General features: G+C 41.7%; 6 protein-coding genes, 4 long non-coding RNA genes, 1 other non-coding gene and 2 pseudogenes across 35 annotated transcripts in view; 6 read left to right on the top strand and 7 right to left on the bottom strand.

The window, feature by feature from the left end:
* LOC105469029 (protein kinase C alpha) overlaps positions 1-344707 on the bottom strand; it is a 528020-nt gene extending 183313 nt beyond the window's left edge. Inside the window, exons 1-3 of one of the 5 annotated variants that reach the window (XM_011719548.2) lie at positions 344257-344707; positions 341140-341171; positions 143031-143113 (exon numbers count right to left, since the gene is read on the bottom strand). In XM_011719548.2, coding sequence (XP_011717850.1) covers positions 143031-143113; positions 341140-341171; positions 344257-344429 — 288 coding nt within the window. In that variant the 5' untranslated portion in view covers positions 344430-344707. Of the gene's footprint in view, positions 1-52224; positions 53094-53411; positions 53843-143030; positions 143114-341139; positions 341172-344256 lie in introns of those variants that run through there. The other 4 variants (XM_011719550.3, XM_011719549.2, XM_011719551.3 and 1 more) reach the window with 4 other exon arrangements.
* LOC112424536 (U6 spliceosomal RNA) lies at positions 97-200 on the bottom strand. The gene has a single exon (XR_003015316.1). It is a non-coding gene; the product is annotated as a U6 spliceosomal RNA (small nuclear RNA).
* On the bottom strand, positions 162573-163057 carry LOC139359670 (ATP synthase-coupling factor 6, mitochondrial). The gene has a single exon (XM_071083485.1). The coding sequence runs from the start codon at positions 162984-162986 to the stop codon at positions 162660-162662; it is 327 nt and encodes a 108-aa protein (XP_070939586.1). The 5' UTR covers positions 162987-163057; the 3' UTR covers positions 162573-162659.
* A 34543-nt stretch (positions 344708-379250) lies between the features above and the next one.
* LOC105469028 (uncharacterized) lies at positions 379251-390289 on the top strand. The gene is made up of 3 exons (XR_979750.2): positions 379251-379319; positions 389905-389969; positions 390168-390289. It is a non-coding gene; the product is annotated as an uncharacterized lncRNA (long non-coding RNA).
* Positions 390290-411882: 21593 nt separating this feature from the next.
* LOC105469027 (apolipoprotein H) lies at positions 411883-430183 on the top strand. Its single transcript, XM_071083484.1, has 8 exons — positions 411883-412010; positions 413018-413194; positions 415090-415186; positions 417589-417665; positions 420448-420636; positions 424278-424457; positions 427239-427436; positions 430040-430183. The coding sequence occupies exons 1-8, from the start codon at positions 411947-411949 to the stop codon at positions 430093-430095; spliced, it is 1038 nt and encodes a 345-aa protein (XP_070939585.1). The 5' UTR covers positions 411883-411946; the 3' UTR covers positions 430096-430183.
* A 13095-nt stretch (positions 430184-443278) lies between these two features.
* Positions 443279-444524, bottom strand: LOC105469369 (26S proteasome non-ATPase regulatory subunit 7 pseudogene; annotated as a pseudogene).
* A 4578-nt stretch (positions 444525-449102) lies between these two features.
* Positions 449103-984496, top strand: LOC105469025 (centrosomal protein 112). Of its 15 annotated transcripts, none has more exons than XM_071083480.1 (27): positions 449105-449234; positions 453124-453237; positions 459559-459749; positions 461384-461556; positions 503326-503416; positions 506238-506315; positions 529327-529374; positions 529625-529702; positions 550827-550913; positions 553978-554077; positions 557547-557665; positions 566475-566618; positions 590943-591097; positions 591711-591840; positions 592560-592652; positions 593397-593456; positions 611688-611767; positions 654530-654665; positions 688587-688694; positions 714408-714590; positions 770890-771120; positions 867854-867916; positions 875970-876119; positions 931392-931481; positions 979263-979364; positions 983162-983226; positions 984342-984496. In XM_071083480.1, the coding sequence occupies exons 2-27, from the start codon at positions 453132-453134 to the stop codon at positions 984343-984345; spliced, it is 2865 nt and encodes a 954-aa protein (XP_070939581.1). In that variant the 5' UTR covers positions 449105-449234; positions 453124-453131; the 3' UTR covers positions 984346-984496. The 15 variants fall into 15 exon arrangements, with proteins under 15 accessions (XP_024644657.2, XP_024644656.2, XP_070939581.1 ...); XM_011719542.3 differs by having other exon boundaries at positions 529622-529702; XM_011719541.3 differs by having other exon boundaries at positions 503323-503416.
* Positions 964933-966849, bottom strand: LOC139359400 (dynactin subunit 6-like). Its single transcript, XM_071082038.1, has 2 exons — positions 966814-966849; positions 964933-965480 (listed from the first exon to the last, which is right to left on the bottom strand). Exons 1-2 carry the CDS (start codon positions 966847-966849, stop codon positions 964947-964949), a joined length of 570 nt encoding a protein of 189 aa, XP_070938139.1. The 3' UTR covers positions 964933-964946.
* On the top strand, positions 976078-977182 carry LOC105469026 (chloride intracellular channel protein 1-like; annotated as a pseudogene).
* A 78606-nt stretch (positions 984497-1063102) lies between the features above and the next one.
* On the top strand, positions 1063103-1096603 carry LOC105469022 (axin 2). Of its 6 annotated transcripts, none has more exons than XM_011719535.3 (11): positions 1063103-1063301; positions 1066060-1066996; positions 1075111-1075251; positions 1083531-1083633; positions 1086798-1086938; positions 1087254-1087768; positions 1088019-1088213; positions 1088532-1088765; positions 1089360-1089455; positions 1091020-1091187; positions 1095079-1096603. In XM_011719535.3, the coding sequence occupies exons 2-11, from the start codon at positions 1066182-1066184 to the stop codon at positions 1095203-1095205; spliced, it is 2535 nt and encodes an 844-aa protein (XP_011717837.2). In that variant the 5' UTR covers positions 1063103-1063301; positions 1066060-1066181; the 3' UTR covers positions 1095206-1096603. The 6 variants fall into 6 exon arrangements, with proteins under 6 accessions (XP_011717837.2, XP_011717840.2, XP_070939580.1 ...); XM_071083476.1 differs by lacking the exon at positions 1063103-1063301 and adding an exon at positions 1063839-1063957 and having other exon boundaries at positions 1095079-1096413; XM_071083477.1 differs by lacking the exon at positions 1063103-1063301 and adding an exon at positions 1064674-1064829 and having other exon boundaries at positions 1095079-1096413.
* LOC139359669 (uncharacterized) lies at positions 1084960-1086944 on the bottom strand. Its single transcript, XR_011615951.1, has 3 exons — positions 1086807-1086944; positions 1086050-1086171; positions 1084960-1085092 (listed from the first exon to the last, which is right to left on the bottom strand). It is a non-coding gene; the product is annotated as an uncharacterized lncRNA (long non-coding RNA).
* Positions 1096604-1105950: 9347 nt separating the features above from the next.
* LOC105469020 (uncharacterized) lies at positions 1105951-1124664 on the top strand. The gene is made up of 3 exons (XR_979743.2): positions 1105951-1106101; positions 1121882-1121996; positions 1124583-1124664. It is a non-coding gene; the product is annotated as an uncharacterized lncRNA (long non-coding RNA).
* Positions 1124665-1124719: 55 nt separating this feature from the next.
* LOC105469021 (uncharacterized) lies at positions 1124720-1131714 on the bottom strand. Of its 2 annotated transcripts, none has more exons than XR_979745.2 (3): positions 1131589-1131714; positions 1130280-1130412; positions 1124720-1124792 (listed from the first exon to the last, which is right to left on the bottom strand). It is a non-coding gene; the product is annotated as an uncharacterized lncRNA (long non-coding RNA). The 2 variants fall into 2 exon arrangements; XR_979746.2 differs by lacking the exon at positions 1124720-1124792 and adding an exon at positions 1128126-1129224.
* Between the last annotated feature and the right edge of the window lie 21719 nt (positions 1131715-1153433).

Here is a 1153433-nt window from a genome sequence, read left to right as displayed (position 1 = left end):
TTCCCTGGTTTTTAATGCGAAATTATCCTTGTTTTACCGAGATGTTAGTGACCTTCCCAAAATCACATGGTTGATGAACATCATAATTCAGATTTTTTTTATATGAAACGGTTTACACATTTGCACGTCATCCTTGCACAGGAACAATGCTCATCTTCGTTTCACTCCAAGTTTTGTATTTGTGCTGCTTAAGAGAGCACAGACCTACGATGTGACCAACATTGGATTCCCATCCCAAGAGCTTTTGGAGATCTACTCAGAATGAGGATCTGGCTCTCAATATCTTTACAACAGATTTTTATATCTGCAACACATTTTTTTTTTTTTTTTGGAAACAAGTCCACCACCTGTTTTTGTAAATAAAATTTTATTGGAAAAAAACCATGCCCCTTTATTTACATATTTTCTTTGGCTACAATGGCAGAGTTAAATAATTATGACAGAGACTGTGTGGGCCACAAAATCTAAAATATTTACTATTGGGGCCCTTTTAGGAAAAGTTTGCCAAGCCCTGCTTTAAGACAGGGGTTTTCAAAGCATGGTTCCCACACAGCATCACATCACCTGGAACTTGTTAGAAAGGTATAGTATTTAGTCCTTTCCAAGACCAACGAAGTCAGAAACTCTGGGGGTGGGGCCTCCCAGTCTGTGTTTGAGCAGATCCTGCCAGTGATCCTCGTGTCGGCGGACTCACTAAAGACTGGAAAACTACTGCTCTAGAAGGTCATTCAACAAATATTTAGTAAGTGCGTCACAGGTGCGAGGTGAGTACCTAGCACCTCTATGTGCAGATGATTAATGATATCCTTGAGGCAGGTCAGTAGTTTACCTCCTAAATGTCTCTCTCAGGGTATGAAAAATCAGCATCTTCCTTGACAGCTTATTTCTTCTGGAAAGTAGTAGTTGGGTCTACGGTATGAAGTATGACCTTAGATTTCCACCATTAGAGAAGCCCACCAATTTTCCCAGGATTCCATGACATCAGGAAGAATGTTCAGGGAGTAAGCTGGTGCCAGCACCAATTAAAAGTACCTGTGTTGACAGGAAAGGTTGTGTCCTACAGTGCGGAGGGCACAGAAGATGCCAGGGGAAACGAAGGAACCAGTTTTCCCTGCAGAAACGAGTCATCAACAAATGGCACTAAATAAATAAGGAATGGCAGCTCGCACGGAGCCCTTAGCAGTATGTGCGTGCCAGGCAGCCCCAGGGTGGTTGTCATACCAGTTGGTTGTCACATAGATCTCCATTGACGTGGCACACAGGCAACTCACTTTTCAGGAAAACCTAAGGCTTACTCATGCAACAGCCATATGGCACCTTCAGGATCTCACCGTTTGGAGGTGTAGGAAGAGAGGAAACCATCACTTCCACCTCCTGCCTAAGTCTGGAGAACCGGCAAGTCTTGGTGTCGTCACACCCCAAAATTATGTGTGGCCAAAGATCCTGCCTATGAATTACAACAATGACAGTAATAATAATAGGACCAGCTGTTTGTTGATTAGCAAGTGTGCACAGGTGCTTTACAATAACCAAGATCTTTGTTTAGAACAAGAGATTCTCCTATGAGAAGATCATTGAGCAGGACTGTGGAGACCTGTGTTCTGACCCTAGTCCCGGCACAAACTTTTACTTTGGAAAAGTCACGTCATTTATTTATAAAGCAGAAAGAAAATCAATCTGCCCATGTCATGGGCAAGGGGTGACACTCAACTTAGGGAATATAAGAGAAAGGCTTTGCAACCTTAAAATCCCTAGACAAATATAAGCAATTATTATTACATTATCCATAGGAGCAAACTTCAAGGTGCCCAGGGTTTCCCCAAAATACTTTAGTGACTTGGGCCTGGATGGGGAGGAACAGGGCAGCGAATCACCCTCAGGCTTCAGAGGTGGTCAGAGTGAAGGCCAAGCTGGCAGAAGTTAAGGGACTTCTTCCTAGTTCCTGCATTCCCGACTTCTGCATCCCAAGCCTGGACTTTCAAGCCAGTCCTCTTGGCAAACGCCCGGAGTGGTGTTTTGTGAAACCGTCTGCTAACTCAAACCACCTCTTGCACCGTCTCAATTATATGGATGATGCCATTTCTTGCACTGCAGCAATGGGATGCAGGAGCATGGAAACTCTTTTCCAGTCTAATTAATCTCACCTAGTCTGACAAAAGAAACCACAGTGTTAGCGACAGAGCTGTGAGTCATGAAGATCTGCAGAGAGCAACTCGTCCTAAAAACTCCCCAGGCTAGCTGTGTTTCTATAAATAACCTCTAAATAGTAATGCATTTTACTTCTTTGGGCCCTGATTTCCTCATTTGGAGCTTAAACGTATTGGGTGGGATCAGTATTTTTTAAATGTCAGGTGGTACCTAAGGATGCTGAGGATGGAGGCAGGAGAAGGCAGAAGAGGGAGACCACTGCTAAAATTAAAGTTGAAAACAACTGGACTAGATCATCTCTTTAATTCTTTTTTTTTTAAAGCTATTTAATTTGAAATAATTTAAGACTCACAAGAATTTGCAAAAATAGTACAGACTGTTCCTGCATACTCTTCATCCAGCTTCCCCAGTGATAACATCTTACATAACCACGGCACATTTGCAGAACCAGGACAATGCTACAATACCACTAACTAAACTACAGAGTTTAGGGTTTCTTCAGATTTTACATGCATAATTCCAATGCAAGAGCATTTACTGTACTACACATGCATTTAATATACTGTTTACTGAGTAGGGAATACAGTAATATTGGCTGGTGAAATACACTAACTCAAGTAGAACAGCACCAAAGGAACATCTGTTAGTTCTTCATTAAATATATAACCCGCCGGATCTCATGTTAAGGAGTCGTGGGAGGATGAGTCTAAAGATTTATGTGAAAAGCCGAATTAGGATGCTTTTCTCTAAGTAATGGAAACACACTGCTGTTTCCAAACCTTTCTGACCCGTTTTTCAAAACAAAATCATTTCAAGGCACAGTCTGAATGAGAGCTCAGGCAACGTGTGGCGCCGGCCTGGGCCATGAGGGATTGAAAGGTGGGTAAGGCTTGTGGCTTCCAGGTGATGCCTGTGACCTGGATGGACAGACAAGGTGAACACCACAACACCAGGGCACAAGCTGCCCCCACTGGCCCGAGAGTAGGTCTCCTGATAGCTGCCAAATTCATCGAATTCATCATGCAAATGATCAGAGCAGCCTCAGGATCCTTTCCTATATCTATAAACCTGGACATCTGATCTTTCTCCTCGGGGAGTTCCAGGTGGCACCCTGGCGTCTCTCATCTGTGTCTTCATTTTGGCTGCTGCCTCCACCTGCCAGGACTCTACCTGCTGAAACACCTGAAAAGTCAATATGAAAGTCTCCTTCCTCCTCCAGGAAGTCTCTCCAGATGTCAATACCAGTCACAATTTCTCTCCTTCATCCGACCTTCCAGAGCATTTTATTTCTGTCTTTTGCATACCACTTAACACATTCTGCCACTTATGATAATTATGATTCTGTCTACCTCCCTTTTAATTTTTCATCATTTATCTCTCACCTCCCCCACACAGAGGACTGACATGACAGTCTAGCAGAGAGGAAAGAGAGGTCTTAAAGGATGCTGCCGAACTGAGGATTAATGTTAAGTATCAACTTTATCTCTGAGCTTCCTGGAAACCAAGGTAAAAAGGGAAAAGTGACATTACTAGGTTCCTCTTGAACTGCAAAACTACCTGAATGTAGAAGTCTGTCTTTGTATCCTCTGAAATCATTTTATCCCCTACATGGTAGACCTTCAGTAAATGTGTATGAAAGCAACTACTAAATCCTTAACAAAGCACACTGCGCACCAAAGGGCTGTAGAGAGTCATCCCACAGATAAGTTACAGCAAGTCTGGCTACACTTAGGGCCACAAAGAAATGTCTGGTGCACACCAGCTTCACTATTACCAAGTTAATAATATTTTCCTTTTTAGTGAAATACATGTTCATCTTTCTTTTTAGTTCTCCAGGAACTGGCAGCCTCTCATTAAGTGAAGTGTGAAACCTGCTGTCATATGTCACAAGCCTGACATTATATCATAACGAAAGAGGGAAAAATACAGCTCAGATACTTCTGTCATATATGTGGTTGGGAGAAAAAAATGAAGGCTTTCAGCTAATCACTTTTCATAGGCACAAATAAAGTCTAACCCACAAATCTAAATCTAGACCTCTTAGGAAAAAAAAAAAAAAAAAACAAAAGTGAAAAATTCAAATTCTATTGGAAGCATCCACTGGCCTGTTTCTCATTTCTTAGTTTTATAATACAGCAACTTAATTAGTCTTCCTTGGAAACATTTCTCAACATTTCTACCAAGATTTTTCAAAGTCTCTCTTTATCACCATCATCATTACCACTATCATTTGCAATTTGTTAAAATAAACACATGGATCTACACTGTGCAGAATTTGGATGCTGACCGGGCTTTACATTTCCTAGATGCATTCTTGTTGTGTCTACAGCCATCTGGAAGGCATATTCTAGGTAAGTTTGCAAACGCAGTAGTTGAGGCTGGAGACTAATCCAGCTATGTGCAGTATGAAATCTCTAGAGGAGTTAATGCTCCCTTCACACCAGGAGGAGGAGAACCAGTGATGTTTTTTAATGAGGATGTTCATATTTGAACTGACATCACTGCACATGTGCTTTTAATGCAATGAGTAAAATAATGGCAGGGTTTTGGTTAGAGGTCATCCTGGCTTGAATTTTCCACCCATATTTGAATGCCTTCAAAATGCCCCACAGGTTTCTCTTGAAGGACCAAACTGTCTGTCATTGAGGGCTGGAGGTTCAGGCTTTAAGGGTTTCTGGAAAAGACTGTTTCTAACCAACAGAAGCTCTGCGGTGCAACTTCCTCCAGCAGCCAGAGCAGTATGGCTCCTTGAAGCTGTTCTCCTCTAAGTACCAAGGAAAATTCTCTGTTGTCACCATCTGATGTGTTCTCATGAATCATGCTTGTAAGCCAAGCTTGGGTCTAAATGTCACCCACATGCTGACTATATGAGAAACACCTAAAACACTGCTTCGAGGGCAAATCCAGCATCGTGACTGCGATCTTAAATTTCTTAAGAAATTTAGGGAATTACGAAGCAGTTTTTTTTTTTTTGTTTAAACTCTATGATATAAAAAAAGACCTATTTAAAAATTTTTTGGTTAACATGAGCGTATTACCAAAACCAGGTCATGCGATCAGGGTGGTTGAATGTAACTTGGGGACCACTGTAATTATTACATTGTGTATCATGTACTCAGCAAGGCGGCCACGCCCCTCTCAGGCTGCTGAGACTGCCTGGCCCACTCTCCATTTGGGCTTAGGATCGCCCTCGGTCTCTGACCATACCGGTCTTGTTGGATGTTTCCTTTTCTAAGAAAGCGCGAGAGAAATTCCATTTTTGGTGAAGCTCATTAATTTTTGATCTGCAATGTAACACTTCAGTTTATTCTGGTGAATAACACTCATCTATACAGTTGGATGAACCTGTCAAACCAGGTTTTGCTAGTAGTTTTCTTATGAGTCCTTTGCTCAGCTATGCAAGATGCTGTAATCATTCAATGGGAAGCAATAAATTATTTAAAAAATTCTAGATAAATCTTTAACAGCGAGGCAATGGCTAAATAAACTGTAATATATTTATACTATGGAATACTCCATGGCAGTTAAATCAAATGAGCTAGATCTTTCTGTAAAATCATGGACAGATCTCTAAGATATATTATCTAGTGAAAACAGCAAGCCACAACACAAGACATAAAATATAATGACTTTTATGTAAAAAACAGAAACAAGCACTTTGGGAGGATCGTTTGGGCTCAGGAGTTCAAGACTAGCTGGGGCAACATAACGAGACCTCATCTCTACTTAAAAAAAAAAAAAAAATCACCTGGGGGTGGTGACCTATGCCTTTAGTCCCAGCTACTCAGGAGGCTGAGGTGGGAGGATTGCTTGGGCCCAGGAGGTCAAGGTTGCAGTAAGCCCTGATCATGCCACTGCATTCCAGCCTGGGTGATAGAGCGAGACCCTGCCTCAAGAAAAAAAAAAGGCCCCTCCTCTGAACAGTAAGACAGCTTTTTTCTAAATTGATAAATAAGTAAATGACTCTGGGAAAGTGTGGGGACAGATTAGGTTCAGAGATGAAAGTAAAAGGAGACTTTTAATATTACCTGAAAAAATTTAAGTTAAAAAATAAATCCATACATCATCTAAGTAATCCAAATTACCATGAAGTCCAGCTGAATACACTGGCTATATTTTGGCTGCTTCATGAGACTCCATTGCAGGGAAAGCCTAGTGTGCTAGAGGAACTGGGGCGCAACCACCTCATCTCACTACAAAGGGGCTTTGTTTGCAGTTTCTCTACCAATCTGCAGGAGAAGGTGTCTATGTGAAGGCGCTATGAAGATATTTAATACCACAAGCCATCAATACAAGTTAACTCTTAATGAAAAGCTATTATTATGATCATCTTCCTATTTCATAATATACCTTATACATTAACATCTCAAGACATTGTTTTATGTCCAGTTTTGCTCCATCATCAATCAACTTTAAACAAATTTATTTTTAACTTTTGTGGGTACACAGGTGTATATATTTATGGGGTACATGTCATGTTTGATAAGGCATGCAATGTGAAATAAGCACATCATGGAGAATGGGGTATCCATCCCCTCAAACATTCTTCCATTGAGTTACAATCCAAACAAGCTCCTTGAATTATTTTAAAATATACAGTTATTATTGATTATAGTCACCCTGCACAACTTTTAAATTTCAAATACCTTTGATGGTTTCATATGGAATTCTGAATTAAAAAAAGATAAGCTAGGTGCAGTGGCGCATGCTTGTGGTCCCAGCTATGTGGGAGGCTGAGGCAGGAGGATTGCTTGAGCCCAGGTGTTCGAGGCTGTAATGCACCATGATGATGCCTGTAAACAGCCACCGCACTTCAGCCTGGGCAACATAGTGAGACCCTGTCTCTAAAGTAATAGTAATAAAAATAAGATGTTTAAAATGTGTAAGTATTCAAATCACAAACCCTAAACATAACTCATTTAAAAATAAGGTTATTTCCTAGGTACCTATCAATTTCTTCATTTTGCCTAAAAAAAATTATTTACTGTGCACCTACTATGCTCCAGGTGGTGTGCCCACTATGTGAAGACTCCAGATGTGGCTCAGGTCCTATCTAACTTGGAAGAGACTAGGTTATACTGTTAACAAATCACTTCTAACTTTCAGTGGCTTCTCACAACAAAAATTTCCCTCACTCTTCACTTAGGGACTTAAGCAGTCACTATCTAGGATACATGCAATCTCAAAGCAGAGGAAAAAGAGAAATGGCAGAGTACTCGACAGCTCATAGATCTCCTGCATGGAAATGGTGTCATCATTTCCGTTTGCATGTCACTGGCCAAAGCAAGGCACATGGCCAATCTGGAAGTCAACAGGGCAGGGTGTAATATCCTCCCCAGAAGGGGACAACAAATATTTTAAACAATAATACCAGCTACAATGGCCCTCAGAAAGCTTAGTATCTAATGCCGTTTTATATTATTTGGTAAAGAACCACAGGATGGGTTAGGACTTCAAACTTTGAAAGCTTGTTGGTTTCAGTTCAACTGAAAATAGTTTCAAGTTGGTGATGCCCAATGAAACCGTCCACCTTGTAGATACAATTTTAGCTCAGCAACAAAGCAATACCAAACAACCTCAAAATCTCATTGGCCTAGGTTTATTTCTCACTCATGTTATCTCTCAGTAGCTACAGGGCAGGAACACCTGGCTACTTATTCCAGCATCTAGGGATGAAGGAACAACTGCTATTTGGGACACGCCATTCTCATGGCAGAGGAAAGGAAAAGCAAGAGGTGAAACTGAACGACAGTCTGTCAATGTTTCTTGCAAGCAGCTAAACTTCACCTCCTTGAGCCAAGACTGACCCTAGGTGGGGGATGCTCTGCATCCAGGGAGGGGCTACAAGTCACACAGCAACGGGTAGGGACCTATGGTCATCGGAGAGGTAAGGGAACAAATAGTGGGGGACAATAGACAATAATACAATATTCCACAGATATTCCTGTATGTCTTTCTCTACCCTATCTACTTAGTATTTCAGCACATACTTAAACTATATACTTAAATCGTGTTTTTGTTCCAGTTTTTGTTTCAAGGATAAATCATTATTTTTCTTTTTCCTACTGTCATCCTGATTCCTCTAAGGAAAAAGTCATTCAAATATTACATTTCTTTGCCCATTCAACTGGGGGTACTGACTACTTTAACTAGCTTTATGGCAACTCTGAGAATAGTAATCTTTTCAGGAATAGCTCACATTTTTTAAAAATGTCATTTAAAAAATTTATTTTGAAATAGTTTTAGACTCACAAATTGTAAAAATAGTGCAGAGAGTTCCCATGGACCCTCCACCAGCTTACTCCAATAACAGCATTGTACATAACCATAGCACATGATCAAAACCTGCTATGAACAGAGTGTATATGGATTTCACATGTGCTCATTGTATAGGAGGGTATGTGTGTGCAGTTCTGTGAAATTTTATCACATTCATATTCATGACACAGAACTTCTCCATCTCTACAAAGAAGCTCCCCCATGCCACCCCCTTTATAGTCATACCCTCCCCCCCAACCCCTGACAACCACTGATTTATCCCCTATTAAAATGATACCCTGTTTTTTAAGCACCAAATAATGTTTATGCTAATTACAGACTTGGTGAGTTCCAATACCATAGTTGGAAAGGAACATAAAATAGGAATACAAGAAGCATCTAAATTATGCAAACCTCTGCCAGCCCTGTACAAAGTGATATGTCTCCCACAAGAATTCATGGCCAAGTCTGTACAGCTATCTGAGAACAAATCAGAGATAAACAAAAACATACTTATTCAAGAGCCTGCAAGATCCCATCCTTTTCACTTAATTTAGTAAAAACAGGATCAGGTCATTGTGTGAGGTACCGTCTGCTATCCTGTGATGATGTGGACCGAATTTGGAAGCCTACTCTTTGGTAGTAGGGAGCTAATATGCCTGGGATTCTGCACTCTTTTTTGTCATGAACTTGGAATAGTATAACGTTATTTGCCAGAGGGCTGATTTTTATGCCCAACTGTAACGTCGTAAGATCCCCCAGCAGCTGGTATTTGTTCATCTATTAAACACACAGAGGAGGCAGAAGGTGTAACTATGTCTTTCTCTTGACTACAAAGTCCAAATGGGCCGGACTCTCTCTTTAGGTACCTCTGACCTTCACCCTGACTCCTCATTACTTCCAGTAGATATTTCCCAAGCAGCAACCCCTCTTACCCATGTCAAGAGAAACTTTATTTATTTGCTTTTTTTGTTTTTGAGACGGAGTTTCACTCTTGTTGCCCAGGCTGGAGGGCAATGGCACAATCTTGGTTCACCACAACCTCCGCCTCCCAGGTCTAAGCGATTCTCCTGACTCAGCCTCCTGAGTAGCTGGGATTACAGGCATGCACCAACACGCCTGGCTAATTTTTTTGTATTTTTAGTAGAGATGGGGTTTCTCCATGTGGTCAGGCTGGTCTTGTAGGTTTGAGTTCAACTGAAAATAGTTTCAAGTTGGTGATGCCCAATGAAACCGTCCACCTTGCAAAATACCTCAGGTGATCCACCCACCTCAGTCTCCCAAAGCACTGGGATTACAGGTGTGAGCCACAGCGCCCAGCCAATCTTATTTATTGATGTTCAATGATCTTCTTGGTTATAACATCACTTTAAAAAACAAAATGTGTAGTTTATGGCAAAATATTATTCTACTAATTTGTTACTAATTTTCTATTGTTTAGGTCAACTGTTCTTTTAAGTGGGTAAAAACATACTTGTTCTAACAAAATTAGAAAAGGTAATTAAGTAGAAAGAAGTATATACACATTAACATTTTGGTAGATTTCATTCAAGAAAGATAAGAGAGTGAGAAAGAGGGAGAGAGAGAGAGAGGCTGCTCTGTAGCTTTAAAGAAAATCCACCAGTTTACGTTAAACATTTTTCCTTGTCATTAAATATAAATCAGCGTCACATCTTACAGTATATTCCATCATACATTCACACTCTAATTGATTTAATCAACCCCCGATTCCTAAACATTCAGGTGACTTTTTCACTGTTATGAATAACACGACCATGAGCAGCTATAAGCACACACTGTCCAAGCGTCTTATCTGTTCCCCAGGATAAAAGCCAGACGTGGAAACCTTGAGCCAAAGAGGTGAACATAAATTTTTTTTTTTTTTTTTTTTTTTGAGACAGAGTCTCGCTCTGTCGCCCAGGCTGGAGTGCAGTGGCGCGATCTCGGCTCACTGCAAGCTCTGCCTTCCGGGTTCCCGCCATTCTCCTGCCTCAGCCTCCTGAGTAGCTGGGACTACAGGCGCCCGCCACCGTGCCCGGCTAATTTTTTGTATTTTTAGTAGAAACGGGGTTTCACCGTGGTCTCGATCTCCTGACCTTGTGATCCGCCCGCCTCGGCCTCCCAAAGTGCTGGGATTACAGGCGTGAGCCACCGCGCCCGGCGAACATAAAATATTAAAAGCAAAAGCTATCCATCGAGAGGCAGAGGTCTGTTTTTGATCAAGCTGCTGTGGTTGTGCTGGACGCTTGCGGAGCCTGCTGGAATAAGCTTGCCAGTAACCAGTTTTACATCTTAGCTTAAAAGTGGTATGTTAACTCTTGATTTTTCTCCATATTTGTTAGGCTTGGGCATTTGTCCGCGCATGAGTTAGGTGCCCCCACCAACCCCATCTGCTCAGTGACTGCTCAGAGCCTCCACAAATTGATGGTTGAGGTTTTTGTCTCTCCAATTGCAGCAAGCCATTCTCTCCTCAAAGATGCACTTGATCTTGTATTGATGCCCCTTCATTCCTTTTCTAAAACCAGGGATTGAGAAACTGCGAATGTTCAGTTTTTTTTTGGGGGGGGGTGCGGATACTGAATTTCCAACCATGTATTAGTTAAGGAGGGCTCGTAGGAAGCCATAAAACAGGAGAAACCGAGAGAGGAAACACTCGCACACACTCACACGTAGTTCTAGACTGCTATTGGCCTCTTTAGCACTTAGTTTTACATGGATCCACTGGATTTTTTTTTTTTTTAAATACTTTAAGTTCTAGGGCACAAGTGCACAATATGCAGGTTTGTTACATATGTATACATGTGCCATGTTGGTGTGCTGCACCCATTAACTCATCATTTACATTAGGTATATCTCCTAATGCTATCCTTCCCCCCTCCTCCACCCCACAATAGGACTCGGTGTGTGATGTTCCCCTTCCTGTGTCCAAGTGATCTCATTGTGCAATTCCCACCTATGAGTGAGAACATGTGGTGTTTGGTTTTCTGTTCTTGCGATAGTTTGCTGAGAATGGTGGTTTCCAGCTGCATCCATGTCCCTACGAAGTACACGAACTCATCCTTTTTATGGCTGCATAGTATTCCATGGTGTATATTTGCCACATTTTCTTAATCCAGTCTGTCACTGATGGACATTTGGGTTGATTCCAAGTCTTTGCTATTGAGAATAGTGCCGCAATAAACACACATGTGCATGTGTCTTTATAGCAGCATGACTTATAATCCTTTGGGTATATCCTCAGTAATGGATTTGGTTTTATAGCTGTGACCACGTAAAAGACACTTCCACCTTGGCCTTCACTTGTGAAAAGCACCATCACAAGTACAGTTGCACTGTCTGTTAGCACCTGCCCTTCCATGTCTCACTTTGTACTTCCCAGCATCTCTGCATTTCTTTGTGTGCTGGTGGTCGTGGAGCATGCAAAAATATCACATGGATGTATTCCTTCCTCCCTCTCTCCCTCCCTTTCATTAAACAATAGAAGGCAACACTAATGCGCTTTCCCCTGTGGCATTAAATGCATCCAGAGCAATGCCTCCCAGAACTCAACCTGAAGAATAATGACCAAAACAGTACTCATTGATACACCCCCCAACCCCCACAGCCCAGGACAGCATCAGAGACTTCCAAACCTACATCTTAACCTACTGGCATGGTTTGCTTAGCTGTTAAAAAAATTTTGAAGTTTGCCCTTAGGATGGCAGAAACCTACTGTGCACATTTGAAATTCATCTTTCTGGGTTGTTTTTTAAAGCAAAACAAATACCTAATAAAAATATCTCTGCAAATATGCTAATATTTCTACATGTAGCAGACAGTTGTGTTAAAATAAAGGCAGAAATTCAGCACTGTTTGCCGCAACAAACGTCTAGTCTTTAGAGCGTACTTCTCCGCTCTGCCGAGGGAGGTTATGATATGGTGGCTGGAATACAGGGGAGGGGGAGGGATGCGGCATTTAAGTGCATTTCTGTGGATACCTCTAGCGAGAATGCTCTTTTTGAGACTAGAGAAATATTGTAACTGTTAGTGTTCCAAAAAAATTTTTTTTTCCCTATTAACCACTTTAAACTTAGAATAATTCAACATTTAAAAGAAAAAAACATCGGGGCACAATGGCTCATGACTGTAATCCCAGAACTTTGGGAGGCCCAGGCAGGTGGATTACTTGAATCCAGGAGTTTGAGACCAGACTGGCCAACATGGCATAACCCTATCACTTCCAAAAATACAAAAACTAGCCAGGCATGGTGGTGTGCACCTGTGGTCCCAGTTACTTGGGAGGCTGAGGTGGGAAGATCGCTTGAGCCCAGGAGGTAGAGGTTCCAGTAAGCCAAGATCGCACCACTGCTGAGTGACGGAGTGGCTGTCTTAAAACAAACAAACAAACAAACAAAACCAGAAAAAAAGAAAAAGATAAAGAGAAAAGAAAAAAGGAAATATAACCAAACCAAATGGTAGCCTTTGGGCTCTTGCAACCAACTTAAAGGTAGCCCCAGCCCCCTCCCATGCTTCACCTGTACGCAGAGGATTCGGAAACATACTTCCAGTTTACCTGTTTATTCATCTTTCCTAAAAGGATGCTGCCGGGGGTGGGGGCAGGGGGCGGTGCGGAATGAGGCCACATAAATGTGCAGAGTCCACCTTAACTTTCAATGAGCTTTCATTATCTCCTTTTATCTTGTGAAACGACCATGGAGAGTCAAAGGACAGTCTCCAGTTTAAAGATGAAGAGACGGAGGTTCAGGAAAGTAAATGATTGAATTTGAATCCATGGATAGGAAGTGATAAAAATCAGGACTTCGACCCACGCCTCTAACTCAATTAATGGGCCTGACCCTGTGCTAGACACTGAATCAATGGCACATCCTAAGTTAACATATTGGGCAATAAGGCTTCTTCTGGTATCAAGATAATGATACATAGTATAGATACCTAAGATTTTTTTCTCCAAGTAGCTCAAACAGACAGAGAACAGAAGGCTATTTTCCCCTGAGAACAGGAAAAAGGGTAAAAAATGTAAAGCAGCGCCTATCATGATATGATAATAAGCGATAATGGTATTTTCTATCTTTATTATCTCTAGATTTCTATTCCTACTACTGCAAATGTGTCCAAGCTGGAGCAGAAAGACAGATACTTTTTAATTCCACTAGAGGGGAATAGAATGACATCGAGAGATACAAGTCAATAGAGTTTTGAAGTTTGTCGCCAGCAGAGTAGAGAAGAACCCTACTGTCATTGCACTTCTGATGAATTTGTGTTTTACAGTGTTCATATCCCTCTCCTCTAAGAAGTCTACTCCAAAGACGTTAAATCAGGCTGAAATTTTTACTCAGTTTCTATGATACGTGCAATTCAAACATTCTGTTCTTTCTGGAAGGTGATTTTTCTATGATTCTTTGTTAAGCACACAACATTTGACAGTCAAACCAATGTAATATCACAAAGAACTTAATTGGTATCCATAAGAGGAAACGTTCTGTACAAACAGAAGTTTCAACAGCAAAGTAGGTTGTGATATAAAACACCATGGGAGACTTTCTCGTGATCTATAGAAAGATGAAGGGTTTCTTCATCAGAAAATTCATGATCCAGCCCGATGCTGTCCAAAAGAATCTTTTGCAATGAGGGAAGTATTTCAATCATACTGTTCAATATAGTAACCACTAGCTTTCTATGACTACTGAGCCTTTGAAATGTGGTGACTCCTACTTAATTCTTTAAATTTCTTTCAATTCATTTATAATTTTTTTCTAATCATGCAATTATTTTCTAATAATTCTATTTATTTATTTATTTATTTGAGATGGAGTCTCGCTCTGTCGCCTAGGCACAATTTTGGCTCACGGCAACCTCCGCCTCCTGGGTTCAAGAGATTCTCCTGCCTCAGTCTCCAGAGTAACTGGGATTACAGGCACGTGCCACTACACCCAGCTAATTTTTTAAATTTTTAGTAGAGAGGGGGTTTCACCATGTTGGCCAGGCTGGTCTCAAACTCTTGACCTCAAGTGATCCACCCACTTTGGCCTCCCAAGTGTTGGGATTACAGGCATGAGCCACCATGCCTGGCCAAATAATTCATTTAAATTTAAATAGTCACAGGTGACTAGTGGCTACTGTGTTAGAGAATGCAAATTTAGAACTCCCTGCCCAGTGACACCTGATTCGTTCAAGTCTATGATCTTTTTCTCCCTACTCCTTCTCCAAAGTACTACAACAGTAGAGACAGACTGACAGACAGTTTCAGAGTCTGGAGATAAGTGGCCAAGATGAACTGCCCATGTGGCTGGCAATGTCTCTTGAACTTGCCCTTTCATGTAACCTCACTTTGCCAGACTAAGCCAGGCCTTGTAGTCCCATGTCTAACCTCCTGGTGGCTTCCTTCCCTGTGCCACACTCTATCCTAGTCAGATAACTCTTCAGGATTCCCTGACTGGCATGCATCACTCCCTTGCTCAAAAGCCTCTAGTCGCTCCCCAGTGCCTACTTAGTCCAGCTACCATTTGGCCCAATGTAATTGTTCAATCTATTTCCCCACCACAGGACTCCCTGTCAATCTGATGACACCCTACAAGCTTGCCCCGGTGTCTTTGGGCACAGCTCCCTGCTCCCTGCCCTGGTTGGGAAAGTCCCTTTCTCCCCTCTTCTCACTTCTTCTTAGCATAGGTTTTAAACATTTCCTTGCCTCAGGGCCTTTGCTCTTGCTGTCCCTCAGCCTGGAGCCAGGCACCCCAGCTTTTCAGGAGGATGCCTCACTTGTCATTCAGGGCTCAACTCACCTGTGCCTGCCTCCTACTCCCCCAGGTTTTCCTTGACTCTCTTGGTTAAAGGGGCCCTCCAGAGCTTTTGTTCTGTTATCTTAATTTATTTCTTATTTAGCTTTATCTTTCTCATTCCATTTTTGTTTCAATTCAACTTTTTCTTTAAAATGTAAATTCTACAAGTAGAGGGAACCTGATCTGCCTTGCTCATGGTTGAGCTTCCAGCACCCAAAAGAGGGCCACTGCATCAAGCAGGTTCTTTGTGAACATCTGTCAAATGAATGAATCCTGCATTCCCTCCCAAGGCACGGCACACTCTTGGAGATCAGAGGCCGCGTTGCATACTTCCTGGGAGCTCAATACGCGTTTGCTGAAGATCATGACAACGGTGACATTTAACCCAAGCTGCAGCTTTCCACCCATTCCTTTGTGTGTGACACACCATTACATGAAGTTACCTTGCAAATCAGGCTTCCGAGATCTCTAAACAAATCTATCACCCACTGATGTGTACCTGTCTCTTTAAAAGCCTATGTCAAGTTCAGGCAAAAAATATCTGGCTGAGGTCAATAATTAAGGATGGAATAATCAAGTGATATTTAACACTGTTATCCACGGAGGAAAATTCTAGACCTTTCATCTGACTTCATTTGTGAATTTCTATTGCTACAAGTAGTAACACAGGCATTCTGGTGCAAAGGAGCAATTCAACTTCTTTTACTGAAGAAATTGGGTGTGGTGAGGCTTTACCACCAGTAGAAGATAGGGAAGAAAAACTATCCTAATGTCTGTCCTCCAGGAAATGGGAGAAAAGACTAAATAAGCAGCAGAGCCTATATTCACTCACAAATCAATGGTTTCCTGGGAAGAGTCATGATATGGTTTGGCTCTGTGTCCCCAACCCAAATCTCATCTTGAATTGTAGTCCCATAATTCCCATGTGTTATGGGAGGGACCTGGTGGTAGACGATTGACTCATGAAGGCGGTTTCCTCCATACTGTTCTTGTAGTAAGTCTCACAGGATCTGACAGTTTTATAAGGGGTTTCCACTTTTGATTCTTTCTCATCTCTCTTGCCGTCACCATGTTAAGAAGTGCCTTTCACCTTCCGCCATGATTGTGAGGCCTCCCCAGCCATGTGGAACCGTGAGTCCATTAAACCTACTTTTCTTCCCAGTCTCAGGTATGTCTTTATCAGCAGTGTGAAAATGGACTAATACAAGTCAGTTCCCTTGTTTATTGAGTTAATTACCCAACAAGTGTTGCTCCAATATCTACTTTTCCAGGGGATGTCAGTTTTCCACATTAAAATGAAAACCATGGTCCTAAGAAAAGGTAACCACCATGGGTCAATTCTCTTATTACAATTAATTTTAAAATTCTTTGTTATACGGTCACTGCATTCTTAAGCACAGATTAAAATAAGTGAGCCATCTGGGGCTTCTGATCTGCCCTGCTGGGCTAAAATTTTTATGGTAAACATATCTGTAATCGGCTTTCCTCTGTTATTGTTAATCTCATTTCTCAGGTTACAGACAGAGAAGGCCATTGTTTGCAAACAATTAATTACAAACAACTCAGTATTTATGAGGAGTCTGCAGGAAGGCTGCTGGTTATTATGACTATTAGTCAACCTATTTTATTTTTCTTTGAGAGACAGGGTCTCTCTCTGGCACCCAGGCTGAAGTGCAGTGGTATGATTACAACTCTCTATAACCTTGAACTCCTGGGCTCAAGCAATCCTCCTGCCTCAGCCTCCTGAGCAGCTACTGCCATAGCTAGCTGGTTTTGTTGTTGTTGTTGTTTGTAAATGGATGGAGTTTCACTATGTTGCCCGAGCTGATCTTGAACTCCTGGCCTCAAGCAATCCTCCCGTCGTGGCCTCACAAATTGCTGGGATTACAGGCAGGAGCCACTGCAACCAGCCTCAACTTATTTTTAAAGACCCTTTTCTTCTTGCTGACTCTCTGAATTTAGCTGCAAAACCCTGCTATGGCTTAACACAGCAAATGCATTAGAAGATCAGATTATTTTGACATATGCAAATACATTGCTTCAAATGAGCTCTTTCTGATCACATCTGGGACGTATGCACCTAGAGAAGGTACTATTTCTTGCTTTTGCTTGCCATTCTTGGAGGTTTCTGTGACATTTTCAAAGAAAACACCAGATCAGTGACAGGGATCTGTCCTGAAAAGTGCATCTACTCCATGAACGAAGCAGATATTTTTAATGCTTCCTCTTAACTCCCACTGCAAGAACCACAGACTTTGCAAAGAAATATGGTTCTAATGAGAACTATGAAAATTTCTACTTCCTAAATGGAGCAAATAATCCTCTGGTTGAACACTAAGTGGTCAACACGGGTGGTATGACTGAATTGATTATAACAGGTTTCACAACAGTAAACTTAAGGCAAAGTATGTTTTTTAACACAAAGAATATGAGGAAATAGGGTTTCCAGATCCTTGGAGAAGAAACAATAATATTTTTTAATGCTTCAATGGATAAAATCATGATTTTGATTAGCTTCTAGTAGAAATATTTAAAGACACACTTGAATTCCAAGAATTACAGTGTTGACAAGTAAATGCCATTTAATGAAAATCAAACGCCTAGCCTTTCTCTTGGGTCGGCTCTGTTAGGTTCCTGAAGCCTCAAGGTTTCATTGCCTGGGACAGCTCATTTAATCCAGAATCCTGAGAACAAAAGAGAGCCTCTCATCTCGATGAACATCAAGGTCAACCAGAGTCTTCACAGAACTTTCAGTTCCTCTTTAGGGAGACTATTAGGGGTTAATATTGTTTTAGGAACTGATGCATAAGCTACAACTAAGTCATTGAAAGAGCCTAGCTAAACTTGAGCTGATGGAGGGATAAAGACTTGTTTTTACCCCATTGCCAGGGGACAATTTCATCATGGAACTTCAGAGTTGAGTTATTTTCAGATGCTCCATGATAAAATGTACTCCAAGACTCAAGGCTATTTTGTTAGCTGCAAGACAGATCTATTCTGTGCATGTAATAGAATAATTAGGCACAGAATAATTAGGCAAGATGTTTGACTGACATTTTGGCCCTCCAGGTACAGTCAATGTATACTTTCTGTGGGCTGCCCATAGTGAGCTATCCGGATGGGATGCCAACTAGTCACTGTGTTCACTTTGACTTCTTAGATAGAATCACTCAGTTTTCACTTCCTGGGCCTGAATTCCCTTCCAGTAGCAGACACTGCTAGGCCTCTGACCAAAAGTCATTCATTTTTTTTCCCCCTTATGAACAGATTTCCGAGCTTCGTTGAAATAACATGTTTAGCTAACAAAATACATTTCCCCGATTCTCTTGCAACTATTGGTAGCCACAACCCATAGCTCTGGCCAGTCAGATCTCAACACAAGTCTGCTGGACACTTGTGGAAAATTTGCATTTTCCTGTTGTAGTTGCTTCCCTCCCAAGTATTGCTTCCTTTTTTCTTCTGCCTACCTGGAGGTGAAATCGCCATTTACTGACCAGAGGCAATCCTACTCCCTTTGTGGAAATGGAGATTTTTGGTGATTATTGTAAAGAGGGAACTGGATTTTTCATAATCTCAGGGAAATAGGCACCAGCTAAAACAGGCTGTTCAATGAAGGGCTGAACAGCTTTGTGGATTTTATCTATTTCATCAAGTTTTCACTGAGTTAGAAAGAAGCGGCATGGATAATTTCTTTGATTAGTATTCACGTGACACAGCTCCTTGAGGAAAGGCTGCTCTTTGAAAGCTGCATGACCCATTCTGTACGGAGCATGTGCTGATGGATCTATGTTATCGATGAGCCCCCTGTGTCTATTTAAGGGAACACGTGACCGTGTGGCTGACTCGAATTTTTTTTCATTACCCACCCCCCAAAAACTGGGCTGTTACAAAGTAACAGCTACCAAATCTAGTCTCCTTCATGACTTTATAACCTCATCAAGGTGATTAAGAAAGGTAAAAAAGACTTCCAGAGAGTCTTCTGGACATAACACAGGCAGCTTCACTCTCACCTCCCTCCTTTTCTTCCCTCCCTTTCAGAGGTTTAAAGGGAAGATAATACACATCTTAAGGTACCTGCTTAATGAGGTTTTTCCTTGAGACACTGAGTCGGGGAGAGAGAAGAGATCAGTTTCCACACAGTTGAGCTCTGCCAAAAGCTGTGGCTTTGTGGAATTTGCACAGCATTGCCATCCCTCAAAGGCTTTTAGTTCATGGATGGAGATAATGATATTCATTTGAGGGGTATATTATGCCCTTCTGTTGCATATACAAACCAGCCTTAATGGATATGTTTATAAAACTTCCCATGGGGAAAATAGGCCATGTGAAAGTGCCAGGCATCCAACTCTCACTTCCTTCCAGAGCAAAAACCCAACAGCCCTGCGTAGATGGAGTCAGCTATTGCTCTCATGGTTAGAAGCTCTTCACGCTTTCATCATCTACACATTTGGTTTTCAGGCAGTCCCAAACCTATAGTCACTTGGAATGGTTGACACCTGCCAGAGTCACAGACCAATTTTAAACAATTTACCTAGATGACAGGAAAGAGAGTGAGGAGAGGGACTCCAATTTGTTTCTTTTTGTAAACAGCTCTGATGCCCATAATCTAACAGTTTATGAGATAGACTCAACTGAGCCATCTTAGTAAAGAACCACTACTTCTGCCATTTTGCAAAACTAGTTTCCCAACCCTAGCTCCTCCAGCTGACTTGGATTGCCAGAAAAAAACTGCCAAGACTATGAGATTTTTTAAAATCTCTAAAGCCCTACATTCTCAGTTCTTGAGGGAAGAGTAGATAATATTTGAGCCAATTATGCCCAACGAGATCAACTTTACTTATATGGGTTCCCCTCTTTATCTATTTCCTGGGGAAAGTCTCAAGATTCTAAAAGTTGATAGAACTATGATAATCAATGGGTAGGTGAATAAATGAGCAAATGGAAGGGAGGGAGGGAGGGAGGGAAGATTTATACCTGAGGATACGGGCAACACAGTTGCCTTAGTTGTAATTCTCTTCAGATTCTCGGCAAAGGTCTATGTTCCTAGACTAACCCTGCAGAATGTAGGCATGCAGTACAGAATTTGAACATTTCCCAGAACACGAAATCACTTGAGTCACACAGCCTTTTATTAAAATTCATGACTAAGGTCTCAAATACTATAATCCCTTGTTATTGTGATGTCTACGATTTATCTTTGGGAGCCATAGAGCTAATCAATGCCGCAGAGCTTTCTCAAAACTGTACCTGATACTGAAGTTTTTTAAAGTCATAATTCTAAAATTGTGATGTTTTATAAAGTCATTATAATGGGCCCCAAAACAGTTAATGTTTTCTTTTAATAAATTAAATACCTATACTTTCTGTAGAGACTGTAGACAGAGTAAAGATTGTATGTACACACAGTGAATGAAGAAATGAATGACTATGTTCTTTTTTTTGAGATGGAGTTTCACTCGTCGGCCACACTCGATGGAGTACAATGGTGTGATCTCAGGTCACTGCAACCTCTGCCTCCTGGGTTCAAGCAATTCTCCCACCTCAGCCTCCCGAGTAGCTGGAATTACAGGCACCTGTCTCCATGCCCAGCTAATATTTGTATTTTTAGTAGAGACGGGGTTTCGCCATGTTGGTCAGGCTGGTCTCGAACTCCTGACCTCAGGTGATCCACCAACCTCGGCCTCCCAAAGTGTTGGGATTACAGGTGTGAGGCACTGTGCCTGGCCTGAATGACTATGTTTTAATGAAGGCAATCTTAACACCTCCAGGACAAGACTCTTCCAATAGTGTACCAAAAGAATGAAGTTACCCTTGACTTAAAAATCAACAGGGCACCATGTTGAGGCAACTAAACTTTCACGACACAATGTGTTTCTAGCACCCGAAAGGTTGAGAAATTAGCCTGCTGCCTCTTGGCCTGACAAAAATCTCAGTATTGGTTCAAAACAATGAGAATGACTCTCTCATTGCAACATAAGAAGTTCCTAGTTCCTACTCTGCTAGACAGCCGTATAAGTGCTTCACTTCCAAAAAGTTCAATGTCTTCATGAGAATTTTACAAAGAAGGCCTGATGGTCATCAAGCAGTTATCCAGAGTGCTGACCCAATTTTAATATGGTTTTCAAAAAGTAAGGGTAAACGATGTGCCCATTTGTGGCCACAGTCGGTGGCTGCCTTGTGGTTTCTTCCATATTTGGATCTGGGTTTGGTAGCTGGAGGCAGATCTATCGGCCTCTGCTGGCAGCTCCAAGCCAGCCCATGCATAATTTACTCAAATGGATGGAACAAGCCCATGAGGGACAAATCTTGGCCTGTTTCCCCTGTTTCATCATCAAATTTGCTCTGTTTTGATCTCAATGGCCCTGTAATCCTCCCCCTTTGATATCCACGGAGCTGGTATGTGTCAGATAACACACGAGACATCTGGTGGTGGACAGACCAAGGCCCTTCTGAAGAATAAAGTGAGGCTTCAAACCAGCCAACGAGCCAGGATGGGAAAAAGCTCCTAAACTAGATTACAAACATGAGGAAAACAGCCTGTACCTAGGTAGGTCAAAAGACATGAAACTGACCAGATAGTCCATTTTTAAAACCCAGTCCATCATCCTGTCCCCATCAGGCTCTGAGATGAAACAGCTCCCTGAACATCTGCCTCCTTTGATCTTGGGCTTCTCACATTTTTCATTAGTAAAAGACTGAGAATGACATATTATAATGCATTTTGTGTCACTTTTCCAGAGGCTGTATTTTATAAATGTTCTATGTTAGTCAGAATTATAAACGAGGAACTTATTTATTTTTAACAACGTGAACTATTCAGCCCTATGCCCCGTTTGTACCCAACCTTCAACTAAGCCACGGGACAGCTGGAGCTCCTGCTCCCACCAAGAAACTGACCACGGACCCACCCTTGTTAGCTTCCCATTGCCCATGAAAGCAGCTGCCTGGCCCCAGCCGCTTCTCCCTCCTCTTTGCCTCCTCACCATCCAACCTTCCCGCCACTCTGCTCTTTTTCTCCCACTTGGATTCCTCTGGAACAAAGGCTTATGGCACTGAACACAGTGGAAGCTAATTAATGAACAGGGTGACGATGGCTCAGAGCAAATCTGTTTCATTGCAGTGTAGACTCCACTAAGTGGTTTCCACCACCTTGGAAATGGGCTCTGGTAACTGGGGGCAGATAGCCCTGTGCACGCAGCTCCAACCTCAGTCTGCATGGCTCTTCGAGATGACTGGAACTTGCCCTTGTGCCTTACTCTGTGTGCCCTCAGTGCCTAGCACGGTGCCCAGACACAGCAGATACCAAACAGACATCTGCAACATGCATGGAATCAATAAATAATCAAGTAAACAAATCACAAAGCCACAGAGGGCCTTTATCATTGCCCGTCACTTATCATCCACGTGAGGAAAGATGTACTCAAACACATTCAGCTACGGGGTGTCATGGCACAGCCAGAATCCAAGTCTTATGGTTGAATGGACAACGTTCTTTCTATATTTATTACTAAGGTGGGAGTGGGGCACAAGGACCCCTAGACCCACTGGAATGTGCTAAGCTAATTCCACATGATATGTTGATTTCTACATACTTTTACTATTCATTTCATTCTTCCTAGAACTGGCATTCGTGGACATTTGGCAAGGAATGATTGGCTAGGGCCCAGCCAGACTTTCTGATTGGGCCCTTAGGAAGGGGCATCAGTGATTAAAAAGCTGTCTGTCTGTCCTGCAATCTGAAACTGGGATTCAGAGTAGTGATGAGTAACACTACATAAAACCTCACTTGGCGAAATGGCTGAGCAAGGCATTGAGCAAGCTGCCTCAGTTCTGGGTCTAGAGAAAAGCAATGAATGTTCCAATTCAAGCAGTTTCAAGAGGTCCCAGAGATTCCCCTCCTGTCCTGACAGCAAGGTTGCTGGGGGGATTCCTTGAAGCCGCTTGGATTTGAACATTCAACATTTCAGTGAAATCCCTTCCCTCAAGTTCAATGCCAGCAGAATATACAGAAAGGGATTTCACTGAAACCCTGGCCAGGCCCAAGGTGGTGAAGGCCAACGGAATGCCCTTTTCACTGCACAGGGATGTGCTGGTTTCAACAGTTACGATCTGTGGGTTTGCTTTACAGTGGAGGCACCTCTGGCAAAGCTTTGTTTCACTATCCCAGGGCACACGCGGGCCTGGAAGGACCAACGCTACAGTGGCAGGTGATCAAAACGGAGAGGTAAATTATTCATTTTCTCTCAGGCTTGAAGGACAGACAGTTCTCTGCCTATGAATGAATTGTTTCAAAAATCACTTGCAAGGCCGTGGTTCTTTTTTTTGTTTGTTTTGTTTTGTTTTGTTTTGTTTGTTTGTTTTTTGTTTTTTGAGACGGAGTCTCGCTCTGTCGCCCAGGCTGGAGTGCAGTGGCGCGATCTTGGCTCACTGCAAGCTCCGCCTCCTGGGTTTACGTCATTCTCCTGCCTCAGCCTCCTGAGTAGCTGGGACTACAGGCGCCCGCCACCGCGCCCGGCTAATTTTTTGTATTTTTAGTAGAGACTGGGTTTCACCGTGGTCTCGATCTCCTGACCTTGTGATCCGCCCGCCTCGGCCTCCCAAAGTGCTGGGATTACAGGCGTGAGCCACCGCGCCCGGCCAAGGCCGTGGTTCTAAAGTAGAATGTTTAGAACCCTAGATACAGAGCTGCACACAAGGTTCACTTCCCAGACCAAACTCCTCAATCCCCAAGTGCTACCTTCAGAGCCTTACAGAATACAATCCCATTACAGCACAGAATGCCGGCTACCCACCCTGACATCCACTCCCCTCCCTCCTTCATAAAAGAACGCTCATTTGAGCTGGGCACACCGAGGCCTGAAAGAGAAGAAAACATTTTTCCCCTCTTTGCAGCTAAACATGGTCACTGAACAAATGAAATGTTAGTGGAAGTGTTATGTGGAAACTTCCTGAAAAGCTGCTCAGAGGGAGGTCACTCAGCTGGGAGAGGCATCCTGGTTGTCCTTTTACAGGTTTGCAGCATGCAACATAAACACGAGGGCTGGAGCTACACAGCCATTTGGGGTCAGAGGGGACTGTGCATGGAAGCCTGGGGCTTGGATGGTACAACAGAGACACAGAAGCCTGGTTGCTGATGACTGTGGAGCTGCTCTGAAGCCCTGGCCCACGCCCTCCCCACTCCTTCCATGGGAGGGAGAAATAAACATTCTCATTCAGTCTGCTGTTCTTTAGAATTTTTGTACTGTATACAGCTGCATCCAGAGGCTCTGTTGCCCAGGCTGGAGTGCAGTGGCGCAATCTCGGCTCACTGCACCTCCGCCTCCTGGGTTCACGCCATTCTCCTGCCTCAGCCTCCTGAGTAGCTGGGATTACAGGCGCCTGCCACTGTGCCCGGCAATTTTTTTGTATTTTTAGTAGAGATGGGGTTTCACCGTGTTAGCCAGGATGGTCTCGATCTCCTGACCTCGTGATCTGTCCGCCTCGGCCTCCCAAAGTGCTGGCATTACAGGCGTGAGCCACCGCGCCCGGCCAGCTGCATCCAATTCTTAACTGATATGCCCATGAATTACAATGTCTGTACTGGAAAATGGGACAGTACAATACACCTATCCCTAAACCCTTTTTGGCAGTAAGCACAGAAAGAATAAGAATTTGTGCACACCTCCAAAAGAGCTTTAAAAAAAGCATAACAAGAGGAACTGCCACTTGTGGAACATTTCCTGTTTGACATGGTATTTGCCAGCCACCACAATGTCACAAGGTTCACGATGAATTGCTGGCCCCCTTTTACAGATGAGGAAACTGAGGCTTATGTAGTTTCAGAATCTCTCCCAAATTTAGCTGTTCAGTGGCTAAGAGTTATGTATTTGGCATGAGATAAACACAGATATGGTAACAGGTAGGAAATGGTAACATTTTTAAGAAGTTACTAACAAATTCAGCAAATTGCAATTATATGAGGAACTGGAATAAACAGAAAGTAACTTCAGAGAATTCAAGGAGGTAATTGATGCAAAACTGCCTCCTGTGTGGTAGATGCCTCAAAAATATCAATTTCCATCTGGATTTTTAGAGTCCTTCCGGAAACATACAAACATACGCCCCAAATCTGTGAGAGGTCGTTCGTTATCTTGTTTGATAAGTAGCATCCATGAAAATCTACAATCATTAAAAACGTACCTCAAAAATGGAGTGGCTAGGTTTGCGTGTCCCATCCTCCCAACCCCCCTGCCCCTCCAGTTCACCTCCAGCTGGAATCTGATAATGTGACCTTATTTGGAAACAGGGTCTCTGCAGGTGCAATTTAGTTAAATTGAGATGAGGTCAGCTGGGCATGGTGGCTCATGCCTGTAATCCCAGCACTCGGGGAGGCCGAGGCACGCAGATCACTTGAAGCCAGGAGTTTGAGACTAGCCTGGCCATCATGGGGAAACCCCATGTCTACTAAAAATACAAAAATTAACCAGGTGTGGTGGTGCACACCTGTAGTCCCAGCTACTAGGGAGGCTGAGGCACAAGAATCCCTTGAACCTGGGAAGCGAAGGTTATAGTGAGCAGAGGTCGTGCCACTGTAGCTTGGGCGATGGAGCAAGACTATGTCTCAAAAAAAAAAAAAAAAAAAAACCAAAAAAAGGATGCGGTCATACTGGATTAAGGTGGGCCCTAAATCCAATGATTGGTGTCCTTACAAGAAGGAAAAGGACACACACACAAAGATACACAGAGAGGAGGCAGCCATGTGAATCAGAGGCAGAGATTGGAGTGATGTAGCAGCAAGCTGGGGAACACAGGGAGCCCCCAGAAGCCAGGAAGAGGCAAGGAAGGTTCCTTCCCTAGAGCCTTGCACAGAGCATGGCCTGGCGACACCTTGATGGGTGTCTTTTGGGCTTCTAGCCTCAGAATTGTGAGGGAATAAATTTCCGTTGTTTTACGAAAATGAGTTTGGTAATTGGCTGCAGCAGCTTTAGGAAACTAGTGGAGTTTGGAAACAGATTTAAAGTAGCAAAGAGCACTGACTAATAAAAGCATATATAATACTGAGATCTACTTCTGTGCATCTAAAAAAATAACCATCTCTCTTGTGTAGACTGCTATGCATTTAACCTCTAATTTTTGTTTCTCCAAAAACCACTGCTGGGATGTCCTTGATTCAACTCTTCAGAGCTTACACCAGGCTCTAGCATTCTGGCAGAGAACTCTAATTAGCGGTCAAGGCTCTGCTGCATCTGTTGATGATGTACTAGTTATTGAGGTGAGAAAAGTCGGCTGCTGTATGTCAAATACACCAATGAACAGCTACTAATTAGATTTGGGGATAAGATTTGATTTTACCCTGGAAATATAAGCAATCCCTGTACACAATTGCAACTTATGTATATTTGTCTAATTCTAAGCTTAATGTTCTATTCTTCTGAAATTAACATAATCAAGTTTAGTATACTTATGTTGAGAATACCAAATGAATAAACATGACTTTATACATACTCTATAGTTTGACAAATCTGTGATGCAGAAACCCAATTATGATAATCTAAAAACAGAAAAGATAATTTTCTTCAACTGTTTGTAGGAGAAAAAAGGTTTTCTTCCCCTGGAAAAATTCACAATACCACAAATGAGATACTTATCTCTTGAGTTTCCATACAACTTAGCTAAAGACAAAAAAAACCTCCAACAGAATCAGTGAAATATTCACAATTGCACATATGAATCTCTAATTTATATAGCATGAGAAATTCACAAATATCAGAACATTCTCAATGTAAATCAGCTAGCTCCACTAACTCAGTATTCTCCCAGCAGGCTTAGCACCTATCCTAACAGGCATTAAAAGGATTCAGGATTCTGTGTGTGTGCTCTATTTATATATTATCAATGTCAGGTTTCTCCCACTACCAGAATGAGCCCTAAAATTAGGTTACATGGAACTATAAGTCAATCAAACTGTTCATAATGTCTTTTGGGTGTTTTAAAACATTTGTTACTTTTTCCAGCCTTTTTCTTTTTTTCTTTTCTTTTTTTTTTTCTTTTTAAATTGAGACAGACTTTCACTCTTGTTGCCCAGGCTGGAGTGCAATGGCATGGTCTAGACTCACTGTAACCTCTACCTCCTGGGTTCAAGCGATTCTCCTGACTCAGCCTCCCAAGTAGCTGGGATTACAGGTTCCTGCCACCATGCCCAGCTAATTTTTGTATTTTTAGTAGAGACAGGGTTTTACCATGCTGACCAGGCTAGTTTCAAACTCCTGACCTCACATGATCTGCCCACCTCGGCTTCTCAAAGTGCTGGGATTACAGGCATGAGCCACTGCACCTGGCCTCCATTCATTTTTTTAACTCACAAAATGAGATATGTGTGAAATAAAACAAGTGCTTTTCCCATCAGTAGTAAGATAAATAATTCCATTATAAAATGCGCCAAGGACATATACACCATGGAATACTATGCAGCCATAAAAAAGGAGGAGTTCATGTCCTTTGTAGGGACATGGATGAAACTGGAAACCATCATTCTCAGCAAACTATCACAAGGACAGAAAACCAGACACCACATGTTCTCACTCATAGGTGGGAACTGAACAATGAGAACACTCGGACACAGGAAGGGGAACATCACACACCGGGGCCTGTCGTGGGGTAGGAGGAGTGGGGAGGGAGAGCATTAGGAGATATACCTAATGTAAATGACAAGTTAATGGGTGCAGCACACCATCATGGCAATTGTATATATATGTAACAAACCTGCACGTTGTGCATATGTAGCCCAGAACTTAAAGTATAATAATGAAAAAAAAAAAAAGAAAAAAAAAGAAAATACCATTAAACTCACTTGAAAGCTAATGAAAAAAAAATGCACTAGGGATTTCAATACATGCTCTCCAAAGAAGATATAATGACCAATAAACACATAAAAAGATGCTCAACATCATTAGTCATAGGGAAACGCAAATCAAAACCACAATGAGATACCACTTCACACCCACCAGGATGGCTAGAATCAAGAGGATCTGTAACTATGAATGTTGGCAAGGATGTGGAGAAATCAGAACCCTCAACTCATTGCTGGAGGAACCATAAAATGGTGTAACCACTTCAGAAGACTGTCAGTTCTTCAAAATGCTAAACACGTATGACCCTGCAATTCTATTCCTAGGTATAGACCCAAGAAAACAGTAAACATGTGTCCACATGAAACCTGTAATGTTCATGGCAGAATTATTCACAATAGCCACAATGTGGACACAACCTAAATGTCCATCAACTGATGAATGAATAACCAAAATGTGGTACATCCATACAATGGAATATTATTAGGCCATTAAAACAATGAAGCACTGCGACACGCTACAACATGGATGAACCCTGAAAACGCAGTACGAGAAGCCAGTTACAAAAGGCCACTTACTGTATCATTCCATTTACATGAAGTGTCCGAAATAGACAAATCCATAAAGAAAAAAGTAGATTAGTGGTTGCCAAGGGTTGAGATAATGGAGAAAAGGAGGATGACTGCTAATAAGTATAGAGTTTCTTTTAGGGGTGATGAAAATACATATCCTAAAATTAGATTATGGTAGCATTTGTACAACTCGAGGCATACACGAAAAATCATTGAGCTGTACCCTTTAACTGGGTGAAACTTACAGGTACATGAATTGTATCTCGATAAAACCTGTAACAAAAAGAAAGCAATACTGGGATATAATAAGAAATATTCATTTGGCCTCCTCCCCTAGTTCCTGACCCAGAGATTCTAAAATGTTTGTAATTGCTGAGCAACAGGGATGTTAGGAGATTTTTTGTTCTAATATTTGGTCTTCGACCTCAGTTCCTTGTCAGGGATGATAAAATTCCTCTTCAAAGGGTTTAACTGTGTAATGTCCTTGTTCTTTGTTCTGAAGCCCAATCTCCTTCTACTCTCTTGTTTCTTGTTTCTAATCTGTAAACCACCCTTCCTGCTCTTGCCATGCCCTGATATGCCTTGGCATGCCCTGACATGCCTTGTACTGTAACAGACAGTCTCTCCTTTCCCACCCAACTAGCCCTACGCAATTTCAAACAGTAGTCAATTGGGTCAGCTTAGATCTTAGATTGTGCAGTCCAACCCCAACCAATAGGGGAAGGACACAGAGACAGGAACTGCGTTAGGGTTAAAAACCCCTTCCTTCCTTTGTTCGGTGTGCTTTGTGAGTGTGACTGACACAGGAAGTACCCTTCTGCAGAAGTAAATTTGCTTTGCTGAGATATTTTCTGTTCGAGTGTTATTTCCTTTGCGACATCGAGCACTCATTTCCAACAACCTGAAACAGAACTAATCCCTTGGAATTTCCTGGGTGATGGGTGTCTTTTGTTCTCATGGGGTGACTCTGGGTGGGTTCCTGGATGGAGGGTGGTCACTGGAAAGACCAAGCCATGACTAGAAGCTTGAAACTTTCAGCCCTACTGCCCCCTAGTCTGCAGGAAGGGGTGAGGGGCTGGAGATGGAGTGAACCATCTGTCATGCCTGTGGGAGGCAGCCTCCATAAAAGTCTCTGGACTCCAGGGTTCAGAAAGCTTCTGGTTGATGGTGCGTCCGGGGCGGGCATGGAAACTCTGGGCCCCTCTTCACATCCCTTGCCCTGCGTATCCCCTCCACCTGGCTCTGCATTTGTATCCTTTGCAATACCCTTGATAATAAACTGGTAAATGTAAGTAATGTGCATTCCTGAATTCTCCGAGCTGTCCTAGCAAACAAGAGAACCCAAAAAGGGGGTCAATTTGTAGCTAAATTGGACAGCAGTTATGGGTATGCTGTACTTGTTAATGTCTGAAGCGGTGGGGGGTGGGGGGGGCAGTCTTGTGGGACTGAGCCCTTATCCTGCGGGACCTGACGCTATCTCCATGTAGATAATGTCAGAATTACACTGAACTATAGGACACTCAGTTGCTCTTTGTTGGAGAGTTGCTTTGTGTGTAGGTGGGGGACAAAATCTCCCCACATTTTGGTGACCAGAAGTGCTTTGTGCTGAGAGTACAGTAGGAAAAAACACTTTATTAGTTTGCTTTTCCTGCAATACTAATTCTTGTTTTCATTCACAGCAAAAAAATAAAACCTTGCCAAAACCAAACCAAAGCCATAGTAGCCCCAACGATCATTCCTTTAGCCTCAATTCAGTGGTATATCTCCTTTTCCTTCCCTCTTTTTTCCCCCTTCCCTTCCTCTTTCTTTCCTCCTCACGTTGACTCTTGGGGTTTCTGGTCAAATCATTCAGACGATTTGACACATTTTTAATGGAACTGGACGGCTGCCTGACAAAATCAATAAGATGTATTAACATGACAGGCAACTTATCTATACACTGTTGTGCCCGGAATTGGTGGGTTCTTGGTCTCATTGACTTCAAGAATGAAGCTGCGGACCCTCATGGTGAGTGTTACAGTTCTTAAAGATGGTGTGTCCTGAGTTTCTTCTTCTGGTGGGTTTGTGGTGCTGCTGACTTCAGGAGTGAAGCTGCAGACCTTCGCAGTGAGTGTTACAGCTCATAAAGGCGACGCAGACCCAAAAAGTGAAGAGCAGCAAGATTTATTGCCAACAAAGAACAAACCTCCCACTAGGTGAAACAGGACCCAAGTTGCTGCTGCTAGCTCTGGCAGCCTGCTTTTATTCCCTTATCTGACCCCACCCACATCTTGCTGATTGGTCCATTTTATAGATAGCTGATTGGTACATTTACAATCCTCTAGCTAGACATGAAAGTTCTCCAAGTCCTCACTAGATTAGCTAGACACAGAGCACTGATTGGTGCGTTTACAAACCTTGAGCTAGACACAGAGTGCTGATTGATGGATTTACAATCCTTTAGCTACACACAAAAGTTCTCCAAGTCCCCACCAGATTAGCTAGACACAGAATGCTGATTGGTGCATCCACAAACCACAAGCTAGACTCAGAGTGCTGATTGGTGCATATACAATCCCCCAGCTAGACATAAAAGTTCTCTAAGTCCACACCAGACTCAGAAGCCCAGCTGGCTTCGCCTAGTGGATCCCATGCCAGGACCGCTGGCGGAGCTATCTGCCAGTCCCATGCAGTGCGCCCACCCTCCTCAACCCTTGGGCGGCTGATGGGACCGGGCACTGTGGAGCACGGGGCAGCGCCCGTGGGGAAGGCTCCGGCCTCACGGGAGTCCACTGGCTGGAGGGAGCGGGGAAGCTGCTCCGGCATGGCGGGCTGCAGGTCCTGAGCCCTGCCTGGCGGGGAGGCTGTTGAGCACGGCGCGGGCCTGTTGGCAGTGCTGGGGGACCCCGCGCACCCTCCACAGCTGCTGGCCGGGGTGCTAAGCCCCTCACTGTCCCACCGAGCCCGTGCCCACCTGGAAATCACGCTGGCCTGCGAGTGCTGTGCGGCCTGTGTTCCCGCCCGTGCCTCTCCCTCCCTCCACACCTCCCTGCAAGCAGAGGGAGCCTGTTCCAGCCTCGGCCAGCCCAGAGAGGGGCTCCCACAGTGCAGCAGTGGGCTAAAGGGCTCCTCAAGCGTGGCCAGAGTACGTGAGGTGGCAATGAGAGTGAGTGAGGGCCGCCAGCACCTTGTCACCTCTCATTGTGGTAAAGAGCTTTAGAAGGTTAAGCCAGACTGATAGGACTGATCAATGATTGGCAGTAGGCAAAGTCACAGTACCATTGTTTTAATTTTCCAGGATGGAGCTGGTCTCTCTGGTTGGCTCATTAGACACTGCTTCATATAGACACTTTTCAGCAGCTTTACTGCTCATTTATTCTTTTGCCAGTGGCCTCATATGCTAACTAGCAGCAAAGTAGTAGCCCCATAACCTATGTTTGAAAAGCCAGTAGCTACCTTGAAGTCCAATGGAATGGTTTTAAAAGCATCTTAGAAAAATTTGTGAAGAAAGAAAAACATCTCAAAAACACTCAACACTCCTGTGTTTAAAAAAAATAAGTGAATCATACAAGTCAGATTTATTAATTCTCTTTTAAAATGCTAAGAAGGTCAGCAAAATGATTAGTTTGAGGAGGCTGTGAGGAGTTAAGGGCTTACTTAGGCCTATGGGTAGAAACAGGAGTTCTACATCCTATCGGAGTTCTTCATCCCCACAAACTGCATGGCCTCTTTTGCCCTCATGTTCTCACCTGTTAAGGGGGAGAGGTGGATTGACTGCGCTGCCCAAACCTGGCTGATTTTCAGGATCACCTGGGAAGCTTTTATTTAATTTTTTTTTTTTAAGTCTTTTCATTACGGAAAATTTCAAATACATGCAAAGGGCAGAGAGAATAATGGATCCCTAAGTACCCATTACCAGCTAACACAACAATCAACTCTTGGCCTATTTCTTTTCAGGGAGAATGGCCCTACGCTCTCCTCTTTCCCAACCTTCCTGGAGACCTTTAGGAGAACAGATTCCTGGGCCATACTCTGTGGGCGTCTCATTCATCAGGTCCATAATGAAACTGGAGGATTTTTGTTTTTTCCTAAAGAGTCAGGTTTGGAAACCACAGGTCTGGAGGACCTGAATTCCTTTTCAGCAACAAATTTCTATCGCATAGGGTATACAAAACAACAAATGCCATTAAGTCCAGTTTGTGAAAAAATAAAACTGAATTTAATGTGGAGCATATATAATTTATAGTGCATTAGGCCACTGATGGGAAAATGATATTACTCATTAAAATTTAAGTATGGACCTGGACCCTCAAGAAAGAAAAAATTCTGTTTAATGCCGGTTTTGGAGAAACCCCCAGTTTTCCTGATTTTAGAACTGCAAATTGCAGATCATTCTAATGACTTGCTTGGAACCAGAGTAAGGCCCCCTACTCCACCACCAACAAAGTGATGATTAGGTAAGTGGGAACACTGCATAACACCCAAGCTCCAAAAGCAAAAGCCAATCAGTGTGCTCCAATCGGTGTGCTCCAATTGGTGTGCTCCAATCAGTGTACTTCAATGTGTTCTAAGACCAGCAGATGACAGCAGTGCCAACCTCTGGATGCAATGACTGGCACCACCAAAACCCTAATTCATATCGCCTGCTCAGAAAGTTCCAAATCTGTAAAAACTGTCTTTGGCAATTTTATCTTAAAATGGAAGAAACTTAAGAGACCATGTAGCTACCCAAACAGATAATCCACCACCTCATTTTAGAATACTTTTAACCTCTTTTTACTGAACAGCATGTGCCATCAAAATGACAACGTCCACTGAATTAAACATACATCCAGAGGTGAAACCTGGTTGATCCTACAGGCATCTCAAACAAACCCTGCACGTTGGAATCTGACTTCATGAGTCCCCTGTCCCCCACACCCTACCAAATACTGGACTGCTTGTGAGAGGCTAACAAGGTAGAATCTAGAAACAGCAGCAAAAGCTCTGAGGGTAAGCACTCAAGAGTTCCCTGAATTGGCTAAGGAACCAGATGCTGCTACATGAAAATTAACTTTCTTAGTTTGACACACATTCTTTGGGATCAGTATCAAGAAACACCGGAGGAGAAAATGAGGTTGTATTTTTTAAACTGGACCATAACAATAACTTTAAAAATTAAGTATGTTTTTATCTTTAAATATGCAAGACTCAGATTTTTGTTTAACTGAGGGATGAAGTGGAGAATCCATGTCTCTTCCCCTCAAAAGGATAAGCTTTTAAAAGGCAGTTCATGGCTTGCTTGCAACAATTCTCCACTTAACTCATTATATGTCCAATTTTTTCCCACAGAACTATGTAAATTGGGAAAGAAAGAGAATTACTTAACTCTAGAGTGGTTTGGCAAAAGTAGAATTAATGAAAGGTGTTCTAAGCGTATTTTTCTCTTATGGTAATAAATGCTTTATTAGTATTTTAATTTAAAAGTCAGCCAAGAGAACCGGCATCTTTTGATTTTTACTGATTTAAATAATCTGCAAAAACAATATTCTAGGAAGCATAACTCTTAGAAATATAAAGTCTATTTATAAAAGTGTTTTAAAACTTAAAAGCGACTGCATTACAAAATAAGAAAATGAAAAAATTTCCCAGAACTCCACCACAACTCCATCGCTGGGTCATTTTAATGTACTTCCTTTCAGTAATTTTAAACATGCCTGTTTTTTACTGTAAGTTATGCTTACACTACATATAACTTTAAAATCTTAGTAACTGAATTTTTATTTTTCTAATTTTTAAATGACCACATGAGTCACAATTTGCATCATTAGTCTTTCATTTTTATATTTTTGTATGTTTTAGAAGAGATTTCTAGAAATAAAATAGCTAGAAATATTTTACAGCTCTTGATACATATATGGCCACCGATTTCCAAGAGTAGTATCAATTTACGATATAACCTGAAACATAGAAAAAGATTGCTCTCTTTCCCAGCAATTGATACTCATTTTTAAAATGTCTTGCTAATTAAACAGGTGGGAAATATTATCGTACTTTATTTTTCTAATTTTAATATCTTTGTTAAAGAACCAGGCCAGGCGCGGTGGCTCAAGCCTGTAATCCCAGCACTCTGGGAGGCCAAGGCGGGCGGATCACAAGGTCAGGAGATCGAGACCATCCTGGCTAACACGGTGAACGGTCTCTACTAAAAAATACAAAAAACTAGCCGGGCGTGTTGGCGGGCGCCTGTAGTCCCAGCAACTCGGGAGGCTGAGGCAGGAGAATGGCGCAAACCCGGGAGGCAGAGCTTGCAGTGAGCTGAGATCTGGCCACTGCACTCCAGCCTGGGCAACAGAGTGAGACTCTGTCTCAAAAAAAAAAAAAAAAAAAAAAGAACCAGAATGTCTTCCATTTGTCTGCTTGGTAATTATATTGCTTCTACTGTAAGCTCTCTTTTAGAATTATTTTGCCAATTTATCTACTGGGGTCCTTATACATTCGTATGAGCTCTTCTAGACTTCTTTAATGTTATTGTCTCCTGGTATTTCTTTGGTTTAAGTTTATTTTATTATTATTATTTTTTGAGACAGAGTCTCACTCTGTCACCAGGCTGAAGTGCAGTGGTGCGATTTCAGCTCACTGCAATCTCCACTTCCCAGGTTCAAGCGATTCTCCTGCCTCAACTCCCAAGTAGCTGGGATTACAGGCATGCGCTACCACACCCAGCTAGTTTTTGTATTTTTAGTAGAGACGGGGTTTCACCAAGTTGGCCAGGATGGTCTCGATCTTCTGACCTTGTGATCTGCCTGCCTCGGCCTCCCAAAGTGCTGTGATTACAGGCGTGAGCCACTGTGCCCGGCCTGGTTGAACTTTATTATATTTAAGCCTCTCATCTTTCATCATTAAATAAATAATGAATTTATTTTCAGGCATAGTATGAAATGAGTGTCTAAATTCCCTATTCTCCCAAATTATTGAGTTGATTGCATTAAATTCACCAATATTCAATAAATATTCAATAAGGACCATTTATTGAATAACTGTTCACTCCCTCTTAATAATAAGTATCAGTTTAAATTTAAAGAACAACAATGAGATTCTGCAGCATGTTTTTTTAAATAAGGTGAATACATACTTGGAAAAATCTGGTAGCATAGAAAGAAGAAATCAGAATCTCATCACTAATTTATCTCATAAACTGATGATTACACTTACGTGTGTGTATATCTGTGGCTATGTGAATATGCATGCATCCGAAGGTGGTATTTACATATGTTAAAGAGAAGGAAATGTTTTTGAGAGCAAATAAGAGCTGGGCAAGAGCTCTTACCACTGGAAAATCAGACCATGCTCTGGGTCTGATTAATGTAATTAAAGCGTATTGGTGGTGAGATGGAGAAACACAGCCATCTGGTTCAGTATCTTCATCGTCTGAATTCACACTATTTATCTATCTTAGACATTTAGCTTAATATCTTAAAATTTTCTTTGTTCACTTTTGCCTTAATTTCTTTCTTACACAAAGGGGAACTATATCATTTTAATATTGGTTGATTCTACAGGTATTTGTAGTGATATTTAACATTTGCTGATTTGACAGATAGTTGAGTGTCTACTGCCTACCAGGTACAGCTATAAATGCAGGTGAGTCTATGGGAAACAAGCCCAGCAAGAACCCCATTCTTCTTGAACTTTCATTCTAGTGGTGGCCCTCCCAACACCCCTAACCATGGCGGTGTAACAGACCGTGCATGGCATGGACTATGGCACATCAAGGAGTTCTGGAAGACCAAATGCAGCAGCCGGGTGTAACCATGCTACAGAGGGAGGCACGGGCCACAGGGGGGTAGCTTTCCTGACCACCTGACTTCACACTGATGTCTGTCTTACTCTGCATGCTCCCCACAGGCATCACAGCTCTTGCTGCATCTCTGCCACATGCATCCACACATCGGCTCCGTGACATCAGCCTCTACCCAGGACCTAGAGCAGTGCAGGGCATCTGTCCGATGAATGAATGAGTCTCTGAAAGATACTGATGAACTGTAGACATTGAGCCTTTGTAGGTTCTGCTCTTAAAATGCAATTTAGCTACATTGCCAACTCCATATCTCTGAAAAATCCACATTTACTCAAGTGGCCTCTGAGGACATACCACTCCGCTAATAACCGTCTGAGCAGTGAGATGTCCATTGATGGAACACTCAGTGTACTTGGAGGTGACCAAGGGCTCAACACCTCATCAATAAAGGAGGATGTTCAATGAGGACAAAAGGATGATACAAAGCCTCCCAGTGAGGTGGTAAAATTCTGAAATAGGACCATGAATTTTGTAAACGTTTATGGTGCAGGGAGGAAAGGTATCAGAAGTAAGAGTTTAGGCCAGGTGTGGTGGCTCACGCCTGTAATCCCAGCAACTAATTAATAATTAGTTGGGCATGGCAGAGAATGCCTGTGGTTCTGGCTATTCAGGAGGTTGAGGTAGGAGGATTGCTTCAGCCCAGGAGGTCAGGGCTCACTGCACTCCAGCCTGGGCAACAGACTGAGACCCTGTCTCAAAAAACAAAAAAAACAAAAAAACCAAAAAAACCAGCAGCAAGAGCTTCATTCCCCACCACATTGGCTAAGAACAGAGGACCCTGACATCTTGCAAAGAGTGAGTGTAAACAGGGTCGTGGCAGCAGTCAGTATGACTCACTGGAGTCCTCACTGCCCTCAAAGCTTTAGGATGATGGGACGGTATCCGATCAGTGGCTCCCTGTCTGCCAGGAAGGTTGCTGTCTCTCTCCAAAAGGCTCAAGTAACAGACCATTCGAGGGGATTCACTGGAGCCTTTCAGAACATGAAGATGAATGAAAAAGAAACATGTTCAATGTGACTTTGACAATTAGTAAATCTTGTGTGATGCTTCCTTCCCACCATTAAGCATTAACAGACGAGCCCCTACAAGTGCCCAGAGTGAAACGGAAGCACAACAGCTACATTCTGAAAGGACACACTGGACCAGGTTATCACAATGTAATGCCAACCTCAAGCTAGTAGTATATAAGGGCTATTAACAGTAATTAGTGACTGTTGAGACAGGCAAAGATCTTCATTAATTATTATTGTTATTACTATTTTTATTTTTGAGATGAAGTCTTGCTCTGTTGCCCAGGCTGGAGTTCAGTGGTACAATCTCGGCTCACTGCAACCTCCGCATCCCGGGTTCAAGTAGTTCTCCTGCCTCAGCCTCCCAAGTAGCTGGGATTACAGGCAGTCACCACGACGCCCAGCTAATTTTTTTTGTTTTTTTTTTTTTTGTATTTTTAGTAGAGACAGGGTTTCACAATGTTGACCAGGCTGGTCTTGAATGCCTGGCCTCAAGTGATCCGCCTGCCTCGGCCTCCCAAAGTCCTGGGATTACAGGCATAAGCCACCACATCTGGCCTCATTAAATATTTTTTAAATACAGCTTTGAAATACAATTCACATACCAGACAATTCATCTACTTAAAGGGTATAGTTCAGTGGTTTTTAATAGCTGTGCTACCATTATCACAATTTGTCATCTCGAAAAGGAACCTCAAAGTCATAAGTGGTTCCTCCTCAATCCCCTTCAAATGCTCCCCATCCCCAGCCCTAGGTAACCACTAACCTACTTTCTGTCTATATAGATTTGCTTATTCTGGATGTTTCATATAAATGGAATCACACAATATGTGACTTTCTGTGTCTGGCTTTTACGGAGCAGGATGTCTACGAGGTCCATCTATGTTGCAGCATGTGTCGTATTTCATTCCTCTTTGTTGCCTAATCATATTCAACTGCATGAATATATCACATTTATTTAGCCATTCATCAGCTAATGGACATTAGGCTTCTATAAATGATGTTGCTATGATCCTTCTTGTATTAATTTTTGTAAGAACACATGTTTTCATTCTCTCAGGTATATACCTAGAAGAGGAATTGTTGGGTCCTATGGCAACTTTAACTTTTTGAGTGACTGCCAAATACTCTTCCAAAGGATCTGTACCAATGTACACTCCAGAAGCTATGAGGGTTTCAATTTTTCCACATCCTCATCAACAATTACTATTATCTTTTTTGATCGTGGCCATCCCAGTGAGTGTGAAAAATCTCATTGCGGTTTTGATAATTAACTCTTTTATGAGACATATGGTGTCTTCCCACCAACATGGAAGTCATGTTCTGATGAGAAAAGCACCAGCTTTGGAGTCCCACAAGTCTCACGGGTCCACTTATGAGTTGAGTGACCAGAGGGAATTCGAAACTACTTGGTCCTCAGTTGAGAAATGGTGATAATGCCTTTCTCACTGTGATTAAGTTTCTAGAGTAGGGCCTACAGTGCAGTAGCCATCTAATAAATGGTTGTCCTTGTTACTGCAATTAATTGGCCCCATGCTTGGAATAAAACAATGCAGAGTCTGTGCCCTTTATGTACACACATGTCTACATGAAACCCCGTGCACACATGAAAATTCCACCATGGCATGACAAGTGCTCTAATGTGGTATTATTCACAAGGAGCCTTGGGGTCCTGGAGGAAGGGATGCTCATGTCTTCCAGGGGACTCAGGGATAGCTTCAGAGTAGCTGACAGAGACAAAAAGTCATGCTTCACCATCCTAGTTTAACAATCTCCATGTTTCTGCCAAGAAACAACTTAGCATCCTATCACAGGCAACACACCCCCAAGTCCAGTCTCTTGGTGGCTAAAGGTTTACTAAATCTTAGAAATGCAATCATAATTGTAAACATTTTACATTACTTTCCACATTTTATGTTTGAAGCTGATTCTAGGTTGTCACTCCCTCAAAGAACACAGAAGATAAATTTGGACTTTCTTTTAAAGAAGTGGGCCTATGCATCTGGCTAAATCAAGTCATACTCAAAATCAAGACTAATCTTTTTGCAGCATTACTTCTGAGAAGCAGATGCTATTGGCATGTCTTCAGAGAATCCTAATTAAGTAGTGTGGTTGTAGACTGGTACTTTGTCCTCAGTGTATGCTGCCAAAATGAATTCAGCAAACCATGTCTTTATTCAGCATCCAGACAGACACAATTTCATCCAGCACTTGGTTTCCACCTAGCAAGGGGACAAGAGAAAACCTTGGCGGCGGCAAACATTCTCTATTCCACTGTATTCCTCTTACAAACAAAACACATGGTGAAACAGAATAACTGTGCGTGGCCTTCGGAAATCAAGTTTTCTTTTAGAAGTTGACTCCCACGATATCTACTAATCTGGGATTTGCATAAAGGTTTAAGAACATGTTTATTATGCCAGGAACCCTCCCTGTCTCCCAGGTCACTTTCTTTTTCTCACAGATGTCACCAAAGCTTACCCAAAGCAAGTTCTTATTTAGAGCTATTATCTGTGATTTTTTTTTTTAACATACTCTGGGAAATCCTGTTGACAGGAGTGGCTCATAACAGCAAAATTCTGTTCCAGAGGCGATCACCAAGGAGAGACAGGGTGCGACAGCTGGGAACTGACGGAGAGGAAGGCTTCAGTGGGAAGACGGGGAAGGTGGAAACAACTCGTGTCCATTGATGAGTGAATCAACAAAGGGCAGTATAACCATACAGTGGGATATTATTCAGTCCTAAAAATGAATAAAATTCTGACACGTGACTACATGAATGAACCCTGAGGACTTTATACTAAGTGAAATAATAAGCCAGTCACAAAATGACAAATACTGAACGATTCTGCTTATGTGAGGTGTCTGGAGCAGTCAAATTCAGAGACAGAAGGTAGAATGGTGGTTACCAAAGGGCTGGAGGGGAGGGAAAATGAGGAGCTGGTGTTTCATGAGTTTAGAGCTTCATTCAGGGAGGACAAGGAAGCTCTGGAGATGGATGGTGGTGATGAGTACGTGACATTATGAATGTGCTAAACATGACTACACTGTACATTCCACAGTTAAAAGTGGTAAATTTTATGCTATGGATATTTCACCACAATAAAAACATCTATTTGAAAGAGAACAAGGGATAGAAGGGATCTTCACCTCTCTGTCTACCAAAGCCCACAACAGAAGCATCTCCGAGTGCTCGCTTTCCTGTTTAAGATCTAAAAAGTGCTCTATTTAGACAAACGTTTGTATATAAAAAGGATCTGTTTCAAAAATTCTTTACTTCTCAACAACCAAAAGAAACACAAATGAGATTTATTTTTAAGGCCAACTGTCGTTCTTTGTCTTAAAAATGGAACAATTCACATGAGGCGTCTGCGACAACAGTGTTCTCTTGCTCCTTTTACCCTCAAGGAGATGATGCGTTCAGGAAAGGGCTGAGGGCCAGAATTCCAAGGAAACACAGCAGAGAGAGAGACAGAGACAGAGCACTGGCCCTGGGCCTCCACTGATCCATTTATGCCATCACAGAAAACACCTTCTGGAGAGAGTTTCCAGTTATTTCTAAAGAATCCAGGGCAGGAAGGAGGAGGACGCTGGATGGTAGTGCTGTAAGGGCTTTCTCTTTAGTTCAGCTAAAAGCCGGGCTCTTGTCACACGACCATGAAAGACTAGGCTCACAGACACCTTGAAGGGTGAGGAGGACAGGGTTTATTGGGTGAAAAAGAAAAAAAGGAAAGAGGGACACAGCAAAGCGAGAGTCTCCTCCTAGTGGGCTTCCCGCCTCACAGACTAAATCCCTGGTTACCTCCCCGGAACTGGAGAGGCCAGGCTCTTCCCCACTGCAGACATCACGAAATTCCACGGCTTCCGCCCAGCGCACACTCCTCCCAGCGCACAGGCCGGGTCGGAGGTTCTCAGGGACCCCTTTATACTCGGCTGTCTCAGTAGCATGAGAGCCAGAACCTCCAAGGCCACCCGTGAAACCTAAGCACTCCACGCCTGCTACATGTTCAGATCTGTTTTTTCTTTTCTTTTTTTGAGACGGAGTCTCGCTCTGTCGCCCAGGCCGGAGTGCAGTGGCGCGATCTCGGCTCACTGCAAGCTCCGCCTCCCGGGTTCACGCCATTCTCCTGCCTCAGCCTCCCGAGTAGCTGGGACTACAGGCACCCGCCACCACGCCCGGCTAGTTTTTTGTATTTTTTTAGTAGAGATGGGGTTTCACCGTGTGTTAGCCAGGATGGTCTCGATCTCCTGACCTCATGATCTACCCACCTCGGCCTCCCAAAGTGCTGAGATTACAGGCGTGAGCCACCGCGCCCGGCCCATGTTGAGGTCTGTATAATATTTTCTCATTTTACAGTGGCTATACTACAACATCTCTCATAATACATATTTTAAAAGAATAAATTGTTTTAAGTTTAATATTTTTTCGATTTCCTACAAAGATTCCAAATATCTGATACGAACTAAAATCTTCCCCTTTCCATCATGCACTGAAGAAGACACTGATCACCCCAGAAAGGATGGGGATGTCGGGGGCATAATGTCACTGGGATGAAGTGGAGCAGAGCCTGGCTCTAACAGCCCAGCGGTGAAGGCAGGGGGCAAAGGAAAAACACATCCAATTGAACCTTACATGACTAAATTACAGTTCTGACTTTTCCTGCCCTGTTCTTGCTTGCTTTTTTTATCTTGCTTTTATTGGGCTCCAAGGAACCACAATAAACAGCAAAGGTACAAAGTGGTAAATATGCCAGAAGGTACCCATCAAGAAGTATAATAACATTTATCAAACCCTGGGAGATGAATGACAGGCACCACACCCGCCCGCTAGTTACAGACACTAAGAGAGCAAGCACACGTGAAGGAAGCGTTGCTGACAACGTGCGAGCCGCTTCACGCGCAGCTGTGCAAATGAGGTCCCTGGCAATGACAGCAGGGCCTGAGGCGACCCACCACCCATCCCTACAGGATAAGCCAGCTTGCTTTCTAGCACTTTTGATTTTCCAACTGCGAAAAATGGGCCTGTTGAGGCTTGATGCCATACACCTTTGCAGTCAACACAACATGGGATCAGTGGTAATGGACTTAACCTTTTTGATGCATGTTTGCTATGATATTGTAGTGGGTGGAACTGCATCCCTTGAAAAGATATGCCCAAGTCCTAATCCCTGGTATCTGTGGATTTGACTTTATTTGAAAATAGTTTTTGCAAATGTACCCAAGTTGAGGATCTTGAGATAAGGTGATCTAGAATTTAGGATGAGCCCTAAATTCAATGACTGATGTACTTGTGAAACAAAAGTGAGGGAAGGCCAGGTGCAGTGGCTCACACCTGTAATCCTAGCACTTTGGGGGGCCAAGGTGAAAGGCTCACTTGAGCCCAGGAGTTTGAGGATACAGTGAGCTAAGATCACACCACTGTACTCCAGCCTGGGCGACAAAGTGAGACCCCATGTATAATTTTTTAAAAAATAAGAGGGAGATTGGAAAATATTGGAGGAACAGGGCAGACGGCCATGTGAAGACAGGGGCAGACATTAGAATAATGCGTCTTCAAAGCAAAGACTGGCAAAGACTGCTGAACACCAGCAGAAGCTAGGAGGGAGACATGGGATGGAAGGAACCACCTTGTTTTCTGCCAGCCTCTTGATTATGGACTTCTGGCCTTCTCAACTGTGAGACAATACATGTCTATTGTTTTCAGCCACTGAATTGTGGCAATTTGTTATGGCAGCCCTAGGAAACTAACACAGATATTAATTCCCTCAGTGAGAGTATATATAAAGGTTTCTATCTTGGTCCTTAACTGAGGAATGTGGATCAGTGAGGCACCTGCAGTTCTGTGGCCAACCTGATCTATGCAGTTTTGCAGCAGAGAACATCATGTTCTGGGCCCCGTGTGGTAGAGAGGAGCTGGGTTCCATTTCCATTCGTAATTTATTTTCCCCAGAACTGGGAAGTCATTTTCTTTGATTTGGGGAATTTAACTGTAAATGTACCAAAAACAAATAAATTTAAAAAAAAAAAAAAACAACCCATATGTTGCACATGAAGATGCTTTTCCCTATGATTTCCCAGAACGTGTCAGGCAATAACACGCTAAATAATGTATCTTTCCTAGAGTGCCTGAGTTTGCCCTTCACTGAAGTCATCATTCAGACCATCATGGTGAAGAAATAAAGAGACGCTGGAAACGAATCACCAATCTAAAAATAAAGAGGCCATCTGGACAAGTAATCTACAGCTTTGTTCATTCTGTTGAGCATCATCAAGCAGGGGCCAAGAGTTGGTAAATTTAGGCTCTAAAACTTCCTGCCGTCCTTAGACCATCCCACCCAACCAGCATATGCCAGGAAGAGCTGTCATCACTAACACTGGGCAATGCGATCAGATTGGGGCCTTGGGGACCCAAGATCTTCTTCCCACAGTGTCCTTGGATCTCCCTGTGAAAGACTCCAATGGAAGAGCCATGGTTGGGAAAAAGAGAAAGGCTTGGAATCCTCCATTGTACCAGACCTTCAGGGAAATCACCAATGCGGGAAAGATTTACTTTTTTTTTTTTTTTTGAGGTGGAGTTTCGCTCTTGTTGCCTAGGCTGGAGTGCAATGGTACGATGTCGGCTCACTGCAACCTCTGCTTCCCAGGTTCAAGTGATTCTCCTGCCTCAGTTTCCCAAGTAGCTGGGAATACAGGCAGCCACCACCATGTCCGTCTAATTTTTTGTATTTTTAGTAGAGAGAGGGTTTTTCCATGTTGGCCAGGCTGGTCATGAACTCCTGACCTCAGGTGATCCACCCGCCTCGGCCTCCCAAAGTGCTGGGATTACAGGCGTGGGCCCTCACACTCAGCCAGATAAATTTACTTTTACGCCAAGCAATGTCTGCCTGAACCTTTGCCCTCCAAATATTGGGAGAGTCTGGTAGGATGGGCAGAACATTGGAACAGTTCTAGAAGCAGGGGTTTCCTTTTCCCATTCTGCTAGAGAGAAAAACAGAATGGATTAAAAACATCTTCATGTCCGTGACAAAGAATCTGCTCTTTGTCCCCAAGTAGTCATTCTCCTCTTCTTTTAGTGATAGGAACCCCTCCTCACTCCTCCCCCAAGTTTCAGCTGTGCATGTGGCCTCCAGCTGGGGACTCCATTTGCCTTCCTCTCTTGCAGTTATATGCAACTGCTTTAGTGAGCTTGGGCTAGTGGGATGTGAACAGAGTGCTATGATGCTTATGGGTCTTGGCCTCAAGACACAGAGTTTTGGTGCCTCATCCTCTTCCTCCACTTCCATGCACACACAGCAGCAATCCAGCTTCCACCATGCAAACCAGGAAAGTACTCAGGAAAAACAATAGAGCATCAGGATGGAAGCAGCTCAGGCCCCTGAATGACCACACGGAGCCAAGCCTCCCCACCAAGGACTGCTACATGGGAGGAAAAACTGACTTCTCTCTTTCCTTAGCCACGAATTTCATATGTCTTTATTACAGCAGCTTAGTCCACCCTGACGCAACCTCAGGATCAGACCTTTAAACTCTAAATAAATGTTTCTTTATTTAATAAAATGAATCTATGTTTTTTGGTTATGAACAATTTAGAAAACAAATCACATAATTCAACTGCATCACAGTTTGCATCTGCACAACAAAAGGATTGGAGTCAGTTTAAACAACTCACTGACTAGCAGCCTAGAAGGCATCTTCAGGAGAACCGTTCGTGCTCCAGTCTTGCCTGAGTGTGATTTACTACACCACTCAGAGCAAGTCATCTTATCTCTTCTTTGCATATATGAAGTCTGTGATTCCTTGGATGCGTCGGCAAAAAACAAGAACAAAAGAGGAAGTTTTACATGAAATTAATTTATATAGTCTTTGGAAATGTACCAGGCTTATGTCTTTGCTTCCTTCCTTCCTTTTTCTATTTTTTGAGGAAGGTGGGTGTTAAAATAAACTTTTCTTTGATAAAACGGTGGTTTGGCCAATGGTGACCTTTTTTTTTTTTTTTTTTTGAGATGGATCGCCCAGACTGGAGTGCAGTGGTGCAATCTTGGCTCATGGCAACTTCTGCCTCCTGGGTTCAAGTGATTCTCCTGCCTTAGCCTCCCAAGTAGCTAGGACTACAGGCATGAAGCACCATGCCCAGCTAATTTTTGTATTTTTAGTAGAGACGGGGTTTTGCCATGTTAGCCAGGCTGGTCTCAAACTCCTGACCTCAGCTGATCTGCCTGCCTCGGCCTCTCAAAGTACTGGAATTACAGGCATGAGCCATGATGCCCAGCTGGTAACTTTTAATAATGTCTTTATTTAGAAAAATTAAAATTTACTCTGATGTTGATCCTATCCATTAAAATATTGCATCCTAGGCCATGAAACCCCCAAAGCTAGGACCAGACATTCTTGGGTCTAAAGTTCTAAGACCCCTGGATGCACAAAAATCACCTCAAAGCAAAGGCAACTGGTTTCCGCGATAAGTTTAAAAACAGGTTCACCAGGGATGACTGCTCTCTCAACATGGTTATGTTTAGGTATTTATAAGAGGGCCCTCTCTGCATGGGAGTTAGCCACAGTGCAGCAATGGGATGACCTGGGAGACAGCTCTGGACATAGGCTTCCAGGGCAACTCCACAAGGCTATTGAGGGCAACAGAGCTTCTACTCATTTCCTGTAGCAGCAAACCAACTTTTTCTTCCAACCTTACACGGAAAAAGCAAATCCTCATGGCCTATAATTAAACCACCAAAGTGGGGCACTTTTACTGGGAAGGAACTATTTAGGAAATACCAGAACAATGAATGAAACTATCTTAAAACAAGAACTTGATTTTAGGATGCTTTTAAATGGCTGAGGGAATGATTTTTTTTCTATTCTAACAGTTTCCTCGCAAGTATTAACAAGCTGCAAATATGGCTGGGAGCAGTGGCTCACACCTGTAATCCCAGCACTTTGGAGGCCAAAGTGGGAGGATCATTTGAGCCCAAGAGTTCAAGACCAGCCTGGGCAACATAGCAAGACCTCGTTTCTACTAAAATTCAAAAAACATTGGCTGGGCATGGTGGCACACACGCCTGTAGTCCTAGGTACTTGTGGGGCTGAAGAAGGAGAATTGCTTGAGCCTGGGAAGTCGAAACTACAGCAAGCCCTGATCACGCGCTACGTTCCAGTCTGGGCAACAGGGCAAGACCTTGTCTTAAAAAAAAAAAAAAAGAGAAGAAAAGAAAAAAACGCTGTAAATAACAAGAACAATAATACAAGCTTACATGTATTGAGCACTGGCCACACCAAGTCACAGTCTGAGCACCTTATATGCCTTATTCCTTTCAATTCTCGCAAAAACTCTGTGATCACCAGATGTCACAGATGTGGAAAATGCGGCACAGGGGGTTGAGTCACTTGTCTGAGGTTACAGAGCTGTAAATGGCAGACCTGGGATCTGAACCCAGGCCTATAAGCAAGCAGAGCCCATGTGCTCCCCCAGCGATGCTCAGTTGAGGATTCTAAGCTGCAGTGGTGGGTTCTTGGGCTGTCCATACTCCTGCTCAGAAAGGAGGTCTCATTTCAGGACCAGCATCCACTTTTTTTTTATTTTTTATTTTTTTGAGATGGAGTCTTGCTCTGTCACCCAGGATGGAGTGTAGTGGTGGGATCTTGGCTCACTGCAATCTCTGCCTCCTGGGTTCAAGTGATTCTCCTGCCTCAGCCTCCCACATAGCTGGGATTACAGGAACCCGCCACCATGCCTGGCAATTTTTGTGTTTTTAGTAGAGATGGGGTTTCACCATGTTGGCCAGGCTAGTCTCGAACTCCTGACCTCAGGTGATCCACACGCCTCAGCCTCCCAAAGTGTTGGGATTACAGGCGTGAGCCACTGCGTCCAGGCAAGCATCCTCTTTAACGTCTTCCGAGAGCTGTTACTCATCAGACACCCTCGTGCACGCTCCGAGGACCGCATTGGGGGTACTGTGTATACAACATTTACACAGAGCTTCACAGTGGTTGAGCACTCTTCCATCCACTATGTGCCTTGCATCTCATGGCTGTGAGGCAGAGGAAGCTGTAGCTATTATTCTCCACAACTAACAGGGGTGGAGACTGAAATGCAAGAGGTTTTGTGGCTCACCTCAGACACAGCAAGGGCTGTGCTTTTAGTCAAGGGAAGCATTTTATATCATTTAGAAAGAGCCGATGGGTGGAGAGGGGAGCTGGGGGTATCGTCTCCAGAGAATTTCAGGCAGTTGACATCTGCCTCCTTAAACTGGAGACCAACCTCCTTCCTCCTAGGGGCAGTTTCCTCATGTCCTGAGCCTGTTGCCTCCTGCTCGCCTGCCAGTATATGGTCCCCAACCCCCAGGCCGTGGACCGGTGCCTGTCCATGGCCCGTTAGGAACTGGGGCGCACAGCAGGAGGTGAGCGGCGGGCAAGCAAGCATTACTGCCTGAGCGCTGCCTCCGTCAGATCAGCGGCAGCATGAGATTCTCATAGGAACGCAAAGCCTATTGTGAACTGCACATTGAGAGATCTAGGCTGCGCCCTCCTTCTGAGAATCTAATGCCTGATGATCTGAGGTGGAAAGTTTCATCCTGAAACCACCCCACCACCTGGTCCATGGAAAAATTGTCTTCCGTGAAACCAGTCCCTGTACCAAAAAGGTTGAAGACTGCTGCCCTAGACCATGAGCCCTTGACACAAGGGAGTGAGATCATCTTATCATCTACGTATCCCCAATTCATGCTCAGTAAGTTTCCTCCAAATGAGAGCACCAGACAACTGCCCCCCACCATCACGCTAAACACCTGTAGGGTATACATCAAAAGTCGTAGAGATCAGTGTAACTTTCACCCTGCAATTCTAGGTCTTAGATTTTAGACGTTCACAAACATCCATGCACAAGAAGGTTCACTTAAAGATCGCTCCTTACAGTAAAAAAAATGGAAATCAGCCACACATCCAACAAAAAAGATCTTTTGAAATCTTCAAGATAACAATGGAATACTATACAGCCACCAAAGCTGCCACTGTAAGAATGTTTGCATTAACCTAGGAAGACTTCTGAGACGTCTATTGGGTTAAAAACCTACAATCTAAAATAAGTATTTTATGATCACTTTAGTTACATGATATTGATATACTCATATGTATTGGAAAAAGTTTAACAGGATATATGTCAGGGTACTAACAGCCATTATCTCTTGGTGGACAGAATTATGCTTTTTGGTGGGTTTGTAATGAAATGGATTGCTTCCAGTTTGGGAGGATGGGAGCTAATCACCCATGGGCTGGTAGGTGTCAAGAAGCTAGTCTAAGCCTTTTATGGGTCATAAGAACTTAAGATACCATGACCTGGAAGTGGGCAGACTTCATATTCATCTGGGACTTAGGTAATGGTATTAGCAACTTGTTACTAAAGTCTCAAACAAGTGAGCATGGAGAATCATCAAGAACAAAGGCAAGTCCCTAAAGGTGATGCCTTAAAAAGGCAAAGCAAGGCCGGTGCAGAGGTTCACATCTGTAATCCTAGCACTTTGGGAGACCGAGACGGGTGGACTGCCTGAGCTCAGGAGTTCGAGATCAGCCTGGGCAACAGGGTGATACCCCGTCTCTACAAAAATGCAAAAAATCATTTGGGCGTGATGGTGGGCGCCTGTAATCCCAGCTACTCAGGAGGCTGAGGCACTAGAATTGCTTGAACCTGGGAGGCGGAGGTTGCAGTGAGCTGACACGGTGCCACTGCACTCCAGCCTGGGCAAGAAAGTGAAACTCTGTCTCAAAAAAAAAAAAGAGAGAGAAAAGAAAAAGGCAAAGCAAAACAAAACAAAACCTCGGAACCTCAGAAAGGAGTAAAAAAGCCTAATGTAATGATAACTGCATATATAGGAACTGTAATGATTCATTAGTTTAACACACCACCAACTTGTCTCAGGAGCAGAATAAACAGACCCTTTTAAAGATGCTTCTCTTAAAGGTTGAATACTCTTCCCTACTTCTCACTTTTCTTTCATCAAAATATTTTATGAAAATGTCACATCCCAGCAGAAGATAATTTGCAACTTATATCAACAAAAAATTAGTATCCAGAATATGTAAAGAATTTCTACCCATCGGTGAGTAAAGCATCTCCTCTCTTCCTCATGCCCCAAAACAGGAAAGAGGGAAAAGGTGCTAGAGATATAAACAAACAATTCACAGAAGCAGCAACACTGATGGCGAATCAACATATGCAAAGGTGTTTAACCTTCCCAGCAATCAGAGGGAGGCAAATGCCTGTTATTTCACCCCAGCCACATGGAAACTTTTTGGTCAACCTGATAAAAGCATTCACTGGTAACAATTTGAGGAAGTAGAATCCTCCAACACTGCTGGTGGAATGTAAATTGGTTTAGACACTTTGCAGAGCAAGTTGCCAAAGCTAGTAAAGTTAAAGATACATATGACTGGCAGTTCCCCTTCTAAGTACACCCCAGACCTAGGCGAATTCTCACATAGGAGAATCTCACAAGAAGAGCCACAGCAGGATGTGTGTGTGTGTGTGTGTGTGTGTGTGTGTGTGTGTGTGTGTGTGTGTGTATGTGTATGTTTAAAAGAGCATAAATGTGGAAGCAATCTAGCTGCCCTCCATAGGAAAATGAACAAATTATTGTCATTATATGTAACAAGTAAAATGAATGAACTAGATCTACATAAATCAATATGGATAAATCTCAAATCTATAAGGTTGGACAGAAAACGAGTTACAAACGAATCTGTAGAGTGTAATACAATTTATATAAAATGTAAAACAACACAAAATGATGACAGGTTATATAAGCTAGACAGGCTTGCACATGCTGAAAAAGTGTACAATAACACTGCACATCAACTTCGGGATACCTTGGGAGGAAAGGGGAAGGATACAAGGGATGACTGGCCCCTAAAATAACTTAGAATTAGCCCCTAGAAAACACTGTGTTAGAAAGAAATGTTCATAGAACTGCAGGAAGATGGAAAGAGATCAGACGTCGGTGATGCCAGGAAACGTACTATCACGTTCAACATCCATGACTCCAGACCTGGATTCTGTTCATATTCTATCCCAGGAGGACAGACATGAAGTTTCTGAGTAGACACTAACCACTGCCCGGACTCACAGAGACCATTCATAATGGCACTGTAGGAGCAACATGGCGGTAATAAATGTTAAAAATAGGCCCTTCACCATCGACTCTGCCTTTGCTCCACAGCCTCACCTGCGTCTGTGCAGCCATCTGGAGTTCTAAGAGCCCTCAGGCCCACAACCCCAGTGCAGGCACAGGGTGTCCTTTATGCATCCCAATTGAGTCTGACATGTTATGGATATTCAGCCCATGTTAACTGGTGATGGTGGATGGTGATCATGAAGAAACTCAAGCTTCACTGGAGTACATACAACTTTAGACAGCAGCAAAACATTGGGCCACCTAGGGAGCAAGCTGTTGAAGGAGCTCAGGGGAAGTTATTTTGAGCTCAAAGCAGTGTTCCGTTACTGAGTTTCAATAAAGCACCAGCTTCCCATTAAGGGTCTGACTTCAGGCTGGCTAAGGCATGCATGGCTTTTCTTAAACTAACTCCTAAAGGGACCAATTACTGGTCCAAGGTTGAAAGGATGGAGAAGCTCTTCCTTCTGATAAAAGGAGAGAGGATTTTGCATGCTCTGTGTCTTTTGCAGTGGCCACTGGTAGAACTCTACTCTCATCACATCAGTTGAAGATATTAGCAGAAAGTCACACTAATTCTGCTCATTCCCTGAACACCTGGAATAAGATCTTTCAGTTAATAGTTAACCCTATTTTTTGAGGGCCCACTGTGTACTGAGTCCTGGGCTGAAGGATGTCACAAGTTAGGTAAAGGAAAGAAGGCAGCCACTTTCACAACATACCTGGGGGTGGGCTTAGGGATCCTCAGTTGTGATCTCCAGGGGCCACCTCAAGGCCTCATCTCTACCGGTTCAGATCAACAGGGTTATGGTGCCATAGCAACGGCGACCACAGCAATGACAATGACAACCACAGATACACATCCTTTTGCTGCACCAGGCACTGCCAAGACTCTTTATATTAACTTACTGAATATGTTAACTCATGGTTAACAGCCTGTATCATCCAGAAAGGTCACCTCCCCATTTATCTGGATTCACCCAACAGATTTGTTAATCCTCAAACATCACCCACCTGAGAGCAAGGCAGTTAATACTGAGGACCTTGAGTGACTGCATTCAGACTCAAGGACACGTATTGAGTTCCTGCTGTAACTCGTGCACCCTGCCAGCTGCTTTCTCATATTCTCCCACATGCTTCTTGTGACCCAGAGGGGTAGACACCGTCACCTTCATTTTACACAAGACAGGAACCAAGCCTGGGAGACATTTAATAACGCCCTCCAGGTTCCAGTCTCAAGAACAGGGAGCTGGACTTCAAACTTAAGCTGCTGGCTCCCTGCTCCGTGGCTCCCCACTCCACATTGCCGGTGCCACGGGGAATGGGGAGGTGCGTCCTTGGGTGGAAACCCCTGCCTGGTGGTCAGCTAAGACATCTGTGAGGCCAGCTACAGTGGGTTAAGGAGTGGTCCCAAGTCTTAATCCCCAGTACCTGAGAACGTGACCTTATTTGTGCTACAGGAACTAGAAAGAAATTACTTGGGCAGTTAGCGAGGGTGAGAGAGTCCTCAGTAAGGTTTCTCTTTTAACAAAAAGCAGCCCCCGAATCATTTTTTTTCTAGCAGAACAGCCTGTAAAATCGAACTGCAGACATACATAAGCAAGCTGGAAGCTTGCACGGGTGAATGCCGGCAGCTCTGCCAATAGGAAATGGCTACCTGGGGGCCAGGCGTGTTCGACACGGAGGGTCCATCTTCCCTTTTGTCAACCAGGTGTGCAGTAAACAAGCAGGCAACAAGCGCTGGCCAGGCAGAGAACCCACCTGCATAACAAAAGATTAGGGTGGGGCAGCCAGCTTCTTTGTATGTTATGCAAATAGCACACCTATCTGACCAATCATTTGGGCCCAATGTAAATCAGACACCGCCTCTTCACGCTCATCTGTAAAACTCCCCCGTGCATTTCACGATGGAACTGGAAGACCCACTCAGGAGCCCCTCTCTCTCTGCAGGAGACAGAGCTTTCCTCTTTCTCTTGCCTATTAAACTCCTGCTCTTAAACTCACTCCTTGTGTGTCCGTGTCCTTGATTTCCTTGGCGTGAGGCAATGAACCTCAGGTATTAACCCAGACGAACAACGCCACTTCATCTAGAAGTAAGGTTTTTGCAGGTGTAATTAAATAAAGACCTTGAGATGAGATCATCCTGGATTTAGGGTAGGCCTCAAGTCCAATGACTGGTGTCCTCAGAAAGGCGAGGGGGATTTGACAGAGACAAAGGGAAAAAGGCCGTGTGAAGACAGTGTCAGAGAATGGAATAATGCGGTCACGAGGCAAGGAACAGCGGAAGCCACCACGAGCGGGAAGAGGCCGGGAAGGATCTTCCCCTGAGACTCTGGAGGGAGTGTGGCCCTCCTGACATGTTGATTTGGAACTTCTGGGCTCCTGAACTGTCATACAATAAATTTCCGTTGTTTTAAAACTACCAGATTGGCCGGGTACGGTGGCTCATGCCTGTAATCCCAGCACTTTGGGATGCCAAGGCAGGCAGATCACCTGAGGTCAGGAGTTTGACACCAGCCTGATCAATATGGTAAAACCCCGTCTCTACTAAAAAAAAAAAAAAAAAACACAAAAATTAGCTGGGCGTGGTGGTGGGCGCCTGTAGTCCCAGCTACTCAGGAGGCTGAGGCAGGAGAATTGCTTGAAACCGGGAGGCGGAGGTTGCAGTGAGCTCGAGATCAAGTCACTGCACTCCAGCCTGGGCCACAGAGTGTGACTTTGCTCCTCATTTGCCTTCTACCAAAACCAAAACCAAAACAAACGAACAAACACAAAACAATAAAAACTACCAGATTGTGATAATTTGTCACAGAAGCCCTAGGATACTAAGCCACCAACCTTTACCTCACAGACTTGCTTGAAGCCGAGCCAGGACAATGCGGGGGAAGGAAGAATGCAGAGGACAGACAGGACTCGCTCGGACTCATGTCCCAGCGTGATGATTCTTCCTTTCTGCCCACCCAACAGACTTCTGCTGTGAACTCAAACCAAAATCAACCCAGGAAACTAACAGCACAAAACGCCAGCACTCTTCAGAGACGTGTTACCAGTGTCTTAGAATAGTCTTACCTATTAGAGGGTTTAGGCTGTGGGTCTTAATTTTATGACACTTAGCTGCACAATGTTAGATTGCAGTGAAGATAATTTAGTTTAGAGACAGACTGTAACAGCTTCAGGCTTTTCCCCCTTTTTAAAAGGCAAATCCATCTTTTAAAAAAAGAAAAATACTTATCATCTGTAATCCCACCACCGTAACATATTTATTTCTCATTTTCAAACATTTCTCCATTCAAATAATATTTTCCTCTGCTTCTAACTAAGCAAAGTGATACTTTTTTTTTTTTTTTTTTTTTTGGTTCATTTAACTAAACATTAACCCAGGAGTTGTTTGGTTTCCATCAAAGATATGTGAGACCAGCACTATAATTATTTAAGAATATTTCCCTAAAGGAAACTAACCATTAACTGTGACTTCCTTCAGGACATCACTTTAATTCTCAAAGGAATAAATTCATTTTGCAAAGCACTTAAGACTTGATTGTCCATTCTTAACCCCTGCATTTCAGAATTTTTCTGAGTAACAGAACAGTAAAACATTAGCTCAGGGTTAGATGTCTAGAGCTATTAAGAAGAGGACAATGAGATACAACAGAAAATAATCAAATCCTAAAACAATGCCCATGAGATTCCCCACAACACCAAATCTGTCATTTAATATGTAAATTCTCTAATCTAGAGGTCATATACCTGGGAACCTCAACTATCATTAGAAAGCATCAGAACCAAGCAATATGTTTGGAGTGAAAACAAAAAAATAATGATAGCAAATATTTACACAGTGCTTCCTGGACTGTTTGAAATGTTCTCACACACTAATTCACCAAATCCTCACAGCAACTATACAGTAGGTGCTATTTCTCCCCATTTCACAGAGGAGGAAACAGAAGAACAGAGAAGGTAAGTAACATGTCACAGGATGCACATAACATAAATGGCAGGGGATGGGATGCCACCAGGCTGTCTGGCCCCAAAGTCCATGCTGCTGACTTCCTAGGTCACACAGGGCTCACGCTCAGCTGAGGGTAGAATGCAGGGCTCCTCTGGCTTTAGAGAGTTTTAATCAGCCTACCCATCTGAAACAGCAAGGTAGAGTTGGTAGAGGAGCTGACTTGAAGGTAGGCTAGGTGACGGTACAGCTCACATCCTGGTGGCCACTAGGGGAATAGAAAACTAGACAAACTACAAGTTGAGAGTCCTGTGTTAGTCTGTTCTCACGCTCTAATAAAGACATACCCAAGACTAAGCAATTTGTAAAGGAAAGAGGTTTAATGGACTCACAGTTCCACAAGGCTGGGGAGGCCTCACAATCATGGCAGAAGGCAAATGAGGAGCAAAATCACATCTTACATGGTGGCAGGCAAGACAGCTTGTGCAGGGGGAGCTCCCACTTATAAAACCATCAGATCTCATGGGACTTATCCACTACCATGAGAACAGTATGGGGGGAACCGCCCCCATGATTCCATTATCTCCACCTGGCAACACTCTTGACACGTGGGGATTATTACACTTCAAGGTGAGATTCGGGTGGGGACACAGCCAAACCACGGCAAATCCCAAATCCAACAATGTGAATCTAAAACACATCCGGTTCCAAGCATTTTGGATAAGGATATTCTACCTGTAGCACAGAAGTCCCTGAGTTGGGGGTAGTTGTGGGGAAAAGAAAGAGAGATCAGACTGTTACTGTGTCTATGTAGAAAGAAGTAGACATAAGAGACTCCATTTTGTTCTGTACTAAGAAAAATTCTTCTGCCTTGAGATGCTGTTAATTCGTAACTCTACCCCCAACCCTGTGCTTGCAGAGACATGTGCTGTGTTTATTCAAGGTTTAATGGATTTAAGGCTATGCAGGATGCGCTTTGTTAAACAAGTGCTTGAAGGCAGTATGCTTGTTAAAAGTCATCACCATTCTCTAATCTCAAGTACCGAGGGACACAAACACTGTGGACAGCCGCAGGGACCTCTGCCTAGGAAAGCCAGGTATTGTCCAAGGTTTCTCCCCAGTGATAGTCTGAAATATGGCCTCGTGGGAAAGGAAAGACCTGATCATGTCCCCCAGACCGACACCCGTAAAGGGTCTGTGCTGAAGAGGATTAGTAAAAGAGGAAGGCCTCTTTGCAGTTGAGACAGAGGAAGGCATCTGTCTCCTGCTCGTCCCTGGGCAATGGAATGTCTCGGTGTAATGACTGTATGTTCTATTTACTGAGATAGGAGAAAACCGCCTTACAGCTGGAGGTGAGACGTGCTAGCAGCAATGCTGCTCCTTAATGCACTAAAATGTTTGTGGAGATGTTTGTATACATGCACATCAAGGCACAGCACCTTTCCTTAAACTTATTTATGACACAGAGATCTTTGCTCACATGTTTTCCTGCTGACCCTCTCCCCACTATTACCCTATTGTCCTGCCACATCCCCCTCTCGGAGATGGTAAAGATACTGATCAATAAATACCGAGGGAACACTTTTCTTTCGCTATACTTTAGTCTCTGTGTCTCTTTCTTTTCTCAAGTCTCTCTTCCACCTGATGATAAACGCCAGGTGTGGAGGGGCAGGCCACCCCTTCAGGGTAGTTAATACAAAAGTAAAGCATCCCTCTTAGCCAAGAATGCCTACAGCCATTTCCATGGGAAGAGGAGAAGGAGCAATTACTATATGCGAGGCAAATGCTGGCCATAGTGCATACAAGACCTCAGTAGAGAGGATGTCATGAAAAAGAGTGATATTCAGAATATTTAACAACTGCCACAGCCTGAAAGCTGACCAACTAGGATCCTCTGTGACTCTCCAGATGGGGTTCTGTTCACAAATAACTAGTACAGCTATCCTGGGGCTACTGGTGGAATGTCCTTCCTATTATCCCTGTCCCATAGAAGATGAAACAGATCCAGAGAAGTTAAAACTTGCCCAAAGAGACACGGCAAAAGGACAGTGCCAGGGGTTCCATGTTTTTATTATACCATGTTGCCCATATTTACTAAGAAAATGTTCTCAGCTCATCCTGAGAATTTAAATCAGTGTTTAAAAACTTCAGAAAGATGGCCAGGCACGGTGACTTATGCCTGTAATCCCAGCACTTTGGGAGGCTGAGGCAGGTGGATCACAAGTTCAGGAGACCGAGACAATCCTGGCTAACACAGTGAAACCCTGTCTCTACTAAAAGTACAAAAAATTAGCCAGGCGTGGTGGCAGGCGCCTGTAGTCCCAGCTACACGGGAGGCTGAGGCAAGAGAATGGCATGAACCTGGGAGGCGGAGGTTTCAATGAGCTGAGATCGCACCACCGCACTCCAGCCTGAGAGAGAGAGCGAGACTCCGTCTCAAAACAAAAACAAAAACACTTCAGAAAGATTCCAAGTTTAAAAAGTTGGAAGAATAATATTTTGTGACAAGTAAAAATTATGTGAACTTCCCATCTCAGTGTCCACAAATGGAGCTTTTTTGGAGCACAGCCAGCCTCATTTGTGCATATATTGTCCAAGGCAGCTTTTGCATCCCAAGAGCAGAATTGAGTGGTTGCAACAAAGACCATATGCACCTGCAAAGCCGAAAATATTTACTATCTGGCCCTTGGCTGAAAAAGTTTGCTCACCACTGATCTACAACATTTACTTAGGAGAATCACTTTTTCTCTGGTGATAAAAAATAAACAAGGCACTAATGTACTCATAAAACAATGTATAAACAACACAGTCATTTTAATTACTGCTAAATCCTAACGAGTGGCTCTGTGCCAAGCATGGTTTGACCCCGGATGGATAACCTTCCTCTCATGAGACTGTGAGACTGTCTTTCCACTTGTGTTATCTCTATTATTTCTAGGAACACGGGATAAATTGAGCACTGGCGGGGAAAGGGGGGAACCAAAACAAATCTCATCTTAAATGTACATCCTTTCTACACATTGTATGATTCCATTGGTAGAAAGCTCAAAAAACAGGCAAAATTAATCCAGGCTGTTAGAAGCGATGACAAAGGTTACCTTTGCAAGGAGTACAGTAAACAGAAGGGAAGCAAGAAGGACACAGGGTGGCGTCATGTTCTGTTTCCTGATCTGGGTGCAAATGTGGGCATGTTTTGATCTTAAGTGTGTTCAGTTTGGCGAAAACCCATTTTACCGCACATTTACAATATTGTACTTTTCATGAAGTATGCATGTTTAAATGTCAGTAAAGTTTATATTAAAACACGGACAACTTTCTTATGTTTAACTACGTGGAAGCTGATGTGCTTGTCCTTGGATTGCTGAGACGCTAAGAATGCATGGAACCCTGGAGGCGGAGCCCACACATAGCTCAGTGTCTCATGTGGGACCACGTGGCTCTCAGGCCTGTGTGGAGAGCCAAGAGGGGCAGCCTGTTCCCATCCCAGCCGGCCCCCAGTGCCAGCCCTCTCAGCTTTCCAGAGCACTGCAAAATCCCAGGGTCTCTGAGATCTGAGTAAGGAATGCTGCGGCACCAGCAGGTCATGCACAGATTGGCCTGCTGAAAGCGACCTCTTGACTCCCTAAGAATGTGGAGCTAGGGGAGTAATCCTGGTCACTCATGCTAATAAGGAAATGGAAATTTTAGCTTGAATAACAGACCACTGGTACTCCATAAGTAAAGTATCAGCTGCAGGCAGCTTACACTGTGAAAGTCACATCAGAATTATGAACTTGAAAAGTTAAATTCCTCAATAAAACATCTTGCTTCTTAGCTTTATAACTATTTTCCCTCCATTCCTTTCATCTATTTGTAGAGAGCCCCCTATGCATAAGGAACCCTGAGAGATGCCAAGACATCTCCCCTGATCTTGAGGATCTCTAGCGTAGAGAAAGAGAGTGAGCCAAGGAGAGAAACTGACACCTGTACCAGGACTTGAAGGATAAGGAGAGAGCACCAGGTGAAGGAAGGCGGGAAGTCGAATCCCCGATTTTTTTTTTAACCTTCGGTGTTTAATTCCTCTCTCTGCCTCTTTCCCTTGCCTCTCCTCCAATCCACTGCCCTCCCAACCAAGTCTGATCACATAAAAATCCAAATTCCATCACTCACTTCCTAAACTGTCTCGCTGGTCCTGCCTCTGCCTCTGCCTCTGCCTCTGCCTTCCAGCCTTAGCTCCTTGGATTCAGCTCCAGTCACAAAGGCCTCTTCCAAGGCCCCAGCAAAATGCTGCAGTGACTGCAGCTTGATCCTGGGACCCAGACTACCTGGGTCCAAATCCTGCCACACTACCAGCCACGTGAGCTCAGGCATGCCCACTGGCCTCTCTGTGCCTCAGTTTCCACGTGTGTGCAGTGGGGATGGTAAAAGCACCTTCCCTGCAGTGTCATATGAGGATGTGATGAGGTAACACAGAACTGTGCCTGACACGGTAAACCCTCGGGAAGCATGACCTCTGACCCCTACCCACTGCTACCGTTATCCTCATTTTCCCATCACGACTTTCACACATCTTGATCCCAGGTTCTGGAAACATCTTTCTTCAGGCTCTTTCTCCAGCTATTTCCTACCCAAATTCCAGCTTACACATCACACCACAGGAAGGCCATCCTTGACCCTGGTCTGCCTCTTTCCTGCCACTTCACAGCTCTTGTCATAAGGGGTAATTATGTAATTATGGCCATGATGACTAGCTTGATGTCTGTCTTCCCTACTAGTCTGTCTGTTCAATGGGGGGCAAAGCCACTTCTCTTGCTCTCCGCTGTGTGCCGGCACCACAGCAGGGGGATGATTGTGTACTGAGTAGGGAACGCGCACGTGCACATGCTCCAGGCAGAAAGCAGCAGCCCCCGCAGACGCAGGGAGCCCTGAGAGTCCACGACCCGCACAGAAGCACAAGTAGCCTCTTGCAAGTGCAGAGGTGAGAAGCAACGTGAGGCTGGAGAGGACGCCTAGAGTTGGTTCACAGAGGCCTGCCCGGTGAGCTGCACGGGGAGCCACCCGCAGTTTGAAACAGATGAGCGTTGACAAGGGGACGTGACCCACAGTGCAAGGGGGCCCAAGGATGGCTGGGAGGAGGGACAAGACCAGAGATAGGTGGCCGGTTAGGACACCATCATGACAGTCGCACATCTGGATGAAGAGGACAGAAACCACAGGCCCAAGATGCAGAAGTGGGCCCTGATGTCTTCTACACTAAAGGGAAGACAAACCTGGCCAGCAAAGACAGGGCTACATCTTTAGAATGACTTGGCAGGGAGCTGGGTTTACTATTTTCTTTCTTATTTACACATCATTCAGAGGAGGGGGCAGTTTGTGCAAACCAAACCAGCCCCAGGTACATTCGTGGCCTTATACATGTTTTGCTCTTGTTGACCAGATGGTTTTAAGGCTTGCTGAGACCACCTCGTCTAGAAGGTGCACTTCCTGAGCCATCATCATTTTCGGGCGGCGAATATGAAGAGAAAGACTCCCTCATGCTGCATTCCCCTTCCACTTCATCCTTCGCCAAGGACTTGAGGCTCCCTGGAGTTGAAGCGTTTCCAAGGACAAACCCATGGGGACATGACCATGTGCAGAAGCCTGGGCTGACTTGCTGGGCTCTACCTGTCACAGGTGAGGTGCCTTTCCAGAGTGCTGGCCTAGGTGGATGCCCTGACCCTGGGACAGATGAGATGAAAGGCAAATATCAAAGGGAGACAATGAGGGTTGTTTTGTTAGTTTTTAAATTCAGTCTCTTGCTAGCTGGCTGAGGAAGGGAAACACAGCTTCTGAACTTGGCATTGCAAAGGGGGCTGAGGAGGAGCTGCAGGAGAAAGGTTAAAGAAAGAGCTCGCGGGGTGGAGGGGACGCATGACACAAACCCTGCACTCCGGTTGGTCCATGGCACACAGCAGGTGTGCGGCAGCTTCTGAGGGGGTGGCAGGGTGACGGGGGTCGGAAGCTAAGCGCGCAGGATTGAAAACGATGACTCATGCAGCATCTGGGAACAGGCTAGGGCAGCCCCACCCACCCACCGCCCTGTCCTCACTCCAGTGTCACTCTCTGATCTAAGGATAAATGTGGCAGGGACTTCTGGCTAAGGTGAAGTGTAAACTCATGCTGTGGATCCCCCCTTTAGCTCTAAATACATGGACACGATAAAAAAGAAAAGAAGAAAATGTATTTTTAAAAAGATGTAGTTCACTCCCATACAAACTACACACCTCCCTGGGCTAGAAACAGAGCAGATCCCCCAAGCCATAACCAGGGCCGAAGCGCAGGCTGGCTGAGCTCTAGGTCTGAAGCAGGCCAGGGGCTGAGCCATTTCATGGCCTGCAGAAAAAGAGACTAAAAGTGGACTCAGAAGTCAGGGTGGCAACCTGGCTGCTATGGAGGACTCATCTCAAGGGACTCCTTTGCCCAGGCCGCAGTCCACATCCCACATTGCTCAGAATCACCATCTGCTTATTCTACTCTGGAAAGAGAGCTTGCACCTCTCAGGCCCAAAGCAGGAGCAGACGTCAGGAGTAGAAATGAGGCCTTGACCAATGTGAGCGAGGGATGCAAAGATCCCCATCTCCGGACTCTCAAGGAAGACCAGGTGTCCCTCCTGGATGCTCCCTAGCCCACAAGCCTATTTATTCTGCCATCTTTTAACTCCTTTGACCAAATACTGCTATGATCAAAAGTGCATCACAGGGCCAAGCACGGTGGTTCATACCTGTAATCTCAGCACTCTGGGAGGCGGAGGCAGAGGCAGGCAGATCTCTTGAGCCCAGAAGTTCAAGACCAGCCTGGGGAACATGGCCAAACCCTGTCTCTACCAAAAATACAAAAATTAACTGGTGGTACATTGTCTGTAGTGCCAGCTACTTGGGAGACTGAGGTGGGAGGATCACCTGAGCCCAGGAGGTGGAGGTTGCAGTGAGCCAAGATCACACCACTGGACTACAGCCTGGGTGAAAGAGCAAGACCCTGTCTCAAAAAAAAAAAAAAAAAAAAAAAATTCCATGGAGAAAACAAGGGTTTGAGAACAGAAATGAGAGACAGTGAACACATAAATCCTCCCTAAGCCCTTTCTAAGTGAAAAGAACATCGTGAATGCTGCTCACTCAGGAGATAGGAACGGGCCACAGCTGCTGGCTCTGTGTGTGTTCCCCACTGAAGTCTGAACCCACTAATTTCTATATGACTAGCCAAGCCATCAAATAAAGTGAAATTTCAAGCCTGGTCAAGTTGTACATGGGTATCAAATTTCTCTTGTCCTGCGAACAGCCGAAATGAAATTTCAGCATGAAAACAGTCCTCAAGCACCTTGCGAAAATCAATAGACATCAAATTACATGCTTCAGTAAAGAGCCACTGGCTTTGACACTTCAAAATACATTTATTTCAAATTATAGACTGGCCCAGAATTATCAAGCTCTTCCTTCATCTTAATGGTCTCTAAAGTATGGGCTTAAGTCTGTCTCATGCTTTAAATTAATTTCAAGAGGCCAAAACCAAAGCTTCTTCATGCTTTGCCAGGCACCATGGAAGCTGGTACTATAACTGTTGAATAAATCTACTTTTACTTCGTCTTCCTATGCATATATCCTTTGGCAGAGGTACAGCAACCGTACACACAAAATTTGGTATCCTTACAGTGAACACTGTGTTGTAACCAACTGTTTTCAACAGCATAGCCTCCATTTGAAATTTATTTTGCTTTCCTCCAGTTATTAGATGAATATTTGTTTCTAAGTTTTTGTTTATTTGTTTGAGACGGGGGTCTGTGGCCCAGGCTGGAGTGCAGTGGCGCCATCTCGGCTCACTGCAACCTCCACCTTCTGGGTTCAAGCGATTCTCCTGCCTCAGCCTCTGGAGTAGCTGGGATTACAGGCACATGCCACCACATCCGGCTAATTTTTGTATTTTTAGTAAAGACAGGGTTTCACCATGTTGGTTAGACTGGTCTCAAGCTCCTGACCTCGTGATCCACCCGCCTCGGCCTCCCAAAGTGCTGGAATCCCAGGCGTGAGCCACGTGCCTGGTCCTGTTTCTAAGTTTTATGTACTAATACTAACACTAAGAATATCATCGAACATGCGGTGCTGGTTTACTCTATCCAGACACTGTCCTCAGGTGTTACTCCATTCAAGCCTCACAGCAATACATAAGGTGGTAACAGGCAATGTTTACAAGTAATCCCTCTATGTGTGGTTTTGCTTTCCAGTTTCAATTACCTGTGTTCAACCTCAGTCTGAATATATTAAAAGGAAAATTCCAGAAACAAACAACTCATAAGTATTATTTATTTTTTTAAGACAGAGTTTTGCTCTTGTCACCCAGGCTGGAGTGCAAGGATGTGATCTCGGCTCACTGCAACCTCCGCCTCCCGGGTTCAAGTGATTCTCCTGCCTCAGCCTCCCGAGTAGCTGGGATTATAGGTGTGCACCACCATGCCTGGCTAATTTTTGTATTTTTAGTAGAGATGGGGTTTCACAATGTTGGCCATGCTGGTCTTAAACTCCTGACCTCAGGTGATATGCCCACCATGGCCTCCCAAAGTGCTGGGATTACGGGCACGAGCTACCACGCCTGGCCCAATTCGTAAGTTTTAAAATGCACACAATTCTGAATAGTGTGATGAAATCTCATACCATCCCACTGTATCATCCGGGATGCAAATCATCTCTCTGTCCAGCAGACCCCTTCTGTAGATGCTGCTACTGCCTCTTAGTCACTTCATAGCCATCTCAGTTATAGATCAACTGTTGAGGTATCACAGGGCTTGAGCTCAGGGAATCCTTATTTTACTTCATAATGGCCACAAACTGCCAGAGTAGTGATGCCGGCAATTCAGGTACGTCAAAGAGAAGCTGGAAATTACTTTAAGTGAAAAGGTGAAAATTCCCAATAAGTAAAAATTTCATATGCCGAGATTTACCTCAACAGTATGATATTTTCAGTGAGGGAGGGGCCCCGTTCACATAACGTTTACTACAGTATATTGTTATAATTGTTCTATTTTATTATTGTTGTTAATCTCTTACTGTTTATCTCTTACTCTGCCTAATTTATAAATGGATCAGACGTATTAATGCATAAGAAACATAGTACAGGTTAGGTATCCCTTTTCCAAAATGCTTGGGACCAGAAGTGTTTTGAACTTGGGATTTGTTTTGGATTTTGGAATATCTGTTTTAGACGAACTGGTTAAACACCCCAATCTGAAAATCCAAAATGCCCCAGTGGGGATTTCCTTTCACCACTGAGTTTCGGATTTTGGAACATTTCAAATTTTCAGATTAGGGATAATCAACCTGCTTATATAGAGTAGACACTATCGGAGTTTTAGGCTTCCATGGGAGTCCCTGGAATGTATCCCCTGAAGAGAAGGGGTAACAACTGCGCTGAGTGTTTCTCTGTGCTAAGACAGGGTTCTAAGTGCTTTGTATATTAAATTCCACTGTAATCTTCATAAAAACACTCTGAGGCAGGGATTATTGTCATCCCCATTTGAAAACGTAGAGACTGAGGCTTAGAGGTTAAGTGACTTGCCCAAGGCTCAGAGCTGGTAGACAGCCATTTGAATTGAAGTCTAACTGGGGTACAGCCCATTCCACGCAGGCCATTTCCACTGGAATGACCATTTCAACACAAACACCCTTCTAAATATAGAGTCTTCCTTTAGGCAAATAAATACAAAAATGAAGTTCTCAGATCAAGATTATAAACAGTAAAGCTTCTTGATACATATCACCAAATTCCTTTCCAAATATACCATATCAACGTATAGGCCGTAAGACAGAAAAAGACTGCCATTTTTAGCTCCCTTGTCAACCCTGGGTGTTGTGATTTCATTAACTTAAGCAGGATCTTGTTTTACAATGTTGTCTTTAATACCCTTCAGGCCATTTTCAAAAATTTTTAAATAAATTTATTTTTTAGAGATAGGGGTCTGTGTTATCCAGGCTGGTCTCAAACTCCTTGGCCTCAAGCGATCCTCCCGTCTCAGCCTCCCAAGGAGCTGGGACTGCAGGCGTGCACTCCTGTGCCCAGCGAGGCCTTTTTTCTAGGTGTTTATTTACAGGCTGTATTTCGTCTTTTGAAAACGTGGAATATTTTTATGAGTTCAGTGTATATTCTGGTGGGTGAATGTGGGACTTCAAAATGAAAAATAGGAAGCTAGATGTAGATTGTTAAAAACAACAACAAAGCATAATGTCAAAGAATAATGTTATGCTTTGTTATAAATGCTTGTCAACATTGTTTTAACAATCTTTTCCCTGAATTTTGGGTAATCTTTTATTCTTCACACTTTCTGATACTCTTAGAACTTCCTGTAATGAGCATGCAGTATCTTTGTAATTAGAAGAAAACAGACACTTTTCCAACTGAGGATAAAAAAGATGGTTGCATTTAGGTACTGCTTTTCTCTTTTCTATTCTACTTAATATTAATGACCCATGTATTCCTGATTTCAGCAGAAAATGAACAGATCACAAGTTTTGGAGGTATAATTCAGTTGTGGAGATTTTAAAGTTGGCCTCTATCTGTTGCTCACGGTGTGAGCTGGAATTACTCAGAAAAAAACCTCCTTTATCTCTTCATTTTCATTCTTATAATGAAAAGGCATTCAGGAGTGTGGGCTTAGCTGCTCACGACAAGGCCCTTTTATCAATCCACTGACAACTGCTGAACTCACCTTGAGAGAGGAGCTGCTTTCTATTTTGGTTTGTCTATAATTTTCTTATTTCCCAGAGTTTATGTCACGGGCGCAACCCACGAACCAAGCATTTCTATCTAAAATAACATAAGAGGAGGGATTCATTAACAAGGTCCTCTGTAGACAGAACGCAGCTCTTACAAACTCACAAAAACAAATCCATACTTTTAAAAGTTCCCAAGCCAGCAGTTCTCGGAATCCTTTCAGAAATGGTGGAAGGGGATGAAACTCTTCAGGTCTGAAAGTAAGGGCCTCCCAAACTCCCTTATCACTGAATTACAGGATTCTGTATCTTTTTATTGAAATTTACTCAAAAGGGGACAGATATTCATTTCACACTATAGCAAAAACTAGTTTTAAAAATATATAACATTTTAAAATATTTTAGTCAAAAAAGCCTCAGGGCCAGGTGGGGTGGCTCATGACCCAGCACTTTAGGAGGCCAAGGCAGGAGGACTGCTTGATCCCAGAAGTTTGAGACCAGCCTGGGCAACACAGCAAGAGCCCATCTCTACAAAAAATCAAAAAGCCAGGGATGCTGCTGTGCACCTATGGTCCCAGTTAGTTGGCAGGCTTAGGTGGGAGGATATTTTGGGCCCAGGAAGTTAAGGCTGCAGTGAGCTGTGGGTTACCAGTATAATTTGATTAACTGGAACATTTCTGGAAAGGCGGCTCATCCTGGGTATTTCTCAGTTACTGATATTCTTCCCCCTATCCCCGGCGAGACAGAGTCTCGGTCTGTGGCCCAGGCTGGAGTGTAATGGTACAATCTTGGCTCACTGCAACCTCTTTCTCCTGGATTCAAGCTATTCTCCTGCCTCAGCCTCCCAAGTAGCTGGGATTACAGGTGCCCACCACCACACCTGGTTGATTTTTGTACTTTTAGTAGAGATGGGGTTTTGCCATGTTGGGCAGGCTGGTCTCAAACTCCTGACCTCAGGTGATCTGCCCACCTTGGTCTCCCAAAGTGCTGGGATTAGAGGTGTGAGCCACCACGCCTAGCCTGATATTCTTTATAGCCTCTCAAAGTACAATATTCATTCTGGAAACTATAAATTCAATTAAAGCTTAATCTATCAGCATCTAGAGGTATCAGGCACTTACCTTGTCTAGGATCACAGCATCACAGACACCACAGTCCCTGAATCCCACCTCTATCAGCAAAGTGAACAGACAGCATCCCAATTATATGGAGTGGCATACTGGATGGAATGTCAGCATAACACAACCACACACAGAATGTCCCCTGCACCACCACTCAGAGTAACAATTATCTGGCTTTTCATGGCATCCAACAGGCTTCTCATTTCAATAGCCAAACACTCAGTGGGAAGATCTACCACCCATTTTTCTACCATCTCCACTCCCACCCCTGCTTCAGAGTGGTCTTTTATCTGCCCTACAGACTCAGGTTCTGTGGAAGGTTTAATTTGCAAAAGCAGATGTTTACTGTCAAACAAAAGTTTTTAAACCATCTGCCTAGCTGAACAGTTTGTTTCCTGAGAAAAACCATTTCTAAAACATTCATTGAGGAAGGTTGTTCAGTTAAAATTAAGTTCATTAAAACAGGGTTCCCCCCCCCATTTAAGTATACAGTATTTCTTCTGACCAATTAATTTGACTAAAGACTCCACCAAATTAACTTTTTCTTCCATGAAGGACGATGCTGCAAATTTTAGTGATAATAACAGTTAAAATGATTAAGTTGTGTCAAACTTATTCCTAATGTGGCATGTTGTAATTTGTTAAAAGACAAATAATAAAATTTAAACATATTTGTATATACCAACAAGAATTACTTTTGAAATATGGGTTAAAAAAAAAATTACTTCCTGAACCAGTGCCTCTCCTGTATATTCAACCATCCAAAATGGTCAGTTAGTAACATGAAATCACAGAAATAAATACATCCAATGCCACAACATGATACGGATCAGGAACAGGAAAACCACTACGCGCTAAGACTTCTCCAGAATTCCTCCATTCTGTTGGTTGTTTTTTCACTGAACTTTTGTTTTCACATCTTCATGTCTACAGACATTTAGTATGAAATTTAAGAAGTCTATGTAAACACAATCAGAATCCCTCCGGAATGTGCGGTTTATGCAAGCGGATTTATGACTCTGCAGTTGCAATCTGCAAACAGTGCTTACAGATATTATCCTCCCTTACCTTCACAGCAACCTCAGAGGTGGGTGGATGTGATTTCCATATGTAGATTGAATATTATTTTGGCGGGGAGGTACCCATGGAGAATGGCTGAGTGACACGCTCCAGGTCCGGACTAGAAGCTGTAACTAGAACCCAGGGCTCTTGGCTTTGGGCCCAGAGAACATCCCACCAGATTATGCTGCCAATCTGCTAATGGAAATTTAATTCCCACAATTTGGGTTGAGAAGTTTACAGCTATTTAAATACACAGCTCCAGACGAGCACAGTTATATCAAGACATTACATGTAATTTTAATAGGAAAACTGCCAAAACTAGTAAGGCATGGCAGAAAAGCCCGAAAAAGAGCTAAAGCAGAGTCTTTCACACCCTAAGAAAGTGATTTAGCAATATCACCATCTCACTCTACTCACTGGCATCGCCTCCTCCTCTCACCCATGCCTCGCAGGCATCACAGACAGTAGCAACACGCTGCGCGGTAGCCTGGGTGTTCGAAGGCACTGCTTTTTAAACATTTTTTTTTTAGAAATTTTAAAGTGTCTTTTTTCTCTATGATCTATCATAGCTGTAGATATTGAAGGCATTTCTAAAATAAACACGTTTTATTAGGTGTGGCATACATGTTTTACATGCACAAGTCATAATATGCAGCCTGATGGATTCTCACAACATAATCTCGCCTGTGTATCCACAAACCCGTCCATCGTCAGAATGGAATGAGAGTCCAGAAGTCCTCTTGTGCTTGTTCTAGTCACTCTTCTCCCCAGCAAGAGGATGTGGCTGTCTTGACCCCTAGGCACTAGAGATGAGTGTTGCCCCTTTTTTGAGCTTTACATACAGAAAACGTAACTCTGTGCCTGGGTTCTTTCTCCCAGTGTTAGGTCTGTGCCTGGGTTCTTTCTCCCAATGTTAGGTCTGCAAGAATCACACTTTTGTTGCACATAACAGGTTTCTCATTAGGGCTGCACAGTACCCCATGATAGGATTATACAAAAAAAGTCCAATCTACGTGTGAGGAACTTTAGAGGTACACATGTACATGTCTCTTTTGGGGATCCACCTAGGAGAAGAACTGCTGTGTGACAGGAGTGTGTATTCAGCTTTAATCAATACTGACCGTTTTCTAAAGTGCTTATAGCAATTTGCATACCAGTAACATGTCCTTACTAACACTTAGTACTGTGGTTTTTTTCATTTTACTCTTTCTTATGACTGCTGGTGACATCCCATTGCAGTTTTAATTTGCATTCCCCTGATGACCTAGGTTGAACACCTTATGTTTATCGTCCATTTTATATCATCTCTCATCAAGTTTACAAATCTCTTCCCCATTTTTCTACTGGATTGTCTTTTTCTTACTGATCTGTAGGAAGAGTTTTGTTTGTTTGTTTGTTTGTTTTGAGATGGAGTTTCAATCTTCTTGCTCAGGCTGGAGTGCAGTGGCGCAGTCTCAGCTCACTGCAACTTTCGCCTCCCAAGTTCAAGGGATTCTCCTGTCTCAACCTCACAAGTAGCTGGGATTACAGGCGCCTGCCACCACACCCGGCTAATTTTTGTATTTTTAGTAGAGACAGGGTTTCACCATGTTGGCCAGGCCAGTCTTGAACTCCTGACCTCAGGCGATCCGCCTGCCTCGGCCTCCCAAAGTGCTGGGATTACAGGCGTGAGCCACCGTGCCCCTTTTTTTTTTTTTTTTTTTTTTTTTAAATTCAGGACACAAGCCCTTTAATCGGTAAAAGTATAGCAAATATCTTCCCCCAATACCTGTCTACCTTTCACTCCTTAATGTTTCAATTAACAAAAATGCCTACTTTTAATTATAATCTAATATATCAATCTTTTCCTTTATGGTTAGTTCTATTTAGATCCTGTTTACAAAATTATTTTGTACCTCAACTTCATAAACATGTTCTCGCTCTGTCATTTTCTAGAACATTTATTGTTTTACAATGAGGTCTACTATCTATCTATAATTGGTTTTTGTGTAGGGTGTTACTTGTGGTTGAGATTTTTAAAAATATAGATATCCTATTGACCAGCCTCATCCATTGCAAAAAACCACTGCTTGGCAATTGAAGGCTTAGCTTTAAGATTAAAAAGATGACCCAGAAAAAAAATTTCCAAAGACCCCAAGTTTTCAGTCTGTGATTTACCTACATATGCCTGCCTAACTCTTTTAGGAACATGGAAGGGTAAGTTCCAGGATGAAAGGCTTTGTTCTCAATTTCATTACTTCACTGAGTCCCACAGAATTATCCTTTTTCCTGACTGGTAACCTGTAGAACACGGAACATGAGGAAATGATTTTTAAATCATCTCAAAATTAAATGATTATAATGTCATTTTATGCCACAAGGAACTGTTTACTTCTCAAACCCCATTTTAAAAATTTCATTTTAAAAACATCCCTACTTCATTACCTCCACACCAGCTATACCAATGAGCTGTCCATGGCAACACCAGCGAGTGCACTGAAGACAGATTTCTGCAGCGCCAGCCTCCAATACCCTGCTGAACAGCAAGCGGATGACCCAGCACCCGCACTCAAGCTTCCTAAACCACGAATTACTCCTCACCAGCACCCAAAAGCAGCTCCCAGAACAAGCTGGTGGAAAATGTGGTGGGGAAAACACAAACCTCTACCAGAAATAGACTCTGCACATCTATTTTTGGGGGGGTTTTTTGAGACAGAGTCTTGTTCTGTCATCCAGGCTGGCATGCAGTGGTGCCATCTCAGCTCACTGCAACCTTTGCCTTTGGGGTTCAAGTGATTCTCATGCCTCAGTCTCCCAAGCAACTGGGATTACAGGTGTGTGCCACCATGCCCAGCTAATTTTGTAATTTTACTAGAGACGGGGTTTCATCGTGTTGGCCAGGCCAGTCTTGAACTACTGACCTCAAGTGATCTGCCTGCCTCGCCCTCCTAAAGTTCTGGGATTACAGGCATGAGTCACCATGCCAGGCCTCTGCTGGTCTATTATCTAATGCAGTCAATGTATTAACATTTTCCTTTACGCTTAGTGCTTTTTATAATCTGTTTAAGAATTTTTCCAGGAAACACATACAAATATTGTACATTATCTCTCTTCCCCATCCACTGGCTCACGGGGATCTTGGTTGTATCATGGTCATGGCATGAATCAGATTTCTGGACTTCTTCCCATCTGATTTTCACTTATAGGAATTTTTCAAATACTTCTTAAATAAACCTAATATGGATGTTTTCCCAAACAAAAAGTACCTTGGCATCAAATTTCTCAAGTGGCTGGCTCCGAGGTGGATCTGGAATTTTCAGCCTCTTTGTGATTTAGCAGGGCTTTTTCTTTCCATGAAACCTTGAGGTAACAGAGGGGAGGGAGGAGAGAGCAAACACTGACATCCCAGACTGGGAAAGGGGAGAAATGGTGGAAACTGAGACCAAAAAACTAAAAACTGCTGGGTCCATTTTTCTTCCCACTGAGAATTCAGGCAACAGCATCAAGGGTTGGTGCAAGGCCAGGCCTGGGAGACAGACCTGCCTGTGTCCTGGCAGGATCTCCTCCCTAAGGGCCTTTGCCCTGCTTCATTAACAGCTACGGTTTAGCAACAACCCGCCAGCAGGGGTCAGTCTCGGTCACCACACAGAAGCCAGGAGGCTCTCTCCAGCTACAAAGCCACGCTCTGGAACGTTCCTGAAGTTGTTTGTTGCCACTGCACAACACCCAGCTTGTCTTCCTATCTCGTCACCTTGGTGCCTGTTTCCTATTTTTTCAAGATTGCATTTCATACTTAGAGGAATTAATTACCTTATATTCCTGTTGCTGTTTTTCATACAGAGCTAAATACTTATACCAAGTTCCCCATATCATGTATAAAACCTCCTTTTCCCTTGATTTTTCTTATGGCAGCAGAAAGGTCAACTTTTTCCATATTTTAAAATGAAGGAAAGGACGTATTCTTACTTGCAGTGGAAAATGTACAAATATTACATAATGTGACAACTGTATTTTCTAATATTCCCATTTGGGTTTAGTTATCTATGGGATAAATTTCCTTTTTCTCTCTAAATTACAAAACATCCTTTCATTAAGCATCTTCTCCCCAACATCCCCTCTTAAAGTCCCTGGAAGGCTGGCAAGGGGCTCATGGCCCGTTGAGCTCTCCCTGAGCTCTCCTTGGACTTACTCGGAGGCTGTGTCCCAAACACCGAACAGGAGGAACACCTGCACTGAGACCAGGAAAGCAAATCTGATGTGAAAAAGTAGTAGAATGGAGAATCTATTTCTACTTTAAATTTGAGGGTGGCTCTTTTTCAAGACACACTGCTGAATTTACAAACGGTGCTGGTCTAATAAATGATTACATTTTATGCTAGAAGGATATGACTATACTTAGCAGGTTACCTTTTACAAAAAAAAAAAAAAAATCCCCCACGGATCTAAGGCCCATCAAATACAACATTCAGGAGGGCGTAAGGTCTCATTACCCAAAGTGGGGAAAGCTGTTGCAAAAAATGAAACAAACAAACAAACAAAAAATAGTTCTTCACAATGCCTGTCTTCCAACAAGTCTGTCTTACTGATATTTCAAAGTGTGCTCATCTAAAAGTATATTCTCTGCTTCTTTCTCCCTAAAACATATAAAATATTTCTAAAGCAAATGGCGTCCATCTTCTTTCCAGTTCTGGACTGATAAAACCTCAAAAGAAAATAAAGTCAGGGAACTTTGAGATGGGCAACAGAGTCCATCTGCCCCTTCCCCGGGACTGGGCTGGGTCACTCTGAAAGGAGGACTCCAGGCATCATCCACAGATCTGAAAGGGGCCAGAGAGGAAATGTATTCAAGAGTGCATCTTAGCCCAAGGGTGCTGAGAGGGGGTCCAGGAAGACAAGGTATCCAAGGACTCTGGATACCCCACCTATCAGTCCTACCCCTTGTAGCTACAATGATCCATCTAAAATTTAAATCCCCAACATCTTCAAGGGTAGTCACAAACAGCGGGCAGGTGTGACCCCAGCTCCTGCATTTTAGCACTTAATTCTAATAGGCCAGATAACCTCATTGCAGGCAAGACACTTGAGGACTAGGGCTGTGGTAGTCAATTTTGATTTCCCAGGATAGTCAACAGACTCAAAAAGAGCATTAAAATGAATATACATAGTGGGTAGATCAATGGGCCACAGGCAAGGCCTTTACAGAAAATAGTAAACAGGTCCCAAGTGTTTCTATGTCCTGCCATCTTATCTACCAAGACAGGAGGGCACACAGGGACTTGGAACAGAAAGAGGGAACACCTGTGCATTTCATTAGGACGTATCTCTTAGCATCAGCTCTCTCCAGACAGACACGCACAGATGTTGGAAGAAACACCACCGCTGAGCAGAAAAAGGGACCTCCTATGCCAGGAAGAGGCCATGCATCCTGAAGCTGCTACTGATTTGTAGCGCTGGCTTTCTGCTAGAGCAACTTCATTTTATACAGAAAGTCCCACATTATAATTGTGGAGTTACAATTCATATTTTGCTTTAAGGCTTTTAGCCCGAGCTGGGATTAAAATTCAGAAAGAGGCTAGGTGGGTGCCTTAGAAAACAGACACCCCACTGGGGATTGCTGGATGAGAAAGGGAAAGGTCAAGAAATGTAAATGGAGATGGTACAATGCAAATTGAACTTTAGAGCAGCGAATTTCCCCTGCTCAGGGTGCTCTTTGAGGCTGTAAGAGCTGGGCTGGAGACAAGAATCCCAAAGCTGCAGTGCTCCAGGAAGGGATGCGGGCTGAGCGGGAATCACTTCCTGAGTACTCATTCTGACCCCTTGTTGCACAAGCAGCACTCTATGAGAGGAATAACTTAGTCCCATTTTACGGATAGGAAATCGAGGCTTAATGGGTAAGGAACTGCCAAAAGTCACACCCATAATAAGTGTTGGGACCAGAATGAGAACCAGGACATATCCTAAATCCTCCTTTTTCTTTCCTGGGGCACTGGAGAGAGTGTGTGTGTGTGTGTGTGTGTGTGTGTGTGTGTGTGTGTGTGTGTGTGTGTGTGTGTATGTGTGTGTGTGTGTGTGTGTATGTGTTTTGGTTGTTGTTTTGAGACAGAGTCTCACTCTATCACCCAGGCTGGAGTGCAGTGGGGCGATCTTGGCTCACTGTAACCTCTGCCCACCAGGTTCAAGTGATTATCCTGCCTCAGCCTCCCGAGTAGCTGGGATTACAGGTGCCTGCCACCGCGCCTGGCTAATCTTTGTATTTTTAGTAGAGACAGGGTATCACCATCTTGGTGAGGCTGGTATTGAACTCCTGACCTCATGATCCACCCACCTTGGCCTCCCAAAGTGCTAGGATTACAGACATGAGCCACCGCACCCGGCCGGCCCTGGGTTTTTAAACAAAGTGGTGCTACTGTGGAGAAAAAATGCCAAAATAATTTGATAATATTCAAATCTAATGTACTAAAACCTACAAAGTCATGGGGTTTGCTTCTTTCAACCACTGAATTATCTGAAGTGTTTCATCAGCACTTGGCACATAGCAGGTACCCGAGAAACATCAGCTGAATAACATCCTTCAAGGGGCACCATGGACAAAAGTCACACATTCCTCTTTTTCCCAGCAGCACCGCCCAACAGAAACATGATGTGAGCTGTAGGTAATTTACAGTTTTCTAGTAGTCTCATTAAAAAGAGGCTGGGCACAGAGGCTCATGCCTATAATACCAGCACTCTGGGAGTTCAAGGCAGGTGGATCACCTGAGGTTAGGAGTTCGAGACCAGCCTGACCAACATGGTGAAACCTTGTCTCTACTAAAAATACAAAAATTAGCCAGGTGTGGTGGTGGGCACCTGTAATTCTAACTACTCGGGAGGCTGAGGCAGGAGAATCCCTTGAACCCGGCAGGCAGAGGCTGCACTGAGCCGAGATGGCACCACTGCACTCCAACCTGGGCCACAGAGCAAGACTCTGTCTCAAAATAAATAAATAAATAAATAAATAAATAAATAAGAATAAATAAGTACAACAGTTTTTAAATGTTTTATATAATCCAACAAAAATTATCATTTCTATAATAAGTGATGTAAGAAATTATCGATATTTTACACTTTTGTTTATACTAAGTCTGAAATCCAATGTGCATCTGCACAGACAGTACGAACATCTCCATCTTGACCAGCCGCATTTCAATTGTTCAACAGCCTCATAGAGCCTACAGTTCCTAGACTGAACCACACAGGTCAGCATAGTCTGGAGTATTTAGACTAAGTCAACAGGAGAAAAAGAATGAGATTTTTTATGGCCCTTCCCATCTTGTCATATCAAGGGTCAAAAACTGAAATCTTAAAAGAGCACAGGACTGGGAGCAATGAAGATACCCTTGAATAGGTGAACGGATAAACCATGGTACATCCAGACGATGGAGTATGATTTAGCACTAAAAAGAAATGAACTATCAAGCCAAGAAAAGGCATGGAGGAAACTAAAGTGCATATTACTAAGTGCAAGAAGCCAATCTGAACAGGCTACATACCGCATGACTTCAACTATATGACATTCCAAAAGAGGAAAACTTATGGAGGCAATAGAAGGATCAGCGGCTGATGGGAGGGAGGCAAGAACAGATGGAGCACAGAGGATTTTTAGGGCAGTGAAGATCCTCTGTATGACACTACAAAGGTGGATATGGGCCATGACACATTTGTCCAAACCCACAGACTATACACCACCAAGATTGAACCCTAACGTAAACCATGGACTTTTGTTAATAATATTGCATCAGTTGTAAGAAACGTACCACACTAATTAATGCAAGATGTTAATAAGAGGGGAAACTGTTGAGGAGAGGGGCAGATATAAGGGAACACTGTACTTTCCACTCCATTTTCCTATAACCCTAAAACAATGGCTCTAAAAAATTATTCTTTTAAAAAGAAAATATAACAGGATGAAATAGCTGCTATTGTTACAGGTATATAACTGGCAATCATGGAGAAAGGCCATTATTCCCTTCCAAATAATAATAAAATAAAACCATTCTGCATAAAAATTAATCCAGCTGGCCAGGCACAGTGGCTCACGCCTGTAATCCCAGCACTTTGGGAGGCTGAGGTGGGCAGATCATCTGAGGTCAGGAGTTTGAGACAAGCCTGGCCAACATGGTGAAACCCTGTCTCTACTAAAAATACAAAAATTAGCCAGGCATGGTGGTGCATGCCTGTAATCCCAGCTACTCAGGAAGCTGAGGCAGGAGAATCTCTTGAACCCAGTAGGGGGAAGATGCAGTGAGCCAAGATCATGCCACTCCAGCCTGGGCAACAGAGCAAGACTCCGTCTCAAAAAAAAAAAAAAAAAAAAATTATCAAGCTAATTTACAGGCACTTACTCCACCCATGGAGGATGCATGTACAAGACAGACACAGCTAGTCTGCCTGTCAAATCCTGGCTCTGGTGCTTGTGTGCCATGAACAACCGTTCTTTCCACCCTTGTTTTGGCTATCTCTACAATGGGGATAATAAGAAAATCCTTTAAAATGGCTGTTACAGTTAAAGCATTTCTTGCAGGACTTGGCATACAGTGTTTTTAAAAATTTTAGCAGGCCGGGTACAGTGGCTCATGTCTGTAATCCCAGCACTTTGGGAGGCTGAGGCAGGCAGATCACTTGAAGCCAGGAGTTCAAGACCAGCCTGGCCAACAAGGTGAAACCCAGTCTCTACTAAAAATACAAAAATTAGCCAGGTATGATGGTGGGCCCCTGTAATCCCAGCTACTCGGGAGGCTGAGGCAGAAGAATCACTTGAACCCAGGAGACAGAGGTTGCAGGGAACCAAGATAGAGCCACTGCACTCCAGCCTGGGTGACCAAGTGAGACTCTGCCTTAAAAAAAAAAAAAAAAAACTTAGCTATTATTTTCACATACACTGGAATATCAGGTAACTCCAGCTGATAGGATGGACCACATAGAAGACTCAGGGAACCTGAAAAATGTCTGCGTCCTTGTCAGATGAGTTTCCCCTGAGGTGTCCTCCAGCATGCCTGGACACACTTCCACAACTGTTGTTTTCCTTCTACAGTTCTGAGCAAGAATGGACAGCACAGTGGTTGCCATGCTGGCAAAAATCCTGTAGACTTCACCAGCGATTATAGGGTGGTACTATCTGAATCAGGGCAGGGAGCTCCTATAGATACATCTACTCTTTTGTTATGTTTTACTTTTTTTTTAAATTATGTTTTACTTTTTTTATTGTGATATTAAATATATATATTTAATTATTTAAATATATATATAAAATTAAATTGACCACTTTAACCATTTTTAAGTGTACAGTTGTATGGCATTAAGTACATTCACATTGTTCTGCAACCATCATCACCATCCACCTCAACAACGCTTTCATCTTCCACAACTGAAACTCTATACCCATTAACATTCCTCCTCCCCTGTAGCCTCTAGCAGCCATCATTCTACTTGCCAAGATTTCTGACTATTCTAAGTACCTCATATAATCGTTTAGTGCTTGTCCTTTTTTGAATGGCTTTTTCATTTAGCATAAAGTCTTCAGGGTTCATCCACACTGTAACAGGTGTTAGCATTTCTTCTTCTTGAAGACTGAACAACACTCAATCATATGTAATTACCACATTGTGTTTATCCATTTGTTGTTTAATAGGCACTTGGGTTGCTTCCACCTCTTATCTATCGTGAATGTTGCTGCTGCTATGAACACGGGTGTACAAGTATCTCTTCGAGACCCTCTTCTGGGTCTGTATCCAGAAGTGTAATTGCTGGATCATACGCCTTATTTCTAAGAGAGGAACTATCCCTGGGTGTGGACATGACACATGCTGAATGACAACATAAAGCCAAAAGGATTCAGACTAGAAACATACATTCTCAGTGGCATGGTCAAGGCACGGGGCTAACCCAGCTTCAAGGGTAAAATGTGGCTTCCTTCTGCCTGTTCACTTGGCAGAGGAGCATCGAGCTGCGCTCCAGTTCAGTTTCACGCACGGACAAGGAAGTTCGATTAATGCATTAAAACAGGCTAATGAATTCTGTACTCAGAATTTTAAACTGCAGTTCTGTCTGTAAACACAAGATCTTTCATTAATTTTGACTGAATTAAAAAGCATGTGAAAGCGATCACTTCTGTGCATCTACCCTGTTACCACTTTATCAGATTAATCCCATCAGTGTAATTTAACAGGCTTCAGAATCATTTAAAATGATATGTTTTGCGGAAAATTGTAGCTCTGGTTCTCCACAGGCCCACCTCCTCAGGCAGTCAACTCGCTAGTACTTCAGATCCCAGCAGGCGGCCGCTGAATTCATATTTAAATGGGAAAGCTTCCAGGGGAAAACTGGGAGACAGGAAATGCGTAGGAAGGAAGATGGCACTGACTTGGGAAGACAGCCGACAATCTCCTTGGACCACTGGCTGGCTGGTTTCCCAAAGGCAAGGGTGGACAGGCCCTCCAATGCCTCAGAGCCCCCTCAGCCAGGCTTGCCCAGCAGAATGACCTCCAGGGCTTTGGAAAACCTCTAATGTCCAAGAGAACGAAAAATGCCAGTGGTGGGGCCAGTAATAGTCTTAAGCTCCTCAGGTGATTCGAATGCACAGCCTGATTTTAGAAAACAGAGCTGGGAGGCAATAGACTTTGAATGGTGTCATAGGGCTGACAAAATGTTTGGTACATTATCTCCTTTGAGCCTCTCAACAATTCAGTGTGATCAGACGGAGGCCGCCCTGGGTCCCATCTTACAGATGAGAAAAGGGAGATTCCAGGAGATGGAGCAGCTGGCCTGGAGCTGGTGGTGTTCTTCCCCCAACACCGCACCGCTTCACAACTCAGAATAACTCCTTAGCAAAAATCAGAACTTCCCCTCTAAATAACACACTGATAATGGGCTCAAAACACAGACAATTTGTTGTGCTTTCCTGACCAGCAATACTTACAGAATGTTCCTAATGTTTCATAGAAATGGCTTTGATTTCAGTTTGTATTTTACATTTTAAATTGCGTTCTCATTTTCTTGATTTCCTTCGGGCCCAGCTGAGGCTCTCCCTGACAATTTCTTCATATTTTTTTATTCCTGATTTAACCACACCACTACTCTCCTCCTCAGCACGTGAAATGCAACTGCCCTCCTCAAGCCTCTGGGGGTGCGCCTCCCTCCACCAAGCGCACCTCAACATCCTCAATTCTGAGGAACAGCCAACATCACAACTTAAACCTTCAACTCCAAACCTGGACCAGAAGTCATTCGGCTGCGAGGCCCCCAGCACACCCACCAATGTGCTCCAGTCTCCTGAGGCCAGATCACAGCTCAGTGCTTATTAAAAGGGGAAGGTGACACTTGAAAACACTATAAATAGCAAATTCCAAAATCCATCTGTCCCAGCGGCCAGAACTCATTAGATCTGAATCTGTTTGGCTTTTCACATGAGAGACTGGGGCCCAATTACCGCCGTCCACATACAAGGAAAATTATCTTGGTTAACATTCAGATTCCACTTTTAAGCTGTTGACTTGAAACAGTTCTGGGGTTTTGACTGCCTTAATCCTTAAATAAATTAGTTCTGAAAGGATTTACAAAAATTAGATCCTAGAAGGACTTAAAGAAGACTTATAAGTATATCATTCAAAATTCTTTAAAAAAAAAAAGTTTGCCTCATTGGATAGTTTCTGTCTGTCACTCACTGGACGCGTGTCTTTGTATGAATAACCGAATAACTCAAACCTCTCTGAGCCTTAGTTCCCTAAGCTCTAAGACGAGAGTGCTGGAGAGCTTTTGCCTGAGACAGAGTCTCGCTCTGTCACTCAGGCCGGAGTGCAGTGGCACAATCCTGGCTCACTGCAATCTCCGCCTCCTGGGTTCAAGCAATTCTCTGCCTCAGCCTCCTGAGCAGCTGGGATTACAGGCACCCACCACCATGCCCAGCTAAATTCTTTTTTGTATTTTTAGTAGAGACAGCATTTCACTATATTGGCCAGGCTGGTCTTGAACTCCTGACCTCATGATCCATCCACCTCGGCCTCCCAAAGTGCTGGGATTACAGGCGTGAGCCACTGCGCCCGGCTGGAGGGCTTTTAAGGTCTGTCCCTGCGTAAATAGTCTCTGATTAAAGGACTCCTTTTGCCCAAAACTTTCCTGGTCCAGTGCAAAAGCTGTCACAGATTCAAATGTGTACTGTCCAAACAGTTCCGCTTGAGCCCAGAGGCCTGTTCCAATGCACAGGGATGGCAAGCGCAGGTGCTCTCAGTTCTTACCAGCACTATTTCCGCCTTGCCTGCATTGGACCATCCATTTTGCCTTTAGTAGGGCAGCATCAGATGTTAACTGAGAAGCATGCCCGGTCCAAGGGTCATCGTTCTGCGCTGCATGGTGGATTACCCCTCAGGTCCACGGCCGAACCTCCATGCAGACCTTCACCGTCAGCTGCTTCACTGCCACCACCTCAGTTGCGGGTATCATCATCTTGGACTAAAACGACTGCGATTGACAACCACTACTCTTTTCACACTCTCTCTTTTCCACTTAAAGTCTGTCCTCCCTCCCCCGTCACTCTCCACTCCTCCTAGGCAGTAGTCAGGGCCATCTTTATGATGATCTCACTCCCAGCCTAAAACCTTGTAACTCTCCCCTTTGCAGCTGGATGAGAATCAAATTCCTCACTGCACTGGGCCCTGTCTGCCTCTGTCCAGCTCACCTGCCTCAGCCTGCACCAGGTCCCTCTTTGCCCCGGGTGCTCCAGGCCCTCAGCCAAGCTCCTTTCTCCCTGGCATGCTCCCCTCTCCTCTCCCTAGACTGATTCCACACATCCCCTGAGTCTCCGCTAAAGATCCCATCCCAGCAAAGCCCTCCTCTCCTATTCCTTACCGGTACTCCTTGTTTTTCGCCTACATAGCACCTACTGTGACTTTAAACAAATAATGTATTTATTGGCATACATGTTGACTCTCAGTCTCTTCAACAAGACCAGAAGCCCCAGGAGGGGAAATGTTTATGCTTCGGTGTCTGCACAGTGCCTAGCGCCTACCCATAAACAGTAACTATCAGGTGCATGAACCACCAATCAAACCAACCACCAGGAGCCTGGGCCTCAAGCCTAGCAGCACAGGGCCCTGCCACATTTCACGAGCATTCCTGAATGTACAGCTGTTCCAGTATTGGCTAGAGCTATAAAGTTCTTAAATATTTCAGCATTTGGGAACAGTGGGCAGTATTCAGAAGCAACATAAGGTTCCCTAGATGCCAGCAAATCAGTGCATTTGCTGGCAGGTGTCTGGACTGGATGGGGATGGTGTCCTCTGCCTGTGCAGAACTGGGGCCTGGGAGAGGATACTGGGATGGGAACTTCTATCCAGAGGCAGCTATTCTGTACATGAGCTCAAAACACTGCTCTCTGGCTAACACCCCCTCACAGGTCTGTAGAAAATCTTCCCAGATGGATTTTACCACTCAGAAGAAAACAGGGAAAAAGTACTGGCAAAAAAATTCTAGGTTTTTAAAGTATGGAGAGAAAAGCAGTACTGATAGTATTGCTGAAGAAAATCTTTGTGGGTTCTACTATAAAGCACCCTAGAAGAGGTATTTATTTGCCTTTGTTAAAATTTTTCAGAAAAGTACCTGTCCCCCCAATATAAAACACGAATCAGATTTTGATACCTATTACATGAGAGAGCAGTTGTACCGACAATTATATTGAATTTATTCATTCGAAAATCCTAATGAGTAATCTTTTTATTGAGGTATTTTAAGACTTGCATAATCCATTAGACTATGTACATAATTTTTTTTTTTTTTTTGCACAGGTTTCGCACCCATTCAAAGAGCAACTGTGGGATCATGAGTGATATGTCTGAGAAATGTCAAGCAGGAAATCTATTGTAAGTAGAGTGCATGAATAAAATATATTACTAACAATTTTAGAATCGTAATTTGTATCAAGTTGTCTGTCTCTGTGCAACTTGCTTCACAGAGAGAAGTCTCTGAATAATTCATTACGTCCTTCCCAAAGGCCCTTAAAAAATCAGAAACACTGTAGATAATATTCTCTCCCTTAAATGAGAAAACAGTCACATAAATTATCAAGTTAGATGGCCCTTCTGGATCCTACCTATCATTCCATTTCCAACCAGCTGAAGAAATTCCCTCTCAGCTCAAGGGGAAGGTGGTCACTTGGTCTCTGAATCCAGAGGCTCACAACTTCATGAAACCATCGAATCCAACTATCAACAGCTCCAAACTGCTGGCAAATTTGCTCCTCCATTGACTCAAACTGGTTTCCTGATCCCCTATCCTGATGCCGTGGGGTTCTTCCCCGGGGAGTATCAGGTGGTGTATTAGTCCATTCTCATGCTCTTATAAGGACATACCTGAGACTGGGTAATTTATAAGGGAAAGAGATTTAATTGACTCACAGTCCACAGGTCTGGGGAGGCCTCAGGAAACTTAAAATCATGGAGGAAGGGGACACAAACACATCCTTCTTCACAAGGCGGCAGGAGAGAGAAGAAAGAGAGCTGAGCAAAGGGGGAAGCCCCTTATAAAACTATCAGATCTCTGAGACCTCACTATCATGAGAACAGCATGGGAAAAACACCGACCCCCATGATTCAATTGTCTCAGACTGGTCTTGCTCTTGACACAATTCAAGGTGAGATTTGGGTGGGGAAACAGAGCCAAACCTGAGCAGATAGCATACCCTCTCCACACTCAACTGCCTTTCAAACATCTCATGAAAGCTTTGAGGTCTTCCAAGTTTCTCTTCTTTTGGTTAAATATTTCCATTTCTTTAGCTCCAGGAATCAACTTTTTCAATAACCTCTTTAAATAATGTATTACAGACTAAAATGGAATTGCATAGCTGTTGTCACCTAATGCCCATGAAGACTATTGTCTTGACCAAAAAAAAAAAGAAGAAGAAGAAGAAAGAAAAGATTATTCTCAAAGCACAGGAGGTTCACTCATCTGTTTTAAATGACTCCAGGTACAAATGCATATTTTAGTAGATGTTTTCGGCGATGATGCTAAAACCTTGAATTTTTAAAGTGCCTTTCAGTGAAAGGCCCAAATGTGTTCAAAATGGAAAGCATCCAGGTGGTAAACAGAAACTTGATGCCCGAAGGTGCAGCTCAGTCAAAAAGAGCAACAGTCCCAGGGAGGAGGCCCCATGGCTGGCTCGCCCATCCAGAGCTCACCTGGATGGATGAATGGCTTCCTTTTCACAGAGCATCTTTCTTTAAAAAAAAAAAAAAAATAGTAGAGGAAAATTCATTTGACAAAATAAATGAGAAGGCTCTATATTTAACGACAGGAACAAAAAAATAATTAGTAGCACGCATTGCCAAGGTATGACACATGAAATAATTTTATGACTTCTTGGATTCCACACATGTTTAATCTTAAATAGTATGTGGAAGGGAAACCCTTCACCTAAGGACAGTCTAAAATTGCTATGGAAACTATTTGTCAACTGTGGTAGTTCATAATAGAACTTTAAAAAATTTTTTTAAAATCAAAAAAAAAAAAATTTAACCCACAATACAAAGACTTCTTGTCCCTGTAACTCAAATAAGAATCTGGGTGGAGTTGTTTTCCAGTAGTGTAAGTGGCTCTTAAAGGATAATCTAGGCTACAAGTTGTCTAGAAATTTCTTGGATGAAGTTAGAAACTAGGATTTCTACAAGATATACTTCCAAGGAGGGACATTTGCAAAGAGCATCTATGACATTGGTGGGGAGGCAGCAATCCTGCTTCTCTGTTCAAAGGTGCCCAAGTGAAGTGGGGAAGCGTGTGGCACAAAGGAAGTTAAGGACGAACGAGGATCCTCCACAAAGATTCTGCAATACGGTAGAAAAGCATGTTCTTGGTGGTGAGGGATCTGCAGGTGGCAACTTCCATAAAAGAAGCCACGTGTGTGTGGCAGCCAAGAAGTCTGGTTGCGTGGCACTCCCTCCACCTGCCACACTCAACAGTCCAGAAAGAAAAACAGCCCTTCCTAAGCAAGCATTGTATTTAAAAAGCTGTGCTGACTGCACAGGAAGAGACGATACCTGCCTTCAAAGAATTTACCATCTACTGGCTGGGCGTGGTGGCTCACGCCTGTAATCCCAGCACTTTGGGAGGCCAAGGCGGGTGGATTGCCTGAGCTCAGGAGTTCGAGACCAGCCTGGGCAACAGGGTGAAACCCCGTCTCTACTAAAATACCAAAAGATTAGCCAGGCGTGGCAGCATGTGCCTGTAGTCTCAGCTACTTGGAAGGCTGAGGCAGGAGAATTGCCAGAACCTGTGAGGTGGAGGTTGCAGTGAGCTGAGATTGTGCCACTGCTCTCCAGCCTGGGTGACAGAGTGAGACTCTGTCTCTTAAAAAAAAAAAAAAAGAATTTACAATCTACTTAAGGTGGCAATGTGGAATCACAAGTATAATGAGATGGTATCGACACAGTACTACAAGTGTTCAGAGGCAACAGATAATCCCAACTGGCTAGTCCATTCCTGGAGCAAGGAGAGGTCTCTTCTTCAACACAACACACAGCTTGGGAGGCCAAGAGGAAGGACAAGGCTGCTAATGGAGCAGTGGATGTCATAACCCAACTCCCTTCACATCCATAGATTTTATTTATTTGCTAGTGCCCCCCACCAAAAAAAAAGTCCTTTAAAATAACAGGTCATCTTACCTTTGGAAAGTGAGTAGGATCTCAAAAGGTAGAGACGGGCATGGGAATACTGGGGAGAAGAGTTCTAGGTAAGAGAAATGATGTGAGTAGTCATGGGAATGTTCTCTTCCAGCCCAAAGTTTGAAACACAGGCCCCAATGGAAACAAGAAACATGTCACAGCGTGATTGGTAATGGAGGCTCTAAAAATCTTCTGGGTCAAGGAAGCCTTTTGCAGGCTTTCTGACACACAGCCTGGGCTCCATGGCTCCACTGGGACAAGTTCACACTTGATCCAAATTTGAACAAGTCCAAGGCTATTTTTTGAGAAATAATGTTTTTTCTCATTACTTTTTACTTCTTCTTCTTCTTTTTTTTTTTTTTTTTCATAAAGACGGAGACGGAGTCACGCGATGTTGCCCAAGCTGGTCTAGAGCAATTCTCCTGCCTTGGCCTCCCAAAGTGTTGGGATGACAGGTGTGAGCCACCGTACCTGGCCAGCGAAAAGTCTTAACTCTGCCCTGGCAGGCTCACTTCTGAACACAGGTGTCTTCTTTCTCTTCGTGCCAATATCTGGTGCCCAGCTCTCCACTTACAGGTCTTATACTTCTCAGCACCATCATTTTAATGACCTCATGCTATACCCCAGCCTCTGAACCACTTTAGCTGTCCATCCGCCTGTCTGAATTCTACCCCAAGGTCCAAGGCTCAACACTGTGCTTTCAAGGAGACTCTCTGGATCACCCCGGTCACACACTTCATCTCCTGAACAATGAGATGGCACCAGCTTTCCTCTACTCCTTAAGCACTAAAGACAGGCCATGTCTTACACATCTTGGTTCCCTCACAGGCCCTGGCACGGTACCTGAAAAATGAAAGGATCCACTTCCAAGATGCTGCACTCATGTCAATGTCAGCAGAGAGACTCAGTTCCTCACCAGCAGCTCCTTCAAAGGCTGCTTGAGTGTCCTCATGGCATGGCTGCTGGGCTTCCCCAGAGCAAGTGATCCAAGAAAAACAGCATATGAGGAAGCTATGAAGCCTTTTACAGCTATTCTCAGAAGTCACACACTGTCACTGCTACCATATTCTATTCATTAGAAGCAAGTCGCGAAATCTAGTCCACATGTAAGAGGATAAGAGTTAAGCTCTTTACCCCTTGCAGAAAGGACTATTCAGCAATCTGTGAAAATATTCCAAACTGTCAGTAGGAGAGCTCAGGGAACACACGAGAGGAAGGAAACTACCCACCAAAGATCTTTCTAGCTATGGAATTATTTGCTATAGAAAACATTATTTGGGCCGGGCGCGGTGGCTCAAGCCTGTAATCCCAGCACTTTGGGAGGCCGAGACGGGCGGATCACGAGGTCAGGAGTTCGAGACCATCCTGGCTAACACGGTGAAACCCCGTCTCTACTAAAAAATACAAAAAACTAGCCGGGCGAGGTGGCGGGCGCCTGTAGTCCCGGCTACTCGGGAGGCTGAGGCAGGAGAATGGCATAAAAACCCAGGAGGCAGAGCTTGCAGTGAGCTGAGATCCGGCCACTGCACTCCAGCCTGGGCGACACAGCGAGACTCCGTCTCAAAAAAAAAAAAAAAAAAAAAGAAAACATTATTTGATCCAATCTCATTTGAGCATAGGGGAGTCATAATTTAAAAATCATTCATCAGGCCGGGTGCTGGGTGGCTTACACTATAATCCCAGAGCTTTGGGCGGCTGAGGCGGGTGGATCCCTTGAGCCCAGGAGATTGAGACCAGTCTGGGGGACATGGCAAAACCCCATCTCTACTAAAAATGCAAAAATTAGCCAGGCATAGTGGAACGTGCCTGTAGTCCCAGCTACCTGGGAGGCCGAGGCAGGAAAATTGCTTGAACTCAGCAGGCAGAGGTTGCAGTGAGCCGAGATTGCGCCACTGCACTCTGGGATGGGCAACAGAGCAATATTCTGTCTCAAAAAAAAAAAAAAAAAAAAAATTATTCAGATTTTTATAAAATTTAGTTATTCTAGCTGTCTGTATTTAGATGTTCTACTGAAAAGACATACCTGGAGTCATAAAACTGGTAGGTTCTTAAAATAGTTATGTCTAGAGTGTATTTCATCAGACAGGGCGGGAGGCAGCGTGTGACATGGCTCTCAGTGCGTCCCTGCCTCCTGGTGCCCATGCCCTTGTGTAGTCTCTTCTTGAGTGTGAGCTGGACCTAGTGGCTTGCTCCAAATGAACAGACTATGGAGAAAATGTCAGGTTGTCACCTCTGTGATTAGAGTATAAAAGACCGTGACTGAGACCTTGCTGGAAGTTCTCCCCCTCATAGTCTCGGCTTGGATGCTTTCAGGACGCAAGCGGCCCGTGGGGCAAGGAAATGAGGGCCAAGTCCAGCCAACGGCCATAAGGAACTACGGGACCAGTCTAACATCAATGAGGAACTGAATCCTGCCATCAGTCACATGAGCAGGCTGAGAAGCAGATCCTTCCCCAGTCGAGCCTTAGATGATTAGACTTCTGGGCTACAGCCTGGTTTAGTCAGAAGCACACAGCTGAACTGTGACCCACAGAAACTGCGAGATAATACATGGTATTGCTTTAAGCCACAACATTTTAGGGACATTTGTTATATGCAATCCATAAAAAATACATCTTCTTGTTTTGTTTTGGAGACAGGGTCTTAGCTATTACCCAGACTGGAGTGCAGTGGTGTGATCATGGCTCACTGCAACCTCTAACTCCCAGGCTCTGTTGATTCTCCTGCCTCAACCTCCCGAGTCACTGGGAGTACAGGTATGCACCACCATGCCCAGCTAATTTTGTATTTTTTCCTAGAGATGGGATTTCGCCATGTTGCCCAGACTGGTCTCAAACTCCTGGGCTCAAGTGATCTGCCCACCTCAGCCTCCCAAAGTGCTAGGATTACGGGCGTGAGTCATTGTGCCTGGCCAAATACACCTACTGTTTACATTGTACATAAATACATACACTGTAAATAAATCTATAGTATTTGGCATTTAAAGAAATCTCATGGCCCAGGGTTTTATAAAATAAAAAAATCCTAAACATTTTTCAGAATTCAAACTATGCACTTAAGATCTATGCATTTTGTAATATGTGAATTATACTTCATTAAAGGAAAGAAGAGAAAGATAATTCCCCTCTCTCTCTCATATATACAAAGTAGGATTGTCATAAACATGTTTGCTTCAAGTGAAACTTACTGTTCTGCTATGGCAGGCAACCTCTGAGTTTCCCCCTAATTTGCCCCTGCCCCCTGTCCTGGTACTCATGTGTTCAGACAATATCTTCCCCTTGAGTATGGGCTGGACCTAGTGACTCACTTCAAGTATATGGAATATAGCAAAAGTGATGGGGTATCACTCCTGGATTAGGTATAAGACTGATTTCGTCTTGCTCGCCCTCTCTGACTCACTCTGATGGAAGCCAGCTACCATGCTGAGAGCTGCCCTATGGCAAGGAATCAAAGGAGGCTTCCTCCAACAGCTTGCGAAAAGCAGGCTTGGAAATGGGTCCTCCCCTGCTCAAGGTGTGAGATGGCTGCAGCCCCAGCCCATACCTTGATTGCAGCCTTGTGTGAGTCCCTGAGGCAGACACTTTGCTCAGCTGGGTACCGATTTCTGACCCAAAGATACCACGAAGCCAAGGTAACATGGCAAAACCCTGTCTCTATGGAAAAGTATAAACAATTGGCCAGGTGCCGGGCACAGTGGCTCACACCTGTAATCCCAGCACTTTGGGAGGCTGAGGTGGGCGGATCATGAGATCAGGAGATCAAGACCATCCTGGCTAACACAGTGAAACCCCATCTCTACCAAAAATACAAAAAAATTAGCTGGACGTGGTGGTGAGCACCCGTAGTCCCAGCTACTTGGGAGGCTGAGGCAGGAGAATGGTGTCAGCCCAGGAGGTGGAGCTTGCAGTGAGCCGAGATGCACCACTGCACTCCAGCCTGGGTGACAGAGCGAGATTCCATCTCAAAAAAAAAAAAAAAAAATTAGCCAGGTGTGGTGGTGCACGCCTGTGGTCCCAGCTACTCACAAGGTTGAGGTGGGAGGATCCCTCGAGGCCAGGAGATCAAGGCTACAATGAGTCATGACTGTGCCACTGCACTCCAGCCTGGGCGACAGAGTGAGACCTTGTCTCAAAAAACAACAATAAAAAAAGATGCTGTGACATAATAAACATCAATTGTTTTAAGCCACTGTGTTTTGGGGTAATTTACTATATACCAACACAAAATTGATGTAACTGCCCACGTAACTCCTAAGTTATATAGGCTTTAAAAGAAAAGATGCCATTTAATAACAGCTACGCTTGGCAACAAAAGACATTTTCATAAAACACACACAGCTCCCCACTCTTACATGCTCAACAGTATACAGCTTTGCAAGCTCTTTGCAAGAAAGACCAATGTGTTGCTTCCCTTTGCACCTGCATCGCACCATGGAGGAGGCAGTGAATGAACGGGCCTCTAATGCTGGCAGGAAGCTTTAATTAGGGCTGTGCTTTCCTTTACCCGCACTGGAGAATCTTTCCCTTTTCCATTCCCAGAGCCTTAGTGATTGACTGATTGATTGATCATCTGTTTTTGAGACAGAGTCTCACTCTGTCACCCAGGCTGGAGTGCAGTGGCACGATCTCGGCTCACTGCAACCTCTGCCTCCTGGGTTCAAGCCATTCTCCTGCCTCAGCCTCCCAAGTAGCTGGGACTACAGGTACCCGCCACCATACCCAGCTAATTTTTGTATTTTTAGTACAGACAGGGTTTCACTATGTTGACCAGGCTGGTCTTGAACTCCTGACCTCAGATGATCTACCTACCTCAGCCTCCTAAAGTGTTGGGATTATAGACGTGGGCCACTGCACCCGGACCCAGAGCCTTCTTTAATCTGCTGCGGAACTTTCAATTGTCAAGAGACTGGACAGTTTGTACAGAAACTTGGCATGTTTTCCCCAAGGGCCTACACTCAGGAACATCTCAAAGGGAAGCCTTTGTGAGAGAATGCTGGCTCAGAAGCAGATGAATATCATCTAACTGGTTTTAGTCCTGGGATCTCATTTTCCATCATGGCTATTTACCCAAGAAATATTGGATCTCCTTACCCAAGAAAAAAGAGTAAAACTCTGCACGTGTCAGAAAAGCAAGTCTGCTTGTGTGTGAGACACTGGGAAGTATATGAAATACAACAGGCCAGGGATTCTCTCAAGGCGTTCCAAGTGGAGATGCAAGTACCCAGGGGTCTTAAGAGTCTAAAGAGAAACATGCAGGGAATTTCAGAGGAATTCCTTAACCGGGGGAGGAGGTAGTGGTGTGTGATGAGAGGTGACTCATGTTTCCGTAAACTTCATTCCTTTTAGATTTCGTAATCCTTCACTTCTTGTTTGGGCCCAAGGTGAATTCTATCTGTGCTGTCACAATTAAGAAGCACACCCCACTGACCATTCAAAAGGGGGGAATAAAAACAGCAACATAGGAGGCAATTCAGGATTTCTTTCTTGCTTTAAGAAACAAAATTCCCAGAATGGAAAATCAGTGTCTTTTTTTTACTCCTCTCTCTCATCAGCAAGTGGCGTGTGTTCCTACCAAACACTTTAAATAATTTGGGTTAGAACCACCACCAGAGGAGGTCCAAATGGAATTCACACAACGGCTCAGTATCCATTTATGTGAAATCTGTGGTTTCAGCCCCCTTGAAAGTGCTGATTAAAAGCAGGTGGCTACGACACAGGCAAATGCACTGTCATTCCTGTCCCATGGCCTGGAGAGTCCCATTACAACCTCCTCTAAGACTTCAATCTCTTTAGAGGGGCCTGGGCCACAAGTGATTCTTATTATCACGTGGCAGAAGGGAGCAACCTGCTGAGCTACACCAGACCCTGGCTGGTTCCCACCCATTCTGTTATCAGCCATAGACGCAAATTAGCATTTCTTCACTGGGAAGAAGTTGAGAGCCCAGGTTCTGAACGAAGGACTGAGCGTGCATCCCAGCTCCACCCACACCCAATTTACAACCTTGAGCACCTTAATCCATTTCTCTAAGCCTCAGTTTCCACCTCTGTAAAACAAGGCAATAATGGCACCTGCACGGTCTTCCTGTGGCTATTGTAAAAAAAAAAAAAAAAAAAAAATGCCATAAACTTGGTAGCTTAAAATTACAGAAAGTGGCCCGGCACGGTGGCTCATGCCAGTAATCCCAGCACTCTGGGAGGCCAAGGCAGGCAGGTCGCTTGAGCCCAGGAGTTCAGCGACCAGCCTGGCAACATGGCAAAACCCTGTCTCTACCAAAAAAATACAAAAATTAGCTGGGTGTGGTAGTGCACCTGTGGTCCCAGCTACTCAGGAGGCTGAGGCAGGAGGATCGCTTGAGCCAGGGAGGCAGAGGCTGCAGTGAGCGCCACTACACTCCAGCCTGGGCAACAGAGAGACAGCCTGCTTCCAAAAAAAAAAAAAAAAAACTTACCGAAACGTATTCTCCTGTGGGCGCTAGGAGGGAATCCAGCTCTCACCTCCTCACCTCCTCCAGCCTCCCTGCCTCGTCAGCATCGCTCCAATCTTGGCCTCGCCTTTTAGAAAGCCCATGGGATGGCATATAGGGCCCATGCAGATAGTCCGGGATAGGGTCACCTTAAGACCCTTTTGTTCCAAATAAGGCAATATTTACAGGTTCCAGCGATTGGCATACGGATATGCATGGGAGGGGCCACCTCTCAGGATACCACATCACCTATCGTAATGCATTGTAAAGATTAAGTGAGAAATACCTGTGTGGTATACACAGCTTGGTGCCTGGTAGGCAACTTGCTAAGTCCTCATTTGTTAGAGGACTTGTCCTTTAGGCATGTGTGTTGAACTCTGCTCACAGCAGATCCCTCAAGCGTTATAAATCGTTTTCTGGGGGGAGGGAGGTGGCAGGAGATGACTCTCTGCCCCTCTCCTTCCTGCCAAGAGGAAGGAAGTGTCAAGGAGGGGCACCCTCATGGGCACCAGCTGACTCAGCCCTGTGAGGTTTGGTGGCCTTCACCATCATCTCAGTAAATTTTTTGGTCTCTATTTTCACAGCTAAGGAGAAGTGTAAGGAGCTGTAGTTTTCGCTTTATAATGTTCTTCCACTGTCGACTTTAAGGAAACCACCCCCCCCGAACAAGAATCAGAGAAAAGCTCCCTCAGGCTCTAGTCCCACTATTACAGCTACAATTAGTATGGTTTCCCTAATCAGAAAACATTAAAACTCCTTAAACATTTCCATATTTAAAAAATGACTTGGGATCTGTGTACAGGCCTAAGAAAAAAAGAGTGGAGCAGCATGTTTTGCAAACCTCTAAGCAGCCAGGATGTGTCATGAATGTCCTTCCAATGTTTCTGGTCAAAATTATCTAGAAGATGTGTGTATGGTTTTCTCATGATAAGCACTTTCATGTGTCAGAATAAAATGCCATAAGATGGTTTCGTTGCTTGCAAATAATTATTTGCCCAAGTAAATATTTGAGTTGAACTGGTGGTATCAAGGGTTCATTATTTTCTACTTCAATAAGGAAATCATCCTACTTTTTTAAGGCATCTGGAAAATATGTCCATGTCCTTCTGTCAATATTTGAACCTGTCAAAATGACTCTCGATTCTCAAGTAACTTTCGATGAAGTTAACAATGAACAGTCAAGGAACTTACCCAGGGTGGGTAGGATTCATCACACCTACTAAGGGAACATTTAGTCATTTATAAACAATTCTCGGTAAATAGTAAGGACTAGTGAAACCAGCACTCAACTTACTGATTCATTGATAACTTCATTCAGTGTACATTCATTGAACAGTGATTATCAGTCTGATGACATCCTAGATGCTAGGAGATGACTCTCACAAGGTTCCTATCCCCTTTGGAGGAAGAGGATAGATAAATCATCCAGTAAAACGTTAACAGGACCTGGGATTGGGACTGAGATTGGGGTGTGTGTCATCCACAACAGGGCACAGAGGGAGACCACAGCTGACTGCATTGAGTGATTCAAAGAAGGCAAGACTTGTCTTGGTCTTGAAAGGGAAATAACTGTTTGAAAGATAAGTGGAGGGCAGGGTGTTCAAGTTCAGTGTGAGCAAAGTTCAGAGATGTAACATACACAGGCATATGTGGAGACAGAAACACGATACTTAAGTGAGAAATGAAGGTAGATAGGTAAGGGCAAGATTGCAAAGGTAAACTGGTGAAACTCCAGACTACTGAAGACAAAAGGCAAGAAATAACAAGGAGCTTACCTTAAGTCGGCAGTAGTAGGAATCTACAGGAGGGGACAGATACGGGAGATGCTACAGGAGCTTAAAGTCATAGTATTTGATGCTTGGCAAAATAAGGGGAAATACAAGTAAACTGTTGTAAGGTTCTTACACCATACGTGATGTGGTACAATATTGTTGGAAAGTAGACTGATTGATTAAAGATTTATTTATTTATTTATTTATTTATTTTTATTTTTTGAGACACTGAGTCTCACTCTGTTGCTCAGGTTGGAGTGCAGTGGCGTGATCTCAGCTCACTGCAAGCTCCGCCTCCCGGGTTCATGCCATTCTCCTGCCTCAGCCTCCCAAGTAGCTGGGACTACAGGCGCCCGCCACTGCGCCCAGCTAATTTTTTGTATTTTTAGTAGAGACGGGGTTTCACCATGTTAGCCAGGATGGTCTCAATCTCCTGACCTCGTGATCCGCCCGCCTCGGCCTCCCAGAGTGCTGGGATTACAGGCGTGAGCCACTGCGCCTGGCCTGATTAAAGATTTATATTACAAGCCCTAGAGCAACCACAAAACAAAACAAAACAAAACATGAAGAGGTAAAACTAATGCTGTGGGTTGTATTGTGTTCCCCAAAACAATATCTCAAAGTCTTTACTCCAGGTCTATGTGAAAGTGACGTTATTCAAAAATAAGGTCTTTGCAAATGTAATCAAGTAACATGAGGTCAATATTGGATTAGGGTAGCCCTTAAATCCAATGATTGATATTTTTATAAGGAAATAAAGATTTGGAAATGGTAGGCACACACAGAAGGAAGATGGCCATGTGAAGACAGAGGCAGAAATTGGAGTGATGCAGCCACAAGTCAATGAACATAGAGGATTACGGGCAACTAACAGAATATAGGAAAATGCAAGGAAAGATTCTTGCCAAGAGCCTTCAAAGGAAGCATGACCCTGCCAAGGCCTTAATTTTGGAATTCTAGCTTTCAGAACTGTGTATGAATATATTTCTGTTGTTTTAAGACACTCTATGGGCCGGGCGCGGTGGCTCAAGCCTGTAATCCCAGCACTTTGGGAGGCCGAGATGGACGGATCACGAGGTCAGGAGATTGAGAGACGATCCCGGCTAACACGGTGAAACCCCGTCTCTACTAAAAAATACAAAAAAATAGCCGGGCGAGGTGGCGGGCGCCTGTAGTCCCAGCTACTCGGGAGGCTGAGGCAGGAGAATGGCGTAAACCCGGGAGGCGGAGCTTGCAGTGAGCTGAGATCCGGCCACTGCACTCCAGCCTGGGTGACAGAGCAAGAATCCGTCTCAAAAAAAAAAAAAAAAAAAAAAAAAAAGGACACTCTATGTTAATCTGTTATGGCAGCCTTAGAAACTAATACAGCTAACCATATTAGAAACTAATATAGCCAAACATAATAAAATGAAATAATGAAAAATACTCAATTATCCCAAAAGAAGGAAAAAGGGAACAAGAGGATGAACTGAATGCAAACAGAAAGATGATAGTGGTCATTAAATGTAAATTATAATCCCAGGTAAATTAATGATAATTCCATTACATATAAATGGTGTAAAGACTGCAATTAAATGGCAAAGATTGTCACAGCAGATAAAAAAGGACCAGACTACATACTGATACTGTCTATATGAAACTCGTTTTACAGACTTAAAGACACAGATATATGAAAAGAAAAAGGCTAAAAAACAAAATATCATGTTAACATTAATCTAAAGGAAAGCTAGACTGGCCAGACTAATATCAGACAGTAAATTTCAGAGCAAAATTAACAAGTCTCAGTAAGGTTTATTTTCATACAAAATCTAACTTACTTTTTTTTCTAAAAGAAAAATGAATATGGTAAATGACTTTCCAATCACATCACACACTTCATATTTTCCACCAACGTTCGTTAAACATTTGGATTCTGCAGGACACATTCTGCACTGACTACGATTTCTATAATGATCAGATTTTTTAAATGTTCTTCTCTTTTGTATTTGTGTTGATAAAGTTTTGCTTGACATTTTTCCTTGAAGAAAGTAAACATGGCCTGCCACAAAAAATGATATTGACAGAGCCTCAGTCATTAAGCCTTTTTTTCTCATTAATTCTCCCGATATTTTAGCTCTAGTAATCTAGCCCTAGACAAAAACACTGGGAGCTCACACTCAGGAATGCATGATGTGATGTAGGATTAAAAAAAAATAACAGTCTTACTACAAGGATACAAACATTTTTAAATGTAAAGTCATACAGTATGTAAATCTGTATTAAACTCCTGCAGCACTGACAAGTAGAAATGACATTTTTGAAAGCTCAGAGAAGTATCTTCCAACATTTGCTTAAGCCTAGAAAAAAGTCTGGCAATCAATAAACATTTGATTAACTTAAATAACATAACCTTGGGTAAGTTACTTATCATTTCGTCATCTGTAAAATAGAGAAAATAATGGTAATTTATTAACCACCTAGGGAAATTGTAATAATTTACTTTTAAACATTGATATCGGTGGCCGGGTGTAGTGGCTCATGCCTGTAATCCCAGCACTTTGGGAGGCCGAGGCAGGTGGATCACCTGAGGTCAAGAGTTTGAAATCTGCCTGACCAACATGGTGAAACCCCGTCTCTACTAAAAATACAAAAATTAGCTGGGCGTGGCGGCGCATGCCTGTAATCCCAGCTACTTGGGAGGCTGAGACAGGAGAATGGCTCGAACCCAGGAGGCGGAGTTTGCAGTGAGCTGAGATCACGTCACAGTACTCCACCCTGGGTGACAAAGCAAGACTCCATCTTAAAAAGAAAAAAAAAAAAGATATTGGTAATTCTTTCTTTGAATAAAGAAGACTAAAAGTACTATAACAAGGCTTCATGTAAGGGAGTATCCTCATTTTTCTGGAAAACTGAGTATTTTCTTTTTATATACTAAGGCTTGTTTTCAGTCTTTTTTAAACCAGCATGTGTACAAATATTTCTAAAATGCATTTTAAGTCTTTTGTTTCCTTAAACAGAATATGTCAATATACTTTAACATTTTCTCAATGATCACAGTGGTGACCTAGAATACTGGTGTTTATAGTATTTTGGTTCACAGAAATGGGTTCATGAACTACATGGGGGTCTTCCTAAACTAAGTGGCCGTGAGAAATCTTTTGTAGTTGTTGTTGTTTGAGATGAAGTCTCGCTGTGTCGCCCAGGCTGGAGTGCAGTAGTCTGATCTTGGCTCACTGCAGTCTCCACCTCCCGGGTTCCAGCGATTCTCCTGCCTCAGCTCCCCCCATCACCCCAGTAGCAGGGTCTACAGGTGCGCACCACCACATCCGGCTAATTTATGTATTTTTTTTTTTTTTTAAAGTACAGTCAGAGTTTTCACCATGTCAGCCAGGCTGGTCTTGAACTCCTGACCTCAAGTGATCTGCCTGCCTCGGCCTCCCAAAGTGCTGGGATTACAGGCGAGAGCCACAGCGCCCGGCCTAGCAATCTTGTTTCTGTACAGTTACAGGGCCTGCTGAAGTTCAGTGCTGCTCTCACTGAGTCTACTGTTTTACCATCCTCCCATTTTCTGCTTCTGACATTTGACACCAGAAAGCCAGCAAACCAGGCTTGTTTCAGAACTTTGGGGTGTGGCCTTTTCTATGGTGTAGGGCACACGGACTTCACGATGCCTCTTAGGATTGCTAAGTGTCTAACAATGTTCAATTCTGTCTTCAGCACAGCACTATGTTGCTTTATATTTCTGCATTATAAAATCTGCCTGATAAATAATCCGCTTGTTCCTCTCGTATGCCGACAGATTTCTGCACGGTCAATGGAGCTTAGTGTATTTATATAAAATACAAGTCTGGGAGTTTCCTTATAGTTCAAATATATTAATTTAATGTTCAAAAGAACGTAATTGTTTCCAGGCAACATACTAGTAGACAAGCTGGAACTCACTGATTTCATTTCATTAGTCTCAAATAACAAAGGATACTTCACAGCATCAAAAGCCAGACCTCACAGTAACTTATGTTTTAGTATCTTACAGTTTCTCATTATATAAATAATAAAATGACAGGGGTTTGGTGAGAAGGAAGAGAGAAGAGCCACATGGTATTCAAAGAATGCCAAAAAACCACAAATACTGCATTCTTTTGAACATTCAATTAATATACTTGAACTATAATGGAAACTCTCCCAGACTTACATTTTATATAAATACACTAAGCTCCATTCACTGTGCAGAAATCTGTCATCATACGGAAGAAAATAAGTTGATTATTTATCAGGCAAAATTTATAATGCAAAGCGCTAAATCAGGCACATTGCATTAAACATTATACTGACTGTAAACAAGGATAGAAATTATAGAAGTTCATAGCTTTGGAAATTGAGTGAAAATAACAGCATAATTCAACTTTAATTGGATGCCTATAGATGAAACAATAATTGACTCTTAACTGTAACTCCAAGATATTTTATAACATTTTCTAAGTACAGTAATCTATTTGAAAAATACCTCACTGACTCATCAAATCCTATCTTTAGAATGTTACCCTCATTCCAAGAAAATTACATGCATACACTAGAATGAAATGACTTGTCAAATATAATTTGAATCCAGTAAAACAAAAAAATGCATTAATCTGTACTCTATCATTAATAGCATGATAATTTTCCAAGTGAAACACACACAATACAATACACGTTTGTTGAGTCTCCCCAATGGCTCCCACTTGTCTTTCCAACCTTCATATCCTTCCGCAGGCCTTTGCAGAGGAATCCCTTCTGACTATTGGTCTCTGAAGAATTCTCACACTTTCTGACACCACGCCTCTACTCAGGGTGCTCTGCCCTCCCTACTTAGGACTATCTTGTCTCCTCACCCAAGTATTAATGGAACATCTTTCCAGGTCCTTCATAACTGCTCTATTTCCCAAGAAGACTTCCTGGGGCAGAAATAATCCCTCCTTGCTCTCACCCCCATGGTACTCAGCACCTGGTACTCTCATGTGCGACTTCTATGCTCTGGGTTTTCTTACACACACGTGGCTTACTAACTGCCTATCTCCCAGCCACACACAGGAAGCTCTTAAGGCCAAGCAACACCACTGTATGTCCACAGAAACTAGCATGAAGACTGTGCACGTACAGATTAATTGCAAACCACATCGTGAAAATCCTAAGCATAAAGAAAGAAAAAGGTCATATTTTAAACACCATCTAATACAGAACAGGTTCTTAAGGCCTCTCTGTAATAATTTTAAAGTTAAGGGGAAAATGCTTGGCTCAGTCCACTCCGTATAAACTCCTTAAACATTAACTAGTAATTTTAAAGGCATGAAATGACTTTTTCCCCTGGGGCTTTATATAGAACCATAATTGCAACATGAGCTTAAGGCTTCTGTAAATGCCTGATACTAAAGTCCCACTGTGAGATTCCACGTGGTGGCTTGTTATCAGCCTCACATAGAACAAATGTGGTCCGCCAAAAATTTACTGTGGGACTCAAAAACATTTTAGGGGCTCATACAAGCTTAGGGACTTAACATTTAAGTGATAGCCGAGAGGCATGCGCTGATAGAAAAGAGACTCAGAAGAGTTTTCAACAATGCAGCTGTACATTTTTGTAGGGCACATGTTCTGAAACCTTGAAAATACAGATACGTAAATGTCATATGAAGCCATGTCATTTTTACTTAATTTCTGGCATAACCTGTCGCCTCAAAAAGTCTTTGTGGCTTGTGTGTGGCAGGCACACGGTGTCAGATGCACTTCCAAAGTGCCATGAGGCGTGGACTGGACGTCAGCTCCGTTTTGCACATGCAATTCCTGCCTGCAGAACTGCAGCTAGTATCTGCTGCCTCTGGCATCTGCTGCCTCTGGATCAGCCTCTATTTGGAAAGTGGGAATTATTTTTTCTTCCACATCCAAGACCAGCAGAGTAGCTTTCAATTCCAGTCAACTGCTCTTTGCTGCAGAAATCAATATAAGCAACAGGGGGAAAAAACCATAAAGGGGCTAAACCTCCAAAATCTTGCATTTTCCCTTGGCTCTGCAAAGGTGCCCTCATTTCTTTCAAGAACACGAGAGGCAGGAGCTTGAGGTGGGGGCCGCAGGAGCACGTACCACAAGACCTTCTTACTGAACTACAATCTGCAGCTAACTCTTGGTCAATCTCTGCAGTGGAGAAACAGCACACAACGTATTAAAATCTAGTTAAAAAGCAAAACAAAACCCCTCATTGTTCACATCTTTGTTCAGACTTTCTTACTAGAGTTCCTTCTTACAAAAAATAAGATGGACTCATTTGAGAGTCTACTCTAAATCTTGCCCTCCTCTGTAGTTGGAATGTTCCCTAAACAGCTCTGAGATGGCCAGAGAATACCAGTGGAAACAGCTAGTAACAGCCACTTCCTACCTCTGTAGGGGTCTACCGAATACTTGCACATACCTTGTCTTATGTGGTCATTTTCCACAGTGTGGGATACCATAGGTGTGACCATTTTCTCAGCTGAGAAAAGGGAGGCTCAGTGAGTGCCCAGAGAAATATACAAGGAAATAGGTCCAGGAAGTGCCAGATCTTGAGGTCAAACCACGATGCTAATAACTACCCCTGACTGCCTCTGTTGTAAGCCACCACATTCAATCTTTTGATAGAGAAGTGGGGGACTCAAAGAAATGACAGAGACAGAACCGGGGGTTTCACACAAAGTCTCACAGAGCCTAGAGTCCGAATTCCGTCTCTGCCTAGGAACCCTCTGCAAAATCCAGATGTTCTGCCTTCAGGCCCAGCTGGCCTTCGACCACAGAGCATGCACAAAGTACAGCAGGGCCCCGCTGGGAGGCCCCACCCCACTCCGAGTCCTGCTTCTAACTGCAGCCCCCGCACAGCAGCCCGCCACCCAACTGACTGCTCTGGGATATTTATGAGACAGTCTCTGCTCTCGGGAGATGTCCCTCTTTGGATTATTCATCCTCTCCTCACCCCCAAAGCAGCAAAACCAGCACACACTGTCCCCCAGCACCAAGCCCCGCTCCAGGGTTTGCAGGCAGCTACCTCCCTCTCCGCCTCCTCTTTTAGAGACAGTCAGGGCTCCAGACTCCGCTGGGCTCTGTGCTGAATGTTACCCTTTGTCTCAGAACCCTGGGCCGGCTCTGACGGCTGGAAAGCCTGAACAACAATGATGAATCAGAGTATTTATTTTTGAGGTTTTCTCCAAGCTGCCTCTTCATCAGCTCTTAAATAGCAGCATTCAAGCTGCCACAGACACTTCCCGAAGTTTGCTGGCCTAGGGTTCCCAATGGGGAAAGCATCACCTCCCTGGCAACAAATGCAACAGCTTAACACCCCTTCTGCAGGAGAGGCACCAACTGCATCTCTCCAAAAGACGGGTGGCCTACATGTTTAAATTGATTTTCGAAATTATTTTCAAATCTCTCGGGTTGCGTGAGCAAGGGTAGATTTCTATTTCTAAGTGTGGTGACCTTTTCTAAAACTGTTTTATGCTTTTCACTCTTCTGTGATTGGTGCCACCTAGGACTGCATGCTGCATTCATTTGGTGCGTCTGAGTGAGCTGTTTAATCCAGAACAAGGAAATTCGTCCCTTCAGATCTGAATTAAAGAAGCATCTCTCTGGGTATGATGAGGTTTTCTGATGTTAAACTCTCATCTAAAAGTTAGCCATTCTTATTAAGATTGAAAGCTTAGGCCAGGCGCGGTGGCTCACACCTGGACGAGGCAGGCAGATCACGAGGTCAGGAGATCGAGACCATCCTGGCTAACACAGGGAAACCCCATCTCTACTAAAAATACAAAAAAATTAGCCAGACGTGGTGGAGGGCACCTGTAGTCCTAGCTGCTGGGGAGGCTGAGGCAGGAGAATGGTGTGAACCTGGGAGGTGAAGCTTCCAGTGAGCCGAGATTGTACCACTGCACTCCAGCCTGGGGGATAGAGCAAGACTCCATCTCAAAAAAAAAAAAAAAAAAAAAAAAAAGGATTGAAAGCTTAAATTAAATGAATTTAATGAAATAACTAGCCTTGCAAAGGGGAAACGTAAGAAAAACTCACAAATTAGAAACGTATTGTTTCTTGCTGTGCTGCTTTAAGGCTTGTCATAGCAGAACAATAGTCTCTACCTAAAGCATTTATTTACACACAGACACTCAGCCTGACATTTAAGAGTGCAAAGGAGTTTTTAAAAAAAAGGCAGTCGGGAGAAAGAACAAGAGTGAAAATCTGAGGACACCACACAGAAATACAATGATATCTACACCTGAAACTCAGTCTCCAATAAAAAATGTACATTTGCCTGTGAACAGATGAGCTTTGGTAAGTGTTGAGATCAGAAGGGAGTGGACTGTTCTTTTCATCACAGTTCGGAAGATAAAAGGAGAAGTACAGACTGCTGATAAAAGTCTGGCAGCATAACTGCTAATATGCCTATGTCTGCGATGAGGGCCTCAGATACCGGGGCTCAGGAGACAGCGTGTGGCCAGCCGAAATGACGATGCTGTTCTCCCTGGGATGGCCCTCCTGGGTCCTCTGGGCACATTACACCGTCAGGTAGTTTGCTAACTGGAATGGTTTCTGGCTAAGTGTGGAATTCTGTTTTGCACGGTACTCATTCCAACCTATGAAGGTTATCCTCAAGTCCCAAATGCCACTAATGCCCATCACTGGATCAGGAGAGTACTACCAACATGGGATGAAACTGAAGAATAAAAATAGCTGCCATTTACTAACTGCTGGAGATCCCACCAGATGCTTCAGGTCTACTCACCATTTAATCCTCACAAAGCCACCCCATGCTAGTCTCCCATTATGCAGAAGAGGAAACTAAGGTTCAGAGAGGTTAAGTAACTCTGAAAGATGCACAGCTTTAAGCAACAGAACTGGAGTTTCAAAGCCGCGGAGTTTCAAAGTTGCGTTCTTTACCCTGTCACACATCTCCAGAAGGGATCAGCTCTGCACCCTCACTACTTCCAAAATAAAGTCTTCAGTGACATAAAGAAAAAGAAAAGGGGCCAGACGTGGTGGCTCACGCCTGTCATTCTAGCACTTTGGGAGGCAGAGGCGGGCAGATTGCCTGAGCTCAGGAGACTGGCTTAGGCAACATGGTGAAACCCTGTCTCTACTAAAAATACAAAAAATTAGCTGGGCATGGTGGCATGAACCTGTAATCCCAACCACTCGGGAAGCTGAGGCACGAGAACCCCTTAAACCCAGGAGGTGGAGATCGCAGTGAGCCAAGATCATGCCAATTTACTCCAGCCTGGGGGACAGAGCAAGACTCCATCTCCAAAAACAAAACAAAACAAAAACCCACAGTAAAAGAAAAGGCACCATGCACAGGCCCCTGGATATGAAGCAATCTCTTACTCAAAAGAATAAAACGTCTAGGAGCTTCAGAAATGGGGAAGTAGAAAATACTTCTATTTTGTTCAGGGAAACGTTGGTATTTTTTGACTGCAAAGATGAGATGGGAAGATGACAAGTCTTAAACACATGCTAAAGAAAGTTCCATCAGATTTGTGTCTCATGACTTTTTTTATGACATACTCTGAATAACACACGGCATTCGGATGATAGAGAAAGCTGTCTATACAAAATTTTCCCAAGAACGTTAATATTTAGGTGGTGTCCCACATATAGAACCTAAAGAATCCCAACTATAGCCTCAATCAAATCACAAAGAACACCTGGCATTTAACAACGCAGTTGTGATTCTTAACACTACCTCCTAAAACCATCCTAAGATCCCTAGAGCAACAGACTCATAAGGTTAGAGTTCATTTCAAAATTTTGTACTTTCTCAATGATACTTACCTGCAAGCTTATCTGTGGCCCCAAATAATTCTCACGATAAATTATGGTAATAATTTACTTCAGTGGACCTGGCTTTGGTGAATTACAGATCTCAAAAAGAAAATAAGGACTGAAACACCGTGGTTTTCCTCCCCACCTCTGATCCTGGGTAGGCAAGAGTCCTCAATTCCTACACGCATGCTAAATTACTATGAATAAAAAAACAGCCTCAGGAGCACAGTCGGGGCTTCCCTGAGAGTAAAATTCACAAGGAAACACTGGAGCCCACAGAGTGAATTACTGAAACACAGATTCTAAGAACTGGGGTGATCTATGCAAAGAATGCCCAGCTGTATGCACTGGATATGGTGGAGGGGATTTTACAGGCTGGCTCCGTGAGACTAAGCCCCCGTTATTCACCTCTATCTATCGAGCACTCATCGCAGGGCCTGGACCCACATGGTGCTCAATCTGATGAGTATAGGAGGATAGAAGAAAGGACAGGTGGCTGAATCTGTCCCAGGAATCCACAGGAATCTGTCACATGATCCACTGCAGAAAACTAATTCCCACGGGGGAAGAGCAGTTGGAGCCATCTTGTTAGCTCTCCTTACTAACAACAACGATAATAATAGTGATAACCACCATCACTGATAGCTTCTACTGCGGCCACTGGTGATGATGACATCAACAACAGCAACCCCCCTTCTGCAGCTCAGAGGGGTTCAGCAAGAAGCCCAAGGTTACATGGCCAGTAAGGGAAGAAGCCGAGATTCAACCCGGGTCTTCCGGCTCTGAAGTTAACTATGTTTATGCTATTCTAATATTTCAGATATTTTAATTTGCATTATCCTTCTTTACCCAGACTGCATAATCTATGCTGTAACCTCATTACAGCCTTTACATGTGGGTTTTATTTTTCTAATCTTGTGTGTTTTCCGCGGCTTTTCTCTGAATGACGGATCAGTGGAGGATCTATCTGCAAGTCAGACAACCGCATTCAGATGGTCTGAACTGGACAGAGTACACCAGGAAAGTTCTAGTCACGTAGACAAATAGCTCATGTTTCTTACACACCATTTTCCTATCAGGGCTTCTCAATGTCATTTGGGACTGTGATCAGAAATATACTGAAAGGACTGCAAGAAATGTCACAATTGGAGAGGCAGAGCATGTGCAAAAAAAAAAGAACAATTAGTCCAAAACCAGGTAAGAAACAGAAATTATGAGTACATTAATATCAGAGGACAGAAGCCAACAGCTATCCAAAGTCAGGCAAATAATTAATAATCAGGGGAACAAGGAAGGGAAAGAAAGGAAATGCTGTCCATTCAGTATGTTCCAGGCATGACGCTGTTTTGATGTAAGTTTTCACTTTCATTTCAAAGGTAGGTATTTATTGAAAAGGAAACTGGAGGTCTGGCTTGGATGCTACAACCCCACAGCTGTGTGGGCCACTCATTAAAAGGAGGCGAATGGACTAGAAGACTTCGTGGTCTCACAGTTCTCTGATATCCTATAACTGTTTAAATCTTGTTGTGAGAACAGAGACAGTGACCAGGTAGTGAGGAGATCCCACCAGGATTAAAAAGGGAAGGACAGATCCAACAGGAGCCGCCAAGAAAAGGTCTCAGGCTCCTCTGATGGTCTGCAGACCCCTCAAGAGCTGTATTTTGTGCCCTTACTCTGGTGAGAGCCAACCCCAAGGAAGCTGGGCCAGCACAGAGCTGATGGGGACACCCACCCCATCAGGTAGAGGCCTGCTTGGCAGCAGGGGTAGGGGAATTTGGGTCCAAGAAGGACTGAAGGTTAAAGAAGTTGTACTGCACGTTTGTGTTTTATTAACTGTCCCTCAAGACATCAATACATTTCTTTTTCTGCCATATGTTGGCTTGTGGTAAGAGTCCCTAATCTGATGGACACACAGATCAACAGATGGCCTATTTATACTCAAGAAGATCTTAAGGAAGTCTCATCCTTGGTGAGTTTTCCCATCTGGCAAAACATGAGATGTGCAAGAGGCAGTGTAGATGGGCAGTGAAGGGTGGTTAAAAGTGTGAATTCACAAATCACAAAGCAGGTTCAAGTCCTGCCTGCTGCTGAGTATGCCTTGGAAAAGTTACTCAACCTCTCTAAGATGTTTCTTTAGCTACGAAGCAAAATGTTAACAGCGCAGTCTCAGAGAGTTGGGGATAATTTGAGAAATAATTCACATGAAGGGCTGAGAAGAGCACCTTGTAGGTAACACACAGAGGGTAAATGCTAACTACTATTATTACTTACGGTGGTGGTGGTGTAAGTAAAAAATGGTAACAAAGCATTTTTTATACTCTAGTCCCACTGAAATGGAAATAAATTCCTATCAGAAATCTTTGGATGAATAAAATCAGCATATGACACTAGACAGCCTAAGTCTATCCCAAGCAATTCCCCTTCATGTCACTGTCAGTAAGGAAACATACAGGAGAGGGTCAAATTACCATGAGTCCTTAAAAGGTTCACTTGTCCATTTCCCTCATGTTACATTGGGCCCCAACATTCAGAAAGATCAACTCGTGATTTTTTTTTTGTTTTTTTTTTTTGAGATAGAGTCTTGCTCTACGCCCAGGCTGGAGTGCAGTGGCATGATCTCCACCTCCCAGGTTTGCACCATTCTCCTGCCTCAGCCTCCCAAGCAGCTGGGACTACAGGCGCCCGCCACCACGATCGGCTAATTTTTTGTATTTTTCGTAGAGATGGGGTTTCACCGTGTTAGCCAGGATGGTCTCGATCTCTTGACCTCGTGATCCACCCGCCTCAGCCTCCCGAAGTGCTGGGATTATAAGCATGAGCCACCGTGCCCGGCCCGATCAACTTGTGATTTCTAATACTCAGAATACAAAACCCAGGAGGAAGTCAGACAATTAGGGATAAGAAGCGACCTTCATCAGATATGAAATACCAGCAGAATACACAGAAGACAATGGAATCTCCCTCATGCCTCAGAGACCCCGATTCCGCCTGCTCGTTAGAACAATAATAACTGACCCAGTTCCCATCCCAGGGGAATATGCAGATACAAAACCTCGGCTCCAACACAGAATCGTGGTCAGCTCCACTTGGGAAGAAAGTGGTCAGGGTCAATGTAATCAAAACTAATCATTTTCTAATTTTTTTTTTTGGGGGGGGGGCAGCAGTTCCAGAAAAGGTCATAATCTTCATATTGCCTCTAAATGACAGAAACACACAGGCTAAAAGTTGGAAGCTCCACTTTCTACTCCTCCAAAAGGCAGGGCTCCATAAACACTGCGGCATTACAGAAGGAACAAAACGGACGGGCTGATGTGCTGCAGAGTCCGACAACTTCCAGACAACTTGTTTAAATGCCTGGGAAGCCGGCTTGTCTGTGCTGCCTTTTCCAACAGCCTCTACGGGGGAACACATTCCTCTGCAGCAGCAGAAAGAAGCCTGAGCAACCAAAAGCCGCTCCCCCAAGTCAACAACAGCCTTGCAGGAAACTCGCAAAAGAAACAGGGTCTGCCTGGCCAGGGGAGCGGCAGCCTGGACAGTCTCCTCTGGATCTTGCCCGGTTGCTGGTTGCTTAAGACCAACCCACTGGGTATCAAATTAAAGCCTTAGATGGGAAAAACAAAAGGTCAAGATGAGTCTGTAAACCAGGAGGAGGCAGAAGGCTGACCCTACCACATTTCTCATTTGCCTAGCCAAATTCAGCATTCATTATAAATCAGGCAGTCAACACACAGACTAGCAGCCTTAGGTGTGACTTGTTTCAAGACACATGGCCTTAATAATTATTCTGAGGCAAACTAGGGGGGATCAGGACAGGCCAATACTGAGCTCCAAAAAGGAATGCAGTAAAACAGGGGATTTGGCCAATGCCCGGTTGCCTTTAGAGGACAAAGGCCTGTCTCGTCGGAATTAACGGTGAGCCGAGGAGCAGAGGAAACATTTCCTCTTTTAGGCAAACCAAATGCAATTACATTGGTTAAGAGAAGATGTGACGGGGAAGAAGTAGTGAATTCATGAAATTTATTTTAAAAAGGGCCTATGACTTTACTGCTGTTTTAGGGCATCCTTTTAAGTATCACTTGGTGAGAGGAGAAGAAGTGTAGGAATCAAAAAGGCATTATCTAAGAGGTACATCACAGAGAGCTCTACCGTCTGAAGTCTCCTCTTCCTTAAAATCCACTTCCAAAGGACTGAAGTGTTGCTGACTGCCTAAGGTTACAATTGCCTTCAAGTATTTTCCAGCTGTGGATTCCTCTTCACTGAAAGAAGGGAAGCAAACGTTGTCTGTTTTGTGCTCAGAAAGCACTGTTCCACTCCCCGGGATTCTGCGTGTGCAAACCGATTCCACCGATGGCAGCTGTTCAGCCGCTGGGAATCAACCCCTGAAAAAAGACTTCGTATCCCTCCCATGTTCAGGAGAGGCAGCAAGGCAACCTGTCCATGGTCACAGCAACTGACAGCAAGGCCAGACCAGCAGCAGGGATGTGAGTGGAAGGAATTCTAGTCCTTGCAGTAGGGTTTTACCCATGCAAAGAGGGAAGGAGATGGGGTTGCAGTTAAACTTTAAGGATGGGCCGGGCACGGTGGCTCACGCCTGTAATCCCAGCATTCTGGAAGGCCGAGGTGGGTGGATCACCTGAGGCCAGGAGTTCGAGTTACCAGCCTAGCCATGAACCCTGTATCTACTAAAAATACAAAAATTAGTTGGGCATGGTGGTGTACGCCTGTAGTCCCAGCTCCTCGGGAGGTGGAGGCACAAGAATTGCTCAAATCCGGGAGGTAGAGGTTGCCGTGAGCCGAGATCGCACCACTGCACTCCACCCTGGGTGACAGAACGAGACTCTGTCTCAAAAAAAAAAAAAAAAAAAATTCAAGGATGAATAAATGCTTATGAAAAACTACAAGTCAGTGTCGGGGAGCGGGCCAGGAAATGACCAGCAAAAAGATAATGGATCATCACGTGACTTTTCTAAAGTTCCGAATTGGCTCCTTAATTCCCTCTGAGCAAAGATGGTAGGGACAGACTCAAGGGACTCAAGGTTTTGTGGGGGTTTTTTTGCGTTTTTTTTTTTTTTTTTTTTTTTTACCAGAAGTGAGTCACTTGGGAGTAAGAAAATCTATCCCTGAAGGCAAAGCCATCTGCAATGTTCCCTCTTGGAAACTCACCCTGATCTGCTCAGAAGTGGAACATGGTGCTCTGTCAGCAAAGGCGCTGAATAATGCAGGAGCGAATACACAGAGGGCTGGGAGAGGCTTGGCCGCTTAGCTCCTCAGCCCAGAAGCCGAACACAGCTCCTCTCTGGGGAAATCAAATTCCACCCCTGGAAGCACGGGCTCCAGACTTGAGGTCTGGGGAAGGAAAACAGCGTGAAGATAAGTTTGAGAAGAAAGTCTACTCTTCAAGTCCTGGTTGCTGCCCAGGGACTTGCAGATATCCACAATGTCTGGCATCCATCAGTTCCATCGGACACCCTGAGGACTGAGGCCTGCCAATAATACACGACACAGGTGTGAAAAGGAATGGGTGAGAGAGAGGCTTATTTAACCCTTGCAGGGAGACAGCAGTGACAGGAGGCCACCAAAAGGTTATTTGTAAAAACGTCAGTCAGGTCGCTGCACCTGAAACAGGGCGCTCTGTAAAAACAAGACTCCAGGGAGCCAACAACCCAGGGGATTTTCTGCCTCCTGACAACAGCCACAAAGGGAAGCGATCGCCTACGCCCACAGGTGAAAGTAACTGAGCTTCAGGCAGGGCCTCTCAGCCCAGGTTTCACATTAGGGTCACTCGGGGAGTTCTGGCAAAGCAAGGATGCCACTGGCTCCCACCCCGGAGATGTGGATTTAATGGACCTGCAACCTGCCCAGGCTGCCATGCTTCATTTGAAAGCTCCTCGGAGGACTCTACGGTTCAGGCAAGGCTAAGAACCACTGATGTGAAGAGTACTTGGAAGAAACGGTGACTCCAAGGGTGCAGAACCCTATGTGAACGGGGCTCCTCCTGCCCTCCAGCTGTTTCTGGCTGTGCAGATGAACACACAGGGGCCCTGCTGGGGCCTCTGCCCATTTAATAGAAGGCTTTCCTGAAGCCTTGTGCTCAGGTGTTTCCTGAGTGAACAGGAGCCAGCAGAGACTACCGCTGGAGCAAAGAATGTTACTGAAAAGCTCCTAATTGCCAACAAAAATCTAAGTAATCAATAGAGCAACTGAAAGTGTTGTCAGGAGGACACAACGCGGGCCCTTGTGTCCCAAAAATCTAAGGAATCAATGGAGCAACTGGAAGTATCATCAGGAGGCCCCAGGGTATAAGGGAAGGAGGGTGCTGGCTGTTTAATCCATACCAGGGGCAAGGTAGGGAGCACAAAGATTTTTTTTTTTTTAGATCTCCACCACTTGCCCCAATATTGCCACCTCTGAAACGCAGGGAAGGAATATTCACATTTTAGGCAGCGTGATGGCAGGGACACTGCACAGAAACCTGCAAAAGAAACCCCTGGATTCTCTTGCCTAGCTTCCACTGAAAGAACGCCTTCAGGTAGGTCAGTGAGCCATCCTTTTCCCTCAGGAAACATGCAGTTGATCCCTCTAACAGCAATAAGAAAATACAGAAGGTTTGGAAACCACCGCCTCCTCACTTCTTTGGAGCAGAGGACAGAGAATGCTGGGAAACATTCATTTTCTCCCTCTTGAAAACTGAGAGTCCAGCTGAGGGCTGAAAAGAGGCAACAAATTGCACAGCTCCTGTGGTGCTTTTGATATCCAGCCATCTCCAGAGCTGAAAAGAAATAGGTGTTATTTGACGATATTTTCTTTCTGCCCAAGTATTTTTCAGTTTCCCTGTTTGGGGAGAACCTGAAAAACTGAGAGTACACTGACAGGTCAGGTGAGGTTTATGATCCTGCCATCCATGTGTGCATATATTAGTGAGTCTTGGTGTTTCGGGGTCTCTGGGATTCAATAAAATATATTCATGTGTTTATTCCTCCTTCTGTGGCTCAAACCAAAGAACTGTCTCAACGGGAATGAATGTACTTAGGTTATGTCTCCACCGTGACTGCTCAAAATCTTTGATGAACTTCAAAACGATAAGGATTCTAGCTAGGATATGTTTGCAGCTGCCAAAGAAAACTGAACGTGGGGCAGAAGCCAAATAATCATTCATTTTCCAAGAACTGATCACGGGGGCATTCTACGGACGATCCAAAGCTAATGTGGTTCATCGCAGCAAAAGGAGTCCTACTTCCTCCCTGACTCAGTTTACCTCATTGCACGCCGTGGATCTGGGATGACAGTTAAAGACCCAAGAAGGAGCCAGGAAAAGTATCTGGAGTCAGCTGAAACATCAAATGTATTTGATTAGTCTGCCCAACAGGCAAGTATCATCAGCAGCTTATTTTGAGGCTTAAGAAGAGAATTGTGACTCTGATTTAGCCAGCTAAGCCAGGAGCCACAGTGCTCAGGGACTTAGCACCAGGACTCATAAAAATGAGCAATGGCCCTAGAGTGCTTCCATAAGGACATTTTCATAATGATCTTCGTTTTGTTGCTCAAAATATGTAAGACTCACCTTGGGACAAATACAAACAAATGAAAATCTTCCAAAATCTCATTTTACCTGTGGAGAAAACTGCAAAGACTGACTATGAGATTTTGTCATTCCACCCATGGGCCACTCCCTCCCGGGTGACCCGATGAAGAACTCATTGGGTAATGTCAATTCCACCCACAGGTGATAGGCAGGAAGCCTGATGGCCCAGGAGCTCCATGGCCCTTACCAGTGGCTTTATGAGGCACGAGCTCCTTTAATCAATGAAAAACAAGGCTTTGCAATGTCACACGGCCCTCCAGTGCAAGAGGTAAGACAAGGAAATGACTCTTTGAACTCAAAAGCCCACCAGGTCAGCTGCTGGTGGAGTGAGCAGTTAGTCTTATTCACATCTTATAACTTGGAAATCGCTGGACAAAATAGGGATGGAGAGAAAATCGCTATTACCATAACGTCTATGTTACAGAATGCTTATGTCATCTTAAAACATTTGTGAAAGTTTAAAAACATGTTTTTAGCTTAATACTTGCACGCAAACTTTTGCAAAGACCTTAACTACAAGGACACCAATAGTAATCAAAGATGATATTTAAGTTCAGACTCTACTGAAAACCAGACAGAGGCTTAAAAACAATAAAAAGACAAGAAAAAAGAAGCTGGCTTCTCCATTAAGGCTGGAACCATCTGAACCCAACACATCAAAACCCAAACTGGAGAACAATTTTGCTGGGCTTATTCGTCATTTGTACTTGATTCTGAACTTTAAACTCTACCATTTTCCCCTCCTCTAACATTTAAAAGTCATCTGTTGCCTCTTAGTCTTAACCAACCAAACTCACAAGCACCCTATCAAAATACACAAACTAAAATACATTGTACTTCCAACTATCATTTTAAAATATCTTCCCTTCCAGTCTTATGTGCCATATTAGTTTTTCATTGCTGCTGTAAAACAAAATACCACAAACTTAGTGACTTAAAGCAACACAAATTTATTATCTCACAGGTCTGCAGTCAGACTTCCAAAATGAGTCTTATAAGGCTACAATGGAGGTGCTAGCAGGAGTTCTGGGGGCCTCTGCTTCCCTTGCCTTTTCCAGTGTTAAGAGACCACCTGTATTCCTTGGCTCATGGCCTCTTCCTCCATGTTCGAAGTGCAGCCCTCCCAACTCTGCTTCTGCATCCTTTTGTGAGTTCATCCCTCACTCTCACCTTTGTGATTACATTGGGCCCACCCAAATAACCCAGGGTAATCTCTTACAAGACCCTTAACTTAACCACATCTGCATTATACTCTTTTCCATGTAGGAAACACACTCACAGGGTCTGGATATTAGGACATGGATATCTTCAGGGGGAAGGCACATCATTCTATCTACCACATGCACATACCTATTTATTCCATGGTTGCAATCATATACCTGCAGCAATTCTGCATCTTTTTTTTTTTTTTTTTTTTTTTTTTGGGATACAGAGTTTCGCTCTGTCACCCCGGCTGGAGTGCAGTGGTGCGATCTCAGCTCACTGCAACCTCCACTTCCTGGGTTCAAGCAATTCTCCTGCCTCAGCCTCCTGAGTAGCTGGGCTTACAGGTGCCTGCCACCACACTTGGCTAATTCTTGTATTTTTAGTAGAGACAGGGTCTCACCATCTCACCACATTGGCCAGGCTAGTCTCAACCTCCAGACCTCAAGTGATCTGCCCTGCCTTGGCCTCCCAAAGTGCTGGGATTTCAGGCGTGAGCCACTGCACCCAACCTGTATCATGTTTTTAATGGAATACGGTATTAAACATTTTCCATATTTCCATATAGTCACCAAGATTATTGTTTTTAAACCAAATCAAGTCCCACCCAGTTAAAAAGATCGTTACCAATGTATGTTAAGGGGGTGGAAAAATACAATGGACAGTCTTTTCTTTTAAAATGTCTATTTTACAAGAAAGTGATTTTAGTCATTAAAAAGTAGAAAGAAAAATAAACAGCAGTACAGATATATGCTGACCCATGGAGCCTGGGCAATTACTTCCATCACAATACCAGAGCTGACGGGAGGAGGTTTGAGCAGACAAAGGTCTGCGGCATTTCTCATGGGAAGCAGGCAGAGCAAATCAGTGCCTCATTCTACACAAAACACAATCAGATTGTCTTTCAGCAGAACAGAAATAATCACCCTATTGTCTAACACCATGAATGACCCGCAGAGCCACAAAACATTAATAATAAAGGCAAAAGTAGCCACTGGCTCCCTCATTTGTATGTTCTCTAATCTGCAATTTGTCGCCTTATAAACTTTAAGGATTATGACCCGTGGATGCAAATTGCATTGGTCATCAGTGCCAACAGCCAGGCACCAGGATTATTTTACCTATGTTATAAAAACACAGAATAATGAGAATGCAAAGCACAGTAGGAAAACCCTAAAAGGAACTGGGGTGGGTGTGGGGTGGGCAGGCAGAGAGGGGGAGATTATAGCCGAATGACTTCTATTCAGTTGCATCATATAAAACAGGGGTCAGCTAGTTTTACCTGCAAAGAGCCGGGTAGTCAACGTTTTCAACTCTGCAGGCCACTCAGTCTCCGCCTCAAGTATTCAACTGTCTGTGGCAGGGCTGAGCAGCTGTACACAAGACACACACAAACTACTGGACACAGCTGTGTTTTAATAAAACAAGCCTTGGGCAGGATGTGGCCCAATAAGCTATAGTTTGCAACCCCTGGTATACAGGGAAAGACAGACGTCTTCATGTTATATGCAGACCAAAGTATCCCCAAACTGCTTCTTCACCATCTCTAAACTAATTTACCTCTCTGCTCGTCTTTAACAAGTCTTGGCTCTTCTTAGGAGTCACACAGACACAGCAGTGAATATCATTACTGGCCCCAAATCTTCATCCCTGGCTGTAGTATCCATACCTTTTTTTTTCATATGACTTTCAAATTCCTCCCCTAAAGATACAGTATATTTCCCTGCTTCCTAACTTTGAGCTTAGCCATGTGACTCACTTTGGCCAACATAATGAGATAGAAGTAACAACATGCCCCTACCAAGCCTAGAATGAAGCAGACTTAGAGTTTCTGCCCATCCTCCTGGGTTTGCCTTGTCCCCTTAGCCCTGCGAAGAGCACACCCAAGCTAGCTTCCCCCTCGTCAGAGGTGGCGAAGTACATGGTGCAGAGTCCCTTCACAGCCTCACAATGAGAGGTCGAGGTGCCCAGCTGAGCACAGGTGAAATCAGCCAACCCTCACGTGACATGCAGATTATGTCTGCAAGTGATAACATGACTGTAAGTGATACTATGATTATTGCTGTAAAGCCACCAACTTCTGGGGTGGATTGTTAGGTGACCACAGTCAATTAATAAATCCATTAATCATAAACCAAACCACGTATTTATTTCAAAGCCATCCAATCATCTTCATTGAAAACCATCTCCTGTGAAATAATTTTCAGATATACATATAGACGCATATTTCAGCTATATATTTAATTGCTAATAAATGTTCTCAAGATTTCCTCATAGTTATGTGTAGCTGCTTTTATCCACTGATCAAAACAGATTTCTGTAGAGCAATATACGGTAAGCATACACAATTTCCAAAAATTTTTCAATCACAGCAGTATGTTTTTTAGATCATTTCTTTAAACATATGGTATATCATTATTATAAAGGCAATCTGGAACCATTATGACTCTTATTGTTTATTTATAGGAAGTATTATTGGCAAGGGCATTAAATAAAATACTGTTTATAAAATACTTATGTGCACAGAATATTCCCAGACCTTCTTCTGAATTAAAAAAAAAAATAAAAATAAAAAAGACTTTTGGAAGACAGGAAAAAGAGTATGGAGTGGCCCTGACATGTTTCTGTTTCATTCATGAAGACAGGAGTTTATTTTCCACTTTGGTCTTACACTTCTGATATGACTGAGTCGTGACTTTCATCAACACTTCTAGGAAAGAAATAAGTGTCAGTCCCCCAAGAATGAAATCACACTCGTTCAAACTCTGGTCAGGGTCATGTTAGACACACGCCCTTCCAGTATACTCCAACTATTTACATCCATCCGAAACAGATCCATGTGCCCTGGCAATCCTCCACCCTTCACTAACCACTGTCTCACATGTGCCAGTGCTAATCTCTCTCTCTCCACAAAACACATGTACAGCTGGGCACCAGATTTCAAGTGGTTCTTTTCCAAAAATGTGTCTCTAAGTGAATGGTCCAAAATGTGAAAGGCATTTTCCAATGCCAACCTTCCAGGGCCTATTTCATTCATGACAAATAGGAAATATATTAATATCCATATTAAGTTCATAAATATTTACATCTTTCAATTGTTAGTAACAAAAAAAATATGATGCTGTTGGTGAGCATCTTGAGACTTTTAAGCTGGTGAAAGCTCATGCAGCTGCAGGTGCCTGACGGCCTAACTCAATGGTGCTGGTTTGGTTTACACTCATTTCTGCTCCACGTGGTCTCCCATCCCCCAGGAGGGTAATCAGAACTTCCTCCAGGAGGGTAATCAGCTGCAGAAGTTCCGAGTGAAGGAGCAGGAGTGGGATATGTGAGGCCTCTTCACACCTCAATTTAGTACCTTACCATGATGTCAACTGTGCTGCATTCTACTGGTCAAAGGAAGTCACAAAGCCACTCGACTCATAGAAGTAGAGAAATAGACACCTGACTGAAAGCATGGCAAAGACATGTTATAAGAGAACATGTAACCAGGATGGGAGGATCTGTGGCTATTCTTTGTAATATACTACATACACCTAGCAGTCACATATTTTATTGTTTCTACATAAAAGGGTATTGTGGTTTTATGACTTAGTCTCCTTGCAGGGAAGAGGTGGGGAAAATGATCTTGGATAAAGGAAGATAGACCCAGACACCTGTCACAGGCTCCCCCTCACCTGGGGCAATAGGCAAGTGTACCTTCCAGGCCAATGGCACCGTAACCTAAGCTCTGTGAGCACAGAGATTTGTCTGTTTAGTTCACTGTTGGATACCCAGGGCACAGAAGAGAACCTGGCCCATAAAAGGCAAGCAGTGAAGATCTGTGAAATGAGAAGAATAGACATCTCCTAGGTGTTCTGATTGAAAAATTACAGAAGAGTTCTGCAGCAGGAGATGAGAACTGGATTCTGCATCTGAGATAGTACTAACTGTACATGTGGGTCATCTGGAGTCAACTGTTTATAAGTCAGGGACTACCCGTGTTTAAAATCAGAGCGGAGAAATGATGTGCTAAGACATTCCCACATCGGTCTCCCAAAACAACGTAAGAGTTTCTTGTGACTCAAAACCAAATGAAAGCATAATGAAGGATACTTCCTATATCATTCCAATAGAACAAAAATGCTCTTTGCTAACTTTAAAGGAATCTGAATCGCAAGCAACAAATTAGCAAAACACACAGTCTCCCACTGAACAATGTCCCTTACAGAGGATCAGGAATTGAAAATCAGGACACACGGTCAGTTTTGGGAAAGAAGTGCAGTCAATGTTGGTGTTGAATGTTGGAGCCAGAAGACCCCAGCAGTTGTCTGGCCCCCCATCTCCTCCCACTCACACACACTCTGTACACAGGGCAGAAGCTGAGGCCTGGGAGTTGCAAGGCTTGTCTGATGTCACCCAGCTAGTCAGGAGCAGAGATGGGATAAAAATTGAGGAGTTCAGACTCAGCTCTGAGCTCTTTCCACTACACCCTGCTGACAGTTTTCAGCCTTACTTGCAGCATAAACAAGCTTTTGAACATAAGCAACTATAAATAGTAATTAGTCAGAGTCTTGTATTAGATATGTTGACATCATCAGAAGGCAATTCTGTTCATTACAAGCCCCTCTGACGCTCGCTCTGAAAGTCGCTGCCTTCTTCGTGTCCACCAGGCACCACCCTGGACCTGCCTTAGGTCCCAAGTGCATCCTTCCAGCATCTTCCAGCAATCTGAGCTTCATTACAATGTCCCCTCCTCCTGCCAGAGCTCACCAAATAGTCAGGTGCATTTGCGTTTCTCAGCCATATTCTCAGGGAAGGGAGCATGACTTTTCTAATTCTATTGCACATTCCCACAGTGCTAAGCAGGGATGTGACACACACATTTTGGTTAAACATAAGCTAATATTTATTGAACGATTACTATATGCTGGGCAAAGAGCTAGGCATTTTACATGCATTATTTCATCTAATTCATCCCAAAAATCTATAAATAAGTAGGATTGTTTGTCTTCTGCTCACAACAAACTGGTCTGGAGAGGTTAAATGCCCTGCTCAAGGTCATACAACTAATAAAAGATGCTGATGCTGAGATTCAACCCAAGTGCTATTCGACTCCAAAGTTTGTGCTTTGTAACTCCCGATTTTTCCCAAGAACGACCTGCCTGAATTTCGGGGAGGAACTGGGGGAGTGCAATTTGGAAAGTACCCAAGGTGATTCAGACGTGCAGCCAAATTTGGGGGGTCAGTGCCCCACACCCTGAAATCCTACACTGATTGACTCATCTTGCTTCTATTTTTCTGCAGCCAGAATGACAGCGTGACCAGAATCTGACCCAAGCCCACCTTTACCAGGGACTCAGGCCACACACACTGTAGAGAGTCCAGTCTTCTCTCCTGTATACAAACTTTAATCCCTCCCACCCAAATCCTCCGTGGACATCTCTGGACACTGCTGGAAACCAGAGGGCACCAAATCTTTATTCCAGGATCAGTAACAGAATTCATGATGACACGGAAGGTCTATCAAAGAAGTCCTGACAGCACAGCCCAGGAAGGAAATCAAGGCCCCACTGGATTCATAGTGGGTTTCATTATGAATAATGCCCTCTTCCTTTGGGGCCTGGCTTTTTTTTTTTTTTTTTTATGAGCGCCCACACATACTACACGTCAGCCAATGACAGACCCAACTAGACAGTCTCACAACTATTTTCCCAAACTTCAGAACAGACACTACGGCTTTCATTGCTATGCACATAAACTGTGTGTCTTAGCCTTCCCTCCGGCAAGCATGCTTCTAGTTTGCCTCGGGCAGCTAATTCCTCCTCTTCAACAAAGGTGGGGTTCAGCATGAAGCTCTTGTACAGGAAGAATTCGATCTCTTTATTACACAACCACACAGCACCTGGCAATGGACTGAGCCTCTCTGGGAGATCACAAACAGGAGCTTCCACTTCCATCCCATGTTTCACTTCGCTCAAGGTGCTCCTACTTCGATTACTGTCCCCTCTTCCCCCTGCCTATTCTCTCCTTTTGGTCCTGCCAATTGACAAGAGCTCCTTTCTGCCTAGCATAACTGAGATAAACTCATAAAGATACTACTAAATGCTAACAGGAAATAAACAGAAACTGCAAGAAGTGAAAAAAAAAAAGTGGGTATTATAAAATGCTAGTGTTCTCATCCTGCCATAGTCAGGTTCCACTGGCTTCACCCCAGGTGGCCTGCCACTGGGGGTGTCCACCAGCTCTCCCCAGGGACACGTTCCTCCCACAGGGCTCCTGGTCCACATTCACCTGCAGGACCCGTTGCCCAGGAGCTCCCTACTGGACATGTTGAGGGATGTGTGCTCCAAACAAGAGAAAGACCCCTGTCTCCGTCACACAGGATGGAAGCTAAAATATGGCTAAGATGAAAATGAGAGATTGAACAGTAGCTAAGGGAACCACAGACTGAAGAATTCTTTCAGAGCTAAATTTAAATTTGTTCCTGAATTCTTTCCTTCACTCAAGTATTTTGTTATTTCTTTTTTTTTTTTTTTTTTTTTTTTTTTTTTTGAGATGGAGTCTCGCTCTGTCGCCCAGGCTGGAGTGCAGTGGCCGGATCTCAGCTCACTGCAAGCTCCGCCTCCTGGGTTCACGCCATTCTCCTGCCTCAGCCTCCCGAGTAGCTGAGACTACAGGCGCCCGCCACCTCGCCCGGCTAGCTTTTTGTATTTTTTAGTAGAGACGGGGTTTCACCCTGTTAGCCAGGATGGTCTCGATCTCCTCACCTCGTGATCCACCCGTCTCGGCCTCCCAAAGTGCTGGGATGACAGGCTTGAGCCACCGCGCCTGGCCTCGTATTTTGTTATTTCAAAGAGCATTCTGTATTCTGAAGATTTATCTACCACTAGAAACCACGTGTCCCTATTTCCCAAACCAATGTTCTTGTCTTTCAAAGAGTCAAGAAATACAACAATTCTTGACCCTATTTTCTCTTCTCACACATATGGTACAAATCCATAAACCCAAGAGGCATTTATTCTCTACAAGATATTTGAATTTGTCTGAGGCTGGTCTTCTTTTTTTTTTTTTTTTTAACAGTCCTCCTGCACGAAGTCCTTCTTTTCAATATTTACTCTAACTTAAGACACTGAAGAATCCAGCTCCAGCCAGATGACTCGATTCATCGCTGCATAATTGGATGTTTACTTTTAGTTGTCCTAATTAGCCAAAAAGGGAAAAAAAAAAAAAAAATCACAGTTTAGTCTTTCTTAAAGATAAAACTTATTTTGTCATTTGTACCATCATCTGGGATCTTGGGAGACAGTACTTATTAGAAAAAGTTAAGTGTGAAAAGCAATTGAGAATTAAAGAAAGAAAAAATCTCTGCGGCCATGCACAACCATTATCCTTACATAGGAGTTTGCCTCTGGAGGCTGAAATCATGTTTAAAAACCATAAAAATGAAAACTCTTTTATGGTCATTATACTTTACACTATAGATCCCCTTCACTATAATATGACATTATTACCATCTTTGGTCTTCTACACTATATAAAAACATGAGTTAGCAATTGCCAAATACTTCCTTTCACTGTCTGTGAATACACTTGCAAGAGAAACTGCAGACTGCTGCAGAAATCTGGTAAATGTCAAACATTTTTAGTACTTTTTTTTTTAAGGGGGCAATTTCCAAATCAAAATTAGTTGAAGTTGCAATTTGGTTTATACTGAGTGGACAGATGCCCAGAGTCCTGAGGCTGCCACAAGCCACACTGTCCCTGAAGCATCTCCTACATGAAGACCCCCTGCCTCATGTGCCAGTGATGCCCTGGCATGGAGACTTCTAAATCATTGTATTTTTTAAAAACATTCTATAGCAGGCCTTTACAAAGCAATAAAATCAGGAATGACAGACCTCAGAGAATTTCACAGGCTCTAAAATAGCAGTGGCAAGTGGTACTGGAGTCATTTTACTTTTCTTGGTAAGTTTAGGAAGAAATATTTTGGGTTTTAAAAGTCAGAAATCAGCAGTCACTTTGGAATAAGAATGAAGAATATAGAGTTAGAAAAGTGTGGGCCAACTGTTTCTTCAGCCCAAGGAGAAAGTATAATTCTAAATAATAAATCTGAATACCTGAAATTTAGGGGAAAAATGGTTGCTAATTGCATTAACTTTGATAAGCTGAACTCAACGTGCCTTTTGATAGCAAGACAAATACAAATAGACCTATGTATTCAAAGTTATTCTGTGTTTTGAGATGGCTCACACCTGTAATCCCAGCACCCTGGGAGTGTGAGGCAGAAGGATTCCTTGAGGTCAGGAGTTTTGAGACCAGCCTGGGCAACACGGCAAGACCCTGGCTCTATAAAAGATTTAAAACTTAGCAGGGTGGGCTGGGCGCGGTGGCGCACGCCTGCAATCGCAGCACTTTGGGAGGCCAAGGCGGGTGGATCACCTGAGGTCAGGAGTTTGAGACCAGCTTGGCCAACATGGCAAAACCCCCTCTCTACTAAAAGTACAAAAACTAGCCAGGCATGGTGGCAGGCGTCCGTAATCCCAGCTACTTGGAAGGCTGAGGCAGGAGAATTGCTTGAACCCAGGAGGTGGAGGTTGCAGTGAGCCGAAATCACACTACTGCACTCCAGCATGGGTGACAGAGCAAGACTCTGTCTTAACAACAACAACAAAAATATTAGCAGTGTGGGTGGCAAGTGCCTGAGGCTATAGTGAGCTATGATCAGATCGCTGCATTTCAGCCAAAACAAACAAAACCAGTTATCCTGGTCTTCCAATAGCTTAGGAATCCAAAAGCCACCTCATCCAACACCTTATTTTAACAGTGAAGTGTATGAGCTCTGGTAATTGCCAGCAATCTTACATGGTAAGGAGAACTGCACTCAACCATATCCAAGGCAATCTTGGCCCCAGAAACATAGTCTAGGGTTGTGGTTCTCAAACATAGGCATTACCTGGAGAGCTCGGGAAATGCAGAATGCCAGGCCCCAGCCACTGCCTTGCTGCTTCTGAAGATCTGCGGTGTGAGAATATCTGCTAATGAGCTTCCACGTGATACTGATCCTGTACGTCTGGGAGGCCCCTTTGAGAACCGCCGCCATAGGGAATGTTGAAGTAAGTGGGGGCTGGAGGAATTAGTGCTTACCAAGCACCAAGCACATCAAGATCCTTTATCATCACCCACCCCATTTAATTCCTAGTATAACTTATAAAAGAATCACCAATTGAAAGGTGAGGAAACTGAGGGCCAGGAAGGTATTTGCTGATAAGTGGGAAGGCAAGAGATAGTCCCAGGGCAGCAAGGGTCCACAATACCTTCCAATTGCTTCACCCCCACCTTAGGCCCCAATCAACAAAATCACGTACATCATAAAATGCCTTGTATGAATATGTGACTGCAAACTTGCTAATAAAACATTCTAGCTAGAGGCCTCCAAGCACTCAAACACAATATGCACAGCCATTTTTCATCCAGAGAGCCAATTTCCATCTCTAAACTGTTGTTGGAAATTTCCAACAATCCCTGCGAACTTTCGGCTTACTCCTTTCCTGGACTCTCTCAACAATCTTCCAAATCCTCCTTTCTCAATAAGCCAACCCTAATGGAGCACCTAACAATGGCCGGGCCCAACCCAGGACAGAACTCACCATCTGCAATAGAAATAGCATGAGCCCACTGCCTCTACTTTTCGAGGTTCTATGACTGAAGACCCTGATGTTTGTGTAGTGTGTATGGGTGTCAAGGTTAAATGTCTTTAGTGTAACCTCCAAACACAGATTTCCGTGCTTTGTAGTGTACACATCACAGCACAACGCTTGATATTAAAGCTCTGTGTTGATGATAATGACCTGCAGTAACTCTCCATATCAGGGAGTCCCTTACACGGTATTAACAAAGCAACTCCAAGATCTGTTTCCATGACAACAGCAGCATCACACAGGAAAGAGAACGAGGAGAGTACAAAAAGGCTTTTTAGAAACTGTTACCAAAATGCACACCCAGTTTAGGAGACTAAAAATTTTCTGGGCATTAGATTTCGGGTTAAAAATCTTTTCTTTTTTGAACGTATTCTCTAATGATGTGACTATTTTTAAATGTCTAATAGGGACTGATTCAGAACACTATAAATACCATCCATCTGCCAAATTTCAGGAGGTCTAAAATTAGGTTACCAGGTTCATCAATTTCCCTAAGAAGATTCTCGTAAAAATAGAACAAACCTTTCCGGTAGCATTCATAGTAAAATGCTGATAGCTCAAATGCTGTGGCAAATAAACTATACCTATTTAAAAAGCTAAAAACTATTAAGCAACTCCGAAAACATCATATTTTTTTCCTGAATAAAGTTAAGACGGGGAATATCTTATGAAACAGGAGTTTCTTAGGAGGCCCTTCAATTTACAAAGCCACAGACTGAAAATACCTCCCAGCAGTATGTGGTATAAGCAAATCACATATTATCAACCAATACAAGGAAAGGACACATCACATTTTCCTTTCTCCTGTGCTCATGATCAGCCTCTGCTTATGTTTGCTTTTCTCTGGTGGATGAGGTGGAAATTAAATGAAACACCAAACAATGCCCGTGGCCTTCTCCTCGCCTAATATTTTTTTTCTGCCATTATTATTCCTTCGTTGACCGTCAAAGATGACAGGGCCATCTTACTAAAAATATCCTGGAACAACAGCCAGCATTGAGACCTTCTTTTTTTTCCTCAGCTACTAGGAGGTAAGGTTATTTCACCTACATGTGTACCAAGTTATTTTTAAAACTTGCCTTGTTCTTCTCTGGTTATTCTATTTCAATAAGCAAAAGGGAACCTGCAGCCATGCTCACATCCACCCTAAACACCCTAGCTGTTAGATGGTCCACGTTACGGTCATTGGCAGAGAGTGGACTTTTCACGCGTAAACTGAAGTGCAGAAACCGCTTTGCAAAAACAGCTTGATGAGTAATTTTCAACCTTGTCACAAGCATGGAAGTCGCAGATCTCAACGAGATGGCACTTGCGCCAAGAACTCGGTGTTATTCTTTTTTCTCAGTAACTATCCATCATGCTAAGAGGCCACAACAGATTGGCTCAGAAAAACCTGTTAGAATGGTTTTGGCGTGAAAAAAGTTAGAACAGAAATTCTGTCTAACGTCAAGGTTAACTCAAGCAGAATCTCTCAGATCTCTATTCATTTACTTGCTAATTCAGTAAATATTTGTTGAGAGCCAGATACATGCCAGATTCTGTGTAAGCACCGAGGACAGGGACGGGGAGATGAAAGATAGGTTTTAACCTCAAGGGCCACAGTGTATGGGCAGACACAGAGGAACAATTACAACAAGTGGTATGAAAGTCTTCAAAGAGGTACGCAGGAGGTGGAAGAGAAGCAACTGAACTGGGGTCAGGGAGAGGAAGAAAGGAGTCTATGGGGGGACACGGCGTAGTCAGGAAAATCTCCTGAGATGCTAATTCCGATTTTTTTTTTTTTTTTTTTTTTTTTTGAGACAGACTCTCGCTCTGTCACCAGGCTGGAGTGCAGTGGCCCAATCTCGGCTTACTGCAACTTCTACCTCCTGGGTTCAAGTGATTCTCCCGCCTCAGCCTCCCAAATAGCCGGGACTACAGGTGTGCACCACCACGCCCAGATAATTTTTGTATTTTTAGTAGAGACGGAGTTTCACCATGTTGGCCAGGATGGTGTCAATCTCTTGACCTCATGATCCACCCGCCTCAGCCTCCCAAAGTGCTAGGATTATAGGTGTGAGCCACCGGCCAACTCTGATTCTTGAAGGAAGAGTATGAATTAGCCAGGTGATACAGGAGGAGGTGAGGTATTCCAGAGAGAAAACCCAATGTCCATCCTAGCCTCGTGTCAAATTCCAGCCTAGGGGAACCATCACTGCTGCTTCAGCCCAGATCAGAGCTGGCATTCCTTGGTAAGCCCCCTCAGCCTCCCTGTTCTGCAGTCCTTGTTCTGTTGCTGGAAACATCTGCTCATTGGAAGCTGTTTTCAGGGTAGTGCAAAACGCTCTCCCCTGTTAACGCCTTGTCAGTGGTCTGGGTCAGCACATGGAGTTCCCAAGGTGAGTCCTCCCTCCTTCCTAGAAAGGCAGCTCTCCCGTCAAGTCCTGCAACTTACTGTTTTTTTGTTTGTTTGTTTTTAAGACAGAGTCTAGATCTGTTGCCCAGACTGGAGTACAGTGGTATGATCTTGGCTCACTGCAACCTCTGCCTCCCAGGTTCAAGTGATTCTCCCACCTCAGCCTCCCAAGTAGCTGGGATTACAGGCACCCACGGTCACGCCTGGCTAATTTTCGTATTTTTAGTAGAGATGGGGGTCTCACAATGTTGGCCAGGCTGGTCTCGAACTCCTGACCTCGAGTGATCCACCTGCCTCGGCTTTCCAAAGTGGTGGCATTGCAGGGGTGAGCCACTGTGCCCGGCCTTATTCTTTTTTTCACACTAAACACTCCTGGCTCATTTTCTGGGTGTCTACGCTATGGCTTACCCGACCCCTATCCTCCCAAGTGCCTCTGGTCATATCAGTTTCTCGATCCCTCCTTTAATACCCGCAGCCTGTGCTGCACATGGTCCTGCGGTTGAAGTCTGCTACTCACAGAGGAGCCCCGCCTCCCTCAGCCTTGGGGATGCTCTGCCATTTCTGCAGGCAACCCAAGCTGCTTTAATGAATACTGAGTTTATTAATACACCTGCTTTGCTTCAATCAATCCCTATATCTACTATCAGGAGCTATTATATAATAAGAATATTATGACTGAATAAACACAAGTATTGAATCTCAAAATACTTCATGATGACAACAAAATCCCCCTAACAAAATAAACAACTTAGAAGTAGTACAACTACCAAAACAGAAAGAACCAACAAACTGTTTAAAGACAAAAGAAAAGGCTTGTTTAAAAACAAAAAACAAAAACAAAACAAAAACTCATTGCTGGGCATGGTGACTCACGCCTGTAATTCCAACACTCAGCAAAGCCGAGGTGGGCAGATTGCTTCAGTCCAGGAGTTCAAGACCAGCCAGGGCAACATACTGAGGCGCCATCTCTACTAAAAATATTAAAAATTAGCTGGGTGTGGTGATGCACTCCTGCAGTCCCAGTTACTTGGGAGGCTGAGGGCGGAGGATCACCTGAACCCAGAGAGTCGAGGCTGCAGTGAGCTGTGACCACACCACTGCACTCAAGCCTGGGCAAAAGAAGTGAGACACCCTACCCTGCCCCCCAAAAAAGAAAAACTCACACAAGACTTCCTCATCCCTGTCTCCTTTTCCTGTCATCAACAGATCAAGAAACTCAGTTCATTCCACTGTATCTCAAAACCTGTCATGACATCATGTAACAGAATCCTTCCTGTACTAGAGATGAAGTCACAGCAATAGGAGCATTGAAAAGACTTACACCCATGTGTGCACATATGGTGAAGCAATCCTCAGCAACTTTACGACAGAGTTAAGTCACTGACCTATCCAACATTCGTTCCCTTCTTTTTTTTTCTTTCTTTTTTTGTTTTTTGAGACGGAGTCTTGCTCTGTCACCCAGGCCGGAGTGCAGTAGCACAATCTCGGCTCACTGCAGCCTCCACCTCCTGGGTTCAAGTGACTCTCCTGCCTCAGCCTCCTGAGTAACTGGGACTACAGGCACATGCCACTGCACCTGGCTAATTTTTTTGTATTTTTAGTGAAAACAGCGTTTCACGGCGTTAGCCAGGACAGTCTCGATCTCCCGATCTCATGATCTACCCGCCTCAGCCTCCCAAAGTGCTGGGATTACATGTGTGAGCCACCGTGCCCAGCCACATTCCCTTCTTTATCACAAAACTAAGTTAACTTTGTTCCAGGTGAAAAGCAACCTCAACAAAAGCAAGCAAAGAAAACCCTCCAAATATACCAGAAACCTAACATTTTCCAAATCGGAGTGGCTACGTGATACGCTTCTGGCCAAGATGATGTAAACAGAAACTGCTGGAATGGAATTGTTTCTGGAGTAGTTATTTGAATGGGAATGGCCTTAACAAGCATCTGTGATTTGAGTTCACCTTTGGCTCACCTCCTGCTTGGAGCATGGGTAGGATGCTTCTGGAGCAGGCATCTCACACCTACTGGGTAACAAAGATGAGGATGAAAGAAAGAAGCCTACAAGACAAGACAGCTAAACTAAAGGCTGGAGGAGGCCGGGTCCCACACACAATCACGGAACTGCTCTTATCAGCTTTAGACTGCCCTGTTCTGGACATTTTGTTAAATGAGGAGAGTGAGCTCCCTATTCAGTTCAAGCCACTGCTTAGTCAAGTTTTCTATTACTCATGTTTGAATCCCAGGATGATACATTTAGCTTGCAGCAGTGTAGATATCTGCAACAGACAGCTTTCTCATCACACTGTTGGGCGAAGGAAAGTTCTCAGATGGGTGGTTATGTTTCATTCACGTAGCATTCTGGGAGGTGACAGTACTTTGTCATATTTCAAGAGAATTACATGGCCTAGACTAGAGAAAGGTACAAGAATGGTCGCCCTTTTATCTGCAGGGCGTACATCCCAAGAAACCCCAGTAAATGCCTGAAACCGTGGCTAGTACCAAACCGTATATATACTATGTTTTTCCTATACATACATACATACCCATGTTAAAGATTATAAATTTATAAATCAGGCACAGTAAGAGATTAATAACAATAATAATAAAATAGAACAACTACACTAATATACGGTATGTAATGAAAGTTATGTGAATGTGGTTTCTCAAAATATCTTAGTGTACTATACTAAAGGTAACAAACCACAGATAAGTGGGGACTACTGTACTTTAAACAAAATTTTAGAACTGTTCAAAATTGTATTGTTCTAACAAGATTAAGTCCAAAAAGAAAATCTCCCTATGTCAAATCACCTTAAAAATCAATTAAATGATTTCCATCTTTTAGGTTTCCTTCTACTTCCTGCTCCCCCGCACTAACTCTGCTGTAGTGACAATCATGGCAATAACTTTATAATAAGCTTTTGCACCTAGCATCATATAAGCATTTGTCTATGTCTTTATAAGCATCATTCTTAATGGCTGCATGTATTTTATCACACTGATGTATCAATTTACTTAACAACTCCCTACTGCTCACCAAGAATATTAGTAGAAAAAAATTAATGACTGCGGAGGACAATCTAAGAGAGGACACTGATCCCAAGTCAATATGCAGCCATAATATTCAAGGTTAGGATCCTATTAGATACAAATTATTCTCAAGGTTTTAAATTCAACGTCTACTGCACTTATCCAGAATGGGCAACATTCAGAATCTAATGGTTAATTATGTATTCTAGTTAAATAAGGCTGATTGTATACATTTTATTTTAAAATTAATTTTACAGGCCACATCAACATTAAGATTAAGAAGAACACACCTTTTATTTGGAAGATGTCGAATCACACGGCAGGTCTCAGGCTTCACTGGCATGGCATCACAGTCATAGAAAGGAAAAAGTCTCTATTGACCTTAGGACATTTCCCTTTAGTTTTATTGTTAGAAGGAAACAAAAAACACTGTAAGATCTTTCATCTTCCTTGTGAAACTAAAATGCATTCACTCATCCACCCAACAAATATTTACCGAGCACCTACCATGCATTAGGCATCGTTTTAGGTTAAGCAGAAGAGTAAGATAACATCCTGCTCTCATGGTGCTTTCAAGTTGGTGGAGAAATACACAATAATCAAGTAACAAATATATTGGCAGGGGCTTTGAAGTGCATAAAGATAAAGTAATAGAAAATAATGAGGGGGACCAGGTGCGGTGGCTCACGCCTGTAATCCCAGCACTTTGGGAGGCGGAGGCGGGCAGGTCAACTGAGGCCAGGAGTTCGAGACCAGCCTGACCAACATGGTGAAACCTTGTCTGTATGTACTAAAAATACAAAAATTAGCCAGGCGTGGTGGCGCATGCCTGTAATCCCAGCCACTCAGGAGGCTGAGGCAGGAGAATTGCTCGAACCTGAGAGGTGGAAGTTGCAGTGAGCTAAGTTCACGCCATTGCACTCCAGCCTGGGCCAGTTCGAAAATATTAATAACGAGGGGGGTATCATCTAAAAAGGCTCTCGAAGGAGGCAGTATTTCGGCAGAGTCTCAAGTGGTGCAAATGAGCATTGTGAAGATCAGTTCTATAAAGAGGAATCTGCCCTGGGGTGCACATGAGCTTGGGATGTCCTGGTCAGTGAGGTGTACAGGAGCCAGATCGTGATCATGATGGACACACACACACACAGTCACACGCTTTTTCTTTTTCTTTTTTTGGAGACAGGGTCTCACTCTGGCATCAAGGCTAGAGTGCAGCGGTGTGATCTCAGCTCACTGCAACCTCCACCTCCCAGGTTCAAGCAATTCTCTTGCCTCAGCCATCTGAGTAGCTGAGATTACAGGCATCCACCAACAAGCCCAGCTAATTTTTGTGTTTTTAGTAGAGACGGGGTTTCACCATGTTGGCCAGGCTGGGTATATATATTTTTTATTCCAGTGGTTAAGAGGAGGGCACTGAAGGGTTCAGATGGAATGACACAATGATTTGATCTGTGTCATATTAACACATGCAAAACACGAAGCTAACTACTGTGGAGGTTAAACTGTAGGGGATGGGAATGGAAACCAGGAGCCAAGTTAGGAAGCTATTTGGCAAGCAGTGTATTTCTTCCGAGGCTACTACTGTGTAGACTCTCTCACTGTCTGGCTGCTGGATGGACAGAAGTTCACTATGTGACAGCTGGGTGTGGTAGCTCATGCCTGTAATCCCAGCACTTTGGGAGGCTGACAGGGGTAGATCACCTGAGATCTACAAGGAGTTCAAGACAACATGGTGAAACCCCATCTCCACTAAAAATGCAAAAATAAACCAACTGTGGTGGTGTGCGCCTGCAATCCCAGCTACTCAGGAGGCTGAGGCAGGAGAATTTCTTGAGCCTGGGAGGCAGAGGTTGCAGTGAGCCAAGATCATGCCACTGCACTCCAGCCTGGGTGATAGAGCGAGACTCCATCTCAAAAAAAAAAGTTCACCATATGAGAGAATGACCTGATCTGAACATGTGTCCAAACTGACGGCAAGCAGCAAATCCGCAAGACCAAGCCCGTTTAATACCTAGGGATGTGATTCCTTCTTAAACGTTCAGCCTACCATTCTTCTTCCCCGTCTAGTTTTACGCATTAAGTTATTCCCAGTTACCAATTCTTAATGGGGAAAAAAACAACGATTAAGATGAATTACCTAAATCCTGGTGCATCATTCAAACTTAGTAAACGCAAAAGAGAGCAGCCCTGCCTTTCTAATTTTAAGACCTGCTGTATGAACTCCCCTTCTTTTTCAAGCTTCCTTGGTCTTTTGTGATTAATTTTAGTAACTGGAGAACAACCTGTTTAAGAACAAATGAGTCATAATACAAGCTTAATATCTAGAAACCTAAAACCTCCTCCACAGAGAATATCATTTTCAAGTATGAAATTCTTACGTTTTAAACACTGATATCCCATGCTCATTCTACAACACTTCCTGCCTTGAAAGAGAGATGAGGAGGAACAGGCTTGGAACTTGAAAGTGTAGAAAGCTAGCAATAGGCATATTGCTTTCCTAAAGGCATTGGTCACAGGCATGTTTTATGACACACAAAAAAATTCCTCACCTATTATAAAGCAGTTATAATCTGTGGGTTTTAAAATACATTATTTGGGAGGCAGGGGCGGGTAGATCACTTGAACACTGGAGTTTGAGACCAGCCTGGGCAACATGGCAAAATCCCGTCTCTACAAAAAACACAAAAATTAGCCATGTGTGGTGGTGTGCGCCTGTCGTCCCAGCTACTAGGGAGGCTGAGGTAGGAGAAATACCTGAGCCCGGGGAGGCTGATGCTGCAGTGAGCCATGATCTGGAGACTGTACTCCAGCCTGGGCAACAGAGTGAGACCCCATCTCAAAAAAATAATAAAATTAATAAAATACATACTTTTCTATAGCAATCTCATAACAATTTCTCATGAACAAGAATAGCAAACTCTACGATTTCTGAAGAGGAGCCTCTACCCTGGTGAAGGTAGGCTATGTAAAGGCAGGAATATACCCAGAAAGGCAGTGATCAAACAGGAAAGAAATCAAAGGCTATTGACTCCTTAGCGCTCAGCTGTCCCTTTTGACATTGTGATTGGTTATAAATTTCTCCCTTTTGAATTGTGATTGGTTATAAATTTCTCCCTTTTGAATTGTGATTGGTTATAAACCTCTCTACACGATAAGCAATTACTTCAAGGATGATCACCCTAAAATACGCAGGAGACAAAACAAGTATTGCATTTCAATAGGTGGTTTTTCCTACCAACATTTAACCAAAAAAATGCTCACCAGGTTAAGAGATTCTGGTCACACAGCACGCAAAGCTCAATGGGCATCTTGCATAATTTTGTTAGGCTTAAACTTCAAGCACTGAAGAGTCCCTCAACATAAAAAACCTTTTCCCCCCGAAAATGAAATTCTCTTTCTAAAGATGGAAACTTACAATCAGGAAGTGGCTGGTATTGATTCTGAAAGAATCCCAGGAAGCATTTCACAGATATTCCACTCCTAGGAGTGTCCAAGGGAGATAATGCAGTCATGGGTTCTTAGTTTCTGTTTCTTGTTGGGCCAGTAAAGTCCCTTCCTCATCCCTCTTTTCTATTATCACTAGAGACAGAAACTAAAAACCATGGCTTCAGGTTGCTAAAAGCCTCAAACAAAACAAAACAGAACCACAACCACAGCAAAATAAGGTGCACTGGACAAGCTTGACTCAAACCTAGGAAATAATTTTCATTTTCTTTTGGGATCAAATACCTCATTTTTTTTTCCCCATTCATTCGCTCTTTCAACAAACATTAATGATCACCTACTAAAAGTCAGAGATCATACTAGGCATTGGGGATACAGAGATGAAGAAGATTTAGAGGGAAGAATTATAGTATAACCCAAACAAGTCTGCCTATGGCAAATGGTTACACTAACGACCCCAGTGACTCATACCCCCAGGTTCCACACCCTTCTGTGGTAGTTAATTTTATAAGCACCCAACCTCCCCAGGGCCTGGGTGCCCAGACATTTGGTCACACATTATTCTGGGTGTTTACACAATGGTGTTTTTGTATGTTATTAACATACAGATTGGGAGGTTGAGCAAAGCACACTGTCCTCCCTAGTGCAGGTGGGTCTCATCCAATCTGTTGACGGCCTGAATGGAACAAAAAGCCTTCCTCTCCTCCAAGTAAGAGAGAATTCTTCCTGCCTGAAGGCCTTGAGATTTGGTCACCAGCTTTTTCTTGCTCTTGGACTCAACCTAAAACATCAGCTCTTACTTAAGAGCTGATGTCTTAAGCTTGCCTGCCTTTGAGCTTGGACTGGAACTTACATCATTAGCTCACCTGGCTCCCAGACCTTCAGAATCAGACTGGTACTATCCCATTGGCTCTCCAGCTTGCCAACTCACCCTGAAAATCTTGGGACTTGCCAGCCTTCATAATTGCATTAAGTCAACACTTTATATTAAATCTCTTTACACACACACACACACACACACACACACACACACGGTCTTTTTCTCTGGAGAACCCTGATTCATAAACCTTCACAGTGACTCTGGGCTTTGGCCAATGAAACACTGGGAAACACAGTGCTGGGAAGTTTGTTAAGTGTCTGTACACTCAGGTGTTCCTTCTTGGAAAACTGCCACTCCCTTGTAAAAAACCTGTACTACCCTCCCAAGCTAATGTGGGGCAGACCCTAGGACTCCCTGGCCAGCGGCCACAGCTAACAGTCAGTGAGGCTGCTGTGAGTGACTCTGTACCAACCTTGGAAAATGTTAAGCAAGACAGTGCATAATCACATTTAAAAAAAACAAAAACAAAACCAAAAAAGCAACAACTGGAGTACCATGGGGTGACAATATGAAAGACAGTTCATAGAGGAGAAAGAGTCCAGAGTCAGTAAGACCAACTCACAGCACACAACAGGCCTTCACAAAGACGGTGGCTATGAAGATGGAGAGGAAAGAGAGTTGACAGCGGAACTCGCAGCACTTGGAAACCTATTAGGTGCGCGAGACAAAAAAAAAAAGGAGACAACCAAGAGAATCCCAAGGCTTCTGGCTTGGGATCCTGTGTGCAGAGGACAATCGGGTGTTACAATCGAACAGGGTGACAGGAGTAAGCACTGGCTTGCGGGGAGGAAGAGATGCACGAAGAACAGGCAAGAGAGCTGGAAGGCTAAGGACAGTGGCGTACGTGGGCGGCATGACATCCCCAACATGAGGAGCAGAGCGCTCTTCCCACACAAAGACGGTCATTGGGAAACCTTCACCCAGTCAGGACCACAGCAATGCCCAACAGCAATGTTATCATCACGGCCATGACATTCTTCTGAGAACCTGACTTTTCTCCTTGGTTTATCATTCTCAAAACAAATATGTTTTGGAATGTGCTGGATTATACGAATAAATAGAACAGGCTGAATTACTAACAGAATAATTAGAATGGACCTTCCCACTGTCCATCTCACTCTTGCTAGTACAAGCCTCTACGTTTGAGGGTGCTGGATCCCAGCTTCCAGTACAACATAATAGAAGCGACTGTGGAGGGGTGGGGGGCCCTTCCCACTTGCTGTTTCTCTCTTAGCCACCATCGGAGGCTGAAACAGAATTCCTAGTAAGTGGGTTCATTTGATTGTTATGATTGGTTTTGGCCCATGATCCCTTTGTAAATCAATAAAATAACACAGTTATAATGACAGCTAGACTACCCACAGTAAACCTTCCTTCTTTTCTTAGATCTTGGGAAATCTACTTCTCTGTCCACAGACCCTTCCTAAATCTCCTGCTGGAAATTCATTAAGCAGCAAAAACAGAAAACAAAGTCAAGGTGAAGGTACCAGTTAACTGAATGGGATTCAGCTTAGAAGTTTAGAAGTTCAGCTTCTAAAAAACGTGACTCATTAGAATCCAGGAATAAGCCCCAGCATGAGCCAAAAAGCTCTCTGGGCTGGCTTTCAGCTTAGGGTGTAGACACTTGAAATGGATCTTTCCAGAAACCCAATGTCCTGAAAAGTCCCACTCTGCACCCTCTTCGGAAGGACCGAAACCAAGTCTCCAAGCCGCTGCCAGCTCCCACCTGGTCCCATCAGCTCCACATGCTCCCGTCTTTACTAGTTCACGTTGCTGATCTGTCTTGTGAGTGTTTTTACTCTTAATGTCTCAGGATTGTATGATTCCAAATTTCTTTTACCATTTTAAGATTTCTCATAGTCACAATGACCCCAGACTCCACCCACAAAAATGGAGCCTTCACTGACAGAAAACTGCCCCTAAGTTAGCGTTGCTGTTCAGTCACGTGGTACTGTGGAAAAAGAACAGGGTTGGAAGTTGAGAGATCCAGTTCAAAGCTTAGTGCTCCACTTACTACTGCATTTGGGAGAATCACTTAACTACCCCAAGACTCAATTTGCACATCTGTACAATGGGAACAATGATGCATACCTAGTGCGTTTATGTATGTTATCCACTGAAGGGACTATTTGAATATTTATTCATATACATGACTTCTCACTAAGGATAAGTTGTTTGAAGACAAGAACCGTGTTTTTTAACCTTTGCCTCCCATAATAGCTCACACACAATAAATGCTCAAGAAACATTTAATGATGACATACAATGAATAAATGCAAGAAAAACACCAGACACATAAGAGACGCTAAAATACGTGGTGAAAGAGTATCACAAAGATGTCACATCTTGTGCCATGGATCTTCCAACTCTGGGCTTCTGAGAATTTGCACTCCTACAGCAGGCTCTCCAGACACCATTTCCAACAACAGTTCTCAGGGACAGGTAATTTGGCAGTTTGTACATCGTGAAATGTCTAGTATTACCGAGTCACTTGGATTGGTCAGGACAAATAAACATCCATCATACCAACTGTCGATTCCAACCCAGTAAAAAGCTACTGCTTGCCCATTACTTTTGCAACTAAATTCCAAATAGTGAAGACAACACTTTGAAACAGCTACTGGGAAAAACAGAAAAGCCCATCAGGTGTGTTCCCCCACACCCCCAGCATCAGCCATTTTCAAACGGAAAACACACAGGACCCTCTCACAAAGAATTCACTGTGTAAACATGATCATTAAGTAATATGACCATTTTTTCTTTTAATTTAAGAAATAGGGTCTCGCTCTGTTGCCTAGGCCAGATCCCGAGTAAATAATTTTTTTTTTTTTTTAAGACAGAGTCTCACTCTGTCGCGCAGACTAGAATGCAGTGGCACAATCTTGGTTTACTGCAACCTCCACCTCCTGGGTTTGAGCAATTATCCTGCCTCAGCCTCCCAAGTAACTGGGAGTACAGGCATGCACCACCATGCCCAGCTAAATTTTGTACTTTTAGTAGAGTAAAAATTTGTAATTTTTAGTAGAGTACTTTTAGTTTCCCGATGTTGGCCAGGCTGGTGTCAAACTCCTGACCTCAGGGGATCCACCTGCCTTGACCTCCCAAAGTGCTGGGATTACACGTGTGAGCCACCGCGCCTGGCCTCCGAGTAAATAATTTTTTTAAAAACAAACATGCACCGGGTGAAGCTGCTCATGCCTGTCTACCCAGCTACTCAGGAGGCTAAGGCAGGAGGATCACTTGAGTCCAGTTCAAGTCCAGCCTGGGCAACACAGCAAGTCTCATCTCTAAAATTCGAAATAAACAAATAAATAAATAAATAAGCATATTAACTAAAAGTGCCCCAGAGACGTTATACAATGATGCAAACACACTCTCCATCATTAATACACAAAGGTCTCTTCCCAGACTTGATGTCAGAGATATTTTATAAGTTTCACAACAAAATCACTCTAATGTATCATCTCACCTCCTTTTTTTGACCAAAAACAATTCTACCCACCTCAAAGGGCTCCCTTATTCTGACTCGGTTCCACTGGCCTTTTGTCTGCCCCCCCAAAACAATCTCACCACCCTTTCAGAGGCTGACAACTCGGCAAGGGTGAAGATTTTGAAAAGGATGTACTACTGGCCACCTAGGCCATTCGAAAGTGGAGTTCCAAAGATGGGAGGTAGGAACTACAATCTAGGGACTAAGCTGAAAAGCCCCCAGGGTGACTCCCTTGAAAACATGCCTTCCAAAGATTGGTTGAAAATGGGAGCATTTACTTTGTAATTACATCATGCATTTCTTCCCCACTAATCAGGTGCAGACCACGGGGCAAATCCCCACCCCTCTCTCTTCCCTGTGGCCAGAACTTGGTGAGTCAAGAGAATGGTCATGACACCCCCTCCCCCACTGTCTCCTTTTGCTCATCAGAACCACGGATGAGGATACAAGTCTCAGGGGCTATTTTTAACTCCTGGCTAAATTAATTTGGTCCAAGTGCAGCAGGAGTCCCTTCCCTTGTAGGAAATACTTCTGTTACTGTGAATCTGGTACATAAAATAATCCACCCACTGAAGAGCAGAATTAGCACTGGAGTTTTTTTGTTGGGTTTGTTTCCCCGAAATAACTTCTTTTTAAGGTTTCCTGTGGCATCACAGCAAGCGAGGAAGGGTACCTGCGGGCAAGTGCCGAGGGTGCTTTCAGAAACGGACTCGGGCTTCCTCAGAGGCTCACGGGAGGGGGGTCCCGATAGGACATGCAGAACATTACAGGCTTCCCTTCTTGCACTATTATGACAGGTCCACTGGCAAATATGTCACCTGAGTGTAGGCACTGCTGGATGACAGCATTAGGCAAGAGATGTAACTCCCATGGGCCAACATGAGCAATAGGAAAACACTGATCGACTTATTTTTAAAGGAAAATGATGAAAAGAATTGAAATACATCTTGAAATGTCACCATCTTCATGACGCTCTTCCTGCATTCTCCCATTAGATGCAGGCTGGCTTTCTGGCTGCTAAACTCAGCAGCATTTTATTTCTATTTCTTCCCCACTTACGGCACCTACCCTGTGCAATCTTTTTTTTTTTTTTTTTTTTTTTTCTTTTTTGAGACAGAGTTTCACTCTTGTTGCCCAGGCTGGAGTGCAATGGTGCAATCTTGGCTAACTGCAACCTCTGCCTCCCTGGTTCAGGTAATTCTCCTGCCTCAGTCTCCCAAGTAGCTGGGATTACAGGTGTGTGCCACCACGCCCGGCTAATTTTGTATTTTTAGTAGAGATGGGGTTTCACCATGTTGGTCAGCCTGGCTGCTCTTGAGCTCCTGACCTCAGGTGATCCACCTGCCTCGGCCTCCCAAAGTGCTGGGATTATAGGTGTGAGCCACTGTTCCTGGCCTACCCTGTGCAATCTTATAACTCTTTGCCTGATTGGTTTATCCTTGCAATTGAAGGATAATCGCTGCATTGGGAGGGCAGGAACTATCTTTACCTTTGTAACCTTCATAGTACAGGGCTGTCAATCCATGTTTAATAACAGAGGGACTATAATGAAACCTGGGTCTGAAGGCAACTTTAAAGATCACTAAATTCAACCTCCATATTTATACGTAAGAAAACAAAGGTCTAGAAAGGGCTTCAGTAATACGGCCCAGCAGAACTCCCAATTCCCACTCCAGGACACTCTGCACTATATACTCTGAGGAATTTTAAATGCACCTTTTTAGCTCCTGTACCTCATACAAATCTAACTTTACTGTGTCAGTTCAGGAACATAAAAATGTTTTGGGGGCGGAACTGGCTTTGCTCACAAAATCATCTTTTTCTAAATTAGATGTTTAAAAGTGCACTTCAAAAAAATAGAAGATTCACTATAAAATTTTTTTCTAGGTTTATTTTAAACGCTTTAAATTTTATTATAACTGAATCTTTGAAATGTTGAATTTTCAATATTTCAGCGGCCCTTACTATTTGATTGGTTTTCTAAGACACTGAAAAGGACTGGAGAAAGAGAGAATTCTCAAGGTTGTAGTAAAGAAAGAAAAGAAAGCAATTTTGCTTTCTAGACATATAGTCCTCCGTGGAGTCCAGTCTCACAGGGGATATCACTTTTGGTTTGTAGCAATTTGTGCGATAGGTTCCGTTTTTAGCATTCAGTGTTTATAGTCAGTGCTCTCAGCTTCTTCAAATAGATCAGTTTTACGATCTTCACTGACTTGAAGGTGTACCCAGGTCTGAAGCAAGCCTCCCTATCTTTTAACAAGTTAACTAATTTATTCATTTGGTCTCCTTCCAAACATTCTGGCACACTTCAGTGAACCTGTGACGTCACCGGTATACATGCTGGCTGTCTGCCAGGTGAGGTACAGCAATAACCTGGGAAGTCACCTGAATTCTGTTCAACGGGATGGTTCAAACATATAACATGCAAAATACTGTGTGAACAGTTTCTCCCCAGAGAAGCCAGGGTCACTGGTAAAAATGCACGGGGCAAATAAAAACATAATGACTCAACAAAAATGCGAGGAAAGCTTACTACCTCCAGACGCTTGAAGCCTTTTAACGAATCCCTCTCCCACTCCCTCCCCCTACCACCCCTTACTTTCTCAAATGTCCACACAGCCAAGGCACAGAGTAAACACTCTAAAGATTATGTGTAAACAGTTGCTTAGCATGTGTGTTATTTTATGGATGACACATAAGAACAGCTTCTCTTCCTACAACTTTTGACTAAAAAGCTGAGGGGCACGCCGGGCGTGGTGGCTCACGCCTGTAATCCCAGCACTTTGGGAGGCCGAGGTGGGCGGATCACGAGGTCCGGAGATCGAGACCATCCTGGCTAACACGGTGAAACCCTGTCTCTACTAAAAATAAAAATAAAAAAAATTAGCCAGGCGTAGTGGCATGTGCTTGTAGTCCCTGCTGCTCGGGAGGCTGAGGCAGGAGAAAGGCATGAACCAGGCCCGGCACGGTGGCTCAAGCCTGTAATCCCAGCACTTTGGGAGGCCGAGACAGGCGGATCACGAGGTCAGGAGATCGAGGCCATCCTGGCTAACATGGTGAAACCCCGTCTCTACTAAAAAATACAAAAAACTAGCCGGGTGAGGTGGTGGGCGTCTGTAGTCCCAGCTACTTGGGAGGCTGAGGCAGGAGAATGGCATAAACCCGGGAGGCGGAGCTTGCAGTGAGCTGAGATCCGGCCACTGCACTCCAGCCTGGGCGACACAGCGAGACTGTCTCAAAAAAAAAAAAAAAAAGGAAGCTGGGGGGCAGGGGGAGTTGTCATTGTGGCCCTAAGAACAGGACTGAGCTTAGTATGATTCTCTCAAAGTGATTCTCACTTAAGACACACAGAGAAAACAAAGAATTTTAAAAAGGGCCAGGCGCAGTGGCTCATGCCTATAATCCCAGCACTTTGGAAGGCCTAGGTGAGTGGATCACCTAAGGTCAAGAGTTCGAGACCAGCCTGAACAAAATGGCGAAACCCCGTCTCTACTAAAAATACAAAAATTAGCCAGATGTGGTGGCGCATGCCTGTAGTCCCAGCTACTCAGGAGACCGAGACAAGAGAATCGCTTGAATTTGGAAGGTGGAAGCTGCAGTGAGCTGAGATAGCACCACTACACTCCAGCCTGGGAAAAAGAGCGAGACTCCGTCTCAAGAAAAAAAAAAAGAATTTTAAAAACGGCTGAATGTGCTAATAAACACACACACACAAATACATATCCACACATCCATGCACAGATGCCTAAGGGGAAGCCCCCAGACCTCGTTCTTCCTCTTCGTAGCAGGGTGGGCTTCATGAACAGACATAATTGAAAGTGAATGGTAACTGTTCTAAGAACAGGGAGGAGCTCTGCACTGACCAAGAAGATGCTGGTGAGCAAAGGTTTTAAGAAGTAGAGGAAGAAGTCTGGAAAGAGCCAGCCCTGCAGACCCCACACCACTAGCCCTTCCTGAATCCGCCCCGCCCCATCATGGCCAGAGCAGGGAAGAGAAGCCCATGGAGGCAGGTGATCAATGGCAGCCAAAGAAGCATGGGTCCTTGCTGCCCTCCAGCAGAGCAGAGCCACGCTCACTACTCCCACTGCCCCAGAAAGCAAGTCCTACTCTCCTTCTACCTGCCCTTGTCCGAGTCTGTGTCTTAATTTGGTGGAGAAGGGGAAAAGCCATTTCTAAACACAGAGCACTTTTATCTTATTTTACGTTGTCTGATGAAACCTCGGATGCGGGAATGGGGTACTGGGCAGAGCCCCAAGCTGCATTCTGGGGCCACACACCTGGAAACATAAATCCTGCACCAACTCAAAGTGCCTTCCCAACCAACACCAGGTAAGAAGAGAATGGCTCATTCCACGAGCCACATACTGCAGCGTCCAAGCCTGAGCCCTGGCTGCAAAGTCAGGCAGCGCCAGGGAATGAGCTCACCAATAACGTTAGGTTCCTTTAAGTCTTCTGCTTTCATTTCTTCTCTACTCAGTGTGTATGGGGACAGACTTAAAGTCTAGGAATTGCTCGGCTTTTTGCTCTAGATTTGCTGGTACAGAATGCCATCTCATCCAGAAGGGGCAGAGGACCCTTGAGAAATTGGCCTGAGGATCTCCAGGGAGGGGCCTTCTGCTGAACCCGGGGGCCTTTTCTCTGCCAGGATTCCCTGCACTAATGCATACTCTCAACTACCACTGCTCCTTGAGTCTTGAAGAACATCTCAGTTCAAAAGAACTTAGTAATGTCTTCCCATCTGGCTACTGTAATCTGGGTACTGCTATTTTATGTCTCAGTACTTTTTCCCATCCTTTCATCTTGAAGATGGCAGAGCAGGTACAACATTTGAGCATTTCACAAGGATTGTACCTTCTTTTTCCCCGTCTGTGAATGTGTTAAGAGTCTGCCAAGCTCAGTTAAGGTACTATTAAGCAGCATATGAACAGGACATCTTAACCATTCTCCATGGTATGAAAAAAAAAATCCCAATTTAAAATTTTCAAATTTTTCAGGGGAAGAATGCTTCCGGCAGTTTTTTTTTTTTCTCTTAAATTCTGAAACCTCCCATTATTTTCACTGGTCTTTCTCCTTGAGCCTGCTGGCAGGCATTTTTTATTGGATCGATTTCTAAGACACTGAAAAGGACTGGAGAATAAGATAATTCTCAAGATGGTAAAATAAGCCTGCTAGTTTTCTAAACACCTGACCAGAATTTTCAACAAATGCACCAAGGAATAGCTGTCAATGTGCTCCACTGGCTGCACAACCCAGTCAAGCCACCAACGCCTCGTTTCTCTTCATGACCAATTGCCTTGAAAGAATCAGCCACAAGCCCACTGGATACTCAAGAGATAACATATGACAGTACCTCAGATCATTTTTGCCTTAGCTGTCTCCTCATCGATAAAATAAGGTCAACCCAGATAAATCCTTAACACCCCTTCTGGCTCAATACTCCTGGGATTTGCAGAAAAATGGTATTCAGAAAAGGATAAAATAAGAACATTCTAGCATCTCAGCTCAGTTCTACCTCCCAATGCCTTCATGATTTTCCAACTATCTCCCTGGTACAGGACAGTTTGATCATCCTGTACCTTCATAAGATTTGCTTGCAGATTTGCAGAGTAAGTAAAATCATCCTGCACACAGCCAGTCAACACTTCTCAGGCCTTGGCTGCAGAAAGCCCTAGTCATAGGTCTCTCGCGCCAAAGACCAAAAATCAGATTTTCTCCTTTCTCTTCCAAGATCATGGTGCCAGCAGATTCTGTATCTGGCACGAGCTGGGCTCTGCTTCCTGGATGATGCCTTTTTGCTGTGTACTCACATAACAGAAGGGTTAAAAGGGGAAATGGCAGTAACAGCTCCCTTGTACCTCTCTTACAAGGGAGCTGGTCCCATTCAGGAAGGCCCCACCTCATGGCTGAATCACCTCCTAAAGGACCCACCTCTTCATACAATCACACTGCAGTTAAGTTTCAGCATACGAATTTTCGGGGATATGGACCATTAGGAGACATATTCAGTGTGAGATGTCTGACACTGGCAGTCAGAATCTGCTGGCACCTTGATCTTGGACTTCCCAGCCTCCAGAACTGTGAAAAAACATTTCCTATTAATTACAAATTACCCAGTCTACAGTATTTTGTGTTGGCAACAGGAACAGACTATGACCAAAGTGAAACCCCTGTTCTGCCCCATCTCACTCTCCCAAATACATGCTCTCCCTCCAGAGTCCCCATGGCTTTCATGTACCTCCATCCATTCACATGTTCATGCCAGAAACCAGGGAGTCATTTTCAACATCTCCATCTCCCCGATCCAACAATGACCAAGAACTGCAGATCTGGCTCCTAAACATATCTTGAATGAGTTGACTCTGTCTATCCCCAGTGCGTCCGTCTACACCAAGCCCCTATGACATCGCCCAGAGGAGAGGTACCTCTACACAGTATTCTCCAGCCTTTGCTATTTCCCCATCTCCACCAGTACACCAAGCGCACTTCCTGCCCAATCCATTTCTTAGAAGGCAACCAGAGTAACCTTTTTAAGATGCAAATCGGACCACATCATTTTTAGGTGAAAACCTTTCCTGAGCCCCCAGTGCTCCTAAGAGTGTGCCCAAAATCCTTGCCAGACACCCAACTCCCAGCTTTCTGTTATTGATTAAACTTCCCACATCTTGGCGTTCTCACTTGCTCTTCCCTTTGTCTCAAACATCCTTTTCCAGGGCCCCATACAGCTCAGCATGCACGTGTGCACACACACACCCCCTTCCTTTCGTCTGCCTATCTCCTACCCATGCATCAAGCTCAGTTTAAATGCAATAGGTCCCTTAGAGAAACCTGCTCAGTGTACCTGTATCCTATTTTAATGAGTGATATGTTAATGTCTGCCTTCCCCGTGCAGAACATCCAGGAGGGTAAGGAGCACATCTCCGTGCTTAGTGTTATACCCCAGGACCCAGCACAGACTTTGGCCCATTATGGGTTCTCAATAAAGAATATTTAAGCGAAAGAATGAAAAAGTAGGAGGGGGGAAAAAAGGGAAGAGAAGAGGGACAAACTACTCACATCCTGAAGCCTGCCCGTCCTCCCTCCCCGTTCTTGACTGCCCGTCCTCCCTCCCCATTCTTGATGGGGCAGAAATGGGAGGAGAGAGAAGAGAGGAAAGAAAAAAAAAACCAGCAAGATGAAGATGGGAATGATGAGCAAGGAAGTGAAGGCTGTGACATGAGGTTTTAGACAACTCCAAACAAGGTCAATAGAACTTGGCATTTTGGAAAAGTTAGTACTTTATGTTCCAGCTATTTCTACCTCTAAAATGCCCTAAAGGAAGACAATATTCCACAATGTTCCAGAAGAGAAGGATGGAAAGTGGCACAATGTTCCAGAAGAGAAGGATGGAAAGTGGCGGGGGCCGGGGGGCAGGGCGGGGGCATGACACTAACTAGTTTTGTTTGTATGCAGCCAAGTCACTCAACATTCATGGACTTGGACTTCCTTGTCCATGAAGTTATAAAACAAGATGACCCCTGAGCTTCCTCTGGCTCCCATGTCCTGGGAGCCTTTGTGGAACCCGTGGTGGCTCAGAACCCACAACAGGCACTCTATCTTGCCTCCACGAGCACCCTAACCCCATTGTGCATGTTCCTGTGCACTGAACACCAAACAGCAATTTTCCTCTTATTTGTGTTACAATAACGTAAATTGGAATCCCTCAGAGCACGCTGCAAAAATGTCATCTTTCGCAGAGGGAAGAATTGAGTCTTGCCTGCACTGAGAAAGCCGCTTTCAAATCAAAGTTTCCTGATGGGAACAGGCATTAAAGATGGGAATCGCTTCAAGCACACAACTTGAGTGACTGAACTGATCAAGCAAAAGCAATTCAGAACAGAAATGTCCAGTCTTCTAAGCCTGCCTGACAATTTTTTTAATTCAGTTAAAATATTACTTTTCATATAACGGCTGAAGTTTCTCTCCATCCAACATATTTTAGACATTGGTATTTTCCATGACTCCTTTGTGGATCCTTTTTTTCTTTTTTCTTTTTTTTGAGACGGAGTTTTGCTCTTGTTGCCCAGGTTAGATTGCAATGGCACAATTATCTTGGCTCACCACAACCTCTGCCTCGCGGGTTCAAGCAATTCTCCTGCCTCAGCCTCCTGAGGAGCTGGGATTACAGGATGCGCCACTATGCCCGGCGAATTTTGTATTTTTAGTAGAGATGTTGGTCAGGCTGGTCTCGAATTCCCAACCTCAGGTGATCCGCCCACCTCAGCCTTCCAAAGTGCTGGGATTACCGGCGTGAGCCACCGTGCCTGGTCTGTGGATCCATTTTTAAGTACACAAGAGATGCAACAGAGACCATCAGAATTGTCCACAAAGAGAGGAAATTATGTGTTCACACATGGGCAACTTCAGAGATCACTGTTCAGTGAAACAGATGCTAAATTATTTCAATCAGCCGCAGCATTGATAATATACACTTAAAAGGCAGCAAGAATCCCCAGGAGTAAACCAGGAGTAGTTTGTTACATTGGCCCAAAGCAATGATGCTCCTATTGGTTTATTTCAGCTTAGAAGTAAACTGAAGGGGGGCCAGGCCCAGTGGCTCACACCTGTAGCACTTTGGGAGGCCAAGATGGGCAGATCACTTGAGGTCAGGATTCAAGAACAGCCTGCCAACATGATGAAACCCCATGTCTACTAAAAATACAAAAATTAGCTGTGCGTGGTGGTGCACGCCTTATAGTCCCAGCTACTCAGGAGGCTGAGGCAGGAAAATCACTTGAACTTGGAAGGCAGAGGTTGCAGTGAGCTGAGATCGTGTCACTGCACTCCAGCCTGGGCAACAGTGTGAGACTCCAAGGAAAGGACAGGGACAGGGACAGGGACAGGGAAAAGGAAAAGGAAAAGGAAAGGAAAGAAACTGAAGGGTGATAAATGTTCATTATAAAATCTGTCAACAACTGCATTGTGTTTATGAAAGCTATTACGATAAATTTGGTGGATTTAGTCAATGCAGCTGCTCAGAGTGGAACAGTACATGCTAACAAGAAATTCTCCTCCAAGAATTTCTCTAAGATGTAGTCCAGAGCTCGAATGAGCTATAAATCTGCTCATTAGTAGAAGCCAACGTTCTATGGGAATTGAGTCTTCCCATTAATAGTAAGTGCCAAAACAAACAGTTGTACAGGCGTTAAAAAAATTAAAGTTCAGAAATCCACATTGATATCAACTCATGATTTCCAGACTACTTACATCAGTGTCGGGTCCCTTATCTGCACCCGGACAAGAAAAAGTAACAAATTCATGGCACCTCTTGTGGACCACAAAACAGCAAACTGGTGGAGAGAAAAGAAAACTAAAATTAGAATAGACATGATTTAACATACGAGCTTTATTTTCCAAACAGAGATACTTGCTGTTAGAAGTCAATTTAATTTCACTACAGACGGAATCTGATAAACAGCAATCAGAAGGCATTTCATTCTAGAATCAGCAACATTTGGTATTGATTAGACTCATAGATAACAGAGTCCCAAAATGCCAGCACTGACAGGGCCACAAACAGTGCCTCTTACTCTCTGAAGTTGAAGGAGAGGAGAATCAGAGATTGTAAGACAGTTTCCCAAAGTAGAAACCGGTAATCAAAATTTAAAATAGTTTGCACCATCCTAGCCAGGTGCGGTGGTTCACGCCTGTAATTCCAGCACTTTGGGAGGCCAAGGCAGGTGGATCACTTGAGGTCAGGAGTTCCAGAGCAACCTGGCCAACACAGTAAAACCCCATTTCTACTAAAAATACAAAAACAAAAAAAAAAATGAGCTGGACATGGTGATGGGCGCCTGTAATCCCAGCTACTTGGGAGGTTGAGGCAGGATAATTGCTTGAACCTGGGAGGCGTAGGCTGCAGTGAGCCGAGATCCATGCTACTGCACTCCAGACTGGGCAACAAGAGTGAAACTCCGTCCCAAAAAAATAAAATAAAACAAAATAAAATAAAATAAAATAAAATACTTTGCACCATCCTATAGCAACACACTAACACACACATAAATGTATATAAACATTATATTCTGTGGGTGAAATAAAATATAAAGAGAATAACTGATTATAAATAATGTGAGTATCCCCAAATGTGGGTTGCAGGACTTCCTCAGCAGAATTCGGAACTTAATAAACTCATTCAGACACAAATGCAATCTACAGAAAACACACCTTTGAAATGAAACAAAACAAAACAAAAATCTTAGGAAACACCTTAACACCTTCGTGTATCTGTCTTTTTGCTACAGATGCTGTCACCAGTTGGGAGAGTTCCTGCAAATTCAGCAAAATCTACTACCCAGTAAATATTTTCAGAGCTTAACATGGTTTTGATAAATAGTCCTGAGGATGAATCAACAAAATAATTGTTATAGAATGTAATCCCCTAAGAGGTTTGTTTTTTTTCTCCAGACAGGGTCTCACTTTGTCACCCAGGCTGGAATGCAGTGGGGTGATCTTGGCTCACTGCAGCCTCAGTCTCCTGGGTTCAAGAAATCCTCCTGCCTCAGACCCACAAGTAGGTGGGAATACAGGTGAGCGCCACCACACCCTGCTAATTTTTACATTTTTGTAGAGACAGGGTTTCACCATGTTGCCCAGGCTGGTCTCGAACTCCTAAGCTCAAGCAATCTGCCCGCCTTGGCATCCCAAAGTGCTGGGATTATAGGCGTGAGCCACTGCACATGGCCCCCTAAAAGGTTTGTATTGATGGTAATAATATAGAGGGTGCAAAAAATACATGACCTAGTTAGTCTCTCCTTGAAAGCTTGAAGTCTAGCTCCAAAAAGGTATCATCTACTACTCTTATCATTTGTTGAATAATAACAACATGTTAAAAAACAGTATACCCTCAGAAATACTAGGTTAGTCATAAGTCTTTACTGCATGCTATGGTTTGATTGCAAGTCAGCTCTGAAACCCGTGTTGAAATTTGGTTGCCATAGTGGCAGTTTTGGGAGATGGGACCCTTGGAGAGTAACTCGGCCATAAGGGCTTTGCCCTCAGTGGTAGAATCAACGTCATTATAAAAGGGTGAGTAGAGCCCCCTTCTGTCTCTATGCCCTTCTGCCTTCTGCCATGTGAAGATAAGGTCTTCGTCCCCCTGGGAGCGTGCAGTAAACAGGCCCTTGCTCAATGCTGGCACCTTGATCTCGGACTTCCCAGCCTCTAGAACCGTGAGAACACAAATTTCTGTTCTTTATAAATCACCTAGTCTCAGGTATTCTGTTACAGCAGCAAAAATGAACTAAGACACTGCACAAGGAAGGTTAGAGCTTCCCAAATGTGTGGCTCATATGCTGTTTTCTCCTCTCACCAGTGACAATGCAGTTCCCTGCACATATGGCAGTAGACACAGAAGACCAAATGGGTGAGTCATTTCCGTGGGTGGAAGAGGGTGGCAAGATGGCTCAGAGCTGAAATCTCAAGAGGAGCCCAGAGTACTGAGAGGGCCGCGAGTGGCCAGTAAGAAATTCAGAAAAGCCTCGGAAGTCACTAAAGGTTCTGCACCAAGAGTAACACACACAAAAACAATGCTTTAGAAGTGCAAACGGTGGTAATAGGAAGAATTTAACAGAATAGATTGAGGCCTATAATGCCCCGTTAAAAGCCTCTTGCACAGTCTAGGTATGAAAGTAATTGCCCATCATCATGCAGGCTGCTAAGAAATGGAAGTAACAGAGGCCAGGGAAATTACATAAGAACGATGAGACTTGCTGACTGATCACACAGCACCATTAACTGGCATCCTATCACGTACCAGGCTGTTGCTGTTGTTGTGCTAGGTCTCTTCACATGCATTAGCAAGTTGAATCCTCATAACAATACTCCTTAATATGCTGCAATATCTATATTTTATGGATGGGAAAATGCTGCCCAGATCCCCCACATCTAGCATGCTGTACAACAGTACAGTGAATGCTCGTGAACAGGAGACAGGAAGGGAGGCAGGGAGGACAGACAGATGGATAGATGAATGAACCAACAAACAGAGGATGGTCTTTCCCAAGGTGAGTCACCGTGTGATGGAACCAGATTCATGCTAAGAGTTGCTGGACACCACGGCCCCCTCTCCTTTCCTCATGTCATATCCACTGGCAGGATTTCCAGAGCAGAAAGGGTATAGAGCTGATGCCAAGATTTTTTACATGGGTAACAGGAAAATGGGTACATGACAAAATAGACACACACACACAAAAATATACCTACACAGACATATACATATACACAAATATAAAACCCAGAGGATGAAGATATGCTATATTAGGGAAACAGAATCATGGATAATTCTTTTTAAAGAGTTTTCTTTTAAGGTAATCATAATATAATGTGATTGTAAAAATACACATTTTAAAGGTACTCATGATACCATGTCACTGTAAAAATACACTTTTTAAAAAAGAAAATGCATGCCTGATATTGAGCAGACAAAGAGTCAGATATCCAAACAGGAACCATCCACAGAAAGGTGACAAGTGGAGATGTCTTAAAGCAAGCATCCCTTTATAGGGGGAGGTACCCTGGGTGAGGGATCCTGCTGGCTGCGGAGCACGCTGGCCACACCTGTCTGCCCTGCACAGTCAGGGGCAGGAGGAGGTGAGTGTGAAGTGAAGAAAACAGCCCTCTTGGCTGCCCAGGCAGCACGGAGACACTCAAAGGGCAGTGCTTAGCTCCTACAAGCCCTGAGAGAAGTGGCCTTTCCACTGTGTTTCTGCTAAAAGCATCTTGATTGCAAAACTCTCGAAGGATGGATAATAAAGCTGTGCTGTGATGGCACAAATTAATCTGACCTGCTTGCTCTCCCCAGGCACAAAGTCATCTTTCATCCACTGGAATTAGAAAGATAAATTACCAAAGGAAAAAGGTTACAGGGGCATTACTTCCTCATCATGGTTTATTACAGATGCAGTGTTTTGGGTGGAAAATAAGTATTCTTATTCCCTACTTAATCGTTCAAACATTTGGGCCTTTCATCTCTTTTTAAAAAAAAAACATCTCCACATTCAGATGAACACTGTTAAGAAAACTCACACTTATCAAATCTCATGGAAGAAGAGTTTGCTTTTTGTATCTGTTCTTTCTGTCTACGATTTACATGTCAATGCAATTATGTATCTACAGCAGGAAGTATTTCTATTGTACACCTCAAAAAAAATCTCTTATGTCAAATTTTATCATAAGACGACCCAGGCCCTCATTAGCCACTATAATTTGCAAGAGCAGCAACAAGCCTTACCTATCCCAAATTAATTTCCTCCCAGCCTTCCTTAACTACCCCCTCCCCACCTACCTTACAGGAAAGCTTCCCATTTGAAGGACTGGATTCACCCTGTGAGAGGCAGACAGAAGCGCCATGTGTTTCCAGACAGCCAATCACAGACACGTTATCTGAAGGATAAAGAACCCTCCAAGCCTATTTGAAGACTCAAAATTCAGAATGGATGATCTCCAAAGGAAGAAGAAAGAGAATGTGCCCAATCCTGGTAACTAAGGAGAAAAAACCCAGATGCCCCCCTCTCCTCTCCAACACCCCCACTTACCCTGAGGGGAGCAGGAAAGAGGAGCTTGGAGGTTGGCTGACGCCGGCTGGACGCAGCATGTGCCTGGGAAAGGCTGCCCCAGAAAACTGAGCAACAGCCAGAGGTTTCAAAAATCACAGATGGCTGGCCTTGATCTTTGGGTTCAAGTTCCAAACGAAATTGGATAATGCATATTTTGTAAGATAATCTAAGGAAGACATTTGAGAAGTCTTGCTAGTGTTGCTGAAAGAGGAAAAGACTGGCTCAGTAAAACAAAAGGATGCACTGGGTTTACCTGGAGATGGACAACACAGGCTTTCCCCTGGCTAAAAATCAGAAGCTATTGCTTTTTGTCTTTTTTTTTTTTTTTTTGGGACTCTAAAGGAATTCATCTAACCACAGTATATGAAGCAAAGGAAATTGGAGTAAAGAGGTAATAAGGTGGTACCTGTTACATAGCAAACCTTCAACAAACATCTGCCTGACCTTGGCAGAAGGAACTTAAAGACAGCAGCCACTCAGCTGGGAGGAAGTGGAGACATGTCATGGAAGATTCCACCCGATGACTGGCGTGGGGGCCGCTCTTGGCCCTTAAACAGGTCTTTGCTCCAGCAAGCACAGGCTATCCAACAAAAACTCACTCAGAGACGGAAACTCATCTTTAAAGACTTTGGGTCACCTCTGGTTATATAACTCAATGAGAGGTTTTAAAACAGGCAGCTATCCTGCAGCTTCCAGTCCAAGTAAATCTTCGTTCAATTATTTCTAAGCACAAAATCACTTTCCTCTAATCCTCTACATAATACGTGTATGCTCCCCAGCAGTGATGGATGACACAGGAAATGCACAAATCACACTGAGCAAATGACATGGTGGGACAAAAAACTAATAAAGACCACAGACTTGGCCAAGTAACAAATCTTGACATTACCTGGCTTTAAAACTGAGAACACCCAATCTACTGATCCATATTCCTTGCTAATCTTGCTTATAGAAGTAAACTAGATGGAAATTAAGCAGAGTTTTCACCACTTGTCAAAAGTATATTTCAGAAACAGAACAAGTAACAGTCACCTGTGTTTGGCTCAAGAATTCATATGGCCAGAAGCAGTGGGTCACGCCTGTAATCCCTGTACTTTGGGAGGCTGAGGTGGGCAGATCACTTGAGGTTAGGAGTTCAAGACCACCCTGGCCAATATGGGAAAACCCCGTCTCTACTAAAAATACAAAAGTTAGCAAGGCTTGGTTGCTTGTGCCTGTAATCCCAGCTACTTGGGAGGCTGAGGCAGGAGAATCGCTTGAATCCGGGAGGCAGGGGTTACAGTGAGCTGAGATCACGCCACTGCATTCCAGTCCAGCCTGGGTGACGGAGCAAGTCTCCGTCACAAAAAAGCAACAACAAAAAAGAATTTATAAAAATTTTGGGAAAAGTTGAGGTGTACTTTGACACTGCCATGTTGATTCTGAATTGTGATTCATGAATAATGCCACAGTGAACACTGGTGTGCAGATATCTGTTTGGGTTCTTGCTTTTGATTCTTTTGGGGCTATGTCTAGGAGTGGAATTGCTTGGTCATATGGTAAATCAATGTTTAATTTTCGGGAGAACCAACAAACTGATTTCCCAGCGACTGCACCATTTTACATTCCCAGCAGCAATGGACACAGACTCCAGTTTCTCAATTGGTTCTCAATTGAGTGGTTCTCAATTGTGCTCACGAGCTTAAAGAGAATAAAAAGCAGCAAAGGGTGTGCTGAAGGCAAACACTCTTGTAAGGGGAATAGCACTCCCTCTGATGCTGCTCTCCCCATGAATTTGAATAATTTAGCAACAATGAGCCTTGGCCCATGAGACACACACAGGGACCTCAGAGTACCTTGTTTTGGTGTCAAAAGTCATCACCCTATGGATGGATGAGCTGGGGCTCGCAACGCTGGACAACGTTTCCTAGAGTGATCTTGAGCAAATGGTAAGTCCAGAGGCTTTTTCCATACTCCATTGGTGAAGAGAGGTTTACAGAAAAATGAAAAGAATATGGCAAACTGATGCCACAGATAGAGGAATCAGATGCAGCACAGTGCTCCTAGTCAATCAAGGCAAATTCCTCCTCAAGCACGCAACCAACATGAATCACACACACGTCAGCCATGGTTCCAAGCTGAGGGAAAATTCCAATTAAAAGTAATTCATCACCACTTCATACCCTTTAGAATGGCTATTATCTAAAAAGGAAAAGAATGGGGCCGGGCATGGTGGGTCACACCTGTCATCCCAGCACTTTGGGAGGCCGAGATCGGCAGATCACTAGAGGTCAGGAGTTTGAGACCAACCTGGTCAATATGGTGAAACCCTGTCTCTATTAAAAATACAAAAATTAGCCAGGCGTGGTGGTGCTCGCCTGTAATCCCAGCTACGTGGGAGGTTGAGGGAGGAGAATCGCTTGAACCCAGGAGGCAGAGGTTGTAGTGAGCCGAGATCGCGCCAATGCACTCCAGCCTGGGTGACAGAGCAAGACTCCATCTCAAAAAAAAGAAAAGAATGGGTAAAATGACAAGTGTCGGCAAGGATGCAGAGAAATTGGAGCCTTTGTCCATTGCTGGTGGGAATGTAAAATGGTGCAGTCGCTGGGAAATCAGTGTTGGTTCTCTCCAAAATTAAACATAGAATTACCATATGACCCAGCAATTCCACTCCTGGACATAGACCCAAAAGAATCAAAAGCAAGGACCTAAACAGATATCTGCACACCAGTGTTCACTGCAGCATTATTCATGATAGACAATAAGAAACAACCCAAATATCCGTCAATGATATATAAACAAAATGTGGTATATACATACAATGAAATATGACTCAACCTTAAAAAATGAAACTCTGACCCATGCTACATCATCAATGAACCTTGAGAGTGTTATGCTACGTGAAATAAGCCAGACACAAAAGGGCAAATATTGTATGGTTCCACTCATATGAGGTACCTAGGACAGGCAAATTTATAGAAACACAAAGTAGAATAGAAGTGATCAGTTGTGGGCAACGGGGAGAATAGGGAGTTAGTGATTAATAGGTACAGAGTTTGTTTGAAATGATAAAAATGAGTTCTGGGGGGCCAGGTGCGGTAGCTCATGCCTGTAATCCCAGCTCTTTGGGAGGCCAAGGCAGGTGGATCACCTGAGGTCAGGAGTTCAAGACCAGCCTGGCCAACATGGTGAAACCCCCATCTCAACTAAAAACGCAAAAAATTAGCCAGGCGTGGTGGTGGGCGCCTGTAATCCCAACTACTTGGGAGGCTGAGGCAGAAAAATCACTTGAACCCAGGAGGCAGAGGTTGCAGTGAGCTGTGATCCCACCATTGTACTCCAGCGTGGGTAACAAGAGCAAAACACCATCTCAAAAAAAAAAAAGCAGGGGAGGGTTCTGGAAATGGATGGTAGTGATGGTTGTCTAACACTGGGAATGTACTTAATGCCACTGACTTGTACATTTAAAATGGTTAAAGTGGTAAAATCTTATACATAACCTACAATAAAAAATTTTAACTTATCAACCTAAAGCAATATTTATGAAATTATAAATAAGAGGAATAGGAAGAGGCAGTCTATATAAGCCTTATAAGGCAGTCTATATAAGCCTTGCTTATATAGACTTTTTATGATTACTTGTGTTCATAGTTGAGTTCATTATGACATCAAAAAAAAAAGGATTTGGGCCAGGTGTGGTTGTTCATGCCTGTAATCCTAGCACTTTGGGAGACCAAGACAGGCAGATCACTTGAGGTCTAGAGTTCAAGACCAGCCTGGCCAACATGGCAAAACCCTGTCTCTACTAAAATTACAAAAATTAGCTAGGTGTGGTGTTGCATGCCTGTAATCCCAGCTACTTGGGTGGCTGAGGTGGGAGGATGACTTGAACCCAGGAGGTGGAGGTTGCAGTGAGCTGAGATCACGCCACTGTACTCCAGCCTGGGTGACAGTGTGAGACCCTGTCTCAACGAAAGAAAGAATGAAAGAAAAGAAAGGAAGTAAAAGGAAAGGGAAAGGAAGGAAGGAAAAGAAAGAAAAGAAAGGATGAAAGAAAGATTTTGCTTCCATTCTATAAAATTCTAAATAAAATCAGTGTTGGCATAAAGTGGAGACAAAGGGAAAATTCAGACTTCAGAGCAAAGGACTCACATAATCTTTGAGGACTGAAGACATGTTCCTTGCATCCTCCCTGCTCGCTTGAGCACATAATTGTCAATAATGATGGTGGAAGTGAGGCCCCTCAGGCTGCAGGCTTGGCTTTCCTGCCAAACTACTGAGACATTTGGTCACTTAATCTATATGCAAAATGGGTTCATCCCTATTTACACCTAACATGGATTGCTATATTCATTGAGGGGGAAATATATATGTATATATGTGCGTGTGTGTGTGTGTGTGTGTGTGTGTGTGTATGTGCTGCTAAGGGTCATTTTCCATTTCTCCTTTAAAAAATAATTTCCTTTCCTTTCACCCTCAAGTCCATGTCATTTCAAATTCAGGTCACAGTCATGTAAAACGGAACACAGGAATAGAAATTCCCTATTATCCAAAATTAATGAAGAAAAAGCCATTATGTAACAAATTCTGAATTCTGGAAAGAAGCTACTAAATATAATAGTTAGACTTTGCTTAGAAGAGAAGACTGGTAGCTGAGCTTCCTTGAATTCTTTTTTTAAATACATAAATGGTTGCCATCACGTGAGATGGTTCTAATTAAATTTTGCTTAGCTAGAAGGGATTAATGAAAGGCAACGTCACAGCAGAATACAATGAAAGGAAAATCTCTAAGGCAAGTCAACTGCTTTCAGCTTTGTAGGGAAAGTAATGAAAAAGTGAGCTTATATTATATCTACATGTTAAAAGAAAATTATTGGTTTCAGATTTGTAACAATGAAAACAGTCTTCTCCTGGGATACACATTAAAAGTCGTATGAAAACAAATCAAATAAATGCACTGTATCACATATTATAAAGAATGTCATTCTTCAGACAGCACCTTGATTCTGCCTTTCAGCATCTGTGCACGTGCTCCCAATGAACTCTTTAGAAAATCCAGTATTCCCAATTCTAAGCAGGCAAGCCTCTTTCCCCCTTCTTTAGAAGATTCATCTTTAATTCTTCCCTTGCCTTCTTTTTCTCTAATTTCAGCAAAGACTGGTGAGCATCTTTCGTGCATTTTTCCCTGGTTGGACCTGAGGTATACTTTGAAGACAGGGCTGAGATTGAACATGGGATGTGAAGGAGAGTCAAGAATGGCCCTCAGCTTCCGGTCAGAGCAACTGAGTAAAGGGTGTTGCCATTCTGCAACCAAGAGGTGAGCCTTATGATGAAACTGAGAATACAGAAGACTCAGAGGAGAAAGAAAGAAACCAGATCTTGGCGTCAGCAAGGCTATCGCCTTCAGACTGCTCAGTCACGCGAACTATTAAATACCCTTTAAAAACGTCATTTTCTTCATTTACATACCATATAATACACTTGAATCCACAAAGTCATATCATACATGCTTTTACTGTTCACGCCAGTTTGAATGAGTTTTCTGTACTTTCCACAGAAAGAATTCTAAATGCTAAAGGGTGAACTGGCAGGTTGTAGAAAATGAACAGAGAAGACCAAGGGGCAAGTTAAGAATTAACTTGGACGTGGGGACTTGCAACCTGAGTATTACACAAGCTTAAAGAGGAGAAACTACTCTTCATGTTGTTTAAACAGGAGTTTTATGCTACAGGGCATTATGATCTGGACAAAATTTTGGGGCAAGACCTCAAAAGCACAGACAACAAAAGCAAAAACAGACAAATGGGATTACATCAAGCTAAGAAGCTTCTGTGCAGCAAAGGAAACAAAGCGAAGAAACAACCTTCAGAATTGGAAAAAACAGTCTCAAACTCTTCACTCAACAATTTTAAAATGGGCAAAAGACCTGAACAGACATTTCTCAAAAGACGACAAACAAATGGCCAACAGGTAGAAGAAAAAACGTTCATCATCACTAAATATGAAGGAAATGCAAAACCAAAATCACCGTAATATCTCACCACAGTTAGAATGGCTATTATGAAAAGGACAGAAAAAGAACAGATGCTGGTGAGGATGCAGAGAAAAGGGAAGGCTGGGATGCTGCTGGAGGGAATGTGAAGTGGTAGAGCCACTACAGAAAGCACTATGGACGTTCCCAAACAACTAAACACAGAGCTACCATCAGATCCACCAATCCCACCGCTGCGTATACATCGAAAGAAAGGAAATCAGTCTATCGGACATCTGTAATCCCACATTCACTGCAGCATCACTCACTATAGCCAAGATACAGCATCAACCTAATGCCCATCAACAGATGAATGGATGAAAAAGATGTAGTATGTCTACAAAATGGAATATTATTCAACCATAAAAAAAGAATGAAATCCTATCATTTGCAGCAACATGAATGGAACTGGAGGTCATTATGTGACGTGACATAAGCCAGGCACAGGAAGACAAACATCATATGCTCTCATTCATATGTGGGAGCTAAAAAAGTGGATCTCACAGAGGTAAAGAGTAGAATGGTGGCTACCACCAGACGCTGGGAAGAAAAAAGAGGAGAAAGGGCTGAAGACCAGTTAGTTAACAGGTTCAAAAATGCAGTTAGATAGGAGGAATAAGTTCTAGTAATAGATAGTACAGCAGGGAAATTATAGTTAATAACTTACTGTATATTTCAAAATAGCTAGAAGAAAAAGATTTGTCATGTTCTCAACACAAAATATAAACGTTTGAGATGATGAATATTTCAGTTGCCCTGATTTTATCATTACACATTGTATGTAGATATATAATAGCTGTACATATTTTGGGGGTGGTTCTGATATTTTGATACCTGTGCACATGCTCCCAATGAACTCTGTGGATGGTATTTTGATGCCTGTATCAAAATATCAGATGTATCCCCAAAATATGTACAACTATTATAGATCAATAAAAAATAATGAAACAATAAACAGGGGTCTCAATTTAAGAAAAGTTAAATATAATATGCTGCTAGGTAACCCAGATAGATGTCAGGCAAGCAGGTGTAAATTCAAGGTTAGAAGCCAAAAGACAATGGGAGACTGTGGACCAAGCCCTGAGAGGTATCTTCATGGTGAGGGAGAACTGCAAGGCGAGTCCTGGAAACACCCAAGTTTTGTGTTTGATGGTAGAAAGGACGAGGCTGTCTGAGGGGTGGGAAGAATCAGGAGAGAGCAGGGAGCTGGAGAGGGTTGAGGGAAGAAAAATCTCAAGAACAGTTGGGCAATCACCAGTATAAAGGATTCCTTCCAGAGCCAAGGAGAGAAGATGAGAATGGTGATGGGATGCGGTCATTACTCGCCCATCATGGCCCAGAAGCCACACACTTAGAAGGATGCAGATGATGACAGTGACACGTTTGCTAACAGATTTATTCATTTCAACTTATTCCCATATTCAACTCAGAACTACAATGAAATAGATTTTTCTCATATTGACTAAGAATATACATGAATGAAATCTTGAGTACCTGTAGCATAAAAGGGTATCTGCTCTATGGAAAGAACAACAGCAACAAAACTCTTACAGATAAGTATATGACGAATCACGCAAAAATATTTAAAGAGAAACCCAGAGGTTTACTTTGGAAAACTCAGATCAAGCAGTGTTTGGGGACTGACTTCAGAATCATCTGATGAATCCAACTTTCCTTTAATCTCATAAGGGCATAAAGCCTTCATCACTTTGCAACACAAGCTTCATGTCTGAACACCCACAACCCAGTGTGCGTGTCAGGTTTCATTTTGACCCTAAAAACTAATCATTGCAACATGTTCTACACGAGGGTTTATCATGACTCTAATACCAAACTTTTCTCTGCAGTATTTTTAAGGCTTTTATTTTTCAGTCTGGAATTACTTAAACTGGGGTTTGAGAGAGAGTTGCAAGGAGCTGAGGAGGCTGGACTGGGCTTTAGGACTGCATGCTCTGCCTTCTCTCTCTTGCCTTCAGTCCAAGGCCTCCTCGGTCTAGTGGAACAGGACTTGTTTCCCCTGCTTCAGTGTCACTCATATCTATAAGCGTGTAGGTCTGCCTGCAGTGTGGACATCTGAGACTGCAGTCTCTTTTTTCAGCAAAATGTGTAGCCCTTTAAGTTTCACAGCAACCCAGATCTTCTCCCAAATGGCAGGCAAAACAAAGTGTGGCTCCAGAATTCTGAGAGGATGGAAGGTAGTCAAAACACTCAGAACTCAGGCTTCGATTCTCACTTAATGCAAATGAAGAATGAGCTCTCACAGCATGGATGAAACCTCTCCACCTCGCTAAGGGCATAAGTACTTAGCACATTAGGACAGTCCTGTTTCTTGGTAGGGTTGCAGAAACGCTACACAAGATCTAAACGTCAGAGAAAATATCCTGGAGACTACGAGAAGCAATGTATCTTTTAGGGTCTTTTTATTTCTTTTTTCTTACCTCTAGAGCTAAATGTGTATTTTTCTGAGCGTGTCTCTGTCTCTTTCTATGCAAGGTTTTGGGGGAGCATCGTTTATTCTTTTATTCATTCAATTATTCGGCAAATGTTTGCTGATGTACACTTACTATACACCAGTTCCCTATAAGGTATGAAGGTAACTGGAGGACCAAGACACAGTTTCTGCCCTTGAGGAGCTCGGAGTTTAGTTAGGGAAGGAAACGTGGTAGGGAGGGAAACATGTAAAGGAGCTGGTGTCTCTCACATCCTCTCGCTTCCCATCCCCACCTGCCCAACTCCTCCTTTATCTCCTGCTTTTCCTTCTTTAAATTCATTACAGTGTAAAAGCCAAGGTGTATGTCCTAATACTTATCATTAAGTAGTTTTACCTTTCTCCTCCTTAATTTCAATAGTGAGAAAGTATAACATTATATTTCTCTAACTTAAAAAAAAGTTACACAAGTGAAATAATAGGATATCTGCAATTCCCTTTATAAGACTCCAGCAAGAAAAATATGTGGAGGGAAGATGGATGAAACAAGTTGGTAATAGTTGACAATTATTAAAGCTGCAAGAAGAGTATATGGTTTTTATTATACTATTCTCTCTGCTTTTCCAGATATATGAAAATGTACATAATAAAAAGCTAAAACATAAATAAATACAGTAGTTACACTGGATTTTACAAATATGGTCAAATTCTTTTTCTCCGTTAGTTGAAGGACATTGGGAAATTATTGAATCAGTATGGACAAAGAGCTGGTCAGAAAAAATAAGAGAAGAAACCTGGGAAATAAGTTACTTTTATATGACATATGTCAAAAACAATCCCCCAAATTCTTTCATATAATTTAGGATCCAACAACAATTGCCTTTCTCGATAGTCTCTGAGTATACACTCAATGCAATTTACTGTTATTTCTACCCATCTCTCCACAGAATTGCCAAATAAAAATGTCATCTGATTATTTCAGGTATTAGCTATACTCTTAGGGGTTGAACTGTGATACGGTGTGGCTGCGTCCCCACCCAAATCTCATCTTGAATTGTAGCTCAAATAATTCCCACAAGTTGTAGGAGGCGCCCAGTGGGAGACAATTGAATCATGGGGGTGCCTTCCCCCATACTGTTCTCGTCATAGTGAATAAGTCTCACGAGATTCGATGGTTTTATAAGGAGTTCCCCTTTTGCTTGGCTCTCATTCTCTTTCTTGCCTGCCACCATGTAAGATGGGTCTTTTGCCTTCTGCCATGATTGTGAGGCCTCCCCAGCCATGTAGAACTGTGAGCCCATTAAACTTCTTTTTCTTAATAAATTGACTAGTCTCAGGTATGTCTTTATCAGCAGCATGAAAACGGACCAACACAAACTATCCCCACAAAATTCATGTTGATGTTCTAACTTCCAGTATCTCAGAATGTGATCTTATTTGGAAAAAGGGCTGCTGCAGATATAATTAGTGAAGATGGGGTCACACTGGCATAAGGTAAGGCCTCTAATCCAATATGACTGGCAACCTTACAAAAAAGGGAAATTTGGGCTGGGCACGGTGGCTCACGCCTGCAATCCCAGCACTTTGGGAGGCCAAGGCGGGTGGATCACCAGGTCAGGAGATCGAGACCATCCTGGCTAACACGGTGAAACCCCATCTCTACTAAAAATACAAAAAATTAGCTGGGCGTGGTGGCAGGCGCCTGTAGTCCCAGCTACTTGGGAGGCTGAGGCAGAAGAATGGCGTGAACCTGGGAGGCGGAGCTTGCAGTGAGCCGAGATCGCACCACTGCACTCCGGCCTGGGTGACACAGCAAGACTCCGTCTCAAAAAAAAAAAAAAAGGTGGGGGCAAATTTGAACATAAACACACCCTGGAAGAACTCGTGTGACGATGGAGAAAGAGACTGAGGTGATGCTTCTGCTTCTGCAAGCCAAGTATTGCCAAAGATTGCCGGGAAGCCACCAGAAGCCAGGGGGGGTCATGGAACAGAGTCTCTCTCGCAGCCCTCAGAAGGAACCCACCCTCCCAGCATCAAGCCTTTGGAAGTAAGGCAACATACCTCCGTTGTTTAAGCGGCCCGGTTTGTGGTAATTTGTTACGACAGCCCTAACAAACTAATACATGCAACAAGGTGGTTTTTAGAAGGCAGGTGATTCAGTGAGTGACAATTAAGTACTATGAACAAGAGCAAGTGGTTAGGGATTCAAGGCATTCTTCCCCGACAGCTCCACGGGACAGCATGTCTGTGTCTGTTAAAAATACAGAGGGTACCTTTAAGTCCATAGCAGCAACGAGCTATTACCAAACCAGTGACTTAGGGCCCTGTGAATACTTCCACGGGGAAAAACAAAGGCACACAAAGATTACACGTGAGCATAAGTGAAAAAGTTATTTAAACCTAAATTACAATTAGGAAATAGAAGTTGCCAAATTCAAAAACATCCGGGGCATTAGTACAGACTCATGTGCTCGTGATTATAAATGAGTTGAATGCAGTCAGAACTCTTAAGGGGTTAAATATATTACTTTAATCCAAAGTCCGGTTTAAAATCATTGCCTTTGTATGTGTGTGTTCTGCTTAATACACCAGCTGGCACCTGTCGTCGTAATCATACAATGGCCACATACAGGTGATGCTTGCTGGCTGGTGAAAGCACTTTCTTGATCTTTAGTGGTGAGATAAGAATGTGGGTTCCCACACAAATGATATACAGTCACCCAGAAAATGAACACTTGGAATCTTCACCTCGTACCCAGTGAAGTAACCTGTAGCATTCCTTTTTGTGAAGAACATTCCTAATTTAAAAGGCAGTAAATATCACTGAGAGTTTGAGAATGAACTTCAGAAAGAATCCACTGGAAAGGTTCTGAAGCTGTGATCCCTGGAGGGTTCTAGGTGGGCACTGGAAGGGGTGAGCAGTGAGTGAGGTCATGATTCTTCCTCACCTCTGTTCTTCTCTTTGGGTCCTAAGCTACAGTTTTATTCTGAAGTCAATGATTTCATGCCCTAAGTTCTGTGAGGAGCCATCATCCTTAGCACATATTTGTTTATTAAACAAGCCAGTTGATTGCAAACTCAAGGGCAAGGCCTTGAAAGACCCACATCTATCCTTCTAGTCTTTGCAATTTCATAATTTATACTCGATCCACTTTTTTTTTCTTTTTTTTTTTGAGACGGAGTCTCGTTCTGTAGCCCAGGATGGAGTGCAGTGGTGTGATGTCGGCTCACTGCAACCTCCACCTCCCAGGTTCAAGTGATCCTCCCGCCTCAGCCTCCCATGTAGCTGGGATTACAGGTGCCTGCCACCGCGCCCAGTAAATTTTTGTATTTTTAGTAGAGATGGGGTTTCACCATGTTGGCCAGGCTAGTCTCGAACTCCTGACCTCATGATCCCCAACTCTGCCTCCCAAATGCTGGGATTACAGGCATGAGTCACTGCACCAGGCCCTAATCCACTTTCAAAATAGAGCTGTATGTTTGTCCACTGGTCACTCCTTCCAAGACACGGAGGAAGCTCCTAGTTGAAGGCCGGAAAGCCTGGCAGGCCTGGGAGGACTACATGAAGCCCAGTCCCTTCAGGCATCTGCCTAGAAGAGATGGTGGAGACCACGAATGCAATTTCAAAAAAGATGGTGCGGGGAGAACCAGAATTCCTTGCTCATAGTGCTGGAGGGGTGACAAGAGGAGTTAGTCCAACCTCAGAGACAGGCCTAGCAGAGAGGCGAGCAGAGAGCAGAAGCCCCTACATCTGACGGGGAAAACATTTCAGGAAGGAAGAAGTATTCAATCATGTCACTCTTCTATGAAATCAGGAAGGAGCTGACTGGGGCAAGTCTATTAGGCCTGGGACTGAAGAGTCGTTGTCATACACAGGGGTTGGCAGGAATGTAGGCAAGAAAGAAACAGATGATGGACAGGGAGTACTCGGTTCACTTACCTTCTGGTCAACAAATATTTATCGAGCAACAGCTACATCCCAGATATGGTGCTGGGCCCTGGCGGTTGTAAAGATCAACTGCGCTCAGGGTCCCTCCGGAGCTTTGAGTCTAGTTTGGGAAAGAGTCACTAGGAGAGCATTTCAAGTTCATACAAGTGGAGGAAGGTCTTGCCAATGTAAGCTCTGAGTGCCCGGGCAATAGCCCTCAGCCCAGCCTTGAGTTCAAGGAAGACTCGTGGCAGAAATGACGCTGGTGCTGAGAATGAAAAAGGACAGCAGATCCAGGGACTTCTCCCCACCAAGACGGACAGCCATCTGGCAGCGTTCTGCAGTAACAACTATGTAAAATTATGGAAAGAGGCTTGGGCCACCTCATGCAAACTATGGAGACGGAATAGGTCAAAGGGGAATCAAGCACTGGGGGAAGGAATGCAATTCACATTGACCAAGAAAACGTTACCTTTGGCCATGGTTCACTGAAGGAGAGTAGGAAACTGTTCCAAATATTTTACTAAACACTCTTATTTCAGAATTCAGTGTTGTTGTTTCTTTTTTTTTTTTTTTTTTTTTTTTTTTTTGAAGCCACGTAATTACAAAGCTCCTATGGGTGAGGGAAAAAGCATTTCGTATTTAATGTTCTGGTTTGGCTTTGGTTTCAATCAGTGGTAGAATGGGCATAGAACAGTCTCAGAAACGAAAGGAGGGTGTTCGAGTTTGGTTAGAAAGGCAGGGCACGGTACAAGTAAACACAGTACAATGTTGCTTCTGAAATCAGAGGCCACCATAACGCAGTGGCAATTTTTAATTCTTAGAGATAAATACATGCAGAAACTTTCCATAAATAACATGCTTTCATTTTTTCATGATTACATTGAGCTTTTGTGACAAAGCCTGGTCACATTATGATGTAAATTTTTCCCCATGTAACATTTCCCTCTGCTTATCTTGGGGAACACTTCAAAACGAAGCCAAAATGTTAATTACCTCTCTTTTATCAAGTATTCTTGGGAACTAATAAAACATCAGGGACGTGGAACACCACATAATTACAAAGGAATGGGGCCAGGAGCTTCCAAAAAGGAAATCTGAAGGCATCCAAGGGATTCTAATGCCCATGGGTAACAGCGGAGAGCAACTGGGGAAAAACACAAGACAAAGGAACCAGGAAAGTCTTCACACAAAGAAGGACATGAAGGCATAGAAGCACCCACAAATTTTAAAAACTAAAGAAAAATCTTACAAAACAAATACATGACCTTTCCAAACTGCATGTCAGAAAATATAAGAAAAAATGAATTCAAAAATAAATATGATAAATTGTTATTCAGAATTTTAAAACCAAAAAAAAAATGTTTTTTTTAAGTTCAGAGGTACCTATGCAGGTTATATGGGTAAACTTGTGTCATGGGGGTTTGCTGTACAGATTGTTTCATCACCCAGATATAAAGCCATGTATCCATGAGTTATTTTTCCTGATCCTCTCCCTCTTCTCACCCTCTACCTTCCGACAGGCCTCACTGTGTGTTGTTCCCCTCTCTGTGTGTCCGTGTGTTCTCACTGTTTAGCTGTCATTTATAAGTGAGAACGTGCAGTATCTGGTTTTCTGTTCCTGTGTTAGTTTGGTAAGGATAAATGCCTCCAGCTCCATCCATGTCCCTGCCAAGGACATGAACTCATCCTTTTTTATGGCTGCATAGTATTCCATGGTATATCTGTACCACATTTTCTTTATCCAGTCTATCATTGATGGGCATTTAAGTTAATTCCATGTCTTTGCTATTGTGAACAGTGTTGCAATGAACATATGTGTGCATATGTCTTTATAATAGAACAATTTATATTCCTTTGGGTATATACCTAGTAATGGGATTGCTGGGTCGCATGGTAGTTCTGCTTTTAGCTCTTTGAGGAATGGCCACACTGTTTTCCCCAATGGTTGAACTAATTTACATTTCCACCATAAGTGTAAAAGTGTTCCTTTTTCTCCACAACCTCACCAAGCATCTATTATTTTTTGACTTTTTAGTAATAGCTATACTGACGGGCGTGAGATGGTATTTCAAGGTTTGATTTGCATTTCTCTAATGATCAGTGATGTTGAGAGTTTTTTCATGATTGTTGGCTGTATGTCTTCTTTTGAAAAGTGTCTTTTCATGTCTTTGCCCACTTTTTTATGGGGTTTTTTCTTGTAAATTTAAGTTCCTTATAGATGCTGGATATTAGATCTTTGCCAGATGCATAGCTTGCAAAAATTTTCTCCCATTCCATAGGTTGTTTACTGGATCGATAGTTTCTTTTGCTGTGCAGAAACTGTTAAGTTTAGTTAGATGCCATTTGTCAATTTTTGCTTTTATCGCAATTGCTTTTGGCGTCTTCATCATGAAATCTTTGCCCACGCCTATGTCCTCAATGGTGCTGCCTAGGTTGTCTTCCAGGGTTTTTACAGTCAACCAAAATGGTTTTTAATCTACCCTTATACACAGTGTTTCAAAAAACTTATATTTAACAAAAATCATGATGTAGGGCTATTTACTGATTTTAAAATACTACAAGTTGTTGTTGCAAGAGAAAAAGTCTATAAGGACACAGACCAATGTGATAAAGGGGATGTCTCTAAGGCAGTGTTTGGGAAAATTTAATTTTACTTTTATTTTTGTTCATCTATATTCTCTAATTTTTTCAATTGTTAATTACTTAAGAAACTAAAAATCTTAACTTTAGAGCAATGTTCACGACAATGCTATTACAATGCAAGATCCTAAAGTGTTTTTTTTTGTTTGTTTGTTTTTTTGTTTGTTTTTTTTTTTTTTGACAGTTATGAAATGCATGTTTATTCTGAAACATCTAACTAGTTGTACAGCTAACCCATGACAAATTACCAGATTAATTTTACTTTATTTCTTCAGGCCGGGGGTTTTTCGATGACTTCAAATTTGGGATCTTCAAATTTGAAGGTGGGAAATGTATTCATGTCTGCTTTACCAAACATTTGCTTGAGCTTAAAAAGCTCCTTCTCCAGCTCTTGCTGATACTCTGGACCAGTATCAACAGGTCCTCCAGATGTCTGTCGCTTAGATTTGTATTCTCTAATCTTGTCCACAAAGAGTTTCTGTACAGGATCAAGTTCCTTATTAAATGCTACTGCTGTAACACCAATGTTCCTCCGAAAATGGACTGAGACTGCTGACCGAATGATAGAGGAGAACCTGAAGAGCCTCTGAAGAATCATGCTGATTCTGTTACTTGCACTCAGTCCCGAGCTGCCAAAGCCTCCGCCGCCACCGCCACCGCCACCGCCACCGCTCTGATCCTAAAGTGTTTTATGAATTATCATTAAAAAAATAAGTTGAATATGGGCCGGGCACGGTGGTCCATGCCTATAATCCCAACACTTTGGAAGGCCAAGGTGGATGGATCACCTGAGGTCAGGAGTTCAAGACCAGCCTCACCAACATGGAGAAACCCCATCTCTACTAAAAATTAGCCAGGCGTGGTGGCACATGCCTGTAATCCCAGCTACTCGGGAGGCTGAGGCAGGAGAATCACTTGAACCCAGAAGGTGGAGGTCACGGTGAGCTGAGATTGCGCCATTGCACTGCAGTCTGGGCAACAAGAGTGAAACTCCATCTCAAAAAAATAAAATAAAATAAAAAAGCAGATTCACAGAGCTAGAGGAATGCATAAGTGACTATTCCTCTACTCCCTCTCTCATGTGAACAGCTGATGAAAGACTGAAAAGAATGCAACCCTCTGCCTCTTATCTACCCACACCTTTTACAATTTCTTCCTCCTTCCGCTTTAAACACTAAAGCACTCAAAAGCATCTTTGGCGAAAGGCACAGACCTATCTCCTGGGCACACGTCCTTAACCTTGGCAAAATAAACTTCTAAATTGATTGAGACCTGTCTCGGGCACTTTTTGGTTTACAGAGGGAACCACTAAGTTGGTAAAGCTAGGTCAAACGAGAATGAGAGTCCACCAATAAATATATCTAAAAGAAGTTTGCCCAGTTAGAGAACGGGGAGGAACTGCTAATGGGTTTCTTCTTGGGGCAATGAGAATGCTCTAAAATGGACTGTGCTGATGGTTATACAACTCTGAAATTACTAGAAACCCCTGGAGTGTACACTTTAAATGGGTGAATTGTGCATTATGTGAATTATATTACAAAGCTGTGTTTGTTTTTTGTTCTGAGACAGAGTCTCGCTCTGTTGCCCAGGCTGGTCTGCAGTGTTGCAATCTCAGCTCACCACAACCTCCGTCTCCCATGTTCAAGCAATTCTCCTGCCTCAGCCTTCCGAGAAGCTGGGACTACAGGTGCATGCCACCACGTCCGGGTAATTTTTGTATTTTTAGTAGAGAAGGGGCTTCACCATGTTGGCCAGGCTGGTCTCGAACTCCCAACCTCAGGTGATCCGCCTACCTCGGCCTCCCAAAGTGCTAGGATTACAGGTGTGAGCCACCGCACCTGGCCACGAACTTGTTATTTTTTAAAAGTTAAAAACAAAGCCAGGTATGACACCCTAAACAAACAACACTTGGGTAGGCTTGTGAAGCAACGCCCCTGGCCAACATTTGAAGAACTACATGCTGCTGTTACCTTTATGCCTTATTTCCAAATTTTAAATAATTTTTTTAACATTAACATGATATTTTTATTCCTTTTGAGGTTTCTGTGGGTTTGGGTTTGTGCTAAATGTTCTGGTCTAAGTGTGGATCTTTGAAATGGCTGTATCCATGGGTATTTATGTTTCCCAGGTGGTTTCTAGTGGGCCAGAGTTTAGCACGATACCCCTCGTCCTGGTAGTGTGGGTGGGACAGTGCCCCGTGTCCTCATCTTCACACCCCTATTTTCCAGCTGCATGACCCTGGGCACGTGAAGCCCACAATCTCAGCTGTCTCCGACTCTAAAATGGAAATTAGCACCACCAGCCTTGTAGGACTGTAAAGGACAGACAGGATGACGTACATGAAGCTTCAGCCTAGCCCTAAGACACAGTAGACACTCTACAAGTAATTCCTCTTCTCTCTCTCCAGATTGAGGGGAAAGCAAATTTATTAAAAGTACAAGTCATTTAATAGGACTCCAAAATTACTGGGAACTTGCAACAAGACTGAGGGAAAGGAAATGTGGCGTATTTTTAAATAAAGAAAAAGAGAATCTAACTAACAAGAAGGTCAATGATTAGAAGAATAGGCAAGCCTGAGCCTCGGGCAACTGTAGCCTATGCAGGCCAGTGAGGGGAGAAGTTTCCTCTTTATTTACTCTAAAAGAGAAAACATACAAAGGATTCCAACGGCCACTTCTAGGCTGAGAGGTAATGACAGAGAACCAGAGCTTGTGCCTCTCATAAACTCCTTCCCCAGCCTTCCGAGTTCCACCCAAAGGCCAGGCGCTGGCAGGTGAGACCAGGCAGGGCCTTGGCTGGCATTCTCTCAGGGCCCCTCACAGTCTCCCTCTGAGCCCAGGCTCTCCTGTAAATCAGGAAACCCAGCTTGACCAGGACAATGGTAGGAGGTGCTGTGCAGCAGAAAGGTAACATGCCCCCAAGGACCAGGCTTGCAGAGCCTGGGCCTGCCACCCCCTCTTCAACACCAACAACTGAAGGCCCCCAAGGTGTGACCCCATCCATCTAAAGGTAGAAAATGTAGCAGAAACCACAGCCTCTTCCAGTCCAAGAGTAGAAGAAAATTGGCCAGCACAGTGACTCACACCTATAATCCCAGCACTTTGGGAGGCCAAGGCAGGCGAATCGTTTGAAGTCAGCAGTTCAAGACCAGCCTGGCCAACATAGCAAAACTCTGCCTCTACTAAAAATATAATAAAATTAGCCAAGCCTGGTGGCAGGCACGTGTAATCCCAGCTACTCGGGAGGCTGAGGCATGAGAATCGCTTGAACCTGGGAGGCAGAGGTTGCAGTGAGCAGAGATCACACCACTGTGTTCCAGCCTGGGTGACAGAGCAAGACTCCATCTCAAAAAACAAAAAATAAGAAGAAAATCAGGTATAATAATATTTAAAAAGGACCCCTCACAATTAGGGAGGAAGTTTCCTCAACCTCCTGCAAATCTTCATTGACCGCAATCAAAATCTCTCATTCCACAATTATGTGTGATGGCACTCAGTCCCCTGGGCATTAATCAGTTCCTACACTGTGCAATTATCTGTATCTGTAAGACAAAGATATAAAGAAGACCTTCTGACAAGTACCCAAGATAAAAGGTATCCGCATTAAACGTGAGCTGAAAGGGGGATTGGTTTAGGAGAAGTAATAGGCTGCTACAAAGGTAACAGGGCTGCTATGAGGCTTCCTTTTCCATACCTTGATGAACTCACACAAGGCAAAAGTCTCAAATGGGAAAAGGGAAACTGGGAAACACAATACACATCCTGCGTGACTAAATTAGAAACCAACAGGAAAATCCACAACTGGACCAAACTGATAGCTATCAAGACTCCACTGAGTAATAAGGATCATTCGAAAATCCCCATACCTAGCTTCAAAACTACAGAAATGCAGAGTGAGAAGGAGATTGATCGACGGCACCACAGATGAAAAGACTGAGGCATTTTAACAAACACATTAACAAGGTGCCATGGCTGCCAAAAGAGCCACTAGGAGAAGAGACTGCATAAACAGAGGTATATTATCTCGGATGGAGGAGGTGAGCGTTCCATACAACAAATCTTTATTTACTCCTCCTGAGACAGGGTTCAGGGTTCCAAGCCCTCATTGCTTGGTTGCAGCCCCTCTCTGGCTTAAGTTTTCCAACAAGAGAATATAACCAGAAACCACTTCCTAAGAGGAGTGTGGGATCCACCTGAAAGGGAAGACAGCTTGCAACTTAGCTGTCTGCAAATACTTGAAGACCTGATATTTGCAGGAAGGATTAAGCTTGTTCTGTTTGTCCCTGAAGGATGGAAATCCTGTAGAAACAAAGGGTGGAAGTTACAGGGTATCAGATTTCAGCTCACTTTCAGAGAGAAAGATGTAAGGTCTGCCTGGAAATGGAGGCGAGAGGACTGAGTGGTCACCAGAGCTGTTGCTCTGTGTTATAACTGCTCCATGACTGGGGAAAGCATCCACATACTCCACACGACCCAGGTTACACGCAACACACAAACCTTCTTCTACATCCACCCTGAATCCTAAAACTACTGAATCCAACCACACTGAGAAAAAGCTTTAGTTGTTGTTAATCATTACTTTAAGTTGAGGAAATGGGCTGCCGGTATAATAAAACACAGCTAAAGGATTCTTTGGAAGAAGAAAAGACAGAGAGCGCTTTATTTCAGGCAAGTGCAATACCTGCGGCACATTTTACAGCTGAAGGTGGAACGTGGAGCTTGAAGCAGCAAACTTGGTCCTTTTCCATCGGATTCATTACAACGATTAAACTCAGGCTGGAGCCCTAAGCACACTGCCACCCTCAGCCATTTCGCCAGAGTGTAGGTTAAAAGTGTCCTTTTCCAATTTGCATAACAATAATAGCCTCCCAGCTAGGTTGACTCCCCTTCCCAGCAAATGTATACAGATACAACATTGTCTGGGCATGAGGCAGGAGAGCTGCTTAGCCAGCAGCCCAGGGTCCCCATCAATTTTTTAAGCTCTCGTGCGTGCATGCACATGCACAAGAAAATAGAGACAACGTCACTGGAGAGTTCTGATCATGTCAATAGCACCATTGGTGTTTTGGGTTCCTCCCCATCTGGGTGTGTTGCTGCAGAAGAATAGGTTAAACTGTATAATGTTAGGTCACTCCAACTTGACAGGTCCCATGAGAAAATAAGGATCAACGATAAGAGTAATAGTCTTCATAATACTGATGGTATTAATAATCTTCTTCATAAATGATTTTATTTATTAAGGATGAGAATGATGTGGCGAGAAGTAGTAAATTGCAAAGTCACACAGTTCATATGCATGAGGCTGAGCTTGAATCCTGATGATCTGGCTTGAGCCTTTTTTTTTTTTTTTTTTTTGAGACGGAGTTTCGCTCTTGTTGCCCAGGCTGGAGTGCAGTGGTGTGATCTCAGCTCACTACAACCTCTGCCTTCCAGGTTCAAGCAATTCTCCTGCCTCAGCCTCCCGAGTAGCTGGGATTACAGGCGCCTGCCACCACACCCAGCTAATTTTGTATTTTTAGTAGAGACAGGGTTTCACCACGTTGGTCAGGCTGGTCTTGAACTCCTCACCTCAGGTGATCTGCCCACCCCGGCCTCCCAAAGTGCTGGGATTACAGGCATGTTGGCTTGAGCTTCTACCAAAACAGTAGCTGCTAGACACTGTACTCCTTAACAGTAGCTACTGTAGTTATTATTTTGGATGGTGCTGCAGTTATCATGATGCTCTGATTTTCTCTACCATCACACTTGAACAGCAGTAGAACAGGAAAGGCTGTTCTGAGGGACTCTGGTCACTAAGGGTCTAGGCTGCAAGGTGCCCCCTTCCTGAATGGAGGCTGTTACAAGGGAAGGGTTGGAGTCCTGGTGTGAAGGCAGAGTCTGAAATGGGCACAGCGCCTCCAGCTGAGAAGAAGAGATGGGTAGGAGAGTGTTTCATGTGAGCAAGCCAGAGCAAGTCCATGCAATCCAAGCACGTGTGAAGGGGTAAGCAAGGTACTGGGGAAACACAAAGATTGAAGCCCATCCCAGAGACTGAGAATCCTGGCCCAGGGTAGAGGGAGCAGGTACAAGCACCAGAAACCCAAAGTCTAGGTCAAAGGAGTAAGCTCCAGGGGGAGGCAGCCCGCTGCACAGTCAGGTAAAAACACACAATATTGGAGCAGGAGAGGAAGGAGAGGAAGGAGGAGTGGGGGAGTGGGGGAGTGGGGGAGTGGGGGAGTGGGGGAGTTGGGCAGGAGAGGTGGCTGCAGGGCATGGGGCAGTTCCTCTGTAATGGTAGCTCCTGTGGTTATTATTTGTGGTGGTGCTACAGTTACGAGGATGCTCCAAACTTCTCTACCATGCTCTGGACTCTGCGATATGAAAGAGGAGTACAACAAGCCACGCTTAAGGGCTCTGACTCCAGCCTGGCAGAGAACAAAGGCTGCCTCATTCACCCCCACAAATTAGGCAGGTTCAGTTGGAGGCAGAAAAAGCTACAGTCTCTTTCAAAGGCACTGATTTCTCTGAAAATGGAAAAATGACCTAGAGTCATTTCCCACGGAACTCGTGATTCTCCTTCTACTTTACATGTGGGATCCTGATAGAATCCCAAAAGATCTTTTCCAAAAGCCTCCTTTGCAAGAAGGTGGCTCAGCAGAGGAGGGTATCTGTGGGCTAAAGACAGGAAAGGGATGTTACGTCTTGTTAATTTGAAGATACTCACTCCCAGTGACTTCACATCAATTCTGCTGACTCCTCACTTCTTTTTTGGCAACTGAGCACTAAACCCGGGAAGGAAATATGAGGTCAATTTTGTGGAAATACCTGATAATGGATTTATGTTCCCTTGACAAAAACAAAGAAAACTGGAGAAATGCTAATAGGATTCACAGGCTGTACGTAATGACTGAGACAATTTCCACCACTACCATCAATGAGCCAACCCAGAGAGACCTGAGCAGAGGCGGGTGGGCTGTGAGCAGACAGGACTTCCTTCTCCTGCAGATCACAGCTCCTGGAACCAGAAGACAAAGGTCAAGATGTCTAGAAGGTACCACCCCTTCTTCTTGGTCTCCACGGAGGTTGCCTCATTGGTTATAGTAAAACTTAGGCTGGGTGGGGTGGTCCACGCCTGTAATCCCAGCACTTTGGGAGGCTAAAGTGAGAGGACCACTTGAAGCCAGACCAACCTGGGTAATACAGCAAGACTTCATCTTTGCAGAAATTTTTAAAAATTAGTCAAGTGCAGTGGTGCAAGCCTGTAATCCTAGCTACTCTGAAGGCTGAGGCAGGAAAGGATTGCTTGAGCCCAGGAGTTCCAGGCTGCAGGTATCTATGATGGAGCCTCAGCATTCCTGCCTGGGCAACACGGCAAGACCATGTCTGAATGAATGAATGAATGAATGAATGAATGAATGAATGAATGATAAATAAATATTAAATTTGATCAAACTGATGGGTCAAATTTTGAATCTTCTGCTTCTAAATATTTTAGAGCAGTTGAATACGCATTTGCCCGGCCCCACCCACATGGTTCACAGTGACCCTGAAGGCAAGTCACTTCTCGTAGCCAAATACAACTTCACTGCGACTTGTCATGAAAGCAGGCAGGCATGGGATGAAGAGCAGCACAGTAATAAAGGTGTAATAAATAATAAAGTAATAAATAATAAAGTAATAAAGGAGTAATAAATAATAAAGGTATAATAAGTAGTAAAGTAATAATAAATAATAAAGGTACAGTAAGTAATAAATCCCTCTGTGGATTCGATAAGTCAGATTCATTTCTCACTCTTCAGCCCATTTTAAAAAATTAACTTTCACTGTTGCTGTATATCCCAGATGCAAAAAAAAAAAAAAAAAAATTAGAAAATAGTCCATTCAATTTTCCAAATTAGTCAGACTCACCCGTCTGAAAACGTGTTTTATATTTGCTCTCCCCTAAAATCATGGAGGGCTGCAAGGTGCAGTTCTGCTCGGTGATGACTATTTTTCCTTGTGAACTACACTATCTATAACACACTGTTGCAACTCAATTCCACTCAGGATACCTTCAGTGGGTACCTATTCTGTGCTAGACACTGGCCTCTATGAGATGGATAACCTGAAGGAGTTCACAAGCTAATCAGCAGACAGACATAATGCACGCCCAACAATGATAAATGCTCTCTTAGAAGTACAAGTTGTCAGTTGCAGTTACAATCTATGGCATTGCCAGAGAACACAGTTCAAAGTATATTTGATACGCCACAGTATCCAATCTTTCTTTGTGATGTATCAGTTACTGAATGCCACCAACATAAAATAAACTTGGCTCTGATGAATGCTACTTATAGAACAAAATTGAGGAAATGCAATATTAGGTTATCAAATGCTAAATTAATCTGAAGTTTCAGAAATTAGAGAATATGTCCTAAATGAAGCTAAAGCTTTTGTATATATCCTCATGCTCTGTAACTTGCAGAGCCCTTTGTAGAAGCGCAATTAAAAAAACAAATAAATAAAAAATAAACTAAAAAAAAAAAAGGTTCCCAAATACAGGCCAAAAATAAGGAAAGGCTAAGAAAAGGGCATGTTTCTTTTCTCACTTGAGATATAGCCTACAGGGCTGTCTAATTATACACACTCTTAGCTGGAGATGCTAGTTGTTTCATCAGCCTACAAGGAGGGAAGCCGATTTGAAGATCACTTTTCAAGTTTTAATTCACTCTGTTTCCTCTTCTACTCAAGTGGTTAAACATTTGTTTCAGAGTTGCATCTCATTGTCTCTGCTCCTAATAATTAAATCCTAGAATGTCAAGTCCTTCAAGACCCTTTCAAAAGGGCAATTCTTGGTATTGAAACGAAGGGCTGACTGTGCCCTTTAAGTCGGAACTGCATCGACACATGGAGAATTACCACGTCTGCACAGATCAGGTCTCTAAAGCCAGGCGGGGCCAGGTAGCTCCAAGTGCCCTTCAGTCTCTGCCCTGTAAAAAAAAAAAAAAAAATGCAGGCCGGGTGCGGTGGCTCAAGCCTGTAATCCCAGCACTCTGGGAGGCCAAGACAGGCGGATGACGAGGTCAGGTGATCAAGACCATCCTGGCTAACCCGGTGAAACCCTGTCTCTACTAAAAAATACAAAAAAAAAAAAAAAAACTAGCCAGGCGAGGTGGCAGGCGCCTGTAGTCCCAGCTACTTGGGAGGCTGAGGCAGGAGAATGGCGTAAACCCAGGAGGCGGAGCTTGCAGTGAGCTGAGATCCAGCCACTGCACTCCAGCCTGGGCAACAGAGCAAGACTCCGTCTCAAAAAGAGAAAAAAAAATGTAAACGGGGGCCGGGCACAGTGACTCACGCCTGCAATCTCAGCACTTTGGGAGGCCAGGGTGGGTGGATCACCTGCGGTCAAGAGTTCGAGACCATCCTGGCCAACATAGTGAAACTCCGTCTCTACTAAAAATACAAAAATTAGACAAGTGTGGTGGCGGGGATGCCTGTAATCCCAGCCACTCGAGAGGCTGAAGCAGGAGAATCGCTTGAACCGGGTTGGTGGCGGGAGCGGCAGAGGTTACATTGAGCCAAGATCGTGCCACTTCACTCCAGCCTGGGCCAAAGGGCAAAACTCTGTCTTTAAAAAAAAAAAAAAAGAAAGAGCCGGGCACGGTGGCTCAAGCCTGTAATCCCAGCACTTTGGGAGGCCGAGACGGGCGGATCACAAGGTCAGGAGATCGAGACCATCCTGGCTAACACGGTGAAACCCCATCTCTACTAAAAAATACAAAAAACTAGCCGGGCGAGGTGGCGGGCGCCTGTAGTCCCAGCTACTCAGGAGGCTGAGGCAGGAGAATGGCGTAAACCCGGGAGGTGGAGCTTGTAGTGAGCTGAGATCCGGCCACTGCACCCCAGCCTGGGCGACAGAGCAAGACTCCGTCTCAAAAAAAAAAAAAAAAAAAAAAGAAAGAAAGAAAGCAAGCAAACTGCTTCAGGTCCATTAAGCATCAGCTCTGAAATATGTCAAGGGAATCTCCTTCTTGGCATGTGACCCTGAGGTTTCATTTCTGTGGCCTCTTCCTGGGACATGCAGCAGAGTCATGTTGTTATTTTCCCACTAAAAAAAAAAAGTAGTGAACGCACACAGCATGCCACCACGGACACATACTGAAGGTAATTACCAATTAGAAGGGTTAACTTTCCAAATCATCTCTGACCTTCCTAATAAAATGCTAACCCAACTGTTTCTTTTGCAGTGCTCTAAGTTTGTGGATACTCACTTGATCTTAGAGGTTTATGTTTCCTCTAAGACTCTGGCCATCGGCCCTCGGCACTTCTCATTTACTTCCCAAGTTCCTCTCTTTCCTAAAAAAAAAATAAATAACCCCACTTAGGGGCTGGGAGACTTAACCCAATTGATAGTGTTTGCATTTCAGAACAAAACAACTCAAAGCCTAAGTATCTGCAGACCGGTTTTCGTCCTGCTTGCAAATGTTTCCTCAATAACACAAGTGACAGAATTAGGCAATGTGCTAGGGAGGAAGATAATTTAATGTAAAATATCCTATAAAAGGTATCACATGCTAGTAAATCTCCAATCTACAAAATTAATTATGAACCCACAAAAATTACACAGAATAGTAATGAATTGCTCAGATACCTAGAGAGATGGGCTTTCTTTTTAAATTAAGACCACTTTCACCAACGTGCTATATTGTGGTTGTCACTTGATTGAGGGATGTTTGTTTTCAATATTATTTATTTCTATCTTATTTCCTCCAATGAGCATATGTCACTAAAAGTTTTTGTTTTTGTTTTTGTTTTAAAGAAATACAGTGCCCCTCATACTTACTCCTACACTAAACAAATCATCACTCAGGCTACAGAGCAGCAAAAAAGAATGGCAGGAATGTGTTCCAAGCAAGCCTTTGTAAAATGATAGCAGATTTGTGGATCACAACTAAATGACAGCTCTTATGGCAGGGAGAGGAGGGTGCCCCAGTGTTCTCGAGATGATGAACTCGAGACTGGAATGTGGACAGAAGGGAGAAGGAAACTGTGGCCATGGAGCCTCGCTTGCATTTCGAGGGAATAAGGCATCTGTAGGGGAAGGGGAACTAAGTGGAGCCCGGCAGAGATTTTAAACGCCATCCTCCCAGTCCGTGGCCTTCTTGGCTCTGACTAGAACGTCTATAGTTGAAAGTGGTGGCCCAGAAGGGAACTGGGCTGAGCTACTTCCCTTCAACATTTCTGCTAGGAAGAGAGTATTCAAAGCAGAACCTTCAGGGGAAATAGAGAGGATTGCAAAATAGAGAGGAATGGTGGGTAACTTCTGGAAACGAGAGGAAGTGGTGAATGGGAATCTGGGTTTTTCCTGCATGCCAGCCACAACTTCTGTTTCTCTTCGGTTTCATTCACGGTAGCTCTCACCCCTCCCACTTTCCCACCCTCCACCCTCCTTCACAAGTCCTTTATGTGTGCGCTCTTGCCCTAATGCTGCCATAGTTAGCTGGTTTCAGACCACACCTTCCATTAAGACACCTCAGACAACCCTGGGCATTTACTCCAGGTCAGCTTCCTATTGAAAAGCATACAAATATGTTGGGAACAAGAGGCAAGAAGAGAAGGGTGCCCATGTTTCTCAGCCAGTTAGGATCTGTTAGTTATAATAGGGTTGGACCTCAGGAAAAACATGAATTATGACTTGCCAGGGGGAAAAAATGCACGTGCAGGAGCAAGTCAGTCAGCTGACTGCAAACTGCTGTACCAAGATCACCAATGTGTGCCTCCCACAGCCAGACACCCAGCCAGCCCATACAAATGGGGACAGATTCCTCAGTGACAGAGACGCCCCATGATGTTGCCGCAAGAGTGTGCGTCTTGATTCAGACAAGTTCATTTCAAAAACTATTTTTCATCTGTATATCTTTTTAAATAGGTAACTACACAGCGTAGACTCAGATAAAGGAAAAAGTCATTCTGTAGTTTTCATTTCTTTAAGCCAAAATGTCGAATGGAACATATGTGCTTTTTGACAAATGTAGCTTTATCATTTCAGAGACATCGTACCTTCACCCTGTATTTTAGTTGGGTAGAAGAAATAAAGAAGCATCAAAATGATACCCGACCACTCCTGGAAACAACTAATGAGGAGTTCCTAAACTAAGAGCCATTTCTGTCAAACACATTTTCAGGAAACTGGAACTATCAGCAAGGAAAGGTAAGTTGTTAGTCATATAAATGCTCCTGGGAGCCAAGACAAGTTTTCTGTTTTTCTTTTATTTTTGTTTTTGTTTTTTAAGTACAACCAAGGCCAGACGAAGTGGCTCATACCTATAATCCTAGCACTCTGGGAGGCCGAGGTCAGGGGATCACGTGAGCACAGGAGTTCGAGACAAGCCTGAGCAACATAGTAAGATCTCGATGCACAAAAAATTAAAAAATTAGCTAGGCATACTAGCATGCACCTGTGGTCCCAGCTACTCAGGAGGTTGAAGCAGGAGGATCGCTTGAGTCCAGGAGTTTGAGGCTGTGGTGAGCGAAGATGGTGCCACTGCACTCCAGCCTGGGCGACACAGTGAGACCGTCTCAAAAACAAAAATGTACAAACAAAATTTCATTCTAATTTTTAAAAGCACTAGAGCAGGTACTATTGTTGATAGGGCCATTTTTCTGCAAAACGTGTTTGCACAGCTAAACTGTTATTTAAGCATTTTGTTCACTATGAAAACTAAGCTATTATTTAGTCAAAAGCCGTAATTTACAGATGAGGAAACTGAGGCAGTTTACCTTAAATCAGTCAGGTATAGCATACTATGTATAGTAACTGCTGAGATTAGCTACACGACATCTGGCTACGTAGCATGAAATGAGAGTATAGCTGACATTGCCCCGTTCATACACTTTGGAATTCCTGGGATTTAACCACTCATGGTATTGGAATGTACCATTCCATGGCCTAAATGAGAGTCTGTAAGCCACGATATAAACCAAAAGATCTTTATACACCACCTCCTGCGCATGGGGCAATGTGCACAGTCATCCCTCTCTAAGATGCTCAGAGGAAGAGGAAAATAAGGTGTTGAACAACAGACAGACATCTCTGTCGTGTGTGTTTTCAGGGCAACGAAGCCATCAGCACACATCTTTTCACCGTAGGTTCAGTTTGAATATGAGCATCGTTTTGCTTTCATTTTCAAATTTTCTTGCTACAAGGAAAAGTGAATCATTCCATAGTTGCAAATGTCAGTCACAAATTTAAACTGAGGGCATGAGTAATTTAAGTCTTTTTTTTTTTTTTTGTAAATGAAGGAAGAGGTCACAATTCAAATCTTCACATAGACTTCCCTTCTTTGACCCCAGTGTGAAGGAATTCGCACTTCTAAAGAGAAGTGGAAATAAAGTCAATGTTATCGAGGTCAGGAGATCAAGACCATCCTGGCTAACACGGTGAAACCCCGTCTCTACTATAAAAATACAAAAAAACTAGCCGGGCGAGGTGGTGGGCGCCTGTAGTCCCAGCTGCTCGGGAGGCTGAGGCAGGAGAATGGCGCGAACCCGGGAGGCGGAGCTTGCAGTGAGCTGAGATCCGGCCACTGCACTCCAGCCCGGGCGACAGAGCGAGACTCCATCTCAAAAAAAAAAGAAAAAAAAAAAAAAAAAAGCTGAAGCTTCAAGTTTTTGTGCATTACACCAAACATTTCATAAAGAAAAGAATAATGTTTAGATTTTATGTGGAATACTTATCAATTCTTAACAGTACAGACTCCATAAATGTTCAGTGTGGCCAAATTATGTTAAATGGTATTTTGCCAAGAAGTTTGTTCCGTTTTGAGGTAAGGAGAATGTGGAGGAAGAGAAAGTCACTTGTAGCTCAATGGGAACCACTTTGCAGAATAACTCAGACCCCCATCTCAACTCCACAAGCAAGGTCCAAGAAAGGGCTTCCTAAGGCCCGTGGCTTGTAAGCAGTGCAGGTGGCCTCGAACACAGGGCTCCCTGGGTCTGTCTGGCTTCAAGCTCTTCCAGCTGGGACACCTGGGACCAAGCTCTACTTCTCCCAGCTCAGTTCCGTTAGATGCTTCCTCCACCCACACACACAAATGCTTCCCACATGTGCAGTTCACTTTCCAAAATTTCATTCACTGTCTACAGAAAAAAGGTACAGGCATCTAGAGTGAGGAGATCCAGACCCATCCTCATGCTTTGACATATTTCAGTGACTTCTTAAAATTCTCAGTATTGGGCTCTGCACGGAGCAGCTACATAACAAAACAGCTGCTAGTGCACTTGGATGTAAAATGCTTCTCTGTTTCTTCTCAACATAATGGAACTAAGAATGATTTCCTATGTCAGAGAACTATATAGCCCTACAGAAGAAAAACTTTTGACTTATTGCTGAGATTACATTAGGCTATACAAACTGAGTTATCCATGTGAAGAAACTCCTTTAAAATAAAAAAAGTCAAATCTTACACAATAAGAAAGAAAGTACATGGAAATAACTCCAAAAAGCATTTAAAATGTTACTGGCCTCAATAAATTTCCTTGCTTGGGTGAAAAGAGGTCATGGAATGGGGATGGTTGTCTCTTGGAATTAAAGCTACCTTTGTTCATAATACCAACTTTTCTCTCTATGCAGATCTACTGTTAGAATTAAAACATATCAGGCTGGGCATAGTGGCTCACACCTGTAATCTCAACACTTTTGAGGGGCCAAGGTGGGAGGACTGTTCAAGCTCAGGAGTGTGAGATCAGCTTGGGCAACACAGCAAGACTTCACCACTACTAAAAAAAAAAAAAAAAAAAATTAACTAGCCAGGCACGGTGGCACACGCCTTTAGTCCCAGCTACTCAGGAGGCTGAGGTGGGAGGATCTCTTGAACCCAGGAGTTCAAGGCTGCTGAGAACCATAATCACACCATTGCACTCCAGTCTGGGCAAAAGAATGAGACTTGTCTCAAAAATTAAAAAAAATTAAAAAATAATAACGTATCAGTTGATAAATTTCTTCCAGATACATTACTACGCTAAGTCAAATTTAAGAACTACCCAATGAGATCAATTTCTTAGGGAAGTGTTGAAATAAAATTCCCTTTCCCACAAAACAAATCTCGTTTACGAAACAGCTCACAGGACTAAAGTTCTGGACAGACATAAAAGATAAACTGAAGGATTAGTCTTTCATATTAATGTTAGGTTGTGGTTATTAAGGCTATGGGGGTTGGCCTAGTCAAGAGTTTCCTAGTCATTCATTTATTTACTTAAGTTATTGGCTATGTCACTGGTGAAGAAACAAACTATGTTTCTACCAAGAAACAAAAACCACCAATCCCTTTTTATTTAATTAAAAAAACCAAAACACAAAATTGTAAAACTCTACAAAATAACAAAGGAGAAAATCTAGATGACCTCGGGTTTGGCAATACTGTTTTAGATACAACACTAAAGGCGAAAGGAGTAATTCATGAAAAATAATTGGAACGCTAGATTTCATTACAATTAAAAACTTCTGCTCTGCAAAAGACACCATCAAAAGAATCAGAAGATATTATAGGCTGGGAGAAAATACTGCAAAAAATAAATCTGATAAAGAACTATTATCCAAAATATACAAATAACTCTTAACATTCAGCAATAGGAAAACAAATAGCCCAATTAAAAACAGGAAAAAGACCTGATGAGATATCTCACCAAAGAAGATGTACAGATGGCAAACATGCATGTGAAAAGATGCTCAATATCAGATGTCATTAGCAATCTGCACATTAAAGCAACAATGAGATACCACTACACACCTATTAGAATGGCCAAAATCCAAAACACTGACACCACCAAGTGCTGACAAGGATGCGGACCAGTGAAACCTCTTATTTGTTGATGGAAGGTATGCAAAATGGTATGGCCACTTTGGAAGACAGCTTGGCAGTTTCTTAAAAAACTAAACATATTCTTTCCGTATTACCCCACAATTACACTGGGTCATGTATCTACCCAAATGAGTTTAAAACGTATGAAAACCTGCACACGGATGTTTATGGCAGCCTTCTTTATGACTGCCCAAACTTGAAAGCAGCCCAGATGCCCGTCAGTAGGTGAGTGGATAAACCGTGGTGCATCCAGATGACAGAATCTCATTTAGCACTAAACAAAAATGAGCTATCCAGCCATGAAGAGACACAGAAAAAACATAAATGCATACTACTAATTGAAAGAAGCCAATCTGAAAAGGTCACATGCTGCAAGATTCCGAATACATGACATCCTGAACAAGGCAAAAATGTGGAGACAACAGACGGATCAATGGGTGCTAAGGGTTGGAGGAAAAAGGGATGAACAGGTGGAGCACAGAAGATCTTTAGGGCGGTGAAAATGTGCCCTGTATGATACTAGAATGGTGAATATATATCATGATACATTTGTCAGAACTCACAGAAGATACGCCAAGAGTAAACTGTGGACTTTGGGTGATGATAATGTCAATGCAGGTTAACCAATTGCAATGAATGGACCACCCTGGTGAGGGATGATGACAGTGGGGGTGCTGTGCAGGCATAGAGAAATGAGGTACCTGGGAAATCTCTGTATCTTCTGCTCAGTTTTGCTGGGAACCTAAAACTGCTCTAAAAAATAAATTTAAAAAACAAAACAAACAAACAAACAAAACACCAGCTGGGCACAGTGTCTCGCACCTGCAAATCCCAGTACTTTGGGAGGCCGAGACAGGCGGATCACGAGGTCAGGAGATCGAGACCATCCCGGCTAACACAGTGAAACCCCGTCTCTACTAAAAATACAAAAAATTAGCTGGGCATGGTGGCACATGCCTGTAGTCTCAGCTACTCGGGAGGCTGAGGCAGGAGAATCACTTGAACTCGGGAGGTGGAGGATGCAGTGAGTCGAGATCATATCACTGCACTCCAGCCTGGGCAACAGAGCAAAACTCCATCTCAAAACACACACACACACACACACACACACACACACACACACACACAGAATCTCAAGGCTAAGAATTTCACCATATAAAATCAAATTCCTGGGTAGCTGCAAGTTTGCTCAGTTAACTCACGTAGTTCAAGTGATTCAGCTGGTCCCTAGATCTTTTCTTACGCTTTCAGAGAAAAGTCAGCAAAAACTGCACATTATAGAGGGCGACAGGCATGGCAGCAGTTTCTGGTGCACACGCTCGCTGCCTGTCTCCCGGTGACAGAAGGTAAGAGGCCTAAGAGCGCATATACCTGAAGAGCCCTAAGGCTGCCACTGGAGAGTAAACAACTCCACCCAGCACTGCTCCAGGCCGGTGAGGCAACCTCTCTGGAGTCTGCAGGCTTAAAATTCATTTTGGGGGAATAATTTATTATGATTGCCAGTCAGTGACTCATAAATGTGTGTGTGTGTGTGTGTGTGTGTGTGTGTGTGTGTGTGTGTGTGTATGTGTACAAGTGCATGTGTGTGCATGTCTTTGTAATTCTTCTTCCACATCCTTCAATTATTTTCTAAGCACCAACAGTAAACTTCTGGGCTACTTTTAGTAAGAGATTCTTCTTCTCTGGAGGAGGACGTTTCATTCCACTTAGCTATGACATACTCAACACTTTTATAGAAAGCAAAAACCGTAGGTGGGAGGTAGGGGTGCTCGTGTTTTTGTAAATTGCCTCTACAGAAGCTGCCACCATTGGTGGGGAAGACCTATATCATAGCTTACAAAAGAAGTATCCTAAAATGGACATGAGCACTATTCATGTGCTTCAGTAGATTAAAAAAGACGGTTGGTGTCTTTTATCTATTTTGAGAAAGAAACAAATTTATATCATGAAAACGTTCACAGAAACTAGAGGTAAGGTTGTAAAAATAAATAAGTACCTTGCTTTCTTATATAATAAGAGATTTAAGTATTAGAAAAATGGAATTGCTACACGGGAAGTGATGATTACGTTTAGGCAAACTTTAGCTGTTAGATGTCTTTTTTCTTCTCTCATTAAGCACAACCATCGCTTAATCAGTGGGCCCACTGGCTGCTGTCTGGAATGAAGAATCCTATGTTGCTTTCCAGCCTCATATTTCCCCTTTGTGTACTACAAGATAGGAGCTGTTTCATTAGAAACATAAAACAATGAGGAAGAAGCTGTTATTGACAAACTGGGTTTGGCCTTGTGCGCTGATCTCAAACCGCAGAGCGCCAGCCAGCTTCCCTTCAGTGAAGGGATTTGTCTGTCCAACTTGAGTTTAAACAGAGGGGAGCAGACCCGACGTTTAAGAGAATGTATCACACGCCCTCTGCCCACAACCAGGGTCTCATCTGAGAAGTGATGAAAATAGAGGGTCAAAAAAGAAAAAACTAGACACTGTTCACGGAAACAGGAAACACCTCAATGACATCCCATAGAAGCATGCTCGATAGTTAGGAACCCCAGTCTCCTCATTATACACCCATTATCTTGGGGGCCAATTATTTCACACTCCAGCTGCCAATTAACTTATAGGCCACCATGAAACCCACAGAATGCTTCTACTCCGAGAAAGTTCTCAAGTATCTGCTATCATTAATATAAACCTAAGTGCCCAGTGAATACTGTTTTTCTATTACAGATTGATCTTTGGATACATTTCCCCAGAAAATGTTATATCATTTTTGCCTAGCATGGCAGCTCTCTGTGCTTCAATTGCTGCATCAAAAACTGAGCACAGAATTAGGAGATAACTAGGGGAATTATCATAGCACTGAAATTTGAGGTCATTTCCTCATTTTTGAATACCAGAAAATGAAGGATATTTGAAACTGTTCACCACATCTCAGGTGACATGGGCACTCCACTGTAGAACATCTCACTATTGCTAATAATTACATACCTGTGCTTAAATGTGCCAATGACATATGCCGGTTGAGACTGATCAAAACAAGTCTGGAAGAAGTCTAGTTAGAAGAACATTTTTTTTTACATACAGATAACATGTTAGCAACTTGAATATTAAATTTGGCACATGAATGTTTAAAAGTATTGTGATGTGATTTTCTTTTCTTTTCTTTTTTTGAGATAGGGTCTCACTTTTTCACCCAGCCTGGGGTGCAGTGACATGAATATGGTTCACTGTAGCCTTGAGCTCCTGGGCTCAAGCAATCCTCCTGCCTCAGTCCCCTGAGTAGCTGGAACTCCAGGTGTGTGCTATCACACCCGGCTAATCTTTATATTTTTTGTAGAGACGGGGTTTCGCCTTGCCGCCCAGGCTGGTCTCCAACTCCTGGGCTCAAATGACCCACCTGCCTCAACCTCCCAAAGTGCTGGGATTACAGGCGTGAACCATCATGCCCATCTGGGACGTGCTTTTCTAAGGAAGAAACAGACATATCAAGACAACAAGACAACTTCAGAGAAGGTGGCTCCACATACTGATGTTTTATAAACGTGTGTCTGCGACCAACCTCTGGGGTAGGAGCTGGGACACCTGAAGTCTTCGGTCCCTGCTTTGCTAACCTCACCATTTCCCGCCTGTCAAATAATGGGGATGCAGTTCTGCTTCCGCAGCAAAGGTCTGCCCCAGCAGCTGGCAGGTTGGCACAAAATCCAGCAATATTCAAAGGTGCAATTCAGCTGCTTCTCCAACTAGGAGGGCAAGACAAGGTTTTATCCCACTAAAACGTAATGAGCAGCAGAGACCAGCTATAGTGATTTTAGTTCTTCTCCCTGTCTGCACTGCTGCAATTCAGAAAAAATTAAAATGCACAAAACACCAAAAAAGTAGTGTGAGAAATGGGGGTAAAGGATGAAAGGGGTGGATTTAGAAGGGGTGGCATGCCTTAGCTTATCAACCCTGGATGTTAAGTAGGCCCTTTTCCCCCCTCTATCAAATGCAAACCCTTTCACATACTTTGAGTTTTAAAACTAGTTAAAATCTCAAGGAGCTATATTTTAAAAATACATAATCATATAGTAATAGTAAGAACCACGACTTCAGCCATATGGATCAAAAATACGTACATACACACACAGCCCACGTACCACATTCAACTCTGCTAGGCACTTCTAAGTCCACAGGCAATGACCTCCATAGATTTCATAGGTAGAATTCAATACCTTGCATCATAACTGAAGTTACAAGTTCCCAGTCCGTTAGACTTACTTAGAAAAAAACAATACAACTCTGTGGGCTTCCTATTTCAAAAACTGTGTGGGCAACGAGCAGAAAGCAAAGGTTAATTTTGCAAAAAAAAAAAAAAAAAAAAAAAATCAGCTTTGCAAGAAAGGCTCGCATCCAGTGAGCGGGATGGAAAACTGCTTTCATGAATGATTCATCCTTCGAGACTGCGGATGGATTACTCAAGGCCTGCTGATGTGGCCCTTCCTGCACATGTACCATGTAACCCTGACAAACACCAGCTGGGAGGCCACATCCCTTCTCACTGGGAAGTACTAAAAAAATAAAAATAAAAACATAGAGGTCAGGAAGCAGGTAGAGAGTGATACTTAACGCACTGAACTAAAAAGAGCAACAATGCCCCCAAATAATTACTTACTTAAAAGCACCCCCGATGGAGTCAGATCTATAAATACAGTAAAGATAAAGAGAAAAGCCTCCCAGTCTGCAACCATCTGTCTCTCTTTGCTGCTTAATAACAACAAGGAAGAACTGGACATAGAAGTTAGCACTAAAATCAAGCAGAATCTCATTTATCTGGCCCCTTTAGAGAGCAAGGTGTTCCTCCAGAAGAATTTTCTAGAAAACAGCAATTTGCCCTGCACTTACAAAACTTTAAAAATAATTCTAACCATTAATATTTCTGAGGGATTTCTGGTGTATACTTTCTTACCTTCTTCAACGGAGGCAGATAAGCTAATTTGATCTTTTGGTGAGTATTCTTCATGTGTTTTGTTTTGTTGTTGTTATTGTTGTTCTGTCATCCAGGCTGGAGCGCAGTAGCATGATCATGCCTCACTGCAGCCTCAACTTTCCAGGCTCAATTGATCCTCCTGCCTCAGCCTTCTGAGTAGCTGGGACTTCAGGTATGTACCACCACTTGCAGCTAATTTTTGTTTTTGTTTTTTGAGACGGGGTTTTGCCAGATGACCCAGGCTGGACTTGAATTCCTGGGCTCAAGCAATCTGCCCACCTCAATCTCCCAAAGTGTTAGGATAACAGGTGTGAGCCAGTGTGCTCAACCATTATCCCGCTATTTGCTTACAATAACCTAGATGTGCTCCTTAGTGGTTCAAATCCCAACTCCCACTACTTCATAGCAGGGTAAACTTAATCAAGTTACTTTACCTCCCCCAGCCTCTACATCCCTATCTGTAAAATGGGGATAACATGCATCATGTCAAGTGGTTGGCACACAGTCAGCATTTAACAAATGTTACTTCTCTCCTTCCCCCTTTTCCCTTTGCTTTCTCCAATGATGTACTGGGAAAGTCGGTAACCAAACGTGTAAGGAATATTACGATAAGACAATTCTCAGAAGATTCTGAAAGGGGCCGGGCGCGGTGGCTCACGCCTGTAATCCTAGCAGTTTGGAAGGCTGAGGCGGGCAGATCACCTGAGCTCAGGAGTTCGAGACCAACCTGACCAACATGGTGAAACCCCATCTCTACTAAAAATACAAAAGTTAGCTAGGCATGGTGGTGCACACCTGTAGTCTCAGTTACATGGGAGGCTGAGGCAGGAGGATTGCTTGAGTCCAGGAGGTGGAGGTTGTGGTGAGCTGAGAGTGCACCACTGCACTCCAGCCTGGGCGACAGGATAGAAACTCTGTCTCAAAAAAAAAAAAAAAGGAAAATAAAGAAGAAAATAAAGAAGAAGAAGAAGAACCTGAAAGGATCTTCAAGGCACCCTAGCAGTGTTGCATAATCTATTGGGGGATCTTAAGACCCCTGTTTCCAGTGCTCCATCTTTGTTGAACTCCAGAGTCCAGGCTGCGTTCCAGGAAGTTGTAGACTCTTTTGTACCTTACTTCAAGGTTTTAGATATAATTTTATTTCAATGGCCTAAACAGAAAAGCAGATTAACTGACACAGCAACTACAAGATCCTGACCATAGAAGGGATGCCTCACTGGCTGATTCTGCAGAACAGGCTTCCTTTCATGTTCCGATAATATCTCCACTTTTCAAAGTGAAAATCAGGATACCCTCATCCACTAAGTGGTTTCGAGCTCTCACTTACACTGCCTAGTTCTGGAAACTGCTACTTTCACAACATGACTTTGTGAAGGTCACACTCCTTATGTCAGGCTGCTTGCTCCAAACCAGTTTGACAGGTGGGAGATGACGGAGATTCTGATATACAAAAAGAGCCCTTGGGGATATCAGGCTTCATTTTTCTACTCTGTAAAGATTGAGGTCTACAGGAGTATGGCAGGTGACCCCAGCAGCACACTCAGCTAGTGATCATGGCTGTATTAGTCCGTTCTCGCGCTGCTAATAAAGACATACCTGAGATTGGGTCATTTAGTAAAGAAAGAGGTTTAACGGACTCGCAGTTCCGCAGAGCTGATGAGGCCTCAGGAAACTCACAATCATGATGGAAGGGGAAGCAACATGTCCTTCTGCACATGCTGGCAGCAAGGAGAAGTGCAGAGTGAAGGGTGGGAAAGGCCCCTTATAAAACCATCAGATCTCATGAGAACTCACTATCACAAGAACAGCATGGAGGTAACCACCCCCATGGTTCAATTACCTTCCACCAGGTCCCTTCCACATGCGGATTATGGGAACTACAGTTCAAGATGAGATTTGGGTGGAGACGCAGCCAAACTATCTCAATGGCTAACCTCGCCAGAGAGCTCACAGCGAGCCAGATGCTGTGCTCTATGTGCATCTCACATCGTCAACAGCCCTCTGAGGTGGCACCATGATCATCACCCCAAGAGAGGGATGCACCAAAGCTCAACGAATTAGAAGAACTGAGCCATCTAGGTCTCCCAGGCTCCACCACCATCCACTACACTGAGAAACCCCACACATCTCTTCACCCCAAACGCCAAGGTAGCTCCTACCTTCAGCAGAGGTACAAACGTGCTATTCTCCTGACTCCATAGGCCCAGAATACTCAGTTAAGAACTCACAAGTTCTCTTGGACAAATACCCAAAACACTGGTGAGAATACAGGCCAAGAAGATGACTCCAAGATGAGTCCATCCCTTAAATTCTTACTGAAATATTAAATTGCTCTGGCATGATAAGTGTAGGCAAAAAAGTTTTCCACCCGAGTCATGCCAAACACCCTCCCATGGCCACACAGCTGGGCCTACAACATGAGGTTTACATGAACCTCTCACTCCCTACTCACACATTCACGTACAGATGAAGAAGCAAGCCACGGGCCTAAGGCATGCCTAGAATCACCAAGTCAGCCTAAACCACTGAAACGACTCCCATCAGCTATCCCCACTCTGTGCTTCCCTTGTAGCACTGAAAGCTGTTCCTCCAAGGCTAGTTCAGGCTCCTTAACAAAACAGCTACAGGCAAGACAGAAATATGGTGTGGCCCACGGCTCAAGCTATTTTATTCCTTGGACACTGTCTGGGAAGCCAGTAGGTTCAGGGGATTTTTTAGCCTTTGTCTTTTCTGCCATCTATTTCATTCACTTGGCCTCACGGTCAGTCCCCAAATAATCTCCAACAGCAGAGAAGGGAGCTGGAAGCAGCACAGAACCTATGGCTGGAAGCCAGCACAGTGGATGACAATGTTAAAGTCTAGATGTTCAAGATTTTTAGGGATCCATCATCCCCAAAACCATGGCTGAGAACACCTGGGCATCATATCTGGGCAGAAACTTTGACTATTCCAAACCCTTGGTTTGGGGCAGTGGCCTCTTACAGAGCCTTGGATGGGAAGAAAACTTAGAACAGGCCACTTAGGGCTCTAAACGTGGGTTGGACAAGAGGAAATTTAGAATGAGCAGCAGTATGTACCTGGAATTAAAAAGGGAACAAAGACACCTCAGAAGCACAAGTTTACTCATTTCCCAGGGCTGCCCCAGCAAAGGACCACAAGCTGGGTACCTCAGAACAGGAGTCTATTCTCAGAATTGCTACTGGAGGACAAAACTCTGGAATCAAGGCATTGGCGGGGCTGGTTCCTTCTGGAAGCTCTGAGAAAGAATCTGTTCCTCATCTCTCACTCCTCGTTCCTCGTGGCTCCTGGCAATTCTTGGCATTCCTCGGCTTGTAGATGCAGCTTTCCAATCTCTGCCTCCAGCATCTTGTGGCCTTCCTCCTGTGTGTCTCTGTGTCTTCACCTGGCCTTCTTACGAGGACAACAGTCAGTGGATTTAGCGTCTCTCCTAATCTACCACCACCTTAACTACTTGTATCTGCTATTTGCAAATAAGGTGACACTGTGAGGTTCTGGATGAGCATGAATTTTGAGGGGACATTTTTCAACCCAGTAGAGAGAGAAATCAGAAGAGAGAGAGCAAATAAATGAGTATAGCTAGGCCTACTGCACAGGTGGATATGAACTTCTCACTCCCTTCTCAGATGTTCATTTACAGACGAAGAAAAGAGCAGGGCGGGTGCAGTGGCTCCCGCCCGTAATCGCAGCACTTTCGGAGGCCGAGGCGGGCGGATCACAAGGTCAGGAGATCGAGATCATCCTGGCTAATACAGTGAAACCCCATCTCTACTAAAAAATACCACAAAAAAAAAAAAAAAAAAAAAGCAGCCGCACGTGGTGGCAGGTGCCTGTGGTCCCAGGTACTCGGGAGGCTGAGGCAGGAGAATGGCATGAACCCGGGAGGCAGAGCTTACAGTGAGCTGAGATCATGCCATGCACTCCAGCCTGGGTGACAGAGCGAGACTCTGTCTCAAAAAATAAATAAATAAATAAAAATAACAAAATGGAAAGAGCAGAAGGCAGGCGGGCACTGAAGTTTCTTCCCACCCCTGTGTTCTTAGATATTAAGAAAACCCTACACAGGTAAGATCCCAGTTAATCAAAATGCCATGGCAGGGCCTTTTCTCTAAGTCCACTAAGTTGATGGATGAGTAAGTTTGACTCTGCCAGACTTTCATCACCTTTGAAAGTTAATCAGTGTTTACAGAATAAAAGAGATGAAGATAATCCTTAGGAATTTGGAAAAATAAATGGTCATAAAGCCTATGGGTTCGCTGATGCTTCCGCATTTAACATGATTTTCCCGGCAGCTCCAGTTCAAAGTACTTCGGGGGACATTTTCCTCTCATAGCACCAACATAAATGGTCGTCCTCTACATGTGAGCACTCAGCACTTCTGGCAATTTCGTGGCAATTGTGTGGTGATAAGAGGCCCTTTATTTTTTCAAGCACATTTGTGAAGCGTGTGGGGAGCCAACTAAAATTAATGAACTTTTCTTGCCAAAAAGAACTAGGCTCCAAATTCGGTCACGTATTGCCAAATAGACGGTGTGAATGAAAGTCAGTTCGTGGGGAGAATAAGAACATTCCAAAGGAGAACAAGTTGAATACAAGCAGTCCCTGATTCAATTATGTGCACTTAAAGACATTCTTCATCTGGGAAAAATCAGTCAAGACCTATAGCTGCGTCGACCACAGGGCCCTCCATCCCCAGTTTCTCTCAGGCCTCTGTGTCCCCTCAACCCCCACCCTTCCTCCACTGTTGCCTGGGTCCACCATCTGCCGGCCCTTCCATCCTGCGGTCAGGCACCTGCCCTCCCATCCTGCGGTCAGGCACCTGCCCTCACCTGGCTCACCCCAGGGCCCACAGTCGCACGGAGATAAAAGGAGAAAGAAAGGAATCCCCAGTAGAAGCTTCTCTGCCCTGGGGCTGGCACCCTTCCAAACCTTAAACCTACTGATATAGTTTGGCTGTGTTCCCCTCTCAAATCTCACCTTGAATTGTACCTCCCATAATCCCCACACACTGTGGGAGGGACCCGGTGGGAGTTAATTAATTGAATCATGGTGGACTGTTCTCGCGGTAGTGAAGAAGTCTCATGAGATCTGATGGTTTATAAAGGGAAACCTGTTTCACTTGGCTCTCATTCTTCTCTTGTCTGCTGCCATGTGGATGTGCCTTTCACCTTCTGCCATGATTGTGAGGCCTCCCCAGACACATGGAACTGTGAGTCCATTAAACCTCTTTCTTTTGTAAATTGCCCAGTTTCGGGTATGTCTTTATCAGCAGCATGAAAACAGACTAATACACCTACCCAGATCCTGCCTTCTCCAACCCTAAATACCCAAATCTGGGTTTTCTACTAAAAAAGAAAAGAATGATTTATCATTTATCCCAAAGTCCATGACACTCACCTCCATGGTCTTTGCTGTTACCTGGCATTTTTGCAGCCCAAGGTCCAGCCTGCATTTGTCTGCAACTGAGGCATTAGGCCCCTGAGACTGTCAACCCCAAAATGCTTTCCCCAGGAAGCCAGCACACTGACCAGGGAGTCCACAGGGCCTCAGCACCTACAAAGCTGCCACGTGCAAGTGACTGCCCAGAGAGGGCGGTGGGCTTGGTTCAGTCAGCAGACTGTAATTGAAGCTGAATGCAATTAATTGTATAATTTTGAGTCATTTCAGATTAATTCTGCTAAAATCACAACATGAAACTAGGGCATGAGGAGGAATTGTTTTCAGAAGGAAGCCAGACATAAATAAAGTCTCCGTAAGCACTGGGTTCACATCCAATTCTGACAGTTTCACGTGATAACAACTGAGGTTATCAATAAACAAATTAATTTAGCCCGAATACACAGAAATCCTATCCCACAGCTTTAAAAGCCTGGATGTCCCTGCCACTGGATCTGAAAAAACCCAAAGTATTTTGACTTGCGTGTTAGCTAAATGGTCGCGCTAAACCCCGTCTCTACTAAAAAATACAAAAAACTAGCCGGGCGCGGTGGCAGGCGCCTGTAGTCCCAGCTACTCGGAAGGCTGAGACAGGAGAATGGCGTGAACCCGGGAGGCGGAGCTTGCAGTGAGCTGAGATCTGGCCACTGCACTCCAGCCTGGGCGACAGAGCGACACTCTGTCTCAAAAAAAAAAAAAATCTCAAACAATATGTACATGTTTACAACAGGGACAGAAAAACCGAGTAAAACCCAATTTTAGTCAGAACAACCGGAAGAGTCCTAGGAAGCCCTACTCTGATTTTTCTCCCCAGTTGATGCCCAGCTCTTCAACCAATTCAACCTACAGCAGACGAGGGCAGTGCAAAGGGAGGCGAGCAGGGCAGCTCTAAAGATCACGGGGGTGGGGTGCAGTGACTCACATCTGTAATCCCAGCACTTCAGGAGGCTGAGGTGGGTGGATCGCCTGAGGTCAGGAGTTCGAGACTAGTCTGGCCAACATGGTGAAACGCGTCTCTACTAAAAACACAAAAAATTAGCCGGGCGTGGTGGTGGGCGCCTGTAATCCCAGCTACTCGGGAGGCTGAGGCAGGAAAATGGCATGAACCCAGGAGGTGGAGCTTGCAATGAGCCGAGATTGCACCACTGCACTCCAGCCTGGGCGACAGAGCAAGACTCTGTCCCCCCTCAAAAAAAAAAAGGATCACGGGACCCAAGGAAAGGGGACTATGGATCCTTATGAGGGCAGGTGGCTCCCGGTTCCCAGTCTTTTCCTGGGATTCCCTCAAGTCCCCCGTGCCTGCCTTACCCCAGAGCCTCTGTTTCAAGTCATGAGCTCCATCCTTCAGTGGTTTAAGCTTGGAATACTTCCACATCCGTGACCACCTGGCCAGTAGGAAGTGAGGGGAATGAGGGCTTCCTGTTCCATTTCCTAAGCCACTGTGGGGAAAAATATTTTTGGCCTTCCAGGCAGGACTCCTAAATGCCACCAACTGTACAAACGTGGCTGAATGTGACAGGCAGTACATCGCGATGCTACAAGCTCAATGGGGGTTCAAACAGGCACTTGCAGTTTAAGACACCAGCCCTTATAAACCTCATAATTTCTAGTTATGTGTTTGTTTTTGAGATGGAGTCTCACTCTGTCACCCAGGCTGGAGTGCAGTGGTGTGATCTCAGCTCACTACAAGCTCCGCCTCCCAGGTTCATGCCATTCTCCTGCCTCAGCCTCCCGAGTAGCTGGGACTACAGGTGCCCACCACCACGCCCAGCTAATTTTTTGTCTAGTTACGTTTTGTGACCCAAACAGTCACTGTAGAAAGGAAGCTCTGGAACCCACTGGTCGGTTTCTTGGATGTCGTTTTCATCACAGGTGCAGAGGCCCCACTCCTGAAGGCTTCAGTGCAATGGGAACAAGCTGGGTCGGTTCCCATCAGGTGACAGCAACACTCCTCGAGGTTCTCGGAATGCACAACATTTCAAGAGGAAATAAAAACCCCAAGATAAATTTGGGCAGATCCTTATTCTTGCTATACACAGCTGCACGTCTCCCTCCTCATCCTGCTTCTTTCCTAGTTCTGTCTTCCTGTTAAGCCTCACGAAAACAGATGATCCTTTCCCGAAGGGACCAACTAGAAGGTTCTGGAAGCACACACCAAGATAAATTTGGGCAGATCCTTATTCTTGCCATACACAGCTGCACTTCTCCCTCCTCACCCTGCTTCTTCCCTAGTTCTGTCTTCCTGTTAAGCCTCACAAAAACAGATGATCCTTTCCCGAAGGGGCCAAATAGAAGGTTCTGGAAGCACCTGTGCTGCACCTGGATTCTGGGGCTCTCCATTCCTATCTGAGGCCTGGATCCTTAGCAAACACTACATCGGCTGAGGAAAAGATGAAGACTTCAATGAGGTCATCATAGGCACCCAACAGAAGTGCAGTTCTCTGGAGAAAATGAAGCCACCAGCAGTATTTTCAATGAATCAAATTGGAGGTTCACCTAATGCCTCGGTTCCCTGGGTCAGCTTGGACGCGCCCTGCTGCATGGAGGGGCCATGCACGGCTTCATATAAATGATGGAAGCGCACTGCAAAATGAAATGTCTGCTGGAGGCTGTGGCAGAGGAAGCCCTAATCTGATTTACTTCCCGGCGGTGTCCTGCTTTCAATCCAATTTTCCGGACAGTTAGATTGAGACAGAATCAAAATGGGATTTGCCAGGAGCAAAAGAAAGATATTTCTGTCCCCTGGCCTTTATCTTTATTAGAGGTCACCCTAGAGTTAGCCAAACTGTACAGGAAACCCAAGGTTCATCATACAACTTTGCTTCAGAGCCTTTGACTCAGGAGCTGTGACTGGCGGGCAGTGCCATGGACAGGAAGGCAGACCCACAAATCCTTCCTTGCCCAGGCCTCCCCCTCTCCATCTCTCACCCCACTCCCCCTGCTCCACTGACCCGATAGGGGGCGCTTCCTTATCTAGGCTCCTGACCAGAAAAGCAAACACAAATATGCTCAAAGTACAACTACTACTCCAAAATACCTGGTCAACTCTCAGATATCCGCTGCAACTTGAAAATTAAAATCCCTCTTCTCCTATAGACGTATTCTAATTACAAGAAACGGATGCTCATACCATGCTGTGAAATGGCAAAATTTCATTCATATATGGCCTGCATGTTATCAAAAACAAAATCTCAAAATGTGATGATAATCAAAAAGCATCTTCCCCTGAACCTGTCTTAGGAAATAAATAAATAAATAAATAAATAAATAAATAAATAAATTCTAACTCCGTATTTTAAAAGTTTTGAAATTGAAGAATGGACTCCTATTATATTCAATCATTAGAATATCCACACACAGATCAAATCTGAAAAAAAAGGCACGGTTTAAGTTTTAAGAGGATTTAATATATGGCTTCACCACACCAGCATGAATACTTTGTTGCCTTCTAAGATGAACCGCAATGTCTAATTTCCTAAATTTCATCATTTTAAATTAAGATATCACGTGGTTAATAGAAGACTCAAGGAGAGAACAGAGATCCACAGAACGTATTCACTTCATCATTTCTTACAGATCATCAGAAACACACCAAGTCTTCCTTTTCTTCCAGTCGCTCAACGATCTTAGACAACAGAGAGACAGACTGAGACCCACAGAGGAGGTCACGTTACTTTCAGCAAAATTCTAGAACTTCACTCAGCAGGAAACCCCTGCATCACAGTTCCTAACAGTGCTATTTTCATCAAAAGTTAAAAACCGAAATGTTTTACCAGTCATATCAGTTAGCGGTTTTAAAAAATAATTCAGCACAGCTTATGAAGACAAATGTACTACAGTGCAGGGGCCCATGATTGCGTAACCAAAACATCAGAACGGCATCAGCTGGTACCAGCTTTTGCGATAATTACCTTCCGTGAAAGCAGACGCCTACCCGTCTCCAAAACTGTCCCTGCAAAGACAGTGTTAAGTGTGTGGATGAAAGTCATCCTGGTAATAACTAATTCACAAGAGAAAAAGTGCACCTGTGCTGAGGTCTTCTTCCAACTGCAAGCTTTCTGTTTCCTCCCCTGCCTCCCTTTTCCTGGGACTTCTCTCTCCACCTGCATCCGACCTCACTGTGGAGGCCTCCTGTGAACTGCGCACCCTCTGACCACACACCTGTGGGACGTGGCCGTCTTCAGGTACCGCAGATGGGGACCCACATTCATTCATCAGACTCTGCGGAAGGCATTTCTAGCTTGTTTTACTTAGCACTCAGCACCACGTCTCTGTGGTATCATCGCCCCTACTTCCAGACAAGGAGACTGTGACTAACAGGGACTGCGTCCCTCTTCCACCAAGCTGTTCCAATTCTTGCAGACTGGCTGGAGCATCCCTGCTCTGTCCTGTGAGCCTAGCTCTGCTGGCCCCCCACGAGCATCCCTCTCTCCAGAACAGGAGGTCTTTGAGGTCCCAGCATGATTCCCAGCATGAAACAGGAACTCCACTCAGTCAAGTGATGACTGAATGAGTTAACGATCTTGTCAAAGGTCACCCAGTTAGTATGGGATAAAAATGTAATTCCAAAGCCTCCACTCTTTCCAATGACATTCTGTCATGGCTATAAACAATGCTTTAAAAAAAAAACAAAAACAAAAAACACACCCACCCCCCAAGGAATACCTCCTTGAAAATGAACACGAAACAAAATAAGAAATCACTTCTTCAAAGTAATCAATGCGTACAATACAGGCTGCTTCCAAACTGAAGCTCCCAAAAAAAAAAAAAAAAAAAAAACTGTCTACACCTGAGGCCATTCAGCTACCATCCAACCACGGTGGGAGAATTCACTCCTTCTCCCACGACTGTCTCCATCTTTACACAGGCGCTGCAGGTGCACACCCAAAAACGATCACAGCAACAACCTCAGCCCTAGAAGCCAGCCCCCCCGTGCTCGTCTGTGAGTCCCTCTGACTTGAACACTTGATGTTTGGCTCATAGAATGAACAGCTTCAGACGCAGGGGCCTTTTCTCCGGACTAAACTGTACCTGACTCACAGATAAGGATGCATGGTTTGCATTTAGTGCTGTGCTAGGGGTAGTGAAGATGAGTTATCTGGGGAGAGGAAAAAAGGCTGAGGATGTACTACTGGTTGGGCAACAAGGTTCAATTCAAAGAATATAAACAAGAGCAGTGTTACACTTATTTGCTACCTTATATACACACTTTTTTTTTAAAGGCAGTATAGCTAAGGAGTTACCAAAAAATTCCTCAATCTCTCTACCTAGCCACTCTCTTTAAAGCTCATACTTTTTTTGCTTTTCCTCTTTTTTTTTTTTCTTTGAGATAGGGTCTTGCTCTGTTGCCCAGGCTGGAGATGGAGTGCAGTGGTGCTGTCGCGGCTCACTGCCACTTCCATCTCCTGGGCTCAAGCAATCCTCCCAGCTCAGCCTCCCAAGTAGCTAGGCCTACAGGTACATGCCACCACATCCAGCTATTTTTTAAATTCATTTTTTGTACAGACAGGGTCTCACTATGTTGCCCAGGCTGGTCTGGAAATTCTGGGCTCAAGCAATCCTCCCACCTCAGCATTCCAAAGTGCTAGGATTACAGGCATGAGCCACCTCACCTGGCCACCTTTTTTTTTTTTTTTAAAGTTCAGATATTTTCAAAGCTGGACCTATTCTCTTCAAAATACTAGGAATACTACAAAAAAAAGTTGAACAAGATTGACAGATTCAATAAGTCTAAAAAGCTTTTAGATTTTTTTTTTTTTTTTTTTTTTTGCCAGAATCTCACTTATTCCTGTCCACAGAGGCATATTATTTGATACCATTAGACTCACTTATCTAAAGCACATTTTGAGGGGTAAAACTGGATGAGCATTTTCATTGATTGCTTAAAGGGATGTGTGATGTTGCTGAATGTTTTTTGATTTGGTGTAAATCATATGATATGTCAGGAGTCAGGGAAAGCCACGGTGAATTCTTTTGAAAGGACACACTTTCCTTATAACGTGAATTATGCGCTTCCATGTATTTTAATCACTAAACTTGGATTTTTGTGTGACTTTATTTTAATATATACTATAAAGGGTAGGCACAGCACATACACAGGTTTCTAAAGTTTAAAAGCCTCTGGAGGATGGGAGTTCACTGCAACGTGCCACCCTCATTACGCATAGCAGTTTAATGGCATCGAGCCTAACAGGGATCAAGAAGAGCCTAATGCAGCCAAAACGACACACAAACTTCCATCAGGCGTCTCGATTTCCGAAACCAACTTTCAGCTTTCAACAAGCTCCGAGGCAGCAAAATTCATCATTCCCGTTAACAGATCTTGTTTTTCCAATACTATGTTTATTAGGGCAGACGGCAGTGTGACAAAAATGACTAATCACCCACACTGTCCTCAGGTTTAGAAGCACAAAGTCCACACTATGCTATCAACAAAACAAAATAACGGCACGATAATCAACTTGTTAGGGGGACAAAAGGCACAAGATAAACAGAACACACCGGCCATCTTTCACCACGATTGCATTCTAAAGAACCTAAGCTTCCTAGTGTAATTCCAAGGATTTAATTCCATTCAATCCATTCACTTTTGAGTGCTCACAGATACCAAGGTGAACAAGGCAGCCTTACCTGTCGATACCCACTGCCTGACCCAGGCAGAAAAATAACCAAATAACTACACGACAAAAAGGGTCCACACACGAAGCTCTGGAAAGGAGGTACGGGAGTCCCTAGTTATGCCCAGGGTACCCGAGTTTGGTCTTAACCAAGCTGTCCAGTAAACAAGAAAGAGAAAGGGCATCTCAGAAGGAGGACAGCCTAGACGTGAGGTGGCGGCCTCGTAGCCCCACGTGAAACTGGAATGAGCGGGGAGGTGGGGACGGAGCACAAAGCGCCAGGGGACCATGGAGGCTGTTGGAAACCACCTTTGATGACAGACTCCTAAGAAGCTCAAAGGAGCTTAGAGATGGTCACACTGAGTCCAGGTGTCCACATTCAGCAGCACAGTCCAGGTCCAGATCTCTAAATTTAGGAACGCCTGTCGTTTATGCCACCACCCTGCTCTTTTAACAACTCATTCCCCCAGTCAAGCTGCGCTTTCACAAGAAAATGTCATCCCACATTTTACTATTCAAATTGTTGAACCCATGGTCCAAGGCGGCTACTCAGAAAGCACTCAGGCACCGCACCATTGGGAGTGAGGAAGGTGTCTCCAGAAGATGTCAGCTGCACAAGAGGACTCCCCATGAGTCTCTGGCTCAGAACTCGCCTGGCATCCCTGACCAGACAAAGCCACATGCAAGAGGATGAGGGAAGAGCGACTCAGGGGACAACGAATTGGGACTACAACAATCGCTCCCTTCTTTCAACACCCCAAGGCCCCTCCCACTCTGTCACCATCCCATATACATCTCAAGGGTGTGACACTTCCCTGTCTACACATGACTGATATTTTCAAGTCCCTGCCAAAACATTCTCAGAAAGCTGGCCCTCCACATACAGAGAGCGCTTCCACTCGGAGTGACTTCACGGTCTGTCTTTTGATGGCTTGATATCGAAGCATTTCTGGAACTACGTTAAACTACTTCTTACATTGAAAGGGAGTCAAGAGTGAACTTCTCCAGCTGTGAGAAAGGATTTGAACACACAAGTGTACTGTCTTTAGAAATCACTGGGTGACAAAAAGCAAAACAAGCTAGAAGTTTTCGTCCTTTTCAGTGCAAGAAAATAACCGCCCCTGACCCCTCCAACACACACATACCCTGACCAAATCCTCTCTTCCTCTAAGTTGTCTCTGCTTTGTAGATCTAGGAGATCACTAGGGCCCCAAGATCCTCTTCCACTGCAGCCCAGGAGCACACCTCAGTTCCACAGGCTACCTGGGTCCTCAGCTTCCTGACGTTGAGTCACAGACGAGACTGAACAGGGCAGTGCTGCCTTGGAGGGGTTTAAGGGTGCAGACCCCTCTGGTCACAAGCAGCAACGAGTCACCAAAATGTACAAGCCCACCGGGTGCTCAGTGGAGGCAGCATTCATAGCCTTTGACCACAATCTAGATGGGGCTCTGTCTAAATATAGCCACATCAACGATGCAACTGCTTATGAAAAACAAGCCCCGTTTAAACAGAAGTAGCCTGAGTATCCTTCAGAGTCTGGACAGAAGACATTGAAATGCCTGGCGTATTTCTTGAGCAAGGCTGATTAGGAAGAAGAAAATTGTTTTCATCCTGGAGAAGGTGAATGGGGATGCTGTACCTTAAGGCCCATGTCCCACAGCCAGGCTGGCCACACCAAGGACAACTGCCTTCACAGCTCCTGTCGTCTCCTCGAGGCGGGAGTGTGAGTGAGTGAGTGACAGAAACAGAGAGAGGGAGAGAGAAAGAGAGAGAGAAAGAAAGAGAGAGAGAGAGAGAGAGAGTGTTGGGAACAGAGTCTACCATTTCATAAAACTAGAAAGCAGCACCTTCCCCAGAGGCAACATTTCAAATCACAGAAAAGACCAGGGTTCTAAAAGCCCACCTTAACTCCTAATTCAAAGAGTGAGCCAGGTACTTCGGCTGGAATCAAGCCTGTAATCCCAGCACTTTGGGAGGCCGAGGTGCACGGATCACTTGAGCTCAGGAGTTTGAGACCAGCCTGGGCAACATGGCGAAACCCTGTCTCTACAGAAAATACAAAAATTAGCCAGGTGTAGTGGCATGCACCTGTAGTCCCAGCTACTTGGGAGGCTGAGGTGGGAGGATGGCTTGAGCCCAAGAGGCAAAGGTTGCAGTGAGCCGAGATCGTGCCATTGCACTCCAGCCGGATGACACAGCCAGAGCCAGATCCCATCTCAAGGAAAAAAAAAAAAAAAAAAAAAAAAAGGTGAACCCAACCCTAATGTAGACAGATTAAACCACCACCAAGGACACCACCAAAGAGCGGCACTTCTGCCCCTGGCATCCTCTGTCAAAATCACGGGGACAGACAGACAGGGCCCTTACGCACTGTTCACAGCCCAGGACACACAGCAAGGCCTTGCGGGCTGGTGTAGCCGTCCTGAGCATCACCTCGGGCTCCTCAGCCACAAGTAAGGCCACGAGATTAGCATTTCTTCACACATAACTATTCGAGTCATCTGAGGAGTCAGACTTAATTAGATGTTCTCCTCCCAGGATGGTTTCAATTAGGCCTGTGCCCTAAGAATGGGGGGTTCCTCCTTACTGCTCATCAGGAAGCCTTCTACTCCGAGGTAATTCTTCTGAATGGCCTCTGGCCTCCAGTGCTTGGCCTCTCCAGTGTCAGGATCAGCCTGGATCAGTTGTTCCCAGCCAGCCTTGATACGTGAATAACGGATGCCCTTTGGAGTGGGACAGAGCTCAGTTTTCACTCCCATTTGTCTGCAGCCCTCCCTGGGTTTCCCATCTGGAAACACCCCTGGACAAGTGGAGACTCCACTAAACCACAGGGAGCTCCCGCTGAAGGGAACCAGAGAGACAGTGACACAGGCTTTATTCAGAAGTCCCCACCCGAGGGGGGATAGCTCAGGGGTAGAGCATTTGACTGCAGAAGTCCCACCCCGGGTCAATGTCAAGGACAGGACATCCAAAGGCGACATCTGGATGACAAATTCGGGGCAGGTACATGTTGCTACAAACGCCAGTGCCTATGTGTTTAGCAGAGCAAAGGGCCCACGAGGTCAGTGAGCGAGTCTGTATGTGTGAGAGTGTGTGTGTGTTGTGTGTTGTGTTCTGAGTAGTGGGGAAAGGTGTTAAAGAACTCTAGAAGCTGAGTGGGATTTTCCAAAATGCTAAGAAAAGAAACAAGCAGGGAAGGAAACTATATCTTGCTCTTAGAAGCTTTATTGTCTCCACCAGGTGCAAACAAGGGCTTCCGAGGTGGGAGTACCTTTTGAAAAATAATTCACAATCACAACTGCTAAAATTAAACTCCTACACAGGCAGACAACAAGGCAAAGATTCTCCCCGAAATTCATTGCCAACACACTTCTCCAAACCCACTGAACCTCAGCCTCAAAGAGAAGCCTTGTGACACCCCCACCCTAATTCAAGGAAACTGCAAACCTGATAACATGCAATATTTTACACTCCGGAAAAGGGATGTTCTTCGGAAGGTCATTAAGAAGGAGGGCTCTGAGTCCTGAGCCCTCATTCCCTAGGTAGCCTAGCTCTGAGAATCGCTCCAAGGAACCATCTGACGATAGGTGTCTGAGAATCCACACCCCCAGCCATTGTAGATGCACCTCTAAGAAATAAAAGGCTGCCCATTAATCTATGACAGGCCATGATGTAAGACACGTCTGGATTCCAGAACATTGAACTGTGAAAGCGCACACATCTGGGATTCCATGAGAGATGGTGGCAAGCCGCTTTCTCTCTATCCGAAGTGCCCTGACTACAGGAACCAGACCCTGTTCAACTCTTCATTCAGAACCTGTAAAGCCAGGTCAGCACCCAGGGAGCACTCAGCAAATACATCCGTGATAACTTGGATGGTTTGACATCTCGCCCCTTTGAACCCATAAGTATTTACTCAGCTTTGTGCTAACACCAGTACTAGGAACTGGCATTTGAGTCACAATTATCTTGTCAGGTTTTATCCTCATCATCCCCCCACTTACAGAATGAGAAACTGAGACTCAGAAAAAGACTCAACAGCCTTCTGAGGCTGGTAAGGAGGAGGGAATAGGTCTCAACTCAAGTCTGCCCAGGTCCAAACCCATCATTAGATTTCCTGACCGCCCGCATTTCTGGGCTGTCTGTGCTCAGATGAAGCAGGTATCCATCCACACACTTTTCCTCCTCCCTTGGTACCTCGCCAGCCTAATTCACTGCCTCTGCAAGCAGAGGACATTCTTTTTCATTAGGTGTGGGTGGTAAGGAATTTAATATTAGCTAAACTTCTCCCCCTGCCCTTTCCTCCATCCTCTGTGGTCTTTACTTCTCTCATTAAATGGGACACACACGTCATCATGAGGATACCATTCAGGAGCAAGTCATTTACCAAGGGCCCGTCCCGTTTCAAGGCAGGCAGCACAGCAGGCTGTGTGTGGACTCGGTTTCACAGAGTCCAACCTGCCACAAATGTCACTCATCATGACAGACATTTACTTGCAGCTGAAGAAAAGGGTATCATGCGTTGAGTGGGTTATTTTTTGAGTCAAGTTCATTCTTCCATAAACTCTCATGGGCACACTCTATGGCCAGAGCAAACGGGCTTCCTGTTTAATACACAACGATATCTAAGAAGCCTCGCTTTATTTCTTAGCCTCCGGTTTCCAAGGCTACGTTTCTTTCCAAGAGTAACAAATGCCAACAACCTCATCATAGTTTTCCCCTAAGTTACTTCCCATTCATTATTTTCTAGCCTCCAGTCAGAATGCAGCTGGTGAGGGGCCGGCCCCCTCATCATTACAACACTGAATAGACAGGCATGGAAACAATTCAGAAAGAGCAGTCCCAGCATCAAACCAGAACCAGAAGGTCTTGATTCCAGACCCTCATGGACCATTTGCAGCAAATGGGGCAAGTTTCTGAACACCTCTGAGCTTCAGCTGTTTGTCTATAAAATAAGGTCTCTACTAACCAATGGGAGTCCATGAGATCAAATGAGATATGATGTGTGTAGCTGCACAAACATCAGATGATCACCACAAAAGGGACGATGGCCAGGTCTCCTGGCAGAGTCACCCCGTGTTCAGCTCAACAACGGCAGTGTTCCTGGTTCCCAAAAGGTGAGAACAGTTACTGGCTCTGAGGCAAACAGGGATTCAGGAATTGCTCATAACCACTCAGTTCCGGAAGTTATCTCAAAAGAGAGAAAAGTGTGTACATGTATGTAAGAAAAGGCAAAAAATGGGTATGAAACACAAATACTTGATAAATGAGTACTTACATGTGCTACGGGTTGGGGTTTAAGGGTAAATAACAAAACAGCCCCCGGCCTCGCTAAGCTTGCAGTCTAATGGGAGAGGTTAATATGAATTAAATAATTATCAAACAAAATTCTGCATTACAGCTAGGATGGAGGCTATGAAGAAAAAGTGTGGGTGACAGGAGCAGGGAGTTGAGGCAAGGTCATGGCACCTGGAGAATAAAGTGGGTGATGAGGAGAGGTGGCTGGAGACGCAGGGCAGCCGATGATACAGGGCCTTGTAGGTCAGCTTAAGGATCCTGGACTTCATCCTAGAAACAATGGGAAGCCTTTACATGATTACAGGCAGGAAGCATGCGGTGCAGCCAGGAATATTAAAGATCACTCTGTGAAGTGGAAAAGAGATCGGAGGAGGGAGGGGACCAGGAATAGGTGCAGGGAGGCCAGGCGAGGAGCTGGGGGACTGGATTCAGAAGAGAGACTAACATTACAGGCAGGTGCAGTGGCTCACGCCTGTAATCCCAGGACTTTGGGAGGCCCGGCTGGGCGGATCACTTGAGGTCAGGAGTTCAAGACCAGCCTGGCCAATGTGAAAACTCATCTCAACTAAAAAAAAAAAAAAAAAATAGGCATGGTGGGCACCTGTAGTCCCAGCTACTCGGGAGGCTGAGGCAGGAGAATCACTTGAACCCGGGAGGCAGAGGTCACAGTGAGCTAAGATCGTGCCACTGCACTCATGCCTGGGCGACAGAGCGAGACTCCATCTCAAAAAAGAAAAAAAGAGAGAGACTAACATCATGATGAAAAACATGATGCGATATAAAAAATATCCCTTGGCAGAGTTGGGGTCCTGAAGCCAAACTGTCTGGAACCTGGGCACAGTCCTGTGTGATATTTCCATCTGTCTGCCCGTCCATCCGTCCACCCACATTTATCAGTGGAGTAAAATGCTGTGGTATCAACATCTCTGGGCCCATCACCCAGAGAAGATACCATTAGTATCTATTATGGTATAAATACTCATATGTCATAGCTTTCAGAAGGTCTCAGAGGAAAAATCATTTCAGTGTAAATTTAACGTTCCCTGTCTTCACCTGAAAAAAAGTTTATTATTTTGAGAACAAAAACAACATGAAAACTGGCTACAGGCTGAAAAAACAGTGCAAAAGCTATCCGTGCCTCCTTGAGAAGGGGGCTGACCGGCACTGACTTCCACTCAAAGGAGGTGCACAGACGTCCCCAGTGTGCCCGGAAACCACCTAAAGAGGAGAAGCAGCTCTGAGAGGAGAGTCGTACGAAGATGTACAAAAATAAACATTTTCAAGGGTTTTCAAATACATGAGCAAACAGATGGGGTTTCAGTTCATTTTTAGAAACAGAAGCAGACTTTGAAGTGAAAGGGGAAGTAGGTTTCCCCCTCAGGGATCCACGATCTTCCTCCACTAAGGAAGGAGGAGATGGCCAGAACTGTGAACTTAAGAGCACCCCAATCATTTTTTTTATTTATTTATTTTGAAACAGGGCTTTGTTCTGTCATGCCTCCAAGCTGGAATGCAGAGGTGTGATCACAGCTCACTGCAACCTCGAACTCCTGGCCTCAGGCCATCCTTCTGTCTCAGCCTCCTGAGGAGCTTGGTACCACAGGCTAGTACCACCATGCCTAGCTAATTTACCATTTTTTTTTTTTTTTTAAGAGACAGAGTTTCACTTTGTCTCCCAGGCTGGAGTGCAGTGGCGCGATCTGGGCTCAATGCTACATCCGCCTCCTGGGTCCAAGCAATTCTCGTGCCTCAGCATCTTGAGTAGCTGGGATTACAGGTGCCTGCTACCACGCTCAGCTAATTTTTTGTATTTTTTAGTAGAGACAGGATTCGCCATGTTGCCAGGCTGATCTCGAACTCCTAAGCTCAGGCAATCCACCCACCTCACCCTCCCAAAACGCTGGGATTACAGGTGTGAGCCACCATACCCCGCCCTGGCTAATTTACTTTTTTGTAGAGATGGGGTTCCAGGCCTGAGTCATCGCACTCAACCAATCTTTTAAGCACTGGGATCTTGAAGAGTGTCCCTCACTGGCTCTCACTAGCCCACCCTCGGTCTCTGGGTTGTCTAGGCCTCAAAAAAGCCCCCTTGACCACCAGTCCCAGACTAGGTAACACCCCGGTTATATGCATTACCAGCGTCCTACAGTTCTCCTGCCTGTCACTCACTGCTGCTGTAGCTCTAACACTATTTGGGGATTTCCTGAATACCCATCTCTCTGATAGACTCTAAGCTCTGAAGGGGCAGGGGCCTCTTGTCTGCAAAGTCTATCATAGGACTTTAGAAATAGGAAGCAGGAGATAGAGACGTGTGCTGACTTCCTGAATAACCCAATTCATTCAAAGTAATTATGTTTATAAAATACAGAGAGAAGAAACAAATGAACATTGGCTATACCTTAGGTACCACACTCTTCAGCTACAGAGGATCAAGAGTCCTTTCCATCCTGTAGCTTTAGGGAACTGGGGGGGGAGGGGGCTCGTAAAACCATGGGGCCTGGACTCATTTTGGGCTATTCTTATTTGCCTTGTCAGTCACTTGAGTTTAATCAATTCAATGTGGTCACAATCACTGAGAAGTCAGTGACTTGGATCTAGGATTTTAGGACTTGGTGTTTCTGGCATTTCATAGGAAATAAATAAATCAAAGCCTACAGTAAATCTTAATACATCTTGGGAGGGGGGAAAAAAACCCAAGACCCTTATTTAGGATGAATATATTAATACAATACAAAGCACCCCTTTCTGGGAGTGACGTAGGAAATCCATCAGCAGAAGGAGACAGTTGCACTCATGACGGGATTTCCAGGGCATGTGGGCGCAAAGACCAAAAAGAGCCTTGTTTTACTTTTCAAAACATGAAAATGCTGATTCCCTTTCTCTGCCTATGCTATCTAGGTCCTTAAGGTAAAATGCACAAAAGGTTTTCTTGGCAAATGATGAAAAATAGTGCTTCTTGCCAAAAAGAAAGTCAGCAAAAGACCGTGCACTATGACCTATATTATCCTTTGGCAAAATGCAGATAGACAGAGACCCCAGGTGCCCTATTTTCCAACTGTGATCCTCCACAAACCTCCAACATGAAGGATCTCAAACTGTAAAGCACAGAGGACAATGAGGAGCCCTGAAGAGCTGCAGAGCTATTTGAGAGAGACATATTTTGGAACAGGATAGTAATTGGCCAGCCCATGCCATCTGTGGAAATGGTAGAGCAACATAATTTTTTTCACCTGTAAAATGTGGGTAACAGGCCAGGCACGGTGGCTCACACCTGTAATCCCAGAACTTTGGGAGGCCAAGGTGGGCGGGTCACAAGGTCAGGAGTTCGAGACCAGCCTGGCCAATATGCTGAAACCCTGTCTCTACTAAAAAATACAAAAATTAACCAGATGTGTGGTGGCACGCGCCTGTAGTCCCAGCTACTCGGGAGGCTGAAGCAGAAGAATCACTTGAACCCGGGAGGCGGAGGTTGCAGTGAGCCGAGATCATGCCACTGCACTCCAGCCTGGGCAACAAAGCAAGACTCCACCTCAAAAAAATAAAATAAAATAAAATAAAATAAAATAAAATAAAATAAAATAAAATAAAATAAAATAAAAAGTGGGTAACAGTAGTATTTAATGTAGTACAGGGAGGCTGTTGGGACGGTTGAATGAAATTAAAGACGACACAATATAAAGTGCTCAGTAGACTGCCTTATGCACTGAGGTCTTCAAGAAATGTCAGTCACTGCTGACAATAATGATGACAAGCCATTATTCCTGCCACTGTTGAGAGGGGATGTTTCATTCTCTGTTCTCCCCTCAATCACGGATATGGTTTGGCTGTGTCCCCACCCAAATTTCATCTTGAATTGTAGTTCCCATAATCCCCACATGTCGTAGAAGGGACCAGGTGGAAATAATTGAATCACCGAGGCGGGCAGTTTCCCCCATCCTGTTCTCGTGAGAGTGAGTGAGTGTCTCACAAGATCTGATGGTTTTATAACGGGCTTCCCCCTTCACTGGGCACTCGTTCATTCTCCTTCCTGCTGCCCTGTAAAGAAGGACATGTTTGCTTCCCCTTCCACCATGATTGTAAGTTTCCTGAGGCCTTCCCAGCCATGCAGAACCATGAGTCAATTAAACCTCTTTCCTTTATAAAGTACCCGGTAGTATCAGGTAGTATCTTTGCAGCAATATGAGAACAGACTAATAGAATCATCTTCTCTTCTTACTCTGTTTTAAATGAAATAACTGGTTCTTAAAATAATATTCCACAAATGCTCAAAGTCAACTCAACAGAGTTTTCAAACCACTTATTTCCTAAAGCACTCCATTATTTGAGCTTTTCATGGCCAGGAAAAAGCCCAGTTGGGTGTTCACAGGTGTGGGCTCACGATCTCACACCACTCAACTCATTTCACAAGGGCATGTGTCCAGACATCATCAACTGGAAATATGAGAGCTACCCATGCCAAGAGACACTGACATGCTGGAATTCGCCCCTTACCTACTGAGCTGCTTTGCTGATAGAGGAATTGAAAGAATACAATTCCTCAGGACTGTCACTGCCAAGCAAGTGTAGGTCCTGAGGTCACCAGATCCTTTAATCCTGCAGGTCTTTCTCAACCACAGTCACACAAGATGAGGGGCAGGGAGAAAGAAGGGGGACCCGTTCAGAACAGAGACCCTTCAGCTCTTCTGCTGCCTGAGCCCTGTTCTTTCCAGACATTGTTCCCCATCCTCTTTGAGGGTTTGGGAGTTTCTCTTTTCCATACACACCCCCAACCTCCACTGGGCTGTATAAAGGGCACAGTAACACCTAGTCCAAAATCCTTAAGTATACTTGCAAAATCACTTATTTACTCCTGGTATCCAAATATGAAGAGAACCTGTTAAAAGGTATTTATAGACATAAGTCAGTTCTTAGAAAAGATGTGCAGAAAACTAAGCAGAAAAAGAGGAGGAGATGAGTTCACCTATGTGGGTTTGAACTGTCTAAGGAAATATCCAACTCATTTTGGCTAATCTCCAATTTGAAGCCGCCACCCCCACTCCCACCCCCCACCCCCGCCCCCTCCAAAAAAAAAAAGGGGGGGAAACTCGAAACAACTACCCAGTTGCTTCTGGGACCCACAGCCTCCTGACTCAGGTTTCTCTACGGTTTCCTGTTCCTAAATTGTGTCTGTTCGCGGGACTGCCAAGCAAGCAGGCAGGTCCTCTGGCTCCGGGACTCTGCTCCAACCAAAAGACACCGCATCTGTCAGTAAGAAAAAGCAAATTCTTTGCAAACTGTTTCCAAACTTATGTTTCCTGGGAGACAAGACCTCTTTAAAATAAAAGCTTTTTAAAACTCTGAGTTACTTCTTTCCCAATGCTTAGAAGCAGTATGAATAAGAACTTATCATTTAAAAAACAAAACAAAACAAAATGCTGGAAGTTTCTTAAGGTTTGAGAAGCATCAACATTTATACAAGTCACAGGCAGATATTTATTATGATAGAGAAAACCTGTTCTCAGTCTGTGCCTTCCCCTGGATCCAGATTTCTCCACCACTGCACACATCTCCCCATCACTGTTCGCCAAAAAAGGTCCTCTCCACCTGCTCAGCAGGGCCTTTCTCCTCTATGTTCCCCACGCTGCCAACTCCCTACCTGGTCTCCCACATGCATTCCCGCCTGCATTTGTGTTTCTAATTTCTTGCCCTTCTATTTCTCTTTTCATAGAGCTTTTAAATTCTTAACTCCTGGCTTCGTTTGCTCTGCTGCCTCTTCTAAGCACCACTCCATCTTTTTCCTATCATCTCCCATCACAGTTCCCATATCCCATAAACTCTGGTTTCAAAACATCCCACAGCTCTAGCATGTTTAATAATATTCAAGCCTAATCAGTAGTACATTATGTTAGCCTCAATTTTCACTTAATTCTCATTGTATCTGACTTATACGACATCTTTAAAAAAAAAAAAAAAAAAAATCTTCCTTCCTTGGTTTCCATGACAACACAGTCTCTTGATTTGCCTCCTAATTCTCTGGTTATTCATTATCTGTGTCTTTCTTGGATTTCTCATTGTGCTCCCACCAATCCACAGAGGTATTTCCCAAGGCACAGCATTGAGCTCCACTTGCACTGATCCTCCCTTTATCAAGCTCTGAGTTCACTCCACTGGCAAGATCCTTTCTTCTCAGACGTTCATCGTCCACCTCTCTGTGACTGATTCTCAAATCTAGACTTATCCTCACTCCCATAACCGGTTCCACACCGATGTGTCTGATTTTCAATACAATGAATATTCACCGTAATAAAAGCACTGGCATTCAGGGGGTACTTACCACATGCCAGGCACTGTTCTACCCTTGTCACATGTGTTCTCTCACTTAATCCTTGCCACCACCTTATGAGGTAGGTGCTATTTTCACCCTCATAAATGGGGAAAACAGATAGAGGTTCATTTGGTCAAGGTTGCAAAGCTAATGACTGGTAGAACCAGGGTTTGACCCAGGTGATTGCAGGGTCCAGAAGCCAAACTTCACAGACATACTGCCTCTCCTCTTTTGAAGTGTGCTAATGAAGTCCCCCTGCTAAGTGCTGCATCTCCAGCTTTCACATGATTTTCATTCAACATCAATGCCATCCAACCTCTTGATTCTCAAAAGCAATGAAGACTTGGAATTATTTTTCTTCATGCTTTTTCTGTACCATCCAACTATTGAACAAATCCTGGTAACTTTTCTCCATGATGCCTGAAAATGGGACCCTCCCCTTTTCCCCTGCCAGCCATCACCAGTTTCCACCCATTTGGACCATGGATCAACTCAGAAGCTGCAGTGGTTTCCTCTCGCCCATGATGACAAAGCTACTTTCCTTGTCCTATAACTTGGCCTCTGCAATCCTAACCTCACTACTAGGTTCAACAGAGCATGGGTCCTTCACGATGGTCTTGTCAAACACGCAATCTCCTTTATTCTTAGCACTATGTCTGCATCCACTTAACTCATACCATCCTCTCTATCTGAAAACTTCTCTTCACTTTGTCTTTAAGACACAGCTTAAGATCACCACCTGCCTAAAAAGTCCTCCAAGCTCGCTCATCAGAACCACCCCACAGACTTTGTGCTTCACGTGCACTGTTTTAAACACATCTTTTCACATTTCTTTTTGCCAGTGCTTTATGATATCTCCCCAATTTTGTAGAAGATTTTTTCTCCCCACCAAATTTGCACACTCCTCTTCTTTGGTACTCCTCCACCTCTCCCTCCTCCCTCTCAGACCCTAGTCCAGGGCGAAGTAAACAGGATCCCTGATTTTATGGAACATAGTTACCTTTTTTAGGTAGCATCTGTGATCCCGTGAGTGTGTCTCACGATTGCCAATAAGAACACAGCACACAAGCACCATCACAACCACACGACAAAACGCTGGCTGCACGGGACTGCAGCCTTAACATCACAACATTTTGAGCTTTTTGACAACATAAGCTGCACTCACAAAGAAGTCAGAGCAAGGAAAGAAAAGTCTCAAACTGTGCTGGTTAGTTGGTCTAGCAAGGTACTGTGATAGCAAGTTAAGTGGGGGAGAATCAGGAAGGCACTGGACAGAAAAGGCCAGGACGCAGTCCCCAGGCTGAAATCCCTAGACACAGCACTAGCCCCTCTTTGCCCTCAAGCTTAGCAAAAGCTTCTATCACACTCTGATTTCAAACACATTAGACCCTATGGTAAAAGCCTGGCATTTGAGTTTATTTATTTCATTCACACATCAAAGGTTACTCACAAGAATACAAACAGCAAAGTAGAAATAAAGGTGAAAATCAGCATTACGGAAAACGTCAATCAAACCAAAGAGTCAAGTTTGAGAGACAAAACTAATGTAGATATTCAAGCCAGGAATTCGTGAGTGGTGATGGTTTTGTGAACATTAATGGGATAGTTACTGTGTTCCAGGAAGGCTCTCAGCCCTTAACATTACGATTGTACGTATTCCTCACAATAACCCTACGAGGTAGGTAGTAATTACTATAGCTGAGGAACTGTTATGAGGACTATTGGGTGCTATCATTCTAACCCAGGCACAGAGAAGTTAAGCAAGCTGTCTGGGCCACGCAGCCAACAAGCCGAGGAACCAAAGTATGAACCTGGGTTATATGACTCCAAGGCCACATTCGGGGAAGAAAGGCATGCCTAGGAACAAAGCAATAGCTACAAATCTGGCTCTGTGCTTCCAGATCACCACAGCACAGGGGGAAAGTGTCAAAATGCCAGCACCGACTACAGAAACGGAGAGCTTTGCTAAAATAACTCCAGCAGCAGTGGCTGGAACGAATCATGCATCCACCTATTTCTGACCTCCCTCTGTTCACCCAAGGACAGGATCTACAAGCTCAGATCCGTGCACTATCCATGTTTCCCAAATCATCATTGAAAGCCATTGTTTTCCTTGCATTCAGGTCCCTCTTAGCACTGAGAGGCCCATGATGTCTTCACAAGGTCTACAAACACTGCATTTGACAAGCCACATCCTTCTAGTGAAGACGGGCTGTCTTCCATTCACACTCCCATCCCAACCCTTGATAGCATTAAACTGCCAGCCGTAGTAAGGGATGCTGCCTTCTCTCCCAGTTAAGCTGCTCCAAACCTCAAGCCTCAAGCAGAAATAGGACTCATTTGTCCCAGAGCTCCTGCTGGCACCTGACAAGCCTAGGGTGACAGCAAGAGGCCCAAGAAGAGTGTGGCAGAAAGAGAGAAAGAGCTCAGGCTGAGGGAAGCTGGAAGTCAGGGTCCATCCCGGCTCTGCTGCTCCTGGCTCAGGAGATTCACCTCCGTGCGCCCTGCCTGCTCCATCCACAAACTGAGGAAGCCTGACCAGGGCAAGGCCTACTAATGAGGAAGACCGAGGGTCCTCAGGGAAACTCAGTTAACAACCAGGTGCCCAGGACTCACTGCTGGAGGTTTGAGTGAGATGTTTCACAAACTCCTCAGGTGGGCTGGGTACAGTGGCTCACGCCTGTAATCCCAACACTTTGGGAGGCCAAGACGGGTAGATCGTTTGAGCTCAGGAGTTCGAGACCAGCGTGGGCAACATGGTGAAACCCAGTCTCTACTAAAATGTAAAAAATGGGCAGGGCGTGGTGACGGGTGCCTGCAGTCCCAGCTAGTCACAAGAGGCTGTGACATGAGAATTGCTTGAACCCGGGAGGCACAGGTTGCAGTGAGCTGAGAGAACACCACTGCACTCCAGCCTGGGTGACAGAGCAAGACTCTGTCTCCATAAAAAACAAAACGAAAAACACTCCTCCGGTGAACTTCTGGGCTGGAGAAACTCAAGCTCCATCCCTGCTCCTTTAGCTCCTCAGTGCTTAAAACAAGCAAACATGCATCCTCACTTGGTGTTTCAGAGAAAGGAGAGCGGAAGAGGAAGGGGGAGGGATCCACAATAGGTCAGCAGGGAGAGAGGCTGCTCTTGACTATGTTTATAGGAAACTTCAGTGGAGGTAATTTCATTACAAGATGCCGCCAGGGCCAGGGCCATGCTGTGGGGAAGCTCTGGGCCCTGGGGTTTCCTCCAGGGCCCACACTACTGGGAATACATACACTGCTTTATACACGGCCTTCTGAAAGCATCCCAGTTATTGGAACACTTAATCTCTAGAGTTCTTGCTTAAAAAACAAAAAAAGGCAGTGATGATATATCCAAATCAGGAGGCAGGGATTCTTAATTCTAGCTGCCACCTCCTGGGTTTCTGAACCACCTCCTTCCCCCTGGCTAACTGCACACATCAGAGCCTAGTTTTGGACGCTTCACCTTCAGTAGCTCACACCTTACAAACAGCCTGGCTTGACAAGCTGCCCTCTCACTTACTGAAAGGTCTTAGGTTGGTGCAAAAGTAATTGCAGTTTTTCCCATTAAAAAAAAAAAAAGCGGCCGGGCGCGGTGGCTCAAGCCTGTAATCCCAGCACTTTGGGAGGCCGAGATGGGCGGATCACGAGGTCAGGATATCGAGACCATCCTGGCTAACACAGTGAAACCCCGTCTCTACTAAAAATACAAAAACTTAGCCGGGCGAGGTGGCAGGCGCCTGTAGTCCCAGCTACACGGGAGGCTGAGGCAGGAGAATGGCATGAACCCGGGAGGCGGAGCTTGCAGTGAGCTGAGATCCGGCCACTGCACTCCAGCCTGGGTGACAGAGCGAGACTCCGTCTCAAAAAAAAAAAAAAAAAAAAAAAAAAAAAAAAAAAAAAAAAAAAAAAAAAAGCAAAAATCGCAATTACTTTTGCAGCAACCAAATACACAATAGGCTGATTGCAATGGTGGGGGGTTTGGGGCTTTATCAGTACTGACGGGTCCTGTGCTTACTTAGAAACAAAATCTGACCTGCTCAGTGAACTGGTGGTGTCACTTATTCAATCAACAAACAGCAACTACAGACCTACTACATGCAAAACACCAAAGAAACTCACATGAATAAGGCCTAGTCCCTGGCATCAAGACTCCTAAGATCTCAAGAAGTGACAAGGCCTAGGTTCTCAAACTGGCCAAATACAGGAACTTAGAAAAGCCCCAGGACCTCCCTAAGCCTTAGTTTTCTCACGTATGTAATGCAAATGAAAATCAGACCCCTGAAAATAAAATATTATCAGGAAGGAAAATTAATAACCACAGGGAAGATTCTCCCGGAGGGTCTCTCCTGAAGCTTTGTCTGAGAAAACATCAAAAAGCGTATGTGGAGGAAGAGTGTGCTTGGGGGAAGTAAAGGTGGGGGAATGATCTGTAGTCATGGTAACAAGAAACCACCAGTTTAAGGAATCAATGACAGCTCAGAACCAGTACACAGGCTTCTGACATCCCCATGCTTTTGTCAACAGCTGATCAACAAGACACTCATCCAAGGAGCCTGCTAATGACCTTTCATTCCTACCCGTCAAAGCCTGACCAGTCCCAAACTTCAGGCTTCCCAAGATCCTAAACAAGACCAGCTCCCAGCTTTGCTGAGGAAAGCTGTCGCTGAAGCAGAGCTCTGCTTCTTACTTGCATGAGTAATAAATTTACCTTGTTGTTGCAAATTTTTGGCAATGTTCTCTTTCTTGAATATGAGTCACTAAAAACATTCTCCCCTTCCTTTCAGGGCATGTTTCAGCCTAAGGATGGAAAAAAAGGGAATGATCTTGAAAGTGCTTTGGAAATGCTGATTTGAAATGAAAAAAGAATTAGGATGCAGGGGGAAATTATTACTGGTTTTCCATGGGACAGGTCCTCAGGTTTACCCAGTGCCAATTTGGCCTTGTTTCAGACATAATTCTGCAATACTTAATTATTGGCTTTCAGTGAAGATTAAAAGCTGAAAATGATATGGGGAAGAGGGATGGAGTTGGCAACCAGGGCTGTTACTAATGTGTCCAACTCAGGAATCAATTCCATTGATTCTAAATTCTTGGTTTCAGAAGGAATTTAAGAGTAATACAATGGAGGGGAAGGGCATGTGCGTCACTGACGAGCATGGACATTGCTGGAGTGCAGAGGGGAAGCCACAGCTACCCAGAGTGAAGCTTTCTCAGCCGAACTCTGGAGAGCTGAGACGAAACTTCTGCAATATTTCTGATGCAATCGACTTTATTCTGACCAACTTGGGTCATGAGCCACAGAAAGCAATGAAACTCAAATTATTTGCCCTGCAGACAAATGAAAACATGAGGCCACCTTTCCTGAAGAAACGTGCTTGTTCCATTAAGAAAAATATGAAAAGATCAGAACGACCAAAGAAACGAAAAAAGCAGCAAGATGAATTCATTTCCATGACTATTGTCCGGCGCAGCTGCACTGAACTCATTTACATCGCTATTAAGTAGCCCTAATAAATATGAATATTGCACAACATAAAGCACATAAAAGGTCCACGTTTGAAATATCTAAAAGTATCGAAAACAATAAACCCAGTAGCCCAAGGAACTTCAAATACATTGTTATTCTTCCCATCAGAAGGACAGTAAATTAGTGGACAATTATGAGAAGAAAGTAAGCATTCTGAAAGCTAGTCATTAGTGGTACACAAACAAGAATACATTTTCCAGTGTGAACAATAAGGGCCGGCTGTGATTTTATTACAAACTGGAGGCCCAAACCATGCGTTCGGAAAGCAGTTTCACCCCATGAAGCAAATTAACACTCTACTTTTCCTTGGGGCCTGTGATTTCCTTGGAAAGCCCTCTGCCAGTCAGAAAGTGGGACTTTTCCTCTCCGCGTGGAAGGTAAAGGATTAGTGGGAGGAAGTGAAGTAATCAGCAGTAATCAAGCTACTGTGCTGGGAGCCCTGGTCGAAAACAGCAGTCTTCAACTCTGCGTCCAATCACTTGGCCATTTCCTAGTGCCCCAGAAAGTCTCCTGAAGGCCACCTTGCTCCTCGTCTATGTGGACAAAGGCAAAGGAGAAACGGCAGAGAAGGGCAAATGAATCTTGTCCTGCAAGTTCTCTGCACCATGAATGAAAATCAAGCTCTGGAGGAAGATCTGTAAAGGTTTCAATCTGGAACCTCTTTGCAGCTCAGTGCACCACAGGGCTGGCCCCCTAAGGACCTGCGTCCCAGATTTACACTTCAACCCTGAGAGAGAGATCACCCCTTAAGAGGGGAGGGACACAGCAGATGCCTCAGATAGCTTACCACGAACCCAATCACAGGTTTTGACTACAGGGAGACCTCTGTCATGCCTCTGGTCCCAGGGCCGTGCCTCCAGATACCAGCTCTTCCGGAGCCAGAGCCCTGGGAAAGGAGGCATGGCAGAGGTCTCCCTGTAGTCAGCTGGGGGCTGAGGCTGCAAAAGCTGATGATGCTGGATGAGCACCACACTCTATCCCTGTATTCGGTGTTGCCCCCAGAGCCTCGAGGCTCCAGGGACTTGAAATGGGGAAAGGCAGGAGATTGTTTTCTCTCTGCATGAATCCACTCAAAGCCTGAAGTGTAACCTTGATGGAAAAGGAGGATGAGGGCCAGTTCCCAGCAGAGCAGGGAAGAGTTCATCAGGGTCTGTGCAGACAAAGAAAACAGAACTTCCATCCAGAACCACCCAACAGATATGTATATCTACAATTTTCTCTATCAAATAAAGAGTGTGTAGCTCAGGAGTCCTCAAAAGGTGCAGAGAAAAGCAGTATTCTATCACAAGCCAAAGAGATGCTGGTCACAAGCCTAAACAGATGCTTATATCTGTGAACCCAAATCTGCTAAGAATAAAGGTTTCACTTCAGTAAAAGATCTTAAAGCAATCAGAAAATTACATAAAGCACCACTCCCAGCATCCTTATAAAACTCCTTCCTATCCATCACATTAATTCTGTTACCCAATGTATACTCTTATGAAGATGGACTCTACCTTTGCCTAAATTTTGCAGGGAGGTACAGGCAGGATTGGGGGCAGGGAGGATAGGGCAATGAGGAAAGAAGGAACCAGACTGGTGGTAGCTTCCCTCTATGAAAAGAATCAGCAGTTGGAACTTAGGTGAGGAAGTTACCTCAGTTTCCTCATTTGTTTAAAAAAAAAAAAAAAAAAAAAAAAGGACTAGATGCAACTATCGCTGAATCTCTTCCCAGTCCTAACATTCCACGCAATGTACATGCAACCCCTCACTACTGACTGGTTGTTAAATGATAATCACAAATCAAACCATAGTAAAGTAGAAAACTCTTACTTCCCAGAGCTATAATGGTATATAGACTGGGGTTCTGTTTCTAAAAATCAATTTCAAATGTTAAATATATCAAAACCCATCATGAAAAGAAAGTAAAACCCCATATATGCATTCAGACGTATGTATTACGTTCATGAAAGCCAACAACGTTAAAGCTAAGTTGTCAATCTTCATTCTGGAGGATGTTTCTACTATGTGGAACTTGACTGCTGAAGCAGCTTAAACACAAGTCTTATAAAACTAGGAGTAAAGCAAATTTGTTTAACACATATTTATGAAGCACCTACTAGATATCAAGCACTATGTCAGATTTTAGCTGAACAAAACCAGACACAGTCCATACTCTCGAGAAGTTTGGATCTGGCGGAAGAGCATGAAAAACTATCACAAAAAGAAACCTCCTGGTGACAAAAAAGGTGTTCTTTATCACCCCCAAAGATCTTCCAACTATATTTAAAAATAAGACAATTTATCTCAAACTTTATCTACTACTTCCCTGTACGTTAATGGCTCTTAAAAGGCTTTTCAGGTGGTATATGCTTAAGTGCAAGTTTAAATTTACAGTGACTCCTTCAATGATCCTTTACTCTCTATTTCATCAAAATTAAATATCCATAGCAGGCAAGGAGTAGCAGCCTTCTCCTTCAAGATTCTCAGGCTGGGTGTGGTGGCTAACACCTGTAATCCCAGCACTTTGGGAGGCCAAGGTGGGCAGATCACTTGAGGTCAGGAGTTTGAGACCAGCCTGAGCAACGTGGTGAAAACCTGTCTCTACTACAAATATAAAAATTAGCTGGGCGTGGTGACACATGACTGTAGTCCCGGCTTCTCAGGAGGCTGAGGCATGAGAATCGCTTGAACCCAGGAGGTGGAGGTTGCAGTGAGCCGAGATCGTGCCACTGCACTCCAGCCTGGGTGACAGAGCGAGATTCTATCTCAAAAAAAAAAAAAAAACAAAAAACAGATTTTCAGCTTAACTTTTCTGGACTATCTTTTTCAACTTTCTTGAAATGTCTTGTGCAGTTTCCCTTGAATTCTGATGTGTTGTCAACTGGTTTTATTCCCCCTGAAGTGATCAAATAAATCATCTTTGGTTCACGCTGTCTTCCTTTGACATCTCACCTGTTCATTAGTATTTTGAAGACAGCTCAATGTCGGTGCTGGAATCACTGCCTCCTGCCAAGGCCTATGGATTCGACCTTCTCTAATCACACGTCTCTGCCATCAAATCAATCTATCAGGTTTCTTTATCCCTGTTGACTCTGGCACAGCAGTGCCTACAACCTTCATGCAACATCAGCCACAGAATTGGAATCGAAGTGAATCACGTGAGTCGGGCAATTACTGTGTAAAAGGACTATTTATGACGAGAAAAAAAATCACACAAGTAAGGGGCTATCAGTCAAACCATTATACATGAGGGTCTCATGTATACCTTAAGTCTTTGCTCAGTACCAGCACGGCAGAGGTCAGGAGGAAGAATCACAGAGGCTACAAAAACAAGTTACATGGGATGCATTTTTGCCTAACTTTGTCCTTGTTTAGAGCAAGTCAGATTAAACGTTAATTTTCATAATCCAGGACCATCAAGATTCATCCTAGGTTCACAGGTGAAATACCTGAAACATTTATTTTAATTTATGACCATAAACTGATATTCCCACTCATTCCCTTTTTAAGCACCTGTCATCTTGGCTTTTCACCACCATATTGAAATTGCAACCAATCTGCACTGGATGTTATCGACCCCCCATACTTAGAAACTCTTACCTGCTTTCGGAGATATGAAAGTGAATCCCAAATGCACATCTTCAGTCCTGACAACACAACAGCTCTACAAAGCCCTTGCCTACATGACAATCTCCAGTAAATAGGTACAAACAAGGCCAGCATCTTAAACAGGCTTTGGCTACAAATAAACAGAAAACCTAACTCAAAATGGCTTAGACTAGAGGTGAACAAACTTTTTCTCTAAAAGACCAGATAGCAAATATTTAAGGCTTTGTGGACCATATTGTCTCTCTTTCATAACTACTCAATTCCACCACTGCAATGCAAAAGCAGCCATAGATGATATGACATTGCTGCGTGCCAATAAAACTTTATTTACAAAAAAACAAGTGAGCCCAGGCGTGGTGGCGCATGCCTATGATCCCAGCACTTTGGCAGGCCAAGGCGGGTGGATTGCCTGAGCTTAGGAGTTCAAAACCAGCCTGGGTAACACAGCAAAACCTCGTCTCTACAAGAAATACAAAAATTCTCCAGACATAGTGGCACGCGCCTGTAGTCCCAGTGACTTAGGAGGCTGAGGTGGGAGGATCGCTTGAGCCCGGGAGGCAGAGGTTGCAGTGAGCCCAGACTGCACCACTATGCTCCTGGAAGACAGAGCAAGACTTCATCTCTTTAAAAATTTTTTAAAAAAAATTTTTTTTAAGTGGCTGGTGGCTCACGGACCATAGTTTGCCAACCCCTGACTTGAACAATAAGGTTAATAATCTTACAAAACAAGGTCCGAGGCAGGAAAACCCCAGGGTTCATTGATTTAGTCACTCAACCACCTACAAAGGTCCTGCTTCCTTCTCCCAGCTTTCCTCATAGTCACCGGATGGCTGCCACTGCTCAAGGAGATACACACGCACGGCAACATCCAGCAGCAGCTGAAACAACTTCTTCATTGTATCCCTTTTTAGGGTAAAGAAACCTTTCTCAGAAGTGACCTGCTCACTAACAGGAATCACATGCCCACCCTTGAAGGGTATTCCCATGACTATCTCAAAGCAATCAGGATTCACCCAAGTTTACATAGGCAAGGGTTAGACACTTGAACAAAACGGGGGGGTTTTGCAGCACAGGAAGAGGAATGGCTCTGGGGTACAGTACTGGTGCCAGCAGATGGTGCTACAATAATCTTCCTCCTCAAACCACCTCCCCTCTGCAACCACCTAAATCTTTTAACTTTTCACTTATTCCTTCCAGTCTTCCTGTCGGTTTGCTCCGCCTCCCTGGACCATTGACACGACCTGAAATCTTGCTCCTGTATAATCACTTTGCGCAACACACGCTGCCTAACCTTTATGGTCGAACCCCACTTCCAAGCTGTCACTCACTAGTGTCTCTCCTCAAAAACTTACAAAAGCGCCTACAGATGATGAAAACCAATTCCTCCATCGGGCAGAAGGGTGTGACCTCTTGCCTACCTTTCCTTCCCCACCCTACACCAGCACTCCCCACTCCAGCTGGACTGTCTGGTCATTGTTCCCCGAATATCCTGGCTCATGTTCACCTCTATCCTAGACTTTCACTCTTGCTTGCTTCCTAACCTGAAATGCCCTATATTCCTCCAAATAATGACATTTTTCTCATTTTCTAATGCTGGTAGACATAGAAAAGGTAATCCAATGTAGACAAAGGAGGCCTGGGTGTGACTCCCAGCCAACCAGCTCGGCCATTTGCTGCTACATCATCCCTTGCCCAGACTGGGACTCATTGTGCTCATCCAGAAAGCCTGGTCACGGCGGGTAATTCACAGGATCATTACGAGGACGAAATACATGTGGTGACACCATACCTGGCACGCAATGGTTTCCTTCCTCCTCCTAACCGGCACCACCTCTAAGAATCCTTTTAACACCATTCCTGCTTCCACAATTTAATGCTGTTTGCATTGGGGTCGCATATACCTTAAGAGTTCTTGAAAAGGTAAGATACACACAAACAAATAATATACTAACTGAATCTCTGGGTTTCAAAAAAAAAGACACAAAGCCTTATTTTCTAAGCTCCCTAAAATCGCTTTCCACGCAACACTGTTTAGTCAGAATCGGGTAAACAGGCCACAGGAACACCATTATTTTTCTCTTCCTACCAGGTGTTATGAATATACCTTCAAATGTGATTTTTTTCCTGAGACTGCCACCTGACACATTTGACAATGAAAACAAAAGGCCTCAAACAACCGTTCAATATGGAATTGAGAGATTTTCTCCACACAATAAGCAACAAATAACAATACTCCTATCGCAGCACCGTGGGAAGGCCTGCCCTGGGTGAGCCGGACAGAAAAAGACCAAACCACACATAGAAGAAAGTGAGGACAGTAAGCCTGAGCAGTGCGATCAAATCTGTCAGAGGGCTCAATGGTTGTAGCCTTGGTGGGAGGTATCTGTGGATGCTGGTAGAAGTGGGAGAAGAAGGGTCTCCCAGGGATGTGGCTTGTCTGAATTAATCATGAAAAGAAAAAAACCTAGCATCGTTCAGTGATTCTGAAAACTTTGGCTATGTTTACTCAAAAATTGTGCAGCTTGTGGGAACGACAGGACCAACAACTATTTCTTGAATGTTCAAATATGAGCCAGACTTTACTAGACTCTTCTATATAGCAACAGTATACAGGCTGGGCATGGTGGATCATGCCTGTAATCCCAACATGCTGGGAAGCCAAGCGGGTGGATCGCTTGAGCCCAGGAGTTTGAGACCAGCCTGGGCAACCCAGTAAAACCCCATCTCTACTAAAAATACAAAAAAAAAAAAAAAAAAAAAATAGTCAGACATGGTGGTGCAGCACTGTAGTCCCAGCTACTTGGGAGGCTGAGGCGGGAGAATCACTTGAGCCCAGGTGGTTGGGGCTATGGTGAGCCCAGATCGTGCCACTGCACTCCAGCCTGGGTGTCACAGCAAGACTCTGTCACAAAAAAAGGGGGGGTGTGTGTGAGGGGAACAGCATAGAAACCTATCACTGCATTCCTTACATTGTGCATAGAAACATTAGGACAAATTCAGAATATTTATGGATCTTTCATACATCGATTTTTCCAGATTTGGAAGACTTCCATCCCTATCAGTAACTTACTTCAAAGATGTGTATATGTGTGTGCGTGTGTGTGTGTGCGCGCGTGTGTGTGTGTGTGTGTTTGAGACAGGGTTGTGCTCTGCCGCCCCGGCTACAGTTCAGTGGCACCATCTCGTGCTCTGCCGCCCTGGCTACAGTTCAGTGGCACCATCTCAGCTCACTGCAATCTCCACCTCCTGGGTTCAAGCGATTCTCGTGCCTCAACCTCCTAAGTAGCTGGGATTACAGATGCCGCCACCATGCCTGGCTGATTTTGTTATTTTTAGTAGAGTTACAACGTATTGCCCAGGCTGTTGTTGAACTCCTGGCCTCAAGTGATCCACCAGCCTGAGCCTCCCAAAGTGCTGGGATTACAGTCGGGAGCCATTGTACCCAGCCCCAAGTAATATTTTTTAAAATATGTGAGTTTCCAGGAGAATGGGAGTTTATATAAGATAGGCATTAAAGAAAACCATCATCATGTGTAATATCTAGAATACTTGCTGTTCCTTCTCTCCAGAAAGATATTCAAAATGTGAAGTGCAAGCTGAGACAAAGCCCTTGACTAAGGAAAGAAATGATGCTTGTCTTGAAGAAATACAATGGGAAAGAATGGCCCTCCTCCAGAGCCTCCCCCTAGGAGTTCACAGCTCTCTACACTTCTGCTAAGACAGCATTATCATAATGCTGCAAAGTGCCAAAGAGAATTGTTTTAATAAACAGGGTTTTTATGCTCTTAAAAACTTGAACACAAGCACTTGATTCTATTAGCTAAAATACACTGCAACTAGCGATGGATTCACAGCGGAATGGAGCTGCATACTGCTGTCTCAAAACTGACATCACCAGCACTTAAAAGATTGAATTCTTAAACACATTCGGCTCCAGGGAAGCGCTCCCAGACTAATTAGTTATCCATGCAAAGTTCTAGAACTATAAGTGTGCTTTAAATATTTTTTACTGTATGATATGATTGTGTTTCTCAACTGGGGGAGGCCACTCAACTAAACCATAATTACTACTGTAGATTACCTGGGAAGAAAAACAGTATGCATGAAAGGCCTCAGTAACAGCCAGCTTTAAAGCATAGACAGTGACCAGGACTGTCAGATGACTTCCCTAGGGGACTTTCTTCCGAGTCAGGTCATTGTTGCATGTAAATGATGCTTCTAAAGAGATCTGTAAGTAATGAACGTCTTTCTTAGTCATATCATTCCAAATTATTGTTAGTAAATCCTTTGTTTATAAAAATTAAAATTTGAGTCCAACCTCTCTGAATTATCAAAATATCAAACCTGCAAAATCCAAATAAGCCAAGATTTCCAAATATGGGATCATAAACATGTTAAGTGCAACTTTTCACTATGGTGCATAGAAGGTTGCATCAGACAAGAAACCGGGCATAAGATAAAGTACTACTAGCTTGATGACACGAGGGGCAAAATCCTCGCTGCATTCTGGTGAGACTCTCAGCATCATGAATAAAATTTAATCTGCCATCAATCCCCAACGCTTTTGCTAACAGAGTCCAGAGTTCTAAGAGTACATCCTTTTCTGCAATAATACTACTTTTTTTTTTTTTTTTTTTTTTTTTTTTTGAGACAAGGTCTCGCTCTTATCACCCAGGCTGGAGTGCAATGGCACAATCTGGGCTCACTGCAACCTCCACCTCCCGGGTTCAAGCAATTCTCCTGCCTCAGCCTCCCAAGTAGCTGGAATTACAGGCACCTGCCACCACGCTCGGCTAATTTTTGTACTTTTAGTAGAGATAGGGTTTCACCATGTTGGCCAGGCTGGTCTCGAACTCCTGACCTCAGGTGATCCACCTGCCTCGGCCTCCCAAAGTGCTGGGATTACAGGCGTGAGCCACCATGCCTGGCCTGCAATAATACTTTAATGAAGTGAGAGCACTATCTACCTGTGGTTATTGAATGAATCTAAGACTGCATATAAATAATCCTACCACTATGTTAAAAATAGAGTGTTACAGTATATAAAAATGGTTTGACAAGGGCTCTCTTATGTCCTAGATTGAATGATGCTGCTGGAAAGACAGGACTGGCTATAAGAAGTCGGTCCTGTTGACTGGCTTCAGTGTGAGATTCTCTATTTCAATATTATGCACAGAGCCCTGAAGCCAGTGAAAATCTTCACTGCCTTTCTGGGGCATTTAGAACATTTTGAAACTAACATGTCTTCAGGGCATTCCTTTATCCTTCTTCTAGATATGACATGTATTCATCCAATAACATCCAACCAATATTTATTGAGGGCTTACGCTATGCTCTAGGTACTAGGGTTACAGTTTTATGAATAAAACAAAATCCCTGCTTCACATTCTAATCCATGACACATCAAACAATTATGAACTGAGCTCCTGACACAGAATTGCCAATGCACTATGAAAAAGTGAAGTGGGCGTTAGGGGCTAAACCTCACCCCCAAAAAATTCATGTTAGTCTCCCCTCAAATCACTCATGTTGAAGTCCCAACCCCCAGTATCTCAGAATGTGACCTTACTTGGAAATAGGACCTTTTAGAAAGACAAGAGGGTTTTATAAGGTCATTAAGGTGGGTCCTAATCTGGTATGAGTGGGGTCCTTATGAGAAGAGATTATGACAAACAAGGACAGAGAGAAAACTATGTAAAGATACAAGGAGGAGATGGCATTGACGAGTCAAGGAGAGAAGCTCCAGTCAAAACCAAACCTCTGCTGACACCTTGATCTTAAATATCTAGCTACCAGAATTGTGAAAAACTAAACTTCTGCTTTTTTTTTTTTTTTTTTTTTTTTTTTTTTTTTTTTTTTTTTGAGATGGAGTTTTGCTCTGTCCCCCAGGCTGGAGTGCAGTGGCATGATCTCCACTCACTGCAAGCTCTGCCTCCCGGGTTCATGCCATTCTCCTGCCTCAGCCTCCCGAGTAGCTTGGACTACAGGCACCCGCCACTGCGCCTGGCTAATTTTTTTGTATTTTTATTTTTTTTAGTAGGGACAAGGTTTCACCATGTTAGCCAGGATGGTCTCAATCTCCTGACCTCGTGATCCGCCCGTCTTGCCCTCCCAAAGTGCTGGGATTACAGGCATGAGCCACCGCGCCCGACCAACTTCTGCTCTTTAAGCTACCCAGTCTATGGTACTTTGTTACAGCAGCCCTAGTAAACTAAACAGTGAGTAAAAAGGAAAAAGTAGAGAAAAAGAAATTCCAAGGCCGAGCATGGTGGTTCACACCTCTAATTCCAGCACTTTGGGAGGCCAAGGCAAGTGGATCACTTGAGGTCAGGAGTTGGTGACGAGCCTGACCAACATGATGAAATCCAGCCTCTACTTTAAAAAAAAAAAAATTAGCTGGGCCTGGTGGCGGGCACCTGTAATCCCATCTACTCAGGAGGCTGAGGCAGGAGAATCGCTTGAACCCGGGAGATGGAGGCTGCAGTGAGCCGAGATGGTGCCACTATACTCCAGCCTGAGTAACAGTGTAAGACTCTTGTCTCAAAAAAAAAAAAAAGAAAGAAAGAAAGAAAGAAAGAGAGAGAGGAAAAAAAAGGAAAATTTCAGAGCTGTCTTTCCCTATAAAGCTGAAAATCACTCGATAGAGCTACCAAAAAAAAAAAAAAAAAAAAAAAGGCTGTGGCTGAGTTCTGACATAATTATACAAACTGAGGTAAGTGGTCAAAGGGGAAAGGGACCACCCCTTCCTTCCAGAAGGGCACAAACCTGAAACTGGCCCCTAAAGCAGTTCTCCATTCCATGAGAAGAGCCTGTGAACTCCTGTGACAAACACCAAAATCTTTTTACTCCCTCTCTAAATTACTCAACCAAAATCTTTCGGTTTCACTTCTCTTCCTCCTGAGCAAAAGCAGAAGGCAGTATGCATGTGCTCAACTGGAGTAGCCATCAGGCAAGCATTTTATCAGGCAAGCATTTTATCAGGCAAACATTTTATCAATCAAGCAAGCATTTTTCAACTTCATTGGAGTAGCCATGCCACATGCATTTTTCCTCCTCACTGTGCAATGACGCTTGGACTCTGTCACCAGACAGTCCACCAATTTAGAACCTAGGAAGACAGGTTTCCCATGACAGCATAACAATAACGCATTATCAACAAGCTAGTAGAAATTCCAGTCCCTTCTTTCTTCAGGGTTAATTTCCCTCGTTATGTGAAGGGGATTTTGAAATTCCAGAAAGGAGGGGAATGCAGGGCACAACGACATCACTGAATTCCAAAACTTCAGGCCAAAAGAGAACATTGATTTGATTGTCTTCTTAGTCCAAAACTGGTCTCAAAATGATTTAAAAAAAAAAAAAAAAGCCAGTCAAAACCCTTCAAATGTCTTTTCTTCCCTCTGACTACAAATGCTCCATGATCCTCAACCTAGAATGGGCTACATCCCGAAAGAGCCACCATATATTGAAAGTATTGTCATGCATTTAATACACCTAACATCATATCGTAGCCCAGCCTACCTTAACCATGCACAGAACACTTACATTAGCCTACAGTTAGGTAAAATCATCTCACACAAAGCCTATTTGATAATTAAATGTTAAGTATCTCATGTATTTGCTGAATGCCGTGCTGAAAATGAAAAACAGAATGGTCGTACAGGTACTTTAAGGACAATTTCCACTGAATTTCCATCACTTTTACACCGTCATGAAGTTGAAAAATCTTAAGTTGAACCATGATGCTAAGTTGGGACCATCCGTATCAGTTCTGACTCTTGCCTAAAGCTTAGACAAAGCTGATGCTTCACTATCTTTAAGAACATGTCCCCTGGTTGGTTGGGTATGGTGGCTCAGGTCTGTAATCCCAGCACTTTGGGAGGCCAAAGCAGGTGGATCACAAGATTAGGAGATCGAGACCATCCTGGCCAACATGGTGAAACCCCATCTCTACTAAAAATACAAAAATTAGCCGGGCGTGGTGGCGCGCTCCTGTAGTCCCAGCTACTCAGGAGGCTGAGGCAGGGGAATCGCTTGAACCCAGGAGGTGGAGGTTGCAGTGAGCCGAGATCGCGCCACTGCATTCCAGTCTGGCGACAGAGCAAGACTCTGTCTCATATTTAAAAAAAAAAAAAAGAACTTGACCCAGAACAGGGTTTGTGTACCCCTTCAACAAACACTGATGGAGGACGCATTATGTTTACTATACATTGCTGTGGCTCAGTAAGTGCTGGGCACAAGATGTCAATAAACGAAGAAATAAATGGATGGACCTACGCCTTGGAGACTTTCCCAATCATGCCCCAAGACATCAGTCTCCAAGACTCTATCAAACTTGTAAGTTTAATAAAGTAGGCAGGTTTCTTTTTTCTTTAACACATGAAGCATAATACAATCTGATGATTCAGAAGGGACCTCAAGATTGCGTTGTGCCATTTTTCTCATGCGGCGTGTTTAATTCTGGTTAACAAAATTTTGAACCAAAAAAAATTCACATATAATTCACATCAAATGACTACAGACAGATACAATATGGGCATTTTAATGTATACATTTGTACTTGACCAGGGCACAATTTATAATTTACTAAGGAAGCTTTAAAAATTAATTACAAAATGAGTATTTTTAGCACACTTAGTAACAGCTACTTATTTTAAACTTTTATTTCATTTTTGGTGACCAAATTATATTTGACCATAATTAAAGAACATATAACCTTAAAATCATATTTAAGAAACAGTTACAACAGACATATGTTACATTAAATGAAGAAAGGAAATAAATGTACAAGTATTAAAGGGCACTGAGGTTTTTCAAAACCATTCTTTTGAAAAGGTCTTTTAATTCACTTTCATGTAAATCAATTTAAACCTAAAAAAAGTCTCTACTCAGTATGCTTACAGAAAGAGGTGAAATCAGTATTGAGCACATGGCTGCCTAACCGCCATTCTGTGCTGAACTAGTATTCATTGAACTAGTATTTTTATTTGATTTTCCTAACATAATAATTGAGCCCATGTATATACACAAGATGTGGAGGATCCAACTAATCAACTGCAGAAAGAAAAACGCTCATCTTAAAAAAAGCTGAAACCGGCCAGGTGCAGTGGCTCAAGCCTATAATCCCGCAACTTAGGAGGCCAGGGCAGGCAGATCACCTGCAGTCAGGAGATCTAAGCCATCCTGGCCAACATGGGTGAAACTCCATCTCTACTAAAAATACAAAAATTAGCCAGGCGTGGTGGCTCGCAGCTGTGATCCCAGCTACTTGGGAGGCTGAGGCAGGAGAATCACTTGAATCCGGGAGGCACAGGCTGCAGTGAGCTGAGATCGCATCACTGTACTCCAGTCTGGCGACAGAGCGAGACTCCATCTCCAAAAAAAAAAAAAAAAAGGCTGAAACAAATGAAAAATGGATATGGCTGAATCACTGTACCTTTTTGACACAGTCTTAAATTTTAGTTTTACTATATATTATTTGGTACTTCTGGATTCAGTAGCTGGAGTAAAAACAAGTTTCTGTATTCAAACATATCTACAGAATGTCAATATAAAATGTGTGCATATACACATACGTGCGCACACACAAGTAGGCAATTTTCTCATAGCCTTTAGATCTGCTTAACCCATAGACATTTGCAAGCCATTCCCATCTTTTCCAGCAAGAACTGTCCTTCCTTCGTACCTGCATGTCCTTCCAAATGGGGAACACAGCTTCAACAGAAGACAGTAAAACCCATGCGCATCGAAAAGTTTACAGAAATGTGTGCTGAGTGATCTGCACTGCCTGTGAAGAGGTCCATGCTCAAACACAGCTAATTTGGGGAAAAGAAAACAGGTACAGAGTATGCAACATTGCTGTGCAGATTCGTGTTTTGTATTCCTTGCATGGAAGTTACCACAGAAATAAAAGAGGTAAGTAGTTTTTTAAGAAAAATCCCAGTTGCATGCATCCTGGGGACTGTGAAACAAAGAATGGCCTGAGCAATTCTAGGACTCTTTCTTGCCATGAAGAGAATGAGATTTAAATTGGATTTCAACAGAGGAATATCTATTTCTATCAGAAAAAGTCATGTGTTTCACCTTCCACTACCTGAGAGGCAGCCAAGCAAAAGACCGAACGTGAGCCTGGGCAATGGGCAACAGGTAGCTGTCGCTTTGCAGTGACACTGGAGGCAGAGAGAGGGACCCTCCTTACCTGGGGTGGTGTGCAACTGAGAAAAGAGACCACAGGGGCTCTCTGCAGGTACATGTGATGAGGGTTTGCTCAAGTGAAAAACCTCAGCTCAGAGCAATTCCAGAGAGAGACTTATAGTCTCTACAAGTAGAAATGGCCTGAAGCCATCCTTGCAGCCTAGGAATGGATGGGCCACAGAGGCAACATAGGACAGTAACATCCAAAGATGATAATCCAGGCAAAGACAAATTCCTCTGCTGCACCTGGCTGGGGATTTCACCAGATCTTCAGGGACCAAAGTTCACACTCTCCAGTTTTGTGGTATTAGGGCACCTGTGTCTTTAATTATACTGAAATTGAACAATACGGTAAACTGCAGTAAACTATGCTATGGATTTAATAATTTTCAATTAAACCTTTTATTGTATTTAAAAAAGAAAAAAAAAAAAAAAAGGCCAGGCTGGGCGCAGTGGCTCACACCTGTAATTGCAGCACTGTGAGAGGCCAAGGTGAACGGATCACCTGAGCTCAGGAGTTTGAGACCAGCCTGGACAAAACGGCAAAACCCCGTCTCTACCGAAAATGCAAAAATTAGCTGGGTGGTGGTGGGCACCTGTAGTCCCAGCTGCTCGGGAGGCTGAGGCAGGAGAATCACTTGAACCCGGAAGGCGGAGGTTGCAGTGAGCAGAGATCATGCCATTGCACTCCAGCCTGGGCAACAGAGCGAGACCCACCCCCACCTTTTTTTTTTTTTTTTTTTTTTTTTTTTTTGAGACAAAGGCCAGAGTTCCAGAACCTTTTCCAATACTGTGATACATGGACAGGGTAGATCCCAGACAGACAATCCATGGTAAGGATTCTGGCACCCGGGATGGGCAGTCCACGCACAGGAACAGCATGTTTCCAGCAGCAGAAGGAAGCGGTAGGTTACACAGGCTTCAGAGTCAGGCTGCCAGGGATCATATCCCAGCACCTCCTTTTTCCTGTGATGGGGCTTGTTCAACTTCTTTGATATCTCTAAACTAGGGATAACAACAACGCCCGCTTGAGACTACTGGGCAGATTGAATGAACTCATCTATGTAAAATGCCCAGCACATAATAAGCATTCATTAGCTGTTATAATTAAGGCCAGTCCTTGAAAAGGCTTACTGGAGTTTGGGCAGGCCACTGCACGGTGGCAGAGGATCCAGCTGTGCCTGTCAGTCCCCAGCTGCTGGCCACATGGATGCTCCCCACTCCCCTAGCCACCTCTGCCTGTGTACACTTCCGCCACTGCCTCTGCTGCCCTCTCCCTGTTCCAGCCTATCAGGCACACACGTGAAGTTGCACTAATGACATTCCGCTGCAGCTTTCTGCACAGCCCACACCCATCTTTTCCTGGGTGTCCACTCTCAGCCAGTCAGGACGGTGGTTGCCCATCCTGCAGGGGTCCAGGACCTGTCGCCTGTGTGATAGTCACCACCAGCAGCTAGCCTATCAGCCACCTCAGTAGAGGCAGGTGACAACAGTGCAGGCTCTTTCATGATAGGAGACTTTGGAATTAATTATAGATGATTAAGAAAAGTGCATAGCGAGGGAGGGGTCTTACCCATTCATTCATCCATTTAACCACCATTTACAGAATGCCCACTGTGTGCCAGTCTGTATCCCAGTCTCGAGCGAGTGCTGCTGTTATCCCTAGTTTAGAGATATCAAAGAAGTTGAACAAGCCCCATCACAGGAAAAAGGAGGTGCTGGGATATGATCCCTGGCAGCCTGACTCTGAAGCCTGTGTACCCTACCGCTTCCTTCTGCTGCTGGAAACATGCTGTTCCTGTGCGTGGACTGCCCATCCCGGGTGCCAGAATCCTTACCGTGGATTGTCTGTCTGGGATCTACCCTGTCCATGTATCACAGTATTGGAAAAGGTTCTGGAACTCTGGCCTTGGTCTCAAAAAAAAAAAAAGTGGGGGTGGGTCTCGCTCTGTTGCCCAGGCTGGAGTGCAATGGCACAATCTCAGCTCACTGCAACCTCCGCCTTCCGGGTTCAAGTGATTCTCCTGCCTCAGCCTCCCGAGCAGCTGGGACTACAGGTGCCCACCACCACACCCAGCTAATTTTTGTACTTTCGGTAGAGACAGGGTTTTGACGTTTTGTCCAGGCTGGTCTCAAACTCCTAAGCTCAGGTGATCCGTTCACCTTGGCCTCCCACAGTGCTGCAATTACAGGTGTGAGCCACTGCGCCCAGCCCGGCCTTTTTCCCCCCTAGTGAATGGGAATGCATGCAGCCTGACAGTACGGGTGGATGTCACTTACAGCAGCCTCCTGCTCGAGTTTCTTTCAGCCTTTCAAGGACTGACCTTAATTATAACAACAGCTGGCCGGGCACGGTGGCTCAAGCCTGTAATCCCAGCACTTTGGGAGGCCGAGATGGGCGGATCACGAGGTCAGGAGATCGAGACCATCCTGGCTAACACGGTGAAACCCCGTCTCTACTAAAAATACAAAAAAAAAAAAACTAGCCGGGCGAGGTGGCGGGCGCCTGTAGTCCCAGCTACTCCGGAGGCTGAGGCAGGAGAATGGCGTAAACCCGGGAGGCGGATCTTGCAGTGAGCTGAGATCTGGCCACTGCACTCCAGCCCGGGCTACAGAGCAAGACTCCGTCTCAAAAAAAAAAAAAAAAAAAAAAAAAAACAGCTGATGAGTGTTTATGTGCCAGGCATTTTACATGGATGGATTCATGCAATCCACCCAACAAGCTTGAGCAGGCATTGTTGTTATCCCCATTTCACAGATGAGGAAGCAGACAGCAAAAAAGGCCACCAGGCAAATCCCTATCGCCCAACCTACCCAGAAACCAACAGACCCCAGGGCACTTAGAGCTGGGAAGGGCTGGAAAGCTTACCACTTATTTTTCTTTGAAGTTGAACACTTCTTTGAATGCTTTCTCTAACATCGATTTAAGGATAGCTTTGATCTTTGTGGAAACAAAGAAGAATGCTTTAAGACTGCTCTTAGAAACCTGGCCGTTTGGTTTTAAGGCCATTGGCCTCAGCCTACCGTGCTCCTGAATGAATAGCTCAGGACTTCCAGGGCTACCTTTGGGCCAAAAGTTAATAATTTACAGCTGAGCAAGTGTAGGTAAACCGGCACTTTACAGCAAGCTTCTAACCCCTCACTGATCACTCTGAAAATTACAAAGGACATGCACTTCGTAGCCAATTCAGAATCAACCTCATGCTAATTTGATATAAGCTGTTCACTGAAGGAAAAAGTCCAAAGGAGATTCTAACTTATTTTCTAAATGAACATCAAAATTAAAAGTTCAATGACAGCATCTTTTAGCTCAATCATGGTTAAGTACATAATACTGCTGAATTTAAACTCAGCAGAGATGATCTAGACTTTACTATGAAATACAGATAAGCTGCCCTGTTAAAAAGTTTATTTAAATTACTGATTATAACAGTAATCCAAGCCCATTTTTGAAAATTTGGAAAATGTGGAAGAGTATAAAGAAAAAAAAACTACTCATTATACGAGCACCAGGAGATAAGCGTTATCATGTTGGCGCACTTCCTTCCGGCCTTTTTCTCTGGGTACATTTAAGTATATTTTCATTGTGGTCTATTTATAGGCATTTGTACCTTGCCACTCTTCTTACTAACATGTCACTAAACTAGTCTTTAAACACAGGCTGGGCGCGGTGGCTCAAGCCTGTAATCCCAGCACTTTGGGAGGCCGAGACAGGCGAATCACAAGGTCAGGAGATCGAGACCGTCCTGGCTAACACGGTGAAACTCCGTCTCTACTAAAAAAATACAAAAAACTAGCCGGGCAAGGTGGCGGGCACCTGTAGTCCCAGCTACTTGGGAGGCTGAGGCAGGAGAATGGTGTAAACCTGGGAGGCAGAGCTTGCAGTGAGCCGAGATCCGGCCACTGCACTCCAGCCTGGGCAACAGAGCAAGACTCCGTCTCAAAAAATAAATAAATAAATAAAAATAAAAAAATAAACTCAGTTTCTAGTGGCTTCCTAGTATGTCTTACCATGAAGTAAGTCTCCTGGCATATAGCACATACAGGAAGACCACGATGTATCAAACCAGCCCCTGACTTTTTCTATTTCCTCCAGTAGAGTACACCCGGTGTTCACTGTTCCTGGACTATAACATCTGCTTGAATCACATTGTCACACACAAACAGAAACCAAGCAGAGTTAGTAGCAAAACTCCTAAATGACTAGATCCACTGCCAAGCTGGTCCTATTATATAAGACAAGCAAAAACATTCTTGGTTATATACATGTGTAACAAAGTATGACGTTGTGTAACAAGAAATATGTTTTTGGCCTCTGGTTGTATTCATCTATTCTCTCATTGCTATAAGGAAACACCTGAGACTGGGTAATTTATAAAGAAGAGAGGTTTAATTGCCTCGCAGTTCCACAGGCTGTACAGGAAGCAAGGCGACATCTGTTTCTGGGGAGGCCTCAGGGAACTTACAATCATGGCAGAAGGCAAAGGGGGAGGGAGGTGTTTTCCATGGCAGGAGCAGGAGGAAGAGAGAGGGAGCAGGGAGGTGCTACACACTTTTAAACGATCAGATCTCGTGAGAACTCACTCACAACACCAAGGGGATGGTGCTAAACCATTCTTAAAGGATCCACCCCCATGATCCGATCACCTCTCACCAAGCCCCACCTCCAACACAGGGGATCACAATTTCACATGATATGTGGGTGGGGATGAAGATCCAAACCATATCGCTGGTATCCATTTAGTTCCTGATGTAGAGCTCCTGAAACCCTCATAAATAGACAGGGACACTACGGGCATCTTTTGTTCTCATATTTAATGATTTTTTCGTTTGTTTGTTGTTGTTGTTGTTGTTGTTGTTGTTGTTTTTGAGACGCAGCCTCATTCTGTTGCCCAGGCTGGAGTGCAATGGTATAATCTCTGCTCACTGCAAATGCCGCTTCCTGGTTCAAGCGATTCTCCTGCCTCAGCCTCCCGAGTAGCTGGGACTACAGGCGCCCACCACCATGCTCAGCTAATTTTTGTATTTTTAGTAGAAACGGGTATTGCCATGTTGGCCAGGCTGATCTCGAACTCCTGACCTCCAGTGATCTGCCTTCCTTGGCCTCCCAAAGTGCTGGGATTACAGGCGTGTGCCACCATACCCAGCCCTCATACTTAGTCTTTGAGCCCAGTTCCTCACACAGAGCTCATAAGAGCTCTGTAATTTCCTGAGGAACACGAGTATCTGACACAGAGCTGCAAAATCTTTTGGCATCTATTGGGTAAGGGGGGCATCTTTTGTTCTAATGAGGTGACTCTTGGTGGGCTCCTCAATGGTCTCAGGATGCGTAAGTGGCTGGTTGCCAGGAAAACCATCTGAGTAGAGGCTGAAACTCTCAGCCCCACTCTCTGACCTCTGGGGAGGGGAGAGAGGCTGAGGGTTGAATTGATCACCAAGGGTCAATGATGTAATCATCAGTCATGTCTACATAATGGAGAGGCTCCTGGTTGCTGAGGTGCCAGGAAGCTGGCACACCTGGAAAGGGCATGGACACCCCACCCCCCTGCCTACATGCCCTACTGTGCATTTCTTCCTTCTGGCTGTTCATCTGTATCCCTTGAAATATCCTTTATAGGCCAGGCGTGGTGGCTCACGCCTGTAATCCCAGCACTTTGGGAGGCCGAGGCGGGCAGATCACGAGGTCAGGAGATCGAGACCATCATGGCTAACACGGTGAAACCCCGTCTCTACTAAAAATACAAAAAATTAGCCGGGCATGGTGGGGGGCGCCTGTAGTCCCAGCTACTCAGGAGGCTGAGGCGGGAGAATGGTGTGAACCCAGGAGGCAGAGCTTGCAGTGAGCCAAGACTGCGCCACTGCACTCCAGTCTGAGTGACAGAGCAAGACTCTGTCTCAAAAAAAAAAGAAAGAAATATCCTTTATAATAAACCAGCAAATATAAGTAGTTGCCTAAGTTCTGTGAGCTGCCCTGGTAGATGAACTGAGCCTGAGAAGGGGTGATGGAAAGCCAAAATGAGAGACAGTCAGTCGGAAGCACAGGTCACAATCTGGCGATTCAGGTTGGCATCTGAGGAGAGAGGCAGTAGTCTCTTGTGACTGAGCCCTTACCTTGTGGGATCTGACAGTATCGCCAGGTGGGCAGCATCGGAACTGAACTGAACTACACAGCTGGTGCCTGCTGGAGAATTGCTGGGTGTGTGTGTGTGTGGAGGGGGGAATCTCCACATATCTGGTATCTGAAGTGTTGTGTTGAGTGGTGCATTAGAGTAGAAAGAACACCTCAGTTCTTCCCATCTCTAACGGCTGGTATCTGCTGGGGAACGGACTGGCTGCTGGCGTGGAGAAATCCTCACATGTTTTAGAGACCAAGGGCGAAGTGGTCTGTATTAGAATAAGAAAAACACTTCGGTTTTTTCCTATCTCTTACAGACCAGAGGAAGGGGAAGGGTGGTGTATCTTCAAGAAACTACTAACCCGAACCCAGAACCCAGCCACCTCGCTACTAAGGTAAGTCAAAAGCACTTGGGAAATTCACAAAGGAAGGACACCAGGAAGCAGGTGGTGCAGAGCTCGGACACAAATCCCTGCAGAAGCTCGTGGGACAAACAGGTCCCTGCAGCTCCTAGTGTGGACTCTCCCATGTTCCAAGGGCAGATGCTCCTAAACGTGGGACTCAGGACAAACACTCAGGGTTATTTCCCTTGAAGTGACACACTAATTTCACTCATTTTAAAGACCAAGTCTGAATAACTGACTTGTCAGTCGCTCTTTTAAGTAAAAGTGCAAAAGTAAATACATAAATAAAAAAAAAAATAGAAATTTAAAAATAGGCCAGGTGCAGTGGCTCACACTTGTAATCCCAGCACTTCAGGAGGCCAAGCTGGGTGGACAGCTTGAGCTCAGGAATTTCAAATCAGCCTCACCAACATGGAGAAACTCCATCTCTTCCAAAAATACAAAAATCAGCTGGGTGTGGTGGTGTGTGTGTGTTGTCCCAGCTACTTGGGAGGCTGAGGCGGATCACCTGAGCTCAGGAAGTCAAGGCGGCAGTGAGCAGTGATCGTGCCACTGCACTCCAGCCTGGGTGATGGAATGAGACCCAGTCTTAAGTAAATTAATTAATTAATTAAGTAAAAGTGATGCTCCATGAGAGTAGTGGCTAGTTCCATTCACTACTCAAAAAAAAAAAAAAAAGTTTTTTCCTGAAAAATAATGATCTCTCAGAGGCGCTTTATCCATACTTCTCATTTTATTACGAAGAATATTTTTAAAAAGTAAGGTTTTTTCATATTCTCAAAAAATACCAGAAAGCAGGTGGCCCATTGCTCAGACGAGAAACCCTGCAGCACAGTTAAGGTTTGATGACATTAATACTGCTTCATCAAGGCCACTCTCAAATGAAACTGACTTTTTTCATTTATTACTGCACATGGTGGGAGGGGAAGATCAGGAGGGCCACTAGTGGCTGTGCAGCTACTGCCTTGACTCACACCAAGACACAAGCAGTCTCATCCACCTCTACTTTTGCACCATTCGGGCAACTGTCAACAGTGAAAACAACAAAAGCATCAAAGTACTACCATGAAAGTGGTTTGGCCTTAAAGACCCTCTGGTCTTATAGACCCCCCGGCAGTCCACAGACCATGCCTTGAGAACAGCTGTCGCAGACGGCAGGAAAACTAAAACTTCAGGATGGGTTTTCACGGTTTTGTTTTTGTTTTTTTAACAATACAGTAAGTACACAAATAATCTTAAAACACCTAAGTGTGTCTAAAAGACCAAACATTGCTCTTTTTTTAAAGACTTAAGAATTTGCAAGCATGGCTGTGTGCAGTAGCTCATGCCCACAATCCCAGCACTTTGGCAGGATCCTTTGAGCCCAGGAATTCAAGATCAGCCTGGACAACATAGAGAGAACCTATCTCTACCAAAAAAAAAAAAAAAAAAAAGTCAGGTGTTGGTGCTACAGGGGCACAACTATATGGTCCCAACTACTTGGGAGGCTGAGGTAGGAGGATCGCTTGAGCCCAGGAGGTTGAGGCTGCAGTGAGTCATGATTGCACTACCGCACTCTAGCCTGGGTGACAGGACAAGACCTTGTCCCCAAAACAAAACAGAAACAGAATTATAGGCCGGGCGCGGTGGCTCAAGCCTGTAATCCCAGCACTTTGGGAGGCCGAGACGGGTGGATCACGAGGTCAGAAGATTGAGACCATCCTGGCTAACACAGTGAAACCCCGTCTCTACTAAAAAATACAAAAAACTAACCGGGCGAGGTGGCGGGCACCTGTAGTCCCAGCTACTCCGGAGGCTGAGGCAGGAGAATGGCGTAAATCCCGGAGGCAGAGCTTGCAGTGAGCCGAGATCCGGCCACTGCACTCCAGCCTGGGCGACAGAGCGAGACTCCGCCTCAAAAACAAAACAAAACAAAACAAAACAAAAAAACAGAATTATATACAATTATCAAACATGGAAAATACTAAGTCTATGCCCTGATCAGCTCACTCAGGCTCTGTGGGTGGGTAAGGGCATCTTTAAGGCAAAGCAAAAGCAAACATGATGCTTTAATGCACAAGCTGGATTTTATGTCATTGATTCAAATTAGTTGACACTGATAAAATGTATTCCCTCATTTTCACAAACTAGTTTTCAAAGCTCAAGTTACAATACTAAAATATTTGACAACCTTGAGACTAAGGTAATGCCCTAAAATGCAGTGCTCTAAATTATGCCATTATAAAGGTACTAATTAATTAACAGTCAATGAAAGATAGCCAACTCAATCTCATAGCCAGGTCTTTTTAAACACTGGATAATCGGATTGAAATTCTTTTCCTTCCAAATAGTCTTCTTTTTTTCAAAAGTTCAGTTTATCTGCAAATAACATGCCATCAACCTGTAGTTGCCTTTGACAACCTATTTTGATTACAGCATCTTTTCCAGTAAATCTTTCACAGAAAGTGAATTAGTGTCAATGCCAATTTTTATAATATGTAATGGAGCATAACCTCCTTAGAGGAGGTGGTTCCAACAACAAATTACATGAATGCTCAAATCCTTACCCAACCTATTTCAAAAAGATGAATTTCAGCTTCTATGGAAACAATGATTTTAAACTGCTTCTCTGTTATTTCTAAGAAACACACATAAAAATGTACACCTATGTTAAATCCAAACTTTAATGGCACTTGCAATGTTCAAGAATAAACACCATAATCCTTGGCAAGTTAGAAAATTGTAAAATTCTGTTAATGAACCATAAAATACAACACTTTTTTTTACTAATATGCTAATTTAACTGTAAAGAAAAGGAAACCTACTTTTTTTCACAAAAGAATGCAAAACATTCTTCAGAGTAGCAGAATCACATAAACTTCAAATGTGCATATACAGACTATATTTTCAGTCTACCACAATTCCTGAGAAATATTTAGGTCCAAATAAATAATGCACAGACGGTGCATTAGTCCATTCTCACACTGCTGCAAAGAAATACCTGTGACTGGGTAATGTATAGAGAAAAGAGGTTTAACTGGCTCATGGTACTGCAGGCTGTCCAGGAAGCAAAGTGGCTTTCACTCGGCTTCTGGGGAGGCATCAGAAAACTTAAAATCATGGCAGAAAGCAAAGCCAGGGCAAGCTTTCTTGCAGGCACAAGTGTCAGGGGGAGATTCTACACACTTTTAAACCACCAGATCCCTGAGAACTCACTGTCAGATCCCTGAGAACAGCCCAAGGTGACGGTGCTAAACCATTCACGAAGGATCCGCCCCCATGATCGATCACTTCCTAGCAGGCCCCACCTCCAACACTGGGGATCACAGTTCCACGTGAGATTTGGGTGGGGCACAGTTCCAAACCTTTTATAGATGGATAAAACCAATGAAAAAAAAAAAAGGCCAGGCGCAGTGGCGCAAGCCTGTAATCCCAGCACTTTGGGAGGCCGAGACGGGCGGATCACGAGGTCAGGAGATCGAGACCATCCTGGCTAACACGGTGAAAACCCATCTCTACTAAAAAAATACAAAAAAACTAGCCGGGTGAGGTGGCGGGCGCCTGTAGTCCCAGCTACTCGGGAGGCTGAGGCAGGAGAATGGCATGAACCCGGGAGGCAGAGCTTGCAGCGAGCTGAGATCCGGCCACTGCACTCCAGCCTGGGTGACAGAGCGAGACTCCGTCTCAAAAAAAAAAAAAAAAAAAAGGTTGGCTAAAGATTACAATTCATAAATTCTTTAATTCAACTCATACTTCAACAAGATGTCCACTGAACAAGCAAAATATTAGTTGCTCTGAATCTATGCAATGGTGTAAAAATATTAAAACCCAGGTTTCATTTTAAAGCAATGAAGACTGTCTAGAGATCACGCAGGAAAGACCTTTAGAAGTGCAATCGTTTTCTTAAAATTAGATTTCCTGGAAAGGAAGTGTCCTCTACAGATCAAGAAGTTGCCAGCAATTCACAGTCCCTTAGAAGCAGACATGAGCTCTTTTCTCCAGGCATGGTAAAACCCTGCACTGAGCTGACATCCCTCTCTCATCCGGCAGACGGTGCAGGGCATGGCAAATGGGCGGAAAAGAATGAAAGTAGATGGCCCTGTAATTTTACCTACCTGGTATCAGGCTCCAGCTACCCAAACAGATTAGCCCAACTGATGGAATGCATTCTTTAAATTTTAAGTTCTAACTGCCATCCAACTTCAGCACAAAGGATGCATATCCACCGGTATCTTTTCTGTGACATCAAAAAAAAAAAAAAACCTGGAAAAGCTACAATGCTTCATGAAGCTGCCTGGGCAGCGTTTTCTGCCCTGCCATAGACTCCTGGCAAAGGAGGCTGTGTATTTTCCAGGCATGATAAAGAAAGTGATAATTAGCCACCTGGGAACCAGTTTTATTTTGGATTCCAAACAGACCCTTCAGGTGATCCAGATAAGCCTTTTGTTCATGGAATGTTGTCAGCATCTGTACAATGCAGATCTTTTTATAAAGAACTTTCAGAGCATCCAATGAAACTTTCTTTTTAGAGCAAGTCTTCATAGTAAAGCAACTAAACCCATAAACAAGTCACATTTTTAATTCAAAGCTGCTTCCCCCTGTCCTCCTGCACCCCCCCCCAACATCCCCCACCCCGTTCCTTAATGGGAGACCTGTAGTTAAAATGAGCAAGAAATCAATGTACTGAAACCCAGAGGCAAAATTTCTGTTATCCCGTTTTCCTAGACATCTGTAGCAAGGGATTTGGGGTGTGTTTGGAAACTGGTAATCATTCTAATGGGCTTCTGCCAGCTCCCATCACTCAACCCACTAACTGGATGATGACAGAGCAAACTGGGGCAGGCATTCAAATCTGACAGCTGGCTGGAGAAAAGGGAAGGAAGCCACATTTTTTAAATGAAAAGATGAAAATAATGTATTCCATTTTTCCTCCATACCAACCATAATCATTGTCCACAGGAAGCCCCTGAAACCCACTAACAGGAACACAGCCACAAGAAACTTGGCAGAGTCCAGCAAAGCATATTCTCCTACCAAAATGCTTGACTTTTTCAAGCTAAAAAAAAAAATTGCCAATGAAGAGCACAGAGAGCCATCTGCCAAGAACCTTCCAACTTCTCCATTCAGGCGTCTGTACCTATTGGGAAGGCTTAATTTTACATGTAAAGGAATAGGGATTGAATTATTGGATTACAAACGCTTAGAGAAATATGCTTTGCCTACTAGGAACTTCTAAATTTACATTTTAAAGCCAACTAAATCTTTAAATGTCTACTCTAACTGTGAAATTCAAATAGCAATTACACAAGGACTGGGTTTTTTTTTTATTTCCTCCCTATTATTAATGAATACACAGCAACAGAAAACAGATGCTGGAAGATCTAGTGGTACCACTAAATATAGGCAGATGTTTTCCAAGGAAAGCAAGGGCTGGACCTGATCCAGAGAGCATCACAGGGGAGTGGACAGCCCGTGGGTCAGTCTGATGAAAGCAGAGGGACAACGCTGGTTTTGAGTCCCAGTTCAACATCACTTTGCCAATGCACCATTTTCAAGAAAATGAGAAGTGAGCAGAAAACTCTGGATTTAAGGAATGACACTTCAGGGACAGCAGGTTCACCAGCTGTGAAATCCCCACGGCCTTCAGGCAGCTTCATTCCCACACCTGCCTCGCGTGTGGAGTGTACGCAGTGTCGGCACCTTGGGAAAGTGAACAGAGACCAGCCCATGGACCATCTCTGTACCCTGCCTTCACTCCTGATGGGACAGACAGGGGCTGGCTGAAATCCCAGGAAGAGTAGTTTCAATCCCATCAAAAAGGCCTACCACTCTCTTGGCCGGGTGTGGTGGTTCACACCTGTAATCCCAGCACTTTAGGAGGCTGAGGTGAGAGGGATCACTTGAGGTCAGGAGCTCCAGATCAGCCTGGCCAACATGGTGAAACCCCCGTCTCTACTAAAAATACAAAACTTAGGCCAGGCGCAGTGACTCACGCCTGTAATCCTAGCATTTTGGGAGGCCGAGGCGGGCAGATCACGAGGTCAGGAGATCGAGACCATCCTGGCTAACACGGTGAAAATCCGTCTCTACTAAAAATACAGCTGGCCATGGTGGCGGGCGCCTGTAGTCCCAGTTACTCAGGAGGCTGAGGCAGGAGAATGGCGTGAACCCGGAAGGTGGAGCTTGCAGTGAGCGGAGATCACGTGACTGCACTCCAGCCTGGGTGACAGAGTGAGACTCCATCTCAAAAAAAAAAAAAAAAAAAAAATTAGCCGGGCGTGGTGGCGTGCACCTGTAATCTCACCTACTCGGGAGGTTGAGGCAGGAGAATTGCTTGAACCCAGGAGGCGGAGGTTGCAGTGAGTCGAGATCGTGCCACTGCACTCCAGCCTGCACTACAGAGTGAGATGCTGTCTCAAAAAAATAAATAAATAATATAAAATAAAAGAAAATAAATAAATAAATAAATTTTTTTTAAAAAAGGCCTACTACTCCCTTTCCAGCAGCCAGCATGGGAGTGTGTGGAACAGACTCTGGGGAGCTAAGGCAGAAGATTTGGGGTGAATAACAAGTTTGGTGTTTGCCTTGCAGCCTTGCTTCTTCGTATTTGGGTAGTTGCTAACAAGACAAACAGGTTCCAGCAATTCTCAAACGTTATTGCTAAGGACTAAGAGACAAACTTGCTGCTAACTTCCTGAGGCTTGTAAACAGTAATCTGCCAAAAATAAATAAGTAAGAGAACAAGCACTAAAGACATAAGCACTAAGAATAGTACCCAACCGCCCTTGGCACTTTGGGCAGCGTAATGCTGCAATGTATTATCATAGGAAGCTTTCCCCTCCGCCGCCCCCATGAAGGAGTCGAGAATAGGAACCAGCTACTTGGCCAGGATTATTTGAAAGTTGACGTTCCTAGAAGCAGACGAGATTTCCTGTAGAGGCTTTTCTAGCAAGACAAAGTGAAAACTACCAACAAACATTTCCTGGGCTTCTCCTAGCACGAGGTCCTGTGCAGGATACTGTCACGCAAATTAATATTCATCACTCTCTTTTCAGGCACCCAGGAATTGTAGTTTTCTGTGCAACAGAGATTGGGGAGCTAAGGCTGAGGATTCAGGGTGAATAACAGGTCTGATGCTTGTCTGCAGAACAGCCAGCTGACTTCTGAAGTTGATTCCTCCAACATTATGAAGCGTATGTAGCTCGGGAAAAACTGCAGCCGGCCTTAAATCACATAGCATAAGCAAAGGGCTCTTCCCTGGAATATGTCTCATTTACTATTTGAATAAACAAAATTCAACAACCTGAACAATAAATAAAATAATAAGGGAATCTGCTGGATCCACTGAAAAGTCATGCTCACTTATTCAAATTTATTATGCCTCATTTCCCCATGCGTTATATTTAAACCTTTGATTTTTTAAAAAATAGCATCATTATTGAAAACTAATGTTATGCTTCAAAGCTCTATTACTTGAACTGTTCATAAATTGATTTATGGCTACTGCTGAGTTCCCTGAAAGACTGTATTGTATGCATTCTCCTTCAGTTTCACCAACACCATTAATAAAGATATCCCTACATCAACGTTTGCCCTCCTGCAGGGAGCTAGGTATTTATACCTGAAAAAAAAACTTTCACTTAAATTGCTTTAATGGGTTTTAAGTAAAACACTACTCCCAGTGATTTATTTTTCCCTTTGATTGGCCAAGGATTTGAAATATAGCTCACAGGGTAAATTCGTAAATAATCATGCTAGCACCATATTTGGGAGCTATAAAGCAGTAGGAGCTGCAGGTTTCTATCTGCCCATTGTTGAAGCCTCCTAAACATTCTAGAGCTGAGGATGTAGGCGTGTATGGAATAATACATCATCCCATATAGGCATCTCTGTCTCTCCCACTAAATCAGGGTCGGGAATGACATCTCCTTTGTAGACTAAATTGGAAACCAGGTATATTTCAGAGGATAATAGGAGCTTCTTAGCTTTTAACACATGTAATATTAAACCACGTTGCAACAATTTCAATATGTCCCCAGCATAAGATTTCTCAGCACAAGTCACCAATAAGAATGGAGGACATGCTATCATTTAAGTCACTGGATTGAAAAAAACCCAAACATACAGTAGGTTCTTAATATAACACTGTTAAAATAACAGAAGGTCACACACTCCATGACAGCTCAAACCGTGAGAATAAAGAAACCAGTATGTGACTAAAAGGACCACCTTGTGCAGAAGAGAAACCAAAACCACTGTTCTTGCAGGAGGCAGAGCCAGGACAGGCTCCAATATTTAGGAGCTTTCTCTATCCAACTCTGTTTACTGTCCCTATTTTTCCCTTATGATTAAACTTTTAATCTTCATTTTTTAAAAAAAAATGAATTTCACAAAGCTTTCTGCCCATCCTTTCCAGTGTCTTCTAGAACTTGGTTCTAGTAATTGTTCCTTCTTTACCCTAAATCTTCCACTTCTCCCTCAAAACCAGGAAATATCTCAGTGCACTGGTAAATAGTGACATCTACACAGGTTATGAGAAACTGGGCTCTCTTACTGCCGGTGTCGCCCAGAGCCACTTGACATCCTTGTACCTCCGTTTCTTATTCATAACACTGGGAATAGTAATTGTCCCAGCATCTCAGAGCTGTTGGATGGATTCAACGAGCTCGTTGATATACAGCTGCTGGATATAGGTGATATGGAGCAAGCCCTCCAAAATGTCGGCTACTTTAATCATCAACAACCTCTTCCTTGCCTTATAACATTCTTTAAAAAAAAAAAAAAAAATTATTGGCCTCTTTTTCACCTTTCCCTCCTTCCTTCCCATCATAAACATTTACCTGAAATTAGTTTCCCACAACCACCAAGCTCCTAAAATCGCCTGGGCAAAGGTCCTAAGGATCTTCACACTGCCTTGTATCTCCACGCTGCCAACTTATTCAGTCTGTATCCTGACACGGCAAGTGACTCCATCTTTACATTCTAAGACCTCTTTTGCTACATCTGAAGTTCCTGACCACTCACTCATTCTGGAACCTTTCTACTTTCCCCAGCCCCCGAGACACGATTCCCTCTTGGTCCACCCCTCATTCTCATTCTCCAAGCTCCTTGCTGAGCTGCTCCTTCTCTTTGTGCCCCTCCAACACAGGGAATGGATCTGCTTTCATAGTTTTAACTACTGCATACATCTAATAAGAACCAAGAGTGCGTCTCTATCTGAATCTGTCAAATTTGACTCACAAACCCAAGGTAAACTGGACATCACCATTTGTATCTTCTACAGACACATCAAACTCAAAATGTCCAAAATAGAATTGATCCTGTCCACCCTCAGTTTCTATTCTTATATTCCTAATCTCAGATCATGAAACCACTACCAGAAATCCGTGGGTTATCTTCAATGTTCCCCGTCTCACCACTCACACACTTAATCAGCATATGGCTACTAATTTTTTGAAGTATTTGGCAGGTTTTCTCCCTTCTCCTCATCCTTACTACCACTGCCCTAGTTCATTCCTTATCTCGCTTGAACTTTCACAAACACCTCTTACCTAATCTCTCTGCCTCCACCTCCACCTCCACGTTGCCCTCAGAGTGGTCTGCAGAGACCACAAAACCGTCCACATCACTGAATGTGTCATGGGCTTTCCATCAATGACTGCATAAAAACCATGTTCTCTGACATACATCCAGCCAACTTCTTTGCCTATCACCTTCCTGAATGTCACATCCACTTGGCATCATGCCACCTGTGGCTTCCTATACAGGCTTTCCAATTGCTCAAGTGGGTCCAGCTGCAGGCACTCCACTCACACCTCCCAAGCTAGCAGGTGAACTCCTACCATCTTCCGAATTCAGCTCTGACTTTACCTGCAAGAAGCCTTCTTTATCCCACCTCACAAGCCGATCTAGTGTAGTGCTTCCTTTCCTCATCTCTCACCTGGGATGCTATGGCAACCCATGGCCACCTCCCTTTGCCATTTCATTTGCCCATTCCTACAAAATGTGGCTACTTCTCATCAGTCCCTTGAGGGCAGGAACTGTGTCCTGATTATTTTCATGTTCTCAACTGCCACACAGTAGGACTCATTATTAACTGAACTGAGAATAGTTATACTAAATTATAAGCAAAAAGAAACACCCCAAATACTTAAAGAAGAACGATGCCTGGCATAGTCTTGTACAACCAGTACTCTGAGATACATATCAATATAGACATATATGGTATACTCATCCTCCCTTGGGGAGTAGAGCAGCAAACACAGATAAATCACTAATTACAATATTTCTTTATAACCATGAGGAAAAGCTTGATATAATAAACTATAGATTGTCTTCATGCCCATTTGGATGGGTACTGTTTTTAAAAGGTGTTGGCAATGATGCAGAGAAATTGGAACCTTTGTGCACTGTTGGATAGACTGTAAAATGGTGTAACTACAATGGAAAATTGCACAGAAGCCCCTCAAAAAATTAAATAGAACCATCATGTAATCCAGCAATCTCAATTCTGGCTATCTATCCTAAAGAATTGAAAGCAGGGTCTCAGAGATATTTGCACACCCATGTTCACAGCAACACTACTCAAGAGTAGCCAAAAGGTGGAAGCAATGAAGAGTTGCTGTTTGATAGGCAGAGAGTTTCAGTTTTGCAAGATGAAAAGTTCTGGAGGTCTGTATCAAAAGGTGACTATAGTTAGCCCAGGCATGGTTGCTCACACCTGTAATCCCAGCACTTGGGGGAGGCCAAGGCAGCCGGATCACTTGAGGTCAGGAGTTTGACAAGCCTGGCCAAAATGGAAAAACCCCATCTCTACTAAAAATGCAAAAATTAGCTGAGCGTGGTAGCGCACGCCTGTAGTCCCAGCTACTCGGTAGCTGAGGCACAAGAATTGCCTGAACCCATGAGGTGGAGGTTGCAGTGAGCCGAGATTGTGCCACTGCACTCCAGGCTGGGCGACAGAGCTAGACTCCATCTCAAACAACAACAAAAAAAGGTGAATATACTTAACGCTACTACCAAACCGTATGCTTACAAGTGGTTAAAATTGTAATTTTATTCATTGACAGATAAAAAAATAAAATGATATTGAAGATCCCTAACACAAAAATCTGAAATCTGAAATGCTCCAAAATTTGAAACTTTTTAAGTACCAACATGATGCTTCAAGGAAATGCTCATTAGAGCACTGCAGATTTCAGATTTTTGATTAGGAATGCTCAACCCGGAAGAATTCTGCAAATATTCCAAAATCTGAAAAAATCCCCAATCTGAAACATTTCTGGTCCCAAGCATTTCAGATAAGGGATATTCAATGTATATATCCACACAATGTTATATTATTATTCAGCCCTAAAAAGGAAAGGAACCCTGTCACAGCTACAATGTGGGTGAGCCTGGAGGATATTACGCTAAGTGAAACAAGAGAATCACAAAAAGACAAATACTGTATGATTCCATTTACGAGTTAGCCAAAGTAGTCAAATTCAAAGAAACAAAGTAGAATAGTAACTGCCAAAGGCTAGGAGGAAGAGGAAATGAAGAGCTGTTGTTTGATAGGCAAACAGTTTCCGTTTTGCAAGTTGAAAAAAGTTCTGGAGGTCTGTTTCAAAAAGTGAATCTACTTAACACTACCAAACCATACGCTTACAAGTGGTTAAGATTGTAATTTTTATGTTAGGCATCTTTTACCATAATTTTTTTTGTGTAGATTAAAACCTGTAGATTGAAATTTTGAAAAATTTAAAAGGAATATCCAAATTTTACTGCTTTAAAAAAAAATGCTGTCAGCCAGGTAATCTCAGCACTCTGGGAGGCCAACGCGAGCAGATCCCTTGAGTTCAAGACCAGACAATGGGGTGAAACCCTGTCTTCTACAAAAAAGACAAAAATTAGCTGGACGTGGTGTCCCAGCTACTTGGAAGGCTGAGAAGGGAGGATCAACTGAGCCCAGGAGGTTGAGGGTGCAGTGAGCCCTGATCACGCCACTGTACTGCAGCCCGGGCGACAGATTAAGGCCCTGTCTCAAAAAAAGAAAAAAAAAAAAGAAAAAAGAAAATGCTGTCTACCAAGTGGTGCATCGATATCCACAGCATCATTCCTCTGTGCTTTCCACAGCCAAACTGCCCATATATTTCTTCTCTAAATTGGATCTTAATCTACATGAGAAAATGCAGAACCAGTAAATACAAAAATCGAGCATTAAATAAAATTAAGCCTCTGGAAAGAGAAGTTCGATTTTTAAAGTAAACATCATAATTCTGTCTGCCCAGTGCACTAAAATCTCTGGAAGCTTTTAGCAGCAGCAGGATCCTAATTGCATAACCTTGTTTCCAATGAGTGAGAAATTATGCTATAATTTTACTTATCAAAAGAACATATGAGTAGCGCGACGCCACCCACCGCCCCATCATCCATCTGCCTTTCTCGTTCATTAATTACATATGCTTCCGACTCTTCCTTTCTGATTACCCTGAATGCTAACGCTTACTCTCCAAATGGGGAATATCCCCTCTCTGTCTTGCTTCCAAATTGTCTGATTAAACCATACTACTCCCAGCTTCTAATCCTAGAGTTATTCCGGGAGCTTTCCTTCCCTATCTTACTTTCTCCACACCAAAGTGTCTTCCTCACTTCAACCATCACTTAGTTCTTAGCACCTTATCTTTTTCAGCTAATCTTCCAAATTAGCCCAACACCAACTTTGATTTTTCTCCTAAGACGTTTAAAGCCATCGTGAGCCACTATTCACTTAAAAAGTGTGGTCGGGTTTTGGGTCTGTTATTGTACAACTACCACCTCGTTTCTTCAGTTTCCCTCTAGGGGTATAAATCGTGTCTGCATGTGGCAGATAGAATCCCTGGGCTGGAATCTTCATGGTTTTAAGGGTTACTCTGATTTCAGTCTGTTTCATTTCCTTCCAGGTCTCAGAGATATTGAGCTTGGATTTTGACCATGGGTTCTGGAGTTCATTTGGTTCCCAGCCTCGCCCATTCCTGGCTATGTAATTTCAAGGAAATTACCTAAACACTCCGAGTTTCGATTCTATCATCAATAAAATGAAGGAAATGCTAGCACTTGCCATGTACATTGATTGATATAGGGATTAATCATGGAAATAAAGAGTTGAGGTCCACATCCTGGTACAGAGACTCAAAAAATGTCAGTGATGGTAGATGCCAGCTCCCTTGGGGAAGGAAATATAATGGCTATAATTCTTTGGAGTTTAGACGATGTCACAGAGCCTTATCCTGAGGAGCTCCCTGACTCTGCAGAGGCCATGAACAATGTCACAAACGTAGAGAGCTGGACTACAGTGGTGCCATCAGGATGCAGGCGTCAGCACTGTATCCTGAATAATGGTACCATTAAAAGTAACTCCCCTTGAATGGCTCACAGCCCCCATGACATATTACAAACTATACGTCTTGATGTTACCACAAATCCCTAGAGGCCCTTGATGCATTCAAGTCTTCTATATAGTAAGTCACAAAACTAGTGCTGAACTTCACTGAGTTGGAAAAAAAGAAAAATGACTAACCACCTGTGACCCACACACCCAGCTCTCTCAGAAAGACATTTGCTCCTGAAGTCAAAGGCAAGAACTCCAAAAGACAAGCTAAAAAAGAAAAACAGAACACTTTTTTTTAAGATACATCTTTTCTCCCTTAAAGTCCTGCATCAAAATGACATGTCCATCATCTATCAAATTAATAAATTCCCTTAAGATTATAAATCCAGCATGGTCTATACTGCGGGGCAAAAGGCACTCACACCCCAGGGGTGAGAATGTAATCTTACACTAGGTTTTTAGAGGGTAACTTGGCAACAAATATCAAAAGCCCTAAAAAAAAAAAAAAAAAAAAAAAAAAAAAAAGTCTACACTGGGGCCGGGCACGCTGGCTCACGCCTGTAAGCCCAGCACTTTGGGAGGCTGAGTGAGGTGGATCACCTGAGGTCAGGAGTTCGAGACCAGCCTGGCCAACATGGAGAAACCCTGTCTCTACTAAAAATACAAAAATCAGCCGGGCATGGTGGCGGGCGCCTGTAGTCCCAGCTACTTGGGAGGCTGAGGCAGGAGACTCGCTTGAACCTGGGAGGCAGAGGTTACAGTGAGCCAAGATCGTGCCACCGCCCTCCAGCCCGGGTGACAGAGAGAGACTCTCAAAAAAAAAAAAAAAAAGTCTATATTGTTTGACCCAATGATTGCTTCTACCAGCTTTTGCTGCAATAATTAGATATCCATACAAATATTTATGCAGAAAGATATTCATGCCAGCATTACTAATAATAATGAAAAATAAAAAACAACAATAGAAGGTGAATTAAATATGAAATTAATGACAGGGCCAGGCATGGTGGCTCACGCCTGTAATCCCAGCACTTTGGGAGGCTGAAACAGGCAGAACAACTGAGGTCAGGAATTCGAGACCAGCCTGGCTAACATGGTGAAACCCCATCTCTACTAAAAATACAAAAATCAGCCAGACATGGTGGCGGGCGCCTGTAATCTTAGCTACTTGGGAGGCTGAGGCAGGAGAATCGCCTGAACCTGGAAGGCAGAGGTTGCAGTGAGCGGCGATCGCACCACCGCACTCCAGTCTGGGCAACAGGCAACAGAGTGAGACTCTGTCGTGCAAAAAAAAAAAAAAGAAAAAGAAAAAAAGAGGATGAATGACCGAACATTCATAAAGTAAAATATTACACAGCCATTAATTCCTGAAAAATAAGAAAATGAGAAAATACACGTGACAAGTGTAAAAAGCAGCATAAAACTATGTAAAAACTACATTATCAAATACACATCTAAAAGTACAGGGGGGAAAAAAAAGACTGTAAAGATATGGCATTATGGATGATTTATTGTTTTTCAAATTGGTTCCAAAGAACATATATGACTTTTACACATGAAGGCAAAGGAAAATGATTTTTAGAAAAATTTTGCCTAGTGTTTGCTAGCAGTTTTTACCACACTCCTTTCCACAAGTCTAATTTTCACACACACAAAATACTCTAATGTTTTCCAAAACTTTCTTCTTAAATTGACTCTAAACCAACTCCTTGATTTGGAGCTGAACCTGAAAAACTCAGATGGAAATTATTGTAATTTCATTCAACAAGTAGCATTTCACCCACCCAAAGACTGAGTAGGTGAAAGAAGAACTATACTTAGCAACCATATCCTTAGGTTTAAACTTAATAGTTACAATATTCAATTAAAAAAAAAAAAACAGTTTAAACCCATATTGAAATAATGCTAAAAATAGTCATGCTGCCTGTGCCAATTATTTTCCCCAGTGGGAGACTTTCCAGGTTAAATATGAATGTTGGTGGAATTCCTTCCCATAATTAAGGGAAGACTGAAAAACAAGGAACCTGCACCACCAACTTTCCTGTACAGGAAAGAAGATCTCTGATAAAATGTATCCCCTGGAAACCCCAAAGCCTTCTCTCAAAGACTCCAAGGATCTCTCTCCACTGTCACCTCCTATAATGTTGAAGGATTTCTCATTGCCTGTCCTTGGAGAATCCCATTCAGTGTGCACACAGCAAAACTGCTGTTAAAAAGTCAGCTGAAATCTAGATTAAAATAATAATTTACCTTGATGTATGACCACATTAGCAGCAAACAAAACATAACATAGATCAGTAGTAGGAACCATTCCTTGTGCTTAATGGGACTTTTCTTAAAGATGACCATGCAATCTAAAATGGACCTGTACCACTGCCCCCAAGCACTAAGTCTGTGCTAGCCAAAGCCACTAGCCAAGTGTGCCTATTGAGTATATGAAATGTGGCTAATCCAAGTTGAGATGTGCTCTAAGTATAAAATGCACACCAGATTTAGAAGACTTAATGCAAAGAAAATGATAAATATCTCTATTATTTATATATAATGGTAACATTATGAATATACTGGTTATAAGTTACATTAAGTTAGTTTCCCTTGCTTTTTACATTTCAAAATGTGGCTACTAGAATATTTAAAACTGCACATCTTGCATTGGATCTCCATTCTACTGCACTGTTCTAAGCCATCATCACATTGTCTATCTTCTTTAGAGTTCACATCACCATCTGAAATGGTCCTGTTGGTTTGTGGGGTATATTAGTCCGTTTTCATGCTGCTATAAAGAACTGCCAGTTCTTTATAACTTATAATTTAAATTATAGTGAGTGAAGAACTATACTTAGCAACCACATCCTTAAGTTTAAACTTCATAGTCACAGTATTCAATTTTAAAAAAAAGTTTAAACCCATATTGAAATAATGCTAAAGATAGTCATGCTGCCTGTGCCAATTATTTTTCCCAGTGAGAGACTTTCCAGGGTAACTTATAAAGTAAAGCGGTTTAACCAACCCCACAGTTCAGCATGGCTGGGGAGGCCTCAGGAAACTTACAATCATGGCAGAAGGCGAAGGGGAAGCAACGCACCTTCTTCACAAGGTGGCAGGAAGGAGAAGTGCCGAGCAGGGGGCAAGAGCCCCTTATGTAAAACCATCAGACCTCATGAGAACTCACTATCACAAGAACAGCATGGGGGAAACTGCCCCAGTGATTCAACTACCTCCACCATGTCTCTCTCTTGATACATGGGGATTACGGGAATTACAATTCAAGATGAGATTTGGGTGGGGACACAAAGCCTAACCATATCATGGGGTTTACTTACTATGGGCCCCAACCACCCCAACACTACAGAAGAAAAGCCCCTTTACAACAGGACTTGATTGTCCTGTCCACAGCCAAATGCTCAGCACCTAGAACCCAGCAGGTGTGCCTGATGTCATGATTAGGGAATAAATGATGAGAGAAGATTATGCATAAATAATGACACTGCCGTCAGTTGAGTCTCATCCCACAGTGAGCCAGCTCCTCTGCTAAGCCCATACTTTGGAAGTGAATCTTTCCTTGCCAATTCATCCTTTCTCCCTAACTCATGGGTCCCAGCTTGGGCTAGTGCTAGGTGTGGAGGTGTGAGATGAGCACCCAGTTCCAGTCCTGGCCTGGGACATCTAAGCTTAGCCATGTCACAGCTTCTGTGGACCTCTGCTGTTAAAAAAAAAAAAAATACATTTCTTTGTGGTAAAATGCTAAACTAAGACTCCTCTAGGAAGAGCAGAGCTGCCTTTTCTAAGGCTTCTCCCTCAGAGCCTCTTGCCCCCTATTTCAAGTGTCACTTTTTTCTTTTTCTGAGACGGTCTCGGTCTGTCACCCAGACTGGAATGGGGTGGTGTGATCTCAGCTCACTGCAACCTCTGCCTCCCAGGTTCAAGCGATTCTCGTGCCTCAGTCTCCCGAGTAGGTGGGATTACAGATGTCTGCCATAATGCCTGGCCAATTTTTGGATTTTTAGTAGAGACAGGCTTTCACCATGTTAGCCAGGCTGGTCTCAAACTCCTGACCTCAAGTAATCTGCCCACATCAGCTTCCAAAAGTGCTGGAATTACAGACGTTGAGCCACCACACCCAGCCAAAGGTCTCCTCTTTTAAAAGCCAACCCTCACCCTCAGGGAGGGCCCTACACTCAGGCCTGGGCTAGACACCCCTGCCCAGAGGGTTCCTGGGGTGGTCCCCAGCAGCTCCGACATTTGAGGGCTCACACACACACACGCACACACACGTGCACACACATGGAAGAAGGCTGAGGGGCCTCCTGCAGGGACCCATGTGCTACCCGCCCTCTGCACACACCCAGGCTCTGGGGTCTTGCACTCAAGTCAGTGAGTGTCAGGAAATGACGGGTAGTCCCGTCCCTCTAAGCTTTTCTCCAGCACACACTGGGGGAGTGTTTTGGTTATGTGATTTCCTCCACTAAATTGAGACGGCTGCAAATGTGATGTGTGTGTGTGTCTGAGAGAGGCAGGTCAATAAGGTAATGAAGGCCAGTCCCAGTTCCTGGGTGTGACACAGATGGGGTCTGCAACCCAGATGAACGAAATCACCAGAAGCTGGGGCTGCCCTAAGATGTGTCTTCCACGCCTCTGGACGTCTTCCTCCAACGTAAAGTCGCCTGTTAGAACGCTGAACTAACCAGAGTGGTTAACCTTACTAGACTCAAAAGGGGGTTTAAAGAAAAGGCAAAACCAATACCCAGATTTGCTAAGCTTCCCCCTCCCCACCACTTCCCCTGATAGCCTGTGCTCTGAAACCTACCGGCTTATGTTTAAAATCACCTCCATTTCACACAAGCTGTTATTATTCCCTCCCCAAACCAATATTCAGTATTTGTTTTCCATCATTTCCCCCTCTATTTAGCCAACAAAATGCCTGACAGGCCTGCAAGTGCCTTTCGCTTGCTGGTCTAGGGTGTGTGCCATTTGCTTGCTTCCCGACTGTTGGAAAGCGAATATTCTCCCCAGAGTGCCTCAGAGGTGGCCTTTCAGCTTCAAGGACACATTTTTAAATTTAGCAAAACCCTCCATTATATGGTAGAAAAAGCTGAAGTTCTGACTGCCTAGAATGGCCTATACTTTGTTTTATTTAGGGATGTATAGAATTGTTAAGCAAAATCACAAAATTAAGCTATTATTAAAATGCAGAAATTGGATTTTGGTGTTGCTCCCAGTCACTGAGCTTTCACCAGCGTTTGACACAGCAAGGCGGATGCAGCTGACTAAACACTTCACTGGTCCATGCAGCCCCTCTGCACATGAATAAACCTTACTAGTAAATGTAAGCAAAATTAAAGGCACTTTTTCAATGACAGCCCCTGAGAAGCTAAGGAAATAATAAGTGTAGTTATTACAAAACCGCAGAGGAATCATAAAAACCAAACCTCCAAATATGGTAAAGGGGAATGAGTTTTTCGAGGAGATAGTAAGCTTTTTGAAAGACTGTTATCTTTTCCCTTTTGTTAAAGTTTTACTGTAAACCGGTGTCTATGCAAATGGCTCAGCACACGTTGTTACCTTCTCAAAGAAACCATTTCTAATTGTTTCCATTTTTGGGGAAAGTAACTTTTCCCACTCTGTACTCCTAAACACATGGTCCTCTGTAACCACATTTCTTTTTTTTTTTTTTTGAGACCGAGTCTCGCTCTGTCACCCAGTGCTGCAGTCTCAGCTCACTGCAAGCTCCGCCTCCCGGGTTCACACCATTCTCCTGCCTCAGCCTCCCAAGTAGCTGGGACTAAAGGCACCCACCACCACACCCAGCTAATTTTTTGTGTTTTTAGTAGAGACAGGATTTCACCGTATTAGCCAGGAGGTCAGGATCTCCTGACCTCATGATCCGCCCGCCTCAGCCTCCTAAAGTGCTGGGATTACAGGCATGAGCCACTGCGCCCGGCCTGTAACCACACTTTCAAATGGCGTATCTTATTCCTAAGACTGAAATATATAGGGGTGGGGTGCTTACTTTCAGAAGATTTAGCACAAGAGGAGGCTGTGTCTATGCACACGTGTGTGTGCACACAGGGGAGGGAGGGAGATGGACAGAGTGGGTGTGCCGAGTTGTTAACAGTTTCTGGATCCAGACAGAGGAATACCCAAGTGTTCGCTGCTCCGTACTTTCATCTTTTCTGTTGAAAGTTTCCAAAAGAAAACAATTTTGAAGCGAAAAAAACAAACAGTAGCGGCTCAAGCAGTGATTGTCCAATGAAGTAAAAAACCGTTGTTCTTTGGTTTTGTTTTTGGCCACTAAGTGACCACCTAGAGGCTGAGTAAGAGGACTATGGAAACTTCTCATCCAGTAAGTGTTTAAGCTTCCACCTCCAGGCACTGTGGTAGGTGCAGCAGATGAAGTAATGAACAGGCCTCTTTCCTGACCCTACTGACCCGTGGCCAATGTGGCACAGATGACACCATTGGGGATGCCATGGGCATTTGGACGGGAGGTGAAGAGAAGCTGTGAAAGGAAGAAGGAGAGGAACATCCATCTTTTCTTGGAGGAGGAGGAAGGGGGAACCAAGAAGCACTCAAAGAGCACATCACAACCAATAAATATTTGTGTAATAAACAAACAAAGCATATGCAAGTTCAATGGTGCCTTGAAGCACCCAGCTGAATCTGTCCACGCGTGCGGACAGGGTAAAACAAGCCAAGCAAAACCAGCAGGGACGATGACCTTCTCCTCCTGCCCACTGCTCCCAAAGCTCCATTTCAGGACTCGCGGCACGCAGGGGACTGATGCAGAAAAACACCCAGAGGTCTTTATGATGACTTTTGATTCCCTGCCCAGCGGTTTGCTGAAGATGAGTCCATGTGATCTACCAAAATGGAAAATCCCTCTTTACACCAGCAGTGGACTGCACCGGAAGTCTTCAGGAGGGTCTGATTTCTTCTCAGCAGTTCTTTGGGGTGGCTGGGTTTCCTCTGCTACAGACTTGATTCCTTCACTTCGCATGCTGATAACCCCGGCGTGGACTCCTGGGCTGGGTGGGATGGGTCGGTCTGCACCGCCCTCCCTCTCCAAGGCTGTGGTGGTGGAGCTGTTTGCCAACGGCGGCTGCTCACCCCATAGGGAATTCTCTCCCGATGGCTTTGCAAATTAAGCTCCAAGTTGTAGACAGTGGAGGGGCCCACGAAGACCCCATGAAGCTCCTTTTGTGTACCCCATGGGGGTCATGTAATTAGAAAGTGACCAAGGTATGACCTTTTGGGGACTAGCGGTGGGATTCATCACCAAGAGGGTCAATTTGATGATCAGAGGGGAGCTCTGAAATCAAAGTTCATGGCATCTCCTCTCCATTTTCCAGAAAACCGCCACAGATGCTACTGATGGCTCAGAGAGAGAAACACATCAGTGGAAATAGCTGGGCCTTTCTCTTTAAAATGGGGTGTTCCTTAAAAAACAGAAAGCTGAGTGAGAGCCCACGGCACACACTTCATTTCTTCCTATATGGCTTTCTGTTAGCTCAGGAAATGTGTTTTTCTTCTGAATATTACTTCCCATAATTATATTTTGGCTATTGCAGCCAAAGAAGGATTAGTTTATATTATGATTATAAGCATCGCAGAATATAGGAAAATATGTAAATTGCAAAACGGTCCACTCTTCATGATTTTTTTTTTTTTTTTTTGAGACTCAGTTTCACTCTTGTTGCCCAGGCTAGGGTGCAATGGTGTAATCTCAGGTCACTGCAACCTCTGCCTCCTGGGTTCAAGCGATTCTCCTGCCTCAGCCTCCTGAGTAGCTTGGATTACAGGTGCATGCCATTGCACCTGGGTAATTTTGTATTTTTAGTAGAGATGGGGTTTCACCATGTTGGCCAGGCTGGTCTTGAACTCCTGACCTCAGGTGATCCACCCATCTTGGCCTCCCAAAGTGCTGGGATTACAGGCGTGAGCCACCACACCCGGCCTCTTCATGATTTTATGTTATTCCAAGCAAACTTATTTTCACACGGATTATCTGCAAGTGGGTAAGCCATTATTCATGTGCATTTTACATGGGCAAAGCCCTTCTATCTCTTTCTTAAAAAGAACATTAAGGCTATGTATAAGAATGAAAGGTTAGGGTCAATAATTTTCTCAACCAACATCAAACAATAGATGAACTTGATCAGCATGGTTCACAAAAGGTGATGCTCCTCAGCCCAGTCTCTAAAAGAAGCAGTCCCACGTTTCAAACAGCACCAGGACATCACAGAGCACGATGGGTATGCCAGACCCCCTCACTGCCAACCATCCTGGCCCAGGACAACGATGGCAGCAATGATGATGACAGTGAAAGAAGATGTTGAAGATGATGCTGGCCATCATCTGAAGACCCCGTAGGAACCAGATACCACCAGCGTATTTTTCAATACAGTCTCTCCATTCCTTATGATACCCCTGCAAAGGTGTCCTTCTGTAGAGGAGGCTACTGAGGCAGAAGCCACTCCGGTCACAGAGCTAGAGACCCCCCAAGAATCTAGCTGGGGTCAGCCTGAACCCCCAGTGCTGCTCCTCCCCATCCACTATGCTGCAGGAGAGGTCCTCAAGCCTGCCTCTGGGAGGCCCAAGTGAGTGGTGCTCCTCTCTTCCCTCCCCTTCAAAGGCCAGCCTTTCTGTATGAAAGTGAAATTCAACTCCACAGATATTCACTCTAAGCACTCTCTTGGTGCGGGCTATTGTAAAGGCTGCTGCAGGAAGATGTAAGGAAAAGGAAAGCTGCGTTTATCTCTGGTGAGCCTCATGGCTGCAAGTTGCGTGGGAAGGTGCCACGCCGTTTTATTAGAAAGGCATATACATGATGCTGTTTCTTAAATAGAATCACGATGTTCCCATCAATGGTTTCAATGAGCCTTTCACCATCAATGGCCATGAATTCACAATTTCCCACGGCTTTTTTTTTTTTTTTTTTTTGAGACAGAGTCTCGCTCTGTCCCCCGGCTGGAGTGCAGTGGCGTGATCTCGGCTCACTGCAAGCTCCGCCTCCCGGGTTCCTGCCATTCTCCTGCCTCAGCCTCCCAAGTAGCTGGGACTACAGGCACCCGCCACCGCGCCCGGCTAATTTTTTTGTATTTTTTGTAGAGACGGGGTTTCACCGTGGTCTCGATCTCCTGACCTTGTGATCCGCCCGCCTCGGCCTCCCAAAGTGCTGGGATTACAGGCGTGAGCCACCGCGCCCGGCCCTCCCACGGCTTTTTCTTTTTCCTTCCACATCTCTATGTGTTTCTTTTCCAGTGAGGTCTTCGAATTAAACAAAAAATGAGGTCACCTTTCCCACCGAAGCAACGTGGTGGAGTATAAAACGCAAGACACGACGCTGCGGACCAATAACCTCTGGTGTACCGTCTCCAGCTCTGTGACCCACACAAGTCCCCTCTCCCCACGACCTCAGATCTTTGTGTATAGGAAGGTGCGGCTGCCCCACAGTGCAGATGTGCAGACAAACCTCAGGGGCCTGTGAACCCCTAAACTCGCGTGCACTTGTTTGGTAAGTACATCATGTATACAGTATTCTGGGGAGAGGCCCATACCTTTCTCCAAACTCTCCAAGAGAACTGTAGCCAATAAGAGCTAAGTATTGGCCGGATGCAGTGGCTCATGCCTGTAACCCTAAGCACTTCGGGAAGCTAAGGCGGGTAAATCACTTGAGGTCAAGAGTTCGAGACCAGTCTGATCAACATGGTGAAATCTCATCTCTACTAAAAACACAAAATTAGCCAGATGTGGTGGTGCACACCTGTAATCTCAGCTACTTGGGAGGCTGAAGCAAGATAATCGCTTGAACCTGGGAGGCGGAGGTTGCAGTGAGCTGAGATGGCACCATTGCACTTCAGTCTGGGCAACAAGAAACTCTGTCTCAAAAAAAAGAGGTAAGTATTGAAGGACTCAGATAGCTCTATCTTCAAAATTACTTGATTCTACTAAAGAACAAAAGCATGTCTATGATTTCACAGAAAGCTAAAGATGTCATCCCTGCCCCTCCCACCCAATTATCCTTGTTATGTCATGACACATCCAGGCTCAAGGATCTCTGCTCACTTTGGCCATTCCTTGATCTATCTATGGTTTCCTCCCCCTGCCTCAAGCCCAGACATAGATTTTCTGCTCTGCCATGTTAAAGCTGAGACAGCTATTTCAAAAAGAGATACTCCACACCAGGAAAGGAGAATGCCAAGGTGGGGGACAAAGGTCTAGACATCTTGAATAGGAACAGTTGGGAATAGAGCCGGGGACGGCACAGTTAAGCCTGGACATTGTGAAGAGAAATGTCCTACTCCAAGGTGAAGTGGGTAGGAATCTGGAAGGTCTAAAGCACAGGCTGGGAGGGCTCCAATCACTGTGTCAAGTGGCCTTCTCTGGCTTGCGGTCCACCTCTGCCCTACACCTGGGGCTCCTTCTCAACAAGCTGCTCTGACTGCTGCGGGGCGCCCCTGGGGAGCAGACAGGAATTCAGCTGGAGCCCCACAGTTTAGAGGGAACCAGGGGACTTTTGGGGACACACAGAGGAGGATTACAAACTAAGAAGTAGCAAAGCATGTGATAGCCCAGCCTATAGCTTCTACTGTTTTCTGCTAAAAGCCACTTTCCCAAGAACCCCTCCCCTCTTAGCCCTGTAGGAAGGGCAAGATGAAAGGCCCCTTTTACTGAGCCATCAGGAGCCTCCACAAAACGGAGATGGTGTCACTAACTCCAGAAGACAAGAACTCTCCAGGACAACAGATCCTTCTCAACTTTGACAAGAGTCCCTCAGCTGCCTCTTACTCACTTCTCTCTCTCCTAGTTTTCCTTTGCACTGGGGATGGCCAGGTGTTAGACGTGATCTGACCCTGTGACAGAACCTGCCTCACCAGGTCCTGTATCCAGAAATCTCAACCTTTCTGCCCAGGCTGCTACCAAACTATTATTCATAGCTCAAGACAAGCCATCAACCTGCAGCCTAGCATTTCACGTGCAGTTACCCTCTAGCCCTACCCAGTGAAAAGGAAAATTAATCTAGGAATGTTTGCCTGTTGTACTACAAGTTGATGTCAATCATCCACATGGCTCCCAACACTGTTCATCAAGCAGGATGTACCTGCCCATATGCAAATATCAAGCCCCATTAAACACGCAGGAAATAACCTTTACTCTCTTAGTCAGGCGTCTCGTTGCCAGGGAGAAGCTCAAACACAAATCTAAAGACCACTGAGAACCTTTACATTTTCAGCAATTCTTCCATGGAAGGGATGCACAAAACGCTTATTACCACACCAGTATCTCATAAGATGTGTCATGACGTAGTAAGGTCAAAAGTAGGGATAAGTAGGAGGAAGTAGTGAAGGAACATTCTTGCTTTCAAGCCTTTCATAAAACAAAACAACAAAAAAAAGGCTTTTAGAGTTTAAAAGTTTAATTACCAGTGGAAGAATAACTGGGTGTAATGTGTGTAGGGCAACCAGGAGTTTCCATCAAAATTTGAATTGTACATTTTTTGAACCAGCAGCCCGGCAATTCAGCATTTAGGAATGTATTTGACTGACTCTCAAGTGTGCAAAGACACAGGCAGTCAGACAGAGCTAATGATCACTGATCACTATGTCCCAGGCATTGTTCTGGGTATCATATGCATTGGCTATTTTATTCCACATACCCATCAGATATTATTAATATTCCCATTTTACAGACGGGAAACCTGCAGACATGAGAGGTAAAGCAACTTGCTCAGAGTCAATGAACTGGCAACCGGTGCAGCCAGGATTCAAACCCAGGCAGGCAAAGGATATTCACTGCAGCTTTGTTTTAAAAAGGCAAAACACAGCATGTAACTTAAATGCCCATCAACTGGGCTCTGCTTAAATAAACTTTGGCATACCCACACAACGAAGCACTACTGAACGACTGCAAAAGTAAGTTATGTCTCTGTGCTGATGGGGAAAGAGGTCCAAGATCTATATTGTTAATGAAAAAAGCAAGTCTCAGAACTGTAGGATGATACAATGTAGAGCAGAGATACATCAAAAGCAGTTCTTAAAGGACACAAATGAGACTTCAAAAGTGGTTACATCTGCAAAATGAACCTATAGCATGGGAAAAGAAACTTAAAAATAACTGTGCCTGGCTGGGCGCAGTGGCTCTCGCCTGTCATCCCAGCACTTTGGGAGGCCGAGGTGGGCGGATCACCTGAGGTCAGGAGTTCAAGACCAGCCTGGCCAACATGGCGAAACCCTGTCTTTACTAAAAAATACAAAAAAAATTAGCCAGGCGTGGTGGCAGGTACCTGTAAACCCAGCTACTTGGGAGGCTGAGGCAGGAAAATTGCTTGACCCCAGGAGGCGGAAGTTGCAGTGAGCTGAGGTTATGCCAGGCAGCCTAGGCGACACACCGAGACTCCGTCTCGGAAAAATAATAATAATAATTGTGCCCTTCCATCTGTTTGAATTTTCTATCAAGTATTATTTTATTTTTTTTGTTTTGTAGAGGCAGCGTCTATGTTGCCCAGGCAGAGTCTCCCTGTGTTGGCCAAGCTGGTCTAAAACTCCTGGGCTCAAGCGATCCTCTGGCCACGGCCTCCCAAAGTGCTGGGATTCCATTTGTGAGCCACCACACCAGGATCTATTTTTAATTTTTAAAAGTGTTCTTATAAAAAATATTAGAAGTTTATCAATGAAACCAGAGAGAGAGAGAGGATAGAATCATGGGCTTTATATTACAAATATTTTGGCTGGAGGAGAAGGCAATGCCCTATAAAATAACATGACCAAAATCACCCCATGTCTGTGTGTGGATGATTTACAACTAATATCAAGCTACTGATTAAATGAGGTTCTTGATTCCCATGAAAATGACAAAAAGTAAACTGTCTTCGAATTCCTTCTGTAGCACATACAAAACCATCAGGGCAATTTAAATACTTGATTCAACGCACTCTTTCCTACTCAATTCTAGGTTGATGGGCTGAGAAGACAGAAAGCAGCAAATGCTCCAGTGAGTAACATAAGACAAGGGAAGGAACGAGTTGAGCCCTACACGGGGACTACCAGGGACCGTCCTGGTCCACGCCTGCTGTCTGATCACACAATGTATTACACAACAACCCAGCCTAGATGAGCACACCTAATCCAGGATAAAGCAAAATTGCTACATAATTCAGAAAGATACTACTGTATAAGAAATAAGTTTTAAAAGTCAAAGAAGAGGAAGACAGAGTTCTCAGGCATTTACTGACACATATTAGTAACCAAAACAGTTGGCCAACGCAGTGGCTCACGCCTATAATCACAGCACTTTGAGAGGCCGAGGCGGGTGGATCACGAGGTCAGGAGATCGAGACCATGCTGGCTAACACGGTGAAAACCTCACCTCTACTAAAAATACAAAAAAAAAATTAGCCGGACATGGTGGCAGGCACCTGTAGTCCCAGCTACTCAGGAGGCTGAGGCAGGAGAATGTGTAAACCCGGGAGGTGGAGCTTGCAGTGAGCCAAGATCGTGCCACTGCACTCCAGCCTGGGAGACAGAGTGAGACTCCATCTCAAAAAAAAAAAAAAAAAAAAAAGTCATTTAAGATGTTAGAAGAACCAGAGAAGGGAGTCACTGTCAAATGCAAATATTTAAAGAAATGTACAACTTGGAATGGTTCCCTCAAGAAAGAATAAAAATTGAGAAAACATGATATGAAAATATAAGAAAACGTTTTATTCTAAAACGGAGCAAATCTTCAAAACTCAGAGAGAGAATTTTTATCCACAGCTTTTCACATTTGTAATTCTCTTAGGAAATGTATGAGAAAATCCCTGCTTTTAATGAGTTTCCAAAGTCCTGATGCAAGACAAATCACTACTCCATAAAACAGGTTTGCCACTGAAAAAGTGATATAATTGGAGGTTTTATTCCTGATCAAGGCTTCAAAGTCAAGTAAACTATCATCAGGACCAACAGTACATCAAAAGGTCACACTCCACTACAGCTCTCTGTCATCATTACAGCAGAAAATTATACTCTTGGCCCTAAAGTGCGGGCAGAAGTTTGTTCGTTCATATTTAATACATTTTCACTGACCATTCCATGTGTCAAGCATATATATAAACTACATATATGAAAAGTCAAGGAGTGCCAGGTGCCCCATTAAATACACAAATAATTCATAAAAATAGGAAAGTGCAATGGAGTCCTAGCATACCTAAATATATTTTAACTATAACATTAATGGCTTCATCAAAAACAATCTTTTTTTTTTTTTTTTTTTTTTTTTTGAAGACAGAGTCTCGCTCTTTCACCCAGGCTGGAATGAAGTGGCACCATCTCAGCTCACTACAACCTCCACCTCCCAAGTTCAAGCTATTCTCCTGCCTCAGCCTCCCGAGGAGCTGGGATTACAAGCATGTACCACCACACCTGGCTAGTTTTTGTATTTTTAGTAGAGATGGGGTTTCACCACGTTGCCCTGGCTGGTTTTGAACTCCTGACCTCAAGTGATTCGCCCACTTTGGCCTCCTAGACAATTTTCTTAGAGTTTGACAGGATTTTCCATGATGATTTGAGTGGATCTTATTCTTTTAAAAGTATTCCAAGAAAGTTGAAACTATCGCAATTTATCTTAATAAATTTCTTTGCAGTAAGTACAGACAGGCATCATTCCACTCACCCAGAATAACTCTCACAGCCTTTGTGAAACAGAAACAGATTTTTTTTTTTTTTTTTTTTTTTTGGAGACAGAGTCTCACTCTGTCGCCCAGGCTGGAGTGCAGTGGCACGATCTCAGCTCACTGCAAGCTCCGCCTCCCGGGTTCACGCCATTCTCCTGCCTCAGCCTCCCGAGTAGCTAGGACTACAGGCGCCCGCCACCATGCCTGGCTAGTTTTTTGTATTTTTTTAGTAGAGACGGTGTTTCACCGTGTTAGCCAGGATGGTCTCGATCTCCTCACCTCGTGATCACCCGTCTTGGCCTCCCAAAGTGCTGGGATTACAGGCTTGAGCCACCAAAACAGATGGTTTTATCATGACTTCTGAGGGTTGTGACGACAGTGATCAGGATAATGTTTCTCCCACGCAAAAGCACTACTAATCAAACACATACCATTTTTTGCCTATTGACTTAGCCCAAAAAAAATAGGTTTTTCCCCATAACTTTATGCTTTATGCAGACAAAAACAAAAGCAAACAGAATGTCTATACATTGTTGATGACACAGAAATTAGTACCATGCCTTTGGAAAGCAACTTGGAAGGAGTTGTCAAGAATCATAAAAAATTCACCACTTAGAAAAATAATATGAACACTTACAAATGCCACCCTTAAGAAATAACTAGAAATTCAAAAACAAAAAAAGAAACAGAAAAGCCAAATACACAAAGTTATTCCTTACAGGTCATACACACCGGCAGTAAGTTAGAATACATGTAGCACAGGAAAGAAATGCGTAAGTTTTAAAAATTTTGAAAATTACATAATTACTCTTTTAGTTAGGATATAATGCTCTATGAAGAGAACCAGATACAAAAAAAAAACTACGTACACAGTTGCGTATAATGTGTAAATAAAATAATGAAAGAAAATACACCATCATAATGCAATTAGGGGTGGGATTATTATGTGTTGGGGTGGATTCTTGCAGGATTTCTCAGCCTTGGCACTACTGGCATTTTGCGCTGGATCACCCTTTATTGTTTATGGGTTGGGGGGAGGGGTGTCTGTCCAGGACATACAGAATGTTGAGCAGCATTCCTAACCTCTACCCACTAGATGCCAGTAGCAACCCTCCAGCCCCAGGATAATAATAAAAAATTGTCTCCAGACATGACTGTCAAGTGTCTCCTGGGAAGCAAAATCATTCCTGATTGAGAACCACTACGTTTAAGTTACTTTTTTCATCTACTCCCTACTTTTTCTGTCTTATTATTACATATATTTTTTAAAAAATAAAAATAAATGGCAGCTGGGCACAGTGACCTGCTGTAATCCCAGCACTTTGGGAGGCTGAGGCGGGCAGATCACTTAAGGTCAGGAGTTCGAGACCAGCCCGGCCAACATGGTGAAACCCCATCTCTACTAAAAATACAAAAATTAGCTGGGCATGGTGGCACGCACCTATAGTCCCAGCTACTCGGGAGGCTGAGGCAGGAGAATCACTTGAGCCTGGGAGGCAAAGGTTGCAGTGAGCTGAAATTGAGCCACTGTACTCCAGCCTGGGCGACAGAGTGAGACTCTGTCTAAATAAATAAATAAATGGCAATAGCAAAAGTCAATATTTAATGACTATCTCCTTACTCAAAACTAAAAGCCCTTTTCTTTAGTGCATTGCCCGCAAGTAGAGATCACAAGACTAGCAGGTGTCTCTCTTCCACAATGTGGAAGACCAGCCCTACGGTCATTCTGAAGGCCAACGCTTGGCAGGACACCAGGTTTTCTCCACCAAAGCAGCTCCTCCAGGATAACCTTCCTTATCTTGCACTGCTCCACCCCTGCAAAGTTAGTCCACATCTAAAAGTTTCCCATAATGGAGATGAACAGAGGAAGACATCACCATCTCTCTCACAACATTTAGTATTTTGCCGCCATGGTTTTGGAGCACCTTATTCTCCACTGAGAAACATTCAGCACATCATCGTATTACCAGCCTGCATTTCAAATGGAAGTTCAAATCCTCTCCTAATTACTACAAAGCTCTACAAACAAGAGTGAAATCGTATTTTGACTGGCCACATGCTGTTGCTTTGGAAACAACAGGTCAGAGAGAAATCACAGAATGTCTAAAAAGTGACGGTAAAACAAGCTAAACTTATTTCTTAGAATCCAGCAAGCAAGGCAGTAAAACTGAAACCCTGTAAGACAGTGGGGACGGTCTATTAAATTTTTGCTTTATGTGTTAGCAAATCCGTACCTATTTTGCTGCCCCATGCTACATAAGTACATTCATTGGCAAATCTCTGACTGCCTGTAGAATAGAGCAAGATGTGGAAAGAAGTCCTAACTGGCCTCAAGCTACCTTTGCAACCTGATTGCCCAATCCTTCTCCTCCTCTCAAATTTAAACTTCATGGCCCTCCCTCTCACGCTTATGCCCAGTGGTCATTTCTACCCGGGTGTCCATGGGCTTGTCATCCTGAACCTTCCACCAGGTGGATTCACTCCTTCCACAGGTCATCCATCCAAACAAACTCCTTGCTCCTTGAACTCCAAGCTAGAAAAACTGACTCATAATTGGCCTAAAGCCATCTTCAAAATGCTCCCTGAGTTTCCCTTTCAAATTCAGAACTTTTCTCCTGTTTGGTCTGGGAGAGAAAGCAGACACCTGGCCAGGCACGGTGGCTCACACTTGTAAACTCAGCACTTTGGGAGGCCAAGGCAGGAGGACTGCTTGAGGCCAGGAGTCTGAGACCAGCCCAGCCAACACAGTGAGATCCCCATCTCTACAAAAAATGCAAAAATTAGCTGGGCGTGGTGGCTTGTGCCTGTAGTCCCTGCTATTCTGGAGGCTGAAGCAGGAGGATCGCTTGAGCCCAGAGTTCAAGGCTACAGTGAGCTATGATGGTGCCACTGTACCCTAGCATGAGTGACAGAAAGAGACCCTGTCTCCAAAAAGAAAAGAAAAATAAAAAACAAAAATACCTTAGATTCTTTATAAGGAACAAATATAAATCTTATAAGAGACTATATTTTTGCCCATTTGGTTTTGCTTTTTATTTTGGGTGCATTCACAGAAGATCTAGCATCATTTCAATGGTTAAACTACTGTGATTAAGGACAAGGAACTCAACACACCAAACACTCTGCTACCTAGTTCTACAATTGCTTTTCTGAATTTAGGTAATTATAACTAAATGAAAAATGTTATAAAACAATAAAAACATTATTAGCCTTAAGTTATTCATGAGAACTGTTTATTATTCCTTTACTGCAGGCAAAAATCATAATTAACATATATTTACTCAATAATTCAAAAATATAGCAGTATTTAACATTAAATGAGAAGTACTGATTATGCTGGTGGCTAAAATGTACTGCAAATAGCAGAATAATGGAATATTTAATAATAAGCATTTTATAAGCATTTACCACGTGCCAGGTTTATTCCAACCCTTTTAATAAACGTTTCTAATCCTCACAAGAACCCCATGAGGTATACAATATTATTTTACTCATTTTTAAAAAGGGAATTATTAGGAACCTGAGGAGATACATCACTTACTCCCTGAGTAAAACTATAGAAATTGTATTTACACAGCCGAACATATATATGTATGGACAATCAAGTTGCATACTTTCAAGTGTTTCTCATAAGGTTAAATACAACACTTAAAAACAAAAACAAAAACCTACAAAGCAGCCCACGTGAATGCTTTCTTATTTTTGCTGAATGTGCTTCTCAAACTGCTCACTGGGGGTAATATCAAAACACTTCCTAAACTGGAACTCGTCTTAGTAGTCAGCTCAATTTCAGAGCAAAATTAATTTGAAATTGAGGCATTTATTTATTCCCTTAAAAAACTAAACCTATAATTTTAGCATTCTGTGACTAGTAATTTCGACAGGACAGAACTGAGTATCACAATCCCTTTTAGAAAAAACAAGGCTATTTTTTTTAGCTTTATACTTCCAATATCCTGGACTAAAGATTACTTTTAATAGAAATTAGAAAGACCTCAAAAATTAGCTATAAATGATCACAGACCTAAGTGTAGTTCCTAACACTAAAATTCTTGGAACATAGGAATATCCATGACCTTAGAAAACTGGACTTCCTCAAAATTAAAGTTAGCTTTAACCAATGAAATGCTGCTAAGTCTTTCATGAACAATAATAAACTGGATAAAAAGATAAAAAGATAAACTGGACTTCCTCAAAATTAAAGTTAGCTTTAACCAATGAAATGCTGCTAAGTCTTTCATGAATGATACCAATAATAATAAAATGCAAAACCAAACAGGCAAAAAATGCAGCCTGGTATAAAACTTACATTTGTTCCTCACAAAATTACAATTAGTGAAGCTTCAAAGGGCATCACTAAAAGACAACTCGCAGAATAGGAGAAAAATATCTGCAAATCCTGTATCTGATAAAGGGATTCATGTTTGGAATATATAAATAACTCTTCCAAGTCAATAATAAAAAGACAACCCAATTAAACAATGGGCAAAGAATCCGAACAGACATTTCTCCAACACACATATGGCTGATAAGCACATGAAAAGATGTTCAACATCATTAGTCTTACCAGGCTGACTAAATAAAAAGGATAAACAGTAAATGTTGGTGAAGATGTGGAGAAATATGAACTCTACTATACTGCTGGTAGGACTGTAAACTAGGGCCACTTCTTTGGAAAATAGCTGGGCAATTCCTCAAAATGTTAATCACAGAATTAACGTATGATCCAGCAATTTCAGCCCTAGGTATATACCCAAGAGGAACGAACATACACGTCCACACAAAAACTCATACACAACTGAATGTTCACAGCAGCACTATTCATAATAGTCAAAGTAGAAACAACTCAACTGTCTACCAACTGATGGAGAAATAAAATTATTATTAAGCCATAAAAAGGGGTGAAGTACTGATTCATTCTACAATATAAATGAACCTTAAAAATGTTATGCTAAGTGAAAGAAGCCAGACACAAAAAGTCACATATTATATAATTATCTTTTGTTTTGTTTTGGAGATAGAGTCTTGCTCTGTCGCTCAGGCTGGAATGTAGTGGTATGATCTCGGCTCACTGCAACCTCTGCCTCCTGAGTTCAAGCGATTCTCCTGCCTCAGCCTCCCAAGTCTCCCAAGTAGCATGTGCCTCCACGCCTGGCTAATTTTTGTATTTTTAGTAGAGACGGGGTTTCACCATGTTGGCCAGGCTGGTCTTGAACTGCTGGCCTCAATGATTCGCCCGCCTTGGCCTCCCAAAGTTCTAGGATTACAGGCGTGAGACACCACGCCCAGCCTGTTTAATTACATTTATACGAAGTGTCCAAACTAGGCAAATTCGAAGAGACAGAAAGTAGATTCAAGGTTGCCAGGGGCTAGAGAGAGGGGAAATAGAGAGTGATTGCTAGAGGGTCTGGGGTTTCTTTCTGGAGTGATAAAAATATTCCAAAGTAGATGGTATTAATAGTCATTCAACTCCGTGAATATACTAAAAACCACCAAAATGGTGAATTTTATGATACATGAATCATACCTCCATACATCCCTTATTTTTTAAATGGCATATGTGATAGAGGAAAAAAATCAGAACACATTTTTGATACGGGGTCTTGCTCTGTCACCCAGGCTGGAGGGTAGCGGCGTGATGTCACCTCATCGCCTTCCAGGTTCAAGTGATTTTCCTGCCTCAGCCTCCTGAGTAGCTGAGACTATAGGCACGTGCCACCACAGCCAGCCAATTTTTGTATTTTTAGTAGAGACGGGGTTTTGCCATGTTGCCCAGGCTGGTCTCTAACTCCTGACCTCAGGTAATCTGCCTACCTTGGCCTCCCAAAGTGCTGGGATTACAGGCGTGAGCCACCACGCCCAGCCTAGAAGAACCTTCATGTTAATATGTTGGGTACAATATAATATGTCCATCAATGGTTCTTAACTTTCCCTTTCATCCATTCACAGTAAACCATGGCGGTCAGTAATGACAGTAATAAGCAGCAGCAGGCCAAGGACAGGGGCTCATGCCTAATCCCAGCACTTTGGGAGGCTGAAGGGGGAGGATCACTTGAGGCCAGGAGTTCAAGACCAGCCTGGGCAATGTACCTGTCTCTATTTAAAAAAAAAAAAAATTAATTAGCAGCCTGTAGCCTGGGAGACAGAGTGAGGTCCTGTCTCAAAAAAAAAAAAAAAAAATATATATATATAGTGTATATATATGTATATATGCAATACATATAATATATGTGTATATATGTAATACATGTAGTAGAGATGGGGTAATAAACCAGCACCAAAGCAGCTCAGAGCTTGAGTTTAGTCCCCTGCAAAATCCCAAAGCCTCAGGATTGATTGATTGATTGATTGATTGATTGATTTGAGATGGAGTTTCACTCTTGTTGCCCAGGCTGGAGTGCAATGGCATGATCGTGGCTCACTACAAACTCTGCCTTCCAGGTTCAAGCGATTCTCCTGCCTCAGTCTCTCAAGTAGCTGGAATTACAGGCGCCCACCACCATGCCCAGATAATTTTTGTATTTTTAGTAGAGATGGGGTTTTACCATGTTGGCCAGCCTGTTCTTGAACCCCTGACCTCAGGTGATCCACCTGCCTCGGCCTCCCAAAGTGTTAGGATTATAGGCGTGAGCCACGACGCCTGGCCAGACCATCTGTTCTTTTACTACCGCCTTCCATTGCTTGTGCCAGCCTTGCCCATAACAGTTAGCTTGTCTCTGAACCTCTCCTACTGTGCCAGGAGACCTTCTCAAACATGACTGTGTATCAGTCAGGGGAGGGTGGTCAAACACAGATTCCTGAAGATTCGGATGCAGCAGGCTTCCGCAGGGCCCAGGAAACCTAAGAAACAGTGTTTCCATCAGGTTGAAGCTTCCTGCTCAGGGACTGCACTCCAAGGGTGGCTGGTATATAGCTCTGTACCCAGCACACAGAAGGAAGTCAATAAATATATATTGAATAAACAATGGATTCTTTGTGGAGATTGTAAATTATGTTTTGCGAGTGCCCAGCACTTCATTATCTATGACCTCAGTTGATCTTCACAGCTCAGCATGTTGGGAAGCAGGTAGCAACATCCCCCTTCACAGCTGTCTGAGGGACCCAGGCTTACAAGGATTAAGCCACATGCTGGGTCCATATGGCTCCTATGGACAGGGCTGGCCAGGAGCTGTGAACTAGAGTGTTGATGAGCCTCTGTATCTTTATATATTTATCTCTTCATTGCATCTCTTTTCCCTCAAAGTAGCATTTCCCTTGTAGATGACCTGAAGTGTAAAACAAGCCTAAAGCAAACAACTATTTTAAATACGGCAGAAAAGACATATGCCCTCAAGAACTGCCCCCAGAGCTTTAATAACACAGGACCTGGGAAAGAAACCTGGGGCTGACACAGAACATTTAGAATACGACATGAATGGGATGCTTTTCCCAGAGACTTAAACTGACTTCACCAAGGAGTCACCAGCTACCGAGACTAAATTCAGAGGTAAGGGGATCAGCTAGAAATACCATCGACTCCATTTCCAACCAAGCAGACCAAGGAAGAATGAACCAGCCATCACTGTACAGCCCATGTTGATATCTGGCTTTAGCCAGCAAGTCCAGTGCAAAAGCTGCCTGTTGTACAAACCTGGTATCCTCAAGTCTTCTGAGACCAGGTTGTTTCCGGGTGGCAAGCAATAAATATTCATTAACCAGGTAAAGGAACTTCCTTTTCCTCAATCACTTATTACCTACAACTGGACTGATTTCATTTTCAACTGTGTTCATTCTCAAGATCTCCCTCGATGCTTAATCCTCCCAGGACTTCTGCTCACCTGAAGTCTTCCACCGAGTATACAGGTAAAACTATAAATTCTCCCGTTAAGCTATTACCCCCTTAAGGCTGCATACAATGCAGAAGGATAAAGATTCAACAGAATAAAGAATGCAACTCAGGCCGGGTGCGGTGTCTCATGCCTGTAATCCCAGCACTTCGAGAGGCCAAGGCAGGCAGATTGCTTGAGGCCAGGAGTTTGAGACCACTCTGGGCAACATGGTGAAACCCCATCTCTACTAAAAATACAAATAAAAAATTGGCCAGGCACGGTGGCACGTGCGTGTAGTCCCAGCTACTCAGGAGACTGACGCACGAGAACTGCTTGAACCCAGGAAGCAGAAGTTGCAGTGAGCCAAGATCAAGCCACTACGCTCCAGCCTGGACAACAGAGCAAGACCCTGTCTCAGAAAAAAAAAAAAAAAAAAAAAAGATGCAACTCAGCAGCCTGCACCTAGCAGACACTCAGTCAAGTGGCAGTTGTAATTAAGTCATCACATCCCTCCCCTGAAGCTCCCCACAGACCAGGAAGCCTGCTCCCTTTAACAGTGTCAAACAAGACTTGATTGTTTGCTTAATTAATTCAGGGGGCTGAGGTGCAAAGGGGACTGGAGGATGAGGATGGAAATCAGATAGCAAGTCTCCGCTAGGCTGGGCTGATGCCATGGTAACGCCAGCACGAGGCCCTGTAAGCAGCAGAGGAGTCTGGGGCGACACCCGTGTTACCCTGATAATGACAAACCCAGAAATAGATATGCAGGTCCTCAACCAACGGTCTCTTGAGAGGAGGAACACCCCAGCGCTCCGCCACCGGGGACTGAAGCCACAGACAGCAGTCCGTGCCACTTAGCACACAGAAGAGCTGGCAAAGAAGGGACACACATGGGCTGAGGGAGCTGGGTCAGGCAGGGAGAGCTGGAGGTGCTAGCTGAGGAGGTGGTGAAGGAAGGATTCATGGGAAAGCCCCAGGCAGAAGGAAGGAACTCTGGATGCAGGCCCTGCCCAAGCAGCAAGGGTGTGCTTCAGAGCCCTCCCTCCCTGGCCCATCCTCCCTTGCAGACCCCTCCCTGGCTCATCCCCTTCCAGGCGAGCACTGCTGCCCCCAACATGAGATCCAGGACATGCACCCAGGTGAACAGCTGCCCTCAAACCCCCACTACAGCAGCAGGGCCCCCACATCCCACTTCTGGAAATGAAGTAGCTGATCACTGGTGCGCTGGGCTTATTAACTCTAAGGGCTCCTGGGGTGACGAGTGGGTGCTGAACACCTGAGGACCCTTTAAACTGGCTTCTCTCCTACATCCAAGCCTTGAGTCCTGAAGATGTTACAAATGCAGAGGTAACCTACCCGATCTTAGGATGAAAACTGACCATGAAAACAGGAGGGAGGGTTTTAATGGCAGCTTTCCTACAAAGGTTAACTGGTGTAGCATCTGATGGTCTCTATGTAAATCCCTGAATGGCAAAAGCAATACCAAAATTAACCAACTTTCTACATACAGGAAGCCACTAGAATTATTTGTTGGTTGACTTAATAACTGGCCGTGGGAAGAAAAAGAAAATGCAGGGAAGCAGAAAGAGGAAAATTAATTAAATCACCAAACTCCTACAACTTGAATCAGTATCATGAATATTTTGGTATATTCATACAGGCCCTTTAAACAAAGTGTGTGGCTACTGCCGCAGGTGCAGTAATGCATGACAGCGAAAGTACATGGGCTTCTGGGGAACATTTATAGGCTGTATGACCTTGGACAAGTCACTTACCCTCCCTGGGCCACAAGTCTGTCATCAGAAAATAGAGATAATAGTACTTTAAACACACAGGTTTAGGGTGAGGATTCAATGAGATAATAGATTGCAAATGTCCATCACATAGTAACTACTCAGTAAATATTAGCTGTATTATATTTTCTTACAATGTGTTCTTTAACATGCTTGTTCATCTACCCATATATCAAATATCTTTTCATGACAGCAAATACACTTCCACATTTTCATAGTTAATTGTTAGGTATATTTATTGTGCATGTGAGCCATAAATCAATCTCTCTTCCTTTATTGCCCTCTTTTTTGAGAAGGAGTCTCGCTTTGTCACCAAGGCTGGAGTGCAGTAGTGCAATCTTGGCTCTCTGCAACCTCCACCTCCCAGGTTCCAGCAATTCTCCTGCTGAAAGCCTCCCAAGTAGCTGGGATGATAGGTGCCTGCCATGGAAGCCAGGCTAATTTTTGTATTTTAGTAGAGGCAGGGTTTTCACCATGTTGGGCAGGCTGGTGTTGAATTCCTGACCTCAAGTGATCTGCCTGCCTCGGCTTCCCAAAATACTAGGATTACAGGTGTGAGCCACTGTGCCCGGCCTGTTGCCCTTTTAGACTGCTGCCAGTTTTACCCTTTAAGAGATGGCAATGCAATGAGCATACTGACCCATTCATCCTGGCTCCCCCATTAAATTCATGTATTTAGGAAACTCTCCAGAGAAAACTACTGAAAAAGAATATACTTACATAGTTACATGGGATTTGGCTTTTAAAAAAATGAGCAAAATTTAAGGATTTCAGGATGTCTCAAAATAAAGAATACACATAACATAAAGTCACAAAGATTCAGCCAAGAATAAAAGTTTCTTAAATTTTGCGTGAGATTATCACCTCTCAGGAAAGTGTTTGTGGATGTATTCCTGCTTACATTTTTAAAAAACTAGCGATTCATCAGTGCCACCGAATCGTCTATGAATTCAAAACTGAAATGTTCTCTCAATAAGTAAACTCTGAGTGGGTGTCTCCAATGGTATATGCAATACATGCACATCTTCTAGGTGATGTCAGTTAGATTTCTAATTTTGCCATTGCCAAGGAGCTATAAGCTCATGCATCCAAGATGCTGGACTAAAATAGTGTTTCTCCAAGTCTGGTTCACAGACCACCTGTGCCAAAGCAGAGTCCTGGGTCCCATCTAGACCTCCTGAGTCAGAATCTCAAATGCAGAAGACACATTTTTAAAAATGAAGTCCCCAAGAGACTCATATACATGGTAAAACACCGCAGATACTGTCTTCTTATCATCCGTAATTACAAATATCCCACCCAACCCCCACCCCTGAAGTTTCTATCCACATTTTAAATCTTTTCAACTTCAGACCCTGGATACAGCTTCTCACTTTTCTACATTTGTTTAGATACTAAGCGCTTCAAGTTTTCAGTTCAATTTAACAAAAAATATGAGATGACTATAATGTGCCAGGCACCAAGCAGGGAGTTTCGGAAGACTGGCCTTGTGCCCAAATAACCACTTTAAAGGTGAAAATCCACCGTCCGGATTTTAGGCAATATTGCCAGACGACAAAAGGTTGGGTCGTTACATGGCACCTTACCTGCTCTAATGTATCACCTAGTGGCCTTTAAAAAGCAACATATATATTACAGATAAAACAGTTACAGTGTCGCTTTATGCCAAGCCCTATTCTAAGAATTTTACACATAGTAATTGATTTCAATCTTATACCATCCAATGTGGCTAGTGCTGTTATGCTGTTATTATCTCTATGTTACAGATAGAAAAAAAAAAAAACTGGGAGTTCAATAATTTGCCTGAATCACAAAGTTAGAAGTGGCAGAGCTGAGACTTGAACCCAGGCAGTCTGGGTCCAGAGCTGTGCTGTTCACCAGCCAGAGCAGACTGTCTCTCTAAGGTTCAAAACTCACCCCCGGTTTCCATTGAGGAAGATCATTTTGAATGAGTCTTATGTGGATCTGAACTTCAGAATGGTCATTTCACAAACATACAGAAAATGGTGAAAGGCTCTCATGCAGAACAGGTGGTTGAGACAATTCTCTCTTCATTCTGAACTCCTCTCAACCTCATTAGTGACTTCAGGGTAGGGTCAGGCAGTTTAGAATCAGGAGATGGAAATTCTGGCTGCACTGCTGATGCTAAGTGATTAACTCTAGATTTAACTCTTTGTGGGTTTAAAATGTGGTATTTTTGCCAAAGATGGGGGAACTTGGAAAAGAAAAAACTACAAAAATACATACATCATATTTGCTACTTGCATGCTATAATCAGATATAATCACAAATTTGTGCTCCTTTGTTGGAAATAAACAGGATGTGATTTGTTTTTGAGATTCACTAAAGAGAAATGCTACAGACAACATGCCCTCTTACATACCAGCCTGCCCCTGCATCTAGCTTATCTGTATAATACAGCGCCTATGAGATTACACGCTGGGTTTGAACCCCAGCTCTGCTGCTTACTCTGCCCTCAGGCAACTTAACTTCTCTAGGCATCAATATCCTCCTCTAAAAAACAGAAAAATAGGCCAGGCAGTGGTGGATCGCTTGACTCCAGGAGTTTGAGACCAGCTTGGGCAACATAATGAGACCCCGTCTCCACAAAAAATAAAATGTTAGCCAAGCATGGTGGCACACACCTCTAGTCCCAGCTACTTGAGAGTCTGAGGTGGAAGGATTGCTTGGGCCTGGGAGTTCCAGGCTGCAGTGACCTATGATCACACCACCGCACACATCTTGGGCGACGGAGTGAGACCCTGTCTCAAAAAACAAAACAAAAAAAGAAAAGAAAAATAGTACCAAATCTATAGAGCCATTTTGTGAGGATTAAATAATCATACAAAGTGCTGACCTCGCATACTGCACCTGGCAATGCTCACTGTGAACCACTGTTCACCATCCCTGTCATTAAAGCTTATCAAAATAGCCAGCCGTGGTGGTGTGCACCTGCAGTCCCAGCTACTCAGGAGGCTGAGGCAGGAAAATCACTTGAACCTGGGAGGCAGAGGTTGCAGTAAGCCAAGATCATGCCACTGCACTCCAGCTTGGGCAACAGAGCGAGACTCCATCTCAAAAAAAAAAAAAAAAAGCTTATCAAAATAGTTTGATTTATTGCTTCATTCAATAAACTAATTATGTCTGTGCCACTGTGGAGGTTGAGGGGATGTGAAAGGACTGCCCTTACTGTCAGGAAGGCGTCCATCAAGTACAGGGAACAAATAGGGTGACCATATGTTCCAGTCTGCCCAGACAATCCTGGTTTACGCCTGTTGTCCCAGCTTAATTATTAATGGCTCTCCCCCCTTCACTCTCAAAAGTGTCCTGGTTTGGATGATAAGTATGATCACTCTAATGATAAGACAACTGAGGCAGAAACACCTGCAGCGCTTGGCAGTACTGAACAGGTCTCCCAGCAGTGATGTAAACGGGCTGCTGGAGCTCTTGGGAGATGGAAAGCTCCATTCTGCATGCAGAGGGAAGGAAGGACACTTGGAGGTAGCAGTGGCAGTGGCTCAGCAGAAGCGGAGGACGCCTGGCACAGGAATGCAGCCAACTCAGATGGAGGATGGAGAAGCCCCACGCTCAGTGGGCCATCACTCCACCCGTCCCCTCTGTTCTCCCAGAAAACAGTGGATAGAGCCAGATCCAATAGTGAAAGCGGGCAGGTGCATTGCTTATTGCTCAGCAATGCCACAGGTTTTACTGGACTAGTTGGGAGAGAGATGGAAAATGCTTGGAGATGAAATGAGTACCTCAAGGCCTCCGAGTTAAAAATCTTCAAGCTTAATAATCCTTCGTCCCAGCACCAACTGCTTTAATCTGATCAACATCTAGCTGACATCAGCCTCAGGGAATTTTAATAAGGGGACAGGAAGAGGAGGAATCACCAGCAGAATCACTGATACCCCTCTCACGGGTCCCTCCTGCTCCCCCCGGTGCCACCTTTGCTGTTCTATCAGGGAGTTTTGGAACCAGAGAGCAATCTTCACGTGATCCTCCTGTGGAAGTACTGGGATAACTTGGACCTCATTAGGCTTGCGTAGTCACTAAAGCTCACAAAAAAGAGGCAAAATCTTGGAGGCTCTGAAATAGCATCGTCTGTGATGAAACTCCAGCACTTCACAGCTGTTACCTGGGCCTTCCCTTGGGCAGAGTTTCTGATCAACACAAGATGAATTATAAGCTGTATTATCTGAATTATGGCTAATACACAGCTCTGGCCTAATGCCTACGAGCCACTCTTTCACAACCACTTGGGAAGAAGGTGACAGAAAAGGACCGATGGAATATTCTAGAAAGAGATGTTTGAGAAGAGACCTCAGGGAATAGTGGAGTCAACCCCCCTCACAATCTACAGATTAGGAAACTAAAAGCTAGAGAGGCTGGGATGTCTCCTGGGTCAGGCGATTTGGGCCAGGCCAGGGAGCAAGACTCAGGCCTCTAGCTAACCCCTTTATTCTAAAACCAACTAAGCCAAGAGGCGCAACATGAATTGCAGTACTTTACATTTGTATAAAACTTAATTTTTGAAATTGTGTCCACGTGCATCTTCCCATAGGTAGCACCTTTTCTGTCTTTATATTATGAATGAGAAACATGAACTATACAGGCTAAGGGGCCAGGCGTGGTGGCTTATGCCTGTAATCCCAACACTTTGGGAGGCTGGGGTGGGCAGATCACCTGAGCTCAGGAGTTTGAGACCAGCCTGGACAACACAACGCAATCCTGTCTCTACAATACTTAGCCGGATGTGCTGGTGTGCGCCTGTAGTCCTAGCTACTCAGGAGGCTGAGGTGGATCATTTGAGGCTGGGAGGTGGAGGCTGCCATGAGATGAGATCGTGCCACTGCATTCTAGCCTGGGTAACAGAAACCCTGTCTCAAAATATATATATATATATACACACACACACACACACACACACACACACATACACACACACATAGACATAAACACATACACATACACACACACAATTTATACACACACACATATATAAACACATACACATACACACATATATATACACACATAGATATAAACACATACACATACACACACACATATATATACACACATAGATATAAACACATACACATACACACACACATATATATACACACATAGATATAAACACATACACATACACACACACCACATATATACACACACATATAAACACATACACATACACACCACATATATATATACACACATATAGATATAAACACATACACACACACATATAGATATAAACACATACACACACATATATATACATACACATATAAACACATACACACATATATGTATACACACATATAGATATAAACACACACACATACACACACACATATACACACACACATATACACACACACATATAGATATAAACACATACACATACACACACACACACACACACACACACACACACATATATATATATATATATATATATATATATATATATATATATATATATATATAGGTTAAGGGATTTGCTCCAGACCAAAGGTCACTGGAATTACCAACAACTGAGCCTAGATTTTCAAAATTCCCAATTACCTAGAGTAATTTAACTTAAAATGCACAGAATTCCGTACAAGGTAAGAATCGCCAAAATTAAACAACCTTCAATCTCTTAAATAGATGTGCTGGTAGAAATGCCACTGAATGGACGGCTGAGATCCCACGGTTGGAGTTCTGAGTTCACAGTATTGACCAACCTGCTAGTACCTCTCAGAACAGTATGGTGACGTGATGTTACTTATTCAAGTTACTCCCTATGAAGGGGAACTGCACCTGTAGGTTATTTTATAAACACAGGGAATTCATTGTAACTGATACCTCTTAAGTGTTTATTTAGGATTAGCATGCAACAGTTTCTTGAGCAGCTATTTTGCAGAGGGTCTTTCACCTGTTCACTCTAGGTTTGTGAGCGTAGTCTCATAAATTGGTATCCATTTAGCAAACGAGGAGACATAATTAAGTTAAACATTGCCAACTTGCCCATACCATAAAGCCAGCAAAAGCACAGCTCAGATTCAAACCTGGTCTTATGAGGCCAGGAACTAATTGTTTTGACTACAACCGGACAGCTTTTATTCAACCTAAGTAAACATTTAACCAGAAGAGAAAAATAGACCTGATGAGACCATTTTACCCCATTTACTATCAAGACCATTTTTTAGGATGCAACAGTGTAACAGACTCTGAAGGGCTGAGGAGATCATTTAGAAAGGTACAGAAACAGCACAGTTCCAAATTTCCAAGACTTTACATTTTTAAATCATTTTAACTACTGTTTTAGGTACAGCAGTGGCTTTTCCTGGATACCTCTCTCACCTGTCACTTCTATTTAACAGTCTCTGGCTTCCAAACCATCATTTTCCACCTGTCCTCCCAGCTTTCACTAAGTCTTTTATCTGTAGGTGTGACCAGGGGTTTTTTCTTAGCTCAGGTTCCAAGCGGAGGAATTCTTGGCCAAAGGCCCGGGTACTTGTGCTGAATAGCAGGTTTCTTTGTAATTCCTAACATCAACTTCCACAAAGTACACTTTTTGTTTCCATTACAGAAATCAGATTTTGTGAACTCACCATGGTCCCGTTAGAAACTTATCAAATCCCTAAATTGTTTGCAAATTGAGGCCAGTTATAAATGCCTAGTTTCTGGCACCCTGAAAGCAGTGCTTTCAAAAGATTTTACTTTCGTCCTGACAACATAATTATCTGAAAACAGAAAGGAGAGGGGAAGAGGGCAAACTGAAAAGATCACTTTAACATGAAAATTATTGTTACATGGACGCCAACGTGGAGTAAAAACCCTACCTGTGCCTCTCAATGCATGTCATAATTTAGATGATGATTTAATTTAAAATTTTGCTCACTACGAAGTGCTTTTTTAAAAAAGACTGATTTTGGAATTTTGTGAGTGTGTTCTGTTTCTAACTTAAATCATATCGAGTCAATGATAATTTCTTCAATCCACAAGAGATACACATAAAATTTACTGGAGTAAAAATGTCTCATCCTTTCTTTTCAAGGAATTCAGCCAACAGAGCAAGGCTCTTGTTCATCTATAGCTCACTCTACCCATTATGCAGCTGGCCTGTGAGTTATTTCTCATTCTCCTTTCCTTTCTCTTCTAGTTCTGCTAGCTCACCCGTCCAAACTCACTGCTATTACTTAACTTTGACAAACTTACTACAACTAATTCATCTCCCCAGTTCAGCTAATAGATCAATTAAGATCTCTTCCTGGATTGTTTTCTCTCTGTATAAAAGAAAACTGCCCAATCACCTTCCAACTTCAGCACCAGGCCCTGAAAATAAGACTGCAAAGGCAATTTATTTTTAATAAGTGAGTCAGGTGCATGTTCCTATGAAAAAGCCTTGCTGGAAAACAGAGTAATTAATAAAAGCCTCACAAAATGGTGTCATAAAGTTTTGCTTTAAAGTTTACTTTCTACCTATAGCAATCTATGTTTGTACTTATTAAAGACCATGTAAGGCTTCTGGATTTTTTTCCTTTGAGTACTGTAAGTTGCATCATGAATAAATCACATAAAAAGATCACCTGTGTTGACATCTAAAAGATTATCTATATGATTGTCACCCTTAAGGCTATACATTTTTAAAAGCAGAAAGCTTTTTAGAGCTGATCACATTATGACAATCTGTGGGGATGGTTTCAGTGGCAGATTTATAGTTACCACAATCTTAAGAATAAAGCAAACTTGAAAAGTACAAAGCATATTCGTCATGAGATGGACACCTAATACAAATGTCTCTATTCACCCTTCTCAGACCACTCAGGAGAGACAACAGTTGCCTGTTTCAAATGTTTTCTGCATAGAAACAAAAAGCAAATGAGTGCTGCATTGCTGTCAATGCTCAGTTCATAACAACAAAGAAAAACCATGGCTCAGATAACGTTAATTGGTGCATAATAAATCATTTATGTGAGCCTTTGGCATGTGTTTTATACTTCTGCTTAAATAAGAAAGTATACGATAATCAGGGAGTATTAAACATTCATACGTCTGTCTTCTCAGTGGATATATGCTCAATAAGATCAATTTTCTGTCAAGGAGAATCATCTTCATTTTAAGAAACAGTTCTTGAGCGTTTAGGATTACACAGGACTTATTCTAGGTACCTAAGAGTATACAAAGAGTTAATCTATTTGGAAGACGTAAATATAGCTGCCTGTAAGTAACTATAAGATAAGGGCAGAGTAAAATCCTCAGTAAAGAGAAGCCATTTAGTGGTTAAGAGCGCAAAGCCTGGGTCAAATGTATCTCAGACAGGCAGTTTCCTCTGAAAATGGGATTAAATGAGATCATGCACCTAAAGGGCTTAGTGCAGGGCTTGGGTCATCTACTCACACCCTCTCCCTTTCCTCCTCCTGCTTAGGCTATAGGAAGCCAGCAAGACTTGATACACCTTCCACTTCTCTCTCCTCCCTCCTGTATGCTACATTTAATGCCAAGACTCATTGTCCCAACTGTCTTGCTCAACAGATAACAGAAATCCAACAGAAGGCTGAATTTCGGGACTTTCCAGAAAATCTGCCCTAATTCTCATGAATCTTCCCCCCAAAAGGCACAAGAAAACTCCACTTACAAAGGCAAGAGTCTATCCTCGGAACATCCAGATGCAAAGAGAAATGCTGCTTTTACAATTTGAAGGCCCCCTTTTTCTTTTCTCCTAAAGTTTGGGCTGCAATGTGTCTTTTCAAAGATTCTTACAGACAGACCTTTGGGGACTTTTTAAACACATACAATGGAAACTACTGCTTTTCAAAAACCTGGTACAATTAGATTTTACTTTCTTTCGGTTCTGAAACAGTATGCAAGTGGGAAAATGGTATTGTAAAGCCTTCACTGAGCCACTCACGTAGAAGAAAAAAATCACATCAAAATTGGTCTAAAATTAGATGGGGTTATGCAGAAAACCATGATGGGATAGAAAAGTGGAAATGAGAGAGAAAACAGAAAAATCATTGGTTGAGTGAATCCATTAATGTGTGCCTGAGGGAGCCCCGCCAGCAGCCAGGGAGAACTGGAAACCCCCAAATCAAGGGATAAGCCATACTTCATCATACCTTACGGTCAGCTGCCAGGCATCAATCACACCCTCCCTGCTCCTGCACTCCCACAACTTCAACCACACTGACTTCTGCTACTTTTTCTGGTAGAGCTGGCATCTTCCAGCCTCCATGTCTCTGTTCTTCGTTATCATTCCCACTCTCCTCTTCTCCATACAGGGCTACCTGTTTAAGGCACATCCATTCTCTAAGATCAAATTCAAATGTTACTTCCTTGATTCCTATTTTTTGGCACAAAATCCTTTTGGTTTTATGTCTCTGGAGCCATTTATATTGTGTGTGTGTGTGTGTGTGTGTGTGTGTGTGTGTGTGTGTATTTTTTTTTTTTTTTTAATTGAGACGGAGTCTCGCTCTGTCGCCCAGGCGGGAGTGCAGTGGCGCGATCTCTGCTCACTGCAAGCTCCGCCTCCCAGGTTCACGCCATTCTCCTGCCTCAGCCTCCCGAGTAGCTGGGACTACAGGCGCCCGCCACCGCACCCAGCTAATTTTTTGTATTTTTAGTAGAGGTGGGGTTTCACCGTGTTATATTTTGTATATTTTTTATGGTAAGTGATTCCCTTGTGTTATTCCTATGAATGAATAAATGAATTTACTGATTGAGATGGGGTCTGTGTTGGTCAGGCTGGAATGCAGTGGCTATTCACAGGTGAGATCCCACTACTGATCAGCATGAGAGTCTTGATCTGCTCCAGTTCTGACCTGGGTAGGTTCACACCTCCCTCAGGCAACCTGGTGGTCCCTGACTCCTGGGAGATCACCATATTGATGCTAAATTTAGTGCAGACACCCAATTGGCACAGTGCACTACAGCTCAGAGCTCCTGAGCTCAAGTGATCCTCCTACCTCAGCCTCCTAAGTAGCTGGGACTACAGGTGCACACCACTGCCCTTGGCTATAATGTCCTTTAAAAAGTCCATTCCAGGCCTGGCGTGGTGGCTGACACTGTAATTCCAGCACTTTGGGAGGCCGAGGCAGGCAGATCACAAGGTCAGGAGTTCGAGACCAGCCTGGCCAATATGCTGAGACCACATTTCTACTAAAAATACAAAAATTAGCCAGGCGTGGTGGCGCATGCCTGTAGTCCCAGTTACTTAGGAGGCTGAAGCAGAAGAATCATTTGAACCTGAGAGGTAGAGGTTGTAGTGAGCCGAGATGGTGCCACTGCACTCCAGCCTAGGTGAGTGAGACTCCATCTCAAAACAAAAAAATAAATAAGAAGCCCATCCCTAGCTTGTCCATTTCTATATCCATCCCTGTGGCTAGCACAGTGCAGAGCACATGGAAGATGCCCCTTAATTGTCTGTGAAATTAAATTGGCTTTATTGGAACAGCACTCTTTCTTAATGAATTTACTTGTAACAAATACTATGAATTCACTAAATAATAGATAATTTGCCTCATTAAGAAATCATGACTTATTACTTATGGAAAGTAAGGAGCTGCCTTTGCATTCAGACAGCTAGTTTGCTTTACCAAGGATGAAGGACAGCAAGTCCCCAAGGCCAATGCCAACGCTTCATTTTTCTGATCTCACACTAAGAAAGTCAGTAACTGTTTCCTCCAAGATTCCTTCCATGCAACTGTAATGGGAGAAGATTACCCTTTGTAAATAAACTTATGGTAAAACAACAAAAGGGTTGACTGAATAAAATAACAAAACAAAATACACACAGATAGTCATGCAATGTTTACTACACACTTAGGCTAGCTGGTGCTCAATTTTGCAATGTCTTTTCATCAAAACATACATAACTGTGAAAGCAAAACAGGATGCATTTTAGTGTGAGTGAAAGGATGTACAACTGCTGGGATGGTTGGGGCACTTTAAAACGTTCTCCAACAGGTAAGATTTCTAAGATCTCCAGGACGCTATTCTGATAAAACGAGACACATTCAAGGTGCCTAAAAGCCTGCAAGGCAGCCAGGTGCAGTGGCTCACACCTGTAATCTCAACACTTTGGGAGGCTGAGGTGGGTGGATCACCTGAGGCCGAGAGTTTGAGACCAGCCTGGCCAACATGGCAAAATCCCATCTCTACTAAAATACAAAAATTAGCCTGGCATGGTGGCGGGCGCCTGTAATCCCAACTGCTTGGGTGGCTGAGGCATAAGAATTGCTTGAACCTGGGAGGCAGAGGTTGCAGTGAGCCAAGATCGCACCACTGCACTCCAGCCTGGGTGATAGACTGAGACTCTGTCTCAAAAAATAAAAGATTTAAAAAAAAATAGCCGGGCGAGGTGGCGGGCGCCTGTAGTCCCAGCTACTCGGGAGGCTGAGACAGGAGAATGGCGTGAACCCGGGAGGTGGAGCTTGCAGTGAGCTGAGATCCGGCCACTGCACTCCAGCCTGGGCGGCAGAGCGAGACTCCGTCTCAAAAAAAAAAAAAAAAAAAAAAAAAAAAAAAAAAAAACAAAAAAACCCTGCAAGGCACCTCACTAGTTGAGGGAGAGAGAACAAATACATTTCCCCATCAGTTAAGAGTCAACAGACTTCACCTGTTATCTCCTGTGTAACAGGCCCATGAGACACAAAAGTGAGACTTATCTCAGCCTTAAGGAGCTCAGGATCCAGTGAAGGCATCCAACCACTACCAGACAATTATAATACAGAACAGTGGAAACTGGGGGACAACTGAGCGGAGGACAGATGACACCCAGCCTGTAGAGCCAAGAGGCATCCAGAAGGCTGAAAGAGTGGGACAGTCTGCCCAGAGGAAGCTGCACTAAAAGGTAAACAGGTGAGAAAGAGCTCAACCCAGCTGGGCATGGTGGTGGCTCACACCTGTAATCCCCTGCACTTTGGGAGGCCAAGGTGGGTGGATCATCTGAGGTCTGGAGTTCGAGACCAGTCTGGCCAACATGATGAAACCCAGTCTCTACTAAAAATACAAAAAGTTACTCCAGTGTGGTGGTGGGTGCCTGTAATTCCAGCCACTCAGGAGGCTGAGGCAGGAGAATCGCTTGAACCCGGGAGGCAGAGGTTGCAGTGAGACAAGATCGTGCCACTGTACTCCGACCTGGACAACAAGAGCAAAACTCCATGTCAAATAAAAATAAAAAAAAAAAAAGAAGAAAGAAAGAAAGAGCTCAACCCCTTCTAGAATATGCAAGTGGCTTCATAGAGCAGGTGGTGAAAATTGTCAGTAGATGATGCCACGGCCTCTATAGCAAGGCTTGGGGGAAACAGACACCCTCTAGCATTGTTCTCTGTAAACCACATTCCATGGGGCTTTGTGGAAACCGAGCCAAGGCCCACTTAGAATGGTGCCTGACGCAGAGAACATGCTCAGGAAATATTAACCACTAACAATTTTATTATCTTTATTACTACATTAGGACAAGTACATCTGATTTACTTGATTTCTTAATGGAAAGCTAAAGTAAATCTATAAACATTTAAAAAACAGTGACCACCTTCAATGAAAGATAACTATTGGAAAACCAGAACCAGGAAGACTGGGTAGAGTCCATGCTGTTGGAGGAAAATAAAATCCAATGTACCGGCAGGCACAGTGGCTCATGCCTGTAATCCTGGTACTCTGGGAGGCCGAGGCGGGTGGATCATTTGAGGTCAGGAGTTCAAGACCGGCCTGGCCAATATGGTGAAACCTCATCTCTACTAAAATACAAAAATTAGCCAGGCTTGGGGGCGGGTGCCTGTAATCCCAGCTACTCAGGAGGCTGAGGCAGGAGAATTACTTGAACCCAGGAAGCAGAGGTTACAGTGAGCCAGGGTCGCACTACTGCACTCCAGCCTGGGCAACAGAGCAAGACTTTGTCTCACAAATGTAATGTATGCATCTTTTGAAAGACTTACAAATGAGAGAGATCAACTGTTCTGGTATCTGCAGTGTCAAGACCCAAAAAGGATGATTCACAATGAACGACTTGTTGACATTTGGTTTGGTTGATATCGGTTACCCACATACCTAAGGACAAGTTCATTCGGAGTCAGTTTTCCTTGGAAATATCCTTCCTATCTACTGCCCTGAAGCCAGCTCAGCAGCATCCAAGGCTGCATCACCTTGTAAATAATCTTCAATGAAAACAATATGGTCACAGATCACTGACAGCTTGTTGAAGCCTAACTTTGTCCCTTTCCCCACTTTTCTATTTTTAATCACCTACCCCAAACAAAAACAATACATAAAACCAGATAAAGATGATACTCTTGAATTCCTTCAACCAAAAGAAATGAAAACACGACTCCAAACTCATTCCCTAAACCTCCCTCTTCATTCTGAGACCCTCTAAGCGCCACTTTGGAACTGATCACCCACCGCTCAATTGTTTCTGAACCCTTGGTTCAATGTAGCACTGGAAGGACCAAGAACCTGCATTATCCAGTTCTGATGACAAGAGTAGGTTTTAAGATTTTCCATAAAGACCTGGGTAGGAGAGATACTGAAAACAGGAACCACTTATCCCTTAAATCTGACTCCCGCCTGAGGCTCCAGGAACCACCTGAAATTGAAGAGCTGGTCCTTCCTCATTAGTATCCCTGCTCCGAGCTGCCACAAGCAACATTTAAGAGCCCTTCGGATATCCACCTTAGGGTTTCTTCCAAACCATGGCCTCCCCCACCACAGCTTCCAGGCAGGGCCAAGGAACAGGGGACTTTCCCAGACCAGGCCACGCCTGCTAAACACTCATCAGAGAAGACTGTGGCAATGCCTATGAGAAAACAGTGGGCATTTTTCTTGTGAAGCAGCTAAGACTCATGGAGGACCGATGCTCTCCAGGCCTTTCCCCTGTCACCCCCAAGTACTAAAAGGGAGTTCTGATCAATAAGGGCGGGCTGGCTTGGATCAATACCCACTCTCATCCCCTCAGTCAATGTGAAAGGGTCCCATGGGTTTAGCCAAACTCTTCAGCTATGGAAACCCTTCCCTCCAACTTCAAATACTGCAAAGAAGTGAAATACAGCGAGGGTCTTGGTAATCAAGTGTGGCGATGTTTGAGTGGAAAAGTTATTGTGAAAGAATGGTTTTTATGATACTTCTGAGTGATATGAATATTTCTAATTCTATACATAAATTATCCTCTCAGAATCTAATTGTCTTCAAAGATGTCTTGACCATCACTGCTATAATTTTGGCCTTGAGAATATTAAATTTAAGGAGTGATAAAAACAGAGCTAAATAAGAGACATTTAAACAGGCAGTTTAGTAGGAGTTAAATAGTCAGAGGCTACAAGAAATAATTACCTAATCCGGTTCTCCAAAAGAGTAATTGCAACAAGCTTGCTTAAGCTACTTTGAGCTTTTGTGTAAGTTTATGCCTACTATAAATATTTCTATAATCCTTTTCTGTTCCCAGCATACTTGAGAGAATCCTAAAAGCATCTCTGAAATATTTTTGGTGCTGGCACAGAATAAACTGTTATTAATATTTGGGCACAATTTACTGAGTTATCTGTCAACGTCCTTCAACTTACCTCCCTGGATAACCTGTGAAGATTATTTATTTAGCATTTATTTCTACTAAATAAAACCACTGAGTCATCTCTTTAGATGACAATGGCCTCAAGACATTGTTAAAGCCCTCCAAAGTTTCAGACCCACACGGCCAGGGTGGGATTCTTCTATGAGATGAGGCCTTAATCTACTCAATGCTACATCTCCAAGAAGCTTATTACATGATGTGATATATTCCTAAGCAGGCAGGGAAACCAGTTTTCTGTGTGTCAAATCCAGTTCAGAATAAATTAAGAAACTGTGATAATTTTTTTTAAGAAACCGGCAGTAGATTCCAAAATCATTTACAAGTTTATCATTTCTGGTGAGTGTAGGTTTTCAAAGAACTGAAGTGACGCGTGTCTGTGGGCTATCAGTGATGAAAGTTGGTGCCGCTCAAGAATTTTCTGAGAAGCTCTTTATTGAGGGCTATCTTAGACTTAACATCACCTAAATTCACACTTTTTAATTTACTTGGCTCTCCCCAAATTTGCTCTGGGAATGACACATTGACAGAAAAATAAAATATTGCGTTAGATTTTCAAACAACTTTATTTTGGTTTTAACACGACCTCAGCTAAAATAAAAAAGGAATCAGCCCATGAAATGTGAGAACAACAAGGACTACGTCTAAAGTCATTATTAAGGCAAATTTTAACCTTATTTCATTATTCACCAGGATGAAACACTTCCTTAGCAGAACTTTTTTTTTTTAAAGGTTCCCTCATCCTAATATCCTGTTAAATTTCTTTCCAACTCCTCAAAGTGACACAATGTATGGAACTATAGAAACCAAGCAGAAGAAAGTGCCTGTTCACGCGGAGACACTTTTCCTTGTGGGAATGGGGCCATTTGGACTGTCATCATTAAATGAATCAGCAGCGAAGAGCTCTTGAAATCATCTCAGCAGAGCAACTGTGCCAACATCACTCTTGGGGTAAAGAAATAAAATTTTAAGAGGACAAGAAAAAAGGAACTGATGCATGTTTTGTATGCTGACCACTGAAGGAACGGAAAACCCTGAAGTTCCACACATGATCACATTTGCTGCTACACTGTCAAGAGCAAGGTAGTTATGTTCCTTCTTCTCAATATTATGTTAGCCTTAGGCTCGAATCTTTGAGGAAGGAAATGTGTAGAGTGTAATAGATTACCATCTATTAATTCACACATGTATTCATTACCATGTGCAAAGTACCTTCCAGGTACTGGAAGGGCAGAACATGAACAAATCTCATCTCTGGCTTCAAAGAACTTACACATTATGCAGCCATTCAAAGCATCAATTAAGTGATCAGTTACATTTATCTGGTACCCAAGAATGACACTGATTATTCGATTAAAACAGAAGAGTTCCTCTGCCCTCCTGGGAATAACTATTTAAATTCAGTCCTCAAAGAAGGTAAGAATCTTGTCCAGGGAAAACCTCAGTGCATCAAATCCCATCCCAACACTAATAAACTTTTGAGCTTTAAAAAAAAAAATTGTGCTCTGTGTGCATGTGTATCAATTAAAATAGACTAATACGACACAAACAAGTACTTCTTACTGAATTTTTCAAATGCTCAAGAGATCTAATTATAAAATTATAAAATATTAATTCTAGAACAAAAGACAATTCTATTATAATCATCATATAATTCTAATTAATATAATTACATTCCATAATTTGTTACTCTTTTCTCTGCTTCAAGTTCACCAGAAAGAACTGGCTCACCAAGGCACTCATCTCCAATCATTCTGTTGCCCGAACCAGATTTCTCTTCCAAACTAGCATAATAGTCCGTGTTCCCCATGACACAGTATTCAGCAGGTCTTGTAATAACATAACTTAAGTAACATTACTTACTTTACTAGTTATTCATGATAATCGTCATCTACCAAATATACCATGAACCATATACATTACCTCTCATTTAGTAAGCACAAACTCCTATGAGAAAGGTAGTATTATTTCTATGTTACAAATGAGAGAACTCTGCCAGGAAAACTTAAGTGACTTGTCTAAAAACCACAGCTAATAAGTAGTAGGGCCGGTATTCAACCCTTTTCTAATTCCAAAGCCCCTATGGCTATACCATCTTCCTTAATAGAATTTGAAATGGATATTTTTTATAATGATCATCATAGTGCATTCTAAGTCTAAATATAAAATTGCATTATTATAATTCATTGGGATTTGTTTATGCCTCTGCTGCCCTCACTGTCAGGACAGACCTCATTATTCTTAACAACTCAAAGCTGGTTGTGCATCTACAGCTCATTGCATTAAAAACTATAATAGTAATAAAAGCAGAAAGCCAGATGCAAGACCCAAGTGTGACTCAGACCACAGCTGCCTCTGGTGCCCTCCCCTCCCACCCAGCTTCAGCAATACCCCCCCTCCTTCCACCAGCTCCTGTACCCCTGACTCAGAGCTGGCACTCAGAAGCCATGAAGCACACTTGAGAGAACTGTTAGCCTGGGACCCTCATTTCCCAGCAACCCTACCCCATCAATCTATCTTTGCAAAAGACAAGACTTCTGGACCCCAAAGAATTCATTTTGGCGGGGCATGGTGGCTCATGCCTATAATCCCAGCACTTTGGGAGGTTGAGGCAAGTGAATCACTTGAGCCCAGGAGTTCAAGACCAACCTGGGCAACATGGCAAAACTCCGTCTCTCCCAAAAGTAAAAAAAAAAAAAAAAAGAAATCAGTAAATAGCTGGGCAGGGTGGTGCACCTGTAGTCCCAGCTACTCAGGAGGCTGAGGTGGGAGAATCACCTGAGCCCGAGAGGTCAAGGCTGCAGTGAGCTGAATCCGTACCACTCCAGTAACATTCCAGGCTGGGCAATTGGAGTAAGACCCTATTTAAAAAATATATATTTAAAAAATCATTTTAAGGGTTATGTCTATCACCACAGCAACCACTTCTGGCTGATTTTCACGTCTTATTCACTTTTAGATATCCATCTATATGGTGTTTTGTTTTTTGTTTGTTTGTTTTGAGACAGAGTCTCACTCCGTCACCCAGGTTGGAGTGCAGTGGCACAATCTCACCTCACTGCAATCTCCGCCTCCCAGATTCAAGCGATTCTCCTGCCTCAGCCTCCCGAGTAGCTGGGACTACAGGTGCCCGCCACCACGCCCGGCTAATTTTTTGTATTTTTAGTAGAGACAGGGTTTCACCGTGTTAGCCAGGATGGTCTCAATCTCCTGACCTCGTGATCCGCCTGCCTCAGCCCCCCAAAGTGCTGGGATTACAGGCATGAGCCACCATGCCCAGCCTATTTGGTGTTTTGTTATGCAAATAATGTTGGTGTCTTTTTAAAAAGTGGATGATAAAGAAAATCAGAAATATGAAAAGAAAAAAAGTATTCTATCATCTCATCCTTTACACCATCACTGTTCACTATTTTAAAAACTGGATTAAAAAAAAAATCACTGATGGGCGTGGTGGCTAACGCCTGTAATCCCAACACTTTGGGAGGCCGAGGCAGGTGGATCACTTGAGGTCAGGAGTTCCCAGACCAGCTTGCCCAACATGGCAAAACCCCATCTCTACTAAAAATACAAAAATTAGCTGGGCATGGTAGCACGTGCCTAAAATCCCAGCTACTTGGGAGGCTGAAGCAGGAGAATCGCTTGAACCTGAGAGGCGGAGGTTGCAGTGAGCCGAGATCATGCCATTGCACTCCAGCCTGGGTGACAAGAGCGAAACTCCGTCTCAAAAAAAATCACTTTAATCATACTGTGAATATAATTTACTATCTTTCCTATAATTGGGAAGGTATATTTTCAAGGGCATTTTTCTGTATTTATCCTAAGCAATGATTTGAAAGGACACTTAATATTCTATTACTTGAATATACAGTACCAATCATTACTGAATCATTTTCCCCAAAACTGGACATAAAGGATGTTTCCAATGCTTTTTCTGTTACGAATAAACCAGCAATAGGCAGGTTCACTGTGCAAAAATCTTCCTTCATATGCAAGATTACTTGCTTAGGGCCAATTCTCAGAAGCAGATTTGGAGGGTCAGAGGATAAACTGACTCTCAAAAGTCGAAATGATGATGGCAGCCATGATCATGGTGATGACAAAATTATTTTGGACATACAAAAAAAGCTCAGAATTATGTAACACACACCCATGTACCTGCCACTAGACTGAAATTTAACGGTGGAAAATCAAGACCAAGGAAGCAAATGCAGAAATACCTTAGGAGCTCCATCACCACTGCACAAGCAGGTGCAATACTTAACTCTGAAAAGCCGAGAAATGTACAGGTTAAATCTCTAGGCAAGAAGAGGAAGGAGCCTCACCACCTCCCTTTCATTAGCACTTCCCTGAGTTTTCATTAGCACATACAGCAGAGTTTTAAAGGATCTGGGTTGGCTGCCAGCTTAAGATTGAATGAGAATGATCTCAGTTTTAATGAAGCCTTTTCTGCATATATAAACTGAGAAGAAAAAAAAAATGTGTTCAATGAGAAAATCTGACCTCTAGGAATCTGGAGATTATTGTGGTTAGCAAATGCCACAAAATGTGCTTATTTTGAAATTCAGTTTTTCAGAAACCACCACATGCCAAAGATCGTTTCTTGTTTTCGTCCCCTCAAGCAAGCAGAGTTCATCATAGGATGACAAAATGTAAGCATGTATAGGAAAGCAAATACCTTGTTAGGATGCTGAAAACAAGCAGACAATAACTATCAATAACAGTAAAAATTATGTTCTCCCCTGACTGCACTAGAAGATACAAAGAAATATCACAAAAAGGCAAAAGCATAAGTGAAAATTAAATTTCTGTTTAATCATCCTTTTGCAGAGGAAAAAAAAGTATTTATTCATGTGCAAGGCAATATCATCTTTTAATAGCTACAGGACACATTACTATTATCCTGCTGCTTCTCGGCTGGAGAAATAGGATTAATGGCCTAAGAGGAAAGAGCTTAAACTGATTAGTCAAGTAGACAGTCCGAGGGCAAATACGCAGGGAAAGGGGGCAGCCCTGTTTCCTGTGAGCCAATGTCCTGCAGAGGAAAAAACCTGGGTGAACCAAGGCTGGTCCAGGACCTTAGACGGCAACTTAAATGAAGAGAGGTTTTAATCTTCCATATTCAAAATATACTCCAAATGACAGAGACTAGACTTACACTGGCTCCCAACACAGCTTAGATCCTACAAAGCAGTTTCAGAATGGCCACCGTTCATTCATTTACACCACCAACAGTATTGATGAACTGACTACCACGCTCAGCATCGTGTATGCAGAGGTGAGGACCCAGAGCCTGCCTGCATGGAGCAAAGCTGCATATATTTAATTATCCTGTCTGGTAAGAACCCTAAATGTACGTGACTCATAACAAAAATAGTTCTTTCTTAAGCTTGAGTCCTGCTGTGCTGGGTTGGAATTCTCTTAGAGATCACTGCAGACCAACTCCTTCATTCTGCAAAAGAAAACACTGGACTCTGGAGATGCAACCAACTCAAGGACACAATTCAGGAAGAGGCAAGGTTCGTGTCTGCGATCCCAGCCACAAGCTCGCTCAACAAAACAGATGACACAAACTTATTTGAAGGAATCTGATGCCCAAATCATAAAATTTCAAGATAAACTACATGACGTGTTCGATGGTGGTCCTTCCCAGCAAAGTAGCACGAAACCTGTCTCTGACATTCTAACTCAGGACAAAGGAACAATTCTAGAAGCTGAGAAAGCAGCATCAGTGGGAAAAAAAAAAAGTTCCCAGTGACGGAGGCTGCTTTGAGAGCTGAAGCAAGATCCCTGTTTGTAGCCCACCAGGGCTATAAAACGCAGAGCAAGCCACAAAAACCTCACACCATCTTAATTTCTTCATTTCCAAATTATGTTCCATGCGCTGTTTCTATTGGGGAATTCCTCCGTGCTTTTTTTGTTTTTGTTTTTTTGAGACAGAGTCTCACTTTGTCGCCCAGGCTGGAGTGCAATGGCCTGATCTTGGCTCACTGCAAGTTCTGCCTCCCGGGTTCAAGCAATTCTCCTGCCTCAGCCTCCTGAGTAGCTGGGATTACAGGCACATGCCACTATGCCCGGCTAATTTTTGTATCCTTAGTAGAGACGGGGTTTCACCATGTTGGTCAGGTTGATCTTGAACTCCTGACCTCAGGTGATCCATCCGCCTCAGCCTCCCAAAGTGCTGGGATTACAGGCATGAGCCATTGTGCCTGGCCCCTTGGCGCTTTCAAAACAGAAGTCAGAAGGGAAAGCAAACTCCTTTTCTGAATCAAAAGACCTGATTATATCTGCTGGCTAAAGGATACCTATCATAAAATTCAGCAGACAGCCCAAATAGAAGGTTACCAAAAGCAATCAGAAAAATTAAAGATTAGCATCAAAGTGAGCCATCGAAAATGGTTAAGCTTCACCAAAATGTGCAGAAAGATCTGCTTGTGCTGTACTTAATGGAAAGGATTTCAAATGTTAAATCTAGGACATACCCCTTTAACCAGGGGACTTCATTAGTTTAATGCAAATCAGTCATCCAGCTGTTTAGTAGATCTCTGGAGTGCATGGCATAAAAACAACCTATCTTCCCTGCAACCAGGTAGTTAGTTGACAATTAACAATAACTCTTCATAGACTAAAATGTCTAATAGGATATTAAAAACAGACACCAAAGAAATATATTGAAATATAAATGGCTGGATAAAATTATTTCATCTCAGAAAAATCAAGAACACCCTTCATATACCATTCTTCACCACTTCCCTCCTCCCCAAACCCTAAAATAATACAACTCAGGCCAGGCATAGTGGCTCACACCTGTAATTCCAGCACTTTGGAAGGCAGAGGCAGGCAGATCACAAGGTCAGGAGTTCAAGACCAGCCTGGTCAACATGGTGAAACCCCGTCTCTACTAAAACTGGGCACGGTGGCGGGCGCCTATAGTCCCAGCTACTTCGGAGGCTGAGGCAGGAGAATCGCCAGAACCTGGGAGGTGGAGGTTGCAGTGAGTCAAGATTGCACCACTGCACTCCCACCTGGCAACAGAGCGAGACGCCGTTTCAAAAAAAAAAAATACAATTCAAAAAACACCACAGGCCGGGCGCGGTGGCTCAAGCCTGTAATCCCAGCACTTTGGGAGGCCGAGACGGGCGGATCACGAGGTCAGGAGATCAAGACCATCCTGGCTAACACAGTGAAACCCCGTCTCTACTAAAAAATACAAAAATCTAGCCGGGCGAGGTGGCGGGCGCCTGTAGTCCCAGCTACTCGGGAGGCTGAGGCAGGAGAATGACGTAAACCCGGGAGGCGGAGCTTGCAGTGAGCTGAGATCCGGCCACTGCACTCCAGCCTGGGCCACAGAGCGAGACTCCGCCAAAAAAAAAAAAACAAAAAAAACAAGCCTTGGCCGGGCGCGGTGGCTCACACCTGTAATCCCAGCACTTTGGGAGGCCGAGGCGGGCGGATCACAAGGTCAGGAGATCGAGACCACGGTGAAACCCCGTCTCTACTAAAAATACAAAAAATTAGCCGGGCGCGGTTGTGGGCGCCTGTAGTCCCAGCTACTCGGGAGGCTGAGGCAGGAGAATGGCGTGAACCCGGGAGGTGGAGCTTGCAGTGAGCCGAGATCGCGCCACTGCACTCCAGCCTGGGCGACAGAGCCAGACTCCGTCTCAAAAAACACCACAAATTCAAAATGCTCTTTCTCTCCTGATATTCTTTCCCTTTCATCTGCTCTAAAGCTATCCAGCGGAAGGTCAACGGCCTCGGTATAATTATCACTTAGCCCTGCATCAGAGAACTTCTGGGCTGTCTGCAGAGCCCATGCCCTGCTCTTGATAATTCATCTCATGGTCACAGACAAGCCTTCAGGCCTCAGGAAGACACTGATGAGTTCCCTCAAAAGAGTAGAAAATTATTAGAAATAAAGGAAATAGGGTACTGTCTGGACCCTATGGCTTGCTCTGAGTTTTGTAGCCCTCTTAGACTATTTCCAGAACCTTGAAAGAGCCTCCAGACTCTGGGATCTCACATCAGCCCTCTAAGCCACATTTATTCTCCAGCCCATTCCCGCAAGCAGAGTTCACTGAACTGGGGTGGATGGCTGCCCAGGTCGGGCCAACCAAATTCTTCCTCAGGAATTTAAACAGAGACTTGTGTCTGTTTGCATTTGAACTTGAAGGCAGAGGTATACTCAGGACCTGACACCGCCAGTTTAAACCCTAAGAGCAGGGAAGTGGAGGAAGCCCAACCACTGCCACAGAGAACGAATCCGATACTGGGAGAGAAGCATGGGTGCGTCCCAGGGTTCTCGGGGTAAAAGAGCAGTGCCTTGGCTCCTGGTACCACGCCAGTCCTGGTTCCAGACTCCCTTGTAGCCTGGCAGCATTTCCTGCCCTTCTCCCCATAAACCACCCTGTGAATCCTTATATAAAATCTACTTTTATGGTTTACACTGTTTTGAGTAGGCATTTATTATTCGTAACCAATAAGATATAGTCACATGTTTAATCATTTAAAAACCTAATATTTAATGATTTATAACCCCAGGAGAATAGCTTATAGCACACATTTCTTTAGCAGCATGTACTAAAATGTATTTGTTTCCAACGTCAAAATCTATTTTTTATGTTTCCCCATAGCCCTTTCTAAACACAGCCACATATAGAGAGAGGTTCAGTAAGTATTAGTACTCATTCTCCCTGGCCTAAGGGATGAGCTCTCGAATCTAAAAACCTTGGGTGAAAGATCTTACTTTCAGATCTTCAAATTGAGGAAAGAGTCTTACAGACTAAAATACATACCATAGGAGCCAACACAATGCCAGGAACACTTGCTCAGGACTCAGAAACAGGGGCACCAAAACTCGGCTGGAGTTTAGGTAATAGCCACTAGCCATGGCAGTCCCTGCCCTGTTAGTTGGCATGTGCCCATAGCGTGAAGGAGGAAATAAAATCAGAACAGTGCTGACACTTCATGGTTTTCCTGGCCAGGAAATTTGGTTGTACTCATTCAAGCATCCACCCATTCCACATTCACTGCATACCCACCCCCACCACGTACCAGGCTCAGCACCACATGATGGGGAATACTGGGGTGATTATGACAGAACCTGTCCACTCAAGAGTTTCTGCCATCAAACATTCACACTTTAGTAAGAGAGAGGAAACTGGTACACAGACAATTAAAATGTACTGCAGTCCATGTTAAAAAGAGAAGTGTGGCAGACCGTAGGAATGCAGAGAAAGCAAGCTGCGAGTTTCACACACTGAAAGGGAGAGAGGGAACTGGAGTCAACTAAACACGCCTCTGGACTGTGCATTTGCATACAAACGCTTGGAATGCTAGGGACTGTCAAAAAACTGGTCCCAGGCTAGTCACGGTGGCTCATGTCTGCAATCCCAGTAGTTTGGGAGGCTGAGGCAAGCAGATTGCTTGAGCCCAGGAGTTCAAGGCCAGCCTGGGCAACACAGCAAAACCCCATCTCTACCAAGGGGAAAAAAAAATTAGCCAGGTGTGGTTGTGCGCACCTACAGTCCCAGCTACTTGGGAGGCTGAGGTGGGAGGATCGCTTGAGCCTGGGAGATCAAGACTGCAGTGAGCTACGATGGTGCTACTGCACTGCAGCCTGGGTGACACAGGGAGATCCTGTCTCAAAAAAAATTTTTTTTTAATTTAAAAATTTGCCCCATACACAAATGAACAGAATTCCAAAGACGGAAAATGACATTTTAGATTTTTATTTCATTTTTCTGTTTCCCTTAGGAGAGGGAAAGAGAAGCAGTTTCCCCTGTAATCAATCCTTCCTTGTCTCCTATGGGTCCATGGACACCCACAGCTCCCTGCATGGGTGAGCCCTGGGCTGGACTGACCACTCAGATGGCTCATTTGGTCACACCTTTCCTGAGCCCTTCCTCTCAGATCAGAACTGCCTGTTACCTACTGAGCATCCAAGCTCATTTCCCAACATGTGAAAAGCCAGTTTCCACAGGAAAAAGGAAAAAAATAAAAAGGCACTGTTACCACCAATTTATTCCCTCATCTGTAGCCAGGCTGAGCTGTAAGCAGACCCCTGCCAGCCCCTGAAAGGCCATCGCTCTGAGGACACTGGCCCGAGCTTTAGTTACAATATCTGTTTTCACTGTCCGTTAGGTGCCCAGCTGCCCCCTCTCTCCTTTCCCCACACACGCCGGCTCCTAGGGTGGACTTTTTTTTTAACCTCTGTAACTAAATAACCTGATAGGGCCATGTGATAAGGGAATGGTGGCCTAAAAACCCTAAGTTTCCAATTCCAGCAGCCGTGGCTCCATTTTCATGTTTCACACACAGAAGACATTAACGAAGGCCCTAAAAATAAGAGACACTGGAGGCAGCCAAAGAGACACCTAACACTCAATCAAAGCCACGCAAGTGAGGAGAGCAGTTTTGGGAGCCAGGCCAAACGCTGTTCTATTGGAGGAATGAATCTTGTGTTTGTGCGCAGTCAGCAGCCTGGAGGAGGTGCAAGAACACAGCACCTGGACAACTAAAGGCCCGGGAAAACCCTCCGTCCTGCCAGAGTCTACCACATGGGCAAACTCTCCACACCCAAACTGTTCAAAATGGATGACTTATTTCTTCCATACAACAGGCCAGAAGAAAAATGAAAAGCCAGAAGGAGAAAGGAAACAAGGGTGTGACGGCTTCTTTGCAACCCTCTACTGCGGAACAGTTCCATAATCACCAAGAGAGGTCTACACAGCAGGCCTGGTTTCGTGTCGGCTACTGGTTTTCCAACCTAAGACATCGGCTACCTTGCCAAATGCGGGCGGCGGGGGCCGGGAGGGGTGGGGAGCAGGGTGGGCAGGCAGCATATTCAACCTCAGGGGAGAGCAGTGGAAGCCCAGAGGGAATTTTAATTTCTCTTATAAAAACAAAAATCTCAAGACAAAAACTTTACTGCCAAACTTTACATGGAAGGCAAAAATAAACTATCTGCTTTATACCTGCTGCCCCAGGTATGAAATATTTGATCAGATGATTGTCCACTCGCCATTAGGCTGACTCTCAAATTATGGACAGGAAGAGAGCAAACCGTTCACTTGATGGACACAGCTGAGATGAACACTCAGCTGCTCACATTGTGTTCAGGTGCTGGTGCATTTTGAACACCTCATAAGAGAAATTACTGAAGCTCTTAATAACAAACTTGGCCGGGCGCGGTGGCTCACGCCTGTAATCCCAGCGCTTTGGGAGGCCGAGGCGGGCGGATCACAAGGTCAGGAGATCGAGACCACGGTGAAACCCCATCTCTACTAAAAATACAAAAAATTAGCCGGGCGCGGTTGTGGGCGCCTGTAGTCCCAGCTACTCGGGAGGCTGAGGCAGGAGAATGGCGTGAACCCGGGAGGCGGAGCTTGCAGTGAGCCGAGATCGCGCCACTGCACTCCAGCCTGGGCGACAGAGCGAGACTCCGTCTCGAAAAAAAAAAAAAAAAAAAACTTGCCTTCCAGAACAGAAAGGTTTTACGAAAAAAGCCTCAACCAACCCTCGATACATTCTCAGTTAAATGCCACATTAAAAGTTCTCAGGAAGTCTCTATTTTGGAGACCTGTAATTTTTAACCGTATAGTCTTGCTGCTGCTGACTAAAGCTGAGAGTAATTTTACAACTCCATTATCCACATGTGGATGACTCATTTGTTAGATTAGCCCAACTTCCAGCTGCCCTCCCCCTCTGCTGTTCAACCTGCTGGTGGATAATGTTCCAACTGCCTGCTCTAAGAAGCTGAAAGTATACAAACCCATCTTAACACAACACAGAGACAAAATGAGATAGTGGTGTTGACTATGTTTTGAATGCATTTCTCCAAGACAAAAAAGAATTTTGGATTTATGCACTGTTTGGGTAATTGGCACAATTTCACTTTATTAGTATGAATTTTAATGTGATGTTTCTAACCTCTTTTTTTTTTTGAGACAGAGTCTAGCTCTGTCGCCCAGGCTGGAGTGCAGTGGCACGATCTCGGCTCACTGCAAGCTCCGCCTCCTGGGTTCACGTCATTCTCCTGCCTCAGCCTCCCAAGTAGCTGGGACCACAGGCGCCCGCTGCCACCACGCCCGGCTAATTTTTTGTATTTTTAGTAGAGATGGGGTTTCACCGTGTTAGCCAGGATGGTCTCGATCTCCTGACCCCATGATCTGCCCACCTCGGCCTACCAAAGTGCTGGGATTACAAGTGTGAGCCACCCGCCCAGCCTGTTTCTAACCTCTTAAATCAAAGTGTGCCTGAAAGTATGCTCCACAAACCTTTAAGGGTCCTCACGATCAAACCACTTTAATGATAATACTGAGCCACTATTTGCCTTTTTCCTTGTGTTGACGTTTGCACTGATGGTGCAAGAGCAATGGTGGTGTGACAGCAGGAACTCTAGCATGAGTCAAGGTGACAGTGCCAGGCGGTACTAGCAGGAATTATGTTCTTTGCACCATGAAACCCCAGGGGTTTTTTGTTGTTTTTTATGCCAGTTTCATTTAAGAAAGTCTCAATGAAGCATTAACAATTATTGATTCTGGGCCAGGCACAGTGGCTCATATCTATAATCCCAGCACTTTGGGAGGCCAAGGCAGGTGGATCACATGAGGCCAGGAGTTGAAGACCAGCCTGGCCAACATGGTGAAACCCTGTTTCTATCAAAAATACAAAAATTAGCTGGGCGCGGTGGTGGATGCCTGTAATCCCAGCTACTCTGAAGTCTGAGGCAGTAGAATCGCTTGAAACTAGGAGGTGGAGGTTGCAGTGAGCTGAGACTGGGCCACTACACTCCAGTGTGGGCACAGAGCGAGACTCTGTCTCAAAAAAAAAAAAAAAATGGATTCTGCATAAATGTTCTGACACATAAAGCATTTGCCTACACTCCGGGGATGACGGTTGTCCTAAGCTGAGCAGCCACTCTCTACATGAAACACCAATTTGACTCGAAAGAACAACTACAATATGGTTACTTAGACTTGGAGATTTGGCAGATACTTTTTTGAAATACAGTAAAGTGAGCCTGTCACTTCGCTTGAGTAACTGACAGAATTTACTGCCAATGATCAATTCAAGCTTCCAAGTGAAAAATACAATTTTAGAAAATGTGCATCTACCATCAGCTTGACAGCTTCCTGATAATACTTAAAGGCTCTTTGATGAGATTGATGGTGATACTAACAATTGTGACTTTCTTGATGTTGCATAATGAAATGTGTCACCATTTAGAAGAACCTGCAGAACTCAATGAAAAAGTGTTTTCCAAACCAAGGAATGCGGTCACACCAATGCATAAAAGAGCCATTCAGGGCCAGGCGCTCATGTCTGTAATCCCAGCACTTTGGGAGGCTGAGACGGGCAGATCATGAAGTCAGGAGACCAAGATCATCCTGGCTAACACAGCGAAACCCCGTCTCTACTAAAAATACAAAAAATTAGCCGGGCGTGGTGGTGGGCACCTGTAGTCCCAGCTACTAGGGAGGCTGAGGCAGGAGAATGGCGTAAACCCGGGAGGCGGAGCTTGCAGTGAGCCGAGATCGCGTCACTGCACTCTAGACAACAACAGTGTGAGGCTCAATCTAAAAAAAAAGAGTCATTCAACACATAATATGGACCAGCATGAAACAGACACCGTTTCATTCTCTACCTTGCAACCGACCTTTGAGAAACAATTACTTGCCAACTACCACTATCAAAAATATCAGAGAATATCTCCAGTTACCTGAAAAAGCTGCTAAAATCCTCCCTCCTTTTTTCAATTCCGTAACTGTGTTAGACATATACTTCAACCAAAACATATCACAACAGATTGAGGCAGAAGCAGCTGAGAGCCCAACTACGTTTTATTTGAGTCAGATCGAAAAGGGATGTAAAACACCACTCTTCCCAGTAAATTTTGTTTGGGAAAATATAGTCCTTTTTCACAAAATTATGTAGTTTATGTAACTGTATGAAGGGATTACTATTACTATTTTAAATGAATTAATAAATATCTTTAAAATCTCTCATTTTAAATTTCTAATATGATCAATATCAGTAGACAAAATCTATATAAATAAAACTCTTTGGAGTCCCCAATAATTTTTTTTTTTTTAGATGGAGTCTTGCTCTGTCACCCAGGCTGGAGTACAGTGGCGTGACCTCAGCTCACTGCAACCTCCACCTCCCGCGTTCAAGTGATTCTCCTGCCTCAGCCTCCCGTGTAGCTGGGATTACAGGTGCGAGCCACCACGCCCAGCTAATTTTTTGTATTTTTAGTAGAGACGGAGTTTCACCATGCTGGCCACGATGGGCTCAAACTCCTGACCTCAAATGATCCGCTTGCCTCAGCCTCCCAAAGTGCTGGGATTACAGGCATGAGTCACTGCACCAAAAGCCATCCTGAGACCTAAAAGTTTGAGAACCAGTGCCTTAATTTATATTTAAAAATTCAATATGTCAACTATTTCCAAATAAATGGATTTTCGGTATCATAAGACATAATCAATATTACTAATAAGCTTGGCTTTTAAATATATATACTTTGTTGATATGCCCAGGGATCATCTCTTAGGATCTGTAGTTTTCATACTAAAACCCACCCAACAGCCAGGCACAGTGGCGCAAACCTGTAAAACCAACCACTTGGGAGGCCAAAGCAAGAGGCTTGAGCCCAAGAGCACAAGTCCATCCTGGGCAATATAGCAAGACTGTCTCTAATTTATTTTTTAATTTAAAAAAGATTATCTCGGCCGAGCATGGTGGCTCACGCCTGTAATCCCAGCACTTTGGGAGGCTGAAGCGGACAGACCATGAGGTCAGGAGATCGAGACCATCCTGGCTAACACCATGAATTCCCATCTCTACTAAAAATACAAAAAATTAGCCAGGCATGCTGGCACGTGCCTGTAGTCCCAGCTACTCGGGAGGCTGAGGCAGGAGAATCGCTTAAACCTGGGAGGTGGATGTTGCAGTGAGCCGAGATCATGCCACGTGTGCACTCCAGCTTGTGCGACAGAGTGAGACTCCATCTCAAAAAAAAAAAAAAAAAAAAAAAAGCAAAAAAAGATAACCCAATAGCTTATCTTTTACTGGCATTCAGTCATTCACTCCGAATGTAGTTACTGAGCACCTTCTAGATGATGCTAGAAATATCAGCAACACTGTCCTCATGGACATTATGTTCCAGTGGCATTCATCCACCATCTGCTTAGGTATTCATTCAATAAAATTAATTAACCATCTATTATATGCCTGGCACCGTGCTTGGTCTCCTCGGAATCAGAATGTTGATACACTGAACTGCATTTTTTATTAGGGCTATGAATTCCCTTTTCAAATGTTTTCAAAATTCTTGTTCATCTCCAAATTTCCTTAAAGTTCAGAGAGACCTCTTCACCTTCAGTCTGAAAGCTACTGCTTCTCTACATTTTTCCTGCCTGCAATTTTACAATGAAATAACTCAAGTTTTGAGGTAAGAGAAATATGTCAATAATCAGAAGGACCGTAGTACAGTCAGTCACCTCCCTGACACTGACTTTCTCATTTCCATGATAAAAAAAAGAAAGGAAAATGGTCCCGGAAAAGCCAGGGTCCAGCACTTTGTGAAGGGAATGCATCCCTCGGGAGACTCAAGAGAATTGGAAGCTGCCTCTATTGGCAGGATGACCCGGGAGAGCACGGATTTCCTTATAAAACTAATTAGGCAAGTGATGGCATATATAAACAATACTCTGAAAGTCATTAAAGCAAGATTCCAGAGGAAACTGAAAGATAATTGTACATTAGTTACACAGGCTGAACATAAATGACTGCTTCAGAAATTCAACTTCCTAACAAGGTTTTCTAATTTAATCACAATTTAAATACACACATACACAACACACACACACACACACACACACACACAAACACACAGCACTACCACATACACAAAAAAGTAGCTAGAAAACTGGTGTGGGAAGAAATGGTGGTAACACAGATATAAATCTCAAATGTGTGAATTGATAACAATTCTGTAATCCTGTGTATTTTGCTATTTCCAAAGCAAGATAGGGTATAAGAGTTCCTAAGAAAATTCAGCAAGAGGGTGGGGGGTGCGGGAAAGGGCATTTAGTTTGTAAAAGAAATAGGAGACAAATGAGAAAAATAAAAAGGGTAATTTTATTCTGGGCATATGCAGGGGCATTACACAAAACAGGCTTGATCATACTGCAGAATGTATATTCATTCTTTCAGTAAAAATCTGAATGCACGACGTTGGAAACAAAGTATAGGTATGAGGTGTGGTGGGAGGTGCCTGCATAGGCCGGGCGCGGTGGCTCAAGCCTGTAATCCCAGCACTTTGGGAGGCCGAGACAGGCGGATCACGAGGTCAGGAGATCGAGACCATCCTGGCTAACATGGTGAAACCCCGTCTCTACTAAAAATACAAAAAACTAGCCGGGCGAGGTGGCGGGCGCCTGTAGTCCCAGCTACTCGGGAGGCTGAGGCCGGAGAATGGCGTGAACCCGGGAGGCGGAGCTTGCAGTGAGCTGAGATCCGGCCACTGCACTCCAACCTGGGCGGCAGAGCGAGACTCCGCCTCAAAAAAAATAAAATAAATAAATAAGAAATAGGAGACAAATGAGAAAAATAAAAAGGGTAATTTTATTCTGGGCATATGCAGGGGCATTACACAAAACAGGCTTGATCATACTGCAGAATGTATATTCATTCTTTCAGTAAAAATCTGAATGCACGACGTTGGAAACAAAGTATAGGTATGAGGTGTGGTGGCAGGTGCCTGCATTCCCAGCTACTTGGGAGACTGAGGCAGGCGAATCACTCGAACCCAGGAGGTGGAGGTTGCAGTGAGCCGAGATCACGCAAGTGCACTCCAGCCTGGGCAACACAGTGGGACTCCATCTCAAAATAAATAAAAGTAAAGTATAGGTTTGACTTCTGCCAACCAACAGGACTTATCAATACCTGTGACAAATAGAAAGCTCTGGCGTCAAACAGCCTTGATTCAAATCACAGTTCTGCCACTTACTAGCTACCATTTACTTACATTTCTAAGCCTCAGTTTCCTCATCTCTAAAAGAAGGATGCCAACACTAACTTCACAGGGATGATTATGCAACTTAGCCAGCATGGGGATAGGCTAACAACAACTAACCGGCTTTATTTGTTTGTTTTTGGTTTTTGATAGAGACGGGCTTCGCCATGTTAGCCAGCCTGATCTCGAACTCCTCAGCTTAAGTTATCTGCTCGCCTCAGCCTCCCAAAGTGCTGGGATTATAGGCATGGGCCACTGCGCCCAGCACAGCTAGCTGTTTCTACTGGAAAAGCTAAGCAGTGTACTCAAAAAAACAAAAATACAGCCAAGAAATAGTACAGGCATAATTACTGCTAAAGGAATTAAGAGACTGAGTGATCATTTTGGTCTTAGGTGATCAGAAAAGACGTGCTGGGAAAATGGTTCTTAGGAGCACTTCAAACTCCCCTTTAAAATGCAGAATAGGAAATTTCCATTCATCGATACTGTTCTTGTGCTTTATAAGCCTATGACAATTATTTATTGAATGGTCACTGTGATTAAACATACTTAGTGGTTCTTAATTTTTCTTGAGTCATGGCCCACCTAGAAAGCCTAATGAAAAATATGGAAGGAACCTCTCCCCAGAAAATGCTGCTGACAATTTTTTTTTCTCTAATTTAGGGAGGGATGGGGCCCAAGAAACCCACTCATGAGCCCTCACTGAAAATATACAATGGTAGGCATTATGGTGCTATCAATTTTAAAATGAAGCCCAAGGTCACCTGGTCCAGCCTCATGATTCAGATACAAACAAACATCAAGTTCCTCTTCCATCACGCCTTGTCTCAGCAAATGGATCACCATCCATCCTACTGTCCAAGTTCAGAACCTAGAAGTCACCCTGGATACTCCCTGTCCTTCAACCCCCCTCCATATCTAATCTTCCACTAAGTCTAGTCCATTTTTCAAGTACAGCCTCTTACATCCACCTGCACCTCCTCTGTCCAAGTTGCCATCACCTTTGGGGATGGTTGTTCAGCCGTACCTAACTGGTATAGTCTCACTCACTCCAGTCTCCCTCCAATCCGATCTCTGCACAGCAGGTCAAATGAACTACTAAACCTGATCATATCAAAACCACCTTCCCCTACCCCATACTCACTTATAACCCTTCAACAACTTTCCATGAAAACCGAAAACTAATCAAACAAGGGAAACTTTGTTTGAAAGGAAGTTAGGCCATTCAGTGATGGATAACAAAGAGTGATATGGCTCCAGAATAGACAAGGGGTGGGGGGCGGGGAGTGACAGAGAAAAAGCTAAGCATGGCAGAGAAGAAATGGATTAAGTACCAAAAATTATAAACAGCCCACTATGTATATTCCCAGTAACTTAGGAAATCAAGTACTAGTAGTAACTTGGTATTTAAATTACTTAAACTTATGTGCATAAAATAACATATAATCTATGTTCAGCATGGTAAACCAAATAACATTCTCCCTCTCCCCTAATTTTGGAAATTAAAACTACAAAAAAAAAAATTATTCAGGTTCTCAACATCCAAAATTATCTACTTTTAACATCTTGGCATATTTGCTTCTTTTTTAAAAAAAGAAATAGAGAATTTATGCAATGCAGAGTAGAAAGACAAATGTAAAAATAAATCAACTCAAATGCCAACACACAGAAATAATACCATTAACACTAAGCAAAAACCATTCTAGCCATCTTTCTATGAACATGGATGGATGACAAGTAATTTTATGAAAATGGGAACATGTTCCATGTGCTATTTTCATTTCTGATATAATTTTTCTTGACTCTAGCAAAAGAAAATTAATGAAATTTCAGATTAAGAGATGGTGAAACTATTAAAAAGCTGCAGCAATTTTTTTGAACAATGCTTCTGTTTTAGACAGAATCAGTTGGACAGAGGAGGTGGAGGTGGACGTAAGAGAATCTACTTTCAAAGATGTGGATACCAGCATACTTATACCTTCTCTTACTTTTCCTTTCTCTGCCTCCAGACTTTGGCTCAGTTACACTATTTTTATAGTTTCTAGGTGTATAACTTTCACATTCTGTCCTGTCCCCGCAATTCCCTTAATTGGCATTAGTTCGATCTACATTCAAACAGGTTCAGATGCTCACCCTGCCTCCCAAAGTTATCTCTATCTCTGAACTGCTTACTATGATTGAGCTTTTTTTTTTTTTTTTTTTTTTCTTGGAGAGTGCAATGGCCCAGTCTTGGCTCACTGCAACCTCTGCCTCCCAGGTTGAAGCAATTCTCCTGCCTCAGCCTCCTGAGTAGCTGGGATTCCAGGCATGAGCCACCGCACCCGGCTAATTTTTGTATTTTTAGTAGAGTTGGGGTTTCACCATGTTGGTTGGCCAGGATGGTCCTGAACTCCTGACCTTGTGATCCACCCGCCTCGGCCTCCCAAAGTGCCGAGATTACAGGCATGAGCCACCGCGCCCGGCCATGATTTGGCTTTTAACTGAATAGTCTTCAACACTCCCTCAAAAGTAGGGACCACAACTGACTTAGTCGCTGGTGCATCCTTGGTGTCTGTGTGCAGGGAGACGCTCCAGAAACATTTGCAAAATGGCTGAATTTACAAATGCAGAACCGTGTCAAGATAGCTTATAACCTATCAAACCACATATATCTGTGACCCATATAGGATAATACAACATCTTAAATTCCTTGTATAATAGCTGTAAGAAAATAATTCACTAGAAATCTTTATCACAATTTTATAAGCCTTTCTTGGTAAATTGCAAAGGTATAAGGATATGTAAATGTTTAGGGTAACATGCAAAATATACGTTTATTCACATAAATGAAAGAGAAACAGCATTCTAAAAATAACCAGGGTAAAAGTTCGATTTCAAATTCTAAGCTGCCATTGCACTGTGCTAGGATCATACCTGCATGGTCAAGTACCTCGTTAATTATTTGTGATTGATTACCATTTATGAAACCTCTCCTGAAAACAGTCCCTTTCTCTGAGTACTCCTTACTCAAAATTTAGGATTGTTTGGGAAGTGCTTTTTACCTTTTAGTAAACTTCTTTTGAGGTGAGATATTCAGATTTGACATGCATACACAATGCAAGGCACAGCTCCCTACCATGCAAGAATTATTGGCACCCAGATTTCAGAACAACGTGCCTCACTTAATTTTATATCTCCAGAAAGATATCTCACAGCAAACACAAAGATAGTATATAAATTTTTTTTAATTACTTAATATCCCTCAGAATTTGCACCTCGGATTAAACGCGGGGGAAAAAAATGTTACCATGCTCCAATGGAATGAAACTGATTTTGAAGACCTTACTTAATATTTCCTGTCGCTGCCCAGCAAGCAGTGCCGCATACAGTGAAGAAATGGTGAAGCCTGCCATATCCCAAAATTTGTATTTTAAATAGCAGAAAGCTAGCAGCTTTCTAGACAGAGGTCTGTGACCATCAAAAAACTGATTCAGCAATGTATCCTGAGGTATGTGGTTCTAAGTCTTACCCGCTCACAAAAAGGAAGAAAAGAGGGGTGAAAAATTATGAGAAGACCCATGCAAGTGGTTTTTCAGATCTGTAATAATCTGTCATGCTTGCAGGAATAAATAATATAAGGACTCAGCTAGCCCCACACTCCTCTCATTCCCACAGAACTCTCCTTGGGCTGACTCCTGGCACTCGCCGCTTTTAACAATAACTCACTGCCAAGTTCCTCCTTGGACCTACAGGACTTCAACTGGCTATCCTACCTTCTGAACTGCCAAATAATTTTAGCAAAATTTATTGCTACTGGCTAACGATATTCACAGTTGCTGTATTAAAGATGAATATGAATGACTTCTAAATAAAGGATTTCTCAGGTATCCAAATCCAGAGAAGCATTACTTGCTTAGAACACAACAGCACCCAATGGCGACATTTTTCTTTGCTCTATATTAAGCAGTTTAAATATTCTAATACATAGGCTCTAATATTTTCTTTGAATGTGGTTTATGCTCTCCCATCTTAACACAAAAAAATGTCAAGCAGCCATGATCACACTTATGCCAAATTAATTTTGGGGGAAAAAAGAAATCACTGTTTGCACAGAAGTACTACTAAGTCTTTACGGACCCTGTCTGCTCTGAGAACTTACTGAACATTCAAAACTTAAAACCAAACTGGGGCCATATTCTGACAAACGAAAACAAGCCAACAAAAACAAAAACAAAAACAAAACAAACAAAAAAAAACACCCCTGGTTCAAATACCAGGATTCCGCAGTCCCTTGTGGAGGGCCAATTCATCCACCCAAAACCTAGCTCCTTTGGTAATTGTTTTCCATTACTGAGATTATCTTCAAGCAAAAGACCATTGCTTTGGAGTAAGCAATGGGCTGAAACAAACATTTTATGGTGTGTAGCGTGTTTGTAAAGCCTAAAATGTCCTTTTTATCTGTTCCCCTAAAGAGTTTAATACAATACATAAATGAGATGGAGACATGTTTAACACAGAACTAATCCACACCATTTTAACTCCAAAATGGTCCTTACTGTTAAGCCTAGAAGAGAACATCAAATGGTAAGGCTTACACGTTTAGCTCATGGAATAAGAGTTACGGTGTAGACCTTTCCCTTTCACCTCCGTTATATAATTTAATAAAAGCCATTTGAAAATCTGATGAAGCTTCCATTCACCACTGGCAGATTTCAAGGTAGGTTTTTAATATTAGGGATTTTTTGGTTGCCATTTCCATTAAAACATTTTGGTCCTTTTTGGTGGCCTTCAGAGGCAAGCTGCCACTCTTTGCTCGGCAACTGGAAGAAATCAGATAGGGTTTGGGGTTAATGCAGCAAAAGGAAACAGCTTCTATTTAAAAGTCTTTGGGGGAGAGTGAAGGGAGTGAAGGAAAAGCAACAGATTCTGCAGTTCACCATTTTTCAAATGTGCTCCAAAACAGCTGTTATATTTCTTTCTTTTTAAGTTCCCCTCAAGTAGTAATGAAAAAACGCTATTAAGGATGAACAGAATAAAAACTAAACTTGCTTTACAGGAGCAATTTCTTCAATAACTCCAGGAAAACTGTAGGAGTCACATAAGAAAAACTTACAGCATAAACTAAAATTAAACCTAAGTTAGCTTCAGAGTGGTTTAAAAAAAATTAAACATTATTTGTGTTAAGGAGAGGGATCTTATTCCAAGTGGAAGCATAAGAAATGTGGGATTTTAGGGAAGAATTCATTTCCCTGTTGAGCCACTGTTTCCAGAAGGCCTAATTTTTAAAGAAAGATAGATTAACTGTTTCGGCAAATAAACTGCCGAATCTCAATGCTAGCTCACTGAGGGCTGACATAAGAACAGACTGGAAACTTTGTAACACTCTGGAAGGTTATAACACCAGATATAACAGTGCTGTAAGTCAGCTTCCAAAACCAGCCATCCGCTCTCTCTTCCTTGGTTGATACTGCAACAGTTACTCTTTCACTTAAGCACCATCTATCACATTCCTTCTGATAGCACAAGAGCTCTCAGAATCAAAGTTATCATCCATTCCTTAACCTATCTAGTTTCTCACCTCAATATAGACCCATAGACTCTTCAATAAATAAATGTCTAAGGAATGCCAGCAAGAGAGATTAAGGCCTCTATGGGCACAAGTATGTTCTTATCATTTTCTTCTACGACCTCAAGATCAGGAAACATACTTCCAAATGGAGTGATACCATAGCCTGTTGAATGTTGTTGTTCTCTACAAAAATGACTTACCATAAACAGATCTGGTCAGTGTCTCTGAGACACCGCTGTACGAAACTCCTGCCAGGAAGAGCCAATTAAAATAGCAAAAACATCTTATTGGTTGGTTATAGCACATTCCACATAATATGTTTTTTTCACCCCCTTCTCCCACTGTGGGCTCCTCAAAGCCCAGATTCAGCTGCAGAATCCTGGTTCACTTGTATTTTAAGTTTTAGTCTGTGAGACAGTTTTGAATAACAGCCCGGAAACCCCATATGTTTAGAATGAGCGGGGGGAATGTTATGTCCTTATCATACCAAATTTGCTTTATTGAAGAGTTGCATAATGAAAATAATCCCGGAAGTCAGAAAAACTAATACAACGAAAAGGTACAGCCCTAACAGATGTTCCCTGTGCCAGCCTTTCCTCATCCGCCTCTCTCAACAATAACAATTTAGTCAAGCAGCATTAGGTGCTTATGCTAATATTCAGAGCACGGTTCAGAGCCAAAGTGGGGTTTGTGCACAGTAAGTCAAAAGAGGACATTCTGAAAATTGGACTGAAGTCTTCAGTCTAGAGCCAGGCAGAAATGAGTAGTGACAAGCTTGGTCGGCGACCAAAGCAAGCCAATGTTTTCTGGTTATTGCAACCGAGACACGGCAGCCTCAAGCATGGTGTAAAATCCAAACACTCCCTGAATAAAGAAAGATGAACTGTGAAAGCCAGGTTGAAAGCACTACCCAAGAGATTTTCAAAATGCCTTAGGAAATCATTCAGGAAGAACCACGAGAGGAATTCACCGGGTTAAAACTACCTCTACAAGCACAATAAATCACTACTCAATTGGAAATTAAGGGGGGGAAAAAAGATTCCCAGGTTCAATCATACATACACACACAACTCTCCATACTGCTTACAAATTTTAGCAACAAGAGTTTTTTTTAATTGGCTTTTTGACTTATAGAAAGCCACAAAGTGATTAATCATTATGGTCTAAAGCTGTGGCATTTAAGATTACAAGAATTTCATGGAGTCAAGCTTATTTAACATTCAAAGAGAAGTCAAAAAGCCAGCATCCAGTTTTCCATTACTTCCCTTAAAAAAAAAAAAAAAAGCAGCAGCAGCATTGAGGTATATTATAAAAAGTTAAAAGCAGCAGCATTGAGGTATATTATAAAAAGTATATTATAAAAAGATAGGTTTTGCTATTAGCTCAAAAAAACTTAGATCCATGCTGGGTGCAGTGGCTCATGCCTGTAAATCCCAGAATTTTGGGAGGCCAAGGCAGGTGGATTGCTTGAGACCAGGAGTTTGGGACAAGCCCGGGAAACAGCGAAACCTCATCTCTTAAAAAAAAAAAAAAAAAAAAGAGCTGGCCAGGCAGTCCCAACTGAGGAGGCTGAGACACAAGGATCACTTGAGCCTGGGAGGTCGAGGCTGCAGTCTGCAGTGTGCCATGATAATGCTACTGTACTCTAGCCTGCATGACAGAGCGAGACTGTCTCAAGACAAAATCTTAGATCTACCACAAACAGTACTTACCTCTTAGAAACTTGGTTTCCTCGCTTGTAAAATGGAGGAAACTCTTTACATGTTGAGGACTGAGATAAGGTGGAAGGTCACTGTCCTTAGGGGATCACCAACGATACCTATTCCTTTGCCTCGCCTTCCATCCTCTCCTCACCCTCAGACATCTCAGAGTCCCCCTGTAACCTCCCTGCCTGCCCCCTTCCTATCTTCCTCCCAGGACTATGAGTTTGACTCTGTGGAGGAAGCAAAAATGATCTAATTAAAGACTCCTACAACAATAAAGAAGGTATGTCTGGCTGGGCACGGTGGCCCAGGCCTGTAATCCTAGCACTTTGGGAGGCCGAGGAAGGCGGATCACCTGAGGTCAGGAGTTCGAGACCAGCCTGGTCAACATGATGAAACTTCATCTCTACAAAGTACAAAAAATCAGCTGGACGTGGTGGCGGGCGCCTGTAATCTCAGCTACTCGGGAGGCTGAGGCAGGACAATCATTTGAGCCCAGGAGGCAGAGGTTGCAGTGAGCCGAGATCGCACCACTGCACTCCAGCCTGGGCAACAAGAAGGAAACTCCATCTCAAACACACACACACACAACTTATTTGCAGGGGTTCAGGATGTGGCACATTAACCAGAGAAGGGTGAAACATTATGAATAGCAAATGTTTAATAATTTACTATATAAAGGGTACTTTTAAATTACTCCCCCCCACCAAAAAAAAATAAGCCGATAGGAGAGGGGGAAAAAAGAGCAAAGGACAATGAATAGCCAAATCCTGTAAGAAAAAATACAAATGGCCAACTTTAGTTTATATCTTGGGGTTCTTCTTCTGGAAACATTCCTTCTTCCTTGAGCTCCACTTCATCCCCTGGAAGGGGAATCCTTGAGATGCCTCCTATTCAACCAGATTTTGGCTTAAACATGACGTCCTTACAGAAGTCTCATCTCTTACAGACTGGGTTAGGGACCACCAATATTTGTTTGCATGTCAAGCATACTTCAACTGATAGTACCTACCAATTGTTTAAATGGCTCTTCCACTGGACTGTAAACACAGTGAGAGAAGTATAATATACTTCAGTCTTGTTTGATATTATGTCCCACACATCTGTAAAAGGATATGGCAACTAGAAGATACCTGATAAATTCATTCAACAAATATCAAGCACTCCCTACATTTCAGGTACTATTAATGAAAGTGGGGGGAAAAAAAACACAAAAGTCATCAGTAATAAAAAAGGATTAAATTGAAACAATGATGACATATCATTGTTTAGCTTAACAGGCAATTTATTTGTAATGATAACACGTAGTGCCTGGGAAAATAAAATGAAAGCTCAACCTCATACACTGCTGGTGGAAGTGTGCTTGGCCAAAATGAAATTTAGTAACTATTCTGAGGATAATGTGATGAGATGGATCAAGAGCCTTAAAAAGGTTCATACCATGCAGCCTAGTAATCTCACCCCTAGGAATTTATCCTAAGTAATTATCTATAAAGAAAAACCTGATAAACAAGGTTATTCATGATAGTATTCCTCGCATTAGTGAAAATTAGAAAAACGATGATGGCTAAAAATAAAATGGTAAAAGATATTCTATAAAATGGAATATTAAACACAGTTTCAAAAAATATGTAATGTGGGAAATGATCACAGTATACTCTCTTAAATTGCAATAACATACAATTTAACATTTTAACCATTTTTAAGCACATAGTTTTTTTGTTGTTGTTGTTTTGTTTTTATTATTTTTGAGATGGAGTTTCACTCTTGTTGCCCAGGCTGGAGTGCACACACTCCTACAGCATTAGGTACACTCACACCATTCTGCAGTTATCATCATCATCCATCTGCAGAATGTTTTCTTCCCAAACTGGAACTACCGTTAAAAACTAACTTCCCACTATGTGTAGAGGCTCTCACCTGTAATCCCAGCACTTTGAGAGGCCAAAGTGGGAAGAATGCTTGAGGCCAGGAGTTTCAGACAAGCCTGGGCAACATAGTCATACCTTGTCTCCACTAAAAAAAAAAAAAAAAAATAGCCAGGCATGGTGGCACATGTCTTGCAGTCTCAGCTACTAGGGAAGCTGAGACGGGAGGACGGCTTGAGCTAGGAGATGGAGGATGTCGTGAGCTATGATCACACCATTGCAGTCCAGCCTGGGTGACAGAGTGAGATGCTGCCTCAAAAAAATAAAATAAAAATAAAAAAACGAACTTCCCATTTCCCCCTACCCCTAGCCCACTACCATTCTACTTTCTGTCTCCATGAGTTTGAGAAGTTATACATGAAGTGTATAACTCATGTAAGTGAAATTATACATTTGTCCTTTTGTTACTGGCTCATTTCACTTGGCATAATGTCTTTGAAGTTCATCCAAATTGTAGCATGTGCCAGAATTCCCTTCCTGTTTAAGGCTCAGTAATATTCCACTCTATGTGTTCCCATACTTTGTTTATCCATTCATCCACTGACAAACAGTGGGTTGTTTCTACCATTCAGCTATTATGAATAATGCTATCAACTTGGGTGTACAATGTCTGTCAAGTCTCTGCTTTCAATTCTTCTGGGTAGATACCCAGAAGTGGAATTGCTGGGTCATACAGGAATTCTATGTTTAATGTTTTGAGAAGCCCTCATACCATTTTCCACAGCAGCTGCACTATTTTACATTTCCACCAGCAAAGCACAAGAGTTCTAATTTACCCACATTCTCAGCACTTGTTTTCTCTTCTCTTCTCAACAGCCATCCAATGGGTGTGCAGCAGTATCTCGCTGTGGTCCTGATTTGTACTTCCCCAATGTGGAGCGTCTTCTCATGTGCTTATTGGCCATTTGTACGTCTTCTTCAGAGAAATGTCTGTTCAAGTCCTTTGCCCATTTTTAAACTGAGTTATCACAATATACTCTTAAGTAACAAAAGACCTAAAAATGTATTTTTGTGGCCGGGCGTGGTGGCTCAAGCCTGTAATCCCAGCACTTTGGGAGGCCGAGGCGGGTGGATCACGAGGTCAGGAGATCGAGACCATCCTGGCTGACACGGTGAAACCCCGTCTCTACTAAAAAATACAAAAAACTAGCCGGGCGAGGTGGCGGGCGCCGGTAGTCCCAGCTACTCCGGAGGCTGAGGCAGGAGAATGGCGTGAACCCGGGAGGCAGAGCTTGCAGTGAGCTGAGATCTGGCCACTGCACTCCAGCCTGGGCGGCAGAGCGAGACTCTGTCTCAAAAAAAAAAAAAAAAAAAAAAAAAAAAAAAAAAAAAAAATGTATTTTTGTAACATAAGGAAAAAAAGTAAGCACACACACACTTAAAAAGACAGAAGAGTATAACAAAAGATTAACAGAGATTACTTGATCATGTGTAACTTCATTTCTTTTTTACACTTTATTACTTTTCTTTTTCTTTTTCTTTTTTTTTTTTTTTTTTTTTTTTTGAGACCTAGTTTCACTCTGTTGCCCAGGCTGGAGTGCAGTGGCACAGTCTCAGCTCACTGCAACCTCCGACTCCCAGGTTCAAAAGATTCTACTACCTCAGCCTCCCAAGTAGCTGGGACTACAGGCATGAGCCACCACACCTGGCTAATTTTTGTATTTTTAGTAGAAACAGGGTTTCACCATGCTGGCCAGGCCAGTCTCGAACTCCTGACCTCAGGTGATCCACCCACCTCGGCCTCCCAAAGTGCTGAGATTACAGGAGTGAGCCACCGTGCCCAGCCTCTTTTTTATACTTTATTTGCAAGGTGTTCTAAAAAGAACACAAGACTAGTATAATCAGAGGGTAAGGGGACAGTGAAACACATTTTTTAAAAAAGCATAACTCCCAGGTTTCGATGAAGAGCATCATCCTAAAGACTTTCCGAAGTTACCCTCCAGTAGGAAGAAAGACTAGACATACCTCTACTTGTCCTGTCTGTCAGGGCTCAGAACAGACGGACCCAAGGAGTCAGGGCCTGGTTCCCGGGGGATGCTGACAACAGAACTGCAAAGTCCAGGACTTAATCCCCTTCACTCCCTCTCGCTCCGTCCCATTTATATCGTCCAGGCCTCTTCACAAGCACAGGGCATGGGGAATAAGAGGTTCTCTCCCCTGACAGAACTTGAAAACTAGTTAAAATGAAGTGAACCTTTATCAACAATGGATAATGAATGTAATTATAGAAAAGGCAACTGAGTGAGCATAGAAAGATGTGCTTCAAATCACATTAAAGCAGATCCCCCTAATAAAGTCCCATTATTCAAATTGGACCACTTTATCCTTGAGCTATTTATCAGAAAACAGCTTCATCATTCATGCTATAACAAGAATATGAGTTAAAGATTGAGTTATTTCACTAATATAAAATTTGCAGCATTTAGAGGGATCTGTTTTCATTAAAAAGTATGCTTATTTGCTATAGTTTGTTAGATTCTCTAATAGGTAAGCCCAGTCTCTGCTTCATATACTATTTTTAAATTATTTGTAATATAGATGTCATTGATGTAGTAGACTACATGCCTCCATGTCAGTTTCTCTTGGAAAGCTATTTCCACGTATGGCAGATGAAACAGAGGTAACTGGTCAAATGGTTCTAAAGGAAAATTTGAAATTTTCATTTTATTTAAACAAAGAACACTTAAGCCTCCTATAAAATAGTCAGATTCGTAAATCACAAACAAATCCCTTAAAAATATCAGGAACCTACTTTAGACCTCAAAGAAAATGAAGAATGGACCTAACGTGGATGATGGTCAACAGAATCTTTAGATGCTAATGTGCCCCTCCCTCTGCAACTTCTCCACATCTCCCACTATACTCTATGGCAGAGGCTTTGAAAATACTTTAGGTCAGGTGCAGTGGCTCGCGCCTATAATCCTAGCACTTTGGGAGGCTGAGGCTGGGGGATCACCTGATGTCAGGAGTTCAAGACCAGCCTGGCCAACACGGTGAAACCCTAACTCTACTAAAAATACAAAAATTAGCTGGCCATGGTGGTGCAAGCCTGTAATCCCAGCTACCTGGGAGGCTGAGGCAGGAGAATCGCTGCAACCCAGGATATAAGAGGTTGCAGTGAGCTGAGATTGTGCCACTGCACTCCAGCCTGGGTGACAGAGCGAGACTAGGAAGGGGAGGGGATGGAAGGGAAGGGAGTGGAAGGGAGGGGAAGGGAGTGGAAGGGAGGGGAAGGGAGGGGAGGGGAAGGGAAGGGACGGAAAGGGAAGGGAAGGGAAGGGAGGGGAAGGGAGGGGAAGGGAGGGGGAAGGGAGGGGGAAGGGAGGGGGAAGGGAGGGGAAGGGAAGGGAGGGGGAAGGGAGGGGGAGGGGAAGGGGAAGGGAAGAAAGAAAATACTTTAACAAATGAGATGCCCTAGGTATCACCAGAATTCCCATGGTCTATTCCAAGACGTATTACTCTTACACATCCTATTATGAATGGGGTAAAAGTTGTTTTCTTTTGCCCTAATATATTCTGGGGAAAAAAAGCTGGTTTGCTACCATTGGATTCAAAAGGAAAATACTGATCAAATCTGTAACAGCAAAAGAAAAAATAAACTGTACAAATAAGTGTTTTAACAAGAAAGAGACAATGCGTAGTTTATATTGTCTTGGAGAAAGTTTCCATCAAGGAAAAGTCTATAGCAATGCATTTAACAACCAAAAGGGTATACCAGCAACACAGCTGTCAGAAATTTCCTTCCCAGAAACAAAGATAATACAGATGGGGCAGAGACCAGAACACTCACAAGACATTCTCATTCTGCCCTGTATGTTCCAACCCTTCTCTAGGTCGCGCCACTTCCCCTATCTCCACCTCTCAAGATTAAGTTGCGTGGTTTTCTCCGCCCAGCGACTTTGAGTGGAAGTGTTTTTGAGCTGAAGCAATAACAAGCCCATGAACCATCCTCCGGTCTCTCCTCCCCAGCTCCTGAAAGATCTGGCCTTAGGTTCTAGATACTGAGATCCTACAAGTCTGTGCGGAGGAGTCCCGGTACTGACTCACAATGAATATGAATAGCAAGGGAGAAGCAGACCTCTGTAGCGTTAAACCACTGAGATTTGGAGATGAATGTGTTGCTACAGCATAGAACTTTGCTGATCACAACTAACACAACAAAAGTATAAAGATACTAAAGTAGCATTAACCAATGGGAGAGAGCATAGTAGCCACATCGGAGTCTTCCGAAGATAAAGACATGAGAGGTACAAAGGGGTTCTGTTTATACTTAAGCACAGAAGAGAAAAGCACGAGATACAGTCTTTCAACCCAAACCACCAAGAGGAGGCCGTCAGAGGACATAGCTAAGACAGCCACACCCCCAAGCTCCCGTCCCCTGATAACCTGAGTCCAAGGAGCAGGGAGATAAGATTCCAAATTATTCTTTTTGACATCCCATCTCTACACATCATCCCAAAAACACTAAATAAAACTTATCTTCAGGGCTATCAGCATCATCTTAGACATAACCCCCTGTTAATTTATGGAGTTGCTCCAGAGATTAAAAGTATAGGGCAATGACTAATACAGATCAAAGTCTTACTAAAAGAGAAAAGAAGTAAACAATATACCCGAGAGCAGAATCAGTGAATGTACCAGCAGACATGTGCCTTATTCATCCCTACCGGGATCCCTGCAGGCCCAGAACCCATAAATCTCATTACTATCAGCTTCGCTCACACTCGCAGATGAGTCCAAAATTGTTTTTCCTGTTGCTATTTTAAAGTCCATCTTAACTAATTTATAAAATTTTGTAATCTAGTTATTGTCAGTGTACGTGATCTTCCAAATACCTTTTTCCTACCATCATCCTGAGACCCTCTTAACAAAATATTTGAAAATGGAGTTGAGTCTAATGGAATATTTTAGCTTAATAAAATCTCTCTCAAGCACCAACAAATGCTTGCCTACTGATCCGCTTTATCTCTTCTGATAGGATGAATAGACATTACAGCTGTATGATTCTAAAAAATAAATCATTTTACAGATACAGATAAATGTCCTGGATAAGTAAATAAAGGAAAGGGGGCAACAGCTGGGCTTGGTACCTCCCTGAGTCACATATCAATATTATCTCCAGGGGCCAGGCGTGATGGCTCATGCCTGTAATCTCAGCACTTTGGGAGGTTGAGGCGGGTGGATCACCTGAGGTCAGGAGCTCGAGACCAACCTGGCCAACATGGCGAAACGCCATCTCTACTAAAAATACAAAAAATTAACTGGGCGTGGTGGTGGGCACCTGTAATCTCAACTACTTGGGAGGCTGAGGCAGGAGAATCTCTTGAACGCAGGAAGTGGAGGTTGCAGTGAGCCAAGATCGTGCCACTGTACTCCAGCCTGGGAAACAAGAGTGAAACTCTGTTTCAAAAAAAAAAAAAAATCCAGGAAAATCGCTTATCTTCCCAGTTGTTTCCATCTGTTATTAGTACCCAACAGACCAGCAGAGGGAATGGGTTGAGTAAGACCAGCTCAGTCAGGACTAGGTATTGAATGGATGAAAATAAAAGGAAGAACAAAGAAAACCCAATTTTATCAGTTTCCTTCTAAAGACAGATAACACGATTCACACCATTTTCATCCCGTTTGGTTGAAAAAAGACTGACATTTCAATCAAAGACAATGTATGCAAAAATCAGAACTATGCAGATAAATGACAGGGTGTGTTTGACTGAACAATCCTTGGTAACTCTCCAGGGAATTACTGCTCAGATGGCTGCAGTGGCACTTCCTTTACTCTGCCCATTACAATGAAGCTCCAACCTCCACAGGCCATCAGAGCAGCTCCTGTCTTGAAACTTCACCCTACCTATGGCAGTAGGGACCTCCTGCTTAAAATTCTCTCTTCTCTTGGCTTTCCTACCACCAGTGCTCCTGGTTTTGTTCCTGCTTCTCTGGGCAAACCCTGCCCCCTCTCTTGTTCATTCTCATCTCCGTAGATGACTAAACTATATTGATTCCATCATCCCTCTCATCTTTTCTCTCTGTGCCTCCTTCTAGGCACTCGAATCCTTGCCATTCATTCAACTTAACTTGTAAGGAGATGACTCTCCAGCCCTGGCTGCCTCTCTCAGCTCCAGCACCTAAATCTGGCTGCCTTCCCGGCATCACCCTCTGCACCAGTCCTCGCACCATACACTTGGAGACCTCTGAGGCAATTCTCATTCAACAGGTTTAAAACCACAAGGTTGTCCCCGAAACCTGGTCTTCCTCTAGCATGCTACATAATAGTGAATGGCACTACAGTCCTCTGACCTTTGATATCCTCCCCTCCCTTCCACATCCAAATCATGTCCAGCTGATCTCTCCTCCTAAATAGGATCCTGGATTTGCAAACGTTTGTCCTCCACCACATCTCTGGTTTCTGGAACCAAGTCTCTCACCAGAATGAAGACAGACCTCCCAACAGGCTGCCCTATCCATTCTTGTCCACTTCTAGTTAGTTCTTCACATAACAGTAGACATGATCCTCCCACACAAGCAGACGCTAATCAGGCCACCTCCTCGCTTAAAGCCCTTTGAAAGATTCCCATGGTTCTTGGGCTAAAGCACTGAATTTTTAACACAGACTAAATGGACTAAGACCTGCAAGGTGGCTCCTGCCTACTTCTCCAGCCTCTTCTCACCATAATGATCCTCATTCAAAACGCTCCAGCAAATGAGATCTGCCTTGTTTTTTGTTTGTTTGTTTGTTTGTTTGTTTTGAGACAGAGTCTGGCTCTGTCACCCAGGCTGGAATGCAGTGGCACCATCTCAGCTCACTGCAAGCTCCGCCTCCCAGGTTCAAGAGCTTCTCCGGCCTCATCCTCCCAAGTAGCTGGGATTACAGGCACGTGCTACCATGCCCGGCTAATTTTTGTATTTTTAGTAGAGATGGGGTTTCCCCATGTTGGCCAGGCTGGTCTTGAACTCCTGACCTCAAGTGATCTGCCCACTTCAGCCTCCAAAAGTGCTGGGACTACAGGCATGAGCCGCTGAGCCCAGCCCCTGCCTTCAGTTTCCAGAACACACAGTGTTCCCCTTTTAGGGCCTTTGCACTTGCTGGTTGCTTTACCTAGAAGGGTTTTCCTTTCATTTTCAATCCATTAACTCCTTTCATCCTTTAGAGTTCATTCAAATATTATTTCCAGCTGGGTATGGTGGCGCATGCCTGTAATCCCAGCACTTTGGGAGGCCAAGGTAGGAGGATCATCCCTTGAGGCCAGGAGTTCAAGACCGGCCTGGACAACAGAGAGACCCCCATCTCTACCAAAAAAAAAAAAATTGTCTTTTAATAGCCAGGCATAGGAGCATGCATCTGTTAATACCCAGCTACTCCGAAGGCTGAGGCAGGAGGACTGAGCCCAGGAGATTGAGATGGCAGCGAGCTACGACTGCCACTGACTCTTACCCGGGCAACAGAGGGAAACACATTGGCTTCTCAGGAGAGATGTTCCTGATCCTTCAGACTAAGTTAGGTCCCCCGTTACACACGGCCAAAATCCCGTGGTCCTTTCCTTTGCAACCCCGTATGCAGTCTTTTGTTATTTGTCCACATGATTTTCGGATTAGTGGATGGGTCCATCACTACAGGGATTCCAGCAGAGGCAGTCTCAGCTTTGCTCCCTTGTATCTCCAGCATCAGACACCGTGGCTGACAGATATGACAATGAATGCTTAGGGAAAAAAATCTGTTGAATAGTCACCTAAAATTTTAGACCTCATTCTGTGAAATAATTCTCCTCCAAACTTGTCATATTAATACTCAGATAAAATCTATCTGATGACTACAAATTTTAAAAAGATGAGAAAGAGATGAGAGTAGAAAGAATGGATTGAAATAAATGTAAGTCATGGCCGGGCACGGTGGCTCATGCCTGTAATCCCAGCACTTTGGGAGGCCGAGGCGGGCGGATCACGAGGTCAGGAGATCGAGACCATCCTGGCTAACATGGTAAAACCTCCTCTCTACTAAAAATACAAAAACTTAGCCGGGCATGATGGCGGGCACCTGTAGTTCCAGCTACTTGGGAGGCTGAGGCAGGAGAATGGTGTGAACCCGGGAGGCGGAGCTTGCAGTGAGCCGAGACAACGTCACTGCACTCCAGCCTGGGCAACAGAGCGAGACTCCATCTCAAAAAAAAAAAAAAAAGTAAAGTCAGTCATGTGGACGAAGGAGACACAGGACATGAAGTTTACAGAGTTGATGTCAGATAGCTGGTGGTTATGGGAGTACATGATGATAGAAACATCCAGAAATTTTATTTTATTTTTGAGACAGTCTCACTGTGTTACCCAGGCTGGACTACAGGGGTGCGATCTCGGCTCACTGCAGCCTCCACCTCCCCAGTTACAGTGATTTTCCTGCCTCAGCCTCCCCAGTAGCTGGGATTATAGGCACATGCCACCACACCCAGCTATTTTTGTATTTTTAGTAGAGATGGAATTTTGCTATGTTAGCCAGGTTGGTCTCAAACTCCTGGCCCCAGGTGATCCACACACCTCGTCCTCCCACAGTGCTGGGATTACAGGCGTGAGCCACTGCACCTGGCCCATCCAGGAATATTTTTATTTAAGTAATTATTATTAAGAGACAGGGTCTCACTCGGTCACTCAGGCTGGAGTGCAGTGGTATGATCATAGCTCACAACAGCCTTAAACTTCAGGGTTCAAGTGATTTCCCCTAACCTTGGCCTCCTGAGTAGCTGGAACCATAGTTGTACGCCACCATGCCTGGTGATTTTTACATGAATCCGTTATCAAAAGTAAAACAAAGGTACTATTTGATATCACTTTCAGCAAATCTCCCCTGGATCAAACTTTAGACTATCAAGAATTTTCAAATACTGATGAATAAGAGGCCTAAGTAAACTCCAAAACATGAATTAGATGGACACATCAGATACAGAAGTCACACACTGCCAATGCCAAGACAAGAGGAGTCTGTACCCAGACTACACCCTACTCTGGCTATGTTCAACATAATTGATACCGGCAGCTCAAAAGGATGAACAGACTAGGCATGCGGCAGGCACACAATTACTGAGTTGTTTGAGCTCCTAGCAGCTCTCATCCTCAGGTAGGGATACAGAAAAGAGGATGCTCCTCAAAAGTAAAGTGTTAGAGTTGAATTAACCTTTGATTATATGTAAACCCATTTTCATGCCTCTCTGAAAGCTCCTCAATCTTATAAATTTGCCAGGCTCAGCCACACTTGTTTTATATCATCATATACCACCAGGATATACGACAGGAAATTAAAGAGCATGCTCTTACAGATGTTTACAATTTATTATGGGTGAGTGAGGGCAGAGGGCAGGGAAGACAACATTTGCTTTTAAAAATATACAGACCCATGGAAAAAATTACCTTTCAAAAACCTTTCTTTATGAAATGCCACAAAAATCCATGTGATGAGAAAACCAAAATGAACCAATATGAAGCTCTACATTCAAACACTAACCCAGTCATGCAGTTGTGTGATTTGAGCAACACTTAATCTGAGTTGCATCCAGAAAATAATCTGTCCTCATTTGGTGATGATTAAATGAGAAAAGATATCTACATAAAGTGCCTAACAATGGGCCATACACAAAGGGGGTTCTCAACAAATGTCAGGTCCTCCAGTTATTCCTGGTAACTAGCATGGTACCTGCTAAATAACTTTTAGGTGTCTGAGTGGATGGTAGCCAGTCAGATGGAGGTCTTAGGGCCTTCACATCAACCCTAAAACCTAAAACTTTACACAAAAGGCCAGTTTAAAAAGGGGGAAAGGCAGAGAGACACAGGAGACAGGAATGGAAATCATTTTAAAGGTCAAATTTGCAAAAATAGGATTTGTGCATGCAAAAGCATGAAGTCCTATAAACTCAAAGTAATCCTAGGGCTCTCTAGCTAGCTCAAAGGATTGGGGAGTGAGCTTTCAATAAATCACAACCACCCACCCCTTAGGGCTTTTTCTCCCTTCTCTGCACCCTGTTCTCAAAGGGTTTTTAGGAACATTTGCCTCCCGACTTGCTGTTCCCAACGTGACTTTCTCTCCTGTGGATTTATGAATAGGACACTCTACCCCTACTATCATCAAGCATTGCTGGGGTGAGGATCCCACTATTTCACCCTTAATTATGGTTCCTATAAGATCAAACACAAGTCTACTCCTAGTATTTTGTTATTTCTTGTCCAGATTTTTTTTTTAAGTGGGGCGGAAGCCACCAGAGTGATTACTTGGGTCACAGAGCTCTGTAAAAGGCCATGAAATCAATACATGACTCAAATACCAAATTTCAACTGCAAAGAGTTCCCATAAAATAAGTAGTAATAAACATCAGCTTGAGGCCAAGAAAAGTTGGAAAAATTTAACATTTTACATGCTGCTAATAAAGAAAACTAACATCAAGGGGCCAGGTGCCGTGGCTCATGCCTGTAATCCCAGCACTTTGGGAGGCTGAAGTGGGCGGATCATGAGGTCAGGAGATCGAGACCATCCTGGCTAACATGGTGAAACCCAGTCTCTACTAAAAATACAAAAATTAGCAGGGCGAGGTGTCGGGCACCTGTAGTCCCAGCTACTCGGGAGGCTGAGGCAGTAGAATGGCATGAACCTGGGAGACAGAGCTTGCAGTGAGCCAAGATCGTGCCACTGCGCTCCAACCTGGGCAACAAAGTGAGACTCCGTCTCAAAAAAAAAAAAAAGAAAAGAAAAATAACATCAAGGGATAAAAAGGACTGTTAGTTTCCCCCACCCCTCAACCCATTCTAAACCAACTCAATTCTGGCCTAAGGCCAATACACAATGACCAATGGTTTGTTTTGCATGAAATATTCAATATTTCAAAGGATAACATTTTTAGGAAAAATTTTTACTAGCATATTTTTCAGAGATGCTGCACTTCTAGGGAAGAATTAAAAGAAGTGAGGGAAATATGTCATATAAACACTGACTAGCAGGGTAATTTAGAGCTTCCAAATATTTTTCTTTATTCTCAGAGGAGATCTGTAGCTAGCAAGGGACTTGGAAAGGATGTAGCCTAGGAATGACAAATTGTTGTCTCCCATGTCAATTCCAATCACCCAATAAGTAATGGCCACTGGAGCCCTAAATTTGAGAAGAATTCTGAAGTTGAATGAAGACCGTGACTAATGAGTGTTATCTGCCATAGTATCTGGCAAGAATGTCATATGTTTGCTACCCCTACTAGAATCTAATTCCCCCATTTACACAGATGAGGCCTAAACTGGAGTCAAATCAAGATGACCTAATTTCCAGTCTACTGCTTTTTTAGCACATTGGAAAGTCTCTCAAATTTTTTTTATATATTAACTTGTACATGTTGACATTTTTTTTTGAGACGGAGTCCCGCTCTGTTGCCCAGGCTAGAGTGCAGTGGCACAATCCCAGCTCACTGCAACCTCTGCCTCCCAGGTTCAAGCAATTCTCTTGCCTCAGCTTCCCAAGTAGCTGGGATTACAAGCACACACCACCTTGCCCAGCTAGTTTTTTTTGTTGTTGTTTTGTTGTTGGTTTTTTGGGGGTTTTTTTGTTTTGTTTTGTTTTTTTAGTAGAGACAGGGTTTCGCCATGTTGGCCAGGCTGGCCTTGAACTCCTGACCTCAGATGGTCTGCCTGCCTCAGCCTCCCAAAGTGCTGGGATTACAGGCGTGAGCCACTGATCCCAACCTATATTTCTTCATAAAAGCACCCTTTATTTGTGTATCTAAGTCAGATTCATCTAGTTATATTTTAAACTCCCTGATAAGAATGAAGAGGCTAATTTTTATGAAAACTCTTTCTCCATATCAATGTTTATGTGAAGTTCTATACACAGCAGGTCCAAGTGTAGCTGACCATCTGCTTCTTCAAACAGGAACACACCCAATTCACCTCTTGCTCTCTGTGCCACCAGATGTTCTAGTGCACAAAAATAACTAAAACCCAATTCTGATCTTGAGTTGGAAATTAAAAGACTAGGAAAAAAAAAAGACAGTATAGACAGTCACGTGGGTGAAGTTTAGACAAGTAAATGGCTATAACAATTTGATTAGCAATTTTTCTTTTTGAGTCAGAGTCTTGCTGTGTTGCCCAGGCTGGAGTGCAGTGGTGTGATCTCAGCTCACTGCAACCTCCACCTACCTCCCGGGTTTAAGCCATTCTGTCTCAGCCTCCACAGTAGCTGGGATTACAGGTGTGAGCCACCATGCTGGGCTAATTTTTGTATTTTGGGTAGAGACAGGGTTTCACCATGTTGGCCAGGCTGGTCTCAAACTCCTGGCCTCAGGTGATCCACCCGCCTCGGCCTCCCAAAGTGCTGGGATTACAGGCGTGAGCCACCATGCCGGGCTAATTTTTGTATTTTGGGTAGAGACAGGGTTTCACCATGTTGGCCAGGCTGGTCTCAAACTCCTGGCCTCAGGTGATCCACCCGCCTCGGCCTCCCAAAGTACTGGGATTACAGGCGTGAGCCACCATGCCAGGCTAATTTTTGTATTTTGGGTAGAGACAGGGTTTGACCACATTGGCCAGGTTGGTCTCGAACTCCTGGCCTCAGGTGACCCACCCGCCTTGGCCTCCCGAAGTGCTGGGATTACAGGCATGAGCCACCACACCGAGCTGATTAGCAATTCTTCCAAACCATCCCCAGGAGACACACCCATACACACTTCTTGCCCACAGAAGCAGTTGATAAAAACTCAATCTGCATAGAGGTCCAATGAACATACTAAATACACTTAGAGAAACCTCTGACAATCTGATTTTCCACAAGTGGCACGAAGTAGATGTCTCAGTGTTGGATTTTAGATGCAGCAAAATTTAACACAAACCATTTAATCATACTAACTGTTCTCAATTTTGGACACCTTGATAGAAAACATTCCATTGGTGTTCTTTCCACAATAACAGACATATAATTAACAAGCATATGAAGTTATAAAGGCATCTTAAAAACTAAATAACCCAGATTGACCTGCGTCTGATCATTAGAACCTCTGGATCAAGCTGCCAATTTGCAGAAAATACAAAGGAATATGGTAATGTGCACTGGGAGCATGCAATTAGCAAAATTCTGACTGTGGAAAACTCTACAGGTCAAAAGAAGTCAGGTACTCCCCCAGATAAATTATAAGGAAAAGGAGGAGATGGAGGAGGAAGTGATCATTTAAGAGATTTAAGGACATTTCCAATTATTTTTAAATATGCAAGATCAAACTATAGTGCCTAAGGAAACCACTTGGGTGATAAAACTAAAAAACATGAGGAAGCCATGAATCTAAAAGTCACAACAGTGATTACTTTCGGTGGGAGGGATGAGACACGTGGAGGACTGGTCAAGTTCTACTACTTAGCCCTGGGTGGTGGTTATAGGAATGTTGGCATGTAATTCATTAAACTATGCATTTGCTTTGCATGGTTTTCTGTATGTGTTTTATTTTACAATGAAATTCAGGTTTAAAAACTGTGATCCAATGTTACTCCCTAAGAATACTCCAAAGCTAGCCAGTTGAAGTGGCTCACGCCTATAATCCCACCACTTTGGGAGGCCAAGACAGGAGGACTGCTTGAGGTCAGAAGTTGGAGACCAACCTGGACAACAAAGTAAGACCCCATCTCTAAAAAAAAAAATTAAAAATTAGCTGGGCATGGTGAGAGCCACCTGTGGTCCTAGCTACTTGGGTGGCTAAGGTGGGAGGATTACGTGAGGCCAGGAGTTGGAGGCTGAAGTGAGCTAGAACTGTACCACTGCACTCTAGCCTGGGTGACAGAGGGAGACCCCATCTCTTTAAAAAATTTAAAGAATTTTTTTAAAAATAGTTTAAATTTGAATCTTCCAGTACAGTAGCCACTAGACACATGTAGCCATTTAACTTTAAACTTTAACAAATTAAATAAAAAATTCAATTCTACATCTTAAGTGCTTAGTAGCCAGATGGTGCTAGTGGCTACCGTACTAGGTAGTGCACATTAGGGAACACTCCATGATCACACAAAATTCTACAGGACAGTGTTGGTCTACAGGAAGATGCGTTTCCAGATCTCTGAAGCTCCATGAATTCCTGTTTCATCTCTCCTAAGAGACCAGGCAATGACATAAGATCTTTGGCCTTCCATTTCTATTAACCATGTTTGTGAATGAGATTACTGCCAATGAGAACCAATATAAGTGCACCCAGCAACCACCCTGACAAGGCTGACCTCACCCAGAGTGACATTATTCCAAAGCAACTAAAAGTTTAAGAAGTTTGGGGCAAAGAAACCTACTTCTTCTAAAGATTTCAGAAGGGTACTGATGAGAAAGCACTCCAGTTAGAGCCAAGAATGGTTTGATCACTTCAGGATGAGACGTGGATGGCATGAGTCTGAGTTCATGGAATAAATACAAGTCCCCTCAGCCCTTCATTCTGGGAACTATCAAAGATTTTTTCAAGAAAAGTTAGCTAACACCCTGTAATCCCAGCACTTTGGGAGGCTGAGGTGGGTGGATTACCTGAGGTCAGGAGTTTGAGATCAGACTGGCCAAGATGGCAAAATTCTGTCTCTACTAAAAATACAAAAATTAGCCAAGTGCGGTCGTGCATGCTTGTAATCCCAGCTACTTGGGAGGCTGACACAGGAGAATTGCTTGAACCCAGGAGGCAGAGGTTGTAGTGAGCAGAGATCATGCCATTGCACTCCAGCATGGACGACAGAGCAAGACTCAAAAAAAAAATTTTTTTAAGTGAGCTAAATTGTTTGAAAAGGCAGGCCATTATTCAAAGAAGACAATAACATCTATATAGCAGGCACAAAGGAGCAATAAAGAAGGCGACATGGAAACTATCCTTGGCACTTAAGTTCTATCAAAATTTTTCCAAATTATTCATACACATCAAATCAGCAGTGGTCATTTCTGTCCATCCTCTTCAGAAAAACTGTCTTTAGTTTCTCATTCTGAATATGGTTCAAAGACTCAGGGCAATAAAGAATGCCCAAGAGACCCCCCCGACCCAGGGAAATTTACCAAGGAGAAAAAAGGAACCATGGTTTCAGACTAATTTTTAAAGCAACTCAGAAACCTAGCATAGGAAGGAAAATTTTCCATGGAATATTTATAAGACTTTTAGGTTGTGCTTGGATTTAGCTAGAAAATAAACATTGGAAAAAGCATACATAAATGTCCATGTTTAATCTCTCATCACCAGATCTGTTATTTTGTATATTTTGTGTGTTTATTTTCTGTATCTTTATTTCCAAGGTCAGAACCTCAAATCAACAACATTGAAACTATCAAAAATAAAGCTCTGACTTCTGCATTTGGCTTGTACCACTTAGAAATAATTTCAATTTTAAGGATGGAGTTACATAAACTACAGAATGCAAAACTACCAAATAATAAGCTCCATGACTACATTTAGTCAAGCTTTAAATCTCACTTAGGGAGCCACTAAAAATATGTACATTTGTAGATTAACTGAGTAATTTATTTGTATGTGTGTATTTTAGGTAATATATAAAAAGGTAAAATCAGCTCTGGTATGAAAACAATGTAAGATTTTTGCAGACTAAGTAACACCAGAGCCGTATAGCCTGTTGCCAGAGAATCATAGAGTTAAAATTAGAGAGAAAAAATATATAATTTCATGCAGGGTCATCTTCCTTGCCCATGAATTCTCATCCAATACAAATCAAAAGTCTGAAGCATTTTTAATGTTCTTTAATACAAGTTATTTATGTTGTTACTAGACTGTTCACCTATAAATTATAAAAGCTAAACATACAATCCTTATTTACTTGGTAAACTCCCAGACTTTAGATGCATATTTGTCTCTAAAAGGCACTGCCATTTTTCAAATAAAATAAAAGGAATCTCATGTCTGCTTTGTTTGCAGATTCCCTCATGTTTTTGTTTGTTTGTTTGTTGTTTTTGTTTTGTTTTAAATAGAGTATTGGATGAGCACTTGTACTCACTGGGAATGGCATTTGAGAGTCAAGACTACAGAGTACAAGTACAAAGGTTCATAGCACAGGGTCACCCTATAGGAGGTAGGGGCTGCAGATTTAAGTGGCCACTCTCTGGGGGTTTGGTTTACAGCAAGTCACTTAACTCTTACCGCCAGTTCTACCCGTATAAATTCAAGAACCTGGGTTAGACAGCCTCTATGGTCCTTTCTTACTCTAAAATTCTAAGAACAGGGCTTTTCCTGATCCTATGACAACAGGATTCACCAAAAAGGTCAACAAAGGTCAGTACTTAAATGTATGTGAATTCAGAGGCAGGCGGAGTGGCTCACACCCGTAATCCCAGCACTTTGGGAGGCCGAGGTGTGGCAGATCACTTGAGGTCAGGTGTTCAAGACCAGCCTGGCCAACATGTCGAAACCCTGTCTCTACTAAAACTACAAAAAAATTACAGGCAGGCGTCTGTAACCCCAGCTACTTAGGAGGCTGAGGCAGGAGAATCGCTTGAACCCAGTAGGCAGAGGTTGCGGTGAGCCGAGATCACACCACTGTACTCTACCCTGAGCAACAGAGCAAGACTTGTCTCAAAAAAATTTTAAAACACAGAAGTATATGAATTCAGGTTATTGCATGACTACCACCTATGAATATATAATTTTAGTACTATTAAAACCCAATGTTCTGTAAGAGATACTCAGCTACTTCTTAGTGACCAAAAGTTTTGCTCACCTGACATGAACTATATTCTACTTAAAAAAGTATTTTTTTTTCATGCTAAGAAAGTCTCCATATAAGAAAAAGTCTCAGGCTATCAGGACAAAATACCTAGAATATAAAATATAACCTGACAAAAAGGAACACATTAGAAATACAACAAAAGCCAAAGTTAATAACGTGCTTCATAATTTTGAGACAAAACTTCGACCTTTGATAATTCTTCACCAATGGGTAAGTCAGCCAAAAACAACTTGTGCATAAATGATATTGTCAAAATTAAAATCACAAATGCTTTACATTTTCCAGAATTTACTTTAAATAAAACATGTAGCATCTAGAAAAGCATTAGCAATATACCTCAATTGTCATATTACTCAGAAAATTAAACTAAAAAGCCCAGAGCCCCTAAATTATCCTTCCACAACGTTTCATTAGATTCATGGTAGACCACCACGGCAGACCACCATGGCAAGACTTTTACTGGGTGGGGGTGGAGGGGACAAGGTCTCGCTCTGTCACCCAGGCTAAAGTGCAGTGGCACAATCTTGGCTCACTGCAGCCTGGACCACCGGGCTCAAGCAATCCTCCCACTTCCAAAGTAGCTGGGACTACAGGCTAATAAAAATTAGCCTTGCTAATTTTCATATTTTTTGGTAGAGAAAGGTTTTTGCCGTGTTACCCAGGCTGGTCTAAAACTCATGAATTCAAGCAATCTGCCCACCTCGGCCTCCCAAAGTCCTGGGATTACAGGCATGAGTCACTGCACCCAGTCACCATGACAAGTATTTTCTCTTTTTTTTTTTTTTTTTTTTTTTTTGAGACCAAGTCTCACTCTGTCACCCAGGCTGGAGTGCAATGGCACGAACTTGGCTCACTGCAACCTCCACATCCTGGGTTCAAGCAATTCTCCTGCCTCAGCCTCCCAAGTAACTGGGATTATAGGCACCCGCCACCACGCCCGGCTAATTTTTGTATTTTTAGTGGAGACAAGGTTTCACCATATTGGCCAGGCTAGTCTCGCACTACTGACCTCAAACAATCTGCCCACCTCGGCCCGGCCTCCCAAAGCGCTGGGATTATAGGCATGAGCCACCGTGTCCAACCCACCATGACACGTCTTAAGCATACCAACTATTCCCGCTCCAGCCCAATAACTCAGCTTTATAACATATGATGTGAAAGCTAATCTGCATCACATAGACACCAATCCAGCTCAATACCAGCATGTGCTATGGTGCCTGGTTGTACAAAACAAGTAAAAAAGAAAAAAAAGAAAGAAAAAAAAGGATAATGGTGTCTATCAGTCATTAGCCCTAAACTTGAATTCGCACCTAAAAATTAAATAAAAATCATTCCTCCATGTTTCTAAACTGTTTATAATTAATGATCATTTCAATTTTAAAGTCACACACATATGTGATATAGAGAAACAAAGCCCCATTTTTTAATTAAAACAGAAAAATTCTAGAGAAGTTTTCCATATTAATGTGCTATTCAGATTGAGGAAACTAATGTGAAACCAAAGGAACAAAAGTCACTTTAGTATTAAACAAATTTGGCATATGATAAAATTAGGTTCACTAAAAAGAAACTTCAGAAGTATTGGTAGGCAAATTACTCATAATACCATCATCTTATTTTGTAACCCACCTATTAAATTTTAAGTCATCATGTACAACTTTTCACAACTATAACAGCATTAAGAAAAACATCTTCCTATTTAGAACTTACCCATCATGTTTTAAGCTATTTTCTACATTGTAAATACTTAAGAATCAAGTTAAAATATTTAAAATTTTTTTAAAATGAGTAATCTCCCATTTTCACATTTTAAGGCAGTTCATTCACAGAGGATGTAGAGTTGCATGAATTCAACAGAAGAAGGAAAATTATTTAAGCTAATGTACAGCCATTTAACTTCAACACAAATCTAAAAGGAAGCTAATGGAAGTCTTTCCAACTGTGAGCCAAGCTTTCTAAGCCAGTGAGAGTTTTATTCCAATTACCACAAACAGCACCACAAATCATTCTTTATTAGAAACCTAAGAGAAGGGAAAAATGAAGAGATAAGTTGAGAAAAAGGGATTGGCTACTTATCTGTACTGCTTCAGCAACTAAAAAAACTACTGCAGTGGAAACAGACATTCAGTAAATCTGCCTGATTTCAAATTACAGCTTCCCAGTTCACCAGTCACACATGAGGGCAGCCTACTTAGCTTCTGTTCCAGCATCCTTTCCACCCATGCGGTGGTGGTACACTGTAAGTTCACAGTAGCATGGTAGTAGTATCATGTAAACTTGTATTTCTCAAATCTGAATCTCAGACGAAAACTTATCTTACACTCCAAATAGGACACCAGTACACTGCAGCACCCCTTTGCTTTCCTTACCAAGGTTTCTGACCACGGTGAAAACACATCAGCCCAAGGTTAGCCCATGGAGAGAGGAGGAATAAACTACGGATCATGAACCAGAAATTCTGACTGAATAAATCGGTAGACAGTTTCTAAAATAGAAAGTGTTGCCGATTTTTAATATGTAAATGTTTTAATTCTTTATTTTCCCCTTATTAATACATATATCTAGTATAACTGAGTATCTCATCTCCAATCATAATTTCCACGTGGTAAGACCCTGGACTCCCAACAGGATGCTATAATCAATAATCAATATGCCAGCTTCCTTATAGTAGAGAGATGAGCAGAAAGAAGTGTCAAAGTACCACACTTTTTAAACCAGGCGTGTCCAATCTTTGGCTTCCCTGGGCCATACTGGAAGAACTGTCTTGGGCCACATATAAAATAACACTAACGATAGCTGATAAGCTTTTAAAACAAATAAAAATTTTTAAATGCATAATTTTTTAAGGAAGTTTTCAAGTTTGTGTTGGGCCACATTCAAAGCCATCCTGGGCTGCATGTGGCCCACTGGTTGAACAAGCTGTTTTAAACTCAAGAAGTTATTTTCCAAGCTTCATTACAATGTGTCTTCTACATGTAGATACAGTAATCTCTGTATTTGTAACTTTGTTCTGAAAATGATGACATGAAAACAAAAAGATACAAGAGGAAACAACGTATTTAATAAAGAATCAGTATGTGGCAAACGTGAAGCGGCTCCCCACATATTTTTCTCATCTGTTCTTCCTTTTGGAGGTCAGCGGGGGTTACATCTCAAATAAGATGGGCTCTCCCAGTCTACTGCTCCCTGAACGTGAGTCACTCACATCCCTCTCTCACTCATGCCATTCCCTTACCTTAGAAGGGCTTCCTCCATTCTCCTAATCAAAGGAAATTCTAGCAACCTGCAAAGCCCAAAACAAGAGCCATCTCCTAATGAGCTCAAAAAATATCTCCTTCCTTCCCACATGCTTCAAAAACTGTTATTTCATTCAGACTAAGATGTAATATAATGTACATGATGTACTGTCACAATGTGTTGTTTTCATATATGTCTTCTGTCCCACACCCTGCAGGATCTGGCATGACACAGACTAAACAGAGTTCATCTATGGGGCCATAACCTCCCACTTCAGGCAGGAAGCACATCAAGTGTTATTGAATTGAAAAAATGCTTCCCGCTGGGCGCGGTGGCTCATGCCTGCAATCCCAGCACTTTGGGAGGCCGAGTTAGGTGGATCACCTGAGGTCAGGAGTTCCACACCAGCCTGGCCAACACGGTGAAACCCCATCTCTACTAAGAATACAAAAATTAGCCGGGCATCGTGGCACAAGCCTGTCATCCCAGCTACTCGGAAGGCTGAGGCAGGAGAATTGCTTGAACCTGAGACGGAGGTTGCGGTGGGTCGAGATCACGCTACTGCACTCCAGTCTGGGCGACAGGGCAAGACTCCGTCTCAAAAAAAAAAAAAGAAAAAAATGCTTCATTCTTTAATACCTAGACATTCGAGTCAATGGTGTGATTTAAGTGTGACAAAACTTCAAGAAAAGGAGAACTGAGAAGCAGGAGAACACCCGGCTTAACGGCATGGCATCTGGACTCATACTGCCCAGGTCTGAATCCCAGCCCCACCATTTTCTAACTGTGTGACTGTGGACAAATTAGTAAACCTCCCTGTGCCTCAGGGCCTGTTTCCTCAGCTGTAAAACGGGAATCACAACACTGCCTCTCTCTTCAGAATTGTCGTGAGGATCAAATGAGTTAAAAGTGAGTGCTTACAACAGTGTGTACTGTAAGTGCTATCTGGGTGCTGGCTATCAATTGTGTTTCAATTATAAGAAAACCCCTATGTCATAAACTTCGTGCACAACCATACTCCAGCTAGTGTGTGTGTGTATGTATCACACGAGCTACGTGTGTGTGTATATATATACACACACATATATACATATATATACACATATACACATATACATATATACACATATACACATATATACATATATATCTCACTATACAGTAAAATTCTATCGTAGAGATTAACTCAAAACTAGATGGTAAAACCATGAGTCAATCTCCACGGTAGAATTTTCCTCTCAATTCAACTGTTAACTGGACCCTCACTGACCCATCCCCTCAAACTTGAGGAAGTCTGTCCAAGTCAGAGCTAAACTTATTTATAAGCACATCTTCAAGTCTCATATTTACACCCTTATGGTTTATTTCCTAACTACCTACCGGAGTCACCCTGGACAGGACAGATGGATCTACTATTTCTCAAAATACCAAGAATAGAAATGTATAGATATTGGAGGGGGAACAGCAAGTGAAGGCATTAAAGATACATTGCCCTCATGCTAATCTTACTTTATGGACTTGCTCTTAAATAATTCTTATCTTGTGCTGGCAATTCATCAAATCATTCCCTTCCATTCCATTCTTGATAGAAATCTATTTCCAGAAACCATTTTCCCTTTTGTATAATTTAGTAAAGAGTTTAATGCAGTTATAGCAATTTCTACTAGACACAGCCAACACTGAAATGGCCATGCCTTAAGTTGAGCATGAGATTTCAGTTTGGGTGGAAACAAGACCTGAAATAAAGGGTCTGCCGTGGAAATTTTGACAGACTGATGAGGACAGTGAAACCTTAATTTTATGTCACCAAGAAATGTTTCATAATGGCATCATTCTTTCCTCTCCTAATATAAATCCAGGCTTCATTCATACCAAAAGTTTCCACTTGGCTCTGAAGAATGTTTTCTGCAAAACCGTTAGTATCTGAACCCATGATACGCCCCACCAGCCTGGTTAAGTACTTTAGCTCTATTTCTAAGATGGGGATAACATCCTGTTATGGGGTGCTTTTGGAATGAAAGCATATAAAACATGAAAGTTAGATGTCTGACATAATGCAGCATTGAATACATATTCATTTTCTTTCCTTTCAATTGAATAAAATCTTGAAAGTGATTCTAATCACCGTTATAATCTGTGATGATAAACATAATCACAGCTGTTTCACTCCAAAGCTGCCACTGCCATCCCTGTACATTTACTTGCATATTAAGGCACAAAAACCTTTATTATTTGTATTAAGGCACAAAAAAAATGTATTAAGGCACAAAACCTTTCAGGTACAAAAATTTTAAAAATAACAGAATCAGTGAAGTTGAGCTACTGCTCCCTCTGGAGCATGATGATTGAGCTCCAGTTATTACCAATCTCAAAGTAAAACAGAGCATTTAAATAACTGTACCAAACAAGTACTAAAAGCTGGTCTTACTTTCTCACCCTGTACCCAAGATATCTTCCCTCTCCTGCTACAGCCCATAATACACTCTTGTTTTATTTGTGCAATAAGATTTATTCTTGATGCTTGGACACTCTTCCAAAGACAGAAAGAAGACACATTAAGTGGTTTATTTCTACAGTGTTAATGTGTTAGGTTTAGCCATTACATATGTTAACTTATTACACACATAAACGTAGAATTTTCTGCTCCCTCTTTGGAATAAGTATGCTTAGCTTCAAAAAGTACTTTTTCTTTAATGATCCTAAGATTTTAGTTGGCATAACTTTGGATTATAAGCTTGCTTTAAAAAAAAATATAGAAAAGGTAGCCAGGCAGAAGTCACTGTGATCTTTCTGGTTATGAACGTTTGTATCACATCTCTTAATATTTATATAATCACACACCCAACAAATATTTACATAGTATCTACTGAGTGTCAGGCACCACATTACACACTGGAGACACAAAAAGAAGTAAGACTCAGTCCTTGTACTCAAAACTGGCAGAGGAAACAGAAGTAGAGAGGTGATACAGTGTGAAGGTCCTATGACAGGAAGGGTGGGGTGCGGGGGCTCATGCCTGTAATCCCAGCACTTTGGGATGCGGAGGCAGGCAGATCACTTGAGGTTAGGAGTTCGAGACTAGCCTGACTAACATGGCGACACCCCGTCTCTACTAAAAATACAAAAATTAGCTGGGCATCGTGGTAAGTGCCTGTAATCCCAGCTACTTAGGAGGCTGAGGCATGAGAATTGCTTGAGCCCAGGAGGCAAAGGTTGCAGTGATCCAAGACTGTGCCACTGCACACTCCAGCCTGGGTGACAGAGTGACACTCTGTCTCAAAAAAAAAAAAAAAGGGTCCTATGATAGGAAGAACATGTAGAATAGCAGGACAATCGGGAAAGACCAGAGCTAAACCTTAGACTAAGACTTAACAGGTGAAACAGGTATCATCTGGGCAAAGGGGGTTGAGGAAAGAATTGAAGGAAGCACTTCCTGGGAAACTGCAACTTACTCACAATGACCCAGGGATGGGAAGAAAGAAAGCATTGTAGGTAAGTCTGAAGATGTCAGGCAGGAGACTTTAAGAGTCTTCCAATGTCTTGCTAAGGAGTTGGACTTATCCTGATAGGGCAGCTGTGAAACTAATGCTATTTGGAAATGGAATACTCTGACTCTTCATGAAGAAAAACAACTGAGCAAGTGAGGGGTTAATTTGTCTAAAAACTTAAATTTCAATAGTATCATCAAGAGTGAAATACTCAGAGGGCATGACACCACCAAAAAATTTAAAGAAAAGGAAACTCCGGTTGCGCGCGGTGGCTCATGCCTGTAATCCCAGCACTTTGGGAGGCTGAAGCAAGAGGATCACCTAACGTCAGGAGTTCAAGACCAGCCTGGCCAATATGGTGAAACCCCGTCTCTACCAAAAATACAAAAATTAGCTGGGGATGGTGGCATGCACCTGTAATCCCAGCTATTCAGGAGGCTGAGGCAGAAGAATTGCTTGAACCCAGAAGGCAGAGGTTGCAGTGAGCCAAAGTTGAGCCACTGCATCCCAGCCTGGGCAACAAGAGCAAGACTCCATCTCAAAAAAATAAAATAATATAAAGAAAAGGAAACTCAAACATCAGATGTATCTGCAAAAGTAAACATTTATTTGGCTTTTACTGCCTATGAGGATAAATAGCCACTCCATATGCTACAGCCCCAGCTTCTGGTGGCGGGGGTAGGATTGATGTGTGAATAAATTAACAAAACACTTTCACTTACCATATAAAGTAAAAGTAGCAATTCAGAAAGTCATTAATCAAATCATTTTATGACAAGTATATAGCACCAAAAGGGAACACCTAACGCTAGTTTTATCTAAGCGTCCCTACTTCTAAGTATTAACACATTTTTACGGAGGAAAACCACTGTTGAAAAACAGGGGTTTTTTGTTTGTTTGTTTGTTTGGTTTTGTTTTTTGAGACAGGGTCTCACTCTGTCGCCCAGGCTGGAGTGCAGTGGCACAATCACACTTTATTGCATCCTCGACCTCCCAGGCTCAAGTGATCCTCCCACCTCAGCTTCCCAAGTAGCTCAGACCATGGGCACCGCACCACCATGCCCAGCTACTTTTTGTATTTTTTGTAGCGACGGTGTTTTGCCATGTTGCCCAGCCTGGTCTTAAAGTTCTGGGCTCAAGCAGTTCGATTGCCTCAACCTTCCAAAGTGCTGGGATGACAGGCATGAGCCACTGCACTCAAGCACAGAAAGGCAGTTCTAACTGTCCACCTCCCACCATTTTTCTCTGTATTCAGGCATTATTGGCCATTTCATCTTTGAGGCTGAGATGATGCTTTGACCTGGCATTAACTACAAAACCTCTAGGTTTCAAATTACACTCAGTCTTCCATGGATTCTATCTTTTTGGAACTAAACCTTCAAGAGTTCATCTATAATTAAAGTAACTTACAATTTGGGGATGGGTAACCAATCAAAACTGAGGTACCAAGGGCTGAACCCCTCTTGAAGACAGAATAATGGAAAACCCTGGCTTTGAAACCCATAACTTTGAAAATCAGCGGGCAGCCAGAGGCCACACAGTGTAAGCAGTGGTCAATGCAGTACGTAGGGAAGACAGATCCTCTGCTCAAGTTGGCCAACCTCATGATTCTGCCCAACTCGGACCTCAGTATCCTATCTCCTGGTACTTGGTGTCCATACAACTCAGCTCTCAGAACACCGTGGCAGATGAAGACAACTGCGCATCCCTTTTCTGAAAGGCTGATGACTCAATCGCTACTGCCCCCTTTCTGTTTAAAGGCCACCTTCCTTAAGTAGTTTTGTTTTCTAGAATCCCTCAGTTCACACAGCCAAGAGGAGAATCATTCTTTTTTTTCTTCCTTTAAACACCAAGTTTCATTCTTATAGAAGGAATAGAAACCACCACCCTGCTCAGATGAGCCAATGGAAATATCTTCTCTGAAATGGGCCTTCAAACAAAATATCAAAGGGGAAGAGTAGTTGATTTTTTTTTTGTTTGTTTTTTTGAGATGGAGTCTCGCTCGTCATCCAGGCTGGAGTGCAGTGGCATGATCTTGGCTCACTGCAAGCTCTGCCTCCCAGGTTCACACCATTCTCCTGTCTCAGCCTCCCGAGTAGCTGGGACTACAGGCGCCCACCACCATGCCTGGCTAACTTTTTGTATTTTTAGCAGATATGGGGTTTCACCGTGTTAGCCAGGATGGTCTCAATCTCCTGACCTCGTGATCCACCCGCCTCAGCCTCCCAAAGTGCTGGGATTACAGGCGTGAGCCACCGTGCCCGGCCGAGTAGCTGATTTTTTAACCCTTAACACTGAAAAATGCAGAGCTTCAGCTGGAGTCATAGACGAAGTACAATATGTGTTGTGTTCTTAGCAGGGAAATGACTCAAGATTCAAAACAACTTCTTAGTGGCATCATTGAAAGCACAAAAATGTGAATTATTTCCCAGCAGACCGCTCAAAATCCAGTGATGATCATTCAGGGACAACAGGCTCCTGTTGGTCATGGTTATTGGCAGAGCCTAATTCTCATGCTGTCTCTTGAGTATCTTCCTCAAAGAGCCTGGGTTTGTAGTACATTTTAATTTGTGATATTAAAAGACAAAGAATAGCCAAAAAAAAAATTAGGGAAAACAAGGGGAGGTTAGGCAGATGTAACAAACTATGTAACTGTTTGGCATTTGAAATAAGCAGGTCCCATTTTGAGAGGCTGTTTCTACCACTGTAATTAGAGAAGTGCATGGGTGTTGCTCCGCCTAAGGAGGGGGATAAAATCGAGTTGGCTTTCCCTTTTCCAGTACCGAAAGCAGTAGATAACACTGTTTCAGCTCCACTGCCCCAGAGGAAGAGTGCATTTGAGCAGTACAGTGGATCGCTCTGTTCTCTGATGACTGACTTTGGAAGTAGCCAGTGCAAGACAGAAACTACCAACTGGAAAGAGACCTTCCAGACTTGACATTCAACTTCATCAATGTCCATACCACACAAATCTACTCCCCTGTCATCTTCTCCTTTCTCTGAGGCGGGGGGAAAAATTGGGCAAGGGCTAGATCTCTGCTAATCTTATGGAGATGAAAGGAGTGCTAGGAATACATCAAGCAAAAAACATTCAGCCAAAAACAAGAAGGCAACTCCAAGTCATGTAAAAAGGGTCACTTCAGAGCTGTGAAGGAACACGCTTGTCTTTATCTCTGAGGACCTTAAGAAAAGTATTTCCTACTTGGAAATCTACTACACATTCATCTTTCTCCTCCCCAGAAGAATGGCCCTTGGTTTCACCATTTCAGGCAGCAAATTCTGACAATGGTTTCCTGTGTTACTTGCCCTGGTAATATCCGTTTTCAGGGCTGCACACCTATATTGCAATATAAAGAAGAATGGTACAGAGTCCATGAAGGGAAAATGGGAATAAGCCAATAAGTCTCTCTCCAGAGAAACGTCCTTCTCTTTCTCAAGATACAACATAAATGAAAGTAGAAATAACCTTAGTGTTTCACATGCTTGTAAAATGCCACTCTCTAAATGGCATAAATTACAAACTCAGTTTTAAGGACTGAAACTCATTTCTTTAGTCTTCAAATACCTACTCATCATTTACTAAGTAATATGAAGATAAATATTTTGGATCTAAAGCTATATTACTTACTGCATGAATATGTGAGTCACTAGGAGCATACACACCTCTCTAGTTAAAGAAAGGAAGAAAAACTATGCTTGCTGCAGATATTTTACCTACTAACCAAAGCAACACACTACATACAAGTAGATAGAAAGCACTGCCTCATCGTGTAAAAGTACTCTGATGTATGAGGAATACAAAAAGCAGTTTCAAACTCCAGCTGTCATTTCCAGAGGGTGTGTTGCCAAAGGTATGAGTGAGAATGAGTTATTCTCCCGCAGAAGAATGATGCTCTATCAAACAAAACCAGGAAAAAAAAAAAATGAGTGCATTAAAAGAAAACTTAAACACTCTACAATGGTCAGATGTTAATAGAAAGATTAATTTTGAGGTAAGAGCCAAAACAGAAAAAGCTGGATAACTGTATTTGTGGGATTAAAAGCATCATCCTGAGGTAACACATCCTTCTTAATTAAGTTACAACAAACAACAAAATATAATGGACTAGCATATGCCTACTAGAAGTCAAATACAGATGAGACACAGTAAACAAAATATAACAAGCGGACAGCATGTTACAAATAAATGTATACTATTGGAAAAAGTTTCTGTGAACTATAATTTGTAAATGCAGTAGGGTAATTCATTATTTAAAGAGATCTGAGGTTAAATTCTTCACCAAAGCAAAGAACTATATAGAAAGCACATAGTCACTTCTCTAATTTATCTAGTTTGTAAATCCAGAGTTTCAAATATTACGTAAAGTAAGGCAATTCACACAACACAAATGGCTAAAACATAGTTGAAAAAAAAATGTTCACGCTCACCCAGAATGCAGGAGATGGAAATCTATTAGAGGGGCCCCTTTTCACCTACCAGATTGGTAAAAAATGTAAAAGATGTACATTATCTAATATCTTCACTGGTAAAACTGAAGGGGAAGTCCCATTAATACAAAAAAAAAAAAAATGTGCACTGGAACTCTTTTGATGAGTAATTTAGCAGTAGCCATTAACATTTAAGATGCACACATACACACTTCTGACTGTTGTAGGAATACCTATACTAGTGTTCAATAATGCTCTTGACAAATGTATCGTACTAGTAGGAACTGAGTACCAAAATACCCCTCAATAGAGGAATGGGTGAATAAATTGGATACATCCACACATGCAGCCACTAAGCAGAGTAAGGCAGAACTGATGCTTTGATGTGGAAGAATATCCACCATCTACTGCTGAGTGAAAAAAGCCAGTTGCAAAGTGGTATAAAATGTTGATCTCCTTTTAAAAACTAAGTATGTGTGAGTGAGTGAATGAATGGTTGTCTCAAACAGAAGCTATCCCTGGAGGTGGGAAAAGAGAAGGGAATGCAACTTCACTTTTTATTTTATACAGTTTAAAATTTTTATGGGTTTCACTTGTATAATTTAGGTAAAAGGGAGTTATGCTGCCATGAGACTATTAATCTGCTAATCCACTAAAAGTTCCAGAGATGCTCTGGGGGAAACCGTGCAAAACCCCCTGGAGCCTAGTAATATGGTCACTGGGATTTCCACAACAGAATCTGCTCAGATGAGCAGGTCTAAGAGGAACCAACCTTATTCTAATCAATCTTACTTTTTATTTATGCAGAAAATGATAAAAGTTTTAGAACAAGATAAGCACTTTTCTCCCAGACAAGTAGTACTGAGAAGATTCAGTACAAAAATTTTCTTATAGATTTATATAAGTCCCCACCCAAACCAAAAATATCACCAAAACTAACAGATGTCAATCACATTGGCCCAGAATCTTACATCTTTAAACTCCCTAAAGTCATGTTCAAGCCTAGGCTCAAATCTCACCTACAAAGTTCAGGCCCACAACTTTGAGAACTAGAAAGAGCCACATTTTCCTTTCATCTTTTGTAGAGACTGGTATAACATATCTTTCTCTTTATTCTCTTTTTAAAAGGAATATCCCTTGATTTTCAAATGTAACTCTGAAAATGATATACTCAGTAGGGGTTTTAAGCACATCTTGGAGAAAGATGTGCTGGGAGAAAGAAAGGTAGAATATTAAATGAATAATCATACCATAAAATACTCCCATCTAAAATTTGTTTAGAAAATGTATATAAGAAACAAGTTCACAAATTTGAAGAAGTTTTTAAAAGGCAACCAATTTACTAGCTAGCACAACCTCCAAGTTGTAAGAAAGTACACAGTGCCTTTTTCTCTAATGCACTTAATATTAAACAGTGTTAGGATAATATTTTCCAGGCTAGAATGTACTTTCTGCTTGCCCTAATAATAAATCTATGCCCAGATGGGAAATGGAACCAGAACTAAATAAACACAACACAGACAATGAGCAGGAGAGCTAGAAAAGTTAGCTAATGAGCCTGTGATGCCTTCACGATCTATAAAGTGGGTTTCTTCAAAAAGGAAAAGCCAAACAAATAGAATGGAGAGTACAAAAAGTTAAGATATTTGATGTGTGTGGAATATAATTACAGATCAGAGGGGGAAGCAAATGGATTCCTTTCTGTATGTGATGGCTGGTATCACGTGTTGTCAGATACGTAAGCTTAAAGAAAAGCATGCCACATAGTCAAACCGGAGAAATCAGTCACCATCAAATCATCGACAAAACTTTAAAACATGCAAACTTTGTTCTGGATGACAACTGGTAATCTAAACAAAACAAACCCTTACTAGAATGAAATGTGGCCTAAAATTAGATGCAGTGAGTCCAACTCAATACATAAGTAAAAGCGATGAAGAATAAAAACAAAGAGGAAGAACAAGGAAGAAAAGCCACTTGAATACAAAGTGATTCCATTTTTTTCTCAACACCCACACAAAGACAGCAGTTTCTGACAAGAATGTTCTCGGCAAAAAATAAAATTACAGGAAGGCTTTTTTTTTTCCCAATGAGAAAAAGGCAGCTCTATATGCAGATTAGTAGGCTCAAATTATTTAAGGCCCAAATTTACAGCCCTCATATTTCAAAAACATTATCTGAATAACCTTTTTTTTATTGGAAAGAAAAGATGACTGGAAATACTGTTCTTGTTTGGAATGCTTATTTCATGTTGTGCTTGAAAATAAAATCAAAAGTGGCAGCTTACCTTGGCACTGGAAGCCCTGTTTCCCAAACCCCCTGAAAAACAAAAACAAAAACAAAATCTCTTAACATATTTTGCGTTGGATAGCGTATTTCAAACAAGTTATGTGACCAAGTACTCCACTACTAAAGGTTTGTACGTGAAACCCAATGACTTAATAGAAAAAACATACCTAAATATCTAGTCAGATTACTGTATAAATTCAACTTTGAGGGGAAAAAAAATCTTGCCTATAAAGGATCACTGAACTATTCCAATATATCAAGCTTCTTTTCAATTTATACTATGTTATCGATACTTAAATATCAAGACAAGAACATGACTGTGTATTCAAACTTGTTGGCTACAATACAATATTCAAGTAACAAAAGAGTTTATGGTTAAAATTTTAAAAGGAAGTTACTTAATTTTGTTCCCGAAGACCAAATGAAAATTGTTTTTTTTTTCCTCCCTAAAGACAACAAAGTGGGCTTACTTATTATGCATTTGTTTAAAGTATTATGTGTCTAGAAATTGCCAAACGGCATCACTTTTAACATTTAATTTTGGCTTAAGGAACCAGATGCTAGAAAATATCATTCCTATTGTTTGCATTTGAGATTACCATGATCTAATTTCTACTGAGAACCGACAGCAGTCAAAGCACATACGGAGGGTATTTTGTTCTTGTAAATGACTTTAGAGAATTTACTCTGTAAGCAGAGAACCCTGACATGGACATTCAATTGCAGGTATTGTTCTACTAGGATTAACTGCATTAACGTTTCTTCAGAAGGCTGAGCGTCATAACCTCTTGCTTCACATAGAATGTTTAATGCACAAAGTATTTCACATACTTTTAAAATTAACTTAAGAGTCATCCCCCCTCACCAAAAACCATAATGAACTCTAAACATTTCACTTAAAAATATCAGTGATTTAATATTGAAATAAACTTGCAAATCAAGGACCCCGTAGAAACAATAATGAAAGCAAACTGAAAAAGACAATCCCTGTAGATGGTTTCCTGGGACTTCCAACTGGTTGGTTTACAATTAAATGCAGAGAGCTGCAGGATACTCAGGGGGGCCTTTATCTTCCACTTCACAACACTGCTAGTGACCTGAGCGCCTCTTCAGCTCACCAAGGGCTGATCCTTCAAGGGCAACTGACAGTGGAAAGACACTAGCTAGCCTCGGTCGGCTGCAAGTCCCTTTCTAACTCTCCCACTTCCTGCAAAAGTCACCAGCAGTCTGTTCCCTTTTAATGGACTCTCACAGTTGACCACCTCCTCTTAACCAAATGCAATATTCTCTTTGCCCTGATGCGCCGAAATTGTATTTTAAATAGCCTTATCTACGATTACCTAACTCCTTTGAGCACAATCGCTTCATATGCTGACTAGACAGTGGAAATCACTCATAGAGGTGGCTGTGCTTTTCGTAAAAGTGTACTTGGGAGCAGATGTCTAAAAAGGAAAGGAAAAATTAAACACCTTATTAGCACCACGATCATGGGACCTGACCTTTGGGATGTTTTTCCCCAGGTGTGATGGATTCAGACAGATCCATCCATATTATGTTCACTCTAGTGGCCCAAGATACCTGTGCCACACAGCTGGCTGGTGGCAGGATTCACTCCATGACTGCCACCCTGGGTAGCTCCCCCTGGCCTAGAAGGGGAGGGAGCTAAGAAGCCCTAGCCATAGCTCTGTCTTGTCAGGAAATTGCTACACGACAAAGAAGAGGTAGAAGAGTCAGGGCATCCGGCAATCTAAGAGAAAAACCAAACTACTGCTGCTCTAACTAGAGGACCTAGAGCTCCTTTAGTTCCAGCTTTCTAAACTTCTGTGTGGTGACGGGGAGCTGGGAAGAAGGGTCACACACTTTTGAGAATCAGATGAAAGCTGTAATTCTCTCACCAGCAAAAAGATTCACAAACACAATTTCACCCAGTTTTGCAGGGTTCAGAGACCCCTGAAGCCCTTCTATGTATCGATTCTCCATAAGCCCCCAAGGATCCTCCGAGTTAAGAATGCCTGAATTCACTGGCGATTACCTGAACTCTGACACCTCTGGCCCTTATGTTATTTTTCTTAAATAAGGCCTCTGTCCTCATCAACAGGGTTACAGGTCTAATCTCGTGTTGACAGGGTCTATTTTAATTTTTTTTGAGACGGAGTCTCGCTCTGTCTCGACCAGGCTGGAGTGCAGTGGCCCGATCTCGGCTCACTGCAGCCTCCGCCTCCCCGGTTCAAGCGAGTCTCCTGTCTCAGCCTCCCGAGTAGCTGGAATTACAGGCGTCTGCCACCACGCCCGCAAATTTTGTACTTTTCGTAGTACGGGATTTCACCATGTTGGCCAGGCTGGTCTCGAACTCCTGACTTCAGGTGATCCGCCTGCCTCGGCCTCCCAAAGTGCTGGGATCACAGGCGTGAGCCACCGCGCCTGGCCGACAGGGTCTATTTTAAATGAGTCCCTCTGCCCTTGTGCCATTTGCCTGCTCGAACTCTCCCTCCCCCACTGCAAGCTTTCAACAGTTTGTTCTCTCTCTCTCTGCTCACTCAGAAAAGTCAAAGTCTGTCCGTGCCCAGTAGATGCAGCCTACAGTAGGCAGGGGCCCAAGATTCCAGCGCGGTCCAGCCCGATGGGAAGCACAAACACACCCCCCCGAACGCGCCCAGCCTGGCTCGCCAGCAACTTGGACCGCGCAGCGCAATCGCCGCCGCTCCCCCGTTACTCCGGGACGCGTTTCTCCGGGAACCTTCGCTCCTTCGGGCCTCTCCTCCTCCCCTGTCCACTGGGCTCCCACCCCGGCAAGCGGCCGCTCCGCTGGGTGCGTGCGGGTGGGCGCCCCCGGGGAGGTGAGGGGCCCGGCCCGGGGAAAGATCCCCGCCGCCACCGCACGGGGCCAGCCTCCCTCCGGCGCCAGGGGGTGTGTGTGGCGGGGCGGCGACGTCCCGGGAGTCCTGCCCGCCGGTGTCAGGGCCGGGAGCGCGTGTCACTCCGGGCGAGAGTTCGGACTCCCGCCGGTTCCAAGTTCTCGGAGTGAGCCAGCCCCGGGGCGGACTTGCCGGCGCGCCGGGGACCGGGACCCGGGGGCGGGGAGGAGCGGGGCAGGGGTGCCCGGCCCGGCACCTACCAGATGAAGTCGGTGCAGTGGCTGCAGAAGGTGGGCTGCTTGAAGAAGCGCGCGATGAATTTGTGGTCCTTCACCTCGTGCACGTTCTTCTGCCTCAGCGCCCCTTTGCGGGCGAAGCGGTTGGCCACGTCCTGAGACGCCGTGGAGTCGTTGGCCGGGAAAACGTCAGCCATGGTCCCCCCCAACCACCTCTTGCCTCCGCCGGGGAGCGGCGGCCGCGGAGGGCCGGGTGGGCGGGGGCGGCGGCGGAGAGGTGCGGGCTCGGGGCGACCCCGGGCGGGGGGCGCGGGCCGGTGGCCGAGGTCGCGGCGAGGGGGCGCGGCGGGGACCGGGGAGAGTCAGGCCGGTGCGGCGCAGAGCGGGAGCGGGAGCCGAAGCCGGAGCCTGAGCCGCTGGTTCGCCCGCTGGCCCCAGGCTCACTGACAGCCCGGCGCCCGGCGCTCGCGCTTCCTACTCGCGGCGGCAGAGGCGGCCCGGAGCGGCGCCGCCCACCGCGCATGCCCCGAGCGCGAGGCCGCGCGGACGAGAACGGCGGGAGCGCGCGGGGGGGGGGCGGCGGCGGCGCCGAGCGGGCCGCGCCGAGTGCGGAGGAGGCAGAGGGCGCCTGGCGGTGCTGGGAAGACTGAACAGGGAGAGGCGGCGGCGGGCGGCCCGGGGAGGGCCAGCCCGAGTGGGGATGCGGAGGAGGAGGAGGAGGAGGGCGGGAGTGGCGGGTCCGCGCTCCTCCGCCGCCTTTTTCTTTCCTCCCTTCCTGCTCCCGGCTCTCCTCCCTCTCGCCCTCCTCCGCCTCAGTTCTCCTCCTCTTCTTCCGCTCCTGCGGTCCGGCCTCCTCCTCTCCCCGTCTTCCTCCTCCCACTCCCGCTTTCTCTCTGTCTTATCGACGGGCTCGGAGTCCTGCGCCGTCCGTGCCGGGCCGAGAGGAGCCCGCGTTCCGGAGTGGGCTCCACGCGCAGCCCCTACCCCGGAGCCTCCCGCCCGGTGCTCACCCGCTAACCCCTGAGCACACGCAACAGGGAGTCCCTTCCCCATCTTCAGGACCCCCGATGTCTCCGGGGCACGACGCCCGTGTGTTAGCAGCCTGTACCAGCTTGAGGTTTCACCTGGCCAAAATGTCGCTTTCATCACCTGTGCCCTAAAGGACACAGGCTCTAGACCCTCCTACAGGAGGAAGACAGCGATTTTTAACTAATTAAGCATTGACCCTTTCCCCTACCTTCTCTTCTTGACCTATACCGTATTTCACCTGCGTGTCGTAGAGACTTTTAATTTGTACGTCGGGCATTTATCACCACGTGGGATGGTTAAAGGACTTGTCTTAGGTATTTATCCCGTTATTCACTGGCCATCAGAGGGACGATGTTGATTATCAGGCTTTCTTGATTTTGCAAGTCTAGGACCTTAATTTAGAAATCATTTTGCATCCCAAGCTAATTACTGCAATACTGTCAGGTGCAGAGTGCAGCCGGTACATTTGTAAATTACCAAGTAAAACTGCCTGTGAAAGAGTAGCGGACATGGCTATGCAAAGGACGCAGGTGGGGATGCACCAGCTAATCACTCGCTGAATATTTATCAGGTCTGCCTGGAGGCCGCTAAAATACGTAAGGGAAATAATCATTTCTCAGCATTTCATTGGTGTTTTATTTTATTTGCCAGATGCACGAAGTTCCCAAAACGACTTTACGAGCTAAAGACATCAAGAAAGAGAACACGTTTGATCCTTCAATAAATTTTTGTTAAAAGAAAAAAAATTTTTTCTAAAATACTTTCTTAGAGCGTATAACATAGGCCAAGTAGAGCTAACATTGTTTTCTTTGAGTTTGCGTAATTGTGATGCTTGATGATAGGAATGTCCTTTATATTTTTAACAAATGGAAGCTCTCCTGACTGAACATCAGTGGCGCATGCACTTGACAGATCCATTTACAATCTCTTGAGCCAGTCTTGGTGCTTCAAGAGCTGCACCTGCCTGGCGTTCTATCTGGTGAGAAATTTCACCACTTATGGTCGTCTCTCGAGTCCAAGGAGGCAAAAAGGGAAGAAGCAAAGAGGAATGAAGAGCAGGGCATGTCGGGGAAATAGTCCCAATTCTCCATGAAACACTAGAAGCATCTCAAGCCATGGTTGTTTCTGCTTTTAAGCAAAGCAGAAATCCAATGGAACATAGTGGAATGAAATAATTTCTTTTCTCAGAGTCATCTTTTATCTAAGACGGAGGTCCTGGCACATTTTACGAAGGTAAGCTTCTTTCTATGTCCCTGAGGCTTTGATAGGAGGATGGAGAGAGCTGGAGGATGAAGTTGCTGATAGCGGAATCCTGAGCAAAGTCATAGGGAAGACAAGAACAAAATGAGCCCTGGCAGCAGCCTGGGAATCTCCTGTGTACTCCATGGAGTGACTGTCTTAGCTGTCAGTGGATCAGATGGAACAATGTGTCTCTTTTCTTTTAGGTTGTGGCTTTGCATTCTTGCCTCAGTTGTTACTGTTTCTCCTGGTGGGTACTAGGAGGAATGATTAACTGGAAGCAGCTGATTCATAGTTGGGCTGGGCATGAAATCATCAGTAGCCTACATCTTAGCTCAGTTGAGGAGAGGGGACTGTGCACCCGGAGTGGGGAATTGTCAATGTAGTGTAACACTGCCCCTAGCAAGGACTGATGGAAATGTGGATGTACTCCTGCAGCCCACCTGAAGTCCCCATGGTATAACTAAAATGGAGGGGATTAAGGAAGGGAGAGCTCCCTGGGTTGGGGTAGTCAGTCAGTCATGAGGGCATGAGTAATTATTTTCGAATGTGCTATTTCATGGGGAAGGTGCAGGAAAAGAACAGGGAATGTCAGACTGAACGCAGACTTTTTCAGAATCTGCCTCTGTCCTCTGCCTTTGAGGAGTAAGCTCAACACTGTTTGGAGAGGTGTCACCTAGACCAGGGGGACCCAGAGGCTGGAGGCTGGGATCAAAGTCAGAGCACCAAACAGATGACTCAGAATCAGAATGGTTTGAAGCCAGTGGTCTTTCAGATGCAACTTACAACTTGCTGCTCTATGCAGCTAACTGGTCTGTTTTCAGATGAACCAGGGCATTTTCAAATTGGGCAATAGGAATTGTGTAAGTATCAAAAAAGCATCATTCTGAGATTTATGGTTACCAAGATGACTTAAGGCTTATATTTTATGCTATGCACTATATTCAAGGTTTAGGAGAGGCAAGGCAACTGCCGAAATGCATAAGCAGGCAGCAGTCAGATTCACTGTAACTGGAAGATCTCTAAATAGGTAGAGATGAGGATCTAGCTGAGAAGCAGAACACTAGAGTCAGGGCCCATTTTGGGGTAAGTTTAAGGAGCAGGATAATACTTTATAGGAGTGGATGAGTCAGATGCCCCAGTCAGAGGTTAGTTCCAAGGCTTCCAGGTCTGGTCATGCAGGTTGCTCATAGCACAGGAGCACCCAGTCAAGAGACTAAGTAGGGGCTAAAACTCAACTCACATACTCCTCTCCAAGTGTACCTTTGGGCCTGTGTCTTCCCAGAAAAGCCACCATTTTTAAATTCACATCAAGGTACCACACGGGTTAGTGGAGGCCCTGGCTGGTTGTGATTCCAGTTGGTTGTGTTGCCACTGAAAGAGCTTCTGTGGGCAGCCTCCCTGGAGTTTGAGGCTTGGGGACTTTGCTTCTAAGCAAGCCTTCTTCTAGGATCTCTTTCTGTCTCCTGTATCTCACAGCATCACTAGTCCCTGAATGGCTCAAGTTGAAAACCTAGGCATCATCCTTAGGCTTCCCTTTGTCTTACTCCCATATCCAATCCATGAGAAAGTTTAATTAGTACTTCCTCGAGGACAGACCTCAAATCTGTCCACCCCCAACCCTAGCCTAAGCTCTGTCTCCTGGGCCACTGCAGGACCACTTAATTGGTCTTCCTGCTTTCATTCTTGCCCTTCTCAATTTGGTCTCCACAAGTAGCCATCTTTTAAAAATGTACCTGTTTAAACCCACTTTATGTCTTGAATAAATGGAAAGATATGCCCTGTTCTCATACAGGAAGAGACATTGAAATGTCAGTTTTTCTTAAATTAAACCATAAATGTAACTTAGCCCAATGAAAGTAGAATTTTTTTAGAAGTAGACAAGCTAATTCAACAGTCCAAATGAAAAAGTAGGAATAAATATCCCACCAGATATTAATCAAGAACAAAAACAATAACAAGCCCAAGGAAAAATAATGGCAAATGTCGTGAACAGATAGTTCTCAGAAAAGGAAATAACAAATAGTTCCTACGGTAAGATTCTCAACCTGTCTCATAAAAAGATAAATGTAAATTAAGACCATATTGAAACCCCACTGTGACTGAAGAGTTGGGCACACATAAAAAGTGTAAGGAACACACTGTTTCATTAAGGGTGTACAGAATCAAATGGTTTCATACATCATTAGCAGGATTGTAAATTGTCACACACAGACATGATACAGAGCAATTTGGCAGTAATTGTCGGATTTAAAAATGTAACAAACCATTTGATGCAAGTACTTTTAAAAGGTTGATACATTTTATAAATGTAATCCTACCAATTCCACTTCTATAAATGTATCTTGCATATATAAATGCACAGGTACATGAAGGCATATGTATAAAGGTACACTGACTCCAGTAGCAAACAATTATTAAATGTCTATCCACAGGAGATTAGTTAGATCAATTATGCATTCATTTGCTAGAATTATTTGCAGCTGTTTAAAAAATGAGATTAATTATATGTACTGATACAGAAATATCTTCCAGATGTATGAGTGAAAATGCAAAATGCAGAAATGTGCATAGAATGTTAGCGTGTATGGGTTTTTAAAAAGATTATATATAAATATACATTTAAAATATCTGGGCTGGATGCAGTGGCGCATGCCTGTAATCCCAGCATTTTGGAAGGCCAAGGTGAGAGGATCATTTGAGCCCAGGAGTTTGAGACTAGACTGGACAATATAGTGAAACCCCGTGTCTACAAAAAAACATAGAAAATTAGCCAGGCATGGTGGCATGTGCCTGTAGTCCCAGCTACTCAGGACGCTGAGGCAGGAGAATTCCTTGAGCCCAGGAGATTGAGGCTGCAGGAGCCAAGATTGTACCTCTATACTCCAGCCTGAGTGACAGAATGAGACCTCCCATCAAAATAAATAATACATGAATTGGTTTTTAGCCAAAGCCATAATCCTTGAATTCTTTGAAGATTTCAGATCTGGCCGGGTGCGGTGGCTCACACCTATAATCCTAGCACTTTGGGAGGCTGAGGCAGGCGGATTGCCTGAGTTCAGAAGTTCGAGACCAGCCTGGGCAACATGGTGAAACCCCATCTCTACTAAAATACAAAAAATTAACTGAGCGTGGCAGCGTGCACCTATAGTGCACTCAGGAGGCTGAGGCAGGAGAATTGCTTGAACCCAGGAGGCAGAGGTTGCAGTAAGCCGAGGTCATGCCACTGCACTCCACCCTGGGTGACAGAGTGAGACTCGATCTCCAAAAAGAAAAAAAAAAATTCAGATCTAAAGGACCCACCCAAATAATTCCCATATCTTTTCATTCGTGACTAATTTAGTTGACATGGGAGAGGGTATTAAATTCACTCATAATGCTTCCCCAAACCTTGTTGGGGAGAAGTATCTGACCATGCACATTTCCTGAATTTTTTAAACAGGAGCCGGTGGCCTCTATCATCAATGGGAATTAACATATTGAAGTTTTTTCTAAAAAAAAAATTTTTTTAAAAATTTACAAATGAATTTATTCAAACATATATAAAAACAGTTTCAAACAATGAATCATTGAATCCTTGTCACCCAGCTCCAACAATTATCAACTCGTGAAGAATCCTATTTCATCTATCTTCTTATCTCTTTATCTCTAGATAATAAAACCTTGAAATAAAACCACCATGAGGAAACTCCTGGGGGTGATGCTATGTTAACTGTCTGTTGGTTTCACAATTACGCACATATAAAACTCATCAAATTGTACACTTTAAGTATGTGCAGTTTATTGCAAATCAATTATACCACAATAAAACCTTGAATTTGTTGAAGGTTATAAAGAGCTAAGTTTAGCAAAACTAATAAACAAACTAGAAGAAGACTAGAAGAACCAGTTGGGTCTCCACTATGGCCTTCAGCTGACTTCGCCTGGAGGGCCAAGATAAGCCCACTCTGTCCAATAGATGTGAGGCTCAAGTTGAGTTCTCTTCCAAACACTGAAACATGACCCTTCAGCTCTTTGGCAGACACTCTGCTAGTCCCAGGAATACAAAATAAAGAAGATACTCTCCCTGTCACTGAGGAGCTCAGGTCTTTCTTCTATAGCCCAAAAGGAGAAACGTTTAGCCTGGAGGAGAGTCTCATTTGAAAAAGTGCAATCCGCCGGGCGCAGTGGCTCACGCCTGTAATCCCAGCACTTTGGGAGGCCGAGGCGGGCAGATCACAAGGTCAGGAGATCGAGACCACGGTGAAACCCCGTCTCTACTAAAAATACAAAAAATTAGCCGGGCGCGGTGGCGGGTGCCTGTAGTCCCAGCTACTCAGGAGGCTGAGGCAGGAGAATGGCGCGAACCCAGGAGGCAGAGCTTTCAGTGAGCCGAGATCACGCCACTGCACCCTAGCCTGGGCGACAGCCGTTGGGAGGCCGAGGCAGGCAGATCACAAGGTCAGGAGATCGAGACCCTCCTGGCTAACACAGTGAAACCCATCTCTACTAAAAATACAAAAAAATTAGCCGGGGGTGGTGGCGGGCGCCTGTAGTCCCAGCTACTCGGGAGGCTGAGGCAGGAGAATGGCGTGAACCCGGGAGGTGGAGCTTGCAGTGAGCCGAGATGGCGCCACTGCACTCCAGCCTGGGCGACAGAGTGGCACTCAGGCTCAAAAAAAAAAAAAAAAAAAAGAAAAGAAAAGAAAAAGCACAATTGAATGGGCAAAAGCAAGTAAATTTAAATGAAAAGAATGCCATTTATTTCAATTATCCCTTGAAAGACATTAAACAATTAGATGCCCAATCCAATTTAGAACCCCCAGCCAGATGTTTTGATCCCCCTTTCATCTTCTTTCTTCCTCCTAACGTTCACTCTCATCTCCCACATTCTCAGAAGGCTTTCTGAAGTCCCCTTATGGCCGGGCTGTGGTGGCTCATGCCTGTAATCCCAGCACTTTGGGAAGCCAAGGAGGGTGGATTCCTTGAGGTCAGGAGTTCGAGACTAGCCTGGGCAACATGGAAAGCTCGTCTCTACCAAAAATATGAAAATTAGTGAGTCTTTAAATAAATAAGTCTTTTTGTCTACCCTCCCCAAAATAGATTTCTTCTACTCATAGCAAGAGCGGTTTTTATGCCCTCTCCTCTCTTTTATTATTTTTTGTACTCTTTATTATATATCACTTTTGACAAAAAATACCTCCACTTCTCTCTTTAAGGTAAGCCTTCTGTCCTCGTTTTATGATTTTGCGTCATAAAAAGTCTAGGAATTAGTTGTGAACAGGATAGGTTAGAGTGGGATCAGCATCTGAGCAGAAAGAAAGTGCTGGCATTACCAAGATTCTCATTCTCTCATTCAACAATGAATGCTGAGTCCCAGAATACCAAGATATTATTTGTATATTATATATTGACACAGTCATGAGCAAAACATTGTCCTTACCTTTGTATAATTTACATTCCCTTTGGTGATTAGCATGGGAGAGGGATCCTAGCAAAATTTAACTTATCACATATGCTCACTTGTATTTATTTATATAGTAGCCATCTTTTTTTTTTTTTTTTTTTTTTTTTGAGATGGAGTCTCGCTCCATTGCCCAGACTGGAGTGCAGTGGTGTGATCTTGACCCACTGCAACCTCCACCTCCCGGGTTCAAGTGATTATCCTGCCTCAGCCTCCTGAGTAGCTGGGATTACAGATGCCCGTCACAATGCCCGGCTAATTTGTGTATTTTTAGTAGAGACGGGGTTTCACCATGTTGGCCAGGCTGGTCTCGAACTCCTGACCTCAGGTGATCCACCTGCCTTGGCCTCCCAAAATGCTGGGATTACAGGCGTGAGCCACCGTGCCTGGCCAATAGCCATCATTTAATACACATGTGCGGCCAGGTAGTCCCAGCTACTTGGGAGGCTGAGACGGGAGAATTGCTTAAGCTGGGGAGGCAGAGGTTGCAGTAAGCCAAGATTGTGCCACCACTCCAGCCTGGACAATGAAGTGTACCATGTCAAAAAAACACCACACACACACGTGTAACTCCCTTCAAGACGTTGATCCTGTTTTAATCTGGATGGTTTGGTCAGGCGCGGTGGCTCATGCCTGTAATCCCAGCAGTTTCGGAGGCCGAGATGGGTAGATCATGAGGTCAGGAGTTCAAGACCAGCCTGGCCAAGATGGTGAAACCCCGCCTCTACTAAAAATACAAAAAAATTAGCCAAGTGTGGTGGCAGTCGCCTGTAATCCCAGCTACTCGGGAGGCTAAGGCAGAGAATTGCTTGAACCCAGGAGGCGGAAGTTGCAGTGAGCCGAGATCGTGCCGCTGTACTCCAGCCTGGGAGACAGAGCAAGACTCCATCTCAATAGTAAAAATAATAATAATAATAATAATTTGGATGCTTTATGCTATACACAGTAATGGAGTAAATACTGTGGGACTGTGTACATACATGAATACAAATTCATCTTGTCACCTGTTACCTGTCTTTTGTCAGTTTAAGTTGCAGGCCCCCCATATTGGTGGGAGTAAAAACTCCCATCAATAGGCATAGGGCAGAGATTTAAGCAAAACTTGGCTCGGGACATATGTCTAACAAGGTTCATATAGATAAATCAGTAAGTGACAGAGAATGACCACCTCCTCTTAGAGCTATTTCACAAGATTCAATGTGGTGATGACAGCCTGGTGCTTTGGAAGGCACACATAATATTATTTGGCAAACTGTATAATCTGCCATTGTATCTGTGGTTAACATAGCCTTAGTACTAGAATGATGACACTTCCCAAAGCCTTGGAATCTATTCAAATGTCGTTCAAATTTCTGTACAAAATGCAATTCTAACAAACAGGAAAAACATAAAAAATATTCAGAAACAGAACTTAATAAACATAAACTGAGCACTTATGACATGCCCAGGCACTTTTATAGATGCTAGAGATAAACAATAAACAGAACAGTGTCTATTTGTTTGTTTGTTTTGCTTCTGTTTTGACATAGGGGTCTCACCATACTGCTCAGGCTGGCCTCAAACTTCTGGGCTCAAGCAATCCTTCTACCTCAGCCCCCTGAGTAACTGGGACTACAGTCATGTACTACTGTGCCCAGCCAGAACAGTTTCAGTGGGAGGGAGGGTGTCAAAGCTTGTTTAGAGGGAGTTTCAGAGAGAAAGGAAGGAGAGAAATTGAAGTCAGAGGCTACAGAAAGCTGCTGCAAAGAAGAGTGAAAAAAGAGGGTGGCCAATGAGATCTAAGTACATTTTTATGGGAAAATAACAGTATTTTTGTACAAAAATAGGAATGGCCCTAGAGAGGAAAGGAAGCAGTAAACAAATATGTCAAATAGCTATGTTGGCTAAGTATGGTTGATAGGTGTCAAGGAGAAAAAATCTTTTCCTCCACCCACTTAGGTCTTGTGAATTAAACTCACAAAAGACAGATAACAAGCAAATTTATATATACATATAAATTTGTATACTTACTATATACTATTTATATATATAAATTTGTAAATTTGTATTTACGTGTGTGTGTGTGTGTGTGTGTAGGAACATAGAAAAAAGTGTGACTCAGCCAGATGTGGTGGTGCATGCCTGTAATCCCAGCTACTCAGGAGGCTAAGGCAGGAGAATCTCTTGAACCCGGGAGGCGGAGGTTGCAGTGAGCCAAGATTGCGCCATTACCCTCCAGTCTGGGCAACAAGAGCAAAACTCCGTTTCAAAAAGCAAACAACAACAAAAAAAACAAATGTGACTCAAAATGTTGCTTAGAATTTGGGGCTTATATACCATCTTCATGGACAAGAGGGAGAGAAAGACAACTTAGGGTAAAACCAATGACTTTTAGGAAAGATAAATGGGCTTTTAGAAGACCAGATGGAAGATATGATAGTTTTGTGTCAATGTCTATTTAGGTGATCTCTTAATCCCCGTGTTGACTTGCCTCCAGTGATAAGAACCAATCTTCCCTGGTTATGAAACTCTCAGGGCTGGAATTTATGACAGTTGAGTTCTTTTGAGAGTCTCCACTTTCAAGGGAATCCAGAAAAAAAGAAAGTTTCTTCCCATATCTGCTCATTCTCAAATAGCTTCAGCTCAAAATAATTGTTATGCCACCACAGCATAGCCTGTGTTTTGGAGACAATGACAAAGCAAATATTAAAAAAAAGAAAAGCAACTGACTAGGCGCAGAGGCTCACCCCTGTAATCCCAGTACTTTAGGAGGTCTAGGTGGATGGATCACCTGAGGTCGGCAGTTCAAGACCAGCCTGGTCAACATGGTAAAACCCCGTCTCTACTAAAAATACAAAAATTAGCCAGGCGTGGTGGTGGCGCCTGTAATCCCAGTTACTTGGGAGGCTGAGGCAGGAGAATCGCTTGAACCCGAGAGGAGGGGGTTGCAGTGAGCCGAGATCGTGCCATTGCCCTCCAGCCTGGGAAACAGAAGTGAAATTCCGTCTCAAAAATAAAAGGACCCAACCTTGCAGGCAGATATAAGAAAGACATAAGAAAAGTCACCCTGGTATCGCAGGCCCACTTTGCGTTCTCTTCTGAAATGTTTGTTTTTTTGAGTCAAGTTTAGAAACAAACTGTGTATTCTTGTGTTCAAGAGAATTTAGCATAGTAGAGATTTTAACAGACTAATTATGTTTCAAATTTAAAATGTATAAATGAGTAATGATTGTAGACTGAGATTTTAAGTTGAAATCATATGAATTTTGTAAACATTTTTAAAACACTTAAGAGAATTTTAAGATATCCACCAGTTGTATAAGTTTAATTCCTTAGGTTTATAAAAACTTACTTAAGTTTGTTTGTTTGTTTGTTTTAAGATGGATGGAGTCTCCTCTTGTTGCCCAGGCTGGGGTGCAGTGGTGCAATCTCAGCTTACTGCAACTTCTGCCTCCCAGGTTCAAGCAATTCTCCTACCTCAGCCTCCTGAGTAGCTGAGATTACAAGTGTGCACCACAACGCCCAGCTAGTTTTTGTATTTTCAGTGGAGACAGGGTTTTGCCATGTTGGCCAGGCAGGTCGCAAACTCCTGACCTCAAGTGATCTGCACACCTTGGCCTCCCAAAGTGCTGGGATTACAGGCGTAAGCCACGGCACCCAGCCTTACTTAAGTTTTAAGTCTTTTTTATAAAACAATTTTTTTCATAGAGACAGGGTCTCACAATGTTACCCAGTCTGGTTTCAAACTCCTGAGCTCAAGTGACCCTCCCCGCTTGGCCTCCCAAAGCGCTGGGATTACAGGCATGAGCCACTGCACCCAGTCAAGTGTTAAGTCTCAATGAGGAAATCTTTGTCAGGCAATTGATAGTTTATTATTGTTTTCCTTAAACACGTAAAGTGATTTGTAAACAGAAGAGTCAGATTTGTAAGCTGCACTTAAAAACTTAAATATGTTTAAAAATCTGTAACTGTAGTAAATTAAATATGAAATTTAAAAATATATCCAGGGCCGGGCGCGGTGGCTCAAGCCTGTAATCCCAGCACTTTGGGAGGCCGAGACGGGCGGATCACGAGGTCAGGAGATCGAGACCATCCTGGCTAACACAGTGAAACCCCGTCTCTACTAAAAAATACAAGAAACTAGCCGGGCGAGGTGGCGGGCGCCTGTAGTCCCAGCTACTCGGGAGGCTGAGGCAGGAGAATGGCGTGAACCCAGGAGGCGGAGCTTGCAGTGAGCTGAGATCCGGCCACTGCTCTCCAGCCTGGGCAAGAGAGCGAGACTCCATCTCAAAAAATAAAAATAAAAATAAAAATATGTCCTCCTAAATATTTTTCTAGGCAAAAGAAAAGGATGACAAAGTAACCCCTGGGGACATAAAACCTCACATTGATGATTTTGTGTGTAATTTTGTCATTTATGCACATTTAACAAGCATCTAGGTATCACTAGGAGGCTTAAGTTTCATAAATCTGGTACTATGTGCACATAAATTCTTAAGAGTGCTTGAATTACTTTCTTAAAAGTATCAAACACATATTCAGAGTGAACTTGGACTAAAAGTTGACAAATCCAGAGTCGTTACCTCTGGCACTGGTGCTTCTCTTATAGTTTGGGTGTCAGTGATCAAAATACAGTTTTTGAGCTCTGAAAAAGTGTGGAGAAATGAAACTCAAACATTGAAAAAGAAATTTTGGCTTCCCAAATTTGCTCCATAGCCTTAGAAAAAATTTTAGTGGCATTTCAAAGGAGTAAATTAAGTGGATGCAGAAAGCATGCTTTTTGATCAGAGCTGTTCTCAAACAACAATATCCAGTGAAGTTTCTCGAATCAAAGTCAACAATGACATTCCCTGGCCCATTTGAACCTATGAAATATTGTTTTTATATGTATAAACAGGCTGGGCGTGGTGGCTCATGCCTCTAATCTCAGCATTTTGGAAGCAGGTCACTTGAGGTCAGGAGTTCGACACCAGCCTGGCTAACATGGTGAAACACCATCTCTACTAAAACTACAAAAATTAGCTGGGCATGGTGGTGGGCACCTGTAATCCCAGCTACTCAGAAGGCTGAGGCAGGAGAATCACTTGAACCCGGGAGGTGGAGGTTGCAGTGAGCCAATATCATGCCACTGCACTCCAGCCAGGGTGACAGAGCAAGACTCCGTCTCAAAAAATTAATTAATTAATTAATGTATAAACATTGTCTCTAATAAATACCTTTACTTGACACAAGGTTATTTAGTTATCTATAGCTGACTAAACTGACTACATTATTTATAAAGTGTAACAAGACACAAACCTTAATACAAAAACACTTAACATTTACTGAATGTTTAACGATGTCCCAGGAAATATTTGAAGCACTTTATAGGCAGATTTTAACTCATTCAATCCTTACATCATATGTGGTGAACGTTTATATTATCTCCATGCAACCTATAAGGAAACCGAGGAGCAAAGAGGTTACATGACACAGCTGAGCGCACACACCGGGTAACTAGCAGAGTAGAGATTTGAACCTCTGCAGCCTTACCCGCAGAACAGCCCTAAGTCCATCCACTCAATGGTTTCCCATGCATGGCTAGCAGCAGCATCTTTTCTTTCAGAGCCCTTAGAGCTTGACAAGAGGAATTCTCCCAAGTTGGTCTTCTCAAGGGTGGAGTAGGATTTTGCTTTTCCAGTTCAGGAGATCTTTTGGTGAAGAACTAAAGCTGCTGCTGACACAATGTAAATATTGAAAGAGTCGAGAGCAGCCAAGTCTTCCATCTACTGGTGCGAGAATGACCTCTGGTGATTGAATGTGAAGCTTCCTTATGTCGCTCAAAGGAGGAACAAACAAGCAAAACAAATATTTCACTGGAGTCTCCACCTATTTGTTAGGTTTTTCTTTCTTTGATAGAGTGTATAATTGACCTGGAGCACTTGGACTAGGCAAAGATGTAAATGAACACAAACTCCTATACTTGATGATTTCTTTCTTTCTTTTTTTTTTTTTTTAGACGGGGTCTCGCTCTGTTGCCCAGGCTGGAGTGCAGTGGCACGATCTCAGCTCACTGCAACCTCTGCCTCCTGGGTTCAAGTGATTCTCCTGCCTCAGCCTCCTGAGTAGCTGGGACTACAGGCGCCCCCAAACACGCCCAGCTAATTTTTGTATTTTTAGTAGAGACGAGGTTTCACCATGTTGGCCAGGATGGTCTCAATCTCTTGACCTTGTGATCCGCTTGCCTTGGCCTCCCAAAGTGCTGGGATTACAGGCGTGAGCCATGGTGCCCGGCCTACTCGATGATTTCTTATTCCACAACTGTCTGCATTTTAACCTGGGAAGCTGTAAGAAGCAAGCAATCCTTAGTGAATACTAATTTCATCTGTGCAAGTTGAGAATGGGTGACAATTATGTGCCTTTGCGATTGCGAACTATCTGTGTTTGGTCATATTCTGTGCTCTCCATCATGTGCCCAGGAGAATTCTTCTCTTACATGCAATACATTCTGTCTTTTTTGTTTTGTTTTGAGACAGGGTCTCACTCTGTCATCCAGTTTGGAGTGAGTGTCGTGGCACACAATCTCAGCTCATTGCAACCTCTGCCTGACAGACTTAGGCGATCCTCCCACCTCAACACACCCGAGTAACTAGGGCTACAGGTGCGCACTACCATGCCTGGCTAATTTTTGAGTTTTTTGTAGAGACAGCATTTGCCATGTTGCCCAGGCTAGTCTCAAACTCCTGGCCTCAACAGATCCACCCACCTCAGCCTCCCAAAGTGCTGGGATAACAAGCGTGAGCCACTGCTCTGGCCACAATACTTTCGTTTATGGATAGAATGTGGTACAGACAATGATATTACAGACAATGTCAAAGTCTAGGTAGCAGCAAATGACAAGTTTGCTTTATGGTTGTTATACATAGTTTTTTCCTACATAGTTTCTTCAACACAGACTAGCAAACTCATTAAAATGGATAAAACTGTCTTAAACTCATCAGTCTGAATCTAAAGTACTACGAGCTGAGCGTTCCAAATCCAAAAATCCAAAATGGTCCAAAACCTAAATCTTTTTGAGATTTGACATGACAGTCAAAGGCAAATGCTTGTTGGAGCATTTTGGATATCAGATATTCAGATAAGGGATGTTCAGCCAGTAAGTCTAATACAAATATTCCCAAGCCCCAAAAATCTGAAATCCAAAACACTTCTGGTCCTAAGCATTTTGGATAAAGGATGCTTAACCTGATAAATGAGATTGTAGAAAGACTTGGGCCAGATACACCTAGTTTTATGCCATAGATGTGAAATGAATAAAGCATTGCAAATGAAATCTACTATTGCCCCAGGTAAAGGAGCTAGACCATCAAGACAAAAATACCTGTCAGCAGTGTCTGTTGGGCTTTGCATGGACATAAAGATAACCAGGCAGGAATTGAGTATAACCGCAGCATGGCCATATTTGCTCAGCGTACTCCTTCGCAAGTCAGTGGTAGTAGAACATCCTACTTGCTGTTAAGCAGTTCCCGTCTTTCTGGGTTCTTTCTCTTTGTTTCCACAACACTCCACTCTTATCTCCAACACAGTCTGGAAATTACCTTTTTATGTTGTCTCACCAACTACAAGAGTTATAAAACACTTTCTTGATACCTCTCCCACTTTGTGGTACAACATCTAGCATATTCCAGATCCATTCGCTCCACACCCGATAAATATTACTTGAGTGCCCCCTATATACCAGACACTGGGGACACAGCAGTTACTCAGATAAAGTCCCTCCTCTATGGAGCTTCCATTTGAGTTTGCTGTGCTGAACTGAAGGAGAATCTGGTGCCAGACCTCCTTTTATTGACCAAACCATTCATATAATATTAACTCCTTCAGCTGATGTACTTGCATTTAATTTTTTTTTTGACAAAGGTGCGGTGGCTCATGCCTGTAATCCTAGCACTTTGGGAGACCAAGGCAGGCAGATTACCCAAGGTAAGGAGTTTGAGACCAGCCTGGCCAACATGGTGAAACCCTGTCTCTACTAAAAATACAAAATTAGCCGGGCATGGTGGCTCATGCCTACAGTCCCAGCTCCTTGGGAGGCTGAGGCAGGAGAATCACTTGAATCTGGGAGGTGAAGATTGCAGTGAGCCAAGATGGCACCATTGCACTCCAGCCTGGACGACACGAGCAAAACTCCATCTAAAATAAAATAATAAAATAAAATAAAAAATTTTTGAGGGTGGGGGATCTGTGGATTATCTTTCTGGTTTTCGCTGAAATCTCCCGCATCAGCAGGAAAGTAGGGGAATACTTGAGAGGACAGGTGGCCTTTTTGCCTCCTCATCATTCCAGATTTAACAACAAGGGATTTGGAAATAAATTCCCCTTTTGGTGCCTGTGAAACGGGAGATTGTCAAAAGGGGTGTTAATTAGTCTCTTCTCCCTCTCTTAATCTGTTGGGACTGCTATAACAATGCTATAGACTGGGTGACTTGTAAACAATGAGCATTTAGCTGGGCTGGGTGGATCACGCCTGTAATCCTAGCACTTTGGGAGGCTGAGGCAGGCAGATCATGAGGTCAAGAGTTTGAGACCAGCCTGGCCAACATGATGAAACCCCATCTCTACTACAAAAACAAAAATTAGCCAGGCATGGTGGTACATGCCTGTAATCCCAGCTACTTGGGAGGCTGAGGCAGGAGAACCACTTGAACCCAGGAGGTGGAGGTTCCAGTGAGCTGAGAGTGAGCCATTGCACTCCAGCCTGGGCGACAGAGTAAGACTCCGTCTCGGGGGGGGGAAAAAAAAAAAGCATTTATTTCTCACAATTCTGGAGTCTGGGAAGTCCAAGATCAAGGTGCTGGCAGGTTTGGCATCTGGTGAGGGCCACTTTCTGGCTTAGAGATGACACCTTCTTGCTGTGTCCTCACAGGCTGAGAAGGACGAGACTCTCCCGAGTCTCTTTTATAAGGGCACTAATCCCATTCACAAGGGCTTTGCCTTCATGACCTGATCACCTCCCAAAGGCCTCCCCGCCTGATGCTCGCAGGTTGGGGGTTAGGATCTTAGCATATGAATCTGGGGGGAGACATTAATATTGTCTGTAGCACCTCTGCTTCTTTGCTTCCCTTCCTCTGCCTGGAGGCTGATACTCAGATTGCCTGGGACTTTTGTTTGTTTGTTTTTTGAGAGGGAGTCTCGCTCTGTCCCCCGGCTGGAGTGCAGTGGCGCGATCACGGCTCACTGCAAGCTCCGCCTCCCGGGTTCACGCCATTCTCCTGCCTCAGCCTCCTGAGTAGCTGGGACTACAGGCACCCGCCCCGGCGCCTGGCTAATTTTTTGTGTTTTTAGTAGAGACAGGGTTTCACCGTGGTCTTGATCTCCTGACCTTGTGATCCACCCGCCTCGGCCTCTCAAAGTGCTGGGATTACAGGCGTGAGCCACCACGCCTGGCTGTTTGTTTGTTTTGTTATTGTTATTGTTGTTGTTTTGTTTGTTTTGTTTCGTTTTGAGACGGAGTTTCTCTCCTGTTGCCCAGGCTGGAGTGCAGTGGTGCGATCTTGGCTCACCACAACCTCCACCTCCCCGGTTCAAGTGATTCTCCTGCCTCAGCCTCCCGAGTAACTGAGATTACAGGCATGTGCCACCATGCCCAGCTAATTTTGCATTTTTAGTAGAGATGGGGTTTCACCATGTTGACCAGGCTGGTCTCAAACTCCTGACCTCAGGTGATCTGCCCACCTCGGCCTCCCAAAGTGCTGGGATTACAGGTGTGAGCCACTGCACCCAGTCATGGGTGATTTTTAATTTTTTTTTTTTTTTGTAGAGATACTATCTTGCTATGTTGTCCAGGCTGGTCTCAAACTCCTAGCCTCAAGCAATCCCCCTGTCTTGGCTTCCCAAAGTGCATGAGCCACTATGCCTGGCCTAGATCTATTTGTCTTGGTCCAGTGATCAAGGGTTTTGGGAGATGCTCTAACTTCATTTCACTTCTAAGTGATCATCCATCACAATAACCCTTCACACTTTAGTCTTAAGTTCTTCTGATTTTCCAACTTATTTCACCAAATAATCATCGTTCAATAAATACTAAGGTGAACAGGAAGAGCTCTCATCCAAAGAAATTCTTTAGGGAAAAAAAAAGGATTTAGTAAAAACCATTCACAGCTATTAATTTATCCTTTTACACAATTGAATTTTCAGATCTAGAGTGTCTTAATATACCTATAGCTATATCCATTTCTACCTACTCCAATATCTAGAAAATGTTGAATTGTTAGACTGAACTATCAATCACCAACTATTTTGATAATATAAAATAGCTTAACCATCACAGTTTGTCTCAAGTTGCTTCATAGGAGAAACAGATCCATAGAGAAATAGATACGTGTATTTTTTAAGGAAGGATGCGAAGGTTAGGGAGAAACCATCTCTTCATGCTGTGGTTGTATTCCCTGTAGGAATATACAAAATGGATTTCTATTTACTGGAAAAGATGCTGCATGGATTTCAGATGTGTTCAGCTGAGATGCTGGCGCCCTTATTCGTCTGTACAGAACCAGGCAGAGGGCTCTGAATTAATAAATCCCAGAACCAGAAACATCTCCACTTCACAACTAAGCATACTGAGGCCAGACGTTCTCAAATAAAACAAAGTGGAGAGCTAAAGTCATTGTGATTTTCCCTGAAACATTCGGCAAATTAGAGCCAAAAATGTGTTCCCTAGAATTTTAGGAACACTGCCTTCACCCCTCGTGGGTGCTTGGGACAGAGAGAACCAAGCAAACAACTCAAGATAGGGGCAAAACCTGGTACCCTCCTCTCGCCATTTCTCCTTCGGTGATCTTAATGACAAAGATGCTTTGCTCGTCAGCTTGAAAGAAATTACATTGGCCAGGCGCGGTGACTCACACCTGTAATCCCAGCACTTTGGGAGGCCGAGGTGGGCAGATCGCGAGGTCAAGAAATCAAGATCATCCTGGCCAATATAGTGAAACCCCTTCTCTACTAAAAATACAAAAATTAGCCAGGAGTGGTGGCGGGCACCTGTAGTCCCAGCTACTTGGGAGGCTGAGGCAGGAGAATGGCTTGAACCCGGGAGGCGGAGGTTGCAGTGAGCCAGGATTGTGCCACTGCCCTCCAGCCTGGGAACAGAGCAAGACTCCGTCTCAAATAAATAAATAAATAAATAAATAAATAAATAAGAAATGACGTTGACATATTTTCAGTGAATCTACACAGAGGGGATGTGTTTCCTCAAAAACATCCTGTTCCTGTGTTCCCTTTCTGTGAGTGGCAGCATGGGGAATATGCTCTTTTTCCATTTGAACTGGTTTTAAATTTTTAAAAGAAGAGTCAAGCACATGTTAAAAATAAAATAAAATATAAACACAAATATTAGAGAAATGTTTCTCTCCCTAGTGCTCCCAATTCTCCAATCCCACAGAGAAAACTTCTTTTTTTTTTTTTTTTTTTTTTGAGATGGAGTTTCGCTCTTGTCGTCCAGGCTGGAATACAATGGCACAATCTTGGCTTACTGCAACCTCTGCCTCTTGGGTTCAAGCAATTCTCTTGCCTCAGCCTCCCAAGTAGCAGGGATTACAGGTGCCTGCCACCATACCCAACTAATTTTTGTATTTTTAGTAGAGACAGGGTTTCACCATGTGGTCCAGGCTGGTCTCGAACACCTGACTTCAGGTGATCCACTCGCCTCAGCCTCCTAAACTGCTGGGATTACAGGCCTGAACCACCACGCCCATCCCCCATAGGGAAAACTTCTGTATAATACTTGCCTTTGAAAGAAAAATATTCATATTGCACATGGTATCTTGATCCAGGTTTTTAAAAATGAAAGACAAAATGCTTCAGATAGCCTCTTCCTGCTCATCACTGATCTTTTTAAAAAATGACCAACAAATTGGCTCCTCCAGACATTTGGCATTAACTAGTTAACTGGCACCCATAGCTTCGGGCATCTTTGTCTAACCACATCAAAGGACATCTTTAGATGTTCAGCCTTGGAAGTGATCAATACATGTCTGTGGATCAAATAGGTTGTATTTGGATCCCTCAAGTGCCATTTCATGGAAAAATAATAACTAAGCACGCAACCATCACTTTTGGCCTCCTCTGCCACATAAAATATGCTTTAATGTAGATTTCCACCAAAAAAAAGAGCCTCAGAGAATGATCAGAAATTTAACCTGTCCTAAAGGGGGGGAGAGAGAGAGAGAGAGAGAGAGAGGGAGAGAGAGAGAGAGAGAGAGAGAGAGAGGGAGAATGGTTATTGGAAAGGTTCTGAGTGGATTCATTTCAGATGTTTTTATTACTGCTGATTATCCAAGTGAGGACCAAAACCTTCTTTTACTTTTTATTTATTTACTTATTTTTGAGACAGGGTCTCATTCTGTCACCCAGGCTGGGATGCAGTGGTGTGATCACAGCTCACTACAGCCTCAACAACTGAGGGCTCAGATGATCCTCCGATCTCAGCCCCCCAAGTACCTGGGACTACAGGTGTACACCACCACACTCACCTGATTTTTGTACTATTTTGTAGAGATGAGATCTCACTATGTTGCCCAGGCTGGTCTCGAACTTCTGAGCTCAGGTAATCTTCCTGCCTGTGCCTCCCAAGATTACAGGAGTGAGCCACCGTGCCCTGTGCTCTTTTTTTTTTGTTTTTGTTGTTTTTGGTTTTTTGTTTTTGAGACGGAGTTTCACTCTTGTTGCCCAGGCTGGAGTGCAATGGCGCAATCCCAGCTCACTGCAAACTCCACTTCCCCGGTTCAAGTGATTCTCCTGCCTCAGCCTCCCAAGTAGCTGGGACTACAGGTGCGTGCCACTATGCCCAGCTAATTTTTATATTTTTAGTAGAGACGGGATTTCTCCATGTTGGTCAGGCTGGTCTTAAACTCCTGACCTCAGGTGATCCACCTGCCTCAGCCTCCTAAAGTGCTGGGATTACAGGCGTGAGCCACTGCGCCCAGCCGCCTCTTTTACTTTTCACAAAGACGATTGGAGCAAAAACAGTAGAAAATGTCCAGTTATATTAGAAACTCTATCAATGTCAAGTTGTTATGAAAGTTGCTACTCTTTTGTCCATTGTCTGAGAGATTCTGTAAACAGAAGCCTGTGGTCTCTGCCTCCTGCTCACCATCACTTTGCTCACAGGCTGAGGCTCCTGGAGGGGCTGACTGAGCAGCTGGAGTCTTGTGTGCCTCCTTAGGCTCACAAAAAAACCTAGACAGAAAAACACTTGTATTCTTCAAGCTTTTCCGTGGGAGGATTTCTACTAGCAGATCAGTGGCACCTGATAGGAAGATCTGGAATTCGTAAGCAAACAAGAATTCCATGTATGTTATGTAAATTTGTACTGAAGGATGCAATTGAGGGCCGGGTGTGGTGACTCTCTCCTGTAATCCCAGCACTTCAGGAGGCTGAGGCAGGCGGATCACTTGAGGTCACGAGATTGAGACCAGCCTGGCCAATATGGTGAAACCCGTCTCTATTAAAAATACAAAAATTAGCCACGTGTGGTGGCAGGCACCTGTAGTCCCAGCTACTTGGGAGACTGAGGCAGGAGAATTGCTTGAACCTGGAAGGTGGGAGGTTGCAGTGAACTGAGACGGCATCATTTCATTCTAGCCTGGGCAACAAAGACTTTAAAGAGGAACGTAATTGACATTCTGTAGCTCCTTGACAGTGCTTCATGGACTTTCAGAAAATAAAGGAGAGAAGCATTTTAGAGTCAAACAGATCTAGATGTAGTTCCCAGCGCCAATCCATTTGACTGTGTGACATGGATAATTTAACTTCCCTGAACCTCCATTTCCTCTTCTATAAAGTGGGAATAATAATGAACACCCCCCTGAAAGCTGCTGAGAGAATTAAGTGAGATGGAGTTCGTGAGGCACAAAGCCCAGTACCTGGCATATAGTAGATGTTCAATAAATCTAAGTTCCCTGCCTAAGACATGTATATTGGGGATTGAAGACAGAAAGGATCACAAGGGGAGAAAAAAGGAAGACAAGGAAGGAGAAAGCTGGGGTCAGCAGGAGTAAGAATCAGTAAAACATGTTTTCTCATGTGACTCTCCTTGAGTTTGCCTGCACTCCTCTATCTTGAGTGTGTGCTTTTCTCTTTGCAATAAATCTCTGTAATTTCATTATTTTCTGACCCATCCTTGAACGTCTTCTTGTGATGATGTCAAGAGCCTGGACACCAGCTGGGGTCGAGTTCCCATCAGTGTTTGGGGACCTCCCTCGGCCCACCGTGTCGTCTCTATGGCCATCCAGCCTGGAGTGTCGTCGCCGAATTCTAGAACCACCAACAGTTTGTAAGTCCTACTCCAATTCCTTGTTCCTTGGGGTTAACTGCAGCCTGAGTCCCCTCAGCTGTAACGCCTCTGCTTCCTCTGGCTGGAAAACCCAGTTTATCTTGATGGGATGAGAGGGAGGTGGGAAGGTTTCAATCTACACTGAGTAGCCCTGAGGAGCCACTGTCCTCCCTGACTGGAGGCTAATGAGGGTAGAGGGTAAAATCCCATATCGTGCAGTGGCTGGATGGCTTCCAAGGAGCACTATGACTTTTTCCTGGGAAGGATCTTCTGTCTTCCCAAGGGACCAGCTTTGCCAAGACACTGACCCTGGTTGGGAGCTGTTTCGTTTTTCCTGTCTCTCTTTAAACCCAGCTTTTTGGCTGGGCATAGTGGCTCACACCTGTCATCCTAGCAATTTGGGAGGCCGAGGTGGGCAGATCACTTGAGGTCAGGAGGTCGAGACCAGCCTGGCCAACATGGTGAAACTCTGTCTCTACCAAAAATACAAAAATTAGCCGGGTGTGGTGGCACACGCCTGTACTCTCAGCTACTCGGGAGGCTGAGGCACAAGAATCACTTGAATCCAGGAGGTGGAGCTTGCAGTGAGCCGAGATCACACCACTGCACTCCAGCCTGGGCAATAGAGTGAGAGTCCATCTCAAAAAAAAAGAACAAAAACAAAACAAGAAAACTGCTTTTGCAATTTTGTCTTCCCATGCTGCTGCTTCTTACTTCACACAAAAGTTTAGTGAACTCTGGACACAGCAAGATAGGCCCCCTAGATACTGCCCTCTGGAATGCCAAATCCAGGCCTATGATGCTTAAGGGGTTCCTTCAGGGTCCCTGTTTATTGGCTGTGCTGAATCGTCTCTACTTCCAAGTTGTGCTTGGTGATAAACAACCAGATGGACATCAGCAGGTTTGCGACTTTCAAATGAGACCTACAGCTTGTCCAGCTTGTCTTTGAAAGCCTTCCTGTTTTCAAAGCCCCAGGGGCCACAGATCCCTGGACAACTAGGACTTCAGGGATTCCTGGATGCCAAGACAGTCAGCCAAGGGGATAGGAATGCCTGTCTTCTGTCATGGCCATGGAGGTGGCCAATTGTAAGGGCTGAGCTCTTGCACTTGGCATTTCATTAGCTGAGGACCATGAACAATACACTGTGGGGACCACATCTGTGCCTAACAATGACCCTAATTGGAAAGATCCGCAGAGCCTGGCTAATGTAAGAAAAATAAATCATATGGTGACTTGTTTAGTGGAGGGAATAAAAAATGTACCAGGCTGGGCATGGTGGCTCACGCCTATAATCTCAGAACTTTGGGAGGCAGAGGTAGATGGATCACATCATCTCAGGAATTTGAGACCAGCCTGGGCAACATGGTGAAACCCCATCTCTACAAAAAACACAAAACTTAGCCAGGTGTGCTGGCATGTGCCTGTAGTCCCAACTACTTAGGAGGCTGAGATGGGAGGATGGCTTGAGCCCAGGAGGTGGAGGTTGTAGTTAGTTAAGATCGTGCCACTGCACTCCAGTCTGGTCAACAGAGCCAGACCCCATCTCAAAAAATGAAAAAAAAAAAGGAAATAAAAATGTACCGCTAAGCCTATGAACTATAATAAAATAAGGGGAATAACTCAAGGAAAGGATGACAACCCAGATTTGTGTCAGGGGTGACTTGTGGAAACCCTAACAAAATATGCTAACGTCAACCCCAATGCTGATGCTGGACAAATTTTACTGGAGACACACTTCATTAACCAGTCAGCACCTGACATCAGAATAAAATTACAGAAATTGGCTTTAGAACCCTAAACGCCTATTAATCCAATGCTTGATGTGACTTTGGGGTATTTGATAATAGGGACGGGGCTGAAGAGCCTGAAAGGATCTAGCATGGCAAACAACAGAACAGACAGCATGCCACAATGATAGCAGTCACTGTAAGTAGCTCCCTGCAACCTCAGGGTCACCCGGGGGGATGCTTCGTCCGTGGACCAAACAGGCCTAACAGCAAACCTGCAGGCAATGGTTGCTGCTTCAAGTGTTGGAAGCCAGGTCATTGGAGCGAAGACTGTCTCAGTCAGGGGACCCCTCCTTTTTTTGAGATGGAGTCTTGCTCTGGAGTGCAGTGGTGCGATCTCAGCTCACTGCAACCTCCGCCTCCTGGGTTCAAGCGATTCTCCTGCCTCAGCCTCCCGAGTAGCTGGGATTACAGGCACGCACCACCATGCCTGGATAATTTTTGTAGTTTTAGTAGAGATGGGGTTTCATCATGTTGGCCAGGCTGATCTCGAACTCCTGACCTCAAGTGATCCAACTGCCTCGGCCTCCCAAAGTGCTGGGATTACAGGCGTGAGCCACTGCGCCCGGTCCTACAGTGTCAAATCCTTATACCGTATTTACCCAAATACCAGAGACACCAGTTGGTTCATGGTATTAGATTTCGGTAATGCTTTATTTTGTATCCTTTTGCACTCTGCCTCTCAATATTTGTTTGCTTTTGGATGGACTAATCCTGAAACGAATATTACCCAGTAGTACACCTGGATAGTACTGCCTCAAGGCTTTAGGGATAGCCCTCACTTGTTCAGAAATGCACAAGAATTAAGAGAGCGGCTGAGCACATGGGCTCACACCTGTAATCCCAGCACTTTGGGAGGCTGAGGCGGGCAGATCACAAGGTCAGGAGATCGAGACCATCCTGGCCAACGTAGTGAAACCCCTTCTCTACTAAAATACAAAAAATTAGGCAGGTGTGGTGGCACGCACCTGTAGTCCCAGCTACTTGGGAGGCTGAGGCAGGGGAATCGCTTGAACCAGGGAGGCAGAGGTTGCAGTGAGCCGAGATAGCACCATTGCACCGTTGCACTCCAGCCTGGGCAACAGAGTAATTCTCCGTCTCAAAAGAAAAAAAAAAAAAAAGAGACAGATTCTTTCTTTGATGTTATACATTTTATCTGTTTTAATGCAAGCTGAACTAGTCACTGTTGTGCAGAAACCAGCCAGTTATTGATCAGGTGACTACAGGCTGGGAATAGAATATTTGGGATAAGATAATTAAAGTAACTATGGGCAGTCCTATTATTGTAGGGGTAATGAAAGAGGCAAATGGATTTTCATTCGTGTTAATTCTCAAGGGGTTTTGTGCTTCTATGATTAGAACTTTTTTTAGCATTAGGTCTGCACCACAGTTTGATAAATTTCCATCTTTTTCCAGGAATCTTCATGAATATTCCACCCCTTGATTCAATAAACCCATAAAGGTAGGGACTCCAAACCCCATTACACTTGCACTTCCCTTTCTTAAGTGTGTAATTCTCCCTTTGCAATAAATCTCTGTACTTACACTGAAAAAAAAAAAAAAAAGAACTTTTTTTTTTTTCAGGGTCTCATTCTGTCACCCAGGCTGGAGTGCAGTGGTGCTATCACTTCTCAATGCATTTCAACCTCCAAGACTCAAGCCATCTTCTCACCTCAGCCTCCCAAGTAGCTGGGACTACAGGCACAGGCCACCATGCCCAGCTAAAATTTTTGTTTATTTATTTATTTATTTATTTGTTTATTTATTTATTTATTTTTGTAGAGATGGGGTCTTGCTATGTTGCTCAAGCTGGTCTTGAACTCCTGGCCTCAAGCAATCCTACCACCTCAGCTTTCCAAAAGGCTGGGATTACAGGCATGAGCCACCATACCTGGCCATGATAAAACTCCTTTTTGTCATGGAGAAAATCCTCAGTGCTCCACGCTCAGCTGCTACATGTTCCAGAGCTTCACTTCTCCCTCCCAAGGTTCAGCCTTTGGCCATTTCATTCCTCATTAACACCTTCCCTGGGAAGAAGAAGAGAGAGAAGCTGGAGCTCTGGTCAGTCAATTTTGCTGTTAGTAACTCTTGCCAAGATTGAGTTGGGAGAGGAAAAGAAGCAGTCAAAATAAAGGTTAGGAATTATGTATATATTTTTATGATATAGCCCTCTATCTCTCTGTCTCTCATTTCTTTTTACTGAAACTCTCTGTAGAAAAGTCTGGGTCCCACATCTCCACTTCCTCACCCCCACTCATTGCTTAACCCCACTCCCAATCCAGTGTTTTACTGGGCTTGTCTTTTCCAAGGCCATGAATAGTCTCTTGGTTGCCAAATCATAGGGCCTTTTCTTATCTATGTGGTATTGGAATGGCTAACCTTAACACTCACTGTTCATATAGCCAGCTATGCCTTTATCTTCTGAGAATACTTGTTGTCTACCCAACTCTATTTGCCCCTTCTGCTTTGCAATGCTTTTCTAGGGATATGTGCCCATCTAAGATACTACACTCCTAAACTCCTTTGCAGCTACAAGTGACCAGTGAGATGTGAGCAGGATTACGCACAGAAAGCCATCAGTCACTTCTTTTGGCAGCTTGGACAGGACTCTGACTGTAGCCTCCTTTTTCCAGCCAGCCAGGGCTTTGGAGACCTGAGATCATTACATCCTAATGAAATTTCCTTTTCCCGAATACAGCTGTGGTATAAGCAGCCCCATGTAGAATAAGTGTTCTGGGAGGCTGCAGCTGTACCTTTGGGGGTCCCTGAGAAAGGGAATGGGAAATTCATCTGGGAGAAGAGGGTTTCTGTGTGAAGCATTGAGAATGATCCTTAGTTGTCCTTTCTGGTGCAAAGAGTGACATATCCAGAGACAACAGAGCTGCAGAGGATAGGGACAGGAGCCCCACCTAGGCACCAGCACAAGCCAGGCTGGAAGGGGGACCTCTTAGCTTGAGCCGCATGGAAATGCCCAGGTTCCTGCTTGTGCTCAGAGAATTGGAGGAGGGATAGGAGTGAGAAGTGCTGTGCAGAGGCCTCTGGAAGTCAATCTGACACTTCAGCTGAGGATGAGAAGCAGGCCTCATCAGGAGGACGGGTGGGACTGGGGTGGGGTGGGGCTGCATGGGAATGATTGTGCGGCGAGTAGACCAGCCAAGTAGGAAAAGATCAGCAAGGTGTATAAAGGCCACTGGGGAATACTCCTAGTTAGCGTGGGGGACCTTGGGCGCAGTGAGTCACTGTGGCATTACACAATCCTTGATGGTTTTGTTTTCTCAGTGACACATCTTCCTGATACATTGTGGTCACTCTACTGGCTAGTCTGGAAGTAGTGCCAGCTCACTGAGTCATCTACTGGAAAGACTGTCTTAGGCATGTTAAACCTTGAAAAGATAATCTGCAGTGTAGTGGGGAGGTCCATAGGGCTCAGATGAATTCCTGAGACTTTGGGTAAATCCTATTCTCTTCTGAGCCTCAGTTTTCTCAGCTGTGAAATGGGAGTGGGATTCCACTTATGTGAACAAAGCCTATTGGCTTTGTTGTAAGGACTAACTGAGGTTATGTATTTATTTTTATTTTATTTATTATTATTATTATTTGGAGATGGAGTCTTGCCCTGCCACCCAGACTGGAGTGCAGTGGTGCAATCTCGGCTCACTGCAACCTCCACTTCCCGCGTGGAAGCAATTCTCCTGTTTCAGCCTCCCAAGTAGCTGGGATTACAGGCTCATGCCGCCACGCCCAGCTAATTTTTTTTTTTTTTTTTTGTATTTTAGTAGAGACAGCGTTTCACCACGTTGCCTAGGCTGGTCTTGAACTCCTGAGCTCAGGCAATCAGCCCACCTCAGCCTCCCAAAGCTCTAGGATTACAGGTGTGAGCCACTGTGCCTGGCCTATTTTTATTTGTTTTATTTTTGAGACAGGGTCTCACTCGGTCACCCAGGCTGGAGTGCAGTGGTGCGATCTTGGCTCACTGCCTCCCAGGCTCAAGCAAGCCTCCCACCTCAGCCTCCCACCTCAGCCTCCCAGTAGCTGGGATTACAGGCATGCACCACCATGTCAGGCCAATTTTTGTATTTTTGGTAGAGACGGGGTCTCACTATGCTTGAGTTTGAGAACTCCTAGGCTTAGGCTATCCTGCCTTGGCCTCCCAAAGTGTTGGGATTACAGGCATGAGCCACCATGCTGGGTGAGGACTGGAATTTGAGGCCAGCCTGGGCAACATAGTGAGACCCTGCCTCTACAAAAAACGTTAAAAATAATTAGCTGGGCATGGTTGCCTATGCCTGTAACACTAACTACTCAGGAGGCTGCGGTAGGAGGATTGTTAGAGCCCAGGAAGTGGAGGCTGCAGCTGGGTGAGGGAGCAAGACTCTGTCTCTAAAAAATTTTTGTAAATAGACTGGGCGCAGTGGCTCACGCCTGTAATCCCAGCACTTTGGGAGGCTGAGGCGGGCAGATCACGAGGTCAGGAGATTGAGACCATCCTGGCTAACGCGGTAAAACCCCATCTCTACTAAAAATACAAAAAATTAGCCATGCGAAGTGGCAGGCGCCTGTAGTCCCAGCTACTCGGGAGGCTGAGGCAGGAGAATGGTGTGAACCCAGGAGGCGGAGTTTGCAGTGAGCCAAGATTGCGCCACTGCACTCCAGCCTGGGCGACAGAGCGAGACTTCATTTCAAAAAAAAAAAAAAAAAGGTAAATAATAATGGTTTAAAAAAAATTCAGACTCTTTCTGAGACTTATACGTGGTTTAATGAATTCCCTTTCTTTTTCTTGTTTGTGCAATGGCTGTCTCTAACACAAGGTTTAGACTTTTGAATTTTTTTTTTTTTTTTTGTGCAGATACCATTTCTTTTTCTTTTTTAGACACAGGATCTTGCTCTGTCACTGTCAACTAGGCTGGAGTGTGTAGCAATCACAGCTCACTGAGACCTCCAACTTCTGGGCACAAGGGATCCTGCCACCTCAGCCTCTTGAGTAGCTGGGACTACAGTTGTGTACCACCAGGCCCAGCTACATTTTTTTAAGAGATGGGGATCTTGGTGCATTGTCCAGGCTGGTCTCGAACTCCTGGACTCAAGCAATTCTTCTGTCCTGGCCTCCCAAAGTACTGGGGTTGCAGGCATGAGCCACTGTGCCCAGCTTTTTGTTGTTGTTGTGTTTTTGTGTTGTTGTTGTTTTGTTGTTTTGAGAGACGGGCTCTCTCTCTGTCTCCCAGGCTAGAGTGCAGTGGCATAATCATAGGTCACTATAGCCTTGAACTACTGGGCTCAAGCAATCCTCCTATCTTAACTTCCAGAGTAGCTAGGAATTTAGGTGTGTGCCACCACACCTGGCTAATTTTTAAATTTTTTATAGAAATGGAGTCTCACTATGTTGGCCAGGTTGGTCTCAAACTCCTGGCCTCAAGCAATCCCCCTGCCTTGGTTTCCCAAGGTGCTGGGATTACAGCCTTGATCCACCATGCCTGACCAGCACAGATAATTTTTAATGATTGTTTCATACTCCAGATGTCAGCCTGCTTTGCAAAAATGTAGCAGTATCTATTATGTTCTTTGTAAAGATATAAGCAATAAAAACTCACACTGCAAAACTTTCACAAATGTAATTTCATTTGTTCTTCACCAAAGCCTTATTTTGTGGATCAGAACATTGAGGTTCACTGCCATCATGATTGATTTTCTAATTGTTATGATATCCTACTGGAAAGGTGGTTTTTTGTTTTTTTTTTTTTTTTTTGCTGTTATCATACATCTTAAGGGCCTTTAATTGGGTGAGTGACTCACTGTAAAGTTTGCAAGTTGGGTGACTTTATCACTGACATCCCCTAGGAACAGCCACAAGAAGTAAATAGGGATGGATTTTTAGTGTTTGCCATTGACACATTCTTAATTTTAGCCAAAAAAAGAAAAAAAAAAGAAAAAAGAAAGAAAAGCTAAAGCAACTCATTACACAAAAATGTGCCCCGTCTTGGACTCTCCTCTTCAACAGGGACGATTCCTGCCCTGTAAAACTGCATTGTAAGCAATGTGTCAAGGATGAAAAAAATTGGGAAGCATGTTCAATCAATAAGATTGCTGGAAAGCAAATGGAAATTACATTCTATCCAGGGAAAAAGAGAGCCAGCCACCTGCCAGAAATGGAAAGTTCACAGGACTGAAAAATAGCATCTGGCTTCCTTTGCAGTAGAATGTGGAGCCAAAAAGATACTTTCACTTAAAGGCAGTTAGGAAATTACCAGTTTGCTGTGAAGAGCACTGACCAGAGAGTGGGGAGAGGTGAAAGAGGACAGCCACTGGAATCAGAGGAACCTGGCTGCTGGTCTGGGCTCCTCCACTTCCTTGATAACCCCAGGCAAATTATCAACCTCTCTGGGCTGTTGTGGGAATTAAACATATAATTCAAATAATGCATACAGGGCCCCTGTTAACATCATATGCACCTAACATGCTAGTCCTCTTCCTCCACCCACTGGGATCACCTTGTGACTTTCATCTTTTTTTGATTGGTTTTTCTTAGTTTATATCAGACATCTTGTGCAGTGGTCGCTATCTCCCTTTATGGAAGGTGAAGAGGCCACATGCTTCTTCCCTCTGACACATGAAGAACAGGAATATGAATAGGCCTGAACTATCATGGACTTTCTTTTTTTTTTTTTTTTTTTTGAGACACCTTCTCACTCCATCATCCAGGCTGAAGTGCAATGGCACAATCTTGGCTCACTGCAACCTCTGCCTCCTGGATGCAAGCAATTCTCCTGCCTCAGCCTCCTGAGTAGCTGGGATTATAGGTGCCTACCACTGTGCCTGGCTAATTTTTTTGTATTTTATTAGAGATGGGGTTTCACCACGTTGGCCAGGCTGGTCTCGAACTCCTGACCTCAAGTGATCTGCCTCCTTTGGCCTCCCAAAGTGCCAGGTTTACAGGCATGAGCCACCGTGCCTGGCCAGACTTTCATATCTTAATTTGGATTGCCTGAAAGCAGAGCAAGAGGCAAGGGCATGGGTGTCTGGAGTTTATTTTGGGAGTCGTCCTAGGGAACAAGACTGTAGGAATGAGGAAAGTGAGATATAAAAGGAGGCATCAGCAATGAAGGCTGTGTTGCTCAGCTTCTCAGTGTGGACACTGGAGCTCCATCCATCCTGTTGGGGACCATCTGATGAGCAATATAGAATAAACCTCACAGTTACCTTCTAACAACAGAAAGCTAGAGCAATTTCACTCCTGGTCATGTACCCAAGAGAAATGAAAACATATGTCCATACAAAAACTTGTATATGAATATTTATAGTAACACTAGTCATAATAGCCAAAAGATGGAAACAACCCAAATATGTCCATCAAGTGATGAAGGGATAAGTAAAATGTGGTATATCCATACAGTGGAATATTATTCAGCCATGAAAAGGAACGAAGGTTTTTTGTTTTGTTTTGTTTTGTTTGAAACAGAGTCTCACTCTGTCATGCAGGAGTGCAGTGTGCAATCTTGGCTCACTGCAATATCCACCTCTGGGTTCCAAGGTTGAAGTGTTTCTCCTGCCTCAGCCTCCTGAGTAGCTGGGATTACAGGAAAGGACCACCATGCCTGGATAATTTTGTATTTTTGGTAGAGACGGGGCTTCATCCTCTTGGCCAAGCTGGTCTCAAACTCCTGACCTCAAGTGATCTGCCCACTTCAGCATCCCAAAGTGCTGGGATTACAGGCATGAGCCACATGAAGTTCTGATACATGATAGAACATGGGTGAATCTTGACAAGATTATGCTAAGCAAAAGAAGCCAGACACACAAGACCATGTACTGTATGATTCCATTTGTTTGAAATGTTAACAACAGGGAAATTTATAGAGAAATGAAGTAGATTAGTGGTTGCCTAGGGATGAGAGGATTAGGGAAGTAGGAGGGTGATAGCTTAAAGGGTTTGTTTTGGGCATGATAAAAATGTTCTAAAATTAATTGACTGTGGTGATAGTTGTATATATCTGAATATACTAAAAAAATGGAACTTCACATTTTAAATAAGTGAATTATATGATATGTAAATATCTCAATAAAGCAGGTTTTTTGTTTTGTTTTTGTTTTAAAGGAGGGGAACTGGGGCACTGAGTGAGGATAGACCCTGGAGTGTGTTAACTCTCCCATAACTTCTGGGCTGCAGACTGAAAACTGAGTGAATTCCTTGGCTTCAGCCAGAGAAGTAGTGGGTGCTTTAGGTGGGAGACTCAGCATGCCTGCAACTAGCTGTGGCCACAATGAGAGACAGCCTGAGAAAGTGTGGTCAAGGGCACCATAAATGTTGGCTGTACTCCTCCCTGGACATTGCGTCTTAAGAGAGGGTCATAAAGATGTAGGAATGAGAGGAAGATTATTGCAATATGATCCAGCAATCCCATTTCTGGTTATATACACCCCAAAAGTTGAAAGCAGGGACTTGAAGAGATATTTGCACACCCATGTTTATAGCCGCATTTTTCCCAATAGCCAAAAGATGGAAGAAACCCAAGTTTATAGATTGATGAATGGATAGACAAAGTGTGGTATAGACACACAATTGAACATTATTCTGCCTTAAAAAGGAAAGAAATTCTGACCTACAACATGGATGAACCTTAAAGACATTAGGCTAAGTGAAATAAGCCAGTGATGAAAGGACAAATGTTGTGTGGTTCCACTTATGTGAAGTACTTACGTAAGTACTTACACCAGTACTTAGTACTTATACTAAGTACTTACACCAGCACCTAATACTTATACAAAGTACTTAAACCAGCACCTAGGACTTATACTAAGTACTTACATCAGTACCTAGTACTTATACTAAGTACTTACACTAGTACTTAGTACTTATACTAAGTACTTACACCAGCACCTAATACTTATACAAAGTACTTAAACCAGCACCCAGGACTTATACTAAGTACTTACATCAGTACCTAGTACTTATACTAAGTACTTACATCAGTACTTAGAATTGTCAAATTCATAGAGACAGAAAGTAGAATGGTGGTCACCAGCAGCCATGAGAAGGGGCAAATGAGGAGTTAGTATTTAATGGATACAGAGTTTCAGTTTAGGCAAATGAAAAAAATCCAGAGACAGAGGGTGATGATATTTGCATAACAATGTGAATGTACTTAATGTTACTAAACTGTAACTTTAAAATGCTTAAAAATTTTTTTAAGTCAATGGCTTACTGCACAAATAAAATAACGCTATTAAAAAAGAAGGGGGAGAGTCATACTGTCTGTGCAGTCCCTTGCTGGGCTTCCTGTTCCCACACCTCCCTTGGCTCTGCCTTTTCCAAGCCCAATTCTCCAGGCTTCTTGAGGAATCCATGAGCTCCCTGATTTCCTTCCAGTGCATTCCTTTTCTGCTCACATTTGCCAGTTACTCACTGTTTCTTTTTTTTTTTTTTTTTTTTTTTTTTTTTGAGACGGAGTCTCACGCTGTTGCCCAGGCTGGAGTGCAGTGGCGCGATCTCGGCTCACTGCAAGCTCCGCCTGCCGGGTTCCCGCCATTCTCCTGCCTCAGCCTCCTGAGTAGCTGGGACTACAGGCGCCCGCCACTGCGCCCGGCTAATTTTTTTTTTGTATTTTTAGTAGAGACGGGGTTTCACTGTGGTCTCGATCTCCTGACCTTGTGATCGGCCCGCCTCGGCCTCCCAAAGTGCTGGGATTACAGGCTTGAGCCACCGCGCCCGGCCTACTCACTGTTTCTTGCAGCCCAGAACCCTGACTCATCCACATCTAGAATAGAATTGGCAAAGCAGAAGTTTCAGGTTATTTTACACTATAGCCATTTATTAACACAAACCCTAGGGCCAGACTTAATATTATAGATGGGACTGTTTTTAGACAAGATCCAGCTTTTCTTAACAGCTAAAAGGAATCAGGTCCAACTGATGATTCAGGAAAAGTATGTGCTGTGAAGTGGCTTCTCAGTGGGGTGGGAGTTGGGTGGGGTCCGCTTACTCTCTTTCTGCCATCTTCATAAACACAGCCTCTCTGACTGCAAGGCTACCACAGCCATCACTGGTTGGCAGCTCTGTCTTTTACCCAAATATGCAGATGGTAATAAAAACGAAAGGAGCCATCTCAGCCCCTGACCCTCCCACCTAAATCAACCCTGGGGCTTCACAGCAGGATTGGGGAGATTTATTTATTTAATTTATTTTTTTATTTTTTGAGACGGAGTCTCTGTTGCCCAGGCTGGAGTGCAATGGTGTTATCTCTGCTCACTGCAAGCTCCACTTCCCGAGTTTACGCCATTCTCCTGCCTCAGCCTCCCGAGTAGCTGAGACTACAGGTGCCTGCCACCACGCCCAGCTAAATTTTTGTATTTTTAGTAGAGACGGGGTTTCACCGTGTTAGCCAGGATGGTCTCGATCTCCTGACCTCGTGATCCGCCCGCCTCGGCCTCCCAAAGTGCTGGGATTACAGGCGTGAGCCACTGCTCCCGGCCTGGATCGGGGAGATTTATTAAAAGGAGAAAAACAGAAAAAAAGAGTTGCTAATCAAGGTTATTCTCTCCATTCTCCACTTGCTCCCATCCCTGAGAAGGAAGGTCCAGTGTGGTGTGTCTGAAGACTCATTGCAGGGGCAGGTGGGGCCGTTCTGTGGAGATAACCAAATGGGAGCAGCTAGAAGGAGTGTGGGAGGCAGAAACTGACCAGAGGGGAATTGACTGCCCCTCAAGCATGCATGCGCACACCCTGTGCATGAGGTCCTTTCAGTCAGTGAAGAGAACCTTCTATGGGGTTGTTACTATGACCCCCAGAGCAGCAAAGTCTGACATACAGAGACCATCTCTTGGCAGGGACCAGGGCTTATCCATAGCATCCTGAAACCCAAGGATCCACTTGAGAGATGCTGGGGATCATGGACGAAGGCCTTAGCTCAGCCCCTGCCCCACTTTTCTCCCATCCAAGTACTAACCAGACCCGACCCTGCCTAGCTTCCAAGATCAGACAGACGGAGTACATTGAGGGTGACATGGCCATAGACAGCTGGGCCACTTTTCTAAGGTCACAGGAGCCCAAGGATTTTATGACCAAGTGGAGGAGGAGTGAGTGACAGCCTCAGGAATCTCTGAGGATTAAACTTTCTGCTAGTCATTGGGTAGGTGCCCAGAGCAATTGAAATTTGATTTTGAGATAGAAAGTAAGAGAACCTTTGGTGCACCAGAATTTATACTCAGCACACAACTTTTTCACTTTTCAACTTCCAGCTTTCACTGCAGTCAGTAACTGTACCTCAAGTCAGATGCCTAATTCTCTTCACTGCAGAAGCAACCTCTGTAAGTAAACGCCGTACAGTGGAGCTATGTTACTTATGTTACGTGTTTGTTTTGTTTTTGTTTTTGTTTTTGTTTTGAGATGGAGTCGCTCTGTCACCCAGGCTGGAGTGCAGTGGCACTATCCTGGCTCGCTGCAACCTCTGCCTCCCGGGTTCGAGTGATTATTCTGCCTCAGCCTCCCGAGTAGCTGGGACTACAGGCATGAGCCATCATTCCTGGCTAACTTTTGTATTTTTTAGTAGAGACAAGGTTTCGCCATGTTGGCCAGGCTGGTCTTGAACTCCTGACTTCAAGTGATTCACCCGTCTTGGCCTCCCAAAGTGCTGGGATCACAGGCGTGAACCACCGTGCCTGGCCCAGTTTTTTTTGTTGTTGTTGTTTGTTTTGTTTTGTTTTGTTCTTGTCTTTTTTCAACTATTATTTGAGGCTCAGGGGGTACATGTGCAGGTCTTTTACATGTGTAGATTGTGTGTTGCTGGTATTTGATGTATAAATGATTTCATTACCCGGGTAGTGAGCAGAGCACCCGGTAGGTAGTTTTTCGACCTCATTACATTTTTTCGATCAAATGAAGTTTAATCTGAACTTCACCAGGTCTCTAAAGCTGGGCCGCAGTCTCCTTGTCATCTCTTTCTGGTTACTTTCCGTCTTTGATTTTTGTGATTGTTAATTTTATGTATCAACAAGACTGGCCAAGGAGTGCCCAGATCCAACATTATTTCTGGATGTGTCTGTGAGGGTGTTTCCAGAGGAGATACGCATTTGAACCTGGGGACTCAGTAAATTGCTCTCCCCAATGTAGGTAGGCATCATCCAATCCACCGGACGCCTGAATAGAACAAAAGGCAGAAGGAGGAGGAATCTGCTCCTTTTCTCCTGTCTGTGTCAGCCAGAGCATCTCCTCTTCTCTCCCCTTCCCCTGCTTTCAGAGTGACTTCTCCATCACCAGCTCACCTGGTTCCAGGCCTTCACACTCAGGCTGAATCATACCATGGGCTTTCCTGGGTCTCCAGCTTGCAGTTGGCAGATCGTGAACTTCTCCATAATTGCATGAACCAATTCCTCATAATATTAGCTTGGTGCAAAAGTAATTGCAGGCCGGGCACAGTGGCTCACACCTGGAATCCCAGCACTTTGGGAGGCTGAGGTGGGAAGATCACTTGAGGTCAGGAGTTCGTGACCAGCCTGGCCAACATGGTGAAACCCTGTCTCTATTAAAAATACAGAAAAAGTTAGCTGGGTATGGTGGTGTATGTCTGTAATCCCTGTAATCCCTGTAATCCCAGCTACTCCAGAGGCTGAGGCAGGAGAATCACTTGAACCTAGGAGATGGAGGTTGCAGTGAGCTGAGGTTGTGCCGTTGCACTCCAGCCCCTAGGTGATAGACTGGCACTGCATCTCAAAAAGAAAAGAAAAAAAAAAAACCCGAAAGTAATTGCAGTTTTTGCCATTGAAAGTAATGGCAATTATGTTTGCACCAGCCTAATAAATCCTATATATAAGCAGAACGTTACTGTTAGGTTTCTGTAGAGAACCCTGAGTAATACAAACCTTCAACTGACTTTTGCTCCCAACTTAGGGCTGCCCTCTCTTTCTTAGCCCTGTGGGGGCCTTCTGGGCCGTTAGGACAATCTCTCAGGTCTCTGATCAAAACTCCTCACTCGGCTACTTGAACTACTCTTGGGCAGTCAGAGGCAGCCAGAAGTCCCTGGTGCAGTGGTCCTCAAACCTGGTAGTGCCTCAGATTCACTTGGAGCAAAGTAAAAATGCATCCAGATCCTGAACTAATGCCTGACTAAATTGTAGTCTCCAGGGATGGGACCAGGTGTCTTCAGTTTAATAATTGTCTCAGGCAGTTCTGAAGCACAGCAGGGTTTTGAACCATTGTCTCGAGCGGAGCTTCTCAGACTGCCAAGTTCCTAACCCCAGAGGAGAATTAGCCAGGAGCCCCTGGAGCGCGTCTGGGTCCATAGCTCCACTGCCTACTAAAAGATGAAATGTCTTTGAAGCCTGGTGGGTTGTTGTTTTTTTTTTTTTTGGACAAAGTCTCACTGTGTTGCCCAGGCTGGAGTACAGTGGCAGGATCTCGGCTCACTGCAAGCTCCTCCTCCTGGGTTCACGCCATTCCCCTGCCTCAGCCTCCTGAGTAGCTGGGACTACAGGCGCCCACCACCACGCCCGGCTAGTTTTTTTGTATATTTAGTAGAGATGGGGTTTCACTGTGTTAGCCAGGATGGTCTTGATCTCCTGACCTCGTGATCTGCCCGCCTCAACCTCCCAAAGTGCTGGGATTAGAGGCGTGAGCCACCGCGCCCGGCCTGAAGCCTGGTGTTTTATCTTCAAACTTATTTTTATTCTGATGTCTTAAAGCATGAATTCTGCCCTCTCTGACTGATGACTCATTTTGATTTTATGGCAGTGTTAATAACGCCAGCTATTATAAATCCAGATTTCCCGTCAGTCATCATGTGTTAACATTTCTACTCTCAAAGTTTCCATGAAAAAACAAGGATGGTACTTTAATTAACTAAATCTATCTGACCCTCACAACAACATGCACAGTAGTTATAATTAAACAGTACCCATTTTACAGATGAGAAAACTGCAACTCAGAGAAACAACATAGCTAGTAAATGACAGCTGCACTTTTTAATTTTTTTTTTTTTGTGGTAAAATATACATGACATAAAATTTATCCATGTTTAAATGTCAAATTCAGTGGCCTTAAACACATTTACAATGTTGTATGTTTATATTAGTCCATTCTCACACTGCTAGTAAAGACATACCCAAGACTGGGTAATATATAAAGGAAAGAGGTTTAATGAACTCACAGTTCCATATGGCTGGGGAAGCCTCACAATCATGGTGGAAGGTGAAGGAGGAGCAAAGGCAGGTCTTACATGGCAGCAGGCAAGAGAGAAGAATGAGAACAAGTGGGGGGAAGCCCCCTATAAAACTATCAAATCTCGTGAGAAATCACTCACTATCATGAGGACAGCGTGAGGGTAACCACCCCAAAATGATTAAATTACCCCCCGCCCCGGGTCCCTCCCATGATACATGGGGATTATGGGAACAACAATTCAAGATAAGATTTGGGTGGGGACACAGCCAAACCATATCAACATTCATCACTGGTATCTAATTCTAGAAACTTTTCATCATCTTGAACATAAACTCTGCATCCATTAAACACTAACTCCCCATTCTCCCATCCCTCCAATAGTAACCGCTGTTCTCTTTCTGTCTTTGTGAATTTGACTACTCAAGGTACCTTATGAAAGAGGACTCAGACACAATTTTTTCCTCTTGCATCTGTCTTACTTTATTTAGCATGTCTTCAGAGTTCATCCATGCTATAACATGTATCAGACAGAGCAGCAATTTGAGCCCATTTCTAATAGATTTTGAAATCCTTGCTCCTTCCACTTCCCATTTGCCTTCAAATATTGGAATGACTGGGAGGTAAAAGAGAAATTAAGCATATTTTGTTTGGTCAAAGAGTTAGAAATGAGATGATCAGTGGAGGTTTCAGAGAGGTAAGGTCCAATCTCAGAGACTGGAGAAAAACTTCTCATCTTTGGAGCTGACCCAAAATGAAAGAGGGGTCTCATCAGGGAATGTTACCTGTCTCTGGACGTGACCAAGCATCCTTCAGATAACCAGGTGCCAAGGCTGATTTCTCCTGGTCCCCAGGATTTTGGTTGGGAGAGGGGAGGTGATGTAATAGAAATAAACCGTTGTCTGTCCTTCCTTCCTTCCTTCCTTCCTTCCTTCCTTCCTTCCTTCCTTCCTTCCTTCCTTCCTTCCTTCCTTCCTCCCTCCCTCCCTCCCTCCCTCCTTCCCTCCCTCCTTCCTTCCTTTCTTCCATCCATCCTTCCTTCCTTCCTTCCATCCTTTTCTTTTTTATTTTTTCTTTTTTTTTGGAGACAGAACCTCACTCCATCACCCAGGTTGGAGTGCAGTGGAGTGATCTTGGCTCACTGCAACCTCTGCCTCCCACGTTCAAGCGATTCTCTTGCCTCAGCCTCCCTAGTAGCTGGGATTACAGGTGTGTGCCACCATGCCTGGATAAGGTTGGCCAGGCTGGTCTCAAACTCCTGACCTCAAGTGATCAGCCCACCTCGGCCTCCCAAAGTCCTGTGATTACAGGCGTGAGCCACGGCGCCCAGCCAAAATAACTGTTTTCAATTGGAAAGCATTTAAAACGTATATTCGGCCGGGCTCAGTGGCTCATGCCTGTAACCCCAGCACTTTTGGAGGCTGAGGCAGGCGGATCACGAGGTCAAGAGATCAAGACCATCCTGGCTAACATGGTGAAACTCTGTCTCTACTAAAAATACAAAAATCAGCTGGGTGTGGTAGCGCTTGCCCATAGTCCCAGCTACTCGGGAGGCTGAGGCAGGAGAATAGCTTGAACCTGGGAGGCAGAGGTTTCAGTGAGCCGAGATCACGCCACTGCACTCCAGCCTGGGCAACAGTGCGAGACTCCATCTCAAAAAAAAAAAAAAAAGAAAGAAACCACGTATATTCCCGGGAACCCCTGCAGAGTTTAATTTATTGACATTGGAGAGGACCCAGGGATATATTTCAGAAGAACCCTTGGACACCTGGAGATGTACCCCAGGGTGAGCAGCCAGTGGACCAGATGCTAGCTAATCTCCACCCCAAAACCACATCTATTCCATTTGAGGACTGGATAATCATTCCTGGCCAAGGAGTTTACGTTTCAACTCATTTATTAAAGGGACAAGGTCTGCACTAAAATGGGCTCTAATGACTGTCCAAAGTCTCTGAGAAACAGAGGTCAGTGATAGGTGGTTATGTCTTGATAATGATTCAAGCACTGAAGAGAAACATTAGAACGATGAGCAGTCAAACCCATTTGCATCATGAAACATTGCCAGGCTCGGGAAGTCGTAATAAAAGTCATATCTGTGTCTATGGAAGTAATGGGCCCTTGCTCAGCACCCCTCTGTATCCTACCTATTGTATGTGCCAGCCTCCAGCTCTAGGTGAACACCTGCCCCTTCTCCACCCCTACCCCCAGCACTCCCTGGTTCCTGCCTGTCCCAGCACTTAGTTGCCAGGGTGTGGAGGTGGATTGGGACGAGAAGAGGAGAGGCACAGCAGTGGGCAGCAGGCGTAGGGCACTAGATCAGATTAATGACACTGGACTCATCTGGGGATCTTGTTAAAATGTAGATTTTGGCCAGGTGCGGTGGCTCGTGCCTGTAATCCCAGCATTTTGGGAGGCCAAGGCGAGTTTATTGCTTGAGGTCAGGAATTTGAGACCAGCTTGGCCAACACAGTGAAATCCCGTCTCTACTAAAAATACAAAAAATAGCCTGGTGTCATGGCGCATGCCTGTAATCCCAGCTACTCAGGAGACTGAGGCAGGAGAATCACTTGAACACGGGAGGCAGAGGTTGCAGAGAGCAGAGATGGTGCCATTGCACTGAAGCCTGGGCAACACAGCAAGACTCTGTCTCAAAAAATAAAAAATAAAAATAAAATGCAGATTTTCCTTCAGTGTCAGGCGTGGCAGTGGGACTGGAGACTGCATTTTTTTTTTTTTTTTTTGAGACGGAGTCTTGCTCTGTCACCCAGGCTGGAGTGCAGTGGCACAATCTCGGCTCACTGCAACCTCTGCCTTCTTGGTACAAGTGATTCTCCCGCCTCAGCCTCTGGAGTAGCTGGGACTACAGGCGCGTGCCACCACACCCGGCTAATTTTTTGTATTTTTAGTAGAGATGGGGTTTCACTGTGTTAACCAGGATGGTCTCAATCTCCTGACCTCGTGATTTGCCCGCTTCGGCTTCCCAAAATGCTGGGATGACAGGCGTGAGCCACCGCGCCCGGCCCAGATACTGCATTTCTAACCAGCTCTGAGGCAATGGATGATACTTGCTTCTGCTGCTGATATCCCTGTTCCAGAGACCACGCTTTGAATGGCAAGGGTGAGGGGATTCTGGAGTCAGAATACCTGAGTCTGAATCCTAGCTCTACCTCATAAAAACTTCATGTCCCTGGGCAAAATACTTAACCTTTGAGGGCCTCAGTTTCTGCATCTGAAAAAGGGGGAAATAATAGGACTTAGTGAATTGTGAGAATCACATAAGATAAGGTATGGAAAGCACTTAGCACGATTCCTGGCCCATAGTAGGAACTGTACATTAGATTAATAAGCAGATTGGGCCTGGTATGGTGGCTCACACCTGTAATCTCAGTACTTTGGGAAGCCAAGGAGGCAGGATCGCTTGAGGGCAGGAATTCAAGTCCAGCCTGGGCAACATAGGAACACCCCATCTCTTACAAAAAAATTTAGCCAGGTGTGATGGTGCGTACCTGTAGTCCCAGCTACTCCAGAGGTTGAGGTGGGAAGATTGGCATGAGCCCAGGAGTTTAAGGTTGCAGTGAGCTATGGCTGTGCCATTATACTCCAGCCTGGGTGACACAGTGAGACACTCTCTCTAAAATAAAAAATAAAGCAGATTGAAGAAAGGGGGTTTCTAGTAGAAACAGAGACAGGAAGAAAGGCAGAAAGTAACTTCTGGATCAGGAACTGAGCTGGCCTCTGGGCACGGCTGTCTCTTCTACTTTTTTGCTCAACCACCCCATGCGTTAGCCCACATGGAAAATGCTTCTACTTTGTAATCTGCACTTTTTGTAGGGCTTGTTCAGATGGTGCTGGTATAAAGGCTGAAACCCACATTGCTGGTGGGAACCACCTATGGGGTTTCCTTGAATTTGGTGCCGCTGCACCTGCTCAGCGACTGTGCCTTGATGTGCTTTAGATCAGCCATCCCTAAATTGCTATCCTGTCGCTTCAGTCCAGGTAGAGAGAAGCCAGTAATGAGTCCATCCTGATGAACAATTCAGGGAGGAACATTCTTTTCTTCCCCTGGTGAGACTTCATTGACTACCCAGGCAAGATGCAGCAGGAGCTCTGAATTACCGTGATCTTGTTAATAGCCATGGCTTGTCACTGGTGGAGCATGTACATCTTGTGCTGAAGGATGCTGGTAGAGGGCAGAACCCTCATGAAAGGCTACTCGGCTGACTTTTTTTTTTTTTTTTTTTTTTTTTTTGCCAATTCAAGAGAATTGTCTGTACAACTCTCAGTCTTAGTCTTATTTCTCCCGGACATTCAAGACTCTGATAGTAGGCTAGCTCATTTTTTATTTGTAACTATCAAAGCCTGGTATAACTCAGTGAGAACAAAAACAATCCTGGTTAGAAATGTTGCAAACAAAAAAAAAAATCTTCTCTAATCTGTGACCAATCCCACAGTAGCCACAATGGCTTAGAAGGCATTTCAAGTTTTGAAGTCTTGTCTACAGCAGTCTCATGGGGCCTTTTTATTGTATCAGAAGGATGAAAGATGGATCAGCTCCTCCAGGATTCTTATCTTTTATTTCAGGAGACTTCACTTAAACCTGAGCTTCAGACCTTTTCCATGTAATTGGTTCCAGCTCATGACCTCAGTCTCTGTTTCCCACCTTTGAGTTTAGGAGAGCAAGCTCTAGGGCTGCATGAAACAAGAGGTCCTTTTACCAATAAAAATGGGAGGCCAGGCACCGTGGCTCATGCTGTAATCCCAGCACTTTGGGAGGCTGAGGAGGGCAGACCATCTGAGGTCAGGAGTTCGAGACCAGCCTGGCCAGCATGGCAAAACCCCATCTCTACTAAAAATACAAAAAGTAGCTGGGCGTGGTGGCACACGCCTGTAGTTCCAGCTACTCAGGAGGCTGAGGCAGGAGCATCTCTTGAACCTGGAAGGTGGAGGTTGCAGGGATCCGAGATCACTGCCACTGCACTCCAGCCTGGGCAACACAGCAAAACTCCAGCACAAAACAAAACAAAAAAAACACACACAATAAAGATGGGACAAAAAGAAGTGTCTTGGTCTGTTCCTGCTGCTATAACACAAATAGCTTGGATAGGTTCATTTATAGACAACAGGAATTCATTTCTCACAGTTCTGGAGGCTGGGAAGTTCAAGATCAAGCAGATTCGGTGTCTGGCAAAGGCTGGTCTCTGATTCCAAGATGGAGTCTTGTCACTGAATCCTCACGTGGCAGAAGGCATGAACACTGACTACATCCTCTCATAGCAGAAAGGCAAACACTGGCTGAACTTTCTTCCTCAAACCCTTTTGTAAGGGCATTCATTGCTTCATAAAGGTCCTGCCTCTTAATACTGTTGAATTGGGGATTCAGTTTTGATATGTCTTTTTTTTTTTTTTTTTTTTTTGAGACAGATCCTCACTCTGTCACCCAGGCTGGAGTGCAGAGGCGCGATCTCTGCTCACTGCAACCTCCACCTTCCAGGTTCAAGTGATTCTCCTGCCTCAGCCTCCCGAGTAGCTGGGATTACAGGCATCTGCCAGCTAATTTTTTTGTATTTTTAGTAGAGATGGGTTTTCACCATGTTGGTCAGGCTTGTCTAGAACTCCTGACCTCAGGTAATCCACCTGCCTTGGCCTCCCAAAGTGCTGGGATTGCAGGCGTCAACAACTGTGCCTGACCTATGCCTTTTTTTTTTTTTTTTTTCACCCAGGCTGGAGTGCAGTGGCGCAGTCTTGGCTCACTGCAACCTCCACCTCTGGAGTTCAAGCAATTCTCCTGCCTCAGCCTCCTGAGTAGCTGGGATTATTGGTGCCCGCCACCATGCCCAACTAATTTTTGTATTTTTAGTAGAGATGGGGTTTCACCATGTTGTCCAGTCTGGTCTCGAACACCTGACCTCAGGTGATCCGCCCACCTCAACCTCCCAAAGTGCTGGGATTATAAGCAGGAGCCACCTCGCAGGGCCTTGACATGCATTTTGGAGGCACACAAACATTCAGTCATATCAGGAAGGTTCAGCAGCCCAAGTCCAAATTGGTTTCAGGCAATAGCAGCCCTGATGAATGTAATATTCCAGATGGATCAGTTGTACAGGTAACCTATAGCTTGTGTCTCGAGTCAACATTTCTCATTTTAACCATTTCTCATGCAGGTCTTTTTGAAATGCATTTCACACACTTTTATATGGAAAATGTGATCTATTTTCAATGGATTTCATAATCATCATCAGGATATTCTTTATTATAGTTACAAGCTCAGGAATTGTTGAAGTGTAGACCCATATGCAAAACAGCCTCCGACCCTCAACTTCTATAACTGATCTTTATTGCTTTTTTTTATTACAAAGTGATACAGTCTTAAATTTTTTTAAAGTTATGCATATTTTTTTCTGTAGTTTTTACTATCTCCTTCTAGACTATTCGCCTGGCATGTTGTCCCTTTTGTGTCTCTGTAATGTATTTCTAATAGCATCCCTCTCATTTATAATCATTCATCTAGATTTAGGCTGGGAAACCACACAATCAGGCTAATTACAATTGTGTTTGAAGAATACCCTCAAGACAGATGCTTAGCCGACCAATATGACTGTTAGGATAGAACTTACTAGTGGATTTGGCATGAAGTTTACACCATGGAATCAGATAGGCCCAAGTATAAAGTGCCTCTTATCGGTATTGGGAGCTTCAACAAATGACCTTATCATCCTCAATTTCCTCAGCGTACCTTCAGTTTCCTCAATGTAAAATTTAAAAAACAAGGCTGGGTGCAGTGGGTCATGCCTATATTCCTAGCATCTTTTGGCCGAGGTAGGTGGATCACCTGAGGCCAGGAGTTCGAGACCAGCCTGGCCAACCAGGCAAAACCCCATCTCTACTAAAATATAAAAATGACAGGCATGGTGGTGCGCATCTGTAATCCCAGCTACTCGGGAGGCTGAGACATGAGAATCGCTTGAACCTGGGAGGCAGAGGTGGCAGTGAGCTGAGATCGCACCACTACACTCCAGTCTGGGCGACAGAGTAAGACTCTGTTTCAAAATAAGTACATCAATAATAAACAAAACAAAACAAAACACCTAACTTGCATGGCTATTGTGAGGATTAAAGGAAATAGGATGCAACACACTCATGACAGTGTTTGGCTCGTGATGGTGAAACTCGAGGAACACTAGTTTCTTCTCTCATGCATCCCTCCCACGTATCAGGATATTGTGGCAGAATGTGTCTAGGACAATAGTTCTTAAACTTGAACTTGCATCAGAATCTCCTAGAGGACTTGTTAAAATACAGATTGCTGAGCCCGGCGTGGTGGCTCACACCTATAGTTCCAGCACTTCGGGAGGCCAAGGTGGACAGATCACGAGGTCAAGAGATCGAGACCATCCTGGCCAACATGGTGAAACCCTGTCTCTACTAAAAATACAAAAATTAACTGGATGTGGTGACGCGTGCCTGTAATCCCAGCTGCTTGAGAGGTGAGGCAGGAGAATCTCTTGAACCCAGGAGGCAGAGGTTGCAGTGAGCTGAGATTGAGCCACTGCACTCCAGCCTGGTGACAGAGCAAGACTCTGTCTCAAAAAAAAAAAAAAAAAATCTCTCTCTCTCTCTCTCTCTCTAGATAGATAGATAGATAGATAGACAGATTGATTGATTGCTGGGACACTCCAGAGTGTCTACTTCAGTAGGAGCAGGTTGGGTCCTGAAAAATGATGTTTCGAAAAAATTTTCCAGGTTATGCTGGTGATGGCGATGCTGCTGGTCTGGGGGCCGTACATCGAGAACCATCAGTCTAGGAGGTAGATATAGTTGCGTCCAAATTTCTACTTGGCCCCTTGGCAGTTGCGTTAATTTGGGCAAGTTATTTAACTTTTCTGAGCCACAGTTTCCTAATCTGAAACAGGGGCATGATAACTTTTGCCTGATAACGTTGTAATGTGATATGGAAGTCGGGAAAGATCTAGTACTTAATAAATCTTTCTTTTTTCTTTTTTTAGATGGAGTCTCGCTTTGTCACTCAGGCTGGAGTGAAGTGGCTTGATCATGGTTCACTGCAACCAACGCCTCCCATGTTCAAGCGATCCTCCTGTGTCAGCCTCCGGAGTAGCTGGGATTACAGGTGCCTGCCACTGCATCTGGCTAATTTTGTGTGTGTTTTTAGTAGAGATAGGATTAAGTCATGTTGGCCAGGCTGGTCTCAAACTCCTGGTCTCAAGTGATCCACCCACCTTGGCCTCCAAAAATGCTGGGATTACAGGCATGAGCCACCGTGCCCAGCCAATAAATCTTCATGAATCTCAATGTTGCCTTCTTTGGGGCAGTCTCTTCCTATTTAGCTTAAGGACTTTTAGTGTTCTAAGGAACTACAGCAACTAGATGATACTGCCCCTAAAATTACATACATCTTATCTTAGAACCTTTAAAATAAGACATCTGTCATTTGCTCAAGAAGGGCAATAATAAACTCTGTAGTAGGTGGCAAATTTTGATCCTGAGCAGGTAGCTTAGGATGCCAATTTCATTAACTTCCCACCTGTTTATCTTTTGGGGCAATGAGGGATTAATTTTAAAAGTACTTCATCCTGAAGACTAAAAGGGTTTTACAGAAGAGCATATACAAGTTCATGAGTACTTTCTCTATTGGGTATATGTGGGCTGTGGGCTGTGGGCTGTGGGCTGAGGGTTGCGAGCAGGTACCCAGACTCATAAAAGCATTCTCATAAGTTGCAAAGCAGGTACAACTCTAATTGAATTTGTTCTGCTCAGATGACATACTCTCCAGGAAAAAAGAAAAAATTGTTTTCCTGCTTTGAAATTGGTTTGCTGGTTTCTGCCAAATGAAAGCCTTATAGTAAAGGCATCAACTTAAATTATTCATTTCTATTTGCTTAAAGAAATATTCTTATGTGACATACATATGTTCATACATTTCCTTGTTGTAACAACATGAAATAAATAAGTCACTTTCACATATGAATGAAACTCCATGAGTTATTATTGCTAACTCATGTTCTCTATATTATTCAGCTGGAGAAAAGGTAATGTTTGGGTAATGGGGAAGAATTACAGAGCGAAAGATGATCTTTTTAGTGTTTTTTTCAGGTAGACAGGAAAAAAGGCACAAGCTACCATCTGCTATTACTGATGATAGTACTGAGGAATTGACACATCTCTATCTATAGAGATTTGTTAATGTACAACTGGTTCTACAACTTTATTTGTTCAGTCTACATAACCAAAACGAGGTTTCAAGTGGGGCAGTTCATTGTTAGCCAAGGCAAACATATTAGGGTCTGTTCTGCCATCTGGTGTTCACTGAAGGAAACATCCTCAGAGACATTATGAGATTACCAGCCAGTGTTGCCTATGTTGGTGGTGGGTGTTACAACCTCGATGAAAAGCAATTCCAGAATCTCTGCCAAATTCCAATAGGAGATGATTTGAGAATATATATTAAGAAGAAAAATACACATACCCTTGGAATACCAATTTCGCTGGTATGAGTTCATCTTTTGGATATATTTGTACATGTGCACAAAGAAATGTATATAAAAATATTCCTAGCAGCACTGTTGGTAATAGCAGAAGACTGGAAACAAGCTAAACATCCATGAATAGCTAAGCATCCATGTTTGAAAAATAAGTCAAATCTATATTTACAGATATGGGATGATCACCAAGACACACACACACACCACACCCACACATACATACATACATTATATATATATATATATATATATTTTTTTTTTTTTTTTAGATAGAGTCTCACTCTATCACCCAGGCTGGAGTGCACTGGTGCGATCTTGACTCACTGCATCCTCCGCCACCCTGGTTCAAGTGATTCTCCTGGCTCAGCCTCCCGAGTAGCTGGGACTGCAGATGCATGCCACCACGCCCGGGTAATTTTTGTATTTCTGGTAGAGACAGAGTTTCTCCATGTTGGTCAGGCTGGTCTCAAACTCCTGACTTGAGGTAATCTGCCCGCCTCAGCCTCCCAAAGTGCTGGGATTACAGGCATGAGCCACCGCACCTGGCACCAAAACACGTTGTTAAGTGAAATAAACATGATCAAGAACAACGTGTATCAGTAGGGTGTGGTGGCTCACGTCTGTAGTTCCAGCACTTTGGGAGGTCAAGGGAGGGGGATAACCTGAGGTCAGGAGTTTGAGACCAGCCTGGCGCCAACATGGTGAAACCCCATCTCTACCAGAAATACAAAAATTAGCCAGTCATGGTGGCATGCACCTGTAGTCTTAACTACCCTGGAGGTTGATACAGGAGAATCACTTGAACCCAGGAGGCGGAGGTTTCAGTGTGTCAAGATCATGCCACCACACTCCAGCCTCAGCAACAGAGCAAGACTATCTCAAAAAGAAAAAAAAAGAGCAATGTGTGTAATATGCTGAAATGTGTATATAAATGTTCATATATGCATAGGATATCTCTAGAAGGTTTAATCAAAAATAAAACTTGAAGGCCTCCCCACAACCATAGGAATGGACTTCCTCCTTGGCCAGGGCACCTAAAATTTAGCCTGAAAGACTGGTTCGGGCCATGATGGGGAAGTGGGGGTCAGATATGCCTCATTATACCCCTCCAGCATTAACATCAATGCAGACTTTAAATCTGATATGAAACATTTACAATCTATTCTCACTGAAGCCTGTTACTACTACTTGGAGGCTTCATCTGCATGATAAAACTTTGGTCTCCACAACCCTTTATCTTTTTTTTTTTTTTTTTTTTTTTGAGACGGAGTCTCGCTCTGTCGCCCAGGCTGGGGTGCAGTGGCCAGATCTCAGCTCACTGCAAGCTCCGCCTCCCGGGTTCCCGCCATTCTCCTGCCTCAGCCTCCTGAGTAGCTGGGACTACAGGCGCCCGCCACCTCGCCCGGCTAATTTTTTGTACTTTTTAGTAGAGACGGGGTTTCACCGGGTTAGCCAGGATGGTCTTGATCTCCTGACCTCGTGATCCGCCCGTCTCGGCCTCCCAAAGTGCTGGGATTACAGGCTTGAGCCACCGCGCCCGGCCTTTTTTTTTTTTTTAAGATGGAATGTTGCTCTGTCACCCAGGCTGGAGTGTAGTGGCGCAATCTCGGCTTGCTGCAACCTCCGCCTCCCAGGTTCAAGTCATTCTGCTGCCTCAGCCTCCCAAGTGACTGGGATTACAGGTACCCACCACCATGCCTGGCTAATTTTTGTATCTTTTAGTAGAGACAGGGTTTTGCCATGTTGGCCAGGTTGGTCTTGAACTCCTGATCTCAGGTGATCCACCTGCCTTGGCCTCCCAAGGTGTTGGGATTATAGGCATGAGCCATCGTGCCTGGCCTCACAATCCCTTACCTTTAATCACAGTATGTTTAAATCTACCTATGACCTGGAAGCACCCCCTCCTCTGCCACTGCTTCAACTTGTCCCACCTTCCGGATCGAACCAATGTAAATTTCACACATATTGACTGAGGTATTATGTCTCCCTAAAATGTATAAAAGCAAGCTGCACCCCCAACGCCACCCCCTGCTGACCACCTTGGGTACATGTCATCAGGACCTCCTGAGGCTATGTCAGTTGCATCCTTAACCTTGGCCAAAATAAACTTTGTAAATTTGTTGAGATTTGTCTCAGATACTTGTTGGTTTACAAAGGATACTCAATAAAGTGGTAACAGTGAATTGACTTTGAGGACAAGAACCAAGGTGATCACCAATGAGAAGGTAACTTATCTCTCACTATTTACATGTTGTACTATAGAAATACTCTTCTCTTTTTTTGAGACTGAGTCTCACTCTTATTTCCGAGGCTGGAGTGCAATGGCAACCTGCATTTGCATCTACTCACTGCAACCTCTGCCTCTTGGGTTCAAGTGATTCTTCTGCATCAGCCTCCCATGTAGCTGGGATTACAGGCTCCTGCCACCATGCCTGGCTAATTTTTTTGTATTTTTAGTAGAGATGGAGTTTCATCATGTTGGCCAGGCTTGTCTCAAATCCGTGACCTCAGGTTATTCACCTGTCTCAGCCTCCCAAAGTGCTGGGATTACAGGCGTGAGCCATCGCACCTGACTTATAAATACTTTTTAATATGTGCTTGTATTACCAAACCCTAATATGTATGCTTGGATGACAATGAACTAAGCTGACTTGAAGCCTCATTTTGGTTATATAGACTAAATAAATAAAATTGTACCACATTGCATTTTTTTTTTTTTAAATAGAGTTTCACTCTTGTTGTCCAGGCTGGAGTGCAATGGCACGATCTCAGCTCATTGCAACCTCTGCAAGCAATTCTCCTGCCTCAGCCTCCCATATATCTGAGGTTACAGGTGCCTGCCACCATGCCCAGTTAATTTTTGTAGTTTTAGTAAAGATGGGGTTTCACCGTGTTGGCTAGACTGGTCTTGAACTCCTGACCTCAGGTGATCCACCCGTCTTGGCCTCCCAAAGTGCTGGGATTACAGGTATGAGCCACAACGCCCGGCCAGAACTTTAATACATCTCTATAGATAGAGATGTTTCATCATTATTGCCTAACACATGTTAAAAAGTTCAAATAACTTTTAAAAAGTAGTGTCCTGCTATAGTTGTAGATTGTCATGACTGTTATCAACAAATTCACTGAAAAATATTTTTTTTAAAGAAAATCAAGAAAATTCATCCCAGTAAACAGTTTGTAAACCAGGGAGATGCAGTCTTTGGTACAAAACAAAGGTGCATTCTGAGAGAATAAAGACAGGAGTTATCTTTTATAGAGAAAGATCCCCACCAGGTTCCCACTCTGGTCTGCTTATACAAATGAAGGATACAAATTTATGTAGTTCTGATTGGTCAACACTTGCTGAGTTCCGGTTGGTTGATGCAGATCACAGTCTAGTGGCTGATTTAGGTGATGTAAATAGAAATAGACAATTCACACTATTATATGGCCCAAATTTTAAATATGTATAATTCAAGACAAAACATTTTTCGCTTATGTCTATTGCTGTGATCTAGTACTAGCCATGGTCTTTTGTTCAAATAACATGAAATGAGGGCATAAGATTTTTTTTTTTTTTTTGAGACAATCTCACTCTGTCACCCAGGCTGGAGTACAGTGGCACAATCTTGGCTCACTGACACTTCAACCTCCTGGGTTTAAATGATTCTCATGCCTGAGTCTCCCGAGTAGCTGGGATTACAGGCATGTGCCACCATGCCCGGGTAATTTTTTGTACTGTTTAGTAGAAACTGGGTTTTGTCATGTTGGCCAGGCTGGTCTCGAACTCCTGGCCTCAAGTGATCCACCTGCCTCGGTCTCCCAAAGGGCTAGGATTACAGGCGTGAGTCACCACGCCTAGCCGAGATTTTTACATTTATCATGCTGATTTTGATAAACACATCTCAGGGACTAACATCTATGTGTGGAAGAAAAGCAGAGTCAGGAGGTATAGTAACTTCTTCCCCCATTTACAGCCACATGAAGCTCTATCTTGCTACTAGCTGAAGACAAGCACTAAATAATACACTGCATTGGCTTATTTTTAAAAAAATGACTTTGAGAAAGGTTAAGAAACACTATTCAGTGGCAATCTTGATCTTTTAACTGAGGCTTTGTACACAGCTGCTGCGGGGCCCTCAAGACATGTGATAAGATGACAAGATTAACTTTGCTTATGTAGGGGAAGAAAAACAATTTTCTTTCTACCCTCTATAGTTCTTAACTGGGACTCCCTGGGCGAATTAACAAGAGGAAAACAAACAAAAGTTTATTAGCACGTGTACCTCATGTACACATGGAAGAAAACCATGGAGAAATGAATAAACCTCCAGAGTAGATCTCCAAGGAAGAGTTTAATCTTCAGGTCTAAATGCTGCCCGTTTTATTAAAAAAAGAAAGAAAGGTATGGAGAAAGACCCCACGGTCTTTCAAGATGGCCAGAAAAAGCGCTGTAAAACAAGGGTCAGGTTTATTGTTTTGTTTTGTTTGTTTGAGATGGAGTCTCACTCTGTCGCCCAGGCTGGAGTACAATGGCGGGTTCTCGGCTCACTGCAAGCTCCGCCTCCTGAGTTTAAGCGATTCTCCTGCCTCAGCCACCTGAGTAGCTGGGATTACAAGGATGCACCACCACGCCCGGCTAATTTTTGTATTTTTAGTAGGGAAAGGTTTCACCATGCTGACCAGGCTGGTCCTGAACCCCTGACCTCAGGTGATCCACCCGCCTTGGCCTCCCAAAGTGCTGGGATGACAGGCGTGAGCCACCACTGCGCCTGGCTAAGGGTCAGGTTTGTTATGCAGAGTTAAGTCCAGGCCTTCTCCATCCTTTAGGAGTTTCTAGTGATTTTCTTTATAGATGTAAATTTCCTTACAAAAGGGCGACTTTTCTGAAATACTTCTGTGTCTGCAGTTTCTCAAAATAACCAGCTCGAAATAACCCACACATAAAAGAGACATATTTTGGGGTAGCATATTCTGGTCTCCTGCAGTCATATTTTGGGGTGTGTGTCCTGAGCCCCATCAGTCACCTTCTTTTCTGAATCTTTTCCATTTCTGCCCTCTCTCTCTTTGGGCCAGTCACACTGGCTCTCCTTCCATGCTTTGACTCTCCTGGGCCGGGTGCGGTGGCTCATGCCTTTGGCAGGCCGAGTTGGGCGGATCAGTTGAGGTCAGGAGTTTGAGCCCAGCCTGGGCAACATAGTGAAACCCTGTCTCTACTAAAAACACAAAAATTAGCTGAGCATGGTGGCAGGTGCCTATAATTCCAGCTACTCGGGAACTGGCTGAGGCAGGAGAATTGCTTGAACCTGGGAGGTGGAGGTTGCAGTGAGCCAAGATCGTGCCACTGCATTCCAGCCTGGGCGACAACAGCAAGACTCTGTCTCAAAAAAAAAAAAAAAAAAAAAAAAAAAAGGGATATCCTGGCTGGGCGGTGGCTCATGCCTGTAATCCCAACACTTTGGGAGGCCAAGGCAGGCGGATCATGAAGTCAGGAGATCGAGTTGGCCATCCTGGCCAACATGGTGAAACACTGTCTACTGAAAATACAAAAGTTAGCTGGGCGTGGTGGCGTGTGCCTGTAATCCCAGCTACTGAGGAGGCTGAGGCAGGAGAATTGTTTGAACCAGGGAGTTGGAGGTTACAGTGAGCAGAGATTGCACCACTGCACTCCAGCCTGGCGACAGAGAAAGATTCCATAAAAAAAAAAAAACAAACCTTTCCGTTTCAACCAAAATTCTTACCTTTTGAATGCTACTCTATTCTGCTATGTGTGTGTGTGTCTATATATATATATATATATATTTTATATATTTATTTAGTTATTTATATATGTCATCTGATTAATTCCTTCATATTACAATATGAATGAGGCTTAACTTTTCCAGGACATATTTGTATTTTCTTTTCTTTTCTTTTTTTTTTTTTTGAGACGAAGTCTCACTCTTTTGCCCAGGCTGGAGTACAGTGGCATGATCTCTGCTCACTGCAACCTCTGCCTCCCGGTTTCAAGCCGATTCTCCTGCCTCAGCCTCCCTCAACCTCCTGAGTAGCTGGGATTACAGGCACCCACCACCACGCCTGGCTAATTTTTGTATTTTTAGTAGAGACGGGGTTTTATCATCTTGGCCAGGCTGGTCTTAAACTCTTGACCTCGTGATCCACCCGCCTCGGCCTCCCAAAGTGCTGGGATTACAGTTGTGAGCCAGTGTGCCTGGCCTTTGTTGTTGTTGTTGTTGTTGTTGTTTTTAAGGTAGGGTCTTGCTCTGTCACCCAGGCTGGAGTATGGTGACACTATCATGGCTCACTGCAGCCTTGAACACCTGGGATCATGCAATTCTCTTACCTCAGCCTCCTCAGTAGCTGGGACCACAGGTGCATGCCACCATGCCCAGCTAATTTTTTTCTTTTGTAGTTTTTTTGTGGAGATGGAGTTTTGCCATGTTGCCCAGGCTATATTTGTATTTTCCAAAGAGAATGTTTTTAGCGGAAGTAAACTTCCAGTTGGCAAGTGTAGCCAGGGAAATGGCTCTGAGCAACCATGTTACTTCACTCCTTGCTTCCCTTATCAGTCAGTTAACAGCTATTTCTGGAGCACTGACTGTGTCAGGTACTGGTCTAGGTGCTGGGGATGCAGCCAGCAAAGACAGAGTCAGCCCTTGAGGGCCATGTGTTGTGTTGGACTTTTACTGGCCCTAATAAGGATGACACCATGTCTGAGAGGCTGAAAAAGACACCCGGAGCCAGTGAGCGAGACACAGGGTTTATTGAGGACTTCTACACGAAGTGGTCCGGGGCGGTGGGCTGGACAGGAGAACCACGACCTGCCATCACACCTAGCTAATTTTTGTATTTTTCGTAGAGATGGGGTTTTGCCATGTTGCCCAGGCTGGTCTTGAACTCCTGAGCTCATGTGATCCGTCAGCCTCAGCCTCAGCCTCCTAAAGTGCTAGGATGACAGGTGTGAGCCACCGCGCCTGGCCTACCCTGCTCATTTTTCTGCATAGCACTTACCTTAACCCTTCATCTATTTGTTTATTATTTATTTTTGTCTTTCTTCCACTGCGATGTCAGTAACTTCAGGGCAGAGATTTTGCCTGCTGTGTTCACAACTGTGCCAGCACATGGTTGACCTTGAAGAACAGTCCTGGAGTAAATGAATACATGGATGAAAAGTGGGAAAAGAGAGAGAGCTTCTGATGTAGGTCAGCAGAGCCAGATCATGCAGGGCCTGGTAGACCAGGATGGGGAGTTTGCATTTTGTTCTAATTTTAATGCAGAGCCATAGAGAGTCTAAGCAGAAGAGTGACCCAATCTGTTATTTTAGGATGATCACTCAGTTGAACTTCCAGGGCCTAGAACTTGATGTTATGATTGACAGGACGCACATCAGTTTTTGAAGAAACCCATTTCATTGCTGAAAGTCTTTAATTATTAAACATTAGGGCAGGCGCCGTGGCTCACACCTATAATCCCAGCACTTTGGAAGGCCAAGACAGGCAGATTACTTGAGCTCAGAAGTTCAAGACCAGCTTGGGCAACATGGTGAAATCTGTATTTACAAAAAAATACAAAAATTAGCCCGGCATGGTGGCAAGCACCTGTAGTCCCAACTACTTGGGGTGGGGGCTGAGGCAGGAGGATCATTTGAACCCCAGAAGTGAACTGAGATTGTGCCACTGTACTCCAGCCTGGAGGACAAAATGAACCCTGTCTCAAAAAAAAAACAAAAAAAACAAAAAAAACAAAAGAACCTATTCTTTTTTTCACACATTGAATCTTTCTTTCTTCTCTATAACTGGTACCCATTAACCCAAAGTCCGTGCTCAAAATCCACTGAAAACAAGTTTAAAACTCCTTCCACATAATGGTTTTTGAAATATTTGGAGCCTTTTAGTCTTCTCCGGGTAGGCTTTCATGATACTTTGACTTATTATCCTGTTACATGACTTTCAGAGTTTCCATTGCCTTCCAGAGGGTTCTGGTTTTTCAGTATGCTCCTGAAGAACTGCCAAACTTTGGTCTGATCAACACAGGACAAACCAGTAATTGTGTTTAAGACTGGAGTTTTCTGTGTCTGAACATAGTCTAATTCAATTACACTTCAGCTGTGTCACTAGCGGGTCAGGCTAAACTTGTGGTTGATGGAAACATCTGGAACTTCTTCAAGCTGATGCTTCTTCCTCCTCCACTTCACCTGCATGCTAGGATTTGTAGTGATCTTGTGAAATGTATCCTGTGGTTTCTGGCTGAATTAGTAAGGTTTTTGAGATAAATTCCGTCTGTGTTCTTTCAGTTATGTAACATCTGAAAATTTGTAGTTTTATTCTTACTCTTTCTTTCTTTTTTTTTTTTGAGATTGGGTCTTGCTCTGTCACCCAGGCTGGAGTGCAATGGCACCATCTCAGCTCCTCACTGCAACCTCTGACTCCCAGATTTAAGCAGTTCTCTGCCTCAGCCTCCCAAGTAGCTGGGATTACAGGTGCCCACCACCACACCCGGCTAATTTTTGTAGTTTTAGTAGAGACAGGGTTTCAACATCTTGGCCAGGCTAATCTTGAACTCCTGACCTCGTGATCCACATGCCTCGGACTCTGAAAGTGCTGGGATTACAGGCGTGAGCCACCGCGCCTGGCCGTCGTTCTTATTCTTTATCCATTTTGTTGAAGATATTTAACAGAATAGAGCTGAGGAAAGAATTCTATAGTCTTTTTTTTTTTTTTTTTTTTTTTTTTTTTACACAGAGTTTCAATCTGTTGCCCAGGATGGTGTGCAGTGGTGTGATCTCAGTTTACTGCAACCTCCACCTTCCGGGTTCAAGAGAGTCTTATGCCTCGGCCTCCCAAGTAGCTGGCATTACAGGCATGCACCACTACACCCAGTTACTTTTTTTGAATTTTTAGTAGAGATGAGGTTTTATAATGTTGGCCAGGCTGGTCTTGAGCTCCTGTTCTCAGATGATCCGCCCGCCTCGACCTCCCAAAGTGCTGGGATTATAGGCGTGAGCTGCCACACCCAGCCTATTGTCTTATTCTTGAAATTTTTTCTTTTTCTTTTTCTTTTCCAAGACAGAGTCTTACTCTGTTGCCCAGGCTGGAATGCAGTGGCATGATCTCTGCTTACTGCAACCTCTGCCTCCCAGGTTCAAGCAATTCTCCTGCCTCAGTCTCCTGAGTAGCTGGGATTACTGGCGTGCGCCACCACACCTGGCTAATTTTTGTATTTTTAGTAGAGACAGGATTTAACCATCTTGGGCAGGCTGGGTCTCAAACTCCTGACCTCAGGTGATCCCCCCGTCTCAGCCTCCCAAAGAGCTGGGATTACAGGCATGAGCCAGTGCGCCTGGCCTGAAATTTTTTCTTGACTGTCAGCTTTTAAAATCATGAACTGTGGGGTAGAGGAGTATATTCGTGTGTATGTAGTATGAGGTTCCTTAGCTGTGGGATATTGGCAGACAGATAAAAGTGAAGATTTTCGAACAGAGCAAGTAGATGAAGGGGACATGCCATGTTGAAGAAAATTAATGAGGGAACACATAGAAACAAAGGGGAAAGCACAGATATTCTTGACAGGTTAAATAATAAGCTGAATTTCTTTTGATCTAGGAGACAAGGGCAGTCATCTGTCAAACTCCTTGATGTATTTGTGCTTGTTCACATATCTAGACACTGTGAACCCAGAACATCTGAGGCAGGTCTCAGTTAATTTAGAAAGTTGATTTTGCCAAGGTTGAGGATGTGCCCGTGACACAGCCTCAGGAGGTCCTGATGCCATGTACCCAAGGTGGTCGGGGCACAGCTTGGCTTTATATATTGTAGGGAGACAAGCTACATTAATCACTTTATCTAAGAAGTACATTGGTTTGGTCTAGGAAAGGCGGGACAACTTGAAGCAAAGGCAGGAAGACTCAAAGCAGAGAAGTTATAGTCTTTTGAGTTTCTGATTAGTTTTTTCCAAAGGAGGCAATCAGATATGCATCTATCTCAGTGAGCACAGGGGTGACTTTGAATAGAATGGGGGGCAGGTTTGCCCTAAGCAGTTTCCAGTGTGAAGTTTCCTTAGTGACTTTGGGGGCCGAAGATATTTTCCTTTCACAATAGCGTAAGACTGCTTCTTAAGATCCACGATCCTCTCAAAGAGGCCAGTATGAATCAACATCGGTGGGTGTTCATACTCACTTTAAACTAAAGATTTAGGCCAGGTGGGGTGGCTCAAGCCTGTAATCCCAGCATTTTGGGAGGCTGAGGCCGGCAGATTGCTTGAGGCCAGGAGTTCAAGACCAGCCTGGGCAATATGGCAAAACCCAGTTTCTACCAAAAAAAAAACAAAAAAACAAACCCAAAATTAGCCGGGCATGGTGGCTTGCACATATAGTCCCAGCTACTTGGGAGGTTGAGGTGGGAGATCACTTGAGTTTGGGAGGTTGAGGATAAAGTGAATGGAGATCATCCCACTGTACTCCAGCCTGGGTGACAGAGTGAGACTCTGTTTCAAAAATAAATATAAATAAATATATTTAAAGATTTAAGCTTAAGACTGGGTGCAGTGGCTCACACCTGTAATCCCAGAACTTTGGGAGGCCGAATGGGTGGATCACAAGGTCAGGAGTTTGAGACCAGCCTGACCAACATGGTGAAACCCCGTCTCTACTAAAAATACAAAAATTAGCTGGGCGTGGTAGGGAATGTCTGTAATCCCAGCTACTTGGGAGGCTGAGGTTGGAGAATCACTTTAATCTGGGAGGCAGAGGTTGCAGTGAGCCGAGGTCACATCACTGCACTCCAGCCTGGGCGACAGAACGAGATTCCATCTTAAAAAAAAAAAAAAAGATTTAAGCTTAAAACAAAAAGCGATAGATGATATTTGTGGGAGACATTCGTACCTCTACTCTTTTAAAAAATAATGAATCATTCTCCAAGTCCTCATTTTACTTTCATATAATCTAGACCTATGGCAGCTAATAAACCTCTGTGGAGTTTGGGTGTTTCATGTCATAGCTATTGAGCAGAACTTTTCACATACAGTTTGTACAAGCAGCTGTCAAATCATTTAGAAGTACCATATCCCAATCCACAGTTCCGTATCTTATTCTCAAGGACACCAGTAGATAACTCATCAAATGCTTTGCTAAAAGAGGGATATATATTATAGCTAAAGTGTTTCCCCTTTTCTACTAACCTAATAACAATGTCAAAAAACACAATTGGATTTAATTTGTTGAAACCTTCAAATGTTAGAAGAGAGTTGATGTTATCTTTCAGTCATCATTTCCCATTCACCTACATACCCATAAACTATTCGTTTAACAATTCATACCATTGGGCTGTGAATTTATGCCAAACTTACTGAGGCTTGGCTGTCAGAATCTATTGCTTTTCCTCCTGTGTCTTCAGGCATCCTTCCTGTTCATTGTTTTTAAAAATCAGGTTTTTTTTCTCCCATGATGAAATAATACAAACACAGTACATAAAATTTGGAAATAGAGAAAACAAGAAAAAAATCTCCTTCAAACGCAAATACTCAATATTTTGGTACACTAACTTCCAGCATTTTTTCTAGATATATTATTTTAAAAAAAATTTTAGGCCGGGCACGGTGGCTCATGCCTGTAATTCCATCACTTTGGGAGGCCAAGGTGGGCAGATCACAAGGTCAAGAGATTGAGACCATCCTGGTCAACATAGTGAAACCAATCTCTACTAAAAATACAAAAATTAGTTGGACATGGTGGCACACACCTGTAGTTTCAGCTACTTGGGAGGCTGAGGCAGGAGAATCTGTTGAACCAGGGAGGCGGAGGTTACAATGAGCCGAGATTGCGCCACTGCACTCCAGCCTGGCAAGAGAGAGAGACTCCATCTCAAAAAAAAAAAAAAAAAATCTTTATATTAAGTTCCAGGGTACATGTGCAGAATGTGCAGGTTTGTGTATGTGGGTATATATTCTTAACAGTATCACATGTTGTACATGTATTTTTTTAAAAATTGAGGCAGGTTTTAGCTCTGTTGCCCAGGCTGGAGTGCAGTGGTGTGATCTCAGCTCACTGCAACCTCTGTCTCTGGGTTCAAGTGATCCTCCTGCCTCAGCCTCATGAGTAGCTGGGACTACAGGCATGCGCCACCATGCCTGGCTAATTTTTGTATTTTTGGTAGAGATGGGGTTTCACTGTATTGCCCAGGCTGGTCTCAAACCCTTGAGCTCAAGTGATCTGTCTTCCTCCCAAAGGGCTGGGATTATAGGCATGAGCCACCTCACCCAGCCAATTGTACATGAATTTTAAAATAAAATTTTCATGTTATTAGGTTGTCCTCCTTACCAACCTATATTGTAAAGATTGTTAATAGTGAAGTTCCCAGGGTCACAATTACACGTTTTAACAACGTGGGATATATTTTCCTGGGTTTCTAGGCCCTAAATTCATTTTGGACAGCTAGTTTCTTATATTATTTTCTAGCTGGACTTTTAGTCCATCTTCATGATGTCCATTTTAATTTTTCAGTGTGAGTGTAATTTCCTTTTTCTTTTCTTGCTAGATAGGTGTTTTAGTCTGTTCTTGGGTTGCTGTGAAGAAGTATCTGAGACTAGAAGATTTACAGAGAGAAGAGTTTTTATTGGCTTATGGTTCTGCAGGCTGTTTACACAGCTAGCATTTGCTGGGCTTCTGGGGAGGCCTCCAGGAAATTTTATTCATGGTAGAAGGTGAAGAGGGAGCAGAGAGCAAGAGCAGGAGCTGGGAGGAGGTGCCACACACTTTTAAACAACCAGATCTCAAGAGGACTCACTCCCATGCACCAAGGAAATGGTGCTACTTCATTTCTGAGAAATCTGCCCACAATCCACTCACCTCTCACCAGGTCACACCTTCAACCCTGGGGATTACACTTCATCATGAGATTTGGGGGCACAAATATTCAAACTCTACCAATAAGTCAGAAGAAAACTAACAATTAAATAATCAGTCTCTCTCTTTGTCAGCTTTTAACCTTATGTTATGTTTAGAAACTCCATCCTTGTAAATGGGAACAAAAATTGGGCTAACCTTTCAGGAAGGCAACTAGGCAGTATGTTTGAAGATCCTCAAATAGGTTTTAGCCCTTGCTTAAATAATTCCACATCTAGGACTCTATCCTAAGGAAATAATTTATTCAAAAATTTTATAAAAGGGCCCAGTGCGGTGGCTCATGCCTGTAATCCCAGCACTTTGGGAGGCTGAGGCAGGTAGATCACTTGAGGTCAGGAGTTTATGACCAGCCTGGGCAACATAGGGAGACCCCATCTCTACAAAAAACAAAGAAATAAGAAATAAGGCTGGGCGTGGTGGCTCACGCTTGTAATCCCAGCACATTGGGAGGCAGAGGCAGGTGGATTACTTGAGGCCAGGAGTTCGAGACCAGCCTGGACAATATGACAAAACCCTGTCTCTACCAAAAATACAAAAAATTAGCCAGACATGGTGGTGCAATGACCTGTGATCATGCCACTGCACTCCAGCCTGGGCGACAGAGTGAGACACTGTCAAAAACAAACAACACCCAAATAAATAAATAAATAAATAAATAAATAAAAGCATTAATGGCACCTACGAGAAAATTCACCAGAGACTCAGAGCTGTGTAATATTCAAAGTACAGAAAATAGTCTCACTTTGGCAAGAGAGAAAATGTATGTGGTAGAACCATATTAGTTGAACTCGTCTTAGGTAAACGTTGACATGCTAGATCAGTGGATCTTTATCCTTACTTCAATCCTACTTACCTGGACAATTGTTTTAAAAAGCACTATACTCAGAAATTATGAGTACTGGTATTTTTAACAAACAATTGGGAACATCTACTATGCAGCCAAGGATAAGAATAACTGCTCTAGATAAAAATAGAAATTGCAACATATGGATATTAGTTTTTTTCAAGGTAAAAGCTACCTATATTCAGAGGATCCCAGTGCTGACTTAGGCCCATTATCCATTTCTAGACATATTTAATCTTGCCCATTAAAGCCCTGTGATACATTTATACCCCTTATAAATGCATATATAGTTCCTGACATATTTTATCATAAAGAGAAGGCATTTGAATCTTTTCTCTGAAATGTAGTTGCTAGATACTGACTAGAATTCCAACCCAGAAAGAGACAACATTGAAAGTAGGTGTTTTAAAAAATAATCTAAACTGTTGCTAAATGTTTAATGTCATGGTCAAAGTCTCTGCTTGGGAAGTAAATAAGAAACTTTTTGAACGTATGATGCAATGTGGTTTCAGCAATACAAAAACCTTGGACTCTGAATCCAGGACTCTATAGTTTAATTTACAAATTAGGGTAAGAAACCCTATAAAGTCCTTAACAGTTTCAAAAGATGAGGCCCTATGTTACTTGTGAAAAAAATGTTGTTATTTTATATATTCTTAAATTCTCAGGTATTCTTGATCATGATTGTGTGTGTGTGTTTATATATATATAGAGATATATATTTTTTGAGATGGAGTTTCACTCTTCTTGCCCACGCTGGAGTGCAGTGGCGCGATCTCCGTTCACTGCAACCTCTGCCTCCCGGGTTCAAGCGATTCTCCTGTCTCAGCTTCCCTAGTAGCTGGGATTATAGGTGCCCACCATTATACCCAGCTACTTTTTTGTATTTTTACTAGAGATGGGTTTTCACCATGTTGGCCAGGCTGGTCTCGAACTCCTGGTCTCAAGTGATCCTTCTGCCTCGTCCTCCCAAAGTGCTGAGATTACAGGCGTGAGCCACCATGCCCGGCCTGTTAAAATATATTAATAGCATGTTAAGTGTAACATTAAACCCAAGAGTTGCCAATCTTTACTGGTGAGTATAAATCCTGAACATACAAGACAGCCACTTGATCTGCCAAAATTCCGTATATATTTTTTGTTAACAGTTTTTCCATTTGCTCTGCCAAATAAAATTTCAATGGTAAGTTTAAATGTGTCTTTAAAACTGTCATTTAACATTGGTTGTCAGCCAGCTCCCCAGTTATTATCATAGGTTAGTTTTGGGAATGTGAACCGAAGTGCATGGAGGGAAGATAGATCAGTCAACTGATCAACCACATGGTGCTAAAGTTATGTGGACCAATGTATCACAAACTGGAAGGTGAAAATAATTGAAAGGTGCAATTGCATCTTTTCTCCCCAAAGACTTCCTCATTAGGGCCATGTGTGTTTCTGGAAGAGTTTTAGGAATACCCTGTAGTTCTGAGATGTGTTCAAGTTCAGCCAGAGGCAGTGGCTCACACCTGTAATCTTAGCACTTTGGGAAGCTGAGGAAGGCGGATCACTTCAGTCCAAGAGTTCGAGACCAGCCTGGCCAACATGGCAAAACTCCAGCTCTACTAAAAATACAAAAATTAGCTGGGCGTGGTGGTCAGCTAATAATAATCGTAATCCAAAAATTATTATTATTAATAAATTAATCATAATTATACAAATAATGTATTAATTATGCAGACTGTCATTCATTATCTTCGTATTTAATTGTACAAACAGGGCAATTTTTACCAGCCAAAGAGTAAACATCAAAGTTGTAATCACAAACACATGTAACAGCCCACAAAAGCCGTCAAAAGAAGTCTGATTTAGTGGTTTCTCCACTTTCCTGTCACTGTTATTTTGCATAATTTTTCAAACCTCAGTAGCTGGCAAATAGGAGCTGAGTGTCAATGATGGCAAGGGGATGGGGGCCAAGCTTGTATTCCTTTTTAGGGGGTAATGCAAATAAAATTCAAGGCCTCATATGATCCGGTTTGAAAATCACATCTCAATAAAAGGACTCTCAAGGAAACCACAAAAAGGGTCCTTCCTTCCTTCCTTCCTTCCTTCCTTCCTTCCTTCCTTCCTTCCTTTTCTTTCTTTCTCTTTCTTTCTTGTGCTCTCTCCTTCCTTCCTTCTTTCCTTCTTTCCTTTCTTCTCTTTCTTTCTTTTTCTTTTTCGTTATTTTTAAAATGATTTCAAATTACAAACATATAGAAAAGTTGTAAGAATAGAACAAAAACTTCCTTGTTCTCTGTACCCAGAGATCCTAGACCCTTCCATTCAAGTGTCACCAAATGCCCCTTGGGGCCCACGCTGTGCACCCACTTCTCATGTCCACCTGGCTTCCCTAAGTCTTTCTTTGCCTTTCTTGGCTTTTGCCCTTTTGAAGACGACAGGGCAGTCATTTTGAATAACGTCCTTCAATTTGTGTGTATACAGTGCCTTCTCCTGACACAATCCAGGTTACTAAGCTTTTGGCAGGAATATAACAGAGTGGCACTGTGTCCTTCTCATTGCATGCTCTGGGTGGGGGATATACATGCCAGTTTATCCCATTAGTGGTGACACTAATTTTGATTACTTAATTAAGATGGTGTCTGCAGGTTCTTCCCCCATCTAAGTTTCTCTTTGTCTCCTTTATAATAAATAGTTATTTTATGTGGAGACATGTTTAAGGCTGTATGAACATTTCTCATCCTACTTGTATCCCCTGGTTCTAGCATCCATTGATATTTCTTTGCCATAATTAAATATTTTCATAATTATTTCCAAATTACAATTTTCTAAGTCCAGTATTCCTACTATATTAATTGCTTGGCATTATACTTTAAGGAACAACTTTCTTATCTCTTCACATAATTGTTAATCTGTTTATTACTATCACTGTGGACTCACTGATTCCTGTTTTATTCAGTGGATTATGATCCATCACTATTATTACTTATTTGGACAAATTGTCACAGATTTGACCAGAGAAAGCACCCCCCCCCCGGTTTTTTTTTTTTTAGACGGAATCTCACTCTGTCGCCCAGGGTGGAGTTCAGTGTCACGATCTTGGCTCACTGCAACCTCTGCCTCCCAGGTTCAAGCGATTCCCCCGCCTCAGCCTCCTAGCTGGGATAACAGGTACATGCCACCACGCCCGGTTAATTTTTGTATTTTATTTTATTTATTTTATTTATTTATTTTTGAGACAGAGTTTAGCTCTGTTGCCCAGGCTGGAGTGCAGTGGCACAATCTCGGCTCACTGCAAGCTCAGCCTCCTGGGTTCACGCCATTCTCCTGCCTCAGCCTCCCGAGTAGCTGGGACTACAGGCACCCACCACCATGCCTGGCTAATTTTTTTGTATTTTTAGTAGAGACGGGTTTTCACCGTGTTAGCCAGGATGGTCTTGATCTCTTGACCTCGTGATCTGCCCGTCTCGGCCTCCCAAAGTGCTGGGATTACAGGCATGAGCCACCGTGCCCAGCCTAATTTTTGTATTTTTAGTAGAGATGGGATTTCATCACGTTGGCCAGGCTGGTCTCAAACTCCTGACCGCAAGTGATCCACCCACCTCGGCCTCCCGAACTGCTGGGATTACAGGTGTAAGCCACCATGCCCGGTCAAGAGAGCCCCTTTCAAATGGCTTCTCTGTCCTTTGGACAAGTCCCTATCATTCTCTGAGCATTACCTAAGTTGCTCAAGATGGTGTTCCAGGCTTATCTTGTACTTTTCCCTGACCCACTTCAAGAATCAGCCAATTTTCCAAGGAGCCTTGGTGCCTTTCGATGGTGAATTGCATTTATTTATTTAGACAGTGTCTCACTCTGTTGCCCAGACTGGAGTGCAGTGTTGCAATCTCACTGGCTCACTGCAACCCCTGCCTCCTGGGTTCAAGTGATTATCTTGCCTCAGCCTCCCGAGTAGCTGGGATTACAGGCACCTGCCATCACGCCTGGCTAGGTTTTGTAGTTTTTGTAGACACAGGGTTTCACCATGTTGGCTAGGCTGGCCTTGAACTCCTGACCTCAAGCGATCTTTCTTTCTTCCCAAAGTGCTGGGATTACAGGCATTAGCCACCATGCCTGGCCAAGAATTGCATTTAGCAACCAAGATTTAGGCACTGTGTGTGCTCCTGGATGTACTGCTGCTCGCAGATTATCCTAGTGGACAGAACTAAGAATTATATGTATATTCAGGCATACATTCACACACATGTACATACCATTATGTCTATATTCATTTCTTTATCTATTTTTATATATGCACAATTTGTACTATCTCCATTTTCAATCCAACACCTCAAAGTTTATGCTAACTTTCCTTCTTTCCACATCGTTACCTCTCTTAGTCAGTGAGAAACCTGACCCCCATTATCCTCAATATATTTGCTTGTTTGCTCAATCCTCTATACGCAGCTAAGCTTGTGACACCATCACGCTGCCATTCTTACACAGATAAGTATGACTTTCCCCTTGAGGCCTTCCTTGTGACTTTTAGACTGAATTAGGATGAAAAGAAGGAGGAAGGGAGGAAGGGAGAAAAGGAGGAAAGGAGAAAGGGAGGGAGGAAGGAAGGAAGGAAGGAAGGAAGGAAGGGAGGGAGGGAGGGAGGGAGGGAGGGAAAAAAGGAGGGAAGGAAGGAGAAAGGAGGGAGGGAAGGAAAGAGAAGGGAGGGAGGGAGGCAAGTAGGAGGAAAGGAGTGCATTGTTTTCCAATTGAAGGATAATTAAGTAAATGCACAGATCTTAAATATTTGGCTTGATGGCTTTTGAAAATTGCATGTAGCCAAGTAACAACCACCTAAAATAGAATATAAACTATTTCGACACCCCCACCCCAAGTTTCCTAATGCAAGGGAGCCCATCCACCAGGAAACATCATTAAAAACCCTTCTTGTCCTCTCTCAATATCGAGCACTCAGTTTGTAGCTGTTGCTGAAAACATTCTCTTCTCAATTTTAACCTTTTCTCAAATTTTCTTTAACTGATGCCCAACTTGTTTGGTTTCTCTCTCCTTTTCCCCATCTATTTCAGATCTTACTACACAGAATGACTTGGCTCCTCCTGACTTCATTAGTTTTCTTTCTTCTTCACTAATCAAGGAGATTCTCCACAATAAAGCAGAACCTGGGAGTTTTCCAGAGAACAAGAATCTCCTTCCCCTTAGAAGGGCAAATAGGGAAGGACCTCTGTTATTTCACATTAGTGGCAACACACTCTTCTTATCATGGAACATAATGTTCATTAGGAGTGTAATTTAAGAATCATCTGCCTGACAGATGGAGATTTCTCAAGCTGATGTGTCTCAGAGAACTTTAGACCTATGGATATCAACCAAGATCACCCAAATGACAGCAAGCAGAGGTTATTTATTCAGAGCTTGCTACAGCAAGGGAGGCAGTCATTAACAGTTGTGTTTGGCAGAGACTCAAAGTCAGGCAGAGGAGTGGGAAAGCTTTATAACAGAAAAAAGGAAAGGCTTCGGGTGTGCTCCAGTATGGGGAGGATGGAGGGAAACTAACTAGAAGTGGAATGTCCATGTGATTGGTTAGAGAAATATGTTTGGATTTCTCTGGTTGGCCTTAAGTTGGGCCAACTGGTATAGAGGTTGTGGGTTTGACTTTCTAGACTCGTTGCTACAGATGTGTGGGTCAGAGATCTATTTTCACATATGGCCTGGCTATTGTCCATTTATATATCCATTTTTTTTTTAGAGCAAACGATGTAGAAGAGAACTAGGGAATCAGAGACAACCCCCTTCCCGAACCCTCTCAAGCAACAACATCAGCATTGGCCCATTCTCTTATCCTACTCAAGTTTTTTTTCTTCTTTGAGTCCCAAGTTGTTAATTTCATATCAACGTTCTAATTCCTGAAACAGATCTAGAAACCTGTCTAGACAGATCCAAGACATATTAAGAATGGATGAGCAGGACTTTGTGTTGATTTGACATGAGAGAAGATAGAGAATTCAAGGATAGCTCTAAGGTCCTAACTGGAGCTACAGGAGCTTGTGAGAGAGGATGTTGAACTCAGTTTTTAGGGAATGAAAGTTGTAAGTGCCTCCTGAAGATGTTCTTTATAATTATACATCTGAAAACTGGAACATCATTTTAGAGAGGTGGAGACAGAGAACGGAGAGTAGGTGTTTGTCCAAAGTTTATGTGCCAAGGCTGTGAGTGAAACAGGAGCTTCGATCTTTTGGTGTTCCAACTACAACATACACAAAACAAAAGATGGACAATGAGAAGTCCAGGCAACCCAGGAAACACCAAGTTTCTGTCAAAAGCGATAATGAACTGTTTTGTGCCATTAACGAAAACGTTATGAAGACAGAAACCATCTCCCAAAGATTTCATAACAGAGCCACGCAAAGGGAGAGTAAATGATTAAAGAATGTGGGTCTCAGAGTTCCATTCAAATCATGCTACTTTATCTTCTATTTACAAAGATAAAAGTACACCAGAAAATGGTTAATGTTTAAGCGCTTTCATATTTGGCTCTGTCTTTTTAGCAGAGGAAAACCACTTCGGTGGTACCAGTGTGAATCATCCACAATGATTTCTCCAGTGCTCATCTTGTTCTCGAGTTTTCTCTGCCATGTTGCTATTGCAGGACGGAGTAAGTACTTTTTGCTTTTAAAAAAATAATTAATATATCCAATCCCCTAGTATATGTCAGGGGTCAATAATGATAACTAGGCCGGGCGTGGTTGCTCACGCCTGTAATCTCAGCACTTTGGGAGGCCAAGGCGGGTGGATCACCTGAGGTCAGGATGAGCCTGGCCATGGTGAAACACCGTCTCTACTAAAAACACAAAAATTAGCCGGGCATCATGGTGGGCGCCTGTAGTCCCAGCTACTCGGGAGTCTGAGGCGGGAGAAGCGCTTGAACCCGGAAGGCGGAAGTTGCAGTGAGCCGAGGTCCCGCCATTGCACTCCAGCCTGGGCAACAAGAGTGAAACTCAGTCTAAAAGAATAATAATAACAATAACTAAATTCTTTTTTTTTTTTTCTTTTTTTTTTGAGACGGAGTCTCGCTCTGTCACGCAGGCTGGAGTGCAGTGGCGCGATCTCGGCTCACTGCAAGCTCCGCCTCCTGGGTTCCGGCCATTCTCCTGCCTCAGCCTCCCGAGTAGCTGGGACTGCAGGCGCCCGCCATGATGCCCGGCTAATTTTTGTATTTTTAGTGGAGACGGGGTTTCACCGTGTTAGCCAGGATCGTCTTGATCTCCTGACCTCGTGATCCACCCGCCTCCGCCTCCCAAAGTGCTGGGATTACAGGTGTGAGCCACCGCACCCGGCTGATAACTAAATTCTCTTTAGAGTGGGTGCTGGAGAGACTGGATTGAAACTGATTCTTTAATATTGCTATGTGTAAAGCTCCTCTGTAAGATACGTAGCCAACTTAAGCCTCAGCATACTGACTTGTAAAATGGGGGTAATTATAATACCTCCTTCAAATGGTTGTTGAGGGGATTAGATGAGATAGTGTATATGAGGTATTTGGCGTGGAACTCGGTATACTTATAATTGGTAACAGTGCACACATTTTTCATTTGTGGGCTTAGCTGAACTTTAAAATGCAAATAGAGATTTGTTAACCATCTGCTTTGTGTCCTCTTTCAGCCTGTCCCAAGCCAGATGATTTACCCTTTTCCATAGTGGTCCCATTAAAAACATTCTATGAGCCAGGAGAGGAGATTACGTATTCCTGCAAGCCGGGCTATGTGTCCCGGGGAGGGATGAGACGGTTTATCTGCCCTCTCACAGGAATGTGGCCCATCAACACTCTGAAATGTACACGTAAGTCCGCACCTTCTCTCACATTCTCTCCCCTCATTTGGATTCTGGGTATTTTGGGGGAATAAGCTACCTCATCATGCTCAGAGTGCAGAGGGCCAGTAGACGTTGTAGAAAGGCAGGTTGGAGAGAAATGAGACGGTCTTGGGGAGTTTCTCTGTGCAAAGAGAGTAAGGGTAATAGGTGCTATTGATAGAAGAGGAGAAGATCATTGCCTGGAACTAGGGGAGGTTTAAAAATGAGATCTGGTGTGACAAAAGGAGAAACACTACAGAAGTTAAAAGACTGGTGGAGAGGCTTTGAAACGTCAACTGATGCCAAAGAGACATTTGGAAAAACAAAATTTGGGGAATCCTCATATCTTTGGACTTCACCTGAAAATGAAAGCAGACTTAATAGTTACTGAAATGAATACAAATTTCATCTACATTATGTATATATCATATTGTAATAAAATACAAGAAAGTATGTTAAATTACATCAATAATATAATGTAAAACATATAAATCTCACTATGGCTTTATTGTAAATGGTTGCTTTTATTTATTTCTCAGAACATGGTTCTATGATATCATGCTAGCATTATTCTTTACAGTTAAGTATCATGCAATCAACCAGATTGAATTTATGGTAAATTCAATTATATGTAGAAGTTAAGCAGTAAAAATAGATGTATGGACCTATCTGGGCTCTGGTGATTTTGGTTATACGAACAGGACCTTTGTCAAAGTTATGCATCTTCATGCAAGTTGATTTTACTATGCTATTTGTTTAAAGAGTCTAAACATAATTTTTAATAAAAAGCCACTTTAACATCATTAGGATAAATTTTTCTTTAAGTCAGGGCCAGGTGCGGTGGCTCATGCCTGTAATCCCAGCACTTTGGGAGGCTGAGGTGGGTGGAGCACCTGATGTCAGGAGTTCAAGACCAGCCTGGCCAACATGGTGAAACCCCGTCTCTACTAAAAATACAAAAATTAGCTGGACATGGTGGCACATGCCTGTAGTCCCGGCTAATCGTGAGGCTGAAGCAGAAGAATCACTTGAACCTGGGAGGCAGAGGTGGTAGTGGGCCAAGATTGTGCCCCTACACTCCAGCCTGGGCAACAGAGTGAGACTCTGTTAAAAAAAAAAAAAATCAGCTATAACTCTGGAACACTTACAATTTAATTTTTAAAAAATTTTCCATGCGTATATTTTTGCATTTTTGCAGAGAGTAATACAATTTTGTATTTTTCTATTTTCATCAGCATATCATAAAAATTATATCTCCACAAATTTCACAATTCATGTTTTATTGGCTACATAATAGTTCAACTGTTGATTTGCTGTGATTAATTAAAACAGTCCCCTGATAGTGAACCCTTAGACTGTCCAATTTTTTTTTTTTTTTGGAGATGGAGTCTCACTGTGTTGCCCAGTGGAGTGGTGCCATCTTGGCTCACTGCAACCTCTGCCTCCTGGGTTCAAGTTATTCTTCTGCCTCAGCCTCCAGAGTAGCTGGGACTACAGGTGCCCACCATCACGCCTGGCTAACTTTTGTATTTTTAGTAGAGACGGGGTTTCACCGTGTTGGCCAGGCTGGTCTCAAATTCCTGACCTCAAGTGATCCACCCTCCTCCGCCTCCCAAAGTGCCGGGATTACAGGTGTGAGCCACTGCTCCCCGCCCATCCAAATTTCGTTATTAGGAGAAACAGTGTAATGAACACTTTGGCACGTAAATCACTTGTCTTATATTGAATTGCTTTCTTAGAATAGTTACCAGCAAAGTTATTGAACCAAAGGATGAAAATGAATTTATATGATTTATTTAATGAAAAATTTTATAAATAGAAATTTACCTGTTTTTTTTTTTAACCCAAACAAAAGTAACATTTTTAAAATCTTTATATCACAGCCAGAGTATGTCCTTTTGCTGGAATCTTAGAAAATGGAGCAGTACGCTATACAACTTTTGAATATCCCAACACCATCAATTTTTCTTGTAATACTGGGTAAGAATTTTCATGGAACTAAGCAGTTAACAGACTGAGCGCATTTTTATATCCTTAAGCTAAACATCAGGACTGGTCCATATTTTGTTTTCAGCCTTTAGGTTGGACTTGCCACATGCAAATCGATTTTAGTCCTGCTTTTAATATCAGTAGCGTTGAGGGTGGGGTAAGGATTAGAGAACATAACGACTAATGAAATACGTAGTCACCACTGTATCTGATTCTTCTGCTCCTGATTAATTACCTATCAGAGGAGGTACATTAAAATAATTGAATCTGGATGATAATTCCATATGATCTCTGGGCCAAATCTTGGATAGGGTTAAAATACTTTAGGAATGAGACATGGGCTTCAGTTATGAGGCTAATTTGATTGACCAACCTGACAGTCTATAGAAGAGAATTCTATGGAGAAGGTTGGGAGTGTGACGATGGAGAATGCAATGCAGTACCACATCCCCAGGAAGCAATCACTTATGGTGGTTTTGACACACTGGGGGCTTTGCCACATTGCCCAGACTCAAACTCTTGGGCTCAAGTGATCCACCCATCTCAGCCTCCCAAAATGCTGGGATTACAGACTCATCTGGGAGCAAAAGGAGGCAATCACGTACGGTGGACACAGACTCGTAGGGAGCAAAGGCACCCCTGTGACATTATTGAGAGCGCATTGGCTGTCCATTAGGGTAAGTTTCTACTGGGATTGGAGGTTAAGGAATACTACATATGAGAGAGAAATACACACCTTTCATCTGAAACACCAGTTTACCAATGGGTCTGGTAACAAATGACTTTAAAAAACTGGCTTCAAAGACAGAATGTTACATTTTCTTTTTCTTTCTTTCTTTCTTTCTTTCTTTCTTTCTTTCTTTCTTTCTTTCTTTCTTTCTTTCTTTTTCTTTCTTTCTGTCTCTCTCTCCCTCCCTCCCTCCCTCTCTCTCTCTCTCTCTTTCTTTCTCTCTCTTTCTCTCTCTCTCTTTCTCTCTTTCTTTCTTTCTTTCTTTCTTTCTTTCTTTCTTTCTTTCTTTCTTTCTTTCTTTCTTTCTTTCTTTCTTTCTTTCTTTCTTTCTTTCTTTTTCTTTCTCCTCTTTTTTCCTTTCTTTTTGCTCTGTCGCCCAGGCTGGAATGCAGTGGCTCGATCTTGGCTCACTGCAACCTCTGCCTGCTGGGTTCAAGCAATTCTCCTGCCTCAGCCTCCCCAGTAGCTGGGATTATAGGCGTCCACCACCACACCCAGCTAATTTTTGTATTTTTAGTAGAGACGGGGTTTCACCATCTTTGCCAGGCTGGTCTAGAACTCCTGACCTTGTGATCCACTCACCTCACACTCCCAAAGTGCTGGGATCACAAGTGTGAGCCACCACGGCATCCTGCCTCTTTTTCCCTTCCCTCCTTTCTTCCTTCCCTCCTTCCCTCCTTCCTTCCTTTCTTCCTTCCTTCCACCTTTCTTTCCTTACTTTCTTTCCCTTTCTTCCTTCCTTCCTCCCTCCCTTCTTTCCTTCCTTCCTTCCACCTTTCTCACTTTCTTTCCCTTTCTTTCTTTCCTTCCTTCCTTCCTTCCTTCCTTCCTTTCTTTCTTTCTTTCTTTCTTTCTTTCTTTCTTTCTTTCTTTCTTTCTTTCTTTCTTTCTTTCTCTCTCTCTCTCTCTTTCTTTCCTTCCTTCCTTCCTTCCTTCTTCCTTCCTTCCTTTTTTTTTTTTTTTAACAGGATCTTGCTCTGTCGCTCAGGCTAGATAGAGTGCAGCTGCATAACCATGGCTCACTGCAGCCTCGACCTCCTGGGTTGAATCCTTTTGAATCCTTCCTTCTACCTCTACCTCTCGAGTAGCTGGGACTATAGGCACACACCACCATGACCTGGTGACTTTTGTAGAAACTGGGGCTTTGCCACATTGCCCAGACTCAAACTCTTGGGCTCAAGTGATCCGCCCATCTTGGCCTCCCAAAGTGCTGGGATTACAGGCATCAGCCAAAGTACCCAGTCAGAATGTTATATTTTCATTGCAAATAGACTACATTGTTTTTATTCACTGGTGTCAGTAGACTGTAAGAAAATGAACAGTGAAGATTACTCAGTTTGGTTCACTTTTGTCATCCTGAAAAAGAGATGGTTCTTTGCTTTATATAAGAAGCAGTAATCTTGGCCAACTCTCTAAAGATGAGGGACTTAGGGATTTGGCTTCTCCACTCACCAGCTGTGGAACCCTGTAGTGATTCACCTGCATCATTGGTTGGGAGACTCCATGAGCCATAGATGAGTGCTAAGATCGTCAGGAAGAGAGCATTACACAATGGAAAAGAAGTCAATAGCATTAATATGAAGCAATGCTCAATGGAGAAGATATTTGAGATGTCAGTGATGGATTATTTTACTCCTTGATAGATTGAATTTTCCTTTTGCAGGTTTTATCTGAATGGCGCTAATTCTGCCAAGTGCACTGAGGAAGGACAATGGAGCCCAGGGATTCCTGTCTGTGCTCGTAAGTCTATGGGGAGGGTGATCAGCTGGTTTGCCCAGAACCTTCCTGGTTTTAGCACTGAAAGTCTCACATCTGCAGCCTCTTCAGTCGCAGCTCAATGAGATGAATGGTCACCCTTGTGGGGGATATTCGTCCTGGTATCTTGCTGTAGAAGATGAAACAACCACTTTGGAATGACAGAAGGGAAGCATTTTACGCATAAACACATTCTGTATTCTCTACCTGGTGGTCATTACTCTATCCAAGCCAGTTTTTGCTGGGTGTGTTGACTCCAATGCTCTCATAGTGCTTTGGAAGAGGCTTGGATATGTGTGGCATTGGTCTATCAGGGACTGTCACCACTTAACTAAGGGAACTTCTGCAAACAGTGAGATCAAACAAACATCTTCCTCCCACTCTGGAACTTCATTCATTTATTCACTTATTCAGTAAACATGAATTGAGGATCTACTGTATGCTGGATCCTCTTGTTAGCACTGAGGCTGCAAGGACAAAGGAGACAGCTCTGCCTTCAGAGAGTAAGCCTAGTGACAAGCGAGATGCAGAGGAAAGTCACCCTCACAGTAAGCTAAGAGCCCATCAAAGGGGCTTGCATTCTAGGAGCTGACTGGCATTCTTCTAAAAAGCAGTGATGTTTTTTCAGAGGACCCTCAGCCAAGCTGTCAGAGTCATCTCTGGGCTTTGCTTATGTAGGGAAGGACATTCTTATGTTCCCCAACTTGTGATTTATACATCTTTGACCAGGAGACCCAGGCATTACAATACTAGTTATAGTTCTTCAACATGTCAGTACGTCTGTCCTTAGCAAAAGCAAGTGGAGGCTGGGTGCAGTGGCTCATGCCTGTAATCCCAGCACTTTGGGAGTTCGAGAAGGGTGGATCACCTGAGGTCAGGAGTTCAAGACCAGCCTGACCAACATGAAGATACTCTGTCTCTACTAAAAAATATAAAATTAACTGGGCGTGGTGGCACATGCCTGTAATCCCAGCCAGTTGGGAGGCTGAGGCAAGAGAATCACTTGAACCCAGAAGGCAGAGGTTGTGGTGGTGAATCCAGATCGCGCCATTGCACTCCAGCCTGGGCAACAAGAGTGAAACAACTCCTCCTCCTCAAAAAAAAAAAACAAAAAACAAAAAAACAAGTGGAAAGTAAAGCAATTTCAAATAAATAATTGTTTACGAAAACCTGAACAAACAAAAACGAAAGTTTTTAAGGGATACATTAAGTAAAAATTTTCACTCAGCAGTAGGAATCACCATGGTTCCTATAGTTTTCATTTAAAACAGATTTATACTGATTATGTAAATTTGCTTCTTTATTTAGAGACAGGGTCTTGCTCAGTTGCCCAGGCTGGAGTGCAGTTGTGTGATCACAGCTCACTGTAACTTCGAACTCCTGGGGCCAAGTGATCCTTTCAGTCTCCTGAGCAGCTGAAATTGTAGATGAGCACCACCAGATCTGGCTAATTTAAAAAAATTTTTGTGGAAACAGGGTCTTGCTTTGTTGCCCAGACTGGTCTTGAACTCTGGGTTTCAAGCAACCTTCCTGCCTCAGCCTCTCAGATCTCTGGATGACAGGCGTGAGCCACGGTGCCTAGCCATAAACTAACTTTCCAAAAGGGTTATAGAGAGAAAGACTACTTTAGCTTTAATCTAATTTAAATGAGTATTTCTCATACTTGAATGTACATATGAATCTTCTGGGCATCTTGTTAAAATATAGATTCTGATTCAGGCACCTGTGGTGGGGTCTGAGCTTCTGTATTTCCAACAAGTTATCTTCCCAGGCTATGCCCGTGCTGCTAGCCCCTGGACCACACTTTGAGCAGCAGGGATCCAGAGAATTCAAAGTAAATCATATTTTGGTCAACACCATCTTCTTTCATGCTAGTATAACTTGCTGAAGCTCCATAGTACTCAGGTCAGGGTGACAAGCCACTACTATCTCTCTGGGTTCCTGAAGCTACTTGGGTAAGCTCCATCCATACCAAGAGTCCAAAAGCAGGGAGGTATTCAAGAGAAACAGACTGAACTGGTAATGGAATTCATTCCCAAACAACTATGTACAAAGTTGCTGTCATCAGCCATTATTTTAGGATGGTCCCTCAGCACTGAGGGACAAATTCTGCCTTCCAGAAGCATCTTCCAAGGTAGTATTTGAATAAAAGATTTTATAAAACCTAACCATTGCGTTGTTGCAAAAGACAAATTATTGGTGGCAAGACTTAAATTTTCTTAATTTTTTGGTGTTTTGACTGGTTTGGACATCTGATTTGAGGGTCATATTTTCTTTTCTTTTTTCTTTATTTTTCTTTCTTTCTTTCTTTTTTTCTGAGACAGAGTCTCTCTTTGTTTCCCAGGCTGGAGTGCAGTGGTGCGATTTTGGCTCACTGCAACCTCAGCCTCCCAGGTTCAAGTGATTCTCCTGCCTCAGCCTCTGGAGTAGCTGGGACCACAGGCACACACCTCCATGCCTGGCTCATTTTTGTATTTCTGGTAGAGGCAGGGTTTCACCATGTTGGCCAGGCTGGTCTGAAATTCCTGACCTCAAGTGATCTGCCCGCCTCAGCCTCCCAAAGTGTTGGGATTAAAGGCGTGAGCTGCCGTGCCTGGCAGGTCATGTTTTCCTATTACACATCCACAATTGACTATTTTTACCCTGGTAATTTGATCAGTTTGCATTTTCTCAAGTTTATCCTTAGAGTTTTTTTTTTCTTTATGGAAAGAGTATATTTAAAAGCCTTAACTATTTTCATAGAAATGATAGTTCTTTCTTTTCCTAGCCATCACCTGCCCTCCACCATCCGTACCTATGTTTGCAACACTTCGTGTTTATAAGCCATCAGCTGGAAACAATTCGTTCTATCAGGACACAGCAGTTTTTGAATGTTTGCCACAACATGCGATGTTTGGAAATGATACAATTACCTGCACAACCCATGGAAATTGGACTAAATTACCAGAATGCAGGGGTAAGTGCAATAAGACAAAATATGTATGGTAGGGCAAGATCCCATTTGTGAAAGGTATTGAAAATTCTGACTCTCATGGAATGTTTCCAATGAACTCATTCAACGGCTGTTTGTTGAGCATCTACCATATGCCAGGCAGTGTGCTGGGCACTGGGGATTCCAGGTGAATGAGACCTGGCTTCTGACCCAAGGGAATTACAAATAATGCAGTTAACTGTCTGGAGCTGCCTGGGACAGCTTCCCATAGGTGGTGACCTTTGAAATAGGCCTTGGAGGAGGAGTAGAGAATGAGGAGAAGGCATACCTCACATGGGGGAGGCACGAAAGGCAGGATGTCTCCGTGGACAGCTGAACATTTCAGCGAGTCTGGTAAAGTTCTTTTCTGGGTGAAGTTCGTGGGTTAAATTGGAGAGTCCTAAGAGATGAAGGTAATGCCTGGGTTGCAGTCTGATTGTTATACATTTTAAAAATCTCTACTCAAGTTTAAGAATCACAGACATATTTGATTTTTAAGAAATTATGGAAATTCTTTCTCCTTTAACTTGACCTGTCATTACTATCTTTAAGTTTGTCAGTTGCATAACAGATAAATTACAGAGTTTATCATGTGCACAAAGAGTTTTTTTTGGTTGGTTGTTTTGTTTTGTTTATTTTTGAGATAGAGTCTCACTCTGTCACCCAGGCTGGAGTGTAGTGGGGCAATTTTGGCTCACTGCGACCTCCACCTCCTAGGTTCAAGCGATTCTCATGCCTCAGCCTCCCGAGTAGCTGGGACTACAGGTGCCCGCCACCACTCCCGGCTAATTTTTGTATTTTTAATAGAGATGGAGTTTCACCCTGATCATCAGGCTGGTCTGAAATGCCTGACCTCAAGTGATCTGCCTGTGTTGGCCCCTCAAAGTGCTGGGATTACGGGTGTGAACCCCTGCTCCCGGCCAAGAGTTATTCTCATGACTATTAACTTATCCAGTGGTAGATATTACAGATATCCAGTGAATGAGTCAAAACATAAGTGATTTTCAGCATGGAGAAGCTACCAACAACAGTAGTAACTTGCACCCTTCTGGGCACTCAACTATGGGCCAGGCACTGGTCTCCTGCTACATATGTGTCATCTGACTTTATTCTCCCAAATCCTAAAAAGTAGGTTCCTTTTTTTTTTTTTTTTCAGTATTTCACCTAGACGTATCAACTGTTAATATGTTGTGACATTTTTCTCTCTGTTTCTCCATAGAAAGATCCTTTTTATTTCTTGCATCATCTGAAAATAAGTTGTATATATTATGATACTTGCCCATAAAGACTTCAGCATGAATGTACTAAGAACAAGGACATTTTATATCATCACTTAATATGTTTTGGATTATTAACAATAATAATCCAAACAATTCTGATAACATAAACAATTAACAACAATATCATGCAACATTTATCTCAGATGCAAATTTTCCCAGTTGACCCAGAAGTATCTCTTATACATGAATTTTGTTTTATGCAGGATCTAATCAAGAATCACATCTTTAGTTGTCATGTCTCTCTAGTCTCCTATAATAATAATTATTATTATTTTGAAATGCTGTCTCGCTCTGTCACCCAGGCTGGAGTGCAGTGGTGCGATTTCGGCTCACTGCAACCTCTACTTTCCAGGTTCGAGCAATTCTCCTGCCTCAGCCTCCCACGTAGCTGGGATTATAGGTGCCTGCCATCACGCCCAGCTAATTTTTTTATTTTTCGTAGAGATGGGTTTCACCATGTTGGCCAGGCTGGTCTCAAAATCCTGAACTAAAATGATCCACCCGCCTTGGACTCCCAAACTGCTGGGATTACAGGTGTGAGCCTAGTCTTCTGTAATTAAGAATAAGCCCTTGTGTCTTTTGTTGTCTTTCATTGACATTTTTGAAGAGTACAGGCTAGTTGTCTTTTAGAATGTTCTGTAATGTGAACTTGATTGGTTATTACCTCATGATTAGATTCATGTTAAATATTATTGTTAAGAATACATTCTGTACTTTGGGAGGTCGAGGCAGGTCAGGTGGATCACGGGGTCAGGAGTTCGAGACCAGCCTGGCCAATATGGTGAAACCCTCCCTGTCTGTACTAAAAATAGAAAAATTAGCCGGGCGTGGTGGCGGGCGCCTGTAATCCCAGCTGCTCAAGAGGCTGAGGCAGGGGAATCACTGGAACCCAGGAGGCGGAGGTTGCAGTGAGCTGAGATTGTGCCACTGCACTCCAGCCTGGGTGACAGAGTGCGACTCCATCTCAAAAAAAAAAAAAAAAAAAAAAGAATACATTCTGTCGCATCAGGACATCAGGAGGCACATAGTGTCAGCTGTTTCACCATTGGCCATGCTTAGCTTGATCCTTAGGTGAGGTGCCCTAGATCATCTTTTGGTAAAGGCACTGCTTTTTCCTTGGAATTAGTAAGCAACCTGTGGGTGATGCTTTGAAACCATGCGAATATCCACTGTTGGGCAGTCATCGTAGAATCCAACGGTGATCCTTGAATCTGTCAATTATGACATTGGTGGCTGAAAATGGTGACTTTCTAATTCTATCTTTCCTTCTACATTTATTCACCGGCTTCCCTCTATAGAGAAGAGCTTTCCCTCCATCCACCATTTTTTAGTATTATTATAGACACATGGATTCTTTTTTTTTTCTTTTTTTGAGTCTCACTCTGTTGCCCAGGCTGGAGTGTAATGGTGCAATCTCAGCTCACTGCAACCTTCACCCCCAGGGTTTGAGTGGTTCTCCTGCCTCAGCCTCCTGAGTAGCTGGGATTACAGGCGCATGCCACCACACCCGGCTAATTTTTGTTAGTAGAGATGGAATTTTGTCATGTTGGCCAGGCTGGTCTCTAACTCCTGACCTCAAGTGATGCATCTACCTCAGCCTCCCAAAGTGCTGGGATTACCGAAGTGAGCCACTGTGCCTGGCCACATGAATTCTTTTTTATTTAATGTGTGGCAGAACCAAAATTGAGCCAAGCAGTCTGACTCTGGAGTTTGTACGCTTAATTACCTCCTTAAACTACCTCTGAGAATATTGTGCTCCTGGCTCCAGCTTTGCTTTTCTCGCACTGCAGCTCATAAGGATGTGGGTTTGGGCCTCTACTGTTGAAGATCTTAAGGAGGCCAGGAAGCAGCACCATTTTTCTCTGACATATTTCATGATGGCTTCTTGCATACTCTGAATTGAATAACAATAAGATTTACTATTTTAAAGCCAAATAATGGTGTACTAAGTGTGCATGGGGGGAGGGTTCAGTCTTTACATTTTAATTTTATGGTTTGTTAGAAATAGACTTTGCTTTTCTTCTTTCAAACCCACCATCTTAGACTGTGTAAAGATGACGTTTGCAGTAAATAATACCTTATGATTATATGTGAAAACCCGGAGAACTTAGTGGAGTCTCATTAATTTACTTTCAAAGTGTGGTTGTTTCTTTTTTAATATCCAGGGTACCATGAATATAAGAGGAATGGGGACAGAATTAAGCACAAGGTAACTATAAGTTGCTTCCAGTTGCAGGAACACCCAGTGATTCAGTGGTGTGACAGAGACAAGAATGTGACTATTTCATGACTATTGGATAGCACTACTATTTATTACTAATATGTCTTATTGAATAAATGTTTTAGAAGTAAAATGCCCATTCCCATTAAGACCAGACAATGGATTTGTGAACTATCCTGCAAAACCAGTACTTTATTACAAGGATAAAGCCACATTTGGCTGCCATGATGGATATTCCCTGGATGGCCCAGAAGAAATAGAATGTACCAAACTGGGAAACTGGTCTGCCATGCCAAGTTGTAAAGGTATGGAAATATAGGCAAGGTCCTATAAGATCTCTGAATTGATACAGTGGGTCACCTTTACTTGCTATTTTCTTGTTCCAATACTTTTCCACTTGTTGCTCAGACTTGCTAGGAAACTGCTGGCAGGTGACTTCAGGACTCACATGTACCTGGGGAAGCCTCATGCTTAGGAAGCATGCTTGACTTTAAACAGGATGAAATAAACAGATCCTTTGTAAGCATTGGTGATATGGTGGGAGATCGTGTGGGCTTTCTTTCTTTTTTTTTTTTTTTTTTTTTTGAGACGGAGTCTCACTCTGTCACCCAGCCTGGAGTGCAGTGGCGCAATCTCGGCTCACTGCAAGCTCCGCCTCCCGGTTTCATGCTGTTCTCCTGCCTCAGCCTCCCGAGTAGCTGGGACTACAGGCACCCGACACCTCGCCTGGCTAGTTTTTCATATTTTTTAGTAGAGACGGGGTTTTACCGTGTTAGCCAGGATGATTTCGATCTCCTGACCTCGTGATCCGCCCGTCTCGGCCTCCCAAAGTGCTGGGATTACAGGCTTGAGCCACTGCGCCCGGCCAATGTGGGCTTTCTTTATTTGCTTTTAAGTCTTTGCCTCTGAGCATCTTTTATTTATTTATTTATTTATTTGAGATGGAGTCTTGTTCTGTCACCCAGGCTGGAATGCATTGGCACAATCTCGGCTCACTGCAACCTCTGCCTCCCAGGTTCAAGCGATTCTCCTACCTCGGCCTCCCGAGTAGCTGGGATTACAGGTGCCCACCACCACGCCTGGCTAATTTTTGTATTTTTAATAGAGATGGGGCTTTGCCATGTTGGCCAGGCTGATTTTGAACTCCTGACCTCAGGTGAACTCCTGACCTGCCTCAGCTTCTATAGAGAAGAGCTTTTCTTCTGTCCACCATTTTTTAGTATTATTGTAGACACATGGATTCTTTTTTTTTTTTTTTTTTTTTTTTGAGACGGAGTCTCACTCTGTTGCCTAGCTGGAGTGTAATGGTGGAATCTCAGTTCACTGCAGCCTTCACCTCCCAGGTTCGAGTGATTACAGATGTGAGCCACCACGCCCACCTCTTTTTGTGCTCTGCCTAGCCAAGGCTCTTCTCATTGCAAAAACCAACCACACATTCGAGTTCAAGGAAATTGGGGATATTATAAGGAGGCAACAGGCAAGTCGATCACGTGGGTATTGAAGATGAGGAAATGAAATACAACTGATACTCTTGAAGATTGGAACTGAAAGGCAGGAACTATTCCTACTTTTTCCATATCTCAATGTCCTCTCCCATCTCTGTCTCTCTGCTTATTCATCTTGAACATGGCTTGATATACACCAGACCCTCTCAGTTAAAGGATTCATCACCAACTGGCATCTTTTCCTGGAGATGCTGGTTCCTTTTGAGTTAGGTGTCTACCTTTGATCCCATTAGTGTCATGCTTAAGCAAAGAACAGCCTAGCATTAGAACTCTGCTCAGGTCGCTATGGGCTGGACAGTTTAAGCAGAAAGAGGAACTCTGGGGCAGCAGGCAAGATGACAAATAACTAGCATCTTAGGTTATAGTTCCATAGAAGCAGAGCCTGAGACAGGGATTTGAATACGGTTGATTTAGTGAGTGTCTCAGGAGAAGAAAGAGTGAGGCAGATTTGAGAGGGTAAGGCACCGGTTCTCAAACTTCGCTGTGGATCAGCAACACCTGGAAGGCTTGTTTTAACACAGGATTTTTGAGCTCCACTCTCAGAGTTTCTGATTTGGTAGATCTGGGAGGGGGCCTGAATATTTGCAATTATGCCAAGTTCCCTGGTGATGCTAATGCTGCCAAGCCAGGAAGAATTGTGGTCTCTGCTAAAATGAGGTTCAGTTTGATCCCACTGAGCTCTGGAGTGTGAATTCCACCCTTGAGTTAATCCCACTGAAACCCAAGGGGACCTGTTTTTTTTGAGACGGAGTCCCGCTCTGTCGCCCAGGCTGGAGTGCTGTGGCCGGATCTCTGCTCACTGCAAGCTCCGCCCCCCGGGCTCACGCCATTCTCCTGCCTCAGCCTGCCAAGTAGCTGGGACTACAGGCGCCCGCCACCTCGCCCGGCTAATTTTCTGTATTTTTAGTAGAGATGAGGTTTCACCATGTTAGCCAGGATGGTCTTGATCTGCTGACCTTGTGATCCGCCTGCCTCGGCCTCCCAAAGTGCTGGGATTACAGGCGAGAGGCACCGCGCCCGGCCAAGGGACCTGTTTTTTATATTTCCTCGTCAGTCATTGGCTTTGAGCTGCTCCCTTCCCTGACCCTGAGGGTGGCGATGGGGGTGGTTTGCACAACTTCCAGGGAGAGGTGGCTTCCCTATGGCTGAAGGCAATTTTTCAGCGTATTTATGAGCTGTTATCAGCCAACACTTGCAGTGGCTGGTTAGTGGATAGATGCACCTGCTTAATGAATGCAATCCGAGAGGGCAGTGTAGGCTTACATGAAATGTCAATATCTGTTAGAAGTTTTTTGTTTTTTTTTTTCCCACTGAAATGAAGGCTCTGATGCTTCTGTTCTGACCTTCTGTGGCTACTGTAGGGGAAGAGAAGGCCATCCTGGAAGCTGTGAGTAATGGTTCTATTGATAGAGAACTACAATTAGCAGTCATATTACCATTACTTACTATGTACATTCTTGGATTTTTCTTGCCTTGACCAATTTGTGTAGGTGTACTCATCTACTGTTTCAAATGCTAAACTCTCTTTCAGAAAGATTTCCTGAACTCTTAAGTCCTGATTACAAGTATTCTCTCTTTCAGCATCTTGTAAAGTACCTGTGAAAAAGGCCACTGTGGTGTACCAAGGAGAGAGAGTAAAGATTCAGGAAAAATTTAAGAATGGAATGCTGCATGGTGATAAAGTTTCTTTCTTCTGCAAAAATAAGGAAAAGAAGTGTAGCTATACAGAGGATGCTCAGTGTATAGATGGCACTATTGAAGTCCCCAAATGCTTCAAGGGTAAGTCTACATTGGAATGTTTAGCTAGGACTCCCACTTGCCCCTCATCATAATCAGAGCCTTGTTATATAATGATTGTCAAAAACCAGATGAGGCCAGGCATGGTGGCTCACGCCTGTAATCCCAGCACTTTGGGAGGCTGAGCGGGGTGGATCACCTGAGGTCAGGAGTTTGAGAGCAGCCTGGCCAAAATGGTGAAACCCTGTCTCTATTAAAAATACAAAAATTAGTTGGTGTGGTGCCGGGCACCAGTAATCCCAGCTACTCAGGGGACTGAGACAGGAGAAACGCTTGCACCTGAGAGGCAGAGGTTGCAGTGAGCCAAGATCGCATCATTGCACTCCAGCCTGGGCAATACAATGAAACTCTGTCTCAAAACAAAAACACAAACAAACAAACAAATGAACAAAAAACAGATGAATTTGGCCACTGGATTTTTAAAAAGAGGGGTGAGAGGGAGAAACAATGATATGAAGCAGTGAGCTCCAGATGGTGTCCCCACTTGAATTTTCCTTTCCAATTCTTTTTTTTTTTTTTTGAGACGGGGTCTCACTCTGTCGCCCAGGCTGGAGTGCAGTGGTGCGATCTCTGCTCACTGCAAGCTCCACCTCCCGGGTTCACGCTATTCTCCTGCCTCAGTCTCCTGAGTAGCTGGGACTACAGGCACCTGCCAGCATGCCCGGCTAATTTTTTTGTATTTTTAGTAGAGACGGGGTTTCACCCTGTTAGCCAGGATGGTCTTGATTTCCTGACCTCGTGATTCGCCTGCCTCGGCCTCCCAAAGTGCTGGGATTACAAGCATGAGCAACCGTGCCTGGCCTTTTTAAAATTATTATTATTATTATTGAGACAGGGTCTCACCGTCACCCAGGCTGAAGTGCAGTGGTGTGATCACATCTCATTGCAGCCTTGACTTTCTGGGCTCAAGTGATCCTTTCACCTCAGCCTTCTGAGCAGCTGGGATTACATGCACACACCACCGTGTCCGGCTATTTTTTAGTATTTTTATTAGAGAAGAGATTACGCCATGTTGCCAAGGCTGGTTTTGAACCCTTGAACTCAAGCAATCCACCTGTCTCAGGCTCCCAAAGTGCTGGAATTACAGGCGTGAGCTACGTGCCCAGCCTCTTTTCCAATTCTTTTCTGTAAAACTCAGGGTTGTGGTTTTATTCAATGAATGCTGAGGTGAATTACACCATCTTGTGTAATTCCAAGTTGAGCTTGAATAGTAACGAACCAAATATTGAATAATAAAAATATCTACCTCATCTTGGTCCCACATTATAAAGAATTCACCCCAAGTTACAAAACAACTCATGGCAGTGATAATTGGTCTAAAGATCTAATATATCCCCCTTTCTCCAGCAATTCCTAGAGTTTGAAAAGTATCCATTAGAGCAAAATGTCCATTAGAGCAAAATATTTTAAGGAAGATGATACCAGGTTTGTGTGAGGTAAAGAAGTGTGTAATGGCCAGCATTTAGAGCTGCTAACCTTTTAAGGTTTCAGATTTAGGGTTTAAATGTCTTTGATGCCAGGAAGTAAGAACCAGCCAGAGGCTGAAGCTGTTGTTGGCTCTAGGTTTAGAAATCTTTCAAAAACATTGACAATCTTGTTTTAGCAGCTGGGAGAGGACAGTAGGGAGCAGACAAAGCTAAGAAGAGAGGAGTCTGAGAAGTGTTCAGCTAGTGGGAGAGAAGGGAACGATAACTGATTAAAAATACCCACCTCATGGGGTTGGTTTGATTATTAGAAATATGCATGACATGGAGGAACATAATTTTAATTACAAATAGTTAGAAATGCACTGAATAAATTGCCGTTGTTCAAAAGACAGCAGAGCCCCGGCAAGATGTTAAATACAAAACATGGCAAAATACAATAAGCTTAAATAAAAATCAGTAGAAAAAATACGAGAAAAGAATAATTGAAAAAGTCTTAGCTTTACTGATATATTTCTTCAGGTTCTTCTCCCTTATGGTCTTTAGACAGATGCAGTACTATAAAGGGCTGATACAGTTTTTTTCCCCTTTAATCTTGACTGTTATAGAAAAGTCTTCACTGTATATAGAACCTTTAATTTTATCTCTTGAAAATGAGGGTCTTGGCCGGGTGCAGTGGCTCACATCTGTAATCCCAGCACTTCGGGAGGCCGAGGCGGGCAGATCACTTGAGGTCAGGAGGCCAGCCTGGCCAACATGGTGAAACCCGGTCTCTACTAAAAATACAAAGATTAGCCAGGCGTGGTGGCATGTGCCTGTAGTCCCAGCTACTCAGGAGGTTGAGACAGGAGAATCGCTTGAACCTGGGAGGCAGAGGTTGCAGTGAGCTGAGATTGTGCCATTGCACTCCAGCCTGGGCGACAGGGCGAGACTCTATCTTAAAAAAAAAAAAGAAAGAAAAGAAAAAGAAAAAGAAAATGAGGGTCTTATCATTTCCCTAATGTTTTCTCCCATCACTTAAACCTCACACTAAATGATTTCATTCACGTAATCACATGTATTCTATATACTTGTAAAATGTATTTGGTTTGGCTTAGCTATTTACCACATTTAGGAAATGATTGTTTCTCTTAGAATGTTTATCTTTTTCTCCCCCAACAGAACACAGTTCTCTGGCTTTTTGGAAAACTGATGCATCCGATGTAAAGCCATGCTAAAGTGGTTTTCAGATTCCACATAAAATGTCACACTTGTATCTTGTTCATCCAAGGAACCTAATGGAAATTAAAAAATAAAGCTACTGAATTTATTGCCTCAGCCATTGCAGTGTTACTCTTCACGGTAGCGTACTTTTAGTTATGTCATCTGGTTAAGAAATGCAAATATTTGGAACATCATCATTTTATGGCTGTGAAATTGACAATATAAACGATTGTCTAGGTATCCCACTTTTCCTGTGTGTAGTCCTGTTCTCGGCTGGGCGCGGTGGCTCACGCCTGTAATCCCAGCACTTTGGGAGGCGGAGGTGGGCGGATCACCTGAGGTCAGGAGTCCGAGACCAGCCTGGGCAACATGGTGAAACCCCGTCTCTACAGAAAATACAAAAATTAGCTGGGCATGGTAATGTTGGCCTGTAATCCCAGCTACTCAAGAGACCGAGGCAGGAGAATTGCTTGAACCTGGGAGGTGGAGGTTGCAGTGAGCCGAGATTGTGCCACCACATTCCAGCCTGGGCAATAGAGTGAGACTCCATCTCAATAAATACATAAATAAACAAGTAAATAAATCCTACTCTCAAGCACTTTCAAAGGTGTAAAACACCTTTAATACAATATTTTTCATAGAATGGGCCACAGACCCCCTACCCCATTACTATGACCTATCTGCTTATTCCAAAGAACAAGTGTTGTGCCCCAGAATTGTTAAGAATGACCCAGAATTCTGCATTTATGACAAAGTTTCCAGATAGTTCTTGTGCATCTTCAAGTTTGCCATACAGAAGTAAGCATGGACTTCCAGGTCAATAGGACTGAATTTGCATCCTTGATGCTGGGTTTACATAGTGCCAAAAAATTTTTCTGTATCCACTACAATTCCATGGCCCATCATTGACGTTGCTCCTTTGCATATATTCAACTCCCTTGCCCTTCTCTCCTTCGGTAGTGTTTGCTGGCCAAACACCGCTGGCGCTATCGGCCTTCCTTATGCCTGCACCTGAGGAGTTGAATGTGGCTAGAAGAAAAAGAGGAACTCACAACCGTGCCAATAGGTCCCATTTTAAATTCATAAACACAAACTTTACATGGGCCTCTAACTCTGCCCAACAATCCTGTTATATTTCTCTAATTTGTTCACTCCCTTATTCTCTAAAGTGGCTATTTCTCTTCTCAACCTTCCTCAAGCTACCTTCCTTCTCCTCATCCTTAGCTGATAATTTAGCTCCGTATTTCACTGAGAAAATAGAAAAGATCTTTTTTTTTTTTTTTTTTTTATCTTTCCACTCCCAAATCCATCATTCTACCGGTGTCGACAACCATGGAATCTGCCTTCTGTCAGGTTACAATGGATGAACATCTAAGGACAAACCCTCTCTTTATGTGCTAGGACCCATTTTCTCTCTCCTACTTAAGGATTTTACTCCTGAAATTAATGCTCATCCATGTTTATTTTTTCCTTTCTATTGGAACACTTCAATCAGCATACAGATATATGGTAATGTCACCCATTAAAAAAAGAAGCCCTGTTACTTCACATCTTTTTTCCAGCTACAGCTCCAACTCTTTAGTCCCTGTTTTTACAAAAGTCCTGGAGTTATTTCCCTTTGCCATCTGCACTATGTGCTACCCATCACTTCACAATCTGTGTTCTCCATGGGATTTACCACCCATGCCTCTTTCTCAGAACTTAACCCAATTCCATGTGATGTGGACTGAATCTTTTCTCCAAGATGCTTCTCTGCTCCTCCTCCTTTTACAGAAACCAGAGTGGCTCCCCTTCCTTCTATGCTTTCATTGAAAAGCTCCAAATTCCCTTTACTTAACCTTAAAAACCAATTTTACGGCCGGGCGTGGTGGCTCACACCTGTAATCCCAGCACTTTAGGAGGCCAAGGCAGGTACAAAAAAATTAGCTGGGCGTGGTGGCAGGCACCTGTAGCCCCAGCTACTTGGGTGGCTGAGGCAGGAGAATTGCTTGAACCTGGGAGGTGGAGGTTGCAGTGAGTCAAAATGGCGCCATTGCACTCTAGCCTGGGCGACAAGAGCGAAACTCTGTCTCAAACAAACAAACAAACCCAATTTTACGTTTTCTTCCCCAACTCTTTCCTTCAGACTCTCTCTCTCTCTCTCTCTCTCTCTCTCTGTGTGTGTGTGTGTGTGTGTGTGTGTGTGTGTGTTGAAGGTGGAGTTTGAGAGACTGTGGTATTTCCCGTTTCTAAACCAAAAGCCCTATTTAGGGATTTTTGCCAAACAAAAAACCATCTGCTCTGGTTTCCTCCTCTCAAAGCACAAAGCTTTGTGCTTTGTTTTCTTTAACTTGTTGCATGTTAATTTAAAAATAGGCCTCTCTTATCCTACCTAACAGCTCTAGACATGGAAAGAGGGCAGTAAACATTTAGAATGTCTTCTGCCCCACACACGATCACTGCATTGGTTCTGAAAAAGGGGAGAGAATATTTTTGTATTATCCCGCCTTTTGTTGCAAATGCTTCATAATTCATTTATTGTGTTTTAAATTTAAAATATATGTTGGAACTAATAAGCAAATTCAGTAAAGTTCCAGAATATGAAATTAACACACAAAATCAGTAGCATTTCTATACACTAATAGCAAGCCATCTGAAAAAGAAATTAAGAAAACAATCTCATTCACATAGCTACAAATATGTATATATACACACACACACACTCTTACGATTTTAGCCAAGGAGGTGAAAGACTTGTAGTTGAAAAATATAAAATATTGATGAAAGGAATTAAAAAAGACACAAATAAATGGAATAATATTCATGTTCATAGATTGGAAGAATTAATATTGTTAAAATGTCATTGTTACCCAAAGTGATCTACAGATTCAGTGCAATCCCTATCAAAATTCCAATGACATTTTTCAAAGAAATAGAAAAAACAATTTGTATGAAACTACAAAGGCCCCTGAATATCCAAAGTGATCTTGAATGAAAAGAACAAAGCTAGAGGCATCACATCATCTAACTTCAAAATATACTACAAAGCTGTAGTAATCAAATCAGCTGACACAAATACAGACGCATAGACCAATGTAAGAGAATATGCAGTTCAAAAATAAACTCACACATTTATAGTCAATCGATTTTCTACAGAAGTGTCAGGGGTTGGCCAGGGCTGCAGTCTTATCTGAAGGCTCAAGTGGAGGAGGATTTGCTTCTAAGCTCACTCAGAGGTTGTTGGCATGATTCAATTCCCTTTGGGCTATTGGAAGAGAACCTCAATTCCTTACTGTTTACCTGTGACTTCCCTCAATTCATTGCCCTTCAGACCTTAAAGGAAAATTGGATGGCACACTATAGTACTCATGACAATACTCTCTTTTTTTTCTTTTCTTTTTTTTTTTTTGCTTGATCCACTGCTTTCTGAGAATAGCTCCTCCAGGATTCTGATAGACCTCTTTTCTTGGGTGAAACTTGGTAGAGTAAGGTTAGTAAGATAAACTACAACACCCAATGCTGCAGTTGGCCTTCGAACTGCAGCTGATACTCATCTTCTTCCTCCACCACCATCCATTTCATATTCTCCTCACCCTTGGCTGGTTCTTCTGTTGGTCTCACTGGCTTTTCTGGTGGTGTGACAAAGACCTTCATCCTTGAGGGGTCTGAAAGGACTCTATGCCTTTCTGATGTTTCTATGATTTTTATCATCAAAATTGTATGAAGGAGTACTAAGGAGGCAGCGGCCATTGCTCCTGATGATCAGGGCCAATGACCCTTTCCAAGATGGTGAGATCTTTGCTTGCAGGTTCCTTGGCAAAAGGAACCTAAAGTAGCCAGGCACCATCTGTAGTTTATAGTTCAATGGGACTTGCTGTGCCCCTAGTGGAAGTGTTTCCCTTTTGGAAACAAGGCCTTTTAAACTTATAGAGTTCAGATGTGGAATAAAGCATAAATGTTCCCAAGTGAGTCAAGGGGAGAAATAGTAACTTGGCCACTGCTGCTTCAAATCCTTGATTCCTAGACCCATGTATTGTTCCTATTGGGGAGACAATGAAGATGTTTGATTTAAAGTATATACTTCATCATAGAGGATCATATCTCAAAGCTGCTGCTTTGATTATGCTTTCAACAGGCCATTTCAAGGTTCTGTCAGCTGGCAGCTTCTGGATGATTTGGTAGGTAATGTGATCAGTTGGTCCTGTGGTCAGGGGCCTATTGTCATACCACCTTTACTATAAAATGGGTTACCTGGTCTGGTGCAATGTTATTTGGGATCCTGTATCAGTGGATTCGAACTCCGTAAGTCCTCGGATGGTGATGCAGGAAAAACAAATGCATATCCAAATAAGTATTGATTCCTAGCATAATGAATCTGTGCTCCTTCAGTAGAGGTAGATCCAATGGAGTCACCTTGATACCTTACGTGCCAGTGGGTCTGCTTGAGAGATGGTGTCATCTTGGAGGCTCAACGTTGGTCTTTAGTCTCTGTTGCTTGCCAGGTTGGACATTCAACCAAGACAGTATCCAGATCAATCTATGTAAGTAGGAGACCATGCCGTTGGGCCTATGAATTATCTCCATCCTTGTTACCATAGCCATTTCAGTCATGTGGCCATTATGCCAGCACTGGGGCGGCCAGTGATAGAGGCCAGATGCTGTCAACTGGCTGAGTCTTTTTCTCTATCTGGTTATGTAGTACCTTGCTAGTGGGAGTTAACATGTGCATCTAAGATCTTCATACTTTGTGCCCACCCCATTTATTCATTCACATGCCTCTACTCCAGTCGTCTTGGTACCTGATCTACCCATCTTTCTTCTCACCTCTCAGACTCCGTCACGCTACTGCCTATGAGTTCATATATATTATAATCGTAAGCTACTTCTTTCTCTACACAAAGAAGATGACCATCCAAAATTCTTCCCATGGGGAGGATTTTTTCTCACCACTGTTTTTCAAGATGCTCTTTGAATAAGCTGTATTGTAGCTATCATCCTTTTGTTTACCTGCACACACATATAGACCTTCATATCCATGAACCAAGCTCAGGCTTTTTCCTCTGCTCTAAGCTGGTCCTACGGGATCATATGGGGTCATATGGCTATAGATGTGCACTTAGGAATGTCATTAGTACAACAGTGATGGATGATGTGCAGTTTTGACCCTCTGATCATGTAGCTTCAGGGTATATCCATTACCATCTTATCATGGGTTGTTGCTAGGCACATTTGACCTTATGACTTGGTGGGTGTGACAGAATATAGCTGGTGATGGGCAGCTGTAACTGCCTAGTCATTTGGTGCCTAGCATCCAGTATATTAGAAATTGTTTCTCAAGTGGCATCTAATTCTCCATTGTAGATGAGATGGCCTTGCTTTTTAGTTTTCTTAGATCAAGAAGAGTTCCTCCATTTTTCTTCCTCCTTTCTTACAATCTTTATATATATATATATATATATAGATATATATATTTTTTGAGATGGAGTCTTGCTCTATTGTCCAGGCTGGAGTACAGTGGCACGATCTCACTTCACTACAACTTCTCCTGCCTCAGCTTTCCAAGTAGCTGAGATTACAGGTACCCATGACCATGCCTGTTTAACAATTTGTTTTTTTGAGGCAGGGTTTCACCATGTTTGCCAGGCTTGAACTCCTGACCTCAAGCAATTTGCCCACCTTGGCCTCTCAAAGTGCTGGGATTACAGGGTTGAGACACTGTGCCCCCTCACAATCTTAATTTTTTAAAGAGTAGAGGACAATCATTTGGGTTTGTCTGATGTTACCTTATGATGAGATTTCAGTTGGGATTACAAGAGAAGTGAGATTGTAATCTTCTTAGAGCATCATATCAGGAAGTACATGATATCAATTTATGCCATTACTATTGGTAGTGTTAACTATGATTACTTGGTTAGAAATCTGATGTCTGCCAGCTTTCTACATTGTAATCTTACTATATTGTCCTTTGTAATTAATTAATCAGTATCTCATGGGGAGATACTTCACAACTATATGAATATCCTGCTTTTCATCAAATTTTCATCCAGTAATTTTAGATTTTTACCTAAATCACTTGTTTTTGTGATGGTTGTCAATGAGTAATTTTTAAATTTATCATTCCTTCTACATTTATTATTTCTCATTCTGCTGTAAGGAAGTACTTTCCCATTTCCCCAAATTAATTAGTTAGTTAATGTTAGTGTGAACACATGGATTCTTATTCAGTGAGTTCTGATTCACTAATATAATTATTTTAATGCTTGAATTGTCACAGAATTGATCAGTAGGAGCCACTTCAAGTGGCTCATGTGCCTTTTTGATATGTCCCCATATCCTTTGGGTACTTTTTAATTTTATTTAAAAAAATGTTGTTTTTTTTTTTTGAGACGGAGTTTCGCTCTTGCTGCCCAGGCTAGAGTGCAATGGTGTGATCTTGGCTCACCACAACCTCCGCCTCCTAGGTTCAAGCAATTCTCCTGCCTCAGCCTCCCGAGTAGCTGGGATTACAGGCATGCGCCACCATGCCTGGTAAATTTTGTGTTTTTAGTAGAGACCAGGTTTCTCCATGTTGGTCAGGCTGGGCTCAAACTCCTGACCTCAGGTGATCCGCCTGCCTCGGCCTCCCAAAGTGCTGAGATTACAGGTGTGAGCCACTGTGCCCGGCCCAGGACTCTGAATTCCTTCTTTGTATTTTTCTGAATGTTGTATTATCGTTTTGTATTCCTTCTTTGTATTATCCTGACTTTTGAGGAAGCTTAAAACAGCTATTTCGAATTATCTGCATGAAAGGTCACATCTCTCTCTCTAGAATAGGCCACTGTTGCCTTACTTAGTTCATTTGGTGAGGTCATGTTTTCCAGCATGGTTTTGATGCTTATGGATGTTAATTGTTGTCTGGGCATTAAAGAGTTAGGTATTTATTGTAGTCTTTGCAGTCTGGGCTTGTTTGTTGGGAAGGCTTTCCAAGTATTCAAAGGGAATTGAGTGTTGTGATCTAAGTCTTTGGTCACTGCAACCATATGTGCACTAGGAGAACCCCACGCCCAGTAATGATGACTCTTGCAGACCTCTTGAGGTATCACTTCGGTAGTCTTAAGTAAGATCCAAGAGAATTCCCCAGATTACCAGCCAGAGACTCTTGCTCTCTTCTCTTACTTTCCCCCAGACAGAGTCTGTCTTTCCATGCTGAACTGCTTGCAGCTGGGTGACACAAGCAGCCTTGTGGCCTCAACAACGGGGACTGTACTAGGTCAGACCTAAAGCCACCACAGCACTGGGTCTTGCCTGTCTTCCATCTGTTGTTCACTCAAGGCCTAGGGCTCTTTAGGGCTCTTTAGTCAACAGGTGGTGAATCCAGCCAGGCTTGTGAGCTCTCCCTAAGCCCAGGGCAGGTCCAGAAATGCTGTCCGGGCAAGGCCTGGAGTTGGGAACCTTAGGAATTGACCTGATGCTCTTTCTACTGCGCCTGAGCTGGCACCGAAACTGCAAGACAAAGTACTTCCTACTCTTCCATCTCCTTTCCTCGAGGAGTCTCTCCCCCTGGTCACCACCATCCCAGGCCTGCAGGTCCCCCTGGTCACCACCATCCCAGGCCTGCAGGTCCCCCTGGTCACCACCATCCCAGGCCTGCAGGTCCCCCTGGTCACCACCATCCCAGGCCTGCAGGTCCCCCTGGTCACCACCATCCCAGGCCTGCAGGTCCCCCTGGTCACCACCATCCCAGGCCTGCAGGGAGTGATTACTGCCTGGCTACCAATGATGTTCACTCAAGGCCCAAGAGCTCTTCAGTCAGCTTGTGGTAAAAGCTGCCAGGCTTGAGTCTCTTCCTTCAGGGCAGTGTGCTCCCCTCTGGCTTAGGGCAAGTCCAGAAATGCCACCCAGGGGCCAAGGCCTGGAATCAGGGACCCCAGGATCCTGCTTTGTGCTCTATCCCACTTTGGCCGACTTGGTACCCAAGGTGCAAGACAAAGCCCCTTTACTCTTTCCTCTCCTTTCCTCAAGTAAAAGGAGTCTCTCCCTGTGACTACCACAGCTGGAAATGTGCTGGGTCACACCTGAAGTCAGCATGGCAGAGGATTTCACTCAAGTCTTGTGGTGAGTACAGCCTGGCAACTGGTGGTGCTAATTCAAGTCCAAGGGCTCTTGGATCATCAGGTAATGAATCCTGCCAGAACTGGTACTTCTCTTTAAGGCAGTGGCTAGAGTGTGTCAAGAAGTGTTGTCCAGCAGATAGGGCCTGGAATGGGGGCCTCAGGATTCAGCCTGATGCCCTATTCTGCTGTAGCTGAGCTGGAATGCAAGTTGCAAGGCAAAGTTCTCTTTACCCCTCCCTCTCCTCTCCTCGAGCAGAAGGAAGCAGTCTCTCCTGGAGCTGCAAGCTGTGCTGCCTGAGGTTGTGGGAGGGGTAACACAAGCACACCCTTGACCACCCCAGCTGGTGTTTCATAGGTTGTGTATACCCAAAGACCACTGGCTCCAAGCCCAGCACAGCACTAAGACTTGCCCAGGAATTTCAGTCCTTGTGGCCTAGACCACCTTTCAAGTTTATTTAGGACCCCAGAGCGCTTTACCCCATGGTTATGGGGCTAGTTGGAACTCAAGTTCTGTCTGGCTGCTGGGATGGATGATTCTTTCCAGGCTAGGGCTGGTCTACATGCTCCCTCATGGTTCCAGGTGAATTCTGCCCTGTGTGGCTTTCTGCTGTGACAGACAGCACTGAATTCCAATGCCAAGTCCCACAAACACTTCACACTCCCTCTCCCAAGCACACAGATTCTCCCTCTGCACCACATCCTCTGCTGGGGATGAGCAAAGGGTGGTGTCTACAACTCAAGATTGTCTTTCCCAGCCTCTTCAATGCCTCTTTCCTTGATATAATTTTAAAGCTGGGTACAGGGATTTTTGGTTATGATGGTGCTTTTTTGCATGGAAGGTTGTTCTATTTGGTGTTCCTATGAGGGGGATGATCACTGGAGGTCTCTATTTGGCCATCAAGCTCCACTCCCACCTTTGAGCACTTCTTTTTTGTTTTTTGAAACACAGTCTCACTCCGTAGCCAGGCTGGAGTGCAATGGCGCAATCTCGGCTCACTGCAGCCTCTGCCTCCTGGGTTCAAGCAATTCTCCCGCCTCAGCCTCCTGAGTAGCTGGGACAACAGGCGCCTGCCACCATGCTTTTGGTTAAAACACAATTACTCCAAGCTTGTCACAATTTGTAAACCTCAGCCATTTCCCCAATGAACTGAAGATAATGGTGTTTAGAAATCAAGGTGTGCATTGTGTCTGGGTGTGCTCATTGATACTGAGGCATCACTGCTTCTAGGTCCTCTTCAACAGACAGAGCTAGAAAATACATACACATATTTATATACACATACACTACTCCTATAAACAATAATTAGGTCTGCATTTTGGTAGCATCGGATATTCAGCATGCCTAACTTTGACACCTCAGCGCTTCTGTTTTAAACCCTTAGCGCCTTTCCAACACTGCTCCCTTCCCCAGCCTATTCCACGAAGAAGCTCCTGGGATATGACAAGTTTGTTGAAGGTTGTGTTTTGTGCCATTTTGTTCGCTGGAAGGCATTTTAGGCTGCTGGATAGGTTTGGATCCCTGGAAACTAATCAGAGTAGACTTTAGAGCTTAGATGATAGTCCTGATTCCTTTCATTTAATGGTGTATTCACAGAAATAAAAATCTGCTACTTTTGTAATTGGAAGAGGCAATTTGGATTTGAGGAGTCCATCGGTAGAAACTGCCCAATTGCAGCCCCTCTATTTAGTGATTATGTGGTCCATTTTGTGCCGTAAGTAGATTCCCTTTTTCAAGTGTTTTTCTTCTTAAATGCTCTGATCACCAGGTTGCCTGTCATCACAGTTCTGCTGTACCCTCCCTAGCTACAGTAGCAGTGATCTCCCCCTGCTGGAGATGGTACAGGAAGTACTAGCCGCCACAGGCAGCCTAGTGAAGAACTACAACCAGAAGGAGCTGGTTATCATCCTCTTTTTTTTTTTTTTGAGATGGAGTCTCGCTCTGTCACCCAGGCTGGAATGCAGTGGCGCAATCTCAGCTCACTGCAAGCTCCGCCTCCCGGGTTCAGGCCATTCTCCTGCCTCAGCCTCCCAAGTAGCTGGGACTACAGGCGCCGGCCACCACACCCGGCTAATTTTTTTGTATTTTTAGTAGAGATGGGGTTTCACCGTGTTAGCCAGGATGGTCTCAATCTCCTGACCTTGTGATCTGCCTGCCTAGACCTCCCAAAGTGCTGGGATTACTGGCGTGAGCCACCGCGACTGGCCCATCCTCTATTTTTGCACAGTTGGACTGAATCTTTCCAAAGTAATATTACTCACCTAGCAATCATAGACCAAATGAACTCTATAAACTATATAACTATAACTCTACAAATGCATATAACTATATAACTATGAACTCTATAAATGTATATGGCTAGAGAGGTCTTCTTCCAAGACAAATAGGTCACTGAAGGTTCTTCCCAATGACCATCTTTTTTCTCTTGGTTTATGGCAGGACGGCGTTCTAAATGCAAAGGAATCAATGTTTTCACTCATCTCTTATGCTATATTTCTGCAAGAAGTTTATTACATAATTCTCTAGTTTCTAATACACGGACCAATCTTTCAATATATAGGCTCTCTTTCCTGTGCCCCAAACTTAATAGTAAGTACTATTCCTCAGTGACGTTTTCTATCTACTAGCCTGAGGATCATTCCCTGCTTTAATCTCTCAATAAAAGATTAAAAAGATAAAAGAAAGAAAGAAAAGGAAAGAGAATGGCTTGAGCTGTGTGCATGTGTGTGCCAATATGCCTGTGTGTGGGTGAGAGAGTGTGTATGTGGTTGCTGTGCAAGTGTGTGAGCGTATTTGTTCCTTTTGTGTGAGTGTGTGAGCGTATTAGTCCCTTTTGTGTGAGTGTGTGAACATATTTGTCCCTTTTGTGTGAGTGTGTGAGTATATATGTGGTATGTGTGGTATGCATGTGGATTTGTGTATGTGGTTTGAATGTGTGTGCTTTGTATATGTGCTCATGCATATGCATGCGTGTGTGTGTGTGTGTGTGTCTGGGCATGCACGTGCACATGATAATTAGTTCTTTGTGTGCTATTGCTGCCTCCTAGTGGCATCTATTCCTTTTCAAAGTGCTGGCAAAACAGTTCGGAAAGAAAAGAAGCCCTCATATTGAAGTCTCCTGTGTCAGGCACTGGGTACATTTTTCTATATATCTCACCTATGTTAATTCAATCTCCCCAATCATCCCATAAGGAAAATAAATAAACTGAAACTCAGGAAGATTATGTAACTTAGTTTACCCAGATCACAAAGCTAGTAAGTGACAGAACCAGATATCCAAACTTCAGAATGATGTCTTTTCTACCATTTTTATACTGCTAGTTAAGCTACGACTTTTCCCAGTGGCTTCCTGGAAATATTTGCACTCTAAAGTTGGAGTTTTACAGCCTACTCCTAAAACAAGTTGGTAGAAAAGATTGTTGTATATGCAAGGCTAGGAAGTATCCTAGGTTACTAGTTTTTATGGATACTGGCTAGGGCATTATGGCAATATGTATATCACTGAAGAGAAGGGAGAAAGAGTAGCCAGTTTATCTCTGTTAATAACCTACAGCATGAATTACCCCAAGAGGCTAAGATAGAATAAGCAGCAGAAGGAGGAATGAAATGGTGAATATTGCTTAGTTCTAGCATAAGGAAGAAATCCAAAGTCACTGTGCTAGAGGCAGTGACTCTTTTCTCAGTAGTGAAGAAAATATGTCTCGTCATTCTTAGTTTCTGTAATCTTTATACTGTATTTATTTAGTTATTTTATTAAAAAAATAGAGACAAGGTCTTGCTATGTTGCCTAAGCTGGTCTGAAACTCCTGGGCTCAAGTAATCTGCCTGCCTCGGTCTCCCACAGTGTTGGGATTACAGGCGTGAGCCACTGCGCCTGGCCTATAATGCATTCATTTGTGGTATAATCTATACCTCTGTGGTCTGTAAATAGAAAGTTCTGCATTACTTACTATTCAATTTAAGGAATTTACCAGGTACAGGATTGTTTTCATATTTGTCTCTAATGTGTTTATATAATAATTACAATTCTTGGTATTTACAAGTTGTTTTCCATCTAGATAGCTAAAATCATTTACATATTTCACTCTAATGACACAGAGTATCTTAATAATGCAAAATGGTGAATCATGGAAGTTTGATTGCTTTGAATGTTAGCTTATGCATATTGCTAGTTTTGAAACAATAAATTAAAAACATGGAAGATACTTATATCTGTCTAATATAGCTATATAATTATATATACAATTCCACGAAAAAAGATAAAGGACAAAAGAGATACTTTGCAGAAGAATAAAAGACTAATAGAGATATTTAAATCTTTCAACTTCTCTAATAGTGAAAAATGCAAAGTAAAAACAGATGCTTTTTTTTTTTTTTAACATACAATTAGGACAGATCTAAAAAACCATTAATATGAGACAGCCATTTGCACAGACCATTGAGTGAAGTTGCAAATTTGCAAAATACTTCCAGTAAGCGATTTGGCAGTACTGATCAAAAGCCTTAATGCTTTTATAATGCCCATAGGAATATCTTTTATGGAGAGAGCTAAAATTTCAACCAAGATGTCTATATTCAAAGGCATTTATTACAACATTATTTATAAGGGCAAAAAATTGGTAACCACAGGAGAGTAATTAAGAAAATTGTCATATCCACGTGATGATATAATAAGTAGATACTAGAAGTGATAATATAGATATAAAAATTTGAATAAATATATACAAATGTTAATAGTGGTTATTACTTAATGGCAGGATTACACATATTTTTTTCTCCTTTAAACTTTTCAGTATTTTTCAATTTCCTTATAAGGGAAATGAAACCCTGAAATCATGAAAACTTTTTATTTTTATTTTTACATTTTATTTATTTATCTTTTTGAGACGGAGTTTTGCTCTTGTTGCCTAGGCTGGAGTGCAATGGTGTGATCTTGGCTCCCTGCAACCTCCGCCTCCCAGGTTCAAGCGATTCTCCTGCCTCAGCCTCCTGAGTAGCTGGATTATAGGCGTGCGCCACCATGCCCGGCTAATTTTGTGATTTTAGTAGAGATGGAGTTTCTCCATGTTGGTCAGGCTGGTCTTGAACTCCCGACTTTGGGTGATCCGCCCGCCTTGGCCTCCCAAAATGCTGGGATTACAGGTATAAAAAAGCTGTTTAATACACGTTTTCCTTTTTCTCCTCTTTCTTTACATCATTCTTTTCCTTATCTTTATCTTTCTCCTTATCAACTTTTCTATCTTTTTGCTCTTTTCTTTTTCCTGCCTTTCTTTCTTGTCTCCATCCTGGTTGGCAATCTTGTTGATGAGGTTGTGCAGAGCAACCACAGAATGGATCAGTGAGGCCAAGTACACTACCACCATCTGGTCCTTGGTCCTCAGGTAAAAGGCCTTAAGAGGCTCCTGCAGGCTCATGTCTGGCAGCAGGCTGAAGATGCCCTGCAGCTCGTAGATGATCTGGTGGTGGATGGGCAGCTTGCCTGTGGCTACTTCTTCCAGGTAGCTCCTGATATCCAGAAGCTTGGAGTTCAGTCCCTTCAAACCATGGACCTGATTTGTGATCCGCTGGGACAGAGCGCCCACCGTCGTGTCTTTGATGTCTTGTAACAAGTGTTCAACTCCAACTTCCTCAGCTTACTCTGCTCCAATTTCACTGGTCACGTGTTCAAATGTTTTCAAGGTTGGAGTTCCATCATCACGGACTTCTTCCACTGAAACGTACGCTTCTGTGGGCAACTCTAGGTCCTTTGGATTCACGTCAATAATGACCAATACCGAGTTAGGATAGTATCTTTTCAGGAGTTCATTGATGGTAATGTCATTCATGTGTATTTTAGGGCCTGTGTGGTACCAGCCAACTATTCTTTCTCTGGCATTGACTTTTCTTAAACATTCCATACACGTTTTCCAAATAATCATGGTCTAAAAACCACACAGAATTGTCTTTGTCATCTTCATCAAAAGGAACTGCACACTGTTTGATATATCAAGTACTTTCTTTTGCCATGACCCCAAAAGCACACCAACAACTTGCTTCTGGTTTCCAGCCTTGCCGATTTGGTTGAAATGATCCACCACACAGAGCAGCACCAGGGGGTGGACCACCAGCTTCTGCACCTTCACCAGCTCTGGCATCGAGACACACCCCGCCCAGGCCTGGCTCCCCGAGACCTGCAAACACCAGCAGCGGCAGCAATTTCCCTGGGGCTCCATCAGGCCCAGGCTCTTCCTCTTCCCTCAGGTTTACATTTCACTTTGCAAAGTTAACAGTGGCTTAAACAAACCAAAGTAATCTCTAGGTCTCCTACTACAGTTACTTTAATTTTATGGAGCAAGAGTTTAAATTATAGAGGTTGGCCAGGCGTGGTGGCTCACGCCTGTAATCCCAGCACTTTGGGAGGCCAAGGCGGTGGATCACCTGAGGTCGGGAGTTCGAGACCAGCCTGACCAACATGGAGAAACCCCATCTCTACTAAAAATACAAAAAATTAGCCGGGTATGGTGGCACATGCCTGTAATTCCAGCTACTGGGGAGGCTGAGGTAGGAGAATCGCTTGAAGCTGGGAGGCAGAGGTTGCAGTAAGAGTGTCACTGCACTCCAGCCTGAGCAACAAGAGCAAAACTCTGTCTTAAAAAAAAAAAAAATATATATATATATATATGTATACAGATTATCAGATTTAATCCTTCAAGATGTAGGTTAGTTCAAATTACATATGAATAATTATTATCTTTCTAATTAATAAAAGCTCACATTTTCCTATGGATTTTTGTTGTTGAGAATAATTGAATTCACATTGTTCAATGTCATCTAGACTAATTCTTAAGTTTGTATTTTGAAAATAAGTAGGTCCCTTTCAACATGGGAAGTATAGCACAATTATCTTCCCACACAGGAAAGAAAAACAATTTTTTTTTTTAGGATCCTCTTTATACTACCATTATCAACAATGTCACCATTTGATTTTTAAAAATTGAGGCAAGATGTCGTTTGTTTTTGAATCAAACCTACTTTCATTTAAGTCATTTGTAGCTGTTAGGAAACAATATTTGCAATGGAAATAGTGTTTCAATGTCACTATCTTTTTATCAAAGATAAAACAAGGTTCTGTATATATTTTCCTATAATCACAACACAGTGTTTTCCTTATTTCCTCTCTATCCCATAACATGATTTATATACCTTTTTTTTTTTTTTCTTGAGACAGAGTCTCACTCTGTCGCCCAGGCTGCAGTGCAGTGGCACGATCTCGGCTCACTGCAACCTCTGCCTCCTGGATTCAAGCGATTCTCCTGCCTCAGCCTCCTGAGTAGCTGGGATTACAGGCGCCCACCACCATACCTGGCTTTTGTATTTTTAGTAGAGATGGGATTTCACCATGTTGGTCAGGCTGATCTCGAACTCCTGATCTTGTGATCCGCCCACCTCGGCCTCCCACAGTGCTGGGATTACAGGCGTAAGCCATTGTGCCCAGCCACATTATTTATATACCTTTTAAGCCAGGTGACATAATCTGAGTCGAAATGTGGTTATTTGGTCTTATGACCTTCTACTATCTCATACATTTTTGGAGGGCGGAGACTTATCTTTTTTCTTACAAGTCCAGAATCTTTGTTGTAGTTAGAACTATTTGGGGTTACCCATCAGTTCCGTCCTCTGAGAAAATAACCCAAATCCCTCTCCCCAAAGTGCAAAGATGAGCTAAGAAAGTCATGTTATACAATAGGAAGCCCAATCTCCTGGCCATATCTCTTTGGACTAATTGTGCTTACCTGATTCAAATTAGACTACTCAGTTTCACTCTCCGTAGCAAGAGATTTATATTCAGAAAAGTTAGTCTTCCGGGCTTCTCGACTGGAAGCTTTGTGCATAGGGTGGCCATATTCTACCACATGTGCAGAGAAAAGCATGAAAACTAATGTGCATTCATTTGGTGATTCAATGAACATTTATGGATTGTCTCTATGTGCTAGGTACACTGTAAGGTGCTGTCTGTGCAATGGTGAATCTAACAGGTATCGTCTTCATTCTTGTCAACAGTGACAAGGAGTTTTTTTTTTTTTTTTTTTTTTTTTTTTTTTTTTTGAGACGGAGTCTCACTCTGTTGCCCAGGCTGGAGTGCAGTGGTGTGATATCCACTCACTGCAAGCTCCACCTCCCCGGTTCACACCATTCTCCTGCCTCATCCTCCTGAGTAGCTGGGACTACAGGTGCCCGCCACCACGCCCAGCTAATTTTTTGTATTTTTAGTAGAGATGGGGTTTCACCGTGTTAGCCAGGATGGTCTCGATCTCCTGACCTCGTGATCTGCCCGCCTCAGCCTCCCAAAGTGCTGGGATTATAGGCATGAGCCACCGCGCCTGGGCGACAAGAGAATATTTATCTGGCTTCATCCTTGAGGTTCCTGAATAGGCTCTGAGTTCAGCAATTTCTTCCCAAATATTTGTAGAGGTCCCCAGAGTGAGTCACATGGGTGCTTTGTATATGATGGAACTACCCGATCATAGTACTCTGTCTCTGACTGAGCTACTTGGAAGGCTGAGGTGGAGGATTGCTTGAGCTCAGGAGTTGGAGACTGTGGTGAGCTATGATCACACCACTGCACTCCAGCCTAGGTGACAGAGCCAGGCTCTGCCTCTAAAAACAGAAAAAAGAAAATTCTCAGAGGAAGTTCTTCACACTGTAAGATCAGGAATCACTCTCTTATACAACGAGGAAGATGCTACATGAAGGGCAATTTATGGCCAGTGCTGTGCTTCATGCAGCATCACCTTCCCCTTCAATTTCGCATATTGCCATTGAACCAGATCTCTTTAGGGTGACTTACTTGTTCTTTTTTTTTCAAAATAGAGTCTCACTCTATTACGCAGGCTAGAGTGCAATGGCGCGATCTTGGTTCACTGCAACCTCTGCCTCCTGGGTTCAAGCGATTCTCCTGACTCAGCCTCTTGAGTAGCTGGGACCACAGGCGTCCACCACCACGCCTTCTAATTTTTGTATTTTTAGTAGAGACGGGATTTCACCATATTGGCCAGACTGGTCTTGAACTCCTGACCTCATGATCCACCCACCTCAGCCTCCCAAAGTGTTGGGATTACAGGCGTGAGCCACTGTGCCCAGCCAGGATGACTTACTTTCTGGGAGTTTCCTTGATTCTCAGGTAAGGAGGTTCCAAGTGAACCTTGCCTACCAGTCATCTAAATGTGACATATAGGCTTGAGTTCCAAGGTGAACACAGCTCAGGCTCAAGCTGGTATCCCTTTCATGTTATATATGCATAACATAAATAATAAAACTCTGTGTGCATATCTTAATGTTTTTATTTGCATGTGTGTATATATATAAATGAAAAATACATAAATAAAAATGATATATATATAAATGAAAAAAGTGACAATCAGCGTGTTCTTAAAAGTGGGAAGGGAGATCTCATCCTATTTTCACTTAAGTAGAGGAAATATTTAAAGACATTTTTCATTTTCAGTTATATTTTTTCTGCTGTAGTTATTTCCTCTGAGATGAGCTTGAGCTCATTACATTTTTTCCTTGATTTATCTTCTAGTTATTTATCTTCTGTTTTTCTTTTCATATTCATTTAGACACCATTTGTCAAATTCATTTCATATTCTTTCAGCAATGCAGTTTATGATTCTAAAAACTGCATATATTTATTATGCACATTGTGAAATGACTAAATCAAGCTAATTAACATAAGCATTGCTTCACATACTTACCAGTTTTGTGATGAGAACACTTAAGATGCACTCTTTTAGCAATTTTCAAGGACACAATACATTGTCATTTACTACGGTCACCACGTTGTACAATAGATTTCTTGGACTTATTCCTCCCATCTAACTTAAATTTTGTATCTTTTGACCAATATCCTCCTCCTCCTGAGGTTGGAGTGGGGTAGTTTATCTTTTTTTTTTTTTTGACAGAGTCTCGCTCTGTTGCCCAGGCTAGAGTGCAGTGGTGGAATCTCGGCTCACTGCCACCTCTGCTTCCCGGGTTCGAGCGGTTCTCCTGCCTCAGCCTCCCGAGTAACTGGGATTACAAGAGTGTGCCACCACGCCTGGTTAATTTTTTGTATTTTTAGTAGAGACGGGGTTCTACCGTGTTAGCCCGGATGGTCTCGATCTCCTGACCCCCCGATCCGCCCGCCTTGGCCACCCAAAGTGCTGGGATTCAGGCGTGAGCCACTGCGCCCGGTTAGTTTATCAATCTTTAATGTATTCACTGACTGGTTAAATTCCTGCAATTGCATGCTTGATTTTGCATCCTTGATTCTCAGTACTAATGATCTGGATTATAGATCATTCCTTAGCTATAAACATGTTCAAATATGCTTTTCAAAACTAAACATTCTTAAAAACATTCTGTACCCTTTATTTTCCTTAGCATGATTTGTCTTTGGGACAAGGAAGAGCTGTTGGTGTTTACGTCCAGTGGGATAGGTTTTAAAAAGAACCATTTAAAGAATTTGACTTGGGTTTTGATGTATCAGAGAGTGAGGAAATTTTCACTTGAGACTCATTCAACTCTGACGTCTGTCCACATAACGGATCACCCCTTCTTGAGCATCCTCCAGCCGCCCCATTTTCTGTGCCCTTATTCTTTCGCCACGGCCCCTAACGTGATCATAAGTGACTCTGCGCGGGATGCGGGAGGGCTGCAGCATTCAAACTGCAGTCGGGTTATTCCGGAAGCTTCGACCTGGGACCCACCAAGGGGCCAGGAAGCTCTGGTGCGAGTCTGGCCGCTGCTAGGCAAGCGGGAGCGTCGCCATGGCAACGGAGCCGCGCACACGCCGTCGCGGATGGGCGGAGAAATGCCCGCGCGGAAGTCTCCGCCCCCAGCCTGGGGCACCGGTGGTCTCCGCCGCCGGGAACGTCGCCATGGCAACGGCACCGCAGGCTGGAGGGGTGGAGTAGGGGGCGGGGAAATGCCAGAGCGAAAGTCCCCGCCCCCGGGCTGCTGGGCGGCGGCCAGGCAGCGGCCCGCAAGGATTTGAAACCGTTTGGGCCGGGCGGCGTCGGCGGCGGCGGCGGCCGAGCGGAAAGCTTGCGTGTGGTGGTGCCAGGTTCTCATTTTTTCCGAATTTCCTTCCCCCGCTCTTCCCACCAGGTTCTCGAGTAGAATTTTGCGCCAGTGGCCGCCGCCCCGCCCTTGCGGGCCCGTTCGGGGAGGGGCGTCGCCCTTAGGCCCTGGGCCCGTTCTCCGGGCCCGGGGGGCGCGCGCCCCGGGGGTCCCGGCGCTGTCCGCTGTGGTGTCCCCGGTAGGCAGAGCGCAGTCCAGGTCGGGACGGCTTGGGAAAGTTCTGAGTAAAGTTTGATCAGCCGGTTTGATCGGTCTGACATGGTCCAGGAGTCTGACCCAAGGGTTTGCGACTGGGAGAGGAAATCTGTGTCCTGGACAAGGTAGGAGCGCGGCCTGGGCCTGGGCCTCGGCGGGCCGAGGAAGGGACTGCCAGGAACGGCGCCGCTGGAGTTTTCAATTCCGTCCCAGAAAAGAGTCTCGGAACAATCAGCTGGATTTGCGGGGACAGAACCAGGGCGCTGGTTGGTTTGCAGAAAGTCCTAGGCCGCTTGGAGAGGCCCTAGCCCAGCACCGCCCCATGTAGGATGCTACCCTGTGTTTCTGAGTTAATTATTTTTAAGTGTTCAAGAGAACGACATAAGTAAATGTGAACAACTTTTCTAATCATTGCACGGCTATTTTTATTTGTCTTTAATATTTTAAGATGAGTCAAAATAAGATAGAAGAGGCACATTAAATTCCATGAGCCTCACCACAGTGGTCAGGCTGCAGCTTAGTGAAATGCATGGTATTAATAATTTGTGCAGTTTTCAGGCCCAGCTGTCACTGTCCCCTAAGAACCTACGTCAGTGATTTCACCTCACGTAAGTCTTAGCTTCCTCCTCTGTGAAACAACCATGGAAATGGTACGGAAATGGTAGGGCCGGGCCAGAGAATACACTGAGGTTTGTTTCTAAAGCACACACCAAGCTACGGGCAGAGTCAGGAAAGGCTCCTGTCAAAACATCCACACGTGAAAGCCGGAGAAAACGTGCACCTGTAAACCTTTTTTATTTGTCGACATTTCCAGTTTTCTTTAATGACCCACAATATATTTAAAATGTGATTTGATTGACCAAAATGGATTTTACACAACTTCCAAGAACGTTTGTTTTGTTTGGCAAGGAGTGTGATATGAAAGAAGTGTATTCTTTCCTTGGCAGTTGGGACTCCTTTTTTTCCCAGACCTTTTAATACTTGTGGCTTGGTTATGTTTGCTGACTCTAGGGTAGGTAAGCACCTGAGAAAGTCTTAGCCCATTTTGTAGCTGTCCAAAAAGAAACAAGTTTAAAAAGAGACAACATCGGTGAGTTTAATAAAAGACATGATCCAAATGTAGATTGTAGCTATAAGCAAGAGTCACCCAATTTACTTCTTTTTTACCTTGGAAATTATTTATTTTTTTGAGACAGTTTTGCTCTGTGGCCCAGGCTGGAGTGCAACGGTGCGATCTCAGCTCACTGCAGCGTCCGTCACCTTGGTTACCTTTGAAATAATTTATATAACTGATAGGCACACTATAATTACTCTAAGCCTAAGCCAAAGATGTTGCTTTACTTATTTTTCAATTCTAGTAATTTAAAATTTCAATTCTGATAATGGTGTGAAACTTTTGATAAGTTGGAACTAAGTAGATATAATTCGTGAATATGATGTAATTTGTTTTAAAATTTCTATTTATTTTTCATTTTCAATTTTTTTTTTTTGAGACGGAACTTTGTTCTTGTCACCCAGGATGGAGTGCAGTGACATGATCTCAGCTCACTGCAGGCGGATAACTTGAGGTCAGGAGTTCAAGACCAGCCTGGCCAACATGGTGAAACTCCGTCTCTACTAAAATTATCAAACAAATTAGCTGGGCAAAGTAGCACACGCCTGTATTCCCAGCTACTCGGGAGGCTGCAGTGAGCCAAGACTGTGTCATTGCACTCTGTAGCCTGGGCAACAGAGCAAGACTCCGTCTCAAAAAAAAAATTAAATTTATGTACAGCAAATGCAAATGCATTTTTATTTGGCATATAGTTCTATCAGTTTTTACACACGTGTAGGTTCTTATAACTTCCTCCATTGATAGTGTACCGAACAATTCCAACACGCCAAATTGTTTCCTTGTGCCATCTCTTTATGTTCAGACTCTGCCCCCACTGCTAACCCTGTGAGCTGCTGATCTGTTCTTTATGCCTATACTGTTTGCCTTTTCTAGAGTGTCACACAAATGGAATTAGACAGTATGCGGCCTTTTGAGAAGGGCTTCGTTCACTTAGCATAAGGATTTGAAGTTGTGTGTGTATCAGTAGTTCATTCCTTTCTGTTGCCAAGTACTATGTTATTGTGTGGATATGCCACAGTTTATCTAGTCCCCAGTTGAGGGACATTTGGGCTTTTTTCAGTTGTTTGTTGGTTATTTTAAAAAAATCACCCTTGGATTTTTGTGTGTATATAGATTTTTCTTTTCACTTGAATACCTGGGAGTGGAATTTCTGGGTCATAGGGTGAGTGTATGTTTATTTTTGTAAGAAACTGCCAAACTGTTTTCCGGAGTGCCTGTACTATTTTGTATTTCTACCAGCAATGCATGAGAGTTCCTGTTGTTGTACATCCTCACCAGCACTTGGTATTGTTTGCATTTTTAACGTTAGTGGTGTCTCAGTATAGTTTTTAATTTGCATTTCTGTAATGACTAATGTCGAGCATCTTGTCATGTGCTTACTTGCCATCTGTATTTCTTCTTTGGTAAAGGGACTCATATTTTTTGGCTGATTATTGGCGTAGTTTGTTTTCTGATTGTTGAGTTTTGAGAGTTCCTTATGTATTCTCGATACAAGTCTCATATGAGATGTATGATTTGCAAATATTTTGTTCTGGTCTGTGGCTTATCTTCTCAATTCCTTAACAGAGTCCTTTGCAGAACAGTTTTTATTTTTTTGTGAAGTTCAATATATCAGCTTTATTTTTTATTTTTGAGATAGGGTCTTGCTGTGTCACCAAGGCTAGTTTGGTGGTGCAATCATGGCCCACTGCAGCCTTGACCTCTCACACTTTTAAGCAATCCTCCTACCTCAGCGTCCCAAGTAGCTGGGACTACAGGTACATGCCACTACACCTGGCTAATTTTTAATTGTTATTTTGTAGAGATGGGGTCTCACCATGTTGCCCAGGCTGGTCTTTAACTCCTGGGCTCAAGCATTCTTCCTGCCTGGGCTTCTCAAAGTTCTGGGATTACAGGCATGAACCATCATGCCCAGCCAGGTTTTCCTTTTGTGGACAGTGCTTTTAATGTTGTATATAAGATATCTTTGCCTTACTCAAGTTTGCAAAGATTTCCTCCCATGCTTTCTTCTGAGAGTTTTATAGTTTTACATTTTTACACTTAGGTCTGTGATTCAGATTGAGTTAATTTTTATATATAGGATGAAGTTTAGGTTGAGGTTCTTTTTTTTTTTTTTTGTATATGGATATCCAGTTGTTATGACATCATTTGTTGTAATAACTGTCATTTCTTCATGGATCACACCTTTGTTGAAAATCAGTTGTTCATATTTGTTTTGGTCTGTTTCTGGACTCTCTAATCTTTTCCATTGATCTGTCTGTCCTTTCATCAATACTGTGGCTTTGGAGTACGTCTTAACATCTGGTAATGTATAAGTTCTCCAACTTTGTACTTTTTCAAAATTGTTTGGACTCTGTAGTTCCTTTACCTTTGCATGTAAATTTTAGAATTAAGCTTATCTCTACAAATAATACGGCTAGGTTTTGATTGGAATTGCATTAAATCTACAGGTCAATTTGGGGAGAACTGATATTTAACTCGGTTTTAAAAAAATCTCTCTCATCAGAATTTTGTAGTTTTCAGCATACATATCCTTAATATTTTGATTTAAAATATTTTACAGATTGGATTATGGAAGTGGGAAGTGAAGAAGAAAAATGGGAGAAGCTGGATGCTGAATTTGATCACTTTGTGGTTGATATGAAGCCCTATGTTCTAAAATTACCCCATAGGACAGGTAAGATTACATTTGAAAATTAGATTCTTAAGATTAATTTTTTTCTTTATATTATTTAGTCAAACCAATGAACTATCAACATGGAGGAAAACCTGAATTTCTCTAGTAACAATTTTTGCCATTGACATGGGACTGTTTGCACCGAGTTGTTCAAGGGTAGATAGAAATTCAGTGGTAATGTCCTGCCAAACTATGGAAAGATCTTATTGTGATGCCTCCTCTCACATGTCATGGGCTTATAGCACATGGATCTCTAAAGTTAGCTACAACCTTTTTTCTCACATCTTTTCCTTTTCTCTACGGAAATTTTTCTCGCAAATTTTTCTTCTTTCTATGGAAAGGGCCAGAGACAGGAGGAGCCTACTGTTCTCCTGTTCTCCGGCCCTTGTGTCTATCAAAGCAGAAAATAATCTATTGGTCTTTTATGCTTATTGGTTGGCAGAACAAAATCCAGTGTGAATAAAGTTTTATTGCTATCTTGTCTCCAGTTCCTGGCCTGTTATTTCTAATTATGGAATGAAAGTCTTTTTCTCAAGTTAGAGAATTTTCATGTAACTTAAGGCACTAGAGAGCAATTGGAGAGAATTTTGGGGACTGGGAAGATTCTCTAAGCCATAGTAGGTGTAAGATTGCCTGTAAAGGTAAATGTGACTTGGTAGCTTTTGAGGGGTAGGTTTGGAGTGAGATCAAGAAACTATGGCTTTTACTTTTTCCAAGTTGCCTGTTTCGCTGAGATGTCTGAGTGGACTCTATATTCAGTGAGGAACTGACTCAGTATTAAATATAGTAATCTCCCCTTATCTTGAGGAATATGTTCCAAGACCCCCAGAGGCTGCCTGAAACAGCTGATAGTACTAAAACCTATATACACTCTGTCTTTTCCTATACATACACACTGATGATTGAATTTAGTTTATCAGTTAGGTACAGTATGAGATTAACAACAATAGCTAGAACAATTATAACAATATACTGTAATAAAAATTGTGTGAAAGTAATTTCCCTCTTTCTTTCAAATATCTTATTGTACTGTACTCATCTATTTTTGGACTGCATTCGAGTGTGGGTGACTGAAACAGGAAAGTAAAACCATGGATAAGTGGAGACTATTGTATTTATTCCAGGGAGTTGTGTTAGGAGCAGGGAGTATGAGATATAAATGATGCATTCTGTGGTCACCTATTGTTCTAGGGCCTTCAGCCTTTCCTAGTCCTGGGTAAGTTGCATGGTCTTCCCTTGAAGATCTCCTCCTCTGCCTTCTTCTCTTGACCTTGTCAGGCTTTAACCTCTTCTTTCTTCCTCTGCTATTTTTCAAATGAATATTTCATGTCCCATGACTCGTTCATGATTATTTGAATGATATCTAATGATATTTTTATATTGCATCCTCTTCTGATATTCACTACCTTTTTTTCTTTTTGTCTTAGATTTGCTGATTAGAAAACATTTGTATTAAAATTTCTCATTGTAAATGTATTTCAAATCAAACCATCCTCATATTTTATCTTCTTTAAAAAAAGGGTTTTAGGGGCCAGGCCCGCGCGGTGGCTCATGTCTATAATCCCAGTACTTTGGGAGGCCGAGGCGGGCGGATCATGAGGTCAGGAGATTGAGACCATCCTGGCTAACATGGTGAAACCCCGTCTCTACTAAAAATATAAAAAAAAAATTGGACGGGCATGGTGGTGGGCACCTGTAGTCCCAGCTACTTGGGAAACTGAGGCAGGGGAATGGCATGAACCTGGGAGGCAGAGCTTGCAGTGATCCGAGATCATGCCAGTGCACTCCAGCCTGAGCGACAGAGCGAGACTCCATCTCAGAAGAAAAAAAAAAAAGATTTTAGCTACATAAAATTCATTAATTGTAATCTTTGATTCCTTGACATGTTGTCAGTATTGGTACATCCATGGCTTTCTTTTATTTAGTTTATAATAAGCAATCTGAAACTCACATCTTAATCAAGAACTAGAAATTAATAATAAATTACATCTTATTGCTAAATTCTACTTGTGATAATGGGTTTTCCTATTATTCTTTTTTTTTTTTTTAATTGAAAGGTTGATATAATTTTTTTTTTTTAAATTTATTTATTATTATTATACTTTAAGTTGTAGGGTACATGTGCATAACGTGCAGGTTTGTTACATATGTATTCTTGTGCCATGTTGCTGTGCTGCACCCATCATCTCGTCATTTACATCAGGTATAACTCCCAATGCAATCCCTCCCCCCTCCCCCCTCCCCATGATAGGCCCCGGTGTGTGATGTTCCCCTTCCTGAGTCCGAGTGATCTCATTGTTCAGTTCCCACCTATGAGTGAGAACATGCGGTGTTTGGTTTTCTGTTCTTGTGATAGTTTGCTAAGAATGATGGATTCCAGCTGCATCCAAGTCCCTACAAAGGACTCCAACTCATCCTTTTTTTTGGCTGCATAGTATTCCATGGTGTATATGTGCCACATTTTCTTAATCCAATCTGTCGCTGATGGACATTTGGGTTGATTCCAAGTCTTTGCTATTGTGAATAGTGCTGCAATAAACATACGTGTGCATGTGTCTTTATAGCAGCATAATTTATAATCCTTTGGGTATATACCCAGTAATGGGATGGCTGGGTCATATGGTACATCTAGTTCTAGATCCTTGAGGAATCGCCATACTGTTTTCCATAATGGTTGAACTAGTTTACAATCCCACCAACAGTGTATAAGTGTTCCTATTTCTCCACATCCTCTCCAGCACCTGTTGTTTCCTGACTTTTTAATGATTGCCATTCTAACTGGTGTGAGATGGTATCTCACTGTGGTTTTGATTTGCATTTCTCTGATGGCCAGTGATGATGAGCATTTTTTCATGTGTCTGTTGGCTGTATGAATGTCTTCTTTTGAGAAATGTCTGTTCATATCCTTTGCCCACTTTTTGATGGGGTTGTTTGTTTTTTTCTTGTAAATTTGTTTGAGTTCTTTGTAGGTTCTGGATATTAGCCCTTTGTCAGATGAGTAGATTGCAAAAATTTTCTCCCATTCTGTAGGTTGCCTGTTCACTCTGATGGTAGTGTGTTTTGCTGTGCAGAAGCTCTTTAGTTTAATGAGATCCCATTTGTCAATTTTGGCTTTTGCTGCCGTTGCTTTTGGTGTTTTAGACATGAAATCTTTGCCCATGCCTATGTCCTGAATGGTACTACCTAGGTTTTCCTCTAGGATTTTTATGGGGGTTTTCCTATTATTCTACATAGAGGAATGCATTCTTTCATTAACCAAATTGCACTAAATTCTGAGCATTAGAATATTATATAGATTTAAATTTGCTATGGGATGTGGAAAGTATGTAGATTAAAGAACTATTTACTTAAGTTTATCAGTTTCACTTTTGCATTTTTGTTTTTTTTTTGTTTGTTTTGTTTTTTGTTGTTGTTTTTTTTTTTTTGAGACAGAGTCTCACTCTGTTGCCCAGGCTGGAGTGCAGTGGCACCATCTCGGCTCACTGCAAGCTCCACCTCCTAGGTTCCCGCCATTCTCCTGCCTCAGCCTCCCGAGTAGCTGGGACTACAGGGGCCCGCCACCTCGCCCGGCTAATTTTTTGTATTTTTAGTAGAGATGGGGTTTCACCGTGTTAGCCAGGGTGGTCTCGATCTCCTGACCTCGTGATCTGCCTGCCTTGGCCTCCCAAAGCGCTGGGATTACAGGCCTGAGCCACCGCGCCCGGCCACGCTTTTGTATTTTCTTCATGTTCATGGTGTTCCCAATATTTCATGAAGTTTGTTTTGTGATTATATAATTTTCACAGCAAAATATACACAAATTTTTAAAGGCATAGGTTTCCAACCTGAAATGATATTTGCACCATAGTAAATCTGGTCTTAGTGATTTTTGTATATAAAACAATAAATGAATATGACCTTGGTAAACTAAAAGATTAGAGCAGATTTATGATTTGCATTAGATATGTAATCCTCAAATTGACTTAGACCGATAAAAAATTATTACCAGAATAGTTTTCATGAGACCTAAAACAATCCTGTGTCATGGCAAGATAATATAGACCTTTATATGTGGATTAAACTGTGCTGTAATTTTTAGGTAGATTTTGAAAAGAATAATTATTTTACAAAATGGCATGTAAATAGTGCTCCGTTATTTTTAAAGATGTTAAAACCCTCAACCGATCAGCTACAACTCCCTGGATATTATTGAATTTCATAAATAAAACATTCAAGATTTAATTTTAGAGTTATTTGAAAATGCTTAGATAAATCAGAGATTGCATTTTATCTCTTTCAAGGTTTACATAATTAAAATTGTAGAAAGATTTTTCAATATATCTAAAATTATTTTAGAGATGCAAAATTATAACAAAATTTTATCACAGAAATTTATTTATACAAAGTCTCCCAGCAAATAAAAGCCCTGGACTTGATGGCTTCACTGATGAATTTTACTAAATTTTCTTCTTGTACAAAGTAATCCCAATATTTCATGAGTTTGTTCTGTGATTACATAATTTTCACAGCAAAAAATACAAACATTTTTAAAGGCATTCTTCCGTATATGGATATCAAGTTTTCAATATCCATATACAGAAGAATGAAACTAGACCCCTGTCTCCCACCATATACAAAAATAAAAATAGATTGAAGGCTGAAATCTAAGACCTCAAACAAGGAAACTACTAAAAGAAAACATTGGGGAAAATCTCCAGGATATTGGTCTGGGCAAAGATTTCTTGAGTAATACTCCAAAAGCACAGGCAACCAAAGCAACAATGGACAAAGGGGATCTCATTAAATTAAAAAGTTTCTGCAAAGGAGACAATCAACAAAGTGAAAATACAATCCAGCGAATGAGAGAAAATCTTTTCAAACTTTTCATCTGAGAAGGGAATAACCAGAATATATAAGGAGCTCAAACAACTCTATACAAAAAAATCAAATAATCTGATTTAAAAATGGGCAAAAGATCTAAATAGACATTTCTCAAAAGAAGACATACAAATGGTAAACAGACGTATGACAAGATGTTCAACATCATTGATCATCAGAGCAACGCAGATGAAAACTACAGTGAGATATTATTTCATCCCAGTTAAAATGACTTTCATCCAAAGACAGGCAATAACAAATGCTGGCAAGGATGTGGAGAAAAGGGAACTCTCTTGCATTTTTGATGGGAATACAAATTAGTGGAGTGACTATGGAGAAGAGTTTGAGGTTCCTCAGAAAAACTAGAAAATAGAGCTACCATGTGATCCAGCAGTCCCACTGCTGGGTATATACCCAAAAGAAAGGAAATTAGTGTATTGAAGAGATATCTGCACTCCCATATTTGTGGCATCACTGTTCACAATAGCCAAGATTTGGAAGCAACCTAAGTGTCCATCAACAGACAAATGGATAAAGAAAATGTGATACATATACACAATGGAGTACTATTCAGCCATAAAAAAGGAGACCCTGTCATTTGCAACAACATGGCTGGAACTGGGAGACATTATGTTAAGTGAAATAAGCTAGGCACAGAAAGACAATCTTCACATATTCTCAGTAATTTGTGGGAGCTAAAAATTAAAACAATTGAACTCATGAAGATAGAGAGAAGAATGGTTTCCAGAGGCTGGGAAGGATGGGTACAGAGGGAAGTGGGGATGGTTAATGGGTACAAACACATAGAGTGAGTAAGACCTAGTATTTGACAGCAAAACAGAGTGACTACAGCCAATAATAATTTAATGGCATATTTAAAAATAACTAAGTATAATTGGATTGTTTGTAACACAAAGGATAGATGCTTGAGGTGATGGATAGATACCCCATTTATCCTGATGTGATTATTATACATTACATGCCTGTGTCAAAATATCTCGTGTACTGCCTAAATATATAAATCTACTGTGTACTCACAATAATTAAAAATTTAAAATGTTATTTAATGATAATCTAGAGATTTTATTTTTGTGAAAATGTTTCTTTGCGTTTGTCTTTCTCATTAACCAATTACCTAATAACATTAAATGGTAGACCAGGAGTTAGCAGACAGTGGCCCATGGACCAACTCCCGCCCACAGTCTTTTTTGTCGGGTTTTATTGAAACATAGTCATGCCCTTTGTTTACCTACAGTCTCTGAGTGCTTTCACGCTACAGTGGCAGTGTAGTTGTGCCAGAGCTCATATGGCCCATGAAGCCTAAAGTATATACTCTCTGGCCTTTAACAGAAAAGGTTTGTTGGTCCTTCTTTTAGACTAAAGCAGGTGCTATTATAGGTCTTTGTAATCGAATGTTTCATTTTATAAAAAATCAAGTTTCTAATAGTTCTTATGTATTTGTAGAACGGCAGAGGTGTGCTCTTTGGATTAGAAAGCTGTGTGAGCCTTCAGGAACAGGTGCAGGAATAATGGGGAGGAAGAATCGGAACCTGTATGCAAAATTGTTATTGCATATGCTTAAACGAGGTGTGCTTGAAGGCCCTTTTACACACCGACCTGAACCCGGGACGCTAAAAATTCTACCTTCATACATGGTAGGTATCAATGAACAACAACAACAAAAAAATATATATGTAAGTTTCATTTTTTATAAAAAGCATCAAGTTACCATCCCTTTGGGGAATGGTAATACTATTAGGTTGTACGTGCTAGGTAATACATTAAAATTGTTTTTTTCTTCTTGATTCATTTTTTTCCACCTTTGATAAAATACATGTATTGCTTATAAGAGGAGTATCCTTATTGATTTATTTATCCTTCAATATTCAATAATATTTCTAAAAAACTGAAAATGAATTTATATTGAGCTTTACTTTTTATTAATGTTCACTGGATTATAATGGTAATTTTTATGTAATTCAGTACATTCTAGTTTTTAAACTCATATACATTATTTAAACATTCATGAGAAGTTGAAGTGCGTGATTTGTAAAAATTCTTTCTACTCTAATAAAATGACAGTAATAAGTTGGAGTTTAAAAGTCATTTTCTGTACTTAAGTTAATTTCATTGTCAAAATCAACTTTATTGCAAAGGCAGTTATGATTATGCTTGGTGGATAAATTGTCACTGTCCTGGTCCTTGTAACCATAAAATATACCTTGGTTTGTGTGGCATTTGAGTGCCGGTACTTGAGAGATCTGGAGTACCTGGTATTGGTAACTTTGGTAGTTGCTATTAGCATATATATGTATTTTTTCAATGAACTGCGGAATTCTGTGTGATGTATTTTAAAACTTTTTATATTTTATCAGTTTACTTAAAGCATAGTTTAGTCAAGTGGCATGCTGAACATTAGAGAATAATTCCTGTTTTCTGTGGCACAATGCCAAAAGTTTTAATGACTATATCATTTAAAAGAAATTTCTGTGCATGTCCCATATGGAGTGGAGGGTCTTGTGTCATCCTCCCTAAAGAACAGTGCCTTGAGGATTTTGTCTGTAGGACTGGGAGAATTGTTGCAGAGGTGTGCAGTCAATGCAGAGTTTTCTTTAGAAATGTGTAAAGGTAGAACATTATGAAGCACATCTAGATGTGAAGACATGAGTATATTGTATCATGTTTTCCCATTCACACTTAATTTCATAGAGTCAAAGGGAAGGGCTTGTTTTAACAAATCATAATGATGAGAAAGTTTAGAGAACTCTCTTGGGTTTCCTAGCTAGTTAGTAGTATGACCAGAACTAAATCCCAGGTTTTTCACTCTGCTGTTCCCATCTTGTCAAGGGATTCCTAATTTTAATTCCTGGGTTGCATTGTTTTGTGTTTCTCTTCCCACTGATTTCTTTTTTTGTGTGTGTGTAAAGTAGTTAGTGATTACGGAAAGAGATAAGATAGCACATAATTAAAAAAAAAACTTTGTATTTAACTTTTCATATTTAACTAATATTCCTTTTGTAATATACACGTAACTATCAGATTTATCTGTTATGTACTTATGTTTATTGTATTTCTTAGACAGTAGAGTGCAACTAAAATGTAAATATGTTATCACTTAATGTATTTTAATATCTCATAATTCATTGTATATTGAATTTTTTAAATGTTTGAATGTAATTGAATTTGAGTATTTGAAAGGCTGTTATCAAACTTGAAACTTGATGGAAATTTTAGTGGTTTTATTGTAGTACATTTTGAAAGAATAATTTTTCTAATTTTTAAAAATCAGTCCATCTATTTTGATGAACCAAATCCAGCACAAGCAAAAGGCTCAAGCCCAGAGGGATTACCAGCCTGGGTACTGGGTGAGCTGGAGACAAGTGAAGGCAAATTAAATGAATCATGGAAACTTTCTTCTGGAGAAGATAACACTTTGGTACAGTCGCCAACTGATGTCTACAGGTATGCTAAGAGAGTGGGATTTTGAATGTGTTTCATCATTTAGTCTGTCTTTGGAGCTGATTTATACATTCTGTTTTTCCTTTTTTTTTTTTTTTTTTTTTTAATAGTAAGTAGTTTACTTTTCCCTTAAGTGCACATTCAAGATTATTTTATATTTTTAGCCATTTAATAGATACCTATTAACTTTCATATATATTTTTGATTGCTTGACAAGTGGTCCCTGAGCATCTTTAAATGACACAATTATGTATTTTCCTTTATGACAAGCATACATTAAAAGCGTTATCAGTAACTTGAACAAAATATAATATCCTGCAAATCCAACTTGAACAGTATTTGTTTTCACTTAATGGTATAATGAATGTAAGCATAAACCCCATTGGACTGTGCTTTCTTACTTGAGTATTAAACTTAAATAGGTTTTTTTACTGCAAAAAAAATTTCCGAATTTTTGAAATGTACCAAAAGGCCATTATTATGGTGGCCTAATTTTTGGCTTCAGGGAAGGGATAGATTTAAATTTGGACTTTTATCAAATTTTTACTTTTCCATTTGGCCTTATTCCTTGAAATGTTAAAATATAGGACAGTGTCAATTACCATGTACCATACTTTATACTTCACTCCTCATCATTCTCTTGATAATTTTAATTTTAGAAATTCGTTTCTGTTAACAGTATAATCTTTCTTGTCCACTATAATTTTTTTGGTTTATTCGTTAAACAGATCTAGAAATGTTATTACTAATTTGAAATGTCTCCACAGTTGATATAGTCTGTTTATATGTTTTTCAGACCTGAGATATCATGGTTGAAAAAGATAAAAGCGAGAGATCCAGTCCATATAAAATTATTTCAGTAGAAAGGAGAAACAGAATGGGGAGGCAAAAAGGAAGAGGTGAAATAATTAAGGGCATGTTCAGAAGAGTAAAAAGAAACGAATAGATGAGTCTGTAGGAAGTGTGGTGTTAAAATACTTATTTTTACATTCATAGGAGAATTACAATTAGAAGAGGTATAATTGTACAGTTTTTGTAGCCTTCGAAGCAATCTCTTTATATGGAGGTGTAAAGAGATTGTGGTCTGAAAAATATAATTCTTAGTTTTGCTGCAAAAGACATCAGTTGTTTGCCAAAATATCTGCTAAGAGTCCAGCTAAATTCTGGGTTCCTTTCTAGATGTAATGTATGTGGAGTTTATGGTATAAAGGTGAACTAAAGTAGTTTCCTGTATCTTAGAGCTTAGAGCATAGTTTGAAAATTTGTGATCTTCCAGGACTGAATGAATCGTAGATTTGTTTTGTTGGACTTCAACAATGTCTTTAACAATTTTAACTGAGTTGTCAAAATTAACATTTGGGGGATTTCATATAAAAGCCCAACTTTCTGGCTTCTCTTTAAAACTGGACACCTAGAAATCTTTCCAGGAGACAGCCCCAGGTTGGAGCTAAGTAGTACTTGGTTACCCCCATTAGTGTATGCCTTCATGATTTCCTGCTAATTCCTGACACCAAATTTGATGTCTATTGCATCTGTTATTGAGCTTGAGTTTTTTTTTTTTTCCCCTTTAAGTAGAGTTAAGAGGAAAATGAAGTGTTTGTTTTTCTAATTTTATGTTCTGTCAAGTGAAAGAAGAAAGGTAGGAAAGAGGGATCTTGTGATTTAAGAAGGGGAGAGGGTTGGGCACAGCTGTGCATCTGTGGTCCTAGCTATTCAAGAGGTGGAAGCAGAAGGATAGCTTGGGCCCAGGAGTGTGAGGCCAGCCTGAGCAATAGAGTGAGACCTCATCTGTGAACAAAAAACAGAAGGAGAGAGACAGACACTATGTCTTTGTAGAAGTGAAGGATATCCTTATATCTGGCAGTAAATCACTCATCTGTTAAGTCCTCCGGACATTTGATTTATAACCACTGCTTTAGATGAGTGGGGGAGAGAGATGAGCACATGGATAGTTTGAATGCAGTGGCTATGCATAGTCATGGAAATATTTGCAAGGATTCAGGTGTGTATAAGAAAAGCATTCAGGATAGGAAATAGACTTGAGATTTCCAGGGAGTCCAGGTGAATAGATTTTTTTCTTCTTTGGAACACAGGATAAAGTTTGAGAAAATACAATGAGAATATCCTTCACCTGTTACTCATTGACTTTTTTGAGAAATGAAACCATAGTAAAATCCCCAGAATTGTAAAAAATAACTTAATTCTCTTTGTTGGTCACCTGTTATTAAATGACATTTTAATGCAAAAGGATCGCTAGAGTATGAGGCATTCGTTGTCGGTTATATAATAAGTAATGGGAAAAGCAGGCACTCTTGTGACCCTGGTGAGTCCACCCATCCTTCAGAGATCGCAACGTGAAAAAAGCCTTATCTCATATCCCAGGGCAGTTTAGGTGACCCCGTTATTTACTTCTTTAGTACTCTGTGTTTCTTTGCTGCCTTCATCCTATACGTAGAGGCTTACTATCTGTCCTGTGTGCTAGATTGTAAATTTCATGAGGTAGGAACTTGTGTTTCTGCTGTTTGCCATATTTGCTATATTTCCAGCCCCTAGCACTGGGCAGGAACATGTTAGGAATTCTGTAAGTATCTATATTCAAGAGTGAATGCATGCATGAACGAGTAGTTGTGTTAGACACTGCCACATATTTAATCTGTACAAAATCCCTTTGAGACGGGTATATTGTGGCAGAGGAAATGGCATAAAAGGATTTTTTTTTTCTTTTTAACATTTCAGAAAATGTTGAGGGAAGCATAAATTTTAGAAAACATGGAGGGAAGCTTGGATGTAGGTTATAGCGATTGCCTTCACACACTGTGAGGAATATGACAATGAAAGAGCTAGAAAGGACATGCTTAAAATATCATCTGTCAAATGTCAGAATCATTAAGGTCAATTAGGGCTGCCAAAACAAAAGATCTCAGGGTATCATATGTTTCTTTTAATTTAATAGTTTCAACTTGATTATTTTTAAAATTTCAATTTGATTTACATTAGTTAACAGATTTTTGTAGTTTTTACATACATGAAGGCATTTAAAAATAACATTTACTTTAGCTAAAGCCAAGAAAACTGATTTTACGGTGAAATATAGATCATGTATGACATCAGATCACATGTGGTAGTGTATCGGCTGTTGATGGTTCTGTCTTCTTATTTCTTTTCTAAATTTACCCCTTTACTCTGAGTGATCATAGTGTGCTAATGAAAAAGTTAGTATCTGCTAATCTTGACCTAATATATCTAATCAGTTCTGCAAGAAATTGTTTTAAAAAGTTTAAGAGGCTTATAATATTTGACACATGTATGTTTTTATAGTGAATAATTTATTGTTACTTAGAACTGAAGTTTAATGCTGCCTCATAAATTTTACAGCCACTTCAACTTGTCCTTTGAAAAACCTCTTTAATCTTAAAAGATTTTTCCCCCTTAGTGTTTCTTTTTTGATCACTTTATAAAATCCTGCTTTACTTAGACCTTTTTGTATGTGAAGTATTTCTAATGGCATTTTAGATTATGCTGTTTGTGTCCTAGCCTTTTTATATTATTAAAGATGCAGAGTCCTTTTGAAGCCTTTTTGTTAGGACTCCCTATTCAGTAGAGATGGCACCTTTCCTTTACTTTTATTCTTCCTGTAGGATATGGTATATAGCCTTGTTCCAAACTTGTTAGAAGTATGGTAAGGTCATATTCCGTCTGGCTTATTCTCACACTTTATTTTTTCCACCAAGTATACATTATATACTAGTGTACTTAGCATTTCACACCAAACAGCTTCAACACTTAACTAGTAGTCCTGTCCTTGCTCTCTTTGCTTTCATTTTTCATATTTCTTGGTTTAAGATAATCTTATTACCCATATTTTCTATATATAGCATTGCTATTATATATCTGTCACTGCATTTTTTATGTCAAATATCTGCCTATTTTCTTTTCTTTTTTTTTTTTGAGATGGAGTCTTACTCTGTCACCCAGGCTAGAGTGCAGTGGCACAGTCTTGGCTCACTGCAACCTCCTCCTCCTAGGTTCAAGCGATTCTGCTTCCTCAGCATCCAGAGTAGCTGGGACTACAGGCTTGCACCACCATGCCTGGCTAATTTTTGTGTTTAGTAGAGACATGGTTTCACCATGTTGGCCAGGCTGGTGTTGAACTCCTGACCTTAAGTGATATGCCCACCTTGGTCTCCCAAAGTGCTGGGATTACAGGCATGAGCCACCATGCCTGGCCTATCTGCCTATTTTCTAGACAGTGAAATATTTTAGTTATATTTGAGTTTGGAGCATAACTTTAGAAAATGTTGCTAAGGAGACCATAGACTTAGATCTCATGCATGTATAGTTTGGTTAATTTCATTTAGATCTACAATCATGAGCTATATCAATATATATTATCTTTCTGATCAGCCTTCAGACACTTAACATGGAGGTCTGGTAAAGACCTTAATTGTCTTGATAGTGGTCTTCATGATCCTCCTTCTGGGGTTCATACCCTTATATAATCCCCTCCCCTTGAGTGTGGGCAGGACCCGTGACTTGCTTCTAACCAGTAGATTATGGCAATGGTAATGGGATATTATTCCCAGGATTATATTACTTCATCTTGCTAGTAGACTTGCTGTCATTCCCTTTGCTGGCTTTGGAAGAAGCAGCTGCCATGAATCGTATGTCATAAGGAACTGAATGTTGCTGACATCCACATGAGCTGGGAAGTGAATCCTTCCCTAGTTGAGCTTCTAGATCAGAACCCAGGCCTGGTCCAATCATGATTACAGCCTTCTGTGGCCCTAAGCAGAGGACCCAGTTCAGCTGTGCCTTGACTTCTGACCCGCAGAAACATGAGAAAATTTATGTGTGTTGTTTAAAGCTGTTAAATTTGTAGCAATTTGTTATACAGCAATAGATGACTAGTACAGTCTTTATCCTCATTTTAGAAAATTACGCAATCTCTATATATAATACATGTTTATAAAAACCTCAGTATAGAAATATTTAGAGTAAAAAGTCACAATCCTTCTCTCTGTGTCTTCTTTATCCCACTGTCCTTTTGAGTGGTAATCACCATTAACAATTTTGTGCATATCATTTTACAATAGACATCCACACCTATATAATTAAGAAATTACAGGCCTGGTGCGGTGGCTCACACCTGTAATCCTAGCACTTTGGAAGGGAAAGGTGGGCGGATTACAAGGTCAGGAGTTCGAGACCAGCTTGGCAAATATGGTGAAACCCTGTCTCTACTAAAAATACAAAAAATTAGCTGGGCATGGTGGTGGGTGCCTGTAGTCCCAGCTACTTGGGAGGCCGAGGCAGGAGAATCGCTTGAACCCGGGAGGCGAAGGATGCAGTGAGCTGATGTTGCCCCACTGCACTGCAGCCTGGGCGACAGAGCAAGACTGCATCTCAAATCAAAAACAAAAATATTACAAATTGACTCATACTGTACGTACTGTTCTGAGACTTGCTCTTTTTTTACTCAGCTTTGTCTTAAACCCGTATCATGTGGACTTTTAAATTGCAGATAATCCGTAATGTGGATATACTATAATTTAACCTGTCTCTTCTGCTTTTAATTTTTTTATTGTTATAAAGAATGGATGAGTTAACATCCTAGTAATACATAATCATGCGCCTTATTTAAAAATGCACCCGACTGGGCGCGGTGGCTCACGCCTGTAATCCCAGCACTTTGGGAGGCCGAGGCGGGTGGATCACGAGGTCAGGAGATCGAGACCATCCTGGCTAACACGGTGAAACCCCGTCTCTACTAAAAATGCAAAAAATTAGCCAGGCGTGGCAGCAGGCACCTGTAGTCCCAGCTACTTGGGAGGCTGAGGCAGGAGAATGGTGTGAACCCAGGAGGCGGAGCTTTCAGTGAGCCGAGATCGCGCCACTGCACTCCAGTCTGGGCGACTGAGCAAGACTCCGTCTCAAAAAAAAAAAAAAAAAAAAAAAGGCACCCAGGGTTTGTTTTAATCAGATATTATACGATGACAGACACAGAGACAAGTTGCCTTTGAAAGAAGAGTTTGTTTCTCACAGTTTCCAAGAGGAGGGAGGCATGCCACACCATGCAGGCCAGGTGGAGAAGCACAAGGGTTGGTCAGGAGGCAGAAGGAGCAAGGAGAAGTATGGGAGAGAGCCTTTTTATATAGTGGTGGGATGTTCCCTATTGGACAGAAAGTGAAACACTGATGTTGGGATTTGTAGTTGGAGGGTTTGTAATATAATTTCCAAGTGCCCACAAAAAGGCAGGCATGGTAAGGATGTGAACAACTCTGGCTGTTAGTTTGGTCCATGATTTCAAGATGCCAAATTATCAATTAGAATACCAAGAATGATTATTATATGCCTGCATGTGTTTTGGGCTATTATGGATTCCTAGATGAGAAATTGCTTTGTTGGTGGGGTTATTAGTTGGTTCAACACCTTGTGCAGTGGTTAAAAAATATATACACACACACACACACACACACACACATATATATACGTAGATACGTGTATACATATAAATATATATACACAAATATATAAAAATATATATATATAAAATATATATGCATTATTATGGCAAGATCTAATAGGATAAAGTTAAAAAGAAGCACATAAACTATAGGAAGCTTCCACTTGTGTTTGTGTATGTGTGTTTTAGAGGCTCTATGGATACATATGTGTTCGTGTCCATGGAATCTTTCTGGGTACCACACATGAAACTGTGAAAGGTGGTTAGCTTTAGGGATTGGGGATAGTTTGGAGTGTACATTTAAAAATGTTCTTTTTAAAAAAAAGTGCCTGTGGTATTTCTAATAGTCACACTCTCTTATATTTTGATAGATACTGTCCAGTTGCCTTCCGAAATATCATCTTCATAAAATGTTGGTGCATACACCTTGAAAATTAATAAATTTGTGTAAGAAATATATATACATTGAAACATAAAAATGAAAAAAATTTCTAGTAAATAAGTGTTTGTGGATTCCACTTGTATTTTTAATTTGTGAAAGCAGTGGCCAAGTGGGGCAAGTCATACCATTTATGGATCTCCTACTGTATGCTAGGTACTGTCCTAGAAATCTTTTCTAAATCATCTGATTGAATCCTCTCTACAGTCCAGTGAGGTTGACATCATTGCCCTTTTGTATTTATAGATGAGGTAACAGCTTCAGGAAAGTCCAGTGACTTTTCCAGTATGGATCCAATATTGGAATGCAGGGCCTTCTGATTTCACACCCATGTTCTTTCTAGTGTATCATGTAGGCATAAGTACTTCATGCAGCCAATATGGAAATTTTAGTTTTATCTGTGTTCTCCCACTTGAGCTGCATCAGCAATCCTGGGCAGCTATACCTTTGTTCTTGGTTATTTCTAGGTTAAGCTGAAAGGAAGCAGTTTGCCTTTGTTCACATTCCACTTCTGACACTTGGCAACCATCTGTCCTCAGGCAAATTACTTAATTTCTCTAAACCCCAGTTTCATCATTTGTAAATGGAGATAGTGGTAGTACTAACTTGGGGGCTGGTACTACCACTATCTCCATTTACAAATGGAGTTGTAAGGATGAAGTGAAATAAGGCATGTAGAGCCCTTGACAGAGGGCCTGTTAAGAGTTAGCTGCTGCTGCCTCCATCATCACTGGTATGGTGATCGTTATTGTAATAGTTCATCAGGGCCTTGCTTGTTAGATTGTTTGACCATTCTTTTGCTTCTCTAATTACTAATCCTCCCAAAGGGTATTATCTTAAAGTCCGTTGGTCATTAATTATTTTCAGTTACTAAAAGTAATTTTGTATTCCCTGAGAAAAATAAATTATGACTATGCAGAAAAGTTATGATTATAAGTGTGAACCCTGCACAATATCAAAATAAAGAATGGTAATTGTATTTTAAAAGAGAATTTATAGGAATCTTTATTTAAACAACATAACAAGCCTCTTTTTCAAGGATAGATGGAACACAGAGTGGCTGGCCTCATTGTTTACATTTTTTCACGCCATATATTTGAAGCTGCCTAAGTAACTAATTTGTTTTTGTTTTTGTTTTTTTTTGAGATGGAGTCTTGCTCTGTCACCCAGGCTGGAGTGCAGTGGCGCGATCTTGGCTCACTGCAAGCTCTGCCTCCCAGGTTCAATCGATTCTTTTGCCTCAGCCTCCTGAGTAGGTGGGATTACAGGCATGTGCCACCACACCTGGCTAATTTTTTTTTGTATTTTTAGTAGACACGGGGTTTCATCATGTTGGCTAGGCTGGTCTCGAACTCCTGACCTCAGGTGATCCACCTCCCTCGGCCTCCCAAAGTGCTGGGATAACAGGTGTAAGCCACTGTGCTCGGCCGGTAACTAACAGTTTGATTTTAGTTCACATCATCTGTATACTCTTCATGCTTTATCTCAAAGACAGAACACAAAGGTAATAGGTTGTATTCTTGCCTTACAATTCTGTGAAAAATGTTTTGAAGCTTCTCGTTAATGGCTTGTAATTATTTTATGTCTTTTCAGTGAAGTATGTGTGGTCTGGTGGCTTATTACCAAAGTGCAGTTAGGTTCTGGGATAGGGAAAGACTTAAAAAAATGATTTAATAGCACTTATTATTTTTACTGAAAACTTTGATTAAAAGTCATGGTAGGGTGAAGAGGAGTAATGTTAAATAAACCCTGACCTTTAAATGCTGCTTTACAGTGGAAGAAACACATCGCTTCTGCTTATTTGAGAGGAATTTATTGATGAAAAATAAGGCATTTAATTAGATTTCTTTAGGTGCCATTTTATTAGGAGCCTCCACCAGATTGCTTAGGATTTCCAGGAGAGTGCAAATAATTATTAACTACCTACTATTTTTACCATATCGGATTTAGGCTAACTTTATATAAATTATATTTATCTTTTAACTCCTGTTGGGTCATCTAAATAATACATGTGTTCATACCTATAAGAAAGAACTTGGAGAGTAATTATTCTATTTTAAATAATTATAGAGGACTATAGTTTTTACATCTTTGCTTTAATGAGATTTTGCCATGGGTTATTTGATGCTAGATTTGAGTTTGGAATGAAGATTCTAATTATGGTCCTGCCTTTATGGAAAATGTGACTTGCTTTACAATGATCCTCTTTATGATGTGGTTTTCCGGGAATGCATTGTGGTAAAAAGCTGGGATTCTGTATGTCTTATCCCAATATAGCTAACATTTCATTTGTGTGTGCAGTTTAATAACATGGCCAGCAGATGGTGATCAAGTATAATGAAAACCCACTTGTGATTGAAGAAGTTAATCTATGTGAGAAAACATTTTTTGCTTTAAAAATATTGATTTAATTTTTTAGTCTGTGGATGCAAAAGAATCTTTTTACTTTGTAAACTCCATTTTTATATGTAAATGATATTAACATTATAAATTGCTCCTGCTGAGATTGTTGGATGAATTTATCAGGGAGTCAATCGATACCTTTCCTTCTTAGTAAAACCTTCTTAAATATTACCTGCCAAAAGTACATTCATTTTATTTGTGAATAATCCCAATGTTAGGGCAAATATGTGTTCTACAGCAGTGCTGTTCAATAGAACTTTCTGATGGTAATGTTCTATAGGCAGCGCTGTCTGGTACGGTAGCCACCAGTACACGTGACTGTTGAGCAGTTGAAATGTGGCTGGTGTGATTGAAGAACTGAATTTCTAATTTCAATTAACTTAAATAGCCACATGTGATTAGGGGCTACTGTGTTGGGCAGAACAGTACCAGATCTGAATCTTCTGCTTGGCCACTGCAAAATCTGACTGACCAGATGGAGAGCTGGTGGCCTGTTCTCTGTCTCGGGGGCGTTGTGGGGTGGGGATGGGGACTAGGGCTTGGGAGCTGGTGCATAGAAACTGGCTCTGCCACATGGGAGACCTTTCTTCTGTGCTTACTTGCATTTCATGGGCAGCTCTCTTTTTTGGTGATGATCACCCATGATCAACATCTGGTTGCTCTTCTCTTGGTCAATTTCCACTGTTAGAGGAGCTCCTACTAACAAAAAAGAAACTGTTTCACACACACACACATATATGTATTTTTTATTTTTTTATTTTTTTAAGATAGAGTCTCGCTTTGTTGCCTAGGCTGAAGTGCAGTGATGTGATTTTGGCTTACTGCAACCTCTGCCTTCTGGGTTCAAGCGTTTCTCTGCCTCAGCCTCCTGAGTAACTGGGATTACAGGTGCCTGCCACCACGCCCGACTAATTTTTGTATTTTTAGTAGAGATGGGGTTTTATCATCTTGGCCAGGCTGGTCTTGAACTCCTGACCTCGTGATCCACCAGCGTCGGCCTCCCAAAGTGCTGGGATTACAGGTGTGAGCCACCATGCCGGCCTTTTTTTTTTTGAGATGGAGTCTTGCTCTGTCGCCCAGGCTGGAGTGCAGTGGCACGATCTTGGCTCACTGCAACCTCTGCCTCCCGGGTTCAAGCGATTCTCCTGCCTCAGCCTCCCGAGTAGCTGGTATTACAGGTGCCTGCCCAGCTAATTTTTTGTATTTTTAGTAGAGGCGGGGTCTTGCTATGTTGGCCAGGGTGGGCTCTGACTCCTGACCTCAAATGATCCTCCTGCCTTGGCCTCCCGAAGTGGTGGGATTACAGGTGTGAGCCACTGTGCCTGGCCAAATCTGACTAATTTGACAGTCTTTTATACAGTGGACACTTGCTGATAGACACTTAACCTTGTACTCTAGAAATAGGACTGCTACATAAATGAGAAGCAAAAAGTGCTTCTTAGAGTACTCAGTAAAATATAACATTTCACACGTATAAAACCACTTAGCTACTCATTAATTTTCAACATTAATGTGCTAATTAAATGTCACTCTTAGGTATTTACTAAGATGAGGCAGTGGCAACTATTTGTAACTGGGATGGAGCAGCTTTGAAAATAATGGTCCTTAGGCCATTATTTCTCTTAGGCTTTTTTCTCCCCCAGTAAGAGAACTTTCTGACAATTTAGTCACATTTCTCTTTTTCTTTCTTTTAATGAATGAGGCTTTGTAATAACATCTTTTTATTTTATTTTATTTTATTTTATTTTATTTTATTTTATTGTTATTGTTTTTCTGAGATGGAGTCTCGCTCTGTTGCCCATGCTGCAGGCTGGAGTGCAGTGGTGCAGTCTTGGCTCTGCCTCCCAGGTTCACGCCATTCTGCAAGCTCTGCCTCCCGGGTTCATGCCATTCTCCTGCCTCAGCCTCCCGAGTAGTTGGGACTACAGGTGCCCGCCACCATGCCCGGCTAATTTTTTGTATTTTTAGTAGAGATGGGATTTCACCGTGTTAGCCAGGATGGTCTCGATCTCCCGACCTTGTGATCCGCCCGCCTTGGTCTCCCAAAGTGCTGGGATTACAGGCGTGAGCTACCGCACCCGGCCTGTAATAACATCTTTTAATTTCACAAACAAGTTTCTCTTTGTCAGGTAATATTGAACAGTTTGGGTTGTCCTTTTTAATAAACAAAAATGGATAACAGTAAGCTTATATTTTAACATTTAATTTTAACGAAATTTAAATATTGAGTATTCTAAGTCAGAGATATATTAATAAACAATGATTTAAATGTACGCTTTTTAAAATTTGGTTTTTATTTCTAAGTTTTAAAATCAAGTGTGCCATTTTAAAGTAAGTAGTTAGAAATATGAAGTCTTAAAGTGCTTATGGATCTATGCTCACCTTTTTCTAGTTTTGTTAAGCATCTTATGTTTTTCATTTAGTTTTCTTTTTCTTTCTAATAAAGTTCTTTTTGAAAAATTAATATAAATATGTTGTGGATCATTGGAAGTTATTTTCATTTTTTAATTTTCAGCATTATTTGATACTTTACTGGATTATTGTTATTTATTTTTATGTTTCATAAGTATATTTAGTAATACCAAAGAAGACTGTTCTGCAGATGGTAAAAAACAATATTACCTGCTGCTCAGATGAATGAAAAGACAGGAAATCAGAAGTTCTCATTTTGGTTTTTCATAATTTATAATTCAGTAGTTGTATTGCTTTTAAAATTTTTTATAGCTGTGAAACATAGCATGCATACAAAAAATGTGTACAGTGCACGGGTACAGTTTAAAGAGCCACTAGAAGATAAACATTTCTATACTTTCAACCTAGCCAATAAATAGTATATTACATTTCTCCTGAAGACCGCTGGGTACCCTTCTCCGATTGCCTCTTCTTCCCTTTGTTTGAGAGGAAATCACTGTCCTGTATTTTGTGTTAATCAGTTATTTACCTCTCTCTTTATTTTGAATTTCACATAAGTAGAATTATACTGTATCTATTATTTTGAGACTTGCTCCTTTCACTCATCAGATTTTTCAGATTTATCCATGTTAATAAATATAGCTATAGTTCATTCTTTGTCTTTTGGCAAACTGTTAAAATGTAACACACATACAAGACACATCAAAGTGTAAATCTTGATGAAGTTTTACAAAATGTATATATCCATGAAATCTCCTTCCAGGTCAAGATAGAGAATATAGCTACCTCCTGAGAAACTCTTTCTTGCTCTCTCCCTGTCATTTATCACCTCTTGAAGAAGGAACCACTATTCTGTATTATGTCACCATAGATTTGTTTTCATTGTTTTTGATTCATAAAGCATGTTCCCTTTTGTTTCTGTCTTCTTTTGCTCAGCATTATGTTGTGAGATTGATCCATGTTGTTGCATTTAGCAATGGATTTTTAAAATTATTGTATGAATATATCACAATTTATGTATCCGTTGTACTGTGGTTGGACTTTTGGTTTTTGACATTACAAGTGATTGTACTGTGAATACTCTTTTACGTGTCTCTTAGTACACAAGTATACACATTTTTTTGAGTGTTGACTTAGAAGTGTAATCATAGTAGACACTGCTGATAAAGTTTTTCAAAGTGGTTGTACCAGTTTACATTTCCACTAGCAAGACTGAAAGTTCCCGTGGCTCTCCATCCTTGCTGAAACTCTGTAAGTTTTTTATGGTTTTAGCAATTCTGGTATGGCAGATGTATAGTTTGAATTTGCATTTTCCCTCATGACTAACGATATCAAAATCTTTTTTAATGTTTATTGACCATTTGGATAGCCTCTCATATGAAGTATGTTTGTTGGCCGCATAAATGTCGTCTTTTTTAGAAGTGTCTGTTCATATCCTTTGCCCACTTTTGGATTTTTTTTTTCTTGTAAATTTCTTTAAGTTCCTTGTAGATTCTAGATATTAGTCCTGTGTCAGATGGATAAGTTGCAAACATTTTCTCCCATTCTGTAGGTTGTCTGTTCACTCTTACGATAGTTTCCTTTGCTTTGCAGAAGCTCTTTAGTTTAATTAGATCCCATTTGTCAATTTTGGCTTTTGTTTCTGTTGCTTTTGGTGTTTTAATCATGAAGTCTTTGCCCGTGCCTATATCCTGAATGATATTGCCTAGGTTTTCTTTTAGGGTTTTTATGGTTTTAGGTCTTACGTTTAAGTCTTTAATCCATCTCGAGTTGATTTTTGTATAAGGTGTAAGGAAGGGGTTCAGTTTCATTTTTCTGCATGTGGCTAGCCAGTTTTCCCAACACCATTTAATAAGTAGGAAATCCTTTCCCCATTGCTTGTTTTTGTCAGGTTTGTCAAAGATCAGATGGTTGTAGATGTGTGGTATTTCTGAGGCCTCTGTTCTGTTTCATTGGTTTGTATATCTGTTTTGGTACCAGTACCATGCTGATTTGGTTACTGTAGCCTGGTAGTATAGTTTGAAGTCAGGTAGCATGATGCCTCCAGCTTTGTTCTTTTTACTTAGGATTGTCTTGGCTATGCGGGCTGTTTTTTGGTTCCATATAAAATTTAAAGTAGTTTTTTCTGGTTCTGTGAAGAAAGTCAGTGGTAGCTTGATGGGATAGCATTGAATCTATAAATTATTTTGGGCAGTATGGCCATTTTAATGATATTGATTCCTCCTATCCCTGAGCATGGACTGTTTTTCCATTTGTTTATGTCCTCTCTGATTTCTTTGAGCAGTGGTTTGTAGTTCTCCTTGAAGAGGTCCCTCAGATTCCTTATAAGTTGCATTCCTAGGTATTTTATTCTCTTTGTAGCAGTTGTGAATGGGAATTCACTCATCATTTGGCTCTCTGTTTGTCTATTATTGGTGTACAGGAATGCTTGTGATTTTTGCACACTGATTTTTGTATCCTGAGACTTTGCTGAAGTTGCTTATCAGCTTAAGGAGATTTTGGGCTGAGACGATGGGGTTTTCTAAATGTACAATCATGTCATCTGCATGCAGAGACAATTTGACTTCCTCTCTTTCTATTTGAATACACTTTATTTCTTTCTCTTGCCTGATTGCCCTGGCCAGAACTTACAATACTATATTGAATAGGAGTGGTGAGAGAGGGTATCCTTGTCTTATGCCGGTTTTCAAAGCGAATACTTCCAGCTTTTGCCCTTTCAGTATGATATTGGCTGTGGATTTGTCATAAATAGCTCTTACTATTTTGAGATACATTCCATCAATATCTAGTTTATTGAGAGTTTTTAGCATGAAGGGGTGTTGAATTTTATTGAAGGCCTTTTCTGCATCTATTGAGATAATCATGTGGTTTTTGTCATTGGTTCTATTTATGTGATGGAGTACGTTTATTGATTTGCATATGTTGAACGAGCCTTGCATCCCAGTGATGAAGCTGGCCTGATCATGGTGGATAAGCTTTTTGATGTGCTGCTGGGTTCGGTTTGCCAGTACTTTATCGAGGATTTTTGCATTGATGTTCATCAGGGGTATTGGCCTGAAATTTTCCTTTTTGGTTGTGTTGCTGCCAGGTTTTGGTATCAGGATGATGCTGGCCTTATAAAATGAATTAAGGAGGAGTCCCTCTTTCTCTATTGTTTGGAATAGTTTCAGAAGGAATGGTAACAGCTCCTCTTTGCACCTATGGTAGAATTCGGCTGTAAATCCGTCTGGTCCTGGGCTTTTTTTGGTTGATGGGCTATTAATTACTGCCTGAATTTCAGAACTTGTTATTGGTCTATTCAGGGATTTGACTTCTTCCTAGTTTAGTCTTGGGAGAGTGTATGTGTCCAGGAATTTATCCATTTCTTCTAGATCTTCTAGTTCATTTGCATAGAGGTGTTTATAGTATTCTCTGATGGTAGTTTGTATTTCTGTGGGATCAGTGGTAATATTCTCTGTATCTTTTTTTAATTGTGTCTATTCAATTCTTCTCTTCTTTATTCATCTGGCTAGTGGTCTGTTTTGTTAATCTTTTAAAAAAGTAGCTCCTGGAATCATTGATTTTTTGAAGGGTTTTTTAATGTCTCTATCTCCTTCAGTTCTGCTCTGATCTTAGTTATTTCTTGTCTTCTGCTAGCTTTTGAATTTGTTTGCTCTTGCTTCTCTAGTTCTTTTAATTGTGATGTCAGGGTGTCGATTTTAGATCTTTCCCGCTTTCTCTTGTGGGCATTTGGTATATAAATTTCCCGCTAAACACTGCTTTAGCTGTGTCCCAGAGATTCTGGTACGTTGTGTCTTTGTTCTCATTGGTTTCAAAGAACATCTTTATTTCTGCCTTAATTTTGTTATTTACCCAGTAGTCATTCAGGAGCAGGTTGTTCAGTTTGCATGTAGTTGTGCAGTTTTGAGTGAGTTTCTTAGTCCTGAGTTCTAATTTGATTGCACTGTGGTTTGAGAGACTGTTTGTTATGATTTCTGTTCTTTTGCATTTGCTGAGGAGTGTTTTACTTCCAATTATGTGGGCGATTTTAGAATAAATGAGATGTGGTGCTGAGAAGAATGTATATTCTGTTGATTTAGGGTGGAGAGTTCTGTAGATGTCTATTAGGTCCGTTTGGTCCAGAGCTGAGTTCAAGTCCTGAATATCCTTGTTAATTTTCTGTCTTGTTGATCTGGGTAATATTGACAGTGGGATGTTAAAGTCTCCCACTATTTGTAGGTCTCTAAAAACTTACTGTATGAACCTCTCGATGCTCCTGTGTTGGGTGCATATATACTTGGGATACTTAGCTCTTCTTATTGCTTTGATCCCTTTACCATTATGTCTTTGTCTTTTTTGATTTTTGTTGTTTTAAAGTCTGGTTTATCAGAGACTAGGATTGCAACCCCTGCTTTTTTTTGCTTTCCATTTGCTTGGTAAATATTCCTCCATCTCTTTATTTTGAGCCTATTTGTGTCTTTGCATGTGAGATGGGTCTCCTGAATACAGCACACTGATGGATCTTGACTCTTTATCCAGTTTCCCAGTCTGTGTCTTTTAATTGGGGCATTTAGGCCATTTACATTTAAGGTTAATATTGTTATGTGTGAATTTGATCCTGTCATTAGGATGCTATCTGGTTATTTTGGCTGTTAGTGATGCAGTTTCTTCATAGTGTTGATGGTGTTTACAATTTGGTATGTTTATGCAGTGGCTGGTACTGGTTTTTTCTTTCCATATTTAGTTCTTCCTTCAGGAACTCTTGTAAGGCAGGCCTGGTGGTGACAAAATCTCTCAACATTTGCTTGTCTGTGAAGGATTTTATTTCTCCTTCACTTATGAAGCTTAGTTTGGCTGGATATGAAATTCTGGGTTGAAAATTCTTTTCTTTAAGAATGTTGAATATTGGCCCCCGCTCTCTTCTGGCTTGTAGGGTTTCTGCCAAGAGATCCACTGTTCGTCTGCTGGGCTTCCCTTTGTGGGTAACCTGACCTTTCTCTCTGGCTGCCCTTAACATTTTTTTCCTTCATTGCATTCTTGGTGAATCTGACCATTATGTGTTGGGGTTGCTCTTCTTGAGGAACGTCTTTGTAGTGCTCTCTGTATTTCCTGAATTTGAATGTTGGCTTGTCTTGCCAGGTTGGGGAGGTTCGTCTGGATAATATCCTGAAGAGTGTTTTCCAACTTGGTTCCATTCTCCCCGTCACTTTCAGGTACATCAGTCAAACATAGGTTTGGTCTTTTCACATAGTCCCATATATCTTGGCGACTTTGTTCATTCCTTTTCATTCTTTTTCTCTAATCTCGTCTTCACATTTAATTTCATTAAGTTGATCTTCAGTCTCTGATATCCTTTCTTCCACTTGATCGATTTGGCTACTGATACTTGTGTATGCTTCACAAAGTTCTCATGCTGTGTTTTTCAGCTCCATCAGGTCATTTATGTTCTTCTCTAAACTGGTTATTCTAGTTAGCAATTCCTCTAACCTTTTTCAAGGTTCTTAGCTTCCTTGCATTGGGTTAGAACATGCTCTTTTAGCTCAGAGGAGTTTGTTATTACCCACCTTCTGAAGCCTACTTCTGTAAATTTGTCAAACTCATTCTCTGTCCAGCTTTGTTCCCTTGCTGGTGAGGAGTTGTGATCCTTTGGAGGAGAAGAGGCATTCTGGTTTTTGGAATTTTCAGCCTTTTTGTGCTGGTTTTTCCTTATCTTCATGGATTTATCTACCTTTGGTCTTTGATGTTGGTGACCTTTGGATGGGGTTTCTGAGTGGACATCCTTTTTGTTGAGGTTGATGCTATTCCTTTCTGTTTGTTAGTTTTCCTTCTAACAGGCCCCTCTGCTCCAGGTCTGCTGGAGTTTGCTGGAGGTCCACTCCAGACCGTGTTTTTCTGTGTATCGCCAGCAGAGGCTGTGGAACAGCAAAAATTGCTGTCTGTTCCTTCCTCGGAAGCTTTGTCCCAGAGGGGCACCTGCCAGATGCCAACCGGAGCTCTCCTGTATGAGGTTTCCGTCGACCCCTGCTGGGAGGTGTCTCCCAGTCAGGAGGCGCAGGAGTCAGGGACCCACTTGAGGGGGCAGCCTGTCCCTTAGCAGAGCTCAAGCACTGCTGGGAGATCTACTGCTCTCTTCAGGGCTGGCAGGGAGGAAGGTTTAAGTCTGCTGAAGCTGTGCCCACAGCTGCCCCTTCCCATAGGCGCTCTGTCCCAGGGAGATGGGTGTTGTATCTATAAGCCCTTGACTGGGACTGCTGCCTTTCTTTCAGAGATGCCCTGCCCAGAGAGGAGGAATCTAGAGAGGCAGTCTGGCTACATAGGCTTTGCTGAGCTGTGGTGGGCTTTGCCCATTTCGAACTTCCCCACTATGAGGGGAAAACCGCCTACTCAAGCCTCAGTAATAGTGGACGCCCCTCCCCCAACCAATCTCCAGCATCCCAGGTCTACTTCAGACTGCTGTGCTGGCAGCAAGGATTTCAAGCCAGTGGATCTTAGCTTGTTGGGCTCTGCAGGGGTGGGATCTGCTGAGCAAGACCACTTGGCTCCCTGGCTTCAGCCCCCTTTCCGGGGGAATGAATGGTTCTGTCTCACTGGCGTTCCAGGCACCACTGGGGTATGAAAAAAAACCTCCTGCAGCTATCTTGGTGTCTGCCCAAACAGCCGCCCAGTTTTGTGCTTGAAATCCAGGGCCCTGGTAGTGTAGGCACCTGAGGGAATCTCCTGGTCTGTGGGTTGTGAAGACCATGAGAAAAGTCTAGTAACTGGGCCAGAATGCACTGTCCCTCACGGCACAGTCCCTCACGGCTTCTCTTGGCTAAGGGAAGGAATTCCCCGACCCCTTGCACTTCCTGTGTGAGGCGTCGCCCCACCCTGCTTTGGCTCGCCCTCCGTGGGCTGCACCCACCGTCTAACCAGTCCCAGTGAGATAAGCCGGGTACCTCAGTTGGAAATGCAGAAATCAGCCACCTTCTACATTGATCTCACTGGGAGCTGCTGACTGGAGCTGTTTCTATTCCTCCCTGACTCACAGTTCTGGAGGCTGAGAAATCCAGCATCAAGGTGCTGGCATCTGATGAGGGCCTTCTTGTTGTATCATCCTATGGCAGAAAGTGAGAGGAGAGAGAAAGAGAGAGGAAGGGAGGGAGAAAGAGAAGTGGACCTAACTAACCCTTCTATAACTAATCCACTTTGGCAATAATTATTCATGAGGGCAAAGCCTTCATGGCCTAACCACCTCTTAAAGGTCACACGTCTTAAGATTGCTATAATGGCAATTAAATTTAAACATGAGTTTTAGAGCAGAGAAACCATAGCAACTGGTATCTTCTGTTGAATGTTGTTTATTTTAATACAGTTTTGTCAGTTGACTCTATTGTTGTGTTTTTTTGTTTCCTGTTTGAGATTTCTTACCTCGCCTGTTACAAGATCAGAGAGTACTCATCTATGTTATTTTCTTGAAGCTTCTTATTTTACCTTTCTCATTTAGGTATGTGGTACATCTGGAATTTATTTTTATGTATGAAGTGAGGTAGGGGTCATGGCTAATTCTCTCTGTCTATCACAATGGGTATGTATTTGATCTAGCATTATTTTTATTTTATTTTATTCATTTATTTTTTCTAGACAAAGTCTCGCTTTGTCGCCTAGGCTGGAGTGCAGTGGTGCGATCTCAGCTCGCTGCAACCTTCGCCTCCCGGGCTTAAGTGATTCTCCTGCCTTAGCCTTCTGAGTAGCTGAGATTACAGGCTCCCTCCACCACACCTGGCTAATTTTTGTATTTTTAGTAGAGACGGGGTTTCACCATGTTAACCAGGCTAGTCTTGAACTCCTGACCTCAAGTGATCCACCTATCTTGGCCTCCCAAAGTGCTGGGATTAAAGACATGAGCCACTGTGCCCAGCCTAGCAATTTAAAAAAATTTTTTATTATTTTTTTGAGATGGAGTCTCACTCTGTAGCCCAGGCTGGAGTGCAGCGGGGTGATCTCGGCTCACTGCAAGCTCCACCTCCTGGGTTTATGCCATTCTCCTGCCTCAGCTCCCTGAGTAGCTGGGACTACAGGCACCCACCACCACGCCCGGCTAATTTTTTTATTTTTATTTTTAGTAGAGACGGCCTTTTACCATGTTAGCCAGGATGGTCTTGATCTCCTGACCTCATGATCTGCCCGCCTCAGCCTCCCAAAATGCTGGGATTATAGGTGTGAGCCACCGCGCCCAGCCCATTTTTAAATGTCATTCACACTGCTGTAGTTGGTCCCCTTTTCTTTTTTTGAGATAGAGTCTCACTCTGTTGCTAGGCTGGAGTGCAGTGGCATGATCTCGGCTCACTGCAACCTCTGCCTCCCATGTTCAAATGATTCTCCTGCCTCAGCCTCCTGAGTAGTGGGGACTACAGGCATGCGCCACCACGCCTGGCTAATTTTTATGTATATATATATATATTTTTGTAGAGATAGGGTTTCATTCTGTTGGTCAGGCTGGTCTCGAACTCTTGACCTCAAGCAATCCACCCACTTCTGCTTCCCAAAGTGCTGGAATTATAGGTGTGAGCCACTGCACCTGGCCTTTGGCACCATTTTTGTAAGCCAGGAGATCTTGTTTGTGTGGGTTTTTTCTGGTCTTTAGTTTCTTTCATTTGCCTGTTTGTCGATGTGCTAATACTACATTGCCTTAATACTGTAACTTTAAAATAAATCTTGGTATTTTGTAGTGTGGTGTAGGCCTTCCAGCTTTCTTTTTCTTCCTCAAGCTTTGGCTATTCTTGGTTCTTTGCATTTCCATATACATTTCAGGATTAGCTCACCAGTTTTTACTTGCATATAAATGTGATGGCATGTGTATGTGTATGTTGAGATATTTTATTATAAATGCATTGAATCTATAGATCAATTAGGAAGAATTGATATCTTTATAGTATGGAGTTATACCCAGAGCCCCAGGCAAGCAATGATCTTTTTATTTTTTTGGCCTTTTCTAGAAATTTCATGGGTAATATGTAGTCCTGTGTATCTAGTTCTTCCACTTACAATATTGTTTTTGGAGTTCATATTGTTTCTTGTATCAGTAGTTCATTCCTTCTTGTTCCTGTGAGTGGTATTTCATTGATGAGTATACCACATTTTGTTTATCCGTTCACCAGTTAATGGATATTTGGATTGTTTTCAGTATTTGGCTATTATGAATGTTGCTGCTTTGGACATTCATTGCAAATTTTTATTCGAACACATGTTTTTCATTTCTTTTGGACAGATATCTAAGAGTGGGTTGTGTGGTAAATATATTTTTAACTTAAAAAATCATCAAACTATTTTCCAAACTGGCTGTTTCATTTTGTATCCCCATTACCAATATTCCAGTCTCTTCACATGAGTATTCTCGTCTCTTCACATCCTCATCAACTCTTGGTATTGTTAGTGGCTTTGATTTTGTCCATTTTAGTTGGTATGCAGTGGTATCTCATTGTGGTTTTAATTTGCATTCTTCTAGTGACTAATGACACTGAGCATCTTGTCATGTGCTTATTGGCCATTTGTATATCTTCTTTGAAGAAATGTCTGTTCTAATAGTTATCTGCTCCTAACACACCCAACATACAATGAGCCAAGCAGAGGATAACCTCTACAGACATTTCTAAAAAGTCACTAGTTCCTATTCTGAAATCCAGATAGGCAAGTAGTAGGAGTTTCTTAGTTAAATCTTTCTTAAGTTTTCTAGAGGCCCTCTTGTTTGGTTGAGAGGATCTGTGAGGCATACTCAATCTTTTTGAGGGGATCTGTGTATGAATATGTAGTTCTCTGAGGCATACCATCTTTTATCTTTTTGATCTTCACAAAATATTTTACATTTATACACTTGGCTTTATCTCTATGCAGTGCCCAAAGTTTACGTGAACACCATTTCTTAATTTAGTATATTTTGCCATCTAGAGAGGCTGAGAATTTTGAAAACCATGAAGTCTTAATTCCATTTTCTTTAATTTTCCTTGACTCTATTTTACTCTACTCTTGGACCTAAGAGCAATAGCAAGTACTTTGTAAATCTTCTTAGCTATATTAGTCACCTAGTTCATCAGGCATATTTTCTAATTTTCATGTTACTGAAGATGATGAAGATGATGGTATAGCTTTCTATCACTATATAAAAAGGATCCCCCTCCTTCCCATTTTCAATAACAGGTTTCTTACTTCCTCTTGAGCCCCACAGGCAGCATCCTCAAATTCCAGATTCCTACTAATGACCTCTTCGTACCGACTTTGTCTTTAACACACTACACACAAAGATGTTTCCATATTCTTAGGCTGTACTTCACTTTCAGATACCAAAATCTGTATTATCTGTAATACAGATATCTACAGTTATCTATTGCTGCATTACAAATTAATCCAAATCTTAGCAGCTTAAAGCAACATTTTTTTTTTTTTTTTTGAGATGGAGTCTCGCTCTGTCGCCCAGGCTGGAGTGCAGTGGCCGGATCTCAGCTCACTGCAAGCTCCACCTCCCGGGTTCACGCCATTCTCCTGCCTCAGCCTCCCGAGTAGCTGAGACTACAGGCACCCGCCACCTCGCTCAGCTAGTTTTTTGTATTTTTTAGTAGAGACGGGGTTTCACTGTGTTAGCCAGGATGGTCTCGATCTCCTGACCTCGTGATCCACCCGTCTCGGCCTCCCAAAGTGCTGGGATTACAGGCTTGAGCCACCGTGCCTGGCATAACATTTATTTTTTAATTTTCTCAATTTTTAAATTTTTTTTTTCTCATGGACATGGCTTAGCTGGGTTTTCTGGCTTAGGTTCTCCTATAAGGTTGCAAACAAAGTATTGACTGGGGTTGTGGTCTCAACTGAAGTCTAGATTGGGGGAGAATCCACTTCTATTCTCACTCATATGGTTAATAGGATTCAGGTCCTTGCTGCGGTATTGCTCTGAGGGCCTCAGTCTTGGCTGGCTGTCATCCAAAAGCCTCCCTCAGTTTTTTTCTATTTGGGTAAAAATATAGGGGGTAGCCTACAGCATGGCAGCTGGCTTCCATCGAAGTGAACAAGCAAGAGAGCAAGTGAGAGGTAAGCATGATGGAAGCTAGAATCTTTTTGTAAGCTAATCTTGGAAATTCTAGCTTACTACTTTTGTCCGATTCCATTTATTAAAAGCAAGTTACTAGGTCCAGACTATACTCAAGGGAAAGGGCATACCACATGGGCATGCATACCAGGAGTTGGGGAAAACTGGGAGCCATCTTAGATGTTGCCTAGCACATACTTAGAACAAATACTAAGTATATAATGAAAAGACATATAGCTGGGTATAGCTAGAAAGATGTGTAACTAGAAGGATTCAAATGGAATACTATAAAATATTCAGTGAACATAAAAGAAGGCAGGGAAGGAAAAACAAAGGAGCAAAGAAGAGCCATGACAAAACCAATAGCAAAATCACAGACCAAATGGAATCATAAATAATTACATTAAGTATAAATGAACTCAACACTGGAAGCTAAAAAAAGTGATTTTTAGATTGGATAAAAAAGCAAGAACCAACTTTATATTATTTATAAGAGACATACTTTAAATACAAAGATAAGTAGGTTGGAAGTAAAAGGATGCAAAGAGATGTATCATGAAAACAGCATAAAAAAGCTGGAATGGCTATATTGAATATCAGATAAAATAGACTTTCACAACAAGGAAAAATTATAAGACAAATAGTTACTTTGTAATGGTAAAGAATCCATTCATAAGCATGATATACTGATTATAAATGTGTATTTAGCAAACAAAAGAGCTTCAAAAATAAATGAAGCAAAAACTAATAGTGCCAAAGGGAAAAACAAACAAATGCATAAACATTATTGCATTTATTATTCCTTTTCTTGGGAATTGATGGAGCAAGTTAACCAAAAAATCAAAAAGGATGTAGAAGATTTGAGGAATACTCTGAACTACCACAGCCTAATTGACATTTATAAAATACTCCATCCAATAACTGTAGAATGCATATACCCCAGTGTGGGGAATTTCAATACCCCAGATAGAACAAATGACAGAAGGTTAATAAATAGAGGACTTGAACAACTCAATAGACCAGTTGAACCAAACACATACAAAGAACACTCCAGTGGCTGGGTGCAGTGGCTCACACCTGTAATCCTAGCACTTTGGGAGGCTGAGGCAGGTGGATCGCTTGAGATCAGGAGTTCAAGATCAGCCTGGCCAACATGGTGAAACCCTGTCTCTACTAGGGGTATTGTATTGTATTTTGTAGTGTAAAAATACAAAAAAAATTAGCTGGGCATGATGACTCGTGTCTGTAGTCCCATCTGCTTGGGAGGCCGAGTCACAAGAATTGCTTGAGCCTGGGAGGTGGAGCTTGCAGTAAGCCAAGATCACATCACTGCACTCCAGCCTGGGTGACACAGTGAGACTCCATCTTTAAAAAAAAAAAAAAAAAAAGGCCAGGCGCGGTAGCTCACGCCCTTAATCCCAGCACTTTGGAAGGCCTTGGTGGGCAGATCATGAGGTCAGGAGATCGAGATCATCCTGGCTAACCTAGTGAAACCTCGTCTCTACTAAAAAAAATTAGCCGGGCATGGTAGCACGTGCCTGTAGTCCCAGCTACTTGGGAGGCTGAGGCAGGAGAATTACTTGAACTTGGGAGGTGGAGGTTGCAATGAGCCAAGATCGCACTACTGCACTCCAGCCTGGGTGACAAATCAACAACCTAAATTTACACCTTAAGGAACTAGAAAAAGAAGAACAAACTAAAGCTAACAGAAGGAAGGAAATAATAAAATATGAAACAGAAAAATAGTAGAGAAAATGAAACTAAGAGTTGGCTTTTTGAAAAAATCAGCAATCTGAACAAACCTTTAATTACATGGGATAAGAAAAAAAGAAAGAAGACTCCATAACTAAAATCAGAGAGAAATTTAACACAAAGAAAAAGGGTTGTAAGAGAGGACTATGAACAACCATATGTCAGTAAATTTGATAACCTAGATGAAATGGACGAATTTCTCACAACACACGACCTACCAAGACTAAATTATGAAGAACAGAATATCTGAACAGACCTTTAGTAAGCAGAATGAATCAATAATCAAAAACCTCTCAACAAACAAAAACTCAGGACAAGGTGGCTTCATTGGTGAATTTACCAAACATTTAAAGAAGAATTAATACCAATCCGTCTTTAGACTTTTCAAAAACATTAAAGAGGAAACACTTATAAATTTATCACGTGAGGCCAGTTGGTACTAAAAGTAGACAAAGATGGTACAAGGAAAGAAAACTATAGGTCAATATTCTGACAAATATTTGCTGAAAAGGCCTCAGGAAAATACTTGCAAATTAAATTCAACAGCACGTTAAAGGTTTACACATCATGACCAAATGGGATTTATTCGTAACATGCAAGAATGGTTCCACATGTGAAAATCAGTAAATGTGATACAGTACATTAGCATTAACAGAATGAAGGGAGGAAACCCTCACACAATCATCTTAGTTGATGTAGAAAAATCTTTTGACAAAGTTTAACTCCCTTTTTTGATAAGAAGAAACCTAAATTGGGAAGAGAAGGAAATTACCTCAGCAAAATAAACACCATATATGTAAAGCCTGTAGCCATATTATACTTATAGTGAAAGACTGAAAGCTTTTCCTGTAAGATCAGGAACAAAGCAAGGATACTCTCTTTTGTCTTGTGTATTCAACATGGTACTGGAGGTCCCAGCCAGGCAATTTGCAAGAAAAAGAAAAAAAGTCATCCAAAGTGAAAAGGAAGAAGGAACATTATCTTTGTTCACAGACATGATCTTGTATGTAGAAAACCTGAAGGATTTCACAAAAGCTGTTAGAACTAATAAATGGATTTAGCTTAGTTGCAGGATACAAAATCAGTGCTAAAAATTAATTACATTTTAATATGCTAACAATGAACAATATGAAAAGCAAATTAAAAGCATAATCTCATTTACAATAGCATCAAAAAGAATAAATTACTTAGGAATAAGCCTAACTAAGGAGGTGAAGGACTTGTACACTGAGAACTACAAAACCTTGATGAAAGAATCTAAAACGACACCAATGAATGAAAAACATCCTGTATTCATGGATTGGAAGAGTTTAAATATTATTAGGCTGTTAATACTACCCAAGATGACCTGCAGATGAAATGCAATCCCTGTCAAAATTCCAACAGTGTGTTTTTTTTCAAAAATAGAAAAATGCATCTGATATGGTTTGGCTGTATCCCCACTGAAATCTTATCTTGAATTATAGCTCCCATAATTCCCACATGTTGTGGGAGGGCCTCAATGGGAGATAATTGAATCATGGCTGTTTCCTCCATACTGTTCTTGTGGTAGTGAATAAGTCTCACGAGATCTGATGGCTTTATAAGGGGAAACCCTTTCTCTTGATTCTCGTTTTCTCTTGCTGCTGCCATGTAAGAAGTGCCTTTTGCCTTCGCCATGATTGTGAGGCCTCCCCAGCCACGTGGAACTGTGAGCCCATAAAACCTATTTTTTCTCCCCAGTCTGGGTATGTCTTTATCAGCATGTGAAAACGGACTAATACAGTATCCTAAAGTTCACGTGGAATCACTTGGGACATTGAGTAGCTAAAACAAATTGAGAAAAAAAAAAGTTGGAGATCTTACACTTCCTGATTTGGAAACTTGCTGCAAAGCCACTGTTATCAAAACAGTGTGGTACTGGCATAAAGACAAATATATAGACCAGTGGAATACAATAGAGAGCCCAGAAATAAACCTTGACATATATGGTCACATAATTTTTGATAAGGGTGCTGTGACCATTCAGTGGGGAAAGCACAGTGATTTCCATAAGTGGTGTTGGGAAAAATGGATATCCAAATGCAATAGAATTAAGTTAGACTCTCACTTTACATCATATATAAATTAACTAAAAATGGATCAAAGACCTAAACATAAGAGCTATGATAGGGAAACATAGGGAAGACATAGGGAAAAGCTTTATGACATTGGTCTTAGCAGTGAGTTCTTTTTTGGATGTGAGACCAAAAATACAGGCAAATAAAGAAAAAATAGATTCATGGAACCACATCAAAATTGAAAATCATGTATATCAAAATTAAAAACTATGTACATCAAAGGACATAATCAACTGAGTGAAAAAGCAGTCAATGGAATGGAAGAATATATTTGCAAAGCATATATTTGAAAAGGGGTTAACATCCAGAATATATAAAGAACTCATCTCAACAACAATAAAAAAAATTAATTTAAAAGATGGGCAAAGGACTTGAATAGACGTATCTCCAAAGATGATATAAAAATGGCCAATAAGCACATGAAAAGTTGCTCAACATCACTAACCATTAAGGAAATAAAAATCAATACTATGATGAGATGTTACCTTACATCCATCAGGATGGCTACTATGGAAAAAAAAAGTGTTGGGGAGAATGTGGAGAAATTGGAACCTGGTGCACTGTTGGTAAGAATGTAAAATGGTACAGCTGCTGTTGGAAATGACATGGTAGTTCCTCAAACAATTAAAAATAGAATTATATTATCCAACATTCCCACTTCTGGGAATTCTTTTTACATCCAAAAGAATTGAAAGCAGGGTCTTGAAGAGATATTTGCATATTCATAGCAACATTATTGGCAATAGTCAGGAGATAGAAGCAATGTAAATGTCATCTACAGATGAATGGATAAGCAAAATGTGGTACCTTTAGAATGAATACTATTCAGCCCTAAAAAGGAAGAAAGTCTTGTTACATGGGACCACATGGATAAATCTTGAAGACATTATGTTAAGTGAATAAACCAGTCACAAAAAGACAAATACTCTTTAACTTATATGAGGTCTCTAAAGTAGTCAAATTCATAGAAACAAAGTAGAATGGTAATTATAGGGGCAGTGGGAATCTGAGAATAGGGAGTTATTGTTTAATGACTGTAGAGTGTCAGTTTTTCAGGTTGAAATCTGGAAACAGATGATGGAGATTATTGTACAACAATGTGAATACACTTAATACTGCTGAGCTGTATGCTTAAAAATGATTAAGATTGTAAATTTTGTATGTATTTTACCACAATTGATAATAAAAAATCAAAAAAATCAAAAAAAGAGAAGATATAATATTGGGAATGAAAGCAGGGACTTGACACAAATCCTACAGATGTTAAGAAGATAAGAGAATGTTATAAACCACTTTAGACCAGCGACATTGTTGATAAAATAGACACATTGCTTGAAAGACACAAAAGCTAAATACTGACTTAAGAAATGGGAAATCTGGATAGCTCTATATATACCAAACAAACTGAATTCGTAAGTAGCCACCTCACAAATCTCTAAGCCCAGATGGTATCACTGGTGAATTCTTTAAGGCTTTTATGGAAGAAATTTTATCAATCTTTCCTGAGTTTTTTTCCTATGTGAAATGGAGAAGGAGGGAATGCTTCCCAAGTCGTTTTGTTAGGTCAGTATTACTCTGCTTCCAAAAGAAGACAAAGACCTTACAAGAACCTACCTGGCAGCGTTCCCTTATTAACATAGATTTAAAAATTCTTAATTATCAAATCGGATCTGTTAATATATAGAAAGGATATTATATTTTGAATAATTTGAGATTAACATTTGAAAATTTATGTATTTCATCATAGTTTTAGAAATATAATGTAATCATCTCACTAGATACAGAAAAAGCATATAACAAGATGCAACATTCATCATGATAAAAACTCTCAGCAAATTAGGAATGGAAGGGAACTTCTTCAGCCTGATTCATTATCCATGAGAAATAAAAGCAATTATAGAAAAGAAAAGAAAGGGCCGGGCACGGTGGCTCAAGCCTGTAATCCCAGCACTTTGGGAGGCCTAGACGGGCGGATCACGAGGTCAGGAGATCGAGACCAGCCTGGCTAACACGGTGAAACCCCGTCTCTACTAAAAATACAAAAAACTAGCCGGGTGAAGTGGCGGGCGCCTGTAGTCCCAGCTATTTGGGAGGCTGAGGCAGGAGAATGGCGTAAACCTGGGAGGCAGAGCTTGTAGTGAGCTGAGATCCGGCCATTGTACTCCAGCCTGGGTGACAGAGCGAGACTCTGTCTCAAAAAAAAAAAAAAAAAAAAAAAGAAAAGAAAAGAAAGTTAGGGGATTTCACTTTCTTGATTTTGAGGCTTAAAATCAAGCTGCAGTAGTGAAGACAGTAGTATTGGTGAAAGGATAGATAGATTTATAGAATAGAGTGGAAATTCCAGAAGTGAGCCCTCATATACATGGTCATTTGATTTTCCACAAAGATGTCAGTGAGGGAAGGAAGGTCTTTTTATCAAATTATGCTGTAATAACTGAATATCCACTGGGGAAAAACTGAAATGAGTTATAGGCCTAACTGAAAATGCTGAAAGTATAGAGTTTCTAGAAGGAAACAGAAAATCTCTGTGATGTTGGAACAGGCAAAGATTTCTAAAATAAGATATAAAAAAATACAAAACAATGAAGAAAAAATTTACCAACTGAACTATCAAAACTTTCTTTTTTTTAAAAGGCACCATTTGGAAAATTACCTGGCAGGGTACAGAGTGGGAGAAAAATTTCCATCACGAATATCTGATAAAGGACTTGTGGCTAGAATATGCAAAGGATTCTTACAACCTAAGGGAGCACACAATCCAATTAATGTGCAAAAGAGTTTACAGACACTTCACAAGAGAAAATATGTAAATGGCTAGTATACATACATGAGAAGATGGTCAACAGCATTCTTTATTAGGGAGATGCAAATTATAAAGCACAATGTGATACCACTGCATACCCATTAGAATAGCTAAAATTATAAAGACTGAGAAAACCAAGTATGGTGGTGAGGTGATGAAGCCGAAAGTCTCATACACTGCTGATGGGAGTATGATATTGTACAACTACTCTGGAAGACAGTTTGGCTATTTCTTATAAATTTTAAGCTAACTTACCATATGACCCAGCAATTCTATTCCCAGATACTTGGTCAAGAGAAATGAAAACATATGTCCACATAATACTTGAATGTTCATAGCAGCTTTATTCATAATAACCCAAATGGGTAAACAATCTAAATGTCCATCAACACATGAATAGAAAAGCAAATTATGGTTTATGTATATAATGGAATACTACAAAGCAATAATGAACTTTTTTATTTTTATTTTTTGAGATGGAGTCTTGCTCTGTTGCTCACACCGGAGTGCAGTGGTACGATCTCAGCTTACTGCAACCTCCACCTCCTGGGTTCAAGCAATTCTCCTGACTCAGCCTCTGGAGTAGCTGAGACTACAAGTGTGCAGCACCATGCCCAGCTAAATTTTGTATTTTTAGTAGAGATGGGGTTTCATCATGTTGTCCAGGCTGGTCCTGAACTCTTGACCTCAGCTGATCCGCCTGCGTTGACCTCCCAAAGTGCTGGGATTACAAGTATGAACCACCGCACCCGGCCAATAATGAACTTTTGATACATGCAACAACATGGAGAAATCTCAGAAATATTCTTGGCCAGGCCAAGCCAGACATAAACATGTACATACTGTTGAACTTCATACATATGAGACTCTAGAAAATACTGCTGTCTGGAATTGGAGGAAGAGGTAATTGACTCTTACCTCTCAGGCTCAAAAGAATTTTTGGGTGTGATGGAAATAATACATATATTTATTGTGGCAGTTACACAGGTGTATATTTTTGTCAAAACTCTTCAAACTCTGCATTTTACAAGGATATGGTTTTATTGTATGCAAGCTATATCTCAATAAACAATAAAAATCAGGTACAGGTGTGGCTGAGTCTTCCATGGTGTGGCTTCTTTCAGCCTGAACCTGTAAACTAAAGGAAGACATTCTTTCCTACACATTCACCTACACAGCCAACAATGGTGAGAGAGGGACCGGAGAACTGCAGTAAACTTTCCCATTCAAAGAGCAGAGAAATGGGAGGCAGATTGCAATGATAGTTTATAGCAGTTCTGAAATCTAGCCAGGCATTTGTTGCCTGTTTCATGATAGGTCTTAGTGCTGCTTCCTGGGAGTGGTTCTTCATGGCTGTTTGCTCTGTCTTTCACGATCTTGGCTCTTCCCTTTGAGCTATCTTTCTGTTACCATAAGAAATAATTTGCTTTTACCTGAATAGTTTTTTCAGCCTGCTTTCTGTTTGTATGAATTTGGGGAACCAAATGCATATTTTCATTTTGAACTCTTTCAAATGAAGCTATAATTCCTTTAAAAATTTTGCAGCTGTGTATCAAATTATAATCCATTCCATTAGACAAATACCATATTCACAAATTTCTTTGAGACAGGCTTCTTCTGTTTTGGTCCAAGAATCAGGATGCTGTGGTACAATACCCTTATGATTCTTAGAATCCCTCTTACCTGTCAGAGAGCTTCTAAGAGGTACAACATGGAAATGTTTAGAAGCCTTTTTGTTTTGCCTTTTTCAGGCATTGCCCAAATTTTTCTGAGGTCTTAACCAAGTGTTTAAAGATATGTCCTTGAAATTTTGATCCTGAGTCCATATTTTACTGGCAAAACCTTGGATTTGACCTTTGCCCTCGGATTGTTTCTTCCTTCAGAGCCTTTTGCTAGTGGAAGAAGCTGAGAATGAAAAATAATTTGCTTTTACGATCTTATATGTCCTATGTTGGGCATACGAATATATCTCTGGACCCTGCTTGAAATCTGAGCCTGTCTTCTCTATTTTATTTCTCTTGATTTCTTCTGTTTCATACACAGCTGAAATAATCCATTTGGCAACAAAAATCAAAATACCTAGGAATAAATTTAACCAAAGGTGTAAAAGATCTATACACTGAAAACTATGAAACATCAGTGAAAGAAACTGAAGACACAGATAAATGGAAAGATATCCTGTGCTCATGGATTGGAAGAATTAATATTGTTAAAATGTCCGTACACAAAGCAATCTATAAATTCAATGCAATCCCTATCAAAACTCCAGTGGCTTTTTTCACAGCAATTAAAAAAAAAAATCCTAAAATTCATATGGAATCACAAAAGACTCCAAACAGCCAAAGCAATCTTAAGCAAGAAGAACAAAGCTGGAGAAATGATACTTCCTGATTTCAAAATATATTACAAATCTATAGTAATTGAAACAGTGTGATATTGGCATAAATACAGACATATAGACCACTGGAACAAAATAAAGTGCCCAGAAATAAACCCACGCATTTACAGTCAACTGATCTTTGACAAAGGTGCCAAGAACACACAATGATTAATGGATAATCACTTCAATAAATGGTGTTAGGAAAACCAGAAGTCCACACACAGAAAAAGAAAATTTGGCCCTTATCTTGCACCATACACACAAATCAATTAGAAATGGATTAAAGACTTAAACATAAGATCTGAAACTGTAAATGACTAGAAAAAAACATAGGGGGAAAGCTTCTTGACATTGGTTTAGGCAGTAATTTCTTAGATATGACCCCAAAACACAGGCAACTAAAGCAAAGATAGATAAATGGGATTTTATCAATCTAACAATCTCCTGCACAGCGAACAATCAACAGAGTGAAGAGACAAGCTACAAAATCAGATAAAATATTTGCAAGCCACATATGTGATAATAGGTTAATATTCAATCTATGTAAAATACTCAAACAATTCAATTACCCCAAAACAACCCAAGTTTAAAATGGGCAAAGAACTTGAATACATGTGTCTCCAAAGTGGATATACAAATATATAAAATGTTCAACATCAGAAATCATCAGCAAAATGCAAATCAAAACCACATATGCCTCATACCTGTTAGAATGACTATTATCAAAAAGAGAAAAGATATCAAGTGTTGTCCAGGATTTGGAGAAAAGGGAATCTCTGTCCACTGTTGGTAGGAGCATAAATTGATATAGCCATTATGGAAAACAGTATGGAAGTTCCTCAAAAAATCAAAAATAGAACTACCTTACGATCCAGCAAATCCCTCTTCTGGGTATAAAGCTAAAGAAAATGAAATCAGGGTCTCAGAAAGCTATCTGTACTCCCGTGTTCACTGCAGCATTATTCACAATAGTAAAGATGTGGAAACAACCTATATGTTCATCTACAAATGAAGGGATTAACAAAATATGGTATATAGATATAATAGAATATTATTCAACATTAATGAAAGGAAATGCTATCATATGTGACAAGATAGATGAAGCTGGAGGACTTTTGCTGAGTTAAATAGCCAATCACAATAGGATAAATACGATATAGTAGTCAAACCCTTAGAAGAGGAGAGTAGAATGGTAGCTGCCAGGGGCTTACAGAAGGGGAAAATGGGGAGTTGGTGTTCAATGCATATAAAATTTCAGGTACAGAAGATGAAAATGTTCGAGAGATCTGCTGCACAACACTGTGATTGTAGCTACAATACTGTGGTATACCCTTAAAATCTCAAGTAGATCTTATGTTGTGTATTTTTACTACAATAAATAAAAGAAAAAAATTATTTTAAAAAGGGAAGCTTCTAAACGTTTATTTAATTTTTGTTTTCAATGTGATTCAGGTAGACATTTCATATGTGAAAAGGGGATGAACAGTGTGATCATAAAAATGTGCTTACAATTGAAAAACATGATTACTAAATCTGAAAATCACAATGGAAACAGAAAACAGCAGATTAAATATTATAGAAAATCAAATCAGTGAATTAGAAAACCAGCTCAAAAAATTCTCTGAGAAAACAAAGGAAAGCATAAAAAGATGGCTATAACAAATGAAAGTGTAAGAGATGAAGAATATAGATTCAAAATCCCCAATACAGAATAATACGAATTCCAAGAGGAAACAAACAGAAACTGGAGAAGCAATAAAGAAATAGTACTCAAAATGCCCATCAAGATTGTATAGAAAAGAGCCTTCAAGAATCAACTTAGGGCTGGCCACAGTGGTTCATGCCTGTAATCCCAGCACTTTTGGGAAGCTGAGGTAGGCAGATCACTTGAGGTCAGGAGTTTGGGAACAGCCTGACCAACATGGTAAAACCCCAACTCTACTAAAAAAAAAAAAAAAAAAAAAAAAAATTAACCAGGCGTGGTTTCACGTGTGTGTAAGCCCAGCCACTCAGGAGGCAGGAGAATCGCTTGAACCCAGGAGGCAGAGGTTGCAGTGAGCCGAGATTGCACCATTGCACCCCAGCCTGGGCAACAAGAGCAAAAACAACAGTAAATAGGATTGCTTTCTTGATTTCTTTTTGGATAATTCATTGTTAGTGTATAGAAGTGCTACTGATTTTTGTATGTTGGTTTTGTATCCTGAAATTTTACTGAATTCATTTATTAGTTTAAATAGTTTTTTAATGCAGTCTTTAGGGTTTTCTGCATATATGATTATGTCATCTGCAAATAGAAACCATTTTCCTTTTTACTTTCTGATTTGGATGCTTTTTTCTTGCCTGACTACTCTGGCTAGGACTTCTGTACTGTTTAATAGGTGGTGAGAGTGAGCCTTCTTGCCTTGTTCTTGATCTTAGAGGAAAAGCTTTTTTAGCTTTTCACTGTCTGTGTATTATGCTAGGTATGGGCTTTGTCCTATATGCATTTTGTTATTTTGATGTACATTCCTTCTGTACTTAATTTATTGAGTTTTTATCATAAAAGAATGTTGAATTTTGTCAGACTTTTTCTGCATCGATCCAAATGATCATATAATCTCTGTTCTTCATTCTGTTAATGTGGGGTGTCACATTTATTGTTTAGCATATATTGTACCATCCTGTCATCTTAGGGATAAATCCCACTTGATTATGGTGTATGATTCTTTTAATGTACCATGAAATTCAGTTTGCTAGTATTTTGTTGAGGATTTTTGCATCTATGTTCTTCAGGTATATTGGCTTGTAATTTTCCTTTATTGTAGTATCTTTGTCTGGTTTTGGTATCAGGGTAATGCTGGCTTTGTAAAATGAATTTGGAGTATTCCCTCTTCTTCAGTGTTTTGAATGAGTTTGAGGAGGATTGGCATTACTTCTCAAATGTTTGGTGGAATTCACCGGTGAAGCCATCTGGTTCTGGGCTTTTCTTGGTTGGGAGATTTTTAATTACTGATTCAGTTTCCTTACTAATTATTGGTCTGTTCATATTTTCTATTCTTCATGATTCAATCTTGGTAGGTTTTGCATTTCAAGTAATTTGTTCGTCTCATCTGGGTTATCCAATACATTGGCATACTGTTGCTCATAGTACTTTCTTACAGTTGTTTTTATTACTTTTTTTTTTTTTTCTTGAGATAGGTTCTCGCTCTGTCACCCAGGCTGGAGCACAGTGGTGCAATCACTGCTTACTGCAGCCTTGACTTCTTGGGCTGAACCAATTCTACCTCATCCTCCCAAGTAGCTGGGACCTCAGGTGTGTGCCACCACATCCAGCTAATTTTTTTTAATTTTTTATTTTTGTAGAAATGAGGCTCACTTTGTTGCTGAGGCTGGTCATGTACTCCTGGGCTCCAGCAATCCTCCTGCCTTAGCCTCCCAAAGTGTTGGGATTACAGGAATGAGCCACTGCACCCAGTCATTCTTTTTATTTCTGTTAGATTGAGTGTAATGTCTTATCTTTCATTTCTGATTTTAGTTGTTTAGTCTTCTCTCCTTTTTTCTTATTCTATGTAGCCAAAGGTTTTTCAACTTTGTTGATCATTTCAATTAATCAACTTCAATTTCAATTAATCAACTCTTAGTTTCATTTTCTGTTTTGTTTTTCTATTTTCTGTTTTATTCCTGCTCTAATCCTTACTATTAATATTTACTTCAATCTGCTGGCTTTGAGTTAGTTTGTTCTTTTTTTAGTTCCTTAAGGTGTACATCTAGGTTGTTGATTTGAGTTTTTTTTCTTTTTTAATGTAAGCTTTTACAGGTGTAAATTTTCCTCTTAGCACTGCTTTCACTGAATCCTACACATTTTGGTGTGTTGTGTTTTTGTTTTCATTTGTCTCAAGATATTTTCTAATTTCCTTTATTTTTCTTTCTTGTTTGACTCATTGGTTAATGAGAATTTGTTGTTTAATTTTCACACATTTGTGGACTTTAATACATCATTTCGTTAATTGCTTTCTGTTATATAGTTCCTTTTGTTCATTTCTTCCTTATATTTCTTTGTGATTTGATGATTTTTGTTGTTGTAGTTTGCTTTGATTCCTTTTCTTTATATTTTGTGTACCTACTATATTTAAAAAATTTATGTTACCATAAGGCTTACATAAATCATCTTATAGTTGTAACAACCTATTTTAAGCTGGTAACTTCGATTGTATTAAAACATTCAATACTTTTTACTCACTCACACACTTTATGTTATTAATGTCCCAATTTTCACCTTTTAATATTCTGTATTCATTAACAAATTATTGTGTGATATGAAACCATCCAAGTTGTCCCATAAAATGGATGTTTATTTTTTTTTTGAATAAACACAGAAATTAACCCTCCCAGTCTTAACTCTCGAGAAAGTTAACGTTTGTCTTAATTGAGTTCCTTTCTCTGGAAACCAACCATCTGTTATCCCAGATAGTATCAAGGAACTGAAACTTACCAGATCACGGCATCTAGACAACGTTATGCCAGACCCCTCACCTATCATGATTGCCTAACCAACCACCTGCTTCCTGTTGACGAACTCCTCTTCCTTACCATTCCCTAATTCCTGTTTTCCCACATGTAGTTATATTTCTTCCCTGCTATATAAACTAATTTTAGTTGGGCGAGGAGATGGATTTGATACTGATCTTCCATCTCCTTGGCTGCAGTGCCCAAATAAAGCCTTCTTCCCTAACAATACTCATTGTCTCATTGATTGGCTTTCTATGCGGTGAGAAATGGGAACTAGACTGGACCCCTGGTGTTTCGGTAACAGTTACAGTTATTTTTAAGACTTTCATCTTTTAATTTTTATATTAAAGTTTAATGAACCACTATTACATCAATAGAGTAATCTGTATTTTATATATAATTACTTTTATCAGTGAGTTTCATATTTTCATGCGTTTTCATGCTACTCACTAGTGTCCTTTCATTTCAACTTGAAGAACTCCCTTTAGAATTTAAGTCAAGTGTAGTGGTGATGAACTCCTTCAACTTTTGTTTGTCTGGGACCATATTGCTCTTTCATTTTTAAAGGACAGACTTGCATGGTATATAATAATATCCTTGATTGGCAGTTTTTCTCCTTCAGTACTTTGAATATATCATCCCATTCTCTCCTGGCCTATAAAGTTTCTGTTGAAAAATCCTTTGCCAGTTTTATGAGTTTCCTTTGTATGTAATGAGTTGCTTTTCTCTCTTTGATTTCAGAATTCTTTTTTTCTCTTTGACATTTGGCAATTTGATTATAATGTGTCCTGGTGTAGATCTCTTTACATTCAACCTACTTGGGATTCTTTGAGCTTCATAAATCTGGATGTCCATTTTTCTCCTCAGATTAGTTCTTTAAATAAGCTTACTGCTTTTCCCTCTCTTCTCTTTCTCTGACTTTAGTAATATGTAAATTGGCCTGCTTGACAGTGTCTCATAAGTTTCCTATGTTTTCTTCAGTCTTTTAAAAAATATTTTTGCTCTGTGGAAGGTATAATTTCAAATGTCTTGTCTTTGAGTTTACTGATTCTTTCTTGTACTTGATCAAGGCTGCTGTTGAGCCCCTCTAGATAAGTTTTTAGTTCAAGTTATTGTATTCTTCAGCCCTCAGATTTTTCTCTTTAAAAATATTTTGTTTGTTAAAATACTCATTTTGTTTGTGCATAATTTATCCTAAGCTTATTGAAATTTTGATTATGGTTATTTTTAATTCTTATCAGCTAATCCATCTACCTTCATTTTTTTAGGGTTGGTTTCTGGAGATTTATTTCGTTCCTTTCTTTGGGCCATTTTTATTTTCCTTGATCCTTTTTATTAATGTGTACATATTTGAAAAATAGCCACTTCTCCCAGTCTTTATGGACTGGCTTTGTACAGGGGCAAACCTTCAAGAATTGGCCTGAGTAGAGATTCTGGGGTCCTCATAAACTTTTTCTGTGGATATGTCTTCTCTGGACTTCCGTGTGTGAATTTCTAAGTAGTGGGATTTGCTGGTTTCTGTTTTTAGGAGATCATAATCTCTTGTTCCTTCTTATTCTGTGTCTTGTACTATGGGCCTTCTGAAGCTAGTAGCACACTGGCTCCATCCTTTTTTGGTTATTACTTGCTCTTTTATTTTCAGCTGCCCCTAGGCACTTAGTTTATGCTGCATCCCACCAGTGCTTTAAGACAGATGAGACAGAAACCAGTTCCTTGGGCAGTCCCCCAAGAGTCTGAATGTTGGATATATGCTTTAGTCTTCTCTTTCCCTCCCCAGGGAGAAGCTGTGGACCATGAGCTTTTCTAATTGTGTTATGCTGAGCCAGGGTTAGGAGCTCTGGCCATGAGTGCTTACTAGTTCAAACCACCACCTTTGTTCTCAGTGGTCCCCAGGCATTTAGAGAATGCCAGTTCTGTGAGTACCTGCAGAATCCGGTCCCTTAGGCAGCCCCTTCCAAAAGCCAGAGTGTTGGACAGATGCTTCAATTTTTTCCTTCCCCAGGGAGAAGCTGGGATTGGGGGTTTCCACCTGCTAGTTCTGAGCTGGTGGAAGGGACTATGGTCAGTTACTGCATACTAGTCCAAACTGGAGGCTTTGTTCTCAGCAGTTCCCAACATGGGACCCTTTCCTTTCAGAGCTAAGATTCAGGCAAGACAGCAACAAGTCCCTTAAGTAACCTTGCTTATGGCGCAAGAGGATTCCACAGATTTTCCTGCTGGCTTCAGTGTGGTTGGTTTCATGCTTGCCTGGGGTACAGGAGCCTCTCATCTGGTCTCTGGATGTCTCACAAAGGGAATCTTGGTCCGTGTATTGTTGTTGAATTTATGTGTCCATTGAGAGAAGGAGAGTCTTGCTGACATCAACCCGTAAAGTAATTTTCTTTTACAGGAGGACATTTGATTGGTCTTCCTTTAGCCTTTATATCTTTATACGTATAATATCATTCCTTATTTCTTTATATGTATAGGGATAAGTTAATATTTTTCTAGTATTAAGAATCAGTGTTGATACTTAGTGTTTGTGAATTCCTGTTGAAATATTTTCTCATTAGGAAAAAGTGAAAGGGAAAATTTATATTCGCCTAGTTTTACGGCTTAAGAGTAGTAAAGGACATGTCAGGGAATGTTACAAATGTACTGAATTTTTTCTTTCCATGTTGGTTTTGGCATCCTGAAATTAATTGAGGCACAATACCCCTTTTCTGCCTGGCACAAGTACGATATTATGAGCTCACTGTGATCAGGTCCCCTGTATCAATTGTAGGCTGTCCTTATAAGCACCAGGACTTGCTATTCTGTGTGGCATGTGGCACCTGTTATTCATAAAAAAGCTTTTAGGGTTGAACTTTTCTCCCACTTTCTGTTTCGCTGTTCACCCCGACCACCAGCGCCATCACTGAATTTCAGCCTTTGTACTTACTTAGAGTTTAAGTTGTTTCCAGCTGGAGACAGTCTCATGGCAGAAAATGAAATTTCTGTACCTAATGTCCTGTTTTTCTCGTGCCAGCCAGATTTTAACAAATACTGACCTCTTTCAGTTGGCTCAAATGCCTTCACAAGAAGCTGGCTTCTGCAATGACTCTCCATTACTTGGCCTTCATTGGAGCACGTATTAGGGGTAACATAATAAGTTTAGTTAATAATAATGGACATGTTTAATTGGAAGTAGGGCTATTCAATTTGTATTTGTAATGGGTTTGGAGGCCAAGAGAGCAATTTGGACTACAGATATAGATTTTGTAAGCAAAACTTCTTATTATTTGAAAAATTAATACATTGGATCATCCAGAGAAAACTTGTAAAATGAAAATAAATTAGTTTAGACACAGAACTCTGGGATCACAGCATGTATGGGATGGACAAAGAAAGCTAGTGAAGGTTACTGTGAAGGAGATCTCTGAATGATAGGATGAGAACCGTGGAAAAATGGTTTTTGTTTGTTCATTTGTTTTTAGACAGGGTCTCACTCTGTCACCCAGCCTGGAGTGCAGTGGAACAATCACAGCTCCCTATAGCCTCAATCTCCTGCTGGCCTCAAGTGATCCTCCTACCTCAGCATCCCAAGTAGCTGGGACCACAGGCATGCACCACCAAGCCCGACTGACTACTTTTTTTCACATGTTGCCCAGGCTGGTGCCAAACTCCTGAGCTTAAGCAATAGGCCCACCTTGGCCTCCCAAAGTGCTGGGATTAGGTGTGAGCTACTGCATCTGGCCAGAAGAATGGTTTTATGGAGACATTGAATGCAGCATCTTTAAACTACTGTCTCTAATGTTGTAGTGAGATCAACTAAATTAAGGACAGGTTATGACTCATTTGCTTGAGTGTCTAGGAGACTGTTGATGATCTTACTTATAGCACTTTTGGGATAAATGCAAGTCATATCGTAGTTGATTGAAAATATATGGCAGGTTAGAGCATGGCCCCAATAACATTTTTGAAAATTTATCGTGAGGGTAAAAAGGTTGGTACAGAAGGACAGCTACAAGTGAGTTAAGAGGGTGTGTTGTTTTATGTATGCAACCCTGTGCAATAAATAGATAAATATTTCAGGCTCCTTTTTAAATTAGTATTTTTTATGAGAAGAATTTTAATATTTAAGCATTTTTCAATTTTTAAGTATAGATCTTTTTATGATTATTTAATCTATTCTTAAAGAAGAATAGGCCACTGCTTAGTATGACATATCAGGTTACCTCTCCTCATAGAGTTTTAAATGCTTATATCAGCTGATGCACATTGACTGCTAAAATTATACTCAAAATATTAACTTTGCCCATTTTTCTCATTTGCTTTTAACTATTTGGATGTTTGTGATACTGAATGGGGTATAAAAAATAAACAGCTCTCTTTAAAACAGCTTTTTCAGCCATTTTACATTACTTATTAACTCATCTAAGGAATGTTATTCTATCAGTTTTAATTACAAAATACATTCATTTTAATATTGTCTTTTGAATTCGTATTCTGTCTTTTGGAAATACTTAGTGTAGGTCACAGTTTGTGAAGGAAATCCTGATATGGTTTGTGGTTGAATGTTAGTGACTTTAATCTATTGTATATTGGTTATTTTCCATTTCATATATCTTGAAGCCGTTGTTCAGAGAATAGGTGTTCATAATTATGGAACTTTCATTGAAGTGGTTTGAATAAAATCATATAAGAGAGACTCCAGGCTAAAGGAGGCTATTTAAGAATGTATTTTATATGATATTTATATGAGAGAAGTCTTTCTGATGAAGTCCATTTAAACTGGTTTCCTACTTACCCTGCATTTCACATTTTACCTAAATTAACAGGGTGTGTTTTTAAATAGAAGACTTTGATATACCTGTGGTTTCTGACATGCTTTCAAATTAATTGAAACTTTAAACTATGTGAAGATTTTGTTATTTTATATGTTGTAAGGCTTCATGTTGATGTGGAACATGAATCCAACCAAGTTTGCTGACCCTGAAACAATGTTCTTCCCATAGAATATGTGCTTCGTTTTCTCTCTTTTTACATTTGGGAAAAGGGGAAAGGAGGAGAAAAGATTTAAATGCAGGTGATTTATTTTAGTCTGACTTAAAAACAGCATTTGCATAAGCAAGTCTGTGGCATTTATGTAACCTCTTATAATTTAAATGAAATGAAATGATACATAAAAAGGTTATTATTTGTATTTTTTTTTTTTCATGTGGAACATCTTTTTTTGTGGTGGTGGTGGTGGTGGTGTTGTTTGAGATGGAGTCTCGCACTGTCTCCCACGCTGGAGTGCAGTGGCACAATCTCAGCTCACTGCAACCTGTGCCTCCCAGGCTCAAGCAATTCTCCTTGCCTCAGCTTCCCAAGTAGCTGGGATTACAAGCGCTCGCCACCATGCCCAGCTATGGAACATCATTGTTAATACAAACTATCATCTCATTTCCAAGGGAAAAAAAATGGTAATCCTAGATTCTAATACTCTGTGTCCTCTGAATTCTCCAAATTGTGATTTGATTATTTTGGTCTCTTAGCAGGGAACAGTACACTGGGAAGCTCCGAATGAGATCACATTCTATGAGTCCAACTCACAGAGAAGATGGACAAAATATTACCCCAAAGATTTGTGTAAGATTAGATTTTACTTTTGTTTGGTTTTTGCTTGTTGCTTTAAAATAGCTGAACAAGGTTTTAATTTCACTTGTTGAAGTGCCAATGATTGGCTTCAAAACGGAATAAAGTTGGATGATTCTGGTGAACATCCTGATGTCAAAGAAAGTGGGGTGTTTGGTATATAGTGTAGTATCCCTTCTACTTCCTCAATGATTCTGATGTGTTATATTCATCAGTCTGTTGTTTCTCCTGTGTAACAAAGAATGACATTTTCCCTTTATTCAGAATATATATAGAAATAATTATATACCCGGTGATCATAAAATTAAGAAGAAATTGGTATTGTAGTGAAGTAGGGAACACTGCTTTTCTAATGAAGGTAAACTGTGTATATCTTGAAATAAGATTGTCTGTCTTGCATCTATTTATTCAATATAGATTTGGTTTGGACAAGGTGCTAATGAGCACTCCAGTTAGCTTTTTTTTTTTTTTTTTGAAATGGAGTCTCATTGTTGCCCAGGCTGGAGTGCAGTGGTGCAACCTTGGCTCATTGCAACCTCCGCCTTCCAGGTTCAAGCTATTCTCCTGCCTCAGCCTCCCAAGTAGCTGAGACTACAGACATGCGCCACCACGCCTGGCTAATTTTTGTATCTTTAGTAGAGACTTTTGTTGGCCAGGGTGGTATTGAACTCCTGACCTCAAGTGATCCTTCCGCCTGCCTCAGTCTCCCAAAGTGTTGGGATTACAGGCCTGAGCCACTGCGCCCGGCCCCAGTTAGCTTTGAAAAGAGAAACACTGTGCCTGCTTATTCCAGTCTTATTGCCTAACTCTGGCTGTCTTGAGTTACGTGACTTTTCGTTACAAGAGAAAGCAAGTATAACGCATGACTGTTTTAGCACATGGCACTATAAACATAACTCACTGCATTTTATCCAATGATAATTTGGAATTAAAAAATATAAAGGGCAGCACATTTTCAGTAGTGATAAACTACAATCATTATATTTACTCAGAATAAGCAAGGCAGGTACATTTTCTTATTTAAGAAATTCTTGTTCATGAAAAAGCATACAAGAAGCAGAGGACCACTAGTAGAAGTGATAATGAATTTTAATATAGTTTTATAAATAATAATAATGCAATATTTTATTGAAAAGAAATGTAGAAACTCAGTAAAACATGAAGAACATTTTAGTGCATTTAAAAAATTACTTCATATTAATTTAAATGATCATAGATATAAATAGGTACATTTGTTAGCAATTAAGCTTTCTAAAAGCATGAGAATGCTGTATCAAAAATCTAATTTCAAATATTCTTTCTGGGCTGGAAACTAGCCATTCTCTTCCACAGACTTACCTTTCTAAGTTTTTAGGGTTTTCTGGTCATAGTCAATTTCTGGGCACAGATCTTAGGTTGTCTCTAGTTCATTATAGTTTTAATCTGGGCTGATTAATGTGTAATACAGAAATTATACAGGAGGGGAAAAAAGCATGGAATTGTTATGTTTTAAAAAGTAAAGAATCACCATAATTGTGTTTTTTTTTTTTTTTTTTTTGAGATGGAGTCTCGCTCTGTCACCCAGGCTGGAGTGCAGTGGCGTGATCTTGGCTCGCTGCAAGCTCCGCCTCCCGGGTTCACGCCATTCTCCTGCCTCAGCCTCCTGAGTAGCTGGGACTACAGGCGCCCGCCACCACGCCCAGCTAATTTTTTGTGTTTTTAGTAGAGACAGGGTTTCACCGTGTTAGCCAGGATGGTCTTGATCTCCTGACCTTGTGATCTGCCCTGCTCGGCTTCCCAAAGTGCTGGGATTATAGGCGTGAGCCACCGCACCCGGCCATAATTGTGTTTTTATGATGTGAGTCCAAAGATTATTTATATTCAGTGTATGAGTGAGAATTAATTTAAGAACAAAGAGCTTCTTGGACATAAGCACGAAACTTCCTGTTAACTAATTTTTATGAGAATAATTCATCTTTTCACGTCGCCCCTCCCCCCCACAACACACTTTAAAGCTACTGTGGTATACCACAATCAAAACTTTTTGTAAAAGAACTTAAAGAAAAGAGCCTGGGTTTATTTTTTCATCTTTTACTTTTTGAAATCTCGTTACTGTGTGAATATATTATTAAGGCAGCTCATAGCCCTAAGCTGCTGTACTAGTCATTATTTAGAACTGAGAACCAGGCCGGGCGCGGTGGCTCACGCTTGTAATCCCAGCACTTTGGGAGGCCGAGGCAGGTGGATCACCTGAGGTCGGGAGTTCAAGACCAGCCTGACCAACATGAGAAACCCCGTCTCTACTAAAAATACAAAATTAGTCGGGGTGGTGGCACATGCCTGTAATCCCAGCTACTCGGGAGGCTGAGGCAGGAGAATCGCTTGAACCCGGGAGGCGGAGGTTGCGGTGAGTCGAGATCGTCCCATTGCCCTCCAGCCTGGGCAAAAAGAGTGAAACTCTGTCTCAAAAAAAAAAAAAAAAAAAGAACTGAGAACCCTAGTTCAGTTGTAACCCAATCCTTTCCTCTGAGGGCAATACAGCATTACCAGACAAGCACACAAAACTCTCATGGCGCTGAATGACATGTATTTTGTCCTTTTTTTCTCTCTCCCTTCCCCCCTCTTTCTCTTCTTTTCCTCCCTCCCTTTCCCTGCTTTCCCTTCTTTCCTCCCTTCCTTTCTTCCTTCTTTCCTTCCTCCCTTCTTTCCTGTCCTTCCTCTTTGTTTCCCCTTTTATCTCTTCTATCTTTTCCTCTTTTATCTCTTTCATCTTTTCCTCTCTTATTTCTTCCTTCTTTCCTCCCTCTCCTCTTCCTTTTTCCCTTTTGTATTTCAGGAAGTTTATTCGAAAAAGTCTCCTGTTTCTTTGGATGATAGTGACATTGAAGCTCGCCTTAATAGTTGGAATCTTGGGGTAAAAAAAAGTATTTGCTTTATGTATATATAGATGTGTCAAAGTCATATTGTATGTGGATAATATCTGAACTAATTTGATTTTATTCAGTGAACGTTGGATGTTAGACATTTGTTACTGTGTGGCCTTGAGAAAGGCTTAAGTATAGGAAATAAATAACATTCTGAACAAACATAAAATAGTCCCTGTCCCCAACAAGCTAACTTTCTTATGTGTGAAATAAGAGATATACATATAAAATAGTTAAGTAACAATAATAATTTATGATAGTATATGGTAGAATACCAAGATGAGTTATGTGAGTCACCCGAAGTGGAGGGGAGGGAAGGGAGAACTTGAAGCAACACAGCCATTTGGGTTAAAAACACTCAAGGGGACCCCATGGATGAGCAGCTGTTACGGACAGCAGTTTATAGAGGCTGTGGGTCAAGAAAGTATTTGGAGAGATAGAGAGGTGGGAATTGGTGGCAGAAATAGGCACTAAGAATGACGTGGTGGAGTAAGTGAGCTGTCGTGATTGGGTGTTTAGAATTTATGTATGGAATCTGTGAGCACTGTGTCAGCCTGCATTACATTGGAGCTTTGAATGCTAAATTGAGAAGTTTAGCTTTTAAATTTTAGGCAATATTGAGCCCTGGCGTTTTTTTTCTCATTTCACTTTACATATATGCTAACTGTTTAAATGCTTTTAGGAAACAACAAAAAGTGCTTAAAATGATTTTAGAATATGTTTTATTGTAAAAATAATTTGTAGTTTGAAAAATGTAGAAAAATCAGAGGAATAAAAATCAACAGAGACCTGTGTTAACATTTTGTTATATAACATATCTTTTCCTCCCTTTTTTTCTGTGTGTTTTTATAAGATTCAATAAAATTTTTTTATAAATACTATCTTATATGCAATTTAACATTTTATATGAGTTTGTAAGAACTCTGTATAAAAGACTGTGAATGGTAGCATTTATTTTTCTTTTGGATGGATATTCCATAAGCTTTTTAAGTGTTCTGCTATTTTTGGACATCTGAGTTGCTCCCAGTTTGTTTAACACAAGTAATTTTGCAGTAAAATTCCTTGTAAGAGTCTTTTTATACATATTTGGTTACTTTCTTAGCTTACATTACATCTTTGGTACATCTTTTGGTACAAGGTTTATACCAATTTCAACCAGCAGTATCAGTTGTCCATTTTCTTCACCAGCAGTATATCAGTTGTCCATTTTCCACCTATTCACTGACATTAGGGATTGTTATTTCAAAAAACTTAAAACCTTTCTACTAATAATGGTCTTTAATGAAAGCAGTGCTTTAGGGAAATTGACTTGGTGGGATTATGAAAGTTCTATTGGATATGAGTAGAAATGGAGAAAAGGTCCTGATTATCTTTTAGGTCTTTTTTTCCTCTTTCCCTTCCCTTCCCTTCCCTTCCCTTCCCTTCCCTTCCCTTCCCTTCCCTTCCCTTCCCTCCCCTCCCCTCCCTTCCCTCCCCTCCCCTCCCTTCCCCTCCCCTCCCCTCCCTTCCCCTCCCCTCCCCTCCCCTCCCCTCCCTTCCTTTCCCTTCTTTCAGACAGAGTCTTCCTGTGTTGCACAGGCTGGAGTGCAGTGGTGCTATCGTGGCTCACTGCAACCTCTGCCTCCCGGGTTCAAGCAATCCTCCTGCCTCAGCCTCCCACGTAGCTGGGATTACAGGTGCGTGCCACCATGCCTGGCTAATTTTTGTATTTTTAGTAGAGACAGGGATTTCACCATGTTGGTCAGGCTGGTCTCGAACTCCTGACCCTCAGGTGATCTGCCCATGTCAGCCTCCCAGAGTACTGGGATTACAAGCATGAGCCACTGCGCCTGGCTGTTTAGGTCTTTATAGTGGACTCCATGTTAGCATGATTGCCGGGAGGAGAGAAAGGTAAAAAGGAAAAACTTTTGAGAGTAAAATGTGCTAAGTGACTGATCGAAAGACTGAACTGAAGGGCACCTAAAGGCTTGGTTCTGAGAAATGGAAATGTTGGCCTTTTGTCAGTTAATTGACTGTCAGATGAGGGCAGACCCATTTTAAAGGTTTTATTTTAGATAGTGGAGTTGAAAACTGGTAAGGTTTAATGGGGTAGTTCAAGGCCTAGAGTTTCTTGAGAGTCAAGAGCTGGAGTTATATGTTGGAGTCACACTGTTTGAGAAGGCAGCTGCGCCCAGAAACTAGAACAGCTCTAGTCTTTGGAGAGCTCGGAGAGTCAGGAGGTCTGGGTGGAGAGCAGAGTGAGGGAGGATGTCTGGCTCGTGGAATGGGCACAGTTAGAAGGTTGGGAAATGGATAGGAAATTAAAGTAATGTGGACCTCCTAATAATTTTGGGAGTTTTCTAGAGAAAGAGAGAAGTAGAATTGATGAAAGGAGGATAATAAATCAAAAGAAAAACATTTTCATGTTTTAAGGTGCAGGGGAAGTTGCCATTGGAGGGAAGTCCTGTTACCAGTATAGGAGAAGAGCACAGGAAATCCTTCAGAAAGACAAATTCCTTTTGCCAGAGAGCAACATCAAAGTGGAAAAGAAAATTCTGGAGTTATCCTTTTAAACTCGCCTTTTCCCTTAGCCACTTGAACCATGATATACATTACTTAGCACATAGAGTACTTTTCACGGTTGTTTAACTGTTCTGAGAATTAAATCTTTCTTGGTATAATAAAATTAAAATATAACATTTAAAATATTGTGAGGTAATACCTTAGAAGTAGGTCTGTCTAGGGTTTTGTTTCACATTTTTATTGTTCAAAGAATACAATAACAGTGTAAAATATAAAAGTCTTGCATTTTTATGTATTTATACCATATAGGCATTAATCAGGCTGAGCTATATCTCTTTATTACAGTAGAATAATTTAAGTATCCAACTTATTAGAAAGCTTAGATTTTGCTTTGATTGTAGTTTTGTATGAGACTGCGTGATTGGCTTTTTTCTTTCTTCCTCCGAGTGATCCATTGGGAGCTAGAGTTAATGTTTGTGCTCTGGACTACGGATACACTTCTTATATACTGGTGTTCTTGTCAGCACCTTCATTCTGATGCATTAGATGTTGTAGGATTTGAATTGTCTAGTTTTTGTTAAAAAATCAAAATTTCCCCAAATATATTCTTTATTTTCCCAGAAATCAAATTCCCAAATATATTCTTTATTTTCCCAGGAGTATGTTAGTATTTTTTCTAGGAATACATAATTCAAGTAGAGCTTTATTTATTAAAAACTAGCAATGATATTTTTCTCTTGTATTTTTTCTTAATATTTAACCTTTTCAACATTTAGTTTTTGTGACGCTTTCTTGCTTTCTCAATATATTTTATACCTATTTCGTGTCTGACTCTCTAAGTCACAAGCTGAAAGGTTGTGCTGTGGGTATTCGCTGTTTGTAAGTTCATCTGAGTACTTGCATGGATGGAGGCTTTGGAACATTCTCCCTTTAGTGACTCATGGATCATTGTGAAACATTCTATGTGTACCCATTTGAAAAAAAAACTTTAAAAAATATGTCTTATTTGGTTTTTCAAGTTTTAGATTCTATTATTTATTTTGTGATTAATATAATATCTTAAGATCTATGTCAGGAATATTGGAAGTTTTTGATGTTGACTAGGAATTATTTGTAGCTTCCTTTTTAAAGTGCTGTAGTTTTAAGGTAGCAGGAAAAAGTCCTAAGTATGTTCATTCTGGTTTCTAGAATGTGCTTGTGAATTTTCTTTGATAAGTGAGGTGTATAATATTAACATTCAATGAAAATCACAATCATGAAACAAGTTCCCTTTGAATTTAAATCCCTTTATCTACTTTATAGGTATAGAAATGGATGGGAAACATTAGCTTGCTGACACAATTGAAACCTGCCATTGAATGAAGCTTTTAAATTGAATCACTAAAAATCATGGTCATTACTGACTGATGGTTTAAAAGAAAAATGACCATACATAGAAAGACCAACTTTTATTCTAAGAAAATTATGTTATTGTTACTCTTGTGTGGTAATTGAATTGATAATATTTTCTTTGCAATTCTAATTATACATAGATTTGTAGTCTTTGTTATTTTTTCCTTTTCCTCCTTTCTCTTCTCTTTTTTTTTCTCTTCTTTTTTTCTTTTCCTCTTCTTCATGGGTCTTTATTATAATTTACTTAAGGTACAGAGAGGGGAAATATGTTGTGTTCATTAACGGGGTACTTTGTGGTATGATTAGTTGGGACAGTTCTCATTAAGTAAGCATGTAATTTCAGCTGTCTTATCTAGTTTTATTTTAGGCAATTTCATGGTTTTTTTCATGTAGGTTAGAAACCTGCCCCTTTTCTTTTATTTTTTCTCCTTTTCTTTTCTTTTCTTTTCTTTTGAGACAGGGTCTTGCTCTGTCACCCAGGCTAAAGTGCAGTGGCAAGACCATAGCTCACTGCAGCCTTGAACTCATGGATTCAAGTGATCCTCTTGCCTCAGCCTCTTGAGTAGCTAGTGGTGCACGCCACTATGCCTGACTCCTGTCCATTTCATACTACACAATGGTCTTGGAGAGAAACTGAGCTGAACATTCCGATATTTTAGGCTTCTCATTCAGCTGTAGTTTTCTACAAATGAGTGAAAGTGTCAGATTTTGAGACTAGGACAAAGTTACCCAAATGAAGAAGAGTTATGAGAGTGGTTTACATAAAAAACTAATACTTTGATAAGACAAATTCTCTTTGTCTTTCTCTAGAGTATAAAAATATCTGGAAGTATCTACTCAAAATGGTAACTGATAATTCCACATGGTAAAATATAAGCGCTTATTTTCTTAACATTTTAAGTGTTTTTTAAAAAATTAAGTATTTATTATTCATAAAAAACAAAGCCATAACAGTATTTATAGCATTTTCCCCAAAGCTTGCATTTGGGGAGTGTAACTATATTCAGAGTTTTATATGAGAAGTTGACATTTATTTGTTTTAAAAGTGAATGTAAACTTCTGGCCATGAGTAAATCTATTACAGCCAGGTTCTCCCACAACCAAGAATTCTGGACAAAATACAGAAAGCAAACCACTTGGGGACTCTGAAAAGTCAATAATAACAGGCCGATTGAGAGGGAAGTTGGACTATGAAGAATCACTGATACAGTGGCAGGAAGTTTCCTGGTTTTCTGTTTGTGTTTTTTTCTTCCTTAACTCCCAACTTTGACTCCATGGTGGGCCAAACTGAGGGACTGTGTAGCAGGCGTGGATGGCAGAAACTTACAGAGCAGTCCATCTTTTTGGCCAGAGAAGTGGGAGAATGGAAGAATGTGAGGGGATTTTTTTTTTTTTTTTTAATTTCCTGGCCCTGCCTCTACACCAGCCCCAGTGGAAAAACTATGCTATTGTGGTCTCAGGGCAGCAGTTAGCGCCCATCTGTTTGGATAGATCAACAGATAAAAGAAACCTCTGTTCATGCAAAGAATTGGGAGGAACATTTTATATACTGTTTTTTTCCTATGTCTTTTCGCTTGCTATTATACTTTGCTCTCAGAGTGGGCCTAGTCACATGGAACTGTGAATAGTTCCTTCAAACTCTGAAGGAACTTCATTATTTTGGCCAGTGGGACTGAGAAAGAAGCTGTCAGAGCCAGAGAGGTATGCAGGGAAATCCAGGAATGGAAAGAGTGGGAGAAGGGGATTGCTAGTTCTGTGTATGAACCAATACAAGTTCCAGTCTTTCTCCAAGGTGGACACATGTGGAACATATCCCCCAAATCATAGTCTCATAGAAGTCTTAGAGAACTGAATTGTGATATAAACTATTGCCCTAGTCCCAGACCACACCAAGTGGTACATGTGAGGGGCAGACTCAAATGACATAGGAAAGACTTCAAACTTGGAACTGACACCAGAGCTTCTGTCTGTAGAAGGAGAGATGGAATTTGCAGACTGATCTGAAGGCAGTTGATTGTCCCCGAGACAAACAAGCATCACCATTTTTCAGAACCTCACAATATAATTATAATGATTAAGATGATAATTTTTCAGATCATAGAGAATTAAACTGGAGATTGGCAACAAATTATTTGGGAAATCCACAAAGATTTAGAAATTAACACACTTCTGAATAATCCAGGGGTAAAAGAAAAAATCTTTAGGGAAATGAGAAAATATTTTAAATGACAACACAACATATCTAAATGTGTGGGATGTAGCCAAAGTAGGTTTCACTGGGAAATTTACAGCATGAAATACTTACTTTAGAAAAGAAGAGGGGGTTCTATTTCTAGAATGGTAGCATGAGGAGCTCCACAGATGTGCTCCGTAGCAAAACAAGCATCATTGGTAATTGGTAATTAAAAGTCTCTGGAAATTGTCCTAAAGGCATAGAGCAAATGAAGACATTTATTCAAGAAAATCAACTACAGCTTGGTAAGAACAGCAAGAGTTTTTGGCACATGAACCACGACTTGCTTTCACTTTTCCCCTGTTCCTCCTCAAGCTCAGCTTTGCAGAAATTCCATTCCCAGTGGGTGTGGCAAAGAAGATGAAGTTTCTCTCCCCTCAGCTCCCAATCGAGGGATACAGTATCGTATTGGGAGGGGCGTGCTGCCGAATTTCTTATCCCTTTGAAGTCTGAGTGGAGGTGGCTAAATTCCCGGTGAGTGCAGCTTAGTGGTTGGGGGAGAGGGCTGTCTTCCTCCACTCAGCCAAGACTGATACGGCAGAAGCTCTGCCCCAGACACAGTAGGCCAAGAATACTGTGGCCTTGGTTGTCTTTACCTCGACTTGTTCATAGGATAGAGATTTCACTCCAGGAGTCGCAAACCAGGAACAAGAAAGCTCCCTCTGCACAGTGCCTAGTGTAGTAGCTCAGAGATTTTTGCACAGGGGGAGAGGCAGTCTGAAGATCAGTGAGATAAGAAGCTCTCCTCCAAGAAATGGACTAATGGAAACAGTGTGGGGAAGTTCAAGCCTAAGGATGCTCTAGAAAACAATGGAGATTTTAGTGGTCAACAAATAAGAGGAATCTGGTAGTTCCTACTAATTAACAGCAATAAGCTAAACCACAGGCTAGTACAGTCACCAGAGAGAACCAGGGACAGAGACAGCCAAGAAGAGTCCTCCTGGGGTCAGAACAATTCTCAGAGACTACCTCAGCATCTATCCCTGCCTGAATTTAATTGAATCAGGCTATGGAGCAATTTATGACCCAGGGTATTGTTGAAAATAATAGAACAAATGGCCAGCAATTAGTAGACATAAAAGCTGGGTGTGATATCAAATTAGATATACAATTTAATAAAAAGATAAGGGGAAAAAACAGAGGAGCCCTGCTGAATCCACTGTCATCACAGGTGATTGTGTGCATGCCCAAGGCTGCATGCACTGAGGGGTGACTCCAAAGTCTTCACACTGTGGGAGAAATATACTTTATGAAATAGTCTAGCCAAGCCACTAATCAAATAAACAAATGAAAACAACTAAAGTTACTCATGGAGAGGGGAATCAGTGTCCAAAGTTGCTACATTGTATTACCTAAAATGTCCAGTTTTCAAGAAAAAAAATTACAAGACATGCAAAGAAACAGGAACGTATAGCCCTTATACAGAGAAAAATTATGCAACAGAAATGGCCTGTGAGAGGGCCGAGAGAACAGATTTAACAAACAAAGACTTCAAAAGAGCCATTATAAATGTGTTCAAAGAACTAAAGGAAACGATGTTTAAAGAAGTAAAGAAAGCTGTGATGGGCCGGGAGTGGTGGCTCATGCCTGTAATCCCAGCACTTTGGGAGGCTGAGGCGGGCCGATCACAAGGTCAAGAGATCAAGACCATCCTGGCTAACATAGTGAAACCTCATCTCTACTAAAAATACAAAAAGTTAGCTGGGCATGGTGGCGCACACCGGTCGTCCCAGCTACTCGGGAAGCTGAGGCAGGAGGATCACTTAAACCTGGGAAGTGGAGGTTGCAGACAGCCGAGATCGCACCACTGCACTCCAGCCTTGGCGACAGAGCGAGATTCCATCTCAAAAACAAAAACAAAAACAAAAAACAGAAAGCTGTGATGACCATATCTCATCAAATACAGAATATCCTAAAGAGATTTAAATTATAAAAAAGAACCAGAGCTGGGCACAGTGGCATGCACCTATAGTTCCAGCTCCTCAGGAGGCAGAGGAGGAAGGATTGCTTGAGCCCGGGAGTTTGAGGCTGTAGTGTGCTGTGATCATATCTGCGAATAGCCACTGTACTCCAGCCTGGGCAACATGGTGAGAACCCCATTGCTAAAAACAAAAAGCAAAAAAAAAAAAAGCAGATGGAAATTACAGTGTTAAACAGTATAACCGAAGTGAAAAATTCACTATAGGGGCTCAGCAATAGATTTGAACTGGCAGAAGATTCAGTGACTTGAAGATAGATTGATAGAGATTATGCAGGCCAAAGAAGAGAGAAAAAAGAATGCAGAAAAATGAACATTGCCTCAGGTAAATGTGGGATACCATTAAGTGCACCAACATATGTGTAATGGGTGTACCAGAACAAGAGAAGACAAAGGAGCAGAAAATATATTTGAAGAACAATTGGCTGCAAAATTTCTGATTTGATGAGAAACATCAATTTGCACATCCAAAAAGCTCAAAGCACTTCAAGTTTAAATATAAAAAGTCACACCTAGCAACAGTACTAAGATTGCTGAGAAACAAAGAGAAAATCTTTTTTTTTTTTTTTGAGATGAAGCATTGCTTTTGTTGCCCAGGCTAGAGTGCAATGGCACGATCTCAGCTCACTGCAACTTCTGCCTCCCAGGTTCAAGCAATTCTTCTGCCTCAGCCTCCCGAGTAGCTGGGATTACATACAGGCAGGCGCCACCACGCCCGACTAATTATTTGTATTTTTAGTAGAGATGGGGTTTCACCATGTTGGTCAGACTGGTCTCAAACTCCTGACCTCAGGTGATCCCCCTGCCTCGGCCTCCCAAAGTGCTGGGATTACAGGCATGAGCCACCGCACCCGGCTGACAAAGAGAAAATCTTGAAAGCACCAAGAGAGAAAAGAAGAAAGTTCTAAATGACAAATCTAAGCCCCCATCTAAAGAAACTGGTGAAAGAACAAGTTAAACCCAAAGTAAGCAAATGACGGAAATAATAAAGATTACAGTAGAAATCAATGAAATTGAACACAAAAAAGCAATAAAGAAAATCAGTGAAACCAAAAGCTGGGTTTTTAAGTGATGAATGGAATCAATGAACTTTTAGCCAGACTGACAAAGAATGAAAAGAAGAATGGATTTGCTAGTATCAAGAATGAAAGAGGAGATATCATTACAGACACTGTAGACACTCAAAGTATAATAAGAGATTACTGCAAGCAACTCTGGGCATAAATTTGACACTGTAGATGAAAGGGAAAAAGTCCTTGAGCAACACAGACTACCAAAATTAAGATGAAATAGATAACCTGAATAGTCCTATAGCTATTAAATAAATATAATTTGTATTTTAAAACCTCCCAACAGGCCGGGTGCAGTGGCTCACGCCTGTAATTCTAGCACTTTGGGAGGCCAAGGCGGGCGGATGACCTGAGGCCAGGAGTTCGAGACCAGCCTGGCCAACATGGTAAAACTTTGTCTCTACTAAAAATACAAAAATTAGCTGGGTGTGGTGGCATGTGCCTGTAGTCCTAGCTGCATGGGAGGCTGAAGCAGGAGAATTGCGTGAACCCAGGAGGTGGAGATTGCAATGAGCTGAGATCGTGCCACTGCACTCCAGCCTGGGCGATGGAGTGAGACTCCATCTCAAAAACAAAAACAAAAGCCTCCCAACAAAGCAAACTTGAGGGCTGCATGGTGTCACTGACAAATTTAATCAAACAATTAAGGGAGAAATAATACCAGCTCTATACCATCTCCACCAGAAGAGGGAACACTTTCCAGCTCATGTTGTGAGGCCAGTTTCATCTTAGGGAGATAGTCACATATCTGGCAAATACCTTTATCCAGAATATGTAAAGATTCTTAAACCTCAACAATAAGAAAACAACCTAATTAAAAGATGGGACAAAAGATACTGTGATGAGACACCACTACAAACCTATTACAGTGGTGAAAACAAACAAAGACCTGACAATACAAAATGCTAGCGAGGATGAGAAGCAACTGGAACCCTCACCTCTTGCTGCAAAATATTACTTGGAAAACAGTTGGCACTTAAAAAAAATTAAAACACATTTATCACATGACCCAGCAATCTCACTCCTAAGTATTTACTCAAGTGTGATGAAAGTCTGTGTTCACACAAAAACCTTATGTGCAAGTATTTATAACAGCTCTCTGTCTCCTCTTTTTTAGTAATTGTTCAAAACTGCAAATAGTCCTAAATGCCTCTCAACTGGAGACTGGATACACAAATTATATGTGCATCTATACAATGGAATACTTTTTAGTAATGAAAAGGACTCAATTATCAAATCACACAAAAAAGTGGATGAATTTCAAATATCTTGAATGAAAAGGCTAAATTGAATGAAAGTAGACTAAAAAGGCTGTTTTTTTTTTTTTAATTGCATTTATATGGTATTGTGGAAATGGTAAAACTATAAGGATGGAGAACAGGTTAGTAGTTTCTAGGTGTCGAGCTAGAATTTGGTTACAAGGGTATAAATGGCACTAGGGATTTTTATTTTATTATATTTTAAGTTCCAGGGTACATGTGCAGGATGTGCAAGTTTGTTATATATGTGTGCCATGGTGGTTTGCTGCACCTACTAACCCAACACTTAAGCCCAGCATGCATTAGCTCTTTTTTCTAATGCTCTCCCCACAACCCTCTAGCCTCCCCCGACAGGCCCCAGCGTGTGTTGTTCCCTTTCCTGTGTCCATGTATTCTCACTGTTCAGCTTCCACTAATAAGTGAGAACATGTGCTGTTTGGTTTTCCATTCCTGTGTTAGTTTGCTGAGGATACTGGCTTCCAGCTTCGTCCATGTCCCTGCAAAGGACATGATCTTTTTTCTTTTTATGGCTGCACAGTATTCCCTGGTATATATGTAACACATTTACTTTATCCAATCTATCATTGATGGGCATCTGAGTTGGTTCCATGTCTTTGCTATTGTGAATAAGAACTAGGGATTTTTTTTTTTTTTTTGGTTTGATGGAACTATTTTGTTTTTAAAAAATTTTTAATTATGGATACATATTAGTTCATATTTATGGGGATGTGATATTTTGATACAAGCATACCATGTGTTATAATCAAATGAGAGTTATTTTGATATCATTTACCTCAAACATTTACCATTTCTTTGTGTTAGGAATAGTTCAATGCCATTTTTCAGTTATTTTGAAGTATACAGTAAGTTATTGTTAACTATAGTTACCCTACCATGCTACTGAACAGTAGATTTTATTCCTTCTATCTAGCTATATTTTCGTACCCATTTGCCAGCCCCTATTTAACCCTCATTCCCCACTATCCCTCCCAGCTTCTGGTAACATCATTCTATTTTATACCTCCATGAGTTCATTTTATTTTTTATAGCTAGCACATTAGCACATATGAGTGAGAACATGTGATATTTGTCTTCTGTGCTTGCCTTATTTCATTTAACATAATGTCCTCCAGTTCTATTCATGTTGTTGCGAATGACAGTATTTCATTCTTATGGCTAAATAATATTCAATTGTGTATATATACCACGTTTTCTTTATCCATTTATCCTTTGATGGGCAATTAGATTGATTCCATATCTTGGCTACTGTGAATAGTGCTGCAGTAAACATGGGAGTTTACCATACATGCAATAATCTGTCCCATGTTTATTACAGCACTGTTAGATATCTCTTCCATATACTGATTTCCTTTCTTTCGGATGTAGACCCAGCATTGGGATTGATGGATCCTATGGTAGTTCTATTTTTATTTCTTAGAAACTGCCATACTGTTCTCCATAGTGGCCGTGCTAATTTACATTCCCACCACCAGTGTCTAGGCGCTCCCCTTTCTCCACATCCTAGCCAGCATTCTTTATTGCCTGTCATTTTGATACAAGCCATTTTTAACTGATGTGAGATGGTATCTTACTGTGGTTTTGATGTGCATTTCTTTTATGATTAATGATTTGAGTATTTTTTTCATATATCTGCTGGCCATTTGTATGTCTTCTTCTGAAGAGTGTCTATTGAGATCTACCCATTTAAAAATGAGGGCTTTTTCCCCCCCTATTAAGTTGTGTGAACTCTATATATTTTGGTCATTAATCCCATGTCAGATGCTTAGTTTGCAAATATCTTCCATTTTGTGGGTTGTCTCTTCACTTTGTTCATTGTTTCCTTTGCTGTGCAGAAGCTTTTTAGCTTGATGTGGCCCATCTGTCCATTTTTGCTTTGGCTGCTTGTGCTTTTGAGGTCTTGCTCAGATAATCTTTGCAGAGACCAATGTCCTGGAGTGTTTCCCCAACAGAACTGTTTTCATTGTATTTTGCTGGTTATAGCACTGTACGCTTTTGTCAAAGCTCACAGAGCCATAGAGTGAATTTAAATTTAAAAAATTAAAAAAGTTAATATATTCTGTTCTTTCAATGAGGAGTAGGCCATGAGCAACATTTTATTTTTTTTTTGTCTTGTGTTTTATTTATTGTTTTAAAGAAAAAGAAAGAAATTATTTGTGCTCCTGACCTGCAAGGATATATTCTATTTATAGCTACAGCTAACGATGGGTAAAAGAGCTGAAGCCTATCAGAGTGACTAATAATTTCTCTTTTTCTATGTAGTATGTTTCCTTTTAAAAACCATGATTCACCTAGAGTTATCTTTTTGAAAGAACTAAAAAAAATTTTGAGGCTGGGTGGGGTGGCTCACACCTGTAATCCCAGCACTTTGGGAGGTCGAGGTGGGCGGATCATGAGGTCAAGAGATCCAGACCATTCTGGCCAACATGGTGAAACCCCATCTCTACTAAAAATACAAAAATTAGCTGGGATGGTGGCATGTACTTGTAGTTCCAGCTACTTGGGAGGCTGAGGCAGGAGAATTGCTTGAACCCGGGAGGCGGAGGCTGCAGTGAGCCGAGATCGTGCCACTGCTTTCCAGCCTGGCAACAGAGCAAGACTCTATCTCAAAAAATAAATTAATTAATTTAAAAAAAAAGGTGATTGGAGAAATTACTGTGCTTCATGTATTATTTTTAAAATGGTATGGCAGTTTCTAAAAGTGAATACAAGGTATGGTTCCGGAAGAAAGACCAACTGAAAAAATGGGATATGGATTTATAGACTCTTCAGATAGTCATGGGATAGTTATAAAACTGATTTAATTGGGGCATAAAGAAATTCTAGTTAAATGAGTTCATTTAAATAAAGCTAGACAGTAACATCAAAAGGATAGTTCCCTTTCCATGTTTTCACCTGAAAGCTTAAAATGAAGTACACACTCCTGAATAGCTTTGTGTAAAAACAGTAATGAAAATCAAGTGCAGACTAAAATAAATAATGGTAAAATTTGACAAAGCGTTCTGTGATGTGCCCAAAGTGATAACTGAGGATCAAAGATCCCGTATTTAATTTAATCAATTAAAAAAACAAACCAAGCCAAAATTTAAAAAAAGCATACAAGAAACAATCAAAATTTCCCCCAAAGCATTAGAACAAATCAATGCAACAGAAGCTGGATCTTTGCAAAGAACAATAAAACAGAAAACTTTATGGTGTCTTCAGTGTGATCTAGAAACGAGAGAGGACAAAAAAAACAATGTTAATTGTTGAAAAGAGATCATAATGGTAGATACAGAGCTCTCACAATTATAGGTAAGCACTGTATCTGCTGATATATAAAATGAATCGGTGTGTAAGGAACATTACAAATTTCGAGGAAAAGTTGGCAAATACTTTTTTCATTACTTACCCTTCCCTTGTCTTGTAGCTAGGTCAATTTTTTTCTAACCCTCTGCTGGGTCAAAATTTTCTTCCTCTGTTCTTCCTGCAAGAAATGTGGGAAGCCTGGCCATTGTACTCAGTGTGGCCTTCATTTTGGGGCTGATTGAGACCTGCTTTAACCTTCATTTCGGGGCTTGTTGAGGGCAGCTGTCACATTAGCCCCAAAATGAAGGCCACACTGAATACAATGGCCAGGCTTCTCACATTTCTGTTATCCCAGCTGGAGTGCAGTGGCGTGATCTCGGCTCACTGCAGCCTCTGCCTCCCAGGTTTAAGTGATTCTCCTACTTCAGCTTCCTGAGTAGCTAGGATTATAGGTGTCCGCCACCATGCCCAGCTAATTTTTATACTTTTAGTAGAGACAGGGTTTTGCCATGTTGGCCAGGCTGGTCTCGAACTCCTGATCTCAGATGATCCATCTGCCTTGGCCTCCTAAAGTGTTGGATTACAGGCATGAGCCACCGTGCCTGTCCAGGTAATTTTCTTTTTTTTTTTGTAATTAAAAAAAGTGACCATTCTTGAGAGTAGTTAGTGACAATGTATTGTGTGGTTTTATTATGTGTTTTCCTGATGACTAATAAAGTTAGGTGCACTTTAATATGTTTATTGTCAATTTGGATAGCCTCTCAGAGTAATGTGTTTACTGAAAGCTTTGTCAGTTTCCCTGGTGTCTGCCTTTTTTCCTATTCCTATATAAGAGCTTTTTCTCTGTTCTGCATGAGAATCCTTTTTGGAATATAGTATTATAAATTTTCTGTGGAAAATGGTTTTAAAGTTCTAAAATACTGACTTAAGAACATAATTTTGGAGCATATTCAATTTGGTGTTGAAGAGTGAATTTATTTTGTTCTATGGAGAGAGTTTTGTCACTTCTGACTGATGCTATGATTTAAAAACATTTATTTTAGTTGTGTTGCTGGTAATATATTGCTTGACAATGTCCTTCTCTCTAAGATAGCATATCAGATAAAGTGCCTTTTAAGTTTTCTGGAAATGTAAAACTTCTCTATTTGATAACCATTACTTTATAAGAGGTTCTTTGCTTATGTCAGTTTGACCAAATGCCAAGTAATTTTAAAAAACGAGTGGACAGAAAACCCTAACAACCAACAAACAAATCTGCTACAAAAATAAACAAAATAAAATGTCAAAAGCCAGTTTTCATTAAAAAGTATTCAGATGTCTGTTTTCATGTCTAGCCTAAGTTATTACATATTTTATTATTGTGATTCTATTTGCCTGTTAAGCAAGAAATGTGCAGACATGTTATTTATTCGTGCCATTGGAACTTAATTATTTTCAGCTTTGCTTTCTATACAATATTTTCTTTGACTTCAGTGTTTCATTTAAGTCCTTTTTATTTTCCATTTTGGACATTTATTGTGGTATTCTTTTTTTGAGGTAGTATGAGAGAACAAGAACTTTTCTAAAAGAGCATAAAAAAGGTAAATGTTAAGACTGTTTACAGATTGCTTCAAGTTCCATGTTACTTGTGGATTACAAAGTGGGAACATTGAACTTCAAAGCACATCTGGCTGCTGTTACAAAATCAGAAAATAGATTGCTTATTTCCCCCAAATAGACTCAAGAACATGCTTTACTGTGAATAATTTCCATTGCATATTAAAATTGGTTATGAGATAAACCCAGTGTATTGTAAATGAATAACAACATAATTCACTGTTGTTTACAGTGTTTATTGTTGCTTTAAAAAATCAGAATAGACGTTTTCTATTTATTTGTCAACTTGAGAAAGGAAATTTATGATGCTAGAATGAGTCTTTAGCTTCTTTATTTAATGGCTTTTAAAGATGAAGAGGATGAAATAGGAGTTACTTCTGCATAGTTGAAATGCTACATTGTAATTAGCTGAACCAATATTTTGTACCCTGCTTGTAAATGTAGAGCTGAATAAAAATAAATCACAGATGGTTTTCTTGGCTTTTGGTTTTAAATTTTAAACTTAATTAGAGCTTGAGCATCTTTGAAAGTTCCTGTTTCCTCTTTATTTTTTCCTTTATATTTGATTCTGCTTCATGAATTAGGGTTTTGTATATCTGCAGAATTGCATGTATCTTTGAAGAACTTACTTTCTATGCTGCTTTATACAAAACCCTGCAACATTCCAAAAATAAAGAATTATTACCTAGTATATGTGTATATATATACATATACATATATATACCTTCAGCTGGTACATATTTAATTGCCTGTACTTTGCTTCCTGCTGGAAATTTGCTGCTTCTATTTTTCAAGTTGCAGGGTGTATGTAGCACTGTGCTACTTATTTTTATTTTATTTTATTTATTTACTTTTTCTTTGAGACAGAATTTGGCTCTTGTTGCCCAGGGTGGAGTGCAATGGTGCGATCTCAGCTCACTGCAACCTCTACCTCCCAGGTTCAAGTGAGTCTCCTGCCTCAGCCTCCAGAGTAGCTGGGATTATGAGATGGAGTTTCACTCTGGCGCCCAGGCTGGAGTGCAATGGTACGATCTCGGCTCACTGAAACCTCTGCTTCTTGGGTTCAAGTGATTCTCCTGCCTCAGCCTCTGAAGTAGCTAGGATTACAGGTGTGCACACCACCATGCTCTGCTGATTTTTAAAAAATTTTTAGTAGAGACAGGGTTTTGCCATGTTGGCCAGGCTGGTCTTGAACTCCTGACCTCTAGTGATCCACCTGCCTTGGCCTCCCAAAGTGCTGAGATTACAGGCGTGAGCTACCACACCCGGCTGGTACTGTGTTATTTATTGAAGAATATGTGCATTTCTCTGGTACCATGTTGAGGTAGATTGTATTATTATCTTAATGATTGTTTCCCAGAGTAAAAGTACCAATTCATATACCCCACTAGTAGTGTTTCACATCTTGAACATTTTTATTGTAAATTTTTAATTTATGCCAATCTATAAAATTGTAAAATATCACCTCATTGTGATATTACTTTATATTTTTTATATTTGTAAGTATATTGACCATATTTTGTATGTTTATGAGCCATTCATAATTCCTCATCAGTGAAATGTGCCCCAAGTTTTTTTCCTCATTTTTTTCAAGTCTGTTGACATCGTTTTTTCACTGAATTTTTTTTTTTTTTTTGAGACGAAGTCTCACTCTTGTCCCCCAGGCTGGAATGCAATGGCGTGATCTCGGCTCACTGCAGCCTCCACCTCCCAGATTCAAGCGATTCTCCTGCCTAAGCCTCCCCAGTAGCTGGGACTACAGGTGCCTGCCACCACACCCAGCTAATTTTTGTATTTTTAGTAGAGACGGGGTTTCACCATGTTGGCCAGGCTGGTCTCGAGCTCCTGACGTCAGGTGATCCGCCCACCTTGGCCTCCCAAAGTGCTGGGATTACAGGCATGAGCCATCGCACCCGGCCTTTTCACTGGTTTTTAAAGGCCTTGTTTACATGTTTTGGAGACTAATCATTTGTGCAAACATCTCTCAGTTTATGACTTGTTTTTATTATTTTCTTGATGATATATTTTTTGGAGAGGTTCTTAAAATGGTCAAGTTTATTAGTTTCTCTCTTATTGATGCTTTTTTAAAACTTTATTTTAGGTTTGAGGGTACATGTGAAGGTTTGCTACATAGGAAAACACATGTCATCACCCAGGTATTATGCCCAGTACCCAGTAGTTCCCTTTTCTCTCCTCTCCCTCATCCCACCCTCCCCTCTCAAGTAGACCCCAGTGTCCATTTTTTCTTTCTTAGTGTTCATATGTTCTTGTCATTTAGCTCCCACTTATAAGTGAGGGTGTACAGTATTTGGTTTTCTGTTCTTGTGTTTTTAATAGTTTGCTAAGTATAATAGCCTCTAGCTCCATTCATGTTCTTGCAAAAGAAATGATCTCGTTCTTTTTTATCACCATGCCTGGCTAATTTTTTGTGTTTTTAGGAGAAACAGGGTTTTACCATGTTAGCCGGTCTGGTCTCGATCTCCTGACCTCAGGTGATCCGCCCAGCTCAGCCTCCCGAGTGGCTGGGACTACAGTCGTATGCAACCATGCCTGGCTAATTTTTTGTATTTTTAATAGAGATGGGATTTCACTGTGTTAGCCAGATGGTCTCGATCTCCTGACCTCATGATCTGCCCACCTCGGCCTCCCAAAGTGCTGGGATTACAGGCGTGAGCCACCATGCCTGGACGGTTTAATTATATCTTTATAAATTGCCAATTGCCCCACCTTGATTTTTTTCATCTGGCATGTCTTGGCTACTTTTGCCCCATTTTTGTTTATATACATTTTATGAGGTCATTATAAGTTTTACAAAAACCCTGTTGGAATTCTGGTTTGGATCACATTTAATTGCTAGATCAACTTAAGAACTGACATTTTTTGCAACATTGAGACTGTCCAAAATGGATTCTACTGTCTATTTTCTTTTCAGTCTTTAGCCCTAATCTTTTGATAAAGCTTATTTGCTCTATAAAGGTCTAGGGTATCATTTTGTCAGTTTATCTAGAATTGTGCAGTATATTAGAAATTATATCTTTGTAAACTCTTCTCCTAGATGATTTTTACTCATTTCAGAAATGGAGTTGATTTTTTTTAATGTAAAAAAAAATTTAAATTTGTATGGGAGCATAGTAGGTATGTATATTTATGAGGTAAATGAGATATTTTGATAACAGGCATATGATACATAATAATGACATCAGGATAAATGGGATATCTGTCATCTCAAACATTGATCCTTTATTTGTGTTACAAACAATCCAATTACACTCTTACAGTTATTTAAAAATGTTCAATAAATTACTCTTGACTGTATCACTCTATCGTGCTATCAAATACTAGATCTTCTTCATTCTAACTATATTTTTGTACCCATTAGCCAGGCGCAGTGGCTCACACCTGTAATCCCAACACTTTGGGAGGCTGAGCAGGAGAATCACCTGAACCCGGGAGGCGGAGGTTGCAGTGAGCAGAGATTGCGCCACTGCATTCTAGCCTGGCAATGAGCCACTGTGCCTGGCCGGTTTTTCATACTTGTAGTTTTTTTCTTACTTACAGTTTTTTTTGGTAAGTTCCATGTAAGTTCCATTTATCAGATTCAGAATGTCTCTATTTTGTCAGGATATTTTAAAAAATCATGGATGGTTGTGGAATTTTTGAATTTTTTTTTTTTTTTGAGATAGAGTCTCGCTCTGTCGCCCAGGCTGGAGTGCAGTGGCGCGATCTCGGCTCACTGCAAGCTCCGCCTCCCGGGTTCACGCCATTCTCCTGCCTCAGCCTCCTGAGTAGCTGGGACTACAGGGGCCCGCCACCACGCCTGGCTAATTTTTTTGCATATTTAGTAGATACAGGGTTTCACCGTGTTAACCAGGATGGTCTAGCTCTCCTGACCTTGTGGTCTGCCTGCCTCGGCCTCCCAAAGTGCTGGGATTGCAGGCGTGAGCCACCGCGCCCAGCCTCTTTCTTGCACAACTCTTAATTTAGTCTTCATTTCTTGGATGATTTTTGTGTTACTGTTCCATATTTTTTTTTCCTGAATCTAGTCACCTCCTATTTAAGATCTTTCTATTTTTGTCTTTATTTTGATTTGTAGTATTTTTATGCCTGAAGTTATTTAAAAGTTATATTTGAATATGTGTTGTCCTAGTGGTGGTGGAACAAAAATATTATGAAGTATTGACATGTAGGGGAGTGTCCTACTTTAAGTGGGTTGCACAAAAACCCTGATGTATGAGAGTGGGGAGACATGGGAATGAAAAGGAAGGCTGTATTACTGTTTTCCTGTATTTATAGCTTTTTTAAAAAGTGTTTTCTTCTGCTGGCAGGTCTTGATTTTGATTTTTCTATTTTATATAGTAAGTTTTTATGGATATTGGATTCTTTTTCTGTTCATGATTATCTATTAGATTTTTCTGAGCAAGTAATAGCCAGTGACCGTGTGGGAAGTGGTAGTGGGTGGCTTACTTTATTTCTTGGTGGCAGTCCCTTGTAGTCCCAGCTACTTGGGAGGCTGAGGCAGGAGAATGGTATAAACCCGGGAGGCAGAGCTTGCAGTGAGCCCAGATCACACCACTGCACTCCAGCCTGGGCGACAGAGCGAGACTCCGTCTCAAAATAATTAATTAATTAGTTAATCTTAAAAAAAAAGAGTTGTACAAGAGAAAAAAGGTAACTATAGTGGACAGTTTATTACTTTATTTCCTCCTCTGCTACACTGAAGTTTAATTTCTTTAACAAATGGTGCCTTTTGTGGTTGTTAGCCTGGCTTGTCTTCTTTTTTTTTGAGATGGAGTTTTGCTCTTGTCACCCAGGCTGGAGTGCAGTGGCATGATCTCAGCTCACTACAACCTCCGCCTCCTGGGTTCAAGAGATCCTCCTGCTTCAGCCTCCTGAATAGCTGAGATTACAGTCACCTGCCACTACGCCCTGCTAAGTTTTATATTTTTAGTAGAGACAGGGTTTCACCATGTTGGCCAGGCTGATCTTGAACTCCTGACCTCAGGTAATCTGCCTGCCTTGGCCTCCTGAAATGCTGGGATTATAGGCGAGAGCCACAGAGCCCGGCCATGGCTTGTCTTCTTTTGATTCGTTGATTCTGTCTTGTTTCTGAAGGGCCCTTATCTTCAGCTGCTTTTTTCTTTCCATTTATCATGAACAACCTTCCTTCAAAGGTGCTTCTCTCTACCTCAGAAGTGATTCCTTCCTAGAACTGCCTTTCTGGTTTCTTCGTAGTTTCCAAGCTCCTCCTTTTGTGCCCATCTCTGGCACTTTGAGCCATTAAGTTTTTTTGTGTGGCCTGCTTAAGGTAGGCCACTCTTCTTTGACAGGTCATTGTTTGATGATATTTAGTTCCACCACTACTAGGACCCTGAGGTACTTTCTCTTTTTCCCCCGTGCTACCACTCTGGTTTGGCTCAGGATCTAATTCTGCTGATTTGGTATCTTTATTTAGCCACCTACGTGTTAATCCAGGGATTTGTATTCTCTTTCTCCTTTTTATGATGTAGTCATGGATGATGGGCATTTTTATTTGGTCTCTTTATCAATCTGTATGGGTCTTTGAAGGATGGGGAGAGACATTTAAATTCATACAGTTGCCGTTACCTTTTAGAAACTGGCGTTCACATGAAGGAAAATTGTTTTGAGTATTTCCTTTAATCTAGATGCTAAAATAATTACACTTTATATCCTGTCTATTGCTATACTCTTTTTAAGTTTTACTTGATTACATTCTATTATGTTATGACTTCTATATTTTTTGATTAATTGATTCTTCATTCACCCTTATCTTTATTGTCAAATTGGGTGTGGATTGTTCATTTTCAAGAATTATTAGCCATAATAAACAATTTGGGGAGCTTTTTGAAAACACAATGCGATTTTGGAGAAGTAGAATCCAGTAATTTATATTTGAAATGTTTATCATTTGATCCTCATAGTACACTCCAGGATGTTGAAAGAAAAACCTTAAAGAAATTAAACTGAACAGAGTTTAGTGAGCAAAGAATGATTCATGGATCAGGCAGCCCCTGAATCATAATAGGTTCAGAGAAGCTGCAGCACTACTGGATGATTGAAGATTTATGGACAGAAGAAGGATAGTGACGTACAAAAAATGGAAGCGAGGTACAGAAACAGCAGGATTGGTTACAGCTCTGCTTTTGCCTTATTTGAATCTGGTTTGAACAATTGATTGCCTTTGGCCAAAACTCAGTGAGTGGCACAAGAGTAAGCTGTAGTCTGTTTACACATCCAGTTAGGTTACAGTTCACCATGTATGGAGAAATTAGGCTGAATTAAAAATATGTGAGGAGGCAGCTTTAGGTTAATCTTAATTTAACAAGGGTAAGAACCGCTACCCTAGGTTGAAGCGATGGTTAGTGTTCATGTACTTTGTGAGATTATCCATGTAGTAATTTGTGGGTTTGTGATATGAAGAAATTAGACTTTCATGGTAATGATTTTTAATTATTACTTTATTTGTGAGTGAAATAGTAGAGATAACTACCAGTGTGTCTACTTTATCATATAGTATATTCATGCAATAAATACTTTATTGAAAGGCTACTATACATTAGATATTGTGCTAGGTACCAGAGATACAGAACTGAGAAGACGTCATCCCTGTACTCCTTCTGTTCAAAGAGAGAGATGTGGAGACATACTGATAAACACTGAAAGTATTACATAAGGGCTATGAGAGAGTGGGCATGGGAGTAGCTCCTACTTTAGGAGCTGATAAGAAGGTGGAATCAGGTACAGGTTACTCCTTTCTCTCCTCGTGTTTCTTCCTTCTTTCCGAAGAAATATTCATTGGGTGCTGAGTTGGGTGTTAGGGATAGAGTGGTGAACAGGGCAGTCATGGTCTCTGCTTTCAGAGTCCACACTGTTTCGAAACAGGGAGATGCCAGATTTTAAAAGGGAACCAGCATCCAGGGTTACTACTGGAGTGGTAGGAACTAAGTTTCCTGGGGGAGATGATTTTTAAACTGTAAGTCTTGAGTAAGTTAACCATGTGTAGAAGTTGGGGGAATGATCTTACAGGTTGCAAAAACTCAGACATGGGAGACAGTATAGTGCTTTTAAGTTAAAACAAATTGTCTGGTGTCCTGGGAATGTGGGGTATGGTGGAGATAGATGAATCTGAAAGGGAGATTTAGGGAGAGTCATAAAGGAATTTTGTGTTCTCTTTGCTATTGGAAAGGTATGTTTAAGGATTCATATACCAAATACGTCTGGGAGTGCAGTGATTAAATTGAGACTCTAAGAACAAATAGGTATGTGCTTATAGGGTTTGGAGGGCTGGGCAGAGAAATTCAGAGGTGGACAGGCATGAGAACATCTGCCATGTTCTGGTAATATAAGTCATTGTGGATCCTGGGAGCATAAAATGTGAGGTGAAGGGTAATGGAAGATGAGAGTGGGCAGTTAGGCAGTGAGAGGATCATGTAGGTTCATTTTGGCATGCAAAGGAGTTTATGTTTTATATTTTATTTGTAGGGAACCACTAAAAATGTATCATACAATACCCATTCTAAAAATGAATTAAATATTAAGAAATCTAGAAAATGTTTCATATGGCAACTTAATTCTATATTTTATTAAATAATAATTAAAACTCCAAAATTAATAAATCCTTATTTTGTTTTATTTTTAAATTTTCAGATAGAAAATCCTCGATATCTGAGACAGAAGCCTATCCCAGTTTCTCTGGTATGTGAGAAATCCATTGGACATTTTCTAGGGGCAGGTATTTTAAAATAAACTAATCACGAAGTTATTTATAGAAAATAATGCAGATCTACATTAGGAAAGATAATTGAATTTTATCACTTGGAAGTGATTTTTTCCTGCAATGTTAGTACTATTTTGGTATGGGCCACAGGCAATTTAGGAGTTTTCTTTGGGATTAAGGATAAACCAGATCTCAAAACGTATTAAGTAACTCCTGTTCATTCAGCAGATGACACCAAAATTCAGCCTGAGAAAATCCAGCAGTTTCCATGATGATCATTTTCTCTCTCGAATACGTGAGAAAGAGGTAGGATTGAGATATTGCTGATAAACCCAATTGATAATATAGTTTTAGTATTTTATATAATCTAGGTTTTCAGGTTTTAGTTAAAATAATGGTATATTCTAGGAAGAGGTTGCATTTGAAACAAATATGAAACGTGATGCATGGTAGGCAGGGTTTGTCTTTCTGTTTTGTCTTTTGTTTTTTGTTTTTTTCTAGAGATAGAGTCTCTCTTTTGCCCGGCTGGAGTGCAGTGGTACGATCAGAGCTCACTGGGATCAAGCAGTCCTCCCATTTCAGCCTCCTGAGTAGCCAGGACTATAGCTGTGCCACCATGTCCAGCTAATTAAATTTTTTTTTGGTAGAGATGGGATCTTACTGTTTTTCCCAGGCTGGTCTTGAGCTGTTGGCCTCAAGCGATCCTCCTGCCTTGACTTCTCAAAGCATTAGGATTACAGGCATGAGCCACCACACGTGGACAAAATTGTGTGTGTACAATGTGATGTTTTGAAATATGTACACATTGTCAAATGGCTAAATTGAGCTTGATACATGAATTACCTCACAGACTTATCATTTTTTTTGTAATGAGAATACTTAAAATGTACTCATAGTGATTTTTGAAATACAATCCATTGTTATTAACTAAAGTTGCTATGCTGTACAATAGATCTCTAGAACTGATCTCTCTCATCTGACTTAAATTTTGTATCCTTTGACCAGTATCTCCCAACTCCACTGCTTGTCGCCTGGCCTCATAACCACCATTTTTCTACTTTTGTGAGTTCACGTTTTTTGGAATCCACATATAAGTGAGATCATGTGGTATTTGCCTTTCTGTGCCTGGCTTATTTCACTTAACATAGTGTTCTCTAGGTTCATCCATGTTGTACTAAATGAAAAGATTTCCTTCTTTTTGAAAACTGAATAACATTTCATTGTGTACGTGTGTGTATGTGTGTGTGTATATATCACATTTTCTTCATTTATTTGTTGATGGACACTTTATATTGATTCTATATCTTGGCTATTGCTGCAATGAACATTGGGATGCAGATAGCTCTTCAATATACCGATTTCATTTTCTTTGGATTTATGCCTAATAGTGAGATTGCTGGATCATATATTTCTATTTTTAATTTTTCAAGGAACCTTCATGTTGTTTTTCTATAATAGCTGCACTGATTTACATTACTGCTAACACTGGGCAAGGGTTCTCTTTTCTCCACATCCCCTCTAATACTGATCTTTTTTCTTTTTGGGCTGCTGGTGCGCCAATATCCAATTCCTAGCTAGGAACCTTAGTCTGTAGGGGCTGGTCTGGCTGTTTTTGTTGATAGCCCTTCTAATAGGTGTGACATGATATCTCAATATTGTTTTAATCAGCATTTCTCTGATGATTAGGAATGTTAGGCAGTTTTTCATATATCTGGTGGCTATTTGCATGTCTTCTTTTGAGAAATGTCTCTTCAGATCCTTTGCCCATTTTAAAATCAGGTTATTAGTGTTCTTACCATTGAGTTGTTTGAGTTCCATACATATTTTGGATATTAACCCCTTATTCAATATAGGGCTTGCAAATATTTTTCTCATTGTGTAGGCTGTCTTTTTACTCTGTTGATTGTTTACATCTTTTTATATTGTATAGAAAGAAATTATTGTGGCTACGATATTTAAACAATATATTATCTTCATACTAAAGATATAAGTCATTTCCACAACATTATATTATTAGAGTATTCTGTATTTGACTGTTTACTTACTGTTACTGGTGAGTTTTATCCTTTTATACGTATTTTTTTGTTATTCATTAGTGTCTTCTTCTTTAAGCATCAAGATTTCACTTGAGCATTTTTGTAAGACAAGTCTAGTGGTCATGAACTCCCTAAGGCTTTTTTGTGTCTTGGTACATTTTTATCTTTTCTTTATTTCTCAAAGACTGCTTTGCCACTCACAATATTCTTGGTTGGCAGTTATTGTCTTTCAGTACTTGGAATATGTCATCTTACTCTTTTCTGGCCTGTAAGATTTCCTCCATGAAATCCACTGCTAGTCTTATTGGAAGTCTCTTGTATATAACTTGCTTTTCTCTTGATATTTTCAGAATCCTCCATTTGTTCTTTATATTTGACAGTTTGATTGTAACATGCCTTGGTATAGTCTTGCTTGAATTAAATCTGATTGGAGACTTTTGACCTTTTTGTACCAGGATATATATATCTTTCCCTCAATTTGGAAAGTTTTTAGCTATTATTTCTTTAAATAAACTTTCTACACCTTTGTCTCTTTTTTTCTTCTTTAGCTCCTATGACTTGAATATTTGTTCTTTTGATCCTATCCCATATGTCCCATAAACTTTCTTCATTCCTTTCCAGTCTTCTTCCTTTTTCTTCTCTGACTGCGTATTTTCTAATAACCTGTATATTTGAGTTTACAGAATTTTTTTGTTTTGCTTGATCAATTTGGTTGTGAATGCTTTCTGTTATATTTTTCTTTTCATTCATTTTTCAGCTCCAGAATTTGATTTTTAAAAAAATTTCTCTGTTAAATTTCTCATTTTGTACACTTACTGTTTTTCTGATTTCATTAAATTATTTCTCTGTATTTTCTTGAAGCTACTGAGCTTCCTTAAAACCATTAGTGTGAATTATTTGTCAGGCAGTTTATATATTTTCATTTCTTTGGGGTCAGCTATTGGGAGATTATTTTCTTTTGCTGGGGTATGTCTCCTTGTTTTTTTATGTTGCTTGTTGCTTTATGTTGGTGTCTGCACATTTGAAGAAGTAGAAAATTACTATAGTCTTTGTAGACTGGCTTCATTTGAGAAAGCCAGTCACTATTCAGCCTGTCCAGAGATTCTGGGCAGGCTGTTTGGCCTATTGGTAGGCTCTCTCCTACAATCCTCAGGCAGAGTCAGAAAGTGGGTGGGCCTGGTATCTTGGTCCTCATGTTTGAGCTTGGAGCCTGGATCCACTGGGTAGATGTGTTGTTTTGGTCCATGGGAGTGAGCTTGGAGTCTGGGTTTGCATGGTAAGCCTGAAATCTGTATCCACTAGGGCTAGCCTGAAACCTGGATCCACAAGGGCTGACCTGGTTCTAGGGTGGGTTTAAGCCAGAATCTGCAGGGGCCAGACAGGTTCTGGGATGGGCCTGGTTCTTTGGTTCACTGGGACAGACCTGGGGCCTGAGTGTTCAGGGGTGGGCCTGGGTCATGATTCTGTAGGGATGGACCTGGAATCTTAGTTTCTGAGGGCTGGCTTGGCACCAGAGTTTATTGGGATGAGCCTGGACCCTGGGTCTGTTAGTCAGGCCTGGACCCTGAGTCCCCTGGAATGTGGGACCACAGGGGTTAATATGGATACTGGGGCCCCAGCGGCCAGCCTGGGATCTGGGCCAGAGGTGTTGACTGGGAGGTTGGGTGGGTCTAAAGCATGGGATTGTGTTGGCTGACCTGGCTCTGACTCCTGGGTTATGCTTGGAGCCTGGGGCCAGATGGGCTGGCCTGTCATTGGGTATGTCTGGAACCTATATTCACATGGGCCAGCATGGAGGCTGAGTCTGTGGGTGCTGGCCTGATGACTAGGGATTCTGGGGGCTCGCCTGGTTCCTGGGTAGGCCTGAAACCTGAAGTTGTTGGGGCCAGCGTTGTGCTGTGAATAGTCTGGAGCACAAGGTCGCTGGGCCTGCCTGGCAATGTGGTGAGTCCAGAGACTGAGTCTGCTGGGCTGGCTTTGGAACCTGGGACTGTGGGATCTTGCATTGTGCCAAGTTAGGCCTAGAGGTTCAGTCTGTGGGTACTGGCGTGGAGTCTTGGGTCTTGGGAGCTGACCTGGAGCCTGGGGCTACAGAGGCTAGCCAGGAACCTTAGTCTGTAGGGGCTGGTCTGGCTCTGGGGTGGAGCTGAAGCTTAGGCTGCTGGGGTCAGTCTAGCACTAGGGTTGGTTTGGATGCTGTCGCTGCTGGGATCAGCATGGGGTGGGGTGGACCCAGGGACTAAATCTACTGGGCCAGTCTGGAACCTGGGGCTGTGAGATTTTCCTTGTACCAGGGTGGATTTGCAGGGTCAGTCCTGGGGTACTGGCTGGGAGTCTAGGGCTGATGAGTCCTGCCTGGTCCTGCGTTTTACTGGGACTGACCTGGCATTGGGGTCTGAGTTAAGTCTAGTGCTCACCTTTCTTTCCTCCTCCCAAGTGGAGGGTCTCTCCAGGCTTTACTGTCTGGAGTTGGGGGAGGGGTGATGTGAGTATTTTAAAATCTGCAGCCTTGGACTGCAGAGTAAAACTGTCCTTTCTACATTCTGTGTTATGTCTTTTCCTATTTTGTGCTATATTTCACCTTGTTTGCTTAGCTCTTATGAAGGTATTTTTGTGCATGTTTGTGTTCAAATTGATTTTTCTGTGGAGGGACAAGGGCTTGAAAGTCCTAGTCTGCCATCTTGCTGACATCAGACTCAGGGTTTTCTTTCATGTGTAATCTTGGTGTTAAAAAAACTGTTGTAATAAAAGCAAATGACATTTTAAAAAGCAAATTTGGGAGTAATATTTCTTATACTCAGACATACCTTCCTTTGAGCTCTTGTTTTGAATTTCTTTTTCTAAAAATTGTCATTCATTAATTATAAAAATCATTTTGAGTCATTCCCAACTATTTTTCCTTTTAATTATATTTTGTATTAATTCTTACTATTGAGGCTGCTTACCATAAAATAATTAAACGAACTGAAAGGAAGTGGTCACTTGAAAATTTTGTTGATGACAACTTGGGGCAGGAGTCAGCATACCAATGCCACCCACATATGTTTTCAAAGAAAAAACATTTGAAGCTATCATGCATTGCATCAGAAATTCATTTTTAAATGTGTTTGACTTTATTTTTCGAAATCCTTATGTTTTTGTTTTTCTTTTGGGGATAGTATTAAAATATTTGAGGCATCATTGAGAAGTTTGCATTTAATCATAAACTTATTCCATATATTAAAATATATTCACTGTACATTTTTCTAAAATAATCCTTTGTGCAATTACATAATTGTTTCTGACTTGCTTTGATGAAGTTTTTTTATCATATTTTTCTCCATTGTACAATATTTAAAAGTATCTGCTGATTTGCCCCTGTGTAAAAACTATGTTAGTTTCATCTATCTTTTAAATTAGCATGTCTGATTATAAAAGAAAGTATATAGATTTTTATTAAAGACACTTTGGGAAATAGAGACATATGTAAGGAGGGAAATAAAATCACCTATAGAATCAACACCTAGAAATAAAAAATACTGGTAATATATTCTATGTTTTTTTCTTCTTTTCTCTATGTGTTCTATAAACATATGTTTTTCTTTAGAAAATTGGTATGGCCAGGCATGGTGGTTCACGCCTGTAATCCCAGCACTTTAGGAGGCCGAGGCGGGCGGCTCACCAGGTCCGGAAATCGAGACCATCCTGGCTAACGTGGTGAAACCCCGTCTCTACTAAAATAACACAAAAAATTACTCGGGCTTGGTGGCGGGTACCTGTAGTCCCAGCTACTCAGGAAGCTGAGGCAGGAGAATGGCGTGAACCTGGGAGGCGGAGCTTGCAGTGAGCCGAGATTGCTCCACTGCACTCTAGCCTGGGCAACAGAGCGAGACTCCGTCTCAAAAAAAATATAAAATCCTATGTCTACTTGTTTAAATCCCTTTTATTCAACATTCAATTGTCGGTATGAGGATGAATGCTCTTTTGTTTTGAAGTTTGTTAGAGCCTTACATGTCCCTATAAAATAACTCTTGTGCATGTTCTCATCTAAAAATGTCTTTATTGTTGCTGGGTAATATTTTTAAAACCATAAATAGTATTCTTTTAAGTGAGTCAACTTTATTTAAAATTAAATATTAGCTCTCAAGTATTTAATCATCACTTTCTCAACTCATTCTTCAGAGATAATTATTGCTGAAAATTTAATGTGTATTCTCTTTAAAATTCTTAGGATTACTTCATTCTTAAGTAAAATTAGATCATATACTACATATAGACCATTTCATTGCTTTTTTTTGAGACTGAGTCTTGCTCTGTCACCCAGGCTGAAGTACAGTGGCATAATTTCAGCTCACTGTAACCTCCGCCTCCCAGATTCAAGTGATTCTCCTTCCTCAGCCTCCTGAGTAGCTGGGATTACAGGTGTGCGCCACCATGCCCGGCTATTTTTTGTATTTTTAGTAGAGACACGGTTTCACCATGTTGCTCAGGCTGGTCTCAAGCTCCTGACCTTATGATCTGTCTGCCTAGGCCTCCCAAAGTGTTGGGATTATAGGCGTGAGCCACCGTGCCTGGCCTATTTCATTGCTTTTTGACTGACGTATATATTCTGATGATTTTTTTCCATATCAGAAATATCACCCCATTGTTATTCATAATTGCATAAATTTTATTTTACTGATATGTCACATTTTATTAAGCTATTGATGCATATAGGCCGTTTAGAGTATTTTTCTTTTTTTTTTTTTTTTTTTTTTTGAGACAGAGTCTCGCTTAGTCGCCCAGACTGGAGTGCAGTGGCGCGATCTCGGCTCACTGCAAGCTCCGCCTCCAGGGTTCACGCCATTCTCCTGCCTCAGCCTCCCGAGTAGCTGGGACTACAGGCGCCCGCCGCCTCGCCCGGCTAATTTTTTGCATTTTTAGTAGAGACGGGGTTTCACAGTGTTAGCCAGGATGGTCTCGATCTCCTGACCTTGTGATCCGCCCGTCTCGGCCTCCCAAAGTGCTGGGATTACAGGCGTGAGCCACCGCGCCCGGCCTAGAGTATTTTTCTATAACAAATGGTATTTCAAGAATACCCCTGTCCATATCTTTGTGTATTATGTATCTTTTCTTGCAGAATAAATTATGTGAAATGGAATAGCTCAGTCACAGGGTGGCACATTTACATTTTAGATTGACATTGACAAGTTGTCCTTAAAATAAGGTTATGTCTGCGTAGGGCTGCAGGCATGGGAGTGCATGGAGTGTTGGCTAGTGGATATAGAGTTTCTTTTCAGGGTGATTAAAATGTTCTAAAATTAGATTGTGCTAATGGTTGTATAACTCTCTGATATATTAAAAACCTTTGATTTGTATTGTTTAAATGTTTGAATTTTATGATATATAAATTATATTTCAATAGAACTGTTGAAAAGGGTTATGTCTATTTAAGTAAACATTAATGGTATAGAGAGTCTCTTTTTCCATTTTGTTATCAATGCTGGAGCAATTTGCATGTTAAAGTATCACTTCTTTTTTATATGTCTTTCAAGTATTTTTCTCTGTAAATGTCTTTTGATTTGTGCTACTTTTTAGTGTAGAGAAGGTTTCTTCTATTTTTAACTTTTTAAAATTAATTTTGAATTTTTGTGAGTACATAGTAGGTGTATATATTTGTGGGTTACATGAGATATTTTGATACAGGCCTGCGATGCATAATAATCACATCAGGATAAACGGGGTATCCATCATCTGAGGCATTTATCCTTTGTGTTACAAACAATCTATACTCGTTTAGTTATTTTAAAATGTACAATTAAATTATTTTTTGACTATAGTCACCTTATTGTTCCAGCAAATTATAGGTTTTCTTCATTCTTTCTACTTTTTATATCCATTAACCATCCCAACTCCCCCGCTACCTTCCCACCATGCTTCCCAGCCCTTAATAACCATCATTCTATTCTCTACCTCCATGAGTTCAATTGTTTTTAATTTTTAGCTTCCACAAATAAATGAGAACATAGGAAGTTTGTGTTTCTGTGTTTGGCTTATTTCACTGAATATAATGACTTCCAGTTCTATCCACGTTGTTGCAAATGACAATATCTCATTCTTTGTAATGGCTGAGTAGTACTCCATTGTGTATGTGTACCACATTTTCCTTATCCATTCATCTGCTGATGGATACTTAGCTTGCTTCTAAATCTTCACTATTGTTATTAGTGCTGCAATAAACATGGGAGTGCAAATATCTCTTCAATATACTGATTTTCTTTTTTTAGAGTATATACCTTGGAGTGGGATTGGTGGATTGGTAGTTCTATTTTTATTTTCTTTTGAGGAACGGCCAAACTGTTTTTCATTGTGGTTGTATTAATTTACATTCCCACCAACCCAGTGTGCAAGGGTTCTCTTTTCCACATCATTGCCAGCATTTGTTATTACTTATCTTTTGGATAAAAGGCATTTTGACTGGACTGAAATGATATCTCATGGTAGTTTTGATTTGCATGAGAAGTTTTCTTTTAAATAGTTGCATCTGTCCGCCTTTTCTCTAGGCTTCTGGTTTTTGTATTATGCTTAGAAAAGCCTTTCACCTTCCAACATAACAAAAAATACCTCTTTTTTTGGTCTACTTAAAAATTTTATTTTTCTATTTAAATATTAGATCTCTTTCAGAGGTTTTGCTGTAAATACTGATAATAATCTTTATTGGTCAGTTCTTTTTTTTGTTTTGTTTTGTTTTTGGAGATGGAGTCTCGCTCAGTCGCCCAGGCTGGAGTGTGGAGTGCAGTGGCGCGATCTCGGCTCGCTGCAACCTCCGCCTCCCAGGTTCAAGCAATTCTCCTCCCTTAGACTCCTGAGTAGCTGGGATTACAGCTGCTCGCTGCCACGCCCTGCTTTTTTTTTGTATTTTTAGTAGAGATGGATTTTCACTGTGTTGCCCAGGCTGGTTTCAAACTCCTGAGCTCAGGCAATTCGCCTGCCTTGGCCTCCCCAAGTGCTAGGATTACAGGCATGAGTCACCACGCCTGACCTCATTAGTCAGTTCTTAATGGTATAAAATAAAAATTTAGGAGTTTGAAATACTTATATTAAAGGATCCAGTAAGTCTGGAGATAATTAATTGATACCAATGTTGTACAGATTGTAGAGTTCATCTGTGTCATTGTATTAGTCCATTCTCATGCTGCTAATAAAGACATACCCAAGACCAGGTAATTTATAATGAAAAAGAGGTTTAATGGACTCATAGTTCCATATGGCTGGGAGGCCTCACAATCATGGCGAAAGGCAAAAGAGGAGCAAAGGCACATCTTACATGGTGGTAGGTGAGAGAGCATGTGCAGGAAAACTGCCCTTTATGAAACCATTAGATCTCATGAGACTTACTCACTATCATGAGAACAGCATGAGGAAAATCTGACCTGATGATTCAATTGCCTCTCACTGGGTCCCTCCCATGACACATGGGAATGATGGTAGCTACAGCTCAAGATGATATTTGGGTGAGGACACAGCCAAACCATATCAGTCATGAAGCATTATTATAGTATTTAATTTTGTTGAAGTTTTAGAGAGTCTTAAAATATTTAACTAGCCTTTAGAAATGGAGCTATTTAATAAACTACAACTTCCATTTTAGATTCATAATTGTTCAGAAGATACCTTAGATATTACATGAATAAAATATGTAAAATTACTAATTGAATTAATGCAATTATTTAACCTAATTTACTAATTAATATTAATTTAATATTACTATTAATATCAAATTTTATTGGAGTTAAAGAATTGTAGTGGTTTGTTTTGGTGGCTATAGATACACATATAAAATTTTTTTTATTTTTGAGACAGAGTCTTGCTCTGTCGCCCAGGAGTACAATGGCGCAGTCTTGGTGCACTGCAACCTCTGTCTCCTGGGTTCAAGTGATTCCTGTTCCTCAGCCTCCCAAGTAGCTGGGATTACAGGCACACGCCACCACGTCTGGCTAATTTTTGTATTTTTAGTAGACATAGGTTTCGCCATGTTGGCCAGGCTGGTCTTGAACTCCTGGCCTGAGGTGATCCACCGCCTCAGCGTCCCAAAGTGCTAGGATTACAGGCATGAGCCGCCGCACCTGACCCACATATTAAATATTTTAAGATATTCTTAAAAATTTTTGATTTATTTTGGACATATTTCTCATATGTTATGGGAAAACGTATGTTCAGTGACAGTGATCCTTTATTTTAACTTTAGCCTATCACTCACAAACATACTTGGACTTGCTTGCCTTTGTAATTGCTAACATATTTTCTCTGATATCGACATCACAGAATTGTGTGACAGTGAGCATCATCAAGCAGTGGGTCTTTCTTTCTTTCTTTCTTTTTTTAGTAATCTGAAAAAAGGCTTTTTGACATTATGACATTTGGAAAAGTGTTTCCACTGAAAATGAAAGAAGAGACAACACAACAAGAAGAGGTCAATTTTCAGAGCAACTGTCAGTTTTCAGAGAACAGATGGTAGAAATTGCTCCTTTGGTAAAAGGCAAAGGATTTATACAATCTGAAGAGAAACCAGAGTATAAAATTCCTCTTTTTGTGAAATAAAACAGAAAATTTCCTTTGAACTTTCTTTTCACCCATATTGAATGTTTCCATCTATTGCCTAAAAAGAGATGTTGCTTCTTTCTTACATGCCAAGTAGGCCTTTTTTTTTTTTTTTTTTTCCCTGAGATGGAGTCTCACTCTGTTGCCCAGGCTGGAGTGCAGTGGCATGATCTTGTCTCACCACAACCTCCGCCTCCTGGGTCCATGCCAGTCTCCTGCCTCAGCCTCCCGAGTAGCTGGGACTACAGACGCTCGCCACCATGCCCAGCTAATTTTTGTATTTTTAGTAGAGACTAGGTTTCACCATGTTGGCTAGGCTGGTCTTGAACTCCTGACCTTGTGATCCGCCTGCCTCGGCCTCCCAGAGTGCTGGGATTACAGGCGTGAGCCACCGTGCTTGGAATTAGGCCTTTTTTTTTTTTTTTTGTATATGAGTCTGTTAGTCAAATGTATAATTTAAATAACTCTAGGATAAAGAAAGCCACAGTTATTAACATAATAAATGAGAGAACAGGTATAGATTTCTTATGAAACATAGCATTCAGATATGCATAATGTCACATAATTTGATAAATAGTTGTACAAAGGAATGCCATTGTAAATGCCACCCAGGCAAGAATTAGGTAATTGCCAATATCCTAAGAAGCCTCCTGTCGACCATTTGTAATCATACTATCTTTCCTAGAAGTAGCCACTATTCTGATTTTTCTGATGATAATTTTCACCTATTTGTTTTTTTAATATTGATTTTAGCATTAATACCTGCATCTTTGAAAATTGAAATATTTTTATTTTACCAGATTTTGAACTTTGTATGAAGAAAACTAAACTTTTTGTTTATTTTTATTTTTTATTTTATTTTATTTTTTCTTTTATTATACTTTAAGTTCTGGGGTACATGTGCAGAACATGCAGGTTTGTTACATAGGTATACACGTGCCATGGTGGTTTGCTGTACTCATCAACCCGTCATCTACATTAGGTATTTCTCCTAATGCTATCCCTCCCCTAACCCCCCACCCGCCAACAGGCCCCATTGTGTGATGTTCCCCTCCCTGTGTCCATGTGTTCTCATTGTTCAACTCCCACTTATGAATAAGAACATGCAGTGTTTGGTTTTCTGTTCTTGTGTTAGTTTGCTGAGAAAGATGGTTTCTAGCTCATCCATGTCCCTGCAAAGGACATGAATTTATCCTTTTTTATGGCTGCATAGTTTTCCATGGTGTATATGTGCCACATTTTCTTTATCCAGTCTATCATTGATGGGCATTTGGGTTGGTTCTAAGTCTTTGCTGTTGTGAACAGTGCTGCAATAAATGTATGTGTTCATGTGTCTTTATAGTAGAATGATTTATAATCCTTTGGGCATATACCCAGTAATGGGAATGCTGGGTCAAATAGTATTTCAGGTTCTAGATCCTTGAGTAATCGCCACACTGTCTTCCTTAATGGTTGAACTAATTTACACTTCCACCAACAGTGTAAAAGTGTTCCTATTTCTCCACATCCTCCCAGCATCTGTTCTTTTCTGACTTTTTAATGATTGCCATTATAACTGGTGTGAGGTTGTGCCTCTCTGTGGTTTTGGTTTGCATTTCTCTAATGACCAGTGATGTTGAGCTTTTCTTCATATGTTTGTTGGCCATATAAGTGTCTTCTTTTGAGAAGTGTCTGTTCATATCCTTCGCCCACTTTTTGATGGGGTGATTTGTGTTTTTTCTTGTAAATTTGTAAAATTGTTCCTTGTAGATTCTGGATATTAGCCCTTTGTCAGATGGATAGATTGCAAAAATTTTCTGCTATTCTGTAGGTTGCCTGTTCACTCTGATGATAGTTTCTTTTGCTGGGCAGAAGCTCTTTAGTTTAATTAGATCCCATTTGTAAATTTTGGCTTTTGTTTCTATTGCTTTTGGTATTTTAGTCATGAAGTCTTTGCCCATGCCTATGTCTTGAGTGGTATTGCCTAGGTTTTCTTCTAGGGTTTTTATGGTTTTCGGTTTTACGTTTAAGCCTTTAATCCATCTTGAGTTAATTTTTGTATGAGGTGTAAGGAAGGGGTCCAGTTTCATTTTTCTGCATATGGCTAGCCAGTTTCCCCAATACCATGTATTAAATAGGGAATCCTTTCCCCATTGTTTGTTTTTTTTGGGGGGGTTTGTCAAAGATCAGATGGTTGTAGATGTGTGGGGTTATTTCTGAGGACTCTGTTCTGTTCCATTGGTCTATCTACCTGTTTCGGTACCAGTAACATGCTATTCTGGTTACTAGCCTTGTAGTATAGTTTGAAGTCAGGTAGCATGATGCCTCCAGCTTTGTTCTTTTTGCTTAGGATTGTCTTGGCTATACAGGCTCTTTTTTGGTTCCATGTGAAATTTAAAGTAGTTTTTTTCTCATTCTGTGAAAAAAAGCCAATGGTAGCTTGATGGGGATAGCATTGAATCTATAAATTACTTTGGGCAGTATGGCTATTTTCATGATATTGATTCTTTCTATCCATGAGCTTGGAATGTTTTTTCATTTGTTTGTGTCCACAGAGAACTAAACTTTTGATATTCTTTTATGTCTTGCTTCTTTTGCTCAATAGTATGTTAGAGGCATTCATCCATATTGTGCCATATAATTGTAATAGATTTGTTTGCACTGTTTTCTGTTTAATGAATATCACATTTCTTGCCTTTTTTTTGATAAAGTTACTCTAATTTTTTGCCTTTACAAATAATAATTCTATGAATAACCTTATATGTGTATCCTGATATACATATGCAAGAATAGAAACGGGGTTTTACCATGTTGATCAGATTGGTCTTGAACTACTGACCTCAAGTGATCCACCCACTTCAGCCTCCCACAGTGTTGGGATTATAGGCATGAGCCACAGTGCCCTGCAGCATTCCTTTTTTTTAGCAGCCTTGCCAGTATGTTAAGTATCATTATTATTTTTGTCCTTTTAGTAATAGCCATTCTTACTGGTGTGAAATTGCATCTCATTGTGGTTTTGATTTGCATTTCTCTGACGATTATTGATGTTTCACATGTTTGTTGGCCCCGCGTATGTCTCAGCAGAAATCCTACAAGCTAGAAGGGATTGGGGCCCTATCTTCAGCCTCCTCAAACAAAACAATTATCAGCCAAGAATTTCATATCCAGTGAAACTAAGCATCATATATGAAAGACAGATATAGTCTTTCTCAGACAAACAAATGTTGAGAGAATTCACCACTACCAAGCCACCACTACAAGAACTTCTAAAAGGAGCTCTAAATCTTGAAACAAATCCTAGAAACATCAAAACAGAATCTCTTTAAAGCATAAATCACACAGGACCTATAAAACAAAAATACAAGTTAAAAAACAAAAACAAAAACAAAAAACAAACCCAAAGTGTGCAGGCAACAAAGAGCATGATGAATGCAATGGTACCTCACATTTCAATACTAACATTGCATGTAAATAGCCTAAATGCTCCACTTAAAAGATATAGAACTGGCTGGGCTCAGTGGCTCACGCCTGTAATCCCAGCACTTTGGGAGGCCGAGGCGGGTGGATCATGAGGTCAGGAGTTCAAGACCATCGTGGCCAATCTGATGAAACCCCGTCTCTACTGAAAATACAAAAATTAGCCGGGCATGGTGGCGCACATCTGTAGTCCCAGCTACTTGGGAGGCTGAGGTAGGAGAATCGCTTGAACCTGGGAGGTGGAGGTTGCAGTGAGCTGAGATCATGTCACTGCACTTCAACATGGAAACAGAGTGAGACTCTGTCTCAAAAAAAAAGAAAAAAGAAAAAGATACAAAACCACAGAATAGAACAGAATAGAGGACCCAAAAATAAACCCAAATACTTACAGCCCACTAATCTTCAACAAAGCAAACAAAAACATAAAATGGGGAAAGGACACCCTTTTCAACAAATGGTGCTGTGATAATTGACTCGCCACATGTAGGAGAATGAAACTGGAACCTTATCTCTCACCTTATATGAAAATCAACGAAGATGGATTAAGGACTTAATGTAAGACCTGAAACTATAAAAATTCTAGAAGATAACATTGGAAAACCCCTTCTAGATGTTGGCTTAGGCAAGGATTTCGTGACCAAGAACCTCAAAAACAAAGGTAAATAGTTGGGACTTCATTAAAGTAAAGAGCTTTTGCACAGTAAAAGGGAACAGTCAGCAGAGTAAACAGCTCACAGAGTGGGAGAAAGTCTTCATAATCTATACATTGACGACAGTGTGCCTAGGTGATGATCCTTTTGCAATTAATTTCCCAAGTGTTCTTTGTGCTTCTTGTATTTGGATGTCCATGTCTCTAGAAAGGCCAGGGAAGTTTTCCTTGATTATTCCCCCAAATATGTTTTCCACACTTTTAGATTTCTCTTCTTCCTCAGGAACACCGATTATTCTTAGGTTTGGTTGTTTAACATAATCCCAGGCTTCTTGGAGCCTTTGTTCATATTTTCTTATTCTTTTTTCTTTGTCTTTGTTGTATTGGGTAAATTCGAAGACCTTGTCTTCAAGCTCTGAATTTCTTTCTTCTTTTTGTTCAATTCTATTCTATTGCTGAGACTTTGCAGAGCATTTTGCATTTCTCTAAGTGTGTCCAGTGTTTCCTGAAGTTTTGAATGTGTTTTCTTTATGCTATCTATTTCCTTGAATATTTCTCCCTTCACTTCTTTTATCGCTTTTTTGGATTTCCTTGCATTGGGCTTCACCTTTCTCTGATGCCTCCCTGATTAGCTTAGTAACTAACCTCCTGAATTCTTTTTCCGGTAAATCAGGGATTTCTTCTAGTTTGGATCCATTGCTGGTGAGCTAGTGTGATTTTTTGGGGGATTAAAGAGCCTTGTTTTGTCATATTATCAGAGTCGGTTTTCTGGTTCCTTCTCATTTGGGTAGGTGCTGCCTGAGAAAGGTCTAGGACTGAATGCTGTTGTTCAGATTCTTTTGTCCCATGGGGTATTCCCTTGGTGTAGTACTCTCCACCTTTTCCTGCGGTTGTGGCTTCCTGTGAGCCGAGCTGCAGTGATGGTCATCTCTCTTCTGGGTCTAGCCACCCAGCGAGTCTACCTGGCTCTGGGCTGGTACTAGGGGTTGTCTGCACAGAGTCCTGTGATGTGAACTATGGGTGGCTCAGCCATGGATACCGGCACCTGTTCTGGTAGAGGTGGCACGAGGGTGAAATGGACTCTGTGAGAGTTCTTAGCTTTAGTGGTTTACAGTTCTATTTTGTGCTGGTTGGCCTCCTGCCGTAGGGCGGCACTTTCCAGAGAGCATCAGCTGTGGTACTATGGCGAGAAACCAGTGGCGGACAGGGCCCTAGAACTCCCAAGAGTATGTGCCCTTTGTCTTCAGCTGCCAGGGTGGATAGGGAAGGCCTAGCAGGTGGGGGCAGGGCTAGGTGTGTCTGAGCTCAGACTCTCCTTGGGCAGCTCTTACTGCGGCTGCTGTGGGCTAAAATTATGCATCGTTACCATATCAAAGTCAGTTTTTAGTGTCAATATTGTGCCACTTATACTGGACTTTTCCCATTTTCTAATTTCCACCTCATAAATCTAATAACTTTAAAACAGTAAAATCTAATTTAACCCTACAATCATTTGTGCTATTGTCATAATTCTAAATACCTGATGAAACCTAACTTTCAAGGTTGTTGTATTGTCTTTAAATAGTTGTGTTTTGGGGAATTATGAGAAGATAAAAATGGCTTTTATGTATCTCTGCTTACATACTATTTCTAGTACTTTCCTTCATTTCAGAGTTTCTAAGTTTTCATCTTTAAGAATACCTTTTATTATTTGTTTTAGTGCAGTTCTACTGGTGATATGTCATCTGAATTTTATCTGAATTTTTCTTTTAGCACTTCTAAGATATTATTCCTTTGTCCTCCGGTTTCTATTGTTTCTGCTGGAGAGCTTGTTGTTTCTCTGAATGTAATGCCTCTTTTGCTCTGACTGCTTTTAAGATTTCTCTTTTTCTTTTTTTTTTCTTTTTTAGACAGATCCTCACTCTGTCACCAGGCTTGAGTGCAGTGGCGTGATCTTGGCTCACTGCATCCTCCGCCTCCTAGGTTCAAGTGATTCCCCTGCCTCAGTCTCCCAAGTAGCGGGGACTACAGGCACATGCCACCACACCCAGCTAATTTTTGTATTTTTAGTAGAGACGGGGGTTTCACCATGTTGGCCAGGATGGTCTTGAACTCCTGACCTCATGATCTGCTCACCTTGGCCTCCCAAAGTGCTGGGATTACAGGCGTGAGCCACCACACCCGGCCAAGATTTTTCTTTTTGTTTTTGGTTTTCAACAGTTTGTGATGTTTCTAGGTGCTGTTTTCTTGCGTTTATCCTGCATAGAGTTCATTGAGCATCTCGTTCTCTAACTCAGTATTTTTTTGTTTTATCAAACCTGCGAAATTTTTGGCCATTATTTCTTTAAATAGTCTTTCCCTATTCTTACTTGCTTCTGTAGGAACCCCAATTCCATGTATATTAGACTCTTGGATTTTGTTTCACAGTTTCCAAAAGTGTTACTGATTTTTAAAAATAAATTCTTCAATCTTTTTTCTCTCAGAGAATTTCTGTAGTTCTGTCATCAAATTTATAGACTCCTTTATCTGCTCTCTCTAATCTGTTAAGCTCATCTAGTGAATTTTTGTTCCTTTGAATTATTGCACTTTTCAATTCTGGAATTTTCATTTGTTTCAATTTTATAATTTCCATTTATCTGCTGAGATCCCCTATCCGTTCTCTCATTGAAATAATATTTTCCTTTAATTTTTAAATATGTTTTCCTTTAGTTCTTTGAAAGCATTTATGTGAACTTCTTTAAACTCTTGTGTGCTGAAGTAGGGTCATCTTGGGCCTTATTATTTAATTTATTTATATTGATTTTGTCTATGGACAAAATTTTCTTTTCTTTTTTATTTTTTTTGGCGCATCTTTATTACTTTCTAGACAATGGACCTTGAGGTTGTTACCTTGTAGGGACTCTGGATTCTGTTATTTTTTTCCATAGAATATTTTTGTTGTTGTTGTTGTTCTTATAGGCTGTTCAATTAGTAGTTAATCACCTTTAAGTTGTGTAGACTTGGTTTTTACATTCTGTTAAGGCAAATACATAGAAAGCCAAAGATATTATCCAACCCCATGGGACCTGTGTTACAAAATAGCTTTCTGAGGCTTGCTTTCAGTCCTTGGAGGCAGGTTTAGAGTAGTCCAGAGGTGTGGCCTTTATGTTGTTTCAGCTGAATTGCCAGGTATTTGCAAGTTAAGAAGCTGTCTCCACCTGGCTGGGCAGGTCTTTGGAGCCTCCCAGCACTTTAACCTGTAGCAGCTGTTACATTTTCTACTTTGTAGCAGTAATGTTTTGTTATTCACCTAGGGCGCACACATCCCAGCCTTTAGCCTGTGGTTGAGGAGTGACAGGGAAATCTTCTGGGCAGCTTATATCTCTCTAGTGCCCTGCATTTAAGATTCTTTAACTGCCCTGAACTCTGACCTCTGCCTTCTCAGCTCAGGAGGCCTGTGGTGCTCTACGTGGACTCCAGTTGTTGTACCCAGGCAGAAAGCTGGGACTATCGTGGGCTTCAGTTTGTGAGGATCACAGTACTGCATTGCCTGTTGTCCAGTCCTTGAGAACGATTATCTCATGTATTTTATCCCATTTTATGGTTAACAGTGGGAGGTTAGTGTGGTACCCTACTTCATTATAGCCTGAAGTAGATCTGCAAGCCTAATTTTTACATCTTAAATTTGAAATTGATAATGTATATTCTGATTTCAGAAAAAGAAAACTTAAATGTTTTTTGAAGTCAGGCTTCCTTGGAGGTCAAACTAATTAGAAATGTTTTTCAATTTCAGTCTATATAGATGAACACATAGGTACGTATCTATATTTATATCTACATCTATATCTAAATCTGTATCCTTATATTGTCTTTATATACTATAGTAATACGATTGTTTCCATATTCTAATCCTGATGTTTTATCAGGCATCATGCCCTAGTTGTCCATAATACATTTAGGATTTCTATCCTAGAGTACAGGGTGGAAATATAGAGCTATTCTGTAGCATCAAGGTAAGAGTTTCCAGAGATGAGATACTCTTACCTTTTTAAAAGGATGGCAGTTGGTGCTCACTATCTTAACCAAGTTACTGAGTTGTACATTGGAGATATTGGGCCAAACTAGCCTCCTTCTAATACGATGCAATGAAAAAGGACACAGTATCACTTTAGTGTCATTCTTGCCAAAATCTCATAAATTTAGTCATGAGGGAAACATCAGACAAATCCAAATGGAGAGACATTTAATAATGGTCTGTACTCTTAAAAAATGTCAAGGTCACTAAACACAAAGAAAGGCTGTTCCAGATTAAAGGAGAAATAAATAGTTGATGTGACAACTAAAAGCAATGCGTGATTCCGGGTTGGATCCTGGATTGAGAAAAATAATAGCTATAAATGACATTACTGTGATAATTTGTAAAACTTGAGTATAAACTGTGCAGTAGATAATATTGTGTTAATATTACATTTCCTCAATTTGATAACTGCACTTTGGTTATCAAAGACAGTGTTCTTGTTCTAAGGAAATATATATTGAAGTTTTTAGGGATAAAGAGGCATGATGCTTCTAATTTACAAATGATTGAGGAAGTAATATGCATGTATATATATATTTGTAGAGGTAGATACAGACATAAAATGACAAAGCATATAGGGCAAAATATAAAAAAATTGGTAAATCCGGGTAAAGAAAGGGCATATGGGAGTTCCTTGTGCTATTATTGCAACTTTTCTGTAAGTTTAGTATTATACCAAGGCAAAAAGTTATAGCCAGAAGAATAGAATTTAGAGAAATATCTTTGGTTGTAAGAACAGAGATCCATCAAGCTACATAAAATAAAAAGAGACACAAAAATCCTTTTGAGTTCAACTAACCCTGGTGTCATTGAGATCACTGGAGCCTGAGTTTACTTCCCTCATATCCAGATGCTATGTGGTTTCTAATCTTTGCTTTTTTTGTGTATTTGCTCTACTTTTTTCTATATACTGGATTCGCCTGCTTTACTCTTGGTTGCTGCACTTTAGAACTTGGGTTTGCTCCCCAAAATAGCTAACTTGGTGTGTTAGTTTAGATTCTTGGGAGAGAATCTGAATGATTGTTTGCTAGCTAATGGATTGCTTAAGCATGTCTCAGGTATTTATTCCTAACTTGCTCAATAAATAATGAGGTGGGGCCGGTGAGAGGTGTTGGGTTGGGGTTATGGTAGCACACTCACATGATATTTAGGGCTTACCTTCAGAAGCTGAGGTATGACAAGTTCTCTAGAAGGTGTTATGGAAAGATCTGGCAATGAATCATGTCTCTTAGACCTGGCCAGCTTTGTCATATTGTTTTTTGGCTTTAGTTCCCTTTTAATAGATCCCAAAAATGCTTCTGTGAAGGATCTTTGCGTGGAATTTGGTTGTCCATCCTCCTTTCTGCAAAAAGGAAGAAGAAATATTGTGTGATTTAGAGGCAAGGGAATTGAATTTTTTTTTTTTTTTTTTTTTTGCATAGTGAATAGATAACTGTGTCTTTCTCCACCATTCATAACATTCAAGTCATGAATTTGTTTTATGTTAACTTTTGTTTGTGAACTATAAAATCTCAGTTTGATATGTTAATATGATATGCATGTTTATCTTGCTAAATTTATATTATTTTGTATTTGAAACAGTAATTGAAAATATAAAGTGTGTTTCAAAAATTTTCAAGGAAACATTTTGAAGGTACATTAATAATGTTAAAATTTTTTTCCTAAATGTTGTTGATTGATATTTTTGCATACTTACTTTGTGCCACACACTGTCCTGGGCATGGTCATTTAAATTATTTTATTGAATGTAATTTTCACAATCCATTGAGGTAAAGATACTTTTTCTTAATTAGCAGAAGAGGAACTAGAGTGTCAAAGGATCACTTGCTCAAAGTCGCAACAGTGAATATATGGTGGGATTGGAATTAGAGCTGGAAAAGAGGTCTGCCAGACTTCAATGTATAATACTGTCTTAAATTATGAGAAATCGTGTGGCCAAATACTTTCACATTTGAGATAATCAATTTCCTGTTGCTCTTCTAGAAACCTGTCACTACTGCTCCTTTAATTCTAGGATACACTTCTTATTATTAACAAGATTGGTTACATTTTTGGCTTTGCTCAGAGCACCGTTGCACGTGGTGTTGGTTTGGAGAGGATAGAAGTTAAGGAATGCTTGAAAGGAGATAAAGTTACTCCCTTGAGGGAGCTGGGGTCTGTGATTCTGGAAGAGAGAGCTGGAAAACTGTCAAAAGATACGCACTTATCAGTAATTTGCCATTTTTATGGATATTCATTCTCAAGTCATATTTACATATGTAGGTTAATTAGAGTATTTTAAAATGAGCAAATAGACCAAAGAAAAAAAATAAAAGGTTGGAAGAGACTTACTGAAATGAAAAATAATGAAGAGCAAAATACTGTGTGGATTTAAATGTAAAAGCAAAATGTCACTTTAAAATGCCTTTTTCTTTTGTGCGGGAGAGAATGGGGAGAGTAATGAATCTGTACTTAGTATTGTCTGTTTTGCCTATTAGGTGAAAGTTATTTTAAAGACTTTTAATTAGCTTGAAAGTAATTAGAGGACTGAAGTAAACATATTGGTATATGTAATGTGATTGCTAGAATCTGTGACTACAAGGTAAAGGTGGAAAATGATAACTGTCCTCTTTTAGGGAATTATTTTAATTTAATTGTGTATTTTTTGCCAAAGGGAAGGTAAATTAACACACCTTTGAAATATTTTTCTTGAAGTTGGACATGAAAACAAAAATGATGGAAGCTAAATTTCATGAAGAAAAGCTTAGGCTGCAACAGAAACATGATGCTGATGTTCAGAAGGTAGGATATATATCTTTTATTATTTTAATTATATTGAATACTAAAAATATTCTAGGTCTTATGATGATCCATCCAGTTATCCATCCATCCATCCATCCATCCATCCATCCATCCATCCGTCCGTCCGTCAATCCATCCACTTATTTATGTACTTTATAACATTCTGTTATAAAATGGAATATGCTAAACTAATATCCCAGCAAAAGTTGATTTTTTAACTTTATTAGCTAAACATATGTGTTTATTTAAAACCTTATATTTACATTACCTTTTAGTTCTTCTTAACTATTGCATTTAGGCTGACCTTCTTATAGTCTGTTATCTGCATTCTATCATTACCTTTCATGAAAGTTGAAATAAGACATCAGTGGTAAATACTAGGATTTGTTTTATTGTAATATTCTTTTGGTTTTCTGGTAATTAAATTTCCTTTTTAATTAAAAAGGAACTCTTGGACTTGCATGCATTTTAATGCTGGCACTGACAATAAAGGTTTGTTTTTTAGGTAGCTCATTGGGATTGATGCTTTCTAATCTTTCAGCCTGTATTTTCAAATAAAATTCTTTTTTCTTAGCTGGCACAGCAAAAATCTTTAATTATGGTTATCCTACATGGGATTTGGGTTGTTACTATATTTTAGTAATGATTAAAACATTTAGTGATAATAATGTATGTATGTGTTTTTTTGAAATACATGAAGGTTGATCCAAATGGAAACTTTGCATTTCCTGTTTCGAAGCTAAGACTATGATTCTGCTTCCCAAAACTGAGTACTAGAGACAGAGGCAGGTAGTTGCAGTAGTTATAACATCAGGATTATGTATCCAAGCTTTTTTAGAAGGTTAATATATATATTAATATTTAGTAAAATACATATTTGGCTCATCCTTCAAAGCAATAAGGAGGAAACCACTGATTGGATATTAGAGAAAAAAAACTGAACTCTGTTTTTCCAGTTTCCTCTCACCCATTCAGATATTACAGGCAAATATTTTTTTGCTCTTACTAGAGTTTTACTTTAGTTTAAATTGTTTAGATAATAAGTTCTCTATCATAAGTATGTTAAAGAATCAGTAATATAATTTCAATATAACATATACAATTGAAATAGAGTCTATTGATGTATAAGATAAATGAATATAAAAATTTATTTGGAAAAATTATGGGGATGGAATTTGAAATAGGTTTCTTGGTATATCTGTTACAAAGATTTATTCTAAGTAACATATTTAATAATAAAATTCTTTCCAGAAATTTCTCTTTAAAATAAATCCTGAAATTTATTTGCAGAAGACAATGCAACTAGTTTGAAGTACCAGGTAAAATATAAATAAAATCCTTCACTTTATGCTAGATTTGAAAAGTATATTCATCAGTTTATTGCTTGTCTGGCATTTTCTAAGCATCAGGAACTGGCGAGGTGTAAAATTTGGAGTGTTTTACCTATTAGTATACATTCTTTTTCTTTTTTACTTCTTTATGGATATTATTATCCAGAGATGGGATCTTACTATGTTGCCCAAGCCGGAAGAGGACAGTGGCTATTCACAGGCATGATCGTGGCTCACTTCAGCCTCGAATTCTTGGGCCCAAGCGATCTGTAAGCCTCCTGAGTAGCTGACTATAGGCATGTACTACTGTACCCCGTTCTTTTTTGTTGTTGTTGTTAAGCTGACTTTTGGGTGTATGGAAAATATGACCCAACCATAAGAAAAGTAGATATTCCTTTTTCCCCTTGATTAGCATTTTCTCTTACTTGCTATCTTTTTTACATTTTGGTTATTTCTGTAGTTTTTGTGAGTATAAAGTATTTTGAAGTATAAAATCACAATTAAATTTTATTAAATGATTACATCTAAAACTTCTGACATAATATAAATTCACAATAGATTTTAATGCAATTTTTGACGTATTTTGAGCTGATTTTTCTGATTCACAGTAGCAGAGCTAGATATAAAAGAGGCCGATTACATGTCATCTCTTCATGTATCTGGGAATTCTTTTACTGTGCACTATGAGGATAGAAGGGTGCTTGTAGGTGGATCCAGGGACATGCCCAGCTGAAGAATGTTCTATTCCAGTGCAGTGTGATAAATTATACTCTCCCCACCTGGCAAATTTCTGATGGCTTCTCTCTGCCATTTTATGACAGCTTAATTTCTGAATTATATTTTAGGAAATCACCTAAATTATTATTTATACCGTCCTTAACAAAATTATTGTATGAAAATCTCCAACAGATAATGTATTTCTTTCAGATAACCAATTATTCTTATATATTTAATAATTTTCTTAATGCACTATAATATAATTTTTACAGTTTGGGGGAAACCATTTATTAGATTAGCTGAGGTAGACTTACAAAAATATTATGCTCATTGAAAAGTTATATGATTGGTTCTTTACGAGTTTCTATTAATATCTACCTGCTAATTCACCGTTCACTTATTATCTGCTGGCATTTGCTAGCAGATAAACAACAGTAGATATCATAAGTGTAAGAAAGATATGTGAAGAGAAATATTAGACACATACAATTTCACCTATTTTTATGCTAATCTGGGAAAAAGAATCCCTAACTCCCTTTCAGGACAAAACACTTCTCCCTAATTTACAAAACACTGACATTTGAGAATCAATTTAAAAAGTCACTTAAATCACTACAATGCCAATTTGTGGCAATATTCACTAGTCAAAAGGAGGGAAATCTCACAATTTCAGGCAACTTGGAAGCTTCCAAGTGTGGCAGATCATATAGATTTTACCTTCTAGCTGCTGCAAGAGCAAAATGTGAACTTCTGACTAGGCTAGAATTATTAACATGGACATGCACAAAAACACACACATCTAACTGAAACAGCAGAAAGTAAAACCATGGATAAGAGATACTACTTTATGTGTGTGTGTGTGTGTATATATATATATATATAATTTCACAGTGTAGTCATATTTGCTACAATCACTTTTTCTATTTATGTTTTAGAATTAAATATATCAGGATTCAAAAAATTGTCCTATATGTAAAGTAATACAGTATACTGAAACATTTTAAATTTATTTGCAGATTTTAGAAAGAAAGAATAATGAAATAGAGGAACTGAAAACTTTATACAGGAGTAAACAACATGAAACTGAAGAGACTATTAGAAAGCTTGAAAAGAAAGGTGATGTTGTGTTGTTACATACATCTTTTAATAACATTTCCATTTTATTTTAGTGATGTGGAGAATAAAGTTTTATTTCTGACCTTTTATAGTATGAGGTAGGAATGTTTATGTGGGCTTTCATCAATGTATAAATTTATGTAGGCTTCCATATGAAGGGACAAAAACTGTGTGTGTGTGTCTCTGTGTGTTTGTGTAGTGACAGTGATGGGGTAGTAGTGGTGGTTGGTTTAGATACGGAGTTGGAAGAGTGTGTTGCTTTCACTCCCTCTTCTTAACTCTAGCCTCACTGGGATACAGCTGCCATAGAGTATTGAGGGCAGTCATAGAATTAGGACTTACAGGCGTTCATGAGGAAGTCAAAGCAAATTATTCTTCTTTATCTAGTAAAATTCATTACATTAAGTATCTACTTTTATGTCTGATAGTATATGCTGGTATTGTGATTGACAGAAAAATTAAAAAGTATTTCCTATTTGCACTTTTATTAAGAAGAAAAAGAAAGCATGTAATCAAGTATTAAGTTGACTATGGACAGATGGAAAGCCCGGCATGAGGAGGTAACTGCTTGAGCTAACTCTGACCCTAGTTGACTATGACTATGGGTTGAAATATCTACATCAATAGGTGATCATGAGAGCGTGTGTGGAAAATATTGTTTCAGGAAAGGAACTTTTGTAAAATCTTGTGAAGTTTTAAAGTCTTGGTTAGTTGGAGAGAAGAGTTGCAGGTACTGGGATGAGAATGCTGAAATAGGTAAGTTGTAGGAAGGGTACTTCTCAAGCATCATTCCCCTCCAAGGAGTCCTCTATTGCTTTGAGGAAACCTTTCGCCATTATTCTAAGGGAAGTAATGTGGTAAAAGAAAGAGAAAAATAACACCATATTTAGCTAGAGTGGATACCCTATGCATTAAGAGAGAGATTTTAAAATATTAAGAAAGTTGACTTGGGGCTAGATTAAGTATGACTTTGAATTTTAGATTTAGAAGCTTGAACTTTGTCCTGTAGGTGCTGGATGTAAAGAGCCAGGGAAGGATTTTGAGATGTGAGTTTTAGGGCCTCATGTTTTGGGAGGAGTAGCCTGGTAATGGAGGGTGTGTTGAACAGAGTAGGCCAATTCCAAGTCTGTTAGGCAGAGGCAGAATGGAGTGAGGGAGAGAGCATTCTACTTATTAGAAAACATAGGCTCTAATCTCAGCTCTGTTATCAGTGTCCAATATATGATAGCAAGTCGTTTCTGGGCCTTGGTTTACTCATTATAAAATGGTGAGATCAGAATAAATAATATATAAAGTCCCTGCCAACTCAGAGATGTTCTGCTTCTGTGCTGCTGTAATTTTGCATGTTAAGGTGAGAAGGATTTCTGAATGATGGCACTGGGAGTAGTTAGAATGGAACCGAAGAAGAAATTTTGAAGAGTGAATCGTGATTTAGTGAATGAGAAGATCTAGGCAATGAATAAGAGAAAAGGAGAAGGGAAGGTTTTCATTTAGGATTTTCTGTATGGAACTTACTGGCTCTCCCCCAGTTCACCAAACCTGAGTATATTTGAATGAATGATAATGCCTTTGACAAGTTAGGACAGCAATTACATAGATAAGTTAACCAATGAAATAAATACTTTTAGATTCATTTCCACCCTTAAATGTTGGTAAAAGCAATTATAAATTCGTTTAGGTTTTTTCTCCAAATATTATCCGTGGCTAGAAAAATATTTTAAATTTATTTCCAGGTTTTCTTTACCCTGATTCAAAATAGGTAATTCAAACATGCCTAAGGTTTAAAAATGACGAGGTTTTAAAAATAATGTTTCTAAAGGCATTTTGAATTGCAACCAGATCTTAGTTTAATTTTGGAAGTGTAAAGTAAAATATATTGTAGATGGTAAAGACTCATTTTAGGTTAACTTGGATTCATCTTGTCTCCTTCATTGTTGCATAGTTGAGTTATAAGAGTGAAAACAATTTTTAGGGAAATATTTACAAAAATTTTGCTATCTTGAAGTAAATGAATAAAAACGTATTTAGTAAACTATGATAATATTATATTCAATTAAAAATGGAGCTGAATTTATTTTACTATCCAGAAGACATGAATATATTAACACATTTTCACTTAAATCAGTGACTGTTTAAATAATTATAGTAAAGAAGATAGAAACATAAATGATTTATAAGGCAAATATTTTATCTAATTTAAAACCTATTTCATTTTAGTAACATAAACTTCGAAAATGATTTAAAAGTATCTAGCAGCAACAATATATTGAAATGAGGGGTTCCTTTATTTATTCATTCAGTATGCATCTTTTTGAACATTTGCCTGTGTGGCACTGTTATGCCCTGTGGATAAAAAGTTGAAATCTCTTTCTCTTCCGTGAACATAGTCTCATTAAAGAGGAAATGGGCAAGTAAATCACTATAATGTTAATAAGTGATTTAATTGAGAAATACTCGAGGTTTCATGGGAATAAAGAGGAATTTCTTTCTGTCCCTGTAAGGGGAGAAATCTGGTTGAGTAAATCATGATTTAGTGATTCTTTATGACTGGTTCATAAAGAAGGTGTGATTTTTGAGTTGAGAGTCTAAGGATGAGTAGGAGTTTTTCAGTAAGGGAGGGAAGGGCATTCTAGGTAGATAGACAATCATATTTAGGCAGTGCTATGAGAAAGAATATGAACTCAGGAATCTGCAAATAGGTTGGTGTGTTTATAATACTGGTTTAAAACATGCAAATGGGAAGAGATATGGCCAGAATCACGAGGAACTGTTGTCCTTGTCAGAGGCTTTGACCTGTATTTATTTTTTAGATGAGGAGAGCTGTGGAACGTTTGTAAGCCTGGGCGTAACTACCAGATTTGCACCAATGAAAGGCCTCTTTATTTATTTAAATTTTAAAAATTTCAATAGCTTTTGGGGTACAAGTGCTTTTGGTTACATGGATTCATTGTACAGTGGTGAAGTCTGAGACTTTAGTGTACCCATCACCCAAGTAGTGTACATTGTATCCAATATGTACCTTTTAGCCCACACCGCCTTTTCCACCCCCTGCTTCTGAATCTCCAAAGTCCATTATACAATTCTGTATGCTTTTGCATACCCATAGCTCAGCTTCCACTTATAAGCGAAAACATACGGTATTTGCTTTTCCATTCCCGAGTTACTTCACTTAGAATAATGGTGAAAGGTTTCCTCAAAGCAACAGAGGACTCCTTGGAGGGGAATGATGCTAGAGGCCAATACACTGTTAAAATTGTCTAGGGAGCCAGTGATGATGAAGGGTTAACCAAGCCAGTCTGTGGTGGTAGAAATCGAGAAAAAGAGCAAGGAATAAAAGATACTTTAGAAGAAAGCATTGAGAAGACTTGGTGAAAAATTGAATTATCTACTAATTGGTGCACTAAATTTTATATAATCAAACTCTATGTATCTAGAATTGGTTTAAGTATGTTTTCATCATTTTCGACAGTTCAGACACTGATACGTGACTGTCAAGTTATCAGAGAGACTAAAGAAGACCAGATTGCAGAACTAAAAAAGATATGTGAACATAGCACAGAATCTCTAAATAATGACTGGGAAAAAAAGGTAAGCTACATAAAATAGTAATGGAAAATATAAAAGTTTATGCTTCCAAGTAACATATTTAATTATAATAGATTTCACAGAATATACAGAAAAGTATAAAAAATAACTAAAATTCTCAGCTGTTTAGAAATAGCTACTGTTCATGTTTTGGTATATTTTCTTCTGGAAGTCTATGGTCTATAAAATAGTTTTTATTTAGAGAATATTCTTTTGACTAGCTCTTGAATTTAATTAATGTTCTAGATTTCTTATCATAGCTGACAGATTTTAACAGAATTAGTTAAACAACACTAAAACAATTTTTGTTAATTAAGCCATTTTAATTTTGAATTTGGGCCATTGAAGCATTTCTTTCCTGAAATTTTGGATAATATAATATGGACTAGAATTTATTGTATAAACTTACTTTATTTTTGATTGACATGTAGTGATTTTACATATTTTTAGGGTACAGTGTGATATTTCAATACATAGATACATTATATACTGATAAAACGAGAGTAATCAGCATTTCTCTCACCTCAAACATTTATCAGTTCTTTTTGGTGAGGATATTCAAATTCCTCTCTTCTAACTTTTTGAAATATGTAATACATTATTATAAACTATAAGCACTCTACTGTGCATTAGAAAACTGTAATTTATTTCTCCTGTATTACTGTATTAGTCCATATTCATACAGTTATAAAGAACTGACTGAGACTAGGTAATTTACAAAGGAAAGAGCTTTAATTGACTCATGGTTCAGCATGGCTGGGGAGGCCTCAGGAAACTTACAGTCATGGCAGAAGGTGAAAGGGAAGCAAGACACCTTCTTCACAAGGCGGCAAGGAGAATGAACACAGGAGGAACTGCCACACATGTTAAAACCATCAGATCTCATGAGAACTCACCCACTATCATGAGAACAGCATGGGGGAACTGATCCCATGATTCAGTTCCTTCCACCTGGTCTCTCCTTTGACACAGGGATTATGGGGACATCTACAATTCAAGATGAGATTTTGGGTGGGGACACAGCCAAACCCTGTCAATAACTGTAACATCATACCTCCTCTTTAACTTCTCTCTATTGCCTTTCCTTCCTCTCCTCCCCTACTTCTTGTAATCGGTATCTGATCTCTACTCCTATGAGCTCAACTTTTGAAATTCCGTGAGTGTGATTATGTATTTGTTTTTCTGTTCCCAGTTTATTCCACTAAACACAATGTCCTTCTAAGTTTGTCCATGTTGTTGCAAATGGCAGGATTTCATTCTTTGTTGTAGCTGAATAGTATTCAAATGTGTGTGTGTATGTGTGTGCGTATCTATCACATTTTCTTTATCCATTCATCCTTTGATGAGCACTTACGTTGATTTCATATCTTGATTATTGTGAATAATACTGCAGTAAACATGAGAATGCAGATATCTCTGACATATAGATTTTATTTTCTTCAGATATATATCTAGTAGGGGGATTGTTGGATCATATGGTAGTTCTATTTTTAATTTTTTGAGGAACCACACTGTTTTCCCTAGTGGCTGTACTAATTCATATTCCCTCTAGCAGTATATAAGGGTTCTCTTTTCTCTACATCCTCACCAACACTTGTTATCTTTTGACTTTTTAATAATAATCATTCTAACTACAGTTAGATGATATCTCATTGTAAGTTTGATTTGCCTTTCCCTATTGATTAGTGAGGTTAACATTTGTCACATACCTTTTGGCCATTTCTGTGTCTTCTTTTGAGAAATGTCTGTTTAGGTCCTTGGCCTAAATAAGTCATTCGGTTATTTTTTAATCATCAGAATATTTGTTTTTTTGCTATTGAGTTGTTTGAGTTTCTTATATATTTTGGATATAAACCCCATGTCAGATGTATAGTTTGCAAATGTATTTTCCCATTCTGTAGGTTGCCTTTCACTCGTTGATTTTTTTTTTCTGTGCAGAAGCTTTTTAGTTTGATGTAATCCCATTTGTCTTTTTTTTTTTCTTGCTTTTATTGACTGTGCTTTTGAGGTCCTGTACAGAAATTGTTGCCTAGATTTATGTCATGGAGTTTTTCCTCTATGTTTTCTTCTAGTAGTTCCATAGTTTTGGTTCTTCCGTTTAAGTCTTTAATTCATTATGAGTCGATTTTTGTGTGTGGTGAGAAATACAGGTCTAATTTCATTGTTCTGCATGTGGATATCCAGTTTCCCCAGCACCGTTTATTAAAGAGACTATACTTTCCACATTGTATGTTCTTGGCGTTCTTGTCAAAAATCAGCTGGCTGTAAATGTGTGGAATTTTTTCTGGGTGCTTCATGCTGTTTTATTGGTCTGTGTGTCTGTTTTTATGCCAATGGCACACTTTTAGTTACTACAACTTCGAAGTATATTTTCATGTCAGTTACTGTGATGCCTCCACCTTTGTTCTTCACACTTAAGATTGCTTTGGCTATTCAGAATCTTCTGTAGTTACATGCAAATTTTAGGATTGCTTTTTCTATTTCTGTGAAAATGTCATTGATATTTTGATAGGGATTACATTTGAGTCTGTATATTGCTTTGAGTATTATGGATACTTTATTTCATTTAAAAAAATAATTTCAGCTTTTATTTTAGATTCAGAGGGTACATGTGCAGGTGTGTTACATGGTTATACTGTGTGACACTGAGGTTTGGGATATGAATGATCCCATCATCCAAGTAGTGAGCATAGTAACCAACAGTAGTTTTTCAGCCATTGTCCCCCTCTTTCCTCTAGGAGTCTTCAGTGTCTATTGTTCCTATTTTTATGTCCATATATACCAATGTTTAGCTCCCACTTGTAAGTGAGAACATGCTTGGTTTTCTGTTTCTGCATTAATTTGCTTAGTATTATGGCCACCAGCTGCATCCACATTACTGCAAAGGACATGATTTCATTTTTTATGGCCATCTAATATTCCATGGTGTATATATACCACATTTTCTTTATCTAATCCACCATTGATGGACATCTAGGTTGATTCCATGTCTTTGCTATTGTGGATAGCATGGCAATGAGCATACAAGTGCATGTGCCGTTTTTGTAGAATGACTTATTTTCCTTTGGGTATATACCCAGTAATGGGATTGTTGGGTCAAATGGTAGTTGTTCTAAGTTCCCTGAGAACTCTCCAAACTGCATTCCACAGTGGTTGAACTACTTTATGTTCCCCCATTAACAGTATATAAGCATTCCCTTTTTTCTGCAACCTTGCCAGCATCTGTTGCCTTTAGTCTTTTAAATAACACCCATTTTTACTGGTGTGAGGTGGTATCTCATTGTGGTTTTGAATTGCATTTCTCTGATGACGTGTGATGTTGAACATTTTTTCATATGTTTGTTGGCCACTTGTATTTCTTTTTTTGAGAATTGTTTATTCATGTCCTTTGCCCACTTTTTAATGGGGTTGTTTTTCTTGTTGAATTGTTGAGTTCTTTATAGATTCTGGATATTAGACCTTTGTCAGATACATAGTTTGCAAATATTTTCTCCCATTCTGTGAGGTATCTGTTTACTTGATAGTTTCTTTTGCTGTGCAAAAGTTCTTTATTTTAATTACGTCCCACTTGTCCATTTTTTACTTTTGTGGCAATTGCTTTCGGGGATTTAATCATAAATTCTTTACCAAGGTCGATGTCTAGAATGGTACTTCTTAGGTTTTCTTCTAGGATTTTTATAGTTTTAGGTCTTAAACCTTTAATCTATCCTGAATTAATTTTTGTATTTTGTGGGGTATCCAGTTTCATTCTTCTGCATATGACTAGCCAGTTATCTTAGCCCTATTTATTGGATAAGGAGTCCTTTCCCCATTTTTTTTGGTTAACTTTGTCAAGGATCAGATGGCTGTAGGTGTGCATCATTATTTCTGGATTCTCTCTTCTGTTTCATTGGTCTTTGTGTCTGTTTTTATACTAGTACTATGTGGTTTTGGTTATTGTAGCCTTATAACATAGTTTTAAGTTGGGTAATGTGATGCCCACTGGCCTTGTTCTTTTGTTGTATTTTGTTTTTGAGACAGGGTCTTGCTGTGTCACGCAGTCTGGAGTGCAATGGCACCATAACAGCTCACCACAGCCTTGACCTCCTGGGCTCAAGTGATCCTCCTGCCTCAGTCTCCTGAGTAGCTGGGACTACAGGTGTGCATTACCACACCTGGCTAATTTAAAACTTTTTTTTTTTGTAGAGATGGGATCTCACTGTGTTGCCCAGGCTTGTCTTAAACTCCTGACCTCAAGTGATCCTCCTGCCTCAGCCTTTCAGTAGTGCTGAGATTGCAGGCATCAGGCACCATGCCTGGCTTGTTCTTCTTGCTTAGGATTGCTTTAGCTATTCAGACTCTTTTTTGGTTTCATATGAATCTTAGAATCATTTTTTCTAATTCTGTAAAAAATGACATTGGTAATTTGATAGGATAGTGTTGAATCTATAGATTGCTTTTTAGTTAGTTCTTTTCTAGTTTTTATTTTGTTATTTCTAGTCATGTGGTTTTTCTTTCTCACATTTTGGTTTTATCTTTTCTATAAATTTGGCATTTTTAAAAATTTGCTTCAAGGACATTGTGTACCTAGCAGGTCCCCTTTTTTCCTTTGTCTGAATTCCCTAATTTAATATATTTTAGTTTAAATTGTCAGGTATTTGAAGAGAAAAGGCTTCTACCACTTATAAGGGTACATCTTCTTCTTTCTGCTGGTTTAGTAAAGCTTTTTTTCTAGTTATACAATAAATAGTGGATGTGTAAATACGTAAATCTGGTTGAAGGTTTTTTTGTTTTTGTTTTTGTTTTTTTTTTGAGACAGAGTCTTGCTCTGTTGCCTAGGCTGGAGAGCAGTGGTGCAATCTCAGCTCCCTGCAACGTTATTCTCATGCCTCAGCCTCCCAAGTAGCTGGAATAACAGGTGTGGCCACCACTGCCTGGCTAAGTTTTGTAGTTTTTGTAGATATGGGGTTTTTCCATGTTGGCCAGGCTGGTATCGAACTCCTGACCTCAAGTGATCATTCCACCTTGGCCTCCCAAAGTGCTGGAATTACAGGTGTGAGTCACTGCACCTGCCCCCTCATTGAAGGCTTTGTGTGTGTGTGTGTGTGTGTGTGTGTGTGTGTGTGTGTGAAGTGTAACTTCATGTAAATCTGGGCTGAGATGAAAACTGAGTGCAAGCAGGCCGGGCACCAACATTAATAAGCACATCATAGATTCACTTTGTTATTTATGTAGTCATTCATTCAACAATTATGTATTCTACATGGACAAAGTGATATGTGTGTGTGTGTGCACGCGTGTGTGTATTCCCTAATAGAAATATGCATCCTATATCTCTCACCTTAAGTCCCAGTTATTCAACTACCTATTTAAAATCTCTCCTTGGTCTGAATTCCATCATTGTCCCTAAACTTCATCTTCTTCCTTTGTTGCTAAAATGGGCATTCCCTTTTTCCCTGTCCCATGGAGAATACCTCTCCCATGGAGGGATATACCTACCCAGTAGAGTATTCTCCATGGGATAGGGATCAACTCAGCTACTTAAAGACTCTTCTTTTTGCTTCAGCTCACACATCTAATGCCTTGCCAAGTTCTGTTAATTATCCGTCTTTTGAATATATCTACCACGCTTCCTTCTTAGTTCAGGAGACCCCTGTCTCTTGCCTAGATCACCCGTAACTGGACTCTGCCTCCAGTCTGTCCCTCGTCATTCCATGTCCCACAATACAGCCAAATTGGTCTTTCGCAAACACGAATCTGGTTGACCTCACAACCATGTTTAAATTACTCTAGTGGTTCCCATTGTCCTAGTGGTTCCCATTGTTTCCTTGGTTCTTAGGACTTACAAGGCTTTTCATGATAAAGACTCTGGTGATCTTTCAAGCCTTATCTTTTCTCACAATCCTTCTTCCTGTCTTGACTTTTGCCCCAGCTGTCAATACGTTTTCCAGTTACCTGACTATACTATGCTGTTCTAATCTGTGGGCCTTTAAAAAATATTGAGTTATGATTTACATGCCATAAAATTCACCTTCTTAAAGTATACAATTCATTGTTTTTTTGATGTATTCACAAAGTTGTGCAACTTTCACCACAATATAATTTGCAGACCATTTCCATCGCTCTAGAAAGCATGAATCAATAGTTCAATAGTTCAGTCAGTTTTATGGTCAAATAATATTGCGTTGTATGGATAGACCACATTTTGCCTATCCATTCATCAGTTGATAGACATTTGAGTGGACTCCACCTTTTGGATATCATGAATAATGTTGCTGTGAACATTGTGTGTGTTTTTACATTCAGTTAGGTGTAGTCCTAGGAGTAGGATTCCTGGGTTATGTGGTAACTCTGTTTATCTTTTTGATAAATTTTTTGAGGAACTGCCAAAGTGTTTTCCACAGTGGCTGCGCCATTGACCTGTGGGGTTTTATAATACTTTTCCCTTTTTTTGGGACAGATTCCTGTTGCCTCTGGGTCTCCTCTGGCATGAGCCAACTATATGGTTAAAGACGAATATGTAGGATGCTGGGAAGGGCATTTGTGTCTCCTGTGCCCATTATCAAACTCTGGGTAAAAATTCTTCGTGAGAATTCATATGGATCAACTCATTGTTATATCCTGTAGTTTCATAAACTCTAGCAGGATTTGTATCCTATAGCCTAATAATATTTTCTACTAAAATAGTTTATTCCTCAAAGGAATATTTGCTGTTTAAAACCTCCTAGACTGAGTGACCTGGACTCCAATTCATTGTTAGGTTTGGGAAAGTGCTCACTGATGCATTATGCCTGGTACATAGCAGGTACTAATAAAATTTGTTGAATGAATACTTATTAATAATATTGTTAGACTATTAGACCAGATGCCTATCTAGTCCTCAAACGCATCAGCCAAGTAATAGCATACTTGTTTTTGCCAGTGCCATTTTTACCCTTGTAGTCTCAACTGCAAATTCCTTGGATGAGTGTTGTAGACTGACTTACAGACACCCCTCCAACAGCGACAGTCCCTTTATAAAACAACTGTGGAATACACGTGAGAAACCACTAAGTGTTGATGGGCTATTAGATTTTTGACATTCGGCAGGCATATGTTCTAGGAACTTTGGGAGACCATAACATGAAGAAACCACTACATCGTATAATTGCTCCTGTAAGTACAACTGTAAAATTCTAAGTGACTCCTTTAGAGCCCATTATCTGAGTTACTATCATGTCACTCAACAGCTGTCAAGGAGCACTGAGATTTCGGTGCAATGTACCAGCTACATGACTCACTTTTGAACAACAGACCTAACACTGCTTTATGATGTTTATTTCAGCAAAACTAAAAATTAGATACATCAGGGATTTTGGGGACCACTTGCAAATAACCAAAACTGTGTATGTTAAACTTGCAAAATCCCGGAGTCTTCTATATGGCTATTGCTGAGCATCCTCATTCTTCCTATTCAGCTAGAAACTAGAAGAAGAGTTCTTGAGACCTTTACCAGTACAAATGTCATAATTATTGCCTGCATTCTGCCCTAGCTTCCATCTCTCACAGGTTTTCCCTGTCCTTTCAGTGTCTTCCTACTCAAGTAAGAGTCCGCACTGCCTGTATTGTGTCCTTTCTCTCTTCCCTATTTATAGGTAGTGAATCAAATATATCATTTGGGGCCAGGCACGGTGGCTCACACCTGTAATCCTAGCATTTTGGGAGGCTGAGGTGGGTGGATCACTTGAGGCTAGGAGTTCAAGACCAGGCTGACCAACCTGGTGAAACCCCGACTCTACTAAAAATATAAAAAAATTAGCCAGGTGTTGTGCTGGCTACCTTTGATCCCAGCTACTTGGGAGGCTGAGGCAGGAGAATCAAGTGAACCTGGAGGTGGAGGTTGCACTGAGCCAAGTTTGCACCACTGCACTCCAGCCTGGGTGACAGAGTGAGACTCCATCTCAAAACAAAAACAAAAACAAAAAGCCAAATATATCATTTGGACTGTTTGGACTCCTGGTCTCTTCACCTGTTGGGTAGGTGTGGGGTTGATGCAGGGAATGGAAGTTAGAATTGTACCCCCATTAAGATAAGTGAGGAAAGGCCCGTAAGGCTGGGAGCACAGATTTTCAACCCCTTTTGGAAGTTGTCCATTGAAGCTTGTCTGGACCTCCTGTATTTGCCTTTATTTTCCTTACCTTAGTTTGTGTAAAAATTTTAAAGCCTCATCCATTTAAACAGTGTATACATAATGATTTTTTAAAATAAGTAGACCTCTGTACATATAGTATACAATTCTGCTTAGTCACCCTACCCATACTCTGTTTGGTTGATAACTGTGATCTTTTTATCTGTTTTTGTATAGATTAGGGAATGACTAGAAGTAATTTCTTGTTTGAGGTGTGGGTAGGAGAGAAAGCAGTTTTTAACATTACTGTTGTACAAAATTCCATGCAAATAGGATGAATAATGGGGTCAGTGAGATAATATTCCTAATAAGTAACAATATTATAATGTTTCTATTTTCTCGTTTCAGACTAATAATAGTGTTGTTTACTTGTGTTATCTGCCTGGTTTATTTACCATTTCTACCTGAGGCAGATAATTCCTTTTAATATTGGTTAATCCATTAAAATTTTCAATTCAGGAAAGTAAAGGAAAAATTAAGTATTTCTTATCCTGCTTTTTATATGATATCTTTACCTTGAATGTTTATTGGTGGTTTTTAATATCTTTTGGTGTTCAGGTCATCATATATATAAATAGAGGAATATAGGAAACCATTTTTCCCCTGAATTACAAAATAGTCAATTCCATAGTAGTAAAAGAGTTAACTCTTGATTTCCTGATGTAGCTTCACAATGCTGTAGCAGAAATGGAACAGGAAAAGTTTGATCTTCAAAAGCGACACACTGAAAACATTCAAGAATTGCTTGAGGATACAAATGTGCGTCTGAATAAAATGGAGAGTGAATATATGGCGCAAACACAGTCCACAGTGAGTCTTTAAACCTGTTCTTGACATCTTAGAACCTATCTTCTCAATTTCCATGTCCTCATGCTTCCCGGATGTGCACGGTGTAGAAAGGTGTTACGGAATCAAAAGAAAAACTTTACCTTCCTACTCCATACAGATTTATATATGTCCATGGACAGACCCTTGAAGTCTGTGAGGGATTTGACTCTAGAGTGTTTGATGCTGCTTTTTATGTGTTTTTATTATTATTATTTTTTTTATTTTTGTTTTTTGAGATGGAGTCTCGCCCTGTCACCCAGGCTGGAGTGCAACGGTGTGACCTCAGCTCACTGCAACCTCCGCCTCCTGGGTTCAAATGATCCTCCTGCCTCAGCCTCCTGAGTAGCTGGGATTACAAGTGCCTGCCACCATGCCCAGCTAGTTTTTATATTTTTAGTAGACACGGGGTTTCACCATGTTGGCCAGCCTGGTCTCGAACTCTTGACCTTGTGATCCACCCTCCTTGGCCTCCGGAAGTGCTGGGATTACAGGCGTGAGCCCCTGCACCTAGCCTTATTTATTATTTTTTTAACCCTCAGAAGCCTTTATAAATCTTCCCTCTTCTTCTTTTTTTTTCCGTTGACTTTCAGTTCAGAGATAATCTCTTTTCTTTTTTTTTTCCTTTGAGACAGGGTCTTGCTCTGTTGCCCAGGCTAGAGTACAGTGGCTTAATCTTGGCTCACTGCAACCCTGCCTCCCAGGCTCAAGTGATTCTTGTGCCTAAGCCTCCCAAGTAGCTGGTACTACAGGTGCATGCCACAGCATCTGATTAATTTTTATACTTTTAGTAGAGACAGGGTTTTGCCATGTTGACCAGGCTGGTCTTGAACTCCTGGGCTCAAGCGATCTGCCCCCATTGGCCTCCCAAAGTGCTGGGATTACAGTCGTGAGCAACCACGCCTGGCCATTTCTTTTCTGTCTTTTTTTGTTTGTTTGTTTCATTTTTTTTTAATAAAGACTTGATTGTTTTTCTGAAAATAATGCTCATGTGAAGGAAATCAAAGAGGGAGATTGAAGTAGTGTGACCACTCTGACCAGTGTTCTTAATAGATCATATTGACTCAGGAACCAGACATAGACGTCACATGGGTAAGCCCAAAATGTTCCTTACTGAAATAATTCAGAAGGAGGTCACCACAGTCAGGCTACACAGCAGAGAGACCCATGACACTGGTCAGGGTGAGATAGAGGATCCCCCAAAGAGACTGTTCATTGATTATATATGGCCGTGGAGTCTAGGTCTGAGGAAGTGACTGTCTTCAGCTCTTAAGGAACCTGCCTTACATCCTAAGATCCATAAGCCTGGAACAGTTCTGCTGGAAGGTTACTCTGCACGTGGATCAGAGCTCCTCATGTCCACGGCCAGTGCATCGCATCGGTCTTGTTACTGATACAAATCGTCCCCTACTTAACGATGGTTTGACTTACAATTTTTTGACTTTATGTTGGTGGAAAGGTAAGATGCATTTAGTAGAATACCAGATGCTCCTCAATTTACTATGGGCTTATGTCCCCAAATGGTTGCATGGGTACTTAAAGTGATGCATATTGCTTTCGCACTGTCATGAAGTCAAAGTCGTGTCAGTCATGCCATCGTAAGTTGGGGACCATCTATCGGTACATTCATTCTGTTCTTCACTTTCAATACAGTGTTCAGTAAATTACATGAAATACCCTATACTTCATTGTAAAATAGGCTTTCTGTTAGGTGATTCTGCCCATCTGTACGCTAATGCAAATGTTCTGTGCATATTTAAGATAGGCCAGGCTAAGCTATGATGTTTGGTAGTTTAGGTGTATTAAATGCATTTTAAAATTAGTGATATTTGGAACTTAATGATGGGTTTATTGGGACATAATCTCATTTTAAGTCAAGGAGCATCTGTATGTAATATGACCTCATAGAATGGTCCAGTGTTATATATCCCAGGTATGAGCTCTGTCTCATTTACCATTCACAACCTCCGCAGGCCAACCTGGCTTGGTCCAAGTACTTTCTTGAATTTAAAGCTGTGGAATTTGAACAAGAGTCATTACCCAGGCATATCACACATACATCTTAGAGTGTGTTACCTTGTACCCTTAGACAGGCACTAAGGCCTACCTCACATTGGAAAAGAAATGAGAAGTGGTATGCAAGGTTGTGTGGAACCTGGACTTCAGGGTCAGACAGTTGTGGGTTCAAATCCCAAGTCCTTAATAGCTTGGGTGTCGTGTAAGCTCTTCAGATGTTAATGTTCTTATTTGTGGAACAGAATAACAGTAGTACAATATAATGTAAGTTGTTGGAAATATTATATTAATATACATAAATTAAGTTACACAATAATAAGCCCACAGATCATTGTTAATATTATGTTCAAAAATGAAACATACAAGAATGACAATCAAGAGAGACATACAAATGAAAAAAGAAGGACTCAGTTTAAGAAGGTCCAAGCACTTTGGGAGGCTGAGGTGTTCAGATCGATTGAGCCCAGGAATTCAAGACCATCCAGAGTAACATGGCGAGACCATGTCTCTGGAAAAAAAAAAAAATTAGCTAGGCCCGGTGGGGTGTGCTTGTAGTCGCAGTTACTTGGGAGACTGAGGCAGGAGGATTACTTGAGCCCATTAGGTCAAGGTTGCAGTGAGGTGTGATTGTGCTACTGGATGCCAGCTTGGGCAGTGGATCCAAAAAAAGAAAAAATTAACACATTTGTTTGATGAAGAGGTGAAAATTTTTTGGTTCTCCATTCCCTTCCATGGAAATGATAGGAATAGGGTAAAGAAAAAGGCATAAGCCCTGATGGACAAAGACAGTGAGAGAGCAATGCAGTTTTTGGAGTTGGAAAGGCAATGGATTTGTTGAAATTCATCTAGCAGGCTCAAGAAAGCATAACCCTAAATCAGCAGTGAAGAAACCTGAGAAGCAAGGCTAATTACATCATGGGACCTCCAGGGGCTCCAGGCATCTCTGGAAGAGGAGTGATAAGTGGCCCTTCAACACATAAATTGTTAGAAGTCGTATTTAAGAAGCAGGTAGATGTTTAATTGGAGTGCTGGGTACAAGGATATTTATTATACTCTTCCTTGTAATTTTGTAGATATTTGAAATATCCCATAATACAACTTTTTAAAAATAATAAAATAACAAAAATATGACAAAATCTTTATATCTTCTCCCCCATTTTGTGAAGCATGAGATTGTCTCTTCTACAACTCCGCAGAAGACATTAGGTTATTTTCTGGAGAGAATACAACACTGTCTGGATTGGAAGACTTCAGGCACAGTTGAGGTTTTTACAACGGCAACTGGCCAAGTGTGGTGGACAGATCCCTGGGAGTCCTTGAGGCTCTAGAATCCCTTGAGTGTCCATATTGTAAAGCACCACCATCCTCTCCCCATTCCCCTACCCTAAAGAAAAAACAATAGAAAATTAAGTCACTAATGTGAGAAAAAATACTAAATACCTTTAGATTTCTTTACCTTAATATCCATTGCCAGAAGAAATTGGCGCCACATCTATTAATAAAAAATAAACATTAGAAAAAAATGTGACCCCACTTGATTTTCAAGTATGAAGGAGATGAGCAGTTTTGAACATCATCTCTTTGATTTTTATATATGTAAATATCACTATAATGTCTCTAGTTAATGGACGTTTTGGCATTATTTTGAGCCCTTTAAATTTGAGTTTTTTAATTTAGTTCTGAGCAGTGTATTTACAATCATTATTTCTTTGAAAAGATCTCTCCCTTCTACCTCTTAGGTCTTATGCTATGTCTTCTATCTCTTTGTGTTTTCTTCCTATTCTTTGTTACTATGATAGTTTCTAATTCTGATCTTACTCTCATCAGTTAATTCTTTGGTAGAGTTACTCCTGCTTAAGGATCTATTGCTTTTTATTTCAGCGATTATTTTTTATACCTAGTATTTTCATTTCACTCTTTATTTATTTATTTATTGAGATGGAGTTTCACTCTGTCGCCCAGCTGTAGTGCAGTGGCACGGTCTCGGCTCACTGCAACCGCCACCTCCCAGGTTCAAGCAGTTCTCCTGCCTCAGCCTCCAGAGTAGTTGGGATTACAGCTGCGTGCCACCACGCGTGGCTGATTTTTGTTTTTTTAAGTAGAGATGGAGTTTTGCCATATTGGCCAGGCTGGTCTCAAACTCCTGACCTCAGGTAATCTGCCCACCTTGGCCTCCCAAAGTGTTGGGATTACAGGTGTGATCCACTGCGCCTGGCCTCATTTGACTCTTTATTGATTTAGCTTATTTAAAATTATTAGTTCATCTCTTCTCATAATTTATCTTTAGAATCATGGTGTGCTGTGTATTACGAATGGTAATGTAGATGATAATGTTATTATATATGTGCAAGTACTGCTGACTTTCTTTCATAGTGTTTTTTTGCCGATATCTAGGTATTTTGGACTGTGAGCCCATGTCCCTTGGGTTTGTAAGTTATTCTTATGCATATTGGGGAAAACCTGGAAGACCAGGTCCTTGTGTTGGTCAATTAGAGTCTGTTCAAGTAGCAAGAATGGGGTGAACCTCAGGGAGAGATCTCCACAATAGCACATGACCACTGTTGAACTCTCCTTTGCAAATTCCCGTGTGCAATCAGCAAGCCTTGTAATCATAAGGGAGAGAAATACAGCTTTGGAGAGAGACAGTCTCCTAGATTGTAATACATCAGCTGATAGAATTTGGAGGGAGAGATGGTCTTTTGATGAAAGAAGTTCTTATTTTAACTTGTCAAATTTATAAGTCTTTAATAATTAGTGCTTTTTTGGCTGGGCGCGGTGGCTCACACCGGTAATCCCAATATTTTGGGAGGCCTAGGTCAGGAGTTCGAGATCAGCCTGGCCAACATGGAGAAACCCCATCTCTACTAGAAATACAGAATTAGCCGGGCATGGTGATGCATGCCTGTAATCCCAGCTACTCGGGAGGCTGAGGCAGGAGAATCACCTGCACCCAGGAGACAGGGGTTACAGTGAGCCAAGATCGTGCCACTGCACTCCAGCCTGGGTAACAGAGTGAGACTCTGTCTCAAAAAAAAAAAAAAAAAAAAAAATAGTGGTTTTTATGTCTTGTTAAACAATTCTGTCTCTATTGCAAGTGCAAGGTTACCTGTATATTCTATGAAAAACTTTAAAATTTTGCCTTTAACATTGAGGCCTTAATCCTTCTGGAGTTAGTTTTTGTGACTAACACAAGATGGAGATTTAATTTTGTTTTTTTCTATGTGGATAACTTTATTTTTTCAGCTTTACTTTAGAGTAATTCCTCCTTCCTTCATTGATCTGTCATACCTCCTCTTATATATTGAACTTCCACGTATGTGAACATTGGATAATTTCTCTGGCTCTGCAATGATTGTACTGTTATCACTATTATAGCTTCATAATTACTCTTGATGCCTGATAAGGAAGTCTTCCTTCTTTGTTCATCAGAAGGGTCTTGGCCACTCTGGGCCCTTTCCTTTTACAAATACAGTCAGCTGTTTGGCTCTGTGGGTTCCTCATTTGTGATTCAACCAACCACACATAAAAATATTCAAAAAATTAAAAAAAAATAAAAATGATACAATAGAAATAATACAAATAAAAATACTGCATAACAGCTATTTATATAGCATTTACATTGTATTAGACATATTGTAGGTAATCTGCATATGATTTAAAATATACAGCAGGAGGTGTGTAGGGTATATGCAAGTACTATGTCATTTGACATAAGGGACTTGAGCATCTCTGGATTTTGGCATTGTGGTTCTGCAATTAGTTTCCCACAGATGGCAAGGGATGATTGTACGTTTAGAATCAATTTACCAAGTTAATAAAGAAAACAGAACTCTGGGGTCTTTAGGACATCTTTTGTAATATTTATTCCTGAGTCTCAAACTTTTGTTGTAGAAAGTTTTATATTTCTGCTGTATAAAAGACTCAAGAATAAATGTATGTTAGAAATTTCAACCCTTTACATATATGTAGCAAATATTTTATAATTTATCATACACTGACTAGAACTTACAGAAAAATGTAAAATAATGGTGACAATAGTGGTTTTAAAATGAAAGTTTTTGTTATTGCAAAAGATGTACAAGCTCATTATTGAAACTTTAGAAAAGATGATGAAAAAGAAAAAGATTAATATCTACATAATAAAATTACTCTCTCATTGAAAATATATGTGAGTATGCATTCTTCTACATTTTCAAACCAAGGGTGGGTCTTTTAATTAAAAACAGGCTGGGTGCAGTGGCTGACGCCTGTAATCCCAGCACTTTGGGAAGCCAAGGTGGGCGGATCACTTGAGGTCAGGAGTTCCAGAGCGGCCTGGCCAACACGGTGAAACCCTGTCTCTACTCAAAATACAAAAATTAGCCAGGCATGGTGGCGTGTGCCTGTAATCCCAGCTACTCAGGAGGCTGAGGCAGGAGAATCATTTGAACCCGAGAGGCAGAGGTTGCAGTGAGCTGAGATCATGCCACTGCACTCCAGCCTGGGCAACAGAGTGAGACTCCATCTCAAAAAAAACAAAAAAAACAAAAAACAAAAACCCCCAAAAAATGAAAGTTGGCCAATTTGATAGATATGTTGATTTCCTAGGGCTGCTGTGGCAAATGACCACAAACCGAGTGGCTTAGAGCAACAGAAATTTATTGCCTCACAGTTTTGAAGGCCTGAAGTATGAAAGCAAGGCGCCAACAGGAACCTGCTTTTTTCGAAGGTTCTGGGAGAAGAAAATTCTTCTTGTCTCTTTGGAGCTTCTGGTGGCTGCAGGTGGTCCTCGGCATTTTCTGGCTTACAGCTGCAGCATGGCAGTCCTGCTCTGTCAACATTTGCATTTTCGTTGTGTATTTCTGTGTCTCAGTGTCTTCGCATGGCCTTCTCATAATGACAGAAGTTGTTGGATTTAGGGCCCACCCTAATCCAGTATGATCTAATTTTAACTTGTTTACATTTGCAAAGCCCCTATTTCCAACCAAATAAGGCCACACTCATAGGTACGGGGGATTGTCCTTCAACCTATCTTTTTGGAGGACACAAATCGGCTCACAACAATAGGTAAAAAATGTGATATAATTTTTGTTTTAATTATGTTATCACTTATAAATGAAAATATTGAAAATTAAATCATTGGATTTAAAAAGAAGAGCTTAATATGTGCATGCAAGATCCTTGTGAATGGTCATGTTTTCTATTTTGTTTAGGTTGCTCAGAGTCAAATTTGGGACCCATTTTTAGTAGCTAAACACACTAGTGTGGTGTATGCTTTCTTTGGGGACTATATTTTGAAAAACTTTTTGGCCAGGTGAGATGGCTCACACCTATAATCCCAGCACTTTGGGAGGCCGAGGTGGGCGGATCACAAGGTCAGGAGATCGAGACCATCCTGGCTAACATGGTGAAAACCCGTCTCTACTAAAAATAGAAAAAGTTAGCTGGGTGTGGTGGCGGGCGCCTGTAGTCCCAGCTACTCGGGAGGCTGAGGCAGGAGGATGACATGAACCTGGGAGGCGGAGCTTGCAGTGAGCTGAGATCACACCACTGCACTCCAGCCTGGGTGACAGAGTGAGACTCTGTCTAAAAAAAAAACCAAAAAAAGCCAAAAACAACTTTTTAACCTCTGGCTTAGAAGGCAGCTGGCTTCTCATATCTGTCTTTGCATTTATTCTGTTGTGATATCACGTGTCATGTAGCCTCTGGAAAACTCCATTGTACACTTGTGAGGAAATGATAGTGAAATAGGCAAGTTATGTCTTCATCTAATTATAGAAATAGTTGGGAAGCTCAGGAGCTTGTTGACCGTACTTTGAGAACTGCTGCTCTAAGCCATTGGCTTTCATTTCATTTTTGACCATGACTCCCAGTAAGGAATACATTTTATAAATTATGCCCAGGACATACACAAGTACACATATGAGCACACATCTGTCTGCATATCTATAACTCAAACAAAACTTTCATTTTTACTGTTGGCCATTTACTCTAACATATTCTGTTCTTTTCATTTTGTTTAATTTCATTTAAAAATTGCTGGGTTGTGATTTACAACTTGATTTCATATGGGTTGAGACCTACGATTTGAAAATCACTGCTTTAGGTATTATGTATTTAAGAGTTTAATTTCTGGATCCATAGTAAGCTTTTCAAAGTGGTTATACTAGTTTATGACACTGCTCAACAAGAGTAGGAATTGTCTTCACATCCTTGCCAACACTTGGACTTACCAAATTTTAAAATATTTTGGTCAGGCATGATGGCTCACTCCTGTAACCCCAATACTTTGGGAGGCTGAGGCAGGTGGATCACTTGAGCCCAGGAGTTTGAGACCAGCCTGGGCATCACAGCAAGACCCCATCTCTATAAAAAATACAAAAATTAGCTGGGCATGGTAGTGCACACTTGCAGTCCCAGCTACTTGTGGGGCCGAGGTGGGAGGATTGCTTGAGCCCAGGAAACCAAGACTGCAGTGAGCCATGATCACGTCACTGCACTCCAGCCTGGGTGACAGAGTGTAACCCTGTTTCAAAAAAAATTGTTTTTTGTTTCTAACTTGAAAAATGTATTATTTTAATTTCCATTTCCCTTTTTGCTCTTACGTTTCTTGACCTTTTAAAATTGCCAATTCATCCCCTTTGTCTGATTTTAAATTCAGTTATTCTTTTCCTTGATTTATAGGAACATTTTATATATTTAGGATACAAATAAATCGATTGTCAGATTCTTTTTCCTCATTCTTTTTTTATTGAATAGATATAACATGAAATTTACCAATTTAATAATTGTAAGTATATAGTTCATTGGCATTAAGTATGTTTACATTGTGGTGCAACTGTCACTACCATCCAGCTCCAAATTTTGTCTTCTTTCCTGTCTAATACTTTGTACCCAGTAAACAATAAACTCTCCATTTGCCCTCTTCATTCAGTTCCTCGCAACCACCTTTTTATTTTGAGTCTCTTACGAATTTAACCATTCTAGGAAACTCATATAAGTGAAATTATGCAGTATTTGTCCTTCAGTGACTGGCGTATTTCACTTCACATAACGTCATTATGGTCCATTCATGTTGTGGCTTGTGTCAAAATTTCTTTTTAAAAGCTAAATAATATTCCGCTCTGTGCATGTACCACATGTGTGTCCATTCATTGGCAGATGGACACTTGAGTTGCTTCTACCTTTTGGCTGTTGTGAATAATGCTGCCGTGTACGTGGGTATAAGATAGCTCTTTGATATTTAAAGCCATGAACAAAAAACAAATTTAAATCTAAAATACGTTTTCATTATTTCAACATTCTAAATCTTCACAAAGTGACTATATTTAACAAAGATATTAAATAATATTACAACAGAAATATTTTTTTTTTCTTTGGAGACGGAGTCTTGCTTTGTCGCCCAGACTGGATGGAGTGCAGTGCCGCAATCTCGGCTCACTGCAAGCTCCGCCTCCCGGGTTCACACCATTCTCCTGCCTCAGCGTCCCGAGTAGCTGGGACTACAGGCGCCCGCCACCACACCCAGCTAATTTTTTGTATTTTTAGTAGAGAAGGAATTTCACCATGTTAGCCAAGATGGTCTTGATCTCCTGACCTCGTGATCCACCCACCTTGGCCTCCCAAAGTGCTGGGATTACAGGCATGAGCCACCATGCCTGGCCTGCAATGGAAATTTGTAAAATATATTGCTTTGATGTTTATCGCATAGGTATATTTTATTTATTAAATAATATTGAGAGACATATCATTCACAATGGAATTTTTAATTTTTATAAGTTTGGGATAAAAAGAAAAGTCATGCTTTGGAGCCAAGAGGTACCTGTCAGAACCTTCATTCTATTTTTAATGAAAGTTGAATTTTAAAAATTAGCATTCAGACCTTGTCATAGGTAATACTAGTAAATATAGAGAAAAATGGACGGAGTCTGTCAGCAGGATTGAATTTAAGAAACGTCAAAAGTAGACAGGTTTTGCTGAGCAGCTCTTGATTTAATAATTAAACAAGGTAGAGTTCAAGGCCTGGCTTAAGATGAAAGACGGGACTGTCAATGAGAATCAGTTTCTCTGTTTTGCTGTTCTTTCAGGCTTTTTTCTTTTTTGTTGAGTCTTGTGTTGTCTTATTGCCATTTATTTTAAGCAGACACTTGTATAGATTATAAGACTTACGCATTTTGGTATTGGCAGGGATTTTCGTATGAGAAACTCTTAGTGAAAATATGCAAACAATAGATTTTTAAAACAAATATTAAAACGTAATTATAAAAAGTATAGCTTCCTTGCTAGATGCTTGGGAAGATGAAGGCTATAAAATGATAGGGCTCTATTGACATTAGGGTTTAGATAAACCAAAGGTCTGTGGGTGGCTTTATTGAGATTCTAGGCTTTCTTACTGGAGTTCTTAACATTTTTTGTACCATGGACCCTGCTGGGAATCTGGTAAATTCTATGTAGTCCTTCTCAGAATAGTATTTTAAAAATAAAAGTTTACAAAGAAAAATTGTATTGAGTTACAGTTGTTAAAATATTCATAAATCAAAACTACAGTAAAGTAATACATATGCTTCTAAATTAATGCAGTAAATATAAAAATCTAGCAGTAGGCCTGATAGTAATTTCTGATGAGGGTAAACAATATATAGTGATTGCTCAGTAGTGTAATGAACTATAAAAATATCCATGATTTCTATTTGTTCCAGGTATTGCTAATGCTACCTTTGTCTGATGACTACATTCACAATTGAAGGGAAATGTTAACTTTCAGTTAGGGTGGTGAAAATGAAAATGAACTTTAAAGAAAAATTCAAATTCAGCGACAGTCTGAATTCCATCCATGATCCTCTATGGTAGGTTAAGGTAGGTTAAGATCCTTTACTTTAAAGAGTGCCAAAAGCCTTAGACATCTGAAATATTTAACTATTGTTAGTAGTGACATATGATAATTCATGGAACTACTCATGGACGCACTGAGATAGCTAGAATTTGATTTTATAGTTTCTATCACCATTTCTTCTCCCAAGCTCTCAATGATTATAATGCAGAAAATCTCCAAATAACACAAATTCATCATGTTGAATAAAATGGCCATTTAAAAATAGACACTTTTTTTGAATAGTTTTAGATTTACAGAAAATTTAAGAAGATAGTACAGAGAATTCCCATATAACCTGCACTCAGTTTCTCCTGATGATAACATCTTACCTTATCTTGGTACTCTTTTCACAATAAATGAATCAATATTGATACACTATTAGCTAAAGTCTTTTGTTCATTCAGATTTTCTTCATTTTTACCTAATGTTCTGTTTCTTTTCCAGGATCTCATCTAGGATACCACATGAAATTTAGTTGTTATGGCTCCTTACTTTAATCTTGCTTGTGATAATTTCTCAGACTGTCCTTGTTTTTTATCACCATGACAGTTTTGAGGGATATTGATTGGTCAGGCATATTGTAAAATGCTCATCTAGTAGAAACTGTCTGATGGTTTCCTCATGATTAGACTGGGGTTATGGATTTAGGCAGGAAGATCTCAGAAGTAAAGTGCTGTTCTTATCACATCATATCACGAACACATATTATTATTATTATTATTATTTTATTTTATTTTGTTGAGACAGTCTCACTCTGTCACCCAGGCTAAAGTATAGTTACACTATCTCAGCTCACTACAACCTCTGCCTCCTGGGTTCAGGTGATTCTCCTGCTTCAGCCTCCCAAGTAGCTAGGATTACAGGTGTATGCCACCATGCCCAGCTAATTTTTGTAGTTTTTAGTAGAGACAGAGTTTTGCCATGTTGGCCAGGCTGGTCTTGAACTCCTGACCTCAGGTGATCTGCCTTCCTCCGCCTCCCAAAGTGCTGAGATTACAGGTGTGAACCACAATGCCCAGCCATGAATACATATTACTTACATGACATCATACCTGTGCATATTAATTTTGATCATCTGGCTGACGTAGTGTTTATTAGGTTTCTCCAGTGTAAAGTTACTTCCCACCTTTTCATACTGTACTCATTGAAAGGAAGTTACCGTTTGGTACCCCATTTAAGAAGTAGGGAGTTTTACTCCCTTGTTTATCAATTTATTCTATTCTTTATTTATACTAGTATGAAAATGTGGATATCTATCTTATGTTTTGGGTTATAAGCCAATATTTCTTCATTTTGTTGCTCAAATTGTTCCAGCTTTGGCCATTGGGAGCTCTTTCATTTGGGTTCTGTGCTTCTTGGACATGGCCCCATCAGTACGGATTATATGGAGAAATGGTATTGGAAACCAATATCTATGTGCTAGGTAGGCATGTTGTTGTTGGGGTATCATTTCTTTTGCACCCTCTCACCTGACAGACCAAGGAAATACTGACCTGTGTATACAGTATATACTAGCCTGTGTATACAGTAAGTCCTTATTTAATGTTATTGATAGGTTTTTGGAAACTGATTATAAGTGAAGTGACATATAATGAAACAAAATTTTTTTCTCATTATTATAATGAAATGATGTTATTTGAGGACCTGCTATATGCTGTTTTCCTTAAAGTTTTTTTTTCCATAAATTAACATTTAAACACTGCTGTATTTGCTACTTAGGTCAAACATACTGTTTTTCCTTGTTTGACAAAAGTTGTAATTTCCTACAATACTTATTTTGGTGATGGCTATATTTTTTGTTTCTCAATGTATATTCATTATATAATAATTCTAAAATCATTTTATCCTTGTTCTTTTAAATTTTGGGGACTAGTAATATAGGATTATAGTTTTAATGAAAATGACAATTATTTACTTTTTTTTTTTTTTTAGCAATCCATTTACTGTAAAAAGTGGTTCTTTCAATAAATTGGTCAATTGAATATTCATGTAGAAAAAAATGCATCTTGAACCTTCACATCATTTAATAAACCCATTTTAGGAACGTCCTAGAATTAAATGTGCAGATAAAATGGTAAAACTTACAGAGGAAATCTTAGAATATCTTCTTGGCCTGGACTAGTCAAAAATTTCTTAAAAGGGAAATTAAATGTTTACCTTAAAGAAAGATACTAATAAATTAGAATATATTAAAAGTAATACCTTTTGGTCACCAAAGGTATCATTAAGAAAGGGAAAAGAGGCTGACATGGTTGCCTATGCCTGTAATCCCAGCACTTTGGAAGGCCAAGGGAGGCAGATCACTTGAGACCAGGAGTTGGAGACCAGGAGTTTGAGACCAGCCTGGCCAACATGGCAAAACCCTGCATCTATTAAAAAGACAACAATTCGCCAAGTGTGGTTGGCGCATGCTCCCAGCTACTCGGGAGGCTGAGGCACGAGAATCTCTTGAACCAGTAGGTGGAGGCTGCAGTGAGCTGAGATTGCACCACTGTACTCTAGCCTGGGCAACAGAGCACAGCAAGACTATGTCTCAAAAAAAAAAAAAAAAAAAAAAAAAGAAAAAGAAAAAAAGAAAGGGAAAAGGCAATTCCGAATGGAAGAAGATATCTGCAATTGCTTTATTCAATAAAGGTCTTGCATTTTAAATATAGAAAAAAATCAACAAGGAGAACAGTTCAATAAAAAAGAGCAATGTATTTGAATAGGCAGCACACAAAAGAAGATATTCAGGTGATTAATAAACACTTAAAAAGGTGCTCAAATCATTAATAGTCAGGGAAATGTAAATCAATTCAGTATCTCTACATACCTATAAAAAGGGTTTATTAACAAAAACAAACAAGATCACAGTACGGAGTTTTGACAAAGATACAGAATAGTTGGAAGTCTCATATGCTGCTGTAAGGAGTTCAAATTTTTGTAAAACTGGAAAGCTCTTTGGTAGTAACTACTGAGGCTTGACATAGGCATATCTTACGACAGCAATTTCACTGCAACATGTATAACCAAGAGAAATCTGTGCATGTATGCATCATAAAACATGTATGAGAGTTTTCATAGCCACATTATTTTTAATAGTCAAAAACTGAAGACAACTCATCAATAGAATGGATAAATTATTTTAGCATGGCTATATATAGTATTGAAAAAAATTAAACTACTCTTACATTCCACAACATGGATGAATCCCATAGGCATATAATATGCATGAAGAAACCTGACCCAAAAGAGTTACATACTCTGTGATTCCATTTATACAAAGTTTGAAAAAAGACAAAATTTATTTGTACTGATGGAGGTCAAAAGAGTGGTTAACTCCGGGTGGAGGGTAACTAATAAGCCTTTAGAGAGGCTGGCAATGTTCACATCTTCTAGTGGCTTGTGAGTTTACAGTTTGTAAAAATGTTATCAGAATTTATTTTTAAGATTTATGATTTATAACTTCATAAATCATAAATGTATATATCTTTAAGACTTAACCACCTTTTGTCATAAATCATAAACTCTATCTTTAAGACTTACGCAGTCTTGCTCTGTTGGCCAGGCTGGAGTGCAGTGGCACACAAACTTCTTATGAAAATAGTCCTATTTTCGTGGATAAATTATTCTTCTTATGAAAATAGGACATATTTTCATAAGAAGTTTGTGAAATAAGATAAAATTAGTTGCTCTTTTTGCCATACGAGTTTGCCATAGGAGAACTGTGGATACTAAGTAGTTGCCTAATACTAACACTTTTTAATTTTTAACTCCTACAAGGTTTCAAATTAAGTTTGTGTGTAAAACTCCAACATTTATATCTCCAGTACTGATTTCTTATATCAATAGATGTTGTACAATGAAAACACCATGGAATATTTTACATTTTCTAAGACTTATAGAAAATCATATCTATGATAATTAATACCAAAATAATACCCTTTCCTAAATTTCCCCTTGTCAGTTGGCATCATCATCATTCTGTTGGCACATTAAATTTTGAATCTGGAAGATTTATGTTTTTCCCCACTTTTCATCTCCTTTGTTTAGTATGTTACAGAATCATCCATTTTACTTCTCTGAAAATTTTCTTGGATCTGCTCTCTTCCCTTCTGTTTCCACAGATACCAATTGAGTCCTGGCCATTGTTGCCTCATTCCTGACTCTTCCAGTAACCTGCCGGTTACTCTCCCTGTCTCCTCTTACTCCATAGCCAGCAAATGCATTTTTTTCTCATTTTCCCATGATTAAGAACCTGAGTTCCTAATATCATGCCTATTATTATTAATGCTTATAAGTTACATCAATTCACGAAGTCCAACCTAGTTTTCCAAGTGCTACCTTTGAGTTCCCAATGTGGGAAGATATCCTGTTCATACAAGGTAATCTGTTCATCATTTTCTGTACAGTAACTTATTTCTTCCTGGATTCTGTTGTCATATACCACTGAATTCTGCTTCTGCACTGTCTGTTACAGTGGCAAAACATAGTTCTATGTCAGCATTCTTTTTCTTGAATAATTTTTTACTCCATTTTAAGAGCTCCACTATTTTGCATCCTCTCAGCTCTTTTATTCTGTTTAAAAAATTAATTTGGCAAATGTTGTTGTTTTTAAGATACTTTATATATGCCTTTAGGCTTTCCCTTGACGTTATAGGTTCAAAATTTAGGTACTTTGTGTGTAGAATTGTGTACAAAACATTAGTGTTCAGAAAATGCTTTAAAAATCAAAAATAAAATGAATAAGTGACATCACATAGTTTGCTTCTTCAGTCAGAAACTTGGCATCAGTATATACAAAAGTATTTGTTTGACAAATATAGATCTTAATGCCGAGGCCACTTTTTCATTTCATATAATACTTATCTGCATGTGAGAAAACATGCCAGCTTCTAACAACAGTTATGTCTTGGCAGGTGTTCAGTGTTTGAATAAATTGTATCAGAATCTTCTTTTTTCTTTTTCTTTTTTTTTTGAGACAGAGTCTCGCTCTGTCGCCAGGCTGGAGTACAGTGGCGCGATCTCGGCTCACTGCAACCTTCGACTTCCTGTTGTATCTGGTACAGCCAGCCCCAGGACTTCCTAATCTTATGTCAGCCTTCACAGACAGTACCAACTAGATTGGTTTTGTTTATCTGGTGGGCCTCAGATATATGATAATCATATGTATGTATATACTTAAAATCTATATTATACATAGCATTCTTTGAGTTATTTTCTGAAGAATTCTCAGGAGAAGTAGTCTTTTGACAAACTGGTAAAGTTTGGCCTCAGGTATGTTGTAAAATTCATTTTAAAAAGTAGTATGAGCCTGGTGGAATATGGTGAGTAGTGTGCTGAAGGGACTGGTTCTGGGGCCTGTTCTTTTCATTTCTATTACTGATGAAGTAATTGGGAATATACTTTTCATACTTTTATAGTACTAGAGTAAGACTTGTTACGAAAAGACAAACATAATCTTGTAGTATTAGAAAAATCATCCTGTGGAAGTCATGAAAAAAATTCAGAATGGGCAGTTTAATTTGTTGAAATGGGGAAAAGATGGCATAAATACTGGAGAGAAAGATGATTTAATCATTACTTAGCATTATAGTTAGAATTATTCAATGTACTTTGAAATGCAAAAGCCAGAAGATAATCACATAATGCCCCAGTGACATTAGCATGGCCAGCATGGGAGAGCCAGAGGAGAGAGAGAGGAGAGAGGACAGGGAGAGGAGAGAGAGAGGTGGTCACGGGAAGAAGGAGAGATGGAGAGTGGATGGATATTGAAATTTTATTTTCAGAGCATTCTGGTTGTATATTTTAAAATTTATTTCTTAAAAGTCATTATATTTTAAACCTGATAACTCTTGACTTTATTAATCTAAACTAACTAAAGTATACATTTAAGAAATCATTGGATAATGAGGCACCTTTATTTCAACACATATTTAGGAAACATTTTATGGTAACAGATTATTTCTACTGGTCTGTTCCTTTAGCAAATAGATTATAATATCCCATTTTTGAGTCTCATTTCTCCTGGAATGAGCATTTTAATAAAGGGGCTTAGAAATAAATAGAATTTCACTAGTCAGCCCTTTATTATAATAAATTGTTCAAGGTAGAAAACACTACAGCCTTCCAATTATACAATTAAAAAATATCTTGGGACTGGTAATAATAGCGGTAATAATGTGGGATGTTAAGAAAGAGACCTCAAGTATTGCAGTGTTGCACTTTAGCTTTTCTTTGTGTACCTTATGTTTTGAAATGATATGTGTAAACCCAAGGCATTTTTGCAAACTTATTTTATGTTAATTCTATGAGCAGAATATCAAAGTCCTAGAGAAGATGTAATGCAGTGGAATAGGTTTTGATTCAAGGAGATCTTGGATCAAATTATTTGCTGCTGCTTACCAGTTTACCAGTAGGGCAAGCGTGGCCACATTAATCAATTTTGCTAAGTCCTATTTTTTTCATATTTAAAATGATGTTAATGATAACTACCTCATAGTTTTTGCAGGGAAGAGAAAATGGCCTAAAGCTGGTAAAACACTTAGCACAGTGCATGACCTATAGTGAGGGTTCAGTGGTGGTTGCTGTCATTATATTCTTCATCATCAAAATATGTTGGTGGTCCATGAAGCCTTGGTTATTCAATTGGGCAAGAATTTTACATGTATGCACATTTAATGTGGTGTTAAGTTTTAGCCATTGTTTTCTCCTTTTATGGTGGTAAAAAACACACAGCGTGAGATCTACCCGCTTAACACATTTTTAAGGTTACAATGCAGTATTAGTAACTGTAGGCATGATATTGTATGGCATATCTCTAGAACTTTTTTAATCTTGAGTGACAAAAGCTCTGTACCCTTTGAGTAGCAACTTCCCATTTTCCATTCCGTCTAGCCCCTGGCAATCACCATTCTACTTTTTTATATGGGTTTGACTATTTCAGATATTTCCTGTAATTGGAATCATGCAGTATTTGTCCCTTTGTGACTACCTTATTTAATGCAGCGTAATGTCCTCAAGGTTCATCCAAGTTGTAACATAAAACAGGCTTTCCCATTTTAATGGCTGAATAATATTCCATTGCATGTATATACCACATTTTCTTTAGCTATGCATTAATTCATGGACATTTACATTGTTCAGGCTGCCCAGTGTGGATGTGTGTTTGGAGGCTGACTTTCCCTCGTCACACTTCAGGAGCTCACAGTTTTTCGGCTGTCTTGTGTTGTTTGCAGTGGCAAGCTGTTTTATTCAAAGGGTCTGTGAATTCTTTTGGTTTTCCTGGTATGTTTCTGTGTTGGTTCTTGGAGAAAAAGTTCACAATGTGAGTCTCTAGATGCTGTTCTGTCTAAGAGAGAGCTACATGTTAATCCTATCTCCTATTCACCATTTTCTCTGGTTAATGCTATGCGGTTTTTTTTTTTTTTTTTTTGAGACGGAGTCTCGCTCTGTCCCCCAGGCTGGAGTGCAGTGGCAGCGATCTCGGCTCACTGCAAGCTCCGCCTCCCGGGTTCACGCCATTCTCCTGCCTCAGCCTCCCGAGTAGCTGGGACTACAGGCGCCCACAACCGCGCCCGGCTAATTTTTTTTTTTTGTATTTTTGGTAGAGACGGGGTTTCACCGTGGTCTCGATCTCCTGACCTTGTGATCCGCCCGCCTCGGCCTCCCAAAGTGCTGGGATTACAGGCGTGAGCCACCGCGCCCGGCCTAATGCTATGCGGTTTATACATCTTGGCTATAGTGAATAATTTTGCACGGGAGTACAAATATTTCTTTGACTGACTTCAGTTCTTTTGGATAAATAAGCAGAAGTGTGATTGCCAGATCATTTAATAGTTCTAGTTTTAAATATTTGAGGAACCTCCATACTGTTTTCCATAATGGTTATACCATTTTTCAATCTCACTGACAGTGCACAAAGGTACCAGCTTCTCCACATCTTCACCAACAGTTGTTGTTTTCTGTTGGAAGCTGCAGGTTTGTCAACAGGTGGAGACAAATAAGGATGGGCAAGTAGCATAGTCACAGAGGTACTCACTTGTCAGTACTTACAATACATGCATATCCTCAAAAAGTCTGGCCAGTAGTGCAAACCACAGCATTTAATAGGGCAATAAACACGAATCACGTCCTCTCATAGTTCTGCTCCTTGTGAATAGGTACAGTCCACGGGTTACCTATTTTAGTCACAAATCTCTTCCTTTCAGATCTGGTAATTTTTTTCATCATTTTAATAATTCCTTAATTAAAATTTCTAGTTAAGGCTGGGCATGGTGGCACATGCTTATAATCCTAGCACTTTGGGAGGCCTAGGTGGGCAGATCACTTGAGGTAAGGAGTTCAAGATCAGCCTAGCCAATGTGGCGAAACCCCATCTCTACTAAAAAAAAAAAAAAAAAAAATTTCAAGTTCACTTAATCACTGTTACTTTGTTCAGGGATGTACAGATAGCTGAGGTCACAATATTGCTTCAATGTCTATCATTTTCTTATCTGATTTGTTGGATATCTTTCTCTTTCATCTCTTTTTTTCTTTCTCTCGTAAAAATAGTTTTATGCTTTTATCTGAGCATTTTTTCTCTCATCTCCACTGTATTTAATTATTCATATTGTAGAAAGAGGGCTGTCTGGTTTTTCTGGCTGACAGAAACCTTTTTTCTTTAGGCAAAGTCTGTGGATTTATTTATTTGTGTAATTCATCCCCCTTTGCCTTGGTTTATTTCTTTAGCAATTTGATATTTTCTAAAATTTTATGTTGTTCACATTTATTTTGGATTCATATAAAGAAAAAAGAAATAGATTTCCAGAAATTATTTTAAATATAGAAGGGAATATCTTTACCTTTATGTTGAATTTCTTGTATTTTATCTCTATTTTTTATAAAATAAGCGAAAAACATTTTGACATATTCTATATTGGATAGATTTTTGTTATTTCCTCATTGTAACCCAGTTATAACCATATAAAATGCTAATATTTTCTGTAATATGGCCAGAAACCACTCCAGTTTTGAATATGGAAGGGACATTTTGGCATTTTAGCAATTATCCTGTTTTTATTTTTTAAGAATACAATAGTGCCTTGGTATATGCAGGTGATTGGTTCCAGGACCCCTGTGTATACCAAAATTGGCACATATTCAAGTCTTGCAATCGGCATTGTGGAGTCTGGATACAGGAAAAGCGGACCCTTCATGTAAGTGGGTTTCACATCCTGTGAATATTGTATTTTTGATCACCATTTAGTTGAAAAAATAATCTGTGTATAAGTGGAACCACACAGTTCAAACCTGTGTTGTTCAAGGTCAGCTGTTTTGATAATTGGCAAATGTTTATTGGATACCTACTACAAGCTAAGCAGTGTGCTAGAAAGAAACAGCAGATCTAGTGCAAATAAAGCAATGTCTTGGCTGTCTTGAGCTTATACTTTATTGTGGAAAACAAATAACAAAGAAAGAAAAAGCAGAAGAAAGGGTAAGAGGTCGGAGAAATATAGGCAGTAGAGATCTGGTTATTTAGGTAAAGTGGCTATGGAAAGATTCCTTCACAAGATGACATTTAGGTGGAGAACTGAAAGAAGTGAGAAAGTGAGCTATGCAGGCCCGTGGAGGAAGATGCTTTAGGCAGAAAGAACAGTAAATGAAAAGGCTTTGAGGCTAGCTTGATGACTTTGAGAAACAGCATGGAGGCCCGTATGGCTGGAGTATAGTAAATGAGAGGGAGGGAGGTAGGAGATGAAATCAGAGGCCATGATAGTCACTTCTTATTCTGAGTGATAAGAGAAGCCATTGGAGGGTTTTGCAAAAGAGTGACATGTCTGATTAATGCTTTAAAAGGATAATTTCCTTGAAGTTTAATAATTTTACCTATGTCTTGGCATTCTTCATTCTGTGTGACTTTTACAGTTTACCCTTTCTATTTGTATATTATTTTCATGTGTAGTTTTCTTGTAGTATATCATTTAGTACGTTTTCTTTTTCTACCATTTCTGTTCTTTAGGTACACCAACTAGGTAAATGCTGGATCTCCATTTTGTTTTTTTCTATGTTGGTTGTTTGCTCGTATAATTTTTACTTGCTCATAATGTCATTTCTTTCCCTTAATCTCATCCATAGATTGCTTTGTGCAAAAATGGTTTGCGTAGTTTTTTCATTCAGCATAATCTTTCTTGCTTCTTTTTCGTGCCAGATTATGTTGAAAGAAGCTACAGTTAGAACGTATACATCTGTTATTATTGAACCAGTTGTGTTATTTGCATGCCACTTAGTTTGTATAAGTGTTTTCTGATGACATTTTCTAGGATTTCCAGCCATGAGACTTCTTCCTCTGGACTATTCCTGTAATTATATTTGTTCTTCACTCAATTTTGTGGGATGTCTCATATATTTTGAGTCAGGAGAACACATGCCTTATATGTTTTACAATTTCAATATATGGGGCACCTGCATGTCTATTTCTATTTTCTGGTTTTTCCTCTGATTTTATTTCTTGGTATGCCTGTTATTTTGTGATTATTTGCCAAACATTATGCACAGAAATATTAAAGGCTCTGGATGCTGTTATCTTCTTCCAGAGAGGCTCTTCTGTCTCTTCTGAGAGGCAGCTGGTGTAGAGACAGATCACTGGATCCATTCAGGGACTGAATTGACTCAAGGCTGAGTTGCAGTCTTTGTAATCTTTGGTATGCTTTTGACTAACTTTTGCTCCCAGTGGTAGTCCTCAACACAGGTCTCAACTGAAAGCCTGTGATATTAATAATACTAGGAGCTCTTCTCCTTGGACAATCTATTTTACTTCTAAGTACAGTGATACTGCAGAAAACTCTAGTGTGCTTTTCTGAGTTTTTTTTTTTTTTTTCCACTTGGTTTCTTGGCTTCCTGCCCTGTAAATGCTAAGAATTTGACAAATTCGGCCAGGCGCAGTGGCTCATGCCTGTAGTGCCAGCACTTTGGGAGGCCAAGGTGGGCAGATCATTTGAGGTCAGTAGTTCAAAACCAGCCTGGCCAACATGGTGAAACCCTACCTCTACTAAAAATACGAAAATTAGCCAAGTGTGGTGGTGTGCACCTGTAATTCCAACTCCTCAGGTGGCTGAGGCAGGAGAATCACTTGAACCTGGGAGGTGGAGGTTGCAGTGAGCCAAGATCCAGCCTGGACAGAGCATGACTCTGTCTCCAAAAAGAAAAAGACAAAGAAAAAGAATTTGACAAATTCTCTTGAGGAGTAAACTGCTGGTGTGGTGCCCACTTCTCTGTGCATTGCTTTTCTGAGAGACCTTAGTTCCTCAAGTCCTGACTGCCTCGGCCACCATCTGCCCTTGTTTCCTTGCCCCATCCTCATCTTCTACCATTGGAAAATACTTCTAGTGTAAAAGCACCTCACAGGATGATGCCTCATCTCTATGAGGTTTCCAAGCTGCCTTAGAAGTTCTCAAGTGCTTTCGTACTAATTAAATCTTTCACTGGCCATGGTGGCACATGCCTGTAATCCTAGCACTTTGGGAGACCAAAATCGCGTGAAGCCAGGGTTTGAGACCAGCCTGGCCAACATAGCAAGACCCCATCACTACCAAAAAAGATACAAAAATTAGACAGGTGTGGTGGCATGTACCTGTAGTCCCAGCTGCTCAGGAGGCTGAGGTCACCTGAGCCTGGGAGGTTGAGGCAGTAGTGAGCCAAGATCACACTATTGTATACCAGTCTGGGTGACAGAATGAGACCCTGTCTCAAAAAAAGAAAAGTCTGTCTGGGTTTTTCAGTTGTTACTATTGTTACTATTGAAAGTATGATCCGCTGCAAGCTACTCTTTTATAGCCAACTTACAACTTATTACAAACCCTGTAATATCCTCTTACAGGGTTTATTAGGATGGAATTTGCATTTCTATTTCTAGTTCATCTTGTCTGTTTTTGGTTTCTAAGAGAAGAAGGAATACAAATCATCTTTATTCCGCCATCTAAAACTGGAAAGCAAAGTATGTGTTCTTTATCTAAAGCAGAGGGATAATGAAGAGACAAAGTGAAAAAGATGCATGAAGAAGAAATCGGAACTTCTGATGTTTGTCAGTTTGGAATTGTATGCGTTTAAAGAATAATCTATAAACCACGCTTTTAAGTTAGATAAGTCATTTCCCTAGATTGGAAGCTGTTACACCAAAATTTAACTTGTATACCTATTTGGTTTTGTAATGAAGAAAGGATGAAATGAAGAAAGGATGTCAGGGTTGTAATATTATTTAATGCTGAAACTGCATCTTTAAAATGGTTGTCTTAGAACAAGTGTAACACAATAATTGAGTGCAACATCATACTAACCTGTCGCTATTACTGAAAACTTATTAGAAGTTTAATTTTAAAACTGAAAATTAATTGTCCCTTCATCTAATGCTTGCTTACCCTAATTTTAGATAAAGTATCTAAAAGATGATAAATACCTTTATCCACGTTTTAAATTGCAGTTCTAGATAGGGGGAAATTCTAAATAAATATTAAATAATAGAGGAATGATTTAGTTGCGTGATAATCTTAATACTGTGGAAGAGTGGAGAAGTGCATTTTATAAACTGGCAAAGATGTTAAAAAATGAATAAAAATCTTGTGCACTAACACTACAACTAATTAAATGTTCCTATACACTTAAAAATATTTGTATCACTTATGTGAGCACCCTTGTGCTACAATTTTGGGGTTACGAATTTCCTTTAAAAATACTATTACATTACTTTTATAATTATAACACATTTCAAAAACTAAAATGAAAAGCAAAGAACACTGGTAAGTAGTCAGCTAATGGGTGTACGTATAAAGAAGCGTAGAGACTGAAACCTTCCTGAGGATAGGAACTTTGTCTTATTTACTGCTATGTATCTACATTCCTTTTTTTTTTTTTTTTTTTTTTTGAGACGGAGTCTCGCTCTGTCACCCAGGCTGGAGCTGGAGTGCAGTGGCGCGATCTCGGCTCACTGCAAGCTCCGCCTCCCAGGTTCACGCCATTCTCCTGCCTCAGCCTCCTGAGTAGCTGGGACTACAGGTGCTCGCCACCACACCCGGCTAATTTTTTGTATTTTTAGTAGAGACGGGGTTTCACCGTGTTAGCCAGGATGGTCTCGATCTCCTGACCTTGTGATCCGCCCACCTTGGCCTCCCAAAGTGCTGGGATTACAGGCGTGAGCCACCACACCCAGCCTATCTACATTTTTGAATATTACCAGCCTCAGTAAATATTCATTAAATGAACAAAAGGCTAAAAGTGTATAACTATGATGTTCTTATTTTTGTGGTAGTAAGCATTATTTCTTTAAAGACTTGGTTAATTTCAAGGTTGATTTAATTTTTACTACCATGGTTTATGATCCATTTGTTTTATTTATTCTTATAGATTATACATTTTCCTCAAGCTTCTTACTGATACAAAAGTATTACAACTGAGTGAGAGACTTTCTTAACCATGACATGTTCTTTTAGAACCACATGATCAAAGAACTGGAGGCCCGTGTCCAGCAGCTGACTGGAGAAGCAGAGAACAGTAATTTACAGAGGCAGAAATTAATTCAAGAAAAAGCGGAACTTGAAAGATGTTACCAGATAACGTGTAGTGAATTACAAGAAGTAAAGGCAAGGTATTGTCTGAAATCAGATATCTATCAGGTGTAGCTATAAAGTGCTGATATTAACTGTATAAGTTATCTGCCAAAATTAATTACACCTTGTGTGTTTAGCCATGGGAAGTTCCTAAACTAAATACTGCTCTTTGCTGTGTGTTTGTTTGTTTATTTATTTAGAGACAGGGTTTCTATCTGTCACCCAGACTGGGGTGCAGTGGCGTGATCATGGCTCACTGTATCTCAAACTCGGGCTCACGCAATTCTCTCTCCTGATCCTCCCAAGTTGCCAGGACTGCTGGCATGCACCACCGTGCCTGCCTAATTGTTCTGTTTTTATTTTTATTTTTGTAAAGACAGGGTCTCACTCTGTTGCCCAGGCTGGTCTCAAAGTCTTTTTCTGAAGTGATCCTCTTGCCTTGGCCTCCTGAAGTGCTGAAATTTCAGGCATGAGTCACTGTACCTAACCTGTTTTTAACATAAGCAGAATGTTTAGAAGCAGTTGACAAAATGATGGATACTTATTTAATATACTGAATGGAAATGTATTTGGATTTAGCTGGTTAAAAACATTCATTTTAGAGATTGATTTTAAATACATTGGAAGTCTATTTTATTCTCTTGTTTTTAGGCGTAACACACTGCATAAAGAGAAGGACCATCTTGTAAATGATTATGAGCAAAACATGAAACTGTTACAAACCAAATACGATGCTGATATAAACCTTCTAAAACAAGAACATGCTCTTTCAGCTTCTAAGGTATTATTTATGTTGGTAGATAATCCACGTGAAGTATTTATTCTCTCAGCCTAGAGCCATAGATAGCCAAGTAGAAATTATTTGGCATTTGAAATTAGTCTCTCTTTCACTTTATTCTTAAATTAACAGTAACTTCAGGAATTTTTATTGGTATTTAAAATGTTTAAAATTCTAAATGTCTACTATATAGCACAACACAAATGTTTAATAAACTGAATTCTGCTATAAGCTAATCATTTTAAGTGCCAAAGTTTTAAAAGGAGGAAACAAATAAATTCCATTGCTTAGTTGTATGAATAATACATTTTATAGAGTAATTATATGCGTTATTATTATTTTGAAATCTTGGTTCTGCTTTAGTTTTATAATTAACATTTTGAAGTTTTCTGTAAAGCTATTATTTTTATGTCAGTGTTACATTTCCATAACATTAAATATTATGTAGCATTTAATTTCTGTTTTTACTTTAAAATATTTTATTTTTATATCAGCATTACATTTTCATAATATTAAATACCCTGCTGCATTTAATTTATACTTTTACTTTAAAAGATTAATTTTTCTAGTATCTTTTAAAAACATTTTTCATTCAGATTTCTAGATAATTTTAATTCTGAACTTTCAGAGGTAAAAAAAAAAAGGACATTTTTTCAATCAGAAGGTGTAATATGGTACAAAAATCAATATTCTGCTTTTTATTCTTCTTAAAATCCTTCTAGGCATCTAGTATGATTGAAGAATTAGAACAGAATGTCTGTCAATTAAAACAGCAGTTACAGGAATCAGAACTTCAAAGAAAGCAACAACTAAGGGTGAGTCTTGTATTCCTACACAGAAGAACAATGGTCAAACACAGTTTTCTTGATTTAGATGTATATTTGAGAGTCAATTAAAAAATAAAACTCAGAAATGCAGGTCGTCTTTTCTGATTCTTTTATCGCATTGTATAATTTTACATTTTATTTATCTTAATAGAGATTGATGCTAATGAGATGTAGAGAATAAAGTACAGTATTTGAATTGGAATGATCTCTTTTGAGATTAGTTTTAAAAATAAATTTTATTTAAATGTATTGTTATTTTAGAATAATTTCCTTTTAAATTACCTGCCAATCTTCATAATTTCTCTCTTTCTTTCCCTCTTTCTTCTCGCCTCTCTCTCTCCCTCTGTCTCTCTCTTTTGCACCTTTTAGATCTTTTCTCTAGTGATCAGAAAATACCAAGGACTATTATATGATGTAACTTCAAATTTATCATTTCTGTATTTATTGACTTAGTCATTTTTAAAGTAATCTCTTAATCTTAAGGGTCAGAAAGATTTTCTTATACTGTAAAACAAGTACTTCTGAGAATAGTAATATCTTCAGATGACTAAGATTTTATGCCTTGTAGTATAAAGCTACTCAAATTTCTGCCTGTAGGGCTTACTCAATAATATACAAAACTCTGAACTAAAGTTTGACATTAAGTAGATTGACTGATTTCATTAGGTTGCTAATTTTATTGACTCTAGTATAATTTAAAGTATAGTAAATATAAACATTTATCATTCACAGGATCAAGAAAATAAGTTTCAAATGGAGAAAAGTCATTTAAAACACACCTATGAAAAAAAGGTAATATGATTTATGGGAAGCTATAAAATATTTAAAATAGCAAATGAGGCATTAAGGCAGACTGATTTTTATAAAACCATACATTCTCACCTTTAAAGAATAACTTGTTTCTTTGTCTTTTTTTTTTTTTTTTTTTTTAATACAGAGCCTTGCTCTGTCACCCAGGCTGGAGCAGTGGTGCAATCTCGGCTCAGTGTAGCTTCTGCCTCCCGGGTTCAAGGGATTCTCATGCCTCAGCCTCTTGAGGAGCTGGGACTACAGGTGTGCACCACCATGCCTGGCCAATTTTTGCGTTTTTAGTGGAGAGGGAGTTTCACCATTTTGGCCAGGTTGGTCTCAAATTCCTGGCCTCAAGTGATCCGCCCGTCTCAGCCTCCCAGAGTGCTGGGATTACAGGCATGAGCCGCCACACCCGGCCAAGAATAATTTGTTTCTAAGTTAATTTCAGCTAACCAGTAATTAAATTTTGCTTATTTATTTTTCCTGTTTATATAATAAACAACTGCTTCAGTTCAATTTTTAGTTATATCAACATTAAAACACTGCTTGCATGTTACATTTAATGAGTGAAGAGTACAGTTGGCCCTTCATATCCATGGATTTCACATCCGTGGATTCAATCAACCACGGATCAAAAATATTCAGGAAAAAAAATTACACAAATGTTCAAAAACCATAACTTGGATTTGCCGTGTGTTAAGTACTATGTTGAATTCATGTGAATGAAGTGATGTGTAAACATTAGATTAGGTACTATGTAAGTTATTATGAGATGACTTAAAGTATATAGGAGGATGTGTGTAGGTTATATGCAAATACTACACCATTTTATAAAAGGGACTTGAGCATCCGTGGATTTTGGTATCCTCAGGGGACCCTGGCACCAATTCCCCATGGATGCTGGGGGACAACTATATTATTATCTTAACCTCTCATAATAACATGTTGAAATTATATTTTCTTTCTACCAGTTTAAAAATATACAATCGGTGGGATGTATTTGGTATTCTGTTGTGTCATACGTGCAACAAGAACTTTAAACATTTAACAAAGGAACCTAAAACAATGAAAGTACTGACTACTACTTGAAAAAGATTAGCAATTGTTCCTTGTTTATAGTACTATTTCAACTGATGTATGTGGATATCCCTCCTGTAATAACTAGGGGGTTATTGACACACTTAATACCTTAGGCAGTAAAGTGCCGAGTTTTATAGATTTATTTTTAAAATTTTTGTGTGAATTTGACAGGTACTAGCACAGTTTTTTTACATGGATATATTGCATAAGCATGAAGTCTGGACTTTTAGTGTAACCATTTCCCAAATAATGGACCCATTAGGTAATTTCTCATCCCTCGCCCCCTCCTAGCCTCCCACCCTTCCAAATCTTCGGTGTCTGTCATTCCACACTCTCCACAATCTATGTTCATGTGTACCCATTATATAGCTTCCACTTACAAATAAGAACATGTGGCATTTGACTTTCCCTTTCTGAGTTGTTTCATTTAAGATAATGTACATGCAAATGGTGTGTGTGTGTGTGTGTGTGTGTATGCCACGTTTTCTTTATCCAGTCATCCATTTATCGACAGTTGATTCCATAGTTTGCTATTGTGAATAATGCTGTGAGAAACCTGTGAGTACTGATCTTTTCCTTTGGGTAGATACCCAGAAGTGGAATTGCTGGATCAGATTGTAGTTTTATTTCTAGTTCTCTGAGAAGTCTCTATACTGTTTTCCTTGGAGGTTATACTAATTTACATTCCCGCCAGCAGAGTGTTAGTGTTTCTTTTCTCTGCATCCTCACCAACATCTGTTATTTTTTGGCTTGTTAATAATAGCCATTCTGACTAGAATAAGATGGTATCTCATTGTGGTTTTAATATGCATTTCTCTAATGTTTAGTGATGTTAAGTATTTTTTCATAGGCCTGTTGGCCTTTTGTATGTCTTTTTTGAAAAAGGTCTACTCATGTCCTTTGCCTTCTTTATAATCGGTTATTAATTATTATTATTTTTATTTTGTTGCTGCTGCTGTTGTTTGTTCCTTGTAAATTCTGGATATCAGTCCCTGGGCTAGGTGCATAGTTTGCAAATATGTTCTCCTATTCTGCAGGTTGTCTTTTCACTCTATTGATTATTTACTTTGCTTTCTAGAAGCTTTTTTAAAAATTAAGTCCCATTTGTCTGTTTTTGTTGCTTGTGCTTTCGAGGTCTTAGTCATGAATTCTTTGATTAGACCAATGTCCAGAAGAGTTTTCCTAGGTTTCTTCTAGTATTTGTAAGGTTTCAAGTCCTACATTTAATTCTTTGATCCATCTTGAGTTGATTTTTATATATGGTGAGAGATAGGGATTCAATTTCATTCTTTTGCATATGGCAATTCAATTTACTGACCACCATTTATTGAAAAGGGTGTCCTTCCCCCAGTGTATGTTTTTGTTGACTTTGTCAAAGGTCATTTGGCTGTAGTTATGTGGTGGTGTTTCTGGGTTCTGTATTCTGTATTACCTAACAGAACACAGATCTATTTTTATGCCAGTTCCATGCTGTTTTGGTTACTATAACCTTGTAGTGTAAGTTGAGGTGAAATAATGTTATGCTTCCAGTGTTGTTCTTTTTGCTTTGGATTGCTTTGGCTAATATGGCTCTTTTTTAATGCTATATGAATTTGAGGTTTGTTTTTTCTAAGTCTGAGAAAAATGATATTGATATTTTTGTAGGGATTGCATTGAATCTTAGATTGCTTTGTGCAGTATGGTCATTTTAACAATATTAATTCTTCAAATCCGTGAGCATGAGATGTTTTTCCATTTGTTTGTGTCATCTACAACTTCTTTCTTCAGTGTTTTGTAGTTTTGCCTCCTTTTACCTCCTTGGTTAAATATATTCTTAGTTTTTTTTTTTTTATAACTTTTGTAAATGGGATTGCTTCTTGATTTGGTTCTCAGCTTGTTTTTGATACTTAGAAATGCTACTGGTTTTTATACATTGATTTTGTATCCTAAAATTTACAGAATTCGGCTATAAAATCTAAGAGGTTTTTTTGGAGGGGAGAAATCTTTAGGGTTTTTTTTAGGTATAAGATCATATTATCAATAACTGATATAATTTGACTTCCTCTTTTTCTATTTGGATGGCTTTTATTTCTTTTTCTTGCTTGATTGCTCTGGCTAGGACTTCTAGTTCTATGTTGAATAGGCATAGTGAAAGTGAGCATCCTTGTCTTATTCCAGTTCTTATTGGGATTGCTTTCAACTTTTCCCTGTTTAGCGTGATGTTGTCTGTGGGTTTGCCACACAGATCCTTTATTATTTTGAAGTGTATTCCTTCTATGCCTAATTTGTTGAGGGTTTTTATCATTAGGATATGGTCAATTTTATCAAATGCTTTTTCTGCATCTGTTGAGAAGGTCATATGGTTTTTGCATTAATTCAATTTATGTGATGAATCACATTTAATGATTTGCATATGTTGAATCATCCTTGCCTCCCTGGAATAAAACCCACTTGATCATGGTGTATTACGTTTTTGATGTGCTGTTGGACTTGATTTCTTAGTATTTTATTAAGGATTTTTGCATATATGTTCATCAGGGATATTGGTCTGTACTTTTTTTGTTGTTCAGGCTTTTAAAAATCAATTTTGTCAATCTTTATCTTTTAAGTAGAACATTCATTCCATTTGCATTCAAGGTTAATATTCATATGTGAGTTTTTTTTCTTGTTATAATGTTATCTAGTTGTTTCATAAATTCTTTGTTTCTTTTTTCTCTGTCTTTGTGGGTTGGTGTTTTGTCATGTCGCTATTTAATTTCTTTCTCTTCCTCCTTTGTGCAATTGCTTTGTAAGACCTGTAAGTTTATACATAAATGTGTTTTTATGATGGTGAATACAGAGCTTTCATTTACATGTTTAGAACTCCTTTGAGCATTTATTATAGAACCAGCCTAATAGTGACAAATTCCCTCAGTATTTGCTTGTCTGGGAAATACCTTATATTCTGTTTATGAAGCTTATTGTGTCAGGATATAAAATTTGTGGTTGACAGTTTCTTTTTAAGCACTCTGAAGATAGGATCCCAATCTCTTCTGGTTTGTAAAAGGGTTCTGCTGAGAAGTCTGATTTTTTTTCTTTATAAGTGACTAGATGCTTTTGTCTTGCTGAGTTTAGGATGTTTTCCTTCTTGTTGACTTTAGACAACATCTGATGACTATTTCTCATGGTGAATTGCATCTTGCAATATCTTTTTCTAGTGTTTGTTGCACTTCTTGTATGTGGACGTTTAAATCTCTTGCTAGACTACAGAAGTTTTTGTCAATTATTTCCTCAAATAGATTTTCTAAACTTTTTGCTTTTTGTTCTCTTTCAGGAATGCCAGTGATTTGTAACTTCAGTTGCTTTATGTAGTCCCATACTTCTCAAAGGCTTTGTTCATTCTTTTTAAATTTGTTTTTAGTTTATTTTTGTTTAACTGCATTAAGTCAAAAGTCTTGTCTTCAAGTTCTGAGAATTTTCTTTTCTGCTTGGTCTAGTCAATTGTTGAAGCTTTCAGCTGTATTTTGTAATTTCTTAATTATTCATTTCCAGAAATTGTTTTTTCTAAGATATCTATCTCATTGGCAAGTTTTAAAAATTTATATCCTGAATTGATTTTGTGATGTCTTTGTGTTGGTTTTCAGAATATCTTTTATCTCATTGAATCTCTTTAAAATCAGTATTTTTAATTCTTTATCTGGCATTTCTTTTTTTCTTTTCTTTTGTTTTTTTTTTTGAGGCAGAGTCTCGTTCTGTCGCCCAGGCTGGAGTGCAGTGGCACGATCTCAACTCACTGTAAGCTCCGCCTCCTGGGTTCACGCCATTCTCCTGCCTCAGTCTCCCGAGTAGCTGGGATTACGGGCGCCCGCCACCATGCCCAGCTAATTTTTTTTGTATTTTTAGTAGAAACGGGGTGTCACCATGTTAGCCAGGATGGTGTCGATCTCCTGACCTCGTGATCCACCCAAGTCAGCCTCCCAAAGTGCTGGGATTACAGGCATGAGCCGTTGTGCCTGGCCTTTATCTGGCATTTCAAAAATTTTATTTTGGTTAGGATCCATTGCTAGAAAATTACTGTGTTCCTTTGTGGGTACTATACTACCCTGCTTTTTCATACTTCTGGTATTATTATGGTGATTTATTCACATCTGGAGAAATAGTAACTTCTTATTTTTGAATTTCATTGAAATGTAACTTTTTTTTCTTGCGGATATAACTATGAAGTATGTTGAGTAGAGCTGTTTACTTCTGGATATGTTAAGTGTTAAGGCTTTGCATGATTTCCTTGGTTGTAAACAGGCTTAGTGTGGTGACTTTCTCAAATACTGGTTGTAGTAGTGGTGTACCTAGAAGGTAAGCGGGCTCATAGCCTCCTGAGAAGCCACAGTGGCATTGATGATTGTGGTAGCAAAGGGCATGGAATTCTTATGTTATTCCTAAGCACTGTGCATTTGTGTCAGCAGATTTACTATGGGGTTTGCAAGTCAGCCTCCAGACCAGTAGGTGGCACTTGCAGGTAAAAGCCAGTTGCTCTTGTAGGAATAAAGTTTATGCTTGATCTTTGTTAACCATGAGAGGTACTTCATTGCCCAGGCAATGGCTGGGCCATAGAATATTCAGTGGACTGGGTCATGTGCTCAGTCTCAGTGGAGGCCAAATCTGGGCAGAGCCGGACTGGGCAAGTCTGCATTCACACCTCCTAACAGTGGGCACAAGCACTCACCCTGACAGGGGTCTAGAGGCAGTCAGCATGTGACTGGAGATAAGGCTAGGCAAGAAACAGAGCAGCCACTGCTGCACCGAATTCTCTGCATGGGAAGTGATGGGTTTCCCACGTGCCTACTCCAGGTAATAGGGAGAGGGACCCACCTCTCACTCTTCAGACCTGAGGGAGCTCACATCCCTATTCCAAGTAAGGGAGCCAATTGGAACACTCAGAAACGTTACGTGCAGTTTTTTACTTTATTTTTCAAAGCTGCCTGTGGCCACAAAACCCACTACCCAGGCAAAACCATGCCTTTTCAGTAACTCTCCTCCTATTTCAGTCTATGAAGGAGGGGCATCCCAATACTAGCACCCACAGCTGGATTGCACACCACACTTACCTCTAAGTTCTGGCTGTGAGAGCTCTTTGCCTGCTCCAGATCCAGCACTCCAAATCCTGGCCCAAGACTAATGCTGGTGCTGCTGCCACTGCTAGGTTTCAGGCCCACTCAACTCGATATGAATTAGAATCAAGAATGGCATTGTCCTGTTGGGTCCCAGGTCTGAGACAATGCCTGGCGTACTTCCTGGTATTCCTTTTCACACTCTTCTGGCCTCTCTCCTAGTTATATCCAGGGCTTGGGAGGGACAGGGTGTGCCTAGGTTGCACAGTTCCCCAATAGACAGGTAGATTACAGAGGGACATTCTCTTCCCCTCTCCTATATTGGAGCTTCACTCAGTTCTCAACCAGACCTAGCCACTGTCTCCCTGCTCATCTTCTCTTCCCCAGTATCTGAAGTTTTCTTTCACTTTCTGTTGATTTTTCATTCCCTTCTTGGACAAAATTCTTCCAAGTAGATAAGGCATGTTGGGAAGGCCTCTGGTCCACCATCTCGGGAAAAACAGAGTTCTATAGATTTCTGACTATGAAACTTAAGTTTCTAAATTGTTTTTTGGTATAAGATGTAGAAAGTAAAAGAGTAGTTAAATGGCAAAGGTTTTGTTGCTGCTTTTATCACTATCTGCTGTTTCAACATTTATCAAATCAACTTGTAACATACAAAATAATAGAAGATGAAAAAAGTTAACATTTATTTAGAATAAATACAAATTAAAAGTAAATATGGTTTATATCACAAAATGTTAAAGACGCTTTGTAGTACCACATCTTGTTTATCCATATAGTCACTCAGCAGATACCCATTAAATGGTTATATTGGGGAAGGTATTATATTAGGTACTGGGGTGGGGTTGAGGATGAATTAGACATAGATTCTGCCCTCCATGAGCTTCATGTATAGGAAGAAATCTGTTTCTGTCATTTGGAAAAGTGTTTCTAGTAATATGTATTGACCTGCACGTGTGCTTTTTAAAATCGTAATAGATTTCCTTATTGTTGCAGTTCTAATGCAGCTCAATACAAGATGTTAAGTATATTTCATATGAAATGGACATACTTTTTCATAATCCTTGCTTCCTGTATAAGGCATCAATGTCTTCTGGGTGTACTTGTTAGTCCACTGTTCATTCTTTGGGCAGATCACTGGCTGTCCATCCATTAAGGAAGAGCTTCCTGGCTTCCTGCTCTGTTGCAGTCTGGTAAGCCGTCTTCCTGATATTCTGGTATGTATGTGCCTGTGAGACAGACAGGTTGTGGTGAGGAGAAAGAGATGCACTGGCTATTTGTAAAATAAGGTTTTCCTATCCCAGGCTTCATTACATCCTACTGAGGACTGTTACACACATAGAGATAGACCTAGAAAGGAAGTCTTTCTTCTTCCATTATCTTTTCTTGGGTATTTAGCTTCTAAGTAAACTAAGGTTTCTGCTATCAGTCTCCCTCCCTGGTGAATGTACACTAGAAAGTGAATATTAGAGCTCAGTTCATCCGTATCCAGTAGCCTGCTGACCATTCCTACTCTATTTCACTTCAAGGAGCAGACCTAAATCCTTTTTATTAGGTATCTTAACTACAGTGATTCCCTTTCCATGCGGTATCAATTGACCTTGCTTTTTAATAACATTACTTGTTAAAGTGTATTAGTTGTTTTCACTGTAAATAAGATTTGTTTAAAATAATAACAATCTTTAAAAGAAAAATAGCCATCGTTCCTATTGCATATGTTCCTAGCATTATTTACATTGGAAGAAAATGTTGCTCAGCATGCTACTTTTTATTTTACAATTAATTTCATAATCTCCCCCTTTTACATTGACATCTGTTTTTCTTTCTTTATTAAACCGGCTGTGATCTCAAGCCTTGAAGTTTTGATGTCTTACATCCCTCTCAGGGAATATCCTTTTTGATAGCTCAAAGACCTGACATAAATCTTCCGTAGCCCTGGACTGTGTAACTGTAGAACTAAATGGGATGTATAGGGTTTTTTGTTGTTGTTGTTAGTGTTACAGGTGTGCACATTCAATAACTTTTGGTATAAAACTTAGTTCTAAATATCTCTTTAGGAGGAGGAAATGCCATTGAATGACATTGTTCTCTTCTGCCTATGAGACAGCAGCAGGACAGGAGCATAGGATTCTAACTTGTCTTTGAGGTAAAAGAAACAGCATCAGATGCTGTCCCTAATTTAAGCACACACATATTATGTAATGGTCTTTATTGATCTCTAGTGGCTATTGCCTGCTCTTAAGATCTTTGAACATCAAACAAATAATAAGTAGTAAACTGAAATGTCATTGTTTGATGAAGTGTCCTCATCTGTTAAATCAGGAAATGGTTAGACTAAATTATTTTACTAGCAAGGAAACACCTGCCCCCTACAAATAACCTATTGCTTGTTTTCCAAACAGTTACCAGAGAGTAAAAGATGGTGCTGTTTACCTAGAGAAACATGCCAGACATATGTTAAGTACCTATGTTCTAAAATGTACTGAATTGAAATATCTACTTACAATCATTCTGATGGAACTGTTTAACAAATGAGATACGAAGTCTAATGGACTTCACAGTCCTTAAAATATAGTTATTCCAATGCCTAGCAATCATGTGTACTTTGTAAAATCATGTTTAAAATAGTCACAGCTTTATATTTAACATATTGGATAGTGTTTTTGAACTACTACTGACATAATTTTTAAGAGTACGTGTACCTTTAGTGATGTTTTAAAATGTGAAATTGTGTAGTGAAAAGATTTACGGAAGTTATGCAACCTAATCCTCCATATTTTTCATATTGGGAAGCAGAGGTCATAGCAGTTAAGAGGCATTGCGGAGTTGTTCAGCTAGTCAGTGTTTGGGTCAGTACCTCGTCTGTGCACTTTACTATGCTATGGTGTCTGCCACAGTATATCTAGTTTCTGATGTATAGCACAATCTCTTTCTTATTTACACAATATTCCTTTTGTGATTACCTAAATTCTTGGGATGCAAGGGAGCAAAAAAATATATTTAGTGAATATTCAATAAATGTGCTTATGGCTATTTAAGTCAATTATTTATAGCAAATTCTCATGTTTGAGAATATATTATGTATCCTTGACTATCTGGTTTGTGTTTTCATTATGTATCACTTTTAAATTCTTTTCTGGTATTAACAATTTATAGTGGGGAAAGGATTACAAGCAAATCATTTATTGCTTACTACCATTTGTACATTAAAAAGGAATGGTTGGCAATAGCATTATCTCCTTCTACGTTGTTTGTTTCTTTTATGTACAAACAAAGATTTTTTTTTTTTTTTTTTCTGAGACGGAGTCTTGCTCTGTTGCCCAGACTGGAGTGCAGTGGCACAATCTCAGCTCACTGCAACCTCTGCCTCCCGTGTTCAAGTCATTCTCCTGCCTCAGTCTCTCGAGTAGCTGGGATCACAGGCGTGTGCCACCACGCTCGGCTAATTTTTGTATTTTTAGTAGAGATGGGATTTCACCATGTTAGCCAGGATGGTCTCGATCTCCTGACCTCATGATCCGTCTGCCTCAGCCTCCCAAAGTGCTGGGATTACAGGTGTGAGCCACCGTGCCCAGCACAAACAAGGATTTTTTTTTTTTTTTAAACCCACCAAAAGTATTGATCTCTTCTGTTTTGCCGAGATCCGTATGCAATGATTTCTCACTTTTCTGGTGTTTACTTATATCACCCACAACTATCTGGAATATAGGTAAAAACTAAAGATGCCATCCAAAAAGGCTCTTAAACAATACAGATATATTCAATTAAGAAAAAACGGATTTAAAACAATACTTATTGACTACTGGAGTATGGGCTAGATATTATCCTGCGTCCTAGGGATATAAAAATGAGAAACAGTTTCTACCTTAAGAAACCCCCAGCTCAAAAGTATGGTCATTGGTATGTTGATGTTTACCTCAGAGGGGAGTCCCTCATTTTCCCACCCAGAGAATTTCATTCTAATAATTTTAGAAGCAATAAATTAGATCAAGGTGCTTGTGTTAGCACACTGACAAGTATCAAGAAATGGCAGCTAAAAACTTGTCAGAGGTGAAGATTCAACAATGAATGATAAAAAGCAGTTACAAAAAGTCAAAATGCTTAGCAATTCAGGTACTACTTTCTAAAAAGGTAGACAGACTAAGGGAATTACTGTGTTGTGGCACACTGTGATTTTGGGTGTTCATAATAACCTTGAGTTATTCAATCTGAGAAGGTAATAATAATGTTTCACATATACTGAGCATTTATTATGTTCCTCATATTGTTCTAAGGTCTTTACATCCAGTAATTTATTAACTTATCACAATTCTTTGATATACTCATTGTTATCCCAATTTTTCAGAGGAGCCAACTGAGGCAAGGAATGTTATGTGGTTTGTGAAGGAACAGGGAGACAAATCCATGCCATCTGATTGTGAGCTTGGACTCATAATCAGTGTGCAATTTTAGAGATAGATTTTTCTCAAAAAGTTAATTTTTTGAAGCTTCCCATTTAAAGGGATAAATCTCAATTGTGCTTTTATGCAGGCAGTTCTGAGTCCCAGAAAAAAAAAAAAAATCAGCAGTAGAGGGGAAACTACTGGTACATGGTACATTGGAGGCACAGTGCCAATGTGCAAAATACCTATTGACTTGTCAGCAGCTCTGATAGCAGTTCCTTGTTGGTTTCCCATGTGACGTATCATTTTAGACTACCAGTGAAGCAGGCCGTGGCGTGAGGAGAAACGTGCCTCCTCAGTAGAACAGCGTAACCTAGTGCAAACCCTCCTGGGAATTGGTTTTAGCTGTATCTCTGCGAGGGAGACCACAGAGACCCGTAATAGATGCACAGTTACAGCCTCTATAGTTTTTGTCAAGCAGCAAACTGAATGGTGTTCTGAATGTCAAGCACCAAATCTGAGTGGTGTATGGTGTTCAAGAATGAGGAGGAGAACAGAACCAAAATGGAGTCTGTGGGAAAGTATTGTAGAAGAAAGGAATGAGAGCATTATACAGAAGATTCAGAGGAAGGAGTTTCTCCTGAAAATGTATTACTCCAGAAGAAAATGTTTAAAAATTCACCAGTAGCATACAAGAAGATATGATATCTATGAAGGAGGAACAGATACCATAAGGAAAGAAAGGGATGAAGTGAAAATTGTCATAAGGAAATCGTAAGGAAACCAAAAGTACAATAGCAGACTTAAGATCACATAGGAGCTGGTTGGGTTAGGTCAGATTTTGTAAAGAATTAAATCAGCGATATGAAGGCAAGGCATAATGACCTTTCAGACTGCAAAAGAAAGGGACAAAGAATCAAAAATTTTGAGGAAGGTGATATTAAGGCAGAAAATATAAAACCAGTATACAACAACTGATATTTCTGAAGGAAGGCTTAGAATAAAGTAACACAGAAATAACTAAAGATATGAGAAAACTTTTCAGAAGGTCTGTGTATGTAATTTTAAAGATTCCACTCTTTATCAGCTAAAAATCAATACAAGAAGATTTTTTAAAATGTTTGAATTACAGTATAAAGAGAATGATTTTTATAAATGTCCAGACCAGGGGAAAGGGAAAGCAAAGATTAGGTGACTTTAGTCTTCTTATTTGCAAACCTAAATGTCATAAAAGAATAGAGAAACTAACATATGCTGTGTTTTAGGCCAAAATGTTGTGACCTAAGAATCTTGTACCCATATGCATAAAGGCAGCAGAATGACAGTATTGAATGTGCAAAGCCTCAAAAGATGTAGCACTTGGATATTCTTTTTGAAAAATAAAATTACCGGATGATGGACTTTAATCAACCTAAGGATAAACAAAAAATCAAATCAAACAAAAAAATTACTCAAGAATGAAAAAGTACTGGTGAATGCCAAAATTAAATAGAGATGAATTTAAATATTTATTGTGTACCACAATATAAACAATGGAAATGTCAGAAGAGAATCTTGAAAAAGAAGGTATGTAAAGTTAAAACAATTTAAAACCACTATCTGCCTCAGCATCTCGAGATGATATACAAGAAAACCAAAATGGCTAGGAGAGGGAGAAGTAAACATATGCCAAGCTATTATTTTAACAGGGCATAGGTATTAATTTTTAACTTGCTGAATATTAGAGGGATGTAGATTAAAAATAATTGTGAAATATTTATGACATCATTGGTGTAGTTAAAATCTGTTTCCAAAGACAATGTCCTTGACAAAATACTAGCAAACCAAATTCAACAGCACATCAAATGATCAGGCACCATGACCAAGTGGGTTTATTGTTGGGATGCAAGGATTGCTCAAGATAGGTGAATCAATAAATGTGAGAAAGGATGGCTGACTAGATGCAGCTAGGAAGAATGTCTGCCCCCACGGTGTAGGACATTGGGAAGACTGGCGCATTCCAAGCCAATCTTCAGAGGGAAGGTATTGAGAGTGGACAGTGGGAGGACAGAGACACTGGACTGAAAGGGGAGGAAGCTGGGAACCCTGCATGGGGCTGCCATGCACTGGGTCTTCTTCCTGGCTCCTAATGACTCCTGGGGAATGGGTGAGTTGAGCAGGCAAGGAGCGAGCTGCTCTTGCCTTGGACCTCTGGAATCCTGCAGCAGAAGACCCCATGACTCCCACACTTGAGCTGGCAGAGAGAGTTGCTTAGAGAGACGAGTTGGGGCAGGACTCCAGCCTGTACGGAGCTCAGAGAGTTTTGATGCGGGAATGTCTGCAGGGGAGCGTGGCTGGGGTCGCCTATTCCCTAAGGCTGGCCATGTTCCTCTGGGAGACTCTAGCCTTAAAAAGTTGTTGAACCTGAACAGAGCAGATGGGGCCAGTCTTACCTGAACTTTCCCATCTGCTGGCCTCTCCTAGGGCCATAGCCTGGCTTTGCCTGCTTACAGTGCAGTCTTCAGATGCCCAACCAGGATGCCACCCCAGGGTCCTCATCATAGCTCCTGTGCTGGCAGACTGTGCCAGATTGTCAGAGAGCTCCTGCAGAGTGGCCCCCACTGACATGCACCGGCCTACTTACACTCTCCCTCTACTGCAGCCTCCCCCATGCTGTTTACCAGCAAGCACTCACCCATGGCCATCCCGCTATTGCCATATCGACACGTGTGTGTGGGTGAACCTTGCCCTTCCATGCTGGTGTGGTGATGTGCGTGCACCCCACTGTGCCATTGCTGCCAGCGTGAATGCACCTGTCCCCCACGTGCTGCTGTGTTGCAGTGCTGCCATTTTTGGCATGAAAGCACTCAGGGAGTCCAGTGGCCCTGTCTCCCACCACCATTGCCTCCAGTGTGAATATGCACAAGGAGTTTGCCAGCCCCACCCTAGCCAGAAACCCACTGCTATGCCAATGCTGCCACCAGTGTGAATGCACACACAGATGCCAGTGACCCCTCCCCTCCATGGTGCCACTGCTGCCACTGTGAATGTGCATATAGAGGCTGGCAGTCACTGGTCTGCCAGTGCCCCACCCCAGCTGACAAGGGTGAAACCTGCTGTACTACCACTGCTGCTGGCAGATGCAAACAAGCATGAATCACATTGCCACTGCCTGATGAAGCACTTTGGCTGGCACCACTCATTGAAGTGTTGTGGCCATCAGACCAGGAACACTTTGGCCCATTTAACACAGCAGGTTCCCAACTTTGAGGGACCAGAGAGCAAAGCCAGTGACCCGATACCAGCCCGAGTTAAAGTATACAGTGTGGGAGTATTGAGCTGAACCTTGGCCCCCTCAAAATCTACTAGAAATGAAGCCAGTTGATGGACCCCACCTTCCAGTTGATGGAAGCCACAAACCCCCAAAGACATCAGTGGAGATAAAAGCAAAAAACAAAACAACGCAACCATCCAAAGGGCAGCAACTTCAAAGGTTGAAGGGACATGAGCCCACACAGATGAGAAAGAACCAGAGCAAGAACTCTGGCAACTCAAAAAGCCAGAGTGTCTTCTTACCTCCAGACACCTGCAGTAGTTCCCCAGCAATGGTTCTTAACCAGGCTGAAATAACAGAAGTAGAATTTAGAATATGAACAGGAATGAAGATGATTGAGATTCAGGCGAATGTTGAAACCCAGTCCAAGGATTATAAGGCATACAATAAAATGATATAGGATCTGAAATATGAAAATGCCTTTTTAACAAATAACCAAACTTACCTGATAGAGCTGGACAATTCACTTCACGAATTTCAGAATACAATCACAAGTGCTAACAGTAGAATCAACCAAGCTGAGGAAAGAATCTCAGAACTTGAAGAATGGCTATCTGAAATAACTAGTTATCCATTCTGGATATACAAAGTGGCAAAGATTTACAATCAACAGAGTGAAGAAGCAAACTACAGAATGGGAGAAAATATTTGCAACATTTATCTGATAAGGGACTAATATCCTAAATGTATAAGGAATTAAAACAACTTTATAGCAAAAACACAAATAACATGATGTTTAAAAAATGGGCTAAGGACCTGAATAGACACTTTTCCAAAGAAGATATACAAATAACAGGTATATGAAAAATTCTAGACATCATTAATCATCAAGGAAAGGCAAATCAAAACTACAATGAAATATTACCTCATACTTGTTAGAATGGCTTTTGCTAACACACACATATACACGTGCACACACACACAGACACACACACATACCCCAAAGGGATAACAAGTGTTGGCCAGGATGTGGAGGAAAGAGAGCTTCTGTACTCTGGTGGTGGGAATGTCATTATGGCAAACAGTATGGAAGTACCTCAAAAAATTAAAAACAGCACTACCATATCATTCAGCAATTTCCACTTCTGGGTTTATATCCAAAGGAAATGAAATCAGTATGTTTAAGAGATACCTACATTCCTATGTTCATTGCAGCACTATTCACAAGAGCCAAAATACAGAATCAAGCTAAGTATTTGTCTATGGGTGAATGGAATTGACCTAAGTGTTCATCTGTGGATGGAAGAAACTGTGGTATATATACACAGTGGAATAGTATGCAGCCTTAAAAAAGAAAATCCTGTCATTTGTAATAACATGGAAGGTCCTGGAGGACAAGTACTGCATCATCTCACTTATACGTGAAATCTGAAGTAACAATCAAACTCCTAGAATCAGATAATAGAATGGTGGTTACTAGGGGCTGGGTGGGGAGGGATGTCAGAGAATGGGTAGATGCTGTTGAAAGGGTACAGAGTTTTAGTTTAGTCTGGTCACAGTGGCTCATGAGTATAATCCCAGCACTTTTGGATGCCAAGAGAGGTTCACTTGAGGGCAGGCATTTTATACCAGACTGGGCAACATAGTGAGACCCTGATTCTAAAAAAATATTATCCAGATGTGGTGGTACATGCCTGTAGTCCTAGCTACCTGGGGGGCTGATGTGGGAGGATCACTTGAGCTCAGCAGTTTGAGGTTACAGTGAGCTATCATTGTGCCACTGTACTCCAGCCTGGGTGGCAGTGAGACCCTGTCTCAAAAAAACAAAAAAGTTTTAGACAGGAGGAATAAGTATCTGGAGATATAACATGATTATTATTATTAATAATAATCTGTAGTATAATTGAAAATTGCTGAGAACAAACTTTAAATGTTCTCATCACAAAAATAAGTCTATATATGATATGATGACTATGTGAATTAGCTTGATTTAATATTTCTACAATGTGTACATGTATCAAAACTTCACGCATATCATATGTATATACAATTTGTCATTTGTCAATTAAAATAAATTTTAAAAACACCGTGTTGTATACCTCAAAAGTGTATATATTTTTTGCCAATTATATGGCAATAAAGCTGGAAAAGCCATTTTCTGTCTCTATGTATCAATCTGTCAGAACATGGAGGAGTTGGGGATAGTAACAAAATGCCATGTATAAAAAGTAACATAAAAAATTAGGAAACAGGAAAAAATGGCATAAATAATAATATTTTAGTGCTAGCAATAAATCTAAGAACATCCTCTATTAAAAGAAGAAAGTGTATGATTTGGGCTGAATTCAGCTTGCAGGAGAACTTGACTAACAAAGAACGATTAAAGCAAAAGGATAGGTAAATATGTGTAAGTAAACACCAGTGTAAGATAACATTTCACTTACTAGTTTCTCCGTTTAACTTTCTTCTGAATTGTCCTTCCCCCAACCTTTTACTTGAATACATTTACTTTTCTCTGTGTGTTTTTCCTAAGCTGCTGGGTGATTTTTCACTTAAGATTTTATTTTTTACTGATATAAAAACATGTTTCCAGGATCTTTGCATTAGGTTGTATCTGAATTTCATTTTGAGGTTTTAGTTTTTGACTTTCCACGTTAAAAAGACTAGTTTTGCATTGAAATGGTGCTTTTGGTGCTTTAGTAATGTTTGTACTCCAGTGTAGTGTGCTTACTGTGTGCCAAACACTGTAATGCATATTAGGGATCCAAAATAATAATTTGAGACTTGAACATGTTAAAAACTTGAACAACAGACTTCTTTTTCCCCCATGTAAAATAAAATAAATGTAGTGGCAAAAGTTTGCAAGGCAAGTTGGTCTTTCTCATAAGACAAATAGTCTTTATGAGATACTTTAAATTTACCATTTAAAATATGGGGGAGAGTGGCTACTGGTTTCTAACTCTCTTGCTTTTTCTTCTCTGCCTCTTGGTGTATTCTTAGTTTTGAGATTATCATCATAGCAGCCCATAGAAGCTTTTCGATATTATCTTGGAAAATTTCCTGTCTACCTTTACTTTCTTTTAGTTTATAAGCAAACTGATTTTATTAATGTATTTATTTACTAAAACACTGAGAGAAGAAATCCAAAAGAATTTTAAAAAGAAGAGGTTAAAGATAGGGTTGAGTTAAATAGGTCTCTATTTAAACTGATATAAATAGCTAACTACAGGTATTTTTGGCTAGCCCTGATTCAGTCTGATACGGTTTGTCGCAGTGTATTTGTGTTTTGTTGTTACTCTTGTCATTTCTCTCTTGAACCTATTGGCCACTCGTTTCCCTTTCTGCCTCACCTTGCTTACCAGCAGGTCTGGAGTGGGTATTCCCGCCCCACCAAGTAACTCGAGCTTTCCTGCCTCCCCTCCCAGCTGGGCTCTGCATCCTCAGTTGCCATGTATGTGGAGCCATGGCTGCTGTTTCATTCCTTCCTTTTCGTCCACTGTACCAAAGTTTCCCTTTTATATTTTAAGATCCGTATAATGTCCACATTGGTTGTGTTTATCTGCATATGGATATGAAGAGCTTTTTGTGAAGACAGATTTTTTTTTTTTTTTTGAGATGGAGTCTCACTCTGTTGCCCAGGCTGGACTGCAGTGGTGCGATCTTGGCTCACTGCAACCTCTGTCTCCCAGGTTCAAGCGATTCTCCTTCCTCAGCCTCCTGATTAGGTGGGATTACAGGCATGCACCACCACGCCAGGCTAATTTTTGTATTTTTAGTACAGACAGAGTTTCATCATGTTGGTCAGGCTGGTCTCGAACTCCTGACCTTGTGATCTGCCTGCCTCAGCCTCCCAAAGTGCTGGGATTACAGGCATGAGCCACTGTGCCCGGCTGAAGACAAATTTTCATTTAGCGCTTGTTATTGATGCTGCCATCTCATTTACTCGAATGATCCACATTTGGGAAAGAGGTAGACATGGTGGGTGGGGAGGGATGGCAGTTTCCTTCCAAACTCAGTAAAAATGGTTATACAAATTATTCCCAGCTGTGGAAGAGAAGACCATTTCATCATAAACATTATGTGTTCAGGGAATATAGACACATTGTTTATTGTATTCTCTTGAATCTTGTAAGATTTTTCTTTGATTAAAATATAATTTTAAAAATCAAAAATGTTCCTTTTTTTCATTTTCTTTTAACTTATGAATTTATTTTAAAAGAATTCACCTGCAGGTAGACTCAAGAAATTCACTTTGAACAGAAAATAGGTATTTGAGTATAGTATTGAAATCATTCTATGGTAGACCAAGTTTCTATCGTGAAATATCTAAATCTAATTTAATATTAAAAATGGATTTGTGATCACTGACTATTTCATTGTTTGTATGTCTCTTTTAAGTAAACTTTACTTGTCTTCCAATAAATTTTCCATGTTCTTGTCATGGCAGGCTCATGACTTACAGAGCGAACTTGATAAAGGAAAAGAAGATACTCAAAAGAAAATTCATAAATTTGAGGAAGCTTTGAAGTGAGTAAAATTGTAATGCATTTGATTTAAAACTATCCTTTATTAAACTGTGAGCCAAATTAAGTAACTGGGACCTAAACACTATCTTTTTATAAGAGCTTTGCTATGGATTAGTTTGCATCGGTTTTCCATCACAAATCTCTATCTTCAGGATTTTATTACTAGCCAGTAATTTTTTTTTAAAAAAAGAAAAATCAGTTCAGCTGTTTTTAAGTGATAGGAATGTAAGAAAATAGAACTTAGTGGTTTCAGATGCTTTCTCCCTCTTAAACAAAAACAGATTTTTTAAAAAATGAGATTTTGGTCTTAGGACATTTAGAAATTCCTCTGTAGATTTTGTTGAGCAATTTGAGAAATGAAATGTTTCAGTTGTTATATTTGAAAATGGATTACTACACAGGCATTATTTAGGAAAGGTTTTGTCTTATGATATACTTGGTATTTTAGCGTTTTAGTGTACTTAGGCATACATTAAAATATTAGATTTTATTTGTCTTCTCCATTCATTTACTAAACTGATTGGGTCCTCCTATTACTAGATTTGACCTTGCAGTTTTTAGCTGAAAAAACATTGATTCATTTAGATAACTTAAAACGTAAATTACTGTGAGGTCTGAACTCAGTAAATATTGAGTTCCCACCATGTGTCAGCCAGTGTGTAGTACATTCCCACAGAACTATACAGTCTAGTTGGAGAGATATTCAAGACATTTGGCAATTTGGTACAGAATGATAAAAGTTTAATTGGAGGAAGATCAATAGGTTGACTGACCCAAAAAAGTGATTTAAGAGGAGAAGCTTTCTTGAGCTCAATATACCTAGCTAACTCCCAGAGAATCAGTAATTTTATTTTACTTGCTTCTCTAAACCTCCAAATAAGAATGACTTACAGAAAGGCCAAAAAGAATACCCAAGATCAAATACATCGAATTCTGCCTGGGAAGATGGCATAACCATTCCTTCTCTTTCACTTTGCTTGTTAATAAAATATATTGGCTCAGTTCCTGAATGGAACATTCTAATGTGATTTGTAAACTATGGCATCACAAGATACCCATTTTTTTAATCTACAGAGGGACTTATTTGTTTACCTTGTCAATATGAATTAGATGAAATCAGGAGAGAACAATAATATTCATTAGGTATTAAGTTAAATAAATCTCGAACAAAACTAGGGCAGTCTTGCTTTTTTTTTTTTTTCGAGATGGAGTCTCACTCTGTCACCCAGGCTGGAGTGCAGTGGCGCGATCTCGGCTCACTGCAACCTCCGCCTCTTGGGTGCAAATGATTCTTCTGCCTCAGCTTCCTGAATAGTTGGGATAACAGGCACGTGCTGCCATGCCCGAATAATTTTTGTATTTTTTTTTTTTTTAGTAGAAACTGGGTTTCACTGTGTTGGTCAGGCTGGTCTCGAACTCCTGACCTCGTGATCCACCTGCCCTGGCCTCCCAAAGTGCTGGGATTACAGGCGTGAGCCACCACACCTGGCCCAGTCTTGCTTTTTTTCTCTTTAAAATAATTAACAGCTTTCTTCATGAAGGTTTCTCCATGAACTTCATGAAATGTACCATACTTTTCCTCTCTTGTTCTACTTTGCCTTTGTTCTTTTAAAATTTCTTTATCCTTTCTTCATTTCTTCATTGGTTTATGGATTTATATTTTATAAGTCTGAGGAAGAGGTAATTTCTTTAAATCAGTGGTCCTCAAATTTTTTGGCACCAGGGACTGGTTTCATGGAAGACAATTTTCCATGGATAGGGGGTGGGTGGGGAATGGTTTTGCGATGAAACTGTTCCACCTCAGATCATCAGGCATTAGATTCTCATAAGGAGTGTGCAAGCTAGATCTCCTGTTGGCACAGTTCACAGTAGGGTTCTCGCTCCTGTGAGAATCTAGTGCCGCTGCTGATCTGTCAGAAGGCGGAGCTCAGGTGGCAATGCTGGCTCGCCCAGGGTTCACCTCCTGCTGTGGCCTGGTTCCTAACAGGCCATGGACCTGTATGGTGCTTGGGGATTTGGGACCTTTGCTTTAAATAGCGGTAAGACAACAAATACTTGTTTCGTACCTACAATGTTTACATGTTGTAATATCATACTAAAGGAAATAAAAGGTTGAGAAGACAGCTCAAGATGTAATGATGTTCTTAATGATTTTCCAGTCCAGGTTAGGCATTGGAAGTACTTAGAATAACTAGGTATTAACCTGTTGACCATAACAGCAATTAAAGTTCAGAAAGATCTTTTCAGTGTAATATTAGGAGTTTATGTATGTAACAATATAGTATCTTTTAGTGGTGCTGGTAGATAGTCAAAGAGCCCTGAAGTTTCTGCAGTTTTCTATATACAATATAATCATTTTCTGAGCCAAGTAACCCTCTTTAGGTACTTGAAAGGTCTTTGCCAAAATACTGAATTTTACTTGGAGTTAAAAGAAGATATTTTAGAATGTTAAATAAAATTATTCTGTAGATTATTTATCCATCTTCCATATAGTTAATACTTTCATTTTGGCTAAATGTCTGAATGATCTTAACAGTACAGTCCCCAGCATAGTAATAATAATGTAGTCTGAAAGTAAAAGGCTAAATTATTGTGAGGTCTAACTTCAAAGTAAACAGCACAAGTTGGCTGTTTTCCCAAAGGAGAATATTGTGACTGCTACTGCTTTTGAATCTAAGAATAGCATTAGATCTGCTTGGCCCAGAGACAGTTCCATTTTGCTACAAGACAGCTTTGTGATGTAGAAATTTGCCTTTACTATTAACAAATTTTTTTCCTTAAAAATACACAAAGATGGAAAATTTCAGTTTTAGAATGTAGTGCTATTCATTCATGTAGTTATTCTTTCTTTCATTTAATAAGGGTTTATTTCTTCTGTGCATGTTGAACATATAGTAGAGAGGCTATCAGAGAAAATAGGGATATATAAATATAAATTTGTATGCATATGAAAACATGATACATGCTGTATAAGGCAAAATACTTTAAAAACATAAGGTAATGGCAAGATTGACTAGTAATGGGAGGCATCTCAGAGAAGGAAAAGTCTTTAACTGAGTTGTGAAGGAAAAGTGGAGAATAAATTATCCTGGGAGTTTGGTGCCATCCTCTCCTGTCTCTGTAGAGATGCTGGCCTCTACTAGTTTTGTCTCTTTCTATTTCCCAGCTCTCTTTCTTCATCTTGTTACATGACCAGATATACTCTTTTCTTTTCTCCTTTCCTTTTCTCCTAAGGACTTCTAAGTGTCAAGTTCTTTGATTCTCTCAGATTATAGAATTTTGCGACCATGTAGGGATAGTCTTGTGAATTGGGATAATATATAATGTGTTTGAGATGTTAATGGAAAAGTTGAGTGGCTTTATTCTGGCATAGTAATTGTATCAGAGGCAAAAAGGCTGGGAACTGTTCTATGAGAGGATGATGTACTTGATATTTATACTCTCTCCAAGCAATTGAAACTGTCAACTCATCTTTGGGTTAGAGCTCAAGTTGATATTTCAGAACCCATCATTATTTAAGAAGGAGGATTGTAGTTAGCATTTTTCACTTTAAATGCTAACTCCTTAAAGCTCATTTGCCTGTTGCTATTGTTTCTAAGAAATGAAACTAGTTTAATGTTGTTATCTTACTATTCTTTTCAATTTTTGTTCTACATATGTATTAAACACTTTTGCTTCCTATTTAGTTTTTACTGTAGAAAATAATTTTAATAACCTCCAGAAATGAAAAGTTATCTGAAACTTTAATGGTATGAGTTATACATGTTCATTTTTCATTTTTCAAAGATAAGTTATTAAAGCATATGGGGAACTAAATAGACTCTAATGAAAGGAAGATGATGGTATAAAACCAAATAATTGTATTTTCGGAGGAGCTAAAATTCATAAACAACAAATGTGGATATTATAAGTTTGGTTAATTTTTAAGTTTTTGGTGCTGTAAACATAATAAAGCATTATTTTGAGACAGTGTATAGTCTATTTTAAAGTATTCGATTAAAACTTCCAAAACCATCTTTTTGATTAACTTTTTCAAACTCTGTTTTTATAATAAAATACAAAAATGCCTTAACATATTTATTCTGATATTTTAAACTCTTTTTGCATTGCCATAAACATTCTAAATATTTTTAACCCTGACACTAATATGGACAAGCTTTCTATTTTTCAGTTAGTATTAAATATATGTACAGTAGTAGTTCACTAGAATATGAAAAGAAACACAACCTACAGAATGGGAGAAAATATTTGCAAACTGTGCATCTGACAAAAGTCTAATATCCAACATTTATAAGAAACTTAAACAAATTTACAATTAAGAAAACCCATTAAAAAGTGGGCAAAGGACATGAATAGACTTTTCAAAAGAAGACATACGTGTGGTCAACCATCATATGAAAAAACGCTCACGCACACCACGCTGGTTTGCTGCCACCACTGCCACCATCGTGCCAGCCCCTCAGGTCTCCCCGACGCTGAGTGATGCTCCAGAGTAGGAGACAAGCCCATTTGGGAGCAGATTGGATCCAGCTTCATTCAACATTGCTACCAGTTATTTGATAAAGATAGAACCCAACTAGGCGCAATTTACATTGATGCGTCATGCCTTACGTCAGAAGGACAACAGTTCCATGGGAAAGCCGCCACTGTGGAGAAGTTGTCTATCCTTCCATTCCAGAAAATCCAGTACAGCCTCACGGCACGGGACTATCAGGCCATGCCACATAGCTGCATCATCAGCGTGGTTGTGGGCCAGCTTAAGACGTGAAGATCCCATCATGGGGTTCCACCACATGTTCCTATTAAAGAACACCAACGATGCTTGGGTTTGCACCAATGACGCGTTCAGACTTGTCCTGCACAACTTCGGCTGACCTCCTCTCAGCCAAGCATGCTGTTTCCTCCTCTGTCCTCTTCCCAATACTATTCCCACTCCTCCAGTTGCTCCAGATATCATGCGCAAATGAGCAGCGCCGCGGTGAGAGTGGGCGCAGTGCTCTGCTGCCATTGAGGTGTTATGCTTGATGTTTGGACGCTAGACTAGTTGCATTTGATGGGAGAAGTTAGTGTTGTACCAGCGCATGCCTTGGAAAGACTTAAGTAATGCAAAAGTTGTCCTTTTTTTTTTTTTTTTTTTTTTTTTTAATCTACTGACAAGTTGCTCTAGTAATCCAAAGAAGTGAAGGAGAAAGCAGCTGCTTAACTACCCAGACATTGATTTGTTCAGATGTTTCAATGCCTGATGATACAATAAAACCACAAACATTTTCTTAACAGTTTTTTTTTAAAAAAGCAAAAAAGCTCAACATCACTGAGCATTAGAGAAATGCAAATCAAAACCACAATGAGATACCATCTTACATCAGTCAAAATGGTTATTACTAAAAAGGCAAAAAAAAAAAACAAAAACAAACAAACAAAAAAACCAGATACCAGTGAGGTTGCAGAGAAAAAGGAACACTTATACACTGTTGGTGGAAGTGTAAATTAGTTGAACCATTGGAAGACAGTGTGGCAATTCCTCAAAGACCTAAAAACAGAAGTACCATTTGACCCAGCAATCCTATTACTGAGAAGTACCCAAAGGAATAGAAAATCATGTTCTATTATAAAGACACATGCACGTGTACGTTTATTGCAGCAATATTCACAATAACAAAGACATGGAATCAACCTAAATGCCTATCAATGATAGATTGGATAAAGAAAATGTGGTACATATACACCATGGAATACTATGCAGCCGTAAAAAAGAATGAGATCATGTCCTTTGCAGGAACATAGCTTGAGCTGGAGGCCATTTTCCTTAACAAACTAATGCAGGAATAGAAAACCAAATACTGCATGTTGTCACTCATAAGTGGGAGCTAAATGATGAGAACACATGGACGTATAGAGGGGAACAACACACACGGGGTCCTATGGCAGAATGGAGGATGGGAGGAAGGAGAGGATCAGGAAAAATAACTAATGGGTACTAAGCTTAATACCTGGATGATGAAATAATCTGTACAAAAACCCCATGACACAAGTTTACCTATATAACAAACCTGCACATGTACCCCAGACTTGAAAGTTAAAAAAAATGCTTTCAGGATTATATCACTTAAATAATGAGTAAATATAGGAAAAATAATTTAGTAATTTCTATTGGAGTTCATTTCAGCAAGTTCCTGCATTTATAAAACACTGATATAGTGAAAGTTTTATAAGAAATGATGAATAAAATATTTGTCTTTAGTTCTAGAACAGACTTAAATGACTTATAGTATAAACATATTAACAAGTAATTAAAATATAACAAACATGTAGACAATGGTAGATATTGTACTAGATATAAAAGTATTACTGTATTTAAATTCTAAATTTGCTTTGACTTGAACTCTTTTAGGTGGTTTTGGGAACAGTTTGAATTTAGTGTGGGTTAAGAGCATGGACTCTGGACCCAGTTGTCACCCTTCCAATTTCTAACTTAAATTACTAACTGTGTGACCTTAGGCATGATGCTTAATTTCCACGTGATTAGGCTTTACATCTGTAACATGAGGATAATAATAAGATCTTCCTTCTAAGATTGTTGAGAGGCTTAGAAGAGTTTACATAAAGCATATAGAATAGTGTCTGTTATATAGATGTATTATTAATATTATTGTTATAAGGACTCTATTATATATGTATATTAGCTCTGTTTACTTAGTTTCTCATTGCCTTGTAAAATCATATCAACAGGTTCTCCAGAAGAAGTAATCTTTTCCTGGCATCAGTTGCTTTTTCTTTTTAAAGAAAATAGCTTTATTGAGGTATAATTCTTACACCATAAAAATAACTTGTTTTAAGTGCACAATATATGATTTTTAGTAAATTCACAGAGTTTTGTGTTTTGTAACCATCACCATAATTCAATTTTAGAACATTTTCTTTTTTTTTTTTTTTTTTTCCTGAGACGAGGCCTTACTCTGTCACCCAGAGTAAGGTGTTGAGAGTGTGTGTATAAATGCATTGAAAGGGATCTTGACATTATATTTATATAAAAACATACATATATACATATGTTTTATAGCTTATGACAATAATAAAGACAAAATAAACCAATAAAGTTTTAGAAGGAAGAATTATAATAAAACATTAATGGTAGTTAAATATTGTATGCTCATCCTAGTTGGGAAGCATATAAGGTTTTAAAAAATTTATTTATGTTTTGCATATATTTTTAATTAAACGTGTCCAAGGATTCCTCAAGGTCCTGAGATACTTTGAATTTGTCCCAAATCACTTAAGCCAGTAAGGGGTGGAGCAGAGTATAAATCAAGTTTCTGGAAATAGCTAAAAGTCTATTTTGAGTTTTTGACTGAACAGCCTTCTGTGTATTTCATATAATAAATGGAGAGTTGTCAGGGATGACACACTTTTGTTTAAACAGGTGAGAGTTTTTCTCACCTATAATGAAAGGACACCCTACCACAGCCCGTTAAGAGAGGCTTTTAGGAGGCTTATGGAATATAGAATAGGAAAGAGAGCTTTTTAATAAGTGTACGATTATTATTATTGTTATTATTTTAGACAGAGTCTCACTCTGTCACCCAGGCTGGAGTGCAGTGGCGTAATCTCAGCTCACTGCAACCTTCGCCTCCCAGGTTCAAGCAATTCTTCTGCCTCAGCCTCCTGAGTAGCTGGGACTACAGCTGCACGCCATCATGCCCGCCTAATTTATTTTGTATTTTAGTAGAGACGAGGTTTCTCTGTGTTGCCCAGACTGGTCGTGAACTCCTGAGCTCAGGCGAGCCACCGTCTCAGCCTCCCAAAGTGCTGGGATTACAGCCATGGGCCACTGCGCCCATCCAGGATTTTTTAATGAAAAGAAAAAATATTCTCCATGTAAGAGGCTTCAGACTTTTTTCTTGTGTGAATTCATGTGTAATACACAGATTCATCTTCTACTTTTAGTTTATTACTTTGTAATCTTGAATCTGATTTTAGCGTACTTATTTTGGTTCCTAAATATCCTAACATTTCAGGGTAAGTAAATCTCATGAATGAACTATACTTTAGGGAGATTACCCTGGCAGGAAAGAAAATATAAATTTAAGTAATGAGAAAGTGGAAGCAGGAAAATAAGGAAGATGAAGCCATCGTAATAGTCCATGTAAGAGACAGTGACTCTGGGACACTGGTGAGCCCATGATGGAGAGGATGGATGCAGCCACAGCGGATGAGACGTGCCAGGACAAGGAGCTTCTCTGGAACTCTCCAGTCTCATCTGAGTACCTTTTCTTCATCACAGTTAATAAACTTTCACAAATAATTTCAAAGAGACAGCTGACGAAAAGCTGCATTGTTTTACATTTTTGTTCCATATAGATGTAACATAGATTGAGTAAATGGAAATCTGAAGTATAAATATTGATTTTAAAAATATTTTCTTTTAGATTCAGGGGGTGCATGTGCAGGTTTATTACATGGACATATTGCCTAATGGTGGGGTTTGGGCTTCTAGTGAAATACTGAGTTTTTAAATACTGTTTCGTCATTTATAAAGATACAAATGTAATGATTTTAAAAACTTTGAAACACTGGAATTTAACTTATTGTATTGTATACACACACACCCACACACACGTATATTTTTTTCCCATGGTGTAGGATTTGAGTCAAAACATGCCGTGATGAAAAAATATTTAGGAATTGTATTAGACCGTTTTCATGCTGCTGATAAAGACATACCCGAGACTGGGTAATTTATAAAGAAAAAGAGGTTTGTTGGATTCGACAGTTCCATGTGGCTGGGGAGGCCTCACAATCATGGCGGAAGGAGAAAGGCGCGTCTTACATGGCAGCAGGCGAGAGAGAATGAGAGCCAAGTGAGAGGGGTTTCCCCTTAGATACCATCAGATCTCGTGAGACTTATTCACTGTCACAAGAACGGCGTGGGGGAAACCATACCCATGATTCAGTTATCTCCCACTGCGTCTCTCCCACTGGGTCCCTCCCAGAACACGTGGGAATTATAGGAGCTACAGTTTAAGATGAGATTTGGGTGAGGATGCAGTTGTTAGGGTAAAAATCAGACATTTTTCAAAAGAGGAATTTCAATAACATTTCAGAGATACATTGTTTTTAGCTGTTTCTGTTTATTGTATTTCCTAAAAAATGCCCAGAATGCTCCGCGGACTGAATAAGCCTACTGAGGGAAGGGCTGGGTGGGTCCTGGAACAATAGCACTTGTCCTGGATGACTTTTTGATGCCCTAATTGGTGACATATCAGGGACCAGAGATGGAGCAGTAGATTTTGAACTATACTTGAACCTCAGCCAAGGGAGCTGCTATCTGGAGAACATGTAAGGTAGGTGTACCCTCTTCTATTTTCCCACCTATATCAAAGATGTCTATTTGAACAGAATCCAGTTTTGCCTTTTCTTTTTTTGGAATGATCACTTCTGTATATCATTCTCCTTTGTCTAACATTTTGTGAAGTTTTAATCTTTGAAGATCAATTTACCCACTTTCTTGCCCCCAAGGAAGGAAGAACAAAAACAATCAAGGCCAGGTTAGAATTCTAAGAGGAATGGGGAATAAAACTTGCCTCCCCACCCCCCACCGCGCCCCACTCCAAGAACTCTTCAGCCTTTCCATTTTCTTTTAATCCCTAACAGCATGGGACTCTGATGATCAGGCTCCTTGCTGAATTCAACTTGAAACCCGAAGGCATGGGAGCCCTTCGGGTTTGATGGAGATCAAAGAGACTCACCTCTGGGGCACAGAACTGGGTGGAAAAGGGTAATGAGTGTGCCCAAGGGGCACATCAAAGATGTTTAGTTTAGGGGTTGATGGTGGAGCCCTTAGAGAAAACATTCTCCCTTGTGATTAGGCCAATGGCACCAGAGAGAGAAAGAGAACCAAAAGTGGCCCCACAGCAGGCAGGGATACAAATGAACTGCCCCAAATGGTCACTTAGTATTGTAATCACTTGACAGGGAGTGTTGAAACTGGAATGTTCGTTTCCTTTTGAGGAAGTGCCGTGAGTGGGTTCTTTTTTACATGTTTGGCTCTCCGTGTGTTTCCTATTTTCCCCCACATCCTATTCTCCTAGAACTATTTCGCTGTAAATCATGGACAGAATTCCTGTTAGAAGCTAAATGAGGGCTGTGTGCAATGGCTCATGTCTGAAATCCCAGCACTTTGGAAGGCCAAGGCAGGAAGATTGCTTGAGGCCATGAATTTGAAACCAGCTTAGGCAATGTAGCAAGACCCCATTTCTAAAAACAACAATGACAATATTAGCTGGCTGGGTGGCACATGCCTATAGTCCTAGCTACTAAGGAGGCTGAGGCAGGAGGATTGCTTGAGCTCAGGAGTTGGAGACTGCAGTGAGCTATGACCATGCCACGATACTCCAGCTCGGGTAAGAGAGCAAGACCCTGTCTCAAGAACAACAACAAAAAGAAGCCAAATGATGTTTTAGGGTCCCACAGATTGAGAGGTGAACCACATGTGTGGTCAACTCAGTGAAAGCCTAACTGTGCAAGGGAAAAAGTGCATGGTGACGTTTCTGGACTTGCTCTAATCCTGTCCTTTGAAATCTTACTGTCATGCCCAGATTAGGATGTTTATTTCCTCTCAGATTATGGGTTTTAGAAACCACCCTAGCCACAAGCCGTATTGGCCATGAACTAGAGATATCTTCTGCTCATATATATCTGATATTGACGTATAACACCCCTTTTCTGACTCCTGGTAGCTTTTTTCCTATGAACTGAAGTTTATTGAGGGGACTCATCCTGCAGTCTCATAGTTTTATAACTTTCTATTGAAGTATAACATACATGCCAACAAGAACACAAACTGAACACACCCACGTAAGCAGCTCCTAGATCAAGAAGCTGAATATTAACAGCATTGCAGAAGCTTCCCTCCTGAGCCCCGAACCGTCACTGCCCCACCTTCAAGAGCAGCCACTATTTTGACTTTCTATTTTTGAACTACACATAAATAGAGTCGTATAGAATGCAGTTTTTTTGTGCCTGGCCTCTTTTGCTCAATATTTAGGTTTGTGAGATTCATTTATATTGTTGCATATCATTGTACTTTTTACATACCCATTTGTTGAATAGTATTTCAAAGTGGATATACCACCACATATTTCTCCATTCTACTGTCAGTATTCATTTGGGCTGTTTCTGGTTTGGGGATATTATTAAAAGGTGCTGCAGTGAACATTCTTATATGTTTCTTTTGGCAACTAAATATACACACTTCTGCTGGGTATATATCTTCATCATGCTTTTATGTTTTGTTAAGGATACACATACCCAAAGGAATATAAATCATTCTATTACAAAGATACATGCATATGTATGTTTATTGCAGCACATTCATAGTAGCAAAGACATGGAATCAACCCAAATGTTCATCAGTGATAGACTGGATAAAGAAAATGTGGTACAAATACACCATGGAATACTATGCAGCCATAAAAAGGAATGAAATCATGTCATTTGCAAGGGCATGGATGGGGCTGGAAGCCATTATCCTCATCAAACTAACGAACAGAAAACCAAACACTACGTGTTCTCACTTATAAGTGGGAAGTGAACAATGAGATCACATGGACACATGGAGGGGAACAACACACACTGGGCCCTGTTGGGGGGTGTGGTGGGGGAGGGATAGCATTAGGGAAAATAGCTAATGCATGCTGGGTTTATAATACCTAGGTGATGGGTTGATAGATGCAGCAAATCACCATGGCACACATTTACATGTGTAACAAACCTGCACATCCTGCACATGTACCCTCAAACTTAAAAATTAAAAAAAAAAAGAATACACGTATACGAGAAGAATTTGCCCTATGTTCAGTCCCTGGAGTAAGCAGAACTTTTAGACTGTTCAGTGGCATTATCAAAGAACCAATAGAAGTGAGTGGACCCAGTCGGTTTGAGACCAAAGGGAAGAAGTTATTGGAGTTATTGGAGGCCTTTCCTCACTTTTACTTGTTATTTTTCCAACAAACTGACATATAGCTTCTTGAAAATGTATCTTTTCTTGCTTAATATGCATAGTTTTTATAATATTCCATTATGGTGGAGAAACATTATTTACCCCTAAAGTTATATTTTTAAAGAAGTTATATTTTTAAACATGAGTGAAAAAGCTTTCCTATAGCACTTTTAAATCTTCTTCATTTATCTTTTGTTGCTTGCTTGTTGTTATAAATCAACATTTATAATATTGGTGGAAACAGGGATTAATCGTCAAATAGGAATACCTTAAAGATACTAAAACTGCAAAGTTATTATGACTGTTTTTGTACTTTTATTTGCTAGACGCTAATCTTAATAAAAGACTTAAATGGAATACTAAACAATCTTGTGATTATTCATAGAAAGAGTGAACTTCCTTTTGATTAGGTTTGTTTTTTTAATGGAACATTGCCTACTGCAAAAATTTAGATGAAGTTGCATTAAAAGCAGACAGCTTTCCAGTGTACCCAGGAGCTTGAATTTTGAATTTTGGTAGACAGGGAGAGCTAGCTTAAATTGGTCTTGTATGGGATTTTAAAGTATAACTGAATAGTATAAATCTGAATTTAGTTTTAAGATTGCCAAAGTGAGGAATTGTGACTTGATCATTTTGTTTGTAAGGTTGGTGAAAAATATCTCAAGGAATTAATAGTGATATTTAAAATGGAGAAAAAAATGAATTGAGGAAACATCTAGAAATAGGCAGAAAGGAAGCCTGCGAACTTGAATAGTAAACATAAAGATTTCTGTACCTAATAAGTAAACGAAAAAATCTTTGTAGAGTCTCCTTGATAAGTTTTATTCTGTTTAGAAAACAAATTCGAACTTTCAAAAAGTATTCTTGAAAGATTAGTTCTAAACACTATTCTACCACAACGTAAAAGTAGCCTGTAACTTGTGATACTTAATAAAGAATATATGGTGCTGTTTTTAACTGATGCATATGTATATTTAAAGATTATTAAGTTCGTAACTTTCGAATATATTTTTTCTATTGTTATTCTTGCTAAAAGTAGGAACACATGCAATTTATAATGTATCATTCAACCAAAATATGTCAGATTTTCATATCTGAGTGTAACGTTACGTCTCGCAACATAGATACCGTATGGAGTTGGGGAGCAAGAGGGAAATATTTGACGTGTGAAATGAACTTGGATTCCACTTAACTAGAATTCAGTGAATTATATCAAAGTTCGATTAAAAGTAACCAGAAATTGCTGAATTATATTATAGTTAAATTATTTAAAAACTTTATTCCTTGTCATGGTCACTCGAGTTCTAGGGTAATCCAAAAGAGAATTATTTTGTATTCCATTGTAATAGAAGGTTATGATAAAATGAACCTATCCAGAGTTCCGAAGCCAGGACATCTCAGAGCCCGATGCCCAAGGTGTATTATCTGGGTATTGCTGTTGGTTATTCAGGGACCAGGGGCTCCTTAATTAGCAGGTGATGAATCCTGCCAGATCTCCACAGTGACAGGGCAGCACTGAGTTCAATGTGAAGTTCCGCAGTCACTGCTCTTCTCCTCTCCCAAGCACACAGATTTCTCATGCCAGATGGCCACTGCCCAGGGCTTGGGAGAGCTGATACAGGCATTCCCTTAGCCTTCTGGCTGGTGTCACAGTAGGTTGTGTGCCCCTCTAGTCCACTGGCTCTGAGCCCAGCTCAGCACTGGGACTTCCCTAGGAATTGCAGTCCTTTTGGCCTAGACTGCCCCTCAAGTTCACTTAGGGTCCCAGAGCACTCCAGCCTGTGGTGGCAAGGCTTGCTGAAACTCAAGTTCTGACCTTTGGGATGAGCGATTCACCTCTGGGCATGGGCCAGTCCAGGTGCTCTCTCTGCAGGCAGATGTCAGCTGACTACAGCCTGGTTCTCTTTTACACCATGACAGCACAGCACTAAGTTCAATGCAAAGCCTCACAGTCTCTGTGCTCTCCGTCTCCCAAGAACACAGATGCTATCTGGCTGGTGGATGGGGGAGGAGTGGCATCAGCAGTTCAAGACTGTTCTTCCTACCCTCTTTGATGTATCTTTCAGCCATATGAAATTAAAAGTAGGTACTGTGATTGCTCACCTGAGTTGTGGTTCCTGTGATGGTGCTTTTTGTATATAGTTGTTAAAATTTGGTGTTTCTGTTGAGGGGAAGAATTACATAAGCTTCTATTTGGCCGTCTTGCTCTGCCCTCCACTCTATGTATTTTAATTGGAGAATTGAGTTCATTAACATTCAATTTTATTATTGATCAGTAAGGACTTACTATTCAAAACATGAAAAAACGTATATACGTTACCTCTCCACATTTAGACTTTATGTTGTCTCAGTTACACATCTTTTTATTGCCCGTCTCCTAACAGGTTCCTGTAGGTAGTACTGTTTTTGATAGGTTTGTCTTTTTGGCTTCATACTAGAGTTATGAGTGAATTGCACAGCACAGTTAACAGTATTAGACTATTCTGGGTTTGTTCATATACTTAATTTTACCAGTGGGTTTCATACCTTCAAATGTTTTCTTTTTGCCCATTAGTGTTTTTTTCTTTCCAATGGAAAAACTCCCTTTAGCATTTCTTGTAAGATGGTTCTGGTGTTGGTGAATTCTCTCAACTTTTGTTTGTCAGGGAAAGGCTTTATTTCCCTTTCATATTTGAAGGATAATTTTGCTGTGTATAGTATTTTTGTATGACAATTCTTTTCTTCTTTCAGAACTTTGAAACTGTCATCCTGCTCCCTCCTGGGCTGTATGGTTTTCCCTGAGAGGTCTATTGCCAGATGAATTGGAACTTCTTTATATTATTTGCTTCTTTTCTCTTGCTCCTTTTAGGATTCTCTCTTTGTCCTTGGTTTTTGAGTGTTCGATGTTTAGGTTAAATCTGTTTGGTGTTTTCTTTTTTCTTTTTTTTTTCTTTTTTGAGATGGAGTCTCGTTCTGTCGCCCAGGCTGGAGTGCAGTGGCGCGATCTTGGCTCACTACAAGTGCTGCCTCCTGAGTTCGTGCCATTCTCCTGCCTCAGCCTCCTGACTAGCTGGGACTACAGGTGCCCGCTATCACACCCGGCTAATTTTTTTTGTGTGTGTTTTTAGTAGAGACAGGGTTTCACCATGTGTCAGCCAGGATGGTCTCGATCTCCTGACCTCGTGATCTGCCCGCCTCGGCCTCCCAAAGTGCTGGGATTACAGGCGTGAGCCACCGTGTCCAGCCCTGTTTGGTGTTTTCTTACCTTCTTTTACCTAGACATTTATCTCTTTCTTAAGTTTTGGAAAGTTTTCTTTTATTATTTCTGTGAATAAGTTTTCTACCTCTCAGTGTTTCTCAACTCCCTCTTGGACACCAATAATTCTTAGATTTTGTCTTCTTAGATAATTTTCCATATCTTGTAGGAGATCTTCTTTTTTTCTCATTCTTTTTTCTTTTTTCTCCTCTCAATGTGTGTTTTCAAATAGCCAGTCTTCAAGCTCACAGGTCTTTCTCTGCTTGATCCATTCTGCTATTGAGAATTTCAAATGAATTTTTCAGTTCAGCAAATGTATTTTTCAACTCTAAGATTTGTTTGATCTTTTAAAATTACTTTAATTTCTTTGTTAGATTTCTCTGATAAATTTATGAATTGCTTTTCTGTGTTATCTTGGAAATCACTGAGTTTTCTTAAAAATACTGTATTGAATTCTTGGTCAGAGAGTTCACATATCACCATTTCACACCATTTCACACTAGTCAGTTGCTGGTTCCTTGCTCTATCTCTTTGAGGAGTTCATGGTTCATTGTTTGCTGTTGTTTCTTGAGGATGTTCATCTGTGTCTTTGCATTGAAGGATTATTTATTCAGTTTTCCTTGCCTGACTTGTTTTGTTTTTTATTGGATATGTTTGCTTTAGGGATTTGTTGATTTCTTTCTTTCTTTTTTATCTGGGTAGATCACTGCCTCCTTTTTGTCACTAGATGGCACCTTAAGCCCAGGTTTTGCTTGCTTCTAGTAAACAGAGTGCCACCTGTCCTGAATGTGGGAAGTCCTAAATGGGATATCCTAGTAGTGTGGGAAGGCGGGTTAGGAGTTTGTGCCTAGGGGACCTGTGCTGTTGAATAGTCACTCTGATTTGGTGTCTTTTTTGGCCAAGTTACAGAACAGAGTTTCCAGCATTGAGAATGATAGACTCACCTCTCCCTTTGTCTCTGGCTATTCTCAGGAATATTTCTCCCTTCAGGAACTCACAAAGTTTCCTGTGGCTTAAGGCAGGGACAGGTCTTCTGCCACGGAACGCAAGATGTTGGAGAAACTGGTTGTTCACCTTGATCTTTTTCTAGTGTAGAAACTCTGAGTTGAGGGGAAACTTTCTGCATGCCTGGGCAGATTGGAGGGGAGGGACATTGTATATATGGAAGCGTGGTTCTCCTACTCTCTGCTCAGAGTTTTTTTTTACTTCTCTGTGGTCCTGGGAACTGCCTCATTCTCATATTTGAGTTGTGTGATATTGCTGGTGATAATCTCTGTGCTGTATGTTTGTTTTTGGTTTCCTGTGTGGGAGAGTGAAGCTAGCTTCTATGCCGCCATTTTGAAACCAGAAATCTGAATCACATGTAATTCTCTTTTTTTCTGTTTATGCTAGGATACAGGAAGACATCAACATTTTAAATTTTCCCTTAAATATTGTAAGTTTAGTGAGTTTATTTCTAATACTGTTTTTCTTTCTTAGCATTTATTTTCCATTTTTACTTTTGTAGCTCTTTTATCATTCTTTCATATTTCTAGTTTCTTTCTCATATTTTCATATGTTGTTTTTGTCCTCTGAGTATATGGGATGTTTTACAACATCACTGATTTGCGTTTTTGCTCTTTGCCACTTCCATTATGAATTTTTACGGTGCTCTGCATTTTTGCTTCTTTTCTATTTTTTATCTTAATCATACCCCCTTTTAAATATTATTCTCTTTTTGTCGTAGCTAATTCTTAAGATTTTACCTTCTATTTCATACAGATGGTCTTCTTTCAGATTCCTCATACTTTTTTGATATTTTCTTCTGGATATTATATGAGATTATTTTGATGGTAGATTTTTATTCTGTGTTTATAGAATGTTGTTGTTTTCCCCTGGTTCTACAATAGCTTTTAGTCTCCAATTGGTATTTTTTTCCTCATTACTCAATAATGAATAAGGGAGATTTTGTCCAGTCTTGGTGTTTTATGTATTTAACAAACACTTATTGAGCTCTCATTGTTTGTACACTTTTCTAGGGACTTTCTGACATTAGTCTACTGTGTATTTTGGGTATGGATTGTCTTGTGTCTTCTCCATGTCAACTTGTATAGTAGTCATATTCTCTTGAAGATTTTCAGCTGGATAAAAACATTGCTCAGCTGCCAATGAAGTTCCAAGTTTCTAGGATTATTTTACCTACAGAAACTCTGCTTTACTGGTGATATATCTTTTTATAAGTCTTTGATTTTTTGAATGAAAGAATGAATTTTATAGTTCTCAGTATGTTTTGAACTCAGATTTTTTTCCTCTTTTTGTGTCCATGTGTACTCCTTTAGCTGTGGAGATAATCGTTCCCTGCATATAGTACACCAACATCATTTGTACTTTACTTTAATCCGATGTGTTTTGGGAGTTGCTGGCTCTGAATGGTTGTGTACAAAACACTAGTAGATGTTAGAAAAACGTACCACCATGGAAGGAAAAAGCATTATCATAGAAGAATCACACATAGTAAATATTTTGATTTTTTTCAACACAGAATCTTTGACTTGAGGGAGGTAGAATTTGTCTTCCTATGTAATTTTTCTTAGGTTCTGTTTCCTGAAGCTAATTTACATTTGCTTTCAGGTAGATCTGTATAGATATATTTTTAATTGGTCTATTTCCATGTACTTTGTAGTTGTTGGAGATTCTGCCCACGTTCTTTGACTGTGTTTTCTGTTTATCTGAGTTATTGCTGTTATTGCAATGTTTTATTTTTTCCCCCTTTCTCTTTCTAGATATTTTAGTGAGCACTTGGGGGAGACTATTGGAGAGATGTTAGCCAGATATCATTTTATCTATGAAACCTAGAGCTATTCTTACTCTGATTTTTTGATAGGATTCTTTTTGAAATGTGATCTGTTACTTCAGTTCTCTTTACAGTTGCATAATGAACAAGTTTAGGATAAGTCAGCGTCATCACTTTTGGAATAAATTATTGTGATTTTCTATAGATTCAATTATAGATTGCTTTTTGTAGGCCTAAAATTTAAATGCACACTGACCTTTCCATTACTTTGAAGCTTGGTTTCTTAAAAAAAATAAAAACAAAAAGCCCTTGATCTCAGCTTGCTTTGTGGTCTTATGCCTCATCTTCAAGAGGATAGAGTGAGGCATGTGGAGCTGCATGACCTCCTGAGCAGTGGAACATGGTTAGCTTTCTACAAAATTAATAAGTGAATCAAAGGCTGACTTATGATCTCCCAAATGGTTTTTCTTTTACTCCAGAAAAATCATCATTTTCCCTGTTGTCACGAAGCATTCTTTGATTTTTCACACCATTGAATATATGCTTTATTAATATAGTAGACCATAGACAACTTCTTCTTAAGCTTTGATCCCTTAAAAAATTATTCCCACCACTATTTGTTCATGGAGTGTATAGTAAAGCCTTAGCCATCACTTTTAAACTGACAGGTGGTCCTCCTCTACCTCTCCTGTCATCCAAAAGTGGCACTATTTCTATTCTTGTGACTCCAGGCCAAAATATTTGTTTCTGGTTTCATTAATGTTTATCTTTTAACTCTTGCCTTCTAGTATTTTGTTAGTTTATAGAGTGTTGTCTTCGTACCAATCCTTCCACCAGTTCTTTGCTTCCTCTTACAATTATTGCATCTTCCTCCATTTTGAAATGTAATTCAGGGCCCTCTTGGTATTTCTCAACTACATTGGTCCTTTCGACATTTAGATATGAGTAAGTATCCATCTTAAAACTTTTTTCTTAATCTCACTCCAACCCCTTTAACTGTGGCTGCTCTCTCCTTCTTTATTTTTACAGTCAGGTTTCTTTAAGGAGTTATTTTACTCATCGCCTCTGATTTCTCATCATCTACCTTCAAGCCAGTGCAGTTTGGGCTCTTCCCTAATGTTACCAAAACTTCTCTTCCCAGGGATACCAGTGACCTCCAATCTAGATTTCATTCAATCTTTCTTCCTTAGGACATTTTCTTCTTCATTTTCTGTGGCACACATTCTTTTGATTTTCCTCATCCCACTTGGTCTTCTTTGCATGTTCGTCCTACTCTTGTCTTACTCTAGATTCTTTCATGAGACAATCCAATTAGAAACTATAGCTTCAGTAACTATCATTCTGTGCTATCATTACAGCAATGATATACAAATGTGTATCTTGGCCTTGGGGCTATTTGCTTACTTTTCTTTATGGCACTTATTACTATATGACATTTTAATATTTTTATGTATGTTCCAATTTAAAATTCGACTTTAAAATTTGTGTTATGCAGAGTTCCAGGATTGTGTCACATAAGCCATTCGTTTCTTTCATAATATTCTTTTGTAGCTTACTCTTATCTTTGCTTCTTTTGTGCTTTTTTTCTTGTCTGTTTTGTTGGTCTTCTGTTCAGGTTGAGGCTTTCCAGCAGATGTTATAAATTCCTGGGCTGCAGGTTGAGTCATCTGCATATATATTTAGTTTGGCCTGCGCAATGTTTTGAAAATTTTCAATTAGTTGCCAGCATTATAGAATCAGAAGATTTCACATAAATTTTAGGTTTCCAGTTTCTTTTGAACTATGTGAGATCTGGCAACACTGACCCCTGTCTTGTCAAGGCAACAAGTGGAACTGATTGGTTATAATAGAAGTCACAACTGCCTTTAAAGTCTCACTGTCATAGAGACGACATTTTATGTTCTCTGTGCAATGAAATTAGAAATCAATAATAAGCAGCCAGTTTAAAAAAAACACTGGATTTAAGTTTGGAAACTTAAAATTGTATTTTTAAATAAGTTAGGGTTAAAAAGAAAATCACAATAAAATTGTCAAATATTTAAAATGGAAAGATAATGACAGCATTACTCATCAAATGTTGTAGAGTATCTCTAAATTGGTATCCAGACTGAAATAAGCTAAGCCTTAACCTCAAAATGCTAGATAAAAAGCAACAAAGTAAATGTGAAAAATATAGTAAAACTAAAAGCAGGGATCAGTGAAATCAGAAATACAATGTAGAGAAATACCAAAACCAATTTAATGAAATAAGTGAACAAATTAAACAGGTCTCTGTTAGACTGGTCAGGAAAAGCAGAGAAAAGACTGTATTAGTCGCCATTTTCTCTGATTCCCTTATATCATTTTGCATTGATATAAAAGGAATACCTGAGGCTGGGTGATTTAAAAAGAAAAGAGGTTTATTTGGCTCACAGTTCTGCAGACTGTACAAGAAGCTTGGTGCTGGCATCTGCTTCTTGTCAGGACCTCAGGAAGCTTTTACTCGTGGTTAGAAGGTGAAGGGAGAGTAGGTGTGTCACAAAGCAAGAGAGGGAGCAAGAGAGAGAGAGAGGAAGGGTTGTCACGCTCTTTTAAACAACTATCTCTGGCATGAACCGATAGAGTGAGAACTCACTCATCACCCAGGGAATGGCACCAAGACACTCATGAGGGATTTACTCCCATGAGCCAACACCTCCCGCTAGGCTCTACCTCCAACACGTGGGGGTCACATTTCAACATGTTATTTGGAGGGGACAAATATCCCAACTATATCAAAGACTAAAAGGCAAAAATTAAACAACATTAAAGGAATATAATTACATGATGGGCTTGCGGTCTTTGGTTCACTCTCCTCATTTTTGTTAGCTGGCCCCTGTAGGCATTTGAATTTGGACTCCTGTTCCACAGTTACAGCTACAGTCATTTATTTTTAAATTGAGGTAAAATTTGCATAACATGAAATGACATTTTAGAGTGAGCAATTCAGTGACATTTAGTACATTCATGGTGTTGTGCAACTACTACCTCTGTTTAGTTCCAGATCACTTTCATCGTCAAAAATAAAACCCTATACTTATTAGGCAGTGGATTCCCATTCCCCGCCTTCTTTCAAATCCTCCTAACCACCATTCTGCTTTCTGTCTCTAGGGATTTATCTTTCCTGGATATGTCATAGAAATGGAATCATACAATATATGACCTTTTGTGTCTGGAGCTACTTTCACTTAGCGTAATGTATTCTAGGTTCATCTACAGTGCAGCAAATATCACTTCATTCCTTTGGATGACTGAATTATATTCCATTGTGTGCATATACCATAATTGGTTTATCTGTCCAACTGTTGATGGCCGTCTGGGTTGTTGCTACCTTTTGGCTATTGTGAATAGTGCTGCTATGAATATTTATGTATAATTAGTAGCTTGAGTACCTGTTTTCAATTATTTGTGTATATACCCAGGAATGGAATTGCTGGGACAGCTTACTGTTTGTATACTTGGCTTTCATTACTGGTCTCCAAAATAATACTCTAGCAGTTGGCACACACATTTCCCTTTTACCCTAGTTGGAATTGCAGCTATAGCCCACAAAAGGAGACGAGCCATTGAAAATTATTTAAAGGGTTTCCAGGCACTTGATAAAAATATGTTTTTCTAGTGGGCTAGTCTGTTCAAGAATTCAAACCATAAGTTGAAAGGTTGTCTGATAATCATAGAATTATAACTAAGAGAATTGGGTGTTCTTAAATGGTGTTTCTATCTAATTAGGATAAGCAGTTAAGTTGGGCAAGTTACCCTTCTCTACTTCGGGGATATTTTGCCTGTATGTCTTGTGCCAGGCATCATAAAGCACATTTTTCTCTGCTAATCAGTGCCAAAAGCACTCTGACAAAATTTTACCTTCCGTATCCATCCATGTATAATTATCATAAAAAATAGCATATAATTGGATTGTTTATAACACAAAGGATAAATGCTTGAGGTGATGGATACCTCATTTCCTCTGATGTGATTATTACACATATTAGGCCTGTATTAAAATATTCCATATACTCCATAAATATATATACCTATTATGTACCCATACAAATTAAAAAGAAAAATGTTTAAAAATATATAGTAAATAAAAATATCATTATCTTATACTCAGAAAGTTACAATAAATTGTTAGGTTGTTATACTTTCTTGCCATTTTTACTGTGTCAATATTGCCATCTTTTCCTGTAGCATCCTGTTTATGTATTTATTTTAAAGTTTTTTGTATATTTGCAAATACAAAAAATAATGCCAATCACAATGATAAATGAAGTTTTACAACCAAAACATGATTGAAGGCCAAGGTGGATGGATCACTTGAGGTCAGGAGTTTGAGACCAGCCTGGCTAATGTGGTGAAAGCCCATCTCTACTAAAAATACACAAATTAGCTCGGCATGGTGGCGTGTGCCTGTAATCCCAGCTACTTGGGAGGCTGAGGCAGGAGAATCACTTGAATCGGGTGGTGGAGGCTGCAATGAGCTGAGACTGTGCCACTGTATTTCAGTCTGGACAATGTAACGAGACTCCATTTCAAAAACAAAACAAAACCAAAAAACCAAAAAACAAAAACCACGACTGAGAAAAGATCAGCCATACTGAAACAAGACTTCTTTAACCTCATTTAGGTTCACATTGGACTTAAGCCTATGTCTTAAATCTTAAAGGAAGAAAGCAAAGTTAAATAATGCTCTGAAATACAGGAAAAACATCTTCCATTTTGGTGACTTCTCATAGATATGTTGGCTTTTAGCTATCGGATATGCTGGTTTCTTCATAGAGACTCAGAAAATAAGTTTCATAAGTAATAAATTTCCAAAAGTTAACTGTTAATCTGGTACTAATTTTAATAGTAGATCTATTCCTAACGGTGTTCCCAAGTTATATCCTGAACACAGTGGCTTGTATACCCAAAAGATTTATTCTTCCGTATAGTAAAATTACCCAGGAAGTTAGAAGATCATGAAGTAATATGTAGAGATGGAGAGTGCAAGGGTGTATGTGAAGAAACCTAAGAAGATGACTGCGTGTGGTGGCTCACACCTGTAATCCCAGCACTTTGGGAGGCTGAGACAGGCGGATCACCTGAGGTCAGGAGTTCGAGACCAGCCTGGCCAACATGGAGAAACCCCTCTCTGTGTTCTACTAAAGACATTTCTTTAGTAGAAACATCACTACTGAAAACATAAAAATTATCTGGGTGTGGTGGCTGGCACCTGTAATCCCAGCTACCTGGGAGGCTGAAGCAGGAAAATCACTTGAACCTGGGAGGCGGAGGTTGCAGTGAGTGGAGATCGCACCACTGCACTCCAGTCTGGGTGACAGAGTGAGACTCTGTCTCAAAAAAAAAAAAAAAAAAGGCTGAGAAGATGAGCCAGCTGGAACAGAAAGCGCAGGGCCTGGTGGTGCATGTTGAGGGAGACCTTAAATTACCCCAAATGGTGAATGGTTGAAGAATTGGTAACAGAGTATATGATCAAAGTGACATTGGAGAAAGGCTTACTTTCCTGACTATTTCCTGCCAATAAGCTGTTTTGAAGGAAGGGACAGAAAATAAACTGGTGAAGGAGAGAGAATTTTCCAACCAGAAGGAATAACATCTTCCAAGGGCATGAGTCTGATGACATATTAATGTCCAAGCATGAGGTTAGAAGTACAGCAAACAGACCTGATTTTCTGGAAGAAAGATTTTGTCAGATTATAATAAACAATAGATAAATAAATGTCAAACATTTCTGTCCTTCAAAAACTTGTGTTTATTTCCTCACTGAATTTCCTTTATTCCTTCCTAAATCATAGTCCCTGAAGTTTGATGTCATGAATTTTAACAATGGTCTTTTAAAACTGGTTACTGTTAAAGCCTGAATCCTCAAGTTTTTTATTACCTGATATAAAATTTATTCATTTTAGCTGTAGAATACCCAAATGTCAAGGGACTTTGAAGACACAGTAATTTGAACCATATATCTCTATTCTTAGTGAAAAATGAAAACACTCCAGCGGAGTTTTATGTGGAGTAAACTAGGTCTGGAAATGGTCTGTATCGAGAGACCTAATGGCCTTTTGATGTCTGATTCTTTGATTTGGCTTTTTCTTTTTTAAAGGGGTGTTATGTGATTATAATTAGAAACATTTTAAGTTCTTTACTTGGGAAGTTAATTGTTCCTTAGCTTGCTCTATTATGACAAAATCATGTAGTATAGAATGGTGGTAGTGTTTGAAACTATTACTAAGGAGATTCACCGTGTTTACCAGAGAAAGTTCCAATTCATCATGCAAGGCTTATCTTATCCATACCGGGTACTCATTCATTTTGCAGGTTGTGGCTATGATGTGAATATGTGTTTATTATATATTAAAGATGTTTCATTTTAATAATTTTCTAAATTTACTGGGAATATAATAGTTTGCTTTTCTTGCAACTGGAATCATTATGTTTTAAGTTGAAAATGGTAGCTAAATTACTAGAAGGTATTAACAAGAATTTACATTCTTTTCTGGTAGGCAGATTTAAGGTATTCAGTTTTGTATGGATATAAGCATTTGTATGATATTGAGAAAAGTTATCCCTACCATTTAGAAAGTGCCTAAGGCCAGGCACAGTGGCCTCACACCTGTAATCTCAGAGCTTTGGGAAGCTGAGATGGGAGGATTGCTTGAGGCCAGGAGTTCAAGACAAGCCTGGGCAACATAGTGAGACTCTATCTATCTTTACCAAGACTTTTTTTTTTAAATAAAAATAGACCCGCATACAGGTGTGGACCTGTAGTCCCAGCTCCTTGGGAGGCTGAGGTAGGAGGATTGCAGGAGCCTAGCAGTTCGAGGTTATAGTAAACTGATTGCCACTGCACTCCACCCTGGGTGACAGAGTGAGACCTTGTCTCAAAAAGCAAAAAATAAATAAATAAAATTAAAAATAAACAAAATGCCTAAAACCTCTGAATATAATTTTGTTCTTAAAAATAACTCTCTTAAGTATCAAGGGTTGGGGTGGGAAGCAGCTGTTCTCTTTTCTCCTCTCTGCTTGAGCATCTGCAACCATTTTAGATCCAGAGCAGGCAAGGTTTCCAGTTTATTGTAAACATTCCTTAGCTCCAGTGAACATGCTGGCTTAACCCTCCAAGAAGCACAATGTAAAGCTCGAAGAGAAGAGAGCGATGTGTGGTGACCTTGCTTCCAGTTGAGAGAGAAATTTCCATTCTATGAAGTATTTCTTTGTAGACATGTCTTTGTAGAACTCAGCACTTCTCACAAAAACACACTGCTTTAAATGAGTGTCAGTAGAATATGCTGGTCAAGAGGCCTCTCCTGACAGAGACATTTGTGACACAATTTCACACCATAGGTTTAATTTGGAACATATTTTTACATTTCTTGGATGCTTTCCTTAGGAATTAATTGAGTTTGCAAAACCCATTTTTTAGCAGTTTATATATTTAGCTTCTTGAGTTTTACTACAGTCAACATTTGGATTAGCAATGAAATGTGAAATAAATGTAACCCTTATGGGGAGTAAAATATGCTAATAAAGGACAATAGTACTTCATTGAGTGTTTTCAAGTCAACAAAATGGTTTTAGTATGTATTCTCTTAATTTATCCTCGAAAGAATCCTATGTGGTTGTTTGTTATTACCTGCATTTTGAAAGCAAGAAACCGAGGTTCATGGAGATTTCACCAATTGTTCAAGCAGTTTCAGCAATACTGCAGAGCTGACACGTGACTGAGCAGGGCCTTGCCCCGGGGCACACGGAGTCCTGCTTCATTGCTCTTTTCCTGATAGAATGCCAGTGTTTACCTTTGTGTCACCAAAGTCATTTTCCTTTTGTGCTTTTTAAATGATTGGATCCAAATCATTTGAAGATGGCAACATATACTAGATACGTCATTACTTATTCTTTCTTGTTTCTTTTAGAGCTAGGATCTTGCTCTGTCACCCAGGCTGGAGTGCAGTGGCATGATCATAGCCCACTGCAGTCTCAACCTCTGGGCTCAAGTGATCCTCCTGCCTCAGCCTCCCAGGTAGCTGAGACTACAGGTGTGTACCACCATGCCTGGCTAATTTTTTTATTTTTTATTAAAATTTTTTTTTATTGAGACAAAGTCTCACTCTTGTCCCCCAGGCGGGAGTGTGGTGGCACTATCTCAGCTCACTGCAACCTCTACCTCCCCGGTTCAAGCGATTCTCCTGCCTCAGCCCCCTGAGTAGCTGGGATTATAGGCACCTGCCACCACGCCTGGCTAGTTTTGGTATTTTTAGTAGAGACGGGGTTTTACCATATTGGCCAGGCTGGTCTTGAACTCCTGACCTCAGGTGATCTTCCCGCCTCAGCCTCCCAAAGTGCTGGGATTACAGGCGTGAGCCACCATGCCCGGCTTTTTATTTTTATTTTTAGAGACAGAGTCTCACTTTGTTGCCCAGGCTGGTCTCAAACTCCTGGCTTCAAGGGATCCTCCCATCTCAGCTTCCCAAAGTGTCTGGGATTATAGGCGCGAGCCACTGCACTCAGCCACTTATTCCTCACTTAACCCCACATTGGGGAATCCGCCCTGCCCACAGCTCTGACATCTGCCCACCATATTCTCTGCTATAGGACCATCTTCCCTTCTCTGCTACGTTCATTGGGTCTAGAGTGGACGCCTGATCCAAAGGCAGCCAAATCATTTTGTTCTGAGGTACAAAGAGCTTAAGTCACACAGCTGTTGGAGGTGCCAGGATTTGAAATTGTGTGTGTTTGACTTTAAATCCTCTATTCTTAACCACTGTGCTATACTGCATTGCTCTTCTTCCCTGAAGCTTGGGAATTTGGAACTGGAAAACCGAGAGACTGACTCAATGCAGAAGCTGAAAACCTGGAACGTTACTATGAGGAAGGTTGACTAGGCAGCCACTATGGGCCATATGCGAGCTAAAGTGTTGAGTAGTTGTGTTGATGCCAAGAGGAAAGCAGGGCGGATGCACAGGGAGAAGCACAGATGCTGTAAGAAACGCAGCCATGCATAGCAGAGCCTGGTTTATTCCAGTTCCTTCTCAAGAGACACCTTCACTGAGAGCTCATGTCTTTATAATATACAGCTGTTTTTATTTGGTTACCATGAGTTAAAAGGCATTTTAACCATTTGTTTAAAATGTGGCCGGGCCCGGTGGCTCACTCCTGTAATCACAACACTTTAGGAGGCCTAGGTGGGCAGATCACCTGAGGTCAGGAGTTTGAGACAGCCTGGCCAACATGGTGAAACCTTGTTTCTACTAAAAATACAAAAATTAGCTGGGCATGGTGGCACATGCCTGTAATCCCAGCTACTCGGGGGGCTGATGCATGAAAATCGCTTGAACCTGGGAGTCGGAGGTTGCAGTGAGCTGAGATTGCACCGCTGCACTCTAGCCTGGGCAACAGAGCAAGACTCTGTCTCAAAAAAAAAAAAAGTTATAAGTTTACTTTAAAACATATATTAAATATGGCCTATATAATGTTATTACAATATGTATTTTTTTAAAAAAGACCTTTTTAAGAACAAAGAACAAAGGTGAACTGTAATATCTCACCCCTGTCAAAAGTATCACAAATTCTTACTAACGAAGTCTGAATCAGTGTGTGGATGGCATACTTCTACAGATTCCATAGAAATTTTAAGAAAGATTATTCATGCAAATAAAATTGATGACATTGCTGCTTTATTAGGAACAACACATTTCAGGTTTTTTCTGTAGTTATAAACTCTAAACAACTGTAAACTAGTTATTGTAAATTTGTATAGAACCTAAAACAAAAGGTAACGTTTTTGATTTGGGAGACAGTCAAGGCCAATAAATAACATGCTCTTCCCCTCTCAAATTTAGAACACATTCAGAAAAATAGAAGAATCCTATAGATGAAGTTGTGGTTTGGGTGTGTGGCCAGGTGAAGGTTGGGAGTCCTTTCTCAGTAGATTAAATGTGCTCATCAGGGCACAGCTAGAGCCGCCCACTGGAGCCTGTAAAGGCAGGGGAGGAGGACATTCTGACAATAGGCCCTCCCTGGAGAGAGAGGCAGGGGGCTGAACACTGTTCACACTTGCTTATCCAAGTCCATGGTGATTAGTGTATGCCAAGAAAGGGCAGCAGTTCTCTTCTTGTTGAAAGCGCTGAAGAGCTGACTTTATAGGTCAAATTAGGGAAGGTGGGAGGATTGTGTGCCACATCCAGCACATGTGTACGCATTTAACAAACGGTAACTTCTTGGAATATTCATTTCAGATTCTTTTTGTTTAAAGAAAAAAGTATGGTAGCTATGGGTTTCTTCTCTCTCCTTCCCTGGAGATAATCACCTTTCTTTTCCACATTTTATGCTTTTACCATGTCATTTCAAGGCTATGTTTAGTCTCAAATTAGGACTCCTCCTGAGTGTACCTTAAGTAAAACAGAATATTCCAAAAAAGGCTTTCAGTTGCTTTTCCTATTCTATCGTATGCATTTAAGGTTTTAAATTGTTTTAAGAAATGCTTAAGTTGTATCACACACATTTTTATATGTAGTGTGTTTTTTGTGGTTCAGTTCCAGTATAGTTCATGATTTTCAGTATGATTTACTTGACACTGAGAAATTATCTAAAAGTGTGTTTTTTTGCTTTCTGAAGAAGTTGCTTTAAGCCCCTTTCAGCAGGTGGAATTAGGAAACAAATGAATATATAGACACATACATATACATCCCTGTGTGTGTATATATTTGTGTGTGTGTTTATGTATTTACCTATGTGTATTTTGATATCATACACATATCCTATACTTATACATCTATATTTCTGTATGTTACTAAATATATAAAAAGCATGAACTCACACTAATTCCATTTCCAGTCAAATTCAACAGGGTTTATTTTATTTCTTCTTATTTGTTTTATTACCGTCTGACTGTGAGAAACCTGACTTCCATTATATATTTACTTATTTACTCAAACCTAGAATCCAGGAATTGGTTTTTCAATTGATAGACCATGCCTTTGTGAAGAAAGAAACCTGTAACTAGAGTCTAAGAGCACATGATCCAAAGACTGTATTCCAAGGTTAATTTGGTTATTTATTCCCCCTTCAGTGTGATTATTAATCATTTGAAATTTGTTTCTGTTTGTATTTCATTTCAGGATTTCCCTCTCCTGTCCTTGTTTATTTCTTTTCTTTTTTTTTTTAGTAAATAAAACATTAATATAATTCCAAACACCACACATGGACTCTTAGGTATATTCAGAGAGGTGTCGCCCTACCTTGATTCCTTCTCTGTTGTCTTTCCCATTCCAAGTCACTTCTGTGGATATATGATCTTATTAGTCGCTAGTTGATCATTTCTGTGTTTGTTCCTGCACAAATAAGCAGATACATGTATATCTCATTGTTTTCTCTTCCTCCTTACACGAAAGGCATGGACACTTTTGTACACACTGCTTTTTTCATTTATTATAACCTGGAAGTCACTCGTTCTTTTTACATCAGTGTAGTATACCAGTGTGTTTATGCAACCACTGTTCTATATGTGGGTATACAGGTTGTTCCCAATATTTGCAATTGCATGTGATGCAGTCATGAATAACCTAATGGATATGAATTTTTGTATTGTTTGGGATATAGATTCGGGGTAACTTTTTAGGATTGGGAATACTGGGTCAAAACTACGTGTATGTAGTATTGTTACATAGTGGCAAATTTTCCTCCATAAAGGTTACACTGACTTAAATTTCTCCTGGCTGCAAATAAGGATGCCTTTTGGCCTGCACATAGTCACTCATGCCTGAAATCCCAGCACTTTGGGAGGCCAAGGCGGGCAGATTGCTTGAGCTCAGGAGTTTGAGAGCAGCTTGGGCAACATGGCAAAACCCTGTCTCTACAAAAAACGCAAAAAAAGTAGCTGGCGTGGTGGCACGGGCCTGTAGTCCCAGCCAGTTGAGGGTTCAGGTGCGAGGATTGCTTGAACTGGGGAGGCTGAGGCTGCAGTGAGTTGTGAGGCTGCAGTGAGTTGTAATCTCGCCACTGCACTCCAGCTTGGGTGACAAAGTGAGACCCTGTCTTAAAAAAAAAAAAAAAAAAAAAAAAAAAGCGAATACCTTTTAGACTCCCAAGTAGAATGTTGTTACAATTTAAAAATTTTTGTAAATCTGGTTGGTAAGAAATAATGACACGGTTTTAATTTGCAGTACTCTTGTGAGATTAAACATTTTATTACATTTAAGGGCCATTTTATCAGCCTTATTTAGTTAGAATTGTCATACAATAAATTTCACATAAAATATACAGTTTTCATATATTTTGAACTATGTACATACTCATGAAACTACCAATACAAAAAAGATATACATGTGAACATATGTATCACTCCAAACGTTCTCTCCTCCCATGCCATCCTTCTGGTCTCCACCTTTCCACTTCCCCATATCCAGGCAACCACTGATTTCCTGTCCTTATATTTTAATTTCCAGAATTTTAGATAAATGGAAGCAGACAGTATGTATAGTTTTTCCAGTCCCTCCACATCTTTCCCAAAACTTCATATCATCAGTGTTTTAAATTTTCACCATGCTCACAAGTGTGTGGTAATATCTTAATTGTGGTTTTCATTTGCATTTTCCTAGTGACTAATGATGTTAAAAAGGTTTTCATGTCCTTATTGGCCATATGCCTATCTACCTTGGAGAGTCTTCAAATCTTTAGTCCATTTTTAAATTGGGTTGGCTTGTTTTCTTATAATTAAGTTTTGAGATTTCATTATATATTCTGGATACCAGTCTTTTATTAGATAGATGTTTTTGCATATTTTCTCCCAGTCTGTGACTTGCCTGTTTATTCTTTTAGTGGTTGCTTTCAAAAAGCAGGTGTTTTTAATTTTGATGAAGTCTACTGTGTTTACAGCATCTGTTCTTTTATGGATTGTGCTGTTGGTGTCATATCTAGGAAATCTTTTTCTAACCCAAGGTCACAAACGTTTTCTTCTGCAAGTTTTATAGTTTTGGGTTTTACATTAGGACTTTGATCACTTTTCAGTAATTTTGTATATACTGGGAAGAAGTAAGGATTAAAATTTTTTCTCAGGCTGGGAGCGGTGGCTTTCGCCTGTAATCCCAGGACTTTTGGAGGCTAAGGCGGGCAGATCACCTGAGATCAGGAGTTTGAGACCAGCCTGGCCAACATGGTGAAACCCGTCTCTACTAAAAATACAAAAATTAGCTGGGCGTGGTGGCAGGTGCTTGTAATCCCAGCTACTCGGGAAGCTGAAGCATGAGAATCACTTGAAGCCAGGAGGTGGAGGTTGCAGTGAGCTGAGATCACACCACTGTGCTCCAGCCTGGGCAAGAGTGAGACTCCGTCTCAAAAAACAAAAATAAAACAAAAATTATGTTTTCTCTTATGATACTGGTTTCTTGTCCTTTTAACACATATAAAATCTGTAGTGACATAACTATTCTCATTTGTAATACTGATAATTTGTATTGTTTCTTTTTTTTCTGACCAGTCTAGCTAGAGGTTTATCAGTTTTATTGATCTTCTCAACCAGCTTTGGGGTTCACTGATTTTTGCCTAATGTTCTTCTGTTCCTATTTTATTGATCTCTGTTTTGACTTTTATGATTTCCTTTCTCCTACTTATTTTGTGTTTTACTGTTCTTTAAAGTGAAAGCTAATGCCATTGTTTTGAAACCTGTATATTATTTTCTAATACAAATGCTTAATTCTATAAAGTTTCCTTCAAGTACAGTGTTAGTAGCATCTCTCTAATTTTGATATTTGTTTTCAGTTTCATTAATCCAAAATGCTTTCTAATTTCTCATTTTGTTTTTTCTTTGGTCCATGGGCTGTGTAGAAAAATATTTAGTTTCCAAATATTTGAGTATTTCCCAGATATCTTTCTTTTATTGATTTTTAATTTCACTATGATCAGAAAATATGCATTGCATGATATGAATCCTTTTAAATTTATGGAGACTTGTTTTATGTTCCAGAATAGTCTATCTTGATAATGTTCCATGTACTCTTGAAATGAACGTGTATTCTTCTTTGATTGAGTGGAATATTCTGTAAGTGTCCATTAGGCCTAGTTGGTTGATAGTGTTCTTCACATTCTATTTATCCTATCTCTTTATTCTTGTCTGTCTACTTGTACTATCAATTATTGATAGTGAGGGATATTGAAATCTCGAAATGTCATTGTGCATGTATTTATTCACCATTGCATTTCAATAAGTTTTTGCTTCTTTTGTTTTCAACACTTGTTTCCTGTTGATATGACTCTTTAAGTACTGTCAATTTGCTTTCTTTAGTGTTGACAAAATTCTTTGCCCTGGAGTAGGCTTTGTCTGATACTAATATCACGACTCCAGCTTTCTTTTGATTAGTGTTGATATAGCAATATACCTGCAATATATGTATGCATGCATGTAGAATACATGTAATATACATGCATGCAACATGCATGTAATATGCCACAGGCATGGGATATACATAGATACATGTAATATGCATGTGACATACATGCAATACACATATACATGCAACATACATTTATGTGATACACATGTAATTTGCAGGTACCTGATGTGTGTGAAACGCATGTCATATGCATGTATGATGCATGCATGTGATATACATGGATGTAGCGTGCATGCAACATGCGCACATTACATGCATCTAATACATGCACTGCATGGGTGCAATATACATGCTATATGCGTGCAATGTACATGCATGTAATACACATGTGTTCCTGAAATACACATGCATGCAATATATTTGTAAGACACATGTAAAACACATGTAACATGCATATATGTTATATACATGTGCTATGTATGTGTGCAGTACACGTGATATGCATGCTATGCATGTATGTATATGCATTGTGCATTGCACAGTATATGCATGCAGTATACATGTGCTATACATGTACATGACATGCACGCATGCAATATCAATGTGCATGCACGTAACATGCATGTGTTGTACATGCAAAATGCACACACATAATATACATGCATGTAATACGGATGTCATATATGTGATATATGTATGTAACGTGCATGCAACATGCATGTGTGCAATATGCATGAGTATACATGCATGTGATATACATTCATGCATGCAGTATACATGCAATGTGCATGCATGTAATACATATGCAGTATACATGCATGTCATACGTATGTAACATACATGTATGTAATATGCATGTGGTATTCATTTAATATGCATGCATATAATATGGCAACATACACTGCAATGCATGTAATGTGATGCAGCATGCGCACAATATACATGCAATATGCATGTAATGTGCATGCATGTAATATGCGTGCATTATACACGTGGCAGGAATGTAAAGTGCACGCAATATGTGGCATGTATGTAATATGCATGTATGTAACACATGCAATATTCATGTGACATGCATCCATGATACATGTACGTGGTATACATGTATGGAAATGTAATATGCATGCATGCATGTGATTTACATTTGTTATACGTGCAATATGCCACATGTGTGCTGTATGCACACACCATGCATGCAATATACACGTGTCTTACACATGTGTAATATACATTGTATGCATGCATGTATCAAACATGTACTAAGCATGTAACATGCCTTAGTGTGCAGGTGTTAACACCCACATGCGATAAAGATACATGTCATTTGCATACATGTGATATACACGTGTGTAACATGCATGTAATGTACATGTGTGTAACATGCATGTAATATGCAATATGTATGCGTGTAAGATACGTGCGTGCATGCATGTGATATGCATCATTTCAGATGCCTGCAAGATACAGGTAATACATAAAATGCTTGCAGTTTGCATGTAATATGCAGGTAACTTTCATGTAACATACATGCTTTATACATGTATTTAATATGCACACATATAATATACTTGTAGTATGCGTGCATGTAATATACATGCAATATGAGTGCATGTAATATATGCATGTGGTGCACATGCATGTAATATGCATGCCTGTGATACATTCATGTGATACACATGCACTATGTGACATCCATTGTATATACATGTAATCTGCATGCAATATGCATGTGATACACATGTAATATACATGTGTGCATGAATGCAGTACACATGCGATATACATGCATATAATGTGCATGGTATATGCATGCATGTCATACACATGTGGCATATATGCATGTAATACAAATTTAATATAGTTGTATGCAATACACATCCAAAATACACAAGTGTAATATACATGCGATATGAATGTGCTATGCATGCATGTAATATACATGTGGCATTCAGGTTTGCAATACACGTGTGATATGCATGTGATATGTATGTAATATGTGTGTGATATGCATGTCATACATGCATTTATATACCTGTGATATTCATGCATGTAGCACATGTGATATGCATGTGATATGCATGTAATATGCATGTGTTAAGCATGTATGTAATATACATGTATTGCACATGTAATGTGCATACATGCGATATATGTGATGTGCCTGTAATGTGCATGCTTGTGAAATGCATGTGTTACACATGTATGTAATATGCATCTATTTCATTTACATGTAATAAGCATTCGTGTAGTATGCATGCAATATACATGTGTGATATTCCTGCATATATGTAATATGCATGCAATAGACATGTAATATATGCATGCATTATTTGTGCATACAATATACATGTATGATGTGTGTGTATTGTGCATGCATGCAATATTCATTTAGATAACATACATGCAATATACTATTTGTGCATACAATATACATGTATGATGTGTGTGTATTGTGCATGCATGCAATATTCATTTAGATAACATACATGCAATATACATGTATGTAATGCAAATACAACATACGTGTGTAGCATGCATGTATTATACATGCATGTAATATACATGTGATACATATGTGATGTGTGTGCATGTTAGATACATGTATTATACATGTAATATGGTTGTAGGTGATATGTATGTGATATGCATGTATGCAATGTATATGTAATGCATTAATCTTCTTAAACATTTTTAGTAATGATCTTACCAAAATGAGAAGTCCTTCATGATGTTTTCCTGGATCAGCCTGGCCAACATGGCAAAACCCCGTCTCTACTAAAAATACACAAAAATTAAGCAGGCATGGTACTGCATTCCTGTAATCCCAGCTACTTGGGAGGCTGAGACAAGAGAATCACTTGAACCCAGAAGGCAGAGGTTGCAGTTAGCTGAGATCGCACCACTGCACTCTAGCCTAGGCGACAGAGCAAGACATTGTCTCAAACACACACACACACACACACGCACACACGCGCGCACACACACACACACACACACAAAGCTGATATAATGTCTTGATCGTTTTTGCATTTCTAATGCTGAGCACAGATCCTGGCATGTGATAAATGTTAAGTAAATGCTAATGAACATTTTAGCTTTCAAATACTCGAAGTTATTTAATATATAAATATTGCTATGTAAGGATAAATTATGGCAAGTACTTAGTTATAAATTCAGCTAATTAATATGAAATGGTAACTTAATACAAAACGTAGGTACAGATTTAAAGAAATACTGTTACGTGTAGTGAAACTACTTTGGACTTCCAGTCAGTTGGGTTGTTTTCATCACTTGTTCTGGCACTTTTATGTGAACTTGACTATTCTAAGTTTCAATGTTTTCTTCTAAAAGATGTAGTAACTTTTCTAATAGAAATTAGATGAAATAATGTGTGAACTGCCCTAACTGTAACAAGCAGGGTAGACATTCAATAAATGTTCACTCTGCTTTATCGTTTGCAAAGATTTAAAAATTATGGCTACACTATAAATGTTATATTTTGTAGCAATATAATTCTCTAAAAGTAGTGGGACATATCTATTGCGACTTTTCATTTCATATCACTTAGAAATCATCTCTAATGAGCAGAAAAGCTTCTCTCACCTGATAAATATTACATTTATATTTGATAAATAGGAGAAAATTTGCCTGCTTAAAATTTGATCTATTTGTGCATAGTGATTAATATAACTGAATATTTTCCAGTTACTTTGAAATATTGAACTGCCCTGGGACAAGGCATGGATAATGTTTTTGAAGGAAATAAATATTTCAGATTCACATTTCAGCCTTTTTTCTTTATTCCTTTGATCTGGCGTTGGTTTACTTATCATTCTGCTTGAGTGACTTCATACTGTCTTTCTTCCTCTCCTAGTAACAAGAAGTGGTCCTCACCTATTCCAGAATATTTAGGTTTTGTCATTTTACAAGAATAACATATATTTCCTTATTATTTACTGATATAACACTACATCTATAATGAAATATATTAATGGGTATGTATGTAAACTCTGTGTATATTATGTACAATTTATAAATGGAAGTTTTAATCCTTTGTTAAATATAGAGACATAAACGAAAATAGCATCATATGTGGGATTTATTTTGCATTTTAAAGAATTTAAAGATTTTAAAGGAATTTTTTTTACCATAAACCATGACTGCTTTATCTTTAAGGATAATTTTCTCAATATTTTGTTAGTTTACCATAAAAGTATTACTTGCTTTTGTATTTGCTGAGCTAGAATTTGTTTTATTTATGGACCCATATTACAGGCAGAAGTTAGTTTAGCATAAAATTATTATGTAAACTTTAAACTGTTTAAACCTTTCATTAATTTTACTTACATATCTTTATTTCCTACCTTACACATAAATTTGATCCTCTGAGAGCTGTTTCTTATATAGCCTCTTACTGCATTGTTACATTCTTTGTATTCTTTTAGCACTTAAAATTTGTCACAAGATTTAATGTGTACGATATTGCATAATTTTATTTTTCTCCTTGTATTTTCATCTTTTCCCTTAGTCAGATTATAGTTTCTGCAAGATAGGAAGCATGTCTTACACTTCTTTTATGTTTTCTATAGTATTTGAATGAGCAGATCTTAGAATTTGCTGCCAGCACCCTTGTCTCTGCTCCCAGAACAAAACTAACTTACTGAGAATGAAGGCTACAAGGTTGAGGCCAGAACTAGTTCTTTTGAATTATGATTCCAATCCAGTTGGATTTATGGACGTCCAGATTTATGGACGTCCTAGCTGACATCCATATCTTCTTAAGAGGTTTTTGAATTGTTTAATAAGATTCCTCATTTCTATTTATAACTAACATGCTTCAACCAACAGACAGGCATGGTTTTTTAAGACTGGTGTTTGACCCTGGGAGCAAACTCTCTGGGTAAGCCTACATTGTTGGCAATAAAAGGTCTTTGTCAGAACAGAGTTCTGTAGAACTTCTTTATGCTGTTATCATACCTGTTTCAAGCTTTTCCCTTAGTAGTGAGAGAATAACTTCTGATTTTGTGTTTTGGATCATCATAGTTTCATTGAGCTTATAGGAATAATCCATTCCTTGCCTTTTCCATCTTCTAGAGGCTGCCCCTGTTCCTTGGCTTGTGGCTCTGCATGCATTGATTGTGTCGAATCTGTAGATCAATTTGGGAAATATTACCATATATTCAATATTAAGACCAGTACTAACTTTCATTTTACTGGGCATTTTTTTCTGACTCTTGAAGTATCAGATGTTTAGCTGTCTACAGGGTTTACCATTTTTAAACTAGAATTTAGCAGAGACTACTAGTTTTAAAAGTCAAGTGAAGAAGAGGCCAAAGCAGTTTATTCACTTATCATGCTTATGAAATGTATTATTTTAAATATTTTTGACTCATTCCATTTAATCAGTTTAAGGAACAACCCGCAGCCATGAACATAGGTGATATTGCTGCTTGGAAGTCTTGTTTTCCAGCCCAGCTGGAAAGGGCATGGGGACTCTTCTAGCTGTTTCTCAGACTTGTTTGAAGTTTCTTGTTTTGTGTTGTTTTTCTTGGAGTTTCCAGGGGAGATGCCAAGCTAGCAGCAAATGAAGTAGACTGTAATGTGAAGCCTTATACATACATGTTGGATCGCAGCCATCTTTATTAAACGTACTGGAACAGAAATGTGCAGAAGGAAGATTTTCAAATTAAGGTTCACCCGTCCATATACGTGTTAGCTTGTAAAGCTCAAAAATACTAAACTGTCATCCATTAGTTCCCTATATTTTATTGCCCTTTTTGGAATAATCATGTACTTCAGAACATCCTTTAATCTGAGCTGGCTTGTGGTTGTTTAAGAATGCAGCTTCTTTTTTTCTTTATCCTTTATATACTCAGATGAGGAAAATTTACTGCACTTTATAAATAAATCAGAGCTAAAAAGCAAATTTTCTTTCCACCTTTTTATCTTCATGGAGGCCCAGCTTTAAGGCATTTGAGTGCTGCATTTCTACTTGGCCCAACAACTAGTTCCACTGGGGAAAAAAAAATCTTCAAAGTCCTTTTTTCCTCCTTGCAGGATGCACTATTGGGATCATAGTAAAAAGGAGCGCTGTTCCTGTGATAGGAGCAGACCTTTGTCTGTTTCAAAGCTTCAACATTTTCACTTCTGCTTCATTACTTTGTAGAAATTAAAATGGATCCCTCCTTAAAATGATTATCACCTATTTATTTGAATTGACAGATTTAATTTATAGTAAGACAGAGGGGCCAGGTGCAGCAGCTTATGCCTGTAATCCCAGCTTTGTAGGAGGTCGAGGTGGCTGGATCGCTTGAGTCCAGGAGTTCGAGACCAGCCTGGGCAACTTGGAAAAACTCCATTTCTACAAAAAAGAAAAACATTAGCCAGGGGTGGTGGCTTGCACCTATATTCTCAGCTACTCAGAAGCTGAGGTGGGAGGATCACCTGAGTCCAGGAGTTCAAGGCTGCAGTGAGTCCTGATTATGCCACTGCATACTCCAGCCTGGGCAACAGAGCAATACCCTGTCTAAAAAAGAAAAAAAAAAAAAAAAGGGGGCAGAAGGTTTCTAAATATTAGTGGAGCTCAATGTATTCATTATGGTTTTACTGGACAAGAACATTGAATTACATTGAATGAGGCCACCTTTGATATTTAGCGTTACTATTAGGTTAGTTCAGACAGTATGGTGGGGCTGGAAACTAGATTTTACATATTTCCCTGTGCTTACAATTGAGTGTACAACAATATTTGCTATTTGTAAATCAGGGTAGAAGTGATCACTTAAAAGCAATGTGCCTTATTGTGCAAGGTTTTCACATTTTAAAATGGCCTCTAATTACCTGATGGATAGCTGAAGTTTATGACTTTGATTTATGTGGTCATAAATTAGTTATAAAGTAAAGAAAAAGATTTGTCCTATTAAATTAAAAGTGTTTGACTAAATAGTTCATGCAAATTATTGCACAAATATTATAAAAAACTGACTTTCAACATAGATAGGACAAAGTTGCTATTTCAGCTATAGGTCAAATATTTTTATAAAATTTGTTATCTTTCTTTTGGCTATTTAATGTTCTGTAATTTAAAAGTAAATGATATATAAACTTTTAAAGTTTTCAAATCATGTTCAATGTACTTTCTTTTGTGTTTATATACAAACTGACCAAAGGTAATCCTTTGATAAATGTTAATCTTAATTATAAAAGAGTCTTCCCAAGTGCTTTTAGAAGGGCCTCAAAAAGTAAAGAGGAACATAAGATAAACTAGTCACTATAATCTCTGAAATGGTCATTGCACTGCCTAACTCCAGTGCCTTGGAAACAGTGCCACCATTCATCAACCACAGCACCCTTTCCCTCTGAGCTTGCTCTCAGAATCCTTTAAACAGAGCATTCCAGGCAGCCCCTTCCAGTCAGTTGGGACCACCACACCAGAGAACATCTATTTGCCAAGCCAGGTCTAGACCATGGTACCCAATAACAATTTATATGACTTTATGTTGTTCCCATGTGCTGTTTTAGTATTCAAATATTTTTATATTCAAATAAATTATTCAACATTTGTTGCAGGGAAATCCTACATACAACTTAAAGCCTCCTGTTCTTGCACAGAATAATATAGGAAGAGTGAAAATGCACCAGAGCAATTTAAACTTCTCTATAGCCATCAGAGTGCTCAGTCTTTCATATAGTGGTGTCCCTGCAGTCAGCCTTCAGTATGATATCCAGTTATTAATCACCATTATCTTTGAACTAATATTCACATTAGGTGGCAAAAAAGCCTCACTAATGTTAGGACCTCAGAATTTAACAGCCAGTTAACTTTAAGGCCATTTTCCTTTAACAACGTGTAAGAAACATGGTGAACAACAAGATATTCAGGTCCCAGTTCATTAAAGTGGACAAGTTGAAGAATAGCTTTTAAAAACTTCCAGAATCCTGTACCCCATTGCTGCAAAATGCAGTCCCTGAGAGCCACATGTGGTATGCATCATGACCTGGAATGGCTTAACTCTCATGCAGGGCATCACACACCTTGGGGCAGTATTAAATTCTGTAAGTCATAAAAATGGTGGCTACATCTGTAAAACAGACACATAAAGGAACAGGGATTTAGTGGGAAAACTGTTTTGTTTATCATGGGATCGCAATGATTATTGTCACCTTCAGGTAGATGGATACATGGGATATGAAGAGAGAGACACAAGGTGGTGTTTAAAATGACAAGTAAACATGCACGGCATGCTCTTTCAGCCTGTCAACAAACATTTGCCTATTTGCGGATCCCAAATACAGGGGTGGGGATGGGATATGGGTGCGAGGAGAGAACATACACACACGTCTATCTATCTATATCTATATGTCTATATCTATATCAATGATAACCTCATTATAAAGGAACAAGAGAGTCTTGCTGAAGTAGAAATTAGGTAACACTTTTTCTTATTAGTCTTTTGACCACTTAAGCTTTGAAAGAGGTTTTCAGTTTGGTGGGTGGGGAAGAAGAAGGTTTGGTATTTTGATATTTTATATGATATGTACGTTCTTATTGAAAAGCCTAGACATTTTTGTATCTTAGAGTGGATTTTGAACTCAGATAAATAACTTGGAAAAACTCGTCTTACCTTTTGCCCAAGTCTTAAAAGATTGCATCCTCTTGTTTTAGAAATGTCTTTTCTCCCCTTTATGATATTCCTCTCAAATTTGGTTTGAGTGAGTTAAATTACCCACCCCTGCCCAGCATCCTTCAGTGTTACAGCTAATAGTAAGAACATGTTTTATATGTGTCTAAGCTTTCCCATTTAGGGAAGGTGAAGTAAGTTAATCTTACCTGTGGCATCTGGAAAATCAGGAAAACAGTGTGGCATAGCAGCCAACAACAGGAACTCTAGAAGCACACTGTCAGGACTGGAATCCTGGCTTGACCTGTTGTTACTCTAGATGTGTAACCTTGGAAGTATTCTCTCAGCCCTACCTTCCTGTTCTGTGTAAGTAAGGCTATAATAACACTCTTATACTGGTTTACTGTGAGAATAAATGAGAGAAGACATAAAATTCTGTATTAGGCCATTTTCACACTGCTGATAAAGACATACCTGAGACTGGGCAATTTTCAAAAGAAAGGTTTAATGGACTTACAGTTCCATGTGGCTGGGGAGGCCTCACAATCACGGCGGAAGGCAAGGAGGAGCAAGTCACATCTTACATGGATGGCGGCAGGCAAAAAGAGGAGCTTGTGCAGGGGAACTCCTCTTGTTAAAACCATCAGATCTCGTTAGACTTATTCACTATCATGAGAACAGCATGGGAAAGACCTGCCCCTATGATTCAGTTATCTCCCACTGGGTCCCTCCCACAACACGGGGGAATTATGGGAGCTACAAGATTAGATGTGGGTGGGGACACAGAGCCAAACCATATAAAATTCCATTGCACGGTGCCTGGCACCTAGTTAGAACTGAGAGTTAACTATTGTTAAATGGCATGCATTTATAAACTGAAGCCTTTAATTTTTTCTTCTATCAACATGCAAAGAATCCTTTTGTTTTGTTGGACCCTTTCAGCCATGTAATTTCCGCCTAAGGTATGAAGAAATGAGATGGTTATCATTTCTTTTAGGCAATCTGCTAGAAGGCAGTAAAGTAATTTTAGGCCATCATGTTTCTCTGTTGCATTGACTTCACTGCAGATTAACTTCTGGTAGACATACATCTTTCTATTGGTACATTTTAAAAAAACCAAAAGACATGAGATGTAATTCACATACCATAAAATTCACTGTTTTAAAGTGTATAGTTTGGTGGATCTTAGTATATTCACAAGGATGTGCAACCATCACCACTATCTAATTCCAGAACATTTTCATATTTTCCTCATTTCATATCTGTTAGCAATCACTCCCTATTTCCCCAGCCTCTCAGACCCTAGTAACTACTAGTACTACTGTCTGTCTCTATGGATTTATCTATTCTGGAAATTTCATATAAATTGAATCAAACAATATGTAACTTTTTGTGACTGGTTTCTTTCACTTAGCTGGATGTTTTGAAGGTTCATCCATGTTGTAGCAGGTATCAGAACTTCATTCCTTTTTAAGGATGACTAATACTCCATTGGATAGCTAGTCTGCATTTTGTTGATTCATTCATCACTTGATGGAGACACATGGTTTTACTCAGATTCGTTTTTAGGGAAATCTTTGAAAGTAGTTTTCCCTTCATCAGAATACATAGTACATGTTTATACCCTTTTTCTCTTTAGATGAATTATTGTCAAATTTCTAAAGGGAAGTTTTGTAGGATTTGGATCAAAAAAATTAAAATCTGGATTTTATTTTAGAGGGAGTTAAATATTGTTCTTTCATTCATGTTAGTTCTTTTATATTTTAACTCTGAAGCTTCTCTGAACCTTTCTAGGGAAAAAGAGGAGCAGCTTACTCGTGTGACTGAAGTTCAGAGGTTGCAGGCCCAGCAGGCAGATGCCGCTCTGGAAGAGTTTAAGCGGCAGGTGGAACTGAACTCAGAGAAAGTCTATGCTGAAATGAAAGAGCAGGTAAGGAGGCCGCCACACCATCCCTTTTGAAAGTCACTCTCTCAGTAGGAAGGTACATTCTCATCTTAAATATGACAGAAACATTTCACTTTTTAAAAGAGCTGTGTCAAAATTAACCATACAATCGGGTCAGAGATTCAGAATGAGAAAGAGATGTTACCACTTGATTCATCCTTCAAGCGATGCCAGAATGATCATTTAAAAGTCCCCTGTATAAATGCAGTAATGGCAAGCATGTGCCTTGCTTTGGAAGGATAGATAAGCCTAAGAGAAAAATCCCGTGACTGATCAGTTTCTTTAGAACAGGGGCTCCAGTTAACCATGTCTGTGTTTCTTCATGTTCTATAAATAGTGTCTTATTGATCAGTTACAGTAAATTATTTTCAACTGGCAGTTGTGAAGAACAAAGGCTGTCTCCAATTCTCATACAAGATGGGTGGTAGTTTTTTTTTTTTTTTAGTTTTTAAAGAAAATACAAAATTTGTAAAAGAATAAAGGGAATTATTACGAATACCTGGGTACCCATTGCAAAGATGTAATAATTGTTAATGCTGTTTATATAAACTAAAACATTCAGGTGAAGCTTTAGTTTAATTTGTTATTCATGTCTAATCACATTATTCTTTCTTCCCTAGAGAAATCCACTGTAATTAATTGAGTGCATACAGTCAGCCCTCTGTATCCATGTGTTTTTGTATCCATGGGTTCTGCCTCCACAGATTCAACCAACCATGGATCGAAAATATTTGGAAAAATTTGACAATGCTCCAAAAAGTAAAACTTGAATTTGCCATGTGCAGAGGACTATGTTGAATCCATGTGATAGAAGTGACATGTAGATGTTATATTAGGTATTAGAAGTAATCTAGCAATGATAAAGTACACGGGAGGATGTGCACAGGTTGTATGGAAGTACTAGATCATTTTATATAAGGAACTTGACTATCTGTGGATTTTGGTATCTGGAGGGGTTTCAGGAACCTATCACCCATGGATACTGGGGAGGGCTGCATTATTTCAGTTTATTTTATATGCATGTATAATGCCCATAGATAATATACATGTATATATTATTTATGCATTAATATGTTATAGGCATAAATGTTTTTTGTTTTTTAAAAAATTAGATGAATATGAACAGATTTTAAGTACTATTTCTGTTTGCCCTTTTGTATATAATAGTATGTATCTGTGTGCTAACCATGTTGTTTTAGTGCAATCTTTTTAACACTAAATTTATTTTATCATATGAATATACTGTATTTTATCAGCTCCCCTACTCAAGCATATTTAGTTTATTTTCAGTTTTTTTCTGATTATAAAGAATATTTCAATACTCATTTATGATTTTATACTATAGTTGTCTTCCTTAGGAGTCCCATGCACACACTGGGTGGGAGAAATATCCCTAAGGAAAGTTTCATGTTTGAATCTGACTGAGAACTGAGCCCTAGGTTATGGGATCCCTGGGGTATCACTTTTTTGGCCAGAAACCTCCGTGGCCAGTGGCACCTTTTCCTGAGTTTTGCTCAGGCCCACTGGGCTTATTCCACCCACTTGGCCTGACATGCTGCTCTTGGCTCATGCTACTGGCCTGGATCCCACACCTGCCAAGGGTGAGTCAGGCATAGAGCAGCAAGGGATGTGTGAGCAAGTGTGGGGTCTGGCCACTGTGCAGTCAGGTATGCCACCTGCTGCAGTGGGGTGGGCAGCTCCAGGTGCCAGCATGGGTGTCAGCTCTCTGCGAGGCTGTGACTGGACCAGGTATACTGCAAGCAGCTTCCACAGTTGTCACTGGGGAACGTGGTGGTACCTGAAGCTTGGAGATGCCAGGAACCACAGGAACCCAAAGAGGAAGTCATAGCCCTGGCTTGGGAGTGCCCTGGTCTGGGGTCCCCACAGGGCTGCAGCTCTTCTCTCCTTCTCTTTGCCTGCAACAAGGTGAGCAAGGGGACATGTTTCAGCCCTGTTTGTATTGTAGCTCTTTTAGCCCTGCCATTCGACAGGTCCTGAGTTCTTGTTCCGTGACTAGGAAAAATGAGGTATACAGACAAGTGGAGGGTGAGCAAGACAAAGAGGAGCTTTATTGAGCAATAGAACAGCTCAGAGGAGACTCATAGTGGCTAACTCCTTTCTGCAGCCAGGGTGTCCCACTGAGTGTTCAGCTCCTAGCAGAGAGGAGACCCTGGAGTGGTAAGCCCCTCCCTGCAGACAGGCAGTCCCATCATCTGTGCAGCTCTCAGCAGAGAGGAGGCCCTAGAGTGGGTTTCTCCTCTCTGTAGGCAGGTCGTCCTCTCATCTCCCCAGCTCTCAGTAGACAGGAGGCCATGGAGTGGGTTGCTCCTATCTGCAGCTGGTGGTCCCAATGTCTCTGCAGCTCTCAGCAGAGAGTAGGCCCTCGGATGAGTTGCTCCTCTCTGCAGCTGGTTGTCCTGACATCTGCAGCTCTTAGGAGAGAGGAGGCCCTGGAGTTGGTAGCTCCCCTCTGCAGCTGGTTGTCCCCACATCTGCTCTTGTCTGGCTGAGCCTGGGGCTTTTATGGGCCTCAGATGGGAGGAAGTGCACACTGATTGGTCCATGGGCAGCCATGGGCAGGCCCAGAAAAGGCACCAGGAGTTCCCACTCCAGTCTGTGGGACTTTAAGCCAGGCCCCCAGCCTTTAGGCCCTCCCTGGCCTGAAGCTGAGGCCTCACTAGGGACCCACCCCCTTATAAGCAGGAGCCTGTCTGCCCCCTGCTGCTGTTCATGGTGCCTAGGCTGTAGGTGCCAAGGGTTGCCTGCAGGCCAGCAGTGAGCTGCCATCAGCACCCCCTTGGCTTCCCTCCTATGCTTATTGGCAGCCAAAGTAAAGAGGTGGCTGAGGCAGCAGGAGGCTGGCATGTCAGTACTGCCCTGAGTGTGTGCCCACCTGGCTGGCTGCGACAGTACCCAGACTCAGCCCTAACTTTGCTCCAACATCAGAGTGGGCACGGACAGCAGGAAGAAGCCAGACAGCAGGAGCAAGCACTTCTGAGCCAGCTAGGGAAGCAGGGACCTTCTCCAGCCTCCAGGAGTGCGGAAATGCCTGGATCCACAGCCAGGGGATAGTAGGCTGAAACTGCACCATTCATGTTACATATAATGTAATGCATGTAATATACATGTATGTAATATGCATGCAGTAAAAAAAAATGTGGTGATTCCATTTTATACACAACCAAGGAGTTTTTTGCTTACAAAAACAATAGGAAAGCATGTTCTTATATATAAGAGCTCACGTAATATATACCACATTTTTCTGGAAAAAATTTGTATGAAAACATGAACCAATCCAGAAATGAAGCATAAGACTTCCCACACATAAGGAACCATCATATGAAAGGGTGAGTAGAGAACCCTGGAACCCCAAAGAAGTAGAAACAAATTTAAATACTTGTTACACTTAGAATTCTAATATTAATTTATTTTTTGAAAAGGAAGGTATATAAAACAGAAAATACAAATGTATTAACAACTTGAATTTATATCCCTAGATTACATTAACAAGGACCAAAAGTAGATGAATAGCAAGAGTTGGAGAAGCAAAGTATACTAAAACTCTTTGTCATAAATATGTGAGACTCATAAGATTCTTAAAATTAGGGAAATGTAGGTAAAAATAATTTTGAAATGTTTAAATATGAGCATTAATAAAATTAGCAAGTTGTACTTTCTTATAAAAATCTTGAAAAGATAAAAAGCAAAGCTTGAGAGGAGATGCTGCCAAAGGAACAGAAGCAGAAATACTATAAAATGTCCAAAATAAGGTAGAGTATATAATTGTAATAATAAACATTAATAGGTTAAATTTTTCTAGTAAAATGGTATTGATTAGAATACTTAAATCCATGAATATGCTGTTTGTAGAAGTTATAACTAAAATAAAGTTAACACAAAAATTATATTAAATTGATGATGAAAATATATCACTTATATTCAGAAAAAAAGGAAAGTAGGATTGTAACACTGTCATACAAATTAGATCAATACAAGTCAATAAACTGGACAAAGGGATATATTTTTGCATGCTAAAGGCAAGAGTACTCAATTGAAATATGAAAAGATGTTAGGAATACATGGAGAAATGGACATAGATAATCATGGGATATTTTCATGTGTTTTTCTCCATCTTTGACAGGTCAGTGGGTAAAATCCAAATGGGGTGTAACTAACAAATTATATGACAGCTATATTTTGACTTTTTCTTTTTTAGGATTTTATTTTTTTACTTTTACTTTTGTAGACATATGTTTCCATTTTATTCCAATAAGTACAGTAGTCCCACCTTATCCAAAGTTTCACTTTCCGTAGTTTCAGTTACCTTCCATCAACCACAGTCCAAAAATATTAAACGAGAAATTCCAGAAATAAAGAATTAATAAGGTTTACATTGTGCACTGTTCTGAGTAACTTGATGAACTTTCATGCCATCCTGCTGTGTCCTACTCAAGGCATGACTCATCCTTTTATCCAGAATATCCATGCTGTATACCCTACCTGCCCTATACATTGCAGCTATATAGTAAAAAGCATAGTGCATATAGGGTTTGTTACTATCCAAAGTTCAGACATCCACTGAGGCTCTTAGAACATATGAGGAGGGACTACTGTACCTAGGAGTGGAATAGCTGATCAAGTTTAACATTTTTATTTACTTATGTATTTATTTTTTATTTTTTTATTTTTTTATTTCAATAGGTTTTTGGGGCACAGGTGGTGCTTGGTTACATGAATAATTTCTTTAGTGGCGATTTCTGAGATTTTGGTGCACCCATCACCCTAGCGGTGTACACTGTATTCAGTGTGTAGTCTTTAAACCCTCACCTCCCCCACCCACCCTTCTTCCCTGAGTCCCCAAAGTCTATTGTATTATTCTTATGCCTTTGTGTCCTCATACATTAGCTTCCACTTATAAGTTAGAATATATGATGTTTGGTTTTCCATTCATTTAGAATAATGGTCTCCAATAACGTCCAAGTTGATGTGAATGCCATTATTTTGTTCCTTCTTATGGCCAAGTAGTATTCCATGGTGTGTGTGTGTGTTTGTGTGTGTGTGTATATATATATGTCTGTGTGTGTATGTATGTATGTACGTATATATATCATGATTTCTTTATCCACTCGTTGATTTATGGGCATTTGGGCTGGTTCCATATTTTTGCAATTGCGAATTGTGCTGCTATAAACATGTGTGCCCAAGTATCTTTTTCATATAATGACTTCTTTTCCTCTGGGTAGACACCTGGAAGTGTGATTGCTGAATCAAACAGTAGATCTACTTTTAGTTCTTTATGGAATCTCTACAGTGTTTTCCATAGTGGTTGTACTACTTTACATTCCCATCATTATTTGATATAATTTCGATTTTCTTAAATTTACTGAGACTCATTTTGTGGCCTATTATGGTCTATCTTGGGGAATGTTCCATGTCCTTCTGAACGGAGTGTATATTCTGCAGTTGTTGGGTAGCATGTTCTGTAAATATCTGTTAAGTCCATTTGTTGTAGGGTATAGTTTAAATTCATTGTTCTTGTTGACTTTCTGTCTTGATGACCTGTGTAGTGCTGTCAGTGGAGTATTAAAGTACCCCACTATTACTGTGTTGCCACCTGTCTCATTTCTTAGGTCTGGTAGTAATTGTTTTATACATTTGGGAGCTCCAGTGTTAGGTGCATTCATATTTAGAATTGTGATATTTTCCTGTTGGACTAGTCCTTTTGCCATTATACAATGTCCCTGTTTGTCTTTTTTAACTGTGGTTGCTTTAAAGTTTGTTTTGTCTGATATAAGAATAGCTACTCCTGCTTGCTTTTGGTGTTTATTTACATGGAATATCTTTTTCTACCTCTTTACCTTAAGTTTATGTGAGTCCTTATGTGTTAGGTGAGTCTACTGAAGACAGCAGAAATTTGGTTGGTGAATTCTTATTGATTCTGCCATTCTGTATCTTTTAGGTGGAGCATTTAGGCCATTTACATTCAATGTCAGTATTGAGATGTGAGGTATTATTCTATTTATCATGCTATTTGTTGCCTGAATACCTACTGTTTTTTTTTTCATTATGTTATTGTTATATAGGTCCTGTGAGATTTATGCTTTGGTGTATTTAGAGGATTTGTTTCAAGATTTAGAGCTCCTTTTAGCAGTTCATGTAGTGGTGGCTTTGTAGTGGTGAATTCTCTCAGCATTTGTTTGTCTGGAAAAGACTGTATCTTTCCTTCATTTATAAAGCTTAGTTTCACTGGATACAAAATTCTTGGCTAATAATTGTTTTGTTTAAGGAAACTAAAAATATGACCCCACTCCCTTCTAGCTTTTAGGGTTCCTGCCAAGAAGTCTGCTGTCAATCTGATAGGTTTACCTTTCTAGGCTACCTGATGCTTTTGGCCCCAGCTCTTAAGATTCTTTCCTTTGTCTTGACTTTAGATAACCTGATGACTGTGTGCCTAGGTGATGATCTTTTTGTGATAAATTTCCCATGTGTTCTTTGTGCTTCTTGTATTTACATATCTAGGTCTCTAGCAAGACTGGGGAAGTTTTCCTCAATTATTCCCTCAAATATGTTTTCCAAACTTTTAGATTTCTCATCTTCCTCAGGAACACCATTTATTCTTAGGTTTGGATGTTTAACTTAGTCCCAAACTTCTAGGAGGCTTTGTTCATTAAAAAAAAAATTTTTTTCCTTCATCTTTAATGGATTGGGTTAATTTGAAAGCCTTGTCTTCGAGCTCTGAGGTTCTTTCTTCTGCTTGTTCAATTCTATTAACTGAGATTTTCCAGTGCATTTTGCATTTCTCTGAGTGTGTCCTTGATTTCCAGACATTATGATTGTTTTTTATATATGCTGTCTGTTTCATTGAAAACTCTTCTTTTGTATTCTCTATCACATTTTTGATTTCTTTATGTTGGACCTCACCTTTCTCTGATGCCTCCTTGATTAGCTTAATAATTGACCTTCTGAATTCTTTTTCTGGCAATTCAGAGATTTCCCCTTGGTTTGGATCCATTGCTGGTGAACTGGTATGATCTCTTGGAGGTGTTAAAGAAGCTTGTTTTGTCATATTACCAGAATATTTTTTCTGGTTCCTTCTTATTTGGGTAGACTATGTCAGAGGGAAGATCTGGGGTTTGTTGCTGTTAAGATTATTTTGTCCCATGGGGTGCTCCCTTGATATGGTGTTCTCCCCCTTCCCCTAGGAATGGGGCTTCCTAAGAGCAGAGCTGTAGTGATTGTTTTTGTTTTTCTGGGTCTAGCCACCCAGCAGAGCTACCAGGCTGTGGGCTGGTACTGGGGAGTGTCTGGAAAGAGTCCTGTGATGTGATCTGTCTTTACATCTTGCAGCCATGGGTACCAGGACCTGCTCTGGTGGAAATAGCAGGGGAGTGAAGTGGACTGTGTGAGGATCCTTGGTTCTGTTTTTGTTTAGTGCGCTGGTTTTGTGTTTGGCCTCCAGCCAGGAGGTGGCACTTCAAGAGTGCATCAGTTATGGTCCTATAGGGAGGATGCAAACTTGCCCTAGGGACATCGGCTTAAGTCTTCCTTTTTCTCAAGCGGTGGGCAGGGCCGTAGAGTTCACAAAAGATTACGACCTTTGTCTTCTGATACCAGGTTAGGCAGAGAACGACTACTAGGTGGGGGCAGCGATAGGCATGTCTGAGCTCAGCCTCTCCTTGGGTGGGGCTGGTTGTGACTGCTGTGGGGGATAGGAGTGTGGTTCCCACTCGAGTGGAGTTATATTTCCAGGGGGATTATGGCTGCCTCTCCTGAGCCATACAGGTCACCAGGGAAGTGGGGGAAAGCCAGCAGTCACAGGCCTAACCCTGCTCCCGCACAGCCCTCAGTCCTAAAGGCCAGTCTAACTCCCACTGTACCCTTCTAACAGTACTGAGTCTATTTCCAGGCATCTGGCAATCAGGGCTGAGAACTTGCCCCAGACCATGAGCCTCCCATTGAGAAAGCAAGCCTGCAGCAGTGATCCAGTTCTTTCCAAGGGTCTGTGGATTCCCTCAGCTTTCCTGCTATGTTCCTGCAGTAGTTCTTGGAGCGAAAGTTCACGATGTGAGTCCCCACACACTGCTCTGGCTGTCGGAGAGGAACTGCAAGCTAGTCCTGCCTCCTGTCTGCCATCTTAATCTGTATTTCAACTTTCCACCATTTAGACACAACATATTAAATCTCTGTTCTCATAAAACAGTTAACAGACTTAGTAGACTGTAAGGGAACCCTCAGTATATTTCTAAAACTTAACATGTCCAAGAACACATATTTCTTACCACAATACAATAAAACTGGAAATTAAATTTCAGTTAAGATTGCTACATTAGACTTCACCAAAACTAAAAACTTTTGCTCTTTGAAAGACATCATTAAAAAAACAAAAACAAGGCATACCAGAAAATGGAAGACAAGGCTTACAATACATGTATTTCAAAGAACTTGCATCTAAAATATAAATGAAATCTTACAACTCAATAATAAAAAGACACCCCAATTAAAAACAGGCAAAAGATTTGAACAGACACTTCACAGAAGAAGATATACAAATGACTAATAACCACATGAAAAGATGCTCAATATCATCATCATTCATCAAGGAAATGCAGATTAAAATCCAAAATGAGATGCCACTACACGTTCATTAGAATGACTAAGATGATAAAGACTGGTTGACAATACCAAGTGCTGACAAAGTTGTGGTGCAACTGAAGCTCTTATACACTGCTGATGGGTACATAAAATAGTACAGCCACGTTAGAAAGCTGCCAATTTTCTTAAAATGCTAAATACACAATGACCATATGTCAGTCATTCCATTCCTATGTATTTAAGAGAAATAAAGACATGTCTAGACAAAGACTAGTGCACACATACTGACAGTAGATTTGTTCATAAAAGCTCAAAACTTGGGCAACCAAAATATTCCTCAGAAGGTGAAAGGATAAATGAAATGTGGTATGTACAATGAAATATTACTCAGCAGTGAAAAGGAATGAATTATTGATACAGCAGCATGGATGGATCTCAAAATCGTACTGAATGAAAGAATATGCAAGCAGAAAGAGTATATACTGAATGTTTTGTAATCTCTGAGTCCTGTTAGAATTCCCAGTTCTTTTCAGTGAGAAAGTCTTGTCTCATCTTCTGTGGGCGGATTCCAGTTTCAGTTGTTTCAAAGCCTTTGCTGTGCTTCTTTGGATCTGTTTGTACTTGTGCCACTCCTGGGTGCGTCTGAGACTTGGGTGATGATTTAAATCACCCCACCCAATGACTGCAGGCACTCATGGAACATTCTCCAGGATAGCCATATGCTTGGATACAAGACAAGTTTAAAATTTAGAAGAGTTGAAATATGAAGTGTATTCTTTGACCTCGACAATAATAAATTAGAAGTAAACAACAAAAGAAAATCTGGGAAATCCTCACATGTTTGGAAATTAAATAACCCAATTTTAAATAAGTAATGGGTCAAAAAAGGTATTACAAGGGAAATTAGAAAATATTTTAAAGTGAATTAAAACAAAAATATGGCATATCAAGATTTATAGAATGCAGCTAAAGCAGTGCTTAGAGAAAAATTTATAGCTTTAAACACCGATATCCAAAAATAAAGTTCTCAAATCAGTAACCTAAACTTCACCTGATGAAACCAGAAAAAGAAAAGCAAAGCAAGCTTCTAAGCAAGTGGAAGAAAGGATTAAAAAAAATAAAGATTAGAGCAAAAGCTAAGATTTAATACATAAAAATATGGAAAATTAATGAAGCCAGGTATTGGTTCTTTGAAAAGATCAACCAAATTGACAAACTTTAGCATGACTGACAAACTGTAAAAATGAGGAGTTGGAAATTGCCAAAGTTAGGAGTCAAAGGATAGGATACCACTATTGATTTTATAGAAAACGAAAGGATTATAAAGTGATATTACTAAAAACTTGGTATACCAACAATTTGTACAACATAGATAAATGAACAAATTTCTAGAGAGATACAAATTATCAAAACTGTCCCAAGAATAGAAAATCTGAATTGAAATAGAATAAGAAATTTAATTGCCAATTAAAGTATTCTCACAAAGAAAAGTCTAAGACAAATGGCTTCACTGGTGAATTATATTAACTATTTAAAGAAGAAATAATTTTAATTCTTTGAAAACTCTTTCAGACTATTGAGGAAGAAGGAATACTTCTCAGTTAATTCTGTGAGGCAAGTATTACTCTGATATCAAAGCCAGACAAATATATCACTATTAAACTATAGATTGATACCTGTCATGAAAGTAGTCACAAAAGCCCTTCATGAGATTTTGGTAAACGGAATCTAGCAACATATGCAAACAATTATACACCACAACCAAGTGGGATTTATCGCAGGAATCCAAGATTGTTTTAACGTTAGGAAATCAATTAATGTTACACAGCATGTTAATAGAATAAAGGAAAAAAATCACATGATTGTCTTGATAAAGGCTGAAAAAGCATTTGAAAAAATCAAGCACAATCTATGATTTTAAAAATTCTTGGCAAATTAGGACTAGAAGCAAATTTACTCAATCTAATAAAGGACATCTATGAAAACGCCACAGCTAATAAAATTAATGTTGAAAGATTTAATTCTTTTCCTCCTAAGAACAAGGCAAAGATGTCTGCTTTTGCCACTTTTATTCAACATTGTATTGAAAGTTCTAGCCAGTGTACCAAGGCAAAATAATAGTAATAATAATAACAATAATAATAATAGTAATGTATCCAGAATGGAAAGAAAGAAGTACAAATGTATCAAATATTATGATCCTGTATAGTGAAAATTCCACAAAATCTATTAAAGATATACTAGAACTAATACCTGATTTAAACAAGCTTACAGGATAAAATATGTAAAAATCGCACTTTTATATACTATCTGTGAAATATTTGAAAATGAAATTAAGAAAACCATTTAATTCATAATGACATTGAGAAGAATAAAATATTTACAAGTAAACAAAATAAATTGAAGACTTAAGCATTAAAAACAAAATATTCCTGAGAGAAATGTTAAAAATATCTAAATAAGAGGAGAGCTATTCTCTGTTTATGGATTACAAAGCTCAATATTGTCAAGATGGTAATTCTCCCATAAGTGACCTATAAATTCAGTGCAATTTCTTTCAAAATTCCAATGTAATTTTTGGTAGAAATTGACAATAAGAAATCTTTATTTTCACTGGTAAAGTTTAAAAAAATTAAAACAGCAATAAGCTATTTTCCACCTAACTCACAGATAGAAATTCGTGAAGGCCCAAGGAAACAGGTAGTGACATGCACTTCTGCTGGGCGTGTGAAGTTGTGTAACCTTTTTGAAGGATCATTTTAACACTGTGTCTCCATTTACCTGTTGATTCTACTTCCAAGACTTTATTTTTAAAAAACACAGTGTGCGAGATGTGTGCTGATGGATGTTTATTGTGATGTTATTAATGAGGAAAAATTATAAAATACATGTCGAAAAATTGGAGAGAATGGAGAAATGATTAATTTTTTTAAGTTAAAAAAAGAATCTCCTATTTCTGTGGGAGAACTGAATATAATCTCAGAAACCTTAAGAACCCTATCCAGACAAAATGAGACTGTTACCAGATAAGGATAGCCAGGGATGAAAGATCCTGTTTATGGAATTGGTTCTGGAACTACCCTTTTAATTGGTCCACTCCTCATATCATCTCTGACTGTTCTGTTGAATGCCTGGCTTATGGTCTGTATTTGATCTTACTTCTTCAATTCTGCCAGACCTACTTGAGTCTTCTTCCTTACCTAAGAGTTCATGTGTTCCTACCTTCTTGGTATTACATTGCTGTGGACTGGTTAAATGATCCAATGAAGAACCCAGTTTGGTGCGTGCCTCTAGGATCCCCCAAATTCCCCCTACATACCTTATTCCTATGTCCCATCTTTCTGAGCAGCCCTCACCAGGCCTGATCTGTCTGTCTCCTGTGCTAGATTCAGATTCCTTGAAAACGAACAGTAACAGCAACCAACGAACAGGAAATTCTTTTAGTCATCTTCTGTTGAAGAAATGTTCTTCAGTGGTTTCAATTATACGTAGTTTTGCCAAGTGCAGTTGGGTTTCTGAAATAAAGAAAGCACCTTTGGTATGAGTGTAGTAATAAGGGACCCCATTTAGAACATAATCCTTGTAGCTAGGCTCATTCACAAATCAAGTAATTCTTACATGGCAAATTTGAACAAATGTTAAAATATTAAAATATATATGTCAAACATGGTAGATTATGTCTTTGATTCCAGATTATCAGTTGATTAAAAAATGTGAATCTGCTATAACTCAAATTTTAAAAGAAAAATCAATCAGCAGATTCATTATTTGGAGAATCATAATGTGTTTGGATTTTTCCATAGTCTATATTTTTAAGTCTTCCTTTTCTGTTCTTGTTTTGAACTGCTTTTCTCTTCTTACAGAAATATTTTGTGTAAAAGCCAGCAGAGCTGTAGGGCATCTTTTTCCATTTGGAAATTGCTGCAGATTGCAGACAGTGGGATTTTGAATTAAAAAATAAAAGCTTTGAGTTTGTTTTAGAAAGAGAATTGCTGTTTCAAAAATGAGGCCCATGAGACAAAATGTAACAGACTTAAACTTTTTAAAAAATTACTGCACACTCTTTCTTTCACTTTGAAGAACATTTATCTCATTTAACATTGCTTAAATAATAACCTAATTTATACTGAAATGGCGAAATTTATTATAAGTTTAGCTTTCAGCAACTAATTGTGTAAAGTGTACATATTTTAATTGTGAAAATGCATTATCGTTAGAATTATTTCTATATGTGTATATACATAAAATCATATTTTTCAAATAAATAGTGTTCTATATTTACCTATTCTCTGTGAAACACATAAATGACTGAAAAAGACAGCTATGTTCTCTGAAGTATTGGCAGCAATTCTATTAAAGTAAATCTTTTAAATCTTGTATACCAACAATATGAATGTCAGCTAACTAGTTCCTCCTGGGGCTTCCACTAGCCACTTGACTTTCCTAATTTATTTTTCTCCTCTTGAAAATACATCCTTATTAAATGCCATTTGCTGCTAAATATCTGGCTTTAAATTCTCCTTTTCTTTTTAACAGTCATTAGATAGACGATGCTAACTTTATACCTGGAAAGTCCACTGGTTTGTCATGAAAACAAAGTTCTGAAAAGCGCTGCTATTGACAAGTGGGGTTTATCCTGGCTTCTAGCACAATTGAAACTGACTAGTCAGTTCTTTGCATTCTTAGAGATTTTAAGTTTTAGTGCATCATCCTATTATTGCTATTGAATTAATGAAAAGAATTCTCAACTTACAAGGAAGCAAGAATGCTATGTGGATATGTTTGTGTCATATGTCATTGGATAAGAAATAGACTTAACGAACAAAACCAATCATCATACAAACCATTCATTATGACTTGGACCTTTGTCTTATTGTCCTTTTAGGCTTGTATTAGCTCATGTAATTTTAAATAAGCTTTTAAAGACTACTTTTATGATAATAAGAGACCCAATATAAATAGAAGCATTTTCTGTCGGTTAATTATTGATGATAATAGAGAAATGTCTCTATTAAATATTGTCTTTAAATAAGATTAGGTAGCAGAGGTAAAATTTTAGAATGCCTTTAAATGTTTAAATAGCTGCTATTATGATAATTAATGAATTCTAAATGACGGCTTCCAAAGAATATGTGTAAGTATTTGGCTTTGGAAAACAAAAAATAAGCAACACACTTAAAAAAAAACTTGTATCTTTAAATGCTTAACTGGATAGTAAGTGAAGCTTTTTCCTACTAATATTCATCAGTGACTAATCTCTTTTGCAGAAAGAAAATAAGCAAAATAATCATCTACTGAGAATGTCAGGCTGGAAAACATGTCATTATGTCTCTACTTGGCTGATTTGCGAAAATAGTAACATTGTTATTTTTTAATACAGGGACTGTTTTATTGACTTACTGGCTGGTCAAAGGATTCAACAGATTGGATTTTTTCTTTCATGTATTCATAAAAAATTTATGAATACCTGCTCTCTACTGGCCACTGTTGTAGATTCTGGGAATACACAGATTATTTACAGGCATGTTTGTGGCTTGTGTGATAGACCAATGCATAAAGGTGTGTGATTATAATAGGTGGTGTAACTAGTGGAGTTCATAGGTCATTAAGAGAGCACAGAGGAGAGTCATCTACGGCAGCCCAATGAGTTACGCGTTTATCTGCATTGTGACATCTCTGTGTGACTATGAGTTTCTTAAAATGTTTACTTGTTAAAATGTTATTGGTAATGAACTTAGGTCACTAAATATAAATAAATATACAAATAAATTTTGTATACAAATATAGAATTACACTTTACAAATGCATTTTATTCCTACCTACCAGCACAAATACAAAATAAAACTTGAAGAAAATGCCATTTATAATATCAAAAAGCATCACTTACCCAAGAATAAATCTAACAAAAGACGCACAAGGTCTCTGTTCTGAAACTAGAGTTGTTGAGAGAAACTAAAGAAGACCTGAATAAGTTGAGGGATATATCATGTGTGTGGACTTGAAGTCTCCATGTTATAAAAATGGCAGTTCTCAAATCTATAGAATCACCACAATTATAAAAATCAAAATCTTAAAAATAAAAAAATTAAAAAAAAATTAAAATCTTAACAGTGCCATTTTAGGGGAACAGAGGGGGACTCTTAAGCTGATTTCAAGACGTGTATGAAATGCAAAGTGAAGGCGATCTTGAAGAAGAATGCAATTGGAGAACTTAGATGATCAGATATTGAGGATACTGTTGAACCATGGTGATTAATACAGTGTGGTATTGGTACAAGATGACCAGTGGAACAGAAGAAAGAGACCAGAAACACCCACCCTATATGATCAGTCTGATTCATGTCAAAAGGAGCTAGAGCAGTGCAATGGGGAAAAAATCACCAATTCAATAAATGGTGCAGTATCAAGTAGATAGTCATATGGGGTGAAAAAGAATCTTGTCCCTTATTTTACCCCATTTATGAAATTAACTCCAGAAGGATTGTAAATATACAAATAAAAGGTAAAACAATGAAATTTTCAAAAGAAGTTGTAGGAACATTTTTGATAGTTGGGAATAGGTAAAGATTTTCTAAATAGGAAACAAAAAGGCATAAAAAACAAAATATTTTAAAATTGGGCTTCATTGAAATTAAGAACTTCTGTTCATCAGAAGAGAGCAGTGCATAGGTGAAAAGGCACTCCAAGTTGGGGAAGATAATTGAAATTCATATGTTGAACAAAAGACTCATGCCCAGAATAGATAAAGAACTATGAATCAATAAGGGCTGCCTTCAAATGGACAAATGGGTAAAATACTTGAACAGATATTTAACAAAAGTTGATTTCATAGTGGCCAATTAACATATAAAAAGAGGCTTAGGGCTGGGCGTGGTGGCTCACGCCTGTAATCCCAGCACTTTGGGAGGCCGAGGCGGGCGGATCACCTGAGGTCTGGAGTTCCAGACTAGTCTGGCCAACATGGTGAAACCCCCCTCTGTACTAAAAATACAAAAATTAGCCAAGCATGGTGGCAGGTGCCTGTAATCCCAGCTGCTCAGGAGGCTGAGGCAGGAGAATCACTTGAACAAGAGCAAGACTTCATCTCAAAAATAAAAAATAAATAAAAAGGGGCTTAGTTTATTTAGTCATCAGGGGAATGCAAAAATAAAACAACAGTGCTATACTATTACACATCCAATGGAATGCCTTAAATGAAACAGAAAATAAAAAGTGTTTACAAGAATGGTGGAATAATGAAACTGATGTATACTACTAATATGAATATAAATGGTACAACCATTTTGGAAAACTATTTGGCAATATCTAAGAACACTAAATATATGCGTGCCTTATTCTCAGCCATTCTGCACCTACGTATATGCCCTACTGAAATATGTATGTACTCGACAAAAGACATATACTAGAATATTAATAGCAGCATTATTTATAATAGTAAAAAAACTGGAAAATACCCAAATCCATCAGAAGTAACATGAATAAGTAAACTGTGGTCTAGTCACACCATGGAATACTATACAGTAATGTGAATGAAGACTCTACAACTCTACCTCATAACATGTTTGAATTTCACAGATGTAAAGTTGAACAAAACCAGCCACAAAGATCACAAACAGTTTTTATTATATGAATCCATTTATATTAGAAACAGAACCAAACAAAATTAGTGAATGCAAGTTATTCTTGGATGGAGAGGTAGTGACTTCTGAGATACAATTTATTGACCTGAGTGCTAGTTACCTGGAGGGATTCAATTTGAGAAAATTCATCCATGTTCCCTTTTCTTTAGCTTTATTATATTTCAATAAAATGATTTTTAGAATGTTAATACTTGTCCGAAAGGAATTTACTATTTTAATCTGTAAGAAAGTGTTTTGGCCAGGCATGGTGACTCATACTTATAATCCCAGAACTTTTGAGGTAAGATGATCACTTGAGCCCAGGAGTCAGTCTGGAAAACAGAGGGAGACCCCTTATCTTGACAAAAAATTTGAAAAGTATCTTGGTAAGATGGCATGCACCTGTGGTCCCAGTTACTCATGAGGCTGAGGTAAGATGATCACTTGAGCCCAGCAATTTCAGGTTATAGTGAGCCATGTTCACGCCACTGCACTCTAGCCCGAGCAACACAACAAGACCCTTTCTCAAAAAAAAAAAAAAAAAAAAGTTTTAATTTCTTTAACTGTGTTTCCAAAACATTAGTGATATTCTGCCACAATTATAATGTTCATGAAAATAACTGTAATAATAACCCATTTAACTTTATTCCTTTTCTTGTATTAATAAAGAAATATGATTCTAAGGATATATGAAAGCTGATTATTTGAAAGTAGTGAAATAATGAAATCAGGGGCAGTGCTTTGAGCATGGAAGAATAGTTAATCATTAATGGAGTTTTAAAAAATGTAATTTGATTTGATTTTAATTCTGGGATACCTGTGTAGGACATGCAGGTGTGACATAGGTAAACATGTGCCATGGTGGTTTGCTGCACCTGTCAACCCATCACTTAGGTATTAAGCCCCACATGCATTAGCTATTTATCCTGATGCTGTCCCCTCCCTGTTTCCATGTGTTCTCTTTGTTCAGCTCCCATTTACAAGTGAGAACATGCAGTGTTTGGTTTTCTGTTCCTGTGTTAGTTTGCTGAGGATAATGGCTTCCAGCTCCATCCATGTCCTGCAAAGGACGTGATCTCATTGCTTTTTATGGCTGCATAGAACTTCACAATGCAACGACAAGTCTCAATAGTAAGTAGACCAAGCAGAGTAAAGAATTTCAGAGCTTGAAGACTATCTTGCTGAAATAAGACAGGCAGAAAAGATTATAGGAAAAAGAATGAAAATAAATGAACAACACCTCCGAGAATTATGGGATTATGCAGAAAGACCAAACCTGTGTCTGACTGGTGTACCTGAAAGAGACGGGGAGAATGGAATCAAGTTGGAAAACGTACTTCAGGATATCATCCAGGAGAACTTACCCAACATAACAAGAGAGGCCAACCTTCAAATTCAGGAACTTCAGAGAACCCCAGTAAGATACTCCATGAGAAGATCAACCCCAAGACACATAATCATCAGATTCTCCAAGGTAGACATTAAGGGAAAAACATGTTAAGGGCAGCCAGAGAGAAAGGCCAGGTCACCTACAAAGGGAAGCCCATCAGACTAACAGTAGACCTCTCAGCAGAAACCCTACAAGCCAGAAGAGATTGGAGGCTAATATTCAACATTCTTAAAGAAAAGAATTTCCAACCTAGAATTTCTTATCTGGCAACTAAGCTTCATAAGTGAAGGAGAAATAAAATCCTTTTCAGACAAACAAATAGATATATTAAGCTTGTTATTTTGTTTAGGTAAACTTTCATGATGTTAGTAATGTAGTTAAGTGTCTAGAAATATTTCTACATTTCCTATCTCTCCTATTTCATACCTTTCTTCACCCACACTAACATACATATGAGACATGTTGTCTTTCTTATATCAATTAATGATTGTCTTTCACAAATGGACTACAGATATCATCAATTAACATGGTCATTGATTTTCCTTGTTGAGAACATTAGTTCTAATTGGTTCTTTAGCCAGGCACAGAAATAAATGTTTATCTTTCTGCCATTTATATCTATCTGCCAGCCTGCCTATCTAGTCATATCTATGTATCTAGCTAGCTACATATGAAAATATTTGAAGGATTATTTCTTACACCTTAAATATGTATTAAATACAACAAAATATATTTTGAATTGTGTACTTATATACAATTGCATAATTGCATAATATGAATTGTATATGTCAAATTACTTAGAATATAACAGTAGTACTTTGCTGGAGAAAGAGCAGTGACTTATTATGACTGTATCTGATGGAGACTGCCAGATGCTTATCCAATATACATTTCTACTTTCTTAGTAATAGAACCTTGATTGTATTTAGGGCAACATGAAACAGTTTTAAAACTATATCTTACCTTGTAAATGGAGCTGGACATTTAATGTAGTTTAAGTGAGTTGAGATGCAAATAGGATAATTAATTTGCTATCGGCAGGAACTTGCAGGAAAGCCCCCTAAAAGGGGATTCAACTCACCTGATACTTTCTCTTTGCCCTTCAGTCTTTACCCTTCACCGTTTACCTTTCCTTTTCCAGATGTGCAAAGCTACAGAAACCATTTTGCAACCACTAGGAGAAGGTTGAATTGTGGTGACCTTTACCCTGACATCTTTGAGCTGCTGATGTAGCAGACTACTTCTGAACTTTTTGTTACATAAGGGAAAAAAAAATAAACACCTATACTATTTAAACCAGCAGTACCCAACCTTTTTGGCACTAGGTACCAGTTTTGTGGAAGACAGCTTTTCCACGGACCAGAAGGATGGTTTCCGGATGAAACTGTTCCACCTCAGATCATCAGGCATTAGATTTTCATAAGGAGAGCACAACCGAGATCCCTCGCATGTGCAGTTCACAATAGGGTTCGGGCTCCTGTGAGCGTCTAATGCCACCACTGATCTGACAGGAGGCGGAGCTTAGGCAGTAGTGCTCTCTCACCCCACCATTCACCTCCTGCTGTATGCAGGGTTCCTCACAGGCCAAGGACCAGTACCAATCCATGGCCCCAGGGGTTGGGGACCCGTGGTTAAAGCTATGGATATGTGGGCTTTCTCTTACATATACCAAAAAGTAATTCTTGAGGCACCGTATCAGGAAAATCTAATACACTTCAAGCCGGGTGTGCTGGCTCACACCTGTCTGTAATCCCAGCTACTCAGACGACTTGAGGCAGGAGAATCACTTTAACTGGGAGGCAGAGGTTACAGTGAGTTAAGATCATGCCACTGCACTCCAACTGTATCGCTTGGCCACAGAGCGAGACACTGTCTCAAAAAAAAAAAAACAAAAAAACGAAAAAACTAACACACTTTATTCTCTTTGAACACTAAACAGCCACAAAAATGCACTCAAGCCCTTTTCTGTACCTTTTCTGGCGTAGATTTTTTGGCATATGTGTTACATAATAAAGGAGTTTCCTTTATTTATTTCTTTTACTTGAAGTTGAATGGAATATGGAATGATGCATGATGAAGCAGAATGTTGTGTATCTATGGTAACTGAGAACGCTGTGTTTTCCTACAAACTGTTTTATAAGACGATTTTTAATTTTTGTTAAATTGTGAAAGAGAATGGAATGGGGTCTAGCATTTTCGGTCAGTATCATCTAAAATAACGTGTATTTTATTTTGTTATAATATCAGTTGTTATTTACTTTGAATTTTTAAAAATGTTTTGGTGCAAAAGCCTTTTAATGTGTTTTAAATTATTTAGATAGAAGATAATCTATTTTTACCAACTTTGAGTACATAAAATTCTTGTATTTTAAGTATTTAATTGTTTAACATTTTAAATATTTTAACATTTATTATTTATTTTTAATATTTCAACTTGCCCGAAGTAAAAGAAACAAAAGCCAATTTTATATGTAGATTTGTCTTAAAAATACTAAGTATATCAAGCCTACCATCCTTGATTTACCTTATTTTTAGTTCCTGTATTACTTTTGCTTACCATTTCATTCATCCTTAAGAGATTTTGTGACCCCAAATAATTTTAATTTTAATTTTTTATATTTTTAATTGACAAATCATAATTGTATATATTTATGAGATACAATGTGGTATTTTGACATACATATCAAAATACACACACACACACACACGCACGCACGCACAATGTAGATGCTTAAAACAAGCTAATTAACATAGCCATAACCTCACTTACTTGTTTTTTGTGGTGAACATTTGAAATATACTCTCTTACCAATTTTGAAATATACATTATTAACTATAGTCACTATGCTCTGCAGTTGATCACTAGAAACTATTCTTCTTGTTTAAATGAAACTTTGTATCCTTTGAACAATATCTCCCCAATTCTCTTTTCCCACTCTTGCCCAGCCTCTCCTAACTATCATTGTACTCTGTACTTCTGAGTTTGACTTTTTTAGATTCTACCTGTAAGTGAAAGCATGCCATTTTGTCTTTCTGTGCCTGGCTTATTTAGCTTAATACAACTTAATACAATGTCCTCCAGGTTTATCCATGTTGTCACAAATGACAGAATTTCCTTATTTTTCAAGGCTGAATAGTATTCCAAGGTATATACATAACACATTTTCTTTATCCTTTTATCCTTCAATGGATACATAGGTTGATTCCATATCTTGTCTATTGTGAATAATGCTGTAATAAACTTGGGAGTGTATATATCTTTTTGAAATTCTGATTTCAATTCCTTTGATTTATGCTGAGTAGTGGGACTGCTGGATCAAAAAATGGTAGTTCTATTTTTAGTTTTTTGAGGAAATTCCATACATTTTCTATAGTGGTTATACTAATTTACATCTCCACCAGCAGTGTACAAGGGTTCCCTTTTCTCCACATCCTCAGCAGCACTTGTTAACTTTCATCTTTTTGATAAAAACCATTCTAACAGTTGTGAAGTGATATCTCATTGTAGTTTGAACTGGCATTTCCCTAATTAGTGATGTTGAGCATTTTTTTCCATCAACTTGTTGATCATTTTTATGTCTTATTTTGAGAAATATCTGGTTAGGTCCTTTGCCTGTTTTTTAATCAATTTATTTTTCTTGCTATTGAGTTATTTGTGTTCTTTATATATTTTGGATATCGATCCCTTATCACATGTATGGTTTGCAGATATTTTCTTTCATTCTGTAGATTGTTTCTTTACTTTGTTGATTGTTTAGTTTGCTGTGCAGAAACATTTTAGTTTGATGTAATCCTGTTTGTCTGTGTTTGTCTTGGTTGCCTGTGCTTTTATTGTCATATCCAAGAAATCTTTGCTAAGACTGATGTCAGGAAGCTTTCCCCCTGTATTTTCTAGTAGTTTTATAGCTTCAACTTTTATATTTAAGTCTTTTATCCATTTTGAGTATATTATTTTTTATGGTATATGATAAAAACCCAATTTCATTTTTTTCTGTATATGAATAGCCACTTTTCTCAATACCATTTAATGAAGAGACCATCCTTTCTCCTATTGTGTAATTTTGGCACCTTTATTGAAATCAATTGTCAGGATGAGTTTATTTCTGAACTCTATCCTGTTCCTCTGGCTAATGTATCAGCTTTTGTGCCAATATCATGCTGTTTTGATTAATACAGTTTTTTAGTATATTTTGATGTCAGGTAGTGTGATGCCTCCAGCTTTGTTGTTGTTGTTATTTATTGCTCAAGATTGCTTTGGCTATTTGGAGTCTTCTGTGGTTCCATACAAATTTTCGGATTGGTTTTTCTATTTCTGTGAGAAATGACATTGGCATTTTGATAGGAATTGCTTGAATCTGTAGATTGTTTTGGGTAGTATGGGCATTTTAACACTATTAATTCTTCCAATCCGAGAACACAGGATATCTTTCTATTCATGTTTTCTTTAATTTCTTTCATCAGTGTTTTATAGCTTTCAGTGTATGCATCTTTTGCCTCCTTGGATAAATGAATACTAATTATTTTATTTTTATTGCTATTATAAATGAGATTCTTAAAAAATTCTTTTTTGGGCTGGGTGTGGTAGCTCACACTTGTAATCAGGTGAATCACCTGAGGTCAGGAGTTCGAGACCAGCCTGACTGACATGGTGAAACTCCATCTCTACAAAAAATACAAAAATTAGCTGGGCTTCGTGGCAAGCACCTGTAATCCCAGCTACTCAGGAGGCTGAGGCAGGAGAAATGCTTGAACCTGGGAAGCGGAGGTTGCAGTGAGCCGAGATCTTGCCATTGCACTCCAGCCTGGGCAACAGAGTGAGACTCTGTCTCAAAAAAAAAAAAAAAACACAACTTTTTTTGAATAGTTTGTTACTACTGTATAGAGACACAGATGCTTTTTGAATGTTGATTTTATTCAACTCTACTGAATTCATCTATCAATTCAGTTTTTTTTGTGTGTAGAATCCTTAGGGTTTTCTGTATATAGGTTATGTCATCAGCTTACAGAGACAATTCTACTTCTTCCTTTCCTACTAGGATGCCTTTTTTCCCCATTATCTTGCCAAATTACTCTGGCTAGGACTTCCAGTACTATGTTGAAAATAAGTGTTGAGAGTGGACATCCTTGTCTAATTTCAAATCTTAGAAGAAAAGCTTTCAGCTTTTCACCATTGAGTAGGATTTTACCTGTGGGCTTGTCATACATGGTGTTTATTATGTTATGGTACATTTTTTTTTCTATACTTAATTTGTTAAGAGTTTTTATTATGAAATGATGTTGAATTTTGGCAAATGATTTTTCTGCATCTATTGAGATAATCATATGGTTTTTGTTCTTCATTTTATTAATGTGTTGTATCACATTTATTGATTTGCATGTGTTGAAACACCCTTGCATCCCAGGAATAAATTCCTCTCGATCATGGTTAGCGGATCATTTTAATGTGCCATTGAATCAGGGTTTTTTTTTTTTTGCTAGTATTTTATTGAGGATTTTTGCATTTATGTTCATTAGGGATATTGGCCTTTAATGTTCTTTCCTTGTGTCCTTGTGTTTTTTGTTATCAGGGTAACATTGGCCTTATGAGTTTGAAAGTGTTCCCTCTACTTCAGTTTTTTGGGGAGAGTTTGAGCAGAATTGGTATTAGTTCTTCTTATGTTTGGTATAATTCAGCAGTGAAGCCATCATGTCCAGAGCTTCTCTTTGTTGAGAATTGTCTTGTTAATGATTCAGTCTCCTTAGTCATTGCTGGTCTGTTCAGATTTTCTATTTCTTCATTACTCAGTCGTGGTAGGTTCTATATGTGTAGGAATTCATCCATTTCCTCAGCTATACAATTTGTTGGTATATAGTGGTTCATAATTCTCCCTTGTTTTTGTGTTTCTATATTATCGGTTTTAAAGTCTGCCCTTTCATTTATGATATTATTTATTTGAGTCTTCTCTTTTTTTCTTAGTCTAGCTAATGTTTTATAAATTTTATCTTTTTGAAAAACCAACTCATAGTTTCATTGATCTTTTTTTATTGTTTTTCTAGTCTCTCTTTCATTTTTTTCTGCTCTGATCTTTATGACTTCCTTCCTTCTCCTAACTTTAGGCTTAGTTCATTTTTTCTTTTTTTAGTTCTGAAGTATAACATTAGGTTGTTGATTTGAGGTTTGCCTTTGTTTTTTTTTTTTTTTTTTAAATTGATACAGGTTTTTTTTGGCCATTAATTTCCCTCGTAGAACTCCTTTTGCTATATCCCATAAGTTTTGGTATCCTGTGTCCCGTTTTTGTTTGTCTCAAGTTTATCTTTTGATTTTTTTTGACTTATTGGTTGTTCAGGAGTATTTTGTTTATTTTCACATATTTGTGAATTTTCCAAGGCTTCTCTCTTTTTTTTTTTTTTTGAGATGGAGTCTCGCTCTGTTGCCCAGGCTGGAGTGCAGTGATGCGATCTCGGCTCACTGCAAGGTCCGCCTCCTGGGTTCAGGCCATTCTCCTGCTTCAGTCTCCTAAGTGAATGGGACTGCAGGTGCCCACCACCACACCTGGATAATTTTTTGTATTTTTAGTAGAGACGGGGTTTCACCATGTTAGCCAGGATGGTCTCGATCTCCCGACCTCGTGATCTGCCCGTCTTGATCTCCCAACCTCGTGATCTGCCTGCCTCAGCCTCCCAAAGTGCTGGGATTACAGGCATGAGCCACCGCGTCTGGCCCTTGTTATTGATTTTTAATTTCATACCATTGTGATTGAAAAAACACTTTATATTATTTAAATCTTCTTAAATTTGTTAAGACTTGTTTTGTAGCCTAACATATTATCTGTTCTGCAGAATGTTTAATGTGTACTTGAGATGTAAGTGTATTCTGTTGCTGTTGGATGGAATGCTGAGCATATGTCTTTCAGGTACCTTTGCTCTAAAGTGTAGTTTAACTCTGTTTCCTTATTGATGTTCTATGTGGATGATCTGTCTACTGCTGAGAGTGTAGTATTGAAGTTCTCTCCTGTTACTGTATTACAGTCTATCTCTTCCTTCATATCTATGAATATTTGTTTTATATATTTAGGTGCCATTATATTGGGTGCATATATATTTAGAATTGTTATATCCTCTTGATGAGTAGAGCGCTTTATCAGTATATTATGACCTTCTGTTTCTCATTTTACAGTTTTGACTTAAATTCTATGATATGGTTTGGCTCTGTGTCCCCACCCAAATATCACCTCAAATTGTAATCCCCATAATCCCCACAAATGAAGGGTGGGACCAGGTGGAGGTAACTGGATCATAGGGCTGGTTTCCCCCATGCAGTTCTCTTGATAGTGGGTGAATCTCATGAGATCTGATGGTTTATAAGCGTCTGGCATTTCCTTTGCTTGCACTCACTCTGTCCTGTTGCCCTGTGAAGGAAGTGCCTTGCTTCCACTTTGCCGTCTACCATGATTGTAAATTTCCTGAGGCCTCTCAAACCATGCTGAACTGTGAGTCAATTAAATGTCTTTCCTTTATTAACTGCCCAGTCTCAGGTATTTCTTGATAGCAGTGTGAGAACGGACTACTATACTCTATTTTGTCCAATTTAAATATATCTACCCTTGCTCTCTTTTCATTTCTATTTGCACAAAATATCTTTTCTATTCCTTCACTTTTAGTCTATTTGTGTCCATAAACATGACATGAGTCTCTTGTAGGAAACATATAGTTGAGTTTTGTTTTTTTTACCCAGTTACTTTAAGTCTTTTGATTGGAGAATTTAGTTCATTTATATTCAAAGTCATTATTAATAGGTAAGAACTCAGTACTTTCATTTTGTAATTTATTTTCTGGTTGTTTTGTAGATTCTTTTTTTTTTTCTTCCTCACTTGCTATCTTTCTTTGCAGTTTGATAATTTTCTGTAGGGATATGCTTTGAATCCTTTCTTTTTATGTTTTGTGTAACTACTATAGATTTTTAGTTTGTGGTTACCATGAGACTACATAAAACATCTTCTGCTTACAACATGCTACTTCAAGATGATAAAATAACTTTACTGCATATAAAAACTGTACACTTTTATTCTCCCTTAATTTTATGTTTTTGAGTTCACAATTTACAGCTTTTTATAATTTGTATCCTTTAACAATTATTTTTTTGAGACAGAGTCTTGGTCTGTCACCCAGGCCATAGTGCAGTGGTGTAATCTCAGCTCACTGCAACCTCTGCTTCCCAGGTTCAAGCAGTTCTCATGCCTCAGCATCCCGAGTAGCTGGGACTACAGGCACGCGCAACTGTGCCCAGATAATTTTTGTATTTTTAGTAGAGACAGTGTCTTACTATGTTTTCCAGGGTGGTCTTGAACTCCTGAGCTCAAGTGATCTGGCCACCTCAGCGTCCCAAAGTGCTGGGATTACAGACATGAGCCACCACACCTGGCCTCCCTTAACAATTTATTGTAGTTACAGTTGCTTTTTAAAGTTTTGTTTTTTAACCATCATACTAGAGATAAAATTGCTTTACACACCGTATTTATAGCACTAAAGTATTCTGAATATAACTATGTATTATTTATACCATTGAGTTTTTTACTTTCATATGTTTTTGTTATTAACATATGAAAGTAACTGTTTCTTAGCTTAAATAACTCCTTTTTGTAATTCCTGTAAGACGAGGCTCATGGTGATGACCTCCCTTATTTTGGGGGGAAGATGGAGGTGAGGGAAGATTTTACTTCTCTCTTATTTCTGAAGGATAACTTTGCCAGGTAAAGTATTCTTGATTGGGAGCTTTTTTCCTTCAGTACTTTGAATATGTATCTTCCCACTGTCTCCTGGCATGCAGGGTTTCTGCTGAGAAATCTACTGATAGCCATGTTGTAACTCGCTTGTATGTGATACGTATCTTACCTCTTTTGGTTTTCAGAATTCTTTGTTTTTGATTTTGATAATTGATTATGATGTGTCTTGGTGAACTCTCTTTGGGTTGAATTCGATTGTAACCTCTGAATTTTCTGTATCTTGATATTGGCATCTTTCTCCAGATTTGGGAAGCTTTCAGGCATTATTTTCTTAAATATGCTTTTTTGGGGGGCATTTTCTCTCTCTTCTCCTTTGGATCTCCTATTATATAAAAGTTAGGTCTCTTGATGGTGTCCCATAATTTTCATAAGCCTTCTTTATTCTTTTTACTTTTTGATCCTGTGACTCGATAATTTTAAATGTCCTGTCTTTGAACTCACTCATTGTTTCTTCTATTTGTTTGAGCCTGATGTTCAAGCTTTTAATAAAATTTTTCAGTTTAGTTATTGTATTCTTTATCTCTAGGATTTCTGTTTTTAAAAGTAGTGTCCGTTCCTTTGTCAAACTAATTGTTTTGTCTGTATATTGTTTTTCAAGTTTTACTTTTCTATCCATATTTTCTTATAATTCTGTTGATATGGTTTAGATCTGTGTCCCAAACCAAGTTTCATTTCAAATTGTAATTCCCAGTGGAGTTGGGGCCTGGTGGGAGGTGATTGAATCATGGGGGTGGGTTCTCATGAATGATTTAGCATCATCCCCTTGGTGCTGTTCTTGTGATAGTGAGGGTGTTCTCACTATCACTATCTAGTGGTTGTTAAAAGTGTGTAGCACCTTCACCCTCACTCTCTCTCTCTTGCTCCTGCTCTAGCCATGTGATGCACCTGTTCCCCCTTTGCCTTCTGCCATGATTATAAGTTTCCTGAGGCCTCTCTAGAAACTGAGCAGATGGTAGCATCATGCTTCCTGTACAGCCTATTGAACTGTGAGCCAATTAAACCTCTTTTTCTTTATAAATTATCCACTCTCAGGGCTTTATAGCAATGCAAGAACAAACTAATACATCCGTGATCTTCTTAGAAGGATTATTCTGAATTGTCAGTCATTTTGTAGACCTTCATATTTTTAGGGATCATTGTTGGAGGTTTCTCTCTTAGTTTCTTTTTGTGGTGTTTATTTCCTTGATTTTTTTGTAATTGTTGTGTCCTTACCTTGGTGTCTGTGCGTTTGATGAATTGGCTTCCTCTTTTGGCCTTTGCAGATGTCCTTTGGTGGGGATGGACACTTTCAATATTTAGTCTAGCTTAAGATTCTGGATGGACCAGCTGATAGTGACCATGAGCAAGCAGATTTTGCTATTGGGTTCTTTAATTACAACGGGCTGCTGCCTGTTCTATGAAGTCAGGTGTTGCTTCTGGTTGTGCTTCATAATCCAGTGAGACCATTGGCTAGGCTGCACAATCAAGCACAGCTGCTGGCTGGGCTCTGTGATAATCTCTGATTAGGCAGGGTTGCAGTCTGGGTTCCCTGGCATGGTGGTACTCATGTTTGAAATCTGTAGTTGGATGGGGCTGAAGGTTGGACTCCAATGCTGGCAAGGTCTCTGGGGTTGCTGCTCAGCCAGCCACTCAGATGGGCAAAGCCAGATGCTGTGCCCACAGTTATGTGTAGTTTTGGGCTTGCCTCGCTCCAATGCTGGACAGGGGAAATCACTGCTATGATTGGATTGGACTACATGCTCTGCTCTGCAGATAATGCAGGGATCTGGGCTTGCCTCTCAGCCTGGGGAAGTATGCCAAGCTCCGAGGCTGGGTGGCAGATCTGGCTAGGGACTTGAGCTTGGCAGATCTCTCAACCGTGCTTCCTGCTCAGTGATGCTATTTGTTGGTCTCTCTGATTGGGTGCCTCCACTGGCCGGAATGCAGAGGTTGCTGTGAGCTCCATTTTCTCTTCTTTGTTTCTAGCTGATCTCAGATGTTCTAGCCCTGCTAATACTCCCAATGTTCCTTTTAAGGCAAGGCAGAAGTGGGCCTCCTGCCAGGCATCTTGGAATCCTGGGAAAGCTGGATATTCACCTCCAGATCTCTTTCTCACTGTAGAAACCATGGGCTTAGGGGAATCCTCTCTGTGTGGCACTATGGTGGTTTGTGGGAGGGACGATACAGTCAATGTGAAACCATTTCTATTATTTTTGTAATGTGACTTTTGTCAGTTCTGTGATCCAAAAGCATGTCTCAGACTCACTCCCAAGTTCTGGAATATTCACAAAGGTTTTCTTGTCTGTGAATGGTTGCCAGTTGGATTTCTATGAGATAGACTGGAGCTGGGGAACTTTTATTCCACCATCTTGCTGATGTCCCTCCTCCTCATCCTTAAGAATTTAATACATCTTTACTTCGCATACCATGACAGCTATTTAGTAAATATGCAAAAGAAAGACTTGTCATAGTTCTTATATTTGTGGGTTCATTATCTGGATTACTAAACAAAGCTTACACATTTGAAACATTTCCATTTTATAGAGAAATGCACAATGTGCTAGGAGAATAAAGATGTTAAGTCCTAGAGCATATAGAGAAGGAAGGCATTTATTCAGTTAGTGGGATTAAAGAACACCTTAGAGAGGAAGAGAAACTTGAGTCAACCTTGAAAAGACTGACTGGATGAAAAAAACAAATGAAAGGACCTACGGATAGTATGATGGACAAAAGGCCCTAGAATCCAGAACAGCCATGGCTTGCTTGGAAAATGTCAAGGGTATTGGAGTCTGGATTGCTGAGGACAGATTAAGGAGCCTCCCACTTGAGGTTCAATATGAAAAGCATTGAAGGAGAGAGAGCCTTGAAACTAAAGTCTTAGAAACAAAAAACCAAAGTGTGCTTGACTGTGCTTCCTTTAATCATTCCTTACATTTATTCTTGACCACAATACTAATTACCTATGAATCAGTAATCCTAGAACTCTAATTGAATTTTACGCTGGTGACTTAATGTTTTCAGGATTGCAGTCCTTGGAATTTACAAAGAAATAGTTGGGTGCTAAATATCATGCCATAATCTAGAGGGTATTCAAACTTCAGTGTAAGAACCGTAAGCTGGAATGTGCTATTAGACACAGTAGTGGGTGGTAATATGCATTTTGTTCTCATGCAGTGAAACTGGTTGCCTTTCACTGAACATCTTTGTTCCTAGAACCTTAAAGTCTAATCATGTCTGAATAAATGCATTGAAATGTTTTTTTCAAATATATTGTGGAAAACTGTGAAAGAAGCATTTTTCATAGTTCATTTCCTCCAATATTCATGTCTTAACTAATCTTAGTGCTTACCAAAAGGTAACCTGAAAGAAGGCATTGTGTACAAGTTGAACAAAGTAGAAGTAGTTCCACATACCAGTGAAGCAGAGTAATAAGTAATATAAAGTAGCCAGTGGTAGAATGGTTGCTGCGTTAACTGGTAGTTGCCTCAGACAAAAAATATCTTAAGTTATACCCAAATGTGCAGGGGTTTAAAGACAAATAAAATACGGCATTGCTTTGAATAAAAGACATCATTTTCATGTTGTTGACATGAAATGTCATGAGAGCTTTTTCATGACTGTAAGAACATCACTTTCTCATTGCATGTAAACAAGCATCTGATCATAACATGGACAAAGTGATAGAAAAAGTTAGATCCAACATGCTTTTATTTACTTTGTGTGTGTTTTAAGAATTTGGAACTAAATGTTGAAAATTGTAAATTCAGCAAGTCTTGAACCAAGTTGGGTGCACTGTGCAATCTTTGTTTTCATTTGATTAGTATTTATCGATTCCCTATATGTGCCAGGCACTGTGATAAATGGTTGATACTATTTCACTGATGACAGTGGACATGGGGTGATGTTACACTGGGGGAGAGAGACATTACAAACAGCCCTAATGAAGATGTAGATTATATAGTGAATCTGAAGGTGATATATCCTGTGGAACAAAAGGGTAGCAAAGCAGGGAAAGGGGAACTAGGTGGACTTAGGGGCTGCGGAATTGCAATGTTCAATTTAAAATTGAGTGGTCTGGGAGGTCTCGATACAAAGGTTATGCTAAACAAAGCCTCAATACTTTGAAAAAGTGCTGTATGACTATCAGGCAGAACCTCCTGCCCCCAAGGTGAGAGCACTTCTGACACATTATAGGCCTGGGCAGCAGGTAGGTGGACTGTGGTGGTGGTGGTGGGATAGAGCAGTAAAGATGAGCTGTGAGAGGTCACTGGGATTGGATTAAGTGAGGCCTCTTGGGTGTGGTGGAATCTTTGACTTTTCCTTTTTCCATTTTCTTTTTTAATAACAGCTTTGTTGAGATAAAATTCACATACCAACAATTCACTCGTATGTGTACAATTCAGTGGTTTTTAAAATTGTATTCATTGTAACCATCATCACAGTCAATTTTAGAAAATGTTCATCTTCCCCAAAAGAAACACCATATCCTTTAGCAGTTACCCTCTCAGATCGCCTTCTCACCCTAGGCAACCACTAATCTGTTTTCTGTTTCTATGCATTTGCCTATTCTGAAAATTTAATATAAATGGAATCCTACAGTATGTGGTCTGTTGTGACACTTAGCTTAATGCTGTCAAGGCTCATCCATATTAAAACATGTGTGAGGTGTTTTTTTTTCTATTTTTAATTAATTTTTGTTTTGAGACAGGATCTTATTCTTTTTCCCAGGCTGGAGTGCAGTGGGGCAGTCATGGCTCACTGCAGCTACAACCTCTGGGGCTTAAGCAATCCTGCTGCCTTAGCCTATCAAATAGCTGAGGCTATAGGCATGTGCCACCACGCTCGGCTGATTTTCTTCTTTTTTGTAGAGACACAGTCTCACTATGTTGCCTACCCTGGTCTCGGACTCCTGGGCTCAAGCGATCCTCCTGACTCAGCCTCCCAAAGTACATGTATTAATCCTTCTTTCCTTTTTATGTTTGAATAATATTCTTTTTTATTGTATTTTATTATTATTATACTTTAAGTTCTAGGGTACATGTGCGTAACGGGCAGGTTTGTTACATATGTATACTTGTGCCATGTTGGCGTGCTGCACCCATCAACTCATCAGCACCCATCAACTCGTCATTTACATCAGGTATAACTCCCAGTGCAATCCTTCCCCCCTCCCCCCTCCCCATGATAGGCCCCGGTGTATGATGTTCTCCTTCCTGAGTCCAAGTGATCTCATTGTTCAGTTCCCCCCTATGAGTGAGAACATGCGGTGTTTGGTTTTCTGTTCTTGCGATAGTTTGCTGAGAATGATGGTTTCCAGCTGCATCCATGTCCCTACAAAGGACACAAACTCATCCTTTTTTATGGCTGCATAGTATTCCATGGTGTATATGTGCCACATTTTCTTAATCCAGTCTGTCACTGATGGACATTTGGGTTGATTCCAAGTCTTTGCTATTGTGAATAGTGCCGCAATAAACATACGTGTGCATGTGTCTTTATAGCAGAATGATTTATAATCCTTTGGGTATATACCCAGTAATGGGATGGCTGGGTCATATGGTACTTCTAGTTCTAGATCCTTGAGGAATCGCCATACTGTTTTCCATAATGGTTGAACTAGTTTACAATCCCACCAACAGTGTAAAAGTGTTCCTATTTCTCCACATCCTCTCTAGCACCTGTTGTTTCCTGACTTTTTAATGATTGCCATTCTAACTGGTGTGAGATGGTATCTCATTGTGGTTTTGATTTGCATTTCTCTGATGGCCAATGATGATGAGCATTTTATCATGTGTCTGTTGGCTGTATGAATGTCTTCTTTTGAGAACTGTCTGTTCATATCCTTTGCCCACTTTTTGATGGGGTTGTTTGTTTTTTTCTTGTAAATTTGTTTGAGTTCTTTGTAGGTTCTGGATATTAGCCCTTTGTCAGATGAGTAGATTGCAAAATTTTCTCCCATTCTGTAGGTTGCCTGTTCACTCTGATGGTAATTTCTTTTGCTGTGCAGAAGCTCTTTAGTTTAATGAGATCCCATTTGTCAATTTTGGCTTTTGTTGCCATTGCTTTTGGTGTTTTAGTCATGAAGTCCTTGCCCATGCCTATGTCCTGAATGGTATTACCTGGGTTTTCTTCTAGGGTTTTTATGGTTTTAGGTCTAACATTTAAGTTTCTAATCCATCTTGAATTAATCGTGAAAATGGCCATACTGCCCAAGGTAATTTATAGATTCAATGCCATCCCCATCAAGCTACCAATGAGTTTCTTCACAGAATTGGAAAAAACTGCTTTAAAGTTCATATGGAACCAAAAAAGAGCCCGCATTGCCAAGACAATCCTAAGTCAAAAGAACAAAGCTGGAGGCATCACGCTACCTGACTTCAAACTATACTACAAGGCTACAGTCTCCAAAACAGCAGGGTACTGGTACCAAAACAGAGATATAGACCAATGGAACAGAACAGAGTCCTCAGAAATAATACCACACATCTACAGCCATCTGATCTTTGACAAACCTGAGAAAAACAAGAAATGGGGAAAGGATTCCCTATTTAATAAATGGTGCTGGGAAAATTGGCTAGCCATAAGTAGAAAGCTGAAACTGGATCCTTTCCTTACTCCTTATACGAAAATTAATTCAAGATGGATTAGAGACTTAAATGTTAGATCTAATACAATAATATTCTACTCTAAGAATATACCACATTTTGTTTATTCATTTATCAACTGATGGATATTTGGGTGGTTTCCTCTTTTTGGATGTTATGAATAAGGCTACTATAAACATTTGTAGACAAAGTTTTGTGTGGATGTATGTTCTCATTTCTTACCTTGGAGTGAAACTACTGGGACACATGGTAACTCTATTTAACGTTTCGAGGAATTGTCAGACAAACTGTCTTCCAGCGTGTCTATACCATTTTATATTCCCAGCAGCAGTGTTGAAGGTTCTGACTTCCTACATCTTCACCAATACTTGTTACTATTTGTCTTTTTTTATTATTGCTATTCTTTGGGGCATGAAGTGATATGTCATTCTTGTTTTAATTTGTAGTTGCTTAAAGACAGTGATGTTGAGCATCTTTTCATATGCTTTTTGGCCTTTTGTATATCTTTTTGGAGAAATGTCTATTCAGGCTCTTTGCCCATTTTAAAATTGAGTTTAATTATCCATTTATCATTGGGCTATAAGAGTTATTTATATATTCAAGATATAAGTCTCCTATCAGAGATATGATTTGGAAATATTTTATCTCATTCAGCACATACCAAGGGCTTGATTAAATTTTGTCAAATAAATATTAGAACATCCTAAATTATATTTTCACTACATTATTGTTGTAATTTTAGAATTTAGCCAATTATATACCAATTTTAATTTCCCTCCTTAAATAATTAAAATGTATTAAGATAAATTGATAAATGTCTCATTATTTTAATACCTTTAAATTCATCATTATTATTGGTGAGGTGTTTAAAATCTGTCATTTAAACAAATGGACAAATTAAAAAACATGGAACACATTTTTTGTTTAAAAAATTAATATTTGATTTTTAAATTTTATAGATGGAAAAAGTGGAGGCAGATCTAACTAGATCCAAATCTCTTCGTGAGAAACAATCAAAGGAGTTTTTATGGCAACTGGAGGACATCAGACAGCGGTATGAACAACAGGTTGGTCTTTCATTTTGATGCTGCCATTAAATTTTTAAAATACATATATACTTTCTCTTTTAAAAATTGCTATCACAAAATATCTGCATAATGAAAATATTACTAAGAGCTGTTATTACCAACATATCTAAAATAATGTTTGTTTCAATAAAATCTGTAAACAGAATTTTAACACTCCACTGAAGTTTATTCTGACAGTTTGTTTTATCTGAATGTTTGATTGAAACATCGATTGTAATTGATGAGACTGGGTAATTTCTAAGAAAAGAGCTTTGATTGGCTCACAGTTGTGCAGGTTGTACAGAAAGCATAGTGGCCTCTGTTTCTGGAGAGGCCTCAGGAAGCTCCCAATCAAGGCAGAAGGAAGCGGAAGCAGGCACCTTACATGGCAAAAGCAGGAGCCAGCAAGTGAACCAGCGAGACAGAGAGAGAGAAGCGAGGAGGTGCCGTACACTTTTAAATGACCAGATCACTCGTGAACTCAGAGTGAGAGCTCACTTATCACCAAGGGGATGGCCCAAGCCATTCATGAGGGATCCGCTCCCATGATTCAAACATCTCCCACCCCATGATCCACCACCTCCAACACTGGGGATTACATTTCAACATGAGATCTGGGTGGGAACGAGTATCCTAACAATGTCAGTAATTCTTCTGTCCTGTCAGAGCACTAGTTAAACCTCCATTATGAGAAATAGGGTTGAGTACTTACTATGTGCCAGGTGCTGTCCCTGGTATGAGGGAGAACAGCAACAGAGAGCATGCCTCCTCTCTCATGGAGTTTGCTTTTTGGTGACTAATCAGTCTACAAATTAAAAAGTGAAATAATTTTGAAGAGTGAGTTTTTTTATTATTATTATTATTATTATTATTATTATTATTATTAAGATGGAGTCTTATTCTCTCACCCAGGCTGGAGTGTAGTGGCGCCATCTTGGCTCACTGCAACTGCCACCTCCTGGGTTCAAGCGATTCTCCTGCCTCAGCCTCCCGAGTAGCTGGGATTACAGGCACACGCCACCACGCCCGGCTAATTTTTGTAATTTTAGTAGAGACGGGGTTTCACCATGTTGGCCAGGCTGGTCTTGAACTCCTGATTTCAGGTGATCTGCCCACCTCGGCCTCCCAAAATCCTGGGATTACAGGTGTGAGCCACCACACCCGGCCTGAAGAGTGACTTATGTAGAAGAAAAAATGGTACCTTTATAGCCTTTGCCAGATGGAGGGTGGGAAGGGGATTACCAGCCTTGAATAACTGATCAGGGGAACCCTGATATTTGTGCTGAGTTCTAAAAACTAGGAAGGAGCCAGCCATGAGCTCTGGAGAAATAGTATTCCAGTCTGAGGGAACAGCACGTTCAAAGATCCTGAGAAGAGAGCAAGCTGGAAGTGTTCAAGGAAGATAACTGATGATGAAGACCAGATTAGCCAGAGTATGAGGAGAAAAGTTCCTGCTGTGGGAGATGAAGGGGAAGAGGGAGGTTAGGACCAGGATGTGTAAGGAGTTGAGATTTTGTCCTCAGTGGTCTGCCTCTTACTTAGTAATACAAAGTTTTATTTTCTTCTTTTAAAAATATATTTCTGCTTATTCCCAAAATACTTAAAATTACTATTAATTTTTAGCTTGGTTTTCCTTTGGTAAACATGATTCTAAACCTCAGTGGCTTAGAACAAAAAAGGCTTATTTCATACTTATGTCATGTGTCCTTTGAGGACTGACTGCAGCTCTGACCCATGTCATGTCATCTTGAGTCCAGTTTTTAGAATGAACTATCTGGAACATTGCTATGGGAAATGGAAAAGGAAATATTTTGAGCATCTGCTGGCTTCTAACATTGACCCAGAAGTAAGTTTACTCACATTTTATTGGCCAAAGCAAACATGGCCTCCCTGGTGTAATCCTCCGCCTGGAAGGAGCATCACAGAGAAGACCATCAAATGGGGTTAGCATAAAACAGTTTACCATGCTGACTAGAATTGCAAACTTAGAAAATGTAAAAACGTAGAACATGCTGGAACTGGGTTTTAAAGGTACATTCTTTATCAAGCAGCACAGGTGTTATGACACAGGACCAATAAAAAAGGAAATGTAGTCTTGGCAGACAAAATATTCATCATTGAACAATATGTACATAGACACAATAATTAGATGACATTTATTGTTTTCAACTTTAAAAACTAGCTTAGGGTTACAGAACAGGGCATAGATGTTACCAACTGTATTAGTCTGTTCCCACACGGCTAATAAAGACATACCCGAGACTGGGTAATTTATAAAGGAAAGAGGTTTAATGGACTCACAGTTCCACATGGCTGAGGAGGCCTCACAATCATGGCAGAAGGCAAAGGAGAAGCAAAGTCACCTTTTATGTGGTGGCAGGCAAGACAGCTTGTGCAGGGGAGCTCCCATTTATAAAACCATCAGATCTTGTGAGACTTACTAACACGAGAACAGTATGGGGGAAACTGCCCCCATGATTTAATTATCTCCACCTGGTCCGGCCCTTCACACGTGGGGATTATTACAATTCAAGGTGAGATTTGGGTGGGGCACATCCAAACCATATCACCAGCCTTGCTATTGTAACAGTAAAGGTTAAGATGGTCTAGGTATGGAAGTGGAAGAAAGGGATGGAGGGCCTGGGAGGGGAAGGGTGAGAGCACTGAGGTATTATCATGAAGTGTGGGTTTGAGCAGCTGCCCATGTAATGAAACAAAACACAGAGGTTTTAGTATATTCCTCATTACAAGGTTGACCACTGGAGGAACTGAGAGGAATGGAGTAACTAGTAAAATGGTGACAAGAGTGGGAGAGAGGAGCGAGGGACTGTAAATGAGCTAAATCCCCATTTGTCCTAGTAGAAAACCTATAAGGAGTGTCTAGCTTTGGTAATTAGAGAGCTCTGTAGCATGTTTTGTAGAGGCAGGGAAGTAATCACCAGAGAAAGGAGCACAGACGTGTTTTAAAAGAGTTGCCACTAGTACAGGAGTGGGATGGGGCAAGGACCTGTTACTTTTTGTTAGAAGATGAGGTTTACCATTTTATTTTTAAAAATCATGTGTGCACATATACAGACACATATGCACATATGAATATGTATACATTACATATTCATATATAAGAGATATATGTTCTGTTCCAAAAAAAATAATTCATATAGATTTTAATCCCAAAATTTTATTTCTTAGAACCTATCCTATAGAAATATTTATACATGTGCAAAAAGATGCATGTTCATCCATGTTTTGGGAGGATTATTTGTAATATTGAAAAAAGTTGTAAATAAAATGAATGATTAAATAAATTATGCTGGCCGGGCGTGGTGGCTCACACCTGTAATCCCAGCACTTTGGGAGGCCGAGGCAGGCAGATCGCAAGGTCAGGAGATTGAGACCATCCTGGCTAACACAGCAAAACTCTGTCTCTACTAAAAATGCAAAAAATTAGCCGGGCGTGGTGGTGGGCGCCTGTAGTCCCAGCCACTTGGGAGGCTGAGGCAGGAGAATGGCGTGAACCCGGGAGGCGGAGTCTGCAGTGAGCCGAAATGGCACTACTGCACTCCAGCCTGGATTTGACAGAGCGAGACTCTGTCTCAAAAATAAATAAATAAATAATGCTAAATACCTACTGTGGAATACAATATACTTATTAAAAAGATTGATATAAATCTGAAGGTGCCAACATATGCAGATTTCTAAGACATGTTGGTGAGGGAAATAAAGCACTTCTTAGAACACTTTGTATATTATGATCCCATTGATGTAAAATTAAAACATTGTGTCTCAAAGTTAGATATGTAAATTCAGTGAAAAAATTCTGTAAGATTATATATGACTATGGAATTGGCCTGGAATTATGGGTTAGGGTTATGATGAATTGAGACTTTCATTGTATGCTCTAAATAACCTTTTTTACTTCAGATTTCATAATGAGCATATGTTATGCATTACTTGGATAAGTAAAACATTAAAATTATGAATGCTAAGAAACAATACAATGGAATAAATATTTTGGAGCATTTATATTATATTTCTTTTTTTTTCTTAGAGATGGGGTCTTGCTCTGTCTCCCAGGCAGGAGTGCTGTGGTGCGATTATGGCTCACTGCAACCTTTAACTCCTGGGCTCGAGCAATCCTCTTACCTTAGCCTCCCAAAGTGCTGGGATTACAGGCATGAGCCACTGTGCCTGGTCTGTATTGTATTCTCTAGCATTTTAAGTGGGTAATACATTTGGATTAATGAAATAGAAAATAAATTCAAACAATTTATATGCAATGTAAAAAATAACCAATAAGTGAAAAGCCTAAAAGAGAAGAAAAGACAGAAGATAGAGCTGACACATTATTTTCAACAGTGCCAAAGTATGGATAACTTCAGACTTTCTAACTGCAAAAGCCAGTGCAATGGAGTTATTCTATCAGATTTTTAAAAAAATGGTTTTATATAAAAATGAAGTAGTTAATTTCCAATTAATATGTGATGGCGACTGAAAGTCCTTCTAACACATGCCAAATTAAAAATATGTATTTCTCCTGAAATACACTTTTATCTAAAGAGCCATGGAGGGTGTTTTCCACAACTTTAGTAATGGGAGGAAGTGGCTTGGAAACTGGTTTTAGAAACTAAGTTCAGAAAACTATATGAAGAAAGCTGGAATTGGGGAGTAAGGGGTGGTAAGAGGGAGGGAAACAGAGGTAATTATTAATCAAATGTAAATAAAAATATTAAGGAAGGGCAATGAATGTTACTTTTTATTATGCTATAGTTACAAAGTATAATTGAGGTATTTTTGGATTAAAAACAATATTAGAAGCACTAAGAAAAATAAGAAAAATGTCAGCTCCTCTATGTAAACTGATGAAGGAACAGGGGAGAAGGGAAAACCAAATTTAAAGCTCTTTATGTAACACAAATGCTAATCAGAGGTTATTATACTACAAGGTGAGTATAAGATGTAACAGAATTCTCTGTGGGAGTTTTAAAATTATATTCCCATTTTGATGATAATCACATGGGTCACAAATTTATAACCAAGTGTGGCCAAATGATGTCAGCACCTGATTTGCATTTACGTTGTAGTTGTTTTGGCACACCACTGACTCTGAAAGTCAGACACAATAAGAAAAAACACGAAGGAAAATTTAAATGCGTTTGACTAAATAAAAAGTATTTTGAGTTAAAAAAGTAATTGAAGAAATAATTGAAGCAGATATCTTAGGCAAAGAGTAACTCTCCTTATAAAATTAATAAATGTATAATATATAAAGATAATTAGCAGATAAATATAGTAATTAGCATAAATCATAAGACAATCATTAATGTCCCAATAAGTGACCTGGCAAAGGAAAGAAAGAGATAAGAAATGAATCAAGTGAACAGCTGTGTGGAAACATCTTTAGCCTTGGTGTTAATAAAAATGCAAATTAGAATTAACCATGATGTGCCATCTAAAGTCGGTAAAAGTTTAGTGAAATTGGTACTTTTATACATGCTAGTGGCATTATAGGCTTTTTGGAAAGGATTCTGGCAGTTTCTATCAAGAGTCATGAAAAACGCTTACACCGTCTGACCCAATTATCCTTAACCTCAAAAATCAGACAGAAATATAAAAACAATGTTGTTAATTATTTTTTAGAGAATGAAATCATGGTGAATTCTTTTTTTGTATACCCCCTATTATCCACATTGTGACAGTTTCACTCTTTCAATGTAAAAAATGTATATAAATTTGTCTGGAAGTATATTAAACTTCAAAGGCTTTTCTCAGAATGATAGATTTTAAAATCTATCAAATTTTTGTCTTTGTATTTTCTTGATCAAAAATAATACTAACACAGGAAGGGATACTGATGAATTCTTTAAAGAACTGATACTATTAATGGAAGCCATATACCACTGCATCAATTTTTCTTTTTTTTTTTCCATGAAAAAGAGATGATACAAATGTAGTATATAACAGGAATGTAAAAAACACATACAAGCATACCTCAGGTGAGTGCAGATTTCACCTGCTTTTATTCTTTCTATATCTAGAGGCCTATACATTAGAATCAATGCTGAGAACGAAGATCCCGGGTGGTAGTTCACTAAGGAAAGATGAAGGCAGGAGTATGAACTAGTACATTTTAGGAGAATATTTATTGATGTGACAATATACAAACATTTTTAGTTAGTTTTTTTTTTTTTTTTTTCCAGCAGAATATTGTATTAACTGTAACGGTATTTCCCCTGACCACTCCACAAATTGTTCGGATTTTTTCCTGTGGAAGTTTATCCTGACAAACGATAGGCATACAGTAGTGAGCTCTACAAGCCAGCATGAGTACACTAAGAATGAAGCCGATTAAACTAAGCTCATTTGCTTCTTTGAACAGGGTAGCCAGGCTGGTAGATAAGGAAATAGGAGTAGATGTAATATATCTGGCTTTCATGGAGCCATCTGACGGTGTCTACATGAAGGCAGTTTGGGGAAATATGGTTCGAATATTGGTACCTTTATGTGGTTAAGTGATAGTTCAAAGGGCCATCTCTGAATGATTAGTGTCAACCTGAAGTGAGATTTCTGTGTCTCTCAGTCAGTCGAGGATGATAAGGGATTAAAAAAAAAAGTTTAAAGTTTCCCAATGCTTAGAGTTCTGAGGAATAGTTAATATGCAGGATTAAAAAAAAAATGAGTTTTCTGCAGCTTTAAACAGGCTGGAATTAAGAAGATTACATTTATTGGGGTTGAATATAAAATGCCATGCTTTGGTTTAGAAAATCAGTTGCAAAAGTAGAAGGAAGACAGAGAGCCACAGAGATAAGGGGAGTGTGGTGCCTGGGACACAGGGGACAAGAGAGCTAGCAGATACAGTCCCAGGTATTGTTTATGTTTCAGGTCACATAAGGAATAGGTCGATTTTGGTCACCACATTTTTTTTTTTTTTTTTTTTTTTGAGACGGAGTCTCGCTCTGTCGCCCAGGCTGGAGTGCAGTGGCCGGATCTCAGCTCACTGCAAGCTCCGCCTCCCGGGTTCACGCCATTCTCCTGCCTCAGCCTCCCGAGTAGCTGGGACTACAGGTGCCCGCCACCGCGCCCGGCTAGTTTTTTGTATTTTTTTAGTAGAGACGGGGTTTCACCATGTTAGCCAGGATGGTCTCTATCTCCCGACCTCGTGATCCGCCCGTCTCGGCCTCCCAAAGTGCTGGGATTACAGGCTTGAGCCACCGCGCCTGGCCTTGGTCACCACATTTTAAGCAGGACACTGACAAACTTGAACATGTTCAGAGAAGAGTTTTCAGAATATAGAAAGGTCTGGAACTATGTCAGAGGGGATATTTAAAGGGAGGATTGCATATCTCTCTGTAAATTTAAGGTCTGAATTTCAGGGAGCATTGGGCTTGGTCTGTGTGATAAAAATCCTAAAAACCCACAGTTATTAGGATCTACCCTGGACCAGGCACTACTCTGCATGCTTTACACATATTCAGCCACTCCCCATCTTCACAGTTTTTATATATATATATAATTTTTTAGACAGAGTCCCGCTCTGTCACCCAGGCTGGAGTGCCAGTGGTGCAATCTTGGCTCACTGCAACCTCTGCCACCCAGGTTCAAGCGATTCTCCTGCCTCAGCCTCCCAAGTAGCTGGGATTACAGGTGTGTGCTTCACCTCCTGGCTAATTTTTGTATTTTTAGTAGAGACGGGGTTTCGCCATGTTGGCCAGGCTGGTCTCAAACTCTTGACGTCAGGTGATCCGCCCGCCTCTGCCTCCCAAAGTGCTGGGATTACAGGCGTGAGCCACTGCGCCTGACCCACAGAAATCTTGTGAGATAGCTGCCACTGTTTATTGTTTTCATCTTCTAGTTGTAGAAACTGAAGTATCCATTTAAGGAAGTGGCCCAGGGTCCCACACAGTTCATAGAACCCTGCTCTTGACCCCACTCTAAATGCACTCCCACGGAGTTCCAGGGGGCAGAAATTGAACCCATATATAGATGGTACCGTGAGGAATATTTTCTATTGTTTCAAGGTAGTTCTTTTCTGAAGAACTCTTCCTTCAAATGTGCAACAGTTTTTCTTGTGAGAAAGTAAGTTTCCAGTGTGAGTGGGTTGCGGTGTATTTTTGGAGTGTTATGGAGGGGTACTGTGCCTTCCGGGGGCTGTCCTACTGCAGTGGTCTCTTCCAAAACCAGGATTCTGGGACTTTCTGTTCATCTGCCTGATTAGTTCCCAGCCCCTCTTGACAGACCGACTTCTCTCATTCCACCGCTGACTCATTCACTTAGGTACCTGTCTGGCTGGATTTCCCCGTGTCAGGACTCTTGCCTACTTTCTCAGTTGCCACTCAAATGGAAGTGTGAACATTTTTCTATTGTTTTGTTTTTTTCTCTAAAAGGTAAAATTGTAAGTGTTATGATGATAGCATTTCACATCAGGAGGGGATTTAGATGCCGAGCATCTGGGCCCTCGCTTCTCCAACTCAGGTAAGGTGATCCCGGGGGGAGTGTGAGCAAGTGCTAGGGGTTCCTGAGGCTGCGTACATGCTTCTTGGAGTGTTGCATTCACTCAGTTAGATTGTGGGAAAGCAACGTAGTTTTACTATTGAGGTAACATTCCTATTAAAACAAACATAGACTTTCCTGTTTTGTAAAATGCAAAGTTCTCATGAATTTTTAAGACAAAATAGGACATTTCAAAGAAACTTCCAGCTTGCAGAGGCTGCTTCAGGCTATGCCCTCAGATCCCCCAGGGGGGTCCTATTCATCTTCACTGCTGCTAAGAGTACTTTGGTGGAAAAGTTTTAAAAGCATTTATCCCGTCTAATCCTCACATTTTATAATGAGGGAACTGACTGACATTCAGAGGAGATGAATGGACTTGTGCCTTCTGGGCCTCAGTTTCCTTCTCCAGTTTTAATTTTTGAGCCCCTCTCTTACAGAAAGCATCGTGCCAGAAACTGTAATGAAGTGAAAACAGCAAAGTAGTATTTTAAAGTATCGTAGCCAAAATCCAGGCATAAAGTGTGCAGATGTGGAAAGAAAAACATCAAACACATGGGCTAAATGCTCACACAAATATCCTGTAAAGCCCAAGCTTTCATCAAGATTTCCTGTTTCTTTCCTGTATAACCCATTGGAACAAAAAGACAATTCTAATTGTCTTTTCACAAACCTCATTCAAGCTGGAAACAAACAGCCAAGCAGGCATGCTAGGACTTCCTGGACTACAGACATTTCTTTGGCAACTCCACGATATCATTCTTTAATCTTGTATTTTATATCTTTGCTTTCCACTACAAAGCCTTGAAGGAGAAATGTAGTTCAGCAGATAAACAAGTGGCCAGCTCTCCAGAAAGAATAAGTGCTTATTGTCAATGATTACAGAAATAAAACAAAACAAAACAAAACAACACTGAAGGGCCAACTTCTTACAAGCTGCCATTATTTAAAACTTAAAATATTTTGGTAGCAAAGATAGTAGCAAAGACAGAACAAATTATGCAAGATAAGCAAGTAGGAAATTTTAAGTGAAGGTCAGTTGGGATATTTAAAAAGCAGATAGCACGCGATTCCCAATCTTTGTCCTTTGTAAATATTCTAGTCGTTAATTAGCTAGGTGGTATAACCTTCAAGCTTAGGCTTTTTATATATTTATTTATTTATTTATTTATTTATTTATTTATTTATTTATTTTTGAGACAAAGTCTCTCTCTGTCGCCCAGGCTGGAGTGCAGTGGCACAATCTTGGCTCACTGCAACCTCCGCCTCCCAGGTTCAATGAATTCTCCTGCCTCAGCCTCCCAGGTAGCTGGGACTACAGGCGCATGCCACCGCACCCGGCTAATTTTTTTTTTTTTTTTTGTATTTTAGTAGAGATGGGGTTTCACCATGTTGCCCAGACTGGTCTTGAACTCCTGAGCTCAGGCAATCCGCCTGCCTTGGCCTCTGAAAGTGCTAGGATTACAGGAGTGAGCCACCGCGCCTGGCCAGGCTTCTTTTAAATGAAACTATTTAGTCTACACTGGAAAAGGAGATGGTGGAAAGGAAGAGAGGGAGGAAAGAAGGAAGACACTAGCATATGTTCCCAGGAAGGTAGAGATACTGGGCAGGACCCGTATTACGCAGGGAGCTGCTAGCCTCTGCTGATGGCCAGGTCTCTCTCCTGTGCCTGGTGAGAAAAGAAGGGAAGGCCAGGTGTGTAGAAGTTTGTGGATCTGCAAAAGGCAGATGAAGACTTTCTTATTATTGAGGTTTTTCTTTGTCAGATAGGCGGCAAGATCATTTGCTGAGACTGGAGGAATTACATGGACAGGAGAGCAAATAAAAGTGGGAATTGTTTGAAATTATTTGGGTGATAGCAAGACTGATCCGAGTAGAAAGACTTCGTAAACTTTCTCTTCAGTATTGAGGTTCCAGATGAGGTTAATGACCGTGGATTTGTGGGGCTCCCTAAAATCCCTTCAAAATGGATTTCCATATGACTTATTGATTTCTGGATATATACGATTTATTGTATGTCCAGTATGCTGCTATTACTCTCTTTGTTTTATTCTTGCTCACCTTATCATACTCTTTTTGAAAGTCTTTTTTTGCTTGACATTCCTCTTCCAATTCATAATAAATAATTTTTGAACCCCAACTACATATCAGCCCCTGTGGTGTCCTCAGTGGTGATCGAGACAAATGCAATCCTTGATCTAATGGTGCTTCCTTTCAAATTACTTATTTGAATAAGCACCAAATTCAGGGAATGCAGCTACACCACAAGTCACAGATTGGTCCTGCAGGCAATGGCAAAGTACCAGATTCCCAGCCGTTAGGCTGCCAGACTCGGAGGCCGAGGCAGTGATGCTACAGAGCCTGGGCCCCTGTGTCCAGGTCCAGTGGTTGGAGCCTAGAGTCATAGAATGGGCGCTGATATTTAGTGAAAGACAATTGAAGAGCCTTCTCTTCCTCTTTTTTTTTTCTTTTGACCTGAAGCTGTTCTCATCTAGGTTAAAACAAGTGGCACCTTTAGCTAGAGTGAATATTAAAAGAGCAAAGATGGGCTGGGTGCAGTGGCTCATGCCTGTATTTCCAGTAACTCAGGAGGCCCAGGAGGGAGGATTGCTTGGAGCCAGGAGTGAGAGACCAGCCTGGGCAATGTATTGAGGCCCCTATCTCTATAAAAAAAAAAAAAAAAATAGACTGGTATGGTGGCTTGTGCCTGTGTTCCAAGCTATTTTAGAGGCTAAGGTTCCAGAGTTGTTTGAGCCTGGGAGTTCAACGTTACAGTGAGCTTTGATAGCACCACTGCACTCCATCCAGCCTGGGTGACAGAGCAAGACCCCATTCAAAAAAAAAAAAAAAAAAAAAAGAAAAAGTTTTCCTGGATAGTTATATGGACTAACTCATTATTTAAGTACATTTAAAATATAAAGTAGTACCTTCTTTAAGTACATTTAAAATATAAAGTAGAACTAATGCCTTCTCAATCATTCATTATTTAACACATGTTTATTGAGTGACTACTTTGTGCTAAACACAAGTGCTTAAGATATAACAGTGAACAAAATATAGAGTCTTTACCCTTATGATGATGGAGAAAAACACTACCACTACCCGCTATCACTACCAACCACCACTACTACCATACACATACACACACACACACACACACACACACACGCACGCACATCTTTTTCAAAACAAAATTTAAGGTAGGGTGAGGTAATAATAACTGTTTTGAAGAAAAATAAAGCAAGCTAAAGTGTGAGTGAAAGGGCTACTTTATAAATGGTTATTATTTTATACAAGGTGTTATTGTAGTTAAGATTGTTAGTGAAGGACTCTACTGAAATGATATTCAAATTAAGACCTGGATGAAGTAAAGGAGGAAGCCGTACAAAAACCTGAGGTAAGGAAAGAACATTTCAGGCAGAGGGAAGAGCAGTTGCAACAGCCATGAGAGATGGGTTAGTTTGTAGCTGGAATGGAGTGAACTTGGAAGAGAGTGGTAGGAGCCAAAGTACAGTACAGGGTAGATTTTATCACATCCTATGGATTGTGGTGGGAGATTGGATTTTATTCTGAGTGTGTTGAGAAGCCATTGGAGCATTTGAGCAAGATCTGGTTTGCATTTTTTTTTTTTTTTTTTTTTTGAGGTGGAGTCTCACTCTGTCACCCAGGCTGGAGTGCAGTGGCATGATCTCAGCTCGCTGCAGCCTCCACCTCCTGGGTTCAAGTGATTCTCTTGCTTCAGCCTCCCAAGTAGCTGAGACTACAGGTGCCTGCCACCACGTCTGGCTAATTTTTTATTGTATTTTTAGTAGAGACATGGTTTCACTATGTTGGCCAGGCTGGTCTCAAACTCCTGACCTCGTGATCCACCCACCTCAGCCTTCCCAAGTGCTGGGATTATAGGCATGAGTCACTGCACCCGGCCTGGTTTGCATTTTTGAAAGATCTCTCCAGCTGCTGTGTGGAGCTTTGATTATAATGGAGGCAGGAGAGGAAGCAGGGGACCTAGTTAGAGGATGATTGCAGTGGGCTGGTTAGAGGTTACCCGGGCTGGGACTAGGGTGGGAATGGTGGGGGAGATGGCGAGTCGTCAGATTTGGGATCTGTTTTGCAGGCAGGACTTGTCAATGGATGTGAAATAGAATGTAAGGTAAAGAGGGGGCTAAAATGTGACCTAGACGTTTTCCAGCTGAGCAGCCAGGTGGATGGTGGTGACAGACACTGAGACATGAGTAGAGAGAAGAGAAGGGAACTTCCAGGACTGAGTCTAGGGGCTGCTGACACTTACATATGAGGAAGAGGTGGAGGAAGCAGCAAAAGAGACTGAGAAGGAACAACCAGTGAGGTAAAAGGAAAGTCTAAGAGGGTGGGATTTCCCATAAGCCGTGTGCAGTGTTTCAGGAAGGAGGAAGTGAGTAACCACTTGTTTCAGGTGTTGCCAAGAAGGGACGTTAGATGGGGACTGAGAACTGACCGCTGGATGGCGAGGTCTTCAGCCACCTCAACAACACTGGTTTCGGTAGAATGTGGGAACCAAAGCCTGAATTATGTGGGTGGACAGACGATGGGTTGTGAGCAGCCATTTTGAGGAATTTTGAAAGAAAAGGGAGCAGAGAAATGGGTGGTATCTAGAGGGACATATGGGGTCAAGGGAAAGTTTTTTAAAAATGAGATACACTAAAGACATGTTTGCTTGTTGATGAGACTGATGCACTGGAGAAGGAAATATTGATGATGCAGAGAGTGGTGGGATAATTTCAAGAGCAACATGCTTAATTTGGCAAGAAAGAATGGAGTCCAGTGTACAGATGAAGGAACTCGCCTTAGGTAGCTGCAAGGCCAGCCATGCGTCCAAGCCGTAGGTAAGGCAGGGTTTTTGCAGGTGGACCAGCCAATTTGGTGATGGGGAAGATGAAGCAGCTGTCTCTGCCTACTTGTAATTCTGTTTTTCGAATGCTACCTTGTTTCATTCAAAATGATAAATAATTTACAAAGCATTGTGGTAGGCAAGATAAGGAAGGTAAAAAGAAAGTAAAGACATAGTGCTATATATTGGAGGAGTTTACAACCCGGTTGACCTATTCGTCCTTCTAAATTATGAACTCTAACTGGCAAACTTATATGATTTTTATATTTCATGTTCATTCAAAAGCAGTGACATACTAGATTAATACATGGACATTTCATCGAGAACTGAATGTGTTTTAGAGAAACACATAAAGTAAAATGAATTAAAATATACAGTTAAGACTTTTTTCCCTAAAAATTTTGAACTCCTTCTATATGGAGTTCATTAATTTAGTTAATTAGTTAATTAATGTTAATTATTTTTAGTTGCTTTTCTCAATTTGTGTGGCTTAAGTTGTCCATTATTAAACCATGAAAACAAAAACTCCTTTTGAAGCATTTGACTATCTGGGTTCCTCCCGAGTTTCAACTGAGATCTGGCAGATAAAAACACAGAAAGTAATAGCTCATTTTTCAAAAAGTTTTAAAAGCTCAGGGTGATTGTCACTCATCACCTACAGGTGCCAGAGAAGTGTTTTGAAGTGTTAAATGGGAAGATAACTGCAGGAGATAGCGCCTGCTTCCAGCCTTGCTTCATCTATCAGCTTGCTCATCACAGCTGTGCTTCCAGCCTTCTGCTTGCCCTGTATCATGAGCTTCGGGAGCTTCAGCAGGCAGTAGTCCTGGCTGTTGATGGTTGGCTGGAGAGGAAAAGGAATGAAGAAGCAGTGTATGCTGGCAGGCCCTGGTGCCATCTCTAACAGCGGTTATCACAGCAACATTAAACTTTTAAATAAGGACAACTTCCATACCTAAACTGAACTGTTGATTGACAGATTTCATGGATGGCCCTTTTTGTTGTAGCAAATATCTAATCTGGGAGCCACATGGCCATCCCCAAATGACACATTCTATTTCTGTTCTTGACACACTGCCTGCTTTTTACAATTTTTTTTGTGCCTATTTCTATTAAAGTGTTCAGAAAGTCAGACCAGATTGTAGTATTTTCTGCGCTAAAATGTAGTTTTACTCTGACTCCAGAGACTCAGAGAAGATTGTATATGTCCTTAGTTTTATCTTTAAGGGAGTCTTTCTCATATAGTGAAGTATCCAATAGCATGTTTTATATCATATAACTGCGACTAAAAAGAAAGATTCCAACATCTTTTAGTGAGGATATGAAATCAGTCTAGTGAAACTACTGCCTTTATGGTAGACTCTGCCCCATTAGCACAAAATGTCTGCAGCTCTAACAAATTTAGTAACTTATTTTGACATTTCAAGTGTGCAATTTTGCAGATGCAAACTGTTCAGAGACATAACCTGATGATGTTAAATATATATCTCATTACATGAAAAATACCAGAGCCTGATGTACCTGTTGCCTATTTCTTAGTATGCATCTTAACATCATGAGTCTAATGACCTACATATTATGTTGGTGCAAAAGTAATTGCAGATTTTGCCATGAAAGTAATGGCAAACACAACAATTACTTCCACAGTTACTTTTGCACCAACCTAATAAAACTAGTACTAAATTTTACAACCAAGAAGCAAAGGTTTTCCACAGAGAGCCCTTGAGTAGAACATGAGAGGAAAGTGTTACCTGGCAAGCCCTGTAGAAAAATCTCTATTAATGCTAACGCTTTAAAGCAACGTGTCCCTTGAACAGTTAATCTGATGATCAATATAATTTTGGATAGAGTTTACAATGTTTGAACTGTCTTTCATCTTTGTTTTTTTTAAATGTGGCATGTTGATAATTGTTTGTGATTTTTACTAGGCAGTAGTCTTTTCTGCTACTTACTTTCCTGCTACTTCAGTCACGACAGAACTGCCTTGGCTTACTATGGGGAAAGGGTCAAAGTATCAGAAAAGTGAGAATATGAGAGTGGTTTTGTTGCTTTACGCTAGAGAAGCCAGTGCATGAGAGGGCCTAGAGGATATGGCCTTTACTAGGGTGCTAAGGTGCACTGGTGGGAGGGGCACTGATAGCACTGAGCCAGCTCCATGGTGGTTTCCTCTGTATTCTGGGGCTAACGGTAGGAGATGCGCTATGGAACTGAGCTGCCGACTTTCAACAGGAAAGTTGGGTTCCAAAATGGCAGGCACTATGTGGGCACTTAGATATCAGATGGAAGGTAGACGTGATTACTGTACTGGACAGTAAGGCTAGACAGGCCCTTCAGGTGTCTTGCCCTGCAGGGATCTGTGGTGATAATGAGCTGGGTTCTGAGAGATAAGATAGAGAGCCAGTGAGAATACTACTTGGCTTGTACAACATCAAGAAAAACGTCCAGAACTGGTGAGTGAAAATAAAACAGTTTTCCACTTAGGGTGGAAAACCATAGTCCTCTACCAAGTTTCCCAGATCTGAGTCGGTTCACAGACCCAGAACCCATTTGTTATAAGAGAAACCACATCCCTTGTTTAAGAGTCTTGCACTACCACCAGAAGTAAATATTGCCCCCGAAGGGAGCTGCTGGCATTTGACGTGGTCCTGCACACAAAGAAGAAAGCAAAAATTTTACCCAAATCTTACCTTCCAGAAACAACTGCTATTAATCTTAGGTGAGCATTATTCTAGAAATTTCTATGAGAGATTGATAAATAGAAGAATAAGTAGATATATAGACAAAAACAATTTTCTAGAAACAGGACCATGCTACATTTGCCACTTTTAATTAAAATATTAAATTACATGTGAAATTATTTGAAGAAACAAGGGAAATGGAAAGATTTCTCTCATTTTTTCTTTTTTATTTATTTTTTATAGAGATAGGGTCTTGGTACATTGCCTAGACTGGTCTCAAACTCCTGGGCTCAAGTGATCATCTCACCTTGGCCTCCCAAAGTGCTGAGATAACAGGAGTGAGCCACTGTGCCCAGTGGAAATGGAAATATTTCTAAAATTTAGGAAAACATTTTTTTAACCACATAAGAGATTATTTCTTAGAATGTTAGAAATTAAAAATACATTGAAGTTAGAGTAATTTTTAAATTTTGTGGTTCAATTTTGAAGGCATTAGTTACTCCTTATTTGGAGAAAAATTAAACTGCCTATACTTCCTTCCACCTACTTATATCAGTCTATTTTGTCAACCATAGTATTATTCATACATTGTTGAAGTTTATAACATTTATATTTTGTTCCATAACCATAATTCTCACAGTTACATAAACTTAGCTTTTTATTTAAATCAATTATGTGCTCACCACCAGGATTTTTGCACAACTTCATACCTGAGTTCTTATTTTGGTCTATTATTGACTTACTGAGATTTCATCAAGTAGCTTTTCCAAGAAGGGCTTAGAGTTGTATTCACTGCGTTTTTGCATGCTTGAGCATCACTATGTGTTCTCTTATTTGTGAAGGATATCTTAGCTGGGCATAAAATGTTTTGATCATTCTTTTTTCCCCTGACACTTTGTACACATCATCCATTGCCTTTTGGTGCAAACATTGGTCTTAAAACAGGTTCTCTGGTCATCTCTTGCTTGAAATTTATCCCCAATTTTTTTTATTTATTTTATTTTTTTTTCAAGAGTGGTTTGGGGACTATAGTCCTTGAGTTTTTTTTCATGTTTCTTTTCCTCAATTGGAATCTATTTTTCTTGGTCTACAGTGTGTCTTTTTGATATACACATTCATCTCTTCATTCATTTTAGGGAAATTTTCGGATACCATAGTCTGTGTTTACATGGATTTTCTTTTCACGTTTTCTTTCTACTTTAGCTTCTCTTTGTCTTTTTCCTGGACCTTTATTATGATTACCTCAAGCCTTTATCTATGTCAACGATTTGATTTTTCACCATGTTTATTCAGCTCATTGTTTCTGATTTAGAATCAATTTTGTGATGGAGTTATTTGGGTCCTTAGTTAATTCTGTTGTTTTATCTTGTTATCCTTGCATTATTCTTTCATTACACTCATGTTCTTATTAAGTTCTCTTATAATTGTTTCTGGTTTTTAACGATGGGCCTCTTCCTTACTTTCTTCTTTTCCTCTTCTTTGTCGCTAAGTTCACCTTTCTCCTAATGTAATTGATGTTTCTCTAGTTTTCCTACTTTTCTCCCTCATCTTGCTTGGGCTTAACGTGGGCACCTGTGTCCAAATCTGTTAAATGGACTGATATAATATTCATGAATTCTCTTTGACTACTTTTCAGCCTGTCTGTCCTCCTCTGAATTTCAGTATGAAGGCACAGGTATTTCATTGCGTTTACTTCTTTTGTGAGATCATGATAGGGATGGAGAAAAAGAGCTTAGTTGCAGTTCTGAACAACTTCTGTTAGAGAAACTGATACTGGCTCTGTCTTTTATCAATTTATTAATGTCTTACACTGGGGTTTTTCTATGTATTAGAGAGTGCTTTATTTTTTATGTGAACTCTAAATCTTATGTTCTATCAGAGAGATTCAGCCCAAGTTTCCTACTTTCCTAACTTTATTTATCTCTCTCCTGTAGCCATTTTTACTCCATTGAAATTGTCCTCCTTATCTTCCACCCAGGCAGAAGGGAAAGTATCAACTGAATGATACATCTTCAGTTCATTTTTCTCTAAAACTGGGATACTGGAAAATAATCCTCAGCATAATTTCAACTTACCAGTTCTATTTCTAGGGTATAGGGACAAAAGAGTATGTCTCATCAAACCATGTCAGAATCTTCTCTTTCTTTCCTTGACTACCTCCTTTTGAAATTTGTGGCCAAGTTATTATTCTTCTTTCCTTGGTTGTTCACTGCCAGTGAATGTTCTCACGTTCTGTATTAAACATTTGTTTTTGTTCTTTTCACAATTTTCAGTTTTCCCTATTATCTTTACCCAGAAGTTTCAGTGCCAAGTATGTTCAGTATGAGGCATCGGTTTCTCTTGGAATACAGTTATTCTCCTGTTGGTAAAGTCATTCCAGCAGCAGCTGAATGACCAACCATCATGGTTTTATAGGGAAGGTTTTTAGATTAAGATTAACATTGTACTAGCTAGCCTCTAAGTCCCTCCAAATTCTTAAACTTCCATATTTCTATTCACTTAAGGGAGAGCAATTATTGTTGAGTTGTAGGACAGATATAACCCCAGGGCATCTAACTGTGACTGCCTCTCTTCCTCCTTTTCTAGCCAGAGAATATGGAGAACCACTCTCCCTACTTTCTCTAGTTTTAACCCATTTTTACACCAGGGCTATGTAGAATATAGAGTTTGTAATTTGATTACTTTCAAGATTATTTTGGTTAGTATTTTATACCATCATTTCTGCTTTTCAGTGTGTTAGGGTGCATCCTTCTATAATTTATGTTTCTAGCGCTGGTGTTCCTCACATTAAGTTATGTTATTGGGATGTATTAGTCTTCTACATATTGTATATTGAGAAGAAATGACTTTTTCCATTTCCTTTTCTGTTTCTTTAAATGATTATTAAAGTGGTTCAGGCCATATTTGCTAGCACTAATTTCACTGTAAAACAGTTACCAGGACTTAAACTATATATCCCAAGATCCCTCGGGACTTGGATGTCCAGTGGCTCCATCTTGGTCTTTCTTGGGACCTAGAATGTGCTCTTGCCCTTAGGCGCTTACATGAAAGTTCAGTTGGAATGAAGACATCATCATCAAGCTGTAGAAGGATTTCGTCTGTTCTAAAATGGAGGATGATGCTTTTAGGGACTTCAGAACTGGAAAACTTTACTCTTGAATTTCAAGTTCAGCCTGTATTATGGAGTAGCATAGTGGGTGGAGCAGGACCCTTCTTCTTTTTCTTTTTTTTTTTTGAGACAGAGTTTTACTCTTGTTGCCTAGGCTGGAGTGCAATGGCGCAATCTCAGCTCACTGCAACCTCCACCTCCCGGGTTCAAGCGATTTTCCTACTTCAGCCTCCAGAGTAGCTGGGATTACAGGCATGCGCCACCACGCCCAGCTAATTTTGTATTTGTAGTAGAGACAGGGTTTCTCCATGTTGTCCAGGCTGGTCTCAGACTTCTGACCTCAGATGATCTGCCCACCTCGGCCTCCCAAAGTGCTCGGATTACAGGTGTAAACCACTGCATCCGGCCCCTTTTTCATCTCCTGTTTTGACCTACAAAAATGACAATTTCCTACAAGTCAACCCAGTATTTTCTAGGCGATGAACCCCAACCACAAGCTGTCAACCCTAGCATCTCGGAGGACTATCAGTTGCCACCAGGTGCTTGCAAGTGAGGGCTGACACTACCATTGTCCCTGGAAGACATGCCAGTCTGCTTTAGTATGTTTACGGTGGGCACATACCTGGTGTTGTTATCTGTCTCATAGCTCAGTGCTTTTGGATTGTGGAACTTGAAGCCTTCCCTCTTTTATTACAGGGAACTCCTTAGCCAACCTTAATTAAGCAGGGTCCTCGATCATGGTGCCTCCAGTTCTCCCTTGTAGCATGTATTATGGGTCTGGATACCCCACACCCCTTAACTTAGAAGGCTTATTAACCATTTAATACTCATTTTGTGGGTTCTGTCTGCTTTTATGTCCTCTACAATGTCCAGAATTTACCACCTCCTGGTCATCATTAACTCCATTAGACATTACTGTTGGTCAACCAAAGTATCTACTAGTCCACCACGAAGAAGATGTGCTATTTTGTGTTCACCTTTGAGATGTGTCCACAAGAAAAGGACAAATGGAAAGTCCAAATGACTCTTTAACATTTATTTACACGGATGGGGTTAGGCACCGTAAAACGTTTTATTTACAGATCTACCTTGAAGATGTCCTTTGCAGTTACGAATACCATTGTCAAGATATTCCCCCAACATTAGGGTTTCTCCTCTGGACTCTACCATTTATTTGGAGAAGACACCCCTGCCAGAAGATACTGACAGTGCGGAAGCCTAGGAAAAGACCAGAAAGGGCTCATGACATCCAGAAGTTACCCACATAGTGTTGCACTTAGCAGAGAAGCCTGAGCTATTGCACTTTAAATTGAAAATTATTCTCCACTCAAGCAGGAGAGGTAAAAGCGAATGATATTTAAAAGGCTTTGGCAACCTTGAGATTTGTTCATTAAGTAGAATCACTGAGCAATAGGCCCTGGCAAAATATCAAACTAATAATCATTTATGACTATTTATGTTTAGGCTTGAAATGTGATGATCACTATTTCATTTTTTTCCTGATTTTTAAAAATGAGTAAAGTGAAATTTGAACATGGGAACGATCATTCATGAGCCTATAAGAAACTTCAAATGTCTCTGTTAAGAAAGTTACTGTGAAAGTGCATAATACTAGAGACCAGAACAAGGAGGTATCATTACTAATGGTCTCACAGCTAGTTCTAGTCATGTGTTTTCTGTTGGGAGAAAATTCTGCAATTCTTTTGCCCCAATTATAGCTCATTTGGTTACTTTTCTTATTCTAGAATATTATAAAATATTTTGCTTTTAATCAGTTTTAAGTCACATTCCTTCTTCCAATATTTCTGAGGCTTTGAAGAAGATCTCAGTAGAACTTTCTACCTCCCATTTCCCTTCAGTGTGTTACATACTTAAATGATTTTGATTCAAGTGTATAATTTTATTATAATGATCCTTGGTGGTGTAACACTGAGTAGAAATAACGTGTCCAAGAACTAAAAATATTCCAGCTCAGTTATTCATTCACTCAGCTTCCTGAGCAAAATGTCATAACAGCAGTACAATTTGAAATATCTCTTTTGTTGGGATTAACATAGTTGTGTGAGACACAGAACAAAGCGTATACATTTATTTTAAATAAAGAAAACTTTCTTACTCGTTGTAGTATCTATTAGGAGAAAATGTTTATACTAGTTTTTCTGAATATTGCCAATAGTAGAATAATATGGGGAAAACCCCTAAATTTTAAATAAATATAAATCACTATAACACTTCACTGTTCTGAGATGCAAAACACATTTTGCCTTATTATTCATACATTATTTTATTGTTATAAGTGTATATGTTGAAGAGTTTGCATACTTTTCTTCTTCTAAATAACAATACATTTATGTTTTGTTAAATACGGTGGGCACATACCTGGTGTTGTTATCTGTCTCATAGCTCAGTGCTTTTGGATTGTGGAACTTGAAGCCTTCCCTCTTTTATTACAGGGAACTCCTTAATAAGTTTTTCCAACTCTTTTTTTTATTATTATACTTTAAGTTCTGGGATACATGTGCAGAATGTGCAGGTTTGTTACATAGGTATACATGTGCCATGGTGGTTTGCTGCACCCATCAACCCGTCACCTACATTAGGTATTTCTCCTAATGCAATCCCTTCCCTAGCCCCCGACCCCCCGACAGGCCCCGGTGTGTGATGTTCCCCTCCCTGTGTCCATGTGTTCTCATTGTTCAGCTCCCACTTATGAGTGAGGACATGGGGTGTTTGGTTTTCTGTTCCTGTGTTAATTTGCTGAGAATGATGGTTTCCAGCTTCATCCATGTTTGTGCAAAGGACATGAACTCGTCATTTTTTATGGCTGCATAGTGTGGTGTATATGTGCCACATTTTCTTTATCTAGTCTATCATTGGTTGGCATCTGAGTTAGTTCCAAGTCTTTGCTATTGTGAATAGTGCTGCAATAAACACACATGTGCATGTGTCTTTTTTTTTTTTTTTGAGATGGAGTCTCGCTCCATCATCCAGGCTGGAGTGCAGTGGCACAATCTCAGCTCACTGCAAGCTCCCCTTCCCGGGTTCACGCCATTCTCCCACCTCAGCCTCCTGAGTAGCTGGGACTACAGGCACCCACCACTACGCTCGGCTAATTTTGTTTTTGTTTTTGTATTTTTTGTAGAGATGGGATTTCACCATGTTAGCCAGATGGTCTCGATCTCTTGATCTCATGATCCACCCGCCTCAGCCTCCCAAAGTGCTGGGATTACAAGCATGAGCCACTGCACCCAGCCATGCATGTGTCTTTATAGTAGAATGATTTAAAATCCTTTGGGTATATGCCCAGTAATGGGATTGTGGGTCAAATGGTATTTCTGATTCTAGATCCTTGAGGAATTGCCACACTGTCTTTCACCATGGTTGAACTAATTTACATTCCTGCCAACAGTGTAAAAGTGTTCCTGTTTCTCCACATCCTCTCCAGCATCTGTTGTTTCCTAACTTTTTGTGATCGCCATTCTAACTGGTGTGAGATGGTATCTCATTGTGGTTTTGATTGCATTTCTCTAATGACTAGTGATCATGAGTTTTTTTTCATATGTTTGTTGTCTGTATACATGTATTCTTTTGAGAAGTGTCTGTTCATATCCTTCATCCACTATTTAATGGGGTTATTTTTTTCTTGTAAATTTGTCTAAGTTCTTTGTAGATTCTGGATATTAACTCTTTGTCAGATGGATAGATTGCAAAACTTTTCTCTCATTCTGTATGTTGCCTGTTCACTCTGATGATAGTTTCTTTTGCTGCGTGGAAGCTCTTTGGTTTAATTAGATCCTATTTGTCAATTTTGACTTTTGTTGCTGTTGCTTTTGGTGTTTTAGTCATGAAGTCTTTGCCCATGCCTCTGTCCTGAATGGTATTGCCTAGGTTTTCTTCTAGGATTTTTATGGTTTTAGGTCTTACATTTAAGTCTTTAATCCATCTTGAGTTAATTTTTGTATAAGGTGTAAGGAAGGGGTCCAGTTTCATTTTTCTGTATATGGCTAGCCAGTTTTCCCAGCATCGTTTATTAAATAGGGAATCCTTTCCCCATTGCTTGTTTTTGTCAGGTTTGTCAAAGATTAGATGGTTGTAGATGTGTGGCATTATTTCTGAGGCCTCTGTTCTGTTCCATTGGTCTATATATCTGTTTTGGTACCAGTACCTTGCTGTTCTGGTTACTGTAGCCTTGTAGTATAGTTTGAAGTCAGATAGTATGATGCCTCCAGCTTTGTTTTTTTTTTTTTTTTTTTTGCTCAGGATTATCTTGGCTATATACTCTTTTTTGGTTCCATATGAAATTTAAATTAGTTTTTTGTAATTCTGTGAAGAAAGACAATGGTAGCTTGATGGGGATAGCATTGAATCTATAAATTACTTTGGGCAGTATGACCATTTTCTCGATATTGATTCTTCCTATACATGAGCATGGAATGTTTTTCCATTTGTTTGTGTTCTCTCTGATTTCCTTGAGCACTGGTTTGTAGTTCTCCTTGAGGAGGTATTTCACATCCCTTGTAAGTTGTATTCCTAGGTATTTTATTCTCTTTGTAGCAATTGTGAATGGGAATTCACTCATGATTTGGCTCTCTGTTTGTCTATTATTGGTATGTAGGAATGCTTGTGATTTTCGCATATTGATTTTGTATGCTGAGACTTTGCTGAAGTTGCTTATCAGCTTAAGGAGATTTTGGACTGAGACAATGGGGTTTTCCAAATATACAGTCATGTCATCTGCAAACAGAGACAATGTGACTTTCTCTCTTTCTATTTGAATCCCTTTATTTCTTTCTCTTGCCTGATTGCCCTGGCCAGAACTTCCAATACCATATTGAATAGGAGTAGTGAGAGTCTTGTTCTGGTTTTCAAAGGGAATACTTCCAGCTTTTGCCCATTCAGTATGATATTGGCTGTGGGTTTGTCATAAATAGCTCTTACTATTTTGAGATACATTCCATCAATACCTAGTTTATTGAGAGTTTTTAGCATGAAGGGATGTTGAATTTTATCAAAGACCTTTTCTGCATCTATTGAGATAATCATGTGTATTTTGTGATTGGTTCTGTTTATATGATGGATTACGTTTATTGATTTGTGTATGTTGAACCAGCCTTGCATCCCGGGGATGAAGCCGACTTGGTTGTGGTGGATAAGCTTTTTGATGTGCTGCTTTATTTGGTTTGCCAGTATTTTATTGAGGATTTTTGCATCGATGTTCATCAGGGATAATGGCCTGAAATTTTCTTTTTTTGTTGTGTCTCTGCTGGGTTTTGGTATCAGGATGATGCTGGCCTCATAAAATGAATTACGGAGGAGTCCCACTTTTTCTGTTGTTTGGAATAGTTTCAGAAGGAATGGTACCAGCTCCTCTTTAATCACATTAAGAAAACATTTTGAAACCCATGTTTTAAAGCAAATTTCGTTTGTGTTTTGATTCTTGATTTGTCATAAGCAGATAAGAATTTCAAAGTTAAAAAAGAAAACTTCTGAAATTTAGTGCAGTGTGCATGCCTGGAGAAATGAATGCTATAGCTTTAAGATAAGGTAGTCTGGTGATTCATTGCACGAAACAAGATCGATTTGGAGCAGGCTCCTACTGTTAGCTTTTTTGAACATGGATTCTCACGCCGAAAATAACACAACATATTCTAGATAACAGCAGTTTTTCCCCCTGAAATCCACCAAAACTGAAGAAAAATCCAAGTGACTGTTCTTAGCAGCTGTGTGGCCTGGAGTTCACTGGGGAAGCTGGCTTCCTGCCGTCCCCTATTCATCACCTGCTTCAAAGACAGCCTGGCTGGCTATAGTTTGCAGGCCAGGTAGGGTGCCATTGTGCACAGTCTGGGAGGATTAGTATCAAAGCTGCGGCAACCAGGCCCTTGGTCTCGGGCTGCCATTCAGTCTAGCAGGGAGAGGCTAAGACTGGCCAAGGTCACAGTCTCCAGTGTGGAGTGGACTGGGAAAGGATCCTGAGAATAGAATGCTCTTTATGAAATCATGGCGCAAGCTTGCAGCACAGCAGGTGCCCTTCTGGAACACATAACATCTGTTTATGTTGGTATACCGTAGCTGACAACGAGATAATGGAGCTTTGAAATTTATCATTTTATTTTTTAAAAGACAACTGTATATACAAGAATCCAGATGCGTATTTAGATCCGATCTTTTATTTGTAAATCATGAAGAAAGCTGATCGATTTAATTGCTGCTTTTTACATGTGTATATTTAAGCAAAAAGCAAAGCGTACTGACTATTAACCATTTATAACCATTGCTGATCAGTAATACCCGAATTCTTGGGGAGGAAGTGACTAGCATTCGAGATAATTTTTTTCAATATTCAGACATTTGTGTCAACAGATTGCAGAAGGATTTACTGAATATGCCCAACTATTTTGATTAGGAGGTTTGTATAACCACCACCCCAACAAATGAGAGTATTTCAAGGGTGAGGTAATAATGATGCAAAAATAAAAATTTTCAACTTGGACAAATTAGAGAAAAATTAAGCTGTACATGAGTTGTCATGACGACAAGGATGTTCTGTTGATGAACTGTCCTCCTCATTGTCCAATCAGATAGTAGAGCTGAAGCTGGAGCATGAACAGGAGAAGACGCACCTATTACAGCAGCATAACGCAGAGAAGGATAGCCTAGTCCGAGACCATGAACGGGAAATTGAAAACCTGGAAAAACAGCTTCGCGCTGCCAATATGGAGCACGAAGATCAAATTCAGGAGTTCAAGAAACGAGATGCACAGGTAATTATCAATAATATTTGATGAAACGGGTATCTGTTTTTAAAAAGTCATCAGCGTTTAATGTTTTCTTCTTATTCTTGTTGATGCACGCTGTTTGATCATTTGCAAAACTGACATATAAATGTGATTTTTTTTTGTTTTTCTCCTCCCAACCCCCCCGTTTTGGGATGAATAAAGCCTTAACTACAGAAACCACAGGTAGCCAGATTAAAAATCCCATGGCGCGCTATAACTTGGCCCCCTTTTTTATAATCTTGTCTCAGTTCCTTTCATGATGGATTTTTTTTAAGGTATCTGCCCCTTACCCCTCCCTTCAGCCTTAGCAAATCCCTATGAAATATATCAGCCTCACTCCTTGCTTTTTGTTTTAATCTCTGTAGGTAATCAAGCAGCTGTTTTAATATTTGCTTTTCCTTCCTAGTGTTGCTGTTTTCATTAGACTATATTTGATTAGATCACTCAGATGGTAATTGATAAAAATGACTCCAGAGAAGGGCTATTTCCCATCAGGTCTGTTGCTTTTTCCTGCACACACACATGCCTCCTAGCCCACATCTCTGTAGTCCCTGTTGGAAGCCATTTGGCAGAATAACCCCCAGCTGTGGTAGCATTTGACTCCTCAAACTTGTGGATGAAATGTGCACTGTCAGCATGGAAAATTATCTTTATAAATTTCAGATGAAAAAAGAAATCTTATTGGATGTGTATCTTTGTGATACAATACATTCTTTAGAATATATATAATCAAGGGCCTTTAGTGTATCCTCTTGAGATTGCTGTGAAATTGTATTAAAGAAAAATTTAAGAGCAATTGATAACAATAAAAAGATAATGTTCTTTTCTAATAAAAACATATTGTATACTAGGTCTAAATACCCCTTTTCCCATTGAAATCTAACCATGCTAACCACACCACACAAGCTTCTTCCTCTAGTTATCCTTCCTCACCAAATAATATAATTTTCAAACAAAACAAACCTTCTGTTATATTATGTCTTTCAACAATTCTATAATTATCTAAACATAAACACACTACTAATTAAGTAAGATGTTAATTTTTTTGAGTGGACAGCGGGAGGTGGTAAGGCAAAGAATAGGAGTTATTGGTTATTTTTCACTTGACCTTGAGTTGTCTTCTATCTTCAGAGAATAACTGATGCAATATGAATATACTCAGCACAGGTTTTGTTGTCAATGATAAACATTTACAGTACAATTATTTTCAACTTGTTTTACGGTGGTTTGCTGCCTAAAAAGGTAGTCATTGTAGTGCCCATGGTACCAGAATACTCAGGTGGTTCCTGTTAAATCATCGTGTATTATATTTTGCCACCAACCTCATTAGAGCCTTTATGAAATATATGCTGGTGTTTTGACTCAATTTATTAGGAATATTTTCTAGTTCATATTGTCTTTCAAATATGATGTTAAACCTTACCATTGTTTTCCCATGGCAAGAGATATGGGTTCTGAGTCAGTGTAGGATTTGTTTGCGTGGTATAATTGTATAATGGATAAAATAAAATACACTAATTTACATAACTTCCTATTATTTGGGGGCTGTTATGGGAAGCCGATACAAGTGGAGGCCAAATTTAGAGGGAACCTTTGTGATTTTGCATGAGTCGTATCTGCCATATAGGGTGCGGTTCATCCAATCATAACAAAAGGGAAATTTTAGTACTATTACGTATAATAAAGCCACAGGGATAGTACAATGAGGCTATTAATTGAATTTCTTCCTATTGAAACATTAAGTATGAGGACTATATGACCTCCTCAAATGCTGTAGTTTAAGATTATATTTCTCATATTTCATGTCTTTCTTGGAACGTTTTACTAATTGGAATTGCTGTCAAGGGAATGCCAGTAAGCAATGGAAACAGGCTAAATGCATTCTTGCTCAAAAGGAAAATAATTTTGTGTATGTTGTACTTAGTCGTTCTTAGAGAATACAATTTCTAAAACTTTTAGCAATGAGCTATATTTAAAAAAAATCTTATCATGTGTACTAAAATACTCATAATTTGTATTTATCTTTGGTTATTTATTGAGGATATTAATTCAAAGTTTCCTTCAGGTAAGTCTTAAATTTTCAAAATCTATCTCTTCATGGTTGTGGTCTAAATAATGTAATGTATAATACCTTTTAAGTTCTAAATTCATTCACAAATTTCAAGAAAACAAAGTAGGCATATAATTTTCAAAATAGAAGATCTTTTTCAAATCACTGTGTTGTAGTTTGATGCAGAACAGACATATTAAATATTAGATTGTATAATTTTTTAAATTTTAATTCCAGAGAGATTTGATTTTCAGTTAATGTGTGGCTATTCTAGCTTAGCAATGGAGGCCATTTTGTAAAAAGGACTATTTGAAATACTTAACCAAAAGAGGACCAGTGAAATATCTATTTTGAAATCTATGGCTTTGTTTGCTGCTTCCCTTCCACCAGATTCTTAACTGAGTACAGTTTCCTTAAAATCTATTTTTGACTTCTTCCAAATATGTAGTACGTTGTATGCTGATTAGAAAATCATTATTATAAAGTATAGTTACCAACCTTAAGGTGAATCATTCCAACTAGGGACTTCCTTTTGGTGAGTATGTTTTATAATTATTATAGGTTAATTGTTATTCTAATAATTTCTGTTTTAAAGAGCAATGGTAAGATATAGAAATGCACCAAGGACAATGAACTAGTCTCCTCATTTTATTTGGTTCAGTTAGCTAATTATTTTATGTGTATATTATATTTTTGTTATAGTACTTTGATTTTCAATGGCAAGATATATTATATTATGGTACTTAAATTTGCTAATGTGCATACTAAATTTTACCGCCATCATACAAGATGTTCAATCTGGTATCTATCTAAGGTCATATGTTTAAGAAAAAGCATTCAGACCAGTAGAAATCAAGACTTGTAGAAATTCATAACCTCACTGTCAAACATTTCTCATTTACCAGGTCTCTCTTATTGAAATTAGTTTGGAGAATGATCTCATTGATTCAATCATATTTTAATATGAAGAAAATTTATAAATATAATAGCTTCTTCTAACATGAAAGTTCTACATGTAATTCTCATTTTGCTTTTGAACTATAATATAATGAAAGAATTTCTATAGTTTATCCTGTTGAATTAGAGGAAAAATAGAGCATAGGTTCCTTGATCCCTTACTTGTCCTTTTAGGGCCCTGAACCATTTAGAGGTTGTTTGATGTTTTACGTTTGTTGCCACAGTAAGTGGTGTGTGTGACTCCTGTAGAGACTGTTGCATAGAACCTTTGTGATCCTCCCCAGAGGTGGCGTCACCATCTTAGGACCGCTATGTGACCTGTTGCAGTAGGGACATTCAGGCACCTGGGGTAACCAGCAACCATTGTGCATCACCATCAGTATCATGCACATTAAATGCAGCAACCTTGCAGAAGGTCATCAGCCATATCTGAGAAATATATTGAATTTAGCATTTGCATATAGTACAGTGGGTCTTGCAAAACATTGGCATCTAAATGCCTTTCTCAGTTCCCTACACTGAGAATCATAAATCTAATATGAACAATTTTTACATAATAAATGGGCAGATTATCTTGATTTTGGCATATGATTCACATTAAGAGCTGAACCTATCACTGATTCCAAAATGCAGAATTTGTAGTAATTATCTTCTACTTGGAAAAAAGTTTTCCTAGAAAGATATTGACAGGACAATTTTAATTTTAAAAATCGTATCTCAATTGCATTACCTGATTTTCCATGCATTTGCAAATTTGGGCCTAAGAGAAAAATCTCCATTTATAAACTGAGTGTGTGCCTGCATTCAGGGGCTTGAACACTGGCTGTCATTCTTTAAAGGTTACTTGAAGGTGAATGTAACAATACGTACAGTCTGAACATTCTTGTTATACATGGCTTTTGGTCTTTGGTAGCATTTTTCTAGTGAAAACATTTTAATTTTTTTTATATGCCAGCTACTGTCAAAAGGATCTAAAGCAGCATTTTATAATAAACATACACTTAAAATAAATGAAAATAAGAATTCAGCAATAAATTATATTAACCACATTAGAAAATCTATACCGAAGAAAAAATATTACAGTTAAGTGGAAATTTTAGCTCTGCACTTGCCTGGAAGCCACAGCAAAGAGGGTAACATGGTGAATTGTATAATCCTAATTATGTAATGAAAAAAATCATAGTGGTTCTTTTCTTTCTAGTTCTCAGTTCTGAGAAAAATTTATGCCATTAGACTTAATTTAAAGGACATTGACCAATATAACTGATGATATTTTCCATATGTTAAAACGTTGGAAAGAAAATCTGGTGGGGAAACTTTAGATTCTTTAGTACTTTCATAAAATGTAATTGCCAGATTTTATTTTAATGTGCCAAAATTTCATTTTAATTTATTGAGAATATTATTATTCTCAAATCAAAAAACAAAGTGCTTTAAGAAATACAATTTTGTAGATACTATGAATCATAAGAAAGTATATTTTAAGTCACAGCCTAGCAAATTCTAGCGTAGTTGTTTTACTACTGTGCCAGGGATGCTTACAAAGTGTCTTTAGGAAGTAGAAATTACAAACATAGTTGAGATTAGAAATTATTTAGGAGTTAATGCCTAATATTAATTTCCAAGTGTGTTACTATCTCTTTCTTATATCTTATTTTCTTGTTCTCTGAATTTATTATGAAAAACTATAAAAAGAGATTATAAAATCAAATGGTAATTCATTCCAAGAGTAAAAGATACTTACACCTGTATTAAAATGATTCATATCCTACCTGCATAACCAAAATAGTACTTCATCTCTGATATTTTATTCATTAATGACATTTGCTTGGTCCTGAGGTAGTATATATTTTTGTTTCTTCGGATCAAACTGGAGTGATTGCTTGGAAAAACCAAGCTATGTAAACTCTGTTTTTCCCCCAGCCTAATGAGGCTGTTGCTGTTAATGTAACCCTGTTTTTTGTTCCCCTCATCTCCCTGGTGACACACATAGTCACATCAGAGTGGTGGCCTGGTGTTCCAGCTGTGTACACACCAAGCTGTGCTACTCATCCCCTGATGAACTGAGTTATTTGTATTAGAGAGGACAGAGCGTGTTTTAAGTACTGAGTGGGCTTTACTGCAATGTACAAAGTTTAACATCAGGCATTAGAAGGTTGGTGGGAAAAGTTATCATTTCACTTTAATTTTGTAAAAAGAAAATAAGATATTTTTGGTGGACTCCTGGTAAAACCACACATTACAATTCTCTATTTTCTTTAGATGAAGTTTTATCGTATTATCTAAGTGCTGTATTTAAGATAGCCCAGGAACTTTCTGTATATATTCAAAATATTGATAGAGTTTTTCATAACTAGGCCATTTAAAAAAGCCTGCGGGGGAAATACTGTTTTACTGACACCAAAAGCATAGGTCATACAGAATTTTCCAAATAGTGGGGGCAAAAATTCTCAGCATATTTTGGCTTGGATGCACTGATGTGAAGATCGTGTTTCATTAGTATGCAATAATATTGTGTCTATTAGTATTACATGTGAATTTAATAATACATTTGCATTATTTATATATTACTATGCAAATTAATATGTGAAAGAATAATATTTCTTAAGTATTTAGTTAGCAGAAAATATAGGAAAATGCCATTTTAAGTAAAGCTTACATTTTGTGTAGGTCACCAGCTTTCTTTTTCCATTATAATTCTAAAATTCTATAATTGTTTTCATCCTGAAGACATAAAACTAGTGTATATATACTTGTGATTAAACTGTTACAAATAATTTAACTTTCTTCTCATCGTGGATAAAATTATATTGTTTAAAAAGCAAAAAATACAAGCTGAGGCAAGAAAAATGATTTTTCAAAGAATGATCCATTTGTAGAAGATACAGTGTATCTTTAGTCCTGTGCATATTTTTTAAATGTGGCAGTTACCATGGAAACCACATTCTGTGGTATTTGGTCCACTTTTAGATAGGGAGCATTTCTTTTAAAGACAAACCTTCTAAATAATAACATAAAGTATTCCATTTGAATTAGTAACTTTGTGTCAACTAATAATGATTGCTTTAAAAATCTGTCTTTTGTTCTCATTATATTTAACGGATTTCTTTAGAAATATTAAAGTTGTTCTTGAAGAAGAGGTAATTAAATATGGAAGAGATTTTAAATAGGGAGTAAAATATGATCACTGCAGTGGTGTGAACTGGGAGGGTTGCAAGAGACCACAAGTCATTGTATACCATATGTTCTGCCAGACGTGAAGCTTTTAGTTATATCAGGTGTCTAAGCATCTAGCAGTAGTAGAGTCAGATTAGGTAATCTAAAGAGATCACCACCTCCAACTGTATTCCATTTACAGATAAGAAACCTATGATTCAAGGACAATCTCTTGCCTAAGGTCACGGAACTAGCAAACCAGGTCTTCTTAATCTGAATTTAGTGCTCTTTCTCTCACAGTTTCCTCCAAGAAAGAGTTTAGATTTTTGGAGAGACTTGGACATGGCAAAAAAGGAACAGGGTTATATAGGAATCTTTGCCTGGCATGGGAGAGAGACACTGGTACTCTGCTTCCCTGCTGAGCTTCTCATAGCAGTTTGCATTTCTTTCAGCGATTTGCCATATTTGATATTGCTCCAAAGTCATAATAATGCTTGAGTAATGCTGCTTGAATTCCAGTTTGAGTAAGGAGTAGCTCCTCCAACAACACTGAGTTTTTAATGTTTGTATGTGTTTAACAGCAGCGGTAGCAACAGCAACAACAACAACAACAACAACAACAACAATTTATGGTGTGCTTTCCATGTGCCAAGCCCTCTGCTGGGTCCTTTGCATTGCATTCTCTCATATGACCCTTTAATACCTTATGAGGATGGCATTTCCTATCTGGAAACTCTGTTTTCATCTTCTTACCTGGGTCAGAAGATGACTATATGTATTTTCATTTTACCAATGAGGAAAGATTCAGAAAGCACAAATAAATTGCCCAAGGTTATGTAACTAAGCGTTAGTGTACTGGAACTCATAGCAAAGTCCTCTACTCCATATGCCTGCTAGTGTATGAGCATATTGTCTCTGAATTTTATTTATTCTGCATAAATCCATTATATTCCTAATTTTGGATTGTCACTACCTTACTAGATTTAAAATACTGATACTCATAACTCAAACTATGTATATCCAAATCAAGTATTAGCCAGTAGTTTCACTGTTTCTCCAAGGCCACAAGCCATGACTATGTCTTTCTTTTGAGGTAAATTAAGCTCTAAAGAGATATACAATTCTTAATATTTTCTTTGGAATATAGTTTCTTCCAACAAGTTTCAGAATTTGTAGAATAGAAGAGTGAGTACATTTTTGAAATGGGTTCACTTTTGGTTTCACATTATTACTGAAATAAGAAGGAGTACCCAGAGTAAGAATCCACCGGGCCGGGCGCGGTGGCTCATGCCTGTAATCCCAGCACTTTGGGAGGCCGAGACGGGTGGATCACGAGGTCAGGAGATCGAGGCCATCCTGGCTAACACGGTGAAACCCCGTCTCTACTAAAAAATACAAAAAACTAGCCGGGCGAGGTGACGGGTGCCTGTAGTCCCAGCTACTCGGGAGGCTGAGGCAGGAGAATGGCGTAAACCCGGGAGGCGGAGCTTGTAGTGAGCTGAGATCCGGCCACTGCACTCCAGCCTGGGCGACAGAGTGAGACTCTGTCTCAAAAAAAAAAAAAAAGAATCCACCAAGTTTTTGGGTCAATGAGGCCTACCAGTCTTGATAAAAACAGCATAGGAATTTGCATTTAGTAGTGGTAAGGTATGTTTTTTCCTGAATGGTTTATGATCTGTGGATATTTGTTATATTCACATACTAATTTGGAATATTACATATGATCCATTCATTTATAGAATGAATTTTTAACTCTCAGAGTTCAATGTTTGTTAGTATTTTTTTCCTAAAGGAACCTGAATGAGGATCCTCTTGCATGACAGAATCCAATAAAAGCCACTTAGAAATGAGGTCAAAGATTATGAAGTTCAAACCTGGAGATTTTTTCATACTGATACAAGGGTATAATTAGAAAATGTGTTTCTTCTAGACTCCTCAAAAACAATTTATGTTGATGCAATGTTAGCTTCATCCTAGAGCTATTTTGTTCAAAGTAAAAACTTTTAAGATGAATTCTTTTTTAAAATAAATACTCCAGAGATAAAGCATTATTCTACATGCAGAATGTCATTTCCATTGACATAAGGAAATATGCCTTGAGTTATTTTTAGCATATTACTCTTCCTTCTCCTTTTCACTGAGGCCTCGATGAAATTACTAGGAATATTGGCAGAAATTATCTCTTGAGAAAGTATTGGATGAATAGCTCTTCTTCCTTAATGTCTTGGACAAGTTATTTTTGGATTTCTGACTCAATTGTTTCTGTAAGAGACATTGCTGATGTCTGCTTTTGTATATTTATGGTAATTTTTTGTGACAGAGAGGTTGAAGCCAAAGTGCAAGAAATGATTGGCAAAATGGTGATATCACCAAATGTTCAAAGAGCTGGCAAATTGAAGCTTATTAAACTGTCATTTTGTCTTCCATTCAGGACTAATTGGAATCATGCCTACTTGCATGATATGAAAGATATTTAACACCTGAGCTTTTTTCATGGCAAAGATGTCATAAATTGGTGTCAGGGAGACCTTAAATGCCTATTTGGAGAAGAGAACACAGCATTGTATGAAAATAATAGTCTGTTTTCAAACTACTGTAATATGTGTACAGAAAATATTTTATAAATAGTCATTAAGTAGTAACTTTTAGATAATAAAAACGGACTGAATTGAGCCCCCAAGTATTGAACCAGTAGGTTAGTGTGCAACTTGAGATAATGTTTTTTAGTTGAAACAAATATTAAAGTTCAAGGAAAATTATACTTTTTCACTTGTTTTAATAGTTATTTTAAATTACATCTTGATCTCTTGAGTGCTTTTGGATATTTGTGTACTGGGAGGTTGGGAAAAATCGTAAGAAATCACAAAGAAACAATACACAATTAGGCTTCCAGGGTTTGAAAATGTGTGTTATTTTTCTGGTTTATTTTTATTTGTTTTGCTTAGGTATGAAGTCAAGTATTAGTCAAGTAATACTGAAAGTATTAGTACTATTTGAATATGAGTCAATGGTGTCCTCAGAGATTGAAGTATGCTGAATTATGTGGCCTGGATCTGGGTCTCTTCCCTCATTTGTAGGGACAGTCGTAATCCTGCACTAGTCTTGAGGAGTATGTGTGTCCTTTCACCAGATATTGTGGCTCTGTGATGCAGAAAAGCTTTCAGTGAACAGAGATCCAGTAGTTCAGCCAGGCCCACTGTCTCAAAACAAGGGAATTTTCCAGTGGAAAGACCTGAAAATTGCAGGTCTTTAAAAAGGTTAAAATTAAATTGGTGATTCATTCATCTTAAGTTTGCTCCTTAAGTCAGTATTTATTAAGAAAACAAACCCCAGATCCCTAGGGTCAAGTGGGACCTTATTTATTTTGTTATTTGCAAAGATGTCATTTAATGTACAAAATGCATGTGTTCACCAAATGTTTCCTGAAAAGCTAATTTTTTGAAATGTAAATGTTATCCTCACTTGTTGGCTAAAATGGTAGCTCCAGTTACAGTGACACTGACATGCGGAACAAGAGAAGTGGAGTGTGAGGGCTGAAAAGTTTTGCTCTTCAATTATCCACCAATTACTGCCAAAGTTGTCATTAGACAAATGCCATGAGTTCAAGAGCTGCAGTGTGTTCCAGGCTCCCCTGTTAAAGTCCGGACTGTGCATAGATGTGTCAGACTTGGGGCAAAATTTGGAAATGCACTCTTGTGATGTCACCTCTCTAACCATTTCTATGGCAAGCAATAAAAAAAAAATCACCGTCTACTGCCATAATGTTGGTGTTTCTTTAAAAAATTATTCAATTCAGGAACAAGAGTAGTAGAGAATATCTTCTCAAGAAAAATTGTAATTATTGTTAACTGTTTTGATTGCTTTTTGAAATCTCATTGTTGCAGATTGATATAGAAAAAAATTGAACTCTGTGACTTGGACATTTTATAATTATGACCCTTCAGATAATATGTAAATCAAATTTATTTCCGTATAAGTTTACTGGCTAAAAATTAGGCAGAATTCCCCTATGACATCAACTTTTTCCAACTTTATTTCATTAAGATTTTTGGAGTGCCTACCCTGTGCCAGGCCCTAGAGCTGGGTGTGCACACCTTTAGGAGGTGCCTTCCACATCCTGGTTTATGTGAATGTTGCCCCAGAGTTGTACAGGTCATGGCCTATATGGCAGTAAGGGTATTCCTGTACCCAGTGCAAGATAGACCAGTACTCTGCTCTAAAGGAAATTAGAGTTGCATTGGGGAAGACATGATAAGACAGAAACCAAATTAACAAGGAGAATATCACATAGCAATAACTTGTAGGTGAAGAATTAAAGTTGAGAGAGATGATACAGTGATGATTGTGTTAGCTGGCCATCAGAGAACGCCTCTCCAAGGAATAGATTTCTCATTTAAGATCCGACTGATGAGAAGCCAGCCAGACGGAGGCAACGATGGGTGCAGAGACCCTGTAGGAAAATAAGTTTTGTGTGTTCTTGAAATGAGAAAGGAGACCTGTCTGGCATGAGCATAGCAGGTGTGAGAAAGAGGGTGGGGAGTAGCAGACACAAGGCTTTTTAAGCCCTGGTGAAGAGTTTGAATTGCATCTTAACTGTGACGGGAAGACAGAGGCTTTAAGCAGTAAGGTGACATGATTTGATTCATGTTTTTAATAGATCGCTCTGTTTGCGAACAGTCCTAGATGCCTATATGACATGTGTATGTGAGGCAGCAGGACTTGCAGGTGGGTTGGGTGTGGGGAATGAGGGGAAGAAGAAGTACGGGTAACTCCTGGAGTTTTGGTTTGAGCAGCTGTGTAGATGGTGGTGTCAAATACGAGGAAGATTGCCCGGGAACAGAAGCAAAAGCAAGAGGTCTTTTGTTGCCAAGCTAAGTGTGAGCTGCATGTTAAACATCCAGAGGGAAGTGTGTCAGACAGCGAGTTGGATATGCAGGTTGAGATTCCAGAGATGTGAACTGGGCATATAGATAATAATTAAAGCATGGGCCTAGATGCAATTACCAATTTCTTATTGAATATTAAGATAGAGATGCTGGTTCATAGCCAGTCTCTATCATTTACTGGCTCTATAAACCCAAGTTCATATTAGCTAATTACCTTAATACCCCCGATCATCATTTTCCACACCTGTGACATCCATTCATTCATTTAGTGGTGTTCATTGAGCTCCTACTATGAGCCAGGACCTATGCCAGAACCTAAGTATATAAAAAAGGAATGGTTTTTCCCTCAAGCTTACAGCCTATGGGGAAACAGGCATTGTGCATCTGTCATAAATGAAGAATACGATGATTCATACCAACAGATATGAGTAAAGAATGTCTTCCTTTAACATAGAGGATGCATCTTACCACACATCAAAGGCAGTGTGGAATAGGAGACACAGTAACGATAACCCTGGTCAGAAGAACAAGCTCCCCTCCCTCGCACTTGGTTATGAAGGCACCCTTTGCTGATGATATAAGAACAAGCTCCCCTCCCTCACACGTGGTTGTGAAGGCACCCTTTGCTGATGATATCACCTGATTGCTGTGATGATTCAATCAGGCCCTTTAAGGAATGTTCTTTACCATCCTTTGGTATGTAAGGAGATTAATACCGTCTTGGTCCATTTCTACTGTCTAGAAATATTGACTCTATGCCTACTTGCCAACCAGGTGTGTAACTGGTGACAATGCCAGCATCTTTCTGAGAATGACAGAGGGAGTATGGAAATAGAAGGTTCTATTCTGTGGCCTCCTCTAGCATGCTCACCCTTCAGGCCTGCTAGAGTTACAGCAAAGTACAACAAAGTCATAAAGAAACTTTGATCCCAAGAAAAGTAGAGATGGAAATTATGGGATGTTGGGGCATCGGGTCTGAGGAGGTTATCAGAAAAGGTTCCATTAGAGTAGACATCAGATGCTTTGAGTTTTAAAAAAATGACTGAAATGTTCTATGCAAATTAGAATGGAAAAAGCATTATAAACAGAAAGAGTAGCATGATTAATATATGAAAACCACATACCATGTTGAGAAGTCTGGACTGGGTCCCCTTGGCCAGTGATCTCCAATTTGTGGTTTATACTGTCTGCGCCACCATCTGCAATGCCTCTACCATTCCTCCACTAATATTCCACTTCTTACACTTATTATCCCATTTAGTAATTATTTAGACCAGTGTTCTCCCAAGTGGGGTTCACTAGGGTATATGAAGAAAAAACCCAGCACTTCTGTTAATGTGTGTTCGAATTTTGTCTTTAAAAATACTTATTTTGTACAAATTTGTATAATGTATTTAACATATTAATATAGTAATGCTACAAATTTGTATATATATACACACACTGTATATTTTATGATAGGAGTGTCCCAAAAAAGTTTAGAGACCGTAATTGTCAACAGTTGAAAGTCACTGCAGAATTTTAAGCAGAAGATTAAGAATTAGCAGGCAGTGAGACTGGAGCCTGGGTGACTAGTTGGAGTCACCCTCGTGAGAGATGATGAGGGCCTTAGCCAAGGCGTGACATTGGGGAAAGTTGATGTGGCAGTGAGTGAGAGAGAGCAGACCACGAGTTATGGTTTGACATGCTGTAGGACATTTATGTGTTGATGCTACTTAAGCAAGTAGAAATATAGGACTGACTTCGAAAGACAGCTCTCCATCTCTATTGAAAAATAAGACTAAAGAATCATGAGCATGGAGGGTAATGGATACTAACAGTGAAGATGAGATCTCCTGCGGAGGGAAAGAGAATTAGAAGAAGAGACACACTGCTTAAAGAGAAGGTGAAGGAAACAGAGCCGGAAAAGAAGACTGAGAAAGTGGGAAGGTGAGTTGAGAGAGAGGCAGGGAACCATGAGAAAGTGGTATTTGAGGAGCCAGGAAAAAAGTAACAATAATACCTAACTCATGGATTATTGTGAGAATTTGGAATGGGCAAATGCTTCTGAATAACTGTCAATATTAGTTTATTTTCTTGAGTTGTGAACTGTGGTTATACAACATAAATGGACTACTACACCAAATGAACGGCAGTCCATGAACACTGGCTGCTTCTCACCTAATTCTGAAGTGGTTGTGGGCTGTGAGATCAGGGAGTCCATTTTAGAGGTAGAAAACGAGATCCAGATGAAGGAAGCAACTCAGGCCATTACTGACAGACACAGGCATGATTTTCAGGCAGCAGTAAACCGGGCTTGTTTAGTGATAAGGGGAGGATCAATACCACACCCAACCAGCCCCGCATCGCCAGTCCTGTGGTTGCTCCTGAGCAGAAAGGTTTCATGTCCACAGAGAACTTTGCCAGTTAGGTACTAAGAAAGCTTTCACGCCTCACCTAGGGAAGCAGGGATTAACTGGCAGGATCACCCAATGAAGCACAAGCTCAATTCTGATGGGAAAAAAGGAGTAAGTTTTGCCTGGGCCTATCTAAGAACCAAGAGTTTGAGGAACTGATCAGCGGGAGAACATATCTTGGATCAGCTAATGGGAGATAAGGAGCTTCCGACCACAAGCTGCATGGAAGCTCCTCTAAAATGCCCAGGTTCCGAGACTGAGTCGCTCAGTGTGAGAAAGCTGCTACCCCACATACTTCACTGTGCCTGGAATCTGCCCGTTACATTGCTTGAAGTATCTCTAAGTAGAATTTGTTCGGGCTGAGTAACATTCTCTCTGTTGCTTGCCCTTTTCTTGATTTTAATTTAATGCATTTGCCTTGAATAAGTAACTCATGAATGCATTCAAAAATTCAAAATGGATCAACATATACAGTAAAATGGATACCTGCATAGATAATTTCTGAACAGTGTTAAAACTTAAATGAATAACGATATATGGTAAAAAAAAAAAAAAAGATCATTTTGAAGATGAAATTGTATCTTCTTTCATTGATCTCTTTGTTCGTTTGTTTGTTGAACACCTTTGTGTAGCAGTCACTGCGCTAAGAGGAAGTATAGAGAAACAAGACAAAGGCCTCCCCTGCAAGGGTTCTTAGCAGAAAATTTAGCAAGTGGATGCAGCATGATAAGTAGGATAAAGGCTATATGCCCTGTACCCCAAGCCAGAAGACTGATTGCCTGAAGGAAACGGGGGAGTCTTCATAGCACAGGGAAGATCCGAACAGCATTGAGTTGGGCAGGAAAATAGCTATTGTACGTCCCATATTGTGAAATTATTTCTAATTAAATTGCTCTCATCAAGCTGAAATCCATTACACTCAAGCAATGGAAGTTTTGATGGATGGAAAGAGTGTAAAGGGAGAAGGAAGAGTGATATTGCCGGAAGATAACCCCCTGGTGGGATGCCCTGGGGGAGGTTTTGGAAGACTGGACCTCTGGAGGTGGGTTTGGAGCAAGGCAAGAAAAAAAAACAAGGAAGTGCAAACAAGAGGGTAGGAAGATGCTTAAGGCAAACTTTACCTGCTTTGAAATTGTTCCTAGGGTTAGTGATACCAAAACTATAGTCACCTAGACACCTGAAAGACGAAACACCCCCTCCCTGAGAAAAGTAAACCCTAAGATGCTTCTGTTTCCAGAGAAAACCTGAGGGGTGGTGAGAGGACGGCAGGTCAGCTTCTTCAGGATCAGGCTGCAGGGCTCTTGCCTGCTGTGAGATCTGCTCTCTCTGGGTTGAGGGCACTGCCTACTCCACCTCTCTGCTTCCTAGGTCTCTTTCCTGATCTTGCATGAGAATGTTCTCTCTCTCCTGTACCCCAGCCTGAGCCCTAGCACCCCATTTGCTGAGCTGCCTCCATGGGTGTGCTTGCAGCACTGGGCTGGAGGTTAGATGTCAGACGCAAACAGGTGTATGCTTACAGGTTTGACTAGTCATGGCTATATAAGATTACAACGTAAGGATGGAGACAGTACTTATAATCTATTGGTCCTGAAACAGCGGGAAATTGCAACATCTACTTTTAAAAGAATGGTTATTCTTATTAAAATGTGATTTTGTGACATATAAACATTTTCAATCAGAAAGTGACCTAATTTTAAATTTTCTGTATATCATGTAGTTTGAGAAAGGAACACTATTGCATGCTAGACACCTTCATATGCTTTCTAGGAGGAGGCACTTATGTATTGTCTCAGTTTTCACAGGTGGGAAGACAGACCCAAGCTATGCAGCTCTTAAGTGCAAGGGCTAGGATGTGAACCCAAATATGTCTGACTTCAAAGTCGTGAACTCTGTCTCCCTTGCACCTCATCATGATTATAAGTTACAGGCATATCCATTGGTGGGGAAACCTGTTTTTTTTTTTTCTTGCTACTACTCACTAGAGACTTGTGGTTAACATTCATGAATATTGTGAGGGCAGTTTCACAGAACAAATCAAATTGACATGTTAGAACTATTTAGAAGGGCATATAGTTTGGAAGTACTCTAAGTCCCTCCCCCAAATCTTAGAAGAGTGTCCCCCAGCATTTTGCACATAGTATTCCAGCTCTTTTTTTTGAGTAAGCATTAATGTTATATTATAGTTACAGCTGCATTTTTCCCCCTAAGCAACCTTTTCTCTTCTGAACCCTATGGCAGCCCGCGGTTGTGTAGATTGAGCTCAGGAATGTCTTAAAACATTAATTTGGTTTGACATGACTTGCTGCACAAATTAATTATTCAGGCACATACTGTTCCATGTACATGAAAAGAATGAAACTGTAGTGAATTGCATTTTAACTACCACATGTGAACTGTAATGTTATTAGCAAACAGACTGTTAAAGAACAAAAGCTGGCAACATATAGTAATTCCGAATTGGGCCAGTCCCACAAAATTAGCATAAATATGTGAATCAATCAGAATAGTTTTGGACTTCCTAGGAAAGTGTCCCTATTCTTATCTAGTTCTAAAAGAATGTAAAATAAACTATTCATTTAACCAAGTATAAAAATATGCCTGCTATGCCGTTATAATCGTGTGTCATTAATCAGAAAATACTGCAGAAACTCTGACAAATTAAAAACACAAGGATGTGTCTGCAAGGGTTTTTTTAGCCATTAAAAAGCTGCTTCACCTCTCCGGCAAGCTCTTTTATGGCAACTTCTTACTCAGTGTACTGACATCTTCAAAGGCTCTGACATCTGTCGGCCTTTGAACTACCATTAAAAAATATTATCCCATTTCCATTCTTTTATGCCCATTTTTTTAATTATAGCCCCTCTTTCAAGTTGGGAACATGGTTGGTTTAAATGATGCTGTCCTTTCGTTTTCAGCCACCCAGCTGCGGTTTGAATAAATTGATGTGGAACCAAAGGCGGGACTTTAAAGGAAAAAGGTTTGATGGACTTGGACTCCGAACCAGATGAGGTTTTATGATGAAAAGGGTTTAATCCCAGCACAGGCATTGCTTCTATCAGTTGAGCAGTACAAAGCAATTCATATATATAGGTTCACGTGAAATGATCTATTTTTTTTTAACAGCACAGATCTCTTCAGGACTTGCAAATGTGGCATTAGCTAATATTCAGAGAGCTGATTTCCTTTCATCCACCAGAAGCTTATGATTATAGTACAGTTCTCGAATTGGAAATGAGAGCTGCAACACAGATTTAAAGCTGTGCTGTCTGATTTGTATTCAATATACATGTCACTGCAGGACAGGCTAGTCTGGGCCAAGCTGGTTCAATACAAGGAAAAACAATTTCATCATCTGAGAGTCTTAGTCAAAAATATCACCAGCTAATTAAAACAGCAGTCTCATGACTGTTAGCGAGGTGTTTGGTTGATTGGTATCTCTTCAGACTTGACAAGAAGGATTTGAAGATGCAGCTTCTCTTTTATTACATATTCTTCTTGCAGTGTTAATGTGTTGAAGTGCATTGCAGGGTAATGAAGCATAGGCAGTTAATTCAAACCATTTTTTTTTTTAAAAAAGGAAAACAACATAACTTTAAAACAATGACTTGTTTTACATTAAAATAGTTCCCTTTACTCTGCTATTGATCTGGAAAAAAATCATTTATGAAAGCAGATTTCAACATCGTCTTTGCCCTGCTACTGCTGAATGATAAATATTGTCTTGAGCCAAATAGTTAAGTAACTGAATGAGTAGTTTAGGGACATTATAAACCTGGAAGATAAATCCAAGTTCTTTTTAAAGTAAAAAGTGATAATTTTTAATGTTCTAAATGTAAATCAGTATAATCTCAATCCATTAGAAAAATTTTCTCAAGATAATCTGCACCTGCTTTATATTAGAAATCTGCTATTTCTCAGAATATAAAAATGGTTCTTCCATTTACTTGGGAGGTTAGGTACCATTTAATTGTGCAGTCTTAATAATTATACAACATTCTTTTCAAGCTCTTCACATATAATTTTTATTTGAAACTACAAACTAGGCCAGGTGCGATGGCTCACGCCTGTAATCCCAGCACTTTGGGAGGTTGAGACAAGTGGATCACCTGAGGTCGGAAGTTCAAGACCAGCCTGACCAACATGGAGAAACCCCGTCTCCACTAAAAATACAAAATTAGCCAGGGTGGTGGCGCATGCCTGTTATCCCAGCTACTCCGGAGGCTGAGGCAGGAGAATCGCTTGAACCCGGGAGGCGGAGGTTGCGGTGAGGCAAGATGGTGCCATTGCACTCCAGCCTGGGCAAGAAGAGCAAAACTCTGTCTCACAAAGAAAAAAAAAGAAACTACAAACTAATATCCAAACTATAGTTGGAATAAATTCTGAATATGTATGGTTTTAAATTTGCAAAACATTAACCCTTTGGGAAAAGTTCTATAGATGACAGTCTATAGCCTATCTCATATTCTAGAATGTTTCATAGACTTTTTTCCCTTTTTAGAAGAAAACCTGAAATAAGACACTTTTTTATAGGATGTATCAGGAAATATATTTTACCTACTCCTTACATATTTTCTGTAGATACGTAAGAGTTTACTGAATTACATGGAAGAAGTTGGATTTCTTGCAGTATAATTCTGTTCACTCTGTAATTCCATTTTAGTTCCCTCTTTTTTATTACCCTGACTAGCTAGTCTTCATTGCTTTTCACTAGGTAGCTAGATTTTCATCACTGCACATATCCCTTTCATGCTGTCTTACCGAATTGTCTGTATTTTCCCAGTTCTTCTTAGTTTTCCTCCTGCTTCTGCCACTTCTACTTCTCTGCGTTAGTTTCTGTTTTCTCCACTAGCTCCTTTATTTCATATTGAACACTGGAGTCTGCCCCCCGCCTTTTTTTCTCTATTCATGTTTCTGTTAAGTGATTACCTGCATGTCAGTGGCCTTAACAACTATACGCTAATAACCTTCAAGTTCCCATCTCTCATCTGTGTTCTGTGCTCTTGACATCTTCTATCAGCGTGTTCACAAACACCTCAAACTTCATAGGTCCAGAACTGAAACCTCTCCCTCCCAACCTCCCTATGTACCATACATTCAGTGCTCAAGGCAGAACTTGGAAGATTTTTTCCTTTCTCTTAACGTGTCCGTAAATTCTATAGATTCAGTCCCCCAAATTGATCTCCAATCCATTCACTTCATTCACTTCCTTCACTGCCACCCACTCCTCTAGTCCAGGCCTCTGTGTAATCTTATAACTGATAATCTTGCCTTCCCTCTTATTTTTTTCAACAGACATAATGATCTTTTTCAAAATGTACATTGGATTAGAAAACTCCCCTGCTTAAAATCCTTTCATAGCTTGCACTTAGAGTAAAATATAAACTTCTGGCCGGGCACGGTGGCTAACCCCTGTAATCCCAACACTTTGGGAGGCCAAGGTGGGCGGATCACGAGGTCAGGAATTAGAGACCAGCCTGGGCAACATGGTGAAACCCTGTCTCTACTGAAAAAAAAAAAAATACAAAAAATTAGCTGGGCATGGTGGCAGATACCTGTAATCCCAGCTACTCAGGAGACTGGGGCAGGAGAATCGCTTGAACCCTGGAGGTGGAGGTTGCAGTGAGCCAAGATTGTGCCGTTGCACTCCAGCCTGGGCGACAGAGCAAGACTCTGTCTTGGGGAGAAAAATGTGTGTATATATATACACACACACACACATACATACTTCATTTATATATATGAAATATGTATATGTAAACTTCTTAGCATGAACTGTAATACCTTGTATGATCTGACCTAATTGTTACCTTCCCAGCATCTTCTTTTGCCGCTTTCTATCAGAGCACCTTGTTAGTGAACTTCATAGCACTTTTTTCCGTTTAAATTGCAGATTTATTATTCTATTTGTCTGTTCCACCCAGAGACTGAAACAAAAGAGACCTTATTAATTTTCCTCACTTCTGTATACCCTTTACCTAAAAGGTTCCTAGTACAGACGGTGACCTCAGCAAACATATGCATGTGGCTGTATTAATGAAGGCAGATTCTGTGATGAATTCGAGCCACAGAAAAGCCAAGGAAGGGCCCCTTGAGAAGTGAAACTAAGAATTGAGTTGGGTCACGGCTTGCTGTGCTCTCAGAGAAGCCACCAACTTGTTTTAGTGTTTTGCTTTGGTTTGTTTCCTCTTCAGTGGATGGTGGCTTTGCCAGTGTGTTTATCATTCTCATCAGTGGATGGTGGCTTTGCCGGTGTATTTATCATTCTCACCTCTTTGAGCTCTCACAAAATTTTTAACATACAATGACAAAGACATATGTGTAACATAAGCCTATACTTACCATAATGTCATTATCAAGTGCACGTTTGTGTTTTCCAGAGGAGGGACTATATGTTGTCTGTTTTGAATCCCGATAACCTACTAGAGCACCTGGCTCCAGTGCCGATGCTTAATCAGTGAATGAGGGAACACAAATCAATACATTGAACTATGCTGCAGAGATTGCTTTAGATCTGGGCTTTGCTTGTTTCCATATCGTATTTTTTAACCCTCAAGTTTCTAAAATATGCAGAGATGGTCATTACATCTCCAAATAATAATGATTTCCGAGAACCATTCTGGTAATATGATTCAAATGAAAGAATATTTGTCCAGCATGTACTCTGGGCCTTCTCAGTTTTAGGCACATTGCTAGCTGCTGAAGATGCCAAAATAAATAAGACACACTTAATCCTAAGGGGTAAAAGGCAAGGAAGCATATATATAAAATTATGTGCTCAGTACAGTATCAGAGACGTGATCAGTTGCTATGAACCACGAGGAAGGAGACGCAGGCCATTCTGGGAGCGGGCAGCAGGCAGAAGGGAGGTTCTGCTTCTCAATAGTGCATGCGCTGTGGGCACTGCTCTTGTGGACTTCAGTTTCCATCAAAACGAGTATAATTTTCCCCCTTTATTGCTCCTTTGATGTTTTTCAGTAAGTACAAAATTATTTTACTTCCAAATAATTTCTCCCTGCGAAGGCTACCATGTCCATGAAAAGCAGGAACACAGTCAACAAAAGTCCAATATTTCGTTCTTTGCTAAAAGCTACCACAGTCAACCAAGGAGTGAGTTGTACTACTGAATCTGCAGTGAGGAAACGCTAGTATTCCTACATAGTTTTAATTTCTCCTCCATAGTTTATACTGAAATCTTCAAAATGCGGTTCGGAATAGAGAATGCTTTTAATTTTGTGGTCTCCTTGTGGTGATTATTGAGATTGATGCGGTTTGACTTTTTAGGTGCTTCTCTGGTACATAAACTAAATTCAGCATTTAGAGAGACTTCTCTTATACCGTTGGCATGTTGTCATTATGAGGATGAATGTGGTATTTGTGTCATGGGGCACTGCTGTACCACAGAGCCATCACTTGTTCTTTTCATCCATGTCCAGTGAGTGTGATGTTATAATTAAGGATAGTTAATTGACAAAGAAAAGATTGTCCGAGATCATCATCAGAAACCTCTTTAGCTCTTTCCAAGGCAGTAAATTAACTTTTAAGGGATAAAATAATAAGATGGTTGTTTGAAGCTATGTCTGATGGCCAAAGGGAAAACATGCAACATGAATGTGTATGTATGTGCGTACACACACACACACACACACACACGTGTTTTCTGCTTTGCCTCTGAAGTTAATGTGTAAAACTTGCCTATGTCTATTCTCATAAAAATAATGCAAAAGGGAAAAATACATCAGCTATAAAAAAAAAAAAAAAGTAGCATTCCTCCATGTTCCAGAGAGCGTTTGACTTTCCATTCCATTTTTGTGGGTTTTTTTGTGTTTTGTTTGTTGTTGTTGTTTTGTTTGTTTGAGACGGTGTCTCTCTCTGTCGCCCAGGCTAGAGTGCAGTGGCGCTATCTCGGCTCACTGCAAACTCCGCCTCCCGGGTTCAATCGATTCTCCTGCTTCAGCCTCCCGAGTAGCTGGGTCTACAGGCACATGCCAGCATGCCTGGCTAATTTTTTGTATTTTAGGAGAGACGGAGTTTCACCATGTTAGCCAGAATGGTCTCCATCTCCTGACCTCGTTATCCGCCCTCCTTGACCTCCCAAAGTGCTGGGATTACAGGTATGAGCCACCGCACCTGGCCCATTTTTGTGTTTTTATCATAATTATAAGCTTTCCCACTTGAAATTGAGTTCATTTTGGAATTAATGAGTGTTGCTCCTTTATTAGGTAAAGACCTGAGGTTGAACAATCAAAAGATTTTATTGCTTGAATAAGAAACATTAAGACATTTAACTGGTGTTGAGCACTGGCCACACGTGTCCATACTCTGGTCAGAGGTGTGAGCTAGCCCCAGCCTCAGAGCTCGTCTTCACACCTCACAGTTACAAGGTGGTTCATTGCCTCTATCAGTCATGTTCCAACTCTAAATCAAGGAACTTACCAGACAAGGAACTCAGAAAGCAGACAATGCTCGCTTCTTTAGAAGAGACCATGAGCCCAGCTTAGAAAGGTCTTTGACAGTAAATAGTCATCACATGTTACAGGAAAGAAGTCATGGCTTGCACAGTCAGTTGAATTAATGGAAGCTGCCTTCAGCACATTGTTTGCCTCCATAAGATAGCCCCCCGTTTTTTAAGTTTGATGTTTGTTGGTTTTTAACCTATTTTTAATGCATATGTTCTTCAAAATAGTATTTGCTCATAGTAACAAAAATCATGATATCCATTATCATGACTTTATCTCATATTTTAAAGAAGTCCCTGTCTCCATATTAAGATGAGAAAAACTAAGTGAAGATCGGAAATCAAGAAACAGAACTATTGTTATTATAGGTAATCTAAATAATAGTTTGACAGTTCCCAAATCTATTAATAATTAGGCAAAATAACTAGCTATAAAATCAATTCTGTATACAAAATCAACTGTATTTTCATACATAAGTAACAATATACAACATATTTAAAAAAAAAATACTGTTTACAATAGCACAAAACCACAAGATTCCCAGAAATAAATCTGATTAAATATGTGGGCTTCTAAGGTTTCATTATTCATGTGACTTGGTGCAGGTTCCTTTCCACATCTGGAAAATTCCCCTGGATGATTTCTTTGATAATGTCTCTCTTCTAGGTTTGTTGTTGTTGTTTATTATCTTTTCTGGTCTTCTGTTAGTTGTATATTGAACCTCCTAGATTTGCCTACAAGACTTTTTTTTGCAAAATTTTTTTTTTAATTTTGTCTTTTCACTCAATGTTTTTGTAGATTTGCTTTCCCTTATGCGCTGGAATCATATTTTTAAACTTGAAAAGATCTGTTTGTACTTTTCCTATTTCTTTTTCAGAGCATCTTGTTTTCATTTAATAAATATAATAAATTTTCCTCTTTCCAAGTTTATGAATTAGACTGATTTTTAAGTTCTATTCTCTGATATATCTCTTTCCTTCAGGGTTGGTTTTTCTGTTTATCTTTCATAGTTATTTGTCTTGGCTTTTCTTATCTGCTTGATGATTCTTGCTTTTGAGTCACATTTACGAAAAGGAAATGGTATTAGTTTCCTATTGCTATTGTAACAAATTACCACAAGCTTTGTACCTGAAAAGAACAGAAATTTGTTATTTTACAGGTCTGAATGTGAGAAATCTGAAATTAGTCTTACAAAGCTAAAGTGAAGTTGTCGGAAGGTTTGGCTCCTTCTGGAGGTTCCAGGGGAAAGTACGTTTCCTTGACTTTTCCAGCCTCTACAGGCCCACAGCATTGCTGCTTGCAGCCCTATGTCATGTCACCTGTCCTCTGGCTGCTGTCATTGTCACATTGCCTTCTCTCTGACTCTGACATTCCTGGCCTTGTTGTGATATGGACCCTCATGATTATGATTACCTTGGGCCTACAACATAATTCAGGGGAATTTCCCATCTCAAAATAATTGATTTAATCATATTTGCTGAGTCCCTTTTCACACATAAGGTAACATTTTGGGAAAGGGATGCGTTATTCAGTTTACAGAGAAGGGATAGTGATTTGTTGTGTAAATAGAGTTTCTTTTCCATCCCTCCTCCTAATATATCTCTCCGTGAGTGCGAATTTAGAGTGAGTTCTGGGTTGTGGGGAATAGATGTGTTAGAATTCAGGCCCCTTAAGGGCTGGAATGAAGAGAGGCTTTATTCTGGGGTTGTAGAAGCCGTACTAGAAGCTGTGGGTTTTCCCAGAATCTTCCTTCCTTCCTTCCTTCCTTCCTTCCTTCCTTCCTTCCTTCCTTCCTTCCTTCCTTCCTTCCTTCCTTCCTTCCTTCCTCCCTCCCTCCCTCCCTCCCTCCCTCCCTCCCTCCCTCCCTCCCTCCCTCCCTCCCTTCCTCCCTTCCTTCTTTTGCAATGAGAACAGGTAAGATCAACCCTCATAACAAGTTTGTAGTATACAAAACAGTATTGTTATTTATAGTCACATTGGTGTATATTAGCTCTCCAGAACTTATTCATCTTGTGTAATTGAAACTTTGTATCATTTGACCAACACCCTCCAATGCTGCCTGGAATAAGGAGTTGCCTATTCTGTTCTCTGTTTCTATCAGTTTTACTATTTTAGATTCCACATATAAGTGGCATCATATAGTATTTGTCTGTCTGTGTCTGGCTTTTTTCACTTGGCGTAATATCCTCCAGGTTCATCCATTTTTGTCACAAATGTGAAGATTTTTTTAAAGGGTGAATAATATTTCTTTGTGTATGTGGGTGTACATCTCATATCACATCACATAATTTGATGCCTACCGATTTTTAAACTAATGGCCACTGAAATCAACTGGAATGAAAGATAACTAGGTATATTCATGGAAATCAGCCTACCATTTTCCTCTGCAGTTTTGCATAGTGTTACAAAGAACCTTATTAAGAGCTTCAGTTTGCATGGTATTGTCTTAGTTTTGGGTTATTCTAGAAATACAGCCCCTAAGACAATTTATTTGAGATGGGGGATTCTAGGAGTCTGAAGTGAGGGAATGAGGAGAGTGAGACAGCAAAGGGAGAACAAATAAAGGGTGCCTCCTTGAGCAAGCTACTACTAAGAGTAAGGGGAGACTCCATTCCACTGAGGACCCCGGGTAATCTTTTAGAATGTACACGGAGTTGTCCCACCAAAGAACGGGAGTCTACAGCACTTAACCCTGGACTTCCAGCTCTTTGTGTTTGAGGGTGCTCCCAGAGGGCATCTGCCCGGGCATTTCCCGGCCACACTTTTACTTCCTGCATGGCCCTGCACTTCCTGCCTCTTCCTGTACTTCCTGGTCACACCAGCACCTGGGCTTAGCGCCTTCCCTGGATTTGGAGAAAGCCCAAGGTGGGAAAACTGGATTAGGTTTGAATTGCAGCTGGCCTGTAATCAGACAGACCAAGGAGATGTCCTGGACTGCAGTAAACCCCTTACCACGCAGACTCTAGCCACACACACGTGCAGAGCTTCTCACCTGCTTTTACTGCCTTGAATATGGACAGATAATCCCAGATTATCTGCAGTTTAAGGCTGGCCTGAGACGCATGAGAAAGACTAAACAAACAAAACAGATGACCACAGAGAAAAAAAAGAACCTCGGGATGCAAAAAAGAAGATTTAAGGAAAGCAAAACTGAAATATCAGAAATGATATAATATTCATAAAAGAACAGGCTGCTCTGAAAATGTAATAATCAAAATAAGAAGGGGCTCTTAGAAACTAAATTTTTTTAAAGGCCAGCCAAAATTGATATCAAGAAGATCTTTCACAAAACAGAACAACAAGCAGAGACAAAAATAGAGTGTAAAAATATATTTCAAAAAGCTAAGACATAGATGATTAATCCAAGATGCTCATTAAGTAATGTTCAAGAAACAGAAAACATAGTGGAGGAATTAGCTACGTAATAATGATAGTGAAGTCAATGAAGTTACAGGGCCAAAGGGTGTAGGTCTACAGGTTGAAAAGGGTTAATAAGTACCAGCATCACAAAAGAAAAAGGTCCACGTCTCAACATATCATTATTAACTTTCAGAACAGAAAGAATAAAAGAGAGATAGAGATCCCAAAAACTCCCAGAGGAAAATCAGGTCCTCTATGTAGGAACAAGATAGATTGGCATCAGATTTCAAATAATAAATGGTGAAAGAGAAAATGCCTTTATTAGAACTATGAAAAGGAAAAATTACAAGTCAGACTTCTGTATATAAGACAATGTTCAATATTGTATAGAAATTGCAGGTTGGATAAGACATTACAAACATGCCAGGATTTGGAAAGTTTATCTTCTGCATTTCTTTGGAGGTTCCCATGGATGTTCTTAAATAAAATGAAGGAATAAATATGAAAGTGAAATACAGAAGATTCGTTGAACAGTGGATCTTGTCCAGGAGAAGAGAAGAGAGAAGTTGCACAGTATAGCTGTGCAGTGAGTCTGGAAAGAAGATCCAGTCCAGATTGGAACAGAAGTGGAGTGTGAGGAGGAAGAATCTAGATGCTATCCATGAGAATTCTCAATAATGTTAGGGGGCAGTAAAAGCAGAAGATGCAAGGGAGAAAGAAGAAAATTAGAAGCCTCAGGAGAAACAAAAAACTCTGCCAGAAACAAGATGTAGTTATGTAACATATTATCTGGTTGTGTTTTGCGTAATGATTAGACTCTATGTATTAAATTTCACATTTTGAAATCAGTTTATCCATAAAGCATAGAAAATATACTCATAGTTACAGACACAGCATAATGTTTTCAACTTTAACCAAAGTGCAGGTAACAAAAGTGAAAATTTAGATAGCAGAGGTTGTGAGAATGAGTAGGCTAAATCAAGGTTAGGCAGTACTAGTATTCTCATCGCATGAAGTGAGGAATTAAAAGATGCTACATAATTTCTAAAAAAATAAAAGTTAAGTTATTCTATTGAAAGTTATAGAAATAACCAATAAAGGAATTAAAAATTGTGACACAACTATATTTTGAAGTGAAAAAGAGTAAATGGTGTAAGTAAATAAATATTTCTCATAGCAGAAAATCAATGGGTTGTGAATAAATTAATTTATGAAGTATGTAAAGGTATGAAGGTATGATCATCAGAGTTGAAAACAGATAATTGAAGGAATAAAATGCGTCTACCTCTGGGGAGTGACTTGCAGATGGGTAGTCGTAAGTCATAACGTAATGATTTTATTAAGAGCATTTCTATACTACTTGGTTTGATTATGTGTATTTTTAAATTAAAACAAACACTCCAGTGGAAAAAGTTTGTAAAGAAAACTTTTGGCAATGCAGTGGTCCAACTGTTCTTTTTCTATTTGCGTCAACTTTTCCTGACATGTTCCACAGAATTAGATTATGTGGTTTGGACAAATTTCTGACTAATTAATTCATCATCAGATTTTTTTCAGAGAAATTTGGAGATATTTAAAAGACATTTCTGGTCTCTATCTGATGTTTGGGGATGCAGCTATCTTGCCTCCTGTAAAACATTTTTTGATACCATCATTTACTGTGTTCTTATGAGAATGGTCAGTAAGATATATCTACTGTCGGTGGAACAAAGGTATATACATTTTAGGGTTAAGAAGACAGGGATAAGTATCATTTGGGTCATTACTATCATGAGCAGTTAAGGTAGCATAGGGAAACTATAGATACTTTAACAAATATTGACACACTTGTGATTACAATGTAAAGAATAATTTACAGGCATAATTTTGTCAATATAGAGAATACATTAGATAATCCCCACGATATAGTTGTCTACATGGGCAATGAGTTGAAGATATCAAATCTAATAGAAGGATTAGGAAAAATGCTGTAAGAAATAGAAACTGCACGGAAAACTAAAATATTAGTGGCAATTAATCAAAGACGGATTGAGTCAAAATTTTCATAATAAATCTTGAACATCCAGTTGAAATGTAATTTTATGATGCAATAAAATTTTAGGAGAGAAGCAAAATTACAGGCTTTAATAAAATGACATTATTTCAGAGAGATAATTTGCCAATACATGGGAAGTAACTTCATCTGGATGAAACCAACATGTGCTTTTTTCCCACTAATGTTATTTTGGATTTCTTTTGTATTGATGTGTTAGCTGAATCAGTGTTATTGTTCCATCTGGCCACTGTTGATAAAGTAAAACAAAATTAATAATGGATTTTAAAGATTTTATTAAAATTTTAAGAAAGTGCACTAGTCACTGAAATCTAAGCCTCTGTAAATAATTTCCATGATATCTAGAGCAATAAGCTTTTGTTAACTAAAAGACAGTGCTGTCCAATAGTACAAAAAGGTGAAATCAGAAGGTCTGGGTGTCAACTCTGATTGCTACTTGCAAGATTTGTGAACTAAAGCAGATACCTTAATCCCATCTTTTTGAGCACCCATTTTTATCATTTTCAATGGAAATGACAATGCCTACATATTTATAAAGATTTCAAATAAGTCTGTGAAGCTACTTGTAAAATTTTGAAGCAAATAGAATATCTGTACACATATGCACACATAGAATGGTTTTCTAAAATGTAGAATTGAAATCCTGAGTATTATTTAATTGACGTGGTTTGTATTAAGCAGAGCGTTTTAATCAACAGCATCTACTTTATTATATACACTCAATTGTAATCATACAGGACTGGGAAAAATTATTTCCTTATGACATGAAATTGGTATATGCTATATACCCATATTCAAGGCATCTTTTACTGGACAAAGAACAAAAACCAAACAACCCTTTATATAATTTTCTTCTAATAAAAGTAATATATAGTTTCTGATTTCTTGGATTACATTCTTAGTTAAGTTCCTGCCTCCTTATTGGCTAGTTCTTTGCTTTGGAACTGCATGGAATAAAGGTTAGGTCATAAATATAGTCTGTATCCATGGCAACATGCATTTCTGTTTCAACATTTTGCAGGTAGTTATTTTCCCGCTAGAACTGACTTAGGTGTGCTGGGGGATAAGTGGGTATTTCTTTACCAGAATAAATCTAGTAATCTCAGTACTGCAGGGGGTGGCAAAGGGAGGAGAATAGAAGCTGGATAGCTAAGCTAAGCATTAGTAGGGACCATTAAATTATTAGGAGAGTCAGATGATGGGTGAGAAGCTCAAATAAGTCAGTTTGAGGTTAATGAAGTCAGATCAAGAGGTCAAAGAATAAACTTCAAGAGTCCAGGTAGTTAAAGCAAGAGATAAAATAACATAATTACCGAAAGTCAGGAATCTAATCACAAAACAATTTGAGAAACAGGTGGTAACCTCAATTTAGGAGCAAGCATAAGGTCAGAAATCCAGATCAGAGATTGAGGGTAACAAAGAGGTTTAGTCAGGCAGGTGAGCTAGCTGCGAGCCCATCTTGGAGGCCAGATTCATTTTGGCTCGAGTGTGTGTCCTTCCTTCCCAGGGAATGATCCAGTGAGTGGGAGGGAGAGTGCAAGCTGGTGCCTGAGGTTGCATGGGATAGAGAGGATGAAAGGAGTTTCTGCACTTTTTAGGTCAACAAAAAGGAAAACAATCTCATAAATTATGTACCTCATCTACTATCAGGTGACCTTGTTCTGTACTCTAGGTAAGTACAACATGCAACTAGTAGGCTACCAATCGTTTTAACAGGGATTGGAAACCCATTGAATACGGATTAGTAGAAGTTACATGACAAAGCTTTCTAATTGCAGAATGTTTTTAGAAGAGCTGTGATCTAAATTGGGTAGAAGATTTTGTTATCAAAAATGTCAATCTCAAAATACATTTGATGTTTATTAGTATTCAGTGAAAAAATTAACTCACATAGCTATTTTAAAATGTTAAGCTAATGAAATCGCATTTACGTTTTCAGTTGTTCATCTCTAAATTTGCTTACTGCATTTCTCTGTGGGTTTTGAAAATCTATTGATATCCGTGGTTTTGATCTAGGTAGTTTTTGTTGCTTGGTTTATTTTAAACACTGTTATAATTAGGACCATTGTGTCTGTAGCTAAATGGTTGAATATCTAAGATGAATAAGTTTTCTTAAATTTCAATTACTGTCTAGTTTTACCAGATGCAAGAATATAACATTGACAAGAATTTAACATTATATTTAGTAAGATGGATTCTTAAAATGGTAGTCTAAAGCTCTCTATAAATTAACTTAAAACCTTTATTTTTATATTATATTATTGTTCTCATGTGTATATGTAATAATCATGTATTATGATTCTAATGTCTATAGGCCAGTTTTCATTATAGAGCTATTTATACTTTTTGAATATACACTTGAATTTATTTAAGAATAGCCTTTTTATGTTAAATCTTATAAAAGCCTCAGCTAAAAGAAACGCAAAAATGTTAATATAATTAAAAGGTAATTTTAAATGTTGAAAATGGATACATAACTTAAAATTAATAATTATGTATTTTATATTTTTAACCAGAGGCAAATAATATTACCATGAATTTAGTTAGTGCATTTTTTCTAGTTATTTGCTTTGGCTTTGCCCACACAATTTCTTTTTATATTAGGTGAATTCATTTTATGAATAGAGGAAAAAAAAGCAACAAATAAGAAGGTCACGTACAAAAGTACAAATTATGATAGTAAATTCACCGTTGCATAGCCCCATGGGGTTGCGTTGTTGATGTAGAAGTCGTCCAAGCTTTGACAAGTGCAGGGATTAAGAGCAAGGTAACTCCACTCTCTTCTGACACTGTAAACATAATGCAAGGTCATCTGACACTGACGATATCTTGGGGAGGCCCACCTGGTCAGCAAAGTTGTCCTTTGAGGTCAAATTGTCTAGCGAGGATACTGTGTTGCTGTCCTGGAGATATTCAACACCAGCGCCTTCATGGCATTAGAGTGATTTCCTTTCTCTGCATGTATTTTATTTATTTATTTATTTATTTATTTATTTATGTATTTATTTATTTCTTTATTGAGACGGAGTCTTGCTCCATCACCCAGACTGGAGTACAGTGGCACGATCTCGGCTCACTGCAAACTCCGCCTCCCGGGTTCACGCCATTCTCCTGCCTCAGCCTCCTGAGTAGCTGGGACCACAGGCGCCTGCCACCATGCCTGGCTAATTTTTTTGTATTTTTAGTAGAGATGGTGTTTCACTGTGTTAGCCGGGATGGTCTCAATCTCCTGACCTCGTGATCCACCGCCTCGGCCTCCCAAAGTGCTGGGATTACAGGCGTGAGCCACCGTGCCCGGCCTGCATGTGTTTAAAGTGGTAGTTGCACAGAGTGAACACAGTGCACCAAAATGTACACATAATGGGAGGGAAATGGCATTAGAGGTCATGATAAGGGAGGGCTCACCATGATGATTCTGACCGAGGCAGCCACTGGAATCCACTTCACAGGGGACAGCACTCTCCTTCCTTTCATTGACTCATTGTTAAAAATTCAACTCTTTGTGTGCCAGTGTTCTAGATTTTCTTATATTTAAGTAACCAAAACTTTAGAATACTTTACTTTGGTAATGTCCTACCATTGTTAGCACAGTAATTAGTGTGTTCTGAATGACACTCGTATAATGTGGGTGGGTGGTTGCAACCTTAGTGTGTAGCGTGTTTGGGTCGAGCAGCTAATACAGAACTGGCAAAAAACCTAGGTCAAAACTCTGCTTCCTGGAAAGGGGAAGTACAGTAAGTGGAGAGGGTGTTGAAAACCTTCTCTCCAATTACTTGAATGACATTCTTTATAAAAGTAGTTTTCTAGTGAAGAAGAATTCAGCTTGAATTTTATTCTTCTTCGAAGGCCAAATAGGTTACCTGTCACTCCTGGAAACTCTGTCAAGAAAATAACTTTTAAGGTGTTTCTAGATGCTGCAAATAACATCTTCCTGACACCTAGTCCTTCTGTTTGTGAGTCCTGATGTTGCACCAGAGTGAGTTATGGATAATGCACCTGTATTGGCTTTTTAATACTGATTTTCTGCATTTTTCAGGATAAGGTTATTAAAAGTGCAATTTGGAGGTAGTTTTGTTTCAGTGTAATTCAGTCTCAAGTGAAATATTTCTACTTTTATAATTCTATTTGAGTCTAGAAAAAATATATATTGTGCTTCTATTACCTTTTAAATCATTTAATTTGTAGAATAAATGCTTCTATATAGCTATTTTACTTGTAGTAGATATTTCATTTGCAATTTTCCAAAATAGGCCAATGTGCTATGAACCTTCTTTTTTCTTTTTTAGTTTTAACCTAAGAGCAAATTGTTATGGAGTTTTTAACTCACTTTCTTTAAAATCTATTTTTAATTAGATGATTTGGGTAGTTCTTTTAAAATAAAACTAGAAATTTCAACATCAGTTATGAATCTCTAGCAGTATCATTCCTCACCAAAAAAACCAAATGTAGCCATTGATGCTTTCCAGTTCATGTGACTCATAACATGTTTTAATTCTCCTTTTGAAGTTTTCTCCCCCTTCAGATAAGCATATACACTGATTGCTTTTTCTTTTGTATTTTCACTTTCTTTCTTTCTTTCTTTTTTATTCTCTACCTAGAGTACCCTCCTCTTTTGCAGGTAAGAGAATTTTTTTTCCTTGACATTAGACTTTGTAGTGTTCTCCAAACCTGGGTATTAATTGTTCTAAAATTTTCAACCACATTAAAGTTTTTCTTGCATTTCCTATATGTTAAGTTCTGTCCTCTCTTTCATCTTGTAATTTACTAGTGTCATTGTGAACAATGGTGCCACACTTTAAGTCTTCTGTATAGAATTCCTGCCACAGCTAACCTATTCTTTGGAGTTTGGGTGAATTTAAGCCTCTTCTTCATCTTTACAAGTTGCAGAGGAAATATTTTCACTGAACCACAAGATGGGCTAATGATTTCATTTCCAATTACTAGTTATAATAATAATGGTAGAACAAGAGTCACAAAACACACATGCACTTCAGATAATACCAAATATGCCTTATTGGCTCTCAGAACATTTCTGAATCACTTTAAAGATAATCCGTTGGCTGTATTTCTAAATAGCTCTTGGTCATTTAAGGGATCTTAAAAATGTTTTCCACTTGATAAAGCACAGGCAATATTAGTGAAGAAAGTTCTGTTTGCAGGTTAGAGTGCAGCAGGTTGAAATGGAAAATGTGCTGGCCTAGGCATCTGAAGACCTGGTTTCTTGCCCAGACTTTTATGTGACTTTACCTGCATCCCTTAATGTGTCTCTTTTCTACTGTTACCAGCTACCTGTGTATGCAATAACTTATGAGAACACGTGTTCAAGTTTGGGCCCTATAAAAATGCTATAAAAAATATAAACTTTATTTCAGAAACTTACAGCAAAATGTTGCCTCACCTACAAAATAACTGTATAACTTATGACTTAATTTGAAATCAATCATTTCCAAAAAATATTAAAAGGCATATTGTATAATTGTATAGTAAAATATGCTTTTTATTTTAACTGTTTAGATGAATTTCAGTTTTTAAATGCTAATGAACATATATATAGTTGTATGCATTATATAAATTTAATCTCCATGAAATAAATTGACAGGTTAAACCTATCCAATATATTCTTTTTTATTGATACAACAGTATTTTCCTAATATATTCTATTATTGTTTTCTTAATATGTATGCTGTCCTTTGAAATCTGAATATTCAATTTCAAAACATCAATTCTATATATTTGATAAATCTCAAAATATATATTTCATTCAATGTATTTCTTTTTAATTTTGAGACAGAGTCCCACTTTGTTGCCCAGGCTGGAGTGCAGTGGCACGATCTCGGCTCACTGCAACCTTCACCTCCTGGGCTCAAGCAATTCTCCTGCCTCAGCCTCTCGAGTAGCTGGAATTACAGGGGCCCGGCACCACGCCCAGCTAATTTTTGTATTTTTAGTAGAGACGGGGTTTCACCTTGTTGGCCAGGCTGGTCTTGAACTCCTGACCTCAAGTGATCCGTCTTACTCGCCCTCTGGGAAGTGCTGGGATTATAGGTGTGAGCCACTGCACCTAGCCATCAATGTGTTTCTTTTATTAAAAAATAAAATGAGATGTTTTATTTTGGTGGAGTAAAAGTTTTAGACGAATAAAAGTCTGAAGTTTTGCCTCATTAATAACTTTGACATAAGGAACATGAACCAAATATAACAGAAAGAATATCTATTCTTTGTATTTTAATTTAAAAAATTTATTAATACATATAATATAAACTCATAGTACATACTTCGATTATATACTATAACCAACAGAAATATGTATTTGCAAACCTAGTCAGCAGGATTTTTTCCCCTTCAACATTATTTGAAAAAATATTCACGGGTGACTTCATTCCCCCTTTACTTCATAAGAGGGGAGCTGCAGTCACTAAAAGTTTTCTCCCAGTATTTCCACTTGACAAAGTTCTCAGTGAAATTTTAAGGACGTATAACTAAGAACAAATTTGGGGTGATTTGTATACAAACATATTAAAATGGGAAATACATAGCAATAAAGCTAAGTTATGAAATAATGAGCTCCTTATTATTTAGAATCTAAAGAAAAAGAGGTAAGGAGAATTTAAGTGTATAGGCTCCATAAAAGTAAATAGCTAATAACAAGAATTTTTTTTTCAAAATTACTTACAGGATATTCATCTGGCTTCTGTAGATTAACCCCAATCTCTTAAACTTTATGCATTTATGTGACTTTACATTGATAATTGGTCTTTGTAATAATGACCTTGAATCACTGTATGGTCCTGGAGTATTTTCAAACTCTTCGAAGTAAGATTAGAGTATTGTTACAGGATCCTTGGGGTGTTGCTTCACCAGCTGGAAACCTCTGTGGCCAGTGGCATCTTTGCTTGGGTTTTGCTCTGGTACTCTGGGCTTGTTTTGCCCACTTGGCCTGGCAGGCTGTGTCAGCTTGCACTACCTGCCTGGATCCCACCAAAGTGGTGAGTAGTATGTGAGCGAGCATGGGGTCCAGCTGCTGTGCACAGGCCGGCAGGCCGGCAGCGGTGGGGCGGGCAGCTCCAGGCATGCTAGCTCCCTGCAAGGTTGCGGCTGGACCGGGCATACCATAAGCAGCTGCCATGGCTGACACAGGGAATGTGGTGTGGCGCCCAGAAACTCGGGGACATCAGGAACTGCAGAGCTTTAAAGAGGGTGTTATAGCCCTGGCTTGGGGAGCTCCTGGGTCTGGGCTTCCTGAAGGGCTGCAGCTCTTCTCTGCTTCTCTCTTCTCTCCTCTGTCCTTCTCTCTTCTCTCCTCTCTCCTTCTTGTCACCTGCAGTGTGGTGAGCAAGGGGCATGGGTTTGTATTACACCTCTTTTAGCCCCACCATTTGGCAGGTCCCAAGTTCTTGTCCTGTGTCCAGGAAGAATGAGGTATGCAGACAAGTGGAGGGTGAGCAAGATGAAAAGGAGATTTTTTGAGCAATAGAACAGTTCAGAGGAGACCCAGACTGGGTAGCTCCTCTCCGTAGCCAGGCTGTCTAGACAGGTGTTCAGCTCTTAGCAGAGAGGGTAGCTCCTCTCTGCAGGCAGATCGTCCCAATGAGCATTCAGCTTTCAGCAGAGAGGGAACCCTGAGGTGGGTAGCTCCTCTTGGCAGCTGGTCATCCTTTGTCTCTTCTGATCTGGCTGAGTTCCGGGCCTTTTATGGGCCTCAGAGGGGAGGAAGTGCTTGCAACTGGTCCATGGATGGCCATGGCAGGCCAGGAAAAAGCACCACAGGTTTCCACTGCTGTCTGCAGAGACCAGCAGCCCGGCTCCCAGGCTTCAGGCCCTCCCTGGCTTGAAGGTGGGGCTTAACCGGGGACCCACCTCCTTCCGCCCAGAAGCCTGTCTGCCTCCTGCTGCCATTCATGGTGCCCAGGCTCTTTGTGCCAAGGGGTGCCTGCATGCCAGCACCAAGCTGCCCTCAGCCCCACCTCGGCCTCCCTCCTATGCCTGTTGGTGCCCAAAGTCTGGAGGGGACTGAGGTGGCAGGGGGCTGGTGTGTCCGCAATGCCTCCACAGTGAGCACAACCGACCAGGCAGCAACAGCACCTGGGCTCGGCCCCAGCCTTGCTCCGGGATTGGAGTGGGTGCCGGGAGCAGGCAGAGGCCAGGCGGTGGGAGCAGGCATCTCTGACCCTGCTGGGGAAATGGGGCCCTTCCCAGGCCCCTGAGAGTGCAGAGATTCCTGGGTACATGGCTGCGGCTGGGTGGCTGCAGCTACACCCAGGAAGGCAGGGCTCCTGCCTGCTCCTAGACCCCAAGAGCACAGGGAGGTCCAGGTCCACAGCCGCGACTTGAGTGACTGCAGCTGCGCCCAGGAGGGCAGGGCTCCTGCCTGCCCCCAGCTCCCACCGGCTCTGTAGAGCACAGCACCACCCTGGGCCCAGCTCCGCCTCAGGGCACCTCTCTGTCTGCCCCTCTGTGCCCAATCGTGCTGCTCCCCCACTGTCAGGTGACTCGGCTGGGCCCCATCACAACAGCTCCCAGAGTGGCAGGCTCTGGGGGGCTCCCAGGGGTGCGTTCTGCACACTGCCCACCTTCTCTCTGCATTTTCCCTGCAGCGGTGGCAGGTGAGGGGCAGGTGGCCTGGCAACCCCAGCCAACCCTGCCCAAACGAACCTGATGCTCTTGGGACCGGCTTCACGAGTCCCCAGCTGCACCTTCAGCCACATGCTGGTGGGCTCCCGAGACCAGTGGGGAGGGAGGTTGAGGCTGCAGCAGAGGCTGCAGGCCTGGGAGTGGGTCCTGCCCAGCTGTGCAAGGGTGTGGGTAGTGCAGTAGGTTGCCTTGGGGATCTGGACGGCCCATTGCTGCCATCAGTATTATAGCTGTATATGTAGCAACTTGTCCTCCTCAATATAGTACGCTTAGTTCTCACTGTATGATACTTACCATAAGCTGGTTATCTCACTTACATACAAGCCACACACACCAACTGCAACAGTCCTTCCTGGCTGGGTGCAGTGGCTCACACCTGTAATCCCTTTGGGAGGGATTGCAGCACTTTGGGAGGCCAAGACAGGCAGATCACTTGAGCTGAGGAGTTCCAGACCATCCTGGGCAACATGGCAAAACCCTGTCTCTACAAATAATACAAAAATCAGACAGTCATGGTGCCATGTGCCTGTGGTCCCAGCTACTAGGGAGGCTGAGGTGGGAGGATCGCTTGAGCCTGGGAAAGGGAGGCTGCAGTGAGCTGAGATCATGACACTGCACTTCAGCCTGGGCGACAGAGTGAGACCCTGTCAAAAGAAAAAACCCACAAAACAAAACAAAAGTCTTTCCTGTATAAAGTAAAATGAAAGGACCAAGTGGGTAAAAGGTACATACATACGTACACACACACACACACACACACACAGACACTGCAGGAGTGGCTGTAGTGGCTACAGTAGCACTCTAACCTTTTCTACATGACGTGACCAGTGGAGAAATTAGGTGGTCACTTTACATCTTTACTCATCTGGGAGGTTTTCAGTCCTATGGCATTTACGTCCTTGTAATAATAAAGATGTCGATGGTGGTGCAATGCTCTTTCCTTTAGCCAACAGCCATGAGCAGGCACACCTCTGCCTTTCTAGTCTACGCTCACCCATAATTTACACAAGAAGCACAGGTACGTTTGAATTCTGTGACATCGTACTCTCAGAAGCCTGAATGAAGCAGTTCTGATCATGCCTGACCAAAGGTTAGTCACTTCCATACTGTATCGCTAACTGTGTGTGTGACCAGCTGAAGAATGTCGAGGAAGGGGGGAGTATGGCGTCAGGGCCCCAGTTATTAGGGTCCTTGGCTTTCACTGGAAAGAAATTTCCAGTGATGGGGAAGTCAGGAGCTTGGACTGCTTCTCTTGAAATCTAATCCACATCTTGAGAATTCTGCTTCCTTGATACATCTTGGATATAAATAAGGCTACAGCTCTTCTGAAAGGGACACTCAGGCACGTTCACACAGACATCCAGCATGTTAAAATATGACTCGAAGAGGTAATGGGTAGTTAGGTGGACATATGGAGTGGCAACTGCCCGAGGATCAAAACTCTGGAAGATCTGAAACCTGTGTCAAAGCCAGAGTTCCCAGGAGGCACTCACCTTTCTTTTACTTTTCTTTTTTCTTTTTTATTTTTTTTGAGACAGAGTCTCACTCTGTCACTCAGGCTGAAGTGTAGTGGTGCGATCTTGGCTTACTGCAACCTCCGCCTCCCAGGTTCAAGTGATTCTCCTGCCTCAGCCTCCTTAGTAGTTGGGACTACAGGTGTGCACCACCCTGTCTAGCTAATTTTTGTATTTTTAGTAGAGACAGGGTTTCACCATGTTGGCCAGGATGGTCTCGATCTCCTCACCTCATAATCTGCTTGCCTCAGCCTTCCAAAGTGCTGGGATTACAGGCATGAGCCACTGCACCTGGCTGTGGAGACACTCACCTTTCTAGGAACACCTCTGCCTCAGACTGTGCTGAATTCAAACCTCCTAATAGCCCATCTTCTACCATTTTGTTTCTTTTTAATCATGCCTATGGCCTGAACCTGTCGTCCTCATGACACACCATTCTCCTGCTTCAAAACAGAGCTGACTAGTATTTAATTATTATATTTAATTTGTTAGAAACAAATTAACCATCTGTCATTATTTCTAGTAGTAACTTTTATCTTTGGAAGGCAAAAGCCATGTTTTCTTATAAGGTTAAATTCTTTTATGCTTAAGGTCTTATGGGAGTTGTTTGTAAAATGAAAGAAAATTATTTTGCGTATGACATTTACAAAATAATATTAGGAGACTAAAAGACCATAAATTAAAATAATGTATTTTTTGAATTTATAAGCTTAAATCCAAGTATGTGTATTTATTGTGTCCAGAATAATGAAAATGGAGGAATAATATTGATACATTTCATATGATTTAAAATAATAAATTTGGTGGCCTTAATATTAATAATACATAATTAAAATGTATGCTAGAACTACTAGTGTGTTATTCTGAAGAGAATATATTATTTTTAAATTAACTTTATTAAATACTAAACAAAAGTAAGGAATAATGAAGCCATGTAGTATTCAAAAACGTGATTAGAATTAAGTGTCTCCTATGAAATATTAAAAAAAAAATTGTTGGGATATGTGCATTTCCATAATAAGTAGTAGCACTCTTACAGTGTATTAAAAATAATTATTGTCCTAAAATTTAAGAAATTATCTTTTAGGAGCATTCTTCTTGTCAGCTGGGCTTAAAACCTCTACATCATCTTTTTGAAATTTTTATCTAGTGTCTGATACGTACAAAGAATGTGTGTCATAATTAATATTTAAATACTAATACATACAACAAAATGAACACCATGAACTGACCACTCAAGTTGAGAATTGGAACATTAATATTATTTTTTTTTTTTGAGGCGAAGTCTTGCTTTGTCACCCAAGCTGGAGTCAGTGGCACAATCTTGGCTCACTGCAAGCTCTGCCTCCCAGGTTCACACCATTCTCCTGCCTCAGCCTCCTGAGTAGCTGGGACTACAGGCGCCCGCCACCTCGCCTGGCTAATTTTTTGTATTTTTAGTGGAGACAGGGTTTCACCGCATTAGCCAGGATGGTTTCGATCTCCTAACCTCGTGATCCGCCCGCCTTGGCCTCCCAAAGTGCTGGGATTACAGGTGTGAGCCACCACACCCGGCCAAGAATTGGAACATTATTAAAACTGCTGCCTGTACCTGTGTGCTCCTTCCTTTCCCATATTCCTGACCACCCTGCCCCAGGGGTAACCATTATTCATAATTGTGTGTAAATAGTTACCTAATAATATTTTATGGCTTTATCATACATATATATATATTCTCTGAACAAAATATTTATTTTTATTTGTTTTTGAACTTTGTAAAAATGGTTGCATATTGTAGATAATCTGATTTGCATTTTTTGTTCAGTAACTTACATTTAAGATTCACCCATTGTGTTGTGCACAGCTCTGATTAATTCATTTTGCTGTATATGATACCCCACTGTATCAAGATAAATCGTGACAACCACGAGGGACCAGTTGAGTTATGTAGTTCTTCAAATGCTGCTGACTACATTCTTGGGCATGTGCCTGGTGTTCATGTGTAAAAGATTCTCGACAGATTGCTAGGATATAGCTTATGAACGTGTCCAACTTTCCGAGGTAGTGCCAATTTAACTTACAGTAAGGTTTTATCATATTACAACCAAATCAGTAATGTGTAAGAATACCCATTGATACACATTCTTGCCAACATTTGGTATTGTCAGACTTCTTATTTTTTGCAAATATGGTGATTGTAAAATGATATCAAAATAGCCTTAATTTGCATTTGTGATGACTAATGAAGTTGGGCACCTTTTCACGTTTACCTATTAAAATGTTGCCTTTTATGACGTGCCTGGTCATGTATTGTCTTACTTATTTTCTGTTGGGTTATTTATCTTGTACTTGTTGATATACTTTAGACATTCTGGATAATATTCTTTTGTAAGTTACGTATGTTGCAGATGTTCCCTTCCAGTTTGTGATTTAGTTTTCCGTTCTCTTTCTTGTGTCTTTTGATGAACAAAGGTTCTTAATTGTATTGCAATCTAATTCATCAATCTTTTCAAGTTAGTGCCCTTTAAGTCATGCCTTTCCTTACTTTGAAGTCATAAAGCCATCTCCCATATTTTTAAAAGTTTTGTCTCACATTTGGTCTCTCATCCACTAAGAACTGATTTTTTTAAAAAGTTTTATTGAGATATAATTTCCATACCATATAATTCACCTATTGACACTGTACAATTCAGTGGTTTTCAGTATCTTCAGGATTGCGAAACCATCATCACCATTAACTGTATCACCTCTGTCCAAAAACTCAGACCCATTAGTGGTCACTCTTCATTTCCACTCAATACTCCCAGACCTAGGCAATCTGCTAATCTAATCTATCTCTATAGATGTGCCTGTTTCAGATATTTCATGTAAAATATTGGAATCACACAGTATGTTATGACTGGCTTCCTTCACTCAGCATGTTTTCAAGGTTCCTTCATACTGTAGCATGTGTTAGTTCTGCATTTCTCTTTATTGCTGAATAATATTCCACTGTGTGGATATGCTGTATTTCACTGGTCCGTTCATCAGTTGATGGACATTTTGATTGTTTCTCCTTTGGGGCTGTTATGAATATTGCTGCTATGAACATTCATGTTACAAGTTTTTGAGTTATCATGGGTTATATTACTCTTGGATATAGACCTAAAAATGGAAATAACTTATTTTTGTCTATTGTGTAAGATAGGGGCCTGCTTTTATTTTTCCCCATATAAATAACTTCTTGTGTCAGCATAATTTTTAGAATACATTGGCTTGTCCCATCCCCACAACACTGTAATACCAGCTCTGTCCAATGTGAGCCTGTTTCTAGGCTCTCAATTCTGTTTCATTGGTCGAATTTTTTCTATTCTCTATGATAAGACTATACTGTGTTGATTATGATAACATTATGTTAGACCCACATTTCTTGTAGGGAATATCACACCACCTTTTTCTTTTTAGGGGTGTCATGGTACTATGTTTGTCCCTGTACCTTTTAAATTCATCTTGTCAGGTTTCCTGAAAACTCTTCTTGAAGTTTTAATTGGACTTACACCCTAGATTAATCTGCAGAGAACTGATGAAGAGACTTTCATCACCCTGATATATCTCTTAGTTATTTAGATTGTCCTTTTATGTCTTTCAGACAGCCTTATATATTTTTCCCTAAGGTTTTGCACATCTTTTGATAGGCTTATTTATAAGATTCTTTATTTGTTGTCATAGTTGTAAATGTTTTATAATTTTTTTGCTGATGTATAAAAATTGCAGTTGATTTTTGAACATTGATCATTTATTCAGACATCATTCTAAGCTCTTATTTCTAATAATTTGTACATTCCTTTTCATTCTTTATATATACCATCATGACATCTATTATTAGAGATAGGTTTTTTGTTGTTGTTGTTGTTTTTTTTTTGAGATGGAGTATCGCACTGTCTCCTGGGCTGGAGTGCTGTGGTGCAATCTTAACTCACTGTGACCTCTGTCTCCCAGGTTAAAGTGATTCTCCTGCCTCAGCCTCCCAAGTAGCTGGGATTACAGGCACCTGCCACCTTGCCCAGCTAATTTTGTGTGCGTGCGTGTGTGTGTGTGTGTGTGTGTGTGTGTGTGTTTAGTAGAGACGGGATTTCACTGTGTTGTCCAGGCTGGTCTCAAACTCCTGACCTCATGATCCACCTACCTACCTTGGCCTCCCAAAGTGCTGGAATTACAGGTGTGAGCCACCGTGCCTGGCCCAGTTTTGTTTTTATGTTCTTGTCATACACTTGTGAATACGAGTAATGATAGTAGACATTCTTTTCTTCTTCCTAGTTTAAAAGGGATATTTTAAAACTTCACAATAAAGAATGAATGAAATTTGATGACTCTTTTGGCAAATACCTTTTATCTGGTTAAATGATCTTTTCTATTTCTATTTTGCTAAGAATTTTTGTTGTTAAATTTTATCAAATGTTTTTCTGTGTATTCAGATAATCATAACGTTTTCTCTTTTCTTTTGAGACGGAGTATCACCCTGTCACCCAGGCTGGAGTGCAATGGCATGATCTCAGCTCACTGCAACCTCCGCCTCCTGGGTTCAAATGATACTCCTGCCTCAGCCTCCCGAGTAGCTGGGATTACAGGCACCCGCCACCCCATCCAGCTAATTTTTGTATTTTTAGTAGAGACGGGGTTTCACCATGTTGCCAGGCTGGTCTTCAGCTCCTGACCTCGTGATCTGCCCGCCTCGGCCTCCCAAAGTGCTAGGACTACAGGCATAAGCCATGACACCCAGCCAGTGTTTTTTCTTTTAATGCATTAATGGAGTAAATTATATTATAGGTTATTTTCAAATGTTACATCAACCTTAGGTTACATTCAATTTTTTTCCATAAGATAAAATTAAGGTAAAATTAAAAGCACTTTGAATTGATCTCTGGAAGGAGACCCAAGATACTTTTGACACTTTTTACATTGGCACTATTTTGGGTGAGGATGAGGTAGTTATTGATGACAGTCAGGGGTGAGTGGAAGATAGTTTACCGTATCTACTTTTGTGGCTTATAAATTCTTATCAATGTCATCCTATTTCCTAATTAAAAATAAATTCATAACATTTAAATTAAAATACTTAGAAATAATTGATAATGAAAATCAGTTTCTCAAATCTTGAAGGATGAAGCTAAAATGAGAGAAATGGGTACACTTAACCTGCCATTTATTTTTAAATGATTAATTGTTAATGAGGTAGGCAACCAGCTTAAGAAGTTAGAAAAATGAAGCAATTTCTGATAGGTAGGACTGATCAAAGAACAAAGTGCAAATAAACAATATTGGGAATAAAAATAAAGCTATGGTAATGTTATCAATAAAAGATACATTAATAACATTAAATTCTAAAAAGGATATATTGCAGATCATCAGAGATTAAAAAATAAGATATTAAAAAAGCATCATGCCAATAATTGGAGAACCTAGGTGAAATGGACAGATTTCCAGGAATACATAAAATGTCACCAGATGAAACAGAAAGCTAAATAATCTAATATAATTAAGCAAATTTTAAAAACAGTTAAAAATCTTTCAACAAAGAAAACACTGAGTTCATGTAATTTTACAGGTGGTTCTATAAAAATCTCCCATGGGACAGGTCACTCTAGTCTTTTACAAACTTTTCCAGAGAAGAGAGAAAGAGAAAAATACTCTCAAACCAATTTAAGAGATTATAATACTGATACCAAAAGATGACTGATACAGGTAAAGAAATAAAAAATTCCAGGCCAACTCACTCATGAACACACACATACAAATTATTAGCAAATCAAGTCCAATAATGTGTAAAAATAAAGTATGTAATCACCAAGTTGTAGAGAATGCAAGGACATAAAAATTTATAAATGCCAACAAATATCAAATTTAGATGAAGAGGAAAAATTCCTAAACTATAAAAATTTACCAAAACTGACTCTGTAAAAGACTGGAAAATGTGAATCATCCTATAACCATCAGAAAAATTAAAATAGTAGTCAAAATTTTTTCCAGATATAAAATATCAAGCCCAGATGGCCCTACTGGCCAGTTCCACTAAATATTTAGGAACAAATAACTCATCTTAAACTGATTCTTTCAGAGGATAAAAAAGGTAGCATCATTCAGCAACTCAATTTATGAGACTAGCATAACATCAATTAAAAAATATGCCAAGGAGAGTCCAGAAAAAAACACCTCAGGTCATTCTCTCAAAAATCATTAGCAAATTATTAGCAAACTGAATCCAGTAATATTATCTTACGGAAAAAATTGAATGTAACCTAAGGTTGATATAACATTTGAAAATAACCTATAATATAATTTACTCCATTAATGCATTAAAAGAAAAAAACACTGGCTGGGTGCGGTGGCTTATGCCTGGAGTCCTAGCACTTTGAGAGGCCGAGGTGGGCAGATCACAAGGTCAGGAGTTCGAGACCAGCCTGGCAACATCGTGAGACCCCCGTCTCTACTGAAAATACAAAAATTAGCTGTGTGGGGTGGCTGTCACCCCAGCTACTCGGGAGGCTGAGGCAGGAGAATCGTTTGAACCCAGGAGGCAGAGGTTGCAGTGAGCCGAGATCACGCCATTGCACTCCAGCCTGGGTATGCGTGGCCGGGTGCAGTGGCTCATACCTGTAATCCCACCACTTTGGGCAACCAAGGCAGGAGGATCACTTGAGCTCAGGAGTTTGAGACCAGCCTGCACCACATAACAAGACCCTATCACTACAGAAAATAAAAAAATTATTTAAATTAGCTGGACATAGTGTTGCATGCCTGTAGTCCCAGCTACTTTAGGAGGGAGGCAGGAGAATCACTTGAGCCCAGGAGCTCAAGGATACAGTGAACTATGAGTGTGCCACTGCACTCTAGCCTGGGTGGCAGAGTAAGACCCTGTTTCTAAATATCTAGATAGACAGACAGATAGATAGATGATAGATAGATAGATAGATAGATAGATAGATAGATAGATAGATGACTGATAGAAAGATAAAGAGATAGTGTTTTTTTTTTTTATTTCAAATTATACAGGGAGAGTTTCCCATTGACTAGCTGCTGTCTCTAAATAAATAAATAAATAAATAAATGTGTGTTTTGTAATTTCAAAGTATATGGGGATTGTTTGCAGTTACAAATATGACCATTTTGTAGAACCAAGCTGACTTGTCTTCCCCACACACCCAAACAAAACCAAAAACAAAATATACAGATCTTCACCAACAGCAACCCAGAGCTCAAGCATGAGTATGAGAGAGTTCCTGGGGCCATAGAGAAGTGGAAAAATACTGGGCGGACAGTAGGATCATTGGACTTTCACATCTGCAGTACCTTTCTCCCCGTTCTGCCAGGCACCAACTGCATGAAAAATCTCCCCTCAACTCACAGTTTCTATACTGGAAAAAGAGAAATTGAGGTGGTCAGCCAGTTTCCCCACTTTCTTGGGTTCCCTGGCAGGAGATTGGTCCTTAACCCATGGATAGCTTTATGACTGAAGGGAGAACTCCTCCTGAGGACAGGCAAAGACAAACAGGGAAGGTGGGACTACCCACCTTCGGCCAAAGGACACCAGATGTGAGTGTCTGTAGGACGTATGTTTTCCAGGTCCCCCGGACAGAACCTGGGCAGAAACCTTTAGCCAGCCTTCCCACACTGCTGGGATAATCACTTTGGGACTTCCGCTATTTGGGAAAGGCAGTGTTTCCACTATTTACTAGAGCCAAGGCGAACCTGGGTTTAAGGTGTCATCTGGAGCTAAAGAAACCTAGCAATAAAGATTCACTAAGCAAGTATATTCAGTCAAAACCCAAATGATCTGGACAGAGAAAACTGTATAAATAATCTTTCAATGCAAAGATATAGACATATACCCACAAGAAACAATAGCAAATGGTACCAAAAGGACAAAGCAAAAATCCAGTGACTGACTTGAACAAAAGGGCAGTTTGTGAGCTCTCTATCCGACAATTCGAAATAGCAGTTTTGCATGGACACACAGAGGGGAACAACAGACACTGGGGCCTGTTGGAAGGTAGAGGGATGGAGGAGGGAGAGAATCAGGAAAAATAACTACTGGGTAGTACTAGGCTTAATACCAGGGTGACAGAATAATCTGTACAACAAATCCCCATGACACAAGTTTACCTCTATAACAAATGTGCACATGTACCCCTGAACTTAAAAGTTTTTTTAAAATAGCAGTTTTAATGAAACTCAGTGACCTCCAAGATAACACAGGAAAACAATTCAGAAACTTATCAGAGAAATTTAACAAAGGAAATAATTTGAAAAACCAAACAGAAATCTTGGAACTGAGAAATACATTTGCTGAACTGAAAAATTATTCTACACAGGCTCTCAGTAGAATAAGCAGAGAAAATAACCAGTAAGCTTGAAGCCTGGCTATTTGAAAATACACAGTTAGAGGAGAAAAAAGAAAAAACGAAAAGGAATGAAGGTACAGAAAGTTACCTCAAAAGACCAAATCTAAGAATTGTTACTGGCATTGAAGAGGGAGCTGACCAAGAACAAGGAGGAGAAAGATTATTCAAGGAAATAATAACAGAAAACTTTCCTGAGAAAGATATAAATATCCATGAACATGAAGGTCTTAGAACACCAAGCAGATGCAACCCAAATGAGACTACTCCAAGGCATTTAATCAAACTCTCAAAGGTCAAGGCAGAGAGAAGATCCTAAAAGCAGTGAGAAATAAGAAGTAAATAACAGGCTGGGCACGGTGGCTCATGCCTGTAATCCCAGCACTTTGAGAGACCAAAACAGGCAGATCACTTGAGTCCAGGAGTTTGAGACCAGCCTGGGCAACATGGTGAAACCCCATCTCTATAAAAATACAAAAATTGGCCAGGCACAGTGGCCTGAGCCTGTAGTTTCAGCTACTTGGGAGGCTGAGGTGGGAGGATTGCTTGCACCCTGGTGGTGGAGGTTGCAGTGAGCCAAAGTTGTGCCATTGCACTCCAGCCTGGGTGACAGAGTGAGACTTCATCTCAAAAAGCAAATAACATAAAGGAGCTCCAATTCATTTGGCAACAGCCTTCTCAGTGGAAACCATACAGGCCAGGAGGGAGTGGAATGATAGTTTCAAAGTGCTCAGGAAAAAACAAAAAACTGTCACCTAAGAATATTGTATCCAGGAAAATTGTCATGTCATCCAAATGTGAAGAAGAGTTAAAGTTGTTCACAGACAAAAGCTGAGAGAATTCACCACCACCAGACCCATCTTGCAAGAAATGCTAAAGGGTGTTTCTTCAAACTGAAGGAAAAAAAATAATGTGCAAAAGAAAACTTTTAAAGGCATGAAACCCCTGGTTTAATGTACTTTAATTAAGTATATGGACAAACGATTAATACTCTTTTACTGTATGTGTGGTATGCAATTCACTCATAACTCTAGTAGAAAACCCCAAAGACAAATTGATCACAATAATAGCTACAACAATCTGTTAAGACATAGGTGATTTTAAACTATATAAATTGAGAAAACCAAAATGTTTGTTGTGTATGTGTGTTGGGGGTGGGTGGAGTTAAAGTGTAGAATTTTGTGTGTGTGTGTGTGGTTTTTTTTTTTTTGTCTTTTTTTTTCTTTTATTTGTATCTAAGATAAGTTGTCATCTCTTTAAAATAACTTGTTATGTCCACAAAGTATATGAGGAATTATTTTTGCTTTTATTTGTGTTATTTTGTCATTGGTTTCTCACTTAATTGCAGTGTTGTCAAAAATGTCTCTGATACCACCAATTTCTTGCAGTGTGTTGACACTTGTATTTATATATACATATAAATATAAACTTGCTTCACAGTTTCATAACTTTCCACATATAGATTTTATACATTAAGTTCTTTCATTTAATATTCTATTTCTTCCATAAATAGTTAATACATTTTTCATGAATGATGAAATCCACTACAAGAATGGATTTGTCTGTTTTCCCTGTAGTTCGAATTAAGTTTGTTGTATATTTTTGACACAAGTTCCTTATCAACATATATGCTTTGCAAATATTTTTTCCCAGTCTGTGGCTTATCTTTTCATTCTTTTAACTGTGTCTTTCACAGAGCAGAAGTTTTCAAAATTTTAATACTGTCCAACTTAACAATATTTTTCCTTCATGGATTATGTTAGTGTTGTATCTAAAAACACATTGTCATATCCAAGGTCCACTAGATTTTTTCCTTTGTTTTCTTCTATAAGTTTTAACGTTTTGTGTTTTACATTTTGATTTATGATACATTTTGAGTTTTTGTGAAATGTGTGAGATATAAACTTTATGTCTAGATTTTTTTTTTTTTTTTTGCATTTGGATATTTAAATTGTTACAGCACCATTTGTTGAAAAACCCTTTTCTATTTAATTGCCTTTGCTTCATTGTCAAAGATCTGTTGATTCTATTTTTGTGGGTCTATTACTGGGCCCTCTATTCTGTTTCATTAATCTATGTGTCTGTTTTTTTTTTTTTTGACAATACCATGTTGTTACTGTCTTGATTAATAGAGCTTTATTGTAAGTCTTGAAATCAGGTAATTTGAATCCTCCAACTTTGTTCTTTTCTTCAGTATTATGTTGGTTATTCCAGGTCTTTTGGCTTCCCATATGAGCTTTAGTATCAGGTCATTGCTAGAGGTTTATTTGCCTCATGGTGCTGCAGACTGTACAAGCATGGCATCAGCCTCTGCTTCTGGTGAGGGCCTCAGGAAGCTTCCACTCATGGCAGAAGGTGAAGGAAGAGCAGGTGCATCATATGACGAGAGAGGAAACAAAAGAATGTGAGGAGAAGATGCCAGACTCCTTTAAACAACTGACTTTTGCATGAACAGAGAACTCTTTCCTCATTACCACGAGGATGGCACCAAGCCATTAATGAGGGATCCACCCCCATGACCCAAACACCTCCCACCAGGCCCCACCTTCAACATTTTAGATCACATTTTAACCTGAGATTTTTCAGGGACAAACATTCAAACTATATCATCTTTCTTCACAGTTTCATATTTTTCTGCATATAGATCTTATGCATTAAGTTCTTTCATTTAATTTTCTATTTTTTCCATGAATCATTAATGTTTTTTATTTGTTTGTTTGTTTTCTTGAGACAGAGTCTCACTCTGTCGCCAGGCTGGAGTGCAGTGGCATGATCTAGGCTCACTGCAACGTCCGACTCCCTGGTTCAAATGATTCTCCTACCTCAGCCTCCTGAGTAGCTGGGATTACAGGTGTGCACCACCATGCCCAGATAATTTTTGTATTTTTAGTAGAGACGGGTTTTTACCATGTTGGCCAGGATGGTCCCAGTCTCCTGACCTCTCGTGATCCACCCTCCTCAGCCTCCCAAAGTGCTGGGATTACAGGTGTGAACCACCGCGCCCAGCCAATGCATTTTTCAGTATAATTTTTCTATTTGAACATCACTGTTGAACTAAAGTCATTGCATACTGCCTATTGCTGGCAATTAAAAATGTTTTCCTCTCAGTTACCAAAACATACACTGTTGTTCACACTGGAAATGGATTCAGTGTTTCTGTAGAGCAACTAGGAAAAAACATTACAAAGGTATTCCTGTACTTTGACTTAACTCTCTTTCTCTTTTTGGGCCTCCCCATTTTCTGCCACACAATAATATTGAATTAAGCCAATTGACCCTACACTGACCTCTCAATATTCAAATGAAAAGAAGAGTCACACATCTCTCACTTAAAATCAAAAGCTAGAAATGGTTGCACTTAGAAAGGAAGGCATGTTGAAAGCCAAGACAGGTTGAAAGTTGTCTTGTGCCAAATAATTAGCCAAGTTGTGAATACAAAGGAAAAGTTCTTGAATGAAATTAAATAACTAAAACTGCTACTCTAGTGAACACATGAATGATAAGAAAAAAAAACAGCGTTATTGCTGATACAGAGCAAGTTTTAGGCATCTAAATAGAAGATCAAGCCAGCCACAATATTCCCTTAAGCCAAAGCCTCATTCAAAGAAAGGCCTTAGTTCTCTTCAATTCTTTGAAGGCTGAGTGAGGTGAGTAGGCTGTGCAAGAAAAGTCTGGAGCTAGCAGAAGTTGGTTTATGAGGTTTAAGGAAAGAAGTCATTTCCATAGCATAGAAGTGCAAGGTGAAGCGGTAAGTGCTAATGTAGAAGCTGCATCTAACTATTCAGAAGATCTAGCTAAGATCATTGATGGAAGTAGCTATATTAAACAACAGATTTTCAGTGTAGCCAAAGAGCCTTCTTTTAGAAGATGCCATCTAGGACTTTCATAGCTACAGAGGAGAAGTCAATGCCTGGCTTCAAAACTTCAAAGGACAGGCTGTCTGTCTTGTTAGGAGCTAATGCAGCTGGTGACTTTAAGTTGAAGCCAATACTCATTTATCATTTTGAAAATCCTAGGGCCTTTAAGAATGATGCTAAATCTAATATGCCAGTGCTTTCTAAATGAAATAAGAGCCTAGATGACGGCACATCTGTTTAGAGACCAGTTTACTGAATATTGTAAGCCTACTCTTAAGACCTACCGCTTAGAAAAAAAGATTCCTTCCAATAATTACTGTGCATTGACAATGCACCTGGTCACCCAAGAGCTCTGATGGAGGTATACAAGGAAATGAATGTCATTTTCATGCCTGCTAACGCAACATCCATTCTGTTGTCCATGGATCAAGGAGTCATTTTAACTTTGAAGTCTTGTTATGTAAGAAATATATTTCATAAGGTTATGACTGCTATAGATAGTAATTTCTCTGATGGATCTGGGCAAAGTAAATTGAAAACTTTCCAGAAAAGACTCACCATTCCAGATGCCATTAAGAATATTTGTGATTCATGGGAGGGGGTCAAAATATCAGTATTAACAGGATTTGGAAGAAGTTGATTCCAACCCTCATGGATGACTTTGAGGGGTTCAAGACTTCATTGGAAGTCACTGCAGGTGTGATGGAAATAGCAAGCGATCTATAACTACAAATGGTGCCTGAAAATGTGACTGAATTGCTGTAATTTCAAGTCATCTGCTGCAGTCTCAAGATCAATCTTGAATGGATGAGGAGCTGTTTCTTATGGGTGATCAATGAAAGTATTGAGATGGAATCTCTACCTGGTGAAGATGCTGGGAACACTGTTGACCTGACAATACAAGATTTAGACTATTAGATAAACTTAGTTGATAAAGCAGTAGCAGGTTTGAGAGGATTCACTTCCATTTAGAAAAAAGTTATACTGTGGATAAAATGCCATGAAACAGCTTTGAATGCTACAGAGAAATCTTTTGTGAATGGAAATCAATCAACATGGTAAACTTCATTTTTGTCTTATTTTAAGAAATTGGCACAGTCGCCTAGCTTCCAACAACCACCACCATGGTCAGTTAGCGAGCCATCAATATCAAGACAAGACTCTCCACCAGCAAAAAGATTAGGACTTAAGAATGATTTCGATGATTGTTAACACTTCTTAGCAATAAAGTATTTTAAATGAAGGAATGCACATTGTTTTTTAGACATAATGCTCACTGAATAAACTGCAAGCTTGTCCAACCCACTTTATTTTGTTGTTGTTGTTCTGTTTTGTTTTGCTTTAGGCTTTTAGCAGCCAGAAGCCATGGTTTTTAAGTTTCTGTCTCTAGTGATAATAGAAAAGAGGGATGAGGAAGGCGCTTTACTGGCCCAACCAAAAACAGAAACTAAGAACCCACGACTGTGTTCTCTCCTTTGGACACTCCTGAATAGTCTATAACTTTTATATGCACTGGGAAACCAACCAATTTATGTGACTCACTTTATTGAGATATTTGCTTCATTGAGATATTTGCTTCATTGCAATATTCACTTCACTGCAATATTTGCTTTATTGAGGTGGTCAGGAACCAAACCCACAATATCTCTGTGATATGCCTGGACTGGAAGGATGAAATACCAGGGAGCCACTAAATGTGACAAATATGCTAATAAATGGGAATTAAATTAAAAATGGGTACATAAAACACTTTTATGTACATAGACAGAGATTAAAATTCAATTTGGGATGGTCTCAGTGCTTTTGGAAAACTAACATTTTTCCTCATTTTAAAAAATTGTCCTAATGGTCACAATGTATAATATTTGGTTGGTGGTTATGCTAAAAGCCCAGATTTTCCCACTATGCAATATACCCAAGTAACAAAACTGCACTTGTGCTCCCAAATCTATAAAAATGTCTGTAGTTTTTAATTATCAAAAACAGACATTATGGCCTTATGGCTTTTGGATGTTAACTTTGCACTAACCATAGTGAATATTGGGGGATAGAAATGCATAATAACAAATTAATAAAGTACAATAAATATGTACTCTTTATGAGAAATTCTTAATACTTTGAGATGATACAGTATATGATAAAAAGCAGACTTTCAAATCAGCTTGAGCTTGGATAAAATCTTACCGTATCTATTTTTCTCAGACTCCATTATTTAGATGTTGTCGCTTCCTCTGTCCTCCATAAATATTAGCTTTTCTTTTACGTTTTCTGTATTATTATCTTTCTCTGCTGCCTCCAAGGGAGTTCTTCAATCTTACCATCCTTCCAATGCACAGTTCTATTCTTTGGCTCTAGCTAACTTGCTCTTTTTCCTATCATTTTCACTTTTTCCTTCTTTTATGACTTATTAATTACAGCTTCATGTCTGTAACTTCTTCCATTACACTTTTCAGTATATTAAGTATATATGTTACTATTTGTGTGTTTATTATGGACTTTTTTTGGAGGTAAGATCTCCTTCTGTCACCCAGGCTGGAGTGCAGGGTATGCTCCCGGTTCACTGCACCCTCCTGGGCTCAACTGATCCTCTCTCCTCAGCATCCTGAGTAGCTGGGACTACAGGCACACCCCACCACACCTAACTAATTTTTGTATTATCTGTAGAGAAGGAGCTTCACTATATTGCCAAGGCTGGTTTTGAACTCCTAGGCTCAAGCAATCCACCTGCGTTGGCCTCTCAAAGTGCTGCAATTACAGGCATAAGCCAACACACCCGGCCTATTATGCACTCAAAAAATTCTTGTTTCATCTATTCCAATTATACTGCTTCAGATAATATATGTTATTTAGGTGTCTCTTTTTGGTAGTAGTTTTGCTCCTCAGGTTTATTTACTTTGGCCAGGGAGCCCATTTTCCCCTGGGACTATCAGCTATCCTGACTGGGAAAGAGCACAAGGCCCACCTTTAGTCCCTGACCTGTTGGATGAGCTTATGGAAGGAGGAGATTATGAACCCCAAGACAGAGCCCTTCATTGCCGTACCACTCCCTTTCACAGTTACTTCATCAGGAAAACCTGCTGCTCGGGAATTTACCTAAGCTCCTAGAAATAAGTGTCTAATGACTAAGTCATTAGTCCTGGGCATTTGGAGGGAAGGGTATGGAAGGGGGAATTCCCGGGAAGTTCACAGAAGTCTGTGCCTGTTTTCTTCAATTCCTCACCCAAGGAAGGCTTTGCTTTCCTTGGTATTGACTGACTGATGTCAACATCACGTTGAGTTCTTGCTCCCAGTGTGGTAATGGAACAGATATGATTTTACCTGGCAACAAAAGAGAGAGACAAGAGCAGAAAGTAAAGCATTCCTGCAACCCACCTTCTTACAGCAGTTTTCTATTACTTTCTTCCCCAGGCTGCACCCCCTTCCCTTTTGCACAGGTATATTCTCCAGTTTGGGACGTTGTTATTCCACCCAGGAGCTTCTCAGAATTTGCTTTTGTTATGTTTATTATTGTTATAATTATTAGTATCTCAGATTCATGCTTCCTGTGCTTTCTCCAGGATTGATTTTGGGGAAGGGAGCCAGCAACCTATCTTTGTCTGCCATGTTGATATCCCTGAGCTTTTTTTTTTTTTTTTTTTTAAATGTTCTGCTTCCCAAAAACATAACTGTTGTCACTGCTAAAGTCTATCTGCTTTTAGAAGATGTATCCCCTATTTCAGAATCTGATTGCATTGACTCTCTCTTCTCTTGGGTTCAAAGGAATCATTATAAAACAAAGAACAAAAGGTAAAAGACTGTTTTCATGGACAATTGATCTACAGCTGATTGTGTATATATAGATATCAATCTATGCAATAGAGAAACAAATAAGTGTTAAAATATTTCAGAGATTTCCTGAAGAAAAAATAACTAACTTTTCCACTTCAGGTTTATAAGGATCAGCCTTTTATGTGAAGTCCTCTTACATGTTCCTTTGCGACTAGTCCAAGTAAGCTTTTCTTAGAGAGGCCAGACAAAAACGGAATATCTTATCACCTCCAGCCTTGAAGGCTCAGGTTTTCTTTCCTCTAACATAAATGTTTTTGTCCTAGATGTCCTTTCCAGTCTAGTGTAGAGAGGCCACAGGGTTAATAGTTGAGCTAATGTATACTGAACACTATCCAAAATAAGGAAAAACTTTGTATATTAATATCTATCATACTGGGTTGTTACAAAGATTAAAATAATCTGTATAAGATGCCTGGTGCAAAGTAAACACTCAAAATTATAGCAATTATTATTTATCATGTAGAAATCATAAAATTGTTAAAATTAGAAATAGGATGAATATAATATTTATATTGAAAATGAAATAATTCTTGTAGATATTTTGACCAAAGCAACTTCTCATCATTTAGCTTTGTATTCTTATTCCCAGCATCATCATGTGACATTTGGATTCCTGTCACTTTTTTATCTTTCTGGTTTCCAGTCAAGGAAATGTTGGTTTATGCAGTGCTTGTTGAAGCTACATCAGGCATGAAATGAAACATTTATCATTGTGTTTTGGAAAATGTTGCATTGCTGACAAATGTGTTAGTGGCAATAAGTAAGTGATAGAAGATTTCAACAATGTAACAAGCTTGACATGATGGACATATATAGAATATAGCACTGAAAACTAGAAAATACAGAATACACATTTCTTAGTAATCATACATGAAGCTTTTAAAAAACTGGCTACCTAACTTGCCATCAAACATTCTCAAAATTTGCAAAGAATTAATGGGAGATAGACTACATTCTTTGGCCACGATGCAATTAAAAGTGAATGACAAAACAATAACCATTGAAGTCCATTTCCTGAGTTGAATGGTGTCCCCCTCAAAATTTCCTGTCTACACAGAACTGGAAATAGGATTTTTATTTTTATTTTTATTTTGAGGCAGAGTCTTGCTCTGTCACCCAGGCTGGAGTGCAGTGGCACGATTTCAGCTAACTGCAACCTCCACCTCCCAGGTTCAAGCAATTCTGTGCCTCCGCCTCCCGAGCAGCTGGGATTACAGGTGCCCGCCACCACGCCCAGCTAATTTTTGCATTTTCAGTAGAGACAGGGTTTCATCATCTTGGCCAGGCTGGTCTTGAACTCCTGACTTTGTGATCCACCTGCCTTGGCCTCCCAAAGTGCTGGGATTATAGACATGAGTCACTGTGCCTGGCCAGAAATAGGATCTTTGCAGATGTAATCAAGTTAAAATTAGGTGATGCCTGATTAAGGTGGGCCCTAAATCCAGTATGACCAGTGTCCTTATAAAACAGAGCACCACAGAGACACACACATTCAGAGAGAACAAATCTATCTGAAGACAACGGCACTGACTGGAATGATGCATTTACACACCAAGGCACAGTAAGGATTGTCAGGAAATACCAGAAGCTAGGAGACAGGCATGGAACAGCTTCTCTTTCAGAGTTTCCAGAAGGAACCAACTCTGCCAACACCTTGATTTTAAGACTTCTAGCCTCTAGAACTAGGAAAGAATAAAATTCTGTTCTTTTAAGCCATCTAGTTTGTGCTACTTTGTTATGGGAACCCTGGGAAACTAATATGTCCCATATGCTTGGGAATTAAGAAACATACTTCTAAATGGTTCATAAGTCAAATAAAAAAATCATAATAGAAGTTTAAAAAAATATTTTGAACTAAACGATAATGAAAATGCCACATATCTAAACCAAAGAGATGGAACTAAATCAATAGTCAGAGAGACATTTGTAGTCTTACATTTATAAATCAGAAAAGAAGAAATGATAAAAATAAATGAGTTAAGTATCCAAAATAAGAAGTTAGAAGAAGGAATACAAAATAAACCTTAGGAAAGTAGGAAGAAGGACATAAAAATAAAAGCAGAAATCAATCAATAAAAAGCAAAAATCAAATAGGGAACAATGGATGAATTTCAGGAACATGATGATGTTGAATATTTGAAAAAGCAGGTTTCAGAAAAATACATATAATCCATTTACATAGATATTAGAAACAAGTAAAACTAAACAATATGTTGTTTAAAGATCCAAATGTATGGTAAAATGTTCCAGGTGGTATTTGCCTCTGAGCTGGGAAGGAATGACATGGGAGTATGGAATGAAGGAAGTAGAGGAGGGAGGGAGGGAAGGAAGGAGAAAGGAAGGAAGGGAGGGAGGGAGGAGGAGGGAGGGAAGGAAAGAAAGGGAAGGAAGGAAGAAAGGAAGGAAAGGGAAGGAAGAGAGGGAAGGAAAGGGAAGGGAAGGGAGAGAGGAAAGGAAAGGGAAGGATGGAAGGAAGGAAGGAAGGGAAGGGAGAGAGGGAAGGAATGGGAAGGAAGGAAGGGAGGGAGAGAGGGAAGGAAAGGGAAGGAAGGAAGGAAGGAAAAGGAAAGGGAAGTGAAGAAGGAAGGAAGGAAGGGAAAGGAAGGAAAGGGAGAAAGGGAGAGGGAAAGAGGGAGGGAAGGAAGGAAAGAAGGAAGGATGGAATGCAATCTAAGCTTTCTATTCCATATGTTTATATTTCATTTATTGGCCTTTTGCCCATTAGTTCTTCTTTTGTGACTTCCCTATTCATATCCTCTGCCCATTTTTCCATGTTTTAAAACAAGGTTATTGCCGACATGGAGGCCCAGGTTCAGAAGTTGAGAGAAGAACTGATCAATGTGAACTCACAGCGGAAACAGCAGCTGGTAGAGCTTGGTCTTCTTCGTGAAGAGGAAAAGCAAAGGGCTACAAGGGAACACGAGATTGTTGTCAACAAACTGAAGGCTGAATCAGAAAAGATGAAAATAGAGCTGAAAAAGACTCATGCCGCTGAGACAGAGATGACACTGGAAAAGGTAAGATATTTGACTGGTTTTTTAATAGACAGTTGAAACCCATGTTGAAAATCCACTGCCACCACCCTTATATTTAATCTCCAACAGGCAGTAGACATGGCATTGCTCTTTAAATGTATAAACTCTTCAATCGAGGAATTTAAGTATCTTGCTCCTATGTCTAAGTATCAGTAAAATAATCTAGGGAATTTCCTAACTTTTCCCTTGACTTTCATGGAAGGGATTATATGGAATATCCTATTCCATAGTAATTAAATACACATTGCAATAAAGTGATATTATAATATTGTCAAATATTATTTTGATTAGAAATACTGAGGCTGTATCCCTGAATTTTCCTAGATGGAGACTAAGTTTCAGATCTTCCCTCGGTTGTCTAATAAGCTTTTCTAGATTTTACCGTTTTTTTACAACAGTGTCACATAAATGATGACTTATCTTCCCAGGTTGATATTTTGGTAGAAATAAGAAAAGTATTTTAGAATTATTTATTATTGGAATAAATGTCAATATAATGTTTAAACATTTTGATTAGACTTATATTCAAGGTACAATCTCAAATATTCTTTCTTTTGATGTTCAGAAAAAGTATAACTATTTTATTCAGGTACTAAATGTGAATTGCTATTTCCAAAATTGCCTCTGGAATTTCTTAAGACCAGTCTTTATCTTGGGAATAAAAAACTTGAAAAGGGTAACTGAAGAATCATCTAATTTTGTTTAATTTCTTTCCACCTATCCCTCTTTATCTTCAAACAGTGTTGAGCCTTTAAAGAGTATGCAATACCATACTAGCCATTACTTCATTGATTTTACATAGACTGAGATTCTAAGGTACTTGCTTTATTGTACCTTAAATCATTTGAAAGTCAGATTTCAGCAGATTTGGCCCTTGACAGCATAGCTCTGAACCCAGAAATAAATAGGAAAAAGGACTATAAATAGGCAGGAGTGAGCCTGACTTCTTGGGGGAACAGCAGGGAAGTGGTGTGTCTGGAAATGATGACTGAGGAGAAGAGGGAAAGTGATGGGGCCAGAGAAGAACCTGAGGGCATGGCTCCAGGTCAGGGAGGTCTGCGTAGGCCAGTGAGAGGGCTTTGCTTTGACTCTCTATGAGTAGGGGAGCTTGGCAGATTTTGAGCATGGGAGTGACATGATTTGACTCACACTTGAATGGGATGTCATCATCTGCTGTGCTGAGAATAGACTGAATTGACGGCAAAGGAAGAAGTAGAGAGACTGGTTAAAATGCTGTTGCAAAAATATAGAGGAAAGGTAATAGAGGGTTGGGTCTAGCCAGTAGCAGTGAAGGTAGTAAAACCTGATCAGATTTGGGATATGTTCTGTAGGTAGAGCTGACAGCATTCACTGTTGCTTCATGGGATATGCTGGGCATGGGGAGTGGCGTGGAGCAGTCACGGGCAGCACCAAGGCTATTTTCCCAAGCCAGTGGGCAGATGGAGTTCCTCTTTGCTGAAAGGAAGAAGACTACAAGACCAATAGGTTGGGCCACTCAGGACATGTTCAGGCTAAGTGGATGTTAGTGATAATTCCCTCACAGCAGGATAAAATAATAATGTCTCGATGCTAAAATATACAGGTCAGGAATTAGGGAAATTTTTTTTTTTTTTTGAGACAAAGTCTCACTGTGTCACCCAGGCTGGAGTACAGTGGCATGATCTTGGCTCACTGCAACTTCCACCACCCGGGTTCAAGCGTTCTCCTGCCTCAGCCTCCTGAGTAACTGGGATTACAGGCACCCGCCATCACGTCTGGCTGATTTTTGTATTTTTAGTAGAGATGGGGTTTCACCATGTTGGCCAAGATGGTCTCAAACTCCTGACCTTGGGCAATCCACCCACCTCGACCTCCCAAGGTGCTGGGATTACAGGCATGAGCCAGCGCACCCGGCCAGGAAATATTCTTATATGGTATAGTCTCAGACTTCGACAATAGCAGATAAAAGAGAGACTGATGGAAAGTGAGAGACTGATGGAAAGAAAGTGGTGTTGCCACTTATCTTTTCTGTTAACTCTTACACACACCTCGCCTTGGCTTCAGTTGACTCTTCTAGCAGTTCAAAGTATTTCTAAGTAAATGTTCTTAAATGGCACAGATACCTGTGCACCTTGATTTAAGAAAATTGGATATGCCAAACTCAGACATATAACACATCCAATTTAGGCCTTAATTTTCTTGCATTATATATTCACATTCCAAATGCCTCTTTTTAATAGGAGATGAACTTTGTCAAATATAGGTTTATACATGATGCTAACTAATTTACAGGGTAAAGATAATTTAAAAATTAGTATTAGAAACCTGAATTTTTATATCCCAGAAAGGCATTATCCCAGGCACTGTGGGTATATAAAAAATGAGGGAGCGGGCCACTGTCCTCAAATAGATAAAATAATAGTGACTGCAAGAAAAATACTGCAAGTACACTATGCAGATAACTAGAATGCAAGACAGTGTGACTATAGGGAAAATCATATTCTGCTGAGGAAATCAGGGAAAATTAATTGGGAAAGATGTCATTTGAATGAGACGTAAGTAACATAAGTAGGATTTTAACTAGTAGATATGTTGAGTGGCATTCTAAGTTAAAAGAGTAAGGAAAGCAAGAGCAAACAAAACCGTTTCCGTGACATAGAGGTTGATCAAGGGGAGAGCTAGCGACCAAGCTGAGATAGCTTTGGATCATCGAAAGTCTCTAAAGCTGTGATAAGCGTTTTTGCTTCATTTGGGTAAACAATGAGGAGCTGCGAAAGGTTTTGGGGAAATGAAGTGTCAAGATTCCAGTGATTATTAGGAACATCATCCTCTTGGTGTTGGCAAGGTGTGGTAGCAGCAGCAGGAGGTGACAAGGACTGGATTAATCTAGGCAGGAGGTCCTCGAGGGCACAGTAGACGTGCATGAGAAGGCAGTGAGAGTGTTGGCAGTAGCAAGGGGACAAAGGGGACGTTTGAAAATCATCATAGAGATAGCACTGATTAGGCTGGTTAAATATAAATTGATCAGGAATGTAGAAGTTTCTGGTCGGAGGAGGAGGAAGCTGAACTGAGTTAAGAACATGTGGAGTTTGAAGTGACACTCCACTTTCCCTTGCTGTTGACAGAATGCTTCTGGATATCCCAAGAGCAGGCAGGACTGGAGACAAACAGCTGTGGGAATCACCCACAGAGAAGGCCCGGCCTGTGGCCTTGCGAGTGAGTGGGACTGTTAAAGCAAGGGGGAAAGAGGAGGGGGAGGGAGGGAGAGCGAGGGCAACTGTGAAGGAAGAACTTCGGGTACAACTCCGTTTGAGAGGTCCGGGAGGAAACAGTCAAAGAAGGGTCACGAAGGTAGAAGGGACATGAGAAGAATGCATTTTTATGGAAATAGAGGAAAAGACTATTTGGAAAGGGGGATTGTCAAGAATGTGACCCAAACTCAGGAAGGATGGGGGTTGAAGGAAGGTCACTGGATGTGAAACCACGAAGTCATTGATGATCTTGGACAGTGTGCTGAAAATGATCATGTGCCCAGAAACAGGTTACAAGAGATAAGTCTGAGAGTGGAAGTGAGGGAACATTCTGTTGTTTGGGAAAATATGATGCTGAAAGGCAGATGCAATTCCAAAGAGCAGCAAGAGTGAAAGAGAATATATTTGCGGGCTGAACATGTGTTGAGCATTTTGCAGTACATACGAAGGGACTAATGGAGAGGAACAGCTTAATGATGTGAAGAATCAGAGATCATGGATGGCTTGTGAGGTGGTGCAGGTGGGAATGGCATCCCCAGCACAGACCCAGCACAGGCCCACCTCAGCCCATGGCTACAAGGCTGCAAGGGTCCATTTGTCTTTTCCCAGAATGTGCAACACTCTCCCCTGCCTCCAGGTCTTGGCAGCTGCTGTCATCCTCTGCCAGAATACTTCTCCACATGATTTTTTCAATGGCCAACCTCCTTGTCATCATTCTACACTCCTCAGAGCATCCTTCCCTGACCTTTTCATCCAAAGTCTAGCCTACCTATGCCACCTATTTTTGTCCCATTGTCTTCATAGCTCATAGCATTACCTGAAATCATCCTTTTATTTGTTCGCTTGTTTATTTCCTCCCACCAACTAGAACATAAGCTCTGTTAGCAGGACCTTGTTGAGCTTGTTTACTTCTGTACCGCCAGTGCCTAGAAAACCCAGCTTGGGGCAGGTGCCCTTCGGGTATGTATTATGTGAATGAGTGACAGGAGGCATGACCTTCACCAAGGGAGGAAGGAAGACAAAGATTGGTAAAGATATAGAGAAGCTCTCTGACAAGACTTGAAAAGACCTTGTAGCTAATAGCATCTGTTCTGTATTCTTAGTAAAGAATCAGAATAATCTGCTTAGGTGAAGAGTTTCAAGGAAAGCGAAACAGGCTTCCAGCAGAACAGTGGAATGCCTTGGAAAGGAAGAAGATGTAAGGGAATTTGTTCCTATAGAACTGGAGTTCTACAGGTAGAGGATCCCTCTGTATCCCAGATACAGCATGGGTATCCTGTATCTGGAAGAATGGAATGCTCCTGGATTGAAGTGAGAACACAGGGGATCCCAGAAGGTAGAAAGGAGGTTTAAGGACAGTACTTTTAGCTGACATGGATGGAGGTACTGAGATGAACCAGAATGGAGGGACTTGTTGACAAAAAGGGAGAGTCTGGGGAAAGGGAAGACTCTCTTTTACATAGGATGGTGTTTAGTGCGATGAGTTCAGTTTTTGCCCAGTTGGTGGACTTCACCAACCTCAGAGTCCATGTGATGAAATCTAAATGCTGTGCTCACATCAACAGTAATTTGTATTTCCAATTGATTGATATTTTTACATAAATAGTCAAAGGAGTTTAGCATTTCCAAATGCAGTGAAGACCTGGACTCTGAATTCCCTGAAAGCAGGAAATATTTGTTTCTAATGCCCCAGGAGCTTTCATGGTGCCTTACACAAAGTAAGCACTCATTAAATGTTAAGTGAGTGAATAAAAGAATGATAATTGAGGCAGACGGATCACGAGGTCAGGAGATCGAGACCATCCCGGCTAACACGGTGAAACCCCGTCTCTACTAAAAAATACAAAAAATTAGCCGGGTGCGGTGGCGGGCGCCTGTAGTTCCAGCTACTCGGGAGGCTGAGGCAGGAGAATGGCGTGAACCCGGGAAGCGGAGCTGACAGTGAGCTGAGATCACCACTGAACTGAACTCTAGCCTGGGCAACAGAGCGAGACTCCGTCTCAAAAAGAAAAAAACAACAAGAATGATAATCTACGGAGAAATTCAAGAATAGCCTCTGTGCCTGGTCATGTGAATAAACTGTTACTGATTTATCCACATTTGATTTCAACTCATTATAAATACTTTAGGTAGGGTATGATACATCCTTGTATTCAAATACTCATTTATATGTTATTTTAGTGTTTTGATTTCCTTCATATCACTTAATAAGTTGAAAACACAGCATTAATCTTTATTCAGACATAGTTTGAATTTTTCTACATAAAGTTTTAAAAATTTGAGTTTTTACTGTAAGAGTTTGAATTAAAGATAACAAGCTGCTAATTCTGTTGTGAGTCTGTTGTGTCATTCTGCCAGTTACTTGAACTCTTTTCACTATATCTTTTTAAAAGTTTGATGTTTTTATCGTGTTTAAATAAATATGAAATTTAAAATATTTGCCAGCAGTTTAAAACCCAGTCAAGAATTCAGAGGTTTAGAAGTTCATTTTCTCTCATTGAGTATAAAATTGAGGTTCAAAGAGGAGAGGACAGTAACACCAGAATAATAAATAATCTCAATGTAACATTCTATATGGGTCTGTGTTGTTTCAGTAGCGCTTACAGTGTTAAGGTTATAAAAAAATTCCTAAGTCCAGATCCTACCTGAGTTTCTGTCAGCAGCAATTTAGACCCAGATGATATCTTCAATGATTTTGAGTTAAAAGAAACATGAAATATCTCCACAAGGTCGAAATGCTTCCAATACAGAATCCAAGAGAGTAAAGGATTGACATTTGCAAAGTGAAAGCTTTTTTTGTGGCCTTTTAAAATCTTTCAAACTGAATTGAAACAAAGCCCATAAAATATGAACTTTTGAAAAATTAAAGAACATTACTAAGTGATGATAGTGGGTAATTTGCAGAAGATTGATTAAAACTTTGGTATCTAAATTGGACCATTATTTTAGAAACTTATTCAACTATTTTAAAAATAACCTTCCTTGAAATAGAGGATATTTTAGAAAATAGGGAAGGTGGAGAAAGGTGTAAAATTCCCTGTTCCTACCACCACCCAGCTATAATAGTAATAATTTAATGTATATGTAAAATAGCCATACTAACTTAGCTGCCCAAGAGCATACTAATTAAACAATTCAATCTCTTGCTTTTTAAAGTATTATACTAAGAATATTCCAATGTCATTTGAAATTCTTTGAAAATATTGTTTTCATTGTTTCATGATATCCTGTTTCATGGATATAACTCTCTCTCTCTCTCTCTCTCTATATATATGTATATATATATATGTGTGGTTTTTTTTTTGTTTTTTTTTTTGTTGTTTTTGAGACGGACTTTCGCTCTTGTTGCCCAGGCTGGAGTGCAATGGCGCAATCTTAGCTCACCACAACCTCCTCCACCTCCCAGGTTCAAGTGATTTTCCTGCCTCAGCCTCCCGAGTAGCTGAGATTAGAGGCATGTGCCACCATGCCTGGCTAATTTTGTATTTTAGTAGAGACAGGTTTTCTCCATGTTGATCAGGCTGGCCTTGAACTCCTGACCTCAAGTGATCCACCCCGCCTTGGCCTTCCAAAGTTCTGGGATGACAGGCATGAGCCACCTCATCCGGTCTTTGGTATAACATAATTTTTTTTTGAGACAGAGTCTTGCTCTATCGCCAGGCTGGAGCGCAGTGGTGCAATCTTGGCTCACTGCAACCTCTGCCTCTCGGGTTCAAGCGAGTCCCCTGCCTCAGCCTTCCTAGTAGCTGGGACTACAGGCACGTGCCACCATGCCTGGCTAATTTTTTGTATTTTAGTAGAGACAGGGTTTTATCATGTTGGCCAGGATGGTCTTGATCTCCTGACCTTGTGATCCGCCTGTCTCGACCTCCTCAAGTGCTGGGATTACAGGCGTGAGCCACTGCGCCCAGCCAGATATCATTAATTGTGTTATTTCTTTATTTTGGAACATTTAGTTTTGTGGGGGTTTGTTTGTTTGTTTGTTGAGATAGAGTCTTGCTCTGTTGTCCACGATGGAGTGCAGTGGCCTGATCCCGGCTCACTGCAACCTCTGGCTTGTGGGTTCAAATGATTCTCCTGCCTCAGCCTCCCGAGTAACTGGGACTACAGGCATGCACCACCACGTCCAGCTAATTTTTGTATCTTTAGTAGGGACAAGGTTTCACCATGTTGGCCAGGCTGGTCTCGAACTCCTGACCTCAGGTGATTCGCCCACCTTGACCTCCTAAAAGTGCTGTGATTATAGGCGTGAGCCACTGCACCCAGCCAAACATTTAGATTTTTTTTAAATTGTTTAATGTGGAGATTGTCATCATTATACATAAACTTCTGTTAACATTTTCAATTTCAATTTTTTTAGGTTGAAATCCTAGTAGAATTAACAGGTCAAATTGCATTTCAGAAAGTTTATACTAATGTATATTTACTTCAGTAGAGTATCTACTTAGTCTGTAGATTTCTTAGTAGTTTTACCTAATTTGTAGTATGTTTGTGAACAACAGTTGTTTTAATTTGTATTTTTAAGTGTGAGAGATTGAACATTTACAGTGGATTTACCTGTTACTTATTTATATTTCATTTTCTGGAAATTGCCTGTTCATGTCTTTTGCCAGTTTTTCTTCTTTTAGGGTCCTACTGTTTTTCTCATCAGCTCATCTAATAAGCTCCTTTTATATTTAGAATGATAAGACCCTTATCTTTGTGGCAAATGTCTTTGGCATTTGCCCTTTATGATTTAATTTTATGATACACAAACATTTTATTTAAATGTAGTCTGATCTGTTCCTCTTTTCCTTTGTAAATTCTCCATTATAAATAGTTGTTTTCAGCTTCATGTTTTGATATTTATAAATATACCAACACATCAAACGTTTTCTACAATGAACTCTACTCAGTAAAAAGCTGTTAGCATTTTGACATAGCATTTACCAGCTTGGGTTCCTGGTCTCTAATTTTAAGTAGTGTCTGAAGGATTATACTGGAATTCTGCCAGCCTGAAGTCATGAAAAGGCTTTGAGCAACAATTCAGCATCTTTTTCAAATTTAAGAAAAGCTCCATATGGCGTAATTATTCGAAGTTAAGGCCATAGAAACTACTTAAACCTTTAAAATTTATAATTAAAGGATTAATATTAACTTATGAAGACATTGTCATTTCGGCTTAAGATGGATTTCCAACCTCAATTTTGTTCTTTTTACTTTCATCTTTTCCATGACTTTTTCCTTTGCTGAAAAATGTGGAGTTTATATCCTTAAACTTTAAATTAAATGTTATCCTCAGGTTAGAATTATTAAATTGATTGGCCAACAATATCCTGTATATTTTTTATTATGTTCCATAAATATTGGTGAACTTAAAGTCGGCATTTTCCTCTGGATATATAAGCTATAGCCTGGTATAATAGATAATGGCACCTCTAAATATAACAATAATTTAATTTACCAAGTAAAAAAATACACAAATAACTTGGAAGACTTAGGATGTGTACATAATTTGAATGTGATGAATTGATGTTCATTTATATTAAGGTTTATATTAATGTACTTTTGAATGACCTAAATTGTAAAGCTTTCTTGAATATGACAGGGGTTATAATCTTGTTTTATACAAAAACTAAGCCTTTTTATAGGATAATTTTTTTATTTCAACTTTCATTTTAGATTTGGGGGTACATGTGCAGGTTTGTTACATGGATATAGTGTGTGATGCTGAGGTTTGGAGTACTATTGTAGGATAAGTATTTAAAGAAATAAAAAATTAAATAGCCAAAAACCTTAAAAAATAATAATTGGCATGATTAAAAAGAAAAACTAAGACTTTTGTTGTTATTTTGACAAAATACACAAATCAAGCCAAATCAAATATTTTAAACATATTTATGTATCTCCTATGTAACAAGAAGAAATTGATGTTCCTTAGACCCTTTTGTACATGAGCCCCAGCTCTCCTACTTTATGTCATTTGTATGTGAGGCACTCGTATCACAGTGAGTCCACTAAACAAATATTAGAATAATATCTGGATCATTTGTTTATTAACAAAAAAGCAGGGGTACCTATCATCATTAATGCTTGAATATTTACATGTTCAAAGGTCTATCATCCTTATCTGAGAGGGACTGCAAAGCTCAGTGTCATGTGGAGTCATGGATGTAGATAGAAATAGACTGCTCCCTTCTGAATGGCTTTCACAGTTTCCCAATGAAGTTTTCCCCCTTTCTCCCTCTGCCTTCTGCTGCACATTAAAGAGCACTTTATTTTCTGGCAATCCAGGAGAGCAAATCAATAGCTTAACTTCAAAGTCTAGTTATCTGAAGCTAGCAAACTATGTTTTACTTGGAGAAAATTAAAAGAGAGTATATTTTATGTTAAGGTTATTTGAAAATAAAACCTAGAATTATAAATGAATTGGTTTAAAGTAGGCATTTAAAAATTACAAGATTAATCCTCCTTTGTTCTTCTGTAGCCTCATTTTTAGTATTCTAATAGAAGCATTAAAAACTGGAGTTCTGTATTCCTCAGAGGTGTTTGGTTTTGTCTTTTGGGATGCCCTGTGATGAAAAAATTTCTATTTAGAATAAATGAAAATGCCTTAGGTCAATACAGCAAAAGATAGTGACTCGACTTGGGAAGTTATTGAAAGTAGAAGAGCTTATTTGTTATCGTCAAAGTTTTATATTTAAATGGAGAGAAGTGGGAGTGAGTAAAATAAGCAGATATTTGTGCCCTAAGTCTCGTGTGTGTGTGTGTGTGTGTGTGTGTGTGTGTGTGTGTGTGTGTGTACACGTACATGCACATACAGTTTAGGTCTGGGGAGATTTTTTTTTGGTTTGTTTTTTGTTGTGTGTATGTTTAAGATTAGTGCTGATAATTATGCAAACCTTTAAAACATTTATATTGATATGTAAGAATTGTACATATTTATCAGATATATGTGAGATTTTTATACATTCTTGGAATGTGTTGTGATCAAATCAGGGTAATTAGGATATCCAACACCTCAAACATTTATCATTTCTTTGTGTTAAGAAGATTTCAAATCTTTTTTTCTAGCTATTTTGAAATGTACAATAAATTATTAACTATAGTCACCCCACTGTGCTATCGAACACTAGAACTTCTTCCTTACGTTTAACTGTATTTTTGTATTCATTAACCAACCTCCCTTTATGCCTTCTCCTCTTTACCCTTCCCAGCCTCTGGTAACTATCATTCTCCTCTCACCTTCATGAGATCCACTTTTTTAGCTCCCACATATGAATGAGAACATGCAATATTTGTCTTTCTGTGCCTGGCTTATTTCACTTAACATGACATCTAATTCTATCCATGTTGCTGAAAATGACAGAATTTCATTCTTTTTATAGCTAATACTCTGTTGTGTATATATCGCACATTTTCTTTATCCACCCCTTTGCTGATGTACACTTATGTTGTTTCCATATCTTTGGTATTGTGAATAATGCTGCAATAAACATGGGAGTGCAGATCTCTCTTTGGTATACTAATTTCCTTTCTTTTGGGTATATATTCAGCAGTGGAATTGCTGGGTTATATACTAGATCTAATTTTAGTTTTTTGAGGAACCTTTATGCTGTTTTCCATAGTGACTATACTAATTTGTATTCCCACAAACAGTGTATTAGTGTTCCCCTTTCTCTACATCCACATAAGCGTTTGTTTTTTGTCTTTTTGATAATAGCAATTTTAAGTGGATGAGATATCCTTTCATTGTTGCTTTGGTTTACATTTCTCTGATGATTAGTGATATGGAGCATTTTTTTCACATGCCCTGTTGGCAATTTGTATGTCTTCTTTTGAAAAATGTCTGTTCAGATCATTTGCCAATTTTTAAATTGGATTATTTGTTTTTTGCTGTTGAGTTCCTTATATAATCTGTTGTCAGATGGATAGGTTGCCAATATGTTCTCTGATTTCTTTTTACTCTTGATCGTTTTCTTTGCTGTGCAGAAAGTCAGTACTAATGTATATTTACTTCAATATTTTTCAAGATTTTTACCTTGATATAATCCCATTTTTCTGCTTTTGCTTTGGTTGCTTGTGCTTTTGAAGTCTTACAAAAAAAAAAATCTTTGCCTAGACCAATATTTTCTTCAAGTAGTCTCATACTCTCAGGTCATACATTTAAGTCTTTAATCCATTTTGACTTGATTTTTTTACATGGTGAGAGATAGGGACCTGGTTTCATTCTTCTACATAAGGATATCCAATTTTCCCAGTACTGTTTATGAAGGGACTGTCCTTTCTCCAAAATATGTTCTTGGCACCTTTGTCAAAAATGAGTTAGCTGTAAAGGTGTGTTGGGTTCTCTATTGTGTTCCATTGGTCAATGTGTATATTTCTCTACCATTACCATGCTGTTTTGGTTATGATAGCTTTGCAGTATATTTTGAAGCCTGATAGTGCAATTCCTCCAGCTTTATAATTTTTGCACAAGATCACTATGGCTATTTGGGGTCTTTTGTGGTTCCATACAAATTTTAGAATTGTTTTTTGTATTTCTCTGAAGAATCTCATTGGTATTTTGATACAGATTGCAATCAATCTGTAGATTTTTATGGGTCATGTGGGCATTTTATCATTGGTAATTCTTCCAATCCATGAGCATGGAGTATCTTTCCGTTTTTGTGTTCTCTTTAATTTCTTTGATCAGTGTTTTAAGTTTTCAGTGTAGAAACTTTTACTACTTTTGGTTAAATGTATTCCTAGTTTTTTTATAGTGCTGTAAATAGGATTGCTTTCTTGATTTTTTTTCATGATTGTTCACTGTTGGTGTATAGAATTGCTACTGATTTTTGCATGTTGATTTTATGTGCTGCAACCTTACTGAATTTGTTTGTTGGTTCTAACATTATTTTGGTGGAGTCTTTAGGTTTTTCTTAATATGGGATCATGTTGTCTGTGAATAAGGATAATTTGACTTCTTCCTTTCTAATTTGGATGCCTCTTATTTTTTTCTCTTGCCTAATCGCTCTGACTAGGACTCCCAATACTATCTATGTTGAATAGAAATGGTAAAAGTGAGCATCCTTGTTTTATTTCAGATTTTAGAGGAAAGACTTATTTTTTCCCTTTTCACTATGATGTTAGATCTGGGTTTGTCCTATATGGCCTTTACTGTTTTAAGAAGTGTTTCTACTATACACAGTTTTTTGAGAGGTTTTTTTTTTTTAATCATAAAGGGATGTTGAATTTTATTGAATGATTTTTCAGCATCTATTGAAGTGACCATATGGTTTTTGTTCTTGGTTTCATTAATGTGGTGTATTATTGATGTATTTATGTTGAATCATCCTTGCATCCCCAGGATAAATCCCACTTGGTCATGATGAATGATCTTTTTAATGTGTTGCTGAATTCAGTTTGCTAGTATGCTCCTGAGGATTTTTACATCTATGTTCCTGAGGGATATTAACTTCTAGTTTTCTTTGTGTGTGTGTATGTGTGTGTCCTTCTCGGGTTTTAGTATCAGGTTAATGCTGGCCTTGTAGAATAAATTTGGAAGTATTCTCTCCTCTTCCTTTTTTTGTTGACTTTGAGTAGAATTGATATTAGTTCTTTTTCAAATGTTTGGTGGAATTCAGCAGTGAAGCTCTCTAAGGTCCTTGGTTTTTCTTTGATGAAAGATTTTATTACTGCTTCAATCTCATTATGCATTACTGGTCTGTTCTGTTTTTCTATTTCTTCATAGTTGAATTTTGGTATGTTGCATGTTCTCAGAAGTTTATCCATTTCTTCTGTTAATAGGCATTACATTTTGTTGGTGTGTAGATGTTTATAATAGACTACTGATACTTTGTATTTGTGTGGTGTCAATTTTAGTGTCTCCCTTTTTATCTCTGGTTTTATTTATTTGGGTCTCTTCTCTTTTTTCTTATTTAGTCTAGTGAAAGGTTTGTCAGTTTTGCTTATCTTTTTTAAAAACAACTTTTTGTTGACTTTTCTTTTTTTGGTTTCAATTTCAGTTATTTTTGTTCTAATCTATAATTTCATTTCTTCTACAAATCTGGGGTTTGGTTTGTTCTACCTTTTATATTTCCTAGAAGTGTAGTGTTAGATTGTTTATTTGATGTCTTTCTGCTTTTCTGATGTAGACATTTATTATAAACTTTCCTCTTTGAATTGATTTTCCTGCATCTCATAGGTTTTAATGTGTTGTATTTTTATTTTCATTTGTCTCAATAAATTTTAACATTTCTCTTTGAATTTCTTCATTGATCCATTTCTTATCAAGGGGTCTGCTGTTTGATATCCATGAATTTATACAGTTTCCAACATTCTATCTGTTATTAATTGCTAGTTTTATTCTATTGTGATCAGAAAAGATACTTGATATGATTTTGATTTTTAAAAATTTGTTAAGACTTGTTTTGTGACCTAATATTTGGTCTGTCCTGGAGACTATTCCATGTTGAGGAAATGTTCTGTAAATGTCTGCACAGACAATTCTGTAAATGTCTGTTAGGTCCATTTGGTCTAGAGGACAGTTTATCTCGAATATTTCTTTGCTGATTTTCTGTCTGGATCATGTGTCCATTCTGAAAGTGGAATGTTGAAGTCTACTACTATTATTGTATTGCAGTCAGTCTCTCCCTTTTGGTCTGTTAATTTTTGTTTTTTATGTATGGGTGCTATAGTGTTGGGTGCAGGTATATTTACAATTATTATATTATCTTTCTGTATTGATTTCTTTGTTATATAGCATTCTTTGTCTCTCTTTTTACAGTTCTTTATTTAAAGTCAATGTAATCTAAGTGTAACTATTCCTGCTCTTTTATGGTTTCCATTTGCATGAGATATCCTTTTCTATCTCTTTACTTTCAGTCTGTGTGTGTCTTTACAGGTGAAGTGAGTTTCTTGAAGACAGCGTATCGTTGAATCTTGTTTTCTTTTAAATCCATTTAACCACTCTTTGTCTTTTAATTGGAGAATTTAACCCATTTGCATTCAAAGTTTTTGGTAGGAAAGAGTTTACTGCTGCCATTTTCTTACTTGTGTTCTGATTGTTTTGTAAATCCTTTCTTCCTTCTTTACTGTCTTCCTTTGTGGTTAAGTGATTTTCTTTGGTAGTATGTTTTGATTCTATGCTATTTGTAGTGTATCTATTGATTCTGTGCTATTTTTAGTGTATTTATTTTGCTTTGTGGCCACCATGAGGCTTACAAAAAACATCTTTTAGTTATAAGAGGTTATTTTAAACTGATAGTGACTTAACTTTGAACACAACCAAAAGAAAAATAACAAAAAAAACCCACTACACTTTAACACCATCCTCTTCACCACATTTTGACTCTTTGATGCTTCAATTTACATCTTCTTATATTGCCTGTCTCTTAGCCAATTATTGTAGTTATTATTTTAAAATAGTTTTGTGTTTTAGTCTGCACGCTCAAGACGTAAGTGGTTTAATTGCTTCTGTTCCAGTATTAGACTATTCTGAATGTGTCTGTTTTCTTGTTTTTCCAAGTCAGTTTAATGTCTTTAGATGTTTTCTTGTTACATGTTAGTATTCATTTCTTTCTTGCAGATTGAAAAACTCCCTTTAGCATTTTGTGTAAGACAGGTCTGGTGTTGATGAATAACCCCAGCTTTGATTTGTCTGGGAAAATCTTTATCTCTCCTTCATTTCTGAAGAATAGCTAAGTTGGGTATGTATTCTTAGTTGCCAGTCTCTCCTTTTCCCCACCCAACCCCCAAATTTGGAATATAGTATCCTACTCTCTTCTGGCCTTCAGGGTTTTTGTCGAGAAATCCATTGAAAGCCATATTGGGGCTCCAGTGAATATGATATGTGTCTTTTCTCTTGCTGCTTTGAGTATTCTTTTTTTGTCTTTCATTTTTACTAATTTGATTATTATGTGCCTTGGGGATTTCCCCTTTCGGTTAAATTTGATGGATTACTTCTTCCTGTGCCTGGATGGTATAATTTTTCTTGGGATTCAGGAAATTTTCAGTCATTATTTTTTTTAAAAAATGCTTTGTGGACCTTTTTCTGTCTTGGGAATTTCTGTTATGTGGAGATTCATTTACTTGATGATGTCTCGTAAGTCTTTTTTTAAATTTTATTTTAGGTTTGGGGGTACATGTGAAGGTTTGTTGCATCGGTAACATCATTTAGCCACTACTTACAAGTGAGAACATGTGGTCTTTGGTTTTCTGTTCCTGTTAGTTTTCTAAGGATAATATACTCCAGCTCCATCCATGTTCCCGTAAAAGACATGATCTCATTTTTTTATGGCTGCATAGTATTCCATGGTGTATATGTACCTCATTGTCTTTATCCAGTTTGTCATTGATGAACATTTAGGTGATCCATGTCTTTGCTATTGTGAATAGTGCTGCACTGAACATTCATGTACATGTGTCTTTATGGTAGAATGATTTATATTCCTCTGAGTATACACCTGGTAATGGGTTTTCTGGGTTGAATGGTAGTTCTGTTTTCAGCTCTTTGAGGAATGACCATACTGCTTTCCACAATGGTTGAACTAACTTACACTCCCACTGATAGTGTATAAGTGTTCCATTTTCTCCACACCCTTGCCAGCATCTGTCATTTTTTGACTTTTTACTAATAGCCATTCTGATTGGTGTGAGGTGGTATCTCATTGTTGTTTTAATTTACATTTTTCTAATGATCAGTGATATTGAGCTTTTTTTCCTATACTTGTTGGCCACATGTATGTCTTCTTTTGAGAAGTGTCTGTCTATGTCCTTTCCCACTTTTTAATGGGATTGTTTGTTTTTCTCTTGTAAATTTATGTTCCTTATAGATGCTGGATATTAGACCTTTGTCAGATGCGTAGTTTGCAAATATTTTTTCCCATTCTGTAGGTTGTGTGTTTACTCTGTTGATAGTTTCTTTTGCTGTGCAGAAGCTCTTAAGTTTCATTAGAGCCCACTTGTCAACTTTTGTTTTTGTTGTGATTGCTTTTGGTGTCTTTGTCATGAAATCTTTGCCTGTTCCTATGTCCAGGATGGTATTGCTTAGATTGTCTTCCAGCATTTTTATAGTTTTAGGTTTTACATTTAAGTCTTTAATTATTCTTGAGTTGATTTTTGTTTATAGTGTAAGGAAGGGATTCAGCTTCAGTCTTATGCATACAGCTAGCCAGTTATCCCAACACCATTCATTGAATAGGGAGTCTTTTCCCTGTTGCTTATTTTTGTCATCTTTGTCAAAGATCAAGTGGTCGTAAATGTGTAGCCTTATTTCTGGGCTTTCTATACTGTTTCATTGGTCTATGTGTCTGTTTTTGTACCAGTACCAGGCTGTTTTGGTTAATATAGCTCTGTAGTATACTTTGAAGTTGAGTAAGGTGATTCTTCCAGCTTTGTTCTCTTTACTTAGGATTGCTTGGGCTATTCAGGCTCTATTTGGCTTCATATGAATTTTGAAATAGTTTTTTCTAATTGTGTGAAAAATGTCATTGGCAGTTTGGTAGGTATAGCATTGAATCTGTAAATTGCTTTGGCCATTTTAATGATTGATTCTTCCAGTCCATGAGCATGGGATGTTTTTCCATTTGTTTGTGTCTTCTCTGATTTCTTTGAGCAGTGTTTTGTAATTCTCATTGTAGAGACTTTTCACCTCCATGGTTAGCTGTATTCCTAGGTATATTATGTATTTTATTCTTTTTGTGGCAATTGTGAATGGATTGCTTTCTGTTTTGCTCTTGGCTTGACTGTTGTTGGTGTATAGGAATACTAGTGATTTTTGTACATTGATTTTGCATCCTAAAACTTTGCTGAAGTTTTTTATCAGCTGAAGGAGCTTTGGGGCTGAAACTATAGGGTTTTCTAGATATAGAATCACGTCTGCAAACAGAAAGTTTGACTTTCTCTTTTCTTATTTGGATGTCCTTTATTTCTGTCTCTTGCCTGATTGCTCTGGCTAGGACTTCCAATACTATGGTGAATAGGAGTGGTGAAAGGGAATTCTTGTCTTTTTTTTGGTTTTCAAGGGAAATGCTTCCAGCTTTTACCCATTCAGCATAATGGTGGTAGGTTTGTTAGAGATGGCTCTTATTATTTTGAGGTATGTTCCTTTAATGCCTGGTTTATTTAGAGTTTTTAACATGAAGGGGTGTTGAATTTTACTGAAAGCCTTTTTTTTTTTGCATCTACTGAGATAATCATGTGGTTTTCGTCTTTAGTTCTGTTTATGTGATGAATCACATTCATTGATTTGTATATGTTGAACTAACCTTGCATTCTGGGGATGAAGTCTACTTGATCATGGTGGATTAGCTTTTTGATGTGCTGCTGGATTCAGTTTGCCAGTATTTTGTTGAGTATTTTTGCAACAATGTTCATCAAGTGTATTGGCCTGAAGTTTTCTTTTCTTTTTTTTTTTTTTTTGGTCTGTTCCAGGTTTTGGTATCAGGATGGTGCTGGCCTCATAGAATGAGTTGGGGAGGAGTCCCTCCTCCTTAATTTTTTTGGAATAGTTTCAGTAGGAATGGTAGCAGCTCTTCTTTGTTTATCTGGTAGAATTTGGCTGTCAATCCATCAGGTCCTGGAGTTTTTTTGTTTGTTAGGCTATTTATTACTGATTCGATTTTGGAGTTTGTTATCAGTCTGTTCATGAAATAAATTTCTTCCTGGTTCAGTCTTGGCAGGATGTATGTGTCCAGGAATTGATTCATCTCTTCTAGGTGTTCTAGTTTGTATGCATAGGGGTGTTCATAGGAGTTTCTGATGGTTATTTTTATTTCTGTGGGCTCAGTGGTAACATTCCCTTAGTCATTTCTAATTGTGTTTATTTGGATCTTCTCTCTTTCTTCTTTATTAGTCTAGCTAGTGGCCTATCTTATTAGTTAGTTTGTTTGTTTTTCAAAAAACAAACTCCTGGATTCATTGATCTTTTGAATGGCTTTTTGTGTCTCAGTTTCCTTCATTTCAGCTCTCGTTTTGGTTATTTCTTCTCTTCTGCTAGCTTTGAGGTTGATTTGTTCTTGCCTCTCTAAGTCTTTCAGTTGTAATGTTAGGTTGTTGATTTGAGATCTTTCCAACTTTTTGATGTGGACATTTAGTGCTCTAATTTCCCCCTTAACACTGCCTTAGCTATGTCCCAGAGATTCTGGTATGTTGTATCTTTGCTTTCATTAGTTTCAAACAACTTCTTGATTTCTGCCTTAATTTCATTATTTACTCAAAAGTCATTCAGGAGCATGTTGTTTAATTTCCATGTAATTACATGATTTTGAGTGATAGTCTCAGTCTTGCCTTCTATTTTTATTACACTGTGGTACAACACTGTGTTTGGTATGATTTCCTTTCTTTTGCCTTTGCCGAGGATTGTTTTTTGTCCAATTATGTCATCAATTTTAGAGTATGTTCTATGTGGCAAGGAGATGAATGTATATTCTGTTGTTTTCCCTATAAGTCTTGTAAGCTTTCTTCACTCATTTTCTTTATCCTTTTGCCTTCTATGAGTCATTTCATATGTTCTGTCTTTAGGCTCGCTAATTCTTTCCTATGTTTTGTCAAGTCTGCTGTTGAAACTTTCAATAGAGTTTTTCAGTTCTATTATTGTATTATCTTTTCTTATATTTCTAATTGGTTTTTTATTTATTTCAATTTCCTTGTCAAATTTCTCACTTTGTTCCTGGATTGTTTTCCAAATTTCTTTTAGTTTTCTATCCATATTTGCTTGTGATTTTCTGAAATTCTTTAAAAATATTATTCTAAATTATCTTATATTTCATAGTAGGTCAACTCTTCTGAGTCTATTGTTAGTTTCTTTTGGTGGTGTCATTTCCCCTGAGTTTTCACAATCCTTGCAACATTATGTTGATGGGTGCACATTTGAGGAGACATCCACCTCTTCCAGTTTATGCACGTGTTCTTTGTTGGTATCAGACCTTTACTACTTAGCATCAGAAGTTAAATGCTGGCCTGTTGTTACTTCCCATTCTGGGGAAGACTTATAGTGAGCATTGGAACTAACACTGCACTGGAACTAACTCATTGCCCTGCCATTTTTTTCTGGTGTGGGGAAGATTTATGGTGAACTCAAGAACTTAAATGCTTCTCTGAAACAAAATCACTGCCTGCCATTGTTTTCTGGTCTGGGGAAGACTTATCGTGAGCATTGGAAGTTAAACATTGCCTTTGAACTACCTTGCTGACCTGCCATTGTTTTCCAGTGTAAGGAAGACTTGAGCAGGCACCAGAACTTAATCCCAACCTTTTAGTTGTTTCTGGGTCAGGGTAAGGCTCCATAGAGCACTTAGGGTTTGTGGAAAAATCTAGCCAGGAATTTGAGTCTTCCCACAGATTCTGCCCCCTGCAGCAATACAGCACCAACCAGTCTCTTTAATATGGCTTCCCCACTGATTGAAGTACAGAGTAGCTGCCAAGATCCATATACTAGTTCATGTAATCAGTGCCGGCTGTTTGTCCCCAATTCACCCCAGTTGGTTTAGTATTCCTGGCATTTCCATTAGTTCCTGTGGGACAATACCAGAATGGTCTTCATGTGAAGATTCCCAGATTGTTGAGGAGATCTAATGTCTACAACCTCTTACCCTGGAAACTGAATCTAGAGAAATTTTGTGTGAGGGATATTATGATGGCTTGTTGGAGAGGGCAGCACAGTCCAACATGAATATTTCTCTTACCAGTCATGGCTTCTTTCGATTCTGTGGGCCCAGGGAGTTTCTCTGCTTCTCCTCCAAGTTCTGGTGAACTCAGGATGGTATTCTTATCTTTGGATAGTTTTTAGTTATATTTTTGTGACAGGAGTGATGCCAGAGAATCTATTCTACCATCTTGCTAATGCCACTCCCAGTCTTTGCTTGTATAAATCTTTTGATCCTTTCAACTTCATGGCTAAATTTGTAATAGCCTAATTGGACAGTGCATCTGTTTTTTATAACACTAAAGTTAATAAAATGAAAAAATATATTTCACTAGGATCTTTATCAGTGAAGAAATGATTACAAATAAGAACAGAAATAATTACTTATGGTACTACTTTGATATGTTACCATTAATAGGGTGTGTATCATCTTGATTTGACCAAAACATTCTCACTTTTATCTGTTGTCCCAGTACCCTGTGTGACTTAGCATTTCCTGCTATCCCTTTCACTGTTAAATATGTCCCAGCTTTCATGCTAAGTTATATGTATAAGAGTACTTTTTATGTAAAAGATGCACCTTTTCTTTTTATTTATGTTTTTTGTACTTTAATTATAGAATATCATTGTGGTCATTATGTATATTTTAAATTCATGCTCTTTTGACAGTAGGTCGTAGATAGCTAGACTGTAATTATTTTAATATTCCAAGCAGCCTTTCTGATGTTTTTTCCACATCACATCAACATTTCAAATAACATTTTATGCACTTAGAACCAAACTTATTTTGTCTTTATTGAGAGACTCAGGGATGTTGGGATAAAGGGACAGAGCCTCTTATTTCAGACTTCCGGCTCCTATGTTTAGACTTTCTTTGAGGGAAGGACAATAGAATGAGCTGATGGGCATAAAGCTGCATAGATATATTATGGGTCTAGTACAGTGGAAGAGTTCTGGGTTGAGAGTCAGGTCTGGTTCTAACCCTTATTCATAATGGAAAAAAAAAATTCTCTGTGGGCCTGGTTTGCCTGATCCAGCTTTGTGCAGATTAAGTAAATTAAAAATTGAAACTGTATGAGTAATTTAACTAAATTGAATACATTATGGGACATGGTAAAAATAAATAAATAGAAAGTACATGACCATTAAAAGTGTAGTTGTCTTAAATAAATCTCTTCATTCTCATTAGTAATAAAGAAAATGCTAATGAAGACATACTATTTTTTAATATATTGAAAAAGTAAATTAGTTTAAATAATACCAAGCATCATTTTAAATTAATAATACCAAAATGCCTAGGGTGCAGTGAATAAACACTCTAAAATGCTATTGGTGGGAATATAAATTGGTACAACCTTCCTGAAAGCCTTTGGTTATCTATATTGTGAACCCTAAAAATATCCCTATCTTTTGACCTCGTAATCTATTCCTTAGTTAGCATAACATCAATGTCAAACTGAAAAAAAAGACTCTCTAAAATCATATTAATCTCACTTTTGAATATTGTGAAAAACTAAGTATTAGGCAGGAGAATCTAGTAGCACATTTAAAATACCATACATCATAATCATATGGATTTTATTCCAGAAATGCAAAGATGGTTTGATATTAGGAGTACTATTATTGATAGTATAAATCACTATACTGATAAATCAAAAAAAAATTATTTGTGATCCTTTATATACTAGTTAGAGTAAGCCTAAGTTACTGTAAGAGGGAACCCCAAAATGCAGTGGAGAAATTAAATAGGAAAGTTTATTTCTGTTATACATAACAATCCAGATTTATTAGGATTGCCCAGGGCTAGGATCAAATGGTTCTTTCATGAGGTCATTTAGGAACCTAGACTGACTAGTAAGATTCCTCTATCATCCTCAGCATGCTGTCTCCATCTCTGCTTTAAAGGCTGCTGTTCCGATGGACACCATTTCTTAACCAGCAGAAAGAGAGGAAAAAGGTTAGGAAGACAAATATTTCCTTGTAGGGAATGGCCATGGAAGTTGCACATATCATTCTGACATTTTACTGGAGAAAACAGTCCCAGGGCCACACCTGGGGCAGCAGGGACCTGTTTGCATGCACTGTGCTAAAAGTTGCAGGGAGACTATTTTGAAAAGAAATGAAGAGCAGATACTGGGGAACAGTTAACAGACGAATGTCACACACTCATTGCTTTCAGCATTTTGTGCCTAATTTTTGTACAATGGCCCTAGGCACTTAGGATATAGCAGTGAGCAAAATGGCATATATTCCTTTCCCCTCCGAGTTCATTCTAGTAGGAGAGATACATTGTTAGCCATGAACATGCCGCATAAGTAACTTACATAGAATTTTTTAAAGTATCAAAGTGCTATTGAAAAGGAAATGATAGAGAAGATTCAGGGAGACTAAGGAGTACCAAATGTGACCAAAGCTGGCTTCATCAAAGAGGTAACATTCAAACAAAGATGAAGGAGTCGAGTGAGGCATGTTGATATTTGGAGGAAGAAATTGCTGATAGAGGGAAGAGCTAGTGCAGACACCCTAATGCAAGAGCATGGCTGGCATGGCTAGGGGACTTAAGGAAGCCAGTGTGACAAGAACATAGTGGACAAGGGGGAGTGAGTTGGAAATGACATTAGAGGCATCCCAAGGCCTGGTCATGTAGGGCCTTTGAGGCTGTTCCAATGACTTTGACTTTAACTCTGAGTAATGAGAGAGTAAGAGGATATTATGCCATGAAGGGATATGATCTGACTTAGGCTTTAAAAAATCATTCTAGCTTCATGAGAACAAAGGTGGGAAACCAATGAGAAGGCAACTTTGGTAATCCAGATGAGAGGAAATGTTGGTGGCTTAGACCAGAGGAGTAGCTGGGGAGGTGATCATATTCTGGATATATTTTAAAAATATACTTTAAGAGTAAGTATGGTTTTCTGATGGATTTGATAGGGGGCATGAGAGCAAGAAAGTAAGCCATAGATAAGCTTAGTGTATTAGTCAGAGTTCTCTAGAGGGACAGAACTAATAGGATAGATGTATATATGAAGGGGAGTTTATTAAGGAGTATTGACTCACAAGGTGAAGTCCCACAATGGGCCTTTGGCAAGCTGAGGAGCAGGGAAGCCAGTCCAAGTCCCTAAGCCTCAAAAGTAAGGAAGCCAACAGTGCAGCCTTCAGTCTGTGGCTGAAAGCCTGAGAGCCACTGGCAAGCCACTGTTGTAAGTCCAAGACTCCAAAAGCTAAAGAACTTGGAGTCTGATGTTCAAGGGCAGGAAGCATCCAGCATGGCAGAAAGATGAAGGCCAGAAGACTCAGCAGGTCTGCTCTTTCCACCTTCTTCTGCCTGCCTTATTCTAGCCATGCAGGCAGCTGATTAGATGGTGCCCACCAAGATTGAGGGTTGGTCTGCCTCTCCCAGTCCACTGACTCAAATGTCAATCTCCTTTGGCAACACCCTCACAGAGACACCCAGGAACAACACTTTGCATCCTTCATTCCAGTCAAGTTGACACTCAGTATTAATCATCACACTTACAAACTGGAAAACTGGAAAGAAATATGCTAGTTCATTTCGCTGTGAGATGGGATATGTGAATTTTAAATTATATTTTTCTGTATTTCTAAATGTTCTCTACTGTGCATGTTATAAGCTGAACGGTGATGCACAGAAGTCAGGCTTTCGTCATACTATTGCCTTGTCCGTAAGTCCTAGGGCATCTTTAGCCTGCTTCCTATTTTCTGCCCCTGGGAGACCAGAATCACAAAGAGGGATGTGCTGGCCCTTTAGCCCTGGCATGTCATTAGCTGACATCAGAAACTGAGCAAAGCAGTGTGGTTGTGATGTCACTATCTCACCTCACCCCCACCTAAGAGATTGTGGTGGGGAATCTCAGAGACTCTAACCCTCTGGGCCCAAGTCGCCTTTCTATCAGGGGAGGGAGGCTGTGCTCTCACTAGCTTCTCGTTAGAAGTTCTGCTTGCCCTACAGCTTGCACTGAGGGTTCTCATCACTGCTTCTGAGATCTTAATGGGGGTCAACGAAGATGTGGGCTTCTCTGAGTTTAGACCATCCATTTGTCAAGGAAAACCAAGCCCTGAGACTGATAGAGATGAAAGAAGAGAATGGTAATGTCCCCAAGACAGAGCAGGCAGGAAGTTTGAGGCGTCTGAGGGATACAGGAAAATCTAACCTCAAAGAGAAGAAGGTAAGAACAAGACCACCTCTGTCCTCCTGACATAAGGATCTTGTTGAAAAAATAAATCTCATTGCTGACCTGACTTAGGCACTGGTAATATAAAAACAGCCCCTCCCCTCAAGGAGATGAATTTTGATGGGGCAGGGATGATGGAACAAACTGTGATCACATTGAACAGAAATAAGGGCCATCATCTAGATATGCTGGACTGCCTGCCCTGGGAAACGCAGGGAGGTGTCTGACATCTGGGGGCAACAGGCAGAATCCAGCAGAACTTTCTGGAAGGGGTAGATTGTGAGCTAATGGCATTTCCTCCCTTGCTCAAAAACTTACAAAGTGCTGTAGCCCAAGAAAAAGTGAAGTTGCCACAGCTTCCTAGTTATCTGGTCAAGGATTTGCATAATTTCATTTCCCCTCTGTACCTTTCCTTGTTTTTCTTTCTTACATATTTATTTTAATTAATTAAGTTATGATAACTATGTTTTTACTGTACAGTTCAGTGGTGTTAAGTACATTTAAATTGTTGTGCAGTGCAACCATCACCACTCTCTGTCTCCAGAATTTTTTTTTTGTAAAACTAAACCTGTGCCCACTGAGCAATTACTCCCATTTTCTCTCCCCCTATCCCATGGCAACCATCATTTACTTCCTGTCTCTATGTACTTGATGCTCTAGGGCAGGGATCCCCAGCCCCTGGGCTGCAGACCGGTACCAGTCTGTGGCCTGTTAGGAACCAGCCTGCACAGCAGGAAGTGAGCAGCAGGTGAGCTACTTCCTGATGATCTGAGGTGGAACCGTTTCATCCCAAAACCATCCTTCTACCCCCATCCCGTGGAAATGTAGTTTTCCGTGAAACCTGTGCCAAAAAGGCTGGGGACCATTGCTCTAGGGTGCCTGATATGAATGGAATCATATAGTAGTAGTTCTTTTATGACTGATTTATTTCACTTAGCATAATGTCTTCAAGTTCATCCACGTTGTAGCATGTGTCAGAATTTCCTCTTAAAAATGAGTAATATTCCATTGTATGTGTATATCCCGTTTGTTCATCTATCCGTCGGCCGATGGACAGACACTTGGGTTGCTTCCACCTTTTGACTATTATGAATAATGTTTTCGTGAACATGGGTATGTAAGTATCTGTTCTAGTTTCTGCTTTCGGTTCTTTGGGGTATAATCTCTGAAGTAGGAATTGGTCGATATGATAATTCCATTTTTAATTTTTCAAGGAACTGCCATACATTTTCCATAGCACCTACATCCTTTTACATTCCTAGCGGCAGTGCCATCATTGCCAACACTGTTTATAATAACCATTGTAATGGGTGTGAATTGATATCTTCTACCTTTCTTAACTGTCTCTCCCACCACAGATAACATTCTGTGCTGTAACCACTCCCAGACAACTCCATTTTCCATAAATAGGCTGTAAACGATCTCCCTTTGTGGCTTCACACACATTTTCCCCTCTGCCCGGAAGACTTGGTAACTCATCTTTCTTCCTCAAAGATGTCCCTGCCTTCCTCCTTTCCACACCAACTCAGAAGCAGTCAAGCTCTTTCTTGTATTCTTTTACCTTTTCATTTATTCCTCTTTTTAAGACAAATAAAACTTACATAGGTTATGTACAGTTCTGCAAGTTTTGACAAACCACCACCACATCAAGATAAAGAACAGTTCCATCCCCTCAAACATTTCTCCAGACCTTTGTCATCAGCCCCACTTCTTTTCTCATGCCCCAGCTCCTAGTAATCACTCATCTATTTTCTATGACCATAGGTTCTCCTTTTCTGGAATGTCATGTGAATATTCAGTAGCTGGCCTTTTGAGTCTGGCTTCTTTCCCTTTGCATAATACATTAGAAGTTCACCCATGTTGTTGTGTGTCACTGTAATCTGTTCCTTTTTGTTGCTTAGTAATATTCCAGTGTATGGGAGTACCAAAGCTTATCCATTCTCCAGCTGGGAAATATCTGGGTTGGTAAACATTCACATAAAGATTTTGTATGAATATACACTTTAATTTGAGTAAATAGAAATGAGATTGCTGAGCTGTATGTTAAGTATATTTTTAAATTTTATTATAAACTGCCAAACTGTTTCCCAAAGTAGCTACCTAAGTTTGCACTCCCACCAGCAGTGTGTGAGAGTTCCAGTTAGGTTGAACCCTTCATATTGTGGAGTTCATGATGTTATTTTAGTCATCCAAATACACATATCTCACCATTCATGCATTTCCCTAATGACTAATAATGTTGAGCACCTTTTCCTGTGTATATTTTGTCATCTGAGTATCTTTTTTGGTGAAGTATCTATTAAAATCTTTTTCTGATTTTTTATTGTTATTTTCTAATTATTAAATTTTGAGAGTTATTTATGTATTCTGGATTCAAGTTGTTTATAATATATGTGATTTGCCAATACTTTCTCCCAAATCAAAGAGCAGAGATTCTTAATTTTTATGAAGTCTGACTCACTAGTTTATTCTTTTATAGATCATGTTTTTGGTGTTGTGTATAAAAAATCTTTGCCTGACCTAAGGTCACAAAGCTTTTCTCCTGTTTTCTTCTAGAACTTTTATAGTTTTAGGTTTTATTTTTAGGTCTGTGGTCCATTTTGAGTAGATTTTTGTGGAGGGTGCAATGTATGGATTAAGATTCAATTGTTTCCGTATTGTTTGTTGAAAAGACTATCCTGACCAGGCGCGGTGGCTCACGCCTGTAATCCCAGCACTTTGGGAGGCCGAGGCGGGCGGATCACAAGGTCAGGAGATCGAGACCACGGTGAAACCCCGTCTCTACTAAAAATACAAAAAAATTAGCCGGGCGCGGTTGTGGGCGCCTGTAGTCCCAGCTACTCGGGAGGCTGAGGCAGGAGAATGGCGTGAACCCGGGAGGCGGAGCTTGCAGTGAGCTGAGATCCGGCCACTACACTCCAGCCTGGGCGACAGAGCGAGACTCCGTCTCAAAAAAAAAAAAAAAAAAGACTATCCTTTCTCCATTGAATTGCCTTTGCAGCTTTGTTGAAAATCATTTGACCACATATGTGTGGCCTACTTGTGGACTTTCTATTTTTCTTCCATTGATTTATATGCCTATCCTTTTCCAATACCACACTGTCTTGATTACTGTAGCTTTTATAGTCAGTCTTAGAGAGGTAGTGTAAGTTGTCCAACACTGATCTTTTTCAAGATTGTTTTGCCTATGATGGTTTCTTTGCTTTTCTTAGAATCAGCATAATGAATTCTATACAAAGTCCTACTGGGATATTTTTAAAATTTGTGTTTAATCTACATTAAGGTTGAAATCTTAATGAAATTGCATCTTCTGATCCATGACCACTGAAGATCTTACCGTTTATTTAGGTTTTCTTTAATTTCTTTCATCAGCATTTATAGGTTTCAGCATCTAGAGGTTGCACAAAGAACTTTGCTAATATATAAATATATGTTTTAATGTTGATATTGTACCATGTTACCTTTCTAAACTCATTTATTAATTCTAGTCACTTTTTTTGGTAGATTCCTTGGAATTTTTCTACATATATAATTAGCTGAATACCTGTTGCTTACTAGTTTTCCCTATGAGGGATCAATTTTAATTATGCCACATATGTCAACATATTTTATTTTTCACAGTGGTATATGTTATTAATAAACTGGTGAATTTTGGAAAATGACTCCTCAAAACAAATCTAACCTATGAAGAATCAAATGTACCAGGGAAAATACATGAGCATTTGTAATTTTTCAGTTTATAATCTGTCCTCCGTATCTGTAGGTTCTGTACTCATGGATTCAACCAACCGTGGATCAAAAATGTTTTTAAAAATATAAAAATAACAATATAACAATAACAAGTAATACAAATGTAAAAACAGTACAGTACAACAACCACTTACATAGGATTTACATTGTGTTAGGTATTAAAAATAATCTAGAGATGTTTTATAGTATATGGGAGAACGTTCACAGTTACATGCAAATACTCTGCCATTTTGTTTAAGAGAGCTGAATATCTTTGGATTTTGGTATCATGGGAGTCCTGGAACCAATCCCCTGTGGATACCTAAGGAAGACTGTACTTTGTTGTGTCCTATGCCATACATCTGATTTTTTAAAAAATAACAACAATATAAACTAAACTATATAAACAACAATATAAACAACATATAAACAACTATATAAACAATATAAACAACTATATAAACAATATAAACAACTATATAAACAACAATATAAACTAAACTATAAACTAAACTAAACTATTCCAAAATATGGAATAGAAAAAGTGATCTATGTTTTTAAATGCCTATTTTTAAGATACAAATTATTCTTCATCTTAACTTGCTGTAGTAATCATTCTTTTTAAAAATAAAATGATATAGAAATATTTTAAAGTAGTATTGTATATGCATGTATTCTAAATATTCCATTGAATTGGGAATTTTGAGTACTTAAATATTTTTACAATTTTGCAAATCATTTCTTCTTCAATATCAGACCAAAATATATTTTTCCCTGCACATATTTTTAAAAATGGTTTTAAAAAAAGCTTTTTACAGCATTGCTTGTGATATCTTCTTAATGAATTAGTGACCTTTTAAAAGTTTTTTTAAAGAAACAATATTAGGCATAATGGTGCCTAATATTATGGTGGCTTACTCCTGTAATCCCAGCACTTTGGGAGGCTGAGGTTGGGTGGATCACCTGAAGTCAGGAGTTCGAGACCAGCCTGGCCAACATGGCAAAACCCCATCTCTACTAAAAATAGAAAATTAGCCGGGTGTGGTAGCATGCGCCTGTAATCCAGCTACTCAGGAGGCTAAGGGAGGAGAATAGCTTGAACCTGGGAAACAGAGGTTGTGGTGAGCCGAGATCGTGCCACTGCATTCCAGCCTGGGTGACAGAGCAAGACTCTGTCTCAGGAAAAAAAAAAAAAAAAAAAAAAAAATATATATATATATATATATATATATATATATGAATTGGAATCCCTAATTGTGTAGAAAATCCCTTTAAGTTCCACACATTGTATTCCCCTTAAACATATTTTATTTCCTGTAATTGGTTGGTTACCTCAGTAGAGTATATTTTGAACTTTATATTCTACATATATGTATATATATATATACACATAGTATAATATAAACAAGCCTGAAATAGATGCCAAAAAGAGTTACTAGTACACAAACACATTCATATTTCCACAATTTAGAGTACACTAATCAATTTCAGTAATTGCATAGCCTGTATCACTGCACTTATGGCTAAACACTGGTTACCCAGCCAGGTGTAGAGCATTGTACAACATTTTTTGGGTTTTTTCAGAATGTATTACAAATTATTATTTTAAAAAAGAGCTACATTTTAAGTGTGTGCAGATGTGAATTTTGGCTTACAGAACTGTTTTTAATATTCATCTATGGTATTTTCTTGGCAAAAAAAATGGACATTTGTTCCCATTGCATGACTTTAACAGATCAGTAGACATCCTAGGAATACTCTAAGGAAGCAACCCCGGGTCATGGAAAATATCTCATCAAACATTGGTATCTTTGAATCTTATTTGTGACAATTGCTTATGTTATTGTACATTTCATATTAATATTGAATGCGGAATTCTAACAGTTTTCAATGAGCTTCTAAGGATTTGTAATTTAGGCCTATATATCTATAAATTGTTGTAATTATATTAGGGATTCTGGTGTTTATTCAACCCCAACTACCTTATTAAATTGAAGGAAGTATCATACATTTTACAATTTAGAGACTTCCTGGGAATAAGAAATTATCAGAATTGCCATACTTAGATTATAACTAATGGCCCATTCAGTCCTGTATTTGATATCTAATTTCACAGAAAGGCTGTAAAATGGATGATGTGAACTTACAAATCTCTAGTTTCCTTAAATAATTTATGAGTGAATGAGTCAACCTATATTTAACAAGCATTTACTGTATATTTAGGTCAGTGCTGGGGAAAATCACGAAAAGACATTGTCACTGCATTTTGGGGGCTTTTCTTATTGCGGCGACAATGAGAAATACAAGTAAAAAAGGAACTAGAAGACTATCTAATCATGCATGGTAAACTTCTACTTTAGGGTACAATGCTGGGAAATCTGAGAAGGTCTGTAGGAATCGGGATATTTTATGGAAGAGAGACAATATTTGAATTGGCACTAGATATGAAGAATTTTCTGAGGCAGTCAAAGGGGATAACATGAGGAAGCTATGAGCTTAGGAAAAATCGGAAGAATGTCAGACAGTAATTGTTTATGAAAATCCCACTTATTTTAAAAAGATTGAAGATGCTTTTTTAACTTTTTTGTTTTTAAACTTTTATTTACACTTACTAAAATGTTATAAAAATAGTACAGGGAATTGCCATATGTCCTTCACCCAGCTTCCCCTAATGTTAACATCTTATTTATCTATAGTACAATTGCCAAAACCAGGAAATTAACAGTGGCACAATCTATGAAATAACTATAAATCTTATTTTAATTTCACTAGCTTTTCCATTAAAGTCCTTTCTTGTTGTTGTTCTAGGACCCAATGCAGGATCTCACAGTGCATTTAGTTGTATATCTCTTTATTCTCCTTCAATCACCTCCCCTGTCTTTCCTTATCTTTCATTACTTTGATGCTTTTGAAGTGTACTAGCTGCTATTTATTTTGTACAATGTTTCTCACTTTGTTTATGATTAGATTGAGGTTATGCATTTCTGGCAAGAATAATACAGAAGTGCTATTGTGCCTTTCTCAGATGCATTATATCAAAGGACGCATGGTATCAAAATATCTTGTTATTGGTGATGCAAACATTGATCACTTTTTAAAGATGGTATCTGCCGGGTTTCTGTGCTGTAAAATTAATCGTTTTCCATTTCTAAGATGAAAATATCTTGCGAGACATACTTTGAGACTATGCACATATTCTTAGACTTTTGTTCACTAATTTTGTCTGAACCACTGGTGAATCTTACCTGAAATAATTATCTGTTCTTTTACTCACAGTTACTTTGAAGTTGTATTGTTTTTCTAGCTTTAAGTTATGCTGAGGGTGTGGGGTTTTGTTTTGTTTTTATTTTTACTGTTTCATATCATTAGGAGAGAAAATATTGGAAGCTCAAGGTCGCTTTTAAAATGCAAGATTCTTTTAAAGTAAGGAATCACATCTAACAGAAAATAAAAGAAAAAATAAGGTGAGGCTAGTGGTAGTGCTCATGAAAACACAACGCACTCTGAGCATTGGATAACTTCTGCTGAAGGACCTATATTTGACTCCACATTTTTCAGTAGCAAATGTCAATTTAAAAAGCATCACAATTAAAACAAGATTCAGTGCAATAAACTTTTAAAAGTCATCATCTCAAAAATTATTGGATTGAAATCTTTAGAGAAAAAATTACAAGAGATTCTCAACAAGAGGACAAGTGTAATATGGTTAATTAACATCTTCAGCAACATCCTCAGGGAACATATTTTTTTTCCTTAGAATGGAGGTGTAATAGGTATTATTTTGATTTTAACTTTTCTAAAAATAGAGTGACTATTAGTGTGAGACATAATGTATTAAAAGTCAGTCTTAACTCCAGAAGTTCTTTAAGAAGTCACGAACTGTATTGTTTCGTGAAATCATTTTATGATTAAACAAATTAATGAGCAGATAGTATTTACTTGAACAAAAATTAAATTCCTGCTATTTGAATGCTACTGTGCTAAATAACCAAAACCCTGTTATAGAAGTATTTTTTTCTGAAGTAGAAATCATTTAGTTTCAGACCATCTAAGGGGGATTGAATGGGGGATGTCCCCAAATAACCTTATTACAAGATAGTCTTATAATAGTAACCTTGAGGAGAAAGTTATAATAAAATTGAGACTTGCCAAGCATTTGCCTTATTTGTTTAATTTTTGAAAGACTTTGGCTTCAGGTTTTGCTTCTGATGATCATTCACTGGAACTGAATCCTGAGGCAGGATGGTGGGGGAGTAGTAAGGAAGGGGATGAGAGATTATTTGCTGATTATGCTATCTTTTGCTAGTTTTCTATTTCTAAAGAGCTAAACATGTTTAAGATTTTGGTAACTTAAAATATGTGACTTTTAGTATTCTGCAACGAGGGCTTTGTTATTTTAACAAAAAGTTTTTAAAAACCCTTTTCATGATAGATAAGTGGCTGCCTACCTGAGGAATGCAAAGTAAATATATTTGTATATTTAGAACCACTTCAAGTGAAAGAAAAATGTTTAATTACTTCCTTCACTGAATATCACATTGCTCTCTGACCCTCTGGGTTACTTTGTAAATTGCTACAAGACCAGTTTAGTTCAGTTAAACTTCATGTTCAAGTTTAGCATTTATGGAGTAATGACGGTGTAAACGAGGCAGCGTGTTAAGTGTTGACAGTACAAAGAAGAAAAGGCGTCATCACTGATCAGGACCTAAAGGATGAAAATATATTTTAACATAGGTTTGTAAAAAAAATACAAATTAGTTTATTTCACATAAAATATAGCTAAGAATAAAATAGCCCCAACATAGTAGTTCAAATCAGATAAAAAGCTTACCCAGGGTAAGCAAATTACATTTGTCAGGCTCTGTAGAATTTCCATGTTATCTGCATTTACTAGGTTATAAGCTGAAAATAAAATACTATAAAAGTTTCCAGAGTAGTGTTTCAGCATGATTTTTAACTGCTCTGTACCATCTTTTTAAAATATGCCTCATATAGCCAAGCACTTTGATAAAAAATCCAGATGTTGGAACTGGTTTATTTTTGAAATACCCTGTGAGATCTAATGAATAGAGCCAAAACAAAATTTGTGCAATTTTTATAAACCTAATCGTTACTGTTCAAGAAGCTAGAAGTAAATAGCACAGTTTTTGGAAGACAATTTTTGGAGAAATCAGATTTTTAAAAACCACGGGAACAGGAACTTGCATGAACATGAAGGGAATGTGATCTTTGCTTTGATCTGATCTTGCAAGAAAGAAAGAAGAAAGTTATTTAGGAAACAATTTTGTAATCTTTCTCCATTAAATAGCTATTGGTTGTTTCAGTCTCATATTTTAGCCCCTGTTTTGAAATGTTTTTAACTAGACAATATTTTGATTTTGTTCTCATAACCTAATTGGTTTAATTAACCTCTAAATTAAATGAAGAACATTAGTCAATATGCTGAATATCTATGTTAAATAATAAGTAGCAGTCTCCTTATACCTGGGTTTTCAAAATAGCCCTTAATATTATACTTCATTTAAAATTAATTTTGAATAATATATACCTATATAAATCATCACGTATATTGTTTGTTCATACACAAAATATTTTTAAGTGAGGCAGGAAAAAACAAACGTATGTAACATTTTAGTTTTTGCTTTCACAAATACTTATTTGGCAATCTCTGTATGAAAGTAACTTCTAGCATTTACTGGAAGAAAGAATTATAAGCAACTGCCTCCACAATGTTTTTATGGAATTAGTTTAGGAATAATGAATAAACAAGTGCATTTTATACCAGATGACTTCACCAGTGAATTCTACCATACATTTAAGAAAGAAATAATGCCATTTCAACACAAACTGTTTCAGAAAATAAAAGAGAAACATTTTCCAACTCACCTTATGAACTTAACATTATCCTGATAACAAAACTAAACATTAATATTACAAGAGAAAAAGAACCACAGACTACAGACACACACACAAAAATCCCTTAACAAAATATTAGCCAATCAAATCCATCAATATATAAAAAAGATAGCACATCAAGGTCAAGTGGGATTTATCTCAGGAATGCAGAGTTGATTCAAAAATTTTTTTAAAAATCAATGTAATTCACTATATTAAGGCTAAAATGAAAAATCATATTATATCAGTAGATGCAGAAAAAGCGTTAAAAGTTTAACACCTATTCAAAGAGCCAATAAAGGACAGAGGGCATAAGAATGATACAAAGGACTTTGGGGACTCAGAAGAAAAAGGTGGGAAGGGGGTGGGGGATGAAAGACTATAAATTGGGTGCAGTGTGTACTGCTCAGGTGATGGGGGCACCAGAATCTCACAAATCACCACTGAAGAACTTACTCATGTGACCAGACACCACCTGTTCCCCAATAACCTATGGAAATAAAAAATTAAAAAAGTTTTTAAAAAACAACTTAGACTGTAGTGATGGTTGTACAACTTTGTGAGTATGACCAAACTACTGAATTGGACATTTTAATGGGTGATTTTTATGGTATGTGATTTATATTTCAACAAAAATGTTTTTTTAAAACTTTTTAAAAAAGAACAGATGCCAGAAAAAGTAAAACCAACAGCTAAAATCTTACTTAATGATGACAGACCATATTATTTTCCCAAGATTGGTAACAAGGAAAAGACATCCACTGTTACCACTTCTATTCACTTTATACTGGAGGTCCTAGCAAGTGCAACAAGGCAAGAAAAAGAAATGAAAGACATACAAATCAGAAAGGAAGAAGTAAAACTGTCTCTATTTGCAGACATGTCATCTACATGAGATAAAAGGAATCTGCAAAAATACAAAACTACAAGAACCAATAACTAAAGTTAGCAAGGTCACAGTGTACCAAGTCAATATGCAAAATCAGTTATATTTTTATGTACTTGCAATGAATGGTTAGAAATTGAATTTTTTAAAATCAGCCATTTACAACATCATCACAAATAAGAAATACTTGTTTAACAGGATATATCCAAGATCTCTATGCTGACAACTCAACTCTTGTGGCATAAAGTAAAGATGTAATTAAATGGAGTGAAACACCAAGTTTGTGGGCAGGAAGACTCAACCTTGTTAGAATGTCATTTCTCCCAGATTGATCCTTAGATCAAGTGCAGTCCTCATCAAAACCTGAGCAGTCTTCTTGTTGAATGTTACAAGCTGTCTCTAAATTTCATTAGAGCATTGTCAAATCAATTTTGAAAAAGAACAGAGTTGGGGAAATTACACCTCCTGATTTCATGACTAACCATAAAGCTATAGGAATCAAGAGAATGTGGTATTGGTGTAAAGATTACCATATCAACCAATGGAACAAAATAAAGAGTCTTGAAATATACCTACACATTTATAATCAATTATTTTTTGACAAAAACATGCCAAGATAATGAATGGGGGAAAGATAGTATTTCCACAAATAGTTCTGAACAATTGGGTATTCACATGGAGACAAAGAAGACCTCAACTTTGACCTCACAGTTACAAAGAAGTTAACTTGAAATTAATTGTAGACCTCCACATAAATGCGGCAAGTATAAAACCCTTGGAAGAAACATAGGACACCTTAGTGATGTTGGTTTAGGCAAACATTTCTTCAATTGGACTCAGAAATTATGAACCATGGAAGAAAAAATTGATAAATGACGCCATCAGAAATAAAACTTTTGCTCTTCAGAAGACACTCTTAAGAAAATAAAAAGACAAACCAGTCTTGAAGAAAATGTTTGCAAAATATGTACCTGATAAGGTATTTTTATACAGCATATATAAATAACTCAATAAGAAGAAAACATACTTTTAAAAATCAGAAAATGATGTAATAGGCTCTTTACGGCAGAAGATAGGCTGTGGTAACTGAAATTTTAACTGTATTGGTGGGGCACTGAGTTTGTTTAAACCATGAAAACTGAAATTTGTGCCAATTGGAACTGGCTTCATTTAACAAACGTAATCACACAACTACTTTCAAAGTTTATTAATTTTATAGGTTTGCAATTCCTCTGAGTGTTTGACAGGGGACACATCCTGTGTTATCTTTGGGGAGAGCACCACTCTGTGTTGGACATCCAGTATTAAACACTCCTTGCCTTAATTATCCTTACTAATAATACAAATGGCCAACATTTATTGCACCAAGTGTCAAGCATTGTTGTAAAGGTTTATTTTATTGTCTCCTCACTACATCTCTATAAATTAAGTGCTTTTATTCTTTTGTGGATGCTTAAATCGTTTAAATAATTTGGAGAGACAAGATTCAAACACAGTTTGACACCAGAACCTGTGCTTTTAACCACTCACTCCATTATCCACATGGTAACAATATGCCTGATGACTGTGTTGAAAAGGGAAATATAGAAAGCTATGAGAGCATACAGAGCAGACAGCTTGGTTGGGGGACCAAGAAAGGGCTTCCCTGAGGAACTAATGCATACGCTCCTTCTTTGGTAAGAATGAATGTTAGACACACATTCCACAAGAGATGTGAGTTCTAGCAAAGCCCCTGTCAATAACTAGTTAAGCCACCTTAGACAAGTAACCTCTCTGAACAGATTCTGCTCTTATCTTACGTGGGTACTATCTTTTTAAGCTTTTACTTTTCATGTCTTCTCATCTTTTCTGTTATGAGAAAAAGGCACCTGTAGAGAATACAGGTATTTATTATCTGAGTTCAACTATGTTTGCAAATTCTTACTTTGTTTACTACCCTCTCTTCTAATTTTCACTCCCAACAGATTGATCAGGAAATACAAGATTTTAAAATAGAATTGTTTGTGTTAAACGTTGACATTGTCAACATCATGAAAAAAAAAAATGAACGATCTTCTCTGTATTTTTTAAAGTCAGACAACACAGATCCTCAATTCCACACTTCCTTGTGCTCAAATAAATTCCTGAAGATAATTGGTGTAAGTTAAACAATAAGCAACATACAGGTGTATTGGCCTAATGGAAGAAGATGCTGCTTGTGTGCCTTCCATGTGTCAAGCACTTTCAGGTACCTTATCTACTTTAATTCTCCCAACTCATCAAAGTAATTATTGCCTTAGAATTGTAGGAGGTACTGAGGCTCAGAGGAATTACACAACTGGCTCAGAGTTACACAGCTACAACTTGCAGAACCAAGATTCTAGTGTGTCTTTCCCCAACACCTATGTCAGGAATGTTGACTTCTCATGCTATTTCCAAGCAAATCCAATTGTCTGTTGGCTCAGACAGGTGACCATGAGCAAAAGATAGAAGCAGCTCCTGTTTCACAAGATCATTGGTTTGATGAACCAATTCATGCCTGTTGCCACATCCTGTTGCAAGGCTCTGATTGGGTTCCTAACTCCTCATTGTCCACACCTTTTGTTCACAAGTCCCCTTCCCTGTTTCTTGTTTCTACATTGATGAGTTTCTTTGAGTATTTGGTACTTGACTGATCTTTCAGCTCTTATTTGATCACTTTGGACTTGGTCTTAGATCCATTTGACTTAAGGAATCCTCTCAGTATGCCTTTTCTCAAAGAATTATTGGTCCTTGTCCCTGGAGAGATACCAGACCTTTTCTTGGTGTTTCTGTATAGGATGACCAGAAGTGTAATCTTCCCATCATGCCCTGCTAGTCACCTGGATTCAGAGGAAATACTCACTCATGCATGTATTATCTTATTATTTGAAATAATGTTATATTCTAGATTGTTTCTCTGTGCTTTAATTTGCACTATAGATTTTTACTTCTGTATGAATATTTTTCCGCTCAATAATGGCTTTGGAAAAGCAATGTTTGCTTTTGTTTTCAATCCTAGAAATGTTGAAAACAAGCTTTTATTCTATATAAACTCCAAAGTGTATACATTTTAAACATGTTACTTCTTTTTTTAAATTTCGCATTGTCATCTGTAGAAATTTCTGTCAGTTTAAACAGTAATGCTTGAAAGTCACTTTGACTTTTCAAGCTGCCAGATTGCCTTATCATCGTCTTTGAGAGATTAGGGATGCTTGTTTAGAAGGTTGCCTTTTGTCTAAATAAAACTGAAGTTTTGTTGTTCCATTGTAATATTTCATTTTAATCTGGTTGTTTTCTTGCGGAGATAATATATAACAGGATCCAAAAATAGTTCAATAAAAGCCTTCAATTATAAATGGGCTGACTTGTTGGATTGCTTCAGGTGCCCTTGTCAGCTGCTTCAGACTGCAGATTTTGATAAATGTGGAAAAATTTTCTCGGAGCTCTTAGGGTCTGTTTTGGAGCAATGAGGTATAAGCCAATTCTATTCCTTTCTTAACTGAATCATCTACGAGGAGGAAAGGGCCATTTTCTTCCCCATGTAAATATCCTGGAGAACAGAGAAAATGAAAATCAAGGGAAAGTAAGATACTTTTCAGCAATAGAAACTTCTTTCAATGGCCAGGTGCAGTGGTTCACATAATCCCAGCACTTTGGGAGGCCGAGGAGGGCGGATCACGAGGTCAGGAGATTGAGACCATCCTGGCTAACATGGTGAGACCCTGTCTCCACTAAAAATACAAAATATTAGCCGGGCGTGGTGGCGGGCGCCTGTAGTCCCAGCTACTCGGCAGGCTGAGGCAGGAGAATGGCGTGAACCTGGGAGGCAGAGCTTGCAGTGAGCCGAGATCGCACCACTGCACTCCAGCCTGGGCGACAGAGGAGCCTGCATCTCAAAAAAAATTCTTTTAATACATATGATTAGGATTGGAAAGCAGCAATGACAGAAAATTATGTATTAATTATGGAAAGAAAAAGAGAATACACGTATTTTAGTAGTAAAATACCACTTCAATTTAGAGTTGTAAACCAAAAATGAGGCATTCTGTTACTACAGAAAAGCAAGGCTCTTTAGTTTTCAGTTTTAAATAGGAGATTTATAAAGTTAAGAAAAGCAATATTTCAAGAAATTTTCATTGAAATAACAGTTTGCTTGTAAAAATTTAGATATTGCTTCACACTGTCTCATTCACAGTGCTTGACTTTAATGGCTATAACTTGTATGTGATAAAACTAGCACAGGAAGAAGAAAGCATGTCCTACCCTAAGTCATAATTGCTCATAGCCAAGATGACATTGGATGGATTAGCCCATGAATGAGAATTATTACAACTCATTGGCCTCTCGGTTTCTTGAGCTCATCAGTTCTCCTCCTCAGCCACCTGTTCATGGTATGACTAGCATCTTTAACAATTCCAGTAACTGTACCACCTTGAACATTTTGATTTCTGGCATTCCATTCTCTCTGCCCTCCCCAACGCCCACGTTTCTAACTCAGTTAGGTTAGCATCCTCACACCAGCAGTTTTTTGCCTTGTGGGACTTACAATCGATTAACATCATTTTCCCCCTCCATTAACTCCTTCATGTTTTCACTTCTCAGCTTAGATTTCATGGTCCATCAGAGTAACCAACCCTGGCTAAACCAAAACTCATGTACCCTACTACAGTATCTAAACACTTGACCATGGTTCAAGAGAAGAGACACTTATCCTCCCTTGAACTTAAGGCCAAAAGCTAGAGTGGAGCCCTCAGCACTGCAATGTGAATTCATTTTCCCACTAAGAAAATTTAATCTCCGTCTTTTCTTCTCAAACCTCCAGCACTTGCCTTTTCATTTCTATTCTGAGATGGCAACCTCAATTTCACTGGAAAAGTGGAGGCAAACAGAAGAGAACCACTTTATCTGCCCATCCCAAATCTACTCTGCAATTGCATCTATATCCATGTTCCACCTTCCCTCCTTTAGGATAGGTGGATTTCTTCCTTATGGAAATGTGTACCTCTGTCTAAGGCCTTCACTAGTGCACTACACTCCTCATCCTTATTCAAGGGTTTTTCTCCTACAATTATGCACCATTTCTCTTACATCAACATTTTTCTCTCTGATACATTATTTCCAAAATATGAAAATATGAAATAATATGTTAAAGAATTCTTTCATCACCTATGCCAAATTATTCTAAGTTATACTGTGGTAACAAATTGACCCCCACATCTCAGTGGCTTCACTCAGCAAAGATTTGTTAAGTGAAACCATAAGAAAGTGCTGTTTTTATGGATCTAAACTGGTTAGTTATCAATAATTTAATGTGATTAATACTTTTCCAGATTGTAAGTTCGATGTTGGTTGATAGAGAGATTCCATTATCTTGAACACTGCTGGTCACTGATGGCTAGAGAAGACAGGATATGAAGAGCTCACACCCAATTCTTTGTACTTTGGCCCAGAAATGACCCATTATTCCTATCATAGCCCATTAGCCAGAACTAGACAAAGGGCTCCACCTACCTGCAAGGGGCTAGGAAATGTGTGTGAGGAAGGGGAGATGCAATAGGGAGGGGGGTGTATATTCAGCTACCAGTAAATGCTCTGTTGTAATCCAAATCTCACTTCAATCCCTGTACCACGTCTTTATCTTTGTAACCAGAGTCTTCAAAAGGTCTTTCTATTAATACTTAATTATTCTACTGCCTTATATTCTCTTCTTTCTTTTATCCATGGCAATGAGGCTCTTAGCCACTTCAATATGTTGAAACATTTGTCCAATCAACAAGTGATCTCTGCACTAAATGCAGTGCTCAGTCTTTAGTCGTCATCACAGTTGACTTCTCAGAAGTTTTGACACCATTGATTACTCCTTCTCTGCTAGGTTTTAATCACATTATCAGTTAGGAAGAACATCATGATCTCCAGGAATTTCTCCTAATTGGCTAGCTGCCCCTATTCCATCTCCATTAGTAGCACCACCTTATCTTCCCTCCCCACTTCCTTTACTCAGTCCCTAACTCGTCTTGTTCAGTCCCACTGCTTTAAATGCCATCTATATGCTGATGACTTCCAGTTTGTATCTCTAGCCCTAGTCTCTTTCTGAAGTTCCAGGCTGGTATTCAACCTTTTCCTAAAGACCTTCCTTGAAATTCTAATAGATGTCTGGCACTTAATATTTCTGAAACAGAGCTCTTGATTCTTCCCCAATATTCTTCATATCAGCAACTAGTACTGAGTCATCCTTGATGCATTTCTTTCTTTCACACCTACATTCTTCCTATCAAAAAGTCCTGCTGCTTCAAATATATCTTACATCAAACCACTTCCCATCACTTCTGTCATTACCACCCAAGTCTAAAATAAATCTAAATTGACTCTTCACTGGACTGTTGCAGTAACTCCCAGCTGGTCTTCCTATTTTCACAACTACTTCTTCCAACAGTTCATTTGTACAACAATCAGATCTGTTGGAAAATAAGTGAGATTATATAATTCCATGCTCAAAACCCTCTAATGGCCTCTCATCACTACTGAAACAAAATGGAAATCTCTCCCCTGCCCATCTCTTCAACTTATCCCCTGCTCCTCTCCCCCTCAGTTACATGGATCCAGCATGTGGTTTTCTTGCCATTTATAAGTATTTCAAGCTTGTTCCTACCTAAGGCCTTTAAACTTATTTTTTCTTTTTGTCTGGATTTCCCCCTCAGACCTTATCTTAGTCCATTATGTGCTACTTTAACAGAATACCACTGAGTAATTTGTAAGGAATAGAAGTTCCTTGGGCTCATGGTTCTGGAGGATGGGAAGTCCAAGATCAAGGTGCTACAGCTGGTAAGGGCCTTCTTGCTGTGTCATAACATGGCAGAAGGCACATGGTGAGAGAGAACAAGAGAAGGCCAAACTCACTTTTGTATCAAACCCACTCCTGCAATGATGACATTAATCTATTCATGATTGCATTCATTCATTTTTATACTGCTATAAAGAGCTACCTGAGACTGGGTAATTTATGAAGAAAAGGAGTTTAATTGATACAGGGTGGCATGTCCCCAGGCTGCACAGAGCAGAGGGGCCCATGAAACCATTTTTCCCTCCTAGTCCTCCAGGTCTGTGGTGGGAGGGACTGCCACGAAGGTCTCTAACATGCCCTGAAGACATTTTCCCCATTGTCTTGGCTATTAACATTTGGCTCCTCTATGCAAAAATCTATAACCTACTTAAATCTCTCCCCAGAAAATGGGTTTTTCTTTTCTACCACATGATCAGGCTGCAAATTTTCCAAATTTGTATGCTTTGCTTCCCATTTAAATATAAGTTACAATTTCAGAACATCTCTTTGTTGATGCATATGAACATACACTTTTAGAAGCAGCCAGTCACATCCTGAATGCTTTGCTGCTTAGAAATTTCTTCCACCTGATACCCTAAATCATTTCCCTAGAGTTAAAGTTTTAGAGATCTCTAGAGCAGGGGCAAAATGCAGCCAGTCTCTTTGCTAAAGCATAGCAAGAGTGACTTTTACTCCAGTTCCCAATAAGTTCTTTATCTCCATCTGAGACCACTTCAGCCTGGACCTCATTGTTCACATCACTGTCACCATTTTGATCAAACCATTTAACAAGTCTCTATGAGGTTCCAAATGTTACCACATCTTCCTGTCTTCTTTTGAGCCCTCCAAACTGTTCCAACCTCTGCTCATTAGCCAGTTCCAAAGTCAATTCCACATTTTCAGGTATCTTTATAGCAGTGCCCAAATCCTAGTACCAATTTTCTGTATTAGTCCATTTTCACACTGCTCTAAAGAACTGAGAACTGAGTAGTTTATGAAGAAAGGAGATTTAATTGACTCACAGTTCTGCAGGCTTAACAGGAGGCATGACGGGGAGGCTTCAGGAAACTTACAATCATGGCAGAAGGTGAAAGGGAAACAAGACATATCTTCCCATGGTGGAACAGGAGAGAGAGAGAAGGGGGAAGTGCCACACATTTTTAAACCATCAGATCTCATGAAAACTCACTCACTATCACGAGAACAGCAAGGGGGAAGTCTGCCCCCATGATTCAGTCACCTCCCACCAGGGCCCTCCCCCAATAGGTGGGGATTACAATTTGAGATGAGATTTGGGTGGGGACACAGAGCCAAACCATATTAATGATGGCAGAGCCCTCATGATCTAATCATCCCTTACAGTTCCCACTTCTTAACACAGTTACATTGAGGATTAACTTTCCAACATATGAACATTGTAGGACACATTCAAATCGTACTGGATCTTGTGTCTTCCAATGACCACCTACTCTCCACCCAAATGTTAGAATATCCCCCATCACTTTCTATTATTGTACACTACCTTTTTTCTCTTCACTACTTCTCAATTCTTACGATTTATTGTTACCGTTTTTGTTATTATTATTAGTTTACTTGTTTATTATTCATGCTTGTTTCCCTAGGCACATGCCTGGCATGTTTTAGGCACCAGTACAAGTGTATTGAATAGATAGATGGATGAATCTTTAAAGTTTTTCCAACTGTAGCACCCTAATTGAGACTGAAAAGATTCTGTCAAGAATAATTCTTGGGTCTTGATTTCACCAAACAGTAATATTGACACAGATACTTCTAACCCTCTGGAAACAGAATAGGACAAAATAATATTTTTTTCTGTTTTTGTGTCAAATACTATTTGAATGTATCCATAATGCAGCTTAAAATTCTGAAAATAATAAAGAACTGGTAAACATTTGAAACAGGAAAACTAAAGTGATAAAGAGAATGAAACTGTTTCCATATGAAGTTTTTTTAGAGTTTTGATTTTAGGCAGAACATTGAGCGATTCTATGGCGAAATTTGCTAAATCCATGGATAGGTTAATTCAGATTATTGTTTCAACAAAGCACTGTTTAGAAGAGTTTTAAAGAGATTGTTTCAAGCCAAATAAAAGGAAGTACAGGAATACCTCATTTATCAGATATTGTCCAGGAATAAAATGTTCCGTAAGTCAGTTTCCAAAAAACTAAAATGTAATCTCAATACATGTGCCAAAACTTACCATTTTGAAGGATATTTTTCTAGCACGCTCTACTTACTCCTCTACTCTTTTAAACAAAAAATGCTAAAGACATCAACTCAGAGTCATCACTGAGAATGTTTTGATACCACATAAAAGATTCCCTACAGTAAAATCTACCATACATTGTTATCCCAGTTTTCTCTCCTTTTTCTAGTTCTTCCATCTCCTCCCTTTTCTTTCAGTTGCTACTTTATGCTTTTGGCAGATGCTTTTAATTTGTCGACTGAGTTTATACACCAAGTAGCATGAACAAGGGCCTAAGGGCAGCTCCTAATTAATATACACCATTGCCACTGGAACTCTGATCCCTGGGCAAGGGAAGTATTATGGTAGTCATGGAAATAGTAAAATAACACAAAACGCGTGAAAATGATGATGTTAATGAGGACATTTATGACTCTTCCTGCCACTATAAAGATTACTTGTAGGCCAGGTATGGTGGCTACTGCCTGTAATCCCAGCACTTTGGGAGTCAGAGTGTCCGGGTCACTTGAGCCCAGGAGTCCGAGACCAGCCTGGTCAAAACGGCAAAATCCCATCTTTACTAAAAATACAAAAATTAGTCACATGTGGTGGTGTGCACCTGTACTACGGTCTGCTCTGGAGACTGAGGTGGGAGGATTGCTTGAACCCGGGAGGAGGAGGCTGAGACACCACTGCACTCCAGCCCAGGTGACACAGTAAGACCCTGTCTCAAAAAAAACAAATTAATTGTACAGGGTTTGTCCTTTGCTAGATGGACTGTGGCCCTCACCTAACATGGTGATATTTAACATTGTTAATATCATACTGAGGATATGATTCATGTTTAGAATGACCACAGCTTCCAGTTTCAATGCTTGTTTTTCAGTATAGTTCTTAACATTACATTTATTCTCAAAATTTGTCTAGTTTTGGGCAATAAATTTTATATTTACCTTCTATATGATGCCTTTTAAAAAATTCACAGAGCAGTAATTCTTTCATTCAGTCTCTTATTCTGCCCAGACTGCAGCAGACTGGAATTAGAAATTAAAACTCAGAGAAGATACTTTTTAAATGATGTCATCAGAAACACACTTAATGGAAATTATGATTAATATATTAAGCAAAATGAAATGTCGATTAAGGAAATTTTTCCTAATATCTCCTCTAGGAGAAATTTTGCGTTGATATAGGGTTCCTGACATAACGTGTTGAGTGAATAATTAGATGTATTCATCTACATTTGAAATGGAAAAATGACTGAAATTTGTTCTTTTGAAAAGAGCTTTATAGATATAGAATACAAAACAGTGTTATGAGCATAAATTGCTCATCTAATTTTAATAAGAAATTTTCTTTTGTATTTGTGAATCAAAATACAAAGTTTCTTTTGTGTTTATTTAGATTAACATGTCTTTTCGCTTAGGGAAACCAGACGAAACACATTTTTAGAAATTATAAGTAATTAATCCCAACTCTTTTTTAAAACATGCTGAGAGGTTATTGAAAGGTAGAAAATTCTTCTGGATAAGGCTTCATTTAATGTTGTTTCTTTTATCTCTGTTAAGTAAGCATCTGTTCTAAAGAAACAAGATATTAACAGCTATTAGCTTGAGATTAAACATGTGTTATACACACACAGTGGATTTCTCTACATCTAGGATATATTGAATAGTCCATCATTATAAACTGTTTTTAAGTTTATTAAATTTTGCTGTGTAAAAAATAAGAATTAACAGAAATGCTCATGATTCATAAAAATACTCTTTGACTAGAAAACTACAAAAACACAGTAAGACATTTAATTTAGCAAAAGTTTGCCTAAGAGCAGTCAGTGCATGAACATGATGCACTTAGATATTATAGTACTAGAAACTTCTAATGTGGATGATCCAGAGATTATCTTCATGAAATTATCTATTGGGAGGGAGTAAAAAACAGGGGTTTTACCTTTTCAGATGGCATATGGTACTTGATTAAATAGTGTAGTAATTTATATTTTGAGAAAATAATGCAACACCTAAGGTATTTGGAGAAAGGACTTCCTTGCTAGATGTATGTTCATTTTATATCCTCATTAATTATGTCTTGAAACTTTTTGATATAAATATGAGATACTTTTAAGCACATCTTTAAAACTATTTTCCACTTTAAAATGATTCATGCCAGAGAAATGAAAGGGGGATATTGATATATCTCTACTCTAATCTTCATTTCTTCCTTTATTGTTTTAGCTATCTAACATTGTATAACAAAATCACGACAGAATGTGTAGTGGCTTCAAACAGCAATATTATCTCTTACTATTTCTGGAATTTGGAGGCTCGTTAACTGAGTGGTTCTGGCCTTGAGTGTCTTATGTGGTCTCAGTCGGACAGTAACTGGAATTGAGGTCATATTGAAGTCTTCTTCACTTACCCTCCTGGTGCTTGGAGAGGGAAGATACATGTAGCTGGAGCTCCTCTGGCATCTCTATCTCTGTGTAGTCTGTCCACATGACAGCTTCAGGGTAGCTGGATGTTAGCTCAGCACTCCGTGGCTCATGTCCTGGGGCAGAAAGCCAGGTGGAATTCATATCACCTTTTAGACTTAGCCTTAGATTTCAAGTGGTGTCATTTCTGTCACATTCATTTCGTTAAGGCACTTGTAAAGGTCTTCCCACATTCAAGAGATAAGAACTCCTTGATCCGCCCCTTGATGGAGCATCAACACTATATAGGGAGAAGAGCATGTGGGAAGAGGAATATATTGATGTGGCCATCTTTGGAAAATACAATCTGCTACACAGATAAAGCATTTGGCTGACTACAATGAGTTAGGCATTATGGTGAGTCCTAGAATAAGATGATAAATATATACAATTCCTGCTCACAAGATGCCTACAGTCTAGTAAGAACATCCATGTAAATAAATGCTATACATGGGGGTATGTATAATGTGATAAGATAATGATGAGCTCGGTGGAATGTTGTAAGATTTGATAGGAGGTGTTTTAGTGAAGAATTAAAGATAAAGGAGTTGTCTAGCATGTCTCCCAGTTTTCTGGTTTGTGTGATGAATGGGTGAGTAGTTTAAGACCCGTTGAGCTAGAGACATCTGTAAAACATACACATAGAAATGACTACTGGTCATTTCCAAATACATCTTCCAGGGAAAATGTTTGTGCTGAGGATGTAGTTTTGGGAGTCAGTAAATTCTGGGTAGAATTTTAAGACCTAAATGTGTGTGATACTGCCCGAAGAAATTCTGTGGAGGAAGAGAAGAGGGGAAAGAATGTCACCTTGTAGAAAACAATAGTAAACAAATGTACTGAGAGGATGTCAGGGAAAATGACAATAAAAGCCTCCACAATAAAAGTCTCTTCTCTATAAAAGCAGTGAGAAAGCTGGAAGACTTATTGTTTGCAGACATTTAAAGAAACCTCTACCCAATCATTTGCTGACCACCAACTAGCCAAGCACAAACCTCAGCTGCCACACATGACAAAAAACACAGACTTTACAGCATTTGTTCAGAAAAGTCACTAAATAAACACTATCACCACCACTATTACAACAGAAATCCCCATCAACAACAGCAAACCCTGGGGGAAGGAAGAGAATCTGATTTCCAGAGTTGTCATACTAAAATATTCAAAATATCCAGTTTTCTGCACAATAATTATGAGACATGCAAAGAAACAAAGTGTGGCATGGGCACACTTTATTTCCCATGAGTGGGGGAAAAATAATAGAAACTATTCCTGAGGAAGCACAGTTGTTGGATTTAATAGAAAAAGACTTTAAATAAGTTACCTGAAATATGTTCAAAGAACTGAAATATTGTGTCTAAAGAAATAAAGATTAACAGCTAATTTCTCTTTGGAAACCATGAAGGTCAGAAAGCAGTGGAATGAAATACTAAAAGCCCTTAAAGAAAAAGACCGTTAACCAAGAATTCTACTTCCAGTAATGTCCTTTTAAACTGAAAATATTCTCAGATAAACACAAACTGAGATAACTTGTCAATAGCAACCTATGAGACCTAAATGTAAGAACTAAAATTATAAAACTTATAAAAGTGTAAAACGTACTAGAAAATGTTTATGACCTTGGAAAAGACAATGATTTCTTAAATATCACAGCAAAAGCAGAAATGATAAAAGAAAAGAGGTAAATTGGACTTCGTCCAAATTAAAAACCTTTGTACTCTGAAGAATATGGCAACATCAAGAAAATGAAGATGGCTGGGTGCAATGGCTCATGCCTGTAATCCCAACAGTTTGGGAGGCTAAGGCAGGAGGATTGCTTAAGCCCAGGAGTTCAGAGCAGCCTAGGAAACATGGTGAAACCCCGTCCCTACAAAAGTTAGAAATATTATCCAGATGTAGTGGCATGTGCCTGTAGTGCCAGCCACTCAGGAGGCTGAAGTTGGAGGATGGCTTAAGCACATAAGGTGGAGGTTACAGTGAGTGCACCAGTGCACTACAGCCTGGGTGACAGAGAAAAAAAAAAAAAAAAAGAAGAAGAAAGAAAGAAAAAAAAAGAAAATGAAGACAACCCACAGAATGGGAGAAAATCATCCAGCTGATAAAAACCTAATAGACTATATAAAGAACTTTGCAAGTCAACAATAAAAAGACATATAATCCAACTGACAAATGGACAATGGAGTTGAATAGACATTTCTCCAAAGAATGTATGCAAATGACCATTAAGCAGATCAACATCATTGATGCTCAGCACCATTAGTCATTAAGGAAATGCTAACCAAAACCACAATGAGATACTACTTCACACCCCCAGGATGATTATATTTAAAAAGACAAACAATAACAAATGTTGGAAAAGACAGGAATACACATTGGAATCTTTACTTTAGAAAAACAGTTTGATGGTTTCTCAAAAAATTAAACTTAGAATTATAAAATCCAGCATTTCCTCTCCTAGGGGATATACCAAGATAATTGAAAACATAGGTTTGCATTAAAACTTGTGCACAAATGTTCAAAGCAGCATGATTCATAAATAGCCAAAAAGTGGAAACAACCCAAATTCCCATTCACTGATGAATAGGTAAAGAAAATGTGGTATATCCATACAATGAAATATTACTCAGCTGTAAAAAGTAATGAGTTGCTGATACATACTATGACACAGATAAACCTTGAAAATACTATGTGAATAAAAAAATCCAGACACAAAAGCCCACATATTGTATTATTACATTTATATGAAATGTTCAGAATAAGCAAATCCATAGAGACAGAAAATGGATTATAGTTTCAGTCAAGGGAAATGGGGAATGATGGCTATTGATTTCCTTTTGGGGTAGTGAAAAAAATCAGAATCAGATCATGGTGATGGTTGTACAACTTTATATATACAGTAAAAACCATTAAAATGTATACTCTTAAAATGTGTATTTTGTGGTAAATGAGTTCTATCTCAGTTTTTAAAAGTGAGTTGGCTATGGGAAAAAAGGCAGTTAGTAATATTGAAAAGGAGTCTATCAAGAGGCAGAAGAACATGTGAGAAATTGATTTCATGTTCAGAGGACAAGTTTATTATTCTCAGTTTCTGAGGAATTGTGTGTGACTCACCTGGAATTTATATAAATCTCTTAATACATCATCTTGCATTTTTTATAGTTGCAGTCTGAAAAATATACCCAAACTTAAAAAATTTTAAACATAAAACAACTATAGGAAAATCCATTTGTGAATGTGTCAGTGTGTGGGTGCCAGTGTGTGTGTGTGAGCGATGGTAGAAGGGCAGAAAGGTGGATGATGCATAAAGAATTATTACCTTTTTGTTTAGTTATTTCCTTTTGTTCAGTTGTTTGACTTGCCTCAATGTGGCTTTCTCTTTCAGAAAGAGGCACAAGGCTGAGATAGCCCCATTTTACTGGCTTTGTCTCCTCAGAACTGTAGTTGCTTTAGAACTTTAAACAAAAGCCCTTGCCTAAGGGCAGCAGTGCTCTTCTGGCCACAGTTATCTCCTCTGCTCTTCTGGTTCATTCTCCACAGTTCCAGAGGATTCATCTTCCCAAGTAGACTTCTATTCATTTTATTCCCTGTTCACAGACCTCGTCCCCATCCCACTGCATCCAGAATGAAATACAGTTTCTTGTCCTGTGACCCCTTGATTTGACCAAAACCCTGAATTGTTGACCCTGAAGCCCCAGAATTGAGTGGGAGACCGACATGAGATATAACCAACAATGAGATGTATGTGGGTAAGGTAGAGGATCCGGTCCCAGCTTACATTCCCAGCTCCCTATCCCAGCATTGGAAGCTTGTTGTCTAAGCTGTTAAGAGGAAAGTGTTTCTATTGGTAGATATTCTTAAAGACCTTCTGTTGGGAGCCACAGATTTGTTTCAGAAGTGGAGGGGAAAGAAAACACACCTTATTCAGGAAATTTTTTGCCTAGAAAATATTTTCTCTTAGTTTCACCTCAAAATAAAAGGGAAGTAACACTAGAGAATTGAATACTATATTATCATATACTTAAACCTTTTAAACCAAGTGGAAGGGAACAACTTTTGAGTCTAATTTAGGGTAAAACGTGTATTATACTTTTGACCAGTCGAGGAAATTCAAACATTTGGTTTCTGCCTCTTTGGCTAGTAAATGAGTTAGTTCATTTTGTGTGTGTTTTAATATTCTGAAGGCCTGTGGTCATTAATAAAAATTAAGATTCACTAAAGCATTCCAGAACAAATTCTGATTCATAATGCATTTTCATGTAGAATTTTATTTGCTCTGAACTTTTTAGTGAATTGAGAACCATAGTCACGTAGTTCATCAGAAAAGCACTTCAAGGATGTCAGTAGCTTTGGATTCTAAAGCAATTAACTATAACCTTTCTAAATAAGAGACAGTAAAAATTCTTGGATTTTTTCAAATTCTGTTCTATGATTACAGTACTGGAGATCAGTGCTTGTGACAAATAACAGGTATTAAGCATGTCATCAGGCTGGTTTAGAATGCAAGCAAGGCGATGTGCAAATCTAAATGAAATTGAATAATGAGTAGAACATAGGAGAGTAGGGAGACATCCCTAGAACCTAGGTCTACTACAACTTTAGTCTGTGAGTCAGTCTTTTAAAATAACCACACAGGGGTACTCACAACATTGAATTTTTGTACACAAAACAGGGAATCAGATTATGATGCATGGTGGATCTTACTGATGATTTCAGAAAAGGTGCTTGAGTATTCTTAGAAACCAGCCAGCCAACTAGCCTTTCCCCCCAGTATACACTAATTCAGATAAATAATATTTCACTCAGATAATTATGAGAAGATAATAGATTTCAAATTTTTGAAGTTATGAATATATAATGTGTTTTTTTTAAATGATTAAATACCTGGAGAGGAGATCAGGAGGTAACTCTCCATTGATCAGGGTCATAGGCTGACAATTCCTAAAGCTCCAAGGAGTGTAGAGGGCTGGGGGCATTTTCTTGAGAACCACAGTGGTAGAAAACCAGTAGGATTCCAGAAGGGACCTTGAAGCTCTGCAAACTGAGCTGGACCAAATGGCTGAGGCCCACACTCATATACCCGCCAGTCATCTCCAGGGGGCGCTATGCAAGTAAGATGCCAGCATCTCCCACTGGTTTCCACTTTAGCCAGTAGCCTGAGAGACCCTCGCACGCGTGTGCAGCCTCCCCCACTACTAGAACCACAATGATACTCTTGATGAAGGGTCCCTCCACTGATTTATCAGGGTCAACAACAAGATTAAATATGATTGTCAGGCAAAAGAAGATTTTCATAACTGGATAGAAGAGGTGACTAGCATAAGCACTGAACCAGCTTTCAACTGGGCTTAAAAAATGACTTAATCCTCTTCAAACTTAACCAGATTCAATGAAGAAAGTCAATGAGCCTTCCTTGAACTGGCCGTGTCTTCCTTTCTAAGCTGTTCAGGTGTGTGTTATGAAGCTACTGGACATTTTTATAATCAAGTGATATTTTGAAACTGGAAATATGACTCATGTCTGTCAGCATGACTTTGGAGTCAAGTATACAGAAAAAGCAAGACATTTTGATGAAGGAAAATCATAAGCTGAATTTGCAGATAGGATAAACAAACATGCTAGTGAGGTAGGTATGACAGCCTAAGAGATCAGCAGGTATCTTTATCCTCCCAAATGGTAAACAAACTGTTTAAGTAGGCAAGAATAAGCTAGCAAACAGGCAGTAACAAATAAACCAGAGTTAGATGCTGGTACCAGGTACTAGAAGACACATCTATGTCTAGAAGCTAACATTATAATCAGTGGACATCTCAACAATCTCTTTGCAGATGAATATCAACAAAGTTGTGTCTGGGCTTGGGTGGCGAGTGTATGACCCCAAATGGTTACGCTGCTCCAGCAGAACCAGTCACTCTTGTGGAAGCTAAGGAATGGGAACAGAAGAATATTAAATCAGTGGTACTGATCATCAGTCTTAATATCCAAATGAATATCATGGTACATACCATGATGGCTATCAAAGATGGTTTTTCTGTTTTTTGTGTTTTTTTTTGAGACAGAGTCTTACTCCATCACTCAGGCTGGTGTGCAGTGGCACAATCACAGCTCACTCCATCCTTGACTTCCCCCAGGCTCAGGTGTTCCTCCTACTTCAGCCTCTCAGGTAGCTGGGACTGCAGGTGTGCACCACCAAGCCCAGCTAATTTTTCTTTTTCTTTTTCTTTTTCTTTTTTTTTTTTTTTTTTGTAGAGATGGGGTTTTGCCATATTGCCAAGGCTGCTCTTGAACTCCTGGACTCAAGCAGTCCACCCACCTCAGCTTCCCAAAGTACTGGGATTACAGGCGTGAGCCACCACGCCCAACCCAAGATATTATTAATATAATGAATGACCAAGGCACCAATATTAAAGACATATACATTTTTACAATATTCTACTTTAACTGGTATTTTCAAAGTAGATGAGGTGTTTGAGGCATTTTTGTTTTGTTTTGCTTTTAGAGCCAGGGTTAATCAGAGCTCACTGCAGCCTTGAATTCCTCAGCTCAAGGGATCTTCTTGCTTCAGTGAGGTTTTTTAAAAAAATAGAATTTAGTATCTGATTTCTACATAGAAGAAATTTTAATGTTTATATTGCTTAAGTATTGTTTGCTAATTTTTAAAGTAATGATCAATGAGTACAAAAGAAAAATACCCTCATATACAGAGTTGGTGTTTTATCCTACCTGCAACAGATGAGCCCCAGGCCATTCTCTCAGTTCATTCAGCAGACTGCAGTGGTTGATTTTGCACAAAGAACTGTGCTAACCTTATAAGGGTTTCAGAGAAGGTTCCTGTTTTCTGAGGACTCATAGTCTAATAAAGGAAGACAAACATATCTACATAACTCTGCTAAAGACAAACTTACAGAAGCCGTCATTAGAGGTACACAGTGCTCGCATAATCAAGGGGGAAGCAGAATTCATCATTCTCAGTGTGGAATCTGGGAAAGCTTGGAAGAGATGTAACTCTAACTGGTTCTTCTAGGATGGGCTGGAACAAGTGGCAAAGGCTTTCTAACTGTTGGGAGCAACTGGAGGAAGGATATAGGGGCCCAGAAAACATTCAGAGGGCGGACCCCGTGTGGCCAGGGCAAACTCTAAACGAATGAGAGCTAATTAGCAAAGTGTGAACAGTGTTAAATGCCTTACTCAGGGGGTTGGGCCCTTATTTTTTGTGGACTGGGCACCATTGAAGATTTTTGGGTGGAATAAAATGGTAAGTTTTATTTTTTATTATTTATTTATTTTGAGACAGAGTCTCACTCTGTTGCCCAGGCTGGAGTGCAGTGGCACGATCTTAGCTCACTGCAACCTCCACCTCCTGGGTTCAGGTGATTCTCATGCCTCAACCTCCCAAGTAGCTGGGATTACAGGTGCGCACCACCGTGCCTGGCTAATTTTTGTAGTTTTGGTAGGAAAGGGGTTTTGCCATGTTGGCCAGGCTGGTCTTGAACTCCTGACTTGAAGTGATCCTCCTGCCTCTGCCTCCTGAAGTGCTGGGATTACAGGCATGAGCCACTGTGCCTGGCCAAAATGGTAAGTTTTAGAGAGATAATTCTGGTGTAGTACTTGTAAGGAACCAGGGGTAGTCTAGACTTCTGGAGTCTGAATTCCTGCTTTATAGCTTACTGTTCTTTGACAAGTTGCTTCAACTCACTGAGCCTCAGGTTACATAATTGTAAAATGGGGATAATACCTCTCCTGTAGAATTGTAATTAGTGAAGTAATTATGCAAAGCCTTGGCACTCAGTAAGAATTCATTAAACAGTAGCTACCCCTTTAATCAGAATAACAAATTCTTAAGAATCTGAGTGGTTTAGAGAGTTAGTAGTGTGATTATGAGCTGGTGTTTCAGAGTGAGACTGACTGACCTGGCTTCAAATCCCACCTCCCACTCTTATTAGCTCTGTGACTAGGACAACTTACCAAGTGACAGTGTTGCCATCTATAAAATAAGGATGACAATCCCAGCCTCATAGGTTTTGTGTGATCAAATGAGAGAGTATATATAAAAGGGCTTTATATGCCTAGCACTTAGTTCATTCATTCTTTCAACACATGTTTGCTGAATATCTGCCTTGTGTCAGATACTGTTCCATGTACTTGGAATATATCAATGAACAAAACAGATCACAGTCCCAACCTTTGTGGATCTTACATTCTAAGTGACCACTGTTATTGTTGAAAGGGAACACTGGTTGAAAGACTATTTCAGTTGTCTTGGGAAGTGGCACAGATTTTGGACTAGGGCAGTGATGGTGGAAGGGGAGATGGTAGAAGCCTCATGTGCGATTCCTGACTGGGTGTGGGTGGAAAGGAAAGGGAGACTTGAGGAAGATGTCCAAGGTCATCATGCCATCCATTAACCTAGAGAGGGAGCATAGAGGAAAGGCACATTCGAAGGAGAAAATGATGGAGTTCACATGTTTAATGCCATCAGGATACCCATTTGGAGCTTTCTAGTAGGCAATGGGAAATATTTTCCTGAAATTAGAGAAGTTGAGAGTTTTGCGGCGGGGGGGACGGGGGGAGTTTCCTGTAGATAATTGGTGACCCTCAGTAAACCAATTTCAGTACAGTGGTGGGGTGTGGAGAAAGTAGAGAGTAGAAATTGTAGGCACAGACCAACCTTTAAATGCATTATAGAGGGAAGGAAAGGAAAGAAGGAGAAAGCAGCTTGAGAATTAGCTTATTCTGTCTTCAGATTTGGCAAAGGAAATGAGCCAGTGGAAAGAGTAAGATTGAACCTATGAAGCAGATGATTTATGTGTTCTTTTAATGAATATTTATCCTTTTTCTATGGTTTGCAAAATACTTTGTCATGGGGAGGCATACAAAGATTAAAACGATGGAATATGGCCTTAAGTGAGTTTACCCTACAACAGAAGACTGTACATGCCAATACAGCTTTTTATTACTCCCCATTGGAGTGTAACTTCTATGACAACAGAAATTTTGCCCATTTTGTTCACTGCTCTATCCCCAGTGCCTGGAAGAGTACCTAGAATATAGCAGACATTTAATAAATGTTGAATAGACAAACGTTTCAGCGGAAGGAGGATATCTGAATTATTCAAGAGAACTATCATTCTTTTTGTTTCAAGAATAGTTATTTTCCATAATCATAGCTTAGTAGCTATGGAGAGTAGAATGCGGGCACTCACAGAGAATGAGATACAGGTCAAACTGGAGGAGTAAGAGAAAGGTAATGAAGTTAGGATTATTGTACAACAGCCAAAAATTATCCTTTCCAGAAGAACTTTTCCAGGAATACACAAATGCTATTTTTCTGTAGAACAGAAGAATATATTAACAAACCAGAGGGTACAGATTTATCTCAATTTTAGATCCAGTTTTCATAAATGATGGACAAAGTAAGGATGAGGAATGAAGGAAAATGTGTCTGTGTTCAAAGTATTAGCAAAGCAGATCCAGGTAAGTTTGCCACCTATTGCCTTAAGGGCAGAGAGAGAAAGAGAGAGAATATATGAGATAAAGTGTGAGTTCTTGTAGGAATTAGAGGAACACATTTTTAGTTTTTATTTTTTGTTTTTTCCAACTTTTATTTTAAGTTCAGGGCTACATGTGCAGGATGTGCAGGTTTGTTACATAGTAAACATGTGCCATGGTGGTTTGCTGCACAGATCATCCCATCGCCTGGGTATTAAGCCCAGCATCCATTAGCTATTCTTCCTGATGCTCTCCCTTCTCCCACTCCCCACCTTCCAACAGGCCCCAGTGTGTGTTGTTTTCCCTCATGGGTCCATGTGTTCTCATCATTCAGCTCCCACTTATAAGTGAGAACACGTGGTATTTGGTTTTCTGAATAAATGAATGGATAAACTGTACAGCCCAAATGATGGAATATTATTCAGTGCTAAAAAGAAATGAGCTATCTTCACTCTCCACTCTCTTACTCTGGGTTATTCTTTCATATTACATGCATCCCTCTGTTACTCTGTTATTGGTCTCTATGTTTATTGTGTGTGCCCCCTCCCTCACCCCCTACCAGTGCAGGGTAAGCTTTCTGTGGACAGGAGCTTCGATTTGGACATGGCTACATCCTCAGTGCCCACTACGCTGTCCAGCTAAAAAGAGGCGTTCAATCGTGTATTTTCTTAATTATTAAAAATGAATTAACAGTACCTTCTAGATTACTAAGGAAGTTATATAATCTTTGATATAGGCAATTTCCTCCATGAAATAATTTTTTTAAATAGCCACTACTAAAAAATATCAGTGCCAGCCACATGATCTGACTTAATAGTACCCTCTTTTGGTATATAGCCTCTATTCCTTTTTTTGAACTTTTAAGTTCGGGGTACATGTGCAGGTCAGAGAAAATTCAGCTCTAGCAGCTTCAGAGACAGGTCTTGATTTCACCTAATTCTCTATACAGTACCTAATTATCTGATCTCTGCTTTTTATGTAACATAGCACAACGTAAATTTACTTTTTTAAGAGTTTTTAGCTTCCCGTATGATGTATTTCTTCACTTACTTGAAAATGGAGAAATTTAGTACTTTTCTTTGAGAAAAGGACATCAGTATGTAACTAGTTCTGCATTGTTTTAATGAGAACAAAAACAAAATGTTCCAGAATTACTTGCTTGCAGCTACAAAGCATGTTTAAGGAATAAAAATCTCCGTCATTAAATGCATGATGAAAAAAAGAATTGTTTTGAAGTTCTTAGGATCAGCTTGTATAGGCTTCATTGTAAACTGATACTAAAGAGTCCCCATTATGATCTGTGTATTTTGGTGCCAGAAGGTTTTTTTCTTATGCTAAATTATTAAGTTCTGTCAGCTGCTGGGCTGTCATATAGAGATATAGTAAATCACATTATATTTTGTCATGGATTACACGGAGCAATAAATTTGGGAATAAAGATCAAAGTAGTTCCACAATCACATCTGAGTGTAGGAGCGCTGTTTAACTTGTAGAAAACTGATTTAGGTAAAGCTGTGGCAGTTCACCTTGTGTGAATTTGAAATGAATTTGGATATTTGGTTGAAAATGAATGAGGATCAAATCCCAAAATGACTTTCCATTTTTGTATTTAGTTCAGAGAAGTTAATTCCAACACCTAGCTGCATGACTTGAATTAGATAAATAATTACATGCCGAGAGTTGCGGACTCAGTGAAAATTGTATTTATGTATTTTAATTGCTTTTGTGATTAAACAATATATTTCATTGTATTTTATTTGGGTTTTTTTAGGAGGACCACATAATTAAATATTCCTGTAGCAATGCTGTCTGACTCCTTAGAGCTGAGCTGTTTGGTTTTTACTGCATTAAAAACCATTAAAGTAAGCCAGTTTAAGCACACTAAGCAGTCTTGATTAGCTCGATCTTGATGGTTATTATCTTTGTTCTGTGCTACTATAGAAACTCTTTAGGGGTTATTGAAGTTGATGATATTCATTTATTTGGAATAGACAATCTCAACTGGTTGGGTTCTTTTCAGAGAAAAAATTTTCATAGACACTAGATAATATGGCAGAAGTGGTTAGCAGAAATCATGTGTTTTGTATCAATTACTGTCCTTATGCTTTTATTAGGAAAGTGTCCTCTGTTTTGTCCTCATTAGCTGTAACAGTGGTTCCTCAGCTAAAGCTGATTATCAGAAGCAACCAGGGAGCTTTTCAATCAGATTCCTGAGCCACAAGATCCTGGTGGCTGATTCAGTAGAAAAAACTCAAAAGCGTTTTTCTCCTGTTACTCTGGCATCATCTTTTCTACTTTCTTTCTTCATTCTAATGCTGTTTGGAGAAATACTTTTAAATGCTATAGCCCATTAACAGACATTTAAGCTTTACAGAATTATTTCTCAAGATTTGGGTTTCTTGTTTTATTTTTTGTCTTGTAGTGTCATCCTTTTATTGATATTTTTCCTCATGTGAAATCTAAAAGATTTACACTAACGCTGTAATAAATCAATCTGACATTAGACTTAATCAAATTTCCCCCCCCAAATCATATGAAGATTAAATCTCCCCCCATTTCAAATGGGATCAAAATAAAGTGTAATTGGGATATAGATAGGGTAGCCTGCAGTGCTGAGTTTGGTCTGAAAGGAAATAAAAGGCCAGTTGGTGACTGTATGTCAGGTACATCCCCAGCGCGAGGGTGTTAGACTAAGATGGAAGGTTTTGCAGTGATGCTGCCAAGGCCTAGTTAGAAGAGACTGAACAGTTTGAAGAACTTAGTAAAAGATCACAGAGATTCTATTTACAAGCCCCAAGCTCTTCTAACAGGCTTTTTGTCAGGTCCTCTGATACTGCTGGGATGCCTCCTAAATCTAAGGCCCCTGGGTGGGAGCCACTGTTTTAGAGAATCACTGTGAAAAGCCAAAAGCAAGCAGAGCTTTCAGAAAATGGCCTGAGCCCTGTGTTTAGAAAATACAGGTCCTAATTCAGGCTATTTCCATGCAACGAATCAAAGGAGCTGAGGACTGGAGAAGTGAAGACTGAAGAGAGAATGATTTAGAGCACTTAGACTGGGTCCAGTCACTGAAGCCAGCTGGGCCCAAGCTGGTGGTTTTTGAGGACTGCTGCTTCAAGAGTATAGAAATGCAGCTTGCACATTCAGCACCTGCTGGGCCTCGACTGAACTGACCCCTGAGGAGCTCTTGTAGTCATGATCTGCATCTTCTCTAGTTACTGCTCACCTTTGCCCTTCTTCCCCAGGCTTCTACCTGGGCCCTTGGTCTCAGTTCCCATCATAGATCCGTGCTGGGATTTGAATCAGGCCCTGATCCCTAGCTTGGTTTATTGGAAACCTTGATCCCTTAGAGTCTCTGCTTCTGATTCTTCTTACAAAGCCAAAAATGGCTCTCTTTCCTTTAGGACACAAATGCAAGAACTACCCCTGTCTAGAAGCTCTGCCTTCCAAGTCCCATATTGCATTCTCAAATTAAGCACTTTCGATAGCAAACTTTCTAATCTACTCTTGCCCAGGATTTAAGCTGCCAGCTTCTTCTACAGGCAAGGAAGAGGCAAGGCTGCCCATTTTGTTTTCCTCTGTTCCTTTGTTCAGTTTCAGCTGCTGCTCCCTTCCTGTGAGGCACATTGAGCCTGTCAGGCAACAGTTAGGATGTGGACTTGGAGCAGAAGGGTGGGCTATGATCCAGTTCTCTCAAGGAAGCTACATTTGCATCCTATCATGTGCTCGGTGCTTGGAGTTAACACGTATAACATATTCCCCCTCCCCTTAAAGAGTTGTCAGTCTAGTTGCATAGATAATTTTAATATAATGAGCAATAAAATAATTATGTATAGACTGATAGAGAAATGTGACGTGGCCCAAACTGAGATTTCTTGAGGTTTTGTGGAAGACTTCCTGGAGGAGATGATGTTCAAATGATTATTGCAAAATGATTAAGATACTACCAAGGAAATGAATGATATTCATGAAAAAGAAAAGATGGGACAAAAATACAAGGTATGAAATAGCATATTCAGGGAACTACAGTCTGGTGTTCACAGAGGCATAAAGTGTGGATGGGAAGTAGAGAAACATGAAGCTGGAGAGGTAAAGTCCTGGCCCTGAATTACCATTCAGTATGCCCCATTAAGGAACTTAAACTTTAGTATTTGCTAAGAAGCAATGAAAATTGCTTCTTAAAAAGCTGGGCGTGGTGGCTCACACCTGTAATCACAGCACTTTGGGAGGCCGAGGCAGGAAGATCACCTGAGGTTGGTAGTTCGAGACTGGCCTGACCAACGTGGAGAAACCCCGTCTCTACTAAAAGTACAAAAAACTAGCCGGGCGTGGTACTGCATGCCTGTAATCCCAGCTAGTTGGGAGGCTGAGGCAGGAGAATCACTTGAACCCGGGAGGTGGAGGTTTCAGTGAGCCAAGATTGTGCCATGGCACTCTAGCCTAGGCAACAAGAGTGAAACGCCATCTCAAAAAAAAAAAAAAAAAAAAAAGAAAATTGCTTCTTAAATTACAAAGTGATATGATCATATTTATACTTTAGATAGAATACCAGTTGAAAGGTCATGGTGGATCTATATCAGACAACAAAAATGAAATATCTAGAGTGAATAGGACAGTAAGTTAGAAGTCTATTGGAAAAATTCAGGAGAGAAAGGTGAAAATCTAGAAGTAAAAAGCTGGCAGGACTGTCAAGAGCAAGAAAGAGGGATTCTAAGAAATTCTACTAAGTTTCTTATTTGGGTGTCTAAATGTAAGTGCCACTAACTAAGATGAGGAGGAACAGATTCAAGGAGAAATGATTGAGTTCAGTTAGTTGAGTGCTTTTGGGACATCACAGAGAGGTGTCTGGATCTGGGTACAAGACCGTAGAGGCTAGAGGTGGAGTTGGAAGTCATATCAACAAAAAGATGATTTACTATCAGAATGGATTAAAAAGGGAGAGGTTGCTATGGTAAGGAAAGGGCAGACGGCATGGGGCAATTATTTAAAATCAGCTACAGATCAATAAGCAATTGTCAGAGAGGTCCCTGGAGAACCAGGAAGGAATAATGACATAGATGCCAAAGGAGTTGGAGGTTTTATTTAAAAGTCAGTAATTCGGCCAATGCAAAGTTTGATCCTTTGAAAAAAATAGTAAAATATAAACTCTTTAGAAGACTGATCAGAAAAATAGGGAGAAGAAACAAATAGGCAAAGGAGGAAATAGGAAAAATGACTGCTGATTGAGTCAAAGACATAGAAAAGATAAAATAACTTAATGAATAACTTTATGCCAGTAAAATTGAAAATCTGGATAAGATGGAAACATTTTTAGAAAATGTTATTAAATGAAAGAAGAAATAGAAAACTCCAATAGTCCTGTAGAAATTAAATAAATATGGCATTTAGTTTTAAATATTTTATTAAAGAAAATATCAGACTCAAATGATTTTGATCAAGTTCTTAACCAAACATTCAAGGAACAGATAACTCCAATAATAAACACAATTTGTGATGGGAAAATAAAGAGGGAATATCCCCCATTTATTCTAAAGCCAGTATAGTCTTGATATGAAAGTCAGCCAGGAACAGTAAAAAGCAAATTACATACCAATCTTACATTTAATTTTAAGTGTAAAATTCCTAACCAAAATTTAGAAATAGAATCTAGCAGTACATAAAAATGATTATACATTTCAACCAAGCTGGATTGAATGCAAGAATGCAAGGCTGATTTCATGTTAGAAATCCATTAATATAATCCATCACATTGCCACACTGAAAGGAGAAAAACCATGTGATCATCTCAGGTAAAGAAAAGCATTTGGTAAAATTCAACTCATATCTGTGATCATCTTAATAAACTAGGAACAGGAGGAAGTGTCCTTACCCCGATAAAGAATATTAATCAAAAACTTAGAGCAAACATCATTATTATGGTGAAATGTTAAAAGGATTCCCTTTAAAATCAGGAAAGGAGAAGGATGTCCATTATCACTGCTGCTGTTCAACAATGAAATACAGATGCCATTGGTCACAGCTAGACAAGAAAAAGAAATAGGATACAAATTAGAAAGAGGGAAGGAAGCCTGATATTATTCACTGATGATGTGATTGTCTATACATAAAATCTATACATAAAACCTAAGTGGATCAGTAAACTATTGGAAAAAATAAGATAGTTTAGCAATTGTCTAAATATATGATCTAGCAAGAAACAGAAAACATAATTTTAAAAACTATTCTGCTAACATAGCAAAATAGAAAGTGTATAGGAATGAATCTAAGAATAGCTGTGTAAGTCCTATTTGGAGAACTTTTAACTGTATTAAAAGAAATTAACAAAGATCTAAATCATGGAGAGATATACCCACTATATCTTGAATACCTTTAGTATCTTAAAGATGTCAATTGTCCTCAATTTGACCTATAGATTTAATGCAATTCATTGGATTTATCTGACAAAAATAAATCTAAATTTTTTAAGACAGGGTCTCACTGTCACCCACACTGAAGTGCAGTGGTGCGATTATAGCTCACTGCAGCCTTGAACTCCTGGGCTTAAGTGATTTTCCCACCTCAGCCTCCCAAGTAGCTGGGACTACAGTTGCACACCAACATGCCCAGCTAAATTTTTACAATTTTTTGTAGAGACGGGGGTCTTGCTTTGTTGTCCAGGCTGACCTTGAACTCCTGGCTTCACGCAATCCTCCCACTTCGGCCTCCCAAAGTGCTGAGATTACAGGTGTGAGCCACTGTGCCTGGCCTAAAGCCCAAGAGCAGCCAAAATTATTCTGAAAAAGAAAAAGTCAAAAGTATTTGCCTCCTACCACATACAAAATCAAAATTTGTTACAAAGCTATGGACATTAGTAGTTTGGTACTGGTACAAGTATAGATAGACTGACCAAAGGAACTGAATAGAGAGCACATAAAGCCATATATTGATATATATAGATGATATAGATGTAGTTATGGAAACTTGGCATAATGTTCTTTTATTAAGCTCTTCATTGCTGACACACGCCATAGAAATTTGGCATGTGTCGGAAATGAAGAGCTTGATGAAAGAATTGGCTGAGGCCAGGTGTGGTGGCTTATGCTTATAATCCAAAACTTTTAGGATCACTTGAGCCTAAAAGTTTGAGACCAGCCTGGGCAACATAGTGAGACCTTGTCTCTACTAAAATTAAAAAAGCAGTCAGGTGTGGTGGTGCATGCCTGTGGTCCTAGCCACTCAGGAGGCTGAGGCAGCAGGATAGCTTGAGCCCGGGAGATCAAATCTCCAGTGAGCTGTGATTGCACCACAGCATTCCAGCCCAGGCGACAGAGTGAGACCCTGCCTCAACAACAACAGAAAAAAAAAAAATTGGCCAAAGACAAAACAGCATTTTACAGAGGTATAAATATCAGTAGCCCACAAATACATGAAGAACTGCTCATATCGTCAGAAACCTAGGAAATGAAAAATAAGACACTAATGAAATGTTTTATCTAATAGATTGACAGAAATTAGGAAGTCTGGCAAGAAAAGAAAAGTCATCCAGATTGGAAAGGAAGAAGTAAAATTCTATCCTCAAATGACAAAATCTTGTGTAAAGAAAAATTCTCAAGAATCCTACCAAAAAAAAAAAAACCTATTTGAAAAATAAGAGTTTACCAAGGTTGCAGGATACAAGATCAATATACAAAAACCAATTATATTCCAATACACTAGGAATAAACAATCTGATAATGAAATTAAGAAAACAAATTCATTTAAAATAGCATGAAATAATTACTTAGGAATACAGTTTAACAAAAGAAGTGCAAAATATGTATCTTGAAAACTACAAAACATCAATGAGAAAAATTAAAACCTAAATAAATGAAAAAGCATTCATATTTACAGATCAGAAAACTTAACATTGTTAAAATGCCAGTATTACCCAAATTGACCTACAGATTTAGCAGAATCCTACCGAAATCCCAACTGCCTTTTTTAGTATAAATTGACACACTGATCCTAAAATTTATATGGAAATTCAACGAATAGTGCTGGGACAACTAGATATCCATATGCAAAAGAGTGAAAGTTCAACCTCTACCTCACAACATACACAAAAAATGAGCTCAAAGTCAATCACAGACCTAAATATAAGTGTAAAACTATAAAACTTTTAGAAAATAAACAGTATCAGAGAAAAATGCTATGAAACTCTTAGAAGAAAACATGCAAGTAAATTTTCATGACATTTCAGAATTAGGCAAATAATTCTTAGGTATAACACTAAAAGCACAAATGACAAAGGAAAAAATAGATAAACTGGACTTCATCAAAATGAAAACCTTTAAAGAAAACTTCTAAGAAAGTAAAAGAGCAACCCACAGAATCGAAGGAAATAATCACCAATCATGTATCAGAACAACAATGAGATACCACTTTGTACCCATTAGACTGGATATAATCAACAAGACAGACGAAAGTTTTGGCAAGGATGTGGAGAAATTAGAACCTTCATACTTTGCCGGTGAGATTGTAAAATGGTGCAGTCATTTTGGAAAATAGTTTGGCAGTTCCTCAAAAAGCTAAACATAGTTACCACATGACTCAGCATTTCAACTCCTAAGTACACACACATGAGAACTGAAAAAATATTTCCCAAAGAAACTTGTACAAGAATGTTTACAGCAGCATTATTCATAGTAGTCAAAAGTGGAAAAAACTCAAATGTTTGACTGAGGAGTGGATAAACAAAATGTGGTATATCCACACAATGGATTTGACTAGGAAAAGGAATGAAGTACTGATACATTCCACAACACAGATGAACGTTGGAAACATGCTAAGTGAAAGAATCTGGTCATGAAAGGTCATATGTTGTATGATTCCATTTATGTGAAATGCCCAGAATGGAAAAATCCCTGGAGACAGAAAGTAAATTAGTGGTTGCCGGTGGCTCAAAGGATGGGAGAATGGGAAGTGACTGTTAATAGGGATGGGTTGTTTTTTGTTGTTGTTGATGTTGTTTTGAGGTGATGAAAATATTCTAGAATTTTGTCGTGGTGATAAATGTACAGATCTACGAATATACTAAAAACCACTGAATGGTGCAGTTTAAAAACGTGAACTTTACGATATGTGAATTATATCTTACTACAGCTGTTGTTAAAAATAGAAAATCTGGCTGGGTATGGTGGCTCAAGTCTGCAATCCCAGCACTTTAGGAGGCCGAGGCAGGTGAATCACGAGGTCAGGAGTTCAAGACCACCGTGGTCAATATGGTGAAACCCCGTCTCTACTAAAAATACAGAAATTAGCCAGGCATGGTGGCATGTGCCCATAGTCCCAGCTACTCAGGAGGCTGAGGCAGGAGAATGGCGTGAACCCGGGAGGCAGAGGTTGCAGCAAGCCAAGATCACACCACTGCACTCCAGCCTGGGCGACAGAGCGAGGCTCCGTCTCAAACAAACGAGCAAAAAAAGTAGCAGAGCGCCCCAGTCTTGGGGACATGCCAGGAAGAAAATTGCTTCCCCAGTAAAGAAGCTGAGGCAAGTAGTTCTTTCGGGCTTAAAGTGGAAGGATGAATAAAAAAGAGTAACGAGAATTGACTGTAAAAGACTGCTTTGGTAGGTGTCTTTTCTAACAGTCTGACCCTGCAAGTTTATAAGCTCAGCTATAGTAAAGTAACTTCTGTTATATCTTGTTTCCACTTTAGACCATGCAAAAATGTAGCCATGCCTTAGACCTAACATTACTTGCCTAGTTCACCTCCAAGATTTCAGTCTACCAAATTCTCCTTTTGATCACTCTTGCCTTGCATTTTATTTTTCCCATTTTCTCACGCATAAAGAACCTGGTCTTTGTCTTCATTCCAGTGCTGACTCACTACTCTCTGATCCATTGCCATCTTGAACTTGCATCACTCCTACATTGCTAAACCTCAGTCCTATTTAATCTTTATTGTCCACTTTATCTACATGTTATAAAATAATACCCAGGAAAGTTAAATGATTTGCCCATGGTCACACCACCCAGGTTGGTTTAACTTCATAGCCCATGCTGTTAACCACATGCTCTACTGCTTACCACCTGGCAACAGTTGAAATAGTTGATCAAAGGAACTTTATGTAATGAAAAAGATGGTGGGAGTAGATTTTAGGGTCTGGGGTGATGGGAAATTCAACTATAAAGCAACAGAGCCAACTTGGACACCTTATTTTTGTAAACTGACAAAAAGGACACGTTTTGTATGGGCATCATACTCATTGCTTTCAAACATTTTGAATATTATATTAAAATGAAGTGGCAAAGTAATTCAGTCTCGATGTAGATGATTCTGGAAAACTAGATACACTCTAGGTCATTTTATTTTATTTATTTTTATACAACAATTTTCTTATCCATTTATCGGTTGATGTACATTTGGACTGTTTCCACCTTTTAGCTATTGTGAATAGAAGTGTTATGATAAATTGTGTACAAGTATTTGTTTGAGTACCTGTTTTCAGTTCTTTGGAGTATTTACCTGGGTGTGTAATTGCTGCGTCATATAAGAATTCTATGCTTAACTTTTTGAAGAACTTCCAAAGTGTTTTCTACAACAGCTCAAACATTTTACATTTTTATCAACAATCTAAGAGAGTTTACATTTTGACACATTCTCATCAACACTTGTTATTTTCATCATTATCATTATTATTATTATTACTATTGCCATTCTACTGTGTATGTAGTTGTACCTCAATATGTTTGATTTGCATTTATTTAATGACTAATGATGTTAAATAACTTTCAGGTGCTTTTAGCCTTTTGTGTATCTTCTTTTAAGAAATGCCTATTCAAGTTCTTTACCCATTGCTTAAATGTGAATTATTCTTTATTTTTTCAATATTTTTCTTGAAAAGTAGTAAACTTTTAGTGCAGATAATATAAGTTATCTTAAAAGTTTGCATAGTCTTCTATTTATTTTTCAATTTTATTTTTTTTTTTCAACTTTTATTTTAGATTCAGTGGGTACAGGTACAGGTTTGTTACCTGGATATATTGCATGATGCTGAAGTTTGTGGTACGAATGATCATGTCACCCAGTTACTGAGCATGGCACCGAACAGTTAGTTTTCCCACCCCTACCCTCTTCTCCCTCCCACCTATAGTAGTTCCTAGTGTCTGTTGTTGCCATCTTTATGTCCATGAGTACCCAATGTTTAGCTCCCACTTATAAATGAGAACATGTGGTATTTGCTTGGGCTAATGGCCTCCAGCTGTATCCATGTTGCTGCAAAGGACATGATTTTGCCCTTTTTATGGCTGCATAGCAGTCCATGGTATATATGCACCACATTTTCTTTATGCAATACACCATTGATGGGCACCTAGGTTGATTCCATGTTTTTGCTATTGTGAATAGTGCTGCAGTGAGCACTCATGTACCTGTGTCTTTTTGGTAGAATGTGTCTCTTTTGGTTGTATACCCAGTAATGGCATTGCTGAGTCAAATGGCAGTTCCATTTTTAGTTCTTTGAGAAATCTCCAAACTGCTTTCCACAGTGTCTGAATTAATTTGCATTCCCACCAACAGTGTATAAGCATTCTCTTTTCTCTGCAGCCTCACCAACATCTGTTTTTTGACTTTTTGGTAATAGCCATTCTGGCTGGTGTGAGATGGTATCTTTGTGGTTTTGATGTGGATTTCTCTGATTAGTAATATGGAGCATTTTTTCATATGTTTGTTGGCCACTTGTATGTCTTCTTTTGAGAAACGTCTGGTCATGTCTTCTGCCCATTTGTTTTTTGAGACGGAGTCTCGCTCTGTCGCCCAGGCTGGAGTGCATGGCGCGATCTCGGCTCACTGCAAGCTCCGCCCTCCGGGTTCACGCCATTCTCCTGCCTCAGCCTCCCGAGTAGCTGGGACTACAGGCGCCCGCCACCACACCCGGCTAATTTTTTTTTTTTGTATTTTTAGTAGAGACGGGGTTTCACCGTGTTAGCCAGGATGGTTTCGATCTCCTGACCTCGTGATCCACCCATCTTGGCCTCCCAAAGTGCTGGGATTCCAGGCGTGAGCCACTGCGCTCAGCCCTTTTGCCCATTTTTTTATGAGGTTGTTTTTTGTTTGCTCAGTTGTTTAAGGTCCTTATAGATTCTGGATGGACCTTTGTCAGATGCATAGTTTGCTAATATTTTCTCCTATTCTGTAGTATGTCTGTTTACTCTGTTGGTAGTTATTTTGCCGTGCAGAAGCTCTTTAGTTTAATTAGGTTCCACTTGTCAATTTTTGTTTCTGTTGCAATTGCTTTTGAGGGCCTAGTCATAAATTATTTCCCAACGTCAAGGTCCAGAATGGTGTGTCCTGAGTTTTCTTCTAGGATTCTTATAGTTTGAGGTCCTACATTTAAGTCTTTCATCTATCTTGAGTTAATTTTTGTATATGGTAAAAGGGATCCATTTTCATTCTTCTTCATATGGCTAGCCAGCTATCTATATCCCAGCACCATTTTTTGAATATGGAGTTCCTTACCCATTGCTTATTTTGGTTGACTTTGTTGAAGATTAGGTGGCTGCAGCTGTGTGTCTTTATTTCTATGTTCTCTATTTCATTCCATGAATCGATGTGTCTGTTTTTGTACCAGTACCATGCTGTTTTGGTTACTGCAGCCTTATAGTATAGTTTGAAGTCAGGTAATGTGATCCCTCCAGTGTTGTTCTTTTCGCTTAGGATTGCTTTGGTTATTTGGGCTTTTTTTTTGGTTCCATATGAATTTTATAATAGTTTTTTTTTTTCCAATTCTGTGAAAAATGACATTGGTAGATTGATAGGAATAGCATTGAATCTGTAGATGGTAAAATGCTTTGGCAGTATGGCCATGTTAATGATATTGATTATTCCAATCCATGAGCAAAAAAAAATGTTCTTCCATTTGTTTGTTTCATCTATGATTTATTTTAGCAGTGTTTTGTAATTATCCTTGCAGAGATCTTTCCCCTCCTATTTTTGTGAGTGTGTAGCTATTGTAGATGAGACTGCATTCTTCATTTGGCTCTCAAATAGGATGTTATTGGTGTATAGAAATGCTACTGATTTTTGTACATTGATTTTGTATCCTTGAGTCTAGGTCATTTTAAATTAGAAACAGCTAATGCTTAAATCTCAAGAACATCCTTTCAGCAGCTATTCTAAACTCAAAATAATCCAGTATAGGAAACAGAGCTTTTGTTAAGTATTGAGATCACTGTTTTATATTGAACTGTCTATAAATCTGACATAGCATAGCTTAGTGCAAACATATTATTTTATGAACTTTCCAATTAATATACATTACTTTTTTTCTTACCCAAATGAACCAAAAAGCAAAAAATTTTAAAAGCAGAAAGGAAGATATTATGAGCATGCCAAATTGGGGCATCTAATGCCTAGATTCAAAGCTTATAATTCAGATGCTTTATTACTTGGCTGATTCATGTCATTTGATCATTGAAGAATATCACTATTTTTTAAGTCTTTGAAGTCAAAATTTGACATAGGTGTTCTATCTGCTTCCTGAGAGTACTATACCACCAAATGGCCACTCATATGTAAATTTTGTGTTAAGTATATTTAAAGTATTACATTATGCTTATTAAAATTTGTTAAATATAGTAGTCAATTTCCTTTGACATTTGTCAAATCACACAACATTAGATTTTAGTATAAAGTGTAACAGTGTCAAACACTTAGAAAAATATTACAGAAGGTAGAGATTTAAAAAAAAAATTAATTGACCCCATTTACATTTGGTCTTTGATGATAAATTCTTTTTTGCATATCAGAGAATAGTTGCTTCTTCCCTAGAGCAAAGTTTTTTTTTCTCCCTCATTCTCTTAAAGTTTGTATTTCAGCCCAAGTAATAAATGAGTTTCAGTTTCTGTGGTCTTTGCTTCACAGAGCTTCTCTGAGGGTGAGCTTTGAAATATGATTAGATCTTAATTCTTTAACTATTTCCATAAGCTCGTTTCACAGTTTTCTTTCTTATTTGGTGAATAGGGTGGGGAAATGCATGTAAATCTTATGTGATCATTTATGGGTGTTAACCATGTAAATATATGTTGCAATGGTGAGAAAATTAGTCCTGAATTATAGTGAGAGAAGAAAATCAACTGTCCCATGCTATTCCTTAGGTTTACTGCCATTAAATAAATACTATAAAAGTCCACAAAACTGACCGCAGTTACTGACTTTGTGGACAGAGAATGTATCCAATACCAATAGACATATTCAGAAATAGGGCCAAATTCAGGAATATATGGGCATTTCTTCTTAGAATGGATTTGTCAGTATTTAATGAGTAGGAACTCAGTAGGTCCAGTATAGGAAAAAGAGCTTTTGTTAAATGTTAGTGAACAGGGATACTGATAAGCATACACTACAACACTTCTCAAAAATGGTCTTGTTTATTCCTTCTTTAATAAAGTATGTGGCTTTTCCGTGGGATTCTTATAAAATGAATAGGCAGTGACAAAAACCTGAGCACTTGTAATTCCTAATTATTAGCTTCTGTTTCTGGGTTAAATCAGCCATCTAACATGATTCCGTCAATTTTCTAGAAACGAATTGAAACTGAGGAGTCATGAAATATGGATCAGTGACATTTGCAGATGTTTTGCTATTTAAACTAGTTTGCCATTTTCTCGAGTTGGGATTTATATGTAATGATGAAAAAGAACAAGAATTCTTGAATTAAAGTACCCTTTTTTGTGGTGATGACATCAAACTAAGAACATGTCCTTGACTTAAGATTCAAAAGTCTTAGGATACAACATCAAGAACTACATCTTACTCATACCTGACTCTTAGCAGATAGTCCACAAATGTTTGCTCGCTTCCTGCCACTCTCCTGTCTCGATTACTCTTTTCAAAAAGGGCCTTTGAAATTAGAAATGTGATCATCAGAAGTGTCGTAAGTGACAGTCTGCCTACTACTTAATAGTAACTTGTGAGGAACAATTATTAGCTTTTGTGTTTTCAACTAAGTAAGATTTCATTGTTTAGTGCAATGTTTGGGGAGGTTATAACTGCATGCGAGAGTTTTTTCTTTGAATTGATATTAAATTACATCTTTAAAAGGTTTTTACCAACTTTCTTTAAATATTTGAATTATGTTTAAATGCCTTAAACTATGTATGGCATATAAAACAAATTGTTTACCAAGACAAAAAAATGCCTTTTTTTTTTTTTTTGAGACAAGGTCTTGCTCTGTCACCCAGGGTGAAGTGTAGTGGTGCAATCATAGCTCACTGTAGCCTCCACCTCCTGGGCTCAAATGATCCTCCTGCCTCACCCTCCCAAGTAGCTAGGATTAAAAGTGCAAGTCACTGCACCCTGAAAGATGCCTTCTTTTGGTAAATTTATGTCCAATTTTCATTGTACCCCAAATTCTCTTTTATCTCCACTTAGAAGAAGTAATAAAAAATAAAAAGTATAGTAAATCATATTTTTCTATACTTAGAAACCTTTTCACCTCTACCTCTCCCTCTGCCTTACCTTTAATATGCTAAGTGGAGATAAATAAATAGCCATTTTAAAATCTAAAAGCTATAAAAATCTCACCAATTCAGCCCATACAACCTTCTCTTTTTTTATTAATTCATTAAACAGTATTTTTTAAGCAACTACTAAGGGCCAAACAATGATGCCAAAGCCATGAGCTATGTTAATAACCTATTCAGAAAGAAGACACATTTTCGAAAGACTGTGGAACAGCCATGCCTGTTACCAGGACTCTAAATACTAAAGGGCAAAAAGTAAATCACTTCTAAGGGAAATAAACAAAGAAAACAATGTTAGCATTTGAACTGGTCGTGGTATATTGGTAGGATCATGACAGAGGGACAGAGACTGCAAAGCAAAAAAGTGGTCTGGAAAACCCCCATTAATCCATATTAGAAAACATTCATTCATTCATTCATTCATTCATTCATTCATTCATTCAGCAATTATTGGTTGTGTTGTATGTTGGTCTTGGGATATATCAATGAACAGAACAGACAAAAGATTCCTGTCTTTGAGAAGTTGATCTCCAACAGGATAAAGGTGGTGTTTGAAAGAGACATGGGCTCCATATCACCAAGGACCTTGAGTACCAGGCCGGGGACTGTGGACTTGGTAAGCAGGACTGATTCTTCGGCAGGACAGTCACCAGAGAGGTCCAGCACATTAGAGATGGGCTAACGACTGAGGTTGGGAGACAGGTCAGAAGAATACTGTCGACATGAGATTGAGAAATAACTGAATTGGGTAAGGCAGTGGAAATGTGCTGGACCAATGAACTGAAGAAAAAGTAATGGTTTTAAGCCTACTGGTAGGGCAGAATGGTGGTTCCAGTATGTCATAGGTACAATGCCATTCAGACTTCTTTGAGTCATTTAGTCCTTTGAAAATATATGTTGAAATATTTAGATTCTCTTCCAGAAAAAAAATAGGATATATACATGTAAACTTTATATATGAATAAAATATAATAAAATTAAAAGTTTGAATAAAACTTTAGAGAGTGGTCTATGGACTCTTAAAGCCTATCCATAGCTCCAGATTAAGAATATTCATGGGCCGGGCGCGGTGGCTCAGGCCTGTAATGCCAGCACTTTGGGAGGCCGAGACGGGCGGATCACGAGGTCAGGAGATCGAGACCATCTTGGCTAACACGGTGAAACTCCGTCTCTACTAAAAATACAAAAAAATTAGCCGGGCGTGGTGGCGGCGCCTGTAATCCCAGCACTTTGGGAGGCCGAGGTGAGCGGATCACGAGGTCAGGAGATCGAGACCATCTTGGCTAACACGGTGAAACCCCGTCTCTACTAAAAATACCAAAAAATTAGCCGGGCGTGGTGGCGGCGCCTGTAGTCCCAGCTACGCGGGAGTCTGAGGCAGGAGAATGGCGTGAGCCCGGGAGGCGGAGCTTGCAGTGAGCCAAGATCAGGCCACTGCACTCCAGCCTGGGCGACAGAGCGAGACTCCATCTCAAAAAAAAAAAAAAAAAAAAAAAAAAAGAATATTCATGAAGGGGAGGAGAACTTCAATCACTAGACACACATTGAGTACTTTGATATGCACCTGCTTATTGATCACTGGCCTTGGTGTGTAGGTGCGGGTAGTGGGATGATAAATGACTATAGCACAGCTCCTGCCCTCAAAGTACATAGAACTGTTGAGATGTGAAATTTTTATGTTCTCAGGGGGACAGCTTAGATGGAAGTGGCAAGTCAGCAGATGGCAAATCAGAACAGAAAGTCAGGAAATATGGCCAATAAACAGGGGTGTATTCATTATGATTAGAATCATCAGTGAGTCACAGAAAACTCCAAATCTAAATAGTGGCCTAAACAAGAGAGTTTATGTCTCTCATGTTCAGGTCACGGTCTGGCTTACCCTGTGCCATCCCTATGGTGCAGTCTTCATCTTTGTGGTCCAAGCTTGCATTAAAGCCTAGGCATCAGAATGACGAGTGGGAAGTGGACAAAGAAGAATCCAAGTTCACCTACATGGTGCCTCAAAAGGAAGTTTCCAGAAGCTGCCACACAGTGCCTCCATTTACATGTTACCTAAATGTGGTCACATGACCATGTCCAGCTGCAAAGGAGACTGGAAAATGTAGTCTTTATTCTGGACAGCAGATGCCCAACCAGAAATTGTATTCCTGTGGAAGAAGGGAGAATAGGTATTATGGAAACAACTAACATATTCATTTTCAGAAATAAATACAAATTAAAATAAGAAATTATTATTACATTGGCAAAGATTGTATTAATTGGAATACTTAATTCTTACAAGCATATAGCAGAATGGGCATCCCAGACAATGATATATATATATGAGTGTAAATTGATACAATCTCTTTGAAAAGCACTTTGACAATATTTATAAAAATCTATAAAATCATTTCTATCCATTGACTTAGTCATTTCACTTTCTGGGATTTATCTTAAAAATATAATCAGTGGTGCAATGAAACATTTTTATGTTCAGATAAATACCAAGTTTTATTTATAATGATAAAGTATTGGAAATAATCTAAATATCCAGCAATAGAAGAATGGTTCAATAAGTCATAGTATCTCCTGTCAGTATCTCAAATAAAAAGAGAAAGGTGATTACTTACTAACTATAAAAACAGGCAGCTATGCCAGTCAGGCACAGTCCCTTCGAACAGAGCAGATGGTACATCTTGTATAGGGTTTGGGGTGGCATAAAGATGGGGGTGGGAGGTCATTTCAAAGCCATGGCTTGACATTGTCAAGTAGAAGTCCAGCCACTTGTGTGAGACTGTTGCCGATTGGTTGGCCTCAGAGGTATGTTTGTTGCAGTGAGTCCATCTCTGATTAGCTGGCTTTTCGAAGTCAGGAGCTGACACCTCTTGGTTGATTATGAAAGTGTGTTCACCAAAGCCAGTTGTCATTGATTAATTGAGCAGATTTAAAACCAGTTCTGATGGCTACACGTTACTGTGGTTACAGAAGAATCAGTTTTTTCCTGAATTTATGGGAACATTTTAAAAGTCTCAACTCACATGATAAAATACTAAGTTTTTAAGAATTAGGTTTTGCTGGGCGCAGTGGCTTATGCCTGTAATCCCAGCACTTTGGGAGGCTGAGGCTGGTGAATCACTTGAGGTCAGGAGTTCGAAACAAGCCTGGCCAACATGGTGAAACCCCATCTCTACTAAAAATACAAAAATTAGCCAGGCGTGGTGGCGCATGCCTGTAATCCCAGCTACTCGGGAGGCTGAGACAGGAGAATACATTGAACCTGGGAGGCAGAGGTTGCAGTGAGCCGAGATCTCACTGCTGCACTCCAGCCTGGGCAACAGACCGAGACTCCATCTCAAAAAAATAAACTTTAAAAAATTAGGTTTTGAAATAATTTTAATTACATGAGAATATGTTTATGATATAATGCAAAGTGGGGAAAAGCATAATAAAGATGCTTGTGCTTTCCTGCCATCTCTGCTTCCTCAACCCCCTTCCTCTGCGTGCAGAGGCAGCACTGATCTGGTGAGGACATTTTCTCTGCTGTGCTTGAGGGTGAGCAGGGTCCCTGGTGTCACACTTGCATGGCCCTAGCTTCCTCTGACTCCTTGTCCCAGCTGTGCGGGTATGACAGGGCTGAAGCCTTCCCAGGCAAGCCCAGTTGTCTCGCTGTCTCTCTTTAGGCCTAAGTGAGCTTGCTATGGCTTCAGGTTCCTCTACCCTGTGGTTGGCCGAAAGATGGTCAAATGCTGATTTTCAAGTTTGGGAGGAGAGAGTCTTGACCTCATGGGGCTCAGAAACTGAGCCTCCTGTTCCCGCCCACTCACCACATCAAGGGTGTTGAGCACAGAAGCAGCCTGTAATAAAGCAGCTTTCTGTGTCTCTGCTGCTCCTACTCCTTTCCTGCGCGTCTCCTTCATGAAGAGGAAGCAGGGCAGCAAACCAGGATCTGAGCCGAATACCACCAAAGCTGCCAAACCCTTCCTGCTGATACGCTGTGAAGGGCCCGGATGTCAGGCCACAAACGCAGAGGTGCCTGCTTCACTGTAATCCATTTCTGTTTTGAATCACCATTTGGCTGTGCGGCAGAAACTTGCTACTTGCCTTTCATCACCTCAGGCCTCAGTCACTCCCCTGGTTCCAGGATAGCATGTAAGTCCCAGTGGCTCTATCTTGCCATGGGGTGGGGCCTCCGATCCTGGATGTCACCTACCCACCCAGGCACCCACAGAGACATCGATTATCCCCACTAATCTTTGATTTGACGTTATTTTGGCTATGTCCGTGCTGCTCTCAGACACCCAGGAAATGTATTCTTCCTCTGTGTGGTCAGGGGGTAGTGGGGAGCCACAGGAAACAGGTCCTGCAGTCTTGCTGGCCAGCCTGAACACACGCTGCCAAGCTCATCTCTGCTTCTGCCTCTGCTCTACAGCGTGGCCCACAGCCTCTCACCTCCCCTGACCTATCTGTGAACACCGCCAGCTCTTTCTGCTCTCAGAGGACACCTGACCTATATGGGGCTTCTATTGTTTCCCCATCTCCCAGGCTTAAGAAGGCAGGATAAGAAATAGGGTCTTTTCTCGGGAACAAAAAAGCAGGTAAACATTTTCTCCTTCATTCCCGATCATGCCCCATCCCCATGGCCCGCGGACTCTTTTCTAGTCTGGGGGTGAGGGAAGCAGGGAGGTAAAACCAACTCTCAAGTAATATTCTTATGCCCTGCCCTGGATCCAGTCTGCCCTGGTTATTGTTTAAATCAAAAAATGGACTCCTTTTTTTTTTCTTTTTTTCTTTTTTTTTGAGATGGAGCCTCACTTTGTCACCCAGGCTGGAGTGTAGTGGTGCAATCTTGGCTCACAGCAACCTCCGCCTCCCGGGTTCAAGTGATTCCCTCTCCTCAGGCTCCCAAGTAGCTGGGATTATAGGCATGTGCCACCATGCCTGGCTAATTTTTGCATTTTTTTTAGTAGAGACAGGGTTTTGCCATGTTAGCCAGGCTGGTGTTGAACTCCTGACCTCAGATGATCCCCCCGCCTTGTCCTCCCAAAGCAATGGGATTACAGTCGTGAGCTACTGTACCCAACCTCCTTTGCTTTTTCTATACTTCTGCCATCCTTTCCCATGAGGCAGTGAAGGCAGAATAACAAGCTGGGCAGGGCTGAGTAGAAGAAAATATCAGGTTTAAGACTTCAGAAATATCCAGGTAATGTGCAAAAACATTGCACCGAAAAATCACAAGCTACATGCAGTGTTAGATTACAGGAGATGGTCACCATATGTATTTCTTCCTATTTCTTGGTTTTTCTACAATGAGCATTTATTTACTTAAGAAAACCCATCTTTATTGAAGTATAATTTACATTTGGAGACATTTTTGTTTTGTGTGGGGTTCAATGATTTTTAACAGATTTATGGAATTCTACACCATCACCACAATCTGAATTTACTTTTATAATCAAAAGAAAATGAGTATTATAAAAAAAAAAGTCCTCTTATTACAGCAGTAAAACAGTTGTTGGCAAGTTGAATAGAAGGGACAGGGTCAAATTTCAGGTCATTAAGGAAAGACTAGGTAGTCACCAAGGAGCTCAGTAAATATTTCTTGAACTAATAAGGAAATGGAAATGAAGGCAGAGGGTAGATTACCTTTCAAGAAATATGCCTGTGAAGGAAGGAAAGAAACTTGCAGCCTCAAATCTACCTACCATGCTTCCTCAAGCATCTGTACCTTTGCACGTCACTTCTGTCATCTGAAACTTTCTTCTCTCTCTTTCAGTCACTTGATTCGTATTCATTCCTAGCTGCTTAGCCATAGACAAGTGTTTTATCTGCTATGTCTCTCGGTTTCAGTGAGGATAATAGTGCCTACCACAGAGTTTTTGAGAGGTTTAGATTTGTTCATATGTGTAACATATTTAGCCAATATGTGTCAATACAGCAAGAGAAAAGAAAACATTACTTATTTTGTTGTTGTTGCTATCATTATCGTTGTCATCATCATCATCATTATCATCATTACCCTTTAATATTCACCTCCTTATGGAAGCCTTCTCTCATGTAGGGCATCTCATATTTTTTCCTTAATAATACCCTGTGCAGATCTTTTTCATGACACTTATTATGCAGTATTTTATTTATTCACTCATCCGTCTCTTCCCTCCCCAACTGCATCAAATCTTTTACTTCTGTAAACATACAGTGCCTAAGCCAGAGAAGGTCCTCAAAGTAAATGTTTCCGAAACTAACACAGTGCAGAGAGGTGTATCAGGGTTTCAGAAAGGGGTGTGTGTGTGTGTTTGTGCGTGTGTGTGTGTGTAATAGAGGGGTCTTTGAGTTTTCTAATTCTTGAGTCACTTTGAGTAATTTCTATCATTTAAGAGATTTATCCATTTTGTTTAAATTATCAAACATTTGTAAATATGATGTTCATATTTTCTTATTACCCCTATTAATGTCTACAGAATCTGATAGTAATGTCCCCTGTTTCTATTTCTGATATTGGTAATTTGTATCTTCTTTTTCAGACCTATCCATCTGGAAATTTATCAGTTTTATTGTTCTTAAAGAACCAGCTTTTGGTTTCATTAATTTTTCTCTATTGTTTTCCTCTTTTCTAATTCATTGATTTCAACTCTTATATTTATTTTCTTTCTTTTGCTTACTTGGTCTTGAATTTGCTGTTCTTTTTCAGGTTGCTTCAATTGAAAGCTTATACCACTTACTTTTGAACTCCCTTCTTTGCTAATAAAAGAATTCAGAAGCTAAAAATTTCCTCTAAGTACTGATTTAGCTGCATTCTACAAATATATGCTTCCATTTTCATTCATTTCAAAATATTTTCTAATTTCCTTTGCAATTTGTTTTTTTCAGGGACAGGGTCTTGCTGTGTTGCCCAGGCTGGAGAGCAGTGCCACTATCACAGCTCACTGTAACCTCAAACTCCTGGGCTCAAGCAGCCTCCCATCTGCCAACTCCCAAGTAGCTAAGAATACAGACATGTACCACCACACCTGGCTAATTTAAAAATTTTTTTTTCTTAGACATGGGGTCTCACTATGTTGCCCAGGCTCGTCTTGAACTTCTGGCCTCAAGCAATTCTCCTGCCTTGGCCTCCCAATGCACTGGGATTATAGACATGAGCTACCATGCCTAGCCATGATTCTTTCTTTGACTCAAATATTAGTATATGTCTATCTTTTACTGTACAAAAATTAAAATAAATTTCCGTTACGGATTTCTAATTTAATTTCTTTATGATCAGAGCATTTACTCTGTATGAGATCAGTCCTTTTTAATTTACTGAAATTTATTTTATGATCCTGAATATGGTCTATCTTGATTAATGGTCAAGTAGGTTGATAGCAGTTTTCGAATTATCTATATCCTCACTAATATGGTCTACTTGTCCTACCAATTCCTGTGAAAGGAGTTTTGAATTATCTTCAGCTGTCATTTGTGAATTTGCCTTCTTGTTCTTTCATTTCTGTCAGGTTTTGTTTCATGTATTTTGAAGCCCTTAAAATTAGGTACATACATATTTAGGATTGTTATATCATTTTCATGAATTAAGTTTTTATCATTCTGAAATGCCCCTCTGTATCTCTACAGAGATACAGAGCAGCTTCTTCGTTCTGGAATCCACTTTGTTTGATATTCATATGTTGACTCCACTTTTCTTATGATTACTATTTGCATGGTACATCTTTTGTCATCCTGTTAATCTTAACCTTTTTAAAAAGATTTTTAAGTGTTTATCTTGAAAGCACCGTGTAGTTAAACTTTTTTTTTTTTTTTTTTTTGAGACAGAGTCTCGCTCTGTCACCCAGGCTGGAATGCAGTGGTGCAAACTTGGCTCGCTGCAAGCTCCGCCTCCCGAGTTCACGCCATTCTCCTGTCTCAGCCTCCCTAGTAGCTGGGACTATAGGCGCCCACCACCATGCCCAGCTAATTTTTGTATTTTTAGTAGAGATGGGGTTTCACTGTGTTAGCCAGGATGGTCTCAATCTCTTGACCTCATAATCCGCCTGCCTCAGCCTCCCAAAGTGCTGGAATTACAGGCGTGAGCCACCGCGCCCAGCCCGTAGTTAAACTTTTTTTAAAAACACAGTCTGATAAGCTTTGCCAATTAGTTGGAATTTTTAGGCTACTTATATTTAACATAGTTATTGATATTGTTAGGTTTTAATCTACCATTTTGCTATTTCTTTTCTATTTGTTTCTTCTTTCTCCTCTTTTCCTACCTTATATTGAATTAACTATTTCTTAACATTTTATTTTATTTCTACTATTAGCTTATTAGCTGTACCTTTTCACTGTTGGTTTTTATAGTTGTTGATCTAGGTTTTATTATATACATCTTAATTACAGTCTGTCTTCACCTACTGTTGTACCAGATCATATAAAATGTAAGTTTCTTAAAAGTATACTTCCATTTCCCCATTCATATTCTGTATTTCTACAAGTATTACAACCTCGCAATATACTCCTGTTATTATTGCTTTAAGTATTCAATTGTCTTTTAAAGAAATTTTAATGTGAGAATAAAAAGTAATTTATATTTACATGCATTTTTTATGTCCAGTACTATTTATTCCCTTGGTTTCATCCAGGTTTCCATTTAGTATCATGTCCATCTGCCTGAGCAACTTATTTCAACCTTTTTCGTAGTGCGCATCTACTGGTGACAAATTCTCTCCAATTTTTCTTTGAATATGTGTGCTTTTCACTTTCAGTTTGGAAAGATAGTTTCACTGGATATGCGTTTCTAGATTAACAGTTTTTTTCAATTTCAGCCCTTTAAAGATTCATTGTGTTGTTCTCTGACTTACCTAGTTTCAGATGAGAAATCTTCATTGATTCCTCTCTTTTTAATGTATCTGTTTTCTCTGGCTGCTTATAAGATTTTATATTTATTTCTGTTCTTTGCAATTTTATTATGTTATGCCTTGATTTGGTTTTCTCTGTATTTATCTTGGTTTTTTGTTTTTTTGTTTGATGATCTTTTAGACTTGTGGTCTTAGAGGTTTTTGTTTTTTCATTTTGGAAAATTTTCAGCCATTCCATCTGCAAATATTTTTCCAAACCTCTTTCTCCTTCTGGGATACAACTACACATATGTTAAATGAAGTGATACTATATCAGAGATATCTGCGATTATTCAATAAATTTATTCCTTGTCTCTCTGGGAAACATTTGGATATTTAAAATATTATTTCTAGGTTAATTTCCAGTTTCTTCTCTGGCATGTAAGGTGCTTGGAAGTTGCCACTCATCCTAACAACAAGTAAAAAGCAGAAAAAAAAAGACTGAAAAATCAACAACATTTTTTATATTTATCAGAGAAGTAAACTCACAGGGCAAACTGCTGCCCCCAAATTTGGAGAGACAGTTGATTTTTATGTGTGGTGTAAGATAAGGGTCCAATTTTATTCTTTTACATGTAGAAATCCAGTTTTCTCAGCACTATTTATTGAAGAGACTATCTTTTCCTCATTGTGTTTTCTTGTTGCCCTTGCTGAAAATTAGTTGGCCATATATCTTTGGATTTATTTCTGGGTTCTCTATACTGTTCTACTAGTCTAGGCATCTGTTTCTATATCAGTACAATACAATTTTGGTTGCCATAGCTTTGTAATACAATTTTAAATCAAGATTTGTGATGCCTCCAACTTCATTTTTCTCAAAATTGCATTGGCTATTTGGGGTCTTTTGTGGGTCCTTATGAATTTTAGGATTTTTTTTTCTATTTCTGTAAAGACTGTCGTTGAAATTTTCATAGGGTTTGCATTGAATCTATATATCCCTTTGGGAGTAGTATGGACATTTAAAAAATATTAATTCTCCCAATCCATGAGCATGGAATATCTTCTCATGTGTTTGTGTCCTCTTCAATTTATTTTATTAATTTTGTTTTTGTTTTTTTGTTTTTTGTTTTTTGTTTTTTTTGAGATAGAGTCTTGCTCTGTCGCCCAGGCTGGAGTGCAGTGGCGCAATCTCCGCTCACTGCAAGCTCCGCCTCCCAGGTCCACACCATTCTCCTGTCTCAGCCTCCTGAGTAGCTGGGACTACAGGCACCCGCCACCACTCCCAGCTATTTTTTTTTTTTTTTTTTTTTGGTGTGTTTTTAATAGAGACAGGGTTTCACCATTTTAGCCAGGATGGTCTCAATCTCCTGACCTCATGATCCGCCCGCCTCAGCCTCCCAAAGTGTTGGGATTACAGGCGTGAGCCACCATGCCCGGCCTTATTAATGTTTTATAGTTTTCAGTGTACAGGTCTTTCCTTGGTTAAATTTATTCCTAAGTATTTTTTTTTTATGTGATTGTAAATGAGATTGTTTTCTCAATTTCTTTTTTGGCTACATTGTTATGTATAGAAATGTCATAAATTTTTATATGTTGATTTTATGTCCTGCAACTTTACTGAGTTAACTTATTCGATCTAATAGATTTTTTGTGTGAAATCTTTGGGATTTTTTACATATAGGATCATGTCATCTGTAAATAGAGATAATTTTACTTCTTTTTTATCCAGCTTGAATACCTGTTATTTCTTTTTATTGTCTAATTCTTCTTCATAGCACCTCCAGTACTCTGCTAAGTAGAAGTGGTAAGAGTGGGCATCCTTACCTTATACCAGATCTTAGAGAAAAAGCTTTCAGTTTCTCCCCATTGATGATGAGGTTAGCTGTGCGTTTTACTCAAATAGCCTTTATTATGTTGAAGAGCTTTCCTTCTATATCTAAACTGTTAAAAGTTTTTATCAAATCAGACATTGAGCTTTATTGAATGCTTTTTTGTTAATTGATATGATCATGTGGTTTGTTAATGTGATATATCACATTGATTGATTTGTTATATAAAACCAGCATTGCATGTCAGGGGTAAAACCCACTTAATCATGATGTATTAATGTGTTGTTGAATTTGGTTTGCTAATATTTTATTGAAGACTTTTGCATCAATGTTCTTCAGAACTGTTGGCCTGTAGTTTTCCTATGTTGCTCTGTCTGGCTTAGGTATCAAGGTAATGCTGCCTCATAAAATGTGTTAGGAAGTAGTGTTGACCCTTGAACAACACAGGTTTGAACTGCATGGGTCTACTTATCTGCAGCTTTTCCTCTGCCTCTGCCACTCCTGACACAGCAAGACCAACTACTTTTCCTTCTTCTCAGCTTACTCAACATGAAGATGTCAAGGATGAAGACCTTTAGGATGATCTACTTCCCACTTAATGAATATTAAATATATTTTCTCTTCTTTGTTATTTTTATAACATTTTCTTTCCTCTAGCTTACTTTACTGTAAGAATAAAGTATAGAATAAATGTAATATATAAAATATGTGTTAATTGATTGTTTATGTTATCAGTAAGGCTTCCAGTCAACAGTTGGCTGTTAGTAGTTAAGTTTTGGGGTAATCAAATGTTGCATGCAGGTTTTTTACTGCATTTCGGGGGTGATCGGCACCACTAACCTCCATGTTGTTGAAGGGTCAACTGTATTATCCAGCTCTTTCTTTTGGAAGCATTTAAGAGGTATTAATTATTTTTTGAAAGTTTGATAGAATTCAGCCATGAAGCCATCTGGTCTTGGGCTTTTCTTTCTTGGGAGATTTTAAATTATTACTTCAATCTCTTCCTTTGTTACTGGCCTGTTCAAGCTATTTCTTTTTTATTCAACCTTCTTCAGTTATATTTTCCTAGGAATTAATCTATTTACCCCAGATGATCAACTATGTTGATATATAATTGTTAATAATAGTCCTTTATGATCTGTTTCATTTCTGAGAACATCTGTTGTAATGTCTCCACTTTCATATCTGAGTTTATATATTTGAATTTTCTCTCTCTTTCTTTTTTTAACTAGTCTAACTAAGGCTTTATCAATTTTGTTCATTTTTTCAAAAACCAACTCTTAGTTTTATTGTTTTTTTGTGTGTGTGTGGTTTTTCTATTCTCTATTTGATTTATTTCTTTTCTGGTATTTATGAATTTCCATCCTTCTGATAACTTTGGGTTTAATTTGTTCATTTTCTAATTCTGTGAAGCATAATGTTAGGCTATTTGGGATCTTCTTTTTTAATGTAGACATTTATTGCTATAAACTTTCCTCTTATGGGAAGTTTATGCTTTTGGGCATCCCGTAGGTTTTGGTATGTTGTGTTTTCATTATCATTTGTCTCAAGATAGTTTTCAATTTTTCTTTTGAATTCTTCTTTGACCCATTGGTTATTCAGAGCCAGTAATTTAATTTCCACATATTTGTGAATTTTCCAAAATTAATTCTGTTATTGATTTCTAATGTTATACCATTGTGGCCAGAAATAATACTTGACATGATTTTGATCTTCTTAAATTTAAGACTTGTTTTATGGCCCACCATATGATCTATACTGGAGAATGTTCTATGTGCACTAAAGGAGAATCTGTATTTTGCTGCTGTTAGATAGAAAGTTATATATAGCCCATTTTGTCTAAAGCACAATTCAATTTCAGTATTTCTCTTTTAATTTTCTGTCTTATTGATCTGTCTGTTGTTGATGGGAAGTATTGAAGTCCCCACTATTATTGTATTGCTATCTATTTCTCCCTTTGTGTCCATTAATATTTGCTTTATATATTTAGGTACTCTAACGTCTAATGTCTAATGTGTTCTAATGTCTAATACATATTTACACTTGTTATATCCTCTTGATGAATGTCCTCTTTATCATTAGTGACCTTCTTTGTCTCTTATGAAAGTTTTTGACTTGATGTCTATTTTAAATCTAAATATAGCCACTCCTGTTCTCTTTTTTTTAACCATTTGCGTGGAGTATCTTCTTCCCTCCCTTCACTTTCAGCCTACGTATATCCTTAAAGCTAATGTGGGTCTCTCATAGGAAGCATATAATTGGATCTTGATTTTTTATTCACTAAACCACTCTGTGTCTTTGGATTGGAAAATTTAATCCATTTATAATTACTGACATTTAAGGACTTACTATGGCTGTGCTGTTTATTGTCTTCTGGTTGTTTTGTATATCCTTTGTTCCTTTTTTCCTTATTTGCCATCCTGATTTGGTGGTTTTCTATAGTGCTAGATTTTATTCTTTTTTCTTAATTTTTTGTGTATCTGCTATAGTGTTTTGCTTTGTGGTTGCCACAAAGCTTATATAAAACATCTTATAGTTATGTAATAATTGACTATTTTACACTAATAACAACTTAATTTTTGCCACATACAAAAACTCTAAACATTTATCCTTCTTCCTGCTTGATCTAGTCTGCTGTTGAAGCTCTCTGTTGTTATTTTTAAATTTCATTTATTGACTTCTTTAGGTTCAAGATTTCTGTTGGTTCTTTGTTATGATACCTATCTCTGTTGAATTTCTCATTCGGATCATAAACTGATTGATATCATCAAATTGTCTCTCTATGTTCTCTTGTATTTTTTTTGAGTTTTCTTTTCTTATTTTGAATTCCTTTTCAGACAATTCATAAATTTTCTTTTCTTTGGGGTCAGTTACTAAAGAATTATTGTGTTCTTTGGTGGTGTCATATATCCTTCCTTTTTCACATTTCTTGTGTTTCTGAATTGATGTCTTCACATCTGATGAAACAGTCACCAATTCCAAACTTTACAGAGTTACTTTCATAGGAAAAGACTTTCATCTGCAGATAGGCCTTAATGTGCTGGTTGAAAAGGCTGTGCTGGCCCTGCTTCTGAATAGATGCAGTGGTTAAGCCTCCCTGCAGCTTCTTCAGCTGTGATCAGTATCACAGATGACTGAGGGTACCTCAGTGCCCTAGGCTATAAGAGTTTAGGGCAGCAATGGCAGCAACAGACTATGAGAGTTGACAGTAGCAGGGACTCTTGGGGTCCTTCTGTTTAAATGTTCCCCACAATAGAGACTCTTAGCTGAGGGAAACTCTCTTGGTATCGGGTCTAACATGGTTTGCAAGCAGCCATAGCAGTTTCATAGCACTTTTGTGAGTCTTGCCTCCAGGAGCTTGACCAGGTTCTCACCATGAATATTGTGGAAAAAACCATTTGTGCTTCTGGCAGGGGGAGGAGAAAAGTGACCATTGTGAAATACACCAGAGCACTTTGTTGCCCTTCACAAAGCCTACCAAGAAAAACTGTTTTACAAGCACCTAAATTATTGGGGATTTTTCAGAGCCTAACCAATCTGGGGGAAGGGAGATAACCACCTACAGCCAACTCTAGCCTTCTCTGTGGGGGATGGAAAATGCACAAGTCCAGCTGTATCAAGTAATCACTTTGGATGTCAGTGGCCTAAACATACCAATTAAAAGGCAGAGATTGTGAGAGTGGATCAAAAAATAAGACCCAACCATATATTGCCTCCAAGAAACCTGCTTTAAATATAAGACCTATATAGGTTTAAAGTAAATGGATCAAAAAAAAAAAAAACAAAAAAAAAACCATGCTAACGCTAAACAAAAGAAAGAGTTAGTGGTTATATTAATTTCAGATAGAGCAGACTTTAGGACAAAGAAAGTTATCAGGGATGTGGTAGCCATTACATGATGATAAACGATTTAATTCTCTAGGAAGACATATCAATCCTTAACAGGTGTGTATGTACCTAACAGAACATCAAAATACATGAGGCACAAAAAACAAAAACAAACAAACAAAAACTATTTGAGGCAAAAACTGATAGAACTGCAAGGAGAAATAGATGAATCTACTATTATAGTTGTAGACTTTAATACCCACTATCATAAAAGGACAGATCCAGAAGGCAGAAAAATCAGTAAGGACATAGAATCAACTGGAAATAATGGATATCTTGGACTACTTCATCCAACAGCAGCAGCATACACATTCTTTGCAACCTCACATGGACCATTCCCCAAGATAGACTACATTCTGGGCCATAAAACATATCTTAACAAATTTAAAAGAATAGAAATCATACAATATCTGATATCAGACCACAGTGAAACTAAACTAGAAATCAACAGAAAGATAGCTGGAAATCCCCAAATACTTTGGGATTATATAACACACTTTAAAAATCACATGGGTTGAAGAAGAAATCTCAATATAAATTTAAAAATATTTTGGGCTAAATGAAACCACAACTTACCAAAATTTATGTGATATGGAGAAAGCAGTGATTAAAGAGAAATTTATAGCATAGAATGCATTTATTAGACAAGAATATCTAAAATCAATAGCCTAAGCTTTCATTTGGGAAGCAAGAAAAAGAAGAGCAAATTAAATCCAAAGTAGCAGAAGAAAGGAAATAATAAAAATAGAGCAGAACCGAGGGCAGTGTCATGTAACTGTAACCCCAGCTACTTGGGATGCTGGGGAATCCCTTGAGCCTAGGAGTTTGAGTCCAGCCTGAGGAACAGAGTGAGACCCTGTCTTTAAAAAAAAAAAAAAAAAAAAAAAATTAAAAAGAATTAGAGCAGAAATCAGTGAACTTGAAAACAGGAAATCAATAGAGAAAATCCATGAAACCAAAAGCCGGTTCTTTGAAAAGATCAATAGATTTGATAGGCTTTAGCCATGCAAACTAAGAAAAAAAGAAAGAGGATATAAATTACTAATAAAAGTAATGAAAAATGGGATATCACTGAAAAGCCAATGAGAATTGTAAGGATAATAAATAAATACCATGATCAATTCTATGCTTATAGATTTGATAACCTAGACACAATCTGCCAAAACTCACACAGGAAGAAAAAGATAATCTGAATGGATATCTCTATTAAGGCAATTGAATCAATAATTAATGACCCTCCTTTTTCAAAACAGAATACATCAGGCCTACATGGATTCAATGCTGAATTCTGCCAAACTGTTGAGGAAGAAATTATACCAATCCTCTACAATCTATTTCAAAAGATAAAAGCAGAGGAAATAATTCCTAACTCATCCTGTGAGGTCAGCGTTTACCCTGATACCAAAACCAGACAGAAACATTATAAGACAAGAAAACTATAGACCATTATATTCCATTAACATAAATGAAAAAATCTTTAACAAAATTTTAGCAAATTGAATCTAACAATGTACAAAAAGAATTATACACCACAGCCAAGTGGGATGTATCCCAGGTATGCAGGGCTCTGTCAACAATTTGAAAATCAGCAAATGTAATCAATCACGTCTATGTGATCACATGATCATATTAATAGATGTGGAAAAATCATTTGATAAAATTCAGCAGCCATTCATGAAAAAAAAAAATCTCAGCAAACTAGGAATAGAGGAGAACTCCCTCAACTTGATAAAGAACATCTACAAAAAACCTAGAGCTAACATTGTATTTCATGGTGAGAAACTAGAAGTTTTCTCTCTAAGATCAGAAACCCGGCATTGATTGTGATTCCCCTCTCACCACTCCTTTTCAACATCAAAGAAATCTTAGTTAATGCAATACACAAGAAAAGGAAATAAGAGGTATACAGATTGGAAAGGAAGAAATAGAACTGTCTTTGTTTTCAGACAGCATGATTGTCTGTGTGGAGAATCCAAAAGAATTGACAAACTCTTGGAACTGATTAGTGATTATAGCAAGTTTACAGGATGCAAGGTTAGTGTATAAAAATCAACTGCTTTCATTTATACCAGCAATGAGTAAGTGGAATTTTAAACTAAAAACACAATACTATTTACATTAGTACCCTCAAAATTAAATACTTAGGTATAAGTCTATAATAACTGTCCCTGACTTACAAAGGTTCAACTTAAATGATTTTTTTTGACTTTACGATGGGTTTATTGAGGTATCAAATGCATCTTCTACTTAAGAAATTTTGTACTTACAACAAATTTATCGGGGTGAAATGCCTTTGCAAGTCAAGAACCATCTGTATGTATGAGATCTATATGATGAAAACTGTAGAATTCTGATGAAAGAATCAGAGAAGAATTAAATCAAAGAACAACTAAATGAGCACTTACCTCATTTATTTCCCTTCTCTTTGGGTCACAATCCTCTGCTTCCTGTTGCCTAATATCCTAAATCAGTTTCTCCTTTGTTTTGTCCAGTTTTCTTGTTGTTTGCTGTGGCAGATAAAATGTGGTCCCAGTTACTTCATCACAGCCAGGGCAGCAGTCATGAATTTTATTGTTTTACAAATTTGCACATTTATTTTGAAGTAAAATACAGATATTTTCAAGTATGAATGTTCTGTAAATATTTTAAATTAAATATAAATATTTGTTATAAATTGTCTAAATATTTTTGCTGGTAGGATGGTGCAGAATTTTACCAGGCTGGCCATGACTAGATTCATAGTGTTGCATGAAAGGGGACTCCATCCAGACCCCAAGAGAGGGTTCTTGGATCTTGCGCAAGAAAGAATTCAGGGTTGTGTCTGCAAAGTAAAAGCAAATTTATTAAGAAAATAGAAGAATAAAAGAATGGTTACTCCACAGACAGAGCAGCCCTGAGGGCTGCTGGTTGCCCATTTTTATGGTTGTTTCTTGATTATATGCTAAACAAGGGGTGAATTATTCATTTCTCCCCTTTTTAGACCATATAGGGTCACTTCCTGGTGTTGCCATAGCATTTATAAACTGTCATGGTGCTGGTGGGAGTGTAGCAGTGAGGATGACCAGAGATCACTCTCGTCGCCATCTTGATTTTAGTGGGTTTTGGCCAGCTTCTTTACTGCAACTTGCTTTATCAGCAAGGTCTTTATGACCTGTATCTTGTTCCTACCTCCTATCTCATTCTGTGACTTAGACTGCCGTAACCTCCTGGAAATGTAGCTCAGTAGGTCTCTACCTCATTTTACCCAACCCCTATTCAAGATGGAGTTGCTTTGGTTCATACACTTCTGACAATAGTGTTCCAAGAGGGTTCAAATAGATGCCTACAAAGCTTTTGAATAGAAAGTACTGCATAATTTTCTGAGCTTTATGCCATGTTTCAAGAATCTGGGAAACATTCTTGCTTTCTTTCATCCTAAAACAACTATTTTATTCAGACACGCTATTACATTTTAAAGATATTTGAAGATTTTAAAGACATAGCTATTATATTTTTAAAATATCATTGTAAGATCTGGGTTTGCCTTAAATATAAATATTTTAGACAAATCTCTTAATTTTCTTCTCTCCAAATCACCTTCCTGGAAATCATGAATGCCTGAACCTTCACCATTAATGGTAGGAAATGGAAAATAAAAGAATGAAGGACTTTTTAAAAATTGAGGCATAATGCAAAGAAAAGGGTAGCACATTAAGATAATTACCAACCATGGACACTTTTGTAAATTGGTCGTATTTTCCCCCTTTCTAATTGAGTTTTAAACCCAAGATTTTGTTAGGAATTACACAGGAAAAGTGAACCAATACATTGGGCTCTTTAATAAGGAGAATGATCTGAGGAAGCAGCCCTAGAAAAACAGATGAGAACTGAGTACTGTCTGGAGGAGGATGGGCACAACTAATCAGAAATGGCAACAGTGAGAAAGAAACCAAAGATGAAAATAACAACCACCAGTACTACTACTACTATTTCTACTACTCCTTTGCTCACTTCAAAATTGTGGTTTCATTCTCTTCTGTTATATATTTGTTCAGGTTATGCTGCTGGTAGTTGTTTGAAAATTGTGTTTCTATATACAAATGATAGCTATAAAAATAAGACTTGGTTTAGAATAACTAAGCCTTCCTTTAAGCAGGGAAATGAAATGTACACTCAGTACCATCTTGATACTAAAACTGTTCAAAAAATGCTTTAGGGACAGTTTGCCTGATAAGTTAGCCACGAATTTTCAACCACGATAAACTAGAGCTGTTTAGATTTATATAAGAGGGGTTCAGGAATTCAGGCAGCTATGATTTAGGCTCAAGTAACTATTAATAGTAAAAACCTCAAAGGTTGATCAATTAATTTTATTCCTTCGGTTACTCTTATTCTCCAAAGTACTGATTTTACTTTGTTTAGCTGTTAGCAAGTTCCAGAAGTGTTTCTGTATTACAAACTGGCCTCATTTTAAATTCAGCTTTGGCAGTTTCGAGTGGGTCCTGATGCTTCCTGGAGTCCTGGGACGCATACTGGATTTCTCTCTTTTCCCTTTCCTCCTTGTTTTAGATGACTATTTTATGCCTGCCTTCACTTCTGAAATTTCCCAAAGGCGTTTCCTACCATCCTCATGCTCAGCTGATGAATCTTTGTTCCTGCTTTGTAGAGATAATGAGAGCAATTGGAAGCTCCCATCGCTGTTCCTGGGGAATCATTTGCCTGGACTTCCAGCAAAGGCCATCTCCTCCCCTCGTGCTCGAGGTCCCACCCCCTAGTAGTTGGCTTGGGCTGCCGTAACAGAACACCACAGACTAGGTGGCTTAAAACGTGAAAATTCATTCTCTCACAGCTCTAGAAGCTAGAAGCCCAAGATCAAGGTGGTGTCAGGATTGCTTTCTGGTGAGGCCTCTCGCTGCATTCTTACTGTTTCTTTACAAGGCATTTCCTGTGTGTGTGTACAGAGAGACAGGCAGAGAGAGATAGGTGTCTCTTCCTCTTCTTATAATGACACCCATCCTCCTGGAGTAGGGCCCCACCCTTACGACCTCATTTTACCTTAATTGCCTCGCCAAAGGCCCTATCTCCAAATACAGTCAAATTGGGGTTTAGGGTTGCAACATAACATAGGAATTTGGGGAGGACACAGTTCACTCCATGACACATCCCTCCCCTTAACTCAAGGACATGTCTCTAGGAAAGCTCTGGCGTCATCTGGTTTTTCCCCCCTCTCTACTGCTAGATCTTTCCTATCGGCCTATGAACATGCTGTTAATTTCCTCAGCTTACCAAAAAAACAAAACAAATCATCTCTCAATTTACCCATTTCTCGGGTAGCTTCCATCTCATTTCTCACCTTCCTTTATAATAAAATTCTGAACAAATTCCAGTGCCTCTCCTCTCTGAACTTCCTTTAATCTAGCTGTCATGTCTCCCACTACAACAAAATTTCTTTTATCCTTATCACCAGTGATCTCCATGTTGCCAAAATGATGTGATCAATTCTCAGGCCTCACTTTCTATGGCCTCCCCATAGCATTTGACACAGCTGAGTAGTCCTTGAAACACTTTTCTTCACTTGGCTCAGGATGACATATTATCCTGATTTCTTTCTTTTCTTTCTTTCTTTTTTTTTTTTTTTTTGAGACAGAGTCTTGTCAGGCAGTCTGGAGTACAATGGCATGATCTCAGCTCACTGCAGCCTCCACTTCCCAGGTTCAAGTGATCCTCCTCCCTCAGCTTCCCAAGTCACTTGAATTGCAGACACCCGCTACCAGCTAATTTTTTTGTATTTTTAGTAGAGACAGGGTTTCACCATGTTGGTCAGGCTGGTGTCGAACTCCTGACCTCAGGTGATCCACCTGCCTTGGCCTCCCAAAGTGCTGGGATTACAGGCATGAGCCACCAGCCTATCCTGATTTCTTGACTCTCTGGCTATTGCTTCTGTTTCCTCCTCATGTCCCAGCCTCCTAACATTTGCAGGCCCAGGGCTGAGTATACTTAGACCTCTGCTTTGTTGTGTGTATACCTGGGATCTCATCCAGTATATACACTGGAAATCTTGGGATCTTATCCAGTAGCATGGTTTCACACACCCTGTATAAACTGATGACTTCTGAATTTAAAGTTTTAACCTAGACCTTAAACCATAAACTAGAGACTTGAATACCCAAATACTTCAATACTGCACATTTAATAGGCATCTCCAAGTTTAATAAGTACAAACTGATCTCTTGATCTTCTCTACAAAAACCTATTTCACCTATAGTTTTTCCCATGTTAGGTAATGACAACTTCATTCATCTAATTGCTTAGGACAAAAATCTTGAAGTCATCCTTGACTCATCTCTTTCCATTATACAGTATATCCAGTTGGCTCTACTTTCTAATTTTTCTCTGAATCTGACCCCTTCTCACCACCTCCTCTATTGCCATCCTAGATTATTTGCAGTACCCTCCTAACTGTCTTATTTGCTTCCTTCCTGCCCCAAACAAAAGCTGGAGTGGCCCTATTAATACCTATGTCAAATCATGTATTTCTCCTACACTGAAACCCTGAAATGGTTTGGGTGTGTGTCCCCGCCCAAATCTCAGGTCAAATTGTAATCCCCAGTGTTGGACTGTGAGGCCTGGTAGGAAGTGGTTGGATCATGGGGGCGGATTTCCCCCTTGGTGCTGTTCTTATAACAGTGAGTGGGTTGTCATGGGATCTGGATGTTTGGAAGTGTGTAGTATCTCCCCACCTCTCTTTCTCCCACTCTGGGCATGTGAAGATATGAACGTTTCCCCTTAACCTTCCACCACGATTGCAAGTTACCTGAGGCCTCCCCAGCCATGCTTCCTGTATAGCCTGCAGAACCATGAGACAATTAAACCTCTTGTCTTTATAAATTACCCAGACTCAGGTATTTCTCTTTTTATTATTTGTATTTGTATTTTTTTTTCTTTTTCAACTTTTATTTTAAGTTCTGGGGTACATGTGCAGGATGTGCAGGTTTGTTACATAGTAAACATGTGCCATGGTGGTTTGCTGCACAGGTCAACCCATCACCTAGGTATTAAGACCAGCATGCATTGGTTATTCTTCCTGATGCTCTCCCTCCCTGCAACCCTTACAGGCTCCAGTGGGTCCCGCCCCAATGTGTCCATGTGTTCTCACCGTTCAGCTCCCACTTACAAGTGAGAACGTGCGGTGTTTGGTTTATAGCAGTGCGGGAATGGACTAACACAAACCCCTTCAGTGACTCTGTTTCACTGATCTTAAAAGCCAAATTCCTTACAATGACATTCAACGCCGTGCAGGACCTGGTTCTCTCACAGCCTTGTGTTGTCTGAGGGAGCCAATGTTCCACTGGTTGCACTGATCCAACCACACTGGCCTTTACTCTGATTTTTTTTTTTTTTTTTTTTGGCGAGAGAGGCTTGCTGTGTTGCCCAGGCTGCAGTGCAGTGGTGTGATCTTGGCTCACTGCAACCTCTACCTCCTGGTTCAAGTGATTCTCTTGCTTCACCCTCCTGAGTAGCTGGGATTACAGGTGTGCACTACCACACCTGGCTAATTGTTGCATTTTTGGTAGAGACAGGGTTTCACCATTTTGGCCAGGCTGATCTCGAACTCCTGGCCTAAAGTGATCTGCCTGCCGCAGCCTCCCAAAGTGCTGGGTTACAGGTGTGAGCCACTGCTCGCAGCCTCCATACTGTGTCTTGAACATGCTGTGCATGCCTCTGCCTCAAGGCCTTTGCGCTGATTCTTCCTTCTGCCTGGAATGCTCTTTCCCTAGAGATTACCCTCATCCCCTACACGTTTTTGTTCATACGTCAACCTCTCAGGGAGGCCATCTGTTACTTCAGTATTTTTAAAATTATAAAGTAGCCCCTAACTTTTATCACTTCCTCTCTCTCTTTCCTGATTGATATTTCTCCATAGCACATGCACCATATAACTTTTCAAAGTTACTTTGTTTACTCTCTAGATGTTTCATAAACATAGAGAGGGATTCTTGGCTGTTTTGTTCATTGCTATTGTCCAGCTGCCTAGAGTGGATGAATGAATTGGATATTTAGTTATAAAGGAGCTTCATTGGGTTTGTGAGATTTGGGGACTGGCCATAAGCTCTTGAAGAGTAGTTGCCACCAAGACACAGGCTTTCCTGCACGAATTATTATCCGTGACTCCAGCATTTTTAGGGAAAAGTAACCTCATCTTTATGACACTAGAATTAATTTTTAGATTTTCTAGTGGGTGAATATTTTTAAAGCACTTAGAACAGTGCCTGGGACATGGTATAAGCTCTTAAGTGTTTATGTTAAAAGCAACAAATACTTTATTAAGCATTTTGTGACCAAAAAAATAGCGACAGAATGTGAGCCAAGACAAATAAACCTCAAGAGGTTCAGAGTAGCCCTAATTCTGATGGAGAGCGGCTTTAATCGTCACAGAGCTGGAGTCAAGTCTGATGGCTTACTAGTCACGTGCCTCTATTCTGGAAGAAGCAAAACTACCCTGTGTACTCGATGGGACACAAAGAGATTCATGGAATGAACTCGAAAGAATTGCTTTTAAACTTAAGTCCATAAAAAAATGGTTATGAAAGGAAAACTTCAGAGATACGGACTGAGGCGATAGGAGAGGAAAAGGGCTTGTATGACATCCACTCATTCATTAGACGAACAATTATGCCCCAAACACTATGTTAGGGGCTAGGAGCTGCCTTCTAGGATCTCATAATCTAGTAGGAGAGAGACAGATTAACCAACAGTGACCAATTCAGCCTTAGTACCGCCATAGAGGTGAGCCTAGAGTGGGCCGTGAGCGTTGGATTGCTTCCTCATCCTATTTGTGATATGAAAATAAATCAGTTGCTTCCAACTAAAGGTAGTTGGAACAGAGCTCACCTGTTTTTATCTCTGCTCCCTGTGGAAGTCCCATCAAAATGAAAGTGATGAAATTGAAAAAGGCGTGAACCAGTAGTTTTTAACCTCGGCTGAACTTTTGAAATAGCAGCAGAGATTTTTAAAAATCTTAGTGCCCAGCCTGTAGCCCAGACAAATTGAATCAGAACCTCTACAGATGAGACTCAGGTATTAAGATTTTTATGCTATAATTTTTTTCAAAGAAAATAAGAGACAACCTTACACATAAGAAATCAATAGCATTGAGAACTTGAAAAAGGCTGGGCCTGAAATTAACTTAGCAGAACTAAGAATCCTAAAAACTGAACAATTTCTGGGGGAAGGGAGGCTTGAAGGATACCAATTAGAAGCAGCAAGATCTTTCCCGTGGTAGAACTTTGGGAAGGTTCGGGAATTGGAGAGACTGGGTATGGGGTGAAGTGAAGACCTGGAGGATTGGTTGAAAGTCTGTATTTGGAGCAGAAGGCCCAGATTTTATCCCAAGACTGCCCCCATCCCTCCCCCTGGTTTGCTCTCTGGAGATATGGAATGAGAAAGGGCCTCAGGTATAGTTGAGGGGAAATGTGAGGCTGGCCTTGCACTAGAGTCACTCTCCTGAACACCTCGATGTCCTTCTGAAAATACTGGCCGTCAGATTTGTGCTGCCTGGCAGGAAACTGGAGGATGCAGCTCTGGGCAAACTGATCCAAGAGGGAAATCCAGTCAGATGCTGGCATGGGAGAGTGCAGGCCCCTTTGTAGCACACCCTGTGGTGATTCCCACCCATCCACAAACCTGTCCACATGCAAGATTCTTCTGTACAGCTTTGGAGGCCTCATTTTGAATAAGAAAGGACATCAGAGATCACCAGATATTTGAGGAAAGTATCTGAAGTGAAAGACAAAGACCAAAACAGACAGGTGAAAGTAAATAAACAAAGGGAACTCAGGAAAAAAAAAAAAAAAAAGCACATTCTACTGAGCAGAAAAAAATTAAAATATATGTGTAGATAGATAGATAGTTATAGACATATAGACAGATAGCTGATGGATGGATGGATGGATGGATGGGTGGATGGATGGATGGATGAAAGGAAGGATGGATAGATAGATAGATAGATATCAGGACTATATTGCAAGGCATGATGCAGTGCTCTCACTGGTGGAGCACCTGTGCTCTGCAGCCAAAGTGTGAGTTTCTGTCCTGGCTTCATCACTTCCTAGCTGTGTGATGCTGGGCAAGTTATTACCCTCTCTGTGCCTTAGTTTTCTCATCTGTCAAAAGAGGGATGATGATGATGATGCTGTTCAAATAACAAAAAGGAACTGTTGGAAATTATGAATATGATGGCAGAATATAAAGTTTTTAGGGAAAAGTTGAGGAAATTCTAAGAATAATCAAAAAGACAAAGAAATGGAACATAGAAACAACAAGAAAAAGAGACACTAAACCTAAGAGGTACAAAATCAGAGTTGCAGGGAGAGATACACACAGGGAGAGAGACAGGCGGACAGACAGAGAGACAGGAAATCATGAGAGGAATGACCAACCTTTCCCAGTAGTGAAGGAAGCAAGTTCAGACTGAAAGAGCCTCTTCAGTGCCCGCATGATTGATGGGAAAAAGACCCAGTCTAGGGCACGACACGGTGACATTTTTAAACACTGACGATGAAATAAAGATCCCAAAAGTTTCCAGAGAGCAGAAAACAGATCACATAAAAAGAATTGGAACTTGAGTGGCAGAGGGGATAACCAAGTTCTAAGCAATGTGGACTGATTCTGGAAAGGCCACCCTATTTCCAGGACATAAAACTTGTTTGATTTAGATACATTTGTCACTATAAAAAGTAGCTCTTATGCATTTGGCAGAGTCGGGGCTCAACTCTTTGCTCAGTGATTCTCAAAATCCCATCTCTCCTTTGTCCAGAAGCATCTATTTCTTTTATTTTTTAATTAATGTGAAAAAATATTAAATTTACCTTCCTTTCCTCTTCCTCTACTTCCCTCTCCCTTTCCCTTGCCCCTCTTGTTTCTTCTCCCTTTCCCTTACTTTACCTTCTGAGCCTTCATACTTTTGCTGCGTCTATTTCTGTCTCTCTTTCTCTGTTTCTCTTTCTATCCACAGAAGTCTTATGTTTGTCTAATAATTGGCAGAAGCGATCTTTTTTTTTCTCGCTTTTTAAGCGATGAATAGTTGGCGTCACATCAAAGACAAGCCCTGTGGTTTTCTGGCGGCCCCAGAAGGGCGGTGCAGCTGGCAGGCATCCCAGCTGCCTGGTGATAGGCATGTGGAAGAGATACCAGGCTCACAGGTCACTGTGTATGTGTTCATGTACGTGTGTTTTTCAGGCCAACAGCAGGCTGAAGCAGATCGAGAAGGAATACACTCAGAAGCTTGCCAAATCTTCACAGGTAAGCAACATTAAAAGACAGAAAACCAGGTAAAACCAAAACAAAAATGAAACCTCCACATAAAACCTTTGTACAAGTTAAACTTCATTCTTTTCAGTTTTTTTGTGAAATGGTATATTTTTATGCGTATACAAATAAACAGAATATGGTTTTAATATTTCAGTCATTAAAAATCAAGAAAAATTAGGCATATTTAACCACTTGAAACAACACACACATGTGCACGCGCGCACACACACACACACACACACCCACTCAGATGTTGTAAAACCAGCCTGTACACTTGAACAAGCCCAGGCTGAAACATACTTCACAAGGACAGGAGATACACACCTACATTTGTGATGTAAGCAGTTCGGTACTATCTGTGCTTTTTTTGTAATATTCCATTTTGCTCTACCTAAAGCCTTCTTCAAACAAAATTCAAAATGACAAATAATTCTAGGTTAAGTCTGCAGCTCAACTGTTGACTCCTTTTGGGAAAAAGAGAATTCTAAGTCCCTACATCCATAACTTGCTATTTGTACTTACTATTGTAGTTTTAGTATAAGAAAGGCCAATAATTGAATGCCTGTCTCTACTTGAAATACGATGCTCAGAGTACTTTTTCAGCATAAGTCGTTACAGTGATATCCAATAGTATCATTTAAGGAACTCCAAGTATTCCTTACTTGTGTAAGTGATTCTAGAACAAATAAATACTACTTATCTTTACTTTGCAGGTAGGTAGGTAAGTTAAGCCATTTGGTTTTGTGAGCATATCTAATGATTGGTAAAACAAGCTTGTCTTCATATTTTTTTATATATACAGTGGTATTTGGTAGTAAACTAGAATTTACCATACTACCACATACTGCCACATAATAGTAGTAACAACAACAAAACAATAATAATATCTAATGTTCATGGGGCACTAACCATGTTGACTCATTCAGTCTTTCACAATAACTCTGGAATTAGGAACTATTATTGGTGCCATTTTTCCATTTGCGAAAACTAAGATTCAGAGAGATAAGATCACATACGTTGGCAAGTAACTAAGCCAGGACACAGTCTGGATCTGACTTCAAAGTGGAAGTTCTTAACCTTAACATTACCAGCCTGGTCCAGTCCCTTCCTTTTTTTTTTTTTCCCGAGATGGAGTTTCGCTCTGTCGCCCAGGCTGGAGTGCAGTGGCGCGATCTGGGCTCACTGCAAGCTCCACCTCCCAAGTTCACGCCGTTCTCCTGCCTCAGCCTCCCGAGTAGCTGGGACTACAGGCGCCCGCCACCACGCCTGGCTAATTTTTTGTATTTTTTGTAGAGACAGGGTTTCACCGTGTTAGCCAGGATGGTCTCAATCTCCTGATCTCATAATCCGCCTGCCTCAGCCTCCAAAAGTGCTGGGATTACAGGCATGAGCCACTGCGCCTGGCCCATCCCTTCCATTTTTAATATGACAAAACTTTGGTGATAGTTATACAATTTCATTTTTTTGTTTGTTTTTGAGACAGAAGTTTCGCTCTTGTCGCCCAGGCTGTAGTGTTATCACATGGTCTTGACCCACTGCAACCTCCACCTCCAAGTTGGCTTCAGGCGATTCTCCTGCCTCAGCCTCCTAAGTAGGTGGGATTACAGGCACACACCCCCACACCCAGTTAATTTTTTGTAATTTTAGTAGAGGCAGGGTTTCACCATATTGGTCAGGCTGGTCACAAACTCCTGACCTCAGGTGATCCTCCCTCCTCCCAAAATGCTGGGATTACAGGCATGAGCCACCACACCTGGCCTAAAATTTCAGTTCTATGAATTCACATCCCATTAGAAAAGCAAAAAGTATTTGTCCAAATGAAGAGTCATATGTGTTTGTGTAAGAAATGAGAATTATGTCTTGATTGCCATTGTTCCAACCCTTCCTTGAGGAAAGAACATGGAGAAATATCCTTTTAATCCACCGAAAAAGATTCTTGCAATCAAAAGAAATCTATTTAGGCCAAAAGTTAAAGTTTAAATTAAAACATTAAAAATCCCCAGTTGGCATATCCTAACATCCTGCTTATTTCGCTTTATGTTAAATGAGGGAAACAGACCGAGAGTGAGATATAAGATAGCTAATAAAAATGCCTGAATAATGAGAGTGTAAACAGGAGTATTTATCTAAAGGAATGTATGAAGAAGCCTGATTAGTTGATATTAAAACAAATTAAATATAAGTTAATGCAGAAGAAAGCCTGAGCTCTGGAGTCCAGCACCCCTGGATTTGAATACCAGCCCTACCACTTCCATGACCTTGAGCAAGTTACCTGCCCTCTTTGGAATTCAGTTTCCTCATTTGTCAAATAGAGGAGCAGTACCAACCTCAAAGGATGGTTTTAACTATTAAGTAAAACAATGCCAAAAATGTGTTCAGTATAGTGCCTAGTAAACACTAAAGCACTTAATGAATGTCAATTATTATAGTATCAGCACTAAAATTGCCATAGAGAAAGAGGAAAGGAGGGAGGGAAGAATGAAAAAAAGTTTGGGAGGTGGAACAGATTATTGCTTCAGACACCATGTTTTTGGGTGTTCACAAATTGATAAAATCTCCCTGAAAAGCTTGGAGAGGCATAGGGTTGCTAACTGGAAGGTGGAGAAGGAAAAACCAACTAGTAACAACTATCATACACTATTACCATCATTTCATTAATCAAGGGACAGCGCAACACCAAAAAAATCTTAGAAAGGGTGTAATATAATAAAAGATAGTCCATCCTTTTCATAAAAGTTAGGATGATAACCTTACATTGATAATATTTTGTTTGCCAACTTCTAAATATTTATATCTGTGAACTGGCATTTGAGAAGCATTAGTCTACAGTGCCAGTCAGTTCAGAGAAGCATGTCAGATTATTTAAAAATGAGCATTATAAAACAAGACTGTGGATTGGATCTCTCCATATTTAAGTGATAGTTTGTTGGAATCTCTAACTCATATCTCATTAAGCTGATGAGAACACTAAAACCAAAGTTGCTTAACTCTGTTGGATTTTCAAAAATCCCTCTCTGAAAAAAAGAAAATGAATGTATTAGTAATGAATGTGTTGGTACCTCAGAGAGCATAAGATTAAATTTGGAAAATATTTTAAAGATTTTCCTCCTTTAGAGGAAGCTGCTTACTTTTCACAATTTTATCAAGCCTTTAGGACCTAATAGAGCATGTACATTGAACCCTTGGCACACCTGAGGACTGTGCCCGTTCTGAGATCTGCAGCACTCACCCTCGCCACCACTGCAGTGTTTGCATCATCTCTGGGCATGCCCCCAAATATCATTTCCATCAGAATCACATATTTTTTAATCTTAATAAAAGAATGCAGATGATGCAAACACTGCGGTCGTGATGAATGCTGGAGTTTACTCCTCTTAAAACACTGGAATAATAAGTGATTAGATATTTACCTTGTCTCTTCAATATTAATACAGTTTTCCTCACTCAGCCCAGTCATCTAGTGGCCATTTTTCAAGGAGAGATACTGCCATTTTGCCAGAATGTCCACAGTTAGAAACATGGGCAGGACTGAAGTTTGAATGCTAGTTGAGCTTGCCAGCTGCCAAGGGACGAGTGTCTCCTACCGCTGCCCCACACTGCCTAACACCTGAGGCGTATTAGTAGCTGGGACTATTCCACATGACCCCCGTGCCCATCTCTGTGCCAGCCTCCTGGGGGCCAACCCAGAATGCACGGGGCATCCACTTATTTTATGAGAAGCTTCCGTGTTCACCTAACCTTCCTAAGCATGGCTTCTTAAGTGGCATGTCTTCTCTACTGTATCATGTTTTAAAGAAGAGTTTTGTAAAACTCTCAAACTGTACTACAATCTGAAAAACAATAGAATGAATTGAAGATGAAATCCTAACCCCTATTTAGGATCCTGTTTGTTTTTTTTTTTTAAGACGACTAACATTTTTGCAAAGCATTAATTGCTTAACAATTATTGTTAACTATTATTAACTATTATGACTTTCGTGAGTTCGGGTGCTTACGCCCTCAGCTCAAAATAGCTCTCCCTTTGTTTCTGAAAATACTAATTTTTAATATCCATATGAAAATTATCTAATCCACTTCTTTCGTTGAAACTAATACAGTATAAACATTTAGTTGAGTGGTAGCATTTTGTTTATGGTTTTTAATTATGATTCAATCAAAACTGGAGGGTTTTCATTATGATGTATAGATTAGCTTTCATTTTTCTTAGAACCTTTTTTTAGCATTATTATTCTACAAGAAGGGTAGGTTAACTGAATACAATTTGCCAGGTGATGGTTTTTTATTACTTACCCCGATTATAGTTCTACTACTTAAACTGGGTGCCAGTTATTATATACACTGAGCTTAGGAGAAAGTAGTCCATTTTCTTATACTCTAGGTCTACAACCATTAGAGTTTTGTTCCTTACCTGAAGCATGTTAATCTGATTATTATGATTATTTCTCAGTCTTAAAGTATTAAATCTTGTTTTTTAAATTATCCTTATTTTAGTTACTGTTCCATATCCGTATCACCTGTGAGTCTATTCAACCAAATAATTTATCTATTTATCTAGCCAAGTTGTTTCACCTGAAGTGTTTTAACATTCTCCCCCTTATGTCGCCTTCCTGAGTTTTAAAAATAGCTTTCCAAAAATAATCTCATTATTTCCCCCAAAGGAAACTCTCCTTGTTCCCCCAAAGAATATAAGGTTTTATTTTCCACACAAAAGCAAGCATGTCCTTCTTAGAACATCCCGGACTTCACTTGTAGTCCCTTCCAAAACCTGCATTTTTTTCTTTCTTTCTTTTTTTTTTTTTTTTTTTTTTTTTTTTTTGAGATGGAGTTTCACCCTTTTTGCCCAGGCTGGAGTGAAATGGCGCAATCTTGGCTCACGGCAGCCTCCGCCTCCCAGGTTCAAGTGATTCTCCAGCCTCAGCCTCCCAAGTAGCTGGGATTCCAGCGTGTGCCACCACGCCTGGCTAATTTTTTGTATTTTTAGTAGAGACAGGGTTTCGCCATGTTGGCCAGGCTGGTCTCGAACTCCTGGGCTCAGGTGATCCGCCCACCTCAAAACCTGAATTATTTTGTCCTAAATGTTCTGAAAATGAGAAATATCCCTGTTCCATGGCCTTTGACTGTTTGAAGTATCCCAGTATATTTTTATCTTTATTCTTTGGTCAGTTACAAGCTAGTCTCAATCTCAGTATTCTTTTAAGAAAAAAATACTTTGTACTTTAAAAATATATCGCATGACTGCGGTTGTGGATATATGAATCTATACATGTGTCACACTGCCCAGAACTAAACACACACACACACCCTGTCTCTCTCATTCTCTCTCTTGCCCTTCTTCTCGCTCCAGAATTAAACCCACTTCTACAAAGTTATAGTTTACTCAGCTTAAAACATTGAAATAGTAAGTTGTTTGTTACCATTTGGTCCCATGTTCTCATAAAAGATCAATCTTAAATTTCATAGTAGGCCAAGGAAATCTGACTCGTTTTTATCCCTGGCTCCTCTGGCTCTGTGACTGTGAGTTGACTGTTCTGCGCATCAATTTTTGACATTTACTATGAGAATTTAACCTTTCCTGTTTCACGGAAGTGCTATGAGAATTAATTGAATTGATGCCAGAATGAAAACAATATTTAATCAAAATTCAGAAAATGTATGAAAAACATCTTCATTCTCAGTAAATGAATGTTTCCACTCATAGCAGAAGGCTCAAGTTTGCATGTAATAATATTGACATTGCTATTATATATTTTGTCATTTCACAATTGGCTAAATATTTGATTATTGACAAATTCTAAGTGTCAAACTTTGGTACAGTGAATTTGCTCACTTCTCAAAGCATAAATACTCTATATTTTATTGTCAAGATGCTACTATTGCCGGGCGCGGTGGCTCAAGCCTGTAATCCCAGCACTTTGGGAGGCCGAGACGGGTGGATCACGAGGTCAGGAGATCGAGACCATCCTGGCTAACACGGTGAAACCCCATCTCTACTAAAAAATACAAAAAACTAGCCGGGCGAGGTGGCGGGCGCCTGTAGTCCCAGCTACTCAGGAGGCTGAGGCAGGAGAATGGCGTAAACCCGGGAGGTGGAGCTTGCAGTGAGCTGAGATCCGGCCACTGCACCCCAGCCTGGGCGACAGAGCAAGACTCCGTCTCAAAAAAAAAAAAAAAAAAGATGCTACTATTTATGTCAGTAGTAACAATTAGTATTTCTATAGCATTTGGCTTCTGGGGGACTCCAGACAGTTTCTGTTCATTGCCTTATAATGCTGTAATCTCCTTTTGTAGTTGGAAAAACTGAGCTGCAAGAAAGATAACTTGTCCAGTGTTTCTCACCAACTGCCCTCCCCCCTGCTTAGGACCAAAAGAATTATATTCTAATGCGGGCCTAATGTTGTTTCTTTTATTAGAAGAAATGACTATTTCCTGCTTTTAAAAAGTCATCGCTATTGAATTTGCAAGGAAATGGATACATCCAAACCAAAGGAAGGACAGTGCTCTCAGAAGGCTGATTCAATATAAAAGTTTCTCATCAGATGGTTAATTTGAGAAGTTGGAAGAACCCTGTCTGGGAGAGAACAGATTCTTAAATGTAGGGAATACTACAGGAGTGAATGAAAATGGCACCATGTAAACCAAAATAAGTATCCATGAGTTAGGAAGAAAACAACCTATTTGGAAGTATAAACTTCCCTACAATACCAAAACCTTGTTTTAAGGAAACATAAGGGAGTGGCCAAGCATGGTGGCTCACACGTGTAATCCCAGCACTTTGGGAGGCTGAGGTGGGCGGATCACAAGGTCAGGAGTTCAAGACCAGCCTGGCTAATATGGCAAAACCCATCTCTACTAAAAATACAAAAATTAGCTGGGCGTGGTGGCCTGTAGTCTCAGCTACTCAGGAGGCTGAGGCAGGAGAATGGTGTGAACCCAGGAGGTGGTTACATTGAGCTGAGATCGCACCACTGTACTCCAGCCTAGGTTACAGAGTGAGACTCCATCTCAAAAAAAAAAAAAAAAAAAAAGAAAGAAAGAAACAATAAAGTTGGCAGGCTAAAGGACCCAGTTAGTGCAGTGATGGGTCTGACTGCATGGTTCAAATCCTGCCTGTCTCTTTAGTTGGATGTCATTTTCAACAATGTAAGATATTTGTCCTCTTTCTGTGCCTCTGTGTCCTCATTTATAAAAGATAGGCAGTCCAGGCGCAGTGGCTCACGCCTGTAATCCCTGCACTTTGGGAGGCCGAGGTGGATGGATCACCTGAAGGTCAGGAGTTCGAGACCAGCCTGCCTAACATGATGAAACCCCATCTCTACTAAAAATACAAAAAATTAGCTGGGCGTGGTGGCAGACACCTGTAATCCCAGCTACTCGGGAGGCTAAAGCAGGAGAATCACTTGAACCCCGGAAGCAGAGGTTGCAGTGAGCTGTGATCGCGCCATTGCACTCCAGCCTGGGCAACAAGAATGAAACTCCATCTCAAAAATTAAAATTAAAATAAAAAAAATAAAAGATAGGCAATAATAATACTTGTCTCACAGTAGTATATGACATAAGAATGTAAAGTGTTAAACACAATACACAAATGTTAGTGAATTCCCAGAAATTACTGTCTAGAATTAGGTGACTGAAGAATAAACTCTGTTCATTATTTTCTTTGGTTATTACAGTTCAAAGCATTATGAAAAGCAGAATAGCTTTTCTCATTCTAATAAGTATATTTCTCAGTAAAATAAAATCTGACACTTTTCATATTTTTGAGATCACAGATGTTCTTTCTTCTGATGAGTAAATATTGTGGAATGTTAGAGTGGAAACGTCTTCCAAGTATATTTGGTTCAGCAGTTGTTCACCATTCACAGTTTTTTTAAAGTCTTTTATTGTATGGAATTTCATGCATTATAGTGTGTGATATGTTAATTGAAAATGTTTAATTTGTGGAATAGAGTTTTGTCAAATCCATTCTTTTGTTAAGCATCAATACATATAAATAGATGCCTCTCCCAGAAGAATTTGAAGTGATAGCATGCTGTTTTCATTTTAGATCATAGCAGAACTTCAGACAACCATTTCCTCTCTGAAAGAGGAGAACAGCCAGCAGCAGCTTGCTGCAGAAAGGCGGCTCCAGGATGTTAGACAAAAGTTTGAAGATGAGAAGAAGCAGCTGATTAGAGATAATGACCAAGCAATCAAGGTAATCTGAAGACTTCAGTAACCAGTGGTACCAGCTGCTTTAATGTAATTAAAAGGAGGGCTGAAATCCCAGCAGTGGGCAGATGAATGTGGGTATCTGGCTTGTTCACACAGCCTGCAGTAATTCCATTCACTGGACTCTACCTTTGATGTATCCAGTGACTCAGGCTGACTTCCCTCTAAGAGATCACATGCCAGCATAAAAAGTCATTTTTGGCAAGCCCAGTCCATTCACATTGAACAAATATTTTAAAAATACCCTGTCCTTTCTCTTGAGAACCACTTTGGAACTGTCTCTTGAAATTAGAATGACTGTTTAACCCAACACTGCCGGCTGTTAAAGTCAGAAGTCAGCTTCCAATTTGCATTCTGTTCTTTGCCCACATCCTTTCATTATGTATTCGCATAATGAGAAATAACCTGTTCGAAGCTTGGAATGCCAGCCATTTGATGTGCTTCGACACAGTACAGGAAAGATGTGTTTTTGCTGAGAAACTAGGTTGTTTCCAAATGACTTCAGAGAATCACACCCTTAATAGCAACAGAAAATTCCCTGGACCCCGATTCTTTCGGTGATAGGCAGTTAGATCTCCAAGTAGTTTTTTCTTGGCTTCATAGCAGTGAATATTATTGTAAGTGTCTACATCATACTGGATTTAATCTGTGAGGATAAGCATCTGGAAACCTTTATAAATAAGGCTTAAAAGAGAACAAAAAAATTTTAAAGAATTCCCAGCAAAAGATTATTTTTCAGCGACTTTAGTTTGACATAACAATACTCAAAGAGTGTAGAGTCATCATACAAAGCAAAGAACGATAGAAGAAAAATTTGGGTTTTATAGCTGCCCTTTCCTGCCTGACCTCTGCATCTTCTTTTTCTATAGCCTATTGCAGGCAATCTGAGTAACATTGGGAAGAGTTAGTGTTAATGTCAGTTGCTTTTTATGTATTCCCTTTAAGCTGAGACAACACTAGACAGAATAAAAAGCCTTAACAGATGGACAAAACCTTCAAGGCCTTTACATCCGGCCTCCTCACTTTACTAGTGAGGACTTATTTTTTTGTTAATGACATTTTTCCTATATATTTCCACCTGCAAGCTTATTTCCCCTACCTGTGTTATGGAGACCAAAAAAAAAAAAAAAGATTTTTTTTTTTTCATATTCTGGTGGTTTAAAAACATCTTTCAAGTTTTTTTTCAATTACAAACATACAGGAAGTGCCCCCATTGATCTGTGTAACAGATCTTGCTTCACATAAATTGCGTTGCATATTTTGTTTAAATTGTTTTAGTTCTATAAAATTTCCATATTAAGTGGATTTCTTTTTCACTTTATGTCCAAATACCAAGTGGTAGGTAATATCCAAATTTTAAATGAACAATCAAATCTCAATATAAGCAAAAATGGAAAATATTAATGTACTCCTGACAACATAGTTCTGGTAGTTTCTTGATGATTTAAAAAATCTTGAAAGAATTATAATTAGTACAGTTGCTCATTTTAAACTAATTCTTACAGTTTTAATTATTTAATTTTTAAATTATTTAATAATTAATTTTTAAATTATTTAATAATAATTTAATTAATTCTTACAGTTTTATAATATATATAGAAACCATATGTACCGTATGTTACCTGAAAATAAAAAATTAAAATTACAATGTAGGTAAGATATATCTAAGTTTTGATTCACTCACTCAGATTATACATAAAGTAAATGACATTTCTTTTTTACTAATCTACATTAAAGTTGCTAAAGTCATTGATTCATTAGCGCTCATTGCCTTGGCTCCTTTTTTAAGGCTATATCACAAAAAGTACTGCGAAAAATAGCTGATATTTACTCAACATGTACTATGTTTCACGCTCTGCCATTTTCATTCATCTCATGTTCCATTATCTCATTTAAGCCTTATAGTAATCTTCATGAGGAAGGTATTTCTGTTATCCCCATATTACAAATGGGGAAACTGAGACTATGAGGTTAAATAGCCCAAGATCATCCTGCTGAACAATTGGCAGAGACAGTTTCAAGCCACAATCTGTCTTACTTGAGAGCCTCAACTACTAACTATTATACCATACCCCAGTGTACTACATTCTGTCCATGAAAATGACTCAAATGACCAAGTGCCAAAATGAACCTAGATATTGTCATTCTGTTTTTCTCTCTTCATGAATGATATAACATTTTTGCAGCAGTTGTTTGATTTGGACATTCTGATTATATTTAAGTGTTTTGTATACATAGATTTAGGTACATGAGTAGATATTGATACTCAGAAAGAGGCACAGCCACTACGAGGCTTGATTTTCTGGGACCAAATACATTTGTCTGCAGATATATTCAATAGAGACATAAAAGTAGTGTGCATGCTAATTGTGAAACATACTTCACTCCACTTCTGGGTTGATGATGAACTGAGCTCTTTCAAGCTGGTGATCGAGAATGGAGACAGAGAGTAAACCTAGTACTCATTCTGTCAGAGCTTATAATAATATTTCTGCAGATAAATCATTAAACTAATTCTAGAGAAAATTTGAGGTATACTAAAATCCACTTAAAGGGTCACCAGTCAGGTGCAATATAACTTGATAAAACGTTTCTGAAGGATAATTTGGCAATACCTATCATTATTAAATTGCCTGAGAGACATACCTAGTCTTTGACCCATTTTCAGAATTTGCCCAAAGGTGGCAATTAATAATCGTACTAAACTTTAGCTAATGAAAAAATGCTTGTTCTGGCTTTCATCCTTTCAGTCAGTAATTATTTATTAAGCTCCTTTTATGTGACAGGTACCTGCAACACCAGCATTCTCTATATCCTTTCTATATTTTTAACTATAGCAAATACACTGAAAACTGTGCACTATACGAAATGATGTTGGAGAGCATATTTAAGCATATTGAAAATGTTCACAAGATATTTTTCAATGAAAATGCACATTCCAAAACATATAGATATGAGCTCATTTTTGCAAAACAAAAGTATGACTCAAGAGAAAAAAAGACTACAGTTATATCAAAATTTTACTAGTGGATACCTCTAAGTGGCAGAATTTAAGATTTTTTTAGTTTTGTCTATATTTAAACTATAGCAGCACTTTTGCAATGAGAAGCAATAAAAATTGGTAAAAAGGGAAAAGCTACCAGCCTGAAGAAATCCATTGAACATTGTGGGAATACTTGTAGGTGAGACTAACAGCAGGCATGATCCTCACTGTCCAAGAAACAACAGATGAAGTAAGGTCTTTTACAAAACGGAATTCCTTTAGTGTAAAAAGAGTTACACAAATGAATGAAATTCATAAGAATAGATATTTTATTTTATTTTATTTTTTTTTTTTTATTTTTTATTTTTTGAGACGGAGTCTCACTCTGTCCCCCTTGCTGGAGTGCAGTGGCCGGATCTCAGCTCACTGCAAGCTCCGCCTCCCGGGTTCAGGCCATTCTCCTGCCTCAGCCTCCGGAGTAGCTGGGACTACAGGCACCCGCCACCTCGCCCGGCTAGTTTTTTTGTATTTTTTAGTCGAGACGGGGTTTCACTGTGTTAGCCAGGATTGTCTCGATCTCCTGACCTCGTGATCCACCCGTCTCGGCCTCCCAAAGTGCTGGGATTACAGGCTTGAGCCACCGCGCCCGGCCTATTTTATTTTATTTTTTGAGATGGAGTCTTGCTCTGTTGCCCAGGTTGAAGTGCAGTGGCATGATCTCAGCTCACTGCAACTTCCACCTCCCAGGTTCAAGCAATTCTCCTGCCTCAGCCTCCCGAGTACCTGAGATTACAGGCACCCACCACCATGCCCAGCTAATTTTCGTATTTTTAGTAGCAACAGGGTTTCACCATGTTGGCCAGGCTGGTCTCGAACTCCTGACTTCAGGTGATCCACCTGCCTCAGCCTCCCAAAGTGCTGCAATTACAGGCATGAGCCACCACATCTGGCCAAGAATAGATCTTTTATGCTGTAACACACTATCTTTTAAAAATCAACAGCAAAAAAACTTTATCACTTATTTACTGCCTTACCTCACTCCTTACATTCAAAGTCACACCTTTCAAAAGAGTTATCACCAGTGCATACCCCAAAACTTGGTGGCTTAGAGCAATAGCTATCTGCCCATAATTCTTTGGATCAGAAATTTGGGCAGGGATCAGCTGGGTGGTTCATCTGCTCAATGTATGGCATTGGCTGTGGTGCTTCATGAGGTTACATTCAGCAGAAAGCTTGGCTGGGGTTGGAATGTCTGAGCTGGTTTCAGGCCCATGCCATATGGCCTTTCTCACTAATAGATTAATCAGACTTTTCACTTAGTAGCTGATGTCAAAGAGAATTAAAAGGGGTAAAAGCAGAACCTGCATTTCCATTAAACCCTGCCCTGGGAAGATTCACAAACTCACTTCCACCACATTCTATTGATCAAGATAGATCATAGGGCCAGCCCAGAATCAAGGAGAGGAGAAACAGTGGCCATTCTCTCTCTGGGAGGAATGGCATAGATTGTGAGGCCATCTTAAATCTACCACAGTAGTCGATACTAAAGGTCCAGTTTTTATCTCCCATTTATTCCTCAACTATACAAAATAGTACAAAGAGGAAAATATCTATATTCCTACTACCCATAATCAACATTAATTAACATCGTGGCATATTTGCATCCATCTTTTTTTATAAAGAAAATCTATTCTCTTGTTTTCGAAGAAGTAGAAATGTCATATGCTCATTTATAAATAATTTAAAATGCAAGAATAAAAAAGTAACAGTTTTTAAAGTCACCCCAAATCCTATCACCCAGAAATAACCATCATAGAATTAAGGTAAACATTATTTCCGATATCCTACTATGTATAAGGCGAAAAGAACAGAAAGCTGAGTAGGCTTTTGAAATGAATACTATAGATTTTTTGTTGTTGTTTTAGAAAAATCTTTAATTTTACTTTAATTCAACAGATGAAAGAAACTAGAGTAAAACAGAGGAATTGTTGAAGTTTTGGACAGAACATGTTGATTTCGGCTGAAAAACATGTACATTTGCACCCTCATAGTTTCTCCCGTATGAGGAGAGAACCCTTCCCTGCCACCTCCTACCTTGGATAGTAGTAGTATTTTCACACTGTCAGGGTTTATGATATTCACAATTTTTAAACCGTATCCTATAGTTTAATTCTCATGCTATATTTCCATCTATGCAGTGCTTATACGAGGCCTTTTACCATAGTGTCTCCATTCCCACAGTTTTTACTTTGATTTGTTTCTTAATTGACTGGATGGTGCTGTCTTCCCTGAGTTTTTTCATGTTTAAGAATGTCTGCTGGCTAACCTGTATGATTGAATGGCATGTTACATGGGTGCAGTGTTCCTGTTCACATTTTCTTCCCATGTGTAAACACGGCTCATCGAGCATTTAAGATTGCTGTGAGAAGCCTGGGCTAGAGAGACCAGCAGACATGACCCGCAGACTTTTCTGTCTGCAGACCAGCAGACATAGACAGAGTGCTCCTCCATGGAAGTGATTTGCATTTTCTGAGGCATTCCTGAAGAAGTCTTTCTTTCTCGTGTAAGTGTAGTAGATTAACCAGGATAAATTCAGTAAGTGACTGAGATATGTCTACATGTTCAGTATTCAAATAGCAAATGAAGCATAGTGGTTCTCCTTGTAAGTGAAACTGACTTGTAGTGTCTCTGTGTGTTCTCTGACCTGAGGGAAGGGGAAGGCAGAGCTGGCGCACAAACCAGCATGCATCTGGCTGAACTGACTGTTCTCACTTTGAGACTATGTTAAGTGTGTTTCAGGGTTCACACTGCCGACATGGGAGCGGCATCTTCTTTTCCTTTCAGTTTTTAATGATCCCAATTTTGTGTATATCCCTGAAGTCCTTTCCTCTGAGGTGGCCAGCCCTGATGTTTATCTGTTTTTCTGCCACATCCATCTCCCCTACTCTCAGCCAGAAGAGGAAAAAGATGAGGCTGCCATGCCATTTCCTTCCTCCAAATTTGGTGATAGTATTGAGAATTCTCAGAATTTTGACTCAAACAAAATAATGATCCTAGGGGCATGGCAAGTTTTGAAGTTAAGCCCCTGTGCAACTCTTCACTGTGCTCCAGAATTACGTTTCTTTCCTTGACCCCAGATTTTTGATGGTTTTTTGTATGATGTCTACCTTATCACCCAATATTGTTCTGTTGGTGTATTTTTGCTGGCTTTTACTCTTCTTGACTCATTTTATTTGGTGTTGGGAGAGGGACATTAAATCTACTATCTAATCTGAGAAGCCTATTTGACTTCTTTATGACATTTAACAAGGATCTTCTGCTGCTCAGATATTACCACAATAATGCTGCCTAACAAACACTTTTGGAGACTCAGTGACTTTCACTCACATTTATTTTTTATTTTTGCAACATGTCTACAGGTCGCTGTTGTGGCTCAGATTCAGAATATGCATTGACTGACTGGGTTTGACTCCAGGCTTTAGATCAGATTCAGGCCAGCTCTACGCGTTTGTACAGTCGGCTTGGACTAGTAGTTGTCTGGGATATCCTGTTCATGGTAAATTACAGAAGTGCAAGAGGATGGATTGAAAGAAAGCCCTGCATCCTCAGCCTCATTTCTGTCCACATCAATGAGGCAGGAAAATTATATACTGACTCTAGTTAGAAGACCATGAACACCTGTGAACAATGATTTAATCTGCACGGACTAGCCTCTAAAAACTTTCTTAGCTCTATGGCAGCACTTTCCTGGGGCATCTACCTTTCGGAACCCCTCTTTCCCATTCTTATTCCCATCTTTTCTTTTTTGCACTGAAATAATGGTGTTAGTTAGGGCCTATTTTGTTTTATCTATATGTATTGGATTGTCCCTGGACAATCTCATCCCTTCACGTTAACTTCCAGACAAATGAATTTTGAATTTTCATCACCATTCAAACTTTTCTCCTGAGCCCTCAATTCACATTTCTGACTACTACTGGACATTTCCATTTGGATGGACCATAGACTGCATAATCTAGACCTGTCATAAACTGAATTTATCTTCCTCTTGCTCTTCTCCCAGCCCTAGCCTGCTCTTCTTCTTGTATTGATTATCTGAATTAAAGTACCACCATCATCTACCTACTCACTGAAGTCAGATTCTTAGAAATCTCTCTGAATGAATTCTTTCCTTCTCTTACCTCTCACAGGTCAGTCCCTAGAGAAAACTGCTAAATATCTCCAAACTCATACCCCACTCCCCAGTCACTAGATCCTACCTTCTAGGTCAGATCATCATCATCTTTGACCTTGCCTAGCACAATCACCCTTATCTAGAATCACTGCCAATAACTTGGCCCTCTCAAGTCTATGCCTCACACTATGGATAAGGTAACTTTTCTAAAACACAAATATGGGCATGTTGTTTTTTCTTAAAATTCATCAATGGCTTTCCATTGCCTATAGGATAAAACCTATACTTGTCAATATGGCATATAAAACACTTTATGATCTAGGCTGGGCACAGTGGCTCATGCCTGTAATCCCAGCACTTTGGGAGGCCGAGGTGGGCAGATCACAAGGTCAGGAGTTCAAGACCAGCCTGGCCAACATGGTGAAACCCCGTCTCTAATAAATATACAAAAATTAGCCAGGCGTGGCAGCGGGCACCTGTAATCCCAGCTACTCGAGAGGCTGAGGCAGGAGAATCACTTGAGCCCAGGAGGCAGAGGTTGGAGTGAGCCGAGACTACACCATTTCACTCTAGCCTGGGCGACAGAGCAGGACTCCATCTCAAAAAGAAAAAAAAAAAAGACAAAAGCATGTTATGATCTAAACCAGCAGCTCTTAAGGTATTCTCTGCAGACTCCGATGAGTCCCTGAGACCTTTACAATGGCCCCACAAGGTCAAAACTATTTTCATAATAACACAAAGACATCACTTTCCTTTTTTACTATATTGATACTTGCACAGACGATATAGAAGCAATGGTGCCTTCACACAAAACAAGGCCTTAACATGAAACCATATGACTAGTCATTATTTTCTTCACTACCATGTACTTATGGTTAAAAAAAAATAAAACAACAAAGCAATAAAATGTACAGATGGTCCCTGATTTACAGTGGCTCAACTTACAATTTCTCAGCTTTATGATAGGTTAATCAGGGTATTAAGTGCATTTTCAACTTAACGATATTTTCGACTTACATTGGGTTTATTGAGACTTAATACCATCTTAGTTGAAGAGCATCTGTGTTGATTTTGTTAAATCTCAAACCTCGAGGACACATCTCTTTTAATATTAATAGCAAGTACACATGAAGTACTTCTGCTGCATAAAGTAGAATGACTGTCTTAGGGAAAAGCAGTTCTGTGTCTGTGTGAGTATGAGCTGAACTCTAGTCACTCTGAAAGAAAGACTGACAGGCAACGTATGCATATTCACACTTGAGTATTTGGCAGATGTTTTCTTGAAAATGAATGAAATGAAACAAGCCTGACATTTCAAGGATAACAACTGACTATATTGTTGCTGATGATAAAATTCGAGCTTTCAAGCAGAAATTAGAATTTTGGAAAACGAATACCACCACTGTGAGCCTGACAGCCTCATAATACTTACAGACTTTTCCGATGAGATCGGTGATATTATGAGCGATGTGTATGGGAAGAAAGGGGAAGGAAGAGAGTGAAGCGTATCAACATTTGGAAGATTTGTATAACTCCCAGAACCATGTTTTCCAAATGACAAACACCTGATGTCACAAAACCATGCCTGAGTAAAAGATCCATTGAAAATACAAAAGAGATCAATGGATGTTGAGGTAATAGTATGAAAAGTTCACTGAGAGAGTTTCAGATTCCACATTGCAACTAACTTTTTAGAAGCTACCACTTGTCAAATTTTAGCATAGTAACAAAACTATCCACAGTCTTCTAAAAAGGCTACTAAAATACTCCTCCCTTTTCTAACTTATCTATGTGAGACTAGATTTTCTTCCTGTTCTTCAGTCGAAGTAGCATCTTGCAAGAGATTGAATGCAGAAGCATATTTGAGAATCCAGCTGCCTTCTATCAAATCAGATGTTGAAAAGATTTGCAAAAAATGAAACATAGCTAGTTGTCTCACTAATTTTTTTTTTTGGCTTTGGAAAAATAGCGATTTTTCTATTAAAATATTGTATTTATGTTTACACATAATGGATTTATTACTATTTTAATGAATAAAATGTTTTAATATTTCTTAGTTTTAATATGTAATATGATAAATTCAGTGGATGTAATGCACATATACAAAACCTCTTTGAGGTTGTCAGTTTGTAAGAGTGGACTGGAGTCCTGAAACCCAACACGTGGAGAACCACTTGTCTAGACATCACCCTCCACTCCCCCTCGTCAGCTGCCAGTGCTCAGCATAGATGCCGTGTTCTCTACGATCCCATGCCCCATGGGAAATGCCCCTGAGCTCTGTGTAAAGTGGCCTTTCCCTTTGACTTAAAGGTCATCTTTTCTGCGAAGCATCAGAGTGAGAAACTCATGCCAGCGCCGTCCATTCCTCTAACAAAGTGTTTGCTGTATTACGGTGCTGATCCACAATCCCTCACCCAGTCCGAATCTGCAGGTTCTAGGAAGGTGGTGCTTGTGCTATATCTGCAGTGGGTCCTGGGACCGCACAGTCTACTGGACACATACAGGAACCGTGAAACGTGTGAGTGTCCGCAGTGAAAGAGACAAGTCGAGATTGTAAGTCCCACCCAACATCAGTCAGGTTTTGTTCCCGAAGAAGTTAACTCAGACTTTCCAAAAGAATTTGTGTTTTCCAGAGGATTTTTGGATTTCAGGATTGCGGACAGAACATTGTGGACCTGTATGTAGATTAATTCTATTTCTCACCAACTAGACTATGAGGTTTTTGAGAGCAAGCTTTAGTGCAATGTTTGTTTCAATGGAAGTGCTAGAAATACACAGAATAAATGAAAGATGTTCCCTCATGAATCATAAAAGGTTCTGATAACAAATAGTGTCCCTTTATTCTCATGTCATTTTATTTTTAGTGGCAGCAAGCTCATAAATATTCTGTAATGGTATAGCAGATATAGGGAGAGAACTCAGATCTTGTGGTAACCATCATATATTTTGCCTAATTTATGCAGATTTAAAAAAAATACCGCATGCCTTGTATATACAGACACACCTCATTTTATCACACTTCATTTTATTGCACCTCACAGATACTGTGTTTTGTACAATTCAAGGTTTGTGGCAACCCTGTGTCAAGTCGATTGGCACCATTTTTCCAACAGCGTGTGCCCACTTTGTGTCTCTGTGTCACATTTTGGTAATTCTCGCAATATTTCAGACCTTTTCATTATTATAACTGTTAAGGCGATTGATCTGTTATCAGTGATCTTCGATGTTACTATCGTCATTGTTTTAGGGCGCCACGAACTGCACCCATGGGAGACAACAAACAGTAAATGTTGCGTGTGTCCTAACTGTTCCACTTCCTGGCCATTCTCCCATCTCTCTCCATCTCCTCGGGCCCCCCTCTTCCCTGAGGCACAACAATATTGACATAGGTCAGTCAATAATTCTACAGTGGCCTCTAAGTGTTCAAGTGAAAAGAAGAGTCACACATCTCTAACTTAAAATCAAAAGCTAGAAATTACTAAGTTCAGTGAGGAAGGCTTGTTGAAAGCCGAGACAGGCCCAAAGCTACGCCTCTTGTATCGAACAGCCACATTGTGAATGCAAAGGAAAAGTTCTTGAAGGAAATTAAAAGTGCTACTCCAGTGAACACATGAATGGCAGAAAGTAAAGCAGCTTTGTGGTGATATGGAGAAAATTTTAGTAGTCTAGTAGAAGATGAAACTAGCCACAACCTTTCCTTAAGCCAAAGTCTAATTCAGAGCAAGGTCATAAATTTCTTCAATTCCGTGAAGGCTGAGAGAGGTGAGGAAGCTGCAGAAAGAAAAGTCTGAAGCTAGCAGAGGTTTGTTCATAAGGTTTCAGGAAAGAAGCTATCTCCATAACATAAAAATGCAAGGTGATGCAGCAAGTGCTGAAGTAGAAGCTACAGCAAGTTACCCAGAAGATCTAGCTAGGTCCTTGATGAAGGTGACCACACTAAATGACAGATTTTCTACGTAGATGAAACAGCCTTCTATTGGAAGAACATGCCATCTAGGACTTTTATGGCTAGAGAAGCTTTAAAACTACAAAGGACAGGCTAACTCTCTTGTTCGAGGCAAGCGCAGCTGGTGACTAAGGTCAGTGCTCATTAACCATTCCAAAAATCCTAGGACCCTAAAGAATGATGCTAAATCTAATCTGCCTGTGCTTTTTCAGTGGAACAAGAAAGCCTGCACTGCAACTTGGTTTACAGCATGGTTTACTGAATATTTTAAGTGTGCTATTGAGACCTCCTGCTCAGAAAAGAAAGATTCCTTTAAAAACAATGACTGCTGATTAACCATGCACCTGGTCACCCAAAAGCTCTGATGGAGATGTACAAGGAGAGGAATGTTTTTTCTTGCCTGCTAACACAGCATCCATTCTCCAGCTCATGAATCCAGGAGTCATTTCAACTTTCAAGTCTTGTTATGTCAAAAATACATTTCATAAGACTATAGCTGCCATAGATGGTAGTTACTCTAATGGATCTGGGCGAAGTAAATTGAAAACTTTCTGAAAAGGGTTCACCATTCTGGAACCATTAAGAACATTATTGATTCATGGGAGGAGGTCAAAATCTCAACATTAACAAGAGTTTGGAAGAAGTTGATTCCAACTCTCACGAATGACTTTGAGGAAGTAACTGCAGATGTGGTAGAAAAGGGAGAGAACTAGAATTGGAAATGGAGCCTAAAGATGTGACTGAATTGCTGCAACCTCATGACCACACTTGAATGAAGAGTTGCTTCTTATGGATGAGCAAAGACAATGTTTTCTTGAGATGGAATCTACTCCTGGGGAAGATGCTGTGAACATTGTTGAAATGACAACATAGGATTTAGAATATTATATCAACTTAGTTGATAAAGCAGTGGCAGGATTTAAGAAGATAGACTCCCATTTTCAAAGAAATTCTACTGTGGTTAAATCAAACAGCATCGCATGCTACAGAGAAATCTTCCGTGAAAGAAGTCAGTTGGTGCAGTGAACTTTATTTTTATCTGTTTAAGAAATTGCCACAGCCATCCCAGCCTTCAGCAACTACCACCCTTATTAGTCAGCAGCCATCAGCATCAAAAGCAAGACCCTCCACTAATAAAAAGATTAGGACCTTCTGGGGGCTCAGATGATTGTTAACATGTCTTAGCAATAAGAAAGTTTTAATTAAGGTGTGTACATTGTTCTTTTAGACATAATGCTATTGCACACTTAATAGACTATAGTGTGGTGTAAACATGACTTTTATATGCTATTGGGAAACCAAAAAATATGTGAGACTCTCTTTATCATGGTATACACTTTATTGCAGTGGTCAGGAACTGAACTTGCGGTATCTCCGAGGTATGCCTGTATTATCTAAGAACATAATTTGTATACTCTAGGGGCAATGCCCACAAAAGGCTGTATGCCAAAGCCAAGTTATCTAAATGTGAGTTAGCACCATCCACTGAGCTCACAGAAGTTCATTTGGGGAAACGTTAGAAATAGTTCTTTAAAGAGACTGTGGAACATTCTTCTGGCATCACTGCACCACCAGGGCTAAGTCCTTTCTTTGAAGCTAGTGTATTGAAAGTTTCTCACTGTGAAGCCAGATGTCCAAGCAGAGATTTCATATCAAGGAGAAATGTTGTAAAATTTTTGCTTGCAGGCATAGAAAAGAGATTTTACAGCATTGATGCTTCTCTCCCTTGGCTACTGACTGGAGTTCACAAGAAAAGGTCAGCTGCCAGTAGGACATCTAGCAATCTGGTCTGTGTTACCAGAAGGGCTTGGTTGGGGGCAGGGGGTGGGGGGTGTAGAATATTTCATAAGATTGGGCAATTTTTACTGTGCTAAAAGCTTACAGGAATCAATTCCCAAAGAATAAAATTACAAACCTCATTGTGGTGTTTTAGTAGCATTGAGAAACAAAAAGAAATCTCAATGCCTAGCATCAAATGGCATTGTTTGGGACCTGTTCACTATTTAATTCTTGTCTCCCCTGTATGCACGTCCTAAGGGCACAAGGAAAGTGGCATTTTCTTTATGCCCTCCTGAATTAGAATTAATAATGCTAAGAATAGAAATGTATTTTCCATCCCACCTAAGAAGGTTTGCCTACTCACTCAGAAAGGAAGACAGAGCCATTCAGTCATAGTAGCATAAAGCATAAGTGCCATTTTTCAGGAAGAATGCTCTGGAAGATAAGCTTGGATACACTGTGGCCGTGAATTATGACCTTGCTTCCTAGAGCAAGGAGAAGCAATAGCAATGAATGAGCAGAGAAGAAATGAACGGTTCTCTCTCAGAGGTTTTTTTTACCCCATACCTTCCCTCTGATTCTATTCTCTGGCAATTTTTATCTTATTTTAAAACTAGTCAAATAAGATTCTTTGTTCAGTGGACAAAATCCTTCAAGTGCTATGAGAGATATGTTTAGCCCCTGGAACGCTGCCTTGTGTATGTTAAGGAATCAATTAAGTTTTGATGAGCAAATGCACAAATGTGTGAGTAGAGAGAGTGATGAAAAGAACACAGGTGAGAATAGATTCCTCTTCACCAATGGCTAAATTGTACTCTTTGGAAGTCACTAGGCGACTATATATGGTTAATTGATTTTTTCGTTTGTTTGTTTGAGAAAGGATCTCGCTATATGGCCCAGGCTGGAGTGCAGTGGCACCATCTTGGCTCTCTGCAGCCTCCAACTCCTGGGCTCAAGCGATCCTCCCTCCTCAGACCCCAGCCTTAGTAGCTGGGACTACAGATGCGTGTCACCACGCCCAGCTAGGTTTTGCATTTTTAGTAGAGACAGGGTTTCACCATGTTACCCAGGCTGGTGGTTAATTGTAGTATTGCATGGTCCAAAATGAAGTACTTTGGTTAATAAACTATTGGAATATATATGGATAATTTAGTTTTTTAATTTTACACATTTAACAAAAAACGACTGGGACATTGTTAATCTTTAATAATGCTAAACTGTATCAGAGATAGTTCAAAGGCAGTATAATGGACATAATGATCATTGAATGATATAAATGTAAGCCTCAGCAACCAAAAGTACTGAATGATCAATTTAATATTTATTAGGTGGTGCAAAAGTAATTGTGGTAATGGCGAAAACTGCAATACTTTTGCACCAGCCTAATATATGCTACATAGGTGTATATGCACATATTATATGCAGTCATATGTCACATAACAACACATCAGTCAAGATGGACTACATAGATGATGGTAGTCCCATAAGATTATAATGAAGTAAATGATGAGAAATTCTTACCGCCTAGTAACTTCTTAATGATCCTGACCCTTTGTAGGCCTAGCCTAATGTGTGTGTTTTTGTCTTATTTTTAACAAAAAGTTTACAAAGTAAAAATAAAAGAATTAATAGAAAAAAGGTTATGGAATAAGGATATAAAGAAAAATAGAATAGGTACAATTATTATTCGTCAAATGAAAATACATTTTTAACAAAGGAAAAAGTATTGTATAGCTGCGCAGTGTGTTTCTGTTTTAAGCTGTGTTATTACCAAAGAGTCAAAACGTTTAAATATTTTTCTTAAGTTTATAAAGTGAAAGGGTTCCAGTAAGCTCAGGTGAATTCATTATTGAAGAAAGAAAATGTTGTTTTCTAAGTTTAGCGTAGCCTAAGTGTAGAGTATTTTAAAGTCGACAGTGGTGCACAGTAATGTCCTAGGCCTTCACGTTCACTCACCACTCACTCACTGACTCACAAATGCAACTTCCAGTCCCGCAAGCTCCATTTATGGTAAGTGCCCTATGTAGGTGCACCATTTTGTATCTTTTATACTGTATTTTTACTGTATCTTTTCTATGTTTAGATATATTTAGATAATTGCCTAATGTGCGGTAATGATACAGTAATGTTACAGTATAGTAACAGCTGTACTATAGGCAATTATACCACAATGGCATAAGGTGCAGGAAATGTACTTGAATACATTTACTCAAGTACCACTGGTACAACAGTTCTCTTTCTCCCACGTCCTTGATGAAATTGACTCACAGCTCCAGGCCCTGTGGTCATGGCTAAGCTCAACAAGCAGAGTATGGTCTCTAGACAAGTGGATAGACTGTATGGCATTGTTTCTCTTGCAACCCTTCCTAACTACCAGCCAACCTCTTGTTCTTTTTCTGATGTGTATATGATTCAACTCTTCCATCTACTCTCTTAAAAATCCCTTTTGTAATCCCACCTTAATATAGAAAGTTTACAGAGTAACCTATCACCTCTTCTCCAAATTCCACAGTGTGTTTCTACTTCTCATCATCCTGTAGCTCTGTGCAGCATTTGACTGTATTGATTGACCAACAGTGTTCCTTCTAGAACAGGGGTTGTCAAGCTTATTCTGTAAAGGGCCAAATAGTAAAAATGTTAGGCTTTGCAGATCATATAGTCCCAGTTGCAGCTACTTAGCTTTTAGCATTGTGGCCTGAAAGCAGCCATAGACAGTATGTCAACAGATGTGCATGGCTATGTTCCAATGAAACTTTATTGACAAAACTAAGGTAAATGCTAGATTTGGCCTGCTGGCTGTAGTTTGCCAACCCTTAGCTTATCTTAGCTTATATGATACTTCTTTTACTTGTCTCTCTCCTGCTGGTCTCTCTTCCTCCCAGTGGGTGTTCCTCGAGTCTATATCCTGGGCTTTGCTTCTCCTTTTCTTTTCCACACTAAGATCATCTCCTCTGTGATGTCAGCTGTCACTTCTATAGAGATGATTCCCAGAAGCCCTGGCCTGATTCCTAGTTGGGTCCTATATCTTGCACTGCCTGTAAATCCTCTTCTTTTGAAGATGCACTACTATTTCAGAGTCACCATCTACAACATTGAGTTGTGATCTTCCCTTCCAGATTGGCCCTTCTTTCCAGTCTATCGGGGTTACCCCCAGTCTTTTTGTTTCCTATTAGAAACTTTGAGTTCATCTTTGTCCTTCCTTTCCTTCATCCCAGTTTATCTCAAGTCTATTGCCAGAGTCCTTGAATGTATTTCTTATTCCTCTGATATGACCCTATTCAGAGCCCTTCTCAACTTGTGATTGATTTAAAACAGCCTCCTCTCAGCCGATATCCCTGCCAAAAGGCTCTCAGCTTCAGTCCAGTGTGAAGAACTCTGCCAAAGAAATCTTAAATCACTGTGATGTCCTTGTCTTACAAAGAGGGTTTGGAAATCAATAAGAAAACTTAACAACCCAGTGGACAAAAAGAGCAAAGAACATGAATGCAGAATTCACAGACAGAACATCAATGTCCAGCAAACTTATGAAAAAAATATGCTTATTGTTACTCATAATCAAATAAATGTAAATCAGAAATCCAAAGTTTTGAAGGGACTGACTGCCATCCATCTGACCAGTAAAGTTTTCGTTTCAAAAATGTGGTCAATGGTGAAGATATAGGGAAACCGGCAGGCTCGAGCCCCATTTCTGAGAGTATAAGTCAGTGTGGCCTCTGTGGAGGGCAGCATGGTCATATCTACCAACATTCAAATGCACATAACCTTTGGGCCAGCAGTTCCCCCAACAGGAATCTATCTCTGGATATACTTGCAAGTCTATACAATATCTTTGCAGGATTGTTTGAGCAAAAAGCTGGGGAAAACAAATTATGACACATCAACACAATGGAATATTATGAGGCCATTTTTAAAGAATGAAGTAAATCTCTCTGCAAATGAGGCAAGGTTGCTAATATGTAATAAGTGAAAAGAGTGCAGCATGTCATATACATAAAAAGATGTCCTGAGTAGGTCTCCAGATGGATAATAGTGATTATTTCGGGGGAACAGGACTTTCCATTTTTTATTTTATATCTTTTGATGATGTCTTAATTTCTTACAACATCATATGACTAAATTGAATTTAGAGGGTTGCTTATAACATCATGATCAAACTCTTCTGCTTAGCTTTCAGAGCCCGTCCAGGTTTCTCAGTATTCCTTGACACACACATTCTCTTCCAATCAAGCTGGTTCTCACCATCCACAAGCACCTTGCCAGCCACACAGCCTGCCCTCTCTCATGCTGTTCACCTTCCTCCTCAGCAGCATCTTTAACCCTCAGACTTGTCAAGTTTTAGCATCTGAAGGTCTTATCTCCTTCCTCCGTGAAGCTCTGCTGACTGCCCCAGTCCTCAGGAACCTTACACTTTCATGAGGTCCTGTTATTAATCCTTAATTATTCTTTTCTTTTTTATTTTGAGATGGAGTCTTGCCCTGCCACCTATGCTGGAGTGCAATGGTGTGATCTCAGCTCACTGCAATCTCTGCCTCCTGGGTTCAAACGATTCTCCTGCCTCAGCCTCCCAAGTAGCTTGGATTACAGGCACCCACTACCATGCCCAGCTATTTTTTGTATTTTTAGTAAAGACAGGGTTTCACCATGTTGGCCTGGCTGGTCTCAAACTCCTGACCTTGTGATCTAGCCACCTCGGCCTCCCAAAGTGCTGGGATTACAGGAGTGAGCCACCATGCCCAGCCAATAATTATTATTTCATGTCTCACACTTTTGGTTTCTGCATAACACCCACAGTACTGAGGGCTCAAACATAAAGCCTTCATTGATTTAAAGAATATATTCCCAGGATAGTGGCCCGGCATGGTGGCTGATACGGCTTGGCTCTGTGTCCCCACCCAGATCTCATCATGTACTCCCATAATCCCCACGTGTTGTGGGAGGGACCCAGTGGGAGATAATTTGACTCATGGGGACAGTTTCCCCCATACTGTTCTAGTGGTAGTGAGTAAGTCTCACGAGATCTAATGGATTTATCAGGGGTTTCCGCTTTTTCATCCTTCTGATTTTCTCTTGCCACCACCATGATTCTGAGGCCTCCCCAGCCATGTGGAACTGTAAGTCCAATTAAACCTCTTTTTCTTCCCTGTCTTGAGTATATCTTTACCAACAGCATGAAAACAGACTAATACAGTGTCTCACACCTGTAATCCCAGCACTTTGGGAGGCCCAGGCGAATGGATCACTTGAGGTCAGGAGTTCCAGACCAACCTGGCCAACATGGTGAAACCCCATTTCTACAAGATACAAAAGATTAGCCAGGCGTGGTGGTGCACACCAGTAATCTCAGCTACTCAGGAGGCTGAGACAGGAGAATCACTTGAACCCAGGAGGTGGAGGTTGCAGTGAGTTGAGATCGTGCCCCTGCACTCCAGCCTGGGTGACAGAGTGAGACTCTATCTCAAAAAATATATATACGTATAATCCCTGGTTACTAAATATATTAATGTATTTTATACCTATTATTGCTTGTTTTCAAGGCAGCTTTAAACACATCAACACCAACCTTGGTATTAAAAGAAGTAGGGACCCCAAATCCTCACCCCCACAAAATGTTAGTTCTTGGATTAGTTAAATATCTAAGCCTTCAGTTTAAGGAACTCCTCTTTTAAGATTCAGACAGCCTTGATGTATTAACATATTAAACCACTTGAAGTAATTCACACTCTAATGTGAAACTGTTTAATCAGAGACTCTTCCTAACAATTAGATGAGATCATCTCACTTGAAGGACTAGGAGGTGGTATTTGGAGCGGGGAGGGAGAAGAGGTCGAGGAAATCATTTAGGAACCTGAGGAATAGAGCTTGAAGGTGTCTGCTAGAGGGGAGCGGGCAGCCTTGGGGGCAGCAGGAGAGGCCATTCAGTGGAAGAGAGGAAGGGACTAGACTGAACTGGGAAGAATTGCCCCCAGGGCAGGACTGGGCTAAGAGCCAACCTGTTGGTGGACTTCATTTCAGATCATCTTCTTTGCTGTAGAACTTTTAACACCTGACTTCAGAAGTCTTTCAAACACTATTGTACCTGATCCTATATTTACATGTATAGGTTGAGACATGTATAATTTTTTTAAAAGAAAGGAGGATGTATGTGTATGTTGTACGTGTGTTTAAACATTTCTAGAAAAAGAATGTATGCATATATATGTGTATATTTTCCAATAGTAGTTATATGCTACTGAGAGAAAAGTGAAGTTATGAATAAACAGTTGTGTTATCATAACTGGGATTCTGCATAACTGTGCCTTATAAATCGTGGAACAATTTAAAGACATTTCTAGCTCATTCTGTTTTACATTTATATAGAGTTATTTTTAAGGGACTTGTTGCTATTGCATCAGGAAATCTATAATATAGCATGGTAAATTATACAGTTTCTAAGGAACTGAACCAAAATCAATAAATTAAGCAAAATAAACCTAGTAGTACACATGTATCATGTTTTTCAACTGCATGTAATTGGCAAAAATTAATGTGATGCAGTCCTGCCATCCAAAAAGACCAAGCTGTTATTTCCCGAGTTGTCAATGGGAGGCTATTGCTATAATAGCAGCAGTAGTAGGAGCAAAAGCAAAAGATTTGGAGCAAGAAGGCCGGGATAGTTGGTGGGTTACAGGAATGCTTTAATGTTGGAAACACAGAGGAAAAAGTGGAATTAAAAAAAAAGAACAACCCCATTTTTTCAAGAGAAGCAGAACCCGTCAGCTTTTATGTCTCTGTCACTTGCTGTAGGATTCTTCATAAAGCCCTCTAACCACCTAAATAAATATTCATATGGCTGTTCAACTTCTCATTAATAAAACAGGATTTGGTGGTAAAATATTTCAGAGTAACAGATGATTTGCATCTCACCCTTGTTTAACTTTAAATCTCAAGCAATTAATAAATTAGACTCGAGAGCTTTTTAAGAAGTAACATCTTACATGTACCACAAATTGCATTATTTTTGTGTGTAAATAATGATGAAAGGGGAGATTGTTCCTTTGATGTCTATAAACTACATTGTAAAATATGCAGAAACATTCTTTAGTTGGAGCCAAAACAAATAGACTAGTTCATAAACCAAAGCAGCAGCATTCTTAGAAACAAGCATTATTTTTCTTTTCTTCCCAATTGCTTTTTTCCCATCTTTTATATTCTTGCCATTCCTAGTAGCAGATTCATTCCAAATTCACAAGTGATGTTAGCCTGTATTCTCTCATCTGGAGAACTGAGCTGTTCTCAGGTTCCTCCCAATAAACTTGGCTTCCTGTATAACTCTTACAAGACCTCAACTGGACTGCCAGTTTTAATGCAGTGAATCATTTTTGTAGGTAGTATTTCATTGCTGCCTAAAAAACTAATTATTCCATAATTTAGCAAATATTGATGTTCTTTGGAGAGATATATTTACTTTCCTCTCTATTTTCCAAGCTGGCTTATCTGATTTCATTTTGTTTTTAAAAATAGCGTCAGCAAATTCTTGTTTACAATGTCTCTAAGTTTGGCCTATTTTTTTTCTTTGGTATGTGGTTAATAAATAGCATCTCGTTGTAAGTTCATGTCTACCTGTCATGGAACAGAACACAGGAAACAGTTTGGGCTCCCTGTTTGAATATAAAACAAGTGTGTCATTAACATCACAAGATGGTTGTGTTCTACATCTCATGCACATGTATTCTTTGTGAACACACTGTGTAGTGTTTGGTTAGATACTGTGTAGATAGGCTTATCTAGAGAAGCTCAGAATGTGTGCTTGACCTCAAATCCCTCCCAGCTAGACAATGGATCTTCTTCCATGTTGTGGCCTCTGTTTCAGCCTTGTTGCTCACAAATCTACCATTTCACTTCTTGACCTAATGCTTTTGCACGAAAACTGATCCTGAGCGCCGACCACTTCAAATATCAGACTTGTCTTTTCAAATCCTATGCCCCATTTTTTCTAGCTAGGTTTTTATTCTGATCTTCTTTTCTTCTAAATGGCAGTTTTCCACTTAAGTTCACCATCACTCTGTTCTCAAACGTCATGTTCTCATCCGTTCTTCCTCTATTCTTAACAAAACTTAATGAGCAGAGTATTAACTATACTGGATTCAGGTGAATCTGTTTTCTTTTATACCAGCTAAAATCATAATTCCATCTTATTTCATTGATTAATGGAGTCTTGAAGCTGAAAATTGACTCTACTGGCCAGGCATGGTGGGTCACGCCTGTAATTCCAACACTTTGGGAGGCCAAGGCGGGCAGATCACCTGAGGTCAGGAATTCAAGACCAACCTGGCCAACATGGTGAAACCCCATCTCTACTAAAAATACAAAAATTAGCTGAGTGTGGTGGTGCGTGCCTGTAATCCCAGCTACTTGGGAGGCTGAGGCAGGAGAATCCCTTGAACTCAGGAGGCAGAGATTGCAGTAAGCCAAGATCACACCACTGTACTCCAGCCTGGCCAACAAAGCGAGATTCCATCTCAAAAAAGAAAGAAAGGAGAGGAGAAGAGAAGAGAGGAGAGGGGAGGGGAGGGGAGGGGAGGGAGAAAGAAAGAAAATTGGCTCCCAGTCTTTCTACCCTCATCCCCCATTTCAAAAATGAAAATCTTAAGCCCACGTGAGGGGAAGTGCCTGGTTCTTTTTAGGCAGCTCTTAGCAACACCAAGTCTCAAATCCAGAACTTCTAAGTCTGGTCTTCCCCTCCTACTCCATGTAGTCAAATGTGCAAGAAAATGCAAACACTACTTTTACTTCAAAATATATATGAGCTGCTAAAATGGATGGAGCATCTTTCTCACCTCTACTGTGGTTCCTTGTGATTCAAGCAGAAATTTCCCTTGGCTTTTAGAGTGGGGCTCAACAAAGCCATTTCTCATGTGGTCTGTCTGAGAAATGTTTCTTTCCTTCAGTAGTTGGCTTTGTTGCTTGCTGTGATTTTTTTTTTTTTAATTATACTAATTGTCCTTGCAAACAAAATGTCCAAGGCCAATTTAGAAAAGAGGTTATGATTTGAAAAGGCATCTTTTTAAACACTGTAACTGATTTAAGGAGTGTTCCAAAGGAAGGAACTGTTGATCAATAATGATCTCTTGCAGCCACATAGAGGTGGAGGCTCAGCAAAGACACTTACACCAAGATTGATTTGCAAGAAGCCTGAGGAATTTGTTTTCTAAGAGGAAGCCAGTTGTTTTGAGAATCCATTTAGTTCAAATGACTTTATTTCTATGATGCTAAATGATCAATGTATAAATAAAAGGGATCAATACAGCAGCATTCTTTATTTTTGGAAGGATACCAGCACAGTGGTATGAAGATGTCAGGCTCTGTGCTACTTTAAGTAATTTTTCAACCTTTGCCAAACTCTGAAGTATTACATGGAACCCAATCTTTTTAAATGCTACCACTGTTTCATTTTTCTTAAGGCTTAAAGCGTCCTCTTAGATGATCTTCCATGTGTTGGGTTAAAGAGAGATATAAAACTTAAAGGCTGGGCGCGGTGGCTCACGCCTGTAATCCCAGCACTTTGGGAGGCCAAGGCGGGCGGATAACGAAGTCAGGAGATCGAGACTGTCCTGGCTAACCCGGTGAAACCCCATCTCTACTAAAAATACAAAAAATAGCCAGGCATGGTGGTGGGCACCTGTAGTCTCAGCTACTCATAGGCTGAGGCAGGAGAATGGCGTGAACCCGGGAGGCGGAGCTTGCAGTGAGCTGAGATCACGTCACTGCACTCCAGCCTGGGCGACAGAGCGAGACTCCGTCTCAAAAAAAAACAGAGAGAGAGATATGGAACTTAAAAACATAGATTCTGGAACCAGGCTGCCTGAGTTCAAATCCCAGATCCACCATTTAGAAACTATGTGACTTCAAACAAGTTATTTCACCTCTCTGTGCTGCAGTTTCCTCATTTCCAAAATGAGAGAAACAATAAAGCCTGTCTCATAGGAATTGCAAGAATCGAGTGAATTAATGCTTGAAAAGCATTGGAATAGTGTCTGCTACTTAATAGGTCCTGCATTTATTTATGTAACTGTTAAATTACTGAAAAAGGCCCTATTCAATAAGTGTTGAGATATGTTCAAGTGTAACCCATATTAAATAAATCTATTTTAATCCCGTTTCCCTTCTAGCTTCTGTCTGTGCTCCATCCCTACTCATTTCTTATTACTTTACAGTCCGGCCTCTGTCGCCGTCACTCCACAGAAACTGCTCTTGCCGTTGCCAGTGACATCCTTGCTGCCTCTGTCTTTACCAGCTTGACTCCCCTGAAGCATCTGACACAATGGGATGCCTCTGTCTCTCTGATGGCTCTTTCCTAGAAGCCTTCAGGGCCCCTCTTTGTCTCTTGCCTTGAAACCCTGTTGCTCCTCAGGGAAACTGTTCCTGGCTTCCTTTTCTCACTAGGCTCTGCAATCTCACTTAGGCAACCTCAGCCACTACCACCTATGTTCTGACAACTGGCAACTTTCTATCTCTAGCCCAGATCTTTCAGATCATAGTGTGTTCTAGCCCTTTCCAAAACCTCCCTGGATGTTGAAACAGATGACATGTCCTACTGAACACTGAAACTCTCTGTGTCCAAAATGGAAATGATTATCTGAACCCCCTTAAACCTGCTGCTGCTGTTCCTGTGTTCCCAGACATAGTTCATGGCAGCGTCCACCCATTTGACCCAACCCTTCCTTTCCTCCTCTCTTTCATTGCCATGAGCAGTCCATCACCCAGCCCTCTGAGCCTCACCTTGGCTCATCCTCTTCTGTGCATTCACAAGGCCCTTCCCCTAGTTCAGGAAAGCACCAACTCTCCCTGCTTCTGAACAGGCTCCCACCCCCAGGCTTGTGCCCTTCCAACCCCTCCTCCACACCACATCCAGAGTGATCCTTCTTCACTGGGTCCCCATGGCCCTGAGGATGCAGCCCAGATGCACTCGCAAGGCTGCTCTGCCTGCCCCAATCCTCTCTCTCTCCTCTTCCTTTCCTGCTGCTCACACCCCTACCATTGCTGATCTTTTAAAAAATCTTCAGTTAGGATGAGCTTCCTCTCATCTTCAGCCTTTGACATATGCTGTTTCTTCTCCCTTTTGCGCCTTTCCCTTGCCAACTCCTACTCTTCCTACAGGTCCCAACTTGGATGTCTGTGTCTCTAGACAGATTTCCTGGACTATTCCAGCCTCTAGGACTGGTTTATGTTCTTTTTTTTTTTTTTTTTTTTTTTTTTGAGACTGAGTCTCACTCTAACGCCCAGGCTGGAGTGCAGTGGCATGATCTCAGCTCACTGAAACCTCCGCCTCCTGGGTTCAAGTGATTGTCATGCTTCAGCCTCCCGAGTAGGTGGGATTACAGCTGGCCACCACCATGCCGGATAAATTTTTTTATTTTTAATTTTTAATAGAGATGGGGTTTCAACATGTTGGCCAGGCGGGTCTGGAACTCCTGACCTCAAGTGATCTGCCTGCCTGGTCCTCCCAAAGTGCTGGGATTACAAGCGTGAGCCCCTGTGCCCGGACTAATGTTCCATTCTTTATTCACTTTTTGTGCCCTTTGTTTCTCCTGCTGTAGCAGAGCCAGGTGCAACGGAGTGGGTGCTGTTGCACCTCCCACTGGCCCCTAATCCTGGCAAGAACAGGGCTGTTCACAGCAGAGCCCAGTGCCTAGTGTTCACTGTCAAATAAACCCACTGTTGTGTGAAAAGTATACAACAAAAAAGAGTTCCTTTCAGAAAGCACCTTCTTTTTCCAGTGATGTGACAACACATATGCAGAGAAAACAAGAAATTTAACTTCTTAAGTGTCCCCAAATCCTCAACTTTCCATGCTTGGGAGTGAGTCCTCAGATCTATTTTCCCACTTGCCTTTTCTTTCCCTTTCTCTCTACCTCTCTCTGATGCAAATTATTTATAGCGTTTCTCTGAATGTTTCACGTGGAAACATCTGACAAAATTGTTAGGGCTAAGAGAACAATCACACTTTAGGCTTAACCCCAAGATAAGAACACTTTCTGGTCTGTCCCTTCTCAATCATCAGTCCCTAAACTATCTAGAAGGTCTGCAACGTTGGATTTCCCTTTCCTTTCTTCTTGTGATGTTTATCCAAGTTTTTCTTTCATCCATGTTGAGGCCATATTATTTCATGACATAAAAATCCCTTTGATTTTATCAATAAGCATAAACAAATAGATCAAAAAAGAAAGAAAGCTAAACTAAACCCTCCCAAAATAAAGTCAATACAATTTAGTAGATACTCATTGAACTTCTACTGAAATAGGCATTAAAATCAAGGGACTCATGAAAACATAGTATTGTAATGGGATGAGTTAAAGGAGGCACCTTGCAAAAACCCCATCATTGATTATATTCTACAGAAAAAATAGTAATTTTTTTTTTTTAGACAGGATTTCACTCTTGTTGCCCAAGCTGGAGTACAATGGCACAACCTTGGCTCACTGCAACCTCCACCTGCTGGGTTCAAGCAATTCTCCTGCCTGAGCCTCCTGAGTAGCTGGGGCTACAGGCGCCCACCACCACAAACAGCTAGTTTTTTTGTATTTTTAGTAGAGACAGGGTTTCACCATGTTGGGTTTCACCACGTTGGCCAGCCTGGTCTCAAATTCCTGACCTCAGGTGATCCATCTGCGTCAGCCTCCCAAAGAGCTGGGATTACAGGCGTGAGCCACCACGCCCAGCCAAAAATAGTAAATATTTTATTGAAATTTAAATAGTAAATGTAACTTCCAGTTAAAATATAGCAAAATATCACATTTATGCCCCTGTGCTTTTGCTTAGTTATATATGGATAGTTGAAGAGACAAGTCAAATTTTATATTAATAGAGAAAAGTTTTCAGAAAAAAAAAAATATACAGGATTTTTTTTTGTTCCATTTGGTTTTTAACGAGTGAGCCCACCACCTTAAATGACAGTCAGTGGACGGTTCAGTTCAGTTGGCTTCCCTGCTTTTGTGTTGCTTATTTCTTCCTGGTCAAGAAGTCAGGGACCCTTGTAAACACTTTCACCTTCAGCCACCCATGCCTTCACTTGAGCACATATTCTCTAGCTGCAAGCTTTCCAAGAAATCATGAGTGGGAAAATTAAAACTCAAAAACTGTGAGAGCCTGGGATGAAGGGTTTGAGGGGAAAAAAAAAAAAAAAAAAAAAAAAAAAAACCATTTTGGAAAGCAGTGTATTTACTGTATAGTGTCCATAAAGTAGGCCGACTGCGCTGGACACTGAACACGAATACGTGCTTTCAAATATCTGCCTTTAGGTTAAGCCCTGGAACCAGAAGGAAGAGCTAGGATTCAACAGCTAGGGAGGAAAAACCAACCAAAAGAAAAAATAAATATTAAGGATAGTGGTCATAATATGGCAGTTCAGAAAACCAGCAAATAAGTTTCAAAACCTTACATTTGTCCTATTTCTAGTATTTTTTGTGGCAGAGGGGCAGACTCTTCTCTCTTCTGGGACTGACTTGTTTTTGTGTTTGTGAGATCATTCTAGATTAAAGAGAGGACATGTGTGCTGAATACCGCCCATCTAGCCACTTGCCTAAGGCCCACAACAGCCTTTAAAAGGCTGTTTCCAGGGGCAAGGAGCCTTTTTAAATTCATAGCAAAGACTTGTAAGTGTGATGTGGTTACATGTCCTGAAATATACAGATTTATTTAGCTGAGCCAATTGTATTACCCAATGAGAGCCCAGTCATAAAGATAGCATTTTTCTAGGAATTTTAAAAAATGGAACATGTAAATAGAAATTTTATTACAGCTGAGAATGTCTTCGGGTTTGAATTGTTTGCACCATTATTTACAGACTCCTGGCTTCTGAAGGTTCTAAATGCAATTTCTTATTTAAAGGTAATGGCAATAATAAATGATTTCTAGAATCCAGACCTGTAGACAGGAAAGCGTGACTCCCAGCCTTCCATTCCTGTCACTTTCTTGCCCCAGCATGTTCCTAGCAAGGGCCTCGGAACCCTTTGTCCCTGAAATGCCCCTCTGTAGCACTTCAGTTGGTTTTTATCCTCGTAGTCTCCTGTTCCTTTTCTCATTTTCATCATTATCCCCACATTTTGAATCGATTACACTACGAAGACTGTTGTAAGGAAGGATGTGTTCCTTGTATCCCGGATGGAAACTTTGAACACATTTTCCAACAGAAACATTATTATAAATAGTGGATGAGTCTCACAGTACAATTAGCACAATATAGTATTTCAGACACATAAAGGTTAAATATCTGTTTCAGATTCAGGTCTTTCCCTAAAACTTTTACTGGACTCCAAGTAGTCCCTCCCCTGCCCTGCTCTCCTTTCCCCTCTCAGTCTCTTTCAACCACCAAACTCTTAAAAGAGTAGGGCTGGCTGGGCATGGTGGCTGATGCCTGTAATCCCAGCACTTTGGGAGGCCAAGGTAGGCGGATCACTTGAGGTCAGGAGTTCGAGACCAGCCTGACCAACATGGTGAAACCCCGTCTCTACTAAATATATTTTAACAATCAGCCTGGCATGGTGGCGGGCACCTGTAATCCCAGCTACTCGAGAGGCTGAGGCAGGAGAATTACTTGAACCTGGGAGGTGGAGGTTGCAGTGAGCCAAGATTGTACCACTATACTCCAGCCTAGGTGACAGAGTGAGACTCTGTCTCAAAAAAAAAAAAAAAAAGGAACAAAAAGGAGTAGGACTATGCCTATATTCTCTGCTTTCACCATGCAGTCATTTCTTATTCTTTGCTTTATACCCAGTGCTCAGTTTGGTATAAGCCCTGAGTAAATTGTTGTTGAATGAAGAAATTGATTTGTTTATTTACATCTTTCAACCAATAAAACTGCATGCTTAGAAGTAATCAACTTCCTTCTACATATTTTTAGTATTAGCAACAGTAATCATAGTACTGTAGTAGTAGTTGTTCTTGTGATCGTTGTTATGTTGGTGATGATTGTAAGAATAATGTTAATCACAAATCCCCCTAACTCCCCTGATCGACATTCAATTCTGATAACTACCTCCTGGAAATTCTCTTCTCCCTTGACTCCCCAGATTCTACACTACCCTTAAAATTTCTTCTGTGGTTATTAATACATTTACTGCCTCTTTTTTTCTCTTCAGGGACTCTAACTATACATTCGGCCCCAAAGTTTTATGTTGTTTTTCTCTCTATTCTTTCTCTGTTAGCAAACTCACTCCTACAAGTTCAACTCTAATCCCTCTTGCAGAACAATCCCGACTGAGCACCTGACCCTGGCTTCTTTTCAGGTTCCAGACCGAATAGACACGTCTGCATGGATGATCTTTTGGCCTCTAGAACTCAGCATGTTTCCCCTCCATCCTTATTACTCCTGACTTAAATTGGACTGACAGTGTCAGCTGACTTTCTCCCTTCTCGCTTCCTACATCACATCAGTTGTTTCCTGGCTCTGTATTACTCCTTTCCTTTCTGTTACCATTACCCTAGTCCACTTTACACTTACTGCTTCTCCCCTGGACTCTTCCTGGGTCTCCTTGCTCCTTCTGCTACGCCTGCTGCTTGTATTATCACCATTGCAAATAAGTCAACCATACATCATTCAGGTCTAATCATACAGCTCCCCTACTCAAAAACTTTCAACTGTTCCCCGCTGGCTAACAGCTCCACTAACCTGTCTACCCTTCATCCTCCATTGTACCTACATGTGCCCTAAACATCATCTAGGGTAGACTATTTTTTTCTGCCTAAATATACCAATATTTTCTTGTATATAAATATGGTAATGCTATTTTTACCAGAATATGGGATTGCTTAATTTTTCAGACATGCATCAATTCCAAATAATAATACAATACTGCTGTAAGTAGTCAGATGGGTTTCCAAAATGGAGGTGAAGCCAGGAGAGGAAATGAAAGAACTGATAGTATGGCTGGGTACACAGGTGGCTAGTGAATGAAGACGTCAAAGTCACGTAATTGTTAGGAGCTGGGGAAAGCAATGCTAGGTCTGGGCTCACATTCTGAACTGACAGTCAGGGGACAAGAGTAAACCGACAGATATATCTACTATTAAAGAACGTTCATCTTCATTTAAATGGCCAATAGTTATTAAAAAGAAAACTTTGATATTCACATGGATCCAAAGAATAATAAGATCATAAAATATATAGTGTTGACTTTTTCACATTTTGATCAGTTGGGTTGTCACAACCCAGAATAAATTAGATGTAACAAGCAGAATTAACTAAATACGTTACACCTTTACATTGTGGGCAAGATTTATGTACATATGTACATGAAGAGAGAAATATGCACATATACATATACACACGCCTATATGTGTGTGTATGTGTTTACCTATGTGTGGAAGAGAGTGACAGGAGAGAGATGATACTTAGAGCTCAAAGGGATATATTCTCTTGGGAATCATCAAACCTTTTTGAAGAGGAGAAGGTAGAGGATACCTGCATAATTTAGTCAAGGGGCATATTCAAGGCTTAGAGAACTGACATTCGAAGGCTCCTTTAGAAGGGTGGCCTGAAAAAGAAAACAAAACCCAACTGACAGCTGAAGAGTGGCCAGACCAAAAGAGAAAAGGTGGCTTCGGTGTTCTTCAGCTCCTTCGTGATGAACTTAGGGAAGAAGGAAAGTCAATTGACGGCCAGGCGTGGTGGCTCACGCCTGTAATCCCAGTGCTTTGGGAGGCTGAGGCGGGCAGATCATGAGGTCAGGAGATCGAGACCATCCTGGCTAACACGGTGAAACCCTGTCTCTACAAAAAATACAAAAACATTAGCCAGGCATGGTGGTGGGCGCCTGTAGTCCCACCTACTCGGGAGTCTGAGCCAGGAGAATGGCGTGAACCCGGGAGGCAGAGCTTGCAGTGAGCTGAGATGGTGCCATTGCACTCCAGCCTGGGCGACACAGCGAGACTCCGTCTCAAAAAAAAAAAAAAAAAAAAAGGAAAAAAGTCAATTGACTTGACATGAGAGGGAATAATAGCTGTTAAAGAAATGGAGGGATCGAAATGAACTATTATTTGTGAAATCTTTGAATTTTGCCTTCACAAGAGTATGTTTTCTAGGAACCAATGTGTAGCACAACACTTTGGTACAGCTCTTAAAATAAATTCTAAATTGTTCTTTAGACAGTAAAGGTTTTCATTAGCTATATTTAGATTTTCTTATGTTTTTGTTTCCAAAGTTAATATAATTTGTATCCTGTGCAGATTTGGATTTGCCGTTCCCCAGAATAAAAACAGCAATTTCAGAAGGCTACGTAATAATTTTAATAATTTCCGCAGGTTCTAATTGCCTGCATACCTGGTAACCCCCCGGACCACCACTAGCTGGTAGAAAGGCACACCCTACTCACATATTATGCATTTCCATAAAGCTGCCAGAGTCCGGAGTTGCCATGTACTATCTACCTACCTTTCTGTAAAGCACAGCAATGGGAAGAGCATGCAGGGAAAGTGAGAACGACCAATGTATGGTGATTATACTGTGGTTGCGGTTGTCAGTGTGCTATACTTTGAATGTGTTTTCCAATTATTTCCTGCCTTATGTCCACCATTCATATTTTTTATGTCCAGTTTTCTCCTTCCTGACCCAACATTAGCCAATTTTGCTTGGCATAGGTGATTTTTGGCAGGAATGCAAGCTTCGTTATAGTTCTGCTGCCGATCAGCACAGCTGTCTACCTTACTCAGTTCTTGCTTTTGAATATCACCCACAGCACCCACCTACACGGAAGGCAAAGTCTTTCTTCACATCTTCTCATCAAAAGTGAAAATTAGACCGGGACCCAGACAGTTCTAACCCAGCTTTCTTTCTAGTACTATTTTGGTCACTATTTACATTTGCTGGTGAAAAAAGCAGAGGGTTTTTTGTTGTTGTTGTTGCTCAAAGCCCTTTTGAAGCCCCACAGCACAGCAGAAATTACATGTTTGTCTGGGCTTTGCCAGTCAGATGGAAGAGGGCGGCAACTACATGATGAGGATAGTGACGCGAATAACCCTGTCCTGTTTTATGTTATTTCTGTAAGCATTTTTAATATGCCATATATCAAAAGTACTTGGAACTATTTCTGCCTGAGATATAAGCAATGTTAGCCATCATTTCTCCAGCTACTTTCCACCTGACACATAAATACAGAATATTTCAGTCTCCTTAGAGATCTAAAAGAAGTGGATAAGAAGGTGTTTATTTTTTGTTCTGCTATTCATCTTCTGTATATCATATCCGTGAATTATGGAAGAAATGATCATAATTGCCCCATGGGGGCCAGAACCATTAATTTCATACCCTGATTTTCCTTACTTATGGCATCTCAAGAATTATTTGGTTGAGCACAGTGGGCATTCAAATATCCATTAAATGAGCAGAGGGTGGTGGTGAGTCTCCCTTTCAACATGCTGACTCTCAGATGTTGGTGTGAGGGTGGCAATGCCCTCTGACCAAGCAGGGAAGGGCTGCTGGGCATGCAGCATTCGCAGCAGTAGATGGACTCTGTTATGCAAATTAACCTGAGCAGTAGGTGCCTCTGGCTGTGGGGAAAGTGGTAGTGGTATTTTATTTTTGCTTTGTTTCTACCCTGGTACTTTGCCAAAATGCATGCAGTGAGCATGCTACTTTGGCAATGGGCAAAGGGTCGGGGGAGTTATGTGTTCAGTCATGTGGTTGTTTGGTAATGGACGTGGTACCTGAAACAGAAAGTGGAATCTGTCTGCTCTACCAGAAGATCATGAATGAGCTCCCAACCCTCTTACACTTCTTGTACTTTATGGCCATTTGTTCATTTTTGTGACTATAGCGGGGGAGATAGAGGGAATGAAAATGTATGTTAAAAATGTTTTGACTTCACAAATGCTTTGACTCAGACGTTTGATAAAACCTTGATGAATCTCTAAAAAGCTGGAGAGTCCTAGCTTGGTCAGCAGTATACCGTTAGATGGCCCTCATATAGAGTTTCCGTAAGAAAAATAATTACAAAAACTTAACAAAAGTGTGATGTGGAATCATATAGGTAAATATGGTTGCTCATTTCTTACTCCCCAGGTGTGATAAAATAGCAACTAACACCTATTGAGCTCTTATATGTGCTAATACTGAGTTTTTATGTAATAATCCTCATGTCCACCATATGAGATAGGCACTGTTATTATTCCCCATTTACAAATGAGTAAACTGAGGCCCAGAAAAATGTAAATAACTTGCCCAAAGTCACATAACTAGCAAAGAGTTGGAACAGAGATTCCAGCTCAGGCAGCCAGACTGGAAACCTTGATTGCTTCACTACTCTACCATGCATCTGAATGTTTCACCATTAGACTGAACAGCCTCTCTAATACTAGAAACTCAATTGATCGTATAACAGTTGAATTTAGTGCTGGAAGATGACTCTCAAATGTCTCGCTGTGGTATAGATGAAAACACAGGTTCAAAGAGGTCACGTGTCTTGCCTCCAACCATGCTGCTAGAGAGAAAGTGGAGCTCCAGGTTCACCACCTACTCGTTGCCACCAATGAGCCATGCTGTCTCACCCAGGAATGCCATCACAAGCAGTTGACTATCATTACATGAACCCGTTTGTGTTTTGTTTTATGTCACCACAGGAATTAATTAGTTTTTAGACAGAAACACCCAGTTTTCACTTTTCAATGAAGATTGCCACTTTGGAGTCCAGCTCATGACAGAAAAGACCAAGAGCAGAAAGTCCTTATTTACAAAAGAGCAGAGATGCAGAGTAAGCTGGGACCTGGATGGCCAGCACACTTCTTAAGCTACAGAGAAACCTAGACCTCCCACTGTGACATCCAGCCTGCCACAAGCCTTACCACCAATGCTCTTTTGCCTTCGTATCTTCAGTTCCTCTTACACAAGAGGTTTCTGTGGAAAATACCTCTAGGTTTGTGATGAAAACTGACATGAGACTTCTGCACACACAGACAGGTTGGATTGGGAGAAGTTAGCACTGGTGTCAAACATGCCATTTAGGGCAAGGGAAGGCCAGGAAATGAAATATGTATTGACTTTATTACTTTCTTGCTATCTTACACACATACAAATATCATGGGCTTATACCTCACCAAATCCCCAAAAGTATTTCAGGTGACTAAGAGAGATGCATACGGTACAACAGGATAAAAATTAATAAGAAAATCACAGTAAAACAAAAAGATTTGAAAATAATACGAGATCAAGAATAGAATTCACGAACAAAATGCCTGCCATGAAGTCCAATAAAGCTGCTAAAAGGAGAGCTCCATGTTTGGCCTGGACTTCGTAGTAGCTAAAGACAAGAAGAAATCGAATTTCAGTAGCCCGTGTCCTTAATAGAAACCAAGTCAAGTGCTTAGGAGAAGCACAGCTTTTCTGATGATTTTTCAGCAGAGGATCTAGGTCAGGTTTGTTTTGGAAAGATCATCAGTAGCAATGTAGAAGACATTGCAGAGCAAAGAAAGCTCAGTGGAACAAAAACTGTAAGATATAGCTGATGTTCTTAATATTCTTACAGGAAAAGTAGTATCAAGTTTCTCAGAGCAATTTTGTATAATGCTGCTCAATGTGGACTGATGGCACACACCTAAAGCACATGCTTCCACCTGGGACCAGATGATGGTTATATCCATGAATTAAAATTTGAATATTGATATGGTTTTGCAGTGTCCCCGCCCAAATCTCATCTTGAATTATAGCTCCTATAATTCCCACATGTTGTGGGAGGGGCCCAGTGGGAGATAATTGAATCATGGGGGCGGTTTCTCCATATTGTTCTCATGGTAGTGAATACGTCTCACAAGACCTGATGGTTTTATAAGAGGAAACCCCTTTCGCTTGGCTTTCATTCTCTCCCTTTCCTGCCACCATGTAAGATGTGCCTTGCTCTTCCGCCATGATTGTGAGGCTGCCCCAGCCATGTGGAACTGTGAGTCAATTAAACCTCTTTCCTTTATATACCCAGTCTCAGGTATGTCTTTATCAGCAGTGTGAAAACAGACTAATACAAATATCTAAGAATTGTTGTAACATATATATTGCAAATCTTTATTAATGTTATTAGTTAATTAAAGTAATCTTTTTATTAGACTTAGGCTGCAGATTTGATGTTTTACTCTCTTGCAAGAACCTGGAATTCAGGCATCTCATTTCACTATGAAGGGGAGATTATTGTTATGTTTGATCCTTATCTGCAGAAGGGAGACGAGAGTGAAGAGGACTCTTCATCCAGCAGGCCAAGAAAAATGCACAGAGACCTGCAACAAAGAGCTGAAGCCGGGCAAACAGAGTGAAACAGACGTTGAGGGATACTCCCAGAGAAGAACAGAATATAACAACTAGGAGGGTGAGGCCAGGAGACACCAACACATCCAGTCCAATCTTAGTCATCGTTAGGGACGTTGGTGTGTGAGGCAGGCACCATAACCACTGCACTGGGGTTCAAGTCCCTGGGTCAAAGACAAACAGGAAGTAAAAGCACTTTGATGACAGGTCAAAGAATGGTGTTCTGGAATCCTTTAAATATGTCTTGCCTTACATTAAATTGCCCTTAGGAACCATTTAAGTTTCGGTTGAGAATGATCTAAATGGATTAAAACTTTGTCTGCAATTTAAAGTGACTGTAGGACTAGAGTGACCTGAAAAATCAAGGCACCCTTCTGAATTTTCACCGAGGGGCAAGAGAAGAACTGCCTCCCACTGTTCCTTTAACAGTGGGAGATGAGAGAGAGAAGCTTCTATGATTACACTCAGGGAGTCCTACAGAGCCAACATGCCAGTTTCATATGAATAGGAAAAAGACGTGGAAAGAAGGCACTGTGCTAATAGTGGTTATATCTGAGTGCAAGGATTATGGAAATTTTTTTTTCCTCTTGATGCTTTTCCATTTTTCTTCAATTAGCCTGTATTATTTTATAATCTGAAGTAAAACATAAATTTTTAAAATTGATATTAGGTCCTAAAATAGGATTTGATCCCTTAGTAGGAGATCAAATGGATTTAGCATTTCAGAAGTTGGACGGGCAAACCATACTAACAGTACATCAACGGGGAAATAGAATTTTTCAGAATTAATTTTGAAAGTCAGATTTCCTAGACCACACTTATTTCAAGAAGACTGGTCATGTAATACAAAAACAAGGGCGGGGGGGTGGTTGTCAGTTTTGAAGAGAAACACTATATCCTAAGCTTTAGATGTTTGGTTTGTGGTGGTTCATTTCAAAGAAGTCATGTTCACCTTAGAGTTTGAGTTACAGGCATGATTCCTTAGCAAAGGAAAGCCTTAGATGAAAGGTGAAGGTTGAACACATTTTCAACTACACTGTTAAAATGTCGGCTACACTGCCAAGAACCAGTCTTGGTTTGTGCTTAATAATGTATTTTTGACTATTTGCATTCCTCTGTTAAGTATGCTGGGTGTGTGGAATCACACCAGTTTTTACACAGTACAAGAAGTTCTTTTTTTTTTTTTTTTTTTTGAGACGGGGTCTCGCTCTGTCGCCCAGGCTGGGGTGCAGTGGCACCAACTCGGCTCACAGAAAGCTCCACCTCCTGAGTTCATGCCATTCACCTGCCTCAGCCTCCCAAGTAGCTGGGACCACAGGTGCCCATGACCACGCCCAGATAATTTTTTGTATTTGTTGTAGAGATGGAGTTTCACCGTGTTAGCCAGGATGGTCTCGATCTCCTGACCTTGTGATCCGCCCACCTTGGCCTCCCAAAGTGCTGGGATTACCGGCATGAGCCACCACGCCCAGCCAGTACATGAAGTTCTGATTCATCTTGCACATTGTCTCTTTGATTAAAGTTACTTTGAAAGGTGTTAAAACAATATTAAGAGTTTTTCTTTGTAAAACACATGTTTTTCTATTCCTTATATACTACTAGTGCAAGAAGAAAATGCTTATACATTCCTAACGAGAAACTTTAATCAGAAAGATTAAAGATTAAAGAAGGGAAGTGCTAATGGTAATGAATTTGTAAGGTTCAGAGAATAGTAGGAAGGCAAATGAGACTGGACCAAAGTGGAGACAGGTACAAGGAGAGGCCTGAGAGGCATGTGGAAGCCATGCCTTGTAGGACCTTCTAAGCATGATGAGGAGCTTAGATATTCTAAGTGTAATTGTAAGTCGTTGGAGAACTTTGAGCGTGTAAGGGACATGAATGGACAGACCTGACATGTAGAATGTATGGGAGGGAGATGGAGATTGTTATGCTATTGGAGTCATCTTTAGGTAAAAGATGGCCATGACTTGGACCAAGGAGGTAGTACTAGAGATGGAGAGAAGTGGGTAGGTTATGCATGTTTTTAAGGTTTTTCTTTATCAAAGACTTACAATTTTCTATTCATCATGTGCTACTCCTAGTGAAAACTGAATGTGGCAGGGTAAAGTTTCCTTTAGGGAATGAAGGGATTCAATGATAACTCCTAAATAATGACTTCCAAAATAAGTGGCTGCTGTATGAAGATAAACCCAGAGGAATGGATGGAGACCAGAAAGCGGGTTCTGACAATATAATCAGAGAATGTCAGTAAAAATGGCATGAAGTGGACCAAAGTAAAAGAGATTGAATCACAGGGGTTAGTGGCAAATAAACGGGAGCCTTTGGGAGGGAACAGGTGGAATGGAAGCAAGTTGTCAAAGAGATCTCCTGAGTTTTTGCCTTGGATAACTTGATGCCTCGTGTGTGTGGTAGTGGTACTGTGCAGTGAGGTATAGGAACTAGAAGGTGATGGGGAATATTGCTCTGGCAATAATGAATTGGAACGAAGTGATCTATGACTGTAGTCATCGTCCAGAGGAAAAGAGACAAGGACAATAGCCACAGGGCTGAAGAGGAGAAATATTTGGAAGGCTGGTAAATGGCTAGATGGCAGAGAAAGTTCAAGGGTGCCCTTGCAGTTCCTGATTTGGATAACTAGGTGAATATGGGTTCCCTTAATCCAGATCTGAATATATACGAACATAATTAGATTGAGGCAAAGGGGTGAGTGGAAGGAGAGGGAAATAAAGTGGGCAAACTGATAATATGTCCAGTTTTGAACCTGTTAAGCCTGGGACACATGTTGTAAGTGTCTAGAAAGTAACCGTGTGTATCTTTCTTGATTTTAGGCACTGCACAAAAGCCCCTCTCCTTTTCACCAAGTGTAACTAAAGCCTGCACTCTGAAGTTCACTGTGCTCTGACCTCCTGTTTTCAGGTGTGCCTCCCCTTCACATATTCCAGGTCCTGCTCCATGGACTGCACAGCCTTTGTTCAGCACACCCCCATTTTCCTTGTATTTACTTTTGCAAATGCAACTTCTTTGACAGACAATTCTTTCCCCTTTCCACCTTAGGCCTGTCAGAATTGTAGCTATTATTCAAGGCTTTTCCCAAATGCTATTTCCTTCCCGAAGACGTTCCCAATCTCTTTGTGTTTTTCTCATATCATTTTACTGTACATAAAATGTTTGTTTCTTTTTTAGTTTTATTATGAAAATTTTCAGACATACCCAAAAGTAGAGAGAATAGTAGCCTGTCACCCACCTTCAGTAACTATCAAGATTTGGCCACATTTACTTTGTCTTTTCCCCCTCATTCCTTGCTAAAATATTTTAAAGCAAATTCCAGACACCAAATCGTTTCACACTGTGTATTTCAGAATGCCTCTCAGAAACCATGGGCTTTGTCTTACACGGTCACAGTGCCATGGTCATACCTAAGACAGCGAACAATGGTCTTTTAGTATCATCGAGTATTTACTTCATAACTAAGTATTCCAAATTAACTTCAAAGTATCATTTTACAGTTGATTTGTCTGAATCAGGATCCAAACATTACATTTGATTGTTACAGCTCTCATGTCTTTTCAAATCTAAAGCAGACCCTTCCTCGCTTTTTTCCCATGTCATTGACTTCTTGCAGAAATCAGGTCAGTTGTCCTGTAGAATGTCCCACATTCTGGATTTATCTGCTTGCTTCCTTGTGGTGTCATTGAACGTCTTCCTCTGTCCTTCCTTTTTCTTTTTGTTCTCTCAATTGAACACTTAACACACTTACCATGCTCTCCTGCTTTTTGTCCTTATCGCATACTTTCTATGATAATATAAGTGCCGTAAAAGGTGAGACTGTGTCTTACCCAACTCTACCTTCTAATACATTGTACAGACTCAAAAAATAGTATTCGCTTGCGTTATTCAGAAAGAGTTTTATTCCCCTTGCCAAAACATGAACTGAAGCTTATTCTCAATCTGAAGAAATTTACATTAGGAATTAAGTTGCCAGAGGAATCTTCTCAATAATGTAGGTCACTATTTCCTCATTTGCATTGAAAGAATTTATTTTCCTCTCCTTCCACTCACCCCACTTGAAGTGGCACATTCTTATATCTGAAAATTCTTGCAGTTGGGAGCATTATGACACAAATGAAATTTCCATGTCCCTTGCATTATCTCTAGGCCCATACAGAAGTGATTTCAGAAATCAACTGTTTTGTGCATTCAGCATGAAAACTAGGTCACTAATCATGTTTCTGATCAGGAGAACTGAATTTTGCTTAGTCGTTCAGAAATCAAACTGAAAGGCTGACTCTAAAAACACCATCACGTGTATGCTTTGTTGTTGATAACTAACTGCAATCCAAGCTTTAATAACTAGAAGGGAGTGGAAGAAACTTCAAAAGGTTGCATGATAAATGTTTTTGACAATGTGTCAGCTGAACATTAAACAGGATCTTTGTAAATCCTCTCATTCTAAGTGGTTTAAATGGAAAGTTTTAAACTTCTTCCTTCATGAGTATTGGCTCCAGATACCACAGAATCCTAAGGTTAGAAAAAGAAAAACACTTTATCTGGCGTGAATGATTTCTATCCATCATGTGAATGTGGGGTGTGAGAGGCAGGCTCACCTGAGGTTCTCCACCTCTGCATCTCAAGCAGTGTCTCTTTCATCGTCTAAGAAGGAGCCATCATTCTATTGGAGTGGCTTCCTTAATAATCTGATATGACCATGTACACACACAAAATTAAGAAAATACAGATGGATAAATATAACATAGTAATACCCTAATGCCGTTTTCCAGATTGTCTCATAATGAGTGGACTGTTGGCCCTCACATGGGTAAAATGAGGTCTAGTAGGACTGGGTAGTTGAAAGAAATGTTTGTGTGCGTGTGTGTATTTTACATATTTTCAAAGAGAAAATGGAAACAAGGGACGTTTCTTCCCATGTGTAACAAAGAACCAAAAACTGGGTGGGTTGAAACAACGAGAAGCTATTATCTCACAGTTCTGGAGGCCACAAGTCCGAAGTCAAGGTGTGGGCAGGGCTGTGCTCCCTCTGAAGGCTCTAGAGAGGAATCCTTCCTTGTCTCTTTCAGCTTCTGATGTTTCCCAGCAATCCTTGGCATCCATGGCTTGTAGATGCATCACTCCCATCTGTGGCCCTGTCATCGCAGGGCCAACCTCTTCCTGTGCGTCTCTTCTTGTGAGGACGCCCATCATACTGGATTAAAAGCCCACTCTACTCCAGGGTGACCTCATCTGATTATGTCTGCAAGGATCCTATTTCCAAATAAGACCATGTTCTGAGGTACTGGGAGTTAGGACTTCAGCATGTCTTTCTGGAGGATATAATTCAACTCATCACTTTGTGTAATACCCTGTAGTTTTGGCTCCACACTCGAATAGGGAAGCCATCGGAATCATTATGACTGTTGAATCTGCGACACAAAAACTTGTTTTTCTTTTTGTTTTTTGTACATTTTAATTCGTTAAATACTAAATATCTTAATAGTAAATCTAGAGCATTTGGGGACACAGAAGGTTTCAGAAGGATCGAAGTAATAGCAGGAGAATGGCATTCTAGATATGATGAAGACAAGACCCACAGAGCTCACAGGACAATGTGTGGAGCTGGGCCCATTGGTGGCGAGAGGTGGAGGCTGAGAGGCAGAGGGACCTGGGCCATTTCCTGTCTGCAAGACTTCGCAGCTGTGTAGCCTTGATTAGCCTCTAGAAACCTTAGCTTCTCTCTCTCTCTCTCTCTCTCTCTTTTTGAAATGGAGTCTCACTCTGTTGCCCAGGCGGGAGTGCAGTGGTGCAATCTTGGCTCACTGCAACCTTCACCTCCCAGGTTCAAGTGATTCTCCTGTCTCAGCCTCCCAAGTAACTGGGATTATAGGCACCTGCAACCTCACCTGGCTAATTTTTGTAGTTTTAGTAGAGACAGAGTTTCACCATGTTGGCCAGGCTGGTCTTGAACTCCTGACCTTGTGATCCACCCGCCTCGGCCTCCCAAAGTGTGAGCCACTGTGGCCGGCCCTTTGCTCTTTCTTATAAGGTGAGGTTTCTACCTCAGAGGGACATTGTGAAAGTCAGTAAAGCTGTTAAAGCCACAGCACAGTGCCTGCACGTTGGAGCTAGCATGACAGCTTTGAGTTAGGACAGCAATCCCCTCTTATGCACAGGGGTTACATTCCAAGATCCCAGTGGTTGCTTGAAACTACAGACAGCAATGAACTTGATGTATCATATGTTTTTCCTGTATATACATACTTATTGATATGGTTTGGCTCTGTGTCTCCACCCAAATCTCACCTTGAATTGTAATAATTCCCATGTGTCATGGGAGGGACTGGAAGGGGGGTAACTGAATCAGAGGGGCGAGTTTTTCCCATTCTATTCTTGTGATAGTGAATAAGTCTCACAAGATCTGATGGTTTTGTAAAGGGCAGTTCCCCTACACATGCTCTCTCTCTGCCTGCCTCCATGTAAGATGTGCCTTTGCTCCTCATTCACCTTTCGCCATGATTATGAGGCCTCCCCAGCCATGTGGAACTGTGAGTCCATTAAACCTCTTTCCTTTATAAATTACCCAGTCTCGGGTATGTCTTTATTAGCAGCATGAGCATGGACTAATACATTTATTATGAAGTTTAATTTATAAATTAGGCACTGTAAGAGATTAACAACCATAATAAAATAGAACAATTACAACAATATACTGTGATAAAAATTATGTGGTCTTTCTCTTTCTCCCTTTCTCTCTCTTTCTCTCCTTTCTCACAAAATATATTCTTGTTTGTACTGTACTCATCTCTTTTTGGACCATAGTTGACCATGGGTAACTGAAACTAGGGAAAATAAAACCACAGTTAAATGGGGATTCCCATATATTGAGCACAGTAAGAAAGAAGTCCAAATGGATACATGAAGCTAGTTTAGGAAGGGATTCAGAGCCAGGGAAGAAATTTTAACCTTGACAGGATAAGGATGCAGGGTGCAGGATGCTAACCTTGACCCATCCTGCATGCCAGGATGCAGGAGGACACAACTGGGAAAGAGTCTGGAATCCTGGTGTGCAGATATCAGGACGTAGAGTGGAGTCATTTCAAATAGAAGTTAGGCCAGGTGCAGTGGCTCATGCCTGTAATCCCAGCACTTTGGGAGGCCGAGGCGGGCGGATCACCTGAGGTCAGGAGTTCAAGACTGGCCTGGCCAAACTCCATCTCTACTAAAAATATAAAAATTAGCCAGGTGTGGTGGCAGGCACCTGTAATCTCAGCTACTCAGGGAGCTGAGGCAGGAGAATTGCTTGAAGCCAGGAGGCAGAGGTTGCAGTGACAGCCTGGGCAACAGAGCAAGACTCCATCTCAAAAAAAAAAGAAAGAAATTGAAGGAATGTGGGCAACTAACTAGGAGGGAGAACAGAGAGAGAGTGGGGCTTACAGATGATTGTGAGATTTAAAACCGGGAACTGGGTAATTGAATGAATGATTTTGTCATTGATCAGCAGGACAGGTGGAAGAGAAGCTGGTTGAGGGGGAAAATTATGAGTTTGATCTTGGACTTGATAAGTTTGAGATGATGGTGAGGCCACCATATATACACATAAGAGAGACAGTTGGAGATGTCAAATTAGAGGACTTGTGCGATCCTGAGCATGGAGATGAGTGTAGGAGTCGTCACCAGGCAAGCCCTACTTAGAGCTGGTGTTTCTGTTGCCCATCAGGCAGGAGAGCTGGATGTCGTGATACGCATTCAAACTCAGTGGCTCTAAAATGGAACTCATGATCTTACTTCCCCAAAACTGTTCCTTCCATGGTTTCTTTTTTGACACCATACTCTAATGGTCAAGCCATTGGCATCATCATTCCTGTTGAATCCGTGTCGTGCAGAAACCTAGTTTTCCCCTTCCTTTCTGTATATTTTAATTCTACTGTGTTCTCTGCCTTAGTTGATGACAGCACCCAAGCCACCTATGCTGAAAGCCTCAGAGTCCTTCTTTAAACCTCCTTCTCACACCTGGCACATTCGTCGCATGACCAAGCCCTGTGGCCTGTCTTGTGGCTCTGCTGCCATCCTGGCACGTGCACTCCCCCAGGCCCTTCATTTCCTACCATCTCCTATCCAAATCAAGCTCATCTCCCACGTGTTATTGTATGGCCTCCTGATGGCCTCCCAGCCATGGCAGAGTGAACTCCTGAGACAGAGTTTCTTGCATATTTGGTTACATGGTCTGTAAAACTGTGCTTTTTTATTCTTTTCATTTTCAGAGTTTCTAAAGCATTTCTCATTGACCAAAAATTTAATGTCCTAAGCCTCATTCTGTATTCCTGGCCTTTTAACAAATGATCATGAAGCTTACGGGTGTATTTTTCTGGGCCTGGTTTTCTCCTGTGTACTGAGAGGGCTGAGTGGAAACGGATCCTTGCCTCTGTCCTGTCCCATAGATTCACCCATGTCTTGCCAAGACTCTGTTAATTGTCCCCAGCAGGCCTCCCTGCCACCATTTTCCACACTGTCACCTGAACATTCATCCTGTATTGTAAATCTGATCATCTTAGGCACTTTCGTGGTTCCCATTCCTACAGGGTAAAATCTGTAGTCCTCCTGGCACACAAAGCCCTTCTAAGCAACCCAGGCAGCCTCTCCTGGTTCAAAGCCACCCCTCTGCTTGGCCGTGCCTTCAGTGTAGCCAACGCGCATTGCAGGTCTATGCCTTCGTGTCTTTCCCCCTGCGATGGACTCCCCAGGACCACTCTCCTCTCCTCCTGGGAAACCCTCCAGCTCCCATGTTGCCTCCTCAAGGAAGCTCACTGTGTAAACCTTCCCCGGCGTTTGTTGCTTTCCTCCTGTGTTCAGTCGCAATGCTGGGTAAGACTTCTTTTTAGCAGTACTCATGTGGTATTGTAATAGTTCCTTTATAAGCTTGCCGTACACATTAGATTAGATGCTTTTTGAGGGTAATGTTTAGTACCACATCTAGTACATGCTGTATGCCCATAATATAGAAATACTTCCATTAACTTATGAAATTAATGATCCAAAGGACACAGTGTATAGAAAGAAGACTAGAGAGGTAAGAACCTAGTTAGGGAAATATCCACAAGTAAGAGAGAAGAGGAGGAGGAGGAGCAGAAAGCATGTGGGAAGGAGGAGGATAGCATGACATGGTGGTGTCAAAGGGAAGGATTTCTGGAAGGAGAGCGTTCTGATAGTGCCCAGTGCAACAGAGAGGTCCAGGAGAATAGAGTTGTGGAAAAGGCCACTGGCTCATCAACAAGAGAATCATTGCTGACCTTGCAGAGAACAAGTCTCATAATTAGTTAGAAACCAAAATCAGATCACTGATGAGGAAGGAGTTCACTAATGAGGGAGAAATAAGGGTGCTGGAGTCAAACACTTGAGAAATGTGGCCAAGAAAAACAAAAACAGCCAGGTGCAGTGGTGCGCCCCCGTAGTCCCAGCTGCTTGGGAGGTTGATGTGGGAAGATCACTTGAGCCCAGGAGGTCCAGGCTCTAGGGTGCTACGATCACGCCTGTGAGTCACTGCACTCCGACCTGGGCAACATAGTGAGACCCCCATCTCTTAAAACAAACAAAAGAAATGTGGCCAATTTCCTGAAGGGCAGATGGGTAAAGACAACATACCAGTGTAGACGCTGAGAGGGACATAGCAGAAGGGAGAGAGCAGCAGTGGTGACCAGCCCTCTAGAGTGTGAAAGAAAGGGTACTGATAGATGTGTTATTATTAAAAAACAAGAAGGGAGGCCATTTCTGACACTTGAGGGAGCAGACTGGATAAAACTCAGTTATTTTTCTCTAGGGACAGAATGAGAGGAAATGTAGCTTAAGGGGGAAAAAAATCCGAGAATTTTAGTGGGAGTACCCCAACTGTTTTTTTTTTTTTTTTTTTTTTTTTTTTTTTTTTTTTTTTGAGACAGAGTCTGGCTCTGTCGCCCAGGCTGGAGTGCAGTGGCCGGATCTCAGCTCACTGCAAGCTCTGCCTCCCGGGTTTGCGCCATTCTCCTGCCTCAGCCTCCCGAGTAGCTGGGACTACAGGCACCTGCCACCTCGCCCGGCTAGTTTTTTGTATTTTTTAGTAGAGACAGGGTTTCACCGTGTTAGCCAGGATGGTCTCGATCTCCTGACCTGGTGATCCGCCCGTCTCGGCCTCCCAAAGTGCTGGGATTACAGGCTTGAGCCACCGCGCCCGGCCCCCAACTGTTTTAAATGAAAGGCAACTTGCTCTTTATAGAGTTGGTTAATGTTACCAGTAAATGCTCATTACCGTAGTGTAAATAACACTTTCCCAAGCATTTCAGAGACCACTTAACAAATAATGGCGGGGTAAAGGCTGTTGCTCTTGTGAAGTTCAAAGCCTAAAATGAGAAAAGAAGTTAGATAAATTCACAATAGGAAGAGATCTATAAATATGTTACCATATAGGGAATATAATGACAATGGGAAATAGTTTAATCTGTGTTGGAAATTTTTCATGGAAGAAATGAATCTTAACTTCAGTTTTCATGGAAGAAATGAATCTTAACTTCAGTTTTCATGGAGGAGAAATACAGTCTGGTGGAGAGGATTGGAAATGATACTGCAGGCTCAGGGGATGGCAAGTGTGAGTGATTACTCTTTGTAAAAAAATCGAAATTTAAATGAATGGCTTATGGGTCCTCCCTCTTCCCTGGACTTGCGCTGAAGAGGGGTGGTCTGTGAGGACTGAACAGTTAACACTCTGTTCCGCAGAGACTGAACTCAAGTTCCAGTGCTTATCACCCTGGCCAGACAAGGAAATGCCTCTATGATCTTGCAAAATCCTAGCTGTGGTTCTTGAATTTGATCCTAGATTTCTACCACCCGAGATAAGAACTTGTTCACAAGTGAAGCTGTCTCGAGCGACGAGCGACGAAGGTGGGGAAATGTGCTTTGAATTTCCTGAGTAGAAACAGACTGGCCCCTTTAAGAGGAGATGTGGGTAATGTCAGGATGGTCTTTTGTGTGACTAGGAAAACATGAATGAGGTGCGTTAGGAGATTCCGGCTTCCTTAGATCATCAAAGTCTTGAAATAACATGATTTCTTTTCCTGGAACCCCTGTTAAGACCAGGAAACATTAACTTTTTTAAAAAGTGCATTTTTAGGACCTTTAAAGGAAGTCCTTTAGGAATTTGAAGGACTGAAAATAGGTGAGAGAGAGAAGAGAAAACGCGAACACTTTTATACTTGAAGAATAACAAACAAGAAAAACTCTTGCTCTGTATAGTGTCCACAGTTTTTTGCCTTTTATGTTGAATCAGTAGCCTAATAAGTACTACAGCAACAGCTCATATGCAAGTGCCGTTTCTCGTCCGTGTGGTTTGTCGTTTGTCGCAACAACAACTAAAAAGTTTTCACGTGAAAGGAATTTTGCCTTATGTGAGGAGTAACATTTGTATTGGGTAAAAACCTCCAAAGATCTCTTTTCCTTCACATCAATATCACAAAAGAGACAAAATTATCAGGGTTTTTTTTTTTTTTTAAGAAAAAAAAAAATAAATGTTGCTTGAAATGTGAAAAAAAACGAAAACCTGAACATAAGCCATAGGGGAAAAAAATTATACAGTTCTGCTGTGAATACATTAGTGGCCTCTGCAGTAGTAACTGCGGCTCCGGCTTTAGATCTGCAGCATAACCCATTTTCCATGACTGTAGAATCACTAATAAAACTGTTTTTTATGGTTTGTTATTCATCCTGGGTAGGTCTGAATGAAGAAATCGCTTTAAAAGAAATCTTGAGTGGCATTTCAGTTGAAGAAGACTAGTTACTTTTGTTAGTAGATTTAGCCTATTTAAAAATAATAATAAAACAGAAACTATAGTGGCCTCTGTAAATAGCCCGTGAGACCACCCAGTAAAAATGTCACGCTGCCACTGTGTCACTTTCGGTAGCCCCAGATTTATCGCTCCTTGTGTGGATGACAGGGCTTGATCCTCTTGCTTTGTCCTAGTCATTTACAATATGATTTAAAAAAAAAAAAAAAAAAGTCTGTAAATCTCACATGAAAATAGAGCGAGATTTTACTGCTTTATTTGTGTTTTACCTTAGCCTTCATTTAACAGTAGTAGAAAGAAAAACATTTACTGTTTCGGTGTCAATTTACATTGCAAAAGGAGACCTCATCAGAAATATTATCAGCCCAGCTAATAGATTGAATTGGAGTAATGCTGCTTAAACAAGTGTGGGCATTATTAAGAAGGTAATTAAGGTTTAAATGAGAGTCACCCTTATTTCACCTTTATAATTAGTGTCTCTTCACTGTAGTCACAGCTCAGGCATCACGCCTGTCTGAAGGACCAAGCAGCCAGGGGAAGAGAAGTTTACGTCAAGATTTTATAACTTAATATTTTATGACATACATTTAAAAATCATCTTACATGTTTTAAATGGAAGACAGACCATTACCATGAAAAAATAAACATTGAATTGGATTGTATGTAAATTATACCTCAATAAAAATAAAAATAGGCCTTCCCTTTCTAGTTATCTTCTCCTTCAGTCAAAATATGCACATCCTACCCCCTGGTCTCTTCATTCTGTCTTCAAAACATTCATGGGGTAAATCCTCCCGTATCCCTCCTGCCCACTGAGTGGCGAATGAATCATCTGTTTTCTCCAAAGTAGGATAGTAAATTCAAGCCTCATGAAGGAAAGGATATGATGACCTCATTTTTTTTTAAGTGGGACTTTTTTTCTTTTTTCAATGTTTCGACTTTTTATTATGGAAGCTTTTAAACATACACAAAAGTAGGGAGAAGAGTACACAGAGCCGCCGTCTACCCGTCACCCTGCTTCAGCAGTTTCCCGCAGTTTGCCGGGGCGACTTCTTCTTGGCAGCATCTTCAGTATAAATACTCTGGCTTTTTCTTCTTGTTAAAACTCAGCTATGCAGAGCTTGCAGCTCGCAAGGCCCCCTCTCTGCGCTTCACCCAGCGGAGGTTCAGCTGGTTCCTTGTTTCACGGCCACAGACTGTACCCAAGGCCCTAAAAATCCACAACTCTACCGACCCCAGTTTTATATTTATATAGGGCAAAACTTTAATCAACACTCTTTCTGCTTACATATGGTTCAATCCAGTTTATTTTAAATAACAGAACACTATAGCATTCAAGGTTCCCACTTCCCAGAGGACATGTGGATGAACCTACGGACAGAACCAAGGAAAGGATCCATTTACCCTCTGCCCCTTCAGGTAGGGCAGGCCCAGAAGAATGTGCTCATAGACCTCATGATGATTTGTGAAAAGGCCAGGCACTACTAGCATTTTACCAAGACTTAACAACACAGAATGAGGCAGAATATGTGTCAGACACATTACATTTCAACTCAATGAGAACTGCTTTGAAACTCTCTAAAAGGAGACAAGAACCCGACCCTACGAGCTCCATGACAGAAAATGTGTAAGAGAATGTGTCTCTGGAGTCCGCTCTGCTAGGACAGTGTTTCCAGGACCGCTGACTCAGAAGGGTGACTTTTCTACTGCTGATGATTCTGTCTTGATTTGCAAGTGGATTTTTCCAAATTTCTCATACATGGAGTTTTGATAAAGATGGGAAAGTAGAGTTTGAAATTGTATTCTCTGATATGAACTTAAAGTACCGATATTCTGAGCTATATAAGCTGAAGACCAATTTGTATGCTTAGACAGCCTGTTGGGAAAAGGGTAGTAAGGTAACAGCTCTTGGGTTGCTGGAATGGAGTTGGCTAAGAAGTGGGCCAAAGGCGAGATCAGAAATCTCTAGAAAGATGTCTGGTCTTGCTACAGTACTACATCTGAAAGCCTCTCTCTGTTATGTACCTTGTATTCTGGGAACATTTAAAAAAAAATTTTTTCTTTTTTTTTTTTTTTTTTGAGACAGAGTCTTGCTCTGTAGCCCAGGCTAGAGTACAGTGAGGCGATCTCAGCTCACTGCAAGCTCCACCTCCCAGGTTCACGCCATTCTCCTGCCTCAGCCTCCCGAGTAGCTGGGACTTCTGGGTGCCCACCACCACGCCCAGCTAATTTTTGTTTTGTTTTGTATTTTTAGTAGAGACGGGGTTTCACCATGTTAGCCAGGATGGTCTTGATCTCCTGACCTCATGATCCACCCACCTCGGCCTCCCAAAGTGCTGGAATTATAGGTGTGAGCCACCACGCCCGGCCGTGTAAAAAAATTTTTTAATCATTGTGACATAGTATATCTGTCTTCCAATAAAGTTTTCCTTTATTAAATAACCTTTAAACCACTTTATAATTAAAATGAATTTGTGTTTCATTTATTCATTATTAAAAGGCATGTATCTGCGATCACTTTATTCTTGTTTAATTGACTCAGAACTACAAGAGAAAACTTTGTTTTTTAAATAAGACTCCAAATAATTCCTTAATGCATAGTTTTACAAGTTAAGTAGTGGCTTGAGCTGAATTATGTTCATACATTTTATTAAAATAACATTGACTAGTTACTCTTTTTTCCCCAAACTCACAGAAAAGCCCTGTACTGTCACAGGTGCCATTCAATGGGCACATTAGCTACCAGGTCTTTTTCCTCACCCTGAGGAGCCCATTAACATGTTCAATTTTTAACACTTTCATTTGCTCTCATTATTTTCAGATTTGAAACAAACAAATCAAATTATCCTACAACGCTCTCCCTTTGAAAGAGTGCGGTGAAGGCCGGGCGCGGTGGCTCAAGCCTGTAATCCCAGCACTTTGGGAGGCCGAGACGGGCGGATCACGAGGTCAGGAGTTCGAGACCATCCTGGCTAACACGGTGAAAACCCGTCTCTACTAAAAAATACAAAAAACTAGCCGGGCGAGGTGGCGGGCGCCTGTAGTCCCAGCTACTCGGGAGGCTGAGGCAGGAGAATGGCGTAAAAACCCGGGAGGCAGAGCTTGCAATGAGCTGAGATCCGGCCACTGCACTCCAGCCTGGGCGACACAGCGAGACTCCGTCTCAAAAAAAAAAAAAAGAAAGAGTGCGGTGTGCGCTCGTTGTTCTTGTGGAGCTTATTATGTCATTTACATTTTTCTTCTGGAAAGTGTCATTCTTTACTCCCGACCAGGAGAAAGCACTCTGAAGGTCAGGAGCGGTGTAGCTTCCCACAGCCCGCTGACTTACATCATATTTAAAGGCAGATTTAATTGGGAGAAAAGAACTGTCTTTTCAGTAATGATGCCAGTTAACACTGCAGAGTTAGGAGAGGAGGGACAGTTCTGCAGAATAAACAGTTTAACTGTTCAAGTTGGATTTTGTTTTATATTTTTGACCCAGTGTTGGACATTCTATTCTTTAATTATCTTGGGCTTTTCTCCGGAAGAAACTAAAAGTTGTGATTTTGTGTGTGTGTGAAATGTCAAATTTGAAGCTTTTTTGAATAAAGAAGACACAACTTAAAGTCCCTGGTTGTACTTATTGAGCAATTGTGGTCATTTTCACATAGTCCTTATGTCAAATTCTGAGGTTGGAACTCTAATAACCTAATAATTTTTTAGAATATAAAACCAGGACCAGCCGCCAGTATAAATTGTCATTTTCCTTTCATGCAGTACATTTTGACTTTTTTGAAAGTGAAATATTATTTGGTGACTTTTCAATTTTTTTAACTGATCTTTAATAGTTGACGGAAGTCATTTCTAAATACAACTGCTTTCTCTGATTAACTTTAGAAAGATCACATTTTACATCTTTATGAGGAAATTTTTAAAGGCCTGCCTTTTTGAAAAGCGAATGTAATTTGAATTCCATTTTAATAATATTGATAAAACATAGTCGACTTCATAGTCTGTTCTCTATATGAAGTACAGAAAAAGGATCAGATCTACTTCGCTACGCTGCCTTCCTTGGAACTTTCTTTCAGCTAGATTTGCATAATATGTCATCCTAACTTCTCCTCAATTGCCTCCTGCCTATCTGGACTTTCAGCAGCTTTCTGGGCCTCCATCTCCTCCTCTGCCTGTCTGAGTGTGGGCATCCCCCAAAGGGCAGGTTTTAGAGCCTCTGCACCTCTGTCTGAGAGCATGCCCCCCTCTTCAGACCCACTGAGCAACGTGATCTGCTAGCTAGAGGTTCTAGCAAGCGCTGGTTGTTGTACCGTTATCCCTTGGACAGGGTGGCTCCTAAACACAAAAGCTTATTTCCCACAGCTCTGGAGGCTGGGACATCCAGGATCAAAGCACCAGCAGATTCAGTGTCTCGGGAGAGCCTGCCTGATTCCTAGTTCATTGACACCCATCTTTGTGCTGTGTCCTTTCGTGGTAGAAGGGGCCAGGGACCTCACTCAGAGCTTTTAGAAGGGCACCGGTCCCATTCTTGAGGACGTTCCCTCCCAGAGGTCCTGCTCCTGATAGCTTTGAGGGTTAAGATTTCAACATATGAATTTGGAGGAGGGACAAATATTCAGACTCTAGCAATAGTTCCTCCTTGAAGTCCCACCAGCACCTTCAGCCCAGCATGTCAGAAAGCACACAGCCCCACCGCTTCTGACTTGTGCTTAGCAAGAATTCACTATTCTCTGGTCATTCCATCTCAAAGCCTTGGGGTGTCTCTGAGTCCCTTTTTTCCAATGTCCTGTCAATGGTTCCACTGCACCCATCCCCTTCTCCATATCCACCACCCTCTTTCCAGGCCTGTTGTCTTTGGCTTTCACTTTTGCAGCATCCTCTTTTTTTTTTTTTTTTTTTTTTTTAATCCCATGACTTCACTGAGCAGAACTATTTCCTCAAAACTCAAGAGAAACACACAATTGGGCATGAGTAGGGCCAAATGCTTCTGTGGAAAAAGGAAGAAAGTTAGCTTCTGGCTTTGGCATTTGGGAGATGACAAGTGACTGGTGTGAAGACTGACTCAGGAGAGCAGTGGGGACGGGGGCAGGTGTAACGGGGTATGTAGTGAGTGGGGGGAGGATGTGGGATGCCGAGTGTGGCACTCTCAGGGTTCTGCAGGTGAAGGCAAGGAGGGAGAGAAGCCGGGAGGTGGGGAACAACTCTTCATTTTAGGGAAGGGAGAGGCACACCATCTTTCTTTTCTGTGAAATAAAATTAAAAGCAAAAAAAAAAAAAAAAATTAAAGGAATATTTTATATTGTAGCAGAAACCAGACAATATATTATCAATTATTATTATTGTGATATGTGTGTGTACGTTCAGAGATAGATATAGATATTTGGAGGATATATTTGTATATTTTGTGTCTCAGGACACATAATCACCTTTGGTTAAATGTGCCACATGAAGGACAGTCAGAAGCCCTGATGATTGAAGTAAATATCTTTAGGGAGTAGAGTTTAAATGTTTATGACTTCCTTCCACAAACATGAATTCAGTGTCACCTGTGTACCAGGCATTGAGCTGGCTTGTCACTGGGCTTGCAGAAATAAAGAAAGGAGATCCCTGAGCTGCAGTTTCATGCAGACAGTTGCATGCCACCCAGACACGTAAATTAATTCTCTTAAACACTAGATGGATGAAAGCCCAGAGAAGTCCATATTTAGCTCTTGTACAGATCAGGGCAATTACATCATTGAGCAGAGTAGGTGCGGTAGGGACTTCCAGGCAAAGAAAAGAGAAAATCAGTACAGAGTGGGAAAGAGGCAGCACGGAGTAGCACAAGCATATTGAATTTGAAGTTACAGAAATGTGTTAAAATTCCAGTCCAGGCCGGACATGGTGGCTCACACCTGTAATCCCAGCACTTCGGGAGGCTGAGGCGGGCGGATCACAAGGTCAGGAGATCGAGACCATCCTGGCTAACATGGTGAAATCCCGTCTCTACTAAAAATACAAAAAATTAGCCGGGCGTGGTGGCACACGCCTGTAATCCCAGCTACGTGGAGGCTGAGGCAGGAGAATTGCTTGAACCCGGGAGGCCGGAGGTAGCAGTGAGCCGAGATTGTGCCACTGCACTCCAGCCTGGGTGACAGAGCGAGACTCCACCCGCCCCCCCAAAAAAAGAAAAATCCCAGTCCAGTGCCTTACTGCTAACCACATGGACTTGAGCAAAGTAGTTAACTGCATGCAGCCTCAATTACATCCTTTCTAACATAGACGAAATAATACTGGGTGCACAAAATTGTCATAAGGGTGAAAAATAAAATCCACTCTGTGGATGATAGCGCCTGTTATTATTGCTGGTAGTGACATCTGCATGGCACACCAAGGCTTCCTACGGCACGGCGTGGCTGGAGACCAAGCCAGTTGATGAAGGCCCTTGGATGCTATGCTAAGGAGTGAGAGCTGTCTCTCAGCGGGGCTGGAGTGTTGTTTCAGCATTTTAGTCAGAGAACAACATAATCAGATTTAAGTTTAACAAGATCACTGTGACAGTGGTGTGGGGATGGATTAGAGAGCAGGAAAAAGTGGGGACAAAAAAAATGGATAAATATTCTTCCCGATACAGTAATCATTACTTTCCCCAATTATGCCATAAGAGAAGCTGATGAGATCCTATTTATTGGTAGCTATGAAAGTCGGGAGCAGGGGGAAGGCTACCTCATCAACAAGCACAGGAACTATTACATTCATCCTTTTGGAAGTAGAACACAACAGAATTATAGACAATTCAAGAATGGAGAGATTTCCAAGCTCATTCTCAGACCTGGTTGAATTGTAGATTTATAATCAAGTCTCATATCAAAGACACCCTAAAGCATGCAAGCTCACTCACAAACCATTTCAGACACCCTAAAGCATGCAAGCTCATTCACAGACCATTTCACTTTTTAAATTAGTTCTTAGCCTGGGGTCCATTCACCGATGGGCTTCAGGCAATCTAGGAATGCCCTACAGTGAGAGGCAAAATCATAAAACTATGGTTTTTCTCCTTCTAGGGAGTAACTACTTAGCTTTCATGAGATGCTCAAAGGAGTCTAGAACCTCCCAAAAGGTTAAGAACCACTATTTATCTGGACATAAAAAAGACTGGCATTGTGTCACAGGAATCTTTAATGGACACTAACTTAGCCATTGTGTCTGAACTCCTGTCTCCACCTGGATGTGTAGTAGGCATTTCAAACTGAACCCAGCTGAGGCTGAGCTCCAGCTCCTCTCCCCCAACACCTGCCCTGTCTCTGTGAATGCCAACTGCAGTCTTAGCTCCTCAGGCCAGAATCCCTGGGGTCCTGTTTATTCCTCTCTGCTTCCACTGTCTCGGGGCCATCATCTCTATTTCATACCTGGACCTGATCCTTCCTTCATCAGCTGTTACCACCTGGCCCCGCTCTCCATCTTCCCTTTCCCAGTGTTGCAGTGGCCTCTCCCCTGCTCTCTGCCTCTGCCTTGACCCTCAGTCTGCTCCTCTCAGGCCACCCTGCTCCCTGCCTCTCCCCTGCTCTCTGCCTCTGCCTTGACCCTCAGTCTGCTCCTCTCAGGCCTCCCCACCCTGCTCCCTGCCTCTCCCCTACTCCCTGCCTCTGCCTTGCCCCTCAGTCTGCTCCTCAGACAGCAATGAAAGCAGCACCGGCTCCCCACCCCCCAGCAGCTTCCTGTCCACCTCTAGGCAAAATCTAAAGCCGTTGACCTGTGAGACTCCATGTGACCTGCTGTGACTTGAACCCTGTTATGTCCTTGACCTCACTGCTGCTGCTTTGCTCACTCTCAACAGTGACCTTATGGCTTCCACAAACATACCATCTCGGAGTCATTCCACATGCAGCGGCCACTGCTTGGAAGGCTCTTCCTGTGGAAATGTACATGTGACTTGCTCTCTCTTGTCCTTCAGGTCTTTGCACAGATAGGCCTTCTTGGACCATCTCCGCTTCCTCACACCACTCTAGAATGTCCCCTTCCCTGCTTTATTTTTCTTCTGCACTCATCACAGATATATAATACACTTACTGTTTGCTTATTGCCTACCTCCACCCCATTATAATCTAAGCATGTGAATGCAAGGATTTTTTTTTTTGAACAGAACAGGGTCTCATTCTGTCACCTAGACTGGAGTGCAGTGGCACAGTCATAGCCCTCTGCAGCTCCAAACTCCTGGGCTCAAGTGATCGTCCTGCCTCAGCATCCTGAGTAGCTGGGACCACAGGTTTGCACCCCCACACCCAGCTAATTAAATTTTAAAAATTGTAGAAATGATCTTGCTATGTTGCCCAGGCTGGTCTTGAATTCCTAGCTTCAAGTGATCCTCCTGCCTTAGCCTTTGGAAGTGCTGGGATTAGAGATGTGAACTACTGTGCCTGACCAGGGTTTTTGTTTTGTTTTATTTGGTTTGGTCTATTTTCTTTCACTGCTATGTCTACAGTACCTATTTCAATTCTTGACATAGAGCAGGAACTCACTAATATTGACTGGATGGATTGAATTTTGTGAATTTGACACCTTTGCTGTTACCACCCCGTGCATTCTGCTCACTGTAACTTTCCATGTAGTGTTTCGATAATGACACTGGATTGTTTGAACGGACAATCCAGTGTCACTATAGAAATAGTACGTGGAAACTACAAGTTCTTTTTCTAGTTCACCCCTTTACCTAACATAGTAATTGATACAGTGATAATTATTGGTCTTTGTGGTTTCTATTTCCCATATCAACCTGAATTCTATTTCAAACAGCTACTTGGCAACTGAAAGAGTTCACCTCTGTCCATTTCTTACAAATTCCTCAAATTCCATACCATTCTCTCTGACTTTATAAAGAAATTCATTTATGGCTACTATAATTTACTCAAATTATCATAATATAATTTTGAAAAATGTTCTGCTAGTCAGATATTACAATTCCTATCTGTCACAATGATATTCAGAGTGTAAGTGTATCTTGCAGGTGTCCTGAGGGAACCATTTTCATTGCAATCGTGTTATGCTTTATTACATATGCTTTATTACACGCTTGTGGTTCTGCGCGAGAAGGATATGAGACGTTTTAATGTATGATTGACACCTGCCAATTTGTCCGTTTTATAACTTTGAGAGTTTTCGTACTAGGTATTCTTAAGGCAGAAAACATCTTGGTCTGACACACAAAAGTCTGATATTGTTTTGCCTGAATGCTTTGGAACAAGAGTAAGAAACTAGAAATCTGAGGCCTTTTTAATGCCAGTTCATGGTGTAAAACTGTTTTTTCAAGTGTGCTAATTATTAATGATATCTTTATTTTATACTGTTTCAGATTTTACAAGATGAATTAGAAAACCGTTCTAATCAGGTGCGATGTGCAGAGAAAAAGTTACAACACAAGGAATTGGAGTCACAGGAACAGGTACCCTCTCCTTTCCTGTTTGACTCTCCTGTTTACTTTCTCTAGGTCAAGAAGTGTGTGCGGCCGGGTGCAATGGCTCACTCCTGCAATCCCAGCACTTTGGGAGGCCAAGGTGGGTGGATCACCTCAAGTCAGGAGTTCGAGACAAGCCTGGCCAACATGGCGAAACCCCGTCTCTACTAAAAACGCAAAAATTAGCTTGGTGTGGTGACGGGTGCCTGTAATCCCACTTACTTGGGAGGCTGAGGCAGGAGAATTACTTGAACCCCGGAGGCAGAGGTTACAGTGAGCCGAGATCGCACCATTGCACTCCAGCCTGGGTGACAAGAACAAAACTCTGTCTCAAAAAAAAAAAAAAAAAAAACCAGTTTACGCATTACCTGTTTCAGTTATGATGCTTTGGGTGCAAGTAACAGAATATCCCACCCATGGTTGACATAAAAAATAAAGCAGTTTATTACCTCACAGAACAAGAAGTCCACAAGTAAAGCATTCTCATGGCTCTGCCGGTGCTGGCTTCATTCTAGAAACTTCATTCTTGAAGTTTCAAGATGGCTGCAGCAGTGCCAGGCATCCTGCCCAGATCTGCACTATTCGGAGGCAGAAAGGGGCTACCAGTTTCTAGGGCCTAATGCGTAAGGAAGTCTTTCCCGGAAAGACCCCCTCCCTTTACATGTCATTGGCCAGAGAAGATCACATGCTTAGCCTGGCATACCCAATCCCTGGCAAAAGAACCGAGTATACAAAACTAGCCTAGAGTAATCAGGACCCACATGCTGGTGATGAAACTGGGAGAAGAAGGAAAACTGGAACAAAAAGGAGGGGAAATGGAGTGTTGAGTATGCAGCCAACAGCGTCTGCTGTGTCATCGTTTCAAAATAAATGGATATTATTTTGCTTAGAGGCATAAATCATGTTTTCTTTTAAATTTCAATTTTCTCCTCTTTCTTTCCAATCTTTTCAAAATAATGTAATTTAACCCAGAATAGTATGGCTATGACAATAGCTAATGACCTATTTTATTTTTAAATGGCAGCATTATTTTCACCAACTCTTCTGGTTATAATAAATTACACTTAGTGGTAATTTTGACAATTTAAAGTAAAAAGTCAACATGTATCAATAGAGACCATGAATCTTGATGAAACCCTTTATAAATGCATTGTCCTCAGCCATTGAGTATAGCATTGCTAATATTGATCTAAGTGCCACCAATCTATTATGTACAGAAACAGTCATAGGAATTGACTGTTTATACTTTGGTTGTAAAACTCAGTACAAGAATGTTGGCATATTATATTAGCTTATTCTGAATTTCAGGGAAGGTGAAATACAAAAGTAAGGGTAATAGGGAAGCTTTTTTTTCTTCTTTAATCTCTGGAGATATTTACAAACAGGATCCCACGGTAGAGGATTGTACAAAATGATGAAAGTAAGCACCTAATAGATGCTGACTGTTAATACGTAATGAATTGACTTGCCCTCCTATAATTCCTTCCTACTCGCTAATAAACTCTGTGTCATATGTGTACCACATATGTATGTACATATCATGTATATAAGATATGCATAAATATGCACATATACATATACGTTTTATACAATGTCTATGTATAGGATAACAAAATAGAATAATACTAGAATAAAAAATTAATAACTACGCCAGGCGCAGTGGCTCACACCTGTAATCCCAACACTTAGGGAGGCCAAGGTGGGCGGATCAACGAGGTCAGGAGTTCAAGACCGGCCTGGCCAACATGGCTAAACCCTGTCTCTCCTAAAAATACAAAAGTTAGCCAGGCACGGTGGCAGGCACCTGTAGTCCTAGCTACTCAGGAGGCTGAGGCAGGAGAATTGCTTGAACTGGGGAGGTGGAGGTTGCAGTGAGCCGAGATCACGCCATTGTACTCCAGCCTGGGAGACAGAGCAAGGCTCCATCTCAAAAAAAAAAAAAAAAATTAATAATAACTATACCTTATCAAATGCTGACAAGATGACAGAGACTGTACAAGAAATGTTACACATACTGGTTCATTTAATTTTCACAATAACCGCATAAGATCATTATTATCATCTGCGTCTTGTGAATAGCTTGCCGAAATCCAGAGTGGTTAAGTAACTCATCCAAGATCACACAGCAGTAGATCCAAGATCACATGGTAATAGAGGAGTATTCAGATCCATGTTTATCTGAACTCCAAACTTTTGTTCCTTTCATGACAATTCTCAAGTTACAGATCTAGCAAAAAGAAGCCTGAATAGCAATGATAGAGAAAGTAACTTATTAAGGACGGCAGGCAAATAGACATTGTGTTCCTGCTTCCTGGTAGAGGAGCAAATGCCATTGACTTTCCATGGGCAGAGAAAAGCCATGAGCAAAGGAAGCACAAGCATAGCAGACTTGCCCATCATGTGCCAAGTCAAGGAGATGAAAATGCCTCCTCAGATGGGAGCATGGATTTGTTCGTGTCAAATCAGCAGGTCTGATTGTCACTGAAGGTCAACTGAGCCTCATCCTCTGTAGATGACGCTTGTAACTAAAAGAAGGAGAAAAGACAAGCTTCTTAAAGGCAGGAAAAGGTGCTCCCTGGAGGGCTGGGGCTTCTCTAGTTTGTGGTAAAATATGACTTAAGGTAAAACTTTTGTTGACATCAATTTAATTCATGGCAAAACTTCACACAGAAAATTCCATAATATATTGAGAGTAGGGAAATTAAGAAATCCCAAGTGAACAATAGAGAAGGATTCAGGAACTACTTTCAGTCTTTTTTTTATTGACTTCTTTTTGATCATCAAAGTTGCTTTCATCTTTGTAGTGACAATAGCTTTTTAGAATATTTCTTACACTAATTCCTGATATCTTCTATTAGGCTACAGTTTACCAAAGAAATGTCAGGAAATACCCATGGGTAAAGCAGAATATTTCATAATCTTTGTAACCATGAGATGTTGGGTTCTTTCCACAAGGTCCTAGGGTGTAGCTAAAAAAAAAAAAAAAAAAAAAAAAAAAAGCCAGTTGTTTCAATTAAACTGAACAATAAATAATAGATATTTAACAAATACTGTTCATCTATATTTAACTTAATCTTTTATCCGAATTTGACCTATGTCCCCCTTTAAATTTGTGACACTAATACAAATAGTCAAAAATAATTAGAACTAGGCTGGGCATGGTGGCTCATGCCTGTAATACCAGCACTTTGGAAGGTCGATCACCTGAGGTTAGGGGTTCGAGACCAGCCTGGCCAACATGGTAAAACCCCATCTCTACTAAAAATACAAAAATTAGCCAGGCATGGTGGCGGGCACCTGTAATCCCAGCTGCTCGGGAGGCTGAGGCAGGATAATTGCTTGAACCTGGAAGGCAGAGGGTGCAGTGAGCCGAGATTGTGCCATTGCACTCCAGCCTGGGTGACAAAGCAAGATGCTGTCTCAAAAAGAAAAAAAAAATTAGAACTATTTTCATAGACACTTTTTAGGATCTGCTAAGTATGAGTTTACTAAGGATATCTAAAATGTTGAGATTGTTACATTATGAATGTATTTTTTTGTTGTTTGTCAAAGCAACTTCAATAACAGTAGCTAGTCTCACATCAGCCAATCAGACAACTAAAATGTGTTTGAAACAGCCCCTGAGAACTATCTTCTCTTTCTTTTCAAGCAAATATTGTTATCCTGATACTAGTTGCATTAAGGAATCAAAATTGAAACTGGCAGAATTACAAAAGACAATTTCCTAAGCTGCTTTTTTTAACTTGCTTGCTTTAAAAAAATTTAAATGGTTTCTGGTTTTCATTTAAGAAAAATTTCTGTTTTGATTCTATAAAAACAAGAAATGAATGAGGCATTTTAAAAGTTATGCTTTTAATTAAGAACAAAAAGCTGCTTCTCATCAGGTCTTGGTGGGTGGCATCTTTGTTGCCCACCACATGCCTTGGTGCCACCAACTCTCTCTTCTGTCCCCTCATGTGGACAGATCAGCACACGGAGTCCTCAGGGAAGGTGTACTCATTGGGAGGCACAAAGGGTTAATTTACTCCTTGTGCAGATTCAAGAGAAGTAACACTAATAGAATCAGGAAATAAATTGCCCAAGTCAGCTTTACAAAAGTGTGATGTTTTCTCTAATCAATAAACAGCAATTTAAAATCACCATTATTTTTATTCATAAGAGGAGGTAATAATTTCTAATTCCAGTTTAATCTGAGCAAGAACCCCATAATTTTATCAAAGAAGGGAGATCAGAGCTTGAGTCAGACTTCTTCATTGTGCAAAGAAACTGAGTCATCAGGAAGGATGTGACTTCCCTAATGTACAACACAGTAGTGGCAGACCCAGGGTAGGTCTGTAAGTGGTCTGCTTACTCCCAGAATGTTATTTTCCACTGTGTTAAACACTCTGTAAAATGGATATTTGCCATCTGTCACTCGGGTGCAGGTACAGATTAAAATATTATGGATAAAACTAAAATTCACTGAGTTTCATTATTCACAATGGGGAGCAAACAATGTTTCGTTATTCACAATGAGACTAGATAATTTGGCTTGATAAATTATACAAAAGAAAAGGAAGAAAATAAATAGCCTAGAAGTTTTCTTGGTATTCTTAACACTGAGTAAAGCATGTATTTATAACAAAGACACCAAACAATGTCAGATTCTAACATAACAATATGTGGATATTAACATTCACAGAGCAAAACCCCTGCTTCAAACTGGCTATCTTAAAATTTGAAAGTATGAATAGCTTTAATTATGTTGATCACTCAGTTTCCCAGAAGAATATTTTATTAAACAAATTAGTGAGGAAAAAAACAATACTTTAGAGATGTTCTAATAAATAAAATACAATGCTGAGTGTTTCACAGGAGACTCAGTCTTTTTTTACTCAACATTTTATTCTTTTAATAGGTATGTTTTGCTAAACAGTGTTAGGTCTGAGAAGAAACGAAGATGAATAAGTTACAGATTTTGCCCTCAAGGAGTTTACAGTCTGATAGAGTAAATGGGATGTGTATAAAATGTAGACCTCAGGCATGAAATGGAAGTTGGTTCTTTTTTTTTTTTTTTTCTGTTGCCCAGGCTGCAGTACAGTGGCGCTATCTCAGCTCACTGCCACCTCCGCTTCCCGGGTTCAAGCGATTCTCCTGCCTCAGCCTCCCAAGTAGCTGGGATTACAGGCACCCGCCACCACGCCTGGCTAGTTTTTTTTTTTTTAAGTAGAGACAGGATTTCACCATATTGGCCAGGCTGGTCTCGAACTCCTGACCTTGTGATCTGCCCACCTCGGCCTTCCAAAGTGCTGGGATTTACAGGCCTGAGCCACCGCACCCAGCTGGAACTTGGTTCTTTTTCTAAATGGCTTGGAGGCTGAGAATCACTGTATGCAGAAAGAACACAAGCACTGGTCCTTCCTTCCATCTTCCCTGATCCTGTGGGAAGGAAGGGGAGGATCTTTAACCAGGGGAAGGTTAGGGTCCCACTGCCTAGGCAGTGTGTGGCACTTGCTAATTTGGGGTTTTTTCAAGAGCTTGCAGCCCTCAGGGGAACTGGGTCCTTCCAAAGCTGGTCAGAAGGGATCAGCATTCTGCCAGCCTTCTCTTGAAGGCACCTGGCTTCTACCTTGTCTTGCTGTCTTGGGCTGCCCCTGGGGTCCTCTTTGGTTTTCTGCTCAGTATTTTTTGCAGCCAGCTGGTTTAGTTCTAAGTCTCATCTGGTTTTGCAAGCATTAAAGGCCTGGACTGTGCAGGCACAAGTGACTCATACATTATTTTCAAATAGCTAAAAGTCACACTTTAACATTTCGATCACAGCTTTGCAGCAACTAACTTCATGTTTAAGGCCTAGACACATCAACTAATTTAGGAGACACTAGTGACCAAAGACAGTCTCCGTGGTAATTGTGTGTGTTTAGGAGTTGCAGGGTGGGGAAGGAGGTTCCCTCTTGGGCTGCAGGGTCCCAGAGACCCTCACCAAGGCACAGGGAGAGACATCAGAAGAGGCTTCAAGGACTGTCATGATCTAGTGGGAGAAGCGCTGCTGGTTCTCAGTCTACCTTTGTCGCTACTAATCATGTGGTCATGGGTAAGCCACTCAACCTTTCTGGATATTGGGTTCCTAATCAGTAAAATGTTAGTAAAAATATCTTCCCACAGGGTTCTTGGGAGCATCGAAACAAGATAAAGTGTGTAAAAATATTTCAAAAACTATAAAACATCATAGAGATGCAACGTGTGTGATACAGTTATTTATAGAGGAGAAGGGAACATCTGGGCTGGGCATTAACAGACAGAAAGGACATTCTAGTTAGAGGGCAGAGTGAGGAGCACAACATGCCCAGTGTTCAAGGGACGTTGAGTAACATCTTGACCAGAAGGTGTGATATCAGTGAAGAGGAAAATAAGAACCAGAAAGTTCATTTTGTTCATTTCATCCATTAAAAAAAGAGAAGAGGGATCCTTTGTTACTGAGTATCTACTCTTCACTGAGCACTGTGGTGTGTGTCAGGACTACCAGCCAATTCTGGATGGAATGCTGAGCGGTTCAGTCATCTGTTAGAAAGCAGTTGCCAGCAACGGAGGACTTTCTCTTTGCTGGGGAGAGCTAGATGACTGAGGTTATATTTTAGGAAGGTTAGTCCAGCAGGGAAGATGAACAAGAAATGAAAGGAGACCAATTCAGATGTTTTTGCCTAAAATTCACATCACTGGTCACAAGAGAAATATGGAAGGCTTGAACTGGATATTGTCAAAAGGGGTAGAAAGAAGAGGGTAGATGTGAAGACGCATTTAAAAGGAACAATTCAGACCAGGCGCGGTGGCTCATGCCTGTAATCCCAGCACTTTGGGAGGCCGAGGAGGGTGGATTACAAGGTCAGGAGTTCAAGGCCAGCCTGGTCAAGATGTTGAAACCCTGTCTCTACTAAAAATACAAAAATTAGCCAGGCACGGTGGCAGGTGCCTGTAATCCCAGCTACTCAGGAGACTGAGGCAGGAGAATCACTTGAACCCGGGCAGCAGAGGTTGCAGTGAGCTGAGATCACACCACTGCACTCCAACCTGTGTGACAGAGTGAGACTCCATCTCAAAAAAAAAGAAAAGAAAAGAAAGAAAAATTCAAGCCCGGCATGGTGACTCACGGCTGTAATCTCAGCACTTTGGGAGACTAAGGCAAGCAGGGTGCTTGAGCCCAGGAGTTCCAGACCAGCCTGGCCAACATGGTAAAACCCCATCTCTTAAAAAAAAATGCAAAAATATTAGCCAGGTGTGGTCATGCGCACCTGTAGTCCTAGATACTCAGGAGGCTAACGTAGGAGGATCCCTTGAGCCAGGGAAGCAGAGGTTGCAGTGAGCCAAGATTGCGCCACTGTACTCCAGCCTAGGCTACAGAGGGAGATCCAGTCTCAAAAAAAAAAAAAAAAAAAAAAAAAAAAAAAAAAAATATATATATATATATATATATATATATTTAAAAAGGTAAAATTTACAGAATATAGAGATTTGGAGAGTGGAAGAAAGGAATATGTTGAAAATAATACCATGTTTTTTAATTGATAAGCTGGTGTATAGTGGACAATGACACTATCATTTTTTTAGATGTTTCATCCCAGATGCTAGCAGGAGGACATTCATTTGGAGGCATTTAAATGAAAATCTGAATCCAGAAGTCAAGAAAGAGCCCTAAGACTTTAAGCACGTCAGAGTTATCTTGATGCAGATATAGCAGAAACCCAGAATGTGTGGATAATATTGACAAGGAAGAGCATAGAGGGATATAAGAGGGCCATGAGCAGATTGGTAAGCAGGGCCACAGCCATGGGAGCAGATAAGATAGAGGAGGATGCAAAGAGGATTGTAAAGGAATGGACAGGAAGAGCAGAGCCAGGAGAATTTAAAGCCAGGAAAACCAAAGAGAATTTCCCACTAGACATTACACCCCTTAGGGTAAGGGCCTGATCCGTCATCTTCATGGCATCCACCAGCGCTTGTTGAATTGAATCACTCTGTAAGGCCTTTGCTTTCCCGAGCCCCCATCCTCAAACCAGCCCTACCCACCTGATGTCCCACTTTTATCTATCTGTGCCTTTGCAGCACTTCCTGTGGCCCCCTGATGTGGTTAGACTTTGTGTCCCCATCCAAATCTCATCTTAAATTGTAATCCCCTGGTGTTGAGGGAGAGACCTGGCGGGGAGTGACTGGATCATGGGGAGCGGCTTCCCCCATGCTGTTCCTGTGTTGGTGAGTGAGTTCTCATGAGATCTGATGGTTTTATAAGGGGCTCTTCCCCTTTCTCTCTCACTAACTCTGTCTCCTGCACCTTGTGAAGAAGGTGCCTGCTTCCCCTTCCGCCATGACTGTAAGTTTTCTGAGGCCTCCCAGCCATGCAGAACCGTGAGTCAATTAAACCTCCTTTGTTTATAAATTACTCAGTCTTGGGTAATATCTTTATAGCAGTGTGAGAACGGACTAAAATCCCCCTACCATCACGATTAAAGCTTTTTCCATCGAACTCCCTGAGTACTTGGTGCACTCTGAGGGTGGGACCTGAGCTGGGACTGTGTCATGTTTCTCCTTGTATCCCAGCATTTGGCTCAGCATCAGGCCCAATGGTACTTGGTGAATTAATGGGAGGAAGAGAGAAGGGATGGAAAGAGGGAGAGGGAGGGTGACAGATGGAGGGAAAGAGGGAGGAAGAATTAGCCGGATCACAGGCCGCAGGGACTTTGAGGACGAAGAGTTCCAAAAGCTGCTGAGCTTGGGGAACTTGGGTACTGATCACAGGCCCTTGTTATTGGGCCTCCTAAATATATTCTAAGTGACTTTTTCTAAGTGTATTCTTGTCTAGACTTAAAAAATATATATATATTAAAGATATTCTTTTATCATTTTCATCCGGGGTGGTCATTTCATCTGCTAGGATCATTCATGGCTTCTCTGGGCCCTCAGCTATTCCTCAGACATTATAGCACCAAAAGGGTTCACAGGTCAGGGGAAGATGAAGAGAAAGCAAAATGCCAATGCCCTGCTCATGCAGCCCATCTTTCTGCTGTCCCCTAAAACAAGACAGATTTTTCTTTCAGATCTCTCCTGTAAGAAGGCCAAAGCAGAAAAGACACCAAAAAAGTCCTTGATTTTTCTCTACAGATGAACTTAGCATTCTGCTGATTCCTTCTTGGGTCTCTGGGTTTTTAAAGAATAAAACTTGGTCCCTTTAGTATAGGCAGCTTTCGGGTAATATTGGACGTCTCTAGAAGCGCCTTCTCTCCTTCCGCCTGTTATACCATCACAACTGGTATCGTTTGTATTCCCAAAGAGTTGATTTGCCTCCCACAATGCCCAGTGATCTATCCGGGAGTAGCGTGGATATTAGGAGAACCAAAATCAATAAATTGAAAGCTTTCAGTGGATAGCACTGCTTATCTTTAAACCACCTCAGTCATCATCAAGGGTAACCAACAAATCTATGGAGTCACAGATAGCCTTAAAGAAGATGCTATAGAGACAGAAAATCAATTGTGCAACAATTGTGACAATTGTTGAAAAGAATTGGTCTTCTACAGATTTCCAAGCCTTTAATTTCCATTTTCCATAAAAGATTTTAAAACTTCACAGTCTTAGCTGCTGTTGGACAACTCATCTGCAGTGAAGTCTATTTAAAAGTACTAACAACTCAAAGCTATGTTTCATCCCAAAGCACATTATGAAAACAGGAATTGCAACAGAAATGTAATTCAAAGACTTTTATTGACTTTTCATGTTTAATGGTTATTATTCTGGTTTGTTTCGAGTAATTTTAATAACCACAGTTTATTTACAAAATTCAGACTAATTCTTTTGTTCCCATGCCAACAAAATACATTTGTTCCCAGACAGCTGGTATGATGCATCATTCTAAGACTTGTTATGAGAGATAGAACCACATTTAATTTTGGCCACATGTTATTCTCCGTGACAGTTTGAATACTTGCCTCTGTTTTCTGAAAAAAAAAAAAAAACCAAAAAAAAAAAAAAAAAAACCCTTGAACCTGTGTCAAGGACATTAGTATTTTTATTAAATATCATCTTATCAAAATATTTCGTATAAATCAGTTATTCTGATAGATTTTGGTGGCAAAGCAAGTCAAACACTTGTACCCAAAACCCCCACTAAAAACCATATAGAATGATTGCAATGCCATTTTTAAAGGATCACTTAAAGCACTCTTCTGGTGTGAACGTGCTCTGTTTCATCTTTGCTTTCTTGAGATTCTCTTTGTTTTTAACCTCACTGGGCTGACTGTGCTGGGGGAGGAGAAAAGAGGCGGGATCCTCTCTGTGCTTGCTGCATGTTTTTAATCCCGTGCTTTGCTGACATATCAAATCCACGTGTCAGCAAAGCACCGACTGCATCGCTGCAGCTGTTTTTCCATAAAGCATTTTCTGCATTGTTGAAGTGGCTCTTCGTCCCTCCAGTGAATACTGAGGGATGATGAAGACCACAGGGAGGGCGCAGGAGCACACAGGGCTCTGACCTGGGACTGGAGGGTTCAAAGCCAGGCTGTGCCTGCCTTGGGGCCAGGTCTCATCTTCTATTCTTAGAATGAAGTAATGGGTATAGTCTCATTTCTTTCCATTTAATTTTTAAGACAGTTTTGGCTTTAATTTTCACCTTATTAAAAATTATGTTTTCGATTAAAACATATGATTTACTCCCAACAAGTAAATTATGGAAGCTCTTAAAGAATAAAATAGAAAAAGCTTAAAACCAAGATGTGTTCTATCCCAGCTTTTAAAATTGGTGGGCAAGCAGAATTATCAAGCATTAACCTGGGTGATCAAATATAGTTTCCCAAGAAGATAAAATGAATATATTTGTATATGTTTCCACAGTATTCTATCAAGTCTTACTGTTCTGATAGTACTAAGCACTGAATTCATGGAATTCAGTGAACAGGTAGAAAGAGAAAGTAGAGATCAACACAGTGATGGTAAAAAGAGGGTTGGGGGTGAGTCAGCAGAAAGAAATGTTTGCGACTACTGATTGTGCTTGTCATATTCAGAAAAATGTATCAAACATCCGAGAGGCCACTTAACTTGCAATTCCTTTTTTTGCTATAGTCCAGCCCTTTTCCTGTTGAGAAAGAGCTATTTTGAGGTATACGCAGTTGTAATTGTTTTTTGGCAAACAAATGAAAAAGCAGAGATTTATTTATTTATTTATTTATCCATCCTTTTTGGAGACAGAGTCTTGCTCTGTCGCCCAGGCTGGAGTACAGTGGCTCAATCTTGGATCACTGCAGCCTCTGCCTCCCGGTCTCAAGCTATTCTCATGCCTCAGTCTCCTGAGTAGCTGGGATTACAGGCATGCACCACCACACCTGGCTGATTTTTGTATTTTTAATAGAGACCTGGTTTCACCCTGTTGACCAGGCTGGTCTGGAACGCCTGACCTCAAGTGATCCACCCACCTCAGCCTCCCAAAGTGCTGGGATTACAGGCGTGAGCCACCGCACCCAGCCAAAGCAGAGATGTTTTAAAGGTACCAGATATACATCAGTTGAAACTAGAAACAAGGAAAGAAAGGTGATTTTTCAATACAACAGACCATTCAGAAGTTTAAAAGGCCGTTTAAATATATGTTCCATGTAGATACCCTGTTGGATTTATATACAAAATTAGACGGCATAGTTACAGTAGAAAAAAAATACAGTTAGAAAATGTTCAAATGCACGTAATTTGTTGAATTAAATGAAAAAATAAGAATTAGTAAAGAATATAATGTAATTGTCATCATTTAAATTTTAGTAAGTGCAAGGTTTCTTTGGAATCCGGCAACTTAATGCGTACTTAGCTCTCAGTATATACAAATAGCAGAAAACTTGGCCATACTGTAGGAGATTCTATTATTACAAAGGAAAATAAATAGTTTAAAGATCCTTTTTAGGTTTTGTATGTGAGATTTACTGCTGAGTTTATTCCAAAATGGTGAGAAGAAATAGGAGGTAAAGAGCACGCTGACAGCCAGATTGTCTAGTTTTTTATTATTAAGAAGAAGGAATTTGTAGCCTGCTTGTCTTGGCCCTGACAAACTTATTTGGGGGGCTCTTGTCAGCTCAGTTAGGTAGCAAGCTATGGTGGAAAGGGCACAGACATCGTGTTCAGATGCTCGTCCTGTTTCTTACGGTTGATAATCCAAGGGGTGGTGCTCAGGCCAGGCTCCCCCAGTTGAAACCAGAGCAGCAATTTATCTTATTTTTCTGCTCTTCAGCTTAAGATTTTATTTGCCTGAATGCCCTGAAGAAAGAATGTAAAACTAAACCGAATGATCCCAACTGCTGCATTCGGCACATAAGATTTTGAGGCTTTGTGTGATTTCATAAACAGGAAGGTAAATGAGATGGTATATCAGAATGTGCCATGGTAACTGAATGAAGCTCAGCGTGAACTCTTACTGTAATCTCTTTAGATACTTTGAACCTTCAATTCACCAAACATTTACTGAGCACCTACTATATGACGTGGATATACATCGCTGAACAAACTGAACAAAAATCTTTGCCCTTGTGAAGTTTATGTTTCAGTGGTAGGTTCTTCTGATTTCTATATAAATTTTAGACTCGGTTTGTCAATTTCTAATGTCTTCCAGTCATTACTGTGAACACAGTATATCCTTTACTTTATTTAAACATTAATTAATTTTTCTATTATGTTTTACATTTTCTACGAAGATATCTTTAACATCTTTTGGGTCATAGGATTTGCTCCTATTTAACATAATGCTGTTTTTAATGACTTCTTCTTCTTTTTTTTTTTTTCTTTTCTTTTAAGACAGAGTCTCACTCTTTCACCCAGGCTGGAGTGCAGAGGCATGATCTCGGCTCACTGAAACCTCCGCCTCCTGGGCTCAAGCGGTTCTCCTGCCTCGGCCTCCCAAGTAACTGGGTTTACAGGCACATGCCACCATACTTGGCTAATTTTTGTGTTTTTAGTAGGATGGGGTTTCACAATGTTGGCCACACTGGTCTCAAACTCCTGACCTCAAGTGATCTGCCCGCCTCTGGCTTCCCAGAGTGCACAGTGCTGCGTGAACCACTGCACCTGGCCTTAAATGACATTTTTTAAAATTGCATTTTCTCACAGTTTGTTGCTGACATACTGAAATACAATTGACTTTGTATAGGCTCCCTTCATCACAATAAGGAATTTTCTTTCTATCCTTACTAAGAGTTCATTTTCCATTTTTAAAATCACAAGTAGATGTTGAATTTTCTTAAATGCCTTTTCTCCATCTTTTGAAGTAATCATATGAATTTTGTTTCTTATTCAGTGAATGCAATAAAATTTACAGGTTTATTTTCTAATGTTATTGATATAATAATAATAATATAATAATATTGCATTCATGGAATTAATCCCATTTGTTATCCCTATTTTTAACCTGTAGATGGATTTTGGTCTACTAATATTTTGTTTAGGATTTTTGCATCTATGTTTCTCAGGGAGATTGGCCTATAGCTTTCTTTTATTATAATTTTCTCATCAGATGTTGATGTTAAAGTTTGCTGGCCTCATAAAACAAATTATTCTCTCTATTTTCTGGAAGAATTTGTATAAAGTTGATAGTCTTTCTTCCTTTAAAATATTTGGGGTACTGAGCATGGTGGCTCACTCCTGTAATCCCAGCACTTTGGGAGGCTGAGGTGGGTAGATCACTTGAGGTCAGGCATTCGAGACCAGCCTGGCCAATATGGTGAAACCCCATCTCTAATAAAAATACAAAAATTAGCTGAACATGGTGGTGGACACCTGTAATATATATGGTGGAGTTCACTGATGAAGCCATTTGGACCTAGACTTTTCTTTGTTGGTAGATTTGTAATTGATTATGGATATACTTTTTTTAGTAGTTAGGGTATTTAGATTTTTCTGTTTTTACTTCTGCCTAACTCTGTCTCTGTGTCTTCCTTCTGGAAATACAATTATATATATATATTAGACCTTCTAGCCCTATTTCCTATGTCTGTTTTTATTCTGGATATTTTATTTTTACCCAGCCTCTAGCTCACTAACTCTCTCCTTAGCTGTGTCTAACCTACTCTTAAACTCATTCTTACTTTTCCTTATTATATTTTCCAGAGCTAGACTTTCTAATTAGTTCTTTTTGACTTACTTATTCTGTATCAAAATTCACAATCATTTTTCTTATTCTGTTGGACCTGTGTCTTGGTTCTTATAAAGTCTAAGTCTCATAACCATGATCTGGAGCTCACAAGGATCTTGTTTCATTGTCTTTTGTTTCTCTTGGCGTGTTGTCTTGCTTCTTGTGAGTCTGGCTGTTTTTGATTGAGTGCCAGATATTTTACATGAAAATTTATAGAAACAATTTAAGACCTAAGATGATGTTAATTTCCTCCAGAGAACTTACATTTGTTTCTAGATAGACAGGTAGTGGCATTTGTAATCTTGAATAGCCTTAATTTATTTTCAGAGATTGAGATGATTTGAAGCTAAACTTCACTTCTGGAGAGAGCTGGTTTATTTCCAATTCACTCCTACTCCTAGAGTGTAGCCCTTTGGAATCCACCCAAAGCATAGGGATTTTATCAGACACTCCCCCTTAGTGAGCCCTGGACTGCAATTTTTGTCTCTTTGGATTTTTTGTGTGTGAAACTGTTAAAAGAAAGATTTGTTCAGCTTCTCAGCCTCTCACCAACCACTCTAGAATTGGCAAAGGCCACCATGTAAAAATGTCCCCACATGCCAGCTTTACAAATTCTCCTGCTTTATGTCATCTCCAGGATCTTGACCCCATAATTCTTCCCTGCTTTGTCTAACATTTGAAACAGACCTGCGAATGGATTATCTAAACATTCATTAATAAGAGTGGAAAGCATTTGCATTTCCATGAATTGCTTGATCACATTTATTGCTAATTTTTTCTATTGATTTGTTTTTCTAATTTCATCTATAGAAGTTTATTTTTTGGCCGGGCACGGTGGCTCACACCTGTAATCCCAGCACTTTGGGAGGCCGAGGCGGGCGGATTGCCTGAGGTCAGGAGACTAGCCTGACTAACATGGTGAAACCCCGTCTCTACTAAAAATACAAAAATTAGCTGGGCTTGGTGGCGCATGCCTGTAATCCCAGCTACTCGGGAGGCTGAGGCAGGAGAATGGCTTGAACCCAGGAGGCGGAGGTTGCAGTGAACCAAGATTGTACCACTGCACTCCAGCCTGGGTGACGGAGTGGGACTCCATCTCCAAAAAAACAAAAAAGTTTATTTTTCACATAGTCTGTATGTTAATTATTTGCTAGTTAGATAAGTTGCAAATACTTTCTCAGAATTGCTTATCTTTTAATTTTTATTCAATATTTTAATTTTTTGAGAAGACTATCTTCTATCTTTTTCCTTATGGTTTCCAAGCTTGCTTAGGAAGGTCCTCCCTAACCTAGATTATGAAATATATTCTCTTTTATTTTCTTATACTTTTGAGAGTTTTGTTTCATACATTTAACTCTTTAATCTACCTCAAATTTATTATGTTATGTGAGATATTATGTGGGATAAGGATTGGGGTAGACAGAATGGCCCATGAGGGAGGTCCATACTCCATTCCCTGGCATCTGTGACTATGCACATTGCATTGCAAGAGATTTTGAAGATATAATCAAGGTTACTAATCAGTGACCTTAAAAAAGGGAGATTATCCCAGATTATCCAAGTGGTGGGGCCGATCCAGGCACATGACCACTAAGGGCCGAGAACTTTCTGTGGCTGGAGGCAGAAGAACATGGCAAATGTGGCAAAAGGGGGCGGGGGGTGGCTAGAAAGATTTGAAGCATGAGAACCATTGCGCCATTGCCACTTTAAAGAGGGAGAGGACAACTTGATGAGGAGTAGCCGTCGCAAGGAGATGAGAGGGACCCCCAGCTCACAGCCAGCCAGGAAGTGGGAACCTCAACCCTGTAGTGCCAAGGAAGTGAATTCTGCCAACAACCCAAATGAGCTTAGAAGTGAATTCTCCCCGAGAGCCTCCAGATAAGAGCCCAGGCCAGCTGACAGCTTGATTTTGACCTTGTGATACCCAGAGCTGAGGATCCAGCTGAGCTCCCTCAAACTTCTGACCTGCAAAACTGTGAGGGAATAAATCTGTGTTGTTTTAAGCTGCTAACTGGGTAATTTGTTACAGCAATGATAGAAAACTAATACAGGAATCTTACTAGTTTCCCTTCCAAATAGATAGCCAGTTATTAATACTAATACCATGTACTGACTGAGATATATTTCTCACATTTTTGGGAAATGTCATCATTTCCAAAAATCAAATTTTTGATATGCGTGTGAATCTGGGACTTTTTCTTCTTTCTCACTCATTGATTTCCTCTGCCAGTATGAGCCATCTATTATGGTACTTAAGAGCATGAGCTACGGAGTCACAGTGCCTGGTTTCAGATCCCAGCTCTGCCACTTCCACTTAATTGCTATGGAACCTCAAGCAAGATATTGGCTTGATTTGCCTCAGTTTCCCTATCTTGAAAAAAGATTAATAGCGGTACTCACTTTATGAATTTGTTGTGAGGATTCAATCAGGCATTACAAGTAAAACCTTTTGGAAGAGTACTAATATGTAGTAAATATCCTCTATAAAGAGAAGCCTCCTCTCATCATCTTTTTAAAGAATTGTCTTAGTTCTTCTTAAGCATTTTCTCCTTCACGTGAATCTTGGGCTAAGATTGTAGAGTTCATTTTTTTTAATCCCACTGATTGTCTTATGGGGACTGTATTGAATTTATGAATTAGTCTCAGGACAATTGACATCTTTGCAATATTGAGTCTTCCCATTCAGGAACTTTACATCTCTTTGCATTTCATTCGTTTTTTCTTTTTTTTTTTTTTTTTTTTTCTTTTTTTTTTTTTTTTGAGACGGAGTCTCGCGCTGTCACCCAGGCTGGAGTGCAGTGGCCGGATCTCAGCTCACTGCAAGCTCCGCCTCCCGGGTTCACGCCATTCTCCTGCCTCCGCCTCCCGAGTAGCTGGGACTACAGGCGTCCGCCACCTTGGCCGGCTAGTTTTTTGTATTTTTTAGTAGAGACGGGGTTTCACCGTGTTAACCAGGATGGTCTCGATCTCCTGACCTCGTGATCCGCCCGTCTCGGCCTCCCAAAGTGCTGGGATTACAGGCTTGAGCCACCGCGCCCGGCCTCATTTGTTTTTTCATTACAATTGAAATCTATCCTAATATGGATGGTTGTGTTGTACATTTCTTATTAAACTTATTCCCAAATGTATTATGGTATATTTTCTCTTCATGGATTTCCCTTGTTTTTTCCTAAATGGATAATTCTGGTATTTAGGAGTATCACCGTTGTCTCACCAGAGCTCTTACCAACATTACTTCTAATGAGCTTTCAGTTGATTTCTTAAATTTTCTAAGTAGGCAGTTGTATCATTCCTAAACAGGTAAAATGTTTGTATCTTCCTGCGTATATTTCATCCTTATTTATTAATGTTTGTCGTATTGCACAGGTGAGGCCTCCAGTTCCATATCGAGTAGTACCAGTGATAGTATGTGGCCTTGTCTTTTTCTTTAATGAGAATGCCTAAGTTTCACTGAAAGAGTTTGCTTCCTGAGGATTTCTAGTAGCTACCTTTTGTTGAGTTCAGACACATCACCTTCATTCTAATTACCTGTGGACATATTTTGTCATTTCCACTAGACTAAGGCTCCTCTGAAGGCAGTGAATATGTTATAGTAGGAATACACACACACACACATATGTACTAAATAGATATATACACACATACACACACTATAAATACACACATACTATATATACACATACACATATGTACTATATATATACATACACATACATATACATATGTTGTGTGTTGGTGTATATAGTATATCTGTTTGTTCCACAGTCAACTTTCACCACACAGAAGATGAACAGAGTTTTTCTCCAGTTGGTACAGGGAGTTTGTACCAGTGAGAGACAGAAAGCCTCCAAGTCCTCTTGTATATGCAGGATGGAAACACCATTCTTCTTGTCCTTACATCAGTCACAAAGAGACTTTTTGGCCCTTTTCTCTTACACCTATCATTGGCTCCCTTAGACACAGTGCAAGATCCTCTTTTCTGAGACGTAGCGTTTCCCGTACGTGGGGGTACTTCTCCCCTTGTTGATGCTACCTCCCAGTTTCCCCTTCGGGAGCTCTTAAAGTGTAGTCAGGGCTCTCTTTTCTGTGATGTCACCCTGTGGTCTGACCTTCAGATTCCTGACCCCCACTGACTACTGTTTTCCCTTTTGCCACCTGCTTATACTCCTTCTCTTTCCACCAGCTGCATACTATTTGTTTTACCCACCCCCTTCTCAGCCAAACAACCCCAACAGACATCTGAGAAATATGCTTCCCTTTAGAAATAATAGTGAATATTTATATATTTAAATTCTTTATATCTATTATGTTGTTTTGATAAATTTCTTTATAATAATGGGTTATTTTTTCAACAACTGTAGTGTAAGTTGATTCCCCAGTTATCTGTATTGAGCTTAATCTTGGTGCTCCCCCCGCCCCACTACCACAGTGCTTTGTACAAAGCAGGCATTCAACTGCATGATCAGTAAATACAGGAGTAATACATTCCATAAGGTTTTGGACCCTGAGTTGGCTGACAGTCAAATTCATAATTCTGAAGTAGCATCTACTTAGTTTTCATTAATTCTTAAAATGGCTACATTTTTGCATAGGTGTATACTGACCTTTTTAGTGAAGCTTGTGAAAAACTGATTGTGAAAATTAATATGTAATAAGTGAAAATTAATATGTAATAAGTATTGACTGATGGTAGCGTCTGTGAAAATTAAGTTGGTTAATTGTTGCAGGCTCTATTTCTTCGTGAGCTGTGATGTTTTGGAGCTTCTAAGTCTGGAGGAAGGTGGGGTTAAGGTGAAGCCTGAAGAATGCATGATGGGTTTTAAAAGTTGACACTTGTTGGTATTCAGTTTTTAAATAGGGGACAAAGAAAAATAAATGTGTTTGCATTTGTGTGTATTAATATACTGCCAGTAAATAGAAAAGTTCTTGAGAATTTCAATTATGAGGGTTATTATTTTTTTTTTAGTTACAACTGAGTTATAAAAATATACAGAAAGTAACAGGACCCAAACAGTGAGTTGAAATCCTGCCTGTTGGGAAATTTTAACTATGATACCTATATAACTATTAGGGTATAATTAGAGGATATTTTGAAAATGACAGAACACGAAAGTTTCAGACCCTCTTTTAAGCATCAATTAAAAAAAAAAAAAAAAACTTCAAAGAACATATGCCCCAGTGAAGCGACAAGCAGGTTATTTTTAAAAAGAGAAGGTGCTTATTCAGCAAACATTTATTCAGCACCTACTATGTACCAGGAGCCATTAGCCTTGGACTGTAAGATAAATAAGAGAGTCTTTTTCCTGAAGGAGCTCATAGCCAAGTAGAAGAGATTTCTGAGGTTAATTTGCATTGACTTCTTACCCCAACATAATCCTATTTTTCTTCTCCTTTTTTAGACCTCAGCTTCTCAATCTCTCCTATTGACTTCTGATTTTGGGCCTTCCCCATACAGTAGATAATCTCTGTTTTCTGGTATTTATTCCCTACTTCTTCCAGCTATACATTCTCTCTCCCTCAGTGATATCATCTATCCCCACTGGCTTCAGGTCTCATTTATTGTGATGATTCTCAAATTGTTATCGCTAGGCTATGCATACTCTTTTTCAAACTCCAGCCCTACATTTATACCCCTGTGGTAACACACGCATTTCACTCTGGCATATCAGACTCTAAAGTCTAAAACTATTCCTTAGAAAGAATTTCTTGCCACCAAATCTAGTTTTATGCTTGAATTTGGGGCTCGATCTCATAACATCTTTTCAAAAGGAAAGAGAAATGAGTCAGTAATAGGCAGTAGTAAAAGAATTAATCTTAACACCAGGCGAAGTCAAACTGGTAGCGCGATTTCAGTGAGGAGAGAAGGGCCAGCTGCCCCTGTCCCAAAATGCTTCCCCTGCCTACCTGCCGAAAACTGAACTGATGGGGGCCAAAACATTCAGGTGTTAGGGACTAGACCTTTACTTGACAATCAGAGGCTTTTTAATGCAAGTTACCCATTGAAATGGTCACACATTAGAGACTTTACCAAAAGAAGTTTGCTAGGAGAAAATGGGGAGAAAATGTGACAATGCGGGGCATTAGATGGGGAGGGCAAGATTCCGTAAGTGGAGTGATGGAGAGAGAAAGGAGAGGCCAAACGATCCAAAGAAAAGCACCTCTTGCCAATTTTGTATGGTGCTTGCCTGGCAGTCGAAAACAGCCTGTTCAAAAGTGACTTTGGCTAAAAGGGTGGAACAAACTCTTCCAGCCAATCAGTAACACTGAGTTGAGAGAATAGAAACGATCCAAATTCTAACAAACATGGAAAGGAAAGGAAACACTTCTTGTTCCATCCCAGGAAAGAAGGGAAAGTAACTCTAACTTGGTGCTGTTGTCAGAAAGCACTTTTATTCCTTTTCAGCTTGTGTGATCCCGAGAATGTTGCTTCCCGAAGCCACATGCAGTCAGGTGGTTTTAGAGTTTTCTCTGCCTTCTCTGCCCTTGCAGTTATGAATTATATAGACTTTTAGTGCTTAACTACAAACAGAAGATCTTCCAGGTGGGGGATCTGAGTTAGGAAAAGAAAAATGTGGAAATACAAGTCACAGGGGTAATAAGGTCTCTTGGATGTGGGTAGAAAGTTCCTGACTAAATGCGGAAGGCTTAACGTGTGTATTGAAGAGCTCAGCATACCTGGAGGGCCCTGGGGATTACTGAAGGAGCAGGGCAGAGATGTTTTCGATGTGTGAATTGTTTACAAGCCAAAAACAAAATAAACATTGGCCCTGTCACCAACTTGTAGTTTATTGAAATGGAGTAGGTCCCCTAAGAATAGTGCACAAGGAGACCGAGCACAGTGGCTCATGCCTGGAATCTCAGCACTTTGAGAGGCTGAGGCGGGCCGATCACTTGAGGTCAGGAGTTCAAGACCAGCCTGGCCAGCATGGCAAAAACCCATCTCTACTAAAAATACAAAAATTATCCGGGCATGGTGGTGCATGCCTGTAATCCCAGCTACTTGGGAGGCTGAGCCAGGGGAATCACTTGAACCTGGGAGACAGAGGTTGCAGTGAGTGGAGACGGCGCCACTGCACTCCAGCCTGGGTGACACAGCGAGACTCAGTCTCAAAAAAAAAAAAAAGTACACAAGGGAGTGGCGCAGGCATCGGCCTCCCTCTGAGCATGGTGGCTGCTGCAGGTCAGACGTCACTGCTAGGTGAGCTTCCATGGGTCCTGCTGTGACTCATTATTGCGTGTTTTGCTCTTCATGGTTCTACAAGTTATGTTTATCCTCAGTATACAAATATCACAAACTGATTTTAATCAGGTTTCTAAGTTGGTCTAATTAAGTATGAGAAATTTAAAATACTGTAGCCTCTATGAAAGATTCCTCTTAATAGGTTGTGTGTGTGTGTGTGTGTGTGTGTGTGTGTGTAACAGTGCAAATGTTGTTAAAACTCATATCCTTCTTAAATTATAGATGTACAAGTGAAAATAATAAATATTTTTTTGCTTTCTAGCACATTATAGTGGGACAGCAATTTTAGTCAATCCTATAAAAGATACCAACTCAGAATATGTCATGTTATTCCCCACTCCATTGCCCTGGAGTTGTGATTCCTCCGTAATTCATCGGGCTTCTACATTTGGTTCCCTGGACATTCTCCCAAGCTTGTTCAACCATTAGCCTTCTGGAGTTCTGGGTTTAAGTACTGTCAGATCGGATTTAAATCATGTGTTAAGGCTTGGTGGGTCCATCATTGTCCTCAATTTAAGAAGCATTATAGAGGTCACGACATTGCTACAAAGAAGGTGGCACTAATCCCTCACTTTATAAAAGGGAATGCTGTGGTGTGCATTACACCAAAAGACCCAGCCCCACCATCACCACAGCCCAGAGAGCCAGCAATGTGTTCATTTCCTCCACCCTCCCTGCATACTTCCAGGGATGGGTAGTACAAAACCAGATGTAAACTATTTTTCAAATACTCCTCTGACTTAGCATTAAGTTTCCTTTAGACCAGATGCCAGTGTTTAAATAATATCCTGAAGGATCCAAAGAGAAGGAATGACTCATTGTGTTTCATTCATATAAAATCTGAAATACGGAGGGAAAGAGTACGAAGGAACCAAGTACCTTGAGTATGCCTTGCTGGAGTATAATAATTTGAAAAGAATACTGCCTCACTGATAAATGAAAAGAATACTGCCTCACTGATGAATGAGTGCCCAAAAGTGAAGTGTTGTTTTTTTAAATTTAATTATCAATTGAACTTTCCATTATTTGTTATTAGTGCTCTTTAGGAAAAATTAAAAGCAAACCATTATGATTTCTTTTGCAAAGCAATTTGGTTATGTTTTCAGGAAATTGGGCAACGCTTGCTTTAAAGTGGCTCTGTCCTTTAATCACTTCCATTTACTTATTTTATTGATTTATACCTTGTTCTCTGCAATTCCTACTTTGATGGCTTGCATCAATTAAGACGTACAGCAAATAACAAAACTCTTTGTCTTTGTGTAAAGTTATTTTCTCTGGTGCTGCCTAAGTTTTACCAAAGGCTTCACCCAGCACAAGAGACTAATGAACCCTAGATTACAGCAGGGTCACTCATCAGCAGATCACCAGTAATGTTGGCTACTAAGCATGTGGGTGTCCCATGAGATAGACATTGTATGAAAAAGGCCCCCACACTATGTAAAACAGAGACCAGTTAAAGGTTGCCCAGCAATGGAGAAGGTCCATCGAGGTTAAATAGCATGAATTTGTAGATGACCCTAATGAAACAGAAGCGTGTATTTTATTATTGCTATTTACTTTCTGTAGCAACAGAGGGTAGCCTGGGGATAAAGCGTGCAGGTGTCAGGGAGCTCCCAGAGTTCAGGTTTGGCCCAAAAAACCCGGCAACATAAGTTTTTGTGTATAAATTTGTAGGTTAAGTCACCAAGAGACTACACGAGGAAACTAACTCATTAATTCAGAAAGTAGGCAAGTTTTGAGTGATCACAGTTGAAATGCAGGTAAACAGTGAGGTAGGCAAGGTATTTGGAGATGTGGAAGTTGGTTTGGGAGCTGGGGCAGGTGTCAGTACCCAAAGCAATCCAGTCTAGCCAGTAGGGTGTGGCAGAGTTCAAATCGAGTGGCCTTCACTACCTTGCTGGGGGACTGCTGGGGCCAGCTTATAGGGTGCAAAGTCTAGGTCCTTGGCAGGGAATCTCAGCCCCAGTAAAATAGTTTATTAGAAATAACTGGTTGGAGAACAAATGGTTTAACCAATAAGAAGAATGTGTTGCTTCATGTAAACTGAGAAGTAGCATTGGCTTCAGGGGAGGCTTAGTCTAATAGCTCAAATTATGTGACCAAAAGCCAATTATTCTCTCTCCATTTTTTAACTCTGTTCCCTTATTGTTGGCTCCATTCTCCACAAATTGTCTTTTTCATGGTTGCAAGATACTTGCTATCAGTTCCTTAGCCTATGTTTCCAGGCTCGTATTGGAAGGAAAGAGAAAGTTCTGTTCCACAGAACCTCCCGCAGTATCCTAGGCTCGTCTTTCATCTGCCCTGTGCTCTAATTCTAGCAAGGACCTGCAGCAGTAGGCAGGAGGGAACGGCAGAAGCCCATGCATATGAACTGGGTTAATGAAGCATACCCTTGAGTTGATCCTGAGACCCCGATACTGGGTCTGCAATAGCAAGAAGAATTCAGTTGTCTCCAGCTGATGGACTGAGGCTCCTATATGTACCTCCTGTCCTGACCTGCATTGTCTTAGCAGTTTGGTGTAGGGCTCAGCTTGCCAATGGAAAGGAGGCCAATGACACAGCAAAGTGGGGGTGAAAAAAAATCTATGGTCTGGAAAAAAAGGCATTAAAATTGAGGTGGTGTTATGGGCTGAATGTTAATACCTCTCACCCCACCAAAATATTGAAGCTCTAAGCTCCAGTGTGATGGTATTGGAGATGGGGCCTTTGGAAGGTAATTGGGCCTTTGGAAGATCATGAGAGTAGGGCCTTCATGGTGATATTAATGCCCTTACAAAAAGAGACGTAAGAGAAATCTTGCACTCTCTCTGCCACGTCAGGATACAGTAAGGAGGCAGCCATCTGCAAGTCAGGAGAGCCCTCACCTAAACCAGACCATGCTGGTACCCTGATCTTGGATTTCCCAGCCTCTAGAACTATGAGGAATAAATGTTTGTTGTTTAAGCCACCCAATCTACAGTGTTTTGTTATAGCAGCCTGAGCTGACTAAGACAAGTGGAAACCAGGAAACCAAAGATACCAAAGGTAGTTCAGTGGGGACGCTGAGTGTTATCAGGATTGAGAGGAAGACGGCTGGAAACCTTGGCATTCATTGTCTTGGGCTCTACCTGCTGCATCAGTCACATCTTGTAACTGTGTCATCACCAAGTCATGTTATTTCTAACTCCAAAATGTCACTTTAGTTCTCTTCATCTTCTCCGTTCTCCCCATGGACATCTTTGTTTGACTCCTAATCACCTTGGATTTGGACAAAATGGTCTCTTCCTAGCTGCGTCACATCTGGGCAATCTTCCTAAAATACCATTGTCATCATGTTATTCCCCTGCTCAGAAAAACAACTGCCTCACACTCACTTATTGGATCTCTCTGCCAGACATTGAAGTTCTCTTAAAACTTAATTAATGGACTGTCCAATATTATTTCTAAGCATTCCCCAGCATCTCCCGTCAAGCCCTCAGCCGAGTGCGGGTGCTCAGCTCTCACACCAGCCATACTCATTTTCGCCTTGGCTCATGCTTTTTCCTTCACCTGGAATTTCCTTTTGCCAAACTTCTGCCTGTCCAGCTGCTACTCAGCTTTGGGAGCATAGCTCAAGACTCACCTCCCACAGACCTTCCCGAGCAATGCCAGGCCCAAAGATCTTTTTCTTTCCCCAAATGTCTATTATACTGAGTTTCCCTGTAGCTGGATGTGTAATTTTTGTTGTTGTTGTTGTTGTTGTTGTTGTTGTTTGAGACAGAGTCTCGCTCTGTTGCCCAGACTGGAGTGCAGTGGTGCAATCTCGGCTCACTGCAAGCTCCGCCTCCCAGGTTCACGCCATTTTCCTGCCTCAGCCTCCCCAGTAGCTGGGACTACAGGCGCCCACCATCACCACGCCTGGCTAATTTTTTGTATTTTTAGTAGAGACGGGGTTTCACCGTGTTAGCCAAGATAGTCTCGATCTCCTGACCTCGTGATCTGCCTGCCTCGGCCTTGTATAATGTTTATAGGTTAATTTTGCTTCCCCCCAAAACTGTTACTTCCTTGAAGACAGGGTTTGATTCTTCCTTTGGGTCCTCCACAGAACAGAGGCTACTTCTGGTCAACTCTTAGGCGTTCAGCATTGATCAGGGAGGCAAAGGAGGAAGCTGGCATAAAATGCAGATGTCTAGTTCTATGCTGGGTTGTGGGCTGGGTTTCCTACGCAGCTCCACCATCCTAGCACTTTCTCACCTAACTACCCACCAGTCTTTACCATTCGATTGGCTCAGAATAGTTTAAATTAAGAAATATAGGGAGCTCCTACCTTCTACTGGCCACCCCACTTTTTCTCTCAGACTTCTTATGGTTGCCATATGTGATCCACAAACTAAGTTGAGCTATACCATGTGTAGACTAAATAAAAAAATCTCAGACAAGTCTTTTGAAAGTTCTCATTCCATCAAACATCTACTTTGCCTTAAGGGACATTTAAAATATATGTTAACCTAAGTTTACAATACAACAGCCCTTATATTTCCAAGATTACTGGATATGACAAAGATCACATAAGATTACTGGATATGACAAAGATCACATAAGCCGCCTTTAGTACAGGGATTTGGTCTCACCTGTCTTGGTGTTTTAAAGCTTCCTAAGGAACATAAAAAAGCAAGATTAATTCAGCTCATCAAAATGAAGGAGAAGAAAAGAGTTTTCTCAAAGCTGGATGAAAAAAGTTAACATCATGCAAGATAAAATAGTATCCTTAACCCTAAAATCTTAGCCTCTGCTGCCGACGTCAGTTTTAAATACATGTGCAAGATAAAGAGAGGGAATGAAATTGCTGTAGAGACCTAAGTTTCCAACTTGGGCACTCAAGCTACACAGAAAGATCCTTCAGATGGGAGCCTCTTATGGTTGGAAATAAAGCAAAAACACACCCTCTAGAACTCTATTTGAATAAGAAAAGATGCCCTTTCTGTTTGTTTCCACTTATAAATGAAGTTGGGATTTTTACCATAATATGTTTTACCATGTGGGCCAATAAACATGAAGAGTGGCATTCATCATAATATCCACATATGTTTAGGATTTTTTTTTCTCATTTTAAATCATGAATTTTTTCTGCCATTTGAAGTACAGAAAAAAGCTGTCCCAATGAGGACCCCGCGGCCCTCAGCCACCAGTGATTGTTGAGAGCTTTTTTCTTTGTCTTTTTACTCTTTACCATGAATTCTTTTCAGACATCATCAGAATATGATTTCTACATTTCAGTACATTTTTAATATTAAAGAAATGCCTTCAACGGAAAGAACAAAATCTTCTTGCTCTTTATTTGACCTTTTTTGGTTTGATGTGATTTAGAAAAAGATCTGGGCAACAGTTTTATAAAGAATGCACGGAGACATTCCTGAAAGAGCACACTAGTGAAAATAATCATGAAAAAAAGATTAGAAGATGAAGCCTCTTGCTCAATCTAACATAACTATTGCTCTCCCGGTACCATTTCTTAAGGTTGCACTGGTTTTGTCTAAGTCAGTAACAGTGTACTTATCTTTTTCATATTCTTATGTAAGTGTTTCTAACAGAAATTGTACTTTCATTTATGTCTAAGTGGACCAAGCCAAGTTAATATTCGTTACCACCAGGCTAGGCAACATGGCGAAACCCTGTCTCTATAAAAACTACAGAACTTAGTCAGGCGTAGTAGTGCCGACCTGTGGTCCCAGCTACTCAGGAGGCCAAGGTGGGAGGATCATCTGAGCTCATGAAGTTGAGGCTGCAGTGAGTCATGACTACATCACTGCACTCTAGCCTGGGTGATAGAGTAAGACCCTATCTCAAAAAAAATGTTTTTAATAAATAAACATATATATATGTGTGTGTGTGTGTATATATATATTCATTACCAGTTTGTCTGCTGTGTAAAAAAAAATATAGACATCAATCTCTCTTGAAAGATGGAAAGTGAACTACTAACTGGCTGCCGTTTCTCCATCTTACCCAGAGCAGGTATAACGCCGATTAAGTGAGCCCAGGTCTACGTGGTTGGATGTGTTCTGCTTCATGCAAACTCCAGCCTACATAATAGGTTAGCAAAAATGTCTTTACATTGGCAAAGACAGTCCATGTAATGGTCTCAAACTTCAAAAGAATAATGATTTAATCTTCTATAATTTTGAAATAGCATTGCTCTCTGGTTCAACATAGAACTTGCTCTCAGGGAACCCACAGTCCAATAGGAGAAAGCAGTGTGCAAATCCATAGTTACAATAGTATCTGATAATGAAGTACAAGCGGAGGCTCTCGGGTGAGGAAGACCTCACACGGGTCCTGACTCAGGTACCAAGTAGCTGTGTGACTATGGATAAGCCTATTTCTTCTTATGTAAACAGCCATAAAAGTACCATATAGCATTCGTAGAAGATTAAATGAAATATAATATATGCAAAAGAGTACAACATGGTGCCTAGCACATAGAAAACACTCCGTAAGTGGCAACCAATAACTGTTAGATGAACATAATACCAAAGCATTTTAGTGGAGAGGTTGGTTACCGTGACTGGAAGGTTGAGGGAGAGTGTCATGGAGAAGGTCCTATGTGAGAATGGAGAGTGGTTCTCTAGCCAGTTCAGAGGAAGGAAGGATGCAGAGGAGCACAGAACACCATGTGCAAAGGCATGAGTCACAACATGACGTGGGACTTTTGGGGAAAATGCCAAGTCATTACTGGAGCACAAGGTCCTGGAAAATTAGTCTAAGATCATATGAGAAGGTTCTTAGATGATCCATGCAAAGGAGGTTGTCTTTAATCTACAGATAAAAGAAATCACAGAACTGTTTTTATATGGGAGTGGAGTTAGGGTGCGATGATCAGATCTGCATTTTAGAGAAACATGCAACAGTTTGGAGAATCAGCTGGAGAAGAAAAAACTAAAAGCATGATGATGACATTAGGTTTTTCTTCCTGTAACAGAAATCAAGGTATGTCCAGGCGGCACTTTGGGAGGCCAAAGCAGGTGGATTGCTTGAGCTCACCTCAAGTGGGTGAATTGCCGAGCCTGGACTGGGCAACGTGACAAAAACCTTGTTTTTACAAAAAAAAAAAAAAATACAAAAATCAGCAGGGCATGGTGGTATATGCCTGTAGTCCCAGCTCCTTGGGAGGCTGAGGTGGAAGGATCACCTAAGACCAGGAGGTGGAGGCTGAAGTGAGCTGTGGTTGCATCACTGCACTCCAGCCTGGGTGACAGAGTGAGAACGTGTCTGAAAAAGAAAGAAATGAGAAGAAAGAGGGGAGGGAAAGGAAGGGGAGGGAAGGGAGTGGAGGGGAGGGGAAATCAAGATATATTAATCTCCAGTCAGAAACCTTGAGTGAGTTTTTCCATTGTCTTCAGAATAAAGCCCAGGTACCTTGGCATAAGCTTCAGAGTCCTAACCACCTTGTCTCCACCTATCTCACTCATCCCCTGCCCACCCCGTGACCTCCACCCGTACTCTACCCTGTGACAGTCCTGAAGCATGCCACACACAGTCACCCCTATGCTTCCTGCCCTTTCCCAGGCTAGCCGTTTTTTCTTCCTCTCATCCATCTTGAAAGTTCCTACTTGTTCTTCAATGTTCCAGTCAAATCTCATCACCTCTGTAAAGGCCTCCATTATCCTGCATCAGTAATATAGGAGTTACTGATGTCTCCTGTTCCCTTCCCGGCCTATTATATGTCAGTTATGTATTTCTGAAGCTCCTTTTTACTCCTCATGTAAAAAGTATAAGCTTTTTTTCTTTCAGAAAGCCTAAAGGAAGTCTTTTGATGATGTCACACTCCCTAAGTTTTAATTGAACAAAAATTTCTTTTCTCTCCGCCGTGTAAAGGTGAAAACTCCTGAATGGAGTCAGTGTTTACAATGGTGTTAAGAAATGTTCTGCTGTGAGGTTGTGGGGTCTCGGTTCCCTTTAGCTGGAAGGTGGGGGGATTTATGCACAAAATCCTCATTAATGTTCGTTCGAACTGCCTAAGTAAATCTGGGGTACACCGGTGGGACAACGGCTGCTTTTGTCTTCCTAATTTGTGTTTTGTATAGAATACCATATCTGGCAACTCATACCTTCTCAAACATAAGGAGATAATTGGTACTTTGAGGGAGAGGTTTAGCTTATTTATAATTGTCGAGAGTTTAAATATGCAGAAAAGAAAGAGCAGTCATAGCTTGCCTCTTTTGAAAAATACCCTCAAACCAGGTCAGAACTCTGTCTAAATCAGATACTTTGAACGATATTTAACTGACGGTTAGATGCGGATATTTTATTTTAAGTTTTGCTTTAAAATAGGAAGCTATATGTTTATCAACAAATTAATTTCTTCTTAAACTCCTCTATTTGTAGCACTGCTGCTCACCAAAATCTCTCGTGATTAATCTGCTGTCTAGACCACTCTATTTCCTATGCGGTGGTGATATTCAAGGCAGGGGATAGAAATGGCCTGATCTTTCTTTCTTTTTTTTTTTTTTTTTTTTAAGATGGAGTCTCACTCTGTCACCCAGGCTGGAGTGCAGTGGTGCGATCTCAGCTCACTGCACCCGAAATGGCCTGGTCTTCTTGCTTATTTTCCTTGATCTCGGCAGCACCTAACACCTACTTTCCCTCCTACCCTTGGGAACCCCAAAGCCTTGCTCCCCACTCTCCTAACTTTCATCTCATCTCTAGGGCCATTTCTGGTCATTCCCTGCTTCTGCTTCCTTCTCCTGCATCCTAAATGTGGAAGTCCCTTATAGATGAGCCTTGGCTCCTGGGACATTCCTGTTCTCCCCTTTCCCCTTCAGAGAGCTCTTCCATTCCCAGGGCTGCAGCTTCTTCTTCTGGCCTGTGATTCTTGGGTCTCTAGTCCTGCTTTTCTCCTGAGCTCCACTCGCATATTTCCTCATGAATGTCTCCTCTGCTTCTCAAACTAAGTACATGCAAACCCCCAAACATACCTTGTGTCCTACCCACACCCAGACCAACTCCCTGTACTGTACCCATTGCCTTGTCTCTGCAGGGACATCACCCTTCTTCTAGGCACATGACTGAAGCATATATTCTCATATAACTCATCTCTTGTTTCTATTCTACGAAGACAGGTAATTAATCAGCTTCTATTTTATGACCTTCCCATAGCCGTCACCTGAGATCAGATTAGGAGTTCTTCACTTTCCTAGATCACTCCAGCAGCTCCCAGCTGCCCCCCTGAATCCCAGAATCTCCTGTCCTGAGATTTCATCACAATGCTTCCAGATCAATCCTCTTCCCTTCTCCACCTCCCAGTAATAAATGGGCACAGTACAGGGTTAGATGTCAGGTTTCAATCGTGGTTCCAGCAGTTAACGCACTGTGAACCTATTTCCTTCTCGATGAAGTAAGTAGATAATGTCTGTCTTCCAAATTGTGTGTAAGAATTAACTAGAATCATCACAGCATGTAAAAGATTATGCATCAATTGCTTAATACAGTATCTGGCACATATAAGGTGTTCATAATGTGGGGTTTTCTTTGCTTTTTCTATTTTTTACTACATTCCATCTCAATTTGTTGATATAACCTTTACTACCTTCCATAATTTCAAGGTGCCACCTACCTATTCAGCAACAACTTTGTTCAGCCGTTTACTCATTAAAGCAATATTTACTAAGCATTTGCTATGTTCCGAGTGCTCCAACCTTACTTCTGTGTACAAATTGTAAATATCAGGGAGACTCCAAAACCCCCATGAGCCTCCCTGAGTATCAGCCTTATTCTGTAGGTCTTCTTGGGTCTTTTATTAGCAAAGTCAGTTATAAACCTCAAGAGTCTTTCTCCACCTACCCTTTGGTTGGGGTTTTGGTCCTTTGTTGATGAAAACTACCTTTTTTAGGAAGTCTAGCCCCAACCAAAAAGGCCTAGTCACCCTCTTTCTGAGAGGAAAGTCAGACATGATAAACAGAAGTGAAAAACACCCTATCCCTCCCCCAGGTTTTCCCCAAACGCTTTCAGGGATGTACCTTGCAACACAGAGAAGGTGCTTCCTTCCAACTTGTTTAAACTTGGTCCTCCAAATATTCACGTTCTTCAACACGTACCTGTCCAGACTTTCTACATTCAGCCTTTCTCATCCCATGCCTATAGAATTGCTGAACTGTTCAAACTGCTTTAGGACCTGTACCAGCTCTTCTTTGGAAGAGTGGAGTATTCATAGTATATATCAACCTAAGGAAAGAAAACATATTAGGAATGTTATTAGTAAGAAGAAAAACATTAGAAATGAGACCAAAATTATATATTCTAGCAAGAAAGGAGCTGGCATTTGGTTTTAGAAGAAAAGAGGTGTGAGTCATTGACTATCTCAACCATATAAAAAGTCTGATAGTGAGTAAACCAGAGAAGCACAGAGGAGGAAGGAACATGACGAAACCAACTCCCCTCCTTCGGGGTGAATCTCTAAGATCCCCTTTGATCTCAGCAGCCCTGTAGGCCCTGGTGTTTGCCTCCGACTTTCTCAGCTTTGAAGCCAGCCTACTTATTAATAGCCACTGTGCTGATTAAGAACTGCAATACTGAGATGACAGAATCTTCTCTTTGTCTTTAGGGAAAGCATGTGTGATGAGCTTACTCTAGACATTCTGAAGACCTTGTCATTTTGAGACAAAGACTGACTTAACACCAAAGGTTGTAAGCTCTGTCTGATTCGTTCATTCATCAGCAAATATTTATTGTGTTGAGTTGCTACCATGTGCCAGACCCCATGCTAAATGCTGAGGCCGTAGCAGTCAGCAAAGCAAACACAGTCCCTACCTAGTGGAGCTCAGTCTAGTTGCAGGGGTCAACCAACTTTCTATAAAGGGCCAGATAACAAATGTTTCAGGGCTTGTGAGCCATAAGGTCTCTGTCAAGACTACTCAATACTGCCATTGTCATGAGAAAGCAATCACAGACAATAAGTAAACAAATGAGCATGGCTGTGTTACAGGAAATCTTTATTTACAAAAACAAGCAGTGTGCCAAATTTGGTCTGCAGGCTGAAGTCTGTTGACCCCTGGTCTAACAGATGCGACACACATAAATGTAAGTGAATATTTTGCATATTCCGTGTTGTGTCAATTCAGACCGTTTGGGTTGCCAGGGACAGAAAATCTAACCCAAGCTGAAAAATCCAAGGACAGGGCTAACTTTAGGTACGGATGGATGAAGGGCTCAGTTTATTTTTCTCCACTTCTCAGTTCTTCCCCTGGATTGCCAAAACCCTCAGTTCACTTCTTACTCCGTGGTAGCAAGACGGTTGTCACAATTCCAGAATGACATCCACGGGGAAAGTCTGGTGGATGAGAGAGTCTGCATCCTTTGACTATCAGTGACTCTGATTACCTGGACTTGAATCATGTTCCCAGGCCCTAAATAGTTATGGCTCCAGATAATGTGATGTGATGATTGCCTTAGGGTCCTGTCACATACTCTACCCGTGACCCTTGGGTGGGACAGAGAATGGGAGAGGGGTAGATTCCAGTTACCAGAAAACTGGTGGATAATGCTGGAGTAAATGCTGGAATGAATGCTGCTGAATAAAATCTCCGCTACATGTGTCTTGTGAAATTCTAAATGAGTACCTCCCAAGGCCACATTTATTAATAGGAGCTCTGTAATATGGTTTCAGCTTTGCCATCTCCATCAGGAAGTAAAGGGTACTGCTGATATGCAAAATACTGTCCAAAATTTTAATATTCACAGGTTTATTTTATATCACAACCTCAATTTTTTTCCCTGTTACCAGCATTTTATTCAGTTTAGTCTATGCTAGAATATAAATACATAACAATATGTCCTTTCTTGTCATGGGTAGTCTTTTACATAACTAAAATTTGTGGCTAGCAGTTTATATAACAAAAGAAAGCTAAATCTGCCAATTATCAGAAAAGAAGCAAGGTTATAGGAAAATAATACATTTTATATGAATTATAAAGGACAGTTACAATGAAAATCCATTACTCTCCTCTCAACCCAATTTTACAAAATGAAGTCAATATGTATTATTCTGTGAATTGCTAGGAGTACATAAACACCGTGGCCCATTCAAAAGACAGCAGTCAAAGACAAAATGTTATCTTCATGTCATGTACAGTTCTTAGTTCTTTACTGGAGCTGAGCTTCCTTTCATAGTCTTCTTTAGGTGGTGGTAATTTGGCAAGATTTTCATCAAGAAATCCAGCTGTAGTGTCCGGGGCTGCGGTCGCTCAGCCTGCACCCGACGAAGGCAGTCTGCACCATAGATCACCATATTCTCAGGGATGACTTTAAAAGTATCTAGGTTACAGCAAGCCCCAGTGAGGCAGCCACTTGTCAATATTCCATTTCTGCCTACATATGCTTTTAATTCAATGACATTATTGTCTCCCATTTTCATGGCTTGGGAATGACAACCAACTTCAAGCACATTATTGGTGCCAATGATCATAGGTTTTGGTTCTGGATCCTCAGTGTCAGGAGTGATATTATCCGAGGGAGCATTTATGATAAGGGCCTGTTCTTCTATTAGGTTCCCTTTGCCAATCACTATTGGCCCGGCTTCCGCAATAATTCGTGCTTTAGGATGGATCACTGACTGAGCTCCTCTTCTGAGTCTTTGCTGCCATGGTACGGCCCCAGTAACAACCTCAATCTTATTCAGAATTTAAGTCTTTGATTCATGAACAAATTCAGACAGTTTATTAGTAAGTTTCTGGTCTTCGACTGTCTTACCCATTTTCTGTCTTTTCTCTGTGTGTGAATCCTTAGAGGTAGACTTAACAGACCCCTGTTTTCTTTTTGGTGTCAGGGAATCTTTTGAACTACCTGAAGCTGGATTTAGAGCATCTAAACCTAATTAAAGTGCTAGGTTTGAACCGTTCACTCATGCTAAAGCCAACTTTCTCTCCATGGGATCAGAAAATGGTCCTGAAAATATAACCCTTTCCAGAAACTAGTTCATGCCACCCTTCAAACAATAGAGGTCGGCAACTGCTTCCTGCATCGCCACCCCCTTGCCTTGGAGTCCCAGGCCCGTTAAGCAGCAGGCTTCACTCCCTTGCGGTGGAATGGTTCATATGAACAGGGAACGGAGGACTCCTATTGCGCTGCGTGCTTACTTTGAGAAGACGCCAGTTAGAATAAAGAACCTGAAGAGGAAATGGTATTGAAGAAAGGGGGGAAATGAATATTTTTAAGATCGTTAAGAAAATTGCAGTTGTTTTTACATTTTCACTTTATATTTCAGAATCAAAGCACACAAGCTCTGCAGCAGAGCACCTTTCTTAAAATGGATTTTTCTTGGCAGTTGCTGTGGCAACACATGGTACCTTAACCCCAATAAAAATGGAATTTCTTAGAAGGCGGTGCATTTTCTCACCTGTACTACAGCATTTTTTTTGGCATTATCTTTTACTAGTATTTCTTTCATTCCTGTTCTTTTTTTTTTTTTTTCTTTTTGATGGAGTCTCGCTCTGTTGCCAGGCTGGAGTGCTGTGGCACAACCTCGGCTCACTGCAACCTCTACCTCCTGGGTTCAAGTGATTCTCCTGCCTCAGCCTCCCAAGTAGCTGGGACTACAGGTGCGCACCACCACGCCTGGCTTATTTTTGTATTTTTCGTAGAGATGGGGTTTCACCATGTTGGCCAGGCTGGTCTCGATCTCCTGACCTCATGATCGACCCACCTCAGCCTCCCAAAGTGCTGGGATTACAGGCATGAGCCACCACGCCCAGACCTCATTCTTATTCTTGAAACCAAAATATACTCATTCCCCTAAAAAGCCTATGCAAAAACACTGGCTGCATAGAGGCCCATCCTTCAGAAACATCCTCCACATTCCTGTTTATGTTACATCTGATCCCTCCCAGCAAGCCTCCTTCCTGTGCCCAGTTCCTGCCCACCTCCTCTGGCCCTTCGCCACCCTTCAGAAGCCCTGTGTCTTTTTGCTGCATTCTTCTTACACCAGGTGGCCAATTTTGCAGTACCTGCCCTTGTCCACCCTCCCTCAGACTACATGCCATGCTCCGAAGTCACCTCTTGTTCTCCCTCCCCTCCTCCTGCTGGCTTCAGTCTCCCCACCAGTCAGACTCACTTTGCTTAACACATTCTGCTAAGCCCGGCATTCAGAGAACAGGTTCTGAATAAACTAATCCACAATGAGTAGAAGTATATGTTATTTTCCCTTAATCCTCCTATGTATTGGTGGAAATCCAGTTGGAAAGAGTTTTGAGCTGAGATCCTTCCCTTAAATTAAGTCATTTACAGTGAAGCAATGGTTCCCCACCTGTGGGCCAGAGTTACTGACAAGGGTCTGAGAAAATCCGTATGCACACTGCTATATAATGACTGTTTGTGTCCCCTCCCAAATTCATGTGTTGAATCCCTAATCTCCAGTGTGATGGTATTTGGAGGTGGCCTTTGGGAGGTAATTAGATCTAGATGAGGTCATGAAGGTAGGTGCCCCATAATGAGATGAATGCCTTTATAAAAAGAGAAAGAGAGACCAGAGTGCGTCAAGGAAAGGCCATATGAGGAGGTCCACATACACATTGCTATAAACTGGAAGCAGGAGGAGAGCCCTTGCCAAGAACCTGGCCATGTTGGCACGCTGATCTTGGACTTTCAGCCTCCAGAACTGTGAGAAATACATGCTTATTGATTAAGCCGCTCAATCTATGGTATTTGTTATAGCAGCCCAAACTAAGGCACTCACCAGCCATTGTTGGTAGCCTGGATAAACAGGCACTACTGTTTTTCAAATGTATATGGATTGTTTTAAATTATAAAATCTAAATTCATTTAAAATTGATTCTGAATTCATAGGAGCTTTTGGTAAGGTACTTTCTCAATCCACAGATACTAAAAAATATAAAAACATTTCAATGGAGGCCTCCATTAATCATTAATTTAAGCAAATAATTTGCTATAAGGATTTCTAATGTTGCAAATAATTGGAAATAGTAAAGTCTAATGATAGAGAATTGGCTAAATGGAATATGTATAAATATAATTCATACTATATACATAATATAATGAAATATATATAATAAAAATCTCCATTAAGTCATATAATGATAACTAATGTTTACTGAACATTTATTATGTGCAACTCTTATACAAGTTTTACAGGTATTAAATCATCTAATCTTCACAGTGGCCTTGAAAAATTATTTTCCTAATAAGGAAACTGAGGCACAGAGAAGTTACTCCTTCTGGGAGCACACAGATTTAAGGGCACAACTCAGACCCAGCTCCAGACACACCAGTTCCAGTGTCTGGGCTCTTAACCCCTACACTTTATTAAATCAAAAGGTTACAAAACAGTCTGTGCTTTCCTACTGGACGGCTCTATTAGGGGATATTACCAGACACCCCTCAGCTCTAGACACTCTACAATGATTGATAAAATATAAAAAGAGATCGCATTGTGGTTTTGATTTATTAGGGGATATTACCAGACACCCCTCAGTTCCAGACACTCTACAATGATTGATAAAATATAAAAAGAGATCGCATTGTGGTTTTGATTTGCATTTTCCTGATCATTAGTGATGTTGAGCATTTTTGGCCATTTGTATACTACCTTACACTCTCAAGAATGGCCATAATCGACTGGGTGTGGTGGCCCACACCTGTAATCCCAGCACTTTGGGAGGCCAAGACAGGCGGATCACCTGAAGTCAGGAGTTCGGCACCAGCCTGGCAAACATGGTGAAACCCTGTCTCTACTAAAAATATAAAAATGAGTTGGGTGTAGTGGTGGTGCACGCCTTAATCCCAGCTACTCAGGAGGCTGAGGCAGGAGAATCACTTGAACCTGGGAGGCAGAGTTTGTAGTGAGCCGGATCATGCCACCGCACTTCTGCCTGGGTGACAGAATGAGACTTCACCATCTCAAAAAAAAAAAGAAAGAAAAAGAAAAAGAAAGAGGGAGGGAGGGAGGGAGGGAAGGGAAGGGAAGGGAAGGGAAGAAGGAAAGAAGGAAGGAAAGACCGTAATCAAAAAAGAATAGATGTTGCTGTGGATGCAGTGAAAAGGGAGTATGTCTGCACTGATGCTGGGAATGTTAACTAGTACAGCCACGATGGAAAACAGTGTGGACATTTCTTAAGGAGCTAAAAGTAGAACGATCACTTGATCCAGCAATCCCACTACTGGGTATCTAACCAGAGGAAAAGAGGTGATTATATGGAAAAGGTACTTGCACATGCATGTTTATGGCAGCACAGTTTGCAGTTGCAAAAACGTGGAACCAACCCAAATGCCAATTAATCAATGAGTGGATAAAGAAACTGTGGTCTACATACAATAGAATACTACTCAGCCATAAAAAGGAATGAATTAATGACATTCACAGCAACCTGAATGGAGTTGGAGACTATTATTCTAAGTGAAGTAACTCGGGAATGGAAAACCAAACATCATATGTTCTCACTCATAAGTGGGAGCTAAGCTATGAGGATGCAAAGGCATGAGAATGACACAATGGACTTTGGGGGCTCAGGGAGAAAGGGTGGGAAGGGGGTGAGGGATAAAAGACTACCAATTGGGTTCAGTGTACACTGCTCGGGCCCTGGGTGCACCAAATTCTCACAAACCATCACTGAACTTACTCATGTAACCAAATACCACCTGTTCCCCAAAAACCTCATGGAAATAAAAAATATATACATAAAATATATATATTTATAGAGCGAGAGAAAGAGAATTAGAAAGATGTATTTTTTTTTAATCTTGGCTCACTGCAACCTCTGCCTCCTGGGTCCAAGCAATTCTCCTGCCTCAGCCTCAGCCTCCCTGAGTAGCTGGGACTACAGTCGCTTGCCACCAGGCCCAGCTAATTTCTTTTTTTTTTTTTTTTGGTATTTGCAGTAGAGAAGAGGTTTCACTGTGTTGGCCAGGCTGGTCTTGAACTCTTGCCCACCTTGGCCTCCCAAAGTGCTGGGATTACAGGCATGAGCCACCGCGCCCAGCCGGTATTTGGTATTAAAAGCAAGACGAACATTCCTGTGATGTAGAAACAGAACAGAACCTGAGTGGTGAGTGAGGCCACAGCCTCCAGGTACTGAGCCCAGCAGCAGGCAGAGGCAGCTGGAAGGAAACCTGTTAGGGATGACAGAGGCTAAAAATACTAGAAGTGCTCGTTGCCAGGAAAGTGCCAGGAGCCTGGGTTGCAGCTTGAAAGTAAGGGCTGGTGTGGGGCCCGTTCTTGGTAATGAAGCTGGTGCCTGCCACATTCAAGGCTATTACTTGTCTAAAGGGGAGTCAGTTGGCCCCAACACAGCCTCCTCATGAAGGCCTGGCCAAACTCCCTCCCTCTGGGTGCCTAGATCTGCACCCTCCCTGACATCACTACAGAGCAGGGACCCCCAATATCCAGAGGTCCAGATGGACACAGTGGCAAAACCCCACACAACAAGAAAGAAGAATCAGAGAAAAACAAGAACCATCCTAATTCACAGGGCATTGGTGAATGAATTGAAAGAAAGCAAACACGTCTAGTATTCCAGAGGCCAGGTGACTCTGGAGTTGCAGGTTAGGAGGTGAATAGGGCCAGACAGTACAGGGCCTTGTTGGCCATATACAGGATATTAATTTTGATCTTAAAGGTTGAGCAAATTCTGCTTGAAAAGCAAAACCAGCATACCAATATTGCAGTCATCCAGGTGCAAGATGGATGTATTGAATGTATTCTGGACTGGGATGGTTCCAGTGGCAAAATGGAAAGATTCAGGAGATAACATAAATAGAATTCTTACGTAGTTTCCTTTGTTCTCTGCTAAACTGACCCCAGAAATGCTTGTTGGGCTTTGTAAAGTAATATTAGGCACACTTTTTTTTTTTTTTTTTTTTTTTTTTGAGACAGGGTCTCGTTCAGTTGCCCAGGCTAGGTACAGTAGCACAAACATAGCTCACTGCAGCCTGGATCTCCTGGGCTCAAGCGACCCTCCCGCCTCAGACTCTCAGGTAGCTGGGACCACAGATGCATGCCACCACGCCCAGCAGATTTTTTTTTTTTTTCCCAGTAGAAATGAGGTCTCATTATGTTGCCCAGGCTGGTCTTGAACTCCTGAGTTCAAGTGATACTCCTGCCTCAGCCTCCCAAAGTGCTGGAATTAGAGGCATGAGCCACCATACCTGGCCTCAGGCACACTTATTTTCCTGAACTGCTTCACCCTTACCTCAAAATGTGATAATAAATAACTATGCAGAGACATACAAACAACTACTGTAGCATAAGCCAGTGGCAATGCAATAGGAGGTTCCTCTTTTCTCAGCTCATCAAAAGACCATTCTGTGTTGGGTACATTGGAGCTTGCAAGAAAATAACTCGCATTTGAGGCCTGTGCCTAAGCTGATTGCACAGAGCTGTACATTTCAATCTTAGTTTTTGTTTCATTGTAAACAAGATGACATATTTGACATGGTTTTGACATATGGACATGACTAGTTGATACAGTGTTTGTTTGTTTGTTTTGAGACAGACTCTCACTCTGTTGCCCAGGCTGGAGCGCAGTGGCGTGGCGCAATGTTGGCTCACTGCAACCTCCACCTCCTGGCTTCAAGCGATTCTTCTGCCTCAGCCTCCTGAGTAGCTGGGATTACAGGCGCCTGCCACCATGCCTGGCTAATTTTTGTATTCTTAGTGAAGACGGGGTTTCACTGTGTTGGCTAGGCTGGTCTTGAACTACTGACCTCAGGTGATCCACCAGCCTTGGCCTCCCAGAGTGCTGGGATTACAGGCATGAGCCAACACGCCCAGTCAATACAGTGTTTTTTTGAATAAAAACATCATAAAATATGTTTTAGTTCTCCCTTTGCTGTTTTTAATGAAATTACAGATTTTCGAGGCTCCCTTTTTCCAATGTCACTTTGAATTTTTATCTCTAGGGACTCCTTGGCTCAAGTCAACTGCACATTCCATAGACTTTGTAGTCTCTTATTTATGCAAATGAGCATTTGTCTGATTACCCATGATTTCAGTTTTACTTGATTGGAATGTGAAACTCTAGTTAGGGATGGTCTTGGTCTTCACAGTTTACTTTAAAAGTTAAGGGAATCATAGTGTCAGTGCCACGCCTTGGAGGGAAGAGCAGGCAGATTGTTGCCACGGAGCAGGGCACAGCCTGTTAGTCACATGGGCACTGTGTTATAAAGACCCCATTTCCACTCAGCTTACAGGAGTCTTATTACTAATTATAGAAATGTCATTATCACAATGTCCTGAGTGAGTTTCCTAATTTTATTTTGCTAAGGGAAAGAAGATGAAGGAAGGTAGAGAGAGAAGTAACCGTGGTGGAGAGAGGGAAGCCCCTCTCTTTGGTGCGATGTGGTTGAGGGACATGGAAGAGCACCTAATTATCCACAGTGCTTTTTGAGGATGGTGGGAATGGAGACAGGATGGAAATGAGCCACAGCAGAACAGCCTTTGAATACCCTAGTGTTTAATAGACATCACACTGGTATAATAAGATGCTTTATGCTAATAAATCTAATATTCAAATATAATAATAAAATACATGTATGTGTAAAAATTTTGATCTTGAATCAAAGGAATTGTGTGTCCATCAAAACCTTTGCTTAACTCCACTCAACCTCGTCTTGCTTCGTGGTCTGTTGTAAGGCCAGATTGTTTGGGCAGTTCCAAATTCATGAATAGTCCATAAGTAAAAGTTCTCATTACCTCATTGTTTCCCCTTAAACGCAGCCTGGGTCAGAGGTGGGGATAGAAAAGCAGTAGCAAAAGCCAGGCATGGTGGCTTATGCCTATCATCTTAGCACTTTGGGAGGCCGAGGCATGGGGATCACTTGAGCCCAGGAGTTTGAGACCAGCCTAGGCAACATAGTGAGAAACTGTCCATACGGGGGAAAAAAAAATTAGCTGGGCATGGTGGCACACACCTATAGTCCCAGCTACTCGGGAGGCTGAGGCAGGAGGATTGCTTGAGCCTCGGGAGGTTGAGGCTGCAGTGAGCCGTGATTGTGCCATGGCACTCCAGCCTAGGTGATAAAGCAAGACCCTGTCTCTTAAAAAATAAAATAAAATAAAAATAAAATAATAAAATTTTTAAAAAGCCCGGGCAGAGTGGCTCATGCCTATAATCTCAGCACTTTGGGAAGCCAAGGAGGGTGGATCACCTGAGGTCGAGAGTTTGAGACCAGCCTGACCAACATGGAGAGAGCTCATCTCTACTAAAAATACAGAATTAGCCAGGAATGGTGGTGCATGCCTGTAATCCCAGCTACTCGGGAGGCTGAGGCAGGAGAATCACTTGAACCCGGGAGGCAGAGGTTGCGATGAGCCGAGATCGCGCCATTGCACTCCAGCCTGGGCAATAAGAGCGAAACTCAATCTCAAGAAAAAAGGTCACAAGAATCAAGAGTGATATATAGGAATATAAACTATTTCTTTTTCTTTTGTCATTTTGCCATATGACAAATTTACATGTGTCCTTCACTGGTTGGATTTTGAATATGTCCTTCTTTGGGGAATTTGTGGAACTTTCAGGTCAGACATGTATGTTGCATTTGTAGAGGTTTTCTCCAGTTGGTCATATATAAATCCGTAGTAAGCTAAAATTTTAAAATCAATAGGAAGGTGTGGGGAGTCCTCTGGAACCAGTTGTTGTTTTCATGGTTGTCACTTTTTTAAAAAGATTGATGACTAGATGGATGTCTGGAAGCACTGCAGTTCAACGCCCCATCCCCTGGCCCTGGCCCCTGTTGTGCTGGTGAAAGCACTAGAACGTGGTAGCAAAGACTCCGCTAATGCACTTGTCTCTGGCATTCTCTTCCCCCTGGGGTGGAAAAATCAGCTCAGCATTTAGAAGGATTATTTGAGAAACTGTAGAGCAAAGTGGACAATAATATGTGCTTGAGAGTCAGACTACCTGAGTTCAAATCATGTTTTACCACTCTGTGCTTCCCTCATTGGGTCGTCAGAAGGATTAAGTCCATATAAAACATGGAGAGTCAACACAGAAAGTCCTCAGTAAATGTTTGCTGGTGGTAACTTTATTAACCTCATAAACAGAATGAAAACAGATTGGTTAAAGTTTTTCATGACTTTATTAAAGTAACAGGATTCAGCTTTATATAATGATTTTTAAATTCAGCATTTGAGCTTAAGGATTCAGGGTAGTAATATTTTCCCAGTTGACGGTCTCACTCATACATGAGGTAATTTCATATTTTCCAGAGGCTTATTTTAAATTCATTCAAATTCACTAAAATCACAAAAACAAAGAATAAAGGAGTAGACAGGAAGTATAAATGCACGAATCTTCAATAAATGTTGGAAAATGTAACTTCCGAATTTGAAAAGTGATGGAAGGAATAATGGTGATCAAAGAGCAACCTTGGACACACCCAATCTTCTACTCTCGATGGCCTAACCTCCTACTAGAGAGAAACCATCATATGTGTGTGAATAGTGGGCAGGGCGGGAGGAAGGAGAGTCAGGAGAAACCAGCCACGAGCATGAACCAAAGGGCTTAAGTACTTGGCTGTGACCTCCAAAGTGGTTGAAAACTGAGGGACATAGGCCCCCAGAGCAAATGAAATCATAGATTTGGTCAAAGAGTAATGAAGACAACAAAACCAAATCATAGCTGTGGCCTGACCCCAGCTACCCCCGCCACACCTCAACTCTCAGCAAATAGCTGGTTCCATTCAAAAATGAGGTGTAATTTTTCTTTTGGAAAAAGGAACTAGCATATGATCTTTGCTGGATTAAAAGAGAGGGGAAGAAAGAATGTAAGCAAATAATGTTCTGTATATCAAATGGAAAATTACAGGAGGAAAGTTCAGACTAATTATAGTTCTTTATAACAGCTCTTCACAGTGTCAAAGCATTCACAAAACACATTTAGACATCTCTCTCTCAAGGAAGATGGTGGAGGGCGATAGAGAAGTAGGAAAAAGAAGAGACATATTTAAAGATTATATAAGTCAACAGACAGATGAAAAGTGATCTCTCAGAGCTTAGGAAAAATGGTAGACAAAAGCAAAAGATTGAAACCATAGTAGAAGAACCAAAATAGAAAAATCGTAACTAAAACCATCCAAGGAAATATAGTAATTAGGCTAGAGGCTATTATATAAAATGAAATGAAAATATAAAATAGATATAAAATGATAAGAAGAGTTTGGTGCAGTGATGCATGCATGTAATTCCAACTACTCAGGAGGCTGAGGCAGGAAGATCGGTTGAGTCCAGGAGTTGGAGACCAGCCTGGGCAACATAGCAAGACCCTGTCTCAAAATAAAATGATATGAAAGTAAAAGTAATAATAGAGAAAATGTATAATTATGGGAGATTGTCAAAGAAGAGCCAACATTCGCAAAGTTTTTGTCTCTGAAGAAGAGAACCAACAGGAAAATATATATATATGTATATAATAAAATACAAATAATCCTTCTAACAAAGGAAACTTTTGTTTAAATAATGGAATGTAAAGGTAGAAAGGTCACACACAATGTCTCAGGAAAATTAATATAAAATAATTAGTATCAAAGCATTTCCCAGTGAAGTTAGTAAATGAAGGAAAAAGAAAATCATAGCATCCAAGCAGAAAAAGAAAGTTATATTCAACATGAAAAAAATCAGATTGGCCTCAAACTTTACCATGGCAATATGTAATACCAGAAAACACTGGAGAAATGTTCTGAGGGGCTCAAGTAATTCTCCCACCTCAGCCTCCCAAGTAGTTGGGACTACAGGTGCACACCACCATGCCTAGCTAACTTGATCTTTGTGTTCACAAAGTTATGAGAGAAAGAAAGTGGGATTGAAGCAGTTTTATACCCAGCAAAGTTGTCTTTTAAATGTAAAGGCAATGGATAGGCTTTGTTCTTTTTTTTACTGTGAATATACTTTATAATTTGTGTTTACAGTTGAAATTCTGGAAATTCAAAATCAACATCTTTGCCCATGAGCTTCTTATAAACACCAGAAAAAGTTTTGACCTTGTGTTCCGTATTGTTCTGCTGTGCTTTGTCCAAATGAACCTTTATGAGCTGGCTGCCATCCAGTTTCATGTGAGAAGACCAAATCCTCAAGGACTGCATTGTAAATGCAACCGAGCTAAGCCATCTCCAGCTTCAGAAGACCCTGGAAAATGCCAGAGTTGAATTTGCCTGGCTTCTCATCATTGGGCTTCACCATCTTGGCACTCAAATGGAACATGGCCTTCTTGCTGAGTGCCAGCTTAGGAAAATAGACATTCTAAACAGTTAAGGATGTAAGAAATAGTACATGCCCCAGTTCCCCCAGCTATGGCCATTTTCTGGTCCCTAGTGCAACCATAGCTGAAGAACAACTGCAAGTTGAATTGTTCATGAAGGCTGGCAGTGATGGGGTCAAGATTGGGAACTGCCCCTTCTCCTAGAGACTGTTCATGGTGCTGTGGTTCAAGGAAGTCACCTTCAGTGTCACCGTCATTGACACCAAGAGGCAGACCGAGATAGTGCAAAAGCTGTACCCAGAAGGGCAGCTCCCATTCCTGCTGTATGGCATGGAAGAGCACAAGGACACCAACAAGACTGAGGAATTTCTGTAGGCAGTGCTGTGCCCTCCCAGGTACCCCAAGCTGTCAGCTCTGAACCCTGAGTCCAACGCAGCTGAGCTGGACGTATTTGCCAGATTTTCTGCTTACATCAAAAATTCAAACCCAGCACTAAATGACAGTCTGGAGAAGGGACTCCTGAAAGCCCTGAAGGTTTTAGACAATTACTTGACATCCCCCCACCCAGAAGAAGTGGATGAAACCAGTGCTGAAGATGAAGGCATCTCTCAGAGGAAGTTTCTGGATAGCAACGAGCTCACCCTGGCTGACTGCAACCTGTTGCCAGAGCTCCACATAGTACAAGTGGTGTGTAAGAAGTGCTGGGGGGCCGGGTGTCATAGCTCATGCCTGTAATTCCAGCACTTTGGGAGGCCAAGGTGGGCAGATCACTTGAGGTTAGGAGTTCAAGACCAGCCTGGCCTACAAGTTGAAACCTCGTCTCTACTAAAAAAATAATAATAATAATACAAAAAAAAAATTAACCAGGTGTGGTGGCATGTGCTTGTAATCCCAGCTACTCAGGAGACTGAGGCAAAAGAATTGCTGGAACCTGGGAGGCAGAGGTTACAGTGAGCCAAGATCACGCCACTGCACTCCAGCCCAGGCAACAGAGTGAGGTGCCATCTCAAAAGAAAAAAAAAAAAAAGTACCAGGGATTCCCCATCCCCGAGGCCTTCCGCAGCATCAGTACTTGAGCAATGCCTGTGCTCAGGAAAAATCTGCCTCCACCTGTCCACATGATGAGATCAAGCTCGCCTATGAGTAAGGGTCCAAGGCCCTGAAATAAGACCCTCTTGGGACTCCCTCAGCCCCCTCCATTTTCTCCACAAAGGCCCTGGTGGTTTCCACATTACTACCCAATGGACACACTCCAGAATGGCCAGTGGGCAGGGAACCCTGGAGCATTTGTCCCGGGATGGTGTGGGGAAGAGGGGATGAGGGAAAGAAATAGGGAGCCTGGGTGAGATTTTTACTGTGGGGTGGGATGGGTAGGACGACGTATTTCAGTAATAAAACACAGAATAAAATTTGTTTAAAAAGGGAATAGGGCGTGCATGAGTTGTTTTTAAAAGAGTTGAAACTCAAACTTCCAGAGCCAGTGTTGAGTGATAGAAAAAAAACAATAATCTATATATAACCCACGAACCCTCAATAAATGTTACCCTGAGGTCTGGTTTATAAAGCATGTGTTTTGCTTTGCATTTTTCCTTCATTTGAGTCAGCTAACTGACTCAAGTAAGTGAGTAGCTGGAACTGGCTCACTTGGAAGTAAGTTGAAGAAGAGAAGATGAGAAAAATCAATAGATAGGAGAATCAACAGATATTTCATCAGCAAAGACTTTGCATCTGTGGGAGAGATCATATTTTATTATTTCTTTTTTTCCTTTAAGTATAAGTCACAGGATTATAGCATATCCCAAAAAAGGCACTTTGCCAAAAATTGAAAATTTGTATTCTAGAACAGTGGCCACAGGATTTTAGTAGGTAATGAAATGAATTGTTAAGCACATTTCTTCCTTAATTCAGTTTAGTGTAAGAAAAGTTGGGTCTTAAAGACTGTTCATTTTAAATTATCTTCAGCAAATTGATAGGCTTATCCAACTCAACTCAGTTGTGCACAGTTTTCATAGTATATTGCCTATTTCCAGGTGTGTATGATGAATCACTTGGTATGATACACTGCAGCTCAGCTTTAATGTTTGGTTAAGTCATGCACAGCACATGCAACAGATTTTAAAAATAATTAATTCTCTCATATCTCATAGTAGGAGGAAGAGAAATGCAGAAACACAGCTGGAAAAAGGCACCAATATCTACACATGCATATTCATGCCTCATCCATGCACATCATCCTGCTCAGGCACATTCTTCCAAAGGCTTTTCTTCTACCCTCTCACTCACTGCTTTAGCCTTGAGAGAGATGAATGGGATGAGCCACCAACCTGTTTTTTTTACTAGCCCAGTGAGTATCAGTTAGTTAAACACAGGCCCGATAGTATTCAGGAGGCAGAAGGGAACCAGGAACCTTCCTATGCCCAGTGCACTCTACCTGTCTACTTGTGTCAAAGGGGGTTGGAGACACAGCTATGCAGATTCTCCTTCATTCATGTCTTCATGATTATATGAATCACACTTAGTGCCCCAACTACCTGTCAGTTTGGGGGAGTAGGGATTTTTTTGGGGTTTTGGGGGACAAAGTCTCACTCTGTCACCCAGACTGGAGTGTAGTGGCTCGATCTTGGCTCACTGCAGGTTTGACCTCCTGGGCTCAAAGGATCCTCCCACCTCAGCCTCCCAGGTAGCCGAGACTACAGGTGTGCACCACCATGCCCAGGTAATTTTTATATATTTTTTAGAGATGCCCAGGCTGGTCTCAAACTCCTGGGCTCAAGTGATCTGCCCACTTCAGCCTCCCAAAGTGCTGGGACTACAGGTGTGAGCCACCACACCCTCAAGGAGTATTTTAATCAAAGCAGAGACAGGCTATGAGTTGTCCTCAGATCACAGCTTGGTATGGCTGGAGTTCACATCCTGATCAAGGAGAGGCTGCAGGGCTAGCATAGTGGGGGCCCTCATGAGTGAAGAGGAGAAAACAATTATTTTACTTATCAGATGCTGAAAATTGTGTTCACAAGGATTTTAAAGAAAGTATTGTTACAGGGACTGTCTCTCTCAGAGTCACAGGGTCAGGCTGGGTAGCCTTTTCAGTTTTTAACTCTTCTTCTTATTTCATCTTTATTTTCTGGTTTCTGACCGCATGTAACAAACCTTTCATTGTGATGAACAGATACTATTCTGGGACTTCTTAAATTCAAAACAATCGTTTATGTGGTAAAAAGATAACTCTTAATTTTTTTCCAATTTAGATAACTTACATACGACAAGAATATGAAACAAAATTGAAAGGGTTGATGCCAGCATCCCTAAGACAAGAACTTGAAGACACCATTTCCTCCCTAAAATCACAGGTAATTACTAGAATCAAGGCATTTTCCAAGGATTAGGTGATATGCATACTCTGAAAAGAAACTTGCAAATAAATCTGATTCCAAATTGATGCCAGAAATCAATGTGATGTCGTTGTATAACCTGCTACTCAGGATAAATTGTTTTTGTTTTTTTAAAAAATTTTTTCTTGTTTAATAACTCATTGTCTCAATAAGAATTTCTTTGAAGCACCCTTAAAATTGAGAAGTTCAGTCAGTTGTAACATCAATTCATTTACAGTCTACCTTTCAATATAGCCTCATTCTTTTATTCTTGGTTTCAGGTCCAAAATGCCATCACTTAGCATATGGCTGATTCCTCACTGTGTAGAAGTGCAAAGAAATTGAAAGCACAGTTATGTTAGAAGCACTTTTATTCTGGTGTATTTTACATGGTCCTTAGAGATAACAAGATACATTCTATGTTCAAGGCAAAATAATGACAAGGTATTCAAACAATTAGGTTACATAGTTCTTGTTGAAATGTATGGTTCTTGGCTGGGCGTGGTGGCTCATGCCTATAATCCTAGCACTTTGGGAGGCTGAGGCAGGCAGACCTTTTGAGGTCAGGAGTTTGAGACCAGCCTAGCCAACATGGCAAAATCCCGTCTCTACTAAAAATACAAAAATTAGCTGGGCATGGTGGCCCGTGCCTATATTCCCAGCTACTTGGGAGGCTAAGGCAGGAGAATCACTTGAACCCAGGAGGCAGAGGTTGCAGTGAGCCGAGATCACACCACTGCACTCCAGCCTGGGCAACAGAACAAGACTGTCTCAAAAAAGAAAAGAAATATGGTTGGGTGCGGTGGCTCACACCTGTAATCCCAGCACTTTGGGAGGCCAAGGCCGGTGGATCACCTGAGATCAGGAGTTTGAGACCAGCCTGGCCAACAGGGTGAAACCCTGTCTCTCCTAAAAATACAAAAATTAGCTAGGCGTGGTAGTGCATGCCTGTAATCCCAGCTACTCAGGAAGCTGAGGCAGGAGAATCACTTGAACCTGGGAGGCAGAGGTTGCAGTAAGCTGAGATCGCACCACTGCACTCCAGCCTGGCTGACAGAGCAAGACTCTATCTAAAAAAAAAAAAAAAGGAAAAGAACAAAAAGAAATGCGTGGTTCTTGATGCGGTTCATGATGTGAGAAAACTTCTAACATGTTTTTGCTACATACTTCTGTATTGTTTGACTCTTTTACATATTGTTGATATCATGAGAAAGAGTTTACATATTCACATTTCCAATACACTTTGAATTTTATTTTATTTTTTTTCATTTTTTTGAGATGGAATTTCACTGTCACCCAGGCTGGAGTTCAGTGGCGCCATCTTGGCTCACTGCAGCCTCTGCCTCCTGAGTTTAAGCAATTCTCCAGCCTCATCCTCTCAAGTAGCTGGGATTACAGGCTCATGCCACCACGCCCAGCTAATTTTTGTATTTGTAGTGGAGACGGGATTTCGCTATCTTGGTCAGGCTGGTCTCGAACTCCTGACCTCTAGCGATTCGCCCACCTCAGCCTCCCAGAGTGTTGGGATTACAAGCGTGAGCCACCGTGCCCAGCCCACTTTGAAGTTTCAGACATATTTTTTCCTTGAAAAATTCCATAAAGGAAAGAAAGTATTTCTTTACTCCCTGTATCAAGTACTGTGCCTGGCACATAACAGGTGCTTAATAAATATATTTATGAATAAAATAAATGATATGGTTTGATGATATCCACCTTATCTATTTATAATATGTAAGATAAAATGTGGAACACATTTTAGCTGCTCCTTTTATATTCCCCTAGTAAAAAGTCTCTAATCTGATAATGAAATGTTCATAATCTCAATCCATATGCTACTGTTTCCGATTGCTTCTATGGGCTATGAAATTTGCTCACGCCTGCGTATAAAAATAAGTACTGGAGGAGAATGGGAACATACAAAGGGTTAAGTAATCTTTATTTACATGAAAAGCTCCACTCCAGGTGTGGTTTACCCATTAAGTTTGTAGGTGAGCTACAGATAGTATCAGCTAGGTAGGACCTGACGCCTTCAGAGGGGTTTTTTTAGGAAGAGGAAAAAAAAAGAAATCTGATACCTACCTGCAGGGCTTCTGTTATCATTCATATCATTTCACTGTAATAAAAGCCACTTCAGCCTCCTAAAACTGCAGGCTGACCCAGAAAGAGAGTGCTGCCAGCTGCGATAGGGCCTCAGAGTTGGCAGCTGCACGGAGGAGTCACAGGCCATCCAGCGAGCAAATTTAGTTTGAAAGCACAGGTGCCTGTGTTTTTTGAGAATTGTTGGAATTCCGATTACAGAGTATGGTTGGGGGAGGGAAGTTGAATCAGTGTAATCCCTGCATCTGTCAAAATTATCAATTGTCCTATGGGTCACTTGAGCAATTGGATAAAATGAAGACGAGGGTGCCATACAAATCAGCAAAACCAGGAGGACCACTTTGAGATGCACCCATTTAGAAAGACTGTGTTTTCTTCTCTTTCAAGCACATTTTCTGTTCTGCCAGCTGTATTCTCTTGCATAACTATGTTTTGGGATCAACCGTTGCCATGGTTTCAGTTCAGACCAAAGACACAAGAATAAACAATTCTGAAACGATCAAATACCACTGACTCTTGATTACATTAAGCCATGGTATAAGTTAGCCCCAAACCATTTATATTGGGTTGTGTGAGGTACTTTTGAATCCACGCCTGATACAGGCATCTTTAATAGTATAGAAATGTATGCTTCACAATAATCAAATGCTTTGTAAGGTCTGATTGAAGAGAATATGCTAAAGAACGCAGTTTCCTCCAGCCCCCTAAGAATGGTGGTCTGGCGATTGTACCTGCTATGAGCTCTGCACTAGGTGGTTTCTCTAGTTGTTTCATGTCATCCTCATAACCCTGGGAAGTAGCTGTCATTAACCCTATTTCACAGATTAGGCATCAAGAGCTTAAGTAATTTTCCTAGAGCCACAAATGGCAAGCCAGGAATTGAACCCAAGTTGGCCTAACTCCAGACAAAGCTCAGGCTCTTTCCACTATGAAGTTCTGTCTCTCCAACCTCAGGGAATCCCTAGGATGGACTAAGGTTTCCAGAAAGCAGTAATTTTCTTTACACTCACTCACTCCTCCATTCATTCAACAGCTAGTGAAACCAGCTACATGCCCAGCCCTGTAAAAGAAACTGGGGTAGAGAGACAGAAAAGTCATTCTTGCCCAAGAGAAGCTCTCAGGTTTAGGGAAGACATATGAAAACAAATACCCACAAAGCAGTGTGAGAAGTACCAGTAATAGAGGGGAGGAACACAGAGGAGGGGACCACTGGCTTTGCCTGGGGCTAGGAGGTGAGGAGCAGTTGTGGAGGAGTTGAACGATTCCACAGGAGAGAGGACATTTAAACCAAATGGTGGAGAATGAATAGGAGACAGAAAGACAAGTGTTCCAAAGAGAGAATATGGCCTGGGCCAAAGAGCAATGGAGTGAGAAAGACATGGTGTAGAAACAGCAGTGGTGGACAGGGCGTGAGGACAGGTAAAGCCACCGTGATGGGGGCGGGCCAGATCAAAACGGCGCTGCAATGAGGAGTTTGAACTTTATTCTGTCGTATCTGATGGATTTTCAATAAGAATGGGATGTGACCAAATGTAAAAAACACAACATTGACATTCAACAAATCCTCTGAGTTTTATCTAGGGAATTGTCTGAATTTAAATAAAATCTTACCATACTATTTGCACAATATTGACATGTAAGCCACGTCCACCTCTTCTCACACAAGGTGTCTTTTCTAGGTTAATTTTCTGCAAAAGAGAGCCTCCATCCTTCAAGAAGAACTGACTACATACCAAGGCAGAAGGTACAGCCCATAAGCAGGTGTCTCCTGATTAGTTTGTGTTGTGGCACCTGTAAGCCTCCTTGTTTGGCCTTTGTCTTTATTAAAATGCTTGGACATAATACAAGTTTTGAAAAAGACTTGTTTTTAGTAAGTAGCATATCTTTAAGAAGTCACCCCCCTTCTCATCCCAGTGCTTAGTCTGTACTATCAGAACAAGATGAGAGAATCTGCTGGGCACGGTGGCTCACTCCTATAATCCCAGCACTTTGGGAGGCCAAGGCAGGAGGATCACCTGAGGTCAGGAGTTCAAGACCAGCCTGGTCAACATGGTGAAACCCTGTCTCTACTAAAAATACAAAAATTAGCTGGGTGTGGTGGCACACACCTATAATCCCAGCTACTCAGGAGGCTGAGGCAGGATAATTGCTTGAACCTGGGAGGCAGAGGTTGCAGTGAGCTGAGATCATACCACGGCATTCCAGCCTGGGCAATAGAGCAAGACTCTGTCTCAAAAAAAGAAAGATGAGAGGATCTGCAGGGGCATGGCAAGTCCAGGCCTTACCTGGACAAGAGGATAAGACGTTGTCTTGAGGCCCAGTGATGGAGTGAAGGAGACACGATCTTCCTTTAAGATAGAGAGATGTTGCAGTGCTTGCTAGGATAGCTCACATCTTCAAAGTCCTTTCCCCTAAGGGTTTGGCGTTGTTCTCCAGACCAGAATAGATCAACAGCTCAGTGATCCAGCACTCACAGTGACTTGAGTACCCTCAGTGCTCTTTTTGGGGATGCATGAGACCTTTTGTAGTCAAAGGTTCCCAGTGACGTCACTAACACAGATTATGTTTACCTCCTGTAATTCCATCAAACGCCCTTCCTGTTTGTGCAGTGAAAGACTGAACTACTTATTTGGCTTTGAATTAAAAGGAAAGATCTTGTGGATCACACATTTTTCAAAAGATTCTGTTTGCTTGATGTCGGTAAGATTTGATCCCTTATAGATAAGCATAAATGATGAAATTTTGATATTAAATATCCTTTTCAAGCCCTATCAACTTCTCCAGAATTGGGGCTTATTTTTTGACTGACATACCTGTTAAACCTAGAGAAAGTCGTGACTGTGATTTTTTGGTTTACAGGTAACTGCACAAGAGAATGCAATGGATACAATTTCCAGGCTGCGCTGTGGACTTCTTCCAGCAGGTTTGAAGATTTGGATATTGTAAACTGTGAGATCAGTGGCATTTTTAAAATCCTTAAATGTAATTAAGATCATAAAAACATGCATCATTCATACGCTAGTGGGGTGGTTTTATTTGTGTCTGCCTAAGTTACCTTTTTAACATTCCTTTATTTCTGATTTTCATGTTTGTGTGCATTTGAGTATGTGCTGAGAACTGCTTATATTGGGCAAAGAAATGATTTCTTATGATACGCCTTGTTAATCCTTTTGCATAGAGTTTTACCAGTTGCGTACGATCAAAATCACGTTTATAGTATCATATCAAAAATTCTGACCTGTTTACATTGTTTTCATGTTCATGTTCATATATTATTAAAATATTATTTTGTACTTATCAGTTTTATTTCTACTTTTTATTGAACTTCATTTGCTAAAATAAATGTGACATATATATGGTATTTTTCCCCAGCAAATGCTAGCAATCTCAAATTGTACTTCGGGAAAATATACCTTATATCATATCAACAATCAAATCCATAATTAGTGCATGAATTGGTGTTTAGGATAAAATTGCTGGATCATCTGATATCAGTCCAAGTATTTGTCTCATTGGTCTCCAATCACGTCCTGGAACCCTAGAGGCAGAATATGGTGTGACAATTTTAGATAGCTGCTGTGGTTTTATTGTTACTTTCTTGATCTGCCTTTTTATGGTGGTTGTTTTCATTATAATATCAATCGATGATCCTTAAGAAAGCCTAAAAAATGTGAGGTGAGGTTATGAGGACACGATACATTGGCAAGTAGCCACGGAATATGCTTTACTTGGTCCGGTTTGCATGTGGGCACCACATGGTGTTGCTTCCATGAGTGGATGGTGAAGTCTGGGTCCCTCTCCCCACCCAAATGCCCAGAGCTGTTCTGTGATGATTGGTCAACCCATTTGCCAAGGAAATTTTGAATTGCGGCGAATGAGTGAATGGATGCTCCAAATTCTTTCGACTGCATTGTGGTGTGCGCCATGGGCATTTTGAGCTCTCTAAAAATCTGGCCCATGGGCGGGGCTGTAATACTCTGGTTTACTGTAAAAGACACAATGTTTATTTACACTTTTTCAAAATTCTTTTCTCTTTCCCACGCCCAAGTCTGTTGTTTGCAGCCCAAGGATTAATTACCCCTTTTTGTACTGTAACTGAGCCACGAAGATGATAAGGAAGTAACAGGTTTTACAGCCACTTCCAAAGCCAGGGCGAGAATTGGCATAAACAGGACTGGGCTGTGGCCATCAGTAGGAGGCCTGGGATTCTTGCACTAACTCACCTCTGTGGGGCTACTGGTAATGTTCAGATACCCTGACACCTCCTCCAGGAATATAAGTCTGTGACCTTTGGAAGATGAGGTTTTTCCTGCATATACAATAAATTATAGTACTGGCTTCAAGAACATTTAGGAAAAAGCAAAATCATTGCAGATGCTATTAAAACAAATGAGGATTATTGGTACTCAGACTATGATTTAGTCTGAAGGGAAAGATTCCTGCAGGATTCCTGTTAAGTACTTCTTTCTGTACAGACCATGGAAAACAAGTTGAAGCTCACCAGATTTCATTAGTAAGGTTATGAGCTGCTCGAGGTGAAAATACTTTGTGAATTGTGTTGAATGCTGGCTTTGGAACTCCCACTCAAGACTATTTGTTTTCCATGAGTAAATATCAGTAGGGTGTTTTGGAAGGTTGCCTGCCATTCTTTCTTTTCCTTATTTCAAGGGTTATGCAATTACAAACACTGGTGAACCTTTGACATTACCCAGATCCTGTTTCCCTTCTGAACCATGTCATGTATGTCTGGGAGTAAAGGGAATGAAACTTTAGGTCACTTTGATTGGATGTGATAGGAATGGATAGTTGACACTAATGTCTTTGTGAACATTCTCTGATAAAGGAAGAGAAAGAAAAATTGCATTTGGCATGTTTGAAATTCCTTACTGAGTTGAGCGGTGAGTATAGAAATGGCTACTGGGAGAAAAAAACTAGTGCTCAGGAAATAAATTATAAACACCGTGCCTTATTATAAAATCATCTAAGATTCCATCCGTTCTTTTATCTGCTGGAAGATCAATTGTTCATCACAAGTACCTAATTTCGTTACATCTCAAGTTATCATTATTGGCTGCTGTACCGGAGTCATCCACCTGTGCTTTTTCTATTCCAACAAGTAATTGTCAACAGGTAGTGGTTGGTAAAGGGTTTGGAACAAGCCAAGCAGAAGAAACAGTCTGCAACCCCGGGTTCTTGGTGTTTGTTGTCATCCACTTACGGGGTCAGGGAAGAGAAGGGCAAACAGCAAAGTTAGCTATTCAGTCATCCGCGTATGTCACAATTTTGTTCAAGTCCACCATTTCTGCATCACCAAGCAGTGCGCCCTTTCAGGGGTCTGAGCTCTGATTTTGCAACCTCCCCACTCAACAATGAACTTCACAGAGGGCAGCCATCACGGGCATAATGAAGAAAACAGGAAGACTAAGAGGGAACAGAGAATGACGGACTTGCTTCTAAGAATTGACTGTGATTCAAGGGAAATAGCTCAGATTCAAACATTATCCTGTAATGTCACATATCAACAGTGATTTCTTCAGAAACGGGTATATGCTTATAGTGGTGAGCAACCTCATTAAAGGCATCTGCAGAGACAGTGCAGACAGAAGGTAACTGTGAGTTGGAATTAACAATTAACAGCTCTCTTATTGAAGTGCATCACCATCCATAGAAGGCAGTGGTGTTTTAGCTTTCTTTCTAAGAGTAAAAAGGAAAGGTAAAACATCAAAAATGGTGGGAGAAAAGTTTCAGAACACAAGGTCATTTTAATTCATAGTTTCCTTAAAAGAACTATCTCTTCTGAGCTTTCATATTTTGTTCAGAAAGGTCGTCTCTTTTAAGCCTTGTCATTAAAGATGGCTTGCTCTTTAAAGTGAATTATCAAAGGGTATAGAAATTGCAAGTTACTGAAACTAAAATGCATGATCAATTTTAAGTCTGCTAACTAAAGCCTACTTAAAATTGGATGTGCTTTTGTCCTGGAAGCCCCTTTGATAAAACCAGAAAAAGATACATGGTTGGTCAATTCAAAGTAGGGAATGAAGATAATTAGGTAAAACTTTTTTTCAACTGATATTGAAGTGGTTCTTGGCTTTGGAGACTTGATTAGGAAGTGGTGGTATAGGCTGTAATAGTATTTGAAAAGTAAAAATGGAGGCCAGGTGCCATGGCTCACGCTTGTAATCCCAGCACTTTGGGAGGCCGAGGTGGGCAGATCATGTGGTCAGGAGATCGAGACCATCCTGACCAACATGGTAAAATCCTGTCTCTACTAAAAATACAAAAACTAGGTGGGCGTGGTGGCATGCATCTGTAATCCCAGCTACTCGGGAGGCTGAGGCAGGAGAATCACTTGAACCTGGGAGGCAAAGGTTGCAGTGAGCTGAGATCGCACCACTACACTCTAACCTGGGCGACAGAGCGAGACTCTGTCTAAAAAAAGAAAGAAAAAGGAAAGTAAAATGGAATACCCTAGATTTTGACCTGGTTAGTGTTAACATTCTTCACTATATTGTTTTAAAATCAGATCATATTATTTGCTTCTCATATGGAGGAAGAGAAATGAAATTTGTAACATAAGACTGAAGGAATTTTAAAATCTGGATTCCTCACCACTATCTAGTTCTGCTGAAAATCTCTTCTTCCAGGCATTTCAGTTTTAAACAAGGATTTCCATCAGGCAATTTTTTTTTTTTTTTTTTTTTTTTTGAGACGGAGTTCGCTCTTGTTGCCCAGGCTGGAGTACAATGGCGTGATCTTGGCTCACGACAACCTCCACCTCCAGGTTCAAGCGATTCTCCTGCCTCAGCCTCCCGAGTAGCCAGGACTACAGGCATGCGCCACTACACCCAGCTAATTTTGTATTTTTAGTAGAGACAGGGTTTCTCCATGTTGGTCAGGCTGGTCTCGAACTCCTGAACTCTGGTGATCCACCTGCCTCGGCCTCTCAAAGTGCTGGGATTACAGGTATGAGGCACCGCGCCAAGCCCAGGCAAATGTTTTAAAACCAAAGACCCAAGATGTTGCTATGGATTCTGCTATTTTAAGAATGCTTAATCTAGACTTTAGACTAATACATATTCTTTTTTTTTTTTTTTTTTTTTTGAGAGTCTTGCACTGTCGCTCTGTCGCCCAGGTTGGAGCACAGTGGCACGATCTCAGCTCACTGCAACCTCCGTCTTGTGGGTTCAAGTGATTCTCCTGCCTCAGCCTCCCAAGTAGCTGGGATTACAGGTGTGCGCCACCATGCCCGGCTAATTTTTTTTATTTTTAGTAGAGATGGGGTTTTACCATGTTGGCCAGGCTGGTGTCGAACACATGGCCTCAAGTGGTCTGCCTGCCTTGGCCTCCCAAAGTTCTGGGATTACAGGTGTGAGCCACTGTGCCTAGTCTAATTCATATTCTTATATCATCTTTGGAAGTCTGCCACGTAAAAGAGGTTGCATGGAAAATAGCTCGTTGGACACAAAGAGTTTATCATGGAACAGAAAGAAAGGGCTACCAAGTTAGAAGCCTGATCTATTTAATTAGCTAAAATGTGGCTATGGGAGGGAAACCATTGTATCCATACCCTTTACTTTAGCTAGGAAAGGAAATTCGTTCATAGGTGGAGTCTAACAATTAGTTTTATTTTCTTGGGTAATTCTCTTGACCTGTCTGGCTCACTTTTCTAATCTATAACAGAAGGACACAACTCGACCAATATTTCCCAGATTCTACCATTTCAATCTTCTCATTGTTTCTCAGACTAGCATTCTGTAAGCCCTGTTCTGTAAGATTTGTCTTGAAGTATTCAGGTGTCATATTTAGGAAATGTGGCAAAGATTCGCATTTACACCACTCACTCAGTCATTCATTCATTGAATAAATAGTTGCTGATTGCCAACTGTGTGCTAGACAGCAACGTGAACCACCCCAAAACTTAATGGCTTAAACAGTAACTTCCTATCATCTCTCTCAGTGCTGAGGGTTCGTCGGGCTCAGCTAGGCTGTTCTCACTTGGGTTTTATGCAGGTGCAGTCAGATGTTGGCTGGGGTGGCAGTCATGGGAGGCAAGGGCTCAAGCCCACAAGACCCATTCACATGGTAGGCAACTGATGCTGCCTGTTTGCTGGGGAATGGCAGCTTTGAGGAACCCTCCACAGCCAGCCAGAGACCAGACATGGAAGCCACCAACCCCATAAGGCCAGCACCCAGAAACTGGCCGGATCACTTCAACTGTCAAAGACAGAACCCGCCCAGAGACAAGGGCAGAGTACGTAGCCCAGCAAAGGCAAAGACTCTATTGCCATCTGTAAGCTGCCACACCCTTTGCTAAAGAAACCAATTTACCTTTCTTTTTTTTTTTTTTTTTTTTTTTTTGAGATGGAGTTTTGCTCTTGGTTGCCCAGGCTGGAGTGCAATGGCGCCATCTCAGCTCACTGCAACCTCCGCCTCCTGGTTCAAGTGATTCTCCTGCCTCAGCCTCCCGAGTAGCTGTGATTACAGGCATGCACCACCACGCCCGGCTGATTTTGTATTTTTAGTAAAGACGGGATTTCACCATGTTGGTCAGGCAGGTCTTGAACTCCTGACCTCAGGTGATCCACCCACCTCGGCCTCTCAAAGTGCTGGGATTACAGGCATGAGCCACCGTGCCCGGCCTACCTTTCTTTAATCTGCAATTTCCTAAAATGATGTGATCAATCCATGAAATTATCTTTCAGCTTCTTCTGTGACTCACTTATTTTATTGTAGAGTTCTGTGAAATATTGATCAGAGAAGCCCAAACCTAAGATATTGCTTAAAAGTTCCTTCCTGTTCAAAAATTCTGTTAATCTATGTTGCATTTCTAGAATCACAGGTCCAGCTGGGGATTTAGAAACACTTCCTGGAAACCCTGAGTCAGAGATATTTAGGAAGGCCATGTCTTTTTATTCTGTTCTTTTAAAAGATGGAAGCAACCTTAGTTGAATTTGTTTTCACCTCTCCTCTGCTTGAGGTTTGGTATGCATTACTTGTCTTAATTATATTAGCAAGTGTATTAGTAAAATGTCCTCAAAACCCATACCCTGTGCTCAGGAGCCTTCTTTCGTGGAACTGTCAGGCACATGGAAGGCTGTGGACCTGATAAGCCTGTGAGAGGAAATTTCCTGAACCGCAGAGCACTTCAAAACTATTCAGCTAAGTAGAGCATAATCATCTAGATAAACAAATGAATCAGCCTTCTAATTTCCCGTTAGCTTTCTCACTTTCTCACTACCACAGCCCAGTTCTATCTCTCCTGGCCTCTTAGCCCATCTCCTGGATCTCATTCTTCTCAGCCTGAGCCTGGGGGTCGGGGGGAGAAGGTAACTGTGTAAAGGAAGCCAGGTGCAGGGGCTGGGTGGCCCCTCTGCTCTCTTAACTCTCCTCATCTTACTGAATGCCGCAGTCACCAGACGATTGGTCCAACCCTGTGATCCGCAGGTGGTTTGAAAATATCTAAATAGGCTGGGCGAGGTGGCTTGCACCTGTAATCCCAGCACTTTGGGAGGCCGAGGCGGACAGATCACCTGAAGTCAGGAGTTTGGGACCAGTCTGGCCAACATATCATAAAAGCCTGTCTCTACTAAAAAAAAAAATACAAAAATTAGCTGGGCATGGTGGTGCATGCCTATAATCCCAGCTACTTTGGAAACTGAGGCAGGAGAATCTCTTGAACCTGGGAGGCTGAGGTTGCAGTGAGCCGAGATTGTGCCACTGCACTCTAGTCTGGGTGAGAGGGTGAGACTCCATCAAAAAAAAGAAAGAAAGAAAGGAAAGAAAGAGGGGGGAAGAGAGAGAGAGAAAGAGAGAGAAAGAGAAAGAAAAAGGAAGGAAGGAAAGAAAGAGAAAGAAAAAAAGAAAGGAAGGAAAGAAAGAAGAAAGAAAGAAAAGAAAGAAAGAAAGAGAGAGAAAGAAAGAAAAAGGAGACATGTAAAACGTTGGTTTGACTGGAATTCAGCTCAGTCCAACAGGCAGAGCCTGTGAGAGTTTGAGGGAGAAAGGAAAATAGAAAAGACACTGTTTCCTTAAGAAGAAATATTTGCCTAAGAGGATGGTGGAGGGTCCTGCAAATCTTGCACTTTTTAAAGAAATGTCTTAGGCCGGGCGCGGTGGCTCAAGCCTGTAATCCCAGCACTTTGGGAGGCCGAGACGGGCGGATCACGAGGTCAGGAGATCGAGACCATCCTGGCTAACACGGTGAAACCCCGTCTCTACTAAAAAATACAAAAAACTAGCCGGGCGAGGTGGCGGGCGCCTGTAGTCCCAGCTACTGGGGAGGCTGAGGCAGGAGAATGGTCTAAACCCGGGAGGCGGAGCTTGCAGTGAGCTGAGATCCGGCCACTGCACCCCAGCCTGGGCGACAGAGCAAGACTCTGTCTCAAAAAAAAAAAAAAAAAAGAAATGTCTTGCCATCGACTGGGATTTCTCAAAGCTGAATTTTGCATTTCCCAGTTTTGCTTCCTGTGAGGTGACGGCAGCTGTCACTAACCTGACATCAGCCCTGATGCTGCTCGTCAGGTTACATGTAAGCTCGGGTTCTGGCCCACTTTCCCAGCTACTGCAGTGTCACAATCCTGTGTGCATTCTTTTTCAGGACGGATCGTTTGGCCCATTACACATCACTGTGTTTGTAATAAAAATATTTACCCAAGCCGGGCCACGGTGGTTGCTGCGTGAAGCCTCAGCGGCGTTGACTCATCACGTCTCCACCTGTTCTTTCTCAGAGTTAAGGATCTGGTAGCAGTTTTCTGCCTAGAGTGATATTTCCTGCAATGTTCGGGAACCTTTCTCTGACTGAGTTCCCACTTGTGTTATCTGATTTTCTTCTCCAGTATTTTTATTTATTGCATTCGGGCATGTGAATTTGGAAGCTGCTGAAATATAAATAGGGTGGATTAAGAGTTTTCTTTTAAAACCCTTTATACCATCTTATTTGGATTGTGGGGTATGTGTGGGAGGGTGTGTGTGTGCGCACGCGAGAGTCATAGTAAATCCATATACCTTCAAAGGCAAATCCACACATCTTTATAGTGCCAGAAATCTTTTTTAAATAGGCTAATTAAGATAGCAAACCTAAGTAGACCTACCGCTGGTCCCTGCTGTCAGGTACTTTGCCTAAAACCATATAATGTTCACTCTCTCTGCCTTTTTATTGGCAAAGGAGAAAGATTAATTGGCCCCATCTCCATCTCACATTGTAATTACTGTTCTCCCTGTGATATCACCTCTAACACATGAGGAACACATTCACTTCATGCAAACTGTAGACTGAGCTCAACTCTTCAAAGCTGGATTAAATTTGCGCAAAAATTAAATATTCTGCAGACCTTTGCAAGTGCTTCATCTGTCCCAGGGACTGAGCCTGGAACTAAAAGGCAAACAAGGTTGAATAAGACCTGGGCAACATGCTCCTTGCCCAGAAAGAGTTTGTGATTCAGGAAGGAAAATAAAACATATGCACAAAAGGGAAAAAATGATAATACAAGAGAAAGCATGATCTTTGCATATGAGAAATGGCAAGCATTATGAGATTTCCAGGGAGGCAGGAATGTTTGCAATCAGGTCTTCTAGGAAGAGGTGACACTTAGCTAGAGTTTAGGATAGCAGTAGCATTTCAGTAGGTGGAAATGCGGGAAGGGCCTTGTAGGTGGAGCCACAACCAGTGAGGTAGTTCAGACCATGGAGATTACAACTGCTGGGAGAAAAGTAGCATGAGATAAGCTTTTGAAGGTGTGTCAGAGTCAGATTATGGAAGACAAAAGGAACTATACATACTGACTACCTACAGTACTAGGAGAGGCCTCAGCACAGGTCAGTTAAGGATCTGGAATTGGGCTGGGTGCTTAGTTTCTCTGAGTCCGAGTTTCCTGATCCTAGAAAACAGAGGAATAAGGCCAGGTGCGGTGACTCAATGCCTGTAATCCCAGCACTTTGGGAGGCCAAGGTGGGCGGATCACTTGAGGCCAGGAGTTCAAGACCAGACTGGCCAACATGGCGAAACCCCATCTCTACTAAAAATACAAAAATTAGCCAGATGTGGTGGTGCATGCCTGTAGTGTCAGCTACTCAGGAGGCTGAGGCATGAGAATTACTTGAACCCAGGAGGCAGAGGTTGCAGTGAGCCGAGATCGTACCACTTCACTCCAGCCTGGGCGACAGAGAGAGATTCTGTCTCGAAAAAAAAAAAAAAAGAAAGAAAGAAAAGAAAGAAAAAGAAAATAGAGGAAGAGTAGAACATGGTTATGAAGATTAAATGAGGTGTTGCATTTTAAAAATTCTAACATGCAATAAACTTTCAATAAATGAAGGCTATTTTAATTTTATGACAATTCTCAATAGGTTTATAAGTCTTATTTATATTTGGGGAAGCTGAAGCAAAGAGAAGTTTGGAAACCTGTCCAAAGCCACATATCTAACATCTGGCAAAAGCAGAAATTGGAACCCTTGTGTCTCTGATTCACTCATTTTTGCTCTTTTCACTACAATGCATTGTCTCCATGCAGGAAAAGTCTGGAGGTTATTTTATAAGCAAGAGGGAGCAATTAGAGTCATTTGAACAGCAATTAGAGTCACTTGAACATCATCAGAAATTGCTGTATAAGCATTTGTCCAGCAACAGCATGAAATAGAATGGATTTTTTTTTCTTTTTTTTTTTTTTTTTCAGATGGAGTCTTACTCTGTTGCCTAGACTGGAGTGCAGTGGCACGATCTCGGCTCACTGCAACCTCCACCTCCCAGGCTCAAACAATTCTCCCTTCCTCAGCCTAGTAGCTGAGATTACAGGCACCTGCCACCACACATGGCTAATTTTTGTAGTTTTTAGTAAAGACGGGGTTTCACCATGTTGACCAGGCTGGTCTTGAACTCCTGACTCAAGTGGTCTGCCCACCCCAGCCTCCCAAAGTGCTGGGATTACAGGCATGAGCCACTGCACCCAGTGGAGATGGGATGGATTAGAGCAGCAGTCCCCAACCTTTTTGGCACCAGGGACCAGTTTTATGGAAAACAATTTTTCCACGGACAGGGTAGGGGTAGGGGGTAGGACGCAGTGGGGATGGTTTCAAGATAAAACAGTTCCACTTCGGATCATGAGGCATTAGTTAGACTCTCAAAAAGAGCATGTGACTTAGATCTCTCGCATGCACAGTTAACAATAGGGTTCACACTCCTATGAGAATTGAATGCCGCCCTGATCCGACGGGGTGGAGCTCAGGTGGTAATGCTTGCTCCAAGGCGGCTCATCTCCTGTTGTGAGGTCTTGTTCCTAACAGGCCACACACCAGTACAGGTCCTCAGCCCGGGGGTTGGGGACCCCTGGCTTAGAAGAGACAAGAGGCTGCAGGCAAAGAAAAATGTAGGCAATGTGTGTAGTGTTCCCATAAATCGGTCCAAGTCCTCAGTGAGGGAGGCATTTCTCTGCGAATGGAAAGTGGGACAAAGAATCAGTAGCCACCATGACACCTGAATAAATGACATGACTGCAAAAAAGAAACAGATGTGGGGCCAAGGCTTCCAGCTTCAGAAGACATGGGGCCAAGGCTTCTAGCCTCAAAAGATGTGTGGCACAGGTTTGAGTCAGGGAAGAAGGATGAGTTTGGGTTTAGACATAATGAGCTTCATCAGGCAACTGGAAACCTGGGTCAGGGCCCAGAGATTTGTCAAGCCAGGAACATCTGGGTTACAGTTGATGCTGGGAGAGCCAATGGTTTCACCAAGAAGGGGAAGGTCTTGGGGGAAACAGAAAAGGAGAGGAAGAGGAATAGGAGAGGACCCGGGGAGAGTGCACTGTTCTTTCTGGAAGCTGAGGAAAGGAGTTTTTTGGTTTTTGTTTGTTTTTTGAGACGGACTCTCGCTCTGTCACCCAGGCTGGAGTGCAGTGGCGCGATCTTGGCTCACTGCATCCTCCACCTCCTGGGTTCAAGTGATTCTCCTGCCTCAGCCTTCTAAGTAGCTGGGATTACAGGTGCACACCACCACGCCTGGCTAATCTTTGTACTTTTAGTAGACACGGGATTTCACCATGTTGGTCAGGCTGGTCTCAAACTCCTGACCTTGTGATCCACCCATCTCGGCCTCCCAAAGTGCTGGGATTATAGGCATGAGACACCACATGAGTTTTTGAAAGAGAAGTAGTGGATAAGAGAGGGGTGGCCAGCAGGGTTAGACAAAGGGTGCTTCAAAGAGGATAAAGTCCTTTGAATTTGCCCTTGAGAAAGAAGTCAGAATGGGCAGTGGGTTAGAGAAGACACATCTAATTCCTTGAGGGTCCAAACTAAAGAGTGTGGTGGCTCCCAGACATCTAGAGACCTGAGCTTAGTGGCGAGTGGACCAGGCATTCTGAGAGTTCCTCAGGAGTTGGAGGAAGTTCTTTCCTTTGATGCTAGATAACAGTTTGCAGTTGGGGGTGGCTTCACCAGACACTAAACCCACAAAATCACTGGAGCTCATACAGACCTGGCCATGTGAATTGGTATCCTGGATTATTTATGAAAGTTCAGGGAAATGTTCTTGAAAGTTCAGCTCTTCTCTCATCCTACAGTCTGCACCAATTTATAAATTTTGTGGAGTTGCTAAATGAAGTTAACCACTTTACCAGCTAGCCCTCCCTCAGGATAAATCCTGATAAAATGGATCCTCTGAAATAGAAGTTCCTCTGCACTCAGCAAAATGTTTTTGCTTCTGATCCTTACTAATATTAAATTCTGGAATTTTCATTGATTTTCAGGCATTTTTATCCTTACTAACAACAACAAAATGCCAACTTTGACTTAAGGTGATATTTAGGTAGAACTTCACCTCAAGTTAGTATACTTACTCACAAAACTACTCTTATTAATAATGTCCAGCACTCCCCTCGAAAAACAAGCAAACAATAGTTAACCCAGGCAAATGATTGTGAAAACATTGTATTAGGCCATTCTTACATTGCTATAAAAAAATAAACCTGAGACTGGGTAATTTATAAAGAAAGGGGGTGGGGCACAGTGGCTCAGGCCTGTAATCCCAGCACTTTGGGAGGCCGAGGCGGGCGGATCACGAGGTCAGGAGATCGAGACCATACTGGCTAACATGGTGAAACCCCATATCTACTAAAAATACAAAAAAAAAAAAAAAGTTAGCTGAGTGTGGTGGCGAGTGCCTGTAGAACCAGCTACTCAGGAGGCTGAGGCAGGAGAATGGCATGAACCCGGGAGGCGGAGCTTGCAGTGAGCCGAGATCATGCCACTGCACTCCAGTCTGGGCGACAGAGCGAGACTCTGTCTCAAAAAAAAAAAAAAGAAAGAAAAAGAGGATTAATTGGCTCACAGTTCTGCAGGCTATACAGGAAGCACAGTGCTGGCATCTGCTCAGCTTCTAGGAAGGCCTCCGGATACTTCCAATCATGGTGGAAGGTGAAGAGGGAGCAGGCGTCTCACATGGCAGGTGCAGGAGCAAGGAAGTGGGAGTAGGTGCTACACACTTTTAAACGACCAGATCTCATGAGAACTCACTATCAAAAGGACAGCACCAAAGAGATGGTGCTTAATCATACATTAGATATCTTCCCGTTGGCCCAACGTGGTGGCTTATGCCTATAATCCCAGCACTTTGGGAGGCCGAGGCGAATTGGATTGTTTGAGCTCCGCAGTTTGAGACCAGCCTGGGCAACATGGCAAAACCCTGTCTCTACAAAAAATACAAAACTTAGCCGGGCGTGGTGGTGTGTGCCTTTGGTCCCAGGTACTTGGGAGGCTCAAGTGGGAGGATTGCTTGAATCTGGAAGGTCAAGGCTGTAGTGAGCCATGATTGCCCCACTGCATTCTAGCCTGGGCAACAGAATGAGACCCTGTCTCAAAAAAAAAAAAAGGAAAAACAAGAAAAGAAATATGTCCCCGTGACCCAGTCAATTCCCACCACCAGGCCCCACCCACCTTCAACATTGAGGATTACATTTTAACATGAGGTTTGGGCAGAAACACACATCCCAACTATGGAAACATTTTGGGGGTAGAGAAGATTGCATTAAAAATAGCCATGTAGGCTGGGTGTGGTGGCTCACACCTGTAATCCCAACATTTTGGGAGGCTGAGGCGGGCAGATCACCTGAGGTCAGGGGTTCGAGAACAGCCTGGCCAACATGGTAAAATGCTATCTCTACTAAAAAAAATACCAAAACTTAGGCTGGCATGGTGGCAGGCACCTGTAATCCCAGCTGCTCAGAAAGCTGAGACAGGAGAATCGCTTGGACCTGGGAGGCGGAGGTTGCAGTGAGCTGCAATCACGCCACTGCACTCCAGCCTGGGCAACAGGAGCAAAACTCCGTCTCAAAAAACCAAAAAACAAAAAACAGCCATGTAAGGGGCTTTAGTATTGAACACCAGAAGATGATACAACTCTTTAAAAGGGAAATTAAACTTGTTAAAATTCTGGAAATACTGGTAAGACTTTCTCACTACATAAAAACGTTGTAATATCCTAAATTCTTTAGTAAATTTTGCAAATGCTTACTACAATGTCTACAAGTCATAAATATCTTCCTTTGCCTATATTTTTCATAGTTTGCACTGAAATTCCTTCATGCCAACACTAAAAGTTATTAATAGAGACTTACAAAGCAAGGCAAGACATTACAATTCTGTCAGATAGTTTAGGTTGTGAGCTTATTTAGAGGCAGGAAGGGGGAAAATGACTTTTTCCTACTAACGAAAATTGAGGGGCCGGGCACGGTGGCTCACTCCTGTAATCCCAGCACTTTGGGAGGCTGAGATAGGCGGATCACGAGGTCAGGAGATCGAGACCACCCTTGCTAATGTGGTGAAACCCCGTCTGTACTAAAAATACAAAACATTAGCCGGGCGTGGTGGTGTGCGTCTGTAATCCCAGCTACTTGGGAGGCTGAGGCAGGAGAATTGCTTGAACCCAGGAGGCGGAGGTTGCAATGAGGCGAGATCGCTCCACTGCCCTCCAGCATTTGGGTACTTTACAGTCTCCGGGGGGAGGGGGGGCTATAGAAGTAAATTCAGTAAATGCTTTGGATCTGCTGACTGTCCTTCAAAGAAGTGGCAAAGGAAAGGCAACTAGCCGTGATGCCCTTGAGATGCTGGGTGAACTCCGTCACCTCCAGTGGACTGTAGCATAGCTTTGAGAGGGTGTTGGGGGTAGCATTCCCCACTGGAAATGTCTGTAGAATTGACTATGGTTTGAGTAGATGTGCCAAAAACTGGGGGCTGTGCCACCATGAATCCAGCCCTGGATTTCTCTTTTAGTAATAGAATGTGCCTCTCCCGGGTGCAAAAAGAGAAGTCGGGACCCAGTTGCAACTTTAAAGGCATGTCAGTTAGCTAGTTGATTGCAGAGATCGAACAGTGAGAGACAGGTTGGTAGCGTGGACTTGGGATTTTTCGGTGGCTGGTATCGTAAAAGTGGTGCCACTCTTCTGCCAGGTGGCATTGGCTGAAATCAAGCTAAGAAATGCTGGGGATGATGGTGAGTTTGATTTTAGACTACTTACCACTCATTGCTGAGGAGGGTGTGCTTTTCTCCCAGGCTCTTCAAGTAGAGAGGATCCCAACACAGGAAAACTGTAGTATTGTGGACAAGCCCTGAGTTTCATTCCCAGAAATATATGTAAAACTGGGAGTTAACATTTCTCTTCATCTGAAAGAAGTGTTCAAGCCAAAAATAAATGGAGTCTTATTCCTGACTAGCTTCACTGTAATATAGTTTAAATAATTCCATTTTATGTGCTGAGCTTATGCTATAATTCCTACTTGGTCATAATGGTTTTATCTGTATTAATAAAGTGATTACACCCTAAGGATAGTTGAATTTAACTTTATTGCCTTCTGACCATGGAGAAAAGAAGGTATAATTCTACTGCATCTTCAGGCATGTTATCAAATTTTGTATAGTGAAAGTATAGTTCACAATACTTAAGGAAAGAGCTTGTATTGATAGCCAGATTCCATTTCTCATAGTTTGGTTATGTTGGCCTTTAGGCTAGCCACTTAAATTCTGTATGCTTAGCTTCCCCGTCCAGATAAATAGACAAGAGATAATGACTACAGCCTTATCAAATTAGTGATGTGTTTAATATGTACAAACCACAATGTAGAAATCACTTAGATCGTCTTTTTTTTTTTTTTTTTTTTTTTGAAGTGGAGTCTCACTCTGTCACCCAGGCTGGAGTGCAGTGGCACGATCTCCGCTCACTGCAACCTCCACCTCCCGGATTCTAGCGATTCTCCTGCCTCAGCCTCCCGAGTAGCTGGGATTACGGGTGCATACCACCATGCCCAGCTAGTTTTTGTACTTTTAGTAGAGACAGGGTTTCACCATGTTGATCAGGCCAGTCTCAAACTCCTGACCTCAAGTGATCCACCTCCTTCGTTCTCTCAAAGTGCTGGGTGGGATTACAGGCTGAGCCACCATGCCCTGCCCGCTTAGGCCATCTTGAAAGAGAAATGTTACCTGCAGCTGATATTTGACTGTAAACAACCCTTCACCCTTCTTACTCAACAGCTAGTCTTGCTATCTGTCCCTTCTTTTTTCTTTTTTGAGACACAGTCTTTTTTTTTTTTAATTTATTTACATAGGTTTTGGGGGAAACAGGTGGTATTTAGTTACATGAAGTTCTTTGTGAGAATTTGGTGCACCCATCACCAGAGCAGTATACACTGAATCCAACTGTAGTCTTTTTTTTTTTTTTTTTTTTTTGAGACAGAGTCTTGCTCTGTCATTCACCCAGGCTGGAATGCAGTGGCGCTATCTCGGCTCACTGCAACCTCCACCTCCTGGGTTCAAGCAGTTCTCTGCCTCAGCCTCCCAAGTAGCTGGGATTACAGGTGCCTGCCACCACGCCTGGCTAATTTTTGTATTTTTAGTAGAGACGGGGTTTCATCATGTTGGCCAGGCTGGTCTTAAACTCCTGACCTCGTGATCCACCCACCTCAGCCTCCCAAAGTGCTGGGATTACAGGTGTGAACCACTGCACCCAGCCCCAATTTGTAGTCTTTTATCCCTCACCCCACTCCCACCCTTTACCTCGAGTCCCCAAGGTCTGTTGTGTCATTCTTATACCTTTGCATCCTCATAGCTTAGCTCCCACTTATGAGTGAGAACATATGACATTTGCTTTTCCATTCCTGAATTACTTCACTTAGAATAATAGTCTCCAGTTCCATCCAGATTCCTGTGAATGCCATTAATTCATTCCTTTTTATGACTGAGTAGTATTACATAGTATATATAGGCCACAGTTTCTTTATCCACTCGTTAATTGACGGGCATTTGGGCTGGTTCCATATTTTTGCAATTGCGAATTGCACTGCTATAACTCTGCCGTCCAGGCTGGAGTGCAGTGGTGCAATCTTCCCCTCCCAGATTCTAGTGATTCTCATGCCTCAGCTTCCCAAGTAGCTGGGATCACATGCATGCACTACCACACCCGGCAATTTTTGTATTCTTAGTAGAGATGGGGTTTCACTGTGTTGGCCAGGCTGGTCTCAAACCCCCAACCTCAGGTGATTCCCTAACTTGAGCCTCCCAAAGTGCTGGGATTACAGGTGGGAGCCACTGCGCCTGGCCCTATATGTCCCTTCTTTAAGGTCTTTTCTTAACCAGAGTTAAGATCCCTACTAACCACCAAAACTTGGATTTTCTATCGCCTGTATCAGTCTTCCAGTCAGAGTCAAGGTTGCTAATGATTCATCCTGAGCCTCAGGAAAAAAAAAAAAAAAAAAAGATCTTTTTGGCAACACTTCATTTTTTTTTTAATTCAAGTATTAAAATATTTTCATGCTTCACTGTATTTAAGGAAAGTAAATGTGATATGCAGATTCTCAAATCAATAAAATGATCAAGAAAGACCATAGTTTTGGAAATAACTCATTTAGTCAAAAGTAAGAGGTTTCATTTGATGGTAAGCACAATTTTGAAGGACACAGAAAGCATTTAAAGCATGTAAAGTGCTAATTCCTCAGTTATAAGAGAATGTGATACTCATTTATGGAGGCGGAAACATTTTGATAGGATATAATGAACCTAATCAGATGAGATGAATCCATATGTTTCAGAATCAAGCAGTAGTTTGAGCAAAAGAACCAATTCTTTTCCTTTTTTTTTTTTCTTTGACAGAGTCTCGCTCTGTTGCCCAGGCTGGAGTACAGTGGCACAATCTCGGCTCACTGCAACCTCTGCCTCCTGTGTTCAAACAATTCTCTTGTCTCAGCCTCCCAAGTAGCTGGGACTACATGCATGTGCCACCATGCCCAGCTAATTTTTGTTTTGTTCTGTTGTGTTTTGTTTTGTTTCGAGACAATGTCCCGCTTTGTCATCCAGGCTGGAGTGCATGGCATGATCTCAGCTCACTGCAACCTCGGCCTCCCAGGTTCAAACGATTCTCCTCCGTCAGCCTCCTGAGTAGCTGGGACTACAGTCATGCAGCACCACACCCAGCTAATTTTGTATTTTTTAGTAGAGACAGGGTTTCACCATTTTGGCCAGGCTGGTCTCCAACTCCTGGCCTCAAGTGATCCATCTGCCTCAGCCTCCTGAAGTGCTGGGATTACAGGCACCGGTCACTGTGCCCAGCCTAGAATCAATTCTCTTCTAAACACATAAGAACATGTAGACATTTTTAGCACCACCAAAGCAGTGTTTCATCACTTCCAAAAATGAACTTGGTGGCTTGATGTCAACAGACAAGAGAAAGTTTTAAAAACCTATTCAGAAGCATCAAAGAATTGTGCGGAAAAATCAATGAAGGAGGCAAGGGAATTTTTCTCTTCCTGCAGTTACCGCTCAGTGGATTTCTAGATCATCCATGCACAGTAAATCCACAGTAACTATTTTCTAGAGATGACTCTAATTTTGAACACAGTTCCAAGGCCCTTGGCTCAATGAAAAATGCTGATATGAAGGTAATATTTTCTGTCCAACATCACTGAGCTCATATTTTTAGAATATTCAACCAGTTCAGCCCATGAAGAAAAGCCTTCGAAAAGGAACATTTCAGGCTGGGCGCAGTGGCTCACGCCTGTAATACCAGCACTTTGGGAGGCTGAGGCAGGCGGATCACCTGAGGTCGGGAGTTCAAGACCAGGCTGGCCCACATGGCGAAACCCCATCTCTACTAAAAATACAAAAATTAGCCGGGCATGATGGTGGGCACCTATAGTCCCAGCTACTTAGGAGGCTGAGGCAGGAGAATCGCTTGAACCCAGGAGACAGAGGTTGCAGTGAGCCGAGATCGCGCCACTGCACTCCAGCCTGGGTGACAGAGTGAGACTCTGTCTCAAAAAAAAAAAAAAAAAAAGAAAGAAAGAAGAAGAATTTAACTTGTTACCAGCTTGGCAACCAATTAGGTTGTGGAGGATTGTTTGCCTTTATTTAGTGAATCTGGAACCAAGAATTGTTACGTTCACTTCTTCCAACTTTTATAAAGACAAAACATGTAGAACTTTTCATTCTAATAACCCAAGAAGGGTGGAAAGAGTAGAGCTGTTGGGTAGTCAGAGAAAATGACCTTTCCTGAATCAAGAACTTTCCAAGAATGTGTCTGGAAGATTCCTTTCCTCAGATCAGCTTAGCGAGTGACCCATGTGGCTGCTCCTTTGGCAGATACCCTTCATCAGCGGTTCAGTGCCACTCTGAGGACGGAGCTGGCTAAGAAGTGACCCACACCATTTAGGAGAAGTTGGGTGACAGACTGGGCCACGTTCCTCAACAGAGGGCACCGTGCCTTCCACATACCACTGTGGGAGCTGCACACTCTGCATGGCATGGTGTACTTTACCTCATCTGCCCAGGCCGTAGCCAGTTCCCTTTCTCATTCACCAACTCAGGGAACGTTTTCCAGCCTGCTTGATGTGGTTTGGCTGGGTCCCTACCCAAATCTCATCTTGAATTATAGCTCGCATAATCACGGGAGGGACCCGGTGGGAGGTAATTGAATCATGGGGGCAGGGTTTTCTGTTTGGTTCTCATGATAGTGAATAAATCTTATGAGATCTGATGGTTTTATAAAGGGCAGTTCCCCTGCACATGCTCTGTTGCCTGCCACCGTGTAAGACGTGACATTCCTCCTCCTTTGCCTTCCACTATGATTGTGAGGCCTCCCCAGCCATGTGGAACTGTGAGTCCATTAAGCCTCTTCCCTTTATAAATTATCCAGTCTTGGGTATGTCTTTATAGCAGCATGAGAACAGACTAATACACTGCTCATGTTCAGACTCCTCGTTTCCTTCCTTTGCTTTATAAGAATAACGTGCCTCATTTAGTTTTTCATCCAAGATTCATCCTGCAGGCAGATGAATACAGAGCCTGTGCCTAGTGTTGCCAAACTGGCCAGTCACAAATTTGGGCACAGTCATAATTCTCTAATGAGACGGATTTCTCCCAGTTCTCCCAGCCCCCCGTAGAGTGATTCACCCTGGTTGGAATGAGGCCAGTTTTTCCCTTTGGTGTAGCCTATCCAGGTGGTCACTACTTAGCAGATTTTAAGATTCAGCGAGGCCCGACGCAGTGGCTCACGACTGTAATCCCAGCACTTTGGGAGGCCAAGGCAGGTGGATCACCTGAGGTCAGCAGTTTGAGATCAGCCTGGCCAACATGTCGAAACCCCATCTCTGCTAAAAATACAAAAATTAGCTGGGCATGGTGGCACGCAACTGTAGTCCCAGCTACTCGGGAGGCTGAGGCAGGAGAATCGCTTGAACCCGGGAGGTAGAAGTTGCAGTGAGCCGAGATCATGCTGCTGCCCTCCAGCCTGGGTGACAGAGCAAGACTCTGTCTCAAAAAAAAAAAAAAAAGAAAAGATTTAGTGATTCAGGCCAGGTGCAGTGACTCATGCCTGTAATCCCAACACTGGGAGGCTGAGGCAGGAGGATTACTTGAGCCCAGGAGTTTGAGACCAATCTGGGCAACATAGTGGAACTGCAAAAAATAAAAAATAAAAAAACTAGCTGGGCACAGTGGCACAAGCCTATAGTCCCAGCTACTTGGGAGGCTGAGGTGGGAGGATAACCTGAGCCCAGGGAGATGGAGGCTGTGGTAAGCTGTGATCATACCACCGCACTCCAACCTGGGTAACAGAGTGAGACCCCATCTGAAAAAAAAATTTTTTTAAAGATTCCATGATTCATTCTGTGTATATTCAAGACACATCCTCTGTGTGTCAGGCACTGACCCAAAGATGACTTGGGCACAAGTCCTATGCCCAGGGAGGTCACAGTCTAGAAAAAATAAAGTGGTCTATAAATACCTGTAATGTATAGGATTTGGTGGTACATTTCATAAGAGGGTTCTAAATAGGAGCCCAGGAGAAGTGCTGTCTCCTAACCTGAGAGTTGAAGGAAGAGTAGCTATAATGCTCCAGGATGCAGGACGAGTGAGAACTTGTTCCCTTTCTAGAAGAGCGTGTTCCGTTGGGGAAACACTGGTGTAGGCAAGGTCAGCGCGTGTCCTTCCCAGCCCTGCATGAGTGCGACCCCATCAGGGTAGCTACAGGTTCAGCTTCATATTCTCAAGTGGACGTCAGTGGAACTGGATGGGAGTAAAGAAAAGGCCACTTTCTGGTGAAAACAGCCAATCCCGATATTACAGGGAAGAGAAAACTCGGGTCAGAAAGGTCGGGCTAGCTGTGTATACACGCCTCCCAGAAGCCCGTGGCTGAGCAGACCCTCTTAGATTGCAGTACCGGGCAGATTTTGGATACTTTGTGCAAGAGCTTTTGTCCATGTCACCATTAGCCAGAGAATAGACACGGGGAAAGAAACGTTCTCTGAATTTGGGGAGAACTCCCAAGTCTGTGTGGTTTAGAAAGCCCCATCATCCGCCTTCAAGGGAAGCCGCTGGACTCCTTTGGCTATTTTGTTTCTACTTTAAGAGTGTGCCGGATGGGCACGGTGGCTCACACCGGTAACCCCAACACTTTGGGAGGCTGAGGCGGGTGGATCACGAGGTCAAGAGATCGAGACCATCCTGACCAACATGGTGAAACCCTATCTCTACTAAAAATACAAAACTTAGCTGGGCATGGTGGTACACACCTGTAGTCCCAGCTACTCGGGGGGCTGAGGCAGGAGAATCACTTGAACCCAGGAGGCAGAAGTTGCAGTGAGCCAAGATCGCACTACTGCACTCCAGTCTGGCGACAGAGTGAGACTCTGTCTCAAAAACAAAAGAGTGTGCAAAGTTTGCCTTGCCCACAGTTGGTATTTGTAACCCAGCCTGAACCAAATAAAACATGCAGCTGTAGCTGGGTTTGTTTGACAGCTCCAGGTCTGAGTCTCTTATTTGGCTCTTTTTTTGTGTTACAAATTCAGGTTCCCAAAGATGTATACTAAGTCTAAGATAAGCTGAGAAATCTCAGCTAGATGTATAGCTTAGACTGGGAGACCAGTGTGTTCAACCATTTTATATCAGGGATGTAGAGAGGAGGTCAGTGAATTTTTTCTGTAAAGTGCCAGATAGCAAATGTTTTCAGCTTCAGGTCATATAGTCTCTGTTGCAATGACTCAATTCTGCAGTTGCAGTGCAAATGCAGTCATAGACCATGTATATCTGCATTGCAGTACAATTTTATTCACAAAAACAGCAGACAGGCTTTGGCCCACAGGTGAAGCTTGCAGTGGATTGATTTCCTCATGTGCATGCTTTTAATTAGAATTTTTTTTTTTTTTTTTGAGATAGAGTCTCACTCTTGTTGCCCCTGCTGGAGTACAATGGCGGGATCTTGGCTCACTGCAACCTCCGCCTACCAGGTAGCTGGGATTACAGCATGTGCCACCACGCCCTGCTAATTTTATATTTTTAGTAGAGACAGAATTTCTCCATGGCTGATATTGAACTCCTAACCTCAGGCAATCTGCCCGCCTCGGCCTCCCAAAGTGCTGGGATTACAGGGCGAGCCACCGCGCCTAGCCTAGAAACTTTTTAGGCTCATAAAATCTCTAGGTTGCTAGGAGCCCTTAAGGTCACTTCTGGCTGAGTCTCTTGTGGAATGAGGCCCAGGACGGAGGGGTGGGGTTCGATGGATGATGGAAAAGTGGCATCCAAGTCAGGCTGCTTCTGGATGGTTCCCCAGGATCATCATGTGCTGGTCTTGAATCAGCCAAATGCTTCCAGTGAAAAGGTAAAATTTTTATCTTCCAAGGCAACCCGTTTCATTGTAGGAAGCGCTTCTTTGTTGGAAGCTGTTCTTTGTATTGACTCAAAATTGTCCTTCCTATAACTTCTACCCATTAGTCCTAATTCTGCTCTTTAGGAATACCTGAAAGGAAATGAGTTCTTCTCCCTTATGACAGGTATTTGGGTATTTGAAGAAGGCTCCCTCAACCACCATCTCGAATGAAGAATCCCCAGTTCTTTTAGTAGCTGCCAGGCGCCTTGTTTCCAGATCCTTCATCAACTTCTGGGACCTCCTGGGCACACTCGGTCTGCTGACCATCCTCTTAAAAAGCAGTGCCCAGGCCGGGCACAGTGGCTCATGCCTGCAACCCCAGCACTTTGGGAGACCAAGGTGGGCAGATCACTTGAGGTCAGGAGTTCAAGACCAGCCTGGCTAATATGGCGAAACCCCGTCTCTACTAAAAATACAAAAATTAGCCAGGTGCAGTGGTGGGTGCCTGTAATTCCAGCTACTTGGGAGGCTGAGGCAGGAGAATCGCTTGAACCCGGGAGGCAGAGGTTGCAGTGAGCCAAGATCCCGCTACTACACTTCAGCCTGGGCAACAAGAGTGAAACTCCATCTCAAAAAAAAAAAAAAAGCGGTGCCCACTGAACACCTTCTTCCAGACGTGGTCTGAGTTGCTCTCTTCCCTTCAACCAAGCCTTTCATAAAAGCTCTTACACGTAGGTCTCCGCTCTCCAACCCTTCTCTTACTTTTCAGTCCACTACAGACTCACTTCCCATGCCTGTAACTACTGAGGCTGCTCAGGCTAAAGTTACCCCATTGTCAAGTCCAAAGGATATCCCCAGTTTTGCCTCATCTGCCTTTCTTCCACTCTCTGCTCTCTCAAACTCTTCTCCTTTGGCTGGTTCACCCGCACCCCCAACCCCCACCACCACATCTCTGCCATTGCAGTCTCCTTTATGGGCTTCTCTTCTGCGTGCGTTTGTTTCTGTTTTTTGTTTGTTTTGTTTTGTTGTTGTTGTTGTTGTTTATGGAGGCTCACTCTGTTGCCAGGCTGGAGTGCAGTGGCGCATGATCTCGGCTCACTGCAACCTCCACCTCCTGGTTCAAGCGATTCTCCTGCCTCAGCCTCCTGAATAGCTGGGATCACAGGAACCCACCACCAAGCCCAGCTAATGTTTGTATTTTTAGTAGAGACAGGGTTTCACCATGGTGGCCAGACTGGTCTCAAACCCCTGACCTCAGGTGATCCACCCGCCTCGGCCTCCCAAAGTGCTGGGATTACAGGCATGAGCTACTGCGCCCGGCCTCCTGCTTTCTTTAATTGTTGGTTTCTGTAGACCTCATTCCATATATGATCATTTCCGTATCCAGGCTTCAGCTTCTATCCACCAGCTATGACACCCACCCAGTCCTTTCTTCTGAACTTAGAGCCATTTCTTCAACTAACTGCTAGATGTCTCCACCCTCATGCCCAATGGGCGACTGAATTTCAAAATGTCTAGGACTAAAGTTGTCCCCTTTACTAGTCACCCACATCAGAAGCCCAGCAGACGCTTGATCCCTGTTTTTCCCTTCATGCTTACAACTAATTAATTCCCAATTTCTGCAAGTTCCAGCATCTACAGAGCTTTCTGGCTCTTCTCCTTTTCTCTGTCTTCACTGTCAGCACTGTAGCCCAAGCCTCTGCTATTTCTCAACTATTGCAATAGCCTCTTCAGCAGCCTCACTGCTCTGCTGTCCGTTTTCCCCACTGCCTCCAGCCTATCTCCTGGGAACCCAGCTCTCTCCCTGTTACTGTCCTGCCTGCACTCCTTAACCTCCGTTTTCCCCTGGCCTCTGCTGTAGCTGATCTTAATCAAGGCCATTCTCCATATCATAGTACTCAATATCCTTTACAATCTGAGATGCCTCCTCTGTGAGTCCATAGCAGGCAATGAGTACATCCTACGCACACAATGTTGTCCATGCCTGGATGTCTTCCCCAACTGGATGAAACTCCCTAAGGGCAGAGTTGTATTGTTTCCATCTTTGTATTGACAGAACCTGGCATCTAGCAGGCACTTCACAGGTGCTAATTTCAGTATTTCCCAAGTGAAGGAGTCTGACCTCCAGCAGCCACCTCTACCGTCCCACCCACAGGCGTCCCTGCCTTGTTACGTGACTTACAGCTGTCTGGCGGGGCCATGTGGCCTCATGCCTTGTGGCATTGTCACATGCCATTCCCTCTGTCTGGAGCTCCCTTTTCCAGGAAGCCCCCTGGCTAATGCCCACCCATTCCTCGGGACTCAGCTTGTATCAACCATCACCTCCTCAGGATAAAGAGTGTCTGCTCCGATTCCCGCAGTGTGATGTCCACATCACTCTCATAGCTCTTAATGCACTGTATGTGTGATAATAGTTTATTTCTGGGTCTCCCTGGACTTTGAGCTCTTTGAAAGCAAAGATATAAAATTTGAATTGGCACATAGTAGACTTTCAATAAATGTTTGTTGAGGAATGAATGAATGAGTTTCATCCCCTTTGTTTTGTTTGTTTGTTTTGTTTATTTGTTTGTTTCGAGACGGAGTCTTGCTCTGTCGCCCAGGCTGGAGTGCAATGGCACGATCTCAGCTCACTGCAACCTCCGCCTCCCAGGTTCAGGTGATTCTCCTGCCTCAGCCTCCTGAGTAGCTGGGATTACAGGCAAATGCCACCATGCCCAACTTATTTTTGTATTTTTAGTAGAGGCAGAGTTTCACTATGTTGGCCAGGCTGGTCTCAAACTCTCAACCTTAGGTGACCCGCCTGCCTCTGCCTCCCAAAATGCTGGTATTACAGGCTTGAGCCACCCTGCCCAGCCGGTTCTACCCACTTTGATCTGGATCCTGTACATGTATCACGGCAGCTTAGGGCTACGTTTACTTTCCTGGTTGCTGCATCAGGTTAAACCTCAAGACACCTGCCATACTCACAGCACCCTCTTTAGGGGACCTGCCCTTCCCCTAGCCCCTGTTCTAGATGCAGCCAACCCAGCCCCTGGACCAGTGACCTGTGGCCCGGCCTTATCCAAGAAGATTCTCACTGACAAGAGTTAAAGCTCAGAGCTAGCAAAGGAATGGGGCTGATGTGCTGGTGATGCCACCCGCCTTGTTCAAGGCTGCAGAGGAGTTTCTGCTCCTTGCAATCAAAGTCCATTGTTTTGGCTTCTACTGACTTGTGGCCAACCAGAAGCCTTTTCCTCGTTTTCCTTCCTTTTACTTTCAAACTTTTAAAAAACCTCTGCTTGGTTTCTTTGACCCAAACCCGTCATTTCTTTCCAGAATTGGTCCCCCTTGTTATAATGATGTCTTCTTGTCTTAGGAATTAAACATACCACGTCCCTTTCATTTGACTTTATCATTATAAAACTCTTGTTTCATCCATTAACTCAGTTTTCCCAAAGGTATGGACAAACCCTTATAGCTGGTATTATCAATGCCCCCCCTTTTTTTTTACAGATGAGAAAGCTGAGAATCTCTAGGGTAAAATGATTTTTCTGAGATTAGAGGTCAGCTACCTAGTTGCTAAAATTAGGGCTAGAATCCAAGCTTTTGGCTTCAAAGTGTCTTTCCTGTTGCTTACTCCCTGACATCCTGATATGGTTTGGGTCTGTGTCCACAACCAAATCTCATGTCAAATTGTAATCACTGATGTTGGAGGTGGGGCCTGGTGGGAAGTGATTGGATCATTCAGGCAGATTTCTCCTTTGGTGCTGTTCTTGGGCTAATGAGTAAGTTATCAGAACATCTCTCTTCCTCCTGCTCTGGCCACGTGAAGACGTGCCTGCTTCCCCTTCACCTTCCGCCATGATTGTAAGTTTCCTGAGGACTCCCCAGCCATGCTTCCTATGTAGCCTACAGAACCATGAGCCAATTAAACCTATTTTCTTTATAAATTACCCAGTCTCAGGTATTTATAGCAGTTCGAGAACATACTAATACACACTCACAGCTTACTGTGGAGTATTAGACATGTCAACTTAACCCATGATGAGATGAGCCAACTCTTTTTTCTTTCCAGTGGTCACTCATGGGCCAATGTCCATCTACTAGTTTCTTCAGGATGTTATGTGTCTTGGGATGTAGAAAGGTTGAAAGGCTTAGTCCACTGTGGCCCTGGGAACAGTGTCTGTTTGGAAATGTAGGATACAGCAACAAAGCTTAATTTCATAAACCATCTGATAAGACGTTTTATAGGAGAACAGCACTTGGCCAGAGTCCCAAACAGTGGTATGTGCAAGAGTCTGCTCTTGGGTAAGAGTTTGAGAAATGGAGTGGGAATTGCAAGAGGGGAGTCCTGGCATCCCTTCCAAATGGCTTCGCTCACTGTTGCTCACAAGTAATTCTTCCACGCCTGGGCCCTCGGTTTCCTCCCAGTTCTCTGGAGAGAGATTTCTCTGGGCAGTGGGGAAAGGATCCATGAGGAAGCTGCAGCCTTTCCCATTATTTGCGAGGTTAGAGTTACCATTTGAGGTAGGTCTTCCCTTGTCCTTGAAGGTAGCGGGCCCTCATTCCTCTAAGTCTTGGAGCACTGGTGTCAGGGAAGCAGTAGGAGATGGGAAATTGCATTCTGTGAACCCGTGATCTGTATCTCTCGGGTCTTTGTAATGCCAAGACTCTGTGACAAAATCTTAGGAAGCAGATAAGTAGCTAACCTTGAGCAATGGGTGGGGAAAGTGTGAAGCAATCAGCAGATCCTTGATGTCCAGCCAGATGTCCCCACACTGGGACATTATTAAAACTGGATGCCTTCACAACGCCTCAGACACATAGGATTTGGCTTTCACATTGCTGATGTCTCTGATTTTCTGTTTGGAGATGATGGAAAAACAGCTGAGGAGAGATGTGGATGGAATGTTTCTGGTTCCTAGGGCAGCCAGGAAGGAAAGAAGCTGAACCCTCTCTTTTCCAAGTTTGATTCTCTCTGTGGCCAGAGACAGATTCAAAATGTTACATTTTTTTTTGTTTTGCTTAAAATAAAATGCTCCAAGGGAGCATAATGTGCAAATCATATCTCAGGAGCCAGCAGCTTCCAAACCCTTAAAAGTCAGGAGGCAAGTTTCCTTCAGAATAAGCCTGGACCCCACTTTCTATAGTTTACACAGAGGTGAAAAACGGGGTGTAGACAGTTCCTGAGTCAATGGCTGTGTTTTATTTATTTATTTATTTATTTATTTATTTATTTATTTATTTGAGACAGGATCTCACTCTGCTACCCAAACTGGAGTGGAGTTGCATGATCATGACTCACTGCAGCCTCAACTTCCTGGGCTCAAGCAATCCTCCTACTTCAGCCTCCCAAGTAGCATGGGAGTGCTCCCAAGTGTGCACCACCATGCCTGGCTAATTTTTGTATTTCACTTTTTGTAGAGATGGGGTTTTGCCATGTTGCCCATGCTGGTCTAAAAAATTCCTGAGCTCAGCAATCCATCCGTCTTGGCCTCACAAAGTGCTGGGATTACAGGCATGAGCCACCATGCCCGGCCTGTTCTTGAACAACATATAACTTTGAACTCAAAGTTTTCAAGTGTGGATCAGTTCTGATTGTAAATCATCTATTTTTGGAGGGCATGGCCCTTTTACAGGCGTTGCTCCCTAAACCCTCTTCATGGCTACTGTATGAGGTAGAGTCCCTTAACTCTTCTTTGCAGATGAAGAAATGAGTCTGAGAGGTTATCTCTCAAGGAGAAGCAGCCATGGTGATGCAGCAGGGCCTGATGAAGACTTCTACTAACTCAGGGAGAGGGCACAGTGCCTCTCACCCCAGGCTGCACATCAAAATCGCCAGAGGAGCTTCCAAGACACGCCCAGGCCCAGAGCCCACTGCAGACCAATTAAAAGCTCAGGGCTGGGGTTGCGAATGGTTTTGAAGCTTCTGAATGATTTGAAGGTGTGTTCAGGATGAGAATCACTTTTAGAAGACCTTCTGATTTCACACTTCTTGATTTGGGTTTTTGTTTGTTTTTTTTTTTTTTGGAGACAGAGTGTTACTCTGTCGGCCAGGCTGAAGTGCAGTGGCATGATCTCAGCTCGCTGTAACCTCTGTCTCCTGAGTTCAAGCAATTCTCCTGCCTCAGCCTCCCAAGTAGCTGAGGTTACAGGTGCCTGCCACCATGCCCAGCTAGTTTTTTTTGTTTTTGTTTTTGTTTTTGTTTTTTTAAGTAGAAACGGGGTTTCACCATATTGGCCAGGCTGGTCTCGAACTCCCAACCTCAGGTGAGCCGCCCACCTCAGCCTCCCAAAGAGCTGGGATTATAGGTGTGAGCAACCATGCCCGGCCCCCATTTTAGACTTTATAGAGCTTTACAAGAATTTCCTGTAAGAATGGAGAAGGAAGTTACCCAGGAGAAGGGAATGTGCCCAAACTGGCCACTAGATCAAGGCTTGGTTGCCGCTTTGAAGCCTTTTCTGGTGAGTGGGAGCGGATGCCTTGTGGTGGAATGAGGTTTTCTATGAGCTATTCATGAAACGTGTCCCTGCCTCAGCTATTGATACTGGGGAAATAAATCTGTGAAGGTAGGAGGACCCCCTGCACAGTGTGGCCATTTGGCTATCTATGGGGGAGGAATGAATAGTTAGGGTCTGCACTGCTTCGAAGTCCATTGTGAACTTGGAGCTGCCGGGTGATGCCCTCTTTCCTGCAGATGCTTTTATTGCTCTCATTACCCCTTGCACTGGGGATGAACGAACACGTCCTGCCTCTGCCTCTCCCAGCCTGAGCGGAGGCTCTCCCAGATACCCACTTCTCATGAGAATCTGTGCAGTCGTGTCTGCCAGCCCTTGGTGCCAGCAAAGAAACAGAGGCACTGTCCTCAGATCCCCCACCCCTCCCTCGTAAGACTCACTCCTTAGGTCAGAAAACCTGCCATCTGTGGTTGCTGTAGGATTAAAGGCAGTGGTGACCGTCATGCCAAGCCAGGGCCTAGTAACTGCAGAGTACCCCACACATGGCAACAGGAGTGATGGCAATGAGGAGGAGGACACCCTTTACTTTTCCAGTGTGCTTCTCTGCTTTGGTGCCCTGCCACTCCTGCCAAGCCCAGGGTCTCAAGACCAGATTCTTAGGAATACACAGGAAGGCACTTGATTCAGGGCCCTCCTACTGAGATGTCCCCTGCCCAACACCAGCAACCTAGACTCTTCCTTATCACTCTCTTCACTTATGGCTCAGCCTGGGACTGGCCCGTTCCTGCCGGGGGACTGTGGGTGCTAAGGAATCTGTTCCTAAGAAAAATAAGGAGACCGGGCGCGGTGGCTCACGCCTGTAGTCCCAGCACTTTGGGAGGCCGAGGTGGGCGGATCACGAGGTCAGGAGATCGAGACCATCCTGGCGAACACGGTGAAACCCCGTCTCTATTGAAAATACAAAAAAATTAGCCGGGCGTGGTGGCGGCACCTGTAGTCCCAGCTTCTAGAGAGGCTGAGGCAGGAGAATGGCGTGTACCCGGGAGGCGGCAGAGCTTGCAGTGAGCAGAGATCGCGCCACTGCACTCCAGCCTGGGCGACAGAGCAAGGCTCCGTCTCAAAAAAAAAAAAAGAAAGAAAAATAAGGAACCAGCACGCGCCTAACCAGGGCAGAGAATGGCTGAGACCTAACTCGAGCCTGAGCTGCCTTCAGGTCTGCTTCCGGCATTGACTAACTCTGCAAACTTGGTCACACTGAGTTTACTCTCTCCGCCAGCAGAATAGGGATATTGCACCTACCCTGTCCCTCCCTGCACTAAGCCTAGCACTGCCTCTTCCCCTCCAAGGTGACACATCACCCTAACCCAGACAAAATACTTCTTCAGAGTCCCAAGATGAGTAGACAGTTGGGACTGGCAGGCAAATACACCTCTTATCAAAATCCCTAAAATTGACTCCTAGAATCAGTCCTCTGCCTCCCACCCCTTCAAAGTTTCCACACAAACCGCAGCTTGTCCTCAGTTCCGCTCCAGAGCATATCATTGTTTCAAGTGTAAAGTACTTTAGGATCCATCATCATTCCCTTCCAGATCCCAGAGAACATTGTATAACCAAATCCATTTAAATAGAGATCCTATTACACCCTTCACAGTGTCTTCATAATGACCAAAGGGGACAAGAGGTTAACATGAATTTTTTTTTTTTTTTTTTTTGAGACAGAGTCTTCCTCTGTCACCAGGCTGGAGTGCAGCGGCATGATCTTGGCTCACTGTAACCTCCGCCTCCCAGGTTCAAGCCATTCTCCTGACTCAGCCTCCCGAGTAGCTAGGATTATAGGCACCCACCACCATGCCTAGCTAATTTTTTTTTGTATTTTTAGTAGAGATGGGGTTTCACCATGTTGGCCAGGATAGTCTCGATCTCCTGACCTTGTGATCCACCCGCCTCGGCCTCCCAAAGTGCTGGGATTACAGGCATGAGCCACTGTGCCTGGCCTTTTTTTTTTTTTTTTTTTTTTGAGAAGGAGTCTTGTCCTATCACCCAGGCTGGAGTACAATGGTATGATCCCAGCTCACTGCAACATCCACCTCCCGGGTTCAAGCCATTCTCCTGCCTCAGCCTCCCGAGTAGCTGGGATTACAGGTGCCCGCCACCACACCAAGCTAATTTTTGTAATTTTAGTAGACACAGGCTTTCACCATGTTGGCCAGGATGGTCTCGAACTCCTGACCTCATGATCCACCTGCCTCTGCCTTCCAAAGTGCTGGGATTACAGGCATGAGCCACCGCACCCAACCCAAAATGAAATTTTTCTAATTGAAAATCAATAGGACTTTTCAAACTTGATTTTAAAATTCCGTTTTGAAACCATAGCAAGTATTGCCTTTAAATCTACAGCCTACGTATCCAATTCAAACGCCCCTCCCCCTTCAGTGGCAGCATCTCTCATGGGTGACCTAAGAATTATGGCGGGTCCCCACACACACTACAGATGATGTGGTCTCTACCCTGAAGGATCCCCAGTGTTCATCCCACTGCCCTACCCCCATGGATGCTTAGGAAAATTTCAAATAGGAGCATACACAGCTATCTCCTTGGATGCCATTTTCCTTGACATCACCCCCTCCAACATACACACACAGAAATATACACATACTCTAGATATTCCAAGGTATAGTGGTGTGAATGTGTCCTTCAAAGATCATGTGTCAGCAGCTTAATTCCCAATGCAATGTAATAAGTGGCCTTTTTCCTTATAGAGTTGGTTAGTGCCGGCAGAAGGGATTCGGGTTGAGAGTCACCCATCCTCCAGCCCTGGCACCATGAGATTTAATCCCCACTATCTGATCCCTGAGGAAATGAAGAGACACTGCCCACAAACATTATGGAGACCGAGTTTGACGAATTTCATCCTAAGAGACTAAGCAATGCCAAGCATCCCCAAACTCTTGTGGAAGGTGGAGGAGGGGAGATTTGCAGGCTGAAGCAAAACAAAAGTGGAAGCATTTGGGGACATCCTTAGGTCAAGGCCAGTTGGGATGGATGGGGCAAGGTCACCATAGTGAACTTATGAAGGGGGCTTTGGCCCGAGTTCACAAACTAGAAAATTGCAGAACTGAGCCTGATGCGACCTGAAGCCATAGTCGTGTGGCTTTATTTAGTCAATTGAATTAGTGAACCACTAAAATGCCTTTTCTTTGATTTGTTAAAAAAACAAACAAATAAAGGGAAGCAAATACATCACTATTGTTATGAGAGGCTGACTTAGGCATTTGGAAGAGCAGCACAATCACAGCCCATGGTGTCAAATCATCTGTGATGGGATTTCTTGATGGATGAGATATGTTGTGTGACAGATAAAATGTAAGCATAGCTCCAAAATGATTGGCCTGGCCAGGCGTGGTGGCCCGTGCCTATAATCCCACCCAGCACTTTGGGAGGCCGAGGCAGGTGGATCACCTGAGGTCAGGTGATACCCAATATCACATAGCCAGTTAGTGATGGATCTAAGATTAGATGTTGCTATGGTGTGAATGCACCCTCAAAGATCATGTGTCAGCAAATTAATTCCCAATGCAACAGTGTTGGGAGGTGGGGCCTAATAAGAGATGATTAGGTCATAAGAGTTCTGCCTTCATGAGTGGATTAATATTGTTATCTCAGGAGTTGGGTTAGTTATCACCAGAGTGGCTTTGGTATAAAAAAATTCAGCTCCATTTGTTTGCTCTCTTGCTCTCTTGCCCTTTCCCCTTCTATCTTCCACCATGGGAAAAAGCAGCAGGAAGGCCCTCACCAGATGCCAACACCTTAATAGTGAACTCTCAGCTTCCAGAACTGTGAGAAATACATTTTTCTTCTTTATAAATTACCCAGTCTATGGTATTCTGGTATAGCAACACAAAATGAACTAAGACAGGTGTAAATTTTTTAATGCGCAAAGTACTTTACCACACAGCTGTTTTCAATTGGGACTAAATGATTTGCCATAAGTTGCTGTGTTTCTGGGTGAAGTTTCGTTGTTGTTGTTGTTGTTGTTGTTCTATGAAAATGTTACAAGGTCTCTGAGAGCAGGAAATTCAGTTCAGGTCAACATTTACTGACGAAATTTCGATTCTGTGCAAGATGCTTTCTTGGCCCTAGTGCCTCAGAAGAACAGATGGTGACGTTTCTACTATGAAGAATCCCCAGTGTTTATCCAATGCCATACCCCCACAGATGCTTAGAAAATTTCAAATAGGAGCAGATCCAGCCATCTCCTTGGATGCCATTTTCCTTGACACTGCTGCCTCCAACATACACACACAGAAACATGCACATAACCTAGATGTTCCAAGACATAAGAATCACCTCCACAGGCCAGGCACAGTGGCTCATGCCTGTAATCCTGGCACTTTGGGAGGCCAGGGCAGGTGGATCACGAGGTCAGGAGTTCGAGACCAGCCTGACCAACATGGTGAAACCCCATCTACTAAAAATACAAAAGTAAGCCGGGTGTGGTGGCATGCACCTGTAATCCCAGCTACTCAGGAGGCTGAGACAGGAGAATTGCTTGAACCCAGGAGACAGAGGTTGCAGTGAGCCAAGATCACACCATTGCACTCCAGCCTGGCCAACAGAGCAAGACTCCGACTCCTGTCTAAAAAAAAAAAAAAAAAAAGAGCCGAGTGCAGTGGCTCACACCTGTAATCCCAGCACTTTGGAAGGCCGAGGTAGGCGGATCACCTGAGGTCAGGAGTTTGAGACCAGCCTGACCAACACGGTGAAACCCTGTCTCTACTAAAAATACAAAAGTTAGCCAGATGTGGTGGCATGTGCCTGTAATCCCAACTACTCAAGAGGCTAAGACAGGAGAATCGCTTGAGCCCAGGAGGTGGAGGTTGCAGTGAGCCAAGATCTTGCCATTGCACACCAACCTGGCCAATAGAGCGAGACTCTGACTCCCATCTCGAAAAATAAAAGAAAGGGAAAAAGCTGGGTGCAGTGGCTCACGCCTATAATCCCAGCACTTTTGGAGGCCGAGGTGGTCAGATGACGAGGTCAAGAGATTGAGCCCATCCTGGTCAACATGGTGAAACCCCATTTCTACTAAAACTACAAAAATTAGCTGGGCATGGTGGCACTTGCCTGTAATCTCAGCTACTCGGGAGGCTGAGGCAGGAGAATCGCTTGAACCTAGGAGGTGGAGGTTGCAGTGAGCTGAGATCATGCCACTGCACCCCAGCCTGGCAGCAGAGCGAGACTCCGTCTCAAAAAAAGAAAAAAGAAAAAAGAAAAAAGAAATAAAGAATCACCTCCACAGCATTTTTCTTATTTTTTAGATGAAGGAATATGTTAATTATATAAAAGATTAAGAGACAAAGATCATTAAAATTGTGTGAAGTTCCAGTTCCAGTAATAGAGCTAGTTCTCATTTGGAGCTATTATGAATATAGCTGCTATGGATATTATTGTATGTGTCTTTTGGTGAACATGTACAAGTATTTCCCCGGATATATACCAGAAGTAGAATTACCAGGACATAGGACAAACATATTTAGCTTTAGTAGGTATTGCCAAACAATTTTCCAAAGTGATTGAACGAATTTACAACCTTATCAACAAGGTATGTGAGATCCCATTGCTTCATATCTTTGCCAACACATGGTATTGACAGTTTTTAAAACTTAAGCCACTCTGGTGAAAGTGTAGTGTTAGCTCATTGTGGTTTTTGTCTTCCCCAGTACAACATGATGTACATGTGGTGTTGTCCAGCAACTGGCACAGGCTGGAGTATACAGTGGGCACTGAGGGTTTGTTGGATTAGATTGAGTGAGCTCACTTCCTGTGCAGCTCTCCATCAGCCTCCACCCTATCTCACTTTTGCAAAGAGACTATGGGACAGATTTTTCCAAAAGTCAAAATGGGAAATAGGTAGTGGGGAAGCAGGGATACATACCTATCCCCCACCTTAAGGCTTTGCCTTTGAAATAGGGATATTATGTCTACATCTTTATTCCAAGGGTCCTAGAACTGGGCATTCTATACCCTTTATTTTGAGGATCTAGAGTTCTTCATAACACATCTGTACAGTGAGATCAGTCACTCAGGACTACCCCTATAATTTGGCTCCAAGAAGGAAAGTGGCAGTCGAAGGTCATTAAATCAAGATGGTAACAAAAATAAGATGTGAACACAGGTCACCTGGCTGAATCTAAGCCCATGGCTGATCCCCTACAACATGCAGTCCAAGGCAAGCTGCACTTTGATGCCTTCGAAAGACCATCACCTCTAGACCCATCCTGTTTTGGGGTAGTAGCCTGTTGCCAGGTGGCAGATATGTGAAAACCCTTTGCCTTGGGCCCTGGATGGGAAGGACTTCTTTTCATCCCTACCTAGATATTAATCACTTTGCAAGCTGCCAGCCTTTTGCCAGCTGCATTCCTTGATGGCCCATGTTTTAATAAGGCATGAGCACTCCTGGCAGGCTGGAATACAATGTGTGGATTCACCAGACAGGATTACAGAAGGGGCTTTTCTTTACTGCAACTAGGGCTGGGGGTTTGTGTGCATTTCTGCTTCGACACAGCATCTCCAAGGAGGTTTTCACTTTCTGAGAAGGATGCTACCCACTGAGCTATTCAGAGTGGGTAAATGAGAAAATGGGTTAATAAAATACATGCTAGAGAAAAAGAAAATAAGATTAGAGGCCTGATGTTTGGGCTGAGACTGCTTTGCTGGGCCCCAGGAAAAATAGAACAACATGATTATTTTCTTTTTTTGGCCCAGAGGATGTCATGCCCAGAACACCACCACTAATCCTATTTTCCTGTTCTAACAAGTATTTTATCAACACCTTTTTAAAAGTTCAGTTCTTCTACTGACTAGCCAGTAGCCCCACTTTATAGATATATTTTCAATTTCTTTGGCAGAACTTGACTGCACAATGCTTACGTGTCCTGACACAGGGGGAGCGGGGTGTGTTCAATGTCGTGTTTCTACCACAATCACAGTTTTAGGGTTTCTCACTCTTAATGGCCCAAGAACCTTTGAGTTTTTGCTTTAAAAAGACACACTGGGACCTGATTAAGAGTCACTCAGGTAGTGTAGACGTGAAAAGTCAGCAACCAGCACCGAATATCCGTCCCTTTCACAGGCTGATTAGAGTTGACCTTGTTTGGTGAACAGACAATACTAATTTTTCTCCTTAACCAAAGGAGGGGGAAGGGAAGACACAGGGAAGCTAAGAACTGAGAGTTTCGTCAGTTAAGACTCTTTCCCCAAACTTTCAAGCTGAAAAGGTTTTTGAAGAGTTTCAAGCATGTTTTTGCAAGATATTAAAAAAGAAGAAGAAAGGTTAAATATAAAAATTGAAGTTTGGCAGGCAGTATTCCCTGAACTCAATGCATTGCTTGTGGTATTTTGAAAAAAGAAAAGAATTTTGCTTTGAAAATGTCATACTCCAAAGAAGTTTTTGGAAGTGATTTCTAGGGGAGTTGACTCCTATTTAGTTGAATGGATGATTTGACTGTTCCTTTAAAGATATTTCAAACTGTTCCAAACAGTCTCTCTTTTTTTTGAACAACAGAAGACCTACCGTACACAACGTTCTAGTAAAACAGGGTAGGAGAGAAGACATTTCCATTTCAGTGGAGAAATACTAATTACAAAAACGCTAAGATGTTAAGGCTCATACCTGATCATCTTCTCCAAAGATATGGAAACAAATGCCATTCAGCAGCTTCCAGAAAAGTCCCCAGGTTTTAGGCAGTCAATCAGGGAACTATCAGAAGCCCCGCAAAGGCGAGGAACGTCTCGGAGGAGCCACTGTGCCATCAACGCGGCTGTTTTAGAGGAAGAACTCTCCCTGTCTTTATTCTTCAACCTCAAGTAGCCCAACTTCCCCCTTCCCTTCAGGAGGTGCTCAGAGAGGACTGGATGCGCTGTCATGTACCCAACTTGTTTCCCTTCGCGTCAGGGGACAGGCATGGCATCAAGGCCTTAGTGCTTTGGCAGTTCCAATAAGGAGCCTGCCAGAATGGATGGCACCAACAGTGATGAGGCGCTCAGGAGGGAGGGAGCAGGCTTTTGATAGAGGAAAAAAACATCTGTGTGTGAAGAGAGATGATGTGGCAGAACATGATTATGACAGACAGTGACAAAATTTATTACCACCCTTTAGTAACACTGTGTTTATCCAGAGTGAGGGCGATTACCTGATCTTTTCCACACGCAGCATGATGCTTAGAATGTTTTTGCTGAAAGAGACTTTGGAGATGATCTAATCCAACCCCTCACTTTACTGAAGAAGTAACTAATTGACAGAGAATGTAAATGGCTTGGCCACAGCCACATGGCTAGCCAGGGATCATCAGTACCACTGAACTGCTCCAATGACTCTAACACAAGGTGAGCACAATAACAAATGTGTCCTCTGAAGTACCTCTTTTGTGGTGCTCTAGGAGGGCTTCAGTCCTTAGCACAGTGCCCAGCACATAGTAGGTGTTCAGCGACTGTTCATGGAAACAAGTGAATAGACAACCTCATCAGATTATCTGCACAGCAACCCTTCCCAAGAGTAAACATTAAGGCAAGGGCATGACACTCACAGGTTCCAGCAAAGATCACTACGAAGTGAATCCTATTTTCCCATTGACTTCTATTGCAAGACTGGAGTTACTGTCTCCAGGTGGAGGAGGGGAGCCTCTCCGGTTGGTTAGTTCAGTCCATCAGACCATCCATCAAGGCCATGGTTTTGAACCCCTCTTGGTGCATCCCAGTTTTTAATGTGCCACCATTAGAAATTGTGCCCTAGTCAGGCATTTTACATGTTTGTGGAGGGTCATGAAGCTCAGACAAGATAGCTAGGGCAGATGGAGGCAGATTCATCTCAACTGTTGGCCAGGCGGAGCCACTCCCTAGGATCAGATTCGTGTGGGAACGACGTCTGTGGCATGTTGGATGTGCTTAGTGGCCCAGGTGTGGCAGACTGCCAGCAATTTGAGAACTTGGTAGCATTTGACTCTTCCTAAGTTGAAATGCCTCCTCTATCTTTACCTCCTCTTCTATTGATTCTAGGGGTTGAGGATCCTTCAACTCTGAACCTGCTCCTTTCCTCCTCCTCTGCAATGTCTAATAGACTCAGGTTGCATTTCCAAGCTCTATCAGTAGGTGCCCCTGTTTAATACATCACAGACTTCAACTTGTCCTTAAAGCTTGCTGTCTGTTCGATAAAAGTAATGTTTCCAATTTTAACAATCCTATAAGATTATGCTTTTTGTTTTGTTTTGTTTTTGAGACAGAGTCTCACTCTGTCACCCAGGCCGGAGTGCTATGGTGTGATCTCAGCTCATTACAACCTCCACCTCCTGGGTTCAAGCGATTCTACTGCCTCAGCCTCCCGAGTAGCTGGGATTACAGGTGTGCACCACCATGCCTGGCTAATTTTGTATTTTTAGTAGAAACGGGGTTTCAACATGTTGGTCAGGCTGGTCTCGAACTCCTGACCTCAGGTGATCCACCTGCCTCAACCTCCCAAAGTGCTGGGATTACAGCCACCACACTCGGCCAAGATTTTGCTTTTGTAAAGCAAAGACTACTGTAGTTCTCATCCCCTGCCCTCTCCTGACCAACAGCAGTTCCTCAGTGATCTATACCAGCAACCACAACCGTGTATTAGAGTCCGTCATACTCCCAGCAGTGTGCTGGAACCTGAGGCTACAAAGTGAGATGCAGTACCTACTCTCAGAAAGCTTACAGTCTTGGAGCCTAAACAAAACCCATTCTTACCTGTTTTTTTTTTTTTTTTTTTTTGAGACGGAGTCTCGCTCTGTAGCCCAGGCTGGAGTGCAGTGGCCGGATCTCAGCTCACTGCAAGCTCCGCCTCCCGGGTTCACGCCATTCTCCGGCCTCAGCCTCCCGAGTAGCTGGGACTACAGGCGCCCACCACCTCGCCCGGCTAGTTTTTTGTATTTCTTAGTAGAGACGGGGTTTCACCGTGTTATCCAGGATGGTCTCGATCTCCTGACCTCGTGATCCACCCGTCTCGGCCTCCCAAAGTGCTGGGATTACAGGCTTGAGCCACCGCGCCCGGCCTACCTGTTTTTTTTCACACAGAAGAATTACTGGAAAAATAAGGCTGGGCGCAGTAGCTCACGCCTGTAATCCCAGCACTTTGGGAGGCTGAGGCGGGCGGATCACCTGAGATCGGGAGTTTGAGGCCAGCCTGACCAACATGGAGAAACCCCGTCTCTATAAAAATAGAAAATTAGCCAGGCATGGTGGCGCATGCCTGTAATCCCAGCTACTCTGGAGGCCGAGGCAAGAGAATCGCTTGAACCCGGGAGGCGGAGGTTGCGGTGAGCCAAGATGGCGCCATTGCATGCCAGCCTGGGTGACGAGAGCAAAACTCCGTCTCAAAAAAAAAAAAAAAAAAAAAAAGGGAAAAATAATGAGTATACTGAGTGCCTGCTATAATGTGGCAAAGACAGTACACTACCTCTAATAGTCCCCAATCCTATGACACAGGAGTCCTCCTCTGTCTTACAGGCTAGGAAATTGAGGCATGGAGGGATTGGGTAACTTGTCCCAGGAAACCTATCCTCAGTCAGTGTGTGGCAGAGTGAGGCAGAGACTCAGGCTATACCTAATAGATAAAACTCTGCAAAGCCCAGATTCCTGGGGCGGCAGGTGTGACTTACTCTGGGGACTGTGGATCTTAAGTTCATTCTTACCTTCCACGAGAGTGAAAAGCCTTCTGGAGTGTCCGCGGCACCCTCAGAATAACACTTCCACTCACACACTCACACACTCACATGCACCCCGCCCCACCTCCAGTGTGAGACTGGGCGGGAAGCATCTATCCTCTGTGTTGGGACCGAGGCCCTGTTTCTGCTTTGAGGCTGGGGACTTATTAAAAAGAATATCCCTGGCTTCGGGCCTTCTCCTGCTTCCAGCAAAACCACCTTTAATAGGAGCCTGTTCCTGACACCTACTCTCATCACAAACGAAGACTTCCTCTCTGAAAACAACATGAAAGGAAAGCCTTTTACTTGGTTCCTAAAGTAAGACTTCTCTCTGTAGCCTGCAGCTTCTTTTGGAGAAGCCTCTTCATAAACTGGGGTTTAGCTTCACTTGGTAATTAACATCCATTTTCTCTTGCTGCAGAAATGTTTGTCACATAAACAAACAGCCCCCACCACCAACACTATGTAAAGGTGAAATATTGGCATATTCCAGTGGGTAATATGGAAAAGTGATGCTGAGATCAAGCCAGTCCCTGACCCCAGTTCCCCAAAAGCCTTCAACATTGCCCAGCTAGACTCCTGGGGCCTCGGTGCCAGCCCAGAGCCCTCTTCCCCCATAGTCCTTTCTGCCCAGCAGAATTACATATCCGAAGCCAAGATGAGACCGTCCCAAAACCGATCATCAAAAATATACTTCAGTCCAGGCATGGTGACTGTGCCTGTAATCCAGCACTTTGGGAGGCCGAGGCAGGCAGATCACTTGAGGTCAGGAGTTTGAGACCAGCCTGGCCAAAATGGTGAAACCCCGTCTCTACCAAAAATAACAAAAATTAGCCCAGTGTGGTTGCGCGTGCCTGTAATGCCAGCTACTTGGGAGGCTGAGGCAGGAGAATCGCTTGGACCTGCAAGGTGGAGGTTGCAGTGAGCTGAGATTATGCCACTGCACTTCAGCCTGGGCGACAGAGTGAGACTCTGTCTCAAAAAAAAACAAATAAAAAAATTTAAAAAATAAAAATATATGTATACTTCATGTCATATCTTCCTTTTGTGAGGAGAGAAACTTAGAATAAGCCAGGGCATTTAAAAACTCTTTACAAAATCCAGGCCCTCCATAATGGTTTTTTTTCCCCTCCTACTATAAGGATCCCGATCCCCAAGCATCTTACTTTCCAAGGTGCAAAGATTAGAAAACCACCATAAAATGGAAAATCCTAAAGTGAGGAGAGATTACCGTTATTCTTAATGTGGGCCGATTTAGGCTTACCATGTTTTTTGTTTGTTTGTTTGAGACAGGGTTTCACTCTGTCGCCCAGACTGGAGTGCAGTGGTGCAATCTTGGCTCACAGTAACCTCCCTGTCCCAGGTTCAAGGGATTCTCATGCCTTAGCCTCCCGAGTAGCTGTGATTACTGGTGTGGGCCACTACTGCCCGGCTAATCTTTTTTTTTTTTTTTTTTTTTTTTTTAGTAGAGACAAGGTTTTCCCATGTTATCCAGGCTGATCTCCTCGAACTCTTGACCTCAAATTATCCATCCGCCTCAGCATCCCAAACTGCTGGGATTACAGGCATGAGACACTGTGCCTGGCCTTACCGTGCTTTTCCAATATTTTATTTCTTCACAGTAGAAATGTTTGAGTAGTTGTAGTTTGTGCAGAAAAGCCAAGGAGTCCCTCCAATTCAAGTAGAAGTTCCTCCAGCATCTGCATAAATTGTATTATAAAGCAGCTTTTAGGTATCTAGAATAATGACACTTGATTTGAAGAGGTTTGCTTTTTGTTGAGCTAACTTTAGCATTCGCTTTCATCAGGAGCAGATACATCATAGCATCCTAGACAGCCCAGCACGTTTGGTTCACATATAAATACATGCATGTCTGTCTAGGCACCGTGTCCCAAGATCAGCACAGCTGAGGACATCACCACCCTGACCGTCGCTCAAGCCAGCCTAAATTTCTGTGATTTCTCATTGGCTGGGTCTGGATCATGTGCCTCTGTCCACCAGCCTATCATCACTCAGGCTCTCGTTCTAACTAACCCTCATCCTCCAAAGCAGAATGACCAGAGCCCCGTGGCTCATTTTGAGTGACATGTCCACATCTGTGACCCCTCTGGTTTCTTTAAATCCAAGAAATGGAAGAGTGACCTAAAAGAAATGAGGGCTGAGGCTTTAAAGGATTACTGTCTCTGAGAAAAAGTTCAGTCCCTGGGAGAAAAGAGCCCTAGGCCTTTGGAGAAAGTATGAGAAACATTTCGATCCTTTCACAGAAACCACTCTACTTTTCAAAACCTGCTGTCTTTTTTTTTTTTTTTTTTTTTCCTTCCAGAGTGCTAGCTGAGTGTGTGTGTAAATAAGAGAGAGGAAATAAAAACCCAAGACAGGAGCGTTTTGAAATGAAAACCCAACAGGCTCATTTCAAATTGAATCCCAAGCATACACATTAGGGTCTCCAAGCTGTTTGTCCTTCTTCCCGGCACTGGCAGGAGGGCCTGACTCAAGTTATTCCCAGGAACATGAGAATGTTCAGCCATTGCTTCCTGTCTGAACAGACTCAGGGGGCTACCGGCTGCCTCCCTTAAACTAGAAGTCACATGAAGCCCAGGCCCCAGAACCCAGGCCAAGGGGACCGGCGCTGGCTCCAGCCTCCAGCAGGCAGAGGGCAGGCCTGTTTGTGTGACCCCCTCCCAGGCTTGCTCACCAGGGCTTCCAACCCCCAGCCTTCGTGACACATTGCAGGGGGAGATGCTGGCTTTGTGGTTGCAAACACTGTCAGGACCCAGCAGATGGAGAAGGGAGCTTTCCAGATGTTGCACACAATAAAAGGAGTTTTTATTTTATTATTTCTTTTTTTAATGAGGAGTGGGGGAGTTGTAACAAGGGCAAAATGTGAGCTTTCAAATCCTCAGTTGGCGGTGTTTGTGTGTGCATGTGTGTGTCAGGCTGAGAGGTGCGGGCTGCGTGGTGGAGGGGCAGACGCGGCGCTGTCACATCTAAAACCAGGCTGGGGCTGCTGCTCGTTACTGGAGAAGGCTTCTTGCTCATTCCAGTGCGACTGGGAAACTGCAGAGACAGACTCTTCCCTCCTGTGTTTTCATCTTCTCTGTGTAGACAAGCATTCCAAATGGGATTAAACGAAAAGGAGAAATGAAACACACGTTGCCAACATTCGTTAGCGCACACACACTCCGTTTTTCTTTTGTTTTTTTTGTTGTTGTTGTTGTTTTCCTTCTTTTCTCCTGTCTCTCTCTTTCCTTCTCTCTTTAAACAGGGAGAGGCCAGCACCGAGTATAATGATCCTGAAAGAGCTGCTGCCTCTAGGAACCCAGAAACACTTTTACCAAAAAAAAAAAAAGTTGTGATGTTTTTTCCTCCTGATGGTGAGGATCCAAGTGAAACTGACTTTCCTCTTTGGTGGGGAAGCGGCAGGAAAGTTTCCCCTCTTTCTGACAGCGTCTTTGGTGGACGGATCTTTTTAACAAGCCATTTCCTGGTGCTTGAATAGTTGATCCCCTTCCCCCTTTAACAGTGTCATGCACCATGTCAGACATCAAAGCCCTAATTAAACCCATTCTTTAATTGTGTCTTTTTGCTTCATTACTTTCCCTTCTCCTTTGATGAAGGCTGCACCTCTCTGATCGCCCCCAAATTATCGTTTTCTCTTCATTTTCTAGAAGATCTGAAAATTGCTCGCTGGGTCATTATCAGGTACCCCCACTTCCTTTTTTAGTTCTTCAAGTTGGGGACACAGGGCCTTCTCGGCCCCCATCCCCCATACCCCATCCCCCCATCCCCCCATCCCCTTCCCCCCAACAGTTAAAGGGATATTCACACCTTTACCCCTCCCGGCTCTTCTATTCTTATGAAGTTTCCATTGATTATTGTCCTGAAATTCCTTGGTCCAGTCATAGATAAAAGGATAATGACTTCAAAGGGAAGAGTTAAGAGTTTAACCCCAAGCGAAGAGAGTGGACAACTAGGTAATTGAGGGTAATAACCCATCACAGACTTGCTTTCAAAGGATCGCCCAGCTGAACTCTCAGGTGGCTTTAATTTTATTAACATTTGTAGCCGCTGACTTGAGAAGACGGTCTGGAGTCATTACAAGCTTCAAAGCTCCAGGTAACACTCCGCCCGGCCGGGAACCTGACATCAATTTGGGCCTGAGCGCCCCCCTCATACGGATGGCAGTGACTGCTGCTAACCCCAAACTTCTCTGCCGAACCACAGACCCCAGAAACTCTGGGGAGGCGAGATCAAAGGTCCCCCTCAGCCACACCCCTCCACAATGGCAATCAAGAATTCAAATCAAACGAAGACACTTAAAGGCACAAGGTTTGGGGGTAGAGGGGAGGAAAGCCTCTTCCTTTCTTGGTGTCAGTGGACCTGGGTCTTCATGGGTGCGCCCAGGACACCCATGGCTTGATCCCTCAGGGGCCTCCCCCACATCCCCCACCTCTCTCACTCTCCTTGCATCCTCTGAGACGTCCCTGACACCCATCAGAGAGAAGCAGACCTGGTGACCGGGCCAACATCTTTATTGTGTGAATGAGAAAATAACATTTCAAAAGCCAAGATGACTTGCCTGGAGAGCACCCATGACTTGGTAGTAGCAGAACCCCCACCAAAGGCAGAGCGGACTCCCGCAGCTAGAGCTGGATGAGCAGACAGGAGCCGGGGAAGAAAGGAAGACTGCATCAAACATCGCCCCAGGGAGATCCAACACTTGTATGACACTGGCATCATCCCTGCTAGCATCTTTCCAAAGCCTCCTGTCGCCTTCCTGCCCTGCACACCTGTGTGTTGCCCTTCAGTAAATCCCAAAGCCAGAGGGGGCCTCCCCTGGGTCTTGATGACCCCTGGGGTGCCATCCCCTGATTTATTGGGCTGATTGCCCAGTTTAGGTCTCCATTCTAGGTGCTGGAGGGGTTGGAGGGGAGCTCCATAGACTTCCTGGTCACTGAAATTGGGAGGCCTTCCTGGTGCATGGCTTCAGGCTGTCCTTTCGGCTGTTAGAAGTTTAACAAAAAGCCTTTGAAATGGATAGACACTTGAACAGCTGCCAGGGCAGCTATAGCCTCTCTGCAGACTTCGGCAGGGCTCTCCGACCACATTCCTAGTCCCGACCAGTGGGGAAGGCTGGGTGCTGGCGGAGGTTATCTTCACCACTGCCAACATGCCTCAGCCCCACCAACCCTCATTCGGGCTTCTACAGAGAGCCATCCGAGTCCTCAAAGGACCAGGAAATGCACCCCAGACCACCAGGGCAACACAGTGCCCTACACAGAGCGTGATTCTGTAAATGTTCCCTGAATGCAGGCAGAGTGCAGAGGCCTCTGTCCAGCTCTCAGGAGACAGTCACCAGCACACCTGAGAAGACTGTGGCCCCATCCATCTGCAGCCATCACTCCAGTCCTTACAAAAGGTGGCTGTCACCGTGGCTCATACCTGTAACCCTAGCTCTTGGGGGAGCTGAGTAGGAGGACTGGTTGAGGCCAGGAATTCATGACCGGCCTGGGTGACAGAGTGAGACCTTGTCTCTGTAGGAAAAAATAATAATAATATATATATGTATATATACACACACACACACATATATATACACACACATATATATACACATACACACACACACACACACACATATATATAAATATATATATATATATATATAGAGAGAGAGAGAGAGAGAGAGAGAGAGAGAGAGAGAGAGAGAAGGTCTCACTTTATCACCCAGGCTGAAGTACAGTGGTTTGACCATGGCTCACTGAAGCTTGAGGTGGGCTCAAGGGATCCTCCTACTTCAGCCTCTCCAATTGAGTTGGTACTACAGGTGTGCGCCACCACATCCAGCTAATTTTTTTTAAAAAATTTTGTAGAGATGAGGTCTCACTGTGTTGCCCAGACTGGTCTCAAACTCCTGGGCTCAAGTGATCCACCCGCCTCAGCCTCCCAAAGTGCTGGGATTACAAGTGTGAGCCACCGTGCCGTGTCAGGCTGAAATAATTGCTTCTTTTTTTGCGGGGGGGCGCCGGGAGGATGGAGCTTTGCCCCGTTGCCCAGGTTGAAGTGCAATGGCTCAATCTTGCCCCACTGCAAGCTCTGCCTCCCGGGTTCAAGCATTTCTCCTGCCTCAGCCTCTCGAGTAGTTGGGACTACAGGCGTGTGCCACAATGCCCAGCTAATTTTCATATTTTTAGTAGAGACGGGGCTTTACCATGTTGGCCAGGCTGGTCTCCAACTCCTGACCTCAAGTGATCCAACTGTCTCAGCTTCCCAAAATGCTGGCATTACAGGCGTGAGCCACCATGCCTGGCCTCTGTTTCTATTCTCTAAAAAAAACCAAAAACACCAAAAGCTGCTCTGAAGTAGTATAAATGTACCCTAGGGAAAGGGACTGCAGCATCTCAAGACACAAGTCATACTTGCGCCTCAGGTGGAAGAATCAAAGGAGGGCAGGAGAGAGCTGGGGACCTCCTACTCCCTCTGCAACTGACTCTTGTATCGTGGTGTGGCTGCCCTGCAGCTGCCAGACCTTTGCAGAAAGGCTGTGTTGGGAAGATGACTCTGGCCAGAGCCAGTGGCCCCCTTGATTTTAGCACCTTTTAACACTCATGATCTAACCGGCTGGCCAAATTTCACTTCCAACCGTTTATCCCCCTTTCTGGTTTTTCAAGCTCAGAAAGAAACACTGTGACCGGGCGTGGTGGCTAACGCCTATAATCCCAGCAATTTGGGAGGCGAAGACAGGCGGATCACGAGGTCAAGAGATCGAGACCAGCCTGACCAACATGGTGAAACCCCATCTCTACTTAAAATACACAAATTAGCCAGGCGTGGTGGCACTCGCCTGTAATCCCAGCTACTCGGGAGGCTGAAGCAGGAGAATCACTTGAACCCAGGAGGCAGAGGTTACAGTGAGCCGAGATTGTGCCACTGCACTCCAGCCTGGGTGACTGAGTGAAACTCCGTCTCAAAAAAAAAAAAAAAGAAAGAAAGAAAAAAAGAAATACGGTGGCCAACTGTGCCACAGTATCATAGAGTGTTCCCTGAAGAAGGGCAGGTAATGTGTAGCGGTGCATAACACAGACTCTCCTTGATCACAGACAGGTTTTGCACTCTCCAGAGGATGCCAGTGAGGGTTGTTTGGTCAGTTCATTGCATTTGATTTGTTCTTGGAAAATTATGACGATTAGCTGGGCGTGGTGATGTGCACCTGTCATCCCAGCTTACTTGGGAGGTTTGAGGTGGGAAGATTACTTGAACCCAGTAGTTCAAGGCTGCCATGAGCCATGATCATACCACTGCGCTCCAGCCTGGATGACACAGTGAGCCCCTGCCTCAAAATTAAGAATAAAAATAAATAAAATAAAATTATGACGAATATTCAATGTAGACTGATATGGGGAAATGATATGATTTGTTCCACAACCCAATCCAAAAACTTTGAAAATCATCTGATAATTTAGATTTTTTTTTTTTTTTTTAAGACAAGGTCTTGCTTTGTTGCCCAGGCGGGAGTGCAGTGGTGCAATATTGGCTCACTGCAACCTCCACCTCCCTGGTTCAAGTGATTCTCCTGCCTCAGCCTTCCAAGTAACTGGGATCACAGGTGTATGCCACCACACCCAGCTAATTTTTGTATTTTTAGTAGAGACGGGGTTTCACCATGTTGGCCAAGCTGGTCTCGAACTCCTGACCTGAGGTGATCCACCCGCCTTGGCCTCCCAAAGTGCTGGTAGCTCATGCCTATAATGAGCCACCATGCCTGGCCGCTAATGTAGGTATTATACAAGGCAGCCTACGTCCTCTTAGAGAAGAGAGAAGTTGTTGGTAACCGAAAACATCCGTAGTGTGGCCCCCAGAGAGGCTGCATGGACAGCGCCCTCTGCACTCTCTTCCCCAGAGCCCCTGTCAGCAAAGAGGTGCCTGAAGCCAGGGTCACCAGTCCTTGGCTCTGGGACAAAACTGGTCCATGTGTGAAACTGGATGCTGGGAACGTATTGCCAACCTTTGATTTTTATGATGTTGTAAACCCAGATGTCTTAGCTCAGACATATGTGTGATGTACTGGAACAAGCCCAGACTTTGAAGTCAGGCAGACATGTGTTCAAGTCCAGACCCTGCCGTTTACTGACCAGCTTAGCTTGGGCAAGTCCCACAGGCTCTCAGATCCTCAGTGTTCCGGGTGGTGTGTGCTGAGTCCTGCATCAAGGACACCTACCCGTGCTGGGCCCCTGCTTTGGGTGAAGCTCTGGAAATGCAAAGGTGAGTGAATCTTTTCCTTGCCCTTAAAGAGCTCACATTCTAGAGCTGTGGGCAGAGGTTCCCGTGCCGTGCAATGGGGTGGGGACTTTGATGTAGACACTGGGGGTGGCCAGGAGAGCCTGGCCATCCTGGAGTATGGCACAGACTTCCCGCTCCCTCACTCTCATCCCCACATCTGGGGTACCAGGGTTCCCACAGTGAGGTGGGACATGAACCCTGGCAGAGAGGCCGACAGAGATTATACAGGAGTTCCCTGACAGTTCAGATGTTACAGTCATAGTCTCGTTGTTTTCTTGCAATCTTGAGGATCCAAGACAAGTCAGCTTTGTAAATGGGCCTGGGGCGCAGATTTGAATGTTTCACAGGGAGATGCTCTGCTTTTGGGTCTGTCAGTGACAGGACCCAGTGGGCTGTCAAGAGGAAGGGGGAAAGGGATGGTGTCCCAGCCACATCATCCACAGTCCTGATTTTCCAAGAGAAAGCTGACTTCCATGCACCATTATAACAGGGAAGAGGTTAACCTGGAAGCTCAATGGCTCTGGGACACTGTGGAAGGCTGGCCTGGCCCTGGAGGGTGGGAGGCAGGACAGGGAGTTGACATATGGGTGGCTGAGTGTGTCTGGCTGGATCAGGAGTGCGGGCGGCCAGCGAGCTGGCACCCGGCCTGGTTAAAGGCCTATCAGAGTCTCATTGACTGGCTGTCTTTGATCTCTGTTTATTCACAAGTCTGAGGAGGTAACGCCCGTGCTCAGTGATTAATTGCATTTTGGGTGGAGACCACATGCCTTAGTGATAGCTGCGGCCACAGGGACAGACCAAGGTTTCTCTCAGTATCCAGCCTTGAAGGTCAAAGTTCTCCCTATGCACCTTCTCGTCACCTGCGTGAAGCTTGCGAAGGCAGCCACCAACCTGTAGGGGACATTCAGTAAATGTCACTTTTCTCCCTGCTGGCCGTTGTCTGACATTACTCAGCATTTCAGAAGTGGCATACACTACGGACTTACAGCAAGCCTTGAACATTCTTGGAAAACTTGCCCAAGCTGGAATCCCATTTTTATCTTTATAACCATCTTAGAGATGAGTAGGGCATGCAGAGCCATCGTGGTTGTGAAGATAAAGAGCACTGAGTGACCGATGAATGCGAACTTGGCCTTCCCCACATCAGTTAGCCAGTCAGTGGCAGCCCTTGGATGGGCCCTGATTCTTGCAGCAAAGCCCTGTTGTAGCCACTGATGTGGTTCATGGTTAGCTGGTGAGGTCAGTATGGGGCATTCCTTGCTTGCCAAATCCCTCGTCCACTCCCGGCTGGAAAAAATTTTTTAGAGTCATAAAGTCCCCGTAATCCCGGAAAAGGAGCTGATGTGGCTGTCCTGTTTTGGGCTTTCCTCGACATTCTAGATTTGAACCATACTAAGTTCTTCCCAAGCAGGCATTCCTGGCTGGCCCTGGCTAGTCATGAGATGCACTGGAAGTCCTTGGGCAGCCTTACATAGCACCAGATGCCCTCAGAGCTCTGCTCTCCCACCCCCTCTCCCCTCACCCCCACCCCACCCTGGACAACAGCTTCTTCCTGCTTCACTCGCAGCATTTCCTGCTGCCTCTCTGGTAGAAGCTGCTAGAATGCCTTGTGCCGGCAACTTGGAGAGCAACAAGTGTCTGCATACCCTTAACCTCCTCCCAGCCCTTAACCAGTGGTGGACAGATGCCGGGGTATAAATCCTCCAGCTCCCTTGTCCCCAAGCCAGGACAGTGGTGAGCAGTGACCTATGCTGTCTTGAGATTCCCCCGTGGGTGGAACCAAAGTCCCCCTCTGTGGACACTGCTCGGTGTCACAGCCTTGCCTGGCTTCCTTCCCATCCATTCCCTCACTCCCCTGCAGGGTATTCCTGAGACTTTCGTAGTAATTCACATGCTTTCCCCTCACAGGGCCAGTTTCTGGGGAGCCCGACCTAAGACAGTTGCTGAAATAAAATATGAATATCTAAACAAATACGATCGCTTACATTGGTGTAATGGACTCCCATGGGGTCCCTGCTGCCTGAATCCTACCTCTCATTACATCTAGCCCCAACACGCCCACAACAGGGAGCTTTCTAAAACCCAGCTCGGGTTACACAGCTCCCCAACTGCCCGGTTTAAGACAATTTATCTGCGAAGTCAAGGCCATACTCCTCGCAGAGCCCTGGGTTTCTCCTTGATCTGGCCACAACAACCTCCACTCCAGACAGCCCCCTGTGAGTTACGTGCCGTCCGGCTCCACAGGGAACCATCCCCTCTCCCCAGGCTGCGTCGAGCTTCGGAGCCTGTGCTCGTGCTGTTCCATCTTCCAGGTTTGCCCTTCTCAGTTTCCTTGAGCTGATTTTACCCCTTGTCATCTCCTCTAAAGTAGACTCAGTGCCCCTTCTTGTTCCCCCAGCACCCTGGGTACATCTCCGTCTTGGTCATTACCCTGTTTCTATGTTGATCTCTCACACAATGAGGGCTCCTGGAGAGCGAAAGCCTGGGTCTGACCATTGCTGACACTGCCCCCAAGCCTATGCCAGTGCCCACCTGGCAGGCCCCTGACATGTGGGTTAGATCAACCTGGTGGTGCTCCCAGAGGAGTTCCATGAAACATGGTGCTATGGACACCACTGTGTCTCCCCAAAATTCCCATGTTGATGCCCTGACCCCCAATATTCAGAGATAGGGCCTTTGGGCAGTGATTAGGTTCAGATGAGGTCATGAGGATGGGGTCCTCTTGGTGAGATTAGTGCCTCTATAAGAGGAGACACAAAGTCCAGGCACAGTGGCTCATGCCTGTAATCCCAGCATTGGGAGGCTGAGGCAGGCAGATCACCTGAGGTCAGGAATTTGAGACCAGCCTGGCCAACATGGTGAAACCCTGTCTCTACTAAAAATACAAAAATTAGCCAGGTGTGGTGATGTGTGCCTGTAATCTTAGCTAGTGGGGAGGCTGAGGCAGGAGAATCGCTGGAACCCAGGAGGCGGAGGCTGCAGTGAGCCAAGATCATGCCACGGCACTCCAGCCTGGGTGACAAGAGGAAGACTCTATCTAAAAAAAAAAAAGAGATGCCAGAGAGCTTGCTCGCTCTCTGTCTCTCAGCCATAGCACAACATAGCCAGACGGCAGCCCTCTGCAAGCCAGAAAGAGAGCCCTCACCAGGAATCAAAGGGGTCGGCATCTTCATGTTGGACTTCCAACCTCCAGAGCTGTGAGAAGTAAATGTCTGTGATGTAACCATCCAGTGTCTGGTGTTTTGCTATGGCAGCCCAAGCTGACTAATGCACGTGGGTACAGTAAACCCAAATGTATATTTCTGGGCAAATACCAAAGATCCTATACTAGAATTCAGTGTCAAGACCTACCAAACATCTTTTAGCGTTGGTTTTCTTAATTATGAGAGAAAGAATTGAGGCATTTCTGTCCATTAATTTTATATGTATGTAATGACAATTACATCCATTTGTTTTAGGCTATCTTGATCCAGGGTGGTCTAAAAAATCACTGGGCTAAGCTGCTGACCCCTCAGCCCGACCTCCTGAGTCTCCAGAGAGAAGCTCTGGAATCTGGCTTTGTGTAGACCTCCCCGAGGACTCTGATGCAGTGAACAGGTGCAGCCCACGGTGCTGTCTGGCACCCCTGGACTTAAGAGCTCTAAGGCCAGGTCTGAAACTGAACTCATGAATGCTCTCACTCCAAGATCCCACGTGATCTGTTTGATCTATTTGATACAGCATGATGTGTTTGATATTTAAGTTTTATGAATTGTTTGCAAGTGACATACAATGTCCACAGTGAGTCAGGCATCCCCAAAGCCAAATAGGGTGGATTCATCCGAGATAAAAGCAGCCAGCGAGACTGGCCTGCAGGAGTCATCCTGGCCACTCTCAAGGCATGTGAATGTTAGCCTCACCTTCCAAGGCCCAAAGTCCCCGCTCTTCCTAAGGTTCTCTTGGATTGACCAGAGGGGCCAGTGCCTGCGCTCTGCATTCTGCCTTGGGTTGGGGGATTGGCTGAGAAGGGATCTCCTAGCTTCGCAACATTCAGAGCCTCCTGGGGCCTGCGGGACTCCCTGGTGGCGCCACCAGCCCTTTTAGTGCCAGCACGTTGGCCTTGGCTTTGCTGGCTCTGCCAGCAGCCAGCACTGTCCCTGCCAGGAACTCTTAACTGTGATCCCACAGTCAAGGCTTTGTAGCCTCTTCATAGAGAGAGAGGCTGTGCAGCTTCCTCTTCAGCTGGTCCAGGGCCCCTTGGGGTTCCCTTTCTTCCAAGGCCACATCCCTTAAGAAAGAAAGCAAGTCCTTCTCAGGTGCTTGTGATCCTTGCAGGGGGTGCCTCAAGGACCTTCCAGGCAGGTGGAGAGGGGCAGTGACCCAGTCTTACAGGAAATGTTCTCACATCTTCACGCAGAAAGCCTTGGGGACCTGGGCAAGAGAAGAGTTAAATTCTGGGCTGAGGCTTCAGTGTTCAATTTCTTTATTTCCTGTTGATGACATTATTGCCTTCCTACAACCATTGACACATGTTGCTTTCATCTGTTTCATTTCAAGACATGAGTACACTCGCTGGAAACTATGCTTAATAGCTAAACTCAAAACATTTGGATTTCCTTTCCTTCTGTGACTCTTTGCTGGTATGCTGCATTCTCTAGTTTTTTTGGGTGGTGGTGGTGTGTGTGTTTTTTTCAGCCACCATTTCTAAGCAGCAAAAGGAGAAGTCACTGGCTCTCTGGCCAACTGCCTCAGGCCCATCTGCTTCATATGGGATATTTCCTTTCACTGGAGGAGGCCTATGTTTGCCCCATGTTGTGGTGGTTGGAGAGCATCTCTTCGTCCTCTTCTTTTCCCCAGCTCCTTTCCCTGCCTGTGAGGGAGAGGACCAGCCTTGTTTAACTACAGGATGGGCAGATGGCTTCTTCCGGTTGCTGTGTGCCCTGGAGCCTGCACCTACCCTTCCCACCTTCCCCAGCGCCACCGGGCTCCATGACTCATGGCTTGGACCTTCTGAACAGAGCCTCCGGAACAGAGAGGTGAGCTGGACAGTCTGGACCCGAGGACTCGGGGGAACAAATAGGCCTTGCTGCCTGGACTGCCTGTGGAGGGGATCTGGGCAAAGCTCCCCTTGGCCAGACCTTGGATGGAAAGCGGCTGTTGGAAGCAGGCCAGCCTCATCTGGTTGGAATTGGGTTTGACACGTGTTTCCAAACCTGGTCGCAGAACTGCAGCCACCACTAGCCCTTCCCTGGGCCTGGACTGCACTGCCCATTGACAGTCTGCAAAGCAAGCAGTCAGTCTGCTATGGAAAAGTCTGCAAGGTGGACGCCCCCCTAGCCTGGGGTGACTGCCCAGCCCCCACCAGGCTCCTGGGAAGGACATATTCCCAGGAGGAGGCCAGAGGGGAGTAGGAAGGGAAGGCAATCACAGTCTGACTCCCTAAGATGAAGAAAGTCACTTGCGGTATGCATGGACCTTTATGTCTATTTCTCATTTTATCCTTCCTGTAACAGAGCAGCTTATTCCCATTTTGCAGTTGGGAAAAGTGAAGCTCAGGAAGGGTGAGAAATTTGCTCAAGCTAGGCCAGGTGTGGTGGCTCACACCTGTAATCCCAACTGAGGATTACAGCTGGGAGGCTGAGGCAGGAGGATCACCTGAAGTCAGGGGTTCGAAACCATCCTGACCAACGTGGTGAAGCCCCATCTCTACTAAAAACACACAAAAATTAGCCAGGTGTGGTGTCAGGCACCTGTAATCCCAGCTACTCAGGAGGCTGAGACAGGAGAACCGTTTGAACCAGGGAGGCAGAGGTTGCAGTGAGCCAAGATCATGCCATTGCACTCCAGCCTGGGTGACAGAGCGAGACTCCGTCTCAAAAAAAAAAAAAAAAAAAAAAAAAGTCCACACTCCTCCCCTTTTTCTCCTCAGTCCTTCTCTCCCACTTCATCCACCCTGGGCCTCTTCTGTTCAGAAATCCACATTTCAGGCAAGTAGGAAGAAAGTCCGCTAATAGGTAAGTGTGGTTGTGTGCATTTTATCCAGGAGGAAGAACATTTGAGGCCATTCCGCTGTGCCTTTCAAGTCCGCAGATCTGGCCAAGAGCCTGAGATAGCAGGAAGTGTGAAGAACAGAAACTTCAAGGGAAGAAGCGTGTGAGGGGATGGAAGTGCTAGAGGCTTCTAGGGCCAGGAAAGTTATCACTCCCATCTGTCTGTACTCACTCACAAAAGTCCCCTTGCTCAGGAAATGGACTTCCAGTTCTATCAAACTCATTATATATCTTCTTCCACTTTCTTGTCTGGTATTTCCAGGCTGCTGGTGTCCTGGTTTGGGTGTGTCTAAGCATCTGTGTGTGTGTGTGTGTGTGTAAGCATATGCATGTGTGCGTGCACACGTGTGTGTCTGTGTGTGTGAGAGAGAAAGCGAGAGAGAGGCTGGGCGCAGTGGCTCACAGCTGTAATCCCAGCACTTTGGGAGGCCGAGGTGAGCAGATCACTTGAGGTCTGGAGTTCAAGACCAGCCTGGCCAACATGGTGAAAACTCATTTCTACTAAAAATATGAAAATTAGCCAGGTGTGGTGGCGGGCGCCTGTAATCCCAGCTACTCAGGAGGCTGAGGCAAGAGAATTGCTTGAATCTGGGAGGCAGAGGTTGCTGTAAGCCAACATTGTGCCACTGCACTCCAGCTTGGGCGACAGAGTTTAACAACATCAAAAAAAGAAAGAGAGACAAAGACAGAGAGCTGAGAGTGTGTGAGGCAGTACAGAGACCACATGTAAATGGAGATCCACCAAATGTCTGAGGATGTGATCAGCACAAGATAGGCAATGCCAAGGTGCCTGTCAAAGGTGACGAGGCCCTGTTTCCCTGGCAGTTCGTCTCCAACAGGCCCTGGCTGAGACTGTCTGATGGCAGAGTCCCAGAGGGACATCCAGGGGTGCACAATGTCCCAACAGCCTAGAACTCTAGGCTTTCTAGCTCTTCTATAGCCCTGGTGGAAAGACACAAGACCAGGCAAATTTATAGTATTTGACTGGGTATAAGAAGGCATTCCAAAATGACAGGGTCACCTGACATGCTGTGGACTTCCCTTTTTGGTGGTTCCCTATTGTATTAAAAGTTATATAGGCTGCGTGCGGTGGCTCACACCTGTAATCCCAATACTTTGGGAGGGTGAGGAGGGAGAATCGCTTGAGCCCAGGAGTTCAGGATCAGCATGGGCATCATGATGAGACTCCATCTCTACAAAAAAAAAAAATTAGCCAGGGCCAGGCACGATGGCTCACGCCTATAATCCCAGCACTTTGGGAGGCTGAGGTGGGTGGATCACCTGAGGTCAAGAGTTCAAAACCAGCCTGGCCAACATGGCGAAACCCCATCTCTACTAAAAATACAACAATTAGCCAGGCATGGTGGCAGGCGCCTGTAATCTCAGCTATTTGGGAGGATGAGGCTGGAGAATCCCTTGAACCCAGGAGGCAGAGGTTGCAGTGAACCGAGATCACCCCATTGCACTCCAGCCTGGGTGACAAGAGTGAAATTCTGTCTCAAAAAAAAAAAAAAAAAAAAAAAGCCAGGTATGGTGACACACACTGTAGTCTTAGCTACTCCAAAGGCTGAGGCAGGAGGATCACTTGAGGCCCGGAGTTCAAGGTTACAGTTAGCTATGATAGTGCCAGTGCACTCCAATCTGGGCCACAGAGTGAGAACCTGTCTCAAAAGCAATAATAATAATAATAATAATAATAATAATAGTATAGAGCCATAGAAATTGTGGAAGGTGTAACATAATATTTTTCAGCTGCAAGGACCAGAGACCCTCTCAGTTGACCACAAGGGAAAATGGGAGTGTGTTGCAAGAATAAGGTTGCTTGTGGGGGAATTGGCCAAGGTGGCTGTTGACTTCTCTGTCCCTAGGACTTGGCTTTCTCTGCTGGCCTCTGGCCCCTGCCCCCTCATAGCCTCAACAAGCCCCTCGCCCAAGGTGGCCATTCCTCTAGCAGTGTTCTGGTCCCCTCCACAGCTTCAGTCCAGTGGAGCAAACTTTTTTCTTTGTTTCTCAGTTCACATTTCTGAGCTCAAGAGGAAAGCTGAACAAATAACTCAGCTCATCTTTCTAGGCCAGACTACTCAAGTCACATGGTGTTAGTCTGCCTATAGCTGGCTACCCACAAGTGACATCCCTGGGAAGGGGAAAGTGGGTGGGGGTCACATGGTACAAAATATAGCCAGCCAGGCCTGGCTTCAGGAAGGGGCTGGGGTGGCCAGCAACAGAAATGTACTAATGCAAATACAAAAAGCAAGAAAAAAATGTTCCACAATCCCATCATCTGTACTGGTTGTTGTTTTTTGTTTTGTTTTGTTTTTTGTTTTTGAGATAGAGTCTCACCCTGCCACCCAGGCTGGAGTGCAGTGGCATGATCTCGGCTCCCTGCAACCTCCACCTCCCAGGTTCAAGCGATTCTTCTGCCTCAGCCTCCCAAGTAGCTGGGACTACAGGGGCGTACCACCATACCCGGCTAATTTTTTATTTTTAGTAGAGACAGGGTTTCACCATGTTGTCCAGGCTGGTCTCAAAATCCTGACCTCAGGTGATTCACCTGCCTCGGCCTCCCAAAGTGCTGGGATTACAGGCCACCACGCCCGATCCTGGTGGTTTTTTTCTATGTATTCTACCTGGTTGAGTACATATTCTATCCAGTTTTGCGCCTTGCTTTTCTGAGTTAATATTACATCATAAGCATTTCTGATATCATTACAACATCATTACCGTTTCAATGACTATATAATGTTCCCATGTGCGTCCATGGTTTTCTTAATCCCCATAGGCATAAATGTATTTCCTAATTCCTATGATTATACATAACCCCACATGCTTGGAATGGTTTCAGGAATGTACAGGTTTCAGGAATGACATCCTAGACTCCACTAACTCTAGGAGTGTTTAGGAAACCTGGCTCTTTCTCTTGAAGAGGAGGGATGACGGCTTTTTGGAAGAGGCCACAGGGAAAGCAGGAATACATTGGTTGGTCCCAACCTCTTAGCATCTGCCTATATCCTTGCTATTGTCCTTGAATGCTGTACCTGAGAGCCAGACTCAAGGCCCAGGCCAGGACCTCTCCTCTCCCTGCCACGCTCCAAGGAGGCCAAGGACAACCCAGGCTGTGAAAAGGGAGGAAGAATGAGTGGGTGCCTTCTGAAGTCTTTGCTCTGATGAGTCTGTCCACCTTGGAGGTGAGGCTGAGCTGCCTCCCAGGCTAAGATTATGCAGTGAGGAAGAAGAATGGGGATAGGAGAGCCGCTAACGTAAGAGTCATGGAGGCAGAGAGGCTGATGTTGAAGCCCCTCCTTGTGTAGATGAGGACCTCTGGCAGCCCAGAGTGTCTGGGGTCACAGAGGGAGCTGGAGCCATCACTAGAACGTGGGCCTCTGAGCCCAACCTGGACTCTCACCACTAACCCTCCTGACTGTCCATTTAATTGATAAGAACGTGTAGTCAACCGGAAAATTAATAAAAATGCCAGTTTAGTTTGATGACTCTGCTCTTAAAAATAGCAGCTCGGACTAGCTGCCTTCAGAGTTGTGGGCCTATGAACACTGACGCCTGTTACTCAGAGAAGGGAAAGCTAACACTGGACCAGGGGTTTGAGGAAACGCCTCTCTGCATAAGAGGGCACAAGACAGGCAGACCTGTGCCCTGGGCCCGAGGCAGGTGAGTTCCTGGTGGTAGAGTCCACACTTCCATTCTGGAGGACATTTATGCAGCAGCTCCTTCCAGCCCTGGCCACTACCACTGCCCTAACAGGGTGTCTAAGGGGATGGAAATGCTAGAGGAGTGTAGGGCCCGGAAAGTTACCACTCCTATTTGTACTCACTGAAAAAAATCCCCTCGCTCAGAAAATGAATTTACCATTCTATAAAAACTCATTATATATATGTATTTTTGTTGTTGTTGTGATTTTTGTTTTTGTTTTGCGATAGAGTCTCACTCACTCTGTTGCTCATCCTAGACCAGTACAGTGGCATGATCTCGGCTCACTGCAACCTCTGCCTCCCAGGTTCAAACAATTCTCCTGCCTCAGCCTCCTGAGTAGCTGGGACTACAGATGTGTGCCACCACGCCTGGCTCATTTTTGTATTTTTAGTAGAGACAGGGTTTCACCCTGTTGACCAGGCTGGTCTTGAACTCCTGACCTGAAGTGATCCGCACCCCTCAGTCTCCCAAAGTGCTGGGATTATGGGCGTGAGCCACCATGCCTGGCCTCATTATATATTTTCTTTCACTTTCTTGTCTGGTATTTCCAGGCTGCGGGTGTCCTGGTTTGGGCGTGTTTTGGGTGTGAAAGTGATGGGATTACAGGCGCGAGCCACCATGCCTGGCCTCATTATATATTTTCTTCCATTTTCTTGTCTGGTGTTTCCAGGCTGCTGGTGTCCTGGTTTGGGCATGTTTTGGGTGTGTGTTTTGCTTGTCTAAGCAAGTAGAGACTGACATCTTACAAGACAATGGCCCATCTTGAATTCCCTGCCTTATTGGAAGAACCCACCTCTCAGGGAGCTGTGCGACCCTCAACAGCTCCTTTACCCTCTCTGAGCACTGCCCATCTTATAGAAAGGACGGGAGGAACTAAAAGACCCACCCAGGGCTTTGTCCTATCCCACTGCACTGTGTTCACACCAGAGCCACCGCTTCTTACTACCGTGTGACCTTTGTCAAGCGTCTCAACCCCTCTAGACAGGGCCAGCTTCACGGACATGAGATCGGTGCAGTCACACAAGGCCCCGCACTCAGAAGGCCGCCCACTAGCTTTAACCTTCTGTGGCTGCCATCTTGAAATTCCTGACAAATGGTGCACAAGGGGGCTGACGTTTGCATTTTGCACTGTACCCTGCTCATGATGTAGCAGATCCTGCCTCTAACCCGGGTCTCCTGAAAAATAGGTTGGTGATGGAGGGGGGGGGCGTCTCACTCTCGGTTGGGTGGGAGAGCAAATGAGGTGATCCCTTTACAGGGACCTGGTGTGCAGGAAGTGGCCTTCGCCCGAGCCACCCTTGTGGTGTTATTCCATGGCCCCTTCTGTAGCCGGCCTCTTGGCCTTCGTCGGATGCCCCCTCCTGTCCTTTCCTGTCCCCTCTGACGGTTTCTCCTCCTTGATCTTCCCTCTGTGCACTCTGACCCAAGGATTCAAACATCCAGGGCACGCGAGCCCAGACTAGGAAATCGCAGCAGGTCTCCTGCAAACCCTTGAAGCCCTTATCAGAAAGGAAACTGCTAAGGACTCTGGCTCCAGTTTATGGCGGCTCCTCCCTCTGCCTTTATGGCCTTTTACTGCTCCTTGGCCCTGGGGGTTCAGACAGTGCCGCTCTTTTGTGAGGGAAGATGGCGCCAAGGGGCTGAGCTGTGTTGCTGGTCCACCTTCCCTCTGAGGGCAGGGCAGTGGATTCCCTGTGGCTGGTGCCAGGCCAGTCTGCAAGGGTCTATGGGAGCGCCTGACTCGGCCTAGCAGCCATACTTACAGGACAGCCTGATCACTATGGCCAGGTATGCAAGGTCGGCTTTTTGGATCAGAGCACCTCCGAGGAAGATGCTAACACCAACCACAATGCCAGCAGACATTCTGCTCCCTCTGCTCCAGCAACTGTGGTAGGCACTTTGCATATATTATCTTTTCTTTTTTCTTTCTATCTTTTCTTTCTTTCTTTTTTTTTTTTGAGGCATTGTTTCACTCTTGTTGCCCAGCCTGGAGTGCAATAGTGTGATCTCCACTCACTGCAACCCCCCACCTCCCAGGTTCAAGCAATTCTCCTGCCTCAGCCTCCCAAGTAGCAGGGATTACAGGCGTGTGCCACCATACCCGGCCATTTTTTGTATTTTTAGTAGAGATAGAGTTTCACTATGTTGGCCAGGCTGGTCTTGAACTCCTGACCTCAGGTGATCCATCTGCCTCAGCTTCTCAAAGTGCTGGGATTACAGGCGTGAGCCACCACGCCCGGCTTGCATATATTATCTTGATACCCACAATATCCTGGGCCTGTTAGGTGGGAAACATATGAAAAAGGATAGCTCCGCTGGGCGCAGTGGCTCATGCCTGTAATTCCAGCACTTTGAGAGGCCGAGGCGGGCAGATCACCTGAGGTGGCCATTTCGAGACCAGCCTGACCAACATGGAGAAACCCCATCTCTACTAAAAATATAAAATTAGCTGGGCGTGGTGGCACATGCCTGTAATACCAGCTACTCGGGAGGCTGAGGCAGGAGAATTGCTTGAACCCAGGAGGTGGAGGTTGTGGTGAGCCGAGATCATGCCACTGCACTCCAGCCTGGGCAACAAGAGTGAAACTCCGTCTTTAAAAAAAAAAAAAAAAGAAAGAAAAAGAAAAAGAAAAGAAAAGAACAGAATAGCTCACAGATGATTTCACACAGCGGATAAAAGATGCCCTCACAAAGTGGGTCTTTATCCTTAGATCCATTTAATGGATGGTGATATTAAAGCTTAAAAAGGATGTGCAACTTACTCAAGGTCTCAGCTAGTCAGTGTAGGGTTAGGATTTTAAATCTGATTCGTCTTTCTGACTCCAAAGTCCATAGTGTGGTGTTACTTCTTGTTCATTAATTTCCTCGCTTGTTTCTTTTTTTTCTCTGAGATGGAGTCTCGCTCTGTCTCCCACGCTGGAGTGCAAAGGCACGATCTTGGCTCACTGCAAGCTTCACCTCCTGGGTTCACGCCATTCTCCTGCCTCAGTCTCCCGAGTAGCCCACCACTACGCCCAGCTAATTTTTTTGTATTTTTAGTAGAGACAGGATTTCACTGTGTTAGCCAGGATGGTCTCAATCTCCTGACCTTGTGATCCACCCGCCTCGGCCTCCCAAAGCGCTGGGATCACAGGCGTGAGCCACTGCGCCTGGCCCGCTTGTTTCTTAATATTACATGGTGCTGGATACAAAACAAGTGGAAGGCTTGGCCCTGGCAACTTTCCTGGCTCCATGTTGGTTGGACTGTCTGGACAAGCACCTTTAGAAAAATCCAGCACCCTGTAGTCCCAGCACTTTGGGAGGCCGAGGCGGGCAGATCACGAGGTCAGGAGATCAAGACCATTTTGGCTAACATGGTGAAACCCTGTCTCTACTAAAAAATACAAGAAAATTAGCCGGACGTGGTGGCGGGCGCCTGTAGTCCCAGTTACTGGGGAGGCTGAGGCAGGAGAATGGCGTGAACCCGTGAGGCAGAGATTACAGTGAGCCGAGATTGCGCCACTGCACTCCAGCCGGGGTAACAGAGTGAGACTCCGTCTCGAAAAAAAAAAAAAAAGAAAGAAAGAAAGAAAGAAAAATCTGGCACCTCGTATATACAATACAAACAGCCTCACCCAGGCTGCATGCAGACACGTGGCAGAAAATCCATCTGAGAGAGCGTCACTGTGGCTTCCTACCTGTGTGCATCCCCTCCTTTGTCCCTTTTGGGCCCGGTTTTGGGTTCCCTTGGGTAAGGCCCAACTCAAAGAATAAACTTAATGAGGAAACTACTTCTAAATTGGGTGTTGAGGTTTTAGGGGGCTAATAAATAGTACTGCTTTTCCTTGACCAAGCAGAGAGTAAATTGAGAGCAGACACAGGAGCCAGGCAGATGGAAACAAAACCTCAGATCAAGTAAGAGCATTCTAGAGCTGGATCCCCAATTAGGCACAGTTACTACCTGGTGTGGTTTGAGTGTCTGTTCCCTCTAAAACTCATGTTGAAATTCATTTATTTATTTATTTTTATTTATTTATTTTTTTTGAGATACCGTCCTGCTCTGTCACCCAGGCTGGAGTGCAGTGGCATGATCTCTGCTCATTGTAACCTCTGCCTCCCGGGTTCAAGCGATTCTCCTGCTTCAGCCTCCCCAGTAGCTGGGATTACAGGCTCTAATTTTTGTATCTTTAGTATAGATGGGGTTTCACCATGTTGGCCAGGCTGGTCTTGAACTCCTGACCTCATGATCTGCCCACCTCACCCTCCCAAAGTGCTGGGATTACAGATGTAAGCCACCACGCCTGGCCTTCATGTTGAAATTTAGTCCCCAACGTGGCAGTAATGAGAGGTAGGACCTTTCAGAGGTGATTGGGATGAATGAATTGACAGGTGAATGGGTTCTCATGAGAGTGGGACTAGGGGCTTTATAAGAACAGGAAGAGAGACCTGAGCTAGCATGCTCAGCCCTCTCATCATATGATGCTCTACACGGCCTTGGGACCGTGAAGAGAGTCCCCACCAGCAAAAAGGCCCTCGTCAGATATAGCCCCTTGACTGGATATAGCCCCTTCAAGCCTCCATAACTGTATAAGAAATAAATTCTCCTTCTTTATAAATTACCCAGTTTCAGCCGGGCGCAGTGGCTCACACCTGTAATCCTAGCACTTTGGGAGGCTGAGGGGGGTCGATCACCTGAGGTCAGGAGTTTGAGACCAGCCTGGCCAACATGGTGAAACCCCGTCTCTACTAGAAATAAAAAAATTAGCTTGGTGTTGTGGCGGTCACCTGTAATCTCAGCTACTCAGGAGGCTGAGGCAAGAGAATTGCTTGAACCTGGGAGGCAGAGGTTGCCATGAGCCGAGATGGCACCACTGCACTCCAGACTGGGTAACACAGTGAGACTCCATCTCAAATAAATAAATAAATAAATAAATAATCCAGTTTCAAGTATTCTGTTATAAGCAACAGAAAACTGACTAAGACACTGTGTGACATTAGTTTGGCTGGACGCAGTGGCTCATGCCAGTAATCCCAGCACTTTGGGAGGCCAAGGCAGGTGGATCACGAGGTCAGGAGTTCAAGACCAGCCTGGCTAAGATGGTGAAACTCCGTCTCTACTAAAAATACAAAAAAATAGCCAGCAATGGTCATGGGCACCTGTAATCCCAGCTACTCGGGAGGCTGAGGAAGAGAATTGCTTGAATCCAGGAGGTGGAGGTTGCCATGAGCCGAGATAGCGCCACTGCACTCCAACCTGGGTGACAGAGCAAGACTGTCTCAAAAACAAAAAACAAAAAACAAAGATACTAGTTAGTTTAGAGGAACAACGTTGGATTCTCCCAATGAGGCCTGGGATCCCTCCTCCTCTTCACAGGCCAGGGGTCCCTGCCCCACCATGGAAACGGGAGGGGTGGAGGGCAAACATGCCCCCAACCAGAGCCAGCAGAGAAGGACACAGCCCACCAGGCCGCCCAACAAAGGATGGAACAGACCTGCCCCAAGAAGCGTGGTGGGAAGATGCAGACAATGAAGAGAAGTGCCCGTCGAATTCTGTCCCCAAGCCCTTGGAACTTTGTTCACTTTACTGAAGTAGGCAAGGCCAAGCATGGACAGTCTGGCTGGAAAACCAAAAACAAATGCTCTCCTTGCCCTCTTCCGCCATCAAATGTTACTCTAGCAGAGGAAGACAAGTCTAAGAATGCCTTTGCTGGGTCCACTGTGCCTCCTAAAGCCATCCAGCCTCCCTCATTGCCACCAGCCCCCACCAACCCCTACGAGAGAGAAACATAATCTGAAAACTGATGGCTATCAGTCATGCAGATACAGCCACACACACTGTCAAAGTCAAGTACTTCCAGAATGAATAAGCACATGTCTCCCTCTCTGCCTCCCTTCTTACCTCCTTTCAACACTAAATGCCCGCCATGCTGGGCACTGTCCTGGCCTCAGAGACAATGGGAAACACCAGTGGGTTTGCACACACCTTTGTGTGGGTTTGCACTCATCTTTGGTGAGGCTCTGGCAAGAGAGCCTTGGGAACCCAGGACAAGGAGCCTTTAGGATGTAGACTGGTGCCAGGCACACATGGAAAGAGGACAGACAGCCGAGGCAGGGCAAAGCGCGCAGAGGTTGGGTGTGTACAGGGTGTTGAAGAAATGTTGAGTCAATAGTTCAGCATGCAGAGGACTGGAGAGGAGCCTGGAGGGCTTGGTCCTGATGGCCATCTTTTTTTTTTTTTTTTTTGACATAGAGTTTCGCTGTTGTTACCCAGCCTGGAGTGCAATGGCACGATCTCAGCTCACCACAACCTCCGCCTCCCGGGTTCAAGCAATTCTCCTGCCTCAGCTTCCCCAGTAGCTGGGATTACAGGCGCATGCCATCATGCCCAGCCAATTTTTATATTTTTAGTAGAGATGAGATTTCACCATGTTGGCCAGGCTCGTCTTGAACTCCTGACCTCAGGTGATCCACCCACCTCGGCCTCCCAAAGTGCTGAGATTACAGGCATGAGCCTCCGCACCTGGCAATGATCGCCATCTTTTAAACCACCTCCCATCCACCTAGGTGTTGCCCCGATGACACAGTAACATCAAGATATCACAATCAGCATATCTCAAAGTTACACCGAGGCCTTGTTTGTGGGCGAGACACACCCACTCTTCAGGAAAACATGCCCATACCTGGCATACTGCCGCTGCTTTAGAAACGCCTGGTCAGCAACAGAAAATGCACGGTGGCTGGGAGCTGTGACATGTCTGTGGCCATCCTAATACTTGCCCCAAGGGCTCCCTTTGAACAAGCCTTTTTCTGATGCAGAATGTGAATGAGGAATGGAATCTATACCCAAAAGAATGGATGAAACAGAGCTTCCTGCAGGATTTACAAAGCAGGCACCAAAGGTGCAGAAGGAAGTCCTCTTGAACTTGGTGATCATACCTCGATACTTACAAAATTCTTAAGAGAGACCCGACATGCTGCAGTGTATATCTGTTGCCAATTATGGAAAAGTCTGTGGATGATGGAGAGAAAGGGGCACTGCACAAATGTTTGAGGGATAAGCCGGGCCTGAAGATGGGCACTTTGACTTTCCTGGCCTCACCCCCTGGGGCCCACCTTACAGCTCTTGGGAGGAGGAACAAGAATTAGAGAACAAGGCCGGGCGTGGTGGCTCATACCTATAATCCCAGCACTTTGGGAGGCCGAAGCAGGTGGATCACCTGAGGTCAGGAGTTCAAGACCTGTCTGGCCAACATGGTGAAACTCCATCTCTACTAAAAATACAAAAATTAGCCAGGCATAGTAGCACATGCCTGTAATCCCAGCTACTCGGGAGGCTGAGGGAGGAGAATTGCTTGAATCCAGGAAGCAGAAGTCGCAGTGAGCTGAGATGGTGCCATTGTACTCCAGCCTGGGCAGCAAGAGCGAAACTTCATCTTTTAAAAAAAAAAAAATTATAAAACACATCAGTGCAACTTTTGGAGCTGAAGGAAGGCCCAGGAGTCGTGGTGATGGGGGCACCTAGCAAGGCTGGGGGCTGTGATGCTATACAGGGTTCAGGGCTCCTAAATTCAAAGAACACTTGACAATTTGCAAGTACCTAGAAGTCCCTGCTGTCATCACAGCAAGACTTGAGCATGGGAGTGGGCACATTCTGACAGAGACTCACCAGGCATCACCTGGCTGCAGCCGCTACCCCTAGCTGAAGACTTGTAATGAGCAGTGAAAAGATTAAATATGCGCCAAGACCTTTATGGGCCTTGGGAAGCCATTTGTGCCAGAAAGCTGAGCACTTACATCTTTCAGAAACGAAATGTACTGGCTAGACTGTTTCCATTCAAACCTCACCTTAAATCTGTCATATTTCATTCCCACTTTATAGAGAAGGGAGGGAGATCTTCAAGAGCCCAATAACTTGTAGGACCTCCCTAGCCAGGGTAGCAGGGCCCTAGGCCAGGTTACTCTCTTTGTTTTTTTCCAAAGATGTCTAACCTTTACCAGGTATTCCCTGGGCATCAGGGGGGTTCTAACCACTTTACTGCATCACTTCTTTTCTTTTCTTTCTTTCTTCTTCTTTTTTTTTTTTTTTTTTTTTTTTTTTTGAGACAGGGTCCCACTCTGTCGCCCAGACTGGAGTGCAGTGGCTCACTGCAACCTCCTCCTCCTGGGTTCAAGCAATTCTCCTGCCTCAGCCTCCCGAGTAGCTGGGACTACAGGCACATGCCACCATGCCCGGCTAATTTTTGTATTTTTTGATAGAGGTGAGTTTTCACCATGTTGGCCAGACTGGTCTTGAACTCCTGACCCCAGGTGATCTGCCCACCTCGGCCTCACAAAATGCTGGGATTACAGGCACAAGCCACCAAGCTCGGCCGCATCACTTCTTCATTTAATCCTCCCAACAACCCTCCAGACAGGCACTGCCATTCCTTCCATTATACACTCAGGGAGGCACAGAGGAATGACAGACTCTCCATAGGAGGTGTGGCCGTCCATTTCCAGAGCCTCTGTGTTGAACCATTGAGCCACACTCCCCCGGCTCATCCGGACGCGGTGGGATAGAGAAAACACGTCTTTCCCGTGGCCCACAGTGCTCTGCCAAGCCGGCCTAAGCCAGTCTGCCCCACCTCACCTTTCCCCTCCCTGCTGTCCCTGGTTCTCAGTTTTTATGAATTTCTGGAAAGGGCAGAGCTTCCTCTTGCCTGGGGTCTTTGCAGGTCCTATTCCCAGCTGCCCACAGCCTCCAACTCTCCTGTGCCCTGTGTCTGTCTCACCTCTCCTGCCGATCACGTGGCACAAAAAAATATCAAAACAGGGATTATCGGTGTCCTCTTCCCACCCTCCCCCAGATTGGGGGCTGCTGAGGGCAGAGACACTGCTTTTAGGTTCCACTTGGGGGCCCCAGCGCCCACTGCCTTGAGTGCCTGCTTTCCTCGTGCCACCCTGGCTCCCCGAGAAAAGGCCCAGCCCCGTGTTCCCAGGCACAACTGCCTCCCTAGGGGCATGAAAGACCCTCCATTGTCTTGTAGAGTTTAAGGTTGATGCCTTTTCACAGGGAAATTCAGAGCAGGGCATCTCTTGGGGACGGTGAGAGAAGGGAAGGAAGGTGGCCTTTGTTGGGGAGAAAAGGTCAAAGTTCAAGGGATGGGAATGGAGTGGGGGAGGGCCAGGTCTATTACATATCAACCAAGTTTGGCTGGAGCAGCTGCTGGACCTGCACAAAGTGGGCGGCTGCCTGAGCGAGCGGAAATGGGTGAAGTCCCAAGGCCACCCCATGGCGCCCCATACTCCCTTCCTGGGTGGCCCTGGTGCCTTTCTTGGTCTTGACCTCAGGAATCTGTTCTACAGCTGAGGGTGTCCCCAAGGGCATGGTCTGAGTATCCACTCTGCAGACAGCGACACTGCCTCCCCCTCCTTCCCTGGGCAGGCCGCGTCTGGCACCTGCCTTTCACACCTCTGTGCTCTTACAAATTGCTCTGGCTCCTCTCCGACCTTGGAGTAGAAGAGAGGATGGGAATGGAGCCCCTTACTTACTGCACTCTGCTCTTTGTGACTGCATTTTCTGACCCCAAAGTCAGGCCGCCAGGTCTTAATCATTTTCTGCTTTGTGAACCAATGAATTCCTGTGAAAAGTTATACAAAGGTAGATAGATGAATGCATTTAACAAATTGAGTTTCTTGAAAACAAGGCAGTTTACAAAAAGAAAGACTCGTTTCAGTGGGGGTGGTGTGGGGGCAGGGAACAATATTATCAGCTAAAAGATTTGCCTTGTCACCTAACCTCACTCTGCTTGACCCGTTGAAGCTGGTGGGATGTCTTGCTCCAGGCTTCCTTATCTGAAAAGCTGGGCTAGCTCAATACTTGTTTTTCACTGAATTCTTTCTTTCTTTCTTTCTTTTCTTTTCTTTACTTTTTAATTTTTCCGGGAGACAAGATCTCACTCTGTCTCCTAGGCTGGAGTGCAGTGGTGCGATCTTGGCTCACTGCGGCCTCAAACTCCTGGACTCAAGCGATCCTCCCACCTCAGCCTCCTGACCCCAATAGCTGGGATTACAGGTGTGCGCCACCATACCTGGCTAATTTTTATTTTAAGTTCCAGGATACATGTGCAGGATGTGCAGATTTGTTACATAGGTAAAAGTGTGCCATGATGGTTTGCTGCACCTGTCAACCAATCACCGAGGTATTAAGCCCAGCATTAGCTATTTATCCTGATGCTCTCCCTCCCCCTGCCCCCCTCAGCTAATTTTTGTATTTTTGTATTTTTTTTTTTTTTTTGAGACGGAGTCTCGCTCTGTCGCCCAGGCTGGAGTGCAGTGGCCGGATCTCAGCTCACTGCAAGCTCCGCCTCCCGGGTTTACGCCATTCTCCTGCCTCAGCCTCCCGAGTAGCTGGGACTACAGGCGCCCGCCACCTCGCCCGGCTAGTTTTTTTGTATTTTTAGTAGAGACGGGGTTTCACCATGTTAGCCAGGATAGTCTCGATCTCCTGACCTTGTGATCCGCCTGTCTCGGCCTCCCAAAGTGCTGGGATTACAGGCTTGAGCCACAGCGCCCGGCGTATTTTTGTATTTTTATAGAGACAGGGTTTTACCATGTTGCCCAGGCTGGTCTTGAACTCCTGGGCAACAGGAGCAATCCATCCTGCCTCAGCCTCCCAAAGTGCTGGGATTACAGGCGTGCACCACTGCACCTGACCAGTTTTTTTTTTTCCCCCCAACATCCCTTAGGTGTTTGGGTGATTCATTGAGGCTATCAGGATAGATTTTCTAGTTTCAATAATTATTGTATCTTTTTCTGTGCTCAAAAGTTATCAGCAAAAGTATTTGCCCAAAGAGCATGACTACCAGGAGGTGAGGCTCAATCTACACCTTTTTTTTTTTTTTTTTGAGTCGGAGTCTCGCTCTGTCTCCCACGTTGGAGTGCAGTGGAACATTCTTGGCTCACTGCAACCTCCATCTCCCGGGTTCAAGTGATTCTCCTGCCTCAGCCTCTCGACTAGCTGGGACTACAGGCACGCACCACCATGCCTGGCAAATTTTTTGTATTTTTAGTAGAGACAGGGTTTCACCGTGTTAGCCAGGATGGTCTCTAGTTTCACCGTGTTAGCCAGGATGGTCTCTACCTCCTGACCTCGTGATCCGCCGCCTCGGCCTCCCAAAGTGCTGGGATTACAGGCTTGAGCCACGGCGCCTGGCCAATCTACACATTTTATTGTTTGTGATAGTAATGTTTTTGCTAAGAAAGCTATTCACGTTCAACCATATTGATCTGTAGACCATTTCTCCTTGTTTGTTTAGAGAACATACTCCCAGGGCACACTGTCATTAAAAGGGTCATCAAATACCAAGATTTCTTCAAAGTCTTTCTGAGCCATAACATTCAGGAATCCTCTCCACCAATCCCCGCCCCCCACCCCCACCACTTCCCGTCCAAATTCAGTGACAAGGACTCTGAGGTCTGTTTTCTAAAAACCATCATCATGCATAGAATTAGCCCATGTCCCCGCTAATTTTGCCACCATATTTAAGTCACACGATACTCTTATTAGCCTCTTTTTCCCAGGTTCCTAGTCACTCCATAGGGAAGATTCATTTCCTCTCCCCTAATTTGAATGCAATAGTTAGCAAGGACCATTCACATTTACCTCCTAGACCAATGGGTCCTTTCCATTTGGGAAGAAAAAGGTGGCAGCAAAGCAAATACCGTTTTTGAGTGTGACCAAATGTCTCTACGCTGTAACTCAGTAACACCTCAAAATAATTCGATATTTCTTAATCTATCAGGAGAATTTTGATATATTTCAATAGAAATTTCCAGTAACCTTTGAAGAACTTCAAATATGTGATATTTATTTATTTTTATTTATTTATTAGACGGAGTCTGGCTCTTCTCGCCCAGGCTGGAGTGCAGTGGCACCATCTCGGCTCACTGCAACCTCTGCCTCCCGGGTTCAGGCGATTCTCCTGCCTCAGCCTGCCGAGTAGCTGGGATTACAGTCGCCTGCCACCATTCCCAGCTAATTATTTTGTATTCTTAGCAGAGATGGGGTTTTGCCATGTTGGCCAGGCTGGTCTCGAACTTCTGACCTCAGGTGATCCACCTGCCTTGGCCTCTCAAAGTGCTGGGATTACAGGCACGAGCCACTGGGCTTGGCCCAAATATGTGATAATTACTGCCAGTAGCTTATACTTGTCGTCATTGACCATCAACGTGCTGTCATTTCATAAAGTACAGAAAAGGGTCGGGCACAGTGCCTCACGCCTGTAATCCCAGCACTTTGGGAGACTGAGGCTGGCCGATCACTCAAGGTCAGGAGTTCAAGACCAGCCTGGCCAACATGGTGAAACCCCGTCTCTACTAGAACTACAAAAATTAGCCAGGCATGGTGGTGCACACCTGTAGTCCCAGCTACTCAGGAGGCTGAGGCTGGAGATTCACCTGAACCTGGGTGGCAGAGGTTGCACTGAGTTGAGATCACGTAATTGCCCTCCAGCCTGGGCAACACAGCGAGACTCTGTCTCAATAAAAGAAAACATAGGCCGGGCGCGGTGGCTCAAGCCTGTAATCCCAGCACTTTGGGAGGCCGAGACGGGCGGATCACGAGGTCAGGAGATCGAGACCATCCCGGCTAACAAGGTGAAACCCCATCTCAACTAAAAAATACAAAAAATAACTAGCCGGGCGAGGTGGCGGGCGCCTGTAGTCCCAGCTACTTGGGAGGCTGAGGCAGGAGAATGGCGTAAACCCGGGAGGCGGAGCTTGCAGTGAGCTGAGATCCGGCCACTGCATCCCAGCCTGGGCGACAGAGCGAGACTCCCTCTCAAAAAAAAAAGAAAAAAAAAGAAAACATAAAAAATAAATATAGAAAAGATTCACAACCTGTATGTCTTGCAACTGGGTTCTTACCATTAGCAATGTTAACTGACAGGGGGAAGTCTTATCAGCAGGTCGGTTTTCGCCACTCCCCTCCCCAGAGGATACATCTTCATCTGTGGGTCCAGAATCTGGATATGGCTTAACCGAGTGCCTCCTCCTTGAGGCTACCAGCAAGCCAGCAGCTGGACCTGCATCATGTCAAGGCTTGCCTGGGTGGCGTTCCGCTTCTGAGATCACTTGGTTGGTGGCAGGGCTTGTCCCTTGTCACACGGGTCCCTCAAAAGGGATGCCTCAAGATTCTAGGGAAAGCACCTAAGGAAGAAATTGCAGCCTTTCGATAGCCTAATGTGGAGGGGATGTGCTGTTGCATCAGCCACATTCTATTTGTTAGAAGAGAGTCAAATGCCATCCATGCTCAAGGGGAGGGAAGTACGCAGAGTGTAGAACCAGGAAGCAGGGATCATCAGGGCCCAACTTAGAGGATGCCATCCACAGCTCCTTATGACACAGTGACTACTGGCTTGACTCTGGCAGAGGGTTTCCAATACCCTGTTCCAGATCCTAGGCTGGTATCAGTTCTGATTGGCCAGTGAACAGGTTTCACCAGCTGTTAAATATCTCCCAGGTCCCCCCTTCCCACAATCTAGTTCAAGGGATGCAAGTATCACAAAACATGGTCCCTCTCCTCAGAGAGTTCATGGTTGGGTGGGTGGGACAGAGAAGTAGATGAACCACAGTGTTTGCTAGAGGTGAGCCCCAGATGCCACAGAAGTAGGAGGACGGGCTCTAGCCTGGTCTCGGGGGATGAGGTGGGAGAGGACTGAATAAGTGGCAGAGGGAGGGCAGTCGGCCAGAGAGGAAAAGGAGAGGCAAGCCAGCATGCATATGGTAGGGACAAGGGGGTGTCAGCAAGAAATAGAGCTGGAGGGCCGGGCATGGTGGTTCACGCCTGTAATCCCTATACTTTGGGAGGCCGAGGCAGGCAGATCACCTGAGGTCAGGAGATCAAGACCAGCCTAGCCAATATGGTGAATCCCCATCGCTACTAAAATTATGAAAATTAGCCAGACGTGGTGGCACGAGCCTGTAGTCCCAGCTACTCTGGAGGCTGAGGCAAGAGAATCACTTCAACCCGGGAGGTGGAGGTTCCAGTGAGCCAAGATTGGTCCACTGCATTCCAGCCTGGGCAACAAGAGCGAGACTCCTCTGTCTCAAAAAAAAAAAAAAAAAAAAAGAAAGAAAAAGAGAAAGAAATAGAGCTGGAAAAGGGCCTGGGCCTGGGCTGTCTACCTGTGCACCACACAAAGGGTTCTGGGCCTTATCCTGAAGGTTATGTGCAGCCGGGAAGGATCTGAAGCAGGGGAATGACATGGTTGGCTTTGCACTCACAATGTTTACCAGTACAGCACTATGTAAGGGGGGTCAGGGGTTGGGGCTATAAACTGTAGGTGTGAAGCATCATTAGAACATTTGGCTATTCCTGCAAGAGCTGTGATAGTGGTTGTGGATTTGCGGAGCAGGGGGTGATGCTAGGAGATTCTTTACAGGTAGAATCAACAGGGCTGGGTGAATGAATGGAGGCGTTTGAGGGAGGGGCAGAGTCTAGATATTTTTTTTTTTTTTGAGACGGAGTCTCGCTCTGTCCCCCAGGCTGGAGTGCAGTGGCACGATCTCAGCTCACTGCAACCTCCACCTCCCGGGTTCAAACTATTCTCCTTTCACACCCTTCTAAGTAGCTGGGATTACAGGCGCGTGCCACCATGCCCGGCTTATTTTTTGTATTTTTTTAGTAGAGATGGGGTTTCACTGTGTTAGCCAGGATGGTCTCGATGACCTCGTGATCCGCCCGCCTCAGCCTCCCAAAGTACTGGGATTACAGGCGTGAGCCGCCGCGCCCGGCGGAGAATAAGGCAATTTATTTCAAGCTCAGCTAAACTTTGCTTTCCAGAAGTTGTTTAAAATGAGCAAAATAAGATATCAGGAGGTGAGGAAAACGTCTACGGGGGATGGCTTAGGAACACAGACGTATGGATCAGCAAAGCTTCATGTGTCGCAGGTTGGCGTGATGACTTTAGGGGGATTCCTTTCTATTTTTCAGTTCCTTTTCTAAAAATGACCTTGGGGGGCTGTTTTCTTCCCCCACCTCACCCTTTATTTTGTCTCTCAGTGTCTCTCAGTGGAGAAGATCACTTAAGAAAACAGAACCTCTGGGCCGGGAGCGGTGGCTCACGCCTGTAATGCCAGCATTTTAGGAGGCCAAGGCAGGCGGATCACAAGGTCAGGATGGGGAAATCACAAGGTCAACATGGGGAAACTCCATCTCTACTGAAAATACAAAAAAAAAAAAAAAAAAATTAGGCAGGCATGGTGGCGAGCATCTATAATCCCAGCTACTTGGGAGGCTGAGAAAGGAGAATTGCTTGAACCCGGGGGGCGGAGGTTGCAGTGAACCGAGATCATGCCACTGCACTCCAGCCTGGGCGACAGAATGAGACTCCATCTCAAAAATAAAATAAAATAAAATAAATAAGTAAAATAAAATAAGAAGAAAGAAAAAATAACACAAAACCTCTTTCTGGATTTGTTTTAATATAGGCATATCAGTGCTCTCCTCTGGTTACAAGTTCAAGCCAATTCCTAAAAGCCAAACTTGAAGACCATGAAGGGCGAGATACTGAAAAAAAATTGGCAGTTTGCAGCTCTATTTATAATCCATAATAAAAGCACTCGAAAGTCAACGCAATTAGGAAGTTTTAAATTACTGTTTAACTGTGTTTTAAATTTCATATATAAAAAAAGATATTTTATCAACAAATAAATTCCCCCAACACTTCTGAAGAAGAGATTTCTTTTCTTTTTTTTTGAGGCAGAGTCTCACTCTGTCGCCCAGGCTGGAGTGCAGTGGCATGATCTCAGTTCACTGCAACCTCCGCCTCCCGGGTTCAAACGATTCTCCTGTCTCAGCCTCCCGAGTACCTGAGATTACAGGTGCCTGCCACCACATCAGGCTAATTTTTGTATTTTCAGTAGAGATGGGGTTTTGCCATGTTGGCCAGGCTGGTCTCAAACTCCTGACCTCAGGTGATCCGCCCACCTTGGGCTCCCAAAGTGGTGGGATTACAGGCGTTAAGTCACTGCATCTGGCCTTGAAGATGGGATTTCTTAGGGAACCTTACTTTTCCCCTTGTGGCTTCAAAATCTCCACCTTGGCATTCCCAATCCCTCCTCTGCAAAGGGGAGAGGAAGTAGGTCCATTCCCCTTTAGGTGGATCAACTTCACGGAGATGCCCACGTAAACGGCTGCCACTCTAAAAGACGTGGGTCGCACTGTCCCAGATCAGGCAGAGATTAGGCACTACCCAGATCAGGTAGCCCAGCTGGCAGAGTCAAGGCAACTTACCTACAGGTAGGGGCTGGATGAAGCGTGCTTCAGAAGGATTGCAGGCAGAAGCCCTGTTGTGATTCTTTTAGGAAAGTATCCCAGATTGTATGTATTAGTCCTTTTGTAAAAGTCAAGACCTCCAGATGGTCCCGCCCCCTCCATCTCAGCCAGCCCCACCCTGCGTCTCTTCATTATGGTGTGGAGGAAAAAGAGGCTGGGCCAGGAGTCAGGACCCCTCAGAAGTTCCAGCTCATCTCTGATACGGGCAAAGTGATCCTGGGAAATCTCACTTTCTCTTTGCTTACTTTGTCTGATTTCTTTCTTTCTTTCTTTCTTTCTTTCTTTCTTTCTTTCTTTCTTTCTTTCTTTCTTTCTTTCTTTCTTTCTTTCTTTCTTTCTTTCTTTCTTTTCTTTCTTTCTTTCTTTCTTTTTCTTTCTTTCTTTTTCTTTCTTTCTGTTTCTCTCTTTCTCCCTTTCTCCTCTTTCTCCTCTTTCTTCTCTTTCTTCTCTCTCTCTCTCTCTCTCTTTCTTTCTTGAGACAGAGTTTCGCTCTTGTTGCCCAGGCTGAAGTGCAGTGGCTCGATCTCCACTCACTGCAACTTCTGCCTCCAGGGTTCAGGCGATTCTCATGCCTCAGCCTCCCAAGTAGCTGGGATTACAGGCATGCACCACCATGCTCAGCTAATTTTTGTATTTTTAGTAGAGACAGGGTTTCACCATGTTGGACAGGCTGGTCTCAAACTCGTAACCTCAGGTGATCCGCCCACCTCAGCCTCCCAAAGTGCTGGGATTACAGGCGTGAGCCACCACACCCAGCCAATTTGTCTGGTTTCTTAAATGAAGGGTTGGACTAGATAACACTTGAATGGCCCCTGGGCTTATTTATTTCTGCATAGGACTGTCCTTGAAAGACGGTAGCAGGGCACAGCCTCCTTTGTCTCCTCTGGGCCCCCTGTGGTCAGCCTCCTGGGGTCACACTCCCCCAGGTTGTCGCTCCCAATGGAAGGTATCTTTGCTTTGGAGATGGGGAGTTTCTTCCCAGAATAGGTAACAGACTATTGAGGGAACAGAGTTACTCTGCAAAAATAACCACCATGTTCTGAACATCTATTCTATTGTGTGTCCAGCTCTGTGCCAGGCATTTATCGTATTGCTCAGGCTCACAACAGCCTTTGCAGGGGAGGTTTCCTCCAGTCTACAGGTGAACAAATGGAAACTCAGCGTGGTTAGGTAACCTTCGGTCTTAGGAAAGGTTACCTGTGTCTCTCTCCACCTTCCTCCCCAAACAAAGGTACATTGTCTACGGCGGCACTTTTCCAAAGGAATAAAAGACAAAGTTACTGAATCTGAGAGAGCAATGTCCTGGGTCTCAGCTCCTCTGAAGTCCCAGCTGGTGTGACTTCCCCTCCACAGTGGTTTTTGTGAAGCTGACTAAAGGTCAGAGATCTGGCCAGATGCCTCCCAGGGAGCCCTCAGTCCTTGCTTTCTGGGATTCTAGGATTTCAGCCCAGTGTATAATTCCAGCAAAGAATCACTCTCTGCTTTATTAAACTTGTCTGCACTTAGGCAAAGTGGACTGTTTATCCTCTGCAGGGTTTTTCTTTAAAGGTGGAGCGGGGGGTGAGTGAGCATGTGCAGAAATCCATCACCTTGCTTTCCAGTTTCCAGGCAACCGTGCAGGATTACAACAAGTCACATGATAGCGCTGCTGCCAGGGAGAAGGGGAAAATGGAAAATGTGCTATCTTGAGAAAGGGGCTGGTATAAGCATAGGACTTTGGATTCTCCTCTAGAAATATTATCAACAAGTAGTCAGAGACTCAGAGGCTACAGAGAGGCCTTTCCAGCACTTGGCCTGGCCTCCTGCTGGAAGGGAACTGTCCCACCAGATATAAAGCTGCAGGAAACGGGACAGGCCACGGGTGATGGTGGAAGGAGTCATTGCCCTAAGGCGACCCCAGCACCTGTTCTGGAAACCATGCTCTCAGAGGAGTTGTTTTTCTATTTATTTTAATTAATTTTTTTTTTTTTTTATTTTTTGAGACAGAGTTTGCTCGTTGCCCAGGCTGGAGTGCAATGGCATGATCTCGGCTCACCACAACCTCCGTCTCCTGGGTTCAAATGATTCTCCTGCCTCAGCCTCTCAAGTAGCTGGGATTACAGGCATGTGCCACCACGCCTGGCTAATTTTGTATTTTTAGTAGAGACAGAGTTTCTCCATGTTGGTCAGGCTGGTCTCGAACTCCTGACCTCAGGTGATCCGCCTGCCTTGGCCTCCCAAAGTGCTGGGATTACAGGTGTGAGCCATCGCGCCCGGCCCTCAGAGGCGTTACTACTGACTGAGAAGATCCAAACCAAACCGGGCCTTGCTCCTGGGTCCCCAGTCCCAGTCCCCTCTTGTCGCGGTCACAGCTGTGGGATAATGAGATAGTCCTTTGGTTAAAGTTGAGCCTACAGTGAGTAGGACTGGTTGGGGGAGGCAGTGATGGTCAGTGGTGACAACTGGGAGGAGAGGAAAACCACCCATGAAGACCAAGTTTCCACTTCCTTTTTGAAAACCTCTTTTTTCTGAACATTGTTTATTTTGATTTTAGTTGTTGTTATTTTTCTATCTCTCCCCCGCCCCCTACATTTTGTGTGTGTGTGTGTGTGTCTGTGTGTGTACCTTTACTGTTGTTTATATGGTAGACACTTCTATGGCAATCCATACCCCTCTGTCTACACTTCTGTTCCAGTAATAACACCCTCTGTGGCCTAAAGACTCCCTGGAACCCAGTGACAGTTTTACTCTTGGCACTCCTGGGGTGGCCAAAGGGGGTGGCTGTGTTCGTGGCCCTGGGCCAGCTCAGAGCTGTTGGCTAAGAGGGGCCATGGACCACTGACCCCCCAGAATACCAGCAGGCTGGGGCTTTTAGAGCCCACTGGTTTCCTCACACCAGCAGTTGTCCTAAGGCAAAGATGAGTCATCAGGCCACACTCTTTCCCTGGCCTTCCTGGCCGGCTTGACAGCCACATTTCAGAGTCGGTACTGCTGCCTTTATGGCAACCTGGCTGCCTGGGGTCGAGAGCCTGGAGGGGCAGACCATAGGCACTGAGAGGCAGGTTTTGGGGAGGAGCTGCCACCTGTCATGGCACCCATGAGCCAGAGTCCAGCAGCATGGCTCTAAGAGCTTTCTGGTCCTTTGTCACAGCCCTTTCGGCTGAGGGCAGGTGGCACACAGTCCTGCCGCCTGCCCCTTTCCAGCAGATAATGGGTGGTGGATCCTCCTCCTCTTTTTCTTTCTTTCCTTTTTTTTTTTTTTTTTTTGAGATGGAATCTCACTCTGTTGCCCAGGCTGACTGCAACCTTAACCTCCTGGGTTTAAAGGATTCTCCTGCGTCAGCCTCCCAAGTAGCTGCGACTACAGGCGCCCATTACCACGCCCGGCTAATTTTTGTATTTTTAGTAGGGACAGGGTTTCACTGTGTTGGCCAGGCTAGTCTCAAATGCCTGACCTCAGGTGATCCGCCCACCTTGGCCTCCCAAAGTGCTGGGATTACAGACGTGAGCCACCATGCCCAGCCTCTTCCTTCTCTTTTTCTATGGATACCTAGATAGAGCCACAATTCTTGCATGTTTTAAAGTTCTGAAGGCCTAATGACAGGCCATCTTGCATTTAAAAGGGCTTGTCATCCATTAAGTTGGAGAGTAAGAGCCTTGCACAGCTCTGAGGCCGGGACTCTGCCTTTCACTTCTTGGATCTCTTTGGTTCACACCTTTATGGGTTTTTGGTTTTTTGTTTGTTTTTGTTTTTGTTTTTGTTTTTGTTTTAATAGGGAGTCTTGCTTTGTCACCCAGCCTGCCGTGCAGTGGCGCCATCTTGGCTCACTGCAACCCCCCACCTCCTAGGTTCAAGTGATTATCCTGCCTCAGCCTCCCAAGTAGCTGGGATTACAGGCACGCGCCACCACACTCGGCTGATCTTTGTATTTTTAGTAGAGACGGGGTTTCACCATGTTGGCCGGGCTGGTCTCGAACTCCTGACCTCAGGTGATCCTCCAGCCTGGGCCTCCCAAAATGTTGGGATTACAGGCGTGAGCCACCATGCCCGGCCCTTTATGTTTTTTAAAAGGAAGAAAAGTTAATTATTCGCTCATAAGGGATCATTCTATAGCAGCAGATGAATAAACACATAATGCTCTGGGTTTGCGACATACTTTCTCATTTTAAGGGAGAAGGTTGTGTGTGCCTTATAAACGTTTTGGGGAAATGTGGGAGAAATTCAAAGGTGACAATGGGGTGAGGAGTTTTCGATACATTAAAACGGCATGCCTTGTCGTTTGGAGTGGGAAAAAAGATATTCCATATCGGTTTAATATGTAACATATGGCAGAAGAGGGGACTTCGGAAGAGTAACGGGTATGCAGTTGTTTGGCAGAGATGGCCAATGTGTGCCGCTATTAGGGTCTTATGGCCAGCAGGTTAGAAAGCTGGACTTAGGTCTTCAGGGCACTGAGGTATGCCTCCTAACTGGTGTTAGCACTCAGGCCTATACTGGCGGATTCACACCCCACCTTCACACATGTACAAACGCAATTCATCCACCAACTGCAGTCCTATATTTACCCGAACTCAGATAGATGCACGTGCACAATCGCGCACAGGCATGCACACGCCTCCAGCGGCTGGCCCCGAGTCCGCCCTATGACAGCGGGCCAGCCAACCCCAGGGCCAGAACTCCCTTTATAAAGTCCTCCAAGCCCAAATTCCCAGGGAAACTTGAATAGAAGTAGAAAAGTGTTTGATGATAGAAAAAAAAAAATCTGCTTGCTTGCAGTTCTTGCGATGGCCATAATGCTACAAGAAACTGTTGCATTCCAGAGCGGGGGAGAGCGAGGGCAGGCAGGGGGTGGAGGCGGGAGCAAAGAGGCCGGAGAACTTGAAAGAAGAAATCAGAACTCGGGCTGAGAAAGCCCTCCGGGCCGCGGGGGGCTGGCAGGGGGCGGAGGAGAAGCAGGGGAAGGGTTAACGCGGGAGCGGAGCGTGCGGCGGGGGCGGACCGGGGCGGGGCGGGGCGGGAGCGGGGCGCTGTCCCTTTAAGGCGGGCGGCGCGGGCCGGCCGAGCGCGGCTGTGATTGGCGCGGCGGGATCACTGGCTCTGCGAGCCCGGCCCGGGGGAGTCGGCTGGAGCCGGCTGCGCTTTGATAAGGTCCTGGCAACTCAGTAACAGCCCGAGAGCCGGGAAATAAAAATAACCCCTCAGAGAGATGGATTTCGGGGCCGCCCGGCGGCCAAGGCGCCCGCCGAAGGCCCTGCTGTAAAAGGTGGGGGTGGAGGCTCGGCCCCAGCTGAGCCGCTTCAAAGAAAGCCCCCCTCGGACAGGGGGCGAGGTCGCGCCGAGCCGCGGCGTGGGCGCTGGGGGCGGGAGGGGGCCCGGCCAGGCGGAGGCCGGCCCTAGAGGGGGTCGCGGGCGGGGCGGCCCTGAGGAGCAGCGGCGGGGCTGTGGGGGGCGGCCCGGGGCGCGGCCGGCGCGTACCTCCCTTTCAGGACCGTGCGCTCGGCTCGCGCCTTTGAAGTGCACAGTTAAATCCACAGCGCAGTTTTTGTTGGAAGCGCCCGGAGGACATTTGGTGCGCCGAGTGACTGCTGGAAACAGGACCTGCGTTGAAAGCCGGGCCGGGCGGGGGCCGCAGGGGCCGGGGACGGCCGCGGCGGGGGCGGAGGCCCGCTCGGATCTTTTGCATAAAAGGGGCGGCGGGGCGCGCCGCTCCCCCTCCCCGGCCGGTGGCTCTCGCTCTGATCCCGGGATTGTTGTTTCCCGCACCCCCTCCCCCGCCGCGGGACTCCCCATGTTCCCCGACGCCGCAGCCGGCCCGGGGGGGCCTGGGGCTGCCGCCGCGAGCCGAGCCGGGGGCCGGGGCCGGGCCCCTGCCAGGGGCGCCCGCGAGGTCTCGCCGCGGATCGCGCGCGGGGATCAATGGTGAGTGCCGAGGCCGAGGCAGCCGGGCGGCCCGCGCGCTTTGATGTGCGGGGCGGCCCTTTGAAGTTGGCAGGCCGGCTATTTTGGGGCGCGCTAGGGTCAGGCGCTGAGGGGAGCGGCGGACCCCAGCGCCCAGCCTTCCCGGGGGACTTGGCCGGGCAGCCCCGCGCGCCCTGCGCCGGAGCCCCCTCCCCAGCGCGGGGACCGGGTTGGCGGGGGGCCGGGAGAGGAGACTTCTCCGAGTGGCTGCAGTGGCGGGGGCGGAGAGCGGGCAGATACCCCCCGGGGGTCGCGTCGCTGTCGCGGTTATGGATGTGAGTCGGGGTGTGAGTGCGCGCGGGAGTGCCTTTGAGAGGTGGGATGAAAGGGTAGCGGCGCCCCCCGCTTGCCCTCCCCCCGCCCCCCGCCTCTTCTCCGCCCCATCCTCTCCTCCTACTTCTCTCCCCCTCCCCTTCTCCCCTCCCTGCTGCGGGTCCGCGCTAAGGGGCCCACAGCGCTGGCGGAGGCTCAGTCTGCGCGCAGGACCGGCCCAAGTCCGGGGCGCCCGCGTCCCTCGCGTCCCTTCTCCCCGCCCGGGCCCCGCGCCCGTGGCCGCCCCGGCCCCTTTTGCGGAGAGGCAGAGACTCCGCGCGTCGCCATTTCTGTACTAGGCTGCTGCTTTCTGTGCTTTTTCTGCGGGCGCCTCTGCGAGCGGCGGCGCTGGGGACCGACCCCCCGCCCGGCACGGGACGCTGCTGGCGCGTCCCGGGGCTCCGGCCTCGAGGTGTGCCCGCCGGGGCTCTGGAGGCGTTCGGTTGCATTTGGGCCGGGGGACCGGGCCGGAGGGGCTCGGAGGACATGAGAGCCCGGCCTCGGCGGCCTTCGTCTTCCAGGTAACGGGGCCGCCCCACCTCCCTGCCGCCCGGGTAGCGCGGTGCTAACGGCAGCCCCACTACTCCGTGGGCCGCGCCGCCCAGCCCCGCGGCTCGAAGCTTCGGTCGGGGTCAGCGTGCACGCATCCCAGACCCGGGGTCCCTGGCTCCTTGCCCGGGGTTGCACCCCGTCCCCCAGTCCGCCCCTACCCTTCCTAGTTTGATCCTTTCCGTGCTAGGAAAAGCAGCTTGTTTATTGGTTAGATAAGACTTTTTTCTTTTGGAAAAAAGACAGGCTTGAAATCAGTAGAGTTTGGGATTCTTGACACAGGCAGTAGTGGCGTGAGACGGCTGGTGATCCAGTTTTGTAGGTTTCGCGGCTCCCGGAGGTGGGTTGGGGGCACAGGGGCGACGGTTCCGAGTCCGAGGCTTCTCAGCTCTCTCTCAAAGTTTGAAGATCAAAGTTTCCACTGAGTGAGTTGGTTTCTGGTTTGGGGGAGGTCAGGGAAGACAGAGGTGTTGACTGAGCTGGATTCTTGGCGGGGGTAGGGGGCGCGCAGCGAACACTCACATCTGAGTTGGGGAGGGGGCGTTTGCGTGCTGAATCTGGGAGTCCGGGAGCCCAATCCGCCTATGCTGGGCGGGCTTCTCTCGGACGAGGATCTTCTGAATTTTTAAGGAGTGGGAAGAGGGAGCGCAGAGGGAGGGGGCGGGTGGGGAGAATGGGAACCAGATGCCGGGGAAGGGCACGTTTGGAGCTCGAGTTATCTGTGCAGAGCCGAGTGGGGAAAATTTACCGAAATTGGTTTCACCTGCACACAGCCTAGCGGCTGGGAGTGCGCCTTTTTGGAGTTGATGGTATCGGGGGAGGGGAAAGTAGGGGAAGCGAGGCGCGGGCTGAGCTGCCCTGCGTGCGCCCTGGCCGAGTGGGTTTTTGGAAGGTTGTGTCTTACACCTCCGGTGTCCCCCTGCCGCCCCCAGCACTTGCCCTCCTCTCACCTTCCCCGCCTCTCCCAACAGCTCCCTCCCACCCCCAACCCCGAAAAGTGTGCAGGGAGCTCAGATTTCGCCTTTGAAAAGCAGCGCCTGATACTTCAGATGAGCACCTCGCAGATAGCTGGGTTGCTTGATTTGAATCTGAGGAGTTGAAAAGCCTGTTTACTTTCTTGCTTTGATGTTGGGTAGATCTGGTTTTGATTAGATCAATACCCTTTTCTCTCTCCCCACCTCCCCCCTTCCTTTTCTTTCCAGAGAGGAGGCTCAGATGAGCCCCTGCTGACTTGAGAGAGACAGAGAGACCACGCCGATTGCTGAGAGGAACTGGAAGAGGAAGAAAAAAAATTCCCAAACTCTGTGGGAAGAGCTCCCTCACCATGAGTAGCGCTATGTTGGTGACTCGCCTCCCGGACCCCAGCAGCAGCTTCCGTGAGGATGCCCCGCGGCCCCCAGTGCCAGGGGAAGAAGGGGAGACCCCACCGTGTCAGCTAGGGGTGGGCAAGGGCCAGGTCACCAAACCTGTGCCTGTCTCTTCCAACACCAGGCGGAACGAAGACGGGTTGGGGGAGCCGGAGGGGCGGGCATCTCCGGATTCCCCTCTGACCCGGTGGACCAAGTCCTTACACTCCTTGTTGGGCGATCAAGACGGTGCTTACCTGTTCCGGACTTTCCTGGAGAGGGAGAAATGCGTGGATACCTTAGACTTCTGGTTTGCCTGCAATGGCTTCAGGCAGATGAACCTGAAGGATGCCAAAACTTTACGAGTAGCCAAAGCGATCTACAAAAGGTACATTGAGAACAACAGCATTGTCTCCAAGCAGCTGAAGCCTGCCACCAAGACCTACATAAGAGATGGCATCAAGAAGCAGCAGATTGATTCCATCATGTTTGACCAGGCGCAGACCGAGATCCAGTCGGTGATGGAGGAAAATGCCTACCAGATGTTTTTGACTTCTGATATATACCTCGAATATGTGAGGAGTGGGGGAGAAAACACAGCTTACATGAGTAATGGGGGACTCGGGAGCCTAAAGGTCGTGTGTGGCTATCTCCCCACCTTGAATGAAGAAGAGGAGTGGACTTGTGCCGACTTCAAGTGCAAACTTTCGCCAACTGTGGTTGGCTTGTCCAGCAAAACTCTGAGGGCGACGGCGAGTGTGAGGTCCACGGAAACTGTTGACAGTGGATACAGGTGAGACTTGGACGAGGGTGGGTGGGCTGATGCTGTGGACTTTGCAGATGTTTTAGGTATGGTGGATGGATGGATGGGTGTGCTGCAGAGACTGACAGGTCTGTTGAGAGTTAGGACTGCTGGCCATGAACTCTTTTTGATCTTGCTTTTTGTTGTTTAAAGAGGGGGAAAGTGATGAACGTACGGCTAAATACCTGCAGTCTTCCAGTGCTGACATCAAACAGTGGCAAGGAGTATTCACTAATGTGGGTTACTTATTATCCTGGGCCAGTGTCTCAGAAGCGGCTGAGAGAGAGAGAGAGAGAGAGAGAGAGAGGACAGCAGCTTTTGATGCCTCTGAGTCACCAGATCCACTAAGCGCTGGTTTTGGAAGGGGTCACTTCACCACTAATCAGTAGGGGGTGGAATTAATGTGGCTAGGGAGGCAGCTGGGTTGTGGTGGAGGCACAGGAAATAATGTGTGCACCCATTGAGGGGTAAGTGGGATTTTTTTTTTTTTTTTTTGAACTTTTCTGTTAAGATAAGAGCCAGCAATTGGCTTAACTGAGTTTGTGGTTCTCTTTGTAGAACTAGATATTTACCCAGCAAGAAGGGCTTCTAACTAGGGAAGGTCCTGTGACTTTCCCGAATGAAGGACCCTTAGCTTTAGAGCCTGCTGGCATATTAATCCAGGTTTTAAATGCTCATGAGTCCGAGGGTCAGACTTCAGTTGATTATTTTGTTAGTGCTGATGGAGAAGAGATCTTGGCCCGGGAGTTCTGGGGCCCTGGAGTACTTTCTCTTTGAGGCTTCAAAGACAAATAGTTCTTTGCAGAATGGCCAAGTCTTAAGATTCTTGACCTTTGGAGGCAACTTCAGACCTCTTGTTAGAATGAGTTTTTCTGTTTTCTCCCCTCCTCCCGACTTCCAGATATCCGAAAAGAGAATGAGCCTCTCTATTCTGGGGTGTGGTTCATGACAGGCAGGGAATGGGGCTGCACTTGACTGCTCTCTGAATGGTATGTCTTGCTGCCTGTGTGGATTTCTCTGTGTGTTAGGGGCCCAGGATGCGATCTGATAGCTGCCTCTGGATTTCCCTTTCTCTGTAGGGTGTGGTCTCTAGTGCTCAGCAGCAGGAAGAGAGGTGGGCACCAGATGGTTGATCCTGAGCCTCTCGGGGGGCCAGGTCTGAGCCTAGCGGGCCATGATTTTAGGGGTGGCGGAGAGAGTTGACTGTTGGCGAGGAGGGGAAGGGCTTGTTCTCCAACCACCAGGGGGCGCGCTTGTGGCTTGGGAACCAGTTTTACTCAGACATCTGGTCTACACCTAAGTGGAACCAGGTTGACTTTTGCAAGGAAGCACAGGTTCCAGGGAGGTGTTTCAGCGTCTTTATGCTTATGGAGTCAGGTTGTCTGGGAGGAAGACCCTGGGTCTGGCCTCTGCAGTGGGTCAGTCGCTGGGCACCTGCTATGCCTGCCGGCACCATTATGAAAACATTTGGGTAAGCCTCTGGCGCTGGCCTCCTTGCCCTCTAGTCTGGCAGCCAGAGCTGAGACTACGTAAGGGCCGTGGTAAAGGCTCCTTCTCCAGGGGCCTCCTAACTGGGGCTTCTGTGTCTCCCACTGTCGGGACCGGAGTGTCACCTTTGTAAATAGCAGTATGTGGTTTTGGATGTTCTCCCCAGGCAGGGCTCTGCTGTGAACTCTCCCCTTTGTGGGTGGGCAATTGAGACCCAGCCTGGGCTTGCCTCATCTGGGATATTACCAGGATTCGACTCCTGAAGCTTTTGAGATCCAGAAGGCAGGGGCAGAAGCTCCTGTTTTCCAGGGCTGCCTTCTTGGCTGTGAACTGTGGACATCATTGATAAAGAGGTGACAGCTTGTCATTGACCTGAGAGTTTCCATACTAGATTCATGTGTGCTTCCTCCCACTGTTGGGTTCAGATGAAGCATCTTCATGGACTCTCTGAAGCTCACGTGTCTTAACTGGGCATATTTAAAGAGAATTTAAGACATAGCCAGATGATCTAACAGCATTTTAACGTGCAAGACATTCGAGTGTGTGCACAGTATATCAAAAGGTCTGCTGAGTTATTCCAAGGCTTGCGTTCCAGCCCGCTCCACCACTTACTACCTGGGTGTTGAAGCCTTTCTGAACCACATGTAATGGGTGGGCACCATTCCTTCTGTCTGTGTCATAGGATTGTTATTAGGACCAAAATAATAAACATGAAAGCCTTTTGTAGAGACAAACGTTTTGAACAGCCGCAAAGTGTTATAATTAGTATAATTAGTAATGATAATGTCAAAAGGGCAACCAGGTTGGGATGTCACTTTTAAAGGGTGACTCTTGGCTTAGCCCATTTTCCATTGTAAGGTTTTAGAATGGCCCCCTGTCCCCCATGCCTCAACTTTCTTGTTGAACTGAAGTCTGGTTTTCCAGCTAGTTCTTGGAATGTAGAGATCCCCATGTAAGATTTAAGTGCCCCCCCTCCCTCCCTCGCACACTCACTCATTCTGCAGAGTACCTGGCATCTGGGATGGGCTTAATAAGTTAGTAAAATGAATGAAACAGAAACGTCAGTCCTGCTCAGGAGGGTCTTGCTTCATCAGCTGCTGAGGAGCGGTCTTGGCAGCTGGATGCCCAAAGCACTGGCCAGGCTTGCAAGCCCTGTGTTTACCTTGGGCACTCAAAGGAGCCTCATTTTTAACGACTTGTTTGTGTCCTTACTGATTTGGTGTCAGGTTTAATATAAATAGTTGGGGCGGAAGAGCAGGAATTATCCTCAGAGGGCAGGACTCTGGTCTGAGTGGTTGAGGGGGTTGCCTGGGCTTTTGACAATGGCTATAAATAACCTAGAGCAAAAGCAACTTGTTGGTAGCAGCACGTGTAAAACCCCGGCACACAGACACACGCACAGTGTTGAGGTGTGTGCGAAGGGGGGTTGTGGAATTAGGCACTGGGCCCAGCATTTATTTTAGGGAGGAGAATACGGTGCTGGGTGCACAGAGCCCTCCCTGTGTCCTCGCCTTTCTGCACGGGCCCTTGTGTGTCCTGCCCAAGGTGGAGCTCATCTGCCTCCCGTTGGGCCCTCTGCTCTGGCCTCCGTTAAAAGAAGTCGGGCCCAGCAGATGGCCCTCTGCTGGCTCCGAGTGCTGCTTCCAGTTCTCTGAAAGGACTCGCTGATGAGGCCCGTTTTTGTGCGGAGCCATTGGAATCAAGCTTGGCTTCAATTATCAAAGAAAATGATGCCATAGGAAAGATATGCTGGAAGCAGTAGTCCGCAATTAGAGGATGGAAGCTCTGGTGAGGGCAGTCTGCTAAGATCCACTTGTAAAAGTTTGCCTGTTTTCAAAAGGCTCCGTTGCCCAGTGCTGTTGGAGTCCTGGCCCCTTGCCGAGTGTCCCTTGATCTTGCCTTAGAAAACGCTTGTTGAAGAGGGTATTGCCTTTTGGGCAGTGACCTTGTGAGTACATTTGCAGAGGGCTCTTGGAAAGCCCTGAACGCACAGACTTAGAAGCATATACTTTTGAAGTTGCATTGTTTTGAGAAGGGAACGTGAGGAGGAGGAAGAGGAAGAGGAGGAGGAGGAGGACCCCTTATGGTCAGTTCTATCGGGTCAGTTCTGTGTTCCCTATGTGGAGGCTCCCGTCTGGTATATGGGGCAGGGCAGGGCCACAGCATCTCATTAAGAGGAGATAAGAACAGGATAGGGGAAAACAGAAAGCAGCCGGCACCTCCTTTCCCTGAAGGTTCCAGGGGTTTCTGCCACCTGCAGGCTGAAAACCCCTTGCTTACTTGAGGTTGCAGACCAGTCTGTGGATGTGAGGCTGTTGCAAAATCTGCACCATAGGCCTCTACTCTGTGTAGGAATTTAAAATCCTCGCAGCAACTGGAAGCACAACAGTCCTGAAGAAATAAAGCATCTGGGTACAATTACCGTAGCCTGGTTAAGTTTCTTCCCCCACCTTTTTTTTTTTTTTTTAAAGTAATCACAAGAAAACAGCCCCACTCCGTTTTCTTAAAATTATGTGGCACTTTTGACAAAGGTCTGAGTTCTGAAAAACTGAGTCTCTGCCTCTCCCCACAACCCTGCCTCCTTTCTCTGCCCCGTCTTGTTATGATTGTAGGAAAATCCAAGTACTTTATTGCAGTCAACTGAGTTAAGAGCAGTATATTCCATTTTTAATTACTGGTCACACAGTAGTCCTCTATTTTGGAAGTGAAGGGAGACAAGTTTATTTTGGGATCCATGTGTTAAACGAGTGCAAAGCTGTGTGAGCACACATAGGGTTTGAGTTAGGTGTCTTTTTTGCTGGGAGGAAGGAATTTTCTATTGAGTCATTTTCTCCCCACAGAGGCTGAAGTATAGCTCTTATACTGGAGACATGGTTGATGTGTTAATACCACCAAGATAGCAGGACTGAAGGCATGGAAGAAAGAGTGTTTGAATGCTATTTAAGGCTGTTTTGGCTTTTTCGGTGCTGCACCATGCCTGTTAAACTAAAAAACTTTTCCAGCAACCCATCTGATGGTCGTAGGTCCTTTAAGGAGAGTCAACAAGGTTTTGAGTCCCTGCCACGTGCCACTCGCTACTTTCAGCATCGGAGATTCGTGTGAGGACAGGGCTGTCCCTCATGGAGCTTACAGTCTGGTTTCACAGGACAGGTGTTCAACGTGGAAACACCAGTGTCCAATCATTATAAATCATGATAAAGATGATGAAGGAAATTAGGGTATTTGAGAAAATAGGAGCTCTCTGGTTTTGTTTTTGTGTGTGTTTTTTGTTTTTGTCTGTTTTTTTTTTTTTTTTGAGATGGAGTTTCACTCTTGTTGCCTAGGCTGGAGTGCAATGGGGTGATCTCTGCTCACCACAACCTCCGCCTCCCAGGTTCAAGCGATTCTCCTGCCTCAGCCTCCCGAGTAGCTGGGATTACAGGCATGTGCCACCACACCCGGCTAATTTTGTATTTTTAATAGAGACGGGGTTTCTCCATGTTGGTCAGGCTGGTCTCGAACTCCTGACCTCAGGTGATCCACCCATCTTGGCCTCCCAAAGTGCTGGGATTACAGGCATGGGCCACCACGCCCGGCTGGAGCTCTCTGTTTTTGTTGGCGCTTGGGTTTTTTTTTTGGAATTTTCCTGTGATTTTCCCCAAATTACTGTGCCTTTGTTGGTTCATTTGGAAACCTAAGAACTTGACGCAGAGGGCCAAGATCCAACTGCCTGCTCTTCAGGTGGGTGCCCACGTCTGGAGAGGTTGTGACTCAGCCCAGCAGTGAGCACTGCAGCCAAGTAGGCAGCCGTGCCCAGCCTCTGACTTCTGATCCCTACTGAGAGTTTACAGAATGGCCTCATCACTGGATTCCTAACCAGAGGAAAAGGCTCCAAGGAAGTCATCTTGTGCATCCTGCTTTGAGGCCTCACTTACACACCCAGATGGCCGGGCACTTTGGCCTGTTTTAAAGACTTGGGTGATTTCACAGCCTGTCCCCACCTACTTTATGGATTTTCTCTGACCATTTAGAAGTATTTTTTTCTTTCTAACTTTTGAAGCCCGTTTCCCCTTGTTCTTCCTTTAGTGGGGATGCTGAACAGACAGCCCTCCTTCTCAACTATGAGGCCTTTTTCACTGAATCAACCTTCTCTTCTCCAGAAGAATGAACTGTTCTTTTCACCCTCACCACTCCTCTCTACCCTTGGTGTTGGGGAATTCCGGATTGAGGACACCTGGACCTGGAGGACGGCCTGGAAGATCTTACCATTCTCATTTAATCTTCACCAAAAAGTCCTAGGATGTCGTGAGACTTCCTGCCCTCTACAGATATGAGAACAGGGTCAGAGTGTCCACGTGACAGTCACAAGTCACTTGGTCAAAAGTGTTGAGGGGTTCATGTGCAGCGCTGCTGATCTGCACCTTCTGGTCAGTTCTTTGCCTACAGCATATTTCTAAGATCTGACTTGATGCAGTTGGACAGGATCAAGGGTACAGCTGTGGTCCAACTCCTCTGGCCAAGTCTGACAAGGCCTTTGGCCCATGTCGTGCTCAGTTTCCTCCTTGGGTGTTTGTGATGATTACGGGGGTCCCTTCTGGCTTAAAAAGTTTATGGCCCTGTAACTTTTTGTGTTTGTTTGGTGACTCCACCTAGCGCAAACTCCTTAAAGGCAGGGACTGCCTCTCCCACCTTTTCCGTCCCACCATCCCCTGCTGAGACAGACCCTCACACCAAATTGTGGCGGTGGCTTCCCCCAGGGCTCCCTGCCTGCACCCACCCCTCCTTTCAGTCCAGCCTGGTAAAAGACCTTGGATCCTATGTGCTTTCTCCCTGCCAGTCCCCTGGCACCCCTGCTGTCCCCGGCCCCTCCCCATCCTGTTAAGACAGGACTCTTGACTTCGCAACTGAAGACCTACTTCCATGTCTTTGCCAGGCCTTCTTAGCCTGGCTAATTAGACCCCTCTCTCTCCCTAGTCTAGGGAGAGATTTTCACTGCCTTTCCCTTTACCTAGTCCTGGGTGTCATCTCCTCAATTCCTGCTCATCTATGAGTCCCATCTATCCCAGGGAGTCCCATTAGTCCCATCTGTCCCAGGGAGCCATCCCCAGCTGTCCCTCCCAGAAACGTTCTATCCATCATCTGGGTTACCTATACTAAGCCACTCCTTTCCTGCCCTTTATTCTATGAGAACCTGGAAACATGTTGAGTCTAGTCTTTGAATTGGGAGGCAGTCTGATTGAAAGCCAGGTGACTCAATCCATGCCCACCGGTTCCAGCTGTGTGATCTGGGCAGGCTGCTGGAATTCTGGACTCCAAGGGCCTCATCTATAGAATGGGCACAGTCCAGTGCTCCTTCTCCCCTCCTCGTGGGCCTGTAATAACACTGAGCGTACCTCCCTCATGACACCCCCACAGTATGCTGACATGCCCCCACCAGGCCCTGAGTGCCAGGAGCCCAGAGTTCAGCACGTAGCAAGTGAGTAGGTGCTTGGTGAACATGTGCAGACAGCTGACTGTCACCTTTCTGGGTCCTTTTCATTTGCCAACCCCATGGCCATCTTTACAGACCAGCTGCTGTGGACTCATAGAATATTTTCTCTTTTCTGAGCCTTTCTTTTCTCCCTCACTTGATTTCTTTGTTGCTGGCATAGACTTGGTGGGACCAGTGGAGGATGCCAGGGTCTTTGTGAACAGGCCTCCTGCGACTTCAGGCCTTAACGTGGTCCCTTACTGCAGCCTGCCGACCTATCTGCCCCTCCCCCCTACTTAAGCCCCTCACTGGTGACACAAGAGGAATGCAGCCCAGCAGGAGACATGCACACTGGTTGTTCTGGAAGGAGATCAAGAGGGTGAAATGAGGAGCCAGAGGCCATTGAAACAAAAGGGCTGGAGACACCGGAGGAGGGGCCTGGGCCTTCCTTTGAAACAGCTGTGTTGCTCATTTCACTCCTGCTGCACTAGCCAGCCCTGGGGAGAGGAAGCCGGGGATGGGGGAAGGGGCATGGCAACGGCTCATGGCAGAGCTCGCAGGTGGGATTGGAGTCCTGAACGTTGTCTTGAACTTTGCTGTCCCATCTGTCCAGCTCACCGTGGGCCCAGGGTCGAAGTGAGAAGACCACACTGGCCTCTAGCTGTTTGCATCTCTGGACTGGGCTAACAGACCCCAGACAAGGAGTTTGGATACTTAAGATGTCTTGGGGCCCTGAAATTGTATTCTTTGGTGCAGGATTGGATAGGGAGGTGGAGCGGAGAAAGATATTCCATCTCCACTGACTTGTTCCCCTGTTCCATTCCATGGCCTCCTCTCCTAAAGCAGAGTCCAGTTCCTTCCTCTCTCTAAGTGCATTTAGAACTTCACAGGATCCCCTGGGCTGCCTCTGGAATACCCTCTGCCCTGGCAGACCCACCACCGGGGGCAGAGGAACCAGCTTGCTTTCTCCCCAGGGTGATGAGCTGGTGGCTCAGGAGGCCTCCCTTTTGTGGCCTCTGCTTTCTGCCCAGGGGAGCAGCTAGACCCGGGCAGCAGGTTGGCGTTGAGCAGATTGTGGGATGGTGCGCTGGATTGTCCTGGGGTCACTTGATTACCTGGGATTCTGGTGAGGGTCAGTGACTGAACCACTGTTGTACTTTGCCCATAGGTCCTTCAAGAGGAGCGATCCTGTTAATCCTTATCATGTAGGTTCCGGCTATGTCTTTGCACCAGCCACCAGTGCCAACGACAGTGAGATATCCAGCGATGCGCTGACGGATGATTCCATGTCCATGACGGACAGCAGTGTGTGAGTATCCCGGCCACCCTTCCGTGGGCTTGCTTGGGAATGGAAACCACCTGGGCACTTAGCCAGAATCGTCTGTCATCCTCACCTGGCTTTGCAGACCCCACCTGTGCGTGTATGGACATCGGTTTGGTGGGAGGGGAGTATGACAAGGGTATGGTGCTGGTTAAGGAGGATGGGCCATCTGGGTAGGGTAAAGCTTAGAGCTTTTTTTTTTTTTTTTTTTTTTTTTTTAAGACGGAGTCTCGCTCTGTCGCCCAGGCTGGAGTGCAGTGGCCGGACCTCAGCTCACTGCAAGCTCCGCCTCCCGGGTTCCCGCCATTCTCCTGCCTCAGCCTCCCGAGTAGCTGGGACCACAGGCGCCCACCACCTCGCCCGGCTAGTTTTTTGTATTTTTAGTAGAGACGGGGTTTCACTGTATTAGCCAGGATGGTCTCGATCTCCTGACCTCGTGATCCGCCCGTCTCGGCCTCCCAAAGTGCTGGGATTACAGGCTTGAGCCACCGCGCCCGGCCAAGCTTAGAGCTTTGAAAGTTGGGGGGATATTGTAACAGAAGAAAACTAAAGGACAGTAGAAGATTAGGATGAATGAATATTTATAGATTCCTTGAGTTTAAAAAACCTTCTTCTGGTTGTCATCTGGTTGTCCCTGTGGGAACAGTTGCTTGGCTGGTCCAGAAACCCAGGTATCCTGTCTACAGAACCAACAGCTGGGAGACAAGGTGGCATTAGAAGGGTCTGTGTTAGGTATTCATTGTTTTTGGAGGAAAAGGCATTGCAAGTGGGGGTGAGAAAGCCAGAAATCTCTAAAGAGCCACAGCGTGTAACATTCCGCACTGTTACGTTTTTAAATGGACATCGTTTATTCAGTAAGTGTGTGTGGAGTGTTAGATACTGAGGACCCTAAGTAGGGACTGTCTTCAAAGTCGTGTCTGATCTTGGACCTTTGGCAGACAGCCTTTGATTTTTGAAAGTCACCCAAGATATTGGCGTGGTCTGATGAGGTCAGAAGGCCCTTAGTCAAGGTAACGTTTTGAATTTTGGTCATCTGAAGTCAAGTCATGGCAATCTCTGTGGATGGACAGCAGTGATCCTCAGTGAGTCTCACGAGGAGGGATGTGTAGCTGTGGCCTGGGTATCCCCGTCTCCTGCCATCCTTTGAGGTTTTGGTTCAGGAGACCCAGAATGGAGCCTGGGGATGGGGGGGGATGGCTGAAATTTCCCAAAGGTTTCGCACCCAACACCCGGTTGAGACTCATTGTTCCAGAAATGGTCTTTGAAAGCTTTTCAATGTTTTGGAGTCAGAATTTCGCCTGCTAAGGGAACAATTTTGAAAGGCAAACCCATTGAACCGTGTAAGTTCTGGCACACTTATTTAGAGTTTGTTCCTTTTAGCTTCCTAAAACTGGACCATCTATTCTTCCAGTTTGTTTGAAACTATCTGGTTTTCATTGGCCAATGTCCTGTTGCCTGGCCTGCGGGTGGCATGGGACCAATTGGAGGGAAAGTTGATGAGGTGAGTTTGGGAACCTACTATTTATTTTGCTGGTGTCTTTTATTGTGTTACCTCAAATTCCCTTGTTAGTAAAGGGAGAGAGATTCTTAAGGTGCAAGGTTCAATTTTAATAAAAATAGCATTTTGGCATTAATACACATCTTCCATCCAATATGGAAACAGGAAAGTACACACCTTTCATCCAGTATGGAGATATGAGAAGTTTCACAGAAGTCAGTTTTCCATATTGACCGAACTTTCAGTATCCATACTTGAAAAAATTATGCTTTGATAATTTTTTGGTGGACATATTTCTTAGAATACATTTGCTCTGTCATTATTGAATAGTATTAGACAGGGCATAATTTATCTCTCAGTTATCCAAATAATACCAAGATCTGTTTGTGTACTTTGTTGTAGTGGTTCTCTCATAGTCAATGAGGGTGCATAGGGTTATCTGACCCTTTCCCCTTTGAAAAGTTTCTCTCTTTTCTCTTTTCATTCTCCCTGCTGTGATGTTTTGCTGTCTGTGTGCTTGCTTCTAGCAAACATTCCTCCTGTAGCATATATTAATTTGTGCATTGTGTGGGAATCTTAGCATTATGTGTAAAATAAGAGTAAGTTGAAATTGATTGAAGGCATTGAGTGAATCTCCTAAGTCAAATGCAGTTTACGTAAGATGATAAGACTTCTGTTTAGTTTTCTTAGAGACTATTTTTGGCTTGCTTCCTGGTCCTTGGCTGCATGTCAGTCCCCATCATTGCGGTGTTATTCTGGGTTCATGATGAGATAATTTGGGTGTAGTCCCATACTTATTTCTGTTTGATCCTAGCAAGACCCAATCAGAAAGGTAGGCAGGCAGATACCTGGGATTTTACAGATGAGGAAATAAGGTCTGGTGCTTCCACAGCCATGCACCTCTGAGACAGACCTCAGGTCCAGGCCACACACAGGCCCTGCACTTTGCCCGCTCTGCCCTTCCCCCAGGCACGAGCATTCTCAACATGAGATCTGTGAATAGGACCAGTTGGTCATGAGACCTTTGAGCCACTTTGGGTTTCTTTTATTTGTATTTCTTAGTAATCAAGACTGCTTTTTAGGAAGACTAGTTCAGGGAGGGGTAGAAGGGAGCAGGTTCTAAGTTCTCCCCTGCAGCCACCCCATTTACTTCCTCTTCTTTTATCCTCTTCCCAGAAGAAAAACTTTCTTTTATTTAGAGGTGACTTTACAACTCTCACCCTTCTCCCTTTAGCTGAAGCACTTTGGATTCCAAGCATGGGGGAGCCACTTTTCAGGGATCAGAAAGGTTACCTTTGCCAGTCCCTATTCTAGGTGGCAAGGGTTAGTGTGTAGGTCAGTGAGGCCCACTTTGATACAGAGACAGAAGGGCAAGTCCCTCACATAGCAGCTTTCTCTTTGGGGGCATAGTAGATACCTTTAGGTCCCTGGTGGCAGAACCTGTTAGTGTTAATAAGCCTATCCTGTGGCAAAGCTGCCTTGGATGGATAATGAGTAAACCAGTAAGCCAGGAGGAAGTGCCTGCAAGGCCTGGAGACCCGTGGGCTCATGGTGTTGGCTCTGTTCGTCCTGGTGGTGTTGCGTGGCTCTGTGCTCTCTGCTAACCAAGTGCGCGGGTTATCAGGTTAACTGTCACAGTTGTGCCCACCTGGGCATTTATACTAATTGGGAGTCCATTTGGCATCCATATGGGATCACTGTCTCTTGGGCATTGTCTCACGCTGCCTCTAGTGGGGCTCACTAGAAAACATCAGAAGGGTCTCCAGACTTGTTGGCACTGACTCAAGCTGCCATTGGGTGCCAGGCATGGGGGTCTCTGGGGCCCTCCCCACTCTGCTACAAGCAGACTTGGCGATGCAACGTGTTCTCTGGCCGACTGGCCCTGGGTGTGTGTGATCCTGCCCAGTGCTGGGCGGTCACCCGGGATTCCCAGGGCTGGGATCAGACCCCCTCTTCAGAGCTCTGCCAATTGTGGGCCTCGTGCAGATGAGAGCGCCGGGCGAGAAATAAAGTGTGTGGGGGATGAAAAGCTGAACTGAATCGCTTTCAGCCCATTGTTCATCCCGGGAAGCTTAGAGGGGATAAGAGGGTAGCAGGCCCCTTTGAAATTTCCTTGAACAAGTGAATAGGAGCGCCCCATAAAGCATGAAAAGAGCCCTGGCTGTTTCTCCCCGTCACAATGGCCAGTGCGGGCTGTGAGGGGCTGGGGAGGGGGGCTGGCTGCCCTGCTGGGAGCTGGGGAGGGAACAGGGCTGGGGAGGGGGGAGGGGGAGAGAGGGGGTCACAGGCAGCCTTCAATAGACTCCAGAAGGTTGGAGTTCATTAGACACAAGCCCAGGAAAGCAATCGTCTCATTTGCGACAGAACCAATTAAGTCCCGGGGGCCTTTGCAAGAGGCCTGCGTAGAAGTTGGGGCAGTGCTGGCCTGCACTTGGTTATTCCAGGGAGCCACACGCCGGGGCCTGAGTGTGCAGAGCAGGCAGGGGCTTTAAAGAAATCATTGCCTTCTTCCAAAGCCTACTGCTGACTTCTGTTTTCCTGCTAAGTAAAAAGCCCTGTTAAAGATGGCTGGGGATTTGGGCCTCTGAGAAGGCTGTTTTATGAGCCTGTTACTCTGAAACCTGCATTCTCGGAAGAAATGGCTTAATTTTTTTTTCAAGATGGAGTCTCGCTCCGTCGCCAGACTGGAGTGCAGTGGCACAACGTTGGCTCACTGGAACCCTTGCCTCCTGGGTTCAAGCGATTCTCCTGCCTCAGCTTCCCAAGTAGCTGGGACTACAGGCATGCGCCACCACGCCCAGCTAATTTTTCTATTTTTAGTAGAGACGGGGCTTCACCATGTTGGCCAGGATGGTCTCCATCTCTTGACCTCCTGATCCGCCCGCCTCAGCCTCCCAAAGTGGTGGGATCACAGGCGTGAGCCACCGCGACCTGTCAAAAAAGTTTTTTAACTTTAACTGCCAGACTCCCACCAAAATTCTTGCAGCACTGGAGGCAGAAGGCTTGTGGGGCCATTCCAGGGCATCAGGCTTAGAAAGATGGAGTGAAGGGGCAGAAAACATCAGAAGCAGCAGACTCTTTGCCGCCCAAGTGTAGCCATGGTTAGAGGTTGCCAGGAAGCATGAAAGCTAAGTCAGTGGCGTGGAGGCCTTTGTCCCTTTCTGCTAGGAGCTGCTCTTATAATCAGGATCAACATACGTTTGTATGTTGCTTTAGCTCTGAGTGTCCCCAGATCAGCACAAGATGATTTTTTGGTGTTCCACACAGGGAATGTCGTGAGTTATTTATTTGTATTTCTTTATATCTTATTTATGGGGGTTTACTTTGGACACCAGGAAATGCATCTGAGTGAACTTCAAATATTAACCTTTTCCTACAAACCAGGCTTTTGATGTTGGCTGTGATCAGAGGCTGCCTTCAGAGTGGTTGCCAAATGAAGATGCGAGTGGACGCATGTGTTCATGAGTCTGCTATTTCAAAGTCGCCAGAAAATGACATTCAGGGTAGGTCGGGCATGGTGAAGTCAAAAGGCTAAGCTAATTGGCTCGACTCAAATGGCAGCTAAGTGGAGTCCACACTTCAAAACCGTGCTCCCCAGAAACAGCTGGGCCTAGCAGCAGGCTCGTTAACTAAAATGTTTATAATTAAAGGAGACCGTATAGGAACCGAAACTCTGGTGCTCTCCAGCCTACAGGCTTGAGCAGCCAGGAAACTGATCATAGACTTTTAGAGCTTGAATAAAAGAAGAGAGGCCCCCTTTTGGAATGAGGGGCTGTTTTGGAAGAAGATTCTTGGCTGAAGGGAATTAAAGCCACATTTCCTTGAAGGCGTCTGTTAGCATTTCTGAGCCTCTATGGGCTGACATCTTCCTTTTCTGCTCTGGTTACAAGTTGCCTTTCCAGCAGTTTAGTCCTTCACCTGCCCTGGGTAATGGAGTGTGTGTGGTGGTGGTGATGGGGGCAGTATGAGGTGCTTATGAAATAATTTGTTCCTTTTGCCTTCAATATTGCAGTTAGCTACTCCCCTCCCCATCCCTACCCCCATCCTGGCTTTTTTTTTTTTTTTTTTAAAACCTTATTATATGGAAGAAGAAAAAGAGGCATAAGAGCTCTACCATTGACTTTCATCTGGGAGAAGGAAAAGGAGAAAAGAGTGAAAGCTACCAGTGGAAACGTCAGAGTCTTGGAGGGGGTGAATGGGGGACTCTTCTAGGACTCTTGAAGCCTTATGTCACTTGTGTCATGGTGGGGTCCATGGAGTGCTTGACTCCTGCCCCCAAGACTGTCAGGAAGAGGCCTGGAGCAGAGTCATCCACTGTCTTAAGTCCCCGAAAGAGAGAGCTCTAAGGCAGCAGAATTTGGTTAGACCAGCATGAGCCCAATCTGTGGGATACCGCCACCCCCACCATACAAGGTGTTTTAGGTGAGAGATGGGGATATTCAGCATGGCTTGGGAATCACCTGGCAAGCCCCATAGCTAGTGAGTACTATGAGGTTGGGGAGGACTTTCCAGAACATTCCACAGATTTCCTCCTCATCCCTTCTGAAAGGTGACTGCATGGGGCTTAGGAAATGGCACCTCCACATTCAGACCATTAGGAAGCTTGACTGCTGGTTGGGGCTGGGAAGGGCATCTTATTGAAATGAGGACCAAGTGTAGGTTGTTAACAGATGCTTGTTCTGGAGTCCAGCAGTAGCTTGGGTATGAGTTCTCAATCTGCTACTGACTGTAACACTAGGTGACTAATTGAGCATTTCTGGTCATCTGTAAATGTGGCTCATTAAGGTTCTTATGAGAATGAAGTCTGATTATAGGTCTGATGTCTGACCTACAGTAGGGACTCAGTATGTAGGAGCTGGCATTCTCAGGTTGGGATCAGTTGCCTTGGGTGCGATTTGGTTTCTGGTCAAGCCAGGCATGCTTGAAGTCCCATTTTCAACTGTGCCTGCTAAACTACCCAAGGTGAAGAAACAGAGTTTTGATAAATAATCTTTAGGTGGGCTTGGTCAAGTGCCGAGCCTCATGAGTAGGAGGCTGACTGGGAGATGTGTTTCTCCAGCACTGGTCAACCAGCTGCTGCTAATCTTTCCCACAGTGCTCTGTCTCTGCTCCATACTCACCTTTCTTTGGGGCAGTACTCACACTTGTGGGTAAGCTGTTGCTGTGGCTACTGATCTCTCTTCTCTCCCTTCCTTACTCCCCTCAATGCAATTATCCTTTATGCACTCCTTAGCCAGGCTTTGGTTAACATACATTGGTTTGTTGATCTATTGGAATCTTCATTGTCCCTTGTGTGGCCCCATTTTCTGACCTAGGTCAGCAGACTTCCTGAAAATGCAGCTACTTAGAATTCTAGGGCATTTGAGATAAGGAGCTAGAGGTTGACCAGTTACTCCTGGCTGCCTCCTGGGTATTTTTAGACATTGCTAATTATCCTAAAGTATTTTTCTTCCACCCTATGAAGAACCAAACATTGGGGAAAGGGAAGTAGCCAAACACCCAGTTTCAATATTTACAGCCTCCAAGTATGATTCATTATGAAAATGTTTGCACCCTGAGGCTTTTGTAAATAAGGGACCTCCTGAAGGGACATCAATGGGAAAATAGTCACACCTTGACCATTCTGCTTTTAAGAAGGAAATTCTTTCTGGAAAAAAATCATGGCAACTCCAGGTCATGGTTGTAGTGAACAGTAGAGCTGGAGTGGAGGCTTTTTAAACATTCTTCTACTTGTTAATGTTTTGTTTTTAAAAATATAATGGATAGGGGCCCAGACTTTTACAGGTCTTTGCCCAAAGGTCCCTTTCTCAATGAGGACTTCATTGACACCCACATCCAATTTAAATTTGCAGCTTACCCACCCGCCAGTGATTCTCCTTTTCCTGCTTATTCATAGTACATATCACTAACATACTATTTTTTATTTTGTTCATTGCCTGTGCCTCCCCATTAGGATATAGACTTCAAGAAAGCAGTTGTTTGAATTATGTATCCACTTTGTCTGCTGCTCTCTTGCCTAGTGCCTAGGAGAAGATCTGGCACATAGTAGGTGCTAATCTTTAAATGGATTGCACAGACCACCACATAGTAGGGGCTTTTCTTTTCATGCCCACATTGGTCATGCATCTTTGAAAATTTGTTGGTTGGGGGGTGGCAGGGTTTGGAGCTGAGAGAAGGGGCCAAAATGTTATATATTCTTTTTATTAATCACCCTGTACTGGTTTATAAAAAGAATACATTTGGAAATGACTGGGAAGTTGACTTAGAGAGTTATGCATACTTCACTAATGCCTGATTTAGCCCTCTGTAGGTTTGGTCCTTATCCCTACAACTTTCTGCCCTGGCCCTCTCCATAAGGTACTGGTTCCTGGTTTGAAGCAGTGGGAACAAGTGGGAGGACCAATGGGGCCTGAGAATCTCCTACTTGGGGCACCTATAAAATAGGGGAGCCTTTGCTCTGCCTAGGCTGGCTGGAGTGTAACCCAGTTCTAAGACAGCAGCCCAAGAGATGAACTTTCCAGGCTCTTTCCAAGTCGATGCTCCTGCATCCGAGGGAGCCAAGTTTCCATAGATGATTGATGGGCAGGATTTAAATTTGATCTTGGGTGGATCCTTCCCTGTGGGAACACTGATGGTATCTGGAGACATGTGACACTCCTATGGAAGCATGTGACCCTGTCGGCGGGATCTTCAGATGGCATATGAGAGTAGCCCATGTGCTGAAAACATCCTTGTAAGCCTGTGGATTCTGTCTTTTTCTTGCCCTTAGAGATGGAATTCCTCCTTATCGTGTGGGGAGTAAGAAACAGCTCCAGAGAGAAATGCATCGCAGTGTGAAGGCCAATGGTCAAGTGTCTCTACCTCATTTCCCGGTGAGTACAGTCTGGAGTGAGGCGACACCTGTTTTCTGCCATGTTGAGTCCTAAAGAAAAGGAGTGGGAGGTGGAAGTTGGGAGGTATAGGGAAGGTAGAAAAGAGCAGTCCCTAAGGTCCCCTAGGGCAAAGGGAGAGAAAAGAAGAACTGGACAATAGGCATTACATGTTTTTTGGGTTGTGATAGTGAGCACAGTAATGTGATTATGAGGTTGTCAATCAGTTTTGCTATAAAGGAATACCTGAGGTTGAGTAATTTATAAATAAAAGAGGTTTATGGCTGGGTGCAGTGGCTCACGCCTGTAATCTCAGCACTTTGGGAGTCTGAGGCGGGCAGATCACCCTAGGTCAGGAGTTCGAGACCAGCCTGGCCAATGTGGTGAAACCCCACCTCCACTAAAAATACAAAAATTAGCTGGGTGTGGTGACGTGCGCCTATAGTCCCAGCTACTTGGGAGGGTAAGGCAGAGGAATCACTTGAACCTGGGAGGCGGAGGTTGTGAGCTGAGATCATACCGTTGCACTCCAGCCTGGGCGACAGAGCGAGACTGTCTCAAAAGAAAAAAAAAAAAGAGGCTTATTTGGTTCACAGATACGCAGGCTGTACAAGAAGCATGGTGCCAACATCTGCTTCTGGTGAAGGTTTCAAGAAGCTTTCAATCATAACGTAAGGGGAAGGGGAGCCACTGTGTAAAAGAGAGAGAAGCAGCAAGCTAGGGTTGGGGGTGGTGGTGGGCAGTGCCATGTTCTTTCAAACAACCAGATCTCATATGAACTAACAGGGAAAACTTGCTCATTGCTGCAGGGAGGGCAAACACCTCCCACTAGGCCCACTTCCACCACTGGGGATCATATTTCAACATGAGATCTGGAGGGGACAAACAGCCAAACTATGTCAGAGGTTTGATGACCTATTTTTGAACCTTTGCATTTTCTGAATTAAAAAAAAAAAAAAAAAATTCCCTATGAGAAACTGAAGCACTTATTTCCCAGAAACCAAGAAATGCTAGATGATCCATGCTTCTCTACAGCTTGGTGAGCTCACTGTATTTCCACTAGAATGGAAGCCCTCTGTGGGGAGGGGAGGAGTTTTATCTCTTCTGTTAACCTCTGTATGCACAGAGACTATAACACTAAGTGACACATAACAGGTGCTCAGTAAACATTTGAGTGAATGAATAAGGAACCTCTGCCCCCTTGGGACAGACACATAATAGGTGCTCAATAAACATTTGAGTGAATAAGGAACCTCTGCCCCCTTGGGACATTCTCCTGCCCTCCTCACTGGGACATTCTACTTGTGTCAATCACAGGACTCCAAGTCATTTTAGTCAGTGATTTTAGTCATTCATTTATGTATTGATTGACCATTTCTCCTCCTGGCTTCTGAAGCCCTGGAGAGTAGCTGTTCCTTTCCAGCTCCAGAACTTGGCTTGGTACCTGCTGGTGAGTCTGTGCCTATCAAATACAGAATGAACGAAGTGTTTAGAAGTGAGGATCTCCTGAGCAGCTTCTTCCTGTAACTCAGATGGTGGATGAAGGGCTTTTCTGGGACCTCCCATTTCCATGCCTGCTAAAGCAGCCAGCACATGGCTGTACTCAAGAGAACTTCCCCATCTACATTCCCATTTTAGGGCTGTGCTGTTTACCATAGCCTCAGATCCAGGTTGCAGTGACACTCTTCTTTAAGGAAGGGAAGAAAGCACCCAGCTCACAGCAGGTGTTTATGAATCCTTCCTGCCAGCTTCAGAGAATCCCATTGGTCTGTCTGGTTATGTTGTGTTTAAAAAAATTAACACATTGAATTGCTAAACCTATGTTGCATTAGTGCACGAACTGTAGCTCTTCTCTGAAAGCCCCTCACACGGACAAGGGCACACTTACCTTGTTTTAAAATTAGCATATTGAAATTGCTTTTCTGAGGACCTCTAGCATTCCCCCTCCTCCACAGTTAGTAAGTATTGATGACATACTATTATTGTTTTTTTGACTGGGGGATATGTGTGTTAACAAAGAAAAGTTCTATCGCCCAGGCTTGTAAATTAGATGATTTTGTCCTGGGGTGTGCAAATCGACTTTCTCCATCAGGCAGCGCTTTGATCGGGGGCTGCAAGGAGCCAGCCTGTGTGAGAATGGCCACCTACACAGGAGCCTTTCTCTCCCCTCTGTTTCTGCAGCTAAGTGGTTGCCGTGGCAAGGCCCATCTTTGCAGCTGGGGGACATGCTAGCCTTTGCAAGTTAGCTTTCTGCTCCCCCCACCCCACCCCAAAGGAGCCAAGCAAGAGGGAGATTAGGAAGAAGGAGGTAGAACAACTGGAGAGGTGGGGGGTTGGGTGGGGGGAGCGAGATGACAGGAAAAGGACAGAAAGCTGGGCAGCAGGGGTTCTCTCTGTTTGCTGCTTTTGGCAGGCGTACTCGGTGCCTTTTTATATTCTGCACTTGATTTGGAGATGTTCCCTTTTCCCTTGATAGATCAGCTTCAGGCAGCCAAGCTCAGCAGTGTTCTGCTACTAGCCTGCAGCAGCTTTCTTCATTTTCTGTACAAAGAGAGAGGGAGGAGGGAAGGAGAAAAACGAGGGAGATCGAGGACAGTGTTGAGACAACACCACCTCAAAGGTGCGCAGTGTGCGGCCAGGAAATAAATTACCACTTCTTCTCTGATCCAGGCCGTTTGACTCCCTTCCCCCCCCCCTTTCCTCCCTCCCACCTCCTTTCCAATCTTATTTTTTTAAATTTTCAACTCCCTTTCTGTTTAGATTCTACTTTTTATTCCTTGAGTTGGTCTCTCCCCTCCCTACCTCAGAGGGCTTCTTTTTTTTTTTTTTTTTTTTTTTTTTTTGATGTTTGACAACAGTCTTTGAAGATTTTCTACTTCAGAGTAGCTACTGATGGGCTGGTTGTACTACAGAGAGAACAAGCAGGGCCTCTCGGAGTGCGACCAACTGCTCCTGCCCAAGGCAAACGCTGGTGGGGACCATGGCTCTCCATGAGGCCATGGCGTTAGCGCATAAAAGTCCCGAGCAGCCCAGGCCGCCTTGCCATCCACTCTCCACCCGAACATGGGTTTGCGGTATGCAGCGCCCGGTGCAGGAAGCTCCGGCCAAGCCACCGCCCGCCCGGCCTGCTGAACGTGCCTCCTCCCTTTTCTTTCCACGTCCTGTAGAGAACCCACCGCCTGCCCAAGGAGATGACCCCCGTGGAACCCGCCACCTTTGCGGCTGAGCTGATCTCGAGGCTGGAGAAGCTGAAGCTGGAGTTGGAGAGCCGCCACAGCCTGGAGGAGCGCTTGCAGCAGATCCGAGAGGTAATGCGGCCTAGGCCCTCTCCCTGCTTCCGTTCACGGCGTGCGCGCACTATGAGTATGCGCATGCGTGTGGGCTGCCTGTGGGTGTGTGCATGCGTGTGGGCTGCGTGCGCATGTGCGTGTGTTGCGTGTGGGTGTGCGCATGCGTGTGAATTGCGCTTTTATAGATAGGCCTGTGCGTGTGCGCCTAGGCGTGGCTGTGGGCGTGCACATGGGTGTACGTGCTCCTGCGTAGGGGGCGTGATGTGGCAAGCCCAGGGCCTCGGGCCCTCCTGCTTCCTGGGTCACTTCCCCTTCTGACGTCTTCCGTTTCAGGATGAAGAGAAGGAGGGCTCCGAGCTCACACTCAATTCTCGGGAGGGGGCGCCCACGCAGCACCCCCTCTCCCTACTGCCCTCCGGCAGCTACGAGGAAGACCCGCAGACGATACTGGACGATCACCTGTCCAGGGTCCTGAAGACCCCTGGCTGCCAGTCCCCGGGCGTAGGCCGCTATAGCCCCCGCTCCCGCTCTCCGGACCACCACCACCACCACCACCATTCGCAGTACCACTCCCTGCTCCCGCCCGGTGGCAAGCTGCCTCCCGCGGCCGCCTCACCGGGCGCTTGTCCCCTCCTCGGGGGCAAGGGCTTTGTGACCAAGCAGACGACGAAGCATGTCCACCACCACTACATCCACCACCACGCCGTCCCCAAGACCAAGGAGGAGATCGAGGCGGAGGCCACGCAGCGGGTGCACTGCTTCTGCCCTGGGGGCCCGGAGTATTACTGCTACTCGAAATGCAAAAGCCACCCCAAGGCCCTGGAAACCATGCCCGGCGAGCAGTTTGGGTAAGTGCCGGGCAGACCACAGTGTCCCGTGTGGGGCTTCTCTCCCAGCCAGGTCCATGGGCAGGTGTGAGGTGGGAGCCTTATCACAGGCGTTTAGTTTCTAAGAGGGCACGGCTGGGTGAGGGTGTGGGGAGCAGGTGCATGGGATTTTCGTGTCACCGCCCACCCCACTTGCTGAATTGTCTGATTCTAGGAGTCCCGGAGATTTAACCGGGTCTCTGGGTTGGGTGTGGTTCTTGGTTCCCCACAGCGGCAGCAGAGGCAGTACCTTGCCCAAACGCAATGGGAAAGGCACGGAGCCGGGCCTGGCCCTGCCCGCCAGGGAAGGAGGGGCCCCCGGCGGAGCTGGGGCCATGCAACTTCCCCGGGAGGAAGGAGACAGGTCGCAGGATGTCTGGCAGTGGATGCTGGAGAGTGAGCGGCAGAGCAAGCCCAAGCCCCATAGGTAAACACCACTTGCCGCCGCCGCGGCCGCGAGGGTCATGGGCACTCAGTACGGAGGTATTGTGGGAATGGCTGTTTTTGCAGTCCGCCGAATACAAATGTGACTATTTGCTCCTGCCATCTTAATATTAAACGTTGGACTGAGCAGACCACAAAAATGTCATGTTTTGGCACTGACCCCTGTTCGTGTTATGGTAGTTATTTTTTTCTTCTCTCTCCCTCTGAGCAGAATAGACAAGTTTCTATTGAAGTCACATTTTCCAGTTCTTCTAACCCAGTTTCTTTCCTTCTGTTTTCTCTCTGCTCATTCCTTGTTTAGTGCCCAAAGCACAAAAAAGGCCTACCCCTTGGAGTCTGCCCGCTCGTCTCCAGGCGAACGAGCCAGCCGGCACCATCTGTGGGGGGGCAACAGCGCGCACCCCCGCACCACCCCCCGTGCCCACCTGTTCACCCAGGACCCTGCGATGCCTCCCCTGACGCCACCCAACACGCTGGCTCAGCTGGAGGAGGCCTGTCGCAGGCTGGCTGAGGTGTCAAAGCCCCCAAAGCAGCGGTGAGTGGAAGTGAGGGATCCTAGTTGGGGCAGGGATTGTGTTTGGGTGGTGACCTGGTCTGTGGCTAATGGGGAGGGCCTCTCTTTCTGCCTGGGTCTCAAACCCTCCCATGAGAGGAAGAATTGCTTATGGATGAGTAAGCTTCTCCTTTCCAGCTTCTAGAAATTGTTCCCTTCAGTTATGTTCATTCTACCAGAGTTAAGCCAGATCTGTGAGGCAAGTCATGCCTAGAATTGGGAGAATGAGTTTCAGTAATTCCTTACAAAGGCCATTTCTTACAAATGTTTGCATTGTTTAAGGCTGGTTAGTTGAGCGTGTAAGAAGCTACGAGATGGAGGAACAAGAGTCCTCAGCCCTTTGCTGGGGCTAAGTGTCCCGTCCTGGGCTCCCAGAGGGGCTTAGAATGGCTGTTGCAAGATGTCTGCCCAGCCTCCTCAGCCACTGTTAACCCAGGGTCTTGGTTGGGTTTCCATAGGGATGGAAGTCGGTTTCGTGTCTCTTCAGGAGGCCAAAGAGTAATTTTCTGTCTGCTCCTCAATTGCTCTGGGGACAGCAGTGCACCTCTAAATCCCTCGCCCTGGCTGTGTCCTCAGGTGCTGTGTGGCCAGTCAGCAGAGGGACAGGAATCACTCAGCCACTGTTCAGGCGGGAGCCACGCCCTTCTCCAATCCAAGCCTGGCTCCAGAAGAGTGAGTGTCTTTACCTGGCATTACTGAGATCTGCCGAGTGGTTTATGTTTCAGAGTATTCGCTATCTGGAGTTTCATTTTCGTGAAACTTTTTTTGGTTTTTGAAATCACCTTGATTTTAGTGCTAGTGATGAGGAACAGTAAACATAGATGTGGCCATCCATGTCCTACTGACAAATGCATCATAGCGAAAGTTTTTTTGGTCATACACAAATCAAAAGCTGGGACACGCAGCCATTAGAAGGGTAGAAGGGACCTCAAATTCAGCTGGAAAAGTTGCCGCCATTCAACTTGCAAGTTAGTAGTACTGAAAACATTTGTCACCCTGAGCAGAAGGATCATTCTCCACTGTGGCAGAGATGGAGGGGACCATCCTCGTGTTTTTGCTTGGAGAAGACAGAATATCTTCCCCCAAATTGGGCAGTGATTCTTTCTGTAAATTTAGTCTCATTCAGAGTAGATTGAGAGAAGCCTGCTCAGTTTAGTTACTGGATGGTGCAATTAAAAAGAAATCTGCTAAAGAGATCTGAAATGGTCCATAGAAAGTTTTCTTTCTGTGTCTTCATCCTGAGCAGTGAGCAATGTTTGAAGTCCTCAGTAGGTCACTACCCTGGATCCTTTCATTGTTTCAGTTGGTTGACCCTAAGTGTACCAGCCGTCCGGGTCTGGGCCAGCCACTTTTTTTTCTTTTTTTTTTTCTTTTTTCTTTTCTTTTTTTGGAGGCAGAGTCTCGCTCTGTCACCCATGCTGGAGTGCAGTGGCGCGATCTCAGCTCAGTGCAAGCTCCACCTCCCGGGTTCATGCCATTCTCCTGTCTCAGCGTCCCGAGTAGCTGGGATTGCAGTCACCCACCACCACGCCCAGCTCATTTTTTTTTTTTTTATTTTTAGTAGAGACAGGGTTTCACCATGTTGGCCAGGCTGGTCTCGAACTCCTGGCCTCAAGTGATCTGCCCACCTCAGCCTCCCAAAGTGCTGGGATTACAGGTGTGAGCCACCACGCCCAGCCTAGCAGCTTTTTTTTCAGGCTACTCTACAAAATCTCAGAATAAATGGGGACATGGACATGACTGGGGGCTACCCGCCGTTAGTTGTTCTCATTCTACTGGAATAAGGGGTGGGCTTTAGGCATTCTGAGTTCATGCCATCCCAGAGGTGTCCTGCTCTGGGTTTGTCTCTTTAGCACTCTCCAATCCAGGTGAGACCCGGCATCTCTGTGATAATTTCTCTTCTCTCATCTTCTTGGGGAAGCACGCCATTTATGCTAACCTGAAAGAGGCCGCTGTGTACCTTCATTTGGTGGCAGTGGGGAAAGCGATACCAATTCGTACTACTGAAAGGAAATCATCCTTTTCCGCGTGCTCCATGCAGAGCATGTGGGCTTGGACTGTGTGTCCCCCAGAGCTGCCTGCCTCTGAGATGTGGGGCTCTGCCCCAGCCCCCACTTTAACTGCAACCCTAGTGTTTGGATACCGTCACTTACGCACATGTGCGCACGTGTGTGTTTGCTTTAGATGTGTGTCTGCTTTAAAATGCTGAACTTGTTCCATTCCATCTTATTTTCAGTCACAAAGAGCCAAAGAAACTGGCAGGTGTCCATGCGCTCCAGGCCAGTGAGTTGGTTGTCACTTACTTTTTCTGTGGGGAAGAAATTCCATACCGGAGGATGCTGAAGGCTCAGAGCTTGACCCTGGGCCACTTTAAAGAGCAGCTCAGCAAAAAGGGAAATTATAGGTAAGAGTCCTGTGGCTTTTTTCTGCTTTCAGTTTGTTTGCTCAGAACCAAGAGCCAGAGCCTGGAGCAGCTCCCCTGGCTGAGCAGACCTGGGCGGGGCAGGGTGGAAGGGGGCTCAGCAGGCGCTGGGGGAGGCTCCTTCTCATTTCTTGTCTCCCCTCACCACTAGCAGAACAATGAAGCAGCAGCCGCAAGAGGGACGCTGCATGGAGGGTTCCCTGGGGGACCTGGCCAGGCTCTTTCCACCAGGTGAACCAGACTGAGGAGAAAAGGAGCAGCCGCTTGCTCTGACAGGAGGAGAGTGGGGCTCAGGCCGCACTGCAGAGGCTTTACCTGCAATTGAAGGGCTTGTGGGCGAGCGGGGAGCAGGGAGGAAAAAGAGGGACAGGCAGGTTGATTAGGAGGGAGGGTCTGGAAGCGCCACCCTCCTGGCTTGAGTTTAGGAGAGACCCTCACATTGAAGTCTCCAAATAGGAACCATGCCTGGGAAAGGTCCCCCCTGTTTTTCTCAGTCTGCCTTTCCACCTGAAGAACCTCCCTGGGTTTTATGGGCCATTAGAAGCAGGGATGCGCCTTTGTCCATAACAAAGAAGGGGCTGGACCTGTGAGTGGGCACAGGGTGAATAGGGCAGTCCACTCTTCCTGCCCGGGCCTGGGCCTCGTTGCCTTCTCCCCTGCAGGGGCTTCAGGAAGGGAACTTACTGGTCTCCTCACCTTGTCTGCAGAGTGGACGGAGGTGCCCTTGAGAAGGTCCTTGCTGACCTTTTAGGGCCCTTGAGAGGGTTCAAGAGCTGAGGAGCATGAGGGCCAGCCCTAGGCCATTCCTTCTCTTGATCACTTCCTCCTAACAGCAGGTGATGACTGCCTCAGTTCATCCTGAGTCCTCCCTTGTCCCTCTCCGTGGCCTGCAGCCCAAGAGAACCTGTGGATTCTGCTCCAGTTCTGTCTCAGGTTTAGGGCTCCAGGCTGGGACAAGGGTGAGATAGGGGCACCCTAGTTTAAGCAGGTGCTCACTCTGGGGTCTACACCCGAGAGAGAGTTCCAACTCTTCAGCTGTGTGCCGTGGACCCTGTACAGGACCACAGTCTATGCCCAGGTGTGAACCCATTGCCGCCACCAGGGCCAGGGGTGTGAGTGGAAAACTCTGAATAGCACTTGGTAACCTGCCAGGTGGGCATATGGGCTCCTGGATGGGAATGAGTCCACCTGCAGGGCTCTGAGGCGCCCTCCCCTCTAGGGCAGGCCCTGTGTAGTTTTACTGCCACCTTCATCTGGGAGTTAGTCTGGGCGGGGGCTCAAGGTGAGCCCCTCTTTGGAGCGGGAGGGGATGGAGGTCGGACTGAGCCCCTCTTCGGAGGGGGAGGGATGGAGGTCGGACTGAGCCCCTGGAGGTGACTGGCCAGCAGGGCGTGTTGCTGGGCCTGGATATTCCCTTTTACACCTGGGCGGAGACAGTTGTGAAAAGGTATCAAAGGGATGGGGGAACAGGCCTGGCTGCTGCTGCTGCTGCTTTTATCTTGAAAAGACACAAGGTGAAACTAATGACACAAGTGTGCCCCTCTGGGGGATTCATTTTGATCTTGGCTTTGTCTCGGCTGGACTTTGAGTGGAACTGTAGGTGACCTCGGAGAAGAGCCATGTGGCGCTGGCATAAGCTTGCGGGGAAGGTGCCTCCCTCAGCTGCTCTGGCCACATCTGGCTCTGATTTTTTTTTTTTTTTTTCTCCCTGAGGCACAGTTAATAAGCCTGGCTTTGAAGCTCTGGCCTCCCCTTTAATGCACAAAGACTTGCACAAATGGTCAACCCTCCGATCCTCTCCAGTTCTTTCCTGAGTGCATCAGGCTGTGGGAAGGCCCTCCCAGCCGCCTTATCTCTGCAGGGCCTGAGCTGGACTCAGTGCCCTCCTGGGGTGGGACAGGGACACAGGGTGTCATGCCTCACCCTCCCAGCAGGGCTGGTGCTCCAACATCTCAATTTGTACAGATACATCCCCCTTCAAAAAAATAAGAAAGACCCAGTGAGGTTGGGGCCGTGGAGCAGGGGTGGGAGGTAGGGGGACCTGGGATGCGTTGAGTAATCTCAACATGGCAGGGGTTCAAAAAGCAAACAGTCCCTTCAGACGCGCCAGACGCTATTGGTGCCAGATGTCAGAAGAAAGCAAAGTTTGCCACATAAAGCATGTTGCAGTGGAAAAGCCTGTTTCTTGGAGAAAATGAGGGCAGTGCAGTGTGTTTGAAGTCCTGGGGGTGGGGCCGAGAGAATGTGGCCTCTCTCCTCTCTGGAGGAGGTTGCAATTATGTAAAAGGTCGCTGCGTGTTTGCTCAGACATGCTGTGAAAGCCCAACTTGGTGAACCCCGGAGGGGTCGGAGCTGGGGGAGCTGGGGCCAAAGGGGTATGACGGAGGGTGGCGTTGAGGTTTGAGCCCCTTACGTGGAAAAGTGACTTTTCCCCCCACTGTCCCAGGTCTCCTGTGCACAGAGCCCCTCCCCATTTTCTCACTGTCTCCTCTCACGCTCCCCCGAGAATTTTGACCCCTTGACATGAAGTGTCTTCAGTGCTGCCCAGTCAGAGCCATGCCGTTGTTCACCCCAGTGCATTAGCTGGGTCAGGAATGCTAAAAACAAAGAACCTTGACTAAACCCAGCTGTTCACTGTATTTAGCCTTATCTCCTACGAAAGTATTTGGCTTGCCTTTATTAAAGAGGAAAAAAATTGAGCTCTAACTAAGGGGAGTTAATTTTTTTTTTTTTTTAAAGGGAAAAGACAAAAACAAAGCCCAACCATAACCCTGAGACACAATTAAATGTTTGAAAGGTTCTCCCATCCCCCCAGGGGACTGTGACCTTCCCTCTGTGAGTGGCCTTTATGGGCTGGAAATGACAGCTTGCAGGGGCAAGTTTAATCCCTCTGAGGGGTCTCCCTTGGCTGGGGACAGGGAAGGAAGAGGCCCTCGCTTAATTTCCTCAGAAGGGGTTTGGGGGTGGGCCTGGCCCGAGAGGACAGCAGTTGTTTCCGAATGTGGCACTCCTGAGAGAGGCCAGGCATTTGCATCTGTACAATTAAACAGCCTCAGAAGAAAGAATGCTGGGGAGGGATAAAAGGAGCCTTTAATCAACGGGCATAATAGAAGGGCCTTTGGTGTTTGACCCTGGAGGGGTGGGATGGGAGAAGAGGCCTGGAAATGGGGAGAAGAGGGAGGGCATCATGGGGCCTGTGCCGTCTGTTCGGCCCTGGGAAGCTGCGCTGGGGTGGCTTGCCTCCTGTGTGGCTGTGCCAGGGCCGTCCAGGACTGTTGCACTTGGGCCCTGGAGGATGGGAAGGCCGAGAGGCCTCCGGACTGCTCAAGCATCTGGAATTCAGCCTTTCACAGACTTCGGCAGGTTCCGCCTCTCCAGGTGGTGGGTTCACAGACTTCGGCAGGGTCCTGGCTCTCCAGGTGGTGGGTTCAGGATGTGGCTGAACCTAGAGATAGTCTGGAGTCTCTTTGAAGGACCTGCTTGGCTGCTGCTGCAAATTAACTGCAGGCATTTGTCCTTTCCTTCCCTCCTCCACCCCGCTGCTGAAAAAGGTTGGGGGGAAAAGCAGGTCTGTTTTCCACCATGTATGTGTGTCAGGAGATAGCAGAGATGCTGGGCTGAAGATTGCAGGTGGCAGGTCCGGCCCAGGCTGCTGCTCAGTGGGTGCCCGGCTTTCGTCATCTCGGCCCACCTGCTGCTTGTGGTGTGGCCAGTCCCAGTTGCCATCTTAAAGCAGTTACGGGCAACAGTGTACATGCACACCTGCCATAGCAAATTCCTAGGATACCTCAGTCCTCCATGTTGGCATGCTTTTCTTTTCAACAATGTGGAAAATGCAGTTTACCAAGAAGCTTTTCTGGTTTTCCTTTTAAGGTATTACTTCAAAAAAGCAAGCGATGAGTTTGCCTGTGGAGCGGTGTTTGAGGAGATCTGGGAGGATGAGACGGTGCTCCCGATGTATGAAGGCCGGATTCTGGGCAAAGTGGAGCGGATCGATTGAGCCTTGGGGGTCTGGCTTTGGTGAACTGTTGGAGCCCGAAGCTCTTGTGAACTGTCTTGGCCGTGAGCAACTGCGACAAAACATTTTGAAGGAAAATTAAACCAATGAAGAAGACAAAGTCTAAGGAAGAATAGGCCAGTGGGCCTTTGGGAGGGTGGGGGGAGGTTGATTTTCATGATTCATGAGCTGGGTACTGACTGAGATGAGAAAAGCCTGAACTATTTATTAAAAACATGACCACTCTTGGCTATTGAAGATGCTGCCTGTATTTGAGAGACTGCCATACATAATATATGACTTCCTAGGGATCTGAAATCCATAAACTAAGAGAAACTGTATAGCTTACCTGAACGGGAATCCTTACTGATATTTATAGAACAGTTGATTTCCCCCATCCCCAGTTTATGGATATGCTGCTTTAAACTTGGAAGGGGGAGAGAGGAAGTTTTAATTGTTCTGACTAAACTTAGGAGTTGAGCTTGGAGTGCGTTCGTGGTTTCTTCACTAACAGAGGAATTATGCTTTGCACTACGCCCCTCCAAGTGAAGACAGACTTTTAAAAATGGTGCCCTACCATTGACACACACAGAAATTGGTGCATTTTTTTTTTTTTTCCTATGCTGCTCTGTTTTGTCTTAAAGGTCTTGAGGGTTGACCATGTTGCGTCGTCATCAACATTTTGGGGGTTGTGTTGGATGGGATGCAGAGGGAGAGGCAGGGAACCCCGCTCCTTGGGGCCCCAGGTTGATCCTGTGACTGAGGCTCCACCTCCTGTAGCCTCCCCAGGCCCAGGGCCCCGTGGCTGAGGCCTGCTAGAATCACTGTCGCTGTGCTTTGTGGAAACGACAGTTCCTTGTTTTTTTTTTGTTTCTGTTTTTGTTTTACATTAGTCATTGGACCACAGCCATTCAGGAACTATCCCCTACCCCGCAAAGAAAATGAACAGTTGTGGGGAGACCCAGCAGCACCTTTCCTCCAGACACCTTCATTTTGATGTTCGGGTTTTTGTGTTAAGTTAATCTGTACATTCTGTTTGCCATTGTTACTTGTACTATACATCTGTATATAGTGTACGGCAAAAGAGTATTAATCCACTATCTCTAGTGCTTGACTTTAAATCAGTACAGTACCTGTACCTGCACGGTCACCCGCTCCGTGTGTCGCCCTATATTGAGGGCTCAAGCTTTCCCTTGTTTTTTGAAAGGGGTTTATGTATAAATATATTTTATGCCTTTTTATTACAAGTCTTGTACTCAATGACTTTTGTCATGCCATTTTGTTCTACTTATACTGTAAATTATGCATTATAAAGAGTTCATTTAAGGAAAACGACTTGGTACAATAATTATTGTAATTAAGAGATGTAGCCTTTATTAAAATTTTATATTTTTCAAAACATTGGCCTTGTGTTTGAATCCTCAGGGTGGGCACAGGGCCAAGGGGCCCTTCCATGTGTAGGCGTCTGTGCTTGATTTCCCACCTTGCCCAAGCCCGTCTCTGACCTCGAGCCCTGACCTGATCTGGACCCACCTGGAGGTTTTGTAAAACCATTTCTTCAAATCACTTGGCTACTGGCTGAGACTTTTGTTGCCTTGGAGCAGGCTGTAGACAACATCTCCTTTGGGAGTCCTCTTCCCTCTAACACCTCCATTCAGCCTCTTCCTCCTGGGCAGATTGTCTCCAGTCCAGCCAGGTAGGTACAGGGGACTAGGGGATGAGAGGAGGCCCTCCCAGGAGTACTTGGCATTTCAATAGGTGTCTCCGACATGAAAGCCGTTCAGCAGGTGGTTTCATAGACCTGGAATGTCCACGTGGGGCCAGTGGACTTAGAGATCAAAGCTAGCCAGGCACCCTCCCCATTCTGGGAGCTGATCAACAAGGCTGACTATTAATCCTATCTGACTATTTTATCGTGGGCCATCAGGCCCAGGGCTGGTCAGGTGTCAGGAATATAGCAAGCAGGCGGTGCAGGAGGAGGCGACACGACCAGCTTCTGCGCCACTCAGTGGATAGGTGTGCTTCTGTGGCCGAGGACCTCGGCAGGCAGTTGCCCTCTCAACAAACATGCCCTCCCTGTACCCTGAGCACTTGGCATGCCAGGCCATTCTTCAGATCTGGGAAAGCAGGTCTTTTTAGTGGAGTCCTAGGAAGAACCCTTTTTAAAAAGAGAGGATCTGTAACTGCAGTTGGACTTCTTGTGTGCTGAGTTTTCATGAAACGAACTCCGTGGTCTGCAGTGGATCTGGTTGGCTTGTTCTTCCCGCTGCCAACTGGCATCAGGCCGGCAGCATAGAGAAAGGCCAGGGTTCTGGCCATGTGGGGTAGGGATGGACTCAAACCCAGTAGCCTCCGCGTGGTGGCAGTAGTAGGAGTTGTCAAGGCTGCTGGGAGAGTCCTGAGTTACCTTCCGAGAGGGCGAGGGTGTGAGGGCATCTGGCGAGAGGCTGGAGGAGCTCTCTGATTCTTTGAACTTGCCCCTAACCATGAAGGTTGCTGTGTCCTCCCCTCCTGGCTAGAATGGGGGCTCACACCAGGGTGTCCACCTACTTTCAGAATTATAAGCTTCTTTCCAAGACAAAAGGGTAAAGGGGTGCAACCTATTGTGTGTGGTGAGGATTGGGGTTTGTGGATGGCTTTTCATCTCTGTCTTCAGGCCTCTTGATTGAGGAGAATGATGAGGTTGGGGCTTGGGCCTCAGACAAACTGGACTGAAGGCCCAGCACCACCACTCTCTGGGGGCCGTGAGCGGGTTCCTGGGTACTTCTAAGGTGCATTTGTGAGAGACAACTGGACTAGTTGATCACTCATGTTTCTACCTTCTGTTTTCAGTGTTTTTTTTTTTTTTTTTTAAGACAGAGTCTTGCTCTGTCATCCAGGCTGGAGTGCAATGGCGCAATCTCGGCTCACTGCAAACTCCACCTCCTGGATTCAAGCTATTCTCAGGCCTCAGCCTCCTGATTAGCTGGGATTACAGGCACCCACCACTATGCCTGGCTAATTTTTGTATTTTTTTCCAGTAGAGATGGGTTTTTGCTGTGTTGCCCAGGCTGGTCTCAAACTCCTGAGCTCAGCAATCCGCCCGCCTTGGCCTCCCAAAATGCTAGGATTACAGACACGAGCCACCACAACCAGCCCCTGTTTTCATTTTTAAATCTTTTTTTTTTTTTTGGAGACAGAGTCTTGCCCTGTTGCCCAGGCTGGAATGCAGTGGCGCGATCTCAGCTCACTGCAAACTCCGCTTCCCGGGTTCAAGCGATTCTCGTGCCTCAGCCTCCCCAGTAGCTGGGATTACAGGCATGTGCCACCACATCAGCTATTTTTTGTATTTTTAGTAGAGACTGGGTTTCACCATGTTGGTCAGGCTGGTCTTGAACTCCTGGCCTCAAGTGATCTGCCCTTGGTCTCCCAAAGTGCTGGGATTACAGGAGTGAGCCACCGCATCCGGCCCCTCTTAAACTTTTAAGTATACAATACAGTATTGTTAGCCATAGGGACAGTGTTGCACAGAGTATTTCTGGAACTTATTTATCTTGCATAATTGAGACTTTATGCACAATGACCAGCAACTCATTGCCCCCTCACTGCAGCCCCTGACAACCAGCATTTGGTCCTCTAATTCTGTGAAGTCGACTTAGATACCTATATAACTGGAATCCTGCAGTATTTGTCAATCCGTGCCTGGCTTATTTCACTTAGCACAATGTGCTGTAGGTTCATCTGTGTTGTCACAAATGACAGGATTTTCCTCTTTTTTTTTTTTTTTTTAAGGCTGAATAGTATTCCACTGTGTATTTATATTACATTTTCTTTATCCATTAATCCATTGATGGACACTTAGGTCATTTCCACATCTTGGCTATTGTGAATAATGCTGCAATAAACATGGAAGTGCTAATATCTCTTTAAGACCTTGATCTCTTTCCCTTTTTTTTTTTTTTTTTTTTTTTGAGATGGAGTCTCACTCTGTTGCCCAGGCTGGAGTGCAATGGACTGCAACCTCCGCTTCCTGGGTTCAAGTGATTCTCCTGCCTGAGCCTCCCAAGTAGCTGGGATTACAGGTACCGGCCACCATGCCCGTCTAATTTTTTGTATTTTTAGTAGAGACGGGATTTTGCCATGTTGGCCAGGCTGGTCTTGAACTCCTGGCCTCAAATATTCCACTTGCCTCAGCCTCCCAAAGTGCTGGGATTACAGGTGTGAGCCACCATGCCCGGCAAGACCTTGATTTCAGTGATGTTTGATAAATACCCAGAAGTCAAATTGCTGAATCATATGGCCATTCTATTTTAAATGTTTGAAGAAATCTCTAGTGTTTTCCATAGTGGTTGCAGCACTTTGCATTCCCACCCACAGTATACAAGAGTTCCAATTTCTCCACATCCTCATCAACACTCGTCTTGTGTTTTGTGATAACAGCCATCCTAATAGGTATGAGATGGTACCTCATCATGATTTTGATTTGCATTTCCCTGATGGTTAGTGACACTGAGCATCTTTTCATATACATGTTAGCCATTTGTATGTCTTTGGAGAAATATCTATTTTTTTTTTTTTTTTTGGCATTGAGTCTTGCTCAGCCACCCGGGCTGATCACACCAGTCCAGTGGTGTGATCTCGGCTCACTGCAACCACTGTCTCCCAGGTTCAAGTAATTCTCCTGTCTCAGCCTCGAGTAGCTGGGATTACAAGCACCCGCCATCATGTCCGGCTAAGTTTTGTATTTTAGTAGAGACCGGGTTTCACCATTTTGGCCAGACTGGTCTTGAACTCCTGACCTCAGGTGATTCCCCTGCCTCAACCTCCCAAAGTGGTAGGATTACAGGCATGAGCCACTGACCCCAGCCAAGACATGTCTATTAAAGTCTTTAACTCGTTTAAAAATCGGGTTATCCTAGCACTCTGGGGGTCAAAGTGGGAGGATGGCTTGAGCCCAGGAGTTCAAGACCAGACTGGGCAACACAGCGAGATGCCATCTCCAAAAAAAAAAAAAAAAAAGATTGGACTATTAGATTTCTTGTTGTTGAGTTGTAGGAGCTCTTATATATTTTGGAACTGTGTATTTCTGCCTCTTCTAAGAGGGGCCCATTTTTGTGCTTCTCTCATATTAACACGTAGGGCCTCCTAATCCGGTGTGGATGTGCTTCCGGGAGTTGAGAGCCCTTGAAACGGTTCACAGTATCACCTGCTCATGCCTTCCTCTGAGGCAAGGATCTGTATTTTTTATTAGATTCTTAAAGGGATTTGCGCCTCCAAAGAAAATGCTAAAACCCATGGCTTGGGCTGTCAACTTCTCTCTTCCTTGTCCCCAAATCATTTAAGACGCAACTCTTCCAGAAACCCTTCCGTCCCTCCCTGCAGGCTCTCGCTAGTGTGGTCTGAAGATCATGAAGCGGACTCATGTGGGAGCCTGAGCGAGGCAGAGGCTCACCCCATTCCATGGGATAGACGGGACCTGTGTGTTTCCCGCCTCTCCAGGGGACTTGTGCACACCAGCGTCCTGTTGCCTTAATCCCCCTCTGATCTTCCTCTTTTTCATCTCTAGCCTCAAGTCACATAACTTCATCTTCACTTCCTGGGCTTTTCGCTATGTTCCCGCCTTGTTTATCTGATTAATTCTTAACCAGATGATCAGAGGTCAAGAGCAGGCTGTGGGTCGGGCAGGCCTGGGTTTGAGTCCACTCGGAGCTGGGCTGCATAGGGAGCCACGGTTTCCTCGTTTGTTCAATGAGGAGAATATGTGAGTCCTCTGTCTAGAGTGGCTGTGATGGTGACATGGGTGAGGATCTCACCACTTGTTAGAATTTGCTCCTCGTGTGGAATCCGCCCTCGAAGCCTTCCTGCTGTACCACCTGGGGGCTGCCATCTGCTGTCTTGCCCAAGGTAGTGGGAGGGTGGGTTTGTGGCTTGCTTTATTTGGAAACAGACTTGCTGCTGCTCGAGGCAGCCTTTGGCCGCAAAGCATCTGTAAATTTTTCTTTATCAAGCCCAGGGCCTTACAGTACTTGGAAATTCTCTATGGGCTCACAGCCAGGAAGGCAGTTTGTATGGAAGGGCCTGAAATGTTGGATTTTGGGGGAGGAAATCCCATTTTATTCTCCCCACTCTAGAAAATTTTGGGGCCATCATCATGCTGTCAAAAAGAAGGAAATTGGCAATTACTCCTGAGAAAATATTACTGTCTACTTGAATAATCAGGCAAAGTTGTTTTTGTTTTAGGGTTTAGAAAAATGTCCCCCCCATTTTTTTTTACTTTTAGTAGATAATGTAGTTGTATGGAAACACCCCAAATTACACAGAAGCTTCAAAAGAATGCTTTACATCCTTCTTAGTGGTTATTATCTCACTTTATCAACCGTATTTCTTAGAAATCTGATCTGACTGGATGCTACTACATGATTTGTCTCAGGAAGTGGGTATGGTGACTTGGTTTAAAAACAAACAAAAACAACCACCAGCCAAAAAGAAAAAAAGGGAGAGAGTCTTACTCTGTCTCCCAGGCTGGAGTGCAGTGGTACGATCATGGCTCACTGCAGCCTCAACCTCCTGTGCTCAAGCGATCCTCCCACCTCACCTCAGCCTCCTGAGTAGCTGGGACTACAGGTGCACACCTGGCTGATTTTTGAAAACAAAAGGCATTTTGATAAGCGTTGGCTATTACCAGAATTATCCCAGGGAGCAGGCCGCCTGCTTGGCACAGTCCCCGGGCCAAACAGGGAGAATTGGCAGAGAACCTTAGGTCTGGCAGCTTAGGAGACGAGTGTGTAGGGACTGTTTTAGAAGGGTCTGCCCCAGGTAGAACCACGGCCCCTGAACAGGGCGTCCTCTACCTCGTCCAATGCCTAGTTTCGAAAAACATCCTTTGTGCTCCCTCCACGCTCACCTTCTAGTTCCCCTAAACCGGAGTCCCCAGCCTCTGGGCTGCAGACCTGTACTGGTCTGTGGCCTGTTAGGAACCAGGCCGCACAGAAGGAGGTGAGCGGTGGGCGAGGGAGCAGGACTGTCTGAGCTCTGCCTCCTGTCAGATCATCGGTGACATTAGATCGCCACAGGAGTGCAAACTGTGTGTGAACTGCGCATGCGAGGGATCTAGGTTGTGTGCTCCTTATGAGAATCTAATGCTTTGATGATCTGAGGTGGAACAGTTTCATCCCGAAACCATCTCTCCCACACCACCCTCGTCCATGGAAAAATTGTCTTCCATGAAACCAGTCCCTGGTGCCAAAAAGGTTGGGGACCACTGCCCTAAAGTGACCTGCTGCGCAGGAGCTCTGTGTATGCAGCCCCTCTGCTGGGCACGCACCCTCCTTCACCCTTTCCTACGTTTGTCTCCTTTTAGCCTTCGGGTTTTGTCTCAAACGTCAGAGGTCTTCTCTGACCATGGGATCCATGTGTGTGGCCGTCTGATCCTCTCCATTGCAGAACTTGCTTCATTTATTTCCCTGCAAGTTCTCATTTGTAATGAAATTTTGATTATTTAATTGCATACTTATTTATCTATGAGACGGGGAGTAAATATATTTTGTCTGTTTGCTTGTTTGTTTTTTGAGACAGAGTCTCGCTCTGTCGCCCAAGCTGGAGTGTAGTGATGTGATCTCGGCTCACGGCAAGCTCCACCTCCCGGGTTCATGCCATTCTCCTGCCTCAGCCTCCTGAGTAGCCGGGACTACAGTTGCCCGCCACCACGTCCGGCTAATTTTTTGTATTTTTAGTAGAGATGCGGTTTCACCGTGTTAGCCAGGATGGTCTCGATCTCCTGACCTCGTGATCCGCCCCACCTCGGCCTCCCAAAGTGCTGGGATTACAGGCGTGGGCCTGTAATCTCTGTCAACTCTTTAAACAAAATTCAAAGTGCCAGAATTTCTGTATTAATTTACTTTCTGTTTAAAATACTGTATTAGTTCCCTAGGGTTGCTGTAACAAAGTACCACAAATGGGAAGGCTTAGAACAATAGAAATGTATTGTTTCACAGTTCTGGAGGCTGGAAGTCTGAGGTCAAGTTATCAACAGGGCCATGGTCCCTCTGAAACCTGGTGGGGAAGGAGCCTTCCTTACTTCTATCAGCTTCTGGTAACCCCACACATTCTTCGGCTTGTGGCAGCACAACTCCAGTCTTCACTGCATCCCTCCACACAGTTGTCTCTCTGGACGTGTCTGTGTCCAAATCAAATTTCCCTCCCCTCCACCGCCCCCCCTTTTTTTTGTTTTTTGAGACAGAGTTTCGCTCTTTTTCCTAGGCTGGAGTGCAATGGCACGATCTCGGCTCACTGCAACCTCCGCCTCCCAGGTTCAAGTGATTCTCCTGCCTCAGCCTCCCTAGTAGTTGGGATTACAGGTGCCTGCCACCACGCCCAGCTAATTTTTTGTATTTTTAGTAGGGACAGGGTTTTACCATGTTGACCAGGCTGGTCTCAAACTCCTGACCTCAGGCGATCGACCTGCCTCAGCCTCCCAAAGTGCTGGGATTACAGGTGTGAGCCAATGCACCTTGCTTCTTCTTCTTTTTTATTTTTTTGAGACAGAGTTTCACTCTCGTTGCCCAGGCTGGAGTGCAATGGTGCGGCCTTGGCTCACTGCAAACTCCGCCTCCTGGGTTCAAGTGATTCTCTTGCCTCAGCCTTCTGAGTAGCTGGGATTACAGTCGTGCGCCACCATGCCCGGCTGATTTTGTATTTTTAGTACAAAATCATTTGTATTTTAGAGATGGCGTTTCACCACGTTGGCCAGGCTGGTCTCGAACTCGTGACCTCAGGTAATCCACCCACCTTGGCCTCTCCAGGTGCGAGCCACCACGCCTGGCCTCATCTTAACTTGATTACATCTGCAAAGACCTTATTTCCAAATCAGGCCACATTCTGAGGTACTGGGAGTTAGGACCTCACCATATCTTTTTGGGTGGACACAATTCAACCCGTAGCAATGACCTAGAGTGCTGTCTGTCTCTGGACTGATAAAATTGTCACAGCTGTCATTTTCTCCATCCTAACAGAAAAAGAAAAGGACAGATTTTCAAAAAACAAAACTTGAAGCATCACTTCAAGGAGAAACTTTCACTACCACGTGCAAGACATCAGCACTCCTCCCTGCAAATCGTCTCAGTAACTGCATTTCACCTGCCTACCTCCCTTCACAAACCTGAGCAGGCTAAGCCAGATTTTCTTGGACATGCTCTCTCCTGACTACTACACACAGCTCTAGTTTTCATTGCTACCCAGCCTGGGCCAAACTGGAAAATCCAAGTTGCCTGTCTTTGCCCAGCTGAAGATGAAGATAGGATCTGAGCCTTTCCCTCTATGCTCATGGAAGGCAAAACAGGATGAAAAGCAGGAGATGTGCCGGGCGCGGTGGTTCACGCCTGTAATCCCAGCACTTAGGGAGCCGAGGCAGGTGGATCACAAGGTCAGGAGATTGAGACCATCCTGGCTAACACGGTGAAACACCGTCTCTATTAAAAATAAAAAAAATTAGGCGGAGCTTGCAGTGAGCTGAGATCCGGCCACTGCACTCCAGCCTGGGCGACAGAGCGAGACTCCGTCTCAAAAAAAAAGGAAGAAGAAGAAAAGCAGGAGATGCAATGGTTCCTCCAAAAACCAACTGTTACCAGGATATACAACTCTGCAGTAGGTCATTGGGAGAAACTATGAAATCTCTGTCTCCAAAGATTTCCAGGGAGATAATGTAAAGCATTGGATCTTCTGTGGCTTTCGGACTGCCACTGGCCTGGAGGCTGTGTCTTCCACTAGCTGTCCAAATCTTTTTCTCTAGGATTCTGAGTCTGGCACAGGTTGGTGAGTGTCATTCCACCATATATTTTTTCCAAGGGAAGGAATTAACTACTGGGTGGTTTGGGGGTGAGAGTGGTCTTATTGACTCTCGGGAGGGTTTCCTGTGCTGGCTGGGACCTTCATTTGTAAATTAAGTCTCAACTCCCATCCCCAATCAGGCAATGGGTGCGTGGGTGTCTAGTTCCACTAGTGTAAAGTCATTTGTGATTATCAATTGTATAAATGATTTGTGGATCATTGTTGAGCCCTTGGCGGGCTAAAGACAGCAAGAAGCAATTAGTTTTCTGATCTACATGGTTTGTCAACATAAAAGGTTTGGGCTGACACGTCCTCCAGATGACACCCATTTCTTGGCATGGCTGAGATGGCCACAAGGCCTTTGTTGTTCATTCATCTTGCCTGAAGAAGCCCGGGAGGTGAGAGGAGGGGGAGGGATCCAAGCTTGGGGAGGGTCACAGCTGCTGGACATCTGAGTCCTATTTCATCAGCAGTAGCCAGGCTCAGTGGGAACCATTGCTAGGGCTTCCTGGCCCAGCCTCAGCTGGGAGAAGCAGGGCTCCCTCCCCACTTCAATTTAGGGAATAGGACTGCTTCCACGCAGCCGGAGGCCAATTATCCAGACTGAGGGATACCCAGGGTGACAAGCAGAGACATGGCGAGAAAATAAAATAAATGGAAAAGTGGATTATTAGCGTGAAAAATTGACTTATACAGCATCTGATAGAAACAGTTTAGGGATGTTTTCCCCCCTTTAATTTATATTTTTCCTGACCACAAAAATAAATAGTCATGGTAGAAAATTTGGAAAACACACAGAATTATGAAAAAGACAAAGAAATTCAACTGTAATCCCCACTATCCAGAGATACCATCTGATAATATTTTGGTGTATATCCTTTCAATAGATGACATTTTCTCTTGACCAAATAAAGCGTTCTGCGCATCTCATAATTTTTCAGGATAAATCTCTCCATGTGTGAAGACTTTCGTTGCTTCAAGCAGAGTTTGTGGACATTTCTGCAAACCACCTCCATCCCCATCTAGAACAGCTTTGATGCCTCGACTTTTTCTAACAAGACGCATAGCATAGCCTCTCCCACTTGGAGGCAGGAGGTAGGCTGAGCCCCGGATAGGCTACTGACTCCCCAGGAATTGTATCATTGACTTCTGGACTGGGACAGAATTTGGCTTGGAGTTCCTGCCTGCCTTGCCCTACCCCCTTACCTAATGGGAGGGCCTACTCCTTGGTAACCTGTTTGGCTTGTCTACTACTTGCCTGATTCCATTGCTCCACACCTTCCACCTTTGTATAAGATCTGATGAGATCTTGTTTCTGATCCTACCTTTGTCTTCACCCTTTCGTCCCTAACACACAACGTCTTCCCAGCCATCTCCCTCTAAGAATCTCCATAAATGGCACCAGTAAGATTTGTTCTTGCAGTGGTTATCTGTTGTTTTAGCTGGCCCAACATCTGTGTTTTCACCTCCTGATGTTAACATCTCGGTATTCCTTTGGGGAACACCCTTCAGTTGCAAAGATGCTCATATGATCTGGCCAATTAGTAGAGCCCATCATTTTGGCTACTGTGATTGGTCCAGGGAGGGACATGTGACTTAAGTTGTTCCAATGAGAGTCACACCTGGGACTTGTGCCAGGAATTCAGAGAATGAGGTGCGCTCTCCCTGTTGAAGCTTCTGAAATGGGATAACCAAATCCTTGGGCTTCTGGGGGCCATGGTATGAAGAGCTCCTATCTGGGATTGAAGCCACTAAGGCGGAAATCGGAGCCACAAAGTGGCAGGGTGGGGGTAGAGAAAAAGATCCATTAAGTCCTATGACACTTCACTTAGGTCCTTAGATTCAACTGCTCTGAAAGCCCAGCCTTGGGAGTCAATAAATCCTGTCATCTATTTTTTTTTTCTCTTCAGTCAATTTGTCTTGGGTTTTTGTCATGGCCAACCCAAATAATTCTGACTAATAATATGGCTCCTGTCCTAGGGGTTGGGGGGAATCTATTCTCAAGGCCAATTTGGATGTCAGGGAGCCCAAGTTCCTGGACATTCAGGTGCATACACCACATGGGGAGAGACGGTTAGAGAGGGGAAATTGGCCACTTTGGGATACAAGACGGGAGTGATGAAGAGATGCTTCAAGTTCCTGTCACAGAGGATGCCATGTTCCTGTCACAGAGATGCTCACAAACAAAGCACGGGGTATATGGTGGCCATTTTTAAAAGTGCTTCTTGGACCTAAGACTCTTTGGCGGTCGTGTGCACATCACTGTCATTGCCAGCATCACCAGCACCTGCTGAGGACTATTATAGGCCTGTGGAGGGGGTGGGGAAACAGACTATGAAAACCCAGAGGAGCACCTGATTGAGAGATTATGATTCACTGGAGAAGTTGCTTGAATAGCCTGTCATGGTGGCTCATGCCTGTAATCCTAATACTTTGGGAGGCTGAGGTGGGTGGATCACTTGAATCTAGGAGTTATTGACTCTAGTCTCTAGGAGTCTAGTGAGACCTCAAAAAAAAGAAAAAAAAGGTGGCTGGCACAGTGGTTCACGCCTGTAATCCCAGCACTTTGGGAGGCTGAGGCAGGTGGATCACTTGAGGTCAGGAGTTGGAGACCAGCCTGGCCAACATGGTGAAAGCTTGTCTCTACTAAAAATACAAAAAATTAGTCGAGTGTGGTGGTAGGTGCCTGTAACCCCAGCCTGAGGCAGGAGAATCTCTTGAACCTGGGAGGTGGAGGTTGCAGTGAGCTGAGATGGAGCCACTACACTCCAGCCTAGGGGACAGAGAGAGACTCCATCTCCAGCGGGCGGGAGGCGGGGGAGTTGCTTGAATAAAATTTGTCTGAACACCCAGGGGGCTCCCCAGAGGAAAGTCACTGCTGAGCTGAGACTTTGGGGGTCCTGGGGGTGGTCAGAAGGAGAGTGGAAGGGTAATTCAGGTAGAGAGAGCAGTTTGGGCCAAGGCAAGAAGGTGGGAAAGAGGTGAGAGTTGAGGCTATAAGGGCAAAGCAGGTGGTGAGGGGTGCCCTGGACTTTAGCAGGTTGGGGCTCTACCCAGACAAAGAGTGGGAGTCAGATCTGTTCTGGGAGAAGCAAACCCTGGGGAGGCGCGGAAGACAGAGAGGCAAGAAACCAATAGCCGCAGCTGCCACCTAAACAGTTTTTCACTTCCCCTCCTCCCCCATTTTCTCCCTCCTCCCCTACCTCTCCCTCACCCCTCTCCCGGCTCCTTCCTTTCTTTCTTCTCCCCTTTCCCTGCCTCCCCCTTTCACCCATTCTCTGCCTTCCTCATCTCTCTTCCTCATTCTTCTTTCCCCTTCCTTCTTCTCCCCGCCTGCTCCTTTTACCCTCCCTCCCTCCCCCCTCTGCCCTCCTCTTCCTGCCCCCCTTCTGCCTCCTTAGGGGCATAATCCCCCTGGGACGGGAGTAGAACCTGCTCCTTGACCTCCAGCAGCCACAGCCTCTGACAAGCTTATCTTGGCCAAAAGATGCCCCCGCCGCCCCCATCCCCAGCCCTAGGAAGGGAGGCCCTGAGACAGGAGAGCCTGGGGTGGGCCAGGGTTGCTGCCAGCCAAGAAGGGAAGTGAGGATTGAGCTGACTTTCTTGTTATTATTTTTCTCCCCTGGGGGCCACCAGCATAGACTTCTGGGCTTGGAGTCTTTATAGATTCTCACTCCCTTGGCAACACAGCTCTCCTGTCCAACCTGGAGTGTTTAATTACCAAGGAAAAGAATGATTTTTTTTTTTTTTCCCTGAGAATCCATTTAATTATTTGATTGCACAGTAACCAAAGAGTGTGAGAGGCCTGTAGCCAGAAGGGACTTCAAAGCATTACCTTGATGTTGCTGAGTGGGGCATTAATGGGTTCTGAAGGCAGGAGATTGCTAAAGAGAGGGAAAGTATTCAAAGCGCCTCGCAATCCTGCCAGCAATCTCGAAAAATGCATAAACACTGGAATGCTCTGTCGGAGAGGGAAGGAGAGTTCAAAGGGACTGGGAGAGTTTTCATGTAAAGTTTAGCGTTTAAGGCATGACTGTTGGCTATGGAGACTCAGCGTTTGAACTCTTGTTTATTAAAAACAGTTTCCCAGCCATTCAGCGGGTTCCCAAAGACAACAGAGAAATGCAGACTTTTGCAGGGAAGAAGGTTTAAAGGCTTCATTGATTCCTACCTAGGGTTTTCCCCGCCTGCTCTTTTGTGCTTGTTTGCTTTCTTTTCTTTTCTTTTTTAATTTATTATTTTTTTTTAATCAAGTTTTAAAAGTCCCACTATCAGAGGGAGGAGGCTGCAGAGAGAGAGGTCTCCTTCCCTAGCCCCACCCGGGAGAGCAGGTTGCCCTGCCCTGCTGTTGGCTGTTGTGCTGGGAGGCTGGGGACTGTGCTGGTGATGCTCCTACCTCCAGGTTCTTTGGAGGCAAAGGCTGTGGGCTGGATTCTGGGCCCAGCTCTGGCTTGTCCAGAGGAACTGCTGGCTGTGGGGTTCTCCACTTTTCTCTGCTCTTACTTGTTGGCCCCGGGGAATGGAAGCACCCTAGGCTCTCCTGCATACACCCTCCGATGAGGCTCAGAGAAGGCCTTCAACTTTCCAGGCCTGATTTCCAAGCCCAGGGACGTGGGCTAGTATCTGGTAGTGACCCAACACTGTTCCTAAAATCCCATTTGAAAGATGGTTTAGTTGGGCGCAGTGGCTCACGCCTGTAATCCTACCACTTTGGGAGGCCGAGGTGGGCAGAACACTTGGGGTCAAGAGTTCGAGACCAGCCTGGCCAACATGGCAAAACCCTATCTCCACTAAAAATATAAAAATTAGCCAGGCATGGTGGTGTGCGCCTGTAATCCCAGCTACTTGGGAGGCTGAGGTGGGAGAGTTGCTTGAACTTGGGAGGCAGAGGTTGCAGTGAGCTGAGATCACACCACTGCACTCCAGTCCAGGTGACAGAGTGAAACTGCATCTCAAAAAAAAAAAAAAAAAAAAAAAAAAGGTTTAAATAAAATCCATAGAGGAACCCTCAAGCCACAGACCTCTCTCTGGCTCCCACATCCCTCCCAAGCCTCAGCAAAAGATATCCAACCACACTTGGATATCTGGTTGATCTCCTTGTTCCTCACGTCAGAAAGAAGTCAACTTTGCCTCACAGGCCAGCCTGGACCTGAGAAAATGAGAGACAGTTCAGGGCAGAGCCACTTCTCATGGGCAACTCTGGCCTCTGGGGAATGTTTCTCTCCATCCACCCTGCTAGCTTGCTAGCTTGGAGAAGCAGCCAGGAAGTCAGGGGCAAGAGGCGCTGGGCAGGATGCCACAGCCCTGCCTGGCACTCACCTTGGGGACCTTGAGCAAAACGCCTCTGTCTTCTGTGTTGCAGGATGACGCATATCTGAAGCACATCATACAGGGACTGTGGCCAAGCCCTCCCTGAATTAGGGCTTCTCTGTCCTTCCTTTGAGAACATGGCTAAGATCTCACCCAACTCTATACTCTCATTCACGTTTATTCTAACGCAAAGAACAGGTTTTCAAACTAAACATTTTGTTTTGTTTAACCAGAAGCCCCCAGGCTACATCACAATTTTTTATTAAAATACTGTATGGAACCTATCCAGGCTCCCCACCCACACCCCCTTGGCTTTTTGGTTTTTTTTTTTTTCCATGGGAAGATGGATCGTCAGGGCAATTCCAACTGTCTTTATGACATAAGAGGAAAAAAACTCACACATTTCAAACCACAATGTTCATGTTCACACCCATGTGCATTGTCTCTTCCGTATGAATTTCACTTCTTTCTGAGTCAGCGGCAGTGATGTGCCGGCAAGCACTGAACGCCTGGCTCTCTAGGGGACAAGCCCTGATGTGTCACATTTGCCAATTTCCATGGTGTAAAGACTTCCGGCCATGGTTGATTTCCAACTGCCAACCTGAGGTTGCTAAACCAGGAGTTTGTAAGAGAAGCCCTTGATCAGCTCTCAGAAGCCAATGTGAGCTCACTCCAGCTCACCACTGAGAAGGACTCCAAAACAGGTGAGTTTTTGAGAGGATTCCCGTAGAAGCTGCTTTCTCTTCACAGTACCCTCATTCCAAAAGACTGCACCTTAGCTAAAAGGCTAAAGAGTCTTTTGGCTTTATTTATTTATTTATTTATTTATTTATTTATTTATTTTTGAGACAGAGTCTCACTCTGTTGCCTAGAATGGAGTGCAGTGGCACGATCTTGGCTCACTGCAACCTCCACCTCCCAGGTTCAAGGGATTCTCCTGCCTCAGCCTCCCAAGTAGCTGGGATTACAGGTGCATGCCACCGCACCTGGCTAATTTTTGTATTTTTAGTGGAGACCTGGTTTCACCATGTTGGCCAGGCTGGTTTTGAACTCCTGACCTCAGGTGATCTGCCCACCTCGGCCTCCCAAAGTGCTAGGTTTTCAGGTGTGAGCCACTGTGTCCAGCCTTTTGGCTTTATTAAAGCATCAATGGATGTAGAAATAAAAGCATAAAGAATGTGTTACTGAGGCAAAGGTTATTAACACTCGTTTTATCCTTTCTTTGTACCAGACACCATGCAAATAGCACATGTGCCAATGGCTATGTGTGTCTCCATACACACACATGTGTATGTATGTAACAATATGATACTATAATACTATTGGTTGACGGGGAGGTTTCTTTGTTCTTGCTACTCTGTTGGTTCCACTATCCTCAAATTCCAATTAGAAAACATGGATTCAATTTTGTGGGATGTGTGGGGTTTCCCAATTTCTGTACCTAAGGTCTCATCCAGTAAAGAAAATAGCTTCACTACTGAGAGGTTTGCTCAGGGTAATTTACAGGGTAGTTAACTGATGGATGGGAATGACAAAAAAAAAAAAAAAAAAGTATTTTAAAGTAACATTCAGAGTCGTTTTTCTAAAAGTCAATTTTTCCAAGGTATAATTTGTATAAAATGAAATGCGTCCCTTTTACCACAATCAAGACCTAAAACATTTTCTCCACTCGCATGCCCCTTTGTGATCAACCCTCACTTTCCCACCCCCAGCCAGTGGCAATCACCAACCTGTTTTCTGTCACTATAGATTAGTTTTGTCCAGGGTTTCTCAGCCTTGCCACTGTTGACATTTTGGTTCAATAGTGGATAATTTGGATAATTCTTTGCTGTGGGGGTCTGTCTAGTGCATTAAAGGATGTTTAGCAGCATCCCTGGCCTCCACTCACCAGATGTCAGTAGCTTATCCCAACTTGTGACAACCAAAAATATTTCTAGACATTTCCAAATGTCCCTTGGAGGCCAAAATCATCTGCTGTTAAGAAGTTGAGAATTTCCTATGAATGGATCATATGGCACCTACTCTTTCATGTCTGGCTTTTTCTTCTTCTTCTTTTTTTTTTTTTTCTTTTTTTTTTTAAGATGGAGTCTTGCCCTGTTGCCCAGGCTGGAGTGCAAAGGTGCGATCTCGGCTCACAGCAACCTCCGCCTCCCGGGTTCAAGTGATTCTCCTGCCTCAGCCTCCTGAGTAGCTGGGATTACAGGCATGTGCCACGAAGCCCAGCTAATTTTTTGTAACTCTAGTAGAGATGGGGTTTCAACAAGTTGATCAGGCTGGTCTCAAACTCCTGACCTCATGATCTGCCTGCCTCGGCCTCCCAAAGTGTTGAGATTACAGGCATAAGCAACTACGCCCGGCCTCATGTCTGGCTTCTTTTGCTCAGCATAGTTTTGGGATTTATTGTATACATAAATAGTTTGTTTCTTTTCATTGCTGATTATTACTCCCTTGCGTGAATATACCATAACATGTTTACCTGTTAATGGACATTTGGGTTGTTTCAAATTTGGGGATATTACGAGTAAGTCTGCTACTTCAGACTTATTCATCCATTGAGATGTTCAGTGGGGTCAGGTGTGGTGGCTCACACCTGTAGTCCTAGCACTTTGGTAGGCTGAGGTGGGTGGATCACTTGGGCTCAGGAGTTCAAGACCAGCCTGGGTAACATGGCAAAAACTACAAAAGTTAGCCAAGTGTGGTGTGGTCCATGCCTGTAGTCCCAGCTCCTTGGGAGGCTGAGTTGGGAGAAAAACTTGGGCCTGGGGAAGTTGAGGCTGCAGTGAGCAGAGCGGAGATTGTGCCATTGCATTCCAGCTTTGGGGACAGACTGAGCCCCTGTCTTAAAAAATAAATAAAATAAAATAAAAAAGATGCTCAGTAAATGCCCAATAAGCATCTGTTTACAAGTCTGGATGGCCATATGTTTTCACTTCTCTTAAGAGTGAAATCATTGGTTTGTACTTAAGTATATGTCTAACTTTATAAGAAACTGTCAAACTGTTTTCCAAAGTGATTGTATCATTTTATATTTCCACTAACAGTATGTGCAAATGTATGAGATTCCCAGTTGTCCCATATCTGCTCTAACGTTTGATAAATCTTTTTAATTTTAAACATTCTAGTGTCTATGTAGTGTAGTACATTTCATTGCAGTTCTACAATGACTAATGACATTGATCACCTTTTTGTGTGCTGTTGGTTGTTAATAATATGTCTTCTTTTGGGAAATGTCTGACCACATCTTTTGCTTATTTTAAAAATTAGATCTTTGTTTTATTTTTGAGGTATAAGAGTTTTTGTATATCTTGGTACAAGTCTTTTGTCAGATATTTTTATTTCAAATTTATTTATTTATTTATTTTTTACCAGTCCATGGCTTTCTTTTACAATTCTTTAATGATGTCTTCAAAGAGTAGATATTTTTAATTTTGATGAAGTCTGATTTATCCACCCATTTTTCTCCTTTTTCATAGTGCTTTCTGTATCCTTTCTAAAAAATCTTTGCCTGTGCCAAGATCAAAAATATGTTTGCCTATTTTTCCTCCAGAATTCTTTGTGGTTTTAGCTTTTACAAAGTTTAGCTCTCTGCTCGATGTTGGGTTAATTTTTGCCTACGGTGTGAGGTAAGATTCAGGGTTCATTTTTTTCTCATGTGTATACTCAGTTTTTCCAGCAGCATTTTTGAAAAAGCTATTCTTTCTGTCAAATTATTTTAGCACTCTCATTAAAAATCAATTGACCATATATGTGTGGAATCTTTTTCTGGATTCTCTGGTCTGTTCCATTTATATATTGATCTGTCTTTATGCCAATAGCACATTGTCTTGATTACTAGCTTCATAATAAGTTTTGAAATCAGTTTAGATGTAAGTCATCCAACTTTATTCTTTTAAAAAAACTTGAGAATTCTGGGATGTCAGTTTATGTCCTTTGTATTTCCATATAAATGTAATCATCACCTTGTCTATTTCTACCAAAAAAAAAAAAAAAAAAAACCCTCTAGGATTTTGACTGGGACTGAGCTGAATCTACAGATCAATTTGGGCAAAACTAACATATTGACAACACCAAGTGATATAGTTTGGCTCTGTGTCTCCACCCAAATCTCATCTCAAATTGTAATCCCCACATGTCAAGGGAGGGACCTGGTAGAAAGTGATTGGATCATGGGGGTGGTTTCTCCCATCAGTTCTCCTGATAGTGAGTTCTCACAAGATCTGATGGTTTAAAAGCATGACACTTTCTCTCTCCCTCTCTCCTGCCGCCATGTAAGACATGCCTTGTTTCCCCTTTGCCTTTTGCCATGATTGAAGTTTCCTGAGGTCTCTCCAGCCATGTGGAACTGTGAGTGAATTAAATCTCTTTTGTTTATAGATTACTCAGTCTCAGGTAGTGTCTTTATAGCAGTGTGAGAATGGACTAATACACCAAGTCTTCCAACCCATGAACACAACGTATCTTACCATTTGGTTAGGTCCTTCTTTAATTTCTCTCAGTAATTTTTTTTGTTTACCAAAATTATATTCATCTATATATTTTGGATATAGTTTGTTAAATTTATCCTAGGTATTTATGGATTTTTAGATGCTATTATAAATAGTATTTTGAATGTTATTTTTCAATTGTTCTGTGCTAGCATATAGAAATATAATTGATTTATTTTGACCTTGTGTCATATAACCTTGCTGAATTCACTTACTTCTGTTAGATTGTTAGGTTTCATAAAGATTGGTTATGTCTAAAATCATTTTCTGCACAAACGAGAACCAGCTATAAATGTTAAATAAAAGTTATGAGATGAAATACCCTTGCTCATTTCAGATCTCAGGTGAGAAGTATTCAGTCATTCATCATAAAGTTTGCTGCTGAAGGTTTTTTGTAGATACTCTAGGTTAGGTTGAAGATGTGCTTATCTAGTTCTAGCTTTCTGAGAATTTTTATTATGAATGCAAGTTGTACTTTATCAAATCCTTTTTATATACCTGTCAAGTTGACCACATGGTTTTTCTCCTTTATTGTTAATAGGATGATTTACATTTGTTGATTTTTTTTTTTTTTTTTTTTTTTGAGACGGAGTCTCGCTGTGTCTCCCAGGCTGGAGTGCAGTGGCCGTGATCTCGGCTCACTGCAAGCTCCGCCTCCCGGGTTCACGCCATTCTCCCACCTCAGCCTCCCAAATAGCTGAGACTACAGGCGCCCGCCACCACGCCCGGCTAGTTTTTTGTATTTTTAGTAGAGACGGGGTTTCACCATGTTAGCCAGGATAGTCTCGATCTCCTGACCTCATGATCCACCCACCTCGGCCTCCCAAAGTGCTGGGATTACAGGCTTGAGCCACCGCGCCCGGCCTACATTTGTTGATTTTTAAATGTTAAATCATCGTGTGTTCCTGGGATGAACTCCACTTTGTCATGATGTATTATCTCTTTTAATTTATTCTTGGTTCAAATTGCCAATACTTTTTTAAGGAATTTTGTGTTCACGTTCTTGAGAAATATTGGTCTGTAGTTTTCTTGTAATAGCTGTCCGGTTTTGGTACCAGGTTATGCTGACCTCATAGAATGAGTTGAGAAGAGATCTCGCTTCTGTTTTCTGAAAGAATTTGAGAGAACCTGACATTAGATGTCCTTAAATGTTTGATTGAATTTACCAGTGTAGCCACCTGGCCTGGAGTTTTCTTTCAGGGAAAACTTTTAATTAGAAAATCAATTTATTTAATAGATTAGACCTGTTTCTGACTTCTTATTTCTTATTAAGCTAGATTTGGTGATTTTTGTCCTTCATGTAATTTGTCCCTTTTATCTAAATTGTTGACTTTATCGACATAAAGTTGTTTGTGCTATTTGCTTATTATACTTTCATTATATGTAGGATTTCTAATGAAGTCTCTCTTTCATTCCTTATAGTGATAATTTGTGTGTTTTCTCTCTCTCTTTTTTTCCCTTGGCTAGTCTAGCTAGAGGTTTATAATTTTATTGATATTTTCTAAGAATTAGCTTTGGGTTCCATTGAGTTTTTAAACTATAAGTCTGTGTTTTATTTCTTTGATTTCTGCTCTTATTTTTATTTTATTATTATTATTTTTTTGAGATGGTGTTTCGCTCTTGTTGCCCAAGGTGGAGTACAATAGTGCAATGTCTGTACACTGCAACCTCCACCTCCTGGGTTCAAGTGATTCTCCTGCCTCAGCCTCCTGAGTAGCTGAGATTACAGGTGTGCACCACCACGCCCGGCTAATTTTTTTTATTTTTAGTAGAATCAGGGTTTCACCATGTTAGCCAGGCTGGTCTCGAACTCCTGACCTCAGGTCATCTGCCTGCCTCAGCCTCCCAAAGTGCTGGGATTACAGGCATGAGCCACTGCGCCCAGCCTCTGCTCTTATTTTTATTGTTTTCTTCCTTTTGCTTACTTTGGATTTAATTTGGTCTTCTTTTACTAGTTTCTTACTATTTACTAGCTTAAATGTAGTTTTTTTGGTTTTGTTTTGTTTTGTTTTTGAGATGGAGTCTCTCTCTGTCACCCAGGCTGGAGTACAGTGGTGCAATATCAGCTCACTGCAACCTCCGCCTCCAAGCCATTCTTCTGCCTCAGCTTCCCAAGTAGCTGAGATTACAGACATGTGCCACCATGCTTGGCTAATGTTTGCATTTTTAGTAGAGACAGGGTTTCTCCCTGTTGGCCAGGCTGGTCTCAAACTCCTGACCTCAGATGATCCGCCTGCCTCAGTCTTTCAAAGCGTTGGGATGACACGCGTGAGCCACCACGCCTGGCTTTAAATGTTGATTTTTAGATCTTTCTTCTTATAAGCATTGAAAGTTATGTAGCTCCATCTAAGCACTGATTTAGATGCATCTTCCAAATTTTGATATGTTGTATTTTCATTATCATTTAGTTCAAAATATTTTCCAATTTCCCATGTGAGTTCTTTTATGATGCATGTGCTGCTATTTAAATGTATTTTGTTTAGTTTCCCATTATTTCAGGGTTTTTCAAACATATTTTTCTCTTTTTTAAATTTTAACTTTTTTTGTAGTCAGCAAATATAATCTATGATCTCAACTCTTATATATATTGGAAGTTGTTTTATGGTATAGCAAACTATCTTGAATGTTCCATGCGCCTTTGAAAAGAACATGTCTTCTGATGCTCAATGGAGTGTTCTATTCATGTCAATTAGGCCAGTTAGGTTAACAGGGTGGTTGAAGTCTTCTATGCCTTTACTGATTTTCTCTCTGTTTGCTCTATCAGTTCTGAGAAGAAGTTTAAAATCTCTAGGTAGGGCTGGGCGCGGTGGCTCACACCTGTAATCCCAGCACTTTGGGAGGCCGAGGTGGGTGGATCACGAGGTCAGGAGATCGAGACCATCCTGGCTAACACAGTGAAACCCCGTCTCTACTAAAAATACAAAAAATTAGTCGGGCGTGGTGGTGGGCACCTGTAGTCCCAGCTACTGGGGAGGCTGAGGCAGGAGAATGGCGTGAACCCGGGAGGCGGAGCTTGCAGTGAGCCGAGATCACGCCACTGCACTCCAGCCTGGGTGACAGAGCGAGACTGCGTCTCAAAAAAAAAAAAAAAAAACAACCCACTAGGTAGATTAGAAGATTTCTTCATTTTGCCTTGAAATTCTGTCAGTTGATACTTTATGCATTTTGAAGCTCGGTCTTTATGTGCATATATATTTCTGATTGATATATTTTCTTGAAGTTTTATTTTTTTAAAATCTTCTAATGGATGTATAATAGATATACATATGAATTAACTCTTAAATCATTAAGAAATATCTGCTGGGCGTGGTGGTTCACACCTGTAATCCCAGAACTTTGGGAGGTTGAGGTGGGTGTATTGCTTGAGCCTAGGAGGTCAAGATCAACCTGGGCAACATGGCGAAACCCTCTCTCTACAAAAAATTATAAAACTATACCAAACCCCCCAAATTATGCAAAATTACAAAATTATACAAAAATTAGCCAGACATGGTGACACGTGCCTATAATCCCAGCTACTTGGGAGGCTGAGGTGGGAGGAGTGCTTAAGCCAAGGAGGCCGAGGCTGCAGTGAACTATGATTGCACCACTGCACCCCAGCCTGGGTGACAGAGGATGACCCTATCTCAAAAAAAAAAAAAAAAAAAAAAAAAAAAAAAAAAAAAAACAGAGAAAGAAAAAGAAAAAGAAAAAAAGGAAAGAAAAAGAAAAAAAGAAGTATCCCTCTTTGTCTCTTTGTCTCTTATCTTCCTTGTTCTGAAGTTAAGTTTGTTCAACTGGCAGCTTTCTTATGCATGTCATATCTTTTTCCATACTTTTTACTTATCTGTGTCTTACGATGTAAGGAGTGTCTTTGTAGACAACAAAAATTTGGCGCTTGCTGTTTTTTTTCCGGGGGGAAGAAATCTAGGTCTCTGTCTTTTAATTAGAGTGTTTGGACCATTTACATGTCATGTAATTATCAACACGATTGGGTTTAAGTCCCTACCATCTTGCTACATTTTTCCATTTGCCATTAATTCTCTTTTCTTCTCTAATTTATCATAATTTACCTTCAAAGAGTTTTAGGGCCTTGCTGTAAAAGTCACCACAGTTGCTGATTTACTAGATGTGAGGGTGAATGGGACAGCATAGTATCAAGGATGCTTTGGTTCTAAGATTTGAGGGTGGATGACTGGGATAATAACTGGTAGCTGTGTGAGTGCCAACAGTGCTGTGCTGAAGCTGGCTCATTCTGGCTCTGGAGAGCCGATTCTGTGCATCTCTTATCTGTGTTCAGTAATGTTATGGCTGAAGCTTTAAATAAGCCATGGTGGAGACTGGTAAATGTTATACATTGTGGCTTTTTTTTTTTTTTTTTTTTTTTTTTTGAGAGCTGGTTTACCAGCATACCACTGGTATCAGGAAGGTTTGATGGAGGAAGGCTCCATCACTTTGTTTTCACAGCGCAATACCTAGTAACATGTTTATTGCATTCCACTGAATTAAATGGAAAAATAATCAGTGTCCTTTGAGACCTTGAGTTTCAGGAATCAGAAATGCATGATTTGAGATTCAGAGAAAAGTTAGAGCTGCAGATTTGGTTCTGCATGCTGTCTGAACTTGGAGGTAGAAATACAATTTCAGGGAGTAGAATGAAGAATTGGAATAAAGGGGATAGGCCTGAGAGGTAGAAATAAAGGGCATAGGCCTGAGAAATCAGGACAAACCAGGGCAAAAATTCTACGCTAAACTGTATGGGGTTTGGTCAATAGCATTTAATGGGACAGAAGTCCCCTTTCTTAGAGAGAGAGGACTAAGAAAAGACCAATAAGCAAGAGTTTTTCTTTTTTTTTTTTTTGAGACGGAGTTTTGCTCTTGATGCCCAGGCTGGAGTGCAAAGGCGTGATCTCGCTCACTGCAACCTCCGCCTCCCAGATACAAACGATTCTCCTGTCTCAGCCTCCCAAGTAGCTCGGATTATAGGCGTGCACCACCACACCCGGTTATTTATTTTTTCGTATTTACTAGAGACAGGGTTTCGCCGTGTTAGTCAGGCTAGTCTCGAACTCCTGACCTCAGGTGATCCATCTGCCTCAGCTTCCCAAAGTGCTGGGATTACAGGTGTGCACCACCGCACCCAGCAATAAGCAAGGTTTTTAAGAGGTTGTTGGTGATTTGAAAATCTGTTCCACAGAGAGACACACACACACACACACACACACACACAGAGAGGTCTGAGGCAAAGGCTAATTGCTAGGCTTTCATAGGAGGGAAATGGTAAGGAAAATGAAGCAGATAGTGTCATGAGCCTTTTTTTTTTTTTCTTTTTTCTTTTTTGAGACAGGGTCTCTGACACCTAGGCTGGAGTGCAGTGGTGCAGTCACGGCTCATTGCAGCCTCAACTTCCTGAGCTCAGACGATCCTCCCACCTCAGCCTCCCTAGAAGCTGGGACTACAGGCATGCGCCACCATGCCCGACTAATTTTTGTATTATTTTGTAGAGATAGGGTCTTGCTATGTTGCCCAGGCTGGCCTCAAAATCCAGGGCTCAGGTAATCAGCCTGCCTCAGCCTCCCAAAGTGCTAGGATTACAGGTGTGAGCCACCACGCCTGACTGTCAGGAGCCTTTTGAGAACCTGTCAGTGAAAGTGGGTGAGGGAGGCGGTGGAGAGGCTCTGAGCCTGGAGAGAGGGAGGGGCTCCACTTAGAGGGTGGAGCCAGGTGGTGGTGCAGGTGAGAGGGATGGGGGCAGCCTGCATCAAAATGGGGTGTGGGGCATAGAACAGATACAGTAGACCCCCTTTTTCCGCCAAAGTGTGATCCATGGACCAGCAACATCAGGGTCATCTAGGATCTGTTTAGCAACACACTCTCAGTCCCTCCCCCGGACACATTGAATCAAGACCTGCAGTTTAACGTGATCCTCAGTGCTTCTGAAATGTGCTCATGAACCAGCTGGGGACCTTGCCATGCGGCTGAATCTGGTCCCTGGCAGAGCAGGAGCTAGACGGTACAGGGCCACGCTTAGGCTTTCAGTTTCTGGCATTCAGCGACAGTGTTTGCTATGGTTTGGACATGGTTTGTTTGTCCCCGCCAAAACTCATGTTGAAATTTGATCTCCAACGCGGTGGTGTTGGAGGTGGGTCTGGCAGGAGGTGCTGGGTCATGGGGTGGGTCTCTCATGAATGGCTTGATGCTGTTCTCCTGGTAGCGAGTGAGCTCTTGCTCTGGCAAGACTGGATTCGTTCTTAAGGGGATGGATTAGTTCCCACAAGAGTGGGTTGTTATACGGCCAGAAACTCCTGGTACAAAACCCAGTACCCACAGTGCTTTGGCCACAGGCTTATTGTTGGTGTCAAGCTCTCAGATGGTGGGGTCTGTGGTTCTCCCGGCCTCCACCCCCAGGCTTTCCCTGCATCCCCTCTGCTGGGCCAGCTCCCTAAATGCTTCAGCACACCAGCATCCCAGGTGGGGCTTAGCATAAAAAGCCACCCTGAAGACATGAAGGAATCTACTTCAGGGAATCCCCTCCGTTTCCTTGGAGCTTCCTCAGACAAAGGATCCCCGCTCTCCAGGCTCCCAGGTTCTTCATCTTCACTCCCTCTCCCCGCTTTGCCCTCCAGGGTTTGTATGGAGCTCCGGTCTGGGAGCCTTGGGACTCTCCTGGTGGATGCCCCAGTCTCGGTCTCTGGTCCCCGCTCCAGCTCCGCGGGCAGGAGCGGCGGCCCTCCTGCAGTCGCCCGGGCCCTCTGGATGGGCTTGGAGGTCAGACTGAGACTCTGCTGCAAACAAATAGACTGCTAAACAACAAAATAAATATAAGGAAATTAGCGGTTTTGGATTTTTCCCTATTTCAAAGCTTTTGGGAAATACAGCAAAATTACTTTTTAGGACCCTGCTTTGTAGGTAACTGTAAAGCACATGCTTTGACGGTCATTGAGAATTCCAGCATCACAGATGCCACCCTAATCTCCCCCTGCCCCAACCTCCATCACCACCACTGCCACCACCACAATCAACTTTCTCAACTGCACAGATGACCTATATATTTGTCTCTCCTGTGCTCCCTTCCTGGGGAAACCTCCTTGCCCCACTCCAGGTGACTCTGGTGAGCTGTCAATCGTAGAGCCCTACCTTTCCTGCCAAAGACTGGACAAAAGATCTACACAGAGCACTCAAGGACTCTCTTGGCCATTTCCTTCAGCCTGTGTTTTGTAAGCCACATTTCCTTAGCTTCCCAGCTTCCTTCCAATATATTATATTGTGAATATTTCTGTATATTCATATTCTTTGAAATTTTATATATGTGTGTGTATATATATGTATATTTTATATATATGTATATTATATATATGTATATTTTGAGACGGAATCTCACTCTGTCATCCAGGCTGGAGTGCGGCAGTGGCGTGATCTTGGCTCACCGCAACCTCTGCCTCCCAGGTTCAAGCGATTCTCCTGTCTCAGCCTCCCACATAGCTGGGATTACAGGCACCTCTCACTGTGCCCAGCTAATTTTTGTATTTTTCAGTAGAGACGGGGTTTCGCCATATTGACCAGGCTGGTCTCGAACTCCTGACCTAGTCATCTGCCCGCCTCAGCCTCCCAAAGTGTTGGGATTACAGGTGTGAGCCACCGCGCCTGGTGAAATTATGATTTTTATTGCTGCACAGCATTCTGTCCAATATATTTATGCCAAAGTATATTAAACCAAGTCTCTATTTGCAGACATTTAGGTTGTTCTTTTTTTTCTTTCCTTTTTTTTTTTAATTTTTTGAGACAGAGTCTTGCTCTGTCACCCAGGCTGGAGTGCAGTGGCACCATCTTGGCTTACTGCAATCTCTGCCTCCCAGGTTCAAGTGATTGTCCTGCCTCAGCATTTAGTTTTTTTTTTTTTTTTGAGATGGAGTCTTGCTGTGTTGCCCAGGCTGGAGTGCAGTGATGCAATCTTGGTTCACTGGAACCTCTGCCTCCCAGGTTCAAGCGATTCTCCTGCATCAGCCTCCTGAGTAGCTGGGATTATAGGCGTGCACCACTACGCCCAGCTGATTTTTGTAATTTTAGTAGAGACGGAGTTTCACCATGTTGGTCAGGCTGGTTTGGAACTCCTGACCTCGTGATCCACCCTCCTCAGCCTCCCAAAGTGCTTGGATTACAGGTATGAGCCACTGCACCTGGCCTAGGTTGTTCTTAATTTAAAAATTATTATGAAGAACTCTTTGACTAACATTTTTATATGCAAAGCTATGTATACACTTCTATTTATTTATTTATTTTTTTGAGATGGAGTCTCGCTCTGTCACTAGGCTAGAGTGCTGTGGCGTGATCTCGGCTCACTGCAACCTCTGACTCCCTGGTTCAAGGGATTCTCCTGCCTCCGCCTTCCGAGTAGCTGAGATTACAGGCACGCGCCACTATGCCTGGCTAAGTTTTATATTTTTAGTAGAGATGAGGTTTCACCATGTCGGCCAACATGGTCTCGATCTCCTGACCTCATGATCCACCTGCCTTGGCCTCCCAAAGTGCTGGGATTACAGGCGTGAGCCACCGCGCCCAGCCACCTCTAGTTATTTTCTTAAGAGACACTCCTAAAAGTGAACGTGAGTAAATCATATAAAAGTTTTAATTCATACTGGCAAACTGCCCCCAGAATGTTACATCACTTTATATTTTCAGTAGCTTTGAATCAGAGTTTCTGTTTCCCATAATCTTATCAACATTAAGCATTTATTTTTAATCATTGACAATAAGCTAAGTGGGGAAAAAAAAGGAATTTCACTGTTATTTTACTTTGTATTTATTACTCAAAGGATATACTTTTTTTTTTTTTTTTTTTTGAGACGGAGTCTGGTTCTGTGACCCAGGCTGGAGTGCAGTGGCTGGATCTCAGCTCACTGCAAGCTTCGCCTCCCAGGTTCACGCCATTCTCCTGACTCAGCCTCCCGAGTAGCTGGGACTACAGGCGCCCGCCATCACACCGGCTAATTTTTCTATTTTTAGTGGAGTCGGGTTAGCCAGGATGATCTCGATCTCCTGACTTTGTGCCTCCCAAAGTGCTGGGATTACAGGCGTAAGCCACCGCGCCCAGCCAGGATATACTTTTTACATCTGTATGTCTTTATTTGTAAATTGCATCTTTATGTCCATTGAAATTTTTAGCCGGGATTTTTTCTTATTAATTTGTAAAAGCTGTTTACATATTAAAGATATTAATTTTGTTATATATATTTCAAATACTTTGTTTTTTAACCTATACAATGATACATAGTTTCTTTTTATCTATAGAAATTGTTTTTCAGCTGGGCACAGTGGCTCATGCCTGCCACCACTTTGGGAGGCCGAGGCAGGTGAATCACTTTAGGTCAGGAGTTTGAGACCAGCCTGGCCAATGTGGTGAAACCCTGTCTCTACTAAAAATAGGAAAATTAGCCAGGTGTGATGGTGGGCACCTGTAATCCCAGCTACTAGGAAGGCTGAGACAAGAGAATTGCCAGAACTCAGGGAGTGGAGGTTGCAGCGAGCCAAGATTGCACTACTGCACCCCAGCCTGGGTGACAGAGCGAGACTCCATCTCAAAAAAAATTGTTTTTTTTAACATAAATACATTTTAAAAATGTATTCAAATATATCATTATTTCCATTATATGTTCTTAATATGTGTGTGCTTAGAAGTACTTCCCTACTTAAGCTCATAACTATTTTCTTCTGTTTATCATAATTTAAAAAATTTAAATGGCTAAAACTGTAAATGGCTAAAGAATTTAGTCATTTCTTTTATTCCCTTATCTGCCTTTTTCTAGGTGCTCCATTTTCTCAGTTGGTGTCTTCCTCCAGGACTATACATTCTTAAAACAACTGAGTACTAGCTCCTTTGCAAACTGGACCAAAATCTTCAAAGGAAAGAGAAAGGAAGATTGTCTGCTGATCAAAGCAGTCACCGGGAAAAGTGGGGTATCTCCAATCTCTTCCATCTCAAGGCCAACTCATCCCAACTTCTGGTTGTACTTCCTCTGCAGAAAGACAAAGGAAAAATCTCTGAACCATCTCTACTCACCTTAGGGATGGTGGTCGTCAAAGACGGCAGCCCAGGAAGGTCGGGGGTGGCCACTGTTACCAGGCCTCAAACCAGTAACCAGAAGTGGATTTGTTCTCCATGGGCACCTCCTTGTTTCCAGCCCTCCTCAGTCATTGCTGAATGACACAGAGCCAGGGCCCAGGGTACACTCAACACCATACACTCTTGAGAGTGTATACACAGGGGAGAGAGCACTAACATGTTTTAAACACCGTGTGCCAGACCTCAATATATACATGTAACTTCATTTTCACCCTACCACCACCCTATACCACCCTACCACTATTCTTCCACATCCTCTACCACCGCCCTACCACCCTACAACCACCCTACCTCCACCCTACCACCACCCTACACCACCCTATACCACCCTACCACTATTCTTCCACATCCTCTACCACCGCCCTACCACCCTACAACCACCCTACCTCCACCCTACCACCACCCTATACCACCCTACCACTATTCTTCCACATCCTCTACCACCGCCCTACCACCCTACAACCACCCTACCTCCACCCTACCACCACCCTATACCACCCTACCACTATTCTTCCACATCCTCTACCACCGCCCTACCACTCTACAACCACCCTACCTCCACCCTACCACCACCCTATACCACCCTACCACTATTCTTCCACACCCTCTACCACTGCCCTACCACCCTACAACCACCCTACCTCCACCCTACCACCACCCTACACCACCCTATACCACCCTGCCACTATTCTTCCACATCCTCTACCACCGCCCTACCACCCTACAACCACCCTACCTCCACCCTACCACCACCCTACACCACCCTATACCACCCTGCCACTATTCTTCCACATCCTCTACCACCGCCCTACCACCCTACAACCACCCTACCTCCACCCTACCACCACCCTATACCACCCTACCACTATTCTTCCACATCCTCTACCACCGCCCTACCACTCTACAACCACCCTACCTCCACCCTACCACCACCCTATACCACCCTACCACTATTCTTCCACATCCTCTACCACCGCCCTACCACCCTACAACCACCCTACCTCCACCCTACCACCACCCTATACCACCCTACCACTATTCTTCCACATCCTCTACCACCGCCCTACCACTCTACAACCACCCTACCTCCACCCTACCACCACCCTACACCACCCTATACCACCCTACCACTATTCTTCCACATCCTCTACCACCGCCCTACCACCCTACAACCACCCTACCTCCACCCTACCACCACCCTACACCACCCTATACCACCCTACCACTATTCTTCCACACCCTCTACCACCGCCCTACCACCCTACAACCACCCTACCTCCACCCTACCACCACCCTATACCACCCTACCACTATTCTTCCACATCCTCTACCACCGCCCTACCACTCTACAACCACCCTACCTCCACCCTACCACCACCCTACACCACCCTACCACTATTCTTCCACATCCTCTACCACCGCCCACCACCCTACAACCACCCTACCTCCACCCTACCACCACCCTACACCACCCTACCACTATTCTTCCACACCCTCTACCACTGCCCTACCACCCTACAACCACCCTACAACCACCCTACCTCCACCCTACCACCACCCTACACCACCCTATACCACCCTACCACTATTCTTCCACACCCTCTACCACCACCCTACCACCACCCTACACCACCCTACCACTATTCTTCCACACCCTCTACCACCACCCTACCACCACCCTACCACTATCCTTCCACCACCCTCTACCACCGCCCTACCACCCTACAACCACCCTACCTCCACCCTATACCACCCTACCACTATTCTTCCACACCCTCTACCACCACCCTCCCACCACCCTACACCACCCTACTACTATCCTTCCACCATCCTCTACCACTGCCCTACCACCCTACAACCACCCTACCTCCACCCTATACCACCCTACTACTATCCTTCCACCACTCTCTACCACCACCCTACCACCACCCTACACCACCCTACCATCACCTTACCACCCTACAACCACCCTATCACCACCCTATAGCATCTTACCACCACCTCACCACCACTGTATACTACCCTACAACCACCTTACCACCACCCTACACCACCCTCCCACCATCCTACAACCACAGTGGTCAGCAGTATTCAAGGTTCCTGAGATGTTGGACATGAAGAGTGGACATGTCCATGAGACTCAGGTCTGGGAAGCCATTAGACAGAACTCCAGGAGAAGGAGCCCCTGTGAACAAGTGATGTGGGGGAAGATGTAGGGTCCTGGCATGTTGACCCTAAAGAAAAATGGAGGTAGATGAAGGCAAATGCAGAGGGCACAGTCAGGAGCAAGCCATTAAAACCTCCAGAGTGAGCAGGGTGGTGGCCAGTTGCCTACTCTAAGGCTTGGAGAGGTGAACTTTTTCTTGAATGCTGCCCAACATCTCCTACCTCTGAGACTGGAGAAAGCAACAACAACAACAAACAGAGATGGGACAGGCCGGGCGCGGTGGCTCACGCCTGTAATCCCAGCACTTTGGGAGGCCGAGGTGGGCAGATCACGAGGTCAGGAGATTGAGACCATCCTGGCTAACATGGTGAAACTCCATCTCTAATAAAAATACAAAAAATTAGCTGGGCATGGTGGCGGGTGCCTGTAGTCCCAGCTAGGCTGAGGCAGGAGAATGGCGTGAACCCAGGAGGCAGAGCTTGCAGTGAGCCCAAATTGCTGCTGTACTCTAGCCTGGGCAACAGAGCGAGACTCCATCTCAAAAAAAAAGATGGAACAAAATCCCCCTTCCACTGCCCTTCCCACTCCCATACTCCCAAGTCTAGTCCAAGTACCACCTATCCTCCCAACCCTCACCACAAGAAGATTTACCACCACTTCAGGCAAGCTATGTTTCCACCTGCTTGGAGGAGCACTCCCCAAGGAGCCGGGTTTGGGAGCAGGAGGCTGGGGATATCTTGGCACTGACCAGATGAGGGATTCCTGATAACCAGTCAAATTTAAGCTGGTTTCCCACCAGGGGAGAGAGGGCTGGGCTGGGGGCTGGGGCTCACTGTGATCCTGACACAGTGGAAGGATGCTGAGGGGGTGCTGCTGGTTTTTATTCCCTGTGGCAGCTCATCTCACTGCAAGCACCCTCCTGAGGGTTGGGAGGAGGGTGGGCAGGAGGTAAGGTGCTGCCTTTGGAGGGTACCAGCTGGCAGCCCTGCTCCGAGGCTCCCTCCCTCACACATGTGGCGGCCCAGGCTCCCAATCTCGATCTTAGTAGCCCAGGGGCCAGAGAGCTGAGCAGCCTCTTGTTAAACCTCAAAGACTTCTTTGTTCTATAGCTGAGGACCAAAAATTCAGGGCAGCGTCTCTTGGCTGGTTGCTTGGAGGTTGCTGGGAGAATCCTTCAGTGAGAGAAAAAGAGGTTTGGACCAAGATCACAAAAAGAAGCCAGTTCTTTTCTGCTTTCTGTTCTTCGCCTGGAGAGAGGCTCTGGCCACTTCCATTTTCTTTCTTTTTGAAATGAAGGAACAGAGCTTCAAGTCTGCCTTTGCACAGCAGCCCCCAGGAGTTTTAAAACCTACGGACGCCTCGGCCCCACCTTCAGAGATTCAGACTTAATTGGGGTGGGGTGGGACTTGCCAGGGTATTCTGATATGCCACCAAGGTTGAGGGCCACTGGCTAGTCACTGTGCTATCTTTTCCATGTTTACCTCTAACAGTGATCATGGATCCTTTCCTCCCCGGCTGAATGTATACAGCCTCGCTTGGAGATCGAAAACCTACAGTGAGGCCTTCTTTGTGTTTTCAAATTGTTCATTTTATTTATTTTTTTGAAGATACTGCTTTTTATGACAAAATCAGCAGTTAAAGCACAGTTTGGGAAAGCTAACTGGTAACAATGGGTGAGAATCTCCATAAGTATAACAAAGAAAGTAGGAACCAACATCATTAAAAATAATTCCAGCACTTTGGGAGGCCAAGGAGGGAGGATCACTTGAGCCCAGGAGTTTAAGACCAGCCTGAGCAACATAGCAAGACCCCATGTCTAAAAATCATTTTTTTTTTTTTTGTTATTAGTCATTTCAACTTTCTTTTTTTTTTTTTAATTTTTACTTTAGGTTTGGGGTACAGGGACAGTGCAGGTAAGTTGCATGTCACAGGGGTTTGGTGTGCAGATTATTTTGCCACCCAGGTAATAAGCATAGTGGTTTTAATTCCTCACTTTCCTTCCATTCTCTACCCTCAATAGGCCCCGTGTCTGTTCCCTTCTTGGCGCCCATATGTATTCATACATTTGAGGCTTTTAATCAGTGGGTCTCTTGACCCACTCTGAAGCAGAGCAATTTTTTTTTTTTTTTTCTGTCATCAGGACCGGCCAATGCAGAGCCTGAGGAAAGAGGATACGAATACTATGAAAGCCTCTCCTGCCTCTGAGTTGATGGTTTTCTCTCCCCACCCCATCACAAACCCTGTTTATCCTGGAGCTTAGTTCCTCTAGCAAAGCTTCCTCTAACCAGCCCAAATCCCCTTCCTCTCCCACCTTCCTTCTCCTGGGATCTCTCTGCCCTTTGAAAGCAGAAAAACTGTACTGGGGTTTGCAATCATCACCCCACTAGAAACATAAACCTCATTGGGACAGAATGGCCTATTAGTCTCCTCTGAATTTCCTGCCTTTCCCGTGACAGTTGCTCAATAAACATTCTTTGTGTAGTGGATTCTGTGAGGCCATTTCTTCTGGGGCCCTCTGAGCCTCAGTTTCCTCATCTACAAAATGGGGATAATATTCACCTTGGGCCAGGTGCAGTGGCTCACGCCTGTAATCCTAGCACTTTGGGAGACCGAGGTAGGCAGATCACTTGAGGTCAGGAGTTCGAGACCAGCCTGTTCAATATAGTGGAAGCCCATCTCCACGAAAAATACAAAAATTAATTTGTCGTGGTGGCACACGCCTGTAGTCCCAGCTACATGGGAGGCTGAGGCAGGAGAATCACTTGAACCTATAAGGCAGAGGTTGCAGTGAGCCGAGATCGCACCACTGCACTCCAGCCTAGATGACAGAGACTCCGTCTCAAAAGAAAAAAAAAAAAAAGTATCTCGCAGAGTTGATGTGATGATGAATTAAAATGGACAGAACACTTTTCCTGTATCTGGCCATGCTCTAAGTGTGTTATTTGTATTAACCCATTGGGTTCTCACAGAACCCTAAGAGGCAGGACCCACGTGACTGCCAGGAAGCAGAAACACAGAGGGGTTTGGTAAGAAGTCCAGGGTCTCAGGATTGAACCTGGCCAGTGGGACATGGAGCCTGCCTTTCTGGGTGAGCTTAATGTAATAGACGAAGCCCCCAATGCACCCGCCATGCCCTCCTCAACATCGCTGGAGCTCCCCCTGCTCCCCAGGCGCCCACCCTGCACGGTGCTTTCCCAGGGGCTGGCTGCTAACCATTGCCTTCCCCTCATTCCTGCCTTTCTGGAAGGTCCAGCGGGGCTTGCTTTTCTCTTCTGAGAAGGTCCCCCAAGGCGTCTCTCAGCATCTTCCTCAGCATCTCGTCTCTGAGAGGAATCTTGCCTCCCACCTGGAAGGCAGGTGTTGCCATCAATGCTGGGTCTGAAAACCATTGTCCTCTTCCTGCTAAGCATGGAAGGCCCCCCACACAAAGTTGACAATAATTGCAATTTTCCTCCCTTAGGAATGGGGTTTGTCTCGGGAGGAGGTCCCAGTCCTCCCTCCTCCTGCGCCCCTCCCACCTCCACCCCACTTTCTGCCTTCTCTTCCACTTAGAAATGTTGATGGAAAAGCTTTGATTAGTGGGACTCCGGCCACAAACAGACCCTGGAGGACTCATAACCTGTTCCCCATAGAACAGCCACACCTAGGGTGATCAGTGGAGAACAGAGGCGCTTGCAATCCCCAACAGTTACACATGAGAAATTCAGGGAGGAGGCCGGGCGCCATGGCTCACGCCTGTAATCCAGCACTTTGGGAGGCCCAGGCAGGCGGATCACTTGAGGTCAGGAGTTCGAGACCAACCTGGCCAACATGTTGAAACCGTGTCTCTAAAAATACAAATCTTAGCCAGGTGTGGCGTGTGCCTGTAATCCCAGCTACTTGGGAGGCTGAGGCAGGAGAATCGCTTGAACCTGGGAGGTGGAGGTTGCAGTGAGCCAAGATCGTGCCACTGCACTCCAGCCGGGGTGACAGAGTGAGACTCTATCTAAAACAAAACAAAATAAAAAACCCTAGCAGAAACAAACAAACACACACACACACAAAAAAAAAAAACAAATAAAATTTTAAAAAAAGAAATTCAGAGACATAGAGGTGGTCTCAACTGTGGGAAGAAGAGAGGGACAGGAGAGTGGGCATCAGGCTGAGCAAGGAGTATGGCCCTGGCCTGGAGGTGTGGAGGAGTTAAAGACCTTCCAGAGCTGCAAGTTTGCCGGAGCAGGGACCTGGGCTGGGTAGAGCTAATGAGGCAAGGAGGGAGAGCAGGTCAGTCTCTGCCTAACTTGGAGGACATTAATGCCTCCTTCCAGCAGACTGCATTTTCAAAATGAGTTTGGAAACCCTCAGTGAATCGTGACGCTAATATAGAAAGCTGCAGCCAGCATTTAAAAAAAAAAAAAAAGTAGAAAATATGAATGCATTGCACATAATAGCGGCAAGAATTGTTTTGTGAGTTTTTCTGAGCTTAATATGTATGGATGTCTGTAGGTGTTGGCTGGGTCCCCACGGAAGATACCTGTCTTACCGAGGGTTGCCACAGTTGGAGGCTCGCTGCCGAGAATCACGGCCCCGTGGAGAAGGGTTCAGGGAACGCTCTTGCGGCTCCTTAGTCCGTCTTGTGACTGCTCCGCCTGGGTGCGGAGAACGGGAGGGGCCCCGCCTCGCCCCGCACCTGTGGGCTGCTGGCATTTCCTGAGGCTGCTGGTTGGTTGAAGGCTTAACTGCAACCTGCTGTGAAGCAGCTCTTGCTGAGTGCAAAGCATTTTTGAGGGAGTGGGGGTGGGGGTGTGGACTCTCTGCTTAATTAAAACAGGGAGAGGTTGACATGAGGCACCTTGCGTGGTTTTTGATCTCTGTCTCTTGCTCTGCCCGCTTTCTAACTTGAGGGGGGAAGAAAGCTTTTTCCTACTCTTTCTTCTTCAACCTCTCCCATCTTTCACAGACCTGGCAGGTGTGCTGGGCGTGCTGCCCTCCCGGAGGCCCCTCCTTCTCCATCTTGAAAGGGCTGCATTCTGGGTGCAGTTTATACACAGGGTGTTGTTGCTTGCGGGGATTAATCGTTCACCCAGCTAAATGACCTTGACCTTCTGAAGAGTCTTGACCTTCTAAAGGGTTTCAAAAATACCTATATAGGCCGGGCGTGGTGGCTCACGCCTGTAATCCCAGCACTTTGGGAGGCCGAGGCGGCGGATCACGAGGTCAGGAGATCGAGACCATCCTGGCTAACACGGTGAAACCCTGTCTCTACTAAAAATACAAAAAAATTAGCCGGGTGTGGTGGTGGGCACCTGTAGTCCCAGCTACTCGGGAGGCTGAGGCAGCAGAATGGTGTTAACCCGGGAGATGGAGCTTACAGTGAGCTGAGATCGCGCCACTGCACTCCAGCCTGGGTGACAGAGCAAGACTGTTTCAAAAAAAAAAAAACCACAAAAAAACCAAAAAAACCCATATATAACATACAAAATATAACAGAAAAATATATATTATATATTATACACTATATGTCATATATATTACATATAATTATAAATGTATTATATGTAATTTTATACGTAATTATAGTATATGTAATTTTATATATAATTATATAAGTATATCTAATTTTATATATATTATTATGTGTATCTGGTTTCCCTACAAAATAACATAAAAACATCTCATTGTAAATCTGGAAAATCTCTGTCACTTGGCAAAAGCACTGTGTTTTGGAAGGTACAGAGGCTTTGGGACAAGCAGGTCCAGGTTCAAGTCCTGGCCCAGTCATTTATTAGCTATGTGACCTTGGAAATTGAATTTCCCTGAGCGTCTCTTTTAATTTGTTGTGAGGAAGTATGAGATGAAACCTATCCAAAGCCAGGCATGTGCTTGCTGAGATAATTCAGCTGTGCTCAAACTGTGGTGGAATTGTAGACATTATGGTTCAGGTCTCTCAAAATCTAGTGCCTATCAATAGTCACAGAAAGTTGGAACCAAGGAGCAAACCATTCACCCAAGTCCCTTTATTTTGCACATGGGGAAACTGAGGTCTGGAGACATTAAGCAATTTGCCAGCACCATGTGACGAACAGGTCAAGTATATTACACTTGTATTAAGGCCTCTGTGTTGCATTTATAACTAATCTCTCTAGAGAGTGGCTTTTAGAATATCAGAAAGATGCATTCTTCCCCACAACCCCTTAATTCTCAGGAACATACTTACTGTGTTTTCACAATAAGTTGTGTGGGATCAGCTGACCATCTGGTAATGATGGCTTGAGACAGAGCCTGTTCCCCAAGCCCTTCCATTTCTATACTTTTGTGTGTGTGTGTGTGAACCAGAGTCTCGTGGTGTCGCCCAGGCTGGAGTGCAGTGGCGACAGACTCTGGCTCGAAAAAAAAAGTATAGAAATGGAAGGGCTTGGAGAACGGGCTCTTCCTTCTGGGTTCAAGTGATCCTCCTGCTACAGCCTCCTGAGTAGCTGGGACTACAGGTGGACACTACCGTGCCCAGCTAATTTTTGTATTTTTAGTAGAGATGGGGTTTCACCATGTTGGCCAGCCTGGTCTTGAATTCCTGACCTAAAGTGATCCACCTGCCTCCACCTCCCAAAGTCCATTTCTATACCTTTGATTTCATTCCAGCAAACCAGTGGCAGGCAGGGCAGCTTGCGTCAGCGCCATACCTATTTTTCAGAGCGGGAAACGGAGGCTCAGAGGATTAAGTGACCAGTGCCAAGTTCATAGAGCTAGAAGTGGTAGTTATGTGGGTTCTATTTGAGTGCCTCCCACTGATACCTACTGATGTGGCAGATACCCTATTACCAGGGAGAGAGCAGCCATCAGTTCAACACTTAAGAACAGACATACCAGCAGTGGTTCAACCTTGGAATCTGCTGGCTGGTGATGAGTATCAAAGTATCGAATGAAAAGCACCTGTTACTGATGCATATCTTCCATTAACCCCAGCACAAATCAAACTAAACAAAGAACCCCTGAGAGGGACCAACTCAGAATGAGACCAGCAAGTTCACCTAACTTTTTGTCATATCTTCTTTTTTTTTTTTTTGAGATGGCGTTTCACTCTTGTCACCCAGGCTGGAGTGCAATGGTGTGATCTTGGCTCACTGCAACCTCTGCCTCCTGGGTTCAAGCGATTCTCCTGCCTCAGCCTCCTGAGTAGCTGAGATTACAGGTGTGCACCACCACCCCTAGCTAATTTTTTTGTATTATTAGTAGAGACAGGGTTTCACCATGTTGGCCAGGCTAGTCTCGAACTCCTGACCTCAGGTGATCCACCCGCTTTGACGTCCCAAAGTGCTGGGATTATAGGCATGAGCCACTACGCCGGGACTTGTCACATCCTTTTAGGCTGCAATGAGATGCGTGAAGTTAAACTCATCAATCACTCCTGTCTACACGGTCACAGAGCTAGGTCCTCAGCACTTTCTTCACGCAGTGAATGTGTATTCAGGAATTGCCCCTGTGTGGAACTGGGCTTACTGCCTTGCTCAGGAGCTGAGGACAATGCATTGAGCCATTCCTTCATGCCTGTGTGAACTCCAAGGTGCATTTAAGGACTCAAGAAAATAGATCCTAAAGTGAATCAGGCCTAGGTGCTCTGGACACACTAGGCCTGTCTGTTCTCCAGCCTTTAGATCTGGTTTCCATGGTAACCCATAATCAACCACAACCTGAGCTTGGTTTCCCAAAGTCTTCTAGAGCCAACTACCTTGTATTTATTGAGAATTCCTCAAGGGCCAGGCACCTCGGTATGTGTGATTATAAATTATCTCACGTATAATTCTCACAACACTGTCATCCCATTTGGCACATGAGGACCTGAGGTTCAGAGAGGTTAAGTCACCTGATCAAGGTTCACACAGCTGACAGGTGATTACATGAGGTAGTTGGCGGGGGTGACTCTGGCAACCTCATGACAAAGGGTCATGAGAAAGGCATCCTCCTATATTTGATTGACTGGTAGTGGTTCAGAGGCAACTAGGGATGTCTGATGGAGAAGGGAACAAGGCTTTGTTGGTTGGATCTACAAGGCCCATCGGGAGCCATTGTCTAAGAAGGCATTTGAAGCAGGAGAACAGAGTGAAGGTCCACCCTTATACTTTCCCTCATCCCACCCCCTCTCATACCCAACCCTCTCCATTCTCCATTGTTAGTCAACATGATTCTTGCTCTTATCCTGGAAGACCCCTTGCTGTCCTGTGGGCACCTGGTCATGCTCACTCCATCCCATCTTTGTCCTCACCCAGAGCCCCTCTCCTTTTCCTCTCCAAATTCTAGCCATCCCTCCCAATGCCTGCCCCATCTTTTCCAGCCATTCTTGATTTCTCCTAGCCTTGATCTTGTACTGGAAATAGTAAGTGGCTTTTAAACATTTTTTTAAGCCACAGATCCCTTTGTTACAAGGAAATCGTACCCAGAAATAAACACAAGTAAGACTGATAAAGGCAGAGCTGCTCAGAAGAAAGCTAGGGTACGGGAGGAGGCTGTCTGGAACCCTCCCCACTGGGGTCTTTTCCCTTATACACACTCCTGGCTTCCCTCCTACTTCCATCTGCTCTGGGAAGTCCTTGTGACTTCAAAACCCCTGGCCCAGACAGTAGAACTTAGTATTTAACAAGATACGTGTTTCATTCTTATCTTAAACTTCTTGGGTTCTCTTCCCTGTCTCTCTTGCTCAGACAGCAGCAGTTCTTTCTCAGAGAGCTTTTGTCTTACTTACCCTAAGCTTCTATCCTTCCATCCTCCTGATAGCAAAAGCAAAATTCTTGGGTTGCTGGATGCCAGGGAATATGAACAGCAAGTCACTTACATTTGGGAGCCTCTGAGGCTAGTGGGTGAGGCTGGAGCTAGGCATCTGGGGGCTTCTATTCCAGGACTGACTCTGTTGATAAATACCTGGGTTGCCCTGCCTCAGTTTACCCCATCTATAATGAGGAGAGGCTTTGCTTAGGTGTATTTATAAACTGTCTGGATGTATCTCATTTCATGTTAACAGATGTATATTGGGTGCCTGCCAGGGTACAGAGCCCTGTCTGAGTTTTGGGATGTAAGTAGGAAGACATGAAGGAGGCATGGTTCTTGCCCGAGAAGCTTATTGGAGGAGAGAGAAAGATGGACAAGGGAATAAAGTAGGGTGAAGGGGCAGGACTGTGCACTATGGACTGAAGATGGCAGCTGCCTGACTCAAAGTCCAAGGCAGAACATGGTGACACCGGGATCCGATGATCTGATTCCCTCTACGTCCATGGGGGAAGGGCTCATCTTCCTAACCCTAAGGTAAGTCCGTGGATGGTAGAGACTCAGTTCTCACTTCTCCTTTCCTTCACAGCTCTGCCTTTTTGGTCTTATTTGTGTTTATTTCTGGGTATGATTTCCTTGTAACAAAGGGATCTGTGGCTTAAAAAAAATGTTTAAAAGTCACTTACTACTTCCAGTACAAGATCAAGGTGAGGAGAAATCAGGAATGGCTGGAAAAAATGGGGCAGGCATTGGGAGGGATGGTTAGAATTTGGACAGGAAGAGGGAAGAGGAGAGGGGCTCTGGGTGAGGACAAAGATGGGATGGAGTGAGTACAACCAGGCACCATGGGAAAGCAAGGGGTCTTCCAGGATAAGAGCAAGAATCATGTTGACTAACAATGGAGCATGTTGACACTGACTGTGCTCCATTTATTTATTTATTTATTTATTTATTTATTTATGAATGACAGAGTCTCACTCTGTCACCCAGGCTGGAGTGCAGTGGCATAATCTTGGCTCATTGCAACCTCTGCCTCCTGGGTTGGAGCAATTCTCCTGCCTCAGCCTCCTGAGTAGCTGGGATTACAGGTGTGCACCACCATGCCCAGCTAATTTTTGTATTTTTAGTAGAGACAGGGTTTCATCATGTTGGCCAGGCTGGTCTTGAACTCCTGACCTCAGGTGATCCACCCACCTCAGCCTCCCAGAGTGCTGGGATTACAGGCATGGGCCACCATGCCCAGCCATCCATTAATTAAGGTTTTACTCTGTGCTAGACAGTTGACATTCATTCTCGATCTTCACAACAACCCAATGAAGGAAGATACTATTATTAACCTATTTTCAGAGGAGAAAACTGAGGCTCATCGTTGTTAAGCAACTTAACGGAGGTCACACCCTACTGGGTGGCAACTGGAGTTTAAGCATCCTGAGCTTTCGGGCCTAGAACTGACGCTTCACTCCTATGCTAGACCCACTGGTTATTTGAGTTTGTTTAATCGGTGGCCAGGTTGAAGAAAGAGAAAGAACCTTCCCCTTTTAACCACCGTTCATTCCTGGCAAAGCTTGGGCCCCTCTGCCTCCATCTCATCTCAGTAGAGGGTGAACAACCCCAATGGGGTGTTTTCAGCAGCTACTATATGACTAAGAACATGTGATCCTGCTCAGGGGAGAGGCGAGTATTTACGTCTGTCCCACGATAAATCAGCAGCCGGCTGTTTGTCATGTGGCAGGGAGTTCCTGCACAATCACCCTCAGCCTCATTAGCCTGATGATTACTTATTATTGCTTTACACTTGTGGGGAACTCAGCCTGGCTCGCAGACAGCTGGAAGAAAAGAGGCCCAAAGGAGGTGAGGACGGAGGCAAGAGATGTGAAGAGGTGTTTTGACTCTCACACGGGAGCGCTAGTTCAGACCCAAAACCAGAGAGACAATGCCAGTATCAGTTCCATGTCTGTCCCATTGCTTGCCAGCTCTGCAGATGGCCTGGCTGCAGGTAACAGAGACAGTGAGGAGGGGACGAGCTCTGAGACAGGATAACTGTATATGGTTTGGATGTTTTTTCCCTCCAAATCTCATGTTGAAATGGGACCTCCAATGTTGGAGGTGGGCCTAATGGGAGGTGTTCGGGTCATGGGGGTGGATCCCTCCTGAATGGCCTGGTGCTGCCCTTGTGGTAATGAATGAGTTCCCCCTCTGAGTTCACACGAGATCTGGTTGTTTAAAAGAGTGTGGCACCTCCTTCCTCTCTCTTCCTCTCCCTCTCTCTCTCCCTCTTCATCCCTCCCTCCCTCACTCTCTCCCTCTCTTCCTCCCTCTCCCTCTCTCTCTCCCCCTCTCCCTCTCTCTCCCCTTCTCCTTCTCTTTCTCCCCCTCCCTCCCTCTCTCTCTCTCCTTCCCTCCCTCCCTCACTCTCTCCCTCTCTTCCTCCCTCTCCCTTTCTCTCTCCCCCTCTCCCTCTCTTTCTCCCCCTCCCTCCCTCTCTCTCTTCCTCTCTTTCTCTCTCCTTGTCTCTCTCCCTCTCCCTCTTCCTCACCCCCCTCTCCCTCTCTCTCCTTCTCCCTCTCTCTCTCCCCCTCCTTCCCCCCTCCTCTTCCTCTCTCCCTCCCTCTTTCCCTCTCCCTCTCCTTCCCTCTCTCTCTCTCCCTCTCTCCCTCCCTCTCTCTCTCTCTCCCTCTCTCCCTCTCTCTGTCCCTCTCCCTCCCTCCCTGTCTCTCTCCCTCTCTCCCTCTCCCTCTCTCTCCCTCTCCCTCTCCCTCCCCCTCTCTCTCTGCCCACTCCCTCTCCCTCCCCCTCCTCCCTTTCCCTCCCTCAGTCTCTTCCTCTCTCTCCCCCTCTCTATTTCTCCTCCTCCCCTCTACTCCTTCCCATCTCCGTTTCCCTCTCCCCCCTCCCCCACCCACTCTTTCTCCCTCTCTCACCATGGAATGAACTGGCTCTGCCTCGCCTTCCCTGAGGCCTCACCAGAGGCAGATGCTGGGGTCATGCTTTCTGTACAACCTGCAGAACCGTAAGCCAATTAAACTTTTCTTTATAAATTATTCAGTCTCAGGTATTTCTTTACAGCAATGCAAAACAGACTAATTCAGGGCCCTTATAAGACAGGCTGGAAGGAGCTCCCCAGCCCCTTCTGCCGTGTGAGGCACAGCCGCAAGGTGCCCTCTTTGAAGCAGAAAGCAAGCTCCTCACCAGACACGGCACCTGCTGGCCCCTTGGCCTTGGTCTTTCCGGCCCTCAGAACTGTGAGCAATACATTTCTGAGGTTTATAAACGACCCAGTCTAAGGCATTTTGTTCTAGCAGCCTGAACAGACTAAGACAGTTTCCATAATAAATAGGGTCTGCCCCATGGAGTAGGGGCTTCCTGAATAAAACTTGACCAAGACGAGGGATGTGGCCATACGAATACCCGGTAGAAGAACGTTCTAGGCAGATGGCATGGCTAAGGCAGAGGCCTCAGGGACTGCTTCTTCCGGGTAGAATATAAGCTGTCTGAGAGTAGAGGCACTGTTTTCACCACTCAGCAACCTCAAGCCTGGCACTGTGCTTGGCCTGGGGTGGGCATGGAAGTGTTTGCTGAAAGAATGAATGAGACTTTAGTCTCCTGCTGCCAAAGCCGGGAGCGACCAGTGTGGAGGGGGTTGTTTAAAATCTCTGGCAGTGGTCCCTGACTCTGACCTCCCTATGGAAAGATGCCTTTGAGCTCCAGAATTTTTTTTTTTTTTTTTTTTTTGAGGCAGAATTTTGCTCTTGTCGCCCAGACTGGAATGCAGTGGTGCAATCTCAGCTCACCGCAACCTCTGCCTCCCAGGTTCAAGCAGTTCGCCTGCCTCAGCCTCCGGAGTAGCTGGGATTACAGGGGCCCGCCACCACCCCTGGGTAATTTTTTATATTTTTTAGTAGAGATGGGATTTCACCATGTTGGCCAGGCTGGTCTCGAACTCCTGACCTCAGGTGATCTGCCCGCCTCAGCCTCCCAAAGTGCTGGGATTACAGGCATGAGCCATCACGCCTGGCCGAAGATTTCAATCCTAATTCCTTGTTCACATATTTGTCTTCGGTGTCTTTGAGTTCCCAGCACTTGGGCAATGCCTGGCACAGAGTAGGAGGCAATGCCTGGCCAGTGTGGAGGGGGTTGTTTCAAATCTCTGGCAGTGGTTCCCAACTCTGATCTCCTTACGGAAAGATGCCCTTGAGCTCCAGAAACTCTTTTTCCTCCAACTCGATGCCCCATTTCATTCCCCTCTGCCTCATTTTCATTTTCCCTTGAGTCCCTCCCAGCCAGCTGGCTCTGCATGATTCTCCCGCCTTTACTTTGCCTCCCTTTAGCTTGGAGCCCTTATCACATCCCCCCTTTGTGATGGGGCCAAGCTAAACATATTTGGGGACTGTTGTGCTTTTTTCATATTTCCCCATGAGTCAGTCTCTCCAGCGTTTTAATCATTTCTCCCCCGTGAATGGTTGGCAAGGAGCAGGGACCCAGTTCTCAGCTTGGAGACACAAAGATCTTCAGCACTCAGGCGCAGCCTGGGCCAGATGGGCCTCCCAGCCATGGTCTCCTAGAGGGTGGGGCTCCTTGAGGATCTGGGCTGGGGGCCACCTGTTGGGCTAGAGAGCCTCCCTCCCTGGCCAGTGACCAGGTGTTGTGCCTGGCTGCCACCCCAGGCTAGTGTAGCTTATCTCGAGGGGTCTCCTGCTGACTTAAAAAGAAAGTACAATTAATTTCAGACTGAGTTGAGAGATGGGGGCCCAGCTCAGTGGGGCACAAGAAAAACTCCATGACTAAAACATTTGTTAAGCACCTAGTCTGTGCCAGGCATTGCCCAAGTGCTGGGAACTCAAAAACACCAAAGACAGATCTGTGAACAAGGAACTAGGATTGAAACGTTAACAGTGCTTGAAAGAAGTCCTTGCTATGGGTAACCAAGGAGGGGACATCTCGTCTGCTTTGATGACAAGAGGGGTGGGGCATTAATATTGGTTTAAGAGCCAAAAATGTAGACACAGGTAGATCTGGGTACAAATCTTGGCTCTGAAGGTACTTACTAGTGGTATGACCTTGGATGGTTTACTTTCACTGCCCAAACCTGTTTTGTTGTCATTGTTTCTTTAACCCATCAAGTGGGCATGATAATGCCAGTCTTGTAGGGTTGCTGGAAGGATTAAATAAGATGATATAATAATGGGTACAATTACTATGATGGAAGGAGTCATGATTATGCAGGTACTCGCTGCTACTCAGTGTGGTGTGCAGTAGGTGCTTATGTAAATTGTTCTGAAGCAGAGGGTTTATTACTTTCAAGTGATTCCTAAAGGGGCTTGTGGAGTGCATGGCTAGTCTTGCATTTGAGATCAGTGAAGTGTTGAGTGGACGGGGACACGGTGTTTTCATGGCAGTCCAGGTGAACGGCGATAAAGACATAAAGTAGAAATGAGAGAGGAGGGGACTGACAGAAATGGGAATAAGCACGCAGGGATTTGTGTGAGTTCTAGGATCGGTGGTGGTGGAAGTGAGCGGGTGTGAGCTGTTGAGACTGACCTGCAAGTTTTTAGCATGAGTAGTTCCTGAACATGTGGTTGCTCTATTTGGCAACATAGGGAATGTAGGACAAGGGGGACCTGTAAAGAAGGAAAACGGAGAGTTCAGAAGATGGATTGAAGGGAGAATATTCTGGGGGAACTAGAAGCAGCAGACTGCTTACAGAAAGCTTGCCTTCTCCTTAGCTGGAGTCAGTACTGGATAAACCAGTAAGGTATTGATCTACAATACCAATGAATGCAATGCATAGTGAGTTTAATAGTGTCTGTCCCCCACCAAAATTCATGTCCATCTAGAACCTCTGAATGGAAATTTGGAAATAGGGTCTTGGCAGATGTAATTACTTAGGATAAGGTCATACTGGATTAGGGTGGGCCCTTAAATCTAATGACTATAGTCACTATATTATAAGAATAGGAGTGCACGCAGAGACACACAGATGGACGAAGGCCGTGTGAAGGCAGAGGCAGAGACTGGGGTGATGAGCTACACGCCGAGGAATGCCAAGGACAGCCTGGAGCTCCCAGAATCTGGAAGAGACAAGGAGGACTCTTCCCTGGAGCCTTCAGAGGAAGCGTGGTCCTGCCAACACCTTGACTTCAGACTTTTAGCCTCCAGAACTGTGAAAGAACTCTTTTTGTTGTTTTAAACCACCCCGTTTGTTTAATACACCATGGAAGCTGAACACAGTTGATAAGCCTGGAGAACATTCTCTCAAAGCCTGGCAAATAATTCCTAAAACACACCTGATGTGCAGAACCTCACCAGCTTGCTCTCCCTCCAGGTTCACTCAGCCTCAGATGTTTGCTTGCCCTGGGGGATCAACAAGGTTACTGTCAGGTACCCTCATGAACAGCACAGATTTGGGAGGTGGTGTCCTCTCCATATCTCTCCTGGGTGAAGTCTTTCTTCTTTCTTACCCTGAACTCCAAAACCCATCCCTGGCAGACCTTTCAGATTCTTCCTCTTTTCCTTTGCTTCCCATTCCTTCCTCTGCCATCTCACCTACCCCCAGCCTCCCTCCTCAGACATTCCTGGCCCAGGGTTCTAATCTTCACATCTGCTGGGGGTATCCTGTGATGTGATAACATCGGCAGGCCAAGAGTAGCTTAAGACGCTGTTTTTCAAACTGGATTCCACAGAGGTGCCTGGGAAACTGGAAAAATGTTTGACTTGAGTTTAACGGGCCCTGGGGTCTGATGGAAGACAAACGTCATTAATAAGTAGGGTCATTTGATCCTGGTCATCTGCAGACAGTTCCTGTCATCCCATTTAATTAATTTCATGCAGGTTTGGGCAATATGTTCACTGTATCTATAATCCATATTCCAGATATGTGCATTTATTTAATAGCCTAACTGTATTAGTCTATTCTCATGCTGCTAAAAAAAGACATATTGGAGACTGGGTAATTTATAAAGGAAAGAGGTTTAATGGACTCACAGTTCCACATGGCTGAGGAGACCTCATAATCATGGCAGAAGGAGAAGCAAAGGCATGTCTTACATGGCAGCAGGCAAGAGAGCATGTGCAGGGGAACTTCCCTTTAGAAAACCATCAGATCTAATAAGTCTTATTCACTATCATGAGAAATGCACAGAAAACCTGCTCCCGTGATTCAATTATCTCCACCTGGTCCAGTCCTTGACATGTGGGGATTGTTACAATTCAAGGTGAGATTTGGATGGGGACACAGCCGAACCATATCACTAACTATTCTCAATGAATACCTTCCATAACAAGTAAATGCCAATTTGAACTTATAAAATGCATATATAGGCTGGGCATGGTGGCTCACGCCTGTAATCCTGGCACTTTGGGAGGCTGAGGTGGGCAGATCATGAGGTTGGGAGTTCAAGACCAGCCTGGCTAACATGGTGAAACCCCGTCTCTACTAAAAATACAAAAAATAGCTGGGTGTGATGTCACACACTTGTAATCCCAGTTACTTGGGAGGCTGAGGCAGGAGAATCACTTGAACCTCAGCAGTGAGCTGAGATTGTACCACTGCACTCCAGCTTGGGCAACAGAGCAAGACTCTGTCTCAAAAAAACAAAAACAAAAACAAAAACAAAACAAAACACAAAAAAACACTCATCATTGGATTTAGAGTTACCTGGTGGATCCAGGATGATCTCATCTTCAGATCCTTAATAGCAGCTACAAAGACCCTCCAAATAAGGTCACATTCACACGGGCCAGGGATTAGGACTCAGACATCCTTTTTGGGAGCCATAATTCAACCCAACATAAAGTCCTAAACTAAGCAGCATCTAATGGTGTAGTTTTCAGGCCCCATGGAAAAATGGCTCTTGGGTTTGTTGGTGGCGACCTTGGGGCTGGGCTTGCCTTTGTGTGGAACCTGCCCACACACAGGGGCTGCCTTCTACTGGGTGACTGTCTTAGACCGTTCGGGTCACTATAACAAAATATCACAAACTGGGTGACGTATAAACGTCAGACATTTATTTCTCACAGTGCTGGAGGCTGAGAAGCCCAATGTCAAGACATCGGCAGATTTGGTGTCTGGTGAGGACCCGCTTCCTGATTCATAGCCATCATTTTGCTGTGTCCTCATGTGATGAAAGGGGTGAATGAACTCTCTTGGGCCTCTTTCTTTTTCTTTTTCTTTCTTTTTGAGACGGAGTTTCACTCTTGTTGCCCAGGCTGGAGTGCAGTGGCACAGTCTCGGCTTACCGCAACCTGCGCCTCCTGGGTTCAAGCGATTCTCCTGCCTCAGCCTCCCGAGTAGCTGGGATTACAGGCATGTGCCACCACGCTCGGCTAATTTTGTACTTTTAGTAGAGATGTGGTTTCTCCATGTTGGTCAAGCTGGTCTTGAACTCCCGACCTCAGGTGAAACCCGCCCCCCACTTGCCTCCCAAAGTGCCGGGATTATAGGCATGAGCCACCACACCCGGCCCTCTTGGGCCTCTTTCATAAGGGCACTAACCCCATGAAGCAGAACCCTCATGATTAATCACTTCCCAAAGGTGAATACCATCACATCGCGGCTTGGGATTTCAACATACCCATTTCAGGGTAGTGGGACACAAACACTCAGACCATAGTAGTCTGACATAGCTGTTGGACAGCACCACCTTCACTCTCCAAAGAGCCCCTCACCCATTCTCATCTGCTATCCCAGCAGCCAAGGGAGTTAGGTAGGAAAATGTAATCATTGGCCGGGCATGGTGGCTCATGCCTGTAATCCCAGCACTTTGGGAGGCCAAGGTGGGTGGATCGCTTGAGGTCAGGAGTTCAAGGCCAGCCTGCCCAACACGGCGAAAACTTGTTTCTACTTAAAAAAATACAAAAATTAGCCAGGCGTGGTAGCATATGCCTGTAATCCCAGCTACTTGGTGGCGGGGGTGGGGTGGGGGTGTGGCGCTGAAGCAGGAGAATTGCTTAAACCTGGGAGGCGGAGGTTGCAGTGAACCTGGGTCACACCACTGTACTCCAGCCTAGGAGGCAGAGTGAGACTCCATCTAAAAAAAAAAAAAAAAAAAAAAAAAATTTATCATCAACCCTGTCTGACAGGTGAGGGCTTAAAGATGTTCAGGGACTTGCTGGAGGCCTCATCCTTGAGCTGGAAGCACCATCCACATCTTCCAGTGTTGGCTTTTGGATCCCTCCATTGCTCCTAAAGGACATCTGAAGTCCAGGGCCAAGACAAGCAAAGGCAACTAATTCATTAATTCTTTCACTGTGGCTGCTCATGGCTAATACGGTCAGAGTAACACCCTCTCCTTCTTTTAAAAGTTTCCAGCCTTCTAGAGGGGAAGAAAGAGCCAGGATTAGAATATGTAGAAGCTTAAATACGGCACCAAGAACCTTACTGCAGCTCCATGTCATACACATCCCACAGTGGGATTTGGTTTGTCGGGCCAATTGCTTCCCAGTGATTGGGAATTGGGTGCGTGTGTGTCGTCAGTAAATGTTGCTGACTAATGTCCACAATGGGTCAGGGACAAGGTCTCAGCAACTGGGCATACAACCCTGGAGGCCAGTGCCTGGCCCCAAAACCCATGCAATAACTGTTGTTGAATAAATGGACTGCAGAGCCAGTGAATCCTGATGCTCAACACCACCAAGGCTCCTGGATGGGAAGCACCAGAACCTTGTGAAAGACCAGTGGTTTAATTGCCTCCTATTCACCCAATGGGTGAGAAGGGGACTCCCACACTAGGGTTACTGCGATGGCCAAATACATGGCACCTGACACTGGGCAGATGAGCCCAATAGCAGCTGAGTGCAGAGGTTATGCTGAGGCAGGCACAGAAGGAACAAACAGGGCTGTGGGAGGCAGGCTTTGTGGTATCAAGAGGGCGAGGTGCCCCCTGATTTCCATGAGGGGATGTGATTGACTTGTTGGAATAAGTCCATGATTGGCAGAGAACTGAAACCTACTACTCAAGGATAAGCAAGAACTGCACCTGGTGCCTTTGCCAAAGAGGATTGCTTGGCTAGGGGATCTTTCCCATAGGAGTGGGGAGAGGAACCTGTGGTTTGGCCACGCATCATCCTCCCAGTCTCACCAGATATCAAGGCAGCTATACTATTGGCCTTAATTTTAGTCCTTACTCCACAGCCAGGTCAGGAGAGTGGCATAGCAATGGCTTTTTGCTCTGCCATTTCTTCAGCCTTGGAGATGATACTGGATCAAGTCTCGTTGCCATATATGCCAAGGCTGTTGCAATGTATTGATTTCCCTGGAACTCATTTCCAACATTTCTTCAACCCTGGAGATGACACTGGGTCAAATCTCATTGCCATATATATGAAGACTCTGTTGAAATGTATTGATTTCCCTGGAACTCAGTACACTGGTTTTTGTCAGGGCTTGGAAATGTTTATATGACATAGAGGTTTTGTTGTGATGGGATTTGTGGTAACCATGTATGGTGGGTACATCCTGATTGGCCGAAACTTCTTGATGGGCCACAACTGTTTCCAGTTTCTTCTCACCTCTTTCCTGATGGTGGATCCTTAGTCTCTGTGGCTGAAGGCTCGGCTCAACCTAAAGGTACCCAGGAGTCCTGCGTGTCCCTGGCGGTGGCTCAGACTCTGACTTTAAGGGGGCAGCATCCAGGACACCCAGACTCTGTGTCTTTGTTTTTTCTTCTGCACAAGATAATGAGTTACTGAAGCATGTACATTTGGTGATATGGTGTTATGTGGTATATGTGATGTGACATATGTTATGTGTTATACGTTATGTAATACATATATTGCAATTATGTGATAAATGTTATGGGAGACTGTGTTATCTGATATATGTTATGTGATGTATAGTATGTGGTATGTTATATGTTGCAGCGTTATGTGATGTATATGATGCTGTGTTATGTAATGTATGTAATGTGATGATGTATGGTATGTGATGTGATATTATGTGATGTATATGTTGCAATATATGATATATGATGTGATGCATGCTATGTGATATGTTATATGTTGCAGTGTTATATGATATATGACGCAGTGTTATGTGATGTGTGTTATATGATGATGTAAGGTATGTGATGTGTTTTATCATGCATGTTACATGATGCAGTGTTATGTGGTGTGTATGTTATGCTATGTGGTATTATGTGCTGTATATGATGCAGTGTTACCTGATGTATGTTCTATGATGCAGTGCTATGTTAAGTGTTATGTGATGTGTTATATGACAAAGTTATGTAATGTCTGTTATGTGATGCATGTTATGTGATCTGTGTTATGTGATACATGTTATGTGATGGTGGCTGGGCAGAGCAGCCTGTGCCAGGAAGGATCACTGTTCTTTTTTTTTTGAGATGAAGTCTTGCTCTGTAGCCCAGGCTAGAGTGCAGTGGTGTGATCTCGGCTCACCGCAACCTCTGTCTTGCGAGCTCAAGTGATTCTCTTGCCTCAGCCTCCAGAATAGCTGGGATTACAGGCGCATGACTACACCTCACTAATTTTTGTATTTTTAGTAGAGACAGGGTTTCACCATATTGGCCACGCTGGTCTTAAACTCTGGGCCTCAGGTAATCCACCTGCCTCAGCCTCCCATAGTGCTAGGATTATAGGCGTGAGCCACCATGCCCAGCTTTTTTTTTTTTTTTTTTTTTTTTTTCTGAGATGGAGTCTCACTCTTGTCACTCAGGCTGGAGTGCAATGGCACGATCTTGGCTCACTGAAACCTTTGCCTTCCAGGTTCAAGCGATTCTCCCACCTCAGCCTCCCAAGTAACTGGGATTAAAGGCGCCTATAATTTTGTGTATTTTTGTGTATTTTTAGTAGAGATGGGTTTCATCATGTTGGCCAGACTGGTCTCGAACTCCTGACCTCAGGTGAGCCACCCGCCTCAGTCTCCCAAAGTGCTGGGATTACAGGTGTGAGCCACCGTGCCTGGTCAGGATCATTGTTCTTAACGGAAACAGTCTTTTGGTTTTGTTACCACTCTGTGACTGACAGTCGTCTTTGGGGTGAAGTGAGCAAAACCTCATAACTAATCCTTAAGGGAGTAAAAAAGCTTAAGGTTCCAGCTATGCAAATATACACATACATGTGGAAAGGACTAAGGACTTTTACCTGAATGCATGTGGTGGGGTACAGAGTAGAAAGAGAGCCTTAATTTCCTTTCCCTCCTCTCACTTATGTTTAAAGTGGGAAAAGAAGCCTTCAATAGCTTTCATTCTTTAGTTGCAGGTCAAATAAATCCATGTGAACTAGCTTAAGCCAGAATGAGGGCTTTGCTCTAAGGATATAGGACTGTCTTTTGTAAACTGAGACAGAGACACCATTGTTCTAGTGATCTATTGCTGCTTAACAAACCAACCTCAAATTTAGCAGTTTTAAATGACAATCATATATTGCTCCTGAGTCTGCAATTTACATGGAGCTCACTGGGGAAGTCTCACCTCTGCTTCACGTGGTGTCACCTGGGCCGGTTTCACGGGGACTGAAGGATCTGCTTTCAAGATGGCGCACTCACCTGGTGGCAGGTTGGTGCTGGCTGTCAGCTGGTTGCTCAGCCAGCGCTGACGGCTGGGGGCCTCCATTTGTCTCCCCATGGGACGCTCCATGTGACCTGTGCTTCCTCAGAGCATGGTGGTTGTGTTCCAAGAATGAGTGTCCAAAGAGATAGAGCTGTGTGCAAGCTGTGTTGCCTTTTATGATCTAGACTCAGCAATCACACAGCATCACTTCTGCCACATCCTAGAACTGTGGGCAGTCACAGAGGCTCACCGTTTCAGGGGGAAGGGATATAGACACCATCTTTTGATGCAGTGACAAGGTTCTGGAACAGAGTGTGGGATGAAAAATATTGTAACCATTCTGGAAAACACATTCTGCCACATTGTCATGCCTCAGAAAGGGCCTGGAAGTGTGAAGGGGTTGGCTCGTTTTCTCTCTGGTGTCTTGAATCCAGTTTTCTTGGACATCAATTTCATTCTCTTCTTTCTTTGTAGACTAGGCTTTTCTGTTCTTTAGCCCCCACAGCACTCCCGGCAGGCCCCTGGCTTATGACTGTTTATGTTACATTTCCAGTTTCTGCTGAGACAGACTCTTTTGGTCACCATTCCCAAGAGAGGGAGCCAGATTGGCCCAGACTGGGTCAGGTGCCTATTCCTGGACCAACTGGCTGTAACCAAGGTCATTGTCGTGAAGCAGAAACAAGTCACATTAGGAGCATCTCTGCAGAGATGGGCAGACATTTCGATAAATGTCAGTCTTATAGCAGTGACTTGTGAGCAGGGCATGGTACCAGACTCTTCAGAGATTGCTGTTGACCTTCCCAGGGTGATCAGTGAATGAATGGTTTGATACGATTAGAGCAGGAATGATGATTTTTTTTTTTTTTTTGAGACGGAGTCTCACGCTGTTGCCCAGGCTGGAGTGCAGTGGCGCGATCTCGGCTCACTGCAAGCTCCGCCTCCTGGGTTCCCGCCATTCTCCTGCCTCAGCCTCCTGAGTAGCTGGGACTACAGGGGCCCGCCACCGCGCCCGGCTAATTTTTTGTATTTTTAGTAGAGACGGGGTTTCACTGTGGTCTCGATCTCCTGACCTTGTGATCCGCCCGCCTCGGCCTCCCAAAGTGCTGGGATTACAGGCTTGAGCCACCGCGTCCGGCCGGAATGATGATTTTTTTAAATGGCCAGAGCTTACATGGTTATTCTCTGCCCTTAGGAGATCAAACAGGAAGGAATGGGCTTAATTAAAGTACAAGAATCGTTGACTAGAATTTGATGGATCTCGGTGAAACCATCTGGTATACCCCTTCTGTCTTCAGTCAGGAAAAATTGTTATACCCTCAGATGTGAAGACTGAGGAACAATAATTACCAAGTGACTGAGAGGGGGTCACAAAACAGGCTCTCTTGCTTCTTGGTATAATTTTTTCCCTCTGTGGATAACTTCCTTGGTATCCAGAAGAGGCTAATAATATAATTCAAAAAATAATAAATTCAACAAATAAATAAAAACATAGCTAACAGAGTATGCGTGCTTGCTGCCAACAGGCTCTCTGCTAACCAATCTGGTGAGATAAGCATTATTACCCTCATTTTAGAGATAAGAGTTGAAATAACTGGCCCAATGTCACAGTTAATGAACAGAAGAATTACATTTGAGCCCAGTCTGGACTCACAGTCGGTACATTTAACCTTGATCCCACTGATACTTTTTTAACACTGTATATTTAGAACCACTGCTCCATCCACCATCTCTGCTGAGAGATCAGACCTGTTATTGTTCTGATATCATGTGACCCCTTCCACCTCAGCTGATTGGACCAGAGGAAAGCATCTGACCCAAGAGCAACCAGTTCATTGGCTGGCTGGTAGTCTATGGAGAGGTCTAGTCTGGAACTTTCTTAACAGGGGTAAGGGCAAATTAGGTTCCTCAGAGTCTCTGTCTTTAAGATTTGAGCTGAAGGTATAGAAGTTGAGAGTCTAGCAGTTAGTAGTGGGGATAGAGTCACATTAATAATCAGGTGCTACAGAAGATGCAAGAGAATAGTGTCTTGATTCCTGGTCTTCCTGTCATCTTCTGCATCACATTTAACCTTTGGAAAGACTGAGTTTGGAGTTGTTCTACGATTTTTGTGAGAATTCTCTTTCTTACTGACCCAAGTTCCTTAATTTAAATTTGAGGGAGCCCTCAAATTTAAGGGGGTCCAATTAAGCCTCAGATCCTTGCTTCTCAAAGGCAGGAGGTTTTCATTGTGCAAATAGGAACAACTTGAATATCAGATCAGAATGGAGGTAATTAAGTGAAGAAAGGTGTAAGATTACTATGCCAGGTGAGTGAGTGATGCTCTATCTGTCTGTCTATCTATCTATCTATCTATCTATCTATCTATCTATCTATCAATCATCTATCTGGAATCATCAATATCTGGAAGAAAGGGTGAGATATTTGCCTGGTCAAAGTTGAGAAGATAAACTGGTATTCTGTGATCCACTGATAAGGGCTTGTCTGGAAACTCAATGACTCTGTGGGTGTTAAATGATCTCATCTGGATGAACTTTAGCATCTAGGAGTGCTTGATGAACTATAATTAGTCCTGTCTGTCTTGGTCAAGACTGTTTGGGTTCTATATAATAGAAAGCCAACTCAAACAAATTTAATATAAAAAGGAGAAGAAGAAGAAGAAGAAAAAGAGGAGGAAGAGGAAGGGGAAGGAGAAGGAGAGAGAAGAGGGAGGGAGGGAGGAAGAAAGGAGGAAAGGATGGAAGGAAGGAAGGAAGGAAGGAAGGAAGGAAGGAAGGAAGGAAGGAAGGAAGGAAGGAAGGAAGGAAGAAAGATAGATCAAGAAATCTTTTGGGACCGGTTCAGAAATGGCAGTGTCTGTGCTGTCCAACGGCAACGGAACTTTCTATGATAATAGAACTCTCCTATATCTGTGCTGTATGGTACAGTAACCACTAGCCATGCATGGCTATTAAAACACTTGAAATATGAATAATGTGGTTGAGGAGCTGAATTTTTTATTTTATTTTAGTTAATTTTTAGTTTTCGTTAATTCAAATTTAGATCTAAATGGCTACACACGGCTACTGGCTACTGTATTAGACAGCACAGATCTAGATCCCAAACTGTGCTGTACCTTACTCTCCTGTGGGTGCTCTCATCAGCTTTTCTTAGCTCACGGGTCCATGTCTGAACCAACTGTGTTCGCGGAGATTGGGAACTGTGGCCAGGTCTGGGTCATATGTCTGACCCTGTGAACAAGGTTCACCTTATCTGAACCACATGAAATGGGTCCCTAGTGGAAAGGGGATTTCTGTATGAGAAGTAGAGGAAAGAGAGTTAGCTGGACTGGCAAAATCTCTATCCCTCAGAGACCACCCTCAAGGTGCCATATGTCTTGCTGAAGAGAAAGAAGGGACGGGGACAGGAACAATGGGCATCCACCTGACAAATATTTATGGAGATCCTTGGTGCCAGACACTGCGTTAGATGCTGGGGACACTAATAAAGAAATCATGTCAACAGCAAGAGAGACAGACTCTCTGCTTATTCTCAGTCTGGTAGAGGAAGCTGACTCCTAAAGAAACAGTCACAAAACAGGCAAAACATCCCAAATATAGAGGAATGAACACGGCATTATCAGGACAGCAATTTGGTGTAAATTTGGCAAACTGCTGATGTGCTGAGAAGTGATTTCTGTATTACCCCCTTCTTAAAGGAGCATTAAGAAAATTGCGTCAGTTCTCTCTCACACTTTTTTTCTTTTTTAAATCAGAAAACAAAGTCTAGTCTCAGAGAGGGGCCAGAGTCTGGTGGATGGCTAGGCATGAGTTGTCTAAAAATAGAGTGGAGGCTGATTAATGAATGTCTTTAAAACAGAGATCAAACCCAGAAGCTGTACCAACACAGCCGACATGCATTCCTCTGGGGCTTAACACTCCTTTAGAGAATTGCTTAAAACTGGGTTACCCAAGAACTTGGCCCGCATGCCTGACACTCCACTCAGCTAGAGAGGGAGCAATTCTCGGGTCATACTGGCTGAAGGTGGCATGGGATAGAGGCCTCCAGTCCCCTTGACCCTCCCTCCCAGTCCCAGTCCTGCTGGGGCAGCGCCTCTCCTCATCCCATCAAGGCCTCTGTGGTGTCCGGACAGTCTGCAGCCAGCTTCACCATCTCCCAGAAGCCTGCCCTGGGCTTGGTTAGCCTAGACCTCTGGGTGTGGGAACCCCAGGCAGCAGGGTTTTAGATTATTGAGGGATCTTTACTGACTATTAACCCCAGTTATTCCTCCAACAAGCCTGTGAGCTAGATCCATATTAGCTCCAGTTTACAGATGGGAGAGATGAGGCACCCAGATGTCAATAACTTACACAAGGTCACGAAGTTCATAGATGGAGAACTGGGATTTGAACCTAGGAACTTGGTACCAGAGTCCACACGCCTGACCACCTCCCACACTGTCCCTCCAGCTATCCTACGAATAGGTACTATCCCTATCCCCATTTTACAGATGGGAATGAAAATGTCTAGCTGAGTGAGAGAAACAAATGGCAAGGTGGACGGAGACCTAGAGCCCCAGGTCCTGGTTTGGGCTCTGCATCCAATATGCTTTGTGACCTTGGGATTGTTACTCACCCTCTCTGAGCTTCAGTTGGGTCATCTGTGAAAAGTGGGAGCGTCCTTACCCTGACCTATGGTAGCCATTCCTTTGAGCTTCTAGAACATGCTGGGCCTCGCACTGGTCACTCCACATGGATTATCCTATTTAATCTTCCAAGTGCACTCGGAGGCTGAGGACACCGGGAACATATCCCAAGTCACCCACAAAGAGACAGAGTTAAGAATTTGCCAAGAATTTCCCAAGTCTGTTGGCTTCCAAAGTCCCTCAGTTTCTCTCTACTTGACAATAGGAGGCTTACAATGAAGCAACAGGTTAAAAACCTCCAGGGAGAAAAACACGTGCCTTCTACCAGTGAGAGGTGGCTGGATTCTACTGATCGGCCCCAGGATTTCTCTGGGGAGTGGTGGGGTGTGCAGAATGTCAGCAACCTAACCTCTGCTTCTTCCCCTCTGCAAATGCAAAGGGAAGGTCTCAATAAATGGAAGGCAGAGCGGGGAGCTATGGGAGCAGGTGACCACAGACGGACTG

This window comes from Macaca nemestrina, chromosome 17 (genome assembly GCF_043159975.1).
Source record: "Macaca nemestrina isolate mMacNem1 chromosome 17, mMacNem.hap1, whole genome shotgun sequence".
Taxonomy (NCBI): domain Eukaryota; kingdom Metazoa; phylum Chordata; class Mammalia; order Primates; family Cercopithecidae; genus Macaca; species Macaca nemestrina.
This window is presented reverse-complemented; position numbering and strand designations above follow the sequence as displayed.

Bases quoted from the DNA above. Each gene is read 5' to 3' on its own strand.
- LOC139359670 (XM_071083485.1), bottom strand. From the start codon at position 162,986: ATGATTCTTCAGAGGCTCTTCAGGTTCTCCTCTATCATTCGGTCAGCA.
- LOC105469027 (XM_071083484.1), top strand. From the start codon at position 411,947: ATGATTTCTCCAGTGCTCATCTTGTTCTCGAGTTTTCTCTGCCATGTT. The intron at 413,195-415,089 runs GTAAGTCCGCAC...TTTATATCACAG, and splicing joins CAACACTCTGAAATGTACAC to CCAGAGTATGTCCTTTTGCT. The intron at 420,637-424,277 runs GTAAGTGCAATA...TAAATGTTTTAG, and splicing joins TAAATTACCAGAATGCAGGG to AAGTAAAATGCCCATTCCCA.
- LOC105469025 (XM_011719540.3), top strand. From the start codon at position 453,132: ATGGAAGTGGGAAGTGAAGAAGAAAAATGGGAGAAGCTGGATGCTGAA. The intron at 461,557-503,322 runs GTATGCTAAGAG...TTGGTCTCTTAG, and splicing joins TCGCCAACTGATGTCTACAG to CAGGGAACAGTACACTGGGA. The intron at 771,121-867,853 runs GTAAGATATTTG...TGTGTTTTTCAG, and splicing joins CAGAGATGACACTGGAAAAG to GCCAACAGCAGGCTGAAGCA.
- LOC139359400 (XM_071082038.1), bottom strand. From the start codon at position 966,849: ATGGCATGTAGTCTGAGGGAGGGTGGACAAGGGCAG. The intron at 965,481-966,813 runs GTACTGCAAAAT...ATTCTGAATAAG, and splicing joins GGGAGGGTGGACAAGGGCAG to ATTGAGGTTGTTACTGGGGC.
- LOC105469022 (XM_011719535.3), top strand. From the start codon at position 1,066,182: ATGAGTAGCGCTATGTTGGTGACTCGCCTCCCGGACCCCAGCAGCAGC. The intron at 1,066,997-1,075,110 runs GTGAGACTTGGA...CTTTGCCCATAG, and splicing joins ACTGTTGACAGTGGATACAG to GTCCTTCAAGAGGAGCGATC. The intron at 1,091,188-1,095,078 runs GTAAGAGTCCTG...TTTCCTTTTAAG, and splicing joins AGCAAAAAGGGAAATTATAG to GTATTACTTCAAAAAAGCAA.